The sequence below is a fragment of the Rutilus rutilus genome, assembly GCF_951802725.1.
Source record: "Rutilus rutilus genome assembly, chromosome: 2".
In the NCBI taxonomy this organism is placed as follows: domain Eukaryota; kingdom Metazoa; phylum Chordata; class Actinopteri; order Cypriniformes; family Leuciscidae; genus Rutilus; species Rutilus rutilus.
The window spans coordinates 55,713,062-56,682,351 of record NC_140210.1 but is presented as its reverse complement, the minus strand read 5'-3'; the positions used below and the strand labels follow the sequence as shown (position 1 = coordinate 56,682,351).

At 38.5% G+C, this 969,290-nt stretch overlaps 28 protein-coding genes and 6 long non-coding RNA genes across 64 annotated transcripts in view; 21 read left to right on the top strand and 13 right to left on the bottom strand.

Annotated features, from left to right (window-relative positions):
* The window catches only part of LOC311286315 (NLR family CARD domain-containing protein 3-like), a 52,435-nt gene extending 41,155 nt beyond the window's left edge, over window positions 1-11,280 (top strand). For all 4 annotated transcript variants that reach the window (XM_084402461.1, XM_084402462.1, XM_084402464.1 and 1 more), the window contains 2 exons: window positions 7,444-7,490; window positions 8,371-11,280. In XM_084402461.1, the coding sequence (XP_084258587.1) occupies window positions 7,444-7,490; window positions 8,371-8,915 (592 nt within the window). In that variant the 3' untranslated portion in view covers window positions 8,916-11,280. The remainder of the gene's footprint in view (window positions 1-7,443; window positions 7,491-8,370) is intronic.
* A 6,168-nt stretch (window positions 11,281-17,448) lies between these two features.
* Window positions 17,449-125,557, bottom strand: LOC311279843 (NLR family CARD domain-containing protein 3-like; the record flags this gene model as incomplete). Its single annotated transcript, XM_084391612.1, has 6 exons — window positions 17,449-19,104; window positions 19,410-19,456; window positions 45,636-45,809; window positions 46,523-46,696; window positions 46,859-48,733; window positions 125,508-125,557. The coding sequence occupies 6 exons, from the start codon at window positions 125,555-125,557 to the stop codon at window positions 18,581-18,583; spliced, it is 2,844 nt and encodes a 947-aa protein (XP_084247738.1). The 3' UTR covers window positions 17,449-18,580.
* On the top strand, window positions 68,357-84,583 carry LOC311286398 (B-cell receptor CD22-like). The gene is made up of 9 exons (XM_084402606.1): window positions 68,357-68,408; window positions 75,318-75,386; window positions 75,509-75,844; window positions 75,937-76,185; window positions 78,381-78,635; window positions 82,821-82,902; window positions 83,041-83,086; window positions 83,247-83,327; window positions 83,486-84,583. The coding sequence occupies exons 1-9, from the start codon at window positions 68,390-68,392 to the stop codon at window positions 83,501-83,503; spliced, it is 1,155 nt and encodes a 384-aa protein (XP_084258732.1). The 5' UTR covers window positions 68,357-68,389; the 3' UTR covers window positions 83,504-84,583.
* LOC311286472 lies at window positions 92,243-92,841 on the bottom strand. Its single transcript, XR_014626572.1, has 2 exons — window positions 92,791-92,841; window positions 92,243-92,554 (listed from the first exon to the last, which is right to left on the bottom strand). It is a non-coding gene; the product is annotated as an uncharacterized lncRNA (long non-coding RNA).
* Window positions 101,910-376,160, bottom strand: LOC311286376 (uncharacterized protein). The gene is made up of 5 exons (XM_084402576.1): window positions 376,027-376,160; window positions 111,657-113,001; window positions 110,709-110,876; window positions 103,740-104,160; window positions 101,910-103,441 (listed from the first exon to the last, which is right to left on the bottom strand). Exons 3-5 carry the CDS (start codon window positions 110,874-110,876, stop codon window positions 102,426-102,428), a joined length of 1,605 nt encoding a protein of 534 aa, XP_084258702.1. The 5' UTR covers window positions 111,657-113,001; window positions 376,027-376,160; the 3' UTR covers window positions 101,910-102,425.
* On the top strand, window positions 118,504-124,204 carry LOC311286394 (polymeric immunoglobulin receptor-like). 2 transcript variants are annotated; one of them, XM_084402601.1, is made up of 7 exons: window positions 118,504-118,738; window positions 118,837-119,145; window positions 121,259-121,594; window positions 121,707-122,006; window positions 122,104-122,418; window positions 123,281-123,331; window positions 123,460-124,204. In XM_084402601.1, exons 1-6 carry the CDS (start codon window positions 118,693-118,695, stop codon window positions 123,307-123,309), a joined length of 1,335 nt encoding a protein of 444 aa, XP_084258727.1. In that variant the 5' UTR covers window positions 118,504-118,692; the 3' UTR covers window positions 123,310-123,331; window positions 123,460-124,204. The 2 variants fall into 2 exon arrangements, with proteins under 2 accessions (XP_084258727.1, XP_084258726.1); XM_084402600.1 differs by having other exon boundaries at window positions 123,281-123,340; window positions 123,460-124,203.
* LOC311286380 (uncharacterized protein) lies at window positions 121,902-163,490 on the bottom strand. The gene is made up of 10 exons (XM_084402582.1): window positions 163,321-163,490; window positions 162,395-162,562; window positions 161,869-162,256; window positions 158,193-161,568; window positions 156,814-157,397; window positions 156,562-156,705; window positions 150,666-150,748; window positions 123,252-123,329; window positions 122,165-122,206; window positions 121,902-122,041 (listed from the first exon to the last, which is right to left on the bottom strand). Exons 2-4 carry the CDS (start codon window positions 162,560-162,562, stop codon window positions 160,550-160,552), a joined length of 1,575 nt encoding a protein of 524 aa, XP_084258708.1. The 5' UTR covers window positions 163,321-163,490; the 3' UTR covers window positions 121,902-122,041; window positions 122,165-122,206; window positions 123,252-123,329; window positions 150,666-150,748; window positions 156,562-156,705; window positions 156,814-157,397; window positions 158,193-160,549.
* Window positions 131,218-147,804, top strand: LOC311286402 (B-cell receptor CD22-like). The gene is made up of 9 exons (XM_084402615.1): window positions 131,218-131,284; window positions 138,109-138,177; window positions 138,300-138,644; window positions 138,737-138,985; window positions 140,021-140,275; window positions 145,169-145,250; window positions 145,401-145,446; window positions 145,606-145,686; window positions 145,938-147,804. The coding sequence occupies exons 1-9, from the start codon at window positions 131,266-131,268 to the stop codon at window positions 145,953-145,955; spliced, it is 1,164 nt and encodes a 387-aa protein (XP_084258741.1). The 5' UTR covers window positions 131,218-131,265; the 3' UTR covers window positions 145,956-147,804.
* Window positions 149,766-152,700, top strand: LOC311286406 (uncharacterized protein). The gene is made up of 2 exons (XM_084402619.1): window positions 149,766-150,151; window positions 151,286-152,700. Exons 1-2 carry the CDS (start codon window positions 150,140-150,142, stop codon window positions 152,309-152,311), a joined length of 1,038 nt encoding a protein of 345 aa, XP_084258745.1. The 5' UTR covers window positions 149,766-150,139; the 3' UTR covers window positions 152,312-152,700.
* Window positions 180,584-187,092, top strand: LOC311286408 (uncharacterized protein). The gene is made up of 2 exons (XM_084402621.1): window positions 180,584-180,643; window positions 183,540-187,092. Exons 1-2 carry the CDS (start codon window positions 180,632-180,634, stop codon window positions 184,536-184,538), a joined length of 1,011 nt encoding a protein of 336 aa, XP_084258747.1. The 5' UTR covers window positions 180,584-180,631; the 3' UTR covers window positions 184,539-187,092.
* Window positions 197,285-312,889, bottom strand: LOC311286354 (uncharacterized protein). Of its 3 annotated transcripts, none has more exons than XM_084402534.1 (5): window positions 312,600-312,874; window positions 289,007-289,079; window positions 213,037-213,204; window positions 204,743-205,121; window positions 197,285-199,689 (listed from the first exon to the last, which is right to left on the bottom strand). In XM_084402534.1, exons 1-5 carry the CDS (start codon window positions 312,836-312,838, stop codon window positions 198,674-198,676), a joined length of 1,875 nt encoding a protein of 624 aa, XP_084258660.1. In that variant the 5' UTR covers window positions 312,839-312,874; the 3' UTR covers window positions 197,285-198,673. The 3 variants fall into 3 exon arrangements, with proteins under 3 accessions (XP_084258660.1, XP_084258661.1, XP_084258662.1); XM_084402536.1 differs by lacking the exons at window positions 197,285-199,689; window positions 204,743-205,121; window positions 213,037-213,204 and adding exons at window positions 280,001-280,749; window positions 282,027-282,369; window positions 282,488-282,655 and having other exon boundaries at window positions 312,600-312,889; XM_084402535.1 differs by lacking the exons at window positions 289,007-289,079; window positions 312,600-312,874 and adding an exon at window positions 213,809-213,822.
* LOC311286464 lies at window positions 221,431-225,613 on the top strand. The gene is made up of 4 exons (XR_014626564.1): window positions 221,431-221,562; window positions 221,772-222,772; window positions 224,145-224,518; window positions 224,980-225,613. It is a non-coding gene; the product is annotated as an uncharacterized lncRNA (long non-coding RNA).
* On the top strand, window positions 269,363-277,127 carry LOC311286407 (uncharacterized protein). The gene is made up of 2 exons (XM_084402620.1): window positions 269,363-269,542; window positions 272,447-277,127. The coding sequence occupies exons 1-2, from the start codon at window positions 269,531-269,533 to the stop codon at window positions 273,443-273,445; spliced, it is 1,011 nt and encodes a 336-aa protein (XP_084258746.1). The 5' UTR covers window positions 269,363-269,530; the 3' UTR covers window positions 273,446-277,127.
* Window positions 333,327-342,170, bottom strand: LOC311286377 (uncharacterized protein). The gene is made up of 4 exons (XM_084402577.1): window positions 341,113-342,170; window positions 340,159-340,326; window positions 339,570-339,969; window positions 333,327-334,805 (listed from the first exon to the last, which is right to left on the bottom strand). The coding sequence occupies exons 2-4, from the start codon at window positions 340,324-340,326 to the stop codon at window positions 333,790-333,792; spliced, it is 1,584 nt and encodes a 527-aa protein (XP_084258703.1). The 5' UTR covers window positions 341,113-342,170; the 3' UTR covers window positions 333,327-333,789.
* LOC311286382 (uncharacterized protein) lies at window positions 363,034-371,907 on the bottom strand. Its single transcript, XM_084402584.1, has 4 exons — window positions 371,835-371,907; window positions 371,025-371,192; window positions 370,454-370,835; window positions 363,034-364,401 (listed from the first exon to the last, which is right to left on the bottom strand). The coding sequence occupies exons 2-4, from the start codon at window positions 371,190-371,192 to the stop codon at window positions 363,386-363,388; spliced, it is 1,566 nt and encodes a 521-aa protein (XP_084258710.1). The 5' UTR covers window positions 371,835-371,907; the 3' UTR covers window positions 363,034-363,385.
* An 849-nt stretch (window positions 376,161-377,009) lies between the features above and the next one.
* On the top strand, window positions 377,010-383,560 carry LOC311286343 (polymeric immunoglobulin receptor). Of its 2 annotated transcripts, none has more exons than XM_084402514.1 (10): window positions 377,010-377,236; window positions 377,441-377,640; window positions 378,239-378,574; window positions 378,686-378,991; window positions 379,086-379,400; window positions 379,481-379,783; window positions 379,852-380,151; window positions 380,605-380,637; window positions 380,779-380,874; window positions 381,052-383,560. In XM_084402514.1, the coding sequence occupies exons 2-10, from the start codon at window positions 377,457-377,459 to the stop codon at window positions 381,234-381,236; spliced, it is 2,058 nt and encodes a 685-aa protein (XP_084258640.1). In that variant the 5' UTR covers window positions 377,010-377,236; window positions 377,441-377,456; the 3' UTR covers window positions 381,237-383,560. The 2 variants fall into 2 exon arrangements, with proteins under 2 accessions (XP_084258640.1, XP_084258639.1); XM_084402513.1 differs by having other exon boundaries at window positions 377,335-377,640; window positions 381,052-383,558.
* Window positions 383,561-394,312: 10,752 nt separating this feature from the next.
* On the bottom strand, window positions 394,313-521,540 carry LOC311286325 (polymeric immunoglobulin receptor-like). Of its 8 annotated transcripts, none has more exons than XM_084402483.1 (20): window positions 521,325-521,540; window positions 520,918-521,226; window positions 519,561-519,896; window positions 519,144-519,449; window positions 518,732-519,046; window positions 518,349-518,651; window positions 517,978-518,280; window positions 495,600-495,653; window positions 495,347-495,397; window positions 440,666-440,719; window positions 440,537-440,584; window positions 440,309-440,341; window positions 440,179-440,226; window positions 439,949-439,981; window positions 439,813-439,866; window positions 396,217-396,270; window positions 396,087-396,134; window positions 395,854-395,949; window positions 395,635-395,681; window positions 394,313-395,528 (listed from the first exon to the last, which is right to left on the bottom strand). In XM_084402483.1, the coding sequence occupies exons 1-20, from the start codon at window positions 521,374-521,376 to the stop codon at window positions 395,013-395,015; spliced, it is 3,060 nt and encodes a 1,019-aa protein (XP_084258609.1). In that variant the 5' UTR covers window positions 521,377-521,540; the 3' UTR covers window positions 394,313-395,012. The 8 variants fall into 8 exon arrangements, with proteins under 8 accessions (XP_084258609.1, XP_084258610.1, XP_084258611.1 ...); XM_084402484.1 differs by lacking the exons at window positions 495,347-495,397; window positions 495,600-495,653 and adding exons at window positions 458,143-458,196; window positions 495,026-495,058; XM_084402485.1 differs by lacking the exon at window positions 396,087-396,134.
* LOC311286465 lies at window positions 401,026-404,554 on the top strand. The gene is made up of 3 exons (XR_014626565.1): window positions 401,026-401,183; window positions 402,548-403,536; window positions 403,720-404,554. It is a non-coding gene; the product is annotated as an uncharacterized lncRNA (long non-coding RNA).
* On the top strand, window positions 439,358-440,179 carry LOC311286471. Its single transcript, XR_014626571.1, has 3 exons — window positions 439,358-439,408; window positions 439,579-439,700; window positions 440,078-440,179. It is a non-coding gene; the product is annotated as an uncharacterized lncRNA (long non-coding RNA).
* On the bottom strand, window positions 468,088-479,369 carry LOC311286418 (polymeric immunoglobulin receptor-like). The gene is made up of 4 exons (XM_084402632.1): window positions 479,085-479,369; window positions 478,672-478,986; window positions 475,002-475,337; window positions 468,088-468,851 (listed from the first exon to the last, which is right to left on the bottom strand). Exons 1-4 carry the CDS (start codon window positions 479,134-479,136, stop codon window positions 468,697-468,699), a joined length of 858 nt encoding a protein of 285 aa, XP_084258758.1. The 5' UTR covers window positions 479,137-479,369; the 3' UTR covers window positions 468,088-468,696.
* On the top strand, window positions 484,028-486,211 carry LOC311286470. The gene is made up of 3 exons (XR_014626570.1): window positions 484,028-484,055; window positions 485,492-485,599; window positions 485,852-486,211. It is a non-coding gene; the product is annotated as an uncharacterized lncRNA (long non-coding RNA).
* LOC311286415 (uncharacterized protein) lies at window positions 495,660-615,945 on the top strand. The gene is made up of 2 exons (XM_084402629.1): window positions 495,660-500,483; window positions 615,793-615,945. Exon 1 carries the CDS (start codon window positions 496,534-496,536, stop codon window positions 497,488-497,490), a length of 957 nt encoding a protein of 318 aa, XP_084258755.1. The 5' UTR covers window positions 495,660-496,533; the 3' UTR covers window positions 497,491-500,483; window positions 615,793-615,945.
* Window positions 539,888-560,903, top strand: LOC311286374 (deoxynucleoside triphosphate triphosphohydrolase SAMHD1-like). 3 transcript variants are annotated; one of them, XR_014626547.1, is made up of 17 exons: window positions 539,888-540,092; window positions 548,209-548,346; window positions 549,444-549,627; window positions 551,593-551,687; window positions 551,782-551,942; window positions 556,804-556,919; window positions 557,089-557,160; window positions 557,313-557,344; window positions 557,440-557,589; window positions 557,684-557,784; window positions 557,909-558,017; window positions 558,227-558,318; window positions 558,422-558,534; window positions 558,702-558,838; window positions 558,913-559,014; window positions 559,143-559,252; window positions 559,576-559,713. XR_014626547.1 is itself a non-coding variant. In XM_084402574.1 (17 exons), exons 3-17 carry the CDS (start codon window positions 549,549-549,551, stop codon window positions 559,741-559,743), a joined length of 1,623 nt encoding a protein of 540 aa, XP_084258700.1. In that variant the 5' UTR covers window positions 539,888-540,092; window positions 548,209-548,346; window positions 549,444-549,548; the 3' UTR covers window positions 559,744-560,903. The 3 variants fall into 3 exon arrangements, 2 of the variants coding, with proteins under 2 accessions (XP_084258700.1, XP_084258699.1); XM_084402574.1 differs by having other exon boundaries at window positions 558,922-559,014; window positions 559,148-559,252; window positions 559,576-560,903; XM_084402573.1 differs by having other exon boundaries at window positions 559,148-559,252; window positions 559,576-560,902.
* Window positions 583,896-619,922, top strand: LOC311279835 (deoxynucleoside triphosphate triphosphohydrolase SAMHD1-like; the record flags this gene model as incomplete). Its single annotated transcript, XM_084391594.1, has 16 exons — window positions 583,896-584,076; window positions 584,215-584,415; window positions 587,529-587,623; window positions 588,430-588,590; window positions 589,567-589,682; window positions 589,979-590,050; window positions 590,228-590,259; window positions 590,355-590,504; window positions 602,351-602,451; window positions 602,647-602,755; window positions 602,963-603,054; window positions 618,627-618,739; window positions 618,997-619,133; window positions 619,210-619,302; window positions 619,449-619,553; window positions 619,758-619,922. 16 exons carry the CDS (start codon window positions 583,896-583,898, stop codon window positions 619,920-619,922), a joined length of 1,923 nt encoding a protein of 640 aa, XP_084247720.1.
* Window positions 619,923-631,054: 11,132 nt separating this feature from the next.
* On the top strand, window positions 631,055-644,110 carry LOC311286444 (deoxynucleoside triphosphate triphosphohydrolase SAMHD1-like). Of its 3 annotated transcripts, XM_084402666.1 has the most exons (7): window positions 631,055-631,185; window positions 631,845-631,927; window positions 632,210-632,370; window positions 638,138-638,253; window positions 638,681-638,741; window positions 642,203-642,267; window positions 643,694-644,110. In XM_084402666.1, the coding sequence occupies exons 1-6, from the start codon at window positions 631,116-631,118 to the stop codon at window positions 642,222-642,224; spliced, it is 513 nt and encodes a 170-aa protein (XP_084258792.1). In that variant the 5' UTR covers window positions 631,055-631,115; the 3' UTR covers window positions 642,225-642,267; window positions 643,694-644,110. The 3 variants fall into 3 exon arrangements, with proteins under 3 accessions (XP_084258792.1, XP_084258791.1, XP_084258790.1); XM_084402665.1 differs by lacking the exons at window positions 642,203-642,267; window positions 643,694-644,110 and adding an exon at window positions 639,179-639,671 and having other exon boundaries at window positions 638,681-638,737; XM_084402664.1 differs by lacking the exon at window positions 642,203-642,267 and having other exon boundaries at window positions 631,099-631,185.
* A 2,420-nt stretch (window positions 644,111-646,530) lies between these two features.
* On the top strand, window positions 646,531-699,092 carry LOC311279830 (uncharacterized protein). Its single transcript, XM_084391583.1, has 24 exons — window positions 646,531-648,403; window positions 648,480-648,580; window positions 648,951-649,059; window positions 649,282-649,373; window positions 655,539-655,633; window positions 660,464-660,630; window positions 660,952-661,041; window positions 661,138-661,242; window positions 663,350-663,533; window positions 669,861-669,943; window positions 670,459-670,619; window positions 678,692-678,804; window positions 682,040-682,096; window positions 684,531-684,544; window positions 686,485-686,607; window positions 686,686-686,786; window positions 688,563-688,671; window positions 688,971-689,062; window positions 689,171-689,337; window positions 689,535-689,677; window positions 695,974-696,054; window positions 696,149-696,298; window positions 696,410-696,529; window positions 696,959-699,092. The coding sequence occupies exons 1-24, from the start codon at window positions 648,206-648,208 to the stop codon at window positions 697,721-697,723; spliced, it is 3,420 nt and encodes a 1,139-aa protein (XP_084247709.1). The 5' UTR covers window positions 646,531-648,205; the 3' UTR covers window positions 697,724-699,092.
* A 115,034-nt stretch (window positions 699,093-814,126) lies between these two features.
* Window positions 814,127-822,226, top strand: LOC311279822 (deoxynucleoside triphosphate triphosphohydrolase SAMHD1-like; the record flags this gene model as incomplete). Its single annotated transcript, XM_084391570.1, has 5 exons — window positions 814,127-814,151; window positions 817,365-817,618; window positions 820,739-820,831; window positions 820,983-821,084; window positions 821,342-822,226. The coding sequence occupies 5 exons, from the start codon at window positions 814,127-814,129 to the stop codon at window positions 821,504-821,506; spliced, it is 639 nt and encodes a 212-aa protein (XP_084247696.1). The 3' UTR covers window positions 821,507-822,226.
* Window positions 822,227-829,321: 7,095 nt separating this feature from the next.
* Window positions 829,322-838,263, top strand: LOC311286373 (deoxynucleoside triphosphate triphosphohydrolase SAMHD1-like). Its single transcript, XM_084402572.1, has 15 exons — window positions 829,322-829,450; window positions 831,492-831,610; window positions 833,996-834,156; window positions 834,404-834,519; window positions 834,689-834,760; window positions 834,914-834,945; window positions 835,041-835,190; window positions 835,274-835,368; window positions 835,492-835,600; window positions 835,757-835,848; window positions 835,983-836,095; window positions 836,267-836,403; window positions 836,478-836,579; window positions 836,713-836,817; window positions 837,137-838,263. The coding sequence occupies exons 1-15, from the start codon at window positions 829,387-829,389 to the stop codon at window positions 837,302-837,304; spliced, it is 1,635 nt and encodes a 544-aa protein (XP_084258698.1). The 5' UTR covers window positions 829,322-829,386; the 3' UTR covers window positions 837,305-838,263.
* Window positions 832,054-834,773, bottom strand: LOC311286469. Its single transcript, XR_014626569.1, has 3 exons — window positions 834,657-834,773; window positions 833,983-834,040; window positions 832,054-832,386 (listed from the first exon to the last, which is right to left on the bottom strand). It is a non-coding gene; the product is annotated as an uncharacterized lncRNA (long non-coding RNA).
* Window positions 838,264-844,070: 5,807 nt separating the features above from the next.
* On the top strand, window positions 844,071-851,383 carry LOC311286409 (uncharacterized protein). The gene is made up of 2 exons (XM_084402622.1): window positions 844,071-844,526; window positions 847,649-851,383. Exons 1-2 carry the CDS (start codon window positions 844,515-844,517, stop codon window positions 848,636-848,638), a joined length of 1,002 nt encoding a protein of 333 aa, XP_084258748.1. The 5' UTR covers window positions 844,071-844,514; the 3' UTR covers window positions 848,639-851,383.
* A 3,960-nt stretch (window positions 851,384-855,343) lies between these two features.
* On the bottom strand, window positions 855,344-868,519 carry LOC311286318 (protein NLRC3-like). Of its 8 annotated transcripts, none has more exons than XM_084402469.1 (10): window positions 867,024-868,519; window positions 866,747-866,836; window positions 865,775-865,956; window positions 864,799-864,921; window positions 862,739-862,867; window positions 860,178-862,031; window positions 859,788-859,961; window positions 859,358-859,531; window positions 856,558-856,604; window positions 855,344-856,276 (listed from the first exon to the last, which is right to left on the bottom strand). In XM_084402469.1, exons 3-10 carry the CDS (start codon window positions 865,894-865,896, stop codon window positions 855,741-855,743), a joined length of 3,159 nt encoding a protein of 1,052 aa, XP_084258595.1. In that variant the 5' UTR covers window positions 865,897-865,956; window positions 866,747-866,836; window positions 867,024-868,519; the 3' UTR covers window positions 855,344-855,740. The 8 variants fall into 8 exon arrangements, with proteins under 8 accessions (XP_084258595.1, XP_084258594.1, XP_084258597.1 ...); XM_084402468.1 differs by having other exon boundaries at window positions 865,775-866,836; window positions 867,024-867,088; window positions 868,169-868,519; XM_084402471.1 differs by lacking the exon at window positions 866,747-866,836 and having other exon boundaries at window positions 867,024-867,088; window positions 868,169-868,519.
* A 1,677-nt stretch (window positions 868,520-870,196) lies between these two features.
* Window positions 870,197-905,923, bottom strand: LOC311286330 (protein NLRC3-like). Of its 3 annotated transcripts, XM_084402496.1 has the most exons (9): window positions 905,728-905,923; window positions 904,309-904,541; window positions 893,750-893,924; window positions 888,319-890,181; window positions 887,992-888,165; window positions 887,726-887,899; window positions 885,412-885,458; window positions 871,123-871,647; window positions 870,197-871,086 (listed from the first exon to the last, which is right to left on the bottom strand). In XM_084402496.1, the coding sequence occupies exons 3-9, from the start codon at window positions 893,875-893,877 to the stop codon at window positions 871,049-871,051; spliced, it is 2,949 nt and encodes a 982-aa protein (XP_084258622.1). In that variant the 5' UTR covers window positions 893,878-893,924; window positions 904,309-904,541; window positions 905,728-905,923; the 3' UTR covers window positions 870,197-871,048. The 3 variants fall into 3 exon arrangements, with proteins under 3 accessions (XP_084258622.1, XP_084258624.1, XP_084258623.1); XM_084402498.1 differs by having other exon boundaries at window positions 870,197-871,647; XM_084402497.1 differs by lacking the exon at window positions 905,728-905,923 and having other exon boundaries at window positions 904,309-904,573.
* A 137-nt stretch (window positions 905,924-906,060) lies between these two features.
* On the top strand, window positions 906,061-910,463 carry LOC311286449 (uncharacterized protein). Of its 2 annotated transcripts, XR_014626550.1 has the most exons (3): window positions 906,061-906,389; window positions 906,486-908,636; window positions 909,809-910,463. XR_014626550.1 is itself a non-coding variant. In XM_084402677.1 (2 exons), the coding sequence occupies exon 2, from the start codon at window positions 906,903-906,905 to the stop codon at window positions 907,380-907,382; it is 480 nt and encodes a 159-aa protein (XP_084258803.1). In that variant the 5' UTR covers window positions 906,061-906,389; window positions 906,486-906,902; the 3' UTR covers window positions 907,383-908,924. The 2 variants fall into 2 exon arrangements, 1 of the variants encoding a protein (XP_084258803.1); XM_084402677.1 differs by lacking the exon at window positions 909,809-910,463 and having other exon boundaries at window positions 906,486-908,924.
* Window positions 910,464-910,602: 139 nt separating this feature from the next.
* LOC311286358 (glutathione hydrolase 1 proenzyme-like) lies at window positions 910,603-949,330 on the bottom strand. Of its 3 annotated transcripts, none has more exons than XM_084402542.1 (14): window positions 949,212-949,330; window positions 937,114-937,227; window positions 936,487-936,669; window positions 936,245-936,375; window positions 926,437-926,526; window positions 925,803-925,992; window positions 925,472-925,632; window positions 925,226-925,375; window positions 924,088-924,218; window positions 922,068-922,261; window positions 920,098-920,213; window positions 913,981-914,096; window positions 911,324-911,431; window positions 910,603-911,243 (listed from the first exon to the last, which is right to left on the bottom strand). In XM_084402542.1, the coding sequence occupies exons 2-14, from the start codon at window positions 937,191-937,193 to the stop codon at window positions 911,100-911,102; spliced, it is 1,794 nt and encodes a 597-aa protein (XP_084258668.1). In that variant the 5' UTR covers window positions 937,194-937,227; window positions 949,212-949,330; the 3' UTR covers window positions 910,603-911,099. The 3 variants fall into 3 exon arrangements, with proteins under 3 accessions (XP_084258668.1, XP_084258669.1, XP_084258670.1); XM_084402543.1 differs by lacking the exon at window positions 949,212-949,330 and adding an exon at window positions 940,714-940,852; XM_084402544.1 differs by lacking the exon at window positions 949,212-949,330 and adding an exon at window positions 936,808-936,903 and having other exon boundaries at window positions 910,606-911,243; window positions 937,114-937,208.
* Between the last annotated feature and the right edge of the window lie 19,960 nt (window positions 949,331-969,290).

The window sequence follows — 969,290 nt, the reverse complement described above, 5'->3', positions numbered from 1 at the left end:
AGTCAAACTGCCCAACTAAAGATAACCATAATGGTGAATTTATTAAAACATCAACATCTACACCTCTATTAATTCTCAATAACTAGTTGGTAATAAGTGAAGCTGGTAATGCTGTTTGTGGAGTTGTTTAATCCTCCTCTGCTGAGATCTTGAGAGATTGAATGTCGTCCTTTATCTTCAGTTGATTTCATCTCCGGAAGTCAGTTGTAGTTCTTGTGTTTCTCTTTTCGTCAGTGATTCTGCTTGTTATCATCAGGTGTCTTCAATGCTCAATCACCGCTCAATTAATCGCTTAATTATCTCATTAACTCTAACACTGCTTCAGTGTTACTTTTAACACTCTGCTGGTGGTTCCCATATAAACACTGAGCGCTGTTAAATTTAACACCGGGGAATTTACTGTGTAGTAATAAAAGGGGTGATAGAATTCAAAACCAAGTTTACCTTGGCATAGTTGAATAACAGCAGCTCGGTGGGTAAAATGACCATACACAGAATTTCAAAATCCTATGTCACCCCTTAACCCTCTGGGGTCTGAGGTGTTTTCTGGGTCCTGGAGGTGTTTTGACATGCTCTGACATTTGTGCTTATTTCTGTTACTCGTGACATTTTCATGGCTAAAGTCTGATTACACTGTATTCAGCACAAACTCTGCTACAATAATATATCAGCAGCATGTATGTAAAAGTTTGTAGTTTTGAGATAATGACATTTATGCGTGGTTTGTGAAAATACTAAAAAAAAAAATTGTCACTGAAATAAGGTCATGAAACCCCTACTGATTATTTCTTCACAAGACTTTTGAAAATTGTATCACGTAGCCTAGAATATTTGCTCCAAAACTATGTGAAAATCATCCTGACTGCTCATTCAGAGAAGACAATATATTGATTTTAAATTTCTAAGACGTGTTTTGTGTGAGAAAGCTTTATGCGAAGGGGCGGATCACCTCATTAATATACAAGCTTTTCACACCTGAGAAAGACAAAGACACTCCCTAATGGCCCTATTAGGAGCTTATCAGGGCCCATCATTCTGAGCAACCTTTCACAAAGAATGAGGAGATTAAAAAAAGAATGGCTTTTTGACTGTTTGGATTTATTTACAACACAACATAATCCAAAGATACACAACAAATGACAAAAAAGCACATTATTGAAAACAATAATCCAAAGACAGAGACCTTTGTGCCATTCCTAAAAACATTGTACATACCTTTCATTTCCAAGGTGTTTGATTTTCACTTTACCATGTTCATATACAGAGACTCATGTGAATGTTGAAGTCAGCAGGACTCAGTGGCATCTGGTCCCTGAAAAAAAAAAAAAAGTGAACATACTGATATCAACAGAAACTATAGGGAATATAGTTCTAAAATTTATTGGGAATACATTTTATATTTTTCTGGTTAAAATTGCTTTTTAAAATTCACAGAATACACACACACACAAATGTTTCCAACAATATATAATATAATGAACACCAGGTTTGTTGTGCCTTGTAAGCATAGGCTATGCACAGTGCTGCATAAAATAATAACAATAACCTATAGCAGCATATAAATCTTCCAAAAGATTTCAGTAACAACTACGCTAGAGAAAAATATATTGATTATCATACACAGCAAAAAACTCCAGTGTTAAATTAACACTCCTGGTAGTGTATATGAGTCCACACTCAAGAGTGTAAAGTGTCCTTAGTGTGACTGTTAGACGAAGGACCCCAGAGGGTTAAAAAGACTTAAATTTAACTTGTTCATATCTGTAGACACCCTGTAGCTATTGTTATCTAGCAGGTACAGTTAGAGTGACGGTTTGGTTTAACTGAAATATTTATTCAATAGTAGTTTAGATACACAGTGAGTGCTGCCAATCTTCATTGGTCATGTTGCATCTTTGCTTTGGATATTCCTCGTTGTAAACCAACCAATCAGTGTGCATCTCATCTAAATATTCATGAGCATACCATAAAAGGGAGAAAACCGCTCGTTGCATATTTCTCAGGGTTGCATTAGGGCGTATAAAAGAGCCACGGGGCATTTTCAGCGCAACCATTGTTACATACCCTATTTGGATACATTAAGGAACAGTGTGAAATACCCTATAAAATTATTCTATCACCCCTTTAAGAAACTACAGGGAATGTTTGTACTTGTACTCATTTGCACACCACAGGACTCATTTAAATGAAGTAGTGACAGAAAAACGCTGATTAAAAAGGGTAAAACTGGAAAAAAAGAACAAATGGTGACCAGATACAATGTTTAAAATATACACATTCCTTAATAAATCCATAATTTTTTTTCACATAAAATACAGACGTTAAAGAGAAAAGTTTATTTCTGTTATTTGTCAGCTACCCATATGCAGACTGGATATGCAGATTAAATGTAAAACATATATTTGAATAAGTATGTTATGCTTTTAATCATTAGCTGATTTCGGGCGCAAAAGTTATTTATCCCGCTGGTATAATAGCAACAGCGCCCGAGATTCGCCCACAAAGTTACTTGCATTTCGCGTTTGATACTTTAACCCCCTGAGGTCGGCAATTGCGCCGGCGCGATAGGCTCGCTTTTTTTTTTTTTTATTAGTTCAAAAGAGATTCATTTTGATCTGTTGACTTTGATATTACAAACAAGTTTCATACATCAATCGATTCTGTTAAATGTGTATTATTTTTGTGTATACTCACAATAAAAACAAAGTGTTGTGCTTTTTGCCAAATAAAGAAAAATAAACATGATGTGAGTTCTGCTTTCTCTCTGTCAATGAAGTCCATTCTGAAATGCGTCCGAAAATGAACAATAACTCAGTGAATACTCAGTCAAACAGACATACAGACACACTGGCATGAAGCTTGAATTCTCTTCTTTTAAATGAAAAAATTCTCTTCTTTTTAAATTCTCTTCTCATCTCATCTAATTATTTTTAATGTGACCCCGCCCACGGAGAGCGCGCGCTATTCAAACGCAAATGACTGAGGCAATCGATGCAAACACTGTGAACGCCCCCATATCAGCTCGAGAAAACACAAGTTTATTCAGATCATTACTTGTTTACACTGTCTCGCAGCGCTGTGCGGGTATTTCGAGGAGAAAGGATCCGACTGAGCTGAGGAATACTGTAGTACGTTTTTTTCCATTCTCAAGTGAATCGCGTTTCTGAATGAATGAACGGCAGAGATGCGCGCGCTGTTTACCACAGCTCGCAAAAAGACAGTTTAAATTTAAATCGCGTCTCTGTGTGATTGAATGATGATGTTTTAGCAAACTGTATTGCTATACTGAGATGAGTAAAAATCGACTGAAATATGTTGAAATAAAATGTAGGATATTTGTATAAGCAACGTATTAAACTGCAAATTAACATTTATATGCCCTAATATTTCATAAAAACAACGTTACAGTCAGGCGAAATATGAAAGACAACATTTTGTTGACTAGATTTGAGTACAGTTTTTACTGTAGAATATACTGCCACATCAAATAAGCTTTTGTTTAGCAATTTCTGCTCATATGTTATATATAGGCCTATATATATATATATATATATATAAAATACTATTTTTGTCAAAAATAAAGTCATCAACTAAGATGTTAGCTGTTCCAGTGTTGGCTATATTCAAACTAATGAATACATATGATAAAATGTAGGCCTATAATAATTTTTTTACAAAGAAAGAGAACACTTGAAATATTGTTGAAATTGTAATTATTATTTTTTTATAAATTGAAATTGTAATTGTAACCTTTTTTAATAAAATAGCAAAACATATTTACAAGATAGATGTAAGCAAAATCTTAAATGGTCAATATAAGTCTTCTTCTAAATATATATTTTGTCCTTGCATTGTGGCTCAGTCAGTGTCACACCTGAATGAATGGCTCATTATGCAGAGTGGATGGGACATTGTATTCTCAGGTGTAAACCACTCCTCGTTCACGCCCCCCTCGCATATTGGCTTCCCAAGCAAAACCTGTTTTACACCATTTAAATCAATGTAATGTTTTATGCGAACGATAAAGCAAGACTATTTTCACATAATTTTGAAGCCAGAACTCGAAGCGACAACATCCATTAGTCAAAAGTCTTGTGGACACATATTTAGTATGTGTTTTGTGGTCTTATTTCAGCAACTTTCATTTTTATTTTTTTCAATAACCATGCATAAACATTATTCTCTTAAAAATTCAAACATATACATGCATGTTGATCACATATTATGGTAGCCCTGTTTGTGCTATATAGAGTGAATTTACACCTTTGGCATTAACCCTCTGGGGTCTGAGCTGTTTTCTGGGCCCTGGAGGTGTTCTGACATGCTCTGACATTTGTGCTTATTTCTGTTACTTGTGACATTTTCATGGCTAAAGTCTTATTACACTGTATTCAGCACAAACTCTGCTACAATAATATATCAACAGCATGTGTGTAAAAGTTTGTAGTTTTGAGATAATGACATTTATGCGTGGTTTGTGAAAATACAAAAAAAAATTCTCACTGAAATAAGGTCATGAAACCCATACTGATTATTTCTTCACAAGACTTTTGAAAATTGTATGACGTAGCCTAGAATATTTGCTCTAAAACTATGTGAAAATCACCCTGACTGCTCATTCAGAGAAGACAATATATTGATTTAAAATTTTTACGACGTGTTTTGTGTGAAAAAGCAATATGCGAAGGGGCGGATCATCTCATTAATATGTAAGGCTTTTTACACCTGAGAAAGACAAAGACACTCCCTAATGGCCCTATTAGGAGCTTATCAGGGCCCATCATTCTGACCAACCTTGCACAAAGAATGAGGAGATTAAAAAAAGAATGGCTTTTAAAATTGTTTGGATTTATTTACAACATAATCCAAAGATACACACAAAAAAAAAAACACTTATTGATAACAATGATCCAAAGAAAGAGACCTTTGTGCCATTCCTAAAAACATTGTACATACCTTTCATTTCCAAGGTGTTTGATTTTCACTTTACCATGTTCATATACAGAGACTCATGTGAATGTTGAAGTCAGCAGGACTCAGTGGCATCTGGGCCCTGAAAAAAAAAAAAAAGTGAACATACTGATATCAAGAGAAAGGCCTGCACGATTTTGGGAATACATTTGAGATTTTTCTGGTTAAAATTGCTTTTTAAAATTCACAGAATACACACACACACTCACACAAATGTTTCCAACAATATATTATATAATGAACACAGGTTTGTTGTGCCTTGTAGGTATAGGCTATGCGCAGTGCTGCATAAAATAATAACAATATAGCAGCCTATATACATTTTCAAAAAGATTTCAGTAACAACTAAGCTAGAGAAAAATATATTGATTATCATGTTACTTCAAATGTTTCCATTCGTTATGATGATATGAAATGAGATAATAGTAAAACATGAAGCCGTTTGGAGCGTTTTGCTTTTCCAAAATATGATGCATTCAAACGCGATCGCGATAAAAAATATGATACATTCAAACGCGATCGCGCTCAAATATAAAACATTATGGTTAGGCCTACCATATACATATCTACGTTTGAGCAGATATCCACAAACACAGTAACAGTAAACACGGGTCTAAATATTATAATATTCACCATATATCTAGCAACAGTTCAACTGCAATGTGAAATTTATGCAACAATAACAAACTAATATGTAAGAATTTCTTACCTTATCTTTCTTGTCTTGAAATCGCATTCTTCTTCTGGGGTAAAGCCAATGTAAACTCACGTCTTTCAAACTCGACGAAAAGCAGAGACTGATGAAGTGTTTTGTTTTTGAGGTAATGAGCGCGTTCGCGTTCCATGTGGAGATTTGCATGTGAATATCTTTTGCGTGAGTAGGCGTGGCCAAATTAACTGTAATGAGCAAGCGTTTGAGAAGCTGGACATCTTGTTGGTTTTATACAAATTACTTAAACAGAAAATATTTGTTTTCAGTTTGAATCCGATCATTTAAAAGTACACACTTAAATGTTTATAAAGGTATATGGCTCATAAATGTGTGACAAGTATTCGCTGAGTTTTGTTTCAGTTTATAGACGTGCTCAAGAAAAAAAAGTTCACCGCGACGGAGAGGCAGAACGCACACCCTGTTTATTTTTCTTTATTTTTCAAAAGCACAATGTTTTGATTTGATTCTAAGTGGACACATACAAAAGTAGAAATATCACAGATTCTTTTTTTATATTTATTTTTTCTGTATGACCATAAATGACGGAGTAATTTAAGTTTAAAGTGCTACAATGTAAAAAAAGTCCAGCAAAACGCGGGGGCGCGTTTGCCGACCTCAGAGGGTTAACATGTTTATAAATAACTGAAAAAAGCACAAATGTCAGAGCATGTCAGAACACCTCCAGGGCCCAGAAAACCCCTCAGACCCCAGAGGGTTAACTTCAATGTTACACACTGTATTGTCACCTCACCAAATTCAGTTTACACATCAATGGTTTCCTACTGGTTATACTAGAACATTTAGTTTGATAAAATGTGATTTTGCACATTTTATATTATGAACAAAATATTCAATAACTTCACTGTAACACACCAAATTCAGTTTACACATCACTGCTCTCCTGCTGGTTATACTACAACACTTAGTTTGGCAAGTAATAGCAATAAAAAATAAGTTGGTACGTAGCTAACATACTAGTTACAACCATAGCTTTTGCATGATCATTTCTTACTGAATTTGATGACATTGAAGTTATTGAATATTTTTTTTAATAACAGTGAAGTTATTGATTTTGTTTCATAATAAACAATCATAAAAATTATGCAAGTTTATCAAACTAAGTGTTGTAGTATAACCACCAGGAGAGCAGTGATGTGTGAACTGAATTTGGTGACAGTACAGTGTGTTACAGTGACGTTATTAAATAAATTTCATAATATATGCTAAAATGTGTGAAAGGGTTTTGGGTTTTGCACTTTTTCAGACTTGTCTCTCAGCCGCCTGCTCATAGAGACCAATTTATATTATAAAGCTTGTTTTGAGTAAAATCGTTGTCTACATTACTATGATTGGAAATAGGTGTAATTTGTGTTTTAACAACGTTCAGCTCTCAAGTTATTGATCCGGGAAGTTCGAATCTGTGAATATATTGCCAACTTAAGTTCAACTCCTTGAACTAAGCACTGACCGCATTTCTTTATACTCGAGTCCAAGTTCAAACACTATGAAATGCTCCAGTGTTAACGTATGGAGCTCTCTGAAACACTGCCAGCGGGACAACTGGAAAAACAGTTTGTTCAAGCTCACAAGTTTTGCGAGGGAACGCATTTTTTTTTTTTTTTTTTCTCCTATCCCAAATTTTTTCCAAAGCCATGTTCGTTTAGGGGCTCCGTAAACAGTGCATGTACAGAGTAGTATATATATAGCATATGTATATATTAGATGTGTCACAGTAATTTTTTATGTTTGTGTTACTGTAGTATGGACCATGGAGGAGAGACCAGGATTTCAAAAGGACTGCAAAAATGTATGTTTTAAAACAAACACACAGACATATTCTCAAACAATTTTTCTTATTTTCGTGATCAGTGTAACTATGTCCTTATAAGACAAATTTGTTATGGCAATATAAGCCAAGGAAAAACATAATCAGGTGTTGATGGTTGTGTATTGATATCGGTCTTATCAACATTTAGTGGCTGATCTTGACCAGAGTCTATTCTCTGATTATAAAGGTGAGGTTGTTATAGATTTCTCTTTATTGATTGTAATAGTCTTGTGTGTCTAAGTTCAATTAAACCACAGAAACATGAGGAATATATTTTATATGTTTTTTAAAGTATTCTAAACATGAGGGAAGAACAAAACAGTAAATTTGGTTAAGGTATTTATATGAAAAAAATCATTAGGTGTAAAAAGACAAACTACAGCTACAGGTTTTATTTTACTATGCAAAAACTGCACAGAAAACAAAATGCTGGAAGCAGAAAGCATACACTGACTACAACATAATCAGTTATTAATAAAACAATTGACTCCAAACACAACTATGCAATATGCTTACAAAATCTTAAACACATTTTTAATAATACTTGAATAAGTAGTGAAGATGTACATTTTCCTAGGCTGGACATCACTTTTGGCCACTACTGGACAACTTGACTTTACATCTTTATTTATTCTTTATTTAGAGTCATGACAATAGTGACAAATTTGCATACATGTTTCATACAATTTTCATACATTTTCTATGATTTCTTAGATTTTCTAATAGTGTCTCAAAACACTAATCAGGCCAAAATCATTACATCATATCAGGAAAACATACTGTATGTCCAACATATATAGTAACAAGATATATGTGTGTTGTAAAAGTTCTCTCTTTTAATTTCTCTTCTTGTATTCAGATGCCTGTGATCTCACACTGGATCCAAACACAGCACATGTTAAACTCATGCTGTCCAAGGGGAACAGAAAGGTGACACGCGTGGAAGACAAGCAGCCGTATCCTGATCATCCAGACAGATTTGATGGCTTTGAGCAGGTTCTGTGTGGAGAGAGTCTGACTGGACGCTGTTACTGGGAGGCTGAATGGAGTGGAAGGGGAGCTGATATTTCAGTAGCTTATAAGGGAATCAGGAGGAAAGGGCTGAGTGAAGACTGTTGGTTTGGATACAGTGAAAAGTCCTGGAATCTGTATTGCTCTAGCAGAAGTTATTCTGCTTGTCACAATTTAAAGCAAACAGATATAACTGCCCCTTCATCGTCTAAGAGAGTAGGAGTGTATGTGGACGTGTCGGCCGGCACTCTGTCCTTCTACAGCGTCTCTGACACACACACACTCACACACTTACACACATTCAACACCACATTCACTGAACCCCTCTATGCTGGATTTAAGGTTTATCCAGACTCTCCTGTGTTGTTGCAACAGAATGTCCAGACCTCCTAGACATCCCTGTCATATAAACAGTACACACTGTTAAAGGGGTCATGACATGAGAAACCAAATTTGCCTTGATCTTTTGGTATATAAGAGGTCTTTGTACCATTAAAACTTCCTGCAAGTTTCATAGCTTTAGACGTCCTCCCCATTATAAACGAATCATTTATTTAATCAAGCTCTAAATACAGCTCGTTCTGGATCCATGGTAAGAAGTGACGTCACGGTACGAAGTGACGCACCAGTCGTTTGCATATGACCGCCTCCAGCACAAGACTACTGTCTGTGCCTCATAGTCATTTCGCATCGTCGCATGATTCGTTGTCACGCGCCCCACAGGAGTTCAGTCGTCGACGTGCAGCGAGTGGGTCTCTTTACAAGATTGCTATGGGGCCGCCAAAGCCTTATTTGATCGGTGAGTGATGTGTAGAGACGATTGTGACAGGGCGTATGTTACTGAGAGAGCGAGCGAGAGCGCCCCGGCCGCGCGCGCGCTCTCTCACTGTCTTTTTCTCTCACTGTCTTTTTCTCTCTCTCTCTCTCTCTCTCTCTCTCTCTCTCTCTCTCTCTCTCTCTCTCTCTCTCTCTCTCTCTCTCTCTCTCTCTCTCTCTCTCTCTCTCTCTCTCTCTCTCTCTCTCTCTCTCTCTCCTCCCTCCCTCTCTCTCTCTCTCTCTCTCTCCCTCCCTCCCTCGCGCATATGCATCAAAATAACCCGTATTCAAGTGTTTCTGGTTACAAATCTGACATATTCATTCAAAATAGCTTCACACTGTCCATGTGGACACGGGGTAATCCATTCTTAGTTGTTAGTGGTGGACAGATGGTTCATTTTCTGGCTTTCTATATATATGTTAATAATTGATGCATAGGCGCTGACGTTAGCCAATCATAACAGTGGGTGTTAACACTGAACTCTTAAAGGGGAAACACCCCCAAAACAGACTGTTTGAATCAGAGCATGAGAAACAGGGTGGGAAAAGGTCATAAATCACTCAATTTTAAACGTTTTTTGTCCAAAAAACTATAGTAATACTATAATTGCACCTAAGGGAACATAATAAAAGAAAAGAAAAAACCATGTCATGACCCCTTTAAACATTGACCTTTAAATTAATGGTAAAACACTGGCAACACTGTTGCCAGTAATTTACTGTTAATTGTAAAATTGTTTACTGTAATCTACAGTATGTTACTGTAAAATGCACAAAATTACATGCACTAAATTAAAACTCAAGTTAACTCATTTTACTTGCAGAAACCGACTGTCGTAATTTAGCCAACTGCTCTGTCCAAACGATACCGTTAGATTCACGCATGTCTCTGTCTCCTCAGTGCCATCTCAAGTCTCTATTGGCAACTCCTAACCACTTGAGAGACCTCTCGAGCTGTCTTAAATAACTGTGAGAGTAAGAGTGATTCTTAGCTTTAAGAAATTTGATAACTTGCTTTTATACTTAAGTTTGAAAGTAGGAGCAAATTGAATGAATTCTCAGCACTTAAGACTAAAATGGCACTTTGAGAGAAGCTTGATAAATACGGGCCCTGATGTTCATCAGTGACTGAATTCTCTCACTTCTATTCATTCACTCTGTCAAGTGCACTATATTGAACTAATGTAGGGAATAGTGAATGAGGGTATAGGGTGTTATTTGGAACACAGCCTCTGAGTGTTGACTTTGAGCGCTGTTATTTAAACTGGTATATTAATTCATATGTTAATTAATATGTTAAATGAAAAGGTAAAGTGAAAATCTAATCGAATTTCTCTCGAAAATGACAAATATCACCCAGAATGCATAGTTTTCTACGGTATATTGCTGTTTTAATGGAAAATAGCATGTTACTGTCAAAATTTGGCCCTTTTTTTTACAGCAATTTTTTAGTGTAACATGAAACAGAATATCTGTCCAACTCAGCATCTGCTCAGTGCCTCATTGGGCACAGTAGGCAATAGGCAAGACTATTGTTTTTTTTTTTTTTTTTTGTGCTATTCTATTATAAATGTAATTTCTACAATTTGAGTACAATCACCAATCATTTATTAAGAAACCTTTAATAAAAAAGGAAGACAAAAAAGGATATAGATTAGCTTTGAATAAAACCATGAATAAGATTGTCACATTCATGTTTAGTTCATTTCATTTCATTATGTTCTGTTTAGTTTCATTGTCATGTTCCGTTATGTTGCCATTTGCCTTAGCTCTAGTTATAGTTGTCATGGTTTCTGATTTGTTACTCACCCGTTTCCTGTTCTGTTGATCCTTCCCTCTGTGTATTTCAGCCTGCAGTTTCCTCAGTTCTGGGTTTGTCGTTAAAGTTGGTATATGTGTAGTGTTCTTATTCTTTGTATGGATTAAACTTTTGTTTCATCTTTCCGTGTCACGCATTTCTCTTGTTTTTGGAGTATTTTGCACTCAACCATTACAATTGTGTGGTTGGTGTTGTGGTTTGCATTTATTTACAGTAAATAATCTCACAAAGATATACATCACCATCAATACTCAGACTGTGCTAATGCTCATCAGCATTATCAGGCAATGCAAGGGAAGTTTATTTATCACATTTCATACACTATGGCAATTCAAAGTCCTTTACAGAAAGGAATTAAAAGAATCACAAAATAAAAGCAAGGAAAATTAAAACAATTATAAAAGAAAGTAAAAGAGATATATGATACAGTTGTAAAATAAATTAAAAGAATAAAAAGATGATGTAGATAAACTTCTCATCTGGCAAAACACAGATTTTACCATTTATCATTACCTGAGATTTTTATTCTACACTGTGTCTGTGATTTTACCTTATTAATTATAATAGTTCTGTGATTCTGCAGCATGATGTTCTTTTGTTAGCCTGGCAAGCCAGACGTACATCAAGATGTTTAGACTGGCAACTCACCATAGACACGGTCAATCTGATGGGCGGGATAAACGGCTGTCTTTCAAATTCCCTCTGCACACAATAGGACAGCGCTTCAACCAACCAGAGCGTTTTCCCATCAGCGGAGCTTAGTTGATAGATTCAACTTTTAAAGGAGTCATAACCTGCAATTTTCACTTTTCCACGAGAATCAATGTATGTTATGATCGACTAACGATTATACACTGGCCGGGAAGCCGATATTTAAAAGTGAAGCGTTTGTTTACATCAGGGTAAATAAACCAGTGCGCGTGCACGCGCACTCAAATACGAGATTTTGATTTCAGCTCCCTCTTGACGTCATAAGGTAGTAGGATATACCATATATGGACACCGCAGCAGGAAGCCCCCCCTTCCCCTCTCCCCCTCATATTCAGTTCAGTCGAGAAAGATGGAGAAACCGAGTGCACACCGGACTTGCTCTGTGGTTGATTGCCATAAAAAACATGTAAATGTGTTTTATCTCCCAAAATCGGACGAAACTATCAGGGACCAGTGGATGAAATTCATTTTTAATGACGCTGTCCCAACAACCCTTTCAACTGGCGTGCAGAGCCATATAGAGCGTCCACGACAGCCAAAACATCGCATTGATCTCGCAAGACAATAATGCCTTCAGAAATAAGGGTAAAAGTAGGTCTGTGTTTATTTTTTTTTCCACTTTTCTTTTTTAGAAGGGCCTGAAAGACTATAATACAGCAGTAGGTATCCAATGTAATACTAGGTTATGACTCCTTTAAATCTGGCCGACAAAACTACGAACACATCTTCCTTTTTTTAAGAATGACTTAAGTGCCGTTCTTTGTTCTTTTCTCAAAGAAAAACTTAACTCCAACTCCTCCAGAGTTGCGGCCAAAGCCGATTCGAAAGACCGTTGTTCTCCATCCGCAGCAGCCATTCTTTGTTTTCAAGTGGCAGGTAACCGTCGCAACTCTGTCGTCATATGTTAAGCCCGCCCCCGCCTACTCTATACATTACGTGATTGGCCTGACCCAATTTAGGTTTTTGCAGCAAAAAGGTCTATTGAGAGTGTCTAGACCCACCCTGGCTGCAAAATAATTTTGCTGCCGCTAGGGTGCGTCTAGATTTCTAGGCTATTCTTTTGTGACATTATCAGGCAATTTGGGCTTTACATATACAAATCACAGAAATTATTAAAAGCCTAGAACACACATATATCAAGAATCAGCATATGAACCTCAACAATGGTGACAAACAAAATATAGATACGCAGATCAACTCTGAACATCACAAATCAAGCTACTAAAAAGTCACAAAAAACAACAACAAAAATAAAAGCACATGGTAAGAATAAAAGAAAATAAGACAATTCAGCTGCATAATTTAGGCATGCTACAATGCATGCTGGGAGTGCTGTACTATGGTGGTACCCAGCATGCATTGCGACATGAAGCTGTTCATTTAAGTGTCACCATTGTTGAGATACATATGCTGATTGTTTATGTCTGTGTGTGACAAAAAAAAAAAAAAACCTTGGTGTTGTAAAACTTTCTATGCATAATGTTTTTTGAAATTGTTCAAATTATAACAAAGCCGTTGGATTTTCTAAAGTAAAACGGTGCGTGTCTTCGAATTAAATTACAAATTTCTCCTCGTTTGAAAGTAGTTGGAAAGTCGGGATAATGTAAGTACACCATTAAAAAATATATATATATAACTTAAGCCCTATTCGCACGGGATTAGTATTATCTGGGGACCTCGTGTGATTTAGAAATTACCCCCCCCACGTCTGAATTTCGTGTGGCGCATTCGCACGGGATAACCGAAGCCTGTGATTTTACTCGAATTTACTGACTTATCTCCCGGATATGATGTCAATAGGCTATTGCTTGGAAATGACTTGTCATTATTATAGATCTAGCTGTATGATATATCATAAACAGAAGAATGTTCCTCACCGCATGCTGCTATATATGCAGTGGCATAACTTTGTTTTAAAAAGTGGGTGTGGGACGGGTTTTAACGGGGGAGGGGGGGATTTATGAATGCTAAATCGTAAATCGATGTAGGCTTATGTACGATGACATTACGATGTCCAGCAATCGATTTAAATAGTGCATTGGGTTTAATTTGTCGTTTAATGAGGTTTGATAAATGTTGTTTATGGTGAGAATTTTCACGTGAATATACAAAATTACAGTGTATATTAAAATGGTCTAGTGGTAGAACTTTTGCCTAGCGTGTCAGATCCACACGCTAGGCCTGGGTTCTAATCCACACTCGTATAGGTTTTTTTTTTTTTTTTTTTATCATCAAAACCGATTATGTTTATCAGTGGTTGTATATCAGGCAAGCATACGTTTGTATGCATTTTGTTTTGTAATTTCACCGGAACGAATAGAGAGTCTCCACAACGGATTGAAGCGCGCGTCCGAGTGAAGACTGTGCGCGAGCCACAAGAGAATACAGTATCCGCGCCACTGATCGCAGCGGAAACGAGCACTTTGATCACTTGATTTAAAAAATACCACATTTCAGCGCTAGATCGCCTCTTACAAACGAACTAAATGAATGCTCTGCTAGTTAACTGGAGATGTTTTATTTATTTGTATTGGTACATTCGTGCCGCGAGATGTTTCAAAAGTGGTGGGGACAATATCGACCTTAGCAAAAAGTGGTGGGGGCATGTCCCACCCGCAAATTACGCCTATGTATATATATGTCATTCATTCATCTCCATCTAATCATGGTTTTCAGCTTTCTCTTTCTGCTAATTGTATAGTTGTATCGTATCATGGTGTATAGATATGACCCAGCACCCAAAATACTATCAGAACACTCCAACACAACCTCCATTCTTCACGAAAGATGGATAAAAAAGCGCACAGGAAACAAAAACCTTGAAAAAATTATATACACCCTGTTAAATCACAGAGATGCCGATTCGCACGGGACTAATATTATCACAGGACCTCGGTGTTCGCCGAAATATGGTAGGTCATTTGCGGGGGAATTTTTACTTTACAAATTACAGACATGGCCGATTCGCACGGGATTAAGATCACAGACAACCTCCGCAATTATTACAAATTACCAGAGGTCGCCAGGTAATACTAATCCCGTGCGAATAGGGCTATAGATATATTGATTTTTGCTATTTTTAAAGCAAAAAAATGACATATTGTACCTTTAAGCTCCACTCTTTTCCTTCCACGCTTCACTATCCACAATCATGTGATTTGAATCAAGACAAAAGAAACAAACTCTCTTATCTACACTCCCATTTGATTATCGAGTGGTTTTGCCCTTAATCAAACATGTAACTCCATGTATCAAATTCTCCACATTCCCCACCTGATACTTGACAGACGTCCCAGACGCAAAGACATTCTTATGCGTTAACTGCAAAACTGCAGCACTAGCGAGCGAGCGAAGTAACCTTTTGTTCATTCAAATACACACCATTTGATGGCACGCAATTTTTTAATTCTTCTAACAGGATTAGCCCCTGTAACTCCTCCAGGGAGCTAACGCTGCTAAAGAGACACCACTTTTCGAAAAGATTCCTCTTTTCTCTCACAAACTCCACATAAGCTTATTTCATATGCCCACGAAACTTCTGTCGGTAAACTTCAGGGATTAACTCGTATGCCTGCAAAACAGCAGACTTTACATTTTCTTAATCAAGAGCAAACCTCTTGAGCTTTCCCTGAAAGACTGCACTGCAAAAGTAAAGCCCACATATCTTTTGGCCATTTTAGTTTACCCGCAATTTGCGTGAACGCAACAAAATAGGAGTCAAGCTCAGCTTTCCTAAACGGAGTTACGAGCCTAATATACTTACTTACATCAAAAGTGTAGTTCGAGACGGTATAGGGGTAAAATCCTCTGTAACTGTACTACCAGTCATAGGTATGGGCAACGAAACTGAACTAGGCTGAGTATGTGGAATTGGAATTGCTCAGATTCTGCTTTTCCACTACACAAAGTCCAATCATTTCTGCATTTCTTTATTGCTTTTTAATTAAAATACCAATTTCTTTTAGTTTCAAAGCAATCCTCAGATCCCGAGGCCCAGAGTTAAAATTCAGACTTTCCTCTTGAGCTACAGGGTCAGCTGCTGCCTTATACTCAAACTCATCATCATCATCATCATCATCATCATCAGATTGTCTACACAGCAAAAAGTCCAGTGTTAAATTAACTCTCCTGGGAGTTTATATGGCTCCAGAGTCAGTGTTAAAATATGAGTGTTAAATTAACACTCAAGAGTGTTAAACTTAATGAGCTCATTAAGTGATTAATTGAGTGATGATTGAGCATTATTGAAGACACCTGATGTTAGCAAGCAGAATCACCAAAGGAGAAAATCTCTTTTTTTAAACTGCCATTATGGTGATCAGTGTTTGCTTTAGTTGGGCTCTTGACCCATAAACTGTAAACATTAGATTATCTTTGGCTGTTGTATCTGAGTTATAACTGCCAGATGAACAAAGAGAAAGTTTATCAGGTTTTGTTGGTTATGTTTTGACATAATCATAATTTCACCTGAATCACTGATCTCATTTAGAGTGTAATCTCTGACTTAAATGTATTTTGTTGATTACAGCATCACTGTGATTCTACAGCATAAGATCTTTTTTTCTACCTAGTTTTAAGGATTTCTTAAAAGCTGTTCTGATAAAACAAAATCTTTATTTTAGGCACACACAGACATCAAGAATCAGTGTATTGATCTCAACTATGGTGACAAACAGAATATTCATTTAGGAAAAGGAAATTAGTAAGACAATTCAGATCATAATTTATTCATACCGCAATGCATGATGGGAGCCATGAATGAGTTTTGATTGGTGGCACCCAGAATGCACTGCAACATGCTTTATTATTGTCACCATTGTTGAGATTCACAGGCTGAATATTGATGTCAGTGTGTCTAAATAAAGTAATTTTCTATGTATTTTTTTATCAGAACAATTTTTAAGAAATATTTTGGATTATATTGGTAATGATAAAAATCATTTGCTGTTAAATCACAGGCTGCTGTAATCAACAAGGTAAATCTGACTCTCTAAATGAGATTTGATATTCAGGTCAAACTATTATTATCAAATCATAACCAACACCACCTGATCACCTTTTCTCTTTGTTCATCTGAGAGTTATAACTCAGATACAACAGCCAAACAAAATTTGAAGTTAATGCTTTAAGGGTCAAGAGCCCAACTAAAACAAACACTCATCACCATAACGGTGTCTTAAAAAATTTGATTTTCTCCTTTGGTGATTCTGCTCGCTAACATCAGGTGTCTTCAATATTGGTCAATTATCACTCAATGAATCACTTAATGAGCTCATTACATTTAACACTCTTGAGTGTTAATTTAACACTCATATTTTAACACTGACTCTGGAGCCATATAAACTCCCAGGAGAGTTAATTTAACACTGGACTTTTTGCTGTGTAGGCAGAATACCTGCATTTACCAATTTCTCAAAAAGGTCATCTTTAAGTACTTGTTTGGAAGTATCTTTTTTAACCTTAATATCAAAGAAATCTGCAATCAGAACAAAATATTTTTTCGACAACAATTAAAGGCTTCGATGGTGGGCGCAAAAGTGAAGGCAGACAGACACATTTCACCACTATGATCAATGACGGATCACTTTGATATGATCCAAAAGAACAAACGCTCTAACTTTGTTATAAGACAAGTTTTCTAGGGGTTGGAGAGGATGTAACAATTATTGTAAATTATAATAAATATAACAAAAAAGAATGACGGTCACTTCAATCCCCTGATCCAGAAAAAGCAACAAAACACCAGATTAAGCAAAATAATGATTAATTTATTTGATAATTCAAAGATAACAGCAACAAAAAGAAAACAAAAGAAAGGAAGCAAATCTTCAGGACAAGGCCAGGTTAACATAAACAAAACCTTCTAACTGACAAGAGTAACATTAAATAACCTATACAAAAGAAAACAAATAAACAACAAAGTCTTCCCTCGCTCCCTGTCTAACATAAACATAAGTAAAATTTGAGGTAAAAGAAAATGGCACCCTCTCCCTATTGCTTCCAAATTCAAAAAAAGTGTTTACACAAATTAAGATTGAAAATAAAACAGTAATAATAACATAAGAAATAAACACAATCATCATTCGCACGTTCTCTCACAGCTAGCGGTTACGCAACCATGAAAGATAAAGACCGCCTTTAGTTGTACACGTTTACACCCAAGACAATTCTCTAAGATCTCAATTATGGTTGAGGGAAAAGAGTGAAGCGTGTCGCCATCAGCACTCCAGCATTGTTTCTTCACTCTATTATAGTGCTTGAGATCTCTGCAACATTCACTCAACTAATTAGCATCAGCTGGAACCCAATTTGCAGCCTGTGCAAGGGAGAGAGACAAAGAGAGAAAAAGGAGAGCAAGTATACAACACATGACACGCTCACTAAGAATAACTCTCCCCAAATCACACATGTATTACAAATACCTATACCCCCACAAACGTAACAAGTTCTGGAAACGCTACCTTAGCTAGCTACTGGAAAAGCTATACTGTTTTAAAAGCAACTGAGCTACTGTCAAGCTACTGAAAAATGTAAGTTAGTAGCGTTGCAGCTAGTAGTTAGCTATTCGCCAGCACCGTGTTTTACACTGCCTCCATTTGGTTACAGAGGCGTAGTAACAACATAACCTTTTAGTATTATGCTATTAACTACCTTTGGAACTTATCTATGTAACTACTTACGAATAAGTTTAATTATTTAAGTACCTTTGTCTCTAATGCAAAGACACAGAGGAGCCTGGATACAACCCAAATCCAGCATAGAGCGGTTCAGTGAATGTGGTGTTGAATGTGTGTAAGTGTGTGAGTGTGTGTGTGTCAGAGACGCTGTAGAAGGACAGAGTGCCGGCAGACACGTCCAGATACACTCCTACTCTCTTAGATGTTGAAGGAGCTGGTATGTCAATGCTTTTTTTATTGTGTAGTGCAGAGAAATTGCTACTTGTGCAGTAAACAGTCCAGGACTTTTCATTGTATCCAATAAAACACTCATTACTGTTTCCTTTTCTGCTGATTCCTTTATATACCACTGCTATGTCAGCCACTCCACTCCATTCAGCCTCCCAGTAACAGCGTCCAGTCAGGCTCTCTTTACATAAAACGTTACCATAGTAATCAAATCTCTCTGGATGATCAGGATATGGCTGACGCTCTTTCACTCGGGTCACTTTTCGGTTTCTCTCGGAAAGAGCAAGACGAGAGTCTGCTGTATTTTTATCCAGTGTGAGATCACAGTTGTCTGTAGTTGAGATAAAAAGCAAGTTTATTCATAACATGGTGAAATGAGTGAGAGAAAAAAAGTTCAAAGTACAGTTACCCTGGATAAATCCTAGTGTCATTTACTCCCTTTACTTTCTCTTTCTTTCTTTCTTTCTTTCTTTCTTTCTTTCTTTCTTTCTTTCTTTCTTTCTTTCTTTCTTTCTTTCTTTCTTTCTTTCTTGTTGCATGATTTTAATTAAATATAAATGTGTATCATATTAGGTAATTTGGTGCTTTTACTGTATTTAATGTAATTAAACACAGGATGTGTTTATTAAAACTTACATTTTTTCAGTCCTGGTTTAATTCTGCTCTCTCCTCCATGACTCAGCCTATAGAAACCCAAACACACACCAAACCGGTAAGCAGAGGTGGACAGTAACAAAATACATTTACTTGAGTATTATTTTTTCTGGAAACTTGTTACTTTAACTTCACTACATTTGAAAGACAAATATTGTACTTTTTACTCTACTGTTAACCCTTGCTGTAAAAAAGGCAAAATTCTGTTGTGATGATGCCGTGATCATCCTGAACATGTCTGATTCACTGATCTTATCCTGCACTGTTAACCCTTGCTGTAAAAAAAGGCCAAATTCTGACAATATCATACCATTTTCCATTAAAACAGTAATATACTGTAGAAAACCAAACTAGCCTACAGGAATATACTGTGAATTAACATTGCTCAAAATCGACACTCAGAGGCTGTTTTCCCAATCACACCCTATACCCTCATTCACTATTCCCTACATTAGTTCACTAATATAGTCCCCTTGACAGAGTGAATGAAAAGAAGTGAGTGAATTGAGACACTGATGAACACCTGATAAGCAGAATCACTGAAGGACAGAGAAACAAGAACAGAAAAAAGAGAAACACAAGAACTACAACTGACTTCCAGGAACACTGAGTGTGAAACCAGTTTAACATTATGTCTTTCATACATGTACAAAAGTTCTTGTTGAGAATTAACAGAGATATAGTTAATAATAAAGTTTGTTGTAACCATGATGGAGATCAGTATTTGCTTTAGTTGGTCACTTGTCCCTTGACTACTTACCATTAATCTCTCTCTGGCTGCTGTAACAGTGAGTTTATAAAACACTTTTGTTATGGCAAGAAAGAGCCAAGAAGAAGATGATCAGGTGTTTTTGGTTTTTGTGATAATGTCACAATCATTCTGGTCATGTCTGGTTCTCTGATCTTTTCTGCATTTATTCTTTGAATATATGGGTATTTCATATTTAGCATATATCTGTAAATCTACAACATAAAATCAATACTTCTGTAATCAGGTATTCTGAAGAATATCGTAATCATATAGTGCATTATAAAACTCCTGGTTGACTCAGACACACACAGACATCATCAATCAGCACATGAATCTCAACAATGGTGACAATCAAAAGTTTCATGTTGCAATGCATGCTGGGTTCCAGGATAATATAAAACTCCCAGCATGCACTGCTGCATGAATGAAAAAAAATATATTGCCACCGTTGTTGAGATTCATGTGCTAAATTGTGATATCTCTGTGTTTCTAAAAGTCAATGTAGCTCTGTTTCTCTGGTTATGCATGATGTGTTAAAAAAAATGAATTATTGTAATTTATTGTTGTGGTTTCACAGTGGTGGTAATGTAACACTTTTAATTGAGAATGAATTCCTTAGTGAATGAACAGGCAATATGATGATTTTGTCATCATAATCATTTTAACCGCAATTATTCATAAACTGTGTGTGTGCACAAGTGTGACTTGCAACAACACAGCTCAAGCAGCAAAAGAAAAACTAACGTTTTCGCATCAGCATCCCAACTAAAGCAAGCACTGATCTCTATAATGGTAACTTCAAACCAAACATTTTCAATTAAACATCTTAATAACAACTTCTGTAGATGTATAAAATAAAGTCACACTGGTTAATAATAAGTGTAATAATGTGTAATGGCTGGAAGTCAGTTGTAGGTCTTGTGTTTCTCTATTTTCTGTTCTAACAGCAGGTGTTCATCACTAATGCTCAACAATCACTTACACATTCCCTTAATTATCTCACTGCAACACTGTCTCAATGTTACTTGTACTCTTTGTATTGTGGATTTCCCTGTGGGGTTGAAAGGGTTAACAGTGTAAGATAAAAAGACACACCCACAAAATGTATTTTAACAGTAATAAACTGTAAGTTAAAAAACAGGTATATACTGGCAACACTGTTGCCAGTAGTTTACTGTAAAATGTATTTTTTTGGGTCACCATTGTGCAGAAGAGTAGAGCCTGTGCTTCAGTCCAGGAGAAGATCTACAAACATTGATGATTTGCTGCATGTTGCTTTATTTAACAGGCGGTGACTGTGTAGTTGCTGGTCCAGTGAAAATCTTATTTACAAAAGTTATTTACAAAAGTTTTGTTGTGGTCTCAAATGAAATAAGTTCACAGTAATACTTTACTCACGTTATTAATGCATTATAAATTTTAGTTAATACATTTAAATGACAGTTGGTCAATTTAAGGCAGTCGGTTTCTGCAAGTGAAATTAGTTAACTCAAGTTTTAGTGCATTTTTACAGTAAATAACTGCACAATTAACAGTAAATTACTGGCAACAGTGTTGCCAGTATTTTACTGTAAAAAAACCCGGTAAGGTCTAACAGTGTGTGTATAATCTATGATTTTCTGGGTTTTTAATATTTATCACATATCTGTGAATCTGCAACTTTTAAATTCACCAACGTTTTTGTAACCAGTTATTCTGAAGGATATTGAAATCCTTTAGTGCATAATTTTTTTAAATTCCTGAATGACTCAGACACAGACATCAACAATCAGCACATGAACCTGAACAATGGTAACAAAAGTTTCATGTCGCAATGCAAGCTGGGTTCCAGGATAGTATAAAACTCCCAGTATGCACTGCAGTATGAATTATTTTTTTATTTTTTTTGATACAGAGTTAAATCTCTGAATGAGATTAGTGAAGGAACAGGCTAGTTATATAACAAACTGCATTCACAAACCGTGTGTGTGCGTGCACAAGTGTGGCAGTTCAAGCAGGAAGAGATTTTTTTTTTTTTTAAATGCAAGGGTCAGCATCCCAACTAAAACAAACACTGATCACCATAATACCATATACTAAACTAAACATTTTCAATACGACAATGAGAATTGACAGAAATAAAGTCAAACTGGTTTGTAATAAGTGAGGATGGCACTTATTATTTATTTTGTCATGTTAATTACAGCCCTTCATGGCCTCTGATTGAAAGAAGTCAAAAAGGACATGATTTTACTTTATTACCCTTTATTATAATACATCACAGAAAATACACAAATATAAATAAGACATACATCTATATATATATATATATATATATATATATATATATTGCAGGGGAAGGTGCTGTTTATAGTGCACTAACTAATACATCTCCATTTCCGGACCTTTACGCTAGAACACACACACACACAGGTTCCCGAGATGGAAGGGAAGGAAAGGAAGAAAGAATGGTGATATGAATGCACACTTGGGGTAAACATAAATTGGACACAATTCCCAGGAGTCAATACAATGAAGTACTGAAAGTCACATTGTTTCATGATTTAGGGATGTCACATGTTTTTTACATTGTCAAGTGATTTATTAGTCACATGGTTTACTTCTCAGGGGAAAACCATAGCGTAGGCACAGGAACTGATGTAACCAAAATGTTCCTATATATATGACTGCTTTTGTATCAATCGAGGCTTTTTCCTTTTTGATCTTGATGTCGTTGAAGCCCTGAAGAGAATATAGCCCATCTTCAGTTACACTTATACTCGTTGACTTGATATTGCTCTGTGGTATCTTTTACTTGTTAAACTCCAAGGAGAACAAGTTAATTAATTCTGTTAAATCATAGAATAGGTATTTAGCGTTTTGTGAATCCATTCGCAGGACTGCCCTGGAATAGGATAGAGCTGGATGTGTTATAACCTGTAACCTTTTGTTGATTTGCTACAAATCTACTGTATTGTATAACCAGTGTCTTAATCTTTTGTATAAATAAATTTTATTTTATAAAGATAAGTATCGTTATTGTATATCTCAGCTCATCACAAGATAGCCATATAAATATCATACCCGAGCATATAGGAATAGGGAATAAGACTTATATTCTTCGAAGAACTCCTTTGGATCAGATTCTGCTGGAAGGTAAGCATGACTTTGGTTCTATAAGTTAGAACTTGAATACATGTATTGTGACACGTAGGGAGTATGATATTCCTAGGCACGCTGATATATGCTAGACAAGCTCAGGGGATTCAATCCTAAGAAACTGACCTGACAGCACAAGGCTATTCTTGATAACTTAGGTTAGAAAGAGGCTAATCAGGAGATGAGATAATATCAGATCTCACAACATGGGGGCTCGTTGCCGGGATGTACTGTTGAGAAATCAATAGACAGAATCCGTGGAGCAATACATAGCGGGGACAAATTAATGCTTAAAGAGTCGTTACACATAAGCAGAGTCTCCGTACTAAAGAGAGGGAAAGTTACTTAAAAGTAACTATCTCGGAATGAGAGAAACTATAGAATAAAATCTTGGGGACGCCTGAGAGAAAAAATTCTATGGTTTCACAAATAAGGTAATAAAATATCTCGAGGACAGCGCTGTGGGACCAGAAGAGTACCCAATTTTAAAATAACCTCAAAATAAAGAGATAATTACCTAAATAGCAAACTCCGGAGAGGCAGACACACAATAATGGATAAAATAACTAATATTGCTTTGCTCTCACAAGATGCACTAAATAAAAAATTAAAAGAAGCAGGGCAGATGGAAGGTGAGGAAATATTGACCACTGATGACACACTATACACCTCTAACGAAAGAGGAGTAGGAAGATTAGCCCAAAACGTTGCTTCGATAAATCCAAATAAGAAAGTTACCGTGGAAATTGGAGATAGTGATATTACTATACCAATACTGCAAGGCGCAAACATACGAGTAACTAGACACGGCGATGTGGATCCTAAAGCAATAACTAGGGCCGGGTCTCCATCATTGTCGGAATACAGAGACAAGGAGGGGGCTACGGGAGTTGATTTTCATCATTTGGGAAAATCGTTCGAAAGACCGGCCTTAGAGACAGGAACGAAACCTAAACTACCGAATTTCTTAGCCCAATTCAGCCCGCTCATATCAGGGGGAGAAACTTGGGAAATAAGAGAAACAGGTTTTAGACCGTGTAAAACATCTACCGAAAAAAAGGATAAAGATAATAAATATAGAATATCCGCAGAAGAGGAGGTAGATGGGGATTCAACTTCGGAATATACTGAGGACGAAGAAATAGCTCCCAGAAAGAGAGTTAATTATCGAAAATCTCGAAGTCAATCTCGTGAGCGGCGAAGTAGCTCTCACCAGCGGGAACACGATTGCTTGGGAGGCAGAAATTTTTTAACGTGCCCTGGACTTGTGTTCGCCCCACGAGATTCACATTTGGCAGAGCTAAAAGGGACAAATCGAAAGATAATAAGGTTAGCTGGTGGGCCGACCGCAGATGAAATATTGGACCTACCAGAAACAAGTTCAAGAGCAAAAATTGATATGTTAGCAGAACAATTCGACTGCATGCAAAAATCATTGTGTTATCTATTGTTGGGAGAACCTAAGAAAGATAGGCAAGAACCGACGATAAATGACGTATGGAAACTGCGAGACAGAACGCATAGAGCAGTAGCTCCAAATAAGGGCAAAGCACCCAGGCGCAAGGAGAAAGGGGAATTGGCCAGGGGCAAAAATAACGAAGTGGTGAAAAAGAGCAGAGAACCGAAAGCAATAGCAGAACCGAACGAAAATAGCTATGGAGAAGAAAAAGACTTTTCTGATCATCAGACCGGTTCGGAAAATTCAGAATCAGAGTCAGAAGAAGAAGTGAAAGAAAAGAAAAAGTCACCTGTGCGCAAGCAAAAAATTGATTTGTCACTCGTGGCTTTAATGGCTCAAAAAGAAAATGTTAGAATGGAATCAGAGTCAGAAAAGGACGAAAAAACCAGTAAGCCTAGGCGGGGACCCGCTAGGGAGGCCAAAGGGGATAGCATTACTGCAATGCAGTTGCTACAAAATATGAGATTTCCTGGAGTTAAGGATGATATGGATAAGGCTAAAATGATAGCTGACTTAGGAAAAGATCTAGATGTTTCTACTTCTCTAATCGAGCGTATCATTACCTATCATACCGGGGTGTGTATAAAACTAGATGTTTTGCTGGCCCATTATGAGGAAGTCTTAGGCGAGGATGAAGATGATGAATACAGAAAGGAAGTGACCTCCGTAAGAAAAACGGGGTTATGGCCTTATCTTACTAGCAAAGCGCGGGTTGGCTGGACTGCTGACAAAATGTTAAGCAAACTGCAAAAGCTAGTTCCTGACCTACCCGGTTGTAAAGTGTTAGGTTCGTGGGGGGCCGAAACAGATTGGAGTGAACTGTCTAAATTCGCTGCTCGATATGATAGGGAGACAAAGCGGCGAAATAAAATGAGAGAAAGTACGGGTCAAGACTGGAAGAGACCAGCAGAGGGAGCCAAGATAAAACAAAGCTCAAATTTTCAAAAACAGTTCGAAAGGCCGGCTGTGAAAGATAGAGCCACTAGCAGGTACAAACCTGTGGTGACAGCTAAAGAAAAAATAGGGTCTAGGGAACCAAGTAAAGACTACTATCAAAAAAGCAGAAAATCGAATAGGCCCGTGGAGAATAAAAAATCGGACAAGAAAAGTACATATATCGAAGAAGAGGTGTGGAAAAAAATGACGGTTGAACAAAGAAAAGAGCATATGGAAAAGAAAAATAAGAAGGCAGTGCAGAAGACGGGGAAAATCCGTAGCATTAACTCCAATAAAACAGAACGAGAAAAAGAAAAATAGGAAGTAGAAGCTCTAGGAAAAGCAACCATTGCCTCTAGTCTGGTAGAAGAAACAGAAGATCAGGAGTTGTTCGTGGAATATAAAGGACTCAGGTTTAGGTTAGATTCAGGAGCTGACATTAGTACATTAGCTGAAAAACCGGAGGGAGCTAAAAAATTAAAAGGTACATATGTGGTCTATGGTTTCAGTAAAGAAATGAAACCAGTAACCCGAGATAAATATCTATGGGAAGGTTTACACTGCATTATAGATAGCTCAAATCTAATGTGCCTAAAAGATGCGTCCTTAATAAAAGAACAACTAGAAAAAAATCAGAAAGAGACTAGACAGATTAGTTGGCTAAAAACGGTTGACCTGGAGTACGAAATCAATAGATTGGTAAACGAAAGCCTATTACCAAAAAAGGAGTTAAGGGAATTATTAGAAAAATATAAAGGAAATTGCGCGAAGAGCAAAAATGATTGCGGGAAATTATCTGATAAATACGAATATACCATTGTGGGAGGTATCCCACCTCCGCAAAGACAGTACCCGTTAAACAAAGCGGCGTATGGGGAGATAAGAGAGACTCTCAATGAATTGCTGCTGAAAGGGGTAATCAGTGAGGGAAAAAATTGTCCCACTAATTCCCCGATCCAGGCCATTTGTAAAACCGACCGTACGTACCGTCTTGTTACGAACTTCAAAGCGCTCAATAAATTAACGGTGCCTGATACAAGATATCTTATCAATGCCAAAGATGCTACCAACTGCTTGAGTAACGGAAAAATACTATCCAAGATCGATTTAGCAAACGGATTTTATAGTGTGCCACTAGCAGAGGCAAGCCGTGCGCGTACCGCCTTCACGTTCGGGGGAAGACAATTTGTCTATAACCGTTTACCTATGGGCCTGAGCACTAGCCCTAATGTATTTCAGGCCGTAATTTTAGATATTTTGGCCGAATTGCCGGTGACCGTTTATATTGATGATATTTTAATCTCTACAGAAACGGTTGAAGAGCACATGAAAATTCTGCGGGAGACAATAAAAAGACTAGCGGACGCGGGCTTTTTATTAAACCTGAAGAAATTAGAGCTAGGGAAAGAGAAAGTAGATTTCCTGGGGTTTGAAATATCAGGTACTGACAGAGGGATTGCTAAATCAACCCATGATAAACTGGTGGAATTAAAGGAAAGAAAAGTGACCAGTTTAAAACAGTTGCAAAGCTTACTGGGCAGATTGAACTTCGTACGAGATTTGATTCCAGGATACAGTGCTAAGGCGAAAATACTGTACAAAGCAACGGCAGGGAATGATTTTAAATGGGATGATAAATTAGAAGCCGTTAAGTGCGACATAATAGACATGGCGTTAGGTTCAGGCCGAATCACGAGAAGGGACCCAGAGAAAAACCTAATAGTCAAAATAGAAAATACCGGTGAAGAAATGGAAGTTATATTATATAACGAGGGAAATTCTAAATCACCGGTGATGTTTATTTCGCACGAGAAACCTGCTAATCAAAAGAAGCATGAGAATATGTCTGCTGTTGATATCTTAGCCACGATCGCCAGGAACCTGTTGACCATTAAATCAGCAGCTGCAGAAAAGCTAATAATCATCGTAGCCAAAGGAGATGGAATAGACATGTTAGCTAGAGAGGCAAGAAATTTAGTTTCTGAGTCTAAATTGGTTCACAAATATACTTGGAACAAATGGTCCAAGCTGATCAGCGACACTCAGTTAATCTTTAGGAACGAAAAAACGCCGAAGAAAGAGCGTCGTACAATAATAGACCCAGGACAGGTTTGTTATTTTACCGATGGGAGTACTCTGAAAGATGAGACTTGGTGGGCTTTTCTAGTCAAGCAGCAAGGCAAGATAATACACCAGGAAAAGGGGAGATTGTGCGATGGACTGAGTGCTCAACACGCGGAAGTCTGCGCGGTCGAGAGAGCTATTGCCCATATGAGAGAAACTAGTCGTAAAGATAGTTTTTTGATTACGGATAGCGAATATGCATTTCTGGGTTTAACAGAGCATTTGTCCACATGGGAGCAAAACAATTTTCATAACGCCAAGGGTAAGCCGTTGGTACAGGCTGAGTTATGGAAGAGCATCAGTGAAAATGTGAAATTAGTAAAACCGAAAGTGTTGCATCAAACTTCTCATACATTGCAGAAAACCGCGGCTGCGGAGGGAAATAGAGAGGTCGACCGTTTTGTGCAGATAAGAGTAATAACTGCAGGAAGTGAAACTGGGTTGCTGCAGGATCTGCACGAGAAACTGAAACACCCTTCCACTTCCTACATCACTAAATATTGCAAGCAGATGGGTTTGCATGTGGCCAATTTGAAAACGAAGTATCATAAAATTAAACTCGACTGTCCAGATTGTAGAAAAGTCATGTCCAGTGTGTACCATGATTATGGAACAATCAAAACTAAGGAAGAGAACGTTGAGATATCAATGGATTTTGGAGGGCCTCTTAGGCCAAAAACCAAGAGAAACAATGTATATTTCTTGGTTATAGTTGATAACTGTTCTAATTTCATGCAAATATATCCGTGCAAACAGGCTACTAGTGAGGTTGTGGTAGACAGTCTCAAGCAGTGGATTCGCTATCGGGGATTGCCTCAGAGAGTGCGTGCGGACAACGCACATAACCTGTCAGGGAGTCTGGTGGAGGGTTTTTGCAAAGAACAGGGAGTCAAGTTAATAAAATCCGTTAAGTACACGCCGGAAAGTAACGGATTGGCTGAGAATTGCGTGAAATTGATAAAAATTTGGTACGTGAAGAACGAACGGCTAGGCGACTGGGATGAATTTATTGATGATTGTATTCATTTCCTCAACTATAGGGTAACGCAGCCTATTGAAAATTCGGAACCCAGCGACACAAGCAAAAATCCGTTCACGGTAGGGCAGAAGGTTTATATTCTTTTGAAACAAAAGAGGGGACGGTTTAAAAGTAAAACGGGTACAGAAGATATTGTTACCGAATTGACATCAAACACTTCAGTCAGGCTACAGGCTAACGGCATTTGGAGTGTGAGGCATCTTGTGGGTAGCAAAAACTAATACTGTCAGGATGAATAGCACAGAGGCACGTAAAGTGACTTTCCTAGAGGTAATCGAGTTACCGGCCGAAGGGACCGTGAGGGTGTGCAAAGATTTCAGTGACAGATTAACAGTTAAAATGTGGCACCGAGGGTGTCAGACAGGTACCCCAGCGTTGCAGCGGGGACCTACCGATTGTGTGGTCTGTGGCAAGATTAATGTATGCCAACTTCTTTGGAGTGGGCCTAGAAGCAGGCGCGAGAGTCAAGCGCGGCTGAGGGCCCAGCTAACGTTAAGTCCGAAGTGGTACAGCCCTAACGGAGAGGTTGGGTGCTGTGCGCTGGGCGACGTGTGTGTATGTGCAGATTGCAGAGTGCAAACTCAGCTATGGACAATCTGTCAGTACGAGCTTACAGCAGATAAATGTGGCTGTAAACACTGCTCGGCATGTAAGTTGAAATATTACTTGAGAGGCCAGGAATGTAAGTGTATAATGAATGATAATGGTGATTTTATCAAATGTCCAAGATGTAAACTATTACTGGATAAATTGTGGATGATATCTATTAGCTCAAAGGAAGTCTGGCAGACTAGAAAGAGCGAAACTGGTTTGGGGTGTTTAGTCGATGATAAGATCATGATGGAATGGGAAGTGAACCCGTTAGCCTTAGTGCCCAGTACAGACAAAGCGTTTGTGTGGGACAGGCTTTTGGAGATGGGAGAACCGTTACCATCTGAATCAGAACCATTTGCTAAAGGCAGTTTACTGGATAGGATGCTGTCCAGAAATACAAACCTGCACCTTTGGAAGAAGGTGATTAGAGACGTGACTTTTGACAATGATCGTTTGATTTTGCATAAGTCTAACGGATTGTACAAAGAAACAAGTGTCAAAGATGTGTTAGTAAAGGTATTAGAGGACATGTCGTTCCAAGAGGAACATCCTGTTTATATGCCAAGAGATTACAGCTTTTATGTTACGGAAACATCCTTGACAGTGAGAGCAAGATCTCAACAAACATATGCAGGGACAGAAAGGGTCAAAGTTAAACTAGGCCCAGGTGAGCCGAGTGAGGTGTGGGAGATCAGGGCAGCTGTGTCTACTACAACGGATTATCTGGGTATAGGAAGATCCATGGAAGGTATTAAAATTACCAGAAAAGTAATTACAAAGGCTGGGTTTACCAGTAAAGCAGTACAATGGTTTAGAAAACAGTTAGGGAGAGAGTAGGTTGATCTGGGTCTATTGTTCCTTTTGTTTTCACAGGCGCAGAAATGGCGAGGACAGGACACATGAAGAAGAGGAAGTGGCAGAGACTTCAGCGAAACCGCAAAGAATTGTGCCTGTTCCTGTCGGCTATGGTCACGTGTGTACTGGTTACTTTAGTTATAATTAGCGCAGGAATAACAGTTGAGGATAAACGTACTGTTAGCAGCGTGGCATCTTGTTCTGTAATTGAAAAGATAGTCGTGAAAATTTGTTATAAACAAACCGTGACGATAGGCTCTGCGAAATATGGGTCTCAAATGATAAGGGACATGATCAAGAAAATGATAGGGAACATAGACAAATCATTTTGGAATTGTACTGGTAGTAAGCAGATTGATGCTGCTAAAGCCCCTAGACTATATGGAGGACGTGAAGTCAGGGGTAAATCACGGTTGACGTTGTCGAGTCTAAGGGGTTATAATAAAACCCACGTGAAATTAACAGGCCTATTGTATAACTTGTCTGATAGCACCGATTTGACAACCAGCATTCGTACATATAGAATTTGGAATAGCCCCGTCCTTAAGGTTACGCACGAGAACAGATGGGACTGTTTGGGTTAACAGACCAGTCTACTTGTAATGTATAACTGGTTGGGGCGTCAGGAACCTGAAAAAGGAGTTCCTGTTGTTATAGGAAAATTGAAGTCCGCTAAGAGACGCAATAGAAGGGCGGCTTCTTTGGGTAATGGATATAGACTGACGCATAATACCTGGCGTAATATTGATTATGATAATCCGGTGCAAAAAAGTTATTGGCCAAAGGATTTGAACCCTTATGCCTTAATTTTGGGGGTGTTTAAAAATAAACCTAAGCCGGCATACGTGGAATTAGAATGGGTTACATGCGATTTCCTAGTCATGCCCGTTAAAATGTGTGAGAGTCACTTGAACTGTCCCTTTTTGAAGAAAAATAAATTTTTGGGGCCTAATGTTGAGGACCAATTATGGTATGACATGGGCACTCATTGCTCTTCAGAATACGGCAAGACCAAAGCGTGGGTCTGTTATTTAAATAGCAGTGCCTTGTGGAATGATGAAGAGTTCGAGAGGCATGGTGCTAATGTTATTAAATTGTGGCATGGGTGGATGATGTTGCAGGATCAGAGTAATGAAATGGTTAAGGCTGAAAGCGAGCGCACGACCTGGTCCATCAACGCCACCTTGTGGAGGAACGGAGTCGGGGGTAAGAGATTACATCCTATTACGTTAGCTTATGCACCAAGACCAGGCTTGAGTCTGGAATTGGCAAACTATTCTGGAATATGGGATTACATTATAAGTAATGTCACAGACCAACAATATAGATCCGCTCTCGTCTTGTACTGCATGGGGTTAGACAGACCTTTACGTGTGACACACACTAATCAGGGAATCTGGGGGAATCACAGCGATGCAGGCAATAGAGGAACGTTGCGTTGGATTGGACTCTCAACCTTTCAGAATAGAATTTGGGATGTATTCCCAGTAGCTATGGGTCTGAGCAAAATAACTAACCGAACGGTGACATGGATAGAACCAGTTCCACATGCAAATGGGGATATTTTCCCGATTACGATTTATTATCGAGAGAATAAAACTAAAGGGTTGAAAACCCATAAGTTTGCTCAGGGGTTATGGAAGACTGTGTATTATTTACCTATGATGAAGCCGTCCGAGCAGCGGCGAGGACGTTCTGTGGATTATAAGGTGTTGATGGCGTCTCATAACTTTGATATTAAATCGTCAAGTCCATTTTCGCGACATAGTTTAAGACCAGCTCATGATAAGAAAGATCGTGAGAAGGTTAGATCGAACGTGTGGAATTTTGGACTAGGTAAATTTGAGTACAGGCATAGCGGCGAGGTTAAGTATATATGGTATCCAGGCAAAAAACAATACTGTACGGCAGATATGTTCAATGATTGGACAGTTAAGACACCTGGGGTGTTATTCCACCCGGCTAGAACATGGTTGAGCGAGGAGGAGCAGGTGTACTGTACTTTTAAAGATTTAGTGAAAATAGGACAAGACGTTGTTAGCGGGGAGGGCAAGCACTGGAATGATATCAGCACGATAACAGGTGCTGGCCCGTTATTGATGATAGCTCGGAATCAAGTGTTGAACAAATGTGCCCTGTCCTCTTTGATTAATAACGAAAAAGAATTAGGGGGGTTCTTTTACCCAGTAATGGACTATCTAGAAGGATTTTCGGTGGGGCCTAATTTTTATTTTACATTGGATTATGGGAATCAGCTGATTAAACCGAGTAGCGGAGACCTATTTTCCGTATATTGGAAGATACAAAAGAAGGCCGTGCTGTGGGTAATGGAGAATGTTAAGGAACTAGCTGTATCTGTTTGGGATTTGATTATGGGATATGGATATTACATTAAGATTGTTGCAATTTGTTTGGCTATTATTTTTGTAATAATATTGATAGCCGTAATGTTTATCAAATTTACCAAATTAGGTATGGTATGCACTAAACTTTCGAAGAGGAAGTCCGCTGGGGCGTTGAGAAAGCTCATCCCCAATGAGGTTTCGGACTCCGAATGAATTATTGCTAGAGGGGGAAGAGGAAGTAGGTTAAGGTTGAAAAGGGCGGTTGGTCTCGGGGCTCTCAGAACTTAAAGGAGTTGACGGTTCACGGGTTTGGAGCGGTCCTTGATAAAACCTAAATTTACAATTGGCCGAAAATAACTGTGAAATGGCATCAAATCAGACTAACTCATCTTGGAGATGCGGTGAACCACCGCAAGCTATTGTGAGTATAATATCCATTAATATATGGTTGATTTCCTATTGGACAACGGGAATTATTTCCGTACAAATTAAACCACAAGCAATTTTGATGTGTTTGAGTCTGGTCTTGTACAATATTTTAGATGATTTTTCGTTAGTGTTAGTATTGGTTTCACAGTTATTACGTAGCAAAAGATACGTGGCAATTTTCGGAGACAAAGGAGTAATAATTGTAGTCCTGTTCTCCTTTATGATTACTGTGTATAACTTGACGCAGTGCCATTTTGGAATGGCTTGGATAAAATTTGTAGGTGTAGGTCTTGCAAGCCTGACCTACATTTGTTTATTCATCATCAGTTATAGGAGAAATACAGTTTTAAGACCAGTAGTGATTAAACTGGCTATACTGTATTTAATTGTCATAATAATGTCGGCTTGTTCCAAGATTTGCAACGAGCCGAAATTATTCTTTTTAGCCATTTTAATGGGAATAAATGACTACAGTTATCTGTTTAAATTGTTGGACGGGGTGTTGAAGAGACCTTCAGTGCTTGATTAAGACAACGCTTGGAATGGGGAATTATGATATATGTTAGTGGTGTCTTTCTAGGTTGTTTTTCGTTTTTCTTTCTCTCAAAAATGGGATTACAGAAAAAAAAAAAAAAAAAAAAAAAGAAACATTTTTTTTTTGAGGGGAAAACAAATATGGGAGTCCAGCAATATTGTGTTGAAAACTGTGTCTTGTAATTGGTCTGTTAAAAAGTTCTGGTGGCACTTGGTGTGAAACGGGGGGCCCACTGTTTCAGATCAATTGGTTGCTAGGTTGAGACCAAAAGAAAAAAAAAAAAAACAAGAGATTGGGATTTGTTTTTTTTTTGTTTTTTGAGATTAAGGGATTGTTTGGTAAACGACAAGAAAAAAAAAAAGGGGGCTTTTTTAAAGGGCTTGATGTTTTTTTTTTTTCTCTCTTCTTTCTCTCTTTATGTTTTCACAATACGTTTATTGTTCTGGGAAACAAAAAAAAAAAAAAAAAGTAATGAATTTTTTTTTTTTCTTTGGTTTGTTTGTTAGTTAATAACGAAGATTTGTGGAATAGGGGGAAATTGGAAGTGACTTTATTTGTACCGTTCACCTGGGAGTGTCTCATGGTACATTTTGGATGACAGGGGAGATGTTGTTGTTTATGTCATTTTGTGTCATTGTATAGGTCGCAGACGGTCGGACCAAGAGAAGGAATTCCTTATGGCACGGTCTGAGGAGAAAATGTGATCATTGTCTTACATTTGCATGTTATCCTATCAGAATCAAAGCTTTCATGAGGAGTGTCAAGGAATTTAAATATTTTTGTGCAAAATGTATAATTGATGAAGGTTATTGCATGGCGGAGATGAAGAGTTTTACTTTTTGTGACACCAGGGGCACTTTCAAAAACCCAGGCCGCACTCATTATTTGACAAATGAGGCAATGAGATTTATCATTGCGATGAAATGGCTCGTTGTTGGCGTTGATGAGGCCTATGAGCTATTAATTGGCAATAGAGAAAAAGTGACTGGTACTACATGCAGTGTCGACATTCAGAGCTTTGTTTGGAGGGGTCTTATTATTCCTGGTTTCTGTACGAGGCAGATACAGTTCGATGGTCGAGTGACTTGTCAAAATGTCATTGATCCACTAGGAATGTCTGGAAAGACTCACGAGATTCTCGTGGCAAAGAAGGACTTTGGACGAGGGCTTGGCGAGAAGTGGCCGCGAAATAGCCCTGCATCCGGAAGATCTCTGGAGACTGGACCAGGCTCCGAGGAGCCGAGACTCATTCCGATGGAGGCCAGTGAGCAGAAGATGGTACCGACAAACCATGAGCAGTCTGTCGACAAGGCATTGTAGTAATCTAGTTATTGGATTTTTTGCTAGAGAATCAGAATTTAAATTCAGATTTTTAGAGTGCTGCTTGGATTTTGTTTTGCCAAGTGTTTTTGTGTTCCATGTTAGCCTAGACTGTGTGGATGACATGTTATTAGACGAGTATCGAAATGAAAATGAATTCGTTACTGCAAGCGGGGATGCAGGGGAAGGTGCTGTTTATAGTGCACTAACTAATACATCTCCATTTCCGGACCTTTACGCTAGAACACACACACACAGGTTCCCGAGATGGAAGGGAAGGAAAGGAAGAAAGAATGGTGATATGAATGCACACTTGGGGTAAACATAAATTGGACACAATTCCCAGGAGTCAATACAATGAAGTACTGAAAGTCACATTGTTTCATGATTTAGGGATGTCACATGTTTTTTACATTGTCAAGTGATTTATTAGTCACATGGTTTACTTCTCAGGGGAAAACCATAGCGTAGGCACAGGAACTGATGTAACCAAAATGTTCCTATATATATGACTGCTTTTGTATCAATCGAGGCTTTTTCCTTTTTGATCTTGATGTCGTTGAAGCCCTGAAGAGAATATAGCCCATCTTCAGTTACACTTATACTCGTTGACTTGATATTGCTCTGTGGTATCTTTTACTTGTTAAACTCCAAGGAGAACAAGTTAATTAATTCTGTTAAATCATAGAATAGGTATTTAGCGTTTTGTGAATCCATTCGCAGGACTGCCCTGGAATAGGATAGAGCTGGATGTGTTATAACCTGTAACCTTTTGTTGATTTGCTACAAATCTACTGTATTGTATAACCAGTGTCTTAATCTTTTGTATAAATAAATTTTATTTTATAAAGATAAGTATCGTTATTGTATATCTCAGCTCATCACAAGATAGCCATATAAATATCATACCCGAGCATATAGGAATAGGGAATAAGACTTATATTCTTCGAAGAACTCCTTTGGATCAGATTCTGCTGGAAGGTAAGCATGACTTTGGTTCTATAAGTTAGAACTTGAATACATGTATTGTGACACGTAGGGAGTATGATATTCCTAGGCACGCTGATATATGCTAGACAAGCTCAGGGGATTCAATCCTAAGAAACTGACCTGACAGCACAAGGCTATTCTTGATAACTTAGGTTAGAAAGAGGCTAATCAGGAGATGAGATAATATCAGATCTCACAACAATATATATATATATATATATATATATATATATATATATATATACTGCCTTAGAATCCTGCTGTACGTTAAGTAAGATTGATTTGATATTGTTTCAACATTGATTCAATGTAAATGAAATTATTTAATCTAAGTTGAATCTTGATCTATTTTTCCTCATTGAAATAACATTATTTCAGAGTGCAAACCTAATGAAAAATCAATGTTAAATTTCAACCCTGATTCAATGTTGATTCAATGATTCAATTTGTTCAATTCAGACAGCAACAATCAAAATAATGTTAAATCAATGTTAATGTGTACATTTTTGACTCAACACTTTTCCTCCCACAATTTAAGATTTCATCCAAAAATCAATGGTATTGAATCATTGTTACAATGTTTCAACATCATGTTTGCACCCTCAGAAAATGAAACACAACAACTGTAACTGACTTAACCCTCTGAGGTCTGAGCTGTTTTCTGGGCCCTGGAGGTGTTCTGACATGCTCTGACATTTGTGCTTATTTCTGTTACTTGTGACATTTTCATGGCTAAAATCTAATTACACTGTATTCAGCACAAACTCTGCTACAATAATATATCAGCAGCATGTATGTAAAAGTTTGTAGTTTTGAGATAATGACATTTATGCGTGGTTTGTGAAAATACAAAAAAAAAATTCTCAATGAAATAAGGCCATGAAACCCATACTGATTATTACTTTACAAGACTTTTGTAAATTGTATGACATAGCCTAGAATATTTGCTCTAAAACTATGTGAAAATCACCCTGACTGCTCATTCAGAGAAGACAATATATTGATTTAAAATTTTTACGACGTGTTTTGTGTGAGAAAGCTCTATGCGTGAGCTCATTAATATGTAAGCTTTTCACACCTGAGAAAGACAAAGACCCTCCTCCAACTGCCCTATTAGGAGCTATCAGGCCCCTGTCATTCTGAGCAACCTTGCACAATACTGTAAATGAGGAGATTTAAAAAAGAATGGCTTTTAGATTGTTTGGATTTATTTACACAACATAATCCAAATAGACACAACAAATGGCAAAAAAGCACTTATTGAAAGACAGAGACCTTTGTGCCATTCCTAAAAACATTGTACATACCTTTCATTTCCAAGGTGTTTGATTTTCACTTTACCATGTTCATGTTCCAGAGACTCATGTGAATGTTGAAGTCGGCAGGACTCAGTGGCATCTGGGCCCTGAAAAAAAAAGTGAACATACTGATATCAAGAGAAAGGCCTGCACGATTTTGGAAATAAATATTTGATTTTTCTGGTTAAAATTGCTTTTTAAAATTCACAGAATACACACACACACACAAATGTTTCCAACAATATATAATATAATGAACACCAGGTTTGTTGTGCCTTGTAGGCATAGGCTATGCGCAGTGCTGGGTAAAATAATAATAACAATAGATAGCAGTATAAATCTTCCAAAAGATTTCAGTAACAACCAAGCTAGAGAAAAATATATTGATTATCATGTTACTTCAAATGTTTCCATTCGTTATGATATGAAATGAGATAATAGTAAAAACATGAAGCTGTTTGGTGTGTTTTGCTTTTCAAATTTTCAAATGATACATTCAAACGCGATCGCGCTGCAAAATATGATACATTCAAACGCGATCGCGCTCAAATATAAAACATTATGGTTACCATACATATCTACGTTTGACCAGATATCCACAAACACAGTAGGCCTAACAGTAAACACGGGTCTAAATATTATAATATTCCCCATATATCTAGCAACAGTTCAACTGCAATGTGACATTTATGCAACAATAACAAACTAATATGTAAGAATTTCTTACCTTAAATCTTTCTTGTCTTCAAATCGCATTCTTCTTCTTCTGAGGTAGCCTAAATCCAATGTAAGCCTAACTCGACGAAAAGTGAAGTGTTTTGGTGTTTTGTTTTTGAGGTAATGAGCGCGATCGCGTTCCATGTGGAGATTTGCATGTGAATGTCTTTTGCGCTCGTAGGCTTGGCCAAATTAACTGTAATGAGCAAGCGTTTGAGAAGCTGGACATCTTGTTGGTTTTATACAAATTACTTAAACAGAGAATATTTGTTTTCGTTTTGAACCCGATCGTTTTAAAAGTACACACTTAAATGTTTATAAAGGTGTATGGCTCATAAATGTGTGACAAGTATTCGCTGAGTTTTGTTTCAGTTTATAGATGTGCTCAAGAAAAAAAAGTTCACCGCGACGGAGAGGCAGAATGCACACCCTGTTTATTTTCTTTATTTTACAAAAGCACAATGTTTTGATTTGATTGTAAGTGGACACATACAAAAGTAGAAATATCACAGATTCTTTTTTTATATTTCTTTTTTTCTGTATGACCATAAATGATGGAGTAATTTAAGTTTATAGTTCTACAATGTGGAGAAAATCCAGCAAAACGCGGGGGCGCGTTTGCCGACCTCAGAGGGTTAAAGCCACACAGCCTGAAATCAACTGCAAATAAAAGAAGACAATACAATCTCTCAAGATCTCAGCAGAAGGTATTTTTGACAATTAACAGAGGTTTAGATGTTGATGTTTTATTGAAAATGTTTGGTCACCATTATGGTGATTAGTGTTTTCTTTAGTTGGACAGTTTGACTCTTGGCTTTAATATGAGTGTGTGATCTTTGCAACAGTGTGTCCTGAAACACAATTTATTGCAAAGAAAGCCAGAAACAAAGATCATAATTCAGCATCACAGTTCACTAATTTTACTCTGACCAAAAGTGGTAATTTTTTATGGCGATAAATCAATGACAAAATTAACGGAGCGCACAACTGATGCTGGCACGCAGCAAATGTTATTCGCGTCATTGGCTGTGTGGCTTTAAATCAGTTGTAATTGTTGTGTTTCATTTTCTGAGAGTGCAGGGATGATGTTGAACCAACATCACATTGTAACATTGTTTCAATGTCATCACCATTGATTTACGGATGACATTTCTAAAAAAAATGTCAACATTAATTGCGGGAGCAGAAGTGGTGTTGATTCAATACAGTTAACATTGACACATTAACATTATTTTGATGGTTGCTGTCTATCTGGGATCCTAATCAAACACACCTGAACCAGCTAATCAATGTCTTTAGGATTACTAGAAAGCTACAGAGAGGAGAGTTTATCAGGGTTGGAGCTAAACAGAGGTTTAGATGTTAATGATTTTTTTAAATTAATAGTTTGGTTTGATGTCGCCATTATGGGGATTAGTGTTTGCTTTAGTTGGTCAGTTTGACTCTTGATGTTTTAATGTTAGTTTTTCTCTGGCTGCTGAAACTGTTTGTTATGGCAAAAACCATGTTATGCAGCGATTTTTGTGTGAGCATATCAGTGAACAACCCTGACCACTCGGTGAGTTTCACGTCTTTGTAAACAAAAGTTTAATGCGTTTTAGGAAGGATTGTTCCAGTGCACCTATGCAACCATTCTGGAGGTGGGGGGAAAAGCGAAAGAACCCTAAAATTCTCGGGACAGCAGCATTTGTCCAAAATTTAATCTTAACCATTCTATTTCATCAGAAACGATCTGTAAACAGGGCTTTAAGTGTAAAATACCGAACTTGTCCTTAAAAATAGGTTCAGTCCTGTGTCTGCTGGGAAACTTCCCGTTAAAACTTTAGAATGTTAGGGGATAATGTTCTGTCAATGTTATCACTAAACATGTTTAAAATGTTTTTAGAGAGTGTTATCCTTCCTTTTAGGAGAACATTCTTGTAACAAAAATAAAATGAGCTACAGAAAACATTACAAAAACATAATATAATGCTCTCAAAATAATGCTCATAGAACAATAACATTTCTAGCTGGGATGAGCTCATATTGTGGCCATAGTTTGAGGACACAGTGAGAGCGCTGTTACACTTTTAAATCACTGTGAACTCAGATTGCTGATGGTGTGAACACATGGTGACATCACTGTGAGATCAACGTGTTGACTGGGTTAGATGATGATTGTGACCATTAAAAAATAGCCAACATCATCTGATCACATTTTCTAACAGCTTTTTTGCCATAGCAAATGTACTTTAACCCTCTGGGGTCGACAAATGCATCGGCAAGTTTTGCTGGATTCTTTTCACATAGCAGCAAAATAGACTTAAAATACTCTGTCATTTATGGTCATACAGACTTAAGAAATATGGAAAAATAAACAGTAAAATGTCTACTTTTTTATGAGTCCACTTACAAAACAAAACATTGTGCTTTTGTAAAATAAAGAAAATGGCTCTCCGTCTCCATGAACTTTTTTTCTGGAGCACGTCTCTAAACTTAAACAAAACTCAGCGAATACTAGTCACACAGGCAAGAGCTATATATCTTTATACACATTTAAGTGTCTACAATTAAATTATATAATTCAAAACGAAAACAAATATTCTCTGTTTATGTAATCTGTATGAAAAGAGAGAGATGTCAGTCGTTCTCATGGCAACTCATTAAATGCTAATGTGAACACGCCTACTGAGAGCGCATGCTATTGAAACCAAATGATCTGAGGCAATCCATGCAAACCTGTCAATGCCAACATCAGATCGATAAAACACATCAAGTTTAATCAGATTCTTGCAATGCTGTGAGGAATAATAATAGCATAATAGCAATACTATTCCTGGAAAATTTACCTTAGAAGTGCTAAGTTTCACTACGAGGAGCAATGGATCCAGCTGAGGTATAATAATTCTTTATTATTAAGTGCTTTGTTCTAATCGCGATATAGTGTCTGTAAACTGCAAAAAGACTGTTAAAATATGAATCTATGTGTGAATGAACGGCACAGATGCGCGCTGTTGTTTACTACAGGCACTTACAATAGTAAACATGCAATTTTACATGAACACATCTACTAGTTTAGCTTTTCCCAAACTATATTGCTATACTGAGATTAGTAAAAATCGACTGATATGTTTAAATAAAATGTATTTTTATAAGCAACGTATTAAACTGCAAATTAACATTTATGCCCTATATTAATATATCATAAAAACGATATGTTACAGACGAAATATGAATGTTTAGACAAGATTTCATTGACTAGTTTTGGATACACTGTACATTTTTTTCATAATTTTAATGGTAAAAACCTGTAAAAAATACAGTGAAAAACTTAATTAGCTCTCATGGAACATTTCGTGCAATTTTACAGTAAAATACTGTTAAATGTAAGGATTTTGGACACTGTAAAATAAAACCTACACCGTTGCATTTCCTGTACCTTACCTTAAAAAAATATTGTAGCAATTTTTATGTTTTACGGCACTGAATTAAAATTTGCTGTAAAAACTGGCAGCTGGTTTCAAGCGCTTTGGCGTAAAAAATATGGTAATAATATTTTAGGTTTTACAGCACTGAGCTAAAGGTTACGGTAAAAAAACTGGCAGCTGTGGTTGCCAGTACTTTACCGTAAAAAATACGGTTGAAATATTTTAGGTTTTACGGCATTGAACTAATTTTTGTGTACTTCTACTTTTTTAAGTAGTTTTTAAAATCTGTAATTTTACTTTTACTTAAGTACGTTTTGATTGAAGTATTGTACTTCGCTGCATTTTAAATCATACACAGCAAAATCCCCAGTGTTAAATTAACACTCCTCAGTGTACATATGTGTCCACACTACAGAGTGTTAAAATTAACACTGAAGCAGTGTTGAAGTTAATGAGATAATTAAGTTAACACTGAAGCAGTGTTGAAGTTGATGAGATAATTAAGTGATTAATTAAGTGATGATTGGCCATTAGTGGTGACACCTGATGATAACAAGCAGACTCACTGAAGGAAAGAGAAACAAGAACAGAAAAGAGAAACACAAGAACTACTGACATCGAGCCATTATTGCACTTATTATTTTACCAGTTTGACTTTATTTCTGTCATACATCTACACACGGTCTTATTTAGATTTAACAGACGTTTAGATGGTAATGTTTTATGGAATGTTTCATTTCATGTCGCCGTTATGGTGATCAGTGTTTGATTTAGTTGGGCTCTCTGGTTGCTCCAACTGTGTTTATAATGCACATTTGTTGTGGCAAAAGAAACTATGATCTAGGCTGTGTTTACCGAAAGCATCGCAAGCCTAATTTGATCGTATAGACCTTTTGTTGCAGTTGGTCTGAGATCAAGTTAGGCTTAAAATGCTTTTGGGAAACATACCCTGGTTATGTTTCGATGATGAATTTACTAGTGACATGATTCAATGATGACACCCATCATTTTAAACTGATTATCCAAATGCTTTATTAATTTTTCACTACAGTCGCTACTTCCAGGAATGTTTTAGGAATCTGAAGGTTTTAAAATCACACACAGACATCAAGAATCTACATATGAATCTCAACAATGGTGACAATCAAACAAATGCTTAATGTTGCAGTGCATGATGGGAGCCACCAATCAGAACGCATCAATGGCTCACGTCATGCATTGCAGCATGAATAAATTATGCAGCTGAATTGTCCTGTAATTTTCATTGTTTTTTCTGTTTGTTTTTATTTTGCTATTGTTTTGTTCTGACTTTAGAAGCTTGTTTTTTGATGTTCAGAGTTGATCTGTTTGTCACTAGTTTGTTTATTGTCACCATTGTTGAGATTCATATGCTGATTCTTGATGTCTGTGTGTTTAAACACAATAACTTCTGAGCACAAAGTATTTTCAAAATTTTTCATATTGCTGTTGGATCTCAAACTATAGAATCTCAGAGCTACAATCACCAATATTAAAACGAGCCATCAAGCATATAGTCAAAGATTTAGACTCTGAATGATATCAATGAATCAGGACACTACATGATTGTGAGCAGGTCATGTTTTCTCTTGCAGTAACAAATGTGCTTTATAAACACAACGTTAGAACAGTCAGAGAAAAACTAATATTAACAAAAAAAAGGGTCAAGAGCCCAACTAAAGCAAACACGGATCACCATAATGGCAACTTGAAAAGAAACATTCCATAAAACATTACCGTCTAAACTTCTGTTGAATCTCAAGAACTTTTGTCGATGTATGACAGAAATAAAGTGGTAATAATTGGTAATAATAAGTGCAACAATGTGTAATGACTCAAAGTCAGTTGTAGTTCTTGTGTTTATCTTTTTTCTGTTATTGTTTTTTCTCTTTCCGTCAATGATTCTGCTTATTAACATCAGGTGTCTTCAATAATGCTCAATCATCACTTAATTAATCACTTAATTATCTCATTAACTTCAACACTGCTTCAGTGTTAACTTAATTATCTCATTAACTTCAACACTGCCTCAGTGTTAATTTTAACACCCTGTAGTGTGGACACATATGTACACTGAGGAGTGTTAATTTAACACTGGGGATTTTGCTGTGTATCTGTTACTGAGTAAAAAAATAATACAAAAAAATAATAATACAATGGGGGAAAAATCGCACTCCGGAAACTGCTGCAAGGGCGGGAGAACAAATGTACAAAAGAAAAAAAGTGATGCAACACCGTCGAAAGCGAACAGTATGGGCAATATTTGGATGTGCAGTAAACGACTGCGCGTGGTTGTCCTCGAGGATAGATATACAATTTGCAAAAAATGTGGATGCAAAGTGGCTGAAAAAGGAGGAAACACATAGAACACCATCCCTCTGGCAGATAAAGGTATGTCCCGTTTATATTTAGATGCAGAGTGAATCCCGGAATCCAATCATGCAAATTGAATTTACCAAAATTTTCGTATGCTTTTTTTCGTACTCGTCATTCAGTGGCTATGAATTGTCAAAACACCATTTAAAATGCTTGCTACGGATGCGAAAATACGGATGCGGTGTGGACCTCAACGCAGATGTCACGTAAGAGACGCAAACTGATGGATGGATAAATAAATCGAAAGTAGAGCTGTGCACTAAATCAAATCGCGACATGGTCTGTGAATATTAAAGCACAAAAAGACTGCTGATCTGCGTGTCTCTGTGGGAAGGAGCTGCGCTGCTTCGTCTATACATACTCAAGCTCAAGGTATTTTCAGTGTCTCACAAACAATACGAGGACATGAACACATGGACATTTCCAGAGCTGCTCTGAGAGAATGCCTAATGAGCATTTACATCATTTTATTTGTGAAAAACCAGTCAAATACACTCTGGAACAGGCCTTCACTACAACCCGTCAAAATAAAAGTTCGGTTTAACTAGGAGAAATTATGAAAGAAATCTATTATTGTAGACCTACAATAGAAAGCAATTCTCAGAATAATAACAACAACAACAATAATAAGACAATTTATTTAATTATTATTTAAGGAATATTTTTTGTCCATGATTTAATTTAATAAATCTGTTTGCAGCACTTCCCCAAAAAATAAAAGGATAAAAGTTTGAATTTTCATTTGATTACCGCCGTTTTTGATAATATATTTGTATTTATTAAAAAAAAGAAAAAATAGTTTTCTGAATAAAATACATTTCATGGGCCTCTATTATTCTTAAACATTTTAATAAATTATTGTGTTAAAAAAATAAGTTGTTGATCTGATTCATTATCAATTATTGAATTTAGTTGATTAGACAAGTTGTATTGAAATTTTAATAAACAAAACAAACCAAATGGTTTTCGAGTATGTTATAATAAAAGCATTTGTTCAACCAAAAAAAAACTGTTTTCATTCATTTAACTGTCATTTTATCTGATGATAATAATAATAATAACAACCATAATTTAATAATACAGTTTATTTATTTATTTAATAATTGATTAATACTGTAAACCGTGATCATTTCTGAGATGGTTATCATACTGTGAAAATCTACAACCTGGGAGAGTACCCCACCCCACCCGCCCCTGCGGTTTAAAAAGTAACTCAGTAACTTTTACTCTGAATAAATTTTAAATGAGCTACTTTTTACTTTTACTTGAGTAGATATTTAGACCTGTAATTTGACTTGTACGTAAGTAAAATTTCATTGAAGTAATAGTACTTTTACTTGAGTAGAATATTTTAGTACTCTTTCCACCTCTGCATGCCCCCACACATATTGCCTTTCCAAACAAAAAGTATCATACACAATTGTAACCAATGTATTGTTTTATGTGAATGATTAGGCAGTATTATTTTCAATTCATTTTGAAGCAAAAACTCTAGGCGACAACCTCAATTAGTCAAAAGTCTTGTGGACACATATTTAGTATGTGTTTTGTGGCCTTATTTTAGAAACTTTAATTTTTAGTTTTTTCAATAACCATGCATAAACATTATTCTCTCAAAAATACAAACATGTACATACATGTTGCTCACATATTATGGTGGCCCTGTTTGTGCTAAATAGAGTGCAATGACACCTTTGCCATTAATATGTTTATAAGCAACTGAAAAAAGCATAAATGTCAGGGCATGTCAAAACATCTCAAGGACCCCAAAAACACCTTAGACCACAGAGGGTTAAACAAAAAAAAGTTTCATTTCAGATTTCAGCTTCTATTTGAAGTTGGTTGAAGGTCAAAGAGTTAAATTTAGTTTGACATACTTGAGTTTCTGCAGCGAGCAGTTTGGATCATTTAGTTTGTGGTTGAGTAGCTTGACTCCTGATTGTTCTGGGTTATTGTAGCTCAGATCCAGCTCTCTCAGGTGTGAAGGGTTTGAACTCAGAGCTGAAGACACATAACCACAACCTTCCTTTGTCACCATACAGCCTGACAACCTGCAGATGGACAATGATTACTGAAATCTTTTTGTTTTGTGTAGGAGAGCACTACATTTTCTTTAACATAGTAGAGAGCAAATATAATTATTTTGTATATATTATGTATAGACAAAAATATTTAAGTCTAATTAAAATTATTTTTGTGCTTTTTACTTACAAGGTAGTGCAATATGAACTCTACTATCAGCTCATAATTTTTTTAAAAACTGACTATGTGTGGGTAAAATGACTGTTCTTAATAATAACTTAAAGCAGCCCTTACACACTGTACAAGTTCTAATTTATAGATATTTCAAGACTGCCTTGTTTGTTTGTTTTTGTTTGTTTTTTAATTTGGTCAGAAAAGGGTGGTCACCAAAACAACACTATAAAACTACTTACAACAAACTACATAGCTGAAGAAACTGTAAGGAAACTCATTTTATTAAACCATTCTGAGATCTTATAGAAATAGATTCTATGGGTTTCATATTACTTCCTCGTCCACTGTCAACTCTAAGTGTTTTCTAGGAAATGGCACACATAAAAGTTCCCTGTTATCTTTAAAATGTCTCTTGACTCTTAAACATACACGTGTTTATAGCAAATAGTAAAAGTGAAAGAAAATAGCGACATAATGCATTCATGCCACAATGCATGCTGGGAGTCATGGGCGAATCATGTTTATATAAACCACACTACAGAAAGAATGTCCCAATTTGTTCACCAACCTTAGTATCTCCAGCTGACAGTTTGGTCTCTTCAGTCCATCAGAGAGCAGCTTCACTCCTGAATCATGCAGGTCATTGTTACTCAGATCCAGATCTCTCAGGACACAGTTTGAGGATTGTAGAGCTGATGACAAACTCTCACAACATTGAGGAGTCAGATTACAGCCAGAAAGACTGGAACAAAGTAAATCAATTATTAGTCTTACTCTATACCTTCTTTCAAATGATTCAATTTCAAAATTCAAATTCCAAATAAAAAAATCAACTTAAATTTTAATTCCTCTCAGGGAACATAATGCTGCTTTTCAGAAAGATTCTCTTCATTGTAACACTCACAGCGCTTTCCTGCAGTTGATCACAGCTGGTTTCAGTCTTCTTCTACCCTCATCTGATGTGTTGTATTTCTTGAGGTCCAGCTCATCAAGCACCTCCTCTGACATCTGAAGCATGTAGGCAATTGTTGAGCAGTGAGCAGGAGAGAGTTTCTTCTCTGAGTGTTTGTCTGATTTCACAAACTCCTGAATCTCTCTGGACAGAGTCTGATCTTTCACTTCCAAAAGACAGAGGAACAGATTGATGGATCTCTCAGGGGAGAGTCCATGTCCATCTTTGATCTTCTCTTTAATGTACTGAGTGGTTCTCCTGATACTCTCTGAGTTGTTCTCTGTGTGTGTCAGTAGATCCTGTAAGAGTCTCTGATTGGACTCCACTGAGACACCCAGCAGGAACCGCAGGAACAAATCCAGATGTCCATTCTCACTCTCAAGAGCTTTATCAACTGCATTTTTTAGAAAGCTATAAATAACATCAAAAAACTTTAGTATGTCAACATTTTTTATTACATGGAGGTAAAATAGATATAAAGCAGCGAGGAACTCCTGAACGCTCAGATGAATGAAGCTGTAGACTTTCCTCTGATGGATCACAGATTCCTCCTTAAAGATCCCAGAATACACTGAGGCGTCAGTGATATCTATGCCGCTCTCTCTCAGGTCCTCCTCATAGAACATCACATTGCCCTTCATCAGCTGCTTGAAAGCCACTTCAGCAAGTTTCACAATCACTTCTCTGTTGGACTGCAGAAGTTTCTCTGGATCTCTCTCTTCACACTCCTGATTCCTCATGTTGATCTGAATCAGCAGGAAGTGGATGTACATTTCAGTCAGAGTTCGAGGGATTTCTGCACTCAGATCTTCTTCCAGGAGCTTCTGAAGCACAGTGGATGAGATCCAGCAGACGACGGGTATGTGACACATGATGTGGAGGCTTCTTGCTCTTCTGATGTGTGAGATGATTCTCCTGGCTTGATGGTCGTCACTGATTCTCTTCTGGAAATATTCCTCCTTCTGAGGATCATTGAATCCCTGAATCTCTGTCAGACGGTTGATGTATTTGGAGGGGATCTGATTGGCTGCTGCTGGTCTGGAGGTAATCCAGATGAGAGCAGAGGGAAGCAGATCTCCTTTTATGAGGTTTGACATCAACACACCCACTGATGAAGTCTCAGTCACATCAGAAACCTTCTGAGCGTCTGAAAACATCAGTGTGATTCTGCTTTCATCTAGACCATCCAAGATCAACAAAACTTTACACTCTTCATAAATCTTTGAGTCCAGATATTGGAGGTCCGGATAAAAGTCCAGCAGAAGTCTGTGAAGACTGTACTGATGATCTTTAATTAAGTTCAGCTCTCGAAATGGAAGCACAAACATGAAATCTACATCCTGATTGGCTTTTCCCTCGGCCCAGTCCAGAATGAACATCTCCACAGAGACGGTTTTTCCAATTCCAGCGATGCCTTTAGTAAGAACAGTCTTGATCTGCTCTTTCTCCTCACAACCTGGTTCAGGTGAGGCTTTAAAGATGTCATTGCAGAAGATTAGAGTGTCTTGTGAGTGTTGTGTTCTGGCAGTTTTCTCCATCTGTAAAACCTCATGTTCTTCATTCACTCCTCTCTCTCCCTCTATGATGTAGAGCTGTGTGTAGATCCTGTTCAGGAGGGTTTGATTCTCTTGGAATTTGATTCTTTCAAATAATCTCTCATATATCTTCTTCATGCTGCTTTTGTGCTGGTCTTTGACCCCCTGTAGTTGTCCAGTCTCCAGTGTGTGTGTTTTCAGGGCTGCTTCAGTTTTGTCCTGCCTGATATGAGTTTGATAGAGGGATATAGAGGACGGCACAGATGTGAGTAGCTCATGTATTTCCCTCTTGCTAAATTTTTTTTAAAAAGAATAAAGAGACAATGACTGCTGGAGACCAGAAACATATTGGTTACAAGATATCCCAGCTAACAGGAACGTTCTAATAACTTTGGCTATAATGTTCTGGCAAGGTTCTCTCAGTTATGAACAAACGTTCTTCCAGTAAACTTAACAGAATCTGCAACGGTCTCAAAATGTTAACACAAATACATTATTCATACATTATTTGTAGAAGGTGTTTCAAAAGTCCTCATAATGTTGGGAGAAAATGTTTAGAACAACATTCTTGAAAAATCCTTTAAACATTAGAATGACAACTAACTTCAGAGGAATCTGAATTAGGTTATTGTACCTAACTTTTCTCTTTAATTTATGTAAAGTTTCTGCAAGTGTAAGAATTAAACACTTTCAAAACAATGTTTATGAAATCATCATATTTTCATTAGTATTTGATGAATGTTCTCAAAATGTTGGCAGTAAACATTTTTTGAACATCATTCTTTGAGTCCAGATCTTGAAGGTCTAGATGAAAGTTCAGCAGAAGTCTGTGAGGACTGTACTGATGATCTTATATTAGATATTAAGGATCACTAACTTTCTGACTTAAAAATGGCTTGAGGTTGGACACTACACAGCAAAATCCCGTTTCATTGACTCCTTACACCCTGAAGGCATTTTTACTATTACACAAGAGTTTGTCAACAGCTGAATTTGTTTATTACGTTTTTAATTACTGCTTCAATTCCATAATTATTAATGTCAGACATGAAACTGCAGAAAAAAAGAAAAAAAAACTGCTGTAAAATCTGGCACAAGTGGAAAGATTATCTGGCCCACATGTAGCGTGGAATGACGGCCCTTGGGCGGACCGCTCCTGTTTGCCAGATCTGGGCCACAAGCAGGCCATAGCAATGCCACATGTCAGCAAGAGCAAAGAAATAAACCACAACTGGACCTTATCTGAGCCACAAAATCTGTGTATATTAAATATGAAGTCATCTCAGCCTTAATAAGCCTGTTAACAAGCAGAATCACTGAAAGAAAGAAGATAACAGAAAAAGAGACGAGCAGAAACACAACTACAACTGACTTCAGATACAGTCTTAGATGAAATTATCTTTTTTTTTCATAGTCTTAGCATTTTGTTATGTTCTTGTAATGGTTTCTGTAGATAATTTTATTTTTGTTACCAGAATGTTCTCCTAAAAGGAAGGATCACAGTTTCTAAAAACATTTTAAACATGTTTAGTGATAACATTGATAGAACATTATCCCCTAACATTCTAAAGTTTTAGCGGGAAGTTTCCCAGCAGACACAGGACTGAACCTCTTAAAAGAGTTTGTTTGAAAGTAATAGTTTGGTTTGCTCACCATTTTGGAGGCAGTGTTTGCTTTAGTTGGGCTCTTTGACCTTGACCATTTTCATGTTAGTTTTTCTCTGGCTGTTATATAGCAAGACAAAATATGATCAAGTATGTTGGCCACTCGTCGATAGTAAAATAAAGGCGTAAATAGAGTATATAGTTTAAATAAAGGTGTGCATCACTTAATGCTCAATCATCACATAATTAATCACTTCATTATCTCATTAACTTTAAAGGGGTCATATAATGGTAAATGCACTTTTACAAATTGATTGTACTGAAATGTGTGTTGGCAGTGCCTGTACACAACCATCATATAAAAATCCATCCAGTGGTGTTTTTTTAATCTCCTTATATGTTTTCCCCCCGTCTCAAATCGAGCCGTCTGACCGTGTGATGGACATTGTTGATACACTGGAGCAGAATGGCGTCTAAGCGATTGTGGTGTTCTGTTCTTGGGTGTAATAATGAACACAGCAGTCATTTTGATGTTCCTAAATCCGAACCGCTGAAGACACAGTGGCTTAGTTTTGTTTTCGAAGGGAATATTCCCCACGATCAACAGCAATGCTTTCATGTTTGCGCAAATCATTTCTCACCAGACTGCTTTATAAAGGAGGGTCAGTATAAGGCTGGTTTTGCTAAGAAGCTGCTCCTGAAAAAAAGGATCGGTACCAACTATTTGTGTTCCTGCTGCACCTCCAGAAGAAGAAGTGAGTGTAACGTTTTATTAACCTTTATATTAATCTTTACAAATCGCTTGCACGCTTCACGATGAATGGGGCTAAGGTTTACTCTCAGGGTACATTACGGCATGTTTTTTATGTACAACGTTCTCAATATTTCATAATCCCAAGTTTATAATGAACAACACGTTATGGTTATTGTGTTATTACAAACTGTGTACGCACAGAACAGAGGGGTGGGGTGAGCAAAGCTCATTATTATTTAAAGACACATGCACTTAAATGGCGTGCTGAAAACAGAGCTGTTTTTGACCAGGTAAAATGAATTTTCTTACAATACTGATGAGAATTTTTAATTAAAGTGTATTACAAACTTTTCATTTAGACCCTAAAGAATCATAGTAACTTGTACAACAATGGCATATGACCCCTTTAACACGGATTCAGAGTTCTATAACTCTCCGTACACTCTCAGAAAATAAAGTACATAATTGTACCTTTAGGGGTACAATGGCTTGTCACTGGGGCTGTACCCTCAAGGGTACAAAAATGGACCCTTCAAAAATGGTACAAAATTGGCTTTGACAGGGTACAATCGTTGACTATAATGAGATTGATTAATATAATATATATTATATTATTAATATAATTAATATATATATATATTACACACACGCTGAATTAAAATCAAAAGTTATTAAGTCCTTTTCATTTTCACATTTTCCAACATTTCATTTTAAACACAATTTCTAACTGTGACATATAAATTATCATCAACTGAGTAAGGAGAAGTAACGTTTTTCCCTTGTCAATGTTGAAAAATAGTAGAAGTAACGTTTTTCCCTTGTCAATGTTGAAAAATATGTAATTGGTGTTGTAATGTCATGTAATGTTTTTCTCCAACTCTGTATTTTTGGCTTTGCTAAGTGGACCAAAATGTGCCGATTACTTTAGTGAGAGAAACAGCTGATGAATATTATTGGCAATAAAAGTGTACAGCATGGAAGCTCAGATAACCCAGCTTAACTTCACATTTTACTGTCCTGTTGGAAAATACTTATTTTACTGCTAACAGTGTTACGATAACAGGACCGTGTGCCTATCAAGTGACCAATAATGCTTACTTTCAGAATTTGCATAAATAAAGTGTAACTTATTTGTTTGTATTGCTTCACTACTGTGCACACAAAAGGTGTAATTTGGTAATTCACAGGGTAAAAGCCTATTGTAAACTTTGCTTTGTTTTTCCCACAAGCTCAAATTATGGATATCAGCACTACAATGACAAACTAAAAAGTCAATTTGGTCGAATTTGAGCAGATTGCTTATCTAATTGAACAAAGTGAGGACTCTTGATCCTCACCTGTCTATGTCTTTATAAACTTAATCTATTATGAATTTTATAATGAACTGTGGTACAGAAACAGTGACAATGTTACACACTCATGGCTTACATTTCCCATGTCATAATAATATTTGCAATAACATATTGTTTTACTGAATAAGAATAATTGTTTTACTTTTATCTCAGACGACGACATCTTTGTCCTGTGTCGGCCACCGTAACTTCTCTATGTGCTTCGAAAGGGAGGGGTGAGCAGGTCAGGAACATGTCTAGAGGGGTGGCACGGGGTGGCACGGGGTGGCACGGGGTGGCACGGGACAATGCCCAATACCATTGGATCAGAGCGCTGTCAATCACTGCTTGATTTGCGATACGCAAAGCGGAATCACAGGTCCGCATTATTCAAACAGGAGGAGAGAGAGAGACACCTCGACACATCACTGTTTATGGTATATACACGCTCAATTACAGTATATATTTTTAAATATCACACCGTATGTTATTACTTTCATGTGTGACTGATCAAGCTATTGTATGTCGCCTCACTGGTTCTTGGTCCCCCCCCCCCCCCCCTGTGTCCTCCCATTTATAAAATCCTAGAATCGCCCCTGGAGAGGTGACTGAGCTGTTGGTTAAAATTCGCAACCTCAACACTAGATGCCGCTAAAATTTACACAATGCACCTTTAGCAGGAGTTTTTTGGCAGCCAATCACGCCATGCCTCTTGTCTTTTTCAAATACTGCATTCACCGCACCTTTAACTTGTTATTAATAACCAGATTGACTTTATTTCTGTCAGACGTCTACAGAAGTTCTTATTGAGAATAAACAGGTTTTAGTGTTGATGTGTATAAGACTGTAAGTAAATGCACGTCATCCAAAACTTGATCAGATCAGTACTTGATGATTATGTCATCGTCAATAAACATCTGATAGAAACAGGAAGTAACTATGGCAAATACACACCTACAACAGTCACGTGTGTTAAGAAGCAACACAGGTTGTGTGTTAAAGCTTGCGCCACACCACCATGGGGGGTGGTGTGGCGCAATGGATAAGACACATGCCTTTGGTGTGAGAGACCCGGGTTCGAATCCACTGTGAGACACCAATGTGTCCCTGAGCAAGACACTTAACCCCTAGTTGCTCCAGAGGCGTGCGACCTCTGACATATATAGCAATTGTAAGTCGCTTTGGATAAAAGCGTCAGCTAAATTAATAAATGTAAATGTAAAATGTAAATGTAAAGCTGCAGTCCGCAGTTTTTCCTCTTTGTCGCCATCTCTGTTCGAAATCTGCAATTGGAGTTATTTGCGGAATTATCAACTTTACGTGCGTTGTGCCTCGGCATAGCACTACGCGGATGAATCCAATGTTTTGAAGAGAAAGTGGTGGTGTGGATACTGTCATTCGCAATCAATCAATCAATTGGAAGTATGACCAACATAATAATTTTCACCGGAAAATATCGTCTGAACAAGTAAGTAACATCCACTTTTGTTCTGCCCAACTAATGTTAAGGGGAAAAAAGCATTGCAGTAAATCGCGCTGATTAAATCTAACGATCGCTTATCATATCACGTCAAACCGTGCAAATTATACTTTGTTTTCAAATTGTTAATGATGACAACATCAGCATTGCATGACTACATTTAATGCCCTCCCGGGCCGGTTGCAGTCTCTTTTTTCCTCCGAAGTCTTTCATGTTTTACAACGGGTGAATCTCCAGTTGTCACTGCGGTGATTATAGTTTGAACCTTTCTGGATCCGCCATCAAATTGATAAGTTTAATTAAATCAAGTGCTGTGAGAAAAGGCTATAAATCTCCACCTCCAACATCCTCACACGCAACATAGCCGACTAGCCGAGACTCTTCTTTATGTGTACAGATGTGACGTAATGACGCAAAGACATGCTCGAATTTCCCGCGGAAATCCACCAGTACCACTGGAATTAAATACATTATTACTAGGGCTGGGACGGTATGGATTTTTTCTTACCGCGGTTGAAAAGCAAGAAATTCCCGCAGTATTGCGGTAAACCGCTTTAAACCTCAACCCCCCTCCCCACCCTCCCCAAGTTTTTTTTTTTCTGCGACGTTGCGGCTGGAACAACAAACAAAGTGTCAATGATAATCTCAGGTAGTGTTTATGTGCTTTATTTAATGTTAAAAGCATGCAATGTGACTTTGAATATTGTTTAGTGCTCCAGCTTTGTAGCTGTAAAAGCAACAATGGATAATTCACCTCAGATCTTGAAATTAAACAAATGGAAACAAGAACGTTCAAACTGTGAACATACAAGTGTATTCTTTGACAAATATTGTTTTAGTAACTCAGTAGCCTATGTATTTTTAATAATGTTTAAATGGTGTAATATTTGTGAATTTGATTATGTAGCCTACTTATCCATTTTCTTGCAAGTGCCGTCAAGATTACTAGCTGGTGCTGTGAGTGTGCACTTGCCGCGACTCCGCGAGGGTTGACAAATGCGGTCTTCACATGAGAGAATTCTGTTAAATAAGCACGTGCAATTAAAAGCTGAGGTCCTGCTTTTACTTTTTTTTTTTTATTTACGGCTTGGACGCGGCGTCCGTCATAAAATGGACTAGGCGCCTATCTTTATCGAAGCGGCGCTGAGAGACGCTTCTGAAACGCGCCGCGTCGTGGCTGTTGTAAACAAGCATTGACTAGAGTGGGCGCGATCAGCTCCGGTAGCTGCGTCTCAGCCGTAACACGCCACAGAGTGTAAATAAGGGGTTATAGTAAATAGCCTACGAATGGAATGTTATTATGTGTCATGAAACAACTTGCGAACTTGCGAAAGGTCGGATTTGTTCCATCTTTTGATGATAAGTTTTGTTTAGAAAACCTTGAATCCATGTAAGACACAATGTTATTAGACACAATCCATGTCATTAGAATCAATGAATCCATGTCATTAGACACAACGTGAACACATGTGAAGGCCAGTGTTTATTTATTTTTTTCTTTGCGGTGATGACGGTGACTAGCTCAGACCCGCGGTAGGTGTCACGTGACCGCGGTATTGCGGTAATGCGGTAACCGTCCCAGCCCTAATTATTACAAGCTTACCATTTTGAATCGAGCTACGGCAAGCAGATAGTTTTGAACACTGGCTGGTTATGTACTTGCTCAAAAATGTATTTTGGATAATTTTTAACCCAAAAAAGCTACGGACTGCAGCTTTAAACTGTCCCTGAACACACACACTATATGTGTTAAAAACGGACACAACATGTATCATTTTTAACACATCTTTTTTTACAGGTTGTGTTGTTTTACAGACATAAGAGTGTGCCGTTTATAAGAGTGCGCTGACACTCACCATCAATGTGCATTGTATGCAGTGTTTGCTATGTTCTCAAACAAACAGGCCTGTGTAAATAAAAGTTAGTTATATACAATAGTTGTCAGTTCCCAGCAAGCAATAGCCGTCATTTCAACATCTTGGTTAAATATAGACTTGATATATTTCAGCTATGTGTAACCCACCTCTAGCCAAAATAACATTGAATCTAGTTACATGTCATTTTTTCCAAAATAGCTTGCAAGATGTATGATATTCTATCATGTAGGAACAGTCAACTGTGATTACAAGGTGTTTGGTTTCATTTCTTTGACATGTTCTATGTGTAGGCTGTGCGTAGCCATGATTTCGCTCATAGTCAGACCAGTTATTTGTAGCCCACTTATAGTCAAAACTGATTAATTGTAGTTTTTTTTGGCCAGGCAGCGCATGAGATGGTTGATATCCCATTATGTTCGCATTGGTAATAATATCTACAAGGTGCAAGTGTCATTTCATGACATGATCGATCTGTAGATTTAGCTCTGAATTGGACGGGCTATGTGCAGTCTGATTTTTGCCCACCCGGCAAAATCGAGGCAATCAGTTGTCAACGTTTAACGGCTTGGCTAGAGCCCTGATTTAGACCAGCGATTAGTATAGCCAAAATAGTCTTAAAATTGTTTACATGTTTGTCGCCCACGCAGCTTCATGTTTGCTGTCACACATAACATTCATACACAATCTACGATATTATTTGAATGTCTTTCATTTTAAATAAAATAAAAATGCAATTACATTTCTCAACCGCTAAATGGCAACAGCCCTACTGAGAAATGACTACTGGCAACGCGAGGCTTGATAGTTAGTAGAGATCACTGCTCTCGCGATAAACACTTCCACCATTTTCAATCATTTTAAACCAGACAGAGCATTGCATTCACTTATCTGTCGGTCGAAGAGAACAGGTAAAAGACATTCCTACTTTTGTCTTGTAAGTATCTGTGTTTTCGTTTTGACATGCGCTCATTTTTTATCTACATTATTTGTTGTTGTTGGAATCGTTACATTTTAGCAGGTAACAGTGTAGAGCAAGCCTGTGCATGGTAACATGGTACATGCATGTGAACTGTAACCCGTTTCCATGTGCCCTTAAACTCGAATTATCTGAATTCAAAGGGGTAAACTTGAAACATGTGCAACCTAATATAATGTGTTATGAAAGCCACAAATATCTTTTACTCTTTTCTTTAGATCATTATGATATGAAAATAGGACTTTTTAACTTGGCAAGTTTATTTGTATAGCACATTTCAACAACAAGGCAATATAAAAATACAATATAAGAAAATAAGAAAACAATTAAAACACTTTAAAATACTTAAACAAAAACAAGATAAAACCGAAGAGTAAAAGTTACAGTGCAGTGTAAGAAAGTAATATTTTTTCCAATTAATAAAAGGTAGTGGCAAACAAAAGTACGTATTTTCAAATCAGTTCTTTGACAGACAAGAAGCCGGCGTAAAGACCTCAGAACTGGAGAGATGTGATCCACTATGAGATCCATGTGACGTGTTTAAGTATACTTACATGTACAATAGTCATATATGGGTAAGTGATAAATGCCTTAAAATTTAGGAAAAAAAACTAAAATGAAATAAAACTAAAAGTTGTTTTTACCATCATTATGATGATATTTAGAAATCTACTGTATATTTTAATTTCAAGTCATATGATGTTAGTAGTCTTATGCGGTAACAGTGATGCACATTAAATTATGATGGAATTGGGGGGTATAGAAATAAAACCAATTAATAATTTATTCCCTGTTGAGAGTTAGAGAATAAATAAACCAAACTTTACAGTTATGTAAGTTATACCTAGCTATATATACTTGTTGTTTAAAATATTTTATTTTCATTTCATTCTTTATATTTTGATTACCTGAACTTAATTTCCAATATTTTTTATTATAATCTTTATACATTTTTTTTAATTATATTTATAATATTTTATTTTCATAATTGTAATTGTATAATTAATAAGTGTCATAATTGTATATTTTTTCATTTGTTATTATCTTAAGTTGTTAATTTTTCTATTGTTCTTAATAAAACTTTTATATATATTTCTTTTTTGGATGGATTGTCATGTATGTGTGTTATATTTGAGTAAACAGAATTGTTGTATTTTGTTGTCTATTATATGTAGTCATTCATTTGCTGTCTATTTGATGACTAGTCTATTCTTGGTCTATTAAATTTTCACTGACAGCCCAAAATTAGCCTTGTTTTAGCCTAGATGTCAGGGCTGTGTTTGGACGGCTATTAGACGTCTTTTAAACGCAAAATTGCTTGCTGGGTTGCTAACTTTTCTCAAAAGCAGCATTATCAATTAGGGGTTGAAACATGAATATTTGAATAATGTACAGTGAGTCTGTTCAGTCATTGAGTAAGCTTGAAACATTTAATTGTACTTTTTGTGCACATGCAGTCTGTACTTGACTATTGATTAAATGTTTTGTTTTTTCACTTTATTTTGAAAATTATACATCTGAGTATACATGTATTGTGTTAAATTTGACTCAGCGTCTCTTTTTAGAGTGCAAATCCATTAATTTCAGGAACACTGAATAAACGTCTAAATCGAAAGACTGGGTGTTTTATGAAGTAGGAACTGCATTTTAACGGGGAAATGACACCTATGGCCATTCCGATGGGTCGTTTCTCCAGGCAAAGATACTGTACGGCCAATCCGACCCAATACGGTTCAGTTTTTTAAGTATCTTGCTCTGTCGAGCAGCAGAAGTGATTCTACGTAGGCTATACGAGGTTAACAACCTCCGTGAAGTTGGCACCCCATAAAACGAAATAATCTCCAAAACTATGCCATTCGTTTGTGCCGCAAAAATGAACGTTTGTGCTGGTTTGGTGTTTGAGATATTGAACATAATTTTTTTGGTTGTACGACGTCACTCTCCACCCCATGTCGTCTAAATCGCACAAAAACTGTGTCGTTCGCTTGTGCTCGGTTTGTGACGATTTGTGCCATTAAAATTAACATTGTATCTATATCACCTCCTTTAGAAATGACAAATATAATTTGGGGCAGTGACGTCACTCTCCACTCCACCTCATCTTAATCGCACCAAACCGGTGTTGTTCGTTTGTGCTCGATTTGTGCCGTTGAAAGAAACATTGCAACTGATCCCCTCTTAAACATAAAAAAAAGAATCTTTTTAAGTACAGTTACATAACTGTCCACCTCATCTAGCGTGACTGATGCTTTAATTTTGTATTAAAATAAAATAAAATAACCAATAATTGTTTTTTGTTGTTGTTGTTTTTTTAATTGTGTGTAGTGTCTTAAGTTTTCTGAATACTTTTAACAGCTTACAGATATTTAAAGTCTTTCTGCCCCCATAGCCTACAGCCAGAGTAGTGACAGTACATTACATATCTATGTGCATTGGTGATTATATAAAAGCCAAATGTCAAAAGCACAAATCTAAACTAAAACATTCCCATATCTAAAGAAAAGAACAATGACAGCTGAGGCCCTGTGCGAGCACAAGCAAACCAGACAGGTTTGTAGACGAGATGGATGGAGAGCGCGGCTTGCTTGTGTGATGTCACTAACCAAAAACGATCTTGTGATGTCTAAAGAATGGAAACATTTATGATGGTTCTTTCTACGGCACAAAACAGCACAAACAAAAAGCACTGGTTTGGGGCGATTTGGACGGCATGAACTGACGTCACTGTCCCGAATCTAATGTGTTATTTCAAATAAGGGGGAAAAGATACAATGTTCATCGTAACGGCGCAAACTTGCGGCACAAATCAGCACAAACGAATGGCATAGTTTTGGAGATTATTTCGTTTTATGGGGTGCCAACTTCACGGAGGTGGGTTAACACCATGCTTTTCCAGTCAGGGGACAGGAGTGTTTTCCCCCACGGCCCCAGCTGACACGACACTGAGCAAGTCTATAGGACACAGCAGATGTTAACTGAAACCAATATGCTGAAACCTGTAACCTGAACATTTTCAACTAAAATCAGCAGCAGATGATTTACATCGTTGTGACATTTGAATATAGTGATTTTTAGACTGATAATCAAGACAACACAATTGACTCATGTTCATCCATCTACAGTGATGTTATTATATAAAAAAAATCAATACCATTGTTCAAAGTGTCTAAAATGAATATGTGAACATTCCGTCATCATTCACTATTTCGATGCATTGATGACGTTCTCCCCAGAATAGTCCAAACTGCTCATACATCGGGAATGAATAAAGGCCATGAAGAGTTTGTAAAGGCGAGTGAATGAATAATGAAATAAAATTTACTATGAATTTATATATTTACATATTTACAATATTTACATAAGGTCTCATGGCCTCGAAAGGTTTGGAATATAGTGCACAACCTCGCATGGACTACTTTTACGATGTCTTTATGGTCATTTTTTAAACTTGAAAGCCCCCATTCACTTGGAATGTATTGAACATTCTTCAGAACTAAAATCGTCGGTGTTTCTGCCATTTTGGTCAGACATTTTCACATTAAACTGTTGAAATGAAAATGATATCCGACTTTGAAACTCCATGTGAAGGAGAGCAGAAACAGAAGCTTATTTTTATATACCTACCTATATGGTTTCATGAAGAAAAGGTTCTAAACTTACCAGAAAATATGCTCCCTTTGAACAACCAGTGTTTACAAGTTTAAAGACTCGAGATGCCGTCTCTTCCTTATCTCCTCTTTTGCTTTCGATTCTAGGAACTTGGTTAAAGTGAGACTTTGTCCTCCCTCTAGTGGCGCAAAACGTCATCACATTCTCAGGACATGAAGAAAGGGGCGGGGCTACAGTGTCGCTCCGCCCCATTCTTACTCTGATTGGCTCGGTCGTCTTTCATAGGCATACATGATAGAAAACGTGTTCGGAATTGTCTTTGCACAGGCAATACAACACTAACCTACATCCTGCAATGGCTAGAGAAATTAATTAATACCAATAAAATATTACTCCAGTAAAAGAAAGGTTTCTAAGTAAGGAAGTAAGACAGACCTAAATTAGGTTAGAGCCTCCCCTTACGGAACATATATTTCTATATATTTATGATCAATACATTATGGTGTAAATATACTGAAAAATATATTGAATAATATATTGTGTTACAATATATATATATATATACACAGTATATTTACACTTTAGTGAAAACGATTGCCCTAAATTTCTCAAGGATGTTTTTAGTGTTGGCACAATGACAGACTGTGCATTTATTCGTATGTATTAAAATCTTTGCGCATGTCTGAAACATAACTGAATAAATAATAAAAATAATAAAAAAATTATTTAAAAAAAATCACTGCAAAACAGTAGTTAGTAGGGTTATAGGAATGGAAAATCTATGGGGGGGGGGGATCCTTTTGTCTCAAAATGTGTTGCACCCCTCTCTGATAAATGTAAATAATAATAATTATTATTATAAATATTATAATAAATAACAATACACTTTTGCCACTAACAATAATAATACACATTATTATTATTATTATTATTATTATTTTATTTATTTATTTTGGCGGTAGCAGGTGAAGTGGTACTGTAGGTCCAGCAGTTCCCCGCGAGTCTTCAAACTACACGAGCAGCCAGCAGGTAACATTAAGCTAATACGGAGAAGTATATAACCTAATACTAATAATAAAAATAAAATAAAAAACATTTATCCAACCATGCCACTGTACACTGTAAACTATACAGCTAGTGGAAGGAAATTTTAAGTCCATGTCCAACTCTAAATTGTAAGGAATTTATATTTTTGATTTCATAGTAACACTTTACAATAAGGTTTATTTGTTTATTATTCATATTATCTAACATGAACTAACCATGAGAAACACATTTGTTAGGCTACTGTAGGCCTTTTAATAATACAACTGTTAATTGTTTGTTCATGTTATGTCACAGTCAGTGCATTAACTAATGTTAACAAATACATTGAATTTAATAACGGTTTAGTAAATGCTGAAATTAATATTAACTAAGGTTAATAAATGCTGTAGAAGTGCAGTTCATTATTAGTTCATGTTAACAAATTTAACTAATGAAACCTTATTGTAAAGTGTTACTGATTTCATGATAGCTAACACTTTCATGAATACAATACAATTTATAACATCAACATAACTAACATGAATTCCTCATAATTACCTTCTTGATTCTCACTGTTTTGTTTGGTAAAGTAAATAATATTTAGTAATATTATCATTTTCCCTATTTTTGTTTGATGTGTTATGCATTCTAATTGTATTAACATCTTTTCATTGGTAATGTAGACTCTGACCTACTGCTGCTGTCCATCAAGCCAGATATTACAATTAATTGTGAGGAAGTCATTAAAATGTATAAAAACACAGCAGACAGACGGGTACTGCTTTAAATACAGGTGATTTATTTAATAAATAAATGTAAAATAAAAAAGTGCCCTTTTTGGTCCTTCCGCCCCTGCCCCTGAGGAGGTCTGTGCACGCCACTGGTGTGAAGTAGTCTTCAGGTGCTTCCAGTATGGCTTTTACGTCTTTCTGCTGGTCTTGTGTGAGACCCAGGTTGTGCTTATATAAGTGTCGGCACTCACTGCCCATTAGCCTTCTTAGTGTCGCCGCTTGCACATCCGCATCTTTCTCACATTGTCCGGTCGCCAGCAAGTAATCATCAAACTCTGCTCGAAAACTTGCCTAATTGCTGCTCAAGTCACCAGACATCTTCATCGGTTAGCGATGGGCTACATAAGCTCACTTTTCACCTAGTCTATCTGACACCATGTTGCATGTTGGTGAATAAGGACGCTACACAAACTGTGGGTTAAGAACCGTGTATTGATGTATTACAGATACCCAATTTCCCCACAGGGTGGAGCTGCTGCCTAAGCGGTACAACAGGATACCCTGGAACATACACCCTAAAGCCTGTTTTATGCTTCTGCGTCGAACTGCCGCCGTAGCTACGTCGTAGGCTGTGTGTAGCGCGCGTACCCTACGGCGTACCCTGACGTGCACCTCTCCAAAAATGTAACAACGCGTCAATTCTACGCGGACACAAGCGCTGTGATTGGTCTGCCAGAACCCCTCCCTCGGGGTTTCACACGCTCCCTAGGTACGCGTCAACGCGGACAACGACACAGAAGTATAAATTAAAACCAACACGTTGCCTACGGCGTATAGGCTCCGGCGTAGGTCCGACGCAGAAGTATAATGAGGCCTTAAGTCAGTGGCTGCGTCCGAAACCGCGTACTCAATGAGTAGGTACTTATTTTCAATGAGTACTTACTTAACGAGCGCTAAAAGAGTAGGTACTTTATAGCCAAATCTCGTTGAGTATGAATGCGAACCGGACATCTACCATGTTGACGTTATCATGTGACCTACGACGCATTATCACAAGCGCAACAACTTAAAAGATTTGAACGACACGTTTAATTCATCTATCTGTAAATATTGATATTGATTAAAATTGCTCATTTTGAAGAAACTGCTGCCCATTTATTTTGTGAAAACATTTAGGGTTGATTAAAGTTCTTATATTTAACCCTACTAATGTGACCCACCGTTTTATCCTTACAATATTATTTATTTTTATTACGAAATCCCAAAATGGTCATCTCTTGAATGTTGTTAATTTCTTTATTTTATATCCAAACATTTTTATCCACAAGCAAAAGTGGCTAACTGCTTTATGTTTTCCTCTTTTTCTTGTTGAATTTAACTCTCGTTTCATCCCTCAGGCCTAGGCCTATAAATATTTATTTTTTTAAATGCATTTTTAAATGTATTATAATGAATTATTTAAGAAAAAATATATTAAAATATTCAACCTTGTACTAGGTTATTTTTTCCTGTGTAAAAAATCTCATATTATGTATGCAAACCCATGATATATATATATATATATATATATATATATATATATATATACATACATACACCTCATAACATCAGTAACTCAACAGCCCTACCTAGAACGGGTTTCCTCAGCATTTGTAATGTCTGCACAAAGGGCAGCTGTGCAAAGATTTGCCTTTGGAGAAAACTGTTGATTTTATACTCCAAAAAATTTAAGTATCATTAATATTAAAAATTAATATTACCCCAGAATGAATTGCATTGATATCCCACCCCAAAACATACAATAATAACAACGATAAATGCTGACCAAAACTTAATTATATTACTTTTTACTGAAAATAGTAGTAAAAAGTATATAGTGAACATATCTACATTTGCATTCAAACAATTAAATAAAGCATTAATTAAATAATTATATTGTATTTACTGACAACAATGAGAAATATTAATAAATTAGTAAAAGAATGAATGAAAGTCACCATCACACAATAAACAAATGCATATACAAGTCAACACATGAAACAAAGCTTTATTCAAACTACAATCATGTATGTAGGCTGAAGGCGCTGAGGTTGTTGCGTGTTGTGTTGTGCTTCACAATCTGAGGCAATAAGGGCAGGTGGAGTGATGCAGGGTCCCGTAAGGGCAGGTGGAGTGATGGAGGGACTCGTAAGGGCTGGTCTCGCATGGGCAGGTGGAGTGATGGAGGGACTCGTAAGGGCTGGTCTCGTAAGGGCTGGTGGAGTGATGGAGGGACTCATGGCACCATCTCCAGGATTCAGCTCTGGGCTCCTCATCCTCAGCACTCACACCAGCCTGCTGACATTTCAGATTCTACAAAATGCACAAGCATAACACAAAAGCAGTCATTTTAACCACACAATGTCATATGATTTCAGTATTATTTAGAAGACAAAACCACTTTTTTTCACAAACGCCGCCATCATCTTCCCTTGCAGGTCCTGCTCCACCACAAAAGCTGTGCAGCTAATGCACAGAAATCAAGAATCAGAAAAGTGCTGTAATAGCTCTGTTTGGAATTACAATAATTAGTTATTGTTATTAATTTCTGTGGTATACTCACTCAAAGCCTTTGATGGCAGCATTCAGCTTCATGAGCCACTCTCCACCAGATAAAAACACATCTGTTCATCTGACCCTGTAACATCCAGACAAGATTCACATTACCTCTGTGATTTATGAGCTTGTTTTAACTTTTTATCCAACATAAATGTTCCTCAATTTATCAACAGTACTAATGGACAAATAAAATAGATAACTTATGTTTAGTTACTTTATAGTTTTGTTCTACATAATAGCACACATTCATCACTCAGATGTCTATTTCATGTTGTGATGTGCTCTTCTGCAATACTTACTGAAGATTTTCCTGTCAGAAGTAAATAGACATTTAAAATAAGCGTCTTTAGGATGTATATGGTTTATGTAAATCCACTTTAGAGACGTAACTTACGTGTCCTTACTGGAGCTCGCCTGTTAGCTAACGTTATACATAATAAAACGTGTTTTTACAGCAAAATCACAACTATACTACACTGTGTAACGTCTTTACACCTTCAACAATTCAACAGTTTACTCTACAGTAGTTCAACACATGCAATTTTAACACAAGGACCCGTGTTTACTCACATTTGAAAGCACCCGCGTCGCTGATCTCTGCGATGTTTGATAATGACGTATCCTCTCGCGTGGCCTCCTGGGATAGAAAAGTATTCATCTTCGAGCTCTTCAAAATCTGGGTTGAAGCAGTAAGCCATCCGGGAACTTCTCGCCTACTCTTTTATGAGTACTGAGGTTTCGGACATACTACTCCGTTCACGTACTGTTTTCCCCTACTATATAGTAGGAAAGTAGGCATATTCGGACGCACTATAAGTATATGTACGCCCGAATCTCGCGATAATTAGTACGTCACTCTGGTAATTCTCGCCTACTCTTTTATGGATACTAAGGATTCGGACATACTTATTCGCTCGCCTACTGCTTTTTCCATACTATATAGTAGGGAAATATGCGGTTTCGGACGCAGCCAGTGTTTCCCAAACCTGTCCTGGAGTACCCCCAACACTGCACATTGTCTTTGTCTCCCTAATCAAACACACCTGATTCAACTCATCAGCTCATTATCACATAGGTTACTCCAGTACAGGTTTGGGAACCACTGCCCTAAGTAAATAATAGCTGTACATCGTTTAACCATGCAAAGCCACATGTCCTATTCATCATGTTCATGTTTTTGTCTGTTTGACAGGACTATCCAAATGTGTGTATCTTGTATTAGAGCAGTTAAAATTTGTGCTTTGAGTACAATTCTCTCATACTGACCACTGGATGTTCTACATGGCACTTCATGGCAAATAACTCTCTAAGGATTTGAGAATTTTAATTGTTGCTCTCCACAAAGATGGCCTTAGGCTATACGAAGACTGGTAACACCCTGAAACTGATTTACAGTACAGGCCAGGGTCATACAGAGGTGTTTCACTGGGAACAGGCCTCGCAAGGGGCAATCAAATAAGTTGAGTCCTCGTGCTGTGCGTCAGGTGCAGAAGCTGGCTGAAAACACAGACGCATGAGTGCTGCCAGCATTGCTTTAGAGGTTGCAGAAGCGGAAGGTCAGCTTGTCAGCGCTCAGACCATACACCGCACACTGAAACAAGTCCGTTTGCATGGCCGTCGTCCCAGAAGGAAGCCTCTTCTGAAGCTGGCTCACAAGATGGCCTGCAAATAGTTTGCTGAAAGCAACCTGTCCAAGAGCCTGAATTACTGGAACCATGTCCTGTGGTCTGATGAGACTAAGATAAACTAGTTTGGCTCAGATGGTGTCCAGCATGTGTGGCGATGCCCTGGTGAGGAGTACCAAGAACATTGAGTCTTGCCTACAGTCGAGCGTGGTGGTGGTAGCATCATGGTCTGGGGCTGCATGAGTGCTACTGGTACTGGGGAGCTGCGCTTCATTGAGGGAAACATGGATTCCAACATGTACTGTGACATTCTGAAGCAGAACATGATGTCCTCCCTTTAGAAACTGGGCCGAACGGCATGATAACGACCCCAACACACCACCAAGATGACAACTGCCTTGCTGAGGAAGCTGAAGGTGAAGGTGATGGAGAGGCCAAGTATTTCTCCAGACCTGATCCCTATTGAGCACCTGTGGGGCGTATTCAAGTGGAAGGTGGAGAAGCGCCATGTGTCTAACATCCAGCAGCTCCAAGATGTCATTATGGAGGAGTGGAAGAGGATCCCAGCAACGACCTGTGCAGCTCTGGTGAACCCCATGGCCAGGAGGATTGAGGCAGTGCAAGATAACAATGGTGCTCACACAAAATATCGACACTTTGGACTCAGTTTTGACATGTTCACTTAGGGTGTTCTCACTTTTGTGGCCAGCTATTTTGACAATAATGGCTATATGTTGAGTTATTTTCAGAAGACAGTAAATATATACTGCTATACCAGCAGCACAATGACTACTCTGAAATATTTCCAAGTTTCATTTCTATAGTATTGTCCCTTGAGAAGATATACTAAAATGTTTGCTGAAATGTGAGGGATGTACTCACTTTTGTGAGATACTGTATATACAGTACGGGCCCTATTTTAACGAAGCGCGAAACGCAAGTAACTTTGTGGGCGGGTCTCGGGCGCTGTTGCTATTATACCGGCGGGATAAATGACTCTTGCGCCCGACGCAAATCTAAAAGGGGTTGGTCTGAAGTAGCTTCATTATTCATAGGTGTGGTTTGGGCGTAACGTGAAATAAACCAATCAGAGCGTCATCTCACATTCCCTTTAAGAGCAGGCGTGCTTATTCTATAGCGGATTCCTATTATAACAGCGGATTTGCCAGGAGCGGTTCACAGCCGAGGAGACCGACGTTCTCATCATGGCCGTAAAACACAGAGAAGTGACATTGGGGATGGAGAAACACACCCAAATTAACTTCGGTTAAACAGGTGTATGATAATATAATCATGATAATAATCATGTATAAAAAATAATAATCTATGTATCTATCGTAATAATGTATGATTTGCAAAAATGAAAACTGCTGCTTCTGTGTAGATGAGAGAATCGAAGTGTATGTGCGTTGATTGTTGATTGCCTACATTGATTATGGCCATGCATGCACCCTTAAAATAGCATATGAATAACATGCGCAACGCGCCACTGACTTTAAACTAGTTTTTTTCGGTCAGTGGCAGAATTGTTTTCTAAACCTGTAAAATAGCACCAGGGAACGTTTGCGCCGGAACACGCCTCCTCTTTTCGCTGAACCGCCCCGGGGAGCGCAAGTGTATTTCTTAGTTAACCGACGTGCATCTGTGGAGGGAAAAGTCCGCTTTGCACGGGTGCAAAATAGGAATGATACATGCGTCGTGTACAAAGTCAATTGCGCTGGGTGCAAGATAGGGCCCTATATATATATATATATAGCATGTGCTTGGGTTGAGGACCTGCTAACAGTAAGTCTTTTTTATTTTGAAAACAAAGCAACCACTGCGGTTTGTGTTCTAAATACAGGTCTGTGACATCATGACATCAACCCTGTTCATCTCTCACGAGGGTCACGTGATCTCAGTTAGCACTTGAGATGCTAATGTGAAGCTGAACAGTCAGAGTAATAAACTTAGTTCTACAAATGTTAGACATGAGGAAACAACTTCTGTTCTATTAGTCTGTTAATTTCAGATTTTATTATTGTTCATTTTATTACCAACTTCTTTTTAATTAGTCAAAGTGTGTGAAATGGATAATCAATCATTTACTTGGTTCCTTAGAAACCGATTAAATATGTATCAAGTTAGAAAACATAATGAGAATCTCTGCGTACTGATGTAAAGTTTCTCTCAGTTGAACTTGCATCTGTGATGAAGCCTTTTTGCCTTGTTTAAACTCTTCTGCTAAATGCTGTGAAGGGTCATGTCTTTTTTTAAATGTGTTAATCACGTGTCATTCATACTGTGAAAACCCCTATACCTGTCACACCCTGATCATTTTTAGTGTGTTAACTGATCATGATTGTTGGTGAAACGGGTAAGAGCATGGTTTACCAATCATTCTAAATTATTCTCAGATATGTTGTGTGTGTGTGTGTGTGTGTGTGTAGGGGATATTGGGGCTAGTTTTCAGGAAGTGGACACATGGCTGTATCTCACTAACTATAGGGTTTAAAGTCAAATATCAAGATGGTTTTGTATTCAATAAAAAAAATTCTGCCTTCCAAGTTAAAATTTCAGCATTACTCAAGAAATATTGACAGAACTTAAAGCGTGACTAGTCCTGGTGTGTGTGTATGAAGACAGGAACTATATCTGTACCATTTGGTCTGATTTTTAAGATAAATGTTGTCGATTTATATATTTAACATGATTTTGTAATGGATAAGAACCTGCTGCAAAGACCAGGATATGTTGTATTTTAGATGTTGGTGTCACTACCAGGCTTTTACTTTTGCTTAACCAAAAACACGATCTTGGTTTCACCAGAAAGACTACGCTGGTCAACCAACTTTTAAACCCCTGGATATCATATGAACCATCTTTTAAAATTAAATGTGGTATTTAGGAAAGCCAGGACTGATAAAATTAATTACATTTTTCTTTATTCTTTTCTTTTTGGTTGTTTTTGGAGTAGGTTATTCTCCACACAGTCTCAGTGTTGTAGATGGTGCTTGCTTTTCACTGGCCAAAGAGGAAGTTAACAGCATGTGTGCTATGAACTAGTTTAACCAACAGTTGCAATGAGTCGGACTAAACCGCAATAAACACTGGTATCTAAACAGACAAACTAACTGTACTAACTATAATATTTACATTTAAATGGACATTTATGCATTTCCCAGTCAACACATTGATCTCACAGTGATCTCTCCATATGACCACAATGTGAGTTCACAGTGAGCTAAAAGTGTAACCTCACAGCGCACTCGCTGTGTGCTCATTTTATGGCCACAATATGAGGTCACCCCAGCTATAAATGTTATTGGATTTGAACATTTTAGTTGAAAATGAAAATTAGGTTGACGTCTAAACATTTGATGTCAGGCTCCAACTTCATTAAACAACTCCACAAACAGCATTACCAGCTTCACTTATTACTAACCAGACTGACTTTATTTCTGTCAGACGTCTACAAAAGTTTTTATTGAGAATTAACAGGTGTTTAACTCTAATGTGTTTCATTTGAAGTCACCATAACAGTGATTAGTGTTTCCATTAGTTGGGCTCTTAACTCTTATTATATCTTTTGTCTTTTTTGGCAGCTGTGACAGTGTGATTGTCAAACACATTTGCTGCAGCAAAGAAAGCTAAAGTGAAACGAGATCAGGTGATGATGGTTACCTGTTGATGGCTTTATAATCATCATGAAGTAACCTGTTTCACTGAGGTAATTTGAATCTAACAACTGTGTTGTACCAATAATATATTCTCATCACAAACCCTGTGTTACTGCAGCGTGAGGTCCAACAATATTATAACAATCAGTTAGAAGATTTTAACAAACATGAACATGAAAAATGAATCCACCGTGACACACAGAGATATCAAAAATCAGCACATGAATCTCAACAAGGGTGACAATATATATATTTTTTTTAGATAAACAGATTAATTCATAACATCACTGAAAAGCTACTAAATGTCACAAAAAAAAAAACAACAGCAAAAAATAAAAGCACATATTTAGAATTAAAATAATAGGACAATTCAGCTGCATAATTTATTCATGTTGCAATGCATGCTGGGAGTTTTGTACAATGATGGTACCCAGCATGCATTGCAGCAAGGTACTTTAGATTGTCACCATTGTTGAGATTCATACGTTGATTATTGATGTCTGTGTTTGTTATCGAACAGTATTTTTAAGTGCTCATGTTTGTTAAAATTTTCTAACTGATTGTTATAATATTGCTGGAGCTCACGCTGCAGTAACACAGGGTTTGTAATGAGAATATATTATTGGTACAACACAATTGTTAGATTCAAATTACCTCAGTGAAACAGGTTACTTCATGATGATTATAAAACCATCAACAGGTAACCATCATCACCTGATCTCATTACACTTTCTTTGCTGCTGCAAATGTGTTTGACAAACACACTGTCACAGCGGCCAAAAAAGATAAAAGATATAATACGAGTTAAGAGCCCAACTAATGGAAACACTATTCACTGTTATGGTGACTTCAAATGAAACACATTAGAGTTAAACACCTGTTAATTCTCAATAAAACTTCTGTAGACGTCTGACAGAAATAAAGTCAGTCTGGTTAGTAATAAGTGAAGCTGGTAATGCTGTTTGTGGAGTTGTTTAATCCTCCTCTGCTGAGATCTTCACAGATTTAATGTCTTCTTTTCTCTTCAGTTGATTTCATCTGAGGCTGTGGCTGAAGTCAGTTGTAGTTCTTGTGTTTCTGCTCGTCTCTTTTTTCTGTTCTCTTCTTTCTTTCAGTGATTCTTTTTGTTAACAGGCTGAGATGACTTCATATTTAATATACACAGATTTTGTGGCTCAGATAAGGTCCAGTTCTGGTTTATTTCTTTGCTCTTGGCTGAGATGTGGCATTGCTATGGCCTGCTTGTGGCCCAGATTTGGCAAACAGGAGTGGCCCACCCAAGTGCCGTAATTCCACGCTGCATGTGGGCCAGATCATCTTTCCATGTGTGCCAGATGTGGGCCGGATCTGGGCCGACACAATGTTGCTATGTGGGTATTGTGGTCACAGTTTGTGCACACAGTGAGAGCGCTGTGAGGTTACACTTTTAGATCACTGTGAACTCAGATTGCTGACGGTGTGACCACATGGTGACATCACTGTGAGATCAAAGTGTTGACTGGGTTAGCAGATGCTTTTATCCTAAATGAACTACAATAGAGCAACAAAAGCAATTCATCACATAGCCAACAATATTCATTGTGTAAATTGCCATGTTTATTATAAAGCTGGATTAGCAAACAAGCAAATTACTTTTTGACGCATATTACTAAAAAATTTAACTGAAAAAAATCAACAAAATACCAGATGCAGACATGTTATTATTTTCCAAAAAGCAATTTAAAAAATAGGCCATGACGACTTTTGGGGATTGCCTCATAGGGCCAGTTCAAGTAGTGGGGGGCAGAGGGGCTGGGGGGCCAGTCAAAGGGGGGTGGCGGGCCTTAGTTTGGTGACCCATGGAGTAAAGTATGTGTGTATTTGGCGTGCTGTCCGAGGGGAGGGTTTAGCCAGTATAATAATATCAACTCAGGGTGCTCTTGCTTTCAATTGCTTGGATGCTTTCAAATGCTCTTGATTGAGCATTAGTGATGAACACATGCTGTCAGCAAGCAGAATCACTGAAGTACAGAGAAACACAAGAACTCCAACTGACCTCCAGCCACAGCCTTAGATGAAATCAACTGAAGATAAAGGACAGGGCTGTCAAACTCATGAGCACTCATGACCTCACTGAGGGCCACTTCAGCATTATGGCTGCCCTCAAAGGGCCGGTTGTAACTGTAAGACTCTTAACATATTGTTAAATAACTGTCTCTTTATTTTATTATTACTTATTTAAAGGTCCCATTGCATGAAAATTTCACTTTATGAGGTTTTTTAATCTTATATGAGTTTCCCTAGCCTGCCTATGGTCCCCCAGTGGCTGGACGCTTTGATAGGTGTAAACCAAGCCCTGGGTATTTTTGAGAAAATGAAAGCTCAAACGGGCGAATCTAGAAATCTATGTCGTCATAAGGGGAAAGATTACCTTCCCTTTCTCTGCTTTGCCCGCAAAGAGAATTTGGCCCACCCATGAGAAAATGAGCTGCGCGAGCGCGATATTGGTTTTTGACTCGAGAGACATCATGGCTTGCAAACGAGCGAAGCATGGCAGTTGCTCAGTGTTTGGATGTACAAATGAACACAAAAGTATTTTTTAGTTCCTTCATCCGAGCCTCTGAAGAACCAGTGGGTTATGTGAATTTCTGATGTGTAATTGTTCAAGTTCAGACAGATAATCTTTCTCTCAAAGTCGTTCAATACTGTTTATGCATCAGGAAGCAGAGCCGCTCGCAAAGTCACAAAACATGCTGAGCCAGAGTGAAACCAGATCGCCGAACACGGAGGGGCGGGGCGGCCTTTTTTCCCCTCTTTCGGCCAAAAAACAAAAATGCTGAGTTTGAAACATGATACAGAGGACATTAAATCTTTTAAGATTAAGAGGATTAAACAACTCCACAAACAGCATTACCAGCTTCACTTATTACTAACCAGACTGACTTTATTTCTGTCATACGTCTACAAAAGCTCTTATTGAGAATTAAGAGAGGTTTAGATGTGATGTTTTATTGAGAACAGTGTAATGCCGAGTTTACACTGCACGATTTTCAAAGTAGTCGGGTCACTGTTCTTTTCACACTGCATGACTATCTGGTGTAACATTCAGTCACTGTTGTTCACACTGCACGATGGATCGGCGACAGGGTGTTTTACACTGCATGACTTTACACAAGAAAGAATCGCCGACAACTTCTGTCTGATCCGCAAACTACGTTTCACAACCAAACACGCGCGAGAAGTGATAAGGAAATAACGCAAGATCACGCGTGCGTGAAACCGGAGTTCTCGCGCGAGACTGAAATTAATATTAAAAATGATAGCCTGCAAGAAGCTTGCAATCCAAATTGACTGTGCGCTGATTTGCAGTGAAAAGGAGAAAAATATAATTTTTTAAAAAAATAAAAAGTTTATGCTGTAGGTAATGATTGGGAAGATGAGGGGAGCAAGGATTGTGTGTTCTGCACAGAGAGTTGGGGGTAAATAAATAATTTTGCAATTTGCTGCCGTTGCTGCTGGTCAAGCAAATGTTTGTGCTTTGTTTCTGTTTGATATATTGTAAATATATCTATTAAAATACTGATATTTTGGTCAATAACTCCTCCCCGAACATCATTCTGCCCTGTATCTTGCTCTCTCATTGGCTGTCGGTCATCGCCGATGTAGTTTTCAGTCAGAACACTTTTCACACAGCAGGATTTTGAATCGCCGACAGGTCCAGATATTTAGCATGCCAAATATCTCACAGGCGTCTGCAACTCGTTGGCGATTCTCTCAGATCGCGTCTTTGCTCATTCGCACTGCGTGATTGTCACTCGTGTGAACGAGCACCGATTTGCCTGTGATTTCGGGCATTTGTCTGCGATTTCTCAAAACCTGTCGGCGAGCCAAAATCAGGGCTAAAATCGTGTAGTCTGAACTCGGCATAAGTGATGGGCAAATGAAGCTTTGGTGAAGCACTGAACCACTTAGAAGAATTGTTTTGAAAATGGGTTCATTACTCGCAGCTTCAGTAACAGCGACCTCGCCTCGTGAAGTGCCAAGGCTGCATCTAAATTATCCCGGCTAGAGAGTGGACAGGAGGCTTTAAGACGAGTGAAATAAATCTAGTGCACGCACCTAACTCCTTACTTTTCTGTACCAAAGCAGCCTTCGGCACAGTGGTTCAAATGGAATTGCAGTTAATGGTTTGAAGCACGTATCAAAGCTTCAGTGTCAGACTGCCATCACTAATCAGTGTTTCCTTAGTTGGTTAGTTTGAGTCTTGGCTTTTTTGTGAGTTTGTGGTTTTTGTAACAGTTTCTACCAACTAGTTTAACAACATAAAGTAGATTAACTCACCAACCTCATCACTGACTAAAAGTGATTATTTGATGTTAATAGATTATATTCACTAACAACACTATCTTACCACAGATCAGACATTCATTCTTTTTATTTTTTTCCTATTTTTTTTTTTTTTTAGACAAACAGACATCAAGAATCATCCTATGAATCTCAACAATGGTGACATGTTTAATGCTGCAATGCATCCTGGGAGCCATGAGTTTTTCACTATTGTGGCTCCAAGCATGCATTGCGGCATGAAGCATGTCACCGTTGTTGAGATTCATAGGATGATTCTTGATGTCTTTGTCTTAATAAATGCATTTCAAAAATCTAAATTCCGGAGAAGGACCTGGTGGAGAATCCTGTTTTTGTTTTTTCTGTTCCACCACTGGCTCACCGGAGTCCAACAGCATCCACTTTTTTGATTAAAGAGTAAATTTCTGTGTTTCTGGGTACCAAGAGGGTCAGACTGACAGTGTGCAACCCTGTAAAGCCTTGCCACCCTCAGCCCCCTCTTGAATCGCCAGCCAGGTACGGTTCGAGGACCTAACTACGCCTTCTCACACACCCCCTGCCAACCTGTGGAGACAGGGAAGTGTTGCTCCGCACACTCAGACCCCACTTCGGGCTGCTATACTTTCCGAGTCAGGTCCCTGTCTTCCATCTCCCTGCCCCACCGTAGGTACATCTGTGGTTCCCCTGGCTTGGTTTCTGGAAGTCTGGCTAGCACTCCCCGACCCGCCCAGCTGGGTCCTCTGTACCATCAAACTCGGCTATACAATTCAGTTCGTCGATTGTAAAGCCATCAACAGGTATCCACCATTGTCTGATGTCCTTTCACTTTAGCGTTCTTTGCTGCTGCAAACGTGTTTAACACACACACACACTCTGTCACAGCGGCCAAAAAAAGACAAAAGAAATAATAAGAGTTAAGAGCCCAACTAATGGAAACACTAATCACTGTAATGGTGACTTCAAATGAAACACATTAGAGTTAAACCTCTGTTAATTCTCAATAAGAGCTTTTGTAGACGTCTGACAGAAATAAAGTCAGTCTGGTCAGTAATAAGTGAAGCTGATAATGCTGTTTGTTACCGTCTCATTTTTATTTATGAATCCTCGCTTCCTTTCCTTGCATCTTAGCAAGGAAAGCGTCACAAGTCATTAGTAATTTGATGGCAAGAATTAAAGGAGAAACAAGAAAGTATTTACAAATGTTTACTAGGTATTATTAAAAGTACAATGAGAGATTAATACAACTTCAGTACAATAAAATGAGCACTGTGCTTTTGTTGTAGGTGTTGCTATGCTGATGTCAGTCAGAAGATTGGCTCCTCTTTTTATGATCTTTCTGCTCATGATTCACGGTGAGTGGCTTCAACACTTCAGAAACTCTCAAAGGATTTTGCAATTTGTGTACAGAAGTTTTTCCAGTATCTTTGATGCACAAGCTAAAGCTAATTTGTTCAGTCTGAATTCTGTGTTTCAGGGGTTTCTAGTGGTGATTGGGGTGTGAGTTACAGTCCTTCACACATCTGTGCACTAAAGGACTCAACAGTGATAATGAGATGCACTTATACATACCCTACTGGACATCAGATCAAGAAAGTGTTCTGGAGCAAAACACGTGTAGGTCCTCGAGATCTGTCTGAGGACCCTGAATACAGTCAGAGGCTTCAGTATCTGGGAGATAAACAGCAGAACTGCACCGTCAGACTGAGTCATGTGACACTGAAGGATGAAGACGAGTACTATTTCAGATTCATCACTAATATAACAGAAGGAAGATGGACTGGTAAACCTGGAGTGACTCTTACTGTCACAGGTGAGTTTGATGAGGTTTATCGCTTCTTCTGTGCATTATGTTGAATAATAATCAGTGTATTGCACTAGATATAATGTGTGTGTTGTGTTCAGATCTTCAGGTGGAGACTCCTGAGAGAGTGACTGAGGGAGATTCAGTCAATCTGACGTGTAAAAGCAGCTGCGCTCTGACTGACAGAGCAACATTCATCTGGTACAGAAACTCACAGAAGATATTAACTGAGAGTAAATACAGTAACAAACTCATCCTCAATCCAGTCAGAAGAGAGGATTTAGTCAGATATAGCTGTGCTGTAGACGGACACACTCACATCTCTCCTGCTGTTTATCTCAATGTCATGTGTGAGTATGAATTCAGTTAAATTGTAATTATATATAATATATTTTAATTAATAAAGATGTTGAGTGTCTATTAAGTACAAGCCACTGCCACAATCACACAGCCTGGATATTTGCAATTGCTTTTTGCATGACTGACCAAGTTTGAATCCACATTTTCCCGATTTCATTCCTCTCCTTATTCCCATCGCAAATAAACTCAAAGAAGCATTTTTTTCAATTAAAACATAAAAGTAGAAGCAAAATGCCAGGTACAAAATAGCTCAAACACAGTTCAGGTCATGATGGTTATGTTTTGATGATGAATTTCTAATTGTGTAGTAGCCTGATTCACTCACCGTCAAGCATCACAATCTGATTATACATATGCTTTATTAGCTTTCATCACAATAATTAATTCCAACAGTGTTTTAATAATTTAAAGGTTGTAAAATCACACACAGACATCAAGAATCTACATATGAATCTCAAAAACGGTGACAATCACACAAATGCTTCATGTTGCAGTGCATGATGGGAGCCACCAATCAAACACATCCATGGCTCCCATCATGCATTGCAGCATGAATAAATTATGAAGTTGAATTGTCCTGTAATTTTCGTAGTTCTTTCTTGTTTGCTTTTATTTTGCTATTGTTTTGTTCTGACTTTAGTATCTTGTTTTGTGATGTTCAGAGTTGATCTGTTTGTCACTAGTTTGTTTATTGTCACCATTGTTGAGATTCATATGCTGATTCTTGATGTCTGTGTGTCTAAACATAAAAGCTTCTATACACAAAGTATTTTTAATGTTGTTCATATTGCTGTTGGATCTCAAACTGTTGAATCTCAGAGCTACAATCACCAATACTAAAATGCGACATCAAGCATATAGTCAAAGATTTAGAATCTGAATGACATCAGTGAATCAGGTCACTACATGATGATAATGTCATTATCCCAACATTTAGTGGTCAGGTCATGTTTTCTCTTGTAATGACAAATATGGTCTATAAACTCAAAGTTAGAACAGTCAGAGAAAAACTAACATTAAAAAATAAAAAGGGTCAAGAGCTCAACTAAAGCAAACACTGATCATCATAATGGTAACTTGAAACGAAAAATTCCATAAAACATTACCGTCTAAACTTCTGTTGAATCTCAAGAACTTTTGTAGATGTATGACAGAAATAAAGACAAACTGGTAATAATAAGTGCAACAATGTGTAATGACTGATTGTAGTTTTGTGTTTCTCTTTTTTTCTGTTCTTCTTGTTTCTCCTTCCTTCAATGATTCTTATTAACATTAGGTGTCACCACTAATGGCCAATCATCACTTAATTAATCACTTAATTATCTTATTAATTTCAGCACTGCTTCAGTGTTAATTTTTACCCCCTGTAGTCGAACACATATGTATACTGAGGAGTGTTAATTTAACACTGGGGATTTTGCTGTGTAGATTTAGGCCACATTTACACATAGCCGGGTATTTAGAGAAACGAATATTTCTCCCCCTCCGTTTTCAAAAATAACATCGTGCACACAACATCGTTTTAAAAAAAGTTGTCGTTTACATCAACCCGCATAAATACGCCGTCGAGCAACATCATAATTATGCCAAACCTATGGGCGGCAGTGTAGGGAGAAGGGTAAAGCCATGCAAGCCAATCAGAATCCTCAAAATCGACAACAACGAATAGCACGAGCGACTTCCAGTTCCTTTCAAAACAACAGACATGACGCGAGATTAGTTTGTGTGGACAGACAGCGAAGCAAATGCAAACAGGCCAAAAACGTTTGCACAAAAGTAAAAATGAGTACCACCTTAACAGCATCCATGATCAAATAGTAGCCAAACAAACTCTAAACATAGGGCGCTCACATGACGTAAGCATTTTCTGGCGCATAATGTGACGTTTGAGAACCTGAAACCCCGTTTCTCCCAGTTAACACGGCAAATTCAGAAATCTCCACTTTGGCCGGAGTTTTTAGAAATAATCGTTTTCTTGGATAAAAACGGCGTTTTCGTGTAAATGACAGGCCAAAACGCAGGGAAATATCTGCGTTTTCCCATCGTGTAAACGGGGCCTTATATTTATTGCAAATAAATGCAATTAAGAATTCAAACAGTGTGATGACATGGTTTCTTAAACTCTACTGTAGTACAAACTGTTTTAAATTGTTTTTTAAACTAAAAATAACACATTTTCTTCTAGATCCTCCACAGTACACTTTTGTTGGCGTGAGTCCATCTGGTGTAATAGTGGAGGGAGATTCAGTGACTCTGAGTTGCAGCAGTGACTCAAACCCTCCTGCAGAAATCAGCTGGATTAAAGGAGGAACGATTGTAGGATCTGGAAGAATCTACAACATCTCAAAGATCAGCTCTGATGACAGTGGAGAATACAAGTGCAAGTCCATCAATGAACATGGGGAGAAATACTCTGATGCTGTGACTTTAAACGTCAAGTGTGAGTTTACAATAAAACACAAGATACACTAGAACATTCCAGTATGTCTATTATGATATCAGTAAATATTAGTAGCAAAAAAAATGGTTCATGATCTTTGCCACAATAAGTTTGATAATATGTTTTAGACCCTCCCAGGAACGTCTCAGTGTCCGTTATTAGCCTGGTCAGATTTGGGTCGGAGATTCAGTGACTCTGAGCTGCAGCGCCAGCACTCAAAAAAACATAAATTTAAGATTTATGTATTTTAATTCCATAGAAAATTTCCATCCATTTGGATTACATAGTTTGAACATACACAAATAAAATAACTGAATGTGATTCATATATCGTTAGTCTCATATCATAATTGCCTAAGTCATATTTCAATGTATTTGGAAAACAAGAAGAAACAAAAAATAACTTAGTCAATTATGCTATGAGGCTAACGATATGTCAGTCATACTGATTCATATATGTCAGTCATACATAAATTAAACAAATAAGATTTATGTAATTTGTGTAATGTTTGCGGGCATGTATGATTGCGGGCATTTGTCGTCGAGTGAAATTTGGGGCTGAAATCGTGCAGTGTGAACTCGGCATAAGGCTGTGTCTGAAGTCAGTTGTAGTTCTGTTTCTCTTCAGTGATTCTGCTTGTTAACAGCAGGTGTTCATCATAAATGCTCAGTCGTCACTTAATTATCTCATTAACTTCAACACTGCTTCAAAGGTACTTTAACTCTTCCGAGTCGCCGATCACGCCGGCGTGATCAAGTCACATGACCAGTTTAAGACGTCAAAGCATAAAAACAAAGTCACGCTGTTGAGCGCTGCCGTCCACTTCTGTTGAAAGTGCTGGCTTGAAACTCTATTCTATTTTTTGTTTTGTGTTGATAGACCAAGTGAAAACGGAGATATGATCATTTCAACTTTATATAAAAAAAATATTGAAAATATTGACGCGTTCGTAAAAGAACGCAAGATGGGATGCGACAGGCGTTGCATTTATTTGCACATTTTAGGAAGTGGAGGAGGAGCCAACTGAGCAAAGAAGCGAACTTGAAAGGCGCTGGCGGGAGATTGATGGAGTAAAGTTAGACAGAGACAAATATATATAAAGAGAGATATTATTGCTAGTTTTTGGTAGATTTTGAGAGTAGTTTAGAAGTAGTGTAGATAGTTTAGGTAGTTTTTTTGTGGAAGGGAAATGAAGCAAATGTTTTTGGTTGAACAAGCCCTCGACTTGTTCTATCAACTGGACGATGTTGTTTACAGTTCATCGTCGGAATCAGAAAGTGGCGATGATGAGATTGACGACTGAGCTTTTGTGGTTCACGACAAGAGGTAAGACAAACTTTTAGCTTGTGTGTGTGTGTGTGTGTGTGTGTGTGTCTGTCTGTCTGTCTGTGTCTCTGTCTGTGTGTGTGTGTGTGTGTGTGTGTGTGTGTCTGTCTGTGTCTGTGTGTGTGTGTGTCTCTGTCTGTGTGTGTGTGTGTGTGTGTGTGTGTGTGTGTGTCTGTGTGTTTCTGTGTGTCTGTCTGTGTGTGTGTGTGTGTGTGTGTGTGTCTGTCTGTGTGTGTGTGTGCGCGTCTCTGTCTGTCTGTCTGTCTGTCTGTCTGTCTGTGTGTGTGTGTGTGTGTGTGTGTCTGTCTGTCTATGTGTGTGTGTGTGTGTGTGTGTGTGTGTGTGTCTCTGTCTGTTTGTGTGTCTGTCTGTCTGTCTGTGTGTGTGTGCGCATCTCTGTCTGTCTGTCTGTCTGTCTGTGTGTGTGTGTGTGTGTGTGTGTCTGTCTGTCTATGTGTGTGTGTGTGTGTGTGTGTGTGTGTGTGTGTGTGTGTGTGTGTGTGTGTGCGTGTCTGTCTGTGTGTGGTTGGTTGGTTGGTTGGTTGTGTGAACAAGAATTTCATTGCCAATGACTGCTTCACTGTAATTGTTGTGCATATGTGCCAATGAACATCTTGAACTTTGATGTTCAATATTTAATCTTTTTACATGTGTCTTCTTGACATGTACAGAGATGATGAGCAGCCTGGGCCATCTACTAGGATCTGCCATCGTTGCCAGCAAGTGGAGAAGAAAAGGAACCTCACACCATGGAAATGCAAGGCCTGTAGCCCTCTTGTCTCATTGTTGACAGATAAAAAAAAAGATAAAAAAACAACAACAAAAAACACACCTGGTATTTGTTGTAAATATTTGTATATAGTTTGACTTTGTGTTCATTTTACCTTGTGTATGGTATATTTGCACTTTTTAGGAACCCCTCTTACTCAAAGAATGAAAGCCCTGTAATGTAGCTGTCTGTGTAATTGTACATTAAGTGTTTTGTAGAGTTTCTAAGCAAAAAAGAAAAGAAAAATTGCCTATTGCCACACCTGCTTTTTGCTGTATATAGTTTGATTTTATCTCAATTTTACCTTTTTTTATGTTGTATTTGCACTATTTGGGAACCCTCATACTCTGGGAATGCAAGGCCTTAAATATAGCTCTCTGTATAATTGTGTGCATGAACTGTTTTAAAAAGTGGCAAAGCTAAAAAGAAAAGAAAAAAGCCTATGGCTACACCCGCTTTTTTTTTGTAAATCATATTTTTTTGTATATAGCTTGATTATATCTGAATTGTACCTGTATATGTTGACATTTACAACTTGTTTACATTTTAAACCTTTTAAAATGCTTCATTGAGCATGTTTGTGTTTTTTGTAGTAAAAAAAAAAATATTTTTTCTATTCGGATTTTGTGTTTTTTGTGTGATTTTGGGTCTAGTATGTTGATACAGTACATCAAAGTGAAAAACTAATTGTCTGTTCATATAGGTGATGTTGTGCTGAAAAAAATTATACCAAACATTGGTATGGTAAACATTTGTTTATGTCGCAAAAAATAAATAAAATAAAAAGTACTCAAAAACGGCCAAAATAGCCCAAGACTCCGAAGAGTTAACACTAAAATAGTGTGCACACACATGAACACTTTTGCTGTGTACTACTACATAAATCCCCAGCAAGCATAGTACGTCAATGTGACTTCAGGAAGATGTTGGACTCCAACTAATCCAACATCAGATGTCATATTTAGGTTAAAAATTTAATTCAGGTTGACGTCTAAACCCAACATTTGTTTGACAATTTGGTTGGAATAAACACTGCACTGCAAAAAGGGTGAAAGGCACATTAAATCTGTGAAGATCTCAGCAGAGGAGGATTAAACAACCCCAAAAACAGCATTACCAGCTTCACTTATTACTAACCAGACTGACTTTATTTCTGTCAGACGTCTACAAAAGTTCTTGTTGACAATTAATAGAGATTGTGTTGTTGATTTTTTTATTGAAAATAATAGATTGGTTTGAAGTCACCATTATGGTGGTCGGTGTTTGCTTTAGTTGACTTTTTAACATACATTTTTCTTGGACTGCAGTAACTGTATTTTTTATGTCAAGAAAAACATTTTCAACCAAAAATTAACATCTAAAGCCCTGTTCAATTTCAATAAGAACTTCTGTAGATGAATGACAGAAATGAAATCAATCTGTCAATCAATCAATCAAGTCTACTGGCATGCATTTCACATTTTCACTTTTTTTTGTGTGTGTGTGTTTATTCCAACCAAAATTCGACGTCTGTCTGACGTTGGAGCTTGACGTCAAACAAGCGTTGGGTTTAGACGTCAACCACACAAAATCCAACGTCTGACTGATGTTGGAGTCTAAATCCTCAGTCTCATTCTGACTTGTTTCATTTAAAGGCACAATATGTAAAATTTTTCATTAAAATATCCCAAAACCACTTGAACAGTGTTATATATTTTGTTGATTTGTGTACTTAAATTATCCCAAATGTTTCTAAGAATGTTTAAATCCAGAGAAATAAGCAGTTTTAACCAGGACAGTGTCTGTGCGTCGCCTATCAGTGACATCAAACCTCTATGAATTTCTTTGTTATGCTGAACACAGAAGAAGATAGAGTGAAGAAGGTGGGTAACCAAACATTACTTTTTTTACATACTATGGAAGTCAGTGGCTACCGTCATCTGGTTGTTACCCACAATCTTCTTCTGTGTTCAGCATAACAAAGAATTTCATACAGGTTTGGAACAACTTCAGGGTGAGTGAATGATGGCAGATTTTGTCTGAACTATCACTTTAAATTATTCTAAATTTAAGTAAATTAATATTTTCGGATGTTATACTTTTTGTCTCAGCTATAGGATGTTTGGTGATATTATACATATCCATTGGAGTGGTTTGTGGAGCTGCAGTGATCATTACCATGGTGCTAATTGGGTAAGATGTTTGCAATATTTGACTGCAGTTACTTGTACTAACATATATTTTTTTAACTGTACACTAAACATCATCCCATAGTTTAGACAACTAAACTCAAATAAAAATCTGATCACATCACATTAATTGGTTTTCAAGGGTAAGCAAGCGGATGAAAAAGAGAAACGACACACTCAAATCTCAGGTGAGAAAAATGAATTTGGTTATCAGTAATTTACTAATCAGGTAAATGAACTGCACTCAGATTGAAGTCCTGAATGTAGTCGTGACTCTTTAGTGGGTGTTGGAAGACATTATTCATGCATTTTTTTCTCTATTCTGTTTTTTTTTTTTTAATGGAAAAGATGAGTCAGTCCAGAAATCATTATAGGAGACGTGAAGCTTCTGGTGATGAGTTAAGTGAACCTGACTATGAGAATGCAACAGTAAGTGTTTTAACTGAGCTTTCACACTATTCACTGAATAACAAACCTCTATAGACTAAGCATATAACAAAGATCATATATATATATATATATATATATATATATATATATTCATTCACTTACTCATTATTTTTCTCTTCATTGTTTCTTTCTTTCAGCCTAACATGAGGCCGTAGTGTTTGGGACAGAGCAAAACCTTTTTTCAGCTTTTTATGCACAGTGGAAATAGAAAATCTTCACATCCCCTTTAAAACAGCAGTTTTTCTGATGTAAAAATTGAAACAAAAGATAAATCACATCAGAACTTTTGAATGTTTAATGTAACAATTACAACCTTTGCAATGCCACTAAAAACCAGTAACATTTCAGGGGAAAAAATAAAGCTAAACAAACTTGGAATAAATAAGTGTTCACACCCCTGAACTTATACTTGGTTGAAGCATCTTTTGGCTTTATTACAGGACTGCGTTTGGATGGGAGTCTTATCAGTTTGGCACATCTTGACATGGCAATATTTTCCCACTCTATTTTTTATTTTGCAAAAACACTTTGATTCACGATTCCATCCTTTCAACAATGAGAACCCGTTGATGTTTTGTATAAGCTCTTTATTTTTATCATCTAAAAACTTTGGATTTCAATGGCATTGCATAGGTTGTCATTTTTTACATTAAATGTGCAAATGCTCTGACTGAGTTATCTTTGTTTCATGTTTTACATCACCGTTTTAACAGGAGTGTGTAGACTTTTTATATCCACTGTATCTCCTGTGTGTGGAGCCCTGAAAAGCACCATGAATATAAAAGTGTGTAATCATTTGTGTGTATTGTTTTTGTTACATTTACCGTAGTTTGTTTAGCTTAGATGTTTTAAGATGTTTTGTTTAACTTTACAGTTTTTCTCAATTGCTTAAACATTAAAACCCATTGGCTGAATAAAGTTCTCAGTTGCCTGAACTCATTTAGCTAACTGTGCAGTCTGTTGTCAATACCTTAAACCATTTCACATGGTAAAACACAATTTGCAGATCTCACTTAGACTTTTCAGCAAAACTCTAAACACACTGTCATTCTCAAAACACATTCTGCTCTCTACTGCACACGTCATCCATACTGGTAAACACAAGTGGCAACAAAGAACACATGTCATTGATTGAACACAACCACTCAAAATGGATTTAACCTGTTTCAAAAGATGTGACACAACCAATATAAGCCAGTTCAGAGAGCAAACAGGTTGTTGAAGGTGGGAAGGAGAAAGTCTGAGAATGGATAGAAGAAACAATGTGAGAGGACGAGGACGAGTGCGTATCCGAGGTGGGCGACGAGGAGGAAGAGGAGGAGGGCGAGAAAGAGGAGGGGGACGAGTGCGTATCCGAGGTGGGCGACGAGGAGGAAGAGGAGGAGGGCGAGAAAGAGGAGGGGGACGAGTGCGTATCCGAGGTGGGCGACGAGGAGGAAGAGGAGGAGGGCGAGAAAGAGGAGGAGGGCGAGAAAGAGGAGGGGGACGAGTGCGTATCCGAGGTGGGCGACGAGGAGGAAGAGGAGGAGGGCGAGAAAGAGGAGGGGGACGAGTGCGTATCCGAGGTGGGCGACGAGGAGGAAGAGGAGGAGGGCGAGAAAGAGGAGGGGGACGAGTGCGTATCCGAGGTGGGCGACGAGGAGGAAGAGGAGGAGGGCGAGAAAGAGGAGGAGGGCGAGAAAGAGGAGGGGGACGAGTGCGTATCCGAGGTGGGCGACGAGGAGGAAGAGGAGGAGGGCAAGAAAGAGGAAGAGGAGGAAGAGGGCAAGAAAGAGGAAGAGGAGGAGGAAGAGGGCAAGAAAGAGGAAGAGGAGGAGGAAGAGGGTAAGAAAGAGGAAGAAGAGGGTAAGAAAGAGGAAGAAGAGGGCAATAAAGAGGAGGAAGAGGAGGACAAGAAAGAGGGAGAGGGGGAGGAGGAGGGCAAGAAAGAGGAAGAGGAGGAGGGCAAGAAAGAGGAAGAGTAGGACAAGAAAGAGGAAGAGGGGGAGGAGGGCAAGAAAGAGGAAGAGGGGGAGGAGGGCAAGAGAGAGGAAGAGGAGGAGGGCAAGAAAGAGGAAGAGGAGGAGGGCAAGAAAGAGGAAGAGGGGGAGGGCAAGAAAGAGGAAGAGGGGGAGGGCAAGAAAGATGAAGAGGGGGAGGGCAAGAAAGATGAAGAGGGGGAGGGCAAGAAAGAGGAAGAGGGGGAGGGCAAGAAAGAGGAAGAGGGGGAGGGCAAGAAAGAGGAAGAGGGGGAGGAGGGCAAGAGAGAGGAAGAGGAGGAGGGCAAGAAAGAGGAAGAGGAGGAGGGGGAGGGCAAGAAAGAGGAAGAGGGGGAGGGCAAGAAAGAGGAAGAGGGGGAGGAGGAGGGCAAGAAAGAGGAAGAGGGGGAAGAGGACAAGAAAGGAGGAGGGACAATATTGCTTGTGATGTTGACGAAGTGCTCTGGCCTGACTCAGCCCAAAGACAAGAAGAAGCACTCTGACCACACGTTTACTCCTTTGATTTTTGTCCGTTAGTATTGTATACTGTAGTACAGTGCAGTGTAGGCTGAATACTGTACAATGAACACATTGTATGGCCCTGAACATTGTGAACAGTACCATTTGTCAACAGCACTGACTGCTCAATAGATTTTGACTGGTTGCAGGTTCATATCAACAAAGATCAAGAATTACAGTATCACAGAGACAAAGAACAAGTGTGTGAGATGCAGGGTACAGTACTGTAAAAATAGGGGTACGAGGAGGAGGAAGAACATAACAAACAAAAAAAAAAATTGCAAAGAGCAAAGCAGAGTAGTCATTTCTGATCAATTTTGAGCTACTATGATAGAATATGTTTTCGTTTATCAAAAGACAATGACGGAAAAATATGAAATTTGTTTTGAGATTAAAAATGTACTTCTCCCTGAGAACTATATGTTTCAAAAACTGTTTTCTATTTTTCTGGTGTATTGTTTACTGACTGCTTGATAGTGTACATCATTTTGATCACTTTGTTTATGATTTGAGAGTTTGATTTTGAACACAGGTAGAAGTTTTGAGGCGAAAGTTTAATTTTGCAAGAGGAGTCAGAGGTTTAGTGAATAGTGCTTGAAGATGAGGTTTTGTGTTTAATGTTTTCAGAAAATGGAGCAAGGTTTCAGAAATTGTGTTTTAACAATTGACAAAAAACTGTAAAATCTACACAACATGTGTCATTTTTAACATCTCTTTTTAGAGGTTGTGTTGTTTTCAACTCATTTTATAAGAGCGCGCTGACACTCTCCATCACTGTGTATGCAGTGTTTGCTGTGTTCTCAAACAAACAGGCCAGTGTAAATTAAAGTTATTTATATACAATATTTTGTCAGTTAGAGGTCAAAGAGCAAACTCTGTTAACTGTTAATATTTTTACATCTGCCCCTTTCGCTTTATTTTTAAAATGACATCTCTTTCTTAGAGTGCAGTCGGGTTAAGAGGAACAGATTCTCTTTGTTAGTACAACATGTTCCATGCATTTTGTTTTTAGCTTGTTTTGTAATATAATTTGCTTTATTTACTCTTTCTTTTAATTTTTGTATTTATTTGTTTTGAACTGACATGTTTCCTATGTGATTACGTAAGATAAGATAAGTTAAGTTTCAAAAGATAAGTTACTCATCAAAATAATATCGCGAGAACCAAAATGTGCTGAATGAATTGTATTGTTGTTAATGCACCCAGCTGTCATCATTTTACAGCATTGCAATATTTTTATAATATATTTTATAATAAATTTCATATGTAAATTTAACTGCAGTTTTACAACAAAATAGTTTAATGGTATACATATAGTTTTTACTGTAAGACTTTATCACTCGATTAACTATAGCTGATATCACTGTCATTCCCATTAAATGTGCTTTACTGTGTGCCCCCTGTTACTGATCAGTGTTTATTGTCCAGAGAGTATTTATAGTGTCTGTGACTGCAGAAGTAAACTTTCATTTCATTGTATATGGCTAGACTGAAACATACCTCAACTAAATGTACATGGTCTTCCCAGGCAAACTTCAAAGCAAGAAGAAATGCTCGACAAGCAAAATAATCACTCTGTAAAGGAGAATACATCGTGATGAACAATCTGAAATAGAGACATAAAAGGATAATACATTTTCAACTATCATTAAAAAAAAAAACAGATTATCCAACTCCTGTTGAATTTCACATCACAGAAGAGGCTCATGTCACTAACAAGAAAAATATGTTTTTGTCATTTGACAGCATTTTACAACTAAATAAAATATTTTCAGTAGGATGAAACAATGTATCATCTTGTTAATATTCTTAACTAGGGTTTAAACCTCATATCTATTTAGACAATTCACTACAACATTTCAGTTAAAACACACAGAAAATGGAACAAAATGGATATAAACTTTGTAAATGATTAACCGGCATATCTTTACTGTGATGTATAACAGTGCCAAGTTCCCTTTGCATGACTCTATTACTTACTGATGACTCTCACCATTATTGCTGCCACTATCACTTCATGTCCTTTGTGTTTGTGTCCCATTGTGTGTTTTTTGACCCTTTGCGTTGTATTTATGTTTACTGTACTATATAACACACTGTTAATTAACTTTATCTTATCAGACAGATAACAGCTTCAAAGGAAGAAGGAACAAGCGCAGAGCACTAGAGTTATATCTTGAGGGAGAGCATGACAACATACAAAATCTGAAAATGAGAGATGATATAAGAGAAACAAATCTAGTACAAAAGTATCTCTCCAAAGATATCAGAGCTTATCCAACTCCTGTTGAATTTCACATCACAGAATTGACCCATGTCACTAACAAAACTAGCCTTCAGGAGATCTGGGACTCAGAGGGATTCATGGGACTCACGCTTTCATGGTGGAGCCTGAAGATTAATGAAGCGGATATAAGAGCCGCTGAGGAGCGTTTCCTCGAGAGTTCATTCCCAGACAGAAGCAAAGGAGAAATAGCAGCTCAGCAGCCGTTCCTGAGTGAATTCACCACGTCACCAGCATTCATAAATGAAATCTCACGCTACGGCAACTTCCGCTTCACGTTTCCTCTGACTGAACTGATGGAGGCCTACAAGAAGCAGATGTGTGAGGACGGAGAGCCGGTTCTCAGGGTATACGAGACCAAACTTTTCAAGCAGATGATTGAGTATGTTGTTCTCGTTCACAGCCCTCAGTTTAATGAGAAGTTTAGTAAATATCCACTGCTTACATCCAGCACATTGGTGTCTTATGAGGGAAACCAGATCATCTGGAAAGCACAAGCCATTTGTAAAACTCACAGCTACCAACTGGAAATCCATGGAAAAACAGCAGTGACACAAAACATGTATCCATACCAGTATTATGTGTGGGATCAGCTTAGCCTCGTCTTTCACATCAATAAGGGTGAGGTCCTTACCTTCCCTCAAAGAAAGCTTAAAGCAAGCCTCAGCTGTTGTGAAGCTGATAGAAATGTAAACCTTTCAAATGGAGAAAACTGCTCTTCCATTAAAGAAGCTGAGAAATTGCTTGAAAGCTTGCAAGATGATGATGAAAAGAAAGATGAAAAAGAAGAAAATGCACTTGAGGAGGTGAAAATGGAAGCGGACTAAGAATGTGAAATTTTTGTAAGAACTTCTGCAGTTCTGCGACTTAGTGGTTTTGCCCGTCCTTTCTGCTAATAGATTTTGATGATAAATTACAGTAAATAAAAGTTGGAGGGTGATTTTTTTTAATCTAATATTTATTACTTGTCATTGAAAGGCTGTTATGGGATTTAAAAAAAAACTGAAATCATCTGGATTGTTCAAAATAAATACACCATTTTTAACCTAATAATGCTCTCTATCATTCTTTCACAAGCCGTCAGTGTTTGCGAGGCAAGACTATTGCAACTCCTTGTATATGTGTGTATATGTGTGTGTGTGTGTGTGTGTGTGTGTGTGTGTGTGTGTGTGTGTGTGTGTCTGCCAAAAAACATTAAACTGATTGCAATTAGTTCAGAATAGCACCGCTCACTCGTGGGATCATATTCTCCTATTCTGCTCTGGTGTGGTATTGCCGTTTACCAGTCAGTATGAACAACCTGCTAAAAATAAGATGAGGCTGAGATTTGTTTTTTCACTTGAGATCAATATGCCAAATAAATATACTTTTAAACTATATCAGACACTGAAATGCACATTAAAGAGAAGTAACATACTGTTTTTACACCCAGAGAATTCATTTCTTTGAGGTATACATCTTGATATTTTACATTTACATTTTGGGCCCTATTTTAATGATCTGAAACGCAAGTATCAAGCGTGAAACGCAAGTAACTTTGTGGGCTGATCTCGAGCGCTGTTGCTATTATACCGGCGGGATAAATGACTCTTGCGCCCGACGCAAATCTAAAATGGGTTGGTCTGAAGTAGCTTCATTACTCATAGGTGTGGTTTGGGCGTAACGTGAAATAAACCAATTAGAGCAGGGGTCGGCAACCTTTTTGATATGAAGTGCCCTTTTCAAAATGTCTTGTCTATTAGTGTGCCATGTTAACATTAAGTTTAATTATGACATCACATCAAAAGTTTAATATCCAGGGAATCTGTAGTTTTATTCCATTGCAACATTTGATAACATTTAGTTCCCATAACCAGGACATTGTAAATATAAACGGAGTATGATACAAGGCTGCCATACTTATAAAAATATCAACATCTGAGTTGAAATCATTAACCTTACCAACATTACACCTTTTTTACACCTTCATTTCTTTTTTAACATCTTAAATTTCATTCAGTTATAATGGCAGTAAATGTCAAAACAGGAGAATTAAAAGTAACAGACATATGAGAACTATACAATAATGCTGTGTATTTTTTTTTTTTTTTTACATGTATATGCAGTTCCCATTTTGCATACTGCTTGCATATTACCTCATTTCAAAAAGGTTGCATGGCAGCAAATGTCACAAAGGGAGAATTAAGTGTAACAAACACTATATACAAGAATGCTGCCATGAAAACATCCACATCTGACATGAAAAAAGAGACTGGGACAGAGCCCTTGTATGTAAAGTTATGTGTGCTACATTAAACAGATGCTTACCAGTCAATGTGAACCCTGGCCCTGCTTTTCTTTGCTGAGCTCCATAATTTGGGGTTCGTATTTAGTCACTTTAAGTTGCACACAAGCTTCGGAGTGGTCAGTTGTCAAACGACTGCGGGAGGGGCTGAGCACGCTCTTCATATGTGAGAATATCTGCTCACAGATATATGTTGATCCGAAGACTGTCAGCAAAGCCAATGCAATCTTCCTGAGACAGCAAAACTTATCTGGTACAGATATCCAGCAGGTGAAGATGCAAGTCCCGTGATCATGCCTTGCGGCTGTTTCCAGCTGTTTCCGTAGCTCTGCAAACTTTGTCACCCACAGTGTTGAAGTCTTCAGCTCAATCAGCTCCATTTCCACGTTCTGTATATCCAGCCAATCCATCAGAGCTAAATCCAGTTCATGTCCATCAAAGCTATCGGGTTTAATCAAGAATGAAAACATGGGCCCATACTTCTGAAATTCCCGACCCATATGAAAAAAAACCTGCATGGTTCATATACAGCAACCATATATCTTCCTTACTTAAATCGGCCAGAATTACCTTCTGTGTTTCATATAAGACCAATATATGTCCTATACAAAATCAGACCGATTATGGCCACTTTCATACTAAATAGCACACATACAACTTGTAGGGGATTTTTGCGTTATATATGAATACTGTTAAAAGACTTATATGAGTTTTACATGACAAAAGTATGCAAATGTGTATGGTATTAGTAGAAATATATAAAACTCATATAAAATTCATATATAAATCATTTAAAGTTCTTATATTGAATCATATGCTAGTCAAATTAAAGTCATATAGAATTTATACACATTTTGTGTCATTTGTTTATGTGTTTCATACAGATTTCATCTGATTCACTTATATGCAGTTGGCAAATTTTTAAAGGGATACTCCACTTTAAAATGAAAATGCTGTCATCATATACTCACTCTCATGTTGTTTCAATCCTTTATTAATTTCTTTCTTCTGCTGAACAGAAAGGAAGATATTTAGAAGAATATCAGTAACCAGACAGTTTCTGGTCTCATTGACTTTTTTTCCTACTATGGAAGTCAATGAGACCAGAAACTGTCTGGTTACTGATATTCTTCTAAATATCTTCCTTTCTGTTCAGCAGAAGAAATTCATACAGGATTGAAACAACATGAGGGTGAATATATGATGACAGAATTTTCATTTTAAAGTGGAGTCTCCCTTTAAACTGTACAGTGCAGAAGCCGGTTCGAGGATTACTAGCTGTCAGAATATCACTGACCTTATGAAGACTGTTAATTTTCCTACAGGATTTGAAAGAGCAGTTATAAAGCAATGACATTGTAAGACTGTGCATTTACATTAATTGTGAACTGTCTGGGCCTGTTGTTTGTGAACAAATCATAACATATTATTGCAAATGAACAAAGTTGAGTCAAATATGTTTCTAGAACAGTGATTAAAATGTTGAAAATTGGCTGGAATATGCTTTTGTATGAACTCTGGTGGTGATGCACTCTAAAAACTTTTAATATTATTTACTCAATTTTTTTTGGTGAAACATTTTTACACTTAGAATATTTATTAGATTTTTAAGCAGTGAAATAAATTACATACACTGTATTAACTGAGTAAATGTAAGTAAAACTAATTAAATAGATCTGAGTAACTGCATTTGGTACATTAACAAATAAAATTGAGTAGAAATAATTTGGGGAGAACATTTAAAAACAAATATTTATGAGTAATATTAACTGTGTTTATATGCCAGTAATATTAACTTTTTTTATTTCCTCTAAACCTCTGTAAAAAATATTCCATACAACCACCGGTATAACTACATGACATTGGCCTTTATTGTCGATGAGTAGCCTACAGCAATACAGCATATTTTATAATCTTTTTAACACGTATACAATATTTAAACTCATGTAAGAAACATTTTCGAAGTAAAAATTAAACATTTAGGCCTAAACATTCAAGTAATTCAAGTGTAATCAACCGGTCTGTTATCCAGTATCCACCGGATCAGCGCTGGTTCCCATCCCGGAGATGGACTCGCCTCTGCGGGGGAGCCTCTAACTTTACACCGCCGCCCTGCGTCACTCACAGCCGAAAGATGCTGCGACGCGACTGACTCCATAACCTGCCAATAAACAAATAGTGCACAGTTCTGAGGACATTTTATCATCCAAATTAGTTATATTCATTATCTTTAGGAATATAGTCGTGTGTTTATGCAAGGCGTTACAATCATGCGAAAAGGCAGACGCGAGCCGACACTCGGTGAGTAACATTGCATCTCTATATGTTCTTTCGCATTAAATAAAATGATTTAAAGCACATTAATGATTATACAGATCAAATAAAACATGCACACACCTGAATTTCACAGAGGAAATGCACCAATTCTGCGCCGCTGAGAAGAGAAGAGAAGAACTCTCTGAAGACTGAGAATTCAAACAGCGCGCGCTCACTCAACCACTGAGCTGTCGTCACGTCCCGTCAGGGGGGAGGGGGGAGGTGCGCGCATTGTTTTAATTGAGTAAACTTAATTTCTTTTGCGTGTTAAATATTAATAATATTGATTTTATTTAAGTAATATTTGTGGTTCTTGAAACAGATCATTTTAATTATCCATTCTCAAATATGGTGATGGAAATTTCACAAATATATTAGCTCAGTGTATTTTAAATAAATAATTGGTTAGTCAAATACTAAATTATTTTAGTGAAAAACTTCAAACTTAAATATAACTGTAAATTTCAGACACAATTAATTGTTGGAGTTTTAGTCAATTAGCCTATTTCGGTACGTTCAACTCAAACTATCAAGTAAATGATATTCAGAGATTTTTTTAAGTGAATAAAGTTAATTATTGCTGTGATATTTACTAAGCCACTGAATTATTTTTTTTAGAATTTATTTTTTATTTTAACCATAAGAATCACTTCGACATTTAGGAAAGTTATATGTTAAGAATAGAACTGCATGTTGCATACAATAGTACTGTGATAATGTTTAGAGAAATTTTCACAAATGAAAATGAAATCTGGTGATGCAGGATTTAAAATGAAAACTATTTATATGTGAAATATGCAACTGTATCTTGTAGAACACACTCTAATAAATGTGTGCTTGTTAGTGTAGTTTAAATGTTGTGTTTCATCTAAGGCTGATTATACAGTATATACAGTAACCATGATTGACTACAGGCATAGGGCTGGACTTAGGACAAGATAAGAACAAGCGTGAGTGAAGTACAGCCTTATGCTGATTGGTAAACTGCACTGTTTTATACACATCCATGTTGGACATTAATATTAAATTAGCATTATTTTCCTATGTTTTTACATCATGAAAATCTATATGGCTTCAGTTGTATGTAGGACATATATGACATAATATGATTAAAAATACACTAATATTATACAATTTATATATGTGGTTTTTGCAGCATATATGTCCCTTACAATATTCTGTTGGAACATATAAGAATCACAGGAGTTTTTAGCAAACCTTTTCCATATGGGGAAATCTTGTTGTAAACTCCGACTCAAGCCCGCTGATGTATTTGCATATTTCAGCGGTGCTGATGCTGTGCTCCGTGGACAGCTCCCTTAAGTGTCTGAAGTAGCGGAAAGTGGAGGTGGCAATGTCGCTTGAAAAAATTGTCAGCTTTCCAACAAAAGCAGCCCATGTGTCATACATGTCCAAAACGGTTTGCCCTGCACCTTGCAGGCGGAGATTTAGCTCGTTGAGGTGTCCCGTAATGTCTGTGAGAAACATAAGTTTCACAACCCATTCCTTGTCCTGCAGTTCGGGATAGTCTTGGCCTTTTTCAGCCAGGAAGGCCTTTATAGCATCAAAGCAGCTGACAAACCGCTCCAAAACTTTCCCGCAGCATAGCCACCTGACTGCTGTGTGGAGAGGGATATCTTTGTATGCGCAGTTCATTTCCTCGAGCAGAGATGTGAACTGTCGGTGTGTTAGAGCAGATCGCTTAACTATGAAGTTAACAACTTTCACCACTGTAGCCATAACCTCATTAAGATCTGAATTTGACATTTTTGCACAAAGATTTTCTTGGTGTATTATGCAGTGAAGTTTCATAATGGGGTGACCAACTTGTTCCTCGATTAATGTGACTGCTCCCCGCTGTTTCCCGACCATGGCGGGGGCGCCATCTGTTGTCACTGCAAAAATCTTGCTAATGTCAATCCCTCGCTCCTCAAAATGATCCAGAAAAACTCTGGCTATGTCCTCACCTTTTGTTGTTTCAGGCATTGGCTTTAAGCAACATAGTTCCTCTCTTACAGTCACATCACCGTATCTTGTCACGACTGCCAAACGTGGTATGTCATTTACATCCACACTCTCATCAAGTGCAACGCTAAATACCACGGCTTCTTTCAAACCGCCTGTCTGCTGCGCTCTTACGTTTTCAGCCATTTCTTCGATGCGTCGTTCAACACTTCTGGCAGATATGGGAATGTCTTTTATTCTTGATTTTATTGTCTCTTTGTTTGGTAAGCCATAGAACAAAACATCTGAGCTACAGATGAAAGCCTCCTTTATATATTCGCCATCAGTGAATGGCTTTCCCCATTTTGCAATGCAATTAGCAATGTGATAGCTTGCTTCGGTAGCATGATCTTTGGCCGTGGCGAAGACTTTAAGTGTGTTAGCTTGCTTCCCATACCTGGACACAGCACGTTTGATCAATTCAGCCTTGTCTGCCACATCCTTGAATGATTTCTCATGTTTGGTCTCAAAGTGGCGTTTAACACTCGATTTTCGGCAAACAACATTTTCGAGACATAATGTGCACACAGCACGGTCCTTCTGAAACACAAATCCCCATTCGTCTGTCCATGAGGGCTGGAATGCCCGAACATTAACTTTAGTTTTCTTAGCTAGCGGGCCTGCCATTGCCGACATACCGCTATCAAGCCCGCTCTGCCAGCAGCGTTACTATAGTAACGCGTCAGCCTACTAGCCAATCAGAGCAGAGACAGAGTAGGGTGGGTCTCATAGATACACAGGTTGCGCAACTGTGAACGTTGTCATTTGGCATTGCGGATGAGAGAGTGCTTCAGCATTTCAACCATGATTTCAACACATCAATAACTCTTGAACACATATTGCCATCGTGCCATTGGTTAAGGTACCACGTGCCCATGGTGGCACGCGTGCCTAAGGTTGCTGACGCCTGAATTAGAGCGTCATCTCACATTCCCTTTAAGAGCAGGCGCGCTTGTTCCATGGCGGATTGCTATTATAACGGCGGATTTGCCAGGCGAACGCCAGGAGCGGTTCACAGCCGAGGAGACCGACGTTCTCGTCAGGGCTGTAAAACACAGAGAAGTGACATTGGGGATGGAGAAACACACCCAAATTAGCTTCGGTTAAACAGGCGTATAATAATTTGGGTAAATGTGTAAGCTAGATGTATGCCTATTTTTTCATGGACACCACAATGATTTCCCTCATGCGGAACATTTTTCCTTGTAATTATGTATGGTTTGCAAAAATGTGAACTGCTGCGTCTGTGTAGATGAGAGAAGCAAAGTGTATGTGCGGTATGCACACGCTACATTATGGCCAAGCATGCGCCCTTAAAATAGCATCTGAACGCGCCACTGACTTTAGGTTGCGCTGACTAGGTTTTTCCTGGTCTGTGGCGGAATTGTTTTCTGGAACTGCAAAATAGCACCACACTCTAAAAAACGCTTCGTTGGCTGAACAACCATTACTTATAAAAGTAATTCGATTAAACACAAAAAAAAGTAGTAGCCTATTCATAACTTTTCAACCTCTACTTAACATATATAGTGTGTGTAACACAAAAATATAAGTTACCAGGTGAACTTAAATGCATGCATAAATAAAATGAAAAAACACAAGTCAAATCAATTACTATAACAATTGCGTCAAAATTAAGTAAATCTAGCATAACATTTTAAGTAACTATATGAGCCACGTGATATGCAATTTCCCATGATGCCTTTCCAGCCAAAAATTTGAGCCATTTTGTGAAGCACACGAAGATGGTAAAAAGGTAAGCTTAACTTTCTATGAACTTAGTAAAATATTAGATTTTGACGTTTTAACATTAATAAACACTTGTTTATTGTGTTAGTGGGTGAAGATTTTCTGAAACGCAACGTGATGAAGACAGAGGTAAGCTTAACTTTTGTAACAGGTACACTCGGTTATTGCATTTTAGTACCAAATTCAACAAAGTGGCCGTAGCATCCTCAACCCCACGCCTGGCCCTATAAGCAAACTGAAGAGGGTCAAGGGAATCTTCCACCTTTGTAAGAATCTCTTTTTTAAGCAATCTTTCAAAACTCTTCGCAACTAATGAGGTCAAAGCAACTGGCCTAAAATCATTTAGTACCACTGAATGATTATTTTTCGCCACTGGAATGACTGTGGAAGTTTTCCATAATCTCGGCACCTTCTGTTGAGTAAGGGACAGTTGAAAAATATAATAAAAAATAGGTCCCAATTGCTCTGCACAGGAAATAAGCAGCCGACCCTCAATATTATCAGGGCCTGCGCCTTTGCTGGCTTTTAAATGTTTAAACCCATTAATTACATCCTGTTCTGCAAAGGGGATAGATCCATTTACAGTTAAATTGTTTTTCTGCTCACTACGAATATTCTCAAAGTCACAAGTATCAAACCTTACATAAAACTCATTAAATGCATTTGCAAGCTGAAAATCATCACTACACCCTTCCAATACCACCCTAGAATCTTTCTTAGACTTTGTCCCAACGATGGTTTTCATGCCATCCCATGGTGAGCCCAAATTACTGTTTTTTAACTGTCATTCTATCTTTTCTTTATAATGCACCTTTGCCATATTTATTTCCAATTTCACCTCCTTTTTTAACCGATTCAACTCAAAAAGATTTCCTTCCCGAAATGCACGCTGTCATTCCTTAAACAGCACCCTAAGTGATTTAGTTATCCATGGTTTATTATTTGGATATACTTTTACAGACCTTACAGGAATAATGTTATCCACACAATATGACACATAACAGCTGACAACATCAGTAAGTTCATCTATGTCAGCACATGACTCTTAGTTTAGCCACTATTTCAAATAAATACCTAGGGTTTTGTTTATTTTCTTCTAATAGGGTTGAAAAATAAGCAGATCTAGCAGCTTTTAAAGCCTCTCTGTATGCAATCGAGCTCTGCTTCCATGAAATGCGAAATACCTCTAGTTTTGTTTTCTTCCAGTTGCGCTCCATTTTTCTGGCTGCTCTCTTAAGGGCCCGAGTGCGCTCGTTGTACCACGGCGTTGGACTATTTTCTTTAATCTTCTTTAAGCGCAACGGAGCAACTGTGTCTAAAGTGCTGGAAAAGAGAGAGTTAAAAGTTTCTGTCGCAATATCTAGTTCTTCTAAGCTATCCGGGATGCTAAGATGATGAAACTGATCAGGAAGATTATTGATAAAGCAATCTTTAATGGCAGAATTGATAGGTCTAACATATTTGTAACATGGAGTCGGCTTTGCAGCCTTGGCTAAATTAAGTTTACACAAGACTAGATAATGATCTGAAATGTCATCGCTCTGCTGCAGAATTTCAACAGCATCAACATTTATTCCGTGTGATAATATTAGATCTAGAGTATGATTACGACGATGAGTAGGTCCTGACACGTGTTGTCTAACTCCAATAGAGTTCAGAATGTCTTTAAATGCCAATGCGTCTTTTTTGTTATCCACATGTATATTAAAATCACCAACAATTTCTTGTTTCTGTCAAACACAGCACATCTAGATTATAGTCTGTAATCATATCATTAACAATAAGTGCTTTTTAAGTAAGCGATCGAATATTCAGCAACCCAAGCTTTATCATTTGTTTATTCGTATTATGTCTGTTTTTTATTTGTTGGACATCAATTAAATTTTTACCCTTGAATGGGTTTAGGAGTTTTTTGTATGTCCTAATTCGGGGAACAGACACAGTCTCTATATGATATCTAGGTGAAAGAGGCTCTATGTGATGGGATTTATCTGACCTTGGTGAGGTCAGACAGCTAGCAGACGGTCGGTTTAGCCAGTCTGTCTGCTTCCTGACCTGAGCCCCAGATTGTCATGTTTGAGCTCTAAGACTATGTGCCATATTACTAGAGAGAAGAGCAGCACCATCCCAGGAGGGATGAATACCATCTCTTTTCAACAGGTCAGGTCTGCCCCAAAAACTTTTCCAATTGTCTATGAATTCTATATTATTTTGGGGACACCACTCGGACAGCCAGCGATTTAGAGAGGACAATCTACTAACTATCTCATCACTCCTGCGAACAGGAAGGGGGCCAGAGCAAATTACAGTGCCTGACATCGGAGTTTAACATCATTAGTGCCGACGTGAATAATAATCTTAGAGAATTTACGATTAGCATTAGCCAGCTTTGATGTCAGGCGCTCTGGCTCCCGGCAAACATGTGACTATGGTGGCTGGTGTCTCTATTTTCACGTTCCGTGTAATAGAATCGCCAATAACTAGGGCACAATCAACGCGATTCTCAGTGGGTGTTTCACTGAGTGGGGAGAATCTGTTTGATGTTGTAATCGGAACGGAAGAGTGGTGTTTTGTCCCGCGACTACAGCGTCTCACCGTCACCCAATTGCCCTGCTGCACGAGCTCTACTTCAGCCGGAACCGTGTTATGTACAGAGGTCACTAAGCTAGTCGCATCCAAAGCAGTATCTAAAGCCCTTGCACTCTTACAATTAACCTCGATTAAAGTTTGGATGCATGTTTCTAGTTCTGAAATCTTCTCCGCCAGCCTAACTATCTCCCTGCTGGCAGAGAAGGCTATGCTATACATGTTACATGAGGTGCAGGTGACAATAAGAGGAGATGACATGACTCACCGTGTTTGTTGACTGATACTCACCACAGGTTTTTGATGAACTTGTAAAAGGCGCGAGAGAAAAAATAAATAAATAAAGAGCGCACAGAAGACGCGAGCGTGCTAGAGAATAAATAAATAAATAAATAAATAAAGAGCGCACGGAAGACGCGAGCGTGCTAGAGAATAAATAAATAAATAAAGAGCGCACGGAAGACGCGAGCGTGCTAGAGAATAAATAAATAAATAAAGAGCGCACGGAAGACGCGAGCGCGCTAGAGAATAAATAAATAAAGAGCGCACAGAAGACGCGAGCGTGCTAGAGAATAAATAAATAAATAAAGAGCGCACGGAAGACGCGAGCGTGCTAGAGAATAAATAAATAAATAAAAAGAGCACACAGAAGACGCGAGCGTGCTAGAGAATAAATAAATAAATAAAGAGCGCACGGAAGACGCGAGCGCGCTAGAGAATAAATAAATAAATAAAGAGCGCACGGAAGACGCGAGCGTGCTAGAGAATAAATAAATAAATAAAGAGCGCACGGAAGACGCGAGCGCGCTAGAGAATAAATAAATAAATAAATAAATAAATAAATAAAGAGCGCACGGAAGACGCGAGCGCGCTAGAGAATAAATAAATACGGATGGCACGCTAACAAGCTAGCGTGTTGTGCTATATTGAAGCTAACGATGTCAGGTTAATGTGTGATGTTGATTAAGTTATATTTAGCAGTATAAATAACAAGGAATGATAATAAATAATGATTAAAACAGACAGAAAGATACGAAGCTTACAGACGCAAACTAATGCAATGCAGCAGCAGCAGCAGCAGCAGCAGGGTAGCTGTGGTGACACATGACACTCGTGAACAGCACTGAACATGCACTTCTTAATTTTTTTATCGTTTGTTGGTAAAGGGTGAGAGACCTTGCGAGCCACATGATTTCTGCCTAAGAGCCAGGTGTGGCTCGCGAGCCATAGGTTCTCAACCACTGGTGTACTCGAAACAATAGATTAAATTACGTGACCTTTCACAAACTGCCGTGAGACTGGGCTGGTCTGACAGGGTAGTGGGCGTGGCATCACGATGGTCGGCACAACCCTACGAAACTCCTCTTTCCGCTGAACCGCCCCTGGGAGCGCAAGTTCATTCCCAAATTTACCGACGTGTGTCTGTCGAGGGAAAAGTCCGCTGTGCGTCGGGTGCAAGATAGGGCCCTTAGTCATTTAGCAGACACTTTTGTCCAAAGCGACTTACAAATGAGGACTGAAGCAAACAGGTCATCATGAAGAGGCAAAAACAATGCAAGAAGTGCTCAAAATATAAAGTTCAGGCATTGCTTAGAGTAGCATAAGCCAGTCAAGGGAGTATTAAAGAAAAAGGAAAGTACATTTTTTTTATTAAGAGGTTAAGTGCTCACGGAAGAGATGAGTTTCAGCTGTCTTTTGAATGTTATCAGGGATTCTGCATTTCAGATGAGGGTGGGGAGAGCATTCCACCATCAAGGAACAGTGAATGAAAATGTTCTGGAGAGTCATTCCGTGCCTCTCTGTGATGGTACCGCGAGTCATTACTCATTGACCGATCGTAGGCTTCTGGTAGGGATGTAGACTCGTAAGGAACGAGTGAAATTAGGTGGGAGCTGAGCCTGTGATAGATCTGTAAGCAAATGTCAAAGCCTTGAACTTGATGCGAGTGGTAGCCAGTGCAGAGAGATGAACAGAGGAGTGACGTGGGGCCCTTTTGGGCTTGTTGAAGACAAGACGAGCTGCAGCGTTCTAAATAGAGGTTTAGTTGCACATGATGGAAGTCCAGCCAGAAGAGGCTGCAGTAATCAAGCCTAGAAATGACCAGGGCCTGGACAAGAAGCTGTGTTGCATGCTCAGTTAGGAAAGGCCTTATCTTCCTGATGTTGTGCAGTGCAAACCTGCATGATTGAGCTGTCTTTGTAATGTGATCTGTGAAGGTCTGCTGGTCATCAAATATTACTCCAAGATTTCTGACCGATCTTGATGGGGTGATTGATGATGACTCTAGCTGGATAGTGAAGTCGTGTTGTAGAGACGGATTGGCAGGGAGGACGAGAAGCCCAGGTTGAGCTGCAGGTGATGTTCCTTCATCCATGTGGAGATGTCTGCCAGACAGCTCGAGACCCGTGCAGCTACTGTGGGATCAACTGGTTGAAATGAGAGGAAGAGCTGTGTGTCATCAGCATAGCAATGGTAAGATAAACCATGTGCCTGTATGATGTGTCCCAGTGATGTGGTGTAGATGGAAAAGAGGAAGGGTCCAAGCACTGAACCCTGAGGAACCCCTGTGGTCAGTTGATGTGCTCTGGATACCTCGCCTCTCCATGAGACCCTGAAGGACCTACCTGTGAGTTAGGACTCAAACCAGTGGAGTGAAGTTCCTGTGATGCCCAGTGATGAGAGGGTGGACAGAGGGATCTGATGATTCACAGTGTCGAAGGCAGCAGACAGATCCAGGAGAAAGAGAACTGAAGATTAGGAAGCAGCTTTTGCGGTCCGTAGGGCTTCTGTGACCGACAGTAAAGCAGTCTCGGTTGAATGCCATTTCTTGAAGCCAGATTGGTTGATAGTTGGTTGAAAGCAACTCGTTCAAGTGTTTTCGCTATGAATGGTAGGAAAGAGACAGGTCTGTAACTCTCTACAAGTGACGTGTGTAATGTGGTGGCACAAACGCTCTGGGAAAACACATGAAATTTAAAATAAGTAACATTGTGTGAAAAGAACACCATGGCTCTTTTGTGATGAAATAAAACTTAATTTAATTAAAATTAAATTAAATTAAATGAAAATCATCCAACAATGGAACAAATACAATCATCATTGAGCCACTTTTAACATTTAAAACATGTTTATCAGCGTTATGAAATCCAGGAACTCATAGATACTATCTTGAGGCTTTTTAATATGGCAAGTTCAATATCATTGTTCTATTCTGTCGAACAACTTCATTTACAGAGTTTGGTTCAATCCATCTCTAACTCTCTCAAACCACATGAAATCTTAATGTGACACTGCCTCCTACTGGCAGAAAGAGCTCAATGTACAGTTTCAGGATGAGCTCAATGAGTCCTTTATCCAGATTTACTGATGAAAAGACACTATGATGATTCAGGAGCAGTTTGTTCTTTAGCGTGTTTCTTCTGGTGGGTCTGAAAACTACCTAAATAAGCGAATCTCTCGTCGCAGATGGAGCAGCGGTAAGGCTTCTCTCCTGTATGAACTCGCTCATGAGTCTTCAGGACGCCCGATCGAGCAAACGTCTTGTCACACTGAGAACACTTGAACGGTCTTTCTCCTGTATGAATCCGCTGGTGATTTTTTAAGGTACACTGTTTAGCGAAACTCTTCCCACAAACGGCACAGTGATACGGTCTTTCTCCAGTGTGAACTCTCAGATGAACTCCAAAATTAACCGGACTAAAGAAGCTCTTCCCGCAGTAGGAGCACAGGTACGGTTTCTCTCCGGTGTGAGTCCTCTCATGCAAAGTCAATTGAGATTTGTGACGGAATCTTTTATCGCAGTGTGAACACTGATACGGTTTCTCCTCAGAGTGCATTTTATGGTGTGAATTTAGATAACTTGAGTTTGTGAAGGTTTTCCCACATTCGCTGCACTGGTACGGCCTCTCGTTGGTGTGAACGCGCACATGCTTCTTCAAATGGGATCCATACATGAATCTTCTATCGCAGTGAGGACACTTGTACGGCCTTTCACCCGTGTGGATTCGCTTATGAATATTAAGATTCCCTTTGGTGAGGAAATACTTGTTGCACTCGCTGCAGTGGAAAGTCTTTTCGCCAGTGTGTGTCTTTATATGAGCTCTCATATTAGATGGATGGGTGAAAAAATCCTTCCCGCACTGTTCACAGTGAAACTCCTTCTTCACGCTGTGCTCTTTTGAATGAAGTCTCTTCTCTTCTAAGGTAGGAAAGCTGATGTTGCATCTCCTGCATGTCCAGTCTTTCTCTTCTGTGTGTGTTCTCTTGTGTCTCGCTAAATGTCTCTGTGAGCTCAATGTTTTCCCACAGGTGACGCAGGAGAAACTCTGGACCTTCAGCTGCTCTTTTGATGTCGAGGTTGTTTCTTCATCAGTAGATGAACCGCCATTCACATCTGACAAGAAAAAGATATTAAAATGTCTAACTTTAAATGAACACAAATAGATTTAATGAATCATGCACTTACCATCATGCAATTCTATAATATCTGTCTATATTTTTCTATAACTTTGAGAGCTTAAAATTTAAAGATAAATGTGAAATTGTGATGCAGCTCATGATACAGTGTTTTTAACACATCGGTTCACAGTAACTAATGTCTGCACCTGCTGATTTAGGAACACAACTACATGTTTACACACATTCTGACTATGATTTGCCATAACAAAATATCATAAATGGAAGATACATACCTGAAGGGATAAAATCATCACTGTCATCATTTCGATTGTCCTCATCCTCATTTTCTTCATCCTCAACATCATTTCCTTCATCATCCTCATTTTCTTCATCCTCAACATCATTTCCTTCATCATCCTCATTCTGAACATCATCTTCATCCTCCTCATGGCTCTGTTGTTGATCCTCTGCTGTGGTTTCTTCTCCTAGTCTCTCTATCAGGTTCCTGCAGTCCTCCAGTTTGACGGAGCACATCTTCATCTGCTGTTCTCCAGCGTTACAGTCAGAGGTTTGATCAGCGGATCCATGATCCTGAGCGTCAGTATAACACAGTAAAGTGAGGCTGAGCTCTGAGTCCTGTGTGTCTCTGGATCTCCAGACTGAATCCTGAGCTTCTGTCCCATCAGTCACACACACTGAAACCTTCTCCAGATCCTGACAAACACATCATAGATCAACATAAATAAACAACAACCTGTTGATATTAACCTCATTACTCAGGATTTATCTCTAGGGGTTATATTGGTGATTTGTTTGCATATTTTACTTCTGGCTTAACTTGAGATGTGCATAATAGGCTAGTGACAATGCCCCCGAATTTTTGAGATACCCCTACCGGAGGTAGAACTAAACCCAACAATGTTTTTCCTCATCTCTAAGGTCTCCCATATATGAAATTGATTCTTGGCTCAAAATATTTTACTGCTAAGATTTTTAATTAACAGATATTGTTATACACCCCAAAACCAAAAAAGGACTAAAATATTGTCTGTCCTTGTGGGAGTAAAGGCATATAAACTAATGCAGATCAATCACACAAGCTCTGAGAGCTTTGAAACTTGGCATGTTTGTAGTCAGGAAGTTGCTTTACCTACTAGAAAAGACTGGATGCGAATATCTTGATGTCTGGAATAAATAGAGACATATAAACACATACCTAAAATAAGTGGAAATGCAAATTTTTTATATTTATGCAGAATGTTTTCATTTAATTTGTGGTTGATTTGCCAGGGATTATCATAGAAACACATATGATGACTTGTTGGAAAGATGGGGTTGTGATGAAGCTTTGATGCTCAGACCGGCGATTAACAAACCCACCTTGCTGCATGAATGTGTATGCTTCTGGTTGTTCATGTTCAAGTGCTTTCATTTCTGCAACAAGCAGTTTGTACAGAATTGGGAAGGTCACTGCCCTCACAAGAGGTTAAGAGGGTTAGCAAGTCAGGCATTGACTGCTTGAAAGATCTTTACAGTGACCAGGAGGAGGCTGACACGAGGCTGGTGTTACATGCAATACATCTTGCACAGTCACATTCTCGTCTAATTGTCAAATGTGATGATACAGATGTACTAGTTTTGCTTCTGTACTATTCAAGCAAAGGGATGTTTGGATCCTCAGCAGTGTCTATGCACTCTGGACCTGGCCTTAAGGAAAGATTCGTCCCTATCTGTTTGATCGCTCAGAAGCTTGAAGCAGTGCTTTGTGAGTGTTTACCTGCATGCCACGCCCTCACGGGTTGTGACACCACAAGCAGTTTGTACAGAATTGGGAAGGCCACTGACTTCACAAGACTGAATACCCATCTTTGTAAGTTACAGTAAATTAACAAATTTGGACTCTCTGGTAGCCTGGAAAAGGCTTTGCCTGTTGTAAGAAGGTGTGCCCTCCTCCTGTATGGCCAAAAGAAAAAGGTGGATGGGCATCCTTGAACCAACCTGGATGAGCTGAGGTACACTAGCGTCTACCACAGATTTGTCAGCAGCAAATCTACCCCCAACAGAAGATGCCTTCCAGCAACATGCGCTGAAAGCCTGTGCTGTCGTACCAAACAGCAGTGTGGCGTCACAGGCACCTGGCCAAACCTCTTCTCTGGAACCCAGTTGGTAGAGGATGGAGGCTCAGAGAAGATGGGTGCATTGAACCTGTAATGTTCCAGAAGGCACCAGGGACAGGGAGCTACGTCATCACGTTGAAAGGTCACGCCGGCGCCGGCAGAAGTACAATGTTTACAATGCGACCGTACGTAGGAGGATAGATCCAATAGTATTGTTTGCTAATATAACAAACAGTATTGCCGGCGCCGGCGTGACCTTTCAACGCGATGACGTTGTTCCCTGTCCGTTTGTTGATCAGCTCAAGCCCAACTATTGAAGGTAAAAAGTCTATACATTTTTTTTTTTTTAAATGACCTATCGTTTCGCTAGATAACAACCTCTTCTTCAGCTGTGATCGCGTACAGCCCGTTTAAACACTTCAAAGACTCTTGAAACTGCATTGATTTGGACTTAAAAACGATGGTCACCAATGAAGTCCATTGTTAGAAGAAAAATCCAGAAATGTTTTCCTCAAAAAACATAATTTCTCTCCCACTGAGGAAAGAAAGACATGGATATCTTGGATGGCATTGGGGTGAGTAAATTATTAGGACATTTTCATTTTGGGGTGAACTAATCCTTTAAAGTCACTTGCCACACTTACCTGGGTCAGTTGCCACAAAAAGACTTATATATTGGCCTTAAGAATTGATTGCACAATCTTGCCTCCAGTTGCTTTCTAAATTCTTTTTTTTTCTTTTTCTTATTCTTTTCAAGCCTTACCTAATGACATTCCCCCACAGATAACATAAGAAGAAAGTCAGAATAGCCATCTTAGTCATTAGTAACATGGTGAGATTAAATTTTGGGCTGGTAGATTTACAAATGATTGGTATTGTTGGTGAGATTACGAGATTACAGGCAGAAGTCATTCTTACCAACTAAACGATTCACTCTCACACAGAAGACAGATGAAAAACCAGATCGACACACTTTCCAGACATTCCAGCTCTGCTCTTTAAAATAATTTTGCCAGACACCAAAACTGCTTCTCGTTTTGTAGTTAGCAAGTATTTCAGACCAGGCGGGCCACACATCAGACTTCCACTGTTTGTAAAGTAGCTTTGCAGTGTTATGAGAAGCTAGCAACAGCAATATCTAGTTAGTTAAAGAAAAACAAAAAAAAACTAAAATAAAATAAAAAAAACACCAGAAAGAAACCTCCCCTGTTGTTGCTACCTTGTCGTGGTGGAGAGGCTTGTGTGCCTCCGTGACCCTGAAGACTATACCACCTGGGGTTATACCCCTGGCAGGTACTACCAAGCCAGGCAGTTTTCAGGTTAGAGGCCAGTCTAAAAGCAGCACTGCCATCACCCATTGGCAGTAGGATGATTGGATGAATATTGGGCCGATGTATTTGTCATATGAATGGTGTTTCTGCCTATGCAAATTAGGACATATTCAATAAGTGTGGCCCTCATGTGCATATTCTAATTCATTTCAAAAGAAACTTGTAATACAAAAAAAAAGTTACTTTTCATGAATACTTTTACTATGTAAAGTTTTATTGTGTTAGGAGTAAAGAAAAAAATTAAGCCTATTTGGGTGTGTTTTGGGCATATTATTCGATTAGTCTATAGCTCATTTGCATAGTAAAATTCATTTTCAAAGAAACTTGTAATACAAATTTTTTTACTTTTCATGGGTACTTTCATTGTGTAAAGTTTCATTTTGATAGGAGTAAAGGAAAAAAATAGCCCCATTGGGGTGTATTGTTGCCTGGCCTTATTGGCACACATCTCAGATTGATGAGAATTTAACATATTTCCTCAACTAGGATTTCTTAGGACTTTTAGTATGTTGTTCTGGACACCTCATAGAAAAGATCTATGCTGAAAAAATTTATTTTACAATTAGTCTGTCGTAAAACGCTACTTTGCCTGGACTAATTCTCAGATTTTCTACCATGCGTTAAGTTACCACTAACGTAGACAGCATTTCCTGTCATCTATGATACTTTTATTATGAAAATCCCGGACCGGATGCTATGTTCCGTTTGTGCTAGCAAAGCCTTAATAGAGAAGCCTCGATAGCGGTCCAGATAATAATATTTAACACCACTTACTTCTTATTTTACTCCACCACAAAGTACTAAACAATCCTAACAACAAGGAGTAAAGTATAAACATGTCTAAACATGAAATGCCATATTTTAACCCGACGTCAGGTGAGCCGAAGCTCGGAAGTAACGGTCGTGAAGCGACCCTTAAACTCCTAATTCTCATCTACACCAAATAGCAAAAATAATAGCTAGTTTGACAAATAAATACAATATCACTAGTAATGCAGCAGATATACTTACTCTTCTCATTTACGCACACTCTGAAGAAAGGTGCCGCTCACAATTACAATCCAACCGACCGACTATCTCTATCATACTGCATACTAAATGTGTGACGTCAGATATAATATACAAACCAGCACGCGCTTTGGTTACCCTATTATAGGCACTGAATAAACGGACATAAACGTGAAACATAAATCACAACATGGTCAACTGTACTAAATAATAGCAACACAAACATAACTTTGGGGCCTTTTCTATACAGAGCTTGTGTGATTGATCTGCATTAGTTTATAGTAGGGCTGGGCGATTTAAATCGCGATATTGTTATGCGCATCTCGTCAGTAAAGCCGGTTCCTTGATTAGTAGTAAATCTCCATCACCTGCTTTCAGATGGAGCGGCATTTAGGGCTGAGGAGATAATTAAGTGATTAATTTAGTGATGCTTGAGCATTATTGAAGACACCTGATGTTAACAAGCAGAATCACTGAAGAAGAAAAGCACAAATTGTAAGTTACCATTAAGGTGATGGGTGTTTGCTTTAGTTGGGCTCTAGACCATTATATGTTTACTTTAATATTTACTGTTGTTTGTCTGCTGTTATTGATTTATAACAGTTAAATGAACAAAGTAAAATGTTATCTTATAGTGTTGGTTATGTTTTGACATAATCATGCTGTGATCTGAAAAAGGAAACTTATTGAGATAGTTTGGTTTAACTTGTTAGCTGCAGTTTAGTGATTCTTCAGCCTATGATTATCAGGACTTTACTTATAATTCTAAATATTTAATAAACATTGTTCTGATCAAAACACTTTCAAATGAATTTATTTAGAAACACAGACATCAATAATCAGCCTGTGAATCTCAACAATGGTGACAATAATAAAGCATGTTGCAGCGGCTGCCACCAATCACAACTCATTAATGGCTCCCATCATGCATTGCGGTATGAATAAATTATGATCTGAATTGTCTATGTAATTTACTTTTCCTAATTGAATATTCTGCTCCTCACCATTGTTGAGATGCATATACTGAATTTTGACATCTGTGTGTGCCTAAAAGAATGATTTTTTTTTTTTTTAAACAACTTTTAAGAAATCCTTTATATTATATGAAAAATTCTGGGCATTTATGCAGATTCACTAAGCAACAACATAAATCGAAGTCAGAAAGAAGGATTTTAATGAGTTCAGTGATCAAGTTCAAATGATGATTGTCATAACATAACCAACACCATCAGATCACTTTTTTCTTTGTTCAACTGGTGATTATAATTCAGAAACAACAGACAATAAAAATCTAAAGTTAATAATATATGGGTCAAGAGCCCAACTAAAGCAAACACTGATCGCCATAACGGTAACTTACAATTTGTGATTTTCTCCTTCAGTGATTCTGCTTGTTAACATCAGGTGTCTTCAATAATGTTCAATCATCACTAAATTAATCACTTAATTATCTCATTAACTTAAACACTCTTGAGTGTGGACTCATACACTCCCAGGAGTGTTAATTTAACACTGGAGTTTTTGCTGTGTACAAAGAGCCGTAGTTAACTGACAAGCTGAGCCATATCGCATTAATTATCGCTGGCGATACGTCCGCGATATTAATGCGATATGGCTCAGCTTGTCAGTTAACTACGGTTCTTTGTAGTAAATGCCGCTCCATCTGAAAGCAGGTGATGGCGATTTACTACTAATCAAGGAACCGGCTTTACTGACGAGATGCGCATAACAATATCGCGATTTAAATCGCCCAGCCCTAGTTTATAGCCTATGCCTTAAAGGGTTAGTTCACCCAAAAATGAAAATTCTGTCAGTAATTACTCTCCCTCATATTGTTCCAACCCCGTAAGACCTTCGTTCATCTTCTGAACACAAATTAAGATATTACACGCATCACACACATGACCAGCGTCGGCCAATAGTGAGCCTACGTGTGACCAGCGTGTGACGTACAACACAGACGCGCTGCGCAGTTACACTACGTGAAAAGACTCGAGGCCCAGAGAGAAGGAAATGAATAGTGGAATAAAGTCGTTATTTTTGTTGTTTTTTTGCGCACAAAAAGTATTCTCGTCGCTTTATAAACTTAAGATTGAGCCACTGGAGTCACTTGGACTATATTAACGATCTCTTTAATACATTTTCTGGGCCAGCAAGTTATAATGTCTTAGAAGCCTATGGAGGAGTGAGCCAGCACTCAGATTTAATAAAAAATATCTTCATTTGTGTTCCGAAGATGAACGAAGGTCTTACGGCAGGGGTGTCCGAACTCGGTCCTGGAGGGCCACTGTCCTGCAGAGTTTAGCTCCAACCCCAATTAAAAACACCTGAACCAGATAATCAAGATCTTACTAGGACTTGATTATCTGGTTCAGGTGTGTTTAATTGGGCTAAACTCTGCAGGACAGTGGCCCTCCAGGACCGAGTTTGGACACCCCTGTCTTACGGGGTTGTAACAACATGAGGGAGAGTAATTACTGACAGAATTTTCATTTTTGGGTGAACTAACCCTTTAACTCCCATACGGACAGGCTGTATTTTACTCCTTTTTTGGTTTTGGGGTGTATACTAATATCTGTTAATTTAACAATCTTAGCAGTAAAATATTTTGAGCCAAGAATCCATTTCATATATGGGAGACCTTAGAGATGAGGAAAAACATTGTTGGGTTTAGTTCTACCTCCGGTAGGGGTATCTCAAAAACTAAAGCACTTTTTGACCATTTGTCACTAGCCTATAAGAAGTGAGAAGCTAACAAAGCTTTGGTTTGATTGAGCTGAAGGATGAAATGATGAGCTGCTCAAACCTCTCTGTTGGGTTTGTCTCCTCTTTCTCTCAGCTTTGCCTCCAGTGACGCCACCTCTTTCTTCAGCTGACAGATTTCAGAGATGAAATCCTCAATATCCAGCATGGACAGATCAGTTCCTACTGATTTACAGCAGATCACATCCATCTGCGCTCTCATGGTCAACATCTGAAGACAAACATATCATCATTACTACAAGACGCATTTATCCATATTTATATCAATCTAAGTTGTAATGTGGACTCGAGCATTTTCTGTAAAGCTGCTTTGAAACGATGTGTATTGTGATTGTGAAAAGCGCTATACAAGTAAATGTGAATTGAATTATAATGAACTTACACTGATTTAAACTCAAAATGACTAATGATAATGAAGGAGAACAGAACTACACAGAATAAGAACATGATTGCAGTTTCGGATAATATTAATACACAGGTAGATATTAATTACAGATATAAAATAAACATATGTTTAGGCGTGTTTATGTTTAAATTCACTATTGTACATATATCATTACAACACATTACCAATATCTAAAACTTAAATTTAGCTGCTGGATTTAAACACAGATTTCAGAAATTTAACATGATAATGTGATACTTGTACTCGTTTCTAAGCGTCATTTAAGTGTCCAGCATTGAAAATTGATTGAAAATCAAAATTAGAAAATTAAACAACGTGTTAACTTTGGTTTTATTACAAATATCACAGTTAAAACACAGCTTCTGTAGTAAGAAACGGTACATGTGTTACAACTACAATTATACTATTATTTATTATTACAAATACCCAGGCTAAACTATGGTTACTGTGGTATAAAATCATGGCTAATTCTTTTTTTTTTTTTTTTTTTTTTATGATAAATGCGAATAAGTAGTTAATTTAAAGCTCATTAAAACACTACAGACAGAAAATCAACAATCACACACACAGTTTAAAACAACACACCTCAGTCTGAGCGCGCCAGGCTTCCTCTTCTTCAGTGGTTTTACCGGCGGACTGAAGAGCGTCACAGCGACTCCTACAGGTTTCAGGAAGAAACGCTAGTCAGTAGATATCGTGTCTACATAAACTTTCTCCGTCTTTTTCTCAATCAAAAACAAGCTTGAATTCATGTGGTGCAGCTACGAACGTGAATCATGTTTATGTTTTCTCTATGGTTAAAGTTAAATTGTTCAATTGATGTCCACGATGTAAGTAATTTATTTTTGTAGTTGATGTGTCATGTTCACGGCACTACTTGATTGCACAATTTTCACAGATTTTTACAATCAGTAAACATGAACTGTGGTAAATAAAATAACGGTCCTTTCTTGCCCTGATCTGGCACTGCCATGTTTCTAGTATTACTGCTAAAAGAAGCTGTAGCTGAGATTTGTGTTTACACGAGAATAATATGCCAAATAAATAAAACTAGGCTATATCAGACACTGATCAGCACATTAAGCTGTCAAAAAAAAAAAAAAAACATTTATAATTTTTTTTTTCCATCCAGAAGATTAATTTCTTTGCAGTAAATATCTTACCTGACATGGTGGCACAAATGATCTGGGAAAACACATGAAATTGAAAATGAATAGCATTGTGTGAAAGGAAAACCATGTCTCTTTCTTGATTAAATAATGTTTAAAATCCCAATGAAAACCATCAACAATGGGAAAAATGGTGCAATTGCCTTACAATCATCCTTGAGCCACTTTCAACACTTAACACGTTTATCAACGTTATGAAAATCCAGGAACACATAGATACTATTTTGAGGCTTTTTAATAGATCAAGATCAATCAATCTCTCAAGTTTAAGATACAATCATTGTTCTATTCTGTCCAACACAACTTCATTTACAGAGTTTGGTTCAATCCATCTCTACTCTCTCAATCCACAAGCTCAATGTGACACTGCCTCCTACTGGCAGAAAGAGCTCAATGTACAGTTTCAGGATGAGCTCAATGAGTCTTATCCAGATTTACTGATGAAAAGACATTATGGGGCGGTTTCCTGGAGAGAGATAAAGCCTTGTCTTCAGATTAACAGAAATCTGATTTATCTGTCATGGTTTTAAATAGTCCTAGACTTAGTCTTGTCCAGAGTTTAAGATCGTAAGTAATACCATTGTTGAGATTCATACGCTGATAGTTGATAACTGTGTGTCACTGTAGGTAAAAAATTTTGTTCTCATATTTGATTGAAATATTTTAACTGATTGTTATAATATTTATGGCCTTGAATGTGAGATCGTAACAGTTCACTCAGACGATACAGAGAATCCCTAGACATCCTAAAATTCTCACGCCTCTCCTCGGGCACGACAGTTACACACACAAAGTGTACAACTGCGAGTAAACCTCCGTCTCCTTTGAAGAAAAGCTATATCTGCAGAATGTACAAACTGACATCACTCTTCAACAAGGCTGTCAAAGCGGAGAGCAGCAAAAAACAACTGCTGTACGATGTCGTCCACCATCTTGGCTGAATTGGTCACATGACTGCATCACATGACTAGAAATGCGTCATTGTCTTCAAAAAGCCTCTGTTTTCACAGTCATCACACATGGTGAAGGAAAAACTGCGTTTCCAAATTCATCAAAACGCCATCTCAGTGTTTCGACGTGACTCCTTTTTTTTTCAACAATTGTTCGCAAAATGATAGTCAATGGTTCACATTTCGAGAATTTCCTGTAAATTAACAAGTAAATTATTAAATAGATGAGTAAATAAACAAGTATTCACATATTTGGATGTGTCGTCTGCCTTAAGCCTATAGTCCTAAACTAAAATGTCTGTTTTAAATGAAACTTGCGCTGGCATATCTTAAAATATGTCACTGTCATATTTGTCTCGAGATGCACATCAGCAATATATTTTTCTTTCTAAGGCACGTTTATAAAAGCTACTTAAATGTCCTAATTTAACCGAGGCCTAATCGTGGCCTAATCTAAACCCTGTCTGTGAAACCTGGCCTAGAAGTGCTCCCCAGCGGGCACCTTGATGTCAAAATTACGTCAAGAAATTGGTCAAAAATGAAAGTCAAATTGACGTCAAAGTGTTGATGTCAATTTGATGTCAAGATTTGACCTCTGCTGATGTCATTTTGCTAAACAAAAAGGTGAAACGCATGGCCGTACACTTATTACCAGCTTCACTTAAAACTAACCAGATTTACTTTATTTAATTTCCGGTTATTTAAATGGTTACCTTTTAAGGAATTAATTTGATTAATTATTACTCAATTCTAATTTGTTCAATTTAATTAATAATATTGCTTGTAATCTGTTGCCACAATTTTATTGAGTAAATATAGCGTATTCATTTTTACAGTGTTCTGTCTCTCTTAAAGGGGTCATATAATGCCATTTTTGTACAAGCTAATATGATTCTTTCGGGTCTACATTAAAAGTTTGTTATATACTTTAATTAAAAATTCTCATTAGTATTGTAAGAAAACACTCATTTTACCTGGTCAAAAACAGCTCTGTTTTCAGCACGCTGTTTCAGTGCATGTGTCTTTAAATGCTAATGAGCTTTGCTCACCCCGCCCCTCTGTTCTGTGCGTACACCGTAACACAATAACACAATAACCATAACGCGTTGTTCATTATAAACGTGGGATTATGAATTATATTGAGATCGTCGTACATAGAAAACATGCCGTAATGTAGGCTACCCTTGAGTGTAAACAGCCGCATTCATCGTGAAGCGTGCAGCAATCGATTTGCAAAGATTAAAATATAAATATTAATATAAGGGTTAATAAAACGTTACACTCACTTCAGTTCTTCTGGAGGTGCAGCAGGAACACGAATAGTTGGTACCGATCCTTTTTTCAGGAGCAGCTTCTTAGCAAAACCAGCTTTATACTGACCCTCGTTTGTAAAGCAGTCTGGTGTGTGAAATGATTTGCGCAAACATGAAAGCATGGATGTTGATCGTGGGGAATCCCCGCGTCAATGCTTTGGGAATATTCCATCAAAACGACTGCTGTGTTCCTTATTACACCCAAGAACAGAAATCACAATCGCTTAGACGCCATTCTTCTCCAGCATATCAATGCACTATGATGACGGACAGCTCGCTCACGAGTGAGGGCAGGTCTGTGTTAGAAACGCTGCTGTCAATCACAATCGTGGGCTTGATTTCAGAGAGGGGAAAACATATAAGGAGATTAAAAATAAAATAAAAACAACTGGATGGATTTTTATCATTTTATGATGGTTGTGTACAGGCACTGCCAACACACATTTCAGTACAATCAACTTGTAAAAGTGCATGTACCATTATATGACCCCTTTAATGTACACAGCAAAATCCCCAGTGTTAAATTAACACTCCTCAGTGTTTATATGTGTCCACACTACAGGGTGTTAAAAATTAACACTGAAGCAGTGTTGAAGTTAATGAGTTAATTAAGTTAACACTGAAGCAGTGGTGAAGTTAATGAGATAATTAAGTGATTAATTAAGTGATGATTGGCCATTAGTGGTGACACCTGATGATAACAAGCAGACTCACTGAAGGAAAGAGAAACAAGAACAGAAAAAAGAGAAACACAAGAACTACTGACTTCGAGCCATTATTGCACTTATTATTTTACCAGTTTGACTTTATTTCTGTCATACATCTACACACGGTCTTATTCAGATTTAACAGAAGTTTAGATGGTAATGTTTTATGGAATGTTTCGTTTCATGACACCATTATGGTGACCAGTGGTTGCTTTAGTTGGGCTCTTGACCCTTTTCTTTGTAACGTTAGTATTTTTCTGGTTGCTCCAACTCTGTGTTTATAGAGCATATGTATTGTGGTAAGAGAAACTATGACTTGGGCTGTGTTTCCTGAAAAAATTGCAAGCCTAATTTGATCGTATTCACCTTATTCCACCCCGCCCACTTTTACTTCTGTCCAGTACTTCCGTTGTAAACCAACTTCCGGTTTAGCGGACCCTCATTCAATTTCGATGAGAGCAGAGAAGTCTCACTGATAAAATGTCACATAAGGTAAGCTAATTTGTGCCAAATGTGCTATGTACGTGTGTATCAACAGCACAGCAATGCACTGTTTCTCGGGGTAATTTTTAAACGACTTTTAGGTGTTTATATGACCCGTCTGCCTGTCTGATCGCAGCCCGGCCGATGTGTAGTGTTTAGCCTACATTAGCCACACACATCTAATGTTGTAATGGTCTCACTACAGGACACATACACATGCTATACCTTGTTTGAAAGCTATGGTCCTCTAGAATTCAGTCGCTGGATTTATTTTACAGCCATTACTTGTGTTAGAGATCAAACCATAAGAAATTGCAGCTAGCAGTTAGCTAAGCTAACGTTACCCTCTTGTTCATCTAGTTGAGGCTCTACTTTCTTTCTACACCAGTTCGTGGCTATTTTAGCGCAATTTTCCACCGGACAAAATTGCGATTGTTAACTCATGATTTCTGTTCTGTCTGTGCGCACCAATCTTGCACTTCTATCTACTCCTCAACCAGACCACCTAGAGACTTCGGGTTTTCGGCATTATGTTATGTCCTGGAAATTCCAGAAAAAAATCCGTTTTTTGCAAATTTCTCTGCAACCATAATAGCTATCGAGTTGAAACAAATTGCAATCGATAGCTTCTAAAATTTAAAATAATATTAGAAAAAAAGAATTGATCAAAAATCTTTCCTTTATGCTACAAAAATTAATTAAAACTTTATATGAAGAGAAATAAGAAAAATATTGCCTTTTCACCTATAAAACTATTGTTGTATATTTGGAGAAATATATAATTATCATGAGTAATTATCATATGTTACTAAAATATTTCGCCAATACAGAATACAATTCCTATTCATTTTCCACTGAAAATGGAAAAGTGACATTTCTTCACCGAAACTAGTTCTAATAAATGCACGATTTAATTATGTGTGTTTTGGGTGTTATTTTCGTGCGATTTGGGGGGTATTTTTATATTTTCTCTTTCATTTACTATCTCTTAGTGTTGTGATCCCATGACGTGAGAAAATTGCGCTAAAACACTCACAGAGTTTTTATTACTTGTTTTCTCATCTGTTGGCTATACACTGCAAATGTATCTGGTGATTAAGCAAACAAACTGTGGTGTAATAATGTTTCAAACTTTACATGTAGTAGTGTTTGTGCACATCTTCATAACTAAGTAATAGCTATTAGAAAGACACAGCTATTAAATAATTTGATTGTGGCATTGTTTCAAAAGCTTCAAGTGAAATACTTTAGTACGTTGCAGCAGTTGTTAATAACCATAGGCCAACGCATTTGGCTATAATATTATAGTCTATCTACATATATCAAGACAGATAATAACAGATTGGACCAGGGCAAACAAAGCGCTAAGTAGCTAAACCAGGAAGTGAGATTACGCGCATGGCGCCACCCAGTGCTACTTCCGGAATAAGGTGAATAGACCATTTGTTGCAGTTGGTCTGCGATCAAGTTAAGTTTAAGATGCTTTTGGAAATTCAGCCCTGGTTATGTTTCAATGATGAAATTACTAGTGACCTGATTCAATGATGTCACCCAACATTACAAACTGATTATCTAATTGTTTTATTAATTTTTCACTACAGTAGTTACTTCAAGCAATGTTTTAAATATCCGAAGGATTTAAAATCACACACAGACATCAAGAATCTACATATGAATCTCAACAATGGTGACAATCAAACAAATGCTTAATGTTGCAGTGCATGATGGGAGCCACCAATCAGAATGCATCAATGGCTCCCATCATGCATTGCAGCATGAATAAATTATGCAGCTGAATTGTCCTGTAATTTTCATTGTTTTTTTCTGTTTGCTTTTATTTTGCTATTGTTTTGTTCTGACTTTAGTAGCTTGTTTTGTGATGTTCAGAGTTGATCTGTTTGTCACTAGTTTGTTTATTGTCACCATTGTTGAGATTCATATGCTGATTCTTGATGTCTGTGTGTTTAAACACAACAACTTCTTTGCTCAAAGTATTTTCAAAATTTTTGATATTGCTGTTGGATCTCAAACTGTAGAATCTCAGAGCTACAATCACCAATACTAAAACAAGACATCAAGCATATAGTCAAAAATTTAGAGTCTGTATGACATCAGTGAATCAGGACACTACATGATAATGTTTTTATCATCAAAACATATTGTGAGCAGGTCATGTTTTCTCTTGCAGTAACAAATGTGCTTTATAAACACAGAGTTGTAGCAACCAAAGAAAAACATATATTAAAAAATGAAAAGAGTCAAGAGCCCAACTAAAGCAAACACTGATCACCATAATGGTAACTTGAAAAGAAAAATTCCATAAAACATTACCGTCTAAACTTCTGTTGACTCTCAAGAACTTTTGTAGATGTATGACAGAAATAAAGTCAAACTGGTATTAATAAGTGCAACAATGTGTAATGACTGGAAGTCAGTAGTTCTTGTGTTTCTCTTTTTTCTGTTATTATTTTTTCTCTTTCCGTCAGTGAGTCTGCTTGTTATCATCAGGTGTCACCACTAATGGCCAATCATCACTTAATTAATCACTTAATTATCTCATTAACTTCAACACTGCTTCAGGGTTAACTTAATTATCTCATTAACTTCAACACTGCTTCAGTGTTCATTTTTAACACCCTGTAGTGTGGACACATATAAACACTGAGGAGTGTTAATTTAACACTGGGGATTTTGCTGTGTATATGTTTATATTAATATACGGATGTGTCCTCTGTCATCTGTGTTTCTCTGCTTGTCTTTCACACATATCTTTCACACATATCTCAACACTCTCCGCCCTGTTAACAGTGCAGATCTGGGTGGAACCGTTAGAGAATAAGGAAGAAGAAACGTGAGAAAGACTGACGGAGGATCTGTGTACTTCTAATGATAGTGACTTACATCACATTCAAGGAACACATTTGATCAGTTCTTGCTTTCACTCGATCGGGATCGGATCTGGTTTTTCTCTGGATATCTGAGACTGAAGTCAATCTGGAATGAAGGCTGCCATCTTCATCTTCATCACCCTCTGCCTGATCTCAGGTCAGTTCTTCACTGCTCAGTCTGGGTCAAATAATATACTATATTACCCAGATTGATGATATATAATAACCCAGAGCAAATGAACTTGTGTTTGGCAGGTCAAGTACTTTGTGTCAGTGTGTTTGGATGCACTGGAGGGAGTTTAATGTTCAAGTGCATGTACAAGAAGGAGAGCAAGACTGATGATCAACATAAAGGGAAGTATTTCTGCAGAGACAGGGGCTGTAAGATGGGCATCAGTGCTGATGTTCAGAGTCGATGGGTTTATAACGGGAGAGTCGCTCTGTATGATGATGGAAACAGCAGATTCTTCACAGTGTTTATCAGGAACATCAGCATAGAGGATGATGGGGATTATGCATGTGGAAATCAGACGTGGAGTCATGATGTTACGTTAGTGGTGAACAGTATGTATGCATTATAACTTATGGTGCGTTCAAGTCATGTAGTAAAGATCGTATTTATGAGTTGAAAGCACATGAACGCCACTACAATGTCGTAAATACGAGTGGGAAGCTCGGGAGTTTCTGTTAGCCTCAATCTTTATGAGTTGGGTGCGTGTCAGTGAGAAACATGGCAGAATACCACAATACTTAAAGCTATTTAGCAGTGATATTGTCAGGAAGTTAATTGTCTGCACATGCAATATATGATAGCATTATATTATAACTACAATATGTAACAAAGTTTACAGTGGCTTCATGAACTAAAACTATTAAAAAAAATTCCTTGTTCTTCATTTTCTAGAAGTAAAGTTTAAGAACCATGCTGTATTTTTGTGTAATTAATTATGAGAAACCCAGCGGGCACCTTGATGTCAAAATTAGGTCAAGAAATAGGTCAAAAATGAAAGTCATATTGACGTCAAAGTGTTGATGTCAATTTGACGTCAAGAGTTTGACCTCTGCTGATGTCATTTTGCCAAACAAAAAGGTGAAACGCATGGCCGTACACTTATTACCAGCTTCACTTAAAACTAACCAGATTTACTTTATTTAATTTCCATTTTTATGAAATCATTAAAATGTTGTATTTTAAAGTCACCATGATGGTGGTTAGCGTTTGCTTTAGTTGTGCTCTTGACCCTTCACTCTTTAATATAAAAGTTCTTTGGCTGCTATACTTGTTATAGGCAAAATAGTCATGAGAAGATAAGGTCAGGGGATGTTGGCTGTTTATAGATGATGATGACAATACCATCATGTAAATGCCTGATTCCCTAATCGTGTTCAGTGTCAAATGTTTTGATTATATAGAATTTATGGTTTTTATGACGTATTTCAATAGAATCTATTTAATTTTACAGCATTAGAGAAATATTGTTTATCGAAGACTATAATGGATTTTAAAAACATTTAGTGCATTAAACATTTTCCTCTACATTATTACTTAGACATCAAGAATCAGTGTATGACTCTCAACAATGGTGACAATCAATGAAATGCTTCATGCCGCAGTGCATGCTGGGTACCACCAATCAAAACTCACCAAAATCTCCCAGCATGCATTGCAGCTTTAATAAATTATGCACCTGGAGTTGATCTGATTATCTGGATATTTTGTTGGATTGTCACCATTGTTGAGATTCATACGCTGTTTCTTGATGTCTGTGTGCGTCTAAGTAATGCCATAGATGACAGGGTTTGTGCACTAAATAGTTTTTTAAACCAAGTACATTATTTGATAAACTAAACTGCTAGACATGCTGTAGAATCAAATGACTTCTGTCATGAATAAAACAGTTTTGAAACCACAAGTCCTATATAATCAGAACATAAGACACGGAATAAGATCAGGGCTTCAGGCATTTACATGATGATATCAACACTTTGACGTCAATATGACTTTCATTTTTGACCTATTTCGTGACCTAATTTTGACATCAATTTGATGTCATATTGATGTTAAATTGACATCAAATGCCCACTGGGAAGTACATCACCATCTTATTCCAATGAAAGTGACTTGATCGCACATGACGTCGTAAACACGACTTCCCACATCGTAAATAGGAACTTCCCAGGAACTCACCATAACTACAGTAATTATTTATTATAGTACTATTAAAGGATTAAAAATTAACAGAAATGTATTACTTCCATGCCTTACACTAATTCACAACAGTCGCCTTATAATAACAATTCATAATTAGAGTTGTCAGGTTGGGTTATGCAGGGAAAATTACTGTTTTATGTCTTTCATCTTTTGCATGTCCATATCACTTTTGTAAAAAGAAAAAAATATATGTAACTTCCCTGTTCAGATTACATTTTCAGATGTGTGTTTTTCTGTCAGTATGTCTTGACGTAGGATGTCACTGCTCTGATCTCAGGCAACTATAAATATACCTAAAAACAACCACAATACACATTTAAAAAACACACTGCAAGGATCATGACATTGTATGTTTCACACAGAGATGGCGATAGAGAGGACAAAGTTCCTAGTGCACCTTTAATAACACTAATAATATTTTAGATTTAAGTTCATGTCACAAGGTTTTGTTGAAATCATTTTCAGGGTCTCGTTGTGGGACGTCTGCTATCCGGGACGGGTATCTTGGACAAAAGACGATCACTTTCCGCTGTGAATATGATGAGAAGTTTAAAACACACACCAAAGTTTTCTACAGACTGAACGAGGATCCTGTCCATGTTCTGAAGAGCTCACGATCATCACAATCATCTGAGGAGAAGTTCAGTCTGTCTGACAGTCATGAAGATCATTTTACTGTGACCATTAGAGATATTTCTGCAGCGGACGGTGGAGTTTATTTATGTGGAGTGGAGAGATACGAATCACATCAATCATTTACTCACATAACCTTCATTAAAGAGATTCAGCTGAATGTTTATGGTGAGTTTAGTTTATTTTTAATGAAAATATCCTTACAGCTCTAAATAAGGAATGTAAATCCCTCCTGACTTTTAATAATGTAATGAATCAACATATAAATCTGATTTTGCAGGTCAAACGTCTGTCCAGGTTCAGGCCTACTCCAGTAAATCAGTCTTCATCACGTGTAAATTTCCACAAAAATTCAAAGGAAACAAGAAGTTTATCCAGAAAGATTCACAGAAGATCTTCGTTGATGAACAGAATCAGTGGGTTCGTCATGATAATGTGCACATGTTTGATGATTCCAGTGAAGGACGTCTGAAGGTTTTCATCAGTGATTTAACCACGGCTGATGAAGCGACGTACAGATGTGGAGTGAATATCCCTGATCATGATCTGTTCACTGAGATTAAACTGACAGTAAATCAAGGTAAAGAGCTTCTGGGAGAACCTTCATTTTAGAGACTTAAAATAAGAAAGATAGCTTTTTTTATATTGTATATTTTTCATTGTTTTTGTGTGTATAGTTGATCATTTTCCTGCATCAAGCAAAGCATCTGCTATTATTGGTGAAAGTGTGAAACTCACCTGCAATTTCCCCGAGAACCACGACGAGACCTTCACACACATCTGCAAAGAGAACAAGGAGAAGATCTGTGAAAGCATCAGTTCATCAGAGAAGAAACGCTTTGAGTTTTCTGCCGGTCCAGCAGGAGTTTTCACAGTGAACATCAGTAATGTGAGCGTGAGAGATGCTGGAGTTTACTGGTGTGGAGCCGAAACCAGAGACACACATCTGACTTCTGTCTCGCTCACCAATCAACATCAACTCACTTTAACTAGTACGTACAGTGACCATCAAAAACCCGCTTGTTTAAGTAAAACTGGCTGTGGCTTTTGTGTTTTAGCTTTTTAGTGTAGTAAGTTCTGTCTACAGAAGTGTTTAGATCCGCCTGACTTTGTGTTGAAGCTTTATTTTATCCTTTGTGCTTCACACAGACATTTTCTGAACATTCATGCAGATCTAATCTATACAATGAAAATACAAAACTGATCCAAATTTAAATCGTTATGCACTGAAAAGCTTAGGTCTGGACAGGTCTTCTGACCGATGATAGCATGTGCGAGTTATGGATATGCACAAGTGATTTTAATGATGAATTTGTGTCCGTTGTTTCGTCATAAAGTATTATACTGTTGTTTCGTCATACAGTATTATACTGTTGTTTCGTCATACTGTTGTTTCGTCATACAGTATTATACTGTTGTTTCGTCATACTGTTGTTTCGTCATACAGTATTATACTGTTGTTTCGTCATACTGTTGTTTCGTCATACAGTATTATACTGTTGTTTCGTCATACAGTATTATACTGTTGTTTCGTCATACAGTATTATACTGTTGTTTCGTCATACAGTATTATACTGTTGTTTCGTCATACAGTATTATACTGCTGTTTCGTCATACAGTATTAAACTGCTTCACAAGACATCAAATACACATGTGCAGTTCTGCTTTTTTAAGCTTAACTTATTCTCTGCTTTTCCTCTTTTGTAAGACATTATTAAATGGAAAAAGGAAAGTCTGATCCAACAGATCCGTTGCTCAGTTTGAGTTGTGATCTGAAACGAGTGTTTGATGTACAGTGTGTGTATGAATGATGTCATAGTCTCACCTTGACACAATCCCTTTGTGTGTTTTCAGGCTCTTCTGGTTTCTGTTTGAGGGTTTGATCCGGCTGGCTGAAATACAGCTGTAAACATGGTGACACACACACACACACACAATACTGTACATTTAGTAAATCTGAGTTTGTCGCCCTCTGCTGTTCAGAAATACACATACGGTTTAACCTCGCATTTTCTCTGCTCTTGTTCACATAGGAATCGTTTCATCATGTGGATCGACTCCAGTCCAGCTACCCACAATCCCCTCTGATGAGCTCCTGTACACGTCTGTCAGTTTCCAGAAGCATGAAGAGTCTCTCAGTGAAGCTTCAGTCTCCGTCAGCAACGAGGAGATTCACTCTGATTACACCACGCTCATTTACCACATCATGCCAAATTAATATTATTATATGAAGAAACTCTGGGGTTGCTTTACACCTCCACACTGATACCAGTACATGCTTTCCCTTAATATCTGCTGTTAGAAATCACTCTTGCTGTTTTATAATTTCTGAAAAGAGCTGGCGACACCTAGAGGCACTGTTGGGTGAAAGCTGCAATGTTTCTATCACTGACTGACTGCTTTAAATCTGTCAAATCTTTGCGCAGAAAGCTATCAGAAAGCTAATATAAAACTATATAAATGGCGCTCTGTGGCGCGGCAGAATTTTTAAAAAGGGCCTGAGCCGTTGCTGGGAATAGAGAATAATGTGTTCAAATTTTAAAAGACATGGCGGTGTGCGACCCCTTTAAGTTGTAATGTGGACTCATTTTCTGTAATGATGCTTTGAAACGATGTGTATTGTGATTGTGAAAAGCACTATACAAATAAATATGAATTGAATCATAATAAACTTACACTGATTTAAACCCAAAATGACTTATTAAATAGTTAATTTAAAGCTCATTAAAACACTGCAGACCGAAAATTAACAATCACAGAAACAGTTAAAAACAACACACCTCAGTCTGAGCCATAGACAGTAAAAGAAATGGACACAGCGTACACGTAAAAATGCAATCGTAAGTGTCTTAACTCTGAGTGTAAATGCTATTAAGAAAAAATAACATTTAAATGATCATTTTGCTACAATTTTAACTTGAACATGTTAAAGGTTTAATTCACCCAAAAATGAAAATTCTGCCATTAATTATTCACCCTCATGTCGTTCCAAACTTGTAAGACTTTTGTTCATCGTAGGAACACAAATGAAGATCTAAATAATGAAATCTGAGAATATTGATGCTGTTTGTGGAGTTGTTTAATCCTCCTCTGCTGAGATCTTCACAGATTTAATGTCTTCTTTTCTCTTCAGTTGATTTCATCTGAGGCTGTGGCTGAAGTCAGTTGTAGTTCTTGTGTTTCTGCTCGTCTCTTTTTTCTGTTCTCTTCTTTCTTTCAGTGATTCTGCTTGTTAACAGGCTTATTAAGGCTGAAGTTGAGTTGTAGAGTTGAACTTTATTGTCCAGTCTGTTTTCACAGAGATGTAAATTCCAGGTTCAGAAAGTAAAAGTCCTCCACAGTATTGTGTTCCAATCACCTGGATTTGCTAATTCAGCAGGAGAGAGAACTAATTAGTGAAAGCAGCTGACTGAGTTTATGGGTGGAATAAACATATGGCAAGGACTTTTACTCTTTGGCCCTGGATTACCCACCTCTGAACATGGTACATGCATGTGAACTGTAACCCGTTTCCATGTGCCCTTAAACTCAAATGATCTGAATTCAAAGGGGTAAACATGAAAAAAAACAAAAACTGTGTCGTTCGCTTGTGCTCGGTTTGTGCCGATTTGTGCCATTAAAATTAACATTGTATCTATATCACCTCCTTTAGAAATGACAAATATAATTTGGGGCAGTGACGTCACTCTCCACTCCACCTCATCTTAATCGCACCAAACCGGTGTTGTTCGTTTGTGCTCGATTTGTGCCGTTGAAAGAAACATTGCAACTACGATCCCCTCTTAAACATAAAAAAAGAATCTTTTTAAGTACAGTTAGATAACTGTACACCTCATCTAGCTCTCCATCCATCTCGTCTACAAACCTGTCTGGTTCGCTTGTGCTCACACGGGGCCGCTGCTGTCATTGTTCTTTTCTTTAGATATGGGAATGTTTCTACCATTTTGGTCAGACATTTTCACATTAAACTGTTGAAATGAAAATGATATCTGACTTTGAAACTCCATGTGAAGGAGAGCAGAAACAGAAGCTTATTTTTATATACCTATATGGTGTCATGAAGAAAAGGTTCTAAACTTACCAGAAAATGCTCCCTTTGAACAACCAGTGTTTAAAGACTCGAGATGCCATCTCTTCCTTATCTCCTCTTTTGCTTTCGATTCTAGGAACTTGGTTAAAGGGATACTCCACTTTTTTCGGAAATAAGCTCATTTTACATCTCCCCCAGAGTTAAACAGTTGAGTTTTACCGTTTTAGAATCCATTCAGCCGAACTCCGGGTCTGACGGTACCACTTTTAGCATAGCTTAGCATAGATCATTGATTCTGATGAGTCCAGTAGCATTTCTTTCAAAATGACCAAAGAGTTTCAATATTTTTCCTATTTAAAACTTGACTCTTCTGTAGTTAAACCGTGTACTAAGATCGACGGAAAATGAAAAGTTGCGATTTTCTAAGCCTATATGACTAGGAACTACTCTCATTCCGGCGTAATAATCAAGGAACTGTGCGGCCGTACCATGAGTGCAGCAGGCGTAATGATATGACGCAGCGCCTGAAAATAGTCCCCAGCTCGGTAACTTCTTCCAACGTGACCGGGACTAAGTTTGTCTAACCTATTAGACCTATTTTCAGGCGCTGCGTCATATCATTACGCCTGCTGCACTCATGGTACAGCCGCACAGTTCCTTGATTATTACGCCGGAATGAGAGTAGTTCCTAGTCATATAGGCTTAGAAAATCGCAACTTTTCATTTTCCGTCGATCTTAGTACACGGTTTAACTACAGAAGAGTCAAGTTTTAAATAGGAAAAATATTGAAACTCTTTGGTCATTTTGAAAGAAATGCTACTGGACTCATCAGAATCAATGATCTATGCTAAGCTATGCTAAAAGTGGTACCGTCAGACCCGGAGTTCGGCTGAATGGATTCTAAAACGGTAAAACTCAACTGTTTAACTCTGGGGGAGATGTAAAATGAGCATATTTCCGAAAAAAGTGGAGTATCCCTTTAAAGTGAGACTTTGTCCTCCCTCTAGTGGCGCAAAACGTCATCACATTCTCAGGACATGAAGAAAGGGGCGGGGCTACAGTGTCGCTCCGCCCCATTCTTACTCTGATTGGCTCGGTCGTCTTTCATAGGCATACATGATAGAAAATGTGTTCGGAGTTGTCTTTGCACAGGCAATACAACACTAGCCTACATCCTGCAATGGCTAGAGAAATTAATTAATACTAATAAAATATTACTCCAGTAAAAGAAAGGTTTCTAAGTAAGAAAGTAAGACAGACCTAAAATAGGTTAGAGCCTCCCCTTACGGGACATATATTTCTATATATTTATGATCAATACATTATGGTGTAAATATACTGAAAAATATATTGAATAATATATTGTGTTACAATATATATATATATATATATATATGAAGAGTTCAGATGCAAAAACCTCTAAATGCCATCTGAAATTTCCTCCTAGAATGATCATTTTTATGAAGCTCGTATATTTAAGTTCAGTAATTTCACTTAAATGGCAATGAAAATTACCTATTAATTGCCATTTAAGTGAAATTATTGAAATTAAATATACGAGCTTGATAAAAATGATCATTCTAGAAGAAAATTTCAGATGGCACTTAGAGGTTTTTGCATCTGAACTCTTCATATACGTATTTATATATATATATATATATACAGTATATTTACACTTTAGTTGAGTGTACCTAGAAAACAAGTGGAAAACGATTGCCCTAAATTTCTCAAGGATGTTTTTAGTGTTGGCACAATGACAGACTGTGCATTTATTCGTATGTATTAAACTCTTTGCGCATGTCTGAAACATAACTGAATAAATAATAAATAAATAAATAAATTATTTTTAAAAAATCACTGCAAAACAGTAGTTAGTAGGGTTATAGGAATGGAAAATCTATGGGGGGGGGGGGGGGGGGGGATCCTTTTGTCTCAGAATGTGTTGCACCCCTCTCTGATAAATGTAAATAATAATAAATATTATTATAAATATTATAATAAATAACAATACACTTTTGCCACTAACAATAATAATACACATTATTATTATTATTATTATTATTATTTTATTTATTTAGGCAGGTGAAGTGGTACTGTAGGTCCAGCAGTTCGCCGCGAGTCTTCAAACTACACGAGCAGCCAGCAGGTAACATTAAGCTAATACGGAGAAGTATATAATCTAATACTAATAATAAAAATAAAATAAAAAAACATTTATCCAACCATGCCACTGTACACTGTAAACTATACAGCTAGTGGAAGGAAATTTTAAGTCCATGTCCAACTCTAAATTGTAAAGAATTTATATCTTTGATTTCATAGTAACACTTTACAATAAGGTTTATTTTGTTTATTATTCATATTAACTAACATGAACTAACCATGAGAAACACATTTGTTAGGCTACTGTAGCCCTATTAATAATACAACTGTTAATTGTTTGTTCATGTTATGTCACAGTCAGTGCATTAAGTAAGGGTTAATGCCCGAGAGAGGTGTCCATTGTCAGGTATTGGTTGCCTCCGCCGAAGTCCATTAATACATGAAAATGGACACCTCGAAGGGCATTAACCCGCTTATACCATGGTCACTTGCCAAATAACACATTTTTAAAACATTAGTTTATATTTTAATTAGTTTTACAATTGAAATCTAAAGTTTTTACAAACAATTACTTGGTTTCCCTGGTTACGCCTGAGGTATCCTCTATCACTTTTTAATGGACACCCTGCAGCCAATCAGAATCGAGTATTCACCCAGACCATGGTATCACTAATGTTAACAAATGAAATTGAAAGTAATATTAACTAAGATTAATAAATGCTGTAGAAGTGCATTTCATTATTAGTTCATGTTAACAAATGTAACTAATGAAACCTTATTGTAAAGAGTTACTGATTTCATGATAACACTTTCATGAATACATAAATAAATTTTTGATTCTCACTGTTTTGTTTGGTAAAGTAAATAATATTTAGTAATATTATCATCATTTCCCTATTTTTGTTTGATGTGTTATGCATTCTAATTGTATTAACGTCTTTTCATTGGTAATGTAGACTCTGACCGACTGCTGCTCTCCATCGAGCGAGATATTACAATTAATTGTGAGGAAGTCATTAAAATATAGAATTTTTGTTGCCTTTTTTGGTCCTTCCGCCCCTGCCCCTGAGGAGGTCTGTGCACGCCACTGGTGTGAAGTAGTCTTCAAGTGCTTCCAGTATGGCTTTTACATCTTTCTGCTGGTCTTGTGTGAGACCCAGGTTGTGCTTATATAAGTGTCGGCACTCACTGCTCATTAGCCTTCTTAGTGTCGCCGCTTGCACATCCGCATCTTTCTCACATAGTCCAGTCGCCAGCAAGTAATCACCAAACTCTGCTCGAAAACTTGCCCAATTGCTGCTCAAGTCACCAGACATCTTCATCGGCTCTGGTGGCGGAATGGACGACGCCATCTTACAGTCGCAATGTTATGGCTAACGTTAGCTCGTTAGCTGCGAACGGATATAAATACGACTTATCTGTCCAGTAAATAAACCAAACGCGTCGCGTTAGTGATGGGCTACATAAGCTCACTTTTCACCTAGTCTATCTGACATCATGTTGCATGTTGGTGAATAAGGACGCTACACAAACTGTGGGTTAAGATCCGTGTATTGATGTGTTACAGATACCCAATTTCCCCACAGGGTGGAGCTGCTGCCCAAGTAGTACAACAGGATACCCTGGAACATACACCCTAAGTGATAATAGCTGTATGTCGTTTAACCATGCAAAACCACATGTCCTATTCATCATGTTCATGTTTTTGTCTGCTTGACAGGACCATACAAATGTGTGAACAGGCCTCGCAAGGGGCAATCAAAGAAGTCGAGTCCTCGTGCTGTGCGCCAGGTGCAGAAGCTGGCTGAAAAGACAGACGCATGAGTGCTGCCAGCATTGCTTTAGAGGTTGCAGAAGCGGAAGGTCAGCTTGTCAGCGCTCAGACCATACACCGCACACTGAAACAAGTCCGTTTGCATGGCCGTCGTCCCAGAAGGAAGCCTCTTCTGAAGCTGGCTCACAAGATGGCCTGCAAATAGTTTGCTGAAAGCAACCTGTCCAAGAGCCTGAATTACTGGAACCATGTCCTGTGGTCTGATGAGACTAAGATAAACTTGTTTGGCTCAGATGGTGTCCAGCATGTGTGGCGATGCCCTGGTGAGGAGTACCAAGAACATTGAGTCTTGCCTACAGTCGAGCATGGTGGTGGCAGCATCATGGTCTGGGGCTGCATGAGTGCTACTGGTACTGGGGAGCTGCGCTTCATTGAGGGAAACATGGATTCCAACATGTACTGTGACATTCTGAAGCAGAACATGATGCCACTCTTTTAGAAACTGGGCCGAACGGCATGATAACGACCCCAACACATCACCAAGATGACAACTGCCTTGCTGAGGAAGCTGAAGGTGAAGGTGATGGAGTGGCCAAGTATGTCTCCAGACCTGATCCCTATTGAGCACCCGTGGGGCGTATTCAAGTGGAAGTTGTAGAAGCGCCATGTGTCTAACATCCAGCAGCTCCGTGATGTCATTATGTGGAAGAGGATCCTGTGCAGCTCTGGTGAACCCCATGGCCAGGAGGATTAAGGCAGTGCTAGATAACAATGGTGCTCACACAAAATATCGACACTTTGGACACAGTTTTGACATGTTCACTTAGGGTGTTCTCACTTTTGTTGCCAGCTATTTTGACAATAATGGCAGTTAATATAAACTGATATACCAGCAGCACAATGACTACTCTAAAATATTTCCAAGTTTAATTTCTATAGTATTGTCCCTTGAGAAGATATACTAAAATGTTTGCTGAAATGTGAGGGATGTTCTCACTTTTGTGAGATACTGTGTATATATATATATATATATATATATATATATATATATATATATATATATATATAATAGTTATATTTATATAAATAACTTTTTAATGCTGTTTCATTTTGATTTAACACTTGAAACGGTTACTCTTAGACTTCACTTGATGTTTTCATTTTGAAATAACATGTTTCAATCAAGTAACCCAATTAAACAGGACTTTCACTTCCCATTGTGTTTTGCACAGCACTGAATTGGGAGAGTAAATGTTGAAATAAAGTGTTATTTTATGCAGTTTTTTTAGCAAGATGAGCAAATGGTGAGACTTGTTAATGTTGGTATTTAAAAGTTTCTGTAACGTTAGTGGTTTTGGGGTTACCATTGTGGTGAAGTGTCGAGCATGTGCTTGGGTTGAGGACCTGCTAAGAATAAGTCTACTTTCATTTTGAAAACAAAACAACCACTGTGGTTTCTATTCTAAGTACAGGTCTGTGACTTCAACACTGTTCATCTCTCACGAGGGTCACGTGATCTCAGTTAGCACTTGAGATCCTAATGTGAAGCTGAACAGTCAGAGTAATACACTTAGTTCTACAAATGTTAGACACGAGGAAACAACTTCTGTTCTATTACTCTGTTCATTTCTAATGTTATTATTACCAACTTCTTTTTAATTAGTCAAAGTGTGTGAAATGCATAATCAATCATTTACTTGGTTCCTCAGAAACCGATTAAATATGCATCAAGTTTGAAAACATAATGAGAATCTCTGCGTACTGATCTGTGCTGCATCTGTGGTGATGACCTTTTGCCTTGTTTAAACTCTTCTGCTAAATGCTGTGAAGGGTCTTGTCTTTTTTTTTAAATGTGTTAATCACGTGTCATTCATAGTGTGAAAACCCCAATACCTGTCACATCCTGATCATTGTTAGTTTGTTAACTGATCATGCTTGTTGGTGATACGGGTAAGAGCATGGTTTACCAATCATTCTAAAATATTCTCAGATATGTTGTGTGTGTGTGTGTGTGTGTGTGTGTGTGTGTGTGTGTGTGTGTGTGTGTGTGTGTGTGTGTGTGTGTGTGTGTAGGGGATATTGATGCTAGTTTTCAGGAAGTGGACACATGGCTCTATCTCAGTAACTATAAGGTTTAAAGTCAAATATCAAGATGGTTTTATTCTATTTGACAAAATTCTGCCTTCCAAGTTAAAATTCCAGCATTGTTATGTTTACATTTACGCATTTACACATTCTTATCAGTTCTTGCTTTCCCTGGGAATCAAAGCCATGACCTTGGCATTGCAAGCACCAACACTCTACTGTTTGAGCTACAGGAAAGCTCAAACAGTCTTGTATGTCTTGTTATGTCTTGTAACATCTGTTCAAATCAGCAATAACAGCGATAATGTTCAACGACTTTTATACCCAAGACTCGAGAAATATTTACAGAACTTAAAGAGTGACTAGTCCTGGTGTGTGTGTATGAAGACAGGAACTATATCTGTACCATTTGATCTGATTTTTAAGATAAATGTTGTCGATTTATATATTTAACATGATTTTTTTCCAGCTCAGTGAGTAAATAAAGTTGTGGTTAAAACTTTTTAAATCTTTATCTGCTGATATGTGGTTAATGGATAAGAACCTGCTGCAAAGACCAGGATATGTTGTATTTTAGATGTTGGTGTCACTACCAGGCTTTTACTTTGACTTAAAACACGATCTTGGTTTCACCAGAAAGACCACACTGGCAGTCCAACTTTTAAACCCCTGGATAGCATAAACCATCATTTAAAATTAAATGTGGTATTTAGGAAAGCCAGGACTGATAAAATGAATTTAATGTTTCTTTATTATTTTCTTTTTGGTTATTTTTGGAGTATGTTATTCTCCACACAGTCTCAGTGTTGTAGATGGTGCTTGATTTTCACTGGCCAAAGAGGAAGTTGATCAAAAAAAAAAGCAAAAAGTGGATTAACAGTTTTCTAGCAATATTAATATTAATATTTAGCAAAAAAAAAAAAAAAAAAAAAAATTGTACCTAGACCCACACATCAATTTATCCTGTTAAAATGTTGTTGGTTTTTTTTGCTCAGTCTGAACATGTCAAACAATGATTATTAAATCAAACAACAATATTGTTGATGATAAATTCAAAGTTTTTTTTTTTTTTTTTCAAAACGCTATAAATCTATCAATTTTTTTGCAAGAGTGTCGTGAACTCATTGACGTTTTGACAGCTCGTAATTGTAATGGGAGCACTTTTTGCTACTGTTTATAAACCATTGACAATTTGAAAATAAGTTTTGTTTTTCATGCTGTTGAGATCATCGGCCAATTACACACTGCAGTAGAGATGCGCGGATCAACTCTAACGTCACCCGAATCCGCTGTGAAAGTGCACAGCTCTGAATGCACGAGCTATGCATAGCGCGCCGCACACACAAGTTGCCTGACAGGTTTACCGCTTGTTTTGCTATTGTTGCGCTTAGCAAGTTTATGATACATTTCGGAGATATATAAAGTCTCACTAAACATTCCACACACATCACAATGACATTAATCGACCCAAGGATTATCGACCGTCCGCAATATACATAGATATAAATCACACTGTCTAATATTCGCGCAACTTTTGAGCTCAAATGATAAAAAAAGTGTGTTCATCTTTTGCATAACGCGGGCCATAAAATTAATGCCGACGGGCCGGATGCGGCCCGTGGGCCGCCTGTTGAGTATCTGTGATCTAAACAGACAAACTAACTGTACTAACTATAATATTTACATTTAAATGGACATTTATGCATTTAGCAGATGCTTTTATCCTAAATGAACTACAAGGAGGCCGAGTGGCGGCAGTTTGATGAGGATGTTGAGGCTACTCTGGATGCATCATGTGCCTCTGTGCCCAGCTTATGGTTCCCTGGAGCACGTCCTGAGCTGCTGCCCTAAAGCACTAGGAGAGGGGAGGTACACGTGGCGCCATAACCAGGTGCTGAAGGCAGTAGCAGACACCATCTGCACCGCAATCCGGGAGTCTAAACATCAAGTCCCAGTGAGGCACAACATCTCCTTTGTCAGGGCAGGGGAGAAACCTCAGGGAGAACGTAAGGCCTCAACTGGGCTGCTAGCCATGGCCCGTGACTGGCAGTTGCATGTGGACCTTGGGAGGCAGTTAAAGTTCCCAGAGCACATAGCAAGGACGTCACTGAGGCCAGATCTGGTCTTAACATCTGACTCAACAAAGCAAGTTGTGCTATTGGAGCTTACTGTCCCCTGGGAGGACAGGATGGAGGAGGGTTACGAAAGGAAGAAGGCCAAATATCTTGAGCTGGTTGAGGCATGCAGAGGGAGAGGATGGAGGGCCCGCTGTGAGCCAATAGAAGTGGGCTGCAGGGGCTTTCTAAGTCAATCTGTGCATCGGGCATTCAGACTCCTTGGCATCAGAGGGTTGCGTGAAAGAAGAGCCACCAAAAACATCAGTGAGGCCGCCGAAAAAGCCTCTAGGTGGTTGTGGATCAAAAGGGAAGAAGTATGGAGTAGCGCGCTGCTTGGACACAAACCGGGGCCTGATACAACCCCGGTTGGGTCGCCCAGGTGAGGGTGTCTGAAGATCAAAGACCCGAAACACCCTATGACCCTGGGTCCTTCACTGAAGATGTGTCCAAGCTGCACCTTCAAGTTGTTTCAAAATCAATAGAGCAACAAAAGCAATTCATCACATAGCCAAAAATATTCATTGTGTAAATTGCCATGTTTATTATAAAACTGGATTAGCAAACAAGCAAAAGCAGAGGATTGGCCTAAGCAGAATTAATAAATAGTGACACCCACAAGCCAACTATAACTGCAGTTCAAAGCAAGGAAATACGGCCCACAGTGGAAGGGCTCAAGTGTAACGATCTAAGTGCATGGTCTAAAGCTATGGCTTTTCTGAATCCACTTTTGCTAGTTTAACGATGGGAAAAATGGTCGGCGCTCCCGGCGCATGGTCTAAAAGGGTTGTCTCTATTCTCATGAGCAATGGGTGTGTTTTGTGCGTAACGTGAAATAAACCAACCAGAGTCTCGTCTCCCATTCCCTTTAAAAGCCATTTGTGCTTGCGCCGTGACAGATTCGCTATTTACATGATGGAATTTGCAAGCAGAAAAACGAACCGCTTCTCCAGAGAGCAAACGGATCTGCTTGTGCGCTTGGTTAAATCTCAGACCATCTACGGGTCAAGCCAGATTCACCATATCTTTATGTACACAATATTAATTGTTTACATTGTAATGCTTTTATTTGTAATATTTGGCATGTTTGTGTGCTGCTGTGTGTCCCTGTGTGTGTAATAAGTAGAGTGTGTGTGTAATAAGCAGAGTGTACACGTGTTGTGGACCCGCCTATAGGCGCATATTACTAATGCGCCCTTTAAATAAAAATTCATGAGTTCACACTTACATATAATTAGATAGAGTAAAGCATATGTGTATTTGGCGTGCTGTCTGAGGGGAGGGTTTAGCCAGTATAATAATATTACAGTATCAACTCAGGGTGCTCTTGCTTTCAATGGAGGGTGCTTAACACCCTCTAGAACCTCCATAGAACCGGGCTTGCCTCCATACAGCAAAATAACTCAGCATAAAGCATAACTCAGAGTACATTTGGTCCCACACCACAGAGAGTTAAAATAACTCTAAAGCAGTGTTAATGTTAATGAGATACTTAATTGATTAATTAAGTGATGATTGAGCATTAGTGATGAACACATGCTGTCAACAAGCAGAATCACTGAAGTAAAGAGAAACACAAGAACTACAACTGACTTCCAGCCACAGCCTTAGATGAAATCAACTGAAGATAAAGGACAGGGCTGTCAAACTCATGAGCACTCATGGCCTCACTGAGGGCCACTTCAGCATTATGGCTGCCCTCAAAAGGCCGGTTGTAACTGTAAGACTCTTAACATATTGTTAAATAACTGTCTCTTTATTTTATTATTACTAATTTAAAGGTCCCATTGCATGAAAATTTCACTTTATGAGGTTTTTTAACCTTAATATGAGTTTCCCTAGCCTGCCTATGGTCCCCCAGTGGCTGGACATTTTGATAGGTGTAAACCAAGCCCTGGGTATTTTTGAGAAAATGAAAGCTCAGATGGGCGAATCTAGAAATCTTCCCCTTATGTCGTCATAAGGGGAAAGATTACCTCCCCTTTCTCTGCTTTGCCCGCAAAGAGAATTTGGCCCGCCCATGAGAAAATGAGCTGCGCGAGTGCGATATTGGTTTTTCCTCGAGAGACATCATGGCTTGCAAACGAGCGAAGCATGGCAGTTGCTCAGTGTTTGGATGTACAAATGAACACAAAAGTATTTTTTAGTTCCTTCATCCGAGCCTCTGAAGAACCAGTGGGTTATGTGAATTTCTGATGTGTAATTGTTCAAGTTCAGACAGATAATCTTTCTCTCAAAGTCGTTCAATACTGTTTATGCATCAGGAAGCAGAGCCGCTCGCAAAGTCACAAAACATGCTGAGCCAGAGTGAAACCAGATCGCCGAACACGGAGGGGCGGGGCGGCCTTTTTCCCCCTCTTTCGGCCAAAAAACAAAAATGCTGAGTTTGAAACATGATACAGAGGACATTAAATCTTTTAAGATTAAGAGGATTAAACAACTCCACAAACAGCATTACCAGCTTCACTTATTACTAACCAGACTGACTTTATTTATGTCATGCGTCTACAGAAGCTCTTATTGAGAATTAACAGAGGTTTAGATGTGATGTTTTATTGAAAACAGTGTTAGTGATGGGCAAATTAAGCTTTGGTGAACCACTGAACCACTTAGAAGAATTATTTAGAAAATGGGTTCATTACTCGCAGCTTCAGTAACAGCGTCCTCGCCTGGTGAAGTGCCAAGGCTGCATCTAAATTATCCTGGCTAGATAGTGGACAGGAGGCTGTAAGACGAGTGAAATAAATCTAGTGCACGTAACTAACTCCTTACTTTTCTGTACCAAAGCCACCTTTGGAGCAGTGGTTCAAATGGAATTGTAGTTAATGGTTTGAAGCACGTATCAAAGCTTCAATGTCAGACTGCCATCACTAAAAGTGATTATTTGATGTTAACAGATTATAATCACTAACAAAACTCTCTCCCCACAGATCAGACATTCTGAATTTTGACATTTAAATACATTGTAGGATTATTTTAATTTTTTATTTTTTTTTATTAGACAAACAGACATCAAGAATCATCATATGAATCTCAACAATGGTGACATGTTTGCTGCAATGTATCCTGGGACAACATGACATCATGACTTTGCGTAAACATACACGCCACTTTCAAGTCAAGTGGCGTGTTATCTATACGCATTTTGAGCTATCCGCGTGTATGTCCACGCCGTCATCTTCCGCGTGTATGTCTACGCCGTTAAATGTCCGAGCGAAACGAAGCAAAATGTAAATCTACATCTGGGGAGCGATATTTTTTTACTAGGATGGTAGGGGAAGACTCATAAATGGTATTAACCCCAGTGACGGGTAGGTTTAGGGACGGGGTTGGGGTAAGTCATATATATTTATATAGAGAGTAATGTAACGTTAAGTCAACGGCGTTGATAAACACGCTGAAAAGCGATTATGCGATTAACGCCAAAAATGGAAATACGAATTGGCGTGTCATACATACGCCATTTCATGAGATCAGTCTGCCTGGGAGCCATGAGTTTTACACTAATGTGGCTCTAAGCATGCATTGCGGCATGAAGCATGTCACCGTTGTTGAGATTCATGTGATGATTCTTGATGTCTTTGTCTTAAAAATTGCAGTTCAAAAATCTAAATTCCGGAGAAGGACCTGGTGGAGAATCCTGTTTTAGTTTTTTTCTGTTCCACCACTGGCTCACCGGAGTCCAGCAGCATCCACTTTTTTGATTAAAGAGAAAATTTCTCTGTTCCTGGGTCCCAAGAGGGCCAGACTGACAGTGTGCAACCCTGTAAAGCTTTGCCACCCTCAGCCCCCTCTTGAATCGCCAGCCAGGTACGGTTCGAGGACCTAACTACGCCTTCTCACACACCCCCTGCCAACCTGTGGAGACAGGGAAGTGTTGCTCCGCACACTCAGACCCCACTTCGGGCTGCTATACTTTCCGAGTCAGGTCCCTGTCTTCCATCTCCCTGCCCCACCGCAGGTACGGCTGTGGTTCCCCTGGCTTGGTTTCTGGGAGCTTGGCTAGCACTCCCCAACCCGCCCAGCTGGCTCCTCTGTGCCATCAAACTCGACTATACAATTCAGTTCGTCGATTGTAAAGCCATCAACAGGTATCCACCATTGTCTGATGTCCTTTCACTTTAGCTTTCTTTGCTGCTGCAAATGTGTTTGACACACACACACTGTCACAGCGGCCAAAAAAAAAACACAAAATATAATAAGAGTTAAGAGCCCAACTAATGGAAACACTAATCACTGTAATGGTGACTTCAAATGAAACACATTAGAGTTAAACCTCTGTTAATTCTCAATAAGAGCTTCTGTAGACGTCTGACAGAAATAAAGTCAGTCTGGTTAGTAATAAGTGAAGCTGATAATGCTGTTTGTTACCGTCTCATTTTTATTTATGAATCCTCGCTTCCTTTCCTTGCATCTTAGCAAGGAAAGCGTCACAAGTCATTAGTAATTTGATGGCAAGAATTAAAGGAGAAACAATAAAGTATTTACAAATGTTTACTAGGTATTATTAAAAGTACAATGAGAGATTAATACAACTTCAGTACAATAAAGTGAGCCACTGTGCTTTTGTTGTAGGTGTTGCTATGCTGATGTCAGTCAGAAGAATGGCTCCTCTTTCTATGATCTTTCTGCTCATGATTAACGGTGAGTGGCTTCAACACTTCAGAAACTCTCAAAGGATTTTGCAATTTGCGTACAGAAGTTTTTCCAGCATCTTTGATGCACAAGCTAAAGCCAATTCTTTCAGTCTGAATTCTGTGTTTCAGGGGTTTCTAGTGGTGACTGGGATGTGAGTTACAGTCCTTCACACATCTGTGCACTAAAGGACTCAACAGTGATAATGAGATGCACTTATACATACCCTACTGGACATCAGATCGAGAAGGTGTTCTGGTTCAAATACTTTGTAACAGGTGTCGAGCCTCCAGATCTGTCTGAGGACCCTGAATACAGTCAGAGGCTTCAGTATCTGGGAGATAAACAGCAGAACTGCACCGTCAGACTGAGTCATGTGACACAGAAGGATGAAGACGTGTACTATTTCAGATTCATCACTAATATAACAGAAGGAAAATGGATTGGTGTTCCAGGAGTGACTCTTACTGTCACAGGTGAGTTTGATGAGGTTTATCTCTTCTTCTGTGCATTATGTTGAATAATAATCAGTGTATTGTACTAGATATAATGTGTGTGTTGTGTTCAGATCTTCAGGTGGAGTCTCCTGAGAGAGTGACAGAGGGAGATTCAGTCAATCTGACGTGTAAAAGCAGCTGCGCTCTGACTGACAGAGCAACATTCATCTGGTACAGAAACTCAAAGAAGATATTAACTGAGAATAAATTCAGTAACAAACTCATCCTCAATCCAGTCAGAAGAGAGGATTTAGGCAGATATAGCTGTGCTGTAGACGGACAAACTCACATCTCTCCTGCTGTTTATCTCAATGTCATGTGTGAGTATGAATTCAGTCAAATTTTAATTATATATAATATATTTTAATCAATAAAGATGTTGAGTGTCTATTTACATTAAGTACAAGCCACTGCCACAATCACACAGCCTGGCTATTTACAATTGCTTTTTGCATCACTGACCAAGTTTGAATCCACATTTTCCCGATTTCATTCCTCTCCTTATTCCCATCGCAAATAAACTCAAAGAAGCATTTTTTTCAATTAAAACATAAAAGTAGAAACAAAATGCCAGGTATAAAATAGGTCTAACATGCAAATAGCTCAAACACAGTTCAGGTCATGATGGTTACGTTTCAATTACGAACTTACAATTGTGTAGTGGCCTGATTCACTCGCCATCAATCATTACAAGCTGATTATACATATGGTTTTTTTTTTTTTTTCATTACAATAGCTAATTCCAGTAGAGCCATAACAATTTAAAAGTAATAAAACCAAACACAGACATCAAGAAACTACATATGAATCTCAACAATGGTGACAATCAAACAAATGCTTCATGTTGCAATGCATGATGGGAGCCACCAATCAAACACATCCATGGCTCACATCATGCATTGCAGCATGAATAAATTATGCAGCTGAATTGTCCTGTAATTTTCATTGTTTTTTTCCTGTTTGCTTTTATTGTGTTATTGTTTTATTATGACTTTAATGGCTCGAAGTCAGTTCTTGTGTTTCTCTTTTTTCTGTTCTTATTGTTTCTCCTTCCTTCAGTGATTCTTATTAACATTAGGTGTCACCACTAATGGACAATCATCACTTAATTAATCACTTAATTATCTCATTAACTTCAACACTGCTTCAGTGTTAAGTTAAACAGTGTCAACACATGTGTACACTGAGGAGTGCTAATTTAACACTGCGGATTTTGCTGTGTAGATTTATATTTATTGCAAATAAATGCAATTAAGAATTCAAACAGTGTGATGACATGGTTTCTTAAACTCTACTGTAGTACAAACTGTTTTAAATTGCAAAAGAAAAACTAAAAATAACACATTTTCTTCTAGATCCTCCACAGTACACTTTTGTTGGCGTGAGTCCATCTGGTGTAATAGTGGAGGGAGATTCAGTGACTCTGAGTTGCAGCAGTGACTCAAACCCTCCTGCAGAAATCAGCTGGATTAAAGGAGGAACGATTGTAGGATCTGGAAGAATCTACAACATCTCAAAGATCAGCTCTGGTGACAGTGGAGAATACAAGTGCAAGTCCATCAATGAACATGGGGAGAAATACTCTGATGCTGTGACTTTAAACGTCATGTGTGAGTTTAAAATAAAACACAAGATGCTCTAGAACATTCCAGTATGTCTATTATGATATCAATGAATATTAGTGGCACAAAAATGGTTCATGATCTTTGCCACAACAAAGTTTGGTAATAATTTTTAGACCCTCCCAGGAATGTCTCAGTGTCCATTAGTTAGGCTGGTCAGATTAAGTGGGAGATTCAGTGACTCTGAGCTGCAGCGCCAGCACTCAAAAAACATGAATATCTAAATTTAAGATTTATGTATTTTAATTCCATAGAAAATTTCCATCCATTTGGATTACATAGTTTTAACATACACAAATAAAATAACTGAATGTGATTCATATATGTCAGTCATACATAAATTAAACAAATAAGATTTATGTAATTTGTGTAATGTTTGCGGGCATGTATGATTGCGGGCATTTGTCGGCGAGTGAAATTTGGGGCTGAAATCGTGCAGTGTGAACTCGGCATAAGGCTGTGTCTGAAGTCAGTTGTAGTTCTGTTTCTCTTTCCTTCAGTGATTCTGCTTGTTAACAGCAGGTGTTCATCTTTAATGCTCAGTCGTCACTTAATTATCTCATTAACTTTAACACTGCTTCAAAGGTACTTTAACACTATAATAGTGTGCACACACATGAACACTTTTGCTGTGTACTATTACATAAATCCCCAGCAAGCACAGTCCGTCAATGTGACTTCAGGAAGATGTTGGACTCCAACTAATCCAACATCAGATGTCATATTTAGGTTAAAAATTGAATTCAGGTTGACGTCTAAACCCAACGTTTGTTTGACAATTTGGTTGGAATAAACACTGCTCTGCAAAAAGGGTGAAATGCACATTAAATATGTGAAGATCTCAGCAGAGGAGGCTTAAGCAACTCCACAAACAGCATTACCAGCTTCACTTATTACTAACCAGACTGACTTTATGTCTGTCAGACGTCTACAGAAGCTCTTATTGAGAATTAACAGAGGTTTTGTTGTTGATTGTTGAAATAATAGTTTGGTTTGAAGTCATCATTATGGTGATCGGTGTTTGCTTTAGTTGACTTTTTAACATACATTTTTCTTGGACTGCAGTAACTGTATTTTTTATATCAAGAAATATATTTTCAACCAAAGAACTTCTGTAGATGAATGACAGAAATGAAAATAAATCTGGTTAGTAATAAGTCTACTGCCATACATTTCACATTTTTCTTTTTTTGTGTTTATTCCAACCAAAATTCGACGTCTGTCTGACATTGGAGCTTGATGTCAAACAAACGTTGGGTTTAGACGTCAACCAGACTTTAGACGTCATCTGACTGATGTTGGAGTCTAAACCCTCACAGCAAAATCCCCAGTGTTAAATGAACACTCTCAGTGTTTATATGAGTCCACACTCAGAGTGTTATAAATAACACTGAAGCAGTGTTAAAGTTAATGAGATAATTAAGTGATTAATTGAGTGATGATTGAGCATTATTGAAGACACCTGATATTAACAAGCAGAATCACCAAAGGAGAAAATCGTAATTGGTATGTTACCATTATGCTGATCAGTGTTTGCTTTAGTTGGGCTCTTGACCCTTAAATCATTAACTTTAGATTTTGTTCGGCTGCTGAAATTCAGTTATAACAGCCAGATGAACAAAAAGAAAAGCTGATCTGATGGTGTTGGTTGTGTTTTAAAATAATCATTATTTCACAATCATTTGACCTGAATCACTGAACTCATATAGAGCCCAATTTCTGAGTTAGATTTACTTTATTAATTATAGCAGCACTGTGCTTGTACAGCATAATATTTTTAACTTTTACAATGTAATCCAAATAATTTCTTAAAAGTTGTTCACATACAAAAACTGCTTTGTTTTTTAAACAAAGACATCAAGAATCAGCCTGTGAATCACAACAATGGTGACAATTATAAAGCATGTTGCAGTGCATTCTGAGTGCCACCAATCAAAACTCATTCATAGCTCCCATCATGCATTGCTGCATGGATAAATAATGAGCTTATGTTCAGAGTTGATTGGTTTGTCACCATTTTTGAGATTCATACGCTAAATCTTGATGTCTGTGTGTGCCTACATAAAATACTTATACATTTTTTTTTTTTTTTTTTTTTTTTGATCATTTGGATTTCGTTGAAAAAGTTAAAATGGACATGGACAAGACAGTGCGACTATAATCCATAAGGTAAACTTAACTTTTTTTTTAACTTAATTTTGCTCTCATTGAGTTCAGTGATTCAGGCCAACTAATGATTATGTTAAAACACAACCAACACCATCAGATCACCCTTTCTATTTGTTCAGCTGGCTGTTATAACTGAATTACAGCAGCCAAACAAAATCTAAAGTTAAAAAAAGTAAGGGTCAAGAGCCCAACTAAAGCAAACACCGATCACCATAATGGTGACAATTTTACATTAATTTTCTCCTTCAGTGATTCTGCTTGTTAACATCAGGTGTCTTCAATAATGCTCAATCATCACTTAATTATCTCATTAACTTTAACACTGCTACAGTGTTACTTATAACACTCTGAGTGTGGACTCATATAAACACTGAGAGTGTTCATTTAACACTGGGGATTTTGCTGTGCTCAGTCTCATTCTGACTTGTTTAATTTAAAGGCACAAAATAACATACACGTAGATAATTCAAATGATGCGTTAGGGGCTGCGTTTAGAGATTTATTAAACTCCTTTGGGGTCAAGCAAAACGTCACTGGTCCCACTCATCGTCTTAATCATACACTCGATTTAATTATATCATATGGAACCGATCCAACCGATATAGATATCATTCCACAAAGTGATGAAGTCACTGACCATTACATGGTAACTTGCATATTACGTACTGCTGTAATATGTCATGCTGTGCCGCGTTATCGACCAGGCAGAACAATCCTTCCATCCACCATAGATAATTTCTCAAATTGCTTATCTGATCTGTCTCAGCTGCTGCCTGAACCCAAACAAACAGATGAACTAGAAGAACTAACTAGCACTATGAGCACCATTCTGGTAACACTTTATAATAACGTTCAGTTGTAAGTCATTTATAAGTGGTTATTTAATCTGTTAGTGTCTGTCATATGTCTACAAAAGTTCTTGTTGACAATTAATAGAGATTGTGTTGTTGATATTTTTTTTTTAATTGAAAATAATAGATTGGTTTGAAGTCGCCATTATGGTGATCGGTGTTTGCTTTAGTTGACTTTTTAACATACATTTTTCTTGGACTGCAGTAACTGTATTTTTTATGTCAAGCAAAACATTTTCAACCAAACATTAACATCTAAACCTCTGTTCATTTTCAAAAAGAACTTCTATAGATCCCTTTTGCGCCGACGTCACAGTTACGTCACGGCGCTAGCTGGAGGCAAAACAGAGTGAAAACTGGAGGCGGCCAATACAAATCAGCACAGATTCGGCTACATAATAAGGAGCTTAAATTACTATTATTATTATTAAATGTCATCTTGTTGTGTTGTTGGGTTCTAGAATCGACGGAGTACAGGCTCCAATTTTACATTTTATCGCATTATGTTTTCTAAATGATTGTGATTATTTGTGAATCATCTATGATTGTTGTTTTGATTGATTGGGACTAGACTTTTTGAAGAACCTGGTAAGAAAGGGTAATCAAATACATAGTTAAAAATGAATATGCTGTATCTGGAATTTTTATGTCAAGAAAATATTCACATAATTACAACTGCACCGTAATGTCACTCTTTACATTGTCGTCTTCTGTCTGGCCTTGGCGCTAACTGCGGATCGTACCACACGTCTTGTACGTGACCATTAAGGACATAGTTATAGGCATCTAAAGATGTATATGCCCTCAGTTTCTGTTTACGCTCAGTTTCTCTATCGGGCAGGTGTAGAGCAGGCTTCTCAACCGGAGGTAGCGTTGACGTTAATCCTGTCAGATCGTCCATCCATTAACTGTACGGGTCGGCCAATCTGGTTCCGTCCGTTAAAATTAACTTTAAAATTAACAATCGCGGCCCTGGACAGTGAGTGACCTTACACATTAAGATAAAATTGGATTTTCTCCAGTCATTGTTAAAAAACAAGCTAACAAAACTGGCAAACTAACGTTACTGAAGCGGCCAGAGGGATCTTTCTGCCTCCAGCTAAGCCCCGCCCACACAAATACGTCACCATGTTTACCAACTGTAAAAGGGTCTATTGATGAATAACAGAAATGAAATCAATCTGGTTAGTAATAAGTCTACTGGCAGTGTGTGTGTGTGTGTGTTTTTGTGTGTGTGTGTGTGTGTGTGTGTGTGTGTGTGTGTGTGTGTGTGTGTTTATTCTAACCAAAATTCGACGTCTGTCTGACGTTGGAGCTTGACGTCAACCACACAAAATCCAACGTCTGACTGATGTTGGAGTCTAAATCCTCAGTCTCATTCTGACTTGTTTCATTTAAAGGCACAATATGTAAATTTTTTTGGTTAAAATATCCCAAAACCATTTGAACAGTGTTATATATTTTGTTGATTTGTGTACTTAAATTATCCCAAATGTTTCTAAGAATGTTTAAATCCAGAGAAATAAGCCATTTTAACCAGAACAGTGTCTGTGTGTCGCCTATCAGTGACATCAAACCTCTATGAATTTCTTTGTTATGCTGAACACAGAAGACGATAGACTGAAGACGGTGGGTAACCAAACATTACTTTTTTTACATACTATGGAAGTCAGTGGCTACCGTCATCTGGTTGTTACCCACAATCTTCTTCTGTGTTCAGCATAACAAAGAAATTCACACAGGTTTGAAACAACTTCAGGGTGAGTAAATGATGACAGATTTTGTGTGAACTATCACTTTAAATTACTCATTCTAAATTTAAGTAAATTAATATTTTCGGATGTTATACTTTTTGTCTCAGCTATAGGATGTTTGGAGATATTATACATATCCACTGGAGTGGTTTGTGGAGCTGCAGTGATCATTACCATGGTGCTAATTGGGTAAGATGTTTGCAATATTTGACTGCAGTTACTTGTACTAACATATATATTTTTAAAATGTACACTAAATATTATCCCATAGTTTAGACAAACTAAACTGAAAGGTTTTCAAATAAAAATCTGATCACATCACATTAATTGGTTTTCAAGGGTAAGCAAGCGGATGAAGAAGAGAAACGACACACTCAAATCTCAGGTGAGAAAAATGAATTTGGTTATCAGTAGTTTACTAATCAGGTAAATGAACTGCTCTCAGATTGAAGTCCTGAATGTAGTCGTGACTCTTTAGTGGGTGTTGGAAGACATTATTCATGCATTTTTTCTCTATTCTGTTTTTTTTTTTTTTATGGAAAAGATGAGTCAGTCCAGAAATCATTATAGCAGACGTGAAGCTTCTGGTGATGAGTTAAGTGAACCTGACTATGAGAATGTAACAGTAAGTGTTTTAACTATAATCTTTTCACACTATTTACTGAATATAAGCATATAACAAAGATAATATATATATATATATATATATATATATATATATATATATATATATATATATATATATATATATGTATGTATGTATGTATGTATGTATATGTATATATATATATATATATATATATATATATATATATATATATATATTCATTCATTCACTCACTCATTATTTTTCTCTTCATTGTTTCTTTCTTTCAGCCTAACATGAGGCCGTAGTGTTTGGGACAGAGCAAAACCTTTTCTCAGCTTTTTATGCACAGTGGAAATAGAAAGTCTTCACATCCCCTTTAAAACAGCAGTTTTTCTGATGTAAAAATTGAAACAAACGATAAATCACATCAGAACTTTTGAATGTTTAATGCAACAATTACAACCTATGCAACGCCACTGAAAACCAGTAACATTTCAGGGGAAAAAATAAAGCTAAACAAACTTGGAATAAATAAGTGTTCACAGCCCTGAACTTATAATTGGTTGAAGCATATTTTGGCTTTATTACAGGACTCCGTTTGGATGGGAGTCTTATCAGTTTGGCACATCTTGACATGGCAATATTTTCCCACTCTATTTTTTATTTTGCAAAAACACTTTGATTCACGATTCCATCCTTTCAACAATGAGAACCCGTTGATGTTTTGTATAAGCTCTTTATTTTTATCTTTGGTTGTCATTTTTTACATTAAATGTGCAAATGCTCTGGCTGAGTTATCTTTGTTTCATGTTTTACATCACTGTTTTAACAGGAGTGTGTAGACTTTTAATATCCACTGTATCTCCTGTGTGTGGAGCCCTGAAAAGCAACGTGAATATAAAAGTGTGTAATCATTTGTGTGTATTGTTTTTGTTGCATATAGTTTGTTTAGCTTAGATGTTTTAAGATGTTTTGTTTAACTTTACAGTTTTTCTCAATTGCTTAAACATTAAAACCCATTGGCTGAATAAAGTTCTCAGTTGCCTGAACTCATTTATCTAACTGTGCAGTCTGTTGTCAATACCTTAAACCATTTCACATGGTAAAACACAATTTGCAGATCTCACTTTTCAGCAAAACTCTAAATACATTGTCATTCTCAAAACACATTCTGCTCTCTAATGCACATGTCATCCATACTGGTAAACACAAGTGGCAACAATCAAATACAAATAGAGAACACACGTCATTGATTGAACACAACCACTCAAAATTGATTTAACCTGTTTCAAAAGATGTGACACTACCAATATAAGCCAGTTCAGAGAGCAAACAGGTTATTGAAGGAGGGAAGGAGAAAGTCTGAGAATGGATAGAAGAAACAATGTGAGAGAACGAGGACGAGTGTGTATCCGAGGTGGGCGACGAGGAGGAAGAGGAGGAGGGCAAGAAAGAGAAAGAGGAGGAGGACAAGAAAGAGGAGGAGGAGGAGGAAGGCAAGAAAGAGGAAGAGGAGGAGGACAAGAAAGTGGAAGAGTAGGAAGAGGGGGAGGAGGGCAAGAAAGAGGAAGAGGAGGAGGAGGACAAGAAAGAGGAAGAGGAGGAGGACAAGAAAGAGAAAGAGGACGACAAGAAAGAGGAGGAGGACAAGAAAGAGGAAGAGGAGGAGGGCAAGAAAGAGGAAGAGGAGGAGGACAAGAAAGTGGAAGAGTAGGAAGAGGGGGAGGAGGGCAAGAAAGAGGAAGAGGAGGAGGAGGACAAGAAGAGGAGGAGGACAAGAAAGTGGAAGAGTAGGAAGAGGGGGAGGAGGGCAAGAAAGAGGAGGAGGAGGACAAGAAAGAGGAAGAGGAGGAGGACGAGTGTAGGGTTGTGCCGATGGACGATATCATCGTCCATCGTGATGGCTGACCGACATCACGATGGAGAGCCACCATCGTGATGCCAGGTCTCTCACCCTTTACCAACAAACGATCGATACATTTTTTTAAGGCACATCAACAGAGATCGGCTCTCTGTAGAAAAAGCAGCCAATTACAATTCCCTTGTTGTACAGCCTACCGAAGTTAATGAAAAGTTTATGATAGTAATAATATTCAAGTTGTACCGGCAAAAGTGCGTGCAGTGCTGTTCGCGAGTGTCACGAGTCACCACAGCAATCAATAACCGCTTACGTTTCTGTGGTAACCTAACAGTTACAGCTCCTGCACTGGGATTCAAGCAGCTGCAGCTTGTTTAAGTTAATGGCAAAAAAACATTTTAGAACAGCAGCAAAAATGTAAAAGTAGGCTATATAAACTTTAATATATCATTTTATTGAAATGGGTGCTTTGCTGTGCAAAGAGACATTTCGAAACATTTCACCCGCTGGCCGCTGGTACTTTCACTTTAGCCGCAGAGACCCTTTATGTCCTATAAATGTGTCGTATTGTTGATAATCCGCGCAGATTTCAGTTGACGATTTTGCTTAAAGTTATATTGAAAATAAATATTAAAAGCGCGATAAGTCGCGAAAGAGAACTGAATTCCACTGACAGGATGCTGTGTGCGCGCTCCGAGCGCAAGTGCGCAACATGGACAAGCATAGTAGCCTTCGTCTTCGGTTGCGCGCCTAAACGGCCAAATAAACACAGAAATATATCAAAATGCCAAGTCGAGTATTCCCGTAAACACAGTAGATGTAAGTACAGTGTGCATTCTCTCTCTCTCACACACACACACACAAAGAGGATTTATGCTCATCAGTTGGTAACTCAACCTCACAGTGAAAGACCTTGCACCCCCAATATCATTGTCCATCGCGATGTTTTACTGTAAACATCGTCAACTGCCAATTTAGGGGACATCGCCCAACTCTAGACGAGTGCGTATCCGAGGTGGGCGACGAGGAGGAAGAGGAGGAGGGCAAGAAAGAGGAAGAGGGCAAGAAAGAGGAAGAGGACGAGTGCATATCCGAGGTGGGCGACGAGGAGGAAGAGGAGGAGGGCAAGAAAGAGATAGAGGAGGAGGAAGAGGAGGAGGAGGGCAATAAAGAGTAAGAGGAGGAGGAGGAGGGCAAGAAAGAGGAAGAGGAGGAGGGCAATAAAGAGGAAGGAGGAGGAAGAGGGCGAGGGCAAGAAAGAGGAAGAGGAGGGCAATAAAGAGTAAGAGGAGGAGGAGGAAGAGGGCAAGAAAGAGGAAGAGGAGGAGGAGGGCAAGAAATAGGAAGAGGAGGAGGACAAGAAAGAGGAAGAGGAGGAGGGCAAGAAAGACGAGGAGGACAAGAAAGAGGAAGAGGAGGAGGACAAGAAAGAGGAAGAGGGGGAGGGCAAGAAAGAGGAAGAGGGGGAGGGCAAGAAAGAGGAAGAGGGGGAGGGCAAGAAAGAGGAAGAGGGGGAGGAGGGCAAGAAAGAGGAGGAGGGGGAGGAGGGCAAGAAAGAGGAGGAGGGCAAGAAAGAGGAAGAGGGGGAAGAGGACAAGAAAGAGGAAGAGGGGGAGGAGGGCAAGAAAGAGGAAGAGGGGGAGGAGGGCAAGAAAGAGGAAGAGGGGGAAGAGGACAAGAAAGAGGAAGAGGGGGAGGAGGGCAAGAAAGAGGAAGAGGGGGAGGAGGGCAAGAAAGAGGAAGAGGAGGAGGAAGAGGGCAAGAAAGAGGAGGAGGGACAATATTGCTTGTGATGTTGACGAAGTGCTCTGGCCTGACTCAGCCCAAAGACAAGAAGAAGCACTCTGATCACACGTTTACTCCTTTGATTTTTGTCCATTAGTATTGTATACTGTAGTACAGTGCAGTGTAGGCTGAATACTGTACAATGAACACATTGTATGGCCTGAACATTGTGAACAGCAACATTTGTTAACAGCACTGACTGCTCAATAGATTTTGACTGGTTGCAGGTTCATATCAACAAAGAACAAGAATTAGTGTGTGAGATGCAGGGTACAGTACTGTAAAATAGGGGTGCAAGGAGGAGGAAGAACAAAACAAAAAAATTGCAAAGAGCAAAGCAGAGTAGTCATTTCTGGTCAATTTTGAGATACTATGATAGAACATGTTTTCGTTCACTAAAAGACAATGACGGAAAAATATGAAATGGAACTATGTTTCGAAAACTGTGTTTTCTATTTTTTTTGTGTATTGTTTACTGACTGCTTGATAGTGTGTATAATTTTGATCACTTTGTTTATGATTTGAGAGTTTGATTTTGAACAGGTGAAACTGGAACAGATTCTCTTTGTTAGTACAAAATGTTGCATGCATTTTGTTTTTAGCTTGTTTTGTAATACAATTTGCTTTATTTACTCTTTCTTTTAATTTTTGTATATATTTGTTTTGAACTGAACGTTTCCTGTGTGATTACGTAAGATAAGTTAAGTTTCGTGTCTAAAGAAAAGCCCTCATGGGTGTGGAGGTCCTCAGAGGGAAAGCCTTTAAAAGCCAGCAGCGGATCTCTCAGTCGTCACAGGACAGAGCAGAACAACATCACACTTCTCTTGAAAACATAAACCTCACCAAATGGCAAACGCAGTAAGTAGGCAATTCTTTTCATTTGACATTAAACTCTTCAAAATGTGCTGAATGTATTGTATTGTTGTTAATGCACCCAGCTGTCATCATTTTACAGTATTGCAGCATTTTTATAATATATTTTATAATAAATTTCACATGTAAATTTAACTGCAGTTTTACAACAAAATAGTTTAAACTGCTGTAGGCACAGTTTGCAGATTGTTCAAACCTCATATTTATAATTCATTGTAACATTTCAGTTAGAACCAACAAACAAACAAACAAACAAACATGAACGGATGTAATCTTTGTAAATGATGAAATCAATGTGTTTACTGTATGACAGTGTCAAGCACCACACTTTATCACTCGATTAACCATAGCTGATATCACTGTCATTCCCATTAAATGTGCTTTACTTTGTGCCCCCTGTGTTACTGGTCAGTGTTTATTGTCCAGAGAGTATTTATAGTATCTGTGCACTGCAGAAGGAAACTTTCATTTCACTGTATATGGTTAGACTGAAACATACCTCAACTAAATGTACATTATCTTCCCAGGCAACGACAAGCAAAATAATCAGTCTGTAGAGGAGAATACATCGTGATGAACAATCTGAAATAGAGACATAAAAGGAGAACAAATTTACAATTATCTTTCAAAGAAAATACCAGATTATCCAACTCCTGTTGAATTTCACATCACAGAAGAGGCTCATGTCACTAACAAGACAAAACTGCCATCGATTATTAAGTCAGAAAAATATGGCTTTGTCATTTGACAGCATTTTACAACTAGATCAAATATTTTCAGTAGGATGAAACAATCTTGTTAATATTCTTAACTAGGGTTTAAACCTCATATCTATTTAGACAATTCACTACAACATTTCAGTTAAAACAAACAGAAAATGGAACAAAATGGATATAAACTTTGTAAATGATTAACCGGCATATCTTTACTGTAATGTGTAACAGTGCCAAGTTCCCTTTGCATGAATCTATTACTTATTGATGACTCTCACCATTATTGCTGCCACTATCACTTCATGTCTTTTGTGTTTGTGTCCCATTGTGTGTTTTTTGACCCTTTGCGTTGTATTTATGTTTACTGTACTATATAACACACTGTTAATTAACTTTATCTTCTCAGACAGATAACAGCTTCAAAGGAAGACGGAACAGGCGCAGAGCACGAGAGTTATATCTTGAGGGAGAGCATGACAACATACAAAATCTGAAAATGAGAGATGATATGATAAGAAAAGAACAACAAGTACAAACGTATCTCTCCAAAGATATCAGAGATTATCCAACTCCTGTTGAATTTCACATTACAGAACTGACCCATGTCACTAACAAAACTAGCCTTCAGGAGATCTGGGACTCAGAGGGATTCATGGGATTTGAACCAAATTTGCTGATGGTTCTTGATCAAGATTCACTTTCATGGTGGAGCCTGAAGATCAATGAAGCGGATATAAGAGCCGCTGAGGAGCGTTTCCTCGAGAGTTCATTCCCAGACAGAAGCAAAGAAGAAATAGCAGCTCAGCAACCGTTCCTGAGTAAATTCACCACGTCACCAGCATTCATAAATGAAATCTCACGCTACGGCAACTTCCGCTTCACGTTTCCTCTGACTGAACTGATGGTGGCCTACAAGAAGCAGATGTGTGAGGACGAAGAGCCGGTTCTCAGGGTATACGAGACCAAACTTTTCAAGCAGGAGATCGAGTATGTTGTTCTCGTTCACCGCCCTCAGTTTAATGAGAAGTTTAGTAAATATCCACTGCTTACATCCAGCACATTGGTGTCTTATGAGGGAAACCAGATCATCTGGAAAGCACAAGCCATTTGTAAAAATCACAGCTACCAACTGGAAATCCATGGAAAAACAGCAGTGACACAAAACATGTATCCATACCAGTTTTATGTGTGGGATCAGCTTAGCCTCGTCTTTCACATCAAAGAGGATGAGGTCCTTACCTTCCCTCAAAGAAAGCTTAAAGCAAGCCTCAGCTGTTGTGAAGCTGATAGAAATATAAACCTTTCCAATGGAGAAAACTGCTCTTCCATTAAAGAAGCTGAGAAATTCCTTGAAAGCTTGCAAGATGATGATGAAAAGAAAGATGAAAAAGAAGAAAATGCACTTGAGGAGGTGAAAATGGAAACGGACTAAGAATGTGAAATTTTTGTAAGAACTTTTGCAGTTCTGCGACTTCGTGGTTTTGCCCGTCCTTTCTGCTAATAGATTTTGGTGAGAAATTACAGTAAATAAAAGTTGGAGGTTGATTTTTTTAGTCTAATATTTATTACTTGTCATTGAAAGGCTATTATGGGATTTAAAAAAAAAACGAAAAAACTGAAATCATCATTATTTAACCTGTAATGCTCTCTATCATTCTTTCACAAGCCGCTCAGTGTTTGCGAGGCAAGACTATTGCAACTCCTTGTATATGTGTGTGTGTGTGTGTGTATATGTGTGTGTGTGTGTGTCTGCCAAACAACATTAAACTGGTTGCAATTAGTTCACAATAGCACCGCTCACACGTGGGATCATATTATATTAGCCGCTTTCCGACCAAGTAGTTACAGGAACTTAGTTCTAGGAACTGTCCACTTCTAAACAGTTCTAAGAACTATTCTCCCCCAAACTCGGTTTTGCTGTTTGCGTTCGCACTGGCCAAGTGGCCATAGGAACTGGTAGGAGGGGTAAGGGAGTGACGCAAGCACGGTGACTTTTATTTTGACGGCGCGACTCACCTTTATTTTGGCGGCGCTGAGAACGCCAGAGCAAACAATACTTGCATTCTCTGTGTTTATTAGTTAGCGATCTGTCTAACAGTACTGTTTAATATCTTATCAGATAGAACTGTTATAGAAAGTAGACCGTATATGAAAAAAGGTTATTAGCCTATGCCGTGTGGTTGACGTCCAGTGTTGCTAGCTGGGCAGATAAACATAATCATGTTTGGCTTGGTCCCCTCAAAGTTGCGTTGGATTTTCTCTTCAGCATAAAGGTTTAGAGACCCATCTATCACTGTTTTCCATGTTTGTATAGTTAGTTTATGGAGTAAATATATAGGCTATAATCTGTGTGTTTACATTCTAGCTGTTTTAAAAATGGCGGGTGCTGGTGTTCCGCGTGCGTTCGGTCAATCAGCGTACACTAACGTCACAGGTAGTTCCTATAGTGCTGGTTTAGACCCTACTCTGAAGTAGGACCCAAATTAGTTCCTACAAATGGAGTTCCTAGAACTAAAATCGTTCCTAGTTCCTGCGGTGCGAACACGCCGACATCCGGGTACTTTAGCCAATAGTTCTAGGAACTGTGAAAAGGTTCCTCCGGTCGGAAAGCGGCTATTATTCTGTCTTCTCTGAGCTCAGCTTTTGAGTCTGCAGTGTTGAGGCATTGGTTTTTGTTTGCTCTGGTGTGGTATTGCTATTTACCAGTCAGTATGAACAACCTGCTAAAAACAAGCTGTGGCTGAGATTAGTTTTTTCACTTGAGATCAATATGCCAAATAAATATACTTTTAAACTATTTCAGACACTGATCTGCACATTAACCCCCTGAGGTCGACGGTATCGCCGGTGATACCAGCTCGGTTTTTTTTTATCAGTGTAAAAAAAAACTCATAAATACTCTGTTGACTTTGATTTTCCATAGGAGTTTCATACATCAATCGATTCTGTTAAATGTGTATTATTTTTGTGTATACTCACAATAAAAACAAAGTGTTGTGCTTTTTGCCAAATAAAGAAAAATAAACACGAAGCGAGTTCTGCCTTCTCTCTGCCAGTGAAGTCCATTCTGAAACGCGCCGGAAATGAACAATAACTCAGCGAATACTAAGTCAAACAGGCATACAGACACACAGACATGAAGCTTGAATTCTCTTCTTTTAAATGAAGTAATTTATATAAAAAACAAATATTCTCATCTTGTGAAATCTGTATTAAAAGAGAGCGATTCCAGTCGAGCTCATTAGAGCTCATTCAAATGTAATGTGACCACGCCCCGGAGAGCGCGCGCTATTCAAACGCAAATGACTGAGGCAATCCACGCAAACCTGTGAACGCCCCCATATCAGCTCGAGAAAACACAAGTTTATTCAGATCATTACTTGTTTACACAGTCTCGCAGCGCTGTAAGGAATAATAATAATGGAAAATGTACCTCAGAAGTGCGGGTATATCGAGGAGCGAGCTGAGGAATACTGTAGTAAGTTTTTTTCCTTCTCACGTGAATCGGGTTTCTGTTTATGAATGAAGGGCAGATATGCACGCTGTTTACCACAGCTCGCAAAAAGACTAAATTTAAATCGCGTGTGTGAATGAATGATGATGTTTTAGCAAACTGTATTGCTATACTGAGATGAGTAAAAATCGACTGGAATATGTTGAAATAAAATGTAGGCTATTTCTATAAGCAACGTATTAAACTGCAAATTAACATTTATATGCCCTAATATTTCATAAAACAACGTTACAGTCAGGCGATATATGAAAGACAACATTTTGTTGACTAGATTTGAGTACAGTTTTTACTGTAGAATATACTGCCACATCAAATAAGCTTTTGTTAAGCAATTTCTATATATATAAAATACTATTTTTGTCAAAAATAAAGTCATCAACTAAGATGTTAGCTGTTCCAATGTTGGCTATAGTCAAACTAATGAATACATAGATAAAATGTAGCCTATAATCATTTTTTTTTTACAAAGAAAGAGTACACTTGAAATATTGTTGAAATTGTAATTGTTGTAATTGTAACCTTTTTAATAAAATAGCAAAACATATTTACAAGATAGATGTAGCCTAAGCAAAATCTTAAATGGTCAATATAAGTCTTCTTCTAAATATATCTTTTGTCCTTGCATTGTGGCTCAGTCAGTGTCACACCTGAATGAATGGCTCATTACGCATAATGGGTGGGACATTGTAATCTCAGGTGTAAACCACTCCTCGTTCACGCCCCCCTCGCATATTGGCTTTCCAAGCAAAACCTGTTTTACATCAATTTAAATCAATGTATTGTTTTATGTGAACGATAAAGCAAGACTATTTTCACATAATTTTGAAGCCAGAGCTCAAAGCGACAACATCCATTAGTCAAGTCTTATTGACACGTATTTATTATGAGTTTTGTGGTCTTATTTCAGCAACTTTCATTTTAAATTTTTTCAATAACCACGCATAAACATTATTCTCTTAAAAATTCAAAAATATACATGCATGGTGATCACATATTTTGGTAGCCCTGTTTGTGCTATATAGAGTGAATTTACACCTTTGCCATTAACATGTTTATAAATAACTGAAAAAAGCACTAATGTCAGAGCATGTCAGAACACCTCCAGGGCCCAGAAAACCGCTCAGACTCCAGAGGGTTAAAGAGAAGAAGCTACCACAAAACCTACCTGTCTTTCCACCCAGAAGATTAATTTCTTTGCGGTATACATCTTGATATTTTACATTTACATTTTGGGCCCTATTTTAACGATCTGAAACGCAAGTATCAAGCGCGAAACGCAAGTAAGTTTGTGGGCGGATCTCGAGCGCTGTTGCTGTTATACCGGCGGGATAAATGACTCCTGCACCCGACGCAAATCTAAAATGGTTTGGTCTGAAGTCGCTCCATTACTCATAGGTGTGGTTTGGGCGTAACGTGAAATAAACCAATTAGAGTTTCATCTCACATTCCCTTTAACCCTTTAATTGTCACCCCCCTTTTTTCGCATAGACAAAAAAATCACTATACAAACTTAAATGGTTGTAATTCAAGAATGCTTTGGAATATAGACGTATGGTTGGTCTTGTTTTAAAGAAGACATTTGACAGTGAAACAGAAAAAAAGTTATATAAGTTTGAGTTTATGAAAATGTAAAAATATAATTATTTATATTTTATATAAAATATATATATTACAAAATATATTTTACTCTAAAACTGCTAGAAAATTAAAGCCAAAAATTTAAACAAGTTGTGTTCCAAATTTTAGGTTGATATCTCAAAAAATGAGCTTTCAGTAAGATTTTATTTGGGCGCAGTACCACACTTTTTCACTAGATGGACAGCCAGCTTCCTTACTGACCATATAAGGGCGCCTCCATTTTCATACATGTTTTGAGTGATCTGAACCATGTTTTTCCATAATTTCATACAATTTATGAAGTATACATCCTATTTAGAAATAGTATGGGTGTTTTGGCAGTATTTGATTTGATTTCAACTTCTAATAAACATAAAAAGAGCACATATGTGCGTTATAGCTCGCTGCCGCATTACAAATCGAGAATCCATAATTGCAAGTTTAGTTCATGCCCATTGTTACTCATTCATTTTCTACCGGTTTAAAGTAACTCTATTTATGCCGACATCACAATTCACGCATGATATTGAAATGATCTGCACAGTAATTACCTTGATGGCAGATTCAGCACCCAGGCCGATGTCCACATTTTTAAGAGAGACCCAGTTCTTCTCCTCAGATACCTGGATTGTGATAATTTGCAGTGAGCTTAGGTCCTGTAAAAGTACCCTTTTAACAAATCGCCGCAGTAAAGCCTTAAAAGTACCAGAAAAACTGTTAGCAATCAAGCCACAACTGTCAACTGATACAGTTTAAAAACATTCAAATGAAGACAGTAACTCTACAGTAATTACATTTCTTACCATCAGGAGTACCATCTTAAGCCAAAAAGGGCAGCAAAGGCTCGTCGGTCTGATATTTGGTCAGGAAGGGGTTGAAGCTTCGTGCAACTGACAAGAAGAACTGGAGCTTTGGAATTATTAAATCATCATCCCGCGCAGCCAAAATGGTATCATATGACGCCGTGTTGGGGTTTGGCACCTTTTTCTTCTGAACTGCATCAACGTATGTTAAAAGCATGGGCCAAATGTCGACAGCTCTCTCAGCCACAGGGACATTTTCCACCCATCTGTGGCCACAGAAAGATCGGGGAAAGGTAGAAGATCCTGTGGTGGCGGTGTAATCTTCTCTACGGGCAGGAACATTGTGAAAGATGAAGTGCATAGCTCGCAACAGTTTGTCTACCTGCCATGTTGTGAATCCTGCCTTCATGGCATTGTGGAGGGTGTGCAAGCCACAGCTGCCAACACTGATGAGTTGTGCATCCCCATGAAGCTCTGAATGTTCGTTCTGAAGGAGCTTCAGCAGCTTGAAATTGACATTTGGGCCATCCATACTGACAGACAGCAGGTGTCTCAAGTTGAGTTGTGCAACACAAACCTATGAACTGACACAAAAAAAACTAAGTTTATTAAAAAAATAATAGAGTACCGAAGTGTGACGTTCCATTTCCATGACGGCAGTGTCACTGGATCTAAACAAACTTTCGAAGTGGCTTCATAGCATTGAATGTAGACATGTGGGATCATTTCTAGCTAATAAATTGTTTTAAATGTAGGCTATAGCCATTTAAACGTGTTTTACCTCCTAGGCAGCAACTTATCCACATAACACGGATTCCCTGGCAGGTGTAATAGAAAGAAACAAAATTCCAGTGAATATTTCACGTCTTATCAAAGACTGGTGGCTGTTAAAAGTGACGTTTTTGCCTCAAAAATAAAGCCAAGACACGTCCGTGAATTTAAGGATTTTAACCGCATGCTATGACGTTACATGCTGGTCTCTTTTACGGAGGAAGCCCATGCTAAAGCCACCGCTATGGTGAATACTATGATTAGATTGATTTGTTTAGATCCAGTGAAATTGCTGCCTTGACAACGCTACGTCATGGCTTCGGTACTCGGTTATTCATAAAATAGACAGTAGATAGACAGTAAATGCAGTTCCAGTAAGTATCTGTCAATAATTTTTTTCATTTGTAGTATTCATCTTTCAGAAATATACCAAATCCTTCATCTGAAAATCACACCCGACATACACGACACACGCAAAATAATAGACTACCATTGGGAAACTGTGTTCATGCTGAAGGCTAAAGTTTAGGCTAACTATGACATAAAAAAATGTTCAAGTGGGGATATAACGACAATAAGAAAGAACAAACAAGAAAATATCCACTTACTTTAATGCTTTTTGCAGCAAGTCTTCAGCCCTTGCATGTCCAAGGAATTGCGACCCAAAATATGAAGACGTCACGCAGTCATCTTTCCAGAACCGAATGTGAATATCCATTTGCTTCTTCTTCGCCGACTGGTTCAGAGACTCGTCAAGCATGAGAACATATGGCCCAGAATCATTGATGCTATTTATAAGAAGCTTCTTAAAATGCGGAGCAATGCCGAATCCAAGTATGTACGCCGTTTTATCCTTGCCACACGCAAAACTTTTGGCTATATCGGAGTCAGTGAACATGTTTTCGAACAATTCCCCAATGCCCTCATTCGAATTATATGAATGATGGTTGGCTGCGATGTTCAGGCACCAGAGAACCTCAGCCCTGAGGGCTGATGTTTGTGACGGTAAGGTCTGCTGCTGAGGTGGTGCGACGACAGCTGACCTTAAGTTGGCATGATTTGCCGCGAACTGTGAAGTGCTGTTAGCATCGCAAAACAACGAAATAGGGAGCTGCTCCCCCCTCACGCAAATCCGCTGCTGGTGAATGTTCGATCCACTGATAGCGGTAATGCCGTTCCAGGTAACATTTATAGTTTTTTTGCAGACAGTGCAAAATGCTTCCCGGTCATTCCCCATTCCCCGGTCAGTCTTTAAATGACGGGTCGTCAACCCAAGTTTGCGAAAACTTACATTTCCCCATTTCACACTAAGTTTGGAAGAAAACAGAAGCAAATGGCAAGTGGCTAGGGGTGTACATCGGACAGTTAATCACGATACGATACGATATCGATTCTCTTAGCCAGCGATACGATATTTTCCGATACTTCAAAAAATTCCACGATACGATACGATTCGATTCGATTCAGGGCTATATCGATCGATTAATCGATATTTAGATATTATGTTCACACAACTAGTTACATTTTTATTAACTCATAAATGCAACCAAAATATATAACATGAATGTTTAATTAAACTCTTTGAAAATTGCACACCAATTGGGACATTTATAACAGAAGTGGTCATTTGCAAGTACTCCGTTCTTGTTCATTTTCATAAATCATGTTTTTTATTATTATTGTGCATTCCAAGTAATATCAATCAAACTGCAGCTGGGTTGTTTTGATTAATAATAATAATAATAATAATTTAAAAAATACAGGTAAATTACAAAATTAAAGATAATTGCTAATGTTTTTTTTTTTTAGCAGAGCAGACACATTCACATTTAATCTTTCTGAGTCAAACAAAACCAAGTAATTGCTATGATAAATAATACAACACTCGGTTAATCTTCATAACGTTAATCTCCTCAGCTGACATAGACATAGACAAACTTTGTTGTTGTGATAACGTACACGCAATACAGAGAGCTTTTCCCTCACCACTAAACGAGCTGCTTTAGTAAGGGTCCGTGAAAATGTTTCATCTTTTATTTTCCTTTTACGCCCTGAAGAAGATATCACGAGTTCATTGAAATGATCCATCCTCGATCACTTTTAGTCAGCTTCGACAGTTTGACGAAACTCCTCTTAGCTAGCGCGTCTTTTCAAAATGACCTCACCTGAATACTGCGCGCTGAGTCGCTAAAACGGATTTATCGTGTTGTGTTCACCAACAAGGGTGCGACGACTGCTTGTCTGTTTCTGCTGTAAAACCTGAACTCGCGATGCCTTGACAGCGGACAATACCGGCTTTTGTGAAAAAAAACTTGTTTAGGGTTTAGTCAGTCTTGTCAGGCGTCTTTTTCAGATGAGGAGATTAACGTTACACACCGGCAGGCGGTTGGTGAGTAAACGAAAATGTGCGCTTTGGCGGAAGGATGTTACGTGAGAATGTGGAGAGTGTTAAAATAAAGGTGTATATCGATATTTTAAGTGTGGAATCGATGCATCGTATCGTTAGACGTTATATCGATGCATCGATCCATATCGATGTATCGTTACACCCCTACAAGTGGCTAATATCAACTGAGGTAAAAAGGCGGTAAATGTTAGGCTATCAACCACGGAACTCACACAGTTTACTTCTACGTCATTGCTATCAACTCCGACTCACTCAGGCCCTGTTAGCATCGTATATATTTTTAAACTATGCTAGATGAAGTTAAAACATGGAGACACAAATATTAAGCAAAAAAACGGAAACTCATATATTAAGGTGGTGATGAAAAATTTACTACCAAGTCTAATTGCGTTTGTTACCTTTTACTACCTTTCAAGGGCCTTAATTTTGGTAGATTCTTTTTACTGCCGCGCGGACACCCTGTGAAAGCACAATGTGACACTGCCTCCTACTGGCTGAATCTACAGTTTCAGGATGAGCTCAATGAGTCCGTTATCCAGATTTACTGATGAAAAGACACTATGATGATTCAGAAGCAGTTTGTTCTTTAGCATGTTTCTTCTGGTGGGTCTGAAAACTACCTAAATAAGCGAATCTCTCGTCGCAGATGGAGCAGCGGTAAGGCTTCTCTCCTGTATGAACTCGCTCATGAGTCTTCAGGACGTCCGATCGAGCAAACGTCTTGTCACACTGAGAACACTTGAACGGTCTTTCTCCTGTATGAATCCGCTGGTGATTTTTTAAGGTACCGTGTTTACTGAAACTCTTCCCACAAACGGCACAGTTATATGGTCTTTCTCCAGTGTGAACTCTCTGATGAAGTCCAAAATGAGCCTGGCTAAAGAAGCTCTTCCCGCAGTAGGAGCACAGGTACGGTTTCTCTCCGGTGTGAGTCCTCTCATGGCAAATCAAATAAAATTTGGTACTGAATCTACTATCGCAGTGTGAACACTGATATGGTTTCTCCTGAGAAGAGTGTATTTTCTGGTGTGACTTTAGATAACTTGAGTTTGTGAAGGTTTTCCCACATTCGCTGCACTGGTACGGCCTCTCGTTGGTGTGAACGCGCACATGCTTCTTCAAATGGGATCCATACATGAATCTTCTATCGCAGTGAGGACACTTGTACGGCCTTTCGCCCGTGTGGATTCGCTTATGAGCATCAAGATTCCCTTTGGTGCTGAAATACTTGTCGCACTCGCTGCAGTGGAAAGTCTTTTCGCCAGTGTGTGTCTTCATATGAACTGTCATATTAGATGGAAGGGTGAAAAAATCCTTCCCGCACTGTTCGCAGTGAAACTCCTTCTTCCCGCTGTGCTCTTTTGAATGACGTCTCTTCTCTTCTAAGGTAGGAAAGCTGATGTTGCATCTCTTGCATGTCCAGTCTTTCTCTTCTGTGTGTGTTCTCTCATGTCTCACTAAATTTCTCTGTGAGCTCAATGTTTTCCCACAGGTGACGCAGGAGAAACTCTTGACCTTCAGCTGCTCTTTTGATGTCGAGGTCGTTTCTTCATCAGTAGATGAACCGCCATTCACATCTGAAAAGAAAAAAAGGTATTAAAATGTCTAACTTTAAATGAACACAAATAGATTTAATGAATCATGCACTTACCATCATGAAATTCTATAAAATATGTCTATATTTTTCTATAACTTCGAGAGCTTAAAGTTTAAAGATAAATGTGAAATTGTGATGCAGCTCAAGATACAGTGTTTTCAACACATCGGTTCACAGTAACTAATGTCTGCACCTGCTGATTTAGGAGCACAACTACATGTTTACACACATTCTGACTATGATTTACTATAACATAAGATCATAAATGGAAGATACTTACCTGAAGGAATAAAATCATCAATGTCATCATTTCGATTATTGTCATCCTCATTTTCTTCATCCTCAACATCATTCCCTTCAACATCCTCATTCTGATCATCATCTTCATCCTCCTCCTCCTCATGGCTCTGTTGTTGTTCCTCTGCTGTGGTTTCTTCTCCTCGTCTCTCTATCAGGTTCCTGCAGTCCTCCAGTCTGACGGAGCACATCTTCATCTGCTGTTCTCCAGCGTTACAGTCAGAGGTTTGATCAGCGGATCCATGATCCTGAGCGTCAGTATAACACAGTAAAGTGAGGCTGAGCTCTGAGTCCTGTGTGTCTCTGGATCTCCAGACTGAATCCTGAGCTTCTGTCCCATCAGTCACACACACTGAAACCTTCTCCAGATCCTGACAAACACATCATAGATCAACAGAAATAAAGAACAACCAGATGATATTAGCCTCATTACTAAGGCATAAGAAGTGAGAAGCTAACAAAACTTTGGTTTGATTGAGCTGAAGGATGAAATGATGAGCTGCTCAAACCTCTCTGTTGGGTTTGTCTCCTCTTTCTCTCAGCTTTGCCTCCAGTGACGCCACCTCTTTCTTCAGCTGACAGATTTCAGTGATGAAATCCTCAATATCCAGCATGGACAGATCAGTTCCTACTGATTTACAGCAGATCACATCCATCTGCTCTCTCATGGTCAACATCTGAAGACAAACACATCATTACTACAAGATGCATTTATCCACATTTATATCAATCTAAGTTGTAATGTGGACTCAAGCATTTTCTGTAAAGCTGCTTTGAAACGATGTGTATTGTGATTGTGAAAAGCGCTATACAAGTAAATGTGAATTGAATTATAATGAACTTACACTGATTTAAACTCAAAATGACTAATGATAATGAAGGAGAACAGAAATACACAGCATAAGAACATGATTGCAATTTCTGAGAATATTAATACACAGGTAGATATTAATTACAGATATAAAATACACATATGTTTAGGCATGTTTATGATTAAATTAACTATTGTAAATATATCATTACAACACATTACCAATATCTAAAACTTAAATTTAGCTGCTGGATTTAAACACAGATTTCAGAAATTTAACATGATAATGTGATACTTGTACTCGTTTCAAAGCATCATTTAAGTGTCCAGCATTGAAAATTGATTGAAAATCAAAATTAGAAAATTAAACAACGTGTTGGCTTTTCTTTTATTACAAATATCACAGTTAAAACACAGCTTCTGTAGTAAGAAATGGTAAATGTAGGCTACAATTATAGGCTACTATTACAAATACCCAGGCTAAACTATGGTTACTGTGGTAAAATCAGGGCTAATTCGGCTTTTTTTTTAATGATAAATGCGAATAAGTAGTTAATTTAAAGCTCATTAAAACACTACAGACAGAAAATCAACAATCACACACACAGTTTAAAAACAACACACCTCAGTGTGAGCGCGCCAGGCTTCCTCTTCTTCAGTGGTTTTACCGGCGGACTGAAGAGCGTCACAGCGACTCCTACAGGTTTCAGGAAGAAACGCTAGTCAGTAGATATCGTGTCTACAGCAAACTTTCTCCGTCTTTTTCTATATCAAAAACAAGCTTGAATTCATGTGGTGCAGCTACGAACGTGAATCATGTTTATGTTTTCTCTATGGTTAAAGTTAAATTGTTCAATTGATGACATCGTTGTAAGTAGCCTAATTTATTTTTGTAGTTGATGTGTCATGTTCACGCATAGACAGTATATAAACGTGTTCACGGCACTACTTGATTTCCTAACGTTTCCGTATCGTGTATTATTGCATTTCTGTGTCAGAATCAGAATCAGTTCAGCTCTCCAAACATGAACTGTGGTAAATACGGTCCTTTCTTGCCCAGATGTGGTACTGCCATGTTTCTAGTATTACTGCTAAAAGAAGCTGTGGCTGAGATTTGTGTTTACATGAGAATAATATGCCAAATAAATAAAACTAGGCTATATCAGACACTGTCCAGCACATTAAGCTGTAAAAAAAAAAAACATCCAGAGGATTAATTTCTTTGCAGTAAATATCTTACCTGACATGGTGGCACAAACGCTCTGGGAAAGCACATGAAATTGAAAATTAATAACATTGTGAGAAACGAAACCATGTCTTTTTCTTGATTAAATAATGTTTAAAATCACAATGAAAACCATCAACAATGGGAAAAAAATTGTGCAATTGCCTTACAATCATCCTTGAGCCACTTTCAACACTTATTGTTTATCAGCGTTATGAAATCCAGGAACTCATAGATACTATTTTGAGGCTTTTTAATAGGTCTAGTTCAATCAATCTCTCAAGTTTAAGATACAATCATTGTTCTATTCTGTCCAACACAACTTCATTTACAGAGTTTGGTTCAATCCATCTCTACTCTCTCAATCCACAAGCTCAATGTGACACTGCCTCCTACTGGCAGAAAGAGCTCAATGTACAGTTTCAGGATGAGCTCAATGAGTCTTATATCCAGATTTACTGATGAAAAGACATTATGAGGCGGTTTCCTGGAGAGAGATAAAGCCTTGTCTTCAGATTAACAGAAATCTGATTTATCTGTCATGGTTTTAAATAGTCCTAGACTTAGTCTAAACCAGAGTTTAAGATCCTAAGCAATACCCAGTGTTGGGGAGTAGTTAACTACAAGTAGCGAAGCTACTAACTTAACTACATTTTTCAGTAGCTTTGCAGTAGCTCAGTTGCTTTTTAAACAGTGTAGCTTTTCCAGTAGCTAACTACTTTTTGCAGCAAGTAGCGGTGTAGCGCGAGCAAAAGCTACATTGCGTTTTGTCGAGCCTGCGCGAATCAGCGCGATGCAAGGATATTCTTCTTGTTAGATTACAAACTAATTATTTGCCATTACCGCCACCATGCGTGTTTAATCACGCATCTTGCGGCTAACGGTTCACTTACGTACAGAAGTGGGTTGACACACCCATTTTATCCATAAAGGAGCAAGACGGCAGATTTGGAGGATGGAGAAACAACTAACGTTAATTACCCATGGCCTTATTTGTCCAAGTTCATGTCTCTCAAAGAAACGACAAGTAAAGGTTACACTTTTGTATGCAATCGTTTTAAGAAAATGTTCTACATGCAATTTACGTTGGATGTATATTTTGTTCTTGCAATGTTGTATTTGTTGCAATTTTGCACTTTTGACAAACAGTCTGAGATATTTGAGTGTTGTGTGTAATAAAACAATACTCTTTGAAATCATAATCGTATTGCATTGTTTTAAACACTAAATATTTTACTTAAAACATTCCTCAGACACTTATTCAGTTATTTATAATATACGTTGTTCAAAAAAATCAAAAGTAGTTTCAATGTAGCTAGCTACTTTTTGATAGTAACTTGTAGTGTAGCTAACTACTTTTCCAAAAGGGTAGCTTGACTGTAGTTTAACTACTTTAACTTACGAGTAGCTTGTAGCTTGTCAAACTACAGTTTCAGAGTAGCTTCCCCAACACTGGCAATACCATTGTTGAGATTCATACGCTGATTGTTGATAACTGTGTGTCACTGTAGGTACAATTCTTGTGCTCATGTTTGTTAAAATATTTTAACTGGCTGTTATAATATTGCTGGATCTCATACGGCAGAAACACAGGGTTTGTGATGTGAAAATATTAATGTGAAAATATTAATGGATCAACACAATTGTTAGATTCAAAAGACATCAGTGAATCAGTCTATTTCATGATGATTATAAAACCATCAACAGGTAACCATCATCACCTGATCTCATTTCACTTTAGCTTTCTTTGCTGCTGCAAATGTGTTTGACAAACACACTGTCACAGCGTCCAAAAAGACAAAATATATAAGAGTTAAGAGCCCAACTAATGGAAACACTAATCACTGTTATGAAAAATAGGTCTAATAGGTTAGACAAACTTAGTCCCGGTCACGCTGGAAGTTACAGAGCTGGGGACTATTTTCAGGCGCTGCGTCATATCATTACGCCTGCTGGACTCATGGTACGGCAGCAAATTATTACGCAGAAATGAGAGTACAGTTCCTAGCCATATCCGCCTAGAAAATCGCAACTTTTCATTTTCCGTCAGTCTTAGTACACGATGTAACTACAGAAGAGTCAAGTTTTAATAGGAAAAATATCGAAACTCTTTGGTCCTTTTTTTGAGAGAGATGCTAACGGTCCTGTCCGATTCAATGATCTATGCTAAGCTATGCTAAAAGTGGTACCGCCAGACCCGGAGATCGGCTGAATGGATTCGAAAACGGTAAAACTCAACTGTTTAAAAGCAAAAAATATTTATTCAACCCCATTTAAAAACTGTGAGTCTGTGGGTGCCACTATTTTGGACATTGATCATATTCCGTTGGTTTTCATTTCTTGTCCTCAAACAGAGCACTAATCTGTTTATTTTTAAGTTACACATTCTACATTGACTAAAAAAGATGGTCTTTTAATGGTAGTATTATTTTATACAGAAATCAATAATTTATAATTCAGATGAGAATAAAGTTAGTGTTAATTAAAATTTTAAGGAAAACAAATATATTGATCTGAAATATAGCAAATTAATTTTAAATTCATTCAGGTACAATTACCACACAAATCTCAAGGTCTTTGTCTTTTTATTAATTTAATTAATAAACTAATTATATAAAACTATTGTCACTGCACTACAAATAAACTGGTTCTATGCCTTTACTTTATTCATAAAACTTATTTTAAAAATACAAGGCTTAAGACATTTATTTTCTTGTGGTGGTCCAGCCTGAGACATGCACAATAAAAAAAAATGCCTTCTACATTTTTGTTTTGCTTTTCCCTCCATTGTACTGAACTCGTACCGAACCGTGATGTCTGAACCGAGGTATGAACCGAACCGAGACTTCTGTGTACCGTTCCACCCCAGTACACACAAAAACATACATTCACCCACATAAAAAGTAAATCCCTCACAGATAACCATGTGTATAAAACCATGAGAAGGGCACACTTACAGTTGGTCTGGTGACCGGGCTTTCAGTGACTGTGCTGGTGGAAGATGCTCTCTTGGCTCTGCTGGTCACCCTGATGATCATTTTGGATGTTGCACTCTCTATCAGGCTCCAAAACGCCATCAGGTGCTTGTAAGATGGGAATCTAAAATATAGTATCCTCATCAGAAAGGGAAAACGGAGAAAATTGTAGTAACACATAGAAACGGACAATGGCAGACAAAGTACACAAATACTGTACATCAGTGAAAGTAAAACACTTAATATTCACTGCTGATGAAATTACACAGCCTAGCCTCTCATTCTGTTCAATGTTTTTTTTTTAAATATTGCTTCATTGTTTTCTATTTTTCAAGGTAAATGCAAAATGTTTCGACTGATGCTGTGTTGAGTTAGGTTATGATAACATTAATATTGCGCACGGAGGGGTCAATAGCCCAAGAATAATAGTGGCCATTGCAATGACAGACTAGGATCCACTACCGATAGGCCAGAGCAAACAATAACAATTACGTAGTAATTCACATAATTAGCCTCCCCAAGAAAAGTAGGTACTGGATTACATTTACTTAGTTACTGTCCAAGACTGAAAACAGAAAGTGGGATTGTACATCTTACCTGGTGTAAAATCTAATGTCCTCAGGTGACGAGGCAAATCGCTGAAGTCCAAAAGAACTGTTTAGATGGAGAGTTTGGACTTGTTCTCTCAAGGCCTCAATTTCTGCCTTCATCCTCTCGTACTCTTCCCTGTCAGCACAAACGGTGGGTCGGGCTTCGTGCTCCATCGGGACGGCTTCCTCATCTGGGATGGCCTCATCCTCGATGTCCTCCAGCTCAGGCTCTGGACTCGAGGGTTTAGTACGCCGTTCCCAAACCCCGGCACGTCTCTTCACAGAGTAGTCGTTCCAGTGGAACAACGATGGCACTGCATTAAGTGATAAAACCCGTCTACCCTTAGCAGTCGTCCGGATTAAATGTTCTTCAAAGTGACGACTGCATACCTTCGTGTTTTGAGTGACTATAAATTCCACCCTCCGTATTCTGTGCAGCCACTTAGCACATAGGATAGCCTCCTGAGGAAACCGATGAAAATGAATACACTGTTGTGTCGACTTGAAGCCGAGCAACTTGGCACACAGCAGTGATCCTTTGAGCCGGCCACAGTTTTCATCAGTTTAAATGTACCACGTACATTGTACTTCTTTCGTACACCAGCACCACTCATTTTGCGAACAACGGCGACGGCTCCGCTTTGGTTGCTGGGATGTAAATAGAACGACCGGAAATGAATACGCCAACTTCTAGACAAACCGGAAGGTTGTTCCTTCGCCTGTGCACGTAGCCCATATAGATCAGTGGTCTCGCTGCATCCTGCGGTGGACATCCAACCCAGTGTGACGTACATCCAAGTGTGACGTCAGAAGCCACGCCTATGCCCAAATTCGGCACATTCTTCTCATTAACATTGAAACAGGAAGAAACATCGAAAAGACTAGAAGACGAAGGTAACTACGAAAACAAAATGCACAAAACACACTTGCATGAGCACTTGCATGAGCTAGGGGTGGAACGGTACATGTATTCGTAATGAACCGAAACGGTACGGGCGTCACGGTTCGGTGCATGAATATACACGGAGAATATACGGTATAAAAATAAATAAAACTGGCGTGCAATTTAATTAATGTAATGCGGAACTACTGTTAGATATGCGGGTTCTTTACGGGACACCTAATCTGAAGCTCCGTGGCATGAACAGGCTGCGATGTTAAGATTGTAATGCTGGAATATGTTGTGTGTGTGTGTGTGTGTGTGTGTGTGTGCGTGCGTGTGTGCGTGCGTGTGTGTGAGAGAGAGGCGCAGGCGTGATCGAACAGTTGAAACATAAAAACATACTCCGTCTATAATATAACACAACATTGTGCTTTTGTCAAACTGTAAACTCTTGTCAAACTGTAACCCAACCAAAATCTCTCTCTCTCTCTCTCTCACACACACACACACACTGTTTAAAAGCAAAAAATATTTATCCAACCCCATTTAAAAACAGTCTGTCGATGCCGTCTTTTGGACATTCATCATATTGCATTGGTTTTCATTTCTTGTCCTCAAACAGAGCACTAATCTGTATTTTTAAGTTACACATTCTACATTGATTATATAGAACATCAAATGTGTTTTTAATGGTATATTATTTGATACTAGCCTGTGAAAACCCAGACAAACTTCCAGCAAATTTAGATTTGTAGTAGTCTGGCAAAGAGCCCATTCAAGCCCATTTCTAATCCGTCCAACTCGAGGCACCAATCAGAAACGTCGAGGCGGGCTTTACACAATGACGATCGCTCTGATTGGTTTTAGGTCTATTCAATTGCGCCCAGAGGCATTTGAGCAATGTCCGTTGTTGACGAGTTATTAATGAAGCTATTATTAATGAAGTTACTACTGAGAATGGTCTGGTTTTAACCAGGCTAATTTTATACATAAATTATTTATAATTAACATGAGAATAAAGTTAGTGTTTGTTAAAATTAAGGAAAACAAATATATTGATCTGAAATATAGCAAATTAATTGTAAATTCATTCAGGTATACAATTACCAAACATATCTCAAGGTCTTTTTTGTCTTTTTATTAATTTAAATAAACGAATTATATAAAACTATTGTCAGTGCACTACAAATAAACTGGTTCTATGCCTTTACTTTATTACTAAAACTTATTTAATAAAATACAAGGCTTAAGACATTTACTTTTCCTTTGGTGGTCCAGCCTGAGACATGCACAATAAAAAAAATTGCCTTCTGCATTTTTGCTTTGCTTTTCCCTCCATTGTACCGAACTCGTACCGAACCGTGATGTCCGAACCGAACCGTGACTTCTGTGTACCGTTCCACCCCTAGTATGAGCAGTAGATTTGTATGAGCAGAGAATGTGGTTTGTATACTTTTACTAACTGCATTATTACATCATCAATTTCATGTTGTATTTGGATTACAAGGATAAAGGACATTTTGGACATTTTTTTTTCAGTGCTTATTTGTACATCTTCTAAATCTTATTCTGCTCGTAAAGAATATGAGATTTGAGTGTCACTCTGTCACTTGTAAATACTGCATACTGAAAAAGTTTGAAGTTGTTCAGTAATTGCTATGCAAAGAAGTTATGCATGTTTTGATAATGTAATGTGATAAACTGTTTTATCGATTCGTAGTAAATACAGTGGACGGGAAGCCATCACATCAGCAGTCTTTCCTAACTTCTTTTCAGGAGTACTACAATTTTGGAAGCAAGTGTTTTTTTGCCATGTCGGTAAGTAAAAATAAATTTTGGTTTGTATCCTAATCAAGTTAGCGTACTGTTAACCGTCGAACCAAAGGTTTGTCTGAAATGCAATTAACAATTTAACGATAGCTAGGTTAAAACGTTTGGTTTGATCACTTATCATTTACAACCCTTGCACAGTAACTTGGTTGAGCAACCGAATCATTTCACTACATCTTTCTTGATAACTCTGTGTATGTGGCAAATTATCTTTGTATCCTTCTATCTAGATTCTGGATTAATGGAAAGATCACATAATGATTGTCATTGTTTGTCATGTTTTACAGCATCCTACGTACGCATTTTCGGTACAAGCCTGATGCGGATCAGTTCTGCCTGGATGGGGGGGTTCGAATGTCCCATTTTTTGGAAAGCAGCACACTTTGCCTGTCTAGACAGTAAGATTTTTTTTTTCCCTGTTCAATTCAGATTTCTTGGATTGAAATTTGTGGTATGAGACATTTAAACTTGAATCTCAACACTTATCTTTTCTGTGTTTTGATCTTTACATTTGAAGGTGTTGTCAACTGGCAGATTTTCTCTCAGGAGTACTGTGAAGAGTTCAGACAGATGTACAGCATCAGGGAGTGCTTGGAGCTTATTAAGTCCTATCCACCAGGGTATTCACCTTATTCCGGAAGTAGCACTGGGTGGCGCCATCTGCGTAATCTCACTTCCTGGTTTAGCTACTTAGCGCTTTGTTTGCCCTGGTCCAATCTGTTATCTGTCTTGATATAAGTAGATAGACTATAATATTATAGCCAAATGCGTTGGCCTATGGTTATTAACAACTGCTGCAACGTACTAAAGTACATTTCACTTGAAGCTTTTGAAACAATGCCACAATCAAATTATTTAAACCAGCTATATATGCAGCCTTTTTGAAATATGCAGTTTAAATTCAAAATTCATCATGTAATTAGGCCTATTCATTGTGGACGTTGCGTATTTAATAAAAGTGAGAAAAGCGTTTTGTATGCTGTTGTAAGCTGTGTCTTTCTAATAGCTATTACTTAGTTATGAAGATGTGCACAAACACTACTACATGTAAAGTTTGAAACATTATTACACCACAGTTTGTTTGCTTAATCACCAGATACATTTGCAGTGTATAGCCAACAGATGAGAAAAAAATAGCCACGAACTGGTGTAGAAAGAAAGTAGAGCCTCAACTAGATGAACAAGAGGGTAACGTTAGCTTAGCTACCTGCTAGCTGCAATTTCTTATGGTTTGATCTCTAACACAAGTAATGGCTGTAAAATAAATCCAGCGACTGAATTCTAGAGGACCATAGCTTTCAAACAAGGTATAGCATGTGTATGTGTCCTGTAGTGAGACCATTACAACATTAGATGTGTGTGGCTAATGTAGGCTAAACACTATACATCGGCCGAGCTGCGATCAGACAGGCAGACGGGTCATATAAACACCTAAAAGTCGTTTAAAAATTACCCCGAGAAACAGTGCATTGCTGTGCTGTTGGTACACACGTACATAGCACATTTGGCACAAATTAGCTTATCTTATGTGACATTTTATCAGTGAGACTTCTCTGCAGTTCTCCTCGAAATTGAATGAGGGTCCGCTAAACCGGAAGTTGGTTTACAACGGAAGTACTGGACAGAAGTAAAAGTGGGCGGGGCGGAATAAGGTGAATAGAGGAAGAGGAAGACGAGGGGAACTGCTGGGCTTCTACTCAGAAGACTTTTGCACAGGATTTTGCTCCCAGGACTGTTTTTTTTTTGCTGCAGGAAATGAATTTGTGTTAAACTCATAAAACATGTACAAAAGGGAAAGCGAGAGATTAACTGGTTTTGATGTATTAGAATATTCTGCAAAAGTTCATTTATTTCAGTAATCAGATATTCAAATTTTTCGAGTTTCACCTGTATACATTGATTCTTTACGGTTTGCATAAATTCCATTCTGCTGGTCTCATATTTGATTTCAATGTCATTTGCTATAACAGGCATGAACTAATAAGTGAATTCTTAATTTGGTTGTAAAAATTTGCAATATTTCTGTAACCACTTAGAAAGAAAATGTTTAAATTATTTTTATATATAGAACGGGTAACTACATAAATGCAGTGCATAAGTGCAGTTTGGAGTCCATATAATAAAGAAAGTGGCGAAAAGTCTGTTTTAGTTTAAGTATAGATGCTCCCTTATACGTTTATTATAGCAAAACCATGATTATGATTACCATATGTGTAACAGAAATACCAGAGTTAAACTGTTTTTTATTTTTTTTTATAGCAAAACCATGGTTAATTTATGTGTACTATGGCTTTTTGCAACAATAATCCGTATGATCAGTGAAGTTTAATAACCGAACATTTTTTTTTTCCGAAGAACTATAACATACAACATGTTATCAAGAAAAAAAAAGAAAAAAAAAAAGGAACAGAAAAAGATGGAAAGACAAATTACAACAAACAAAACAATTGCCAGGGGGAGGAAAGTATTATTTAATAGCCATAAATCTGTTGTGTTCTTCTGCATTCCCAAAGCGTCACACTTCTCTGCACCAATAATCTGTTATAGCATCACACCTCTCTACACCAATAACCTCATCTTTATTATAAACCAATAAACGTTAAGGTGGGCGGGGCGGCACGTGTCACTCCGCCCAAAAGTGACGTCACACTTGGATGTGGGCCGGGTTGGATGTCCACCGCAGGATGAGCTAAAGCCCTGAGGGACGTTGTTTTGTCAAGAGTTGTCATGACGACAGCACGGGAGTTTTTCTCTGAATGGGAGCGGCTGACGGTCATAATTTATATTAAATAATTATATTATATTAAATTTATATTAAATTTATATTATATCATTTTTTCATTTCATAACTCCCGACACAAATTAAGACATAACTGTAACTATAAATTTCTCAGAATACAATAGTGGTCAAATACTGAAACTTGAGTCTTATATCTTTTTAATGATGTATATTTTGTCAAGGTAATAACATTAAATCTGATAGTAACTTTGAACTATATATAATAATAAAAAATAAAAAATAAACGCTTCAGTGCGCCGGCGCACTGGCAAAGGTTAACAGGTTAAAAAGACTGTAACAAGTGTATTTCCAATATTATAATTATTAGTCTTTTTGAGAGTGTTGTTAATGTGAGATTATCATTGTCTATTTATTCAAATATTTCTCATCTGCAGTCCAACAGATTCATAATCCGAGAACCGCTAAACCTGATCACTGAGTAACAAAAAGCTGTAAAAAAAGAGATAAATATGTCAAATATAAATAAAAATAAGAACTACTCAGAGTCATAGATCATAACTCCATAGGCTTCATTCACTGGTGTTAATGGCACAACATAATGAAAACACAGAAAGGTTTAATTTGAGTCACTGCTCCGATGAATCACCATAACACAAACACCATTAAATATTCAGTTTCAGAGTGACTCACGGACACATAAAGATAGACAGTTCAGAGAAACGATGCATGATGTTTTGCAAATCCATGGAGGACCGCCATGCTGTGCAGGGCCGATGCAGCCTGGCCAGCGGAGGTGTAGGCTCGGCCAGCGTGAGCTGAGGTGGTTCTGCAGGGTTTAGATGGGAGAGCTGCCTTGGATCTCCATCCAATAGCGGTGGTCCGCCTGGGTAAACAGAACTGGGGAAGGGGTCTCCGCTGGAGGACGGACGGGAATGGCGAATCAAGAGAGGCGGCGTCAAACCTAGCGTCGAACAGGAGCCCGCCGTCAACAGGAGGATCATAACTCCATAGGTTTCATTCACTGGTGTTAATGGCACAATAATGAAAACACAGACAGGTTTCATTTGAGTCACTACTCTGATAAATCACCATTACTCAAACACCATGCTCTGTCTCTGAGTTCTCGAGCTCTCTACAATCTAATACAAATCATTGTAATCACATATTGGACCATTACTTTAAGGTCAACATTTGGTCAATATATGCATTTGGTCTTCACATTCTGAATATTGGACTTGTGCGGCGAGTGAATTCGCCTTTGGCTAAGCCACACCCTAGAATGTAGATTGACCAATCACAGCGCAGCCAAGAATGAGCTCCCACAGAGGTCTGACACTTTTTCACAGCGCTCCATTGACTTTAACACAGGCGTCTCATATTTTTTGGTCTCGGCAGGCTATTACCGTCGTAGTTTTATCAAAAATATGGTTAAACGTTGTGCCTGGGGCATTTGTAACACAGATACGCGTTTCCCAGAGAGGTTGGAGGGAGGTGTCCGTTTTTTTCCCTTCCCAAAACCGAAGTCTAATCCTGACAAGTGCTGTCTTTGGATTAAACTGTGTGGACGTCCTCACAGTCAGCTAAACCCCTCAAGGATCAACAAGTACACTTTTGTGGTAAATTTTGCTTTTAACCTTACTGTGAAGTTATACTAGTTAGACAGTTTTATGCTGTTTTAGGTTATGATTTCGGTTCTCTACCCTAATTAATGAAGAATCAAGGTGCTAGCAAGCAAGCTTAGCGATAGTTTAGTTATCACGTAAGTCAGGATTGTATGTTTTGACTAGCGGCTGGATGTTAGCTAACTTTGTTATTCAAGATACAAACACCTAACGTTAATGTTACAGACGGGAATGGCGAATGTTGTGGTAGTTTTGAAGGGGACTAACGTTACCGCCACCTTGTTGCCCAGATGAAGTTGTCGGACGTAGCAACAGTAACTAAGGGGGGCGGGGCTTAGCCAAAGGTGAATTGGACTGTTTTCATCGCTTTAACTGTTTGAGAGGCTTCTGGGCTTGGTGGGCCTGCCACTTCTATCTCAGTACATCTTGGTAAGATTGTGGAATCATGCCTCCCAAAGGTAGTAAACAACCATCAGAGGATGATACAGTTGTAACTATGGGTATGTTGACCCACATAATGGATCAGCAGAGAGAATTTTACAAGGAAATGTTACAACAACAACAGGAAAACTTCAAGAGCTTCATTCAAATCATTATGGATGGAAATGTGAAAAGGCTGGATGGTGTGATTAGAGAGGTACAAGAACTGAAAACTAGTCTGCAGTTCACACAAGGTATCATGGATGAGATGAAAGCTAAGAAGAATGACATTGACATCAAAATTAGATCATTTGAGAGCAGCATTTCAAAATCAAAGCAGGAATTAGAGGATCTGTTTGAGAAGCTGGATCATATTGAAAATCAGTTAAGGAGATCTAATCTACTGATTGATGGGATCGCAGAGGAAAAAGGCGAAACAATCAGTGGATTAGAAATGAAGATTCAACAAATGCTGTCTAATAATTTGGGTCTGGATAGTTCTACAATTGAGATGGAAAGGGTCCACCGGATTGGCCAATTCCATGAGGGAAGAAAGCCAAGAAAATTTGTTGTGAAGCTTCTTAGACTTAAAGACCGACAGCGCATCCTTTCCTCCACCAAGAAATTAAAGGGTACAAACATTTATATCAATGAAGACTTTTCTGATTTGGTGCAGCAGAGAAGACGTGAACTGCTGCCAAAACTGAAAGAGGCAAGAGAGAAAGGTGAAAGAGCCATCTTAAGGTATGATAAGCTTATAATTTGGCCGGCAAATGGACAAAAGCAAGCATCTGAATAACTGCTCTTGAACTTTATTTAGATTTTTATCCTGATGTTTTTTGTTTTGATGTTTAAATCTTTTTAATATGACAAATGTACTTTCAAACTTGCCTAAGAAAGGTTTAAATTTAGCTCATTTGGACATTTGTAGTCTCAGAAATAAGGTTCATGAAATTATAAACATCTGTTCCAATGGGATTCATGTATTGGCCTTATCAGAAACACACTTAGACCGCAGTTTTGATAATTCACAGCTAGCTGTTGAGGGGTATAGACTATTTAGAAAAGATAGAAATCAAAATTACATTTACATTACATTTGGCAGACGCTTTTATCCAAAGCAACTCACATTGCATTCAAGGTACACATTTCACATTTTGTTAGTTCTTGCTTTCCCTGGGAAACGAACCCATGACCTTGGCGTTGCTAGCGCCAACGCTCTACTGTTTGAGCTACAGGAAAGCTACAAAATGGTGGGGGTGTTGCATTTTATATTAGTGAAAATATTGCAGTCACTCCAAGGGAAGATTTGATGGGCAGCGATATTGAAATGATATGGTTACAGTTAAATATTCAGTTTAACAAACCCATTTTAGTGGGCTGCTGTTACCGACCTCCCAGTTCAAATGTAGATTACTTGGAAAAGATATGTGATAACATTGAGAAGGCATCTGCTCAAACCAAAGATATCTTTCTTTTTGGGGATTTCAACATTGATTGGTTTTCAAAGAAGTGTTATTTACGTAGAATTGATTATGAAAAGTTACGAGTAAGATAGGATGCGCAATATCGAGAGACATGGAGCGGGTCAGACATGATTTTGACCACTTAATTAAGGTTTGTTTTGTAGAAAGCCTTTTTTTAAGTGAATTTCGTTTTGTATAAATTGTATCTTAATTTTAATAAAATTTTTATCAACCAATTGCCTGGTAATTAAAAAATAATAAGCAAATATAGCAGACAACATAATCATGGAGGCGCCTGCGCGGTCACTTGCATTGCTCGTGAACAGCAGCGCTCATAACTTAACGAAACTCAGCATATGCCTCACAGACATGAAATATATCTTAAGAAAGCTTGAAATGTCTTTTTAACAATTTAAAACGAAAAGAAATAGGCTACTCTCTGGTTATGTAATCCATGATGTGCATTTCTCTCTATAGGCGCGTTCACTACGGAGATGGCGATCGTCAACTTCATCTTTCTTTTTGGGGATTTCAACATTCATTGGTTTTCAAAGAAGTGTTATTTACGTAGAAAGATGATTACTATAACTAATGCTTCTAACCTTAAGCAGATTGTTACACAACCCACAAGAATTTCTTTGAATGGTAAATTTAAATCAACATGCATTGACCACATTTTTACAAATGTGTATGAGTTGTGTTCACATGTCATCTCAGTTGGAGTAGGATGCAGTGATCATAATTTAATCATTACAACAAAGAAAACTAAATTGCCTAAATCTGGTGCAAGGATTGTCTATCGAAGGTCTTATAAAACGTTCGATCCTGATGCGTTTGTGGAAGATGTTGAAAGGTCCACTTGGTCGGAGGTTTGTGACGAGGAGGATGTTAATGCTTCTTTACGTATTTTTATGGATAGGTTTGTGAAAATAGTTGACAAACATGCACCGATTAGAAAAAGGTCGATAAAAGGCAATAATGCTCCTTGGTTAGATGCCGAGGTAAAATCTATAATGAGGGAAAGGCATAATGCCAAAGCTGAAACTCTAAAATCTAAAAGTGATATGGATGAAAGGTGTTATTGTAAGTTGAGAAATAAAGTGACAAAGTTAAATAGATTAAAAAAGAAAATATATTTTAGCCAGAAGATTAGTAACTCATCAAATAATAGTAAGCAATTGTGGAAAGTTATAAATGAAATAATGTGTAAAAAAAACCAAAGTGTTCTAATATGTACTTGGAAACAGCAGCAGAAATAATCACTAAACCTTTGGATATAGCAAATCATTTGAACGACTTTTTTATAAAGATTTAAGATCTAGTATGTTATCATACCCTAAGGATTCACCTTGTAGTAATGTGAAGAACATAATGAGGAATAAATCTTGTTCATTGACATTTGGTACAGTTAAAGAGGAAATTGTTGAAAGGATGTTGCTCTCTCTCCCAGAGGAAAAAAAACTGCAGGTATAGATCATTTGGATGGCAAAATTTTTAAAACTGTTGCTAATATCTTGTGTAAGTCACATTTTTAATAGATCTGTGCTAAGTGGGGTGTTTCCGGAAATTTGGAAGCAGTCTAAAATTATACCTTTAGTGAAAGATGATAGATTAGGTCTCACCGAATCAAATTGTAGACCAATTAACATTCTCCCTATATTTACATTTACATTTAGTCATTTAGCAGACGCTTTTATCCAAAGCGACTTACAAATTAGGACTAAAATTAAGCGAGTCATCATGAAGAGGCAAAAAACAACAACAACGCAAGAAGTGCTCAAAATACGAGGTTCAGGCATTATTCAGAGTAGCATAAGCACGATAAGTGAGGTTTTAAAGGGATTTATTTTATTTTATTTTTTTTTTTTTATGAAGGTAAGTGCTCACGGAAGAGATGGGTTTTCAGCTGTTTTTTGAATGTTGTCAGGGATTCTGCATTCCGGATGAGGGTGGGGAGAGTGTTCCACCAGCATGGAACTGTGAATGAGAATGTTCTGGAAAGTGATTTTGTGGCTTTCTGTGATGGAACCACGAGACGTCGCTTGTTGATCGATCGTAGGCGTCTGGTAGGGATGTAGGCTCGTAGGAGTGAGTGAAAGTAGGAGGGAGCTGAACCTGTGATAGATCTGTAAGCAAGCGTCAATGCCTTGAACTTGATGCGAGCAGCGATAGGTAGCCAGTGCAGAGAGATGAACAGAGGAGTGACGTGGGCCCTCTTGGGCTCGTTGAAGACTATATTGAGCAACATATTTGAAAAGTTACTTTTTAATCAAATGATGCAGTATTTTGTATCAAATAATTTGCTCTCCAATTCACAGCATGCTTATAAGCCAGGACACTCCACTAACACTGCATTGGTACAAATGGTAGACCAGTGGCTAACTTTTATGGATGACAAAAAGCTTGTGGGTGCTGTGCTGCTGGATTTCACAGCAGCTTTTGATATTATTGACCATGACATTTTACTGTCTAAGCTTAAGTGCTACGGGTTTTCACATCAGTCTGTGTCCTTGATATGCAGTTATCTCTCTGGTAGAAGTCAGCGGGTATTTTTTAATGGGAGCTTTTCTGATTGTAAACAGTTGTCATGTGGTATTCCTCAGGGCAGCTGTTTGGGTCCATTGCTGTTTTCTGTGTTTGTTAATGACCTGTCACATGCTGTTTCAAGAGCAGATGTCGTACTTTATGCAGATGATGCTACAATGTTTTATGCATCACCTACAAATACTGACATAAGTTGCACCTTGCAGAATGAACTTAATGCCATTACAAATTGGGTGAAACTTAATAAATTAGCTCTTCATACATCTAAAACTAAATGTATAGTCTTTGGTGCTAAACGTATGCTTGGCAAGCCTTGCAACTTAAATCTAATTATTGATACCATCTGTGGTAGAACAGGTGAGTCAGACTAAACTCTTGGGTGTGAAGCTGGATAGTCAGCTCTCTTGGGCTGATCAGATTGACCACATTGTGTCTAAAATGGCCAAAGGCATTGCTTTTTTTCCCGGAGATGTTCAGTATATTGTCCACCCTTAGTTATGAAAACAGTTGTCCAGTCTTTAGTTCTGTCACATCTGGGGTACTGCCCGGTAATTTGGTCCAGTGCTGCAAAGGGACATCTAAAAAAAAATTACAAATCGTTCAGAACAGAGCCGCAAGAGTTGCCCTTGGTTGCTCTTTTCGCTCCAGTGTGGATAAAATGCATACCTGTTTGGGCTGGCTAAAGGTGGAGGATAAACTTAATATATATGCACAATGCTCTATTTAAAAACAATCCAAAATCTTTTGTAGACAAATTGGTTTTTAGTGGGTATTGTCACGGACATGTTACGCGTCAGGTGAGCTCAGGTGTGTTAGCGGTTCCGTCTGCAAGGTCCAATTGTATGACAAGAACAGTTTTAGTTAGATCGTCTTATGCTTGGAATAAATTGGACTTAAGAACAAGGCATATATCCAACATATGCAATTTCAAGAAGACTCTTAAAACAGATGACAATTAATAGTATTACACCAGTTAATTTGTGACTGTTATAGGTATTGACATTTTTAAATGCTGTATGTGCGTGAATGTGTATATGTGGATAAATGTATAAGTGTGATTATGTTATATTTGTGTATTTTAACTATACACACGTTTCAGCACTTTTATGGGCCCCAGGAAGACTAGCAACCACATTGTGGAAGCTAATGGGGATCCAAATAAATAAACAAAAGAAACTCAAACACCATTAAATATTCAGTTTCAGAGTGACTCACGGACACATAAAGACAGACAGTTCAATGAAATGATGCATGATGTTTTGCCTGCGCAGGAAAAATATTGTTTGGTCAGAGAGAAGCTGCCCGAGGCCTAAACATCATTTAACCTGCTAAAAAGCAGCTGGGTTAAGATGAACTGATTATCTTTGGCTTCGTTTGTATAAAATGTTGCATGTTACATGCATTGTTTAGCTTGTTTTGTAATACAGTTAGTTTTATTTACTCTATCATTTTTGTGTATATTTGTTTTGAACTGAACGTTTTCTGTGTGATTGCGTAAGATAAGTTAAGTTTCGTGTCTAAAGAAAAGCCCTCATGGGTGTGGAGGTCCTCAGAGGGAAAGCCTTTAAAAGCCAGCAGCGGATCTCTCAGTCGTCACAGGACAGAGCAGAACAACAGCACACTTCTCTTGAAAACACGAAATGGCAAACGCAGTAAGTAGGCAATTCTTTTCATTTGACATTAAACTCATCAAAATAATATAGCGAGAACCAAAATGTGCTGAATGAATTATGTTGTTGTTAATGCACCCAGCTGTCATCATTTTACAGTATCGTAGCATTTTTATAATATATGAACATTTCTTATGTAAATTTAACTGCGGTTTTACAACAAAATAGTTTCAGTTATAAGTGAATAGGATGTGCTATGTTGTACAGTTGCAGATTGTTCAGACCTCATGTTTATAATTCACCGTAACATTCACTAACAAACATACAAAAACGGATGTAATCTTTGTAAATGATTAATCAATGTGTTTACTGTATGACAGTGTCAAGCACCACACTTTATCACTCGATTAACTATAGCTGATATCACTGTCATTCCCATTAAATGTGCTTTACTGTGTGCCCCCTGTTACTGATCAGTGTTTATTGTCCAGAGAGTATTTATAGTATCTGTGACTGCAGAAGGAAACTTTCATTTCACTGTATATGGCTAGACTGAAACATACCTCAACTAAATGTACATTATCTTCCCAGGCAAACTTCAATGCAACAAGAAATGCTCGACAAGCAAAATAATCACTCTGTAAAGGAGAATACATTGCGATAAACAATCTGAAATCGAGACATAAAAGGAAAAAAAAAACAGATTATCCAACTCCTGTTGAATTTCACATCACAGAAGAGGCTCATGTCACTAACAAGACAAAACTGCCATCGATTTTTAAGTCAGAAAAATGTGGCTTTTTCATTTGACAGCATTTTACAACTAAATAAAATATTTTCAGTAGGATGAAACAATTATCTTGTTAATATTCTTAACTAGGTACACAAAATGCTCACTGTTTAGCCCTTATATTTATTTAGACAATTCACTACAACATTTCAGTTAAAACAAACAGAAAATGGAACAAAATGGATATAATATTTATAAATGATTAACCAGCATATGTTTACTGTGATGTGTAACAGTGCCAAGTTCCCTTTGCGTGACTCTTATTACTTATTGATGACTCTCACCATTATTGCTGCCACTATCACTTCATGTCCTTTGTGTTTGTGTTTGTGTCCAATGTTTTTTTTAGGGGCCAAGCAAACGCAGCAAGGCACCTATTGTATCTGTTAGTTTTCTTCTTATTATTATTCTTCCCAGTGGATGTCTATGGCAGCCCTATGAACCGTAAGTAGGAAAATGATGAAATTTGGCACACTTGTACATATGGTCATGAAAAGTAATTGGACCAATTTTGGAGTCTCTAGGACCAACTCTATAGCGCCACCACCAGTTCAAAAATTCAACATTCAAAGGGTTATAAGTTTTGAACCATTTGATCTAGAAAAATGAAACTTAGTACACTTGATTCCTCTCATCATGGTGATCAAGACCAATATAGTCCATTAAGACTCCGCCCATTACAGTAGTGGCCATTTTGAAAAGTACAGTATTAAGTTTTTTCGCTACTCCTCTTTCAAAATGTGACCAAATTTGACAAAAATGTACTCAAATGATCTTTGGACTGAGACGCACAGAAATGACTGAACAGATTTTTTTTATTCAAGTTTGTTCAAAAGTTATGGTGTCACAAAGTTAAAGAGGTCGACCCAAAATTGGTTCAGAGGCTGTATCTCGGCCAAAAATTGATCAATCGAAACGAAAATTGGTACGGTTCATCGGAAGTATGCCCTGAGGTTACATGCCAAAGTTGGGAACAGCGCCACCTACGGGTCATGAGATTTGTAAATTTGGTATCTATGGATTCCTTGGGTCATGCCGAATCTGAGGATACCAATTTTGCCAGGATTGAATGAAACACTTGTCCGCCATTTAGATTTTTGTCATAAATTGCAATATCTTATAAAGTATTTGACATATCGGAACCAAAATTGGTAAGGATCATCATTAGCATGGCCTGAAGGTACCTGAGAACTTTGAACACAGCGCCACCTAGTGTTCCAGAGGTATAAGGTGTTCTGCAAATACGCTTATAACTTTTGAAAACATAGGTTAAAATTTGATTTATTTGTGTCATTACGTTCCTTGGATTATGCAGATTCCGGCGATAACTCATTTGTCATTTTCCAACAATGTGACTGTCCGCCATATTGAAGCAAATGGTAAACAGTTTTTTCGCTACTCCTCCTTCAAATCTTGCTCAATTTTGCCCAAAGTTCGCTCAGATGATCTTTGGACCAAGCCGCACAGAAATGACTGAATATATTTTTGATATTCACTAACGTTCCCGAGATATTCGTCTCCAAAGTTGACCTAGCCTGTGTTTGTTGCCTTATGCTAGTTAGCTTAGCATAATAATTGGTTAACATGCTAACCAGATGCCATTCTTTCTAATGTGGCTCTTGAGCTATCAGGATAACCATAAACTACATTAGCATTAAGCTAGCTTAGCATGCTAATCTCGTTAACATGATTTTGTGTGCTCATTCATACACTGAAGCCTCTCCTCTGCAGCTTTGTAAAACATGTGGCGCAATCGGTTCCACCATGCGTCATGAATCCCGAACCATTCTGGTCGTGGGTTCGAGACCAGTGTGGGGCGACTTTGAAATTGTGTATAAAATTGTCATTTAAATTCCTTCCGGCTCTGCAATGCTGTTGGTGCTTGATGTACATTTACATGTATATTCAATTTGTGCTGTTTTTGTTCTTGCGCACTGCTATAGTAAGAATACTTTGGTTATTAAAGTTTCTTATAAAGTTTTGAAAGCAAAGTATTTTTAGCTACTTTTTGAACCCAGGGAACCATTGGAGGGCTTGGCCCCTTTGAGGCTGCTTGCAGCTTTAATTTGTTTTTGTTTTTTTACATTTGCATTGTATTTATGTTTACTGTACTATATAACACACTGTTAACTAACTTTATCTTCTCAGGCAGAAAACAGCTTCAGAGGAAGATGGAACAGGCGCAGAGCACGAGAGTTATATCTTGAGGGAGAGCATGCCAACATAAAAAATCTGAAAATGAGAGATGATATAAGAAAAGAACAACAAGTACAAAAGTATCTCTCCAAAGATATCACAGATTATCCAACTCCTGTTGATTTTCACATCACAGAATTGACCCATGTCACTAACAAAACTAGCCTTCCGGGGATCTGGAAGTCAGAGGGATTCATGGGATTTGAACCAAATTCACTTTCATGGTGGAGCCTGAAGATCAAGGAAACGGATATAAGAGCCGCTGAGGAGCGTTTCCTCGAGAGTTCATTCCCAGACAGAAGCAAAGAAGAAATAGCAGCTCAGCAGCCGTTCCTGAGTGAATTCACCACGTCACCAGCATTCATAAATGAATCCTCACGCTACGGCAACTTCCGCTTCACGTTTCCTCTGACTGAACTGATGGTGGCCTACAAGAAGCAGATGTGTGAGGACGAAGAGCCGGTTCTCAGGGTATATGAGACCAAACTTTTCAAGCAGGAGATTGAGTATGTTGTTCTCGTTCACCGCCCTCAGTTTAATGAGAAGTTTAGTAAATATCCACTGCTTACATCCAGCCCATTGGTTTATGATGAGGGAAACCAGATCATCTGGAAAGCACAAGCCATTTGTGAAACCCACAACTACCAACTGGCAATCCATGGAAAAACAGCAGTGACACAAAACATGTATTCATACCAGTATTATGTGTGGGATCAGCTTAGCCTCGTCTTTCACATCAAAAAGGGTGAGGTCCTTACCTTCCCTCAAAGAAAGCTTAAAGCAAGCCTCAGTTGTTGTGAAGCTGATACAAAAGTAAACCTTTCAAATGGAGAAAACTGCTCTTTCATTAAAGAAGCTCAGAAATTCCTTGAAAGCTTGCAAGAAGATGATGAAAACAAAGATGAAAAAGAAGAAAATGCACTTGAGGAGGTGAAAATGGAAGAGGACTAAAGCCCTATTCGCACGGGATTAGTATTACCCCTGGACCTCTGTAATTAAGAAATTACCCCCTGACGTCTGTGTTTTTGGTGGCTCATTCACACGGGCAAATAAATGTTCGTAATTCCCTCGAGTTTACGGACTTTACAGCGCGCGCCCACCCATTCACACTTCACGAGCTGAACGTGCTGGAACGAAGATCGCGCTGCAGTATTGCAATAAAAAAAAAGAACTTATTTAAAACCAATTTATTAGAGAAATATATTATATATATTATAGAATATCATATTATTGTATAAATATATAATATATCTTCTTTTTCTTTTATTCTTTGTCCATATTTACAACAAACCTGCCTGAAGAAGGTATTATACCGAAACGTCGCGATAGGCTTGTTTTTCTAATTATTTGGTTTATTTCATTTTATATCATTTTTACTCTTTCACACTTTGATTTCTTGAGATACTTACAGGATGGACGTCTTTAGAGGCCGTGTGAGACAAGGAAATGCTCCACGATACAGACTACTATGTTACACTTCCACAAAAAGCGTCCAAACTTTCCAAAAGAGCTTAAATGTTGCGCCAAAATGCTTAATTTGACGTTTCCATGACAACGGTCCGAGTTGAGCTTCCGGATCACGTCTAGTTTGTTTTCTCTTTTGCAGCACTTCATAGTTTTATTTGGAGAAAAACTATAATCGGATTGGAGTAGGGCATATCGAGAGATTTTATTGTTAATATAGTTTTAATACAGACGTAAAATGGACTGTTAAACGGCCCATAATGGTTATTACGTTCTTTAGGAAACGATATAGGCTCACAGAAAAACAGCCCAAATGACAGACATGGGGATTCGCACGGGACTGGTATTATCAGAGGACCCCTGTGTTGGCCGAAATACGGTAGGTAATTTTCGGGGGAATTTTTACAGACATTTTACAGACATGGCAGATTCGCACGGGATAAAAATCACAGACGACCTCTGCGATTATTACAAATTACCGGAGGTCCCTAGGTAATACTAATCCCGTGCGAATAGGGCTTAAGAATGTGAATTTTTTTTAAGAACTTTTGCAGTTCTGCGACTTCGTGGTTTTGACCATCTTTTCTGCTTAAAGAATTTGGTGTAATATATATTACTTGTCATTGAAAGGCTGTTAAGGGATAAAAAATAAAATAAAATAAAAACTGAAATCATCTGGATTGTTCAAAATAAATACACCATTTTTAACCTATAATGCTCTCTATCATTCTTTCACAAGCCGGTCAGTGTTTGCGAGGCAAGACTACCTTGTATATATGTGTGTGTGTGTGTGTGTGTGTGTGTGTGTGTGTCTGCCAAACAACATTAAACTGATTGCAATTAGTTCATAATAGCACCGCTCACACGTGGGGTCATATTATATTATTCTGTCTTCTCTGAGCTCAGCTTTTGAGTCTGCAGTGTTGAGGAATTGGTTTTGTTTGCATTTTGTGCTCTGGTGTGGTATTACTGTTTACCAGTCAGTATGAACAACCTGCTAAAAATAAGCTGTGGCTGAGATGAGTTTTTTCACTTGAGATCAAAATATGCCAAATAAATACACTTTTAAACTATTTCAGACACTGATCTGCACATTAAAGAGAAGTAGCTACCACAAAACCTACCTGTCTTTCCACCCAGAAGATTAATTTCTTTGCGGTATACATCTTGATATTGTACATTTACATTTTGGGCCATATTTTAACGATCTGAAACGCAAGTATCAAACGCGAAAAGCAAGTAACTTTGTGGGCTGATCTCGAGCGCTGTTGCTGTTATACAGGCGGGATAAATGACTCTTGCACCCGACGCAAATCTAAAATGGGTTGGTCTGAAGTAGCTCCATTACTCATAGGTGTGGTTTTGGCGTAACGTGAAATAAACCAATCAGAACGTCATCTCACATTCCCTTTAAGAGCAGGCGCGCTTGTTCCATGGCGGATTGCTATTATGACGGCAGATTTGCCAGGAGCGGTTCACAGCCGAGGAGACCGACGTTCTCGTCAGGGCCGTAAAACACAGAGAAGTGACATTGTATGGGGATGGAGAAACACCCAAATTAGCTTCGGTTAAACAGGTGTAAGATAATTTGGGTAAATGTGTAAACTAGATTTATGCCTATTTTTCAAACCTTCATGGACACCACAATGATTTTCCTTGTAATAATGTATGGTTTGCAAAAATAGGAACTGATGCGTCTGTGTGTAGATGAGAGAAGTGTATGTGTAAGTGTTGTGTAATGTGTAAGTGTAAGTGTTGTGCACGCTACATTATGGCCAAGCATGCGTCCTTAAAATAGCATCTGAACGCGCCACTGACTTTGGACTAGGTTTTTCCTGGTCTGTGGCGGAATTGTTTTCTGAAACTGCAAAATAGCACCAGGGAACGTTTGCGCAGGAACACGCCTCCTCTTTTCGCTGAACCGCCTCCCGGGAGCGCAAGTTCATTCCCTAATTTACCGACGTGCGTCTGTGGAGGGAAAAGTCTGCTGTGCGTCGGGTGCAAGATAGGGCCCTTAATCATTTAGCGCAGTGGTTCCCAATTCCAGTCCTCGGGACCCACTGCTCTGCACATTTTGTATGTCTCCCTTATTTAACACACCTGAACCAGATCATCAGCTCATTAGGAGAGACTCCATGAACTGAACTGAGTGTGTCAGATATGAGAGACCTACAAAATGTGCAGAGCAGTGGGTCACGAGGACTGGAATTGGGAACCACTGATTTAGCAGACACTTTTGTCCAAAGCGACTTACAAAGAGGACTAAAGCAAACAGGTTATCATGAAGAGGCAAAAACAATCCAAGAAGTGCTCAAAATACAAAGTTCAGGCATAAGGGAGTATTAAAGAAAAAGGTTTTTTTTAATTTTTTATTAAGAGGTTAAGTGCTCAAGGAAGAGATGAGTCTTTTGAATGTTGTCAGGGATTCTGCATTCCGGATGAAGGTGGAGAGAGAGCATTCCACCATCAAGGAACAGTGAATGAGAATGTTCTGGAGAGTGATTACTAGGGCTGTCAACTTGGTCGATGCCGTCTTGGTCGACTGACATTCTCATTGGTCAACCAGTCGCATATTTTTTTTTTTTTTTTTTTTTTACCAATAAAGAAATTTTAATTGATTTACTCCTTGATATTTATTCCTTTATAAGCAGTTATATATTACTGTATTCTAAATATAATTAGCCTATGTTTTTATCCCCAACTTTAAATGCTTTAATTTAGGCTATTTTGTAACAGCGCCACAGTTTAGCGCACCACGTAGAACACTCGGGAACCGCACCTGTGGCTGGCTGCACTGCTGCTTCGCGCTCAGTAAGGAATATAGGTAGTAATCTCGTATGTGTCTGTCCGTCCGTTTGCATTTTGATTATTTCGAGAACCGTTCATCCAATCGACTTCACAGGGAGTGCAGTGTCGCATTTGGTGCAATATAGACAGACACGCGAGACGCGACACGTTCAGAATTAATAGTAAACTACAGAACAGCGCGAGCGGGAAGCGGCGCACCTCACGCGAGCAGGGCGGCTATATTCTCCGAGAACGGACACTGCACCAGGCACGGCGTTATGGGTGGGCCTGAAGGGCCTAGCGAGCCACCCCTCCACCAGCGAGCCACCCTCCACCAGCGAGCCACCCCTCCACCAGCGAGCCACCCCTCCACCAGCGAGCCACCCTCCACCAGCGAGCCACCCTCCACCAGCGAGCCACCCCTCCACCAGCGAGCCACCCTCCACCAGCGAGCCACCCCTCCACCAGCGAGCCACCCCTCCACCAGCGAGCCACCCTCCACCAGCAAGCCACTCCTCCACCAGCGAGCCACCCTCCACCAGCGAGCCACCCTCTACCATAGAGCCACCCTCCTCCAGCGAGCAACCCTCTACCATAGAGCCACCCTCCTCCAGCGAGCAACCCTCAATTAATAAATTGTTACTTTTTTTGTATGTTTTGCTCACATCAGGTGCACAGTGGTTAAAGACTCCATGTGTGTCAGAGAATATACTGCAGTGCACACTACACTACAGAAGACAGCTGTCTATACCCTCACCAGTCAGCACTTACACTGCAGTGAGTACACACTACAGTGTTCAACACCTGTTATAGATGATGTGTAAACGCATGAATAAATAATTTACAACACTCTCTGCATCCCCTAATCTAAAGTGTACACTATTCATCACTTGGAAAATGTGTTACACATCATTCGTAGATAAGATTCGTTGATCTTATGCCTTATTGAGTCTTGAAGTGGTAATCTACGAATGATGTGTAACACATTTACAAGTGATGAATAGTTTACACTTTAGATTAGGGGATGCAGAAAGTGTTGTAAATGATTTATTCATGCATTTACACATTGTGTTGAACACTTACCTGTTACAAATGATCTGTACGTGTATTCAAGGCATTTACAACACTTTCTGCACCCTCTAATTGCTACATACATAGAAAAAAATAACAATTTATTAAACATTTATGAAACGCATATTCATGTTTTGTCAATCATTAACTAATCAAATGTAAATGACTTATAACTGAATCTACAAAACATACATACAATAATTAACATATCACTTTTTAATCATTTATGAACGCATAGTCATGTTTCGTGAATAATTAATTAATCATTTGCTAATCACTTGTAAATGGAATTTACAAAACATACATAAAATGTTAGTATATCACTTGCTAATCATTTATGAATGTTTTGTAAATGATATTAGTTCATCGAATGTTATAATAAAGTGTTACCAGTATTTTTTTATGTTTATTTGAATTATTTTATATTTGTATAGAGAATTTTTAGTCCCTTTCAGAGTGTTAAATTAGCTTTATTAACCTGAATTGAATGTTTTATATTTTGTAATTAATAAATACATTGATTTGAAATCCCTTTGACTACTGTACATTTTTTGACAAGACAGACATTAGTTATGTGGTGACTGCATCCATTTCAGATGTATAGAATAAGTTATAGTAGCTGAAAAGTATTTATAGTGAAACAGATTTATTGTCGTAGATTAATAGTGCGGGCCCTGTGTGGGCTTAGTGAGGGCTTCCTGGGGGCTAAGTGAGGGCTGCCCGTGCAGGGCCAGCGCTAAGGGGCCAACGTTTTGCCAATGAGCAAATTCTCATGGGCCCTGCGCTGGCAGCCCGCTGGGGGCCCTTAGGCTAGCCCTAAGTGGGCCCGTAAAGGGCCCGTGCTGGCTTGTTTGCAGGGCGTGTTTCTTCCTAGCTCCCGTGCCTCTTCCCCTCCTCTTCAAACGGGAGCGCGCATATGGGCAGCTCCTGTCCTGTAGCAGCAGGGGTGATAGCCATGGTAGCGAGGGAGAGTGACAGTCGCCCAGCCAATCATTTCACTCATTCCGAATGGAAATAAGTAGCTGTGTTTATAGAGCTGGTAAGTCCCGCCCATCCGTAAAACCCCACGTGGACCTCAAGATTGTAGTAAAATGATGGCAAAATTCAAACGGGACCAAAAGATAATTATTTTCTCACATTCACTTGCATTGACGATTTTTCGATCTAGAGGTCCAGTGGGGTTAGCGGAAGGGGCGGGACTTACCAGCTCTATTGCGCCCTGAGAGGACTACAGACACTCGATTTTCATACTATCTTTTTCAGAGTACTTACATTTTAATTATGTATTGGTATATAAAGAAAGTTTAAACAAATTTGGGGAAAAAAACTGCCGCACCTGACTTTATTTATTTTTAATCTTTTTTTTTTTCACCACAAGAGGGCGCAGTTTCCAACAATAACAAAGGCTAAGCTTGATTACGCTATGAAGGAGGTGACGACGATGGGAGATGTCGTTTTTAATGCGTTTTCACCATCTAGCCATGTATAAATGGAATTAATGAATCATGATCACGGATGAGGTAATTTATTCGTTTTTGTATTACCTGTATGTCTGATCGTATTATTTTATGTCATCATAATTAATGAACTGCAAGGAACGTCAAATGTAATGCTATATTATTACAGGCATGTGGTGTAATTCATATCTATTAAAATCATCTTTACTGTAACTATTACGTTACTTGTACAATAAAAAAAAAAAAAAAATTTGATTTGCTTACCTGTCTATCAATACACTCGCGAGAGCAGAGTCGCTATCAAGTCCAAGATTGTCGCGCAGCTCTCTCCATCTCGAAAACGCCTGGCCGATATTTATCCGGGTTTTATTCCTCCGTTTGTCACACAGTCTGCGTGTATCCGAATATGGACGCTTTCGTTTTGTCGGCACTTCAATACTTGCCAAAGAGTAATCGTGATCCATAACAGCTATAACCATACAGTCTATGGCGGAGTCCCAATTCGCATACTATCCGTCCTAAATAGTATGCGAAACTAGAATTAGTACGTCCCAAATCGTAGTATGTTGAAATGAGTATTCCAAAGATACCCGGATGGTCTACTATTTCCGGTTAGAATTTCAAACGGCTAATATTGCCCACAACCCATTGCGCGCGGGAGGAGCTTTGGCTGTGTCCAAATTCAGGGGGTGCTTCTCAATATCCCTCCTCGTCTCCTCTCTCCTCCGTCCTCCATCCTATGACCCGGAAACCGATCGAGCTCAGCCATCTTGAAGGACATCTCAATTCTCTAATTGCACCGCGAGGAGTCGAGGATCGAGGAGTTAGGAGGCTTCCTGAGGAGTCATGAGCGAGGATACACCATAGACAGTAAAAGAAATGGACACAGCGACCCCATTGGAACTCAATTGAGACAAGTGAAGCCCATTTTTAGCGATTTCTTAGCACTTCCTTTCCTGACGCGCAGACTCAAACCGAGCAAAGCTTTACACGGACCACGTGAGCAACCCGTCTGTCTTCTAGGAGCTGTGCCAAGAGAAATCTGAATCATTCCCTTCCGAATCTTGCAGAGACGGAGAGTGTGAGTAGGAGCTGTCCATAAGCTTGGAGCAGGAGCAACTTTTGCTAGGTATTCTGATTAATTATATTGTCATTTTGCCTCCACGTCCCCCCGATTGCCCGCGAGCTTCTCCTCCCGTCCATACGGTAATCTCTCTACTGTGCGACAGAGAGTCGCGTGGTTATGACGCAATCGTTAGCCTACTTTTACAAAAACTGCTTCTACGGGGCCATAACATAAGCTACAAGGTAATGGAGCATTTTATACATTGTCGTGTTTCTTTAGAAATAAATAATGGACAAATGGAGTCTTTAAACGCCTCAGATGTAAAGTTATTCGCTGTCAAAGTGACGCCAAAATGAATGGGAGTCAATGGGATGCTAACTGCAGGTGAAGTTCTGCTACAAGATGGTGGCACGCGGCCGGCTTCAACTTCCGGTCGACTTCCTTCCCCCCTGGGATACACAGGTGGATCCTATGCGGAAGAGTTTTATCGACTAAAACGTGACGCACGTATAAATTCTCCTCCCCCGTCACATCGGTCACAATCATTTTGATTTATACTTTACTTTTGCAGTTTATATAAACCACACACCTTACATATTTCAACAGGGTATCTTTCTTTATTATTATTTATTATGAATTTCTTAAATAAACAAATTTCAACAACATGAGGGCAGATCCTCTGAGCGCTGCTGATGACGCGGTGAAGTGACGCTCGAGTGATCAAGGATTTCAATGTATAAAAAAAGCTTTCATTCGATTCCTCCGTCCTCGCGTCTTTTCCTTGCAGCCTTCCCTCGCATCCTACAGGGGGCGGAGCTGAGACGCGAGGAAAGGAAGCGAGGAGAGGAAACGAGGATGCACAAATAAGAATTGAGAAGCACCCCAGGGCAATCAATCGTCCTTAGGATCCTTCCTACCCGGTTGAAGGAGGAGGGGTCCTCCGACGACCGCAAAACCCGGAAGTCGGTGTTTGTGAATTTGGACAGCCTACCCTTCTTTCACATATTTTCAGAGGAGAAAGGCCGCGAAATTTAAAAATACTACTGTTACTGTGTCACGAAATGTAGTTTTAAGAGTTTTTCAGTCGACAATGTAGTTGTTTAAAGCTCAAATCTGTGGTTTATTTATAAAGAGAGCGCCATTTTAAAAATGTTATCTGACGGTTTCGGAGTTGTGAGATCCAGGGATCACCGGGCTTATCAATCTATTATAGTTATGCTGTTAAATTATTTTACTATTCATAGTATTTACTATTTGCATTGCACTGTAGTTGTACCATATCATATGTATTACCATAAAGGATCCATCAGTTATCTTTGTTATTGCTAAAATCGGGTCAATGACAGAATATGCTTTTCCCACAATAAGAAAACTTTATTTAATTTAATGTGAAAATTAAATTATATCTCAGTATGGGGGTGTTCACAATTCTTATCCAAGAATGAAAAGCCAAATACATGACAAGCCTGAGCTTTGGCCATTCCTTATTAAAAAAATAAAATAAAAATTCAACCACTGAAAACATTTTTTTTTTTTTGAAAAGCCAGTTTTTAAAAAACTTAGCAGCTACATCGAAAAGCATACTCCTCTCCCACTCCGCTACCGCTCGCTTCGTCCGCCATTACGCTCTGCCGAAAAGAATTATGGGATAGGTAGGACGGGAAAGGATCCACCACACCCATCCTTCCAATTCGGGGAAAAGGAGGACGTATTTGTGGGCCGCATTTGAAGGATCCTACGAATTTGGACAGCCTTCGTCGCGGCGCTGTGACGTAACATCCTTCAAATGAGTACTCCGAAGGATGTAGACCCTGAATTTGGACACAGCCTTTGTGGTGATGTAAACATGGAAGCCGGTGTGGTGATTCTATACATAGGCTGTGTCCAAATTCAGGGTCTACATCCTTCGGATCATTCTTGGATAAGAATTGTGAACACCCCCATACTGAGATATAATTTAATTTGGATCCTTATGGTAATACATAATGATATGGTACAACTACAGTGCAATGCAAATAGTAAATATAAGATAAAGTGAGAGGTAGGCTAATAAATAGTTTAGTCAATAAAATAAACAAACAGTATACAGCAAATAAAATAGTAATGAAAAGTATAATTATATAATATCATAAGTACTAATATAATAATAATATATTGATAATAGCATAGTTTATGTATAATACTATAGCAATAGAATATGAAATATCAATTACAGAATATAAACAATAAAAAATAATAAGTTAAATAGTTACTATGAATAGTAAAATAATTTAACAGCATAACTATAATAGATTGATAATCGCAAGTGGTATATTATTATAATAACAATAATAAATAATGTAAATGTATACATTTTAAAATATTATTACATAGGCTATATAAAATAAAATGACGCAACCCTGTCTCTTTTTGTTAAATTTCAGTTTTTAAAAGGTATAAGAAGCTATACAAGTCAAGAAATAAAGTAAACGATTCAGTCAAACATACAGCAGGCTACACCGTTAAAGTTAAATAAGCCTAAATATATAAAGTTATGAAAGTTCACTTTGCCCTCAGCCACAACAATCTGCCAAGGAAAAAATTATAGATTAATGAAACCAAAGATCGCCCGTTAGATAAACACAAGACGAATTATTCTCACTAGACTGACAGCGGCGAACGTCAGAACAGAAGCACAAGCCGAGGCAATGCTGTTCTCGGCGGGGTACATGAGCGCTGAGCGCCCGGTGATCCCTGGATCTCACAACTCCGAAACCGTCAGATAACATTTTAAAATGGCGCTATCTTTATAAATAAACCACAGATTTGAGCTTTAAACAACTACATTGTCGACTGAAAAACTCTTAAAACTACATTTCGTGACACAGTAACAGTAGTATTTTTAAATTTCACGGCCTTTCTCCTCTGAAAATAAAAAATAGTAAATGAAATACAACCAGAAACAAATTTTTCAGTTTTGCTTGTGAAAGGTAATTCCCTGAGACCTGTTTTCAATTGTGTGGCGATTTGTAAAGCCCCAAGCAGCACAAAGAAGGGTAGGCTGTCCAAATTCACAAACACCGACTTCCGGGTTTTGCGGTCATCGGAGGACCCCTCCTCCTTCAACCGGGTAGGAAGGATCCTAAGGAGGATGCAGACCCTGAATTTGGACACAGCCATAGTTCCCACAGGCCAATTAATGTCACGTGACCTCCCCGGAGACGCCATCTTTGAGGGCAAAAGCTGCTGTGTTTACAATGTTTTACCATACTGTCTATGAGTTTTACAAGCAAATTTCGAATATTTCTTTCCATTTATAATGTTACGAAAATCATGAAGAGACAAAGTGACAGAGATTATAAAGAGACTCTATTAACACAAGACAGAGAGAGGTACAATGCGAAAATTTCAGTCATAAATGGTGTGGATCCGTATGCGCTAACAAAGGAAGCACTGAGCACTGATTATGCAGCTTTGCCTCAGATACAGTATATCATGTGTATCATTATCTGGTATTGGCTAGGAGTTTTAATACATGTGAGCAATTCCGAGCCTGGAAATATGTGCATGAGTATGAATATACACGGTAATATACACGGTATGAAAATAAATAAAACTCGCGTGCAAATTAGTTAATGTAATGCGGAACTACTTTATACGCGGGTTCTTTAGGGACATAATCTGAGATTGCCGTGCTGGAATGTGTGTGTGTGAGAGAGTGAGAGAGTCGCGGGCGCGATCGAACAGTGGAAACTAGGCCTGTCGCGATAGTCGATAAGTCGATTAATCGCACGATAAGAAAAAATGAGCTCGATAATTTTTCGCGATAATTCCATTTGCATGCTTGTTTGTTTTCCTCGTCTCTCTCTCAGTCTCTACCAAAGAGACTGGATGACCACTCTCGCTCGGTTCTTTAGCGTATAGGAGGAGTGAACTCTCTTGTCAGTTGCATGGTCTTTGTGTGGGGAGGCGGCGCCGCGGCGCTTGTCAGTCACATGGTCTTTGTGTGGGAAAGCGCCGGCGGGACTGTTTGCGGCGACTGCCGGGAGAGAGAGAAGACGCTAGTTGTGAGTTGCGACAGCGAGCCCGATCACATGAAAATGCGTATCTATAGGCTACCACAAATGTTATTTCTCGTGCCATTTATACGCCAAAAATAGTTTTTGCGTGCATATGATACGCTCTTTATGGCGTGTAATACGCACGCACTCCTCACCCCTAATCCTAACCAAGTATTTTCAGTGCGTAGCATGCACGCAATAAAGTGCGTCTTCGTCTTCCCAACAGTACACAATCACTTGACAAAGTAACAGGAGGACAAAGTAACAGTGCAAAATTGTGCGATATGGCTTGTTGAGGCTTTTTTATTATTATTTGTTTACAAAGGTCCTAACTGTCAGTTTTGCCTGTTATGGAATGTATCACTATTTATGCCTAATGTCTAAAGCCTAATATTTAATATTTTTTGAAGTGCAATTTTGTTTACATCCATTTTATTTATTAACAGACATTTATTTTGTTAACAGACACTAAGAGTCCATTGCTTTCATTGTTTTTGGTTGTTTTGTTCATTTTTTTGGATATTTAAAATGTTTTCCGTTTTCAATGTTTAATATTCTTTAGAAATTAAAGTTTATAGGTCGTTGAAAAGGTGCACCTGCATTATTATGCTATTATAATTATATTAAATGAAAATGGTCTCAGAACGACAATGTTATCGTTTATCGCGATAATTTCTTGGACAATTTATCGTCCAGCAAAATTTGTTATCGTGACAGGCCTAGTGGAAACAATGTTGTTTTTGTATGTTTTTAATATCTCGTCATTTTGTTCATACAGGACATAATTCAAACTGCAAAGTGTTTACTTATATTTGTGTACACTCGCAATAAAAAACAACAAATTCTTGCGTGTTTTGAGAGAGTTTCTTTCCTGTTTATCCTCGCCAGCCATAACCTCCGTCATTGTTCTGACAAAAGCTTAGTCTTCTCACATTCATGAAGTCTAATGACGGGTATACTGTAAAATCCAAATTTAACTGAACCTCCGACACGATTTAAACATCCATTGACCCAGCAGGAGATCTCCATTTTCACTTTTTATCACGAAATTAACTCGCTTCAGCTTCTTCTACTATTGTTCTGCCCACAGAAATGGCGCCGGGTCGGCAAATGCTAAAAAACTAAATTTAACTGAACCTCCGGCACGATTGTCGAAAGCAGCGAAGAGTTGTAGTCCACAAAGTGCTCTCACACAAAGTCTAACCGTATCAAACTTCTACCCGCTAAATTGTAGCATTCTTCACATGAAAGATTATATAAAAAATTCACAGAAAACATATGTTCACATTCATGGCACAATTCAAACGGGACCAGAAAATAATTATTTTCTCCCATTCACTTGCATTGACGGTTTTTCAACCTAGAGGTCCAGCGGGGTTTTACGGAAAGGGCGGGACTTACCAGCTCTAGAGCGACGTTGTTGATTGTTTGAGCATGTGATTGCGCGTTTCTCCTTGTTTTCTATTGTTATGCGCAGCATATTTCCCGTGAGCACAAACACAGCCACAGACAATGACTTGTTTGTTCGGTTATCGAAGAAGAGCATGATGTATTTTGTATAAAGTTTTTTTTTGTTTTTTTTTGTTATTAACTGCTTTGAGAACTGGAAATGCACAATTCATGCATACAAATCTGTATTAATAAATGAAGATGATTAAATTAGACCAATGCAAAAAACTAAATTCATGCCTGCATTTATTAAGACAAACCTGGTAAAAACGAATGCAGTCAATAGAGCTGGTAAGTCCCGCCCCCTATCTAACTAAGATTAACAAAGATGAATAAATACAGTAACAAATGTATTGCTCGTGGTTCATGTTAGTTAGCCTAATACATTCACTAATGTAAACAAACCAAACCACATTTAACACCTCTTAAAATGAGAATTTTGTTTGTTACCTCAATAAATTTAGGGACATTCCTATTTTATTTGTGTACATTTTAGTCATTAACATTAAAAACACACTTTTTACGACTAAAATAACTGTAAAGGGTAAAAAAAAAAAAAACTGAATTCCCATAAATTAAAACGGAAAAAACGGAATTTGCAAAATTTAAAACGGAAAAAACGGAATTTGGGAAAAAATAAAACGGAATTTGGGAAAAAATAAAACGGATTTTATAGGGCCCTAGTTTTGTTTCAATTTATATACGTGCTCACGAAAAAAAAGTTCACCGCGACGGAGAGGCAGAAAGCACACCCTGTTTATTTTCTTTATTTTACAAAAGCACAATGTTTTGATTTGATTGTAAGTGGACACATACAAAAGTAGAAATATCACAGATTTTTTTTTATATTTCTTTTTTCTATATGACCATAAATGACGGAGAAATTTACGTTTATTTTGCTACAATGTGAAGAAAATCCAGCAGAACGCGCCGGCGCGTTTGCCGACCTCAGAGGGTTAAATAAGAGGCGATCTAGCGCTGAAATGTGTTGTTTTTGAAATCAAGTGATCAAAGTGCTCGTTGCCACTGCGATCAGTGGTGCGGATACTGTGTTTGTTTGAGGCTCGTGCACAGTCTTCACTCGGATGCGTGCTTCAATCCGTTGTGGAGACACTCTCTATTCGTTCCGGTGAAATTACAAAACAAACACAAACGTGTCCCTGCCTGATATTCAACCACCGGTAAACATAATCGGTTTTGATAAAAAAACAAACAAACAAAAAAAAACTATATGAGTGCGCGGATTAGAACCCAGAACCATTTAATACACGCTTAAAATAGTCGGATCAACATATAATAGGCCTCATTAAACGACTAATTAAACCCAATCAATGTACTATTTAAATCGATTGTTGGACATCGTAATGTTATTGTACATACATCTGTTTTATGATTTAGCATTGTGTTACCCTCCCCCCCCATTCCCCCCTCTAGGACACTCTAGGAAAACACATGAAATTGAAAATTAGTAACATTGTGTGAAAATAACACCCTGGCGTTCATCATTGAGCCACTTTTAACACTTAAAACATGTTTATCAGCGTTATGAAATCCAGGAACTCATAGATACTACCTTGAGGCAATCACTGTTCTATTCTGTCGAACAACTTCATTTGCATAGTTTGGTTCAATCCATCTCTAACTCTCTCAAAACACATGAAAGCGCAATGTGACACTGCCTCCTACTGGCTGAATGTACAGTTTCAGGATGAGCTCAATGAGTCTTTATCCAGATTTGCTGATGAAGAGACACTATGATGATTCAGGAGCAGTTTGTTCTTTAGCGTGTTTCTTCTGGTGGGTCTGAAAACTACCTAAATAAGCGAATCTCTCGTCGCAGATGGAGCAGCGGTAAGGCTTCTCTCCTGTATGAACTCGCTCATGAGTCTTCAGGACGTCTAACCGAGCAAACGCCTTGTCACACTGAGAACACTTGAACGGTCTTTCTCCTGTATGAATCCGCTGGTGATTTTTTAAGGTACCATGTTTAGCGAAACTCTTCCCACAAACGGCACAGTTATATGGCCTTTCTCCAGTGTGAACTCTCAGATGAAATGCAAAATGAGTCGGACTAAGGAAGCTCTTCCCGCAGTAGGAGCACAGGTACGGTTTCTCTCCGGTGTGAGTCCTCTCATGGCAAATCAAATTAGGTTTTTGACGGAATCTTCTATCACAGTGTGAACACTGATACGGTTTCTCCTCAGAGTGTATTTTCTGGTGTGACTTTAGACAGGTTGAGTTTGTGAAGGTTTTCCCACATTCGCTGCACTGGAACGGCCTCTCGTTGGTGTGAACGCGCACATGCCTCTTCAGATGGGTTTTGTGGTTGTAGCTCTTCTCGCAGTGAGGGCACTTGTACGGCCTTTCACCCGTGTGGATTCGCTTATGAGCATCAAGATTCCCTTTGGTGCTGAAATACTTGTCGCACTCGCTGCATTGGAAAGTCTTTTCGCCAGTGTGTGTCTTCATATGAGCTCTCATATTAGATGGAAGGGTGAAAAAATCCTTCCCGCACTGTTCACAGCGAAACTCCTCCTTCACGCTGTGCTCTTTTGAATGAAGTCTCTTTTCTTCTAAGGTAGGAAAGCTGATGTCGCATCTCCTGCATGTCAAGCTTTTCTCTTCTGTGTGTTTTCTCTCATGTCTCGCTAAATGTCCCTGTGAGCTCAGTGTTTTCCCACAGGTGACGCAGGAGAAACTCTTGACCTTCAGCTGATTTTTTGATGTCGAGGTCGTTTCTTCATCAGTAGATGAACCGCCATTCACATCTGAAAAGAAAAAGGTATTAAAATGTCTAACTTTAAATGAACACAAATATATTTAATGAATCATGCACTTACCATCATGAAATTCTATAATATCCGTCTATATTTTTCTGTAACTTCTAGAGCTTAAAAATTAAAGATAAATGTGAAATTGTGATGCAGCTCAGGATACGGTGTTTTCAGCACATTGGTTCACAGTAACTAATGTCTGCACCTGCTGATTTAGGAGCACAACTACAGATGGTGGACAACCAGAATGCCTATTACCGCCGCGGCGAAATTACCGCGGCGAAAATAAACCAGCCGCATTTCAAAGTCTTTCCCGAAATGACCGCCAGGTGGCGCAAAGGGACATTGTGCAAAACAGCAGCAATTGACGTATTTTTAAAATGTAAGTGGGTTAAATATAAAACCCTAAGCCTAATAGGCATATTTTTCATATATATAAATAGGCCTATTAGGCTACAACAGAATAGAACCAAAGATAGAATCAATTTTAGAACTGAAAAAAATAGAATCAAAAGTAAAAAAATAGAGACGATATTAGGAGCAATGACGCTGAATATTTTTACTATTCTATTGAGGAATTAGATAAATGAAGAGCTCTCGATACAATTGCATAGTAATTTATAGTGATTTCAAACGCAGTCCTTAAAAAAAAATACATGGAGTAGTGTGGCATAATTTTTGAGAGATTACGCGGAACGCGTTTTAGTTAAGATCCTGGTTTCAATGCCCTTAATGTATATAGGCTAGGCTACTGCTTTAAAAAAATGTCACAACGCGTTTTGAGATTGTTTTGAATTAAACATTGAAGTTTAAAATGTAGTGTTTTGGCACACCAGGCCGAGTGGCGTTACGCATTGTTCAAAAATCAGGTTTTATTCTGGCATGTTGAATTGGCGTTAGAATTTTTTTTTAGATTTATTAGATTTAGATTTTAGATTTCGTTAGATTTATTTTTCTCATAACAGCTAAAATAACTTAATATATGCCTTGTCTTAATATGACCTACTTAATATAGGCAATAGGCATATAATAACCTAATAAATTAGCAAAACTTGGCCACTAAATATTTAATTTTCAATTATTTTAATTATCACAATTAAAGTTTTAATTTTATTAAATTGAACAAGCGCAACAATCAGCATTTAATCAAATATTCTAAAAGATGTATTATTAATAATAATGTTATTTCAACATAATATTTCGTTTTTTCGACATAATATGTGTGCGTGCAACAAGCAAGATGTGCATTTGTAAATCTGGTGATGCGTGTATTGATTTTTATCAATAAACTAGTGTTTTCTGACAGTGTCGACTGCAAAGATGAAGTTGACGATCGCCATATTTGTAGTGAACGCACCTAGAGAGAAATGCACATAAAGACATAATCAGAGTAGCCTTTTTCTTTTCGTTTTGAATTATTTCGTTTGAAGACATTTTAAGCTTTGTGTATTTGATGTATTTATCATGTCTGTGTGAGGCATACGCTGAGTTTCGTTAAGTTAGGAGGATGAGATGCGCTCCAGCTGACGTGCAATGCAAGTGACCGCGCGGGCGCCTCCATGATTAGTGTCTGTTATATTTGCTTCTCTTACTTATTAAATCCAGGCAATTATTTTATGAAAAATTGATTAAAATTAAGATACAATTTATAGAAAACGAAATTCACTTTAAAGAAAGGTTTTCTACTAAACAAAACTTAATGAAGTGGTCAAAATCATGTCTGACCCACTCCATATCCATCTCTCGATATAATGCATCCTATCTTACTCGTGCTGTTCACTTTTCATATTCAACATAGATGGAAAAAAATAACATTATAATATTTTAACAAATATGATAGTAAATGAGATTATTTAATGGCTACAACAGTATAGTAGGCCTATAGACTCTATTTGTACAAATTGCTGCACATTAATTTAATTAAATGAAACCTTGTAACGAATTCACACTGTAGGGTAGACTGTGTACAGTTGAGACACCTTAAATAACTTGCGTTCGCAGCAAGCACAAGTTGTGATTTTTGCTGTGCACTTGCATATTACTGCCAGCTGGGAAGGAAATATAGAGACCAGACCTCATTGAACTTTAATTGAATACATAGCGTTGGTAAAGCATACTGAAATTACATCCCTACAAATTTATTAGGCCCTACTGAAAATAAATGTATCGAATTTAAGCGAGCCTAAATGTTAAGACTGTAAGCCCTTTGCTTTTTTACGTAGCCTATAAAGGACTCTTATAGCCGACTTTGTGTTAATTTAATTTGTAGAGGATTTTTTTAACTCAAACACTGAAATAAATGAAACTAAATTATTGTAAATTTTTTGTCACACCACGACGAGTGGCGCTATGCATTGTTCTAAAGCCAGGTTTTATTCTGGCATGTTGAATTAGTGTTCGACAAACGCTGCGGCGCGTTCATTTGAATGAAGAGCGCTTCTCGCTCGTGTGAGCCAACACACACTGGAACGTTAGGCCATGTCGCAACGTGTGAATCGTGGCCGAGTGGTTGAACTTACGTTACGATCACTTAGATGACACGGGTTCGAATCCCGACCTAACTTGGACTGGTATTTTTATATTAGCCTATTAATGCATTTTATAGTCTATTGTTGATGCAGAGAGATTTGTCTAGTTCTAAAACATAGTTTTTTTGCTTATAGCCTATTTACAAAATAAAATCACCATGCATTTCCATTTTACACTAAGGAACAAATAGTATACAATGACTTTACTTCTGTAGCCTATAATAATTCCAATCGTAATTTCAAAAGCAGTTCTGTTAAAAAAATTATATATAGGCCTATATATATATATATATATATATATATGACGTTTAAAAGACAAACAATAAAATCAGAACCAGTATTCTGTTGCGTTCATGGTTCCAGTGGCAGTAATGCATCCACGGCTTTTCAAAATGTCACAAAGCGTTTTGAGATTGTTTTGAATGAAATATTGAAGTTTATAATTAAGTGTTTTGGCACACCACGACGAGTGGCAAACTCTTTGTTTTGTTTTGCAAACTCAGCTAGCCTGTGGGGGGTTTGGAGAAGGCAATAGCTTTATCTGCTTTAAACGCTTTAGCAATAGTTGCTTTATCGTCGGGGTGCAGGACAGAGGTGTTAATGTTCAGTCTTTCATATGGAGAGTGTCGGAGCCAGCCTGATGAGCAGGCAAAATTCTTTTAAGGATTAATCTCAAAAATCTCCAAAAGTCCATAGCCTATGTACAGTAGGCCCTATATCTTATTAAATTATATATTATAGTTTCATTGATTGTATTTAAAGGTTTTCCACACACAATTTCAATTTAGCAGATACAGAGCTCTTTAATTCGCGACCCACCTCGTTTTATTGTAAGATGAATTCAGCAAGGCATGTTGTATCTTTGAAGGAACAAAAGCTATTTGTTACAGTTTCTTCTTTCGTGATTTGTGTGGATGACACACAGCGACATATACAGTATTATCAGCTGTATGGTGTTTTTTTACGCTGAAATGCTTAATTTCGAGAAAGACCCGCCGCGCGCAGTGAGGGAGACCAAACTTACTAAAAAAATATCCAGCGCGAGAGAGGCAAAGAAAAACGCCTGTTCTTAATTTATGTTGCTTTGAACTTTTTTCGTTTTGTACCTGCAATTATCCGTAATTTAGCTGCAATGTCTTTGACAATAGAAATTTAAAATGTTGCAAGAATAAGATTCTGTGTTTCTTATTTTGCATCACAAAGGGAATAACTCTATCGATGCAACCCTGTTTAAATAAATAAACTGTCCCGACACTTTATTCATACCTTGAAATGTGCGATGGGTTTTCAAACTTAATTAATTTTCTTTTTCTTTTACATTTAAATTTTCATTGTTTATTTTTTACTTGAAAGCAATACTGTATTGAAAGTATTTTTCTGATTTGTTCGATCTGTTTTTAAAAATGTCTTCTATGAAAAATTGCTATGGCCGGGTATCACTGTCAGTCATCTCAATCTCGTGAATGATTCACACACACAAAAAGAAATAATTTAGCAGATTAAAGACGAGCTTCATCATCTTCATTTTCTGGTGCAAGGTTGCAAAGGTTGTAATGTACAATTGATAATTAAACAAGATGATTGACTTTAATAAACAGATGCATATTTAAGCATCAAGAACGGAAAAACATAAACACTGTCGGCTACACTGAGATTGAAGCTCCGAGAGGCTATTGTTAATAGGCACAGAGCTATCATCTGAGTAGCCTAGATCTTTTTTTATGAAAAAAGTTTTTGTTTTACAAGATCTTGCGCCATGTTTTTTTTTTAAAAATAAACAGATAGGAAACTTACATTTTAAAATGCCGCAGTTGCTGCTGTTTTGCTCTGTCACTTGCGCCACCCGGTAGGCTATAGTCATTTCGCGAACGACTTTGAAATTCGACTGGTTTATTTTTGCTGCGGCAGTAATAGGCATTGTGGTTGATTATTTATTAAAGAATTCAATTTATAATCATAACAACATGTAAGCCTATTTAATTCTGAATATAACAAAGAATGCTTAAACCGACTAACATCGGTTAGGAGCTGCAAGTCCTGAAAATGTTTTAATTTTACGGTAAATTATTTTAATTTATTTCACTGTTATGTTTCAGTTAATAAATCTACAAACACATTAAAATAACACGAAGTAAATGACAAGTAACCTATTGACATAGCCTTTCTAAATTATAGAAAAACTGGGCACACAATGTTAACATGTGTCTACTTTGTTTAAATTGAATGAATTTGAATTCGTTTAACCACAATATTTATCTTGAATTTAGGCTTATCTGTGACCTCAGCTCAGATTACTGCCGCGGCAGATTACGTCATAAAGAAAATAAACTGACACTTTTCAAAGTCTGTGATTACAGCGCCACTCAGCGGTAAAAGGCAGCAAATACACATCCCAATTTTGCCGCCGCGGGAACGGCGGCGGTAAAAGTCTCATTCTGGTTGTCCACCATCTGTACATGTTTACACACATTCTGACTATGATTTGCCATAACAAAAGTTAATAAATGGAAGATACATACCTGAAGGAATAAAATCATCATTGTCATCATTTTGATTATCCTCATCCTCATTTTCTTCATCCTCAACATCATTTCCTTCATCATCCTCATTCTGAACATCATCCTCCTCCTCCTCCTCAGTCTGTTGTTGTTCCTCTGCTGTGGTTTCTTCTCGTCTCTCTATCAGGTTCCTGCAGTCCTCCAGTCTGACGGAGCACATCTTCATCTGCTGTTCTCCAGCGTTACAGTCAGAGGTTTGATCAGCGGATCCACGATCCTGAGCGTCAGTATAACACAGTAAAGTGAGGCTGAGCTCTGAGTCCTGTGTGTCTCTGGATCTCCAGACTGAATCCTGAGCTTCTGTACCATCACTCACACACACTGAAACCTTCTCCAGATCCTGACAAACACATCATAGATCAACACAAATAAACAACAACCTGTTGATATTAGCCTCATTACTCAGCAGTTATCTCTAGTGGGTAAAATGGTGATTTGTTTGCATATTTTGCTTCTGGCTTAACTTGAAATGTGCATAAGAAGTGAGAAGCTAACAAAACTTTGGTTTTATTGAGCTGAAGGTAGGGCTGGGCAATATATATCGCATCACATTGTTATGCGCATCTCGTCAGTAAAGCCGGTTCCTTGATTAGTAGTAAATCGCCATCGCCTGCTTTCAGATGGAGCGGCATTTACTACAAAGAACCGTAGTTAACTGACAAGCTGAGCCATATCGCATTAATATTACGGACGTATCGCCAGCCATAATTAATGCGATATGGCTCAGCTTGTCAGTTAACTACGGCTCTTTGTACACAGCAAAAACTCCTGTGTTAAATTAACACTGCTGGGAGTGTATGAGTCCACTCAAGAGTGTTGAAGTTATTGAGATAATTAAGTGATTAATTGAGTGATGATTGAGCATTATTGAAGACACCTGATGTTAACAAGCAGAATCACTGAAGGAGAAAATCTCAAATTGTAAGCCACCGTTATGGCGATCAATGTTTGCTCGACCCTTATATTATTAACTTTAGATTTTATTTGGCTGCTGTATCTGAGTTCTTGAAACAAAGTTACTTACAGGACCACCAAACCAGACGGAGCACACAGCAGAGATTTGTCATGGACACCCTCAGCATATAGCCGGTGAGTCCCATGAAACTAGTGCTCCTCGACAGGTAGAGAAACATGCCGATCGACTTACTAATCGATGGCACAAACAGGGAGTGAGACCCAAAGGCACTCGAGACATCAGATTGTCACGAGCATCACATATTGCCGCAGTAGCATCCTCTACCCCAGATACAGCTCTGACAAGGATTGCAAACACTGGTCTCCTACCACCGCCTATACATCTTGAGAACAGATTTGAAGTGCTAATGAATGTAAATGAGGAATCCCCAAATGAGATGAATGTGATGGAACACAGACTGAATGGGCCAGTAGCTAACACTGATGCTAACTGGCGCTCAAGGTCGAGCAGACAGCGGCACTCAGCTCAGAGCGCAGCCGAGCCCAGGACTCTGATAGTGGGGGACTCCAAAATCAGAAACATTAGCAGCAGGGATACAACTACAGGGATCAAAACCTTTGATCTGACTCAGCATGTACATGGACCCGCACACAATCGTGGACACACTCTAGATTTACTTATCAGTAAGGGTCTAAACATTTCATCGATTGTTATTAAGGATGTAGCACTGTCTGATCATTTGTGTATTTTCTTTGTGATCTCTTCTGCCACTGAAGCTAGATCTGTGTCTGTCAAGAAGAGATGCTTAAATGAGAACACTAATGTACTATTTATGAAGGCTATATCCTTAACACCAAGCATATCTGCTGACTCTGTTGATTTTCTCCTTGATTCTTTTAACTCAAAAGTTAAAAGTGTAATTGATGATATTGCTCCTGTTGAAGTCAGGAAGAAGAGTGGCAGACAAAAAGCACCTTGGAGAAACTCAACAGCAGTGCAAAATATGAAAAGACAATGCAGAAAAGCAGAGCGCATGTGGCGGAAGACAAAACTTGTAGTCCATTATAACATCTACAAAGACAGCCTTCATGCTTTCAATATGGAACTAGGCAAAGATAGACAGACTTTCTTCTCAAATATTATAAACAGCAATTTAAACAACACACGCACTCTTTTTGATACTGTAGGACGACTGACAACCCCCCCCCTCCCCCTCCCCTCCCCCTCCCCCTCCCCCCCTACCCTCCCCCCCTCCCCTCCAAGCCAGATTCCCAGTGAAATGCTCTCAGACAACAAGTGCAGTGAGTTTGCTTCTTTCTTCTCTGAGAAAATCAATAATATCAGAAAGGTGATCAGCACATCCTTGAGTTGCACTGAGGTCAGACAGATCAGACCACCTGAGAAAGCAGTTACTATGTCTGACTTCAAAGAAATTGATGGCAAAATTTTGGAAGAAACTGTACAGCACCTTAAAACATCAACCTGCGCTCTTGACACACTTCTCACATCATTTTTCAAAAGTGGGATAGTCCTAAAATGGTGCAGGTCATACTTAGATGGGAGAGGTTATTATGTGAGTATAGGAGACCATAAGTCTGAGTGGACATCCATGACATGCGGAGTCCCTCAAAGCTCAATTCTTGCGCCACTCCTGTTCAATCTGTATATGCTCCCAATGAGCCAAATAATGAGAAGGAACCAAATCTCCTACCACAGCTATGCAGACGACACACAGCTCTACTTAGCCCTATCGCCTAACGATTACAGCCCCATTGACTCCCTGTGCCAATGCATCAATGAAGTCAACAGTTGTTGGATGTGTCAAAATTTTCTTCAGTTAAACAAAGACAAAACTGAAGTCATTGCGTTTGGAAACAAAGATGAAGTTCTCAAGGTGAATGCATACCTTCACTCTAGGGGTCAAACAACTAAACATCAAGTCAGGAATCTTGGTGTGACACTAGAGTCAGACCTTAGTTTCAGTAGTCATGTCAAATCAATAACTAAATCAGCATACCATCATCTGAAAAATATTGCAAGAATTAGATGCTTTGTTTCCAGACAAGACTTAGAGAAACTTGTTCATGCTTTCATCACCAGCAGGGTGGATTACTGTAATGGACTCCTCACTGGCCTTCCCAAAAAGACCATAAGACAGTTGCAGCTCATACAGAACGGTGCTGCCAGGATTCTGAGCAGAACCAGAAAATATGAACACATCACACCAGTCCTCAGGTCTTTACACTGGCTCCCAGTTATATTTAGGATTGTTTTTAAAGTATTATTACTGGTATATAAATCATTCAATGGCCTAGGACCTCAATATATTGCAGTTATGCTCACTGAATATAAACCCAACAGATCACTCAGATCACTAGGATCATATCAGCTAGAAATACCAAGGGTTCACTCTAAGCATGGCGAGTCTGCTTTTAGCTATTATGCCAGCCGCAGCTGGAACCAGCTTCCAGAGGAGATCAGATGTGCTCCTACAGTAGTCACATTCAAATCCAGACTCAAAACACATCTGTTTAACTATGCATTTACTGAATGAGCACTGTGCCAATGTTTGTCCGACTATCTGTACTGTACAGTATTTTATTTATTTTTTAAACTGTTTTAATTTTTTATTATTTTAATTTCTTCTATGTAAAGCACTTTGAATTGCCATTGTGTATGAAATGTGCTATATAAATAAACTTGCCTTGCCTTGCCTATAACTGCCAGATGAACAAAGAAAAAAAGTGATCTGATGGTGTTGGTTATATTATGACAATCATCATTTAAACTTTATGTTTTTGATTTATGTTGTTGTTTACAGCATAACTGTGATTCTGCATAAATATCCAGAATTTTAGATATAATGTAAAGTATTTCTTAAAAGTTGTTTTAAATATATATATATATTTTAGGCACACACAGACGTCAAGATTCAGTCAATGCATCTCAACAATGGTGACGAGCAGAATATTTAATTAGGAAAAGTAAATTACATAGACAATTCATAATTTATTCATACCGCAATGCATGATGGGAGCCATCAATGAGCTGTGATTGGTGGATGCTTTATTATTGTCACCATTGTTTAGATTCACAGGCTCATTATTGATATCTGTGTTTCTAAATAAATTCATTTGAAAGTCTTTTGATCAGAACAATGTTTATTAAATATTTTGGATAAAAAGAAAAATACTGAAAATCACATGCTGTAGAATCACAAAACTATTAATACATTTTATTTTTCAGATCACAGCATGATTATGTCAAAACCATAGACTGTAAAAAATAAGGACAAAGCGTCTGTGACGTCACCCATAGACTTTCTGAAGAACGGGTTTGAAGCCGTTTATGGGGGGTATGGGCGGCGCCATCTTGGAAAATCTTGGGAAATCCTAACCCCGCCCACCTTCTGACGCAGCGCGCGTCACTCAGCTCGCTGTGCTACTCCGGTTATCTATGTGTATATTTTAGGCAACAAAATATGTTATAAAACACCATACTAACTCTTTTCGTTTTCATTTAAAGAAATCTTAAACATTATACCCACACAAATGTGGTTCAGGCAGCGCGTATTGACTATATTCACTGCACATAACGTTTGCCTATTTATAAAAAAACAAAATATAAAACACAAACCTGCCTCTTTTCATTTTAAATATAATATAAAAATATTAAACATTTTATGGTCCAGACAATGGGTCTCATTCATGAAACATTCGTAAATATACGTGTACATATGTGAGTGATTTGCGCGTAAAGAGACATTCCCGAAAATTCTTCTCCTGATTCACAAATACTTCGTAAACGTCAGATTTGATAGTGAAATGTGTGTGTGGGTTAATGAATTCCAATCAGTCGTAAATGGGACGCGCGTGCACGCTCATTCTTAATTACCATAAATCCCTCCCATTAAAACCGACTGACAACTATATATGGGCATCATATTATGACACCAAACGAAGGATTTTAACATGTCTTCTCAAAAGCGAATGAAGAAGAGAAATTTCTCAGATGTGGAAATTGAAGTTTTATTATCAGAAGTTCGTTCAAAACGCCACATTTTATTTTCAAGCGTAGGCTACATAGTGGCGTATCAGGTCCTAAAAAAAAGGATTTTTTAGGTAATACCTAAATGCTTTAGGTAAAAATGCTTGGCAGAATATTACAGATGCAGTTAATGGAGTTTCATCTAATCGAACAGTCCCAGAAGCGAAAAGAAAATGGTTCGACATGAAGCTTGACTGCAACACTTGTAACTTGCGGACTTGTAAAAAAAAAATAAAAAAAAAAAATAATAATAAACAGCTTGAATATAAAAAAATAAAATAAAATAAAAGACTTGCGGACTTGTGTTCCATTTGCAGATGCTATTACTGGCTCTCGTAATAAAAGTAAAAAGAAAAACCGTATGTAATTAATAGGCCTATATATAATCTTTTTTCAAAATACTGTGTAAATATGTACCCGATTACGGTGAATTAAAAGGCAGCCTTATTAATGAGCAAAACGTTCGGATGTTAAACGCACTATTTACGCGTGGGACCAGGTGTAGATTTCTTTCGTACCAACTAACATTTGGGAAATACAAACATTTTAATGAATCCGAAAATTTACGCCAGAACCACTTTACACACGATTTACACAAAAATTCGTTCTGCTCGTGTTTCATGAATGAGACCCAATATGTGCATTTGTACTAAACAACAGATTTTGTAAACAACATTACAGATCATCTTCGTTGTATTAAAATTTAAAATGACAAAACTCAACCCAGTCTCTTTTTGATAATTTCAGTTTTATCAATATTAGCTATTATAAAAGTATAAGTAAAAGGTATAAGAAGCTATACAAATAAAGCAAACACTTCAGTCAAACATACAAAGTCAGCGCTCTAGTCTAACCATACATCGGTAAAGTTAAATAGCTTATAAAGTTATGAAACTTCCCCACAGCCAAAACGATTGGCCAGGGAAAAAATTATAGATTCACGAGACCAAAAATCGCCTGTCAGATATACACAAGACGAATTATATCTCATGTTTAACCACTACAGAGACGCCAGAGTCCGTGGCATTGGCGGCAAACCTTAGAACGTCTAGCCGAGGAAAGGCTGTTCCAGGAGGGGTACGTGAACGCCGAGCGCCCGGTCATCGCTGGATCAACTGGATAAAATTTTCATAAATCTTTAAATAAACTGCAGATTTGAGCTTTAAACATTTACATTTGCGCCTGAAAAACTCTTAAAACTACATTTCATGATACAGAAACAGTAGTATTATATGTCAACTGTATTAAAAAATGGCGCTTCTGATGCTGGGTACACACCAAAAGATTTTTTACATCTTATAAGATTTTCAAAATGTGACAGACCACAAACATGAGGACAAAAAATCCTAGATTTAAGCGTTTTGCTCCTATAGTGTGTGGTGTGCCATGATGTGATAAAGACAGCACACCACACACAAACAGATTTTTAACCAGAGTCTCAACTATGAACACAGGGAATCTCGCAAAATATCGTGAGACTTCAGAATAAGCATGACGGACAACATGCAGGAAGAAATTGCGATAGTGTTTGGAATGATTTTCACAGAAAATTCACGTGAAAAAAACATTGTAGGCTACCTACATTACCATTATATATAACCTTTTATACAGAAATATATTCATTCTTTATTGTCTTTATTTATTCTTTATTGGATTTATTGTCTCTTTAGAAAAAGTTATTTAATCCCTCTATAGATCCTCACTGATCACTGAACTCAGCTTCTTCTTCTTTTTTTTATTTTTTTTTTTTATCTTTTTTTTATTGATTTTAAGAATTACAATTCAGTCAGGGGGGTACAAAGAGTAAAGCCGATAAACAAACATAAAAAGACATATACATAAACAGTGACAAACTTAAAAGTTAAACAAAAATTTGAAAATGTTTACAGATTGAAACGCACTTTGCAGCCTTCTTATTTTTCAAACCCAATATTGTGTTTAGGTATTGTAAAATTTCTGCTCTTAAAATGAAAAACAAAGGCTTGTTTCCTCGAAATTTATACTTATGAATCCTAAATCTTAACATTAAGCTTCCTGCAAGTGTGTGTGTGTGTGTGTGTGTGTGTGTGTGTGTGTGTGTGTGTGTGAGAATGACCGTGTCTTCCATCATCTCGCTTTCTGATTGGATATTGTTTTGTTTCACGTGATAATCTCCAGAGCGTGCGCGCGTTTGTCCTCGGGGTTCCCCCCACACATCAGGATTTCTGATCGTAAATATTAAACATGTTTAATATTTACGATTCGCGATCGGAGCGGCTCCGACGTTCTTCCGAGCAGGTTCGGACACTCTTAACACACCTCACACCAAGGGAAAATCTGATAAGATAATCTGTTAAACCATCAAGATAATCGGGACATAGCTAGGATTGTCGGAAGGGGGGAAATCGGCCCAAAATCAGCCCGATTATCTTTTGGTGTGTACCCAGCATTATGTTGTCATTCTCCATGGCGCTGCCTTGTCAGCTGTCAATCAAGCTGTCAATCAAAGTTAACCACGCCCTTATTTTCATACATTTTATATCTAAATACGATCTAAACTAACGAGTTAGAAAAAAATTCACAGCCCTCACAGTTGTCAGGCACTCGGAAGCTATCGAAAAATACAATAAAAGTCCATGGGACCAACCTGTAAAAACATGAATTTATGCTGTGAAAACGGACATTTTAACATGGGGTCTATGGACATTTGCTCCCTTTTGGGACCTGCCCCTAGCGGATTTTCGATGTATTGCAGTTTTTCGCACTTCCGGGTAGGCTTCATTTTTCAGATCAGAATGTTGCCGCTTGGTCAAAACGTAACAATCACTATCAGATCACTTTGTTCATTTGACTGTTATAAATCAATAACAGCAGACAAACAAAATCTAAAGTTAATAATATAAGGGTCAAGAGCCCAAATAAAAGCAAACACCGATCACCATAACTGTGTCTTACAATTTGTGATTTTCTCCTTTAGTGATTCTGCTTGTTAACATCAGGTGTCTTCAATAATGCTCAATCATCACTAAATTAAAAACTTAATTATCTCATTAACTTTAACACTCTTGAGTGTTAATTTAACACTCATATTTTAACACTTAACACTCTTTAGTGTGGACTCATATACACTCCCAGGAGTGTTAATTTAACTCTGGAGTTTTTGCTGTGTAGTAAATGCCGCTCCATCTGAAAGCAGGTGATGGAGATTTACTACTAATCAAGGAACCGGCTTTACTGACCAGATGCGCATAACAATGTCATGCGATATATCGCCCAGCCCTAGCTGAAGGATGAAATGATGAGCTGCTCAAACCTCTCTGTTGGGTTTGTCTCCTCTTTCTCTCAGCTTCGCCTCCAGTGACGCCACCTCTTTCTTCAGCTGACAGATTTCAGAGATGAAATCCTCAATATCCAGCATGGACAGATCAGTTCCTACTGATTTACAGCAGATCACATCCATCTGCGCTCTCGTGGTCAACATCTGAAGACAAACATCATTATTACTACAAGATGCATTTATCCACATTTTATGCATTTTCTGTAAAGCTGCTTTGAAACGATGTGTATTGTGATTGTGAAAAGCGCTATACAATGTGAATTGAATTATAATGAACTTGCACTGACTTAAACTCAAAATGACTAATGATAATGAAGGAGAACAGAACTACACAGCATAAGAACATGATTGCAATATCTGATAATATTAATACACAGGTAGATATTAATTACAGATATAAAATAAACATAGCCTATGTTTAGGCATTTTTAAATTCACTATTGTAAATATATCATTACAACACATTACCAATATCTAAAACTTAAATTTAGCTGCTGGATTTAAGAAATTTAACATGATAATGTGATACTTGTACTCGTTTCTAAGCGTCATTTAAGTGTCCAGCATTATAAATTGATTGAGAATCAAAATTAGAAAATTAAACAACGTGTTAACTTTCGTTTTATTACAAATATCACAGTTAAAAAAATCATGGCTAATTCGTTTTTTTTTTATGATAAATGCGAATAAGTAATCAATTTAAATCTCATTTAAACACTACAGACAGAAAATCAACAATCACACACACAGTTAAAAACAACACACCTCAGTCTGACCGCGCCAGGCTTCCTCTTCTTCAGTGGTTTTACCGGCGGACTGAAGAGCGTCACAGCGACTCCTACAGGTTTCAGGAAGAAACGCTAGTCAGTAGATATATCGTGTCTACAGCAAACTTTCTCCGTCTTTTTCTATATCAAAAACAAGCTTGAATTTCTGTGGTGCAGCTACAAACGTGAATGTTTGTTTTCTCTATGGTTAAAGTTACATTGTTAAATTGATGACCACTATGTAAGTAATTTATTTTTGTAGTTGATGTGTCATGTTCACGGCACCATAACTTGATTTCCTAACGTTTCCATATCGTGTATTATTGCATTTCTGTGTCAGAATCAGTTCAGCTCTCTAAACATGAACTGAGGTCAATAACGGTCCTTTCTTGCCCTGATGTGACTGCCATGTTTCTAGAATAACCAGTAATAAAAGAAGCTGTAGCTGAGATTTCTGTTTGTAATAATAGGCCAAATAAATCAAACTAGGCTATATCCGACACTGATCAGCACATTAAGCTGTCAAAAAAAAAAAAAAAAAATTCCATCCAGAGGATTAATTTCTTTGCAGCAAATATCTTACCTGACATGGTGGCACACATGCTCTGGGAAAACACATGAAATTGAAAATGAATAACATTTTGTGAAAGGAAAACCATGGCTCTTTCTTGATAGTGTTTAAAATCCCAATGAAAACCATCCAACAATGGAAAAAAATGGTGCAATTGCCTTACAATTATCCTTGAGCCACTTTCAGCACTTGTATGTTTATCAGCGCTATGAAATCCAGGAATTCATAGATACTATTTTGAGGCTTAATAGATCAAGTTTAATCAATCTCTCAAGTTTAATATACAATCATTGTTCTATTCTGTCCAACACAACTTCATTTACAGAGTTTAGTTCAATCCATCTCTACTCTCTCAATCCACAAGCTCAATGTGACACTGCCTCCTACTGGCAGAAAGAGCTCAATCTACAGTTTCAGGATGAGCTCAATGAGTCCTTTATCCAGATTTACTGATGAAAAGACATTATGGGGCGGTTTTCTGGAGAGAGATAAAGCCTTGTCTTCAGATTAACAGAAATCTGATTTATCTGTCATGGTTTTAAATAGTCCTAGACTTAGGCAAGGCAAGTTTATTTATATAGCACATTTCATACACAATGGCAATTCAAAGTGCTTTACATAGAACAAATTAAAATAATAAAAAGAAATAAGAATAATTAAAACAGTTTAGAAAAATAAAATACAGTACAGTACAACAGTCGGACGAACATAGGCACAGTGCTCATTCAGTAAATGCATAGCTAAACAGATGTGTTTTGAGTCTGGATTTGAAAGTGACTACTGTAGGAGCACATCTGATCTCCTCTGGAAGCTGGTTCCAGCTGCGGCTGGCATAATAGCTAAAAGCAGACTCGCCATGCTTAGAATGAACCCTTGGTATTTCTAGCTGATATGATCCTAGTGATCTGAGTGATCTGTTGGGTTTATATTCAGTGAGCATATCTGCAATGTATTGAGGTCCTAGGCCATTGAATGATTTAGGCCTATATACCAATAATAATACTTTAAAATCAATCCTAAATTTAACTGGGAGCCAGTGTAAAGATCTGAGGACTGGTGTGATATGTTCATTTTTTCTGGTTCTGCTCATAATCCTGGCGGCAGCGTTCTGTATGAGCTGCAACTGTCTTATGGTCTTTTTGGGAAGGCCAGTGAGGAGTCCATTACAATAATCCACCCTGCTGGTGATGAAAGCATGAACAAGTTTCTCTAAGTCTTGTCTGGAAACAAAGCATCTAATTCTTGCAATATTTTTCAGATGATGGTATGCTGATTTAGTTATTGATTTGACATGACTACTGAAACTAAGGTCTGACTCTAGTGTCACACCAAGATTCCTGACTTGATGTTTAGTTGTTTGACCCCTAGAGTGAAGGTATGCGTTCACCTTGAGAACTTCATCTTTGTTTCCAAACACAATGATTTCAGTTTTGTCTTTGTTTAACTGAAGAAAGTTTTGACACATCCAACTGTTGACTTCATCAATGCATTGGCACAGGGAGTCAATGGGGCTGTAATCGTTAGGCGATAGGGCTAAGTAGAGCTGTGTGTCGTCTGCATAGCTGTGGTAGGAGATTTGGTTCTTTCTCATTATTTGGCTCATTGGGAGCATATACAGATTGAACTGGAGTGGCGCAAGAATTGAGCCGTGAGGGACTCCGCATGTCATGGATGTCCACTCAGACTTATGGTCACCTATACTCACATAATAACCTCTCCCATCTAAGTATGACCTGAACCATTTTAGGACTATCCCAGAAAGCCCCACCCAGTTTTCCAGCCTGTCAAGAAGTATGTTATGATCGACAGTGTCAAATGCAGCACTGAGGTCGAGTAGTACCAGCACCGATAATTTGCCTGAATCAGTATTTAAGCGAATATCGTTTATTATCTTTATGAGCGCTGTCTCTGTGCTGTGGTGTGGTCGGAAACCAGATTGAAAATGCTCAAAGTATCTAGTTTGGAAAACTCCCAGAGAGAAGTGAGGCATTTACCACTTCTAGAAGATCTGCTTCTAAACTGTTTAACACACTTTTGAAAAATGATGTGGGAAGTGTGTCAAGAGCGCAGGTTGATGTTTTAAGGTGCTGTACGGTTTCTTCCAAAATTTTGCCATCAATTTCTTTGAAATCAGACATAGTAACTACTTTCTCAGGTGGTCTGATCTGTCTGACCTCAGTGCAACTCAAGGATGTGCTGATAACCTTTCTGATATTACTGATTTTCTCAGAGAAGAAAGAAGCAAACTCACTGCACTTGCTGTCTGAGAGCATTTCACTGGGAATCTGGCTTGGGGGGTTTGTCAGTCTCTCTACAGTAGCAAAAACAGTGCGTGTGTTGTTTAAATTACTGTTTATAATATTTGAGAAGAAAGTCTGTCTAGCTTTGCCCAGTTCCATATTGAAAGCATGAAGGCTGTCTTTGTAGATGTTATAATGGACTACAAGTTTTGTCTTCCGCCACATGCGCTCTACTTTTCTGCATTGTCTTTTCATATTTTGCACTGCTGTTGAGTTTCTCCAAGGTGCTTTTGTCTGCCACTCTTCTTCCTGACTTTAACAGGAGCAATATCATCAATTACACTTTTAACTTTTGAGTTAAAAGAATCAAGGAGAAAATCAACAGAGTCCGCAGATATGCTTGGTGTTAAGGATATAGCCTTCATAAATAGTACACTAATGTTCTCATTTAAGCATCTCTTCTTGACAGACACAGATCTAGCTTCAGTGGCAGGAGAGATCAATATATCAAAGAAAATACAGAAATGATCAGACAGTGCTACATCCTTAATAACAATCGATGAAATGTTTAGACCCTTACTGATAAGTAAATCTAGAGTGTGTCCACGATTGTGTGTAGGTCCATGTACATGCTGAGTCAGGTCAAAAGTTTTTAAAACACTTTTGATTTCTTTTGCCATATTGTTCTCTGCACTATCTATGTGGATGTTAAAATCTCCAGCAATGGCAAAACAGTCAAACTCTGATGTAATTGTTGATAACAGTTCTGTAAAGTCCTCAGCAAAGGCTGGAGAGTATTTTGGAGGCCTGTAAATAATGAAAAGTAAAATGCGTGGAGCACCTTTTAACACAATACCCTGATATTCGAAAGACAAGTAATTCCCAAATGATATTTGCTTACATTGATAGATATCTTTAAAAAGAGCAGCTAGACCCCCACCTCTCTTAACAGCTCTGCAGACACTCATAAATGTAAAGTTAGGGGGGGGGGGGGGCTGTTTCATTGAGGACTGTTGCACTAAAGCTGTCTTCTAGCCAGGTTTCATTTAGAAGCATAAAATCCAGATTGTTTGTGGCTATTAAGTCGTTGACTAGAAATGATTTATTTTTAAGTGACCGAATGTTTAGAAGTGCTAACTTGACAGTCTTACTTTTCCCCACAGCAATCTTAGTTTGACGTGTAATAGGCACCAGATTAGTTGGGTTTGCTGTACGGCTATTGAAGGCCTTAGACTTTCTATCTTGTAATAGAACAGCAATAGAGAAAGATACAGGCACACTGGGTTCTCGCTTGTTCTGTAAACATTTGAGAAAGTTACTGTTATCATAGCGGGGACCCGACACATATCACTGAGAGCTGGTATCAGTTGTTTTTGGTTCACCTCGTGCAGATGGAGGAGGGTGTGGGCCCTGACGTTGTGGCAGAGGCCGAAGAGCTCTCACAGGGGGAGGGGGAGGGGGAGGGCGAGCTGGGCCCGCAGGCTTTGGTGGTAATGGTGCCTGTCTTTTTTTGGTTGGTATCTGGGGGCTTGCATTAAAAGAGTGGGATAGTCTGGTTCCAGCATACACCAGTTCTTCCATTTTCTGTGAGAAGCACAGAAGTGGCGACGCTGGGGAGAGGGAGAGAGTGTCTGGTGAAAGGGGCTGTTGCTCTGGTGTTATAGGAGGCTGTAATATGCTGTCCTGGCTTCCATGGCTGTTTTCCAGGAAGTCGTCCTTGGGTGCTGAATCTTGGAGCAGTTCTGATATGTCTGTCTGTGGTGAGCTCTGTGGGCAGGGCTCAGCTGAGATTGTGTCCGTGAGCAGAGGTTGTTGTGGCGGAGTGGTGTTATCATTGTCCTTGTGTGATATGTCAACCGCATGTCCATTTTGCTGCTGAAGTGAAGTCCTGTGGTCATTCATACTGTGTCCAGGTGTGTGTGTGCCGTTCAGATTGAGTGGATTGGCACAAACTGCAGAAGGATGATTGAGGGAGAAGTAGAAATTGTCCTTTAATACTCTTGAACCAAGTTTGTTTGGGTGATGGCCATCCCGATGAAACAGTTGTCTCTGACTCCAGAAAAGATTGAAATTGTCAATGAAGTTTACTCCTTTTATATTGCAGGTTTTTTGCAGCCACGTATTTAGCCCAAGTAACCGTGAAAACCTGTTTGTTCCTCTTGCTGGGAGAGGTCCACTGATGAATGTTTGGACTTTCAGTTTCAAAAAGTTCATTGAAATCCTTCTTAAGGAGTTCTGACTGTTCTTTATGAATATCATTCTTCCCCACATGAATGATGAGTCGATTTGCAGTCTTATGTTTCATCAGAATGTTCTGAAGTTCCCTGTTTACATCAGAAGTTGTTGCTTGTGGAAGGCAGCACGTAGTTGTATCCCTGCCGCTAATGTTTCTGATTATGGAGTCCCCCACTATCAGAGTCCTGGGCTCGGCTGCGCTCTGAGCTGAGTGCCGCTGTCTGCTCGACCTTGAGTACCAGTTAGCATCAGTGTTAGCTACTGGCCCATTCAGTCTGTGTTCGATCACATTCATCACATTCATCCTCATTTACATTCATTAGCACTTCAAATCTGTTCTCAAGATGTATAGGCGGTGGTAGGAGACCAGTGTTTGCAATCCTTGTCAGAGCTGTATCTGGGGTAGAGGATGCTACTGCGGCAATATGTGATGCTCGTGACAATCTGATGTCTCGAGTGCTTTTGGGTCTCGCTCCCTGTTTGTGCCATCGATTTGTAAGTCGATCGGCATGTTTCTCTACCTGTCGAGGAGCACTAGTTTCATGGGACTCACCGGTATGCTGAGGGTGTCCATGAAGAAGCTCTGTTGTGTGCTTCGTCTGGTTTGGTGGTCCCGTTAGTAACTTTGTTTCAAGAACTGCAATCCTTTGTAAAAGTCTGTGGCAGTTAGTGCAGCAAGTAGATTCTTAAACAAGAAGAGGCATTTTCTCTTATCCTTGTAGGCACTAGGCAGTTGTGTTTTCCTTTCCCGGAATGTAAGCTGGCCGGGTATAGAATTCTCAGTTTTTGTAGTAATCCAAACTTTGTCGTATGAGCACTGTGCTGATTTGCTGAAGTTAAAATTAGGTGATAAAAGGAAATAAAATAAAGGAAATAAAATATAAAAAAAATAGGAGATAAAATGTAAAAGCGATAGAGCAAAGCGCGGAGCAGTAAGCAAGAGCGTCCGAACAGTAGCTGAGCAGGAAGTGGAGTTTCAGAGTTTAAGTCCAGAGTTTAAGATCCTCCATGACCTAATATCCTCTAGGATATATACAGGTCCTTCTCAAAAAATTAGCATATTGTGATAAAGTTAATTATTTTCCGTAATGTAATGATAAAATGAAACTTTTATATATTTTAGATTCATTGCACACCAACTTAAATATTTCAGGTCTTTTATTGTTTTAATACTGAGGATTTTGGCATACAGCTCATGAAAACCCCAAATTCCTATCTCAAAAAATTAGCATATCATGAAAAGGTTATCTAAACGAGCTATTAACCTAATCATCTGAATCAACTAATTAACTCTAAACACCTGCAAAAGATTCCTGTGGCTTTTAAAAACTCCCAGCCTGCTTCATTACTCAAAACCGCAATCATGGGTAAGACTGCCGACCAGAAGGCCATCATTGACACTCTCAAGCAAGAGGGTAAGACACAGAAAGAAATTTCTGAACGAATAGGCTGTTCCCAGAGTGCTGTATCAAGGCACCTCAGTGGGAAGTCTGTGGGAAGGTAAAAGTGTGGCAAAAAACGCTGCACAACGAGAAGAGGTGACCGGACCCTGAGGAAGATTGTGGAGAAGGACCGATTCCAGACCTTGGGGGACCTGCGGAAGCAGTGGACTGAGTCTGGAGTAGAAACATCCAGAGCCACCGTGCACAGGCGTGTGCAGGAAATGGGCTACAGGTGCCGCATTCCCCAGGTCAAGCCACTTTTGAACCAGAAACAGCGGCAGAAGCGCCTGACCTGGGCTACAGAGAAGCAGCACTGGACTGTTGCTCAAATTTTGCATGTCATTCAGAAATCAAGGTGCCAGAGTCTGGAGGAAGACTGGGGAGAAGGAAATGCCAAAATGCCTGAAGTCCAGTGTCAAGTACCCACAGTCAGTGATGGTCTGGTCCAAATGATTCGGGCAAACATGAAAGCATGGACGTTGATCGTGGGGAATCCCCGAGAGGGAATCCGCGTCAATGCTTTGGGAATATTCCATCAAAACATCAAAATGACTGCTGTGTTCCTTATTACACCCAAGAACAGAACACCACAATCGCTTAGACGACGCCATTCTTCTCCAGCATATCAATGCACTATGATGACACGACCCCACGCTCACGAGGACGGGTCTGTGTTGAAACTCTGCTGTCATTCACAATCGTGGGAGGGGCGTCGATTTTGTGACGTCACAAAATCGGACGGCTTGATTTCAGAGAGGGTCAAACATATAAGGAGATAAAAAAAAAACACTGGATGGATTTTTATCATTTTATGATGGTTGTGTACAGGCACTGCCAACACACATTTCAGTACAATCAACTTGTAAAAGTGCATGTACCATTATATGACCCCTTTAAAAGGATGAACTCTATTGCAGTGATTAACTTGATGTTCTTATTATTTATTTAACCCATTAAGTTACAGATTAATAAATATAAATAAATGCACAGTCTAGCATTCTCCCAACATTCTTATGTCTTTGTATTAACAACTTAAAACTTAAAGCCACACTATGTAGGTTTTGCTCTCTGGGTCCCCCTACAGTTGGGAAACAGTATTGTCTTCTACTACTGTCGTAAAATCTGTCATGGTAATACCAGGGGATAAACGTGCATTTGTTGACAATCCGATACCCTGAACTCTGCAGAAGGAGTGCTCACGTCTTGGGCAGACTGCCTGCATTGCGTGTGAAATGCCTTCATCCCAGGTACAGTGGCATATATTTCAGCATGTCATTTGAATATAATTTCATGGGTTTTATTTTTTTCAAACGCCAAAAGATCACGTAGCTCATGTTTACAAGCCAGCGTCTATGATCCTCAGTTATACTGTTAAAAAAAAAGAAGTAAAAATTAAACAATGACAGTCAGCTATAGCTAACAGACAAAATTGAAATATCTATGGATGATCTTTTAGTTGCACGACTCCAGAAAGACCACACCAGAGAACTTCATAAAGCTAAGAAAACCGAGAAGAGGAAGAAGAAGGACCCATCTCTCACAGAACGAGCTGATCTATCAATGTAAACAAATGATGAGGATTCTCAGGCAGATGGAGAGATTGCATAAAAGATTACTTAGTGTTGTTAGGGGAGTTATGTTAGCGAATCAGTTTAAATGTCCTAATTGTGAAATAGGAGAGGCTCGAATCATACGAATCACTTGATACGAGCTTGCCCTGTTTGAAGTTGAAATGCCATTGCCTTTGCAAAGGAAGTTTGCAGCGCTAGAGGCATGTTGCAAGCTTGCTTTGCAAACACAGTGGTTGTGGTTTCCTTTGCTCTCTCTGAATAGTGCCAGTGGAACAACAGGTGTTAAGGCCATGTCTGCTTAAGTTGACCTTTTAACATGATTTAAGAAGTAATGAAGAGGCCGCCTCACTAACTGTGAGAAGCGAGCTGTGGTTTTAACACTTGCAGGTGAAGAAATGGTCAAAATGTCTATTAAGCTTTTTAGCGTTGGTGGCACATATGAGATATACACATATGTTTATTGCAAAATAGCCTTGGAACAGTGGACTATTCCAGGCCAGTTATTTTACCTTTTGAAGAATTGCTTCAATGTAAGAGACAGCCCTAAACGCTTAAGACGGCCCCAATCAAACCATATAAAAGGTTTTGTTTCCCGTTGTTCGGGACCGCACTTCGAGGTGTAGACCTATACGTATTCGTTTTTCCTTTTTGAATTTATTGTCTTTGTATTATTCTGAAACCTTTTTAAGTAAAACGAAACCAATTCTTGGTGATTCGAAAAACTTTTAAAACAAGTCTCAGAGTGATTTTTTCCTAGAAGTATCTTTACTATGTTGTAGTTTGGATATTAATACTAAGCAAAAGCCCAGTGAAACAGACCCAGGACTGAAGTGGATCGGACACCGCCGAGGACTCTGAAGCCATTTATAGCATCACTAACCTGCAGGTAAGGACAATCTCTGATTGTGATAGGTTATGGGAATGTAGTAGAAGGATTCAGATGTTACAGCGGTATAGAAACACAACAAAAGTACAAAAATAAATTTCCATAAAACACGGTTATTTTACTGTATTTCACTGTAAGGCAAATGTCTTGGAGTTGATCAGCAATAGCACACATGCATGAATTAATGTAACTATACGTAACTCTTATTAAGAATGAACAGAGGTTCAAATGTTAATGTTTTCTTGAAAATAATAACGCTTGATGTCACCATGATGGTGATCATTGTTTGTTTTACTTGACATTTTTATATAGTTTTTTCTTTTATTATTTTAGCACTGTGTTATATATGTTTCTTATGACAAAAAACTTATGAACAACTGCCTTTTCCTAATTTTTTTTTTTTTTTTTTTTAGTTCTTCAATTTACTCTCACTTGTGGGAAACAACATGAGTGTTAAAGGGAAAAAAATTACATTTTACAATTAATTAAAATTACATAGCGCCTTTGATGAGCTCCACCCTTATGTTACTGTTGCTAACTTATGCCTGGCTCACACTACAGGAGTTTTAGGCCGACTTATCCTGATTTTCCCCTCCCAAGAATCTGAGAAAAAATCTTGTCGAGGACCTCGATCAGTTCCGATGTTTGGCACAGATTATCTGGTAATGTGAGGCGTTTACAGATCGAATCTTGTACCTCCCGTTCAGCTCTCACACAAATCGGGCTCGCCCCGATCATATCAAGCATGATTGATATTTCAGATTTTAAATCGGGATGAGCAAGACTGTGATTACATAAGTACTGTCACAATAGCCAATAAGAAACAAGTCGGGCTGTCGAGCTTCCTCTGGCACGATATAGTCTTAATAACATTTTGTAGTGTATGATGCGCCGCAATTTTCAAATCTTGTAGTGTATTAGCATGTTTAAGATTTGAGGGAAGAAAATCTGCAAAGATTCTCCTTAAGTGTGTGCTGCAACCAGATTTCACAATCGTTTAGGAATTTAAAACTCCTGTAGTGTGTCCTGTCACAAATATACATAAATATAATTGAGAGATGATACAAGCAGAATCATGTAAGAAAAGAGAAACACAAGACCAGGCCATAAGGTGATGATTTTGACCATTAATAAACAGCCAACATCCCCATGTTCACATTTACTTAGTTTTTTTTGTTTGCCACAAGAAATGTGTCTTAAATTACATAATATTTTTAACTTGAATAAAATCAGTAATTTAGTTTTAGTTTTGCATTTGTTTTTCATGTGTGGCCACAAAGAAAATGATTCTGAAACAAACCATGAACTCATGTTTCACATACATAGCTTTGGGCAGATGCATGTTATGCTAATTTTATTTGTGTGAGCGCAGTGGATTGGCTGCACACGCTCAGTGCTCTCTTGTAGGGTCATCCATATGCAAATCACTGTCTGACTGCACAAGATAAAGACTGGTGAAGATCTGAGAATGTTTCCAAACCAGCTCTGCAGTTGCAACTAATCAACAAGCAATGGATTCTACCAACAACCAAGATTCTTGTGAGAAGTGCATGAAGAAAAATTGTGAATGTCAGGAATCAGACTGTTCGTGCTGTAGTGCTGAGGCCTGTGAAAACTGCTGCTGTGGATGTTGTTGTAACTTTTGCTGCTGCTGTATTGCATCATCTCCTGATTGTTGTGGTGACCTTTTTTCTATTGGTATTCAAAACTGTACTCTGCTGTGAGTGTTTGCAGGATATTGCCTAGGTGAGAAATGTTTGCTAACATGTGGTCTAGTCACAATCTACTGAAACTTGTCATACTAACACTTACTACTGTCCATGGAGAAGAGTTGAAAACTAATAGGAGAAAAATATGAAAAAAGTGCTTAATGTATTTTAATCTTTCAGTAAATATAAACATCCTTAGAACTCACTTACATTCCTATAAGATGATTTGTCTTGTTTTCAGAAGAAAAAAAAATCTTGAATTTTGTTTTTCACCCCATTGGCATAAACATTATTACATTTCGGATCTAAACATGAAAAAATGCTTATTTTAGTAAATTAATCTTTTTTTTTTTTTAAGTATTAAAGTGAGTATAAGGATGTTTAGATTATTATTATTATTGGAAAACAAGACAACAACTTTTAATGTCAATAATACACTATATATATATATATATATATATAATTTTTTTTTTTTTTTTTTTTGCTTAATGTGTCCAGAGTAAATTGATCTGTGGAGACGCTGTCGCTCAGGACCCAGGATGTGTTTCTGCTCCAGTGAAGAACATGATCAACGCAAGCACAACAGCACTGCAAACCACAATCAACATCAGCATCGTCATCATCATCTTTATCCTCATTATGGGTGTTAAATCTGTACATACAAATACAGTTTCTGCCAAAGATCCAAAGACACTTCATAACAAATCCAGTGAGAAAGAAATGTCTTCTACTTTCTCTCCTTTATGTGGATATTTAATTTAACAAACATAGTATGTTTCTTGTTTAGTTTGATTATGTAAGAATATGAATGTCTGCTAAACTGATGAGCTGTTTTATGTAGTTTATAAGTAATAAATAAAATATAAAAATATAAAAAATATAAAATAAAATTTCCGCTCTCCAGGACAACAATGATATTAAGAGACAGTTTATTATATAGGTGGTGGTCAAATGCTGGACAGATGCTATTCAAATTCTGTAAACATTTATTTGGTGTTGATTATATAATTTTGCATAGAAGTCTTAAGTGTCTTTTATTAAACAGTTCTAGTAAAGAATTTAAAGTGTAAGTTGCAGGTTAAAATTTTCACGAAGATAATGCAATGTGTTTATTAAACATAAAGATAAGAACCGCCCACCATTGTTTTTTTTATACCAAAATGCTGATATAATATGAAAAATATGAGAGTTACCGTACGCTAGCAGCTATATTCGCCTTACATAACTTCAGAAAAGTTGGTTGTATGTTTTATTTGATAAAAAAAAATGGATAAAATAACTCAATTGTAAACATACTCGTGTGTGCTGACTTCAAGGGGACCGTGATCATGCCTGAAATGAGAATAATAAGCTATTCGCAAAACAAACGGGTTCAGGCACGTCAGATCAGCCGGTCGCGGGTCCAGCTGTTCCACTAAACGCCTAAACGCGTTCACCTCACGGCAGGCAGCACATACTCTCCACTGCTGATTCAATTGGGTGGCATAGCCCACACAAACACAGTGATGGGGACATCGATCTCTCTTTTTCTTTTCTGACAATAAACATCGCTAATTAAATCGTGAGAAATTGATAACGCGTGGATTGAGGAAGGGTATTACATGACGTTTGAGGCGTCGATGAGACTAGCGATTGATGCCTGTGCAGTGTGTGCATCTCTAACGTTACAGCTCTGATTTGGACTGACTTACTGTAAGTAAATGTCTTCAGTCGTTGTCCCTCCTTGCTCTTCTACATGACGGCAATAGTTTGAAAAGACTTGCTTGTTCCGTTATATTATCCGGGTTAAGTTTGCACCAGGTTAGACTAGCTCTAACGTGGCCAACCCTCCACTCATTCTCCTCACACCAAGCATTAATAACTATTTGAGTGCCATGGCTCCCCTCTCTCACGCCTGACCGGTTAATTTGATGGTTTCCCACATCCTCAGTCATTCTCCAAATAGCCATAATACAGTAGGAATCTAGCGGAGTATGGGTTGCGAGTTCCTCTTGTGACGTCATCACCCAGTAACTGAAAAAACACGCTACCTTCGAAGAAACCCCAATAAATGTTATTTTAACACATTTTAAGACAGAAATAATTAAATATATACATATAGAGCACTTTAATTTACACATTAATTGGCTGTGGTGGTTAACCTGCAACTTACACTTTAAGGTTATTTAATTGTTTGACTCGTCTCCTGTGTTGTATAAGTTTGCAGAAATAACAGTATGCATGTGAGCAGCGATAAAGAGAAAATCACAGAATTACACACACACACACACACACACATTCTTTTTTTTTTTTTTTTTTTACAGAGAAAGTGCAGTAAAATTAAACAATGATTCTACAATTTTTTATAGAACTGCTAAATTGCCTTAAAAATAGACATTCAGACCATTGAAAAACCAGACCCTCTTCCTTAAATAAAGGTAAATGTCATGATGTCCCAGGTGAAAAGGAAATATATTTAAATTGTGTTTATTTTGATATATTTAATGCATTTTAAGTGTATTGTATTAAATATATATTTAAGTGTGTTATTTTGGAACCTATTAAAGTATACTAAATGTACTAAAATATATATTTAAGTTCAATTTTAAGATAATAGTAATATATTTTATTATACTTAATTGTGTTAAAATGGCCCTATTTTAAGTACATTTAGTGTATTTTATTAGCATTTCTTTATATTGCATTTTTAAAACATTTAAAATTTACTTTAGAAATACAACTTAAGTATATTTTTAATTTTATATTAATGTGTTCCTAGTATATTTTAAATATGATATCAGCTTATTACTAATGTATTAGTAGAACAATATAAGACCCACTTTTAGTACATTCAAAATGTATTTTTTCTGCAAACCCATTCTTTATGAATTTAATATATTCTAATGTATTAAAAGTAGTAAAAAAATATGTTTTAAAAACACATACTTAAAATATTAATGTGTTCCCAATATATATTAAATATGATATTAGCTTATTATTAATGTATTAGTAAAACACTATAAGACCCACTTTTAGTACATTCAAAATATATTTTTTTATGCTAAACCATTTATTATGAAATTAATATATTTTAGTGTATTAAAAGTACAGTTAAAATATATATTAAAAAACACACAGAAAAAATATTTGTATAAAACACAAATACACTTTGAAAGATAGTAAACTTTAATGAACTAGTACATGAAAAATAAACAAAATACATTAACATAAAATGCATCTGTATAACAGAACAAACAAACAAAGTGATATAAAAAAAGATAAAGTTTTAATTTATTTAGAATTTAAGAATTTAGTTATTAAACTTGGAGTTGGCTTCATTGTTGCACTTTCTTCGGATTAAGGCTCTCACCTCAGACACTGTCGTGGTCGGAAACTGTTTGATCACAGTATCTTTGAAAAGGGAAAAAGATTATTATTATTTTTTTAAATATTAATGCAAAATGAACATCTGTAAAATGTAACTGTTCCCTTTCGAAAGGGAATTGCACTGTGTATAGGCGCCCCTTTTATACTTCTTTTTTATACTTTATACTTAACAGTGTTTTTGGTTGTCACCTAATTCAATTGCTGTGATTTTATGGCTTTTCTCAGCTGTTCTCAGGGAACCAATGTTACAGTCGTAAAGACAATTTTTTAATATGGCATGTAATGCTTAGTTCATATATTTTAAAAGTAGACATTCAATATAAAATGTTAATATAATGCAAATAAGGAGTTCAAAAAGAACAAACATCAAGAGCCTCATTTATAAATGTTGCGTACACACAAAAGAAGGCGTACGCCGCTCTCTACGCAATACTTTATTTATAAAAATATATTTTATACTTTATACTACGCAATATATTATTTATAAAAAGCAAACTTGACAGGAAAAAGAGCGGCCCTTCACGCAAACTCTGACCCAGGCGTACGCCCAAAAACGGGTGAAATGAGAAATTGCAACAACGTTGGCAGATGGAAGAAACACGTGAAAGTGTGTGAAACTGTAGACCGTTGTGTAAAAGAAATGACAATACCGCCTCTCATAAATAACATGAAGCTTGCTTCACAAAGCAAGTCTTAAAATTAACAGCCTAACACCCGTTTGATTGATCTGCAGTGTAAAACAAACAAAATCAAAAGAAGATTACCTAACAGAAATGCAAATTAACACATATTTGCAAAAGGATTGTTCTGCAATAATATTGGCATTATGCAATTTATTCTCATAAATAATATGGTAAACAGAACAAAATCAACTGATATTTTCGTCAATTTGTCCGTCTGGTGGAGCAAATAGGCCTAGATGCAATTATAGACAGATAGAAAATCTAAATAAAATTATAGAGAAAGATAATATAAATATAATTTCACTCAGCCTAGCCTATCACTTAAAGCAAATATATCCACAGCCACACCCTAAATGTCCTCACCAGCGGCCACGTTGGATCGTTTAGTGAAACTGACACATATCGGCAGATGAAGTAAAACCATAAGTCTTCAGTCATAATGATAAATGTTCACAATAACGCTTTAAATAAAATAATGAGCTAAATTGATTTACTTCTATTTAAACATTTAGATTAATCTCATTAATGGAGTTATACACTTATACTATGAAATGTAGGCTACTGAAAAGATATAGGCTATACAGTGAGGAAAATAAGTATTTGAACACCCTGCTATTTTGCAAGTTCTCCCACGTGGAAATCATGGAGGGGACTGAAATTGTCATCGTAGGTGCATGTCCACTGTGAGAGACATAATCTAAAAAAAAAATCCAGAAATCACAATATATGATTTTTTAACTATTTATTTGTATGATACAGCTGCAAATAAGTATTTGAACACCTGTCTATCAGCTAGAATTCTGACCCTCAAAGACCTGTTAGTCTGCCTTTAAAATGTCCACCTCCACTCCATTTATTATCCTAAATTAGATGCACCTGTTTGAGGTCGTTAGCTGCATAAAGACACCTGTCCACCCCATACAATCAGTAAGAATCCAACTACTAACATGGCCAAGACCAAAGAGCTGTCCAAAGACACTAGAGACAAAATTGTACACCTCCACAAGGCTGGAAAGGGCTACGGGGAAATTGCCAAGCAGCTTGGTGAAAAAAGGTCCACTGTTGGAGCAATCATTAGAAAATGGAAGAAGCTAAACATGACTGTCAATCTCCCTCGGACTGGGGCTCCATGCAAGATCTCACCTCGTGGGGTCTCAATGATCATAAGAAAGGTGAGAAATCAGCCCAGAACTACACGGGAGGAGCTGGTCAATGACCTGAAAAGAGCTGGGACCACCGTTTCCAAGGTTACTGTTGGTAATACACTAAGACGTCATGGTTTGAAATCATGCATGGCATGGAAGGTTCCCCTGCTTAAACCAGCACATGTCAAGGCCCATCTTAAGTTTGCCAATGACCATTTGGATGATCCAGAGGAGTCATGGGAGAAAGTCATGTGGTCAGATGAGACCAAAATATAACTTTTTGGTCATAATTCCACTAAACGTGTTTGGAGGAAGAAGAATGATGAGTACCATCCCAAGAACACCATCCCTACTGTGAAGCATGGGGGTGGTAGCATCATGCTTTGGGTTTTTTTTTCTGCACATGGGACAGGGCGACTGCACTGTATTAAGGAGAGGATGACCGGGGCCATGTATTGCGAGATTTTGGGGAACAACCTCCTTCCCTCAGTTAGATCATTGAAGATGGGTCGAGGCTGGGTCTTCCAACATGACAATGACCCGAAGCACACAGACAGGATAACCAAGGAGTGGCTCTGTAAGAAGCATATCAAGGTTCTGGCGTGGCCTAGCCAGTCTCCAGACCTAAACCCAATAGAGAATCTTTGGAGGGAGCTCAAACTCCGTGTTTCTCAGCGACAGCCCAGAAACCTGACTGATCTAGAGAAGATCTGTGTGGAGGAGTGGGCCAAAATCCCTCCTGCAGTGTGTGCAAACCTGGTGAAAAACTACAGGAAACGTTTGACCTCTGTAATTGCAAACAAAGGCTACTGTACCAAATATTAACATTGATTTTCTCAGGTGTTCAAATACTTATTTGCAGCTGTATCATACAAATAAATAGTTAAAAAATCATACATTGTGATTTCTGTTTTTTTTTTTTTTTGATTATGTCTCTCACAGTGGACATGCACCTACGATGACAATTTCAGACCCCTCCATGATTTCTAAGTGGGAGAACTTGCAAAATAGCAGGGTGTTCAAATACTTATTTTCCTCACTGTATATATATATATATATATATATATATATATATATATATATATATATATATATATATATATATATATATATTTATATATATTAGGGATGTGCGGTATACCGGTACTGCAAAAATACTGGTATATATTATATTTCAAACGGTACAATATCATCATTTCGGTATTTAATACCGAATATTTAATCATATTCGGTATTTTTGCTGAATTCGGTATTTAATGCGCTGCTGTTCCTAAGTGCGCTAGTTAAACTGACGCGGGTCACGCGAAACCGGCAAACATGACAACGAAGGAACACAATGGATCAAGCAGATGAAGCTCATTCTAATTTCTAGACGTCCGAAATTAATAAATAGGGCAGTATGAGTGAAATAAGGCATTACTTTGCCTACAAAAGTAATGAGAAAGTCAAAGCAACAGACCTCAATGCACCGCTCTGCAAACATTGCTTTAAATAATGTGTTTTGCCACGAGAGGAAACGCATCAAATCTGTCACTTGCTCATCCCGACTTGTTCAAAGAGTTCAGAGATCGACAGGTCAGTCCATCAGTAAACTGATTTAATGTAGGCTTTTATTCACAACACTGAACAGCGCACATACATAAGAGCTTATCAACTAAATGTGATACGGTAAACACGAAAGCTAAAATCTGCTCACATGACACGCTAGAACCAATTCAGTTTAGGTCTCATCATTTTTACACTTTGAAACAATCATATATTAATTGAATTTGAATGGATAGAGACAAGTAATATTAATTTTAGTAGTGATAGTAAAATGAATGGCATATTACTGCCGCTGTGGCAAACCCTAGATGAATAAACCAAAAGAGAGAGTTAAAATAGTCTGCTAGTTTGTCAACATCGATTAGGTAACCTGACCTAACAGTATTATAGCATTTATTAAGCTAGATCAATCAGTAATTATTATTTAAATATATTAATACATGTTTAGCATATTAACATTACTTTATGCAATCGATTAAACTAATATGAACCCAAACACAAACCAAATAGGATGAATAAATGCTATAAATGTTGATAATTCTGTTGACGCATGACAGCTAATGGTTTAAATGTCATTTCACTATGATATTATTATTCTAAATTAATCTATAATTATATATATATATATATATATATATTAACTTATTTTAATGGTATAATTTTTTATTTTTTTTTAATCAAAGTTTAACCTACTGAATATATGTTCCCTGACTGTAGTTTTTATTTATTTATTTTTTTACATTTTGATACTTTTTCTTTGCACATTTGGTACTGGAGTTTAAAGCATTGTTTTTCAACCAAATTTTTCAATTAACTTAAATTGTGAGGCTGTTTTTTATGACCTGTGGTATCGATTAAGTATCGATACCGAGGTATTAGGTTCTGGTACCGTACCGAAGCAAAAATTGTGGTATCGGAACATCCCTAATATATATATATATATATATTCATTAAATAGCCTATCACTATTTGATTAATTTATTTAAAAACAGTGCAAGGATATGCTACTAAATTATTTTTATTAACGTAATGTGACGGACATCCACATTTCATATTTTCCTAACATTTTGTACCATTAAACGTTATCATGTGGATTAATAATCATATGCAAATGATATGCAAATGGGGATATGCATAGTAAAACTAGGCGTTTCACGGACTATTTATGGGCAACTATTGGTTCTGTGCTAACGGACGTCCTATGTTTCATCCGTACGCCACTTCTGACGCAAATCCTACGCAAAGCTATATAAATGAGGCCCTAAGTCTGGCTGAACAACAGTGAAGTCTACATGTTATGTTACTGTATCATAGGCAATTTAACTGATTAACTGAAACAGTATACCCATTCAACAAGTATAATAATTATAATGCATAATGCCAATATTTAATATTAGAATTAATATTTGTTTTTGTCAGTCCCCTTTTAACTTCAAGACCAAATAAAAGTGATGTACAAAAACACATACCGATGAGGGCTTGCACCTTGTGAGGGTCCAACTGGTCTTTTGATTGAGTCCCGGATTTACCAGTAAGGGTGCATCTGGCTAAAATTTCTCTTCCAAAAAGTACAGTGGCCAATTCTTGAGTAAAAAGAGAAGCTCGTGACTTGTTCAGTCTGTCATAGACTCTTTTAGGGATTTTTACATCAGAATCACAGAGGGAAATCTAAAAAACAAACATAACAAACAAAAAAACATCAATATATTCCTTTATAATTCAATTAAAAAGGTATAATTTTTTTACTTGATTCAGATCACTTACTGAAATGTTCATGCACAAAAATACAGATAAAACGATACAAATACCACTTTTCTTTATCATAAAGAATTTTACCATTTCTGAGGTTTCAGAAAGACACATCTCATTTGAATTTGGGCTTGAGCTGAGTGGGCCTCTCTTCATGGACTCTAGGACCTCTTTGAGAGATGCTACTATCCCTGGAAGATCTACAAGACAAAATTAAGATGCGTTATACAAAGTAAGGGCTGGACAAACACTAATTTATGTTTTTCCTGTGTACATGTACTTGGTCTCTTTTTTAAATGCTGACATATATTTTGGGTAACACTTTATTTTGATAGTCCACTTTAGACATTCTACTAACTATAAGTAACTTTGCAACTACATGTCGACTAACTGTCATTAGAGTATTAGTAGACTGTCTGCTTAATATCTGCTAACATTTTGTTTTGTTGGTTCCCCAACAGACACTACTGACTATAAGTAACTTGGCAACTACAAGTCAACTTATTCTCCTTACCCAAACACCTAACCATAACCTAACAGTCTACTGACAGTCTACTACAGCCTACAAATACTCTAATGAGAGTTAGTTGACATGTAGTTGAAAAGTTACTTATAGTTAGTAGAATGTCTAAAGTGGACTATCAAAATAAAGTGTAACCATATTTTGAAATGAAACATTACTGTAACTTCCATGTTATTATTGCAGTAATTAATCAATATTAATAAAGACAGAAAATTCCATTAAAAATTACAAGTTGGTGGCAGCTGGTACACTTGATGCTACGACTTGATTAAATGTAAAAAAAAAAAGCACAAGCATATAAATGTATAACAGTCATGTTTATAAAAGCTTCATAAATCTGGAGAAAATAACACATGCTACTGTATTATCTGTATTTTTTTTTCAGTCTGTCTTAAAGCAATACTTGGCCATAGCTGTTAAGAAAATCACCATGATGACTTTTCCTCCCCATGCTCCCTTTAACTGATCAAACACAGACACCTCCATGAGGCATCATATTAGCTTCAGCTAAAAAAATTGTGTAGTTTTTTAAAGTATTTTATTATCTAAAATTGAAAGCTTTAAAAAAGACGCTAAACTTTTCTACTTTCTTATAGACAAATCAATGTTACGGACTAAATTACAAGCTACTGTTGAATCATATGAAGAGTATATAGTAATGCACGTACATAAAAAAAGGAAGAAGGCATCACTACAAATTAGCATAGGTCATGCTTTTCACCTTAATTCATACTATAAAATTTGTTTGTCCGTTGCGACAAGTTAGATTTTGTTTTAAATAACAAACCTTTACCTTTCAAAGCTTTGACAACATCAGCATCAAGCTCAACATTGGTTTTCCGGGGAGATGTATTCTGCAAAAGACTTCTATCTCCATATTCATCGTCACTGTCTAGTACAGCCTGTATTTGATACATTGGACACAAGGTTAGAAGAGGCTCAATTAAACATTTTGCTTAATTAAACATAATTACATTTCTAATTAATGTGTATATTATGACTCTATGGAATTCAAATACAAATCTAAATTTGCATTATTCAGATTTGTTGAACAGATTTAGTGAAATGAGAAAACATTTTTAGAAAATGTTTTACAAGTAATAAATATGTTTCCAGTCTTAATGATTGTAAACTAAGAAATCAGACATCTGTAATAGACAGGGTTCGTACACTTTTTCCAAGGTCAAATTCAAGCACTTTTCAAGCACTTTCCAGGTCCATTTTAAAGCTTTTTCCAGCACCTTACACTACCGTAAATTACATACCAATACATAGTTAAAATTATTATTTAGTGTTTTTATCACATCAAAAGAGATAAACAGCCAAATGTTTCATAATAGCAGAGGGCTGCACGATATCGAAGAAAAATGAGATATGCGATAACTCATTAAATAATGCGATATTCAATATGCGATACGATAATGCTTAAAGTGTGTCAAATTAACTTAAATTATCTTTAAAATGATATAACCTACACATACGTTTTTCACATTCTTTTTGTGATAAGAAAATATCCCTACAACTTCAAGACAGTGAACATCAGTGTTCTGTAGCATAAGTAGGGCTGGGTATCGTTCAAAAAATTTCGATACCAATACCGATACCGATACCTTGATTTCGATACCGGTTCCTGAACGATACTTTTTTCGATACCAATTTTATGAAATCCATTTTAACAAGATTACATAACACATTACCTCAGAAAAACTTTGGTTTTATTTTTTCAGTTTGACTCATGCTCCTTAGTCAGTGCACAAAGGAACAAAAAAAGCACAAAGGAACAAAATATTCCTTATACATATACAATAAGGTACAAAATATTTTTTTTATAAAGAGCTCATGCTCACCAAAGCTGAATTTATTTCATCAAAAATACAGTAAAACTTGTAATATTGTGGAATAGTATTACAATTTAAAATCTTATTTGAATATATTTCAAAATGTAATTTATTCCTGTGTTGTCAAAGCTGAAATATGAAAACAGTTTTTGGAAGGTCATTTTTGATCACTTTAATGCATGCTTACTGAAAAAAAAATTCTGACCAACACGTTTTTGAACGGCAGTGTACATTCAGTAGGTCATTATTGCAATATAAACACAGTCAGAGTGATCAACAAGGTATCTATTCATTTACCAGTCGAAGACGCAGCAACTTTCTGCTCTTATGTTTACTCCGTGCACTGTCAAGGGCTTTATCATATCTGTCGCGGTACCGTCTTTGCAGTCATTATTTTACTACAAATACTGCATCGCGCGCTGTTGGCATCGAGCCTAGAGAAATGTAGCCACACTTTTGATCGACTTTTCCACATCTTTAGGGTATTGTGAGTGTGTGTGCTTGCGTGTCATTGAGTATGTGCGCGAGTTTGTGTGTGTGTGCTCGCGTCCATAGGCTCGCGTCTCATGAGAATGTGCGTGGACAGTTTGTGTGTGCGCGCGCTCGTCTCATAAGAGTATGTGCGGAGACTTCCGCGCGTCTCGTGTGTGTAGAGTTTGGGTGTATGTGCGTGAGCGAATTTAGGCGTGTCGTTGTGCATTTCATATGTATTTGTTTGAGCACTGACGTTGACGAGTTAACCCCTTAGGTATCGAAATCTGGTACCGAAAAACAAGTCATTTTTCGATACTCGATAGTATCGAGGCAATTCGGTCGGTACCTAAAAAGTATCGAACTCGGTACCCAGCCCTAAGCATAAGAAGTGTTATTTTAACATCACTGGGGTTTAGGGTTTCGGGTTATCCTACATTAGGTTTATTTAACAACAGAAACTGATTAATCAAATGTAAAAATAAACACTGCTTAGTTTTCACTGCATGAATTAAATATACTGATTCTTTTTAAAGCTACAAAAGTTAGCCTATTCAGCCAAAAGCAGTGAGCATTTTCTTTGTCTTTTGTTCTTGTTCATGACCCAAGTTATTGCAAGCCGTTGCGATATGCAGTTATGCATATTGTAATATATACATTTGCAATATTTCGATATATTGTGCAGCCCTAATATTTAAGCCAATCCCAAGTTTTATTCTTCAAAATGTATCACTAAGTATATAGCCTAAAACATATGAATAATATACTTTTCATTATATTAATGTCCAAATATTGCTTACCAGATAATGTGATAGGCTGTAAAACTGAATTAATTAAAAATATGAAGACTTAGGATTTGAACAGAAATATTTGACAGGCCTTCCCGTTTTGGGACACATTCTTGATATAGACAAGGTTTGAACAATATCTGAGTGCACAGGCACCTGCCTGATAAATGTATTTCCTTGCCAAGATGTCTTGGGCCAAGACATAACGTTAGCTAATAACGTTACATTTACTGGAATAGAGCAGTGTAAATATTGCATAGGGCTATCCTACAGTAACAGTATACTACTTATGACACTGACTTGTTTCAGTTCAGCAATCAACGACTGTTGTTATGCACTGGGCTAACGTTTGCAGGTTAATTTGCACATAACAGTTCTGTAATTTTAGCGATGTTCACTGCATATTCCACAAATGAACGTGACATAACGGACATGGCATGCAATACTTACATTACATTATCACACCAAGTACTTTCAGTCACTAATGGCCCTTTCAGATAGGACGCGGACTGCGCTGCGCTATGAAATGAAACCAATAGGCCTATATTTCAATGGCTTGCGCCGCGCGACTCGGACCAAAGCGGGGCTCAACCTATTTTTTACAGTCTATGGGCTCAACGAGCTCGCGCGCACGCCGCCGTCAAAGTTTAAAATAGTTCAACTGTTGCCGCTGCGTGGCCAATAAAAACGGTGCATCCAAACAACCGCAGAAATCTAAATTAAAACTCCGCCTACTTTTGCTCTGGCCAGCGTAACGCAAATCAATCTGTATCTGATTCTGAAGGGCTACTTTTTTTTTTCTCCATTTAATAAAGAACTATTTCGTCAGAAAGATTTCTTGTGAAAGAAATACAGTTACAAATTCAAGCATTTTCAAGCATTTTATCCAAAATTCAAGCACTTTTCAAACCTTGAAAACACAACATCAAAATTCAAGCACTTTCAAGGATTTCAAGCACCCGTACGAACCCTGAATAGAACATTTTGCTGCTTTAGGAATCTCCTTCTAAGACAAAGTGTAGACAAGTTTGTTCTTGGTTGAAGTAACCTCTTGTTGATGTTTGAATTATTACCTCTTTAAACCCGCACCCATAACGGTTTGGGAGTTGAGCATGCCTGTTCTTGGTATTGTTTGAATTATTATCAAACAAAACTGAGGCTAGCTAAACCCCCTCCTCCTAATCCGCGCAATAACACCCCAAACCCCACCCCACATCCGGTGACTGTCTGGAATAGTCTGTTATGTTTCGTTCTTGCGGGTTAACTCTGTTTGTAGCTTAAATGTTTTTTTTTTCTGTCTTTGTGGAGACTAGGCTGTCTGCAGAGACAGCATTTTACAGTGTGTTCAGGGGACAGCAACCCGGTCTCATCCCAAGACGTCACATACTTACGTGTCTTGACCATACGGCAACATACGACGCAAAGGGTACCACTATAACGTCAATATGAGACGGAGACATAAGCGCACCAGCAGCGCCTCCTAGCGGTACCCCTAACCCATACCTAAACCTAACCATTAACCACCGTTTTGTAGGGGTGGCACGGTACATGAAAAAACATCCGAACCGTTCGGTTCGCTTGTCTCGGTTCGGTGCGTGTGCATCGCACGGTTCGACACATGCGCAATGTAGCCTCATGCCCGAGCTAATACAATGCTAAATCATAAATCAGATGTATGTAGAATAAAATTACTATGTCCAGCAATCGATTTAAATAGTGCACTGGGTTTACATTTAATGAGATCTACTCCACTATATGTTGTTTTTGACATCAATACATAAATCGCCTGCTTCACGTAGCTTATGTAATGGTCCAGTGGCAGAACTTTTGCCAAGCGTGTCATAGGTTCTGAGTTCTAACCCGCACTCGTATATATTTTTCTTTTTCATCAAAACCGATTATGTTTATCAGTGGTTGTATATCAAGCAGGGACAGATTTGTGTGGATTTTGTCATGATTTCACCGGAATGAATAGAGAGTCTCCACAACAGATTGAAGCGCGCGTCCGAGTGAAGACTGCGGCCGCTGCGGCATGTGCGCGAGCCACAAGAGAACAGTGTATCAGCGCCACTGATCACAGCGGCAACGAGCACTCTGATCACTTGATAAACACATTTCAGCGCTAGATCTCCTCTTATTTTACAAACGAACTAAAATAATACTTTGCTAGTGAACTGGAGATGCTTTATTTATTTGTATTTGTGCCGCGAGATGTTTCAAAAGTGGTGGGGATAATATCGACCCTGGCAAAAAATGGTGGGGACAAAACATGTCCCACACGCAAATTACGCCTATGATGACGAGACACGAGGAGAAATTGACAAATAACTGTCCGACACGGCCAGCTCTCACTACAGATGATGGACCTCCAGGGCCACTGAGAGTTTCCTCACGGTAACCGCTCACTCACTCACTAGTCACTATATTACTTCGAAATGGGAAATGAGAAGCGCGTTTTGCAAACACGCCCCATTTATGAATTAAATAAATAAATAAATAATTAGATAATTAAGCTATATATCATATGCTGAAGTAAATTTTTGGAGTGTGTTAAAGGTTAAGAGAAAAAATAACAACAAGAACCGTACAGAACCGAAAACCGTGACCCTAAACCCGTGATACGAACCGAACCGTGGGTTTTGTGAACCGTGCCACCCCTACCGTTTTGGGATGAGACTGTGTTAGGGACAGGCAACTAGAGGATAGTGAGGAGATGTTTGTGGTTGGTGAAAAAAAAATTTTGGCATAAAAAAGGTGTGAGATCACTTAAAGCATCTTTAAACCATAAGGATTGAAGAACCCAAAGTTAACTTGACATTTAGAGCCACAATGTTTTACTTTAATTAGAAATAGATCAGAGGAAAAAAAAAAACTGAAATGTTGGAACAGAAACAATGCTTACTCTCTTTTTTGTTGGTCTAGGTATGTTTTCAAACAAGTCAATTTCAGTGTTATCTGAATCATCTGACATTGGAGTGGAAGTTACAGGAGCTGCTTTTTTTCTTTTCAAATCCTGAAGGTCTCTTTTCAACTGGTCTCCCATTGCAACAGCAGCTGCACTTTGAGATGTACTTGCACTCTTAAAAAAAACACATTGTAATTAACATAAAAAGGCAGACAAGCGATTTTAAACACAATTATCCTGAATGTTAAGTTAATCCACAACCTTTACGGCCTCAGATGTTTTTTGCCCTTTCAGAATGGTGGTCTTCCAGATGTCTTCACCTCTCTTAAAAGCATCTCTCGTTACAACTAAGTCCTTGTAAACATCTGTAATTACAATATATATATATATATATATATAAACAAACCAATAAAGGGATATCCAACGTGAAGTTAGTAATTCCTCATTGTCATTATTTATTCACTCTCATGTCATTTATTCTTTCATCGTATTTAAAAACAAAATAAATATATTTTTACAAGGTTTTTTTTTCAATACAATTTTGAAAATTTTCATTGTAATGAAAAAAATTTCATTACAATGTTGACCTTTTTTGGGGGGGGATGGGGGGGCTACCCTTTTAGAAAACTCTAATCTAGGTTGCGCACCAGTTTTAAGGATGCTATTGTATGTTTTGTTCATAATTAGTTACTACTTTTGAAATACAATATAGTTTTTGAATAGAGAAGATATGAGGATTTAACTTGACATAACTCTGAATTGAACCATGTTACAGAAAAAAAAGAGTAAAATAACACTTTTACAATTTCCAAAATAATCATATTTCTGTTATTAAATTTAAAATACATCCTTAAACGCCTTTTCTATATAAATTCCAGAAAGGATACGAGAAAATAATATTTTTTACTAGCCCTAACAAGTAGATTAAAAACATTCAATGATAAAATAATAATATTAAGTAAACCAAAAAGTATAATAATGAATGAATCATATTTTTATTTTTAAAATGTAATAACTTAACAAACATCTCAAGGATCTGTTATATCCAACATTATCACGATTTCAACTCACACAGGTGGAAAAAAAAATAGTTGTTTGATATTTTTCACCAACGAAAAGTTATAAACAAAGAGACTCAACTAAACATGACCTGGCGGTTTAAATATAATTTTTTTTTTTTTTTTTTTTACTTTACAATAGTGACTTTAAATTTTGTATTATATATATATATATATATATATAAAACTCTTATATCAATATTTATTTCCGTTTTAATTTTACAGTGCAAGTTATTTAATTGGTTTTGTTACAAAACTTTTGTAAAAGCAGTGGATGACTACGTTCGCTAAGACCCGCCCCCCTTAGTTACTGTCGCTACGCCCGACAAGCTACGCCGCTCTCATGCCCACACCATGTTCTAATGAAGGGAAAATACATCGTGGAGCAGAGAGCAGACTGACAACACGCTGACAGACAGGACAGACCAGCTTAATTTTCGGTTACTTTTTATAGTATACATATTAAACAAAAGCTAACCTTTCATATTTGAACATTTTTAAAAATAAATGTAAACAATAAATACCGTTTTGTGGGTCTTTAATGTGTCTGTCACCTCGCTGTAGGGCATCAAATAAAGCTGCTCGTGAACCAATCATCTCTTCCTTCTAGTTCAGTTATAGCATTCAATAAACATGAAATAAGATAAGAAGGGATGTTGTTTTATTCGCAGAAAGACGTTAGTAGTACACTCCGTTTCTCAAGTTTAAATCCTCCCATGTTAATCTCCCATCTTGTCTAACTGAGTTGTCGGAAAAAATGGCGGATGGCGAAGTATGATTGGTCAGATCACCTGTCAATCAAGCTCCCTACGAACGGTCAAATTGACATGAAAATCGACAGCCTATTACCAAATAGCCTAACATTTTCTAGAGTTAAATATCATAAATCTGTATATTTACAACACAAGACAACATTGTATTATGTTCACTGGGTTAAGTTGATGTTACTTATTGTCTAAGTGACAATCGATCATACCTTAATGTGGTGTAATAATCACAATTAACAACCATTTTGTTTTTTGCAAACACAATGTGCCATATTCGCACAGTTATTTTATGTCAATGCCTAGAATAACAATTTACTAAATTGATAGCTAGACGTTGCTCTCTTCAGTGTCAAGTTAGCGGTAAAGAACTAGGCTATCTCATAGACTATATAGCAGAGATGGGGGACTCGAGTCACATGACTTGACTCGAGTCAGACTCGAGTCGCAAATTTAAGGACTTGAGACTTGCTTGACTAAATTAAGAAAATGACTCGACTTGACTTTGACTTGAGATCCAATGACTCGAGACTTGACTTGACTTGAACTGTATGACTCGAGAATGACTTGATATACATTTTTATATAAATCATCGCAACATCAATAGATGAACAAAATGAAAGCAACGGAACCATTGACGCCGGTCATCAGATTCTGCGCGATTGCGTGACGCTGCACAAGCCCAGAAAAAAACTCATCGCGGTGAGCGCGCGCTTAATACAAAAACATCTCAAGGCCAGCATCGTTTCTTTTTGGATATAAAGACTAAAATTGACAATATTCATACAAGAAGATTTGCTGTACGCATAATAACTGGCAAGGGATATCGGACGACTATCACAACCTCGAACAGTCGAACTTCATTCACCACGTCTAAAAGTAAGCTATGGCTTGTTTAACCTGTTTGTTAATTTGACTTTCTTTAAAGCTAAATATTTAAATCTAGAGAGAATATTGGTCAAAACAGCATGCCTCTTTATACACAATTATGTTTTCAAATGTAGCTTAATGTTGTCAATATTCAAATGATAATTAATGATGGCATATGTTTTGTATAACATTTGCCACATTTCTTTCCAATCATGCTTTAAAGCCAAATATGTCGTTCTTTCCAATGACAAAAAGCAACATAAAAAATGTTAATGTTTTGTCGTGTTTTATGTTTCTCTTAAAGCAGGGTTAGATGTTATCAGGGGGTTGGGGGCAAAATGCCAGCAGAATTAATATGCACCCAAAATTCAAAATGTGGTGGAAAAATTGCCATAGTATGAGTTATTTTTATAATTAGCCTAGGCGGATTTAACTTAATATATATAACTTATATAAAGGGGATGCCAGTTTGAAGAATACCATTTGGTGGCATACTTTTTGTGAATTGTTTTAATCCCTTTTAATGGTCTTCTGCAATGTTTGAGGCATATTTATTTTTTCATGATTGAATGTTGGCCTAATTTCAGTTACATTTACATTTACATTTTAGGTTTAGTTTATTTTTTTATTTTTTTATTGTAGTAACCACTCAGCTGTATGTGGAAATGCATATAAAAAAATAAAAAAAAAACTTATTTAATATATAAATTCAGTGAAATCATCAAACGTTTGTATGACTTGCCAGTGACTTGTGACCCAAGCTACGACTTGACTTGACTTGCTTGACATAAAGCAGTGACTTGACTTGACTTGACTTGCTTTTCTCAAAATTGACTTGGACTTGCTTGAGACTTGAAGGTTAAAGACTTGAGACTTGCTTGTGACTTGCACATGTGTGACTTACTCCCACCTCTGCTATATAGCATCGGCATCAACTTCTGAAAATATTTTCTAAACACAAAATTTGAATAAAGCCACTTATATTAATCACTAACAATTATAAACTTACCACCAAGAAGTAGGATTTTTGCAGGCAGTATCTTGATCTGTCCGTGTCGGCTTCGACTTGGCAGGCGCACCTCTATGTAACCGTCTTCACTTTCGAATTGTTCGCGGGAGTTGACCTGGTTTTCTTGTCGTCTGTGTTCTCTTAATATAATATCGGTGCTATCCACTTTCACTAGGTCAGAGTCAGGGAAATAATACAGTGCATAGTTTGGAAAAGACATGATTCCTGATGTTGAAGTATCCATATGGCTAGTTGGAAATGTAATACATAGCCTACAGTAGGCCTATCCGTTGCCCCGCCTGCCAAATTGCGCCAACTTGAACTTTGAAATGGCGTTGTGTGATTGTACGATTGGTTTGAAATGCTTGGCTCTGATTGGTCTAAATGAATGCACTGCGAATTACAGCCTATAACAGTTTATTATTATTATTATTATTTTTAATTTGAATTTGACGCATTGGTCTTACATTACACCGAAATCTGTTGGTGAAATAGCATTTGGTACCGAAGTGTATAAATACAAAGAAATGAAGAAATACAAATCTTTCCTAATTACACAAGATGAAGAGATTCCGAAAACGACAGAAAAACGTCGCCTTAAGAAGCTGGATACAAAAAATAAAGAGGTAAATGACTTTTATTTTTAATCGCTGTTTTAAACATTTAATTGTCCTGCACTGTTTCAATACAACATTATTAATTATTTATTATTAGATGTGCATAGTATTTCTGCAGTGGAAAGGTTTCCAACAATGCTTTATTTTTCTTCCAGGAATTGAAACAAATCTTTATGCCATTTCTTTCTTTTCAGAATTCATCCCATGATGGTTACAAGAACTATATGTCAATAAATGTTGCTGAATTTCCAAAAACAACTAAATACCGGAGAAGGAAAACACCGGTAAAATTGTTATTCCGTCAGTATGGTTTGAAGTAATATTAATTAATAATAATCCTGACGCCACTATTATATGATCAGCCTAAGTGTCTTTTACTTAGTCTTGTAAGGAGAGTAATGTTACATCAACTTGTTGAATTTTAGCTTTCGGTTAATTGCGAAAGCAATGAGGCAACCAAGGAAAATGACAGTGTCCACAATTCTCCGTGCCCAAGACCAGCAAAGAGATACAAAATGGAAGACCAAGTGCAGGAAAAAGTTCAATGGGTAAGTATGAAATATTGTGTCAACATCAGTTTATTATATAAAATTAAAAATAATTTTTGGTATTAAGTCTGTGAATTATCTAAGAAATATAAATATATATATATTAATAAATGTAGAATGAATATATATATATATATATATATATATATATATATATATATATAAATATAATAGAATGAATATATAATTATATATTCATTCTATTTATTACATACTTCGCAGACTTAATACCAAACATTTTTTACACATTGCATGTCCATCAGGAAGTCATTCATCTTTCATACAGAACATTTACATTTATCTTTTTTTAGAGTATTAATGTGAACAACATTGATCAAAGAGGGCAGCCTAACCAGTTCAACTTGTGCCAGTCTCTTGAGAGTATTCATCATCAAACAAACATTAACTCTCAGGTAAATATTTTTTATTTATTTATCACATTAACAATTTGCATATGTGGCCATATGGCTTATGTGACAATACTGTCATATCATATCATGATAATATTATATATTTCATGCCTTTGTTGTCTGTTACAAATTAATATTTTTAAATAAAAAAATAATCATAATTGTGAAAGTGTTACATGTTTATTTTTCTTTGTAAATTCAATCATTATTATTAGTTAATTGTATTAATCTATTATTTGTTTAGAGCTTTAATTCCTTTGGGGCAATTACTTTAGACTGTTTTTATATTTTCATATATTCAGACACTTAATATATGGTATGTATTAAACAGTTACAGATTAGTAACTGGGACAGCTGAGAACAGTCATAATTCTAACAGCTGAGGGAGGCTGTTGTGAAGCAATAATATAACTAATATCAGTATTTTAAAAGTGTTAATTTAAATTGTTCAACACAAAAGTTGATGCTTGAAAAACTCAGACATGCATCTATATTTAACAGATAATTGTAGATAAGCCTGTTTGTGAGGGACGCCCTGACCACAATGCTGATTTGCAACAAGAACCAGAGATACCTAACCTTGATCATGGACCAAACTCAAATCCATCACAGGTATTGTAATAAAGTATTTATCGTGTGGCTTTGTGTGCCATCTATGAGTAGTAGCCATGTAATAAATTACATTTATAATTATATCAAACACAAAGTTATCTAGCTTTGTAGCATTTACATGCTGGCTCTTCTGTGCGCCGGCGCACTGGCAAAGGTTAACAGGTTAAAAAGACTGTAACAAGTGTATTTCCAATATTATAATTATTAGTCTTTTTGAGAGTGTTGTTAATGTGAGATTATCATTGTCTATTTATTCAAATATTTCTCATCTGCAGTCCAACAGATTCATAATCCGAGAACCGCTAAACCTGATCACTGAGTAACAAAAAGCTGTAAAAAAAGAGATAAATATGTCAAATATAAATAAAAATAAGAACTACTCAGAGTCATAGATCATAACTCCATAGGCTTCATTCACTGGTGTTAATGGCACATTAATGAAAACACAGAAAGGTTTAATTTGAGTCACTGCTCCGATGAATCACCATAACACAAACACCATTAAATATTCAGTTTCAGAGTGACTCACGGACACATAAAGATAGACAGTTCAGAGAAACGATGCATGATGTTTTGCAAATCCATGGAGGACCGCCATGCTGTGCAGGGCCGAAGCAGCCTGGCCAGCGGAGGTGTAGGCTCGGCCAGCGAGAGCTGAGGTGGTTCTGCAGGGTTTAGATGGGAGAGCTGCCTTGGATCTCCATCCAATAGCGGTGGTCCGCCTGGGTAAACAGAACTGGGGAAGGGGTCTCCGCTGGAGCGAGCGAGGCACGCGAGGACGGGAATGGCGAATCAAGAGAGGCGGCGTCAAACCTAGCGTCGAACAGGAGCCCGCCGTCAACAGGAGGATCATAACTCCATAGGTTTCATTCACTGGTGTTAATGGCACAATAATGAAAACACAGACAGGTTTCATTTGAGTCACTACTCTGATAAATCACCATTACTCAAACACCATGCTCTGTCTCTGAGTTCTCGAGCTCTCTACAATCTAATACAAATCATTGTAATCACATATTGGACCATTACTTTAAGGTCAACATTTGGTCAATATATGCATTTAGTCTTCACATTCTGAATATTGGACTTGTGCGGTGAGTGAATTGGACTGTTTTCATCGCTTTAACTGTTTGAGAGGCTTCTGGGCTTGGTGGGCCTGCCACTTCTATCTCAGTACATCTTGGTAAGATTGTGGAATCATGCCTCCCAAAGGTAGTAAACAACCATCAGAGGATGATACAGTTGTAACTATGGGTATGTTGACCCACATGATGGATCAGCAGAGAGAATTTTACAAGGAAATGTTACAACAACAACAACAGGAAAACTTCAAGAGCTTCATTCAAATCATTATGGATGGAAATGTGAAAAGGCTGGATGGTGTGATTAGAGAGGTACAAGAACTGAAAACTAGTCTGCAGTTCACACAAGGTATCATGGATGAGATGAAAGCTAAGAAGAATGACATTGACATAAAAATTAGATCATTTGAGAGCAGCATTTCAAAATCAAAGCAGGAATTGGAGGATCTGTTTGAGAAGCTGGATCATATTGAAAATCAGTTAAGGAGATCTAATCTACTGATTGATGGGATCGCAGAGGAAAAAGGTGAAACAATCAGTGGATTAGAAATGAAGTTTCAACAAATGCTGTCTAATAATTTGGGTCTGGATAGATCTACAATTGAGATGGAAAGGGTCCACCGGATTGGCCAATTCCATGAGGGAAGAAAGCCAAGAAAAATTGTTGTGAAGCTTCTTAGACTTAAAGACCGACAGCGCATCCTTTCCTCCACCAAGAAATTAAAGGGTACAAACTAGAGTTGAGCCGGATACTCGGCTGAAACGAGTATCCGGTACGGATAAAGCACTTTTGTCGAGTACAAGTATTATACGAGTAATACGAGTCAATATCTGTGCTCGGATAAAAAAATAAAAAAATAAAGTTATGTTGAGATTAGGGCTGGGCGATATATATATATTTTTTTAATTATTATTATTTTTAAATGCGATATGGAGTTAGACCATATCGCATATATCGATATAGTTCAAATTTGCGCTGTGATCCTTGCTCCAAGCAAGCTGACCCGGAGCTCTCTGCACTGCTCCCCGCCCCTCCTTTTCCACTTTGCGTGCGTGTTTAGAGCATGTTATGTTATGACATGAAATAAAGTCTTTCACCTCAGAAAAACGGACTTTCTTGTCCTGTCAGCCGTTATACTGTAGTCGTAGCGCACACACAATTGCACGCGCAAATGCGGCGGCACGCGCTGTGTATCGCCTCACTGTATATAAAAGAAAGCAAAAGAAACTACGAGCATGCAATGCCGTTACGTTGTAAATTACACGAAATAAAAGTAATTCAGGTATGATTTTCATTCTATTCACCAGGAGCAGTTTCCATGTTTCATTAACAGTTCTTGTTAGTATTGTGTATTCACCATGGTAACTGTCGTTTCCAAATGCCACTATTTTTCTTTGTGTTATTTTTTTATATTTTTAAATGACTGTGGTGGCTCATACCAACATTGTATTAACAAAAACTAGTTTGGGACTGCTATTTAATACCTTTAGCATAGGCCTAATGTTTACTAGTCTTTACTATTAGTCATATTCTTACAATTTATGTTAAGTAGATCACTCCTCATTCTCCTTGATCTGTCTGCTGCCTTCGACACCGTGAACCATCAGATCCTTATGTCCAGCCTCTCATCACTGGGCATCACAGGAACTTCACTCGACTGGTTTGAATCCTATCTCACAGGTAGGTCCTTCAAAGTCGCATGGAGAGGCGAGGTATCCAGAGCACATCAACTGACCACAGGGGTTCCCCAGGGTTCAGTTCTTGGTCCCCTCCTCTTCTCCATCTACACTACATCACTGGGACACATCATACAGGCACATGGTTTCTCCTACCACTGCTATGCTGATGACACACAACTCTTCCTCTCATTTCGACCAGATGATCCCACAGTAGCTGCACGGGTCTCGAGCTGTCTGGCAGACATCTCCACATGGATGAAGGAACATCACCTGCAGCTCAACCTGGCAAAGACTGAGCTGCTCGTCCTCCCTGCCAATCCGTCTCTACAGCACGACTTCACCATCCAGCTTGATTCATCATCAATCACCCCATCAAGGTCGGTCAGAAATCTGGGAGTAACGTTTGATGACCAGCTGACCTTCACAGATCACATTTCAAAGACAGCTCGATCATGCAGGTTTGCGCTGCACAACATCAGGAAGATCAGGCCTTTCCTAACTGAGCACGCAACACAACTCCTCGTCCAGGCCCTGATCATTTCTAGGCTTGACTACTGCAATGCTCTTCTGGCCGGACTTCCAGCATGTGCTACCAAACCTCTTCAGATGATCCAGAATGCTGCAGCTCGTCTTGTCTTCAACGAGCCCAAGAGGGCCCACGTCACCCCTCTGTTAATCTCTCTGCACTGGCTACCTCTCGCTGCTCGCATCAAGTTCAAGGCATTGACGCTTGCTTACAGATCTATCACAGGCTCAGCTCCCTCCTACCTTCACTCACTCCTACGAGCCTACATCCCCACCAGACGCCTACGATCAATCAACAAGCGACGTCTCGTGGTTCCATCACAGAAAGCCACAAGATCACTTTCCAGATCATTCTCATTCACAGTTCCATGCTGGTGGAACACTCTCCCCACCCTCATCCGGAATGCTGAATCCCTGACAACATTCAAAAAACAGCTGAAAACCCATCTCTTCCATGAGCACCTAAACTCATAAAAAAAAAAAAAAAAAACCAAAAAAAAAAAAACCTTTCCCTTAAAATCCCACTTATCATGCTTATGCTACTCTGAATAATGCCTGAAAGAGAGAGGTTAGAGTGCGACATCCATCAAACTGACAGTTTTATGACCATTAAGCCCCGCCCCCTTTTTGACCGTGGGAATTTTCCCCACGCTAGCCCCGCCCCTTTCTACCCTCTCCCTCCCACCTCTGGACAGGTCACGTGACCGTGAGAATATTCCCACGCTTGCTCCTCCCATATGGGCGTGAACAGAACCAGGGAGATATTATAAATTAAATTATATATTTAATAATAGAAAACGTTGTATAAAAGTTAAAATACACGTGTTCTCACACATTTGTAAAATGTTAAAATGTCAATGAAAAGTTTAAATTGCATTATCTTAAAGCTATCAAAATGTATTAGTATTAAGACATTAAACAAATATTAAAACATATCAAGCGCATAAACACATACGTACATTTAAAAAACTGACTTATGTTTTTACAAGTCCGTTTTGTTGAAAGAAGAACTAAAGTTTTTTTTTTATCCGTCTCCAAAGGCTTAGAGCTTTTAACACCAAAAATGACAAAATCCGAAAAAGCGAATAGTTCTATTTTCTAACATACATTTAAAGAAAAAGCTGTACTTTCACAATTACATTGTGTTTAAAGGTGTATAAAACATTGTTTAAAGTTTAAATTATATTTTCTTAAAGATATCAAAATGTGTTAGTGTTAAAACATCTAAAACAACATTTTAAAGATGTTAAAAGTTTAAATTATATTTTCTTAAAGATATCAAAATGTGTTAGTATTAAAACATCTAAAATAACATTTTAAAGATGTTAAAACATTAATGAAAAAAGTTTAAATTATATTTTCTTAAAGATATCAAAATGTGTTAGTATTAAAACATCTAAAACAACATTTTATGTTAAAACATAAATGTTAAAACATTGAAAAAAGCAATATTCAGCTCCGGACCGTGGGAATTTCCCATGGTCCCCTTCCCTACAAACACCCCCACCCCTCCCCACTTCTGGTCAGGTCATGTGACCGTGGGAAATTTTCCCACGATCCACATTAAAACATCTAAAACAACATGTATTAAAATTATATCGAGCAAATAGTTCTATTTTCTAATACATTTGAAGAAAAGTTGTACATTCACAATTACATAGTGTTTAAAGGTGTATAAAATATTGTTTAAAGTTTAAATTATATTTTCTTAAAGATATCTAAATGTGTTAGTATTAAAACATCTAAAACAACATTTTATGTTAAAACATAAATGTTAAAACATTGAAAATCAATGTTCAGTCATTTACAGAAGAGTATAACGGGTTAAGAGAGTTTTTCATTACAAAAAGATAATTTTTAAAAATGTTGAACCATAATCATTTAACTTTCACACATTATTTATAAAACGTTACATTTTACATAAAGTATCTTTAAAAGTGTATATTTTCTTAAAGATATAAAAAATGCGTTAGCATTAAAACATCTAAAACAACATTTTATGTTAAAACATTGAAAATCAACATTGAATGTTACATCAAACATTGAATGTTACATTTTACATAAAGTATATTTAAAAGTGTGTATTTTCTTAAAGATATAAAAATGCGTTAGCATTAAAACATCTAAAATAACATTTTATGTTAAAACATTGACAATCAATGTTCAGTCATTTACAGAAGAGTATAACAAGTTAAGAGAGTTTTTTCATTACAAAAAGATATTTTTTAAAAATGTTGAACCATAATCATTTAACTTTCACACATTATTTATAAAACGTTACATTTTACATAAAGTATCTTTAAAAGTGTATATTTTCTTAAAGATATAAAAAATGCGTTAGCATTAAAACATCTAAAACAACATTTTATGTTAAAACATTGAAAATCAACATTGAATGTTACATCAAACATTGAATGTTACATTTTACATAAAGTATATTTAAAAGTGTGTATTTTCTTAAAGATATAAAAATGCGTTAGCATTAAAACATCTAAAATAACATTTTATGTTAAAACATTGACAATCAATGTTCAGTCATTTACAGAAGAGTATAACAAGTTAAGAGAGTTTTTTCATTACAAAAAGATATTTTTTAAAAATGTAGATCCATAATCATTTAACTTTCACACACTATTTATAAAATGTTACATTTTACATAAAGTATCTTTAAAAGTGTGTATTTTCTTAAAGATATAAAAATGCAATAGCATTAAAACATCTAAAACAACATTTTATGTTAAAACATAAATGTTAAAACATTGAAAATCAATGTTCAGTCATTTACAGAAGAGTATAACGGGTTAAGAGAGTTTAAAAGTGTATATTTTCTTAAAGATATAAAAAATGCGTTAGCATTAAAACATCTAAAACAACATTTTAAAGATGTTAAAACATTAATGAAAAAGTTTAAATTATATCTTCTTAAAGATATCTAAATGTGTTAGTATTAAAACATCTAAAACAATATTTTATGTTAAAACATTGAAAATCAACATTGAATGTTACATCAAACATTGAATGTTACATTTTACATAAAGTATATTTAAAAGTGTGTATTTTCTTAAAGATATAAAAATGTGTTAGCATTAAAACATGTAAAACAACATTTTATGTTAAAACATAAATGTTAAAACATTGAAAATCAATGTTCAGTCATTTACAGAAAAGTATAACAAGTTAAGAGAGTTTTTCATTACAAAATGTTGATCCATAATCATTTAACTTTCACACATTATTTATAAAATGTTACATTTTACATAAAGTATCTTTAAAAGTGTGTATTTTCTTAAAGATATAAAAATGCGTTAGCATTAAAACATCTAAAACAACATTTTATGTTAAAACATAAATGTTAAAACATTGACAATCAATGTTCAGTCATTTACAGAAAAGTATAACAAGTTAAGAGAGTTTTTCATTACAAAAAGATAATTTTTAAAAATGTTGATCCATAATCATTTAACTTTCACACATTATTTATAAAACGTTACATTTTACATAAAGTATCTTTAAAAGTGTATATTTTCTTAAAGATATATAAAAATGCGTTTGCATTAAAACATCTAAAACAACATTTTAAAGATGTTAAAACATTAATGAAAAAAAAAAGTTTAAATTATATTTTCTTAAAGATATCAAAATGTGTTAGTATTAAAACATCTAAAACAACATTTTATGTTAAAACATAAATGTTAAAACATTGAAAAAGCAATATTCAGCTCCGGACCGTGGGAATTTCCCATGGTCCCCTTCCCTACAAACACCCCCACCCCTCCCCACTTCTGGTCAGGTCATGTGACCGTGGGAAATTTTCCCACGATCCACATTAAAACATCTAAAACAACATGTATTAAAATTATATCAAGCAAATAGTTCTATTTTCTAATACATTTGAAGAAAAGTTGTACTTTCACAATTACATAGTGTTTAAAGGTGTATAAAACGTTGTATAAAGTTAAAATACACGTCTTTAGCGTTCATACATTTGTAAAATGTTAAAACATTAATAAAAAAGTTTAAATTGCATTATCTTAAAGCTATCAAAATGTATTAGTAATAAGACATTAAATAAATATTAAAACATATCAAACACGTAAACACATACGTACATTTAAAAACTGACTTACGTTTTTACAATTTCACTTGTTGAAAGAAGAACAAAAGTCTTATCCAACTCAGCAATCTCCAAAGGTATATCCTAAGGTATATCCCACATGAAATGTATATCCAAAATGTATATCCAAAAGGTATATCCAAAGTTCGAAAGAATTATCCAACACCAAAGTAATATCCGAGACCGAAGTTTTATCCAAAAGTTAGGCTATATCCAAAACGCTTGTCAATATCCAAAGGTGTAGAGATTTTAATTCCAAAAATTACAAAGTCCTCGTGAGGAGTTCAACGAAAAGCGACCACACTCTTACACCCCAAAAGTTAGAATGGAGTCTCAGGGGTCTGGACACTGACCACACGTAGACTCCGCCCCTAGACACCTCCCACCCCTAGACACCTCCCACACCAAGACCCCTCCCACATCAAGATCCCTCCCAAGCCAACTATGTATTGGGTAGCAGATCAGTGAGTTGTTTTTAATTAAAGAAGAGTATTGTTTTCCACATTCATTTAAAACTCTTTAAAAACAATATATGTATAAAGTTAAAATGCAATGGTTCAGTATTCGTACATTTTACGACGTTATCTGAAAAAAGTTTGAATGTGGTCCTTCACATTCAGATTTAGAAAACCGAACAACAAAAAATTATTTTTTATTTTTCAACAAAAAATAATGTGCAATCATTTAAAACAAGTTCCATATGATACATAACTCATCGTAGGTAGACACATGAGTATAGATCATGTGTAAACCCGAGTCTCAGCCCCCCTAACACTAAATAACATTTATAAAAAATAATAGTTGTTTAAAGTTTAAAGTTAATTCATGTTTTAGTTAAGTTATATTCACTAACTTACTGATTTATTCACTCTTTGATAAGATAATCCACCTCACCCAATGGAGAAATCGATCATTGTTTGAGAATGCGTTTTGATGTAAAAAATAATGAATCTGTTCAAAACTATGTGCTTTTAACTTTAAAACCGTGAAACATAAGCGGTAGGCAAACATTTTCCACACACACATGTAACACTTTCACATACAACTTTAATAATAAAATAACTTTAACTTTAATAAAATGACAGAGACCTTTAAAATACAAAGGTGTATAGGCTAGTATTTAAAACGCTAGGCCTATCAGAAAAATGTAAACAAGCTAGAATGTCTTTTTATGTATACAGATTTTAAAACACGTTAAAAACAAACAAAAAAAAAGGTCAACGTTAAATAATTTAAAACAAGTTATAGGGTAGAATGCATTTCACAAATGAGTTTTAAAGATACCGGGAAAAGAAATGGTAAATTATATTTTTAAACAATGTTTCAAACGTGAGCATTTAACACATCGAACAACATCAGTTAATAAATACGTAAAACGAATAGTTTTTAAGCAAAGCTTTTTAACATTACAATTCACTATAAACATTTGTTTAGTTCTTAGCTAAAATATATCTTTCACTGTCCACAAAGCATCCATGCGCACGGAAAGCATAACATGAATGTGAAATCCGGTCTGTGAAGCCGAGTCTATGTTGGTAAAAAATACTTAATCAAAACAATGTTTTAAATTTTGTACGTTTTATTTAATTTAGTTATTAATTCAGTATTAGATCTTTTTACTTATGTCTCATTGGAGGCCTCCGGATGACACAGATGTGACGTGACATCACAGTGTTTTCATTAAAGAAGACATAGGCTATGTGCATTAATTACACTCATTACATATTAAACGTTAAAACAACAGTGAAATAAGTTAAAATTGCATTTTCTCTAAAAGAGTTATTAAAAAATGAGTTAGTGTTATTTTAAGATGTTAAAACATTAAAAGTACAACGTTCAGTCATATACAGAAAAGTAAAAACAACTTAAGAGAGTTTTTTCATTTGCAAAAAAAAAAAAGATCTAACTTCCATACAGTATTTGTAAAACTTTTACATAAAACACAAACTAGTTTAAAAAGCCTTACGTTTTTACATAACCAATTGTTAAAGACTCAGAGTTTAAAAGATATAAAAGTGTTTCCTTGTGCTGGAGCAGTGTAAAAGAATGTCCACTCACTCCACAGATTTGTCAGGATTGACACTCTGTGAGGGCTGCACAGAGACCCACGCTAACCCCGCCCCTACCCCTACCCCCTCCCACAACAGGTGCCCCGTGGGAAAACCCAACAGCCCCTTTTCACCTCCCAAACAGAAAACACGACTGGTCACTTCAGAGTCCGAGCCGAAATGACATATACATGACCGGTCCAAGACGGGCACAGACCACACCCCTAACACACCCCCCTCTCAAAGCTAGGGACATTCCATTATCTGAGGAATTAGATAATGTTCTAATTATTTATAACACATTATCACCTAAAAATGACGTCACTCACGGGGTGATTCCCCCATCCCTCCCACAGCTTGGCATCCGCATCAAACAACAACCACTAAAAATACATAAAAAGAATAGTTTTTAAGCAAAACTTTTCAACATTACAATTCACTATAAACTTTTGTTTAGTTCTCAGCTAAAATAGATATCTTTCACTGTCCCGCAAAGCATCCATGTGCTCGGAAAGCAAAACCCCAGCTAACAATTTTTGGTTCCCATAACGTTAGTTTTTGGTACCCAGAACATTCTCAGAATGTTAGTTTATGGTTCCCAGAACGTTATTTTTTATGGTAACCACCCAGAAACGTTCTGGGAACGTTATTTTATTGTTACATAAAAATAAAACCAAAAAAGAACGTTCCCCTAACGTAAGTATTTGGTTCCCAAAAAAATAACCAAAAAATAACATTAGGGGAACGTTCTGTGTTAACTGAGAAATCGGTCTGTGAACCTAAGTCTCCGCCCACCTAAAAACTTCGCCAAAGCAAATACACATGTGCAGAGGTATAGCTACAGATTTAAATCTTGGTAAAAAGGCTTAATCAAAACAACATTTTAAATTTTTGTACATTTAATTTAATTTAGTTATTAATCCGGTATTAGATCTTTCTAGCCTAATATTGTTTGATGTGTTATGCCTAGATAACGAAACATAGTCCATACATGTTGTGTTCGAGAAAAGTAATATTGATGTAATCTTTGTGAGATCATACCCACAAACGCAGAACTTTGTGTTGGATGCTCCACTTTACTAAAAGAAAATATTATGGAAGTCATTTTCAAACTGTAATTATACCATATTTTATGTATTAATAGTATGGTTCCATGTTGCTTTAAAGTTTTGTTTGTTTGTTATTAACTAATACCTTTTTTTTTTTTAACTAACACTTCAACATCCTGCACAAATTAAAGAAACATATGAGCTAAGGAGGTAAGGATGTACATTAATCCCGAATAAACAGATAATGGAATGTCCACAATCTACAGTATATTAGTTATTCTCATACTTGCATGTGTGTAAATAGTTGTGCTTAAATCAACAACTTTATACAGAATCACACGTGTCCAAAACATCCATGTAAGATTCAAAAGACCCAAACCTCTAAGAAAAGAGGCTTGAAAACCATAGTTTATTATAAATTCACAAAAGCATGCAAATGATGACTCTGTTTTACATTTTGTATGTTGGACTGTATGTTTTAGGTGAAGACTTTTCATTGAGAGCTGTCTATAGAAATAAATGACAATTAAGAATTTAAGTGATAGTCTTTCTGTTTGACTAAATTGATACTTCATTTAGTGCAACTTTTCCCTCTATGAATTACACAAAGTGCATGCTGTTTTACACTTAAACTATTACAACAGAATCACATCTGACTATTGCACTGAGAGAGGCATATTCATCCAAGCTCGTGACTGTTAAACAAAGTTCCACACTTTGGTAAAACCTAAATTCTAGAGGTCAACTGGGTTAAAAGTAAATGCATCATGAGTCATTTAAAACAAATACAGAAAAGCCACTATAATGATCAGTTTTAGCGTTTGAATTGACATTTTACATATTACACTGTTGACCTCTAGAATTTAGGTTTTACCAAAGTGTGGAACTTTGTTTAACAGTCACGAGCTTGGATGAATATGCCTCTCTCAGTGCAATAGTCAGATGTGATTCTGTTGTAATAGTTTAAGTGTAAAACAGCATGCACTTTGTGTAATTCATAGAGGGAAAAGTTGCACTAAATGAAGTATCAATTTAGTCAAACAGAAAGACTATCACTTAAATCTCTTAATTGTCATTTATTTCTATAGACAGCTCTCAATGAAAAGTCTTCACCTAAAACATACAGTCCAACATACAAAATGTAAAACAGAGTCATCATTTGCATGCTTTTGTGAATTTATAATAAACTATGGTTTTCAAGCCTCTTTTCTTAGAGGTTTGGGTCTTTTGAATCTTACATGGATGTTTTGGACACGTGTGATTCTGTATAAAGTTGTTGATTTAAGCACAACTATTTACACACATGCAAGTATGAGAATAACTAATATACTGTAGATTGTGGACATTCCATTATCTGTTTATTCGGGATTAATGTACATCCTTACCTCCTTAGCTCATATGTTTCTTTAATTTGTGCAGGATGTTGAAGTGTTAGTTAAAAAAAAAAAAGGTATTAGTTAATAACAAACAAACAAAACTTTAAAGCAACATGGAACCATACTATTAATACATAAAATATGGTATAATTACAGTTTGAAAATGACTTCCATAATATTTTCTTTTAGTAAAGTGGAGCATCCAACACAAAGTTCTGCGTTTGTGGGTATGATCTCACAAAGATTACATCAATATTACTTTTCTCGAACACAACATGTATGGACTATGTTTCGTTATCTAGGCATAACACATCAAACAATATTAGGCTAGAAAGATCTAATACCGGATTAATAACTAAATTAAATTAAATGTACAAAAATTTAAAATGTTGTTTTGATTAAGCCTTTTTACCAAGATTTAAATCTGTAGCTATACCTCTGCACATGTGTATTTGCTTTGGCGAAGTTTTTAGGTGGGCGGAGACTTAGGTTCACAGACCGATTTCTCAGTTAACACAGAACGTTCCCCTAATGTTATTTTTTGGTTATTTTTTTGGGAACCAAATACTTACGTTAGGGGAACGTTCTTTTTTGGTTTTATTTTTATGTAACAATAAAATAACGTTCCCAGAACGTTTCTGGGTGGTTACCATAAAAAATAACGTTCTGGGAACCATAAACTAACATTCTGAGAATGTTCTGGGTACCAAAAACTAACGTTATGGGAACCAAAAATTGTTAGCTGGGGTTTTGCTTTCCGAGCACATGGATGCTTTGCGGGACAGTGAAAGATATCTATTTTAGCTGAGAACTAAACAAAAGTTTATAGTGAATTGTAATGTTGAAAAGTTTTGCTTAAAAACTATTCTTTTTATGTATTTTTAGTGGTTGTTGTTTGATGCGGATGCCAAGCTGTGGGAGGGATGGGGGAATCACCCCGTGAGTGACGTCATTTTTAGGTGATAATGTGTTATAAATAATTAGAACATTATCTAATTCCTCAGATAATGGAATGTCCCTAGCTTTGAGAGGGGGGTGTGTTAGGGGTGTGGTCTGTGCCCGTCTTGGACCGGTCATGTATATGTCATTTCGGCTCGGACTCTGAAGTGACCAGTCGTGTTTTCTGTTTGGGAGGTGAAAAGGGGCTGTTGGGTTTTCCCACGGGGCACCTGTTGTGGGAGGGGGTAGGGGTAGGGGCGGGGTTAGCGTGGGTCTCTGTGCAGCCCTCACAGAGTGTCAATCCTGACAAATCTGTGGAGTGAGTGGACATTCTTTTACACTGCTCCAGCACAAGGAAACACTTTTATATCTTTTAAACTCTGAGTCTTTAACAATTGGTTATGTAAAAACGTAAGGCTTTTTAAACTAGTTTGTGTTTTATGTAAAAGTTTTACAAATACTGTATGGAAGTTAGATCTTTTTTTTTTTTGCAAATGAAAAAACTCTCTTAAGTTGTTTTTACTTTTCTGTATATGACTGAACGTTGTACTTTTAATGTTTTAACATCTTAAAATAACACTAACTCATTTTTTAATAACTCTTTTAGAGAAAATGCAATTTTAACTTATTTCACTGTTGTTTTAACGTTTAATATGTAATGAGTGTAATTAATGCACATAGCCTATGTCTTCTTTAATGAAAACACTGTGATGTCACGTCACATCTGTGTCATCCGGAGGCCTCCAATGAGACATAAGTAAAAAGATCTAATACTGAATTAATAACTAAATTAAATAAAACGTACAAAATTTAAAACATTGTTTTGATTAAGTATTTTTTACCAACATAGACTCGGCTTCACAGACCGGATTTCACATTCATGTTATGCTTTCCGTGCGCATGGATGCTTTGTGGACAGTGAAAGATATATTTTAGCTAAGAACTAAACAAATGTTTATAGTGAATTGTAATGTTAAAAAGCTTTGCTTAAAAACTATTCGTTTTACGTATTTATTAACTGATGTTGTTCGATGTGTTAAATGCTCACGTTTGAAACATTGTTTAAAAATATAATTTACCATTTCTTTTCCCGGTATCTTTAAAACTCATTTGTGAAATGCATTCTACCCTATAACTTGTTTTAAATTATTTAACGTTGACCTTTTTTTTTGTTTGTTTTTAACGTGTTTTAAAATCTGTATACATAAAAAGACATTCTAGCTTGTTTACATTTTTCTGATAGGCCTAGCGTTTTAAATACTAGCCTATACACCTTTGTATTTTAAAGGTCTCTGTCATTTTATTAAAGTTAAAGTTATTTTATTATTAAAGTTGTATGTGAAAGTGTTACATGTGTGTGTGGAAAATGTTTGCCTACCGCTTATGTTTCACGGTTTTAAAGTTAAAAGCACATAGTTTTGAACAGATTCATTATTTTTTACATCAAAACGCATTCTCAAACAATGATCGATTTCTCCATTGGGTGAGGTGGATTATCTTATCAAAGAGTGAATAAATCAGTAAGTTAGTGAATATAACTTAACTAAAACATGAATTAACTTTAAACTTTAAACAACTATTATTTTTTATAAATGTTATTTAGTGTTAGGGGGGCTGAGACTCGGGTTTACACATGATCTATACTCATGTGTCTACCTACGATGAGTTATGTATCATATGGAACTTGTTTTAAATGATTGCACATTATTTTTTGTTGAAAAATAAAAAATAATTTTTTGTTGTTCGGTTTTCTAAATCTGAATGTGAAGGACCACATTCAAACTTTTTTCAGATAACGTCGTAAAATGTACGAATACTGAACCATTGCATTTTAACTTTATACATATATTGTTTTTAAAGAGTTTTAAATGAATGTGGAAAACAATACTCTTCTTTAATTAAAAACAACTCACTGATCTGCTACCCAATACATAGTTGGCTTGGGAGGGATCTTGATGTGGGAGGGGTCTTGGTGTGGGAGGTGTCTAGGGGTGGGAGGTGTCTAGGGGCGGAGTCTACGTGTGGTCAGTGTCCAGACCCCTGAGACTCCATTCTAACTTTTGGGGTGTAAGAGTGTGGTCGCTTTTCGTTGAACTCCTCACGAGGACTTTGTAATTTTTGGAATTAAAATCTCTACACCTTTGGATATTGACAAGCGTTTTGGATATAGCCTAACTTTTGGATAAAACTTCGGTCTCGGATATTACTTTGGTGTTGGATAATTCTTTCGAACTTTGGATATACCTTTTGGATATACATTTTGGATATACATTTCATGTGGGATATACCTTAGGATATACCTTTGGAGATTGCTGAGTTGGATAAGACTTTTGTTCTTCTTTCAACAAGTGAAATTGTAAAAACGTAAGTCAGTTTTTAAATGTACGTATGTGTTTACGTGTTTGATATGTTTTAATATTTATTTAATGTCTTATTACTAATACATTTTGATAGCTTTAAGATAATGCAATTTAAACTTTTTTATTAATGTTTTAACATTTTACAAATGTATGAACGCTAAAGACGTGTATTTTAACTTTAAACAATATTTTATACACCTTTAAACACTATGTAATTGTGAAAGTACAACTTTTCTTCAAATGTATTAGAAAATAGAACTATTTGCTTGATATAATTTTAATACATGTTGTTTTAGATGTTTTAATGTGGATCGTGGGAAAATTTCCCACGGTCACATGACCTGACCAGAAGTGGGGAGGGGTGGGGGTGTTTGTAGGGAAGGGGACCATGGGAAATTCCCACGGTCCGGAGCTGAATATTGCTTTTTCAATGTTTTAACATTTATGTTTTAACATAAAATGTTGTTTTAGATGTTTTAATACTAACACATTTTGATATCTTTAAGAAAATATAATTTAAACTTTTTTTTTTCATTAATGTTTTAACATCTTTAAAATGTTGTTTTAGATGTTTTAATGCAAACGCATTTTTTATATCTTTAAGAAAATATACACTTTTAAAGATACTTTATGTAAAATGTAACGTTTTATAAATAATGTGTGAAAGTTAAATGATTATGGATCAACATTTTTAAAAATGATCTTTTTGTAATGAAAAACTCTCTTAACTTGTTATACTTTTCTGTAAATGACTGAACATTGATTGTCAATGTTTTAACATTTATGTTTTAACATAAAATGTTGTTTTAGATGTTTTAATGCTAACGCATTTTTATATCTTTAAGAAAATACACACTTTTAAAGATACTTTATGTAAAATGTAACATTTTATAAATAATGTGTGAAAGTTAAATGATTATGGATCAACATTTTGTAATGAAAAACTCTCTTAACTTGTTATACTTTTCTGTAAATGACTGAACATTGATTTTCAATGTTTTAACATTTATGTTTTAACATAAAATGTTGTTTTACATGTTTTAATGCTAACACATTTTTATATCTTTAAGAAAATACACACTTTTAAATATACTTTATGTAAAATGTAACATTCAATGTTTGATGTAACATTCAATGTTGATTTTCAATGTTTTAACATAAAATATTGTTTTAGATGTTTTAATACTAACACATTTAGATATCTTTAAGAAGATATAATTTAAACTTTTTCATTAATGTTTTAACATCTTTAAAATGTTGTTTTAGATGTTTTAATGCTAACGCATTTTTTATATCTTTAAGAAAATATACACTTTTAAACTCTCTTAACCCGTTATACTCTTCTGTAAATGACTGAACATTGATTTTCAATGTTTTAACATTTATGTTTTAACATAAAATGTTGTTTTAGATGTTTTAATGCTATTGCATTTTTATATCTTTAAGAAAATACACACTTTTAAAGATACTTTATGTAAAATGTAACATTTTATAAATAGTGTGTGAAAGTTAAATGATTATGGATCTACATTTTTAAAAAATATCTTTTTGTAATGAAAAAACTCTCTTAACTTGTTATACTCTTCTGTAAATGACTGAACATTGATTGTCAATGTTTTAACATAAAATGTTATTTTAGATGTTTTAATGCTAACGCATTTTTATATCTTTAAGAAAATACACACTTTTAAATATACTTTATGTAAAATGTAACATTCAATGTTTGATGTAACATTCAATGTTGATTTTCAATGTTTTAACATAAAATGTTGTTTTAGATGTTTTAATGCTAACGCATTTTTTATATCTTTAAGAAAATATACACTTTTAAAGATACTTTATGTAAAATGTAACGTTTTATAAATAATGTGTGAAAGTTAAATGATTATGGTTCAACATTTTTAAAAATTATCTTTTTGTAATGAAAAACTCTCTTAACCCGTTATACTCTTCTGTAAATGACTGAACATTGATTTTCAATGTTTTAACATTTATGTTTTAACATAAAATGTTGTTTTAGATGTTTTAATACTAACACATTTAGATATCTTTAAGAAAATATAATTTAAACTTTAAACAATATTTTATACACCTTTAAACACTATGTAATTGTGAATGTACAACTTTTCTTCAAATGTATTAGAAAATAGAACTATTTGCTCGATATAATTTTAATACATGTTGTTTTAGATGTTTTAATGTGGATCGTGGGAAAATTTCCCACGGTCACATGACCTGACCAGAAGTGGGGAGGGGTGGGGGTGTTTGTAGGGAAGGGGACCATGGGAAATTCCCACGGTCCGGAGCTGAATATTGCTTTTTTCAATGTTTTAACATTTATGTTTTAACATAAAATGTTGTTTTAGATGTTTTAATACTAACACATTTTGATATCTTTAAGAAAATATAATTTAAACTTTTTTCATTAATGTTTTAACATCTTTAAAATGTTATTTTAGATGTTTTAATACTAACACATTTTGATATCTTTAAGAAAATATAATTTAAACTTTTAACATCTTTAAAATGTTGTTTTAGATGTTTTAACACTAACACATTTTGATATCTTTAAGAAAATATAATTTAAACTTTAAACAATGTTTTATACACCTTTAAACACAATGTAATTGTGAAAGTACAGCTTTTTCTTTAAATGTATGTTAGAAAATAGAACTATTCGCTTTTTCGGATTTTGTCATTTTTGGTGTTAAAAGCTCTAAGCCTTTGGAGACGGATAAAAAAAAAACTTTAGTTCTTCTTTCAACAAAACGGACTTGTAAAAACATAAGTCAGTTTTTTAAATGTACGTATGTGTTTATGCGCTTGATATGTTTTAATATTTGTTTAATGTCTTAATACTAATACATTTTGATAGCTTTAAGATAATGCAATTTAAACTTTTCATTGACATTTTAACATTTTACAAATGTGTGAGAACACGTGTATTTTAACTTTTATACAACGTTTTCTATTATTAAATATATAATTTAATTTATAATATCTCCCTGGTTCTGTTCACGCCCATATGGGAGGAGCAAGCGTGGGAATATTCTCACGGTCACGTGACCTGTCCAGAGGTGGGAGGGAGAGGGTAGAAAGGGGCGGGGCTAGCGTGGGAAAATTCCCACGGTCAAAAAGGGGGCAGGGCTTAATGGTCATAAAACTGTCAGTTTGATGGATGTCGCACTCTAACCTCTCTCTCCTGAACTTCGTATTCTGAACACTTCTTGCGTTGTTGTCTTTTGCCTCTTCATGATGACTCGCTTAATTTAGTCCTGATTTGTAAGTCGCTTTGGATAAAAGCGTCTGCTAAATGACTAAATGTAAATGTAAGTAAAGGGGGACAGTACTTGTGTGTGTGTCAACAAATTTTGAAAAAAAAAAAAAAAACATGAAAAATAAAAAATATCGGGATATATATATCGTATATCGAAATTCAGCCTAAATATATCGGGATATGACTTTTGGTCCATATCACCCAGCCCTAGTTGAGATGAAAACTCTTGTTCATCGTGATCGTGATCAAAACCATTGATCTGAAGCTCAATGCTGATGCTGTCATGTAAATAGTTTTCTAATCAGCAATAAATATAACAATTTCTGATCAACCCATATCAATTGCATGCTTAAAATAACATACCGGTTAAAGCCCCGCCCATTTCAAGACAACCCGACCCACTTCCGGGTTAAATCCCACCCACTTCCGGGTTAGGCCCCGCCCAGTCCGAGTACAGATACAGATACAGATAATTCATATGGTTAACAGATACAGATACAGATACAGATAATGCTGTACTCGCTCATCCCTAGTACAAACATTTATATCAATGAAGACTTTTCTGATTTGGTGCAGCAAAGAAGACGTGAACTGCTGCCAAAACTGAAAGAGGCAAGAGAGAAAGGTGAAAGAGCCAGCTTAAGGTATGATAAGCTTATAATTTGGCCGGCAAATGGACAAAAGCAAGCATCTGAATAACTGCTCTTGAACTTTATTTAGATTTTTATCCTGATGTTTTTTGTTTTGATGTTTAAATCTTTTTAATATGACAAATGTACTTTCAAACTTGCCTAAGAAAGGTTTAATTTTAGCTCATTTGAACATTTGTAGTCTCAGAAATAAGGTTCATGAAATTATAAACATCTGTTCCAATGGGATTCATGTATTGGCCTTATCAGAAACGCACTTAGACCGCAGTTTTGATAATTCACAGCTAGCTGTTGAGGGGTATAGACTATTTAGAAAAGATAGAAATCAAAATTACATTTACATTACATTTGGCAGACGCTTTTATCCAAAGCAACTCACATTGCATTCAAGGTACACATTTCACATTTTGTTAGTTCTTGCTTTCCCTGGGAAACGAACCCATGACCTTGGCGTTGCTAGCGCCAACGCTCTACTGTTTGAGCTACAGGAAAGCTACAAAATGGTGGGGGTGTTGCATTTTATATTAGTGAAAATATTGCAGTCACTCCAAGGGAAGATTTGATGGGCAGCGATATTGAAATGATATGGTTACAGTTAAATATTCAGTTTAACAAACCCATTTTAGTGGGCTGCTGTTACCGACCTCCCAGTTCAAATGTAGATTACTTGGAAAAGATATGTGATAACATTGAGAAGGCATCTGCTCAAACCAAAGATATCTTTCTTTTTGGGGATTTCAACATTGATTGGTTTTCAAAGAAGTGTTATTTACGTAGAATTGATTATGAAAAGTTACGAGTAAGATAGGATGCGCAATATCGAGAGACATGGAGCGGGTCAGACATGATTTTGACCACTTAATTAAGGTTTGTTTTGTAGAAAGCCTTTTTTTAAGTGAATTTCGTTTTGTATAAATTGTATCTTAATTTTAATAAAATTTTTATCAACCAATTGCCTGGTAATTAAAAAATAATAAGCAAATATAGCAGACAACATAATCATGGAGGCGCCTGCGCGGTCACTTGCATTGCTCGTGAACAGCAGCGCTCATAACTTAACGAAACTCAGCATATGCCTCACAGACATGAAATATATCTTAAGAAAGCTTGAAATGTCTTTTTAACAATTTAAAACGAAAAGAAATAGGCTACTCTCTGGTTATGTAATCCATGATGTGCATTTCTCTCTATAGGCGCGTTCACTACGGAGATGGCGATCGTCAACTTCATCTTTCTTTTTGGGGATTTCAACATTGATTGGTTTTCAAAGAAGTGTTATTTACGTAGAAAGATGATTACTATAACTAATGCTTCTAACCTTAAGCAGATTGTTACACAACCCACAAGAATTTCTTTGAATGGTAAATTTAAATCAACATGCATTGACCACATTTTTACAAATGTGTATGAGTTGTGTTCACATGTCATCTCAGTTGGAGTAGGATGCAGTGATCATAATTTAATCATTACAACAAAGAAAACTAAATTGCCTAAATCTGGTGCAAGGATTGTCTATCGAAGGTCTTATAAAACGTTCGATCCTGATGCGTTTGCGGAAGATGTTGAAAGGTCCACTTGGTCGGCGGTTTGTGACGAGGAGGATGTTAATGCTTCTTTACGTATTTTTATGGATAGGTTTGTGAAAATAGTTGACAAACATGCACCGATTAGAAAAAGGTTGATAAAAGGCAATAATGCTCCTTGGTTAGATGCCGAGGTAAAATCTATAATGAGGGAAAGGGATAATGCCAAAGCTGAAACTCTAAAATCTAAAAGTGATCTGGATGAAAGGTGTTATTGTAAGTTGAGAAATAAAGTGACAAAGTTAAATAGATTAAAAAAGAAAATATATTTTAGCCAGAAGATTAGTAACTCATCAAATAATGAGTCTAAGCAATTGTGGAAAGTTATAAATGAAATAATGTGTAAAAAAAAACAAAGTGTTCTAATATGTACTTGGAAACAGCAGCAGAAATAATCACTAAACCTTTGGATATAGCAAATCATTTGAACGACTTTTTTATAAAGATTTAAGATCTAGTATGTTATCATACCCTAAGGATTCACCTTGTAGTAATGTGAAGAACATTATGAGGAATAAATCTTGTTCATTGACATTTGGTACAGTTAAAGAGGAAATTGTTGAAAGGATGTTGCTCTCTCTCCCAGAGGAAAAAAAACTGCAGGTATAGATCATTTGGATGGCAAAATTTTTAAAACTGTTGCTAATATCTTGTGTAAGTCACATTTTTAATAGATCTGTGCTAAGTGGGGTGTTTCCGGAAATTTGGAAGCAGTCTAAAATTATACCTTTAGTGAAAGATGATAGATTAGGTCTCACCGAATCAAATTGTAGACCAATTAACATTCTCCCTATATTTACATTTACATTTAGTCATTTAGCAGACGCTTTTATCCAAAGCGACTTACAAATTAGGACTAAAATTAAGCGAGTCATCATGAAGAGGCAAAAAACAACAACAACGCAAGAAGTGCTCAAAATACGAGGTTCAGGCATTATTCCGAGTAGCATAAGCACGATAAGTGAGGTTTTAAAGGGATTTTTTTATTTTTTTTTTATGAAGGTAAGTGCTCACGGAAGAGATGGGTTTTCAGCTGTTTTTTGAATGTTGTCAGGGATTCTGCATTCCGGATGAGGGTGGGGAGGGTGTTCCACCAGCATGGAACTGTGAATGAGAATGTTCTGGAAAGTGATTTTGTGGCTTTCTGTGATGGAACCACGAGACGTCGCTCGTTGATCGATCGTAGACGTCTGGTAGGGATGTAGGCTCGTAGGAGGAGTGAGTGAAAGTAGGAGGGAGCTGAGCCTGTGATAGATCTGTAAGCAAGCGTCAATGCCTTGAACTTGATGCGAGCAGCGAGAGGTAGCCAGTGCAGAGAGATGAACAGAGGAGTGACGTGGGCCCTCTTGGGCTCGTTGAAGACTATATTGAGCAACATATTTGAAAAGTTACTTTTTAATCAAATGATGCAGTATTTTGTATCAAATAATTTGCTCTCCAATTCACAGCATGCTTATAAGCCAGGGCACTCCACTAACACTGCATTGGTACAAATGGTAGACCAGTGGCTAACTTTTATGGATGACAAAAAGCTTGTGGGTGCTGTGCTGCTGGATTTCACAGCAGCTTTTGATATTATTGACCATGACATTTTACTGTCTAAGCTTAAGTGCTACGGGTTTTCACATCAGTCTGTGTCCTTGATATGCAGTTATCTCTCTGGTAGAAGTCAGCGGGTATTTTTTAATGGGAGCTTTTCTGATTGTAAACAGTTGTCATGTGGTATTCCTCAGGGCAGCTGTTTGGGTCCATTGCTGTTTTCTGTGTTTAATGACCTGTCACATGCTGTTTCAAGAGCAGATGTTGTACTTTATGCAGATGATGCTACAATGTTTTATGCATCACCTACAATAACTAACATAAGTTGCACCTTGCAGAATGAACTTAATGCCATTACAAATTGGGTGAAACGTAATAAATTAGCTCTTAATATATCTAAAACTAAATGTATAGTCTTTGGTGCTAAACGTATGCTTGGCAAGCCTTGCAACTTAAATCTAATTATTGATACCATCTGTGGTAGAACAGGTGAGTCAGACTAAACTCTTGGGTGTGAAGCTGGAGAGTCAGCTCTCTTGGGCTGATCAGATTGACCACATTGTGTCTAAAATGGCCAAAGGCATTGCTTTTTTTCCCGGAGATGTTCAGTATATTGTCCACCCTTAGTTATGAAAACAGTTGTCCAGTCTTTAGTTCTGTCACATCTGGGGTACTGCCCAGTAATTTGGTCCAGTGCTGCAAAGGGACATCTAAATTTTTTTTACAAATCGTTCAGAACAGAGCCGCAAGAGTAGCCCTTGGTTGCTCTTTTCGCTCCAGTGTGGATAAAATGCATACCTGTTTGGGCTGGCTAAAGGTGGAGGATAAACTTATAAGTCTTCTCTGTTATATGCACAATGCTCTATTTAAAAACAATCCAAAATCTTTTGTAGACAAATTGGTTTTTAGTGGGTATTGTCACGGACATGTTACGCGTCAGGTGAGCTCAGGTGTGTTAGCGGTTCCGTCTGCAAGGTCCAATTGTATGACAAGAACAGTTTTAGTTAGATCGTCTTATGCTTGGAATAAATTGGACTTAAGAACAAGGCATATATCCAACATATGCAATTTCAAGAAGACTCTTAAAACAGATGACAATTAATAGTATTACACCAGTTAATTTGTGACTGTTATAGGTATTGACATTTTTAAATGCTGTATGTGCGTGAATGTGTATATGTGGATAAATGTACACTCTAAAAAATGCTGGGTTATTTTAACCCAATTTTGGGTCAAATATGGACAAACCCATATGTTGGATTAAAAATGTATTATAAAATGTAACCCAACGGCTGGGTTTGTCCATATTTGACCCAAAATTGGGTTAAAACAACCCAGCATTTTTTAGTGTGTATATGTGTGATTATGTTATATTTGTGTATTTTAACTGTACACACGTTTCAGCACTTTTATGGGCCCCAGGAAGACTAGCAACCACATTGTGGAAGCTAATGGGGATCCAAATAAATAAACAAAATAAACTCAAACACCATTAAATATTCAGTTTCAGAGTGACTCACGGACACAAAGACAGACAGTCTTGCGCAGGAAAAACATTGTTTGTTTAGAGAGAAGCTGCCCGAGGCCTAAACATCATTTAACCTGCTAAAAAGCAGCTGGGTTAAGATGAACTGATTATCTTTGGCTTCGTTTGTATAAAATGTTGCATGTTACATGCATTGTTTAGCTTGTTTTGTAATACAGTTAGTTTTATTTACTCTATCATTTTTGTGTATATTTGTTTTGAACTGAACGTTTTCTGTGTGATTGCGTAAGATAAGTTAAGTTTCGTGTCTAAAGAAAAGCCCTCATGGGTGTGGAGGTCCTCAGAGGGAAAGCCTTTAAAAGCCAGCAGCGGATCTCTCAGTCGTCACAGGACAGAGCAGAACAACATCACACTTCTCTTGAAAACATAAACCTCACCAAATGGCAAACGCAGTAAGTAGGCAAATCTTTTCATTTGACATTAAACTCTTCAAAATAATATAGCGAGAACCAAAATGTGCTGAATGTATTATGTTGTTGTTAATGCACCCAGCTGTCATCATTTTACAGTATCGTAGCATTTTTATAATATATGAACATTTCTTATGTAAATTTAACTGCGGTTTTACAACAAAATAGTTTCAGTTATAAGTGAATAGGATGTGCTATGTTGTACAGTTGCAGATTGTTCAAACCTCATATTTATAATTCACCGTAACATTCACTAACAAACAAACATAAACGGATGTAATCTTTGTAAATGATGAAATCAATGTGTTTACTGTATGACAGTGCCAAGCACCACACTTTATCACTCGATTAACTATTGCTGACATCACTGTCATTCCCATTAAATGTGCTTTACTGTGTGCCCCCTGTGTTACTGATCAGTGTTTATTGTCCAGAGAGTATTTATAGTATCTGTGACTGCAGAAGGAAACTTTCATTTCATTGTATATGACTAGACTGAAACATACCTCAACGACATGATCTTCCCAGGCAAACTTCAATGCAACAAGAAATGCTCGACAAGCAAAATTATCACTCTGTAAAGGAGAATACATTGCGATAAACAATCTGAAATCGAGACATAAAAGAAAAAAAAAAAACAGATTATCCTACTCCTGTTGAATTTCACATCACAGAAGAGGCTCATGTCACTAACAAGACAAAACTGCCATCGATTTTTAAGTCAGAAAAATATGGCTTTTTCATTTGACAGCATTTTACAACTAAATAAAATATTTTCAGTAGGATGAAACAATTATCTTGTTAATATTCTTAACTAAGGTACACAAAATGCTCTCTGTTTAGCCCTTATATTTATTTAGACAATTCACTACAACATTTCAGTTAAAACAAACAGAAAATGGAACAAAATGGATATAATATTTATAAATGATTAACCAGCATATGTTAACTGTGATGTGTAACAGTGCCAAGTTCCCTTTGCGTGACTCTTATTACTTATTGATGACTCTCACCATTAATGCTGCCACTATCACTTCATGTCCTTTGTGTTTGTGTCCAATGTTTTTTTTAGGGGCCAAGCAAACGCAGCAAGGCACCTATTGTATCTGTTAGTTTTCTTATTATTATTATTCTTCCCAGTGGAAGTCTATGGCAGCCCTATGAACCGTAAGTAGGAAAATGATGAAATTTGGCACACTTGTACATATGGTCATGAAAAGTAATTGGACCAATTTTGGAGTCTCTAGGACCAACTCTATAGCGCCACCACCAGTTCAAAAATTCAACATTCAAAGGGTTATAAGTTTTGAACCATTTGATCTAGAAAAATGAAACTTAGTACACTTGATTCCTCTCATCATGGTGATCAAGACCAATATAGTCCATTAAGACTCCGCCCATTACAGTAGTGGCCATTTTGAAAAGTACAGTATTAAGTTTTTTCGCTACTCCTCTTTCAAAATTTGACCAAATTTGACAAAAATGTACTCAAATGATCTTTGGACTGAGACGCACAGAAATGACTGAACAGATTTTTTTTATTCAAGTTTGTTCAAAAGTTATGGTGTCACAAAGTTAAAGAGGTCGACCCAAAATTGGTTCAGAGGCTGTATCTCGGCCAAAAATTGATCAATCGAAACGAAAATTGGTACGGTTCATCGGAAGTATGCCCTGAGGTTACATGCCAAAGTTGGGAACAGCGCCACCTACGGGTCATGAGATTTGTAAATTTGGTATCTATGGATTCCTTGGGTCATGCCGAATCTGAGGATACCAATTTTGCCAGGATTGAATGAAACACTTGTCCGCCATTTAGATTTTTGTCATAAATTGCAATATCTTATAAAGTATTTGACATATCGGAACCAAAATTGGTAAGGATCATCATTAGCATGGCCTGAAGGTACCTGAGAACTTTGAACACAGCGCCACCTAGTGTTCCAGAGGTATAAGGTGTTCTGCAAATACGCTTATAACTTTTGAAAACATAGGTTAAAATTTGATTTCTTTGTGTCATTACGTTCCTTGGATTATGCAGATTCCGGCGATAACTCATTTGTCATTTTCCAACAATGTGACTGTCCGCCATATTGAAGCAAATGGTAAACAGTTTTTTCGCTACTCCTCCTTCAAATCTTGCTCAATTTTGCCCAAAGTTCGCTCAGATGATCTTTGGACCAAGCCGCACAGAAATGACTGAATAGATTTTTGATATTCACTAACGTTCCCGAGATATTCGTCTCCAAAGTTGACCTAGCCTGTGTTTGTTGCCTTATGCTAGTTAGCTTAGCATAATAATTGGTTAACATGCTAACCAGATGCCATTCTTTCTAATGTGGCTCTTGAGCTATCAGGATAACCATAAACTACATTAGCATTAAGCTAGCTTAGCATGCTAATCTCGTTAACATGATTTTGTGTGCTCATTCATACACTGAAGCCTCTCCTCTGCAGCTTTGTAAAACATGTCCTCTGGGTGGCGCAATCGGTTCAACCATGCGTCATGAATCCCGAACCATTCTGGTCGTGGGTTCGAGACCAGTGTGGGGCGACTTTGAAATTGTGTATAAAATTGTCATTTAAATTCCTTCCGGCTCTGCACTGCTGTTGGTGCTTGATGTACATTTACATGTATATTCAATTTGTGCTGTTTTTGTTCTTGCGGCTCCGCACTGCTATAGTAAGAATACTTTGGTTATTAAAGTTTCTTATAAAGTTTTGAAAGCAAAGTATTTTTAGCTACTTTTTGAACCCAGGGAACCATTGGAGGGCTTGGCCCCTTTGAGGCTGCTTGCAGCTTTAATTTGTTTTTGTTTTTTTACATTTGCATTGTATTTATGTTTACTGTACTATATAACACACTGTTAACTAACTTTATCTTCTCAGGCAGAAAACAGCTTCAGAGGAAGATGGAACAGGCGCAGAGCACGAGAGTTATATCTTGAGGGAGAGCATGCCAACATAAAAAATCTGAAAATGAGAGATGATATAAGCCAACAACAACAAGTACAAAAGTATCTCTCCAAAGATATCACAGATTATCCAACTCCTGTTGAATTTCACATCACAGAATTGACCCATGTCACTAACAAAACTAGCCTTCCGGGGATCTGGAAGTCAGAGGGATTCATGGGATTTGAACAAGATTTGCTTTCATGGTGGAGCCTGAAGATTAATGAAGAGGATATAAGAGCCGCTGAGGAGCGTTTCCTCGAGAGTTCATTCCCAGGCAGAAGCAAAGAAGAAATAGCAGCTCAGCAGCCGTTCCTGAGTGATTTCACCACGTCACCAGCATTCATAAATGAATCCTCACGCTACGGCAACTTCCGCTTCACGTTTCCTCTGACTGAACTGATGGAGGCCTACAAGAAGCAGATGTGTGAGGACGGAGAGCCGGTTCTCAGGGTATACGAGACCAAACTTTTCAAGCAGGAGATTGAGTATGTTGTTCTCGTTCACGGCCCTCAGTTTAATGAGAAGTTTAGTAAATATCCACTGCTTACATCCAGCCCATTGGTTTCTTATGAGGGAAATCAGGTCATCTGGAGAGCACAAGCCATTTGTGAAACCCACAACTACCAACTGGAAATCCATGGAAAAACAGCAGTGACACAAAACATGTATTCATACCAGTATTATGTGTGGGATCAGCTTAGCCTCGTCTTTCACATCAATAAGGGTGAGGTCCTTACCTTCCCTCAAAGAAAGCTTAAAGCAAGCCTCAGTTGTTGTGAAGCTGATACAAAAGTAAACCTTTCCAATGGAGGAAACTGCTCTTTCATTAAAGAAGCTCAGAAATTCCTTGAAAGCTTGCAAGAAGATGATGAAAAGAAAGATGAAAAAGAAGAAAATGCACTTGAGGAGGTGAAAATGGAAGAGGACTAAGAATGTGAAATTTTTTTAAGAACTTTTGCAGTTCTGCGACTTCGTGGTTTTGACCATCTTTTCTGCTTAAAGAATTTGGTGTAATATTTATTACTTGTCATTGAAAGGCTGTTAAGGGATAAAAAAAAAAAAAAAAAAAAAAACTGAAATCATCTGGATTGTTCAAAATAAATACACCATTTTTAACCTATAATGCTCTCTATCATTCTTTCACAAGCCGGTCAGTGTTTGCGAGGCAAGACTACCTTGTATATATGTGTGTGTGTGTGTGTGTGTGTCTGCCAAACAACATTAAACTGGTTGCAATTAGTTCATAATAGCACCGCTCACACGTGGGGTCATATTATATTATTCTGTCTTCTCTGAGCTCAGCTTTTGAGTCTGCAGTGTTGAGGAATTGGTTTTGTTTGCACTTTTTTTTTTAGATCATTTTGTGCTCTGGTGTGGTATTGCTATTTACCAGTCAGTATGAACAACCTGCTAAAAATAAGCTGTGGCTGAGATTAGTTTTTTCACTTGAGATCAAAATATGCCAAATAAATACACTTTTAAACTATTTCAGACACTGATCTGCACATTAAAGAGAAGTAGCTACCACAAAACCTACCTGTCTTTCCACCCAGAAGATTAATTTCTTTGCGGTATACATCTTCATATTGTACATTTACATTTTGGGCCCTATTTTAACGATCTGAAACGCAAGTATCAAACGCGAAAAGCAAGTAACTTTGTGGGCTGATCTCGAGCGCTGTTGCTATTATACCGGCGGGATAAATGACTCTTGCACCCGACGCAAATCTAAAAGGGGTTGGTCTGAAGTAGCTTCATTACTCATAGGTGTGGTTTTGGCGTAACGTGAAATAAACCAATCAGAACGTCATCTCACATTCCCTTTAAGAGCAGGCGCGCTTGTTCCATGGCGGATTGCTATATAACGGCGGATTTGCCAGGAGCGATTCACAGCCGAGGAGACCGACGTTCTCGTCAGGGCCGTAAAACAGAGAGAAGTGACATTGGGGATGGAGAAACACCCAAATTAGCTTTGGTTAAACAGGTGTATGATAATTTGGGTAAATGTGTAAACTAGATTTATGCCTATTTTTCAAATCCTTATGAACACCACAATGATTTTTCTTGTGTGGTATATTTTCCTTGTAATAATGTATGGTTTGCAAAAATAGTAACTGATGCGTCTGTGTAGATGAGAGAAGTGTATGCGCGTTGTGCACGCTACATTATGGCCAAGCATGCGCCCTTAAAATAGCATCTGAACGCGCCACTGACTTTGGACTAGGTTTTTCCTGATCTGTGGCGGAACTGTTTTCTGAAACTGCAAAATAGCACCAGGGAACGTTTGCGTCGGAACACGCCTCCTCTTTTCGCTGAAACGCCCCCGGGAGCGCAAGTTCATTCCCTAATTTACCGACGTGCGTCTGTGGAGGGAAAAGTCTGCTGTGCGTCGGGTGCAAGATAGGGCCCTTAATCATTTAGCAGACACTTTTGTCCAAAGCGACTTACAAAGAGGACTAAAGCAAACGGGTTATCATGAAGAGGCAAAAACAATCCAAGAAGTGCTCAAAATACAAAAGTTCAGGCATAAGGGAGTATTAAAGAAAAAGGAAAGTTTTTTTTATTTTTATTAAGAGGTTAAGTGCTCAAGGAAGAGATGAGTCTTTTGAATGTTGTCAGGGATTCTGCATTCCGGATGAAGGTGGAGAGAGAGCATTCCACCATCAAGGAACAGTGAATGAGAATGTTCTGGGGTCTCATTTATAAAACTGTGCGTAGGAACCTTACTAAAAGTGTACGTGCGCCCGAAAGCCAAAAATGGCGTACGCAAAGAAATATTCAGATTTATAAAACCGTGCGTACGCCAGAACCTGCGCAGAATTCACTTTATAAATCCCAGTCAGCGGAAGATTGTGCGCACATGCGTCTCCACCCGAAATAACCATATATGGAGCTTACAACGCCTAGTTTTACTATGCAGATCCTCATCTGCATATCATTTGCATATGATTATTCATCCACGTGATAATGTTTATTAACGGTACAAGACACATTACATTAATAAAAATCAAGTAGTTGCCTATCCTTGCCTTGTTTTTGAATACATAAATCAAATAGTGTAAAATACATTTCAGAGAAAGTTTTTCTCAATCTTTTCCACTGGCCAAATTGTATTTTTAATTGATTTATATTTTTAATGGAAACAGATAGGCCTTGGGCATTATTTGCACGAAACTATTTTCTCAGACAGTCTGGTATTATCATGATAAGCAGTTATCTCTGTGGTTAAAACATTAAAACAGCACGCCACAGGAAAAGTGTTCAAAAACACTGCATCCACAACAAATTTTTCTATTGATTGAATTTGAATATAAAAATGTTGTAACTTCTCAGTAATGATTTCATGTTTAAGTGCTTAACTCCATTAGTTTGAATGGCATATTTAATCTAAATGTTTATGTCATAAGTAAAACATAGTTTAAATCATTATTTTATTTATTTAAACTGTTATTTGGTCAGTTTCACTAAACGGCCCAACGCGCTCGCTGGCGCGGACATTTAAGATGGGATGGATATTTGCTTCAAGTGACAGGCTTGGTGAGTGAAATTATATTTGTATTATCTTTCTGTATATGTTTAATTTTCTTTAGATTTTCTGTCTAAAAGTGACCAAAAAGACACTTAACTCCAGCTCACCATCGGTGTCGCCAATTCCCTTTGTCTCCAGAATGTGCGTACGCACGGCTCAAAGTTTGCTTAAAGGTGCGCACATTCTCCCGTCAAGTTTGTTTTTTATAGATCACAACCTTTGCGTGGGAACTGGCGTACGTACGTTTCCAGCCCTGTTTTGTGCGTACGCACGCTTTATAAATGAGACCCCTGGAGAGTGATTACTAGGGCTGTCAACTTGGTCGATGCCGTCTTGGTCGACTGACATTCTCATTGGTCGACCAGTCGCATAATTTAAAAAAAAAAAATTTTTACCAATAAAGAAATTTTCATTGATTTACTCCTTGATATTTATTCCTTTATAAGCAGTTATATATTACTGTATTCTAAATATAATTAGCCTATGTTTTTATCCCCAACTTTAAATGCTTTAATTTAGGCTATTTTGTAACAGCGCCACAGTTTAGCGCACCACGTAGAACACTCGGGAACCGCACCTGTGGCTGGCTGCACTGCTGCTTCGCGCTCAGTAAGGAATATAGGTAGTAATCTCGTATGTGTCTGTCCGTCCGTTTGCATTTTGATTATTTCGAGAACCGTTCATCCAATCGACTTCACAGGGAGTGCAGTGTCGCATTTGGTGCAATATAGACAGACACGCGAGACGCGACACGTTCAGAATTAATAGTAAACTACAGAACAGCGCGAGCGGGAAGCGGCGCACCTCACGCGAGCAGGGCGGCTATATTCTCCGAGAACGGACACTGCACTAGTGATATAAAACGCACTCAGTCTGTTAATTAAGCAATACTTTTAAGGTAGTCTAATATTTTTCTGACCAACAAATTACTGACACAGTAAAGGATAGATTTAAATAAAGAAAAACGAAATTTAAATAAAGAAAAAAACGAAATTTAAATACAGAAAAACTAAATTTAAATAAAGAAAAACGAAATTTAAATAAAGAAAAACGAAATTTAAATAGGCCTAAAGAAAAACTAAATTTAAATGAAGAAAAACGAAATTTAAATAAAGAAAAACGAAATTTAAATAGGCCTAAAGAAAAACGAAATTTAAATAGGCCTAAAGAAAAACGAAATTTAAATAAAGAAAAAAACGAAATTTAAATAGGCCTAAAGAAAAACTAAATTTAAATAAAGAAAAACGAAATATAAATAGGCCTAAAGAAAAACGACATTTAAATAAAGAAAAAACGAAATTTAAATAAAGAAAAACTAAATTAAGTTAGCCTAAATTAAAAACTAGATTAATTTAGATTGATAATAACGGGTAAAAAGTCTAATACATTTTGTTTCTATTATTCTATTTTCCACAATGTCAAAGCAACAGCAGCAATACAAGCTCAGCCTCAGACATGCACTTCGGTCCATACAAACTCCGCTGTTCTGCGCTCTAGCCAGAGAACACTCCCGTTGCTGGAACACTCAGGCGTTGGTTCTATTTCTAGCATGCACGCGTTTTCCGCGTGGCTCGAGCCGCGCCTGAGACGCATGTCTCACGGAGGAAGTGTGCAAACTCCAAACTATTAACATGGGAGCCGAAATAAAAACAGACACCCAACGCAGCTGAGACTCTCACGCCAGCAGCCAGTGTGTCGCCGGCCTTATTCAAGCGCGAATGAACCGTTTCGCAGGGGATCCCAGGTGTCAAAAAAAAAAAAAAACCTTTTTTTTCGTTGATGTTTTATAAATGCTCTATGGCAATTGTTTAATAAATGTTTAATCAAAATGCAAAACATCGGGGTGTTTTTTTTTTTTTTTTTTTTTTTGTCGACTAATCGTTGTGCAGGACAGGACTTTGGTCGACTGAGCATTTCTTTGGTTGACTACAGCCCTAGTGATTACGTGCCTCTCTGTGATAGTACGACGAGTCGTCACTCATTGACTGATCGTAGGCTTCTGGTAGGGATGTAGACTCGTGAAATTAGGAGGGAGCTGAGCCTGTGGTAGATCTGTAAGCAAACCTCAAAGCCGTGAACTTGACGCGAGTCGCGAGTGGTAGCCTGTGCAGAGAGATGAACAGAGGAGTGGCGTGGGCCCTTTTGGACTCGTTGAAGACAAGACGAGCTGCAGATTTCTGAATCATTTGTAGAGGTTTAGTTTCACATGATGGAAGTCCAGCCAGAAGAGGCTGCAGTAATCAAGCCTAGAAATGACCAGGGGCCTCATTTATAAACGTTGCGTACGCACAAAAGAAGGAGTACGCCGCTCTCTACGCAATAATTGGTGTTTATAAAAAGCAAACTTGACGGGAAAATGTGCGGTCCTTCACGCAAACTCTGACCCAGGCGTGCGCACAAAAACGGGTGAAATGAGAAATGGCGACACCGTCGGCAGATGGAAGAAACGTGTGGAAGTGTGTGAAACTGTAGACCGTTGTGTAAAAGAAATGGCAATACTGCCTCTCATAAATAACATGAAGACTTCACAAAGCAAGTCTGACAATTAACAGCCGACACGAACACCCGTTTGATCGATCTGCGGTGTAAAACAAACAAAATCAAACGAAGATTACAACAGAAATACAAATAAACACATATTTGCAAAAAGAAAAGTGAAATATGTTCTGCAATAATATTGGCATGTTATGCAATTCATCCTCATAACACATCTGTAGCTTGTCAGATGCAATCAAATGGATGGTAATAAAATGTCATGATGCCATCACAATGCGTAATGAAGCACAATGGCTGATCTTGCGCTCTTGGTTTTCCTCTCTGTGTTTGCCATGATTTCGCAATCGATGAATATCAACTTGTGGGCGTTTCACAAACTATTTATGGGCAACTATGGGCGTGACATGAAGCCACAAAAGCTGTGCTACATTTATAATTGATTGTGATTTATTAAGGAAAAACTGCGTAGGATGTGCGTGCGCACGGTTTTATAAATCCAAAAGTTTCTGTGCGTACGCACGCCCTATGGTTCATCCGTACGCCACTTCTGACGCAAATCCTACGCAAAGTTTTATAAATGAGGCCCCAGGGCCTGGACGAGAAGTTGTGTTGCATGCTCAGTTAGGAAAGGCCTGATCTTCCTGATGTTGTCCAGTGCAAACCTGCATGATCGAGCTGTCTTTGTAATGTGATCTGTGAAGGTCTGCTGGTCATCAAATGTTACTCCAAGATTTCTGACCGACCTTGATGGGGTGATTGATGATGAATCTAGCTGGATGGTGAAGTCGTGCTGTAGAGATGGATTGGCAGGGAGGACGAGAAGCTCAGTCTTTGCCAGATTGAGCTGCAGGTGATGTTCCTTCATCCATGCCGAGATGGCTGCCAGACAGCTTGAGATCAGTGCAGCTACTGTGGGATCATCTGGTTGAAATGAGAGGAAGAGCTGTGTGTCATCAGCATAGCAGTGGTAGGAGAAACCATGTGCCTGTATGTGTCCCATTGATGTGGTGTAGATCGAAAAGAGGAGGGGACCAAGAACTGAACCCTGGGGAACCCCTGTGGTCAGTTGATGTGCTCTGGATACCTCACCTCTCCATGCGACCCTGAAGGACCTACCTGTGAGATAGGACCTGTGGAGGGAAGCTCCTGTGATGCCCAGAGATGATCTAGGAGAATGAGAAGTGAAGTAGGGCTTCTGTGACAGACAGTAATGCAGTCTCAGTTGAATGCCCTTTCTTGAAGCTGGATTGGTTGACATTCAGCTGGTTGTTCTGAGACAGGAAGATGATACTTGGTTGAAAGCAACTCGTTCAAGTGTTTTCGCTATGAATGGTAGGAGAGAGACAGGTCTGTAACTCTCTTCAAGTGACGCGTTTAATGTGGTGGCACAAACGCTCTGGGAAAACACATGAAATTGAAAATTAGTAACATTGTGTGAAAAGAACACCATGGCTCTGTCGTGATGAAATACAACTTTATTTCCTTTATCCAGATTTACTGATGAAGAGACACTATGATGATTCAGGAGCAGTTTGTTCTTTAGCGTGTTTCTTCTGGTGGGTCTACCTAAACTACCTAAATAAGCAAATCTCTCGTCACAGATGGAGCAGCGGTAAGGCTTCTCTCCTGTATGAACTCGATCATGATGTCCTCAGAGTGTATTTTCTGGTGTGACTTTAGATAACTTGAGTTTGTGAAGGTTTTCCCACATTCGCTGCACTGGTACGGCCTCTCGTTGGTGTGAACGCGCACATGCCTCTTCAAAAGGTATCCATACATGAATCTTCTATCGCAGTGAGGGCACTTGTGCGGAAAGTGTGGATTCCCTTGTGACTTGAAAGAACTTGTGTGGTGCTGAAATTCTTGTCACACTCACTGCAGAGGAAAGTCTTTTTGCCAGTGTGTGTCTTCATATGAACTGTCACATTATAAGGAGTGGTGAAAAAATCCTTCCCGCACTGTTTGCAGTTAAACCTCTTCATTCTGTGCTCTTTTGAATGAAGTCTCTTCTCTTCAAAGGTAGGAAAGCTGATTTCGCATATCTTGCATGTCAAGACTTTCTGTTCTGTGTGTTTTCTCTCATGTCTCGCTAAAAATCCCCGTGAGCTCAATGTTTTCCCACAGGTGACGCAGGAGAAACTCTTGACCTTCAGCTGATTTTTTGATGTCGAGGTCGTTTCTTCATCAGTAGATGAACCGCTATTCACATCTGAAAAGAAAAAGGTATTAAAATTAGGCCTGTCACGATAACAAATTTTGCTGGACGATAAATTGTCCAAGAAATTATCGCGATAAACGATAATATTGTCGTTCTGAGACCATTTTCATTTAATATAATTATAATGGCATAATAATGCAGGTACACCTTTTCAACGATCTATAAACTTTTATTTCTAAAGAATATTAAACATTGAAAACGGAAAACATTTTAAATATCCCAAAAAATTAACAAAACAACCAAAAACAATAAAAGCAATGGACTCTTAGTGTCTGTTAACAAAATAAATGTCTGTTAATAAATAAAATGGATGTAAACAAAATTGCACTTCAAAAAATATTAAACATTAGGCTTTAGACATTAGGCATAAATAGTGATACATTCCATAACAGGCAAAACTGACAGTTAGGACCTTTGTAAACAAAACAAAAAAAAGCCTCAACAAGCCATATCGCACAATTTTGCACTGTTACTCCTGTTACTTTGTCAAGTGATTGTGTACTGTCGGGAAGACGGAGACGCGCTTTATTGCGTGTATATGCTACGCACTGAAAATACTTGGTTAGGATTAGGGGTGAGGAGTGCGTGCGTATTACACGCCATAAAGAGCGTATCATATGCACGCAAAAACTATTTTTGGCGTATAAATGGCACGAGAAATAACATTCGTGGTATAGATACGCATTTTCATGTGATCGGGCTCGCTGTCGCAACTCACAACTAGCGTCTTCTCTCTCTCCCGGCAGTCGCCGCAAACAGTCCCGCCGGCGCTTTCCCACACAAAGACCATGTGACTGACAAGAGAGTTCACTCCTCCTATACGCTAAAGAACCGAGAGTGGTCATCCAGTCTCTTTGGTAGAGACTGAGAGAGAGACGAGGAAAACAAACAAGCATGCAAATGGAATTATCGCGGCCGGAAAAATTATCAAGCTCATTTTTTTTTTATCGTGCGATTAATTGACTTATCGACTATCGCGACAGGCCTAATTAAAATGTCTAACTTTAAATGAACACAAATAGATTTAATGAATCATGCACTTACCATCATGCAATTCTATAAAATCGGTCTATATTTTTCTATAACTTCTAGAGCTTAAAATTTAAAGATAAATGTGAAATTGTGATGCAGCTCATGACAGTGTTTTCAACACATCGGTTCACAGTAACTAATGTCTGCACCTGCTGATTTAGGAGCACAACTACATGTTTACACACATTCTGACTATGATTTACTATAACATAAGATCATAAATGGAAGATACATACCTGAAGGAATAAAATCACTGTCATCATTTTGATTATCCTCATCTTCATTTTCTTCATCCTCAACATCATTTAATTCATCATCCTCATTCTGATCTTCATCTTCATCCTCCTCCTCATGGCTCTGTTGTTGTTCCTCTGCTGTGGTTTCTTCTCCTCGTCTCTCTATCAGGTTCCTGCAGTCCCCCATTTTGACAGAGGTTTGATCAGCGGATCCATCATCCTGATCGTCAGTATAACACAGTAAAGTGAGGCTGAGCTCTGAGTCCTGTGTGTCTCTGGATCTCCAGACTGAATCCTGAGCTTCTGTCCCATCAGTCACACACACTGAAACCTTCTCCAGATCCTGACAAACACATCATAGATCAACACAAATAAACAACAACCTGTTGATATTAGCCTCATTACTCAGCAGTTATCTCTAGTGGGTATATTGGTGATTTGTTTGCATATTTTGCTCAAACCTCTCTGTTGGGTTTGTCTCCTCTTTTTCTCAGCTTTGCCTCCAGTGACGCCACCTCTTTCTTCAGCTGACAGATTTCAGAGATGAAATACTCAATATCCAGCATGGACAGATCAGTTCCTACTGATTTACAGCAGATCACATCCATCTGCGCTCTCATGGTCAACATCTAAAGAGACAAACATATCATCATTATTACAAGACACATTTATCCACATTTATATCAATCTAAGTTGTAATGTGGACTCAAGCATTTTCTGTAAAGCTGCTTTGAAACGATGTGTATTGTGATTGTGAAAAGCACTATACAAGTAAATGTGAATTGAATTATAATGAACTTACACTGATTTAAACTCAAAATGACTAATGATAATGGAGAACAGAAATACACAGCATAAGAACATGATTGCAGTTTCGGATAATATTAATACACAGGTAGATATTAGTTACAGATATAAAATAAACATATGTTTAGGCGTGTTTATGTTTAAATTCACTATTGTAAATATATCATTACAACACATTACCAATATCTAAAACTTAAATTTAGCTGCTGGATTTAAACACAGATTTCAGAAATTTAACATGATAATGTGATACTTGTACTCGTTTCTAAGCGTCATTTAAGTGTCCAGCATTGAAAATTGATTGAAAACCAAAATTAGAAAATTAAACAACGTGTTAACTTTGGTTCTCTTACGAGAGTACTCTCGTGTTGCGTAAGCTAGCTTACGCTACGGGAAAATCCCCTTTCTCAAGAATACTGAAGCCAAAAAATTATCCTTAATTTTTGCATTAGTTTAAAACGCATTGCTGCATAAGCAGACCTAGGCGAGACAGCTCGCGCGCCTATTGGTTGCTCTGCGGCAACTGCTTGAACCTGTCGAGAGACCGCCCGTGACGAGGCACCAATGAGGGCGCGGGCGCCCGTGCACGTCACGTCCTGCCAGGGTGGGCGTGGCTTAAGGCTTTATAAGCCGGGTCCAGATAGGTTTATTCTTTGATTTTTCATCTCTTCAGCGAAGTGACCTTCACATCGCTGCTCTCCAGAGAAGCCTGCGCCGTCGAACAGCCTCTCAGCGGGACGAGCCTTCTCGGAAGCCGGTCATCTCACCGCTCCAGCCGCCGTTCCTGCTGCGCTATCCGGCGCTTATATATCCTTTCACTGCATTCGCGTGTTACGTTATACGCGCTTCTCTAAAAGAGCGGGGCATTGTTCCAAATGGCTCTTTTCTCTAAGTGCGGCTCTTGCCAAGCCTCCCTCAGCGACAGGGACCGCCACATCCTCTGCGTTTCCTGCCTGGGATGAAGTCACGCCGACCACGCGCTCTCCCAGGGCGGCTGCCCGGAGTGCGAGGAGATGTCTATGTCAACCCTGCGGGCTCGTCTAGCATCTTTCGACGTGATACCTGCCCCTCCGTTTCTCTCTGCTGGGCCGCGCCGTTCACAGAGGACGCCGGAGGACGCCGCTGAGAGCGCTTGCATGTCGGATATCTCCCTGTGTGCATCGCTCTCTGGATCCCCTACCTCTATCACGGTTGGTCAGCGCCCTTCCACCCCCGCCGTACATATCGAGTCTGAAGGGGACGACGCAGAAGAGGACAGCTGCTTTCTTCTAGCTTCGGAGTGTGAGGGCTGGTCGGGCTCCATTCCGGACCCCGCCCCTTCCCTTCAGGAGTCGAGCGGTGTGCGGACCAGCGTCGATGCGGAGCTTCTCCGCCTGCTCACCAAGGCCGTGGAGGACCTTGGCCTCGACTGGTCGCTGCCGCCTCACACGAGGCCCGCTCCTTTCCTGCCGGAATTAAACGAGGAGCTGACTAAAAGCTGGAGGGCACCATTTTCTGCCAGGCTGCGGCCTACTGTCTCTTCGACGCTCTCTCTTGTTGACGGCGCGAAAGACAAGGGCTACCTCAGCATTCCTACGGTCGAGGAACCGGTAGCCACACACCTCTGCCCACCTTCCGCCAGATGGCAATCCAAGCCCTCGCTGCCCTCTAAGGGCCCTTTCACACCTGAAAGTCCGCACCAAGGTCCGAACCAAAGTTCATGTTTTGATACATTGTATACATTTGGTTAGTTTTGGTTTGGTTTCACATTGCAATTATGCGAGCGCACTAAAGAACTTTTCATGACGTACTTGCGTCCTGTCGTCATCATCTACATGGCTGCATATTGACATTGATTGGTTTGTAAACGGACGTGCGTCTGACGTCAGCGTGTTGTCAATTCGGCGGGTAACTTTGACAAGAATGAATGAACAGACGCATATAATCGTTGCCACTATGCTGTTATTATTAAGGCATTACTCCCTCCAGCACCAACTATACTCGACGCTAGTCCAAATTCGCCAAATGAACGTCCTCGTTGTGCAAACAAATCATCGCCGGTAGGACGCAGGACAAATGTGTGCGTGTGTGTGTGTGCGCGCGCGCGCGAATCAGCTGGAAGAAACGCTGTGGGCAGGACTGACAGATCTGCACATAAATATTCTTCTTCAGTTGTTTATGCTACGCGGGAACCACCGGAACTTCCTGTAAATGGTCCGAAAGTCCGAACCATACAGAAAATGCTTTCACACTAGAAACGAACCAAACCTTTGAACAGTTTGATCCGGACCGAGACCACCTCTTTTCGTCGGACCAAATTTCGTCTGTTTGGTCCGGACCGTGGTCCGGGGGAGGTTTCACACCTGTAATTTTGATTCGGACCAAACTGAAAAGTCCGAAAGTCCGGACCAAACAAGGTAGGTGTGAAAGGGCCCTAAAGCCTGCAGGACAACTTCGGCTCTGATCGGTCGTGCTTACGCCGCTGCCGGTCAAGCCGCTTCAGCGCTTCATTCTATGGCCGTGCTCCAGGTTTTCCAAGCCAACCTTCTCCACACTATGGACGAGGCGGGCCCGAATCCTGAGAATTTCTACGAGCCACCAAGTCCGCTGCCCAGGCCATCGGGAGGAACATGGCGTCTCTCACCGTCACCGAGAGACACTTGTGGTTAACCTTGTCCGACATGAAAGAGTCCGATAGAGCCACTTTCCTTGACGCGCCTGTGTCGCCATCAGGTCTCTTCGGCCCGGCTGTTAAGGGTTTTGCGGAGCGGTACTCTGAGGTACAGAAAACCTCACAAGCCATGCGGCACTTTCTCCCGAAGCGCTCTAGTTCCGCGACGGGTCGCTCTAAGCAGCCGCCCGGCCAGAAATCAGCGCCACAGCCACCCCCGCCGCCAGCTTCACAGCGCCGTCAGCCCAGAGAGTCTCAGCAGCGCTCGCGCTCTTCAAGCCGTCACAGGCCGCCTCCCCCACAGGGACCCAGGCACAAGATAGTGCTGAAACCTGAGCCCTCAAAGTCTTCCTGACCACATTAGGAAGACTGAGATGGTCGAGTCACGCCGCGGCCGCACCGCCATCAAAAGCAGCGTGCCCCGCTCTCACAGTTCCCTCAGCAGAGGCGACTGGAGATGTGTATTTCACAGCCAACGAGCCAGTTACACAACATGCTCGCCTGTACTCAAAGGCCGTTTTTACGGCCGCCCCAAATAAATCTCAAAAAGAGTATTCTGTCTGTTTGTCTGGCTCACGCCGATGGTGTTATAAACGTAGGTTCTGTGCCCACTCCCCAGTGCTCACTCCTTACACATAAGAACGGCCCGTCCAGTGTTACACACTCATTCACGGCCCACACTAATAAAACAGACTCACGCCGCGTGTGTTATGAATGTAGAAAAGGTGCCCGCTGTACAGTGCTCACCACTACACATGAACACGGGTCACTCTGTGACATACACTCACTCAGAGCCCCCGTCAATAAACACAAAACGCGTTCTGTGTGCAGAAAGCCCTTTATTAAACACAAGTTGTGTTAAGTGTGTGCGGAGCGCGCACGCCTCTATGAGCTCGCTCGCCTCCGTGAGCGCGCGCCAACCAGCAAGCGCTGTATGCTATGTGCCACACACACACAGCGACCAAAGCCCATGCACCATTCTCCCTTTAGCTTTACACATGAAAGCATGGGAAAACATTCCGGGTGTGTCAGATTGGGTCCTGAACACTGTAAAACGAGGCTATTCACTGCAGTTTGCCCGCAGAGCCCCACGCTTTCGAGCCAGGGTCGAGACCACGGCAGGGTTTTTTCTACATTGAAAATTTATATGGTAAAAAATTACACTATTACACATCTTAACGCTACGTTTTTAGTGCTACTTTTTAATTTATATGATTATACTAATATAATTATCAGGTCTATCAAAAAAGTATTTTATCTTTCAAAACAATAATCGCTTTCTTTTACTATCTAGCCTGAAAGTGATTGTTTTTTCATGAATAAATAGGATAAGAAAAGAAAAAAATCATAAACTGTTTCTTTGTATTTATTTTAAATTTAACATTTATTGTCAATATTGGGCTTGCGGATCATGTGGGTACTAGGGTACTCTTTGCTGTGTGTGGATGACCATGTCGGTCAGCCACCACCCGAAGACCAATTTTGACCCAGGAAAAACCCTGCACGGTGAAACACGAAGTAGCACACCTACTTCGCACCGAGATTGCGGAACTGCTGAGAAAAGGGGCTGTAGAAACCTTTCCTCTGAAACAGAGCGACTCAGGTCTCTACAGCAGATATTTCCTCGTTCCAAAGAAGGATGGCGGTCTCAGACCTATCCTAGATCTCAGACGGCTGAACAGAGCCCTCTTGCGGAGATCATTCAAAATGCTCACGACCAGACAAATTCTCGCGCAAATTCGCCCGAGAGACTGGTTTATCTCTGTGGATCTGAAAGACACCTATTTTCAGATCCAAATAGCTCCCCTGAAGCATCAGGGGATTCGAATACTGAACTATTTGGACGACTGGCTAATTTTAGCACAGTCAGAGGCAGAGCTGATAGCCCACAAAGCATTATTGCTAGACCATTTACAGGATTTGGGTCTCCAAATCAACTGGACCAAGAGCTCGCTGTCTCCCAGCCAGAGAATTTCCTTTCTGGGGACAGACTTAGACTCTGTGGCAATGACAGCCCGGCTGACGTCACAGCGCGAGCTGCAAATTCAGCGCTCAGTAGCGTCTTTCAAAGTCGGCAGCATCCTTCCCCTCAAATGTTTTCAGAGGATGATGGGTCTTATGGCTTCGGCTTTGGCAGTGCTTCGACTGGGCTTGCTTTTCATGCGCCCTCTCCAGCACTGGCTGAGAACGCGGGTCCCGCTTCGGGCGTGGACCTCCGGCCGCGTTCGCCTCAAGGTGACTCAGAACTGTGTTACGGCACTGGAGCCCTGGAAGGTGACAGACTGGTATCAGTCAGGCGTGGATCTGGGAACGATCTCGAAATGAAAAGTAATCTCGACAGACGCCTCCAACTCAGGTTGGGGCACCCTCTACAAGGGCAGGCCGGTGTTCGGCTTGTGGGCAGCCCGAGAAGATAATATGATAATAATCATATTATGTACATTCTGCCTGCACGACAACTGCATCTACAGATCGGGCTGTGAATCCCCCTGACTGTCATGTTGCACGCGCATCTGTCCCTTGGCTCAGATGTCTTCTGACTGGCTAAATATCTATTAAATCTTGAAGGTTCAGTCCTCGGATGTCTATCCCGGCTGTTATACCGTTCTAAGCTCCCATTCCCCCTTCTCTGGAATGGTTAATTATGTTCTTGGGCCCACCCCGGTCGGCCTAGTTTTTACTACTATTATGTGTTTCCCCGGGCACATGCCCTCGGGAATACATGTGCGGACTTGCACGCACGCACAGCGTTTTACATTGGGTTCCCGTAGCGTAAGCTTGCTTACGCAACACGATAGTACTCTCGTAAGAGAACGCTCTCGGTTACTAACGTAACCTCGGTTCTCTCTAGATGAGGGAACGAGTGTTGCGTAACCCTGCCATGCTTTTGCTACTTCTGGTTTCGCTTCAGCATGAAAAACCAAAGAATAAACCTATCTGGACCCGGCTTATAAAGCCTTAAGCCACGCCCACCCTGGCGGGACGTGACGTGCACGGGCGCCCGCGCCCTCATTGGTGCATCGTCACGGGCGGTCTCTCGATAGGTTCATGCAGTTGCCGCAGAGCAACCAATAGGCGCGCGAGCTGTCTCGCCTAGGTCTGCTTATGCAGCAATGCGTTTTAAACTAATGCAAAAATTAAGGATAATTTTTTGGCTTCAGTATTCTCGAGAAAGGGGATTTTCCCGTAGAGTAAGCTAGCTTACGCAACACTCGTTCCCTCATCTAGAGAGAACCGAGGTTACGTTAGTAACAGAGCGTTTTATTACAAATATCACAGTTAAAACACAGCTGCTGTAGTAAATGTGTGTTCTACAATTATACTATTATTTATTATTACATTTACCCAGGCTAAACTATTTACTGTGGGGTAAAATCATGGCTAATTATTATTATTATTATTATTTTTTTTTTTTTTTAAATGATAAATACGAATAAGAAGTTCATTTAAAGCTCATTTAAAGCTCATTAAAACACTACAGACAGAAAATCAACAATCACACACACAGTTTAAAACAACACACCTCAGTCTGAGTGCGCCAGGCTTCCCCTTCTTCAGTGGTTTTACCGGCGGACTGAAGAGCGTCACAGCGACTCCTACAGGTTTCAGGAAGAAACGCTAGTCAGTAGATATCGTGTCTACAGCAAACTTTCTCCGTTTTTTTCTATATCAAAAACAAGCTTGAATTCCTGTGGTGCAGCTACAAACGTGAATCATGTTTATGTTTTCTCTATGGTTCAAGTTGTAAGGAATTTATTTTTGTAGTTGATGTGTCATGTTCACGGCACCACTTTATTTCCTAACGTTTCCGTATCGTGTATTACTGTATTTCTGTGTCTGAATCAGTTCAGCTCTCCAAACATGAACTGTGGTAAATAATGGTCCTTTCTTGCCCAGATGTGGTACTGCCATGTTTCTAGTATTACTGCTAAAAGAAGCTGTGGCTGAGATTTGTGTTTACATGAGAATAATATGCCAAATAAATAAAACTAGGCTATATCAGACACTGATCAGCACATATATCTTACCTGACATGGTGGCACAAACGCTCTGGGAAAGCACAAGAAATTGAAAATGAATAGCATTGTGTGAAAGGAAAACCATGTCTCTTTCTTGATTAAATAATGTTTACAATCCCAATGAAAACCATCAACAATGGAAAAAAAGGTGCAATTGCCTTACAATCATCCTTGAGCCACTTTCAACACTTAACACATGTTTATCAACGTTATGAAATCCAGGAACTCATAGATACTATTTTGAGGCTTTTTAATAGATCAAGTTCAACCAATCTCTCAAGTTTAAGATACAATCATTGTTCTATTCCAGTGGTTCCCAAACCTGTCCTGGAGTACCCCCAACACTGCACGTTTTCTTTGTCTCCCTAATCAAACACACCTGATTCAACTCATCAGCTCATTATCACATAGGTTAATGAGCTGATGAGTTGAATCAGGTGTGTTTAAATAGGGAGACAAAGAAAACGTGCAGTGTTGGGGGTACTCCAGGACAGGTTTGGGAACCACTGTTCTATTCTGTCCAACACAACTTCATTTACAGAGTTTGGTTCAATCCATCTCTACTCTCTCAATCCACAAGCTCAATGTGACACTGCCTCCTACTGGCAGAAAGAGCTCAATGTAGTTTCAAGATGAGCTGAATGAGGGGGTCACGTGACTGATTCATGGTGGTGCGGACGTGAATTTTGTGTGCTCCACTTACTACTCGTTACTTTCAGTTTATTAGAAAGCAAATAATGTTGAATTACGTCAAAACTTCTAAAATGTCGGCATCACATAATAATACTGGTGCAACCAAAGAAACCGAACTTTCCCGTCAAGAAGAAATTCAAGGAATCACCGACTAGCATCTCCAAAGCAGACCTGGACAGCGCCATCTTAGAAGGAGTGAAGCAGGCCTTAGCTGAACAGAGAGCTGAGCTAAATGAAATCGTCACTGCTTTTTTACGTGATCGGCCATGACCGGCGACCGGCCGTTCAGTCTGACATATGCCGATTTTATGCCGGTCAAATGCACTCGGGCTCCCCATGATTAACATCGCGCAATATCAGCATCACACGTGCACACGGAACGCACATGTAGGAAACCTCGTGAATTACGGCAGTTTCACGCATATTTTTTTCGCCGTGGATGTTAACCAATGAGTGCATTCACACCGCGAGCAGGAGCAGCGCTTGAGCAGCAGTGAAGCGCGGGTTCGCCGCCGAGTCTATTTTGTCTGCGCTGCTCACGCTCAATTAAAGTGAATTCACACTTTTGATGGACAAAATAAATATGATTTCAAACAAAAGTGCCCAAAATGCACAGATTGTGCATGTCTAGTGTTTTAACAAGAACTGGATTAGGTTATGTCAGAAAAGAAAATGAAGACTCAAAAATATTTACATAAAATTTACCCATTTAAACTTGTTTTTCTTGAATCGGCCTAGAAAATTGTAATCGGTGCATCTTTGGTTAGGAGTTATATATAACAAATTTCAAGATAAATATTTACATTTCTGTACTATTTCTTATGAAAATGTAAAATGTTTGTGTATTTATATGAGTGTTTGTGTATTTATATGAGTGTGTGTGTGTGTGTATATATATATATATATATATATAGGCTATGTGTGTGTTGTGGCACAGTGATGAACTCGGAAACTTAAAAATGGCACTTTATGACAATAAGGTTGCCGACCCCTGCAGTAGACTGTCTGATCTAAACATTATATCCTGGAATGTACGTGGCCTGAATACTCCGGTTAAGCGTACCCGTTGTTTAGAATTTTTACATCGCAAAGCAATAGCTATAGCTTTAGTTCAAGAATCGCACTTGAAAGAGGAGGATGTGTCCCGCTTCCAAAATAAAAACTACAAGTTACTGGCATACTCGTGCGCCCCTAATAAATCCAAAGGTGTGCTGATACTTGCGAAGAGGTCGCTACATTTATCCATAGACTTACTGGGAGGAGATGACCTTGGCCAGCTGTAACACTAAATCATTCCAAACTCCTGCTGGTATCCATCTATGCTCCAAATGAGCCTGATCAACATTTTCTGAATAATATCTGTAAAAAACTACTACAATTTAGTGATCTGGACGTCGTCATAGGGGGAGATTTCAATGCCTCAATTCATCCTCAACTTGATCGCTCATCTAGTTGTAACCCCTCTAGTGCAATGTCCACATCCTCTCTAAATAGGTTCATTACAGAATTAAATCTAATTGACCCATGGTGCATACACAATCCCCAAACGAAGGGCTATACATTCTACTCTCCCAGGCACAAATCCTTTTCAAGAATTGATTATATCCTGGTTAGTGCCCCTTTGCTTCAGTATATATCCAATATTGTCATACATGCCTATTTTGATTTCAGATCATTCTCCCATTATTTGTAATATCACTCCTGCTACAGCTCATGCTAAATCCCGTAGATGGCGCTTTAACGACTCCCTGCTGTATGATACTACATTTATGGACCAACTCAGATCTGGGCTTACAGAATTTTTGGAAATTAATACGGATCATTGCTCAAACCCTCAGGTGTTATGGGAAGTTACTAAATGCTATCTACGAGTAGGGCTGGGTATCGTTCAAAAGCTTTCGATCCAGTGCCATCTTCGATACCCCTGTTTCGATACCGGTTCCTAACGATACTTTTTTCGATACCAATTTTATGAAATCCATTTTAACAAGATTACATAACACATTACCTCAGAAAATTTTGGTTTTATTTTTTCAGTTTGACTCATGCTCCTTAGCCAGTGCACAAAGGAACAAAAAAAAAGCACAAAGGAACAAAAAATGTTTTATAAAGAGCTCACGCTCACCAAAGCTAAATGTTTTTTTAAATAAAAAATACAGTAAAACTTGTAATATTGTGAAATAGTATTACAATTTAAAATCTTATTTGAATATATTTCAAAATGTAATTCATTCCTGTGATGTCAAAGCTGAATTTTCTAAATCATTACTTCAGTGTCACATGATCCTTCAGAAATATGAAGACAGTTTGCTGCTTAATATTTTGGAAACTATGATACTTTTTTTCATGATTCTTTGATGAATAAAAATGTCAAAAGAACAGCATTTATTTAAAAATGAAATATTTTGTAACATTACACGTTTTGTCGTCACTTTTGATAACTTTAATGCATCCTTACTGAAAAAAATTATTTTACCGCAAATACTGCATCGCGCGCTGTTGGCATCGAGCCTGGAGAAATGTAGCCACACTTTTGATTAGGGCTGAACGATATGGACAAAATTTCATATCTCGATTTTCATGCCAGATATCTCGATATCGATACAATACGATATGACTATGTAAGTACTAAAAAAACAATACATTTAGAGTTTGTAAAATACACACTGATGTTAAAGGAAGAGGCAATAATAATCCTTTCCATTATAATTCGACACGTTTTATTCATATCAGATACACATTGTGTAAGTAACTATAATGTTTACTCTATTCTATTCCCAGTTCACCAGCCACTTACTTTTAAGTATTTCGGGAGAAGTGGATGAATTCACGTGTTGTAAACATAGAGGTTGTAAATCCAACAGATCCGATTCTCTGAACTGCGTCTGCGGCACAAACTAACACGGCGGCGCCCATCGCGCATACAGCTCAACTAACGCGATCGTTATAAAGGTGTTTAAACAACAATATACTTCCACTTGCATGTATTTGACAATCGGAATATCAAATATTTCATGCCATAGCTAACACATTTGTGAATATTCTGAATAAAAAAGGAAAAATGACATAAAAGCAGATCATTCATTCAGCGCTGTTGCTGCTGCGGTGTGTCACGTGACAAGCAATGACGCGTCACCATGGAAACGCCGCCCCCCCCTCACAGTATAGTTCCCACGTCCCTGGTAGTGTGCGCGCGCTGGCTTTAGCGGTGCATTCAAGGGCACTCGTAAAACTGATGTTTGTTGTGACTGCCAGAGTTGTATGCAGGGCGAGCGCGGAGAGGGGAAATCTATATCGTCGCTTTTTTCGATAGTAATATCTTGAAAGTTCATATCTCGATATAGATACGATAACGATATATCGTTCAGCCCTACTTTTGATCGACTTTTCCACATCTTTAAGGTATTATGTGTACGTGTGTGCAGTGCTCGCGTCTCATGAATATGTGCGCGGAGAGTTTGTGTGTGTGTGCTCGCGTCTCATTTGAGTATGTGCGCGGACAGTTCCGCGCTTCTCGTGTGTGTATAGAGTTACGCAAACTCTACACATGTATGTGCATGAGCGACTTTATGTGTGTCGTTGTGCATTCCATATGTATTTGTTTGAGCACTGACGTTGACGAGCTAACCCCTTAGGTATCGAAACCTGGTACCGAACATCATGTCATTTTTCGATACTCGATAGTATCGAGGCAATTCGATCGGTACCTAAAAAGTATAGAAACTCGGTACCCAGCCCTATCTACGAGGAAACTGCATTGCCTTTTCCTCAAAGGCCAAGCGTCTTAAAAATAAGCGCTTTGATTATCGTGAACAAGAAATAAGGTCTTTGGAGCATCAGCAGACCCAGTCTTTCTCAGAAGAGGCTGCTCAGAATTTGTTACTGTTGAAAAAAGAATACAATAGCCTGTCAATGTCCAAAGCTGAGTCCATCATTCACAGAACTAAGCAAAATTATTATTTTCATTCAGATAGAACTAGCCATCTGCTTGCATTGAGGTTAAAGGAAACTGAGTCCAAAGCAAATATTGATATGTTACAAAGTAGTGATGGCAAAATTGTTACAGATCCTAGGGCTATTAATAACACCTTTAAAGCATTTTATTCCACACTGTATTCTCAGCCCGTTCTCATCCTAGGGCGTCATATATTGACATCGAACGCACATGGCACCCTTTAGCGTCAATTTGAGACGCAGATAGAAATGGGCCAGAAGAGGCCTCCTAGCGGTCTAACCCTAACCCTACACTACACCTAAACCTACCCATAACCGTCTCATATTGACGCTAAAGGGTGCCATGTGCGTTCGATGTAGACGAAATGTCAAAAGCGTCAGTATATGACGCCCAAGGATGAGAATGCGATGGTATTCTTCAGAGGTGGTTCTTGACAAACATACATGCAAAACATTTTTAGAGAATCTGAACCTGCCTATCTTACCAGTAGAGGACAGAAACCTTCTAGAAGAACCTCTATTGTTGGAGGAACTTCACAATGCGGCCAAATCTCTTAAAAAAGGGAAATCCCCCGGACCCGATGGGATTCCCCCGGAGCTCTACCTGGCTGTTTGGGATGTTGTTGGGCCCTTAATCTTGAATTCTATGAATTATGCTATTAAACATGGTATGCTTCATAGGGACCAGAACATAGCGCTTATCATTTTGTTACAAAAGAAAAATAAAGACCCATTGAATTGCTCTAGTTATCGTCCAATATCTTTAATTAATAGTGATGTCAAAATTCTGGCAAAAGCCTTGGTCTCCCGGATTGAGCCCCTCATGGATATTTTGATTAATTTTGACCAAACTGGATTTTTTAGAGGGCGGCTGGCCGCTGACAATATGCGACGTTTATTGCACATCATTGAACATTCTCACACATGCGCCGTTTTTTTCCCTTGACGCCCTCAAAGCTTTTGACAGACTTGAGTGGGACTTTCTATGGACGGTACTGGATCATTTTGGTTTCGGTCCTAAATTCATATATGCCATCCAAACTCTTTACAGTAACCCAGACAGCCTCTATTTCAACAGGCGCATATCAGTCTCTACCCTTTCCATTACAGAGGGGTTGTCGTCAAGGCTGTCCCCTATCACCACTTCTTTTTGCACTTTCATTGGAACCCTTAGCCCAAGCTCTCAGACAAAGCCAAGTTATTGCACCAATTTTCTTTACTTGGTTCTCAGCATTATATATCATTGTATGCGGATGACATCATTTTGTACCTCTCAGACTTGGAGAACTCTATACCTAATGTCTTAAAGTTATTCCACCACTTCAGCAGCATGTCTGGATACATGATAAATTGGGATAAATCCTCCTTAATGGCCCTTAACAATATCTCTCACCATATTTCCCTTCCTAACAATATCATGTTTACTAAGTCATTCACATGCCTAGGAGTCAAAATAACGGATTCTCTGTCAAGAATCATCCAAGTAAATTTCAGTGAATTCAGCCAGACAATAAAACTTGATCTTCAAAGATGGACTAACCTTCAGATCTCAATGCAAGCCAGAATCAGTACAGTTAAGATGAATATTCTACCACGCCTGAACTTCTTGTTCTTTATGACCCCATTCACACCACCTCCCAAATATTTTAAAGAGTTAAACTCTGCAGTATCTAGATTTGTCTGGAATGGCAGACAACCCAGAATACGTTTTTCTGTTTTGCAGCCCACACAATTAGAAGGTGGCCTTGCCCTCCCTAATTTTCAGATTTATTACTGGGCATTCCAGATTAGAGCTATGCGAACGTGGACGGACAAAGACAGTAAAGTGCCATGGAGAAGCATAGAATCAGCTATTGTACATCCCCATAGACTTCAAGATCTGCCCTTCGCAGGTATAGGACGTCGCAACTCGTACCATAAATTTGGTAAGGTTATCTCATCCACTTTAGCTGCATGGTACAGTGCTGAAAAAGCAATAGGCCATTCAAAGAAATTCTCTCAGCAATCTCCTCTATGGAACAATTCTCACTTCTTATCTGACCAACAACCTTTTGTTTACCCTTTGTGGTCGCCAAAGTTTTTTTTTTTACTTTTTCCAATATTTTTGACGGGTCTGGTTTGCGCACATTCCAGGATATCCGAGCAGAATACAGCCTTACCTGGCTTTTCTTTTTTCTTGTACCTGAGGTTGCGATCTGCTATGAAAGCCTATGGCGTGCCATGGAATTCTGTTCTGAGTGACCACCCAATGTTTAGCTGGATTGATCCTGTCAAAGATCCTAGAGGGGCGGTCTCAGTAATCTATAATTCTTTATTCAGTAGTGTTCATAAACCTTTAAAGATACTATCAACTAGAGGTCGACCGATTCGACCTCGAAAATCGGCCGATTTTTTGCATTTTTAACATAATCGGCATCGGCCAATATCCATGTGTATCAAGCCGATTATTAGGCAGGCGCATCTGTGGGCAGCCTAGTGTTGTTGTTGTTGTGGAACACGCGTTCGACGCACACCGCGCCTAGAGTCATTCTCCAGCAGAGTGAGCAGACCTCATCCAGTGCTTAAGGAAGGAGCTAAGTTCCTTGGAGAAAACTCCTTTATATTTAATTAAAATTAAATATTTTAATTAACGGCACTGGTGCCTTAACGACCGCTATTTACCGGACCGAATATCAACGCGCATTTCTGTGCTTCATTTCAGTGCTACTGTTATGTCTGTGCTTCTCTTGGATGCTCTGAAAACGGACGTTAGAATAACAGAAACATCGCTTCGCTGCACTTGACACTAGTCAGCAGTTAACTTTAACATTCCGTTAGCTAGTAGCTGGATTAAACACGGTTAAAATGCTGGCCAAACAGTAGTGTAATGTGTGACTGTATTTCACTGTAGACTAGGGGTGGAACGGTACATGTATTTGTATTGAACCGAAACGGTACAGGCGTATAAATACGGTTCACGGTTCGGTGTATAAATTTCCACGGAGAATACACGCTATAAAAATAAATAAAACTCGCGTGCAAAGTAATGCGGAACTACTGTTAGATACGCGGGTTCTTTAGGGACACCTAATCTGTAGCTCCGCTTTAGCTCCGGCTGCAATGTAAAGATTGCAATGCTGGAATATGTTGTGTGTGTGTGTGTGAGAGAGAGAGAGAGACGCGGGCGTGATCGAGATCGAAAAGTCTCAAAGTGTGTTTAAAGTCCTAAAGTGTTTACTTATATTTGTGTGCAAACGCACGCGCGTGTGTGTGAGGCGCGGGCGCGATCGAACAGTGGAAACATAAACATAAACATACTCCGTAATTTTGTTTATCAGGACATCATTCAAACTGCAAAGTGTTTAAGTTACTGTTTATTAAAATGTTAAGGAAAACAAATATATTAATCTGAAATGTAGCAAATTAATTTTCAATTCATTCAGGTACAATTACCAAAAATATCTCAAGGTCTTTTTGTCTTTTGTACAAGTGCAGATTGGTAAAGTGTTCAATAAATGTTTTTGTTGAGAAAGTCTATCTTAAGTAATTATTTGTGTTACATTTTATCTTTCAAATAGAGGTTAAAAACAAGCACATAATCGGCCAAATATCGGCCAAAATAAATCGGCAGCATTTATCGGCCATCGGCCGACCCAGATTTCAAAAGATCGGCATCGGCATCGGCCTGAAAAAAAACATATCGGTCGACCTCTACGATCAACGTGGGATTTGGAACTTTCTTGGTTAGGATTCCATCCAGACTGGGAAACAGTGTGGTCAAACCTTGGCCTTACTTCTAAAAACCTTAGTCATGTACTTATTCATTCTAAAGGCCTGTTCACACCGGGACGAATTTCGCGCGCGATATTCGCCGACGTTTAACGCCTCATGACTAAACAAAGGGCGCCAATGTGAGTGTGCACACCGACGCGAAAAACGCCACGCGTAAAAGCGTCATTTTTAAAAAAACGCCTCGGGTTCGTTTTTTTGGTTTGACGCGCCGCGTCAAAAACTATCCGACCAATGAGATTGGCGCTTTTGCTCACGTGTCTGGAGCTTCTGAAGTTACAGTAAAACACAACTTGGGGGCGCTCAAACACAAAACGGTCTTGCCGAGCACACATACAGGCGAAGAAGATAGCGTCTACACTGCTGGGAAGAAATAAGACGAGGAAGATGCAAGGCAAGATGAATGTAGAGCTGCTGGCCTCGTTGGTGTCGGAACATAAAGAACTATATGTCAAACGCGACTACAAAAATCTTGATAAAAGAGAACTGTTATGGAGTGGTATTGCAGAGCAAATGGGCCTTGATGGTGAGTTTCATTTTACTTAATTGTCTTTCATGTACATAGGCTTGTAACTTTTTCCCACGAACGTTTGACAATCGCGCCATCTAATGTCAGGGAATGAATTTGCATGTTCACTCGGCTCATCGTCAGCGAAAATCGCTTGGGTGTGAACACAAAAAACGCGTTGAAAAACGCTGGCGAATAACGCGCGCCGATATTCGTCCCGGTGTGTAAGGCCCTTAAGACTATTCATTGTTTCTACTACACACCTTACAAGCGATATCGCATGAAACTTATACCCAACCCATACTGCAGTTTCTGTAACACTGACGCCACTGGTACATTATTACATATGTTTTGGGACTGTCCAATGATTCAACCATTATGGAAGTATGTGATTGTTATGTTACATGATCTTACAGGTCTATATTTGGATTTGGACCCCTGTTTACTATTATTGAATGATGATTCAAAGCACCAATTTTCTTTATGTGAAAAAGGAGTGTTGATGGCAGGGTTCACTGCTGCAAAAAAAAGCTATTTTACAGCAGTGGATAACCCCAGACACAAATCTGAAACCATTTAGGATAGTCTCATTTCATTATATAGTTTGCCTTGAGTGTACAACTGCAAAGATCAATAAGGCAAAGACAACCACTGTGAACACCTGGATGAATATAGCCTCTGCCCTTAAAGAGCTTCTTTGAATACAGTCAATATGAGTTTGCTGCCAGTGTTTGTTAAGTGTGTTTCTGTTCTGTGTGCATGTGTTTTTATTTTAATTTTATTTCTATCCTCGTCCAAATGCTCTCTCTGTATGATATGTGTTTATTGATTGAAAATAAAAAAAATCATAATCACAAAAAAATACATAGAGTAAAGCCGCCTCACAAACAGCTCGCGGGTAACAAAAGTTATTTTTCGTGGATTATATCGCTTTAACAGTCAAAAACATAAGAAAATGATGTCAATTTCGGTCTTGGTGAGTATCCTCTAAACACAGTCGGTTATGTGTTAAATAAGCATAAATCGCACGTGACCGTTAAATGAAAAGAGGATCCGTGCACTAGCTCTTAAAGGGACAGCAGCCATATGTGTCTGTCATTAATTTGGTTGTCAAAACAACAAAACATAGCTTTCATTTTAAGGAATCGGGATTAATAGCCTATGTATTTAATTTAGTCAGGACTAAAATACTACCCAGTGTTATTTTACATGTGATTACTTTATTCAGTCTCTGTAGTATTTCTGAATACTAGTGTTAGACCTAAGCAAAAACTTTTCTCTTTATTGGTATCTTTATTCTATTGTATTTATTTGTGCTACTTTTTTCAATTTAATTCAAAGATTGAAATCAAGCTTCCTTGAGTTGTGTAAATTCTTAAGAACACAATTACCCCATTGTAAAAATGCAATGAGTAAGCATTTAGGTGAGAATGTAATAATAAAAAAAAAAGTCTAAACTCCACCCTCAAATTAAAAATCCCCCCCCATAAGAATCACCTAAGGGGGGGATTTCCCCCCCATTTTCCAAAATGAAATTCAGGCCCTGGACTTCATTTAAATCATTTCAGACTGCTCTTATGAGGACACTCGACAAAACGGACATTTTGGCATCATTTGTGTGTGTTATGGTTTGTTCAAGCCCGAAAGAGTACTCAATACTGACGCGCGTCTTTTCTGTGAGTCATGTGTGTGTTAATAGGCATGGTCTAGTCTTGTCGCGCTTGAATGGTTTAAAAGCATTCACATTAATAAGAGCGTGATCATACAACGCTAGTCAACAGGTGACCGAAAAAAAAAAACCCGGATACTGCGTAATTTAACGCAACTTTTTTTTTTTTTTGGTGCCGCGGTGGGCTAGTGATGAAACCAGTGTTACGACTGAACACCATGTAACACCGACTATCGTAGCAAGCCTAGATCTTAGCTACTCATGCTTTTCACTTATCATATAATCAACATAGATGGAATAAAAAAAAATAAAAAAAAATTATATATATATATATGTAGTACCAGTCAAAAGTTTGGAAACACTACTATTTTTAATGCTTTTGCAAGAAGTCTCTTATGCTCATCAAGCCTGCAGTTAAAAAAAAAAAAAAAAAAACAGTAATATTATGAAATATTATTACAATTTAAAATAATGGTTCTCTTTTTTAATATACTTTAAAATGTAATTTATTTTTGTGATGCAAAGCTGAATTTTCATCAGCAAGTACTCCAGTCTTTGGTGTCTTATGATCCTTCAGAAATCATTCTAATATGATGATTTGATACTCAGTTATTATCAATGATGGAAACAGTTGTGCTGTTTAATATGTTTTTTTGGAATACTTTTTTCAGGATTCATTGATGAGTAAAACGTTAACAGCATTTATTCATAAAAACAGCATTTATTCAAAATAAAAACATTTCTAACAATATAAATCGTTACCATCACCTTTTATCAATTTAACGCATTCTTGTTGAATTAAAGTACTAATTTCTTTAAAAAAAAAAAATAGTTATTGTTCCCAAACTTTTGAACGGTAGTGTATATTGTTACAAAAGATTTCTATTCTAAATAAATACAGTTCTTTTTAACTTTTTATTCATCAAATAATCCTGAAAAAAGTATCTCAGGTTATAAAAAAAAATATTAAGCAGCACAACTGTTTCCAACATTGATCATAAATCAGCATATTAGAATGATTTCTGAAGGATCATAAGACACCAAAGACTGGAGTACTTGCTGATGAAAACTCAGCTTTGCATCACAAAAATAAATTACATTTTAAAGTATATTAAAAAAGAGAACCATTATTTTAAATCGTAATAATATTAAAAATAGTAATGTTTCCAAACTTTTGACTGGTACTGTACATACAGTTAGGGAGTTATAGTCAAAATTTCACGTGTAGTAAGTCAGTCTGGTCACTAGGAACATGCTACAACCTTTGGATAATAAAAAATCCCTTTGGTGAATTAATGTAATTTGATTCTAAAAATATTTGTGTACAGTATGTGCAGTGAGGCAGGTTTCCTATCCTATCATTGTAATGCAGTATAGTATATAATGCAAGTTAGTATGCCATTAAAACAATACTTTCCCACTTTGATCGATTGTGGAAAATTTAGTAGTTGATCATATTTGTTGTCCATATCATGTAGCTGCTCAGAATGTGCAAAAAAAAAAATAGCTTTATTGCACATATAATTAAAAAAGTTCTTAAACGCGAATATGCGAATAGGTAGAGCATATAATAACAAACCAAACGTGAAAAAAAAACCGGTGCAGGTAAAGTTCCCGGTGAACATAGGAACAGTTTAGACAGAGAGTAAAGCTAGGTCAAAAAACAGCTCCTCGGCGCTGTTACACCTGCATTATGTTACCTAAAGTTAGACTTGGCCAAATTCAACAGTACAGCTCTCAACTGGAGCTAGGCCTATTGATGATTATTTATCGTCTCTACTCTGGCTCGACAACAATATACCAGTGGACACCAAAGTTACTGTCATAGTTACGACAGTGGAGTTATGCTAAGTAATGTTAGTTATATAAGGTACGTGTGCTAGTGATGCATGCTTCATGACAAAACAACAACAATTGCCATCAAACAGAAAAAAGCCCGATTACCTGTCCAGCAGAAATAAAGCCATCATGGCGTCATTTTTCAGCCCCATGAGGTCCCTCAGTTGTCGCCACCGCTGGAAAGCCACGCCGAGATTGACTCTCGTCTGATTTCTAGCTTTATCCAAAGACTTTTTGGTCATAGCCTTTTCGTATACTGTCTTCCTTTTTTTGCCTTGTTGTTTGCCTTCGCTGAACGTATATGCAGGTACTAGGAATTTTGACTGCTCTTTCTCTGCCATAATTGTGTTTCTTCCTAGCTCCCCGTGCCTCTTCCCCATAGACAGTATATAAACTGGACACAGCGACCCCATAGGTTTCTTCTTCTTCTTCTTCTTTTATTGGCGGTTGGCATACCATTTTGGTGCATTACCGCCACCAACTGTTTGGGGTGTGGAGCTTCAATGCGGATTTCTACTAACATGTATTATAATAAAAAACCCAAATAAAATAATAATAGTAGATATATATTCTTGTTATTCTTAAATTCGATCAAATAGGTCTGTTTCTTTAAGATATCTCATGATAGCTGGCCATGCTGATGGTTTTGATGTAGAAAAGGAAAGTAAACCCTCTACTGATAAATGAGTGAAACCTAATTCTTTAAAGTCCCACTCCGATCATATTTTGAGCTATTTTTAAACATTCTCAGTGGTCTTTAAATGATGATTATGCCGTTTTTAGCCAAAATCACAAAACCTGTGCCGTTTTCTGGGACTTTGCTTCAGCAGAGCGGCAGTAGCTCATTAGCAATTCGCCTCTGCGTTGTGGGGGGAGCCGTTGACACGGAGACGACCCTCCCCCTCGTTCACACCGCCGCCGATTTGAGCTTCCGAGAAAACGGAGGAGAAGCTGATCATCGCCGTTGCTGGGTTTCCTATCATTATCGGATTAATTGCAGTTTAACCATCAGAGTGAAAGTTTATCATTTGCATGTGTTTTTAAGTCCTGCCAGTTTAACAGGGCGCGCTTGACAGGGCATATAAGAACGCAGAGAGATAGCAGAGAGAGAGAGAGAGAGAGAGAGAGAGAGAGAGAGCGCCTCGGCCGCGCGCGCGCACTCACTATTAATAATAATAAATAATAATGTGACCAAAACGGTTATACAAATGCTGTCATTATAAAAGGTTTCTAGTGTCAATGTATTGCTTGTTTATTTTGTTTACTTTTCATGGTGTGACACTTCTCTTCTCCCATGATCGAACATAGAATGCTGCTACTTCAGAGCGACCAAAGCGTCACTTTTTGACAAGCGTCCTTGACAGGGCGGCCAGAGCTTCTTCGCCGCTCAAGTCGGCGGCGGTGTGAACGTACAGTTAGCATTGCAACCCGCTACCGCACATAGGTGTTGATCCGCCATCGTCTTCTCTACTCCTCAGAACCTGAGCCGCGCGGGCGGGGCGGAGGGGAGTATGAGCTTGTGGCACCGCCCAGTGGAGTTACTACGTCACAACTCCAGTCTATTTTAGCTGGCATTTTAGCGTCTGCTACTGATTCACAGCCATTTGAATGCAGAAATACTCAGAAATACAACTTTGAACTTATTTTTCTCAAGATATGTCCTCTAACATAAGAAAAATGCCACAAGAACATGTTAACACCTAGAAAAACATGATTTTCATCGGAGTGGGTCTTTAACTTGTTCTAACAGTATGATTCGTTCTGTTCTGTATGCTTCACATTCTATTAATATATGCTCTACCGTTTCTCTCCTGTCACAATTAATGCATAGTCCTGTTGCGTGTTTCCCTAAACGATTGAGATTATGATTAAGACCTGTGTGTCCAATTCTTAGTCTTGTGATAACAGATTCCCCCCTTCGTATCCAACCACCCTGCCTTCTTGTTTTCCCCCATAGGTTTCAACGGAGAGAAGTGAAGCAAATTAGAAGCTTTCACTTCCTGATTGCCGAGCGTACTGCGCAGACTCAAACTGAGCTTAACGACCTGGATGTGACGTGAGCAGCCTGCCTGACAATTGTAAGTTTTCTAGTAGCTGTGCCAAACGAAATCTGAACCATTCCCTTCCGAATCTCGCAGAGACGGAGAGCGTGAGTAGGAGCTGTCCATGAGCTAGGAGCAGGTGCAACGTCATGACTCTCCATGGGCTTCTCCCTTGACTTTATCGGACTTTATGCCTCCACGTCCCCCCGATTGACTGCGAGCTTCTCCTCCTGTCTATACGGTAATTTCCAGAGAGTCGCGTGGTTATGACGCAATCGTTAGCCTACTTTTACAAAAACTGCTTCTACGGGGCCATAACGTAAGATACAGGTAATGGAGCCTTTTATACATTGTCGTGTTTCTTTAGAAATAAACAATGGACAAATTGAGTCTTTAAACACCTCAGATGTAAAGTTATTCGCTGTCAAAGTGACGCCAAAATGAATGGGAGTCAATGGGATGCTAACAGCAGGTGAAGGCTTGTTAGCCAATGGCGGCTTCCGGGGGGCGAATTTTTTTTTTGCAGGGTGGTAGCGGAAGACTCATTAATATTCATAGAGAACTCATCCCTGATTGGCTCGCCGCGTGACACAGTGACACAGTGCCCAGAGTGATAGAGAATACATCGCCTCAGATCGCGACAACCTATTTTTTACAGTCTATATGGTGACAACAGACACATTCACGAAGGTAAAGTTTCATTTCATATTTGATCACACATGTGATTAATCTTCTAATAAACTTTTAATGGCCTAGTATTCAAAAACCAACTGAATTAATAGGGAATTAACCCTTACGTGTCCGTTCGCTCTATTGTCGTTGATATTAAAAAAGGTAAAAGATGTTACATTTCTTAAAGAGGATAAAGTGGTGTTAAATCGGTTCTTATCATGTTTTATCTAAATTTTTGCTTCACTTCTAAATGTTTACAAGTAAATTGACAGTATGCTCTCATTCGTGGTATGAAGAGTTCAGATGCAAAAGCCTCTCAGAAATTTTCTTCTAGAATGATCTTTTTTTTTCAAGCTCGTATATTTATAATATTTGATATTTTATATATATATATATATATCAATATATATATATATATATATATATATATATCAATATATATCTATATATATATAGATATATAGAGAGAGAGAGAGAGAGAGAGAGTGTGTGTATTGCACCCAGTGTATAAAAATGTGCTATATAAATAAACATTTACTTTCTTACTTACTCAAGACATAGAACTTTTTATGTGAGGTGGTTATCCAGCACCAACATTGGAATGTTCGATGCGGGCACGTAAGGGTTATGAACCTTGTGAACTTTTTGCAGATGTTGCCAAAGCCAGTTATTGTTTTAAAGTGTCCCATGTCTTGATGATTCCATTCAAGAGTCCATTTTGTTCTGTTTCTAGAAGTGGTGTGCATAATGGCAGGATTTATTAAAGCTTGCAACATTTGCCAGACACTTGACAACTTTGAGGAGATGGCGCTGCTTGAGGTTAGGTGTAGATGGATAAGAATAAAAAAACAAAAAAAAACAACAGTGTTGTTGAAGCGTGGATAATGTTAAACTACTTGTTAGGCTGTTAGCAAACACATAATTACACTTTGACATTAAGTCAACATCTTGTTGTGTTCCATTGGCTTCCAACCCCTTTTTTCCCCTCCATTAGTACAGAGTGTATAGAAAAACAACTTCTTCTGAGTGGGTTTTAAGCGTATAGGTCCCATTGGCAAAGTTTAGTTAGAAGCTATTGAGCAAAAGCATCACGTTGGAAAGGTCACGAGTCACGCCATCAAGTTATTTGTGTGTTATTTGTGTGTGTACTCTGGTTCAAAAAAGTAGGAAAGGGTGAAAAACTCCATCTCATTTTCTCCTCCAACTTCAAAATTGTCTGACATCTTTTGTTTTATTTATGTATTTAATAAAAAAAAATTGTGACCTTTCCAACATGATGCATGATACATGGCGCATCTCAGAGATGGTAAAAGATTTTTTTTTTTTGTGGGCATTTGTGGTTTAAAAGTATATAATTGATTTTTTTTGTGAAAATAACCAATCATTTCGCTGGATAATACCCTTATTTCTCGACCGGGATCGTGTAGAGACTTTGAAGCTGTATTGTGACCGACATTTGAACCTTCTTTGAACATTTGAATAGCTGGTTGCAATTGAAGTCCTTTCTGTGTAGAAAAATCCTGGAATGTTTTCCTCAAAAGCCTTAATTTCTTTTCGACTGAAGAAAAAAAGACACTGGGGTGAGTAAATTATCAGCAAAACATTTTTTGGAGGTGAACTAATCCTTTAAGAAGTTACTACACATACACACACACACACAGACACACACACAGACACACACACACCAGAAGTTACTACCATTTACACACACACACCACACACCATCACAAAAAATTTACTTGTTACTAGTAACCATTAACCAATACTTGTTGATGTATGTTGTTGTGCCCATTGTCAGCAGGCTGGAAATTCGGGTCAGGGGAATGATGGAGGGCCTTGTTCGAAAATTACAGGCTGAGCCTGACTTGTACAAGGCTCCCATGGAGAAGATGCTGGCATCTTATGACAGACTGACTACCGACAGCCAGCTAATCTCTGCACTGGCCACATTTGGCCGGCAAAGTGCATCTGCCGGATCAGGTGCTTGGAAGATGGCAAGAAGGGGCATGCAAACGAGCACAAAAATTGGAGTGTAGCCGACAGCAGTGGCTCGTCGGAAAACGCCACTTGGAGGCAGACGTGCCCTCATTACTGGGCGACCAACAAAAAGCTCGAGACGAGAGCACAGCTACGGAAGGGCAAGGGGCAATTCACTTCCGAAAAGGCAGGCACCACATAGCCTATCGCAGTGTGTCACTGACTGTGTTGCACTTGCCAAAAAACATAGTAAATAGAAAAGTTCTTTTTTTTTCTTTTCTTTTTTTTTGCTTGTTTAAATTTGACATACTTGACAAACAGAGCACTTGCAGTTACTGTTAAGCCGCTTTTCCACCGAAATTACCCGGAACAATTTGTCCCAGGAACTTTTTTCCCAGGAACCTTTTTTGCCCCAGACCGGTTGCTTTCTGCGTTTACACCGCGGTCTAAAGTACCGGGAAGGTAAACTGCGCGCAACTGCTCCTCCCAGTCTGCGACGGACAGTAATCAGTTTTGAGCGCCACATTTATAAGTATGGAGGAGATTCAAACTGTGCTGCAGTTATTGGTTTACTAACGAGGTAGGCTAATTAACATAACAAAATAGACGAGCACTGATACTAAAGCGTGTTCAGAAAGCTCGTATGCGTATAAAATTAGACAATGTACGTTGTGAGATGACTGGGACGAACGCGCAAAAATTTCCTTTTGCGCAAATACTCTTAAAAAAAGCCTGAACCCCGTCTATCAATCATAAATAGTGACAGTCTTGTAAATAGTTGTTTGTTACCAACCTCAATGCGCTATTTCAATCCTGTTATAGTAAATTTGTAACATGGTTTGCCTTGCAATAGATGACAATGTGTAAACATAATGACTTAATATTAAAAGCTGTGGCAGAAAAGAGACGAGCACTGATGAAGCGTGTTCAGAGCTCGTAATGCTAACGTTAGATATAAAATTGTATGTTATCAGCTATTGCGGACATTGGCCGTGAGATGGCTGTGACGAACGCGCAGAAAGTTTCCTCTTCCACAAATACCCAAATAATAAAGCCTGAAACTCGTCGCCAGTCCCCCAGTTTTTTTTATTAAATTCCATATTTGCAGACAGACAACTTTACTGCATGAAGCCACTTTTTAAAAGGGAGGTTAAAAATAAAGAAAATGCTGCGTGGAGTCATCCAACCAAAATGCGGCGTGAACACAACCAATCAGCTTGTGCAGCGCACAAGTCCCACCCCTGAAAGTTCCTGAACTTTGAAAAAGTACTACCTCGTGAGCAGGGACTATCGGAGGGGGAAATATTTACCCGGAACTTCATTTAGACCCTGGTTCCTGCGGTGTAAACACATCGAGTACCAGCCCAAAGTTCCTAGTTCCTGGGGAAAGTTCCTGCGGTGGAAACGCGGCTTTAGTTTACTAGTACTAGAATTGTTTATTAGCCAACTTGTAGATGATACAGCATTGTTTCTAAGAGATATCTCTCAGATCCCAATTGCTTTAACCTCTCTTCAGTCTTTCTCTAATGCATCAGGGCCCGTATTCATAAAGAATCTTAATGCAAAGTGTAGCTCCTAGTGACAAAATTCTAAGAAAATTCTTAGAAATGTGGGCGTTTACTCTTAAAATTAAAGAAAAAATCCTAGTAAAGAAAAAAGTAATTCAGAAAGCATCTTAACCCTTAAAAGAGGTCTTAAGGTCAAAGTTGTTAGGAGCACGGACAAGGACTTTTAAGAGGCTTAAGAGTTTCTTTAGCAGCGGAGAAAATGGCAGAAAGACGAAGAGGGAGAAGAAATGTGTTGCAGACAATGGATGACAGTGAGTTAATAAGACGCTATAGATTAGATCGTGCAGGGATCATGTTTGTGACTGATCTTATTAGAGACGCGCTAACATCTCCGACACAGCGCAGAAATGCCATAGCGCCTGAAATGAAAGTAATCGCTACATTATGATATTTGGCAACTGGGAAAATTCCATGTTTGATACATTAAAACCAACATTCAAACCACCACTTAAATAGACATGCCAGCAATCAGTGTAACTGGAAAGAGTGGAACATTTTTTATCATTCTAAGCCAATCAAATACCTTATAGGAAATTAACAGCATGGTAAATAAAATAAAAAGGATTTATATACACATATATAATGTGTGTGTGTGTGTGTGTGTGTGTGTGTGTGTGTGTGTGTGTGTGTGTGTGTGTGTGAGTGAGTGAGAGAGAGAGAGATAGAGAATGATCAAATAGGAAAAATTGGAAAGGCTTAGAATAGACCCTATACTTAAAATAACTTTTTTTTCCTTCTTGGACAACCAACCAATCACAGTCTTCAAAAGATTGTGTCATCCATAGCAACGGGGTCAACCCCGCCTCCTCACTAAGATGAAAGCTTTTGTCTTTTCCTTACTCAGAGTTGCTCTCAGATCGGTCCCGAATCGCTATTAAGCTAAGACTCCTACGTAAAAGTTTTTAAGCTAAATTAAGAGTTTTCTGAGAGGATTCTTAGAATCTTTATGAATACGGGCCCTGGCCTTTTGCTTAATATTAATAAATGCGAATTACTCCCGATAAAAAAAATGCTGCAACCTCTATCTCAAACATTCCCAATCAAAGAAAGTGTCACCTATTTAGGAATAAAAATAATAAAAGATACTAAACTGAGATGTCAGATGAATTTTAGTTCAGTTGTGGAGAAAACACACAAAAAATGTAACCTATGGTTGTTAAGAGATCTATCTTTGAAAGGCAGAACTCTGCTTACTAAAGCAGAAGGGATTTCCCGCTTATCCTTTGCTGCTCAGTCTTTATTTGTGGATAATCTACTTGCAACTTGATATTGATGTAATGTTGCTCAAATTTCTTTGGAAAAATAAAACTCATTATATTAGAAAATCAGTTATTTTGAATTCTTATAATAAAGGTGGCTTAAATTTCATTGATTTTGATTCTCTTAACAATACCTTAAAAATTAATTGGCTTAAACGTTTCCTTCACAATCAATCTTCTATTTGGAGTATAATCCCAAGATATATCTTTTCTCAATTAGGAGGTATACATTTTCTTTTAATGTGCAATTATTCAGTTAATAAACTTCCTGTCAAGCTTTCCAATTATCATCGGCAGAAACCTTTCTAATTAAGGTCGCATTTTTTTATCGGGAGTAATTCGCATTTATTAATATTAAGCAAAAGGCCAGATGCATTAGAGAAAGACTGAAGAGAGGTTAAAGCAATTGGGATCTGAGAGATATCTCTTAGAAACAATGCTGTATCATCTACAAGTTGGCTAATAAACAATTCTAGTACTAGTAAACTAACAGTAACTGCAAGTGCTCTGTTTGTCAAGTATGTCAAATTTAAACAAGCAAAAAAAAAAAAAAAAAGAACTTTTCTATTGAAAGGTCATTATTTTTGGACCCTGTTACTTCAATTCCTTCCTGCTTTTCTTATTGGAATAACCTTTTTGATGATATTAAATGGTCATATGTTTGGTCACTTCCTCAGAAATTCTTTCTAACAAATAAAGTTAAAGAAATATCCTATAAAATTATTCAAAGATTTTATCCAGTTAAATACTTTTTAAAGAAATTTAGAAGTGATATTGATACTTCCTGCTCTTTTTGTGAAGCCTCTTCTGAAACTGTTGATCGCTTGTTTTGGGAATGTCCTTTTGCTCGGTCTTTCTGGAATAATATTGATGCAAGTTTTTGTATAAACCTTCTTTTATATATTGGAAAGTTTCATATCCATAAATGTAAATATATGAAAAGTAAACCCCACTTTTTTAGCTTTTTCAAAGAAGAATTGAAGATGTATTTAAATACAATTTCAACTTCTGTTAACAAGAAAGCAATGAAAACAAACAGAATTTGTGCCATGTTTAATATTCTCACTTAATGTTTTTTTGTTGTTGTGCCCTCTCCTTTTATTTTATTTTTTCTTCCCTTCTCTCTTTTTTTTAAGACTATTGTTGAATAGATTTAAATTATTATACTGAACCATAATTTCTCTTTTGTCTTGAAAGATTGTTTATATTTCTTGTATGTATCGACTTGTTTTTGTTTGTTAATATTGCAATAAAAAAAATCAACAAGTCAATAACAACACTACTCATTTATTTGCGTTCATGATTTTCATCGCTAATCCAGTGAAATTAATAACATTAATCATGTAGGTCAATCACAATCCCTCTCGTCACGTAAGTTATTTGTCACAGCGATCTGATATCTCATTGTTTGGGGTTACCATGGCTTCTCAGAACATTGGAGTAGTCTTCAGAACGGCGAGCCAATCAGGGATGAGTTCTCTATGAATATTAATGAGTCTTCCGCTACCACCCTGCAAAAAAAAAAAATTCGCTTCCGGGGGTGGTACGGAAAACGAGCGCTCGATTACCCCCCTGCTCCTCTGCAAACGGGAGCGCGCATGTGGGTCAGCTCCTGTAGCAGCAGGGGTGGTAGCCATGGTAGCGAGGGAGAGTGACAGTCGCCCAGCCAATCATTTCACTCATTCCAAATGGAAATAAGTACAGACAGTCGATTTTTATACTCTCTTTTTCAGAGTACTTACATTTTAATTATGTATTGGTATATAAAGAAAGTTTAAACAAATAAAACATTTTTTTTAAAAACTGCTGCTCCTGACTTTATTTTTTATCTTTTTTTTTCACCACAAGAGGGCGCAGTTTCCAACAATAGCAAAGGCGAAGCTTGATGACGCTATGAAGGAGGTGACGATGGGAGATGTCGTTTTTAATGCATTTTCACCATCTAGCCATGTATCTAAATGGAATTAATGAATCATGATCACGGATGAGGTAATTTATTCGTTTTTGTATTACCTGTATGTCTGATCGTATTATTTTATGTCATCATAATTAATGAACTGCAAGGAACGTGAAATGTTATGCTATATTATTACAGGCACGTGGTGTAATTCATATCTATTAAAATCATCTTTACTGTAACTTACGTTACTTCTACAAAATTTTTTTTTTTTTTTTTTTTTTTGCTTACCTGTCTATCAAAACACTCGCGAGAGCAGAGTCGCTGTCAAGTCCGAGATTGTCGCGCAGCTCTCTCCATCTCGAAAACGCCTGGCCGATATTTATCCGGGTTTTATTCCTCCGTTTGTCACACAGTCTGCGTGTATCCGAATATGGACGCTTTCGTTTTGTCGGCACTTCAATACTCGCCAAAGAGTAATCGTGATCCATAACAGCTATAACCATACAGTCTATGGCGGAGTCCCAATTCGCATACTATCCGTCCTAAATAGTATGCGAAACTAGAATTAGTACGTCCCAAATCGTAGTATGTATGTTGAAATGAGTATTCCAAAGATACCCGGATGGTCTACTATTGTCGGTTAGAATTTGAAATGGCTAATATTGCCCACAACCCATTGCGCGCGGGAGGAGCTTTGTGGTGATGGTGGTGATGTAAACATGGAAGCCGGTGTGGTGATGAACAATCATGTGAACAATCGAGTCCGAGCTGCGTCAATTGCAGAGGAAAGACCGCGAAATTACCGCGCATCCACAGTCGGAGTCAGGAAAGCCGAGTATTTCAGCACATTATTGCACATCAACCAAACTACTTCATGTCTCATTCACCTGTAACTAAACTATATTATTCTTACAATGAATGCAAAAAAAAAAAAAAAAAAAAAGCATGGCTATTGTTAGTAATGTTACTCGCAGCTTTCAGGCTAACGTTACACGTTTGGTGTTGTATGAACTCTGAAATGTAGCTACGTCTCTTTGGATAAAAGCGTCTGCTAAATTAAATGTAACAATGTAACGTTTTGTTTTGTTACTATCACTGGCAAACGTGAACTTTCTGTTTTTATATATCTTCGTTATTTTGGTTAGAGCTTCCACGACGAGAGCTGTTAGCTACAAAAGTAGCTACGTTGCCTAACGTAACATATATCATGGAAATAACAAATCCCCCCGAAGCAAAACAAATAATTACCTGTCCAGCAGAAAGCGCGCGACCTCGGCATCGCTTTTCAGGCACCTCAGCTCCCTCAGTTGTCTCCACCGTTCAAATGCTGGACCAATGTTGACGCGAGTTTGTCCTCTGGCTTTATCCAGTGCCTGTTTCGTTGCAGCCTTTTCTGCCTCCGATTTTCTTTTTTTAGGCTTTTTATCAGGGCGAGCAGTTACCAGCAAAGCTGGCATTGGTAGTTTTGGCTGCATTTTCTCTTCCATTGTGCCGCAAACTCCTGCTTACTCTTCTTCTTCTTCTTCTTCTTTTTGTTTATTGGCGGGTGGCATCTAACGTCTAGGTGCATTTCCGCCACCTACTATGCTGGAGTGTGAGTCGGAGTAAGATCATATAATAAAAAAAAAATATATATATATATATATATATATATATATATATATATATATATATATATATATAAAGACTAAATTCGATTCAATAAACCACTTTGTTTTAAAAACTCAATCATTCTTTGCTCTTTACTAATCATTCTTACATTTTTCCATTTTCCTACTTTCCCTTGTATTTGAAATAAATGTCTTCCTTTCTCTTCTTTTTCCCACATGCTTTGCCACTCTTCCATTATATGTGCTTTAATAATAGATTTCATTTCAGCAACACTATATGCAATATGTATTATTGTTTCCTCTCTTATTGCCTTTTTTGCATAATAATCTGCCATTTCATTTCCTTCTACTCCTCTATGTGCTGGTACCCATAAAAAATGTAACTTCTGTTCTCAATTTCCTTAATCTAAATATGGTCTCATAAATTTCATATATCTATTCGACTTTTGGTGGACATTAATTTAACTGACACTAATACTGATAATGAATCCGTACATATAATTCCTCTTTTAATTCTATTTTGTTCCATCCATTGAAGACTAAATGATATGGCTAACATCTCCACTGTATAAATGGATAAATGATCTGGAGTTCTTTCCCTAACTACTAATATTTGTGGTATTACAAATGCAAAACCCGTTTCCCCCCCTTTTATGTCCTTTGATCCATCTGTGAATATATGCAAAAACGACTCATATATTTTTAATCTATCTTCTGTAATTTTATCCCAGTTTCCTTTTCCACCACTACTTCTTATTTTATCATAAATACTATAATCAACCCACACTTCTGAAAAGATCCATTTTGGATTAACTGTATATACAATTTTTATTTTATTTAATTTTAATTTTTACTTTATCTTGGATTTTACTCTCTTTTGCCCATTCTTGCACTTTCCAACTACCATAAACCATATTCCTTCTTTATTTTCTCACTTTCCCAACATGGGCTCAGTGCTCCTGCTTACTCGGTGTAGTGAGCTGAATATTTCAAGTAAGTTACACCTGGCTGCAGCCTGCAGATCGGTGCAGCCCCGCCCATAACGCTTCTCATTGGTTGGGGCAAAGTGATGACGTCGACGCCACGGTAACACAGGAAATGCGGTTGAAAACAATGCGGTCTTTAAAACGCACGCGCCATATCGCGCTGACAGCGCATGCGTCGTATTTGCTTTAAGTGGTGACGTCACGCGTCTTCAAAACGCATGCGTAAATTTGAAATCAAAACTTTAATAAAATAATAAAGAATTAAAACAACTCTACAGTAATAATGAAAGCAGCAAAAAGTAGTGGAGCGCTTATCCATAGTTTTAACTATGCCTGATCTAAGGTAAACTTATAAGGAGTTACAGAGTAGGCTATTGTGTAATATCTGTGTATAGTATTTTAAAAGTTTTTCACATTCTGTTGCTCTTCACTGTGTAAATTACAAAATTACTGTAAACATTAATGGCACCTTATATATTTATTATTTAAATCATTCCTTTGTAATAGTTCTTGTTTATTTTTGTGCATTAGGTTATTATAAAACATTTATGCCAATAAAGTAGTTTGAAGTTAAACTAATACATTTGTAGTTAGCTACTGTATGTACTGTAGCTACTACATTGTCAATCTCTGTATCCCATATTATGCATGCCAACTCAAAAAACCAAACTCATACCAGTGATAACTTTTATTTCAAAACAAAAAAATTATTGTGTAAAAGAGATATGCACACATACAGATAATCACGCACACACATACACCTGCCTGACTCACACACGTACGTACACTCACACATGTATGTACACTCACACACGTACGCACTCACACATGTATGTACACTCACACACGTACGCACTCACACATGTATGCACACTCACACACGTACGCACACACTCTCATGTATGTACACTCACACACGTACGCACACACTCTCATGTATGTACACTCACACACGTACGCACACACTCTCATGTATGTACACTCACACACGTACGCACTCACACATGTATGCACACTCACACACGTACGCACACACTCTCATGTATGTACACTCACACACGTACTCACACACGTACGCACACACACACACACACGTACGTACACTCACACGTACGTACACTCACACACGTACGCACACTCACACACGTACGCACACTCACACACGTACGCACACTCACACACGTACGTACACTCACACACGTACGCACACTCACACACGTACGTACACTCACACACGTACGTACACTCACACACGTACGCACACTCACACACGTACGTACACTCACACACGTACGTACACTCACACACGTACGTACACTCACACATGTACGCACACTCACACACGTACGCACACTCACACATGTACGCACACTCACACACGTACGTACACTCACACACGTACGTACACTCACACATGTACGTACACGTACGCGCACTCACGTACGTACACTCACGTACGTACACATGTATGTACACTCACACACACACGTGCGTACACTCACACGTACGTACACTCACACACGTACGTACACTCACACACACACACGTGCGTACACTCACACGTACGTACACTCACACATGTACGTACACTCACACATGTACGTACACTCACACATGTACGTACACTCACACATGTACGTACTCACACATGTACGTACACTCACACATGTACGCACACTCACACACATACGTACACTCACACACGTACGTACACTCACACATGTACGTACACTCACACACGTACGCACACTCACACACGTACTTACACGTACGTACACTCACACGCGTACGTACACTCACACACGTACGTACACTCACACACGTACGTACACTCACACATGTGTGACTGTGTGTGTTTGTGTGTGGATGGAATCACAAGGAGAGCAGGTGGATGGTTACTCAAGATCTTTACTGGGCCTGGAACAGACAGACTGGGACAAACAGGACCAAAAGCTGGTTAAAGGACAGTGCATCACGCATCAATGTTGCTCATAGATCAGCAGCGAGAGATGTGAAACTCTGCTGAATACATTTTTACAAAGTGATCGTATAGTGGAATTAAACTCAAAATAAAACATACATTAAAGAAATAAAATATACATCACTTTCTCTGTTGTCATTTCTCATCAATTCACATAAATGCAGAGAACTAAATTTAAGCAACCATCATTTTGTATATTTTTGTATAAAATGGAATACAGAAAGAAAAGAACGGCCACCTAAAATGGCGCAGTTACACAGTTCAGCACGTGCGAGCACGTGAGAGCACATAGCACATGTGATAATGCTAACACTCAGTTCGACTAATATATTCTTACACAGAACATGACAAATCCGAATATAAAACATACCTGGGACAAACAGGACCAAAAGCTGGTTAAAGGACAGTGCATCACGCATCAATGTTGCTCATAGATCTTAAATGAAATCAGAGATTCGGAGTTCACAAGCAGGTTAACACACACACTCTCATCACATTTCATCATCGCAAATAACACATTTGACTCGACTGATAGAACTAGGGGCTGACAGGCACATGAAGTAAACTTGTGTGTAGTTTAAAAGTCCAACCTTACACTCGAAAACAATCTAAACTCAGTTTTTATGACGCAGCGCTTATTGATGCGACTTACCAGCAGCGAGAGATGTGAAACTCTGCTGCTGGTGACGTAGCTCCGCCCTTAATATCACGCAAGCAAATGCAAGGGACGCAACAGCCAATGTCGAGTTTTCCCAATTAATGCATGAATTTAACAGCATTATTTAAACTCTGTTACATACACCCCCCTTAAATTCTGCTAAATTGGGCTAGAACCGGAATATGTAACAAACTAAATATACAGTAAAGATTGCAGAGAAAAAAAAAGTAATGAAAATAGAAATAGGTGTGAGTAAAAGAGCTTTACAATACAGTATGTCAGAATTTATCTCTTCCCCAGGAAGTATGAAAGAATGGAATGGTACCAGGTTCCACACTTAACACAGACTATAGGAGGTGCAGTCTACACACTCCTAGTGGTTACAAATGTATCTCTGCTCTTCAAATATCTTTTGATACAAACAACAAACTTCTGATTCTTTCTCAGAGAAGAAACTCACTTCAAAGTCATTCTCTTAACATCACAGTCGACTCTTAGATATGACTCATCATTTAGACTCAGTCATTTTAAACAAAAATGTTCCTTAACAACTCCACTACAAAGTTAGTTCCTTGAAAAATAACTTGTGTATCACTGTGCGAATCACTTTCCACAATTTTCTGACTATCAATTTCACAAATAAGTCTGTTAGGGGGCTTAACTGATCTCCCTAATCGTGTAGTGATGTGGCCTGTATATGTACTTGTGGGCTGTTTGCAAATGACAGGGGCAAGTCTGTTATCAGGTTCTTGCAAACAACTGGGGTACTCATTTGGCTTGGTTGCAGGTAAACTCTTTATACTCTCAGCAGGTTCAGGAACATTTTCAGGTTCTGCACTGTACTGATCATTGCCAGAGCACTCAGGAGTCATCTCATCAGGAATGTCTGAAACTTCACCACAGGTGGCATCTTGCATTTCGTCACCGTCATGTGTTCCATCCGTCTGCATTAACCATTCTGATGTTTTTGAAACAGGATCAGGATCATCCATCAGAGCGGAATCGAGAGCACTGCCATGGGTAGCACCAGTGGAATCTGATCGAACTGATTCTTCCTCACCATCATCCCAGAATAAAAAATTAACTGGAAGCAACAGATTTCTGTGCACCACTTTTTCTTTGCCAGTCTGAACATCCGTAATCCTGTACACATTAATCTCTGGTCTCACTGATTGAACCTCATACAAAACAGAGTCCCACTTGTCCGCAACTTTCCTCTTGCCTTTCTCTCCACGGTTAGCCAGCAAAACTCTATCTCCCACGGCTAAGGGTGAACCTCTGACCTTCCGATTGTAAAGAATGGCATGGCGGTTCTGCTCTTTGAGACTGTGTTTCCGGGCAATTTCTGCAGCTGCGCTCAGATCTCTTCTCAGTGCAGTGACAAACTCATGGTGGCTGACCACCCTCTCGTCGCAAAGGACATGCTGAAACATGATGTCGATCGGCAGCCTCGGGATACGCCCAAACATAAGATAAAAAGGAGCGAACCCGGTTGTTTCATGCACAGTACAATTGTAACTGAAGGTTAACGTTCTTAGAAGCTGTGGCCACCTCGCCTTGGATTTCACTGGGAGAGCTCTTATCATATTACCCAAGGTCCTATTGAAACGTTCTGCCAGACCATTACCCATAGGGTGATATGGTGTGGTGTGTGATTTTTGAACACCAGCCATCTCAAGCAAGTTCTTAATGATTTTGCTTTCAAAATTTGCACCCTGGTCCGAATGTATTCTCTTTGGAAATCCATAAATGCAGAAGAGGTCATTCCAAAGGCGATGGGCAACTTGCTTAGCCGACTGGTTGTGACAGGGAAAGGCGTGTGCCATCTTAGAAAAGTGATCCGTCACTACTAGGACATCGACGACCTTCCCTGAAGTCTGTTCAGCACTCCAAAAGTCTATGCATACTAGTTCCATAGGCTCAGAGGTACGGATATGCTCAAGGGGTGCACGAGCATTTGGCTCTGGTGTTTTTCCGACAACACACCTCTGGCAGTTTTTCACATAAAGCTTGATGTCTCTACTCATTCCTGGCCAAAAGAACCTTTCAGTTGCAAGAGAGAGAGTTCTTGCACCACCTTGATGTCCAGCTGAGTCATGAACACCACGGAGAACATCATGCTTTAGGGAATCCGGTACAACGTATTGAAAGAGTTTCTTATTCATCAGTCGATCTTTCTTCACTCTGTACAGCACACGATTACGAATCTTTAGCTTTTTCCAGTGCTTCAAAAGGTTTGTCACAGAGCTAGGCTCCTTTGCTTTCTCACTCTTTGAAGGACGTTTATGTCTCAGAACATAGTTGATGACTCTACCGACTATGTTGTCCTGCTCTTGGAGATTTGCAAGTCTGGAAAACGAGATTGCAACAGACGGATCTTCATCAGGGAGCTGGAGTGACGTTGGACTTGTCACGGGCAATGGACTAACTCCACCATCGCAGTGAGCACCCAGAAAAGCAGAAACTTCAGCAGCATCAATAGATCCAGGACATGAGTCATTCACGTCATCCTGCAACTCGTTCTCTGTTTCGTCGTCACTGGTAGCCTGCACATTCTGACAGTTGTTAGTGACACGGAAGGCATCTTGCACGGTTCCAGTAACAACACCATTTACCTCATCCAAGAGAGAAATGTATGGTTCTTTCAACAGACGATGGCTGACACAAGACTTGACAAAGGGCTCTCTGCTCAAGGCATCTGCAACAACGTTCTTCGTGCCTGGCACATACTTCAGGTCAAAGTCGTAAGCAGCAAGCTTCGCCACCCATCGCTGTTCACACGCATCCAATCTGGGTTTGGTTAGAATATAGGTCAAGGGGTTATTATCAGACCATGCAGTGAAATGTCTCCCTTTTAGCCAGTGGCTAAACTTGTCAGAAACGGCCCACTTTAAAGCCAGAAATTCGAGTCTATGTGCTGGGTAGTTCATCTGAGACTTGGAGAGCGTTTTGCTGGCAAAAGCGACTGGACGTGCAATTTTCTCCCCAGGGGGCACCTGAGATAACACAGCTCCTATGCCATCAAATGAAGCATCAACAGAGAGAATAAAGGGATGACTGAAATCTGGGTGTGCTAGAGTAACACTGTGCAGTAAGTCTTGCTTTAAAGTTTCGAAAGCAGTACGACATTCACTAGTCCAATCCTCGGGTGAAAGCTTCACGACACTGAGTGGCTTCCTCATCCGACCACACTTCCTCTGAGCTCTTTTCTGTGACTGACCTGATAAGAGACTAAAAAGAGGTTTCGCCTTAGCAGAACAGTCTATAATGAAATGCTGATAATATAAAATCATACCCAGGAAAGATCTGATCTTCTTTTGAGAAGGGGTTATGCCATCCGCTTCCATGAGGTCAGTAGTCTGGATGTCACTGATCACCTTCACCTTTTCTGGGTCGGTCTGGACACCATTCCCAGTGACAATGTGTCCCAAGAACCTGACAGATCTCCTGAGGAACATACACTTCTTTGGCGCTAGCTTTAAGTTGTGCTTAGACAGGCGTGAGAAAACAAGTTCCAGTCGGTCAAGAGCTATTTGCTCACTTGGAGCAAAGACCATCAGATCGTCCAAGTAGCAGAGAAGGCTTGTGAAATTTTCATCCCCGAAAATGGACATCATCATCCTCATAAAGGTTGCTGGACTGTTGGTCAAACCCTGAGGTAGACGATTGTACTCGTGGAGGCCGAAAGGAGAGGAAAAGGCAGTGTACTTCTTATGCTCTTCAAACAAGGGGACATTATAAAAGCCAGAAGTCAAGTCCATGGTTGAAAAGAAAACGTTACCTCCCAAAGCTGCGAGTGCATCCGCTTGATGTGGAAGTGGGTGAGCGTCCTTCACTGTCTTCGCATTCAGCCATCTAAAATCTGTACAAATACGAAGGTCACCATTCTTTTTCCACACTAAAACTAGCGGCGATGCATATTCACTCTGAGACTTCCTTATGATGCCTTTTACTTCCATCTCATTCAAGGAAGTCCGCAGCTTATCATAGTGGCTGGGGGCTACACGTCGGTAAGGGAGTCGAAATGGCTTCTCGTCCACCAAGTGGATTTTGTGAACAAAGTCGGTGGCTTCTCCACAATCCATTTTTCCACGTGAAAAGGTTGACTCGTACTTTTCAATGAGGTTCAGAAGTCTATCCTTCCACTCCTCTGACACCTCACAATGATCCAGATCCAGATCCCGCAGTTCTAATTTATCCAGCACGTTTCTCCTTTCATCACTGGTCCGTACATGATTTACAGGACTTGCAGCACACTGAACGTTACTCTTCAGGGACTCAGGTGTAGACAACTCTTCCACAGCAATACAAGTAAAAACATCCACAATCTTTGTGTTTTTCTTAAGAATGATTACTTTGTCTGTAGGGTTCATTATTTTGAACGGCACCCATCTACTGCCCCACATAGGTGTGATGACTCTCCCTACGATCACGTTCCTTGGACGGCACTTACAGAGGGTTGGCTCAACAATGACTGTGCTCCCCACAGAAACAGCTGTTGACTCAGGAAGCTGAGCCCAAGCGAGATGTTCATGGTGCGGTTCTAGAGTTATTTTCTCCTTCAACTTAGCAGTGCCCACTCTATCAGGTATGTCTTCACCCTTCCATCGTTCCACATTTGAAAGCAGAGACAGGAATTGGTGACATTCAACATCTTCAGAGTTAACCGGGCTGGACACGAGTCTCCAGTATCCGTCGGTCTCTTTCATTTTTTGAATCAGCCACTTGATAGCATTGCTGCCCAGGATCAAATCGTCGGTTTGCCCTGGGACCACTAAAACTGGAACAACCATCTTGCAGGCATAAACTGAGAGCTCAAGCTCATACATCACTTTCGGTGTAACACGCTGTCCACCACAACCAATTATGACAACATCACTGGCAGGGAAATTTCGTAAATCAGGCTTGTACTGTAACAAGAGACGTTCAGCAGCTTCACTCATTGTGCATGCCATGGAGCCACTGTCAACCATAGCTTTCAGCTGAAGGTCGCCCCATACTGTTGCCGGTGTGTAAAACAGACTATCAATTCGCTGTACTCTGTGCGTGTTCTGAAAAATTAAAGTTTTCCCTGCAGGCTCAACAGAACTAGAAAGTCTATAAACTGAGGTTGGGTCATTCATACAACACTGGTTTGGAGGAATAAAATCACGATCCACACCGTCCTCCCTTGAGTGCAGATCTTCTAGTTTCCCAGCCCTTGAGAAGACGGAGATTTCACTCTCTCAGGACAGACAAAGCGGGAATGGTCAGGAGAGTGACACTGGAAGCACAACTTTTTCTCAAGACAATGCGTGAGGCCAGAATGATCAGGGCTCGAACAGACAGTGCATGGCAGGTCATTGAGGCCTTTTACTCGAGGTAGACTCACTTTGGGCTTCACGCGTGAACTTGGCTCTTTGCTGGCAGATTCTTTTAACAGGACTTTTTCCAATAAGCTCATGACTCGCTCTAAAGCAGATGCTTCCAGAGACCTGGACTGCTGGACATCAGAAGGAGCTGGAAGTACTGCAGATGACAGTTCCACTTCAGTTCTGTTCACAGGAATTTTAGTGGGTGCTGCATTTCTTACTGCTGGTGCAAGACTGGAATCAGAGTGATATTCGTTCAAAATATCTTGAACCTCTCGCACAGACCATGCGGCAATTGTTTTAGAACGAAAGGTGATGGCAAGCTCTTTACACGGGCAGTGTCTGATGAACATGCGTGTTACCTCTGTTCCTGGACAATCCAGTACTTTACCCTGTTCTTTCAAGCGCTCAGCAGCGACGTCAACTGCACGGTTTAGCCTGATCCAGTACTCATAGGCATCCTCATCTGGTCTGGGTAAGGTGGTATAAAAGTCAGCCAGTGGGAGAGGAGAACAAGGAGCAGCTTCGAAGTGTTTCCTGAGAATACTAAAGATTGCATCAGGGTTATGCACAATGTCAATGTCACAGTTTCTTATGCCAAACTTGACCACATCCCTTGCTTTGCCTCTCAGATGGGCCATAATCTCCTCCGCTTGATTCTCTTTCCTCAAATTATTGCGTTTTATATAGTCTCTCATGATATCTATCCACTCATTTAAGTCAACAGCATCAGAAACTTCTCCCCTGAAGTTAGGAGGTTCTCTAACATTTCTGGAAAAGGACAACTGGCTTTGTATCAGGTCCAGCATTTGTGAAGCTGATCCATCTGCAGTCACATTTTTGGAAGAATTGTCAACTGAATGTGCGTCAACTTTACGTGTTGGGCTTAGTCTGGTGACAATGCTATCGGCAATTTGCTGACCAACTTGGCTGATTATGTCAGTCATTGCAGTGATTACATTTGGTGGCTGTGAATTAGGGTATGGAGTAGACGAAAACACACCCTGCTGTCCTCTTGAAGCATCTGATTCATAACTTGTGGATAGGCCCTCACAAACTAATGGATCTGAACTTGAAGTGTTTCTATCTATGGCTACATGAGCTTCATTCTGTACACCAGGCCCACTGAACTGTAATGTCTTTGGCACTTTCAATAAACCCCACCCTCTACCTTTACTACCACAGACTGGGGTGTGATAATTATCAAAACCACTCATAATGAATATCAGTACTTGTAAAAAAAAATTAATACAATAAATCAAAAACCTAAAATGTGCTGTTGTCTCTAAAGCAAATTGTCCTTAGCAAATGTTGCAAATTGCTTGAGTGCAGTCTCTATATAAAAAAAATAGTCTCTTTCCTTTCAAAAAAAAAAAACACTGTTCCTGAACAAAATTGTGTCCACCTGACTCCAGCGGAAACTTTAAGATGAACCCTCGGCCGCTTCAGGAAACATCTTGATTGAAGAAACAACGGGTCACGGCACCAATGTGACTGTGTGTGTTTGTGTGTGGATGGAATCACAAGGAGAGCAGGTGGATGGTTACTCAAGATCTTTACTGGGCCTGGAACAGACAGACTGGGACAAACAGGACCAAAAGCTGGTTAAAGGACAGTGCATCACGCATCAATGTTGCTCATAGATCAGCAGCGAGAGATGTGAAACTCTGCTGAATACATTTTTACAAAGTGATCGTATAGTGGAATTAAACTCAAAATAAAACATACATTAAAGAAATAAAATATACATCACTTTCTCTGTTGTCATTTCTCATCAATTCACATAAATGCAGAGAACTAAATTTAAGCAACCATCATTTTGTATATTTTTGTATAAAATGGAATACAGAAAGAAAAGAACGGCCACCTAAAATGGCGCAGTTACACAGTTCAGCACGTGCGAGCACGTGAGAGCACATAGCACATGTGATAATGCTAACACTCAGTTCGACTAATATATTCTTACACAGAACATGACAAATCCGAATATAAAACATACCTGGGACAAACAGGACCAAAAGCTGGTTAAAGGACAGTGCATCACGCATCAATGTTGCTCATAGATCTTAAATGAAATCAGAGATTCGGAGTTCACAAGCAGGTTAACACACACACTCTCATCACATTTCATCATCGCAAATAACACATTTGACTCGACTGATAGAACTAGGGGCTGACAGGCACATGAAGTAAACTTGTGTGTAGTTTAAAAGTCCAACCTTACACTCGAAAACAATCTAAACTCAGTTTTTATGACGCAGCGCTTATTGATGCGACTTACCAGCAGCGAGAGATGTGAAACTCTGCTGCTGGTGACGTAGCTCCGCCCTTAATATCACGCAAGCAAATGCAAGGGACGCAACAGCCAATGTCGAGTTTTCCCAATTAATGCATGAATTTAACAGCATTATTTAAACTCTGTTACACATGTACGTACACTCACACACACTCACACACAATCTACTCAGCCTGAAAAAAAATAAATCAGTCAACCGAGCAATAGCCCTCAGCCTCCTTCTCAGAATAAAGTCCCCGCAGGACTCCCGTTCGGCCATCACCCACAGACCCAGGTGGGCAGTGCTTGTGTACTTCAGTGCAGTGCAAGCACAGGGTCAGCGAGTAGGGCAACCGGAACTCTTGCCTATATTGTCTGGAAAATGCACTCCAGTTCACAACACCTAATTTAGATAAAATACAGAACAAACAATATTTAATAATTTTGAAGAAAGGCATTAACATAGTACAGAGTCATACAAGGAATTTCTTTTTTATATATTTTAAACATATTATAGGAAAATGTTAGACAAGATATGCATGAGTGTTATTTGTCTGTAAAATACCTAAGAGACTTACTTTGTTTATGAACAACAAACTAGTTAAAAAAAGTTTGTCAACACAAACTTTAATTTGGCTTGAGAAAGCCTATCCTGAAAGTTCTAAATAAAGTTTTATATAGTTCTAAATAGTTTTAAAAGCTTGAAGGTTTTCATAACCTTATATTTATATATATTTATATATTAATAACAATAATATCAAAATACATTTAATCAATTTATTCATAGAAAAAAATATATCCTACAATAGCTTTGTATATTACTATTAACTCTTAAATCCTATATTTCTTCTCCTGGTTCAGTTTTGCCACTGTATTTCTTTTTAAGGGCCTTATTGTTTTAACCTGTGGTTTTAACACTATATCCTAATCCCACCAAAACCACACACACACACACACACACACTTAGACCTACGCTGCCCAAGTTATTTGTGTGATATGATGAGTAAAGTAAGTTACACGATCTCATTTTTACACCACTTAATTTTAACATCACACTAAACACCACTTCAGAATTAAAAATGGTAAAATAAAATGTAAATAAAATTAGAACAAAAAAAAAAAGAGTAGCTTACCTGTGTACTCACCATGCAGCGATGAACATCGGAAATGAAAACATGCTAGAATCGACGTCATGACTTCACGCCACTAACCAATGGGAAGAGATGTTGGCAGGAAGAGACGTGCAGCCCCGCCCCAGGTGCGGCCTCGCCCCGATCGACGTCATCACTTGCCACTAACCAGTGAGAAGCATTGTGGGCGGGGCTGCACGTGATCTGCAGGCTGCAGCCAGGTGCTTCTCGAATATTTCCGGGAACGGTGACATGTGATGAGCGCACGCAGTGGGGCTCGGGCACGAGACATGAAGGCATCTGATTGGTTCTTTACATTCGCACGGAGTGGCAGTGATTGGTCAGAGTTTTTACTGTCCTGCAGCTGCTACAGAGGTCTGATTGTTTTCATTCCTTTTTCTGAACACATAATGTATTGACTACTCTCAGGATGGAAGGACCATTTCACCCAGTATAAAAAAAAGTGTTTCTGAACAGGATTACCTACTATAGCTTTAATGGGTTTATGTTGTGCCAAAAAAAGTACCGTGTTTATCTTGTAGGGTAAATAAAAAGGCTCTAGTACAGTGTCATGCAAGTGTCTTTTTTTTAATGTATTTCTTTTGATGTTTCTGTCTTAGATTTATACCTTACTACAAACTCTTATGAAAATAAACACCTTTTACTACACTAACCATAGTTTAACCACACTGACTTATTTCTAGTAATACTGTGGCTGTACAAATGTTAACTTTATCAGTCCAACTTTTACTATAGTAAAAGCATGGTTAATTTTCATCAGGGTATTTTTGAGTATTATACCGGTACATAAGTATAAAATTAAGTATAAAATATGTTAAACAATAGTTAGCCTATACAATATATAAACTTTAAATATTTTAACTCAGAAAATAAGTAGCTTTCGTTACACACATTGCACACGAACGTCAGAACCAGCCGCCTCACAAACGACCTGCGTTTGGTTGATCTATGACGACGCCCTGCTTCACTCCTCAATTGCAAATGTAGGCTATTGTGGAAAAAACGATGAGGGAAAAAAAGATGGGAATAGTAAATAAAATTACATTTGACATAAGAATGAATGAAATGTAAAATGTTTTGTTAACAGTCGCGGTGTGCGTAACTAGGCAACCACGTTCACGTTGCATGACGTCATCGAAGTATGTCCCAGAACGTGCATACTCTTTTGCTACACACTCAAAAGTATGTACTTTTTCCTCACAAAAAAAGTACATACTTTTAGGTCGTAGTATAAGTAGGCGAATTGGGTCTTGGCTATAATGCTATAACCACCACTTCCGCATTTGACCATGTGATATTCCGGTGTGGTGGAATATCACATGGTCCACACCGGAAAAAAAGGATAGTGCGAGAGGCGACATTTCTTTTCCGGGACGGACAGTTATTTAAAATCGGAATTTCTCTGAAATGAAAAATCTTTGGAGACTTTTGAGATATTGTAAGTACACAACTGGAGGAAATATATCACAATGTGCAAGTTATTTTCAGAATAATTTTAATTTTATTAAAAAATTGTTACATATTGGAGCTTTAAGTGTGTGCTGCTACCAGATTTCACAATCGATTTAAAAATTTAAAAGTCCTGTAATGTGTCGTCCTGTCACAAATATACATAAATATAATTGAGAGATTATACAAGCAGAATCATGGAAGAAAATAGAAACACAAGACCAGGCCATAAGGTGATGACCATTAATAAACAGCCAACATCCCATGTTCACATTTACTTACAGTTTTTTTTTTTTTTTTTTTTTTTGCCACAAGAAATGTGTCTTAAATTACATTATATTTTTAACTTGAATAAAATCAATAATTTAGTTTTAGTTTTCCATTTGTTTTTTTAATGTGTGGCCACAAAGAAAATTATGCTTCTGAAACAAACCATGGACTCATGTTTCACATAGCTTTGGGCAGATGCATTTTATGCTAATTTTATTTGTGTGAGCACAGTGGATTGGCTGCAGGTGCTCAGTGCTCTCTTGTAAGGTCATATATGCAAATCACTGTCTGACTGCACAAGATATGACTGGTGAAGATCTGAGAATGTTTCCAAACCAGCTCACCACAGTTGCAACTAATCAAAAATCGGTCAAGCAATGGATTCTACAAACAACCAAGACTCTTGTGATAAGTGCAGGAAGAAAAAATTGTGAATGTCAGAAATCAGACTGTTCGCGCTGTCGTGCTGAGGCCTGGAAAGACTGCTCTGCTGCAGTGGTTGTTGTATAAACTTTGGCTGCGGCTGTATTGAATCTTCTCCAGATTGTTGTGGTGACCTTTCTTCTCTTGGTATTGAAAACTGTACTCTGCTGTGAGTGTTTGCAGGACATTGCTTAGGTGAGAAATGTTTGCTTACATGTGGTCATAGTCACAGTCTACTGAAACATGTTATACTAACACTTACTACTGTCCATCTAAATGGATGAGTAAAAAACCAATAGGAGAAAAATATGAAAAAAGTGCTTAGTGTATTTTAATCTTTCAGTAAATATATATAAACATCCTTAGAACTCACTTACATTCCTATAAGAAGATTTTACTTGTTTAGATCCGAAATGTAATATAATGTTTATGCCAATGGGGTGAAAAACAAAATTCAAGATTTTTTTTTCTTCTGAAAACAAGAAAAAATGCTGATTTGGCAACTAATCATTAATAAAAAAAATAAAAAAAAACTTAAAGTATTAAAGTGAGTATATAAGGATGTTTAGATTATTATTATTATTATTGGATGAATGAATTGTTATATGAATATTGAGGAATGATTGTTTTGTTTGACGGGTAACTTCCACTTGCCCCAAAAATTTGTGGAAACCCACTGGGTTTTTATTTGAACATGTTCCTCCCGAACTTTAATTTCACGAGTTAACACTTACAAGTAAGTCAGATAGAATGAATGCGTATTTGGCGTGCTGTCCAAGGAGAGGGCTCCGGGCTCGGTATTCAGCCCGAACCCAGAGTACTCCCGCCAAAAGCTGCAAATAAATGCAGGACAGCCACCAGAATGATGTTGATGACCCCCAACAAACTTGCAGAATGCAAGGCTTATGGTATCAGACGTGGGAAGGGGTTAGTCGCTGGTAGGCTTCTTGTAACAACGGACGGGAGTTGGTTGTCATGACGTCGGATGGGTGTGCCTCTCAGGTGGTAGGCTTCTTGTAACAACGGACGGGATTTGGTTGACATGACGTCGGATGGGTGTGCCTCTCAGGTGGTTGGCTGGGGATGGTCGTCAGGGGTGCCGCCAGAAATTCTGGGCCCTATGGAAACCAAAATTTCTGGGCCCCCTACATTTTTTACAGATAAAATTTAACCCAATAAACATGCCCTGTATACTTTAAAAAAAGATACTTAGCACATTGCATAGTTAAAATGTCTAAAGATGAGTACAAAGCCTACAAAAACAAGAAAAAAATATAGAAATATGTACCTGTTTACATAAAAGGGAGAACATTTATTATCTCAATCTCAACACACACGTAATAACCATATTATTTTTATTGGCCTATTTAGTTTTCTTAATATAAAATATTAAAATATCTATTTTGTAGGGGTGTAACGATACGCGTATTCGTATCGAACCGTTCGGTACGAGGCTTTTGGTTCGGTTTTCGTACTCATTACGTACCGAACGGTTCGCTGGACCATTTTTTCTGCCGACCAAAATTTCGTTATTTCAAATGAAGGCGCGTCGCGGGTGGCAAGCGCGCTCATAGAGGCTGGCGCGATCACAACATCAACATCTTTTTGAATTCGCCACTGAAGTAATAACATCGCTGCGAGATCTAGTGAGAAACATGCACATTTCTCTGTTATTAACGGATCAAACAGCGCTGACGTGGAAACCAGGAAGAAACGTTGTGCCATGAATGAACTGGCCGGTGTCCACAGATCAGCAACATTCACCATGGATTTACTGTAGTAACACTAACTGCAAGGTATGGAAGTTTGTCAGGAATAGTGGGCTATAATCCTTTCAAGTAACATTACATTGGTTTTATTTTGACATTATGAATACAATTGCTGCCCTCAAATGTTAATCTGAACTAAAATAAACCTTTGTTTATAACTAGCCTACTACTACAATATTACATTTCATTTTGTCCAAGGACAAAATTTGTCCATTTGTTTATTTTTGCTGTATGGAAAACGTACCGAACCGAACCGTACCGAACCGTGACACAAGTGTATCTTATCGAACCGAACCGTGAATGTTGTGAACCGTTACACCCCTACTATTTTGTAAACTCCTTATAGCCAATGGTTACTACAGACACATGTTTTATTAAATTTTATATAATTTTTTCTGGGGCATTTTATTCATATTAAGAATGTCAAGTTTGACAGCATCGATCGTAGCAGCAGCAGCACTGTCACTTCACAGAACACACGACACACACGGCAAACTGATTTTATAATTTTTGAAGCGTGTAGATTACTTTTTGTTTTGTAAAGTTATCTTCATGTGGCGAACACAGTAGATAAGACGTGTTTAGAGGCTTCAATCTTCGTGAAGTTTCGCGCTCAGGCTCACCTTGTTCGGCTGAGACGGGGAGCATAGTGCGAACTACGGGGGAGCTAGGGGGAGCTCGGCTCCCCTTAATAAGACATGGGCTCCCCTGAAAACGAGATATGTGAAATTTTGGGGGGTCTCAAAAAATATTGACAAAGTGTATATTTTCACATGCAATTTCAGTTGTGTAATGTGATCATGATGGATTATTATGTGTAAAATAGCAAACATTTTCTTCAACAAAGATTACTATACATGCTATTCTTGTCATGAGCATCAATGTGTGGGGGTGCTGCGGTGCAAATTCCACATATGTTAGTACGTCATAGATTCGTAGAAAAAAAATAAACGTTGGAGGCCATTTATCTGCGCGCGAAGTCCTTAATTCATTCTGCAGTTATACCATCATAGCCATGGCAAAAATAAAACAAGGCAGTTTAATTAATTTAGGTTTTATTAAGAAATTGTGTAGTGATGACTGTGGCGGGGAAGGCGTGGTTCAGCGAGGTCTGCGACGAGAGAGAGAGTGGAGAGACGAACGGCGGTAAGTGGGTCAAGTGCAAAATGACTTACACCTGTGTCTCGTTGCAGTAATTGGTGTGGGGAGACCATATAAAAGACAGACTGGAACCAGCGATCGGAGAGAGAGGGCTGAGGACTCGTGGGATCGTGGAAAGAGGACTCTGAATGAGGAAGACAAACGCAGTCGAGTATTTTGAAGTGTGGAATGAGATTTATGTTTGATGCACATGTGGCACGATTGTGATCTGAGTTTATTTAATAAATTACCCACGAGCCTCAGCCAGCCGACCCCGGTCTCCTTCCTTCTCACACATACAAACAAGTAAGGGATAATCCACGGCTAGCCATGCATTAAAGGATTTTAATGCACGACGTAGAGGCGAAGAACCACCCGACGCGAAGCGGAGGTTAAAAATAAGTTAAAAATAAGTTAAAGCTGTAACTGATGTTTACAGTGTAATTTTTTAACAGACGTGTAAAAATGACGGTTATTTCTTAAGTTAAGGCTCGTCAGTTCTTCCACTCCGTCCGCTTTAAATAAAGTAGAGTCATCGGATTGCTTTTATTTGAATGAATTCACATTTATTTAAATTCATTATTAAAAGAGAGAGACAGAACTGAAGGAGAAGGAACAGAGAGAGAGAGAGATGCGTGCGCGAGTTACCTGTGTGCGTCGATCTCTTCTTTAAAGTCTAGCAGCTACAGTCCCCTCATTGCTTAAGCATATAGCTAACTTAATGATTCTTTAATGGATTTATTACAATTATTTATGAATGACAGGCAACACTGATACAAATTAAACGATATTCAAAAATCATCCATTTAGCCTACCTAAACGTTTTCATATGCGTCTCTCACTCTGCTTGCAAGTGTATCTGTGTTACTATGGTTACCAGTGTAGCGGATTAATTTCGAACTGTAATCAAACTGACTGGAACTACCTGTGCATTAAACGGTTTTACTGCACACCTTCCAGCCAATCAGAATCGAGTATTTAAACAGCCCATGGTATAAGGGAAAATACTACACTGATGCCGAAACCCAGGAAGGAAGGAGAACGCCGCCGCCAAGATGCAAACTCCATCAGGATCATCAGGAAAGCCATTTGCGGACATCATCACATCGCTCGCGGGTCTACATCAGGAAAACCATCAAGCCCTGCTGGACTTGCGGGAGGATCAGGAACATCGGTTTCAAGCCATGATGCAAGCCCAGCAGGAGGACCGCGAGCTGTTCCGGAGCTTGCTGGACCGGGAGGTTCGGACGGAGTCGGCTTCCCCCAGCTCCATCCCAGCCGCTCACATGTCTCTTACGAAGATGGGTGTCTCTGACGATCCCGAGGCCTTCTTGGACCTGTTTGAAAGAACGGCCGAGGCATGTGAGTGGCCATCGACCAGCTGGCCGGTACGGCTAATCCCGCTGCTGTCGGGGGAAGCCCAGAAGGCTGCTCAACAACTGCCCGTCCAGAACCTCCTGGTGTACGCCGATCTGAAACGAGCCATTCTCCAGAGGGTCGGTCTCAACCCAGAACAACATCGTCAACACTTCCGTTCACTGGAACTGGCGGAAGCAGGCCGACCCTTTGTCTTGGCGCAGCTCCGGGACTCGTGCCGCAAATGGCTGTTGGCCGGAGGAAGCGACGCCGAGGCCATCATCGACAAGGTGGTACTGGAACAGTTTGTGTCTCGTCTACCGAAATATCAGGCCTTGGTGGATTCAGGTTGTAACCAGACCTCTATCCATCAAAGCCTGATGCAATCCGGGGCACTGGATACGGGCCGCATGGTTAAGGTGAGGTGTGTACACAGGGATATAGTGTAATACCCCTTAAAAGCCATCACTATTAAATTTAGGGGACATAACCATTGTGTGAAGGTGGCAGTTAGCCCGTGCCTCCGGCATCCGTTAATTTTGGGAACGAATTGGCCAGCTTTTGAACAATTATTGGTATGTTTGACAGTGGATGCCTCTGGGCAAAAGAAAAGGCGGGGAAGGGGGGCGAGCGCTCATGTTGGAGAGGCTGTTCCTGGACCCAGCGGAACTGTTTCACAGGAACTGAGCGGCTTGGCGAGGCTAAACCTCTCCAGTCGCGATGACTTTCCCCCTCAAACATGCGTTTGAACAGGTCCGTTCCATCGATGGGCAGATCCTCCAACCTGACCACGCGCTCTCCTATCCTTATTTTGCCATTATTAAAGACAGGTTGTATCGAGTGACCCAAGACACTCAGACAAAGGAAGATACAACCCAATTGTTATTACCACGGAGCCGTCGGGAAATGCTGAGCAAGTCTCTGTTCCTGTTTCTGAGCCGGTGTCTGTTCCCGAGCCGGAGTCTGTTCCTGTTCCTGAGCCGTTGTCTGTTTCTGAGTTGGTGTCTGAGCAAGTCTCTGTTCCTGTTCCTGAGCCGATGTCTGTTCCCGAGTCGGAGTCTGTTCCTGTCCCTGAGCCGGTGTCTGTGCAAGTCTCTGTTCCTGTTTCTGAGCCGGTGTCTGTTCCCGAGCCGGAGTCTGTTCCTGTTCCTAAGCCATTGTCTGTTTCTGAGTTGGTGTCTGAGCAAGTCTCTGTTCCTGTTCCTGAGCCGATGTCTGTTCCCGAGCCGGAGTCTGTTCCTGTTCCTGAGCCGGTGTCTGTTCCTGAGCTGGTGTCTGAGCAAGTCTCTGTTCCTGAGCCGGTGTCTGTTCCCGAGCCGGAGTCTGTTCCTGTTCCTAAGCCGTTGTCTGTTTCTGAGTTGGTGTCTGAGCAAGTCTCTGTTCCTGAGCCGGTGTCTGTTTCCGAGCCGGAGTCTGTTCCTGTTCCTGAGCCGGTGTCTGTTCCTGAGCTGGTGTCTGAGCAAGTCTCTGTTCCTGTTCCTGAGCCGGTGTCTGTTCCTGAGCCGGAGTCTGTTCCTGTTCCTGAGCCGGTGTCTGAGCAAGTCTCATGTCATATACCAGATGCCTGTCAATGTTTTCTCCTACGGGGTGTTTTTTTGTTGTAGTTTTGTTTTATTTTTGATTACTTATTAAATATTCCTACACATGAATATTTCCCACACATGAATCGTCACTTCACTATTTTTAGCATTCCGTGACAGAAATAAAACTTAATTTTTTTATTAAAATTAAATAAAATTAAATGAAAATCATCATTGAGCCACTTTTAACACTTAAAACATGTTTATTAGTGTTATGAAATCCAAGAACTCTAATTGATACTATTTTGAGGCTTTTTAATATGGCAAGTTCAATATACAATCATTGTTCTATTCTGTCGAACAACTTCATCAACTTCGTTTGGTTCAATCCATCTCTAACTCTCTGAATCCACATGAAAGCGCAATGTGACACTGCCTCCTGTACAGTTTCAGGATGAGCTCAATGAGTCCGTTATCCAGATTTACTGATGAAAAGACACTATGATGATTCAGGAGCAGTTTGTTCTTTAGTGTGTTTCTTCTGGTGGGTCTGAAAACTACCTAAATAAGCGAATCTCTCGTCGCAGATGGAGCAGCGGTAAGGCTTCTCTCCTGTATGAACTCGCTCATGAGTCTTCAGGACGTCTAACCGAGCAAACGTCTTGTCACACTGAGAACACTTGAACGGTCTTTCTCCTGTATGAATCCGCTGGTGATTTTTTAAGGTACTCTGTTTAGCGAAACTCTTCCCACAAACGGCACAGTTATATGGTCTTTCTCCAGTGTGAACTCTCTGATGAAGTGCAAGATTAGCCGAGCTAAAGAAGCTCTTCCCGCAGTAGGAGCACAGGTACGGTTTCTCTCCGGTGTGAGTCCTCTCATGGCAAATAAAATAAAATTTGTGACGGAATCTTTTATCGCAGTGTGAACACTGATATGGTTTCTCCTCAGAGTGTATTTTCTGGTGTGAATTTAGACAGCTTGAGTTTGTGAAGGTTTTCCCACATTCACTGCACTGGTACGGCCTCTCGTTGGTGTGAACGCGCACATGCTTCTTCAAATTGGATCCATACATGTATCTTCTATCGCAGTGAGGACACTTGTGCGGCCTTTCACCCGTGTGGATTCGCTTGTGAACAAGAAGAGATTGTTTGGTGCTGAAATACTTGTCACACTCACTGCAGTGGAAAGTCTTTTCGCCAGTGTGTGTCTTCATATGAACTGTCATATTAGATGGAGTGGTGAAAAAATCCTTCCCGCACTGTTCACAGTGAAACTCCACCTTCACGATGTGCTCTTTTGAATGACGTCTCTTCTCTTCTAAGGTAGGAAAGCTGATGTTGCATCTCTTGCAGGAGAAGCTTTTCTCTTCTGTGTGTTTTCTCTCATGTCTCGCTAAATTTCTCTTTGAGCTCAATGTTTTCCCACAGGTGACGCAGGAGAAACTCTTGACCTTCAGCTGATCTTTTGATGTCGAGGTTGTTTCTTCATCAGTAGATGAACCGCCATTCACATCTGAAAAGAAAAAAAAGGTATTAAAATGTCTAACTTTAAATGAACACAAATAGATTTAATGAATCATGCACTTACCATCATGAAAATCTATAATATCTGTCTATATTTCTAGAGCATAAAAATTAAAGATAAATGTGAAATTGTGATGCAGCTCATGATACAGTGTTTTCAACACATTGGTTCACAGTAACTAATGTCTGCACCTGCTGATTTAGGAGCACAACTCAGGTTCTCAGATCATTATCTAGTCTCGTGTAAACTTCATTTAGCCAAGGCTGCAAAGCCGACTCCGTGCTTCAAATATGTTAGACCTATCACTTCTACCACTAAAGATTGCTTTATCAATAATCTTCCTGATCAGTTTCATCATTTTAGCATCCAGGATAGCTTAGAAGAACTTGATATTGCAACAGAAACTTTTAACTCTCTCTTTTCCAGCACTTTAGACACAGTTGCTCCGTTGCGCTTAAAGAAGATTAAAGAAAATAGTCCAACGCCGTGGTACAACGAGCACACTCAGGCCCTTAAGAGAGCAGCCAGAAAAATGGAGCGCAACTGGAAGAAAACAAAACTAGAGGTATTTCGCATTTCATGGAAGCGGAGCTCGATTACTTACAGAGAGGCCTTAAAAGCTGCTAGATCTGCTTATTTTTCAACCCTATTAGAAGAAAATAAACATAATCCTAGGTATTTATTTGAAACAGTGGCTAAACTAACGAAAAATAAAGCTTCAAGCACCGAAGTTTCCAAGCAGCACAGCAGTAATGACTTCATGAACTTCTTTACTTACAAGATTGACAATATCAGGGAGAAGATTATAACTATGCAACCGTCTATTACAGTATCGCATCAGGCAGTGCATTGTAGTCTCCCGGAGGAAAAATTTGATTCATTCGTTGCTGTAGGAGAGGAAGAATTTACTAAACTCGTTAAATCATCTAAATCTACAACATGTATGTTAGACCCTATACCAACTAAGCTACTGAAAGAAATACTTCCAGAGGTCATAGATCCTCTTCTTAATATCATTAATTCATCTTTGTCTCTAGGATACGTACTAAAAACCTTTAAGCTGGCTATGATTAAACCGCTTATTAAAAAAACGCAACTTGATCCTACAGAATTAGTCAATTACAGGCCGATCTCGAATCTACCTTTTCTGTCAAAGATACTAGAAAAGGCAGTATCCTCACAACTGTGTTCCTTTCTTGAAAGAAATTATATCTGTGAGGATTTCCGGTCCGGATTTAGACCGTACCATAGTACCGAAACAGCTCTCGTTAGAGTCACAAATGATTTGCTCTTATCATCCGATCGTGGTTGTATCTCTCTATTAGTGTTACTCGATCTTAGTGCTGCATTTGACACCATTGACCACAACGTTCTTTTAAATAGACTCGAACATTATGTTGGCATTAGGGGAAATGCACTAGCATGGTTTAAATCACACTTATCTGACCGTTATCAGTTTGTAGCAGTAAATGAAGAGATGTCTCATCGATCACAAGTTCAGTATGGCGTACCACAAGGCTCAGTACTAGGACCGCTGCTGTTCACTCTGTACATGCTACCCTTAGGAGATATCATTAGGAAACATGGAATTAGCTTTCACTGTTATGCCGACGATACTCAGCTGTATATTTCTTCAAAACCTAACGAAACTTACCAATTCACTAAATTAACGAAATGCATAGCGGATATAAAAAATTGGATGACTCGTAATTTCCTACTTCTAAATTCTGAAAAAAAAAGAGTTTCTAATTATTGAACAAAAAACTTCTTCATGTAATAACCTAGAATACTGTCTAACACTCGATGGCTGCTCTATAGTCTTCGTCGTCGGTTAGCAACCTGGGTGTGCTCTTTGATACCAATCTTTCATTTGAAAGTCACGTGTCTAGTATCTATAAAACCGCATTTTTCCATCTTAAAAATACATCTAAATTACGCCATATGCTCTCATTGACAAATGCGGAACAATTAGTTCATGCATTCATGACCTCAAGGCTAGGGCTGGGCGATATATCGCACGATATTTTGTTATGCGCATCTCGTCAGTAAAGCCGGTTCCTTGATTAGTAGTAAATCGCCATCACCTGCTTTCAGATGGAGCGGCATTTACTACACAGCAAAAACTCCAGTGTTAATTTAACATTCCTGGGAGTGTATATGAACACTCAAGAGTGTTAAAGTTAATGAGATAATTAAGTGATTAATTTAGTGATGCTTGAGCATTATTGAAGACACCTGATGTTAACAAGCAGAATCACTGAAGGAGAAAATCACAAATTGTAAGCCACCGTTTTGGCGATCAGTGTTTGCTTTAGTTGGGCTCTTGACCTTTATACATTCTCTTTAAGTTTTGTTTGTCTGCTGTAATTGATTTATAACAGTCAAATGAACAAAGAAAAGTGTGATCTGATAGTGTTGGTTATGTTTTGACATAATCATGCTGTGATCTGAAAAATTAAACTTATTGAGATAGTTTGGTCTACCTTGTTAGCAGCAGCTTTGTGATTTAATAGCATATGATTATCAGTATTTTTCTTTTAACCCATTATATTTAATAAACATTGTTCTGATCAAAATACTTTCAATTTTTTTTTTTTTTTTTTTGAAACACAGACATCAATAATCAGCCTGTGAATCTCAACAATGGTGACAATAATAAAGCATGTTGCAGTGGCTGCCACCAATCACAACTCATTAATGGCTCCCATCATGCATTGCGGTATGAATAAATTATGATCTGAATTGCCTATATAATTTACTTTTCGTAATTGAATATTCTACTCGTCACCATTGTTGAGATGCATATACTGATTTTTTATGGCTGTGTGTTGCTAAAAAGAAAGATTTATTTTAAGTAATCCTTTATATTACATCTTAAATTCTGGATATTTATGCAGAATCAAAGTTATTCTGTGGTCAACAACATACATTTCAATCAGAAATAAGCAAATAAGCAGTTCAGTGATCAAGTTCAAATGATGAATGTAATAATATAACATCACCATCAGATCACTTTATTCTTTGTTCATCTGGCAGTTATAACTCAGATACAGCAGCCAAACAAAATCTAAAGTACACATAAAGGGTCTAGAGTCCAACTAAAGCAACTACCCATCATAATAATGGTAACTTACAATTTGTGATTTTCTCCTTCAGTGAGTCTGCTTGTTAACATCAGGTGTCTTCAATAATGTTCAATCATCACTAAATTAATCACTTAATTATCTCATTAACTTCAACACTCTTGAGTGTGGACTCATATACACTCCCAGGAGTGTTAATTTAACACTAGAGTTTTTGCTGTGTACAAAGAGCCGTAGTTAACTGACAAGCTGAGCCATATCGCATTAATTATCGCTGGCGATACGTCCGTGATATTAATTAGTTAACTACGGCTCTTTGTAGTAAATGCCTCCCCATCTGAAAGCAGGTGATGGCGATTTACTACTAATCAAGGAACCGGCTTTACTGATGAGATGCGCATAACAATATCGTGCGATATATCGCCCAGCCCTACTCAAGGCTAGATTATTGTAATGCTCTACTGGGTGGTTGCCCTGCATGCTTAATAAACAAACTACAGCTAGTTCAAAACGCAGCAGCTCGAGTTCTTACCAGAACCAGGAAGTATGACCATATTAGCCCAGTTCTGTCAAAACTGCATTGGCTCCCTATTAAACATCGCATCAATTTTAAAATATTGCTGATTACTTACAAAGCACTAAATGGTTTAGCTCCGCAGTACTTGAGCAAGCTCTTAACGCATTATACTCCTTCACGTCTATTGTGATCTCAAAATTCCGTCCAGTTGATAATACCTAGAATATCAAAATCGACTGCTGGCGGTAGATCCTTTTCCTATTTAGCACCAAAACTCTGGAACAGTCTTCCTAACATTGTCCGGGAAGCAGACACACTCTGTCAGTTCAAAGCTAGACTAAAAACACATCTCTTTGACCTAGCTTTCACATAATACATTATAGACGTCTATAATTCAATGTTAGTCCAGCCAGTCCTGTACTCGGGTCTCAGTGTTTGAATAGATATGCTGAGTGGATAAGGGTGGGCAATGCTCTCAGTCTAAAACCAGTTCCTAAACCTGTCTTTTTCGGTTCCTGCCCCTAAATGTATATAAACTGTAAGAGAACATTCACGTCAGACTTGGTGACTGCAGCTACCGACGGCTCGTGTTCTCAATAAAGAATCCTGCTGAAGAAACAACCAAGTCTCCTGGTCTTTCGATTCTAAGTTCAAAACAGTATCTACCCCGAATTGATAAAATAAAATAAAATTATGAATCAAAACTACAAGGAAACATCAGTACTTTGTTAAGGCTTGGTTTGTAGGGAATTACAAACCTGCGCACATATATTCAAACGCACATAACTATAGAACCAATTCTTAATGCGCATGTGATCGCCATCAGCGTTTCTCACAGGTTCGCGTTTAAAGTCTGTGTAGAGAGAATGGTGTCGTCTTGGCGGCCCCTAATTTAATAACAAATGATCGTTGCGACGGAAGCGAATCAATCAAACTAACTTTAGCTGGAAAATAACTTTATTAAAGAACCGCTATAAAGCCAAAACAATCTTACCTTAAATGATACGTTTATCTCTGTAAAGCTGCTTTGAGACAATCTACATTGTTAAAAGCGCTATATAAATGAAAATGACTTGACTTGACAACTAAATGTTTACACACATTCTGACTATGATTTACTATAACACAAGATCATAAATGGAAGATACACACCTGAAGGAATAAAATGATCATTGTCGTCATTTCGATTATTGTCATCCTCATTTTCTTCATCCTCAACATCATTTCCTTCATCTTCATCATCCTCATTCTGATCTTCATCCTCCTCCTCCTCCTCCTCCTCCTCGTGGCTCTGTTGTTGTTCCTCTGCTGTGGTTTCTTCTCCTCGTCTCTCTATCAGGTTCCTGCAGTCCTCCAGTCTGACGGAGCACATCTTCATCTGCTGTTCTCCAGCGTTACAGTCAGAGGTTTGATCAGCGGATCCATGATCCTGAGCGTCAGTATAACACAGTAAAGTGAGGCTGAGCTCTGAGTCCTGTGTGTCTCTGGATCTCCAGACTGAATCCTGAGCTTCTGTCCCATCAGTCACACACACTGAAACCTTCTCCAGATCCTGACAAACACATCATAGATCAACACAAATAAACAACAACCTGGTGATATTAGCCTCATTACTCAGCAGTTATCTCTAGTGGTTATATTGGTGATTTGTTTGCATATTTTGCTGTTAACTTAAGAAGTGAGAAGCTAACAAAGCTTTGGTTTGATTGAGCTGAAGGATGAAATGATGAGCTGCTCAAACCTCTCTGTTGGGTTTGTCTCCTCGTTCTCTCAGCTTTGCCTCCAGTGACGCCACCTCTTTCTTCAGCTGACAGATTTCAGTGATGAAATCCTCAATATCCAGCATGGACAGATCAGTTCCTACTGATTTACAGCAGATCACATCCATCTGCGCTCTCATGGTCAACATCTGAAGACAAACACATCATCTTTATTACAAGACACATTTATCCACATTTATATCAATCTAAGTTGTAATGTGGACTTTTTATCATTTATCACACATTTATCTACATTGTATGCATTTTCTGTAAAGCTGCTTTGAAACGATGTGTATTGTGATTGAGAAAAGCGCTATACAAGTAAATGTGAATTGAATTATAATGAACTCACACTGATTTAAACTCAAAATGAGTAATGATAATAAAGGAGAACAGAACTACACAGAATAAGAAAATTATTGCAATTTCTGATAATATTAATACACAGGTAGATATTAATTACAGATATAAAATAAATATATGTTTAGGCGTGTTTATGTTTAAATTCACTATTGTAAATATATCATTACAACACATTACCAATATCTAAAACTTAAATTTAACTGCTGGAAATTTAACATGATAATGTGATACTTGTACTCGTTTCTAAGTATCATTTTAGTGTCCAGCATTGAAAATTGATTGAAAATCAAAATTAGAAAATTAAACAACGTGTTAACTTTGGTTTTATTACAAATATCACAGTTAAAACACAGCTACCGTAGTAAGCAATGGTAAATGTGTGTTTACAACTACAATTATACTATTATTTATTATTAATACCCAGGCTAAACTATGGTTACTGTGGTAAAATCATGGCTAATTCGTTTTTTTTTTTTTTTATGATAAATGTGAATAAGTAGTTAATTTAAAGCTCATTAAAACACTACAGACAGAAAAATCAACAATCACACACACAGTTTAAAACAACACACCTCAGTCTGAGCGCCAGGCTTCCTCTTCTTCAGTGGTTTTACCGGCGGACTGAAGAGCGTCACAGCGACTCCTACAGGTTTCAGGAAGAAACGCTAGTCAGTAGAGATCGTGTCTACAGCAAACTTTCTCCATCTTTTTCTATATCAAAAACAAGCTTGAATTCCTGTGGTGCAGCTACAAACGTGAATCATGTTTATGTTTTCTCTATGGTTAAAGTTAAATTGATGTCCACGATGTAAGTAATTTGTTTTTGTTGTTGATGTGTCATGTTCACGGCACCACTTGATTTCCTAACGTTTCCGTATCGTGTATTATTGCATTTCTGTGTCTGAATCAGTTCAGCTCTGTAACATGAACTGTTGTAAATAACGGCTCTTTCTTGCCCTGATGTGGTACTGCCATGTTTCTAGTATTACTGCTAAAAGAAGCTGTGGCTGAGATTTGTGTTTACACGGAATAATATGCCAAATAAATAAAACTAGGCTATATCAGACACTGATCAGCACATTAAGCTGTCAGAAAAAGAAAAAAAAAGTTTTTCCATCCAGAGCATTAATTTCTTTACAGCACTTTCTCTACATTTCTTAATTCTTAAAGACAGCAAATATCTTACCTGACATGGTGGCACAAATGCTCTGGGAAAACACATGACATTGATAAACATTATCAATTAATAATAAATTAATAACATTGTGTGAAAGGAAAACCATGTCACTTTCTTGATTAAATAATATTTAAAATCCCAATGAACTATCCAACAATGGAAAAAAGGTGCAATTGCCTTACAATCATCCTTGAGCCACTTTCAACACTTAACACATGTTTATCAACGTTATGAAATCCAGGAACTCATAGTATTTTGAGGCTTTTTAATAGATCAAGTTCAACCAATCTCTCAAGTTTAAGATACGGTCATTGTTCTATTCTGTCCAACACAACTTCATTTACAGAGTTTAGTTCAATCCATCTCTACTCTCTCAATCCACAAACTCAATGTGACACTGCCTCCTACTGGCAGAAAGAGCTCAATGTACAGTTTCAGGATGAGCTCAATGAGTCTTATCCAGATTTACTGATGAAAAAAGACATTATGAAGCGGTTTCCTGGAGAGAGATAAAGCCTTGTCTTCAGATTAACAGAAATATGATTTATCTGTCATGGTTTTAAATAGTCCTAGACTTAGTCTAAACCAGAGTTTAAGATCCTCCACAATCAAATTGAGGCTTAAATTAAACCTACCAAAAGGCAGATTAATGTTGTGTTCCAAAGAAGACTCATGTATTACTTGGATACACACACACACACACACACATATATATATATATATATATGAATGAACATATGAATGAAATTCTACTCTTTATTTTAAAAATCTAATTGCAGAGTGTCTGATCTGTGGCAAGAAAGTATTGATGGTTTATTCTTATTGGATGTTCTGCACAGCTTGTCTAAGTTAGCAACAGTAACCTAGAAGTTTCTCTTAGCAAAAGGTCAGTCAATCAAAAAAAAATATATATATATATATTTTAATATATATTAGCGTATTATAAAAAACATTTTCTGTTTAAAAGTTTTGCACTATATTTAAATAAGAATATTTTGCTTTAATTAGAAGTTTTTTAAATTTTTAAACGCAGTTTAATCCGAGGGGCGGGATAAACGGCTGTCTTTCAAATTCCCTCTGCACGCAATAGGACAGCGCTTCAACCAACCAGAGCGTTTTCCCAACAGCGGAGCTAACGATAGATTCAACTTTTGCCATATCTGGGCGGCAAAACGACAAACACATCTTACTTTTTTTAAGAATGACTTCAGTGCCGTTCTTTGCTCTTTTCTCAAAGAAAAACTGCCCCGCCTGCTCTATACGCGACGTGATTGGCCTGACCCAATTTAGGTTTTTGCAGCTCGAAAGTCTATGGAGAGTTTTTAGACTACCCTGGCTGCAAAATACATTTCAGGGTGCGTCTAGATTTCTAGGCTAGCTTTAAACAGGTCTAAGGAGTTTATTGCTTTCATGTAGCCTTGGCAACTAGCCGGCCTGAATAATATGCGCATGAATGAAATGAAACTTGTTGAACTCACCTCAACATGTCTATTACAATCATTTAACCCACCATGGGCAATGCTGAAGTCTCTGTTACAAACTGTACAGCATGCAAGACTATCATTATGTTTTGTAAGACAGGGGTATACTTCATGTAGTCTGGTGTAAAATGTGTCTTGTACTTTCATTTTTTGGGGCACTCCCCCTCTGCCATGGCGCTCCTGTGTCTAGATACACTGAACTGATTAATTCGGTTCGGTTCTATCTTACATGCGCTTCATGAGGCACACTAGCACACACACGCAAGGTCACTAGCACACACACGCTCCCTCTCCCTCTCTGCTGTGCACGCGCTACACGTATATTAGAGCACAGTCTCTGTCTCCCATGCATGCTCTTGCTCACTCGCTCTACATTCCGGGAGATTTTAACTCATTTGCGGGTATCAGGGAGCCGCTATCAAAATGACTCCCGAAACTTTCCCGGGGGTTTGGGGGGTGTTGGGGGAAGTGACGTATGTCGTAAAGCAGTCGAATTTTGTAGTTCTTTTTGTGCTCTGGTTACTACCCAAACCCAGAAGTTACATAGTGCCAGTAAAAGCGATACAGACACCGTCAGGCTCTGGCAGACGTGTCATTAAACCTATTGTAAGTCGATGTACCATCACAAGGGTCTTGGAAATATATTATGGAGGTTGAAAAACTACATAGTGTTGCTTTAAAGGAACAAATCCTTAAAAAAAATGTAAAGCACTAGTCAATTGATCAAAAATAGGATTTTTTATATTTGTAGGCTATATTAAAAATACAAATCAACACTGGGCTATGATCCTCAGTTATACTGTAAAAAAAAAAAAAAAAGAAGTAAAAAATAAACGATGACAGTCAGCTATAGCTAACAGACAAAATTGAAATATCTATGGATGATCTTTTAGTTGCACGACTCCAGAAAGACCACGCCAGAAAACTTCATAAAGCTAAGAAAACCGAGAAGAGGAAGAAGAAGGACCCATCTCTCACAGAACGAGCTGATCTATCAATGTAAACAAATGATGAGGATTCTCAGGCAGTGAGAGATTGCATAAAAGATTACTTAGTGTTGTTAGCGAATCAGTTTAAATGTCCTAATTGTGAAATAGGAGAGGCTTGAATCACTTGATACGAGCTTGCCCTGTTTGAAGTTTAAATGTCATTGCCATTGCCTTTGCAAAGGAAGTTTGCAGCGCTAGATGCATGTTGCAAGCTTGCTTTGCAAACACAGTGGTTGTGGTTTCCTTTGCTCTCTCTGAATAGTGCCAGTGGAACAACAGGTATTAAGGCCATGTCTGCTTAGTTGACCTTTTAACATGATTTAAGAAGTAATGAAGAGGCCGCCTCACTAACTGTGAGAAGCGGGCTGTGGTTTTAACACCTGCAGGTGAAGAAATGGTCAAAATGTCTATTAAGCTTTTTAGCGTTGGTGGCACATATGAGATATACACATATGTTTACAGCAAAATAGCCTTGGAACAGTGGAATATTCCAGGCCAGTTATTTTACCTTTTGAAGAATTGCTTCATTGTAAGAGACAGCCCTAAACGCTTAAGACGGCCCCAATCAAACCATGTAAAAGGTTTTGTTTCCCGTTGTTCGGGGCCGCACTTCGAGGTGAAGACCTATACGTATTCGTTTTTCCTTTTTGAATTTATTGTATTTGTATTATTGTGAAACCTTTTTAAGTAAAACGAAACCAATTCTTGGTGATTCGAAAAACTTTTAAAACAAGTCTCAGAGTGATTTTTTCCTAGAAGTATCTTTACTATGTTGTAGTTTGGATATACTATACTAATACTAAGCAAAAGCCCAGTGAAACAGACCCAGGACTGAACTGGATCGGACACCGCCGAGGACTCTGAAGCCATTTATAGCATCACTAACCTGCAGGTAAGGACAATCTCTGATTGTGATAGGTTATGGGAATGTTGTAGAAGGATTCAGATGTTACAGCGGTATAGAAACACAACAGTACAAAAATAAATTTCCATAAAACACGGTTATTTTACTGTATTTCACTGTAAGGCAAATGTCTTGGAGTTGATCAGCAATAGCACACATGCATGAATTAATGTAACTATACGTAACTCTTATTAAGAATGAACAGAGGTTCAAATGTTAATGTTTTCTTGAAAATAATAACGCTTGATGTCACCATGATGGTGATCAGTGTTTGTTTTACTTGACATTTTAATATAGTTTTTTTTATTTTTTTATTTTAGCACTGTGTTATATATGTTTCTTATGACAAAAAACTTATGAACAACTGCCTTTTCCTATTTTTTTTTTTTTTTAGTTCTTCAATTTACTCTCACTTGTGGGAAACAACATGAGTGTTAAATGCCAATATTAGAAAAAAATTACATTTTACAATTAATTAAAATTACTTGGCTCACACTACAGGAGTTTTAGGCCGATTTATCCCGATTTTCCCCTCCCGAGAATCGGAGAAAAAATCTTGTCGAGGACCTCGATCGGTTCCGATGTTTGGCACAGATTATCTGGTGATGTGAGACGTTCACAGATCGAATCTTGTACCTCCCGTTCAGCTCTCACACAAATCGGGCTCGCCCCGATCATATCAAGCATGATTGATATTTCAGATTTTAAATCAGGATGAGCAAGACTGTGATTACATAAGTACTTTCACAATAGCCAATAAGAAAGGCAAGCCAAGGCAATACACCAGGAAGAAACCCTGACGGCCCGAAGGAGAGGGTGCGCTCTTCTGGGCCCCAGGCAACCCGGAGGCGCCTGTTTTCCATTACCTAGTCCGATAAGAGTGTCGTCTCCCTCCTCTACAACACCCCGAGCGTCCATGTTTGGACCGTTGTTGCTCCAGCAGGAGCGCCAGCAGGTGTACGGATCTGACTTTGACCGGAGATGACCCACCCTCCCTGGGGCCGGCCCGGGAGGTCTGCGAGCATGGAGCTCTTCTTCAAATACAAGATATTTTTGGACATTTTTACAAGGAGGAATATCCTCCCGTGTGTCTTTCACCCCTAGCTCACCCAGGATGGTGCACGTTCACCGTTGTGCACGCCCTGGCACCGAGGGACTGGGTGTCCAAACCAGACCCTATTTACTGGAAGTCTCGCCCGCACAAAGTGCACTTTCTCTGGCCTGGGTCAGGCTGTTTCTCCACCCGGTCTGACCACCACGGTTCTCTGGTCCATGTTCCTTGTCCGAGCGGAGCATTGTCCCTCCTCCACAAAGACCCAAAGATCCGTTTTAGGACTGACTTTGCTCCAGACGGAGCTCCAGCGGTGGCGGACAAATCCGAATCTGGCTCAGGACGGGCCACCCTCCCTGGGCTGGCCAGGGGAGGTCTGACAGCATTGAGTTTTCCAAATGTATCACAATAATTTAATTTTTTTAGGAGGAATTTCCTCCAGTGTGCCATTCACCCTTAGCACGCCAAGGGCGTTGCACCTTCACTTGGATGCGCACCGGTGGGTCATCAAAAAATTGTGCTTAATTGACCAATCCCCATGATTCTGTTACTAGTCCGACATTAGTTCTGGAATGTGTGGTTGTCAAGCTAGCTGTCAAGATTCTTACTGTTACAACATGTGTTGTTATGGAAGTTTCAGAGTGGAAAAAGTAAGTGGATCAGTTTACCCCCAGCTGGTTCACTTTACCCCCTTGATTTCTCTGGTCTGTCTCAGTTTACCCCTAAGCTGGGGTAAAGTGAGACACAAGACCACTTTTTTTAAAACAATCATATTTTCACTGCCCTTCGTCCTGAATACATTCTAATAATTTTCATTGCTAGGAAACATCCTGAATTAATGGGAAATGTGTAAATTTGACTGATATATCATTTTAGCTCGCTTAGAGGGTAACAAATGTAAAAAATGTCTCACTTTACCCCACTCTCCCCCTACAGCTCAGGTGTTTAAACAACAAAACACTTTCACTTGCATATATTTGACAATCGGAATATCAGATATTTCATGCCATATCTAACAAATTTGTGAATATTTTGAATAAAAAAGGAAAATTACATAAAAGCAGAACATCAATCATTCAGCTCTGTTGTTGCTGCGGTGTGACACGTGACAAGCAATGACGCGTCACCATGGAAACCATAAAGTGACACATTCTAAATAACGGTCGCCTTGATAAACTCACGGTCAGCTAGAATATTTTAAACTTGTGTGAAAGGGTTAAAAAAATCCGCTCCTCGCTCCTGGCAAAATCATGCAACTCCGCTCCTCGCTACGCTCCCACTCCGCACCGCTCACATACTCTGTTTCACATACATAGCTTTGGGCAGATGCATGTTATGCTAATTTAGTTGTGTGAGTGCAGTGGATTGGCTGCACACGCTCAGTGCTCTCTTGTAGGGTCGTCCATATGCAAATCACTGTCTGACTGCACAAGATAAAGACTGGTGAAGATCTGAGAATGTTTCCAAACCAGCTCTGCAGTTGCAACTAATCAACTAGCCGGTCAAGCAATGGATTCTACAAACAACCAAGATTCTTGTGAGAAGTGCATGAAGAAAAATTGTGAATGTCAGAAATCAGACTCTTCGTGCTGTAGTGCTGAGGCCTGTGAAAACTGCTGCTGTGGATGTTGTTGGAACTTTTGCTGCGGCTGTATTGCATCATCTCCTGATTGTTGTGGTGACCTTTTTTCTATTGGTATTCAAAACTGTACTCTGCTGTGAGTGTTTGCAGGATATTGCCTAGGTGAGAAATGTTTGCTAACATGTGGTCTAGTCACAATCTACTGAAACTTGTCATACTAACACTTACTACTGTCCATGGAGAAGAGTTGAAAACTAATAGGAGAAAAATATGAAAAAAGTGCTTAATGTATTTTAATCTTTCAGTAAATACAAACATCCTTAGAACTCACTTACATTCCTATAAGATGATTTGTCTTGTTTTCAGAAAAAAAAAAAAAATCTTGCATTTTGTTTTTCACCCCATTGGCATAAACATTATTACATTTCGGATCTAAACATGAAAAAAAAAAAATTTAAACTTAAAGTATTAAAGTGAGGATGTTTAGATTATTATTATTATTTTTGGAAAACAAGACAACAATTTTTAATGTCAATAATACACTATATATATATATTTTTCTTTTTTTTTTGCTCAATGTGTCCAGAGTAAATTGATCTGTGGAGATGCTGTCACTCAGGACCCAGGATGTGTTTCAGCTCCAGTGAAGAACATGATCAACACAAGCACAACAGCACTGCAAACCACAATCAACATCAGCATCTTTATCATCATCATCATCATCATCTTTATCCTCATTATGGGTGTTAAATCTGTACATACAAATACAGTTTCTGCCAAAGATCCAAAGACACTTCATAACAAATCCAGTGAGAAATAAATGTCTTCTACTTTTTCTCTCCTTTGGGTGGATATTTCATTAAACAAACATAGTATGTTTCTTGTTTAGTTATATTATGTTTTTGTTTAGTTTGATTATGTAAGAATATGAATGTCTGCTAAACTGATGAGCTGTTTTCTGTAGTTTATAATTAATAAATAAAATGTAAAATATAAAAAATACAAAATAAAATTTTCGCTCTCCAGGACAACAATGATATTAAGAGACAGTTTATTAAATATGTGGTGGTCAAATGCTGGACAGATGCTGATCAACTTCTGTAAACATTTATTTGGTGTTGATTATATAATTTTGCATATAAGTCTTAAGTGTCTTTTATTAAACAGTTCTAGTAAAGAATTTAAGGTTATTTAATTGTTTGACTTTCCTGTGTTGTATAAGTTTGCAGAAATAACAGTATGCATGTGAGCAGCAAAGAGAAAATCACAGAATTACACACACACACATGCATTCTTTTTTTTTTTTTTATTACAGAGAAAGTGCAGTAAAATTAAACAATGATTCTACAATTTTTTATAGAACTGCTAAATTGCCTTAAAAATACAGACATTCAGACCACTGAAAAACCAGACCCTCTTCCTTAAATAAAGGTAAATGTCATGAAGTTTAACCTGAGATGTCCACAAATATAAATAAATGGAAGAAAAGAGAAACACAAGAACAGGCCAAAAGATGATGATTGTGACCATTAATAAATAACCAACATCCCCATGTTCACATTTATAAAAAAATAAAAAAAATTGCCATAAGAAATGTGTCTCAAAAGACATGGTTAGAGAAGCAATCAAAACTCATAAAAAAGTCAAGGGTCAAGAGCCCAACTAAAAAGCAAACACTGATCACCATCGTGGAGACTACAAACCAAGCAATAAAACAACATCTAGATAATTCTCAAAATGAACTTATAAAGTCAAACTGGTTAGTAATAAGTGAAGCTGGTAATGCTGTTTGTGGAGTTGTTTAATCATCTGAGAATCTTTTATCTTCAGTTGATTTCATTTAAAGCTGTGGCTAGTCAGTTGTAGTTCTTGTGTCTCGTCTCTTCTCTTTTTCTCCGTCTTAACGTTACTTCCAGGGTTTGGCTCCTAAATTTTTAAGTTACCGGCCATTCAGACCCAGCTAACAGAGTTTTGTTACAAGATTGTTCTCCAGATATTCAGTTCTCTTACGAGAGTTCTCTCGTACTGCGTCTTAGCTAAGACGCTGCGGGAAAAGTCTCTTTTCACGAATATTGAAGCAAAAAATTATCCTTAATTTTAATATTTGTAAAACGCATTTGCCACAGTATGCAGCCATAGGCAAGACGGCTCGTTTGCTCATTGGCTGTTGTACTAGCAAATGCATAAGCCTATCGAGCGCAGGCTGATGCAACTTCAGACCAATGAGGCCACTTCCCGCCGACGCGGGCGTGGCCTCGCCCTATAAAGGTAGCTCGAAAAGGCTGACTCACTTGATTTTTCACCTCTTCAGCGAACCTCTCACATCGCTGGATCTCGGATAGGAAGCAAGCGTCGTCTGAGTGCAAGCACATCAGCGGGACGAGCCATCTGAAGTCGCTGGCCTTCGCCGCCTTCCACTGCCGTACCTGCTGCGCTTTCCGGCGCTCATATCCTTTTCTGTTTCTCTGTGTGTGTGTGTGTTCGCCCTGCGACACACACTCGTAAAAGAGCTCGCGTCTTTTTAAAGATGCCTTCCTGCGGCTCGTGCCGAGCCCCACTCAGCGAGGGAGACCGTCATGTCATCTGTGTCTCCTGCCTGGGTGAAGATCATGCAGCGCTCGCACTCGCTGACGGCGGCTGCCCTCACTGCGAGCTTATGCCTTTGGCGACTCTGCGGACTCGCCTGGCACTTTTCTCCGAGCCTGCACTCCCCGCCGCGTTGCCGCGCCGTAAAAAGCGCCGCTCCCAGCGGATTCCGGAGCCCTCTACAGCCCGACCGAGCTCGCCGGAGCGCCCGCTCGCTTCGCCGGCCTCGCCTATATCACTTCCTGATGCTCAGCGCCCGCAGTCTGCCGCCGCTTCATCAGAGGAAGTCGATTTCAAAGCCGCGTCGGGGGATGAGGACACGTGCTCTCTGTTAGCTTCGGGCAGCGGCGATTGGTCGAGCTCTGAGGATCTCGCGCTCGCTGTTCGTAAGCCTAACAGACGAGCCAACATCGAGAAAGAGTTGATGCGGGTGCTCTCGCTGGCCGCGACGAGTCTCGGCCTCGAGTGGTCTGCACCAGCACCTCCCTCTCGTACCCGGCTGGATGGTAGCTTCCTTCCCGGTGAGCATGCTTCTCCTGAGTCTAAGCCCGCCCCCTTTCTTCCTGAGCTTCATGAAGAAGTGGCAAAGGCCTGGAACGCTCCCTTCTCAGCACGAACTCGTTCGTCTGTTTCTCCAGCATTCTCCGCCCTGGACGATGCTAAAAACAGAGGCTACCAGTCACTTCCGCCGGTTGAACAGGCGATAGCGACGCACCTTTGCCCGCCCTCTGCTGGACGGCGGACGAAACCAGTGTTGCCATCCAAAGCCTGCCGCACGACGTCATCGCTGCTCGCGCGAATCTTTTCCGCTGCTGGGCAGGCTGCGTCTGCACTACACACCATGGCCACGCTGCAGATTTTCCAGGGAGATCTCCTCCGTAAGTTGGACGAGATGGGACCTGATGCAATCTGCCTCGCGGATTTGAGAAGCGCTTCGGATCTCACCCTTCGCGCTACTAAGTCTGCCGCTCAAGCTATGGGACGTGTTATGGCTTCCGCCACTGTGGCTGAAAGACATCTGTGGCTGACGTTTTCAGACATGGCCGAGTCTGAGCGCACCGCGTTCCTCGACGCCCCGCTGAATCCCACTGGTCTCTTCGGATCCTCTGTCAATGAGTTCATAGAGAGATTCGCAGAGGACCAGAAAGCGTCACAAGCCTTCAAGCACTTCCTGCCGAAGCGCTCCAGTTCTGCAGCGAGTCGTGCTAAGCCGACCCAGCGGAGCTCTCAGCCACAGCCCCCTCCTCCTGCTGCGTCATCACGACAGCAACGCAGCGCGAGACCCCGCTCTCGCTCTACCAGCCGTCGCCCCGCGCCGCGTGGCCCACGGCAGAGGATTGTGGTGAAACCGGAAGCCCCGAAAACATCCTAGCACGCCTAGGAAAGCGCCGGTGTACAAGTCCCGCTGCGGCCGGACTCACACCCAAGCGCGCCGCTGTTTCAGTTCCAGGTATTGCGACTGTCTCAGCGTCTTATGCAACGCGCAAGCCCGTACAGTTGCCCGCTTGCCTGCACACAAAAGCCGTTTTCACGGCTACCCAGATATATCCCATAAAGAGTGTATTTTCTGGTGTCCCGGCCACGGCCGATGGTGCTATAAATGTAACGCTGATGCCCACTTCTCAGTGCCCATCCGTACACACAAGCACAGCCCTTCACACAGGGCTCGCGCCCATAAAATCGACTCAAGTCGATCGCGCGCACTACATAGTAGACGTGTCCACTCCTCAGTGCACACGATCACTATGTCACGCACGTCTGACGGTTTCTGTAAAAACGAAACCTGTGCACGTTCGCTCTGCTCAGGCAGACAACGCGCCAGAAGTAGTAAAGGTGCGCGCTTCCAGCCCACACTTACTCACAGACGATATGAGTCCCACGGGACCCGTTCAGCCCTCCCTCACTCAGCTAAGCGCCATAGTGGGGTCGAGGACGAGCGCTCTGCCCGCTGTCATCAGCGCGCCCCACGCCTCGAATGCCACAGACATAACGCCTGTGTTACAGCACACCGAAGCGCTTCCGTTGCTCAGTCAACAGAGTGCGCTTCGCATCCAACCCTTAGCCATCCATGCAGATGCATGGGCAGCGCTTCCAGGGGTTTCGGAATGGGTGCTAAGCATTATAAAGAGAGGCTACTCGCTACAGTTTTATCGACGCCCTCCCCGCTTTACGGCGCGTGTCGAAACTACGGTGAATTCGGAAGTAGCACACCTACTCCGAGCCGAAATTTCAAAACTGATGAGCAAAGGGGCTATAGAGCCTGTATCTCATGCTCAAAGCGAACGGGGGCTGTACAGCAGATACTTTCTGGTCCCCAAAAAAGACGGGGGTTGCAGACCCATACTGGATCTGAGGCAGCTGAACAAAGCATTAGTGAAACGCAGTTTCAGAATGCTTACGACCAGGAAAATCCTCGCGCATATTCGCGAAGGAGACTGGTTTATGTCAATAGATCTGAAGGACGCGTATTTTCAAATACAGATAGCGTCACGTCACAGGCAATACTTGAGATTCGCCTTCGACGGTCAGACATACCAGTATACAGTCCTGCCATTCGGTCTGTCCCTAGCACCTCGCACATTTACGAAGTGCATGGACGCAGCGCTCGCCCCTCTCAGACTCAGAGGCATGCGAGTGCTGAACTATTTGGACGACTGGCTGATTCTGGCTCATTCACGATCAGAGCTCGTGGAGCACAGGACCATGTTACTCGATCACCTCGAGAAACTCGGTCTCAGAGTCAATTGGACGAAGAGTTCACTGAACCCCAGTCAAACGATTTCGTTTTTGGGCATAGTTCTGGACTCACAGTCTATGACGGCGCGGCTGTCGCCACAGCGCGCGCTCGGCATTCAGCGCGCAGCGAGATCTCTCCGCTGCGACGCGTCCTTCCCGCTCAAGACGTTTCAGAAGATGCTAGGTCTCATGGCCTCAGCATCGCCAGTTCTTCAGCTGGGCCTGCTCCGCATGCGCCCCCTGCAGTTCTGGCTGAAAGCGCGGGTGCCACGCAGAGCGTGGACTTCTGGTCGATTGCGTCTCAAGGTCAACCAGAGCTGCGTTACAGCTCTAGAACCTTGGACGGTGAACGACTGGTACCAAACAGGTGCAAGCCTGGGGACTTCCTCGAGAGTGAGAGTGGTGTCCACGGACGCCTCCACCTCGGGATGGGGAGCGCTGCTCGAGGGCAGACCGTTATATGGCCTGTGGTCAGAACGGGAAAAGCTCCGACACATCAACTGTCTGGAAATGATGGCAGTAGAAAACGCGCTGACACGTTTTCGTCCCCAAATCAGGGGCCACCACGTCTTAGTCCGTTCGGACAACATGTCGGTGGTGTCCTACATAAATCGCCAGGGCGGTCTCAGATCCCGAGATCTGTACAGGTTGGCGGAACGCCTCCTGGTATGGGCTCAGCACAACTTGCGCTCGCTAAAAGCAGCTCATGTGCCTGGGATACAGAATGTGGGTCCAGACAGGCTGTCCAGGAACAACATTCCCGCGGGCGAATGGTCTCTACACCCACAAACAGTCCAGCTGCTGTGGGAGAGATTTGGCAGAGCGGAAGTGGACCTCTTCGCGTCCAGCGAAAACGCTCACTGCCCCGCGTTCTTTTCCAAGAGCGAAAGCGCGCTGTCCCAGAGGTGGCCGCGCCGCCCGCTCTATGCTTTTCCCCCCGTCTCCCTCCTTCCAGAGGTGATAGAACGTGTGAGGGAAACGAAATGCTCAGTGCTGCTTGTAGCACCACTCTGGAGGAACCAACCTTGGTTTCCAGAGCTGATGCAGTTGGCAGACACTGCCCCATGGCCGGTGCCATTGAGAAGGGACCTTCTCTCGCAGGCCAGGGGCTCGATTTGGCACCCTCAACCGAAGTTGTGGGCCTTACACGTGTGGGCTCTCAACGGTTACCCGCTGATTTCTCAGTAGGAGTGCAAAATACTATCACTCAGGCTAGAGCACCGTCGACTCGACGGCTCTATGCCTCAAAGTGGTCGGTATTCTCCAGTTGGTGTGTGGCTCGGGGATGCTCACCCCTCGACTGTGAGGTAACGGAGGTTCTCTCCTTCCTTCAAGAGCTGCTGGATAAGGGCAGAGCCCCATCCACGCTCAAAGTATATGTGGCGGCTATCGCAGCGTTCGCTGAGACAACGCTCGGTCAGTCGATAGGAAGGAACGATTTGGTCATCCGCTTCCTCAAGGGAGCTAGGAGACTGAACCCTCCCAGACCCCCGTCGGTCCCTGTTTGGGACCTCTCTACGGTCCTGGAGGCCATGAAAGGTTCCCCTTTCGAGCCCATCCAGTCGATTAGTCTCAAACACCTGTCATTTAAGACAGTGTTTTTGCTGGCCCTTGCTTCAGTGAAGCGCATAGGGGACCTGCACGCGCTCTCAGTGAGCCCGTCGTGTCTGGAGTTTGGGCCTAGTGACTCGAGAGTCATACTCAAACCTAGGCACGGCTATGTGCCGAAATCCCTCAATACACCGTTTCGGGCTCAGGTTATATCCCTGTCCGCCCTGCCGGTGTTAGAAGAGGAAGGAGACTTGGGCTCTCTCTGCCCTGTCAGGGTTTTAAGAGCCTATGTGTCTCGCTCTGCTGCCTTTAGACAGACTGAGCAACTATTTGTCTCGTTCAGTGGACGTTCCAAGGGAACGGCTGTTTCGAAACAAGGCCTATCCAGATGGATAGTTGACGCCATAGCGTTGGCATACACCTCCAGGGGTCTTCAGTGCCCGCTGGGTGTCAAAGCGCACTCCACGAGAGGCGTTGCCTCTTCGTGGGCCTGGTCTAGTGGAATATCTCTACAGGATATTTGTATGGCGGCAGGCTGGGCCTCGCCGTCTACATTTATCAGGTTTTATAACCTCGAGGTTCCCGCTTTGCAGGCTAAGCTGTTATCGGTGTAATTGAACACTGAGTATGCAAGCACAGTGCGTTACTACTATCTTACGGGCAGTTCTACGTAAGACCCATATTCCCACTTTAGTCAAGGGTGTCTTGTCTAAGTGATGTCTTATATTACGTCTGCAGACGCAGCCACATATCAGAACGGAGAGTTCCTCCTCTTGTTCTAGGACTCTATGTCAGTCCCTCTGGTGATTGTGCACTGTAAATCCTGGGTCAGCCTCCAGGTTTATGGTTGTTAATCCCTGCACGCACGGCGTCTTACATTGGGTTCCCGCAGCGTCTTAGCTAAGACGCAGTACGAGAGAACTCTCGTAAGAGAACGTACTCGGTTACTAACGTAACCTCGGTTCTCTCTAGAATAGGGAACGAGTACTGCGTTCCCTGCCGTGCGTACGATTCACTTTGGTTCGCTTCTTCGTTGAAATAAATCAAGTGAGTCAGCCTTTTCGAGCTACCTTTATAGGGCGAGGCCACGCCCGCGTCGGCGGGAAGTGGCCTCATTGGTCTGAAGTTGCATCAGCCTGCGCTCGATAGGCTTATGCATTTGCTAGTACAACAGCCAATGAGCAAACGAGCCGTCTTGCCTATGGCTGCATACTGTGGCAAATGCGTTTTACAAATATTAAAATTAAGGATAATTTTTTGCTTCAATATTCGTGAAAAGAGACTTTTCCCGCAGCGTCTTAGCTAAGACGCAGTACTCGTTCCCTCTTCTAGAGAGAACCGAGGTTACGTTAGTAACCGAGTACGTTTTCTGGGAACATAAAAAATATCCAGTTTTCTTGACGTTAGAGGAACGTGTTTTAGAAGGCATGATGTTCCTCAAACGTTGGTGAAATAATCTGTATGAAATAATCTGTTTTTTTTTTTTTTTTGTGTACTTATTTTTTATTGAAAAATATTCTTTTGTTAGAAAAACGTCGAGTTTTCTGAGAAATGTTTTCGATAAACGGATGACAGAAATTGGCGCCGGAGGATTAACGTTACGTATGAGGCGCCATATGAATATCCACTTTTATGTCCTCAAACGCTCGTTTTTTGGGGTCGACAGCTTATGAAAACTTGTTTCTGGGTTTCTTAGCTTGTTTGCTGTACACCTTGTCACACAGCAGCTTTTAGACATTATTCTGTCTTTTGTTAGAAGCAAGAAATGACAAGGAGGCAGCCTCTCACAATGCAAAGTCAATGGAGACGGTTGGATTGTTTTCCCCCTTGGTGGGCGTGGTCTTCAGATTATGACGCGCTCTGTCTCTATGACGACAGCACAGAGTTTTTTCCTGAATGGGAGCGGCTGACGGTCATAATTTATATTAAAGGTATCGTATTAATTTTTTCATTTCATAACTCCTGACACAAATTAAGACATAACTGTCACTGAGTTTCTCAGAATACAATAGTGGTCAAATACTGAAACTTGAGTCTTATATATTTTTAATGATGTATAGTTTGTAATAACATAATAAGGTAATAACATTAAATCTGATAGTAACTTTGAACTATATATATATATAAAACGCTTCAGTGCGCCGGCGCACTGGCAAAGGTTAACAGGTTAAAATGACTGTAACAAGTGTATTTCCAATATTATAATTATTAGTCTTTTTGAGAGTGTTGTTAATGTGAGATTATCATTGTCTATTTATTCAAATATTTCTCATCTGCAGTCCAACAGATTCATAATCTGAGAACCGCTAAACCTGATCACTGAGTAACAAAAGGCTGTAAAAAAAGAGTGAAATATGTCAAATATAAATACAACTAAGAACTACTACTCAGTTAATTGCACAATAATGAAAACACAGAAAGGTTTCATTTGAGTCACTGCTCCGATGAATCACCATCACACAAACGCCATTAAATATTCAGTTTCAGAGTGACTCACGGACACATAAAGACATGTGCATGATGTTTTGCAAATCCATGGAGGGCCGCCATGCTGTGCAGGGCCGATGCAGCCTGGCCAGCGGAGGTGTAGGCTCGGCCAGCGAGAGCTGAGGTGGTTCTGCAGGGTTTAGATGGGAGAGCCGCCTTGGATCTCCATCCAATAGTGGTGGTCCGCCTGGGTGAACAGAACTGGGTAAGGGGTCTCCGCTGGAGCGAGCGAGGCACACGAGGACGGGAATGGCGAATCAAGAGAGGCGGCGTCAAACCTAGTGTCGAACAGGAGGGTCATAACTCCATAGGTTTCATTCACTGGTGTTAATTGCACAATAATGAAAACACAGAAAGGTTTCATTTGAGTCACTGCTCTGATGAATCACCATTACACAAACACCATTAAATATTCAGTTTCAGAGTGACTCACGGACACATAAAGACAGACAGTTCAAAGAAATGATGCATGATGTTTTGCCTGCGCAGGAAAACCATTGTTTGGTAAGAGAAGCTGCCCGAGGCCTAAACATCCTTTAACGGGCTAAAAATCAGCTGGGTTAAGATGAACTGATTATCTTCGTTAGTACAAAATGTTGCATGTTAGATGCATTTTGTTTTTAGCTTGTTTTGTAATACAATTTGCTTTATTTACTCTTTTCATTTTTGTATTTATTTGTTTTGAACTGACACGTTTTCTGTGTGATTGCCAGTATCACTGTAGCTTCTGATGTCTCCATGAAAATGTTTTTTTTTACTTTTGAAAATTATAACAACTTTTAATATAAGTGAACTTAAAAATTTCCTCACATAAACCCAAAAATAAATGTAATATTTACATGTGCCCTTCCTGTCTAACAGCTATGAAATATACAGAAATTGAATTAGGTTATCAAACAGTCCGCACTGCATAAATTATGAATTAAATTAGATTAATCCTTATTAAAGCTGCAAGCGTTCTTTAGTCAAGAGCAGTTAGTGATTTTCTCTGTTCCCATTGTTCTTTGGTTAACTTTACTGACTACAGAATTAGTGGCTGCTGTCACTTTAGGATCTGCCGCTGCTGAAAGGCTCTCATGCATCTCATTTTCTCATTTACTCTTGTTCATTTAAGACTTTATGTAACTAATTTAAGACCGCTTATTGTTATGAGGATGCTCGACAAAACTGACATTTTGGCATGTGTTATTGTTCGTTCAAGCGTGAAAGAGAACTGCCCAGCAAAACTGATTCTGACGCGCTGTCTGTGCGCTCGATACTGGCGCGAGTATTTCTGTGCGTCGTGTGCGTCAGGACATTCACAGACAGCGCGATACCTGCTCATTATAACTTTCAGTGAGGTATTTTTAGTGTGTGCAAGCGACGTTCCTGGACGCGGCTGGGCGCATTGTGTGTCCTGCTCGGTCCTGCTCCTCTTTGGCGATGACGGCGTGCGGTTAAAAAAATCATAACAAACTAATTTGAAAGTGGGGGGGCGAACGGGATTTCGAAAAGAGGGGGGGACATGTCCCCCCTGTGCACATAGGAAATTATGCCTGTAAGTGAAAGGCACACAATTTTGTTATCTGCTTACCTTGATTGTCATCCAAACTTTCAAACGCGCATCAGTGGCTCCGACTCCGAACCTGTGCTCTGAACTCTCTCTGAACTTCTCACACACAACTGACGTATCAGGTGCAAGGTTTTCAGCGAATCAACGATCAGAGAATACTGCAGTGAGAACGTTGTAGGCAGATATTGCAGCTATGGGCCTTAAACTCCTCTCCTGTAATTAATACTCAGTGATCTAGTCATCAACAGAAAATGAACGGGTTGAGGACGTGGCATTTCTTGCGTGTGCGTGAGAGCGTGAGATTGATGCTGAAAGCGTGAGTGTCACACCAGATGCGTGAGAGTTGGCAACCCTGAATAAACATGCTGTTTTTCCACCCAGAGGATTCATTTCTTTGCGGTATACATCTTGATATTTTACATTTACATTTTGGGCCATATTTTAATGATCTGAAACGCAAGTATCAAACGCGAAACGCAAGTAACTTTGTGGGCAGATCTCGTGCGCTGTTGCTATTATACCGGCGGGATAAATGACTTGCCCGACGCAAATCTAAAATGGGTTGGTCTGAAGTAGCTTCATTACTCATAGATGTGGTTTGGGTGTAACGTGAAATAAACCAATCAGAGCGTCATCTCACATTCTCTTTAAGAGCAGGCGCGCTTGTTCCATGGCGGATTGCTAATATAACGGCGGATTTGCCAGACGCACGCCAGGAGCGGTTCACAGCCGAGGAGACCGACGTTCTCGTCAGGGCCGTAAAACACAGAGAAGTGACATTGCATGGGGAAGGAGAAACCCACCCAAATTAGCTTCGGTTAAACAGGCGTATAATAATTTGGGTAAATGTGTAAGCTAGATTTAAGCCTATTTTTTCACATCTTCATGGACACAACAATGATTTCCCTCGTATGGAATATTTTCTTTGTAATTATGTATTGTTTGCAAAAATGTCAACTGCTGCATCTGTGCGTAGATGAGAGAAGCAAAGTGTATGCGCGTTGTGCACACGCTACATTATGGCCAAGCATGTGCCCTTAAAATAGCATCTGAACGCGCCACTGACTTTAGACGAGGTTTCTCCTGGTCTGTGGCGGAATTGTTTTCTGGAACTGCAAAATAGCACCAGGGAACATTTGCGCCGGAACACGCCTCCTCTTTTCGCTGAACCGCCCCCGGGAGCGCAAGTTCCCTAATTTACCGACGTGCGTCTGTCGAGGGAAAAGTCTGCTGTGCGTCGGGTGCAAAATAGGGCCCTTAGTCATTTAGCAGACACTTTTGTCCAAAGCGACTTACAAATGAGGACTGAAGCAAACAGGTCATCACACAGCAAAATCCCCAGAGTTAAATTAACTCTGTTCAGAGTACATTTGGTCCCTCTCTAAAGAGAGTTAAAATAACTCTGAATCAGAGTTAAAGTTAATGAGATACTTAAGTGATTAATTAAGTGATGATTGGGCATTAATGATGAACACCTGCTGTTAACAAGTTCTCAGCAGAGGAGGATTAAACAACTCCATAAACAGCATTACCAGCTTTATTTATTACTAACCAGATTGACTTTATTTCTGAAGTTCGTATTGAGAATTAACAGAGGTTTAGATGTTGACGATTTATTGAAAATGTATGATCACCATTATCGTGATGAGTGTTTCCTTTAGTTGGGCAGTTTGACTCTAGCTTATTTTTTTTGAGTGTTTGTGGTTTTTGTAACAGCTTTTACCAAAACATGTAATTTGTTGCAAATAATGCCAGATGCAAAGATCTTCAGGTGATCTAGTTTTCAACAATAAAAAGTAGAGTGATGCGCTTATATCATCACTGTCCAAAAGTGGTCATTTGATGTTAATAGATTATATTCACTAACAATACTCTCTTGCCACAGATTGGACATTTTGAATTTTTTAAATACATAATAGGGGAATTTTTTTCCCCTATTAGACACAGACATCAAGAATCAGCATATGAATCTCAACAATGGTGACATGCTTCATGCCGCAATGCATCCTGGGAGCCATGAGTTTTATACTATTGTGGCTCCCAGCATGCATTGCAGCATGAAGCATGTTACCATTGTTGAGATTCATATGCTGATTCTTGATGTCTGTGTCTAATAGGGGAAAAAATTCCCCTATTATGTATTTAAAAAATTCAAAATGTCCGATCTGTGGCAAGAGAGTATTGTTAGTGAATATAATCTATTAACATCAAATTACCACTTTTGGACAGTGATGATATAAGTGCATTTTTTTACTATCTGCTGTTAAAAACTATATCACCTGATTATCTTTGTTTTTGGCTTTCTTTGTAACAAATTACATGTTTTGGTAAAAGCTGTTACAAAAACCACAAACTTGCAAGAAGAGTCAAACTGCCCAACTGAAGGAAACACTCATCACTATAATGGTGATCATACATTTTCAATAAATCATCAACATCTAAACCTCTGTTAATTCTCAATAAGACCTTCTGTAGACGTCTGACAGAAATAAAGTCAGTCTGGGGTGCGTTTCCCGAAAGCATCGTTGGCCAACTATGGTCGCAAGTTCCGTCGTTACCAATAGAGTTCAATGGACATTGTGATGAACTTGCGACCATAGTTGGCCAACGATGCTTTCGAGAAACGCATCCCTGGTTAGTAATAAGTGAAGCTGGTAATGCTGTTTATGGAGTTGTTTAATCCTCCTCTGCTGAGAACTTGTTAACAGCAGGTGTTCATCATTAATGCCCAATCATCACTTAATTAATCACTTAAGTATCTCATTAACTTTAACTCTGATTCAGAGTTATTTTAACTCTCTTTAGAGAGGGACCAAATGTTCTCTGAACAGAGTTAATTTAACTCTGGGGATTTTGCTGTGCATGAAGAGGCAAAAACAATGCAAGAAGTGCTCAAAATACAAAGTTCAGGCATTGCTGAACAAAGTTCAGTAGCATAAGCCAGTCAAGGGAGTATTAAAGAAAAAGAAAAGTTACATTTATTATTAAGAGGTTAAGTGCTCACGGAAAAGATGAGTTTCAGCTGTCTTTTGAATGTTATCAGTGATTCTGCATTTCAGATGAGGGTGGGGAGATCATTCCACCATCAAGGAACAGTGAATGAAAATGTTCTGGAGAGTCATTCTGTGCCTCTCTGTGATGGTACCGCGAGTCGTCACTCATTGACCGATCGTAGGCTTCTGGTAGGGATGTAGACTCGTAAGGAACGAGTGAAATTAGGAGGGATCTGAACCTGTGATAGATCTGTAAGCAAATGTCAAAGCCTTGAACTTGATGCGAGTGGTAGCCAGTGCAGAGAGATGAACAGAGGAGTGACGTGGGCCCTTTTGGGCTCGTTGAAGACAAGACGAGCTGCAGCGTTCTGGATCATTTGTAGAGGTTTAGTTGCACATGATGGAAGTCCAGCCAGAAGAGCATTGCAGTAATGAAGCCTAGAAATGACCAGGGCCTGGACAAGAAGTTGTGTTGCATGCTCAGTTAGGAAAGGCCTGATCTTCCTGATGTTGTGCAGTACAAACCTGCATGATTGAGCTGTCTTTGTAATGTGATCTGTGAAGGTCAGCTGGTCATCCAATATTACTCCAAGATTTCTGACCGACCTTGATGGGGTGATTGATGCTGATTCTAGCTGGATAGTGAGGTCGTGCTGTAGAGACGGATTGGCAGGGAGGACGAGAAGCTCAGTCTTCGCCAGGTTGAGCTGCAGGTGATGTTCCTTCTTCCATGTCGAGATGTCCGCCAGACAGCTTGAGACCCGTGCAGTTACTGTGGGATCATCTGGTTGAAATGAGAGGAAGAGCTGTGTGTCATCAGCATAGCAGTGGTAGGAGAAGCCATGTGCCTCTATGATGTGTCCCAGTGATGTGGTGTAGATGGAGAAGAGGAGGGGACCAAGAACTGAACCCTGGGGAACCCCTGTGGTCAGTTGATGTGTTCTGGATACCTCGCCTCTCCATGAGACCCTGAAGGACCTACCTGTGAGATAGGACTCAAACCAGTGGAGGGAAGTTCCTGTGATGCCCAGAGATGAGAGGGTGGACAGAAGGATCTGATGATTCACAGTGTCGAAGGCAGCAGATCCAGGAGAATGAGGACTGAAGATATTGGAAGCAGTTTTTGCGGTCTGTAGGGCTTCTGTGACTGACAGTAATGTAGTCTCGGTTGAATGCCCTTTCTTGAAGCTGGATTGGTTGACATTCAGCTGGTTGTTCTGAGACAGGAAGATGATACTTGGTTGAAAGCAACTCGTTCAAGTGTTTCTGCTATGAATGGTAGGAGAGAGACAGGTCTGTAACTCTCTTCAATTGACGTGTGTAATGTGGTGGCACAAACGCTCTGGGAAAACACATGAAATAGAAAATTAGTAACATTGTGTGAAAAGAACACTATGGCTCTTTCATGATGAAATAAAACTTCATTTTTTAATTAAAATTAAATGAAAATCATCCAACAATGGAACAAATACAATCATCATTGAGCCACTTTTAACATTTAAAACATGTTTATCAGCGTTATGAAATTCCAGGAACTCATAGATACTATCTTGAGGCATTTTAATAGGTCAAGTTCAATATATAATCATTTTTCTATTCTGTCTAACAACTTCATTTGCAGAGTTTGCTTCAATCCTTCTCTAACTCTCTCAAAACCACATGAAAGCGCAATGTGACACTGCCTCCTACTGGCTGAATGTACAGTTTCAGGATGAGCTCAATGAGTCCTTTATCCAGATTTACTGATGAAAAGACACTATGATGATTCAGGAGCAGTTTGTTCTTTAGCGTGTTTCTTCTGGTGGGTCTGAAAACTACCTAAATAAGCGAATCTCTCGTCGCAGATGGAGCAGCGGTAAGGCTTCTCTCCTGTATGAACTCGCTCATGAGTCTTCAGGACGTCTAACCGAGCAAACGTCTTGTCACACTGAGAACACTTGAACGTTCTTTCTCCTGTATGAATCCGCTGGTGATTTTTTAAGGCACTCTGTTTAGCGAAACTCTTCCCACAAACGCTACAGTGATACGGTCTTTCTCCAGTGTGAACTCTCAGATGAAGTCCAAAATGAGCCGGATTAAAGAAGCTCTTCCCGCAGTAGGAGCACAGGTACGGTTTCTCTCCGGTGTGAGTCCTCTCATGCAAAGTCAATTGAGATTTGTGACGGAATCTTTTATCGCAGTGTGAACACTGATATGGTTTCTCCTCAGAGTGCATTTTCTGGTGTGACTTTAGACAGCTTGAGTTTGTGAAGGTTTTCCCACATTCGCTGCACTGGTACGACCTCTCGTTGGTGTGAACGCGCACATGCTTCTTCAAATGGGATCCATACATGAATCTTCTATCGCAGTGAGGGCACTTGTACGGCCTTTCGCCCGTGTGGATTCGCTTATGAGCATCAAGATTCCCTTTGGTGCTGAAATACTTGTCACACTCGCTGCAGTGGAAAGTCTTTTCGCCAGTGTGTGTCTTCATATGAGCTCTCATATTAGATGGAGTGGTGAAAAAATCCTTCCCGCACTGTTCGCAGTGAAACTCCTCCTTCAAGCTGTGCTCTTTTGAATGAAGCCTCTTCTCTTCTAAGGTAGGAAAGCTGATGTTGCATCTCTTGCATGTGAAGCTTTTCTCTTCTGTGTGTGTTCGCTCATGTCTCGCTAAATGTCCCTGAGAGCTCAATGTTTTCCCACAGGTGACGCAGGAGAAACTCTTGACCTTCAGCTGATTTTTTGATGTAGAGGTTGTTTCCTCGTCAGTAGATGAACCGCCATTCACATCTGAAAAGAAAAAGGTATTAAAATGTCTAACTTTAAATGAACACAATGTAGCAACAATGACATCTGCTTTTCGCATTAAGTGGATCATGTGATGGCAAAACACATCGTCTTTGTCCTTGCTGGTTAATAATTGCCCCACGAGGACCAATTTGCCAGCGCCAGTTTGGCTGGTATTCCCCCCAACCTCACAGCCTCGTGACATTACACACACACACACACACACACACACTCGTGGACTTTCAAACAGAAACCCACCACAGGAAAAGACTTTTCACCAATAAAGTCTTAAAGGTCCCGTTCTACGTGATCCCATGTTTCAAACTTTAGTTAGTGTGTAATGTTGTTGTTAGAGTATAAATAATATAATAATTAAATAAAATTGTATTCAAAAATCTGCTTCACATTTTCAGCAGGGCTGCGGAGTGGCTGTGGGTTGACTCCACGCGGTTCTCATGGGCTTTATATATAGGCTAAGTCCTAACGTGAAAAAAGCTTTTCGTGGTTTAATGTACCTAAACAATGATTACCAAATTTCCCTCTCATATTGCTCCTCATAACCACTGAAAATGGTCAAAAAATCGAACCCAGAGTCCAATTATTATGGACGTTATCTGATGCGTTTCTGCTTCACATTTTCAGCAGGGCAGCGGAGCGGCTGTGAGTTGACTCCACACGGTTCTCATGGGCGTGAAAAAGCTTTACGTGGTTTAATGTACCTAAACAACGATCACCAAATTTCTCTCTCATATTGCTCCTCATGTTTATGAAATGTTATGATATATGTGTGATATGTTTTGTTCATCTGGCTTTAAATGAATAAAAGGTATTTGTTACACACCATGTTTTTCTTTTAGTTTTTTTTTAGCTCTTTTGTTTGAAATGGAAAAAATCTAGCTGCTATCTAAAAAAAAAAAAAAAAAGGTTCGACTGTCAGTCGACTACGGCAAAATCTAAAAAGGGGTTCCGTGAGATGAATTTGTCCTGACAGACTGAGCGCGAGCTCATGAAGCTCCGCCCCCTGGGTCGTCCAGCAGCAGCTCATTTGCATTTAAAGGGCACACACTGAAACAGCTCGTTTTTCTGAGCCCCAAAAAATGTCAATTTAAACATGCTGTAAAAAATGATCTGTTGGGTATTTTGAGCTCAAACTTCACATACACACTCTGGGGACATCAGAGACTTATTTTACATCTTGTGAAAAGGGGCATATAACGGGACCTTTAAATGTACTAAATATATCCCTTTTTGTGTTAAGAGGTGTGTGTAAACCATAGGAAAGCATATATGTCCTATTGTAACATGAATAGAACTAAAATGCCTATACTAATGCATAATAATGTATCTGTGCATTGCTACAACGTCTATATTCTATTTTTGATATCTCTGTAATCCTCTTCATCTAACGGAGTCGAATCTTGACTGCAAAGTACAATAATATGCATTTGTTCCAGGAAATATCATATTTCTAAATATGATCCTTTCCCTCATAAAACACATGGTCAAAGGAGGCGTGTTTTTCTTCACACAAAGATAATTTTTCCCGCTTCAGAAAAAACAATCTGATTCGCTGGGCCTCGGAGAGAAGGCGCAAACAGAGGTCTGTTAAAAGGCAGAAACCCCCTCTGATCTCTCTCTGATCCCTGTTCTGACCTCCTCCTCTCCTCCCCAGCAACGCTTCTCCAGGAACCCCTGGAAAGGCTCTCCGGCCTTCTCCTCGGACGAACACATGTTCGAGTCGTAGCTGCCGTTTTATGCAACTAAGATATCTTTGCCTCTTCCCTCCCGGAAGACGAATCTGAACTTTCTCGGTAACGTTACATTCAGTGAGCCTTTTTAAACTTCCCGCGGCACCGGAAGACGCAGCAGAAACAGGACACCGTCCGCGCTTTCCTGCCTCTCAGCATCACCCGAACAGAAGAAAAAATCGCAAGTATATCTGATAAAAGCTGTTCCAGGTGTCTCGTGAACTTAGGTTTCTGTAAGTAATAATTACTAGCTTTTCCCTTCTCTCTATTTCTTTCTTTCTTTCATTTAATTTTATTCTGATCACGTATTTTCTTGTTTGGTTAAATGTGTGTTTGTGTTTATTGTTTGTATTTTTACGTACGTTTGTATTTGTAGCTCATATAATCTCTAGTTTTAGACCTTTTATGTCTAAAATACTAGAAAAAGTTGTGTCCACTCAACTGGGCTCTTTCTTGCAAGAAAATGATATCTATGAAAAGTTTCAGTCAGGATTCAGGCCGCATCATAGCACTGAAACTGCGCTAGTTAAAATAACAAATGATTTACTCTTAGCTTCTGACCAAGGCTGTATCTCAAAACTAGTTTTACTTGATCTAAGTGCTGCGTTCGATATTATAGATCATACAATACTCTTAGATCGACTACAAAATTATACTGGTGTTCAAGGACAAGCATTAAGCTGGTTTAGATCATACTTATCTGACCGCTACCATTTTGTCTATTTAAATGGAGAAAAATCGATCATAATTCCAGTAAACTATGGAGTGCCGCAGGGATCTGTGTTAGGCCCTCTGTTATTCTCAATATATATGATGCCACTTGGAAATATTATAAGGAAACATGGAATTAGTTTCCATTGTTATGCTGATGACACTCAAATCTATATTTCATCAAGGCCGGATGAAAACGGTAAATTATCCAAATTGACAGAGTGTGTTAAAGATATAAAAGATTGGATGACGCGTAATTTTCTTTTATTAAATCCCGACAAGACAGAGGTAATACTTATCGGTTCAAAAAAACGCCCACAGAACCTCTCACAATACAACTTTGACATTGTAGGATGTCCTGTTACTTTATCCTATACAGTAAAAGACCTGGGTGTTATACTCGATTGTAACCTGTCTTTTAAAAATCATATTTCGTATGTTACAAAAACAGCCTTTTTCCACCTTAGAAACATTGCTAAGCTACGTAATATGCTATCAGTTTCTGATGCAGAAAAGTTAGTTCATGCATTCATGACCTCGAGACTAGATTACTGTAATGCTTTATTAGCCGGTTGTCCTGCATCCTCAATAAACAAGCTACAGTTAGTCCAAAACGCCGCTGCTAGAGTTCTTACTAGATCAAGAAAATATGATCATATAACACCGATTTTATCATCACTACATTGGCTACCTATAAAGTCCCGTATTAATTATAAGGTATTGCTACTGACTTATAAAGCCCTAAACGGCTTAGCTCCAGTCAATTTAATGGATCTTCTATCACCCTATAATCCATCGCGCTCTTTAAGATCAATAAATTCAAGGCTTTTGGTCATACCTAGGATATCCAGATCAACCAAAGGCGGGAGAGCATTTTCACATTTGGCTCCAAAACTCTGGAATAGCCTTCCTGATAGTGTTCGTTGCTCAGACTCGCTCTCCCAGTTTAAAACTAGATTAAAGACGCATCTTTTCAGCCAGGCATTCATATAATATTGTTAATCTCACAGTTCAAACTACAATCCGGCCTCTAGTTCATAAATGCCAGAGGAGAACTGGCCCCCGACTGAGCCTGGGTTCTCCCAAGGTTTTTTTTTCTCCATTAGGTCACCTGATGGAGTTTTAGGACACCATTAGGTCACTTGATGGAGTTTTTCGGTTCCTTGCCACTGTTGCCTTTGGCTTGCTCAGTTGGGGATATTTTGGGGATATTTAATTTTATTCTATCAATCAATAAATTCCACTAGAAACAAACTTTGTTGTATTATATTATTTTAATACTGTGAAGCTGCTTTGATACAATCTGTATTGTGAAAAGCGCTATACAAATATACTTGATTTGATTTAGTTTTACATTTTTACATTTATTAAAATTCATAAATACTTTTCACTGTCTCTGTGTTTGAAAGCCCACTTTTATAAAGTCAATGAAACAAAAGATCTAGCTACAAGCTCGATATTACAGACTACATTCAGTAGTTTTAATTCATAAACTCAGAAAGTTTGATGTTTGTGGCCAGAAGATAAAACTTTCTCGGAGTTTGTAAATACCCCTTCTTAACTGTGATGATCTTACATTTATTCGCTGGACGAATAACGATCAGACCAGTTACAGAACAAGGTAATCTCGATAATTGATAAAATAAATGTACATGCGACTTATGAATTATGACCATGAGTCATAATTATTAATATTTCCAAAATTCCCTATATTCTTGAGCTAATTCAAATTAACCCAAAGTCGTATTCGTTACAACAAATAGATTTAATGAATCATGCACTTACCATCATGAAATTCTATAATATCTGTCTACATTTTTCCATAACTTCGAGAGCTTAAAAATTAATCAAGATAAATGTGAAATTGTGATGCAGCTCATGATACAGTGTTTTCAACACATCGGTTCACAGTAACTAATGTCTGCACCTGCTGATTTCGGAACTGATTTTTAAAGCTGCAGTCCGTAATTTTTTGTGTTAAAAATGATCCAAAATAAAAACAACCAGCCAGTGTTCAAAACTCTCTGCTTGCCTTATAGCTCGATTCAAATCGGTTAGCTTTTAATAATGATTTTAATTCCAGTGGTACTGGTGGATTTCCGCGGGAAATTCGAGCATGTCTTTGTGTCATTACGTCACATCTGTCCACATAAAGAAGGAGTCTCGGCTAGTAGACTATATTGCGTGTGAGGATGTTGGAGGTGGAGATTTATCACAGCACTTGAAATAATTAAACTTATCGTGATTACTTCCTGCTCAGCTACTGTTCGGACACTCTTGCTCATACCAGGAAAGGAAAACACAACTGCCTCAAGGATAAGAGAAAATGCCTCTTCTGGAATCTACTTGCTAGTCGGCTATATTGCGTTATTACGTCACATCTGTCCACATAAAGGAGTCTCGGCTAGTCGGCTATATTGCGTTATTACGTCACATCTGTCCACATAAAGGAGTCTCGGCTAGTCGGCTATATTGAGTGTGAGGATGTTCAAGGTGGAGATTTATAGCCTTTTCTCACAGCGCTTGAAATAATTAAACTTATGGCGGATCCAGAATGTTTCAAACGACAGTCACCACAGGAGATTTACCAGTTGTAAAACCCAAAAGACTTCAGACTTCAGAGTGGCTAGAGGAAAAAAAGAGACTTCAACGGCCCATGCGAAAACAAGGATAAACATCAGCAGGGCTTTTGAAAGATGGCGTGAACTCCGTGTTTTAAAGGGGTTCAGAGACGGCTTTTTTTTTTGCTAGACAGGTACGACATTCATTACGTAACAGTAGCTCGCACTTGTTCGCTTAATTTACACAGTTACGGAGTTTCCTTTGTTGTGCCTTTCTCGTTTTGCTATTATGGTAAATATGAATTCTTTTGTGCTAGCTATGAGAGGGAGCAATTCGCCTCAAACCCGCCTCCTCCGTTGTCAAGTATTGGATCTGAATCAGATCGGTAAAGTGAAAATTTTCCTGTCGTAAGATGTTTATATTATGTTATATTATAACACGTTTATGCATAACAGGGATTCCGTTCATACACCGTTTATTTCATAGCACTATGATTGTTATTTGTTTGTACAAAATAACTGCTCTTCTATGATTTGCACGGTTTGACATGATATGATAAGCGATCGTTGGATTTAATCAGCGATTTACTGCAATGCTTTTTTTCCCATTAGTTGATCAGAACAAAAGTGGATGTTACTTACTTGTTCAGACGTCATTTTCTGTTGAAAAATCTTATGTTGGTCATACTTCCAAAAAGTATTTTCTAATATTGATTATATATAATCATACAGATACAGATACAGATACATACAGATCATATAAAGTATATTCTGTGATTCTGAATGCCCGTATCCACACCGGCGCGGTGATTGACCGCCACACACTCTCCTCAAAACATTGGATTCATCCGTGCTGTTTCATGCCGAGGCACAACCCACGTGAAGTTGATAATTCCGCAAATAACTGCAATTGCAGATTTCAAACAGAGATGGCGACAATGAGGAAAAACTACGGACTGCAGCTTTAACTAAATTTTTACACACATTCTGACTATGATTTGCCATAACAAAAGATCATAAATGGAAGATACTTACCTGAAGGAATGAAATCATCACTGTCATTATTTCGATTATCCTCATCCTCATTTTCTTCATCCTCAACATCATTTCCTTCATCATCTTCATTCTGATCTTCCTCCTCCTCCTCGTCGTGGCTCTGTTGTTGTTCCTCTGCTGTGGTTTCTTCTCCTCGTCTCTCTATCAGGTTCCTGCAGTCCTCCAGTGTGACGGAGCACATCTTCATCTGCTGTTCTCCAGCGTTACAGTCAGAGGTTTGATCAGCGGATCCATGATCCTGAGCGTCAGTATAACACATTAAAGTGAGGCTGAGCTCTGAGTCCTGTGTGTCTCTGGATCTCCAGACTGAATCCTGAGCTTCTGTCCCATCAGTCACACACACTGAAACCTTTTCCAGATCCTGACAAACACATCATAGATCAACACAAATAAAGAACAACTTGTTGATATTAGCCTCATTACTCAGGAGTTATCTCTAGTGGTTATACTGGTTATTTGTTTGCATATTTTGCTGTTTACTTAAGAAGTGAGAAGCTAACAAAGCTTTGGCTTGATTGAGCTGAAGGATGAAATGATGAGCTGCTCAAACCTCTCTGTTGGGGTTGTCTCCTCTTTCTCTCAGCTTTGCCTCCAGTGACGCCACCTCTTTCTTCAGCTGACAGATTTCAGTGATGAAATCCTCAATATCCAGCATGGACAGATCAGTTCCTACTGATTTACAGCAGATCACATCCATCTGCGCTCTCATGGTCAACATCTGAAGACAAACACAACATATTTATTACAAGAGGCATTTATAATGAACTCACACTGATTTAAACTCAAAATGAGTAACGATAATGAAGGAGAACAGAACTACACAGAATAAGAAAATTATTGCAATTTCTGAGAATAATACACAGGTAGATAATATTAATTACAGATATAAAATAAACACAGCCTATGTTTAGGCATGTTTATGTTTAAATTCACTATTGTAAATATATCATTACAACACATTACCAATATCTAAAACTTAAATTTAGCTGCTGGATTTAAACACAGATTTCAGAAATTTAACATGATAATGTGATTCTTGTACTCGTTTCAAAGCATCATTTAAGTGTCCAGCATTGAAAATTTATTTAAAATCAAAATTAGAAAATTAAACAACGTGTTAACTTTGGTTTTGTAAATATCACAGTTAAAACACAGCTACTGTAGTAAGAAACAGTAAATGTGTGTTTACAACTACAATTATACTGTTATTTATTATTACAAATATGGTTACTGTGGTAAAATCATGGCTAATTCGTTTTTTTTTTTTTATGATAAATGCGAATAAGTAGTTAATTTAAAGCTCATTAAAACACAACAGACAGAAAATCAACAATCACACAAACAGTTAAAAACAACACACCTCAGTCTGAGCGCCAGGCTTCCTCTTCTTCAGTGGTTTTACCGGCGGACTGAAGAGCGTCACAGCGACTCCTACAGGTTTCAGGAAGAAACGCTAGTCAGTAGATATATCGTGTCTACAGCAAACTTTCTCCGTCTTTTTCTATATCAAAAACAAGCTTGAATTATGTGGTGCAGCTACGAACGTGAATCATGTTTATGTTTTCTCTATGGTTAAAGTTAAATTGTTAAATTGATGTCCACGATGTAAGTAATTTATTTTTGCACTTGATTTGTTCACGGCACCACTTGATTTCCTAACGTTTCCGTATCGTGTATTATTGCATTTCTGTGTCTGAATCAGTTCAGCTCTCTAAAGATGAACTGTGGTAAATAACGGTCCTTTCTTGCCCTGATGTGGCACTGCCATGTTTTTTAGTATTACTAAAATAAACTGTAGCTGAGATTTCTGTTTACACGAGAATGTCAAATAAATAAAACTAGGCTATATCAGACACTGATCAGCACATTAAGCTGTCAAAAAAAAAAAAAGTTTTTCCATCCAGAAGATTAATTTCTTTGCGGTAATTATTTTACCTGATGATGGCACAAATGCTCTGGGAAAACACATGACATTGAAAATGCATAACATTGTGTGAAAGGAAAACCATGTCTCTTTCTTGATTAAATAATATTTAACATCCCAATGAAAACCATCCAACAATGGAAAAAAATGGTGCAATTGCCTTACAATCATCCTTGAGCCACTTTCAACACTTTCATCAGCGTTATGAAATCCAGGAACTCATAGATACTATTTTGAGGCTTTTTAATAGATCAAGTTCAATCAATCTCTCAAGTTTAAGATACAATCATTGTTCTATTCTGTCCAACACAACTTCATTTACAGAGTTTAGTTCAATCCATCTCTACTCAATCCACAAGCTCAATGTGACACTGCCTCCTACTGGCAGAAAGAGCTCAATGTACAGTTTCAGGATGAGCTCAATGAGTCTTATCCAGATTTACTGATGAAAAGACATTATGGGGCGGTTTCCTGGAGAGTGATAAAGCCTTGTCTTCAGATTAACAGAAATCTGACTTATCTGTCATGGTTTTAAATAGTCCTAGACTTAGTCTAAACCAGAGTTTAAGATCTTAAGTAAAACCATTGTTGAGATTCATACGCTGATTGAATAGATCACACAATCACTATTCAATTCATACATTAATCTAAGTTCTTGTTAAAGAGAGTCAAGAAGGAATAATATGGTTGAACTCTATCAAGTTCACTAAATGATAAAACAGAGAGAACAAAAATATTTAAGAGAGATAGAGAGGGAGGCTTATATCCAGGGCTTCCAATGCAATGCACTTGTACATAATGATTAGGGATTTGGGATTATTTTCATAGTCGATTAATCTGTTGAATATTTTCTCGATTACTCGATTAGTTGTTTGGTCTATAATATGTCAGAAAAATGTGGATCAGTGTTTCCCAAAAGCCCAGGATGACGTCCTCAAATGTCTCGTTTTGTCCACAACTCAAAGATATTCAGTTTACTGTCACAGAGGAGAGAAGACACTATATTCACATTTAACAAGCTGACTAACTATAGACTTACCCTTTCAGACAAACCATTAAAATAAATGATTTAGTATGCATTCAATGTTTAGGTATCCAGTCTGAATGCTATAGCAGAACAAAAACAACAAATATTAAGAATATTTTTTTTTAAATGTATAAAATATTTTTTTGAATGTAGGACATCAACTTATAACCACAACTAAAGTGTGGTCATGCTTCATTTCAGATCTGAGGATGATATCTCTAAAATGATGCATTTTATGAAGCCTGTGAGAATATATCATGGGAGGATTTGAAGAAGTTTTAGAAAAGGCTGATAAGATGCTTTCAGATATTTTATTGCCCTGTAAACACCCATTTACAGTCTCTGACTAATGTCTGGCGAGGAGAAATGGCCCATTCATGTAAATCGACGAACATTTAACACATTTGCAAGAGAGAGACTTAATCTTCATTTTTCTTTCATCCTTATTCTTTTCCTTGAATTCAGCCATTATAGCCTGTAGTCCTGTATTCTTTGCTTGACCATCTAAATCTCTGTCATTCCACTATACGAGAGTAATCCATCTATTAAGTCTTGTTAGAAAACCAACAAAAAATAACTGTTCTTGAAAATTCTTAAAATAAATAAATAAATGATTGTATGGAATAGAGAAGCTCCTGCAGCAGGTGCATTAGCTCAACAGGTAGCCTCAAGCTAAATGACACAATATCATATATTAATATTACACTTTTACTTAAAGCTCACTTTAAAACACCATTGAGTATTTGTATTATATTCCAGTCACGTTTAAAATGGTTTCAAGCAGAGCATGTGAGCGGAGTGGAGCGGTGAGAATCTCCGCTCATCGCTCACGGAACTGTTCCCCCCTCCGCTCCCCCGCTCAAAGCTACATCAGGCCGCTCCGCTCATTATCGCTCAGCGCTCAACGAGGTTTGCTTCACGCTCCACTCAAATCACCCCCCGCTCGCTCCAAAAAAGGAAAAAAATCTACATGTATATCACTTTTAGCTTAGACCACAGCCTTACCTCCTAAATAACTAATGAGTAACAACAACATTTTTCAAATAGAAATGTTTTATTTCAAATTACAGGCCTATGTAAGAAGGAATATCGCCTACACAAAAAGTCCTGTCAAATTAAACGAATAAATGGGCCTAATAATCTAAATAAAAATTATATAAACAAAAATATGATACATTTTTTAAAAGTAAATAAACTATAAGGCCATAATTTTGATAAGTGAACTTCTGCGCAACGCGCACGATTAAAATTTAAATTGGCTTTCATACACACAAACTGCTGTAAAATTAAACGAATAAATGGGCCTAATAATATAAATATTATTACGGACGACACAAATTCGGCTAAATAAAACGAACCATTAGGTCTACTTGAATGAAAAAAAATAATATTTAATTTACACTTTGTTACAAGTTACCGTATTCAATTTGCTAACCTTTTGTTTTCTTCCCAGCGTTTTCTTCCCCCATGTGTCTTTTGAGATTCCAAAATGAATCTTTGCTGACTGAAACGATGTCTCCACATTCGTTTTCTTGTACCACATTATCATTGTTAGTTAGTTATATTAATAGTACACCTGACCTGTATGACTTCTCATTTTCCTTTTTGAAGTAGCCTACTTTTTGAACTTCATTATTGAGCCGAGTTTTGACTGAAAATAATCTACTGTTGATGACTGTGCAAGACAGATGGATCCTGGTTTAGGTTTGACTGAGCATGCTTCAGACTCGTGGTGTGAGCGGAGCGAAATTGGAGCGGGAAATAAGGCGACGCTCCGTCCTTTTAAAATGCCGCTCTGCGCTCTGTCCAAGATCCGCCCGCTCCCGCTCCCCTCCGCTCACATGCTCTGGCAGGCAGGTGAGCACAAGTGTAGCAACCTTCAGAAATCATTCTAATATGCCGATTTTGTCACAATTCTGCAAGAGATAGGACCCAGATGCAAATGAGCGGATAACCAATAAAGGCCTTTATTAAAGGATTAGTTCACTTTCAAAAAAAATGTTGCTGATAAATTTACTCACCCCGATGTCATCCAAGATATCCATGTCTTTCTTTCTTCAGTCGTAAAGAAATTAAGGTTTTTGAGGAAAACATTCCAGGATTTTTCTCCACAGAATGGACTTCAATGGCAACCAACTATACCAATGTTCAAAGAAGGTTCAAATGTCCGTCTCAATGCAGCTTCAAAGTCTCTAAAGTAGTAAATTTGTGAGTAAATTATCAGCAAAATTTGTATTAATAGTAGCCTACTACTATAGTGTGACTTCTCATTTTCCTTTTTGAAGTAGCCTACTTTTTGAATTCCAATATTGAGCCGAGTTTTGACTGAAAAAATAGTCTACTGTTGATGACTGTGCAAGACAGATGGATCCTGGTTTAGGTTTGACTGAGCATGCTTCAGACTCGTGGTGTGAGCAGAGCGAAATTGGAGCGAAATTGGAGCGGGATATAAGGCGACGCTCCGTCCTTTTAAAAATGCCGCTCTGCGCTCTGTCCAAGATCCGCCCGCTCCCGCTCCCCTCCGCTCACATGCTCTGGTTCTCTCAAAAAAAAGATTTCGAAATATGTTAGTTCACTCAGATGATACAGAGAATCTGTAACCTCTCCTCGGGCACGACAGTTACACGCACAAAGTTATCCTAAAATCTCCGCTCGAGTTTCGCCGCTGAACAACAACTGCGAGTAAACCTCCGTCTCCTTTGAAGAAAAGCTATATCTGCAGAATGTACAAACTGACATCAATCTTTAACAAGGCTGTCAAAGCGGAGAGCAGCAAAAAACAACTGCTGTACGATGTCGTCCACCATCTTGGCTGAACTGGTCACATGACTGCATCACATGACTAGAAATGCGTCATTGTCTTCAAAACGCTACGTTTTCGTTGACTCAAAACGCCGACTCAGTGTTTCGATGTGACTAACTATTGTTCGCAAAATGATAGTCAACGGTTCACATTTTGAGCATTTCCTGTAAATTAACAAGTAAATTATTAACTAAATGAGTAAATAAACAAGTATTCACATATTTGGATGTGTCGTCTGCCTTAAGCCTAGTCCAGACTAAAATGTCAGTTTTAAATGAAACTTGCGCTGGCATATCTTAAAATATGTCACTGTCGTTGTTTTGTCTCGAGATGCACATCAGCAGTGTTTTTTTTTTTTTTTTTTCTAAGGCACGTTTATAAAAGCTACTTAAATGTCCTAATTTAACCAAGGCCTAATCTTGGCCTAATCTAAACCCTGTCTGTGAAACCAGGCCTAGAAGTGCTCTTATATCTTTCACAACATCTAAAGCACATTAGATTCTCACAGTGCGTCTGTATGCCCTCTTACCGGAAATACTGTCATGTTTAAAGATGACTGAGGTCTACTAAAACTGTTTCACACACGTCAGTTTCTCTGTGGTTTTCATGATGAATGCAGGATGAAGTCTTTACACCCTTCTGTCACTCTTAATGTATATGTTTATATTAATATACGGATGTGTCGTCTGTCATCTGTGTTTCTCTGCTTGTCTTTCACACATTTACATTTCACACATATCTCATCACTCTCCGCCCTGTTAACAGTGCAGATCTGGGTGGAACCGTTAGAGAATAAGGAAGAAGAAACATGAGAAAGACTGACGGAGGATCTGTGTACTTCTAATGATAGTGACTTACATCGCATTCAAGGAACACATTTGATCAGTTCTTGCTTTCACTGGATCGGGATCGGATCTGGTTTTTCTCTGGATATCTGAGACTGAAGTCAATCTGGAATGAAGGCTGCCATCATCCTCTTCATCTTCATCACCCTCTGCCTGATCTCAGGTCAGTTCTTCACTGCTCAGTCTGGGTCAAATAATATACTATATTACCCAGATTGATGATATATAATAACCCAGAGCAAATGAACTTGTGTTTGGCAGGTCAAGTACTTTGTTTCAGTGTGTTTGGATGCACTGGAGGGAGTTTAATGTTCAAGTGCATGTACAAGAAGGAGAGCAAGACTAATGAAGTGAAGTATTTCTGCAGAGACAGGAGCTGTAAGATGGGCATCAGTACTGATGTTCAGAGTCAATGGGTTTATAACGGGAGATTCGCTCTGTATGATGATGAAAACAGCAGATTCTTCACAGTGTTTATCAGGAACATCAGCAGAGCGGATGAATGGGATTATACATGTGGAAACAATCAGACATGGAGTCATGATGTTAACTTAAAGGTGAAGACAGGTATGTGTGACACTTTATAACTTCCTACAGCAATTATTTATTATAGTACTATTAAAGGTGCAGTACGGAAGATTTTGAGTAAAAATGAACAAAAATGAATTACTGAAAAAATTTAAAACAGTTTTACATGCCTTACACTGATTCAGAACGGTCAGATTATAATAATAATCCATAGTTCGAGCTGTCAGGTTGGATTATGCAGGGAAAATGTCAGTTTTATGTTGTATGTCATTCTTCTTTGCATGTTCATGTTTCCTCTGTAAAAAGAAAAAAATATATGCAACTTATTAATTCAGTTACATTAATAACTAATTAATTCTTATTAATTTATCTGTTCAGATTACATTTTCATGATGTGTGTTTTTCTGTCAGTATGTCTTCATGTAGGATGTCACTGCTCTGATCTCAGGCAACTATAAATATACCTAAAAACAACCACAATACACATTTAAAAAAAACACTGCAAGGATCATGACATTGTATGTTTCACACAGAGATGGGGATAGAGAGGACAAAGTTCCCTAGTGCACCTTTAATAACACTAATAATATGTTAGATTTAAGTTCATGTCTCAAGGTTTTGTTGAAATCATTTTCAGAGTCTGGTTGTGGGACGTCTGTTATCCGGGACGGGTATCTTGGACAAAAGAGGATCACTTTCCGCTGTGAATATGATGAGGAGTTTAAAACACACACCAAAGTTTTCTACAGACTGAACGAGGATCCTGTCCATGTTCTGAAGAGCTCACGATCATCACAATCATCTGAGGAGAAGTTCAGTCTGTCTGACAGTCATGAAGATCATTTTACTGTGACCATTAGAGATATTTCTGCAGCGGACGGTGGAGTTTATTTATGTGGAGTGGAGAGATACGGATCAGATCAATCATTTACTCACATAACCTTCATTAAAGAGATTCAGCTGAATGTTTCTGGTGAGTTTAGTTTCTTTTAACTAAAGAATCCTTACAGCTCTAAATAAGGGATGTAAATCCCTCCTGACTTTTAATAATGTAATAAATCAACATATAAATCTCATTTTGCAGGTAAAATCACTTCTGTCCAGGTTCAGGCCTACTCCAGTAAATCAGTCTTCATCACGTGTAAATTTCCACAAAAATTCAAAGGAAACAAGAAGTTTATCCAGAAAGATTCACCACAGAAGATCTTCGTTGATGAACAGAATCAGTGGGATCATCATGGTAAAGTGCTCATGTTTGATGATTCCAGTGAAGGACGTTTGAAGGTTTTCATCAGTAATTTAACCACGGCTGATGAAGCGACGTACAGATGTGGAGTGAAGATCCCTGATCATGATCTGTTCACTGAGATTACACTGACAGTAAATCAAGGTAAAGAGCTTCTGGGAGGACCTTCATTTTAGAGACTTAAAATAAGAAACATAGCTTTTTTATATTGTATATTTCTCATTGTTTTTTTGTATAGTTGTTCATTTTCCTGCATCAAGCAACGCATCTGCTATTATTGGTGAAAGTGTGAAACTCACCTGCAATTTCCCCGAGAAACACGACGAGACCTTCACACACATCTGCAAAGAGAACAAGGAGCAGATCTGTGAAAGCATCAGTTCATCAGAGAAGAAACGCTTTGAGTTTTCTGCCGGTCCAGCAGGAGTTTTCACAGTGAGCATCAGTAATGTGAGCGTGAGAGATGCTGGAGTTTACTGGTGTGGAGCCGAAACCAGAGACACACATCTGACTTCTGTCTCTCTCACCAATCAACATCAACTCACTCCAACTAGTACGTGCAGTGACCATAAATCAAATAACATATGCATATATGACAGCATATAAATACTTCTCCTTTTCTTTGACTATTAGTGCCTCCAGTGGTCAGACGTGAAGGAGATTCATCTGAGATCAAATGCCCTTATGATGAAAACCATTCAACAGAAGTAAAGCATCTTTGTAAAGGAAAGTGTTTCACTAAAGATGCTCAACATATAATTAGCTCAAATGAAGCCCATGTTAATAAACCAAAGATTTCAGTAAAGGACGACACTAAACTCAATCTCTTCACTGTGACCTTGAGTGACCTGAGAGCAGAGGATGCTGGGATATACTGGTGTGCAGTGGGAGAAGCGTTTAACCTTCCCATTGAGCTCATGATCGTCCTGAAAGATGGTGAGAGTGTTTTCTGGGGATCATCTCAATGTTTTCTGTCATCATCCTCATGTGTTTGTTCTCTCCAGCGCTCGTCACTCAAGCGTCTGTCGGAGGATCGGTGTCCATCAGCTGTAAGAACGTCAGGAGTCAAACACAGAGGCTTTTCTGCAGAGGAGATCAGCCCAACATCTGTGTCCGAGACGGAGTTTGTGTTTCATCCGATACGAGAACAAACGGCCGATTCTCTCTGACGGACGAAACCTCAGCTGGAGTCTTTACTGTGAACATCAGCAGTGTGACAGAAGAGGATTCTGGGAAATACTGGTGCGCAGAGAAGACTTCTGGGTCGTTCATATTCACTGAAGTTCATCTGAATGTGATCGGAGGTAAAATACTCTTTCATTAAAAGGATCGTTCACCAAGAAATGAAATATGGCTTTCTTCAGATGAACACAAAAGAAGATATTTTGAGAAATGTTTTGTTTTATCTATGAAAAGTCATTGGGGTTTAATGCTGTTCGTTGACCAATATATTATTTTATATTGTGAAGAAATAAAGTCATACAGGTTTGAACAATAAGAGTAAATGATGACAGAATGAATTTTTAGGAAAACGGTCATATCCAACAAAACGTTTTTTTATTTTTTTTTTCTTGACATGAAACTTATTTTTGGTCCTTTTGGGAGCTTGCCAGCTCCTAGTTGCTGTCCTTTTCAATGTACAGAAAATATTCTTCAGATAATCACATTTGTGTTCCACAGATGATCTGAGTAAATAATGACTGATTTGTTTCTCTAATAAATTTGACCATCGGCGCTGTATGATTGTGTATTTTCAGAAACAACGACATCCCAGGATGAAGGAAAGTCTGGTAAGATCCAACAGATCTGTTGCTCAGTTTGAGTTGAAAGTGATCTTATGATATATAAGCGATGAATGTGCAGCATTTGTAAGAATACTTGTACATGATGTCATAATCTCACCTTGTGAAAATCCCTTTGTGTGATTTCAGGTTCCTCTGTGATAGTTGCAGTTTCTGTGGGTTTGATCCTGCTGGCTGTGTGTTTAGTGCTCATGTTGCTCAAAATACAATACAGCTGTAAACATGGTGAGACACACACACACACACACACACACACACACACACACACACACACACACACACACACACACACACGCACACACACAATACTGTACATTAAGTAAATCTGAGTTTGTCGCCCTCTGCTGTTCAGAAATACACATTCGGTTTAACCTCACATTTTCTCTGCTCTTGTTCACATAGGAATCGTTTCATCATGTGGATCGACTCCAGTCCAGTTACCCACAATCCCCTCTGATGAGCTCCTGTACACGTCTGTCAGTTTCCAGAAGCATGAAGAGTCTCTCAGTGAAGCTTCAGTCTCCGTCAGCAACGAGGAGATTCACTCTGATTACACCACGCTCATTTACCACATCATGCCAAATTAATATTATTTTTGCTGTGGTATATTATTATATATAAATAGCGGTTCCAGTTTTGGGACGCAGGATCTTTGCTTGCACGCGATTGCATTGAACGGTTGGTTATTGCCTGTACACCGCTTACCTGGGATGAGCTGTGAAACCGTGGCCTTTGATTCTGGCGCCACCTGGTGTTTGCTTGTGCAGTTTCATTGATTTGTGTTTGTTCGTTTGTGTATTTTGTTCAAGTGTGTGTGTGTGTGCACTTGAGTTGGATTGAAGTTTTGTTTATTGGTTTGCTCCATTGTATTATCATTATTAGGTTTTGTTAAATTTATTTGGTTTAGTTTTTTGCTTATATTCTGTTATTTGGGTTGGCTGTATATCATTCTTTGTCTTGCTTTACATTGATACTGCTCAATTAAGGAGCTGAGAACTTGTGGTTTATTATTATTATTATTTTTTTGTTCTTTTTGATTTTCTATTTCTTTGGTTGGTGTATTGTGTTGAGTGGGTTTAAATAATTATTGTATTTTTGGATTTGTTTGGTTGGCCTGGTTTGAAGTGTTTTGACTTGTATTTATTTATTTATTTTTGTTTCATAATTTGAGCGATCTAATGTTTTGTGCAAAGACATAATACCAAAGAAAGAAACCACCTTTCTTTCTTTGTATCTTTCTTTTTGAGATTCTGGGTTTAGTATATTATTTGTTGTTGTTGTTGTTGTTGTGTTTGTGTGTGTGTGTTTGGCCAGCGTAGGGGTGGCCGGTCCATGTGAACCGACTAAAACGAAGCCCAGTGGGCTGATTTATTCACAGTGGCCCTCATTTATCAAAAGTGCGTACACCAAATTCCCAGCGTACACCTGGCGTACACCCAAAACCACGGTGACTTTGAGATTTATCAATATGGACGTTGGCGTACGGCACGCTCAAATCCTACGCCAGCTCAGGAGGTGGTGTACGCACGTTTTGAGTGCGGGAATGCACAGAAAAACAATTCCTAACACCACAAAACGCACTGACAAACTAAAAGATATGATATATTATGACCCACTGTAAAAACAACAACAACATAGTAATTATAAACTTCAGTGTTTATTTTTGTGCAACATGGACTTCAATGTTTAATTTGTGTGACTTTACCAAAGCATTTGATTTGTAGGCATATGTATTCCTTAAGTTGCGAGCCTGTGCGCTTTACCTGACGTTTCAGGGTTAGGCCCGGCAGGTGTGCACGGACTGGGTTCAGTAATGAAAGGTTTTCAATGACCAAAAAATAATTCAGACTGACAAAATAATAAAAATGATATTCTTCTTCTTTAAAATAATAATAATAATAATTATAATACAAATAATAATAATAACGACATTCTTCTTCTAAATAACAATAAGCGTCATTAATAATAAAAATCATAATTATAATAAGAAGAATATTACAAATTGTCATGCAATTATTAATGTGAATGAATGGTACTCCACATCACATCATCATCACTATTGTGCACCCCAATACATGTGAGGTGATACGAAATTAAATGCTAATTGTTTCAAAACACGTGCTGTAAAATTTGGGTCCATATTTTGTTTTTGTGGGCGCCTTTAATCCCACTCTTTAATCCTCCTCTGTTGAGATCTTTAGAGATTTAAACGTGTTTTATCTTGAGTTGATTTCATCTAAGGCTGTGTCTGAAGTCAGTTGCAGTTCTTTTGTTTCTCTTTCCTTCATTGATTCTGCTCATTAACAGCAGTAATGCTCAAGAATCACTTACAGTGCTATGCATAAGTTTAGACACCCATACTAAACTATTAATGTTCATCATTAATGCCCAATCATCACTTAATTAATCACTTAAGTATCCCATTAACTTTAACTCTGATTCAGAGTTATTTTAACTCTCTGTAGAGAGCGACCAAATGTTCTCTGAGCAGAGTTAATTTTACTCTGGGGATTTTCCTGTGTGTTGCCTATTAACGAACGCAATCTGGCCGAGATACGTGCTGGCGGCGGGAAACTTCACTTTGTGTGCCCGCACCACGTATACAACGTTATATATAAAGCTTGCAGGACAACTTGGTTGGCTTGGGTGTGAACTGGTTGAATTGCGTGTGTCTCACGGCCAATGCGTGAGACTTGAGAACCCTGGGTTGACAGATTGCAAAGATAACGTAAAACTAAGACATGAAATGTTTCCTTTTTAAGAGAAAATGTTTGGGGATTTAAACTCTTGACATCTGGCAACCGCAAGCATGAACGACTGTGAAGGCTTGTTACCGATGCAAGATAACTGAATGTAAAAAATAAAGTTTTCAGAATAAATAACCAACGGCCCAATATTTTTAGAGAAGCAGAAATCATAATCATGATAAATCGATTTCTCATGTAGCCGTACTTTCTACAGCTTTATTTCTTAAAAAAGAAAAATTGACCCTTTGATCCTTTTTGTATGTACTGTCTCTTTAAAGCATCATGCTGTGGGAAAGTCTGCAGACTCATCTTCACACCAGCTGAAGACCACAGACAACAGGACGCATCTAAAACCCGCTTGTTTAAGTAAAACTGGCTGTGGCTTTTGTGTTTTAGCTTTTTAGTGTAGTAAGTTCTGTCTACAGAAGTGTTTAGATCCGCCTGACTTTGTGTTGAAGCTTTTCTTTGTCTGTGTGGAGCACAAAGGATATTTTCTGAACATTCACGCAGATCTTATACATTAATGCTTCCTGCTCAGCTACTGTTCGGACGCTCTTGCTTACTGCTCCGCGCTTTGCTCTATCGCTTTTACATTTTATCTCCTATATTTTTATATTTTATTTCCTTTTATCACCTAATTTTATCTTCAGCAAACAGCACAGTGCTCAGACAACAAAGTTTGGATTACTACAAAAACGCAGAATTCTTTTACCCGACCAGCTTACATTCCGGGAAAGGAAAACACAACTGCCTACATTCATAAGGATAAGAGAGAAAATGCCTCTTCTGGAATCTACTTGCTGCACTAACTGCCACAGACTTTTACAAAGGATTGCAGTTCTTGAAACAAAGTTACTTACGGGACCACCAAACCAGACGGAGCACACAACAGAGCTTCGTCATGGACACCCACAGCATACCGGTGAGTCCCATGAAACTAGTGCTCCTCGACAGGTAGAGAAACAAGCCGATCGACTTACTAATCGATGGCACACACAGGGAGGGAGACCCAAAGGCACTCGAGACATCAGACTGTCACGAGCATCACATATTGCCGCAGTAGCATCCTCTACCCCAGATACAGCTCTGACAAGGATTGCAAAGACTGGTCTCCCACCACTGCCTATACATCTTGAGAACAGATTTGAAGTGCTAATGAATGTAAATGAGGAATCCCCAAATGTGATGAATGTGATCGAAAACAGACTGAATGGGCCAGTAGCTAACACTGATGCTAACTGGTGCTCAAGGTCGAGCAGACAGCGGCACTCAGCTCAGAGCGCAGCCGAGCCCAGGACTCTGATAGTGGGGGACTCCATAATCAGAAACATTAGCAACAGGGATACAACTACGTGCTGCCTTCCACAAGCAACAACTTCTGATATAAACAGGGAACTTCAGAACATTCTGATGAAACATAAGACTGCAAATCGACTCATAATTCATGTGGGGAAGAATGATATTCATAAAGAGCAGTCAGAACTCCTTAAGAAGGATTTCAATGAACTTTTTGAAACACTTAAAAGACTGAAAGTTCAAACATTCATCAGTGGACCACTCCCAGCAAGAGGAACAAACAGGTTTTCACGGTTGCTTGGGCTAAATACATGGCTGCAAAAAAACTGCAATATAAAAGGAGTAAACTTCATTGACAATTTCAATCTTTTCTGGAGTCAACGACAACTGTTTCATCGGGATGGCCATCACCCAAACAAACTTGGTTCAAGAGTGTTAAAGGACAATTTCTACTTCTCCCTCAATCATCCTTCTGCAATGTGTGCCAATCCACTCAATCTGAACGGCACACACACACCTGGACACAGTACGAATGACCACAGGACTTCACATCAGCAGCAAAATGGACATGCGGTTGACATATCACATAAGGACAATGATAACACCACTCCGCCACAACAACCTCTGCTCACGGACTCAATCTCAGCTGAACCCTGCCCACAGAGCTCACCACAGACAGACATATTAGAACTGCTCCAAGATTCAGCACCCAAGGACGACTTCCTGGAAAACAGCCAGGGAAGCCAGGACAGCATATTACAGCCTCCGATAACACCAGAGGAACAGCCCCTTTCACCAGACACCTTTTCCCTCTCCCCAGCATCGCCACTTCTGTGCTTCTCACAGAAAATGGAAGAACTGGTGTATGCTGGAACCAAACTATCCCACTCTTTTGCTGCAAGCCCCCAGATAACAACCAAAAAACGACAGGCACCGCTGCCACCAAAGCCTGCGGGCCCAGCTCGCCCTCCCCCTCCTCCTGTGAGAGCTCTTCGGCCTCTGCCACAACGCCAGGGCCCACACCCTCCTCCTTCTGCTCGAGGTGAACCAAAAACAACTGATACCAGCTCTCAGTGATATGTGTCGGGTGCCCGCTCTGATAACAGTAACTTTCTCAAATGTTTACAGAACAAGCGGGAACCCAGTGTGCCTGTATCTTTCTCTATTGATGTTCTGTTACAAGATAGAAAGTCTAAGGCCTTCAATAGCCGTACAGCAAACCCATCTAATCTGCTGCCTATTACATGTGAAAGTAAGATTGATGTGGGGACAAAAAGTAAGTCTGGTAAGTTAGCACTTTTAAACATTCGTTCACTTAAAAATAAATCACTTCTAGTTAACGACTTAATAACCACAAACAACCTAGATTTTATGCTTCTAAATGAAACCTGGCTAGAAGACAGCTACAGTGCAACAATCCTCAATGAAGCAGCCCCTCCTAACTTTACTTTCATGAGTGTCTGCAGAGCTGTTAAGAGAGGTGGGGGTCTAGCTGCTCTTTTTAAAGATATCTATCAATGTAAGCAAATATCATTTGGGAATTACCCTTCTTTTGAATATCTGGGTATTGTGTTAAAAGGTGCTCCACGCATTTTACTCATCATTATTTACAGGCCTCCAAAATACTCTCCAGCCTTTGCTGAGGACTTTACAGAACTGTTATCAACAATTACCTCAGAGTTTGACTGTTTTGCCATTGCTGGAGATTTTAACATTCACATTCGTTGACTAAAAAGAGGAATAAAAAATCATCTTTTGGAAATTGAACTTAATGCCTTAATTTAAAAAATTAGGAAAAATCCAACCTTTAAGGACACCAATTTTCTTTGTGAATGAATAATGTATCGTAAATAAATAAATGTTCTTCCTTAAAATACAGGGTGCATAAGTGAGTACACCCCTATGTTAAATTCCCATAGAGGCAGGAAGATTATTATTTTTAAGTTTTTTTTTTTTTTAGGATACTATGCATCCTGATAAAGTTCCCTTGGCCTTTGGAATTAAAATAGCCCCACATCATCACATAGCCTTCACCATACCTAGAGATTGGCATGGTTTTATTTCAGTTAGCCTAAAAGCTAGTTTGATTTGCACTGAGAGATGATCTTGTGGAAAGTACCCCATGCCAATCTCTAGGTATGGTGAAGGCTATGTGATGATGTGGGGCTATTTTAATTCCAAAGGCCAAGGGAACTTTATCAGGATGCATAGTATCCTACATTTTTTTTTTTTTTATACTTAAAAATAAAAATCTGCCTGCCTCTATGGGAATTTAACATAGGGGTGTCCAAACTTATGCACCCTGTATTTTAAGGAAGAACATTTATTTATTTACGATACATTATTCATTCACAAAGAAAATTGCTGTCCTTAAATGTTGGATTTTTCCTATTTTTTTTAAATTAAGGCATTAAGTTTAATTTCCAAAAGATGATTTTTTATTCCTCTTTTTAGTCAACTTTAGCATGGGTGTCTAAACTTATGCATAGCACTGTAATTAATCACTTAATTTCTTGACTGCAATGTATATCTACTTTTAGTAAACTCAACTGAAATAAGTTCAGAGTACTCATAACTATTGTTTTTATAAACTTAATTGAATTGAGGCAATCGGTTTCCTCAAATTAAATGAGTTAGCTTAACTTGTTGGGTTTTACAGTGAATTAAGGCAATCGGTGTCCTCAAATGTAATAAGTTCCCAGCAGGCACAGTACGTCAATGTGACGTCAGGAAGACGTTGGACTCCAACTAATCCAACGTCAGTCAGACGTCATATTTTGGTTGAAAATGAAAATCAGGTTGACGTCTAAACCCAACGTTTGTTTGGCGTCAAGCTCCAACGTCAGACAGATGTTGAATTTTGGTTGGAATAAGCACCGCAAAAACATGTGACATGCACATTAAATCTGTGAAGATCTCAGCAGAGGAGGAGTAAACAACACAAACAGCATTACCAGCTTCACTTATTACTAACCAGACTGACTTTATTTAATGTTCCTTTGAATGAAATCAAGTTGTATTTTAAAGTCACCATGATGGTGGTTAGCGTTTGCTTTAGTTTGGCTCTTGACCCTTGACTTCTTAGTATAAAAATTTTTCTGGCTGCTTTAATTGTGTGTTTTTAAAGCACAATTGTTGTGGCAAAATAGTTTAGAGAAATTGAAATCAGGTGATATTGATGAATCCCTGATCATATTCAGTGTCTAATGTTTTGATTATAAAGGACTGTGTATTTTTAATGTTTTATAATCAAAGCCATTTAATTTTACAGCATGAGAGCAATGTTGTTTACCAAATAAGATAAAGAATTTTAAAAACATTTAGTGCATTAAACTTTTCTCTCTACATTATTACTTAGACATCAAAAATCAGTGTATGACTCTCAACAATGGTGACAATCAATGAAACGCTTCATGCTGCAGTGCATGCTGGGTACCACCAATCAAAACTCAACCTTATCTCCCAGCATGCATTGCGGCATTAATAAATTATGTTGATCTGATTGTCTGGATATTTTGTTTGATTGTCACCATTGTTGAGATTCATACGCTGTTTCTTGATGTCTGTGTGCATCTAAGTACTGGCATAGATGAAAGGTTTTTGTGCACTAAATAGTTTTTAATAACCAAGTATTTTATTAAAAACATTGCTTGATATGCTGTAGAAACAAATTACTTCTATTATGAATAAATCAGTATTAAAACCTCAATCCTATATAATCAAAGCATTAGACACTGAATAAGATCGGTGATTCAGGCAATTGCATGATGATATCATCAAGCATCACCTGATCTCATGGCTTTTTTTGCTACAACAATTGTGCTTTATAAACACACAGTTATAGCAGCCAGAGATATTTTTATATTAAAGAGTGAAGGGTCAAGAGCACAACTAAAGCAAACGCTAACCACCATCATGGTGACTTTAAAATACAAAATATGATTTCATTAAAACGAAAATTAAATAAAGTAAATCTGGTTAGTTTTAAGTGAAGCTGGTAATAAGTGTACAGCCATGCGTTTCACCTTTTTGTCTGGTTTATTCCAACCAAAATTCAACGATTGCCCAATGTTGGAGCATGACGTTAAACAAACGTTGGGTTTAGACGTCAACCCGATTTTCATTTTCAACCAAAATCCAACGTCTGACCGACGTTGTAGTATATATCCTGTGCCTGCTGGGTTAGCTTAACTTATTGAATTTGACTTTGTATTATTGTTTTAGTGGTCTCGATTAAAATAAGTTCAGAGTACTCATAACTATTGTTTTTTATAAACTTAATTGAATTAAGGCAATCGGTTTCCTCAAATTAAATGAGTTAGCTTAACTTGTTGGGTTTTACAGTGTGGGTGGGGGTAATGAACACAATATGTTTTTTTGTTTGTTTGTTTTTTGCCCAAATGGTCTCCACTCTATGCATTTTGTAATAATACAGCAACATTATTTAACTGACCGTATTTGCCATGCACATGAGTGCAGGTCACACCGGATCATGTTGAGAGAGAAACGCGTCATAAAAAAAAAAAAAAACATTTTAATATTAGCCTATTCAGCAAGTGTAAAAGACCTGTAAATAAATACAACATTTACATGATAAACACTATTAACATGTAGGCTATGTGTTGCCTATTTTACTGTATGACAAATGAATGCAGAAAACAACAAGAATGAAAAATAAGTAGCCATGTATAATAAAATAATAGCCTATAACAATAGCCTATATTGTGCACTTTATTACAAACAACATTTAGCCTATTTTAAACGCCAAGCCTAAACCAATTTATTTAAATCGAAACGGTCGCGCATCTCTCATTCAGTCAAAAGTTTTCATATTTGCAATGTAACATGTGGATGCTAACTATTAATATAAAGAAGGCTTCATACTTCAGTCGAGTCCCAAAATACACGTATAATATTGTGTATTCACCGTGGTAATGTCGTTTCCATATTAACCCCAAAATGCCACTTTATTTTTCTTTGTGTTATTTTTTATATTTTGAAATGACTGTAGTGGCTCATACCACATTGTATTAACAAAAACTAGTTTGGGACTGCTATTTAATAGCTTTAGCTATTTAGCATATATGTATGTGTGTATATATATATGCAAATTATAACATGTTTACACAAAATTTGTTTATATACATTCAATGTAAACTTTGATAATCATAATTAATAAATCACAATTCCAATTCCAAGGGAATAATCAGCAATTATGATTTTTGTCACAATCGTGCAGCCCTAAGGTGAAGAAACCTGTTTTATTATTTATTCATTTGATTTTGCAACTGTTCACTGAAATAGCCGGTTTCAATAAAACTACTTGTGACATGTCATATTTGGCTTTGACTTTGACTGAACATTTGCTCTCACTTTGCGGAAAAAAATATCGTGATGTATATCGATACTCAGCCTAAATATATCGGGATATGACTTTTGGTCCATATCGCCCAGCCCTAGTTACAATGAGCCCTTATTAGAAATATGCTATTCTATTCCATTCTATTCTATACTTTTATGAATTTTATTGAGAAACCATGAGAAAAAGGTGAATAAAGGCTCATGTTCAGAAATTATTCATTATTATTTTGTTTTGAACTATGCTGTATAGCAGTGTTTTGCGGTGTGTTTGTTGTCACAAAAATATTTTATTTTTAATTATTTAAAAAAGGCCATTATATGAAAAAGTTAAGAATTGTATTTTATTGACACAATATTTGAGTTTGTCTTGGATAATTTTTTTTATTAGATCAGATAACATTACACTGTTACAATGTGCCCCTCACATGTTAGGTGGGGCATGTTGTCACATTTCACTTCCATTCTTTCGGGGTATATCAAGTAAAAAGTATACACTGTATTAATGAAACAAAACCACATAATTGTACTAGACTTGTGAAATCAATGCAGGGAAAAATAAATACTCTGAAGTTTGAACCCCACCAATGAACCTTTAAATCTGGATACCAGAGTGATCAATGAAAACGGCAGCGGGACTGCATAAATATACATTTATTCAGCAGAGATTTTTAATGAAAAATTATGAGAATAATACAAACATATTGCTAAATCAAAGCAGCACACAAACACAATCATTAATACAAGTTACTAATGGCGCTTTTCCATTACCAGTACCAGCTCGACTCGCCTCGCCTCGACTCAGCTCGACTCGGCTCGCTTTTCGCTCCGTTTTCCATTGCAGATAGTACCTCCACAATAGTACCTGGTTGTCATAGCGACACCGCAGGAAACTGCCGTGACTTAAAGGAGCATTTCACCCATGGGAACATTGATCTTTATTGAAAGTGGGTCATATATGTAGTCGAAATGTAAAATAAATTTTGAATTTGGTGCCTTCTTGACCGAGGAAAGAAAGAAAGTAACTTCAGGACGCATTTGTATGAAAGACAACAACTCCCACAATGCACCACATTGCACAGCTGCGCAAGCCACTCCCACTAATCCAGAACAGCATATGAATCACTCATCCGTCCATAAGGCTAGCTACCACCGGAGCTTGAAATTCATTTCACACAAAATGTCTAACGTTAGTTAGTTGGCGAACTCATTAATGAATTACTCCTCATTTGTATTTCTTTCGAAGTGGTGAATTATTGCATGGTTACGTTACCGGGATGTTCAGTCAGATGCGGTGCGAAACTAGGATGGTTCACAACACAAACGTCCGTGTCCTCGTCTGATTCAGAGATTTCGTCCAGGAGAAATTGGCATCGTTTAAATTCTTTGCAGCAGACGGACTCTATCTCTGTGTTCGTAGCGGTTCGTAGTTGCATAGTGAGATCACCGGCGCCACCAGTCCGCCCTAACCCGAGCCAGTCCGGGCTCCTCGTCCGCGGCAGGCAGGTCTTCTGCCTCGGCTGCTCTTCGCTATAATGCAGCTTGTAAAGGTAGCCACAAACACCTGATTCAAGCATCAGACTTCCGAAATCCTCTTCTTCTACATCATATTGAGTAACGTTACCCTCTGCAATTGTCATAACTTTACATCTGTCTCCACAGCGCCTGTTAGCTTAGCTTCCAAACAAGATGGAGGATATTGCTTTCAGTTTCAGAAAGTGAAGTCCCACCCACTGATCTGTAATAGGCCTGTAGCGTGAGCGGGTCCCGCCCCCTGGAATAATGAGGAGCTCTACACTTTTCAATGAAATGTGACTTCCTGCTTATTATGATGCAAAATGATGATTTTTACGTCATAATAAGCAGGAAGTAAAACACTTAAATCCTTATTTCTCCCATCTCAGGGAAAAATTAATGAAAAATCCACGTTTATTATAATATATGACTGGGTTTCTAACAATACAAAGCTTAATGCAAATGGGTGAAGTGTCCCTTTAAAGGCCATGTTGCAGGTTAACCACCACTGTTGATCAATGGGTACATTAATCACTCAAGATATGTATACCATTTTTAAAATGTCTCAAAAATGGTCTTAAAGACCAGTTTTTTACGTTTTTTGGTATGAACGTTTTTTTTTACGCAATTCGGTGATGACGTCACGTTGGGGAGAAGCGGAGGAAAGGTAGCCTCAGCCAATACAGTTTGTATTAGAACTGTGGCGACTGACTGGGAAAAATGAGTGAAAAATCAACGTTTTCTTTATATCTAGTGGCAGTGATCATGACATTAGTTCAGATAAGTACCGGTAAACTTTGTCTTCATCTAGAAATAGAAGGCATCATGCTAGCTATGGGCTAATTTGCCAGTCCCACCTGTTATCCACCACCTCCAGATAATCCCTAATTAAGTCTTTCCCCCAACGTGGTAAACACATTAATGATTAGTTATCCCACGTTTTGATGGCAGCCTACTAGCTCCAGTAACAGCATCATTGCCAAGTGTTTCTAAGCATTTGCCTCTTCCTCCTGTGAAAATGTTGCAAGTTACACAGCCGCCGCGTGTCTGTCGCTGTTTGGCAGGTGCTTGTGTGGGCGCCGGCGGTGCCATCCCATGGAAACTGCGTTGGAAAGCTTGTGCTGTAAGTGAGTGCGTTTTGGTCGCTGGTCGAGGAGCTCACCCCGCGACCAGATGTGACGTGCCTCACTCAGCATCCAGGATTTGCATGCTGCCTGAATCCGTTTGTGCTGAAGATAGCATAAACCCATTTCACGCAGGATCATGGTCCCCTTCAAGCCGGCACGCACGAGTATGTTAATTGTTTGTTTACTTTACCAATTTTTTTTACACGAAGTCTTATGAACCAGCTTAAACAGTTATAGGTGACTAGAGATGTGTTGTATAATCTGCGCTATCTGAATACTCTCGTCTACTCGTCTCTAGTCACTCTCTACGCTCTCAAGGCGGGCTTTGGAATATTCTCTCCCCAACGTGACGTAATGGAATGCATTGTGGCGGAAAGGAGAATCGTTGCAAACCGCTGTAAGATAGCCTACTTTTTCGTATTATATTGCGTTTTGTGATACCCAACAACATAAAATACAATGGATAACAGTTTAAATGTTTATTACCAACAAGTAAACTGCACAAATTCGATGAAAAAAAAAACCTGCAACATGGCCTTTAATCTTTTACGCAAGACGCGCGAGACACACCCGCTACCTACACACTCAGGACAATGGAGGAAATCGAGTGTATGCTGTTTTTGGATGTTTTTGTTTTTGTTTTTGCTGTTTTTTATTCAGGATACTGCGTCTGGCGCGTGCAATGATGACGCAGTGAATAGTGACGATTCTCTCTGACCAATCAGCAGTCTGCCATGATTTCACGTCACATTTTAGTATCGCCTCAGCTCGCCTCTGCCCGCTTAGAACCTCGCCGGAGGTGGTACGAAAAAAAGTACCTGGAAGCAGGTGGTACAACTTTTACACAGTGGAAAACCAAACAGAGCCGAGTCGAGTCGAGCCGAGCCGAGGCGAGCTGGTACTGTGTAGTGGAAAAGCGCCATAACAGTATTTTAATTTGTTCTTTTGGAGATTGAAATGTATTCTGCTGCTCAGTATTGGCAAGTTACAATGTAATTAGTTACTTTTTTTGTTAAAAAGTAATGTAATTAAATTTTTCAAATATCTATTACTGCCTTTCACTTGAGTTTTACCTTTCTAAAATACATTTAAAGGGATAGTTCACTTTGAAATTAATTTTTGATATGTTTTAGCTTACCTCAAGGGCATCCAAGATGTAGGTGTCTTTGTTTCCGCAGTAGTTTCAATTTTGATATTTTTAGGTCAAACCGTTCTTGTCTGTCAGTCATATAATGCAGGTCTATGGTCACTGTCTCAAAACACAAGCACAGAGTCCAAATTAAAACAATTCCCCATCGTCCAAATGAAACAATTCCCCATCATAAGTACACATTGATGGCCTAAGACACGAAACGAGCAGTTTGTGTGAGAAAACGAACAGTATTTATATCGTTGTTATCTCTTGATAACAGCACACGTCCAAATGATCTGACGGCGCGGGCGGGTATAGATATATACATAGATGTCGCCTTGGCTACTGCAGTTCATTGGAACGAAACCGTAGCCAAGCGGCATCTATTGTATCTATACCCGCCCGCGCCTTCAGATCATTTAGACGTGTGCTGTTATCAAGAGATAACAACGATATAAATACTGTTCGTTTTCTCACACAAACCGCTCGTTTCGTGTCTTAGGCCATCAATGTGTACTTACGATGGGGAATTGTTTCATTTGGACGATGGGGAATTGTTTTAATTTGGACTCTGTGCTTGTGTTTTGAGCCAGTGACCATCGACCTGCATTATATGACTGACAGACAAGAACGGTTTGACCTAAAAATATCAAAATTGAAACTACTGCGGAAACAAAGACACCTACATCTTGGATGCCCTTGAGGTAAGCTAAAACATATCAAAAATTAATTTCAAAGTGAACTATCCCTTTAAATCTTAGTGGAGAAGGCTTTCTATTGCTCACAACATAATGCGTCACTTTTGGTAAACTGATGCTGACAAAGATTAAAGATGATTTTTAAAAATAAGTTCTGTCTTCATTTTAACATTTCAGGAGAAGTCAATGTTTCCTTCTGTCTCTGAGAGAAACATTTCAGCTTCTTTCCCAACAGTGACCTGTAGGTGTCACAACTGATCCATAACCTGATCTAATAACTGATCCATAACCTGATCTAATAACTGATCCATAACCTGTTCTAATAACTGATCCATAACCTCATCTAATAACTGATCCATAACCTGATCTAATAACTGATCCATAACCTGTTCTAATAACTGATCATAACCTGTTCAATGACACTGAATTATTGCACGTGGCTCAGTCATTATTCTCAGTGACTGACATGGTTCTAGATTTGAGTAAAACTCTAATGGTAAGTATAGTTTGGTGTGTTGCTGTGTTTGACAGATGCATAATCAGAGTGAATCTCGTTCTTGCTGAAGGAGACTGTAGCGTCACTGAGAGACTCTTCATGCTTCTGGAAACTGACAGATGCGTAAAGGACCCTGTCAGAGGGGATTGTGGGTAACTGGACTGATGAGTAAAGTGGATTCTGTGAATCAGAGGGGATTGTGGGTAACTGGACTGATGAGTAAAGTGGATTCTGTGTATCAGAGGGGATTGTGGGTAACTGGCCTGATGAGTAAAGTGGATTCTGTGAATCAGAGGGGATTGTGGGTAACTGGACTGATGAGTAAAGTGGATTCTGTGAATCAGAGGGGATTGTGGGTAACTGGACTGATGAGTAAAGTGGATTCTGTGAATCAGAGGGGATTGTGGGTAACTGGACTGATGAGTAAAGTGGATTCTGTGAATCAGAGGGGATTGTGGGTAACTGGACTGTCGAATATAGAGGAGTTGATGTGGGATCTGAGTCTTGAACCTGAAAGAGAAGCAAAATCCCCCAAACATGAAGTCTCAGTTTAAAGGTACAGCAAACATGCCCACTTATCTGACATCATGAAGCACAGATCAGCTCTGAAACTCACCATTTCATGATCTCCGGTCTCTCTTCTGTCTGATGATGAAATGATGCCTGTGTGAACAAGAGCCACATCTCAGACTGAGAAAATGAGAGATAATTTAACTGTGTGTGTATTTCAGAACAGCAGAGGGCGACACACTCAGATGTACTAAATGTTCAGTGTTGTGTGTGTGTGTGTGTGTGTGTGTGTGTGTGTGTGTGTGTGTGTGTGTGTGTGTCTCACCATGTTTACATCTGTATTTTATTTTGAGCAACATGAGCACTAAACACACAGCCAGCAGGATCAAACCCACAGAAACCACAACTATCACAGAGGAACCTGAAATCACACAAAGGGATTGTCACAGAGAAACAAAGTGAGAATGTTACGTTCAACTATATTCTTACACATGCTGTACATTAAATGTGTTTATATCATGAGATAACTTTGAACTCAAAATGCGAAACGAATAATACCAAACTTATCCTGGGATGTTTCTCTTTCAGGGTCAGAGGACGTTGTTTCTAAAAACACACAACCATCTTTATCTTTATATCATAAGATCACTTTCAACTCAAACTGAGCAACAGATCTGCTGGATCTTACCAGACTTTCCTTCATCCTGGGATGTTTCTCTTTCAGGGTCAGGTGACGTTGTTTCTGAAAATACACAATCATAGAGCGCCGATGGTCAAATTTATTAGAGGAACAAATTCAGTCATTATTTACTCAGATCATCTGTGGAACACAAATGTGATTATCTGAAGAATATTTTCTGTACATTGAAAGCAGACAGCAACTAGTCAAGCTCCCAAAAGGACAAAAAAAGCCATAAAAGTGTCCATGTGACTCGTTTCATGTCAAGTCACATTTATTCATATAGGCTAGTGCTTTATACAATCCCGTCTGTTTTTTAAGTCATCTTCACACTTATAAACAGGAAAATAACAGTGTTAATGTTGCAAAGTTCTTCAGTTATAAAAACATTTTCAGTATTCCAGTATCCCACATATTGGTTTTAATCCAGTTATTTCTTTTTTTCTATTTCTGTTAAGTAGAAAATATCAGTTTACATTTCCAAACATAAATTTTGCCATTAATTGTAATAATCCAGTGAGATTTTTGTGTGCAGAAGGAGTCTGACAACAGCCGGTCTGATCCACACAGATCTGATCTCACCATCATCCAGTCCACCTGGGATTACATGAAGACATGGTCACACCGTTTTTCATGTTTAATACTGTTTAATAACGTGCTATATTAATAAACGTGACATGACTGCAGTGCTGAATTGCAGAGCTGGTGTAACATCGCTGTGATCAGATGCTTTCTGAGCTGTTGTTTTCTCACTGCTGTAATTTTTTATGTTTGTTTTATTATTGAAAGTATACGGTAGGTGATAAGGAAAAATATAATATTCAGAATTTTTCAAAAAAAAAAAAAAATCACGATTCATGATTTTTTTATCACGATTCTTTTCCATGTTGGTTTTAAGACTATTTTTCAAATTACTGAGCCGCAAAACAGCCATAATGTCCCCATAAAAAAAAAAAAAGTTAGATTTAACGTAGAGCACACTGTAAATTTAAATTTACAAATGTTTTTTCAATTGTAATATTTTATTGAAACCAGACAGATTGTGCTACAATAGCATAATTGTTTTTATTTACAAAACATTCAAATATTATAATGCAATTTATATTGTATACTAATTTCATAATGTTACCCTGTTCAGTGTTCCTAATGTAATTAATAATTATTTACTATTATAAACTACTAAATGCCAGTGAGAATAATAATCCCCGTGTTTGTCTTGTGGGAAGTATTTCTAGACATGTACTACACAACTTCCAGTCATCAATACAATTAAGGCCGGCTACACACTGGCTGCGTGGCGTGAGCGTGGCGTTTCTGAAGCGTGTCAGATGCGTGGCGGCTGCGTCGCGTTTTCTGTGTCTTTGCACACCAGAAGCGTGTCTGACGCGGCGCTGCTGCTGCTAGGTGACATATTGGTGACATGGGGATAGAGTTGTGGAAGGCCTATACTTCATGTTAAACATAAATATATAGCAGCAAAGACAACGTCGGCAGTGTTGACGGCAATATAGACTATAAAATATTTCGTTCTGTATTGACAGGTGCAGTATTTGAAAATCGATAATATTTTTTTAAATTGCATTTATATTTGCATTTATGTCCAACCCTAGACACTTTCAAACATCAAAATGACATTTATTAATATGTATTCGTGTCAAAATGTCATATAAACATCTTTTCCTATTCAATTTTGCCTGGAAACGCTTCCAAGACGCTTGCGTGTCGCGTGAAAAATAGGCGTCGGTTCTATTTCTAGCAGGCACGCGTTTTCCGCGCGCCTGAGCCGCGCCTGAGACGCGCGTGTCACGCAGGCAGTGTGCAAGCTCTAACCTGTTAACATGGGAGCCGAAATAAAAACGGACACGCCACGCAGCTGAGACGCTTACGCCACGCAGCCAGTGTGTAGCCGGCCTAATAGTCAGACTTAAATATGGTTCTGAAGTGCGGCTAGACCATAAGATTTAGATATACATGGCCGTGGCGGAAACATATTTGCGGCTGGGTATCTCGTAACGTGGATCTACGACTTTGAGCAGTCTGACTGTCAGCATATTTTTTCGGGTGTTTTCTTTAGAGGTGTTTAAAAAGATTCTCGTGTTGCCATCCGACGTGCAAGTCTTATCATTGCAACATTTGCAAATAACTGTTGTTTGCGCCATTGTCTGTTGTGGAAAATCCAAACCATTTCCATATTACCCTTGTTGCATTTTTTTTAGGGACCAATCCCTCAGTATTTTCTTCCATCGTCACTGTGTTGCTAAATCTCACGAGCAATGTATATGATCTTGTTAACACGCCGACATCTAGCGTGCACACCCCAATTTGTTGCGTACTTGCATTGCATGTTGGGACGTTGGTGAAAGCCATAGAACTGAAACTGATAGAGTGTGCACTGTAGCACGAATCACGATACAACGATATTTCCGAAAAAGTGGATCGTGGAGACATTTTAATTGTTCACGATCAAAAATAGTCATATCGCACACAGTGGCGGAGCCAGAGGGGGGTCCGGCACTGGACACCCCTGACATGCGATTGGCCACCCCGGGTGCCACCCCAAAATTTTATTTGCTACTGGCAGTTGCTGATGCTGATTTAAAAAAATAAAATAAGATTGTAGCTTTATGGGTGTAGGGTGTTGATGGACTCGATCTACTGTGTTTTGATCATTATTAAATCAGAATGTAGTCTTTGATAAAAATGCGATTTTTGCTCATGTTGCTTTTTATGAAACTTGCCAACATTCAAGTGTTGATAAAAAATACGCACGAAGCTAGAATAAAACAGATTTGTTTTTGTTTTTTTTAAAGCACAGGGTCTGTTCTTTCTTTTGGTATGTTCAGATATTCATACAACAAAATATTCTGGGGTGCCATGAAATTGTGAAAATTACCAAAAACACCTCTTTTTTTTTTTTATACTGGAAAGAGTTAAGATACAAATGTTGGTAATTGAATGATGATTAGAATATGAATATGATTGGAATCATATTTTAAATTTGCCATATTTTTGAACAGGGTCAATTAAACATGAAAAGAAAGGGAGAGATAGGCTATAAGAGTTCTTTTTAATAAGCACAAACATAGTCCAGTCATTTTATGAAAAAAGGTTTAACAAATTACAACAGAAGCAAACTCAAATAATTGTGTATCCTCAATATGTCCCGAGTAAGGAAAAAAAGTCCAGAAGAATCCCATTAGGGGAAAGTTTCGAAAACTGTTTCTGGGGATTCACTTTTTATTTTACCTGCCTTTTGTCTTGACCTGCATTCTCCTTACCATTGTCTCCTGTTCTTCAGACTCATCCCCCAGAAACAGTCCCACAGACCCAGCCCCAAACCCAATCTCTTAAAAATGAATAAAGGCTGGTTTCTAAAGTACTTCTTCCTGCCTCTATGTATTAATGCTCATGGGTCACCTAAATGGGTTCCATTCAGACCTTAACATCAAGTATTTTACTGTTATGTGTCAACAAGATTCAACAAGACATTTTCCCCCGGCTAGACCCAATTTTTAGATCTGTTGTGGTATTTATGCAAATTAGCACATACATAATTAGATTATGCACCATTTGTCCATGTTAACAAACAATTTATAAAAACTTGTAATACATTTTTTGTTTGTCTTGATGTAAGTAATCAACTCAGTAATTTTCATGCTGATATCTAAAGGTTACGATTTTTACCCTATTCATGTGAGAGAAAGAATGAATGGGCTATATTTGGGTCTTTTTCGAAACTTTCCCCTAATGGGATTCTTCGGGACTTGTTTTCCCTTACTCAGGACATATTGAGGATACAAAATCAGTTGAGTTTGCTTCTGTTGCAATTTGTTCAAGGTTGACCCCCATTTTGGCTTAAAATGGCTGGACTAACAGGCAGATCATATGCAAACAGACCCCAGCCCTTGCATCACCACTGGCTAGTCAGAGTCAGTGTGGTCAGACTTCAGGCAGCAACAGCTCAGAGCATCTACCAGACACAGGCAGTCAATCACATACCAAATTCAGGAATTTAAGTTGAGATGATTTTGCCAGATTAAAAGGATAGTTCACCCAAAAATGAACACAAAAAAATAATTATATTTAGAAAGAATAATTATAAATTATTATAAAGAAAGAATTATGTTGTATTAAATCTTCCTAGGATAAGATATTATATTTTGATGGGCAATACAATTGTTTACATTTTTCAAGTACATGTCTGCTTGATGCCTGCTATATCTAATTAAATTTATTTAATTTTTTTTGTAAATGTGAGGTTTTTTTTGTAAATTAACGCAGCAGTACATAACAGACACATGCTACGGTATCTTATCTCCTTGGTGCTTCAGCTTTGTTTTCTGCAAATATTTTGGATGTTCAATACTTATAGACACAAACAGAGTGACCCAATTCCTTCCATAAGCTTTTCCACTGTGTGTGTGTGTGTGTGTGTGTGTGTGTGTGTGTGTGTGTGTGTGTGTGTGTGTGTGTGTGTGTGTACCCCCGCAAGTAGCAGTGGCCACCCCCTGGCCACCCCATGTATAAAACTCTAGTTCCGCCACTGATCGCACACCTCTAATTGAAACCCAGTCAACAATTTGATCCCACAGTGATCTCACCATGAGCTCCCAGGATACTCGTGATGTGCTCACAATCACGTGCTCACACAGTTCACAATGAGCTAAAAGTGTATCCTCAGCGTTTATCTGTGTGTGCACTCATACAGTGAGCTGACCATGTGACACCACTGTGACATCACTGTGAAAGTGTTGAGAAACAGGAAGTAGAATCTCCCCCCAGTGACTGATATTTGAACCGCCTCTTCTCATCCTGCTCAACATTATGAATTCACAATGAGCTCATATATTACTGACACTGTGAGTATCACCGTATGAGAATGGTGTGATGTCACTGTGATCATGATCCCACGTGTTGACTGGGAAGGAAACATCTAAATGTGTCTGGTGTCGGGACAACAGTTTATCACTGCAAAGGTATTTCAGAATTCTTTTTACCCTTGAGGGAAGACAACAAAAGTATGTTGCAATGATTATACGAGGGCCGTAAAGCAGCTTTATAAACACAATAGAGTCAGTATTCAGCTCAATTCTGTTCAGTGTTGATTCAGTTCAACAACAATGTGAATGTTCAAATATATGATTAATTGCAAATTCGTATCCGATGATATCAAGTATGTGCCAAGACATGTCTTTACAGTGCATAACGATTTAAATTCAGATCTGATCAAGAATCAGAAAGCAAAAAACAAAAAGTGTGTCTGAAATGACATTAAGGTGAGGGTTATTTTTGCACATCTGTGAACAGAAATGCATTCTCTGTGCTAAACTAACACAGAAGTTTTACTATGGTTTTGGTAGCTTCCTGTTCTCTGTGGTTTTCATGTTTATCGGGCTGAATCTGCAGACTTCACCACAGCATGTTGCTTTAAAGGGGCAGTTCACACAAAAATGAACACACTGTTAGAAGAAAAGCTGCAGAGAACCAGGAATGGTGCCAGGACATTGTTCATTAAGCTTACAGACATTTCCTTTAACCTTAAAACATTAATATGGAAAATTATTTATTAACAGTAAATTTGGTCCATATTTTTACACTGTAAAATCTAATGTAAGTCTTACTTAAAAAAGCATGCAAACCGATTGCCTTAAAAACCCAAGTAAAATAAGAATAGTATGTTGTACTGACAAAGCTTTAGTATAGTTCACTTACACAAGAGTTCTAGTAATTAATTTTCATTACTTCATTCATTCATTCATTCATTACTTTTTCATTTACTTTAGGTTTACTCTTGACTTAGTGTAGCTACCAATGCTTTTACCATGGTTGTGTTCGTGTGTGACTCAAGCATGATCTATACGGAACAAAAATATATGGGAATATACTGCAAACTATAATGTGATATATTACATAATATGGGAAGCTAGTGCTTATATTTTTCAATATACTGCAATATATTAATACATGTAAAGCATTTATAAATTAAGACAGCATTACATGTAATAATCAAAGTTGTATCCTTTATTGTGTACATGTTTTGCACATGCATATTCCCATATAAATGTGAATGTATATTCACTGTTCACACACACGTATAAACACACATTCATGGAATGAGTTACAGCAGATTTCTAGTTCCCAGCATGCTTTGCTTCTGACTGTTAAAGGAGAGTGTGTTAAAATTAAGAGTTATTTAATGTGTTTTGCTGAATATTAATATACGGGAGATTTGTTAGTGTTTCATTTTCTATTATTTTGGAATTTAAAAGGTTTTCTGGTATGTCTGAGTTTTTGTGGTCAGCATTGTGCTGAAAGATGTTTTACCTTGAGTCACTTTCAGATGAACTTCAGTGAATACGAGCGACCCAGAAGTCTCCTCTGCGCACCAGTATTTCCCAGAATCCTCTTCTGTCAGACTGCTGATGTTCACAGTAAAGACTCCAGCTGAGGTTTCGTCCGTCAGAGAGAATCGGCCGTTTGTTCTCGTATCGGATGAAACATGAACTCTGTCTCGGACACAGATGTTGGGCTGATCTCCTCTGCAGAAAAGCCTCTGTGTTTGACTCCTGACGTTCTTACAGCTGATGGACACCGATCCTCCGACAGACGCTTGAGTGAAGAGCGCTGGAGAGAACAAACACATGAGGATGATGACAGAAAACATTGAGATGTTCCCCAGAAAACACTCTCACCATCTTTCAGGACGATCATGAGCTCAATGGGAATGTTAAACGCTTCTCCCACTGCACACCAGTATATCCCAGCATCCTCTGCTCTCAGGTCACTCAAGGTCACAGTGAAGAGATTGAGTTCAGGGTCGTCCTTTACTGAAATCTTTGGTTTATTAACATGGGCTTCATTTGAGCTAATGATATTTTGAGCATCTTCAGTGAAACACTTTCCTTTACAAAGATGCTTTACTTCTGTTGAATGGTTTTCATCATAAGGGCATTTGATCTCAGTTGAATCTTCTTCACGTCCGACCACTGGAGGCACTAATAGTCAAAGAAAAGGAGAAGTATTTATATGTTGTAATATATGCATATGTTATTTGATTTATGGTCACTGTACGTACTAGTTAAAGTGAGTTGATGTTGATTGGTGAGAGAGACAGAAGTCAGATGTGTGTCTCTGGTTTCGGCTCCACACCAGTAAACTCCAGCATCTCTCACGCTCACATTACTGATGCTCACTGTGAAAACTCCTGCTGGACCGGCAGAAAACTCAAAGCGTTTCTTCTCTGATGAACTGATGCTTTCACAGATCTTCTCCTTGTTCTCTTTGCAGATGTGTGTGAAGGTCTCGTCGTGTTTCTCGGGGAAATTGCAGGTGAGTTTCACACTTTCACCAATAATAGCAGATGCTTTGCTTGATGCAGGAAAATGATCAACTATACACACAAAACAATGCAAAATATACAATATAAAAAAGCTATGTATCTTATTTTAAGTCTCTAAAATGAAGGTTCTCCCAGAAGCTCTTTACCTTGATTTACTGTCAGTGTAATCTCAGTGAACAGATCATGATCAGGGATATTCACTCCACATCTGTACGTCGCTTCATCAGCCGTGGTTAAATCACTGATGAAAACCTTCAGACGTCCTTCACTGGAATCATCAAACATGAGCACTTTACCATGACGAACCCACTGATTCTGTTCATCAATGAAGATCTTCTGTGATGAATCTTTCTGGATAAACTTCTTGTTTCCTTTGAATTCTTGTGGAAATTTACACGTGATGAAGACTGATTTACTGGAGTAGGCCTGAACCTGGACAGACGTTTGACCTGCAAAATGAGATTTATATGTTGATTTATTACATTATTAAAAGTCAGGAGGGATTTACATTCCTTATTTAGAGCTGTAAGGATATTTTCATTAAAAAGAAACTAAACTCACCATAAACATTCAGCTGAATCTCTTTAATGAAGGTTATGTGAGTAATTGACTGATCTGATCCGTCTCTCTCCACTCCACATAAATAAATTCCACCGTCCGCTGCAGAAATATCTCTAATGGTCACAGTAAAATGATCTTCATGACTGTCAGACAGACTGAACTTCTCCTCAGATGATTGTGATGATCGTGAGCTCTTCAGAACATGGACAGGATCCTCGTTCAGTCTGTAGAAAATTTTGGTGTGTGTTTTAAACTTCTCATCATATTCACAGCGGAAAGTGATCGTCTTTTGTCCAAGATACCCGTCCCGGATAGCAGACTTTCCACAACGAGATTCTGAAAATGATTTCAACAAAACCTTGTGACATGAACTTAAATCTAAAATATTATTAGTGTTATTAAAGGTGCACTAGGGAGCTTTGTCCTCTCTATTGCCATCTCTGTGTGAAACATACAATGTCATGATCCTTGCAGTGTTTTCCTTTTTATGTGTATTGTGGTTGTTTTTAGGTATATTTATAGTTGCCTGAGATCAGAGCAGAGACATCTTACGTCAAGACATACTGACAGAAAAACGCACATCTGAAAATGTAATCTGAGCAGGGAAGTTACAAATATTTTTTTCTTTTTATAGAGGAAACATGCAAAGAAGAATGACATACAACATAAAACTGACATTTTCCCTGCATAATCCAACCCGGCAGTTCGAACTATGGATTATTATTATAATCTGACCGTTTTGAATCAGTGTAAGGCATGGAAACGGTTTTAAATTTGTTCAGTAATTCATTTTTGTTCATTTTTTGTTACATTTTTAAATCTTCCGTACTGCACCTTTAATACTATAATAAATAATTGCTGTAGGAAGTTATAAAGTGTCACACGTACCTTTACTCACCACTAATGTAACATAATGATTCCATGTCTGACTGTTTCCACATGTATAATCCCCATAGTCCTTTCTGTTGAGGTTCCTGATAAACACTGTGAAGAATCTGCTGTTTTCATCATCATACAGAGCGAATCTCCCGTTATAAACCCATCGACTCTGAACATCAGTACTGATGCCCATCTTACAGCTCCTGTCTCTGCAGAAATACTTCCCTTTATGTTGATCATCAGTCTCTCTCTGGTTTGAGATCATGCACTTGAACATTAAACTCCCTCCGGTGCATCCAAACACACTGACACAAAGTACTTGACCTGCCAAACACAAGTTCATTTGCTTTGGGTTATTATATATCATCAATCTGGGTAATATAGTATATTATTTGACCCAGACTGAGCAGTGAAGAACTGACCTGAGATCAGGCAGAGGGTGATGAAGATGAAGATGATGATGGCAGCCTTCATTCCAGATTGACTTCAGTCTCAGATATCCAGAGAAAAACCAGATCCGATCCCGATCCAGTGAAAGCAAGAACTGATCAAATGTGTTCCTTGAATGCGATGTAAGTCACTATCATTAGAAGTACACAGATCCTCCGTCAGTCTTTCTCTCGTTTCTTCTTCCTTATTCTCTTACGGTTCCACCCAGATCTGCACTGTTAACAGGGAGGAGAGTGTTCAGATATGTGTGAAATGTATATGTGTGAAATGTATATGTGTGAAAGACAAGCAGAGAAACACAGAAGGCAGACGACACATCCGTATATTAATATAAACATATACATTAAGAGAGACAGAAGGGTGTAAAGACTTCATCCTGCATTCATCATGAAAACCACAGAGAAACTGACGTGTGTGAAACAGTTTTAGTAGACCTCAGTCATCTTTAAACATGCCAACATTTCAGGTAAGAGATCATACAGACACACTGTGAGAATCTAATGTGCTTTGGATGTTGTGAAAGATCTCTAAGGGTGCTTTCACACTTGGTTCGATTGCCTTTTCCGAACCCGAGTTCGATTGCTCCCCCCTCCCCCTGCCCCCGATGGACTGTGTTCACATTATATTATTTCTATCTGAACCGTGGTACGCTTGTGTCATCAGGCTGCAGCTGGCGTAATGGTGTTGCTTGGTAACCGCGAATGAAAAGGCGCCCAAATGGATAGACTTGCTCGGTTGACATTTGTTCTTCTTTTTTTTAACCTTTGGTTTTGTTTTCAACATAGACATACAGAAACACACTTGCGTCTGTCTGCCGCAAAAATTCTGAAAACGTTTCAAAGACAGCAGACTGTCCGCCGAAGACACATTATACGTCATCAATAGCGGTTCACTTCTGCTGTTTGGTTCGATTGCGTTCATATCAGCAGCGAACCGTATCCGAGTTCAGATGAACCGTACCCCAGACCACCCTTTTTTTAAGCGGACCAGGGCTCTACACTTACTTTTTGAACAAGGAGCACTGGTGCGCCTAAATAAAAAAAATGTAGGAGCACAGACAAATATTTGGGGGCACAGTCATTTTTGTGGTATAAGTTTATCATTATAGTTTTATTATTAGAATTATTCAGCAATTAAATTTACAATGCTCATTGTAAGGTTAAGAACATCAGACCAAAACTTTCAAACAAAAGATTTTATTGTTTATTTTTATTTTACCAGATTAACTTTATTTAATTTCCGGTTTAAATAAATATAATATTTAAATAGTTTAAAATATATTAAACATATTTTGATGACACCATGATGGTGGTTAGCGTTTGCTTTAGTTGTGCTCTTGGCCCTTGACTCTTTAATATTAAATTTTCTCTGGCTGCTATAACTGTGTGTTTATAAAGCACAACTGTTGTAGCTAAAAAAGCCATGAGATCAGGAGATGTTGGTGGTTTATTGAAGATGATGACAATATCATCATGTAATTGCCTGAATCTCTGATCTTATTCAGTGTCTAATCTTTGGTTATATAGGACTTGTGATTTTAATGTTGTATTATAATATAAGCCATTTAATTTAACAGCATGAGAATGTTTTTTTTTAATTAATAAAGGATTTTAAAAACATTTAATGCATTAAACTCAACATTATTACTTAGCTATCAAGAATCAGTGTATGACTCTCAACAATGGTGACAATCAATGAAATGCTTCATGCTGCAGTGCATGCTGGGTACCACCAATCAAAACTCACCCATATCTCCCAGCATGCATTGCAGCTTTAATAAATTATGCACCTGGAGTTGATCTGATTATCTGGATATTTTGTTTGATTGTCACCATTGTTGAGATTCATACGCTGTTTCTTGATGTCTTTGTGCATCTAGTTAATGCCATAGATGACAGGGTTTTGTGCACTAAATAGTTATTAAAAACCAAGTACATTATTTGATAAACAACACTGCTAGATATGCTGTAGAATTAAATTACTTCTATCATGAATAAAACCGATTTTAAACCACAAATCCCATATAATCAAAGCGTTAGACACTGAACATGATCAGGGATTCAGGCAATTACATGATGATTTCATCAATAAACAGCCAACATCACCTGATCTCAGTTTCTGACGGCTTTTTTAGCTACAACAGTTGTGCTTTATAAACACACAGTTATAGCAGCCAGAGAAATTTTATATTAAAGAGTGAAGGGTCAAGAGCACAACTAAAGCAAACGCTAACCACCATCATGGTGTCATCAAAATATGTTTAATATATTTTAAACTATTTAAATATTATATTTATTTAAACCAGAAATTAAATAAAGTTAATCTGGTTAGTTTAAGTGAAGCTGGTAATAAGTGTACGGCCATGCGTTTCACCTTTTTGTTTGGCAAAATGACATCAGCAGAGGTCAAACTCTTGACGTCAAATTGACATCAAATGCCCACTGGGAAGGAAAGGTAAAAAAGTTTTTTTTTTATGCACAATTCACACACAGCGGCAGCCTAATTCAGGAAAAAAAATATCCGAATGCTCCACGTGAAACCTCGTTCTTCCTATCTTTTACCATTGTGTCAATTCTCAATTGATTTAGATTAATAAGCGCGAGGGAGTGAGAGAGAGCAAGACAGTTTGAAGACGCGCGCGCGACCGGGCCTCTCTCTCTGCTCGTTCTTTCAGTAATATGCGATTTTCCTCAGACATACGTTTTTCTCCTACACAAAAACAGAATTTTATTCCAAATATGTAAAATTCCGCGTTAATTTGCCAATTCCGCGATTCCGTCCGCGATTGCGGAAATTATAGGGCTCTAAAATAGTTCGTGTGTGGGCACTGTAGTTTTTTTTTATGAGGCTACAGACTTAGGATTTAGGCCTAAATGACTGATCTCCCGGTAATATAGTGTCCTACTCTGCCCCTCCTCATGATGATGTATTTGCAGCTGTTTCTATAGAAAAATGCTGTGTCACTCGCACGAGTGCGCCCAAATATTTTTTCACGTTCGCACGGCGAAATATTTACTCGCATGTGCGAGTGAAATGGGCGCACTGTAGAGCCCTGCGGACTCGAGTACGGTTCGCGGGTGCGCACCCGAGTTCGGAAGACAGCGTTCACATCATCCAAACGAACCGAACTCTGATGTCATTCGAACCCGGGTGCGCACCAAAAGTGCTAGTGTGAAAGATCTCTAAGAGATTACTCCTGATATAAGAGCACTTCTAGGCCTGGTTTCACAGACAGGGTTTAGATTAGGCCACGATTAGGCCGTGGTTAAATTAGGACATTTAAGTAGCTTTTAGAAACGTGCCTTAGAAAGAAAGAAACATTGCTGATGTGCATCTCGAGACAAAACAATGATAGTGACATATTTTAAGATATGCCAGTGCAAGTTTCATTTAAAACAGACATTATAGTCTGAGACTAGACTTAAGGCAGACGACACATCCAAATATGTGAATACTCATTTATTTAATAATTTACTTGTTAATTTACAGGAAATGCTCGAAATGTTAAGTTGACATTCAACTGCTAGTTGACTATCATTTTGCAAACAATTATTTTTAAAAAAAGGAGTCACGTCGAAACACTGAGTCGGCGTTTTGAGTCAATGAAAACGTTGCGTTTAGAAAACGCTCTCCAAATTTGATGAATTTGAAAACGCAGTTTTTCCATCACCATGTGATGACTGTGAAAACGGAGGCTTTTTGAAGACGATGACGCATTTCTAGTCATGTGATGCAGTCATGTGACCAATTCAGCCAAGATGGTGGACGACATCGACATCGTACAGCAGTTGTTTTTTGCTGCTCTCCGCTTTGACAGCCTTGTTAAAGAGTGATGTCAGTTTGTACATTCTGCAGATATAGCTTTTCTTCAAAGGAGACGGAGGTTTACTCGCAGTTGTTGTTCAGCGGCGAAACTCGAGCGGAGATTTTGGGATAACTTTGTGTGTGTAACTGTCGTGCCCGAGGAGAGGCGTGAGAACTTTAGGATGTCTAGGGATTCTCTGTATCATCTGAGTGAACTGTTACGACCTCACATTCAAGGCCAGACAACATGACTGAGATCACCGGTGGACGTTGTTACCAGGGATGTAGTGGAGGCTAAACGCTCGTAAACGCCGTTTGCGCACCTCCCAAAATTCGGAAATAGCGTTTATCCACCTCTAAATTGCGTTTATCCACCTCTAAATAGCCTATAGTTCCTAAGCCATTTTAAATTAAGCTTATGTCGTTTTAGTTTTATATTGTTCATTATTAGTTTCATAGGTTGTTAAACCTAGGACGAAGTCTTTCATATTGCGCCGCATTACTGCATCAGCGCGATATCATTAGTTTGTAAAGCTGTCAATCATCTCACGTGAACCATGTGACCATAAGGCTGTCCTTCTGCAATAACGCTGTCTGCGTATACTTCCTCATTCTGAGCTACGAGACAAACAAAACTAAACACATCTCTTCATCTGATTCAAGAAGCTAATAAATGCAGGATTCAAGTATATCAAGTATATCTGGTTTGTGTGTGTGATTTCTGTTCGATTTTGGTTATTTTATAGGAACAAAGAATGTTTACAGTATACATGCTAGTAAAGATAGCCCCTAGCTTAATATAAAATGCTAAATATAGCACATCACTTTTGGGAAACACTGATCCACATTTTTCTGACATATTATAGGCCAAACAACTAATCGATCAAGCGAGAAAATATTCAACAGATTAATCGACTATGAAAATAATCCCAAATCCCTAATCATTATGTACAAGTGCATTGCATTGGAAGCCCTGGATATAAGCCTCCCTCTCTATCTCTCTTAAATATTTTTGTTCTCTCTGTTTTATCATTTAGTAAACTTTATTGACTTCAACCATATTATTCCTTCTTGAGTGTCTTTTACAAGAACTTAGATTAATGTATGAATTGAATAGTGATTGTGTGACCTATGATGACAACCAGTGATACCCTTGGTAGTACCATCAAATGATAGCCTATAGCGATGTCATCAGGATACACATACACTGGTAGGCAGTGGCCCACCTTACTTTATAGTTTACCCACCTCTTTTTTTACCACTACACCTCTGGTTGTTACAAAGGTTGCATGTACTCTATACTATTTAAAGGTAGGGTAGGTAATCCTGTTCAGAAACACTTTTCTTTATACTGGGTGAAATGGTCCTTCCATCCTGATAGTAGTCAATACATTATGTGTTCAGAAAAAGGAATGAAAAAAAATCAGACCTCTGTAGCAGCTGCAGGACAGTAAAAACTCTGACCAATCACTGCCATTCGGTGCGAATGTAAAGAACCAATCAGATGCCTTCATGTCTCGTGCCCGAGCCCCACTGCGCGCGCTGCCCTGCGTGCACTCATCACATGTCACCGTTCCCGGAAATATTCAGCTCAAAGCACCTGCATATTCAGTCAGCGAAGGCAAACAAGGCAAAAACTACTTCCTCGGACCCTGCCCGCACTCTTGAACGACCTCCTCTGCTTCGCCCTCAACCCCAGACCTGTCCTCGAACCGACGATGCGGTACTTGTCTCCGGACTCGGAGTCTACGTTAGTCTTCATTAGAGTCAACAATGTTTTCATCATGGAAACTCTTACATGCAAAACACCGTATATGTTATGAATCTTACACGAAATTCACCTTCATCACAGTGTAACTGATGGTAATGGAAAAATGTGTATCAATGCAACCTGTTTTTAGTTTTGCCTTATAAATATAGCTCGTTACCTATAAATATAGCTTGTTACCGAATCAAACTTTACCATTATCGATATGCTAGCTTGATAGTGAGTACTAAAAGAAACCGTATTTGTTTATATTCATAGTGATAAAGTTAGGTATTTTATTACATGTGATTCTGACATGATGTCACTGTATGTACTGCACTCCTTCCTCTCCACTCGTCTCAGGTAATAAATGCGTCTTGTTCCAGCCTGAGCGTTTGGCGTCGCGCGTTCATGTGTTTTGGGGGCGTGGCTTTGGAAGGAGCTCAGAAGGGAGGGGGTGGGAGTGAATGGAAATAATGAGCTGTGTTTATTGCAGATTAAAAGGTCTACAGTCACTCGATTTTTATACTCTCTTTTTCAGAGTACTTACATTTTAATTATGTATTGGTATATAAAGACAGTTTAAACAAATTTGGAATGTTTTTTTTTTTTTAAATCCTACCTACCCTGCCTTTAAATGTCCTAATTTAACCAAGGCCTAATCGTGGCCTAATCTAAACCCTGTCTGTGAAACCAGGCCTAGAAGTGCTCTTATATCAGGAGTAATGTCTTAGAGATCTTTCACAACATCTAATGCACATTAGATTCTCACAGTGCGTCTGTATGATCTCTTACCGGAAATACTGTCAAGATGACTGAGGTCTACTAAATTGTTTCACACACGTCAGTTTCTCTGTGGTTTTCATGATGAAGTCTTTACACCCTTCTGTCACTCTTAATGTATATGTTTATATTAATATACGGATGTGTCGTCTGTCATCTGTGTTTCTCTGCTTGTCTTTCACACATATACATTTCACACACATCTCATCACTCTCCGCCCTGTTAACAGTGCAGATCTGGGTGAAACCGTAAGAGAATAAGGAAGAAGAAACGTGAGAAAGACTGACGGAGGATCTGTGCACTTCTAATGATAGTGACTTACATCGCATTCAAGGAACACATTTGATCAGTTCTTGCTTTCACTGGATCGGGATCGGATCTGGTTATTCTCTGGATATCTGAGACTGAAGTCAATCTGGAATGAAGGCTGCCATCATCATCTTCATCTTCATCACTCTCTGCCTGATCTCAGGTCAGTTCTTCACTGCTCAGTCTGGGTCAAATAATATACTATATTACCCAGATTGATGATATATAATAACCCAGAGCAAATGAACTTGTGTTTGGCAGGTCAAGTACTTTGTGTCAGAGTGTTTGGATGCACTGGAGGGAGTTTAATGTTCAAGTGCATGATCTCAAACCAGAGAGAGACTGATGATCAACATAAAGGGAAGTATTTCTGCAGAGACAGGCGCTGTAAGATGGGCATCAGTGCTGATGTTCAGAGTCGATGGGTTTATAACAGGAGATTCGCTCTGTATGATGATGAAAACAGCAGATTCTTCACAGTGTTTATCAGGAACCTCAGCAGAGAGGATTATGGGGAATATACATGTGGAAACAATCAGACATGGAGTCATTATGTTACATTAGTGGAGAAGAAAGGTACGTGTGATACTTTATAACTTATTACAGCAATTATTTATTATAGTATTAAAGGTGCAGTACGGAAGATTTTGAGTAAAAATGAACAAAAATGAATTACTGAAAAAAATTGAAAACCGTTTCCATGCCTTACACTGATTCAGAACGGTCAGATTATAATAATAATCCATATTTCGAGCTGTCAAGTTGGATTATGCAGGGAAAATGTCAGTTTTATGTTGTATGTCATTCTTCTTTGCATGTTTCCTCTGTAAAAAGAAAAAAAATATGTAACTTCCCTGTTCAGATTACATTTTCAGATGTGTGTTTTTCTGTCAGTATGTCTTGACGTAGGATGTCACGACTCTGATCTCAGGCAACTATAAATATACCTAAAAACAACCACAATACACATTTAAAGGGTTACTTCAGGATTTAGCATTAAGCTTTGTATTAGTAGAAAACCTGTAGTATTTCCGAATTACCATGCTTTCCACCCTCATATCCCCCTGAGACGAGAGATTTATGTATTTTTTTGTCTGGAAAAAATCCTCCGATGACGCAAAAATCGTCATTTTGCGTCATCGGAGGATTTTCTGGCCAGAGGCTAAAGACTACAGCCAGTAGATGGCATTGTTCCGCATGTTTTCAGCCCGCCCATAGAGGGTGGGATCTCACTCACAGAATGTACACACAGTGTCAGCCGTCTTTCTTTGGAAGCTAAGCTAACGGGCTCTTGTTCTGTGGAGAAAGCTGAATAGTAGGAGAAAGCTGAGTAAGTAGGGGTAAACAACAACATCCTCCTTTTCCCGGACTTGTCCGGCGGGCGAGATCGTTCAAGATGTACGGGATTCAGCTTTTGCTTTCTGCGGTCGCTATTCCTTGTTTACATGCACACCTTTTGTTTCAATCTAACTGAATTCATTCCGATTGGTGAATTTGAATGTAGTGTTTACATGAACGCTAAACAAGTGATCGGTTGATGTGCGTTTTACCATTGCTAAGAAAAATTCCCGCTCCTCCGTGAGAGATGCGAGACTCGGCGCGTCTCAGTAATCACGCCACCGGCCTCGCGCCGTTCTCCCGCGGCCGTCAGCCTCGTCCTGCTCGCCACAGTAAACATAATGAATGGCGACTGTAAAACGCAAAAGCCGAATCCCGGACATTTTGGACGATCTCTAAATCCCTCGCAAACTCATCACGTAGGCTAGCTTTGTTGTTTTCATCTGCGCACTCTTACCGGTAGGCGTGGCCTCCTAAGGCAGCGAAGCAAATGCATTCTGGGAGTTGTTGTCTTTCATCCACATAAGCCAAAAATACATTTTCTGGCTTTTCTCAGTCTAGAAAGCTCCAAATTAAAAAAAAAAATCACATTTCTTCTACTTAAATGACCTATTTTAAATACACATTCATCTTCCCAGAGGTGAAGTATCCCTTTAAGGAAAACACTGCAAGGATCATGACATTGTATGTTTCACACAGAGATGGCGATAGAGAGGTCAAAGTTCCCTAGTGCACCTTTAATAACACTAATATTATGTTAGATTTAAGTTCATGTCACAAGGTTTTGTTGAAATCATTTTCAGAGTCTCGTTGTGGGACGTCTGTTATCTGGGACGGGTATCTTGGACAAAAGACGATCACTTTCCGCTGTGAATATGATGAGAAGTTTAAAACACACACCAAAGTTTTCTACAGACTGAACGAGGATCCTGTCCATGTTCTGAAGAGCTCACGATCATCACAATCATCTGAGGAGAAGTTCAGTCTGTCTGACAGTCATGAAGATCATTTTACTGTGACCATTAGAGATATTTCTGCAGCGGACGGTGGAGTTTATTTATGTGGAGTGGAGAGAGACGAATCACATCAATCAATTACTCACATAACCTTCATTAAAGAGATTCAGCTGAATGTTTCTGGTGAGTTTAGCTTATTTCTAATGAAAATATCCTTACAGCTCTAAATAAGGAATGTAAATCCCTCCTGACTTTTAATAATCTAATAAATAAAGAATAAATAAATCTAATTTTGCAGGTAAAATCACGTCTGTCCAGGTTCAGGCCTACTCCAGTAAATCAGTCTTCATCACGTGTAAATTTCCACAAGAATTCAAAGGAAACAAGAAGTTTATCCAGAAAGATTCACAGAAGATCTTCGTTGATGAACAGAATCAGTGGGATCATCATGGTAAAGTGCTCATGTTTGATGATTCCAGTGAAGGACGTTTGAAGGTTTTCATCAGTGATTTAACCACGGCTGATGAAGCGACGTACAGATGTGGAGTGAAGATCCCTGATCATGATCTGTTCACTGAGATTACACTGACAGTAAATCAAGGTAAAGAGCTTCTGGGAGGACCTTCATTTTAGAGACTTAAAATAAGAAAGATAGCTTTTTTTATATTGTATATTTTTCATTGTTTTGTGTGTATAGTTGATCATTTTCCTGCATCAAGCAAAGCATCTGCTATTATTGGTGAAAGTGTGAAACTCACCTGCAATTTCCCAGAGAACCACGACGAGACCTTCACACACATCTGCAAAGAGAACAAGGAGAAGATCTGTGAAAGCATCAGTTCATCAGAGAAGAAACGCTTTGAGTTTTCTGCCGGTCCAGCAGGAGTTTTCACAGTGAGCATCAGTAATGTGAGCGTGAGAGATGCTGGAGTTTACTGGTGTGGAGCCGAAACCAGAGACACACATCTGACTTCTGTCTCTCTCACCAATCAACATCAACTCACTCCAACTAGTATGTGCAGTGACCATAAATCAAATAACATATGCATATATGACAGCATATAAATACTTCTCCTTTTCTTTGACTATTGTTGCCTCCAGTGGTCGGACGTGAAGGAGATTCATCTGAGATCAAATGCCCTTATGATGGAAACCATTCAACAGAAATAAAGCGTCTTTGTAAAGGAAAGTGTTTCACTAAAGATGCTCAAAATATCATTCGCTCAAATGAAGCCCATGTTAATAATCCAAAGATTTCAGTAAAGGACGACACTGAACTCAATCTCTTCACTGTGACCTTGAGTGACCTGAGAGCAGAGGATGCTGGGATATACTGGTGTGCAGTGGAAGAAGCGTTTAACCTTCCCATTAAGCTCATGATCGTCCTGAAAGATGGTGAGAGTGTTTTCTGGGGAACATCTCAATGTTTTCTGTCATCATCCTCATGTGTTTGTTCTCTCCAGCGCTCTTCACTCATGAAGCGTCTGTCGGAGGATCGGTGTCCATCAGCTGTAAGAACGTCAGGACTCAAACACAGAGGCTTTTCTGCAGAGGAGATCAGCCCAACATCTGTGTCCGAGACGGAGTTCGTGTTTCATCCGATACGAGAACAAACGGCCGATTCTCTCTGACGGACGAAACCTCAGCTGGAGTCTTTACTGTGAACATCAGCAGTCTGACAGAAGAGGATTCTGGGAAATACTGGTGCGCAGAGGAGACTTCTGGGTCGTTCGTATTCACTGAAGTTCATCTGAATGTGACTCAAGGTAAAAGATTGATTAAACTAATAATCACAATTGTTTTGCTCCAAAAAATATATATAACTGCAATCATTTGTCACAATTATTCTAATTTCAGAAATTTATTTTTTACATTTAATCACATTTATTGCAAGTAAGAAAAAATCATGATTTATTATATTTATCATATACATTAACACTCTCAAAACCTTAAACAGTGACATTCCTAATAATAATTCCAAATTATGCTAATGTTGCAGTTTGTATCGTCACACAGAGATGAATATAAGTGCATTTATTCAGCAACCACAATCACAAACAATAGAGTCGAGATCCATGTTTGTATTTATTACAGTTCATCACTGAAGGTTTGATCACAGATTTAATCGCACAAGCGGCTCGTGACAGAACAGACTGACTGAACGACACTTTCATCTAACAGAATATCTCAAGTGGAGATCGAGAAACTCCAGCTTGTTTGTCAGTGTTTTCAGATCTGGGATATACGGCTGTCGAGCACAGTGTAGAGAGTGTGTGTGCCAATGATTGACAGATTGCAAAGATAACGTAAAACTAAGACATAAAATGTTTCCTTTTTAAGAGAAAATGTTTGGGAATTGTAAAGGAATTTCCTTTAACCTGACTATCTAAAATAAAACTGTTGCGTCTACTGTCGACACAGAGCGTCTACTAATCGACACTTAATAAATAATAAAACTGTTGCGTCTACTCATCGACACAGAGCGTCTACAATCGACACTTAATAACCTTTATACTCCAGCTCTTGCGTCTTCAGTCGACATCTGGCCGAGTTTCTTACTCTAACTTACTTGATTCCCTAAACTGACCTGCTGCGCAGCAGAAATGAACAGACAGACTTTCAGCAAATGTCCTCTAAATGCTTTAATAACGGCCGGGAGAGTCTTCGAGCAGTTCTCAGAGAAACTCTCCCAAGAAGAATCAAGGCCGGAGGATCTCAGACAAATTCCATTGAGAATCCCACCGTAAAACACATATACAACAGTTATTATAGTATAGAGGTATGACATAAATGTCAGGCTGCATTACATCATTTCCCCACTATCTGATTGGTTCTTCATATGCAAACCCCTATGTTACTAGGTAAAGCAAACTCTGATCTTGCGGTGACTTCATCTGTAATCACAAGATCCTAACAGACTGTCTAGTTTCATTTCCCAAAACTATGTTATTTTTACATACATACGCACACAGTCAAAGACACAAGTTTTCCATTGGTTTCATACAGTACATCCTGTTCCATTGTTAGATGTTAAATAAGGTTAGATGTTATAAACATGGTTAGTTTAATATACAGTTTAAAATTTCCACGACAGGATTTAAACTCTTGACATCTGGCAACCGCAAGCATGAACGACTGTGTAGGCTTGTTACCAATGCAAGATAACTGAATGTATAAATAAATAAAGTTTTCTGAATAAATAACAACGGCCCAATATTGCAACAATTATTTTTGGAGAAGCGGAAATCGTAATCATGATAAATCGATCTATCATGTTGCCCTGCTTTCTACAGCTTTATTTCTTAAAAAGAGAAGAAAAAAAAGTGTGATCCTTTTTGTATGTACTGTCTCTTTAAAGCATCATGCTGTGGGAAAGTCTGCAGACTCAGGGTCAACTTCACACCAGCTGAAGACCACAGACAACAGGACGCATCTAAAACCCACTTGTTTAAGTAGTTGTTTTGTCATACAGTATTACAGTATTATACTGTTGTTTTGTCATACAGTAATACAGTATTATACTGTTGTTTCGTCATACAGTATTACAGTATTATACTGTTGTTTCGTCATACAGTATTACAGTATTATACTGTTGTTTCGTCATACAGTATTACAGTATTATACTGTTGTTTCGTCATACAGTATTACAGTATTATACTGTTGTTTCGTCATACAGTATTACAGTATTATACTGTTGTTTTGTCATACAGTAATACAGTATTATACTGTTGTTTCGTCATACAGTATTACAGTATTATACTGTTGTTTCGTCATACAGTATTACAGTATTATACTGTTGTTTTGTCATACAGTAATACAGTATTATACTGTTGTTTCGTCATACAGTATTACAGTATTATACTGTTGTTTCGTCATACAGTATTACAGTATTATACTGTTGTTTCGTCATACAGTATTACAGTATTATACTGTTGTTTCGTCATACAGTATTACAGTATTATACTGTTGTTTCGTCATACAGTATTATACTGTTGTTTCGTCATACAGTATTACAGTATTATACTGTTGTTTCGTCATACAGTATTACGGTATTATACTGTTGTTTCGTCATACAGTATTACAGTATTATACTGTTGTTTCATCATACAGTATTACAGTATTATACTGTTGTTTCGTCATACAGTATTACAGTATTATACTGTTGTTTCGTCATACAGTATTATACTGTTGTTTCGTCATACAGTATTACAGTATTATACTGTTGTTTCGTCATACAGTATTACAGTATTATACTGTTGTTTCGTCATACAGTATTATACTGTTGTTTCGTCATACAGTATTACAGTATTATACTGTTGTTTCGTCATACAGTATTACGGTATTATACTGTTGTTTCGTCATACAGTATTACAGTATTATACTGTTGTTTCGTCATACAGTATTATACTGTTGTTTCGTCATACAGTATTACAGTATTATACTGTTGTTTCGTCATACAGTATTACACCGTTGTTTCGTCATACAGTATTACAGTATTATACTGTTGTTTCGTCATACAGTATTATACTGCTTCACATGACATGAAATACACATGTGCAGGTCTGTGGTGCTTTTTTAAGCTTAACAGCCCCTTTTTTTCCCCTGCTTTTCCTCTTTTGTAAGACATTATTGAATGGAAAAAGGAAAGTCTGATCCAACAGATCCGTTGCTCAGTTTGAGTTGTGATTTGAAACGAGTGTTTGATGTACAGTGTGTGTATGAATGCTTGTACATGATGTCATAGTCTCACATTGACAATCCCTTTGTGTATTTTCAGACCTTTCTGTTTTCTGTGTCTCCGGGGTTTGATCCGGCTTGCTGAAATACAGCTGTAAACATGGTGAGACAAACACACACACACACAATACTGTACATTAAGTAAATCTGAGTTTGTCGCCCTCTGCTGTTCAGAAATACACATACGGTTTAACCTCGCATTTTCTCTGCTCTTGTTCACATAGGAATCGTTTCATCATGTGGATCGACTCCAGTCCAGTTACCCACAATCCCCTCTGATGAGCTCCTGTACACGTCTGTCAGTTTCCAGAAGCATGAAGAGTCTCTCAGTGAAGCTTCAGTCTCCGTCAGCAACGAGGAGATTCACTCTGATTACACCACGGTCATTTACCACATCATGCCAAATTAATATTATTTTTGCTGTGGTATATCAGCTTTAATAATATCAGCTTTGCTGTGGCTTAAATAGCGGTTCCAGTTTTGGGACGCGAGATCTTTGCTTGCACGCGATTGCATTGAACGGTTGGTTATTGCCTGTACACCGCTTACCTGGGATGAGCTGTGAAACCGCGGCCTTTGATTCTGGCGCCACCTGGTGTTTGCTTGTGCAGTTTCATTGATTTGTGTTTGTTCATTTGTTTGTGTATTTTGTTCAAGTGTGTGTGTGCACTTGAGTTGGACTGAAGTTTTGTTTATTGGTTTGCTCCATTGTTTTATCATTATTCAGTTTTTTTTTTGGGTTGGCTGTATATCATTTCTCTGTCTTTCTTTACATTGATACCGCTCAATTAAGGAGCTGAAAACTTGTGGTTTATTTATTTATTTAATTTTTTTGTTCTTTTTGATTTTCTTTTTCTTTGGTTGGTGTATTGAGTGGGTTTAAATAATTATTGTATCTTTGGGTTTGTTTGGTTGGTCGGTTTGAAGTGTTTTGATTTGTTTTTTGTTTTTTTTGTTTGATAATTTGAGCGATCTAATGTTTTGTGCAAAGACATAATGCCAAAGAAAGAAACCACTTTTGTTTAGTTTGTATCTTTCTTTTTGTCATCTGTTTTTTTGTTAGTATATAGTTGTTGTTGTTGTGTGTGTGTGTGTGTGTGTGTGTGTGTGTGTGTTTGGCCAGCGTAGGGGTGGCTGGTCCATGTGAACCGACTAAAACGAAGCCCAGTGGGCTGATTTATCCACAGTGAGTAAAGGCTTGTATTGTCGAACTCATACGTGAAATATTTCGGTTGAATGTTGCTTTGGCTTACACCTGTTGGTTGAAATTAAGTGTAAACTGTTTTTTTATTATTGATGTTGAGCTCAATGTGTTTTAGTAACTATTTGAGACATAAACTTGTGGTCTGTGGCATTACGTTTCTGCTTGTCCTTTTCATCTAGTTGAAAGCCTGTCAATGGGGAGGCTGGAAAATGGGGGGTCCCTAGTACAGGCTTTATTAGTGTAAGTTGATCGGGTCACGATCACATGAGTAAACCTGCCAAGTCTTTGTTTATACAAGAAGAGTTTACATCTATATAGCTGACTTGACCTAGTCTGCTACAGTGGCATAACAGATTAACAGCAGAGTACATCATTGTACTTTCTGAATTTTCTGTTATTCTGTGTTCATACTATCATATGTGGAAAGTGGACCTCAGAATGTCTTTAAACAGTCATCGGTGGGCCATGAGTTGCAAAAGGTTGAGAAACCCTTCTCTCCGGGGCCGCTATCCAGGATATATGCTGAGATGTATAAAGTATTAGAGACCAAGACTTGAGTAAAAGTACAAGTGCTCTATCAAAAAAGTGACTTGAGTAGAAGTTGAAGTGTTCTTTAAGCACAACACTTAAGTAGAAGTACTAAAGTATTCAACATTTTTTGTACTTAAGTATTGCAAGTAGTTTATTTTAAAATGTACTACTCATGTACTGAAAGTAAAAGTACAAGTATTGTGTTATGAAGTTATTAAAGAAAACAAGTCAAAAGTTTGAACCTCATATTGTTTATATTATTTCAAATGTTTAGGACACACAATTAATTTGGCTGAAGTAGCAGTACAAGGACAGGAATGTACAAGAGCACCGTAAAAGCTTAACTCTTTGTAAACAAAAACAGATCAAATATGTCCCTTCCTTGTGTTGCCAGTATGGACTGAAAACACAGTACATCAGAGTATCCAGCGGCGCTCAGAATGATTACATCGGCCCATTTTGGTTATAATTTCAATAAATATTATTCCTCTCTATAGAAATCTGCCGTAAACCTATGAAATCTATTAATATTTGTCAAAATCTACACATTTTTGAGCTAAAAGCCCTGAGGGACGTTGTTTGGTCAAGCGCTGTCATGACGACAGCACAGGAGGGTTTTTCTGAATGGCAGCGGCTGACGCTCATAATTCATATTAAAGGTCACAGTCAACACTTTGATCTCACAGTGATGTCACCATGTGGTCACACCGTCAGCAATCTGAGTTCACAGTGATCTAAAAGTGTAACCTCACAGCGCTCTCACTGTGTGCTCAAACTGTGACCACAATATATGTTTTGGTCAGAACAATGTTTATGAAATATTTTGGATTATAAGTAAAGTATTGATAATCATATGCTGTTAAAGTCACAAAGCTGCTGGTAACAAGTTAAACCAAACTATCTCAATAAGTTTCATTTTTCAGATCACAGCATGATTATGTCAAAACATAACCAACACTATCAGATCACACTTTACTTTGTTCATTTGACTGTTATACATCAATAACAGCAGACAAACAACACTAAAATTTAAAGTAAACATATAAGGGTCAAGAGACCAACTAAAGGAAACACCCATCACCATAATGGTAACTTACAATTTGTGATTTTCTCCTTCAGTGATTCTGCTTGTTAACATCAGGTGTCTTCAATAATGTTCAATCATCACTAAACTAATCACTTAATTATCTCATTAACTTTAACACCGCTTTAGTGTTACTTTAACGGCCCATTCACACTGGACGCCGAAGCGACGCCGAAGCGGCGCGGAACGGAGGCCGCTTCCTTTCGGCGCCCATGTTAACCTATGGTGTCGTTCACACCAGACACGGAGCGCCGCGGCACGCCGCGGCCGGCCCGCGCCGTGAAGCGCCAGTTTCGGCGTCTGGTCTATTTTTTGCGCGAGCCGCGAGTGATTCGCGTCCATTCCGGCAGGAAGTCACACCAAGAAACACGAGACATCCGGTCAATTGTCAAAATATAAGCAATTTTCAAATTAAAATACCGCGAGTATTAACAAAAAGTATTAATACAAGAAGTGTACAAACTTCTTGGTTACAGAAAGATGGTGTATTCATTTTATGAGGTTATTTACTTACCCATGATGTAAAAAAAATAGCTCTGAATAAACAACAACTGAGCAGAAGCGCTTGTCGACCGCCGCGGAGAATACGCGTCTAGTGTGAACAGGCAGGCGCCGGACCGCGCGTGATTTTCCGTTCCGCGACGCTTCCGCATCCGGTGTGAACCAGGGGTAACACTCTGTAGAGTGGGACCATATTTGCTCTGAGCAGTGTTGATTTAACACTGTGGAATTTACTGTGAGAGCTTCAGATTTTAACTGTAAAACTGTAAAAGATAATCTAGCAGTTCTCAGAGTTGTAGAGGTTCAGGATGTATTCCATGATAACAGGATCTATTGTCATTACATAATTAGCATGACATGATTTGGTCAGGTATGCCAGTTGATAATATAAGTAAGAGATTAGCAAATCTCAGCCTACAAAATGTATAAAATGATACCACAAAACATTAGATTTTTTTTTTTGTGTGTGTGTGTGTGTGTGTAATGAATAAATATGAAACTTCTCAAACTGTACTCTGGTGGTTTACTTTCAGATATTGGTTTGCCATCGTGATTGCACTGGTTTTACTGGTGCTCATCCTGACACTCTCTCTGACACTCAATAAGAGATCCACTCCGACATCCACTGGTAATTGCTATGCTAAAGCAGCAGTGGCAACGAATGCTGAGAATTGCTCTGAAATCAGGAGGTACAGAACGATTATGCATCAACAGGTACAGATATAGGCTTTGAGAGACTTAAATCAAACTCCCACAACAATCTCCCACAACGGCTACATATCAAGAAACAAAAGACATACCTCCCCAGCCAGCACAGCCATGTCCCAGCTAACAGACTTTTGTTATAAGAACGTTCTCCTAATATTCAGTGTTGGTTCTGGGAACGTGAAAAATTTCCAGTTTTCTTGACGTTAGAGGAACGTGTTTTAAAAGGTATAATGTTCCTCAAACGTTCTTTCAACTTAATTTTGATTTAAAATTCAACATTATAGGAACGTTGATTTCTAACATTCCAAGAATATAAAAATGTCCAGTTTCCTTAATGTTACTAGAATGTTATTTAAAGGTTAGTGTGATGTTCCTGAAACATTCTTTCAATCATCTTTCGAAAGAGTAATAAGAACACAAACTACAACTTTATTCAGACACAGCCTTAGATGAACTGAAGATAAAAGACATTAGCTCTCTGAAGATCTGATTAAACAACTCCACAAACAGCATTACCTGCTTCACTTATTACTAACCAGACTGACTTTATTTCTGTCAGACGTCTACAGAAGATCTTATTAAGAATTTACCGAGGTTTAGATGTTGATGTTCTTATTGAAAATGTTTCATCAGTCTCATTATCTGATATATTAAGTATCCTTCCCTACCCCTTTAAAGAAGTGTGTGTTAAACTGATGGTTTGCTCAAGGCTGTTGATCTGCTGAATTTAAAACAATGCTATAACTTCTTGCATTCCTGTATTCTGCTTCTCTTACAATTGCTAAATTGTAAGTGTGTATGTGAGATTAGTCTAAGTGTTTAGTCTAGTTAATAAAGTCTTGTCCGTGTCACACGTAAAGTTGTTTGTGGTTCATGTTCATATAAATCATGCAGATTTTGGATGCTCTGAGTAATACTGTGCAGTATGAAAGTTATTTCCCATATCTCAGGAATTTACTTATACTTAATATACAGTTAACACTGACTGTTCACTGGACGAACTGGTTAGTTGATTGTGGTAATAATTCTTCAAAATCAAGTTAATTCTTACAACTGATTTAAATATTTATAATAAATTATAACTATTCATATTTTCTTTTTGGGCTAATTATTTATTCCTATATCATTTCAGAAGTGAGGGGGACAGAAATGTCAATACCAATTTCTTCTGAACTTTGTCAAAAAGCTTAAAGAAAACAAATACACGGCTGAACAACAACCAATAATTTGATTTCTATGATAATCATTCCTATATTTTCCTAATGGCAATTTTATGATTGGTGTATGTGTGTTTATTTACAGTTTAAAAGATACAGATAAATATGCCCCCCTTTTTTATTTTAAACTAAGCACAGAGTTCTGACAATAATGAGCCTACTGTGACATATCCTGATAATACTGTTAGACCAGGTTGAAATCACAAAAATGTGCCTAAATAAAAATCCTCAGGCATTTTTGAGTAAAAGTTGGCAAACAGACTATTCTAGGGGTATTTTTTATGCTGAATCCATTTTTGCTGTTTGCCAAGCTGTATCTCTTACATGAAACTCAGTAGAGTGCAAAATCCAAGATGACTGCCTCATACACCAAAATGAGCAAATTTCTCAGCACTGTCTCAAAGATAAACTGTTTTTATTGTGCTATAGCATTTATTGAGTAAAGGAAACAAACAGAATAGTCAGAACAAGTTAGTCATTCTGTCTTACAATATTTCTGGTAAACACTGACTTGTAATTTTGTGTATTTGAGTATGTCCATGTAAGAACATCAACATCATGCTGGTGGCAGCAAGAGGCCTATATCTTAAACCATTATCCTATTACATTATGTTAAGAGTGTTTATTACTTTTCAACATTTACATGTCCATGTAAACAAGTTTAAGGACTTAAATTTAACCAAACTAAATTCTATTTTGGTTTATTTATGAAAAAGATATTCTCAGAAAGATTGGTTGTAAATATTAAGAATTGAGACAAATGAACAAATTACCAAAACATATCACGGTAATGTGTCATACAACTAACATAGCTTTGAACAGATAAAGGAAATAAACACAGTAAACTTGGCTTCTCCAATATGATCACAACAACACAGAGCAGCGCTCTTATTCAGTTCAGCAATTGCTACATTCTGCATCACTTGTCTTGCACTTGCATGCAGCAGAGCAACGCAGACGAGACTTTTTACATCGTGCACTCATACATCTTAAGGCGCAGTTGCAGCTGATCAATTCCAAACAGTAGTCTGACTAACCGAGGTTATGTTAGGTAACCAAGTACGTTCTCTTAGGAGAGGTTCTCTCGTATTGCGTAAGTTGCTTACGCTACGGGAACCCCTTGTCAACGGCGTACGCGCCGAGCATCCACTGCATGAGTCCCAGGGAAGCCCGGGGAACACAAAACATGTGGGAAACAGGTGGCCAGCAACGCAGGCCAGCACATGTACATAAGCACTTCATAGGGAAATACAGAGCGGCTCCGCCGGTCTATATATAGAGAATATCGCCCTTAGTACAGCTCAACCAGAAGAGCTAATAGTCACGTGAGAGTAGCCTGCACACGAACAAACTGGGCAGAACATACACACCACTTAGACTGATAAAAGTCTAGCCTGCAAGGCGGGAACTTCCAGGTTATAAAACTTAACAAATGTAGAGGGGGAGTGTCATGAATAGAAATCCCGCTGGACCAAGCCCACGACGAGGCCATGCCTCTAGTGGAATGGGCCCTGATGCCCATAGGGCACTGCAGGTGTTTGGACGCATAAGCTGCTGCGATAGCGTCCACTATCCATCTGGACAGGCTATGTTTCGAGGCGGCGAGACCCTTGGTGTGCCCACCAAACGAAACAAAGAGCTGCTCAGAACGCCTGAAGGCGGCGGAGCGTGTGATGTAAACTCTCAGCGCCCTGACGGGGCATAGGAGGTTTTCACCGCCCTCTCTATCGGATGCTGGCAGAGCCGATAGGGAGATGATCTGAAGGGAGTGCCAATCGCTTTGGGGACATAGCCATGTCTCGGTTTGAAGATGACTTTAGAGTCATTTGGTCCAAACTCGAGACACGCGGGGCTAACGGATAGTGTGTGTAGATCCCCCACGCGTTTTACTGATGACAGAGCTATCAGAAAAACGGTCTTGAGCGAAAGGTATTTTAGGTCCACGGATTCTAACGGTTCAAAGGGAAATGCTTTCAGGGCCTCTTGGACCAAAGTAAGATCCCAAATAGGAACCGAAGGGGGTCGCGGGGTTCATCCTCCTGGCTCCTCTAAGGAAGCGGATGATGAGCTTGTTCCTTCCTATCGCGCGGCCGTGCGTTGACTCTACGAATGCTGCAATAGCTGCAACGCAAACTTTGAGCGTGGAAGGGGACCTGGCCTTGTCCAACAGCTCTAAGGAGAGCACCCACGAAACCCCACATGTGCGTGGGTCCAGGCTCTTTGTAGCGCACCATTTGGAGAACACTGACCATTTAGATGCGTAGAGTCTTCTCGTAGAAGGAGCTCTAGACTGCGTGATCGTGTTCACGACCCCTTCTGGCAAAGCAACGGTTATTCGTTGATTATCCACGCATGCAGAGACCAGCGCTCTGGATGGGGATACCGCGAACACATAGCACAAGCGGTGCCAGACCACGTGCTGTTCTGTGTTCTGGACAAGAAGCACTCTGTCAATTGCTTCTCTGTGTTGAGGATCGTGAAGCTTCCCTCTACTTTGTGCAGCTGCTTTTAGTGTCAAAAGTCCCTGTTCTGTCGCATTGTATAGCTTATCTTTCTTGGATTCTTGGCATATAATGCAAGTATCCAATGACATCGACCGGTCAGGCTTCAAACTACACACAGCTTCCATAATTGGTGATCTTATAATCTGACAACTTCATGGGTACAATTCCACAACTGGAAATATTTTGTGTTGGTTCATGTCGCTCTTTGGATATAAAAATTAATTCTGATGAAAAATACGATGTGTGGAAATAACTGCAGAAAGTAATAGAAAGTAGAAAGTAGAATAAAAAACCTCTTGGATAACTCTGAACTCAATTCACACACTTTGATCCAAAGACAATAGTATGCATGTGACTCCAAACAAATGACTCTCGCATTTTAGATATTCTGTTTGTCCATTTGAAATAAGGAGAAAAACAGATATTTTCATGACTACGAGAAATAATGCAATTATCATTGTCACATACAAGTATCTTAATTCCCACCTAAATAAACTTTCTCGTTAATTGATGTCGTGCATGATGTAAAGTTTATAAATATAGAATTTCCTGACATTTTAGAGGTCATCTTGAAGTTTGCGCTCTACTGAGTTCCACATAAGAGATACAGCTTGGCAAACAGCAAAAATGGATTCAGCAGAAAAAATACCCTTAGAAAAGTCTGTCTGCCAACTTTTACTAAAAAATGCCCAAGGGTGTCACATTATCTGAAAATTGACCTAGTCTATGTTGCGAAACTTGAGATATAGTTTTAAAGAGCTTCACCAATAGAGGGCGCCCTCAGCGTTAGGCTAGGCGTGGATTGGTCACTGACGCTAGTAGAGTGAAACAGCGCTCAGTCGGGAATGAGTGAGCTCTGCAATACACGCAACGGAGAGTGTTCCCAACATAACATGTCTCTATGATCTATTTTTCCAGGTAAGCTGACAATAGTTAGTCATCTAGTAAGACACAGCAGTATTATGTGTTAATAGAACTGTAGTTTGTGCCACAGATATTAAGAGATGTCGAACTTTACGGTGGTTTAGAATGTTTGCACCTAAAATGGCGGGCGATAGTAAAATATCATAACTTTCAGTATGAGTGAAAATGAGGAGTAGGTGTGGAAAAAATACGAGACAAGTGACGGGTGATAAACTAATCGTTGTTAAGAACTTGAATTAGCTGTGTGTGGTGTTAAAAAACATCGAAGCTAAAAAGCACAAGTTTGAGCAGGCCTCTGATCACCCCGCTCACGTGTTAATGTCATTTAATGACATTTCTTCAGCCATTAGCAGCTAGCTGTAAAAAAGAGCATCACATGGTGTATTATCAATAATAATTCTAGTCAGACTCAGTTTTAAAATGATTTTATTATTCATTTAGTGAGTATGTAATGTTAATATACAGATATTGACAGTCTGGTTTGTGTTCTGTTGTTTCAATGCTGCTGCGGCATACGGTGGCCCAGTAGTGCACAACACAACGAAATTTAAAAAGTAAACATAAGTTCACAACACAACGGAAATGAGCCACAACACAACGAAATAAAGCCACAACACAACGAAATAGAGCTGCAACACAACGGAAATGAGCCACAACACAACGAAATAAAACCGCAACACAACGGAAATGCTCCCGAGGGCTCTCGGAGCGCTATATAGTTAGTTTTCCATGCCACTGAGTCTAAAACAATTAACTACACCACTATTAGTTTTAACAGTATGTAGCTAACCATTGTATATCGACATTTATTAATTCAAAATCACCAACGTGCATTATAGCTGCATATTTATAGTCTAGAACAGTGGTTCTCAATTCCAGTCCTCGTGACCCGCTGCTCTGCACATTTTGTATGTCTCCCTTATTTAACACACCTGAATCAGATCATCAACTCATTAGGAGAGACTCCATGAACTGAACTGAGTGTATCAGATAAGAGAGACATACAAAATGTGCAGAATAGTGGGTCACGAGGACTGGAATTGAGAACCACTGGTCTAGAATGTTTTGATGCGCTACCAGCGCATGATCCCTAAGGGAATGTCCGCCAATTCTTTCAAGTTGTTTAAACGTATAAGTTGTATTAATTCAAATTACTTTTAACATTCAAAAACAGACATGTTCCAAATCCAAAGCTTTATTGTATTGGTAATAGACTGACTTACTACAGCTGGATTTCTTTCCAATACCTCCCTTCATTACAGTAAACAATTGTTATTTGTTTAGGACATTTCTTTTAACAACATAAAAGTTTTTTTTTTTTGCTTTTATCATGTTTCAAAGGTTGTAGTAGTAGTTCCTATTAGCGTTGGGAATCGTAAGAAATTTTCCGGTTCCGGTTCCGGTTCCCATTCAATAAAAAATATTAAAACAAACAACTAATAAAAAATAGCAGTAGGCCTAAGGGAAAAATCCACAATCCTTTTTGTTTATTTCTTATACTTGTCAAATGAGTTTAACAGACTGGTAATGTCAACAAATGCAATATTGTTAAGCAATTTTTGCAAAAAAAAAAAATTAGTTTTTCTGAAGAAAAAATAATAATTCTGCATTCAGATATATGCAGATATAAAATAATTTGGGACCTCTTCTAACTTATTGTATCTCCAGCAGTGGAGAATACCCTCTCAGAAGGGGTAGAATATGCTTGAATGTAAGATGTGTGTAGAACAGATTATTTTTAAAATAAAGCGCGAGGGCTTTTCAGTGCATTCATTACTATTTTAATATGAGGTGAGACGTCGCTATTAAAGGATAATAAGCTTCAAGCACTTCACCCAAACAGCGCACCAGAACCGTTTTCGGAACCGGAACTTAGGAATTTCTCACGGTTCCGGTATTTTTTCAAAAACACTACCAGTTCTGGATAAGAACCGGTTCTCGGTTCCCAACCCTAGTTCCTATTAACCAGACTGACTTACAACAGGTGAAATTGTGCCAGTAGCTCCCTATATGCACAGTACACAATTTATTTATTTTTTTATATAAAAACATTAGGCCTACTTTTTTCATGTCCTAAAGCTGGTGGTAGGTTCCTAGTGACCAGACTGACTTATTACAGGTGTAATTGTGTCAATACATTCCTGTAATTCTGCAGTTCACCAAATGGTTTGTGTTTTTATTTATCAAATTATATTATAAACTATACGTTTTAACCACTTGGTGGAAATGCCAGACGTTCCCTTAGGGATTATGCACCGTAGTAGCGCGTCAAATAATTCTCCAGTATAAATACACAGCTATAATTAATGTAGGTGATTTTAAAGTATATTTTATGTCGATATACAAAGGTTGCATACTGTAAAAACGAATCGTGGTATTGATAAATTAAGACTGCCGACTCTATAGAACAACGGCAAGGAAAAGTGACTTTACCGCGCTCCGAGAACCCTCTAGTGGTCGGGAGCATTTCTGTTGTGTTCCGGCTTTATTTCGTTGTGTTGTACGTTTTCCATTGTGTTGCGGCTCATTTCCGTTGTGTTGTGGATTAATTTCGTTGTGTTGTGGCTTAATTTCGTTGTGTTGTTAACTTATGTTTGCTTTTTAAATTTCGTTGTGTTGTGCACTACTGGGCCACTGTAGCGGCAGCCTCCCTAAAAGCTGACTTACAGATTTCGCCATGACTCGTCTCGATTACAATATGATCAGGCTTGGGAGGGTTACTTTAAAAATGTATTCCGTTACAGTTACAAATTACTTCATAAAAAAAGTATTCAGTAACATAATCCAAGTACTATAATATGAAACACCGAAAAAGCCGTGATCTTTCTAGATTTGCCGGACTGAACTTGGGGCGTTGGCAGTGGGAGTTCCCCTACAACGTTACCTAGACTGCGAACTTCCCGTTACGTGAGAAAAGATTAAGAAAGGACATTTTGGGTACTAAAAAAGCTACTCTCCTAATTTCTACAAAAAAGCAGCGGAATTTCCATGAATTAAAAGCATCGTTTCTACTAGCAGCAGTGATTCAATCTGCGTCTGAGGAGATTGTAGACAGCTGTTATTTGCACATGCACCAGCGCGTGGCACACGTGAGTCATTACTGGCAACAGAACCAGGAGCTACTGTATAATCAAGCAGCGCTTAATATAGTGTTATTATGCCAAAATACTGATTTATTTAGTTTTAAATGAAACCATTGTAATCCTGAAAGTATTCCCCCTTTTTTCAAAATGTAACTATAATCTGATTACTACGTTTTTTGACGTAACTGTAACGGATTACAGTTACTGGATTTTTGTATCCTGATTACGTAACGCCGTTACATGTATTCCATTACTCCCCAACCCTGAATATGATCACATTTCAATAACTTCGTTTTACACATTCACACTCACTCAATCACCCTCGTTCCTCCGGGCGTCGACGACATTGCTTTACGGAAGGCTTGTTCATTCTCAATTTTGTCACATACTTTGCGTACAGTTTTCTGTAATTAAATGGTTAATCTGGTTTTAGTTTTAGTTTTTAGCATTTAATTGATTTATTTAATTTAGGCAGAAAATGCCTTGACCCGGGGATCCATTCCTTGTCGGATGTTTTGCACTTTCTACAGCACAGGATGGATAGCAGGTGTCAGCTATATGTGTCACGGTCACCAATCAAATGAATTACTCGACAAAAGTGCATTATTGTTACTTAGCAACAGCATTCTTTGACAAAAGCTGTCCAATCAGTTACAAGGAATGTTTTAATTAGTAGGCCTAACCAATAAAAATATGTTTTACAATCCACCCGCCACTGTGGCAGGCATACAAGGCAAAGTACCCGTTGCAGGTGCTAATTTCCCACCCTGTTATTACTTATATGTATCCATTTCTGACTTTCTGTGTGAGAGCGCCCTCTAGCTTCCAGTATGAATGAAACGCATTAGAGCGTTCACGCAGCCGTCTCATGAACGCGGGTCGCAGAGCTGGAGCAAGGAGAGTGTTTTTAGTTAAAGAGTGTACACTTTTAGTTTTTTTTTCTGAACATGACTGACCGTATCGCTTGAGAAGACCTTTATTCATCGGCTAGGTCGTGTGGAGTCCTCTGAAGCTGCTTAAATACGCATTTGGACCGTTCGTTAATGGAGAAAAATCTTTGAATGTTTTCCTTCAAAACTTTAATTTCTCTTCGGCTGAGGAAAGAAAGTCATCTTGTACAGCCTCGAGTGAGTAAACAATCCGAAAATGTTCACTTTTGAGCTAACAATTCCTTTACGAGCGAGCGTGTATGGTAAAGAAGGGGAGGATTGAGTTTTATCTCAACTTTTTGCCCTTTCTGAGGCCTTTATGGAAAAGATTCTGATTTGTGGATTATGGGTGATCGGGACACACACTAACGCGGGGTTAGTTGTAACACACTTGTTTTAAATGCTTCCACACATGCCAGCATGACGAAACTTAGTGTATTTATTACCATATCAACACTAAATAGAGAAAAAAATACATCAAAATTCAGAAATCTTTGGAAGATATCACTGAACATTTATTTAACCATTGCAAAAGTAGTTAATTTTTCATCTCTGTTTTTTGTGTTTATTTGAAATTAGACAAGTCTGATGTTATTTTAATCTTGTATCTTAGGGCTGGACGATATGGCCAAATTTTATATCACAATATATTTCTTAATTTCGGTCGATACGAGATAATTCTGATATCGATAGAACAATATAAAAGCCTCAGGAAAAACTGCAAAGAACGCTCACAATGAATGTCCTGTTCCTACAAACTTCTGTAAAATGTATTTGCCAAGTCTCTGAAACCTCCTCCTATAAAACTATATAATATTTTAGAAATAAAAATGGTACAAATAAATTATTGTTAATATTTTATTTGTATCTAGCCTTCATACAAACAAGAAATGTGAAATCACGTCAAATAATAATAAGACTCAACTTATTAATATTAACATCTTTAACTTTAAACTATAGGCTAACATAGGTTGATTATATTATTCTTATAAATTGAAAAAAGTGCTTCTGCCAGGATAAAGAATGTGAAAGTTGCTGCAGAAAAAAAAAAAAAGTGAGCAACAACAAAAACATGTTGCTGAGGGACATTTTGAGTGTTGATGACACCCTGAATTCATTCCGATTAGGGATGCTCATTTCGATTCATTTTCCCGACCGACAACCGCCGCTCGTTAATCGATTATTACTCGTTAACTGATAAGATTATAATATTGAATTGGCATTAAATACAAATAAAATTTACGCGTATCTGTGACCCTTTAAAAAAATATTGTTTTTTTAATCAAAGGGTTTATTTTAACTTGCAAAGTGCAAACAGCAGCATACAGAACAGATCAACAACAGAACCTGGATTCAGTTTATATTTTCACGCACCTGCAGCATTTCTTACAGTGAAAGAAAAAGAGAATAAAATAATACAAATAAAAAACAAATAGGCCTACACTAAATATAAATTTTAAACTTAAATAATTAACAAATTACGATGACAAAAAGAAAACACTGAATCCGTTTGAACGAAGCTTTCAAAAACCGGCAATTTTTTTCCGTTAGACTAAGATTTTTCGTTAAATAAAAATAGCAGCCCTACCTCAACACCTTGTCTAATTTTTATTTTAAAAAAGCAACATATCAACGTGATGTGGGGTCAGTCTGGAGCGCAGCCTGTTGACAGTTAGACCCGCGGCAGAAAACATGTCCCGGGAATACACAGGTAACGTCTCGCTAGAGTGGCCAGCTTCGGGAATCGCCTTTCATTTGCTTTCCACCGGTCAAGAGGATTAATATCCAGAGAAGGAGGATCGTCTCTCATGTAGATGTCAACCTCTTCTGGATAATCAGTGGCTTGACGAGGGGTGCTGTAGTCACCTCCCAGGAGCATCATCATGGCGTTGCTTTGGCTGCGGTCTGTATCTCCAGCTTGGGTGGCAGACACCGCTTTCTCATCTCCTTCCGCATTGGTCATTTCCAAAGCAGCTCACATTTCAATACGTTTTGCTTTTACGACTTCTTTCTCCGTTTGTGCAAAAAAAGGGAGATGTTTATGGCGAGGGTCCAGGACAGAGGCGATCAGCGCAGGTTTGTCCACCAGATCATCCTTGTCAACCTGTGACGAACATATAGCCTCCTTATTAATGCAAAACATCAACAATAGTAAATAATAATAATGATAATTAATAATAATAACTACCTCCATGCAGCCACTTAAGGACTGCCGAACCTTTGCCTTGAACTCCGTCACTCTGTGGCCGTCATCCTCGGCTCTAATCAGGTGTGGGTTCAGCAGGCTAAAGGTGATGGGGTAAATGTTGGAAATTGAAACTTTTTTTCTGATGACATTATGGTGGTTGCACATTTTAAATTTTACAACACGGGCACAATCTCCATTATTTGCCAGCGTTCGTCTCGTATCTCCAGGGTTCTGGCATCTTGCAGCCTTGTAACCGTTCGGTCAGACAGAACAGCTGTAACAGCCCGCCTTTGTTCGAGAAGTCTTCAGAACATGTCACACACCGAGATCCATCTTGTTTTACAAGACTGAATGAGCTGATGTTTCGGAAGTTTCATTTGTGATTGTTTATCTTCCAGTGCCTTGCGTGCAGGGATGCTGTGGTTAAAATGCCTAACCAGGCGCCCAGCTGCAACGATGACCCGATGCACGAACATTAAATCCATCATTTACAGCGAGCTGTAGTGTATGAGCAAAACAGGGAACCGAGTCCCAGTTCACCCGTTCTGGAGAGTTTGCAGCCATGATGTTGCGTGCTTTGTCATGAACACATGCAGACACTTTCCCATTAAGTCCCCATGTCTCCACCGCATCAATTAGTTTAGCTGCGAGGTTCTCAGCTGTGTGTCTGCTTGGCATACTCTGTGTTAGAAGGACAGCTGAATTAACTTGCCAGTCCTCGTCGATGTAGTAGCACGTTATTGTTATATAGCTGTCCGTTGTGAGTGCCGTCCAGCAGTCAGTCGTAAGGGCCACAAACTCTGTGCTTTCGAGTTGTGATTTAAGCGATTTTTTTTCGCTCCTCAAAACGGGCCTCAATTCTATGGGTAATAGTGCATCTTCATGGGATTTCGTAATTGGGCTCAATATAGCCCAGTAGCTCTTGAAAACCTTCACCACAGACGACACTTATGGGCAAAGTGTCTTTTACTACCATTGAACAGATTCTCTGAGTTATCTCCTCAGATCGCCTCGCCGTGCATCACATCTTCTTCCTGATAACATGGAGGGCAAAGTTTGTTGCCCTTCATCACTCGATGCTTGTGGGTGTTTGCTTCGTAAATGGTACTGCATCGTACTTGTACTACTGCTGTATTTTAATACGGTGCCGTAACACGCCTCTCTGGAACTAATCAGAAAGAAATCACTGAAATCGCAAAACAAACATGATAAAAGCGACCGTTTGCTGGCATTTTTGTTGTTAACTTGAATATTTAAAACCCAAGCATCGATGTTTTACCACAGGTTTACAATAAAAAGTGATACATTGATCACAATGAATTAATTTATATCATAATTGCACATTAGTCACAAAGAAATAAATTAGGATGTGAATTAGGAAATAGAATGTGAAATTCGATTTCACAAAAGAAAGAGGACACACTTACTTATTCAGTCGAGGCTGTTTCTGTTTATTTGGAAGTTACAGGACATATTTAGGCTACGTCACATTTAGAAAGAATGATCATTTCTGCAAATATGCCACCAAAAATACGACCTGAGGAGCGTTAGCACTCGCCCAGTAGGCTACATATATTTTCAGTCAGAGAAACAGAGGAAGCTCCCGAAAAAAAAGTTGCTTTATTTTATGATAGTCCAGTATAAAGAGATTGGAGACTGCCAGTAGGCTACTGACATATAAAATAAAAACATGATTGTGATAACCTATATGATTTGTCTGATTTCTTCAATACGGTGATCAGAATCCACATCGGATCACAAACAAGGCAATCAAACATGAAAGTGAGTTTTGAGGTAAATTATTTTAAAACTCTTTAACAGTGCCGTCACTGGTGGGGTGCGAGGCCCTGTGTGAACTTGAAATGCGAGGCCATGCTCTTTGATGTGGATGCTCAATTGCGCATGAATTACAGTCACACGGACGTAGCTGTTCTAGTTCTATTGCACGCATAATCTCGCTGCAATACGTTTTTATCAAGTAGAATAATATAGCATAATCATGCACATAGTCTCAGCTATGACTTTTTGCTATTTATTTCAGAGGGAAAAAAAATCAACTGTGCAACGAGTGGCTTTACATCAAGTCAGCTCGAGAATTTTCATCGAGAATCCGCCTATTTAACCCAACGTAGGGCTGGGACGGTTACCGCATTACCGCAAAACCGCGGTCACGTGACGCCTACCGCGGGTCTGAGCTCCTCACCGTCATCACCGCAAAAAAAAAAAAAAAAAAAAAAAAAAGTAAACACTGGCCTTCACATGTGTTCACGTTGTGTCTAATGACATGGATTCATTGATTCTAATGACATGGATTGTGTCTTGCATGGATTAAAGGTTTTCTAAACAAAACTTATCATCAATAGATGGAGCAAATCCGACCTTTCGCAAGTACGCAAGTTGTTCCATGACACATAATAACATTCCATTCGTAGGCTATTGACTATAACCCCTTATTTACACTCTGTGGCGTGTTACGGCTGCGACGCGGCTACCGGAGCTGATCGCGCCCACTCTAGTCAATGCTTTTGTGTTTACAACAGCCACGACGCGGCGCGTTTCAGAAGCGTCTCTCCGCGCCGCTTCGATAAAGATAGGCGCCTAGTCTATTTTCGACGGACGCCGCGTCCAAGCCGCACCGTAAATAAAAAAAAAAGTAAAAGGACCTCAGCTTTTAATTGCACGTGCTTATTTAACACAATTCTCTCACGTGAAGACCGTATTTGTTAACCCTCGCGGAGTCGCGGCAAGTGCACACTCACAGCACCAGAGAGTAATCTTGACGGCACTTGACAGAAAATGGATAAGTAGACTACATAATCAAATTCACAAATATTACACCATTTAAACATTATTAAAAAACAAAGAATACACTTGTATGTTCACAGTTTGAACGTTCTGGTTTCCATTTGTTTAATATCAAGATCTGAGGTGAATTATCCATTGTTGCTTTTACAGCTACAAAGCTGGAGCACTAAACGATATTCAAAGTCACATTGCATGCTTTTAACATTAAATAAAGCACATAAACAGTACCTGAGATTATCATTGACACACTTTGTTTGTTGTTCCAGCCGCAACGTCGCAGAAAAAAAAACTTGGGGAGGGTGGGAAGGGGGGTTGAGGTTTAAAGCGGTTTACCGCAATACCGCGGGAATTTCTTGCTTTTCAACCGCGGTAAGAAAAAATCCATACCGTCCCAGCCCTAACCCAACGTGTATCTTAATGGTCCAGTGGTAGAACTTTCGCCAAGCGTATTAGAGGTTCTGGGTTCAAATCCGCTCTAGTATGGTTTTATTTTTCTCGTATAACATTTTTTTTTTTTTTTTTAAACCTATTATGTTCATCAGTGGTTGTATATCAAGCAGGGACACATTTGTGTGCATTATGTTAGAGTAGGCTATCCGCAACGGATTGAAGCGCACGTCCAAATGAAGACAGTGCGGCGTGTGCGCGATTCACACGAGAAAACACTGTATCCACGCCACTGATCGAAGCGGCACTTTGATCACTTGATTTAAAAAACACATTTCAGTGCTAGATCTTCTCTTGAAAACGAAATGAATGCTCTGCCAGTTTACTGGAAATGTTTTATTTATTTGTAGAATTGTTACATTCGTGCCGCCAGATGTTTTTAAAAAGTGAAAAAAAAAAAAAGCAGGATTGCGAGGCCCCCTATTGGCGCGAGGCCCTGTGCGGTTGCACAGTTCGCACAGTCTATGCGACGGCTCTGCTCTTTAATGCTGACGTTAGCTGACAGAATGGCGTCTCCAGACTCGGGTAAACTCCGCCTCTGTTCGTAACCACTCCTCTAGCCCGAGCTGGCCCGCTGTGGACCAAGGTATTCGACGGGCCAGAAGATCCTGGCCGTTGTGTGCTGTGCTGCTTATATTTATCACGCAGTAAAAATGAAAACGTAAATGTGGCCCATGCCTGTAATGTATAATGAAATATCGGAAATGTGTTTAAAAATCATATCACCGTTATTGAAAAAAAATATTGCGATATATATATATTGACATTGAATTATTGTCCAGCCTTATTATATCTGTTATTTAACAGTTGATATGATTCTTTAATGCTGATCTAACGAGCAGAAAACACTTAAACCAGAGTTTAAATCCCAGTTGCGCTGTAGGGGAATATTGTAACACTGCGTCACAATGAGCCCCTATTAGAAATATGCTATTCTATTCCATTCTGTACTTTTATGAATTATATTGAGAAACCATGAGAAAAATGTGATTAATGTTGGCTGAGTCAATGTTCAGAAATTATTAATATTTTGTTTTGAACTGTGCTGTATAGCTGTGTTTTACAGTGAGTTTGTTGTCACAAAAATATTTTATTTTTAATTATTTAAAAAATGCCATTATATGGAAAAGTTAAGAATTGTATTTTATTGACAAAATATTTGAGTTTGTCTTGGATATTTTTTTTTGCCACATGGTCATGTTACAATGTGCCCCTCACATGTTAGGTGGGGCATGTTGTCACATTTTACTTCACAATTTATTGCATAAATATACATTTATTCAGCAGAGATTTTTATTGAAAATGATGAGAATAATACAAACATATTACTAAATCAAAGCAGAACACAAGCACAATCACAATCATTAATACAAGTTACTAACAGTATTTTAATTTGTTCTTTTGAAGATTGAAATGTATTCTTCTGCTCAGTATTGGCAAGTTACAATGTAATTAGTTACTTTTTTTGTTAAAAAGTAATGTAAATTTTTAAAATATCTATTACTGCCTTTCACTTGAGTTTCACATTTCTAAAATACATTTAAATCTTAGTGGAGAAGGCTTTCTATTGCTCACAACATAATGCATCACTTTTGGTAAACTGATGCTGACAAAGATCAAAGATGATTTTAAAAAATAAGTTCTCTCTTCATACGTGGCTCAGTCATTATTCTCAGTGACTGATGGTTCTAGATTTGAGTAAAACTCTAATGGTAAGTATAGTTTGGTGTGTTGCTGTGTTTGACAGATGCATATTCAGAGTGAATCTCGTTCTTGCTGAAGGAGACTGTAGCGTCACTGAGAGACTCTTCATGCTTCTGGAAACTGACAGATGCGTAAAGGACCCTGTCAGAGGGGATTGTGGGTAACTGGACTGATGAGTAAAGTGGATTCTGTGTATCAGAGGGGATTGTGGGTAACTGGACTGATGAGTAAAGTGGATTCTGTGTATCAGAGGGGATTGTGGGTAACTGGACTGTCGAATATAGAGGAGTTGATGCAGGATCTGAGTCTTGAACCTGTAAGAGAAGCCAAATCCCCCAAACATGAAGTCTCAGTTTAAAGGTACAGCAAACATGCCCACTTATCTGACATCATGAAGCACAGATCAGCTCTGAAACTCACCATTTCATGATCTCCGGTCTCTCTTCTGTCTGATGATGAAATGATGCCTGTGTGAACAAGAGCCACATCTGAGACTGAGAAAATGAGAGATAATTTAACTGTGTGTGTATTTCTGAACAGCAGAGGGCGACACACTCAGATGTACTAAATGTGTAGTGTGTGTGAGTGTGTGTGTTTTCTTGTGTGTGTGTGTGTGTGTGTGTCTCACCATGTTTACAGCTGTATTTTATTTTGAGCAACATGAGCACTAAACACACAGCCAGCAGGATCAAACCCACAGAAACCGCAACTATCACAGAGGAACCTGAAATCACACAAAGGGATTTTCACAGAGAAACAAGGTGAGATTATGACATCATGTACAAGTATTCTTACACATGCTGCACATTCATCGCTTATATATCATAAGATCACTTTCAACTCAAACTGAGCAATGGATCTGTTGGATCTTACCAGACTTTCCTTCATCCTGGGATGTTTCTCTTTCAGGGTCAGGTGACGTTGTTTCTGAAAATACACAATCATCTTTATCTTTATATCATATGATCACTTTCAACTCAAACTGAGCAATGGATCTGTTGGATCTTACCAGACTTTCCTTCATTCTGGGATGTAGTTGTTTCTGAAAATACACGATCATAGAAAGTTTTGGTTAAACCAAATAGAGAAACAGGTTATGTCAAGAAATCACACAATGGGATTTTCACAGAGAAACAAGGTGAGAATGTTACGTTCAACTATATTCTTACACATGCTGTACATTAAATGCTTGTTTAAATCATGAGATAACTTTGAACTCAAAATGCGAAACGGATATACCAGACTTATCCTGGGATGTTTCTCTTTCAGGGTCAGGTGACGTCGTTTCTGAAAATACACAACCATCTTTATCTTTATATCATATGATCACTTTCAACTCAAACTGAGCAACGGATTTGTTGGATCTTACCAGACTTTCCTTCATTCTGGGATGTAGTTGTTTCTGAAAATACACGATCATAGAAAGTTTTGGTTAAACCAAATAGAGAAACGGGTTATGTCAAGAAATCACACAATGGGATTTTCACAGAGAAACAAAGTGAGAATGTTACGTTCAACTATATTCTTACACATGCTGTACATTAAATGTGTTTATATCATGAGATAACTTTGAACTCAAAATGCAAAATGGATATACCAGACTTATCCTGGGATGTTTCTCTTTCAAGGTCAGGTGACGTCGTTTCTGAAAATACACAACCATCTTTATCTTTATATCATATGATCACTTCAACTCAAACTGAGCAACGGATCTGTTGGATCTTACCAGACTTTCCTTCATCCTGGGATGTTTCTCTTTCAGGGTCAGGTGACGTTGTTTCTGAAAATACACAATCATCTTTATATCATATGATCACTTTCAACTCAAACTGAGCAACAGATCTGCTGGATCTTACCAGACTTTCCTTCATCCTGGGATGTCGTTGTTTCTGAAAATACACAATCATAGAGCGCCGATGGTCAAATTTATTAGAGGAACAAATTCAGTCATTATTTACTCAGATCATCTGTGGAACACAAATGAGATTATCTGAAGAATATTTTCTGTACATTGAAAGCAGACAGCAACTAGTCAAGCTCCCAAAAGGACAAAAAAAGCCATAAAAGTGCCCATGTGACCCGTTTCATGTCAAGTCACATTTATTCATATAGGCTAGTGCTTTATACAATCCCGACTGACTTTTTTTAAAATCAGCTTCACACTTATAAACAGGAAAATAACAGTGTTAATGTTGCTAAGTTCTTCAGTTATAAAAACAATAACCATTTCAGTATTCCAGTATCCCGAATATTGGTTTTAAGCCAGTTATTTCTATTTTTCTATTTCTGTTAAGTAGAATATATCAGTTTACATTTCCAAACATAAATTTTGCCATTAATTGTAATAATCCAGTAAGATTTTTGTGTGCAGAAGGAGTCTGACAACAGCCGGTCTGATCCACACAGATCTGATCTCACCATCATCCAGTCCACCTGGGATTACATGAAGACATGGTCACACCGTTTTTCATGTTTAATACTGTTTAATAACGTGCTATATTAATAAACGTGACATGACTGCAGTGCTGAATTGCAGAGCTGGTGTAACATCGCTGTGATCAGATGCTTTCTGAGCTGTTGTTTTCTCACTGCTGTAATTTTTGATGTTTGTTTTGTTATTGAAAGTAGTGGTAGGCTAGGGCTGGGCGATATATCGCACGATATTGTTATGCGCATCTCGTCAGTAAAGCCGGTTCCTTGATTAGTAGTAAATCGCCATCACCTGCTTTCAGATGGAGCGGTGCTAAATTAACACTCCTGGGGCTGGGAGTGTATATGAGTCCACACTCAAGAGTGTAAAGTGTTAAAATATGAGTGTTAAATTAACACTCAAGAGTGTTAAAGTTAATGAGATAATTAAGTGATTAATTGAGTGATGATTGAGCATTATTGAAGACACCTGATGTTAACAAGCAGAATCACTGAAGGAGAAAATCACAAATTGTAAGTTACCATTATGGTGATCAGTGTTTGCTTTAGTTGGGCTCTTGACCATTAGATGATTACTTTAATTTTTACTGTTGTTCATCTGCTGTTATTGATTTATAACAGTTAAATGAACAAAGTAAATGTGATCTGATAGTGTTGGTTATGTTTTGACATAATCATGCTCTGATCTGAAAAATGAAACTTATTGAGATAGTTTGATTTAACTTGTTAGCAGCAGGTTTGTGGTTCTACAGCCTATGATTATCAGTATTTTTCTTATAATTCAAAATATTTAATAAACATTGTTCTGATCAAAAGACTTTCAACTAAATTCATTTAAAACACAGACATCAATAATCAGCCTGTGAATCTCAACAATGGTGACAATAATAAAGCATGTTGCAGTGGCTGCCACCAATCACAACTCATTAATGGCTCCCATCATGCATTGCGGTATGAATAAATTATGATCTGAATTGTCTATGTAATTTACTTTTCCTAATTGAATATTCTGCTCATCACCATTGTTGAGATGCATATACTGAATCTTGACGTCTGTGTGTGCCTAAAAGAATGATTTTTTTTAAACAACTTTTAAGAAATCCTTTATATTATATCAAAAATTCTGGGCATTTATGCAGATTCACAGTTATGCTGTAACCAAGTCAGAAAGAAGGATCTTAATGAGTTCAGTGACCAAGTTCAAATGATGATTGTCATTATATAACCAACTCCATCAGATCACTTTTTTCTTCATTCATCTGGCAGTTATAACTCAGATACAGCAGCCAAACAAAATCTAAAGTTAATAATATATGGGTCAAGAGCCCAACTAAAGCAAACATTGATCGCCATAACGATGGCTTACAATTTGTGATTTTCTCCTTCAGTGATTCTGCTTGTTAACATCAGGTGTCTTCAATAATGCTCAATCATCACTAAATTAATCACTTAATTATCTCATTAACTTCAACACTCTTGAGTGTTCATATACACTCCCAGGAGTGTTAATTTAACACTGGAGTTTTTGCGGTGTACAAAGAGCCGTAGTTAACTGACAAGCTGAGCCATATCGCATTAATTATCGCTGGCGATACGTCCGCAATATTAATGCGATATGGCTCAGCTTGTCAGTTAACTACGGCTCTTTATAGTAAATGCCGCTCCATCTGAAAGCAGGTGATGGCGATTTACTACTAATCAAGGAACCGATATATCCAGATTTTTTCACAAAAAAAAAAAAAAATCACGATTCATGTTTTTTTTTTTTCACGATTCTTTTCCATGTTGGTTTTAAGACTATTTTTCAAATTACTGAGCCGCAAACAGCCATAATGTCCCCATAAAAAAAAAAAAAAAGTGTTAATTAGATTTAAGATAGAGCACACTGTAAATATTGTAATAATGCCATTTACATTGTATACTAATCTCATAATTTAACCCTGTTCAGTGTTCCTAATAGCCTAGAAATCTAGACGCACCCTAGCGGCAGCAAAATGTATGTATTTTGCAGCCAGGGTAGTCTAGCAACTCGCCGTTGACTTTCGGAGCTGTAAAAAACTAAATTGGGTCAGGCCAATCACATCGTGTATAGAGTAGGCGGGGCGGGGCTTAACATAATGACGACAGAGTTGTGACGGTTCCCTGCTACGTGAAAACAAAGAATGGCGGCTGCTGCTGGCGAACAGTCTTTCGAATCGGCTTTGGCCGCGACTCTGGAGGACTTGGAGTTAAGTTTTTCTTTGAGAAAAGAGCAAAGAACGGCACTTAAGTCATTCTTTAAAAAGGAAGATGTGTTCGTAGTTTTGCCGGCCAGATTCAGAAGTTGAATCTATCAACTTACGTTAGCTCCGCTGTTGGGAAAACGCTCTGGTTGGTTGAAGCGCTGTCCTATTGCGTGCAGAGGGAATTTGAAAGACAGCCGTATATCCCGCCCCTCGGATTGAGCCGTGTCTGTGGTGAGTTGCCAGACCTAACATCTTGATGTAGGTCTGGCTTGCCAGGCTATGTTCCTAATGTAATTAGTAATTATTTACTATTATAAACTACTAAATGCCTGTGACAATAATAATCCTTGTGTGGTTTTGTGAGAAGTATGTTATTTCTAGACACGCACTACACAACTTCCAGTCATCAATAAAATTAAAGGAACAATCCACCGGTTTTTGAAATAGGGCTTATTCACCTTCTTTCCTATATTTAGATAGTTGGGCAAATGCATTTTTGTCTCAGTGCATGCATTGTTTTAGTTTGACAGGGTCGGCGCGAGCTTAGCTTAGCTTAATGAATGGAATCCTTTGTTGCCAGCTAGCATGTCCTGAGTAAAAGTGATAAAAGCTAGCTACTATTCACGCCGGTATGATGACGGAAGTTGTGGGATTTCATGTGTTGCGTGATATCTCTGCCCCCAAGTAGAAGTGCTTCGCCTGTGCTTCCCCCTAATATAGTCCCAAGTCAATATCTGCCTAGGAAATCGCCTAGTGTTAATCTGGATCGTATTTGTACTCGTTGTGAATACGCAGGCCACAAGAAGTAATTATTATATTTATTTTTTTATCACGTTTACTCAGAACATGCTTGCTGGCAACAAAGGATTCCATTCATTAAGCTAAGCTAAGCTAAGCTAGCGGCGACCCTGTCAAACTAAAACAATGCATTTTAGTTGCATTTGCCAACCTACCTAAATGTAGGAAAGAAGGTGAATAAGCCATATTTCAAAAAGCGGTGGAGTGTTCCTTTAGTCAGACCTAAATATGTTTCTGAAGTGCGGCTAGACCATAAATCTGCTGTTGAAGCAAAAAACATAACATTTTGTGTTCCATCTTGCTGCGGCATTCGGATCACAGCCATGTATAAGATAAAGATATACAGAATGGCCGTAGCTGAAACATATTTGCGGCTGGGTATCTCGTAACGTGGATCTACGACTTTGAGCAGTCTTTTGAAGTCCTCATTTTCCATAGTTTTTATGGGAATCATATCCTTGCCAGGTAAAATGTCACTCATCAGTTACATCTTTCCAGGGCTTACTTGTCCTGTCATATGGAGTTCCCTTTTCTAACTTCGTTAGAGTTGTTTGTTTAAGCCATAGTTGTACCTGATGCACTCACGCGGGGTCCCCTCACAGTTTGACTGTCAGCATATTCTTTTGGGTGTTTTCTTTTGAGGCGTTTAAAATGTTTTGTCGTGTTGCCATCCAACGTGCGAGTCTTATCATTGCAACATTTGCAAATAACTGTTGTTTGCGCCAAACCATTTCCATATTACCGATGTTGCATTTTTTTAGGGACCAATTCCTCAGTGTTTTCTACCATCGTCACTGTGTTGCTAAATCTCATGAGCAATGTATATGATCTTGTTAACACGCCGACATCTAGCGTGCACACCCCAATTTGTTGCATACTTGCATTGTATTATTGCATGTTGGGACATTGGTGAAAGGCATAGAACTGAAACTGATAGAATGTGCACTGTAGCACGAATCACGATACAACAATATTTCCGAAAAAGTGGACTGTGGAGACATTTTAATTGTTCACGATAAAAATATCACACACCCCTAATTGAAACCCAGTCAACAATTTGATCTCACAGTGATCTCACCATGAGCTCCCAGGATACTCGTGATACACAGTGAGCAGAGGTGGGTAATCAAGGGGACAAAAAGTTAAAGTCTATTCATATGTTTATTCCACCCATGAGGAATTGATTTCAGCTGATTTCACTAATTAGTTCTCTCTCCTGTCTGAATTAGCAAATCCAGGTGATTGGAACAAAATACTGAGGAAGACTTTTACTTTCTGAACCAGGGCTGCGTTCTCCGAAACTACCTTAACGCTACGTCGTTCTTAAGTTGTACCTTAAGAAGTACCTTATCGTTAATACGTGTTTTCTGAAACCTTCTTAGTTAAGTATACCTTCTGTAAGTCATACGTTCGTAAGGTTGGTCTGGAGCGCTCTTAGCTATACCTTATCGCTGCTGACGGTTCATACCGCTAGTGGCCACCACTACGCAAAAAGCTTTTTTACATCGCAGTTTAATTACACATAGAAAATTTTATATGAACATTTAATATAAAATCTGATTTAGTATTAAAATTACATTTTTACTTTACTTTAAAATTTTACACATAAAATACTTAAGTTGTTATAGCCTACACCCAGTGTATGGAAGTGTTTTCATTAATAAAGTTTCCATACACTAATGGTTGTTAGCTTTTTTAATTACTATCCTAAGGCACATCAGCTGGCGAACCATTTGACAGAAAAGGCTTAGGAGTCTATATAAAGAAAGATGAGTTTACACAAACTTTATAGCTATGGCAGCGAGACAGCGAGTACTTGTTTTAAATCAAAGACGGCGCCGTCCGCGGAGCCAGTTAGTGTATGTCAACTACTTTATAAGAGAACACTTTAGTCCACTGACTACCATGTCAGAAGAGACCATTGTAAAAAAAATTACTCAGCATACGTTGTGGAGAACACACTTATGGCCGTGAGGGTTTGGGATTGCACACTTGCTAAATTATAAACACATACTCATATTTATTTCTGCATGTACATATTTCAATGAGCCCGATAAATGCAGTTTGTACTATTTCTAAAACGCTTCTTTATAAAGAACATTGTTTTCTCAATACTTTACCTATACCGCTGTGAAGGAAAGAGCGCACAATCGATCATCGAGGCATCGATATCAACCTATTCAGCACCTCCGCCATGGACAGCACCTGCTAAGGTCGAACTTAAGAAGGTTTACCTTAAGCAACATCCTAAGGTATAGTTCGGAGAACACATGTAGGAAATGTATACCTGTAGTTAAGGTGTACCTTTTGAGTCTTCGTAGCGCGCTAAGAGACAACGTTATTGGAGAACGCAGCCCTGGACTTTACACCTCTGCATAGCAATGTCACATCTGGATCTCATGCTGCAGTAACACAGGGTTTGTGATGTGAATATATTACTGGAACAACACAATTGTTAGATAAAAAAATAAAAAAACTCAGTGAATCAGTCTATTTCATGATGATTATAAAACAATAAACAGGTAACCATCATCACCTGATCTCATTTCACTTTAGCTTTCTTTGCTGCTGCAAATGTGTTTGACAAACACACTGTCACAGCAGCCTTAAAAGACAAGAAATTATAAGAGTTAAGAGCCCAACTAATGGAAACACTGATCACTGTTATGGTGACTTCAAATGAAACATTATAGTTAAACCTCTGTTAATTCTCAATAAAACTTTTGTAGACGTCTGACAGAAATAAAGTCAGTCTGGTTAGTAATAAGTGAAGCTGGTAATGCTGTTTGTGGAGTTGTTTAATCCTCCTCTGCTGAGATCTTCACAGATTTAATGTCTTCTTTTCTCTTCAGTTGATTTCATCTAAGGCTGTGGCTGAAATCAGTTGTAGTTCTTGTGCTTCTGCTCGTCTCTTTTTTCTGTTCTCTTTCTTTCAGTGATTCTTTTTGTTAACAGGCTGAGATGACTTCATATTTAATATACACAGATTTTGTGGCTCAGATAAGGTCTAGTTGTGGTTTATTTCTTTGCTCTTGGCTGACATGTGGCATTGCTATGCAGTGGTTCAGAAAGAATTTTGTTCCAATCACCTGGATTTGCTAATTCAGCAGGAGAGAGAACTAATTAGTGAAATGACTGAGTTCATGAGTGGAATAAACATATGTCAGGACTTTTACTCTTTGGCCCCTGGATTATCCACCTCTGACAGTGAGCAAAAAGTGTATCCTCAGCGTATATCTGTGTGTGCACTCATACAGTGAGCTGACCATGTGACACCACTGTGACACCACTGTGAAAGTGTTGAGAAACAGGAAGTAGAATCTCCCCCCAGTGACTGATATTTGATCCGCCTCTTCTCATCCTGCTCAACATTTTCAGTTCACAATGAGCTCATATATTACTGACACTGTGAGAATCACCGTATGAGAATGGTGTGATATCACTGTGATCATGATCCCACGTGTTGACTGGGAAGGAAACATCTAAATGTGTCTGGCGTCGGGACATCTGCTAACAGTTTATCACTGCAAAGGTATTTCAGAATTCTTTTTACCCTTGAGCGAAGACAAAAAAGGGATGTTGCAATGATTATACGAGGGCCGTAAAGCTGCTTTATAAAGACAATAGAGTCAGTATTCAGCTCAATTCAGTTCAGTGTTGATTCAGTTCAACATCAGTGTGAATGTTCAAATATATGATTAATTGCAAATTCGTATCCGATCATATCAAGTATGTGCCAAGACACGTCTTTACAGTGCATAACGATTTGAATTCAGATCTGATCAAGAATCAGAAAGCAAAAAAACAAAAAGTGTGTCTGAAATGACAGTAAGGTGAGGGTTATTTCTGCACTTCTGTAAACAGAAATGCTTTCTCTGTGAACCTTACTAAACTGACAAAAACTAAAACAAGTTTTTACTATGGTTTTGGTAGCTTCCTGTTCTCTGTGGTTTTCATGTTTATCGGGCTGAATCTGCAGACTTCACCACAGCATGTTGCCTTAAAGGGACAGTTCACACAAAAATGAACACGCTGTAAGATGAAAAGCTGCAGAGAACCAGGAATGGTGCCAGGACATTGTTCATTAAGCTTACAGACATTTCCTTTAACCTTAAAACATTAATATGGAAAATTATTTATTAACAGTAAATTTGGTCCATATTTTTACTGTAAAATCTAATGTAAGTCTTACTTAAAAAAGAATGCAAACGGATTGCCTTAAAGGGTTAGTTCACCCAAAAATTAAAATTCTGTCAGTAATTACTCACCCTCATGTTGTTCCAACCGCGTAAGACCTTCGTTCATCTTCGGAACACAAATTAAGCTATTTTTGATGAAATCTGAGCCATGTTTCACTCCTCCATAGGCTTCCAGTGTGACCGAAACTTGCTGGCCCAGAAAAGTTATTAAAGAGATCGTTAATATAGTCCAAGTGACTCCAGTGGCTCAATCTTAAGTTTATCAAGCGACGAGAATACTTTTTGTGCGCAAAAACAAACAAAAATAACGACTTTATTCCACTATTCATTTCCTTCTCTCTGGGTGTCTAGTTGGTTCGCGTAGTGTTTTTGCGCAGCGCGTCTGTGTTACACGTCACCACGTAGGCTCACTATTGGCCGACGCCGGTCATGTGTGTGTTGCGTGATGACGTGCAACACAGACGCGCAGCGCAAACACACTACGAGGCCCAGAGAGAAGGAAATGAAAAGTGGAATAAAGTCGTTATTTTTGTTTGTTTTTGCGCACAAAAAGTATTCTCGTCGCATGATAAACTTAATGTAGTGCCACTGTAGTTACTTGGACTATTTTAACGATGTTTTAATAACTATTCTGGGCCGGTGAGTTTCGGTCACACTGGAAGCCTATGGAGGAGTCAAAATTCTGTCAGATTTCATCAAAAATATCTTAATTTGTGTTCCGAAGATGAACGAAAGACTTACATGGTTGGAACAACATGAGGGTGAGTAATTACTGACAGAATTTTCATTTTTGGGTGAACTAACCCTTTAAAAACCCAAGTAAAATAAGAATAGTATGTTGTACTGACAAAGCTTTAGTATAGTTCACTTACACAAGAATTCTAGTAACTAAAAGAACTGAGAGTACTTTACATTACTTCATTCATTCATTACTTTTTCATTTACTTTAGGTTTACTCTGGTAGCTACACTAAGTCAAATGTTTTTACCATGGTTGTGTTTTGCATGCTGAATGTTGAAGTCTGTGTGTGACTCAAGCATGATCTATACGGAACAAAAATATATGGGAATATACTGGGAATATAATATGATATATTACATAATACATTTACATATATGGGAAACTAGTGCTTATATTTATCAATATACTGCAATATAAAAACACATAAAACATTTATAAATTAGGACAAAAACAGCATTACATGTAATAATCAAAAAGTTTTATCCTTTATTGTGTACATGTATTGCACATTCATATTCCCATATAAATGTGAATGTATGTTCACTGCTCACACACACACACACACACACACACACACACACACACACGTAAATACACATTCATGGAATGAGTTACAACAGATTTCTAGTTCCCAGCATGCTTTGCTTCTGACTGTTAAAGGAGAGTATGTTAAAATTAAGTGTTATTTAATGTGTTTTGCTGAATATTAATATAGGGGAGATTTGTTAGTGTTTAATTTTCTATTATTTGGGAATTTAAAAGGTTTTCTGGTATGTCTGAGTTTGTGTGGTTACCATTGTGCTGAAAGATATTTTACCTTGAGTCACATTCAGATGCAAAATGACATTTATATGTTGATTTATTACATTATTAAAAGTCAGGAGGGATTTACATTCCTTATTTAGAGCTGTAAGGATTATTTAGTTAAACGAAACCAAACTCACCAGAAACATTCAGCTGAATCTCTTTAATGAAGGTTATGTGAGTAACTGATGTTTCTGAAGGTCGATGATCTGATTTATCTCTCTCCACTCCACATAAATAAACTCCACCGTCCGCTGCAGAAATATCTCTAATGGTCACAGTAAAATTATCTTTATGACTGTCAGACAGACTGAACTTCTCCTCAGATGATTGTGATGATCGTGAGCTCTTCAGAACATGGACAGGATCCTCGTTCAGTCTGTAGAAAACTTTGGTGTGTTTTTTAAACTTCTCATCATATTCACAGCGGAAAGTGATCGTCTTTTGTCCAAGATACCCGTCCCGGATATCAGACGTCCCACAACGAGACCCTGAAAATGATTTCAACAAAACCTTGTGACATGAACTTCAATCTAAAATATTATTAGTGTTATTAAAGGTGCACTAGGGAACTTTGTCCTCTCTATCGCCATCTCTGTGTGAAACATACAAAGTCATGATCCTTGCAGTGTTTTCCTTTTAATGTGTATTGTGGTTGTTTTTAGGTATATTTATAGTTGCCTGAGATCAGAGTCGTGACATCCTACATCAAGACATACTGACAGAGAAACACACATCTGAAAATGTAATCTGAACAGGGAAGTTTTATTTATTTATTTATTGTTACAGAGGAAACATGAACATGCAAAGAAGAATGACATATAACATACAACTTACATTTTCCCTGCATAATCCAACCTGACAGCTCGAAATATGGATTATTATTATAACCTGACCGTTTTGAATCAGTGTAAGGCATGGAAACTGTTTTGAATTTTTTTTCAGTAATTATTATTTATTTATTTTTTTGTTAATTTTTACTCAATCTTCTGTACTGCACCTTAATACCATAATAAATAATTGCTGTAGGAAGTTATAAAGTGTCACACGTACCTTTGTTCTCCACTAACTTAACATCATGACTCCATGTCTGATTGTTTCCACATGTATATTCCCTATAATCCTCTCTGCTGAGGTTCCTGATAAACACTGTGAAGAATCTGCTGTTTTCATCATCATACAGAGCGAATCTCCCGTTATAAACCCATCGACTCTGAACATCAGTACTGATGCCCATCTTACAGCTCCTGTCTCTGCAGAAATACTTCACTTTATTAGTCTTGCTCTCCTTCTTGTACATGCACTTGAACATTAAACTCCCTCCAGTGCATCCAAACACACTGAAACAAAGTACTTGACCTGCCAAACACAAGTTCATTTGCTCTGGGTTATTATATATCATCAATCTGGGTAATATAGTATATTATTTGACCCAGACTGAGCAGTGAAGAACTGACCTGAGATCAGGCAGAGGGTGATGAAGATGAAGAGGATGATGGCAGCCTTCATTCCAGATTGACTTCAGTCTCAGATATCCAGAGAAAAACCAGATCCGATCCCGATCCAGTGAAAGCAAGAACTGATCAAATGTGTTCCTTGAATGCGATGTAAGTCACTATCATTAGAAGTACACAGATCCTCCGTCAGTCTTTCTCACGTTTCTTCTTCCTTATTCTCTAACGGTTCCACCCAGATCTGCACTGTTAACAGGGCGGAGAGTGATGAGATATCTGTGAAAGATAAATGTGTGAAAGATACGTGTGACAGATAAAAAGAGAAACACAGGTGACAGAGGACACATCCGTATATTAATATAAACATATACATTAAGAGAGACAGAAGGGTGTAAAGACTTCATCCTGCATTCATCATGAAAACCACAGAGAAACTGACGTGTGTCAAACAGTTTTAGTAGACCTCAGTCATCTTTAAACATGCCAACATTTCAGGTAAGAGATCATACAGACGCACTGTGAGAATCTAATGTGCTTTGGATGTTGTGAAAGATCTCTAATACCCCTTTTCCACCAACAAGAACCGGGTGCTGGTTCAGAGCCAGAGCCAGAGCTGGTTCAGAGTTGGTTCGACTGACGAGCTTACTAAGAACCGGTTTGCCTTTCCACCGGCTAGAGAGCCACAACAGAGCCAGATCTTACGTCACTGTATACGTCTCATGTTGCCCAGCAACCGCTAGTGCGGTAGCGCCAAACACAAACACGCCAGGCTTGTTCGAGATGCATCGGCTTCTCGCAGATCGATCGCCGCATGACATAAAAGCACTGCGATAGCGATCTAAAAGCACAAGGAGTCGTATGCTCTCCAAACACTCCCGCAGCTCCGATCGGTCCTCGCCGCTCCGATGCATCTCGAACAAGCCATCAACAATAACGGACGTTGCAATACTATGGACGCTCATGGGTTTGCAAAAATACATCGGAATCCAACTCACGGTAACCCCGCCCCCAGCCCCTGACGCAAGCGGTTCTTTCTTGGCTCCGTTCTAGACCCTGCAATGATTTGGTGCTACTTAAGAACCAGTTTTACTGGTTCGGAGCTGGTGCTTTGGCGGTGGAAAAACAAAGAACCGATTTGAAACTAGGCTCTGGCTCCGAACCAGCACCAGCTCTGCCTTGGTGGAAAAGGGGTATAAGAGATTACTCCTGATATAAGAGCACTTCTAGGCCTGGTTTCACAGACAGGGTTTAGATTAGGCCACGATTAGGCCTTGGTTAAATTAGGACATTTAAGTAGCTTTTAGAAACGTGCAAAAAATATTGCTGATGTGCATCTCGAGACAAAACAACGACAGTGACATATTTGAAGATGCCAGTGCAAGTTTCATTTAAAACAGACATTTTAGTCTGGGACTAAGCTTAAGCCTTGTCTTTGAAACTGGGGTCAAGTGTAATTTGCATGTCATTTATTACTATCTATTTGTGGATCCCACATTATTTCACTTCTGCTTTCAGAGGAAATAAATATCAACCACATCTTGTAAACATTCTCTTGACACACATTGAAGGTTTTTTGCAGGTTTTCCCACTTACAAAGCATGGAGAAGTCTGTAATATTTATCATAGGTACTCTTCAACTGTGAGAGACGGAATCTAAAACAAAAATCCAGAAAATCACATTGTATGATTCATGTAGTTCTTGACCAGGTAACCAGGTTCTTGCCTCCTCGTTCCATCTGCACTCGGCCGCTAACGTTTGGAATTCGATGGGGTAATCGGAGACGGTCTTGATGTTCTGCCGAAGGTCGGCGAGCTGACGAGCTGCTTCGTGGCCAGCGACCGCGCGGTCGAACACCCGCCTCATCTCCTCCCCGAGTGCTTGGAACGAGGAGCAGCAAGAGTGTTGATTTTCCCACACCGCCGTTCCCCACAGAGCCGCGCACCTGGAGAGCAAGGTCATCACCAGTGCCACTTTAGACTGCTCAGAAGCGAATGTCACTGGCTGGAGAGAGAAGTAAATAGAACACTTTGTCAGGAAGGATCTGCAGAGATTAGGTTCGCCGGCATACCTCTCTGGTGTGGGGATGCGCGACTGTGGCCGGTTGATGTTGGAAGAATCCGGGGGAATGGACAGCGGGGCTGGCGCAGTGGGAGCTCTCAGACGTTGTAATTGAGAGGTGAGCTCGGACACCAGCGTTACCAGAGCCTGTATCGCCCGACCAGAGGCAACAATGTGTTCGTCCTGCCGATCCATACGGACGCTGTTGCTGGCGAACATCTCTTCCCTGGGGCACTCACTGAATCCATCACTTGGTCAGATGGTTCTGTCATAACTCAGAAGGAAACAGTCAAAGGATTCAGTTGCAAGTGAACAGGTCAGAATGGAAGCAGGCAGAAGAGGACTCAGGCTCGGTAATGCAGGGACGCAATGGGCAGATGTAGACGCAGGAACAGGTAGAAAATCCTCCGGGAAACCTCAGGAAATCCACTGCATGGAAGCAGGACTTGGAATGCAGGAGAAACACGGTGAGTAGTTCCTTGGTGAGCCTCAACAACCATCTGACAAAGACAGGACGAGGTAACAAACAATATATAGGACATCCTCATTCAGAACAGCTGGCGCTAATCAGCTCATCAGCCGTGATGATAAGCCGTGCTGATGAGCCGCGCCCACTCACACAACACGCACACGCATAGCGAGGGCGAGTCAGTAGGCTTGTTTGAGATGCGCCTTGCCTCGCCTGAAATGTAGTCGAGAGGCGGCTGCAGTGAGAGGAGGAGTGAAAAAAGCGCAGGCAAGCCGGACAGTTCTCTCTTCTCGCAGTGGATCTGACACCTGTGAGATCAAAGATGGATATCGCGGGATTCACGCTCGTGCACCGTGTTGCTAATAAACTGGATGTAATTCAAGTTCTGTTGCTTTTATATGAAAGTAAATATAATGAACAAGACACCCAAAGTACTTATCTAATTCCATTCCAAATACATGTTTATCAATCTTTTTTTTTTTTTTTATACAGACGTGTGTTTTCTTTTTAAATAAAAATTACATTGCATAACCCATAGAGATCGCACTGTCAGATAGTTTGGGAATATTCACACATAACGTATACACATAAAACATGATATCAGAGTTTTATAATCTTTTTTTTTTTTTTAAAGAGAACAATATATCACGGTTGTTTAGGCCAATGAGCATTAAGCTGTGTCGTCAGCAAGTCGTTTCCCATCATGCTTTTGATCAGCGCAGTTGGTGGAGATCAACTGCGCTCGACTGCAGAATACGACACGCCTTGCGGTCGCGAGAGTTTTTTGACATACGTCAGCATGACATCAGAGCAAGGCGGACCGCACTCGGACACATTTCTAACCGGCATGCATCTCGCCCTGATCACCGATGATCGGTTCTGCGCAGATTTTGCTCATCTCAAACAAGCCTATTGAATCCTTGAACCGTGACAGTTTCACTTCCATTCTTTCGGGGTTTATCAAGAAAAAAGTATACACTGTATTAATGAAAATGGTGGCGGGATAAATATACATTTATTCAGCATAGATTTTTAATTGAAAATGATGAGAATAATACAAACATATTGCTAAATCAAACCAGAACACAAGCACAATCATTAATACAAGTTACTAACAGTATTTTAATTTGTTCTTTTGAAGATTGAAATGTATTCTGCTGCTCAGTATTGGCAAGTTACAATGTAATTAGTTAAAAAGTAATACAAAAAATGAAATATCTATTACTGCCTTTCAGGCACTTCACTTGAGTTTCACATTTCTAAAATACATTTAAATCTTAGTGGAGAAAATGTAAATGAGGCTTATTTTCCTCTGCATGATAGACATCCCATTAAAACACTGACATTTATGACATCAAGTACATTTATAATTGTTATAAATATTGTCTTGCTCTTCCTCCGAGCTGATGCGCTCATCACAGATTGTATTGGCTTATTGCTCACAACATAATGTGTCACTTTTGGTAAACTGATGCTTACAAAGATTAAAGATTCTGTCATCAGTTTAACATTTCAGGAGAAGTCAATGTTTCCTTCTGTCTCTGAGAGAAACATTTCAGCTTCGGATTGAAGGGGGTGGAATAAACCTTTTCATGAACCGATCAAACGAAAGATTACACCATGTAAACGAGCTGTTCCGATTACTTTGAGTGTATGTCTTTCTGCGCATGCCTGGTTTTGCGCCAGATAATTCTGTCAGCTAACATAACGCCTTCTCTTTGTGATCCGATGTGTATTCTGATCACCGTATAATGTAGGAATATTTATACCCGATGCAAAAAACTATGCGCGCTAACCATTACCATAGTAAACATGGTATGAACGCTTGAAGAAATCAGACAAATCATATAAGTTATCTTAATCCTGTTTTTATTTTATCTCGTTATACTGGACTATCCTCTTTTAAATATAACTGTATCCTTCTGGGAGAGAGTGCTAAAGCTCCTCAGGTCAAATTTTTGGTGGCATATTTGTAGAAATTATCATTCTTTCTAAATGTGATGTAAATGTCCTGTAACTATACCAAATAAACAGAAACAGACGCGACTGAATAATTGTGTCCTCTTTCTTTTGTGAATGTTCACAAACGTCATAAACGGTAAACCACTTTATTTCTGTGTGACTAATGTGCAATTATGATACAAATTAATTCATTATGATCAATGTATCGCTTTTTATTGTAAACCTGTGGTAAAACATCTATTTTGGGTTTTAAATATTCAATTAAACAACAAAAATGGCAGCAAACGGTCGCTCTTGTTTTGCGATCACGCTGTTTCCAGTGATTTCTTTCTGATTAGTTTTCTGATAAAACTTTCATTTTATTGGTGAAAGATGGGTTAGTGTGACGTTGTTCCAGAGAGGCGTGTTACTGGCGTGTTTTAGTGAAGCGCTGTGGAGCTTCTGGCCCGACAGTGGAAACGCAGCAGATTTTGGGCACGGTGCTAACATTACTGGCCCGAGGCTATTAGCCCGGCACGGCCCGTTTAAAGCCCTGGCTCGCACTGGCCCGACAGTGGAAACGCGGTTAATGCCTAACATACAACTAACGCGACGATTAAGTGATGCACCATCTTGACAGGATTGAAAACGTGGGAAATAGTGCTAGCTTCCAGATCCGGCAGACAAGCTGTGTGCGCATGTCACAAAATGATTTCGATTGGAAGCGTCAGCACATGTAAACACCTGATAGGTTTAGATAACATCCCATGTAAACAGTCAACCGGAATCCGTCAATCAGAACGATCTCAATCAGAATAGCTAAAAAGTGTGCATGTAAACGGGGCAAGTGACCTGTAAGTGTCGTAACTGATCCATAACCTGTTCTAATAACTGATCCATAACCTGTTCTAATAACTGATCCATAACCTGTTCTAATAACTGATCCATAACCTGTTCTAATAACTGATCCATAACCTCTAATAACTGATCCATAACCTGTTAAAATAACTGATCCATAACCTGTTCAAATAACTGATCATAACCTGTTCAAATAACTGATCCATAACCTGTTCTAATAGCTGATCCATAACCTGTTCTAATAGCTGATCCATAACCTGTTCTAATAGCTGATCCATAACCTGTTCAATGACACTGAATTATTGCACGTGGCTCAGTCATTATTCTCAGTGACTGACAAGGTTCTAGATTTGAGTAAAACTCTAATGGTAAGTATAGTTTGGTGTGTTGCTGTGTTTGACAGATGCATAATCAGAGTGAATCTCGTTCTTGCTGAAGGAGACTGTAGCGTCACTGAGAGACTCTTCATGCTTCTGGAAACTGACAGATGCGTAAATGACCCTGTCAGAGGGGATTGTGGGTAACTGGCCTGATGAGTAAAGTGGATTCTGTGAATCAGAGGGGATTGTGGGTAACTGGACTGTCGAATATAGAGGAGTTGATGCAGGATCTGAGTCTTGAACCTGTAAGAGAAGCAAAATCCCCCAAACATGAAGTCTCAGTTTAAAGGTACAGCAAACATGCCCACTTATCTGACATCATGAAGCACAGATCAGCTCTGAAACTCACCATTTCATGATCTCCGGTCTCTCTTCTGTCTGATGATGAGATGATGCCTGTGTGAACAAGAGCCACATCTGAGACTGAGAAAATGAGAGATAATTTAACTGTGTGTGTATTTCTGAACAGCAGAGGGCGACACACTCAGATGTACTAAATCTGCAGTGTTGTGTGTGTGTGTGTGTGTGTGTGTGTGTGTGTGTGTGTGTGTGTGTGTGTGTGTGTGTGTGTGTGTGTGTGTGTGTGTGTCTCTCACCATGTTTACAGCTGTATTTTATTTTGAGCAACATGAGCACTAAACACACAGCCAGCAGGATCAAACCCACAGAAACCGCAACTATCACAGAGGAACCTGAAATCACACAAAGGGATTGTCACAGAGAAACAAGGTGAGATTATGACATCATGTACAAGTATTCTTACACATGCTGTACATCCATCACTCATCTTTATATCATAAGATCACTTTCAACTCAAACTGAGCAACAGATCTGCTGGATCTTACCAGACTTTCCTTCATCCTGGGATGTTTCTCTTTCAGGGTCAGGTGACGTTGTTTCTAAAAATACACAATCATACAGCGCCGATGGTCAAATTTATTAGAGGAACAAATTCAGTCATTATTTACTCAGATCATCTGTGGAATAGGGGTCGACCGATTAATCAGCCGTTTTTTTGCATTTTTTTAACATAATTGGCATCGGCCAATATCCAAGTATATCAAGCCGATTATTAGGCGGGCGCATCTGTGGGCAGTCTAGTGTTGTTGTTGTGGAACACGTGTTCGACGCACGCTGCGCCTAGAGTCATTCTCCAGCAGAGTGAGCAGACCTCATCCAGTGCCTAAGGAAGTTCCTTGGAGAAAACTCCTTTATATTTAATTAAAAACTTTTGATATGTTACTGCCAACTTCGAGAAAAAATATGAAAAGGCGACATGACGTTCGGCTACTTTGGATATTGATAGCGTAGTTGAGGTTGCATTAGCACAGCAGAAGGGTTGCTATCATGTCACAATAAATAAGCAAGAATTTTGCAATTACAGACAGTGAATCTGAAACTTTTATTTGTTCTGTTTGAGTGTCTTATATTTGAGAGGGTTGTCACTCAATGCAGAGAAAATAAGTAATAAAAAAGAGACCAACGCACTATAGGCTAGTGAAGGACTGGCTTTGCTTTGCTAGTGTCGTCGTCGCTAGGGTTGGGTAGCTATAGACAGACCCGGTGCTAATACGGCACTGGTGCCTTAACGACCGTTATCTACCGGACCGAATATCAATGCGGATTTCTGTGATTCATTTCGGTGCTACTGTTATGCCTGTGCTTCTCTTGGATGCTCTGAAAACGGACGTTAGAATAACCCCAGTCAACACGTTGATCTCACAGTGATCTCTCCATATGACCACAATGTGAGTTCACAGTGAGCTAAAAGTGTAACCTCACAGCGCACTCGCTGTGTGTTCATTTTATGGCCACAATATGAGGTCACCCCAGCTATAAATGTTATTGGATTTGAACATTTTAGTTGAAAATGAAAATTAGGTTGACGTCTAAACATTTGATGTCAGGCTCCAACTTCATTAAACAACTCCACAAACAGCATTACCAGCTTCACTTATTACTAACCAGACTGACTTTATTTCTGTCAGACGTCTACAAAAGTTTTTATTGAGAATTAACAGAGGTTTAACTCTAATGTGTTTCATTTGAAGTCACCATAACAGTGATTAGTGTTTCCATTAGTTGGGCTCTTAACTCTTATTATATCTTTTGTCTTTTTTGGCAGCTGTGACAGTGTGTTTGTCAAACACATTTACAGCAGCAAAGAAAGCTAAAGTGAAACGAGATCAGGTGATGATAGTTACCCGTTGATGGTTTTATAATCATCATGAAATAGACTGATTCACTGAGGTAATTTGAATCTAACAACTGTGTTGTACCAATAATATATTCTCATCACAAACCCTGTGTTACTGCAGCGTGAGGTCCAACAATATTATAACAATCAGTTAGAAGATTTTAACAAACATGAACATAATAAATGAATCCACCGTGACACACAGAGATATAAAAAATCAGCACATGAATCTCAACAAGGGTGACAATATATATATATTTTTTTAGATAAACAGATTAATTCATAACATCACTGAAAAGCTACTAAATGTCACAAAAAAAACAACAGCAAAAAATAAAAGCACATATTTAGAATTAAAATAATAGGACAATTCAGCTGCATAATCTATTCATGTTGCAATGCATGCTGGGAGTTTTGTACAATGATGGTACCCAGCATGCATTGCAGCAAGGTACTTTAGATTGTCACCATTGTTGAGATTCATACGTTGATTATTGATGTCTGTGTTTGTTATCGAACAGTAATTTTTCGTTCTCATGTTTGTTAAAATCTTCTAATTGATTGTTATAATATTGCTGGAACTCATGCTGCAGTAACACAGGGTTTGTAATGAGAATATATTATTGGTACAACACAATTGTTAGATTCAAATTACCTCAGTGAAACAGGTTACTTCATGATGATTATAAAACCATCAACAGGTAACCATCATCATCTGATCTCGTTTCACTTTAACTTTCTTTGCTGCTGCAAATGTGTTTGACAAACACACTGTCACAGTGGCCAAAAAAGATAAAAGATATAATACGAGTTAAGAGCCCAACTAATGGAAACACTATTCACTGTTATGGTGACTTCAAATGAAACACATTAGAGTTAAATCTCTGTTAATTCTCAATAAAAACTTCTGTAGACTTCTGACAGAAATAAAGTCAGTCTGGTTAGTAATAAGTGAAGCTGGTAATGCTGTTTGTGGAGTTGTTTAATCCTCCTCTGCTGAGATCTTCACAGATTTAATGTCTTCTTTTCTCTTCAGTTGATTTCATCTGAGACTGTGGCTGAAGTCAGTTGTAGTTCTTGTGCTTCTGCTCGTCTCTTTTTTCTGTTCTCTTCTTTCTTTCAGTGATTCTTTTTGTTAACAGGCTGAGATGACTTCATATTTAATATACACAGATTTTGTGGCTCAGATAAGGTCCAGTTCTGGTTTATTTCTTTGCTCTCGGCTGACATGTGGCATTGCTATGGCCTGCTTGTGGCCCAGATTTGGCAAACAGGAGTGGCCCACCCACAGTTGGTCACAGTTTGAGCACACAGTGAGAGCGCTGTGAGGTTACACTTTTAGATCACTGTGAACTCAGATTGCCGACGGTGTGACCACATGGTGACATCACTGTGAGATCAAAGTGTTGACTGGGACAGAAACATTGCTTCGCTGCACGTGATGCTAGTCAGCAGCTAACTTTAGCATACCGTTAGCTAGCTGGATTAAACACGGTTAAAATGCTGGCCAAACAGTGTAATATGTGACAGTATTTCACTGTAGACTAGGGGTGGAACGGTACATGTATTCGTATTGAACCGAAACGGTACGGGCGTCATGGTTCGGTGTAATACACGGTATAAAAATAAATAAAACGTGCAAATTTGTGTAATGCGGAACTACTGTTAGATACGCGGGTTCTTTAGGGACACCTAATCTGTAGCCCCGCCTTAGCTCTGAAGCAGGCTGCGATGTAAAGATTGCAATGCTGGAATATGGTGTGTGTGTGTGAGAGAGAGAGAGGCGCGGGCGCGATCGAAAAGTCGCGTGTGTTTAACCCTCTGGGGACCAAAAACGCGCCCGCGCGTTTTGCTCGTTTTTTTTTTTAGCAATGAAAATAAACACTAAATGCTCTGTTAATTTTGATCTTTCATTTTCGTGTAATACATCAATCGATCCTGTTCAGTTTCTATTTTTTTTCTGTATACTCACAATAAAAATAAAGTGTTTTGCTTTTTGACAAATAAAGAAAAATTAACATGATGCGATTTCTGCCTTCTCTCTGTCAGTAAACTCCCATTTGAAACGCGTTCGAAAATGATCTATAACTCCGCGAAAATTCAGTCAAACAGGCAAACAGACCCACGGGCATAAAGCTTGAGATCGCATCTTTTAAATGAAGTAATTTATATAAAAAACAAATATTCTCAGCTTCTGTAATCTGTATAAAAAGAGAGCGATTCCAGTCGAGCTCATTACGAGCCATTCAAAAGTAATTTGACCACTCCCCGGAGAGCGCGTGCTATTCAAACGCAAATTCTGAGAACCATTTCAGTCTGTGAAACGCCCCCACATCAGCTGTAAACAAAGCGCGTCGCAATCGAGTGAGGCATAATATATCCTACCTTATGGAGAAAAGTTTATGGAGAAAAGTTTCCTCTGATATGAGGAGCAATATCTCCTGATATGAGGAGCAGATCCCGCTGAGGAGTGAGGTAGGCTGTTTTCTTTTCTCAAGTGTTGATGTGGAATAACGTTATGGAATAACGTTAGTGTAGGCCTATGCAAACCGCAAAAAGATGAATCGCATTTCTATAATATGACTCGCCTTTCTGTGAGATGAATGAAGGGTACATATTTGAAAAGACTGTTTAGCCTAAATATGAATCGCGTTTCTGTGAGATGAATGAAGGGTACATATTTGAAAAGACTGTTTAGCCTAAATATGAATCGCGTTTCTGTGAGATGAATGAAGGGTACATATTTGAAAAGACTGTTTAGCCTAAATATGAATCGCGTTTCTGTGAGATGAATGAAGGGTAACGTTGTAAAGACTGTTTAGCCTAAATATGAATCGCGCGTCTGTGTGTGAAAGAATAAACTGCTTTGCTATAGCCTACTGAGATGAGTAAAAATCGACTGGAATATGTTGAAATAAAATGTATTTGTATAAGCAACGTATTAAACTGCAAATTAGCATTTATATGCCCTAATATTTCATAAAAACAACGTTACAGTCAGTCACTTGTTGACTAGATTTGGGTACAGTTTTTAGGCTACTGTAGAATATACTGCCACATCAAATAATCTTTTGTTTAGCAATTTCTGCTCATATCTAACAATATATATATAACTATATATAACTATATTATTTATATATATTATATATATTTATATATATTATATATATATATATATATATATATATATATATATATATATATATATATATATATATTTGCTATATTCAAACTAATGAATACATATGATAAAATGTAGGCCTATAATCTTTTTTCTTTTTCTTTTTTACAAAGAAAGAGTACACTTGAAATATTGTTGAAATTGTAATTATTGTTGTAATTGTAACATTTTTAATAAAATAGCAAAACATATTTACAAGATAGATGTAAGCGAAATCTTAAATGGTCAATATAAGTCTTCTTCTAAATATATCTTTTGTCCTTGCATTGTGGCTCAGTCAGTTATAACTGCCTCAACCGCGTTAAGTTTAAGACTGCTATAAGTCTGATTTTTAGGAAGGGAACCACCAACTTACTTTTACATAGCACTAAACTAAACCAGGTATAAATTACATGAATGAGTCAGGCAGTAAAATGTGTTTTTGTCAGTTTATGTAAACCACCCAAAAATACAGTAGACCTGGGTGAATGTGGAAAACAAAACAAACAATGAGTACAGAATGAAAGAAAACCAACTGTTTTGATGTAAACAGGTTCAGCAGCATGGGGTATGGATCTGGAGTCAGTGCAACCACATAGCATGAGTCCAAAGTTACGTGAAAGCCTTATCTGGTATAGTCCATGGATACACAATATAGTCTGTTGAAGATGAAGATGGTGGTCTCGTTACAATCCTTGTGCATAAGATCCAAGCGATCCACAAGGTGAAGTAATGAAACAGTTTGTGAACGGAAATCCTCCTTTGATCTCCAATGAATGAATGACAGTAATATAAAGGTTAGTGGCTACAAAGAGTCCTTCTACAACAACAACAACAAAAAGATACAAACTTGACATTAGCAGTGCATCCAGTTAGCAAACACTCGTAAAGAACACAGAAAAAGTATGTGCAATGGCTACAAACTAATACAGAAACCACACCCAAAAATATGTAGAATAAATAAATCTTACTTTGATTGAGCTTGAAACCAAAGTTTCCCAATCAGGACTTAAAGTGGATTGTGGTAACACAACAGGTAAGCCATGCTTCCTCTGCCCAACAAATCTGACTTGTTCTACTACCCATGTGATTATATACCATCCACTAAAGCACCCTATCGCCTCTGGTGGAGTGTAGTAGTAGTACACAGGCCTGAGCCTGTTACATACCCCCCCCTTCAGAAGTAGGCTTGTCATAACCATGACAAGTCTTTATGTTTTGTACATGGTAAGTTTCAACCTTGTGAAGATCATCAAGCAATGCAACTGAATAATTTACAGGTCCGAGACATCTAACAACTTTTGCAGGGCCTTTCCATTTTGCTGAAAGTTTTGCCATAAACCCTTCCTCTGCTCTTGACAGAGGATGAGTCCGTACCCAGACTACATCCCCCACCCGATAACGAGTCTGTTTACGGTGTTGGTTGTAGTAGCGTTTCTGCTTGATTTGGGCTTGTTCAATGTTCTCCTTTACCAGTTTGATGAGGTTTTGTTGTCGCTCAAGGATTGAATAGGCAGGGTTATTGGGGTCAGGTGGTTTATATAAGGCTCTCTCCAATGGTCCCTTCAACTTTCGACCCAGTGCCACTTCTGCAGGTGTGTATCCTGTACTCTCATGCCACGCCGTGTTAATTGCAAACCGAAACTCAGGCAACCATCTATCCCAATGACGATGCTGGTCACCGACGTAAGATGCTATCATTGTCTTTAGATTCCGGTTGACACGTTCAGTCAGATTTGTTTGGGGATGATAGGCCGTTGTCAATTTTTGTATAACACCCCACTGCTTGCATACTAGGTTGATAAGATGCGAGGTGAATTGTGCCCCCCGATCAGACACCAGATAAGATGGAGTACCCCATCTGGTGAATATTTCCTCGACCAGAATCCTTGCTATCTGAGGTGCTCTTGCTGCTCTTAAAGGAAACAACTCAACCCATTTGGAACAATAATCAACGATGACTAGAAGGTGTTCATTTTGTTTTGTACTTCGAGGGAATGGTCCCATCAAGTCAATACCAAGCATATGTCCTGGTTCGACAACAGGAGTAGATTGCAAATGGCCAGAAAGTTTTGAGAGAGAAGGCTTGTACTTTTGGCAGGTAGGACATTCTTTACAATGTTTCCACACGTCCGCTCTCAAGCTAGGCCAATACACTACCTCCAGGAGTCGGAGAAGTGTCTTTAACCTCCCCAGATGACCACTGAGCGGGTTGTCGTGTGCGTAATGCAAGAATTCTTCCCGGTACATTGCTGGAATGACTAATTGCAACTTCTGCCCATTCTGACCGTCGGGTAAACTGCGAAATAGAAATCCATTTTGTAGAACATAATGAACTCGAGATATGTCTGGAACAGTATATGACTGTGCCTTAATAATTAACTCCTTAAGTTCTGCATCAGTCTGCTGAGAGGTGCCAATTTGAGTGAGATCTACTGGCATGTCAATGGGAAGTGCAGTGGTCTTATTGGCCTTCACTACAGCAATTATATCAGGTGAAGTGCGATTAACTTGGGTTCTGGACAATACATCGGGTACAACATTACACTGTCCTTTCCGATATTTGACAGTAAAGTGGAACCCTTGCAACCGTATAGTCCAGCGGATGAGGCGTGAAGATGGCTTTGGATGTTGAAAAACCCAGGTTAGAGCTGCATGATCTGTAACCACTTCAAATAGACGACCCTCAAGATATGGCCTCCACTTCTCGACAGCCCATACAACCGCCAAACACTCCTTTTCTGAAACAGAGTAAGCCTTCTCTGGTCCTCGTAACAGTCTGGAAGCATATGCTATCACGTGCTCCTCTCCTTCTGATTCTTGCGTAAGTACCGCTCCCAAACCAAGCTCGCTTGCGTCGGTTTGAACTTTAAAAGGTTTGTCAAAATCAGGTGGAATCAAGACTGGTGCTTGTGTGAGATCTTGTTTGATGGTGTCAAATGAATGCTGGCAATCTTCAGTCCAAGACCAGGTAGAATTTTTCTGTTTCAGTGCATGTAAAGGAGCCGCTTTATCAGAGAAATGTGGTATAAAACGATGGTACCATCCTGCTAACCCTAAAAATCGTTGTACTTCCTTAAGTGATTGGGGTGTTGGGAACGAATTGACTGCAGCTACTTTGGATGGATCAGTTTTTATGCCCTCACCTGAAACAACGTGTCCTAAAAACGAAAGTGATCTTTGGATGAGATTACATTTTTTTAGGTTGAGGGTGAGGCCTGCAGCATGAAAGCAATGGAAAACTTGGCTGAGATGTTGAAGATGTTCCTTCTCATTCTGGGAAAACACCACAACATCATCAATGTATATGAGACAGCACTTGCCTTTGAGCTCTCTCAATACATGCTCCATTAATCTCTGAAAGGATGCCGCGGCATTTTTCAGCCCAAAAGGAAGCCGTAAAAATTCATATAGCCCTGCTGATGTAACAAATGCAGTTTTCTGGATACTATCCTTCTCCATTTCCACCTGCCAATATCCACTTTTCAAATCAAGAGTACTAAACACGGTTGCTCCGTGTAGCGACTCTAAGATATCCTGGATCTGTGGCATTGGATATGCATCAAGGTATGTCTTAGCATTAAGGCCTCGGTAATCCACACAAAATCTTGAACTTCCGTCTTTTTTTGGGACTACCACCACTGGTGAAGCCCAAGGAGAAATAGATGGCTGAATTATCTCTTTGGCTAACAAGTCCTTAACTTCTGAGTCGATGAACCTTTGTTTGTCTATTGAAACCTTGTAGGCACGTTTTCGTACTGGAACCTCATTGGTAGTGATGATACAATGTTTTACCAGACTTGACTGTCCAATCTCGTGTGTGCAAACTGATGGCCATTCTAACATTAAATCCTCCAGCTGTCCCTTAAACCGTTCACTGGTGTCCGCTTGTTGTCGGAGTTGGCGGATGGAATGTAGAGTTTCATCAGATATCGTAGGAGTGGGTAGAGCAAGATAAAAATTCACTGTTGAATGGCCTTCATTGATTAGAAATGGGTAAGTGTTCCCTTCAGTATTTTCTTTTGAAGGTAAACTGTACTGTACTTTTTGAAAATCTAACTTTATTCCCGAAGTGAGCAGAAAATCCATACCTAGGATGATCGGTACCGTTAAGTCTGCATCATTCAAGATAAACAGTGTCAGTTTCACAGGTTGTCCTTGAATCTCACACCTCCATTCTACCTTACCAATGGCTGTCTGACGCTGTCCATTGGCAAGCAGAAATGACTGTCCGTTACTCGACTGGAATTGTTCCTCTTTGCATAGTTGTTTCCAAAAGGATTTTTGGATAAGTGACAAGGTGCTGCCAGTATCAACCATGGCTTTGAAGTATCTGTCTTGTAGGATGATGGGAATGGTGACTGTCTTTAAATCAGATTGCACAGCGGTATCATGGGATTGGACTAGTCTAGTATTAGCGTGCAGAGGTTTTCGTTGAAGATCTTGAGAGGATTGGGGTTTCCTCTTTTGTTCTTCCACATTGACCTGACTCCAGTATCTCTTTGACTCATCGAAATCTCTTTCTATCTGTGTTCCTATTCTAACCAACTCTCCAACCTCTTTAACTGTACCCCTTAGCAAACTCGCAAGACGTGGGTTGCAATTTCGTAGAATAGCTTGGACAACTTCTTTCTCAGGCATTTCACTCTTCCACCTCAAACATAAGGCTCTATATTGGAAAGCAAAATCCCTGATGCTCTCCTTCGCCCCTTGTTTTCTCTCAAGTAGTTTCCTTGCAGCAACCTCCTTATAATCTTCACTTAAGAATGAGAGCAAGAACGTTTCTTTAAACTGCTTCCAATTTTGCACATTTCTACGTTCAGCAAGCCACCAGTCTTTTGCTGTACCTTTTAATACAGCCGTGAGTGAAGCCATTATTTCACACTCACTGAGAGGACGAATAGCAAAATATTCCTCGCATCTTTCAATGAATACAACTGGATCTTCTTCCTGGCTATTACTAAAATTAGGAAAGTCAAGCTTCACGGGCGGATTATGTTGCATTGTGAGTTGGCTTTCAGAAATCGGCAAGTGGCTATACTGAATGCTATACGTTTGATCTCTTTGTTTAGGAACAAAATGGGGTACTGAAGGTCCTGGAGTGTGATGAACTGGAGTGGACATGGATGGAACAAGGGATCTGAGTTTCTGATCAATTTGAAAATCACGTCTCTTCAAGCAATCAATCATGGACTGGCCTAGATCTTGAATGGTGAGCTCCAACTGTTTCTTAGTTCTGTCACATTCCCGTGCCATACGGTAATTTGTTCTTTCTTCACTGATCTTGCACTTAGACTCAAACTCAGCATAAGGAACACAATCACTCACTCCCTGGATGCATTCTTCTAAGCGGCTTTCCAGTAAATTAATTCTTCCTGTTAGATGTTCTATTAATGATGTAACTGAGGTAAATGGGTTGTGACCTGGTATTTCGTCAGCTTCTGGAGGTGGTGGTGGTGGTAGTGGTAGATCATTTGGAATGTTGTCCTCATCCGGACTGTTATCCCTGATCCTTTCTTCCTCTTCCTCAGAGTCAATGTACAGTTCGCTGAAAGTATTGATCAGATCCTTGAGTGGCTCTCTCTGTGTAGTGAATGTCTCAGATGAGAAATCCAGTCTGGGCATTGACCCATCCCCCCCCAGAGCATCATGGTCTACCATACTGAGTAAAAATAACACTGATTAATAGCTGCAAATGTATAAGTTTGATGGTCCCTGTTCGGGCGCCATTCTATAACTGCCTCAACCGCGTTAAGTTTAAGACTGCTATAAGTCTGATTTTTAGGAAGGGAACCACCAACTTACTTTTACATAGCACTAAACTAAACCAGGTATAAATTACATGAATGAGTCAGGCAGTAAAATGTGTTTTTTGTCAGTTTATGTAAACCACCCAAAAATACAGTAGACCTGGGTGAATGTGGAAAACAAAACAAACAATGAGTACAGAATGAAAGAAAACCAACTGTTTTGATGTAAACAGGTTCAGCAGCATGGGGTATGGATCTGGAGTCAGTGCAACCACATAGCATGAGTCCAAAGTTACGTGAAAGCCTTATCTGGTATAGTCCATGGATACACAATATAGTCTGTTGAAGATGAAGATGGTGGTCTCGTTACAATCCTTGTGCATAAGATCCAAGCGATCCACAAGGTGAAGTAATGAAACAGTTTGTGAACGGAAATCCTCCTTTGATCTCCAATGAATGAATGACAGTAATATAAAGGTTAGTGGCTACAAAGAGTCCTTCTACAACAACAACAACAAAAAGATACAAACTTGACATTAGCAGTGCATCCAGTTAGCAAACACTCGTAAAGAACACAGAAAAAGTATGTGCAATGGCTACAAACTAATACAGAAACCACACCCAAAAATATGTAGAATAAATAAATCTTACTTTGATTGAGCTTGAAACCAAAGTTTCCCAATCAGGACTTAAAGTGGATTGAGGTAACACAACAGGTAAGCCATGCTTCCTCTGCCCAACAAATCTGACTTGTTCTACTACCCATGTGATTATATACCATCCACTAAAGCACCCTATCGCCTCTGGTGGAGTGTAGTAGTAGTACACAGGCCTGAGCCTGTTACACAGTGTCACACCTGAATGAATGGCTAATTATGCAGAGTCATTATGCAGAGTCAGTGGGACATTGTAATCTAAGGTGTAAACTACTCCTCCCCCTCGCATATTGGCTTTCCAAGCAAAACCTGTTTTACACCATTTAAATCACTGACTACGTTTACATGCAGCCAATATCCGGGATATGGTCGGGTTAAGGTCACTATTTGGGTTTCTGAAACATTCGGAATAACCCGTTTACATGCGTGAGCAGAGAGAGTTACTCCTGTATACATGGAATTTGTAATCAATTGGCAATATCCCGATGTAAACGGCGACGCACGGTTAGCGTCTGGACGTACGGACAACCTTAAGACGCAATATGCGTCATTTCCGATTCTTCTTCCTGTATCCAAAGACAACAACAACAGCAGCAGCACCCGGATAATGAATAGTTCGGGGCAGATAGCGATCGCCTTTGTTTGCGCTTTCCTCCTCGCTCCAAAAGTGTGGTGCTGTGCTGCGTCTCGCCATGTTTACCTCTACTTCTTGTTTACTTCCGGTATACTGCACGCGGGTTTTTGTATGCGCCGTCTCTACTCAAAAGACCAAGATTCCTTGCGAATAGAACATGCGCAGAACACAAATCAATGTTCCTTTTGATGGGGATATGCCGATACGCGTTTACATGACCAAATATTCGGGTTAGAAAAGGGGTACCCCAGGGATAATATCCGGGTTTTTAAAAACCGGGATATGAGCATATCCGGGTTTTTGCCGGTGTTTACATGGCTGTGCGCGACCGGGTTATTGCTAATATCCCGGTTTTGAACGGGTTATTGGCTGCATGTAAACGTAGTCAATGTATTTTTTTTTTGTGAATGATAAAGCAAGACTATTTTCACATAATTTTGAAGCTAGAACTCAAAGGGACAACATCCATTAGTCAAAAGTCTTGTGGACACATATTTAATATGTGTTTTGTGGTCTTAATTCAGCAACTTTCATTTAAATTTTTTCCAATAACCACGCATAAACATTATTCTCTTAAAAATACAAACATCTACATACACGTTGCTCGCATATTATGGTAGCCCTGTTTGTGCTATATAGAGTGAATTTACACCTTTGCCATTAACATGTTTATAAATAACTGAAAAAAGCACAAATGTCAGAGCATGTCAGAACATCTCAAGGACCCCAAAAACAGCTTGGTCCCCAGAGGGTTAAAGTCGCAAAGTGTTTACTTATATTTGTGTGCGTGCGTGTGTGTGTGTGTGAGGCACGGATGCGATCAAATAGTGGAAACATAAAAACATACTCCGTCATTTTGTTTATACAAGACATCATTCAAACTGCAAAGTCAAGTCAAGTCAAGTATATTTTGTATAGCGCTTTTCACAATACAGATTGTATCAAAGCAGCTTCACAGTATTAAATTAAAATAATACAACAAGGTTTGTTTCTAGTGGAATTTATAGATTGATCAAATTAAATATCCCCAAAATATCCCCAACATATCCTCAACTGAGCAAGCCAAAGGCAACAGTGGCAAGGAACCGAAAAACTCCATTTAGTGACCTAATGGTGTCCTAAAGCTCCATCAGGTGACCCAATGGAGAAAAAAAAAACCTTGGGAGAACCCAGGCTCAGTTGGGGGCCAGTTCTCCTCTGGCGTGAGGAGTGTTTAAGTTACTGTTTATTAAAAATAAGGAAAACAAATATATTAATCTGAAATGTAGCAAATTAATAAAAAATTCTTTTATTTGCAGTTGATTTCAGGCTGTGTGGCTTTAAGTCTGATTGACACATTGTCACATTAGCATAATGTTGGTTGATTAGGTGTGCCTAATCAAACACACCTGAACCAGCTGATCAATGTCTTCAGGATTACTAGAAAGCTACAGACACACAGCAAAATCCCCAGTGTTAAATTAACACTCCTCAGTGTTTATATGTGTCCACACTACAGGGTGTTAAAAATTAACACCGAAGCAGTGTTGAAGTTAATGAGATAATTAAGTGATTAATTAAGTGATTGGCCATTAGTGGTGACACCTGATGATAACAAGCAGAATCATTGATGGAAAGAGAAAAAACAATAACAGAAAAAAGAGAAACACAAGAACTACTGACTTCGAGTCATTACACATTGTTGCACTTATTATTACCAGTTTGACTTTATTTCTGTCATACATCGACAAAAGTTCTTGAGAGTCAACAGAAGTTTAGATGGTAATGTTTTATGGAATTTTTCTTTTCTAGTTACCATTATGGTGATCAGTGTTTGCTTTAGTTGGGCTCTTGACTCTTTTCATTTTTTAATATATGTTTTTCTTTGGTTGCTACAACTCTGTGTTTATAAAGCACATTTGTTACTGCAGGGCTACTAACCAGGGCTGAATTTCCAAAAGCATCTTAAACTTAACTTGATCGCAGACCAACTGCAACAAATGGTCTATACGATCAAATTAGGCTTGCAATGTTTTCAGGAAACACAGCCCAAGTCATAGTTTCTCTTGCCACAACACATATGCTCTATAAACACAGAGTTGGAGCAGCCAGAGAAATACCAATGTTACAAAGTAAAGGGTCAAGAGCCCAACTAAAGCAAACACTGACCACCATAATGGTGACATGAAACGAAACATTCCATAAAACATTACCATCTAAACTTCTGTTAAATCTGAATAAGACCGTGTGTAGATTTATGACAGAAATAAAGTCAAACTGGTAAAATAATAAGTGCAATAATGGCTCGAAGTCAGTAGTTCTTGTGTTTCTCTTTTCTGTTCTTGTTTCTCTTTCCTTCAGTGAGTCTGCTTGTTATCATCAGGTGTCACCACTAATGGCCAATCATCACTTAATTAATCACTTAATTATCTCATTAACTTCACCACTGCTTCAGTGTTAACTTAATTATCTCATTAACTTCAACACTGCTTCAGTGTTAATTTTTAACACCCTGTAGTGTGGACACATATAAACACTGAGGAGTGTTAATTTAACACTGGGGATTTTGCTGTGCAGGAGAGTTTATCAGGGTTGGAGCTAAACTCTGCAGGACAGTGGCCCTCCAGGACCGAGTTTGCCCATCCCTGCCGTATGAGAATGGTGTGATGTCACTGTGATTATGATCCCACGTGTTGACTGAGAAGGAAACATCTAAATGTGTCTGGTGTCGGGACATCTGCTAACAGTTTATCACTGCAAAGGTATTTCAGAATTCTTTTTACCCTTGAGCGAAGACAAAAAAGGATGTTGCAATGATTATACGAAGGCCGTAAAGCAGCTTTATAAAGACAATAGAGTCAGTATTCAGCTCAATTCTGTTCAGTGTTGATCCATTTCAACATCAGTGTGAATGTTCTAATGTATGATTAATTGCAAATAGCAAATTCGTATCCGATGATATCAAGTATGTGCCAAGACACGTCTTTTCAGTGCATAGCGATTTAAATTCAGATAAACTATTTCAGTGTATGAAAAAGAGCAGCAAGAATGTTGAAAAACATATTTTGTGCTACAAAAAAACAACTAAAAAGTGTGTCTGAAATGCAGAGGTGGAGATTCCAGGGGTCAGAAAGTAAAAGTCCTGCCATATATTTATTCCACCCATGAACTCATCACAGCAAAAACTCCAGTGTTAAATGAACTCTCCTGGGAGTTTATTTGGCTCCAGACTCAAGAGTGTTAAAGTTAATGAGATAATTAAGTGATTAATTTAGTGATGATTGAGCATTATTGAAGACACCTGATGTTAACAAGCAGAATCACTGAAGGAGAAAAATCACAATTTTAGACACCGTTATGGAGATTAGTGTTTGATTTAGTTGGGCAGTTGACCTTCAAATGATTATCTTTAGATTTTGTTTGGCTGTTGATCTGAGTTATTACTGCCAGATGAACAAAAAGAAAAGTTGATCAGGTGGTGTTGATTATATTTGAACATAATCATAATTTGATCTGAATCACTGAGCTCAATTAGAGCCTAATCTCTGACTTAAATGTATATTGGTCATTACAACATCACAGTAATTCTACAGATTAAGTTCCAGATTTTTCAGTATAATTCAAATTATTTCTTAAAAGTTGTTCTGATAAAGAAATAGAAAATCTTTCTTTAAGGCACACACAGACATCAAGATTCAGTGTATGAATCTCAACAATGGTGACAAAAAGAATATTCAATTAGGAAAACAAGACAATTCAGATCATAATTTATTCATACCGCAATGCATGATGGGAGCCATGGATGAGTTTTGATTGGTGGCACCCAGAATGCACTGCAACATGCTTTATTATTGTCACCATTGTTGAGATTCACAGGCTGATTCTTGGTGTCAGTGTGTCCAAATAATATAATTTTTCAAAGTCTTTTGATCAGAACAACTTTCAAGAAATCTTTCTGATTACATTGAAAATGATTAACATGGCATAATATTAGAATCACAGGCAGCTATAATCAACAAGGTAAACCTAACTCTCTAAATGAGTTTTATGATTCAGGTCAAATTATGATTACGTCAAAACATAACCAACACCACCTGATCAATGTTTCTCTTTGTTCATCTGAGAGTTGTAACCCAGATACAACAACCAAACAAAATCTAAAGTTATTAGTTTAAGGGTCAAGAGCCCAACTAAAGCAAACACTGATCACCATAATGGCAACTTAAAAAAGAGATTTTCTCCTTCAGTAATTCTGCTTGTTAACATCAGGTGTTTTCAATAATGCTCAATCATCACTCAAACAATTACTTAATTATCTCATTAACTTTAACACTCTTGAGTCTGGAGCCAAATAAACTCCCAGGAGAGTTCATTTAACACTGGAGTTTTTGCTGTGTGAGTTCATGGGTGGAATAAATATATGGCAGGACTTTTACTTTCTGACCCCTGGACTCTCCACCTCTGCTGAAATGACAGTAAGGTGAGGGTTATTTTTGCACATCTGTGAACAGAAATGCATTCTCTGTGCTAAACTAAAGCACAAGTTTTACTATGGTTTTGGTAGCTTCCTGTTATCTGTGGTTTTCATGTTCATCAGGCTGAATCTGCAGACTTTACCACAGCATGTTGCTTTAAAGGGACAGTTCACACAAAAATGAACACACTGCAAGAAAATAAGCTGCAGAGAACCGTGTGTGACTCAAGTATGATCTATACGGAACAAAAATATATGGGAATATACTTCAGAATATAATGTGATGTATTACATAATACATTTACATATATGGGAAACTAGTGCTTATTTTTTTCAATATACTGCAATATGTTAATACATATAAAGCATTTATAAATTAAGACAAAAAACAGCATTACATGTAATAATCAAAAAGTTTTATCATTTGTATACATGTTTTGCACATGCATATTCCCATATAAATGTGAATGTATATTCACTGTTCACACACACACATATAAACACACATTCATGAAATGAGTTACAACATATTTCTAGTTCCCAGCATGCTTTGCTTCTGACTGTTAAAGGAGAGTATGTTAAAATTAAGAGTTATTTAATGTGTTTTGCTCAATATTAATATAGGGGGAGATTTGTTAGTGTTTAATTTTCTATTATTTTGGAATTTAAAAAGATTTCTGGTATGTCTGAGTTTTTGTGGTCACCATTGTGCTGAAAGATATTTTACCTTGAGTCACATTCAGATGCAAAATGAGATTTATATGTTGATTTATTACATTATTAAAAGTCAAGAGGGATTTACATTCCTTATTTAGAGCTGTAAGGATTATTTAGTTAAACGAAACCAAACTCACCAGAAACATTCAGCTGAATCTCTTTAATGAAGGTTATGTGAGTAACTGATGGATGTGATCCGTATCTCTCCACTCCACATAAATAAACTCCACCGTCCGCTGCAGAAATATCTCTAATGGTCACAGTAAAATGATCTTCATGACTGTCAGACAGACTGAACTTCTCCTCAGATGATTGTGATGATCGTGAGCTCTTCAGAACATGGACAGGATCCTCGTTCAGTCTGTAGAAAACTTTGGTGTGTGTTTTAAACTTCTCATCATATTCACAGCGGAAAGTGATCGTCTTTTGTCCAAGATCCCCGTCCCGGATAACAGACGTCCCACAACGAGTCTCTGAAAATGATTTCAACAAAACCTTGTGACATGAACTTAAATCTAAAATATTATTAGTGTTATTAAAGGTGCACTAGGGAACTTTGTCCTCTCTATCGCCATCTCTGTGTGAAACATACAATGTCATGATCCTTGCAGTGTTTTTTTTTTTTGAATGTGTATTGTGGTTGTTTTTTACGGAGCCCGGGAAGTCACCTGTGGGGGAAAACAAAACAAAATCCGTGGCGACGGTTTTGAAATCCGTCCGCTCAGTTTATAAACCGTACTCACGAATTCTCAAACTGTTCCCTCGGTTTAACAAATCGTGCCCACAGATAAATAAACCGTACCCACGACTTTCTAATCCGCGCTCTCAGATTTGTAAACCGTGCCTTCAGTTTCTACAATCTGTACCCACAAATTCATAAACCGTGCCCACTCTTTCGCAATCCGTTCCCACAGGTTTGTAATCTGTACTCATGGATTTGTGGCTCACTCTCATTTTAGAAGAACACGTTGTTAACGAATCTTATTGTATATTGTTTTATTGAATATTAAGTGGAATACATCAAATTGACATATGTCTGCATACTAACAGTGATTCTCAATTGTAGGGGTATGGGTGGAATATACGATTTAATATGAATGACGTGCATCAAAATCTTTTGTTTATTTGTGATAATCTTAGCACTTTATTATTATTTTCTAACCTGTATTATGACTGATATTTGACGAATTGCTTTGTTCCTTTTTTGTAAGTTTTGGACAAAAGCGTCTTCTAAATATGTAGCCTAAAATGTAATAATAATAATAATTATTATTATTATTATTATTATTATTATTTGAGTTAATAACTATAAATGTGTTCACTTAAGACAGTAATATGTTTATCATAAAATAATTTATGAATGCTTTATTTTTAAGCAAAAATTATGCAAAAAATGTAGGCCTATTTTATCCAAAACTGTAAAAGGTTAGGTTATAGCCTATAATAATAAAGCATTGATAAATTATTTGATGACAAACATATTACTGTATTACTAAGTGAACTCATTTATAGTTAATTTATAACTCAAATAATAATAATAATAATAATTATTATTATTATTATTATTATTACATTTTAGGCTACATATTTAAAAGACGCTTTTGTCCAAAACTTACAAAAAAATTAACAAAGCAATTCGTCAAATATCAGTCATAATACAGGTTAGAAAATAATAATAAAGTGCTAAGATTATCACAAATAAACAAAAGATTGTAATGCACGCCATTCATATTAAATCGTATATTCCACCCCATACCCCTACAATTGAGAATCACTTTAAGCATGCATTCCACTTATTACACAATAAAACAATAAGATTCGTTAACAACGTGTTCTTCTAAAATGAGAGTGAGCCACAAATCCGTGAGTACAGATTACAAACCCGTGGGAACGGATTGTGAAAGCGTGGGAACGGATTGTGAATTTGTGGGTACAGATTGTAGAAACTGAAGGCACGGTTTACAAATCTGAGTGCGCGGATTAGAAACTCGTGGGTACGGTTTATTTATCTGTGGGCACGATTTGTTAAACCGAGGGAACAGTTTGAGAATTCGTGAGTACGGTTTATAAACTGAGCGGACGGATTTCAAAACCGTCGCCACGGATTGTTTTGTTTTCCCCCCACAGGTGACTTCCCGGGCTCCGTAGTTTTTAGGTATATTTATAGTTGCCTGAGATCAGAGTAGTGACATCCTACGTCAAGACATACTGACAGAAAAACACACATCTGAAAATGTAATCTGAACAGGGAAGTTACATTATTTTTCTTTTTACAGATGAAACATGAACATGCAAAGAAGAATGACATACAACATAAAACTGACATATTTTCCTGCATAATCAAACCTGGCAGTTCGAACTAGGGCTGCACGATATTGGAAAAAAATTACATTGCGATATTTTTTTTCCCAACGATATATATCGCGATATTGCGAGCCATCAATCCAGGCTAAAGTCAATAATTACCATTCCATGTTATTAATAATTTCACTAATAAGCAAGCTTCATTACAAGTAAAAAAAAAGGCCACTTAATATTTTATTCCAGAAACATATTTCTCTCAGAATTCGGTGAACGTTCTTCACAGGACCTATTAACGTTCTTCAGGTTCTAGGACCCGAAAAATTATGTTTTCTGTGCTGATTCAGTGACGCGTTCATGTAAACGGCACCTATAACCAGCAAAAGTAATGATTAATAATATGTAAAATATTGCAATGTGACATTTTAATTGTTTATTAATAAACAAGTGTTTTCTGTAAAGATTAAGTTGACAATACTGACTCGCGATCTTCGCAGCAGTGATCGGGAGAAATGCACTTTTCATACAGATTAGGCTATTATTATTATTTTTTTAATGGTTCTGTTTAAAAGTAGAGATTTCTATTTTATTATTATTATTATTATTATTATTATTATTATTAGGTGTGTGAGGCGAGTAGGCTACCTTTCATGCTGAGTTGCGGTTCATGGATGATAGTTTATAATCTCCAGTTCAGGCGCTGGCTGCTATTTAATATTTATTTATTAAATCCAGGAAATTGGATAATGAAATACTGATTAAAATTAAGATACAATTAATACGAAACGAAATTCGTTTTAAAGAAAGGCTTTGTGCTTTCTGTTTGAGGTATCTGTGAAAGTTTTAAAGCAGTCTTTTACTGCCGCTTTCATAACGGTCGCGTCCTTAATAACATTGTTTTTTCCTCATAAATGCGAACACGAAAAATAAACGACTTAAAAAAAAAAAAAACATCCACAACTTTATAACACTCCAGCAAAGTAGCCTACCTCTTTTTGGTCAACATCCTCCTTTTTGTAGACGAAATAGGCTAGTCCCAAATAGCTGACTGAATTTTGACTTTTTTGCGGCGGATCCTCTTCGTAGCGCATTTTTAGCTATAGGATTGCCAGTGAATGTTGGCTGTGAGCGGTGAGCTGCGGCACAGCGAACCAATCACTGTGCAGGCACGCGGAACGCGTATGTCACCCCAGCAAAAAGCCATACAACAATCTCGTGTTTACTGTGTGCTACTAACGTTACCCTTCACATCGCATGTTCCGGCGATGTGACTATCGCTCATTCGCACATCGCGATGTCGATGTTAAAACAGAATATCGTTCAGCCCTAGTTCGAACTATGGATTATTATTATAATCTGACCATTATGAATCAGTGTAAGGCATGGAGACTGTTTTGAATTTTTTTTCAGTAATTATTATTTTTTTTTTACTCAAAATCTTCCGTACTGCACCTTTAATACTATGATAAATAATTACTGTAGGAAGTTATAAAGTGTCACACGTACCTTTCTTCTCCACTAACGTAACATCATGACTCCATGTCTGATTGTTTCCACATGCATATTCCCCATAATCCTCTCTGTTGAGGTTCCTGATAAACACTGTGAAGAATCTGCTGTTTCCATCATCATACAGAGCGAATCTCCCGTTATAAACCCATCGACTCTGAACATCAGTACTGATGCCCATCTTACAGCTCCTGTCTCTGCAGAAATACTTCACTTTATGTTGATCATCAGTCTTTCTCTGGTTCTTGTACATGCACTTGAACATTAAACTCCCTCCAGTGCATCCAAACACACTGAAACAAAGTACTTGACCTGCCAAACACAAGTTCATTTGCTCTGGGTTATTATATATCATCAATCTGGGTAATATAGTATATTATTTGACCCAGACTGAGCAGTGAAGAACTGACCTGAGATCAGGCAGAGGGTGATGAAGATGAAGAGGATGATGGCAGCCTTCATTCCAGATTGACTTCAGTCTCAGATATCCAGAGAAAAACCAGATCCGATCCCGATCCAGTGAAAGCAAGAACTGATCAAATGTGTTCCTTGAATGCGATGTAAGTCACTATCATTAGAAGTACACAGATCCTCCGTCAGTCTTTCTCACGTTTCTTCTTCCTTATTCTCTAACGGTTCCACCCAGATCTGCACTGTTAACAGGGCGGAGAGTGTTCAGATGTGTGTGAAATGTATATATGTGAAAGACAAGCAGAGAAACACAGATGACAGAGGACACATCCGTATATTAATATAAACATATACATTAAGTGTGTGTAGGGTGTGTAGGGTGTGTAGGGTGTGTAGGGTGTAAAGACTTCATCCTGCATTCATCATGAAAACCACAGAGAAACTGATGTGTGTGAAACGGTTTTAGTAGAAGAGATCATACAGAAACACTGTGAGAATCTAATGTGCTTTAGATGTTGTGAAAGATCTCTAAGAGATTACTCCTGATATAAGAGCACTTCTAGGCCTGGTTTCACAGACAGGGTTTAGATTAGGCCACGATTAGGTTAAATTAGGACATTTAAGTAGCTTTTATAAACGTGCCTTAAAAAAAAGAAAGAAAAACAACACTGCTGATGTGCATCTCGAGACAAAACAACAAAAGTGACATATTTTAAGATATGCCAGTGCAAGTTTCATTAAAAACAAGGCATTTTAGTCTGGGACTAGGCTTAAGGCTTGTCTTAAGAATGGGGGAAGTGTCATTTGCATGTCATTTATTACGATCTATTTGTGGATCCCACATTATTTCACTTCTGCTTTCAGAGGAAATAAAAATCTCCCACATCTTCTTGTAAACATTTTCTCTTGACCCACATTGAAGGTTTAAGGCCATTGCAGAAGCATTTCTGATGTTTATGATTGTCTCATGTCTCATTCATGTCTATTTTTTTTTAAATATAGATAAACTTATGTCCCTTTCACACATATCCACCTTATTTTGTGAGGCAATAAGCTATTTTATAGCTGTTATAGGCAAATGGTTTAAAGAACAACAAAGTGCAGTAAATGGTAAAACTAGTCACACTGTGTTAACGAGATAAAATGCCATGATATCGCATAAAGTTTGCAATATCAAGCAGCATAACAGACAGATTTTGTAGAGCTAGAATAACTGGAAGCACATGAGACTCATAACGTAAGAGCAGAATAGCCATTTCTAACTTGGTTAACTTAGAAATGGCTATTCTGCTCTTGCGTTAAAATAAGGTGTATAAAACCATATATATGTATAAACATATATATGACACATTCGACCGCTCCAGACATGTCCCGCACCCGCCATCTTAGAACGGTCAACGTGTCGACACTCACAGTAAGAATCAGTGATGCTACACCATCATACAAACACCCAAGATTTAAACTCTCGAAGAAATGGGATAATATTTCACGCGTGAGAATATGTTGGTTTGTGTTTGTATATGTATTAACTCAATATTACAGTGGTTTAAACTTAAGTTGTGTTAGCTGACGCCTTCGCCTTGTTGTATTGTGTTAGTTTAACAAAATTATCTGCTGAGGTCTGTTGCAGATATAGATATTCATCTATAGACTGGCTTTTGACAATTCCAAAATGGCGGCCATTTTACGCATAGAGGCCCATAGAAATAGTTGCTAATGAGGAATCTATATACAGTATATACTGTGGGGAGAACAAGTATTTGATACACTGCCGATTTTGCAGGTTTTCCCACTTACAAAGCATGTAGAAGTCCATAAAAATCCATAAAATCACATTGTATGATTTTTAAGAAATTAATTTGCATTTTATTGCACTTTGTTAATTTCACGAGTTAACACTTACAAATAAGTCAGATAAGTCAGAGTCACCTGCCTCTCAGGTGGTAGGCTGGGGATGGTCATACATGATGTACTTCTGTGGAAGTGGAGGAGAATGGTATAACCGCTAAAGTGGAAGCAAGAAAATACAAGAGTAGATGACACTGCTGCGGCAGTGGACCAAACTTGCTTTTTAACTTGCTTTTAAATATCAAAAACAATTTTGGACATAGAATTGAGCTCCTGCGGGAGCGGTGTAGATGACACTGCTGCGGCAGTGGAGCAAGTTTAGATGGAGTAACGGAGCTCCTGCGGGAGTAGAGGAGATGACACTGCTGCGGCAGTGGAGAAAGTTTAGATGGAGTAACGGAGCTCCTGCGGGAGTAGAGGAGATGACACTGCTGCGGCAGTGGAGAAAGTTTAGATGGAGTAACGGAGCTCCTGCGGGAGTAGAGGAGATGACACTGCTGCGGCAGTGGAGAAAGTTTAGATGGAGTAACGGAGCTCCTGCGGGAGTAGAGGAGATGACACTGCTGCGGCAGTGGAGAAAGTTTAGATGGAGTAACGGAGCTCCTGCGGGAGTGGTGTAGATGACACTGCTGCGGCAGTGGAGAAAGTTTAGATGGAGTAACGGAGCTCCTGCGGGAGTGGTGTAGATGACACTGCTGCGGCAGTTGAGCAAGTTTGGATGGAGTAACGGAGCTCCTGCGGGAGCGGTGTAGATGACACTGCTGCGGCAGTTGAGCAAGTTTGGATGGAGTAACGGAGCTCCTGCGGGAGTGGTGTAGATGACACTGCTGCGGCAGTTGAGCAAGTTTGGATGGAGTAACGGAGCTCCTGCGGGAGCGGTGTAGATGACACTGCTGCGGCAGTGGAGAAAGTTTAGATGGAGTAACGGAGCTCCTGCGGGAGCGGTGTAGATGACACTGCTGCGGCAGTGGAGAAAGTTTAGATGGAGTAACGGAGCTCCTGCGGGAGTAGAGGAGATGACACTGCTGCGGCAGTGGAGAAAGTTTAGATGGAGTAACGGAGCTCCTGCGGGAGTGGTGTAGATGACACTGCTGCGGCAGTGGAGAAAGTTTAGATGGAGTAACGGAGCTCCTGCGGGAGCGGTGTAGATGACACTGCTGCGGCAGTTGAGCAAGTTTGGATGGAGTAACGGAGCTCCTGCGTAATTCTCCCTCTCACAGAGAATGCCTTGCCAGTCCGTGGATGTGAAAAGGAATTACCCATAATCATCGCATTACAATTCACGCAACTCCTACAAGGGAAATTGCCCGGATCAAGGGCTGTAAGCCAATTGGTAGGCGGAGTATAAGAATCAGCTCTAACTAACATATCTCTCAAGTTACGCGACCTCTTATAAGCAAAAAGCGGAAGGTTTTGAAAAGACTGGCCGATCTGGGTGTGTCACTAGATAAAATATGCCAATGTTTATTCACTATTGATTTAATCTTACCCGAAAGAGGAGAAAATGTCGTAGATAAGACAACTCGATTATCTGAAATAGCTATTTTTTTCTTAAAAAGTGATTCTCGTTCAATGTCACGTACCCTATCCAAACTAGAATCGAGATTCGTATTATCGTAACCTTTAGAAAGGAAATGGTCATATACTACTTTCAACTGGTTTTCAAATTCTTCATCAGTACTACAAATCCGCCTTATACGCAAAAACTGACTATACAGAAGGCTTTTTTTCATAGATGGAGGATGATAGCTTTTAGAATGTAAAAAATTATTTTTATCTGTGGATTTACGAAAAACTGTCGTCTGTAGAGTCTGTCCAGTAGATCTAAAAACCTTTACGTCAAGAAACGATATAGAAGACATACTGTATTCCAATGAAAATCGTATAGAGTCAAGTCTAGAATTTAAGAATTCATGAAATTGATTAAGTTCTTCAACTGTTCCACTAAAAATGAAAAACACATCATCAATATATCGAAACCAACATTTCAAACAGTGATGGAAAATGTTACTAGGAGAATACACAAAGTCTGCTTCAAATTTGCCCATGAACAAGTTTGCATAATTAGGGGCAAATGGAGATCCCATTGCCGTACCTTTCACTTGATGATAAAAGCCGTTCTCAAATTTGAAACAGTTCATGGTCAGCACTGTGTGTGCCAGATCCCACAAAAACTTTGTTGGAGGCTTATCAACATCTCTAGATTTTAAATAATGTTCCAAAGCACATAAACCTAAATCGTGTGGAATGTTAGTATACAGGCTAGTTACATCCATAGTGCATAACAAATCTTCATCTGATGTATGAACATTCATCAGTTTACTCAAAAAATCAGTAGTGTCCCTTAAATATGAGGGTAATGTCCAGACAATTGGCTTAATGTACCAGTCTACATACTGAGAAATAGGTTCAGTTAGGGATTGGCAACCGGCCACGATTGGACGGCCTGGAATAGTTCCTTCACATTTTTTGTGGATTTTCGGCAAGGTGTAAAAAACCGGTCGTACTGGATGAGTTTGTAATAAAAAATCGAATTCCTCCTTAGTGATGTAATTGTCTAATTCGCCACCAGTCAAAGTTCTTTTTATCATATTAAAAAAGTGACTCGTAGGATCACAAGTAAGGGAGGAATAGAATTCCTGATCTCCGAGTTGATTCAAAATTTCGTTGCGGTATGAATCTTTGTCTTGTATTACAACTGCACCACCTTTGTCGGCAGGCTTAATCACAATCAAAACATCTTCACTAAGACCCCCCAAAGCTTCACGCTCTCTGATCGAAAGGGTCGGGTAAAAATGTCTATCTCCATCCAGGGGGCATAAATGTACTTTTCTCTTCTCCAAATGTTCCTTAGGATAAGTTCTGACTGAGAGCAAAGGACTAGTTCCACAGGAAAAAAATGACTTCAATTTAATTGACCTAAAAAATTTGGGTCCATTTTTACCCGACCCTTTCGGGGATATTTGTACTAGGGAGCGCTACCTTCTTCAACGAGAGGCCTTTTGGATTTATACACTTCAAACAGTATACCCTAATGGTTTAAATGAAGAGTTGCCTTTAAATTGTTTTTTGTGAAACCATGTAATTTGAAATTGACAAATATCACCACTGCAACTGCTCAGGTAACAAAACACACTGACGAACGCTGAACAATTAAAGCTTTACTCAATTTAACATAACATCACAAGCAACAGTACCATATTTACCTTTGGTTATTCTGGATTACTATTCTGATCTTGAAAAACATTTGTTTATTCTGAATTGGCCAATGGCTAAGATTGTGTTTTAATAAATAATAATACATTTTAATAAATCCGCGGCGCCAAGCAACGGCCCAGGACCTTATTCAAAATCCTGCCGCGACACAGAGCGCCATTTACATCGTTTTATATTAAATTTACATTATATTTGTCTCAAATCATCGTAAATGCCTTCTCTCTGACAAACACAGTCACACAGCCGTCTCTGAATCAATCAGACTCTTTCCATGTCCCAGGTCTGAGGAGCGCTTACACCCGTCTCTCTGACAAACACAGTCACACAGCCGTCTCTGAACCAATCAGACTCCTTCCCTGTCCCAGGTCTGAGGAGCGCTTACACCCGTCTCTCTGACAAACACAGTCACACAGCCGTCTCTGAATCAATCAGACTCTATCCCTGTCCCAGGTCTGAGGAGCGCTTACACCCGTCTCTCTGACAAACACAGTCACACAGCCGTCTCTGAATCAATCAGACTCTTTCCATGTCCCAGGTCTGAGGAGCGCTTACACCCGTCTCTCTGACAAACACAGTCACACAGCCGTCTCTGAACCAATCAGACTCCTTCCCTGTCCCAGGTCTGAGGAGCGCTTACACCCGTCTCTCTGACAAACACAGTCACACAGCCGTCTCTGAACCAATCAGACTCTATCCCTGTCCCAGGTCTGAGGAGCGCTTACACCCGTCTCTCTGACAAACACAGTCACACAGCCGTCTCTGAACCAATCAGACTCCTTCCCTGTCCCAGGTCTGAGGAGCGCTTACACCCGTCTCTCTGACAAACACAGTCACACAGCCGTCTCTGAACCAATCAGACTCCTTCCCTGTCCCAGGTCTGAGGAGCGCTTACACCCGTCTCTCTGACAAACACAGTCACACAGCCGTCTCTGAATCAATCAGACTCTTTCCATGTCCCAGGTCTGAGGAGCGCTTACACCCGTCTCTCTGACAAACACAGTCACACAGCCGTCTCTGAATCAATCAGACTCTTTCCATGTCCCAGGTCTGAGGAGCGCTTACATCCGTCTCTCTGACAAACACAGTCACACAACCGTCTCTGAACCAATCAGACTCCTTCCCTGTCCCAGGTCTGAGGAGCGCTTACATCCGTCTCTCTGACAAACACTGGAGTTAGAGACACATGTCATGCACTTGACTTCCTTATTCCCGTCCGTCTCCGCACTCGTTCTCCCGCTGCAGACTTTGCATTATCTTGCCACTAATAGTTTGTGTGATTTTTAAATGTATTTGTCTTTTATCTAAAAACGCTTTTCTCTCTGTTCTGTCTCTCTCATCTCAGGTGATCCTAAACTATCTATTCTTTGATTATGACCTGGAGAAAGCTGTTGCAGAACCCAGAGTTCAGACCCAGATGAACGAGACAAATGTAGACGATTATTTTGATATGGTAGGATATCAACAAAAGTTTGTCATCTAAATACAGCTTTCCTGTAGCTCAAGCAGTAGAGCGTTGGTGCCTGCAATGCCAAGGTCATGGGTTTGATTCCCAGGGAAAGCTAGAACTGATAAGAATATAAATGTGTACCTTCAAATGCAATGGAATTTGCTTTGGATAAAAGCGTCTGCCAAATGCCTACATCTAAAATAGATTCACAAAGTGAGAAATATAAAAATGTTCTCTCTGTGTTTATGAATTCAGGGTGTAATTAAAGGCTTGAAGGAGAAGAATCATGAAATCTGTGTAAATACTGAATTAACAGCAGTCCAGGCGGTTGTGCGAGAGGGGGACAAACTCTGTGCTGAATCTGACAAGAGCAATGGCGGTCGTCCTGCTGGATACTGAGAACTGCTCCTGCGCTCACGCTGATGTTGTCAAATGTGTGTTTGATCCAGCAAAAGTAAGACCGTTGTCTAGTGACAGATTCAGACTTGTTTGTTGGGGTGTTTTATGGGTGCCAATAAATCTTGAGCAGGCAACGTGCAAAAAGCTGTTCATGACATTGTTTCAGCCATCCTGCATTATGATATCACACAGCTCATATAAATACTGCAAATATTCATATTATTCCAGCTTGTACATTTTTTTATTTATCTATTACTATCATTAGCATTTTGATATCTGCTATATACTCTCTCTCTCTCTCTCTCTCTCTCTCTCTCTCTTTCTCTCTCTCTCTATATATATACTCTAAATATACAGTACACTCAAAAAATACACATTTTCCCTGTTGTAAGCTTTACCGAAAAGAGGTTGAAAGTTGCATTGTCTTTTAATGTATTTTGATTGAGCTGTTTCTAATCAATAAAGTATGCAGTGATCATAAGCCTGATGAGAGTTGTTCTGTCAATGTAAATTTGGTGAGCAAGTGCAGAAATGGATGAACACAATGCAGTATGTCATGTTGTGCACACTGTAAGAACTGATGTTCCTGCTAAAACAAAACGCACCCTGCAATAAAGCCATAAAATGCACCCTGGACAGCAGATAGCAAAGATAGAGCACAGAACCTTGTCCTGCCCAAACTTATCTCCTTGTCCCTTTGTTTGACTTCAACTCATCCCCCCTCTCACTCCTCAAGTCACTGAAAGTTCATTAAGAATGTCTATATATCACACATGATGTATCTTGTGAGTATGTTGTTTTTCCTTTTCATGTTTGGTATCATTTTAAGTGTCTCCTTGGTAAAAGCGATTGGTAAAATGGTCTTAATTTCATTGCAGTCATTGGTTTAATGAGAAAGATTGAGAACTTAGGAGAATCCTGTATCTCCTCTCTGACTGATATCTCTTTACGATATCTCCTGAAACCAGGTGCTACCCCCCTGGGGTACATGGATTGGCCCAAACAACATTGGCCCAAACAACCAAACAAGCTAAACAATATTTGTATAACCCCTTTTGTTCTCCTCTGGGTATTTAAGGATGGGTGTCAGAGCAGTCTTTGGGACTCTTTACCAGGATCATCCCCCATACAGTGCTGTTTCAGTGTATTCCTGTTGGAAAGCCCTCACAGCAAAAACTCCAGCGTTAAATTAACACTCCTGGGAGTGTATATGAGTCCACACTCAAGAGTGTAAAGTGTTAAAATATGAGTGTTAAATTAACACTCAAGAGTGTTAAAGTTAATGAGATTATTAAGTGATTAATTGAGTGATGATTGATCATTATTATCATTATCATTATTATTGATTATTATCGTGTCACTGACGCTAGTAGAGTGAAAGAGCGCTCAGTCCGGAAAGAGTACACGCAACGGAGAGTGTTTCCAACATAACATGTCTTTATTATCAATTTTTCCAGGTAAGCTGACAATAATTAGTCATCTAGTAAGACACAACAGTATTATGTGTTAATAGAACTAGTTTGTGTAGAATGTTTGCACCTGAAATGGCGGGCGATAGTAAAATATCGTAATTTTACTATCTTACTATTTTATCGTAATCAAGGAGAGTGTGTTTAGTTAAAGAGTGTACACTTTTAGTTTTTAGTTTTTTTTCTGAACATGACTGACCGTATCGCTTGAGAAGACCTTTATTCATCGGCTAGGTCGTGTGGAGTCCTCTGAAGCTGCTTAAATACGCATTTGGACCGTTCGTTAATAGAGAAAAATCTTTGAATGGTTTCCTCCAAAACTTTAATTTCTCTTCGGCTGAGGAAAGAAAGTCATCTTGTACAGCCTCGAGTGAGTAAACAATCCGAAAACGTTCACTTTTGAGCTAACAATTCCTTTATGAGCATGTGTAAAGAAGGGGATGATTGAGTTTTATCTCAACTTTTTGCCCTTTCTGAGGCCTTTCTGGAAAAGATTCTGATTTGTGGATTACACTGTAAACATTTTCTAACCTCCCTAACTCAAAATTTTCTAGTGACTGATAACATCTACATTTTTCAATTGGCCCAAGTGAAATTCTGTACATTTAATTTTATAATTTACAGAATTTCACTTGGGCCAATTGAAAAATGTAGATGTTATCAGTCACTAGAAAATTTTGAGTTAGGGAGGTTAGAAAATGTTTACAGTGTATGGGTGATTGGGACACACACTAACACAGGGTTAGTTGTAACACACTTGTTTTAAATGCTTCCACACATGCCAGCAGGACGAAACTTAGTGTATTTATTACCATATCAACACTAAATAGAGAAAAAATCTTTGGAAGATATCACTGAACATTTATTAAACAATTGCAAAAGTAGTTAATTTTTCATCTCTGTTTTTTGTGTTCATTTAAAATTAGAAAAATCTGATATTATTTTTATCTTATATCTTAGGGCTGGACGATATGGCCAAAATTTATATCACGATATATTTCTTAATTTCGGTCGATACGATATAATTCTGATATCGATATGAACAATATAAAAGCCTCAGGAAAAACTGCGAAGAACGCCCACAATGAATGTCCTGTTCCTACAAACTTCTGAAAAATGTATTTGCTAAGTCTCTGAAACCTCCTCCTATAAAACTATATAATATTTTAGAAATACAAATGGTACAAATAAATTATAGTTAATATTTTATTTGTATCTAGCCTTCATACAAACAAGAAATGTGAAATCACGTCAAATAATAATAGTAAGACTCAACTTATTAATATTAACATCTTTAACTTTAAACTATAGGCTAACATAGGTTGATTATATTATTCCTATAGATTGAAAAATGTGCTTCAGCCAGGATAAAGAATGTGAAAAGTGCTCAAAGTTGCTGCAGAAAAAAAAAAGTGAGCAACAACAAAAACACATTACTGCCCAGTGGGCATTTGATGTCAAATTGATGTCAAAATTACGTCAAGAAATTGGTCAAAAATGAAAGTCAAATTGACGTCAAAGTGTCGATGTCAATTTGACGTCAAGAGTTTGACCTCTGCTGATGTCATTTTGCCAAACAAAAAGGTGAAACGCATGGCCATACACTTATTACCAGCTTCACTTACACTAACCAGATTTACTTTATTTAATTTCCAGTTTAATGAAATTATATTTTGTATTGTAAAGTCACCATGATGGTGGTTAGCGTTTGCTTTAGTTGTGCTCTTGACCCTTCACTCTTTAATATAAAAATTTCTCTGGCTGCTATAACTGTGTGTTTATAAAGCACAATTGTTGTAGCTAAAAAAGCCATCAGAAACTGAGATCAGGAGATGTTGGCTGTTTATTGATGAAATCATCATGTAATTGCCGGAATCCCTGATCATGTTCAGTGTCTAATGCTTTGATTATATGGGACTTGGGGTTTAAAAGCGGTTTTATTCATGATATTAGTAATTTGATTCTACAGCATATTTAGTAGTGTTGTTTATCAAATAATATACTTGGTTTTTAGTAACTATTTAGTGCTCAAAACCCTGTCATCTATGGCAGTACTTAGACGCACACAGACATCAAGAAACAGCGTATGAATCTCAACAATGGTGACAATCAAACAAAATATCCAGATAATCAGATCAACTCCAGCTGCATAATGTATTAATGCTGGGAGATATGGGTGAGTTTTGATTGGTGGTACCCAGCATGCACTGCAGCATGAAGTATTTCATTGATTGTCACCATTGTTGAGAGTCATACACTGATTCTTGATAGCTAAGTAATAATGTTAAGTTTAATGCATTAAATGTTTTTAAAATCCTGTATTAATTTAAAAAAAAATTATTCTCATGCTGTTAAATTAAATGGCTTCTATTATAATACAACATTAAAATCACAAGTCCTATATAACCAAAGATTAGACACTGAATAAGATCAGCGATTCAGGCAATTACATGATGATATTGTCATCATCTTCAATAAACCGCCAACATCTCCTGATCTCAGTTTCTCATGGCTTTTTTTTAGCTACAACAGTTGTGCTTTATAAACACACAGTTATAGCAGCCAGAGAAAAAAATTATATTAAAGAGTCAAGGGTCAAGAGCACAACTAAAGCAAACGCTAACCACCATCATGGTGTCATCAAAATATGTTTAATATATTTTAAACTATTTAAATATTATATTTATTTAAACTGGAAATTAAATAAAGTAAATCTGGTTAGTTTAAGTGAAGCTGGTGATAAGTGTACGGCCATTCATTTCACCTTTTTGTTTGGCAAAATGACATCAGCAGAGGTCAAATCTTGACATCAAATTGACATCAACACTTTGACGTCAATTTGACTTTCATTTTTGACCTATTTCTTGACGTAATTTTGACATCAAGATGCCCGCTGGGTTTATCAGTTTTCACTTTCACAAGTCAAAGCAATTCATCATTACTCAAGATTTAACAGTTGAAATGACTACGGCCTTAATTTAATGCAGCAAAAATTATTTTACAGTGTAGGCTACTACACAGCAAAATCCCCAGTGTTAAATTAACACTCCTCAGTGTTTATATGTGTCCACACTACAGGGTGTTAAAAATTAACACCGAAGCAGTGTTGAAGTTAATGAGATAATTAAGTTAACACTGAAGCAGTGTTGAAGTTAATGAGATAATTAAGTGATTTATTAAGTGATGATTGGCCATTAGTGGTGACACCTGATGATAACAAGCAGAATCATTGACGGAAAGAGAAAAAACAATAACAGAAAAAAAGAGAAACACAAGAACTACTGACTTCGAGTCATTACACATTGTTGCACTTATTACCAGTTTGACTTTATTTCTGTCATACATCGACAAAAGTTCTTGAGAGTCAACAGAAGTTTAGACGGTAATGTTTTATGGAATTTTTCTTTTCAAGTTACCATTATGGTGATCAGTGTTTGCTTTAGTTGGGCTCTTGACCCTTTTTATTTTTTAATATATGTTTTTCTTTGGTTGCTACAACTCTGTGTTTATAAAGCACATTTGTTACTGCAAGAGAAAACATGACCTGCTCACAATATGTTTGGATGATAATGACATTATCATCATGTAGTGTCCTGATTCACTGATGTCATTCAGACTCTAAATTTTTGACTATATGCATCATGTCTCGTTTTAGTATTGGTGATTATAGCTCTGAGATTCTATAGTTTGAGATCCAACAGCGATATCAAAAATTTTGAAAATACTTTGAGCAAAGAAGTTATTGTGTTTAAACACACAGACATCAAGAATCAGCATATGAATCTCAACAATGGTGACAATAAACAAACTAGTGACAAACAGATCAACTCTGAACATCACAAAACAAGCTACTAAAGTCAGAACTGGATACCAGAGTGATCAATGAAAACGGCAGCGGGATTGCATAAATATACATTTATTCAGCAGAGACTTTTATTGAAAATGATGAGAATAATAAAAACATATTGCTAAATCAAAGCAGAACACAAGCACAATCATTAATACAAGTTACTAACAGTATTTTAATTTGTTCTCCTGAAGATTGAAATGTATTCTGCTGCTCAGTATTGGCAAGTTACTTTATTTTTTAAAGTAATGTAATTAAATTTTTAAAATATCTATTACTGCCTTTCAGGCACTTCACTTGAGTTTCACATTTCTAAAATACATTTAAATCTCAGTGGAGAAGGCTTGTAAATGAGGCTTATTTTCCTCTGCATGATAGACATCCCCTTAAAACACTGACATTTATGACATCAAGTACATTTATAATCGTTATGAATATTGTCTTGCTCTTCCTCCGAGCTGATGCGCTCATCACACACTGGCTTATTGCTCACAACATAATGTGTCACTTTTGGTAAACTGATGCTTACAAAGATTAAAGATTCTGTCATCAGTTTAACATTTCAGGAGAAGTCAATGTTTCCTTCTGTCTCTGAGAGAAACATTTCAGCTTCTTTCCCAACAGTGACCTGTAGGTGTCACAACTGATCCATAACCTGCTCTAATAACTGATCCATAACCTGTTCAAATAACTGATCCATAACCTGTTCAAATAACTGATCCATAACCTGTTCAAATAACTGATCCATAACCTGTTCTAATAACTGATCCATACCCTGTTCAAATAACTGATCCATAACCTGTTCTAATAACTGATCCATAACCTGTTCTAATAACTGATCCATAACCTGATGTAATAACTGATCCATAACCTGTTCAAATAACTGATCCATAACCGGTTCTAATAACTGATCCATAACCTGTTCAAATAACTGATCCATAACCTGTTCTAATAACTGATCCATACCCTGTTCAAATAACTGATCCATAACCTGATCTAATAACTGATCCATAACCTGTTCAAATAACTGATCCATAACCTGTTCTAATAACTGATCCATAACCTGTTCAAATAACTGATCCATAACCTGTTCAAATAACTGATCCATAACCTGTTCTAATAACTGATCCATAACCTGTTCAAATAACTGATCCATAACCTGTTCTAATAACTGATCCATAACCTGTTCTAATAACTGATCATAACCTGTTCAATGACACTGAATTATTGCACGTGGCTCAGTCATTATTCTCAGTGACTGATGATTCTAGATTTGAGTAAAACTCTAATGGTAAGTATAGTTTGGTGTGTTGCTGTGTTTGACAGATGCATATTCAGAGTGAATCTCGTTCTTGCTGAAGGAGACTGTAGCGTCACTGAGAGACTCTTCATGCTTCTGGAAACTGACAGATGCGTAAAGGACCCTGTCAGAGGGGATTGTGGGTAACTGGACTGATGAGTAAAGTGGATTCTGTGTATCAGAGGGGATTGTGGGTAACTGGACTGATGAGTAAAGTAGATTCTGTGAATCAGAGGGGATTGTGGGTAACTGGCCTGTCGAGAAAAGTGGATTCTGTGTATCAGAGGGGATTGTGGGTAACTGGCCTATTGAGTAAAGTGGATTCTGTGAATCAGAGGGGATTGTGGGTAACTGGACTGACGAGTAAAGTGGATTCTGTGTATCAGAGGGGATTGTGGGTAACTGGACTGATGAGTAAAGTGGATTCTGTGAATCAGAGGGGATTGTGAACTGGACTGATGAGTAAAGTGGATTCTGTATATCAGAGGGGATTGTGGGTAACTGGACTGATGAGTAAAGTAGATTCTGTGAATCAGAGGGGATTGTGGGTAACTGGACTGTCGAATATAGAGGAGTTGATGTGGGATCTGAGTCTTGAACCTGTAAGAGAAGCCAAATCCCCCAAACATGAAGTCTCAGTTTAAAGGTACAGCAAACATGCCCACTTATCTGACATCATGAAGCACAGATCAGCTCTGAAACTCACCATTTCATGATCTCCGGTCTCTCTTCTGTCTGATGATGAAATGATGCCTGTGTGAACAAGAGCCACATCTGAGACTGAGAAAATGAGAGATAATTTAACTGTGTGTGTATTTCTGAACAGCAGAGGGCGACACACTCAGATGTACTATGTGCAGTGTTTTGTGTGTGTGTGTGTGTGTGTGTGTGTGTGTCTCACCATGTTTACAGCTGTATTTTATTTTGAGCAACATGAGCACTAAACACACAGCCAGCAGGATCAAACCCACAGAAACCACAACTATCACAGAGGAACCTGAAATCACACAAAGGGATTTTCATGGAGAAACAAGGTGAGACTATGACATCATGTAAGAGTATTCTTAAAGGAGAACTCCGGTCAATTTTAACATTGAGCTCATTTTTTTGTACATTTGAGTGCTGTCAATACAGAGAACAACGACAAAAATCGGTGTTGCCTACACCGAGTTATTCTATTTTTAAAATTTGCACCCTATTGACTTCAATGGGGCAAGTAGTAAGCCTGCTTTTTAGCCTCTTAACATCCTTTAAGTGTCATTACAAGTGCACAGAAAATGTGAGTGATTCCTTCCGAGTGAACACGGGTGGATCTGACTGCAGTAGATGTTAGAGATATTAATAAAAATGAAGTTAATTCAGCCAGCGCTCATACCTTTGTTTACATCCTGTTTTCGGTGGAAGGCCATAGTAATCGATTGTCGAGTTCACGCGCGTGATCATAGGTAACTAAGCAACAGTGGAGACTCAGACTGTCAGCCCAGCCGATGACGGTGCTGTGTGGTGTTCTGAGAATATCAGATCTGATGGATAGTTCATCCGAATCAGATGTTGAACACACAGAGGATTTTTTTGAACTCGACAATCGATTACTATGGCCTTCCACCGAAAACAAGATGTAAACAAAGGTATGAGCGCTGGCTGAATTAACTTCATTTTTATTAATATCTCTAACATCTACTGCAGTCAGATCCACCCGTGTTCACTCGGAAGGAATCACTCACATTTTCTGTGCACTTGTAATGACACTTAAAGGATGTTAAGAGGCTAAAAAGCAGGCTTACTACTTGCCCCATTGAAGTCAATAGGGTGCAAATTTTAAAAATAGAATAACTCGGTGTAGGCAACACCGATTTTTGTCGTTGTTCTCTGTATTGACAGCACTCCAAATGTACAAAAAAATGAGCTCAATGTTAAAATTGACCGGAGTTCTCCTTTAAGGTGAGATTGTTACGTTCAACTACATTCTTACACATGCTGTACATTAAATGCTTGTTTATATCATGAGATAACTTTGAACTCAAAATGCGAAACGAATAATACCAGACTTATCCTGGGATGTTTTTCTTTCAGGGTCAGGTGACGTTGTTTCTAAAAATACACAGCCATCTTTATCTTTATATCATATGATCACTTTCAACTCAAACTGAGCAATGGATCTGTTGGATCTTACCAGACTTTCCTTCATCCTGGGATGTCGTTGTTTCTGAAGATACACAACCATAGAGTGTATTGGTTAAACCAAATAGAGAAACAGGATCTGTCAAAAAAAAATCACACAAAGGGATTTTCACGGAGAAACAAGGTGAGACTAAGACATCATGTACGAGTATTCTTACACATGCTGTACATCCATCACTTCATCATAAGATCACTTTCAACTCAAACTGAGCAACAGATCTGTTGGATCTTACCAGACTTTCCTTCATCCTGGGATGTCGTTGTTTCTGAAAATACACAATCATAGAGCGCCGATGGTCAAATTTATTAGAGGAACAAATTCAGTCATTATTTACTCAGATCATCTGTGGAACACAAATGCGATTGTTTTAAGAATATTTTCTGTACATTGAAAGCAGACAGCAACTAGTTAAGCTCAAATCACACAGGGATTTTCATGGAGAAACAAGGTGATGCTGTGACATTCATTTACAAGCGTTCTCACACATGCTGTACTTCAAATGCTTGCTTATATCATGAGATATCTTTGAACTCAAAATGAGAACAGATCATACCAGACTTTCCTTTATCCTGGGATTCTCTTTTAGTGTCAGGTGACATTGTTTCTAAAAAATATACAACCAGGTTAAACCAAATAGAGAAACAGGATCTGTCAAGAAATCTCACAAAGGGATTGTTACAGTAAAACAAGGTGAGACTAAGACATCATGTACGAGTATTCATACACATGCTGTACATCCATCACTCATCTTTATATCATAAGATCACTTTCAACTCAAACTGAGCAACAGATCTGTTGGATCTTACCAGACTTTTCTTTATCCAGGGATGTTTCTCTTTTAGGGTTAGGTGACGTTGTTTCTGAAAATACACAATCATAAAGCGATGGTCGCTCAAATAAATCATTTGGCCGCTGGTCAAATTTATTAGAATGAAACTCAATAAATCATTAGCATCTAACCCTCTGTTCATTCTCAATAACAACTTCTGTAGACGCATGGCAAAAGTCAAACTGTTTAGTAATACGTGAAGCTGGTAATGCTGTTTGTGTAGTGGTTTAATCCTCCTCTGCTGAGATCTTTAGAGATTTAATCTTAGTGTTTCTCTTTCCTTCAGTGATTCTGCTCGTTAACAGCAGGTGTTAATCACTAATGCTCAATAATCACTTAATTAATCACTTAATTTATTGACTGCAATGTATATCTACTTTTAGTAAACTCAACTGAAATAAGTTCAGAGTACTCATAACTATTGTTCTCTTACGAGAGGTTCTCTCGCAAACGGCGCCGCTCACAAGGGATGTCAGAAGCGGACGGTCACGGGCTAGTTTCCTTTATGTTATAAGAAAGCTACCCCGCGTCTCGTTGGCGCGCGTCACTCACCGGCGAAAGGAGAAAAGAGAGACCGGCACCTCTATTTCTCACACATTTCTCAGTCCCCTCCTAAGCTCAGGCGACTGGAAATATCAATATTGCAGTAAACGAGCCTGTTTTAATACACGCGCGCCTGCAAACAAACGCCGACACAAAACACGACGCTCTATCATATACTCGCGCTACGGAAGACTTGTATGTTCCCCTGAGGCTCAGTGGCAGAACATTAGGCATTCGCGCAAGAGACCTGTGTTCGAGTCCGGCTCTGGCGGCAGATACAATTTTTTTCTGTTTGCTTCTCCGAGCTCGCGGCCAGCTTTCTTACATACAGAAAGCGAACCCGCATCTCGCACCCTCCCGCTCTCAGGATGGTGCTAAATTCCGGCTCACGCCGAAGGTGTTTTGAGTGTAGAAAATGTGCCCACACCCCCGTGCTCACCAATACACACAAACATGATCTCCCCGGTAACGCTCACAGAGCGCACTCTCATAAAGCGGGCACGCGCCGCTCGAGTGCTAAGTATGTGCCCACTATTCTGTGCCCACACCTACCCACTGCCCGCTCTGTCACACAGTTACCCCGGGATGCAGGTCCTATAAAGCTCCTAAACACTGGCCGTGTTGCGAATGTAAGCCCTGTGCCCGCTCACGAGCGCGCGCACTTACTATCAAACACGTTAAACCCTATGCCGCTCTCGCGCCACGGGTTTCTAGCAGCAAAATGTGCTCCGTCCACAGAGACCAAGCCGCTGTGTGCTGTACAGCCGGTCACCACTGTCTGCGAGCCCCCGTATTCGAGCACCATCCTCTCTGATAAAGGTTCCCCATCCCGCACAGCGCGGCGATCTGAACCCAGAGACCATTCGACCCCTAGCGATGTGTGCGAAAGCATGGCAAGCTATCCAGGGCGTGTCAGAATGGGTGCTGAATACTATAACGCACGGCTATTCGCTTCAGTTCGCTCGCCGTCCACCACGCTTTTCAGCACAGGTCGAGACGAGAGTGGCGAGGCGGCACATCTGCAATATGTCAGTGGTGGCCTATGTGAACCGTCAAGGCGGTGTCAGATCCAAAACACTCTGCACCCTGGCGGAACGCCTCCTTGTGTGGGCTCAGCACTCACTGCGCTCGCTGAGAGCCGCGCATGTGCCGGGTCGCCTGAACGAAGGTCCAGACAGACTGTCCAGGGACAATGTTCCCCTTGGGGAGTGGTCTTGGCATCCCCAAACAGTCCAGTCACTGTGGCGCCGTTTCGGCAGAGCGAAAGTCGACCTCTTTGCGTCAAAAGACAACGCGCACTGCCCACGGTTCTTTTCCAAGAGTGAGGACGCGCTGGCCCAAGCCTGGCCCAGTAGCCCGCTTTACGCTTTTCCCCCGGTCTCTCTGTTGCCACAAGTCATCGGGAGAATCAGGGGAGCGCGCCACACGGTGCTCCTCATAGACCCGTATTGGGAGAATCAGACGTGGTTCCCAGATCTAATACGGCTGGCAGACACACCCCCCTGGCCGATACCGGTGAGAAGAGACCTTCTCTCTCAAGCCCGCGGCTCGATCTGGCATCCTCATCCAGAGCGCTGGTCTCTGCATGTATGGATAATCAACGGATACCCGTTGACTTGCCAATAGGGGTTGTGAACACGATCACACAGTCTAGAGCCCCCTCTACGAGACGGCTCTACACATCTAAATGGTCTGTGTTTAATAAATGGTGCACCGCCCAAGGGCTGGATCCACAAACATGTGAGGTGTCGTGTGTGCCTTGTTTCCTCCAAGAGCTGTTGGACATGGGCAGATCCCCCTCCACGCTCAAAGTATATGTGCGGCCATCTCAGCTTTTGCCGACTCGGCGCTGGGCCGCGCATTAGGGAGGAACGAGTTCATTATCCGCTTCCTTAGAGGAGCTAGGAGGATGAACCCCCCGCGACCCCCTTCGGTTCCGATTTGGGATCTTTCCCTGGTCTTAGAGGCCATGAAAGCGCATCCCTTCGAACCCATGGAAACTGTGGATATGAAATACCTCACGCTCAAGACCGTTTTTCTGATAGCCCTGTCTTCAGTCAAACGTGTGGGTGACCTGCACGCGTTATCAGTTAACGCTGCATGTCTCGAGTTCGGACCTAATGACTCTAAAGTCATTCTCAAACCGAGACACGGCTATGTCCCCAAAGTGTTGGGCACACCCTTCAGAGCACAGGTCATTTCTCTCTCAGCTTTGCCGACAGCCGGCAGCGAGATTGACAGTAATCTCCTTTGCCCTGTCAGAGCGCTGCGAAATTACATTACGCGCTCCGCCGCTGTCAGGCGCTCAGAGCAGCTTTTTGTTTCGTTTGGTGGGCACACCAAGGGTCTTGCCGCCTCGAAACACACTCTGTTCAGATGGATAGTGGACGCTATTGCAGCTGCTTATGCGTCTAAAGACCTGCAGTACCTACTGGGCATCAGAGCCCACTCGACTAGAGGCATGGCTTCGTCGTGGGCATGGTCGAGCGGAATTTCTTTTCATGACATTTGTATGGCGGCAGGCTGGGCCTCCCCCTCTACATTTGTTAGTTTTTACAATCTAGAAGTTCCCGCCCTGCAGGCTAAACTTTTATCAGTCTAAGTCTCGCGTAGACCGGCCCACTTCGGTGCGCGGGCTACTGCTGTGTGATTTAGCTCTCCTGGTTGAGCTGCACTATACAGGGGTTGTCAGTCAGACCGGCCGCGCCGCTCTGTGTGCCCTACTATGTGTTTATGTACTTACGCTAGCCATACCATTGGCCGCCTGGCTCACACTCTTGTGTTCCCCGATATTGACAACTGCGTTGACAAGATATAAAAATTAAGGATAATTTTTGGCTTCATATCTCGAGAAAAGATGACTTTACCCGTAGCGTAAGCTAAACTTACGCAATACTCGTTCCCTCTCTAGAGAGAACAGAGGTTACGTTAGGTAACCGAGTACGTTTTTATAAACTTAATTGAATTGAGGCAATCGGTTTCCTCAAATGAAATGAGTTAGCTTAACTTATTGAATTTGACTTTGTATTATTGTTTTAGTGGATTCGATTAAAATAAGTTCAGAGTACTCATAACTATTGTTTTTAATAACTTAATTGAATTAAGGCAATCGGTTTCCTCAAATGAAATGAGTTAGCTTAACTTGTTGGGTTTTACAGTGTATACATGGCCGTGGCGGAAACATATTTGCGGCTGGGTATCTCGTAACGTGGATCTACGACTTTGAGCAGTCAGACTGACAGCATATTCTTTCGGGTGTTTTCTTTTGAGGCATTTAAAAAGATTCGTCGTGTTGCCATCCGATGTGCGAGTCTTATCATTGCAACATTTGCAAATAACTGTTGTTTGCGCCATTGTCTGTTGCGGAAAATCCAAACCATTTCCATATTACCGATGTTTCATTTTTTTTAGGGACCAATTCCTCAGTGTTTTCTACCATCGTCACTGTGTTGCTAAATCTCACGAGCAATGTATATGATCTTGTTAACACGCCGACATCTAGCGTGCACACCCCAATTTGTTGCGTACTTGCATTTCATGTTGGGACGTTGGTGAAAGGCATAGAACTGGAAATGATAAAATGTGCACTGTAGCACGAATCACGATACAACAATATTTCCGAAAAAGTGGATCGTGGAGACATTTTAATTGTTCACGATAAAAATAGTCATATCGCACACCCCTAATTGAAACCCAGTCAACAATTTGATCTCACAGTGATCTCACCATGAGCTCCCAGGATACTCGTGATGTGTTCACAATCTGAGTTCACAGTGAGCTAAAAGTGTATCCTCACAGTGCCTGACTGTGTGCTCATGCTATGGTCACAATGTGAGGTCAAAGTGCACAAAGACTAGATACCCAGCATGCATTGCAGCATGAAGCTTTTGATCATCACCATTGTTGAGATTCATACGCTGATTCTTGATCTCTCTGTGTGTCTAAATGACACATTAGTAAAACTGTTTGTCTTATTATGCATTTAATATCCTTTATAAATGATTACGACACTATTGGACCTCATGTTGTATAATCACAGGGCTGTTATAATTTTAAATATAAAATGAACAAAACCACACAAAGACAGCATACTGAATCTAGGTGGCGATTATGTTGTTATCAATAACAAACCAACAATGGATAAGACACATGCCTTTGGTGTGAGAGACCCGGGTTCGAATCCACTGTGAGACACCAATGTGTCCCTGAGCAAGACACTTAACCCCTAGTTGCTCGAGAGGCGTGCGACCTCTGACATATATAGCAATTGTAAGTCGCTTTGGATAAAAGCGTCAGCTAAATGAATAAATGTAAATGTGTGATGTCACAGTGATCACACAGCAAAAACTCCAGTGTTAAATGAACACTCCTGGGAGTGTATATGAGTCCACACTCAAGAGTGTAAAGTGTTAAAATATGAGTGTTAAATTAACACTCAAGAGTGTTAAAGTTAATGAGCTAATTAAGTGATTAATTTAGTAATGATTGATCATTATTGAAGACACCTGATGTTAACAAGCCGAATCACTGAAGGAGAAAATCACAAATTGTAAGCCACCGTTATGGTGATGGGTGTTTGCTTTAGTCGGGCTCTTGACACTTACACATTTACTTTAGATTTTGTTTGGCTGTTGTATCTTATAACTGCCCGATGAACAAAGAGAAAAAGGGATCTGATGGTGTTGGTTATATTATGACAATCATCATTTGAACTTGATCACTGAATTCATTAAGATCCTTATTTCTGACTTAGATTTATGTTGTTGTTTACAGCATAACTGTGATTCTGCATAAATATCCAGAATTTTAGATATAATATAAAGGATTTCTTAAAAGTTGTTTTGAAAAAAAAAAAAAAATCTTTCTTTTAGGCACACACAGACATCAAGATTCAGTCTATGCATCTCAACAATGGTGACGAGCAGAATATTCAATTAGGAAAAGTAAATTACATAGACAATTTAGATCATAATTTATTCATACCGCAATGCATGATGGGAGCCATAAATGAGTTGTGATTGGTGGCAGCCACTGCAACATGCTTTATTATTGTCACCATTGTTGAGATTCACAGGCTGATTATTGATGTCTGTGTTTCTAAATAAATTCATTTGAAAGTCTTTTGATTAGAACAATGGCTATTAAATATTTTTGGATTATATGAAAAATACTGAAAATCATGTGCTGTAGAATCACAGAGCTGCTGTAATTAACAAGTTAAGCCATCTCAATAAGTTTTGTTTTACGGATCACAACATGATTATGTCAAAACATAATCAACACCATCAGATCACATTGTCTCTTTGTTCATCTGACTATTATAAATCAATAACAGCAGACAAGCAAAATTTAAAGTAAACATATAAGGGTCAAGAGCCCAACTAAAGCAAACACCCATCACCTTAATGGTAACTTACAATTAGTGATTTCCTCCTTCAGTGATTCTGCTTGTTAACATCAGGTGTCTTCAATAATGCTCAATCATCACTAAACTAATCACTTAATTATCTCATTAACTTTAACACTCTTGAGTGTTAATTTAACACTCATATTTTAACACTTTACACTTTTGAGTGTGGACTCATATACACTCCCAGGAGTGTTAATTTAACACTGGAGTTTTTGCTGTGCATGACCCCACGTGTTGACTGGGAAGGAAACATCTAAATGTGTCTGGTGTCGGGACATCTGCTAACAGTTTATCACTGCAAAGGTATTTCAGAATTATTTTTACCCTTGAGCGAAGACAACAAAAGGATGTTGCAATGATTATACGAGGGCCGTAAAGCAGCTTTATAAAGACAATAGAGTCAGTATTCAGCTCAATTCTGTTCAGTGTTGATTCATTTCAACAACAGTGTTAATGTTCTAATGTATGATTAATTGTAAATTCGTATCCGATGATATCAAGTATGTGCCAAGACATGTCTTTTCAGTGCATAACGATTTAAATTCAGATCTGGTCAAGATTCAGAAAAAAACAACAAAAAGTGTGTCTGAAATGACAGTAAGGTGAGGGTTATTTCTGCACATCTGTGAACCTTACTAAACTAAGAAAAACTAAAACACAAGTTTTTGGTAGCTTCCTGTTATCTGTGGTTTTCATGGTCATGTAGCAACAATGACATCTGCTTTTCGCATTAAGTGGATCATGTGATGGCAAAACACATCGTCTTTGTCCTTGCTGGTTAATAATTGCCCCACGAGGACCAATTTACCAGCACCCATGTGACTCGTATCCCCCAACGTTACAGCCTCATGACATTCCGCACACACACACAAACACCCTTTTGTGTATAACTGAGAATAAGAGAAATATCTTTTCTTTTATTTTCATAATGTGTGTACATTCCTATATGCACGTGTGATAGAGGTTTGGTTTGCTAGAGCGTAGTTTTGAATTCTAAATGTTCATTGAAAGAAGATCCTCAATAGAATCATGGTCTTGTAACCCTACCTCAGACCATAAAACTTTATGACCCCAAAGCTGCATCTCATCCAGTTCCTCTTGCAAGCCAACATTCCAACACCTTAACACACATGGAACTTTTCATGGAGCATTTCAGAGAAAACTCTTCAGATGTTTGATACGAATCCCTGTGTTTCGCAAGTGTTGTCACTGGCCATAATGGAAACACTGACAATTTTATTGTGTGTTTAATCAAACTTTATGTGTGTGTAATAATGCATATAAATGTAACATTATGTTTCCCTGACCTTTATCTGTCATTTTTGATATCTGTCTGACCGTCCTGTTCTAATTCAACCCGTCATCCATAGGGGATTACAGTAAAATGTAGTGTTCTGTGTGTACCATCGTAAGAGGAAATATGAATTCTTTCTCTCAATAAGACATATGGTCAATGGAGCCGTGGCTTCTTTACACAAAGAAGTTTTTTCCCGCTTCAGAAAAGACGATCTGATTGGCTTTTGTCCCAACCGGAGGGTGTAAAAAGATGTCTGATAAAAGGAAGAAACTCTTCTCCGATCCCTCTCTCTCCTCTTATCGATCGCTCTGACCTCCTCCTCTTCTCCCCGGCTTCAAGAAACATCTAAAAAGGCTCAGGCCTTCTCCTCGGACCAACACATGTTCGAGTCGTAGCTGCCGTCCTTTGCAACGAAGCTTTTGCAGCCTCTCCCTTCCCGGGAGACGAATCTGAACTTTCTCGGTAACGTTACATTCAGTGAGCCTTTCAAGCTTCCCGCGGCACCGGAAGACGCAGCAGAAACAGGATCGACACCGTCCACGCTGTCCTGCCTCAGCCTCACCAGAAAGAGCACAGAAACTCGCAAGTACATTATCTGATAAAAGCTGTTTCCAGGTGTCTCGTGAACCTAGGTTTCTGTATGTAATAATTACTAGCTTTTCCCTTCTCTATATTTCTTTCTTGCTTTCTTTCTTTCATTTCATTTTATTCTGATCACATATTTTCTTGTTTGTTTAAATGTTTGTTTGTTTTATTGTTTGCATTTTACGTACGTTTATATTTGTAGCTTATATAATCTCTTAGTGTGTGCCATTTTATTAATAAACCCATTTATACTTTCAACTGTCCCTGTGTTTGAAAAACCACTTTTTATGAAGTCAATGAAATCAAAGATCTTATTTAAGCTACACGCTCTATATTATAGGCTAGCCTACTTTGAGTAGGCCTAGTTTTAATTTATAAACCCAAAAAGCCTTTATCTTCGTGGCCAGAAGATAAACTTTCTTGGAGTTTTGTAAACAGGAATACTTCTTCTTAACTGTGATAGTCTTACATTTATTCGCTGGACGAATAACGGATGACAAGACCAGTTACAGAACGAGGCATTTCCTATAATTGATAAAGTAAATGCATATGCGATTTATGAATTATGACCATGAGTTATGATTATTAATATTTCTAAAATTCCCTATATCCTTGAGCTAATTCACATTAACCCAGAGGCATTTACGTTACAGTCATCAGGCTGAATCTGCAGACTTTACCACAACATGTTGCTTTAAAGGGGCAGTTCACACAAAAATGAACACACTGTAAGAAGAAAAGCTGCAGAGAACCAGAAATGGTGCTGTAATTTTCAGCCAGAACATTGTTCATTAAGCTTACAGACCTTAAAACATTAATATGGAAAATTATTTATTAACAGTAAATTTGGTCCATATTTTTACTCTGTACAATCTAATGCAAGTCTAATGCTGGGTACACACCAAAAGATAATCGGGCTGATTTTGGGCCGATTTCCCCCCTTCCGACAATCCTAGCTATGTCCTGATTATCTTGATGGTTCAACAGATTATTTTATCAGATTTCCCCTTGGTGTGAGGTGTGTTAAGAGTGTCCGAACCTGCTCGGAAGAACGTTGGAGCCGCCCCGATCGCGAATCGTAAATATTCAACATGTTTAATATTTAGGATCATAAATCCTGAAGTGTGGGGGGAACCCCGAGGACAAACGCGAGCACGCTCTGGAGATTATCACGTGAAACTAAACAATATCCAATCAGAAAGCGAGATGATGGAAGAAGAAAGCATAACAAACGCAGTCATGGCACATCACAAAGTGAAATTGATGTGGACAGCAGAGATGAAGGATCGGCTTTTCAAGTATTCTTGTTCCAACAACAGAATCATTCCAAACACTATCATCGCAATTTTTTCCTGAGTTCACAGTCGAGACTCTGGTTGAAAATCTGTCCGTGTGTGGTGTGCTGTCTTTGTCACATCATGGCACACCACACACTATAGGAGCAAAACGGTTAAATTTGGATTTTTTGTCCTCATGTTTGTGGTCTATCACATTTTGAAAATCTTATAAGATGTAAAAAATCTTTTGGCGTGTACCCAGCATTACTTAAAAAAGCATGCAAACCGATTGCCTTAAAAAACCCTAGTAAAATAAGAATAGTATGTTGTACTGACAAATGCTTTAGTATAGTTCACTTACACAAGAGTTCTAGTAACTTAAAGAACTGAGAGTACTTTACTTTTCATTACTTCATTCATTCATTCATTACTTTTTCATTTACTTTAGGTTTACTCTTGACTTAGTGTAGCTACCAATGCTTTTACCATGGTTGTGTTTTGCATGCTGAATGTTGAAGTCTGTGTGTGACTCAAGCACGATCTGTACGGAACAAGAATATATGGGAATATACTTCAAAATATAATGTGATATATTACATAATATGGGAAACAAGTGCTTATATTTTTCAATATACTGCAATATGTCAATACATATAAAGCATTTATAAATTAAGACAAAAATAGCATTACATGTAATAATCAAAAAGTTTGATCTTTTATTGTGTACATGTATTGCACATTCACATTCATAAATGTGAATGTATGTTCACTGTTCACACACACATATAGGGGCTGTTTTCACCTGGCCACTTCATGCGTTTTCTCAGATCAGATAGCTATCCGATCGTGAAAAGACCAGGTGTAAATGCCCTCCGAAACGCATTCGAGACGGATTTGAATCCGATCGCTCAAACCACTTCAGGAGACGCATTCCAGACAAAACTGGACAAGTGTAAATGCATCTGGTTGTTGAAACCACATATTGTACTCCTCCCAAAAATGCTAAAAAATAAACGTGTGAGAGCGTGTTATACGCTATATATATGTAGTGTTATAGCCAGATATGACGACGCTACTGGAACACGCGCGTCACCGCAGATGAGAAGCTGAGCATCTATTCATTAAACCAACGTGCAAACTATCGCAAATCAAAGTGAAAGTAAGTCGCAGACGCTTAACACACAATCATCATCATTAAAAGTAAAGAAATGAAATGATCTTACCAGGGCTGTTACTGCTCTCTCTTATTGCGGTCTTTGATTTTGAAATTTTAGCTGATGATCAATAAAATGCAGCTCATATCTGTTGCTTTCGTGACGTGCACTCCATTAAATCTGCATATAGCGCTGAAATTGAAGATCGGATTTAAATCCGTTTCGCAAAAACACATTTATGTGACCAGGTGTAAATGGAATCATTTTGATAAATCAGATAGCTATCCGATCTGAGAAAACACATGAAGTGGCCAGGTGTAAATGTTACGCCTCTTATCCGTATGATCTAAAACAAATACGCACGGAGAAAATGGCTGCGGTGTTCCATTACTGTCACGCTTTAACCTCGATTCACGTGCTAAAACATGTGCTACAGTACACAGCTAGCACGCGGACTACACAAGAGCAACACTTCGGACTGCTAAATGCACATGAATCATTACAATCACTAATGTTTACTTCCCGCATGTTCCTTACATTACTAAACACATCTATAAATCATTCAAACACAATACAACCCTCATTCATACCTGTAAAAGAGGAAATGGACAATAAAACACGGACGCGATCAGCTTCTGTCCAGTCCAATGTTATAATGGACGAACGTCAGCCGCGCGCTCCGTACACAGGCTGAACGAGGCATTATTAATCGTTAACAGATCCTTACTGAACAAGGCATTAGCGATCAATCACAAACTGGTACTTAAAGTGAAACTTATGTAAACAAGCAAACATATTGTAATTTAAATATTATACAATAAAACAGCATTTTAAACACAGATTGTCTTGTCTTTTTATCTAATTAATCTCTTTAGCCTCTTTTACCCAAAGAGCAATGGATTACTGATCTACAACTTATAAGTGTATTTTAGCTTTCTCCTTTTTATGGACCATTTTAAGTATATTTTAACTTGTATCAACTTATTCAATGACATGCAATGTATGAGTATGACATCATTTTTTTATCATCCTTACATACTCCCCTTCAACACAGATGTCGTCCTCGACATCCCAACCAACAGATAGGTAATGATGAAGGCAGTTAAACCTTACATATTATGTCACCAGATCACCTTTGTAACAGTTCATATACAAGCACTCAGCTTATTCAAAAGTCCAGGAGTGTGTGTAGTGTATATATTAGCACTCGGCTTGTCCATCAGTCCATCACTGAGTGAAGAATGAATGTCTGTGTATTGATAACACTCAGTACGTTCAACAGTCCATCAATGAGTGTATGATGTATGTTCATGTGGTTAAGTGTGTTAACTCTCAGATTGTTCAACAGTCCATCAATGAGTGTATGATGTATGTTCAAATGGGTAAGTATTAACACTCAGATTGTTCAACAGTCCATCAATGAGTGTATTATGTATGTTCAAATGGGTAAGTATTAACACTCAGATTGTTACACAGTCCATCCATGAGTGTATGATGAATGTTCAAATGGGTAAGTATTAACACTCAGATTGTTACACAGTCCATCCATGAGTGTATGATGAATGTTCAAATGGGTAAGTATTAACACTCAGATTGTTACACAGTCCATCCATGAGTGTATAGTGAATGTGTGGTGTGTGTGGGTTCCACATTCAGTACCCTGGTACAACAACAGGCTGGTAGCCGAAGCGCTGTACTGGAGTCATCCATGCACTTGCCGCTTGCATTGCTCTATAAGGTGCTGGTGGGTACCACTGCATGGTGTTACTTGTGAGTCCAGTGCTGTAACACCCAGGATTGCCCAACTGGTCATATGTGACTATAAGACTCTTGGAGGCCGTCTCTCCCTGACTGGTCGCTGATATCGCTGTTCATGTCTACAGTGAGTTCCACTTTGAACAGGTGACTGCACTACGGACGTTCCCTCCTCCAGAGCAGTGTCCTTTTGAGCAATAATCTCCTGTTGTCCTGATGTGCCCCTCTCTGTCAGTGTATCTCCACTATCTTGCTCCAGCTGGCAAAGGTCCTGTTGCTGAGGCTCAGTATCCTGCGAAAGTTGTTCAACTTCCTTGTCAGCATCCTGACTGTCTGTGTCTACTTCGGGCTGTATCACAGGGAGAGGCTGATCCATGGGCGGATAGTATCCATAGTCATCTTCATCACTATCCTCAACGTCTACTTCTTGGTGTTGTTGCTCCCTTCCTTTGCGGGTCCATGCTGTGATTTGTCTTTTTGCTTTAGCTGGTTTCAATTGTATTTCCAGTGGCAAATGGTCACACGGCAACAGCAGGTTACGATGCAGCATCCTACGTCCTCTCGCTTTGCCTTGTTCTGATATTACTTCATATATGGGCATGTCTTTTTCCACCTGACGGATAACTTTGTGAATGCAATCCTCCCAGTGATTTCGGAGCTTCCCTGTTCCGCCCCTGGGTGTCAAATTCCTGACGAGAACCCGGTCACCCTCGTGCAATACAGAACTCCTCACTTTGCTGTCATAATTTCTCTTACTCTTTTCAGCAAATTTTTTTGCATTTGCCGTTGTGATCTCATAAGCCTCTTGCATCTGTTCTTTCCACCTTCTCATATACTCCTGATGATCAGCAGTCCCAGCCTCTGGTGTCAAGCCAAATAATAAGTCCACAGGTAATCTCGGTGATCTTCCAAACAGGAGGTAGAAGGGGGAGAAACCTCTGACTTCACATCGAGTGCTGTTGTATGCGTAGATAAGCTTGGGCAATGACTCTCTCCAATCTGACTTCTGCCTCTCTGTGAGCGTTCTCAGCATTTGCAGTAGTGTTCTGTTCAGGCGCTCCACCTGCCCATTACCTTGTGGGTGGTACGGTGTTGTTCTTGAGCCCATCACACCACAGTTCTTCTTCAGCTGTGCAAACAACTGGTTTTCGAATTCGCCTCCCTGATCATGATGGATCCTCAGGGGGAACCCAAACTTCAACGCATAATCATTAAAAATCTTATCAGCTACAGTTTTGGCAGATTTCGATGTGGTGGGGTAGGCTTCTGCAAAGCGTGTGTAATGATCTATGATTACCAATATGTATTCATATCCACCTTTACACTTGTCTAGATGCAGAAAGTCAATAGATACAAGCTCGAATGGCTGAGTGGTGAGAATCGGTGTGAGTGGAGCTCTTGTTTCTCGACAGGGTTTTTTCTGTTTAAGGCAGGTACAGTTTTGAGTGACATAGTGTTCAATCTCTCTCTGCATGTGTGGCCAGAAGAAGCGATCCCGAACAAGTGATGTTGTGCGTTCCACACCTTGGTGTCCCATATCATTGTGGAGCTGTCTCATAACTGTTGACTTGTATATTTCAGGGAGAACAAGTTGTGTCCTGGTTGCAGTCTTTCTATGAAGTATTCCAACTCCATCAAAGCTAAGTTTCTCCCAGTCTCGGAGGAGACACCTGCTCCCTGCACCGAATGACTTTAACTGCTTTCCTACAGGTCTTTCATTTGACTGTTTACAGGCGATGATGGGGCCAATATCTTTATCATCTTTTTGAGCTTGACAGAGAGCTGCTCTTGAAAGGGGCGTAATCATGTCTTCATCCGTTTCCGCACAACCAGTAGCCATAATGGACCAAACAGAGTGTGAAACACTCATTTCCACAGCTTGTACTGTAGTTTGCACAGAAGGGGAGGACATTTCCTCTGAACATTCTTCAATCATTGTTTCTATGTCACAGGGCATTCTTGAAAGGCCATCAGCATCACAGTTCTCTCTGCCCGGGCGATATTTTATTGTTATGTCGAAGTCTGCTAATTCAGCAACCCACCTCTGTCCTGTTGCGTTCAGCTTGGCCGTCGATAACACGTAGGTTAGTGGGTTGTTGTCCGTGTATACAGTGCAAGATGAGCTGATTAGGTAGTCTCGGAAACGCTCTGTAACGGCCCACTTCAAAGCCAGAAATTCAAGTTTCCCTGAATGCAGATGGTAGTTTTTTTCTGCTTTGGTCAGTGTGCGAGATGCATAGGCTATTACACAAAGCTTCCCCTCCTGCTCTTGATATAGCACTGCACCCAGGCCTTGCTGTGAAGCGTCTGTGTGTAGGATGAACGATTTGTTGAAGTCTGGAAACCCAAGTATTGGCGGCTCAACCAGACAGTCAATCAATCCCTCCAATATGTGTTGATGTTTTTCAGTCCATGTGATTGGCTTGTGTGATGGTGTCCCTTTAAACTTTCCTTTCACTCTTTTTGTCCTGGTGTTCCGGTCCTTCTGCTTATCTGGGCCAGGGTCTAATTCCATTAGGGCGTAAAGAGGGTTGGCGATGCGGGAGAAGTCCCTAATATACTGTCTATAATAACTCAGTAGCCACATGACTGCTCTCAATTCTCCCACAGTCCGTGGCCTCTTCTCCTTTAAAGCCCTAACAGCCGCAGTATCAGCTGGATCCATCTTACTGCCCTTAGCAGACACAATGCGCCCCAAGTAGCGGACCTCACGCTTGAACACTTCACACTTACTTGGTTTTAACTTTATCCCGTGCTGCCGTAGCCGCTGTAGCACTGTCCTCACATTTTCAACGTGATCCTCGAAGGTTCTACTGAAGACCAGAGTGTCGTCTAAATATGGGATACAGATCTCATCCCTCAGCCCCTCCAAGCATTCTTCCATACAGCGCTGAAAGGCGGCTGGAGCATTCATTAGGCCAAAGGGGATTCTGATCCACTCATAGAGACCCCATGGTGTGACGAAAGCGGTTATGGGTCTGCTCTCCTTCGCCATAAAGCCCTGATGGTACGCTTTCCCTTGATCCAAAAGAGAGAACCACGAGTTTCCTCCCAGGCCATCCATTATATCTTGCACTCTGGGGATAGGTTGGCGGTCAGGGAGGGTCTTTCTGTTCACTTCACGAAAGTCTATACACAGTCGGAGACTCCCATCCTTTTTTCGAACGCACACGACTGGTGATGCGTACGGTGAGTTAGACTTCTCCACCCAACCCTGAGCGATGAGGTCATTCAAGTAGTCCTTCATTTCACGGTAAAGTGGCTTAGGCACAGAGAGGTATGCTTTTGCGACAGGCTCGGTGTCTTTCAGGGAGATGCTGAGTTGAAGTTTTTCTATACAACCGATATCATCCTCTGTTCTTGAAAAGGAGGCACACTCCTCTCGTAACATCTTATTAACTACCTCACGTTCTGGCTCACTGAGGTGGCCCAGATCCACAGGTGGATCCCAAACATTGCCTGTAGTCTGATCCTTTTCAGCTCTGATGTGATTTGTTGTAGCTGAAGGTGGAGGGCGGGACCCCTCTAGTATGGAGGCAGGGTAGACTGCTTGGACCTGCTGGACAGTCCCCATTACAGTTTTCCCTGCTAACATCATGTCATGATCTGTAATGGTCTGCACGCTTACAGTAATAGAGGGTTTTTTGCTGCCCTTATCCACTTTTACAAGCATGTCACATAGTTCGAGTCCTTCTGTCCAGCGGGGGTTCACATCCGGCTCAAAGAGAAATATGTTGTCTTCATGTGGGGAATCCATATTTACATGACACTCAACTCTGACTGATGTGCGTTTTGGTATGTTAATCCTCTCCCTTTTTGTCTTAACTATATACTCATCCCCTGGGGTGGTGCTAACTTGCTCTACAACTGCAGTTACCTGCTTTACAAAAGCCGCTGCTCGACCTGGAAAGGCTGCTCTTACTGTTCTACTTAACCCTTCCCTGTCAGTAGTGTTTGACTGTTTCAGTTCACTGTCTATAATAATCCTAATCACATTAGACCCAATGATAGGTTGAACAAGCTTACCACCCTTCATTACAAGTGTGGGGACAATAACTTCTGTGTTGGATGCAGCCCCTGAAGCTAACCTAAAAGTTACCTCGACCCAACCTGTGTATGGCATACTCTCCCCATTTGCTGCCTGTATGTCAAAAGTCTGTGTTATATCCAGAATTTCTGTTATGTCTCTTAATCTTGTGTCTGGCAGGTGCGTTTCTTTCCATCGCTCATCAATTATGGTCACTTGGGAGCCTGAGTCCCACAAAGCCTGAACACTTTGGCCTTGGATGAAGCAATCAACCATGTGCTTTCCCCCTACCAATGGCGCCCTTTTAGCCCTTTTGTCCTTCTTCGGAGTGGTGTTTGTAGTCATACATGCGAGTGCTTGACATTCTCTTTTGTGTGCTGTACAATTATCAACTTGACATGGCGTTGAACAGTAAAGCATTTCCTTACAGGATACACATTGCTTCAGAATTAGTCCTTTACCCCCCTGTCCCGAATTCACACATTGCTGGGACATTGCTGCGTTACTGGTCACTCCCTGTCCCGTGCGAGTGACCTTCCCCCATTTAACCCTCTGGGGTCTGAGGTGTTTTTGGGGTCCTTGAGATGTTCTGACATGCCCTGACATTTGTGCTTTTTTCAGTTGCTTATAAACATATTAATGGCAAAAAAAAATTACACACTATTTAGCACAAACAGGGCTACCATAATATGTGAGCAACAAGAATGTACATGTCTGCATTTTTGAGAGAATAATGTTTATGCGTGGTTATTGAAAAAACTAAAAACTAAAGTTTCTGAAATAAGGCCATAAAACACATACTAAATATGTGCCAATAAGACTTTTGTCTAATAGATGTCATTGCCTAGTGTTTTTTCTTCAAAATGATGTGAAAATCACCCTGCCTAATCATTCACATAACACAATACATTGATTTGAATTTTGCAAAGCACTTTCTGTTTGGAAAGGCCATATGCGGAGTGGGCGTCACAGATAATGCATATGTAGTGGTTCACACCTCAGGAGACAATGGGGCCCGCATACTTAATTAGCCATTCATTCAGGTGAGTCACTGAGCCACAAGAATGCAAGAGCAACAGTTGGAAGCATCTCAATTCTTTTTTATTTTTCCACATATTGTGCTTGCAATTTGGCCTATAATAGCCAAGGAAAACATGTCTAGTAATTGTGCAGTTAATTCTCATACTGTATTTTCAGTTTTGGAATATTTATCCTCTCCCCAAATTTGTCACTAATAAAACACAATAAAAATTATTTAAAGAAAAGGCTTATATTTACCTTTTAATAGTTTGTTTACATCTACCTTGTAAATATATTTTTTTATTAAAAAGGTTACAATTACAACAACAATTCAAGTGTAATCTTTCTTTGTAAAAACTAAAGTATACATTTTATCATACATATTTCAAAGTTAAAAAGGTTACAACAACAATAATTACAATTTCAACAATATTTCAAGTGTACTCTTTCTTTGTAAAAAAAAAAAGATTATAGGCCTACATTTTATCTATGTATTCATTACTTTGAATATAGCCAACATTGGAACAGCTAACATCTTAGTTGATGACTTTATTTTTGACAAAAATAGTAGGCTATTTTATATATAGAAATTGCTAAACAAAAGCTTATTTGATGTGGCAGTATATTCTACAGTAAAAACTGTACCCAAATCTAAACAAAATGTTGTCTTTCATATTTCGCCTGACTGTAACGTTGTTTTCATGAAATATTAGTGCATACTGTTAATTTGCCGTTTAATATGTTGCTTATACAAATAGCCTACATTTTATTTAAACATATTTCAGTTGATTTTTACTCATCTCAGTATAGCAATACAGTTTGCTAAAACAACATAATTCATTCACACACGCGATTTAAATTTAACTTCTGGCAAAGATGAAGTTGATGATTGACTCGCGATCTTCGCAGTAGGCTAGTGAACGCACCGGAGAAATGCACATTTATTAGGCTACATAGTTTTTTTTTTTTTTTGGATGGTTTTGTTTAGAACCAGCTTTCTGTAAATATATTTAAAAAATTTTAGACATGTGAGGCGAGTAGGCTACGGGTTCATGATGATCTCCAGTTCAGACCTTATGTTGTGATTGCTAGCCTATATTTACTTTAAATCCAGTAAATTTGTTAATGAAAAAATTATTAAAATTAAGATACAATTGATACAAAACGAAATTCGTTTTAAAGAAAGGATTTGTACTTTCTGTTTTGAGGTCTCTGTGAATGTTTGAAAGTCTTTTAGTGCTTAGAGCGCTCGCGTCCATAATGGAGAACTGTCACGTAATATTGTTTTTTTCCTCATAAATGCGAACACGAAAAATAAAAGACAAAAGACTTTAAAGTAAAACTTACTCCGAAATTGTGTCCTCGGCGGAATTCGCTCTTCAATATGCTGCCGTTCGTCGTCTGTTACAATCTTCCTCTGAGGAAACAACCCGGCGCTGTCCAGAATCATCTGAAGGGCGTCTTTATTACCGGAGAAGCGTGCCATACTCAAAACGCGATGAACTATCAGTGAGTCTGATGAAGAAATGGTGTTTTTATGGCATTGATCGGGGGGCGTATGCGATGCATACTAGATCACCTAAACTATTTACATGTGAATCGCGCCGGGGGCGGGGCGGCCGCAGCTCATTTAGAGATAATGAAGGGAGAAGGAAAAACGGTACCTCTCCTTGCTTTCAAGCGGATTACATGAGTTGAAAACATTTGTGTTTTATATAAATTACTTCATTTAAAAGAAGAGATTTCAAGCTTCATAAAGACATAACTCACATGCCTGTGTGAGAAGTATTCGCTGAGTTATGATTCATTTTCGGACGCGTTTCAGAATGGACTACACGGACAGAGAGAAGGCAGAACCTAGCTTCGTGTTTATTTTTCTTTATTTGGCAAAAAGCACCACACTTTGTTCACTGCAAAAAATGCTGTTCTTACTTAGTATTTTTGTGTTGTTTCCAGTCCAAAAATCTAAAAATTCTTAAATCAAGAAGTATTTACTAGAGAAGTAAAACTACATAAGAAATTATTTTTTGTTTTCAGATAAACAGTACGTAACTTAAGTAATTTTTGCTTAAAACAAGCTAAATTATCTGCCAGTGCAGTAAGAAAAAAAAACTTAATTCAAAAAAACTTAATAAAAACATAATCTTAAAACAAGATTATTTTCCTTACTGCACTGGCAGATAATTTAGCTTGTTTTAAGCAAAAATCACTTAAGATACTTTCTGTTTATCTGAAAACAAAATAGAATTTCTTATGTAGTTTTACTTCTCTAGTAAATGCTTCTTGATTTAAGAATTTTTAGATTTTTGGACTGGAAACAACACAAAAATACTAAGTAAGAAAAGCATTTTTTGCAGTGTTTTTATTGTGAGTATACACAAAAATAATACACATTTAACAGAATCGATTGATGTATGAAACTCCTATGGAAAATCAAAGTCAACAGAGTATTTCTGAGTTTCTTTTACACTGATAAAAAAAAGCGAGCTGGTATCGCCGGCGATACCGCCGACCTCAGGGGGTCAAAGACTCATCTCCAAACTGTCTCTGTCCCCTTGCTCGACAACCAGCCAGAAAGTGCTCGCTACTGCCACACCTGTAACAGTGCATGCAATAATCTTCGGCTCCACTCTGTTGACAACCAAAACATTTTCTCCTTTGACCACGATTTGATGGGGGGAAGCTGGGCTGTGGGGCAAACCTTTGCTGATACTGAGCAGTTCCTCCTCGGTGTCTTGGGCCCACATTAAACCAGTATCCCTGTGCCGGGTCCTGCACCTGCTGACCTGAGAATTGTAGTCCTGATGCGCCATCGGCCCCCCCTGCTGGCGGTGGTTGTCTAGGCATGTGCTGGGGCTGTTGCATGGACTCCCTAATGTGAGACACTTCAGCTTTAAGGTCTTTCAACAGAGCCATTTCAGATTTAATTTCCTCAAGCTGGGAGAGAAAAGCTGGGGAAACTTTAGACTTTTGTTGAGTTGGTGGGTTTTCATTCTTTTCAGCAGGAGCATCGCTGGACTGAACTGAATGAATGGTAACAGGTCTTTGTTGTCCTGACAGTTTTTTCTTGTTCTGCCTCTCGGTTTCATAAGCACATGCTGTATTCACTCGTTCAAGCAACAGTTCATCAGAGATGTCAGCTTGCTCCAAATAAGGCTGAAGATCCCGCCTGATGTTGTCATTCTGCAGGCCAGTCAACACAGTGTGAAGAAACATCTTCTGCACTAACCCAGGGTCATATTGGAGACCTGACTCAGATTCCTGCGAAGCGAACAAAATTTTTTGTCTCAGGTCGAAAGTGCGAATAAAGAAGTTCTGTGGGGTTTCTTTGATGCCCTGCACTTCTGAGGTCAACTGCTTATAAAGGTCGGTTGCACTTTTCTCTTGATAATGACATCGCAGTATTCGCCTCAGTGTGGGTAAGGTCAGGTTGGTTTTGCCTTCTAAATAGCTGCGGAGTTGCATGCCTGGGGATATCGCTCTTATGACTGCATCTACTATCTCAAGTTCGGGAAACCCCTTGCTTAAGCCATGTTCAATTTGACGTGCTAAGCTTGAAAAAGTCAGCTTATCTTTCTGACCGGGCTCACCGATTTGACCAGCTATCTTAAAGTCCTTGTGCCATGGGTGAGGTGCAGGACTGTGGACTACACTCTGTGGTGACTGTCTGGGAGGGGTAACGCTTTTAATTACTTTTGTCTCTGGCTTATTGTTCTCATTTTGTTTCTGCAAGCTGCAAGGCCTTAATTCCCTCCAATATTTTTTCCTCCTCCCCGTCCTGTTGCTCGCCTACTTGTTTTGATGTGCCAGCTTTACCAGCTATCTGGAGCTCAGAAATTTTGTCTTGAAGATGGAGTAAGTCAGCCATACCTTTATCCTCAAGCTCTTCTAGCTCTTCTCTCTGTATATGGTTTGAAATCAGTGTGATGAGAGCAGTTCGGCCCTTGTTGGTAACATGTTCAAACTCTGCTCCGGCAATGATTAGATAGTCACACAGCTCCACCAAACTTTCCCGGGGCAACAGACACAATGCCCTTATTACTTCAAGCTGTAACTCCTCTAACCCTGTCGACTCCATCTTCCCAACTGAGTGTGTGTGCTAGCAGTGAAGTGGTACCTTTCAATCTTTGGGTAGTAATAGCAGCTCTCCTGGTATGCAGAAATACCTCAGATTACATGCAAGCTGCCCAAGACAATCGGAATCCCACTATCGCTGATTCGCCACCTGCTTTCTGATGTTCTGGGTTGTTTAAAAGGGATGTGTGACGGCAGGGGGACATCTGTTGTAGACGCTGAACCACACTGCACACTATCCCAGCGGTGCCTCCAAATGTTACGCCTCTTATCCGTATGATCTAAAACAAATACGCACGGAGAAAATGGCTGCGGTGTTCCATTACCGTCACGCTTTAACCTCGATTCACGTGCTAAAACATGTGCTACAGTACACAGCTAGCACGCGGACTACACAAGAGCAACACTTCGGACTGCTAAATGCACATGAATCATTACAATCACTAATGTTTACTTCCCGCATGTTCCTTACATTACTAAACACATCTATAAATCATTCAAACACAATACAACCCTCGTTCATACCTGTAAAAGAGGAAATGGACAATAAAACACGGACGCGATCAGCTTCTGTCCAGTCCAATGTTATAATGGACGAACGTCAGCCGCGCGCTCCGTACACAGGCTGAACGAGGCATTATTAATCGTTAACAGATCCTTACTGAACAAGGCATTAGCGATCAATCACAAACTGGTACTTAAAGTGAAACTTATGTAAACAAGCAAACATATTGTAATTTAAATATTATACAATAAAACAGCATTTTAAACACAGATTGTCTTGTCTTTTTATCTAATTAATCTCTTTAGCCTCTTTTACCCAAAGAGCAATGGATTACTGATCTACAACTTATAAGTGTATTTTAGCTTTCTCCTTTTTATGGACCATTTTAAGTATATTTTAACTTGTATCAACTTATTCAATGACATGCAATGTATGAGTATGACATCATTTTTTTATCATCCTTACATAAACAGCCCCATAAACACACATTCATGGAATGAGTTACAACATATTTCTAGTTCCCAGCATGCTTTGCTTCTGACTGTTAAAGGAGAGTATGTTAAAATTAAGAGTTATTTAATGTGTTTTGCTCAATATTAATATTGGGAGAGATTTGTTAGTGTTTCATTTTCTACTATTTTGGAATTTAAAAGGTTTTCTGGTATGTCTGAGTTTTTGTGGTCACCATTGTGCTGAAAGATGTTTTACCTTGAGTCACATTCAGATGAACTTCAGTTAATACGAATGACCCAGAAGTCTCCTCTGCGCACCAGTATTTCCCAGAATCCTCTACTTTCAGACTGCTGATGTTCACAGTAAAGACTCCAGCTGAGGTTTCGTCCGTCAGAGAGAATCGGCCGTTTGTTCTCGTATTGGACGAAACTCGAACTCCGTCTCGGACACAGATGTTGGGCTGATCTCCTCTGCAGAAAAGCCTCTGTGTTTGAGTCCTGACGTTCTTACAGCTGATGGACACCGATCCTCCGACAGACGCTTCATGAGTGAAGAGCGCTGGAGAGAACAAACACATGAGGATGATGACAGAAAACATTGAGATGATCCCCAGAAAACACTCTCACCATCTTTCAGGACGATCATGAGCTCAATGGGAAGGTTAAACGCTTCTTCCACTGCACACCAGTATATCCCAGCATCCTCTGCTCTCAGGTCACTCAAGGTCACAGTGAAGAGATTGAGTTTAGTGTCGTCCTTTACTGAAATCTTTGGTTTATTAACATGGGCTTCATCGGATTGAATGATATTTTGAGCATCTTCAGTGAAACACTTTCCTTTACAAAGATGCTTTACTTCTGTTGAATGGTTTCCATCATAAGGGCATTTGATCTCAGATGAATCTCCTTCACGTCTGACCACTGGAGGTACTAATAGTCAAAGAAAAGGAGAAGTATTTATATGCTGTCATATATGCATATGTTATTTGATTTATGGTCACTGCACGTACTAGTTGGAGTGAGTTGATGTTGATTGGTGAGCGAGACAGAAGTCAGATGTGTGTCTCTGGTTTCGGCTCCACACCAGTAAACTCCAGCATCTCTCACGCTCACATTACTGATGCTCACTGTGAAAACTCCTGCTGGACCGGCAGAAAACTCAAAGCGTTTCTTCTCTGATGAACTGATGCTTTCACAGATCTTCTCCTTGTTCTCTTTGCAGATGTGTGTGAAGGTCTCGTTGTGTTTCTCGGGGAAATTGCAGGTGAGTTTCACACTTTCACCAATAATAGCAGATGCTTTGCTTGATGCAGGAAAATGATCAACTATACACACAAAAACAATGAAAAATATACAATATAAAAATAGCTATGTTTCTTATTTTAAGTCTCTAAAATGAAGGTCCTCCCAGAAGCTCTTTACCTTGATTTACTGTCAGTGTAATCTCAGTGAACAGATCATGATCAGAGATATTCACTCCACATCTGTACGTCGCTTCATCAGCCGCGGTTAAATTACTGATGAAAACCTTCAGACGTCCTTCACTGGAATCATCAAACATGTGCACTTTACCATGATGATCCCACTGATTCTGTTCATCAACGAAGATCTTCTGTGGTGAATCTTTCTGGATAAACTTCTTGTTTCCTTTGAATTCTAGTGGAAATTTACACGTGATGAAGACTGATTTACTGGAGTAGGCCTCAACCTGGACAGAAGTGATTTTACCTGCAAAATTAGATTTATATGTTGATTTATTACATCATTAAAAGTCAGGAGGGATTTACATTCCTTATTTAGATCTGTAAGGATTCTTTAGTTAAAAGAAACTAAACTCACCAGAAACATTCAGCCGAATCTCTTTAATGAAGGTTATGTGAGTACTTGATTGATGTGATCCGTCTCTCTCCACTCCACATAAATAAACTCCACCGTCCGCTGCAGAAATATCTCTAATGGTCACAGTAAAATGATCTTCATGACTGTCAGACAGACTGAACTTCTCCTCAGATGATCGTGATGATCGTGAGCTGTTCAGAACATGGACAGGATCCTCGTTCAGTCTGTAGAAAACTTTGGTGTGTGTTTTAAACTTCTCATCATATTCACAGCGGAAAGTGATCGTCTTTTGCCCAAGATACCCGTCCCGGATAACAGACGTCCCACAGCGAGACTCTGAAAATGATTTCAACAAAACCTTGTGAAGCACTGAAATCTAAAATATTATTAGTGTTATTAAAGGTGCACTAGGGAGCTTTGTCCTCTCTATCGCCATCTCTGTGTGAAACATGCAATGTCATGATCCTTGCAGTGTTTTTTTTTTTTTTTTTTTAAATGTGTATTGTGGTTGTTTTCTGAGATTATAGTGATATCCGATGTCAAGACATACTGACAGAAAAACGCACATCTGAAAATGTAATCTGAACAGGGAAGTTACATATATATATTTTTTTTTACAAAAGTGACATGAACATGCAAAAGATGAATGACATAATACATAAAACAGTCATTTTCCCTGCATAATCCAAACTGACACCTCTAATTATGAATTATTATTATAAGGTGACCATTGTGAATTAGTGTAAGGCATGGAAGTAATACATTTTTGTTAATTTTTACTCAAAATCTTCCGTACTGCACCTTTAATAATACTATAATAAATAATTACTGTAGTTATGGTGAGTTCAAGTCCTCCTGGGAAGTTCCTATTTACGATGTGGGAAGTCGTGTTTACGACGTCATGTGCGATCAAGTCACTTTCATTGGAATAAGATGGTGATGTACTTTCTCTTAATTAATTACACAAAAATACAGCATGGTTCTTAAACTTTACTTCTAGAACATGAAGAACAAGGAATGTGCATCAGATGTTTTATGATTTTTTATAGTTTTAGTTCATGAAGCCACTGTAAACTTTATTGTTACATATTGTAGTTATAATATAATGCTATCATATATTGCATGTGCAGACAATTAACTTCCTGACAATATCACTGCTAAATAGCTTTAAGTATTGTGGTATTCTGCCATGTTTCTCACTGACACGCACACAACTCATAAAGATCGGGGCTAACAGAAACTCCCGAGCTTCCCACTCGTATTTACGACATTGTGGTGGCGTTCATGTGCTTTCAACTCATAAATACAATCTTTACTGCATGACTTGAACGCACCATAAGTTATAAAGCATACATACTGTTCACCACTAACGTAACATGATGATTCCACGTCTGATTTCCACATGCATATTCCCCATCATCCTCTATGCTGAGGTTCCTGATAAACACTGTGAAGAATCTGCTGTTTCCATCATCATACAGAGCGAATCTCCCGTTATAAACCCATCGACTCTGAACATCAGTACTGATGCCCATTATACAACCCCTCTGTCTGCAGAAATACTTCCCTTTATGTTGATCATCAGTCTCTCTCTGATTCTTGTACATGCACTTGAACGTTAAACTCCCTCCAGTGCATCCAAACACACTGAAACAAAGTACTTGACCTGCCAAACACAAGTTCATTTGCTCTGGGTTATTATATATCATCAATCTGGGTAATATAGTATATTATTTGACCCAGACTGAGCAGTGAAGAACTGACCTGAGATCAGGCAGAGAGTGATGAAGATGAAGAGGATGATGGCAGCCTTCATTCCAGATTGTCTTCAGTCTCAGATATCCAGAGAAAAACCAGATCCGATCCCGATCCAGTGAAAGCAAGAACTGATCAAATGTGTTCCTTGAATGCGATGTAAGTTACTATCATTAGAAGTACACAGATCCTCCGTCAGTCTTTCTCACGTTTCTCCTTCCTTATTCTCTAACGGTTCCACCCAGATCTGCACTGTTAACAGGGCGGAGAGTGTTCAGATGTGTGTGAAATGTATATGTGTGAAAGACAAGCAGAGAAACACTGCTGATGTGGAAAAAAAAACACATTGCTGCTGTGCATCTCGAGACAAAACATTAACAGTGACATATTTTAAGATATGCCAGTGCAAGTCTCATTTAAAACAGATCATTTAGTCTGGGACTAGGCTTAAGCCTTGTCTTTGAAAGGCAAGTCTCATTTAAAACAAGTGTAATTTGCATGTCATTTATACGATCTATTTGTGGATCTCACATTATTTCACTTCTGCTTTCAGAGGAAATAAAAATCTCCCACATCTTCTTGTAAACATTTTCTCTTGACCCACATTGAGGGTTTAAGGCCATTGCAGAAGAATTTCTGATGTTTATGATTGTCTCATGTCTCATTCATGTCTATTTTTTAAATATAGATAAACTTATGTCCCTTTCACGCATTTCCACCTTATTTTGTGAGGCAATAAGCTATTTTATAGCCGATATAGGCAAATGGTTAAAAGAACAACAAAGTGCAGTAAATGGTAAAACTAGTCACGCTGTGTTAACGAGATAAAATTCCATGATATTGCATACAGTTTGCAATATCAAGCATCATAACAGACATATTTTGTAGAGCTAGAATAACTGGAAGCACATGAGACCGAAGCCTATTCAAGTTAGAAATGGCTATTCTGCTCTTACGTTAAAATAAGGTGTATAAAACCATAGATATGTATAAACATATATATGACACATTCGACCGCTCCAGACATGTCGCGCACCCGCCATCTTAGAACGGTCAACGTGTCGACACTCACAGTAAGAATCAGTGATGCTACAACATTGCAAAAACACCCAAGATTTAAACTCTCGAAGAAATGGGATAATATTTCACACGTGAGAATATGTTGGTTTGTGTTTGTATATGTATTAACTCAATATTACAGGGGTTTAAACTTGTGTTTTGTTAGCTGACGCCTTCGCCTTGTTGTATTGTGTTAGTTAAGCAAAATTGTCTGCTGAGGTCTGTTGCAGATATAAATATTCATCTATAGACTGGCTTTGACAATTCCTAAATGGCGGCCATTTTACGCATAGAGGCCCATAGAAATAGCCGCTAATGACGCATCTATATACAGTATATACTGTGTATATACACTCACCTAAAGGATTATTAGGAACACCTGTTCAATTTCTCATTAATGCAATTATCTAATTAACCAATCACATGGCAGTTGCTTCAATGCATTTAGGGGTGTGGTCCTGGTCAAGACAATCTCCTGAACTCCAAACTGAATGTCAGAATGGGAAAGAAAGGTGATTTAAACAATTTTGAGCGTGGCATGGTTGTTGGTGCCAGACGGGCCGGTCTGAGTATTTCACAATCTGCTCAGTTACTGGGATTTTCACGCGCAATCATTTCTAGGGTTTACAAAGAATGGTGTGAAAAGGGAAAAACATCCAGTATGCGGCAGTCCTGTGGGCGAAAATGCCTTGTTGATGCTAGAGGTCAGAGGAGAATGGGCCGACTGATTCAAGCTGATAGAAGAGCAACTTTGACTGAAATAACCACTCGTTACAACCGAGGTATGCAGCAAAGCATTTGTGAAGCCACAACACACACAACCTTGAGGCGGATGGGCTACAACAGCAGAAGACCCCACCGGGTACCACTCATCTCCACTACAAATAGGAAAAAGAGGCTACAATTTGCATGAGCTCACCAAAATTGGACAGTTGAAGACTGGAAAAATGTTGCCTGGTCTGATGAGTCTCGATTTCTGTTGAGACAATCAGATGGTAGAGTCAGAATTTGGCGTAAACAGAATGAGAACATGGATCCATCATGCCTTGTTACCACTGTGCAGGCTGGTGGTGGTGGTGTAATGGTGTGGGGGATGTTTTCTTGGCACACTTTAGGCCCCTTAGTGCCAATTGGGCATCGTTTAAATGCCACGGCCTACCTGAAGCATTGTTTCTAACCATGTCCATCCCTTTATGACCACCATGTACCCATCCTCTGATGGCTACTTCCAGCAGGATAATGCACCATGTCACAAAGCTCGAATCATATCAAATTGGTTTCTTGAACATAACAATGAGTTCACTGTACTAAAATGGCCCCCACAGTCACCAGATCTCAACCCAATAGAGCATATTTGGGATGTGGTGGAACGGGAGCTTCGTGCCCTGGATGTGCATCCCACAAATCTCCATCAACTGCAAGATGCTATCCTATCAATATGGGCCAACATTTCTAAAGAATGCTTTCAGCACCTTGTTGAATCAATGCCACGTAGAATTAAGGCAGTTCTGAAGGCGAAAGGGGGTCAAACACAGTATTAGTATGGTGTTCCTAATAATCCTTTAGGTGAGTGTATATATATATAGATGGAACAGTATCATGATGTTTTGCTACCCTGGTAATCCAGAGTTCTCACGAGAGCACAAGTTGAATTTGCTCAGCCAGTTACTCTGGTGTCGAGCAATGGAGCTCATTAAATATGCCCCTCGATCTGAGCTGCACCAATCACATCGGGTTATCTGATATAGGCGGGCCAGAGGCGAGTTAAACAGATGACGACAGAGCTGTGACCTCGAGGTCATTAGTAAACATTGCAAGATGGCTATGGATGAACACCAGTTGTTTGAAACGGCTTTGGGCGCTACAATGAACGAGTTAGACTTGGCTTTTTATTTAAAAGAGGAACAGAAGACGGCGCTCGAATCCTTCCTTTGCAAGAAGGGTGTTTTTGCTGTTTTGCCGACCGGATACGGTAAGAGTCTAATCTACCAGTTAGCTCTGCTGGTAGCGTATGGGGGTTGTTGTGATTGGTCGTAGTGTTATCCAATTGCGTGCAGTGATATTTTCAAATGCATGCTTGGTGCCGCCCCTCGAGCTGGCCGAGCTTCATTAGTCGACACCAGACCATTAATCTTTTAGATTTAGGTCTGGATTTCCAGACTAATGTTTTGCTGCCCTCTGTTGTAATTTGGCGCTCATTACAACAGGTCTTTATTAATTGTTCATTTTATAATCAGTCAATAATGTTCAGTTAAACAGTATGTGCAAACAACACCCTCACATTATACACACTATATCCGGGAGTGGATGGATTGCTCTGTGTGTGTGTACAGAATCACTCCTGAAATTATGATTGCCATTGCAGTAACCATAGCAACATTCTGGACTGAACAATAAAACAAGGACAGTAGTTTATTCATGTGAGATTATTCAAATCACAAACAATTACGGCCATGAATGCTAGGAAATATTAGAACCCCAGCTTTAGCCAAACTCTCTTCTGTAAGCACAAAAATAAATAAATGTTTGGACCAAATGAATCGAATCTGATTCTCATCCTCACTGGATTCACTTAGGCTATGTTTACACAGAAACGATCTGAAGAGAAAATGCAAAAGTGGTGTTGCATTATCACTTTTTTATTCTGTGTTTAGACGAGCGTTATGGGGGAGGGGCAAATCTGCGCGCATATGGTGACGCAAAAGTGTGTGAAATTCGATGTAGTATGCACTCCAGGCGGCTAGGTGGCAATGGACCGGCGATCGGTGCCTTCACTGTCTAGCAGACTTTTGCGGTGTTTTACCCTTTAGACGGGAACGCGGCGGTGGAGCGTTTTTAAGATTTCCACTCTGGAGGGCGGTTTCACTTTTTTGCGTTTTTAAGCCCTAAGAACGCCGTCGCCGTCTAAACGAAAAAGGGACATCCGATAAAATATTTGTATGTTTTCACCCGCGAGCATATTTTACTGTATTTTTTCAAAACAAAAACACTATATTTTTCTCAATTAGATATGACACTCAACGATTAAAGTTATAAAGCTAATGAATTTTACACTGTATATATCATAGAGTTATGATACAGTTATTGAAAAGCCTCCCAAATTGAAAAGCCTCCCATTTCCACATAGTTTTGTCAAAATGGACAATTTTGGTGTCATTTTACAGGAAACCCTTTGAAGATTCATAAAACAGTGCTAAAAGTGATAAACATTTAAGTATATGTTGTCTGAGCTGTAATAACCCACGCCCCCCCCCCCCCCCCCCAAAAAAAAAAGAGGCGCTTTTTGATTTTAAATTCGTCTTTGAAAGTGTATAACTCAGGCCCTGTGGGCTCTAGTACCATGCATACAGTTATAGCTGTGTCCTCTAGATGCCAGCAATCAGTTTTTTTCTGTTTGATGGTCAAATTAATCTGAAGGGAGGAATATTTACAAAGGATAAAATTATCTGAAAATGCACTTCATGACCCCTTTAAGAATGTTTAGATATTTGTAATGGAAAACGAGACAAAAATGCATTTTATTTATTTTTTTTATTTAAAATTCCCTGATATTTCCCAGTGCTCTGTTTAGCGTATGATCCACTAAAGCCTCGGTGCGTGTGTGAGATCTGGTGTGTGTGTGGTGGATCTGAAGCCACAGAAGGAGGAGAAGAACGGCGTCTCCTCTACAACCCCTCCTGCTGATGCTACCTTTATCTTCTGGCCTATAACAACTGTTTCTGGGGTTTTAATTACGGCCCTGTGTTCCTGAGAGAGAGTGCGTGATCCTCATGTCATCTCTCTTTCAGGGGACGGAGTGTAATTACCACACACTGATTGTTAATTGTTATTGTCTGTGCTATAATTGTGTGAAAGTCTCACTAATGACACTGAAGAGCGCTCTCTTCCCGGTTGCGGGGACTCTTTGACAGAACGCAGCTCATTCGGTGGAGTGCTTCAGAGCATGATCCAGTCTTGACTGGGACACACAGGACTTAATTCAACAATGCAAATAATAAGAAATCAGGATTGTGTGTATGAAGGACTAAAAATGACAGAACGAAAAATAAATAAATAAATAAATAAAAGTAGAAATAAATAAATAAATGCAGAAATAATAGTGAAAATAAATACATTTTGGTAATATAAATGGCTATTTCTGTATTTTTACATGTATTTATTTATTTATTTATGCATTTCTATATGTATTTATTTATGTATTTATACATTTATTTATATATTTATGTATTTATATATGTATTTATTTATATATTTATATATGTATTTATTTCCACATTTATTTATTCCTACATTTATTTATTTCTGTATTTCCATATTTCTACATTTATTTATTTCTGTATTTCCACATTTCTACATTTATTTATTTCTGCATTTCCACATTTCTACATTTATTTTTCCCTGCGCATGTATGCTAATTTACCAATGGCTAAGCCACGCCCCCAAACGCGATAAGCCAATCACAGTACGCATAGCTAACCCAATACACTCAGACATTCTCTGCTTCCTCGTCCATTGCAATGCATTGCGGTTATCAGTTTTCATTCGTTTTTATGTTTTTTCTTGTCATTTTGGCTTTTAAACAGCGTGTGTGATTTTGGTTGGGTGACAGTTAAAGGTTACAATTTGACAAGAGTTTACAGTTTGACAAAAGCACAATGTTGTGTTTTACACAAATATAAGTAGGCTAAACACTTTGCAGTTTTAATTATGTCCTGTATGAACAAAATGGAGTATGTTTTTATGTTTCCACTGTTCGATCGCGCCCGCTCTCCGACACACACAGACACACACACACACACACACACACATTCCAGCCTGTTCATTATTCTGCGCTCACACCAAACGCGAATAGAATTCGCGCGTATCCGCGTCTAGTTCGACGCTTGAACATTTTGAATCCAAAGCGAATAGGACGCGCGTATAAAGCGAGTGTTTGAAGCGAAATAGCACCGAACTATAACGTTTACACTGTGAACTGTAAATCGAGTTGAAGCTTATCGACCTTCTCAACAATAAAAATATTAATATAACCCTCCAATGCATATTTAAGGCCCTTTTGGTGACATCGAGATATAATATAATATAATATAATATAATATATAATCTTTCTGTCTCCAAAAAATCATCAATTGCCTCCTGTGAAATGTCTCCTAAGCCCCTTTCACACAGCGCATTGAACCCGGGAAATTGCCGGCAAATTGCCGGAACGCCTTCTGTGTGAACGCAAACATGACCCGGGTTTAATGCCGGGATCGATGCCGGGTTGGGGACCTAGTAACATTGCCGTGTTCAGTCCCGGAACACGCGCTGTGTGAACAAAAGCCGTAATAATGCCGTGTCGTAGTGATGACGCTGAAGCCGGGATCGTTCGCCAGCTGTGAAACGGTACGAAATGCGCAATTTTATGATCGAATCAGAGAAATAAATGCACAAGCGTGGTTTCGCAGCTCATAAGCAAACTGAAGACGCTGCTGAGACATTACAAGTCACATCGATGTCACGTGTCTTTCCGGAACATACACGGGTTGTGTGTGAACGCGCTCTCTGATTCCGGAAAATCACTGGCAGTGTGAATGAACCAAAATCAAATGAACCCGGGTCAAATCCCGGGTCACTTTATCCGTGTATTTTCCGGAATCTCTGTGTGAAAGGGGCTCTACTGTGACAGCTGCCATTGCGCCTGTTACCGAATGTTGACTGTTTGTCCGAGTGAGTGGAGGGGGCGTGGCTTAGCCATTGGTCAATTAGCATACATGCGCAGGGAAAAATAAATGTAGAAATGTGGAATTACAGAGATAAATAAATGTAGAAATGTGTAAATACAGAGATAAATAAATGTAGAAATTTAGAAATGTGGAAATACAGAAATAAATAAATGTAGAAATGTGGAAATACAGAAATAAATGAATGTAGGAATAAATAAATGTATAAATAAATACATATATAAATATATAAATAAATACATATATAAATACATAAATATATAAATAAATGTATAAAAACATAAATAAATACATATAGAAATGCATAAATAAATAAATAAATACATGTAAAAATACAGAAATAGCCATTTATATTACCAAAATGTATTTATTTTCACTATTATTTCTGCATTTATTTATTTATTTCTACTTTTATTTATTTATTTTTCGTTCTGTCATTTTTAGTCCTTCATATGTGTGAATGGTGTGGAATCAGAGAAACAGTGGAGCATGTACTTATTAAGTGTAATAAATATTCAGAGGAAAGAAGTAAGATAATTGAAGAATTTCAGATGAAAGATAATCAACAATTAACATTAAAGATGATTTTAAACTCAGAAGAAGGGGGTAGGTTAATAATACAGTTTTTAAATAGAACAAATTTGATCTATAGAATATAGATAGGCTATTATTATTATTATTTTCAGTATCATAATCCCTCTCTGGAATATGATGGACTCTGGCTGTAGATGGAGGAGCTGAACACGCAGCAACACTGAAAGCACGAGCCCTGATTGTTCTGGGAGTTGTGATATAGTGTCTCTGATCTATTACCTACAGTAGATGGCGGTAATGCTCTTTTTAAGAAAGCGAACCGCCAATAAGCCCAAAAGAAGAAGAAGACGATCCAGTCTTGCATCTTCAGCGAAGTTCCCTGTCTAAATGCAGTTATTTGATCTTCGTTATGTTCCTTTGAGTGTTCAAAGTTGTGTGCGTCCAGAGAGAAAGTGAGTATTGTAAATTTCACTGAGTTGTTTGTTGTTTGCTGAGATAGAGATGTGGAAAGAGTGATGACACTAAATGGATGCTAATGTGAAGTATAGGAGTATGAGTTTTCATCCAGTACAGTGTAATCATGTAAGCTGTGTGTTATGTTTCATGTTCTGCTGTATTCAACGGCAACATTGTGCTGATGTTTTGGGGAAGCTAGTAGTTTCAATGCCATTTATGCTGTTATGAGTGTGATTGTGATAAGAAAGAAGCATTGTTTGTTAGAGCATATCTTTGATTTGTTTGTTACAGACCACACGCTCATATGCTGACACTTCTCAGGACATAAAGCAAAAGACGATACCACTCAGCGCCAGTATTCATGTTCATCTTCGATCTGTGCACAGAGAGCACTGTTTAATACAACCCTTTATGATCTGGCTCCCCCTCTTCATATGCTTGTATAAATAAATCTGTTACACTGGATTCCTTCTCCGACTTTGGTGTTCTTACCGGCACAGCCGAACCAGCTCCACCTCATTAGCAACAGCTAGCACCTTACAGTCCTCATGTCACCTTACAGTCCTTAGCCCCTCAGCTACAATAATAAACAAACAAAAACATTTGTTTTATTCTTTCAGAAGATACAAGACTTATCATTTTACTAATTATATGCCTAAAATCTGTGTGGTCTATTATAATCCAGAAGAGGATCCTCATCCTCCAGATTTATATCACCTGTCCTGTGTTGTGCATCACCTCAACGTCACCAGCCAGCCTCCTGGAGATCTGATGCCAGCTGTGCCAATCTTCAACAGAACCTGAAACAATCACTGTTTATGCACAGTTTCTGCACTGTAATAATATCCATTTCACAATATCAAAATGTAGATTTACTGAAATTACCATTTTATTCAACTTATGCATAGTTGGAAAGTTCATCCTTACCATCCACAACATGTTTGACATTTATTTTCAAATAATAGTTAATCAGATTGGTTGCTGTGCTTTCACATTTCAAACTAATAATAACTCTATCAAAAACTGTGTATAAACATTGTAAATGCTGTAATACAGTAACGTTATGATTCTCCAAATACAGGCACTTTTGTGTCCTTGGCCTTTTTTTTTTTTTGCAAATAAATAAACAAATGCACAGATAAATTGGCCTTAAGAAGTTCATGCTCCAACATCCTAGTAAACACCAAATCTTGCCCCTGTTTTATTTTAAAAATGTTTTTGCAAGGCTGTTTATTAGCAGATTTTGCAGTTAATGCTATTTTTGGAATAAAATAAGTCTGTTTCCAGGTTTTCTGTCATTTCCACCTCCCTCAACTAGGGATGGGCACATGAAACCTCATGAAGTAATGAGGCTTTCCCCTAAATGTTCCGGGAAAAGATTCGAGGCATCAAGAGTGTCGCAAACAGCGCCATCTTGTGGCAGGTCAAACTTATAGCAGCCATAAACCCGAGTGCATATTTTACCTCCGTTGTTTTATCCATTAAACACAAATAAAAGCCTGACTGCGCTAAATGTTCAGTTTTCTGATAATATAATTCACATGTTAAAGTGTGTCAATAAATTAATTGTAACAATTATATTAATACAAATTATAAATTAAATTATATTTGCATATCATTTGCAATCATTATTTTTAAAACTATTAGGTATACTGTTCAACTCATGTTAAATAATAAAATGCATGGTTTAAAATATTTGGAAAATTAAAAATACAATTATTTCAGCTGAAATTACCTTGTTCTCTTTTTATACTGGCCCATTTTGCCTGAATGTTGTGCCGTGGCTCAAGAAGGTGCTGATATCATTATGCTTTTTCGTGCTTAAAAAATAAATATGTTTAAGAGACCCATGCTAATTTATAAAAATATCATTAGATGTCATGCCTGGGGTTTAAGGCCACGCAATCCAGTTTGGTTCAGAAAACCCATTAACAATGAAAACAAATGTTTATTAATGCTGTAATATATGTGTCCCATAGCCTACACAAGGCCTCTTAAACAAGGCTCTTGGACTATGAGGGCTCCCTGGAACTTACTGTTCAGCCCTATGTGAATATGAAGGCCCTGTGGAGTTACAAATTTAAGAATCTGTATAAGATCTGCTGATCTTATGTCCTTACATAACATAACATGAAAAACTAAGGTAGGGCACATTTAAGGTTATGACAGAGAATGTCTAATATGGCGAGAAGTTTCACTCTCACTACACTTCCGGCTTCTGAACTGGTTGCAGTTCCACTCTGATTCCATATGAGGGCGCTCACAGGACGAGTGCAGAATGAATGGAGGTCAATGGCGGTATACCCCTCAAAATCCACTTTTCTCAGGATATAATTTTTTGTCTAGTAATTTGAATGTTGTATTCGAAAGGAGATGCAAAGAAATTACACATTGCTGGGTGTTAGATTTTTTAGAGTCACTTATTTGCTTTAAAATGCCAATGACTTATTTGCAAAATGTCAATGACGTCAGAATGCTGACGTCATTAGCAGAATGCTAGCGTGTTATGGGCAACAACAACTCAACCTGTAAGAAATCAAAACGACATAAGTACTCGTTCATTCAACTTTCGACCTAAAACCCATGTTGAACTTGCAAAATCTACAATCACATCTGAGATTTCTCAACGGCAATCGGGTGAAAGAGACAAATTTAGCCGTCTAGCCCCATTGACTCCCATTCATTTTGCACTCATGGCGAGCGCCCCCAGTGGAACTCTGGTGGTACTACAACCAAAATTCGGTACAATAGGGCTTAATAGGGAGTGGACAGGCTCTCCGTAGACGGGCTCTGGTTATGATGATGATATCTGCTGTTAATCAAAGTTTCCAGCAAGAGATTTCTGCCAGTCCTGTTCTCTCTATTGTAATATGAGTCAGATTACTGAGACGCTCACCCTCTGTCTTTAATAGATCTTGGAGCCCCTGTCCCAGTCTTTGAATAGTTATGCTGACTGGATTAGGGTTGGTAACACTCTATAGGGCGGGTTCCTAAACCTGTATACTTCATTTGCATGCTTTGTTTAAGGTTGTCATCCAACTGCACAGCAAAAACTCCAGTGTTAAATTAACACTCCTGGGAGTGTATATGAGTCCACACTCAAGAGTGTAAAGTGTTAAAATATGAGTGTTAAATTAACACTCAAGAGTGTTAAAGTTAATGAGATAATTAAGTGATTAATTTAGTGATGATTGAGCATTATTGAAAACACCTGATGTTAACAAGCAGAATCACTGAAGGAGGAAATCACTAATTGTAAGTTACCATAAAGGTGATGGGTGTTTGCTTTAGTTGGACTCTTGACACTTATATGTTTACTTTAAATTTTGCTTGTCTGCTGTTATTGATTTATAACAGTCAGATGAACAAAGAGACAATGTGATCTGATGGTGTTGGTTATGTTTTGACATAATCATGTTGTGATCTGTAAAACAAAACTTATTGAGATGGCTTAACTTGTTAGTTACATCAGCTCTGTGATTCTACAGCACATGATTTTCAGTATTTTTCATATAATCCAAAAATATTTCATAACCATTGTTCTGATCAAAAGACTTTCAAATTAAATTATTTAGAAACACAGACATCAATAATCAGCCTGTGAATCTCAACAATGGTGACAATAATAAAGCATGTTGCAGTCGCTGCCACCAATCACAACTCATTAATGGCTCCCATCATGCATTGCGGTATGCATAAATTATGATCTGAATTGTCTATGTAATTTACTTTTCCTAATTGAATATTCTGCTCGTCACCATTGTTGAGATGCATAGACTGAATCTTGATGTCTGTGCGTGCCTAAAATAAAGATTTTTTTTTTTTCAAAACAACTTTTAAGAAATCCTTTGTATTATATCTAAAATTCTGGATATTTATGCAGATTCACAGTTATGCTGTAATCAACAACATAAATCTAAGTCAGAAATAAGGATCTTAATGAGTTCAGTGATCAAGTTCAAATGAAGAATGTCATAATATAACCAACATCATCAGATCACTTTTTCTCTTTGTTCATCGGGCAGTTATAAGATACAACAGCCAAACAAAATCTAAAGTAAATGTATTAGTGTCAAGAGCCCGACTAAAGCAAACACCCATCACCATAACGGTGGCTTACAATTTGTGATTTTCTCCTTCAGTGATTCTGCTTGTTAACATCAGGTGTCTTCAATAATGATCAATCATTACTAAATTAATCACTTAATTAGCTTATTAACTTTAACACTCTTGAGTGTTAATTTAACACTCATATTTTAACACTTTACGCTCTTGAGTGTGGACTCATATACACTCCCAGGAGTGTTAATTTAACACTGGAGTTTTTGCTGTGTGCTTTGTCTCCATTTCTAAAGCACTGCCCTCTAAATGTATATATACTACAATGTTCACTGCCTTATTAAGACTTGATGACTGCAGCTCGTTTTCTCAATGAAGAATCTGCTGAAGATACAACCAAGTCTCCTGGTCTTCGCTTCTGAGTTACAGCCCTAAAACGTCTTACAGTACTTTTGTCCCATCCTGTTTAAAATGATATTTATTAGAGCCACTCTTTGTGCTTATTTTTGTGTGTAAAAGGTATTGGAAAAATAACTATTTATTATTACAGCATAACTGCCAATTTTCCCTAAGTTGAAGTGAGACAAAATTTTTTAACATTGCCTAATTTTGTAATTGCCTCATTTGCATATTAGTTCTGTTGCCTAATTATAAATGATCCAACAAAATGGGCCTAGAGAGAGCAATAGAGTATGTTTTAGCATAGCTATTATTTAACTGTAAAAAGTAAAAGCGTACTGTACACCCTTCACTCTACAGTTGTTTGAATGACGGTAAAAGATGCACCTTCAAATAAAAAATAAAATAAAATTTACAGCAGGAAATTACAGCTTTTTTTCCTGGTCAAACCAAATTTTAGTAGCCACAGCGTTGAAAAACATGGTCCAATCAGACTGTCAAAACAATCCACAGGATTTTGTGAGACTATGAGGGGTGGAACTCAGTTCTTCTAGATTTGGGGGCAAGATATTTTCTACATTTTAATGGATTAATCTGAACTTTGAGAGTTCAGAACTATAAGAGCTCAAAGCCATGTTCAGCAGGCAGCCTATGGATATAAATCAAACTTGCATCACAAGTCTATTGTTATTCTCAAACCATTTGCTGACCAAACATACTTTCATTAAGTTTAGTAACAACATGTAACAATGTTTACATCAATTCATTTGGATAAATATCAGGTACCGTATATAGATACATGTTATTTTTTCTCAAGGAAAAATCTCTCACTAATGCTGTAAACATACAGGGAGTTGATATTATTATTAAAGGTTGAAATTAACAACTCAAATATAACATGGTTTTTACAATAATAACGTTTTAATATTTTTAATGATGTGAGTACAATTATGATATGTAATATAGTGCATATATTAAGCAAAAATACTCCTCTCAATAGGTCAAGTTAATTTTTCTTTTCTGAGGTAAATGTTATGTTACGTGACATTGTTCTCCAGTTGTTTTATTGACCTATTTCCGTACAAAGAACCAAACTAAACACAAATACTGACAAAACCTGTGGCCTTGATTTTCTAGTTTAACTGTATTGCATAAATATGAATTGAATTCATTTGTATATAGGCATGCAATTATTTAAAATAAAGCAAAATATGAATTATTTTAAACAATGACATGCCGACAGAATCGTTAAAGTTGCTGTGTCAATAAATGAGTTGATGATGACAAACTAATCGAGGAGGAAGAGATTAAATGATCATTTCGCACAACCTATGATCAACTTGTTGCTCAGTTAACTTATAAAAAACTTATATGATTGGCCTAAGACTTTTATAAGTCCAACGTCTATTTGTCTTGCTTTAATTTTATGTACCGTACTAAAATTTAGGATACACAAAGTGATGACTCACTAGATAAATGTTGACTTGTATTGATTGTCTCTTGATGAAATCTCAGTCCATTTACATTCACACTGTTGTTGTTGTTGTTGTTGTTGTTGTTGTTGTTGTTGTTGTTGTTGTTTTGACTCAATTCACAACAGATTCACAACATTGTCTCTCTACATATTGTTGCTCATATTTTTATATGATTTTGTGTATCTTTGGGTTTATATTTTTGGTGAATTGTTGTCTGTATTTAAAGTGATCTTCAGCTTTGTAATATTCTATATGAGGAATATTTATTCAATAAAATAAAATAAAATAATAAATGACTCATCTGTGTGTGTCCTTGTTGTACGGTAGCCACAAAGTCAAACATATGGTGGAGTTCATGTGGAACAAAGTTGCATTTTGGTGGCAGTGAAAACACTGTAAAAATGATTTTTATATTGATGATATTTTGTTTTCAGAACCACCAGCCTTTAACAGACTAACAAACTCATTATGATGTCAACATGAACATAAACTGCAACAGCAGAGAACCATTTAGCCAACATTTCTGCCAATGTTTGATTTTTTAAATGATCAAATTCACCAGTCAGTGTGACACACCGTCTTAATTTAAAGCCAACAAACATCCCGATAACAAGCTGTAGTGGGTTGAGTCTGTGAATTTAGTCTTGTATTTTTAAACAGTTTGAATATTTTGGAAGTGAAATATGAAAGGTGAATATGGATTATTGAATTTTTAATAATAAAAATGTGTTTGAGAGAGAAGAGAGGTAAAGAGAGGTAACTTATACTCAGAGTCAGTTACCATGGTAACTTACTCTGTGAACCTAACCTGGTCGGGAGCAGGTTTTCTTCGGTAAACCCAGAGTTTCTGTCGGTCTCCTCCCCTTTTTTAAAGAGGAAGCAGTGTTTAAACACCTCATTCATTATTTCAGTACATTTTTATTAATAAAATTAATATTTTATTAATAAATAAAAGATTGCTATTTTAACTGCTTTTTTTTTATTTTTTATAAAATGAAGTCTATATAACTCCTTAACTGGCAACTGAAAACACAGTAGTAGATTAGAGTTACATAATGCAGTTCTAAACAAATTCTACAGAATTAAACTGTGGCATTTACTGGAAATCACTGAACTGTTCATCTGTGCACCAGAAGTTGATGGACCGTCCTCCTGCTGTTCTTCCACACCCTGGGGACGGGGCGGGGAGAGATAAGAATACCCGTTTATACTTAGATTTAAACTTAGATTCTATAGGCTACTCCACATAAATATGTGAATGTGTAGATTGTTTGATGTGTAGACACATAATATTAACATTACCTCTGTAGGCCTCTCTGTGGCAGCAGAAACTCTTTATCCCCTTGTGATGAGCATTTGGTCGAGTGCACTTTATCACACTATTTATCATAATTTCTGCTGTATTAAGTAGGACACTTACAACTGCCTGGGGTTCTGTTGGGACAGGCGGCTCCAAAAGACAGATATTACCATCAGAATCTATTGAGATCAACAACAATCCGAACCCAAAGTAAAATATATGGAAATATAAAAAATAGCCTATATAAAAAATAACACATATGTAAACCTCTTACATTTTATGAAGGCCCTTGGATCTTCGGGAGTGACTGGCTCTGAAATCCCTCCAGGAATTCCCTCAGCTGTAAATGCTGCTGCACTGCTAGACACTGGATGCTTTAGTTATTTAATATGTAAAATGTTTGTAAAGTCAGGTAGCCTACACCCATGATATGCTCAAGCCTTACTTGAATGAATTATGTTTTTATATTTAATTTTCAGCTGCTGCCATGTTCTTTTAATACCTGCAGGATTGCACCTACATGAAAATTAAAATTAGGTTGAATAACACACTGTTCTTCCAGTTTCACCTCTGATATTATAACAGTTGGGTAAGTTACTTGTATTACTAACTACAAATGACATCTTCAACAGTGTAATTAGATTAATGTAATAATGACTATCTTTAGAAATTATTGGTCTACTTATTACTAAATTACTAAATCCCATGTCAACCTCAACCACTTGAACAATACAAGGAGAGACAAGAAACAGCACTTTTAATGCTTTCAAAGTAAGGGATAATCCACGGCTAGCCATGCATTAAAGGATTTTAATGCACGACGTAGAGGCGAAGAACTTGCCAGTTCTTGCCTCTACGAAGTGCATTAAAATTCTTTAATGCATGGCTAGCCGTGGATTATCCCGCTTATACCTTGGTTATTTGCCAAGTTAAAAATAAGTTAAAGCTGTAACTGATGTTTACAGTGTAATTTTTTAACAGACGTGTAAAAATGACGGTTATTTCTTAAGTTAAGGCTCGTCAGTTCTTGCACTCCGTCCGCTTTAAATAAAGTAGAGCCATCGGATTGCTTTTATTTGAATGAATTCACATTTATTTAAATTCATTATTAAAAGAGAGAGACCGAGAACTGAAGGAGAAGGAACAGAGAGAGAGAGAGAGAGAGAGAGATGCGTGCGCGAGTTACCTGTGTGCGTCGATCTCTTCTTTAAAGTCTAGCAGCTACAGTCCCCTCATTGCTTAAGCATATAGCTAACTTAATGATTCTTTAATGGATTTATTACAATTATTTATGAATGACAGGCAACACTGATACAAATTAAACGATATTCAAAAATCATCCATTTAGCCTACCTAAACGTTTTCATATGCGTCTCTCACTCTGCTTGCAAGTGTATCTGTGTTACTATGGTTACCAATGTAGCGGATTAATTTCGAACTGTAATCAAACTGACTGGAACTACCTGTGCATTAAACGGTTTTACTGCACACCTTCCAGCCAATCAGAATCGAGTATTTAAACAGCCCATGGTATAATAAACAATATACAATTGCATGAATTATTATTGAATTGACCAAAGTGTGTAGAGGGAGAAGGTTACATTAAAAATATACCTTTTAAAAATGTATGTAAAATAGCCTATACAGAATTGTTCTATAGTCTAATACAATGACATCAGATTTACAGAAGAATTAAGAGTAATCCCTTTAATTAAATTACAGTATTTAGATTACTTGGTAATTAATTACACCCAACACTGTATAACAGTAATTAAAATGTAAACTTATAACTTATAAACGAAATAATGTTCATACTCTCCATATGCTTGCAGAAGCTCATCCAGTTCTGCTGGTGAGAAATATGCAGACCTCTTGTTGTCTGGCGCTGTTGCCATGGTGACTCATAATATCTGCGCTCCATTGATAATGGCTTTTTATAGTTGTGGTGCACGCGCTTAACTCAGAGTAGGTCAACTCAGAGTTGATTGAACTAACTCATTTCAGCTGTTCTGTAACCGAAAACTCAGAGTTTCCCATCTCAGGGTAAGTCAACTCAGAGTTCAAGTTTTAACTCAGAGTTGGTTGAACCTCCTTATTGAAACAGGCCCCAGGATTGTTTGTTTGTATGTGTTTTGCTGCACTGTTCAGATTACTGCTCCATTCAGATTTCTATATCACCATTGGGATTATTGTGCTGTTCGGATTACTCCAATTCTAACTGTTGGTGCTTTGTACTTGACTGTTGTTACGTCCAGAGATGTATTATTTATTGTGATGGTCTATCAGAAGAGCTGTGTGGTCTTTAAGTGTTTCTCCCCGTGTTTGCTCTTTGGCTCCTCCTACCCTCAGCTGCACCTGCTTATCAGTCCAGAGCCAGACAGCAGAAGAGCTTGAGAAACAGAGTTTAGAAACATTTCTCCAGAGCGCTGTCTGTGTCCTGTCTCTGCAGTCTAATATTGTGTTGTTGAACAGGAGAACTGCTTAACTGTCCACTCTGTGGTATTGTATTATTACTTTTATTTAGTTATTGTTTTCTCCATTTTGGGGACAGGAAGGGAGCTAGTGTACAAATCTTTTTTTTTTCTTTGGTAGTTTAGTCAGACGTTAAAATTCCCCATTCAGATTGCTTTTTGTTTGTTATTTTGGCCTTGCCCTCTCCTGAACTCATTCCCCAATTTGTTACGTCCCGCGCGAGTCTAGGGGTATAAGACGGACCCAACACACTCAGGCTACGTCTACATTAATCCGGATACATTTGAAAACGGTGTTTTCGTTTATAAACGCTCTCCGTCCACACTAGCGTTTTAAGGCTAAATTCACCTTACTGTGCATGTGTTGAACCCCACAGAAGATCACTGATAAGATTCAGATGGAAAAATAAATAATGAAGTTATCACGCAATTCTTCTGACAGGATAATTTTATTTAGTAAAATATCTCAGCATTCACTGATGTGGTTCAGGTCACACGCAGTCGTTTGGTCTAAAACGCGACTGCTCTCATGTAGTATTGCCACAGGACAGCAAATGTGAGTAAATTCTGTCATCTTTGCAGGACTGTGATATGAAGAGTGTGCAATGTAGAATATTTTTAGCAACAGTGTGAAAGTGAATAGCACATAACAGGCACAATATTGGTATAAACTTGAATATCTATTGGTACAATATGCATCACATGACTAAATTTACGTCATCGTTTTTAAATACCACCAGTTTCACAGTCCACACTAAAACACGAAAACGGCGTTTTCAAAAAGCTTCGTTTTCATTAATAATAACGCTGTCTCAGTGTGGACGGAAGGCCAAAACGGAGAAAAAAAGATGCATTTTCAAACAAGTGTGAACAAGGCCTTAAACTGCAAGGGTAAATGTTGGAGACACTTGGGATAATTAAATACAAGTAATAAATACAATACCACAGAGTGGACAGTTAAGCAGTTCTCATGTTCAACAACACAATATTAAACTGCAGACACAGGACACAGACAGCGCTCTGGAAAAAATGTTTCTCAAACTCTGTTTCTCAAGCTCTTCTGCTGTCTGGCTCTGGACTGATAAGCAGGTGCAGCTGAGGGTAGGAGGAGCCAAAGAGCAAACACGGGGAGAAACACTTAAAGACCACACAGCTCTTCTGATAGACCATCACAATAAATAGTACATCTCTGGACGTAACATGCAAATGTGTAACGTGACACAGCAATCTTTTCTACATGATAGTTTTGCCATCGGCTCTCTACCCTTCTGCATCTTCCACCACTTTCGCCTCATCAGTGGGTGAGTTTCTGTTCTCTCCATCAGTTGCGCTGTTTGTTTAATGCTTGCTATCTTGTGTTGTCTCCCTCTTACTTTGCTTTTTTTTGTTGATGATGTGATGCACGGGGTCTGGCTAACATGGTTTTCGCCAGTTATTGGCATTGCTCCGACGGTACAAACATGCCTCTAGCAACATTTTCACAGTTTATTTCCGTTTTTTGGAAATAATCCGTAATGGTAATTGGATATTCACTGGCTCAACCAAGGGAACTGCCGTCAGCATCTTGATTCTCTGATGTTTGAAAACTGCCATAGACTAGGAATTCTCCATTGTCCATGGTATAGGCGGTTTCATCGGACGCACGCGCGTTGCCAGGGTTACGCGTTGGCCCAAAGTTAACTTCCGGTCTGTGTTTGTTTATCGGTAATAATTATGGCGCCGACTACAAACACAGTTAAAATTAAGGTGATGAGTAGACTGAAGTTGGGCTCAGGTTGTAAAAATGTAACAATAAAAACAATAAAAAAAAATCGGTTTCCTAAAAACAAAGGGAGACGGCGAGCATGGATCACCGCTGTGCGAAGAGAGGCTTGGTAGCCAGGCAAGAATTCGAGGATCTGTAGCACTCACTTTGTTACAGGTAAGAAACCCATGATAAGCAACTAGCTATTTTAGGTGCGCCATCAGTGGACCCATGCCATCCAGATTATGTTCCATCAGTTTTCGCTCATAAAAACACCATTGATGGTTCACATAACAAAATGATACTTTGTATTAACTTAAAAAAAATTATAGATTTTCATAGATTTTCTCAAATTGTATTTATGATTTAGTTAAAACCATAAATTTTGAATAATGTCAAACCAAAATTTTAAGTTTTACCTTAACCCAAAGTACACAGCAAAAACTCCAGTGTTAAATTAACACTCAGGAGTGTTAAAGTTAATGACATAATTAAGTGATTGATTTAGTGATGATTGAGCATTATTGAAGACACCTGATGTTAACAAGCAGAATCACTGAAGGAGAAAATCACAAATTGTAAGCCACCATTATGGTGATCAGTGTTTGCATTAGTTGGGCTCTTGACCCTTATATGTTTACTTTAGATTTTACTGTTGTTTGTCTGCTGTTATTGATTTATAACAGTTAAATGAATAAAGTAAAGTGTGATCTGATAGTGTTGACATAATCATGCTGTGATCTGAAAAATGAAACTTATTGAGATAGTTTGGTTTATCTTGTTAGCAGCAGCTTTGTGATTCTACAGCATATGATTATCAGTACTTTACTTATAATCCAAAATATTTAATAAACATTGTTCTGATCAAAAGACTTTCAAATGAATTTCTTTAGAAACACAGACATCAATAATCAGCCTGTGAATCTCAACAATGGTGACAATAATAAAGCATGTTGCAGTGGCTGCCACCAATCACAACTCATTAATGGCTCCCATCATGCATTGCGGTATGAATAAATTATGATCTGAATTGTCTATGTAATTTACTTTTCCTAATTGAATATTTTGCTTGTCACCATTGTTGAGATGCATTGACTGAACCTTGATGTCTGTGTGTGCCTAAAAGACAGATTTTTTTTTTTTTTCCAAAACAACAAGAAATCCTTTGTATTATATCTAAAATTCTGGATATTTATGCAGAATCAGTTATTCTGTGATCAACAACATAAATCTACATCAGAAATAAGGGTCTCAATGAGTTCAGTGATCAAGTTCAAATGATGATTGTCATAATATAACCAACACCACCAGATCACTTTTTTTCTTTGTTCATCTGTCAGTTATAACTCAGATACAACAGCCAAACAAAATTTAAAGTAAAAATATAAGGCTCAAGAGCCCAACTAAAGCAAACACCCATCACCATAACGGTGGCTTACAATTTATGATTTTCTCCTTCAGTGATTCTGCTTGTTAACATCAGGTGTCTTCAATAATGCTCAATAATCACTAAATTAATCACTTAATTATCTCATTAACTTTAACACGCTGGAGTGCTAATTTAACACTGGAGTTTTTGCTGTGTACTTTGGGGTTAAGGTAAAACGTTGAGTTGGAAAAAAATAAAATTTTGGTTTGACATTAAATCAAAATTTATGGTTTTACCTAAATCATAAATACAATTTGAGAAAACCTAAAAAAATTAGCTGTAACAAAATTACATCAATTGTTTTAGGTTAATCCAAAGTATAATTTTTTCCAGTGATAGAGGGCGTAACACTTTTTCAGTGATAGAGGGCGAAACCAGAAGGTATAAACTGAAAATCACAATTTTCCATTGGACCAGTGTAAATATATATTTTGAATGAATTGCACTGATGTTTCACATTTTCCAGTGTGTCTGATTTAATTTTAAATTATGAGACGCACACTCATTTTTACACTGGTCTACCATCTGCTTCTGTGTTTTTCACCCTCCTCACTTACCTGACAACAATATGGAACGCATCATCAACCATACTTACCCTTTCCGAGCAGTTTCTTGTGGTCCTGATGAAGCTTCGTCTAGGCTTAACTCATCAAGACCTCGCTTTTCGCTTCAGAGTGAGTTGTGGAACTGTCTCAAACATCTTTCATGAATGGCTCGATTTGATGGCTAAAGAGTTACAATGCCTTTTCCGGTGGCCATCCAGGAAAGATATCAGAAGAAATCTCCCCACCCTCTTCAAGACTACAGGTTTCCAACAAGTTAAATGTATAATAGACTGTACTGAAGTGTTCATTGAGAGGCCAACTAGTCTGCAAACACAGGCAGTCACATGCTCCCACTAGTACAAATCACATAATACTGTGAAGTTCCTTGTTGGTATTAGTCCAACAGGAGCCTTTACATTTTTATCAAACGTCTGGGGTGGTCGTGCTAGTGACAAGGTTATAACAAAAAATCTGGGTTATTTGACCTTCTTGAACAAGGAGACCATGTAATGGCTGATCGAGGCTTCAATTTTCCTGCATATTTTGCCACCAAATGTGTTCGTCTTCATGTACCAGCATCTACAAAGGGAAGAAAACAACTGACAGGATTAGAGGTGACACTATCTATAGAAAATTGTCCCAAGTGAGAATCCACGTGGAAAGGGCCATAGGAAAACTGAAGTCATTCAGAATTCTGCGGAACACCCTGCCAGTCAGTATGGTCAAACGGAGAAATGATAACAGTCTTTGCACAATAGATACAATATTAATTGTTTGTGCAGCACTGTGCAGTACCAAAATAAAGCAGGACTTAACCACAACTTAAAGGGATAGTTCACCTAAAAACCCTCATGTCGTTCCAAACCTGCCAGACCTTTATTCATCTTCAGAACACAAATTAAGCTTTTTTTAATTACTTAGGCTGTCAATGGAGGGACAGAAAGCTCTCGGATTTCATCAAAAATATCTTCATGTAAATTACATAGACAATTCAGATCATAATTTATTCATACCGCAATGCATGATGGGAGCCATTAATTAGTTGTTATTGGTGGCACCCACTGCAACATGCTTTATTATTGTCACCATTGTTGAGATTCACAGGCTGATTATTGATGTATGTGTTTCTAAATAAATTCATTTGAAAGTGTTTTGATCAGAACAATGTTTATTAAATATTTTGGATTATATGAAAAATACTGAAAATCATATGCTGCAGAATCACAGAGTTGCTGCTAACAAGTTAAACCAAACTATCTCAATAAGTTTCGTTTTTCAGATCACAGCATGATTATGTCAAAACATAACCAACACCATCAGACCACATTGTCTCTTTGTTCATCTGACTGTTATAAATTAATAACAGCAGACAAGCAAAATTTAAAGTAAACATATAAGGGTCAAGAGCCCAACTAAAGCAAACACTGATCACCATAATGGTGACTTACAATTTGTGATTTTCTCCTTCAGTGATTCTGCTTGTTAACATCAGGTGTCTTCAATAATGCTCAATCGTCACTAAATTAATCACTTAATTATCTCATTAACTTTAACACTCTTGAGTGTTAATTTAACACTCATATTTTAACACTTTACACTCTTGAGTGTGGACTCATATACACTCCCAGGAGTGTTAATTTAACACTGGAGTTTTTGCTGTGAGGTTTGGAACAAAATGAGGGAGATAAATGAATGACAGAATTTTCATTTTTGGGTGAACAAACCCTTTAATTTGATACTTTAACCTACGGGATTACTTTTTTTATTTTTTTTATTAAATATATTAAAATACCAAACACATGCATTATGATATTTGTAGTGTTGAACTTGTATCACAATGTTTCAAATGGATTGCAATTATAAATGAAATGATATATTCAGTAATGAACACCAACAACTATTGATTAACTGATTTATTGACTGATGAATAAAGTACTTTAGACTACGATTTCCGTTTTTAATGTATTTATGTATTTGATGTAAACAGTGAAAAAGCTTGGTGCTCAAAAAGGCAGGAACAACCTATGCTTTAAGAAAAAAAACACTCTTTTTCTTGTAAAACTGATTTCAGATCAGCACTATTGAGCTGCTTTTGAGACAATTTTCATGGAGCTGTCACTCAACTGCAGTCTTCCCTCTACAAATTCATCCACAACTTTTGGCAGCATGTGTTTAAAGTACGTAGCCTTTGCATATATGTGGAGACAAAAGCATTGTCATAAGGCACATCAAGTTCCAGGTGCTGTACTGGGGTCCAAATAACAAGACAGAATGTTTTCAGCCCAAGACAGTGCATCCCTAACTGTATCTGCCTGTAGTAACCTCTGGGGCCTTTTGGGTTCACAATGTACTGCCCCCCCTCCACTCTGATGTCTTGGTTTGTGGCAGTGTGTGCATCATTAAGGGATGTGCAAGCACTGAGTGTGATAGGGCATTTTACTTCTAGCAGCTTGTCATCAATTATACCATCAGGGCTTGCTGCCAGCCATGGGTCTCTTGCACACACCACCAACCCTTTGTCCATCACTATGCAGCGCACAAAAGCGTGCATGCGCACTAACGTTTGTTTATGTCAGGGGTGCCCAACCTTGCTTCTGCCTATCGACTGTCCTGCACAGTTTATCTCCAACCCTAATCAAACACACCTGAAGCAACCAATTAACATCTTCAGGATCACTTGAAAATTAAAGGCAGGTGTCTTTGATTAGGGTTGGAGATGAACTGTGCAGGACAGTCGATCGGCAGGAGCAGGGTTGGGCACCCCTGGTTTATGTTGTTGCCGTTGAAACCGTCTATATACATCGCTCACCGAGTCTCCATGAGTATCCTCTGGTCCAAGCCTGATGTTCTTCCATGCATCGGGTCTTACTATCATCCAGGCCTACCTCACCTTTGAATCCCTCACATCGTCACTTTGCTGTTCTGAACTGTCGATCTATCTCCGATAAAGCCTCTTATCTCAATGGATTTATCAACGACAACAAACATAACATTTTCTTCTCACTGAAACTTGGCAAGTTCCTAATGATTTTCTGCGGTTAAATCTACACAAGCCGGATGGATATAAGTACTTATCTAGACCACGCCTGCATGGTAAAGGGGGTGGTCTCGCTGTCATCTATCGAGACCATTTCTGACTCACACAACTTGATTTTCATGACACTACTACATTTGATTATATGGTTTTAGGGCTGACTCGCATGGCTCTCTCATAATTATTTTGCTCACTCCGTGAACTGTTGACCCTAATTGCTTGTTCCTTGTCATCTCCTGTTCTCCTGCTTGGTGACTTTAAAGTCCGCGTGAACCGGAAATTGCAAACGACTTTTCTCCAGTGCTGTGACGTATTTCCCAGTGAAAAGGAATATTGAACAGAGGGCAGGGTTTTACTCCAGCGCTCCTCCTCTCCATCTCTCGCTCTTTACAGACTAACGATTTGAGGGGAGTGGTTAAGCGTTTCCCAAACCAAGCCGTCAAACCTACGTCATCAGAGAAGGTCCTCCAATGCAGAGGGAGGGGCATTTTCAGATTTTGATTAAAGATTACGAAGGCAAAAAAATGTTTTCTGTGTTTTAACTCGCACAGATTAATTGTTCACCACAAGACTAGTAATATGTGCTAACAAAGTAAATAGGGTCCATTTTTATTTCAGTTGGACTTTAATATTCATGTTGAAACAATGTGTTTGCTTTCCATAACATTGAAAGTGTTATAAGAATATGTATAAGAATATGTTATCTAAAAGTAATTTGGTTTAATATTAATTGAAAGATGTTATACTGAGACTTATCTGCTCTTTTTTTATGTAGTTTAGTTCATATGATAATAAACCTCAGTCTCCGTATGTTTTATGATGTTATTTGCTATAAATGCGATATGTTTGTAGTTGTGGTGGGGCCTATTTGGAGGAAAATCCATGGCCGTTTTTTACTCTGTCCATTCCTGCTTCCAGCCATTACACATTATTACACTTATTACTGACCAGTTTGACTTAATTTCTGTCATACTTCTACAGAAGTTATTATTGTGAAATAACAGAATTTTAGATGTTGACATTTAATTGAAAACGTTTGGTTTGATTGTTGATTATTTAAGTGTTTGCTTTAGTTGAACTCTTGACCCTTGACTTTTTAACATCAGTTTATTTCTCTGATGTCTTTAACTGTTTTTGCAAGTTACTTTTGTTATCACACACAGACAGATGATGACATAATCATCATAAAGTCTCTTCATTCACTGATCTCATTCAGAGTTTAATCTTGTATCAAATGTGTTACATTACCACCACTGTGAAACTATAGCAAGAACTCCAACAGCAAACAGATACTATGAACATATATATTTTTTTATTCTGGATGTAGAATCATACTGTATTTTCACAGAGATACTATGATCAATATATACTATCATATAATCCAAGATTATACACAAGGAGGGTGAATTAGTGAATCAGACAAATCTATGATGATTTTGACATCACCACAACAACCAAAAACACCTAATAAACTTCCTCTTAGCTTTTTCTTGCCATAACAAATGTGTTTTATAAACGAGAAAAACTAATGTTAATTGGTCAAGGGTCAAGAGCCCAACTAAAGCAAACACAGATCATCATAATGGTGACTACAAGCATTATTATTTTATTTTAGAACTTCTGTGGAGATATTTAGAGATTTATTGTCTTTTACTTGCAGTTGATTTCAGACTTTGTGGTTGTAAGTCCGTTGTAGTTGTTTAATTTTCTGAGAGTGCAAGCATGATGTTGAACCAACATCACATTGTAACATTGACTCAATGCCACTACCATTGATGTTTAGTTGAAATTTCACCATTTTTCAACATTAATTGCAAGTGCAAATGTGATGTTGATTCAATGCAATTAACATTGACATGTTAACATCGATTTAACATTGGTTCGATGGTGGCTTGCTATCTGTGTTTTTAGTGCAAATGTAAATTATGACTAGAAATATTAGTCTAAATATAATTGAAAGACATGTTCTGAGCTCTATGATGCACGATATAGGCACTAAAGGCCTGTTATAAGGAATAGGTTGCTCCTGATGGCAGGATATCTTTTAGATGTGTTTTTAAAAGAAAGAAAGACTAACTCTGGCTATATCCTCTGCTTATTATAGTGAAGAAATTAGACAAATTTGAACATGTTTCATTGATAAAGTTCAACAACATTCGAAATAAAAATTCACTAGAAAGCAAAACATTGCCTTTTAAAACTGATCTAAAAATACAAACACCTTTTACATATGGCAAGAGACAACACATAATTTTGTTTCAGACCTCTGTGGACAAAACGTACAGTGATGTGTGTCCCTGTTGTATCTGTAACTATGACTGCAGGCAGAATCAGCATGAGGATTGGGCTTATGATAACGTAGTCTAGTGTTGTATCTGCAACTAGAACCTATTCTGGTGTTGTATCTGCAACTAGAACCTATTCTGGTGTTGTATCTGTAACTAGAACCTAGTCTAGTGTTGTATCTGTAACTATAACCTAGTTTAGTGTTGTATCTGTAACTATAACCTAGTCTATTGTTGTATCTGTAACTAGAACCTAGTCTAGTGTTGTATCTGTAACTATGAGTGCAGGCAGAATCAGCATGAGGATTGGGCTGATACATGATAACCTAGTCTAGTGGGTTGAGTCTCTGAATCTATAAAATCTCTCCACATTTCTACAGGTCTTCATTACCGTCCTCCTCGACACATGAGCAAGACGACAGCAGATCATTGAGCAAAAGAGAAGATATCTGGACCTGACAACTGAAAATACAGAGAGAAAATTCTTTATGTAAAAAAGTTGTATGAGAAAAGTGAAGGTAAGACTTTATTATTGAAATTAATATAAATATTAGATGCAGTCAAGGGTTAATTAGTATGAAATTATTAGATAATTCATAATATTTATTTATGTTTTAAAAACCTGATCTGTATGAACCGGAAATTGCATTTTAGTACAATACTAATAAAATCACTGTTAAAAAAAAACAGTAAAAACAAAAAAACAACAACTATATTTTACGAAGTTCCAATTAGGGCTTAAAATAGATTTAAGTACATTTAATTGTATATTATATATTTGTATCGCTGGGCATTGTTGGTGGCAACACCCCAGCAGAGTACGTCCCTAGATTTAAGGTCCAGGGCAGAGGCAAGGGATTCTGACCCCAACCCTTCAGTATTTTAGAGTTTAATATATCAATTTCTGATTTAGCGATATTGAGATCTATTCACTGATCAACTGATCACTTCTGAAGCTTCACTAATATTTGACTGTATACAGATTTTTGTTATACAGAAATGAAATGGCATGAGGGGAGTAAAGAGTGACTTAAATGCTGTATTTTTGCATGACCTAACCATTTGCATATATTTGTTAAAGTCATGATTCCTGTCTTCTGTTTGCCTTTCTTAAGGACTTTTAAGTGTTCTCTGTTCTCATTGTTTCCGTGTTCATTGTGTCCTATGGCAATGGCTGTGTTTGTTTCCTGTTGCCCAGGTGTGTCTTGTTAACTTGTTAAAGGGTTAGTTCACTCAAAAATGAAAATTCTGTCAGTAATTACTCACCTATATGTTGTTCCAACCCCGTAATACTTTCGTTCATCTTCGGAACACAAAATATAAGATATTTTTGATTAAATCTGAGAGCTGGATCACTCCTTCAAAGGCTGTAATTTAATTCTGCCGGCCCAGAAAAGGTGTTAAAACTTAACAGGGCTTAAATAGGCTCCCCTACCAAAGTTTTAAGACAAATACATTTACAAGAACTGTACAGTAAACATTGTGTGATCGGCACTTCCTGAATGTGTTTCCAGCAGCAGTCGCTCTGATCTGACTCATTCCCCTTCACTACAGTTCAATGTTTGTCTGAGACACACCCTTATAGTTTAATGACAACTTTCCTCATGTATTCCAGTGGGTTGAGCTTCTGGATCTATAAAATCTGTAAGAAGTTCTACAGATCTTTATTGCCTTCTCATCTGAGCTTTTAACAACCCACAACAAGAAGACAAAAGAGAAGATGCAAAAACACAAAAAAACTCTCTCTGATCTCAGGAAAAATCTTCAAGATCTAAAAAAGTCATATGAAGAAATTGAAGGTAAGGAAAGACATGTACACAACTCACTGTCATGATAATGTGTATATCATTTACTAGTTCATGTGATACATCTATCTCCTGCTCCTATATTTGTGCTTAGAGTAAAATTCATCTGTTTACATATGATTTACAAACCAGGGGAAAAGAAGTTCAGCACAAGATTATCTTTCAAGTATAATGAGTTTAGTTAATACAAATATTTGTTTCTTTGGACCGTAACTTGACTTGACATGAGATGACAAGAAATACAGTGAATACAAAGATTTAACGAGGATAGAAAGAAAGCTGTTTAAAGAAAGACACCTACAGGAATTATGTCAGAAAGGCATTGCCAGAACTTGAACCGCTTGAACTACTTCCTAAAAATAGTCCCACCGGTAAAATATTAAATGAGAAAACTTTACTGCTCATTGTTTGTATGGAAACATTTATATTAGCGCTAAAATGAACACAAATATAAGCTGCACTTTTCTGGAAAGTCTTGGCCATACACATCCACTATAAATGCATTGCTGAAATGTTTTATTGTGTTTACAATATATTTCCCTTTCGATACGGTACACTTGCACTGCATCAGTGTTTTCTGATGCTTATGGGGAGAACATAGGTTTTCTCAGAATAATGAAGCCTGATTGGTTCACGTCTGTGTAACTTCACAGACAAATGGATTTTCAAAGAGCAAATTTTCTCATCTAAAAGAGCAGATTCAAGCGATGTTTGTTGCAAAATGTCATGCCACAAGTGTGGCTTCCCTGTACCCCCGGATGAGCACACAGAGGGCATCGCCATGGCCGTTCCCACAGAGACCAGCAGCTCTCACTGCCAGAGCATGAGTCTCGCCCTGTTGTGCCCAAGGATCACTTTCTTTCAAGAGAGCGATCAATCATGCCTCGCACACTCTCCAAATGATCTTCCCCTCTCAAGCCGAGACGGAAGAAACAGCGGAGCCACCGGGACTGAGCAGTGGGAACTGCAGCAAGCTCATGTTCGGTCCAGCGCCCGTGTGTGTCGATTCACCCACACAGCCCGCGCACTGGGTCAGCCCCAGGAAAAGGCAAAACAAGGTGAAGCAGCACTTCCACTCAGCTAAGCACTACCTATTTCCCAGGAATTAGGGACCCCGCCCTAGGCTAGAGCTGGATCCTGAGCAGCTCAAGCAGCCCTGATATTTTGGGCATGAAGAGGAGGAGGCTGAGTCCCGCCCAATGCGAGCGTGTGTTCACCTCCCAACCCCCTGTTCAGTTCTGGGCATTGGAGGCAGTGTGTTTGGCTGGTACTGGTACTGTTCCTATTGCTGGCAAGTCAGTTGGGAAATACGACCTGGTGGTCAGATTTCTCAGAGGAGGTTTAACCTCCTGGCCCCAACACAGTCTCGTAAAAGACCCAAAGCTCCTCTTATAGGACGTATTTTAAGTCCCTATCTCTCTAGGAGCCTGCCATGGGGCCTTTGGCATCAAGCACCCCGGGATACGGACTTGCAGGACGGCCTTCCGTTCTGCACTATATACTAGTAACACAGCGTTTTGCAGTACATTCCTCATAAGCATCAGAAAACATTGATGCAATGTGAGTGAATCGTATTGTAAGGAAAATTTCCAGTTACTAACGTAACTAGGGAACGATAACGGGAACGAGCATTGTGTAGCTTGCTGTGCTACTGAGCCGACGAGAGTCAACGCTGCCGCTGCTCGGCCGAAAAATTATGACTAAAATGGCTTTTAAAGCAACTCAAATAGGCAGTTGACCCCGTCCATTTTGGCGGGAAGAAAAGCCATTTGTCTGTGCAGGTGCAAAGACATGAACCAATCAGGCTTCAGTATTCTAAGAAAAACGGGAGCTTTCCCCATAAGCGCCAGAAAACACTGATGCAATGCTCATTCCCGTCATCTCAGGGAATCAAGGTTACAGTATGTTAGTAACTGAAGCGATTTTACACTGAGGATATAAAATGTCATGCTTTTCCAGAGCCTGAGAAACAACAGTCATGGGAGATTATTATGGATGAATTGCAAGACATTCTGAAGAAATACTCCTTAGACTTTTCAAAAGAACAAATGAAGGTAAACTAACTACTCATTTAACATTTCTGCTTATGTTAAGTCATGAAATGCATCGAATGTTAGTGAGATGAACTGGTGCGTTGTTATCCTGTAGATCTTCAACGACCCCATTCATGGTCACATTGCGCTGCACCCCCTGCTGGTGAAGATCACAGATACACCTCAGTTTCAGAGACTCCGACACATCAAACAACTTGGAGGAACATATCTGGTGTATCCGGGAGCTTCTCACAATCGCTTTGAACACTCACTTGGGTGAAATATTATTATATTCTGATCAAATTTTTTAGATTAAGTAATTATGTTTAAATTAATAATTTGAGAGATTTAAAGTTAATATTTAAATAATTTTACTACATTTAAATGTTCACAGTTCCCTTTCGTGGTCACTACGAGTTACGTCAGTGACGACGAAATGGGGGTTTCGCATAAAAAGCATTTCACCTTCGAGATATAGAAAACGAGCCAATGGCCTTGGGTCTGCAGGTTTTGCACTCCACCCCACCTCGTGGGTATATAAGGAAGTACGCCGGCATAGCGCAGTATGTTTTCGCTTCGGAGCCAAGATCATTTCTTCACTCCACAAGCCATTCCTGAGTTTTTCATCCTCTTTCTCAGCACTCTTTGAGACGAGCGACTCTCCGGTGTTGGAGTGACGGCGATTTCAGCGAGTTCACATTGCCTGCTGATCTGTGCAGTGATTTGCCAGTGAGTGTGTTCTCCCTGTGCGCTTCAACATCCGCAGAGTTTTCCTCTCACAAAAAGAGTTTGCACGCGGCACGTCTTTTTAAAGATGCCTCGCCCGTACACTTCTGGTTGCGGTCAAACAGTTTGTGACACTGTCACATTAATTTAAGTGTTCCTTTGAAAACAGAAATGATTACGATTGCTCAGGAGGTATTATATTGGTTCACATAATGTTTATGTATGATGAATGATACTCCTGTGTATTCCTGTGTGATATGCTTAGCTTCCACTATGTATGTTGGTGAGAGGGGATGTCTCTTTAAGGCTCGGCCGCCCGCACTTACTATGAAGGCGTGCCTAAGCTTATGAATGGAGGGTGAATCAGAAAGGGGAAGAGGTGTGTTTGAATTCATGGCGCCGGCAATGTTTGCTGCAGCTATAATATTTAAAGCTTGTTCCTTATGGTTTGATAGCATTTTCAAACGTTACTTTAAGAGACTGCTTTAATGGTGGAGAGAGGACGGAAAATTATTCAACCACCTGGATTTTTCACTCGTGTACACATCTCTGGCAAACGGATTATTCTCACGGACTAATTTTTTCCTTTTTTGGTGTGTGTGTGGATTACTTTTTTGTCTCGTTCCGATCGAGGATCATTCCCATGGACTTATGGACTAAACGTTTCCCGGTTGGAAAGACGGTAGCGAGCTCATGAGGCAACCCGGACATTTGTTTTACTTATTTTTCCTGTACGGGGTGTTTGAAGGTGGTGAGTGCACGGGATAATTGTTTCATTATAATATACTGCGCTCAGCGCGTCATTCAATTGAGCGGTTTTGTGTGTTTTATGTTTATGGTGTTCAGCGCCGTCTGAATATTATTGTTATCTTTTATGCTGTGTGACTTATTCACTATCATACATCTGCTCGTGCTAATTTATATGTTAGAGAAAGCATTGATGTAGGTGACAGTATTGAAGCTTTGGTGATATTCGCCATTATTGTATTCATTCCAAAGAATCTCCTTGTGCGTTTATAGTAACACTGCTGTTCAAAAAGAATATTTGAGGGCGGATTGTTACAAGTTTCTGACTCTGATAGGCACAATCGCTGTCTTGCGTGTTTGGCCATTGATCATGCCAAGGCAGCGTTTGTGGGACTGCGGGAACATGACCATCGCAACATTACAGTCGAGACTCAGTGACCTTTCACGAGGTAGAGTCCCCTCATCCACACCCCGATCTACGGTCTCCTCTGGAGGTCGTACTTCGGCTGGTGGCCAGGGTGACCTGAGGGTGACGGTGTGGACTAATACGCCGACGATTCATCCTCGGCCCACATCCCCCTCTCCAGTATTGCAACCCGTGAGCGCTCTGACTGAGCGCACTGGTCCCTCTTCGGAGCGATCCTTTCGGCACATTTCTTTCGGCGCTCCAGAAGAAGATGCTATGTCGATTGCAGCATCACAAGGTGGGCATGAGTCCTCGGGAAGTGAAGATTTGGCTGTGCTGCAGCCCTCGGGCATGCCAGCATTGCCCGACTCTGATCCCGAGCTGACGGTCATGCTTTCCCGGGCCGCTGCGAGCATTGGGTTAGAATGAAACCCTCCACCCTGTCCTCAGCGCTCGCGGTTGGATGATTTGTTTTTGGGTGCGGCCGCTGGTCAATGCCAGCGTCCAACCCCAATGCCATTCTTCCCGGACGTGCATGAGGAGGTCTCAAGGTCCTGGAAGGCACCACTGTCTTCCCGCGATCGCTCATCTGACTTCTCTGCCTTTCCTCCCCTCGACGGGGACGCTGCCAATGGGGTTCCCCCAGTCGAACATTCTGTTGCAATGCAACTGTACCCTCAGAGCGCTTCTTCTCGCGGTGACCTTAAGCACCCTTCCAAAGCCTGTATTTTTTCGTCCACTCTTGTGGCGAAATCCTACAGAGCCGCGGGACAGGCAGCTGCCTCACTGCATGCCATGGCCACTCTGCAGGTCTACCAGGCCCAGATGCTCAGGGACATGCACGAGGGTAGGACTGACCCAGGGCTCTTCGATGAGCTGCGTGCCACAACTGACCTCGCCCTCTGAGCAACGAAAGTGACCGCACGCTCCCAGGGTCAGGTGATGGCCACTAACGTGGTCCAGGAGAGACACCTGTGGCTGAACCTGGCCGATATGCGGGATGCTGAGCGGACCCGGTTCCTCGACACCCCCATATCCCAGGCCGGCCTCTTCGGCGGTGCGGTTGAGGACTTCACCCAACAATTCTCAACCGCCCAGAAGTAGACTGAGGCAATAAAGCACATCCTGCCCCCACGGCCCGCTACTGCCTCCACCCAGCCATCGGCACAGGTTCCTCAGTCTGCTCGCCGCCGAGGGCGCCCTCCTGCGGCTCCCGCCCCTCCCACATAGTCCCAGCAGCAGCCTCCACCTCCATAGAGGAAGCCGCTTCAGGGGAGTCCGCTTCACTATGGTCAGTGGCAATGCCCCATCATGAGAGCGGAGGTTGCTACCCTACTGGCCAAGGGAGCGATCGAGACCGTCCCTCCAGCCGAAATGAGGTCCGGGTTCTACAGCCCCACTTCATTGTCCCGAAGAAATCCGGTGGGTTACAGCCAATCCTCGATCTGCGCATCTTGAACCGCTACCTTCACAGGCTGCCTTTCAAGATTTTTCGAATGTGTGCGGCCACAGGATTGGTTTGCAGCGATCGACCTGAAGGACGCCTACTTCCATGTCTCCATTCTACCTTGACACAGACTGTTCCTTCTGCTATCGAGGGGCAGGCATACCAGTATGCGGTTCTCCCATTCGGGCTAGCCCTGTCTCCTCGCGTCTTCACGAAGGTCGTCGAGGCAGCCCTTGTTCCTCTACGGGAACACAGGGTTCGCATCCTGAACTATCTCGACGACTGGCTGATCCTATCTCACTTCTCAAGACAAGGTTTGCAAACACATGGACCTAGTGCTCCGGCACCTAGCTCGTCTGGGCCTTCGGGTCAACTGGGAGAAGAGCAAACTCTCCCCCGTGCAGAGGATCTCTTTTCTCGGTATGGAAACCGACTCGGTCGCCATGTGCGCGCAGCTTACGAGCGAGGGCGCACTGCTGACTTGCCTCCGCCAATTCTAGGGCAAGAGTGCGGTTCCACTGAAACTATTTCAGAGGCTCCTGGGGCATATGGCATCCGCAGCCGCAGCAACGCCAATCGGATTGCTCATTATGAGACCGCTTCAGCACTGGCTTTGCAATCGAATCCTGAGGTGGGCATGGCAACACGGCACACTCCGAGTCCCAGTGACTCCGGCCTGCCGTCAGACCTTCACCCCGTGGACGAACCTCAGCTTTCTACGGGCCGGAGTGCCCTTAGAACGAGTTTCCAGGCATGTTGTTGTATCGACAGGTGCCTCCACCACGGGCTGGGGTGCCATGTGCAATGGACATGCTACCACGGGCTTCTGGAAAGGACCCCAGCGTCTTTGGCATGTCAATTGCCTCGAGTTGCTGGCTGTATGTCTCGCCCTGCCCCGCTTCCATGCGTTGCTCAGGGGTCAGCACGTACTAGTCCGGTCAGACAATCCTGTGACAGTAGCGTACATCAACAGACAAGGTGATCTACGCTCCCGCCGTATGTCGCAACTCACCCGCCACCTCCTCCTATGGAGTCAGAAGCATCTGAGGTTGCTTCGAGCCATTTATATTCCGGGAGACCTGAACTGTGCAGCCGACGAGCTCTCACTTCGGCCTCTCCCCGGAGAATGGAGACTCCATCCCCGGTCGGTTCAGCTGATTTGGGATCAGTTCGGGGGACGATCAGGTAGATCTTTTTGCCTCCCATGACTCGTCCCACTGCGACCTGTTCTATTCCCTGACCGAGGGCACGCTCGGCACGGATGCACTGGCGCACAGCTGGCCGCAGGGCCTACGCAAGTATGCGTTTCCCCCAGTGAGCCTTCTTGCACAGACCCTGGGATCTCAGACTTACGCAGGGCACTGGAAGACAGCCGAGAGGTGGCGTGATTAGACTGGGAACCCCCATTTCGTCGTCACTGACGTAACTCGTAGTGACCACGAAAGTGTTCAGTTCAGTCTTGGCTCCTCAGCGAGAACCGGCGTACTTCCTAATATACCCACAAGGTGGGGCGGAGTTACACATCCAAAACCCACAGACCCAAGGCATTGTCATTGGCTCATTTTCTATATCTCGAAGGTGATATGCTTTCTATGCAAAACCCCCATTTCGTCGTCACTGATGTAACGTCTCCGTTCCCACTCAGGGAACGAGGGTTACATACGTAACTGAGACGTTCTCTGATGTTGTTGATGTTTTTACATGGCATGCAAGGAAACAAATACAAATATTTTTGCTATTCAGTGTTCTTGGTATAAACTGTGGTGTTGTGTGTGTATGTGTGTGTGTGTGTGTGTGTGTGTGTGTGTTAGAGTGGCGTTTTTAGCTGGGTGTCTGGTCAAGACTCTTCATGACAATCAGCCAGAGCTCAAAATCACCAAACAGGATTTCCTGTGTGTTCAGATCGCTGGACTGTGTCACGACTTGGGTGAGTAGCACTAATGCACATGGAAAGTGAAAATAATCCACTATTCAGTGTTTTGTGTTGTGTTTTTTGTATTTGTCACGGAGTCTTAACTCACCCAAACCCTTGTCAAATCGAACATTGATTTAGGATTACCATACCTAGAATTATCCAGTTTCTCTTTATTTTTTAGGTCATGGTCCATTTTCCCATGTATTTGATGGTCTGGTTATTCCTAAAGCAAAAACAATGAAAAAAATAAGAGGTAAGTGTCTGTGGACATGCACATTTCTTACTCATGTTACTGTTACATTTGGACATGGAGAACTCAAGCCATGTATGTCTGGGAAATTGAAAGAGTTTGTTAATGTGCATAACATGACTTACAATCCACATTGTATTTTTTTTTCTTCTTAGGCTTGCCTGATGACGTCCCTAAGAAGTGGAAGGTGTGAATGAACACATTGCTCACACACACTCGGAGCGGTTGGTTTCTGTAATATATGTATTTAGGATCTCATCTGTCTTTGTGTCTTTACTGCAGCATGAGCAGATGTCAGTGCTGATGTTTGATGACATTGTGAAGAGTTTGAAGACTGAGAATGAGAATGTGTTGAAGGAGCACGGACTGGATGATAAAGACGTCACCTTCATTAAAGAGTTAATCGAAGGGGCAAAAGATTCAGTTGCTGAAGTACGTGCTGTTACTCTAGCTGTGTTAATAAAACTTAGTAACTTAAATGTAGTGGAAAATGTTGAAGTGAAACAGCCTTTGCTTCTCTTTTCAGTGGACATACGAGGGCAGAGCGGAAGACAAATCCTTCCTGTATGAGATTGTGGCAAACAAACAGAACGGCATTGATGTGGACAAATGGGACTATTTCGCACGGTACATATTATTAGGCATTTTGCACAGATGGTACTATGATGTAGAATCTATTATAACTTTGAGCCAAATTATCCTCTCATTGACATATCTTTTTTTATATTTATATTTAACATTTATTTCTCAGAGACTGTCATCACCTCGGCATTCGAAACAGCTTTGACCATCAGCGTCTGCTGAAGTTCGCTCGAGTCTGTAAAGTGAACGGGAGAAATCACATCTGCTTCAGAGACAAGGTGCATGATTCAATTATCACACACTATGAGTACTAATCAAAGACACACACATACTGAATATATGACGTTTTGAGTATATTCAAGATTCATCTACTCTGTTTTATATTTATATTCTCTGCTTAAAACTTCAGAAGTGACATTAGCTGTTGAATGTGAACACTGCATTATGGGAACTGGATCTGTGACTCTGGTGTTTGTATGTCTAACAGGAGGCAGATAATGTTTATGACATGTTTCGCACTCGATACACTCTCCATCGCCAGGCCTACCAGCACAAGATCTGCAACATCATTGAAGAGATGTGAGTCTCTCTGTTTTTCAGTGAATATGAGATTTCACAATATTTAATCTGCTGCATGACTTATTCTTCTTACATGTTGGAAACACTAACTCAAATGTGTTAGGTTTGCAGAAGCGCTCGTACTAGCTGATCGTGATCTTCATAAAGACAAACCTGAAGATATGCTGAAGATTTCTGAAGCCATAAAGACAGCAGAGGAATACAGCAAACTCACAGGTCAGCTCAAAGAACAGGTGAAAAACATGTAAACTCAAAGCTAAAAGAGCTAAAGATATACCGGATTACCATAATCAGGATAAACATATTCTCTTATGAAACATGTGGTTGTGTGTCTCAGGACATGTGAAATAACATGTATCATAATGAATCTTTTGTTGTGTCAGATGAGATATTTGAGCAGATCTCGTCCTCCACTGCTGAAAACCTGCAGGAATCCAGAAACATCCTGAACAAGATCGTCAGGAGAAAACTGCCAAAGTTTGTGGGAGAAGCTCGTCTGACTGAGGAACACAAGTCAGAGGTTGAACAGAAACTGAAAAACACTGATTTACTGTTTTATTAACCCTATAAAACTAACAAACCCTCTCAAATCAGAAAATTCAGGAAATTCTGATGAAATCATGGAAAGCTGCAGTGCAGAAGTACAAACCCACTGACCCGACTGTTTCTCTGAACATCGTAGAATTACCAGTTTATGTAAGTTATATCTTATTTCAGAGCTGATTTACATACTTAAACCAGATTGCATGTGTTTAGTGACTAAGATGCATGTTTTTACACTGAAATAAAACAGAATTGTTTAGTGAATCTCATGTTCTCACAAGCTCAGGTGGTTGATCTGGATCACGGCATGAAGGACAAAAACCCCATTGAATCCGTTTATTTCTACAGCAAGAGGAATCCCAACCAAGCTTCAACCATTAAAGATTATCAGGTACTTATGACACTCAAACTGTTTTATTCCAGATCTTAAAGATTATCAGTTATTCGTGACACTCAAACTGTTTTATTTCAGATCTTAAAGATTATCAGGTACTCATGACACTCAAACTGTTTTATTCCAGATCACTGCATAATCTTTCTAAATGGGTGCCATTTATTCCTTTATAATGTTCTGTTGGTAATGGTAAACTAATCAGACTGGAGCTTAAACTTTGTCTTGTTCGGCTCAGTGAAGTTTGCAGTGTACTTCATTTACTCTATGATTGAGTCTCTTTATAAAACTCATTGAGTGTGATATTTGTCTTGTGTTGACAGTTGTCCAGTTTCCTGCCAAAGAAGTTTAATGAAGAGCTAGTCAGAGTTTATTACAGAAGAACTGATGCTCAGACAGCTGAAGATAAGATGGAGGAGAAGAAGAAGGTGGAAGAGGCTGAGAAGTGCTTTCAGATCTGGTGTAAAGATAATTTTGGACTGTGTGTATGATTTATAATATCTAAAGTGTATGGCTGCAGAGTCAGTTTGTTTAATGAATGAACTACTGAGACACTTTATCATCAAGGAGGTGAAAGATCATTTATAAAAGTTGAAAAGTAATTTAAATTATTTAAAATTGCAAAATTATGACTTTATAGAGATATTATAGTTTTCATTAATATTTTGAATTTGCTTTTATTTTTATAATTCCAGTTTTCCTTTTAATTTTAGTTAAAAGTTTTAGTAATTTTACATTTTTGACATTTTAGTATTATGTTTTTGTTTGATTAAGTTTAAGTTTTTTTGTTTTATTTTGAGATATTTTAGTACATCAAGTTAAACTAAATGAAAATGAGAAATTCAGCCTTTGGCAACTAGCTAAAATAAAATAAGATTTTGTCTATTTTATTTCAGATAATGTTTATTTTAATTGAAATACAGAAAATGTTTGTTCATTGGTTTTAGTTTTGGGGAACTATAATAACCCTTGGCCAGTGGTAACACTTCAAATGCACTCTTTTATTTATACATTCATGTTCATTTTAACCTAAAAACTTAGTGTTGAAATATCAAGTTAATGTTCATGTTCTATTTTAGAGTTTTCTCTTCATTAATAAGCACTTGTCATGTCTGCAGTTGTGGTATATGTGTGCTGTTTTGGCAGTATTTCCACAGATGATCAGATGAATTATTGTGTGATTTCCTCCAGAGAGCAGCAGAGGACTCGACTACTCTGTGCTTTCATTCCCCTGATTCATTCTTTCACATCAGTTTCAGTTCAGTTTGCATTTGTTGGTTAAAGACAACAGTCTTCTGAGTCTCGATGAATGAAGGATAAAGCTACAATAGAGGCCTGTAAAAAAAAAACCTTCATAGAGCCTTTACACACAGCCAGTGCTTTTGAGGTTGTGTTTATATTAATAAATTGATGTTTCTGAATTGTGCTCAGCATAAATATGGAAGTTTGGGGTTATTACTTTCATTTGTGTACAAAACACACAAAAATAGGTATAATTCAAAATGTTTAACACTGAAAATGATTCTGAAATTGGACACTGAATTTAAAACAGTGCTTTAAAACCTTTTAGCAGCTTAATCTTTGTGAAATCAGCTTCAAATTCTGAATAAATATATACAAATATACTGTATGTCTGTAATTTTATAGCAATTTTAGTTCAAATTATTTTGTGAAATATTTTTTTGTATGAAATAAAAATGTTTTAGTTCAGTAGGCTACTTACTTTATAGTAAACTTACACTCCTATAGCTTGTATACACGTTAAAATTTTGTAACTGTCTTTAGAGAGCAACTTTAGCTCTGCATTCATGAACTACAACTTATATAGCACATTCACAACAGCCACTAGGCTGACCAAAGTGCTTTCCAGAACAACCAGAGAGATAATATGACATAATACCTGCATAACAACACATAAAACACAAATAAAAGCAGTAAAGCAGAGAGATGTTATATTTAACTCCGGGGACTTTTACAACATCCACATTTGATTAATAAATGTGCATTGCGTGCTATCAGTAGTTTGACAGAGAAAGGTTTGTCTGATCCGCTGGTCACTGTATGGAAATGAAAGTCTGTTTTGAGGAAACATGCAAACACTGTCAGTCCTGCAGGACACTGATATCCATATTTTAGATCAGATACAGAGATGAAGCTGTGAGGACACTGGATCTGTGACAGAATAAAATCAGCTGATCTTTATCTCTCCTTCATATCTTTGTCACTTTACAATTCCTGTCTGTTCTGAACACAAAGCAGAAGAAGCTCCACATCATTCAATATTCAAACATTTGCATCAGAGATTAAAGGAATTTTTCTATTTTATTCAGGGTTCCTACGCAGTTTGGAAAAATATTTCTGTTTGCAGACTTTTTCCCGTATTCAGTTGTCAAAAATATAAAATTCTAAAATATAAAAATAATAATATATAATATATAAGAATTTCTAAAAAAATAAATGTATAATTTAAGCTAAGTGATTTCATGGCAAAAGTTTAGTGATCGTTTAGTGATCGTCAAACACGACTGACTGAATTCAAGGTTCACATTTTCATTACACAAATCTGTTTATATTTAAGAGTCTTCTTTGACCTTCAGTAAATGAATGTGTGTGTGCCACTCAGACCAGCAACAGATAAAGGAGTGAACGATCATTTCATTCAGACTGTACTTTCCTGTTTGGTGATCATTCAACATCAAACCACGATTACAGTATCAACCCGATGTGTCGCAGGTGAATATATGTCATCACTACATTGACAACAAATACATCACCCATATAAATTCATTAGACAGGGTTGGAGCTAAACTCTGCAGGACAGTGGCCCTCCAGGACAGCATTTGCCCATCCCTGTCCTAGATGATAACCATTAACAAACATGAAAAACAGCACTATGTCGTTATCAAGAGAGCGCTCAATCTCTATAGGCAGACCTTTTCCTTTGAAATATATTGAAATTGAGTGTGTAGCCTACAGTTAAACTTATGATCTCTGACGTTGTTTTGAGTGTTTTAGACAATTATGTAAAGCAACTATTATGAATAAACATTTTTTTTGTTTGACTTGACTGAGGCATTATTAATCATGTGCCATATTTTCTTTAATTTTAAATGTCATTTGTATTGATGAAAATGTTTACCTATTAGAACGGTATGAAAATCGATACACAAAATGGAATGGCATCACGTCTATGGGAAATTACATGACAGATAAAAACACAGTTTTTAAACACAACTAGCTCTGTCAGAGTGATGGATATCCTAATAGTTATCCAACTTCTGCATATCTATCATGTTACAGTGCTGATCGTGTAAACTTAGGGATTACATTAATACTATAATGGATGATAATTGCATTAATTTGGGCAGTGCATGGAGAGAGTCGATCACTGAAGACAATAGAAACCACAGAGAACAGGAACAAATACAAAGAACCAAACTAAACATAAATACTGACAAAACCTGTGGCCTTGATTTTCTAGTTTAACTGTATTGCATAAATATGAATTGAATTCATTTGTATATAGGCAAGCAATTATTTTAAATAAAGCAAAATATGAATTATTTTAAACAATGACATGCCGACAGGACCGTTAGTGTTGCTGTGTCAGTAAATGAGTTGATAATGACAAACTAATCGAGGAGGAAGAGATTAAATGATCACTTCGCACAACCTATGATCAACTTGTTGAACACCTGCTGTTAACAAGCAGAATCACTGAAGGAAAGAGGAACACAAGAACAGAAAATAGAGAAACACAAGAACTACACCTGACTTCCAGCCAGTACACATTATTACACTTATTATTAACCAGTATGACCTTTTTTTTCTGTCACACATCTACAGAAGTTGTTATTAAGATGTTTAATTGAAAATGTTTGGTTTAAAGTTACCATTATGGTGATCAGTGTTTGCTTTAGTTGGGATGCTGACCCTTGACTTTTTAAAGGGGTCATATAATGCCATTTTTGTACAAGCTAATATGATTCTTTAGGGTCTAAATTAAAAGTTTGTAATATATTTTAATTAAAAATTCTCATTAGTATTGAAAGAAAACACTAATTTTACCTGGTCAAAAACAGCTCTGTTTTCAGCACGCCGTTTAAGTGCATGTGTCTTTAAATGCTAATGAGCTTTGCTCACCCCGCCCCTCTGTTCTGTGCCGTTTGTAACACAATAACCATCACGCGTTGTTCATTATAAACGTGGGATTATGAATTATATTAATAACGGCGTACATAGAAAACATGCCGTAATGTACCCTGAGTGTAAAAATAGCCGCATTCATCGTGAAGCGTGCAGCAAGCGATTTGCAAAGATTAATATTAATATAAAGGTTAATAAAACGTTACACTCACTTCTTCTTCTGGAGGTGCAGCAGGAACACGAATAGTTGGTACCGATCCTTTTTTCAGGAGCAGCTTCTTAGCAAAACCAGCTTTATACTGACCCTTGTTTATAAAGCAGTCTGGTGTGTGAAATGATTCGCGCAAACATGAAAGCACTGACGTTGATCGTGGGGAATATTCCCTTCGAAAACAAACTCAGCCACTGCGTCTTCAGCGGTTCGGATTTAGGAACATCAAAATGATGCTGTGTTCGTTATTACACCCAAGAACAGAACACCACAATCGCTTAGACGCCATTCTGCTCATAGACAGAGCTCCAGTGAGCATCAACAATGACGCGTGGACTATGATTGACAGCTCGCTCACGAGCGAGGGCGGGTCTGTGTTGAAACGCTGCTGTCAATCAACCATCGTGGGAGGGGCGTCCGACCGTGTGACGTCACTAGGTTGAACGGCTTGATTTTAGAGATTGGAAAACATATAAGGAGATAAAAAAAAAAACACTGGATGGATTTTTATCATTTTATGATGGTTGTGAACAGACACTGCCAACACACATTTCAGTACAATCAACTTGTAAAAGTGCATGTACCATTATATGACCACTTTAACATTAGTTTCTCTCTTGCTGACTGAACTGTGTTTTTGCAAGTCACACTTGCACGCATGCACGAGATCCAAGGTCGTGCTGAATTTATCCAGCCATTCTTTGTGAGGGTCTGATGGTCCAGGGGTGGCAGTCAGAATGTGAACGGTTGCGTTGCCGTCAGGAGGCTCAAGAATGTAGTCGAAAGAGACGCCGCAGCTGCACACATGTGCATGATCTGAAGCGCCGTCTTCAACCATTAAATGGGAGGGATGGCAGAGCGTATGTACTGCTGCGCGCGCATCTCTCGGGGTGGAACATCTGCACTTTAATTTTGTTGTATCCGTCTTGCATGTCGCACCACTTGAACATTTTGTTTATGATTGAAAAAACGGTACTCAGCAGAAACGATGTGCACCACTTGAACAAAAATTGCATCTCACACAGATCGTGATGTTCATTATGCATGACGGCCCCTGAGCGATCGCTGAGCTTTGTCTTGTCTTTACAGCAGAATATGTAAACGCATTCATCCTACTTCTTTTTAGTATGGTCACCGACCACACGGTACGGGACATTCGGCGCTACCCCGTTCCAACTCCGCAATGTACAAAAGTTCTTCACCACAGTCATTCAGATCCTTCCAGACACAACTGTAAAATAAAGACCAGTCTTTATCAGGAAACACCAGGCAGCGGTCTTCTCCCGCTATAAATTCGCAGACGCTGTCAGTTGTGTAGAGGATAACAACTTGAGATCATTTATGAAATTTGTACCCGAATACACGGTTACTATTTATCAGAAATTCACCTTTCGTCCGAATTTTCATGGAGAAACTTTGTCAAAGGGACATGTCCATACGGTTTTCTCTGCGCCATAGTCAGACTTTCCAACATCTCTTCACTCAGCACACACTCTGGGGGTTTAGGTGAGTATAAACAGGCCATATCAATGTATTTCACTGCTCTTTTCTGATTTTGCAGAATACACTGACTCCATTTATATACCCCTGAGATGGAATGTGGAGTGTGGGAGGGAGCTGATGCCTGCATACGGTGCACAGACCCAACCTGATGTCAGAGCTCAACATAACCCTCAGGACTTCCATTGTAACGTGTCAAAGTTCAAAATTAATCAATGAACATATTATACTCACGAGGTCATAGACATTCCAATTATCCAATTATAGCCAAGGTCAAAGGTGACTATGGCATGGAGGGGACAAGGTCAGCACTAGGGCACGACACGGGTGGTCCGGGGGCGTGGAAAAAAGGTCAAGAGGTCACCATAAATGATAGGGTCATCAATCATTTTGACACACTGTGAATCATAATCACTACTCATGATGATTATATCATTATCATTATCATCATCATCATTATCATCATCATCATCATCATCTGATCACATTTTCTCTTACTGTTCTTGCCATAAACAGTTTCAACAGCCAGAGAAAAACTAACATTAAAACATCAAGAGTCAAACTGTCCAACTAAAGCAAACACTGATCACCATAATGGTGACATCAAACCAAACTATTAATTTCAATAAATCATCAACATCTAAACCTCTGTTAAAGGGATACTTCACCGTTTTTTCATATTAAACTATGTTATTCCCTTAACTAAGACAAGTTGATCGTCTCAGTGCGTGCACTCAATCGCTCTGGCGCGCTCAATCGCTCTTTTCCCTATTTAAATACAGTTACACGAGTAGTTACACGACCAAGTATGGTGACACAAAATAAAACGTGGCGCTTTTCTAAGCGGGTAAAAAGGATAACTATAATGTATGGCAGAATAGCACTTGAAGTTGGGAGCACTTCGACTCTGCGCAGTAAAAAGTCACGTTGTTTTGTTTTTTTACGTTGGACACGTCAACTCAATTTTCATTTTCAACCAAAATGTGACGTCTGAGTGATGTTGGAGTCCATGTCCAATAACATTTCTAGCTGGGCTGACTCACATTGTGGCCATAATATGAGCACACAGTGAGTGCGCTGTGCAGTTACACTTTTAGCTCACTGTGAACTCACATTGTGATCTGTGAGATCAACGTGTTGACTGGGAATACAGTCCCATGTTGATATATAGTGTTTATAAAATTTGCTTAAGCAGAATGTCATCAAATTGCCTTTATTTTCACATCCATGTTTCCATCATTGAATTCTAGCAGAAACTTTCACCCAGGCAGACTCAAGCAGATTCCTGACACGAGAGAGTTTATGGAGGTTAAATGAGTCAAACATCATACTCATTTATATTTACATGTGTTTTATATTTATATTTACATGTGTTTTATATTTACATGTTTTGTTTATTTGTTTAACAGGTTTTTTTCTAGCCAACGTAACTTACAAATGAGGACAAATGCAAACGGCAGTGATTCACTGGAAGGAGAATAAACCATTGAAGCGCTGCAATATTATGGATGAACTTTTGCACAATACTTTATTTTTTACTTTATAAATACTTTATCATTTTACTGACAAAGATTTTCTCTTTTTTTACTCTCATAAATTACACAATAGTAAACACAAAGCCTGGAGTGATTGTTAAAAGTGAAAGTTTGTATGAATACAACAGCTTATTTGCTTTTAATGAGATCACATTGCAGTGGATCAGAGATTACATGGATCAGTACATGTTCAGTTTGTGTGTGATCCTGATAGAACAAAACAGCCAAACCTTTTACAAACAGCACATAGATCTCATCTCTAATGCCAAGCCCTATAGACACACACCAGTGTATTGATGAAATTAATTGGAAGTGCATGGGAATATTGCTGGCTTCAAAGAAGCATACAGTACAATGCAAACATCAAATTATTTTGTTTTTATATGAACTGATATCATTTTGCATTCAGTTTTGCATGTTTGATTATCTCACAATTGTTTTTTTTATTCTTTCTGTCTTCAATAACTCCGGCAAATATCCTGTCATGTTTGATTTATATGCATTTGGTTTTCTTTCCAGTTTCCTTTGTTATTTTATCAACCAGGAGCACATTTCTATACCCTAACCAACACTTTAAGCAGTATAATGCGGCTGTAAAGTTTTCATCTTCACTCTAAAATCCTACAAAACAAACACTTTTTTAGTTAACTTTACTTAAGTTTACTTAACTTTACTAAGGGTTATTACTTTCATTTGTGTACAAAACACACAAAAATAGGTATAATTCCAAATGTTTAACACTCAAAATGATTCTGAAATTGGACATTGAATTTAAAACAGTGCTTTAAAGCCTTTTAGCAGCTCAATCTTTGTGAAATCAGCTTCAAATTCTGAATAAATATATACAAATATACTGTATGTCTGTAATTTTATAGCAATTTTAGTCCAAATTATTTTGTGAAATATTTTTTTGTATGAAATAAAAATGTTTTAGTTCAGTACTTACTTTACAGTAAACTTACACTCCTATAGCTTGTATACACGTTAAAATTTTATAACTGTCTTTAGAGAGCAACTTTAGCTCTGCATTCATGAACTACAACTTATATAGCACATTCACAACAGCCACTAGGCTGACCAAAGTGCTTTCCAGAACAACCAGAGAGATAATATGACATAATACCTGCATAACAACACATAAAACACAAATAAAAGCAGTAAAGCAGAGAGATGTTATATTTAACTCTGGGGATTTCAACAACATCCAGATTTGATTAATACATGTGCATTGCGTGCCATCAGTAGTTTGACAGAGAAAGGTTTGTCTGATCCGCTGGTCACTGTATGAAATGAATGTATTTTTGAGGAAACATGCAAACACTGTCAGTCCTGCAGGACACTGATATCCATATTTTAGATCAGATACAGATATGAAGCTTTGAGGACACTGGATCTGTGACTGAATAAAATCAGCTGATCTTTATCTCTCCTTCATGTCTTTGTCACTTTACAATTCCTGTCTGTTCTGAACACAAAGCAGAAGACGCTCCACATCATTCAATATTCAAACATTTGCATCAGAGATTAAAGGCATTTTTCTATTTTATTCAGGGTTCCTACGCAGTTTGGAAAAATGTTTGTGTTTCCAGACTTTTTCCCCTATACCGTTTTCTAAATTATAAAATTAAGAATTTCTAATAATAAATGTATGATTCAAGCTGAGTGATTTCATGGCAAAAGTGTAGTGATCGTTTAGTGATCGTCAAACACAACTGACTGAATTCAAGGTTCACATTTTCATTACTATATTTTCATCAATATATGTCATCACTACATTGACAACAAATACATCACCCATATAAATTAATTAGACAGGGTTGGAGCTAAACTCTGCAGGACAGTGGCCCTCCAGGACAGCATTTGCCCATCCCTGTCCTAGATGATAACCATTAACAAACATGAAAAACAGCGCTATGTCGTTATCAAGAGAGCGCTCAATCTCTATAGGCAGACCTTTCCTTCGAAATATATTGAAATTGAGTGTGTAGCCTACAGTTACACTTATGATCTCCGACGTTGTTTTGAGTGTTTTAGACAATTATGTAAAGCAACTATAATGAATAAACATTTTTTGTTTGACTTGACTGAGGCATTATTAATCATGTGCCATATTTTCTTTAATTTTAAATGTCATTTGTATTGATGAAAATGTTTACCTATTAGAACGGTATGAAAATCGATACACAAAATGGAATGGCATCACGTCTATGGGAAATTACATGACAGATAAAAACAGACAAAAAGAGAGAAGTTTTTAAACACAACTAGCTCCGTCAGAGTGATGGATATCCTAATAGTTATCCAACTTCTGCATATCTATCATGTTACAGTGCTGATCGTGTAAACTTAGGGATTACATTAATACTATAATGGATGATAATTGCATTAATTTGTGCAGTGCATGGAGAGAGTCGATCACTGAAAACAATAGAAACCACAGAGAACAGGAACAAATACAAAGAACCAAACTAAACACAAATACTGACAAAACCTGTGGCCTTGATTTTCTAGTTTAACTGTATTGCATAAATATGAATTGAATTCATTTGTATATAGGCAAGCAATTATTTTAAATAAAGCAAAATATGAATTATTTTAAACAATGACATGCCGACAGGACCGTTAGTGTTGCTGTGTCAATAAATGAGTTGATAATGACAAACTAATCGAGGAGGAAGAGATTAAATGATCACTTCGCACAACCTATGATCAACTTGTTGAACACCTGCTATTAACAAGCAGAATCACTGAAGGAAAGAGGAACACAAGAACAGAAAATAGAGAAACACAAGAACTACACCTGACTTCCAGCCAGTACACATTATTACACTTATTATTAACCAGTATGACTTTTTTTCTGTCACACATCTACAGAAATTGTTATTAAGATGTTTAATTGAAAATGTTTGGTTTTAAGTTACCATTATGGTGATCAGTGTTTGCTTTAGTTGGGATGCTGACCCTTGACTTTTTAAAGGGGTCATATAATGCCATTTTTGTACAAGCTAATATGATTCTTTAGGGTCTAAATTAAAAGTTTGTAATATATTTTAATTAAAAATTCTCATTAGTATTGTAAGAAAACACTCATTTTACCTGGTCAAAAACAGCTCTGGTTTCAGCACGCTGTTTAAGTGCATGTCTTTAAATGCTAATGAGCTTTGCTCACCCCGCCCCTCTGTTCTGTGCCGTTTGTAACACAATAACACAATAACCATCACTCGTTGTTCATTATAAACGTGGGATTATGAATTATATTAATAACGTCGTACATAGAAAACATGCCGTAATGTACCCTGAGTGTAAAAATAGCCGCATTCATCGTGAAGCGTGCAGCAAGCGATTTGCAAAGATTAATATAAAGATTAATATAAAGGTTAATAAAACGTTACACTCACTTCTTCTTCTGGAGGTGCAGCGGGAACATGAATAGTTGGTACCGATCCTTTTTTCAGGAGCAGCTTCTTAGCAAAACCAGCTTTATACTGACCTCGTTTGTAAAGCAGTCTGGTGTGAGAAGTGATTTGTGCAAACATGAAAGCATTGACGTTGATCGTGGGGAATATTCCCTTCGAAAACAAACTCAGCCACTGCGTCTTCAGCGATTCGGATTTAGGAACATCAAAATGATGCTGTGTTCGTTATTGCACCCAAGAACAGAACACCACAATCGCTTAGACGCCATTCTGCTCATAGACAGTGCTCCAGTGAGCATCAACAATGACGCACGGACTATGATTGACAGGTCACTCACGAGCGAGGGCGGGTCTGTGTTGAAACGCTGCTGTCAATCAACCATCGTGGGAGGGGCGTCCGACCGTGTGACGTCACTAGGTTGAACGGCTTGATTTTAGAGATTGGAAAACATATAAGGAGATTAAAAAAAAAACACTGGATGGATTTTTATCATTTTATGATGGTTGTGTACAGACACTGCCAACACACATTTCAGTACAATCAACTTGTAAAAGTGCATGTACCATTATATGACCCCTTTAACATAGTTTCTCTCTTGCTGAACTGTGTTTTTGCAAGTCACACTTGCACGCATGCACGAGATCCAAGGTCGTGCTGAATTTATCCAGCCATTCTTTGTGAGGGTCTGATGGTCCAGGGGTGGCAGTCAGAATGTGAACGGTTGCGTTGCCGTCGGGAGGCTCAAGAATGTAGTCGAAAGAGACGCCGCAGCTGCACACATGTGCATGTTCTGAAGCGCCATCTTCAACCATTAAATGGGAGGGATGGCAGAGCGTATGTACTGCTGCGCGCACATCTCTCGGGGTGGAACAGCTGCACTTTAATTTTGTTGTATCCGTCTTGCATGTCGCACCACTTGAACATTTTGTTTATGATTGAAAAAACGGTACTCAGCAGAAACGATGTGCACCACTTGAACAAAAATTGCATCTCACACAGATCGTGATGTTCATTATGCATGATGGCCCCTGAGCGATCGCTGAGCTTTGTCTTGTCTTTACAGCAGAATATGTAAACGCATTCATCCTACTTCTTTTTAGTATGGTCACCGACCACACGGTACGGGACATTCGGCGCTACCCCGTTCCAACTCCGCAATGTACAAAAGTTCTTCACCACAGTCATTCAGATCCTTCCAGACACAACTGTAAAATAAAGACCAGTCTTTATCAGGAAACACCAGGCAGCGGTCTTCTCCCGCTATAAATTCGCAGACGCTGTCAGTTGTGTAGAGGATAACAACTTGAGATCATTTATGAAATTTGTACCCGAATACACGGTTACTATTTATCAGAAATTCACCTTTCATCCGAATTTTCATGGAGAAACTTTGTCAAAGGGACATGTCCATACGGTTTTCTCTGCGCCATAGTCAGACTTTCCAACATCTCTTCACTCAGCACACACTCTGGGGGTTTAGGTGAGTATAAACAGGCCATATCAATGTATTTCACTGCTCTTTTCTGATTTTGCAGAATACACTGACTCCATTTATATACCCCTGAGATGGAATGTGGAGTGTGGGAGGGAGCTGATGGCTGCATACGGCGCACAGACCCAACCTGATGTCAGAGCTCAACATAACCCTCAGGACTTCCATTGTAACGTGTCAAAGTTCAAAATTAATCAATGAACATATTATACTCACAAGGTCATAGACATTCCAATTATCCAATTATAGCCAAGGTCAAAGGTGACAATGGCATGGAGGGGACAAGGTCAGCACTAGGGCACGACACGGGTGGTCCGGGGGCGTGGAAAAAAGGTCAAGAGGTCACCATAAATGATAGGGTCATCAATCATTTTGACACACTGTGAATCATAATCACTACTCATGATGATTATATCATTATCATCATCATCATTATCATCATCATCATCATCATCATCTGATCACATTTTCTCTTACTGTTCTTGCCATAAACAGTTTCAACAGCCAGAGAAAAACTAACATTAAAACATCAAGAGTCAAACTGTCCAACTAAAGCAAACACGGATCACCATAATGGTGACATCAAACCAAACTATTAATTTCAATAAATCATCAACATCTAAACCTCTGTTAAAGGGATACTTCACCGTTTTTTCATATTAAACTATGTTATTCCCTTAACTAAGACGAGTTGATCGTCTCAGTGCGTGCACTCAATCGCTCTGGCGCGCTCAATCGCTCTTTTCCCTATTTAAATACAGTTACACGAGTAGTTACACGACCAAGTATGGTGACACAAAATAAAACGTGGCGCTTTTCTAAGCGGGTAAAAAGGATAACTATAATGTATGGCGAAATAGCACTTGAAGTTGGGAGCACTTCGACTCTGCGCAGTAAAAAGTCACGTTGTTTTGTTTTTTTACGTTGGACACGTCAACTCAATTTTCATTTTCAACCAAAATGTGACGTCTGAGTGATGTTGGAGTCCATGTCCAATAACATTTCTAGCTGGGGTGACTCACATTGTGGCCATAATATGAGCACACAGTGAGAGCGCTGTGCAGTTACACTTTTAGCTCACTGTGAACTCACATTGTGATCTGTGAGATCAACGTGTTGACTGGGAATACAGTCCCATGTTGATATATAGTGTTTATAAAATTTGCTTAAGCAGAATGTCATCAAATTGCCTTTATTTTCACATCCATGTTTCCATCATTGAATTCTAGCAGAAACTTTCACCCAGGGAGACTCAAGCAGATTCCTGACACGAGAGAGTTTATGGAGGTTAAATGAGTCAAACATCATACTCATTTATATTTACATGTGTTTTATATTTATATTTACATGTGTTTTATATTTACATGTTTTGTTTATTTGTTTAACAGGTTTTTTTCTAGCCAACGTAACTTACAAATGAGGACAAATGCAAACGGCAGTGATTCACTGGAAGGAGAATAAACCATTGAAGCGCTGCAATATTATGGATGAACTTTTGCACAATACTTTATTTTTACTTTATAAATACTTTATCATTTTACTGACAAAGATTTTCTCTTTTTTTACTCTCATAAATTACACAATAGTAAACACAAAGCCTGGAGTGATTGTTAAAAGTGAAAGTTTGTATGAATACAACAGCTTATTTGCTTTTAATGAGATCATATTGCAGTGGATCAGAGATTACATGGATCAGTACATGTTCAGTTTGTGTGTGATCCTGATAGAACAAAACAGCCAAACCTTTTACAAACAGCACATAGATCTCATCTCTAATGCCAAGCCCTATAGACACACACCAGTGTATTGATGAAATTAATTGGAAGTGCATGGGAATATTGCTGGCTTCAAAGAAGCATACAGTACAATGCAAACATCAAATTATTTTGTTTTTATATGAACTGATATCATTTTGCATTCAGTTTTGCATGTTTGATTATCTCACAATTGTTTTTTTTTATTCTTTCTGTCTTCAATAACTCCGGCAAATATCCTGTCATGTTTGATTTATATGCATTTGGTTTTCTTTCCAGTTTCCTTTGTTATTTTATCAACCAGGAGCACATTTCTATACCCTAACCAACACTTTAAGCAGTATAATGCGGCTGTAAAGTTTTCATCTTCACTCTAAAATCCAACAAAACAAACACTTTTTTAGTTAACTTTACTTAATGTCTGAAATTAATTGAAAAAAAAAATCTAGTAATGTACTATTCACATACTATGCCTTTTTTACTCAGAAAACCCAAGTTAAGATTAATTGATTTGAGTTCCATTTTGTCAAGCAAAAAAAAACAGGCCAATTCTTCATAGACGTTTCTCTCATTTCCTCCACTTCTGCAGTTATTGAGTGCTGAGATGTTCCTCCTGAAGTCCACGGTCATCTCCACTGGTCAGAGTGTGTTCAGCTCCAGGTTGATGTGACAGTTGTTTGACCTCTTGTCTGTAAGCAGACTCGTCACCATTTTGGATAAGGCAGATGAGTGTCTTCAGGAGCTTGACAGAGGAGTGTTTGGAGGAGCAGTCGTGTGTGTACGGGAGAAGAGCAGTGGAGAGAACACAACCCTGAGGAGCACCAGTGCTGATAGTGTGAGTTTCCCCCAGAAAGCTGTCAGAAAGCTGGAGATCCACTGACAGATTGAGGTTGACATGGAGAGCTGGGTCAGTGGTGAGAAGATCAGGCATGATGGTATTGAAGGCCAAACTGAAGTCCACAAATAAGGCCCTGTTTACACGAGAACGCTCGCGGGTGAAAACGTAAAAATATTTTATCAGATGTGCCTTTCGTTTAGACGGCGACGGCGTTTTTGGGGCTTAAAACACAAAAAAGTGAAACCACCCTCCAGAGTGGAAATCTAATAAACGCTCCACCGTCGCGTTTCCGTCTAAACGGTAAAAACGTAAAAGTCTGCTAGACAGTGAAGGCACCGATCAGTGCTTCACATTGCCACCTAGCCGCCTGGAGTGCATACTGCATTGAATATCACGCACTTTTGCGTCACCATATGCACGCAGATTTCCCCCCCATAACGCTCGTCTAAACGCAGAATAAAAAGTGATCACTTTTGCGTTTTCTCTTCAGATCGTTTCTGTGTAAACGTAGCCTAAGATCCATGCGTAAGTCCCAGGTCTATCGAGATGTTGCAGGATATAATGCATTCCCATGTTAATAGTGTTTATAAAATTAGCTTAAACAGAATGTCATCAAATTGAAAATCTCTGTAAAAGTTTTTAGCATTTTATTTAAATTAGGATATTTTACTTTATTTTTACGGTTTTTGTTTGGCAGCCAAAGCACTAATTTGGAAAGTATCATCAGGTGTCTTCAATAATGTTCAATCATCACTCAATTATCTGATTAACTCTAACACTGCTTCAGTGTTTCTTTAACACCCTGCTGTTATGCTGCCTTCACGTGCTATGGAAAAGATGATATTTTCCACTTGTGAACTGGTATTTACCAGTGTGTTGTGTTCAAGTGCTTTTGTTGTCGTAATGTAGTACCCGCAAGGTCTGTGTCAGTAGAGTATCTTTTTTATCTTTACAAAAACAAAACAAAAAACGTAAATGTGGTGCTTTCTGATGATTGCAACATAATTAATAATTAAAAAATAATAAAACATGACTTAAAATGATTAAATATGAACCAAGGAAATTGAAAATTGAGTGTTAACGCATTATATTACAATCGTTAATGACACAACAGCAGAGGCATAAAACTGCTGGGGCGTAAATCTGCCTGGGGCGTAGATCTACCGGCTCCAGGTCTGCAGCCTCCCCATATAGAATTAATCACTTAATTATCTCATTAACTTTAACTCTGATTCAGTGTTACTTTAACACTCTGTAGAGTGGGACCATATGTGCTCTGAACAGTGTTGATTTAATACTGGGGATTTTGCTGTGTATGGAAATTAATGTATTTTTGAGGAAACATGCAAACACTGTCAGTCATGCAGGACACTGATATCCATATTTTAGATCAGATACAGAGATGAAGCTTTGAGGACACTGGATCTGTGACAGAATAAAATCAGCTGATCTTTATCTCTCCTTCATGTCTTTGTCACTTTACAATTCCTCTATTCTGAACACAAAGCAGAAGAAGCTCCACATCATTCAATATTCAAACATTTGCATCAGAGATTAAAGGAATTTTTCTATTTTATTCAGGGTTCCTACGCAGTTTGGAAAATATATATATGTATGTATGTGTATATATATATATATATATATATATATATATATATATATATATATTAGTATAATTACAAACAGAGTAGGCCTATCTTAATTTTTCTCTCTCTCTCTCTCTCTCTCTCTCTCTCTCTCTCTCTCTCTCTCTCTCTCTCTATATATATATATATATATATATAATATGATTATAATTACAAACAGAGTAAATTAATTTGGCTCTATACATTTTTTTTTTTTTTTTTAATCAGAACAAATAAAAAAAAAATGTTTGGATTACATTGGAAATGCTGAAATTATTATGCTGTACAAGGCCAGTGCTGCTATCTAGCTCAGAGATTAGGCTATAAATTAGTTCAGTGATTCAGGTCAAAAATGATTATGTTAGAACACAGCCAACACCATCAGATTACTTTTCTCTTTCCTCATCGGGCTGTTATAACTGAATTACAGCAGCCAAGCCAAACTAATGTTAATAATTTAAGGGTCAAGAGCCCAACTAAAGCAAACACTGATCACCATAATGGTGACTTCACATTTGTGATTTTCTCCTTCAGTGATTCTGCTTGTTATCATCAGGTGTCTTCAATAATGCTCAATCATCACTCAATTAATCACTTAATTATCTCATTAACTTTAACACTGCTTCAGTGATACTTATAACACTCTGAGTGTGAACTCATATAAACACTGAGCAGTGTTCATTTAACACTGGGGATTTTGCTGTGTAGTGTGTATTTTGTTTTTCAGGACATCACCTGTCACATCTACTAACAAGACACACCTGACATGAACTAGGAACAATAATTTAAAAGGAAACATGACCTATCCCTTTAACATTCACATTTTATTAAATAATATTTGCATTACATTTGTATATATTTGCTTAACAGGCTCCAATACCAAAGTAATTTAAGACAAATATATATTTATAAATATATATACAAGAACAGTACAGCAAATATTGTGTGATTGCACTTCCTGAATGTGTTCAGTCGCTCTGATCCGATATGATCTGTTCCTGCTTTAAACAGAAGAACCAGATTGACTGGATTTACTTGCATTAAAGCACTGAATGTTTTCATTATTCTTGTGAACACTTGAAGGAAACCTGATTTGACCTGTTTAATCTGGCTCAGGTGAATATGAATGACTTCTTTAATCGCACACATTATATCTGTGTCTCATTTCAAAGGCTTCTTCCTCCAGAGGTCACATTTGTCAGCCGCATATGTCATAAAGGATTTCTTATTTCAGAACAGTAACATTATAAAAGTTACAGTTATTCCTAATAAAGCATAGATTGTTGTAATTTCTTAATGACTTTGTAATGGTCAGTTTACTGAAATGAAGCCGCTTCAATGACGTGACAAATGAAACCTCCGGAGGACTCAGCCTTCGAAATGAGACACAGATAAAGTCTGAAGTGATCTAATACATTTACATGTGTGCCGTTTAAGCCAATCTGTGTTATCAATAAGAATACATATTTTAATGCAAATGTAAATTATTCATAGAAATAAAATGCAACATTTTGGTTAATCTGAATATAATTTCAGGACGTGTGTTAGGGAGGTGCAGAGACAACAGGAACCCAAGAGCAGATCAATTGAGAATAGGATTTATTGTCCAAAAGGTTGAAGGAAAACAATACAAAACATAAAATAATTGGTAGCCGAGCCACCAAGTAAGAGGGCGAGACAGAGGCGAAATCCAATGGACATGCTGGGGTCAAAAACAGTAGCGGACCAACAGTTTCAAGGAAGAAGCCAAGGCAATAGTCCAGGACGAAAGCAGGGGGGTCAAAAATCAGGTGAACAAGCTGAGTCGAGATAGGGAACAGGAACTAGACAAATAAACAACAAAACAGGAATTAAATAATCAGACAAGGCTTTAAAGGTTAGGAAGCAACCAAAACAAGACTTTCAGGCAAGGGGACAGTGGTGAAGCGGACGGAAACCAAAACACACTGACAGAGAACCAAAGAAAGAGAGAAGCATAAGTAGTGGAGAAAATAAGTGCAGAAAATGGGGAACAGGTGTGTGAGTAATGAGAGTGAGAGCATGGATTAGGATGGGATTCAGCTGTGATGGTAGAGTGAGGTGAACTGACAATCAAGACACAAGACAGAAAGGCTGAAGATCAAACCAGAGTCCTGACAACGTGTTCTGGGGCCGTATTCACAAAGAATTTTAAGGCTAAAAGTAGCTCCTAACTGGCGAATTTAGGAGCAACTCCTAAAAATAATGGGCGTGTCACTCGTAACTTTAGGACTCCTAATTTTTTTGACTAAGAGTAATTCACGAAGCATTTTAGCCCTAAAAGTAGCACCTAAGCCTGGGACAGCTTAAAAGAAGTCGAGAGGACTCCTAACTCACTAACACCTATTCACAAACCGCTTTTTGTGGCATTTCACGTTGCGATGTTTTGAAATGCGTATGCGACGGCTACATGAGCTTCCAATCGCGAGGGAACAATTTTGCATTGTAGGCATAACTAGCGATGCAATACCGCCACCAACAACAACCAAAACTAGGCTACTCATTGCATGTAAACTAATTGTAACGTTTCATTGTGAATCAAATTAAAATGTTCTTCTCTTTGCAAACGTAGGCAGAGGCATATTGACAGATTAATTCAATAATGTTGCAAAGATATTGCATCAATCCATATGTTTCATTAGGCTACTAGACTATTTGTTTGGCCTTACTCTTTATTCATTTAGGCTATTTATTCAGTTATTCATCATCTTCCGTCCTTCGCACTACTTGTGTAGCGCACGCATTCTCAGACCTGTCACCTGTCACTCATCATCGTAGGGGAGGTGTTTGGAATCATTCCCGCGTTACAATCATCAGCCAATCAAAGTGGTCACTTCAGTCAGGCTCGTGCATGAGTAATGACGTCATCCATAGCAACGAAGACTCACTCTTAGTTTAGGAGTTGTCATTTTTCTTTACTAAGAGTAGGTCTGAAAGGCGTTGTGAATAACTTCTAAGAGAAAACTCCTAGCTAAAATCTTTTAATGTGATTTAGGAGTACTCTTAGTGGTAAGATAAAATGCTTTGTGAATACGGCCCCTGAGCTCTATGAATTAATTTAATACTGTTTTATGAGAGAATCAATGTTATTGGAAACAATAGGAATCGATGGAGCCAACTTGACAAAACATATATCATGTATTATAATCACATTTATAATTGTACTATTTTGGCTTTAGAAAAGTGAAGAAAATAAATAAATAAATAAAAAATCAGCAAAAATCATGCTTGATAAAATGTCACTCAAAGCAATCAATCAATTAATCTGAACTTGGGTTTTCGGATTAAAAAGTGCATAGTATGTGTATAGTACAGATAGATTTTACAACAAAGTTAAGACTGAGTAAAGTTAACTAAAAAGTGTTAGTTAGAATCCCTGTTGGATTTTATTGTTCAGATTAAATAAAAACAGCAAAAACTCTTAAGATAAAGCATTATTAATAATGTGGCTGTAAAGTTCATCATCTTGTTTCTGAAGGATGATTTGATCGAACTTGTGATGAAGAGAAGAGAACCGGCAGCAGCATTTTTTATTACTTTATATACCTTTGTTGTTGCATTTACTTATATATTTGTAGCTCTATTGTTTATTTAAAGACACTGAAGCTTTAATTTCATTCTTTATTTTGCAAAGTCCATTGCAACAGCGACGTGTAAAAGAGTGAAAGCTCACAGTGGAAACAAACAAAGATCAGCTGTTCATCTACTGAAGCTGCGTCACCTGTTCTTCACACAGAACCTGTTTCACTACAGATACTTCATTAAAGTCAAACACAGAATTATTTTATGTGTGTGAACATTTACACACCTTACAGTTTGAACTCAGGTGTGTATTTCAGATGGGTGTTAGTGTGTCTTTTGTTTTTCAGGACATCACCTGTCACATCTACTAACAAGACACGTGACATGAACTAGGAATAATAGTTTAAAAGGAAATATATTAAACATGAGAAAACAACACCAACCATGAACCCAGCAAACCTGTTACAAGCACAATTTTTATCAGAAGTACTTGGATCTATAAATGCTTAGGTGTAGTGGAACAGTCATTATAACAGTGTTATATAACTATTGTATCACTGCTGTCATGTCTTTTCTTTTGACTCAGAAGAAGATATTTTGAGGAATGTTGGTGTTGAAACAACACTGGACCCCATTTAAACAAAAAAACAGAAATTTCTCAAAATATTTTCTTTTCCACAGAATAAAGGAGATGTACATTTTTGCATGACCTATCCCTTTAACATTCACATTTTATTAAATAATATTTGCATTACATTTGTATGTATTTGCTTAACAGGCTCCAATACCAAAGGCAGTTAAGACAAATATATATACAAAAACTATACAGCAAATATTGTGTGATTGCACTTCCTGAATGTGTTTCCAGCAGCAGTCGCTCTGATCCGATTCATTCCCCTTCACTACAGTTCAATGTTTGTCTGAGACACACCCTTATAGTTTAGTGACAATGACTTTCCTCATCATGTAATCCAGCGAGTTAAGTTGCTAGATCTATAAAATCTGTATGCAGTTCTACAGATCTTTATTGCCTCTTCATCTCATTTATTAACAAACCACAAAAAGAAGTCCAAAAACAAAAAAGATGCTTCGATCTGAAAAAAACAAAAAAACTCTCTCTGATCACCGGAAAAGTCTTCAGGATCTAAAAAAATCTTTTAAAGAAAGTGAAGGTAAGGGAAGACATATGTGATTTGATTTAATTTTGCAGTTCATATACACAATTCAGTTTCATATGATGTGTATCTATCTTTTTGTCTATCTCCTGCTTCCATATTTGTATTTAGAGTAATATCCATCTGTAACATCCGATTTACAAACCGGTAAAAATCGTAAAAAAAAGTTCAGTACGACATTATTGTTCAAGTCTAAGGCTTTAGTACATTCAAATAATGTTATGTGTTTCTTTGGAGCGCAAATTGACTTGACTTGCCAGTAAATGCAATAGATTTAACAAGGATAGAAAGGAAGCTGTTCCGCCTACAGGAATTACGTCAGAAGGGCATTACTAGAACTTCATCTGCTTGAACTACTTTCCTAAAGTTAGTCCCACCATTAAAATATTAAATTAGAAAACTTTACAGCTCATATTCTGTATGAAAATATTTATATTAGTGCTAAAATGAACACAAATATAAGCTGCACATTTCTGGAAAGTCCACTATACACTCTTAGAAAGGATGTGTTAAAACTGATTCAAACTGTGTTAAATTCTTACACATCAATGTGTGAGTTTTGGGACAACACTTTTTGTGTTAATTTGTACACACTCACATTCACACAATTTGTCAGGAATGTTAACCAGAAGTGTAGTCAGGATCAAACCCTCCAAGATCAAGACAAAGACCAATTAAGATGGAAGCTAATGCGATAATTGAATATGTAAGTGATGTTTGAGCATTAGTGATTAACAGCTGCTTTTAACAAGCAGAATTACTGAAGGAAAGAGGAACCAGAACAGAAAAAAAGAAACAACTAAAACAAACTTACAGCATGTCTACACCAGACGTGAAGGGCTTGATGTGACAAAAGCATTTAAATGGATTTAAAAGGATAGTAAACTGATGTCCCATTCTATTTCTGACATAGTGTGCCACTAAGAGGGCCCTTAGGAAGCATTGGCTAACTAGCGAGGCTCAGGCTATGAAGTTGGAGCCTCAGCAAAAAACGTCCAGACCACTATTAGGGGCACAAGACAGTCAAGCGGACAAGATCCATGCCTGAAGGGCAGGGACGTCCAAGTTATTAAACCTAGCAAAGGTAGATGACGAAGACCAGCCGGCTGCCGAACAAATATCCCCAACGGAGACTCTGCTGGACCAAACCTAGGAGGAGTCCATCCCCCCTAGTGGAGTGGGCCCTCACTCCAATGAGGCATTTAGAGCACACTTCAGAGCACACCAAGGCCAGGGCTATAGCATCAACTATCCAGCATGACAATCTCTGCTTCGTAACTGGCAGCCCTTTAGAGCGGCTCTGAAGCACACAAAGAGCTACTTTGACTGCCGACACTGGCTAGAGTGCTCCACATAAGTCCTGAGGGCCCGGACCGGGCAAAGTAAGTTAGCACTTACGGCGACTTGTAGATGGCACTCTGGCCTCCACTATAGTGTTAGATACCCTTACAGGGAGCTGCAAAGGCTCCCGTCGAGGTACCACAGATGTAGGCTCCGCAACTCAGGTTGGGGATGCCAAAGGGACCCTCTCGCCTGAGAGAGAAGGTCTCTCCTCAGCGGAATCAGCCACAGAGCTGTCAACCACGATTGGTTTCACCAGAGTGGAGCCACCAGGAGGGCTGAGGATCTGGTCTCTCTGCTACGTCTGATGACCTGAGGAAGCAGAGAGATTGGGTGTACAGGTGAGCCTTGGGCCATTTTTGGGCCAGTGCGTCCTGTTCCCTAGTGAAAAATGATGGGCAATGAGAGTTGGCTTCTGAGGCGAAGAGGTCTACCTCTGTCCTCCCAAAGATCTCCCAGATTATCTGAACCATTTGGGGGTGGAGTCTCCATTTTCCTGGAGACACTCTGCCCCAGGCCTTGTTCAGCTGCCCGGCACGTGCACAACCCTCAGAGAACCCAGGGCACCCTGTGCCCACAGGAGGAGGTGTCTCACTATTTTGTAAAGAGATATGACCTGAGGCCACCCTGGTGATATACGAAGGCCACCATTGTCAAGTTGTCCAAACGGATAAGGACATGGTGCCCTTCTTGGGCTGGCAGGAAGGTTTTGAGGGCCAAGAAAACTGCCATCATTTTGAGGCAGTTGATATGCAGGTGTTGCACCAGGCTGGACCAGGAGCCGAACTCTGGTGTGCCCTCACACAGAACTCCCCAACCAGAGTTGGAAGCATCTGTCATGACAATCTTCCTTCTGGAGGTCAGTCCTAATTGAACGCCTGTCTGATATAGGCGAGGGTCCTTCCAATGTGCCACAGCAGTGACACAACAACAATCCACCTTCTGGCGCAAATGTCCCTGATGGCAAGTGTTGGACGGAACTCAGGCTTTTATCTAGCACTGCAGGAGGCTCAGGCTATGAAGTTGGAGCCTCAGCAAAAAACGTCCAGACCACTATTAGGGGCACAAGACAGTCAAGCGGACAAGATCCATGCCTGAAGGGCAGGGACGTCCAAGTTATTAAACCTAGCAAAGGTAGATGACGAAGACCAGCCGGCTGCCGAACAAATATCCCCAACGGAGACTCTGCTGGACCAAACCTAGGAGGAGTCCATCCCCCCTAGTGGAGTGGGCCCTCACTCCAATGAGGCATTTAGAGCACACTTCAGAGCACACCAAGGCCAGGGCTATAGCATCAACTATCCAGCATGACAATCTCTGCTTCGTAACTGGCAGCCCTTTAGAGCGGCTCTGAAGCACACAAAGAGCTACTTTGACTGCCGACACTGGCTAGAGTGCTCCACATAAGTCCTGAGGGCCCGGACCGGGCAAAGTAAGTTAGCACTTACGGCGACTTGTAGATGGCACTCTGGCCTCCACTATAGTGTTAGATACCCTTACAGGGAGCTGCAAAGGCTCCCGTCGAGGTACCACAGATGTAGGCTCCGCAACTCAGGTTGGGGATGCCAAAGGGACCCTCTCGCCTGAGAGAGAAGGTCTCTCCTCAGCGGAATCAGCCACAGAGCTGTCAACCACGATTGGTTTCACCAGAGTGGAGCCACCAGGAGGGCTGAGGATCTGGTCTCTCTGCTACGTCTGATGACCTGAGGAAGCAGAGAGATTGGGTGTACAGGTGAGCCTTGGGCCATTTTTGGGCCAGTGCGTCCTGTTCCCTAGTGAAAAATGATGGGCAATGAGAGTTGGCTTCTGAGGCGAAGAGGTCTACCTCTGTCCTCCCAAAGATCTCCCAGATTATCTGAACCATTTGGGGGTGGAGTCTCCATTTTCCTGGAGACACTCTGCCCCAGGCCTTGTTCAGCTGCCCGGCACGTGCACAACCCTCAGAGAACCCAGGGCACCCTGTGCCCACAGGAGGAGGTGTCTCACTATTTTGTAAAGAGATATGACCTGAGGCCACCCTGGTGATATACGAAGGCCACCATTGTCAAGTTGTCCAAACGGATAAGGACATGGTGCCCTTCTTGGGCTGGCAGGAAGGTTTTGAGGGCCAAGAAAACTGCCATCATTTTGAGGCAGTTGATATGCAGGTGTTGCACCAGGCTGGACCAGGAGCCGAACTCTGGTGTGCCCTCACACAGAACTCCCCAACCAGAGTTGGAAGCATCTGTCATGACAATCTTCCTTCTGGAGGTCAGTCCTAATTGAACGCCTGTCTGATATAGGCGAGGGTCCTTCCAATGTGCCACAGCAGTGACACAACAACAATCCACCTTCTGGCGCAAATGTCCCTGATGGCAAGTGTTGGACGGAACTCAGGCTTTTATCTAGCACTGCAGGGGCCACAAGTGGAGCAGGCCCAATGGTACCACAGAGGAGGTGGCTGCCATCAGGCCCAGCAAGCTCTGGAAAGCTTTGAGGGGAAGGAAAACACCTACTTTGAAAGACACCACTCGCCACTGAATACTCAGCAAGCTTTCCGTCTTGAGCCAGGCCCGCATCTGGTCCGAGTCGATAACTGCCCCCAGGAAGGCAATTCATCTGCTGGGGGGAAACTCTTAACAGAGGAGATTCTGAGCCCAATAATCTCCAGGTGACTGAGGAGCAGCGACCTGTGAGCACAGAGCTTGTGCTCAGACCGGGCTAACACTAGTCAGCCGTCGAGGTAGTTCATGACGCAGATTCCCGCCTGTCTCAGAGAGGAGAGAACCGTGTCCATGCACTTGATAAAAGTGTGTGGAGTCAGAGACAGCCCAAATGGGAGGACTGTTTACTTGTAAGCCACCTCCTCGAATGCGAATCTCAAGAATGGTCTGTGATGAGAGGCTATCTGGATATGAAAGCAACTTTCAGATACACCGATAAGAACCTTGGGCAAGAGTCTCCTGGGCAAATCTGCGAGAGAATCTGCTTCAAAGTCAACAACCTGAATGGCCGCCTCATTAATGCGTGATTCAGGAGCCTATGGTCGAGGATGGGCCTGAGCCCACCATCTTACTTTGGAATGAGGAAATAGTGACTGAAAAATCCTGACTTGCTGTTCTCTGGTGGGACAGTTTGACGGCGCCCTTCGTCGGCAGGCACTGCACTTTGGAGCGGAGAAGATGTGCGTCTTTATCCTGAACTGAAGTGTGAACCACACCCCTGAAGCAATTATCCCCGTTTTATAGTCTGCAGAATCCAGCCTGACATGCCCGGGATGGCTTCCCGTGCCTGAAGCAGGGGGTGGAAAGGGGTCTGAGTCTTCCGGACAGCAGTTCGCTGCACAGAGACAAGGAACTGACGACAGCATTGTTGCGAAGAGGAGAATTGCTCTTTATAGCCAGTGGGTCCACTATCACAGTTGTAGTTTACTGGGGCGTGTACAATGGATGTGGGATGGGCCCAGCTTTGACAGTTGGAACAGTGCCTCCAATGCCAAGAGCTGAATGGGGGGTTGAAAGGCAAATGCGAGACTTCTTCGAGGGTGGTCCAACCTCAAGCACCACCAAACTACCCAGCGGGCATCTTGATGTCAAAATTACGTCAAGAAATAGGTCAAAAATGAAAGTCAAATTGACATCAAAGTGTTGATGTCAATTTGATGTCAAGATTTGACCTCTGCTGATGTCATTTTGCCAAACAAAAAGGTGAAACGCATGGCCGTACACTTATCACCAGCTTCACTTAAAACTAACCAGATTTACTTTATATAATTTCCGGTTTAAATAAATATAATATTTAAATAGTTTAAAATATATGAAACATATTTTGATGACACCATGATGGTGGTTAGCGTTTGCTTTAGTTGTGCTCTTGACCCTTGACTCTTTAATATAAAATTTTCTCTGGCTGCTATAACTGTGTGTTTATAAAGCACAATTGTTGTAGCTAAAAAAGCCATGAGATCAGGAGATGATGGCGGTTTATTGAAGATGATGACAATATCATCATGTAATTGCCTGAATCGCTGATCTTATTCAGTGTCTAATGTTTGATTATATAGGACTTGTGATTTTAATGTTGTATTATAATAGAAGCCATTTAATTTAACAGCATGAGAATAACGTTTTTTTTAATTAATAAAGGATTTTAAAAACATTTAATGCATTAAACTTAACATTATTACTTAGCTATCAAGAATCAGTGTATGACTCTCAACAGTGGTGACAATCAATGAAATGCTTCATGCTGCAGTGCATGCTGGGTACCACCAATCAAAACTCACCCATATCTCCCAGCATGCATTGCGGCTTTAATAAATTATGCAGCTGTAGTTGATCTGATTATCTGGATATTTTGTTTGATTGTCACCATTGTTGAGATTCATACGCTGTTTCTTGATATCTGTGTGCGTCTAATTAATGCCATAGATGACAGGGTTTTGTGCACTAAATAGTTTTTAAAAACCAAGTACATTATTTGATAAACAACACTACTAGATATGCTGTAGAATCAAATTACTTCTATCATGAACAAAACCGCTTTTAAACCACAAGTCCCATATAATCAAAGCATTAGACACTGAACATGATCAGGTTTTCAGGAAATTACATGATGATTTCATCAATAAGCAACCAACATCTCCTGATCTCAGTTTCTGATGGCTTTTTTAGCTACAACAGTTGTGCTTTATAAACACACAATTAAAGCAGCCAGAGACATTTTTATATTAAAGAGTCAAGGGTCAAGAGCACAACTAAAGCAAACGCTAACCACCATCATGGTGTCATCAAAATATGTTTAATATATTTTAAACTATTTAAATATTATATTTATTTAAACCGGAAATTAAATAAAGTAAATCTGGTTAGTTTTAAGTGAAGCTGGTAATAAGTGTACGGCCATGCGTTTCACCTTTTTGTTTAGCAAAATGACATCAGCAGAGGTCAAATCTTGACATCAAATTGACATCAACACTTTGACGTCAATTTGACTTTCATTTTTGACCAATTTCTTGATGTAATTTTGACATCAATTTAATGTCATATTGATGTTAAATTGACATCAAACGCCCACTGGGTACTTACTTACCAAACTGGAAGTCACTTGCAGTTCTTGTGTTTCTCTTTCCTTTAGTGATTCTGCTTGTTACCAGCAGGTGTTTATCACTACTTCTCAATCATCACTTAATTAATCACTGAATTATCTCATTAACTCTAACTCTGATTCAGAGTTACTTTAACACTCTTTAGAGTGGGACCAAATGTTAATTTAACTCTGGGGATTCTGCTGTGTAGATGCATGTACACACAATCTTCCACTGACTGGGTTTTTTAAAGGGAGTTTTGTGCAGGTTCTGGCGTGTGCATGGTTTTATAAAACTGAAAACTTCTAGGATAAAATCTATGGAACGTTTTATACATGAGGCCCCTGGTCTTCACTAGGCCTATGAGATTAACACAAAGATGTGTAAATGTGTAATATTACCACATTGTGGGTGTTCGTGGTTAAAACAACTGAATTCCTCCAACACAGTATTATTTTATATTGACCAAAAATGTGTAAACTAGAGTGCTACTCATAATATGTGTAATTCTTCTACACATTTCTTCTAAGATTGTAAATGCATTGCTGAAATGTTTTCTTGCATTTACAAACCAGCAAACAAAATTATTTAAAACATATATTTTACACTGAGATCATAAAAAGTCATGCTTTTCTAGAGCCTGAGAAACAACAGTTATGGGAGATTATTAATGAGGAATTGCAAGATATCTTGAAGAAATACTCCTTAGACTTCTCAAAAGAACAAATGAAGGTAAGCAAACTACTCGTATAACATTTCTGCTTATGTCATTTCACTTTTCACTTCCCTGAAGGAACATACATGTTTTTAGCAGTGCTGCCGACATATATTAAATGTGGATTGTAATTATGGGTTTTCGCACCAGGTAGTTCTAGTCACTTAGTTATAGGCACTAGCCACCAGGGTTGTTCCCCGAGAGGTCGTGTTGACGACAGGTGACGTCGGAGTAAGATGGCGATGTACTTTCTCTTAATTAATTACACAAAAATACAGCAAGGTTCTTAAACTATACTTATAGAAAATGAAGAACAAACAAAGTACATTAGGTGTGTTTTGATTTTTTATGTTTTTAATTAATTTATGAATCCAACGTAAACTTTATTGTTACATATTATAATGCTATATTATAATGCTATACATTGTGTAGGCAATTAGCTTACTTCGCTGTAAATATAAAAGCCTGACAATATCACTGCTAAAAATATTGTTGTATTCCGCCATGTTGTTCACTGACTCTCTGACACTGACCCCAACTCATAAAGAGTTCCTAGAACTAAAATCATTCCTAGTTCCTGCGGTGCAAACATGCCAAAAACTGCATCTTCCGCCAATAATTCTAGGAACTATGAAATGGTTCCTCTGGTGCGAAAGCCCCTAATATCTTCCACATCGCCTCACATAATGTCCATGTGTAAAATATTCTCCTACTCCGTGGACATAAGCATGAATGTACTTTAGATTTCCTGGATAACAGAAGGCATCTTTCATTGAGAAGTTGCTTAAATCTGTGCTTTACTTATCTATTCTTGCTATTGTAGATTTTCAACGACCCCATTCATGGTCACATTGCTTTGCACCCCCTGCTGGTGAAGATCACAGATACACCTCAGTTTCAGAGACTCCGTCACATCAAACAACTCGGAGGAACATATCTGGTGTATCCGGGAGCTTCTCACAATCGCTTCGAACACTCTCTTGGGTAAGATATTATTATATTTACAGCTGAAATTGTAGGCCATTTAAAAGAATAATTCACACTACAATGAAAATTAAGTCATACATTATCACCAACGTTGGTGTTGTTCTAATGCCATTTTATCTTCTTTCTTTTATGGATCACAAAAGGAGAATCTTTTTTTTTAAATGTCCCACTCGTGCTCATATAATGGCAGTGAATAGTAACCAGAATCATGCTTTTTTTTTTTTAAATACAAAAGTATCACAGAATAATCCCATTCCAAGTGTTCTGGGGTATAAGATATGAAATTTAATGTATTATTTAACAAAAATCCTTACCTTGGCCATTGGTCTTCTGTGTGTTCATGAGACTCTATTAGCGCCACAGTTCACGCCGTCTCATCCAGAAAAACACAATTTGTTATAAATCAAGATGAATAAATACATGACATTAAATGCAATGCCTGGAAACTACTTTCTTCACCGAGTTGAATATCTCTGGATATCTCCATTTGTCTGACAGTCAGAATGATAGTTAACGTCTTGTTGCGACAAACACAACGGATATATTCCCCTCAGTGGAAGAAGGTACATGGATTGTATTCCATGTTTCATATTTATTAATTATGATTTCTCACAACTTGTGTGTTTTTCTGGACGAGAGATGTGAACTGCGGCATTAATAGACTCTCATGACTGCGCAGTCGAGTACCAAAGACCAACGGCCAACCTCAGGATTTTCCTTAAATAATACATTAAATTTAATATCATATTTTATATTATCTTTAAATAATTATATTTTGATAATTGATAATTTGATAATTCAAATTGTATAGATTGATTTGAATATTTCAATAATTTGACTATACATTCGCACGTTCATGGTTCTCTGATGTTGGTAACGGTCACATGGCATGCAAGTAAAGCAATTAACATCTTTGAAAAAGTTGCTAGATTGTGTTTTTCGTCATGAATTTGTGTGTGTGTGTGTGTGTTAGAGTGGCGTATTTAGCAGGTTGTCTGGTCAAGATTCTTCATGACAATCAGCCAGAGCTCAAAATCACCAGACAGGATTTCCTGTGTGTTCAGATTGCTGGACTGTGTCACGACTTGGGTGAGTAGCACTAACACTTATGGATATATAAAACACCTGCAAGTTTTATAATGAAATCTTCATCTCATGATTGTGTTCATTCTAAACAAATTTTTTTATTTAAAATTTTTAAAACTTTTTAAAACATTTTCTAAAAGTATTGTTCATTACTTTGTGTATTTATTTGTGAGGAAAAAGTTATTTTCCAAAATGGATTTCTAAGTAGATTAAAAATCACATGTAAAAGAAACATATTTAAACGTGTAATAAATTAAATTTGTGTTTTTATTAATTTTAATTATAATTTTTTTTTTTAGGTCATGGTCCATTTTCCCATGTATTTGATGGTCTGGTTATTCCTAAAGCCAAAAAGATTAAACAAATAAGAGGTAAGTTTCAGTGTGAAATGAGATCTAATCAGAAAGATCTGTGGATGTGCAAATTTCTCATTTATGACATTGGGGAAATACTTTTATGTGTGCATGTCTGGTAGATGAACCTGAAAGAGTTAAGTTATGTGCAAAATATAACTTACAAACCATCTGAGACCTGCTTCTTATTCTTAGGCTTGCCTGATGACATCCCTGAGAAGTGGAAGGTGAGAATGAACACATTGCTCACACACACTTGGAGCTGTTGGTTTCTGTAATATTTGTATTTATGATTTCATCTGTCTTTGTGTCTTTACTGTAGCATGAGCAGATGTCAGTGCTGATGTTTGATGACATTGTGAAGAGTTTGAAGACTGAGAATGAGAATGTGTTGATGGAGCACGGACTGGATGATAAAGACGTCACCTTCATTAAAGAGTTAATCGAAGGGGCAAAAGATTCAGTTGCTGAAGTACGTGCTGTTACTCTAGCTGTGTTAATAAAACTTATGTAAGGAATATGACTTAGCTCAAATGATTATAGGGAATCAAAATTATGAATCGGGTTGATTCATCTATATTCTTACAATATTAATAAATTATTGAAGCTGAAATTTAGACCCATTCGTATACATCAATATTCAATTACAATGAATTATAATTTAATCATTAATATACAAAAAGGTCCCGCTTTCAGATCAATTAATCAGAATAATTTTTAAGGGAAATTAATGTATTAATTAAACAGTTGTTTGTCCCGCAAACTGGTCGTGAAATTAATTCCATCAACTTCTCAACAAAATTATCTCTTTCTTATAATTCAAAGAAAGCTATTTTCTGGCCATGAAAACAACTCTCCTGTTCTTATAAAATTAGGTTACTTAAAAGTAACAAATCAGCTCTGTAGCTTAAGATCAACAAATCATTGACTCCGTAAATGAGCATTGAGACAATCAGGAATATATGGAATTTAATAATTGAACTAATGAATACATAACTACGATTCACACAGAGTAAATAGGTATGTATATACAGAACACGTAAACAAATACAAGACTAAATGCATAACGAAAATGAGAGAGAGAGAGAGAGAGAGAGAGAGAGAGAGAGAGAGAGAGAGAGAGAGAGAGAGAGATGAGAGAAAGTGAAACTAACATGTGCGATCAAAGATCGATCACAGTTAGGCAAAGTCACAGGCAGGGTAACCTTGAGAGACAACAAGGAATCAAATTAAAATCACATTAAAAGTTCAATAAACTTATCTTGCACAATGGTTCTCTTTGTTGAAGAACGCCGAGTTCGTTCGTGTGTTCTAAGAGCAGCGTGCGTGTGTTTCTTTAAGGAAGCAGGGCTTGCTTTGGTTGAGCGCGGCCGCGGGATGTTCAAGTCTCTTTAAAGTTGAGGTTGCCGGCTACGTTTGCTTTGCTGAACGTAGGGAGAGTCCGAAGACGAAAATAAAGAAAAGACTTAAAGAAAAAGTAAAACAGAACGGAGAATGCTCCCTTAGGGAGCCATTTGGATCTTCTCGCTGGCGAAGAGGGTTCGTAAAAGTGCTCCCTGAAGAATTCTTTGAGTTGGTCTTTTATGGAAAAAGATGGGTTCACGCCTCTGTGCATACGCCGACCAATAACCTTCAGAGATTTCAGAGCGGGAAAATTTTCTTTGTCTCGTAAGCCACGCCTACTCGAATGAGTAATGAGGGATATCAAATTTGAGACGATTTGCTCAAGACATGTGCAATGTATAAAACAATGTACATTACTGCATTCTGCTATTGAAATTCGACTCTGTTAGATTGAGAGAATTACAGAGATATGAAACTTGTCATAGGAAGATTGTAGGGACACCAAGTTACATAAGATATGCATAATTACAAACATTTTAAAGTTTTGATTAATACACGATAACATTGCAGATACACAAATTTGATATGGGAAAATCAAATCCTTGTTTATACATTTCTTAAGTGGTTATACATAAATGTAGGATTAACACTTTATTCCTACTCCTCTCCTGGAATCTCAGTTTGCTTGACATTCCGTTAGGGCAATAAAAACGAAGTGGGGGGGGGAGCCAATTGCCAGAGAATGTTAGTGAACATTCTCTAATTAAAACACTATTGATTAAAGAATACATTTCGAAACCACACCTCTATTATAAAGCAAACTAATCACACATATATTTCGGGGGGTATACATTCAAGAGCCATATTTCTATATGAAGTTGCACCCAAAGGATGTTTGGTGTGTGTGTGTGTGTCACATAGAATGTTTCATTATCTCTCTGTGGTCCAGAGAGGGGAAGGGGGTTTGGAATGCAGAACTTTGCAAAGCCTGGTTATCCTCCAAGGTGCAATAAAGTGTCGCGAAAGACCATTTGTTGCCGACTAGCTGGAGCCAAAGCATGATTTGCACTCACAAGTTCAAAGTGCACCCGCTTTGTATTCAAAAAGAAATGTTTTTAGCAACACAGAGTATTTGAATTTGTTAATTCAAACCAACGACGAATGATTCAATAGCCAATGTTGTTACATATTCCCCCTTTTCGTCTGATGAAGTCCCTGCATGGACATCATCGGACGACAATCATCACAATAGTCACATGGTAGGTGAATCATGACAGTTGTGTAGCAGGTGGATCATGATGGTAGGAAGGCGGGTGGTTCTTGGAGCTGAGGCTTCAGCTCGATGAGGTTTGGCGTGGTCTCTGACTTGACACCCCCTTTCCGGGGATTCCGTCTGAAACCTTGGGACACAGCTTTCGTGAGCTTGGCTGTATCGCATCTCGTTGAGTCTTCTGTATAGAATGGAGACCAACCTAGTGTTAGGGTGTGGCTGATTACCTGCAAAGGTGCACAGCCCAACGTCGGCGGCGGTCCCGGCTTGGACCGCAGATGAAGTGTTCAGAACAGGTCGTCGAGACAGTGCTCGGAGGGCTGTGTTGACAGGAGCAGGGTCAGTGAGTTGAGACCCCCTTTTCTCAATCCAGAGTTTCAGTCCTGGATTCAAGGTGAAGTTGAAGTTCTTGGAGGATGGTAGTTTCAGTGCTGTCTGGTACTCTTTGCTGGGAAGCTGGTACCATGTCAGGCCATCAAGGTGTAGGATGACACCTTTTGGTACTTGAAGTCTCGTATTCGGGTTGAGCATGTTGACACGGCTGGTTGTGTCGTGCTGGTCGTAAGTGACAGTGGCTGTGCGCACAGGTGTGTTAGCAAGCCACCTTTCACCTACAATCTCTGCTTGCATCTCTGTGACTTGTGTGCGAGGCTTAGCTTCGGCAGGGCAGAGATGATGAATGTCTTTAGTCAAAGTACACATGTGCGGGTTTGAAACCGAGTACAGTTGTGTATCGCTGTCGTGGTAGGCCACCACGTCTGGAGTGCGTATCTTGATGTGGGTGTTGTTTTTCCAAAACCTGACCTTGACAAGGTCTGTAAGTCTGTAGACTTGGCTTGACTCGATGATAGGCAGATTTAGGAGAAAGCCCACTTCTCTCTGCTCGGGATCGACGCAGAGTGAGATGGCGCTACCCAGAGAGTAGGCCAGGTGTTTTTGCAGAAGGTCAGCTGGCATGTTGATTGCGGAAGCCAGCACAGTTAGCATCAGGCTTAGTATCAGGTACGGTGGGATTACACCTGTGGCTAGGCTGTCATTGGAGGAGCTAACCTCCCACAGCATGTCTGTCGTTAGCGCTGTAACCAGCTGAGTCTGGGCAAAGTCACTCTGTAAGACAGTAAACAGCGGCTTCATGGAGTTTGCGGTCTGGTTCGCTGCATTTACACTGGACATACCAATGCTAAACAGAGTTCTGGCGGCAGCTACGACTCGGAGCAACACTCCCAGGAGCCGTCTGGAGTGGTGGTTGGTGCTTAGGAGTCCAGATGGTGCGACAGTCACTTTCTCAAGTTGGTTGAGCATGTGTTCGACCTTGGCCTCGGCATGAGAGAGGGAGTCCTCTGTCCATTGGGCACTTGTCCAGATGTATTGGGCTACGGAGCTGTGGTAGTGTGCTCTGTAGGCCGGGCGGGGCTGGATGAGTCGAACCTGCACTTGCTGGGTGTAGGTCCTGCCGTTGGTGATCTGGAGTCTCGGTTGTTCTCTCGGTGGCAGCTGTCCTCTGGTTGGCTGACAGTACAGCATGGCGAACCACAGCAGCAACCTGGTACAGACAACAGGGAGAGAGAGAGAGAGAGGGAGGGGAGGAAGAAGCCAGTGAGGGTTGTCTTTGGTTGGACAGGGCAGTCTTTTTACTTCGTGGGCGGTGACTAGGTTTAGTTTGCCTTGGCCCATGTTTTGCCACATCTTGCTGCCGGCTTGTCGCTTGCTTCAGTGTCTCGTCAGTGTCTCTGGTGCTGCGGTGTGTAGCACATGATGCGTTATAGACGAACATTAGCAGTTTATCCCCCTTTGTGCGCCGTGGCATTACAAGCCTTGGCATTGTGATGTGAATCGGTTCACAACCCATAATGTTTTGCTGTTCACGCAGCATGTGCGTGGTGTCATGCATTGGTCTGAGGCACTGGTTGTCAGTGAGGTCAGATGGCATGCAAGGGTGGTTGGAGGGGTTTGAGAGGTGGTAATTTAAAGTCTTTATGTAGATTTCAGAAGCCCGCATGTCTGCTATGTTGGTTTTTTCAAACAGCGGAGCCAGCGTAAGCGGCTCTGAGGTAGGCAGTTTATCTAGTAAAAGTCTTATGCTGTGTGTAATCTTTTCAACCTTGAGGGTGGGTGGGTGGGTTGAAAGTGACCACAGCTTGTTGTTTAGTGCGCCAGGCTTGGCGATGGCATGAGTGAGGTCATGTTGCTGCAGGTCAGTCATGACCTTGAGGCAGTAGGTGTCAAAGTCTTTGGTGGGCTGTAAGGTGCAGGTTAGCGGATTCGAACCTTCAGTTGGTGCTGAGTCTGTCTTCCTGGCTGGCTGTGGGAGTTCCCATAAGCTCTGTGACCTGAAAGTCTGGCTTTGAGGAAGTTCCCGTGACCTTTGTGACCTGACCGTCTGGCTGTGGCTGGACGGGGTAAAGTTCTCGTACTTGAGCCCAGACTTTGAGCTGTTTCAAGTCCAGTAACGGTTCAAAGCGATCTAGAAGGTCTCTGCCGATGAGGAACGGAAAAGTGTCCATTTTTGAGATGAACACGGGATGGAGTAGACTTAAATGACCAATTTTCAGGTGTATGTGAGCTACCTGTTCGAGTCGGATGTCATTTTGACTGTATGACTGCACGTTCAGTTCACAAGTTTGAGGTGTGATAGTTCGATCTTGTCTCTTAGCTTCAATTTGGAGTCTTTTGAAAAGTTCAGATGAAATCACCGTAATGTCTGATCCTGTGTCGATCAGGGCTTCCATGCTCACTGCCTTTTCCAACGTGATGTTCAGATGGAGTTTCCGGGCCACCCCCTTTTCGATCAGGTTGCCCAGGAATGTTGGCATGGCAGGTGTGATGAATAATGGGTGGTTAGGACCGGTCTCGTGTAGCTCGCCGCGGAGGCAGGTAGCCAAAACAGCATTTCCTGGTACCTTGGGATTGTGGTACCTGATGTGAGGAACTGTGCTGTCTCGTTCAGGCTGTGTAGCTGTCAGCTGTGGAGCTTGGGTGATGCTGTCACTTTGTGATGTGACAGCTGGCTCTGTGGTCTGTAGATGACGAGCAGTGTTCGGGGTGCTTGGCTCAGTCAGATGGCGGTCAGACAGGGTGTTGATTTCAGTTCTTATGCTTAGACATAAGATGTCTGGGTCTTTCTTGTCTTGCTTGTGAGTTTTTCTGTAAAGAAGCTCTTTCAGCACCCTCAGGATCTCTGCTGTTTCAGACGTGGCTGCGCTGTGTTTTTCTGATGTGGGCTCAGGATTGAGCTTACCAGTGTCGTGTCGAGAGTGGTTCCAGTCTCTGTCGGGCCTTGGTGTTCTGGCCGGCGGGTGATGCTGGTCCCAGAATCTTTTAGAGCGGTTGCTCTGGTGCTTTGGTCGAGCACCACCACGATTGTGTTGCCCTCTGCTGGAGTGGAACGGTTTTGACTGTCCGTCAAAAAGTCTGTGACTGTGGTGTTGTGGGGCGCCCTCTAAAGTCAGCTCTGGGCAGTGCTCAGAGACAGAATAGCTCGTGGGGTTTTTCACAGCCTTTTCAGAAATAGTCTTTTGCTTGTTGTAGGCTTTATGGGCTAGTTCTCGCAGCTGTTGTGTAGACATGCTACGTGGGCACGCGGCCACGCCCAAATGGTAACTTAAAGTGGGATGTAGGTTTCTGAGGAACAGAGTCTTAAAGTTGATGTCCTGTTCCATCCCGGGCTCATTCCGTGCTCCGAAGAAGACTTGTCGGAGTCGGTTGTAGTAGGTCTGGGGGTGTTCACGCCGACCTTGCTTGAGGTCTACAGCAGCGAAGAAACCTTGATCGGAGTCTGGATCAGAGAATTCACGGATCAAAGCTTGCCGTAATTGTTGGACGTCCGTTTTGACAGTCTGAGGTTGACGGTCTAGGAAGCTACGAACATCACTGCTAGCCGTTATTCTTAACAGATACAAATTGTCCCAAGCTGTCATGTTGGCGACAGTTTGCAAGTGAAAGTCGATGTCTTTTTCTCCGTTCCAGCTACTCTGCAGTCTGTAAGAATGTTTCAGCTCTCTGTGAACAATGTCAAGTTCGTCTTTGAGATCGTGTTTCTGCAGAGTAAGCTCATGGATCTCAGCTCGGGCCGCTTGCAAGTGTTTCTCGCAGGCCCTGGCTTTAGCGTCTCTGTCTTTTATTTCAGTCTCTGCTCTTGCAAGGAGAGCTTCACCTTGTTGGAGTTTTTCGTCGAGTTCTCTTCTGGTTTCTTTCGCCGACTGTTCTCTTTGGTCTGTGTCAAGGCGAAGATCTTGCAGGGTATATTGAAGTCTTTCTACTTCTTTCTGTAGCTCTGGATCTGTGGCGTCCTCTTTCTCGCGCTGGTACTGGGTCTCGAGGAGGAGCTGATCTAGACGGCTCTGGGTTCTGGCCTGGTCCTTCCGGGCCTCGTCCGCTTGAAGCTTTAGCGCTGCGGCTTCCTGCTCCAGGTCGATGTTGCTCCTTTCGCTGAGCTGTGCTTGGGCGACAAGATTGTGGGCGACGCTTCCGACGATCCTGGCCCAGTCTTTGTAGTTGTAGCTCTGTGTCGGATCCTGGGTTATCAGCTTGTCTAGCTCGGCGTCCAGTTGCTCTTGGCTCCGGTGCTGCAGGTCCTCGGTACCCTCGGGCAGGAAGGGGGTTGTCATTGCTCTCAGCCATGTCGAGAGGTTGTTCCAGCGAACTACAGGGCTGGATGAGCGGGACATACTGGCTTACTGTAGGCGAGAGAAACACAGCACACACACAGAGACCAATGCAAGTTCGTTCTAAGGCTAACGAGCTATGCTAATACGGCTATGCCGTCTATTAGAATTTGGGCTAACTGATGCAGACAGTTAGACTGTGCCAATTAACTCGGGTCGACAAAGGACCTGAAATGGAGATTTTGGCAGGCAGTAGCCTGGCGGGTCACGTGTTGTGACGCCGGCTCTGGTTGTCGCTCTACTTATTCAGTTTTCCTTGGTGGCTCTCACAGGTTACTGTCTTTAGGTGAACTGAAAGAAACAAATCACAACAAAACAAAGGATAGAAAAGATCAAAGTGAAACAAAACACTAGTGATGACTAGGTCTGGAATTAAATGAAACAGAATAGTAACACGGTACGTGTTAGAGAGGATAACGAGACCTAAGCTATTACCACTGCTAGGGTTTAAGATAGGGCCAACAGGTGAGTGGGGCTATCGGGGCAGGAAGCCTAGGAAGAGGGTGTGGCTTGGAGAGGAAAGGTGGGTCAAAACACTTAAAATATATCCGGGGGAATATCTAATATTCTGGGGCTTATACTAAGTGAATGGGTTTTATCACATTTAGTTTACCTGATGTGAATTGAGGCCACTCAGGTGGAAACCAGTGGCTCGGTCAACCTCTCCGACGGTTCTCCAACACTTGACCGCAGTGCCCTCGGGCAGCCTCGTCTCTCGGTACCACGGTGTGCCCACTCAAACCACTCACGACTTTAAACACAAAGTGGCAACGCCAAGGTGTCAATCATCAGACGGTACGGAAAAATTGAGTTTTCCTCGGAACTCTCCTCTCGGAGTGGTCCTTTCAGCAGACCCCAGTTCGAGTGATTGTCTCAAAATTGCCTTGTGTGCCGCTGGCGTTGACTTAACCTTTTGGCGGGCCAAATTGCTGATGTTGGTGTGGCGTACCACATTCGGTGGTACGAGATTCGGAGGTGTCCGAGACTCACGCACGACCAGCGTCAGGTAGCGTCGGACAGGTGAGCTCGCTTGCCGGAGACCAAGCAGAGATGGCTGTCAGATCACAAAGGGAGTACTACAATAAATACACAGAAGGATGAACAAGGGAAACTTAAAGTGAATTAAGGCTTGCTTGTTTAAAACCAATTGAGTAGTTATGTATGTAGAAAGGAGAGTCAAAGGTTTTACTAAATAATGATAAAACAATAGGAAGTTATGATAATGTTAATTATCAAAATGACCTAACCCAAAAGAGAGAGGAAAAAGAATAAAAATAAAAATTGAAAATCAAATTCAAAATGAAATGGCAGGATGAACCCAGGAGAAGAGGCAGGCCGCAGTAGTGGGTTTTCACCACAAGGGGGCGTGCTCCCTCTCTGTGCTCAACCTGGCAAACCGAAAACTTAATTCAAATTAAAAATTCAAAACTGAAAAAAAAAAAAAAAAATCGGAATGATATCCTATAATAATCCAGATACACTAAAGTATCAGTCCTATTTATAAAAATAATCAGGAGAGAAAGACGATATAAAAGAGTGAAGGGAGGAAAATAGTGATGCCGACTTAGTATCCACAAGGCCACACGATGGTGCTGTTTCCTCCAAGTGAATATCAGTGGCTGAAATAGAAACTCAATTTAAATTTGAAATTCAAAACTAGTTTAAATAAAATTTAAATGAGCATGTAAAGAAAGTCTAAAAAGGGAGCTCAGAATCATATCCTATAATAAATTAACGATAACAGTGAAGTATCATTAATAACTATAAAAATAATCAAAAGAGAAAAGTGGAAATAAAACAATTCACGACAGGATTTGAAAAGAGAGAAACGCGAGCTGAGTGAACCGGCCTCGCGGGAGGGGGCCACTAGGTGCCGTTGTTTCCTCTAAGTGAATGCTGGGCTGGGATTTAATTTAAGTTTTAATTCAAATCTTGTTTGAACCAAACTCAAAGTAAATGTACCAGTCGAAAGCAGGAAAATTGTCTAACACGAAATAATATTTGCGCGAGCAAAAGCTGTAAATGCAAATTATTATTGTGGTTTAGACCATAAGTTCACTAATCGCAGGGAGAGTGAAAATAGCAGGAACAGAGAGCATGCCGGAACAATAAATCTATCTGTTAATGTACACACGATGGCACTGTTGCGCAGAGTGACGTCAGGGGGCGAGGCGCAATCTTTGAGAGCTGCTGAACACTTAAAGGACACCCTCTGGTGTTAGTCAGCGGAATTACGACTTTCAGTGATTCAAAATCTGAGAGCATTTACGCGTAGATTTTCTGCAAAATCACAATACAAACATACAAACAGGTCTCGGCGGACCTTTGGAGCTATAATGGCACAAGCGCGTGTGTGGCAGGATTTCCTCGCTGCACTAACTTACGCATCAATGCGAAACAACAGGAATTTTTCGTCTGTCGTTGGCTCCCATAAACATTCTTCCCAATAGCACTATGGTTCAAAATGTGTTAGGTTTTTACAATTGATTAGCTAAGTCAATGTAAACCAGGAGTTATCGTTTTGCTGAATATTACTGGATTAACCACGAATTCAATAACGATATTTGCATGCAAGGCCTATGTTTAAAAGGAATCTCGCTTAAAAACATATTTATTAATACCGGTACTACGCATGTGAGAATTCTTCATTCACAGCGATTTAAAACAAATATTAGAAATGTATCACCTGCAGAGAGATTCTTTCGTCTCTAACAGGACATCTGTAATATTAATACTGCAGTGTATAGCATTTAACAGTGCTAAAATTGTCTAGGCATATTTTAGCAACTTGTTAAAATGTAACGTTACTGACTTCGGCTTTTTGCCTTGGTCAGTTAGGAGTGAGTTCGCGTTTGCGACTTATCTCACGATTTCATAATTTCATAGCGCACAAAACATTATTAATATTCATATAAACAGATTGAAACTGAATTGCTCATAAACGAAGTTTGATATGCCCGCATTCTCCACCAAACTGTAAGGAATATGACTTAGCTCAAATGATTATAGGGAATCAAAATTATGAATCGGGTTGATTCATCTATATTCTTACAATATTAATAAATTATTGAAGCTGAAATTTAGACCCATTCGTATACATCAATATTCAATTACAATGAATTATAATTTAATCATTAATATACAAAAAGGTCCCGCTTTCAGATCAATTAATCAGAATAATTTTTAAGGGAAATTAATGTATTAATTAAACAGTTGTTTGTCCCGCAAACTGGTCGTGAAATTAATTCCATCAACTTCTCAACAAAATTATCTCTTTCTTATAATTCAAAGAAAGCTATTTTCTGGCCATGAAAACAACTCTCCTGTTCTTATAAAATTAGGTTACTTAAAAGTAACAAATCAGCTCTGTAGCTTAAGATCAACAAATCATTGACTCCGTAAATGAGCATTGAGACAATCAGGAATATATGGAATTTAATAATTGAACTAATGAATACATAACTACGATTCACACAGAGTAAATAGGTATGTATATACAGAACACGTAAACAAATACAAGACTAAACGCATAACGAAAATGAGAGAGAGAGAGAGAGAGAGAGAGAGAGAGAGAGAGATGAGAGAAAGTGAAACTAACATGTGCGATCAAAGATCGATCACAGTTAGGCAAAGTCACAGGCAGGGTAACCTTGAGAGACAACAAGGAATCAAATCACATTAAAAGTTCAATAAACTTATCTTGCACAATGGTTCTCTTTGTTGAAGAACGCCGAGTTCGTTCGTGTGTTCTAAGAGCAGCGTGCGTGTGTTTCTTTAAGGAAGCAGGGCTTGCTTTGGTTGAGCGCGGCCGCGGGATGATCAAGTCTCTTTAAAGTTGAGGTTGCCGGCTACGTTTGCTTTGCTGAACGTAGGGAGAGTCCGAAGACGAAAATAAAGAAAAGACTTAAAGAAAAAGTAAAACAGAACGGAGAATGCGCCCTTAGGGAGCCATTTGGATCTTCTCGCTGGCGAAGAGGGTTCGTAAAAGTGCTCCCTGAAGAATTCTTTGAGTTGGTCTTTTATGGAAAAAGATGGGTTCACGCCTCTGTGCATACGCCGACCAATAACCTTCAGAGATTTCAGAGCGGGAAAATTTTCTTTGTCTCGTAAGCCACGCCTACTCGAATGAGTAATGAGGGATATCAAATTTGAGACGATTTGCTCAAGACATGTGCAATGTATAAAACAATGTACATTACTGCATTCTGCTATTGAAATTCGACTCTGTTAGATTGAGAGAATTACAGAGATATGAAACTTGTCATAGGAAGATTGTAGGGACACCAAGTTACATAAGATATGCATAATTACAAACATTTTAAAGTTTTGATTAATACACGATAACATTGCAGATACACAAATTTGATATGGGAAAATCAAATCCTTGTTTATACATTTCTTAAGTGGTTATACATAAATGTAGGATTAACACTTTATTCCTACTCCTCTCCTGGAATCTCAGTTTGCTTGACATTCCGTTAGGGCAATAAAAACGAAGTGGGGGGGGGGGGGGGGGGGAGCCAATTGCCAGAGAATGTTAGTGAACATTCTCTAATTAAAACACTATTGATTAAAGAATACATTTCGAAACCACACCTCTATTATAAAGCAAACTAATCACACATATATTTCGGAGGGTATACATTCAAGAGCCATATTTCTATATGAAGTTGCACCCAAAGGATGTTTGGTGTGTGTGTGTGTGTCACATAGAATGTTTCATTATCTCTCTGTGGTCCAGAGAGGGGAAGGGGGTTTGGAATGCAGAACTTTGCAAAGCCTGGTTATCCTCCAAGGTGCAATAAAGTGTCGCGAAAGACCATTTGTTGCCGACTAGCTGGAGCCAAAGCATGATTTGCACTCACGAGTTCAAAGTGCACCCGCTTTGTATTCAAAAAGAAATGTTTTTAGCAACACAGAGTATTTGAATTTGTTAATTCAAACCAACGACGAATGATTCAATAGCCAATGTTGTTACACTTAGTAACTTAAACGTAGTGGAAAAAGTTGAAGTGAAACAGATATTGCTTCTCTTTTCAGTGGACATACAAGGGCAGAGCTGAAGACAAATCCTTCCTGTATGAGATTGTGGCAAACAAACAGAACGGCATTGATGTCGACAAATGGGACTATTTCGCACGGTACATATTATTAGGCATTTTGATTGGCTGATGGCAACACAAGAACACATAAAGTCACAAATATAAGTATTTGTGACCTCTTGTAGGTCGTATAGGTCAGTTTAAAATAAAGGCAACTAAGAACTATTGCAAACAGAGCCAAGCTGACATTTAATATTTATCATTGTGTCTTTTTTTTATATACTTATTTCTCAGAGACTGTCATCACCTCGGCATTCGTAACAGTTTTGACCATCAGCGTCTGCTGAAGTTCGCTCGAGTGTGTAAAATAAACGGGAGAAATCACATCTGCTTCAGAGACAAGGTACATGATACTACCCTAAAATTTACATTTCATTATTTATACAAGTTTCATAATATATTTTTTGGTCCAGCTCTGTTTAAAAATGTGGCTTTTTTTTTTTTAGACAAATCTAAAAAAGTGACCAAATTAAAAGATGCAAAGCTGTTGAATGTGAACACTGCATTATGGGAACTGGATCTGTGACTCTGGTGTTTGTATGTCTAACAGGAGGCAGATAATGTTTATGACATGTTTCGCACTCGATACACTCTCCATCGCCAGGCCTACCAGCACAAGATCTGCAACATCATTGAAGAGATGTGAGTCTCTCTGTTTGCAGTGAATATGTCCCGTTGTACACAATTTAACATCCGTTGCTCATGCTTGTTCTTCTTTACATGACCTTACACAAATTCAGCATTAGATCTTTGACTGCATTTATAGGGCCCTATGAAATCAGTTTTATTTTTTCATAAATTCCTCTTCTTTCTTTTTTTTATTTGTGCAAAAGTTTAAGAATAATGATATTTCCCTTTTGAGAAAACTCACGCTGCTGCTTTCGAGGGAAATAACGCTTTGTCATCTGCGTGATTGGACTGATTTAGTAAAATGGCACATAGTCTGACCAACTGGGACCCAGTTCAGGAAGCAGACAGACTGGCTAAACCCACCGTCTGCTAGCTGTCTCACGTCACTGAGGTCAGATAAATCCCAACACATAGAGACTCTTGCACCTAGATATCATTACATAGAGACTTAGAAAAGTACAAAAAAACATTAAACAAGCCTTAAGAATCAGCGAATGAATCTCAATAAGGGTGACATGCTTCATGCCGCAATGCACTCTGGGTGCATCATACAAAACTCATCAGTGGCTCCCAGAATGCAATGCGGCATGAAGCATGTCACCGCTACTGACATTCATTCGCTGATTCTTTAGGTTTGTGTTTGTCTCACTGAAGGTGTTTAAAACTTATTGTACACAGATTTTATTTTTATATCAAATATTCCAGATTTTCTGATTAAAATTCTGCCGGTTCTTGTGTGTTTGGAATCCTGATTTGTTATGATTTATTAGTCCATGGATGAAATCAGGTCACTACCTGTCTAGAAGAGATCAGCTGATCAGAGCACTACATGATGATTATATCATTATCACCATCATCAAGTAGCTGACATTATCTGATCACATTTTTTCTTACTGTTCTTGTCATTACAGTTACAGCATTAAACAGTAAAACATTATGGCCCTATCTTGCACCCAGCGCAATTGACTTTGTACACCGACGCATGTATCATTCCTATTTTGCACCCGCGCAAAGCGGACTTTTCCCTCCACAGACGCATGTCGGTTAACTAAGAAATACACTTGCGCTCCCCGGGGCGGTTCAGCGAAAAGAGGAGGCGTGTTCTGGCGCAAACGTTCCCTCGTGCTATTTTACAGGTTTAGAAAACAATTGCGCCACTGACCGAAAAAAAAAAACAGTTTAAAGTCAGTGGTGCGTTGCGCATGTTATTATATGCTATTTTAAGGGCGCATGCTTGGCCTTAATCAATGTAACGTGTGCACAACGCACATACACTTTGATTCTCTCATCTACACACAGACGCAGCTGTTATCATTTTTGCAAATCATACATAATTACGATAGATAGATAGATAGATAGATAGATAGATAGATAGACATTTTATTATAAAAGCATACATCTAGCTTACACATTTACCCAAATTATCATACGCCTGTTTAACTGAAGTTAATTTGGGTGTGTTTCTCCATCCCCAACGTCCCTGATGGGAACGTCGGTCTCCTCAGCTGTGAACAGCTTCTCGCGTGCACCTGGCAAATCCGCCGTTATAATAGGAATCCGCTATAGAATAAGCGCGCCTGCTCTTAAAGGGAATGTGAGATGTCGCTCTGATTGGTTTATTTCACGTTACGCCCAAACCACACCTATGAATAATGAAGCTACTTCAGACCAACCCCTTTTAGATTTGCGCCCAGGCTCAAGAGTCATTTATCCTGCCGGGAAAATAGCAACAGCGCCAAGACCCGCCCACAAAGTTACTTGCGCTTTGCGCTTTGACACTTACGTTTCAGATCGTTAAAATAGGGCCCCAAGAGTCAAACTGCCCAACTAAAGCAAACACTGATCACCACTATGGTGACATCAAACCAAACTATTAATTTCAATAAAAAAATAAAAATGTCTGAGCGATGTTGGAGTCCATGTCCAAGTGAGTGCGCTGTGCGGTTAAACTTTTAGCTCACTGTGAACTCACATTGTGATCATATGGAGAGATCACTGTGAGATCAACGTGTTGACTGGGTAGTTATTAACACCAACCCCAACACATAATCCTTAAACTTTGCAGTCTGTGTTACTTCTCTACCAGCAAGGGTTCTTTTGCAGGTGAGTGTACGTGGGTGTAGTGTGATGAAAGTTGAGGTACTAGACCCATTCATAGAGTTTGTGGTTAAATCAGTCTCAAGAGAGAGTCCATCAGTTAATTCACTGTTTCCATGTACAATCTGTCTGTCGGGTGTTTCAGGTGTTTCTGGTGTCTCAGGAACACTCTGAATGTCTCTGGTTCCGACGAGAGACCTTACTTTGTTTGTACTATGTATGACCTGGGTTCAGGAGCTTTTCCGACGACTGTTGCCGATGCTTTCCATCCTTTTTCTCCATTCAACTTAACATTCACGCTTTGTCCTCGATTTAAGTCAGTAGTAGTGTAAGTACTGAGTACTGAGTAGTGTCGGTTGTAGAAGTGCTGGTATGCCTGCTTGGTTTGTTTTTGTTCTTCTGACTTTTTCATAGTATAAAACGATAGCTCATAAGAGCTAGCTGTGGATCTGGCTGTCTAAGCATCCACTTTGCAATAACAACACTCTTTCAGCGGAACCATTAGTCTGCGGATAGTGAGGGCTGGAAGTAGTGTGAGTGAAATGTGAGTGTATGGCATTTACGGTGTATTCATACCTGTCTTGTTTGGTTCGATTGAATTGAACTCAAGTTTGTTCAGGTGTGAATACAGCAATCGCACTCAGGTGCGGACCAAACAACTGTCCCGAGACCCAGCTGTAATTTGAGACCATCTCGGTCTCAGTCTGGTTTCAAACGAACACTGGTACGGTTCAAATTTCTGTCCAATGAATGGATGATCTTTGTACATGTGTAGTTTTGTTTACAAATTTTGGTTCACTTGCAAAAAGGGCAGTGTGAAAGCGAACCACACCAAAAAAAAAAAAAAAAATCAACACTGTATTTGGTCTGGACCAAAGCGTAAGGAACATAAGGATGTATTCACAGCAGGAAAGTCCGTAAATTCACTTGCTTTGGTCACGGCCACTGCGTCTGCAGAGTTTATAAACTCTGCAGACGCAGTGGCCGTGAACTGAGTAGCATTGTCTATCACAAGTTCATATAGGATCCATCAACGAACAAACATGTTTTTCAGATGTTTAATTACCTACTGGCTTGTGATGGCCTGTACTTGTGCAATCTCAATATCATGACAATAATAGTCCACGACTATTAGGTATTTCTTGCCATTTAGTTCACAGATGTAACTCGCAATCTTTTACCATGGACCGCTGGGAAGGGATTTAACCATCAGAGGCTCTCTCTTTTGTGTGGGCTTGTTGACTTGGCAAAACTCACACGTCTTGACTATTTTTGTGATTTCTTTGCCAATATCAGGCCACCATACTGACATGTTAGGTATGGTACCATACCGATGTAACACCTCTTGTCTCTGTGAACCTGGAATCACTATTGTGTCCTCATACAACAAAAGTTGATCAACTTCAGAGAGATTAGACAGTCAGACAGGAACATAAGGATGTATTCACAGCAGGAAAGTCCGTAAATTCACTTGCTTTGGTCACGGCCACTGCGTCTGCAGAGTTTATAAACATCACTTCGCTTCAGAAGGCCTTTATTCACCCACCGGAACCGTGTGGAGCACTTTTATGATCGATGGATGCACTTTTATGGGCTTCAAATTTTGGGCTCGACTCACTGCCATTATAAAGCTTGGATTAGCCAGGACCTTTTTTAATAGAACTCTGATTGTATTCGTCTGAAAGAAGAATGTCATATACACCTAGAATGGCTTGAAGGTGGGTAAATCGTGGGGTAATTACATTTTTTGGGTGAACTATCCCTTTAATAAACTTTTCACTCATTACCTCCACTTCTGCAGTTATTTTCCTCTAGTTACATTCACTCATTTCCCAAAGTCATCTTGAATGTTGAATTGTCAATATAACTGAAAAATTCGAGAGAACATCACATAAGCTGACTTCATAAATTGAGGTTGATTTTCCTCAAATGTTTTAGTTTGGACTCACCGTTATGGTGATCAGTGTTTCATTTGGTTCGGCACTTCAAAACTTCATATTATATTATTAGGGGCCAAACACCAAAGGTCTGAACTGTCACCATAGCAAATTTGGAGTCTCCAACTGTCCAAATTTCCACTCATGTTTATGCTAATAACCCCCCCCCCCCCCCCCCCCTTGATTCCTTAGCTCAAGATGATTCGATTCATATGACGATTTCATGATTTCATCATTTTACGTCATGAAAATTAGTCTTATTAATTATTAATTTTCCGAAAAACTTACTTTTTCTAACACCTCCTAGGCCGTTGCTCCGATTTTCACGAAAATTGAACCAGATCATCTCCAGACCATGCCGACAAAAATGTATTTGGAATTCGTATTTGGATTCGTCAAACTGTTCTTGAATACCGCGCAAACTAATTTTATGTAGCGCTTGCGAAAACAGACGTAAGGCTGTATCTCCACAACACTTTATCGGATTCAGACCAAACTTGGTACATGTCATCACAAGCATGACCTGAGGCGACAGTCTGCATTTCGGCACAGTGCCACCTACTGGTCTGGAGATATGAAAATTTGGCTATTTTTGCTTATAACTTCTAAACGGTTAGTCCAAAAATCATAAAAGTTATCTTGTTAGATTCAGGGGCAACATGCGACATTTTGAATTATGTGCTAAAATGCTGTATTTTAAGAACGCATCAACGAATTGTTACGAAACTTGGTATAGGTCATCAGCACGATGCCCTGAATGAGCCTGAGAAGTTTCGGACCAGCGCTACCTAGTGGTAAAATAAAAGTTTCAGATGCTTATAACTCTGGTTGTGGTAGACTGATTTTCAAAGGAGTCACCTCATTAGGTTCCTGAATCCTTGCAGAGTCCAACGATACCAAAGATAAAGATACCGATGCTAGGTTTCGCCTTACAGTTTGTGTAGCGTTGTGATTTAGCGCTTAAAAACATTTGCCAATATCTTCGAAACCGCTAGTCCGATCGAGACGAAACCACTGTCAGAAGTATTGATAGTAAGGGGTAGTAAAATCCAATCAAAGTCAGGTGTCAAGTCATTTTTTACATGTTTATTTTTTCATATAAATGTCTATAACTCTGAAGCAAATTGAAATATTTTCACCAAAATTGACACACAGATGTATGGGCTCACTCTGAGGACACACAAAAAAAATGGTGGGATTGAGCCTCTTGGTGGTGCTATAATAGAACAAAACATGAAATTCCCATTGACTTCAATACAGTATTGTGATATAAAATGCTATACTTAACAAATGCATTGGTGTAACATTACAAAACTCAGAATGTGCCATCAGCATCATCCCCTGAAGGTACTCAAAAGATTTCGAGACAGCGCCACCTTTTGGTCAAAAGTGTGAATATGTTTGAATATGTCTGCCTATTGTAATGACACTGGTCTTAATATATTCATTGGGTCACGCCGAGAACATAGATGCCAAGTTTTCCTTATTTGGCTGAACTTCCTGCACATCTTGATTTTTTTTATTCAATACCTACTTTTTCAAACTCTTCCTAGACCGTTTGTCCGATCTTCACTAAAATCGAATCGTATCATCTCCAGACTGTGCCAACTTAAAGTTATGGATCTCGTGTCGATAGACGAAACGATTTTTGTATACCACAGCAGCAAATCTGAGGCATGATGCCAAAATGACTATTCTCGCTTTATCTCTGCAATGCCTTGACATATTAACACCAAACTTTGTATGTGTCATTGTCACCTTACTCTGACCACATCACATCAATTTTGTAATTGCGCCACTTATTGGTCGTAAGTGATAATCCATTAAATCATACTTTTAATTACTCTTTAAATGATTTTTCAGCCATTTCGCCTTGGCCCTGATAATTGCTGTTTGCAGCTATATTTATAATTATCTTCCTATTGATGCAGTGGTGCAACAAGAAATCACAGTTATTTGTTTTAAATGGGTCATAGAATGAGAATTCAGATGTTCCTTGATCCTTTGACAGTTAAGAGTTTGTTATATTATAAAAATACCCTGTAAGTTTCAAAACTTTCTTGTTATTCCAAAAACTGTATAAACTGTAATAATAAGCTGTAAGCCAGTGGTCTCAAACTCAATTCCTGGAGGGCCACAGCTCTGCACAGTTTAGCTCCAACCAGCTCCAACTCACACCTGCAAGGAAGTTTCTAGTAATCCTGAAGACGTTGATTAGCTGGATCAGGTGTGTTTGATTAGGGTTGGAGCAAAACTGTGCAGAGCTGTGGCCCTCCAGGAATTGAGTTTGAGATCACTGCTGTAAGCTGTAATAGTAAAAACGTAGTCAAAGTTTTAGAGAGAGTTCCACATGTAATACTAGCTATTTCATATGCAAACATGTCAGCCAATCACAGCAGTGGGCATTTACACTGAAGTTTCACAGCAGACATGCCCCTTCAAACAGAGCGTTCAAATCAGAGGCTAAAATCAGGCTTGGAAAAATGCCTTTTATTTATAAATTATGACCATTTTTTATGTTAAAATCATACTAACATTATAAGGCTTACTTATCCTTTTAATAACATTATAACTAAAATGTATGGCGGAATAGCACTTGGGAGCACTTCGACTCAGCGCAGTAAAAAGTCACATCAGTTCTAATGACAGAAGTGAGAGGCAGAGGGGGAGAGGATTTTTCAGGCTCCCAAGTGCTATTCCGCCATACATTTTAGTTATCCTTTTTACCCGCTTAGAAAAGTGCCACGTTTTATTTTGTGTCACCATACTTGGTCGTGTAACTACTCGTGTAACTGTATTTAAATAGGGAAAACGTCAAGTCAAGTCAAGTATATTTGTATAGCGCTTTTCACAATACAGATTGTATCAAAGCAGCTTCACAGTATTAAATCAAAATAATACAACAAGGTTTGTTTCTAGTGGAATTTATTGATAAAATCAAATTAGATATCCCCAGAATAAAACGTGGAGATGTTTGGTCACTTCTAACTTCATCTCTGTTTGGTCCCTAATGAATGAACTGGGCTGAGCTAAGTGCTATCAAAGTGTCGCCGCGCGCCAGAGCGATTGAGTGCACGCACTGAGACGAGAGAGATATGTATCAACTCGTCTTAGTTAAGGGAATAACATAGTTTAATATGAAAAAACGGTGGAGTGTTCCTTTAAGTTCACACTGTAACTGCTGATTCCTACCATTTCTTCGATTATGGACACTGATAATGCTGCGGCCGCGCCTCGCCCGTCTGGCGGCGTACCAGCCCACATCGCGGCTAACATACCTCCGCCGTCACCGATGAACATGAATGGAGACTGGAGCGCTAACTGGGACTTATTCAGAGCAGAGTTCGAGGATTATGCGCTGGTCACGGGCCTGGCTGAAAAGAACAGGGAGGTCCAAGCTGCCACATTGAGAAGTATGATGGGATCTGAATGCAGACGTTTACCGGCACAATTTGAATCTCACAGACGCGCAACAGAGAGATATTAAAACCATCCTAGATGCATTGGACGCATACTTCCAGCCTGCCAGGAATGTAATTTATGAGAGGTATGTGTTTGGCTGTTGTAAACAGGAGGAAGGGGAATCCATAGATAATTTTGTGACCAGATTGAGAGAAAAAGCTGTAACTTGTGATTATGGTGGATTGAAGGATGAAATGATTCGTGACAAAATCGTACGGGGCATTACAAATGAAGGGACCAGACGCAGGTTGTTAAGTGAAAAAACATTAACACTGCTCACAGCCATTGAGATGTGTCGCACAGCTGAACAGACCGCTATGCATATGAGAGCGATAGACACCATGTGCATGCCTCCAGCCAAAACGGTTCACGCTGTTGCTAGGAAACCATTCAAGCCTAACCAGCAGAAGCAGAGTAATTCACCAAGACTCTTAGTCACAAGCAAGACATGCCGATACAGTGGTAATGTGCATTCAAGAGGCAGGGATCATTGTTCAGCATACGGCAAAACATGCAGACTCTGTGGAACTGACAATCACTTTGCTAAAGTGTGCCTTAAAAGCAAAAGCAGATCTACAGAGGGGAAGCTTCACTGCATGGAATACGGAGGAGCGGAGTGGGGACAGTGATGAGGATATTTACACGGTTGAGTCCATTAGCACAGTGCACATGAAAGGGAAGAAATGGTTTGTTTCCCTGCGATTACATGGCAAGTCACTGCGTTGTCCGTTAGATTCAGGGGCAACATGCAATGTGATGAGCTACAAGGATAAAGTAAAGGTGGCACCGCACACACCACTCCGCCCCAGTAACGTCAAATTACGGCTGTACTCAGGCAAGTCTCTGGACTCCATGGGTGTTTTTGAAACAGAATGTTTGGTCAAAGGAAAGAGATATCAACTGTCATTTGAGATAGTAGAGACAAATCAAAGTCTGATGCAGTTTACAATCCCAGATGACGTGCTCAAAATGGAACATGAATGGTGTAAGCCTCTGACTAAGGAACAGTTAATTGACACATACAGTGATGTGTTCAACTTGCCTGTGGAATCTCTGCCTGGTGAGGTCCACTTTGAGCTGGATACCAGTTTTACACCGGTACAGTGTGCCCCCCAGAATGTTCAAATCGCTATGAAAGCAGCCGTCAAAGGCCAACTGGATGCGTATCAGGAAGAGGGTCATATTGCAGATGTTAGAGAGCCAACAGATTGGATCAGCAACATGGTGATCGTAAAAAAAAAAAAACAGACAAGCTGAGGATTTACTTGGACCCAAAGTTCCTAAACAAAGCTCTGAAACGCTCTCATTATATAATGCCAACTCTGGAGAATGTGCTATACAAACTGCCTAAAGCAAGGAACTTCACCTTCGTTGATGCCAAACATGCATTCTTACAGTGCAAGCTGGACCAAGAGAGCAGCTTCATGACCACATTCTGGACCCCATGGGGCAGGAAACAGTGGCTAAAGCTCCCATTTGGTGTCTCAGTGGCACCTGAGGTGTCTCAGCGGAAACAGCATGAACTGTTAACAGGTTTAAAGGGGATTGAGCCCATCACTGATGATATTCTTGTCGTTGGCTGCGGTGACACAGACCAGCAAGCTGAAAGTGATCATGATCTCAAGCTTCAGGCCCTGTTGGAGCGTTGCAGAGATGTCAAACTACGACTCTGCTTAAAAAAAATGCAGTTCAAGGTCCCTGAAGTGAAGTTCCATGGTCTTATCATTTCATTCACATTGAAGCCCAACCAAGAGAAGGTGAGAGCTATCATGGACATGCCCAACCCCACATATGAAAAGGTGTGCAGCGTCTCATCGGCTTTGCTAATTATTTAGCCAAGTTCATGCCCCACTTGTCGACTGTTTGCGAGCCACTTCGGCGCTTGCTCGACAAAAACACACCTTGGCACTGGCTACCCAAACATGACGATGCAGTTTGCAAGCTTAAATCCATGGCCACATCGATGCCTGTGCTCCGTTATTATGACGTTACTAAGCCTATCACAGTACAAAGTGACTCCAGCCAGAGTGGTCTTGCGTGCTGTCTTATGCAAGGAGGAAAGACTGTCACCTTCGCTTCAAGAGCCCTCACTCCCACAGAAAAAAATTACGCTCAAATCAAGAAAGAGTGTGTCAGTATCGTTTTCGCTTGCCAGAGATTTCACCATTACCTGTAAGGACGAGAGTTGGTCACAGCAGAGACTGACCACAAACCCTTGATCACTATATTCAGCAAACCACTTCTCAGTGCACCCAAGCGTCTTCAAAGCATGCTCATGACACTTCAAAACTACAGTCTCAAGGTTGTCTACAAGCCGAGGCCTAAAATGTTCATCAGTGACATGTTGAGCAGGGCCGTTGCTGACTGTACAGGCAAGGGATCAGTTTACCAGCGGAACGCCATACGCCATCTGCAGAAAGAGCAAGATGATGTACAACTCATCAACCAAGCAGAATACTTAAATGTGACGGACCAGTGGCTGAAGACAATCAGGGAGCATACTGAAAGGGATGATGCACTACATGCCCTTAAGGCCACTGTCCTTGCTGGCTGGCCTGATGAGAAAGAAAAAACAACACACATCATCTGAGAATTCAGGCCTTATCGAGATTAAATTAGTGTGCAAGATGGTATTTTGTACTGTGGACAGAAAGCTATTATCCCCAAGTCACTACGTCCAGAGATGCTCAAGCGCATACATTCAAGCCATATAGGAGGTGACACATGTTATCGTCAAGCCAGTGACACACTGTATTGACCTAGTATGCAAGCAGAAATCAAAGACTTTGTGAGGTACTGCACAACTTGCAATGAATTTGCGCACAACCAACAGAAGGAAACCATGCTATCTCATGACATCCCCGGCAGGCCATGGCAGATCGTCAGCATGGACTTGTTTAGTCACCGGCAAAAGGACTATCTTCTAATTGTGGATCATTTCTCAGATTTTTGGGAGATTGAACTGCTTACTGATCTATCTGCAGAGACGGTCATTAAGCGCTGCAAGGCTCAGTTTGCTCGACATGGTCAGCCAGATAGAGTGATCACAGATAATGGCCCTCAGTTTGGTGCTCTGTTTAAGCGTTTTGCCTCAAGCTGGGAATTTGAGCATGTCACTTCTTCACCAAGACATCCTAAATCAAATGGAAAGGCTGAGTTAGCCGTCAAGATTGCTAAGAACCTTCTGCGCAAAGCTATGCACGACAGAACTGACCCTTGGAAAGCAATCCTTCATTGGAGTAACACCCTTACTGAATACATGGACAGTAGCCCTGCACAAAGGTTAATGTTGCGGAGACTGAAAACGTCTCTTCCAGTAACAAACAAGCTTCTGGAGCCAAGTGTTGTAACTGGGGTTGTGGAGCGGCTTCACCAACGAAAGAAGTTGGCAAAATCCTATTATGATAGGTCAGCTCATGATCTGCCAGAGCTGAACATAGGAGAGAGGATCCGCATGAAGCCCCTTCCAGGGAAAAACCCTGCGCTATGGAGGGTCGGCACCTGCCTTCAGAAAGTGGCACCACGCTCTTATCTTGTGAATGTGGGTGGATCCCTATATAGACGAAACAGAGTACACCTAAGAGCGGCAGAGTCAACCACCACACAAGCATTGGACAGTACTGAACCCAAATTGCCTCTTATGCTGGAAGGGAGTGTTGCAGAGGCCCTTCCATCTGCTGACTCACCTCCTGCGAAGCCCATACCACAGGCTTTTCTTGGCCCTGTCAAACCCTCATCATCAGATGTACACTTTTACACTAGGGCTGGCCGATTGTCCAAGCCACCCAAGAGGCTTGATTTGTAATAGGTTAGAAATGCTGCTGTGGCAGTTTTTGGAAAGGAAAAGAACAGTTAGTGTAACAAGGACTCTATAGTCATGATACTTCAGGTCATTAGTGCCTAATTTGAAGTTTATTGCAGTCATTTTAAATGTTATGTGGCCTAAAGTTTATATAGTATTTTGTTCTTATTTACTTCTTATTTCAGAAGGGAATTCTTTAGTTCATATTTGTAAAGGGGGATGTTACGGAATGTAATGAATCGATTGCAGTCGATTGCTTTTCCCTGGTTGTTCTCTGGCTGTTCTGTTGTTAATACAGTTGCTGAGCTGCACTTGCATGCCTGCCTCTTATTTTATGATTATACTGCTGCATAAACATCCCTGGGGAGAAACCTGTAGGTGACACGCTTCCTCTGTGGTGCTTTGAGCATCAGAAGCTTGGACCAAGAGTGGAGTACGGCGGCCTCTAAGGCCTTATGGTCAGGGGCTTCAGTTCAAGATATGTACGATACGGCAGGATGGTCCATTCCGCTCACATTTGAGATATTTTACAGTTTGGACCTGGGCTCTACACCAGGTTCACAGGTGCTTTTTTCTTAGAGTGCTTGCAGTGATTAACACAGAGAGGCACTTGGAAGTCTGGTGATTTGTGTATTATCATTCCTAAAGCATCAAGGACGATGACGCAGCACGAGTTCCCTCAAAAGGGAATGTCTCAGGTTACGACTGTACCCTGGTTCCCTGAGAAGTGAACGAGACACTGCTTCTCCCTGCCATACTCCCTGCGTCCCTGTGATCAACTTGCTTCGGCCTATTGAAGCTAATGCCAGTCATTCCGGATGTGCTTTTAAGCGATCCTGGTCCTGACGCCACCCCACCTGTGACTTTCTGTCTGCCATTGGACTGATTTTACACACGTGTTTCAGACACAATCATGTAGAGGTGTTCCCAAAGCTTCAGCGCGAGTTCCCTTCTCAGGGAACCATGGTTACAGTCATAACACGACACATTTTAGGGCCCTATGAAATACCATCCATCCATCCATCCATCTTCTTCCGCTTATCCGGGGCCGGGTCGCGGGGGCAGCAGTCTAAGCAGAGATGCCCAGACTTCCCTCTCCCTGGACACTTCCTCCAGCTCTTCCGGGGGGACACCGAGGCGTTCCCAGGCCAGCCGGGAGACATAGTCTCTCCAGCGTGTCCTAGGTCTTCCCCGGGGTCTCCTCCCAGTGGGACGCGCCCGGAACACCTTCCCGGGAAGGCGTCCAGGAGGCATCCGGAAAAGATGCCCGAGCCACCTCAGCTGACCCCTCTCGATGTGGAGGAGCAGCGGCTCTACTCTGAGCTCCTCCCGAGTGACCGAGCTTCTCACCCTATCTCTAAGGGATCGCCCAGCCACCCTGCGGAGAAAGCTCATTTCGGCCGCCTGTATCCGAGATCTTGTCCTTTCGCTCATGACCATAGGTGAGAGTAGGAATGTAGATTGACCGGTAAATCGAGAGCTTCGCCTTGCGGCTCAGCTCTTTCTTCACCACGACAGACCGGTACATCGACCGCATTACTGCAGAAGCTGCACCGATCCGTCTGTCAATCTCCCGTTCCATCCTTCCCTCACTCGTGAACAAAACCCCAAGATACTTAAACTCCTCCACTTGAGGCAGGAACCCTATGAAATACGTTTTATTTTTTCCAATATTCCGTGTTTTTAGTTATATTTCTACTGGATTCCATTTAAATGGTTAAATCATAAAGATGTCTGTTTATTAATTGAATTCATAAAAACAATTAATTTATTAATTTGTTTACAATAATAGCAGCCTATGACCCTTTTTTTGGGCACTTGTGATGTTTTTACATGCCCTGACATTTGTGCTTTTTTCAGATATTTATAAACATGTTAATGGCAAAGGTGTAAATTCACTCTATATAGCACAAACAGGGCTACCATAATATGTGAGCAACATGTATGTAGATGTTTGTAGAATAATGTTTATGCGTGGTTATTGAAAAAAATAAAAATGAAAGTTGCTGAAATAAGACCACAAAACTCATACTAAATATGTGTCCACAAGACTTTTGACTAATGGATGTTGTCGCTTCGAGTTCTGGCTTCAAAATTATGTGAAAATAGTCTTGCTTTATCGTTCACATAAAACAATACATTGATTTAAATTGTGTAAGACAGGTTTTGCTTGGAAAGCCAATATGCGAGGGGGGCGTGAAGGAGGAGTAGTTTACACCTGAGAATACAATGTCCCACCCATTATGCGTAATGACTTGCATAATGAGCCATTCATTCAGGTGTGACACTGACTGAGCCACAAGAATGAATGCAAGGACAAAAGATATATTTAGAAGAAGACTTATATTGACCATTTAAGATTTTGCTTACATCTATCTTGTAAATATGTTTTGCTATTTTATTAAAAAGGTTACAATTACAACAATAATTACAATTTCAACAATATTTCAAGTGTACTCTTTCTTTGTAAAAACATTATTATAGGCCTACATTTTATCATATGTATTCATTAGTTTGAATATAGCCAACATTGGAACAGCTAACATCTTAGTTGATGACTTTATTTTTGACAAAAATAGTATTATATTTATAATAATATATTTATATTAATATTTAAATATAAATATTTATATTTATTATAATATATATATATATATATATATATACATATACATGTACATGTACATATACATATACATATATAGAACATATGAACAGAAATTGCTAAACAAAAGCTTATTTGATGTGGCAGTATATTCTACAGTAAAAACTGTACCCAAATCTAGTCAACAAAATGTTGTCTTTCATATTTCGCCTGACTGTAACGTTGTTTTTATGAAATATTAGGGCATATAAAGGTTAATTTGCAGTTTAATACGTTGCTTATACAAATAGCCTACATTTTATTTCAACATATTTCAGTCGATTTTTACTCATCTCAGTATAGCAATACAGTTTGCTAAAACATCATCATTCATTCACACACAGAAACGCGATTCAAATTTAAACTGTCTTTTTGCGAGCTGTGGTAAACAGCGCGCATCTCTGGGGTTCATTCATTCACACACAGAAACGCGATTCACTTGAGAAGGAAAACAAATTACTACAGTATTCCTCAGCTCAGCGGCATCCGTTGCTCCTCAAAATACCAGCACTTCTGAGGTACATTTTCCATTATTATTATTACGATAGTATTATTCCTCACAGCGCTGCAAGACGGTGTGAACAAGTACAATGATCTGATTAAACTTGATGTGTTTTCTCGAGCTGATATGGGGGCATTCACAGTTTGCGTGGATTGCCTTAGTCATTTGCGTTTGAATAGTGCGCGCTCTCTGTGGGCGGAGTCACATTAAAAATAATTAGAGATGAGAACGACTGACATCTCGCTCTTTTCTTACATATTACATGAACTGAGAATATTTGTTTTTTATATAAATTACTTAATTTAAAAGAAGAGAATTCAAGCTTCATGCCTGTGTGTCTGTATGCCTGTTTGACTTATATTCGCTGAGTTATTGTTCATTTTCGGACGCGTTTCAGAATGGACTTCACTGACAGAGAGAAAGCAGAACTCGCATCATATTTATTTTTCTTTATTTGGCAAAAAGCACAACACTTTGTTTTTATTGTGAGTATACACACAAATAATACACACTTAACAGAATCGATTGATGTATGAAACTTGTTTGTAATATCAAAGTCAACAGAGCAAAATGAATCTCTTTTGAACTGATAAGAAAAAAAGCGAGCTGGTATCGCCGGCGATACCGGCGACCCCAGGGGGTTAAGGTGTACATTTTACTGTCACAAGTTAAACCAAACTTTTATTTTGACGGGTTGCTGTGAAGACCTTTAAGTTTCTGTGTGTATATGATATGACGATAGTTTTCTCAAATGAAACAGTAAAAAGCTCATGAAATGACACAGCTCTGGAGATGAAGTTCATGTGTTCACTGTGAGAGTCACGCGTGCTTCAGTGTGTGTAGTAAACCAAACCATTCTTTCACACAGAGACACACAGAACATGCAGGATTCATATTTAAATAGCCTTTTGCTGTTTTATATTCACAGACACTAGTACATATCACCATTTTAATTAAGTGTACTGACCTACTTTTGATTTATTCATCCAAAAGTTGACAAATTCTGCGACATTCTGAAACTGAATTTCGCAATTCCGTGTGTGTTCTGCATCATGGAAGTCATGGGGCCTTACACTTACATGTTTCCACAGCATACTGTACATGCTACAACACTAACTTGTATGGTTTTCTATGTGTTAGGTTTGCAGAAGCGCTCGTACTAGCTGATCGTGATCTTCATGAAGAGAAACCTGAAGATATGCTGAAGATTTCTCAAGCCATAAAGACAGCAGAGGAATACAGCAAACTCACAGGTCAGCTGAAATCTAAAACATTTAGCCACCTTTCTCTGAGTGAGTCTGCTGCTAAAATATGAGTGGCACGTCTGGTTTTGGGAAATTATACTCAAAATAACTGAAACAAATCATTTCAGATAATAAGGTTGCACTTCAGATAAATGAGCCATGATCTTTCCATTTTTATCTGTAAGGGAAATAATATAATGGTCTGAAGAAAGTCATTTGTTAATACTTTTACACTATTTTAGCTAAAATAATGAATCTTCCGTCAGATGAGATCTTTGAGCAGATCTCGTCCTCCAATGCTGATAATCTAAAGAAATCCAGAAACATCCTGGAAAAGATCGTCTGGAGAAAACTGCCAAAGTTTGTGGGAGAAGCTCGTCTGACTGAGAAAAACAAGTCAAAGGTCAGAAAACAAAAATACATTGGTTTAGTATTTACTGTACTGCACTTGACTAAACCTCTCAAATCTGCAAATTCAGGAACAGCTGACAGAAACATGGAAAGCTGCAGTGCAGAAGTACAAACCCACTGACCCGACTGTTTCTCTGAACGCTGAAGAATTACCAGTTTATGTAAGTTATGTAGTTATTCAGTGCTTAAACTAGATTGAAAGTGATTAAGATGCCAGTTTTGCTCTGAAATAAAAACACTCAACTGATTTCATCCCTCACATCTGCCTTCATATCTTCACAAACAAATAATTTCATCTCTTACTCAGGTGGTTGATCTGGATCACGGCATGAAGGACAAAAACCCCATTGAATCCATCTATTTCTACAGCAAGAGGAATCCCAACCAAGCTTCAACCATTAAATATTATCAGGTATTCATGACACTCCAAACGGTTTTATTCCAGATCATTGCAGATTTTTTTTAAATGAGTGCCATTTATTCCTTTATAGTGTTCTTTTGGTAAACCAATCAGACAGGGACTTGAACTTTGTAGTGTTTGGCTCAGTATAATTAATATTACTACATGATCAAGTATCTTTATAAAAATCATTGAGTGTGATATTTGTCTTGACAGTTGTCCAGTTTTCTGCCAAAGAAGTTTAATGAAGAGCTTGTCAGAGTTTATTACAGAAGAACTGATGATCAGACAGCTAAAGATAAGATGGAGGAGAAGAAGTTGTTGGAAGAGGCTGAGAAGTGCTTTCAGATCTGGTGTACAGAACATTTTGGACTCCCCTAGGCAGCTGAATTATTGACATATAATTCTTCTCTGAGACTAAAACAAAAACACCCCCCCCCCCCACCCCACCCCGTTTTTAAACTATCTTTTAGAATTAAAGGGGGGGTGAAACACTCAGTTTCAGTCAATCTCATGTTAATCTTGAGTACCTATAGAGTAGTATTGCATCCTTCATATCTCCAAAAAGTCTTTAGTTTTATTATATTTATAATAGAAAGATAGGCTGTACCGAGTCTTTCCGGAAAAAAACGAGCGGCTGGAGGCGTGCCGTGTGGGCGGTGCTTACGCGCCGATAGCTAACAACACACAGACATTTGAAGCAGTTTTACTCACCGCCTGCGGTTCCAACGCACGACTGTGAACCTTTATCGTTGGGACTGCTAAATCTGGCGTCGAACTGGGCCTTGTTTAGAAAACAATCATCGTCGAAATACAGGGAACAAACAAAGTCCTGTGACTGCAGCGAGCACAGCGCTTTGATGGGCGTACTGCTTTCGCTCTCTCGCTCTGGTCTACAGGTGCGCGCGCGCCCTTCTGGGAGAAGTGCCCTTAGGACCCGTATAAGGAAATTCCACCCCATCTGATGTCACACATGCCCATACTCGAAAAAAACTTTCCGAAACTTGTGACAAACAGAAATACTCCATCAAACGTACAACTTAATTTTTGAAACTTTGTCCATGTTTAGCATGGGAATCCAACTCTTTAACAGTGTAAAAAACTCAGTATGCATGAAATAGCATTTCACCCCCCCCTTTAACCATGTTTCTGGCTCTAAAAATCTGACTTTTAGATGATTTAACATTATGTACCTGACTTCCCCTAACTAACTCTAACATTATGATAAACTCTTACCTGACTTCCCCTTCTAGATATAACAATATAACAAACTAAATCTTACTTCCCCTCCTAGGTCTAACTTTGTGACAAACTTTGGACAATGTACCAAAACGTTCTGTTCTTTGTCTGTATTATGTCATGAAATAATGAGTAATCAACTGATCTCTTAACCCTTTACAATGTTTTTTGAGGATTTGAGATATTTTTGCTGATGCCAATAACAGAGGGTAAAAAAAAGCTTGCTTTACCAATTGAACCAATCATATTGATAGAAGGTGACATGTTAGTCATGCTGGTCTTATTTTTGTTGTGTCTGTCTTTATCCTATAAAACCTGATGTATTCTTCTTTTTGGGTGAGATTCTCTGGAGAACTGCCCTGAGATCTCCCGACCGTGATTAAAGCATTTAAAGGACATTTGCTGAAGTCTGTCTGGCATTAATGCTGTGCAGCAAGATAGTTAGGAGAACAAGTGAGAGATAGGGGAAGTCGATTGTAGACGAGGCCCAGATATACTAAACGTCGACTGTAGACGTTCAGGGACGTCGATTGTTGACGAGACCCAGATAAACTAAACGTCGACTGTAGACGTTAGGGGACGTTGATTGTAGACTTAGGTCAGGCGTGAAATAGGTTTAGGAAAAATCTACCACATCCACATACAGCGTGGAATGACGGCCCTTGGGTGGCTCACTCCTGTTTGATTGTCGATATCTGTGTGTGTCAGCGTAGGTTACGTTTTTTGAGCTCATGCTTGTTAAAATCCTCTAACTGATTGTTGTAATATTGCTGGATCTCATGCTGCAGCACAGGGTTTGTGATGTGGATATATTAATGGTGCAACACAATTGTTAGACTGATTCACTGATGTCTTTTGAATCTATTTCATGATGATTATAAAACCATCAACAGGTAATCATCATCACCTGATCTCATTTCACTTTAGCTTTCTTTGCTGCTGCAAATGTGTTTGACAAACACACTGTCACAGCGGCCACAATTAAACAAAATATATAATAAGAGTTAAAGGGGGTCATATAATGCCATTTTTATACAAGCTAATATGATTCTTTAGGGTCTAAATTAAAAGTTTGTTATATACTTTAATAAAAAATTCTCATTAGTATTGTAAGAAAACACTCATTTTACCTGGTCAAAAACAGCTCTGTTTTCAGCACGCCGTTTAAGTGCATGTGTCTTTAAATGCTAATGAGCTTTGCTCACCCCGCCCCTCTGTTCTGTGCGTACACCGTTTGTAACACAATAACACAATAACCATAACGCATTGTTCATTATAAACGTGGGATTATGAATTATATTGAGAACGTCCTATATAGAAAACATGCCGTAATGTACCCTGAGTGTAAACAGCCGCATTCATCGTGAAGCGTGCAGCAAGCGATTTGCAAAGATTAATATAAATATTAATATAAAGGTTAATAAAACGTTACACTCACTTCTTCTTCTGGAGGTGCAGCAGGAACACGAATAGTTGGTACCGATCCTTTTTTCAGGAGCAGCTTCTTAGCAAAACCAGCTTTATATTGACCTCGTTTGTAAAGCAGTCTGGTGTGTGAAATGATTCGCACAAACATGAAAGCATTGACGTTGATCGTGGGGAAGATTCCCTTCGAAAACAAACTCAGCCACTGCGTCTTCAGCGGTTCGGATTTAGGAACATCAAAATGACTGCTGTGTTCCTTATTACACCCAAAAACAGAACACCAGAATCGCTTAGACGCCATTCTGCTCATAGACAGTGCTCCAGCGTATCAACAATGGGGAAAACATATAAGAAGATTAAAAAAAAAAACACACTGGATGGATTTTTACCATTTTATGATGGTTGTGTACAGGCACTGCCAACACACATTTTAATACAATCAACTTGTAAAAGTGAATGTACCATTATATGACCCCTTTAAGAGCCCAACTAATGGAAACACTAATCACTGTTATGGTGACTTCAAATGAAACACATTAGAGTTAAACCTCTGTTAATTCTCAATAAAAACTTTTGTAGACGTCTGACAGAAATAAAGTCAGTCTGGTTAGTAATAAGTGAAGCTGGTAATGCTGTTTGTGGAGTTGTTTAATGAAGTTGGAGCCTGACATCAAATGTTTAGACGTCAACCTAATTTTCATTTTCAACTAAAATGTTCAAATCCAATAACATTTATAGCTGGGGTGACCTCATATTGTGGCCATAAAATGAGCACACAGTGAGTGCGCTGTGAGGTTACACTTTTAGCTCACTGTGAACTCACATTGTGGTCATATGGAGAGATCACTGTGAGATCAACGTGTTGACTGGGAAAAGATTAATGCTTCCTCATGTTTTAAAATACTGCACACCTACACACCTACACGATACCCTGCCTTAACCCCCTGAGGTCGGCTATCGCGCCAGCGATAATTTTTGTTAATTCTCAATAAAAACTTTTTTAGACGTCTGACAGAAATAAAGTCAGTCTGGTTAGCAGAGGTGGAAAGTCCAGGTTCAAAAAGTAAAAGTCCTCCTCAGCAAAAACTCCAGTGTTAAATTAATTCTTCTGGGAGTTTATTTGGCTCCAGACTCAAGAGTGTTAAAGTTAATGAGCTAATTAAGTGATTGATTGAGTGATGATTGACCATTATTGAAGACACCTGATGTTAACCCTCTGGGGACCAAGCTGTTTTTGGGGCCCTTGAGATGTTCTGACATGCTCTGACATTTGTGCTTTTTTCAGTTATTTATAAACATGATAATGGCAAAGGTGTAAATTCACTCTATATAGCACAAACAGGCCTACCATAATATGCGAGCAACATGTATGTAGATGTTTGTATTTTTAAGAGAATAATGTTTATGCGTGGTTATTTAAAAAAATAAAAATGAAAGTTGCTGAAATAAGACCACAAAACTCATACAAAATATGTGCCCACAAGACTTTTGACTAATGGATGTTTTCTCTTCGAGTTCTAGCTTCAAAATTATGTGAAAATAGTCTTGCTTTATCGTTCACAAAAAAAAATACATTGATTTAAATGGTGTAAAACAGGTTTTGCTTGGAAAGCCAATATGCGAGGGGGAGGAGTAGTTTACACCTTAGTCCCACCCACTCTGCATAATGACTCTGCATAATTAGCCATTCATTCAGGTGTGACACTGACTGAGCCACAATGCAAGGACAAAATATATATTTTGAAGAAGACTTATATTGACCATTTAAGATTTTGCTTACATCTATCTTGTAAATATGTTTTGCTATTTTATTAAAAAGGTTACAATTACAACAATAATTACAATTTCAGCAATATTTCTGCAAAAAAGTACTCTTTCTTTGTAAAAAAAAAAAAAGATTATAGGCCTACATTTTATCATATGTATTCATTAGTTTGAATATAGCCAACATTGGAACATCTTACGCCCGTTTCACACATACTCCGTTTGCAGTGCGTATGCGGTGCGTATTTTTTTCCGTACCCATGTTATCCGGTTAGAGCTTTCACACTGCATGCGGTTGCAGTCCGTCGATCCGTTCCAGTTCCGGTGCGTATACAGCAGTGCAGAGATCGTTTCCGCACCGAGTCTATTTTTGCTGTGCTGCAAACGCTGAATTAAAGTGACAGCGCATGTTGCGTGGTGAAAATGAACACAGATTGACCTGAAAATGTAGTAATTTCACCATAAATGCGATTAATTAAATAAAATTTAGTAAATCTCACCATAAATGTATTTAATTAAATACTACGTTTTTGGTAAAGCAAGGAAAGCTACAATTTACCTCAACAAGGCGACATAATGAACAACACTTGTCATATGCGTGGAGGTGGAAAAACAAGTTTTGACATGCAAGATTTATTGTATTAAGATTTAAATTATGCAAAAGAAAGGGTATGAGTCTGCTGTTATTGTCAATTTTAAGTTTAAATTTAAAATGTAGGCTATTCGATTTTAATATTTGTACATGGTTAAATATTTGACCACTTGCTTGAGCAACTTAAGTAGAAGTAATGCATTGAATAATAGGCTGACGTTGTTTAAATTGTGTTTAAACGTGCACACGTCTATTAAAGAGTGAAATGTGCAAAGATAATCGCAATGCTGAGACGTTAAGACCGCGGGTAAATCAAGGGAAAATACAATTTGCTTCAACAAGGCATAATGAACAACACTCGTCTCATTCGTGGAGGTGGAAAAACAAGTTCTTTGTGACATGCAAGGTTTATTATAAAGATTTAAATTATGCAAAAGAAAGGGTATGAGTCTGCTGTTTTTGTCAATTTTAATTTTTAATTTAAAATGTATGTAGGCTATTCGATTTTAATATCTGTACATGGTAAAATATTTTACCACTTGCTTGAGCAACTTAATATATAATTATATAGAAGTAATGCATTTAATAATATGTTGTTTAAATTGTGTTTAAACGTGAATACGTCTATTAAAGAGTGTATATGTGTACAAAGAGAATTGCAATGCTGACAAAAAACTTTTTTTAAAATAAAAGTTGCTGATAACTTCCGGATTTGAAATACAAATAGCGAGTATGTATTTGTGTTATAGCCTACAGCAGCGGATCAGTTACGCACTGCAAACGCAGCATATGTGAAAGCACTATTGCATGTGCTGCTCCTGCACTGCATACGCACTGCAACACGCACCGCACCCGCACTGCACACGGAGTATGTGTGAAACGGGCGTTAGTCTATGACTTTATTTTTGACAAAATAGTATTTTATATATATGAGCAGAAAAGCTTATTTGATGTGACAGTATATTCTACAGTAAAAACTGTACCCAAATCTAGTCAACAAAATGTTGTCTTTCATACTTCGCCTGACTGTAACGTTGTTTTTATGAAATATTAGGGCATAGCCTATAAATGTTAATTTGCAGTTTAATACGTTGCTTATACAAATACATTTTATTTCAACATATTTCAGTCGATTTTTACTCATCTCAGTAGGCTATAGCAAAGCAGTTTATTCTTTCACACACAGACGCGCGATTCATATTATTTATTCATATATTTAGGCTAAACAGTCTTTACAAATATGTACCCTTCATTCATCTCACAGAAACGCGATTCATATTTAGGCTAAACAGTCTTTACAAATATGTACCCTTCATTCATCTCACAGAAACGCGATTCATATTTACGCTAAACAGTCTTTACAAATATGTACCCTTCATTCATCTCACAGAAACGCGATTCATATTATAGAAACGCGATTCATCTTTTTGTTTACATAGGCCTACACTAACGTTATTCCATAACGTTATTCCACATTAACACTTGAGAAAGGATAACTTAGCCTACCTCACTCCTCAGCGGGATCTGCTCCTCATATTGCTCCTCATATCAGCACGGAAACTTTTCTCCATAAGGTAGGTTATATTATGCCTCTTTGTTTACAGCTGATGTGTGCGCGTTTCACAGACTGAAATGGTTCTCAGAATTTGCGTTTGAATAGCACGCGCTCTCCGGGGCGTGGTCAAATTACTTTTGAATGGCTCGTAATGAGCTCGACTGGAGTCGCTCTCTTTTTGTACAGATTACAGAAGCTGATAATATTTGTTTTTTATATAAATTACTTAATTTAAAAGCTGCGATCTCAAGCTTTATGCCCGTGGGTCTGTTTGCCTGTTTGACTGAATTTTCGCGGAGTTATAGATCATTTTCGAACGCGTTTCAAATGGGAGTTTACTGACAGAGAGAAGGCAGAAATCGCATCATGTTAGTTTTTCTTTATTTGTCAAAAAGCAAAACACTTTATTTTTATTGTGAGTATACAGAAAAAAAATAGAAACTGAACAGGATCGATTGATGTATTACACGAAAATGAAAGATCAAAATTAACAGAGCATTTTGTGTTTATTTTTCATTGCTAAAAAAAAAAAGAGCAAAACGCGCGTGCGCGTTTTTGGTCCCCAGAGGGTTAACAAGCAGAATCACCAAAGGAGAAAAAAAAAAAATCACAATTTAGTCACCATTATGGAGATCATTGTTTGATTTAGTTGGGCAGTTGACCTTTACATGTTTAACTTTAGATTATTTGACTGTTGTATCTGAGTTATAACCAGATGCCAGTAGCCAGATGAACAAAGAGAAAAGGTGAACAGATGGTGTTGGTTATATTTTAACATAATCATCATTTGACCTGAAGCACTGGACTCATTTAGAGGCTAATCTCTGACTTAAATGTATATTGGTCATTACAGCATCACAGTGATTATACAGAATAAGATCCAGATTTTTCAATATAATCCAAATGATTTCTTAAAAGTTGTTCTGGTATTAAAGAAAAAATATTATACTTTTCAAAGTCTTTTGATCAGAACAACTTTTAAGAAATCTTTTTGATTATATCAAAAATACTGAAAATAGTATACTGTAGAATCACAGGCAGCTGTAATCAACAAGGGAAACCTAACTCTCTAAATGTCTTTAGTGATTCAGGTCAAATGATGATTATGTCAAAACATAACCAACACCACCTGATCAACTTTTCTCTTTGTTCATCTGAGAGTTATAACTCAGATACAACAACCAAACAAAATCTAACGTTATTAGTTTAAGGGTCAAGAGCCCAACTAAAGCCAATACTGATCACCATAATGGTAACTTAAGAGATTTTCTACTTTGGTGATCCTGCTTGTTAACATCAGGTGTCTTCAATAATGCTCAATCATCACTCAATCAATCACTAAATCATCTCATTAACTTTAACACTCTTGAGTCTGGAGCCAAATAAACTACCAGGAGAGTTCATTTAACACTGGAGTTTTTGCTGTGTGAGTTCATGGGTGGAATAAATATATGGCAGGACTTTTACTTTCTGACCCCTGGACTCTCCACCTCTGGTTAGTAATAAGTGAAGCTGGTAATGCTGTTTGTGGAGTTGTTTAATTCTCCTCTGCTGAGATCTTCAGAGATTTAATGTCTTCTTTTCTCTTCAGTTGATTTCATCTGAGGCTGTGGCTGAAGTCAGTTGTAGTTCTTGTGTTTCTGCTCGTCTCTTTTTCTGTTCTCTTCTTTCCTTCAGTGATTCTGCTTGTTAACAGGCTTATTAAGGCTGAGATGACTCCATATTTAATATACACAGATTTTGTGGCTCAGATAAGGTCCAGTTCTGGTTTATTTATTTGCTCTTGGCTGACATGTGGCATTGCTATGGCCTGCTTGTGGCCCAGATCTGGCAAACAGGAGTGAGCCGCCCAAGGGCCGTCATTCTACGCTGCATGTGGACCAGATCATCTTTCCACGGGTGCCAGATGTGGGCCGGATCTGGGACATCAAAATGTTGCTATGTGGGATGTTTCATTGATAAAATAAAAAATTGTATTAAAAAATTCCTCTTGTCACTAGAAAGCAAAACATAGCATTTTAAAACTGATCTTAAAGCTGCAGTCCGTAGCTTTTTTTGGGTTAAAAATTATTTAAAATAAATTTGTGAGCAAATACATAACCAGCCAGTGTTCAAAACTATCTGCTTGCCTGAGCTCGATTTAAAACGGTAAGCTTGTAATAATGTTTTTAATTCCAGTGGTACTGGTGGATTTCCGCGGGAAATTCGAGCATGTCTTTGCGTCATTACGTCACATCTGTACACTTTAAGAAGGAGTCTCGGCTAGTAGGCTATGTTGCGTGTGAGGATGCTGGAGGTGGAGATTTATAACCTTTTCTCACAGCGCTTGATATGATTAAACTTATCAGTTTGATGGCGGATCCAGAAAGGTCAAACGACAATCACCAGTGACAACTGGAGATTCACCCGTTGTAAAACGCGAAAGACTTCGGAGTAAAAAAGAGACTGCAACCGGGCCCATGCAAAAACAAGGACAAATATCAGAAGGGCATTTAATGTAGTCACGCAATGCTGATGTTGTTAATATTAACAATTTGAGAACAAAGTATAATTTGCACCGTTTGATAGGGATGTCCCGATCAGGTTTTTTTGTCCGAGTCCGAGTCATTTGATTTTGAGTATCTGCCGATACCGAGTCCCGATCCGATACTTAATACATAAAAAAATAATAATAAAGAAGAGCGAAAAAACAGATCCAGGATGTTCCTTATTTTTTATTTAATTCACCTTATTTTAACATTCGACAACTCTGTTAACAAACAGAGCACTTCTGTGAGGTAGCTTGAACAATCAAGTAATAAATAAATTCTTCACTTTTGGACTTTAGTGCAACAGTAAATATAAAAAAAGTCTAATATATAAACAAATATCACCTCAACTTAAAATACCTGGCAGGCATGTAAACAAATAAAAAATAAAAGTGCCACAGTGTTTGCAAAGCCAGTAATGTGCTTTTAGGAACTGCACTCCTAACTCTTACGCTGGTTTCACACTGCACTGTTAGCAGAGCGTGCAGTGCGTATTTTTTTCGCCGTCCATGTTAACAGATTCAACTAGTCTTTACAGCATTCACACCGCACGCAGAGGTGGCGCGGCAGTGCGTAGCAGAGCAGAAGTGCCGCGATCGTTTCGGCGCCGAGTCTAATTTTGCTGCGCCGCTTTTGCTGAATTAAAGTGACAATACATTGATCATGGCCAAAATACACCGCAGTTTTATCCAAAAAGTGCATTGATGATATCTATTGTGTTTTAAACAGTCAATCAAATGACCAACAGCAATTTAAAAAGAAAACAAATGTCCAAAAACAAACTTGTTGCCATAACAATAAAAACAAAGATGAACCAAAAGTTATATGAAATTATTAATAAAATAAGCTTCTTGACAAGTCTTTTCTCTTAAATGTATTTGAAAACGAAAAAAAGCAATGCCAACTTACCCATTATAGAGTACTCTGTCTGTACACAACCCGCGGTTCAGCCGCGCGTGACAAACGCTGCCAGTGTGAAAGCAAAACGCGTGTGTCCTGCTCCTGCTCACCATACGCACTGCTCCTGTGCTGCTCGCTCTGCTAACGCGTGCAGTGTGAAACCGGCGTAACTCTGTGCCACCGCATAACTATATATGTGTTAAAAAATAATGAGAATATATATACATATATATCCGAGTCCTGATCGGGAGGTAACGTCCGATTCCGATCGAGTCTGAAAACACGTGATCGGGCCCGATTTCCGATCATGTGATCGGATCGGGACATCCCTACCGTTTGATGTGATGTGATAAGCGATCGTTAGATTTAATCTGCGCGATTTACTGCAATGCTTTTTTCCCTATAGTTGGTCAGAACAAAAGTGGATGTTACTTACTTGTTCAGACGACATTTTCGGGTGAAAATTCTTATGTTGGTCATACTTCCAAAAAGTAGAATCTGTGATTGCGAATGACAGTATCCACACCACCAGCGTGGTGATTGCCAGCCGCACATTCTCCTCAAAACATTGAATTCATCCGCGCTGTGCCATGCCAAGGCACAACACACGTATAATTGATAATTCTGCGAATAACTGCAATTGCAGATTTTGAAGAGAGATGGTGACAAAGAGGAAAAACTGCGGACTGCAGCTTTAAATTCATATGGCAAGAGACAACACATTATTATTTGCAGTGATGTGTGTCCCTGTTGTATCTGTAACAATAACCTAGTCTAGTGTTGTATCTGTAACTATGACTGCAGGCAGAATCAGCATGAGGATTGGGGTTATACATGATAACCTAGTCTAGTGGGAAATCTCCACATTTCTACAGGTCTTCATTACCGTCCTCCTCGCCACATGTGCACGATTTTGTGCAAATACCAGACCCTTGCAACGCTAGGGAATCAAGACCAGCAAATAAGATAATGTGTTTGAAAAATCCACTTTTGCATGTTAAAACCCTAAGCTTGTTAATGTTTCTTGCTTGCCCTTTATATTTTTTTTATAGCACTAATCAGGTCGCTGTTCTCTGCAGTGTTATACGTTGATGTGTTTTTGCTGTACATTGTGGGATTTGTATTAGGGTTTGAGTGTTTGAGATTTAGCTCTTAAAATGATTCCCTCATCAATGCCCTGAATACTGAACAAGGGAGTTTCCAACCAGCAAGTCTAGGAAATATTCTGATCACAACATTATGAATTCACATTTTGGTCTATGTAGCAAAAGTTTATGAAGAAAAATCCTGCATATTTTTTTTCATTGACAACAAAGGTGAGCCCCATGCTTAATTACATACGCAATGTGTCAAAGATATTTTATCTTTACTCAAGTATCTAAAGCACATGATCAAACCTTTATGACACACCCTCACATTTTACTGACAAGAAGCTTCCTGATAGCATGCTGTAATGTAGTGGGTTGAGTCTGTGAATCTATAAAATCTCTACGCAGTTCTACAGATGCTCATAATCATCATCCTCTTTTTCTTCGACAAAGAAATCAACAGATCATTGAGGGAACGTGAGAATGTCTGAAAATACAACAGATGTTGAGGACATTCTTTGTGATGTAAAAAGGGTTTACAAGAAACATGAAGGTAATATTTTTATTTGATGAAATTTACACTTTTTATTTATTTATTTATTACAAATTACATTTTAGCAAAACATTAGAATGTAATAAATGGTTACCTATTAAATTCTAAATATGTATAGTAAGTTTTCAATTCACAATCTGTATAACCCAATTTAAAGACCCAAAACAGGGACTAGTAATGTTTTTTGTGCCATTTTCCTTTAGTAAAAGGAATAGTTCACCCTAAAATGAAATTTCTGTCATTATTTATTCACCCTCAATTTGTTCCAAACCTGTATACATTTCTTTGTTCTGCTCAACACAAAGAAAGATATTTTAAATAATGTTTCTAAACAAACAGTTTTGGGGCACCATTGACTTCCATAGTATGTTTTTCCTACCATGGAGGTCAGTGGTTCCCCAAAACTGTATACATTCTTCAAAAATATCTTCCCCCACTAAATGAATTTTACATTTTTTAAAATGCAAAGTTTCAATTCTGTATCACATATGCGATTCAAAATAGATGGAGTTTTCGATGGAATAGTGGATGATCCACATTTATGCACATTTTGTGATATCGCATTAATGATTACAATTGCATAAAGTTCGTTCTCTTTTTAAGCTGAAACTAAATATTTCTAAGAGAGTATTTCTAACAGACTAAATGTCTCTCCACAGAGAAAAGAAAGACACAAATTGCAGAGAATTTGCAAAATGTCATTCAGATTTACTCCCTGGACTTTTCAAAGAACATCATGAAGGCAAGTGATGCATCAAAAAAGGAGAGGAGAATGTTTCCTGCATAGGCCTATCAATTTAGCCTATAGCAAACAGAAATCATGTCACTAGTCATATGAATACATGGTGCTTGATTGCTGGGCTGCCTGCTTGGAGTAATATTGATGTCTTGGGCTGAATCAGTCATGCACATATTTGATAGCCTACCAGGACTATCTTTCACTTTTAACACGTATAGTATGCCCTAACCAATGCAAATAATGATCACTTTTGTTGTGTGACAATTAATATTTTCTATGCTCTAGATTTTCAACGACCCCATTCATGGTCAGATTGAGATGCACCCGCTGCTGGTGAAGATCATCGACACTCCTCAGTTTCAGAGACTCCGTCACATCAAACAACTGGGAACAAAATATCTGGTGTATCCTGGAGCAACTCACACTCGCTTCGAACACTCCATTGGGTAATCTTTTCCCCATCTTTTTCGAGCCTGGACCTTCCCTTACGGAACAAAAAATATATGGGAATATCCTGCAAAATATAATGGGATATATAATACTTTCCATATATGGGAAACTAGTGCTTAGATTTTTTAATATACTGCAATATAGGCATTGACCAAGCATAGCTATAATACATAAATTGCAGACAACCACGGCTGGCAGTTTTGTTTTGTTTTGTTTTCATAAACCGTATTTTTCAGTGCCGTAAAAACTAAAATATTTCTACCATATATTTTACGGTAAAGTACAGTAACCCTAACCCAACCACAGCTGCCAGTTTTTTTACCGTAATCTTTAGATCACTGCTGTAAAACCTAAAATATTACTACCATATTTTTTACAGTAAATCGCTTGCAACCAGCTGTCAGTTTTTTACCGTAAACTTTAGTTCAATGCCGTAAAACATAAATATTTCTACCATATTTCTTATGGTAAAGTACTGGCAATCAAAGCTGCCAGTTTTTTGCCGTAAATTTGAGTTCAATGATGTAAAACATAAAAATTGCTACCGTATTTTTTACGGTAAATGCAACGGTAAGTTTTTTTTTTACAGTGTACTTCCAAAATCCGTACATTTAACAGTATTTTACTGTCCCGTGAAATGTCCCGGGAGAGCAATTACAGTTTTTCACTGTATATAGCAAGGGTAAATACTGTTAAGCAATTAACATGTTTTTCCATTGCTTTTTTACAGTTTTTTACCGTTAAAATTACGCTTTTTTTTTACAGTGTAATATTAAAAAGTCAAGGGTCAAGAACCCAACTAAATCAAACATTGATGACCTTTAGAACCTGAAGCTAAAATAGGTGTTTAAATGTGTCATAATGTATTAATTTCTTAATAACATATTTTATTAACTAAAAGTGTAAATTAATGCGTTAATTACCACAATTGGTCAAAGCAATGTACTTCAACTTCCAGTTGTCTGCTTTAATTAACCATTAACTAATGATTTGCAAATGTATCATTATGTTATGACTTTACTTGTTGAGGCACATGACTATTAACTACTTGTTAAGTAATATGCCATTTATGGGTTTTGACAGTTTGCACATGCAGTGAATGTAATGTCAGAGAATGTGTTTGAAGGATGGGTGAGTTGGGCTACAAACAAATCAGCACACCAGAATCTGAACTCCTGACGCTGTTACACTGTGTTTAAACTGGACGAGACCAGCTGTCTACACTGGACATGACAGACCATCGCAAGTCCATTTGTCCTTCGTAACACAACTAGCACAAGAGCTCTGAGTACGTCAGAAATAGAATGTGGCATCAGTTTATTGTTGGGGTTTTGTTGTGTAGCGTCGCACCGCATCCAGTGTAGTATCACTGATTACAATAGGTTCTATTGTCTTTGTTCAGTCTAGACACAGTGTTATGAAATAGCAGCGCTCGACCGCATGTTATCAGTGTTCCACGACCTCAAGCTTAACCTGACATAGTCCTGTGCCATGAACAACAAGGTTCATAGGACTCAGTGAAATCTTGGTTGTAGATGGTTGGAAATTGAAATTCATGGCTTAGTGTGGATATCAAAACCAAAATGGCATATTACTTAACAATTAGTTAATAGTCATGTGCCTCAACAAGTAAAGTCATAACATAATGATACATTTGCAAATCATTAGCCAATGATTAATTAAAGCAGACAATTCGAAGTTGAAGTACATGACTTCAACCAATTGTGGTAATTAACGCATTAATTCACACTATTAGTTAATAAAATATGTTATTAAGGAATTAATACATTATGACACATTTAATTAATAACAATTCATATATTACTTAATCTATTAATCATTTAGAATCTTTATTAGTTACTGATGCAGTAATCATTAATCAATGGTTTAGTTCTTCATGAGTCATACACATGATTATCTGTGCATTTGATGAGTTTCATATTTTTCAAAAGTGTTTCCATTCTTTAAATCATCAATTACAGAAAAAGCAGTCATTTGTCTGTTATTAAAACAGCCATGTTGATCTGCTTTATCAATGCAGAAATGTTCTTCATAAACACCTGCAATTACTGATAAAACACCAATTTAAACAAAGTAAAGGGTCAAGAGCTCAACTAAAGCAAACACTGATCTCCATGATGGTGACCTCAAACAAAACATTTTCTATAAGACATCAACATCTAAACCTCTGTTAATTCTCAATAAGATCGTCTGGTTAGTAATAAGTGAAGCTGGTAATGCTGTTTGTGGAGTTGTTTAATCAGATCTTCAGAGAGTTAATGTATTTTATCTTAAGTTCATCTAAGGCTGTGTCTGAATAAAGTTGTAGTTTGTGTTCTTATTACTCTTTCGAAAGATGATTGAAAGAATGTTTCAGGAACATCACACTAACCTTTAAATAACATTCTAGTAACATTAAGGAAACTGGACATTTTTATGTTCTTGGAATGTTAGAAATCAACGTTCCTATAATGTTGAATTTTAAATCAAAATTAAGTTGAAAGAACGTTTTTGAGGAACATTATACATTTTAAAACACGTTCCTCTAACGTCAAGAAAACTGGACATTTTTCACGTTCCCAGAACCAACACTGAATATTTGGAGAACGTTCTTATAACAAAAGTCTGTTAGCTGGGCTGTTCAAATCCTTCCTTCCCGCTCTGCCAGAAAGCTGCTGTCTTTTGCCGACGGAAAGCATGAAATTACGTAATAAGCCGTATATTGCTGAAAAGCGCATGTTGTCTTCTGTCAGGGGCAATTTGAATGGTTTTGATAGTGCAAACAGTTGAAGAGTTACGGTAAAATAAATACAGCTTGCTGGTATGTGTCGGCGACAACCCTGCCGGTTTAAAAGGGTTAATGGTGACTACAAACAGAACTTTCATTAAAATATCAAAAGCTAAACTTCGGTTACTTCTCAATTAGAAATTTTGTTGATCTATAACAGAATTAAAGTCAATCTGGTAAATAACAAAATGCCATAATGGGTAATGGCTGGAAGTCAGTTGTTGTGCCTCTCTTTTTTCTGTTCTTGTTTCGCTTTGCTTCAATGATTCTGCTTATTAATATCAGATAGTTTTACTAATGGTCAATCATCATTTAATTATCTCATTAACTTCAACACTACTTCAGTATTATTTTAACACCCAGTAGTGTGGACACATACTGTATGTATGGCGGGCCGGAAGGTCCAAAAATAGGATCTGTATACACACTTTCCTCATGCAGCTGGCGACTTACTGCGAGTCTAATTGAAAATTAACAAGGGTTTAACTCTAATATGTTTCATTTGAAGTCACCATAACAGTGATTAGTGTTTCCATTCAGTTTTTCTGTTCTCTTCTTTTCTTCAGTGATTCTGCTTATTAACAGGCTTATTAAGGCTGAGATGACTCCATATTTAATATACAAAGATTTTGTGGCTCAGATAAGGTCCAGTTCTTGTTTATTTCTTTGCTCTTGGCTGACATGTGGCATTGCTATGGCCTGCTTGTGGCCCAGATCTGGCAAACAGGAGTGAGCCGCCCAAGGGCCATCATTCCACGCTGCATGTGGGCCAGATCATCTTTCCACGTGTGCCAGATGTGGGCCGGATCTGGGACATCACAATGTTGCCATGTGGGTCATCCCACAGCGAGCGACTCACTCTCCTCAGCGGGTGACTCACTCTCAAGTCAAGTCAAGTCAAGTCAAGTCAAGTCAAGTCATCTTCATTTATATAGCGCTTTTAACAATGTAGATTGTTCCAAAGCAGCTTTACATTGATAATAGGAAATTAAAGTAAAGTGTTTTGGCTTTATAGTAGCTCTAGAATAAAGTTATTGTCCAGCTAAAGTTAGTTTGATTGATTCACTTCCGTTGCAACGATCATTAGTTATTAACTTAGGGGCCGCTAACACGACACTGAACAGAAACTTTTAACAGAACTTTTAACTGAAAACTCTTAAGTTCTTTCTGCGCAAACTTCAAAAACGCAAACCAGTGAGAACGGCGATGGCATGCTCATGCGTATTATGAGTTCAGTCTATAGGAATGCGTGTTTTAATATATGTGTGCAGGCATGTAGTCCTTCCTTATAAATCAACCCTCAATATACTACTTGTCTGGCCTTAAAATTAATAATACAGAATTGTTATCGCTTCCACGTAGCCAAGCGAACCGGAATTTTCCCGACAATGCTTTATCTGTAGAGAGGTAAAGGGAGGGGAGGGAGGCCTTCACAGGGAAGAGCCTAGTTCTCCTCAGCGGGCGACTCACTCTCCTCACACAGTGGACCACTCACGCTCCTCAGCTGGTGACTCACTCTCCTCACACAGCAAGCGACTCACTCTCCTCAGCAAGCGACTCACTCTCCTCATCTGGCTACTCACTCTCCTAACACAGCGAGCGACTCTCTCTCCTCACACAGCGGGCGACTCACTCTCCTCAGCGGGTGACTCACTCTGCTCACACAGCGGGCGACTCACTCTCCTCAGCGGGCGACTCACTCTCCTCACACAGCAAGCGACTCACTCTCCTCAGCAAGCGACTCACTCTCCTCAGCAGGCGACTCACTCTCCTAACACAGTGAGCGACTCACTCTCCTCACACAGCGGGCGACTCACTCTCCTCAGCAGGTGACTCACTCTCCTAACACAGCGAGCGACTCTCTCTCCTCACACAGCGGGCGACTTACTCTCCTCAGCTGATGACTCACTCTCCTCAGCTGATGACTCACTCTCCTCACACAGCGGGCGACTCACTCTCCTCAGTGGGCGACTCACTCTCCTCATCTGGCGACTTACTGTCCTCAGCTGCCGACTCACTCTCCTAACACAGCGAGCGACTCACTCTCCTCAGTGAGCGACTCACTCTCCTCACACAGCGGGCGACTCACTCTCCTCAGCAGGTGACTCACTCTCCTAACACAGCGAGCGACTCACTCTCCTAACACAGCGAGCGACTCACTCTCCTCAGCTGATGACTCACTCTCCTCAGCTGATGACTCACTCTCCTCACACAGCGGGCGACTCACTCTCCTCAGTGGGCGACTCACTCTCCTCATCTGGCGACTTACTGTCCTCAGCTGCCGACTCACTCTCCTAACACAGCGAGCGACTCACTCTCCTCAGCGGGCGACTCACTCTCCTCAGATGATGACTCACTCTCCTCACACGGCAACTCACTCTCATCAGCGGATGACTCACTCTCCTCACACAGCGGGCGACTCAATCTCCTCAGCTGACAACTCACTCTACTCATACGGCAACTCAATTTCAAATCACTCTCCTCAGTGGGTGACTTACTCTCCTCAGCTGACGACTCACTCTCCTCAGCTGACGACTCACTCTCCTCACACAGCGAGCAACTCACTTTCCTCACACAGCGGGCGACTCACTCTCCTCAGCTGGCGACACACTCTCGTCACACAGCAAGTGACTCACTCTCCTCAGCGGGCGACTCACTCTCCTCAGCGGGCGATTCACTCTCCTCACTCAGCGGGCGACTCACTCTCCTCAATTGACGACTCACTCTCCTCACATAGTGGGCGACTCACTCTCCTCACGCAGCGAGTGCCTCACTCTTCTATCAGTGGGGAATCTCAGCAGCTAGTGGCTATAGTATAGTGACTTCCCACTAAAAAGTCATTAGTTCTATTTTTGGACCTTCCAGCCTGCCATACATATGTACATTGAGGGGTGTTCATTTAACACTGGGGATTTTGCTGTGTTTGCATGATTTTTCCTTTAACTAAACATTTTGTGTGTGTGTGTGTGTGTTAGTGTGGCGTATTTAGCAGAATGTCTTCTCAGAAGTCTTCATGATAATCAGCCAAAGCTCAACATTACCAAACAGGATTTCCTGTGCGTTCAGATCGCTGCTCTGTGCCATGACATGGGTGAGTAGCACAAAAATTCATGTGCATATTTACTCAGAAAACCCCTTAAGCAAATCAAGCACAGAGGTGTGCATTTCATTGCTGTTGCTTTATGTTTAAACAAAAACAATATATATATATATATATATATATATATATATATATATATATATATATATATATATATATATATATATAATGTGTAGATAATTTCTATGACATTTAAATGGGACATTATTTCCATGACAGTAAAGAGATGCCTTGAAGGTTATGGCTAAAACAAGCTATTTAGTTTTTCAATATTTTTCAAAGGACAATTTGAACATTATGTATTTTTTTCAGCAACATATAAAAAATAATTTATATATAAAAAACTAAAACAAAATTATTAATAGTAAATGGAAAAAGTAATTTATACATAAAAAAGCATGTTACCTTTTCCTTTCAGGTCATGGTCCATTCTCTCATTTATTTGATGGCATGTTCATCCCTGAAGTCCGACCTGGTGAGTATTTGAGTTTTCTCACAGTTATTTCAGATTTGCATGTAAGCAAGGAATATTAGGCTTCTTGTTACAGCCATTGAATAGTTAAATACATGCCTTTTATTGCTAAACCCGAAGCAAGGCAAATATATAGAGTAATGCATATATAACCGAAAGAAAATTGATCTCAGATTACTTTTTTATTGTACATATAAAACATTAACATTGTTAGATTCAAAACCACATCACATAATTTGTAACCTGAATGCCAGTGAAATGCCTCATTATTTACAACCAAATAATTTAGTCAGGAATTACCAAAAAAAAATTAAACCAATGTAGTAGTTTGTTTTTGTATGAGTGATTGAGACAAGAAAAAACTTTTTTAGTAAATGAGTCGGTGTACATATGTACTTTTAAACCTGCTTTACTTAATACTTAAAATCTATTTTCCTTTCCCAGGTATCACTTGGGAGGTAAGATATAAATATATGCTGACACACATTTATTTCAAAGTCTGTGATCTACATGCCGAAGAACATTTAAGTCAAGTCAACATTTAGTCAAACTTAATTCTTCTCTTAATCTGGTCTTTTGAATACTGCAGAAAAATTTAAACAAAATAAAACAAGAAATGCCTGTGACTGTAATTACTGTAGTATGAGTGTAAATTGGATTTAGTAAAATACAGTACTGAAAACTTTCTACCAAATGTAAATGAGCACACTGTACTACATTATTTCAGATAAAACGGGTGAAATGAAACAGGTCAGATTTATGTATAAGTACACAGAAAAAATGCCATTATTTAATTAACACTGCTCAGTGTTCATGTGTGGGCACACTATACAGAGTGTTAAAGTACCATTGAAGCAGTGTTGAAGTTAATGAGATACTTAAGTGATGATTGAGCATTAATGATGACACCTGATGAAAATGAGCAGAATCACTGAAGTAAAGAGAAACAAGAACAGAAAAAAGAGAAGAGATGAGCAGAAACACAAGAAATACAACTGACTTCCAGCCACAGCTTACTTTGTGGAGTTGTTTAATCCTCCTCTGCTGAGATCTTGAGAGATTTAGGGGCTGTTTACACGACACCATTTTCAACTAAAAACGTAAAACTTTTTATGCGTTTTGGCCGCTCATTTACACGACAACTGCGTTTTGGGTGGCTTAAACCGGGTTTCAACTTTCAAGAACACGATCAGATCTAAAGGGAGCTGCTTGTGCCAACTGTGAGATTTTTTTTCCCTTGAGAAAACTCCGCTCTTGTCTGACCCTCTTCTCGAGGGAAGAGAGACAGACATCTCGCTCGCGTTGAGGCAGAGCGGAGACTGGAATTGTGGGGTTCTCAGAGGGAGATCACTGAGGAGTTTGAGAGAGCTGTTTATCTCTCATGCCCCTCGGAGACTCGCGTGAGCTGCCAGATGAGGATGTGTTGTCACTAACATCCTCTGATCCAGCAGCGAGTGCTCTGCTGGATATAAAAACAACCAGCCCAATAGAGCAGGAGATGGCTGATGACGGTAAAGAGGATGTACAACCTGAACCCTCACAGCCACCCTGCCCCACATATCTTAAGTTGCTGAGTGTTATGGAACGCACTTCAGCAGGGCTTCAGCTGACGTTGAGGGAATGCACGAGGGTATGTGTCAATGCCCCAATTGACGAGTTGTCACAAACTATCTCGCAGGGCCAGAGGTGCAGTGTCACTTCTCGAAAACAGGAAACTGTCACCCTCTCCTATCTTCTCTCCTCTCCCCCACTTCCTCACCTCAAGTGCTTCTTGCATCAACCCTGAGGCTGGACCTATGATGAGTTATTCCTTCATGAGTTGGAACCCTTCTGTAGGTCTGGTGTCAGGTTTGGTAGTAAGTGAGCTCTTTCGAGCTCTTAATGGTGATAGGCCTCCATTTTGTGATTAACGTTTAGGCCATCACTCTAGGGGCAGCAAGTTGAGCTCTGTAGGTCTCCTCCCTTTTGGACAGTTTTAGGTTGAACAGTAGACCGTATTTAGGGCTGTGTTAGGTAGGGTTTTTTTTATAGGATTGTAAAAATAGGGCCCTGAAATTTCTATATGTAACTAGGCTATAGATATCTTTCCCATAGGCCCTCTCTTATGGTAGAGTCGTCAGGTTTATGTAGTGCAGGGTTTCTCAAACTCGGTCCTGGAGGGCCACAGTCCTGCAGAGTTTAGCTCCAACCCTGATCAAACACACCTAGCTGTGAGTTTCTAGTGATCCTGAAGACATTGATTAGCTTGCTCAGGTGTGTTTGATCAGGGTTGGAGCTAAACCGTGCAGGACAGTGGCCCTCCAGGACCGAGTTTGAGAAACCCTGATGTAGTGGGTAGTGCCAATCTGTGGTAGTGAAAATGTTTGCTTTATTATATGGAAAATTCTCTAGTGAGGCCACGTTCATACAAGCATCAAACAGACATTTCTGTTTAAGCATGAGATGGCTTCTCCCCTTTTAGAAGTTATTCTACTGAGGCCACCACTCTGTCAAGCTCCAGATTGAACTACATCGTCAAGCATTTGGCCCTCGTCAGGCCTCTTTGATATATAGCAACCTTATACTAGAGCAGCAGTTCTCCTCTCACTCACTCCTCTCATTTTATTCCTGTAAATTTACCTTTTCCTAGTACTGGCCTTCTCTCACTACAAGTGTTGTCTAGCCAAGGCCTGCCTTTTGCATTAGGTGTAAAAATGCTAGTGGTGTTACAGGGTAGATAGCATAAGTAGCAGGCTATCTTTAAAAAGCCTCCCATGCAGATATATCATGGCGTTGTGAGGCCTTTCTCTAGAAAGTAAGAAGCAGTGAGCTCAGGCCTCCATCCTTTAGTAGCTTGTCTATCCAGCTAGGCCTTAAGTTGAAAAAGGGTTATTCCTCTGAGCCCCTTGAATAAAATAATTCAAGTCATAAGGTTGAATTCCTTTGGCCTCTTACTGAGGCCTCCATTCCCTTGGATTTAGAAGAGAATATAAAAACTTTCTTGTAAAAAATACAAAATAATAGGTCTTGACCCTGATACATTTCTCAGAGTCATGCTGATAGTATTCCCCTTGTTAGGGTCATTATTTAGAGTACTATGCTACTCATAGCTCGCCTCGTATGTTATCACCCTTCACCACCCAGGCGTATGTAACCCAGGGTAAATATAGAGAATAATAGTAAAATTAATTAATTAAATTAATTAATGTAAAATATAAATAGTAAAATTCTATGGTTCTATTTCACCTGAACACACCCTTCATTCATATCTTGTGCAGGAGTCACATGGTAGTCTCAGTGAACGCTTTCAACCAATCATAGCACGTGAGCGCGTTTTACAAGCTGCGGTGAGTTTCCCCAATCAGTAGTGTGAGGGGGAAGCCACCGGAGCAGCTGCACTCGGTATGTCTCTATGCAAACAATGTTTTTTCCGCTTATTTTCCATCTTAAATGCTTGGTTAACTCTAGTATGCGATCCTGTATTTGTAGTGTTCACCACCGTTGTCTTTAGAAGCCGACTGGTGCCGCGGTGTGTCGAATATCTGCGGGAATTGGTGAGTCCGTTTGTTGTTGTGTCCGCTAGCATGTTGCTATTGGCATTGACATCATTATTGGCATCCTTAGTTATCAGAGCCGGACAGTAACAGAGTACATTTACTTGAGTACAGTACTTAAGTACAATTTTGAGGGATCTGTACTTTACTCGAGTATCATTTTTGGGGAGTACTCATGACTTTACTCAAGTACATTTGAGAGGCAAATATTGTACTCTTTACTCCACTACATTTCTATCCATAACTGTGAGTACCCGTTACTTCTTCTAAAAAAAAAAAAAGGAAAAAAGAAACATCTCGGAAACCCTCTCAAATGTGATTGGATTGTGCAGGCGCCACTGATTGGGACAGCCTATCAGCAATCACCTTCAGCTTTCAGCCAAAGTCAACTCCATGGTCAGATTTAGATAAGAGAAGAAACCATGGACGAAACAATGGATGAAGACGCAGCAGGTCCATCCTGGGAGCGATATTTTTTTTCCCAGGATGGTAGGGGAAGACTCATGAATATTCATTAGGGAAGTCATCCCTGATTGGTCTTAACCCCAGTGACAGGTAGGTTTAGGGGCGGGGTTATGGAGGTCATAAGACCCCCAGTGACGGGTAGGTTTAGGGGTGGGGTTAGGGGTAGGTAGGAGTCTTCCCCTACCATCCTGAAAAAAAAAAAATCGCATCCCGGGAATGTGCCAAGCCGTGGCCCCACCTCGCCAGACTAGTTAATGATAGTTTTCGCTTCAAGTGTTTGCTGTTTTTACCAATGTAAGCACTGTGGCAGTAGTAATGCAATATTTAGAAAATGTACTCTTGTACTCTTGATACTCAAGTACTTTTAAAAACAAGTACTTTAGTACTTTTACTTAAGTAGACATCTGACTGTAGTACTTTTACTTGTACTTGAGTAAAATTTAGCAAGGGGTATCTGTACTTTTACTCAAGTAATGGAGCTGTGTACTCTGTCCGCCTCTGTTAGTTATTATAATGACTGTTTCCGCTAGCTTAATGCTAACAACATTAAGCCATCTAAATGTATTTATATGAGCTGTGGTGGCTGGTGGCATTAGCTTTCCATTTGCTCCTATGGAGTTTCTATTGGGTTCCATGAATTGTAATGTAAACCTAGCACTTTGTTTACAATGCTATGGTTTTAAGTATTTAAATGGTTCATTTATATACTGAATGACAAGATTATCAATTGTATTGAATGGAATGTTATGTTGTAAATAATCCCAATATTTATGGGTGGTTATTTCCATGCATTTGAGTATTTTTATACGATTTTGTTGTCAATGTAATTATGGCAATTGCTTATGTAGTATTTTGAATACTATTGTGTACACATAGATATAGAATATAGAATATAACTAGCTAGTAGGTAAATTATATTATGAGTAGTGACTAAACCATGGGTCCTGTTTATTTAATACAGGCCAGGTGCGGCCAGTTGCGGGCCAGTTGATGGCGAGCTATTATTACCTGGAACAGAACCTGCCCCAATAACATCATCGGCCCTTGTGGGTTTGGTAGGAGGCTGTGCAGCTCTGCTTACCCCCTCCACTCTCATACACCCACACACACACACAGCCATTCATTAAGCTCTGGCTCATGGACTAGGCTAATTGCATCTCACGGACCATTCGCGTTATTTGGACATGGTGTTCATCTTTTATGAGCAAAGCATATAGTCCTATAGTGTGTTGTGGACTGTCTTTGATCTGAGAGTTATATTTTGTTTTGTGTTTCCCTGTGAACTACTGAACCTTTCTGCAGATTTGAAATATTTTGGGTATTGTTGTTGTTATTATTGTTTGTCTTTGTTTTCACTTAAATATATGGTACCAACACCAAAATTAATTTATCTGTCTCTGTGTTATTATTTATTCTTTCAACACCTCCTTGAGACGAACTTTATCTTCTGTAGCCCAATCATTATTTAACGGCTTCTATAGCTATATTCATCTGTGATTTAACACATATATCCTGCGTATATGCTACACGTAGGTAGTGACATATTAGTTACTCCCTCCCATTTGGGATGGTTGAGTATGCTCCCTTAGAGCCGAAGCACTGCCCAGGCTGACACCTGTGACTTTCAAATCTGTAGGCCTTACAGTAGGCCTCCTTGATATTTCGGTATAGCGTAAGACTACTCCTCTTGCTTTAAAGGGTCGATAGCATTTCTGGTGAGTACACTGCCTGTTGGCAATGTTAAATAAGTATAACCAGGCCCACAGAAATATCTGTGAGAGCACCTGGCTTCTGAGGCTAGCTCTGCTAACAGTTTTGCTATCAAATAGTTAGGCCTTAACAGGCCTCCTTGAAGGCGGCTCCCCAACGAGTTGGATGCTAAGCATTGCAAATGCATTAAAGGGGTCATGAGAATTAAAATTGTCTGTGTCTTTGGCGCCGCCCACTGGTGCGTTAGTGAATAGTTACATGAGAACGAGAATAGATCCTGACACAGGATCAATACCATTACCTTCCAAAGGATCCTAATGCTAGGAAAGTGGGTTTTCTTTTTCAACTATGTGAATGTCTCAGCAGTGCAATTTCAATTTCAATGCAAGCTTTGCAAACATACTTTAACGATATGGATCTGTCAGCAACGCCACAAACATGTAAGTAACCATGTTAATTCTAATGCCTGATCTGTGATCGGTGATTTCTGATGTGACGCTATATCATATGCAAACATCACAGCCAATCACAGCAGTGGGCGTTTACACTAAAGTCAAACAGCATACGCCTCTTCAAACCCAGCAATTAAATTAGAGGCTAAAATCAGGCTAGGAAAAATGCCTTATTATGCCTAAACTATGACAATTTTAGATGTAAAAATCATACTGACATTATAAGGGCACCCCAGGGAACATTATAAAATAATAAAATAATCCAGTTCATGACCCATTTAAGTATCACATTGCAGGCTCCCATGGAGCCTCCCTGATTCTTGCCTAGAGCCTGGTCAATACTTATCAGGTTGAGCATAGTGTTCCAGACTCATACATCTCTCTGTATGAATATTTAACTCCCTAAGTCTGGTCGCAAGGTCGAAGGACTCTCACGAGGCCTTCCTGTTAGATCAGCCCTAGAGCTGGAGGCGCTCCCCTAATTAGGGTCCCTTTAGAGGGCCTAGCCTCCACAGTGCTTTGGAGCATTGTGAAGATCCAGGATTGAGTAGAGTTACTCCCCTCATTTGCAAGGGTTAGAAAGTGCTATGCTGAGTTCTACTCTCCAGGATGCCCATCTCTATGATCCAGTCTTTGAGCGATTACTGCCACAATCTGCAGTCCTCCCTATCGGATGCCTCCACAAATTGAGACAAATAATGTTAGAGAATCTGTTTAGGAAACATACAGGTTGTTGGCAAGACTAGGTCAGTGAATTAGACCAGGTCAGCCTCCCTGGCGGCATGTGTGGTTGTTCCCCTCAGAAAGTGCCATATTCCCTTAAAGGAACCTCTTCCATGAAAGTTGTTGATTCCAAGCCTTTGAGTGGCCTTGGTAGGCCTTTGTTGTATCTGATGCCTCTTTGACAGAGGTATAAAGTCCAGGTTCAGAAAGTAAAAGTCCTCCTCAGTATTTTGTTCCAATCACCTGGATTTGCTAATGAGCACAGTTTTTCAGCCAGGAGATAGAAATCAGGTGGCTGAGTTCATGGGTGGAATCAACGTATGGCAGGACTTCTACTTTCTGACCCCTGGACTACATCTTTGAAGAACACTTCATCCACTTATTGTTTGAAGGGACTGTTCAGCAGGCATCTCCGAGACATGGCGAATGACGCAGTGCCTCGTTCCCTGTTCTCAGGGAAAATAAGTTTCAGTCATAACCTGAGACGTTTGAAAGGGAACTTGCACTATGTCGATGACGCTATTGGGGATCGATATACCCATGCACCATGCTAAGGGGAGTGCATGCCAATTATGGCTGTGACAAAAACGTCAGACAAACGGCCGTTTCGCTGAAATGCCAAAAATTCCACTTCGGGTCACATACTACGTGTCAGTGACAGTATTCCCTATGGCCACTGCCCAAGCTATAAGCCTCAAAGAGCAGAGGTGTATAGTCCAGGGGTCAGAAAGTAAAAGTCCTGCCATATGTTTATTCCATCCATGAACTCAGCCAGCTGATTTCACTAATTAGTTCTATCTCCTGCTGAAAAACTGTGCTAATTAGCAAATCCAGGTGATTGGAACAGAATACTGAGGAGGACTTTTACTTTCTGAACCTGGACTTTACACCTCTGTCAGTTTTAAATGAACACTTGTGTGTCCACACTACAGAGTGCTTAATTTTATATTACAACACTGAAACTACAGTAAAAGGGTCAAGCAGTGCTGCATAATCAATTATGAAGGATTCTTTAAACTCATCATTCACTAAAAAATGTTATAATGTTAGCATAATCGACGCGGTGTCTCGTTCCCTGTTCTCAGGGAACATAGGTTAGATCTGAGACATTTTATTTTGAGTTGATTTCATCTAAGGCTGTGGCTGAAGTCAGTTGTAGTTCTTGTGTTTCTCTTTCCTTCAGTGATGCTGCTTGTTAACAGCAGGTGTTTATCATTGATGTTCAGTCGTCACTTAATTATCTCATTAACTTCACTGCTTCAATGGTACTTTAATTCTGTAGTGCACACACACATGGACACTAGGCAGTGGTCATTTAACAAAGGCATTTTTGCTGTGTACTTTTACATACATCTTACCAATTTCATTCACATATGACTGACAAATTATGAATACAATTAAGTTTATAAGTTTATGTTGAAACTGCATCATCCAAATGGGTGGAAGATTTGAATGTAATTCAAATACATAAAACTTAAATTTGGACTAAAATATTTTGAGTGTAGAATATAAACTGCTAAGTGTAGCCGGCGCAGTCTGCACTTCGCCGACTACTGCGTTGTGTTCTGGTGCACTGATGACAGGACACTGACTTTCCTCAAGGCACTTTATTCAGCTCAACTGTTCAATTTCAAAGAGAGCAAAAGTTCAGGATTCTATCGTCACTCAGAATCAGCCTCTCTCAATCACGTAGAATGCAGACTCCACATTTAATTACATTCAAAAATCAGAAAATAAAATACAAAATAATAATTAAACATATCACATTAGGCTCATATATATAATGTGTATGTGTCTTATTGCGTGTCATCTCTGTTATTAACTCTGAGCTTTCAGCGCTTACATTAACATTATGCAACATGAAATAAACTTTGCAATAGTTAATACATAAGTAATTTGTGCGAAGCAAAATGTACATACTTTACATCTGGACTTTTCAGTGCCATTGAACATTAATCAATACAAGAACACTTTTTAAATGAACACATTATGTTCTTAACCTGGTATTGGGAGTACATACCTGTTCAATTTCAAAGAGAGCAAAAGTTCAGGATTCTATCGTCACTCAGAATCAGCCTAACATAAGAAAAAGGACAACTGAAACATGTGGGCTATGACTCAAGAGGATAGAACGACGATCGCTAACATACAGCTAAACAAAACACGAGGTTAGCTATGTTAGCAATTTCTCAAACTCTCAAAACAGCAAAGTTCTCGACACATCTCGATTCAATGTAAGTGCAGTCATAATAAATTACACATACAAGTTACCATGTGCACTGAAACTAAAGTTTTAACAGGTATATCTCAATTTTTACATTGCGCTGACGCAAACACATACCTCTCTCAATCACGTAGAATGCAGACTGAGAAAAGAACGTGAAAATTCAGTATATAACCTCACATCCAATAGAAGGCGCACATACACAACAAATAACTCTCCCAACACCTATAAGCTACCATGCCATGACTGAACAATACAGTATTTTGGTGAAATAAACTCACAAACAATAGAAAACAGAAAATAAAAAGTTGCAAAAATGTTTGTCATTCTTTGACCTGTTACATAAGCAAGGTTTATGTAGTTAATGTGTGTACACTTTTATTATACTTTGATGTGCATTTATGTTCATCTTCTGAAGCACGAGAAAGCCTCTGTCAGCATGTTTCACTGCATGAGAAAGAAGAGTGGACTGGACAAAGAGATGGAACAATATGGACTAAATCTAGATGAAGACATCACGTTTATTGAGGAATTAATTCTGAAAGGGCAAAAAGATGGACAGGTAAAAATGGGTTTAAGGTGCCGTTTCAGCCAGTGTTTCTCAGGATACCGTGTTCAAAATATTGTCTATCTTGCAGTGGTCAATGAAGGGCAGAGCTGAAGACAAGTCTTTCCTGTATGAGATTGTGGCGAATAAACTGAATGGCATTGATGTGGACAAATGGGACTATTTGGCTCGGTAAGTTGTATTTTAAAAAGGATGTTTAAACATTATTATTAAAATTATACGCTGGGGCTTGGAGGCTTTGGCAGTCTTTATAGTAAATACGCTGACTCATTGGAGATTCTGTGTGAATTCGTTGTATGTAGAATGTTTGCCATATTGGATTTTCTGCATTTTGGATTTTACTAAATTAAGCGTTACTCAGCGGCTTGGCCTTACTGACTAAAGCTGCTAGTACTTATATCTTGAGAACAGGCTAAGACAGAACAGTTGAAGATAAGAACTATAAAGAACAACTTTAAATATGGCCCACTGGTAATGGATTAATGCTCCATCAACTATTTGCATTAGTTTTTTTTCCGTTTTTTTTTCCTCTAATGTACAGAGACTGTCATTATCTTGGCATTCCAAAAGCCTTTGACCATCAGCGTCTGCTGAAATCTGCTCGAGTGTGTGAAGTGAACAAGAGGAAGCACATCTGCTTCAAAGACAAGGTACATGCTAAATCACATTTCATTTATGCTGATGTTTGTATGATTTTTATTTATTTTTTTCTTAACCAAGAGAGCAAGACATTTTAAAAATAAATTAACTTGTATGTTCATATATCGATGAGGACAATGTAGGCGAAACAGATGGCAACAAACCTAATAATTTAATATTTCTATGTGTCAGTCTGTGTTCTCATCCATGATCCATCCTTCATTCTCTCTCAGGTGGCAGAGAACATTTATGGCATGTTTCACACGCGATACACTCTTCATCGTCAGGCCCTTCAACACAAGATCGGCTACATCATCGATGTCAAGTGGGTTTTTTTTCTAAGAGAGCAAACAGTAAAACAGTTACCCCCCAGTTTCACAGAAAAGGCTTAAGGCTATTCCATATACTGCATGTTTGAGCTGTCTTAACTTAACATAACATTTACCTCCATTGTTTTGTCTCAAGATGCACACCAGTATTGCTTTTTTTCTAAGGCATTTTTATAAAAGTTCACAGTTTAAGTAAGCAGAACTGGCAGATTTTTATTTTGTACTCAACTTGAAATGTTTGAGTTCGCTAATTCATACATTTAACTTAACATTTAATATAACATCAATGTGAATGTTTTTATTAGCATAAACTTAGCTAGTTATAACAAGCCAGTTCAACAAATGCTAACTTGCTAATTTGTTAACATGTTAACAATAGTGTGGTATAACACTTGCTGCATTTTGTACAGTAATATAAAGTTTTTATCATACCTGCTCTCAAACCAAGCCGCATGCAACACTTGTCACCATGATGGTAACTCTCCTAAAATCAACATTGACAGAAATTCTTCTAAATTAGCATAACTAATCTAAATCTCCCACTGAACATTAATCTTACACACACACAAAAAAACAGTATATTACACTTAATTTTAGCATTTACTCTCCCTTTCGAGTGCCATCGGCAAAGCATGCTGGGAAGTAGAATCCCAGCACAGTTTTAGTTAAACTTAAGTTTGTCTAAAAGAAAAAAATTATTTCATAAAACTCAAAACAATGAAACAGTTCAGTTTACTTAAAATATATCAGTTTTGTGAACTTGAAAGAAAAAGAAAGTGCTAAATACTCATAAAAGTTAATTTGACTGAACTAATTAGTTTAATTTAAGTTTGTCCTACTCAAACCAATTAATTCTTTAGAGCGTTTACAGTGGGCCTGGCTTAAGCGAAACCCTGTCTGTGAAACCTGACCAAAGTGTAAAGAACCCTGCTCAGTGTTCGAATGGGTCCAATCTACAGAGAGTCACAATGTAAAAGCTTTGAGGCATTCAGAATGTATTTTGAAATTCCTTGAGTTTGCTTGCACCCTGATATTTCCATACACTGTAAAACCTAACAGTAATATGTACTAAATACAATTGAGTTCACAGCACTCAAATATTACCGAAACTTGAATGACTGAAACAGAACTCAAACTGAATGAGTTATAGAACATTTCTAGATCCCAGAATGATAATTGTATAATTAAGTGATTAATTAAGTGATGATTGAGCATTAGTGATGAGCACCTGCTGTTAACAAGCAGAATCACTGAAGGAAAGAGAAACACAAGAACTACAACTGACTTCCAGCCTCAGCGAAATCAACTGGAGATAAAAGAAGACATTAAATATCTCAAGATCTCAGCAGAGGAGGATTAAACAACTCCACGAACAGCATTACAAGCTTCACTTATTACTAAACAGTTTGACTTTATTACTGCCATTTCGTCTACAGAAGTTCTTATTAGAATTAACAAAGGTTTAGAAGTTGATTATTTGAGTTTCATTTAAAGTCACCATGGTGGAGATCAGCGTTTGCTTTAGTTGGGCTCTTGACCCTTGACTTTTGCACTTAAGATTTTCTTTGGCTGCTATAATTGAGTGTTTATAAAACATATTTGTTATGGCACAAAAGGCAAGGAAAAGTCTGATCGGGTGTTGATGGTGAAGGACTGATGATGACAATCATCATTTAGTGACTTGATTCACTGATTTCATTCAGAGTCTGATCTCTGATTAAAAGGGCAACATATTAGTTTCACTCAAAACTGTGATTCTACAGCATAAGAGCTAGCCATGTTGTGACCATCAGATAATAAGAAGGATTTTACAAAGAGTTGTGCACAAAAAGGTATTACATTACTAAGACTCACACAGATATCAAGAATCAGCATATGAATCTCAGCAATGGTGACCATTAAAAAATTATTCATTCTGCAATGCATGCTGGGTACTTGCATAATACAAAACTTATCCATGGCTCCCAGCATGCATTGCGGCATTAATCATTTTTTAATGGTCACCATTGTTGAGATTCATATGCTGATTCATGATTACTGTGTAAGTCAGCATGATACCATAGAGGTTTTTAAAATCAAATTGTCACAACAATGGGCCTTACAGCAGAATCAGTTCTATTATAATGAATAATACAAGTAATACATCACCTGTCTAATCAGAGATTAGGCTCTGGAAATGATCAGAGAATCAAGTCACTAAATTATGGTTTTTATTATCTTAACACAACCACATGCTCATATTTTCTTTTGGCGTATGTGCCATAACAAATGTGTTTTATAAACACTCAGTTACAGCAGCCAGAGGAAAAACTGGTGTTATAAAGTCAAGGGTCAAGAGCCCAACTAAAGCAATCACGGATCACTATCATGGTGTCTTTAAATGAAACTCAATAAATCATTATCATCTAACCCTCTGTTCATTCTCAATAACAACTTCTGTAGACGCATGACAAAAGTCAAACTGGTTAGTAATGAGTGAAGCTGGTAATGCTGTTTGTGTAGTGGTTTAATCCTCCTCTGCTGAGATCTTTAGAGATTTAATGTCTTTTATCTTGAGTTGATTTCATCTCACACAGCAAAATCCCCAGTGTTAAATTAACACTCCTCAGTGTTTATATGTGTCCACACTACAGAGTGTTAAAATTAACACTGAAGCAGTGTTGAAGTTAATGAGATAATTAAGTAAACACTGAAGCAGTGTTGAAGTTAATGCAATAATTAAGTGATTAATTAAGTGATGATTGGCCATTAGTGGTGACACCTGATGATAACAAGCAGACTCACTGAAGGAAAGAGAAAAAATAATAACAGAAAAAAGAGAAACACAAGAACTACTGACTTCGAGTCATTACACATTGTTGCACTTATTATTACCAGTTTGACTTTATTTCTGTCATACATCGACAAAAGTTCTTGAGAGTCAACAGAAGTTTAGACGGTAATGTTTTATGGAAGTTTTCTTTTCAAGTTACCATTATGGTGGTCAGTGTTTGCATTAGTTGGGCTCTTGACTCTTTTCATTTTTTAATATGAGTTTTTCTCTGGTTGCTACAACTCTGTGTTTATAAAGCACATTTGTTACTGCAAGAGAAAACATGACCTGCTCACAATATGTTTTGATGATAATGACATTATCATCATGTAGTGTCCTGATTCACTGATTTCATTCAGAGTCTAAATCTTTGACTATATGCTTGATGTCTTGTTTTAGTATTGGTGATTGTAGCTCTGAGATTCTATAGTTTGAGATCCAACAGCAATATCAAAATTTTTGACAATACTTTGAGCAAAGAAGTTATTGTGTTTAAACACACAGACATCAAGAATCAGCATATGAATCTCAACAATGGTGACAATAAACAAACTAGTGACAAACAGATCAACTCTGAACATCACAACACAAGCTACTAAAGTCAGAACAAAACAATAGCAAAATAAAAGCAAACAGAAAAAAACAATGAAAATTACAGGACAATTCAGCTGCATAATTTATTCATGCTGCAATGCATGATGTCAGCCAGGGATGCGTTCTGATTGGTGGCTCCCATCATGCACTGCAACATTAAGCATTTGTTTGATTGTAACCATTGTTGAGATTCATATGTAGATTCTTGATGTCTGTGTGTGATTTTAAATCCTTCAGATATTTAAAACATTGCTTGAAGTAACTACTGTAGTGAAAAATTAATAAAACAATTAGATAATCAGTTTATAATGCTGGGTGACAGCATTGAATCAGGTCACTAGTAATTTCATCATTGAAACATAACCAGGGCTGAATTTCCAAAAGCATCTTAAACTTAACTTGATTGCAGACCAACTGCAACAAATGGTCTATACGATCAAATTAGGCTTGCGATGTTTTCGGGAAACACAGCCCAAATCATAGTTTCTCTTGCCACAACACATATGCTTTATAAACACAGAGTTGGAGCAACCAGAGAAATACTAATGTTACAAAGTAAAGGGTCAAGAGCCCAACTAAAGCAACCACTGGTCACCATAATGGTGACATGAAACGAAACATTCCATAAAACATTACCATCTAAACTTCTGTTAAATCTGAATAAGACCGTGTGTAGATGTATGACAGAAATAAAGTCAAACTGGTAAAATAATAAGTGCAATAATGGCTCGAAGTCAGTAGTTCTTGTGTTTCTCTTTTTTCTGCTCTTGTTTCTCTTTCCTTCAGTGAGTCTGCTTGTTATCATCAGGTGTCACCACTAATGGCCAATCATCACTTAATTAATCACTTAATTATCTCATTAACTTCACCACTGCTTCAGTGTTAACTTAATTAACTCATTAACTTCAACACTGCTTCAGTGTTAATTTTTAACACCCTCTAGTGTGGACACATATAAACACTGAGGAGTGTTAATTTAACACTGGTGATTTTGCTGTGCAGGCTGTGTCTGAAGTCAGTTGTAGTTCTTGTGTTTCTCTTTCCTTCATTGATTCTGCTCGTTAACAGCAGGTGTTAATCACTAATGCTCAATAATCACTTAATTAATCACTTAATTTCTTGACTGCAATGTATATCTACTTTTAGTAAACTCAACTGAAATAATTGCAGAGTACTCATAACTATTGTTTTTATAAACTTAATTGAATTAAGGCAATCGGTTTCCTCAAATGTAATAAGTTAGCTTAACTTATTGAATTTGACTTTGTGTGTGACATTGTGAGCTAACAGTAACTGCAAGTGCTCTGAGTTCATTTAAAGTTTGTCATGTCACTGTTTTTACTCAATAAAGTGAAGTTTCAGCTATATAAAGTATTCAAATGCAGTGTAAAGTTTAATTGTGTATTAAGAAATATTATTGTTTTAGTGAACTCGATTAAAATAAGTTCAGAGTACTCATAACTATTGTTTTTATAAACTTAATTGAATTGAGGTAATCGGTTGCCTCAAATGAAATGAGTTACCTTAAAGGTCCCGTTCTATGTGATCCCATGTTTCAAACTTTAGTTAGTGTGTAATGTTGTTGTTAGAGTATAAATAATATCTGTAAAATTATAAAGCTCAAAGTTCAATGCCAAGCGAGATATTTTATTTAACAGAAGTTGACTACAAAAAACGGCTGGATTGGACTACATCCCTCTACATCCTGCTTTAATGATGTCACTAGTACCGTAACCTCCGCCCACAGGAACACAGGCGTATTGATGGCGAAATGTCAACAGACGTGGTTGATGTTTATCTATAATCGGATACCGCAAAAGTTTAATTCGAAGTTGTTAGTTTGCTCTGTCCATTTCACCACGGACTGTTTTTCTAACCTGGAATAATATCAAGCAGACTTCTCTCAGCGTTTCATACTGACGAAGGGGACTATTTCAACTATATTCCAGCAAGCGGTAAGTAGTGATTTAATATGGAAGTAGCGATCACTCTTCACATCGTTCGTTTCTCTTAGTAGGATGAAAATAATCTTACTTAAACTGTGATTAATATACAGAAAGCGATCAAAGAACAATCCCTTTCCAATCGCCCAAGCTATCAATCACACAGCGCGAGTTTATCTGGACACTTGCCAAAACTCGTTATGAAATCAATGACGCTGTTACACTGCACAACGAAGCTCTTACTGTACTTACCTCATGTTTGCATTGGTGAAATCATAAGTGATAGTGCAGAAACTGCGTTGCAATGATAAGATCTTTCACGCGATCAACAGGCTGTCATCTGCTCAGTGCTGATCACTGCAACCTTTTATGTGATGGTAATAGATCTAAATACTTAAAAAACTTCTCACGATTCGTTAATCCAGATAGCTGTAATAGTAAAAACGTATAATAGCTGTAATAGTAAAAGTTTTCCAGATAGTTCCACTGTGTAATGCCAGATATTTCATATGCAAGCATGTCAGCCAATCACAGCAGAGGGCGTTTACACTGAAGTCTCTCAGCAGACACGCCCCTTCAAACAGAGTGTTCAAACCAGGGAATGAAATCAGGCTAGGATATATGCCTTTTATTTCTAAATTATAACAATTTTTGATCTAAAAAACATACTAACATTATAAGGGCACCCCTGGAAACATTATAAAATAATAAAAATAATCCATGGAATGGGACCTTTAACTTGTTGGGTTTTACAGTGTAGATTTTACTGTTATTGATGGGTGTGTGTGTGTGTGTTTCTCTTTGTACATTAGGATTAAGGATGCACTCGTTCTAGCTGACAAGCTGATGCCAGATTGGAAGATCTCAGATGCCATAGATAACATGCTAGAGTACACCAAACTCACAGGTCAGCTGGAAGCATACATAGAAATGAAGACAAACTAAACCATTGTGCGTCAATTAAAAAATAGTTACATATAGAGGACAAAAATGTCAGTCAAAAAGCAGCAAGTTTGGTCTCATTTTAAAGAAGACCCATTGCAGACCCATTTAAAAAAAAAAAAAAAAGTTTATTAACATTATTTTATATAAAATACATAATTTATGAAACATGTTAAACTCTAAAACTGAATTAGAGCTGAGTTATCCCTAAATCTAAACAAGTTGAGCTCCAAATTTGAGGTTGATATCTCAAAAAATCAGCTTTCGGTAAGATTTTGTTTGGACGCAGTAACACATTTCCCCCATTAGATGCAGCAAAACTCCACTGGGACACACAGCGTTTGGATTTGTGATTTGCAGTAGAGTTTTTCTCTCTCAAATATTACAAGCAAACACACATATTTTTTTCTATTACACACATACCACACTCTGACATCCATATCAACACACCCACACGATTATAGATGCATAATTTATCCAATTATATCTATAATATGGATAAGCAGAAAACAGGAATAAAGTGAGTATTTGCTTTATAGGCCAAACATGAGAAAATGGCTCCATCTGGTAAAAAATAGTAAAAAAAATAATAATTTTGAAGCCTTGCCAAAACAATGAAAGCCTATTACAGTTTTTCTCAATTGCTAAAACACAATTTACAAGATTGTTTCAAATTTTCCTGGACAATGGTTTTGTACCATTAGCCTGGAAGAATTCTGCTGTCATCCCAGTGCCCAAAATACCCCATGCAAAATCTTTCAATGACTTTCGCCCGATCGCACTCACATCCGTTCTTTGTAAATGTATGGAGCGCATAGTGTGTAATAAATTGTTATTTAAAATTGAGACATCCATGGACCCCCTGCAATTTGCCTATCGGGCCAATAGGAGCACTGTGGATGCCTCTCTTACTCTTTTAAGTAAGGTTCAACATCATCTAGATTCTAGATAATTCAAATTCCTATGTTCGAATACTCTTCATGGATTTCTCGTCTGCTTTTAATACTGTCCAACCTCATCTTCTTTTAAAGCGCCTCTATGATTTAGGTCTTAGTAGTTGGATGATTTTATGGATTAAGAAGTTTTTAAAAGGCCAACCTCAGCGAGTCTGTATTAACAATAATGTCATGTCAGATTGCTTGGTTTTAGATACTGGAGTACCGCAGGGATGTGTACACTGTAAAAAAGAATACATTGATTTTATTGATATCTAATTAATAAAAATGAGGCAACAGATTACAAGCAATATTATTAATTAAATTTAACAAATTAGAATTGAGTAATAATTAATCAAATGAATTCCTTAAAAGTTAACCATTTAAAATGAGTAAAATTTACAAAATATATTTCATTGCCAACATTGAAGACACCTGGTGTTAACAAGCAGAATCACTGAAGGAGAAAACCATAATTAAAGTCACCATTGTGGAGATCAGTGTGTGTTTTAGTTGGGCTCTTGACCTTAAATTATTAACTTTAAGTTTTGTTTGGCTGCTGTACATGAGTTATAACAGCCAGATGAACAATTAGAAAAGATGATCTGATGGTGTTGGTTGTGATTTAACATAATCATTATTTCACAATCATTAGACCTGAATCACTGAACCTCATATAGAGTCCAATTTATGAGTTAGGTGAACTATATTAATAAAATCAATGTATTCTTTTTTACAGTGTACTGTCTCCAATACTGTTTTCTGTATACATCAGTGAATTGAAGTGTAATGATGATAACCTTTCCCTTATAAAATATGCCGATGATATAGCATTGGTCTCCTTGCAGAAAGAAATGAATTGCTCCTCATACTTTGAGGACATTGACAGTATTCTTTGTTGGTTTGAGAGTAGTTTCTTACATCTTAATATTGAAAAGACAAAAGAGCTATGTCTGAGAAATCAATCGAGAACAGTAGGTATCGCCTCTGTATATAAACCAGTTGTCATAAAGGGAAAAACTGTAGAGCAGGTCTCGGATTTTAAATACTTGGGCACAATTATTGATGAGAAACTTCATTTTGAAAGTAATGTAGAGTACATCCATAAAAAGGCACGACAACGCTTGGGTCTCCTTAGGAAATTAAGAAGTTTTAACATTAGCACTCAAACTCTAACCATGCTATATCGATCAATGATTGAGAGTATTCTCACATATAATATTGTTTCATCGTACGGCAATCTAACATTAAAACAAAAGAACAAACTCTCACAAATTATTAATAGGGCTGTCAAACGATTAATCGCGATTAATCGCATCCAAAATAAAAGTTTGTGTTTACATATGTGTGTGTACAGTGTATAATTATTTTCTATATATAAATACACAAACATGCATGTATATATTTAAGAAATATTTGCATGTATATACTGTGTATATATATTTATATTAAATATATCATTTATATTATATATATTTTATATGTAAATAACACATTTTTCTTATATATATATATATATATATATATATATATATATATGCATGTGTGTGTATTTATATATAGAAAATAATTATACTCCGTACACAGCAAAATCCCCAGTGTTAAATTAACACTCCTCAGTGTACATATGTGTCCACACTACAGGGTGTTAAAATTAACACTGAAGCAGTGTTGAAGTTAATGCAATAATTAAGTGATTAATTAAGTGATGATTGGCTCTTAGTGGTGACACCTGATGATAACAAGCAGACTCACTGAAGGAAAGAGAAAAAATAATAACAGAAAAAAGAGAAACACAAGAACTACTGACTTCGAGTCATTACACATTGTTGCACTTATTATTACCAGGTTGACTTTATTTCTGTCATACATCGACAAAAGTTATTGAGATTCAACAGAAGTTTAGACGGTAATGTTTTATGGAATTTTTCTTTTCAAGTTACCATTATGGTGGTCAGTGTTTGCATTAGTTGGGCTCTTGACCCTTTTCATTTTGTCAAGATTAGTTTTTTTTCTGACTTCCAACATTGTGTTTATAAAGCACATTTGTTACTGCAAGAGAAAACATGATCTGCTCACAATATGTTTTGATGATAATGACATTATCATCATGTAGTGTCCTGATTCACTGATGTCATTCAGAGTCTAAATCTTTAACTATATGCTTGATGTCTTGTTTTAGTATTGGTGATTGTAGCTCTGAGATTCTATAGTTTGAGATCCAACAGCAATATGAATTTTTTTTTTAAAATATTTTGTGCAAAGAAGTTATTGTGTTTAAACACACAGACATCAAGAATCAGCATATGAATCTCAACAATGGTGACAATAAACAAACTAGTGACAAACAGATCAACTCTGAACATCACAAAACAAGCTACTAAAGTCAGAACAAAACAACAGCAAAATAAAAGCAAACAGAAAAAAACAATGAAAATTACAGGACAATTCAGCTGCATAATTTATTCATGCTGCAATGCATGATGTCAGCCATTGATGCGTTCTGATTGGTGGCTCCCATCATGCACTGCAACATTAAGCATTTGTTTGACTGTCACCATTGTTGAGATTCATATGTAGATTATTGATGTCTGTGTGTGATTTAAAAACTTTCAGATCATTAAAATATTCCTGGAAGTAACTACTGTAGTGAAAAATTAATAAAGCATGTGGATAATCAGTTTATAATGATGGGTGCCATCATTGAATCAGGTCACTAGTAATTTCATCATCAAAACATAACCAGGGCTGCAGTTCCAATAGCATCTTAAGCCTAACTTGATCTCAGACCAACTGCAACAAATGGTCTGTACGATCAAATTAGGCTTGTGGTGTTTTCAGGAAACACAGCCAAAGTCATAGTTTCTCTTGTCATAACAAATGTGCTTTATAAACACAGAGTTGGAGCAGTCGGAGAAATACTAATGTTAAAAAGTAAAGGGTCAAGAGCCCAACTAAAGCAAACACTGACCACCATAATGGTGACATGAAATGAAACATTCCATAAAACATTACCATCTAAACGTCTGTTAAATCTAAATAAGTCCAACTCTTAAAATAATAAGTGCAATAATGGCTCAAAGTCAGTTGTAGTCCTTGTGTTTCTCTTTTTTCTGTTCTTGTTTCTCTTTCCTTCAGTGAGTCTGCTCGTTATCATCAGGTGTCACCACTAATGGCCAATCATCACTTAATTAATCACTTAATTATCTCATTAACTTCAACACTGCTTCAGTGTTAATTTTAACACTCTGTAGTGTGGACACATATGTACACTGAGGAGTGTTAATTTAACACTGGGGATTTTGCTGTGTACAGTATATATATAAATTACATACACAAATGATTTTTAGTCATGTTGATTTCATGAAGTCATGAAAGAAACTGTATTTCTATTCCAATTATTTTATTTTTAAATGTAAACATTTAAATGGTGAATTCCATAATTTGACGGATTTTTTTCAAACACATTAAATATTGAAGAACAGTAAAAAAAAAAGAATAATAATTAATGTGTAATATGGTGCACATAATTATACAAATGATCCTCTCTTGAGTTAATTTTTCTATCTAAATAACTTGTTTATGGACACTGAATGTATTTTCTGAGGTAAATGCCACATCACGTGACAAGCTGTTTTACTGAATTATTTCCACATTTTAAACACTGATTGAGCAATTACATAAGACAAATGTTACACATTTCTGTAAGTTGTTCTGTATCTTTTAACATTCCCTCTAAATTCATGTTTATTTCACATTTATTGTTTGAATTTCATCATAAAATGGACAGAATTTGAAATTCGATAATCTGTTTCATATCAAAAGTAATTACTAATTTTCTTTCATTCTCTTCTCCGCAGATCACATCTTAGATCAGATCATGGACCATAAAGGCACTAACCCTCCAGACCCTAAACTGACTAAAGCCCAAGACATTCTAAAGGACATCATGAACAGACGCCTGCCAAAGTTTGTCGGAGAGGCCCGACTGAAGAAAGAAGAAAGAGAGGTTTATAGCAATTTTATTGTGTGTTAAATTTAACGTGTATGTTAGCACACATCATATGTAGTATATATCATATTTACAATAATCTGCTTGGCAGAGATGTTACTGAAGCTACAAGAAAGTTCTTATTTTGATGAAAAGTTCTAAATTTCTTAACAAAGTTTTTTTTATTATTATTATTTTTTAAATATGTGGATGTGTAAATGTTTTCTATTGTATATGATAATGTATCTTTTTATGTTTTGTTTACTCTGAAGATTTTAAGAATGCCATTCAAATCTTCTGTCATTATTATTTTACATAGTGTAATATTTGACCTATTTACCCTTCCAAAACCTTTAGGAAGACCTGAAGGGTCTATGGAAGACTAGGGTCGGGAAATTCAATGAGTCTTATGGGCAAAACCTGAAGTTTGAGGACTTTAACATTTATGTATGTACAAAGAGTAAGAAATAACAAATTGTTCTATTTTCTAGATCTTCATTTTTTCAGTTTAACTTGATTTTCTATCTGAAATCTCTCATTCAGGTTCTTGAGATGGGTTTTGGTGCAGTGGGTAATGAGCCCATTGATAATGTTTATTTCTACAGCAAGAATGACCTGAAGACAGCCTTCAAGATGGAGAAGTACCAGGTATGAAATCTCACTTATCTCAAATACTTACAGTGCCATCATGATTATGTGATTGAATCTGATATCCTAAATGTCATGATTTCTTACACATGGGAACATCTGAGTTGCAAAACTGAGTTACAACTAACAATTATTCAGAGAAAATGTATTAGTGCTACCTCCCAGCCAACACAGCCATGTGGGGCCCAAATGGGTTTGACCTGGGCTATCTAACTGGGACCCAGCCAGTTTTGTCCTCGGTTTCCATGTAGGCCCCACATGGGTTTCCCAGATGAAATGAACACTGCTTAGTGTGCACAGTACAGGCTGTTTAATGTAACACTGAACCAGTGTTGGAGGTAATGAGATAATTAAGTGATTGAATAATGATAGAGCATTAATGATGAACACCTGCTGTTAACAAGCATAATCACTGAAGGAAAGAGAAACACAAGAACTACTTCCAGCCACTGCCTTGGATGAAATCAACTGAAGATAAAATACATTAAATCTCTCAAAATCTGATTAAACAACTCCACAAACAGCATTACCAGCTTCACTTATTACTAAGCAGACTGACTTTATTTATGTCAGACGTCTTCAGAAATTCTTATTGAGAATTAACAGAGGTTTAGATGTTGATTACTTATTTGAAAGTAATAGTTTGATTTGATGTTACCATTGTGGCGATCAGTGAGTGCTTTAGTCAGGATCTTGACTTTTTAACATTAGTTTTTCTCTGGCAGCTGTGTCTGTTTGTTATGGCAAGAACAGCAAGAGAAAATGTAATCAGATGTTGTATGCTGATTGATGATAAGAATATAATCATCATGTAGTGGCTTAGCTCATTGATTATGTGTGAGGTTCATATGGGTAGTATGATATTCATTTTGTTTTATTGTTGTGATTCTACAGCAAGAGAATAGAATTTAATCAGAACGTCAAATGATTTTTAACACCACTTACATATTTTAGGCTCCTCCTAATCTTGCTCACACACAGACATCAAGAATCAGCATATGAATCTCAACAATGGTGACATGCTTCATGGTGCAATGCATTCTGGGAGCTATGGATAAGTTTCGTATGATGCACCCAGAATGCATTGCACCATGAAGCATGTCACCATTGTTGAGATTCATATGCTGATTCTTGATGTCTGTTTGCGAATACAACTTTCAGTAGTCCAACATGTGTAAATGGGGTTATAAAATAATTTGATGTTCTGAATAAACTGTGCTGGATCTCTTGCTGTAGAATCACAACAATAAAACAAAATGAATGACATACTACCCATACAAACCTTACACAAAATATCAGTGAGTTAAACCACTACATAACAATGCCTATATTCTTATCATCAATCAGCTTACAGCATCTGATTACATTTTCTCTTGCTGTTCTCACCATAACAAACAGACACAGCTGCCAGAGAAAAACTAATGTTAAAAAGTCAAGATCCTGACTAAAGCACTCACTGATCGCCACAATGGTAACATCAAATCAAACTATTACTTTCAAATAAGTAATCAACATCTAAACCTCTGTTAATTCTCAATAAGAATTTCTGAAGACGTCTGACATAAATAAAGTCAGTCTGCTTAGTAATAAGTGAAGCTGGTAATGCTGTTTGTGGAGTTGTTTAATCAGATCTTGAGAGATTTAATGTATTTTATCTTCAGTTGATTTCATCCAAGGCAGTGGCTGAAAGTAGTTCTTGTGTTTTTCTTTCCTTCAGTGATTACGCTTGTTAACAGCAGGTGTTCATCATTAATGCACAATCATTATTAAATCACTTAATTATCTCATTACCTCCAACACTGATTCAGTGTTACATTAAACAGCCTGTACTGTACATACTAAGCAGTGTTCATTTCATCTGGGCAAACCCATGTGGGGCCTACATGGAAACCGAGGACAAAACTGGCTGGGTCCCAGTTAGATAGCCCAGGTCAAACCCATTTGGGCCCCACATGGCTGTGTTGGCTGGGCTATATTGAAATACAGAGACAGGATTTTCAGATTGCTCTATTTATTTTGTAATTTCTCCAAATTCATCGATGATAAATGAAAGCGTGTTTCCTGGCTTGAGTAAACAGGTTGAGTTTGTCTTCTCTCGTCCCTGTAGGTGTCCAGTCTCAAGCCACAGAAGTTTCATGAATGGCTTGTTAGGGTTTACTATGATCCAAACAGTGATCCGGGGCATCAGAAGAATCAGGACCATCAGAAGATTGTACAGATGGCCAATAAATGCTTTCATGAATGGTGCAAGGAAGAAATAAGAGAGCTCATTATTTCCCCTGATGATTCAGGTAACTCCAGTTGTGTTTATAGCAGCCCTGTGATTCTACTGCATAAAATCCAGCATTTTCAAATTAATTGGAAGGTTTTGTATAAGTTGTTATGATCAAAGATCTCTTTCGCTTAGACCAGCGGTAGGCAAGTTCGGTTCTAGAGAGCCGCTGTCCTGCAGAGTTTAGCTCCAACCAGAGGTGGAGATTCCAGGGGTCAGAAAGTAAAAGTCCTGCCATATATTTATTCCACCCATGAACTCACACAGCAAAAACTCCAGTGTTAAATGAACTCTCCTGGGAGTTTATTTGGCTCCAGACTCAAGAGTGTTAAAGTTAATGAGATAATTAAGTGATTGATTGAGTGATGATTGACCATTATTGAAGACACCTGATGTTAACAAGCAGAATTACTGAAGGAGAAAAATCACAATTTTAGACACCGTTATGGAGATTAGTGTTCGATTTAGTTGGGCAGTTGACCTTCAAATGATTATCTTTAGATTTTGTTTGGCTGTTGATCTGAGTTATTACAGCCAGATGAACAAAAAGAAAAGTTGATCAGGTGGTGTTGGTTATATTTGACCATAATCATACTTTGATCTGAATCACTGAACTCAATTAGAGCCTAATCTCTGACTTAAATGTATATTGGTCATTACAGCATCACAGTAGTTCTACAGATTAAGATCCAGATTTTTCAATATAATTAAAATTATTTCTTAAAAGTTGTTCTGATAAAGAAAAGGAAAATCTTTCTTTAAGGCACACACAGACATCAAGATTCAGTGTATGAATCTCAACAATGGTGACAAAAAGAATATTCAATTAGGAAAACAAGACAATTCAGATCATAATTTATTCATACCGCAATGCATGATGGGAGCCATGGATGAGTTTTGATTGGTGGCACCCAGAATGCACTGCAACATGCTTTATTATTGTCACCATTGTTGAGAATCACAGGCTGATTCTTGGTGTCAGTGTGTCCAAACAATATATTTTTTCAAAGTCCTTTGATCAGAACAACTTTCAAGAAATCTTTCTGATTATATTGAAAATGATTAAAATGGCATAATATTAGAATCACAGGCAGCAACAAGGTAAATAATCAACAAGGTAAACTTAACTCTCTAAATTAGTTTTGTGATTCAGGTCAAATGATGATTATGTCAAAACATAACCAACACCACCTGATCAACGTTTCTCTTTGTTCATCTGAGAGTTATAACCCAGATACAACAGCCAAACAAAATCTAAAGTTATTAGTTTAAGGGTCAAGAGCCCAACTAAAGCAAACACTGATCACCATAATGGCAACTTAAAAAAGAGATTTTCTCCTTCAGTAATTCTGCTTGTTAACATCAGGTGTTTTCAATAATGCTCAATCATCACTCAAACAATCACTTAATTATCTCATTACCTTTAACACTCTTGAGTCTGGAGCCAAATAAACTCCCAGGAGAGTTCATTTAACACTGGAGTTTTTGCTGTGTGAGTTCATGGGTGGAATAAATATATGGCAGGACTTTTACTTTCTGACCCCTGGACTTTCCACCTCTGGCTCCAACCCTGAAAAAAAAAAAAACCTTACCCTTACCATTGAAAATAAATGGTTTGGTTACCATTATGGTGATCTGTGTTTAGCTTTAGTTTGACTCTTGACGTTTTATTTTGTAGTCTTCATAACAGAGTTTATCAAAACACATAATTTGTTGCAAAGAAAACCCAAAAAAAATGCTGGATGCTGGGAGCCATGCGTTTTATCCCATGGTGGCTCCCAGAATGCATTGCGGCATAAAGCATGTTGAGATTCATTTGCTGATTCTTGATGTGTGTGTTTCTAAAGCAGAGGTGGAAAGTCCAGGGGTCAGAAAGTAAAAGTCCTGCCATATGTTTATTCCACCCATGAACTCACACAGCAAAAACTCCAGTGTTAAATAAACTCCCCTGGGAGTTTATTTGGCTCCAGACTCAAGAGTGTTAATGTTAATGAGATAATTTAGTGATTGATTGAGTGAGTGATGATTGATCATTATTGAAGACACCTGATGTTAACAAGCAGAATCACCAAAGGGAGAAAATCTCTTTTTTTTAAGTTGCCATTATGGTGATCAGTGTTGGCTTTAGTTGGGCTCTTGACTAGGGCTGTGCGATATATATCGCGATATTGTTATGCGCATCTCGTCAGTAAAGCCGGTTCCTTGATTAGTAGTAAATCACCATCACCTGCTTTCAGATGAAGCGGCATTTAGGGCTGAGGAGATAATTAAGTGATTAATTTAGTGATGATTGAGCATTATTGAAGACACCTGATGTTAACAAGCAGAATCACTGAAGAAGAAAATCACAAATTGTAAGTTACCATTAAGGTGATGGGTGTTTGCTTTAGTTGGGCTCTAGACCATTATATGTTTACTTTAATATTTACTGTTGTTTGTCTGCTGTTATTGATTTATAACAGTTAAATGAACAAAGTAAAATGTTATCTTATAGTGATGGTTATGTGATGGTTATGTTTTGACATAATCATGCTTGTTAGCTGCAGTTTAGTGATTTTTCAATCTATGATTATCAGTACTTTACTTATAATTCAAAATATTTAATAAACATTGTTCTGATCAAAACACTTTCAAATGAATTTATTTAGAAACACAGACATCAATAATCAGCCTGTGAATCTCAACAATGGTGACAGTAATAAAGCATGTTGCAGTGGCTGCCACCAATCACAACTCATTAATGGCTCCCATCATGCATTGCGGTATGAATAAATTATGATCTGAATTGTCTATGTAATTTACTTTTCCTAATTGAATATTCTGCTCCTCACCATTGTTGAGATGCATAGACTGAATCTTGACATCTGTGTGTGCCTAAAAGAATGATTTTTATTTTTAAGAAATCCTTTATATTATATAAAATAAATCTGGGCATTTATGCAGATTCACTAACCAACAACATAAATCGAAGTCAGAAAGAAGGATTTTAATGAGTTCAGTGATCAAGTTCAAATGATGATTGTCATAACATAACCAACACCATCAGATCACTTTTTTCTTTGTTCAACTGGTGATTATAATTCAGAAACAACATACAAACAAAATCTAAAGTTAATAATTTATGGGTCAAGAGTCCAACTAAAGCAGCCATTGATCGTCATAACGGTAACTTACAATTTGAGATTTTCTCCTTCAGTGATTCTGCTTGTTAACATCAGGTGTCTTCAATAATGCTCAATCATCACTAAATTAATCACTTAATTATCTCATTAACTTAAACACTCTTGAGTGTGGACTCATACACTCCCAGGAGTGTTAATTTAACACTGGAGTTTTTGCTGTGTACAAAGAGCCGTAGTTAACTGACAAGCTGAGCCATATCGCATTAATTATTGCTGGCGATACGTCCGCGATATTAATGCGATATGGCTCAGCTTGTCAGTTAACTACGGCTCTTTGTAGTAAATGCCGCTCCATCTGAAAGCAGGTGATGGTGATTTACTACTAATCAAGGAACCGGCTTTATTGACGAGATGCGCATAACAATATCGCGATTTAAATCGCCCAGCCCTACTCTTGACCCTTAAACTAATAACGTTAGATTTAGTTTGGCTGTTCTATAAGAGTTATAACTCCCAGATGAACAAAGAGAAAAGTTGATCAGGTGGTGTTGATTATGTTTTGACATAATCATCATTTGACCTGAATCACAAAACTCATTTAGAGAGTTAGGTTTACCTTGTTGATTACAGCAGCCTGTGATTCTACAGTATACCATTTTCAGCTTTTTCAATATAATCAAAAAGATTTCTTAAAAGTTGTTCTGATCAAAAGACTTTGATAAAGTATTTTATTTGGACACACAGACATCAATAATCAGCCTGTGAATCTCAACAATGGTGACAATAATAAAGCATGTTGCAGTGCATTCTGGGTGCCACCAATCAAAACTCATTCATGGCTCCCATCATGCATTGTGGTATGAATAAATTATGATCTGAATTGTCTTATTAATTTCCTTTTCCTAATTGAATTTTTTTAATATCATAACAACTTTTAAAGGTGCCATGTGTAAAAATTGAGGTAAAAATATCCAAAAAATGAGCTACACGCATCAAAAGAATGAGAAGAAATAAGGGCGATGATGTCATAAAAAAAATGTCAAGTTATAGTGCTGCAGAGATATCAACCTAAATTAGCATTAGCATTACTAGCCACGGCCCGACAGGTGTCGTAATACCAGTTTCGGCCATGGGAGGCGGTATGCGGGCAACATAACCACCAGCCAAACATGCAATACACGAATAACTCGCACGGCTTGTGGGCGTACTTGAACCTGATGTCAATCGTGTGGAAAGTAGCCTACAGCCCCACTACTACATTCAAATAAAATCTGATAAAAAAGGAACAGAACCAGAGTAAACATTGGCACTGCTTTCCATCGCTGGAGACAACTAATGGACATGAAAAAAATGAGGTTTGACTCCGAACTTGCAACATTTCTTTTGGATTGGTGAGTAAGATGCTGTTAGTATTTCGTTAGAAGTTTGTTTTATATGTTTGTGTAGATTTTCGGGAAGTTATAACATATAAATGTATCGAAGGCTGTTCGTATAAACGTATAAACGTTCGTATAAACGTATATAACGTTCATAAATACAGTATTGTAATATAGTACACATAGCACAATCTCTATTGCTCTTTTTTTCTTGCCAACTACGTGACCTATATTATGTATATTAAATGGCTTTCCTGAGGTAAATCTGACATAATTGTTCTCCAGCTGTGTTATTGACCTCTTCACGATGATAAAAAAACACTGATTGGTCGATATTATGTATACATGAGGAATACATTTTGGTAAGTTGTAGCCTAACGTTACTGTATCTTTCAGTGTTTGTGTTTTTTTACTATTATTAGCTAGTAGAGATGTTCGGTTTACGTGCGCTAGGGATCTGTCGTGGAACATTTACAAGCGCCAAAACGGTATTTATTGTTTGAATTGCGTAATAAAATTGACAGAATCTGAGAGCTGAGATTTTTTTAATATCATAACTAACCTGCTCTGTCTAGTCTGTCGGTATCCGTGTCCTCTTTGCTTCGCGATTTTTCTGTGCGTGAGAAAATTGATGCGTGGGGTGAGAGCGTGTGAAAAGTGTTTGCGTGTCTCACGGTTAATGCGCTAGCTTGGTCAACATCAGCGAATGCTGTCTGTCAAATTAATGTAATTCAAACTAACAATAAAAATGTAATATGAACAGAACGAATATGAACATATTCACTGGTAAAGGTGAAGGGGAGTAGCTTGAAAGAGTAGACCAACTCACTTTCTGGAGGTATACTGCCCCCATCTGGTATGGAATGTGGAGTATGAATTTATTTATTTTTACACAAGGCACCTTTAAGAAATCATTTGGATTAAATTGAAAAATCTGGATCTTGTTCTGTAGAATCACTGTGATGCTGTAATGACCAATATACATTTAAGTCAGAGATAAGGATCTAAATGAATTCAGTGATTCAGGTCAAATGATGATTATGTTCAAATATAACCAACACCACCTGATCAACTTTTCTCTTTGTTCATCTGAGAGTTATAACTCAGTTACAGCAGCCAAACAAATTCTAAAGTTAAACATTTAAAGGTCAACTGCCCAACTAAATCAAACACTGATCTCCATAATGGTGACTAAAATTTTTATGTTCTTGGAATGTTAGAAATCAACGTTTCTATACTGTTGAATTTTAAATCAAAATTAAGTTGAAAGAACGTTTGAGGAACATTATACCTTTTAAAACACGTTCCTCTGATGTCAAGAAAACTGGACATTTTTCACGTTTCCAGAACCAACACTGAATATTTGGAGAACGTTCTTATAACAAAAGTCTGTTAGCTGGGTGCTTGTTAACAGGCTTATTAAGGCTGAGATGACTTCATATTTAATATACACAGATTTTGTGGCTCAGATAAGGTCCAGTTCTGGTTTATTTCTTTGCTCTTGGCTGACATGTGGCATTGCTATGGCCTGCTTGTGGCCCAGATCTGGCAAACAGGAGTGGTCCACCCAAGTGCCGTCATTCCACGCTGCATGTGGGCCAGATCCGCATTCAACGTGTGCCAGATGTGAGCCGGATCTGGGCCGACACAATGTTGCTATCTGAGTTGTCATTTTTGGTTTTGGGTGGAAGTAAACCTAAAGATATACTGTAAATTAGATTTAAGAATTTAATTTTGCTCTGAAATATTTTACTCTTCTTGTGTTTATGCTTGTTAATTAATTATTTTAAAACACAACACAGACCTATTAGCATTCACTCACAAAAATTGATGACGGTTTGCTTACAGATGAGGGATCAAGTTCATCGTCACGTGGTGCGGCTGCTCCTCCTCCAACTGAAGAGGCTGAAGATCAAACTTCCTTTCACAAGGTAAAAGTTAAAATGGGACCAAAATATTTATTAAAAATTGATTTTTATTGTATTTTATTTGTTTAGGATTAGTATGTTGGACTGCTATGAATAAAAAATGTAACATGTTACTAAACAGACACATAAGCCATGATGCTAAATGCTTTAGACAGCCAAACTTCAAAACTCAACAAACAGTATTTTTTCATGTGATTTTTTCATTGGAAAGTGACAATCTGTCTGTCTGCATAATATATTACACAACTTGATGATGTAATAATGGCAATGTACAGAGTCAGAAATTACCTTTTACTGATTGACTCAAATAAGGTTAACATATTGTTGAGAACACAGTTTAGAGATCCTTCGGAAATGGCTCTATCTGTCCATGTTCTAAATGAATGAATTATTTAATAGAATATGTTTTCATAGTTTCTGCTGTCCCAAAAATGCTGATATTGTCTGAAACCTCACTTTTCCTGGTGCATTTCTAAACTGAGAACAGCATATAGTATTTACTCTTTTCTGTCCTGTAGATCTTCAACGACCCCATTCATGGTCAGATTGAGCTGCACCCCCTGCTGGTGAAGATCATCGACACTCCTCAGTTTCAGAGACTCCGTCACATCAAACAACTCGGAGGAACATATCTGGTGTATCCTGGAGCCACTCACACCCGCTTTGAACACTCACTTGGGTAAAGTACAATTAACGCAATAAAGTTTTAAAGCAACTTATGAGTAAATATAAACAGGATAATTTTTGGAACTAGAAAGGTGACAAACATTGGTGACAAAAAAGGGCATACTAATGCTGCCTTCACGTCCAACCAGAAAAGTCCTACCTCCCCCTGAAGTCATGATTATGAGCTTGTCACATTCATACGCTTTGTTGTCAGAAAGAACAGGAATCATGGAGGACACCAGGTTTATTTTTGCCTATTAACTATGAAAGTCATATTAAAGCCAAAATGCCATTGACAACCATGTAAACATTCTCCACACTACATGGCAAAATCCCCAGTGTTACATGAACACCCCTCAGTGTACATATGTGTCCACACTCCAGATTGTTAAAATAACACTGAGGCTACATCTACATTAAACCGGATACATTTGAAAGCGGCTCTCCGTCCGCAATCACGCAATTCTTCTGACAGGATCATTTTATTTAGCAAAATATCTCAGCATTCACTGAAGTGTCCAGGTCGCACTCACTCACCATTATATGTTTGGTCTAAATGTGACCGCTCACATTTGCTGTCCTGCAGTAAAACATGAGAGTACATTTTCTGTCATCTTTGCAGGACTGTGATATGAATAGTGTAAAAAGTAACACATTTTAGCAACAGTGTGGAAATGAATAACACATATCAGGCACAATACCGGTATAAACATGAATATATATAGGGGAATTATCACCCTACGTCACACGGCGTCACGCAGGTTCTACTGCGCATGTCGGGACCAAAAGACAACATCCGGAAAAATTTCGTGTTGTGCAGTCGGATGCCAGAATCGTAAATCTGTATAAATTTTTTTTTAAATCGAACTATTAGTATTATTCTTATCCGTATCCGTGTAATGATCAGCTGTTAAACGGGTCTTTCTGCAACCACGATGCGCGCGCATCCCGGATGTTTACAAACCTATAATTGGTCTATTAGTACAATATGCATCACATGACTAAACTTACGTCATTGTTTTTAAATACCTCCGTTTTCACAGTCCACACTACAACCCAAAAATGGTGCTTTAAAAAAGCTTCGTTTTCATTTATAAAAATGCTGTCTAAGTGTGGACGGAAGGCCAAAATGGAGAGAAAAAGATGCGTTATCAAATGAATAAATGTTGCGTCCACACAAGCACAGTTTAAAAAAAATCTATGTCCACATGAAAACACAAAAAAACACTATGAAGCGCTGTCAAGAGCATGCCAAACAACAGGTGTCGATATAACCCTAAACGTAAAGCCATATTGGCCAATCAGAAGCCTGAAAAAAGGTTATTACCGGTTCCGGGATAACAACATGTTGTCATAAGCAGTGACCGGCGTAGTATTGCATTCTGACGCCTCTGTTCTGCAATATAGTGGGAGAACTGCAGGTATCTGTATACAGGTTATACGCCTTGTTAGCACAGTTATTAGCAGCAATCCCAGACAACACTTTGATCTCACAGTGATGTCCAGAGGTGGAGATTCCAGGGGTCAGAAAGTAAAAGTCCTGCCATATATTTATTCCACCCATGAACTCACACAGCAAAAACTCCAGTGTTAAATGAACTCTCCTGGGAGTTTATTTGGCTCCAGACTCAAGAGTGTTAAAGTTAATGAGATAATTAAGTGATTGATTGAGTGATGATTGACCATTATTGAAGACACCTGATGTTAACAAGCAGAATCACTGAAGGAGAAAAATCACAATTTTAGACACCGTTATGGAGATTAGTGTTCGATTTAGTTGGGCAGTTGACCTTCAAATGATTATCTTTAGATTTTGTTTGGCTGTTGATCTGAGTTATTACAGCCAGATGAACAAAAAGAAAAGTTGATCAGGTGGTGTTGGTTATATTTGAACATAATCATAATTTGATCTGAATCACTGAACTCAATTAGAGCCTAATCTCTGACTTAAATGTATATTGGTCATTACAACATCACAGTAATTCTACAGATTAAGTTCCAGATTTTTCAATATAATTCAAATTATTTCTTAAAAGTTGTTCTGATAAAGAAAAAGAAAATGTCTGTGTGCCTTTCTTTAAGGCACACAGACATCAAGATTCAGTGTATGAATCTCAACAATGGTGCCAAAAAGAATATTCAATTAGGAAAACAAGACAATTCTATGGCTAAGGTGTATAACATGCCTGACAGCGCACCCCTGTACACCCTAAACGGAGAGCACATGTCATGATTATGGTGATGAGTGTTTGCTTTACTTGGTAAACTTAACTTCCCAGTCAACACTTTGATCTCACAGTGATGTCACCATGTGGTCACACCGTCAGCAATCTGAGTTCACAGTGATCTAAAAGTGTAACCTCACAGCGCTCTCACTGTGTGCTCAAACTGTGACCACAATACCCACATAGCAACATTGTGTTGGCCCAGATCCGGCCCACATCTGGCACACGTGGAAAGATGATCTGGCCCACATGCAGCGTGGAATTACGACACTTGGGTGGGCCGCTCCTGTTTGCCAAATCTGGGCCACAAGCAGGCCATAGCAATGCCACATGTCAGCCAAGAGCAAAGAAATAAACCACAACTGGACCTTATCTGAGCCACAAAATCTGTGTATATTAAATATGAAGTCATCTCAGCCTCTTAACAAAAAGAATCACTGAAAGAAAGAAGAGAACAGAAAAAAGAGACGAGCAGAAGCACAAGAACTACAACTGACTTCAGCCACAGCCTCAGATGAAATCAACTGAAGAGAAAAGAAGACATTAAATCTGTGAAGATCTCAGCAGAGGAGGATTAAACAACTCCACAAACAGCATTACCAGCTTCACTTATTACTAACCAGACTGACTTTATTTCTGTCAGACGTCTACAGAAGTTTTTATTGAGAATTAACAGAGGTTTAACTCTAATGTGTTTCATTTGAAGTCACCATAACAGTGATTAGTGTTTCCATTAGTTGGGCTCTTAACTCTTATTATATCTTTTGTCTTTTTTGGCCGCTGTGACAGTGTGTTTGTCAAACACATTTGCAGCAGCAAAGAAAGTTAAAGTGAAGTGAGATCAGGTGATGATGGTTACCTGTTGATGGTTTTATAATCATCATGAAGTAACCTGTTTCACTGAGGTAATTTGAATCTAACAACTGTGTTGTACCAATAATATATTCTCATTACAAGCCCTGTGTTACTGCAGCATGAGGTCCAGCAATATTATAACAATCAGTTAGAAGATTTTAACAAACATGAGCACGAAAAATTACTGTTCGATAACAAACACAGACATCAATAATCAACGTATGAATCTCAACAATGGTGACAATCTAAAGTACCTTGCTGCAATGCATGCTGGGTACCATCATTGTACAAAACTCCCAGCATGCATTGCAACATGAATAAATTAGGCAGCTGAATTGTCCTATTATTTTAATTCTAAATATGTGCTTTTATTTTTAGCTGTTTTTTTTTTTTTGACATTTAGTAGCTTTTCAGTGATGTTATGAATTAATCTGTTTATCTAAAAAAATATATATATATATATTGTCACCCTTGTTGAGATTCATGTGCTGATTTTTCGTTAAAATCTTCTAACTGATTGTTATAATATTGTTGGACCTCACGCTGCAGTAACACAGGGTTTGTGATGAGAATATATTAATGGTACAACACAGTTGTTAGATGCAAATTACCTCAGTGAATCAGTCTATTTCATGATGATTATAAAACCATCAACAGGTAACCATCATCACCTGATCTCGTTTCACTTTAGCTTTCTTTGCTGCTGCAAATATGTTTGACAAACACACTGTCACAGCGGCCAAAAAAGATATAATACCAGTTAAGAGCCCAACTAATGGAAACACTAATCACTGTTATGGTGACTTCAAATGAAACACATTAGAGTTAAACACCTGTTAATTCTCAATAAAAACTTTTGTAGACGTCTGACAGAAATAAAGTCAGTCTGGTTAGTAATAAGTGAAGCTGGTAATGCTGTTTGTGGAGTTGTTTAATGAAGTTGGAGCCTGACATCAAATGTTTAGACGTCAACCTAATTTTCATTTTCAACTAAAATGTTCAAATCCAATAACATTTATAGCTGGGGTGACCTCATATTGTGGCCATAAAATGAGCACACAGCGAGTGCGCTGTGAGGTTACACTTTTAGCTCACTGTGAACTCACATTGTGGTCATATGGAGAGATCACTGTGAGATCAACGTGTTGACTGGGATATTTTGGCTACGTCCACCATTTCACAGACTCGCCTCATGTACACAAAGGATAGTGGCTCATAATCTGATGTCAAACAAAGGAGATAACCACGCACCCCGACGTCACAAGCCAAAATCTGGTTACAAAACAAAACTCCAACACTGAGCAGAGGTGTGAAGTCCAGGTTCAGAAAGTAAAAGTCCTCCTCAGTATTTTATTCCAATCACCAGGGCCCGGTTTTTCAAAAGGTTTAATCCGGATAAAATTGATCCGGATTTAGTAATCTTTTTTTTGCGATCCGTGATCACGTAATCCATCTTACTTTTGAGCCAGTTTTTCAAAGCAACATCGGATTGGATCAATCTGATCCGGATAGGAACTTTTCAGGATTACCAAATCCTGTTTACTAGAGCCTTAAATGGAACCAACAGTGTAGTGGCTTAGCAAAGAACAACAGTTGGCAAAATACCGGTGGCCACAAATAACCGTTGTTTATTTTAATTTTAAGAAACAGAAACAGAAACACTGTAATAAACAGAAACATTTTACTTTCCTTATTTTGTTATAATGTTAAATTGTAGATTTTGTTGTGTTACCATACACTGTTAACCCTTGCTGTAAAAAAAGGCATAATTCAGACAGTATCATACCATTTTCCATTAAAACAGTAATATACCGTAGAAAACAAAAATAGCCTACAGGAATATACTGTAAATGAACAGTGCTCAAAATCGACACTCAGAGGCTGTTTTCCCAATCACACCCTATACCCTCATTCACTATTCCCTACATTAGTTCACTAATATAGTCCACTTGACAGAGTGAATGAAAAGAAGAGAGTGAATTGAGACACTGATGAACACCTGATAAGCAGAATCACTGAAGGACAGAGAAACAAGAACAGAAAAAAGAGAAACACAAGAACTACAACTGACTTCCAGCAACACTGAGTGTGAAACCAGTTTACAAACCAGTTTACGATTATTTCTTTCATACATGTACAAAAGTTCTTGTTGAGAATTAACAAAGATTTAGTTAATAATAAAATTTGTTGTCACCATGATGGAGATCAGTATTTGCTTTAGTTGGTCTCTTGTCCCTTGACTTCTTACCATTCATCTCTCTCTGACTGCTGTAACAGTGAGTTTATAAAACACATTTGTTATGGCAAGAAAAAGTCAAGAGGAAGTTGATCAGGTGTTTTTATTCATTTGTGATGATGTCACAGTCATCCTGGACATGTCTGATTTTCAGATTATTCCTGTATATATTCATTGAGATTATGGGTATGTCATATTTAGCATAAATCTGTGTATCTACAAAATGAAGTCAATATTTCTGTTATCAGGTCTTCTGAAAAATAACAATCATATAGTGCATTCAATTTTATTTTACTCCTGCTTGACTCAGACACACACAGATATCAACAATCAGCATATGAATCTCAACAATGGTGAAAAGTTTCATGTCGCAATGCATGCTGGGTTCCAGGATAATATAAAACTCCCAGCATGCACTGCTGCATGAATAATAAAAAAAAGAAATATTGCCACCATTGTTGAGATTAATGTGCTAAATTGTGATATCTCTGTGTTTCTAAAACATAGTGTAGCTTTATTTTTTTTGGTTTATGCATGATGTGTTAAAAAAAGAGTCATATTGCTGTAGTTTCACAGTGGTGCTAATGTAACACTTTTGATCGAGGCTAAGACTCTGAATGAATAAGAATTAATTCCTTAGTGAATGATCAGGCTATATGATGATTTTGTCATCATAAGCATTATAACTGCAATCATTCATAAACTGTGTGCGCACAAGTGTGACTTGCAAAAACACAGCTCAAGCAGCAAAAGAAAAATGAATATTTTAGCATCAGCATCCCAACTAAAGCAAGCACTGATCTCTATAATGGTAACTTCAAACAAACATTTTCAATAACAACTTCTGTATGACAGAAATAAAGTCATACTGGTTAATAATAAGTGTAATAATGTGTAATGGCTGGAAGTCAGTCGTAGTTATTGTGTTTCTCTATTTTCTGTTTGTGTGTTTCTCTTTCCTTCAGTGATTCTGCTTATTAACAGCAGGTGTTCATCACTAATGCTCAACAATAACTTACATATTCCCTTAATTATCTCACTGCAACACTGTCTCAATGTTACTTTTACTCATTGTAGTGTGGATTTCCTGTGGGGTTGAAAGGGTTAACAGTGTAAGATAAAAAGTCACACCCACAAAATGTATTTTAACAGTAATAAACTGTAAGTTATAAAACAGGTTTATACTGGCAACACTGTTGCCAGTAGTTTACTGTAAAATTAATTTTTGGGTCACCATTGTGCAGAAGAGTAGAGCCTGTGCTTCAGTCCAGGAGAAGATCTACAAACATTGATGATATGCTGCATGTTGCTTTATTTAACAGGCAGTGACTGTGTAGTTGCTGGTCCAGTGGAAATCTCTTTATGTTCAATAGTTTTTTAGTGGTCTCAAATGAAAGAAGTTCACAGTTTTACTTTGCTCACATTATTAATGCATTATACATTTGAGTTAATACATTTAAATGACAGTTGGTCAATTTAAGGCAGTCGGTTTCTGCAAGTGTAATTAGTTCATTTGAATTAGAAATTAGTGCATTTTTACAGAAACAAACTAGATTACAGTAAAGAACTGTACAATTAACAGTATTTTACTGGCAACAGTGTTGCCAGTATTTTACTGTAAAAAAACCCGGTAAGGTCTAACAGTGTATCTCATTAGATGTGACATGCTTCATATATGCTTCAAATATGAAGAAATGTATATATCATCAGTAAACATTGATTTTGTGATCATTCACTTTAAAAAAAAAAAAACTCTCTGGTTTTATTTGGTTCGAAAAATCACAACTGAATCCACCCTTCTGATGGGATCAGGCTAATCCTGTTTTTTTTGGATCAAATAGATCCCAAACCGAGTTCAAAGTTCTGAAAAACCCAAAGGGCAGGTTTGATCCAGATCAAATTTAAGATCGGATTACATGATCTGATCTTAGTTCAGAATCCCTCTTTTGCTTTTGAAAAACCCATTTCCAAGATTTGATCCAATCCGTGATCCGGAATCCCACTGGATTAATTTTGAAAAACTGGGCCCTGGATTTGCTAATTCAGACAGGAGAGAGAACTAATTAGTGAAATCAGCTGTGTGAGTTCATGGGTGGAATAAACATATGGCAGGACTTCTACTTTCTGAACCCTGGACTTTCCACCTCTGACAAACTGTGAGTGAATGAATGAATGAATGAATGAATGAATGAATGAATTTATTAATATGAGGCTTGCAAAAACATAGTTATAGCAATCAGAGGAAAAAAAACTGATGTTAAAAAGTCAATGGTCAAGAGTTCAACACTGTTGCCAGTTAATTTCTTTTCTTTTTTTTTCTTCTTTTTTTTATCTCAATGGGACCTCTCTGGAAAAAAGGATGAAATCAAATAAATAAATAAATAAAACAATTATTTTGTAAATCTAGTCTTAAAATATTTTGTTTCTTGATCTCTTCTATTTTGTAATTTATTTTCATATTTAAAGTGTATTGTTTTACATTGTTGTGCTCTTTTTGTATTCTTCTTCTTCTTCTTCTTCTTCTTCTTCTAATAATAATAATAATAATAATAATAATAATTATTATTATTATTATTAGAATAACATATTTAACTTAATTTGAGTGTTGCTATGAGAAACACTTTTTTTTTTTTTTTTTTTTACTTCACAAAACATTGCTTACCCTGTTCTAATTTATTCTAAATCCATTCATCATAAAATTGATCAAACAGTGTAAAAGCTGGATGTATCCTGTGTTTTGTTTAAAATTGTTGTTTTGATGTTGTGCAGTGCTGCATATTTAGCAGGACGTCTGGCCAAAGTTCTGCAAGAGCAGAAACCGGAGGAGATACGGGATCAAGACATATTGTGTGTCCAAATTGCTGCTCTGTGCTATAATTTAGGTGAGTGCCAGAAACATCCACTTTTAGTGGAAAATACATACTAAAAATGATCTGTGGCCGTGGCTGTGCTGATACACAGGGAAGGAGAGGCTGCTTTTTTAATGGATGTGAATGGAGAAGAGGCTTCACTACACTGAATAAACCGCTTTTGTGAGGAAACAGCTTATCATTTACTGAATCGACTGCCTGTCCACTAATCTTCAACATGTTTTAAACTAAACAATACTTTTGTTGGGAACGATATGTAGATGTTACTATGATAAAAAGGTTATTTTATAAGAGAAGGCAAAGGGAATGTCGCGACAGGTAAGGCTCATTTACGGCATTAACATCGTATTTAAAGCTATAGTAGGTAATCCTGTTCAGAAACACTTTTTTTATACTGGGTGAAATGGTCCTTCCATCCTGAGAGTAGTCAATACATTATGTGTTCAGAAAAAAGGAATGAAAACAATCAGACCTCTGTAGCAGCTGCAGGACAGTAAAAACTCTGACCAATCACTGCCACTCGGTCCGAGTGTAAATAACCAATCAGATGCCTTCAGAGGCAGGAGGAGTGTCTTAGCAGTGTCAATCAAGTTCGCGTACGCGCTGATCGCCCCTCTCTTGCACAGCGCGTACCCTCATTCAAATGATTGCCGGTGTGCCGAGCAGCTGTGCTAATGGCGGACAAACAACCAAACCTGCCAGTTTCTCGAGTGGAACCTGCTCATACAACAAAGACAGGTAAACGGAAAAAGACCGATGACGATATACAAGCCCGTCGGAGCCCATTGACTCAGTGTTAAAACTCTAGCCGCATAACATACAGATAAAATGTCACGCACTGTGCAAAGCAACAATTGAAACCTGCTAACCTTATATCTAGCGACCTTATCCGTCGTCATCGGTGACCCTGCATGTTTACTAGCCTGCGCGTTCACGGCAGGCTCCGCTGTGGGGGGAACTTTACATAACAAAATACATGTTTAACAGCTAGTAGGCCTAACGTTATATGTTATGAATCTTACACGAAATTCATCTTCATCACAGTGCAACTAATGGAAAAACGTGTATCAATGCAACCTGTTTTTAGCTTTGCCTTATAGTTATAACTGGCTCGTTAGCGAATCAAAAAATATATATTTTAAACTTTACCAATATCGATATGATAGCTTGATAGTGAGTAGGCTACTAAAATACATCTTATTTGTTTATATTCATAATGATAAAGTTAGATTTTTTTATTACATGTGATTCTGACATGATGCTACATGCACTGCGCTCCTTCCTCTCCGCTCGTCTCAGGTAAATAATGCGTCTTCCAGCTCAGCGGGCGGAGTCGTGCGTTCATGTGTTTTGGGGGCGTGGCTTTGGAAGGACCCCAGAAGGGAGAGGGTGGACTGAATGGAAATAATGAGCTGTCTTTAAAACAGTCGTTAGAGGTCTACATACACTCGATTTTTATACTTTCTTTTTCAGAATACTTACATTTTAATTATGTATTGATATATACATAAAGTTTAAACAAATTTGAAAAATAAGTTTTTTAGACCATTCTTACCTACCCCAGCTTTAATAGTAATATTGAGTGATATTGTATGTTGTCTAAAGAAAGTAAAAAAATATATTTTGGCTTTCAGGTTTAACCAGTAATAATAAGACTTGAATTGTAATGACTATTATAACTGCATGCATGCATATGACTCTGATATTATGCATATTGATGAATAAAGAGAAAATTAACTATTTTATTACAAATATTGTGTTATATTGTTTAATTAATAAAAAATAAAACATGTTGTTTTTTCTATCGCTGCCAGGTTAATCTCGCACTTTAATGATATATGACTGCTGTGTGCCTAATGATGATTATATAATGCTTTTTAATGAATGATGGTAAAATAAAATACATATTATTTTATTGAATTAAATATGTATTAAATTACAATTAAGTTTTTAGTGTAATCTTAAATGTAGGGTTTTTTTGCAGTCTGCAGTGATGAGTACTTTGCAGCTAATAGAGATATTAACGCTTTTTTTTTTTTTCGCAGTAAAGCACATTCCACAAACAATGCAGTGCTACTGTAGCTTTACTAGCGATATAACCCCAAGTATAGAACAGTTACTGCACTGAACTGTGGGCACTGACATTACACAATAGGCTGAGGTGCGTCACCTGATTAAAGTTAGCCGTTACTCTTTCTCCATTGGTAAGAGATGAAGGGTACGTTTACACGACAACGATATGCTTAAAACGGAGAAGCTTTTCCCCATTCATACAGATCCACGGAAATGACTAAAAATGCTGTATTCTGCTGCCAGGCCACTAGATGGCGATGAATCGCTATAGTCTGAACACATAATGCGCATGTGCATGACGTCATCATCTTCAAAGATTCACGTTTTTGTTGTTTACACAGAGACCGTTTTCAAAAACGTGCACTTTGAAACCCGTTTTCAAAATTTTGCATTTTCAGGCACCCAAAACTAGCCTGGTCTTATCAGACTCTCGTACATTTCATTTGTACAGAGAGTCTGGCCACTCTCCATTGACAAGCGTTAACTTCCTTGAAGGCGGGTACTCTGTTGAAGTTTTGAGCTATTGGATCTGCCCAGAGTCACTCTGGATCTGCCATAACCAATCGCTAACATTTAGCTGTGACGTATGTCTACAACTCAAACTAGCGCACCTCAACGTCATTGTTCTCAGCCACTCCCTCTGTTCGCTGATTGGACCGGTAAACAATTGACCGGAGAAAACCCAAGAATATACCGCAAACCCAGACGGAGTACTGAAGGAAAGTTCAAATTGAGCGAAAGTACGTAGGAGGGCGGAGCCAGGCTAACCCAAAACGCCGTTGTCGTGTAAACTAACGGCCAAAACGCATAAAGGGTTTTACACTTTTAGTTGAAAACGGTGTTGTGTAAACAGACCCACAGACCCTCTCATCTCCTTATAATAAGACAATCTCTGGTTTAGCTCCAACCCTGATACAACTCACCTGCCAGTAATCTTGAAGACAATGATTCGCTTGTTCAGGTGTGTTTGATTAGGGTTAGAGCTAAACTCTGCAGGTCTGTGGCCCTCCAGGACTGAGTTTGTACATCCCTGCTTTAAAGAGATTGAGAGACCATTTAATTTGATCCACTTAATCACATCATATATGTTGCTAAATACTTTTTACATGAAATAAGATGTGATGAATATCTAATGAAGACAATACAATTTTACTGTTATGTTTTTTTCTTTAAGGACATGGTCCGTTCTCTTACGTGTTTAAGGACAGGTTCATCCCTAAAGTCCAGCCTGGTAAGTTCTCACTCTACTGATTCCAATGTTTGTAGTCAGTCGAGTGTTCAGTTGGCCATAATCTATTTGAACATAAAATGAATACACAGCAAAATCCCCAGTGTTAAATGATCATCCCTCAGTGTACATATGTGTCCACACTACATGGTGTTAAAGTAACACTGAAGCAGTGTTGAAGTTAATGAGATAATTAAGTGATTAATTAAGTGATGATTGAGCATTAGTGTTGAACACCTGCTGTTAACAAGCAGAATCACTGAAGGAAAGAGAAACACAAGAACAACTGACTTCCAACCATTACATATTATTACACTTATTATTAACCAGTTTGACTTTATTTCTGTTAGACATCTACTGAAGTTCTTATTGAGAATTAAGAGAGGTTTAGATGTTGATGTTTATTGGATTGTTTCGTTTTAAGTCAGTATGATGGAGATCAGTGTTTGCTTTAGTTGGAAACTTGACTTTTGACATTTTAATGTTAGTATTTTTTCCTGCTGCTCCAACTTTGTGTTTTTAAAACACATTTGTTATGGTGAGAGAAACTATGATCTGGTCATAATTAGGGATGGGAAAATGAAATCCTTTGATTGTTTCAGCGAATAGATTCAAAGCGTTGAGAGTGTTGAAAACAGCGCCATCTGGTGTTTATAAAAAAAAAAAAAAAAGCAGCCACCACGCATTCCCTAGATAGTTTCATGTTACATGCACAAATAAAAACCTAACTATGTGTGTGTTGAATTTCTCTCTGTGATAAATTAATTTAACCATTTAACTCTGGCATTTAATGCCAGTATGAATATCAATATGATGTAATAGTAGTAATAATAATGTACACATTCTTCATATTACTTGTATGATGCGGAATTTAGAAATGTAATTGAATAAGTGTGAATGAAAACTTAGATATCTCTGTGTTTCTAATAGACAGTGTAGCTCTGTTTCTTTGGTTGTGCATGATGTGTTAAAAAAAAATCATTGTAATTCATTACTGTAGTTTCACAGTGGTGGTAATGTATCACATTTGATACAGAATTAAACTATGTATGAGATTTAGGTAACGACCAGGCTATATTATGATTTTGTCAACATAATCAACATAATTGCTATCATTCACAAATTGTGTGTGTGCAAAAGGATGACTAGCAAAAACACAGTTCAAGCAGCAAGAGAGAAACTAGTGTTAAAAAGTCAAGGAGTCCAGAACCCAACTAAAGCAAGCACTGATCTCTGTAATGGTAACTTCAAACCAAACATTTTCAATTAAACATCTCAATAACAACTTCTGTAGATGTATGACAGAAATAAAGTCATACTGTTAATAATAATGTAATAATGTGTATAATGTCTGGAAGTCAGTTGTATTTCTTGTGTTTCTCTATTTTCTGTTCTTGTGTTCCTCTTTCCTTCAGCTTGTTAACAGCAGGTGTTCATCACTAATGCTCAACAATCACTTACATATTCTCTTAATTATCTCACTGCAACACTGTCTCAATGTTACTTTTTACTCATTGTAGTGTGGATTTCCCTGTGGGGTTGAAAGGGTTAACAGTGTAAGATAAAAAAGACACACCCACTAAATGTATTTTAACAGTAATAAACTGTAAGTTATAAAACAGGTTTATACTGGCAACACTGTTGCAGAAGAGTAGAGCCTGTGCTTCAGTCCAGGAGAAGATCTACAAACATTGATGATATTCTGCATGTTGCTTTATTTAACAGACTGTGTAGTTGCTGGTCCAGTGGAAATCTCTTTATTTACAAAAGTTTTGTTGTGGTTTCAAATGAAAGAAGTTCACAGTAATACTTTGCTCATGTTAGTAATGCTTTATACATTTTAGTTAACACATTTAAATGACAGTTGGTCAATTTAAGGCAGTCGGTTTCTGCAAGTGTAATTAGTTAACTCGAGTTTTAATTTAGTGCATTTTTACAGTAACATACTGTAGATTACAGTATAGAACTGTACAATTGCACAACACTGTTGCCAGTAAATTACTAGCAACAGTGTTTAACTGTGTTTATTTCATTTTCCTGTATAGTTTGAGATTGTATATTTTTCTTGCTAAATTACTAAATATAATTTAAAGCAGTAAAAAAAAAAAAAAAAAAAAAATCATATCAGGCCTGAAATAAGAGAAGTTTGACTGACAGAAAGAAATGTTGAAACAAACTTTTTAGGCTGACTAGATAAAAAGCAGTTTTTGGAAGTTACTCCAGAAATCTATTTACTGAGGTTTTTTTTTTTTATATATATATATTTTTATTATTATTATTTAGATTTAGATCTAAATTTAGTTAAATCTAAATATTTAGTTAGATTCCTTAATATCTTAATATTCACATAATAGTTTTCACTTTCTTAGTAGTCAAAAAAACGCAAAATATATAATGTAATAACCCCTGTTTTTTTTTTTTGTTTTTTTTTTGTCAGGTGAAACATGGAAGGTAAGCACCAAAACTCTCTTGTATAACATACAATTGACCTATCGGTAACCCCCTCGAACGCAGATGAGCCAATGGCAGTTGAGTATCAGTTGCACGGGGACCCAAACTCACACAGTAAATTCCCCAGTGTTAAATCAACACTGCTCAGAGCACATATGGTCCCACTCTACAGAGTGTTAAAGTAACACTGAAGCAGTGTTGAAGTTAATGAGATAATTAAGTTATTAATTGAGTGATGATTGAACATTAGTGATGAACACCTGCTGTTAACAAGCAGAATCACTGAAGAAAAGAGAAACAAGAACTACAACTGACTTCAGTCACAGCCTTAAATTAAATCAGCTTAAAGGTTGTATCAGTGATTTCATCACATTCATCTAACCCACTAAGCAAAATGATGTCCAAAAGACGTCTTTTCAACGTCTTTGTCACAAAAATCGGACATTGAAAAGACGTCCACTGAGGGTCTACAATGAAAGTTATGACGTCTTTTTTTGACGTGTTCTGCACGTCCGATATAGACGTTCATCGAACCTTCGTACAAGGTTAAAACTAGTTCAGATGTGGCCATTGTGGACATATTTCAACATCATTTATGGTCTTATTTAGACATAATTACTTTGACTATTGCTGTCAGATGATCTTAGTGAGAATTAACAGAGGTTTAGCTGTTGATATTTGTTTAATTTGAAGTGTCACCATTGTGGTGATCAGTGTTTGCTTTAGTTGGGCTCTTGGTCCCCGTTCCTTTTACTTTTACTTTTATTTGACTGCTTTAACTGTGTGTTTGTAAAACACAAATGTTGTGGCAGAGAAAGCCAATAATAAGTAAGATCAGCTGTTTTCAGCTTATGGTTGATGATGAAGTCATCACAAAAAAACCATCAAATGTTGTCAGATGTTTTGGCATTCATAACCACCAACCTTGTGGAACTGCAATATTGGTGCGAAAAGCATTAAAATGATCACTTATTTGAAGGTATATAAAGCATGTGCACATGATGTTTTGAGCAAATGTATCATATAGTCACACACAGACATCAAGATTTTGGATATGATTCACAACAACGGTGACAAAAAAAAAAAAAACCTTGAGAATCAAGGATGAGTTTTGTACTATGAAAGTCTACATCGGACGTGCAGAACACTTCAAAAAATGACGTCATTACAACTTTCATTCTAGACCCTCAGTGGACGTCTTTTTAACGTCCGATTTTTGTGACAAAGACGTTGAAAAGACGTCTTTTGAACATCATTTTGCTTAGTGGGTAATCTTTCCTAACGATCCGCTAGCTGCCCGCCCCATAAGCATGCCGTCAAAAAACGCGTCTCTGTAGGCAGCCTAGGCTCTGAGATCTGCACACAAAAAACAATAGCTTTTACCACCACTCAAAACCAAAATAAATAGTGTTCCAACCACTCACCGACAGGGTTGGGTGTTGTGAGGTTTTGTGCCAGCTTCTTCTTCAGCTCCGACGTCGCGTGCAGCTGTGCACGAGCACAAAACCTCACAACACCCACCCCTGTCGGTGATTGGTTGGAATGTTATAAAACATGCGTTTTTGATCTTTGAGATTTAATCTTAGAGTGTGTGTACACTACAATCTATGCCAAAGTTCATATTTATAAAAACAGTCTTTGACGTGGAAAGTGCTTACCACCACGTCAGGGTCTGAGCAGACGTAAACACTTTTCCTTGTGGCAGAGTCGGAGTATTGCAGGTATTTTGGAAATCTAAGTAGGAGCAATAATAATAATAGTTATTATTATTATTTGGGATGTTCATTTCAGTTAATTTTCCTGACAGATAAATCTATTCTAATTAGAGTATATAAATGTTATTTCTAAGAATTGTAGAATTCTTGTACTGAAGAGTTGTACTGATTCTGTAGCTATTCATACATATTTCTGTTTGTGTGTGTGTTTCATATTTTGTATAGCACGAGGTGGTGTCGGTTTCTTTGTTTCTGGACATAGTAGAGGAAAAAGGACTGAGAAGTTATCTGGAGAAGACAGATCTCACCTTTATTAAAAAGTTAATTGAGGGGGTTGCAACTCCAGAGGTAAACAGTCCTGTACACTGCCATTTCAGTGAGTGTCCAACAAGTTATATTGTACTGAAGTTATTTTTACTCTTCCAGTGGACAGCGACGGGGAGGCCTAAGGAGAAGGATTTCCTGTATGAGATTGTGGTAAATAAATGGAACGAAATTGATGTGCGCAAATGGGACTATTTTGCAAGGTAAACTTTTTCTTCTTTTTTTTTCTTTTTTTTTTATGTTGTTTATTTATACATAATTATTACATTGTGAAGGACTTAAATGTCCATTAGCATAAATACCGGTAGTTAAAATGTCATTATTGATATCACATTAAACTTTTAATTCATATATTTTCATATAGACTATGCTGAGTAATTGAGAAATGTTTAGAAGAGAGATCGCACTATCACACTCAAGTGATTTAAAAAATCTGAGCAAAATAACATGTAATTTAGTCTACTAGAAATTCTGACAAATGTTGTTTGATTCACTTTATTTATGTTTTTAAAAACATTAAGACCAAAAGTATGTGAAGTATGTGAAACCAAATATGTAAAGATATGTTAATTTAAAAATATTAATTAAAATTTGACATTCCATTTTAAGGTAGTGTCCCTTATGGAAAGAAAATATATTTATGATCAATATATTATATTGTATAAATATACTGAATAATATATTGTCCTAATATACTGGTAATATATTACAATATATTGAATAATACATAACAAATTGCTGATTTTCATATATTGAAAATGTATTTACAATATATTCACATTGTAATTGCAAAATGAGTTGAGTGTACTTGAACATTACTTGAAACGTACTTTAAAACATGAGGAAAACAATTGCCTTAAATTTCTCAAGGATGTTTTACTCAAAGTTGTGAATTGCTAATATAAAAAAAAAATACAAAAGAGTGTTGGGACAATGATAAACTGCATTTATGTGTATGTATTATTATTATGAGCCTGATGAAGACCTGAGGGTCGAAACGTTGCTAAAATAAACTCTTTTGGAGCAGTAATTTTCAGTGTGCGGACTTCACACTTCTTTATTTTATGTATTATTATTACAATGGTGACCCACAAAAATGTAGACAACAGAAACACTTTAAATCCCAACAGAACTTTAATATATGACCATAAAATGTATTGATCATAAATAAATGAAAATATAATTTTGTTCTGTACGGTTAAAGTCAGAGATCAGTGATATCTGAAGACTAATATTTCATCTTTTATTATAATTGCATTATTTAATATTAAGTATCTGTATTATTATTCTTTATTAATATTCATAATCAGCTGTATTATCTTATGAAGTTTAAAATGCATGAGTTAAACTATAGATTGCATGGACACATGTTTAAGGATCATATTTTAGACACAGGTAGCTGGGAAAGTAATATATTCTGCTTAGAGGTATGTGTGCAATGCAACATTCACTGAGCAGAGATGTTCACTGATGATGATACTTAAAATGCGTACAGTTGGGATGTTCTTTTCAAGGAAAGGAACGTTTCAACTGATGCAAATGTACCACTAATGCACATACACAGAGGGATAGTGGATTGTGCCATGTGTAAGCATGAGGTATAATGCATTCCATTTTTAGAACATAAGCAAAATGTTTTTCTACCTTACAAGGAAGTTGTAAGTCTCTCTGTGATGTATATAAGCTCAATCTTACTGTACCACCCCAGAGAAACATAAAGTTATGTCGAGGTGAGAGAAAGGGGAAACTGGGAGATGATGGGGTGAGGAAGGAGAAACACAGAGAAACACATAGACCTGGCATGAATACAACATCTTCTCAAAGTTTCTCTCCTGACATTTAAGAATAAAGATTTTTCTTGGCAAGATAACTGGTGTCCGGTCCCGTGAATCAAATAATAACAGGGAAAAGGCTTAATTCCAAGCCTACATATCCATCAGCAATAGAGTGTGCATTTAAATCCTCTCTTATTGTTTCAGAGACTGTCATTACCTCGGCATCCCAAACAGCTTTGACCATCAGCGTCTGCTGAAATCTGCTCGAGTGTGTGATGTGGACGGGAGAAATCACATCTGCTTCCGGGACAAGGTACATGATACACTTACCACTGCTTATTTGATGGCTGATCACTTTCTGCCTGTTGGATAACACTGTGAGTGTCTCATACTGTATATAACAGCAGAACGTTGAATTTAGTCTTTCTGTGCAGTATCCTGAAACATTGTCTGACAGGGATCAATTACTGCTCAATCCAAAAGGAATTATCTTTGTAACGTTTAAAAGTTTCCACTTTAGCCAAATTTGAGAATATTTCTGAATGACAATTGAAAGCCTGTACATTTCAATATTAATATTTGACTGTTTGTGTTATTCTTTGTCTCTCATAGGTGGCAGATAATGTTTATGACATGTTTCACACCAGATACACCCTGTATCTCCAGGCCTACCAGCACAAGATCGTCAACATCATTGAACACAAGTTATTATTGTTTTTACTCAGTTATTATCTTTGTTTTTTTTATAGTTTATTATTGCTTGAGTTACAGTATGTACTGTTTCATACTTCGTTTTTTAATTTGTTCATTAGAATCGCAAACGCCTTCTTGGAAGCTCAAGAAACACTTGAGATCACACCAATTTCAGAATTCCCTTCACAAGATGACAACAAGAATAGGATCGCAAATGTAAAAGAATTCTCACAGAAGCGTAAGATGTCTGTAGATGGAAAGATTGCAAAGTTCATTAAACTGACAGGTAAACTGAAAACACAGGTACGATTCTAAAGATCAAAAGGGGGGAAAGAGAAGTTGTAAAGTTCAAGTTCAAGGCATCTTACTCTTACTCATACATGGTTTATTCTTATGATTTAAACATGTTTTCATTTGACCAGAAAAGTTTACATTTTAAAGATGCAGAGCAACGTTCAGTCGAAATTGTTCTCATTCCATCAGATCACATCTTTGAGGAGATCTTGTACTCCACTGATGACAAGCTGAAAGGTGCCCGAAAAGAGCTTGAGGATGTTGTGAGGAGACGCCTGCCAAAGTGTGTGGGAGAGACCAGATTAAAAGAAGATGAAGGGGAAGTCTTTGAGGTGAGTAAAATTCTAGTGTTCATAGAATTATAGAGAAACATACCATTATTTTATAACTAAATTTTAACTTCCCCTTCTAAATGTTAGGGTAAAAATTGTCATTGTCATATTTGCAAATTCGATGTATTCCATTCCCAGATAACACTCATATTTTAACACTTTAACACTCTTGAGTCTGGAGCCATATAAACTCCCAGGAGAGTTCATTTAACACTGGAGCTTTTGCTGTGTGAAACTGGTTTATTTGTTTTGGTTGAATGCAAAAATATAAATTTTAGGATAATTGAACTTAATTAACTTAATTGTTTTGGACAAAATTAAGACTGTTAACCTTATTCAACTAAATGGCATTGGATTAACCTCATGTAATTAACTTAAGTTAATTGAAATAACTAATGTTACATAAATCCAACGTAACCAAGTTATGTGGAACCTGTTGACATAAAAAAGTTAATTAAAGCCAACATAGCATTTTTTAGAGTGGTCTCTTTTTCTGTTCTCTTCTTTTTTTCAGTGATTCTGCTTGTTAACAGGCTTATTAAGGCTGAGATTACTTCATATTTAATATACACAGATTGTGTGGCTCAGATAAGGTCCAGTTCTGGTTTATTTCTTTGCTCTTGGCTGACATGTGGCATTGCTATGGCCTGCTTGTGGCCCAGATCTGGCAAACAGGAGTGGCCCACCCAAGTGCCGTAATTCCACGCTGCATGTGGGCCAGATCCGCATTCCACAAGTGCCAGATGTGGGCCGAAACAATGTTGCTATCTGGGTTATCACTCCATTAAACTGACTTAAGCCCTATTCGCACGGGATTAGTATTACCCCTGTACCTCTGTAATTAAGAAATTACCCCCTGACGTCTGTGTTTTTGGTGGCTCATTCACACGGGCAAATAAGCGTGCGCCCACCCATTCACACTTCAGCTGAACGAGCTGAAACAAAGATCGCGCTGCAGTATTGCAATTAAAAAAAAAGAACTTATTTAAAACCAATTTATTAGAGAAATATATTATATATATTATAGAATATCATATTATTGTATAAATATATAATATTATCTTCTTTTTCTTTTATTCTTTGTCCATATTTACAACAAGCCTGCCTGAAGAAGGTATTATAAATACCGAAACGTCGCGATAGGCTTGTTTTTATATTCATTGTATTTGGTTTATTTCATTTTATACTACAGGGCCGTTGAATGCTTGAATCTGATTGGTTGACGAACGTTCTAAGGTGTGCATTATTTTCAGGGAAACGCACAGCTAAAGTAGTTCCAGGCAGGTCTTGACCGCATTACAGTTCCATATCACTTCGCATAGTCAACTGTAATAACGGAAAATAGGATACAATTCATAACAAGAAAAAACATTTAGCCGCATGCGCTTGATCTGGAATTTTCAATGTCTAGCTTCACAATCAATATAAACATGCAGTTTAATTTGACAAATATAGTCCTATCTATAATCAATAGAAAATTACACTGAATATAGGCTAAATAAATGGATAGTCCTGCAGCAGCACGGATTATTATTGCAGATAATATAACAAATAAATAATTATTGATAGGCCTACTTGTTAAAAGGGCTTTGTGTTTCATTTATTTGGCTAGTCTGTCATCTGTCAATAATAGAAAAAAAAAGAATGAATTTGAATTAATTAAAAGGAATTGAATAAATAAATAAATAATAATATTGACGCACATGCTTTTCTGTCTCATTATTGCAACATCTCTCTCTCTAATAACTGCATTAATAACTGCATAAAACCGGGGACACACTTTAAGGCCGGTTATGAATGTTATTTGATACTTATGACTGATCATGTCCAAACGCGTGTTCAGCGCGTTCAGTCTGTGTTCAAAGTCGGTGTTTAAAATCTGCTGCGATGAAAACAGTCAGAGAATGTGTCAGCTAGTCGTGTGTCCTCAGCATTAGTCTGCTATCAGTGGCTCAAACCTCCGTTACTAACTCTAAAATGACGTTTTGGAATTAGCAACGGAGGCATGGGATTAGATGCGTAAGAAATTAGTCCTACATACAAGAGCGTTTTAATGACAAAAACTTTACAAACGTCTTGAAATACATAATCTGAACAATGTTTCGAGGTGTGGTAACTGAAGTATAAGCGGAATAATTGACTTCAGGCCGTTGAATTATTAGAAAAATAATGCACACAGAGGTGTAACTCCGCTTCGCGTCGTGACCGCATTACCACCTCGGGTGTGCATTATTTTTCTAATAATTCAACGGCCTGAAGTCAATTATTCCTTACATATATCATTTTTAATCTTTCACACTTTGATTTCTTGAGATACTTACAGGATCAGTGTTGCCAGATGTACGATAATTATCGTATTTGTACGATAATTTTGACCTCTGTACGATGTACGATCAATAATGGAAAAAATCCTATAATGTACGATAATTTCAGAACTGTGTGACACTTCAAATGATGGTCGTTGTAATAGGGCTTCTCATTGATCTAGCTGTGGATTGTACGTCTACCGGGGGAAGAACGTGTAGAGAGAGGGAGCGAGAGACCTTGCGTGTATTTTATCTATACTCCCGAACCGAATCAGAACCACCCCGACCCCCCCCCCCCCCCTACTTGGACATTTCCAATCTGGCAACACTCTACAGGATGGACGTCTATCCAGATCACGTCTTTACTGTAGTTTGTTTTCTCTTTTGCAGCACTTCATAGTTTTTATTGGAGAAAAACTATAATCGGATTGGAGTAGAGCATATCGAGAGATTTTATTGTTAATATAGTTTTAATACAGACGTAAAATGGACTGTTAAACGGCCCATAATGGTTATTACGTTCTTTAGGAAACGATAGGCTCACAGAAAAACAGCCCAAATCACAGACATGGGGATTCGCACGGGACTGGTATTATCAGAGGACCCCTGTGTTGGCCGAAATACAGTAGGTAATTTTCGGGGGAATTTTTACAGACATTTTTACAGACATGGCAGATTCGCACGAGATAAAAATCACAGACGACCTCTGCAATTATTACAAATTACCGGAGGTCCCTAGGTAATACTAATCCCGTGCGAATAGGGCTTTAAATGGCTGTTCCAATTTGCTAATAATATACTGATCCAGCTGGTAGTCTGTACTTCGCCAACTACTGCGTTGTGTTCTGGTGCACTGACGACAGGACACTGATGTTCCTCAAGGCACTTTATTCTGTTCAATTTCAAAGAGAGCAAAAGTTCAGGATTCTATCCTCGATCAGAATCAGCCTCTCAGTCAAGTAGAATGCAGACTCAACATATAATCACATTCAAAAATCAGAAAATAAAATACAAAAGAATAATTAGAGAAAATAATCACATTAGGCCTATATATATTATGTGTTTGTGTCATATTGCGTGTTATATCTGTTCTCAACTCTGGGCTTTTAGCACTTACATTAACATTATGCAACATGAAATAAACTTTTCAATAGTTAATACATAAAGTAACGTGCGCAAAGCAACATGTACATGCTTTACATCTGGGCTTTTCAGTGCCATTGAACATTAATCAATACAAGAAAACTTTTTAAATGAACACATATTCTTAACCTGGTATAGAGCTGGTAAGTCCCGCCCCCTTCGCTAACCCCACTGGACCTCTAGGTTGAAAAATCGTCAATGCAAGTGAATGGGAGAAAATAATTATTTTGAATTTTTTATATAATCTTTCGTGTGAAGAATGCTACAATTTAGCGGGTAGAAGTTTGATACGGTTAGACTTTGTGTGAGAGCACTTTATGGACTACAACTCTTCGCTGCTTTCGACGCGTTTGAAACGTCACCACCACTCGCACACGGACACTAGCTCACGGATCCCGCTAAACATGACTGTGTCTTTGGTGCACTTCACCGCCTTCTTTCAGGGAGAGGACAAAATCGTTGAGGTTGGCGAAAACCACGGGTAAGTCAACTTTATGGGGTTACGTCACATAGGCGACATGTAGTCTTTCTCGTTATGTCTTTTCCACAACTGCTAGCCGAAGAATCATACCATATACTGTCAAACTCGTAACATGAAAGATTATATAAAAAATTCACAGACAACATATGTTCACATTCATGGCACAATTCAAACGGGACCAGAAAATAATTATTTTCTCCCATTCACTTGCATTGACGATTTTTCAACCTAGAGGTCCAGCGGGGTTTTACGGAAGGGGCGGGACTTACCAGCTCTATTGGGAGTACATACACTGTAAAAAAGAAAAAGTTAGTTCAACTTAAATTTTCAAGGCAACCGACTGCACAGAATTTTTGAGTTGAAGATATCAACTTATTTTTTTAAGTGTTAAAGAACTACAATTATTAAGTTGCGTAAGCTAAGTTTTTCAAGTTCTGACAACTAAGTTTTTTTAATTCAAGTTACTGGAACTTTCAAGTCTGTAAAAGCTTACTATTTTGAGTTCAGGTGATGTTGGCTGTTTATTGATGAAGGTGTGATCATCATATAGTGGCCTGAATCATCTTTTTCAGTGTCTAATGCTTTGATTATTGGGGTTATGTGTTTTTTTATAAAACATTTTTTATTATAGTAGCTGTGTGACTTGACAGCATTAGATCCAACAGTTAATCAAATAATATAAAGCATTTTAAAAACATTTAGTGCATTAAACATTTTCTTCTACATTATTACTTAGACATCAAGAATCAGTGTATGACTCTCAACAATGGTGACAATCAATGAAATGCTTCATGCTGCAGTGCATGCTGGGTACCACCAATCAAAACTCACCCTTATCTCCCAGCATGCATTGCGGCATTAATAAATTATGCATCTGGATTTTTTGTAGCTTTTGTCACCATTGTTGAGATTCATATGCTGTTTCTTGATGTCTGTGTGAGTCTAAGTAATGCTATAGATGAACGGTTTTTGAGCACTAACTACTTTATTTTATTTTTTTTGATAAACACTGCTAGATTTCATGCTGTAAAAAAATGGCTTCTGTTATGAATAAAACAATATAAAAATAAACAGCCAACATCACCTGATACCTTTTTGTTTTCTCTTGGCTTTTTTGCTGTAACAAATGTGTTTTATAAACACACAATTATAGCAGCCAGAGAATATGTTTTATTAAAGAGTCAAGGGTCAAGAGCCCAACTAAAGCAAACGCTAACCACCATCATGGTGACTTTAAAATACAACTATTGATTTCATTAAAACAGAAAATTAAAAAAAGTCAGTCTGGTTAGTAATAAGTGAAGCTGGTAATGCTGTTTGTGGAGTTGTTTAATCCTCCTCTGCTGAGACATTTAATGTCTTCTTTTCTCTTCAGTTGATTTCATCTAAGGCTGTCTTAAGTCAGTTGTAGTTCTTGACTTCACTCTAACTGGGTGTCAACTACAACTTCAAAATAAAATCAACTCAATTTATAAAATAAGATGAACTTTTCCTCAGAAACGTCTGAAAGTGAGTTCTAGTGGCTTACAGCAGATAGTTCAAGTTCCAACTAGCAATTTTATTGTCAGTGAATGCAAAAATCTTAGTAAGGTGAACAATTTTGAGTTGTCGTTTTTACAGTGTACCTGTTCAATTTCAAAGAGAGCAAAAGTTCAGGATCCTCGATCAGAATCAGCCTAACATAAGAAAAAGGACAACTGAAAAAGTTGGGCTACGACACAAGAGGATAGAATGACGATCGCTAACATAGGGATGGTTAGCTATGTTAGCAATTTCTCAAACTCTCAAAACAGCAAAGTTCTCGACACATCTCGATTAAATGTAAGTGCACTCATCATAAATTACACATACAAGTTGCCATGTGCATTGAAACTAAAATTTTAACAGGTATATCTCAAATTTACATTGTGCTGTCGCGAACACATACCTCTCTCAGTCAAGTAGAATGCAGACTGAGAAAAGAACGCGGCGAAAATTCAGTATATGACCACCACTCTAGCTCCTATCCAATAGAGGGCGCACTTACACAACAAATAACTCTCCCAATACCTATAAGCTACCATGACATGACTGAACAATACAATATTTTGGTGAAATAAACTCACAAACAATAGAAAATAGAAGATGAAAGGTTGCAAAAATATTTGTCATTCTTTGACCTGTTACAGATGCACCAACAAATCATATTGCATTTGATTTGCCATTTCATAATTTCATAACCTGTACAATCAATGAAAACGTGCAGGTAAAAAAACAATAAGAAATTTCTGTTTTGTTTATTTGCTGAATGACATGCACAGATAATGATATACTCTCATGTAGATAATTTTTTCTTATTTGTTTGACTTTAATGCTCAATCCTCCAGCATAACTGGAAAGAAGCAGTGGATGAATGGAACGAACGTCACCCGACTGTGTTCTTGGATAAGAAGGATTTCAGCACTGAAGTAAGTTGTGTTCAGAATTTCCAAAATTTCCACTCTTTTGATTTTTCTTCAACACTTTTTAGTGACTGTAACACTGTAATCTCCTCTCACACAGGTAATTCAACTGGATTATAATAAGAAAAATAAAAACCCCAATGGTGAAAAACCCAATGGTGAAAACCCCAATGGTGAAAGCCCCATCAACCGTGTCTACTTCTACAAGAAGAAGAAACCCACTAAAGGCTACAAGATTAAGAAATACGAGGTACTCATACCAACTGGCATTTCAAAATATTACAGAATTACATATAATCTTCATTAACATATCATTAGATTAGGTGTTAGAATTACAAATTAATTTCTCTTGTATCGGCAGGTATCCAGTCTTCTGCCGGAGAAGTTCATTGAACATGTTGGTAGGGTTTACTACACAAAGAACTCTGATGAGGAGGAGAAGGACGCTAAGGAGTGCTTCAAATGGTGGTGCCTCGGCAAGGTGTGTGTTTATAGTTTATTCATCATTCATGCAGAATTTCCACACACAGACAAGTCACACACAAACTCTGCATAATAACCATGTAAATAGTCAAGATTTTTTAATAATGCACAACAAAATCACTGTTGTTAAATGAACACTCCGTGTATTTGAGTCTCAGCCACACGTGTTTAAAACTAACACTGAAGCAGTGTAGGATCTACTCTTCATAGTGTTAAATGTGTCGATTGTTCACGCAGTTAATTAAATTAATTAGGTTCACTTTACAATTGATGCTTTGCCTTTAGTGGTGACACTTGTTGTTAATAAGCTATTTCAACAACTTTTATGATTTCTTTGGGTGTGTGTGTGCAGAGATTTGATAACCTTGTCTGACTCAATGAGGAAAAAAAGTTTATCTCAACCTCTCTCTTTTCTCTCTCCTTCAAGTGTGTGATTCTGGTCTACGATAAAGAAGAGTTTAATGGGAACAACTGCTTTATCACAGGGGACTGTCCATCTTTGGCCCGCTGCGGTATAGAAGTGGTTCGCTCCTGTAAGGTGATCAGAGGCGTCTGGAAGCTCTATGAGGGTCGTGACTACAACGAGCCCCATTACCTACTGAAGGAGGGGGAGTATCCCAATCCTGCAGCGTGGGACGCCACCAACCCTGCGCAGTCTCTGAAACGTGTGACATCATTTAAGATCCAGCTCTATGGAGAGGAGAATTTTAAAGACCCAATGCATGAGACCACAGTTGACTGTTATTCTGTAGAGGACCAGTTTGCTATGAATGCGGTTCGCTCCTGTAAGGTGATCGGAGGTGTCTGGCAGCTCTTTGAGGGTCGTGACTACATTGAGCCCCATTACCTACTGAATCGGGGGGAATATCACAATCCTACAGCGTGGGACGCCACCAGCATGGTTCCTGCGCAGTCTCTTAATCGTGTGACATCATTTAAGATCCAGCTCTATGAACAGGAGAATTTTGAAGATCCAATGCATGAGACCATGGTTGACTGTACTTCTGTTGAGGTCCAGTTTGGTATAAAAGTGGTTCGCTCCTGTAGAGTGATCAAAGGCATCTGGCAGCTCTATGAGGATCCTCACTACACCACTGAGCCCCCTTACCTACTGAAGGAGGGGGAGTATCGCAATCCTGCAGCGTGGAACGCCACCAACCCTGCTCAGTCTCTGAAACGTGTGACAGAGTAAAGTCTGACCTTTATCAATCTTTAAATTAGGGCTGTCAATTTCAAGCATTAACTTAATATAATTATCATTTTATCAACACAACCAATTATTTACTTTGTGGCAGTTAGAAGTGTTTTTTTTTATATATTTTTTTTTTTGAGGTTTCAGTTTTCCTAATTTAGATGAAAAAAGTGTGTCAGGATAAAATCTTAAGTTATACGGGGTTGGAATGACATGAGGGCGAATAAATTGTTAATTACTTGGCATATCATGCAATTAATTTGGTTAAAATGGACTGACAACCCTGCTCTTAACTGCTGAAGCCATGGCACATGTGTCTGTCAGCTTATTTTGTGAATAGACCTTATTACAGAGATGCTAAAAAAAAAAGCAAAAAAAAAAAGCAATGAAAAGAAAATTCTGAAATTATTTTATTAATTTCTTTACATATACAGTAGGATATTTAGGCATAATGGCTGATTTATATTATTGTCCGAGTAGCTATTTTTGCTGGTTGTTGTTATTTCACACAGTGTGGTGTTGTAGCATATAGGCACTAGTTAGGGGTTAACAGTAGGTGATGCTTAAGAGTTATGCTATGACAAGTTTGTTTGATGTTTGATTAATCAGTCCATATTATATGATTTATTTGGTGTGTGAACAGAGATTTGGTGATTGATTAATCAGTCCATATTATATGATTTATTTGGTGTGTGGGCAGAGATTTGATGATTGATTAATCAGTCCATATTATGTGATATATTTGGTGTGTGTGCAGAGATTTGATGATTAATATGATTTATTTGGTGTGTGGGCAGAGATTTGATGATTGATTAATCAGTCCATATTATGTGATTTATTTGGTATGTGAGCAGAGATTTGATGATTAATATGATTTATTTGGTATGTGAGCAGATATTTGATGATTAATATGATTTATTTGGTGTGTGGGCAGATATTTGATGATTGATTTATCAGTCCATATTATATGATTTATTTGATGTGTGGGCAGAGATTTGATGATTGATTTATCAGTCCATATTATATGATTTATTTGGTATGTGGGCAGAGATTTGATGATTGATTAATCAGTCCATATTATATGATTTATTTGGTGTGTGAGCAGAGATTTGATGATTAATATGATTTATGTGGTATGTAAGCAGAGATTTTCTTTTCTTATGAGTAATTTTGGGTGTTACACAGTTCTAGAGAATAGTTCATCTGGATTGTATCTTTCTACTTTCTGTTAATCTTTTAACATTTTAAAAGATGTTGGAGTTCATATCTGTGATTTTGGGGAAAGCATTAAACTGATATGAAAAAAATGTTTTGCTTTTTCAACGTGACTCGTGACGTGAATAAATGTGATTGTTTCTGTTATTTGTGTAGATGAAGATAAATGATATATTTCCTTCAGTTATTTTCATGCTTAATTAAGCCTGCTAAAATGCATTGTATGAGATTCTGTTACTTTCACTGTTCATTCTATTGCTCTATCATATTTTATCTTTAATTAATAGCACAGCACATATTTAGAGCACATATTTAGAGCAGCTCCAGCATGTCCCTCCTCCCGGTGGGACATGCCCGGAACACCTTCCCGGGAAGGCGTCCAGGAGGCATCCGGAAAAGATGCCCGAGCCACCTCAACTGACCCCTCTCAATGTGGAGGAGCAGCGGCTCTACTCTGAGCTCCTCCCGAGTGACCGAGCTTCTCACCCTATCTCTAAGGGATCGCCCAGCCACCCTGCGGAGAAAGCTCATTTCGGCCGCTTGTATCCGGGATCTTGTCCTTTCGGTCATGACCCACAGCTCATGACCATAGGTGAGAGTAGGAACGTAGATTGACTGGTAAATCGAGAGCTTCGCCTTGCGGCTCAGCTCCTTCTTTACCACGACAGACCGGTACAGGGACCGCATTACTGCAGAAGCTGCACCGATCCGCCTGTCAATCTCCCGTTCCATCCTTCCCTCACTCGTGAACAAGACCCCAAGATACTTGAACTCCTCCACTTGAGGCAGGAGCTCTCCACCAACCTGAAGCGAGCAAACCACCCTTTTCCGACTGAGAACCATGGCCTCGGACTTGGAGGTGCTGATTTTCATCCCAGCCGCTTCACACTCGGCTGCAAACCGTCCCAGTGCATGCTGGAGGTCCTGGTCTGATGAGGCCAACACGACAACATCATCCGCAAAGAGCAGAGATGAAATCGTGTGGTCCCCAAACCCGACCCCCTCCGGCCCCTGGCTGCGCCTAGAAATTCTGTCCATAAAAATTATGAACAGAACCGGCGACAAAGGGCAGCCCTGCCGGAGTCCAACACGCACCAGGAACAAGTCTGACTTACTGCTGGCAATACGAACCAAGCTCCTGCTCCGGTCGTACAGGGACCGGATAGCCCTTAGCAAAGGGCCCCGGACCCCATACTCCCGGAGCACCCTCCACAGGCCGCCGCGAGGGACACAGTCGAATGCCTTCTCCAAATCCACAAAGCACATGTAGATTGGTTGGGCAAACTCCCATGAGCCCTCCAGCACCCTGTAGAGGGTATAGAGCTGGTCCAGTGTTCCACGACCGGGACGAAAACCACACTGTTCCTCCTGAATCCGAGGTTCTACTATCGGCCGGATTCTCCTCTCCAGTACCCTGGCATAGACTTTCCCAGGGAGGCTGAGAAGTGTGATCCCCCTATAGTTGGAGCACACCCTCCGATCCCCCTTCTTGAAAAGAGGGACCACCACCCCGGTCTGCCAGTCCAAAGGTACTGTCCCCAACCGCCACGCGATGTTGCAGAGGCGTGTCAGCCAAGACAGCCCCACAACATCCAGAGACTTGAGGTACTCAGGGCGGATCTCATCCACCCCCGGTGCCTTGCCACCGAGGAGTTTCTTGACTACCTCGGTGACTTCAGCTTGGGTGATGGACGAGTCCGCCTCCGAGCCCTCAGCCTCTGCTTCATCAATGGAAGACGTGACGGCGGGATTGAGGAGATCCTCGAAGTATTCCTTCCACCGTCCGGTGATATCCCCAGTTGAGGTCAACAGCTGCCCACCTCCACTGTAAACAGCGTTGGTAGGGCACTGCTTCCCCCTCCTGAGGCGCCGGACGGTTTGCCAGAATCTCTTCGAGGCCGACCGATAGTCCTTCTCCATGGCCTCACCGAACTCCTCCCAGGCCCGAGTTTTTGCCTCCACAACCACCCGGGCTGCAGTCCGCTTGGCCCGTCGGTACCCATCAGCTGCCTCAGGAGTCCCACAAGCCAGCCAGGCCCGATAGGACTCCTTCTTCAGCTTGACGGCATCCCTTACTTCCGGTGTCCACCACCGGGTTCGGGGATTGCCGCCTCGACAGGCACCGGAGACCCTACGGCCACAACTCCGAGTGGCCGCGTTGACAATGGAGGTGGAGAACATGGTCCACTCGGACTCAATATCTCCAGACTCCCTCGGGATCTGGTCGAAGCTCTGCCGGAGGTGGGAGTTGAAGATCTCTCTGACAGGAGATTCGGCCAAACGTTCCCAACAGACCCTCACAGTACGTTTGGGTCTGCCGAGTCTGTCCAGCTTCCTCCCCCGCCATCGGATCCAACTCACCACCAGGTGGTGATCAGTTGACAGCTCCGCCCCTCTCTTCACCCGAGTATCCAAGACATACGGCCGGGTTCAGATCAGGGGGGCCGTTCCTCCCAATCACGCCCCTCCAGGTGTCACTGTCGCTGCCCACGTGGGCGTTGAAGTCCCCCAGTAAAACGATGGAGTCCCCAGTCGGAGCACTTTCCAGCACCCCTCCCAGAGACTCCAAGAAGGCCGGGTACTCTGCACTGCCGTTCGGCCCGTAAGCACAAACGACAGTGAGAGACCTATCCCCGACCCGAAGGCGTAGGGAAGCGACCCTCTCGTTCACCGGGGTGAACTCCAACACATGGCGGCTGAGCTGGGGGGCTATAAGCAAACCCACACCAGCCCGCCGCCTCTCACCATGGGCAACTCCAGAGTGGTGAAGAGTCCATCCTCTCTCGAGGAGTGTGGTTCCAGAGCCCAAGCCGTGCGTAGAGGTGATCCCAACTATCTCTAGTCGGAATCTCTGAACCTCACGCACAAGCTCAGGCTCCTTCCCCGCCAGAGAGGTGACATTCCATGTCCCTAGAGCTAGATTCCGCGTCCAGGGATCGGGTTGTCTAGGCTCCCGCCTTCGACTGCCGCCCGATCCACTTTGCACCGGCCCCTTACGGTCCCTCCTGCAGGTGGTGGGTCCACGGGAGGGTGGCCCCACATCACTCCTTCGGGCTGAGCCCGGCCGGACCCCATGGGGGGAGGCCCGACCACCAGGCGCTCGCATACGAGCCCCAACCCCGGGCCTGGCTCCAGGGTGGGGCCCCGGCTGCGCCATACCGGGCGACGTCACGGTCCTCCTTTTTTTGGGCATCATAAGCGGTTTTGAACCGCTCTTAGTCTGACCCGTCGCCTAGGACCTGTTTGCCTTGGGAGACCCTACCAGGGGCATATAGCCCCAGACAACATAGCTCCTAGGTTCATTCGGGTACTCAAACCCCTCCACCACGGTAAGGTGGCAGTTCAAGGAGGGGCACTGAACAGACACTGTTAATCATAATGGTGACTTAAAATGTGAGATTTTCTCCTTCAGTGATTCTGCTTGTTAACATCAGGTGTCTTCAATAATGCTCAATCATCACTCAATCAATCACTTAATTATCTCATTAACTTCAACACTGCTTCAGTGTTACATATAACACTCTGAGTGTGGACTCATATAAACACTGAGAGTGTTAATTTAACACTGGGGATTTTGCTGTGATATGTGTAAACCATGGTACAAAAACAGTTCTTTTTAAGGAATTGATACATTTAAGATAATGATACAATAATTTACACAGCATATTTAAAAAATAATGTTTATGCTTTTTCTAATTCAGGCCCTTGGTGAATCTTTACTATGAGTTAGTCTGTGAAGATAAATAAACGTGAACATTGTTAAAGTACCACCAAATGCTCCTCAGATCCCTGTAACTTTACAATAAAGTCCACCAGTCTATTTTCCTCTGCGGTGCGGTCATCAACAGCCTCAATGTGGGCTGGGACTTTCTCAGAGATAGCACTCTGTCTTGGCACTCTGTAGACAGGTTGAAGAGTTCCTGTCACGAAACCACACACAGGAAACAGGGGATCCAATTGCAGTATGTTTATTAGGGAAAATCCGTACTCACTTAGTCCAGGCAAGGGTCAAAATCCAAATAAAGCAATCCAAAAACACAAAACAATAAACAGGCAAAACCAGAGCAAAGAAGTGGTGTGACAATAACAAGGACTCCGTGACAAACACTAAAACAGACAGGGTATATATACACAAGGAAATGACAATGCTAATGGGGAACAGGCTGAGTGCAATGATCAGTGATAAGGGACAGCTGAGTGCAATGAAAAGACAAGGATCATGGGGGATGTAGTTCAAGAGTGTGATGGACACCGTGGGGAAGGAGGACATCTAGTGGTGACCCAAGGAACATAAACCAGACACTGTGACAGTTCCTTGGACCGAGCTTCTGGCCTCTTCACTCCAGAAGGCAAACCGCTGACCATGTCTTTCAAACATTAAGAAGATTAATCTAAAGTACTGCGTAGGCAAAAGCATACACAAATGTCTGACTGACTGGAAGGTGTGGTTTAAAACTGTTTAAAGCACAGATAGTTCCAGTCTGTTTGTTCACCAAAATTAATGCACTACCTATAAACAATTATGACCATGGTACCATATAGTTGCAGCTGCATACAGCACAAGGGAACTATTGTAAACATTTCCTAGTTACCTTACTTAGCTAAATGGATGATGGCTGGCAGTCATTACTCTTATCTGGTGAACACAGTGATTTTGATAAATGAGCCAAGGCACAAAATGAACAATCAACTGTAGATGATAACATAAAAAATTTAATAAAAAACAGCACAAGGTATTAAAACCAGCAAGTGTTGCAGAAATTAATATACATATATTGTTTAGTGGTGTCATACCGTTCTATTTTGAAGCGCTCCATCAGAAGAAGACATCACCACTTTTGAATGGAAGGCATGTCCATCTGAAAGATGTGTGACAGTGATGAGGAGAATCTTTAGTTCATAATGTATCCATTTTCTTCATGATGAAGAGTGTGCACACAGACAACATAGGAAATATTAGGACCCCAGCTTTATGTAGCCAAACTCTCTTCTGTAAGCATTGAATTGAATTGAATTGAATTGAATACAAGGCAAGTGTAATAAACTGTTTACTTATAAATCTTGAAGCAAACAAAGTACAACGTTGATTATGCAACTTTTGCACTTGTATTTGTTTAAAGAACTTGAAGACTTATATTTGTCTCAAATAGATATGACACTTAATGATTAAAGTTATAAACGCCTTTATAAAAAAAATAGGGGGAAAAACCTGATTGGCTTATCTTTCTCAAATAAATTTAACTAAAACCTGCTAGTTATTAAAACAGAGAGCCTGTGCTCCAGCTCCCATCATGCACTGCGGCTCCGATGGAAAATGAGAATGATTAATTTACTGCTTTATTGTTTCTTATTGCACTGCCCAGCCAGCACAGCCATGTGGGGCCCAAATGGGTTTGACCTGGGCTATCTAACTGGGACCCAGCCAGTTTTGTCCTCGGTTTCCATGTAGGCCCCACATGGGTTTGCCCAGATGAAATGAACACTGCTTAGTGTGCACAGTACAGGCTGTTTAATGTAACACTGAATCAGTGTTGGAGGTAATGAGATAATTAAGTGATTGAATAATGATTGTGCATTATTGACGAACACCTGCTGTTAACAAGCAGAATCACTGAAGGAAAGAGAAACACAAGAACTACTTCCAGCCACAACCTTGGATGAAATCAACTGAAGATAAAATACATTACATCTCTCAAGATCTGATTAAACAACTCCACAAACAGCATTACCAGCTTCACTTATTACTAACCAGACTGACTTTATTTATGTCAGACATCTACAGAAAATAATTAAGAAGAGGTTTAGATGTTGATTACTTATTTGAAAGTAATAGTTTGATTTGATGTTACCACTGTGGCGATCAGTGTGTGCTTTAGTCAGGCTCTTGACTTTTTAACATTAGTTTTTCTTTGGCAGCTGTGTCTGTTTGTTATGATGAGAACAGCAAGAGAAAATATAATCAGATGCTGTAAGCTGATTGATGTTAAGAATATAATCATCATATATTGGCTTAACTCACTGATATTATGTGTGAGGATTATACGGGTAGTATGTTATTCATTTTGTTTATTGTTGTGATTCCACAGCAAAAAAATAATAGAAGTTAATCCGAACATCAAATGATTTTTAAAACCCCATTTACACATGTTGGACTACTGAAAGTTCTACTTGCACACAGACATCAAGAATCAGCATATGAATCTCAACAATGGTGACATGCTTCATGGTGCAATGCATTCTGGGAGCCATGGATAAGTTTCGTATGATGCACTCAGAATGCATTGCACCATGAAGCATGTCACCATTGTTGAGATTCATATGCTGATTCTTGATGTCTGTGTGCAAGTAGAACTTTCAGTAGTCCAACATGTGTAAATGGGGTTTTAAAAATCATTTGACGTTCTGATTAAATTCTATTATTCTCTTGCTGTAGATTCACAACAATAAAAAAAAATGAATAGCATATTACCCGTATAAACCTCACACATAATCAATGAGCTAAGCCACTATATGATGATTATACTCTTATCATCAATCAGCTTAAAGCATCTGATTATATTTTCTCTTGCTGTTCTCATCATAACAAACAGACACAGCAGCCTGAGAAAAACTAATGTTAAAAAGTCAAGAGCCTGACTAAAGCACACACTGATCGCCACAATGGTAACATCAAATCAAACTATTACTTTCAAATAAGTAATCAACATCTAAACCTCTTCTTAATTATTTTCTGTAGATGTCTGACATAAATAAAGTCAGTCTGGTTAGTAATAAGTGAAGCTGGTAATGCTGTTTGTGGAGTTGTTTAATCAGATCTTGAGAGATGTAATGTATTTTATCTTCAGTTGATTTCATCCAAGGTTGTGGCTGGAAGTAGTTCTTGTGTTTCTCTTTCCTTCAGTGATTCTGCTTGTTAACAGCAGGTGTTGATCAATAATGCACAATCATTATTCAATCACTTAATTATCTCATTACCTCCAACACTGATTCAGTGTTACATTAAACAGCCTGTACTGTGCACACTAAGCAGTGTTCATTTCATCTGGGCAAACCCATGTGGGGCCTACATGGAAACCGAGGACAAAACTGGCTGGGTCCCAGTTAGATAGCCCAGGTCAAACCCATTTGGGCCCCACATGGCTGTGCTGGCTGGGTGGTGTCATTGTTTCTGTATCCTTTGAGTTATTTAGTGCATTATTTTAGGCATTATTTTCTGTAACTGTGACATGTTGACTGTCAAGAACAATAACTGTATCATAACTCTATATATACAGAGTAAAATTCAACAGTTTTTCTAACGTACACTTTTTAGTGTACTTTACTTATTGCAGGGGTGCCTAACCCTGCTCCTGCCGATCGACTGTGTCCTGCACAGTTCATCTCCAACCCTAATCAAACACACCTGCCTTTAATTTTCAAGCGATCCTGAAGACATCAATTGGTTGCTTCAGGTGTGTTTGATTAGGGTTGGAGATGAACTGTGCAGGACAGTCGTTCGGCAGGAGCAGGGTTGGGCACTCCTGACTTATTGCCTTAACTTCAGAGGTGTATAGTCCAGTCCAGGGGTCAGAAAGTAGAAGTCCTGCCATATGTTTATTCCACCCATGAACTCAGCAGCTGATTTCACTAATTAGTTCTCTCTCCTGTCTGAATTAGCAAATGGGTGGGGGGAGAGATAAGAATACCCGTTTATACTTAAGAGATAAGAATACCCGTTTATAGATTTAAACTTAGATTCTATAGGCTACTCCACATAAAAATGTGCAAAAATGTGAATGTGTAGATTGTTTGATGTGTAGACACATAATATTAACATTACCTCTGTAGGTCTCTCTGTGACAGCAGAAACTCTTTATGCATTTCCTTCTCCTTCTCTCCTCCTTTTGCGTGCAAGAGACAGACATAATGCTGTAGTAAATTACGTGAATTGTCACACGAACAAGCAAATCCATAAAGTAATAAAAATAAATAAAACAATATGTATGCTAAATAATTTTAATTTGGAAAGCAGATAGGCCTACATCTAAGTCAAAGTGTCATCTAAAATTTAAGACCTTTCATAAGTAAACATAAGACTTAAGACTTTCCATGGCCAGTCCGAGACACTACAGGTGAATAGGGTAACATTTTTAACTAGCAGATATCACCATGAAACTTTCCCAGTTGATTACAAGAGAAAAAAAAATATTACAAGTTTTCTGTAATTTAATGTTTAAATATGCAAATTAGGCAATATCTAATTAAATATGTGCTAATTTGCATATATATATATATAAAAAAAACCGAAATCTGAGTATTGGATAAAGCCAGGTTAAACATTTTTTTTTTCATTGTGTTCAGATATTAGATGGGGAAAAAATTACAGCAGGATTTATGGATATCTACTTTTGTTATCCTGTAAATCAGAAAATACTGTCAATAGCCTTAAAAAAATTATTTTCGCCATGTTTTAAATGTTATATAAATCAGGCTAGGAATAATATATTTACAAATCCCTCTGTAAATGTCTTCATAATATAACTAGGTACAAGACTGGAAGGTTTGGTGTATAGAGGTGCTACTGAAGTGGAGATTTCGGACTTGGAGTATGAGAGAAAAGTCATTTTGAGAAAACAGGCTTTAAAGATTTATCATCAGCCAATGAGATTGCGCATTCAGCCCTTTTACTTTCACGATTGGTTGCGAATAAAAAGGAAATGACCATATTTGGATCCAACAGGATTGTACAGGGCTATATGGGGAGGCTGCAGACCTGGAGCCGGTAGATCTACGCCCCAGGCAGTTTTACGCCCCAGCAGTTTTATGCCTCTGCTGTTCCAGATGCGTCCAGTAGGGGGATATACTGCGAAATAACACCATTAAATCGACGCTCAAAACTTCCACATTAATAACCTTCCCGTTCATAGACTTTGCTCAATTGTATGTTTTTTTGTTAATTTAAATATAAACGTTACAGTGTTGATCTGCACTATCAATATCTGTAGATATTCAGTTGGGCTTCACTCTCTTCACTCAGCCTACAGATGACTGTTTGTTTTTGTAAATTAAAAACATAATAATACACATAGTTGGATCAGATGACAAGTAATGATATATGACCTACTGTAGAATAGTTCATTGAATATTGAATATAGAATATATTTTTATAATATAGAATATTTTTATATACACACTGTAAAACCCAACAAGTTAAGCTAACTCATTTCATTTGAGGAAACCGATTACCTCAATTCAATTAAGTTTATAAAAACAATAGTTATGAGTACTCTGAACTTATTTTAATCGAGTCCACTAAAACAATAATATTTCTTAATACACAATTAAACTTTACACTGCATTTAAATACTTTATATAGCTGAAACTTCACTTTATTGAGTAAAAACAGTGACATGACAAACTTTAAATGAACTCAGAGCACTTGCAGTTACTGTTAGCTCACAATGTCACACACAAAGTCAAATTCAATAAGTTAAGCTAACTTATTACATTTGTGGAAACCGATTGCCTTAATTCTTTTAATTTTAAAAACCAATAGTTATGAGTACTCTGCAATTATTTCAGTTGAGTTTAATAAAAGTAGATTTACATTGCAGTCAAGAAATTAAGTGATTAATTAAGTGATTATTGAGCATTAGTGATTAACACCTGCTGTTAACGAGCAGAATCAATGAAGGAAAGAGAAACAAAAGAACTACAACTGACTTCCAGCCACAGCCTTAGATGAAATCAACTCAAGATAAAAGACGTTTAAATCTCTAAAGATCTCAGCAGAGGAGGATTAAACCACTACACAAACAGCATTACCAGCTTCACTTATTACTAAACAGACTGACTTTTGTCTTGCGTCTACAGAAGTTGTTATTGAGAATGAACAGAGGGTTAGATGCTAATGATTTATTGAGTTTCATTTAAAGACACCATGATAGTGATCAGTGTTTGCTTTAGTTGGGCTCTTGACCCTTGACTTTATAACACCAGTTTTTCCTCTGGCTGCTGTAACTGAGTGTTTATAAAACACATTTGTTATGGCACATACGCCAAAAGAAAATATGAGCATGTGGTTATGTTTGAATGATAAAAATCATCATTTAGTGACTTGATTCTCTGATCTTTTCCAGAGCCTAATCTCTGATTAGACAGATGATGTATTACTTGTATTACTTATTATAATAGAACTGATTCTGCTGTAAGGCCCATTGTTGTGACAATCAGATTTTAACAACCTCTATGGTATCATGCTGACTTACACAGTAATCAAGAATCAGCATATGAAGCTCAACAATGGTGACCATTAAAAAAAGTGATTTATACCGCAATGGATGCTGGGAGCCATGGATAAGTTTTGTATTATGGTAGTACCCAGCATGCATTGCAGCATGAATCATTTTTTAATGGTCACCATTGTTGAGATTCATATGCTGATTCTTGATGTCTGTGTGAGTCTTAGTAATGCAATACCTTTTATGTGAAACCTTTTGTGCACAACTCTTTGTAAAATCCTTCGTATTATCTGATGGTCACAACATGGCTAGCTCTTATGCTGTAGAATCACAGTTTTGAGTAAAACTAATAAGTTGCCTTTTTAATCAGAGATCAGACTCTGAATGAAATCAGTGAATCAAGTCACTAAATGATGATTGTCGTCATCAGTCCTTCACCATCAACACCCGATCAGACTTTTCCTTGCCTTTTATACCATAACAAATATGTTTTATAAACACTCAATTATAGCAGCCAAAGAAAATCTTAAGTGCAAAAGTCAAGGGTCAAGAGCCCAACTAAAGTAAACGCTGATCTCCATCATGGTGACCTTAAATGAAACTCAAATCATCAACTTCTAAACCTTTGTTAATTCTAATAAGAACTTCTGTAGACGAATGGCAGTAATAAAGTCAAACTGGTTAGTAATAAGTGAAGCTTAATGTTGTTCGTGGAGTTGTTTAATCCTCCTCTGCTGAGATCTTGAGATATTTAATGTCTTCTTTTATCTCCCGTTGATTTTGCTGTGGCTGAAGTCAGTTGTAGTTCTTGTGTTTCTCTTTCCTTCAGTGATTCTGCTTGTTAACAGCAGGTGTTCATAATTAATGCTCAATCATCACTTAATTAATCACTTAATTATACAATTATCATTCTGGGATCTAGAAATGTTCTATAATTCATTCAGTTTGAGTTCTGTTTCAGTCATTCAAGTTTCGGTAATATTTGAGTGCTGTGAACTCAATTTTATTTAGTACATATTACTGTTAGGTTTTACAGTGTAAGTTTGAGCTTATATTACCGAGAGACTTACAGCTTCCTTTTAAGGTAGCAAAAACACCCAATGCTTTGACATGGTGCAATCCACTTTAATACATTAATACATTAGTGGTATATGGTACATTTGCATCAGTTGAAACATTCATTTTCTTGCAAAGATCATACCAACTGTACACATTTGAAGCATCATTGGAACATCTCTGCTAAGTGAACATTGTATACCTCTAAGCAAAATATAACTCTTCCAGGTCTCTGCTCAGCAAATGAGTACAAACATAGTCTGACTTCACAAAATACATTATAAAGAAAATGAATAAAGAAAAAAAAAAAGAAAAAAATAACACTAAACAGTATTTTTTTTGTCTTCAATGCACCTTTACTGAATGAACTACTGAGACACTATCATCAGGAGGTGAAAGATCATTCATGATATCATTCATTCTATTGAAGAAACATAAAGATTATGAAAGTATTATGGACATTTTTTAAAAAAAAATCAAGGCGTGTTAATTATATAACAGGAATTGCATTTTTATTCAGTCAGAGGAAGAACTTGTCATTGATTAATAATGTGTGAAGCAAAGCCAATCACGGCTTTTAAAAAAACAGGGCCAGTTTAATAAGGGCCGGTTATATGGGAAATGTGGGTAAAATTCATCTCATGCAATTTCAGGGGAATTATGAAAACAAATATATGCTTTTTAACTTCTTATTTAAACTCGTTTCATTGTTTCACCACATATCAAAAATACGTCTATAGTTGAACAGTGATTCACTCTCTATTATTTAATAAATGTAATTTTGTTCAATCTTGTTGATTTTTCTGCTGCACAAATATCCTCTGTTTACCTTGAATGGAAAATAAATGTGTGTGTTTAACACACTTTTGGACACAGAAACAACATTTTGTCTTCGTCATTTTTTTTCTCAAGAATAATCTGGGAAAACAAAGAAAACAAAGTCACATTAAAGGACAATATAAGCAATTAATCTGCATATTAACAAAAACTAAATTCATTCATTACTCCTATTTATACATTTTCGAAGAGTTGTTTCTAAACGCATACCCTCTTAAAATAATATACATTTATTCATAATATTTATTGATTAATTACATGTCACTGCACTTAATAAACATTAATTCATAGTTCTTTGGTTAGTTCTTTAGTTTAAGTTCAAAAGTAATTTAAATGATTTAAAACTGTAAAATGAGTTTATTATAGAGATATTATAGTTTTCATTAATATTTAGAATTGGCTTTTATTTTTATAATTCCAGTTTTCCATTTTAGTTAAAAGTTTTAGTAATTTTACATTTTGGACATTTTTGTATTTTAGTAGTTTAAGTTTTTTTTTTATATATTTTTTTTTTTTTTTTTTTTTTTGAGTTATTTTAGTACATCAAGTTAAACTAAATTATAGTTTTGGGGAACTATAATAACCCTTGGCCAGTGGTAACACCTCAAATGCACTCTTTTATTTATACACTCATGTTCATTTTAACCTAAAACCTTAGTGTTGAAATATCAAGTTAATGTTCATGTTCTATTTTTGAGTTTTCTCTTCATTAATAAGCACTTGTCATGTCTGCAGTTGTGGTATATGTGTGCTGTTTTGGCAGTATTTCCACAGATGATCAGATGAATTATTGTGTGATTTCCTCCAGAGAGCAGCAGAGGACTCGACTACTCTGTGCTTTCATTCCCCTGATTCATTCTTTCACATCATCAGTTTCAGTTCAGTTTGCATTTGCTGGTTAAAGACAACAGTCTTCTGAGTCTCGATGAATGAAGGATAAAGCTACAATAGAGGCCTGTAAAAATCCCTTCATAGAGCCTTTACACACAGCCAGTGCTTTTGAGGTTGTGTTTATATGAATATATTGATGTTTCTGAATTGTGCTCAGCATGAATATGGAAGTTTGGGGTTATTACTTTCATTCGTGTACAAAACACAAAAACAGGTGTAATTCAAAATGTTTAACACTGAAAATGATTCTGAAATTGGACATTGAATTTAAAACAGTGCTTTAAAGCCTTTTAGCAGCTCAATCTTTGTGAAATCAGCTTCGAATTCTGAATAAATATATACAAATATACTGTATGTCTGTAATTTATAGCAATTTTAGTCCAAATTATTTTGTGAAAAAAAAAAAAAAATGTGTATGAAAAAAAATGTTTTAGTTCAGTACTTTACAGTAAACTTAAAGTCCTATAGTTTGTATACACTTACATTTTTTTTGAAGTGTGTTTAGAGAACATCTTTAGATTTGCATTCATGAACTACAACTGTTTAAGTTCAGATATGATGACTCCCGTAGATGACTCCCCTATGGCTTGCCACTCTTCTTTAACTGTTTTTCTATTCTCCTGTCAAAATGCTTCTGCTCACTGGTAAAAATAAATAAATATTAAACATTAAAAAAACTAAAAAGGACATCCATGGTGAATTTGATCTTGTCACTGTCTGTGTGTGTGTGTGTGTCAGGTGAGTGTGGATTGCATCAATTTGCTCCTGATCTTCAAAGTATAACGGCACAGGCACTTGATATGGAACAATTTTGGAAAAAGTGTCAAGCCACTTTGATTTCTTTTGGCCAATGATGATGGACTTTGGAGAGAAAATTGAAAATGACATTAAAACCGTGTCCATGTATGTTTCTGTAAGTTGTTTATTTAAGCTATTGGTTTGGAATGCAGTTAAAAAAAGGGATGGGTGTTTACAAGTTTAGAGAGAGAGATTTTCATTTCCTTAAGTAGCTAAAGCAAACACACACCTTTATGAGATGCAAGTTAAAGAGAACTTGGTAAAGTCAGAGTATGATAAAACCCACATTAAGTGCACATACATTTAGTCCAGATCAGTAAGCTATTTTAAAAATGTATATTAAGATATAAATTAGATAATTAGATCATCTCATTTATAATAAACAACTCAAACTAGAATCTACATTCAAACCATATTGGAAACGTTTTTAATGTGGGTTTTATCATGTATGGCGTTAGCCTGGCTAACGTCAGACCACTTTCTCTTTGAGAAACTACATGTTCATTTTCTCGTATTTGAGGCGTGGTTTACGAATGCCCAGAGCCGTTTATTGGGCGCTACAAATGTCTATCAAATGCGCCTGTACGTAGCTCATAGCCAATCGTTTCAATTATACCAGATGACGTATGTAGAGCGACAGATATTCAACAAAGAAGACGGCGATGGGTCAGAGATTTATGTGTACACCAGAGTCCTGCACGGGTCCGATTTTGTAAATCTGCACCCGCCCGTACCCGCAGTGCTTAAAACAGCACCAGACCAGTTTTCCGACAGCAGCACTAATTAAAATCTTCACCCGACCCGCTTAAAATAGAACCGACACCCGACCCGCACCCGAAATAAAATCAGTTTAGACAATCACATTATAGACACACTTACAAAAATGTTTATTGCCATACAGAAGTTATTACACGACAATTAACACAAGGACAACTTCAGCCGAAGCTGTCAAACGGCCGGTACATGAAGAACATGGCTAACGTTACCACAAAACTGAGTAGCCTAATAACAGACGCGGCTACAACACTATATCTGCCACGCAATTTCGTCTAGCCTACATCTGACAATTCTGGGTTCAAACACGCCCTGCACACCACACATACTTAACGTGTTAAATATGAAAAATACTGTTCGATAGAACTGCTTTGTTACCACAGTTTCTGCGTGCTTCCTCAGGGATGAAGTTCCACATCTGCAGCTATCCAACACGAAAATGCAGCAAAGCCTTTCACAATATTTTCTTCAGATAACTCCAAATTTCTCCCACACACTGGACTTGATTTTTGATGACGTATTGTCGACAACTTTACAATCTCCACTAGCTATTCTTTTCTTCAACTCCTCAGCATCCATCTCGACGACTGCAAGCAGATCGCGCGCGCGCGCAGTTATGATGAATTTTTAAAAGTGAAAGTAGCCTAGGTAACGTTATAGATCCTGGGAGGGCGTGGTAAATAATAAACTGATGTGGATTTTAAATTATTTTATCAACTTGAAATACAGGCATATTTTTGTAGATGTGTTCCTAAAGCATATATTTTTACGTCTGTCATGTTGGAGCCATAGATATAAACAAACTGCTTCGGTGTGTCGCATAGATGTCGTCATCGTCTTGCTGCTCCCTCCCCGTTCTGTGATTGGTTCCCTAACTGAGGCGAAAATCTGGTCCATGGTATCCAGACTGCCTAGCAGCGTGAATAAAATCGCGCTGCGCTCAAGGCAGCATGGGGAAACCCAGGCTAGTATGGCGTCGGAAATAATCAAAATATTTCAGTGAGTGTGCAGTTCAACTCTTTACTTAGAGATAGAGATTTACATACATATATATATACATATATGCCTATTATAAATGTGTCTTTTGTGTGTTCACACCATAGACTGTACAAAAAAAAACAAGTTCACATATTTCCAATATCTACTGTAATGTTGTCCCAGAAACCACGTGGAGTGTTTTAATGCAAGGAGGCCATCTCACGCAAGCTAAAGAGAGGCAATGAAAGAAAATGAATTGTGAAAGTGAGTAGAGAAGACTAGGGACAGCTAAACCTACATGTGGTTAGCTAAGTTTGAGCCAGACAGAACATCAACCTGACCGTCAAAAAAAAAATTGTCTCTCGAAATAAATTATAGACCCATCCATTGATATATAGAAATTAATTGATATCTACCTACCCTAGCTTTATCTAGCAAATCATTTATAAATAATAAATGTTGCATCATTGCTAAACAACAATAACTTTAGCAGATTGTTTAATATACCTCAATTTGTGTCGCTGTACAGCCTCCCCCTACTGGACGCATGAGGTTAAGAGGCCTCAACCCCAAACAATCTCTCAGGGAATGCAGAAGACCTTCCCTTACCGCAGGAAACAGATTGTTCTGCAAAACAGTCCTGTAATCGATCTTTAATCTAGCTTTGTTTCAGCCCTCACTGGTTATATGTTTACTTGGTTTTAAAATGTGATGTGATGTATGAAGATGTGCCACACATAAACAATTCTGTCGGTTTCTCTTTTCAGATTGAAGAAGAATTCCAAAGGATTACTACAATCCGGCTGCAAGCAACATTCATGGAGAAACTAGACCTTTACACCCCAAAGTTGCTTACCATGAGAAGAAATCAGCAAAAACATGGACTTGCTCTATGTGGTGTGTCTGTGTCATCATTATGTGACAGAAAAAGTAACCTTTTTTCTTTAACCTTTTTGTGACCATAATGGTAGGATTTTTGTTCATTTACAAAACACAATCAAGTTGCTCAGTGAAATATCCCAGCTTTTCTAGAAATCGGGTTTGTAAAATATCAATGTAAATTGTAATGTACAATTACTCTCATTTGTTAGGACAACACAACTGACAGAAAAAGGCACGTTGTTATCAGCAGCCTCATCACATACTCTTGTGAGAAAGTGGAAAACCTGATAAAGGAATACAAGGTAAACTAATATACATGAAGACATCTGATGCAAAAGCCTTGAATGCTACTATGTGAATGCTCTCTGCACATAGTATACGCTCATCAAATACTTTCACTTCAAACTCACTAAATCCCCTCAGCCCATTCAGAAATGCCGGTACTTGGGTAGAAACCTATAGCCTACATAGGAGCCTGATAAAATTTTTAATATTAAACAAAAACTTCAGACGGACTTTTGCATCTGAAATCTTCATATGCTTTATTTTTCCAAGTCTCACTGTTTACCTTTCACTTGAGATTTTTTTCCTGTTTTCTCAAGGTTCATATTTTTAAAAGGCCAAAACATTGCAGTTTACATTGACTGACAGTTGTGATCTTAAAACAAGATCTTAAAGGGTTCACTCAAAAATAAAATTCTCTCTTGATTACTTTAACGTGCATTGTAACCGCAATCAAATTGCTGTAATTAAAACTCGTCGAACACCATTTTTGGCTCTTTGCCCAAGAGTGTGTAATGGCAATTATTTCCACTGGGTGGCAATGCTGCTAAACTATATTGTTGCTTAGAAGCTAAAAAAAAAAAAAAAAAAAAGTGTATTGATACAACGCCTCGCTTAAAACACTGGCTGAAATTGACTCTTAAAGTTGAGGCAATATTTGTTTAAAAAAAAAAATTGTTTTAAAATTTGTAATAATTTGTTTTAATTTCATGTTCTAGACATCTGAACAGTATATTGTCTTGAATGACAGCAATGTGGGATTAAATGTTTCTCTGTGTTACCGCAGAAAAAAAATGGGGGGACCAACTCAATATTAATGTCTATTTATTTACAATAAAGTCCCTTTTGGTGTAATAGTCGGGTGTCTAAAGACTTTTGTCCGTATAGTGTATGTGCTTGATATTCTAATTTATTCTTTTGTACATTGGATGTGAAATATAATCAAAATATTAAAATGCATCTAATCTAAGGATGAGAATTTGTTCCTTTGTTTGATCAACAAAAAACAATGCTTTGTTACCATATCATATAAATAATTTGTTTTATTATATTTATATTATATTACAATGACTATTTGTCTTTTACCATACATTTTATAGAAATTGTCACTAGATCTATTATTTGAAATATGATTTAATAATCATTAATTATGTTTATTATTTTATTATTATTATTTATTTTTTGTTGTATTTGTTCATTTACTTTAAATTTTATTCGATTTGTGTTATATTACGCTGACTGTTGCACTTTTTACAATGCATTTATTGGATGTGTTATAATAAGCAGCAACATTATAACATTTATTACTAATTCATGGATAATGTAAATGTTTTTATATGAAAAAAAAAACTTCAACTTCAGTTGCACAAATGAAAAATTCCATTAATGCCTACACACTTGACACCCATCTGAAACACGCACCTGAGCCGGTTCAAACTGTTCAAACAAAATGTTTTTCAGGACATCACCTGTCACTAACAAGACACACCTGACATGGACTAGGAACAAAAGATTAAAAGGAAATATACTGAAAACAAAACAAAACTAAAACAATGCTAACTATGAACCCAGCAGATCTATAAATGCTTATTGTGAGGTGTAATGGAAAAGTCCTGATGAAGTCCATGATGAAGCAGATTTTTCCATATGTTATATCACTGTTATAATGTCCTATCTTTTGGACTATTTGACTATCTTTTGACTGATGTTCTGGACCCCATAAAAAAAAAAAAAAAAAAAAAACAGGTTAAAAAATAATGGGGTTGAAAAAAGAATAAAAATGCTGCTGCCAGTTCTCTTCTCTTCATCACACGTTTCATCCAATCACAACATCCTCCCTGAAACAAGATGATGAACTTTACAGCTGCATAATTAATATTGCTTTATCTTAAAGAGCTTTTGCTGTTTTTATCTAATATGTACTATTTGCATACTATGCCGTTTTTACTCAGAAAACCCAATTTCAGATTAATTTTTTTTTTTTTTTTTTTTTGGGGGGGGGGTTTGAGTGACATTGTCAAGCATGATTTTTTCTCTTTTTTTTTTTTTTCTTTTAGAGCCAAATTAAGATACTCTGTAATTATAATACATAATATATTTTTTGTCAGTTTGGCTCAATTGATTCCTATTGTTTCCAATAACATTGATTCTCTCATAAAACAATATTAAATGAAATCATAGAGCTCAGAACACATCCTGAAATTATATTCAGATTAACCAAAATGTTGCATTTTATTTCTATGAATAATTTACATTTGCATTAAAATATGTAGTCTTATTGATAACACAGACGGGCTTAAATGGCACACCTGTTCTTCACACAGAACCTGTTTCACTACAGATACTTCATTAAAGTCAAACACACAATTATTTTATGTATGCGAACATTTACACACCTTACAGTTTGAACCTGCTCAGGTGCGTATTTTAGATGGGTGTTAGTGTGTCTTTTGTTTTTCAGGACATCACCTGTCACATCTACTATCAAGACACACCTGACATGAACTAGGAACACAAGTTTAAAAGGGAATATACAAAAAAAAAAAAAAAACCCAATGCTAACCATGAACCTGTCACATACAAGCACAGTTTTTATCAGAAGTACTTGGATCTATAAATGCTTATTGTGAGGTGTAATGGAAAAATCATTATCATGATGAAGCAGACACTTCCATCAGTTATATCACTGTTGTCATGTCCTTTCTTTTGACTGATATTTTGAGGAATGTTGGTGTTAAAACAACACTGGCATTTTCCACCTAAGAAATGAGTTCATAGAGATGTGGAACAAGGTGAAGGGAGTAAAGGATGACTTGAATGTTAATTTTGGCATGACCTATCCCTTCAAGTTAAGACATTAAGTAAAGTTAAACAAAAAAGTGTTAGTTAGAACAGTGAAGAACATTTTACAGTGTAGTGTAGAATGTACCGATTTGTATATATTGAATCAGACCAGATATAGATGAACACAGGGCAGACTAAATGTCAGCTGAGTAGACCTGTTTCAGCAGCTCCTGTGGCAGGTTGAACTTCCTCAGCTGGTGAATGAGGTATAACCTCTGCTGGGCCTTTCTTACTATACGAGTATCTATGTGAGTGTCCCACTTCAGGTCCTGAGAGACGGTGGTGCCCATAAACCTGAATGACTCACAGTTGTCACAGTGCTGTTCATGATGGTGAGTGGGGATCTGGGGAAGTGCTGAGGTTTTCCTCCTGAAGTCCACGATCATCTCCACTGTTTAGAGCAGAGGTGCCCAACCCTGCTCCTGCCAATCGACTGTCCTGCACAGTTTATCTCCAACTCTAACCAAACACAGCTGAAGCAACCAATTAATGTCTTCAGGATCACTTGAAAATTAAAGGCAGGTGTGTTTGATTAGGGTTGGAGATGAAATGTGCAGGACAGTTGATCGGCAGGAGCAGGATTCCCAGCCAGCACAGCCATGTGGGGCCCAAATGGGTTTGACCTGGGCTATCTAACTGGGACCCAGCCAGTTTTGTCCTCGGTTTCCATGTAGGCCCCACATGGGTTTGCCCAGATGAAATGAACACTGCTTAGCAGAGGTGGAGAGTCCAGGGGTCAGAAAGTAAAAGTCCTGCCATATATTTATTCCACCCATGAACTCACACAGCAAACACTCCAGTGTTAAATGAACTCTCCTGTGAGTTTATTTGGCTCCAGACTCAAGAGTGTTAAAGTTAATGAGATAATTAAGTAATTGTTTGAGTGATGATTGAGCATTATTGAAAACACCTGATGTTAACAAGCAGAATTACTGAAGGAGAAAATCTCTTTTTTAAGTTGCCATTATGGTGATCAGTGTTTGCTTTAGTTGGGCTCTTGACCCTTAAACTAATAACTTTAGATTTTGTTTGGTTGTTGTATCTGGGTTATAACTCTCAGATGAACAAAGAGAAACATTGATCAGGTGGTGTTGGTTATGTTTTGACGTAATCATAATTTGACCTGAATCATAAAACTCATTTAGAGAGTTAAGTTTACCTTGTTGATTATAGCTGCCTGTGATTCTAATATTATGCCATGTTAATCATTTTCAATGTAATCAGAAAGATTTCTTGAAAGTTGTTCTGATCAAAAGACTTTGAAAAATTATATTATTTGGACACACTGACACCAAGAATCAGCCTGTGAATCTCAACAATGGTGACAATAATAAAGCATGTTGCAGTGCATTCTGGGTGCCACCAATCAAAACTCATCCATGGCTCCCATCATGCATTGCGGTATGAATAAATTATGATCTGAATTGTCTTGTTTTCCTAATTGAATATTCTTTTTGTCACCATTGTTGAGATTCATACACTGAATCTTGATGTCTGTGTGTGCCTTAAAGAAAGATTTTCTATTTCTTTATCAGAACAACTTTTTAGAAATAATTTGAATTATACTGAAAAATCTGGAACTTAATCTGTAGAATTACTGTGATGTTGTAATGACCAATATACATTTAAGTCAGAGATTAGGCTCTAATTGAGCTCAGTGATTCAGATCAAATTATGATTATGTTCAAATATAATCAACACCACCTGATCAACTTTTCTTTTTGTTCATCTGGCAGTAATAACTCAGATCAACAGCCAAACAAAATCTAAAGATAATCATTTGAAGGTCAACTGCCCAACTAAATCAAACACTAATCTCCATAACGGTGTCTAAAATTGTGATTTTTCTCCTTCAGTGATTCTGCTTGTTAACATCAGGTGTCTTCAATAATGCTCAATCATCACTCAATCAATCACTAAATCATCTCATTAACTTTAACACTCTTGAGTCTGGAGCCAAATAAACTCCCAGGAGAGTTCATTTAACACTGGAGTGTTTGCTGTGTGAGTTCATGGGTGGAATAAATATATGGCAGGACTTTTACTTTCTGACCCCTGGAATCTCCACCTCTGCTGCTTAGTGTGCACAGTACAGGCTGTTTAATGTAACACTGAGTCAGTGTTGGAGGTAATGAGATAATTAGGTGATTGAATAATGATAGTGCATTATTGACGAACACCTGCTGTTAACAAGCAGAATCACTGAAGGAAAGAGAAACACAAGAACTACTTCCAGCCACAACCTTGGATGAAATCAACTGAAGATAAAATACATTACATCTCTCAAGATCTGATTAAACAACTCCACAAACAGCATTACCAGCTTCACTTATTACTAACCAGACTGACTTTATTTATGTCAGACATCTACAGAAAATAATTAAGAAGAGGTTTAGATGTTGATTACTTATTTGAAAGTAATAGTTTGATTTGATGTTACCACTGTGGCGATCAGTGTGTGCTTTAGTCAGGCTCTTGACTTTTTAACATTAGTTTTTCTCTGGCAGCTGTGTCTGTTTGTTATGATGAGAACAGCAAGAGAAAATATAATCAGATGCTGTAAGCTGATTGATGATAAGAGTATAATCATCATATAGTGGCTTAACTCATTGATTATGTGTGAGGTTTATACGGGTAGTATGTTATTCATTTTGTTTATTGTTGTGATTCTACAGCAAAAAAATAATAGAATTTAATCAGAACATCAAATGATTTTTAAAACCCCATTTACACATGTTGGACTACTGAAAGTTCTACTTGCACACAGACATCAAGAATCAGCATATGAATCTCAACAATGGTGACATGCTTCATGGTGCAATGCATTCTGGGAGCCATGGATAAGTTTCATATGATGCACTCAGAATGCATTGCAGCATGCAGCAAAAAAATAATAGAATTTAATCAGAACCTCAATAAATGGGGTTTTAAAAATCATTTGATGTTCTGATTAAATTCTATTATTTTTTTGCTGTAGAATCACAACAATAAACAAAATGAATAACATACTACCCGTATAATCCTCACACATAATCAATGAGCTAAGCCACTATATGATGACTATACTCTTATCATCAATCAGCTTACAGCATCTGATTATATTTTCTCTTGCTGTTCTCATCATAACAAACAGACACAGCTGCCTGAGAAAAACTAATGTTAAAAAGTCAAGAGCCTGACTAAAGCACACACTGATCGCCACAATGGTAACATCAAATCAAACTATTACTTTCAAATAAGTAATCAACATCTAAACCTCTTCTTAATTATTTTCTGTAGATGTCTGACATAAATAAAGTCAGTCTGGTTAGTAATAAGTGAAGCTGGTAATGCTGTTTGTGGAGTTGTTTAATCAGATCTTGAGAGATGTAATGTATTTTATCTTCAGTTGATTTCATCCAAGGTTGTGGCTGGAAGTAGTTCTTGTGTTTCTCTTTCCTTCAGTGATTATGCTTGTTAACAGCAGGTGTTCGTCAATAATGCACAATCATTATTCAATCACTTAATTATCTCATTACCTCCAACACTGATTCAGTGTTACATTAAACAGCCTGTACTGTGCACACTAAGCAGTGTTCATTTCATCTGGGCAAACCCATGTGGGGCCTACACGGAAACCGAGGACAAAACTGGCTGGGTCCCAGTTAGATAGCCCAGGTCAAACCCATTTGGGCCCCACATGGCTGTGCTGGCTGGGTTGGGCACCCCTGGTTTAGAGTGTGTTCAGCTCCAGGTTGATGTGACAGTTGTTTGACCTCTTGTCTGTAAGCAGACTCGTCACCATTTTGGATAAGGCAGATGAGTGTCTTCAGGAGCTTGACAGAGGAGTGTTTGGAGGAGCAGTCGTGTGTGTGCGGGAGAAGAGCAGTGGAGAGAACACAACCCTGAGGAGCACCAGTGCTGATAGAGAGAGTTTCTCCAGTCTCACGAGCTGCTGTATGTCTGTCAGAAAGCTGGAGATCCACTGACAGATTGAGGTTGGCATGGAGAGCTGGGTCAGCTGTGAGAAGATCAGGCATGATAGTATTGAAGGCCAAACTGAAGTCCACAAATAAGATCCATGCGTAAGTCCCAGGTCTATCGAGATGTTGCAGGATATAATGCATTCCCATGTTAATAGTGTTTATAAAATTAGCTTAAACAGAATGTCATCAAATTGGCTTTATAAGGTGTTTATGTATAACATTTCTGTTAATCACATCCATGTTTCCATCATTGAATTCTAGCAGATACTTTCATCCAGAGAGACTCAAGCAGACATTTGAAGCGCTGCAATAGTATCTTTTAACTTTTGCACAATACTTTATTTTTTATTTTCTTTCTTTGTCATTTTATTTAACTCAGATATGAATCTCACAAATTATAGTAATTGTAAACACAATAGTAAATACAAAGCCTGAAAGTGAAAGTGTGTATGAATGTAAATTATTTTGTTCCTGCATTAAACAGAAGAACCAGTTTGACAGGATTCACTTGGATTAAAGCACTGAATGTTTTCATTGTTCTTGTGCACACTTGAAGGAAACCTGATTTGACCTGTTTAATCTGGCTCAGGTGAATCTGAATGACTTCTTTAATCGCACACATTATATCTGTGTCTCATTTCAAAGGCTTCTTCCTCCAGAGGTCACATTTGTCGGCCGCATTTCTCATGAAGGATTTCTTATTTCAGAACAGTAACATTATAAAAGTGACAGCTATTCCTAATAAAGCATATTGTTGTAATTTCTTAATGACTTTGTAGTGGTCAGTTTACTGAAATGAAGCCGCTTCAATGACGTGACTAATGAAACCTCCGGAGGACTCAGCCTTCGAAATGAGACACAGATAAAGTCTGAAGTGATCTAATACATTTACATGTGTGCCGTTTAAGCCCATCTGTGTTATCAATAAGACTACATATTTTAATGCAAATGTAAATTATTCATACACTGTTAGACCTTACCGGGTTTTTTTACAGTAAAATACTGGCAACACTGTTGCCAGTAAAATACTGTTAATTGTACAGTTCTTTACTGTAATCTAGTTTGTTTCTGTAAAAATGCACTAAATTCTAATTCAAATGAACTAATTACACTTGCAGAAACTGACCGCCTTAAATTGACCAACTGTCAATTAAATGTATTAACTAAAATTTATAATGCATTAATAATGTGAGCAAAGTATAACTGTGAACTTCTTTCATTTGAGACCACTAAAAAACTATTGAACATAAAGAGATTTCCACTGGACCAGCAACTACACAGTCACCGCCTGTTAAATAAAGCAACATGCAGCATATCATCAATGTTTGTAGATCTTCTCCTGGACTGAAGCACAGGCTCTACTCTTCTGCACAATGGTGACCCAAAAAACAAGATTCTACAGTAAACTACTGGCAACAGTGTTGCCAGTATAAACCTGTTTTATAACTTACAGTTTATTACTGTTAAAATACATTTTGTGGGTGTGTCTTTTTATCTTACACTGTTAACCCTTTCAACCCCACAGGAAAATCCACACTACAAAGAGTAAAAAGTAACATTGAGACAGTGTTACAGTGAGATAATTAAGGGAATATGTAAGTGATTGTTGAGCATTAGTGATGAACACCTGCTGTTAACAAGCAGATTCACTGAAGAAAAGAGAAACACAAGAACAGAAAATAGAGAAACACAAGAACTACGGCTGACTTCCAGCCATTACACATTATTACACTTATTATTAACCAGTATGACTTTATTTCTGTCATACAGAAGTTGTTATTGAAAATGTTTGTTTGAAGTTACCATTATAGAGATCAGTGCTTGCTTTAGTTGGGATGTTGATGCTAAAAGCTGTGTTTTTGCAAGTCACACTTGTGCGCACACAGTTTATGAATGATTGTGGTTATAATGCTAATGATGACAAAATCATCATATTGCCTGTTCATTCACTAAGGAATTAATTCTTATTCATTCAGAGTTTTATCCTCGATCAAAAGTGTTACATTAGCACCACTGTGAAACTACAGCAAAAAATTACTATGACTCTTTTTTAACACATCATGCATTAACCAAAAAAAAACAGAGCTACACTATGTTTTAGAAACACAGAGATATCACAATTTAGCACATTAATCTCAACAATGGTGGCAATATTTCTTTTTTTTTATTATTCATGCAGCAGTGCATGCTGGGAGTTTTATATTATCCTGGAACCCAGCATGCATTGCGACATGAAACTTTTCACCATTGTTGAGATTCATATGCTGATTGTTGATGTCTGTGTGTGTCTGAGTCAAGCAGGAGTAAAATAAAATTGAATGCACTATATGATTGTTATTTTTCAGAAGACCTGATTACAGAAATATTAATTTCATTTTGTAGATACACAGATTTATGCTAAATATGACATACACATAATTTCAATGAATATATACAGGAATAATCTGAAAATCAGACATGTCCAGGATGATTGTGACATCATCACAAAAGAATAAAAACACCTTATAAACTTCCTCTTGGCTCTTTCTTGCCATAACAAATGTGTTTTATAAACTCACTGTTACAGCAGCCAGAGAGAGAGATGAATGGTAAGAAGTTAAGGGACAAGAGACCAACTAAAGCAAATACTGATCTCCATCATGGTGACAACAAATTGTATTATTAACTAAATCTTTGTTAATTCTCAACAAGAACTTTTGTACATGTATGAAAGAAATAATCGTAAACTGGTTTGTAAACTGGTTTCACACTCAGTGTTGCTGGAAGTCAGTTGTAGTTTTTGTGTTTCTCTTTTTTCTGTTCTTGTTTGTCTCTCTCCTTCAGTGATTCTGCTTATCAGGTGTTTATCAGTGTCTCAATTCACTCACTTCTTTTCATTCACTCTGTCAAGTGGACTATATTAGTGAACTAATGTAGGGAATAGTGAATGAGGGTATAGGGTGTGATTGGGAAAACAGCCTCTGAGTGTCGACTTTGAGCACTGTTCATTTACAGTATATTCCTGTAGGCTATTTTTGTTTTCTACGGTATATTACTGTTTTAATGGAAAATAGTATGATACTGTCTGAATTACGCCTTTTTTTACAGCAAGGGCTAACAGTGTAGAAATAAAATGCAACATTTTGGTTAATGTTCTGAGCTCTATGAATTCATTTAATAGAGTTTTATGAGAGATTCAATGTTATTGGAAACAACAGGAATCAATGGAGCCACCTTGACAAAAAATATATCATGTATTATAATCACAGTGTATTATAATTGTACTATTTTGGCTTTAGAAAAGTGAAGAAAATAAATAAATGGATAAATAAATAAAACAGCAAAAATCACGCTTGACAAAATGTCACTCAAACCAATCAATCAATTAATCTGAACTTGGGGGTTTTCTGAGTAAAAACGGCATAGTATGTGCATAGTACAGATAAGACATTGAGTAAAGTTAACTAAAAAGTGTTAGTTAGAATCCCTGTTGGATTTTATCGTTCAGATTAAATAAAAACAGCAAAAACTCTTTAAGATAAAGCAATATTAATTATGCGGCTGTAAAGGTCATCATCTTGTTTCAGGGAGAATGTTGTGATTGGATCGAACTTGTGATGGAGAGAAGAGAACTGGCAAAAGCATTTTTTTTATTTATTTTTTACTTTTTATACTGTAAATCCTTGTTGCATTAATATTTGTAGCTCTATTGTTTATTTAAAGACACATAAGCTTTAATTTCATTCTTTATTTTGCAAGGTCCATTGCAACAGTGACGTGTAAAAGTGAAAGCTCACAGTGGAAACAAACAAAGATCAGCTGTTCATCTACTGAAGCTGCGTCACCTGTTCTTCACACAGAACCTGTTTCACTACAGATACTTCATTAAAGTCAAACACACAATTATTTTATCTATGTGAACATTTACACACCTTACAGTTTGAACCTGCTTAGGTGCGTATTTTAGATGGGTGTTAGTGTGTCTTTTGTTTTTCAGGACATTACCTGTCACATCTACTAACAAGACACCTGACATGAACTAGGAACAAACGTTTTTTTAAAAACTAAAAAAACAATGCCACCTATGAAACCAGCAAACCTGTTACATACACGCATAATATTTATCAGAATTACTTGGATCTATAAATGCTTATTGTGAGGTGAAATGAAAAAATCATTATCATGATGAAGCAGACACCCAGCTAACAGACTTTTGTTATAAGAACGTTCTCCAAATAATCAAGGTTGGTTCTGGGAACGTGAAAAATGTCCAGTTTTCTTGACGTTAGAGGAACGTGTTTTAAAAGGTATAACTGTTACGATGTGTGTAGGCAAATGAAGACCAGGAAGGCGAAACGTTCAAATACTAAAGTGTTTTATTCAAACAATAACTCAGGATTAGCAAAAACTCAGAATACACATTCCAACATTGACAAGAACCGACAAACACTGAAGGAAAACACAGGGCTTAAATACATAGGAGAACAGATCAGGGAGACAAGACACAGCTGACAAGACTAACGAGGGACCAGGTGTGACAGATGAACTAAATGACAGTAACCGTGGAAACAAAGGAGTGGCGGGAAAACAGAACAAAGGAAGACATAAGATCAGTGACAAAAACACTCAGACAGAACAGAACTGTGACATTACTCCCCCCTCCCGTAAGGCGCGTCCCGTGCCGAAGGCAGCATACGGGAGGGGGGGTGGGCATCCTGGAGTCCGTGACGGGAAGGTGGCACAGGTTCAGGAGTACGGACTCCAGGATGGTGGCAGGACAGACAGAGGAGGAGGTGATCAAGACAGTGCAGACAGACCAGGGGACCAAGGGGGTGCAGGCAGATAAGGTGACCATGGCGGTGCGGACCCTTCGGGTGGCCATGGCGGTGCGGACCCTTCGGGTGGCCATGGCGGAGAGGACCCTTCGGGTGGCCATGGCGGAGAAGCCCCTTCGGGTGGCCATGGCGGAGAAGCCCCTTCGGGTGGCCACGGCGGTGAGAACCCCTCGAGTGGCCAGGACGGAGCTCTATGGCCCCCCCCAAAAAAATACTTGGGGAAAGTCCCGGGTACCAGAGATGGCTCGGTGCTGGGCAGATCCAGCGATGAGGGCTTTGCGCTGGGCAGATCCAGCGATGAGGGCTTTGCGCTGGGCAGATCCAGCGATGAGGGCTTTGCGCTGGGCAGATCCAGCGATGAGGGCTTTGCGCTGGGCAAGACCAGCGGTGAAGAGAGCTCTGTGCTGGACGGGACCAGCGGTGAAGGCTCTGTGCTGGACGGAACCAGCGGTGAAGGCTCTGTGCTGGACGGGACCAGCGGTGAAGGCTCTGTGCTGGACGGGACCAGCGGTGAAGGCTCTGTGCTGGACGGGACCAGCGGTGAAGAAGGCTCTGTGCTGGACCAGCGGTGAAGAAGGCTCTGTGCTGGACGGGACCAGCGGTGAAGAGAGCTCTGAACTGGGCGGAACCAGCGGCGAAGAGGGCTTTGAGCTGGACAGGACCAGCTGCGAAGAGGGCTTTGAGCTTGACGGAACCAGTGGCGAAGGGAGCTTCAAGCTCGGCGGGATAAGAGAAAACAAAAGCTCTGCGGGCATGATGCTGTCAGTCTCTAGCTCGGCAAGCATGACGCTCACAGTCTCAGGGGCGGCGGGCACGACGCATACTGCCTTGGTCTCGGCAGCTCTGATGTGAAGTGCAGGCTCGGCAGGACGGGCGTGAAGTGCAGGCTCGGCTGGACTGGCGTGAAGTGCAGGCTCGGTTGGACTGGCGTGAAGTGCTCCTGGAAGGGTGCTGGCGAGATCCTCTTCACCGGAGCATAATGTGAAGGCAGAATTACAACTCACCAACACCCATTCCACAAAGGCAGCAAAATTATCTCGTGGACCTTCTCCAGATAACTGCTCTCTGCATGAGCCATTCAGACTCACCTGGTAGAATGTGCAGAGGCAGTAGTCAGGGTAGTGGGTGAGATAAGCAGTCTCTAGAAAGCTCTGGGTGTGGTCCTCCAACGTTTGATCCCCCTGTTCCAAACACAGGAGGCGGACAGCGGGGATTTCCATTTTTATCGGTCGGTTCTTCTGTTACGATGTGTGTAGGCAAATGAAGACCAGGAAGGCGAAACATTCAAATACTAAAGTGTTTTATTCAAACAATAACTCAGGATTAGCAAAAACTCAGAATACACATTCCAACATTGACAAGAACCGACAAACACTGACTACGTTTACATGCAGCCAATATCCGGGTTATGGTCGGGTTAGGGTCACTATTTGGGTTTCTGAAACATTCGGAATAACCCGTTTACATGCGTGAGCAGAGAGAGTTACTCCTGTATACATGGAATTTGTAATCAATTGGCAATATCCCGATGTAAACGGCGACGCGCGGTTAGCGTCAGGACGTACGGACAACCTTAAGACGCAATATGCGTCATTTCCAATTCTTCTTCCTGTATCCAAAGACAACAACAACAGCAGCAGCACCCGGATAATGAATAGTTAGGGGCAGATAGCGATCGCCTTTGTTTGCGCTTTCCTTCTCGCTCCAAAAGTGTGTTGCTGTGCTGCGTCTCGCCATGTTAACCTCTACTTCTTGTTTACTTCCGGTATACTGCACGCGGGTTTCTGTATGCGCCGTCTCTACTCAAAAGACCAAGATTCCCTGCGAATAGAACATGCGCAGAACACAAATCAATGTTCCTTTTGATGGGGATATGCCGATACGCGTTTACATGACCAAATATTCGGGTTAGAAAAGGGGTACCCCAGGGGTAATATCCGGGTTTTTAAAAACCGGGATATGAGCATATCCGGGTTTTTGCCGGTGTTTACATGGCCGTGCGCGACCGGGTTATTGCTAATATCCCGGTTTTGAACGGGTTATTGGCTGCATGTAAACGTAGTCACTGAAGGAAAACACAGGGCTTAAATACATAGGAGAACAGATCAGGGAAACAAGACACAGCTGACAAGACTAACGAGGGACCAGGTGTGACAGATGAACTAAATGACAGTAACCGTGGAAACAAAGGAGTGGCGGGAAAACAGAACAAAGGAAGACATAAGATCAGTGACAAAAACACTCAGACAGAACAGAACTGTGACAATAACGTTCCTCAAACGTTCTTTCAACTTCATTTTGATTTAAAATTCAACATTATAGGAACGTTGATTTCTAACATTCCAAGAACATAAAAATGTCCAGTTTCCTTAATGTTACTAGAATGTTATTTAAAGGTTAGTGTGATGTTCCTGAAACATTCTTTCAATCATCTTTTCGAAAGAGTATAAGAACACAAACTACAACTTTATTCAGAAACAGCCTTAGATGAACTGAAGATAAAATACATTAACTCTCTCAAGATCTGATTAAACAACTCCACAAACAGCATTACCAGCTTCACTTATTACTAACCAGACTGACTTTATTTCTGTCACACGTCTACAGAAGATCTTATTGAGAATTAACAGAGGTTTAGATGTTGATGTCTTATTGAAAATGTTTTGTTTGAGGTCACCATCATGGAGATCAGTGTTTGCTTTATTGGGCTCTTGACCCTTGACTTACTTTAAGTTGGTGCTTTATCAACAATTGCAGGCATTCATGGAGAACAACATTTCTGTTTTAATAACAGAAATAACTGCAGTTAATAACTGCAATTAAACAATTGCTTTCACTGTAGTATTGCTCACTTTTGGAACTTGAACCAGACTTTGGAATGCAGTTAAAAAAGAGATGGGTGTTTATTGTTTATACAAGTTTAGAGAGAGAGGGATTTTCATTTCCTTAAGTAGCTAAAGCAAACACACAACTTTATGAGATGCAAGTTAATTTAAAGAGAACCTACATTTTAGTCCAGGGGACATTCTACCAGAAACATATGCTGAGTCCCAATTCGCATACTATCCGTCCTAAATAGTATGCGAAACTAGAATTAGTACGTCCCAAATCGTAGTATGTTGAAAAGAGTATTCCAAAGATACCCGGATGGTCTACTATTTCCGGTTAGAATTCGAAGTGCAGATCAATGCACACTCTAACGGCTAATATTGCCCACAACCCATTGCGTGCGGGAGGGAGGAGCTTTGTGGTGATGGTGGTATCTATGGTGATGTAAACATGGCAGCCTGATGCAGCCGCAGAGATTCGCCCCTTAGTTTTTAAGTGTAAGAATTCAAATGTTGAAGCCATATTAAAGTTATATTTTATTGTCTCGTAATATTAATGGGGTTATGTTGTGCCAAAAAGTACCGTGTTTATCTTGTAGGGACCGATGAAATAAAAAGTACAGTGTCATGCAAGTGTCTTTTTTTTAATGTATTTTTTCTGATGTTTCTGTCTTAGATTTATAAGTTACCTTACTATAAACCCTTATGAAAATAAACACCTTTTACTACACTAACCATAGTTTAACCACACTGACTTATTTGTTGTAATACTGTGGCTGTACAAATGTTAACTTTATCAATCCAACCAAAGAAACATGGTTACTACACTTTTACTATAGTAAAAGCATGGTTCATTTTCATTGGGGTATTTTTGAGTATTGAGGGTGAGGGTGAGGGGATACACCACTCTACAGTAATTTGAAAGTGATTGCAGTACCAGTTTTGGCCACAATCTTACATACGGCTCCTTTAACAGTCATGGTGTGCGTAACTAGGCAACCACGTTCTCGTTCACGTTGCATGACATCATCGAAGTATGTCCCAGAATGTGCATACTCTTTTGCTACACACTCAAAAGTATGTACTTTTTCCTCACAAAAAAAGTCCATACTTTTAGGTCGTAGTATAAGTAGGCGAATTGGGACTCAGCCATACATTTCCACTTTTACATTTCCAAAAAATCTTGGGGGGAAAAATATCTTGTTCTTAAATCTGAATGTTGAGTCATATAGAGGACATATTAAAATATGAGACACACATATCATGCCATCTCAGCATGTTTTTATGATTGAATGAAATACATTTTTATACGCATTTCACCCCTAATATGTTAGGCCCGTCACAGACAAATTTGTATATGTTAGAATGGTTTCCTAAAGAATTTCTTTGAAATACAATTGAGTTCACAGCACTCAAATATTACCAAAACTTGAATGACTGAAACAGAACTCAAACTGAATGAGTTATAGAACATTTCTAGATCCCAGAATGATAATTGTATAATTAAGTGATTCATTAAGTGATGATTGAGCATTAGTGATGAGCACCTGCTGTTAACAAGCAGAATCACTGAAGGAAAGAGAAACACAAGAACTACAACTGACTTCCAGCCACAGCAAAATCAACTGGAGATAAAAGAAGACATTAAATATCTCAAGATCTCAGCAGAGGAGGATTAAACAACTCCACGAACACCATTACAAGCTTCACTTATTATTAACCACTTTGACTTTATTACTGCCATTCGTCTACATAAGTTCTTATTAGAATTAACAAAGGTTTAGAAGTTGATGATTTGAGTTTCATTTAAGGTCACCATGATGGAGATCAGCGTTTGCTTTAGTTGGGCTCTTGGCCCTTGGCTTTTGCACTTAAGATTTTATTTGGCTGCTGTAATTGAGTGTTTATAAAACATATTTGTTATGGCACAAAAGGCAAGGAAAAGTCTGATCGGGTGTTGATGGTGAATGACTGATGATAACAATCATCATTTAGTGACTTGATTCACTGATTTCATTCAGAGTCTGATCTCTGATTAAAAGGGTAACATATTAGTTTCACTCAAAACTGTTATTCTACAGCATAAGAGCTAGCCATGTTGTGACCATCAAATAATATGAAGGATTTTACAAAGAGTTGTACACAAAAAGTTTCACAGAAAAGGTATTGCATTACTAAGACTCACACAGACATCAAGAATCAGCATATGAATCTCAGCAATGGTGACCATTAAAAAATTATTCATTCTGCAATGCATGCTGGGTACTGTCATGAATTCACGGATTCATGGAAGTAGTCTTCAACGATTTATTAACAGGATTTTTAGAAGAACAGAGAACAGTGTGGATCTAGTATTTATCAACAATATTACAACTGCCAAAGAGCAGATCGTCTGCCGTAAACAAGCAGAGCTAAAGAATACAAAAGCCAGTAGTGCCTCCTAGTGGAGCTTACTGCAATAATCATTTAAATCACATCACATCTCCCCTCTTAAGTAAAATCCAATTAGTAGTATTACATTTTTATTAATTTTGTTCTAACAGCAAATTAAGCATTTATACCAAATATTGTAAGTACCTTTATATCTTGGCTGTATGTCAATATATTCAGATTAGCAAAGTCTTGAACAAGATACTTTTTTTTTCTTTTAGCAATTTAACTGTCACTGTAACTTCCATAACAATACCAGAACAAGAAGTCAGTACTGTAACACAATACACGGCCAGTAAAGGACATTTTCATCTTAAACATAGTCCTTAAACCTGGCAGGTGGTCTAATAGCTCTCCCGGCTAAGGTTCTCTTTGGAGAGGTGCCCGGACTCGGGGAAATAGTTGGAACACTGGACACAGGTGAACTGGTAGCAGTGAGAGGGATGTCTGTGTCACCTTGGGTGGCAAAGTCACAGTCATTATTAGTCTCTTGTCCAGCACTTTCAGAAACTGGCTCAGGCACTTCTTGCAAATGCCTCCTGTTCCTGCGGGCAACAGTCCCTTGATCGGTTTGAATAAGATAAGACCTGGGCTCTTGAGCTTTCGCGATAACTTTTGCCGGAGTTTTCCAGCCCTTCTCCCCATCCAGTTTGACATTAACCCTCTGGCCAGGCTGCAGTGTAGGCAGAGGTCGGGTTGAGTGACGCCTGTTGTAGAAGAAGCGGTAGGCAGCTTTGGATTGTTGGTCCTTAAATTTTACCGCCTGATGGTCAACTGCAGTCGGGCTCAGCTGCTGTGGCAACACAGGAACTGTGGTTCTGATTTCTCGTCCGATCATCAGTCGAGCTGGGCTCTGGCCTGTTGTGGTGATAGTCGTGGCTCTGTAACTCAACAAGGCTAATTGTGGATCCGGTTGTCGAAGGATTCTCTTCGCAATGGCTACACTCCTCTCAGCAGCTCCATTCGCTTGGGGGTAGTGAGGGCTTGACGTCGTGTGCTCAAAGTTGTATTCCTCGCTGAACTGGCGAAACTCCGCTGAAGCGAACTGAGGGCCATTATCAGTAACCAGCTCAAACGGGATCCCCCACCTGGCGAACATGCACTTCAGGCGAGTGATGACTTGGTTGCTGCTTGTGGACGGTAAGTGAGAAATCTCAATGTAGCGTGAGTAATAGTCTGTTGCTACCAAATACGGTTTACCTTCAAGCTCAAATAAATCAGCGGCTATCTTCTGCCAAGCTCCTATTGGCAGTGGTGTGGTGATCAGTGGCTCTTTTCTTTGGGTTGGTTTATTCTTGATGCAAAACTCACATGCTTTTACAAGCTCAGCAATGTCTCTCCCGACACCTGGCCACCACACTGAATTGTTAGCCCTTTTCCGGCACTTCGTGAGTCCCTGATGACCCGCATGTATTTGTGACAGCACAGTCTTTTGCATTGAAAGAGGAACAACAATGCGGTCATCATGCAGCAAGAGTCCATTGACTTCAGACAGGTGAGCTCTAGCGGCGTGATACTTAAGCAGGTTGTGTGGCAGGCGGGCCAAATCTGAGGGCCAGCCATTACTTGTGTAACGAATTACCGTTTGAAGAATGTTGTCGTTACTTGTAGCTTCTCTCATTGCATTAAGTCTGTCTTTGGTGATTGGTTTAGTTCCAATTACTGCCTGAACATAAGCTTTGACATCATGCTCTGTGTCTGACACAGTACCGCCCTGCAGAGGGTTGCGAGACAGGGTGTCAGCAACAACGAGCTGTTTTCCTGGTACGTGAACAGCTTCTGCGATAAACTTCATTAGACGCATCAATAACCTCTGACACCTAACAGGTGCTTTATCCAGGTCGTAGCTGTTGATAAGTGGAACCAGAGGTTTGTGGTCGGTCTCAAGCACGAACCTGTCCATACCTTGTAAGTACCTCCCGAAGCGCTCGCATGCCCACACACTGGCAAGGCATTCCTTCTCTATCTCTGTCAGTGTCCTTGAACAAAAGGCGACTGGTCGGAGTCCGTCACTGTGTTCTTGGTAGAGTGCGCCCCCTAGGCCATAACTACTTGCATCTGCGCTTACCACTGTTGGCTTTGTTGTGTCATAATATGCCAGTACGGGTGCTGAGGTTAGCATACCTTTTACCTTTTTGAAGGCTTCCTCTTGTGCTTCTCCCCATGTCCACTCTGTGTCGCTCTTCAATTGGCTGTTTATAGGGTGCATGACAGTGGAGAGATCAGGAAGGAATTTTCCCAAGTAGTTTATCATTCCAATCCTTTGACGCAGTTCCGTTATATTCGTTGGGCTGGGAAGTTCCGCAATGGCTCTGACTTTCTCAGTGTCCGGTTTAATGCCATTCTTCCCAATGATGTGTCCAAAATAGTGAATCTCAGGTTTCCTGAATTGACATTTGTCCTTGTTTAGTTTCAGTCCTGAAGCTTTAATTGTTTTCATCACAGCTTGTAGGTTCCGGCCGTGGTCTTCCTTGTCATAGCCAAAGATCAGAATGTCATCCATGACAACTTCTGTGCCGGTGTGATCTCTCAGAAGTGAGCTCATTTTCTGCTGAAATATTTCCGGTGCAGATGTAATGCCGAAAGGAAGGCGACGGAAAAAGAAGCGGCCCACTGGAGTGATAAAGGTTGTAAGTTTCCTGCTGCTCTCATCAAGTGGGATCTGCCAAAACCCACTTGATGCGTCCACTGTGGAGAACACTGTTGCGCCTGACAGTTTTGGAGCAATATCCTCTAGCGTGGGCAGGATGAACCTTTCTCGTTTCACAGCTTTATTCAATTTGGTAAGATCCACACAGATCCGAGGTTTCTTGTTCTTTTTAATCACTGGCACCATAGGAGCACACCAGTCTGTGGCTTCCTTTACTTCTTCTATGATGCCAAGAGACTGCATTCGCTTCAGTTCCTCCTCCACGTGAGGTAGGATTGGAAATGGGATGCGCCGTGGGGTTACAATGCTATATGGCTTGGCGTCCGGCCTAAGCTCTATTTTGACTGGCTCACAGTTTAACAGTCCAATGTTCCCAAATACATCATCGTATGACTCAAGTCCATTTACTCGGCACACTAGTCCCATTTTAATTGCAGTTTTTCGTCCAAGTAAGTTTGTTGTGAAGGGGCCTGACATAACATAAATCCAAAATGGAAAAGTCTCTCCATGTTTTTCACAGTGTGTCATAAACTTGCCTTTACACATGAGCTTTCCACCTGGACTTGTGAAGGTTGATTTTGTCATCACCAGGAGAGGGCGCTGTTGCAGGGATGAATATGTTTCCTCGGGAATCACCGTTACATCTGCGCCTGTATCAATCCGGAACGTAACAGTTGTGCCATTGATTTGTAGGTCTTCATACCATTTTTCCTCATCACATTCACTGCCATCAGCAACAGCCCCTAGAAACCATGCACTGCCCTCATCACTGTCACCGTCAGTAGTTTTAATTGCATTCACATTCTTAGTTTTGCACTGTGCTTCAAAATGTCCCGTTTTATTGCATTTGCGGCAGCGTTTACCTGTAGCTGGACATGCACCGTAATCATGCTGTCTCCCACATCTTGTGCACATTTTCCTTGCTTGATGTGTCACGTGCTTGTATTGTTCATCTTTGTTTTTGCCATACCTTTTGTCGTACTGCCTAGACTGCTTGTACTTGCGTGCATTAACGGCACCCACCTCAACATTTGTTGCTCTGGCGCTGGCGTTTTGTACTTTAATAAGCTCCGACTGTCGCGCAATACTGATTGCCTTCTCCAATGTCAAATCCGGTTCGAGTTGTAATTTTTGCGACACTTCTCCATCTGCGATGCCTATAACAATGCGATCTCTTATCTGTTCGTCTTTAGTTGCTCCAAAATCGCAGTGCTCTGCAAGCTTATAGAGTTCTCTGACAAACGCTTCCACGCTCTCCCCATGGAGCTGTGAGCGTCTATGGAAACAGGCACGTTCATGTATCGTATTCCGCTTCGGTACAAAATGTTCGTCAAACTTTTTCAAAACCTCTTCATAATAGTGCTGCACATCATCCGGAAATATAAAGGTGCTAAAGATAGGTTCCGACTCTTTCCCCATTGCGTATAACAGCGTATTCACTTGTATAGCGTCGTCTTCTTGGTTTAGCTTTGTTGCTATCCGAAAGCGAGAAAAACGCTGTCTCCAGGTCGGCCACGCCGAAGGCTGGGTGAAGTCAAACGATTCCGGAGACTGAAACTTAGCCATCTCGTTGCTTCAATCTTGTTCACAGGGCGAAAGATCCCACTTCTGACACCATGTCATGAATTCACGGATTCATGGAAGTAGTCTTCAACGATTTATTAACAGGATTTTTAGAAGAACAGAGAACAGTGTGGATCTAGTATTTATCAACAATATTACAACTGCCAAAGAGCAGATCGTCTGCCGTAAACAAGCAGAGCTAAAGAATACAAAAGCCAGTAGTGCCTCCTAGTGGAGCTTACTGCAATAATCATTTAAATCACATCACAGGTACTAGCATAACACAAAACTTATCCATGGCTCCCAGCATGCACTGCGGCATAAATAATTTTTTAATGGTCACCATTGTTGAGATTCATATGCTGATTTTTGATTACTGTGTAAGTCAGCATGATACCATAGAGGTTTTTAAAATCTGATTGTCACAACAATGGGTCTTACAGCAGAATCAGTTCTATTATAATGAATAATACAAGTAATACATCACCTGTCTAATCAGAGATTAGGCTCTGGAAAACATCAGAGAATCAAGTCACTAAATGATGATTTGTATCATCTAAACACAACCACATGCTCATATTTTCTTTAGGCATATGTGCCATAACAAATGTGTTTTATAAACACTCAGTTTACAGCAGTGGTTCCCAAACCTGTCCTGAAGGACCCCCAACACTGCACGTTTGCTTTGTCTCCCTAATCAAACACACCAGATTCAACTCATCAGCTCCTTATCACATGGGTTAATGAGCTGATGAGTTGAATCAGGTGTGTTTGATTAGTGAGACAAAGAAAACATGCAGTGTTGGGGGTCCTTCAGGACAGGTTTGGGAACCATTGAGTTACAGCAGCCAGAGGAAAAACTGGAGTTATAAAGTCAAGGGTCAAGAGCCCAACTAAAGCAAACACTGATCACTATCATGGTGTCTTTAAATTAAACAATAAATCATTATCATCTAACCCTCTGTTCATTCTCAATAACAACTTCTGTAGACGCATGACAAAAGTCAAACTGTTTAGTAATAAGTGAAGCTGGTAATGCTGTTTGTGTAGTGGTTTAATCCTCCTCTGCTGAGATCTTTAGAGATTTAAACGTCTTTTATCTTGAGTTGATTTCATCTAAGGCTGTGGCTGGAAGTCAGTTGTAGTTCTTGTGTTTCTCTTTCCTTCAGTGATTCTGCTCGTTAACAGCAGGTGTTAATCACTAATGCTCAATAATCACTTAATTAATCACTTAATTTCTTGACTGCAATGTATATCTACTTTTAGTAAACTCAACTGAAATAATTGCAGAGTACTCATAACTATTGTTTTTATAAACTTAATTGAATTAAGGCAATCGGTTGCCTCAAATGTAATAAGTTAGCTTAACTTATTGAATTTGACTTTGTGTGTGACATTGTGAGCTAACAGTAACTGCAAGTGCTCTGAGTTCATTTAAAGTTTGTCATGTCACTGTTTTTACTCAATAAAGTGAAGTTTCAGCTATATAAAGTATTCAAATGCAGTGTAAAGTTTAATTGTGTATTAAGAAATATTATTGTTTTAGTGAACTCGATTAAAATAAGTTCAGAGTACTCATAACTATTGTTTTTATAAACTTAATTGAATTGAGGCAATCGGTTGCCTCAAATGAAATGAGTTACCTTAACTTGTTGGGTTTTACAGTGTGGTGGGCCAGAAGAATCGGTTCACTCCCACACGATGCATGCATCTCACTTGCACCTGAACCTCATCAACGGCGGTGATGATGCCTGGGTATATGTCTCCGTCATATTTTATGGCGCACCACTTCTGAATGACTTCTGGACCCCATTTGATTTCTTCTGTTGTTGGTGTGCTTGGATTGTTGAAGCTAAATGCCTTTGTGTTATAGCATGTGCACTGTAGAATCTTGTCTACAGTGCACATGCAGCTCACGTCCCGGTACAGCATATGCCCAGGAGATGTAGTGACAACCTGGTGTATCCTCATGGTTGATGGGACTTGAGGGATGCTGTCTGGCATGTCTTTCATTGCCCTGTCAATAGACACTTCGCTTATGTAGAAGAGTTTAAGAGTGGTGCCTATGTGCACCAAGGCCTCAAACAGATCCAATGCATTTTGGATATTGCGGCCGTGGCTCACCAACCAATCCACACTCCTCTTCATAACACCTCCAGCCCCATCTGGCGCCCCTTTACCGTGGCTGGCCTCAAAGAAATTCCACGTCCCAGCTTGGAATACCTTTTTGTGGAGGAGAGAGGTGAAGAGGTAGAAGTTCCCCTTCTGGCGGTACTGCGTGCAAGGTCCATCGCTGAGGAAATGGACCACTGTGACAGCAGGGAAGAGGTTTTTGACATAGGACAGAATGGGGCTTAGATGCTCCCATATGGCTGGGGGCCCCTTCAGTCATGATGGCGAGATGGTGCTGAAGCAAACTGGCTCAGCGTCTGGTCCTACATATAAAACTCCAGTGTGCAGCGTTGCTTGCTCATGGGATGCTCCAAAGTGCACTACCTAGATCTCCGATGCATATTTACATATATAATTCTCAGAGAACTCCACGTGTATGATACATTCGTTCTCAGCCAAGTTTCTCTTCAGTTCCCTGCTGTATCTGTACTGTTGTCGGATGTTGAATGCATGGCGTTTGAATTTCACAAGCATGCCGTTGAAGAGCTCGATGAGGTCATCTAGTGTGGTCTCAACCTTCTTTTTGACTGTCTTTTTGAAGGTTGTTTCAATGTTGTCCTTTGTTTGTCCTTTTGTGTCCTCTGTGACCCACTGCATGTATGCCACCTGAGTGGAGCCTTCATACTCACTGAGCAAGGTGAAGTCCTTCTCTTTGCAGTTCCCACAGTCATTGTACATGCACTCTTTGTTGGTTTGGTCACAACAGATTTCTGCCATCAACATTTCTAGTTCAGGGGTGAGCAACTTTATGCTACAAAGCTCAAGTTCTCATGCAATTTACACAAACATGTTCCCCTATCAGAAAGTGTTGGGTGCACTACCCAGGAGGGCCGAAGTCTGCAAAACAGAGAATAGGAAACTGATTTCCTTGGATTCTAGATCTCCAATATGAAAACAATATGGCAAAAGAAATCAAAACTGTTTTAAAAACTTTTGATCTGACTCAGCATGTACATGGACCCACACACAATCGTGGACACACTCTAGATTTACTTATCAGTAAGGGTCTAAACATTTCATTGATTGTTATTAAGGATGTAGCACTGTCTGATCATTTCTGTATTTTCTTTGATATATTGATCTCTCCTGCCACTGAAGCGAGATCTGTGTCTGTCAAGAAGAGATGCTTAAATGAGAACACTGGTGTCCTATTTGTGAAGGCTATATCTTTAACACCAAGCATATCTGCTGACTCTGTTGATTTTCTCCTTGATTCTTTTAACTCAAAAGTTAAAGGTGTAATTGATGATATTGCTCCTGTGAAAGTCAGGAAGAAGAGTGGCAGACAAAAAGCACCTTGGAGAAACTCAACAGCAGTGCAAAATATGAAAAGACAATGCAGAAAAGCAGAGCGCATGTGGCGGAAGACAAAACTTGTAGTCCATTATAACATCTACAAAGACAGCCTTCATGCTTTCAATATGGAACTAGGCAAAGCGAGACAGACTTTCTTCTCAAATATTATAAACAGCAATTTAAACAACACACGCACTCTTTTTGCTACTGTAGAGAGACTGACAAACCCCCCAAGCCAGATTCCCAGTGAAATGCTCTCAGACAGCAAGTGCAGTGAGTTTGCTTCTTTCTTCTCTGAGAAAATCAATAATATCAGAAAGGTGATCAGCACATCCTTGACTTGCGCTGGGGTCAGACAGATCAAACCACCTGAGAAAGTAGTTACTATGTCTGATTTCAAAGAAATTGATGGCAAAATTTTGGAAGAAACCGTACAGCACCTTAAAACATCAACCTGCGCTCTTGACACACTTCCCACATCATTTTTCAAAAGTGTGTTAAACAGTTTAGAAGCAGATCTTCTAGAAGTGGTAAATGCTTCACTTCTCTCTGGGAGCTTTCCAAACTCCCTGAAAACTGCAGTTGTCAAGCCCCTCCTGAAAAAGAGCAATCTGGATAAGACCATATTAAGCAACTATAGACCGATCTCAAATCTTCCTTTCATAGGCAAGATCATTGAAAAAGTTGTCTTCAATCAGCTGAACAAATTCTTGAGCTTAAATGGATCCTTTGACAATTTTCAATCTGGTTTCCGACCGCACCACAGCACAGAGACAGCGCTCATAAAGATAATAAACGATATTCGCTTAAATACTGATTCAGGCAAATTATCAGTGCTGGTGCTACTCGACCTCAGTGCTGCATTTGACACTGTCGATCATAACATACTTATTGACAGGCTGGAAAACTGGGTGGGGATTTCTGGGATAGTCCTAAAATGGTTCAGGTCATACTTAGATGGGAGAGGTTATTATGTGAGTATAGGAGACCATAAGTCTGAGTGGACATCCATGACATGCGGAGTCCCTCAAGGCTCAATTCTTGCGCCACTCCTGTTCAACCTGTATATGCTCCCAATGAGCTAAATAATGAGAAAGAACCAAATCTCTTACCACAGCTATGCAGACGACACACAGCTCTACTTAGCCCTATCGCCTAACAATTACAGCCCCATTGACTCCCTGTGTCAATGCATCGATGAAGTCAACAGTTGGATGTGCCAAAACTTTCTTCAGTTAAACAAAGACAAAACTGAAGTCATTGCGTTTGGAAACAAAGATGAAGTTCTCAAGGTGAACGCATACCTTCACTCCAGGGGTCAAACAACTAAACATCAAGTCAGGAATCTTGGTGTGACACTAGAGTCAGACCTTAGTTTCAGTAGTCATGTCAAAGCAATAACTAAATCAGCATACTATCATCTGAAAAATTTTGCAAGAATTAGATGCTTTGTTTCCAGACAAGACTTAGAGAAACTTGTGCATGCTTTCATCACCAGCAGGGTGGATTATTGTTATGGACTCCTCACTGGCCTTCCCAAAAAGACCATAAGACAGTTGCAGCTCATACAGAACGCTGCCGCCAGGATTCTGAGCAGAACCAGAAAATATGAACACATCACACCAGTCCTCAGGTCTTTACACTGGCTCCCAGTTAAATTTAGGATTGATTTTAAAGTATTATTACTGGTATATAAATCATTCAATGGCCTAGGACCACAATATATTGCAGATATGCTCACTGAATATAAGCCCAACAGATCACTCAGATCATTAGGATCATATCAGCTAGAAATACCAAGGGTTCACTCTAAGCATGGCGAATCTGCTTTTAGCTATTATGCCAGCCGCAGCTGGAACCAGCTTCCAGAGGAGATCAGATGTGCTCCTACAGTAGTCACTTTCAAATCCAGACTCAAAACACTTCTGTTTAGCTTTGCATTTACTGAATGAGCACTGTGCCGCTGTTCGTCCGACTGTTTGTACTGTACTGTATTTTATTTTATTTTTCTAAACTGTTTTAATTATTCTTATTTCTTTTATTATTTTAATTTCTTCTATGTAAAGCACTTTGAATTGCCATTGTGTATGAAATGTGCTATATAAATAAACTTGCCTTGCCTTGCCTTGCCTCTGACAAATATTTTTTGTGCAGATTCTTCAGGGTGTCCACAAGTAACCTCTTTTGCATCCTGACCTTGGCTTGTGTTATGGTCTGCTTTTTCCCCGTTGTCACACTGCTCACGTCGTCTCTGGAGTAAAAGGCCTTTACATTGTTTTTGAATGCCTCTTCCATGCCGACACATTTCTTTCTTGAGAAAGAGTATGGATTCCCTCCTACACACTTCCATTGCCTTCGGGTGAAGCCAAGGGTACTTTGGGCATATTTCTGTAGCCTGTATTTCTTTACAATCTTCCCTGTCACCAGGTTACTGATCAGTCTTCTTTCCTGACTATTACCTGCTTGTTGAATGTGTTGCTGTAGGTCTCCAATCAATGCCTCATGGTACAGGGCTTCCCTTGAAATTGGAGCGTTTCTTGGTCTCGCATATCTCACTTTTATTGCTGGAAACCCTGATCTCGTCAACACCCGTTGGAACCTTTTTTTATAACGCTCTTTTAATCTTTTTTTTTTCAGCTGCTAAGGCTTCTTGTAGCTCTTTCACTTTGTCCTTGAGCTTCTTCCTCTCTTTCTTGGAACGCTTCCATCCCTCTCTCTTTTGCCTGCAACATACATCACACATACTATCACCCTGTTATTACCAAGCTGTAATATGAAGTGGTACTGTGATGGTAGCCCTTTCTAACCTTGAAGGCCCCCCAGTCAACACGTTGATCTCACAGTGATCTCTCCATATGACCACAATGTGAGTTCACAGTGAGCTAAAAGTGTAACCTCACAGCGCACTGGCTGTGTGCTCATTTTATGGCCACAATATGAGGTCACCCCAGCTATAAATGTTATTGGATGTGAACATTTTAGTTGAAAATTAAAATTAGGTTGACGTCTAAACATTTGATGTCAGGCTCCAACTTCATTAAACAACTCCACAAACAGCATTACCAGCTTCACTTATTACTAACCAGACTGACTTTATTTCTGTCAGACGTCTACAAAAGTTTTTATTGAGAATTAACAGGTGTTTAACTCTAATGTGTTTCATTTGAAGTCACCATATCAGTGATTAGTGTTTCCATTAGTTGGGCTCTTAACTCTTATTATATCTTTTGTCTTTTTTGGCCGCTGTGACAGTGTGTTTGTCAAACACATTTGCAGCTGCAAAGAAAGCTAAAGTGAAACGAGATCAGGTGATGATGGTTACCTGTTGATGGTTTTATAATCATCATGAAGTAATCTGTTTCACTGAGGTAATTTGAATCTAACAACTGTGTTGTACCAATAATATATTCTCATCACAAACCCTGTGTTACTGCAGCATGAGGTCCAGCAATATTATAACAATTAGTTAGAAGATTTTAACAAACATGAACATGAAAAATAAATCTACCGTGACACACAGAGATATCAAAAATCAGCACATGAATCTCAACAAGGGTGACAATATATATATTTTTTAGATAAACAGATTAATTCATAACATCACTGAAAAGCTACTAAATGTCACAAAAAAAAAACAACAGCAAAAAATAAAAGCACATATTTAGAATTAAAATAATAGGACAATTCAGCTGCATAATTTATTCATGTTGCAATGCATGCTGGGAGTTTTGTACAATGATGGTACCCAGCATGCATTGCAGCAAGGTACTTTAGATTGTCACCATTGTTGAGATTCATACGTTGATTATTGATGTCTGTGTTTGTCATCGAACAGTAATTTTTCGTGCTCATGTTTGTTAAAATCTTCTAATTGATTATCATAATATTGCTGGAGCTCATGCTGCAGTAACACAGGGTTTGTAATGAGAATATATTATTGGTACAACACAATTGTTAGATTCAAATTACCTCAGTGAAACAGGTTACTTCATGATGATTATAAAACCATCAACAGGTAACCATCATCACCTGATCTCGTTTCACTTTAACTTTCTTTGCTGCTGCAAATGTGTTTGACAAACACACTGTCACAGCGGCCAAAAAAGATAGAAGATACAATACGAGTTAAGAGCCCAACTAATGGAAACACTATTCACTGTTATGGTGACTTCAAATGAAACACATTAGAGTTAAACCTCTGTTAATTCTCAATAAAAAACTTCTGTAGACTTCTGACAGAAATAAAGTCAGTCTGGTTAGTAATAAGTGAAGCTGGTAATGCTGTTTGTGGAGTTGTTTAATCCTCCTCTGCTGAGATCTTCACAGATTTAATGTCTTCTTTTCTCTTCAGTTGATTTCATCTGAGGCTGTGGCTGAAGTCAGTTGTAGTTCTTGTGCTTCTGCTCGTCTCTTTTTTCTGTTCTCTTCTTTCTTTCAGTGATTCTTTTTGTTAACAGGCTGAGATGACTTCATATTTAATATACACAGATTTTGTGGCTCAGATAAGGTCCAGTTCTGGTTTATTTCTTTGCTCTTGGCTGACATGTGGCATTGCTATGGCCTGCTTGTGGCCCAGATTTGGCAAACAGGAGTGGCCCACCCAAGTGCCGTAATTCCACGCTGCATGTGGGCCAGATCATCTTTCCACATGTGCCAGATGTGGGCCGGATCTGGGCCGACACAATGTTGCTATGTGGGTATTGTGGTCACAGTTTGAGCACACAGTGAGAGTGCTGTGAGGTTACACTTTTAGATCACTCTGAACTCAGATTGCTGACGGTGTGACCACATGGTGACATCACTGTGAGATCAAAGTGTTGACTGGGCCTGGCTCTAGCCCTGGAACAGCAGCCTTTCTCTTATCCCTACACTGTAAAACCCAACAAGTTAAGCTAACTCATTTCATTTGAGGAAACCGATTACCTCAATTCAATTAAGTTTATAAAAACAATAGTTATGAGTACTCTGAACTTATTTTAATTGAGTCCACTAAAACAATAATATTTCTTAATACACAATTAAACTTTACACTGCATTTAAATACTTTATATAGCTGAAACTTCACTTTATTGAGTAAAAACAGTGAAATGACAAACTTTAAATGAACTCAGAGCACTTGCAGTTACTGTTAGCTCACAATGTCACACACAAAGTCAAATTCAATAAGTTAAGCTAACTTATTACATTTGTGGAAACCGATTGCCTTAATTCTTTTAATTTTAAAAACCAATAGTTATGAGTACTCTGCAATTATTTCAGTTGAGTTTAATAAAAGTAGATTTACATTGCAGTCAAGAAATTAAGTGATTAATTAAGTGATTATTGAGCATTAGTGATTAACACCTGCTGTTAACAAGCAGAATCACTGAAGGAAAGAGAAACAAAAGAACTACAACTGACTTCCAGCCACAGCCTTAGATGAAATCAACTCAAAATAAAAGACGTTTAAATCTCTAAAGATCTCAGCAGAGGAGGATTAAACCACTACACAAACAGCATTACCAGCTTCACTTATTACTAAACAGTTTGACGTTTGTCATGCGTCTACAGAAGTTGTTATTGAGAATGAACAGAGGGTTAGATGCTAATGATTTATTGTTTCATTTAAAGACACCATGATAGTGATCAGTGTTTGCTTTAGTTGGGCTCTTGACCCTTGACTTTATAACACCAGTTTTTCCTCTGGCTGCTGTAACTGAGTGTTTATAAAACACATTTGTTATGGCACATATGCCAAAAGAAAATATGAGCATGTGGTTGTGTTTGAATGATAAAAATCATCATTTAGTGACTTGATTCTCTGATCTTTTCCAGAGCCTAATCTCTGATTAGACAGGTGATATATTACTTGTATTACTTATTATAATAGAACTGGTTCTGCTGTAAGACCCATTGTTGTGACAATCAGATTTTAACAACCTCTATGGTATCATGCTGACTTACACAGTAATCAAGAATCAGCATATGAATCTTAACAATGGTGACCATTAAAAAAAGTGATTTATACCGCAATGGATGCTGGGAGCCATGGATAAGTTTTGTATTATGGTAGTACCCAGCATGCATTGCAGCATTAATCATTTTTTAATGGTCACCATTGTTGAGATTCATATGCTGATTCTTGATGTCTGTGTGAGTCTTAGTAATGCAATACCTTTTATGTGAAACCTTTTGTGCACAACTATTTGTAAAATCCTTCGTATTATCTGATGGTCACAACATGGCTAGCTCATATGCTGTAGAACCACAGTTTTGAGTAAAACGAATAAGTTGCCCTTTTAATCAGAGATCAGACTCTGAATGAAATCAGTGAATCAAGTCACTAAATGATGATTGTCGTCATCATCAATCCTTCACCATCAACACCCGATCAGACTTTTCCTTGCCTTTTGTGCCATAACAAATATGTTTTATAAACACTCAATTATAGCAGGCAAAGAAAATCTTAAGTGCAAAAGTCAAGGGTCAAGAGCCCAACTAAAGCAAACGCTGATCTCCATCATGGTGACCTTAAATGAAACTCAAATCATCAACTTCTAAACCTTTGTTAATTCTAATAAGAACTTCTGTAGACGAATGTCAGTAATAAAGTCAAAGTGGTTAGTAATAAGTGAAGCTTGTAATGCTGTTCGTGGAGTTGTTTAATCCTCCTCTGCTGAGATCTTGAGATATTTAATGTCTTCTTTTATCTCCCGTTGATTTTGCTGTGGCTGGAAGTCAGTTGTAGTTCTTGTGTTTCTCTTTCCTTCAGTGATTCTGCTTGTTAACAGCAGGTGCTCATCACTAATGCTCAATCATCACTTAATTAATCACTTAATTATACAATTATCATTCTGGGATCTAGAAATGTTCTATAATTCATTCAGTTTGAGTTCTGTTTCAGTCATTCAAGTTTCGGTAATATTTGAGTGCTGTGAACTCAATTTTATTTAGTACATATTACTGTTAGGTTTTACAGTGTAAGTTTGAGCTTATATTACCGAGAGACTTACAGCTTCCTTTTAAGGTAGCAAAAACACCCAATGCTTTGACATGGTGCAATCCACTTTAATACATTAATACATTAGTGGTATATGGTACATTTGCATCAGTTGAAACATTCATTTTCTTGCAAAGATCATACCAACTGTACACATTTGAAGCATCATTGGAACATCTCTGCTAAGTGAACATTGTATACCTCTAAGCAAAATATAACTCTTCCAGGTCTCTGCTCAGCAAATGAGTACAAACATAGTCTGACTTCACAAAATACATTATAAAGAAAATGAATAAAGAAAAAAAAAAGAAAAAAATAACACTAAACAGTATTTTTTTTGTCTTCAATGCACCTTTACTGAATGAACTACTGAGACACTATCATCAGGAGGTGAAAGATCATTCATGATATCATTCATTCTATTGAAGAAACATAAAGATTATGAAAGTATTATGGACATTTTTAAAAAAAAAAATCAAGGCGTGTTAATTATATAACAGGAATTGCATTTTTATTCAGTCAGAGGAAGAACTTGTCATTGATTAATAATGTGTGAAGCAAAGCCAATCACGGCTTTTAAAAAAACAGGGCCAGTTTAATAAGGGCCGGTTATCTGGGAAATGTGGGTAAAATTCATCTCATGCAATTTCAGGGGAATTATGAAAACAAATATATGCTTTTTAACTTCTTATTTAAACTCGTTTCATTGTTTCACCACATATCAAAAATACGTCTATAGTTGAACAGTGATTCACTCTCTATTATTTAATAAATGTAATTTTGTTCAGTCTTGTTGATTTTTCTGCTGCACAAATATCCTCTGTTTACCTTGAATGGAAAATAAATGTGTGTGTTTAACACACTTTTGGACACAGAAACAACATTTTGTCTTTGTCATTTTTTTTCTCAAGAATAATCTGGGAAAACAAAGAAAACAAAGTCACATTAAAGGACAATATAAGCAATTAATCTGCATATTAACAAAAACTAAATTCATTCATTACTCCTATTTATACATTTTCGAAGAGTTGTTTCTAAACGCATACCCTCTTAAAATAATATACATTTATTCATAATATTTATTGATTAATTACATGTCACTGCACTTAATAAACATTAATTCATAGTTCTTTGGTTAGTTCTTTAGTTTAAGTTCAAAAGTAATTTAAATGATTTAAAACTGTAAAATGAGTTTATTATAGAGATATTATAGTTTTCATTAATATTTAGAATTGGCTTTTATTTTTATAATTCCAGTTTTCCATTTTAGTTAAAAGTTTTAGTAATTTTACATTTTGGACATTTTAGTATTTTAGTAGTTTAAGTTTTTTTTTATATATATTTTTATTTTTATTTTGAGTTATTTTAGTACATCAAGTTAAACTAAATTATAGTTTTGGGGAACTATAATAACCCTTGGCCAGTGGTAACACCTCAAATGCACTCTTTTATTTATACACTCATGTTCATTTTAACTTAAAATCTTAGTGTTGAAATATCAAGTTAATGTTCATGTTCTATTTTAGAGTTTTCTCTTCATTAATAAGCACTTGTCATGTCTGCAGTTGTGGTATATGTGTGCTGTTTTGGCAGTATTTCCACAGATGATCAGATGAATTATTGTGTGATTTCCTCCAGAGAGCAGCAGAGGACTCGACTACTCTGTGCTTTCATTCCCCTGATTCATTCTTTCACATCATCAGTTTCAGTTCAGTTTGCATTTGTTGGTTAAAGACAACAGTCTTCTGAGTCTCGATGAATGAAGGATAAAGCTACAATAGAGGCCTGTAAAAATCCCTTCATAGAGCCTTTACACACAGCCAGTGCTTTTGAGGTTGTGTTTATATGAATATATTGATGTTTCTGAATTGTGCTCAGCATGAATATGGAAGTTTGGGGTTATTACTTTCATTCGTGTACAAAACACAAAAACAGGTGTAATTCAAAAACACTCAAAATGATTCTGAAATTGGACATTGAATTTAAAACAGTGCTTTAAAGCCTTTTAGCAGCTCAATCTTTGTGAAATCAGCTTCAAATTCTGAATAAATATATACAAATATATACTGTATGTCTGTAATTTATAGCAATTTTAGTCCAAATTATTTTGTGAAAAAAAAAAAATGTGTATGAAAAAAAATGTTTTAGTTCAGTACTTACTTTACAGTAAACTTAAAGTCCTATAGTTTGTATACACTTAAATTTTTTTGAAGTGTGTTTAGAGAACATCTTTAGATTTGCATTCATGAACTACAACTGTTTAAGTTCAGATATATCAGTTCAGACAGACGATGAGAGTTAACAGGTTAAACATAAGTCAAACATATAGTTTGTATGACTTTCAAGTTTTTACTTTTTGAATCTCAACAACGGTGACATGCTTCATGCTGCATGCTGGGAGAAAACATAGTATAAATCTCCCAGCATGAAGCATTTCTCCATTGTTGAGATTCATATGCTGACTCTTGATGTCTGAATTTATCTCTATAGATTTATTTTCCCTACATTATATTTTAAATTAAAATTCAGAATATTTGATCTGTAGTAGGAAAGCATCATCAGGTGTCTTCAATAATGTTCAATCATCACTCAATTAATCACTTAATCATCTGATTAACTCTAACTTGCTTTAAAACCCTGCTGTTAGTTCCCATATAAACACAGTTCAAGTTCATTTTATTTCTATAGCACATTCACAACAGCCACTAGGCTGAGCAAAGTGCTTTCCAGAACAACCAGAGAGATAAAATTCCTTCTAAATATATTGAAATTGAGTGTATTGCCTACAGTTAAACTTATGATCTCTGACGTTGTTTTGAGTGTTTTAAACAATTATGTAAAGCAACTATAATGAATAAACATTTTTTGTTTGACTTGACTGAGGCATTATTAATCATGTGCCATATTTTCTTTAATTTTAAATGTCATTTTTATTGATGAAAATGTTTACCTATTAGAACGGTATGAAAATCGATACACAAAATGGAATGGCATCACGTCTATGGGAAATTACATGACAGATAAAAAACAGACAAAAAGAGAGAAGTTTTTAAACACAACTAGCTCTGTCAGAGTGATGGATATCCTAATAGTTATGCAACTTCTATCATGTTACAGTGCTGATCGTGTAAACTTAGGGATTACATTAATACTATAATGGATGATAATTGCACTAATTTGGGCAGTGCATGGAGAGAGTCGATCACTGAAGACAATAGAAACCATAGAGAACAGGAACAAATACAAAGAAACAAACTAAACATAAATACTGACAAAAACTGTGGCCTTGATTTTCTAGTTTAACTGTATTGCATAAATATGAATTGAATTCATTTGTATATAGGCAAGCAATTATTTTAAATAAAGCAAAATATGAATTATTTTAAACAATGACATGCCGACAGGACCGTTAGTGTTGCTGTGTCAGTAAATGAGTTGATAATGACAAACTAATCGAGGAGGAAGAGATTAATGATCACTTCGCACAACCTATGATCAACTTGTTGAACACCTGCTGTTAACAAGCAGAATCACTGAAGGAGAAAACCATAATTAAAGTCACCATTATGGTGATCAGTGTGTGTTTTAGTTGGGCTCTTGACCCTTAATTCATTGACTTTAAGTTTTGTTTGGCTGCTGTACATGAGTTATAACAGCCAGATGAACAAAGAGAAACATGATTGTGAAATAATGATTATGTTAAAACACAACCAACACCATTACATCACCTTTTCTATTTGTTCATCCGGCTGTTATTACTCATGTACAGCAGCCAAACAAAACTTAAAGTTAATAATTTAAGGGTCAAGAGCCCAACTAAAACACACACTGATCTCCACAATGGTGACTTTAATTATGGTTTTCTCCTTCAGTGATTCTGCTTGTTAACACCTTGTTAACACTGCTTGTTCAATGTTGCCAATAAAAGATATTTTGTACATTTTACTCATTTTAAATGGTTAACTTTTAAGGAATTATCATCATCTGATCACATTTTCTCTTACTGTTCTTGCCATAACAAACAGTTTCAACAGCCAGAGAAAAACTAACATTAAAACATCAAGAGTCAAACTGTCCAACTAAATCAAACACTGATCACCACAATGGTGACATCAAACCAAAAAATTAATTTCAATAAATCATCAACATCTAAACCTCTGTAAAAGGGATACTTCACCGTTTTTTCATATTAACTATGTTATTCCCTTAACTAAGACGAGTTGATACATACCTCTCTCGTCTCAGTGCGTGCACTCCATCGCTCTGGCGCGCTCAATCGCTCTTTTCCCTATTTAAATACAGTTACACGAGTAGTTACACGACCAAGTATGGTGACACAAAATAAAACGTGGCGCTTTTCTAAGCGGGTAAAAAGGATAACTATAATGTATGGCGGAATATCACTTGAAGTTGGGAGCACTTCGACTCTGCGCAGTAAAAAGTCACGTTGTTTTGTTTTTTTACATTGGACACGTCAACTCAATTTTCATTTTCAACCAAAATGTGACGTCTGAGTGATGTTGGAGTCCATGTCCAATAACATTTCTAGCTGGGCTGACTCACATTGTGGCCATAATATGAGCACACAGTGAGAGCGCTGTGCAGTTACACTTTTAGCTCACTGTGAACTCACATTGTGATCTGTGAGATCAACGTGTTGACTGGGAATACAGTCCCATGTTGATATATAGAGTTTATAAAATTTGCTTAAGCAGAATGTCATCAAATTGCCTTTATTTTCACATCCATGTTTCCATCATTGAATTCTAGCAGAAACTTTCACCCAGGGAGACTCAAGCAGATTCCTGACACGAGAGAGTTTATGGAGGTTAAATGAGTCAAACATCATACTGATTTATATTTGCATGTGTTTTATATTTATATTTACATGTGTTTTATATTTACATGTTTTGCTTATTCGTTTAACAGGTTTTTTTCTAACCAACATAACTTACAAATGAGGACAAATGCAAACGGCAGTGATTCACTGCACAGCAAAAACCCCAGTGTTAAATCAACACTGCTCACATATGTCCCACTCTACAGAGTGTTAAAATGAACACTGAAGCAGTGTTGAAGTTAATGAGATAATTAAGTTAACACTGAAGCAGTGTTGAAGTTAATGAGATAATTAAGTGATTAATTAAGTGATTGGCCATTAGTGGTGACACCTGATGTTAATAAGCAGAATCATTGACGGAAAGAGAAAAAACAATAACAGAAAAAAGAGAAACACAAGAACTACTGACTTCGAGTCATTACACATTGTTGCACTTATTATTACCAGTTTGACTTTATTTCTGTCATACATCGACAAAAGTTCTTGAGATTCAACAGAAGTTTAGACGGTAATGTTTTATGGAAGTTTTCTTTTCAAGTTACCATTATGGTGGTCAGTGTTTGCTTTAGTTGGGCTCTTGACTCTTTTCATTTTGTTAATATTAGTTTTTCTCTGACTGTTCCATCATTGTGTTTATAAAGCACATTTGCTACTGCAAGAGAAAACATGATCTGCTCATAATATGTTTTGATGATAATGACATTATCATCATGTAGTGTCCTGATTCACTGATGTCATTCAGAGTCTAAATTTTTGACTATATGCTTGATGCCTCGTTTTAGTATTGGTGATTGTAGCTCTGAGATTCTACAGTTTGAGATCCAACAGCAATATGAAAAATTTTGAAAATACTTTGTGCAAAGAAGTTATTGTGTTTAAACACGTAGACATCAAGAATCAGCATATGAATCTCAACAATGGTGACAATAAACAAACTAGTGACGAACAGATCAACTCTGAACACCACAAAACAAGCTACTAAAGTCAGAACAAAACAATAGCAAAATAAAAGCAAACAGAAAAAAACAATGAAAATTACAGGACAATTCAGCTGCATAATTTATTCATGCTGCAATGCATGATGGGAGCCATGGATGCGTTCTGATTGGTGGCTCCCATCATGCACTGCAACATGAAGCATTTGTTTGATTGTCACCATTGTTGAGATTCATATGTAGATTCTTGATGTCTGTGTGTGATTTTAAAATTTTCAGATCATTAAAATATTGCTGGAAATAACTACTGTAGTGAAAAATTAATAAAACATGTGGATAATTAGTTTATAATGATGGGTGCCATCATTGAATCAGGTCACTAGTAATTTCATCATCAAACCATAACCAGGGCTGCATTTCCAAAAGCATCTTAAAGCCCATGTTGCAGGTAAGAGTACCCAGTAAGCCAATGTATAGAAAAATAATGTAGGAACTAGATTTAAATATAAACATATACTTATAAAACGCTATTTAGGCTTCTGGAGTCGTTTTTGTGAGAAATTTTTACTTCCGCATTTGAAAATCGCTTAAACTGCCGAACCTGAAGTGACGTAACATGAGGTAGAGCGGTCAAAGAAAATCAACTAGCGAATAGGAAAGCAATGGATCGCAATGACAGCTCGGAAAGGGAATTGTAGCCTAAATGTTTACTTATATGATATATATATATATAATTCATTTATAATTGATATATATGATGATATCATATAATTATGAGCCTGATATGAAGCCAAGTGAGCAGGACAGGCCAGGGTTAGACAGAACAACGGTGAGTTGTGGTGTGAGGAGAACAGGGCGAGAGAACAGTAGCTTATAGATGTAACTTATTCACGTTAGCCGACGATATGTAGCCTATAACACTATGCTCAGATGATCAGATCACAATACTGTACAGATTATTATCATCATGTATCAGGCAATAGCAAAGCTAGTACTTAGACCCTTACCTGCATGTGTTGTGTGTGTCAGCCATTAGGAGACAGTTTCCAGAGGAAGAGGGACTTTATAAAGGCTTTGAATTGACCCATTTGGTGACGATGAATAAAAAAATGATCACAATCACAACTGTCTTACTGTATAAAAACTTTATATGTAGAAACAGCCAACACAAACATTAAAGTCGGTTTGTACAGATTGAAAATGAATTATATAACATAATATATTATATTTATAATAATAATAATAATAGTGTCGGCTGCAGACTAATAACAAACACATAAATGCATTACATTACAAGTTTATGTAGGATATGTTAATGAATAAATTAAGACAAGGCACATTTTGTAAAACAGATGTACAATAAGTGATCTCTGACGGATCCGTGAGCGTCATGTTTCCCGCCGGCGGCCGAACCACATGCTGACGGCGGACCGGGCGACCCGATGAAGGAGCTGGAACAGTGTGCACATATCGCCGGGATTATAATCATTCGGTCTATAGTGAACGCTACACACTACCGCGTTTTTCAAAGCAGAAGCAGAAGTGAAGTCCCGTCTCTTACCCGGCACAAAACGCACACTGGCACGGAAGATTGCACCGTCCTTTTTCTTATTCGGAAACCTGTGGACTCGATGTCCTGACAGGCCATAATTCACAATCATTTACCACGACGATGATTAATTGAAATACAATAAGCACAGAAAACACACTGAATCATGACCGCTCCAACTGAATACCAACCTATCTCTGCACTGACTGAGCGCGAACGCAGAGGCAAACGACTACCTCATGTGACGTCATATGACGCGATGGTGAAAAAAAGCGCTTTTTCAACACGGTCAAGGAAACGGTCACGTTTTCTATTAAATTTGTGCCCTTATGTCTTGCAAAACAATTTTTAATCCTGCATTTACTTTTCATATGGTATTTTCATACAAGGTTATATTAATAAAAAAAAATAAAAAAAACCTGCAACATGGGCTTTAAGCCTTACTTAATTGCAGACTGTGTGAACACAGGCAATAAAAAAAGGATTCATTTTAGTAGAAAAGTTACATACAACACCTTTAATGTCTGAAATTAATTGAAAAAATCTAGTAATGTACTATTCACATATGCCTTTTTTACTCAGAAAACCCAAGTTAAGATTAATTGATTTGAGGGCCATTTTGTCAAGCAAAAAAACAAACAATAAAACAGGCCAATTCTTCATAGACGTTTCTCTCATTTCCTCCACTTCTGCAGTTATTGAGTGCTGAGATGTTCCTCCTGAAGTCCACGATCATCTCCACTGGTCAGAGTGAGTTCAGCTCCAGGTTGATGTGACAGTTGTTTGACCTCTTGTCTGTAAGCAGACTCGTCACCATTTTGGATAAGGCCGATGTGTGTCTTCAGGAGCTTGACAGAGGAGTGTTTGGAGGAGCAGTCGTGTGTGTATGGGAGAAGAGCAGTGGAGAGAACACAACCCTGAGGAGCACCAGTGCTGATAGAGAGAGTTTCTCCAGTCTCACGAGCTGCTGTCTGTCTGTCAGAAAGCTGGAGATCCACTGACTGAGGTTGGCATGGAGAGCTGGGTCAGCTGTGAGAAGATCAGGCATGATGGTATTGAAGGCCAAACTGAAGTCCACAAATAAGATCCATGCGTAAGTCCCAGGTCTATCGAGATGTTGCAGGATATAATGCAGTCCCATGTTAATAGTGTTTATAAAATTAGCTTAAACAGAACGTCATCAAATTGAACATTTCTGTAAAACTTTTTTGCATTTTATCTGTGGGGTGGTGTGGCGCAATGGATAAGACACATGCCTTTGGTGTGAGAGACCCGGGTTCGAATCCACTGTGAGACACCAATGTGTCCCTGAGCAAGACACTTAACCCCTAGTTGCTCCAGAGGCGTGCGACCTCTGACATATATAGCAATTGTAAGTCGCTTTGGATAAAAACGTCAGCTAAATGTATTTAAATTAGGATATTTTACTTTATTTTTACGGTTTTTGTTTGGCAGCCAAAGCAAAAATTTAATCTGGTTAGTAATAGTGAAGCTGGTAATGCTGTTTGTGGAGTTGTTTAATCCTCCACTGCTGAGATCTTCACAGATTTAATGTCTTCTTTTATCTCCAGTTGATTTCATCTAAGACTGTGGCTGAAGTCAGTTGTAGTTCTTGTGTTTCTCTTTCTTTCAGTGATTTTGCTTATTAACAGTAGGTGTTCATCAGTAATGCTGAATCATCACTTAATTAATCACTTAATTAACTTTAACACTGCTTCAGTGTTACTTTAACCCTAAAACAGGCAACGTGACTCACGAGTCACATCGTTTTTATTGTCTTTTTTGGGGCCTAAGAACTATTTTTTCATTAAATCCTTTTATCATTTATCACAGCCTGGTCTGTCTTGAGTATGCTGGTCACATGATTTGCTTCAAGTTTTTTGTGATAAATTAGTCAGCCTGACCTAAATCCAACATGGCTACCGGTGGTGCAGGACATTCAGATTTTGAGGAAAGTAAATATATATTAAACTTACTTTTCTTCTGGAAAAATAATAATAATACTGCTAACATTAATTGTGAACATTGTCTTAAAGTGCTGAAGAAGAAAATTAATTAATATGTTGTTCATGTTGTTATTTAGCATGTTTTGAAATATATGTGACTCCTGAGTCCTGTTGCCTGTTTAGGGTATACAAAAGGGATTAACTCTAATTTTGACTATCTGTGTATTTTGAGTTTTTAATTCACTATATTACAATTAAATCCTAATCTAATCATGACAAACTATATATCGTTGGAAAGGTCTAAGACTCCTAAACAGATATTCTAGCTCTGTTTTTTGTTTCGAATTATGTAGGAACAGTAATAGATGGATTTATGACAAGAGTGCGCCTCAAAAAATCTACATCATTAGAGGAGTTCTGGCGTTTGTCACAAAAAGTCGATGCACACACTTTTAATAATTGAAACTTTGGTTTTCATGCTAAAAGTTCATAATAAAACATATAATCTAGTATTTGTCAATAAAAAATGATAAAATAATGTTATCCTCTAAAAAGCATAACATATATATATATTATCCTCTAAAATATAATATTATCTTTTTATCACCTTTTTTATTACATCACATATTTTAGTAGTTATCATAAATTAGGTATCATTTGAAAGCTTACAAACTCAGAATTCATTCTGTGAAAACCGTTTTGAAATTGGACGTTGGGTTCATAGATATCATATATAAACGCTAGATGTCTTATGGCGCAGTCACTTCCGGTATCACCGTTCGGCCATCTTGTCTCAGTGCTCTGTGCATTAAGGTGAATGATCAACATGCACACAAATCCTCATATCTCGCTGAAATATTGACGGATTTACAAACGGTTTGGTTTCTTACAAACGTTATTAACGTGGCTATAATTCCGAATGCTTGAACATGTATGTTATAATTTTTCATATGTATGCAGTGTATGAATGTAGTCTCATAACTACATCTCTGACGTTTATAACAAACCAAACCGTTTGAAAATCGGTAGAAAATTGAGAAAGTTATGGTTATTTTAAAGTATTTGCACCATTAAACAGTGAGCGAGCGCACTGTGGCAAGATGGCCGCCACGTGCGGACGTCGACCTCCATTGGCCAGCAGCGCGCACGAGACATCTAGCCTTTATATATGATATCTATGGTTGGGTTACCATAAAAGCGGTACTCTAAATTCTTTTCTCTGGCTCCACCCCTTTTGGGCGTAATCATGTTTCATAATTTATGATCAAAACCTTTTCTAATCTTGACAAAATATTGTCAGAAAGGTCCGAGTCTCAAGGTTTGATATTTTGTGACAGAAGTGATATTTGGACAGAAATGTATTAATTTGTTACGGCAGAATACATACAATTAAATTCAATGGAATGTATGTCACCTGGTGGCTATTTCTGGTATTACGCCTAAACAGAATCTCATGGGAACTTCAAGTTTTGTGATATCAACTTCAAATTTGGAACAAAACATGGTTAGATATATGGCTTTGATTTTATATTAATTTTAGAGTAAAAAATATTTTGTAAAATAGATATTTTATATAAAAGAATATTAAGTACAGTATATTTGATTTACTGTAAATTTTAACTTCCATAACTTTTTCATACTTTCATTTTTTAAGTGCTTTCACTTCAGCAATAATCTGCTGAGTGTTTTCTTTAAAACAAGACCAAACTTAGGTCTATACCCAAAAGCATTCTTGAATTACAACCATTTAAGTTTGAATAGTGCATTTTAATGTCCATTCTCAAAAAGGGGGTGACAGTTAAGGGATTAAAGTACCATTTTTATGGTATCGCAGGGTCCGATTTCAAAACAGTTTTCACAGGCCGAATCTTGAGTTTGTAAGCTTTCGAATGATATATAATTTGTCAACATTAGATCAGGAGAAGTATAGGATATAATTGTTTTAAACATGCAATGGCAGTTACAGATTTCTTATAGATTTGGTCCTTTTTTATACCCTAAACAGGCAACGTGACCTGGGAGTCACAACTCATAAAATCCTATATATATCAAATATTTCAAAAATTCTTTTGGATATGTTTTACTTAAGTCCAGATGATATAAAAAATTACATGACATTATTTTTTGCTTATCATTTTCTACTCTTGCCTGTTTAAGGGTTAACACTCTGTAGAGTGGGACCATATGTGTTCTGGGCAGTGTTGATTTAACACTGGGGATTTTGCTGTGAGGAAATTAATGTATTTTTGAGGAAACATGCAAACACTGTCAGTCCTGCAGGACACTGATATCCATATTTTAGATCAGATACAGAGATGAAGCTGTGAGGACACTGGATCTGTGACAGAATAAAATCAGCTGATCTTTTTCTGTCCTTCATGTCTTTGTCACTTTACAATTCCTCTGTTCTGAACAAAAAGCAGAAGAAGCTCCACATCATTCAATATTCAAACATTTGCATCAGAGATTAAAGGCATTTTTCTATTTTATTCAGGGTTCCTACGCAGTTTGGAAAATAAAAATACTTTTCCCCGTATTCAGTTTTCTAAAATATAAAAATATAAAATATAAAAATAATAATATATAAAATATAAGAATTTCTCAAAAATAAATGTATGTGAAATGTAAATGAGTGATTTCATGGCAAAAGTGTAGTGATCGTTTAGTGATCGTCAAACACGACTGAATGAATTCAAGGTTCACATTTTCATTACGCAAATCTGTTTTCTTTGACCTTAAGTAAATGAACGTGTGTGTGCCACTCAAACCAGCAACAGATAAAGGAGTGAATGATCATTTCATTCAGACTGTACAGAGTAAATTTCCCCGTGTTAAATTAACACCAATTGGTGTTTATATGGGAACCACCAGCAGGGTGTTAAAGTAACACTGAAGCAGTGTTAGAGTTAATCAGATAATTGAGTGATGATTGTTCGATTATTGAAGACACCTGATGATAACAAGCAGAATCACTGAAAAAATTTTGGTCACCATTATGGTGATCAGTGTTTCATTTAGTTGGGCAGTTTGACTCTTGTCTTTGTAACAGTGTTTACCAAAACACAAAATTTGTTGCGAAGAAAACCACAAAGATTATCAGGTGATATATATTTCATCATCATAAAGAAAGACGTTTGACAAATATCATCAATGACCAAAAGAGGTCACTTGTTATTGATAGATTTTTACCACCAATACTTTTCTTTTTACCAAAGATTCTAATTTTAATTTCAAAACACATTGTGACAAAACAAAAAGGAGAGACATACACTAGACATCAAGACTCAGCTTATGAATCTCAACAATGGTGACATGCTTCATACTGGGAGCCACCATATTATAAAAGTAATGGCTCCCAGCATGCAAATATTTTTTGACAAACAGAAAATATGAAGGATTTAAAAAAAAGTTTATGCTCAGAGCATTTTTAATATCTAGATAAGCCAGAAAAACAGAAGATATTACTCTTATAAATTATGTTCTGTTCCTGCTTTAAACAGAAGAACCAGTTTGACTGGATTTACTTGCATTAAAGCACTGAATGTTTTCATTGTTCTTGTGAACAATTGAAGGAAACCTGATTTGACCTGTTTAATCTGGCTCAGGGGAATCTGAATGACTTCTTTAATCGCACACATTATATCTGTGTCTCATTTCAAAGGCTTCTTCCTCCAGAGGTCACATTTGTCGGCCGCATATGTCATAAAGGATTTCTTATTTCAGAACAGTAACATTATAAAAGTGACAGTTATTCATAATAAAGCATATATTGTTGTAATTTCTTAATGACTTTGTAATGTAGAGGTCAGTTTACTGAAATGAAACCTCTGGAGGAAGCCCTCCTGAAGTTACCTAGATAACCTCCTGAAGTTTTCTACTATATATATATATATATTACACTCACCTAAAGGATTATTAGGAACACCATACTAATACTGTGTTTGACCCCCTTTCGCCTTACATTTACATTTATTCATTTAGCTGACGCTTTTATCCAAAGAAGACTTACAATTGCTATATATGTCAGAGGTCGCACGCCTCTGGAGCAACTAGGGGTTAAGTGTCTTGCTCAGGGACACATTGGTGTCTCACAGTGGATTCGAACCCGGGTCTCTCACACCAAAGGCATGTGTCTTATCCATTGCGCCCACCACCCGCCTTCAGAACTGCCTTAATTCTACGTGGCATTGATTCAACAAGATGCTGAAAGCATTCTTTAGAAATGTTGTATTGCAGTTGATGGAGATTTGTGGGATGCACATCCAGGGCACGAAGCTCCCGTTCCACCACATCCCAAAGATGCTCTATTGGGTTGAGATCTGGTGACTGTGGGGGCCATTTTAGTACAGTGAACTCATTGTCATGTTCAAGAAACCAATTTGAAATGATTTGAGCTTTGTGACATGGTGCATTATCCTGCTGGAAGTAGCCATCAGAGGATTTTCTACCATCACTGTAAAAAATAAAATCGTAAAAAAACGGTCAATGACTGTCAGCTACGGCTGCCAAACAAAAACCGTAAAAATAAAGTAAAATATCCTAATTTAAATGAAGTGCAAAAAACTTTTACAGAAATTTTCCTTAAATGTTTTACAGAAAAACACTGTTATTTTACAGCTATTTCCTGAATTATTACGATCAAACACCTTCACTGTAAAAAAAATCCCATAAAATAAGAGTCAAATGACTGTCAGCTGCGGCTGCCAAACAAAAACAGTAAAATTAATGTAAAATATCCTAATTTAAATAAGTGCAAAATACTTTTACAGATTTTTTTACTGAATAACATGCAGTAAATATGCATGATTAATATGCATGATTTGCTGTGACTATACGTCACTGCATCAGCAACAACACAGTTACTGTCAGTTAAATAAAGCAACATGCAGCATTTCATCTGTGTTTCTCTGCTCATCCTGGACTGAAGCTCAGGCTCTACTCTTCAACACAATGGTGACACACGAAACACACCATACAGAAACACTTTAAACCCAACAGAACATTAAACACTACCAGATCTCTCAGGATCTCAGCATCTTCACTTATTACAATCCAGACTTTATTTCTTTCATACTAACATTCTTATTGAGAATTAACAGAGGTTTAGAAGTTGAAGTTTTATTGAAAAAATTCAAGTTTGATGTCACCATGATGGAGATCAGTGTTTGCTTTAGTTGGGCTCTTGACCTTTTAGTGTTTAACTTTAATGTTTCTCTGGCTGCTTTAACTGTGTGTCTTTGATGCATATTAGTAATTGTAGCAATTCAAGAGAAACTCAGGTCAGATGATGTTGGTCACTTTTTAATGGTAATAATCATCATGTAGTGTCCTGCTTTATTAATACTACCTGAAATGAAATATTTGATTAAGTTGTTAAATATTAGTTGTTCATTTTGCATGATAAAACTGCTATATAAGATCCTGCAGTGCTGTGATACTCAGATTTTAGGAAGTCATAATACAGAAAATGTTTTGACAGGATCATATAGACTCACTCAGACATCAAGAATCAGCGTATGAATCGCAACAATGGTGACAATGAAAAAAAAAAAAATCTGAACTACTATAAAGTCACAAAAAGGCTTTGTTGGTTGTCACCATTGTTGAGATTCATATGTTGATTCTTGATGTCTCTATACTATCAAAAAAATGAACCAGCTCAAAACCTTTTCTGTACTATATATATATATATATTTTTTTTTCAGAGTGTTATAATACTGATGCCACAATATTTCAAGGATTATGTGAATAATTATGACATTATAGACTTTGTATACAACTAAACTCTATCTACATATTATGAAATCTAAGCTAATATATTCAGAAATTCAATGAATTCAATGAATGATCAAGATGATCTGATATTTTCTCCAGCATATTGCTATAACAAATGTATATCAATTACACAGTTAAAGCAGCCAGAGAAAACTAAAGTTATAAACTCAAGGGTCATGAGCCCAACTAAAGCAGACACTGATCTCAATCATGGTGACATCAAATTTGTTTTATTTGGCACTAAATTGGCACTAAGGGGCCTAAAGTGTGCCAAGAAAACATCCCCCACACCATTACACCACCACCACCAGCCTGCACAGTGGTAACAAGGCATGATGGATCCATGTTCTCATTCTGTTTACGCCAAATTCTGACTCTACCATCTGAATGTCTCAACAGAAATCGAGACTCATCAGACCAGGCAACATTTTTCCAGTCTTCAACTGTCCAATTTTGGTGAGCTCGTGCAAATTGTAGCCTCTTTTTCCTATTTGTAGTAGAGATGAGTGGTACCCGGTGGGGTCTTCTGCTGTTGTAGCCCATCCGCCTCAAGGTTGTGCGTGTTGTGGCTTCACAAATGCTTTGCTGCATACCTCGGTTGTAACGAGTGGTTATTTCAGTCAAAGTTGCTCTTCTATCAGCTTGAATCAGTCGGCCCATTCTCCTCTGACCTCTAGCATCAACAAGGCATTTTCGCCCACAGGACTGCTGCATACTGGATGTTTTTCCCTTTTCACACCATTCTTTGTAAACCCTAGAAATGGTTGTGCGTGAAAATCCCAGTAACTGAGCAGATTGTGAAATACTCAGACCGGCCCGTCTGGCACCAACAACCATGCCACGCTCAAAATTGCTTAAATCACCTTTCTTTCCCATTCTGACATTCAGTTTGGAGTTCAGGAGATTGTCTTGACCAGGACCACACCCCTAAATGCATTGAAGCAACTGCCATGTGATTGGTTGATTAGATAATTGCATTAATGAGAAATTGAACAGGTGTTCCTAATAATCCTTTAGGTGAGTGTATATATATATATATATATATATATATATATATATACACACACACACACACATATATATATATATATATATATATTAGGTCTGTCAATCGATTAAAACATTTTATCGCGATTAATCGCATGATTGTCATGAGTTAACTCGCGATTAATTGCATTTAATCGCACATTTTTTATTTGTTCTAAATGTACCTTAAATTAATACTTTTCAAGTTTGTAATACTCTAATCAACATGGGCATGGATAAATATGGATTCTTTATGAAAAATGTATGTTTATTATTGAAACCATAGTCAACATAGAGCATGAAGACGAGACATGTTTCAAAGGTCATAGATGTTTTTCAAAGAACTTGTTCATGTCTATTAGACACATGTAGAAAGAACAAAGAAATACCAGGTTCCCATTACTTCTCTTTCTTTGCACTGAGCAATTACACTAACACAAACATGTTTCGATAGGGCAGCTCTTCTGAAAATGCTAAATGTACATATATTATTTATTATTACATTAGTTTGTCTCTCTCTGTGCCCATTTTGATGAAGCTAAATTCTCAATAAAACTGTTTTCATTGGTATATTATACTGTTTTTGTTGTGAAACAGTAAAATGAATATGAAATGGTGACTGAAACGCGACCCATTAAGACATAACCAGCTCTCCCTTCCAAGATGTTAATCTGCACAAAAATCCTGATAATCGAGCCGTCGTCTGATGAAATCAAATATACATAAGATAAAGACAATATCTGTGCTGTGATTTCGGCTATACTTGCATGTAAAATTAGAGAAGCAACATAATATCTGTGTTTAACTGAATTAAAGCGCTGCTCCTCTCTGCAGCGCGTGAGAGAGAGAGAGAGAGAGAGAGCGAGAGAGAGAGAGAGAGAGAGAGAGAGAGAGAGAGGTGCGCGCGCGCCAGGCTTGTGCAAAATTCAGAATTTGAGAATTGGCCTCCATTCAATTCATGAATTTGAATTTGAATTGAATTTACTCCGCCCCACAGGACATTGAATTGAATTTGAATTGGAATGACAGGAAGTGGAATTAAATTCATGGCAATTCAAAGAAATTCCACTCAGTCACACAACAGAAAGAATGTGTTGAGTCTCACATGCATTCAGTGTTAGGAAGGTTATTTTGGAAATGTTTTTGCTTATTACTGTTATTAGTTACCCATTATAAATGTGGTTTGGATTACTTTATTTGGATAACTTTATCAATGCAAAGCAATTTCGTTTTAAGTTGATTAGTACACTCTTAAAACGGATGTGTTAAAAACAACACAACCTCTGTTATATCTTAACACACCTGTGTGTCTAGTTAAGGACAACACATTTTGTGTTACTTTTAACTCAACCAGTGTGTTATTGTTCTTAACACAGGGAGTGTGTTGAAACCTTTTACACACTAATGTGTTATAGTTACACAACTTGTGTCAGATATGTGTCACATGTGACTGTAGTCGGTGTGTATTTGCCAGAGTTACTTCCTGTGTTTTTACAACTGAGTGTCTGGATGAACACTGAAACGTATTGTTAACTTGTGTTTATGGAGTCCAGTGACATTTAATAAAGAGTTTGTTTGAACATTTGGATGGTTTAGACATCATGAATCTACATAGACAAGCTCTTATTGAGAATTAACTGAGGTTTAGATGTTGATGTTTCACTGAATGTTTTATTTGAAGTCACCAGAATCGTGATTAATGGCTCCTTTATTTGAGCTCTTGACCCTTTACTCTTCTTTTAGTTTTTCTCTGGCTGCTTTAACTGTATTTTAATAAAATAGGCCTACATTTGTTATGGTGAGAGAAAATATGATCAGATGTTTCTTGATGATGTCATAATCAACAAGTGCTGATCTGATCAAGTCTTTGAGTATATGGATGGTGTGCATTTAATTTATTTATTTGCTAGTTATAACAATCTTGTGACACTACATCATGCTATCCATGAAATTTCATTTCACGTAACTTTTTACTCCTCAAAAAAAATTTCCTCAAAAATACATTTTGTTCTAAAATAGATATTGATCAAATTCTTGAAATAAATTACCCCCTCAATGTTGTTTAATTCGTTTTTTTTTTTTTTTACATTGCTTTTAACATTCATCGCTGGGGGAAAACATATCCTTTTAATGTAATCTGTACAAGTAGTTCAAACTAATATCATTTATAATGCAATCATATCTGACGTAAAGCTTCATTGTTAAACACTTCACTTAAAATATGTATATGAATTTCTTTGAATTTTTATTGAATTGCAATTCTGCTTCGTTTAATTCAAATTCGAATTGTAATTCTAGATCCTGTTTTTGACATCAATTCAAATTCAATTCAAATTCAAGAATTGAATTGGAATTAAGGAGTCATTCTCAATTCAATTCTGAATTGTGCACAAGCCTGGCGCGCGCGTGCTGGGAGAGCAGTACTGGTGGTACCGGTAGATTCTCAGAAACTAAATAAGGTTTGGGTGCTTTAAAAAAAAAAAAAAAAAAAAAAAAAAATCACTAAAGGGGTCTGCAATGTCGCTAAGTTGGCAACACTGTGTATCTCCATTTCTCCAACTAGGGGTTGGGCCATGGGTCAAACAGAAAATACATGCTGCGTTAATCGCGCGTTAAAAAAATTAGTGCCGTTAATATGATTTTGCGTTGACGCGTTATTAACGCGCTAACTTTGACAGCACTAATATATATATATATATTGGAAAAGAGGAGCTCTTTTCCAAAACGCTATAAATCCATTTAAATAGTTTTCAGGAATTTTTTTTTTTTTTTACCAAGACCCACACATTTTGTGAATATTCAATTTATCCTGTTAAAATGTTTTTTTTTGGGCTCAGTCTGAACATGTTGAACAATGATTATTAAATCAAACAACAAAATTGTTGATAAATTCAAAGTTTTTTTTTTTTTTTTTTTTTTTTTTTTTAATGCTATAAATCCATCCATTAAAAAAAAAAAAAAAATTGATGGTTTGTCTTAAAAAAAAACAAATCACGACATGACCTTGTGAGTGAGTGGCGTTCACACCAAACACGAATAGAGTGTCTGGCGCAAGTGATTTTCATGTTAAGTCAATGTAAAGACGCATTTATGCGCATCTGGAGGTCCAAAGGCGCGAGGCGTTTAGCGCGGTGCGGACGCGCGGCGAATTGAGCGTCTGGTGAGAGAGAGAGAGAGAATTCTGATTAGTCCAGAGGATATATCGCGTTTAGGCTAAAAATAGGTTTGGCGCTTATCACGGTTTGGAAAGAAACTGCATCTTGCAGTACATTTTAAACAAGGAAATATAGCGATTTGGCATGAAACGTTGATGGAGCAGTGAATAGGTTCAGTACACAGCAAAATGACACAACAAACTAATTTATTTTTTAAATGCCGTTTATCGCATTTTGGAAAAGAGCTCTTCATATATATATATATATATATATATATATATATATATATATATATATATATATATATATGTGTGTGTGTGTGTGTATATACATAGTTTGGATTACATTGGAAATGCTAAAATTATTATGCTGTACAAGGCCAGTGCTGCTATCTAGCTCAGAGATTAGGCTATAAATTAGTTCAGTGATTCAGGTAAAAAAATGATTATGTTAAAACACAGCCGGCACAATCAGATTACTTTTCTCTTTGTTCATCTGGCTGTTGTAACTGAATTACAGCAGCCAAGCCAAACTAATGTTAATAATTTAAGGGTCAAGAGCTCAACTAAAGTAGACACAGACCACCATAATGGTGACTAGGGCTGGGCGATTTAAATCGCGATATTGTTATGCGCATCTCATCAGTAATGCCGGTTCCTTGATTAGTAGTAAATCGCCATCACCTGCTTTCAGATGGAGCGGCATTTACTACAAAGAGCCGTAGTTAACTGACAAGCTGAGCCAAATCACATCAATATCGCGGACGTATCGCCAGCGATATTTAATGCGATATGGCTCAGCTTGTCAGTTAACTACGGCTCTTGTATACAGCAAAACCTCCAGTGTTAAATTAACACTCCTGGGAGTGTATGAGTCCACACTCAAGAGTGTTTACGTTAATGAGATAACTAAGTGATTAATTTAGTGATGATTGAGCATTATTGAAGACACCTGATGTTAACAAGTAGAATCGCTGAAGGAGAAAATCGCAAATTGTAAGTTACCATTATTGTGATGGGTAGTTGCTTTAGTTGGGCTCTGACCCTTTCATGTGTACTTTAGATATTGTTTGGTGGTTGTATCTGAGTTAAAACTGCCAGTTGAACAAAGAAAAAAAAGTGATCTTTGTTGGTTATATTATGACAATCATCATTTGATCTTGATTACTGAGCTCATTAAAGGCACAATATGGAATTTTACGCCACTAGGGGTCGCTAACCTATTTACAATAACAAAGGCGTAGTTTGATGACGCAACACATGCTAAGAATTATGGATGTTGTCGTCAACGTCAAGCCGGCCGATCTAATAATGTTTATGGATGACTGAATACATCGATGCTTTTATCATGACTGTGATATGAAGCAGTTCGGGATTGATAAGAGACTGCTATCAGCTCCACACGCGATGCGAGTCCCACGGATATAAAAGGAATATGGACATTTCATTCTACCGAACTACACGCAGAATTACTACTCACAGGTCAGTTTACTAGACAAATTAAACTTGTGAGGTAATGCAGCGCTGTTTCACTTGGTCTAACATTACACTATCACACTAAACTGCATTTGAATGTGTTGAAATGTATGTGTTAACGTTAGTTTGTCTGTATGAGACTAGCAGTAAGCTAGATCAACATTACAATAACATACAGATCATATTCTAACATTTTATCATTGTTGAACTATATAATATTGATTAGTTTTATGTAAATGTGCTCACCTGTTTAATAAAGTACATGTAGGAGTTGTCGAAGTCTCAGACGTGGAGCTCTCGTTTATATACTGTCTATGGGAGCTCTCGGCATCTGGAAAACACCGCGCTGATATTGATTCTCGGTTTAGTTCTCCTTTTTTATCCAAAGTCTGCTTGCCATGGTCCATAATGTTTGAACGAAACAACAACAGCGTGCAAATAGACATTGCGAACTACACAGTTGTCCGCGTCAGTTTGGTTACTATCAGAGGGCTCTGGGTCATAGCTCTGGTTGCCATGGCAGCACGAGCGGAAACCAGAGACAACACGGATATGACGGCATTGACGGCGACAAAACGGAAATAAAGACACGGTCCGTGTCTTCGAATTAAAATATTAATTTCTCTGGATTTAGAAGTTAATTGGAACTGTCGGGATAATGTAAATACACAACTTTAAAACATATATAACATAGATATAGTGATTTTTTATATTTTTAAAGCAAAAAAAATACATATTGTGCCTTTAAGATCCTTCTTTCTGACTTCGATTTATGTTGTTGGTTACAGCATAACTGTGAATCTGAATAAATGGCCAGAATTTTTGATATAAAGGATTTCTTAAAACTTGTTTAAAAAAAAAAAATCCTTCTTTTAGGCACACACAGATGTCAAGATTCAGTCTATGCATCTCAACAATGGTGAGGAGCAGAATATTCAATGAGGAAAAGTAAATTACATAGACAATTCAGATCATAATTTGTTCATACCGCAATGCATGATGGGAGCCATTAATGAGTTGTGATTGGTGGCAGCCACTGCAACATGCTTTATTATTGTCACCATTGTTGAGATTCACAGGCTGATTATTGATGTCTGAATGTCTTTTGATCAGAACAATGTTTATTAAATATTTTGAATTATAAGTGAAGTCCTGATAATCATAGGCTGAAGAATCACAAAACTGCTGCTAACAAGTTAAACCAAACTATCTTAATATGTTTCACTTTTCAGATCACAGTATGATTATGTCAAAACATAACCAACACTATAAGATAACATTTTACTTTGTTCATTTAACTGTTATAAATCAATAACAGCAGACAAACAACAGTAAATATTAAAGTAAACATATTATGGTCTAGAGCCCAACTAAAGCAAACACCCATCACCTTAATGGTAACTTACAATTTGTGCTTTTCTTCTTCAGTGATTCTGCTTGTTAACATCAGGTGTCTTCAATAATGCTCAATCATCACTAAATTAATCATTTAATTATCTTCTCAGCCCTAAATGCCGCTCCATCTGAAAGCAGGTGATGGTGATTTACTACTAAATCAAGGAACCGGCTTTACTGACGAGATGCGCATAACAATATCGCGATTTAAATCGCCCAGCCCTAATGGTGACTTTACATTTGTAATTTTCTCCTTCAGTGATTCTGCTTGTTCACATCAGGTGTCTTCAATAATGCTTAATCATCACTCAATTAATCACTTAATTATCTCATTAACTTTAACACTGCTTCAGTGTTACTTATAACACTCTGAGTGTGAACTAATATAAACACTGAGGGGCGGTTTCCCGGACAGGGTTTAAATTAAGCCAGGAGTAGGCCTTAATCTAGAATAGTTAATCGTGTCTTAAAAAATGGTTTTCTGTAACACAGATTAAGTACGGATTAGTTACACCTGGACTATGGAGTATGGACTATCTGGTAACTAAAATAAACCAGATTAATTTAAAACCAACTGTGGTAATCTGAATTAGCATGATAGAGGTTGCCTATAAAACATGGAATGAACCAAGAAAATCTTAAAATTGCATGGAACTGAGAACAGAAAAAGACTGCAATAAAAAAAAATAAATAAAATAAACAAGAGCAAATTATTTTTAAGCAAGCTAAATAAACTGCACACACCAGCTATGGAATAAAAGAAAATGTCGCGAGTATCTGTACAGCAGATACTTTCTGGTTCCCAAAAAAGACGGGGGCTGCAGACCCATACTGGATCTGAGACAGCTGAACAAAGCATTAGTGAAACGCAGTTTCAGAATGCTTACGACCAGGAAAATCCTCGCGCATAGTATACAGTCCTGCCATTCGGTCTGTCCCTGGCACCTCGCACATTTACGAAGTGCATGGACGCAGCGCTCGCCCCTCTCAGACTCAGAGGCATGCGAGTGCTGAACTATTTGGACGACTGGCTGATTCTGGCTCATTCACGATCAGAGCTCGTGGAGCACAGGACCATGTTACTCGATCACCTCGAGAAACTCGGTCTCAGAGTCAATTGGACGAAGAGTTCACTGAACCCCAGTCAAACGATTTCGTTTTGGGCATAGTTCTGGACTCACAGTCTATGACGGCGCGGCTGTGTCGCCAGTTCTTCAGCTGGGCCTGCTCCGCATGCGCCCCCTACAGTTCTGGCTGAAAGCGCGGGTACCACGCAGAGCGTGGACTTCTGGTCGACTGCGCCTCTAGGTCAACCAGAGCTGTGTTACAGCTCTAGAACCTTGGACAGTGAACGGCTGGTACCAAACAGGTGCAAGCCTGGGGACTTCCTCGAGAGTGAGAGTGGTGTCTACGGACGCCTCCACCTCGGGATGGGGAGCGCTGCTCGAGGGCAGACCGTTATATGGCCTATGGTCAGAACGGGAGAAGCTCCGACACATCAACTGTCTGGAAATGCTGGCAGTAGAAAACGCGCTGATACGTTTTCGTCCCCATATCAAGGGCCATCACGTCTTAGTCCGTTCGGACAACATGTCTGTGGTGTCCTACATAAATCGCCAGGGCGGTCTCAGATCCCGAGATCTGTACAGGTTGGCGGAACGCCTCCTGGTATGGGCTCAGCACAACTTGCGCTCGCTGAAAGCAGCTCATGTGCCTGGGATACAGAATGTGGGTCCAGACAGGCTGTCCAGGAACAACATTCCCGCGGGCGAATGGTCTCTACACCCACAAACAGTCCAGCTGCTGTGGGAGAGATTTGGCAGAGCGGAAGTGGACCTCTTCGCGTCCAGCGAAAACGCTCACTGCCCCGCGTTCTTTTCCAAGAGCGAAAGCGCGCTGTCCCAGAGGTGGCCGCGCTGCCCGCTCTATGCCTTTCCCCCCGTCTCCCTCCTTCCAGAGGTGATAGAACGAGTGAGGGAAACGAAATGCTCAGTGCTGCTTGTAGCACCACTCTGGAGGAACCAACCTTGGTTTCCAGAGCTGATGCAGTTAGCAGACACTGCCCCATGGCCGGTGCCATTGAGAAGGGACCTTCTCTCGCAGGCCAGGGGCTCGATTTGGCACCCTCAACCAAAGTTGTGGGCCCTACACGTGTGGGCTCTCAACGGTTACCCGCTGATTTCTCAGTAGGAGTGCTAAAAACTATCACTCAGGCTAGAGCACTGTCGACTCGACGGCTCTATGCCTCAAAGTGGTCGGTATTCTCCAGTTGGTGTGTGGCTCGGGGATGCTCACCCCTCGACTGTGAGGTAACGGAGGTTCTCTCCTTCCTTCAAGAGATGTTGGATAAGGGCAGAGCCCCATCCACGCTCAAAGTATATGTGGCGGCTATCGCAGCGTTCGCTGAGACAACGCTCGGTCAGTCGATAGGAAGGAACGATTTGGTCATCCGCTTCCTCAGGGGAGCTAGGAGACTGAACCCTCCCAGACCCCCGTCGGTTCCTGTTTGGGACCTCTCTACGGTTCTGGAGACCATGAAAGGTTCCCCTTTCGAGCCCATCCAGACGATTAGTCTCAAACATCTGTCATTTAAGACAGTGTTTTTGCTGGCCCTTGCTTCAGTGAAGCGCATAGGGGACCTGCACGCGCTCTCGGTGAGCCCGTCGTGTCTGGAGTTTGGGCCTAGTGACTCGAGAGTCATACTCAAACCTAGGCACGGCTATGTGCCGAAATCCCTCAACACGCCGTTTCGGGCTCAGGTTATATCCCTGTCCGCCCTGCCGGTGTTAGAAGAGGAAGGATACTTGAGCTCTCTCTGCCCTGTCAGGGCTTTAAGAGCCTATGTGTCTCGCTCTGCTGTCTTTAGACAGACTGAGCAACTATTTGTCTCGTTCAGTGGACGTTCCAAGGGAATGGCTGTTTCGAAACAAAGCCTATCCAGATGGATAGTTGACGCCATAGCGTTAGCATACACCTCCAGAGGTCTTCAGTGCCCACTGGGTGTCAGAGCGCACTCCACGAGAGGCGTTGCCTCTTCGTGGGCCTGGTCTAGTGGGATATCTTTACAGGATATTTGTATGGCGGCAGGCTGGGCCTCGCCATCTACATTTATCAGGTTTTATAACCTTGAGGTTCCCGCTTTGCAGGCTAAGCTGTTATCGGTGTAATTGAACACTGAGAATACAAGCGCAGTGCGTTACTACTATCTTACGGGCAGTATTACGTAAGACCCATATTCCCACTTTAGTCAAGGGTGTCTTGTCTAAGTGATGTCATATATTGCGTCTGCGGACGCAGCCACATATCAGAACGGAGAGTTCCTCCTCCTGTTCTAGGACTCTCTGTGAGTCCCTCTGGTGATTGTGCACTGTAAATCCTGGGTTCGCCTCCAGGTTTATGGTTGTTAATCCCTGCACGCACGGCGTCTTACATTGGGTTCCCGCAGCGTCTTAGCTAAGACGCAGTACGAGAGAACTCTCGTAAGAGAACGTACTCGGTTACTAACGTAACCTCGGTTCTCTCTAGTAGAGGGAACGAGTACTGCGTTCCTTGCCGTGCGTACGATTCACTTTGGTTCGCTTCTTCGATGAAATAAATCAAGTGAGTCAGCCTTTTCGAGCTACCTTTATAGGGCTAGGCCACGCCCGCGTCGGCGGGAAGTGGCCTCATTGGTCTGATGTTGCATCAGCCTGCGCTCGATAGGCTTATGCATTTGCTAGTAGAACAGCCAATGAGCAAACGAGCCGTCTTGCCTATGGCTGCATACTGCTGCAAATGCGTTTTACAAATATTAAAATTAAGGATAATTTTTTGCTTCGATATTCGTGAAAAGAGACTTTTCCCCGCAGCGTCTTAGCTAAGACGCAGTACTCGTTCCCTCTACTAGAGAGAACCGAGGTTACGTTAGTAACCGAGTACGTTTTAATTATTTTAATAATTATTTTTGAATTATTACTAATAATAATATAAAAATATAATAAGTAATAATATAATAAAGGTATAAATGTATGTGTATATATATATATATATATATATATATATATATATGTTTATGTATTTAGTAACTCTAGTCTTCCTCCAGGAAATCAGCTTATTAAACTCTGGACTAAACTAAATCTAGGACTATTTAAAGCCTTGACCGAGAGAGCAGATTTCTGTTAATCTGGTTTAAAGGGCAATTTTAGTCTAGGATTAGGCTTAATCTCTGTTCAGGAAACCGCCCCTGAGAGTGTTAATTTAACACTGGGAATTTTGCTGTGTATGTGTATTTTTATTTTATTTTCAGGACACCACCTGTCACATCTACTATCAAGACACCTGACATGAACTAGGAACAATAATTTAAAAGGAAGTATATTAAACATGAATATATAAAACAACACCAACCACGAACCCAGCAAACCTGTTACAAGCACAATTTTTTCCAGAAGTACTTGGATCTCTAAATGTTTATTGTGAGGTGTAATGGAGAAGTCATTATCACAGTTTTAAATAACTATTGTATCACTGCTGTCATGTCTCTTCTTTTGACTCAGAAGAAGATATTTTGAGGAACGTTTGTGTTGAAACAACACTGAGCCATTTAAAAAAACTGACATTTCTCAAAATATCTTTTTTCCACAGAATAAAGGAGGTTATTCAGATGTGAAATGACACGAGAGGAGTAAAGGATGACTTGAATGTACATTTTTGCATGACCTATCCCTTTAACATTCACATTTGATTAAATAATATTTGCATTACATTTGTATATATTTGCTTAACAGGCTCCAATACCAAAGGTAGTTGTAAGACAAAATATATATACAAGAACTATACAGCAAATGATCTGTTCCTGCATTAAACAGAAGGACCAGTTTGACTGGATTTACTTGCATTAAAGCACTGAATGTTTTGATTGTTCTTGTGAACACTTGAAGGAAACCTGATTTGACCTGTTTAATCTGGCTCAGGGGAATCTGAATGACTTCTTTAATCGCACACATTATATCTGTGTCTCATTTCAAAGGCTTCTTCCTCCAGCACAGCAAAAACTCCAGTGTTAAATTAACTCTCCTGGGAGTTTATATGGCTCCAGAGTCAGTGTTAAAATATGAGTGTTAAATTAACACTCAAGAGTGTTAAAGTTAATGAGATAATTAAGTGATTAATTGAGTGATGATTGAGCAATATTGAAGACACCTGATGTTAGCAAGCAGAATCACCAAAGGAGAAAATCTATTTTTTTAGTTGCCATTATGGTGATCAGTGTTGGCTTTAGTTGGGCTCTTGACCCTTAAACTGTAAACATTAGATTATCTTTGGCTGTTGTATCCGAGTTATAACTATCAGATGAACAAAGAGAAAGTTGATCAGGTTTTGTTGGTTATGTTTTGACATAATCATAGTTTCACCTGAATCACTAATCTCATTTAGAGTCTAATCTCTGACTTAAATGTATATTGTTGATTACAGCATCACTGTGATTCTACAGCATAAGATCTTTTTTTTTCTAACTAGTCTAAAGGATTTCTTAAAAGTTGTTCTGATAAAACAAAATCTTTCTTTTAGGCACAAACAGACATCAAGAATCGGTGTATGAATCTCAATAATGGTGACAAACAGAATATTCAATTAGGAAAAGGAAAATAGTAAGACAATTCAGATCATAATTTATTCATACCGCAATGCATGATGGGAGCCATGAATGAGTTTTGATTGGTGGCACCCAGAATGCACTGCAACATGCTTAATTATTGTCACCATTGTTGAGATTCACAGGCTGATTATTGATGTCAGTGTGTCTAAAAGAAGTAATTTTTTAAGTATTTTTATCAGAACAATTTTTATCATTTAATCATTTGCTGTAGAATCACAGGCTGCTCTAATCAACAAGGTAAACCTGACTCTCTAAATGAGAGTTGATATTCAGTTCAAATTATGATTATCAAATCATAACCAACACCACCGGATCACCTTTTCTCTTTCTTCACCTGAGAGTTATAACTCAGATACAACAGCCAAACAAAATCTAAAGTTAATGCTTTAATGGTCAAGAGCCCAACTAAGACAAACACTGATCACAATAACGGTGTCTTAAAAAAATATTTTCTCCTTTGGTGATTCTGCTTGTTAACATCAGGTGTCTTCAATATTGGTCAATTATCACTCAATGAATCACTTAAGAGTTCATTTAACACTGGACTTTTTGCTGTGTGGAAACAACAGGAATCAATGGAGCCAACTTGACAAAAAATATATCATGTATTATAATCACAGTGTATTATAATTGTACTATTTTGGCTTTAGAAAAGTGAAGAAAATAAATAAATAAATAACACAGCAAAAATCATGCTTGATAAAATGTCACTCAAACCAATCAGTCAATTAATCTGAACTTGGGTTTTCTGAGTAAAAGTGCATAGTACACAGCAAAAAGTCCAGTGTTAAATTAACTCTCCTGGGAGTAGGGCTGCACGATATATCGCATGATATTGTTATGCGCATCTCGTCAGCTTGTCAGTTAACTACGGCTCTTTGTACACAGCAAACACTCCAGTGTTAAATTAACACTCCTGGGAGTGTATATGAGTCCACACTCAAGAGTGTTGAAGTTAATTAGATAATTAAGTGTACCAACACTATCAGATCACACTTTACTTTGTTAATTTAACTGTTATAAATCAATAACAGCAGACAAACAGCAGTAAAAATTAAAGTAAACAGATAGAGGTCAAGAGCCCAACTAAAGCAAACACCCATCACCTTAAAGGTAACTTACAGTTTGTGATTTTCTCCTTCAGTGATTCTGCTTGTTAACATCAGGTGTCTTCAATAATGCTCAATAATCACTTAATTAATCTCTTATTTATCTCATTAACATCAACACTCTTGAGTGTTAATTTAACACTCATATTTTAACACTTTACATTCTTGAGTGTGGACTCATATACACTCCCAGCCCCAGGAGTGTTAATTTAACACCGCTCCATCTGAAAGCAGGTGATGGTGATTTACTACTAATCAAGGGAAACGGCTTTACTGATGAGATGCGCATAACAATATTGTGCGATATATCGCCCAGCCCTACCTGGGAGTTTATATGGCTCCAGAGTAGGGCTGTGCGATATATATCTTGAGATTTTTATGCGCATCTCGTCAGTAAAGCCGGTTCCTTGATTAGTAGTAAATCACCATCACCTGCTTTGAGATGGAGCGGCATTTACTACAAAGAACCGTAGTTAACTGACAAGCTGAGCCAAATCACATCAATATCGCGGACGTATCGCCAGCGATATTTAATGCGATATGGCTCAGCTTGTCAGTTAACTACGGCTCTTTGTACACAGCAAACACTCCTGTGTTAAATTAACACTCCTGGGAGTGTATGAGTCCACACTCAAGAGTGTTTAAGTTAATGATATAATTAAGTGATTAATTTAGTGATGATTGAACGTTATTGAAGACACCTGATGTTAACAAGCAGAATCACTGAAGGAGAAAATCTCAAATTGTAAGCCACCGTTATGACGATCAATGGTTGCTTTAGTTGGACTCTTGACCCATATATTATTAACTTTAGATTTTGTTTGTCTGTTGTTTCTGAATTATAATCACCAGTTGAACAAAGAAAAAAGTGATCTGATGGTGTTGGTTATATTATGACAATCATCATTTGAACTTGATCACTGAACTCATTAAAATCCTTCTTTCTGACTTCGATTTATGTTGTTGGTTACAGCATAACTGTGAATCTGCATAAATGCCCAGAATTTTTGATATAATATAAAGGATTTCTTAAAAGTTGTTTTAAAAAAAAGAAAATCATTCTTTTAGGCACACACAGATGTCAAGATTCAGCCTATGCATCTCAACAATGGTGAGGAGCAGAATATTCAATTAGGAAAAGTAAATTACATAGACAATTCAGATCATAATTTATTCATACCACAATGCATGATGGGAGCCATTAATGAGTTGTGATTGGTGGTAGCCACTGCAACATGTTTTATTATTGTCACCATTGTTGAGATTCACAGGCTGATTAATTTATTTGAATGTCTTTTGATCAGAATAATGTTTATTAAATATTTAGAATTATAAGTAAAATACTGATAATCATATGCTGAAGAATCACTAAACTGCTGCTAACAAGTTAAACCAAACTATCTCAATAAGTTTTCTTTTTGAGATCACAGCATGATTATGTCAAAACATAACCAACACTATAAGATAACATTTTACTTTGTTCGTTTAACTGTTATAAATCAATAACAGCAGACAAACAACAGTAAATATTAAAGTAAACAGATAATGGTCTAGAGCAGTGGTTCCCAAACCTGTCCTGCCGGCACCCCAACACTGCACATTTTCTTTGTCTCCCTAATCAAACACACCTGATTCAACTCATCAGCTCATTAACCCATATGATAATGAGCTGATGAGTTGAATCAGGTGTGTTTGATTAGGGAGACAAAGAAAATGTACAGTGTTGGGGTGCCGGCAGGACAGGTTTGGGAACCACTGGTCTAGAGCCCAACTAAAGCAAACACCCATCACCTTAATGATAACTTACAATTTGTGATTTTCTCCTTCAGTGATTCTGCTTGTTAACATCAGGTCTTCAATAATGCTCAATCATCACTAAATTAATCACTTAATTATCTCATCAGCCCTAAATGCCGCTCCATCTGAAAGCAGGTGATGGTGATTTACTACTAATCAAGGAACCGGCTTTACTGACGAGATGCGCATAACAATATCGCGATATATATCGCACAGCCCTACTCCAGAGTCAGTGTTAAAATATGAGTGTTAAATGAACACTCAAGAGTGTTAAAGTTAATGAGCTCATTTAGTGATTCATTGAGTGATAATTGACCAATATTGAAGACACCTGATGTTAGCAAGCAGAATCACCAAAGGAGAAAATCTAATTTTTAAGACACCGTTATGGTGATCAGTGTTTGCTTTAGTTGGGCTCTTGACCCATAAACTGTAAACATTCTAGATCTTTACAATGAAATTAAGACATTGAGTAAAGTTAACTTAAAAGTGTTATTTAGAATCCCTGTTGGATTTTATTGTTTAGATTAAATAAAAAACAGCAAAAACTAGTAAGATAAAGCAGTATTATTTATGCAGCTGTAAAGTTTATCATCTTGTTTCAGGGAGGATGTTGTGATTGGATCAAACTTGTGATGGAGAGAAGAGAACTGGCAAAAGCATTTTTATTCCTTTTTTCACTTTTTATACTGTAAATCCTTGTTGTTGTTTTAGTTATATTTGTAGTTCTGTTGTTTATTTAAAGACACAGAAGCTTTAATTTCATTCTTTATTTTGCAAAGTCCATGTAAAAGAGTGAAAGTTCACAGTGGAAACAAACAAGAATCAGATGGTTAATTCATCTACTGAAGCTGCGTCACCTGTTCTTTACACAGAACCTGTACTTCACTACAGATACTTCATTAAAGTCAAACACAGAATTATTTTATCAATGTGAACATTTACACACCTTACAGTTTGAACCTGCTCAGGTGCGTATTTTAGATGGGTGTTAGTGTGTCTTTTGTTTTTCAGGACATCACCTGTCACATCTACTATCAAGACACACCTGACATGAACGAATACCCTTTTTGTTGTTTTTGTTATATTTGTAGCTCTTTTGTTTATTTAAAGACACAGAAGCTTTAATTTCATTCTTTATTTTGCAAAGTCCATTGCAACAGTGACGTGTAAAAGAGTGAAAGTTCACAGTGGAAACAAACAAAGATCAGCTGTTCATCTACTGAAGCTGCGTCACCTGTTCTTCACACAGAACCTGTTTCACTTCACTATTATAGTCAAACACAGAATTGTTTTATCAATGTGAACATTTACACACCTTACAGTTTGAACCTGCTCAGGTGCGTATTATAGATGGGTGTGTTAGTGTGTCTTTTGTTTTTCAGGACATCTACTATCAAGACACACCTGACATGAACGAATACCCTTTTTGTTGTTTTTGTTATATTTGTAGCTCTTTTGTTTATTTAAAGACACTGAAGCTTTAATTTCATTCTTTATTTTGCAAAGTCCATTGCAACAGTGACGTGTAAAAGAGTGAAAGTTCACAGTGGAAACAAACAAAGATCAGCTGTTCATCTACTGAAGCTGCGTCACCTGTTCTTCACACAGAACCTGTTTCACTTCACTATTATAGTCAAACACAGAATTGTTTTATCAATGTGAACATTTACACACTTTACAGTTTGAACCTGCTCAGGTGCGTATTATAGATGGGTGTGTCTTTTGTTTTTCAGGACATCTACTATCAAGACACACCTGACATGAACAAAAGTTTAAAAAGAAAGATATAAAAAAACAAACAAACTAACAAAAAAACAATACCACCTATGAAACCAGCAAACCTGTTACATACACGCACAGTATTTGTCAGAATTACTTGGATTTATAAATGCTTATTGTGAGGTGTAATGGAAAAATCATTATCATGTTGAAGCAGACACCCAGCTAACAGACTTTTGTTATTAGAACGTTCTCCAAATATTCAGTGTTGGTTCTGGGAACGTGAAAAAATGTCCAGTTTTCTTGACGTTAGAGGAACATGTTTTAAAAGGTATAATGTTCCTCAAACGTTCTTTCAACTTAATTTTGATTTAAAATTCAACATTATAGAAACGTTGATTTCTAACATTCCAAGAACATAAAAATGTCCAGTTTCCTTAATGTTACTAGAATGTTATTTAAAGGTTAGTGTGATGTTCCTGAAACATTCTTTAATCATCTTTTCAAAAGAGTAATAAGAACACAAACTACAGCTTTATTCATACACAGCCTTAGATGAACTGAAGACATGAACTCTCTGAAGATCTGATTAAACAACTCCACAAACAGCATTACCAGCTTCACTTATTACTAACCAGACTGACTTTATTTATGTCAGACGTCTACAGAAGGTCTAAATGTTGATGACATTTAGCAGAGGTTTAAATGTTGATGTCTTATTGAAAATGTTTCGTTTGATGTCACCATTATGGAGATCAGTGTTTGCTTTAGTTGTGCTCTTGACCATTGATTTTCATTTCCTTAAGTAGCTAAAGCAAACACACACCTTTATGAGATGCAAGTTAAAGAGAACCTACATTTTACTCCAGGGGACATTCTACCAGAAATGTACATTTCCACTTAAAACAAATCTTGGAAGGAAGAATATCTTGTTCTTAAATCTGAATGTTGAGTCATATAGAGGACATATTAAACTATGAGACACACATATCATGCCATCGCAGCATGTTTTTATGATTGAATAAAATATTTTTTTATACCCATTTCACCCCTAATATGTCAGACCCTGTCACAGACAAATTTGTATATGTTAGAATGGTTTCCTAAATAATTTCTTTGATGCAAATAGCATTTTCTTATTGGTCACATGTCCCTGATTGTATCTAACATGGTTTTGTAATTTCTGTAAGAAATATAAGCAACTTTTTTGGTCAACTGTAGCAGAGGTGGAAAGTCCAGGGGTCAGAAAGTAAAAGTCCTGCCATATTTTTATTCCACCCATGAACTCACACAGCAAAAACTCCAGTTTTAAATGAACTCTCCTGGGAGTTTATTTGGCTCCAGACTCAAGAGTGTTAAAGTTAATGAGATAATTAAGTGATTGATTGAGTGATGATTGAGCATTATTGAAGACACCTGATGTTAACAAGCAGAATCACTGAAGGAGAAAATCTCTTTTTTTAAGTTGCCATTATGGAGATCAGTGTTGGCTTTAGTTGGGCTCTTGAACCTTAAACTAATAACTTTAGATTTTGTTTGGCTGTTCTATCAGTGTTATAACTCTCAGATGAACAAAGAGAAAAGCTGATCAGGTCATTTTGGTTGTGTTTCGACAACATCATCTTTTGACTTGAATCACAAAGCTCATTCAGAGAGTTAGGTTTACCTTGCTGATTACAGCAGTCTATGATTCTACAGTATACTCTTATCAATATAATCAGCATTTTCAAAATGATCCAAAAGATTTCTTTAAAGTTGTCCTGATCAAAACACTTTGAAAAGTGTTTTTTTTTTTTTTTTTTTTTTTGGACACACTGACACCAAGAATCAGCCTGTGATTCTCAACAATGGTGACAATAATAAAGCATGTTGCAGTGCATTCTGGGTACCACCAATCAAAACTCATTCATGGCTCCCATCATGCATTGCGGTATGAATAAATTATGATCTGAATTGTCTTACTAATTTCCTTTCCCTAATTGAATATTCTTTTTGTCACCATTGTTGAGATTCATACACTGATTCTTTATGTCTGTGTGCGCCTTAAAGAAAGATTTTTTTTTTAATATCAGAAAAACTTTTAAGAAATAATTTGGATTATAATGACAAATCTGGATATTATTCTGTAGAAACACTGTGATGCTGTTATGACCAATATACATTTAAGTCAGAGATTAGACTCTAAATGAGTTCAGTGATTCAGGTGTAATGATGATTATGTTAAAATATAACCAACACCTGTTCACCTTTTCTCTTTGTTCATCTGGCTGTTATAACACAGATACAGCAGCCAAACTAAATATAAAGTTAAACATTTAAAGGTCAACACATCAGGTGTGTTTGAATAGGGTTGGAGATTAACTGTGCAGGGCAGCCAATTGGAAGGAGCAGGATTGGGCACCCCTGGTCTAGAGTGTCCGTACGGTGTGCACATATTTATACCTAGTTTATTTAAAAAACAAAAAAACTGATATGTGAGTAGAAAATTGCATACGCACAAAATGGGCATAGAAATGTGCGTATGCAATTTTCCACACACACATCGTTTAAAAAAAAAAGAAACAAGGCCTAAATATGTGCGCACCGTACGGACACTCTAGACCAGGGGTGCCCAATCCTGCTCCTGCCGATCGACTGTCCTGCACAGTTCATCTGTCATGCACCGTTTATACATCAGGCCCCAGTCCTCCAAGACCAAAACAAGACCATTCAAAAGTGAGTTAATTAGATAATTAATTAATCGAGTGATGAGTGTGTGGCACTAGTGTGAATAAGTCATTAAAAACGAAAGTGAGAGATTAGCATACATTTATATTCAGAGTAATCTACTCAGACTAAATCTTTGTGCTTGTGTTTAAAGCCGGTCTTAGAGTCCTGTTTGGTTACTTTAATAAGAGATCTGCAAGAAGGGTATTGATTTATGTATATACAGCGGTGTAAATTATCCCAAACCGCTAGGGGGAGCTCTCGCTAAGATCTGCTCCAGAACGCGTAATATAGCAGTTAATGCAGAGACGAGCAGATAGCTAACACACAGAATTGAGACGCTCCGCTTGTGATTGACATTGAATCTCATATCTGTCTTGCAGGTAAGATTAACTCAGTTTATTATAGATAAAAGGGGTTCATGAACCGTTCTCTTTGGTATTTTTTTTGTGTGAAGTAAGTTTTGAGCATCTAAACCTCTGTTAATTCTCAATAAGAACTTCTGTAGACGTCTGACAGAAATAAAGTCAGTCTGGTTAGTAATAGTGAAGCTGGTAATGCTTAGTCGACGTGATTTGCTCAATTATGAAATGTGACATCATAACAATATTCAACTTTAGAGGTGTAAACTAGAGGTTGTAATTTAATTCAGCTTTTTAAAAAAATTACTACTCTACAGTTTTATTTTAGTAAATTAACACTCCTGGGAGTACATGTGAGACCACACTTGTAGAGTGTAAAGTGTTAAAATATGAGTGTTAAAATAACGTCGTCTGAGTTTATTAACTGTGCAGCATACTATTTGCACGAAATGGCGGACACCCGCGAACTCCACGTGCGTTACTGAACCCGCGTCACTTAAACTATAAATTTAGCCATCAAAATCTCACAATAACTAAATAACTAAATAAACATCGCTGTAAATAATGTATTTTCATATCTGTGCACAATACAAACTCGCATTTCACATACAAGCTTTCATTACTGTTGTTTCTGATCATGTTCTATTCACGAGTAATGCCAATACAGTTTTTGTGCTCAAAACTTACTGGTAATGCTGTTTGTGGAGTTGTTTAATCCTCCTCTGCTGAGATCTTCAGATCTATCGACATGAACCAGTCTCCTCTGCGAATTTGCGCGAGGATTTTCCTGGTCGTGAGCATTCTGAAACTGCGTTTCATTAATGCTTTGTTCAGCTGTCTTAGATCCAGTATGGGTCTGAAACCCCCGTCTTTCTTGGGAACCAGAAAATATCTGCTGTATAGCCCCCCTTCGCTTTGAGCTTGAGACACAGGCTCTATAGCCCCTTTGCTCATCAGTTTTGATATTTCGGCGCAAAGTAGGTGTGCTACTTCTGAATTCACCGTAGTCTCGACGCGCGCTGTGGAGCGGCGAAGACGTCGATAAAACTGTAGCGAGTAGCCTCTCTTTATAATGCCTAGCACCCATTCCGAAACCCCTGGAAGCGCTGCCCATGCGTTCGCATGGATGGCTAAGGGTTGGATGCGAAGCGCGCTCTGTTCGCCGGGCGACAGAGGTGCTTCGGTGTGCTGCAACAGAGGCGCAATGCCTATGACATTCGAGGCGGGAAGCGCGCTGATCACAGCGGGCAGAACGCTCGTCCTCAACCCGACTACGGTGCTTGACCGAGTGAGGGAGGGCTGAGCGGGTCCCAAAGGGCTCATGGTGTCTGTGAGTAAGTGTGGGCGCGGGGAAGCGGGCACATTTACTGCTTTGGACGCGCTGTCTGCCTGGGCAGAGCGAGCGCGCACAGGTTTCGTTTTTACAGAAACCCTGTGACATGTGTGACATAGTGTTTGTGGGCACTGGGAAGTGGGCACATTTACTATGTTGTTTGCGCGATCGACCTGAGTCGATTTCATGGGCGCGCGCCCTGTGTGAAGGGCTGTGCTTGTGTGTAGGGATGAACACTGGGCAGTGGGCATCAACACTACATTTATTGCACCATCGGCCGAGGCCGGGATACCAGAAAATACGCTCTTTACAGGATTTATCTGGGTAGCCGTAAAAACTGCTTTTGTGTGCAGGCAAGCGGGCAGCTGTACAGGCTTGCGCGTTGCAGAAGACGCTGAGACAGTCGCAATTCCTGGAACTGAAACAGCGGCGCGCTTGGGTGAGAGTCCGGCCGCAGCGGGACTCACACACCGGCGCTTTCCTAGGCATGCTAGGATGTCTTCGGGGCTTCCGGTTTCACCGCAATCCTCGGCCGCGGCCCACGCGGAGCGGGGCGACGGTTGGCAGAGCGAGAGCTGGGCCTCGAGCTGCGTTGCTGTCGGTGTTGCGATGAAGCAGCAGGAGGGGGAGGCTGTGGCTGAGAGCTCCGTGGGGCCGGTTTAGCACGACTCGCTGACAAGCTAGAGCGCTTCGGAAGGAAGTGCTTGAAGGCTTGAGACGCTTTCTGGACCTCGGCGAATCTCTCTACGAACTCGTTGACAGAGGATCCGAAAAGGCCAGCAGAAGATAGCGGGGCGTCGAGGAACGCGGTGCGTTCAGACTCAGCCATATCCGAGAGCGTTAGCCACAGGTGTCTCTCAGCTACAGTGGCGGAAGCCATGCACCGTCCCATGGCCTGTGCAGCGGACCTAGTAGCGCGGAGAGAAAGATCCGAAGCGCTTCTTAGGTCCGAGAGGCAGATCGCATCAGGTCCCATCTCGTCCAGTTTGCGGAGGAGATCTCCCTGGAAGATCTGCAGTGTAGCCATGGTGTGTAGTGCAGACGCAGCCTGCCCAGCGGCGGAAAAGATTCGCGCGAGCAGCGTCGACGTCATGCGGCAGGCTTTGGATGGCAACACCGGTTTCGTCCGCCGTCCAGCAGAGGGCGGGCAAAGATGGGTCGCTATCGCCTGTTCCACCGGCGGAAGAGGATGGTAGCCTCTGTTTTTAGCATCATCTATAGTCGCGAATGCTGGCGAAACAGACGAACGCGTTCGGGCTGAAAAGGGAGCGCTCCAAGCCTTTGCAACTTCTTCAGGAAGCTCAGGAAGAAAGGGGGCGGGCTTGGATTCCGGAGAAGTGCGCTCACCAGGGAGAAAGCTACCATCCAGTCGAGTCCGAGAAGGGGGCTCCGGAGCGGACCACTCAAGGCCGAGGCTCGCCGCGGCCAGCGAGAGTACGCGCATCAGCTCTCTCTCGATGTTAGCTCTTCTGTTAGATGTACGAGCAGGAAGCGCGAGATCCGCAGAGCTCGCCCAGTCTTCGCTGCCCGAGGCTAACAGAGAACACGAGTCATCATCCCCCGACGCGGCTTTAGAATCATCTTCCTCTGCTGAGGCGGCGGCAGACGGCGGTCGCTGAGCACCAGGAAGTGATCCAGGCGAAGCCGGTGAAGCAGGCGGGCGAACCGGCGATCTTAGTCGGGATGGAGAAGGCTCTGGGACCCACTGAGAGCGGCGCTTCTTACGGCGCGGCAGTGCAGCGGGAGATGCAGGCTCGGAGAATACTGCCATGCGAGTCCTCAGAGTCACCATAGGCATAAGCTCGCAGTGAGGGCAGCCGCCGTCAGCGAGCGCGAGCGCGAGCGCTGCATGGTCTTCACCCAGGCAGGAGACGCAGATGACATGAGCACGAGCCGCATTTAGAAGGCATCTTGAAAAAGACGCAAGCTCTTTTACGAGTGCGTGTCGCAGGGCGAACACACACAACACACAGAGAATAGAAAAAGGATATGGGCGCCGGAAAGCGCAGCAGGAACGGCAGTAGAAGGCGGCAGGGCCAGCAGCTTCCGAAAGAGACTCGTCCCGCTGAAGTGCTTCTCAGACGACGCGTTGCTTCTTCTCGTGATCCAAGGATGCGTGAGCTTCGCTGAAAGATGAAAAATCAGTGAATCAGCCTTTTCAAACTCTTTTTATAGGACTAAGCCACGGCCGTTTCGGCGGGAAGTGGCAAGGAGGGCGCGAAGCGCCCTCATTGGCCTGACGTCACCGCAGGCCTCGCTCGATAGGCTTATGCAGTTGCCGCAGAGCAGCCAATGAGCGAGCGAGCCGTCTCGCCATAGCTGTGTACTGCTGCAATGCGCTTTACATTATTTCAAAAATTAAAGGATAATTTTTTGCTTCAGTATTTCGTGAAAAAGAGTTTTTCCCCTAGCGTTTTCAACGCAGTACGAGAGACCTCTCGTAAGAGAACTGTAGATTTACTTTATTTAATTTCCAGTTTAATGAAATCATATTTTGCATTTTAAAGTCACCATGATGGTGGTTAGCGTTTGCTTTAGTTGGGCTCTTGACCCAAGACTTTTTAATATAAAAATTTCTCTGGCTGCTATAATTATGTGTTTATAAAGCACATTTAGTGTAGTTAAAAAGCCATGAGAAAATGTGATCAGGTGATGCTGGCTGTCAGGTGATGCTGGCATGTAATTGCCTGAATCCCTGATCTTATTCAGTGTCTAATGCTTTGATTATATATGATTTGTGGTTTTAATATTATTTTATTCATAGTAGAAGTCATTTGATTCTACAGCATATCTAGAAGTTTTATCAAATAATATACTTGTTTTCTAAAAACTATTTAGTGCACAAAAACCTTTAATCTATGGCAGTACTTAGACACACACAGACATCAAGAATCAAATCAAATCAAGTATATTTGTATAGCGCTTTTCACAATACAGATTGTATCAAAGCAGCTTCACAGTATTAAAATAAAATAATACAACAAAGTTTGTTTCTAGTGGAATTTATTGATTGATAGAATAAAATTAAATATCCCCAAAATATCCCCAACTGAGCAAGCCAAAGGCAACAGTGGCAAGGAACCGAAAAACTCCATCAAGTGACCTAATGGTGTCCTAAAACTCCATCAGGTGACCTAATGGAGAAAAAAAAACCTTGGGAGAACCCAGGCTCAGTCGGGGCCAGTTCTCCTCTGGCATTTATGAACTAGAGGCCGGATTGTAGTTTGAAACTGTGAGATTAACAATATTATATGAATGCCTGGCTGAAAAGATGCGTCTTTAATCTAGTTTTAAACTGGGAGAGTGAGTCCGAGCAACGAACAGTATCAGGAAGGCTATTCCAGAGTTTTGGAGCCAAATGTGAAAATGCTCTCCCTCCTTTGGTTGATCTGGATATCCTAGGTATGACCAAAAGCCTCGAATTTATTGATCTTAAAGAGCGCGATGGATTATAGGGTGATAGAAGATCCGTTAAATAGACTGGAGCTAAGCCGTTTAGGGCTTTATAAGTCAGTAGCAATACCTTATAATTAATACGGAACTTTATAGGTAGCCAATGTAGTGATGATAAAATCGGTGTTATATGATCATATTTTCTTGATCTAGTAAGAACTCTAGCGGCTGCATTTTGGACTAACTGTAGCTTGTTTATTGAGGATGCAGGACAACCGGCTAATAAAGCATTACAGTAATCTAGTCTCGAGGTCATGAATGCATGAACTAACTTTTCTGCATCAGAAACTGATAGCATATTACGTAGCTTAGCAATGTTTCTAAGGTGGAAAAAGGCTGTTTTTGTAACATACGAAATATGATTTTCAAAAGACAGGTTACAATCGAGTATAACACCCAGGTCTTTTACTGTAGAGGATAAAGTAACAGGACATCCTACGATGTCAAAGTTGTATTGTGAGAGGTTCTGTGGGCGGTTTTTTGAACCGATAAGTATTACCTCTGTCTTGTCTGGATTTAATAAAAGAAAATTACGCGTCATCCAATCTTTTATATCTTTAACACACTCTGTCAATTTGGATAATTTAGCGTTTTCATCCGGCCGTGATGAAATATATATTTGAGTGTCATCAACATAACAATGGAAACTAATTCCATGTTTCCCTATAATATTTCCAAGTGGCAGCATATATATTGAGAATAACAGAGGGCCTAACACAGATCCCTGCGGCACTCCATAGTTTACTGGAATTATGATCGATTTTTCTCCATTTAAATAAACAAAATGGTAGCGGTCTGATAAGTATGATCTAAACCAGCTTAATGCTTGTCCTTGAACACCAGTATAATTTTGTAGTCGATCTAAGAGTATTGTATGATCTATAGTATCGAACGCAGCACTTAGATCAAGTAAAACTAGTATTGAGATGCAGCCTTGGTCAGAAGCTAAGAGTAAATCATTTGTGATTTTAACGAGCGCAGTTTCAGTGCTATGATGCGGCCTGAAACCAGACTGAAACTTCTCATAGATATCATTTTCTTGCAAGAAAGAGCCCAGTTGAGTGGACACAACTTTTTCTAGTATTTTAGACATAAAAGGTAGATTTGAAATGGGTCTATAATTTGCTAGATTATGCGGGTCTAATTGTGGTTTCTTAATGAGAGGTTTTATCACTGCCAGTTTAAATGTTCTTGGAACATGACCTAAAGATAAAGACGAGTTAATAATATTGAGGAGAGGCTCTTCCACTACAGGTAACACTTCCTTCAGTAGTTTAGTTGGTATAGGATCTAATAAACATGTTGTTGTTTTAGATGAAGTGATAAGTTTATTTAACTCTTTTTGTTCTATAGTTGTAAAGCACTGTAATTGTTCTTGCGGGGTGATAATTAAGGCTGAATTATAAGGCGCAATTGAAGATTGAACGTTTACAATTGTGGTTCTGATGCTTTCTATTTTCTCAGTGAAGAACTTCATAAAATCATTACTACTGAACTGTAACGGGATATTTTGTTCGGGTGACTTCTGTTTATTTGTTAGTCTAGCCACGGTGTTAAATAAAAACCTAGGATTGTTTTGGTTGTTTTCTATTAGTTTGCGGAGATGCTCAGCCCTGGACGCTTTTAGGGCCTTTTTATAACGTGACATACTGTCTTTCCACGCGATTCTAAAGACCTCTAAATTAGTTTGTTTCCATTTACGCTCTAAATTACGGGTTTCTCTCTTTAGAACATGCGTAGTATTACTGTACCACGGTGCTTTAATTTTCTCTGTGACCTTTTTTAATCTAACGGGTGCAACAACATCCAATGTTCTAGAGAGAATGGTGCTCATAGTGCTAGTTAGTTCTTCTAGTTCATCTGTTTGTTTGGGTTCAGGCAGCAGCTGAGACAGATCAGACAAGCAACTCGAGAAATTATCTATGGTGGATGGAAGGATTGTTCTGCCTGGTCGAAAACGCGGCGCCGCATGACATATTACAGCAGTACGTAATATGCAAGTTACCAAGTAATGGTCAGTGACATCATCACTTTGTGGAATGATATCTATATCGGTTGGATCGGTTCCATGTGATATAATTAAATCGAGTGTGTGATTAAGACGATGAGTTGGTCCGGTGACGTTTTGTTTGACCCCAAAGGAATTTAATAAATCTATAAACGCAGCCCCTAACGCATCATTTGGATTATCTACGTGTATGTTAAAATCTCCAACAATTAATGCTTTATCTACATTGACCAATAGATCTGAGAGAAAATCTGCAAACTCTTTTAGGAAATCAGCGTAAGGCCCAGGCGGTCTATATACGGTAGCCAAGGCTAGAGATAATATGGATTTTTTTCTAACATCTAAGAGCGTAACATTTAGTACAAGTATTTCAAACGAAATAAACTTATAACCCGTTTTCTGAGTAACATTGAGAATATCTCTATAGACCGCTGCAACACCGCCGCCACGACCAATCAGACGGGGTTCGTGCTTATAGGAGTATCCTGATGGAGTAGACTCATTTAGACCGAAATAATCATTAGGTTTAAGCCAAGTTTCAGTAAGGCAAAGTACATCGAAGCTATTATCCGTGACCATTTCATTTACAATAACTGCCTTAGGTGTGAGTGATCTAATGTTTAGAAGACCTAGCTTTAGAAATTGTTTTTGGTTACTAATAGCAACATTTTCTGGTTTAATAACAATTAGATTTATTATTTGATCTCACTAAACGAGGAATAGACACGGTTTCTATGCAATGTTCTACACTATTTATATCAGTTAATTTGGTGCAGCAGAGACTATGATTTGAACTTTTGGCTACTAGTCAAAAGGTATTTAACATTTTGGAGATGTTATCTGACAGAAGATCCGATCCGAATCTGCTTGGGTGTAAGCCATCGGCACGGAAAAGCCTAGGACGCTCCCAAAACAGATTCCAATTATTTACAAAGAGCAGTTTCTGCTCATTGCACCATGATATTAACCATTCATGTAGCGCGAATAATCTACTAAACTTTTCACGACCTAGTCGGTACGTGGGAAGCGGTCCTGACACAATGATCGTTATATCAGGCGATGTGCTGCGTACCGTATCGATCAGATTCCTGAAGTCTTTCTTCAGAACCTCTGTCTGTCGCAGCCTGATGTCGGCCCCTCCCGCGTGCAGGACCACAGTTCCGACGCGCTCGTTCAGAATCTCGGGAACGTGAGCAGCGATTTCAGAAACACGAGCACCAGGAAAGCAGTGACTACCTTACTTGCACCTTACTTTTATTTAACGTAGTTTGTACGTGTCGAACGATGGAATCACCGATGATCACAGCATCGCGTTCTGTTTCGCGAAGAGGGGAGAAGCGGTTTTGTGTGGATATCTCGAAAACCGGGAGGGTCGGAGAGAGTCTTGGTCTAGACCTGACTCGCGTCTTCCGCTGCGGAAATATCCAGGCTTCGTGGTGGCATGTTGGAGCCAGCGTAAACGAGACCATAGCTGATCGCGGCCTCGACGCTCGTGACCGATGCTGAGTTACGCACGGAGTAGACGAGGTCGGAGTCAGCGGGTTAGTAACGTTAATCACTGATTTGTGTGCATCGGCGCGTGATGTTTCAAGAGCTAACCGCCGATCTATCAGCTCGGCTTTTCTCACTAAAAGGTCGTGGATCTGTTTCTCAACAGCTTCCAGCTCAGACTGCAACGTGTGTAGCTCAAATGTGTCCTCACCTGCTCCAAAAGGTAGACTACTGACATCTGATATATTCGCCATTTTAACAGATGGACAGTAAGTTAAGTTAGCAACGACGCTACCAGTGATGCTATCAATATTAATACTAATTTATGGCTTAAGTCTTGTATATAATCCGTCTTTTAAGTGGTACGGGTGTGGAGTAGACGCACGATAGGCGAAAAAAAAAAATGTTTGTTTATAAATGAGTGCGGAGAAGACGCGTTCAGCCGTGATCCACGGACGTAACCTATAAGAGTATCCAGCGTTGGATCACTAGGCTTGAGACACGTCTGCTCAACAGTCCGCGTTGTAACTATGAGGTGAGGAAAAATAGAAAATGTTCGTTGTAAGTGAGTTTAAAGAGAAATCTAGAATTATAAATCAATCGATGGAGCTCCAAAGACAACAACGCGTTCAGACGCGACGCATGCGCATTCAAAACAGGAAGTCGAAAAGACAATTCAAATGAAACCGCATATGAATCTCAACAATGGTGACAATCAAACAAAATATCCAGATAATCAGATCAACTCCAGCTGCATAATTTATTAAAGCCGCAATGCATGCTGGGAGATAAGGGTGAGTTTTGATTGGTGGTACCCAGCATGCACTGCAGCTGAAGCATTTCATTGATTGTCACCATTGTTGAGAGTCATACACTGATTCTTGATGGCTAAGTAATAATGTAGAGGAAAAAGTTGCATTATGTTGCATAATGCATTAAATGTTCTGAAAATCCTTTATATTATTTGCTAAACAACATTGTTCTCATGCTGTAAAATCAATTGTCTTCTATTATAAAACAACATTAAAAATACAACTTCTATATAATCAAAACATTAGACACTGAATAAGATCAGGGATTCAAGCAATTACATGATGATAACATCATCAATAAACAGCCAACATCATCTGCTGTAAATTTTCTCATGGCTTTTTTACCACAACACATATGCTTTATAAACACAATTATAGCAACCAGAAAAAAATTTATACTAAAAAATCAAGAGTCAAGAGCACAACTAAAGCAAACGCTAACCACCATCATGGTGACTTTAAAAAAACAAAATATTATTTCTTTAAACCGGAAATTAAATAAAGTAATCAAACAAACACTGGATTTAGACTAGGGTTATTTCTTTCATTTGTGTACAAAACACAAAAACAGGTATAATACATAAACACTCCAAATGATTTTGAAATTGGACATTGGATTTAAAACAGTGCTTTAAAACCTTTTAGCAGCTCAATCTTTGTGAACTCAGCTTCACATTGTGTACAAATATACTGTACGTCTGTAATTTTATAGCAATTGTAGTCCAAATTATTTTTTGAAATATTTTTTGTATGAAATAGAAATGTTTTAGTTCAGCAAACGTACACTCCTATAGCTTGTATACACTTAAAACATTTTTTAAGTGTCTTTAACAAGAGAGCAACTTTAGATCTGCATTCATGATCTACAACTGTTTAAAGGTGAACTAAGTAACTTTTTTACCTTAACAGAACAGCTTCGGAGTCATTGGAATGGTTATATTACTTATTTCGGGTTGAATGGTGGTCGTTTCGCACCCCCCTGGTGCCCGTGAGCGGAAAATACGCACTTGCAACTTTGGCCGGCGGGCCGCCGCGTCAGGAAGTATCGCGTGATATCAGGTCTCGCGATGTAAACAATTGCTTTACGGCCAAAAGAAATCTGCTAAAATGCTGTCATTATTGCGCTCCCTCATGCAGTTTGAACCCGAATGAAGAAGACGTTTTAAAGAATGTCCCATCTGCTTTGATGTCGTTGATCTACTAGCCTCTGGTGTCTGAGAATAGCCAACGAGTTTTTACAACAGTGTTGTCAAATATCTATTCCGAAGCTGTGGGGGGAGCTCTAGAGAGAAACCTGCGAGCAAAAAGCGAGAATACAGCGAAGAAATCCCGAAGCTACTGAGCCCCGCTTTAAGTTCAGATATATCAGTTCAGAAAGATAATGAGAGTTTACAGGTTAAACAGCTGTATAGTTTGTATGACTTACTTTTTGAATCTCAGCAACGGTGACATGCTTCATGCTGCAATGCATGCTGGGAGAAACCATAGTATAAATCTCCCAGCATGCAGCATGAAGCATTTCTCCATTGTTGAGATTCATATGCTGATTCTTGATGTCTGAATTTATCTTTATAGATTTATTTTCCCTACATTATATTTAAAATTCTGAATATTTGATCTGTAGTAGTAAAGTATCATCAGGTGTCTTCAGTAATGTTCAATCATCACTCAATTAATCACTTAATCGTCTGGTTAACTCTAACACTGCTTCAGTGTTTCTTTAACACCCTGCTGTTAGTTCCCATATAAACAGATCAAGTTCAAGTTCATTTTATTTTATTTCTATAGCACATTGACTAGGCTGACCAAAGTGCTTTTCAGAACAACCAGAGAGATAATATGACATAATACCTGCATAACAACACATAAAACACAGATAAAAGAGATGTTATATTTAACTCCGGGGATTTCTACAACATCCAGATTTGATTAATAAATATGCATTGCGTGCTGTCCGTACTTTGACAGAGAAAGGTTTGTCTGATCCGCTGCTCACTGTATGGAAATGAATGCATTTTTGAGGAAACATATATATATACCGTAAAACTTCAAATAATAGCCGAGTCCCAAATAGACGCCTGTCTCTTTTAAACGCCTGGTGTGACGACAGGTTTGGGTAAATAAAGGCCGGTCTCAAATAGAGGCCTGGTCTGTTTTTTAGTATCGGGTTGTATTTGATCTTCTAAAACCCGTCAGATCGTCTGTTCTATGTTTTGATTAGATTTCACGTGACAGACGCAACCGTTCATGCACAGCAAAATCCCCAGTGTTAAATTAACACTCCTCAGTGTTTATATGTGTCCACACTACAGGGTGTTAAAAATGAACACTGAAGCAGTGTTGAAGTTAATGAGTTAATTAAGTGATTAATTAAGTGATGATTGGCCATTAGTGGTGACACCTGATGACAACAAGCAGAATCACTGAAGGAAAGAGAAACAAGAACAGAAAAACGAGAAACACAAGAACTACTGATTTTGAACCATTATTGCACTTATTATTTTACCAGTTTGACTTTATTTCTGTCATACATCTACACACGGTCTTATTCAGATTTAACAGAAGTTTAGGTGGTAATGTTCTATGGAATGTTTCGTTTCATGACACCATTATGGTGGTCAGCGTTTGCTTTAGTTGGGCTCTTGACCCTTTACTTTTTAACATTAGTATTTCTTTGGTTGCTCCAGCTCTGTGTTTATAGAGCATATGTGTTGTGGCAAGAGAAACTATGATTTGGGCTGTGTTTCCTGAAAACATCGCAAGCCTAATTTGATCGTATAGACCATTTGTTGCAGTTGGTCTGAGATCAAGTTAGGCTTAAGATGCTTTTGAAAATGCAGCCCTGGTTATGTTTCAATGATAAAATTACTAATGGCCTGATTCAATGATGTCACCCAGCATTATAAACTGGTTATCTAATTGTTTTATTAATTTTTCACTACAGCAGAGTTGTATAGTCCAGGGGTCAGAAAGTAGAAGTCCTGCCATAGTTTATTCCACCCATGAACTCAGTCAGCTGATTTCACTAATTAGTTCTCTCTCCTGTCTGAATTAGCAAATCCAGGTGATTGGAACAAAATACTGAGGAGGACTTTTACTTTCTGAACCTGGACTTTACACCTCTGACTACATGTCAGCCAAGAGTAAAGAAATAAACCAAAACTGGACCTTATCTGAGCCACAAAATCTGTGTATATTAAATATGAAGTCATCTCAGCCTTAATAAGTTAACAAGCAGAATCACTGAAGGAAAGAAGAGAACAGAAAAAGAGACGAGCAGAAAAACAAGAACTACAACTGACTTCAGACACAGTCTAATATTAAATCAACTGAAGAGAAAAGAAGACATTAAATCTCTGAAGATCTCAGCAGAGGAGGATTAAACAACTCCACAAACAGCATTAGGGCAATTCCACGCAAAACTGTCACATCCATAACGCCAACACAATGCCATGGTATTTAGTTGGCGTTATGGATGTGACAGTTTTGCGCGGAATTGCCCATTACCAGCTTCACTTATTACTAACCAGACTGACTTTATTTCTGTCAGACGTCTACAGAAGTTTTATTGAGAATTAACAGAGGTTTAACTCTAATGTGTTTCATTTGAAGTCACCATAACAGTGACTAGTGTTTCCATTAGTTGGGTTCTTAACTCTGATTATATCTTTTGTCTTTTCTGGCAGTTGTGACAGTGTGTTTGTTAAACACATTTGCAGCAGCAAAAAAACCTAAAGTGAAATTATATCAGGTGATGATGGTTACCTGATGATGGTTTTATAATCATCATGAAAAATGTTGCTCCACTGACGCTTTGCAAATCTAACAATTGTGTTCCATTATTTTTTTCATATTAAAAACCCTGTGTTACTGCAGAATGAGATTCAGAAATATATTATTTACACATCCATACTTTTTTCAAAACACAAACCCTGTATTACTGAAGCATGAGATAGAGCAGTACTACAGGTATCAGTTAGAAGAATTTTATAAACTTGAGCACCAAACGTTAATCTACTATGACAAACATCAACAATCAGCGTATTAATCTCAACAATGGTGACAATCAAAAGTACCCTGCTGCACTGCATGCTGGGTACCAGCATAGTACAAAACTCCCAGCATGCATTGCAACATGAATAAATTATGCAGCTGAATTGTCCTATTATTTTGTTTAATTCTAAATATTTGCTTTTATTTTTTGCTGTTGTTTTTTTAGTGACATTTAGTAGCTTTTTTGTAATGTTCAGAATTGATCAGTTTATCTGAATATTTTTGATAGTCACCATTGTTGAGACACATACGCTGATTGTTGATAAGTGTGTGTGTCACATGATAGGTAAAAAAATGTTTCTCATGTTTGTTATAATATTTCAACTGATAGGTATAATTCTGCTTTATCTCATGCTGCAGTAACACAGGGTTTATGATATTCATTGAACAAAACAATTTTATTATACAAATTACATCAGTGATCCAGGCATTATGATTACAAAGCCATCAACAGGTTACCAACATCACCTGCCCTGATAAAATTTTGCTTTCTTTGCTGCTGCAAATGTGTTTGACAAACACACTGTCACAACAGACAAAAAAGACAAAAAACATAATTGTTAACATAAGAGTTAAGAGCCCAACTAATGGAAACGCTAATCACTGTTATGGTAACTTCAAATTAAACATCTCAATAAGGAGTTCTAACAGAAATAAAGTCAGTCTGGTTAGTAATAAGTGAAGCTGGTAATGCTGTTTGTGGAGTTGTTTAATCCTCCTCTGCTGAGATCTTCACAGATTTAATGTCTTCTTTTATTTCAGTTGATTTCATCTAAGGCTGTCTCTGAAGTCAGTTGTAGTTCTTGTGTTTCTGCTCGTCTCTTTTTCTGTTCTTTTCAGAGGTGTAAAGTCCAGGTTCAGAAAGTAAAAGTCCTGCTCAGAATTTTGTTCCAATCACCTGGATTTGCTAATTAGCAGTTTTTCAGCCAGGAGATAGAAATCAGCTGACAGAGTTCATGGGTGGAATAAACATATGGCAGGACTTCTACTTTCTGACCCCTGGACTATACAACTCTGCACTACAGTAGTTACTTCCAGCAATGTTTTAAAGATCTGAAGGATTTAAAATCACACACAGAAATCAAGAATCTACATATGAATCTCAACAATGGTGACAATCAAACAAATGTTTAATGTTGCAGTGCATGATGGGAGCCACCAATCAGAACGCATCAATGGCTGACATCATGCATTGCAGCATGAATAAATTATGCAGCTGAATTGTCCTGTAATTTTCATTGTTTTTTCTGTTGGCTTTTATTTTGCTATTGTTTTGTTCTGACTTTAGTAGCTTGTTTTGTGATGTTCAGAGTTGATCTGTTCGTCACTAGTTTGTTTATTGTCACCATTGTTGAGATTCATATGCTGATTCTTGATGTCTGTGCGTTTAAACACAATAACTTTTTTGCTCAAAGTATTTTCAAAATTTTTGATATTGCTGTTGGATCCCAAACTGTAGAATCTCAGAGCTACAATCACCAATACTAAAACAAGACATCAAGTATATAGTCAAAAATTTAGAGTCTGAATGACATCAGTGAATCAGGACACTTCATGATAATGTTTTTATCATCAAAACATATTGTGAGCAGGTCATGTTTTCTCTTGCAGTAACATATGTGCTTTATAAACTCGGTCAATATCTTATTACAGGCACTGGACTAAAAATACATTCAATCAGCTATCGCTAGGAAATACCTCCTGAACTTTTTTGACGGCGATCAGCTGTAAAATGGCTTGGTCCTACTCAGTTTTCGTTGACTTTGAGTAAAACAACTGAAAGTTTTCAAAAGATCCCCTGGGGTTAACGTGTCAGCGTGACAGAAGTTTGATGCTGTTGTGTGAGAACAAGCAACAGCCGGCATTTTTCCTCCTCCCGCGTGCCTCATCTTCTTAATCTCCTCACGTAAATTATTAGATTTCGATGGCTTACGTTTCTTCCCTACCGCAGAAACCACCACAGGTTCATCAATGCCGTCAAAATTATAAAAGATTTTGTTTGATTGTTGATCAAAAAGTACAAAGTAGATAGGAAAAACTAGGATGCCGGGTGTATTCAAAGCGCTGCCGTTACTGTTTACAGTGCGTGGAATGATGCGCTGTGATTGGTTGAGAGCGGATTTATCTCATTCTGCAGAGAAAGGAGACTGGCGTTTGTCGCGGTTTGGAAAGAAAGGGAGAAAACATGACAGAATAACACGGCGGATATCGCATTTTACGTAAAATTTAACATTGACTTTTCGATACCGACCCTATACAATACTGATTTTTGCAGGAACTCAATTTTTTTTTAAATGCCGTTTAAGGAAAACAATACAAAACATAAAATAATGGGTAGCCGAGCCACCAAGTAAGAGGGTGAGACAGAGACAAAATCCAATGGACAGGCTGGGGTCAAAACCAGTAGCGGACCAACAGTTTCAAGGAAGAAGCCAAGGCAATAGTCCAGGACGAAAGCAGGGGGGTCAAAAACCGGGTGAGCAAGATGAGTCGAGATAGGGAACAGGGGCCCATTCTTCGTACGTTGCTTATTACATCCGAGATCAAATGACACATCCAAGATGATATCATCGTGCGAATCATGATCTGGCTAACTCGGTTCTTCGAACACACTTGCCGGATATGATTAGTATCGCTGGATTGAGTTATCTGAGATAATTGCGCGTTCATGCGCTGGTTTAAAAGGGGATATGTATTGATAGTAGAAACATTGATCAGCAACGCTGCTATTGGCTGTTCAGCGTGGCCAAAGAGCACGCTCAGTTTTTCTCCTCAGCAGAGCAAGAACTAATAGTCGAAGTTTATTCGGAATTTTAATGTTTAATCAAAACGCCAGGGAACACCTCAAAGTCTGCAAAAGCCAGGAGAGAGGGCTGGCAAAAAGTAGCAGACAATTTAAATCTGTTAGAAGTGGCCATGTTAGATGTTTTTATCACTTATTAGCCTATATTTTTGTATTTTAATAATTGCATAATTACTTTGTTCATTGTAATGTCAGTCACCACACTAGAACATGGGAACAAATAAAAGTGAAGTACAAAAATATTCTACATAATGGTAATTTTTAGTTATATTATAGTCTCTTTTATAAAAGGCACTGTTAAATAAATGGTTGTCTGTTTATAAAAGCAACCAAGAAAAAGGCTGAAAAAAAAAGGATCTTAGTAGCCTACACTGTAAAATCATTTTTGCTGCATTAAATTAAGGCTGTATAGTCATTTCAACTGTTAAATCTTGAGTAATGATGAATTGCTTTGACTTGTGAAAGTGAAAACTGATAAACTTATGTTAATGTAAAAATATTTTGCCATGAGTTATTGATCACATTTTTCCCCAGTGTAGTTCATTGTAATGACATTGTGTTTTCCTCTTTTGTGCACTTTTACATAATACACCAACACTTGTATCTGTTCACATGAAAGTGGTGGCTGAAATATGTGCAGTAAGTGGACATTTTCTAACTTTCCAAAGGAAAGAAAGTATAAGACTTTGTAATGTCCATTTGTTTCCATTGCACTGGACAGTGAATAAACCCTCTCAGATAACTGTCATATGGAGGAACTAGCCTACCTGCAAGTGCATAAATAGCTTTACTTAATTTATACTTGTATGCTTTATGGCTGCAATATAAGTTGCAGGATTCCACATCTACAGAAAGGCCTACAGAAGAGTCTGCACAGACAGAGGAGACATAGGCCTACAGGTGGCAGTGTAGAGCCAACTTTTCCTTTTTATTTGTTGCATGAGGCATGTGTCTAATATCTCTTGTTGCAGGCACTTGACCACTGGATTTTCTTTACAAAGAACAATTGAAATAAAACTCAAGGAACTAAGCATATTTGTCTTTTATTAAACATTTAATGAAAAGTGTGTTTTTTTGGCAATGTTGTGTAATATGGCACATGCAACAATGTCACAGGCCCTGTCAGGTGTGCAACCCTCAGACTTTTCAGACACTGACATCTTCCCTTTAGCCAAAGTTAATTTCATTGTGTGCCCTTGTCCTGGTGCTGCATTGTAACTGGTTTGGGTCAGGGGAATGGGGTCATAAAACACCTGTCTGCAGGAACATGTCATAATCACCTATGAAGAAATGCAGTTCTGTTAGGATCAGCATAAGTGTATGTAATACAGTGACCACTTTTCTTACCACTTTAAAATAATGTGCATAAATGTGAATCTCTGAAAATTCTTAAGTCATGCACAGATCCTGGCCATTTTTCTTTCACATTTGTGATATGGAAGATTTTAGTCAACTGCCTTTTTTTTTATTTGATATAATATTACTAATCTGGAATATTAAGAATCACAATAGTAACTGGGCTGCACATTTACATTGTGAACCCCCTTTCTGTTCACATAATCCCCTTCATTGAGGCCTTGATGGCAGTCTATGGTAGCGTATAGTCTATGGTACCAATCACGTTAGTGAAGCCTGAGTGACATATCTGTAATCGGCATGGTCATGATTGTATGATCTTCATAAAAAATTATGATAGTCAAAAAAAACAAAAAAAAAACTGCTTTACAACATTGGGTCTTAAGTGGCTTGGAAATGCCACAAAAAAAAAACTAAAACTAAAAGCGACAATCTCACGAATCACGAGAAAAAAATATATATCTCAGAAAGAAAGTGCACTATCGCGCTGCGCTGGACTTCCCGTATCAGCTCCGCATATGAAGCCGGGATCTAATCCTGTTAACACAAAATAAGATGCTCCCGAGCAGGTTTAAGCTTGCGCACCTGTTGCTATGACAGCAAGTCCAGGATGAGCGTTGAAGAACCAAACAATCCAAGATCATGCCAAATCGCCAACAATCAAATCCAGCTAAGTGAGTTAGCGACGTACGACGAACGGACCCCAGGAACTAGGCAAATAAACAACAAAACAGGATTAAATAATCAGACAAGGCTTTAAAGGTTTAGAAGCAACCAAAACAAGACTTTCAGGCAAGGGGACAGTGGTGAAGCAGACAGAAACCAAAACACACTGACAGAGAACCAAAGAAAGAGAGAAGCATAAGTAGTGGAGAAAATCAGTGCAGAAAATGGGGAACAGGTGTGTGAGTAATGAGAGTGAGAGCATGGATTAGGATGGGATTCAGCTGTGATGGTAGAGTGAGGTGAACTGACAATCAAGACACAAGACAAACACAGCAGAAAGGCTGAAGATCAAACCAGAGTCCTGACAACGTGTTCTGAGCTCTATGAATTCATTTAATACTGTTTTATGAGAGAATCAATGTTATTGGAAACAAAAGGAATCAATGGAGCCAACTTGACTTGAAAATGAATCATGTATTATCACAGTGTACTATAATTGTACTATTTTGGCTTTAGAAAAGTGAAGAAAATAAATAAATAAATAAAAAATCAGCAAAAATCACGCTTGATAAAATGTCACTCAAACCAATCAATCAATTAATCTGAACTTGGGTTTTCGGATTAAAAAGTGCATAGTATGTGTATAGTACAGATAGATTTTTATAATGAAGTTAAGACATTGAGTAAAGTTAACTTAAAAGTGTTATTTAGAATCCCTGTTGGATTTTATCGTTCAGATTAAATAAAAACAGCAAAAACTCTTAAGATAAAGCAATATTAATTATGCGGCTGTAAAGATCATCATCTTCTTTCTGGGAGGATGTTGTGATTGGATCGAACTTGTGATGGAGAGAAGAGAACCGGCAACAGACTTTTTATTCCTTTTTAGCGCAATTTTCCAACGGACAAAATTGCGATTGTTAACTCATGATTTCTGTTCTGTCTGTGCGCACCAATCTTGCACTTCTATCTACTCCTCAACCAGACCACCTAGAGACTTCGGGTTTTCGGCATTATGTTAAGGAAGGTCTAATCTCGGGAACGCACAAAAAAAAAAAAAAAAAAAAATGGAAAAGATTTACTATCTCTTAGTGTTGTGATCCCATGAGGTGAGAAAATTGCGCTAAAACTCTCACCGAGTTTTTATTACTTGTTTCACTTTTTATACTCAATATGTTGTTTTTGTTATATTTGTAGCTCTATTGTTTATTTAAAGACACAGAAGCTTTAATTTAGTTCTTTATTTTGCAAAGTCCGTTGCAACAGTGATATGTAAAAGAGTGAAAGTTCACAGTGGAAACAAACAAAGATCAGCTGTTCATCTACTGAAGCTGCGTCACCTGTTCTTCACACAGAACCTGTTTCACTACAGATACTTCATTAAAGTCAAACACACAATTATTTTATGTATGCGAACATTTACACACCTTACAGTTTGAACCTGCTCAGGTGTGTATTTCAGATGGGTGTTAGTGTGTCTTTTGTTTTTCAGGACATCACCTGTCACACCTACTATCAAGACACACCTGACACCTGAACTAGGAACAATAATTTAAAGGAAACATATTAAACATGAAAAAACAATACAAACCATGAACCCAGCAAATCTGTTACAAGCACAGCTTTTTCCAGAAGTACTTGGATCTATAAATGCTTATTGTGAGGTGTGATGGAAAAGTCATTATCACAGTGTTATATAACTATTGTATCACTGCTGTCATGTCTTTTCTTTTGACTCAGAAGACGATATTTTGAGGAATGTTTGTGCTGAAACAACACTGACCCATTTAAACAAAAAAAACAGACATTTCTCAAAATATATATATTTTTTTTCCCCACAGAATAAAGGAGGTTATTCAGATGTGAAATGACACGAGAGGATTAAAGGATGACTTGAATGTACATTTGTGCATGACATATCCCTTTAAAATTCACATTTTATTAAATAATATTTGCATTACATTTGTATATATTTGCTTAACAGGCTCCAATACCAAAGGCAGTTAAGACAAATATTATTAGCAAATGTTGTGTGATCTGCACTTCCTGAATGTGTTTCCAGCAGCAGTCGCTCTGATCCGATTCATTCCCCTTCACTACAGTTCAATGTTTGTCTGAGACACACCCTCATAGTTTAGTGACAATGACTTTCCTCATCATGTAATCCAGCGAGTTTAGTTGCTGAATCTTTAAAATCTGTATGCAGTTCTACAGATCTTTATTGCCTCTTCATCTCATTTATTATCAACCCACAAAAAGAAGTCCAAAAACAAAAAAGATGCTTCGATCTGAAAAAAACAAAAAAACTCTCTCTGATCACCGGAAAAGTCTTCAGGATCTAAAAAAATCTTTTAAAGAAAGTGAAGGTAAGGGAAGACATATGTGATTTGATTTAATTGTGCAGTTCATATACACAACTCAGTTTCATATGATAATGTGTATACATAATCAGTCTATCTTTTTGTCTATCTCCTGCTTCCATATTTGTATTTAGAGTAATATCCATCTGTTACATCCGATTTACAAACTAGTAAAAATCGTAAAAAACAAACAAAGTTCAGTACGACATTATTGTTCAAGTCTAAGGCTTCAGTTAGTACATTCAAATAATGTTATTTGTTTCTTTGGAGCGCAAATTGACTTGACTTGCCAGTGAATGCAATAGATTTAACAAGGATAGAAAGGAAGCTGTTCCGCCTACAGGAATTACGTCAGAAGGGCATTACCAGAACTTCATCTGCTTGAACTACTTTCCTAAAGTTAGTCCCACCATTAAAATATTAAATTAGAAAACTTTACAGCTCATATTCTGTATGGAAATATTAATATTAGTGCTAAAATGACCACAAATATCAGCGGCACATTTCTGGAAAGTCCACTATACACTCTTAGAAAGGATATGTTAAAACTGATTCAAACTGTGTTAAATTCTTACACATCAATGTGTGAGTTTTGGGACAACACTTTTTGTGTTAATTTGTACACACTCACATTCACACAATTTGTCAGGAATGTTAACCAGAAGTGTAGTCAAGATCAAACCCTCCAAGATCAAGACAAAGACCAATTAAGACGGAAGCTAATGCGATAATTGAATATGTAAGTGATGATTGAGCATTAGTGATTAACAGCTGCTTTTAACAAGCAGAATTACTGAAGGAAAGAGGAACCAGAACAGAAAAAAAGAGAAGAGAACGAGCAGAAACAAAACAACTAAAACAAACTTAGAGCATGTCTACACCAGACGTGAAGGGCATGATGTGACAAAAGCATTTAAATGGATTTAAAAGGGATATTGTCTACACTGGATGTGGCACAACATGACATTCCTGAAGGTAAACCGATGTCCCATTCTATTTCTGACATAGTGTGCCACTAGGAGGGTCCTTACCCAGTCAACACGTTGATCTCACAGTGATCTCTCCATATGACCACAATGTGAGTTCACAGTGAGCTAAAAGTGTAACCTCACAGCGCACTCGCTGTGTGCTCATTTTATGGCCACAATATGAGGTCACCCCAGCTATAAATGTTATTGGATTTGAACATTTTAGTTGAAAATGAAAATTAGGTTGACGTCTAAACATTTGATGTCAGGCTCCAACTTCATTAAACAACTCCACAAACAGCATTACCAGCTTCACTTATTACTAACCAGACTGACTTTATTTCTGTCAGACGTCTACAGATGTTTTATTGAGAATTAACAGGTGTTTAACTCTAATGTGTTTCATTTGAAGTCACCATAACAGTGATTAGTGTTTCCATTAGTTGGGCTCTTAACTCTTATTATATCTTTTGTCTTTTTTGGCAGCTGTGACAGTGTGTTTGTCAAACACATTTGCAGCAGCAAAGAAAGCTAAAGTGAAACGAGGTCAGGTGATGATGGTTACCTGTTGATGGTTTTATAATCATCATGAAGTAACCTGTTTCACTGAGGTAATTTGAATCTAACAACTGTGTTGTACCAATAATATATTCTCATCACAAACCCTGTGTTACTGCAGCGTGAGGTCCAACAATATTATAACAATATGTTAGAAGATTTTAACGAACATGAAAAATGAATCCACCGTGACACACAGAGATATCAAAAATCAGCACATGAATCTCAACAAGGGTGACAATATAATTTTTTTTTTTAGATAAACAGATTAATTCATAACATCACTGAAAAGCTACTAAATGTCACAAAAAAAAACAACAGCAAAAAATAAAAGCACATTTTTAGAATTAAAATAATAGGACAATTCAGCTGCATAATTTATTCATGTTGCAATGCATGCTGGGAGTTTTGTACAATGATGGTACCCAGCATGCATTGCAGCAAGGTACTTTAGATTGTCACCATTGTTTCATACGTTGATTATTGATGTCTGTGTTTGTTATCGAACAGTACTTTTTCGTGCTCATGTTTGTTAAAATCTTCTAATTGATTATTATAATATTGTTGGAACTCATGCTGCAGTAACACAGGGTTTGTAATGATAATATATTATTGGTACAACACAATTGTTAGATTCAAATTACCTCAGTGAAACAGGTTACTTCATGATGATTATAAAACCATCAACAGGTAACCATCATCACCTGAACTCGTTTCACTTTAACTTTCTTTGCTGCTGCAAATGTGTTTGACAAACACACTGTCTACACACTGTTAGTAGACAGTACAGCCTGTTCAAACACCTTGATGTCGTCCTCTGTTTCAGACTCACCCTGATGTGTCAGCTGATGTGTCAACTGTTTGCCTGGCACATGCACGGCTTTGAAATTAAATGTCATCAGGCACATTAGTCATTGACATCTTACCGGAGCTTTGTCAATATTATATGTGTTTATCAAGGGCACAAGATGCTTATTGTCAAGTCTGGCTATCGTGAGAACCGCACACATGCCCACATCCCGGTTAGGCAGTCTTTCTTAATTTGTTAGGCAGTCTTGCTTTTTTTTTTTTTTAGTTAAATACGGAAGGTGGTCTGGCGGAAGCTCGATATTTTACTTTATAGTGTGTTAAATATGGATATTTTTCTTACACAAACACATCACTTCGCTTCAGAAGGCCTTTATCACCCCCCGGAACCGTGTGGTCACTTTTATGGGCTTCAAATTGTGGGCTCCCACTCACTGCCATTATAAAGCTTGGATTAGCCAGGACCTTTTTTAATAGAACTCTGATTGTATTCGTCTGAAAGAAGAATGTCATATACACCTAGAATGGCTTGAAGGTGGGTAAATCGTGGGGTAATTAAATTTTTTGGGTGAACTATCCCTTTAATAAACTTTTCACTCATTACCTCCACTTCTGCAGTTATTTTTCTCTAGTTACATTCACTCATTTCCCAAAGTCATCTTGAATGTTGAATTGTCAATATAACTGAAAAATTTTCATGATTCACGATTTCATGATTTCATCATTTTACGTCATGAAAATTAGTCGTATTAATTATTAATTTTCCGAAAAACTTACTTTTTCTAACACCTCCTAGGCCGTTGCTCCGATTTTCACGAAAATTGAACCAGATCATCTCCAGACCATGCCGACAAAAATGTATTTGGAATTCGTAATTGGATTCGTCAAACTGTTCTTGAATACCGCGCAAACTAATTTTATGTAGCGCTTGCGAAAACAGACGTAAGGCTGTATCTCCGCAATGCTTTATCGGTTTCAGACCAAACTTGGTACATGTCATCACAAGCATGACCTGAGGCGACATTCTGCGTTTCGGCACAGCGCCACCTACTGGTCCGGAGATATGAAAAATATTTTTGCTTATAACTTCTGAACGGTTTGTCCAAAAATCATAAAATTGGTATTGTTAGATTCAGGGGAAACATGCTGAGTCAAATTTTACCATATCAGACATTTTGGCTGTCGGCCATTTTGAATTATGTGCTAAAATGCTGTATTTTAAGAACGCATCAACGGATTGTTACGAAACTTGGTATAGGTCATCAGCACGATGCCTTGAATGAGCCTGATAAGTTTCGAACCAGTGGTAAAATAAAAGTTTCAAATGCTTATAACTCTGGTTGTAGTAGACTGATTTTCAAAGGAGTCACCTCATTAGGTTCCTGAATCCTTGCCAAGTCCAACGATACCAAACATGCTAGGTTTCGCCTTACAGTTTGTGTAGCGTTGTGATTCAGTGCTTAAAAAAACATTTGCCAATATCTTCGAAACCGCTAGTCCGATCGAGACGAAACCACCGTCAGAAGTTTGGAAACATAGGTCATTGGCTAATTGCTTCTAGCCAAATGCGAAACTATTCATAGTAAGGGGTAGTAAAATCCAATCAAAGTCAGGTGTCAGTCATTTTTTACGTGTTTTTTTTTTTTTTTCATATAAATGTCTATAACTCTGAAGCAAATTGAAATATTTTCACCAAAATTGACACACAGATGTATCGGCTCACTCTGAGGACACACACAAAAAAAAAAATGGTGGGATTGAGCCTCTTGGTGGCGCTATAATAGAAATTACCATTGACTTCAATACAGTATTGTGACATAAAATGCTATACTTAACAAATGCATTGGTGTAACATTATGAAACTCAGAATGTGCCATCAGCATCATCCCCTGAAGGTACTCAAAAGATTTCGAGACAGCGCCACCTTTTGGTCAAAAGTTATAACAAAATTTCCAAAAATGCTAATAACTTTTGAATATGTCTGCCTATTGTAATGACACTGGTCTTAATAGATTCCTTGGGGAGCCCTCACTCCCACAGAAGAAAATTACGCTCAAATCGAGAAAGAGTGTCTCAGTATCGTTTTCACTTGCCAAAGATTTCACCATTACCTGTACGGACGAGAGTTGGTCACAGCAGAGATTGACCACAAACCCTTGATCACTATATTCAGCAAACCACTTCTCAGTGCACCCAAGCGACTTCAAAGCATGCTCATGACACTTCAAAACTACAGTCTCAAGGTTGTCTACAAGCCGGGGCCTAAAATGTTCCATCAGTGACATGTTGAGCAGGGCCGTTGCTGACTGTACAGGCAAGGGATCAGTTTACCAGCGGAACGCCATACGCCATCTGCAGAAAGAGCAAGATGATGTACAACTCATCAACCAAGCAGAATACTTAAATGTGACGGACCAGTGGCTGAAGACAATCAGGGAGCATACTGAAAGGGATGATGCACTACATGCCCTTAAGGCCACTGTCCTTGCTGGCTGGCTTGATGAGAAAGAAAAAACAACACATAATCTGAGAATTCTGGCCTTATCGAGATGAAATTAGTGTGCAAGATGGTATTTTGTACTGTGGACAGAAAGCTATTATCCCCAAGTCACTACATCCAGAGATGCTCAAGCGCATACATTCAAGCCATATAGGACGTGACACATGTTATCGTCAAGCCCGTGATACACTGTATTGGCCTAGTATGCAAGCAGAAATCAAAGACTTTGTGAGTAACTGCTCGACTTGCAATGAATTTGCGCACAACCAACAGACGGAAACCATGCTATCTCATGACATCCCCGGCAGGCCATGGCAGATCGTCAGCATGGACTTGTTTAGTCACTGACAAAAGGACTATCTTCACAATTAGATCATTTCTCAGATTTTTGGGAGATTGAACTGCTTACTGATCTATTCTGCAGAGACGGTCATTAAGCGCTGCAAGGCTCAGTTTGCTCGACATGGTCAGCCAGATAGAGTGATCACAGATAATGGCCCTCAGTTTGGTGCTCTGTTTAAGCGTTTTGCCTCAAGCTGGGAATTTGAGCATGTCACTTCTTCACCAAGACATCCTAAATCAAATGGAAAGGCTGAGTCAGCCGCCAAGGTTGCTAAGAACCTTCTGCGCAAATCTATGCATGACAGAACTGACCCTTGGAAAGCAATCCTTCATTAGAGAAACACCCCTACTGAATACATGGACAGTAGCCCTGCACAAAGTTTAATGTCGCAGAGACTGAAAACGTCTCTTCCAGTAACAAACAAGCTTCTGGAGCCAAGTGTTTTAACCCTCTGAGGTCGACAAACGCGCCCGCGCGTTTTGCTGGATTTTTTTCAGTTCAGTTCAAAAGAAATTAATTTTGCTCTGTTGACTTTGATATTACAAGCAAGTTTCATACATCAATCGATTCTGTTAAATGTGTATTATTTTTGTGTATACTCACAATAAAAACAAACTGTTGTGCTTTTTGCCAAATAAAGAAAAATAAACGTCATGCGAGTTCTGCCTTCTCTCTGTCAGTGAAGACCATTCTGAAACACGTCCGAAAATGAACAATAACTCAGCGAATACTGAGTCAAACAGGCATACAGACACACAGGCATGAAGCTTGAATTCTCTTCTTTAAAATGAGGTAATTTATATAAAAAACAAATATTCTCATCTTGTGAAATCTGTATTAAAAGAGAGCGATTCCAGTCGAGCTAATTAGAGCTCATTCAAATGTAATGTGACCCCGCCCACGGAGAGCGCGTGCTATTCAAACGCAAATTACTGAGGCAATCCTGTGAACGCCCCCATATCAGCTCGAGGAAACACAAGTTTAATCATATCATTGTAGCCTACTACGTGTTTACACCATCTGGCAGCGCTGTGAGGAATAATAATAACGGAAAATCTACCTCAGAGTGCGGGTATTGCGAGGAGAGAGGATCCGAATACTGTAGTAAGTTTTTTTTCCTTCTCAAGTTAATCGCGTTTCTGTGAATGAATGAACGGCCGCTGCAGAGATGCGCGCTGTTTATCACAGCTTGCAAAAAGACAGTTTAAATTTAAATTGCGTCTCTGTGTGAATGAATGATGATGTTTTAGCAAACTGTATTGCTATACTGAGTTGAGTAAAAATCGACAGAAATATGTTGAAATAAAATGTAGGCTATTTGTATAAGCAACGTATTAAACTGAAAATTAACATTTATATGCCCTAATAACAACGTTACAGTCAGGCGTTTCTGTTTGTGAATGAATGTTTCGGTTTTAGCAAACTGTATTGCTATACTGAGTAAAAAACGACTGAAATACTGTATGTTGAAATAAAATGTATTTGTATAAGCAACGTATTAAACTGCAAATTAACATTTATATTTCTTATAATAAAAATGAAAGACCTATGTTACAGACATATGAAAGACAACATTTCGTTGATTAGTTTTGGATAGATTATACATTTTTACTGTAAAATATCTGCCACCTCAAATAAGCTTTTGTTTGCCGATATTTGCTCATGTTAAATATAGCATGTTTTGTCAAAAATAAAGTAATCAAATAATCAATCAAATCCTTAACTTTGAAATATGTATGATAAAATGTATACTTTAGTTTTTACAAAGAAAGATTACACTTGAATTGTTGTTGTAATTGTAACCTTTTTAATAAAAAAATATATTTACAAGGTAGATGTAAACAAACTATTAAAAGGTAAATATAAGCCTTTTCTTTAAATAATTTTTATTGTGTTTTATTAGTGACAAATTTGGGGAGAGGATAAATATTCCAAAACTGAAAATACAGTATGAGAATTAACTGCACAATTACTAGACATGTTTTCCTTGGATATTATAGGCCAAATTGCAAGCACAATATGTGGAAAAATAAAAAAAAGAATTGAGATACTTCCAACTGTTGCTCTTGCATTCTTGTGGCTCAGTGACTCACCTGAATGAATGGCTAATTAAGTATGCAGGCCCCATTGTCTCCACAGGTGTGAATTGCCTTGTGCATATTGCCTTTCCAAACAGAAAGTGCTTTGCAAAATTCAAATCAATGTATTGTGTTATGTGAATGATTAGGCAGGGTGATTTTCACATCATTTTGAAGAAAAAACACTAGGCGATGAAATCCATTAGACAAAAGTCTTATTGGCACATATTTAGTATGTGTTTTGTGGTCTTATTTCAGAAACTTTAGTTTTTAGTTTTTTTCAATAACCACGCATAAACATTATTCTCTCAAAAATGCAGACATGTACATTCTTGTTGCTCACATATTATGGTAGCCCTGTTTGTGCTAAATAGTGTGTAATATTTTTTTTTGCCATTAATATGTTTATAAGCAACTGAAAAAAGCACAAATGTCAGGGCATGTCAGAACATCTCAAGGACCCCAAAAACACCTCAGACCCCAGAGGGTTAACTGGGGTTGTGGAGCGGCTTCACCAACGAAAGAAGTTGGCAAAATCCTATTATGATAGGTCAGCTCGTGATCTGCCAGAGCTGAACATAGGAGAGAGGATCCGCATGAAGCCCCTTCCAGGGAAAACCCTGCGCTATGCAGGGTCGGCATCTGCCTTCAGAAATTGGCACCATGCTCTTATCTTGTGAATGTGGGTGGATCCTTATATAGACGAAACAGAGTGCACCTAAGAACGGCAGAGTCAACCACCACAAAAGCATTGGACAGTACTGAACCCAAATTGTCTCTTATGCTGGAAGGGAGTGTTGCAGAGGCCCTTCCATCCGCTGACTCACCTCCTGCGAAGCCCATGCCACAGGCTTCACTTGGCCCTGTCAAACCCTCATCATCAGATGGACACACTTACACTAGGGCTGGCCGATTGTCCAAGCCACCCAAGAGGCTTGATTTGTAATAGGTTAGAAATGCTGCTGTGGCAGTTTTTGGAAAGGAAAAGAACAGTTAGTGTAACAAGGACTCTATAGTCACGATACTTCAGGTCATTAGTGCCTAATTTGAAGTTTATTGCAGTCGTTTTAAATGTTATGTGACCTAAAGTTTATATAGTATTTTGTTCTTATTTTCTTCTTATTTTAGAAGGGAATTATTTAGTTCATATTTGTAAAGGGGGATGTTACGGAATGTAATGAATCATGCGATCGGCAGTCGATTGCTTTTCCCTGGTTGTTCTCTGGCTGTTCTGTTGTCAATACAGTGGCTGAGCTACACTCGCATGCCTGCCTCTTATTTTATGATTATACTGCTGCATAAACATCCCTTGGGAGAAACCTGTAGGTGACACGCTTCCTCTGTGATGCTTTGAGCATCAGAAGCTTGGACCAAGAGTGGAGTATGGCGGCCTCTAAGGCTGTATGGTCAGGGGCTTCAGTTCAAGATATGTATGATACGGCAGGATGGTCCTTTCCGCTCACATTTGAGATATTTTACAGTTTGGACCTGGGCTCTACACCAGGTTCACAGGTGCTTTTTTCTTAGTGTGCTTGCAGTGATTAACACAGACAGGCACTTGGAAGTCTGGTGATTTGGGTATTATCATTCCTAAAGCGTCAAGGACGATGACACAGCACGAGTTCCCTCAAAAGGGAATGTCTCAGGTTACGACTGTACCCTGGCTCCCTGAGAAGTGTACGAGACGCTGTGTCTCCCTGCCATACTCCCTGCGTCCCTGTGATCAACTTGCTTCGGCCTGTTGAAGCTAATGCCAGTCATTCCGGATGTGCTTTTAAGCGCTCCTGGTCCTGACTCCACCCCACCTGTGACTTTCTGTCTGCCACTGGACTGATTTTACACATGTGCTTCAGACACAATCATGTAGAGGTGTTCCCAAAGCTTCAGCGCGAGTTCCCTTCTCAGGGAACCATGGTTACAGTCATAACACGAGACGTTTTAGGGCCCTTTGAAATACGTTTTATTTTTTCCAATATTCTGTGTTTTTAGTTGTATTTCTACTGGATTCCATTTAAATGGTTTAATCATAAACATGTCTGTTTATTAGTTTATTAGGTGGCGTGCATGCCTGTCCAGGGTGCGTGACCGTGAACCCCCCCCTGCCAGTTTACATGGGACACTACCGCCATATTGTCTGTTCTGACAATGATATGGTGTCCTTTGAGAAAAGGGAGAAAGTGATGCAGAGCCAGAAAGATGGCTCTCAGCTCCAAGCTGTTTATGTGCCAAGAGAGGGTCTCGCCAGTCCAGATCCCATGCTGGTCTGCCTTCGAAAACCGCTCCCCAGCCGGTCAGAGAGGCATCCGTCGTAATCATCTGGCGACGGAATACCGCACCCATGCTGACCCCTTTCCGAAGGAAGAGGAGGTCCCGCCAAATTGACAGGGCGCGGAAGCAACTGCGCGACACCTTCAACAGGCGACGGGCTGGACCCGTGGGCCGAGCCCCTGAGAGCTTCATCCACCACAGAGAAGGTCTCATGTGGAGCAGACCTAGGGGTAGCACAGGGGAGGCTGCGGCCTTGAGGCCCAGAAGCCTGCGGCAAGTGCCCACAGAAACATGATGGCCTAGCGTGAAGCGGGCCGAACATGTCACCAATCTGGAAATCCGCGCTGGAGCCAAGCGGGCCTGCATAAGAACGAAATCCATGTGTACCCCCAAGAAAGCTGTGTGTTGAGCTGGGGTATGAATGCTCTTCTCCGTATTTAACCTCAAACCGAGAGACTGAATATGACGAAGGACAATGTCCCTGTGGTGAGTCACTAACTCCCTGGAGTGGGCTAAAAGGAGCCAATCGTCCAGGTATTTGAGAATACAGATGCCCTGGAGCCGCAACGGGGCCAGAGCAGCATCCATACACTTCGTGAACGTCCTCAGTGCTAGAGCAAGGCCAAAGGGGAGGACCCTGTACCTCCTGTGTCGCCGTACAACCTGAGTCATGGTGTCACGCTGATTCCCGTGGGGTGGCGTGGTTGGCCGTGGAGGAGAGCACCTGGCGTGCACCTGATGGGAGGTACCACTGCCTGGATCAGAGTGACTGGGTCTGCCTGCTCCTGAGGAAAATGAAATGTGCCTCCGAGGATGCGATCGGCAGGTATAAAGCACGTCGGGGTGAGGGGAGAGAGCAAAATGCGTCTCCTTCCTCCCGCGCCAGACTGAGTGAAAAGGGTAAAATAGGGACTGCACTTCGAAACACGCTGGGTGGCGAAGGTGACAGGGTAGGAAAAGGAGAGCGGGTTAGAGGCGGGCAGAAATGCTTGCGCGGTCTGTCCCAACCTCGTAGATGGAGAGGAGCTCTCCTTTTTCTGACCAGAGGGTCAGGAACGGCTCGAGGAAGCTGGAGCGGCCGGTTTGTTGGACCGCTTCAGCTGAAGACGTCTGTGAGGTCGCTGGCGGGGAAATGGGCAACCGCGGGCTCCCCAAACCGTGGTTGGTGGGAGTTGAGCCGGGTCACTCCTCCTAGAAGGGAACTCCGCTCTATGAGAGGGGCGTTCTCTGGGTTGAGAAGGAGAGGGGTTGGAAGATTCCCTAACCCTCCTAGGCATAAATTGCTTAAACGCAGCCGACTGAGACTTAGCAGCTCGGAATTTTTCAACTACCGTGTTGACCGCCTCCCCAAACAGACCAGGCTGTGAAATAGGGGCGTCATAGAACAGCCTACAGTCTACAGTGTGTGCGGAGTGCTTGGTGGCTCTTAGGGCCAGATCCGTGGCTTTACGAAGCTCTTTGACAGCTTCAGGAGTCATTTCATTTCCCTCGTCCATTTCCTTCAGGACGTCCGCCTAGTAGGCCTGAAGAATGGCCATAGTGTGTAAGGCCATGTCTGCCTGACCAGCTGCCATGTAGGATTTCCTGATAAGGGAGGAAGTAGTCCTACACGCTTTAGAAGGAAGGAGGGGATGCGACTTCCATGACGGTGCAGACGACGGAGCGAGGTGATTAGCTAACGTGTCCTCGACCGCTGGAATGGCGGAATAACCCTACTCCACAGAACCCACGAGGTTGGTGAAGTCAGCGGTTGCCACATTTGTCAGACGAGCGGAGAAAGGCTGCTTCCAGGATCTGGAAATCGTGATGCAGATCACTGAAAAAGGGCAGCTTTCTTCGCTCTGGCCTAGAATTAGGGCCACTAAGAAATCTCTCGTCGAGTTTAGACGACTGTGACTCGTGGGGCTCATCAGGCCAGTCGATAGCGAGCTTCTCCGTAGCGCGCGAAAGCACGTCCATAAGTTCCGTGTAAGCCGCAGTAGGCCGCGTTTCCTGGCCTCTAGGCGGGATAACGTCGTTGGTTAACCCTCTGGAGTCTGAGGTGTTTTCTGGGCCCTGGAGGTGTTCTGACATGCTCTGACAATTGTGCTTATTTCTGTTATTTGTGACATTTTCATGGCTAAAGTCTGATTACACTGTATTCAGCACAAACTTTGCTACAATAATATATCAGCAGAATGTATGTAAAAGTTTGTAGTAGGGCTGTCCCCGACTATGGATTTTCATAGTCGAATCAGAATCGTCATATCTTGCCTATAGTCGACTAATAGTCGAATCATGTGTATGGGGGCGGGGCTTTAACGTTTCAAAGCCACGATGTACAGAAAATCACACAAAGATATAGAAGAAAATGTATAAAAACATTGTGGATCAATAAAACTAAGAAATAGCATGAATAACTCCAGAAAGGCCACACTGCAGGCAGGATTTGCATTTCACATGCAAATCAAATTAAATCGGCTAAATTACCTGTGCGAGCAGGCCAGCCTACAGCACAACATCGATGCACCGAAAAAATAAACAATTCATTTACTAAATTAAATTAGAACAGAATATCTTTCTAATAAATAAAAATACAAAACGAAATAAATCAGAATCAAGTTACAAGATGAGCAAATGTGTGCAAAATGCCTAAAGTGCAGAGGAACATATGTTCAAAACACAATTAAGCCACAAATAGTTAGATTAGATAACCCTGACAGATTAATAAATAAAATAAAATAAAGAAATTATTAAAATAACGATAGTAGCCAGAATTTTCAACCTTGTCTTTTTAACTGCAGAAACAACAATAAATGCTAAACTGGAGGCAGTCTTTTTAGCTAAAAATGTTCACAGCATCCAAAAATCAAATTAATACCGGCTGAAAAATTTTGAAATCACTTGTACCCTACCTGATCGAGAGAACAAATCCAGTCTTTCACTCTGACTGTGTCCGTTGGAGTGTTTTCAAATTGTGGCGCGGATAAAATACATTCTAACGTGAAACCCAGTCTATGCGTGAAACGTGTTAACGTTGGTCGGCAGAAGTGCGATCATGGTTTTCCTGATGCTAAATCCAGCCTTGGAGAATATCCTTTCTGATGGTGTACATCCACACTTTAGATTTTCTTATCCCAGACATTGTTAAAGGTTTAAATCCTTGCCGCGAAGACGCTCCTCTGTCGGTCACGGATTGAAAGTGAAACTTAAATCGGTCACGGGGTGTTTGGATTTATTCACGCACGTTAAAAAAATATTTATTAAAAGCTTCTTTCTTTGCACATTTTTATATACAGCATTATCATAATAGGCTGAATATTAAAGTATTGACATAAAAGCTAGTTCTATGTGAAATCAGACATTGAGCGCCCTCATATAGCCAAAGTGGCATGATCCTCGTTTCATAACACCTCTGCGAAGACTCGACCGTGAGATCGGTAGCCGAATCAGGCTCCTCCTATCGAAGCATCGAATCTTCGACTATTCGGGGTCACCCCTAGTTTGTAGTTTGAGATAATGACATTTATGCGTGGTTTGTGAAAAAAAATAAAATAATTGTCACTGAAATAAGGCCATGAAACCCATACTGATTATTTCTTCACGAGACTTTTGAAAATTGTATCACGTAGCCTAGAATATTTGCTCCAAAACTATGTGAAAATCACCCTGACTGCTCATTCAGATAAGACAATATATTGATTTAAAATTTGTAAGACGTGTTTTGTGTGAGAAAGCTTTATGCGGGAGGCGTGATCACATCATTAATATGTATGGCGTTTCACACCTGAGAAAGACAAAGACCCTCCCTAATGGCCCTATTAGGAGCTATCAGGCCCTGTCATTCTGAGCAACATTGCACAAAGAATGAGGAGATTTAAAAAAGAATGGCTTTTTGATTGTTTGGATTTACAACACAACATAATCCAAAGATACACAACAAATGACAAAAAAGCACATTATTGAAAACAATGATCCAAAGACAGAGACCTTTGTGCCATTCCTAAAAATATTGTACATACCTTTCATTTCCAATGTGTTTGATTTTCACTTTACCATGTTCATATACAGAGACTCATGTGTTGTAGTTTTGAGTTCTGTTTCTGTGTTTTCAGTGTTTCTGTGATCATTTTCCCCTGTCTTCTGTTTGGTTCTGTCCTGTTTTTCCCGGTCTGTTTAATTATTTCATCTGCGTCACCTGTTCTACCTTCATTAGTCTTGTCAGCTGTGTCTTGTTTCCCTGATCTGTTCTCCTGTGTATCTAAGCCAGGGGTGGGCAACTTCGGTCCTGGAGGGCCACTGTCCTACAGAGTTTAGCTTCAACCCTAATCAAACACACCTGAACAAGCTAATCAAGGTCCTCAGGATTACTAGAAAATTACAGGCAGGTGATTTTTTCAGGGTTGGAGCTAAACTCTGTAGGACAGTGGCCCTCCAGGACCGAAGTTGCCCACCCCTGATCTAAGCCCTGAGTGTTTCAGTCTTCAGTGTCGGTTCTACGTTGTTGCATAGTGTGTGTACTACCCGTTTTTCCCGTGTCTGGATTTCTTTTGAATTAAACCCTTGAACTGAAGTGCTCTGTTGTCCTCGCCTCCTTCTACCCGCACCACACCGTAACAGAAGAACCGACCAAAAGAGGAATATGGAGGAAGACGCCTTTGATGCTTTTTTATTCAGTCAGAATGGGTGTTCTTTGGAGGACTTTGTGGGCATATATATCCATCTCTTTCAGGACGTGAGCTGGGAAGAGGAGTATTTAAAGCAGCGTTTCTGGTGCGGATTAGACGATCCACTCGCCCAGATTCTGCTGCTTGAATACAGGCATCTACCTTTCGTTGAATTCATGGATAAAGCTCTTTGGATTTGTGGGTCTTCCTTATCTCTTTCTTATGCCGCCCCAGAACCTAGCGAGCCTGTGCCAGAGCTCTTAGGCTTCCAAATTTCCCTTTCCCAATGGGAGGGACCGAGTCCTATTCGGTGCCCGAGTCCGTCAGAACCAGTTGCCTGCCCGCCAGAGCCAGTCGTCTGTCCAGCCGAGCCTGCATTTCGCGCCAGTCCAGCCGTGCCCGCCGCCGAGCTAGAGACTGAGAACATCACGCCTGCAGAGAAGTTCTTCTCGCTTGTTCCGCTTGGTTTGGATCTCCCTTCTCCGTTGGTTCCGTCCAGCTCAAAGCCCTCTTCACAGCTGGTTCCGCCCAGCTCAGAGCCCTCTTCTCCGCTGGTTCCGCCCAGCTCAGAGTCCTCTTCGCCGCTGGTTTCGCCCAGCTCACAGTCCTCTTCGCCGCTGGTTCCGCCCAGTTCAGAGCCCTCTTCGCCGCTGGTTCAGCCCAGCTCAGAGTCCTCTTCGCCGCTGGTTTCGCCCAGCTCACAGTCCTCTTCGCCGCTGGTTCCGCCCAGTTCAGAGCCCTCTTCGCCGCTGGTTCAGCCCAGCTCAGAGCCCTATTCCCCGCTGGTTCCGCCCAGTTCAGAGCCCTTTTCCCCGCTGGTTCCACCCAGTTCAGAGCCCTTTTCCCCGCTGGTTCCGCCCAGTTCAGAGCCCTTTTCCCCACTGGTTCCGCCCAGCTCAGAGCCCTCTTCACCGCTGGTCCCGTCCAGCACAGAGCCTTCACCGCTGGTCCCGTCCAGCACAGAGCCTTCTTCACCGCTGGTCCCGTCCAGCACAGAGCCTTCACCGCTGGTCCCGTCCAGCACAGAGCCCTCATCGCTGGATCTGCCCAGCACCGAGCCCTCATCGCTGGATCTGCCCAGCACCGAGCCCTCATCGCTGGATCTGCCCAGCACTGAGCCTTCATCGCTGCCCAGCATCGAGCCCTCATTGCTGTTCTGCACCGAGCCCTCATCACTGCCCAGCACCGAGCCATCTCTGGTACCCGGGACTTTCCCCAAGTATTTTTTTGGGGGGGGCTACAGGCCTCCGTCTTGGTCACTTGAGGGGCCACGGCCACCCGAAGGGTCTTCACCGCCGTGGCCACCTGAAGGGTCTTCTCTGCCATGGCCACCTGAAGGGTCTTCTCCGCCATGGCCACCCGAAGGGTCCGCACCGCCATGGCCGCCCGAAGGGTCGTCTCCGCCATGACCGTCCGAGGGGTCGTCTCCCCCATGGCCGCCCGAGGGGTGAATGTGAATGTTGAAGTCAGCAGGACTCAGTTGCATCTGGTCCCTGAAAAAAAAAAAAAGTGAACATACTGATATCAAGAGAAACTATAGGCCTGCACGATTTTGGGAATAAATTTGAGATTTTTCTGGTTAAAATTGCTTTTTAAAATTAACAGAATACACACACACACACACACACACAAATGTTTCCAACAAAATACAATATAATGAACACCAGGTTTGTTGTGTTGCATAGGCTACGCGCAGTGCTGCATACAATAATAATAACAATAACCTATAGCAGCCTATAAATCTTCCAAAAGATTTCAGTAACAACTACACTAGAGAAAAATATATTGATTATCATATGTTACTTCAAATGTTTCCATTCGTTATGATGATATGAAATGAGATAATAGTAAAAACATGAAGCCGTTTGGTGCGTTTTGCTTTTCAAACGCGATCGCGCTCCAAAATATGATACATTCAAACGCACAGCATGCTCCAAAATATGATACATTATGGTTACCATATTATACATATCTACGTTTGAGCAGATATCCACAAACACAGTAACAGTAAACACGGGTCTAAATATTATAATATTCACCATATATCTAGCAACAGTTCAACTGCAATGTGAAGTCTATGCAACAATAACATAAACTAATAAGTAAGAATTTCTTACCTTACATCTTTCTTGTCTTCAAATCGCATTCCTCTTCTGAGGTAAATCCAATGTAAGCTCACGGCGCGTCTTTCAAACTCGACGAAAAGCAGAGACTTGTGTAGTTTGGTGCTTTGTTTTTGAGGTAACGAGCGCGTCCGCGTTCCATGTGGAGCAAGCAAAAAATAATGAGCAAGCGTTTGAGATACTGGACATCTTGTTGGTTTTATACAAATTACTTAAACAGAGAATATTTGTTTTCAGTTTGAATCCGATCATTTAATAGTACACACTTAAATGTTTATAAAGGTATATGGCTCATAAATGTGTGACAAGTATTCGCTGAGTTTTGTTTCAGTTTATAGACGTGCTCAAGAAAAAAAAAGTTCACTGCGACGGAGAGGCAGAACGCACACCCTGTTTATTTTCTTTATTTTACAAAAGCACAATGTTTTGATTTGATTGTAAGTGGACACATACAAAAGTAGAAATATCACAGATTCTTTTTTCATATTTCTTTTTTTCTGTATGACCATAAATGACGGAGTAATTTAAGTTTATAGTGCTACAATGTGGAGAAAATCCAGCAAAACGCGCGGGCACGTTTGCCGACCCCAGAGGGTTAAAGCAGGCCCGAAATCCTCGGAGTCGGAAGCTGCATTATAAATAACGTCTTCCAGCCCGAAAGAAACCGTCTCGCGTGCTTCCGGGCTGGGGCATAAATAATCATGCGCAAACTCGACTGGCATGCCAGGGAGAGAAAGGACGAGGCCCATCTGCTCATGCTCCAAATCCTCGAACTCTACATCCGAACCCCAGGTCGCGGAACCTCGAGAGGTCTCGGGAGTGCGACGGGGGGAAACGAATGACTCCTTCTCAAAAGCCGCGAGCCTAGAGCGGAGAGTTTTGAGAAGCAGATTGTCACAGAATTTACATTTAGACGATCCTAAAACAGCCTCACGCACATGCGAAAAACCCAATCACTTAACACACTTACTGTGAGGGTCGTCGCTTGCAATGAAGCGAGCACATGGCGGAGAGCAACGACGATATTCCATTGCACTTCACCATAAGGAGAACAGAGTTCCACTTATTCCAGTCGCTGAAGTGCAGAAGACGACGAAGCAAAAATCCGAATTTTCGGGCTCAGAAAAACCGAAAGCAAAGGGCATGAAATGGCTGCTTCATGAAGGCAGAGAAATCTGAGGAGCAGATGGCGCGCGCGCCTGTATAATGTGACGACGTAAGAGCGTCGGGGCGGCGCCCGCGCCATCAGCCAATAAATTGCCGTGATTCTATAAGGGCTTCAGACAATTGGCACACCCAGAGGGCATTCCCACTGCGTCTTAAAGCTATGCAGCGTTAAGTGAACCTATGAAAGAGAACTGCCAAAGTTTGTGGGAGAAGCTCGTCTGACTGAGAAAAACAAGTCAAAGGTCAGAAAAGAAAAATACACTGGTTTAGTATTTACTGTACTGCACTTGACTAAACCTCTCAAATCTGCAAATTCAGGAACAGCTGACAGAAACATGGAAAGCTGCAGTGCAGAAGTACAACCTCACTGACCCGACTGTTTCTCTGAACGCTGAAGAATTACCAGTTTATGTAAGTTATGTAGTTATTCAGTGCTTAAACTAGATTGAAAGTGATTAAGATGCCAGTTTTGCTCTGAAATAAAAACTCAACTGTTTAGTTTATTCATCCCTCACATCTGCCTTCATATCTTCACAAACAAATCATTTCATCTCTTACTCAGGTGGTTGATCTGGATCATGGCATGAAGGACAAAAACCCCATTGAATCCATCTATTTCTACAGCAAGAGGAATCCCAACCAAGCTTCAACCATTAAATACCAGGTACTCATGACACTCAAACTGTTTTATTTCAGATCTTAAAGATTATCAGGTACTCATGACACTCAAACTGTTTTATATCAGGTCATTGCAGAATCTTTCTAAATGGGTGCCATTTATTCCTTTATAATTTATTTTTGGTAAACCAATCGGACAGGAACTTGAACTTTGTAGTGTTGGGCTCAGTGACATTAATATTACTACATGATCAAATATCTTTATAAAACTCTTCGAGTGTGATATTTGTCTTGTATTGACAGCTGTCCAGTTTCCTGCCAAATAAGTTTAATGAAGAGCTTGTCAGAGTTTATTACAGAAGAACTGATGATCAGACAGCTGAAGATAAGATGGAGGAGAAGAAGAAGGTGGAAGAGGCTGAGAAGTGCTTTCAGATCTGGTGTACAGACAATTTTGGACTCCCCTAGGCAGCTGAATTATTGACATATATTCTCTGAGACTAAAACAAAAACATTTTACGCAAAACAACAACAACAACAAAAACAATAACAACAACAACAACAACAACAACAACAACAACAGGGGTACACCAAGAGGTGCACATAGGTCATAAAAGCAAAGCAGTAATATGTAAAATATTTGTTTTCAGTTAAGGTATGTAGTTATGGAATCATTTTCTCCCATACACTTTCATTTTTTTATTGGTCACAATCAGGGACAGCAGCTGCAAATTCATTAAATAGAGATTAACAATCAAGGATGGCGTTGTTATGATTTAAAGGATTGAAAGTTTAGGACTGATGAATGTGGAGAACTGATAAAATGGTTTTATTTATTATTGTTGCATATTTATTTCCAACAGAGTAGACAGTAATGATTTAAACAACACAGGCTCATTGGAAAAACGTACCTGTGGCAACATTTTTGCAAAACACAAACAACTTACCAATATGTTTAAATCACTGCAGTTTCTAACAGAAATGAACACTAGAGGCAGTAAAACAGCAAGCACTTTTAATTTTTTTCACAAACAATTATGATTACAGGGGCACATTTTGGATTAATAAAGACTTTGTTGTGTTGGCTTAAAATGTTATGCTGGGTTAATATGCCTCTAGGTGTCGCTATTAACTTGGAGTGTTGAGGTAAAAAGAAGCAGAATAAAAGAATGGAGTGTTGAGCTTCTGCACGCTTGTTCAGCTGCGTTTTCCTTTTATTAGTACTAGTATAAAATACAACATTTTGGCGACGAGGATGGCAGCTCTCAGTTTACCTACGCCTGCTTTGTTGTTGCCATGCCCGGGTCATTCCTCGGTACCGATTCATACTTGGTGGAAGATGTTTGTCGCCATCGATGCTACACAGCAAAAACTCCAGTGTTAAATTAACACTCCTGGGAGTGTATATGAGTCCACACTCAAGAGTGTAAAGTGTTAAAATATGAGTGTTAAATTAACACTCAAGAGTGTTAAAGTTAATGAGCTAATTAAGTGATTAATTTAGTAATGATTGATCATTATTGAAGACACCTGATGTTAACAAGCAGAATCACTGAAGGAGAAAATCACAAATTGTAAGCCACCGTTATGGTGATGGGTGTTTGCTTTAGTCGGGCTCTTGACACTTATACATTTACTTTAGATTTTGTTTGGCTGTTGTATCTTATAACTGCCTGATGAACAAAGAGAAAAGGTGATCTGCTGGTGTTGGTTATATTATGACAATCATCATTTGAACTTGATCACTGAACTCATTAAGATCCTTATTTCTGACTTAGATTTATGTTGTTGATTACAGCATAACTGTGAATCTGCATAAATATCCAGAATTTTAGATATAATACAAAGGATTTCTTAAAAGTTGTAAAAAAAAAAAAAAAAAATCTTTCTTTTAGGCACACACAGACGTCAAGATTCAGTCTATGCATCTCAACAATGGTGACGAGCAGAATATTCAATTAGGAAAAGTAAATTACACAGACAATTCAGATCATAATTTATTCATACCGCAATGCATGATGGGAGCCATTAATGAGTTGTGATTGGTGGCAGCGACTGCAACATGCTTTATTATTGTCACCATTGTTGAGATTCACAGGCTGATTATTGATGTCTGTGTTTCTAAATAAATTCATTTGAAAGTCTTTTGATCAGAACAATGGTTATGAAATATTTTTGGATTATATGAAAAATACTGAAAATCATGTGCTGTAGAATCACAGAGCTGCTGTAACTAACAAGTTAAGCCATCTCAATATGTTTTGTTTTACAGATCACAACATGATTATGTCAAAACATAACCAACACCATCAGATCACATTGTCTCTTTGTTCATCTGACTGTTATAAATCAATAACAGCAGACAAGCAAAATTTAAAGTAAACATATAAGTGTCAAGAGCCCAACTAAAGCAAACACCCATCACCTTAATGGTGACTTACAATTAGTGATTTCCTCCTTCAGTGATTCTGCTTGTTAACATCAGGTGTCTTCAATAATGCTCAATCATCACTAAATTAATCACTTAATTATCTCATTACCTTTAACACTCTTGAGTGTTAATTTAACACTCATATTTTAACACTTTACACTTTTGAGTGTGGACTCATATACACTCCCAGGAGTGTTAATTTAACACTGGAGTTTTTGCTGTGTACAGGAGATCAGTGGCCGGAGGAGAGGAAGCACGCCGTTTTACTACAATACCTGGGAGCCGAGGGGTTAAAAGTTTTCTACACGCTGCCTGATACAGGTCGGACTGTTGCCGATGCTTTTAAAGCTTTAGAAGAACATTTCCAGCCGGCTACGAATGTTGTAGTCGAACGACACAAATTCAGACAACGGCCCAACGGCCGGATGAATCGGTAAAGGATTTTGTAGCTGCTTTACGTGAACTCAGTGTACACTGTGACTTCGGCGATCATACGGAGGAGATGATCCGGGATCAATTAGTGGAAAAAGTGTCCTCTGCACGTATTCGGGAGCGTCTCTTGCTACAGCCACAGTTAACACTAAAGGACGTGCTGCTGTTAGCTGGCCAAACGGAGACTGCTGTGGGGCATGCGCAAATGTTCGATGCGGCACCAGTGCACAAGATTAAATATGCTCAGCGTGGCAAGCCACAACGAAACCAGAAATACCATGGAAATCATGTGAGTAAAACACTATCACAATATACTGCACAAACAAATTGCAGTTGCTTTCGTTGCGGATCTGGCTCTCACTTGGCTAATGCTCCAAATTGCCCTGCTGCCAAAGTTAAATGTAAGAGTTGCAGAAAAGTGGGACATTTTGCAAGGGTTTGCCGCTCAGAAAAAAAAGTGCAAGTACTTGATGCCCCTGAAATGGAGGTCCCCGAAATTGTGCATGTGCTTGAAGTGGAAGGGAAACCGCTGTGTGAGAAAATAAAATGCACTGTGACCATTGGAACTGAGGGAGTGAGCCCTGTTGCAGTTTCCAAAGAACTTTGTCGTTTACAAGCTGAAAACATTATTGAGAGGGTGGATGCTTCCCCATGGGTGTCACCTATTGTGGTGACAACAAAGAAAAACTGAGAAATTCGTTTATGTTTGGATTTGCGGGAGCCAAACAGGGCAGTAATAATTGACAGCCATCCACTTCCACACATTGAGGACTTATTCGCTGAATTAAAGGGGGCCACAATATTTTCAAGCATCGATCTGAACAACGCATACCTCCAAGTGATGCTCCACGAGGACAGCCGAGATCTGACGGCTTTCATCACTCATGAAGGGTTGTACCGTATGGCTTGGCCTCGGCACCGGCAGCTTTTCAAAAAATGATGGTTACAATACTGAAAGGCCTTCATGGAGTCCAGAACTATCTAGACGATGTGATTGTGTATGGACGCACTGCAGCCAAACATGATCGCAACCTGCAGGCTGTTTTAACAACACTACAGCATGCAGGTCTCACACTGAATCGTGAAAAATGCAAGTTCAGCTGCACAAGCCTTCCTTACTTAGGACACACTATCACTGCGCAAGGCCTGCTACCCAATGACTGCCATATTCAGGCTATCTTGCAAGCACCAGCTCCCACTGACACAGCCAAATTACGTTCATTCTTAGGACTGACGTCCTGGTATTCACGGTTTGTGCCGAACTACTCTTCGGAGGTGGAGCCTATGCGGGCATGCTTACAGAATACTTTTATGAGTGTGTTAGATAGATAGAAAGACTGATTAGTTAGAAAGAAAGAAAGATAGATTAGTAAGAGAGAAAGAAAAAAGATGGATTAGTTAGAAAGGAAGAAAGATAGATTAGTTAGAAAAGATTAAAAAAGTGTTAATTTAACATGGGCGTTTTTCTGTGTACTATTACATAAATCTTACCCGTTTCATTTACATATGACTGACATATATGAATCACATTCAGTTTATTAATACAATTACATAAATATTATCCGTTTAATTTATATATGACTTAAAATATGAATCACATTCAGATTATTGATTGGTTTATGTTAAAACTATGTAATCCAAATGCATGGAAATTTGTTATGCAATTCAAATACATAAATCTTATTTTTAGACCAATTTTTTTTTTTGAGTGTACACTTAACGCAATTACTTACTAATTTAGTATATCTACACCAGAGTTGTATAGTCCAGGGGTCAGAAAGTAGAAGTCCTGCCATATGTTTATTCCACCCATGAACTCAGTCAGCTGATTTCACTAATTAGTTCACTCTCCTGCTGAATTAGCAAATCCAGGTGATTGGAACAAAATACTGAGGAGGACTTTTACTTTCTGAACCTGGACTTTACACCTCTGCATAGCAATGCCACATGTCAGCCAAGAGCAAAGAAATAAACCAGAACTGGACCTTATCGTAGCCACAAAATCTGTGTATATTAAATATGGAGTCATCTCAGCCTTAAAGTAACAACATGTAGTTTTTCAACCTTCATAATATATTTCCAAGACCCTTGTGATGGTACATCGACTTACAATAGGTTGAATGACACGTCTGCCAGAGCCTGACGGGGTCTGTATCGCTTCTACTGGCACTATGTAACTTCGGGGTGCGGGTAGTAACCAGAGCTCAAAAAGAACTACAAAATTCGACTGCTTTACGGCATACGTCACTTCGCCAATCACTTCCTCAAATTCGGCCGTGACAGGCCAACCAGCGCGTTTGTTTTCGTCATGGCTGAAGCAGCAGCGAAACGTAAGAAGTCCAAGGTTTTGTCGGAGTAGAGTCGGAAGAGGAAAAGGGAGAGTGATAAACTGAAAGGCAGGACGAGGATCAATATTGGTCGAGCGTTTGCTCGCTGGCGTGAGCTTATCGTCAGACCGATGCTGACTTGGCCGTCATGCTGTTGAACTAGTAAGTAAATTGCTTGCATACTATCTTTAGTTTTTCTAATCTGTTGTCTGCCTGGCTACGTTACGGAAACTATCTGGTCCTCCATTTATCTTCATGAATCAGCTAACGTTAGTAGATGAGCGAATTATCAATCTGGTAGCTAGTAAACACTAACATGCTAGTTTTAGATGGTTAGGATGCTATCGCTATCATTCTCGTTCAGATTTGAGCATTGCAATCGACATGCAAATCGCAAATGTTTGAGTTAAAATGTTTAGTCTACTAAACATGTATAAATTATGAAAGGAGGAAGATTAATAATATTATCATTGCCCATATGAAAAAAACCTGCATGCTTCATATACAGTAACAGCCCGTTCTCATCCCAAGTCGTCATATACTGACGCTTTCAAAATTTCTTCAATATCTGACGCACAAAGCACCCTTTAGCGTCCATATGAGACGCATAACCCTACCACAGACCTAAACCTACCCATAACCGAAGCGTCTCATATTGACGCTAAGGGTGCTTTGTGCGTCGGATATTGAAGAATGTTTGAAAGTGACGATTTGGGGATGAGAATGCGTTGACAGTAACCGTAAATCATTTTACGACAGCGGTAATGGACAATTCCGCTTCCAACCTGTAGGGCGACCGCAGAGGAAAAGTTCCATGTTGTTGCTTTAATAAGCCTGTTAACAAGCAGAATCACTGAAAGAAAGAAGAGAACAGAAAAAGAGACGAGCAGAAACACAAGAACTACAACTGACTTCAGACACAGTCTAGGACAGGGATGGGCAAACTCGGTCCTGGAGGGCCACTGTCCTGCAGAGTTTAGCTCCAACCCTGATAAACTCTCCTGTCTGTAGCTTTCTAGTAATCCTGAAGACATTGATTAGCTGGTTCAGGTGTGTTTGATTAGGGTCCCAGATAGACAGCAACCATCAAAATAATGTTAATGTATCAATGTTAACTGTACTTAATCAACATCTATTTTGCTCCAGCAATTAATGTTGACTTTTTTTCCTACAATTTCATCCATAAATCAATGGTGATGGCATTGAGTCAATGTTACAATGTGATGTTGGTTCAACATCATGTTTGCACTCTCAGAAAATGAAACACAACAACTATAACTGACTTAAAGCCATGCACACAACCTGAAATCAACTGCAAATAAAAGAAGACAATACATCTCTGAAACAATAATAAATAAACAATTCTGGTTTGCTATTTTCACATTTAGCCTACATTACAAATGATGTCTTGCTGCATTAGATCCACCAGTACTGTAGCAATCATTTTTTTTAGATTTTAATGAATCTGAGCATAAAAATGTAATCTCCTATGACACACAGAGAGATCAACAATGGTGACAATCAACTAAATATTCAGATAACCGGATTAAACAATTTGCTGTGTAAACACGGGCAATTCATTATAAAGATTTTCAATGTTTTGTGCTCTACAACATCCAGATTTGATTAATAAATGTGCATTGCGTGCTATCAGTAGTTTGACAGAGAAAGGTTTGTCTGATCCGCTGCTCACTGTATAGAAATTAATGTCTTTTTGAGGAAACATGCAAACACTGTCAGTCCTGCAGGACACTGATATCCATATTTTAGATCAGATACAGAGATGAAGCTGTGAGGACACTGGATCTGTGACAGAATAAAATCAGCTGATCTTTTTCTCTCCTTCATATCTTTGTCACTTTACAATTCCTCTGTTCTGAACACAAAGCAGAAGAAGCTCCACATCATTCAATATTCAAACATTTGCATCAGAGATTAAAGGCGTTTTTCTATTTTATTCAGGGTTTGGAAAAGTATGGACAAATATTTGTGTGTCCAGAGTTTTCCCCTATTCAGTTTTCTCAAATATAAAATCCTTTTTGAAGAGAAATATATTGATGCTTAACTTTTATCTTTTTCACAGTACTGTATGTTTTTGAAATTGAAAGTGAAATTGCCGTGAAATTGAAAGTGTGTATGTATGGAAATATAATCCACATCCAAAATCACATCCATCTGAATATCATCAGCTCACATTTGATTATAACTAAAAAAAGATTAATCCGAACAAATAAACAGATACAAAGAATGCATAATATCCCAGATACAGCAACAGGATCTTTGTTTGTGTGTGATGATTTGTCATGACTTCACTGCAGCTGCCTTATGTGAGATGAAGCTTCATATAGAGAAAAACACTTTTAATATAAATGTAAATTATGAATAAAAAAAATAGTATAGTATTAAATGTAAATACAAAATGTAAACATGCACTATTGTAATTATTTTGATTATCATTTGATTAATAAGCCTAGAAAAGACTGAATACAATTAAAGGATGAAGTGAGTTTGTTTCTTAGGTACAAAGGTAACACTTTGTTTTACACATCCCTATAGCTGTGTTACACATTCGGTGTTTGTCAAAACAAAGTAAAATCTCACAATGGAATGGAAAACACAGATCAGCTGTTCATAGTCAAGCAGAATGTTTGACTCAAAAGAAGATATTCTGAGGAATGTTGCTTTTGAAACAACACTGACCCCATTAACTTATATTGTATGGACAAAACCCCCACTGAATTTTTTCTTTTTGCTCGAGTTATCACTTTAACCTTCACATTTTATTATGTAATATTTGCATTACATTTGTATATATTTTCTAAACAGACACACCTATCAAAGGCAGTTTTAAGACAAATAAATAAATAAACATATTGTCTAATATCTGCACCTCCTAAATTTCACCGCGGTTTCTCCAGCAGCAGCTGCTCTGATCCCGATTTCTAATCTAATCTCAGATTTCTAATCCCAGTGTTCAAACTCAACATTGATTTAAGACACACCCTCATAGTTTGACAAGACATTCCTGATAATGTATTCCAGTGTGGTGAGTTTCTGGATCTATAAAAGCTGTACGCAGCTCTACAGATCTTCACTGCTATCATCTGAGTTTTTAACAACCAACCAAAAAGACGAAAATTGATCCTTTAGCAAAAAAGATGTCTCAAACTGAAGAAACTCTCCGGCAAAGTGCTTTGAATATTAAACGCTCCTTTCAAGAAGGTAAGCGAAGACAAAGATTATAATTTAGTTAGTCACTTAATTTTGCATTATTTAATTGCAGGTTTGTTCACAAATAACTGACAGTCATGACCTAATGTAATTTTATATATTTTTTATTTATTTAGAATAATCAAGAACAAAATAGTGTCAATATAACTTTTGTGAACATCAAGTGATTCTACAAAAGAGACTTGTTTAAGGAGATTTATTGTCTTTTATTTGCAGTTGATTTCAGTCTGTGTGGATTTAAGTCAGTTATAGTTGTTGTGTTTCATTTTCTGAGAGTGCAAACATGATTGCAAATTCAACATTAAAGTGACATTGTGTAGGAATTTCTCCCATCTAGTGGTGAAAATGTATTTTGCATTTAAACGAATAATGCTCTCCAGCGCCTCGCTTTTTCAAATGCATGTTGCATCTACGGTAGCCGTTATGTACCAAAAAGCTATGACAGGATGTCTTATAATAGCACTTCATCGAGTTTTCCTTCGGGTGAACAGGTTTGTTATTTCAAACAAACTGCAACTTGACACAACGAACAACCGAATGTTACAGTATGAATTACTGACTGTGAAAAACATGAACTATGGTAATTAGTAGTGATGCCTTCTTTATTCGTTATATTTTTGTATATTATATAATAAAGTACACAACCAAGCAATGAAAAAAAAAAAAGCTTGTAATTAAGACCGTAACATTGACTTGCCTGCCGAGAAGAAAGCAGGCAACTTCAGCGTCTCTTTTGAAAGCTTTCGCCTGCATTAGCTCTTTCCACCTGGAAAAAGCTATCCTGACATTAACCCTTGATTTTGTAATCTCCGGTCACGTTTCCTTTACCACTCTGTAAGATCTCAATAAGATCTTTTGTAGACGTGTGAAAGAAATAAAGTCAGTCTGGTTAGTAATAAGTGAAGCTGGTAATGCTGTTTGTGGAGTTGTTTAATCAGATCTTCAGAGAGTTAATGTCTTTTATCTTCAGTTCATCTAAGGCTGTGTCTGAATAAAGTTGTAGTTTGTGTTCTTATTACTCTTTTTAAAGATGATTGAAAGAATGTTTCAGGAACATCACACTAACCTTTAAATAACATTCTAGAAACATTAAGGAAACTGGACATTTTTATGTTCTTGGAATGTTAGAAATCAGCAGAGGTGTCAAAAGTAATCACATTCATTACTCAAGTAGAAGTATAGATACTAGGGTTTAAAAAGACTTCTGTAGAAGTTGAAGTATCAACTCAAGCTTTTTACTCAAGTAAAAGTATAAAAGTACTTGTTTCAAAACTACTTAAAGTATAAAAGTAAAAGTAAGAAAAAAAAAAAAACTCTCCCTCGCTTACCGCATCTAGGTTTCCTTCGGAGGAGTTTTGGCGCTTCGCACAACCAAATGTGACTACAGCCTCTCACAAGTTAGAAAGACACCACAACGCCAATCAGTTTAGCGATGTGTATTCAGGAGGCGGGACTCAGATCTAAACCGTTTGTGTAATTGGCCAAGTTTTTTTTTTTTTTTTGATGACAAGCCGAAATTAAATAGGAGTAACGAGGCTATTTTTTAAATGTAAGGAGTAGAAAAGTACAGATAATTGCGTCAAAATGTAAGGAGTAGAAGTAAAAAGTCGTCTGAAAAATAATTACTCCAGTAAAGTATAGATACCCCAAATTTCTACTTAAGTAAGGTAAAGAAGTATTTGTACTTCGTTACTTGACACCTCTGGAAATCAACGTTCCTATAATGTTGGATTTTAAATCAAAATTAAGTTGAAAGAACGTTTGAGGAACATTATACCTTTTAAAACACGTTCCTCTAACATCAAGAAAACTGGACATTTTTCACGTTCCCAGAACCAACACTGAATATTTGGAGAACGTTCTTATAACAAAAGTCTGTTAGCTGGAATATTGCGTATTACATTTTGCGTTAAAATAAACACACATGAGCTGCACCTTTCTGGTACCTATCTTTAATAATGTTTGCTTGTTTTTACAAACTGAGGATGTTTTAATTCAAACAATGAGGATATAAAAGTGCATGCCTTTTCAGAGTCTCAAGGCCTAGAGTCTGGAAGCTCAAAGTCTGGAGAGTTGTGGGAGGTTGTGAAGGTTGAATTGCATGACCTCTTGAAGAAATACTCCCTGGACTTTCCAAATGAACAAATGAAGGTAAGTTACTAGTGTAGCATTTATGCATAGTGTCATTTCACTTTTCATTTCTATGAAGGAACATACACGTTTATATTACAGCATGTAGCTTTAGTGGATAGTATTCTATCTGATAGCTGATTTAAACTTCTGTGTCAGACCTATGGCCGTGGCTGAAGTGGCTCTTTATACATTTATATTTATTTAAAACCAGAGGTGGAAAGTCCAGGTTCAGAAAGTAAAAGTCCTCCTCAGTATTTTGTTCCAATCACTTGGATTTGCTAATTCAGCAGGAGAGAGAAATAATTAGTGAAATCAGCTGTACGTATACTATATGACGTTTGGTCTTGTTTTAAAGAAGACATTTGGCAGATTTTTGTAGAAGTGAAATAAATTAAGTTATAGAAATGTTACGATTCTTCTCAAAGATCGCAACAAAGTAAGGGAGACGCCACACAACCGCTGCGTAAACAATGCGATTTATTTAAATAAAGTAATAAGCATGAAGTGTCAAGAGATCAGTATAAGTGTTAGTCAGCGTGTCAGCATGTAAGTGTAAGCCAGCTCAAATGATATCAGTCCAACCAAACACGAGAAGTTCGAATCAAAATATTGACATCAGATCTCCTGAAGCGGCTGTGATCTCCCATAGCCCACACATCCCGTCAGCTCTCCAGAAGTCTCCAGAGCCGCAACAACACCAGCGAGCCATCGACTCTCTCTCTCTGTTTGACCCAGTGTCTTTTAAAGTACCCTGATCTGGTTCAGGTGTAAAGCCACGCCCTCCAGCAATCAGCCTGTAACTCGGGACAAACACACAAGCACTCACTGCACAAGGACTCATTGAACCGTCACAGAAAAAAGTTATAGATGTTTGAGTTTATGAAAATGTACAATGTAAAAAAATTTATTATTCATATTATAAAATATATATTTTTAAAACCTGGGCGACTCTAAAACTGCTAAATAAATCAAAGCCAAACATTTTAGGTTGATATCTCAAAAAATTAGACTTAAGGGGTTAAATATGGACAAACCCAACCGCAGGTTATTTTAACATAGTATGTTGGCTTGTTAATTTTACCCAACATAATAAGGTGACTTATAGCTCATTTTTACTGGAATATTATAATCGTGTGTTTATTTGGTTTCATGTTGTATCCGTCTTTTCCCTGTGCTTTTGTTGATACCAGACTAATGCATCCACATAAATGTCACATACTCCGGTTAAACTAAAGGAACCGTATGTAAGATTGTGGCCAAAACTGGTACTGCAATCACTTTCAAATTACTGCAGAGTGGTGTATCCCCTCCCCCTCCCCCCTGACTCGAGGTTGCCAGATAGCCTGCAGGATCCAGCAGGAACGTTTGTAGCTGTAGCTGTGGTAACTAGAGCTGAGCTGGCAACCCGGATGCCGAAACACTACTGACTTTGTGATTGGTAGATAGGTGGAGGGTGGAGCATCAGGCCAAAACACAACATGACAACATCAACATCAGTTGAGGGCTGCAACTTCACTTTTTAAATGACAATATCCTGGCCGGACTACTGTTGTCAGTGATATAAGTATTTGAAATGAACATGATTTCTTAATGTCTAGTGACATATCAGGGCCATTTTATGATTAATTGAAATACATTTCTTACATACAGCTCCTTTAACTCGTATAACTAATAAGTCCTGTTTTCTTCTGATGAGTTCTCTCTGTTGCTCTGGCTGAAAGTACAACAGTATAATGAGCGATCACTCAAACCTCCTCAGATCGCATATTTTCGTGATTAAATAATAGGAATGTTCACTCTTTCTTGCTAAAGAAATGTGACATAAGCATATGATATTTTATCTATATTTTTCTATATTTTTTCAGTGCTGAAGGGCTACTGGCCCAAAAGTGGAAACGCAACTTGATTATGTGCTCTTTGCTTGAGGTCTGAGGCTATTGGGCTTGTCCGACACGCTGTTAGCCCTGGCTCGCATTGACCCGACAGTGGAAAAGCGACTAATGTCAGGGTCATTACGTTGGTGGCCCCCCAACCATAGAAGGGGGAGGGGTGCATTTGTTTCAGTTGTCAGTGAGATTGACCCAGCAGCTGGGTAACACAATAACCTAGCTCTGCAAAAAATAACCCAAAAAATTACAACATGCTCAACCCAGCATTTTGTAGACTAAGCGTCTATTCATTTTCCCATACAAAATTCCAGCAAAATTTCAGGATGTTTGCCACTCGGGCTGACTCAGTGACGTCAGTGCATACCCTCTTTAAACATTTAAACTGTAATCTACATTATATGTTCACTCACAAAAATGTTTCAGAGAGTACAGTAACTGGTAACTGCCATAAGTGTAAATGTCAAACATAAGTAGTCAACAAACCTGTATTTTAACCTGTACCTGTATTTTGTAGATTTTCAACGACCCCATTCATGGTCACATTGCGCTGCACCCCCTGCTGGTGAAGATCACAGATACACCTCAGTTTCAGAGACTCCGACACATCAAACAACTCGGAGGAACATATCTGGTGTATCCGGGAGCTTCTCACAATCGCTTTGAACACTCACTTGGGTAAGATATTATTATATTCAGATCAACGTTTTTTAGATTGTTTAAGTAATTATGTTTAAATTAATAATTTGAGAGATTTAAAGTTAATATTTTAAAATAATACACGTTTGCATGTTCACAGTTCTCTGATGTTGTTGATGTTTTTACATGGCATGCAAGTAAATGAATAAAAATATTTTTGCTATTCAGTGTTCTTGGTATAAACTGTGGTGTTGTGTGTGTGTGTGTGTGTGTGTGTGTGTGTTAGAGTGGCATATTTAGCTGGGTGTCTGGTCAAGATTCTTCATGACAATCAGCCAGAGCTCAAAATCACCAAACAGGATTTCCTGTGTGTTCAGATCGCTGGACTGTGTCACGACTTGGGTGAGTAGCACTAATGCACATGGAAAGTGAAAATAATCCACTATTCAGTGTTTTGTGTTGTGTTTTTTGTATTTGTCACGGAGTCTAAACTCACCCAAACCCTTGTCAAATCGAGCATTGATTTAGGATGACCATACCTAGAATTATCCAGTTTCTCTTTATTTTTTAGGTCATGGTCCATTTTCCCATGTATTTGATGGTCTGGTTATTCCTAAAGCAAAAACAATGAAAAAAATAAGAGGTAAGTGTCTGTGGACATGCACATTTCTTACTCATGTTACTGTTACATTTGGACATGGAGAACTCAAGCCATGTATGTCTGGGAAATTGAAAGAGTTTGTTAATGTGCATAACATGACTTACAATCCACATGGGACCTGTGTTTTTTTCTTAGGCTTGCCTGATGACATCCCTGAGAAGTGGAAGGTGAGAATGAACACACTGCTCACACACACTCAGTGCCGTTGGTTTCTGTAATATATGTATTTAGGATCTCATCTGTCTTTGTGTCTTTACTGTAGCATGAGCAGATGTCAGTGCTGATGTTTGATGACATTGTGAAGAGTTTGAAGGCTGAGAATGAGAATGTGTTGAAAGAGCACGGACTGGATGATAAAGACGTCACCTTCATTAAAGAGTTAATCGAAGGGGCAAAAGATTCAGTTGCTGAGGTTCATACTGATACTTCATCTGTTATTGATGTGTTAGCATGAATGAAGCCTCATTTACATGCAGCCTTTGCTTTTATTTTCAGCGGACATACAAAGGCAAAGACAAATCCTTCCTGTATGAGATTGTGGCAAACAAACAGAACGGCATTGATGTGGACAAATGGGACTATTTCGCACGGTACATATTATTAGGCATTTTGCACAGATGGTACTATGATGTAGAATCTATTATAACTTTGAGCCAAATTATCCTCTCATTTACATATCCTTTTTATATTTCTATTTAATGTTTATTTCTCAGAGACTGTCATCACCTCGGCATTCGAAACAGTTTTGACCATCAGCGTCTGCTTAAGTTCGCTCGAGTGTGTGAAGTGAACGGGAGAAATCACATCTGCTTTAGAGACAAGGTGCCTACAATTATCTACAATTTAAGATTCATCTACTCTGTTTTATATTTATATTCTCTGCTTAAAACTTCAGGTAAAAAGTGGCATTAGCTCTAGAATGTGAACACTGCATTATGGGAAGTGGATCTGTGACTCTGGTGTTTGTATGTCTAACAGGAGGCAGATAATGTTTATGACATGTTTCGCACTCGATACACTCTCCATCGCCAGGCCTACCAGCACAAGATCTGCAACATCATTGAAGAGATGTGAGTCTCTCTGTTTGCAGTGAATATGAGATTTCACAATATTTAACCTGCTGCATGACTTATTCTTCTAACACAAGTTCAGCATTAGACTGTGATTCTTATACATGTTGGAAACACTAACTCAAATGTGTTAGGTTTGCAGAAGCGCTCGTACTAGCTGATCGTGATCTTCATGAAGGGAAACCTAAAGATATGCTGAAGATTTCTGAAGCCATAAAGACAGCAGAGGAATACAGCAAACTCACAGGTCAGCTCAAAGAACAGGTGAAAAACATGTAAACTCAAAGCTAAAAGAGCTAAAGATATACCGGATTACCATAAACCAGGATAAACATATTCTCTTATGAAACATGTGGTTATATGTCTCAGGACATGTGAAATAACATGTATAATAATGAATCTTCTGTTGTTGTGTCAGATGAGATCTTTGAGCAGATCTCGTTCTCCACTGCTGATAATCTAAAGAAATCCCGAAACATGCTGGACAAGATCGTCAGGAGAAAACTGCCAAAGTTTGTGGGAGAAGCTCATCTGACTGAGGAACACAAGTCAAAGGTTGGAGAGAAACTGAAAAACACTGATGTACTGTTTGATTAACCCTATAAAACTGACAAACCCTCTCAAATCAGAAAATTCAGGAACAGCTGACAGAATCATGGAAAGCTGCAGTGCAGAAGTACAACCTCACCGACCCGACTGTTTCTCTGAACGCTGAAGAATTACCAGTTTATGTAAGTTATATCTTATTTCAGAGCTGATTTACATATTTAAACCAGATAACATGTGTTTAGTGACTAAGATGCATGTTTTTACACTGAAATAAAACAGAATTGTTTAGTGAATCTCATGTTTTCACAAGCTCAGGTGGTTGATCTGGATCACGGCATGAAGGACAAAAACCCCATTGAATACGTTTATTTCTACAGCAAGAGGAATCTCAACCAAGCTTCAACCATTAAAGATTATCAGGTACTCATGACACTCAAACTGTTTTATTCCAGATCTTAAAGATTATCAGGTACTCATGACACTCAAACTGTTTTATTCCAGATCTTAAAGATTATCAGGTATTCATGACACTCAAGCTGTTTTATTTCAGATCATTGCATAATCTTTCTAAATGGGTGCCATTTATTCACTTATAATGTTCTTTTGTTTAATCAATCGGACTGGAGCTTGAACTGTGTCTTCTTCGGCTCAGTGAAGTTTGCAGTGTACTTCATTTACTCTATGATTGAGTCTCTTTATAAAACTCATTGTGTGTGTGATATTTGTCTTGTGTTGACAGTTGTCCAGTTTCCTGCCAAAGAAGTTTAATGAAGAGCTTGTCAGAGTTTATTACAGAAGAACTGATGATCAGACAGCTGAAGATAAGATGGAGGAGAAGAAGAAGGTGGAAGAGGCTGAGAAGTGCTTTCAGATTTGGTGTAAAGACAATTTTGGACTCTGTGTATGATTTATAATATCTAAAGTTTATAGCTGCAGAGTTGGTTTGTTTAATGAATGAACTACTGAGACACTTTATCATCAAGGAGGTGAAAGATCATGTCTGTGCTATTGAATAAACATACAGATTATGAAAGTATAATGGAAAATATTTTAAAATCAAGGAGTGTTAATTATATAGTGGGAATTGCATTTTTATTCAGTCAGAGGAAGAACTTGTCATTGATGTATAGAGTGAAGCAAAGCCAATCACTGTTTTTAAAAGGGGTTGACCTTGGGTAAAACTGAAGTGCTGCCTGTTGGGATATTTCAGTTCTTCACATATACAGTAGAATATTTGGCCATAACTACTGATATAAATAGTTTGAGCAGCTCTATTTGCTTATTCACAAAATGTGGTGTTGGATGCTGGTTATAGACTCTGTTAGCTACTAAACGTAGAGGATGGTGAAGGGTTATGCTTTGACAGGTTTGTTGGGCGTTTGATAGATATAGGTAATTGATGGATTAATTTTTTTTATAATTTTTTTTTTTGTAGAGTAGAGGTCCGGTTACATATTTTTATGGATTTAATTGAATAAGGAATTATTTGTCCTACATCTAATCTTTCACCTTTTCTTATGATTTAGGAGGTTACTTGCACCTTTTTTTGTGTGTGATTCTGGGAAAACATGGGTTATTATTTTAATCGTGTTGTCGGACACTGACAAACAAACTGTACTGCAGTAACAGCAATGATGAAGCAATGATTTATTATCTCGTATCTAATAAATGTGATGGTCCTTCCTTTATTTTGTGTATTAGTTTCTCTTCTTCATAGATGTGTCTTGTGATTAATGAATCACTAATTCATCTACTAATTAATTAGTTTAATGAACAAGGATGCAGAAGCAAGTTAAATATGATTTCATGAGGCTTGAGCAATTAACTAAGTGTTCCAAAATGCTTATTTAAAATAATATTTTGTATATTATTTGTTTTTTAATGAAACTGAACTAAAGATGCTGTAGCCTGATCTAAGTTGCTTACAACAAGTAAATAACACTGAAAATAATGTTTAAAATTATTAAAGAAAGAGCTTTTCACAAAACTGAAAATAAAACGATAGGCTATGCTAAATGTAAAAAATACAACATCAAAGCAAGCACACTTCAGTGGATATTATGCTAAAATAATACTAAAGAAAAAAGTAGCAATTGTGATTGTCGAATTACCTAAAGGTGAACTCTAAGATTGTTCAGGTCTTCAGAGGCCGACACCATTGTTAAAATATTACAGACATTACTCATCAGGAGTAGTTTCTGTGTTTCAAAAACAGTTTCCAAATTTAAGAAATCGATTCAAACTAAATTGCAAAATAATTTGACCAATTAAATGGAGAGAAAGAACCAACTTTACAAGAAAGTTTCATTTACAAATGATTGGCATCGCTGATTTAATCAAGGGAAATATCATGGGAAAACACATAATTACTACTTCAGGTCAGAAGAGTGTGTACAGCCATGAATACAGTGATCCCGTCACCGACTGGAGGAGAGAGAGTATCGCAGCTCCATCACTGCTCCTGCTCTGTCTCTTAAACATGTGAGAGAGTGAAGTCTGATCTATACATCCATCCAAATCTTGCCCTTGTTCACCTTTAAAGTAGGGTCGTCTATATAAAGCATTCATGTTAAATTATAATTTCAAAACAATAATAGTCTACTCAGTGATATATTGAGTGATACTAATTTACATTATTAATGTATTAGGCTTTTTCTCTGCCAATAATAATATATAACTGAACTGGGCATACTGGAATGGGATGTTTTAGTTCTTCACAAATATGTTAGAATATTTTTTGGCATAATAGCAGATTTTTATTATATTTATTTGCTATTATTACTCACACAATGTGGTGGTGTATGTAAGCTAGGCACTCATTAGTAATTAACTGTAGAGGATGGTGAAGGGTTATGCTATATCAAACTTTCTTTGTGATTGATAAATATCAATGGATCATTTAATATTATGTTGTGTGTGTGTGTGTGTGTGTGTGTGTGTGTGTGTGTGTGTGTGTGTGTGTGTGTGTGTGTGTGTGTGTGTGTGTGTGTGTGTGTGTGTGTGTGTGTGTGTGTGTGTGTGTGTGTGTGTGTAGAGTGGAGATCAGATTAAAACGGAAGTGGAATAAGAGTGTCTCAATTTTGTTAGAATGTTAACAGATTTGTGACATTGTAGGGTTTTCCCTTACTATCAAATATATTGTGGTGAGATAGCAAATAAATAAGGTAAACAAATAAAGGTTGGAGGGTCATTTGTATCTTAGTAATATGCATTACAGTCTTTGAGAGGCTGTGATGAGAATTTTTTTTTTTTTTTTTTTTTTACTTTGAAAATGTCTGGATATTGCATGATGTGGTTCAAAATGAATACATCTAAATAACCTTTTTAAAAAAAGACCTAAAGTTCTATGTAATTCTTTCACCGATCTCGTCAGTGTTTTACACTATCACATACATTAAGATAAAGCTTTTACTTTGTACTGTTGTGCTGCCAGTTACCCAGCATGCCTTGCGACTTCTCCCTGTGTAATGTGCCGTATGGATAGTCAGTAAAGCATGTCCTGCTTTCATTTGAGGAAAACAAGACAGACAAACTTATAATCAGCAACATCTGATCATATAAAAGAACGGTCAAGCTAGGAGAACAATTAGTATCGCAAATTGTGATTACTGGAGAAACTCTGTAATAAAAAGGTAAGAATACACCCACATACTAACATAGTTTCGGCCCAGATCCGGCCCACATCTTGCACACGTGGAAAGATGATCTGACCCACATGCAGCGTGGAATTACGGCCCTTGGGCGACTCACTCCTGTTTGCCAGATCTGGGCCACAAGCAGGCCATAGCAATGCCACATGTCAGCCAAGAGTACTGCTCTATCAAGTACTGAAATAAACCACAACTGGACCTTATCTGAGCCACAAAACCTGTGTATATTAAATATGGAGTCATCTCAGCCTTAATAAGCCTGTTAACAAGCAGAATCACTGAAGGAAAGACTGGCCGTCATTCCACGCTGCATGTGGGCCAGATCATCTTTCCACGTGTGCCAGATGCCACAGCCAGTTATTTTACTTTGAAATGTGTGTTCTGTTTCAGAATGTCTGTTTTTGTTTTGGTCTGTGGATATCGCATGTTGCCAATTTACCCAATAGTATTTCGCTACCACAGGTTGCCAGTGGGCGGAAAACACAGCATATTGCAGCCATAGAAGCTACCGAACAAACTGGGACAGAGATCACAGATTCTAATCTACATAAAAGCCTCCGCACTCATCTAAAAATCATATTGAAAGATTATATCACTCATCATAAATCAATAAATCATTTCATCAACTTACAGTGTGTATACTTCCTCGCTTTTCATTGTCAATTGCGCTTGTTCCTGTTGCATATCTTCAATCTGGCAACCCGCGTGAGCGAGTCTGAGGAGGAGGGGGCGGGAAACAACTCTCTCCAATATTTAGAATTTGGACTGCAGTACCCATTTCAACCGCTAGCTGTCAGTCTCACACACTGCACCTTTAACCAAAACTCGCATCAAAATATAATTATCCAGATTAAAAATCTCATGTAAGGAAAAAAAGCAAAACAATATGACTACATGGTTTAATGGAAGAATACGTTTAGGACTAATCAAAATATGCTGCCACTTAAATATCCAGTTTTAACAGGTTTAAAGCCTTGGAATAGTGTATCTTTTGTCCTCTTTGACTTTCACTTCTAGCCATTTGAAAAGCAATCATACTCCATCTAGTGGTGCAGAGCATCATCACATTCTCAAAGCAGTTGTGCTTTAAGATGGTTTAGGTGATTGAATACACACACCACATGAATTGAAGTTGTATTGTATTACTATAAATATTATTTATTAATAGCTTTTTGCTGTGGTAATGAATATGACATTGTTGATGTGTTTGGTCTTGCCGTTATTGCTGCTGTTATTTATAGCTACTGCAGAGCAAGTACGTAACTTGCCACTGCCGATACACACACGGCACGCTGCTGTGAGTGACAATGAAGATTGACAATACATGCTAAGTAAACATCAAGCAAAATCCCCCCAACATGGAGAAACAAGTGAGATGCGTCTGATCACTTAGTAAAGTAGCAGTACACTTCTCAACAACACACATAGGCCCGGTTTCACAGACAGGGCTTAGACTAAGCCAGGATTAGACCATAGATCAATTAGGACATTTAAGTAATTTTTATAAACATGCTTAGAAAAAAACATTACCGATGTGCATCTTAAAACTAAAAAGGCACTGATATATTTTTAAGATCAGTCAGTGCAAGTTTATTTCAGTGGAAACAGCTCAGACTTACATTTTAGTCTAGGACTAGTCTTAAGCCCTGTCTGTGAAACCAGGGGATAGTTTGAGAACGTGGACCACAATCAAGGTGTTTTTTTTTTTTTTTGTCAGAAAATGACAAATATATATTTTGTTTACCACAATGGTGCTTATCTACTGTAATGAATGTGATCTTTCCTTTATTTACAAGTTTCTCTGCTTCATAGGCATTTTGTGATTTATGAATCTGTAATCTAAAAAGTTAATAAAAATATGATTTTTTTCATACACTAATGAGAGAGTTTGAAATGAAAAAACAAACAAACAAAAAAACAGCTAGACAGACTCTGAGAAGAAGGAATGAACAAGGAAGCAGATGTTGCATGGATGTCTTGAGCAATCAAGTATTTTGTTCCAAACACTTTAAATGTTTTAATAAAACTGAACTAGAGATTTTGTAGAATTATCAAAGGGGTTTACAGAAAGTAAATAACACTGTGAAAAGTTTTACGATTTTAGAAATTTGAATTTGACAAGAACCATGCTAAAATGAAACAATATGCTAAAAGTACAAAATACACGGGACAAAGCGAGCATTAAATATCATGCTACAATAATGCTAAAAAAAAACCTCTTGCAATTGTCAAATTAGCTGAAGGTCAGCAGTCTAATTTCAATAAGAACAGAAGACTAATATGCTTTTAAGTACTGTAACAAGTGTATTTCCAACATTATAATTATTAGTCTTTTTGAGAGTGTTGTTAAAGGTACAATATGTAAGATTTTTTGCATTAAAATATCCCAAAATCTCAAGGCCAGTGTTATATATTTTGTTAAGCTGATTACTTACAATATCCCAAATGTTTCCAACTATTTTTAAATCGTGAGAAAATTGCGATTTTAACCAAGGAAACGGGGCGTTAGAGCAGGGGGGAGCTGGGAGTCGCCAGTCAATTGCGTCATATCCGCGTTACCCTCGGTTTCCGCTCGTACTGCGTGGAGTCCTGGACAAATGCGGAAGTTGTAGTTGTAGCGTCTATCAAGCAACAAACGTTAGCTTGTTTCGTGCTGTCGTTATGGGACACAATTATTCTTTACCGACTGCAGCTGGTTCTGTCGACAAAGACAAGTCCCATAAACGTAAACGTCAAAGTACGGGTATTATTGCTTTAGGTTTGTGTTTAGTTTATTGACATTGTTTATCACGTCTGGTGTTTATGTCCATGTAAATAAATATAGTGTGGCGAGCAGGACGAGGCTGAGGGCCGTGAGAGAGCGGCATGAGAGATACGAGGCCGGTGGTGAGATTACTGATGACCGCGCACCGGTCTCGTATCTCTCACGGAGGAGCGGAAGCATAAAGGGGGAGCGACGACAGTGAAGAGCGAGAGAGGACAGGCCTGAACTTGTGTTGTGTTGTGTTTTATTGTGACAGCAGTCGTCCGTGAGGGGCTGCTGTCTTTTACTTTAGTTTAGTTTTGTATTTGTTTTATTTTTATCATTAAAATGTGTCATGAATGTTCGCCGGTTCCCGCCTCCTTCTTCCCATAACATCTGAACTTCGTTACATATAGCATGTGTTATACATAAAGACGAATCAGCATTTTGGCAAATGATGTGGGTATGTTCGAATGTACTTTTACAACAATTGTTTAGAACACGTAAAACTGCGCCGCGTTATCACAACAATGAATTCGACATACAGTAACATCTATGATAACCAATTTAGTATTAAACCTTACTTTTCTTGCGGTTAATTCATTTTAATGAAATAAATGCATGTCATTAAATGCAACATTTATAAAAAATAGAACTTTACCTCATCCATGAACATGATTTTTCAATTCCCGTCTGACTGATTTACATCCACGGTGGAGTTGAAAACGACAGTTCCCATCATTCCACGCTCCTTCACATCGTCATCAAGCTACGCCGTTGTTGTTGTTTGGAATGTAGCGCCCTCTAGCGGCAGAAAATCTTGCATATTGTACCTTTAATGTGATTATTAATAATAATTATGAGGTTTTTTTTTTTTCATTCACAATGTAGTGAACAGAGAGTGAGTGTAAGACTGAAAGATGATATAGATGATCATTGTCTTATTGTTCAAATATTTCTCATCTGCAGTCCAACAGATTCATATTCTGAGAACCACTAAACCTGATCACTGAGTAACAAAAAGCTGTAAAAAATAAAATAAAAATAAAATATATAATTTCAAATATAAATAAAACTAAGAACTACTCATATCACAGTCATAGATCATAACTCAATAGGCTTCATTCACTAGTGTTAATGGCACAATAATGAAAACACAGAAAGCTTTCATTTGATCATCACTGAATAACCACATGAATAGTGTCACGAGCCACATGAGAGTCAGTCACATGAATCCCCATTACACAAACACCATTAAAGATTTAGTTTCAGAGTGATTCACGGACACATAAAGATAGACAGTTGCATGGCTACAGACCATGCAGGATATTTGGCATGCGCAGGAAAACCACTGTTTGGTCAGAGAGAAGCTGCCCGAGGCCTAAACATCCTTTAACGGGCTAAAAAGCAGCTGGGTTAAGATGAACTGATTATCTTTGGCTTCGTTTGTATAAAATGTTGCATGTTACATGCATTGTTTAGCTTGTTTTGTAATACAGTTAGCTTTATTTACTCTTTATCATTTTTGTATATATTTGTTTTGAACTGACACGTTTCCTGTGTGATTACGTAAGATAAGTTAAGTTTCGTGTCTAAAGAAAAGCCCTCATGGGTGTGGAGGTCCTCAGAGGGAAAGCCTTTAAAAGCCAGCAGCGGATCTCTCAGTCGTCACAGGACAGAGCAGAAGAACATCACACTTCTCTTGAAAACATAAACCTCACCAAATGGCAAACGCAGTAAGTAGGCAAATCTTTTCATTTGACATTAAACTCATCAAAATAATATAGCGAGAACCAAAATGTGCTGAATGAATTGTACTGTTGTTAATGCACCCAGCTGTCATCATTTTACAGTATCGCAGCATTTTTATTATATGTGATAATATGAAAATTTCTTAAGTTAATTTAACTGCAGTTTTACAACAAAATAGTTTCAGCTGTTAGTGAATAGGATGTGCTATGTTGTACATGCTCTTGATTTTTAAACTGCTGTAGGCACACAGTTTGCAGATTGTTCAGACCTCATATTTATAATTCACCGTAACATTTCAGTCAGAACAAACAAACATACAAAAACGGATGTAGTCTTTGTGAGTGATGCCAAGCACCACACTTTATCACACTATTAAAGCTACATTATGGAATTTTTTTCGCTGCTAGGGTTCGCTAAACTCTTACAATAACAGAGGCGTAGGTTGATGATGCATTTGCTTTAAATGGAATTATGGATCTTGTCATCAAGCTGATGGATCTAATAATGTTTATGAATGAGTGAATACATTGATGTTTTTATCATGACTGTGGTATGAAGCAGAGCGCGAGTGCTAATGAGAGACAGATTATCAGCACCACACGCGAGTCCCGCAGATATAAAGGAATAAGGACATTTCATTCTACCGAACTACACGCAAGTGCTTTATTACTACTCACACAGGCCAGTTTATTAGACAAATTAAACTTGTGAGGTAACGCAGCGCTGTTTCACTTGGTCTAACAGTTACACTATCACACTAAACTGCATTTGAGTGTGTTGAATGTTATTCTATGTGTAAGTTTGTTGGCTGTATGAGACTAGCAGTAAGTTAGATCAACATTAGAATAACATACAGATTATATTCTATCATTTCATCATGTTGAACTATATAACATTGGTTAGATTTATGTACATTTGCTCACCTGTCTAATAAAGTATGCAATACTCTTGACAAGTCGAAGTTAGTCACAGACGCTAGCTCTCGTCATCTCGAAAACGCCACGCTGATATTGACGCTCGTTTTAGTTCTCCTTTTGTACTGTGGTGAGATCTGGTATTTCTCTCATCCTCCTGAATAACCCCTAGTATCGAAGTAGCTAGGTAGTCTTTTGCTGCCAGGTCAGAATAGGATTAAATCCTCACTAGCTTGTTTAATTTATACCAGTAAATCTAGGTGTTGTCCCTACAGTCTCGTGAAACAATAGCAATCATTGACAACTAGGCATATGGATCAAATTCATGCTTAACCTCCAGCAGAATTGTTCCTGGAACCTTTGTTGTTCTGGGTCTGTTGAACTGTCTTTGTAAGCTGAAGTAAAAACTTAACAGTGCTTGTCTTTATGAAATAAAAATGTATGTAAACAAAAGATGAAAAAAAACTGGTTACACAATGATTAATATTTGTAGCAAATCATCAAAAAGTTACAGGTTATAAAACTTCAGCTTATCTAATCTCAACAGGGCAGTCCTGAATGAGTGGATATTACAAAGGCTATTTACCTTATAAGCAGTTCAAGCAATAGAAAAAAAAAAAAGAACTTGTTCTCATCTGAGGTTTTTCAAGTTATAATAATACAGCAGAGCAATTGAAGCAAAATGAATTTTAGTTAAAGAACTGAGCTAGAAGAGAACTAATTTCTCCCCAGGGATGCACATGACATCAAAATCAGAAATGCAACCACCAACAGTCAAAAAAGCAGTCATATATATACGGAACTGGGTTACATTGTTCCTATGCAGTTTCTTGGGTTTTTTCCAGAGGAACTAAAGCATGTGACATCAACCTTCTATTGCCTCAGTCAATGGGGTTTTTGGTGACAACATTGTCACCCTTAAATGGGGATTCTTCCGTCCTTTTCATCCTCTGCGCTTTGGGCCTTTGTGTAAGTGTGTGTGTGCGTATGTATCTGGAAGTGTATTTGTAGGTCCAAAATATCTATCAAAATTCAAATAATTTCCTACAGTACCAAAGTCTGCTTGCCATGGTCCATAATGTATGAACAAAACAACAATAGCGTGAGCGTGCCACTAGGCGTAACCCAGTTGTCCAAGTCTGTCGCCATGGTTACTATGGCAGTACGAGCGGAAACCAAGGGTAATGACTGCATTGACTGGCGTCTCCCTCACACCTGCTCACACGTCCCGTTTCCTTGGTTAAAATCACAATTTTCTCACGATTTACCAATTGTTGGAAACATTTAGGATCAAGTAAGTAATCAACTAAACAAAATATATAACACTGGCCTAGTGGTTTTTGGATATTTTACTGCAAAAATCATACATAGGTCAGCTTTAACCAGTAGCGGCTCCTGGCCATAAATGTAGGTAGGGCAGATTCTGGGTCTTAGCGCTAGTTTATGTTAAACATTTTGTAAGCTTTATATTCTAATTGCTGAACACATCAGACACACTTTTGGCAGAGGTCTAATGTCCTTGCGTTATTCGGCCTGAGGATGGCGCTCTAATAATGATTGACATACTTTAGTACAACAAACACATATAATGTAATCTTAGAATTGCCATATGTAGTATTTATTGCGTCCGAATGTTGTTTAGAATATTACAAGTTAGGAATTCCAGCGAGGAAAAAAAACATCCATTTCTCAGAACAAACACAACAGAACTAGTGTATATAAAAGCTATTCACATGAGTATGTTTAAACTAAAGGGTTTATACTTTCATAAATTTGATACGCTACTCCACATAGGAAACACAGACATGGCAACTAGTAACTGACCTGATGCAGACACATATCTGGTCTGATAGTGACTTGGTCTGGAACAAGGTTTAGCCTACGTGAGGAACGTCTCATGAACATAAGCAGGGCAGCCAGAAATCTTCCCCAGTGGCTCTCTATGAGCGCGCACTGCAGTTCCATTCTTCACCACAGATTTACTTTGGAAATGTGTGGGGCGCTGTAGAGCTAGGGAGGGCTCTGCCCCGCTTAGTATCATATACATGCCTGCCGAATCCATGCGCTACATTTTAACATATCCTGCTCACTTTATGACTTTTTTTTATTATTCAGTGTATATAGAGGTCTATGTTTGGTTGAATGTTGCCCCACCTGCCCACACCTCAACTTACTGTATGTTTTCTTCCCAGGCAATATTCAATGAAAGAAGAAATACTCGACGAGCAATAGAATTAGTCTGTGAAGGAGAATACATTGAAATAAAAGATCTGAAATTAAGAGATAACATAAAAGGAAAACAAATTGATCATTATCTTTCAAAAAACATCCCACATTATCCAACTCCTGTTGAATTTCACATCACGGAAGTGGCTCATGTCACTAAGAAGACAAAGCTTCCACAGATTTTGAAGTCAGAGGGATTCAAGGGTCTTGATCAAGATTTGCTTTCATGGTGGAGCCTGAAGATCAATGAAGCGGATATAGAAGCCGCTGAGGAGCGTTTCCTCGAGAGTTCATTCCCAGACAGAAGCAAAGAAGAAATAGCAGCTCAGCAGCCGTTCCTGAGTGAATTCACCACGTCACCAGCATTCATAAATGAAACCTCACGCTACGGCAACTTCCGCTTCACGTTTCCTCTGACTGAACTGATGGAGGCCTACAAGAAGCAGATGTGTGAGGACGAAGAGCCGGTTCTCAGGGTATACAAGACCAAACTTTTCAAGCAGGAGATTGAGTATGTTGTTCTCGTTCACAGCCCTCAGTTTAATGAGAAGTTTAGTAAATATCCACTGCTTACATCCAGCACATTGGCTTCTTATGAGGGAAATCAGATCATCTGGAGAGCACAAGCCATTTGTGAAACCCACAAATGCCAACTGGAAATCAATGGAAACCAGGCTTCCTTTCAAAAACTTGAAAGAAAGAACCAAGAGTTTTATGTGTGGGATCAGCTTAGCCTCGTCTTTCACGTCAATGGTGTCCTTACCTTCCCTAAAAGAAGGCAAGGATGCCTCAGTTGTTGTGAAATTGATCCAAAAGTAAACCTTTCAAATAGAGAAAACTGCTCTTCCCTTGATGAGGCTAAGAAATTCCTCAAAAGCTTGCCTAATGATGATTTTGAAAAAGACGATGAAAAAGAACAACATAAAAGTGAGGAGATTAAAACGGAAGTGGAATAAGAGTGTGCCAATTTTGTTAGAATGTTAACAGATTTGTGACATTGTAGGGTTTTCCCTTACTATCAAATATGTTGTGGTGAGATGGGAAATAAATAAGGTAAACAAATAAAGGGTGGAGGGTCATATGTATTACTTGTCTTTAAAAGGCTGTGATGAGATTTTTTTTTATTTTATTTTTTACTTTGAAAATGTCTGGATATTGCATGATGTGGTTCAAAAATGAATACATCTAAATAACCTTTTAAAAAAGACCTAAAGCTCTAAGTCATTCTTTCACCGATATGTTTTACACTATAACATACATTAAAATAAAGCTTTTACTTTGTATTGTTGTGCTGCCAGTTACCCAGCATGCCTTGCGACTTCTCCCTGTGTAATGTGCAGTATTGATAGTTGTCAGTAAAGCATGTCCTGCTTTCATTTGAGGAAAACAAGACAGACAAACTTATAATTAGCAACATCTGATCATATAAACCCACACATGATGCCAAGCTCAGATAGGCACATCTATCAATTCGAAGCTCACGGAGCTGAGAAGATCAAAAAGATAAAAATTTTTTTTTTTTTTTTTTCAGTTTTTTGTCTTATTTTTGTTCTTGTACTATTTGATTGTTCTTAAGTAAGTAAATAATGTATTTGTCTACATTTTGGGCTTTTATTTATGTTGCCTACACTGTAAAAAAGAAAATGTAATTTTACAGGTAATGGTCTGTATTTTACAGAATTTTACCGTTTTGTCATTATACAGTGAATGCAGATATTTGCTGTAATTTAAAGGTCCACTATTAAATTTACAAGTAATTGCTTGTATTTTGGTTTTACATCAATTTTACGGTTTTTAATAGGAACTTGTCTGTATTTTTACAAAGTAATATTTTACAGATTTTTTCTGTGAAATTAAAAAAACAAAGAAAAGAAGGTATAACTGCAGAAATCTGCATCTATTCAATATGTTGTCCTTACAGATTATTAAGCATGTGGGGGTTAAAGTAAGTTTTTTTAAGGTTAAATAATAGTATTTGTACATACAGTAGCCTACCCTACATAGCTACAGTAGGCCTGTAATGAATTCTTTTTTATTGCATAGGCTAGTCTTTTAATCTTGTCTTGCAAATAGATGCTCATTTTGATAATTATTTCATTGTCTTATTCTCCCATAATTTCATGTAGGCCTATATTTTATTAATATTTTTCCAAATCTCCGTTGCTGCACATTCAGGGCACATGTGTGTGTGTGTGTGTGTGTGTGTGTGTGTGTGTGTGCGCGCGATGACCATAGACAGTATATTTAAACGGCGATGACGCAGATTCAAATTCGCCGCCATTACGTTTCCGCTGTTAGTCCCGCCCACAACGGTTAGCTGATCAGTCGACTTTGGATCTGTGTCAAGGGCAAGTGGGAGATTTGAATTCAGTGAGTCTACTCTCTCGTGAAGTGGATTGTGAGGTTAACAGTGGTTCAAAGCAATCTTATTCTTTGAGAGCAGTCGTGAGCAGGAGCCCTCCCACTAAGCATAATTATGTCCGAAAGACGTCTTTTCAATGTCTTGATTACAAAAATCGGATGTTGAAATGACGTCCACTGAGGAGCCAGAATGAAAGTTTTTATGACGTCTTTTTTTGACGTGTTCTTGACGTTTTGGCCCAGATCCGGCCCACATCTGGCACACGTGGAAAGATGATCTGGCCCACATGCAGCGTGGAATGACGGCCCTTGGGCGGCTCACTGTTTGCCAGATCTGGGCCACAAGCTGGCCATAGCAATGCCACATGTCAGCCAAGAGCAAATGTCTGATAAACAATGCCACAGCCAGTTATTTTACTTTGAAATGTGTGTTCTGTGTCAGGTTGCCAATTTAGCCAATAGTATTTCTCTACCACAGGTTGCCAGTTGGCAGAAAACACAGCATATTGCAGCCATAGAAGCTACCGAACAAACTGGGTCAGAGATCACAGATTCTAATCTACATAAAAGCCTCCGCACTCATCTAAAAATCATATTAAGCATATTGAAAGATGATATCACTCATCATAAATCAATAAATCAATTCATGAACTTACAGTGTGTATACCTCCTCGCCTTTCATTGTCAATAGCGCTTGTTCCTGTTGCATGTCTTCAATCTGGAAACCCGAGTGAGCGTGAGTCTGAGGAGGAGGGGGCCGGAAACAACTCTCTCCAATATTTAGAATTTGGACTGCAGTACCCATTGCAACCGCTAGCTGTCAGTCTCACACACTGCACCTTTAACCAAAACTCGCATCAAAATATAATTATCCAGATTAAAAATCTCATGTAAGGAAAAAAAGCAAAACAATATGACTACATGGTTTAATGGAAGAATACGTTAAGGACTAATCAAAATATGCTGCGTTTAAATATCCAGTTTTAACAGGTTTAAAGCCTTGGAATAGTGTATCTTTTGTCCTCTTTGACTTTCACTTCTAGCCATTTGAAAAGCAATCATACTCCATCTAGTGGTGCAGAGCATCATCACATTCTCAAAGCAGTTGTGCTTTAAGATGGTTTAGGTGATTGAATACACACACCATATGAATTGAAGTTGTATTGTATTACTATAAATATTATTTAATAATAGCTTTTTTGCTGTCGGTTACACCTGACCTACCTATAGTTAAAACTGTCTAAAATTAAAACATGGGCACATTTTGTGAGGCAGAGAATAACCTGTCGAGATGTACTACTACTGAGGTAAAAATATTAAAAACATAATAAGTGGAGCTGGAGAAGGTGTAGGGCAGAGGTCACTAATAGGCGGAGCACAGTCCGGATCCGGACCCAGCCGCCGTTCTGTCCGGACCCGTACCAATAACCCATAAATTATTGAGAATTATTGACTTTTGACGGAACGTTTCTATTTTAACCGCACAGCTTTTCTAGCATCTATGGTACTGGTTTAGCCGGGCCCAGGAAACTCACAGACCAATAGCATGCGTTGTAAATCATGTCATGTGATGCTACTCGAGTCAGACAGTGAGAGATACACACACACACCAGGGTTTCCGTTGTCCGGTAATTGCCGGACATTGTCCGGAAAAAAAAAGAAATGTCCGACAAAATTAAATGTCCGGCTCACTTTTCTCACTAAGCAAGAGAAAGTGTGGAAGTGGGATATAAAAGGGAAAGAAAGAGAAAAAAGCTGTGTTAAAGCTGTTCAATTGTTAATGTGTTGAGATTGTTTATTTTAAAATGTGTTTAAACTTAAGATGTGAAAGGTAGTTAACTAAAAAGTAAAAGGGAAACTCAAGCTATACTTTTTATTTCATTTTTCTAAAATTAAGCACTTTATTTTGAGATGCACATTTTTAAAAAGCTCTCTGTTGTGTTTTATTTATTTATAATTTATTTTTAAATGCAACCTTTATTTTATTTAAATTGATAATTTATTATTAGAGTACTTATTATTTCCCTACAGCTCAATATATAAACTGACAATAAATATTGATGAAATATTATTAAATTTGTACTTTCATTTTATTTGACAGTCGTCTCTTGACTAGGCTACTTACATATTTTCATACAACTACTAGGCTGTGGCACTGAATGATAACACAAGTTAGTCATTGTGATGTTGCAGACCTTTGGTTGCTGAAATTTTTTCTAACTGGACCTCTTAGAATTTTAATTGAATACCCCTGGTGTAGGGTTTCTGAAAACACACTGCAAACTGCTACAGCAAACAATAGGCAAGTATTTGAATGTTGAACAGCGAGGTCATTGGCTACTGATACAGCAGGAACCAATAAGCGGTGCCCTATAAAGAATGATGTAATTGCAAGAAGATTGGGTTAAGCACTTATCAGCCTGTGCCATCTAGAGTTTCAAGTCTCATGCATGGTAATGAATATAACATTGTTGATGTTGTTGGTCTTGCCATTATTGCTGCTAATTATAGCTACTGCAGAGCAAGGTGTTTTTTTTTTTTTTTTTTTTTTTGCCACTGCAGATACACACACAACACGCTGCTGTGAGTGACAACGAAGATTGACAATACATGCTAAGTAAACATCAAGCAAAATCCCTCCAACATGGAGAAACAAGGGAGATGTGTCTGATCACTTAGTAAAGTAGCAGTACACTTCTCAACAACACACATAGTTTGAGGACGTGGACCACAATCAATACTTAGTGCTAGAGGTGTCATCACAAAACTATCATTATTGCTAGAAAAATGTGTGACAACCCTTATGGAAAGAAAATATATTTCCATATATTTATGATCAATATAAAGAATGCTTGAGAAATTTAAGGCAATCAGTTTCCACAGACTGTAAAAAATACTGAAAACTCACTTCAAAAAATAATTTGTGTTATATAGTAAATATATTGTCTTTTTTTTTTTTCAAAATATGAAAATCGCCAGTTCACCATGTATTATTCAATATTGTAATATTATTGCATATATTTTTCAAAATATTTAAACCATTTAATATATTGATCATAAATATATTTTCTTTCCATAAGGGAAAATCTCTATGAATTCAGCCAATTATCCTTTTATAAGAAACAGATGAACAGGGATGCATTTACCAAAATCATTGTTAGCAAACTATGATCGCAAGTTCTGTTGAGTTGTGTTGGTATCAAGGGAATTTGTGACCATGCTCGTCTTTGGGAAACTCTCCCCAGAACAGCAGATCATACCTCATGAACATCAACACCATCCATCTTCATCTCTTCCTCAGTCACTCTCATGGCACTGTTAATGAATCATTTCATCCATGTTTTCAAACTAGAGAACTGAACTCCAAGAACCAATGAAGTATATAGATTTATGGATATAATATGATGCATGGATTGATTTCTGAACTCACCGGTTTGTGTTCAACAGCGGTTTAACGTGTTTGTTTCATGAGGTCACAGTTCCAGCACATTGACTGAAGCCTCCAGTCTCTCCTGCAGCTCACATGAACAAACACAAGTGATGACAGGCTCCATATGTACAATATATACACAGGAGTATATATATATATATATATATATATTAATGTACGTGTGTGTGTGCATGTCATAACTGGGATGAAATATGTCTTGTCTGGTCAGGTGACACCTGATGAACCAAGCAATGACCTCAATCTGGATCTCTCACTCTGAATAAAAAAAAATTAAATAAAAAAAAGACTAAAAAGAAGCAATGTGACAGACAGAGAATGTGATTCACCATGTGCAAAGATTTATTGAAGAAAACCAGTACATAGTTACATAGTGCAGCTGTTACATAACAGAGACATTTTAACCTGATCTGACAATTTAAAGTTGTTCAATGCTGCAACCTAATAAAGTCAGATTGATTCAGTCACATAAAATATTAGATCATCTCACATTAAGCACAGTAAAGTACAAAAAAAAAAAAAAAAAAAAAAAAACCATAACAATACAACCACTGCGAAATTGAGAAAAATTTGAGAATCATGACACTATTAAAAGTTACCATATATTGGTAGCCCAAACCAGAACAACACTTTTAAATAAACATATGCATAATAAACATATGCTGGACTGGAACATTAAAACAAAATGTTTAACGCTTTACAATAAGGTTCATTAGTTAACATGAACTACGCATGAACAACACTTCTATAGCATTTATCTTAGTTAATATTAATTTCAACATTTACTAATACATTATTAAAATCAAAGGTTGCATTTCTTAACATGATTTAATGCACTGTGAACTAACATGAACAAACAATGAACAGCTGTATTTTTATTAACTAACATTAACAAAAATTAATAAATACTGTAACAAATGTATTGCTTGTTCATGTTAGTTAATACATTAAGTAAGATAATGTACATCCAGCCGGTTGTTATCTGAGAATAAACCCCCGACAGGGTGATGAGGACCCACACTAGTCACAAAATGGCAGCATCTGCGTTCGTATGAAACAATAGAGAGCGAGTCCACGATACTGGATGGCATAATTAAGTAACTGTACACAAAATATTGATTCGACTGAGTTTTAATATTTTATTAGCTCAACAAAGGCAAAACTTCCACGAAGAAAAAACGTTCCTAGCAAGCGTATAGCGAATATACAGTGCTATGCATTAGTTTAGACACCCATGCTAAAGTTGACTAAAAAGAGGAATAAAAAAATCATCTTTTGGAAATTGAACTTAATGCCTTAATTAAAAAAATTAGGAAAAATCCAACCTTTAAGGACACCAATTTTCGTTGTGAATGAATAATGTATCGTAAATAAATAAATGTTCTTCCTTAAAATACAGGGTGCATAAGTTTGGACACCCCTATGTTAAATTCCCATAGAGGCAGGCAGATTTTTTATTTTTAAAGGCCAGTTACTTCATGGATTCAGAATACTATGCATCCTGATAAAGTTCCCTTGGCCTTTGGAATTAAAAAAAGCCCCACACCATCACATAGCCTTCACCTAGAGATTGGCATGGAGTACTTTCCATAAGATCATCTCTCAATGCAAATCAAACTAGCTATTAGGCTAACTGAAATAAAACCATGCCAATCTCTAGGTATGGTGAAGGCTATGTGATGATGTGGGGCTATTTTAATTCCAAAGGCCAAGGGAACTTTATTTATGTATTTTAAGGAAGAACATTTATTTATTTACGATACATTATTCATTCACAAAGAAAATTGCTGTCCTTAAAGGTTGGATTTTTCCTAATTTTTTTAATTAAGGCATTAAGTTCAATTTCCAAAAGATGATTTTGTATTCCTCTTTTTAGTCAACTTTAGCATGGGTGTCTAAACTTATGCATAGCACTGTACTTAAGTAACCCGGATGAGAATAACATTTTGAGAATCTGGGAATAACACACCGCTGGATGGCGCGATTGACCAATCAGAATCAAGTATTCTATAGAGCCATGTAAAAATTATTGTTAACTAATGAACCTTATTGTAAAGTGTTACCAAACCGTTTCAACTTTGGATATTGTTACACCGGTACACTGTTTATGAACCTGAGAAAGACCAGCCAAAATTGTCCGAAAGTTCAAAACGGATTGATTAATGGGTTAACCACTTGAATAGTGAGAGCAAAAAATAAATATTTATCCAATTGTTTCTGATGTCTCTGTGGTTCCTCAAACGAGGTTGTTAAATCTGACACAGAGACACTGCGGAATCATTGTAAAACCCAAATCCAGCATAGAGGGGTTCAGTGAATATGGTGTGTATTGTGTGTAAGTGTGTGAGTGTGTGTGTGTCAGAGACGCTGTAGAAAGACAGAGTGCCCGCTGACACGTCCAGATACACTCCAACTCTATTAGATAAAGATGAAGAGGGTGGAATGTTTGTGCTGTTAGCCTTATTATTGTGCCAGGAAGAGTAAGTCGTATCACAACAGTAAAGATTCCAGGATCTTTCATTGAGTCCAAACCGACAGTCAATCCCACCTTTCCGGTTGATTCCTTTATAAGTCACTGCTATATGACCCCATCCTCTCAATTCAACCTCCCAGTAGCAGCGTCCAGTCAGACTCTCTCCACACAGAACCTGTTCATAGTTCTCAAATCTCTCTGGATGATCAATATATGGCTGTTGCTCTTTCACACATGTTGCCTTTCTGTTGTTCTCAGACAGAATGAGATGAGTGTTTGCTGTGTTTGGATCCAGGGTGAGATCACAGGCATCTGAACACAACGGAGATCACAATCTATGACAGAGGTTTTCAACTCTGGCCCTCGAGATCCTTTTCTGCAGAGTTTACCTCCAACCTTGATTAAACTCACCTACCTATAACGTTCTAGTAATCCTGAATAACTTAACTAGCTTGTTCAGATGTGTTTAATTAGGGGTGGAGCTAAACTCTGCAGGACATGAGATCTCAATGGCCAGAGTTGAGAACCCCTATTCTATAACAATTAAATATGCAAAGACGTGTGTGTGTGTGTGTGTGTGTGTGTGTACTTACATTTTCTCAGTCCTGGTGTGATCCTGAAATGTCCTCCATGATCCAAACTGGATAGATAGACAAAAACATCAAATGCTGTTCAATGCATTCTTAATCTGTAATTCTGTAATGAGCAGTCCATCATCTACAGGGCACTGAAGGTACTACTCACCAAAACTTGTCAACAGATCTACTTTGTGCGGATGTGAGTGCATTTTCAGGTAGTTGCTAAATCATAGGCGTTTCATATATGAGATGAGGACATGGCTGACCAGCACATCCAGTGCAAGTAGGCTTTGACCATTTAATTTTACCAAGCATTATTTTATTTATCCTTTAAATTGAAGAGACCTTTTTGAAGGATATTGTTTCCTAATGCCCCTTTTGAGCACATGACCTTAACTGAGACTTGAGTGTCTGTAGATGTTTAAGAGGCTGCTGTGTCGGCTGTTGTGTGAATTATTGCGATACTGAGGTGTTTCGACTTTAGAAAATAAACACGTGATTGCTCTCCTCACACCTCAACTGTTTCTTGTTTTTCACTGACTTCTCTTAAGTGTTGAGGACTAGTGCATCTTTGAGCCTACATTCAGTAAGAATAAAATACTTATGTAATATTAAAATATTTAAGTACTTTTATTAAAGTACATTTACTCAAGTGGTATTGAAATTGGTAACTAGTTACTTTTTCGCTGTAAAGTCCCTTACAGAAGAAAAAAATATATCCATAAATGTAATGATCAATATATTATATAATGTAAATACACTGAAAAAATATATTCAATAATATATTGCGTTAATATAATGTTTTATATATTACAATATATAAGGAATTGCCGATATTCATATATTGAATTATTATCAAAAAAATTATTTACAAAACAGTGTTAATATATAGTATAAATTAGGGATGCACCGATACCACTTTTTGCAGAACGAGTCCGATACCGATACTTTCATTTTTGTTATGTATTAGTAGATAAAACAAAAGAATATAAATCATATTAGTTGGCTTAATTTGTTCATCAAATATATATTTCTTTCAGTTATTTTCATGCTTAATTAAGCCTGCTAAAATGCATTGTATGAGCTTACAGTATGTTACTGTCACTGTCCATTCTATTGCTCATCATATTTTATCTTTCATTTAATAGCACAGCACATATTTAGAGCTGCTTCAGCAGGGCTCAGTGCTGAGGATCGGGTCAGCGGTTCAAATGTTTGTCAAAACCAGTGAAATATCAATTATTTAATCCAATTTTGATACTACAACAAAAACTACCAGCCCAATTAATGTGAATTTAAAACAAGTAAGGAGTCAGTAACAAAATAAGAACAAACAATCGAATTACAAATAGGACAAATAAATACTATAGAACAAAGAAAGGCTACAAATGAAATAAACAGTGTTTTTAGAGTTTTTCCAGGTAGATCTAAGAGGTACAGAAATTTTAATAAAGTAATCAAATGTAAAAAAAAAAAAGCATATTCATTACTGTATAATTTATATATAGATGGATATTTTTGTAAAGTTGAAAATGGTAGCCAACTTAGTCAAAAGCAGTGAGTATTTCTTTGTCCTTTATTTGATTAACATTAAAACACAGAAGCAGGTTTATCAAACTGCTGCCCCTTTAAGACCGAACGCACAGACCGCATTTGAACATGGCTACGTTCATTTGAGATATAACCGACTTTGTTTACTATAAGATACTCGCCAAGACAGGCGTTTTTACATAATTTTGTGTGAATTTGTCCGTACAAGCACAAGACGTGAAAGACAATTTAATTTAGTATTTGCGCGCTGAGACGCTGGTTTGCGGGGCGCGCACTTTGGATGTTTGCGTTCATGGAACTTCTTGACCTGCACATGTCCTGTAATAATGTAGGGAACCACTCATTATACTTAAATCAGGTAACTCTCTCTCTCTCTCGTCAGTTAACGTTAATAATAAGCTGCATGCCTCGTTTTATTTTCTTTGCCATTGACATCCGACTGAACAAACTTTCCACTGATGTCTGTTTAAAGGGATGTGCTCGACCAGCTCTTATCTTATCAGCTCGCGCACCACAGCTATGTTACTATACACACGCTGCGTGGTTGTTGGTATCGGAGAATTTTTACGAGTACGAGTACATGAGCTCGGTATTGATGCATCCCCATTTTTAATAATTCAAGCACTTTTCAAGTACCTCTTAAAAAATATGGCTGTTTTCAAGGGTTTTCCAGGACTTAAATTTCAAAAAGTCAAATTCAAGTACTTCAAGCACTTTAAGCACCTTGTACGAACCCTGTGAAATGAGTCCAAACCGCCGACATTATACTTTCCTATGCCTCAGTTCACCTCGACAAAGCACTCGCGGCGGTCAGTTTCGTTTCGCAAAATGTACGTGGTATCGGTACATTTTTTTATGAGTACGAGTACGAGTATATGAGTACAGTATCGGCCCGATCCCCGATGCCAGTCTCGGTATCGGGCCATCCCTAGTATAAATATATTGTAAATACATTTTTCAATATATTGGGACAAGTTTATGTCAAGTTAAGGCTCACAACCTGGGTTATGAGTTTCTACATCAGTGTTATTCACCTATAATTTCTCTCTGGTTTTAGGCATAAGTTATAGCTATGTTTAGAATTAAAGGTAGGGATATGATAAGGACTGTGTTTAGACAGGAATGTTGTTCCAGGATCAACAAAATATGCTAATACAGGAACATATCTTAATGTGCAAAAGCACAGCAACCACATCATTACACCCCTCTTGATGATCCCAATTTCATCCTAAGTTCACTTAAAAGTCAAAATCTTTCCACATACTTGAGTATCTGCATTGAGCAGTTTGGATCCTTCAGTTTGTCATTGAGCAGCTGGATTCCTGATTGTCCTGGGTCATTGTAACTCAGATCCAGCTCTCTCAGGTGTGAGGGGTTTGAACTCAGAGCTGAAGACATATAACCACAGCCTTTCTCTGTCACCATACAGCCTGACAACCTACAGAGACACAAAACAGTAAACAGAAATCATTTTAAAGTATTGAACAATAACTATTAAATGATCAACACAATGCTTTTCTGTAACTCAAACAGTAGAGTGTTGGCGCTTGCACCACCAAGGTCATGGGTTCGATTCACAGGGAAAGCAAGAACTGATAAGAATGTTAATGTGTACCTTAACATTCCAAACCAAGTCACTTTGGATAAAAGCGTCTGCCAAATGCATACATGTAAATGTAACATTGATCTCAAACCTCAGTATCTGCAGCTGACACTTTGTACTCGTCAGTCCATCAGAGAGCAGCTTCACTCCTGAATCACATAGGTCATTGTTACTCAGATCCAGCTCTCTCAGGACACAGTTTGAGGATTTTAGAGCAGATGACACAATTTCACAATCCTGAGCAGAGAGATTACAGCCAGCAAGACTGAAGGAGAACAGAACATATCCATAACTGGCATTACAATAATATCAGCTTAATTCTGGTAAAATAAGTAAATTACTTTATTTTAATAATATCATGACTTATTATATAATTATTTAAAATAAGCAAAGAAATTAAAATTCAAGATGAATTACTTTACAAAACAACAGAAAACATAAGTCCTTTTAGAAAGAACTAGACCCACGATTAAACACTCACAGAGCTTTAGTGCAGTTGATCACAGCTGGTATCAGTCTTCTTCTACCCTCATCTGATGTGTTGTATTTCTTGAGGTCCAGCTCATCCAGCACCTCCTCTGACATCTGAAGCATGTAGGCGATTGTTGAGCAGTGAGCAGGAGAGAGTTTCTTCTCTGAGTGTTTGTCTGATTTCACAAACTCCTGAATCTCTCTGGACAGAGTCTGGTCTTTGACTTCCAGCAGACAGAGGAATAGATTGATGGATCTTTCAGCAGAGAGTCTATGTCCATCTTTGATCTTCTCTTTAATGTACTGTGTGGTTCTCCTGATGCTCTCTGAGCTGTTCTCTGTGTGTGTCAGTAGATCCTGTAAGAGTCTTTGATTGGACTCCAGTGAGACGCCCAGCAGGAACCGCAGGAACAGATCCAGCTGTCCATTCTCACTCTCAAGGGCTTTATTGACTATTTCGCTATGCAGATTATGCACTACATCAAAAAACTGCAATGTGTCAACATTTTTGATTACATAATGGTAAAACAAATAGAAAGCAGCGAGAAACTCCTGGACGCTCAGATGAATGAAGCTGTAGACTTTCCTCTGATGAATCACAGATTCCTCCTTAAAGATCTCAGTGCAAATCCCAGAATACACTGAGGCGTTAGTGACGTCTATGCCGCTCTCTCTCAGGTCCTCCTCATAGAACATCACATTGCCCTTCATCAGCTGTTTGAAAGCCACTTCAGCAAGTTTCACAATCACTTCTCTGTTGGACTGCAGGAGTTTCTCTGGATCTCTCTCTTCATACTTCTGATTCCTCATGTTTATCTGAATCAGCAGGAAGTGGATGTACATTTCAGTCAGAGTTTGAGGGATTTCTGCACTCAGATCTTCTTTCAGGAACTTTTGAAGCACAGTGGACGAGATCCAGCAGAAGACGGGTATGTGGCACATGATGTGGAGGCTTCTTGCTCTTCTGATGTGTGAGATGATTTTGTTGGCTTGATGCTTGTCACCGATTCTCTTCCTGAAATATTCCTCCTTCTGAGGCTCATTGAATCCCTGAATCTCTGTCACACGGTTGATGTATTTGGAAGGGATCTGATTGGCTGCTGCTGGTCTGGAAGTGATCCAGATGAGAGCAGAGGGAAGAAGCTCTCCTTTAATGAGGTTTGACATAAGCACACCCACTGATGAAGTCTCAGTCACATCAGAAACTTTCTGAGTGTCTGAAAACCTCAGTGTGATTCTGCTTTCATCCAGACCATCAAAGATGAACACAACTTTGCACTCCTCATAAATCTTTGAGTCCAGACCTTGAAGTTCAGGATGAAAGTCCAGCAGAAGTTTGTGAAGACTGTACTGATGACCTCCTGTCAAGTTCAACTCTCTAAATGGAAGCACAAACATGAAATCTACATCCTGATTGGCTTTTCCCTCGGCCCAGTCCAGAATGAACTTCTGCACAGAGACGGTTTTCCCGATTCCAGCGATGCCTTTAGTAAGAACGGTCTTGATTTTGTCTTTCTCCTCACATCCTGGTTCAGGTGAGGCTTTAAAGATGTCATTGCAGAAGATTGGAGTGTCTTGTGAGTGTTGTGTTCTGGCTGTTTTCTCCATCTGTAAAACCTCATGTTCTTCATTCACTCCTTCTCTCTCTCCCTCTATGATGTAGAGCTGTGTGTAGATCCTGTTGAGGAGGGTTTCATTCTCTTGAAGTTTGTTTCCTTCAAATAATCTCTCATACTTGTTCTTCATGCTGGTTTTGTGCTGGTCATTGACTCTTTGCAGGTCTCCAGTCCCCAATGTGTGTGTCTGCAGGGCTGCTTCAGTTTTGTTCTGCCCATGGTGAATCTGATAGTGGGATGCCACAGATCTGAAAAAAAAAAAAAAAAAGATTACAAAGGCAGCGTTTATCACTTGACATTAACATGCATCCTGTATCCGGATGTTGTCCACATGTACAATGAAAAGACAAGTTTAAACACGTTTGTGATGGGAATGTTAGGGTGTACTAACATTAGGCAATCTGAACCGTGCCAGAGCACATTTGACCCCCAAGTATGGATCATATGAATAGTGTAATCACTCCGTATAGTGCCCTGGCCTGCTTGAAGAGGCGGGCTTGGGCATGGATCAATTAGACTGAGGCCCTTTCATCTGATACCTTTTTGTTTTGAGTCTGTTTTTCCTGATGCCTAATTGTACGAGACCTGACACCTGACTTTGTTTTTCCTGAGACCTAAAGCATGAGAACTTTTCGTCATATGACTGAGGTCTGAGGATGTCCTAAAATGTACACCGTAGCTCAGGTTTGGTACAAGGCAACCGTGCCTAGTGTGAGTACGCCCTTATTTGACGTGTGTGTCTTGATCCAAAGGTGGTTGTGGACTCATTATGATCAGTGTAATGTAAATGCAAGTGTAAACACAGCTGATGGCTGTTGAAGACCATCAGAAATACATCAGTTGCCAGAGTGCATATCTTGTATGCTTTAGAGTACGTAGTGTTTTTTTTCCACAGAGATTCAGTTCGTATCTGAGTTGCACTGCCATAAATTAATAAGTAAATGTTTGTACTAACGGAGGATCAGAGGTCACTGGTCCATCACTGAGTCCAATGGGTTGCCAATGCCTCATGGATGTGTTACTTTTGAGAGACACACTGCTGGGTTCTGGAGACTCTGATCTCAGACTCTTCCTCCTGCTGATGCTGACAAATGACAAACAAAACAGCGTTTCACAGCACTAGCAATACTGTATAACTTGAATGAACCTTAGATTTACATTTGATCATTTCTGACACTTTTATCCAAAGAGAGGAATACAACAAAGTGATTCACCGATATACTTTCAGTAAAAATGGATGTATACACAATTTCAGAGCTGGCGCAAACATATTCCCATCCCTATGCTTTCCTTTACTGCCATTTTTGTTTTGTGTCTGTTGTGTTACTGGGAGAATAACATGCATCACATATGTAAATACTCATCTAAACACCAAAACAGTCAACCTTTGCTCACCTATTCAAAATGTAAAATCCTGAGCAGAGAATGGGAAAATAACTTCTTTATTTTTTAAAGTATATCTGGGATTTAAGGAGGCAGTAACATGAGAAATGTTGTAATAATACAAAGTTTCAAAATTGTTATAGGCTAGAAAAGAGATGAAAGTAAGAAATAGTGTGTGTGTGTGTGTGTGTGTGTGTGTGTGTGTGTGTGTGTGTGTGTGTGTGTGAGTGAGTGAGTGAGTGAGTGTGTGTGTGTATATAGTGAGTGAGTGAGTGAGTGAGTATATATATATATATATACACACACACACACACACACACACACACACTCACATAGACATATGAGTCAAAATCTGCTAAGGGGTAATAATAGGACAACAGTTTTAAAACCACTTCTTTTCTGGTAAAAGAAAAAAAAAAGAACTTGATTTTCAAGTCAACGAATTTGTGAAAGATGAATGTAACATTGACAAGTCAAACATGTCAGTCTCTGAGTAACATAACTTCACGGGATAAAACTTAATTCTGGTATAAAGAACTGAACTACGCAAGAAGCATTTCAAACATCTCCAGAAATTATCATAATTACCCAAAAATCAAGCATATTTCAACCCTAACGCATGTTATCACGTTCGTCAAAAACTTAAACTGGCTGCTGGTTGGAATATTAGAACTAAAATGATGGACATAACACACTAATGTGCATCAGTCATTTCACTCAATACTTGCTGGCTAAAAAATAAATAATTATTACCTTACGATCCATCGGTTTTCAAATCCACATCACTTGAAAAAAATAAACATGCACAATACACGGTAGTATTTTCGTGAAGCAGAGGTCCAGCAAGTCACGCATTTCCTGGAAAACCTACAGTACTGGATGTTTTGACTACATCATCGCTTTCCAAGAGAAGGGAGAAAACGGCAGCCTGGGCGGCTTCAACGTGCAGTCTGTCAGAGACGATAATGTATGTAATGTATAACGTACGCGAGTATAAATTAGTTCTTCACTCGGTGAAACTGAATCAGAATGATCAAGGAACTGAGTGAAATACTTCACACTGCATGATTAAGAGAATAAACACCAATCCAATTGAATTTTTTTTTTTTTTTTTTTTTGCAGGTTTCTGCTACAACTACAGATTCTGACATTCCTGATCAGAATAATTCAATCATTTTCTATTCATGACTGATCTTTTTTTTCATAATTTTGGCATTAGATTAACTTAAATGAGTAATGTTGAGATGAGTCCCTGTAGTCGTCCAATTTAACTCTCATATGCTGATTTAATATATATACAGTATATTCTAAGCAGGGCAAGTGATTTTATAAAATGTAGTTTCATCACTGTCTTGTTTAAAAGATTAAAAGTATTTTGTTTTGTCTCTTGTTTAAAAGATTAAAGCAATTAAAGTTTGATAAAATGTTTGATTTTCCAATAAAAGATGATAAATGTTTACATGATTTGTTACATTTATTTACCTTTTGGCAGATTGAGATATATATATATATATATATATATATTAATGTAAACGCAAGTGTAAACACAGCTGATGGCTGTTGGAGACCATCAGAAATATATCAGTTACCAGATGTGATTTAGTAAGATAGTAAGTACGAGTTTGTACTAACGGAGGGTCAGCGGTCACTGGTCCATCACTGAATCCAACCGGTTGCGTCATGGAGTTGTTTCTCTTGAGAGACACACTGCTGGGTTCTGGAGACTCTGATCCCAGACTCTTGCTCCTGCCGATGCTGACAAATGACAAACAAAACAGCATTTCACAGCACTAGCAATACTGTATAACTTGAATGAACCTTAGATATACATTTGATAATTTCTGACACTTTTATCCAAAGAGAGGAATACAACAATGTGATTCATCATGAAGGCCCGATACCCCCAGCATAAATGGATGGATACACTGAATTTCAGAGCTGGCGCAAACATATTCCCATCACTATGCTTTCTTAACTGCCCTTTTTATCACGACTGTAATTTTTGTTGTGTATTTGTTGTGTTACTAAGAGCATAACATGCATCACCTATGTAAAGTGACTGAGCAGAGAATGGAAAAAGAACTTTTTTTGAAGTATAGCTGGGCTTTAAGGAGGCAGTAACATGAGAAATGGAAATGTTGTAATACTCTTTTCTATAACAATTTTGAAACTTTGTATGAAAAGAGAAAATAGATGAAAGTAAGAAATAGTGTAAGAATAATATATATACAGTATATATATATATATATATATATATATATATATATATATATATATATATATATATATATATATATATATATATATAAAATATATATATAGAAAAAATCTGCTAAGGGGTAATAATAGGATAACATATTCCTTTTCTGGTAATAAATTAATAAACGTTAAGTTAAGTCAAGTTAAGTCAAGTTAATAAATTTGTGACAGCTGAATGTAACATTTTTGACAAGTCAAACAGTCTCTGAGTAACATAACTTATTTAAGATGTGAGACAAACGTCATTCTGTAAAATAAGTATTATAACCCTTTGGCAGATTTTTTGCAGGTTTCTGGAGTTGCTTTGAATAAAAGCGTCTGCTAAATGTTTAAATGGCAAGTGTCTTACCTGGGGTCAGAGGTCACTGCATCCCTACATTTACTCTTCACAGACACACAGCTTGATCCAGGAGATGGGGAACTCATTTTAGAGGCAGTGTCCTCATCTTCTCTCTTGACATGGAGACTCATTTTAGAGAACCTGTTCTCCCATTCTCACTTCTCAAAAGTGTTGAGAGATTGATGTCAGACCTTTTATGTGGAGATATATAGAGTACAAAGGTAATACAATGACGCTGTAGTAAGTAGTCTTACTCTTAATCTAAACGGCATTGCAATCTAATTACCTTCCCCATGACATAATAAAGTAAAAAATGCAGTTAATTGAAATATAACATTCAAAAACAGACTGTTTAAAGGTTCCATTAAAAATCATATTCTCCTTAAGAACCCTTTTATGCTGAAATGGTTCTTTATGTTGGGGATCAGGGTTCTTAAATGGGTTGTATTATGCTTTTGCACTTTTTAAACTTTAGTTAGTGTTTAATGTTGCTGTTTGAGCATAAAAAAGATATGCAAGGTTACAAAGCTAAAAGGCCACTCTAAAGGGAACTATTTTATTAATCAGAATCCACTTTTCAAGAACTACAACGAATGGCTCATTTGGACTACAACACAATTTTTCAGGATTTTGTTAAGTCATAACATTCCTCAGTAATATATTACCCGCACACGTAACACGCAAAAAAGTTGGCGAGGCCTGGATGAGCTGTGCTAGAGAAGATGAAGAGTGTTGTTGCTGAAATTATCCTCTTGTTTGTTAACATTTACATTTACATTTAGTCATTTAGCAGACGCTTTTATCCAAAGCGACTTACAAATTAGGACTAAATAAAGCGAGTCATCATGAAGAGGCAAAAACAACAACAACGCAAGAAGTGCTCAGAATACAAAGTTCAGGCATTATTCAGAGTAGCATAAGTCTGATAAGTGATGTTTCAAAGGATTTTTTTTTTTTTTTTTTATGAGGTTAAGTGCTCACGGAAGAGATGGGTTTTCAGCTGTTTTTTGAATGTTGCCAGTGATTCTGCATTCCGGATGAGGCCGGGGAGAGCGTTCCACCAGCATGGAGCTGTGAATGAGAATGTTCTGGAAAGTGATTTTGTGTTAACATTGTCAGGGTCTGAATCGGGCTCGAAATGGTTTGAAATTGACACCATCGTTAATATAATTGATATAATATAATATATATACATTTAAGTAGAGCTCACGGACATATAACCACTTATATATATACACACACATTTGCTTTTACTTACAGAAGACACTGTGACACTCAATTGTGTAATTCTGCAAGACACATCACATGACAAAACCACATCATCTGCAAAGAGGAACTGACACTCAGTGACACCAACATACATGGCGAAGAAGGCCTTCATTACAATATTTTACATCTTCTCTGTGTGTTTTTAATGTATTTATTTATTTACAATATTGATTTATCAATAATGTATTCAGCTTGTATAACTTAACAGAGGCTAGGTATTGTAAAACGAGGTATAGAGGGATTAAAAACATGAATACAATTAAACTTAATTAAACTGAACCAGTGGAAAATTAAAATAAAAATGTAAAGAAAGCTAACATTTATTGTGCCATTAAGTTATATATAGAAATTTCATGTAAGCTTTATGTAAGCTTCTTTTATGAAAAGGGTTGAGCTTTTGTTACAAGCCAAATAATCCTAATCTGGTACTCCTTTTCTTAGCAGTACATTTAAGTGCAATAAACTCAGGTACAGTCATCAATTTCTTATTGTCTATTTCGCTTTTAATGTTTTCCCACAACAGTGTGTGAATACAGGAACTTGAAGTCTATACACGGTTTGAAACGCTTTTTGTGGGTAATACATGTTGGTTTAAAACAAGTTTTACTAGTGTCAGTAGAAGTACGGTATTCAGCACTGACTTTGTACTGTGCCAAGTTTACCACAACAGAAGCAGTTTTTTATTGTAAAATCGCGTCATGACATGACAAACATTGTGTCTCATTTTCTGGCGTTTTTACAATAGGCAACATTGACAATAACTGGTTCACTGATTTTGTTCACAATGTACGAAGGCGACAATTATGGCTTTATGCATTAAAATGTCCTGGAAGAGAAATATCTTCAAACTCACAGTACTTTCTTTTATTTTTTTCTTTTTTTTTTTTTTGAGGTCACATTATCTTAAAATATTCGTAGATATAATTCTTCCAGTCTATAATTTCAATAAGGTTATATCAAAGATCTAAATAAAAACTATTACTTAAAAATTTACTTTATTATCGTTTCTGCCATTTTGGTCAAATCTGTCGAAATTATTTGAAATTCCATGTAAATAAAAGCAAAAAAACTCAAACAGCAGCTATTTCTCATGACAGCATATTTACATGAGGGAGAAAAATGCACTGAACTTACCACAGAATGAGCGCTCGTAAAATACTCAAAAAATGGACGGTTTAGAGCCTCGGAATGGTGTCGCTAACTTTCCTTCTTTCACTTTCTTTTCTAGGGTGAATTCCCACGGGGATTGCACAAGAAGGGTCTAAGAAAAAAAAAAAAAAATTCATCGTTCCCAGATCAGGTGTGATCCAAACGGCCACTTCAGACTGGAACTTTAGCTACAGTAGTCACTCGTTGCACGAAGCTAGTTAAACAAACTGCGAGATTGCCAAAATCAGACAAATCCAACATGGTTTCGATCAAGTTCAGCGGGATCGATAAACGTTCACTGTCAACTCATGTTTTATTATCCAGAGTTTGTGATTAATTAACTCGAGTGTGTGCGCCTGAAAATGTGTCACGTGCAGCGAACAGCCAATCACAAACACTTCTGCTGCAGCGAGAGTTTGAGATGGCAGCTGCAAGAAAATATCTGACTATATCAATGCATGTGAATCAACTGAATTTAAATAAGAGCTCAAAAGAATACACGTTCGATTAATCAGTTTAAAAGCTTAATATTAAAGCTTATATATATATATATATATATATATATATATATATATATATATATATATATATATATTATGTGCATTATACATCATTATTAATATAATAAATAATAAACATGTTGGGTGTAATGCATTAATAAGGAATTAATTACTGTAAATTAATTACCTTTCCCTTGAAAAAGTAAAGTAAGGGATTACTCTTATTTTTTTATTTAATTAGTTACTTCTGATGTAATTGCATTAACACTGTATATACTATTGAACAAGTATATATAAAACAATAGTGGATTTAACATAAAAATGTAGCTAATGTATGTGTTTAATGTAACCTTCTCCCTTTAAATTATTTGGTAGTTCAAGAATAATTGATGCAATTTTATATTTTTTAAAGAATTGTATAGAGACTCTCTGACGACTCTGACTCTATCCATTAGGCCATGACTGCTAAACTTTATAGATGTAACATGACAGACAGTGAATGTGATTAACCCATGTGCAAACTGCAAAGAAAACCAGTAACCCAGTGTTACATTGTGCAACTGTTACATTAGAAACATGTTCACCTGTTACTCTCACTGCTGCAACCCAATGAATATTCATCAATAATTGGAATTTATTTTCATTGGAAAAATAAAAGCTGTAATTGATCATTTGTTCTCACTCAAATAAAACGTTAGCGCAAGAAAGTAAATTGTTTAGGTTACCTGACCAAATGTTTAGGTAGCTACAAAACAAAATCTAATATGATTTTCTCCAATATAAAAAAAAATTAACTTTTATTAACTTTTATGCTTACATGCTTTAAAATATAAAGACTTCACACACACACCAATTTTTGTTTTATATATACATATATATATATATATATATATATATATATATATATATATATATATATACTATTATATATATATATATATATATACTATTATATATATATATATATATATATATATTAATAATAATAATTGTGTTAAACAGAGTGAGCCAAGATTATTTTACAACAGAACACAGAATACATAATTTCCCTGTGGCAGAAGATGATCTTATTTAAGTTATGCTAATCGCGATAATTTTAGCCATAGCAATAAGTGGTGATTTTTTTTGTTTTCCAAAAAAGGAAGACAATTTCTGAACTAACAGTTTGTGACAATCCAGCAGGATGAAACTGAGTTACCCTTTTTTGATTAAACATTTGCATTTAATAAATAAATTATAAAACATCTCAATTACCTCAAATGGATTAACATAATCTCTCCTGTCTAGCATAGAGTGTAAGAAGCATTATTCTGTGAGTTCATCATTAATGTGTGTGCCTTCACTAAATATTCTCAAGGCTTCAGTAATTAATTCATCTTAGTGTAACCAGTGGATCACGACGCCAAGCGTGACTGATGTTGCTGGAGTTCATGAAACCAGTTAGATGAAACCACAACTTCTGCGTTCTGTAGATATTGAGTAACATTGGACACTCAAACACGGGGCAACAGGCTTTCGTTCATCTGGATCTTTATTTTCACTTCTGATAAACACACATGAATCGCTCTTAAATGTCCCGTCTTTCCCACGCAATCATGGTGCAAAAGAGTCCAAAAAGGCAAAAAAACAAATGAAGCAAAAGAGATTGCTTTACACAAGAAAATTGTATAAAACAGAAAGCTTGATATAAACACACAAACAAGCATCCTCTATGGGTGAAACTCCCTTACATGTTCTGTCTCGGGTAAATGTACTCTTATCACCATTGGATAAAAAATAAAAAATAAAATAAACAAAACTAATACAAAAAATAATAACACACTTAATTGAAATAACATTATAAACATGATTTAAGATGGATATATATAAAAGACTTGAGAGCTCAAATGAACTCTACCTCTCCCATGCAATTATGGTACGAAAGGGAAGAATAAGAGCAAACTCTCAAACAAAAATGAATAAATAAGACATCATGACTCAATTAAAGGGAAAACCCTCATAAATAGACAGCTATACCAAATATGCAGATATGAACAATTTTGTGTTCGTCCTACTTAATATATTTAACAGTATCATTTTTATATCGGTAACATTAGCAATATGACAGAAAGCCTGAATGATCCATCTCTTATTTGCACTTGTGGAAGTTACCTTGTTGTGGTAATTGCGACTTTACTTCTTACAATGTGACTTTAAATCTCGGAATTGCTATTTCTCATAACTGTAACTGTATATCTCAATGTGACTTGTTTTTTGCAAAGCAACCTCATACATTGTGACTATAGCTCACAATTGCAGCTCTATTCCTGACAATTGTGACTATTAATTGATTTCACAATTGTGAGACAATTGCATGAAATCGTAATTACCTGTTCGTTTTTTTGCTCTGAGGTGGAAATGTGTCTCTGTGGTTTCTCGCAGGAGGTTGTTAAATCTGACACAGAGACACTGAAGATTCGGGATAAACCCCAAATCCAGCAAAGAGGGGTTCAGTGAATGTGGTGTTGAATGTGTATATGTGTGTGGGTGTGTGTGTGTGTGTGTCAGAGACGCTGTAGAAGGACAGAGTGCCGGCAGAACAGTCCAGATAGACACCTACTCTATTAGAACGAGCTGAAGGGCCAGATACTTCAGTGCTTTTATTATTGAACCAGACTGTGTAATTCATATCAGAACAGTACATACTCCAGGACTTATCATTCAGTCCAAACCAACAGTCAGTCCCACTTTTCCTGTCGATTCCTTTATATGCCACTGCTACATGACCCGAGCCACTCCATTTAACCTCCCAGTAACAGCGTCCAGTCAGACTCTCTTTACACAGAACATGCTCCTGGAACTCAAATCTGTCTGGATGATCAGGATACGACTGTTTCTCTTTCACACATGCTGCCTTTCTGTTGTCCTCAGACAGGATGAGTTGAGTGTGTGCTGTGTTTATATCCAGTGTGAGATCACAGGCATCTGAACACAACAAGAGAGATCAGCATATCTTTGACATTGTTAAATATGCACAGGTGTGTGTGTTTGTATGTGTGTGTACTCGGTAAACCCTACGTTATGAGGACCAAATGTTTCCATAGTGTAGATAATAACTGTAATTTTTGACATTTTTTGGTCCCCATGAGGAAAACAGCTGATATTTTTAGGGGTAAGGTTAGTGTAAAGGATAGAATATACAAAGTTCTATCATGAAACTCTAGATGGCGCAGGCTGATAGGTCTTTAACTCAATCTGCTTGTAATCACATCATTCTCTGTAGGGCACAGCTGATTGGTCCCTGCTGTATCAGTAGCCAATGAGCTCGCTGCTCAACCTTCAAATACTTGGTCAGCATTTGCTGTAGCTTTCAGAAACCCCCCACCTTCCCCAGCTCCACCTGTGTAGATCTGCTATGGTTTATTTCATGTATGCTGTATTGTACAGCACCAGCGTGTCTACTTGCTCACAGCAGTGTGTTGTGTATGTATTGGCAATAGCAAGTCTCTGTACATGCTCTACAGCAGAAGCAGTGTAGCAGATCTATTCCTCTAAGGCCAAACATATTAACATTGTCATATCCATTACCATACCAAACACTCTGTCATTACAGAAATACAGTTGTTACAGTATGAACATCACTACACCTATGTCATTTCCTCATAATGAAGGGAATACCAGTGTGTAGGGCAGGGCATTGACACAAATTTCAAGATTTTATTTCAATTCACAAGCTTGCAATCTGATATGATTTCAATTTGATACAATTTGATTCTAAATCAATTAATTAAATCATAAATCGATAAAGATGTTCTTAAAGACAGGTTGTATTGTTATTTCACTGGGAATAAGAAAACTACCGTCTCCAGCCTGCCGGGTACTGTCACTCTTCATTATCGCAGCGCACCACAATCCACCGAATGATTACGTGGTCAAAAATTCTCTTTTTACACTATTGTACATAGAGGTAAAAAATGTACATGAGTCACGAAGCATTGCATTATGCACCGGACCTGCCGGCTGGTGATGTATTTATTACATCAAGAAAACACCAATACAACACACTGCACTTGGATGAATACATTTATTCGATTTATTTAATAATATTACCAGATCCATATTATCTTTATTAAAAAAATATATTTTTAAATTTGACTGCATTCTTGTCAATTTCTAAATGTTCACTTTTTGATTTATGAATTATAACAGACTGATGGGGAAAAAAAAAACATTATTTTGCTGTTACTTTTTAAAAAAAAAATGTTATTATTATTCAACAATTTCTTGCTTTTTATTAGTTGTAATTTTCATGTAAACATTTAACTTTTAAAATAAAGGTTTCACAACAACATCACCATCTTCTGTTATATGTGGGCCTCCATGCTCATCTATTAACAGTATATGATATTGGTGGAGGGTGGTGGGGGCCCACATCAATATTTTTACAGGGGCCCCCGAATCCTCTAGCTACGGCCCTGAGTTGCACTATATCTTTCAATATATCTTCTGATGTTTATTCATGTTTATTATATGCTTTAACTAGCAATAATGGGGAAGAGATGATCATTTCACGTGCGCTTCGCCTGAACTGAAGGTGCTATGTGATCTGACGCACCACATTAAAGAGCACCGAAACAGTATTTATTGATTTGAATTTCCTAATGAAAATGACAGAATTTAAAAAGTAGAGGTGTTGTATCATTAAAGAAGTTACACAGGAAAAAGCTACAAAGTTTTGTTCATTCATCAACTGAAAACAGCTGAAGCTTTTCTAAACAGCGTTTGAGTAACAATTCTTATCACTCGATGTCTGTGATTTCATGTACTGATTTAGACGGGACTAACATCTATGTGTATATTACAGAGGTGGGACTGTGTGTTTTCTAGATGTGGCCGTTACAAAGGTCATGTCCTGTGCGTGCGTCACGTATATGTCTTTTAAATAATTAATTGTTTATATGATTTTAATTTATTATAAAAAAAAAAACATTTAAGTAAACTTAATGAGTTTATAGCAGTGGCTGTTTAAATTAATAATTGAGCAGAGAAATCTAGACAAGTATCTTACTCTTACTTAACACTGGTATTAAATGGGCAGTCTAAAACACTAGGTCATTTGCACTGGAATTTTCACAATTTTACGTCTGTGAAACAAATTCACTAACAACCCTATTAAAACTATTCCTGTTCGAATAGGGCTATTGACTGAGAGACAGATTATTGGGATTTAACCCTCTGGGGTCTAAGCTGTTTTCTGGGCCCTGAAGGTGTTCTGACATGCTCTGATATTTGTGGTTCCCTTTCGTGGTCACTCCGAGTTACGTCGGATGACGACGATTGGGGTTTCGCTTAGAAGCCTATCACCTTCGAGTATATAAAACGAGCCAATGGCAATGAAATGCCATGGGTCTGCGGAATTTGCATAGCGTATCTCCGCCCACCGCAGGGGGTATATAAGGAAGTACGCTGGCAACATGTTTTCGCTTCGGAGCCGAGAACTTCTCCACTCCACGCAAGCCAAAAATCCTGAGTTATTCTTCTCAATTCCTTCGAGACGAGCGAGCTCTCCGGTGTTGGTGTGACGGCGATTTCAGCGAGTGCACACTACCCTGCTGATCTGGTCAGTGATCTGACAGTTAGTGTGATTTCTCCCTGTTCGCTTCAACATCCGCGGAGTTTTCCTCTCACAAAAAGAGCATTGCACGCGGCACGTCTTTTTAAAGATGCCTCGCACTTCTGGTTGTGGTCGCGATATATTCTTTGCTGATGGGCACAATCTCTGCTTAGCGTGTTTGGGCGTTGATCACGCTAAAGCAGCGTTTGTGGATGACTCATGTTCTCACTGCGGGAACATGACCATCTCCATGCTGCGGTCGAGACTCAATGAGCTCACCAGAGCAAGAGTCCCCCTACCCACACCCCGATCTACTGACTCCCCGAGAGCTAGTACTTCGGCTGGTGGCCGGGGTGACCTGAGGGTGACTGTGTGGAGCACACCGCCGATACGTCCACGGTCCACACGCCCCTCTTCAGCACCGGTACCCGCGAGTGTTTAAACTGAGACCGCTGGTCCCTCTACGGAGGCCCTGCGTGTCTCGTTTGGAGCTCCAGCAGAGGATGCAATGTCGATCACTGCATCACAAGGTGGGCATGAGTCCTCGGGAAGTGAGGATTCGGCTGTGTTGTCGCCCTCGGGCGTGCCAGCATTGCCCGAGTCTGATCCGGAGCTGACTGCCATGCTTTCCCGGGCAGCCGCGGCCATTGGGCTCGAGTGGTCCCCGCCACCCGATCCAGTGCGCTCGCGGCTGGATGATTGGTTTTTGGGAGCGGCCGCTGACACTCGTCGCCGCCCAACCCCAATACCATTCTTCCCGGAAGTGCATGAGGAAGTCACGCGGTCCTGGAAGGCCCCCATGTCTTCCCGTGAACGTTCGTCGGCTTTCTCCGCCTTTCCTCCCCTCGATAAGGCTGATGCTTGTGGGTACACTGGGATTCCCCCGGTCGAACGTTCTGTCGCGATGCAGCTGTGTCCGACAAGCGCTTCATCGCGTGGTGATCCTAAGCACCCATCCAAAGCCTGTAGATTTTCGTCTACTATGGTGGCGAAGTCTTACAGAGCGGCGGGACAGGCAGCTGCCTCTTTGCATGCCATGGCCATCTTGCAGGTCTACCAGGCCAAGGTGCTCCGTGACATGCACGAGGGTAGGACAGACCCAGGGCTCTTCGATGAGCTGCACGCCGCCACCGACCTCGCTCTCCGAGCGACGAAGGTGACCGCGCGCTCCCTGGGTCTGGTGATGTCCACAGCTGTGGTCCAGGAGCGACATCTCTGGCTGAACCTGGCCGATATGCGTGAGCCCGAGCGGACTCGTCTGCTCGATGCTCCCATATCCCAGGCCGGCCTTTTCGGCGGTGCCGTCGAGGACTTTGCCCAGCAGTTCTCGACCGCCCAGAAGCAGACTGAGGCGATCAAGCACATTCTGCCCCGACGCTCCGCTGCTGCTCAGCCGTCGGCACAGAATCCTCAGCCTGCTCGCCGCCGAGGGCGCCCTCCTGCGGCTCCCGCCCCTCCCGCACGGCCCCAGCAGCAGCCTTCATCTGGGCCGCGTCGTGGAGGAAGCCACAGAAAGGCGCCACAGCCCTCTCCGGCCCCGCGGCCCGCTAAACGCCAGGCCAAGCAGCGCCCCTGAGACGGGCTGCTCAGGATTGGCGCTCAATTCTGTTCAGGAGCTGGTAGCAGGGCCACTCCTCTGCTTTTGCAATCTTTTGTTCTCCACTCCCCGCTGCTCGTCCAACGACGAGCAGTACCCTAATGTGGTTAAAGACAGAATTGAATCCCCCAATCCTGAGCCGACAGAGTCCGAGGGCCGCAGTGCGCGCCACCCTCGGGTCCCGCCACTGCCGCCCTCCTCTGTCCCAGAGGTGCGGGATGACAGCACGCCGCCACCCACGGGCCACGCTCCTCTCATCCCCCTCTGTCGCCAGACCCCTGCCAGAGCACGCCCCCGTGGGACGCGCGCCCTCCCCTGGCCTCCTCTGGCAGGACGCGGTTAATGACCGTGCCCCCGCACAGGGCCGCTATGCCACCCTCGCCGGTGCCGATCATTCCGCCTCGCTGCCCCACCGACGGTACGTCTGTGGTTCGTATGACCCCGCTGGTGCACTTTCTGGAGGCCTGGCTAGAGCTTCCCAGACTGTCCCGCTGGGTCGCGAGGACCATCAGATTCGGCTACACGATTCAGTTCGCGATATCTCCTCCCCGCTTCAGGGGAGTCCGCTTCACTATGGTCGGTGGCAATGCCCCTGTCATGAGAGCGGAGGTCGCCACCCTACTGGCGAAGGGTGCGATCGAGATTGTCCCTCCAGCCGAGATGAAGTCCGGCTTCCACAGCCCTTACTTCATTGTACCCAAGAAGTCCGGTGGGTTACGGCCAATCCTCGACCTGCGCGTCTTGAACCGCTCCCTTCACAGGCTGCCGTTCAAGATGCTAATGGCCAAACACATCCTCCAGTGTGTGCGGCCGCAGGATTGGTTTGCAGCGATCGACCTGAAGGACGCCTACTTCCATGTCTCCATTTTACCTCAACACAGACCGTTTCTACGGTTTGCTTTCGAGGGGCAGGCATACCAGTATGCGGTTCTCCCTTTCGGGCTAGCCCTGTCTCCTCGCATCTTTACGAAGGTTGTCGAGGCAGCCCTTGTTCCCCTCCGGGAACACGGGGTTCGCATCCTGAACTATCTCGACGACTGGCTGATCCTAGCTCACTCTCGAGACCAGGTTTGCGAACACAGGGACCTAGTGCTCCGGCACCTAGCTCGTCTGGGCCTTCGGGTCAACTGGGAGAAGAGCAAACTCTGCCCCACGCAGAGGATCTCTTTTCTCGGTATGGAGATCGACTCGGTCGCCATGTGCGCGCAGCTTACGAGCGAGCGCGCGCAATCACTGCTGACTTGTCTTCGTCAGTTCAAGGGCAAGAGTGCGGTTCCACTGAAACTTTTTCAGAGGCTCCTGGGGCATATGGCATCCGCAGCCGCAGTAACGCCGCTGGGATTGCTTCATATGAGACCGCTTCAGCTTTGGCTTTGCGATCGAGTCCCGAGGTGGGCATGGCAACACGGCACGCTCCGAGTCCCAGTGACTCCAGCCTGCCGGCAGACCTTCACCCCGTGGACGAACCTCAGTTTTCTACGGGCCGGAGTGCCCCTAGAACGAGTTTCCCGGCATGTTGTTGTATCAACAGATGCCTCCACCACGGGCTGGGGCGCCATGTGCAATGGACATGCTGCCGCAGGCTCCTGGACAGGACCCCAGCGCCTTTGGCATGTCAATTGCCTCGAGTTGCTGGCTGTACGTCTCGCCCTGCACCGCTTCCATGCGCTGCTCAAGGGTCAGCACGTACTAGTCCGATCAGACAATACTGCGACAGTAGCGTACATCAACCACCAGGGTGGTCTACGCTCCCGCCGTATGTCGCAACTCGCTCGCCACCTCCTCATATGGAGTCAGAAGCATCTGAGGTCGCTTCGAGCCATTTATATCCCGGGAGACCTGAACCAGGCAGCCGACGAACTGTCTCGGCTTCGGCCTCTCGCTGGAGAATGGAGACTCCATCCCCAGTCGGTCCAGCTGATTTGGGATCAGTTCGGGGACGCACAGGTAGACCTGTTTGCCTCCCATGACTCGTCCCACTGAGACCTGTATTATTCCCTGACCGAGGGCACGCTCGGCACGGATGCACTGGCGCACAGCTGGCCGCTGGGCCTACGCAAGTATGCGTTTCCCCCAGTGATCCTTCTTGCGCAGACCCTGGAGGACGAGGAGCAGGTCGTTTTGGTTGCCCCGTATTGGCACAACCGGACCTGGTTCTCCGAACTAGTACTCCTCGCGACAGCACCTCCCTGGCCAATTCCTCTGAGGAAGGACCTCCTTTCTCAGGGACGGGGCACCCTTTGGCACCCTCGTCCCGATCTTTGGAACCTCCACGTGTGGTTCCTGGATGGGACGAGGCAGGTTTGAGTACCCTACCACCTGTGGTGGTGGCTACCATCACTTCCGCTAGAGCATCGTCCACGAGACATCTCTATGCGTTGAAGTGGAACCTCTTCGTCAACTGGTGTTCTTCTAAACATCAAGAACCCACGAAATGCCCGATCAGTGTCGTGCTTTCCTTCCTGCAAGAAGGGTTGGAGCTGGGCTGGGCGATATGGCTGAAAACTGTATCACGATATAAGTGTTTCATATCGGTCGATATCGATAATTATTGATATTTTTTATGACATATTTAAAATAAGGACCAGTCCAGGAGACAATTACATTACATTTAAAGATTTTTTATTTTAAACTTTCTGATTATAATCCCATCAGTTATAAAGGCAGAAATGTCAACACGACCATGGAAAACACTCACTCAAATAATTAGTCTAAAATCTGAATGAACACTTAACAATTATCTCTTAACATTAAGGTGCAAAATTAAAGAATACGTAAGAAATGCTTTATAAAGGGGTGGGCGATATGGCAAACATATAATATTAAGATTTTTTTCAGGAAAATCACGATTAATGATTTTATCACGATTCTTTTTTATGTTGGTTTTACTATTTTGTGGCTGTTTTTAAAATATGGACATTAGTTTGGCTGTAATGCTCAAAGCCTTAGGTAACAAAATGTAAAATAAAAAAGAATGGCAGACAGGGGCGAAGATAAAAAAGTTCTCATTATGTTCTTTGTTATTAAATATTAAGATCAAAGATACACATTACACGTACACACAACCTAATATACAGATTAAATAAACAGTGCTTTATGTTTTCAGCTACAGTAGGTGTATTTAACAGTAGCATTGAAGAAAGTAAATGAACAAATATGAAAATAAAACAAAACAGACTTCACTGTATAAATTATACATTGATACTTATTAAAGCTACTATTAAAGTTATCAGTCAAGAGCAGTGAATGATTTTCTCTTTGCATTTTGTTGTTTTATTAACATTAAAGGGATAGCTCTGTTTACTGTTTGGATAGCCACATTCTTCAAAATATTAATATTTGAAAATATAAGAAGGAAATTAATACAGGTTTGGAACAACATTAGAGTGCGTAAATAATGAGAGAATTTTTATTTTTGGGTGAACTATCCCTTTAAGGACAAGCGGCAGCGTGTTTACTATTACTATACTGTCTCTTTAAGAGCTGCGCGCGACGCGTCTAATATACACGCATTTGACAAGCAGATTTTCTCTCAATTTTCTCAAGTTTGCTTTCACTTTAGACATATCCGACTAGTTTATGTAAACCTTGTGTGTATATAACCGTATTAGCACAATAAGACTCGAAATATATGGTGCCTTCACGTGCTATGGTAATTATGGTAATTATGGTAAATACCAAAAGCCGACGTGGAAAATGCACATGAACACCCCCTCATGTGGTATTTTCCACTGGGCAACTCGTAGAATATTTTGATGTACGAGTTGCCGAGATGAGATAACCTTTGACCTTTTCAAAATGGCGGAGAGCAACGCAAGAGTCATGAATAAGCATTGCACACAACTAAACGTTTTTTTTTGCTACTGTTAGCGGATAGTTTTTGTAGCCTATACAATATTGTGTCATTAAAAATAGTAATATAATGCGTTAACACTCAGTGTCAGTTTTAAAAATACCGTTATGGTTTGTTGTTACCTACCCAGAGCAGATGCTAGCTAGCTAGCAGTCAATAGGAGCCTCCTAGTAATGAGCGGTCAGGCAATTTACTCACGTGAATGTATTTTGTCTGTAGTGTACGCCAGCGACACCATGATTTACTGACTTAAGCTATCTAAAATTGTTTTAGCCAAATAACAGGTCTGGATCTGTGAGTCCATTTTTTTTTTACCTACATTACGACAACAAAAGCACTTGAACACAACACACTGGTAAATACCAGTTCACAAGTGGAAAATATCATCTTTTCCATAGCACGTGAAGGCACCAATAGTCCAGTATCCAGGCGCTGGTAGACAGAGTGCATGTGAGCTTCACATGTACGCGCTGAGAAACGCACACGTTAAAACAGCTCATAAGCACGCGAATAACAGAGAAACTGACGATGGTCTTGCATAATTTGCAGACGACATGGTCTGACTACGGTCAGACTTGAAGTCAGGCGAGCTGACTTTTCCTGTTTTATCAACAATCGCTGTATCACTACACGCCGGTTCTGTTACTGAAGAATCCAACACGAGACAACAATATTGCGCAACCATACTGACTGGCTGTTGCGTGTCACCCCCTACGTTGCAAGGTTACCAGAGAGTTCAGTGCCTTTGTTCATGCAACCAAATTTGCTTTCGCAACCTCTGATTTCTTCTGACGAAGAAAAAAAAAAATTATCGAACGCATTTTTTATTGATATTGATTACGTGTCTATCGCGATACATATCGTTATCGTTTTATCGCCCAGCCCTAGTTGGAGTGAAGGCTGTCTCCCTCCACCCTGAAAGTGTATGTTGCCGCTATTGCCGCACATCACGACGCAGTTGATGGTAAGTCTCTGGGAAAGCACAACCTGATCATCAGGTTCCTGAGGGGAGCGAGAAGACTGAATCCTCCTCGTCCTCCCCTCGTACCCTCTTGGGACCTCTCAGTGGTTCTAACTGCCCTGCAGAGTGCTCCATTTGAGCCTTTGCAATCAGTAGAGCTTAAGTTCCTGTCTATGAAGACAGCGCTCCTGGTTGCATTGGCCTCCATCAAGAGGGTAAGGGACCTGCAGGCATTTTCGGTTGACGAAGCGTGCCTGGAATTCGGGCCGGCTAACTCTCACGTGATCCTGAGACCCCGGCCTGGATACATGCCCAAGGTTCCTACCACACCCTTTCGAGACCAGGTAGTGAACCTGCAAGCGCTGCCCTTGGAGGAGGCAGACCCAGCCTTGGCACTGCTCTGTCCAGTACGCGCCCTTCGTGCTTACGTAGACAGAACGCAGTGTTTCAGGACCTCAGACCAGCTCTTTGTCTCTTATGGTGGGAAGCTGAAGGGAAAGGCTCTCTCAAAGCACAGGTTATCTCACTGGATAGTGGATACCATTGCTTTGGCATAGCAGCAGCAAGGTCGTCAATGTCCCCTTGGTGTGAAAGCCCACTCCACTCGTAGTGTGGCTTCCTCTTGGGCTCTAGCGCATGGCGCCTCGCTAACAGACATTTGTAGAGCTGCAGGCTGGGCGACACCCAACACATTTGCGAGATTCTATAATCTCCGAGTAGAGCCAGTTTCTTCCCATGTACTCGCTTCAACCAGCCGGTACTAGATTCTGCTCAGGTGTCTTCGCTTGCTCGCCAAGATTATCTTCTCAGGTGAGTCTGATAAGCTCTGAGTTTCCTCCAGCACTGGTTACGTCAACGCCTGAGTTATGCCAATCTGCCATAACACAGCTTTTGCGCTTGACTAGGTGCCTCCATGTGCATGGTCCCCCCTCTGGGCGACCCCCACATGTGTATTCCACTGTAAGTCTCTTTTGAGCGTGTGTCTTTCCCTTGGCAAGCCACCTTGCCACCCCTGGGGTTTAAATATTCCACCTGCGTCTGGACACCTCAGTGATACTCCATATGCATCCCTCTGGATCATATGTGTCTCTCAAGTCCCCCCCTTAATGGTTGGGCGTAATTGCATATTTCTCCTGAGATATGCTTCCCAGTGTACCTTGGTATTCCTGTGTTAGGTAGGACTCCTTCGTTCGTGCTAGTCTCACATCAGGGAGCTCAGACTTACGCAGGGCACTGGATGACAGCCGAGGTGGCGTGATTAGACTGGAACCCCAATTGTCGTCATCCGACGTAACTCGGAGTGACCACGAAAGGGAACGTCTCGGTTATGGATGTAACCCTCGTTCCCTGAGTAGGGAACGGAGACGTTATGTCTTCCTGCCACTTCCGCTGTATCGCTGAAAAATGCCTGGGTCCAGTTTCGACTCCTCAGCGAAGACATATCTACATGTTGCCAGCGTACTTCCTTATATACCCCCTGCGGTGGGCGGAGATACGCTATGCAAATTCCGCAGACCCATGGCATTTCATTGCCATTGGCTCGTTTTATATACTCGAGGGTGATAGGCTTCTAAGCGAAACCCCAATCGTCGTCATCCGACGTAACGTCTCCGTTCCCTACTCAGGGAACGAGGGTTACATCCGTAACCAAGACGTTATTTCTGTTACTTGTGACATTTTCATGGCTAAAGTCTAATTACACTGTATTCAGCACAAACTCTGCTACAATAATATATCAGCAGCAGTGGCGTAGCGTCAGGGCATGCAGGGTATGCACGTGCAAATGGGCCCGGGCCAATAGGGGGCCCGCCCATGAGGAGCTTTTGATTTTAATTTTAAATTCGTGGCCACAATAAATATATTTCATTATTTTTTGTATGCTTGTCATCTGTAGTAATTTCTTGTTTCTCCCTAATGTCTACTTTCTCCGACATTTAAGGTGTGCATTTTTTTTTGCACCCCGCAGCTGACGTAGAAGAACTACGCTGTCATTTTTTATATGACGCACACTACATCGCCGCGCCAAATTAAAAAAAGAAAACACAGAGTGAGAGGTTACTATCGGCTAGCTAATTGAACATTAAAGGATGGAAAAATACAAACATAAAAGTGGGGCATTAAAGAGAAAAAGGAGGGTGGAGAAGTTATAGTCGCGACACAAAAAGTACCCAAAATAGACAGTTTTTTTGTGCAAACCTAGTGTAAATGACAACGATGTCGAAGGTCCCTGTTACTGTTGACATCGTGGATGAATTTGCCGAAAGAAAGGCCCGGTGAATGCAACTAAAATGAGTGAGTAGTTTTATGTTTTTACATTTTGGGCCGCCGTGCCAAGATCAGTAGCCTAGGCCTAGTTTATTATTGACATTGGCAGTGCCTTGGTTGTTTTAGATTTGTTTTTGTTCCGTTCTGGTTGTGAAAAATTGTTGGGTAGAGTGTGTTTTTTATGGTATTGTTTAGTATGGTATTTTCTTGATACACTACAGTGAACGTCTATATATGAACGTCTAGCCTATATCTATATCTTCGATGTACTTGTGGGCGGGGGGGCCCGTAAAATTTATTTTGCATATGGGCCCGGGACTGACTTGCTACGCCACTGATCAGCAGCATGTGAGTAAAAGTTTGTAGTTTTGAGATAATAACATTTATGCGTGGTTTGTGAAAATACAAAAAAAAACTTCTCACTGAAATAAGGTCATGAAACCCCTACTGATTATTTCTTCACAAGACTTTTGAAAAACGTAGCCTAGAATATTTGCTCTAAAACTATGTGAAAATCACCCTGACTGCTCATTCAGATAAGACAATATATTGATTTAAAAATTTTACGACATGTTTTGTGTGAAAAAGCTTTATGCGGGAGGGGCGGATCACCTCATTAATATGTAAGCTTTTCACACCTGAGAAAGACAAAGACCCTCCCCTAACGGCCCTATTAGGAGCTTATCAAGCCCTGTCATTCTGACCAACCTTGCACAAAGAATGAGGAGATTTAAAAAAAGAATGGCTTTTAGATTGTTTGGATTTATTTACAACACAACATAATCCAAAGATACACAACAAATGACAAAAAAGCACTTATTGAAAACAATGATCCAAAGAAAGAGACCTTTGTGCCATTCCTAAAAAAAAAATTGTACATACCTTTCATTTCCAAGGTGTTTGATTTTCACTTTACCATGTTCATGTACAGAGATTCATGTTGAAGTCAGCAGGACTCAGTGGCATATGGGCCCTGAAAAAAAAAAAAAGTGAACATACTGATATCAAGAGAAAGGCCTGCATGATTTTGGGAATAAATTTGAGATTTTTCTGGTTAAAATTGCTTTTTAAAATTCACAGAATACACACACACACACAAATGTTTCCAACAAAAAATAATATAATGAACACCAGGTTTGTTGTGCCTTGTAGGCATAGGCTATGCGCAGTGCTAGCCTGACTACGTCAGACTTCCTACTTCCGCTAATTTCATTTCGCTCCTGTAGTCAGTCTGAGATAGCAGCCTATCTTTCAGTTTTCCACCGGCCTTCAGACGGCCGGCCAATCAACGAACAGAGGGCGGGCTAAAAGCCGTGACGTAGACGCTGATTGTACCGTGGTGGATGCGTAGATTTACTTCACATAATCTGCAAAAGTCGTTCACAGCCATGTACACTCCAGGATTTCGCTCGATGGTTTAGTTTTTGCATCATATATGCGTTTACAGTGGAAGTTAGATGCGGCTGAGCATGCGCATAACACACTCCATAACCAAACGTTATGTGATTGGCTTACGGGTAACCAATGATTTTAAACTTCAGACAAGCGCCCCCCCCGCGGAAAAGAAAACACTTTTCAATTATGCCCTTCCAGACTCTTTCTACGAAGCAAAGTGAAGTAGCAGAGTCTGGTATTACCAGGCTAGCACAGTGCTGCATAAAATAATAATAACAATAAATAGCAGCCTATAAATCTTCCAAAAGATTTCAGTAACAACTAAGCTAGAGAAAAATATATTGATTATCATGTTACTTCAAATGTTTCCATTCATTATGATGATATGGAATGAGATAATAGTAAAAACATGAAGCCGTTTGGTGCGTTTTGCTTTTCAAACGCGATCGCGATCCAAAATATGATACATTCAAATCGCGCTCAAATATAAAACATTATAGTTACCATATACATATCTACGTTTGAGCAGATATCCACAAACACAGTAACAGTAAACACGGGTCTAAATATTATAATATTCACCATATATCTAGCAACAGTTCAACTGCAATGTGAAATTTATGCAACAATAACAAACTAATATTTAAGAATTTCTTACCTTACATCTTTCTTGTCTTCAAATCGCGGTCTTCTTCTTCTGAGGTAATTCCAATGTAAGCTCACGGCGCGTCTTTCAAACTCGACGAAAAGCAGAGACTTGTGAAGTGTGTTGGTGTTTTGTTGTTGAGGTAATGAGCGCGTTCGCGTTCCATGTGGAGATTTGCATGTGAATATATTTTGTTTATACAGTTTTGTTTATATGTAAGTTTATAGTGCTACAACGTGAAGAAAATCCAGCAAAACGCGCGGGCGTGTTTGCCGACCTCAGAGGGTTAAGAATTGATAACGGTTCTTCAAAATGACAATCGATTTAAATCAAGGAATTTATCATTTTTACCCAGCCCTACCTGTGTGTGTGTGTGTGTGTGTGTGTGTGTGTGTGTGTGTGTGTGTGTAGGACCTACATTTTGCCAGTCCTGGTGTGATCCTTAAATATCCACCATGGTCCAAACTATACAGAGACAAAAACATACACAAAACAAACAAACAAACACAAATTACATGATATGTGGGAAGATTGTGAGTTTCTTTATATCATTTACTCTCCCTTATGTCATTCCAAACCCATCAGACCCATCAGATTATTTCAACACACAAATTAAGATATTGTTAATTAAACCTGAGAGATTGCTGTCCCTAAATGTAATACAAATGAATCAAGCGGTTTAATCCAAATTGTCACATCCTCCAGCTGGAGTGAATATGAGCTCTTCCAGAGGACACTCGTTTTGTCTCTGTGTCACTATTAAGGACTACATTCCCCACTATCCTTTGCCTGGACTCATTATGCCTTCATTCAGTACACTTATGTATTGTTACCTTGTTTGCACTGGCTTATGGTGTTTTCCTGTGCCGAAAAAGGTTCATTACTTGACGCATTAGTGACTTCTGGTGGTCAGACTTGTCTTCTCCAACGTATCGAACTTATCATCGCAGAGCAGAAAAAGTATGTGACCAAACAAAGCTTCGGAAGTCCGTGACATACAAGTGTGGGATCAATACAGTTCTATCTAATATCATAGAAATTAATGAGACCACAACTCCTGTCATGCGTAGCCTGGTCAATGGATTCACATATTGATCAATAATATAAAATATACAAGTAGGCTATGTGATCATAATTATATTAATTGAAAAAATATTTTGGGTGTTCTGCTTTAAAAAAAATATATATATTAAATATAAATTATGTCATAGGGAAGTGCAGGTTTAAATCGTTTAAATACGCCTCCTCCATAATCATTTCACTTTTTATGCATCAGATGAGGTTGCGATTCTCGCAAAGCTCGATTTTTTTCAAACCAGCTGTTACCGACCTTTCGACACTGCACGACGTTCGAAGCTTCAAACGTCATCAATCACGTGGTACTGTCATTTTGATACAAGCATCGGTACAGTGTGTGATACAATAGTGCTTTGAAAACTGTGTCGGAGCACCGGAGCCCCGGTATCAACCGTCCCATCGCTACCACTGTGTGTCTGAGCGCCTGTATTCTTGTCGTCTGCCTGGTTGTTTGTATTTTACCCTGTCTGGATAATCTTGATCTCGGTATGTTTGTACCCTTGCTTGCTTTTGACAACTCTTTGAACTACCTTCAATTAAGACTGCATTTGGTTCTTCAGCTAAGTCTCAGGAGTGTTTTTAACATGGTACAAACTACTTCTAAAGGCAAGCTCAAACTACAGAACTGTTTTAAACTACCTGAATTGCTGTGGTGCACTCACTACAGAACAAAGTTCCTTGCCATCTGTCTTCTTGTCATAGCAGTGCTCATACACAACACAGCTGAGGTGCATAAACCTCAAGTCCTTTGGTCAAGCTCTTGTTGGCCGGCAGCCAGAGGCTCGTATACCTTTTGTCTTTGACAAAATCTTTCTGCAACAGCAAATCCAAATCATTTGGATTCATCACATTTTTGCTAACCCCCAGAAAGTGGCAATTTTAACATGCTATAAAAATTATTTGTAAGGCATTTTGAGCTAAAACTTCATATACACTCTCCGGAGACATCAGGCTTATTTTACATATCTTAAAAATGAGTATAATAGGTCCCCTTTAAGCTGTACTGGGTTTAAGAGCTACAGTAATTTTAGCATTAAATGCTATGTGAATTCCTTCAAGACAAAAAAATATATTAGTCCTAATATTAGGAGCAACATGTCCCTAATTTTTAAGAGTTGCTTAAGAGAAACAATTAGCCTTAAGATTGTTTTGTGAATACAGCCCCTGATTTTGCATCTGTGTCACGTGAACCACTGCAGCACACACCAGTGTGCTCCAGACCAAAGACAGGATAACACAGAGTGAATCATATGTGCAGGTCAGCACAGACAACAAAACATTGCAATCAAACATTGCAAAAAAGACCACAACAAAAGTTTTAAATAAGTACTGCAAATTGTTATATCAAGGTGTTACCCTTTAACACTAGGCTCTCTCGAATCCTAGTAGGAATTTAAAAATATATGGGTTGTAATAATTTGGTTTTTCTTAAAGCTAATTTAGTATTAAAGTAACAGTCCTCTATGCTTACACCCTCAAAATTTGATATACAATTTTTTTCTCTTATGTGAGATTTGTGGATTCTGCTGTATTACATCAGATAAAGCCAGTTAAAAATGATAACCATAAAAATATGATTTCTTAACAAAAGATCCCTCTTAGGTGACCCCTAATTAAATTTAGGCACACATATGAGACGCAACATCTAAACATACTTGAGAAACTGCAGAGAGCAGTTTGGATCCTCCAGTTTGTCATTGAGCTGCTGGACTCCTGATTCTCCTGGGTGATTGTAGCTCAGATCCAGCTCTCTCAGGTGTGAGGGGTTTGAACTCAGAGCTAAAGACACATAACCACAGCCTTCCTGTGTCACCATACAGCCAGACAACCTACAGACACACACACAGTCAGATCATTAACAAACACACATCAACATTATGACCAGCTGACTGTAGATTATCCCTTATATGCTCTAACACACCTCAGTATCTCCAGCTGACAGTTTGCACTCTTTAGTCCATCAGAGAGCAGTTTCACTCCTGAATCCTGCAGGTCATTGTTACTCAGATCCAGCTCTCTGAGGACGGAGTTTGAAGATTGTAGAGCTGATGATATAATTTCAAAGGACTGACCAGTGAGATTACAGCCAGCAAGACTGAAAAAAGATTCAAACAAATTCAAACAAAATTAAATTCTTAACCTTATTCTTCAACTGTATTTCCATTATATCATTATTTATTTGTATAATACATTTAAATGAAATGGTTAAGACACAATTTAAGATATTAGGACAAAATTAAACACGCACAAAGCTTTAGTGCAGTTGATCACAGCTGGTATCAGTCTTCTTCTACCCTCATCTGATGTGTTGTATTTCTTGAGGTCCAGCTCATCCAGCACCTCTAACATCTGAAGCACGTAGGCAATTGTTGAGCACTGAGCAGGAGAGAGTTTCTCCTCTGAATGTTTGTCTGATTTCACAAACTCCTGAATCTCTCTGGACAGAGTCTGATCTTTGACTTCCAGCAGACAGAGGAACAGATTGATGGATCTTTCAGCGGAGAGTCCATGTCCATCTTTGATCTTCTCTTTAATGTACTGTGTGGTTCTCTTGATGCTCTCTGAGTTGTTCTCTGTGTGCGTCAGTAGATAATCTAAGAGTCTCTGATTGGACTCCAGTGAGAGGCCCAGCAGGAACCGCAGGAAAAGATCCAGGTGTCCATTCTTACTCTCAAGAGCTTTATCTGTTGCATCCCTTTGCAGGATATGCATCACATCACAAAACTGCAACGTGTCAAAAATTTTGATTGCATAATGATAAAATGCATAGAATGCAGCGAGAAACTCCTGGACGCTCAGGTGAATGAAGCTGTAGACTTTCTTCTGATGAATCACAGATTCCTCCTTAAAGATCTCAGTGCAAATCCCAGAATACACTGAGGCGTCAGTGATGTCTATGCCGCTCTCTCTCAGGTCCTCCTCATAGAACATCACATTGCCCTTCATCAGCTGTTTGAAAGCCACTTCAGCAAGTTTCACAATCACTTCTCTGTTGGACTTAAGGAGTTTATCTGGATCTTTCTTTTCATACTTCTGATTCCTCATGTTTATCTGAATCAGCAGGAAGTGGATGTACATTTCAGTCAGAGTTTGAGGGATTTCTGCACTCAGATCTTCTTCCAGGAGCTTTTGAAGCACAGTGGATGAGATCCAGCAGAAGACGGGTATGTGGCACATGATGTTGACGCTTCTTGCTCTTCTGATGTGTGAGATGATTCTGCTGGCTTGATGCTCATCACTGATTCTCTTCCCGAAATATTCCTCCTTCTGAGGCTCATTAAACCCCTGAATTTCTGTCAGAAGGTTGATGTAATTGGGGGGGATCTGATTGGCTGCTGCTGCTGGTCTGGAGGTGATCCAGATGAGAGCAGAGGGAAGCAGCTCTCCTTTCATGAGGTTTGACATCAACACGCCCACTGATGAAGTCTCAGTCACATCAGAAACTTTCTGAGTGTCTGAAAACATCAGTGTGATTCTGCTTTCATCCAGACCATCAAAGATGAACACAACTTTACACTGCTCGTAAATCCTTGAGTCCAGATCTTGAAGTTCAGGGTGAAAGTCCTGCAGAAGTCTGTGAAGACTGTACTGATGGTTTCGGATTAAGTTTAGCTCTCGAAATGGAAGCACAAACATGAAATCTACATCCTGATTGGCTTTTCCCTCGGCCCAGTCCAGAATGAACTTCTGCACAGAGACAGTTTTCCCGATTCCAGCGATGCCTTTAGTAAGAACAGTCTTGATTTGGTCTTTCTCCTCACATCCTAGTACAGGTGAGGCTTTAAAGATGTCATTGCAGTCAATTGGAGTGTCTTGTGAGTGTTGTGTTCTGGCTGTTTTCTCCATCTGTAAAATCTCATGTTCTTTATTCACTCCTTCTCTCTCTCCCTTTATGATGCAGAGCTGTGTGTATATCCTGTTCAGGGGGGTTTCATCACCCTGTAATTTCATTCCCTCAAATAATTTCTCAAATTTGATCTTCATGCTGGTTTTGTGATGGTCTTTCACTCTCTGCAGGTCTCTAGTCTCCAGTGTGTGTGTCTGCAGGGCTGCTTCAGTTGTGACCTGCATAATATGGGTCTGATATTGGGATGTAGAGGATGGCACAGATCTGATCACAACATACAAAAAACACAACATCAACTAAATTTACATGTTAAAAAGTTTTAGCACACAGTTTACAAGTTGATAAGTAAATTCTCCAGTGTTAAATTAACACCGATCGGTGTTCATATGGGAACCACCAGCAGGGTGTTAAAAGTAACACTGAAGCAGTGTTGAGTTAATTAGACAATTAAGTGATTAATTGAGTGATGATTGTTCGATTATTGAAGACACCTGATGATAACAAGCAGAATCACTGAAGAAAAGAGAAACAAAAGAACTACAACTGGCATACAGACACAGCCTTAGATGAAATCAACTGAGAAGACATGAAATCTCTGTTATTACAAACCAGTTTGACCTTATTTTTGTCAATCATCTACAGAAGATCTTTTTAAGAATTAACAGAGATTTAAATGTTGATGTTATATTGAAAATGTTTGGTCACCATTATGGTGATAAGTGTTTCCTTTAGTTGGGCAGTTTGACTCTTTAAATTTTTGTATGTTAATTGTTGTCTTTGTAACAGTGTTTACCAAACCACATAATTTGTTGCAAAAGAAACCACAAACAAAGATTATCAAGTGATATACATTTCATCATCATATAGAAAAATGTTTCACAAATGTCATCACTGACCAAAAGAGGTCACTTGTTATTAATAGATTTTTACCACCAATATTTTTTTTTGCCAAAGATCAAAGATTCTGAATTTTAATTTTAATTTCTAATTACATTGCGAGAAAACTTCAAGAATCATCTTATGAATCTCAACAATGGTGACATGCTTAATGCTGCAATGCATTCTGGCAGCCATTTGTTGTATAATATGGTGGCTCCCAGCATGCATTGCTGCATAAAGCATGTCACCATTGTTGAGATTAATATGCGAATTCTTGATGTCTGTGTGTGTCAAAAATAATTTAACCCACAATGTTTTTAAAATCACAATTCATAATGTCAGATCGGTGGTAATAAATTATCATTGGTGAAAATAATTTATTAATTACAAATAACTATTTTTGGTCAGTGATGAGATTAGTGAATCATTCTACTTCATGATGGTTCAAACTATATCACCTGCTAAAAAAAAAAGTTTCTGGCTTCCTATGTAAAAAATTATGTATTTTGGTAAAAACTGTTACAAAGACCACAAGCTCACATAAAAACACCAAGAGTCAAACTGACCAACTAAAGGAAACACAGATCACCATAATGGTGATTTTTACAAAACCTATAATTTTCAATAAACTGGTTTCATATTGTTTTGATTATGTAATTCAAATCACCATCCTCAAAGTAGTCCATGTGACATCAGTGGGTTAGCTAGAATGTTTTGAAGCATCGAAAATACATTTTGGTCCAAAAATAACAAAAACTACGACTTTATTCAGCATTGTATTCTCCTCTGGGTCTGTTGTCAATCAAGGTTCACAACTCCGCAGTGACGCTGCTGACGTAAGACACTGCTGATGTGTTATCTGGTGCGCCTGAGCTTCGTTTACAGTCTTCGTTTACAGACGCACGCTGTAAACAAAACAATCTTCGCAAACATATCTAAGGATTTTGAAAAAGAGGAACAATGTAGAATAGCTTGAATACAGCATGCATCTCCCTCAGACTGTAAACGAAGCTCAGGCACACCAGATAACACGTCAGCAGCGTCACTGCGGAGTCGTGAACCCGGATTGACAACAGACCCAGAAGAGAATACAATGCTGAATAAAGTCGTAGTTTTTGTTATTTTTGGACCAAAATGTATTTTCGATGCTTCAAAACATTCTAACTAACCCACTGATGTCACATGGACTACTTTGATGATGTTTTATTACCTTTCTGTACATGGACAGTATACCGTACATACATTTTCAATGGAGGGACAGAAAGCTCTCTGACTAAATCTAAAATATCTTAAACTGTGTTCCGAACATGAACGGAGGTCTTACGGGCTTGGAACGACATGAGGGTGAGTCATTAATGACATAATTTTCATTTTTGGGTGAACTAACCCTTTAACCCTTAAAGACCGATACGGCCGCCCGCGGCATAAAATAACTATCGTTCTAAAATGTTTAATAACTTTTGAGTCGCTAATCCAATCTGTATGCTTTAAAATGCACCGTAAAGATGAGATTCACAGCTTTCCTGTGTTATCACGGTTGTCTCTATTGGTCATTCATAGGCTGCGTAGTGCCGGTGATTGCGTCATCAAAATCTGCAGCAGTGATTCGTCAAGGAAACACATGTGGTTTCTTTCTCTGAGCCAAACAGGAACGATTGTTGATGCTTAGTCCCACCCCCATGCCCAGATTCGTCCAAACGGTCATCAACTCAACCAACAAACATAGTGATTGGTGATTTTAACAACCAATCACGTTTCTTTATACATTTTTAACAAACGCAATGCATTGAAAACTACGCATGAAAACTAACGGATGCAAAGTTTTTGACCATAGCGCAAAACACGAAAGAGCGCAAACCATGAAAGAGCATAAAACACGAAAGAGCATGAATATGTAAAAAAAAACAGCAGTACAAATCGGAGGATGTGTTAGAATTGATTTTTTAAACGAGTCGTTAGACCTGGTGGAACCTTCCGATTCAGAAGATTGTTTGAATCATTTGCACTGTTTATTTATCTATTTGTATTTAGTTTGTGAAGATTATTTGCACTATTTGTTCATTAGCACTCAGTATATTACCCTCAATGAACCATTTCTTCATTTGCACTGTTTATTTATTTTTGTATTTAGTTTGTGAAGATTATTTGAACCATTTGTTCATTTACACTCTGTATATTGTATTGTTAGTATTTATATTGCACAGTTGTCACTACTTGTTATATTGTTTGCATTTGTTGTTCATGTTCAAATTATAATATAATTTTCTGAAGAAAAATGTTTGCTTCAGTATTCTGTTGTAATATAACAACTTTTCTATTTACTTTACTTCCTGAACTTATTTGGACACATCTACATTGTCAGTAAATGTAATACACCTGTTTTTACTCAAAAACGCCTAGAATAATATTATAATAAATGGCTATAACTTGCTGATGATTGTTACATGTAGACAAAATTTCATCTGGAAGTCTAAAACAACCAAGTCTAACTTTCTAAAAGAAAAAAAACAAAACTTCAGGAAGTTCTGTTTGAGTTCACACTGAAAACACCACATTTTTTGCTGCCGTTTTTCTTAAAATCCTGTTAATTTCATAAATTCTCTGACAAAAGAAATGTAAAACTGGGACTTTAACTGAGCTAGCTGGAAACTTTAGGTTCTCCTGTTTAAAATGATATATGGCACTTGATGCTTGCTGCTAGAATGGGTTAGAAAAACAAAGAAAAGTACAGGTGAGTCAGGCGCCCCAAAAATGTTCTAGGTCTTTAAGGGTTAAGACAATAAGGTGTTCTGTGAAGCTGCTTTAAAACTATATTCAGCTTGATCAAATTTTGGACCCATCTACTGTTTGTCTATAAGTCTGTTGTCCCAACATGTAGTACTGGGTAGCTTGAATGCATGGTAAATTGTTTTGAAAGCATTTATCAAATACATTCATGGGTATCGTACTGTACCTGAGGTCAGAGGTGAAAGTAACAGGGTTGCGCATGGACTGATCACTCTTCATTGACACACAGCTGGGTCCTGCACCACACTCTTCTTTCTCCTTTCCGTCCTCCTCTCTCTCCTCACAGTGATGCATTTTGGAGTTGTGTTTCCCTTCTCTTTGTCTTGATTTAAGGCCTTAATCTGTTAATTATCATCAAAAGGACAATAAAAACAAATTTACAGTAACATTGGCAATCAAGTTTCATCTCTCAGATTCATGTATTAAAACAGTAACTTTTAAGCTCCATTGCTCTTCAAAATTTGTAACACTTAGTCTTACACTTCTAGTTCTGAGTTCAAACACCTCCTGCTTGCAGATGGCAAACTAATATCTGATTATGACCCTAAACACTTTGTGCTTGCATCATATTTTGTCCTGCACTGGCACTTCAGTGTGTTTCTCAATCAGAAGGCTATATTTTAGTAAAGCCGTCTCAGTTTGAAGGATACTTGGAAGCAGCTTTCATTTTGCATCCATCATTCAGTCTGTTTTAAAGGGTATCCTTCATGTCCTCCAATCACCCACAATCCTTTACACAGAGTTCAATTTACAAAAAAGAATTAGCGGAAAATTAGTCTGAGTTCATTATGACAAAAAATATTTATTTTTTTGTCATAATGAAGACAAAAAATATTTTGAAAGACAAAAAATATTTTCAAAGATGAAGGCATCATTAGGATATGCAAACATTTTTTTTTATAACTTTATGTTTTGTTTTATTTTAAATTACATAATGCTAGGGATGTCCCGATCCGATCACGTGATCGGAAATCGGGCCCGATCACGTGTTTTCAGACTCGATCGGAATCGGACGTTACCTCCCGATCAGGACTCGGATATGTAGGCCTATATATATTCTCATTATTTTTTAACACATCTATAGTTATGCGGTGGCACAGAGTTACGCCGGTTTCACACTGCACGCGCGTAAGCAGCGCAGGAGCAGTGCCTATGGTGAGCAGGAGCAGGACACGCGCGTTTTGCTTTCACACTGGCAGTGTTTGTCACGCGCGGCTGAACCGCGGGTTGTGTACAGACAGAGTACTCTATAATGGATAAGTTGGCATTGCTTTTTTTCATTTTCAAATACATTTAAGAGAAAAGACTTGTCAAGAAGCTTATTTTATTAATAATTTCATTTAGGCTATATAACTTTTGGTTCATCTTTGTTTTTATTGGTATGGCAACAAGTTTGTTTTTGGACATTTTTTTTTTTTACATTGCTGTTGGTCATTTGATTGACTGTTTAAAACACAATAGATATCATCAATGCACTTTTTGGATAAAACTGCGGTGTATTTTGGCCATGATCAATGTATTGTCACTTTAATTCAGCTAAAGCGGCGCAGCAAAATTAGACTCTGCGCCGAAACGATCGCGGCACTCCTGCTCTGCTCTGCTATACGCACTGCCGCGCCACCTCTGCGCGCGGTGTGAATGCTGTAAAGACTAGACTAAAAATATGCGCTGCACGCTCTGCTAACAGTGCAGTGTGAAACCGGCATAAGAGTTAGGAGTGCAGTTCCTAAAAGCACATTACTGGCTTTGCAAACACTGTGGCACTTTTATTTTTTATTTGTTTACATGCCTGCCGGGTATTTTAAGTTGAGGTGCTATTTGTTTATATTAGACTTTTTAATATTTACTGTTGCACTTAAGTCCAAAAGTGAATAATTTATTTATTACTTGATTGTTCAAGCTACCTCACAGAAGTGCTCTGTTTGTTAACAGAGTTGTTGAATGTTAAAATAAGGTGAATTAAATAAAAAATAAGGAACATCCTGGATCTGTTTTTTTGCTCTTCTTTATTCTTTTTTTATGTATTATAGAAGTATCGGATCGGGACTCGGTATCGGCAGATACTCAAAATCAAATGACTCGGACTCGGACTCGAGGGCAAAAAAACCTGATCGGGACATCACTACATAATGCTAAACTTTCCAAGATGCAAATTACTTTCACTTTCAAATTGTTCACTGTACTGTATTAACAGAAAGAACAATAATATTAAGATTTTTATTACGTATTTTTCCAAAAGTAATTTAAAATACTATTTTTGCATCCACTGGCACATGCCGGGCTACTTATTACCGTCTCTCAATCGGGATTCAATTTCTGCTGAAGGTGAGCAGTAATATCTACATTCTCTCTGTTTGCTGAGTGTTAGTCACGCTTGTCAGGAAAGTGAGAACACACACACTTTTTATCGAATCATTCATCATCAATAGCGGGTCACTTCCACAATTTAGTATGATTGTGTTCATATCCCAGATCACCCTTTTTATGCGGACTCGGGTACAGTTCACAAGTGTTTTTTTGTTGCTTGTTTTTTGCAAGTCAGCACAATATAGTGAACCCTTTACGTTTAAATTAGGATGCAAACAAGCATGTGAATGCAGGTTAGGGCCGTCAGGTAAAGTGGGCAATTATAAAGTTAATGAGCTTATTAAGTGATTGATTGAGTGATGATTGACCATTATTGAAGACACCTGATGTTAACAACCAGAATCACTGAAGGAGTCACCATTTTAGTCACCATTATGGTGATCAGTGTTTGATTTAGTTGGCCAGTTCACCTTTAAATGTTTAACTTTAGATTGTGTTTGGCTGTTGTAACTGAGTTATAACTCTCAGATGAACAAAGAGAAAAGGCGAACAGGTGGTGTTGGTTATATTTTAACATAATCATCATTTGACCTGAATCACTGAACTCATTTAGAGCCTAATCTCTGACTTAAATGTATATTGGTCATTACAGCATCACAGTGATTCTACAGAATAAGATCCAGATTTTTCAATATAATACAAATGAATTCTTAAAAGTTGTTCTGATAAAACAAATTTCTTTTAGGAACACACAGACATCGAGAATCAGTGTATGAATCTCAACAATGGTGACAAAAAGAATATTTAATTAGGGAAAGGAAATTACTAAGACAATTCAGATCATAATTTATTCATACCGCAATGCATGATGGGAGCCATGAATGAGTTTTGATTGGTGGCACCCAGAATGCATTGCAACATGCTTTATTATTGTCACCATTGTTGAGAATCACAGGCTGATTATTGATGTCTGTGTCCAAATAAAAGTATTTTGATCAGAACAACTTTTAAGAAATCGTTTTGATTATATTGAAAATTCTGAAAAGAGTATACTGTAGAATCACAGGTTGCTGTAATCAACAAGGTAAACCTAACTCTCTAAATGAGTTTTGTGATTCGGGTCAAATTATGATTATGTCAAAACATAACCAACACCATCTGATCAACTTTTCTTGTTGTTCATCTGGCTGGTATAACTCCGTTACAACAGCCAAACTAAATCTAACGTCAATAGATTAAGGGTCAAGAGTCCAACTAAAGCAAACACTGAGAGACAGAGAGTAAGAGGAGAGAAGAGAGAGAGAGAGAGAGAGAGAGAGAGAGAGAGAGAGAGAGAGAGAGAGAGAGAGAGAGAGAGAGAGAGAGAGAGAGAGAGAGAGAGAGAGAGAGGAAAGAGGAGGTAAAGGAAGACAGCCCCAATAAAGGGACCCAGAGAATAAGAAGAGCCAGAGCACCAAAGAGACAGAGCAACAGTTTCAATCTTCTTTTATCCTTTCCTGACTAAAACCCAAATGTGAGACAAACTGTCAAACTGACCAATCAGATAACTCCAACTTCCCTCATTGAACTAAAGGTGTGACAATTCATCGACCCCCGAAGTACACACATATTGGCCTACAGGCCTAGATAACCATCTGTGTCTTTGGGAACTCCAAATGGTCCTTGTGCATGGTGGAAAGAAGTCTTTGTTCGTTTCAAATATCTTGGATTATTTAAATTCTACAAGGGCATTATGTTTTGTTTTATTTTAAATTAATAACATAATGCTAAACTTTCCATGATGCAAATTACTTTCACTTATTGTATTTCACTTTCAAATGATTCACTGTACTGTATTAACAGAAGAACAATAATATTAAGATTTTTATTATATATTTTTCCAAAAGTAATTTTAAATACTATTTTTGCACCGACACACTGTCCACTGGCACATGCCAAAGACAACCAGATGCCACTAAGCATAAAGGCACGTGCCAATGCTGGGCTACTTAATATTCTCTCATTTGGGAGTAAATTTCTGCTGAAGGCGAGCAGAAATATCTACTATGTCTCTAGGTGCGTTTCCATTACAGATTTGCGCAAAACTTTTGCGGTTTTTCCTCTCGCGATAAGTCATTCCAAAAATCATGGCAACGGACGTTGGTAGGTTTATATCTCACAGCCACGTACCGCACTAGACATTATTATTATTAATGGAAGGAAACATAGGCGTGTTATTTAAGCATTAATGGCAAGGAAAGACCCTTACACTGTAAAAATGAATACGCTATATTTACTCAATGAAATTGTGGCAACAGATTACAAGCAATATTATTAATTAAATTGAACAAATTAGAATTGAGTAATAATTAATCAAATTAATTCCTTAAAAGGTAACCATTTAAAATGAGTAAAATTTTTATTGGCAACATTGAAGACACCTGATGTTAACAAGCAGAATCACTGAAGGAGAAAACCGTAATTGTAAGTCACCGTTATGGTGATCAGTGTGTGTTTTAGTTGGGCTCTTGACCTTAAATCATTATCTTTAGATTTTGTTTGGCTGCTGTACATGAGTTATAACAGCCAGATGAACAACGAGAAAAGGTGATCTGATGGTGTTGGTTGTGTTTTAACATAATCATTATTTCACAATCATTTGACCTGATTCTCTGAACTCATATAGTTAAAAATAATATTATACTGTAGAGGGACAGAGCTGCTATAATTAATTATCTAATACAGTGGTTCTCAACTCCAGTCCTCGGGACCCACTGCTCTGCACATTTTGTATGTCTCCCTTATTTAACACACCTGAACCAGATCATCAGCTCGTTAAGAGAGACTCCATGAACTGAACTGAGTGTGTCAGATAAGAGAGACATAGAAAATGTGCAGAGCAGTGGGTCCCGAGGACTGGAGTTGAGAACCACTGATCTAATATATCTAATATACAAAAAAAAATTGTTTTCGTTTTTAAATACACAGACATCAAGAATCAGCCTGTGAATCTCAACAATGGTGACATTTATGAAGCATGTTGCAGTGCATTCTGGGTTCCACCAATCAAAACTCATTCATGGCTCCCATCATGCATTGCTGCATGAATATATAATGAGCTTATGATCAGAGGTGATCTGTTTGTCACCATTGCTGAGATTCATACGCTAAATCTTGATGCCTGTGTGTGCCTACATAAAAAAAAAAAACGTTTTTTGTTTTTTTTTGTTATCATTTGAATTTCATTGAAAAGGCTAAACATATTATGCTGTACAAGGACAGTGCTGCTATAATCAATAAAATAAACACAACTCAGACATTGGGCTCTGTATGAGTTCAGCGATTCAGGTGAAATAATGATTGTTAAAACACAATCAACACCATCAGATCACCTTTTCTCTTTGTTCATCTGGCTGTTATAACTCAAATACAGCAGCCAAACAAAATCTAAAGTTAATGATTTAAGGTCAAGAGCCCAACTAAAACAAACACTAATCACCATAACGGTGACTTACAATTACGGTTTTCTCCTTCACTGATTCTGCTTGTTAACATCAGGTGTCTTCAATGTTGCCAATAAAAATTTTACTCATTTTAAATGGTTACCTTTTAAGGAATTAATTTGATTAATTATTACTCAATTCTAATTTGTTCAATTTAATTAATAATATTGCTTGTAATCTGTTGCCACAATTTTATTGAGTAAATATAGCGTATTCATTTTTACAGTGTACACTGTAAAAATGAATACGCTATATTTACTCAATAAAATTGTGGCAACAGATTACAAGCAATATTATTAATTAAATTGAACAAATTAGAATTGAGTAATAATTAATCAAATTAATTCCTTAAAAGGTAACCATTTAAAATGAGTAAAATTTTTATTGGCAACATTGAAGACACCTGATGTTAACAAGCAGAATCACTGAAGGAGAAAACCGTAATTGTAAGTCACCGTTATGGTGATCGGTGTGTGTTTTAGTTGGGCTCTTGACCTTAAATCATTAACTTTAAATTTTGTTTGGCTGCTGTACTTGAGTTATAACAGCCAGATGAACAACGAGAAAAGGTGATCTGATGGTGTTAATTGTGTTTTAACATAATCATTATTTCACCTGAATCGGTGAACTCATACAGAGCCCAATGTCTGAGTTGTGTTTATTTTATTAATTATAGCAGCACTGTCCTTGTACAGCATAATATGTTTAGCCTTTTCAATGAAATTCAAATGATAACAAAAAAAAATTAACTTTTTTTTTATGTAGGTACACACAGGCATCAAGATTTAGCTTATGAATCTCAGCAATGGTGACAAACAGATCACCTCTGATCATAAGCTCATTATATATTCATGCAGAAATGCATGATGGGAGCCATGAATGAGTTTTGATTGGTGGAACCCAGAATGCACTGCAACATGCTTTATAAATGTCACCATTGTTGAGATTCACAGGCTGATTCTTGATGTCTGTGTATTTAAAAACAAAAATAAATTTTTTTTTGTATATTAGATATATTAGATAATTAATTATAGCAGCTCTGTCCCTCTACAGTATAATATTATTTTTAACTATATGAGTTCAGAGAATCAGGACAAATGATTGTGAAATAATGATTATGTTAAAACACAACCAACACCATCAGATCACCTTTCTCGTTGTTCATCTGGCTGTTATAACTCATGTACAGCAGCCAAACAAAATCTAAAGATAATGATTTAAGGTCAAGAGCCCAACTAAAGCAAACACTGATCACCATAACGGTGACTTACAATTACGGTTTTCTCCTTCAGTGATTCTGCTTGTTAACATCAGGTGTCTTCAATGTTGCCAATAAAATTTTTACTCATTTTAAATGGTTACCTTTTAAGGAATTAATTTGATTAATTATCGCTCAATTCTGATTTGCTCAATTTAATTAATAATATTGCTTGTAATCTGTTGCCACAATTTTATTGAGTAAATATAGCGTATTCATTTTTACAGTGTATACTGTGAGCGGCACAAATGAGGAGTTTCTGGGTTTTTCTCACTCATTTCTGCTCCGAGGTCTTGATTGTGGCATTTCTTTGAGGTTTAGAATCCAGTATTTCTGTCATTCTTTTGTCTTATATGAATTTAATAAAGAACTCGAGTCTCGTATTATGTCCAAACACACCGCGCCTTCTAAGTCAGGTGACCTGTAAATGCACAAAAACTGTTTCCATTGCAGTTTTGCGAAATATTCCTTTTTCGAATTGCCTGAAAAACCTCCTCAAGCGAGCATAAAAACTTTTTTGCGATGAATGGGAGTTTTTGTGAAATTTACGCGTTTCCATTAGGCGTATTTTCAATTCACAATTACAATTAGCGCAATTTGAAGGGTAATGGAAACGCGGCTTCTGCTTGCTAAGTGTTAGTCAAGCTTGTCACAAAAGTGAGAACACACACTTTTTATCGAAACATTCATCATCAATTGCGGTTCACTTCACGATTTAGTATGATTGTGTTCATATCCCAGATCACCCTTTTTATGCGGACTCGGGTACAGTTCACAAGTGTTTTTTTGTTGTTTGTTTTTTGCAAGTCAGAACAATATAGTGAACCCTTTACGTCACATTACCAAGAAAAATCATAATATAAAATGTTTATATGTGATAGCTTGTAGTCTCAGGCGGAAGTGTCGGATATGACCAGTGTTCTCTTGTGGCTCGTGCACATTGCAAACAGAAGACTGCTCCGTCTCAATCTTAACGCTGTTGCAGAGTCTGTAGTGAAATTAGGATGCAAACAAGCATTTGAATGCAGGTTAGGGCCGTCAGGTAAAGTGGACAATTTAAGCTTGATTGGACTGTGCTCAATGGTCTTAAAGCCTGGGTATACTTCATTTTTGCGTTCTGCTCCACACCTCAAAGGAGAACTCAGTAGATTCAGGTACAATTAACAACCATTAACTTAAATTATACTCAAATTCAATAAACAAATTTACATCCACTGGTTATTTTATAGTTGACATGACATAAAATCAACTTTTATTAGAAAACAAAAATGAGTGTGCAGTCAGGAAACTCAAGTAACGGAAAGAAAGAGCAGAAAGGAAGTCAAGGCATTAGATTAGACATTCAATCTGTGGAGTGAAGAAAGGATGTGAGGAGCAAAATTTAGATGCAGAGCATAAAGCTTTAAAATATGGACACAATTAAAGTTAATTTTAAGTGTTTAGTGAAAGCTTATACAGCAAAACATTGTACAATATGGTTACCATTTGAAATGTTCCTCATTCAATATTTATTAGCCTCGTTGTTGCATGTGTTATGGTCACATTTTTAATGTTTCATCAAGATTTCATGAATCATTAATTAATCAAGATTTCATCCAATTGAATGTCAACACAACATGTTCTATCAGTTGTTTTATATTTTGCGCATGCATTGAGTGAACTGATTAATTTTACTCATAACCTAGCCCTAGGCTATACCACTGCACAATAAATTTGAATAAAATAAACGCGGGGAAGGAAGTGCCTGACACACGACATTACAATGCAAATGATAATGTAGATGAAATTAGATGAAAGACATAAACATCTATAAAGACATCTATAAATTAAATGAAAGACACGTAAGCACATATAATATTTAACATTTCAACAGACATTTATCACTAATGACAAATTATATTAAATTAATTAATAATACATTTGTATTTGTAAAATACACATGGATGTAGCCTATTAGGATGTAGTCTATTAGCCTACATATTACATGGTAATTTATAATTTGGGTTGTTAAATATGTTTTTTGATAATATGTGTTAATATTCTGTATGTTCTTAATTTAGAAACAGAATTTTTTTTGGTAAATCAGGGACGGCCCACTTTATAGGCTACCTAATAAGTTTAAGTTAACAAAAGTAATAATACAATACAATTAAAATCTAGTTATCTAAACTACACGTTTAACAAAAAGTGCATTTTACATTTTCTCATAAAAACCAACATCTTTACTTTTAATGAGAAAATAATAATGAACTATTCTAGGGCGTATTATAACCCATGCCTCTGAGATGTGTTAAAAAACAACACACAGCATGTGTTGATGGTATTTTGACACGTTGTGTAGATTTTTAATACACAGTGCATGTTAAAATGTTACTCTGAATAGCACTGGATGGAGGGCAGTTTGTGTTTATGAAAAAAATCCCATAAAAAGCTCTAAATTTTTTTTTTTTTAAATAAAAATATATAAAATCTTAAAGGTGGGGTATGTAATTCTCTTTTTTGGCCATTTTTTCAAAATCACTTAAAATCCTATTCCTAACCCACTTACAGCCACTGAGTTAGAAGCACTGAAATAAAAATTAAGCAATTTAATCATCTGTGGAACGGGCAGGACTCGAAAAACTCCAGCCAATCATTTCCAAGACCACCTAGAATCATTGGACAGTAAGTGCGTCAATCAAACGTCGTACCATCCCCCCCTCCCCCCATCCATGTCCATGTTCTTTGAATGGGTGGAGTCAAAGGAAAGAAGGTAGGACCATTTGAGGTTCTGCAAATCACATACCCCACCTTTAAAGATTAACGGGTGTTTTTTGGCAGCCAATAACATCATGTCTCTTTTTCATTGTTCTGATAAACATTCAAACATCTGATCTAATTTTCTCTCGCCATAAAAAATGTGTTTTATTAAAATACAGTAACAGCAGCCAGAGAAAAACTAAATGAAGAGTAAAGGGTCAAGAGCTTCAATAAAGGAGCCATTAATCACGATTCTGGTGACTTCAATTAAAACATTCAATGAAACATGAAACCTCTGAACCTCTGTTAATTCTCAATAAGAGCTTGTCTATGTAGATTCATGATGTCTAAAACATCCAGGTAATACAATGTTCAAACTCTTTATTAAACATCACTGGACTCCATAAAAACAAGTTAACAATATGTTTCAGTTTCATCCAAACACTCAGTTGTAAACACAGGAAGTAACTGTGGCAATACACCGACAACAGTAGCATGTAATATCTGACACAAGTTGTGTAACTATATGCTACCACATTATTGTGTAAAAGGTTTCAACACACTTCTGTGTCAGAGGAATAACGTTAACACATTAGATGTGTTAAAGGTAACAAAATGTGTAGTCCTTAAAACAGAGATGTGTTAAGAAACGACACAGGTTGTGTGTTAAATTTGACATATGTGCTGTGCCTGAGCACAGTGCCCTACATGTGTTAAAATCTACAAAACGTGTCATTTTTAACATCTCTTTTTACAGGTTGTTTTGTTTTCAACACATCATTTTAGAAAAGCGCGCCAACACTATCAATGTTTTCATTTCTATTTGCACATTCAATATTGTCCGGTTTGAAATCATCTGTAAGGAAATGGAGAAGCCTACAATAAATGACAGAGTATTGTAGCCTACATTATAACATAAAGAATAACTTTTGAACTCACCACAGCATATATCGGAGTTAAATAGCCTACACTGGATATGTGTTTTGTTATCTCCTGACTGGCATCTCTTCCGTTTCACTTTGTTTTCTGGTCAGGTCAGGTAAGGTGACTTGAGGTGTTTTCATTCGCCCGTCAGTGCACTGAGAAGTGGACTACACTGGGTAGACTACTCCGCCATCTTGAGTGAGATTCCAGTCCGTACTCGTACGTGTTCAGTGCGAACTCGGAGGGCACTGCAAAAGACATAGGGTACAAGGCATAAACATAAATACATAAATAGACGCCCTATTGGCCGTTTTGGAGCGTTGCTGCGTCAAAGCGTCAACGCGTCTGCCAATTTGCTGAGGGCTTGCAAGTAAACGGGTGAGCTGCGGTTTTTCTGGATAAAAACAATAATAACGTTTACATTTATCAACCGATTTCAATGGTTTTTACGTGGTGTAGCCAACTAAAAGTTCTATCTCTATTCAAAATCTCGATAGTTAGACTTATAAAATATAAGGAATTATCAAAGCTTGAAAAGGCTTTGTCATGTATTACTGATAAATAAAAATTGTGAAGACCCCCATACTGAGATATAATTACATTTTCACATTAAATGAAATAAAGTTTTCTTATTGTGGAAAAAGCATTTTCTGTCTTTAACCTGATTTTAGCTTTTCTATGTGCTTAGAATTGACCGCCATTGAGAAAACAAATCGGCAAATACAAATCACACCGGTAGGCTGCTTTCTGTATTTTTATAGCACTAAAATGATAGATATTTACAGATAGATAGTCCAAATATACAATAACAAAGATAACTGATGGATCCTTTTTGGTAATATGCTATGATATGGTACAACTACAGTGCAATGCAAATAGTAAATATAAGATAAAGTGAGAAGTAATAGTAAATAGTTTAGTGTATAGTCAATAAAATAAAATAAACAGTATACAGCAAATAAAATAGTATGAATAATTACATAAGTACAATAATATAATAATTATATATTGATAATAGCATATAGTTTATGTATAATACTATAATAATAACAATAGAATATGAAATATCAATGACAGAATATAGACAATAAAAAAATAATAAGTAAATGACTAGTGAATAGTACAATAATTTAACAGCATAACAATACTAGATTGATAATTGCAAATGGTATAATATTATAACAATAATAATAATAATAGCAAATACAATGTACTGTAATATGAATTATGGCAGGTGCGTTCAAGTCGGAGTAAGATGGCGGAGTACTTTCTCTTAAATAATTACACAAAAACACAGTAAGGTTCTTAAATTCTTGTTCTAGAAATGTTACATGGTGCATTGTTATATTATAATGCCATCATATCCTGTGCAGGCAATTAGCTAACTGCGCTGTAAATAGAAAAGCCTGACAATATCACTGCTAAATAGCCTACCTTTAAGTATTGTGGTATTCTGTTTCTCAGTGACACGCACCCAACTCGTAAAGATCGGGGTTTAGAGAAAATCCCAAGCTTCCCACTGGTATTTACGGCATTGTGGTGGTGTTCATGTGCTTTCAACTCGTAAATATGATCTATACGAGATGACTTGAACGCACCATTAGGTACAAGGTCTCATCGACCCATCACTTTATTGGAGGTGGAGAGGGAAATAACTTTCCCTTCGCAGGAAATTTGAATAAAATAAACCCAAGGGAGGAAGTGCGCGAGACACGACGTTACAATGCAAATGATTGTGCAGGCCAAAAATAAGATACATTGTAAAATAAACTGTTTTTCAGGTCAACAAATCAGGACAATGAGAGGATATTCAGGAGGAAACGTCATTATAAACTACAAATATGAGATGCAACACACGAATCCTGTAATAGACGTCTGTAAAACTGCAGATCAGTGTTTTACTGTAATAAACACTAAGAGAAGAGCAGAATGGAAACATGACAGACGATTCTCCGTTTATAATGACAGATCTGCAGGACTCTTACTTCTGTTTATCAGAGATCTGAATGAGAACGACTCTGGAGAATATAAGATTATAGTCAAAGTTTCTGAAGATTACAGTTTCTTCTCTGAGTTTAATCTGGACATTAAGAAGGGTGAGCTGCTTTCAGTCATTTATGCATTATTTGACAGAATCCATGAATATATCTGGTGATTGTAACATTGCTGCACTTTATCTGGATCTTAAACAGAGGATTGTTGTGAGAAGAGCATCAGTCTATCAGCTTCTGCAGGAGGATCTGTGAACATCAACTGCAAATACCCACAATCCCACATTCGTGATGTGAAGTTTCTGTGCTGGAGATCTGGACCTGATCTCTGTGCTAAAGAGACGTCTGTGAATGAGAGCAGAAGATGGAGGGATGAGGGAAAGATCCGGCTGTATGATGACAGAGAACAGCAGTGTCACGTCACAGGTAGATGAAGAAGGAGACAGAACACAGAGATACAAATAATAACAAAGGTTTAATTCTCACATTAGATTCTAAACAGGCGAATAGTGCAGACAGGACGAAGACAGACGGTGAATGTGATATTACTCCCCCCTCCCGCTAGGCGCGACCTGCGCCGCAGAAGGCAGAACACGGGAGGGGGGGTGGGCATCCTGGATGGTCCAGACGACCATGGCGGAGCAGACTAGTCAGGGGGCAATGGCGGGGACGACCCTTCAGGTGGCCATGGCGATACAGGCTGAGGTGGTGGCCATGGTGAAGCAGGCTGAGGAGGTGGCCACGGCAAAGAGGACCCTTCGGGCAGCCATGGCGGAGAAGATCCTTCAGGTGGCCATGGCGGAGAAGACCCTTCGGGCGGCCACGGCGGTGAAGACCCTTCAGGTGGCCATGGCGGAGAGGACCCTTCGGGCGGCCACAGCGGTGAAGACCCTTCAGGTGGCCATGACGGAGAGGACCCTTCGGGCGGCCATGGCGGAGACGTGGGACAGCCTCTGGGACAGGCTCTGGAACAGGCTCTGGGACAGGAACTGGGACTGGGACAGGCTCAGTCTCTGGCTGGGCAGACGGGACGTGATGCGCAGGCTCGGCAGGGCTGACGTGATGCGCTGGCTCTGGGCAGGACGGGACCAGCGGTGAGGGCTCTGTACTGGACGGGACCAGTGGTGAGGGCTCTGTGCTGGACGGGACCAGCGGTGAGGGCTCTGTGCTGGACGGGACCAGCGGTGAGGGCTCTGTGCTGGACGGGACCAGCGGCGAAGAGGGTTCTGAGCTGGACTGGACCAGCGATAAAGAGGGCTCTGAGCTGGACAGGACCAGCGATGAAGAGGGCGTTGAGCTGGGCAGAACCAGCGGCGAAGAGGGCTTTGAGCTGGATGGAACCAGCAGCGAAGGGAGCTTTAAGCTCGGCGGGATAAAAGAAAACAATAGTTCTGCGGGCATGACGCTGTCAGTCTCTAGCTCGGCAGGCATGACGCTTACTGTCACAGGCGCGGCGGGCATGACGCTCACAGTCTCAAGGGCGGCGGGCATGACGCATACTGCCTTGGGCTCGGCAGATCTGGCGTGAAGTGCGGGCTCGGCTGGACTGGCGTGAAGTGCAGGCTCGGCTGGACTGGACTGGCGTGAAGTGCAGGCTCGGCTGGACGAGACTCAGGACCGGGAGTGAACACGATGTGACGATCAGGTGGTATCATGGCATGCCACGGGATGAAGCTTTCCAGACACCTGGAGAGTGCCTCTCTCCAGTCCAGACCGGAGAGATCTGGAAGCTCCCTCGGATCGACCACCTCAGCCCCAATCCAGTAACACGCCTTGATCATCTCATTGTTTAAAGAGCTGGTGACAGTGAGAAGACAAAACCTCCTGGTGTAGTCGAACAGATCGCGGCTATCCAGGGCCAAAGCCGCGATCTGTCCAGCGAGCTCCCAACTCATCTTTTGGCCGGTTATTCTGTCACATCACAGGTAGATGAAGAAGGAGGCAGAACACGGAGATACAAATAATAACAAAGGTTTAATTCTCACATTAGATTCTAAACAGGCGAATACACGAAACAGAGTGCTGGTGTACAAACACCCAGACACAAACAATAACCGGCAGAGAAACAGAGGGAACTAAATACACAGAGATAATGACATAACAGATGCAAGAGATGATGATGGAACACAGGTGATGGTGATGATCATGACGATGTGCAGGTGAAGGTGATGATAACAGAGGATTCTGGGTAGTGTAGTGCAGACAGGACGAAGACAGACGGTGAATGTGACAAGCAGCTCCTGACAGGAAGCACCAGTCATGTGACTGAAAAAGATTCAGAATACTGGTGTGGAGTTCAGTCTGATCAAGGACACAAGATCTTCATCACACGAGTCCTGATCAATGTTACAGGTACAGATGTTTTTCTCAGTGAAATTAATCATAATGCAATTAAGAAATAATTCATTTCATAATACTACAGTGTTTGGCATTGCAGCATTAGTGTGCTAATTTGGACACGTACTGTATTGCAAATTTATTTTTTTCAAACTGCGTGCTCATCAGTAACTCTGATATACTGTATTATTCAGTGTGAAACCACAGGCTTCAGTTCTGGAAACTTAAACTGACAGCTTGCGATTCTGTTTTCTTAGTGTATGTGTAGTGAATGTGTGATAGACATCAGTAACACGTACAGTGCTATGCATAAGTTTAGACACCCATACTAAAGTTGACTAAAAAGAGGAATAAAAAATCATCTTTTGGAAACTGAACTTAATGCCTTAATTTAAAAAATTTGGAAAAATCCAACCTTTAAGGACACCAATTTTCTTTGTGAATGAATAATGTATTGTAAATAAATAAATGTTCTTCCTTAAAATACAGGGTGCATAAGTTTGGACACCCCTATGTTAAATTCCCATAGAGGCAGGCAGATTTTTATTTTTAAAGGCCAGTTACTTCATGGATCCAGGATACTATGCATCCTGATAAAGTTCCCTTGGCCTTTGGAATTAAAATAGCCCCACATCATCACATAGCATTCACCATACCTAGAGATTGGCATGGTTTTATTTCAGTTAGCCTAATAGCTAGTTTGATTTGCATTGAGAGATGATCTTATGGAAAGTACCCCATGCCAATCTCTAGGTATGGTGAAGGCTATGTGATGATGTGGGGCTATTTTAATTCCAAAGGCCAAGGGAACTTTATCAGGATGCATAGTATCCTAAACAAAAAATAAAAAAAAATACTTAAAAATAAAAATCTGCCTGCCTCTATGGGAATTTAACATTGGGGTGTCCAAACTTATGCACCCTGTATTTTAAGGAAGAACATTTATTTATTTACAATACATTATTCATTCACAAAGAAAATTGGTGTCCTTAAAGGTTGGATTTTTCCTAATTTTTTAAATTAAGGCATTAAGTTCAATTTCCAAAAGATGATTTTTTATTCCTCTTTTTAGTCAACTTTAGCATGGGTATCTAAACTTATGCATAGCACTGTATCATGAGAAAAGAGATGTCAAGTTCTGTGTGTGAAAAAAAACACATCATTTATCATTTTTTTAAATACAAAAGTTCCAGAAGCAACATCACCATCATCATCATCATCACCACCATCCTCATCATCATCATCGTCATCATTCTCATCATCCTCATCCGTCTCATCAGTTTAATCTCCACAGCAGAGAACGTGTATAAAATGATCCATTTAAATTTTAAAAAGGGTTGTTGAGATTCATACGCTGATTATTGATATATGTGTGTCATCGTAGATTTACTTTTCGTGCTCATGTTTGTTAAAATCTTCTGATTGTTATAATATTGCTGGATCTCATGCTGCAGTAACACAGGGTTTGTGATGTGAAAATATTAATGGAACAACACAATTGTTAGATTCAAAAGACATCAGTGAATCAGTCTATTTCATGATGATTATAAAAGAATCAACAGGTAACCATCATCACCTGATCTCATTTCACTTTAGCTTTCTTTCCTGCTGCAAATGTGCTTGACACACACACTGTCACAGCGGCCAAAGAAGACAAAAGATATAGTAAGAGTTAAGAACCCAACTAATGGAAACACTAATCACTGTTATGGTGACTTCAAATGAAACACATTAGAGTTAAACCTCTGTTAATTCTCAATATCGACTGTCCCTTCTGAATTTTTTTCTGCTGTCCTGTCTGTCAATAAACTGCCTTCTTGCAATAGGATCTACGACTCCCTTTCTGACAAATGTCTTCTGCAAACTGCCCTGGCCCACTAAAAGTAAATCAGTAGGCTGTGAAAAAAAAGTATCTTCAATGCAGACTCATGTTAATGTTACATTGACAGAACAACACTTTTTTTAAATTTTTTTTATTATTTATTTATAAAGCACAATTAAAACAACGTAATGTTGACCAATGTGTTGTACAGTCACACAATGAAATTACATAAATAAAAGGAATTTAAAAAAAAAAGCATAAAAAGAAATAAAAGCATGAATAATCCTTTCAAAATAACACTTATCAGGCTAATTCAAATTTTACAACAGGGAAAATATATATTTTTGAGTGTATATTCAGAAGTTTTTTAAGCATATTTTAAGATATAAGTGATAGCAATAGGTAAGCTAAAAAAAATGGAGAAGCTGGAATAGTTCTGATAAAATGTTTAGCATTTTTAGGAGCTGTGTGATATCATAATGCAGGATGGCTGAAACAATGTTATGAATAGCTTTTTGCACGTTGCCTGCTCAAGATTTATTGGCACCAATAAAACACCCCAACAAACAAGTCTGGATCTGTCACTAGACAACGGTTTTACTTTTGCTGGATCAAACACACATTTGACAACATCAGCGTGAGCGCAGGAGCAGTTCTCAGTATCCAGCAGGACGACCGCCATTGCTCTCGTCAGATTCAGCACAGAGTTCGTCCCCCTCTCGGACAACCGCCTGGACCGCTGTTGATTCAATATTGTTTTTGATTGTATGATTCTTCTCCTCCAAGCCTTTAATTACATCCTGAATTCATAAAGACAAAATTTTAATATTTCTCACTTTTCTGACTCTCTGAATCTAATTGTCAAGTGTAAGAATCCTACCTCATCAAACGTTTTTTCTATATTTGTCACATTTGGTCTGATCTGAAATCTGGGTTCTTTAACAGCTCTCTTCAGGTCATAGTCAAAGAACAGGTAGTTCAGGATCACCTGGGATGAGAGACAGGACAGGACAGGGGGAAAGGGTTTTTTTTTAGATAAAAGACAAATAGGTTTAAATATCACACAAACCTATTGTTTATTAAAACCCATAACCTTATCCGTTGGCCTATTCTGTAACTTCGGTCTGTTTATTCTTGTTTTGGTGACAGAGATCTGACACTGCTTTCGTCTCGTCCTGGTGGTGTTCGGACTTCGGTCTAGTTTGGTTTCGGTTCTGTGTCGAGATTCGGACACTCATGCTCTGAGTGTTTGCCTTCTGTTGTGAGCGCATGGTATAAGCATTCGTTCGTTCTCGTGTGCTGTCTTGTGTGAACGTGCAGTTTCGAGTTAGCTTGGGCCTAAATGTTGTTTATATTGGGTCCTCCCTCGTTACCCTCTTTGTTTGCTGCCCCATTTAGGCTACGTTTACACGTGACTGGCTATTTTAATAAACAGACATTTCACCCTCTCCGTTTTCAAAAATAACATCGTGCACACCTGCAGTTTTCAGAAAAGTGTTCGTTTACACGAACCCGTGTAGATTTGCCATCAAGAGCATGCCAGACCTGTAGGTGACAGTGTAAGCTCAAGCCCACGTTAGCCAATCAGAATCCCGAAAATAGCAACAACAGCAATGTATCACTTCCTCTTTCTCTTGACGCAGGTGCAAGTTCTGTCACATAATGTGACGTCAGCTGCCTAAAACTCAGTTTTTCTCCGTTTGCGTATGCGGTGTGTATTTTTTTCTGCACCCATGTTTACAGGTTTACAGAGCTTTCACACTGCACGCGGTTGCAGTCCGTCAATCCGTTCCAGTTGCGGTGCGTATAAAGCAGTGCAACGATCGTTTCCACACCGAGTCTATTTCTGCTGTGTGCTGCAAACGCTGGATTAAAGTGACAGCGGATGGTTCGTGGTCAAAATGAACACAGATTGACATGAAAATATAATAATCTAAATTAATTTAATTAAATAAAATGTAGCAAATCTCACCATAAATGTATCTAATTAAATATTACTAGTTTTCACAGTAATCTTTTTACTTTAAGACCGGGGTAAAGCAAGGAAAACTACAGTTCTGACGTCACATTTATACCGAAGTCACAACGGCTCGTGAAAAGGCACAGCTACTTTATGCAGGCTGTGTGCATGTGTCTGTAGATCGACTGTTTTGAAACTTATATGGTAGTTTCACAGCCCCTAGACCTCTGTTATCATGAAAAAAAGCCAGGAAATTTCAGTTTTGACAATATGGGACCTTTAAATATTTGACCAACTTGCTTGAGCAACTTAATATATAAATCTACATAGAAGTAATGCATTGAATAATATGGTGTTTAAATTGTGTTTAAACGTGAACACGTCTATTAAAGCATGTATATGTGTACAAAGAGAATCGCAATGCTGACAAAACTTTTTTTTAAATAAAAGTTGCTGATAACTTCTGGATTTGAAAGAAAAATAGTGAGTAAATGTGTTTGTGGTATAGCCGTGGGTTACGCACTGCAAATGTGAAAGCACTGTATCGCGTGCTGCTTCTGCACCGTATACGCACTGGACACAGAGTATGTGTGAAACGGATGTCAGTTGACATGCAAACATGCAAACAAAGTTTTCCGAAATCTCCACTCTGGCCGGAGTTTTTAGAAAGAATAGTTTTCAGAGGTGAATTCTCTGTTTGCGTGTAAACGAAGGGCACAAACGAAGGGAAATGTCTCAGTTTTTTCAAAATAACCATGGGGTTATACTTTTTCAAAGTAAACGGGGTCTAATTCTCCTTGTGTTTGCAGTCCTGTGCCAGATCATCTTCAAATGTCCCCACTTGTGTGTTTCCCTGCCTTGTAAGTCAAGTCAAGTCCTGCTGCCGGTCCTGTTTTCCCGCTCGGGGTAGTTTTTGTTCGTTTTTTTATCAAATAAAAGCCCATATTCTGCATTATTGAGTCCTCGCCTCTTCCCTTCACCCCAGCCTTGACATATTCAGAATCAACAAATGTTTTTCAAGTTCAGAATAGTCATCCAGAATAATCAAATGTAAAAAAAAATGTATGTTGCTTTCTGTAATGTGCTGTTATGTAAAGTTGAGGAATACGTTAATTGTTCAGCTCTCTTAAAGGCACACTAAGTAATGTTTCGCCAGAGGTCGTATTCAAAACAAAGGCATAGCTTGATGACGCCTTGATTTGGCTGAATCATGGGAGTTGTTGTCTTCACCTCTACAATCGGGGAGAATACGATGGACTAGATTTATTAATTTATTGATTTATTAACGTTATGAAAGCCGTTGTTAGCAGAACGAGGCTGCTGGAGTGATTGCTAATGAGAGACGAACGCGACACATGGCTCGGAAATCGGGGGTAACGTGGGTATAATGTCACTGATAGGCGACGCACAGGCACGGTCCGGGTTGAAACTGCTTATTTCTCTGGATTTAAACATTCTAAGAAACATTTGGGATAATGTAAGTACACAAATCAACTAAATATATAACATTGTTCTAATGGTTTTTGAAAAAAAAAAATCTTACCTAGTGTGTCTTTTAAGTGTTTTTGTTTTGTTACCTGAGCAGTTGCAGTGGTGATATTTGTCCCACCTGAACCTCCAACCACCATTCTGACTTGTCTGCTTTGTTTGTCCAATATTATTGTGGGACACATAGATGAAGGTGGCCATTTACCTTGTCAAAACAAATAGTCATTTACATGTGAATTTTTATTTATTTATTATTTATAACTCATTCCCTGTCAGCGTTTTTTTTTTTTTTTTTTTGCTTCCAGTAAACGGCAGCATCTTTGATAATTTTCACAAATCTTTACAAAACTCCAGAATATTCTGATGTATGAATATCTGAACATGCAGTATAACAAAAGAAAGAACAAAGATTCTGTTTTAAAAAAGTCATGCATTCATGCATTCTTTTTAGCGCAATTTTCCACCGGACAAAATTGCGATTGTTAACTCATGATTTCTGTTCTGTCTGTGCGCACCAATCTTGCACTTCTATCTACAGTGCTATGCATAAGTTTAGACACCCATGCTAAAGTTGACTAAAAAGAGGAATAAAAAATCATCTTTTGGAAATTGAACTTAATGCCTTAATTTAAAAAATTAGGAAAAATCCAACCTTTAAGGACACCAATTTTCTTTGTGAATGAATAATGTATCGTAAATGAATAAATGTTCTTCCTTAAAATACAGAGTGCATAAGTTTGGACACCCCTATGTTAAATTCCCATAGAGGCAGGCAGATTTTTATTTTTAAGTATTTTTTTTTATTTTATTTTTAGGATACTATGCATCCTGATAAAGTTCCCTTGGCCTTTGGAATTAAAATAGCCCCACATCATAACATAGCCTTCACCATACCTAGAGATTGGCATGGTTTTATTTCAGTTAGCCTAATAGCTAGTTTGATTTGCATTGAAAGATGATCTTATGGAAAGTACCCCATGCCAATCTCTCAATGCAAATCAAACTAGCTATTAGGCTAACTGAAATAAAACCATGCCAATCTCTAGGTATGGTGAAGGCTATGTGATGATGTGGGGCTATTTTAATTCCAAAGGCCAAGGGAACTTTATCAGGATGCATAGTATCCTAAAAAAAATACTTAAAAAAATACTTAAAAATAATAATCTGCCTGCCTCTATGGGAATTGAACATAGGGGTGTCCAAACTTATGCACCCTGTATTTTAAGGAAGAACATTTATTTATTTACGATACATTATTCATTCACAAAGAAAATTGGTGTCCTTAAAGGTTGGATTTTTCCTATTTTTTTAAAATTAAGGCATTAAGTTTAATTTCCAAAAGATGATTTTTTATTCCTCTTTTTAGTCAACTTTAGCATGGGTGTCTAAACTTATGCATAGAACTGTACTCCTCAACCAGACCACCTAGAGACTTCGGGTTTTCGGCATTATGTTAAGGAAGGTCTAATCTCGGGAACGCACAAAAAAAATCCAGGAAAAGATTTTGGATTTCCTGGAAATTCCAGAAAAAAATCAGTTTTTTGCTAATTTCTCAGCAACCATAATAGCTATCGAGTTGAAACAAATTGCAATCGATAGCTTCTAAAATTTACAATAATATTAGAAAAAAGAATTGATCAAAAATCTTTCCTTTGTGCTTCAAAAATTAATTAAAACTTTATATGAAGGGAAATAAGAAAAATATTGCCTTTTCACCTATAAAACTATTGTTCCACAGAAATACGTAAGGAAGGTATTCACAAGAGTCATGAGCACAATTAATTCCACTGAAATACGGCAAGAAATCAATGAAGGTATCGATCAAGATTTGGAGAAGGAGCAAGAATATATGAGAAAACGACAAGAGGTTGTTGCAAAATAAATGGAAGAACGTTCAGCAAAGCGACAAAAGATGGCGACATCCACACCAATGGCTTCCTCATCAGGCGGATCTGATTTCTACACAGTAAATTCCACAGTGTTAAATCAACACTGCTCAGAGCAAATATGGTCCCACTCTACAGAGTGTTAAAGTAACACTAAAGCGGTGTTAAAGTTAATGAGATAATTAAGTGATTAATTTAGTGATGATTGACTATTATTGAAGACACCTGATTTTAACAAGCAGAATCACTGAAGGAGAAAATCATAAATTGTAAGTTACCATTATGGTGATGGGTGTTTGCTTTAGTTGGGCTCTTGACCCTTATATGTTTACTTTAATATTTACTGTTGTTTGTCTGCTGTTATTGATTTATAACAGTAAAATGAACAAAGTAAAGTGTGATCTGATAGTGTTGTTTATGTTTTGACGTAATCATGCTGTGATCTGAAAAATGAAAATTATTGAGATAGTTAGGTTTAACTTGTTACCAGCAGCTTTGTGATTTTAACAGCATATGATTATCAATACTTTACAAATAATCCAAAATATTTCATAAACATTGTTCTGATCAAAACACTTTCAAATTAATTTATTTAGAAACACAGACATCAGTAATCAGCCTGTGAATCTCAACAATGGTGACAATAATAAAGCATGTTGCAGTGGCTGCCACCAATCACAACTCATTAATGGCTCCCATCATGCATTGCGGTATGAATAAATTATGATCTGAATTGTCTATTTAATTTACTTTTCCTAATTGAATATTCTGCTCGTCACCATTGTTGAGATGCATAGACTGAATCTTGACATCTGTGTGTGCCTAAAGGAAAGATTTTTTTTGTTTTAAACAACTTTTAAGAAATCCTTTATATTATATACAAAATTCTGGATATTTATGCAGATTCACAGTTATTTTGTAACCAACAACATAAATCGAAGTCAGAAATAAGGATCATAATGAGTTCAGTGATCAAGTTCAAATGATGAATGTCATAATATAACCAACACCATCAGATCACTTTTTTTCTTTGTTCATCTGGCAGTTATAACTCAGATACAACAGCCTAACTAACTCTAAAGTAAATATATAAGGATCAAGAGCCCAACTAAAGCAAACACCCATCACCATAATGGTAACTTACAATTTATGATTTTCTCCTTCAGTGATTCTGCTTGTTAACTGCAGGTGTCTTCAATAATGCTCAATCATCACTAAATTAATCACTTAATTATCTCATTAACTTTAACACCGCTTTAGTGTTACTTTAACACTCTGTAGAGTGGGACCATATTTGCTCTGAGCAGTGTTGATTTAACACTGTGGAATTTACTGTGTACACTGTAAAACCTAACAGTAATATGTAATAAATACAATTGAGTTCACAGCACTCAAATATTACCGAAACTTGAATGACTGAAACAGAACTCAAACTGAATGAGTTATAGAACATTTCTAGATCCCAGAATGATAATTGTATAATTAAGTGATTAATTAAGTGATGATTGAGCATTAGTGATGAGCACCTGCTGTTAACAAGCAGAATCACTGAAGGAAAGAGAAACACAAGAACTACAACTGACTTCCAGCCACAGCAAAATCAACTGGAGATAAAAGAAGACATTAAATATCTCAAGATCTCAGCAGAGGAGGATTAAACAACTCCACGAACAACATTACCAGCTTCACTTATTACTAACCAGACTGACTTTATTACTGCCATTCGTCTACAGAAATTCTTATTAGAATTAACAAAGGTTTAGAAGTTGATTATTTGAGTTTCATTTAAATCACCATGATGGAGATCAGCGTTTACTTTAGTTGGGCTCTTGACCCTTGACTTTTGCACTTAAGATTTTCTTTGGCTGCTATAATTGAGTGTTTATAAAACATATTTGTTATGCCACAAAAGGCAAGGAAAAGTCTGATCGGGTGTTGATGGTGAAGGACTGATGATGACAATCATCATTTAGTGACTTGATTCACTGATTTCATTCAGAGTCTGATCTCTGATTAAAAGGGTAACATATTAGTTTTACTCAAAACTGTGATTCTACAGCATAAGAGCTAGCCATGTTGTGGCCATCAGATAATATGAAGGATTTTACAAAGAGTTGTGCACAAAAAGTTTCACAGAAAAGGTATTGCATTACTAAGACTCACGCAGACATCAAGAATCAGCATTTGAATCTCAGCAATGGTGACCATTAAAAAATGATTCATTCTGCAATGCATGCTGGGTACTAGCATAATACAAAACTTATCCATGGCTCCCAGCATGCATTGCGGCATAAATCATTTTTTAATGGTCACCATTGTTGAGTTTCATATGCTGATTCTTGATTACTGTGTAAGTCAGCATGATACCATAGAGGTTTTTAAAATCTGATTGTCACAACAATGGGTCTTACAGCAGAATCAGTTCTATTATAATGAATAATACAAGTAATACATCACCTGTCTAATCAGAGATTAGGCTCTGGAAAAGATCAGAGAATCAAGTCATTAAATTATGATTTTTATCATCTTAACACAACCACATGCTCGTATTTTCTTTTGACGTATGTGCCATAACAAATGTGTTTTATAAACACTCAGTTATAGCAGCCAAAGGAAAAACTAGTGTTATAAAATCAAGGGTCAAGAGCCCAACTAAAGCAAACACTGATCACTATCATGGTGTCTTTAAATTAAACTCAATAAATCATTAGCATCTAACCCTCTGTTCATTCTCAATAACAACTTCTGTAGACGCATGACAAAAGTCAAACTGTTTAGTAATAAGTGAAGCTGGTAATGCTGTTTGTGTAGTGGTTTAATCCTCCTCTGCTGAGATCTTTAGAGATTTAAACGTCTTTTATCTTGAGTTGATTTCATCTAAGGCTGTGGTTGGAAGTCAGTTGTAGTTCTTTTGTTTCTCTTTCCTTCATTGATTCTGCTCGTTAACAGCAGGTGTTAATCACTAATGCTCAATAATCACTTAATTAATCACTTAATTTCTTGACTGCAATGTATATCTACTTTTAGTAAACTCAACTGAAATAATTGCAGAGTACTCATAACTATTGTTGTTATAAACTTAATTGAATTAAGGCAATCGGTTTCCTCAAATGTAATAAGTTAGCTTAACTTATTGAATTTGACTTTGTGTGTGACATTGTGAGCTAACAGTAACTGCAAGTGCTCTGAGTTCATTTAAAGTTTGTCATGTCACTGTTTTTACTCAATAAAGTGAAGTTTCAGCTATATAAAGTAATCAAATGCAGTGTAAAGTTTAATTGTGTATTAAGAAATATTATTATTTTAGTGAACTCGATTAAAATAAGTTCAGAGTACTCATAACTATTGTTTTTATAAACTTAATTGAATTGAGGCAATCGGTTGCCTCAAATGAAATGAGTTACCTTAACTTGTTGGGTTTTACAGTGTACGATGACTCGTGGCTTTCAGAGGATGTTTTGGCAAATATCTCGAAAGCAGAAGAAGAGTTTACAAAGTCACAAGCCAATAGTCAAGCAGAAGAGAAGGAAGAATCTGAAGAGGACAAAGCAGAAAAGGAAGCTGATACAGAGAAAATCGAGGATATTGAGTGAACACAAGATGTAAAAAATAATGAGCTAATAAAAAAATGATGTTCAACTAGTCAAGTGATTGTGCCTTTTTTATTATCCATTGCTGATTTGATTTCAGAAAGTTCATTTGAATTTCAAGAGAAAGTTATATTCTCGAGCAACTTATTTTCTCTTTCATTTACTATCTCTTAGTGTTGTGATCCCATGACGTGAGAAAATTGCGCTAAAACACTCACTGAGTTTTTATTACTTGTTTATCAACACTTGAATGTGGGCAAGTTTCATAAAAACAAAAAGCTGAGAAAATAGTGGTTTTGTCAAAGACTACGTCCGGATCTGATTTCAGAATGATGATCAAAACACAGATGGAGTAGATTGTGTCCATCACCACACCTAATGCTTCACAGTCGTTCCCTCTTTATAGGTTGATATTTCATTCAGGAACATTAGGCAGTTTTGATTTATATACTGTTTAATGTCTTATGATGACGTTATTTGTATGTCAGCAATACTTCTATTGTTTTTTTTCTGCTTCTTCTTTGCTTGTTTTGATCTGGAGATTCTGTACTCTTCCAAAAGATGCGTAATAGCGCCCATACAGCATTTCAGTAAAAAATTGGATAGCCGGAAATTTTTGTCGACGACGGGGAAGCGTTTTGTCATAAATTACAGAAAATGCCATCAATGGCAGGGAAAGAGTTAATATTATAACTCATAAGACTGCAACTTTTTTTATTTTATGTTTTACCTGGTTCAAGTAATTTGATTTTGCCAACTCCATTTTTCACCTCAGGATCAATGAAATCCCTCATTTGGTCATTAAATATAATGCCTGTTGAGCTTGATATCACTCCAGAGCCAAACCTGTGAGAACACAAAAAAGATCCAGATAACAAAGCAAATACGCTTCATAAATATATACACTAAACGTACGTATTAAAGGAGGTCCTATAATATTCGTTTCAAAAGATGTATATAATTATCTGATGTCCCCAGAGTGAGTATATGAAGTTTTGCTCAAAATACCCCACAGATATATTTATATAGCATGTTACAATTGTCACTTTTTGAGGGTGAGCAAAAATGTGCCGTTTTTGTGTGTGTCCCTTTAAATGCTAACTAGCTTCTGCTCCCGTGAGGGCGGAGCTTCATGAGCTCATGTGTTAGCATTACCTCACATTGACATGTACTGAAGATTTCAAAAACTTTTAGCCTTTTATGTTCAAACTAGAGTCGGACAATGATGCAGGGACTTAAGAAGAAGTGAACATGTAGAATGCAACAGAACGTTTCTGAATGGTTAGTTTAATTTAGGTAGCTGATGTGGAGGTAAGCATTGTTGTAGTCCTTAAAAAGCTGATTGTTGTAGTCCTTAAAAAGCTGATTGTTGTAGTCAGCAATGTACTCTTAAGAAGAGATTTCTGTAAAAAAAAAATACCTCCCATTGCTTTAAACTTTGAGCTTCACAACTTTGCAGATGTTGTGTATGCTCAAACAGCAACATAGCGAAGTTAAAAAAGAGAAATCATGATCAAGGACACCTTTAACATCTTGTTTTTTAATATCTATTCTACATTAAAATCTAATCTGTATTTTTGAACGGAAGAGTGCAGTTTAAAAAAAAAGTGTTGTATTTTACTCAGTTGAGTAAATCTTGTTAGCAGTGTTTAATATAAGTATTGCTAAAGGCTTTGTCTCATTAGCTGACTTGAATGATTTTGCTGAATTTCTTGCTTGATGAAAAATAAGAACCGGAGCACTATGTGAACATAGACATAGAAGTGAATAGAAACATTAAAATGTAGTTCATGCAGTAATCCCACCATATAAAGGTGCATGAGGTATTTGTTCCCTCTGGACTATGAAGACTCTGAAAATATCAAACATGTAGGAAGTTGCATGAGAGTCACTAGCCGCGTTACTATTACCCTTCAAATTGCGCAAATTGAAATAACGAATTGAAAACACGGCCAATGGAAAGATGTAAATTTTGCAAAAACTCCCATATATCGCTAAAAAGTTTTTTCGCTCGCATGATGTGTTTTTCAAGCAATTCGAAAAAGGAATATTTTGCAAAACTGCAATGGAAACAGCTTTTGAGGATTTACAGGTCACCTGGTGTGGTGTGTTTGGACATAAAACGAGACATAGTTCTTTATTAAACTCATAAAAGACAAAATAATTACATGAATACTGGATGCTAAACCACAAAGAATACCACAATCAACACCTTGAAGCAAATATGATGGAGAAACAGCCAGAAATACCTCATATGTGCCGCTCAAAAGTATACAGTATGGGGCTGTTCCTTACCATTAATGCTTGGATAACACGCCTACGTCTACCAGTCCTTCATTAAAAATAATGGTTAGTGCAGTGGCTGGAAAAAGAATTTAAACTTACCAACATCCGTTGCCATAATTATTGTAATGACTTTTTGTGAGAGGAAGAAATTATGTTTCAGTGGCATAATAACATCGGTTAATGGAAACACTGCCATTTCGCAATAGTTTTTTATCGACATTTAGAAAACATCGCAAAAGATTTACGCAAATCTGTAATTGAAATGCGGCTAATGACTCTCTGACAGCTTTCAACATGTTGTTAGAACCAGTTGGTAGAGAGTTATTCCAGTGCTCAATAACTGAATCTGGGTGTGTTAGATCAAGACCAGGATTAAGAAACACTGATCCCCTTTTCTCTTTATATTTCTCTTACTCGTTATTGATGCTGCTGGTGACTGCCACTGCACTCCCATCTTCTGCGATAATAGACAGGTGAGATGTGCCATGGTCATCAGGCACTGTATCAGTGTTCTTTAGCTTATCACCATAGCTGGTTTGTTTGATGTCATCATTAATCTCACTCCGTTTTTCGTCCGCAAAGCGGTCTGAGATCATCTTTTTGATCAACTGTGAAACAAAATTGACAAAATGCATAAATATAGGAACAAGGAAAAGGAAAAGCTTTGATAAATGTTACTAAGTTACTAAGATAAGTTACTCCTGCACAGCAAAAACTCCAGTGTTAAATTAACACTCCTGGGAGTGTATATGAGTCCACACTCAAGAGTGTAAAGTGTTAAAATATGAGTGTTAAATTAACACTCAAGAGTGTTAAAGTTAATGAGCTAATTAAGTGATTAATTTAGTAATGATTGATCATTATTGAAGACACCTGATGTTAACAAGCAGAATCACTGAAGGAGAAAATCACAAATTGTAAGCCACCGTTACGGTGATGGGTGTTTGCTTTAGTCGGGCTCTTGACCCTTATACATTTACTTTAGATTTTGTTTGGCTGTTGTATCTTATAACTGCCTGATGAACAAAGAGAAAAAGTGATCTGATGGTGTTGGTTATATTATGACAATCATCATTTGAACTTGATCACTGAACTCATTAAGATCCTTATTTCTGACTTAGATTTATGTTGTTGATTACAGCATAACTGTGAATCTGCATAAATATCCAGAATTTTAGATATAATACAAAGGATTTCTTAAAAGTTGTTTAAAAAAAAAATCTTTCTTTTAGGCACACACAGACGTCAAGATTCAGTCTATGCATCTCAACAATGGTGACGAGCAGAATATTCAATTAGGAAAAGTAAATTACACAGACAATTCAGATCATAATTTATTCATACCGCAATGCATGATGGGAGCCATTAATGAGTTGTGATTGGTGGCAGCCACTGCAACATGCTTTATTATTGTCACCATTGTTGAGATTCACAGGCTGATTATTGATGTCTGTGTTTCTAAATAAATTCATTTGAAAGTCTTTTGATCAGAACAATGGTTATGAAATATTTTTGGATTATATGAAAAATACTGAAAATCATGTGCTGTAGAATCACAGAGCTGCTGTAACTAACAAGTTAAGCCATCTCAATAAGTTTTGTTTTACAGATCACAACATGATTATGTCAAAACATAACCAACACCATCAGATCACATTGTCTCTTTGTTCATCTGACTGTTATAAATCAATAACAGCAGACAAGCAAAATTTAAAGTAAACATATAAGGGTCAAGAGCCCAACTAAAGCAAACACCCATCACCTTAATGGTAACTTACAATTTGAGATTTTCTCCTTCAGTGATTCTGCTTGTTAACATCAGGTGTCTTCAATAATGCTCAATCATCACTAAATTAATCACTTAATTATCTCATTAACTTTAACACTCTTGAGTGTTAATTTAACACTCATATTTTAACACTTTACACTTTTGAGTGTGGACTCATATACACTCCCAGGAGTGTTAATTTAACACTGGAGTTTTTGCTGTGTGTTAGATCAGATGTTGCAAAGATACTTAATACAATTCAGAAATACTGTTTTTGAGATCTGAGGTGGCTTTCCCCTTGGTGCACACCACTCACCGCTCACATCACGTTCAGTTCAAATTTGTGGAGGGGAACATTATCAGTAAACAATAATATAACATAATCAGTGAAGGACAGTGTAGATGAGACAAGAAACAACAGAGCAAAGAGAGTGTGCAACAGGATCAGCAAAGCATCCTGAGTTGGGACCCGGACTGGGGTCGTGCTATATGTCAAACCGCTGCCAACAAGGCTATTGATCCAACATCTGTGGTACTTTTATATGTGTTTGGAGCTTGGTCCCATAATTGTTATTTTTGGTGAACTATTCCCTTTTAACACATCCCTTTAGCCTCCAAATATCCCAAGTATAGGTCCAAGGAATATATAGGTAGACTTGAACTCACCTCAGTGATGTTTTTAGTATGTGTCAGGTTTTTCTTTTGTATATCAGCGAAGCGGAACGCCTCTATCATACGATGATACATCAAAGTCTTTTTCTCTACAGTGGACACGCTGCTGCTTGAGATGTTGTAACCTGCAATTAAATGCTTAATTATTTGAGATGAACCTTAAAACATTGAAATAATTAAAGACTATAGACTAAGGTTAAACACAGACTCTGAGATATTACTAAAGCCATGTTGCACACTGTACAAGTCTTTTGGTCCTTCACAATTGTTGCTTTTTAGAAGTGTTTGATGTGATCTTAAAGGAGAACTCCGGTCAATTTTAACATTGAGCTCATTTTTTTGTACATTTGGAGTGCTGTCAATACAGAGAACAACGACAAAAATCGGTGTTGCCTACACCGAGTTATTCTATTTTTAAAATTTGCACCCTGTTGACTTCAATGGGGCAAGTTTTAAACCTGCTTTTAGCCTCTTAACATCCTTGATGTGTCATTACAAGTGCACAGAAAATGTGAGTGATTCCTTCAGAGTGAACACGAGTGAATCTGACTGCAGTAGATGTGAAAGATATGTATAAAAATGATGTTATTTAAGCCAGCGCAAATACCTGTGTTTACATCCTGTTTTCGGTTGAAGTCCAAAGTAGTCGATTGCCGAGTTCATGCGCATAGGTTTAGTTACCTATGATCACGCGCGTGAACTCGGCAATAGACTACTTTGGACTTCAACCGAAAACAGGAAATTGACCGGAGTTCTCCTTTAAAGTTTAAATGTCTTAAACATCTTCAGTAATTCAAGCAAAATATGATGGCATGAACTGGCTTTTTTAAGAACAAACTCAAGGTAATTTGAATAGATGTAATAGGGTCGGGACATGTTGTGTTGGACAATCATATAGTGAATGTATACAGCTCTGAATTGAACTCTCTCACATGCACATCAACTGTTGTGCTTTATTAGGTTAATGGCACAATAGATGCAAATCCTCTCGTGTGACGCCCCCTATCATTTTTTGCACCCTAGGCAACTGCCTATGTCACCATGGGCCGGTCCTGAATGAAGATGGCCCTAGTAATTAAAGAGCCTTAGCATTCCCAACCTGTAATCCACACACAGACACACACACACTGACCTTTGAGAATGTTGAGTATCAGAGCGAGTACAGGTCCACCGAATGGAGCTGTAGGAGCATGAAATATGTATTTCCCCACAGTAAAGTTTAATGCATACTCATTCAGCACTGACTTATAATTCAGTAGGTCCTCACGTGTTATAATGCCTCCTGTGTTACGAGAAAACAAAGATTCAGACAGATTTGCATCAAATTAAGTCACTAGATCCATTAGATACGAGTCAAATTTAATAAGCATGAAATAACCTGCAGCCTTGATATCATCCACTATAGTCTGAGTTAATGACCCATTATAAAAGACATCTGGTCCTTCTTCTGCGATCGTCTTATAGGTGAGAGCTAGTTTGGGAAATCTTATAATGTCCTTTTCCTTCAAGAGGTTATTATTTGAGTCGCAAAGCACTTCACTGGAAAGAAGAACAGAAGATCATGAAATAAAATTTAAAAGGCTGATGCTTTATGGACCCTGGTGTAAATATAGACATAATAGAGTCAGATCTGCCTTTCAGGATATTTGCCACTGAAAAGTGTTTTTTTCTTTTCTTTTCTTCTAGTTTACAAAATTATATATTCTTACCACAATGCTGTATTATTCAGAATTGTGTGACTAGTCTCCTTGATGGCATCAGCCAAGGCCTTGCCAATCGGAAAACCCTCCTTTGCCAGCTTTATACTGGGCTCAAACAGCTCCTTCCATGGCAGTCTCCCGTGTCTTTTGTGTGCCATCTGATAACCACGCAGTTCTCCTGGCACAGCGATATACAACCCTGGCATGAGATTCATATAAAACAGAGGAATGGTCAAGTCATTCATTGGCCAAACACGCAAGAAATCATCAGAGACATCACTTAGCTGCTTTAGACCTGGTTTCACAGACAAGACTTAGATTAAGCCAGGACTAGGCCTTAGTTTAATTAGGATATTTAAGTAGCTTTTATATTAAATATGTTCCTTAGAAAAAGAAGAAGAAAAAACATTACTGGTGTACATCTTGAGACAAAACAATTGCACTGACATATTTAAAAATTTCTCAGTGCAAGTTGCTTTCAGTTAAATCAGATCAAACTTTTAATCTGAGACTAGCTATAGCCTTGACTGTGAAACTGGGGGTTCATGTTTTAATGTGTGGACTAATGTGCTTATACTGAATCTGTGCTGTAAAGCCATCATGGAGGATGGATTTGGAGATATGTAGATTTATGGTGGTTTACCTGATATTGCATTCTCAGGGTCACTGCCAAACATGTTCTGTGAAGCATTCATTGGAGCGGTTTCTTTAGCATTAATTGTCTCCACCTTTCCTGGAGGTAAAAGCATGAAACTTTGAATTTAACACAAATATGTGGCCCAGTGGTCAAAAGGTTGCAGTGATTTGGTCAAAAAGGACACTGGAGAATTTAAGATTCTAGCTTGAGATCTGTAATAGCAAGCTGTGGTGCAGCTTTAAGAAAGCAATCATATTTCTATGAGGTACTTCATTTTTGCCCTTTCTTATTCTCTTTCATATTGCTAAACAGTACGAAAAGGAACAAAGTAGGGATGTGACTAGATCTCGCAAGATTTAATAAACGGTTAACAACCCAGACAGCAACATAGTGTCGGCCCAAATCCGAATCACATCTGGTACACATGGATTCCACACGGTCCAGATGTGGGCCGGATCTGGGTCGACACTATGTTCGAGCTGGAAAAAACAAACTCTAGTCAGGCCAATCACATTTTGTATAGAGTCGGTGGGTGGGCTTAACATAATGACGGCAGAGGCTCCAGTAACATAACTGTAAGGTTTGAGGGCGAACCAAACACAAATAAATCTTCCAGGTGATTTGTTCAAAAATAAATCTTCCAGGTGATTTGTTCAAAAATATTTCCACACAGAACTCAACATTCCAGAATGCAAATCACCAATCCAGAACCATAAAACCAGGCTCCAGCCAGTCTACGCTAAGAACTTTATGGCCAAACTAATGGAAGAACGTTGTCAATATTAGATGGTTTGGAAAAGACTGATTGGTTCAGAGATGGCATAGCTCAGGGCCCGACCAAGATAACAGCAGAAGTTGCTCGAGCCCACAACAGATATAAAAAACAAACTCCTTCTTCTTAAGGACCTCTGAATGACCTCAGGGTTTGAAATCTCTTAAAACCATAGAGACTGAAACTTTACCTATAAAATACATAAAATCATCCCAAAACAATTCTTGATGGACTTATAATCAAACATTGTGCAACTACATAATTCTATATTGTGTCTACAACCTATATGTGTGTCTGATATGCTTAGATCCCATATAGTCATGTAATTGTCATAACTATTAGATGTTTGAATGAAAGTGTGTCTCGTTTCCTATCAGTATGATCATATCTTTTTAATTCAAAAGATGGCTTGATTGAAATCTGTGTAAAATGTTTCGTATTCTTATAATAGTAATGATGTCTAGACTGTGGCCTCTTTTCTCTCTGCTAGAGCTGGAGGATGGGGGTAGTGTTTTTTTCTTTTCTTTTTTTAACTTAAAGCAACTTATAGTGCATTATTAAAGAAGTGGTTTTCCCCAGAGCAGCCTGAAGTCAAGTGCCATGAGAAACAATTCCTGCCACATTTACCTGGGCACAAATGTGGGAATTTTGTATTAGCAAACCATACCTTGACCAGGTGTGAATGTGTTTTCATCCAATGGGTTTCTAGATCAACATCTTTTCAATTTCTGGAACAACATTTATTTTAATCAATTAGATGTTGGGGCTGGATATAAGGTTTATGTTGTGGTTAGGATGTAGTGCTGTGTTGGGGGATTCTACCCCATTTATTATTTTTAGAGTTTAGGGTTGGACTTTGTTTTAGGGGTGTGAAGATACACTTAGCTCACGAGACAAGACAATACACTATATTGGGTTCACAAGAAAGAGATGACTATTTTTAAGAAATCTTCAATGATAAAATATATGACTTATATTTTTTTTACTTAGAGTCACAGTGACTGAAAGTCACAAAATGCAAAACGATGCAGATTCAGATTAATTTTGAAATGGTTTAACTAATCCAGGGCTGTGACTAATGATTAATTTGATGATCAAGTAATCGGTCAATTATTTTGACAATTAATCATATTTTTTAAATAATAGCCTATAAAATGACTCGTAAGCACATAACACAAGTAACACTTCTCTTTAAAATACAAACAAGACTTTATTGATTATTCTAACACATAAAACTAATATCTAACACAAACACACGCACACACATTCATACAAGTTGCAGAAAGAAAGAGAGTGAGGAAAGATGTCTGGGGCGGCCAATCACGTGGTGTGCTGGCGGATGGATGGAAAGTCTTTGAAGCAGGCTTTGCAGGCAAATTGTGGACCGAAACTTTGGCGCAAAACTTAACTTAGAACCGAGACTCACAACGGAAAAGAAAAGAAAACTAAGAAAAGAAAGAAAATCGAGACGAGAGTAGTTAGATGGCTTGAATGAAGCTGTTTAACCCATGTTCTTCCCAGTCAACACGTTGATCTCACAGTGATCTCTCCATATGACCACAATGTGAGGTCACAGTGAGCTAAAAGTGTAACCTCACAGCGCACTCGCTGTGTGCTCATTTTATGGTCACAATATGAGGTCACCCCAGCTATAAATGTTATTGGATTTGAACATTTTAGTTAAAAATGAAAATTAGGTTGACGTCTAAACATTTGATGTCAGGCTCCAACTTCATTAAACAACTCCACAAACAGCATTACCAGCTTCACTTATTACTAACCAGACTGACTTTATTTCTGTCAGACGTATACAAAAGTTTTTATTGAGAATTAACAGGTGTTTAACTCTAATGTGTTTCATTTGAAGTCACCATAACAGAGATTAGTGTTTCCATTAGTTGGGCTCTTAACTCTTATTATATTTTTTTTGTCGTTTTTGGCTGCTGTGACAGTGTGTTTGTCAAACACATTTGCAGCAGCAAAGAAAGCTAAAGTGAAACGAGATCAGGTGATGATGGTTTCCTGTTGATGGTTTTATAATCATCATGAAGTAACCTGCTTCACTGAGGTAATTTGAATCTAACAACTGTGTTGTACCAATAATACATTCTCATCACAAACCCTGTGTTACTGCAGTGTGAGGTCCAACAATATTATAACAATCAGTTAGAAGATTTTAACGAACATGAAAAATGAATCCACCGTGACACACAGAGATATCAAAAATCAGCACATGAATCTCAACAAGGGTGACAATATATATATATATATATTTTAGATAAACAGATTAATTCATAACATCACTGAAAAGCTACTAAATGTCACAAAAAAAAAAACCAACACCAAAAAATAAAAGCACATATTTAGAATGAAAATAATAGGACAATTCAGCTGCATAATTTATTCATGTTGCAATGCATGCTGGGAGTTTTGTACAATGATGGTACCCAGCATGCATTGCAGCAAGGTACTTTAGATTGTCACCATTGTTGAGATTCATACGTTGATTATTGATGTCTGTGTTTGTTATCGAACAGTAATTTTTCGTGCTCATGTTTGTTAAAATCTTCTAATTGATTGTTATAATATTGCTGGAACTCATGCTGCAGTAACACAGGGTTTGTAATGAGAATATATTATTGGTACAACACAATTGTTAGATTCAAATTATCTCAGTGAAACAGGTTACTTCATGATGATTATAAAACCATCAACAGGTAACCATCATCACCTGATCTCGTTTCACTTTAACTTTCTTTGCTGCTGCAAATGTGTTTGACAAACACACTGTCACAGCAGCCAAAAAAGATAAAAGATATAATACGAGTTAAAGCCCAACTAATGGAAACACTAATCACTGTTATGGTGACTTCAAATGAAACACATTAGAGTTAAACCTCTGTTAATTCTCAATAAAACTTCTGTAGACGTCTGACAGAAATAAAGTCAGTCTGGTTAGTAATAAGTGAAGCTGGTAATGCTGTTTGTGGAGTTGTTTAATCCTCCTCTGCTGAGATCTTCACAGATTTAATGTCTTCTTTTCTCTTCAGTTGATTTCATCTGAGGCTGTGGCTGAAGTCAGCTGTAGTTCTTGTGTTTCTGCTCGTCTCTTTTTTCTGTTCTCTTCTTTCTTTCAGTGATTATTTTTGTTAACGGGCTGAGATGACTTCATATTTAATATACACAGATTTTGTGGCTCAGATAAGGTCCAGTTCTGGTTTATTTCTTTGCTCTTGGCTGACATGTGGCATTGCTATGGCCTGCTTGTGGCCCAGATTTGGCAAACAGGAGTGGCCCACCCAAGTGCCGTAATTCCACGCTGCATGTGGGCCAGATCATCTTTCCACGTGTGCCAGATGTGGGCCGGATCTGGGCCGACACAATGTTGCTATGTGGGTATTGTGGTCACAGTTTGAGCACACAGTGAGAGCGCTGTGAGGTTACACTTTTAGATCACTGTGAACTCAGATTGCTGACGGTGTGACCACATGATGACATCACTGTGAGATCAAAGTGTTGACTGGGCTCTGATCTTAATTTGGGTTCTTTCGTCTCTGCTCGTCTACATGGTTACTCATCTATCTGGTTACTGCGTCATGGCTTCTCCATGATCGTTTTTGAATCTCTTCTCTCTTTTTCTTCTCCCCCCAAGCTTGGTTTGGGTCCTAAGATTTTAAACTCAAATGTTTGTCCAGCCTCCTGGATCAGTTCTGACCAATTAGACGCTGTCTTTATTTGAGAGGTGGCATTTTCTTCACTTCTCATCGTAAAGCATGCGTTATCTGTGATCTACACAGCAAAATCCCCAGAGTTAAATTATCTCTGCTCAGAGAACATTTGGTCCCTCTCTACAGAGAGTTAAAATAACTCTGAAACAGAGTTAAAGTTAATGAGATACTTAAGTGATTAATTAAGTGATGATTGGGCATTAATGATGAACACCTGCTGTCAACAAGCAGAATCACTGAATGAAAGAGAAACAAGAACAGAAAAAAGAGAAACACAAGAAATACAACTGACTTCCAGCCACAGATGAAATCAACTGAAGAGAAAAGAAGACATTAAATCTTTCAAGATATCAGCAGAGGAGGATTAAACAACTCCACAAACAGCATTACCAGCAGAGGTAGAGATTCCAGGGGTCAGAAAGTAAAAGTCCTGCCATATGTTTATTCCACCCATGAACTCACACAGCAAAAACTCCAGTGTTAAATGAACTCTCCTGGGAGTTTATTTGGCTCCAGACTCAAGAGTGTTAAAGTTAATGAGCTAATTAAGTGATTGATTGAGTGATGATTGAGCATTATTGAAGACACCTGATGTTAACAAGCAGAATCACTGAAGGAGAAAAATCACAATTTTAGACACCGTTATGGAGATTAGTGTTCGATTTAGTTGGGCAGTTGACCTTCAAATTATTATCTTTAGACTTTGTTTGGTTGTTGATCTGAGTTATTACAGCCAGATGAACAAAAAGAAAAGTTGATCAGATGGTGTTGGTTATATTTTAACATAATCATAATTTGATCTGAATCACTGAACTCAATTAGAGCCTAATCTTTGACTTAAATGTATATTGGTCATTACAACATCACAGTAATTCTACAGATTAAGTTCCAGATTTTTCAATATAATTCAAATTATTTCTTAAAAGTTGTTCTGATAAAGAAAAAGAACATCTTTCTTTAAGGCACACATAGACATCAAGATTCAGTGTATGAATCTCAACAATGGTGACAAAAAGAATATTCAATTAGGAAAACAAGACAATTCAGATCATAATTTATTCATACCGCAATGCATGATGGGAGCCATGGATGAGTTTTGATTGGTGGCACCCAGAATGCACTGCAACATGCTTTATTATTGTCACCATTGTTGAGAATCACAAGCTGATTCTTGGTGTAAGTGTGTCCAAACAATATAATTATTCGAAGTCTTTTGATCAGAACAACTTTCAAGAAATCTTTCTGATTACATTGAACATGATTAACATGGCATAATATTAGAATCACAGGCAGCTATAATCAACAAGGTAAACTTAACTCTCTAAACAAGTTTTGTGATTCAGGTCAAATTATGATTATGTCAAAACATAACCAACACCACCTGATCAACGTTTCTCTTTGTTCATCTGAGAGTTATAACCCAGATACAACAGCCAAACAAAATCTAAAGTTATTAGTTTAAGGGTCAAGAGCCCAACTAAAGCAAACACTGATCACCATAATGTCAACTTAAAAAGAGATTTTCTCCTTCAGTAATTCTGCTTGTTAACATCAGGTGTTTTCAATAATGCTCAATCATCACTCAAACAATCACTTAATTATCTCATTAACTTTAACACTCTTGAGTCTGGAGCCAAATAAACTCACAGGTAGGGCTGGGCGATTTAAATCGCGATATTGTTATGCGCATAGGCGCCGATACCGTGGGTGCTCCGGGGCTCGAGCACCCACGGAAAATACCGAGCACCCACGTAAAATACCGAGCACCCACGTGTGCCAAACTGCCAGTTACATTCATTTAAAATTAAACATTGCAGTTGGTGCTATGTGAAGCGTCTGTCACACTGTGATTGGTTATGTCGCTGTCAGTCGCCTGCTCCATATCCTATCCACCAATCACAGCGTTTCTCGGATGAAAACGCCTCTTTAGTGACCCCGCTCTGTACGCAGAGACACGTACGTTCCTCCTGAAGAATTAACCGCAATGGTGAGTCAACAAATATATTTTTTACTGTGTGGACTTGTGTGACCGAGTCCTGCACGGGTTCAGGTGACCCACAAATTTTGCTCAAACGGGTGCGGGTTGGGTCGGACACGGGGGAAACACGGGTCTAAACACGGGCTTAAAACAATCACGTGCAAACGTAAAACATATGCACATTTTTAGCAACACATCTACAAAAATATGCCTGTATTTCAAGTTAATAAAATAATTTAAAATCCACATCAGTTTATTTGTGCCCACGCGACACGCCCTCCAAGGAGTCTCTATACCTACTTTCACTTTTAAAAAGTCATCATAACCGCGCGCGCGATCTGCTTGCAGTCGTCGAGATGGATGCTGAGGAGGTGAAGAAAATAATAGCTAGTGGAGATGGTAAAGTTGTCGACAAAACTGAAGAAAACAATGTTGTGAAAGGCTTGCTGCATGCGTTTTCGGATAGCCGCAAATGTGGAACTTCATCGCTGAGGAAGCACGCAGATAACTGTTACTGTGGTAACAAACCAAGCCGTTCTATAGAACAGTATTTGTCAAATTTAACACTGTTCAGTATGTGTGGTGTGCAGGGCGTGTTTGAACCCAACATTGTCAGATGTAGGCTAGACGAAATTGCGTGGCAGATATAGTATTGTAGCCGCGTCTGTTCGACTGGTAAAATGTTATAAGGCTACTCAGTTTTGTGGTAATGTTAGCTATGTTCTTCATGTACCGGATGAAGTTGTCATTGTGTTAATGGTTGTGTGATAACTTCTGTATGATCTGGCAATAAACAATAAAAAATTTGTAAGTGTGATAGTAAACTGATTTTATTTCGGGTCGGGTGCGGATTTAAATTAGTGCTGCTGTCGGTAAACGGGTCGGATGCAGTTTTAAGAACTGCGGGTTTACTAAATCGGACCCGTGCAGGACTCTGTTGTGTGACATTGATTCTTAATTTCCCACGAAGCTGATCGCGGTTACGTGTCAGTTAAACTTTTCATCTCCAATCCTGTCTGTATTTGTGAGAAGTGGCGCTGTCCTGAGTTGAAAGATAGCCTACTTTACGGCTTTATTATCAAGTAAATAGGTGTGCGTGTTCGTGTCGGCCGCTGTCCATTTCCTAAGGTTCTGAAATGCAAACATTTTTTGACAACGCCCATGAGCACCCACGGAGGAAAACATAAATCGGCGCCTATGGTTATGCGCATCTCGTCAGTAAAGCCGGTTCCTTGATTAGTAGTAAATCGCCATCACCTGCTTTCAGATGGAGCGGCATTTACTACAAAGAGCCGTAGTTAACTGACAAGCTGAGCCATATCGCATTAATATCGCGGACGTATCGCCAGCAATAATTAATGCGATATGGCTCAGCTTGTCAGTTAACTACGGCTCTTTGTACACAGCAAAAACTCCAGTGTTAAATTAACACTCCTGGGAGTGTATGAGTCCACACTCAAGAGTGTTGACGTTAATGAGATAATTACCGGTAAGTGAATAATTTAGTGATGATTGATCATTATTGAAGACACCTGATGTTAACAAGCAGAATCACTGAAGAAGAAAATCACAAATTGTAAGTTACCGTTATGACGATCAATGGTTGCTTTAGTTGGGCTCTTGACCCTTATATTATTAACTTTAAATTTTGTTTGTCTGTTGTTTCTGAATTATAATCACCAGTTGAACAAAGAAAAAAGTGATCTGATGGTGTTGGTTATGTTATGACAATCATCATTTGAACTTGATCACTGAACTCATTAAAATCCTTCTTTCTGACTTCGATTTATGTTGTTGGTAAGTGAATCTGCATAAATGGCCAGAATTTTTCATATAATATAAAGGATTTCTTAAAAGTTGTTTAAAAAAAAAAATCGTTCTTGTAGGCACACACAGATGTCAAGATTCAGTCTATGCATCTCAACAGTGGTGAGGAGCAGAATATTCAATTAGGAAAAGTAAATTACATAGACCAGTGGTTCTCAACCCTGCCCCTGAAGGACCCCCAACACTGCACGTTTTCTTTGTCTCCCTTATCAAACACACCTGATTCAACTCATTAGCTCATTATCACATGGGTTAATGAGCTGATGAGTTGAATCAGGTGTGTTTGATTAGGGAGACAAATAAAATGTGCAGTGTTGGGGGTCCTTCAGGGGCAGGGTTGAGAACCACTGACATAGACAATTCAGATCATAATTTATTCATACCGCAATGCATGATGGGAGCCATTAATGAGTTGTGATTGGTGGCAGCCACTGCAACATGCTTTATTATTGTCACCATTGTTGAAATTCACAGGCTGATTATTGATGTCTGTGTTTTAAATGAATTTATCTGAATGTCTTTTGATCAGAAAAATGTTTATTAAATATTTTGAATTATAAGTAAAGTACTGATAATCATAGGCTGAAGGATCACTAAACTGCAGCTAACAAGTTAAACCAAACTATCTCAATAAGTTTCCTTTTTCAGATCACAGCATGATTATGTAAAAACATAACCAACACTATAAAATAACATTTTACTTTGTTCATTTAACTGTTATAAATCAATAACAGCAGACAAACAACAGTAAGTATTAAAATAAACATATAATGGTCTAGAGCCCAACTAAAGCAAACACCCATCACCTTAATGGTAACTTACAATTTGTGATTTTCTTCTTCAGTGATTCTGCTTGTTAACATCAGGTGTCTTCAATAATGCTCAATCATCACTAAATTAATCACTTAATTATCTCCTCAGCCCTAAATGCCGCTCCATCTGAAAGCAGGTGATGGAGATTTACTACTAATCAAGGAACCGGCTTTACTGACGAGATGCGCATAACAATATCGCGATTTAAATCGCCCAGCCCTACTCACAGGAGAGTTCATTTAACACTGGAGTGTTTGCTGTGTGAGTTCATGGGTGGAATAAATATATGGCAGGACTTTTACTTTCTGACCCCTGGACTCTCCACCTCTGATTACCAGCTTCACTTATAACTGACCAGAGTGACTTTATTTCTGTCATAGGTTTACATAAGTTCGTATTGAGAATTAACAGAGATTTAGATGTTGACGATTTATTGAAAATGGTTGGTCACCATAATGGTGATGAGTGTTTCCTTTAGTTGGGCAGTTTGACTCTTAGCTTATTTTTTTGTGAGTTTGTGTTTTTTGTAACAGTTTTTACCAAAACACATAATTTGTTGCAAAGAATGCCAAATGCAAAAATGTTCAGGTGATCTACAGATGTGCTTTATAAAGATGAGCCCTCATAGGAGTTTCTTTGTTTGTTTGTTTCTTGAACTGTTGCCATTGTGGTTTAAGTCTCTCAAATCCGATGTACCTGTTGATGGACTGTATATGGTGAAAACCACTCCTCCTCCAATGCCCATGTTGTGGGGATTAACCACACTCACACACAGCAGAGCAGCAATAGCAGCATCAACTACTGAACCGTTACGCTTCAACATGTCCCTGCAAACACAAAGAGCTCTGTGTAAAGTCAAGTGAACGTCATATTATTAACGCAGACTAGGGTTGCAAAATCTCTCCCAGAAACATAAATGTGTCTCTTTGTAATTGTACCTCCCGATCTTAGAGCAAACCTCAGCATCCGTTGCCACTGCTGCTTTAGAATAGCAATTAACAGAGCTCCTTAGACAGGCCCATACTATCACACTGATGACGCAGGCGAGGATGAGGATGAGGATGAGGATGAAGCCCACAACGTATTTCTTTTTGATGTGGCACGGGCCGCGCGGGCGCTGTCTGAAAGTACACAACCAGAGTTTGATATATGATATTTATTCACCACACAAACAGAATTCAAATGTTATATGGTTTCATTTCTATTTATTTTGTGGTAGAGAAGCTCTTATCTCTTATTTGTATTATCAACTGGCATACCTGACTGAATCATGTCATGTCAGTTATTCTGTCACTTCATCCTTTTCTCATGCAATATGGAATATGTTACATCTTGAACCTCTACAGTTCTGTGGACTATAGAATTTTTTACATTTTAACATTTTACTATTTTAATTTATATGCGTGTGTATGTGTGTTAGAGAGAGAGAGACAGGGTGTGTGTGTGTGTGTGTGTGTGTGTGTGTGTGTGTGAGAGAGTGTGTGTGTGTGTGTGTGTGTGTGTGTGTGTGTGTGTGTGTGTGTGTGTGTGTGTGTGTGTGTGTGTGTGTGTGCATTCTTCATCACCTTTTTGACTTGCCTTCTTGACCTTTTTGACCTGTTAGACCTTCTAGCTCTTTTTGATCTTCAAGACCTTCTTGATCCATTATTGAATAGCCACTGTCCACCAGTTTAAAGAAACTATAAAAAAAAATTACAATTTTTTTATTACAATAATCATTATATTCAGTCTTGAATTAAGAGCACATAGGGCCCTGGGGATAAAGCCCCCTTCATAGTCATACTAACAATGTTTCTACCGCATGAATAATTAGTATTTAAAAAAAATCATATCTCCAACACAGAGATACAATGTATTGTAACTATGAATAAAATAAACAAATATTGTTGGCTATAACACATTATAAGCATAAATTCATTAACTCCAAAAATGAGGTCAAAGCAAACAGGTTTCCAGAAACAGCAATATCTTTTGCGCATAAGACTGCCGTAAGGAGTTAACTTTGAATAGTTTCATCATTAGAAGGTCTAATTATTTGATTTTGAAGTCTGTACATATTGAAGTTGATTAATTAATTAAGACAGAAACAAACAATAGATATTTTGAATGTACTGTAAAAAAATGTTTAACAATTTTAATAGCCTATTAAATTATAAAGCAAACTGATTCTTAATGAATTAATATTTTACAGTAAAAGTTTGTTAGAGCTGAACATATCTACACTGTAAAATCCAGCAGTGATTGTGACGAGCAGGACGAGGCTGAGGGCCGCGGGAGAACGGCTCGAGGCCGGTGGCGTGATTACTGATGGTCTCGTATCTCTCACAGAGGAGCAGAAGCATAAAGGAGGAGCGACGATCGTGAAGGATGAGAGAGGACCAGGCCTGGACTGTTTTATTTGATGTTTTGTTTATATGTTGATTAGTGTTCCCTTTGGTTGGGCACTTGAAACTTCATTTATATTATTGTAATTCTCTTCCTGTGGATGTATATTTAGGTCATAATAGGGCTGGGCGATTTAAATCGCGATATTGTTATGCGCATCTCGTCAGTAAAGCCGGTTCCTTGATTTAGTAGTAAATCACCATCACCTGCTTTCAGATGGAGCGGCATTTAGGGCTGAGAAGATAATTAAGTGATTCATTTAGTGATGATTGAGCATTATTGAAGACACCTGATGTTAACAAGCAGAATCACTGAAGAAGAAAAGCACAAATTGTAAGTTACCATTAAGGTGATGGGTGTTTGCTTTAGTTGGGCTCTTGACCATTATATGTTTACTTTCATATTTACTGATGTTTGTCTGCTGTTATTGATTTATAACAGTTAAATGAATAAAGTAAAATGTTATCTTATAGTGTTGGTTATGTTTTGACATAATCATACTGTGATCTGAAAAGTGAAACATATTAAGATAGTTTGGTTTAACTTGTTAGCAGTAGTTTTGTAATTCTTCAGCCTATGATTATCAGGACTTTACTTATAATTCAAAATATTTAATAAACATTGCTCTAATCAAAAAGACGTTCAGACATCAATAATCAGCCTGTGAATCTCAACAATGGTGGTGACAATAATAAAGCATGTTGCAGTGGCTGCCACCAATCACAACTCATTAATGGCTCCCATCATGCATTGCGGTATGAATAAATTATGATCTGAATTGTCTATGTAATTTACTTTTCCTCATTGAATATTCTGCTCCTCACCATTGTTGAGATGCATAGACTGAATCTTGACATCTGTGTGTGCCTAAAAGAATGATTTTTTTTTTTTTTTAAACAAGTTTTAAGAAATCCTTTATATCTAAAATTCTGGCCATTTATTCAGATTCACAGTTATGCTGTAACCAACAACATAAATCGAAGTCAGAAAGAAGGATCTTAATGAGCTCAGTGATCAAGTTCAAATGATGATTGTCATAATATAACCAACAAAGATCACTTTTTGATTTACTACTAATCAAGGAACCGGCTTTACTGATGAGATGCGCATATCAATATCGCGATTTAAATCGCCCAGCCCTAGGTAATAAACAGCTTGTGAAACTTTTAATTGGGTTTTCATAATTGTGACCCCTTCAACCACGTACTACTCGCCCTGCGATGTGCGGGCCTCAAACCCCGGTCACCGGCGTGGGAGTCAGGTGCTCTAATAAGGAGGCTAAAGACTGTAGCCCCTAACGTCTGTCGCTAGAGCACCTCTTGAGATCAGAGGAATGAGATTTACTCACACAGCAACTACTAGCTGGCCTCCATTACATAATATCTCTATATTTGTGACAGTATCTTGTTATTGATCATGGTTGAGTCACAAACAGACTTCAACATTCAGCATGCAAAACACAACAATGGTAACAATTAAAATTTATTTAAAAGTAAATTATCAATTACTCTCAGTTCATTTTTAGTAATTAGAACTCTTGTGTAAGCCTATTTCACTGTACTTTTTTGAAGGCATCAGTATGCACACTTTTTTTTTTTTTTTAAGTAAGACTAACTTGTTTTGGTTTTACAGTGTACACAGAAGGAAAATAACATTACTAATAATAAACTGTGGTATTTGTAATGAAAAAACAACAACATCTAAACCACTGTGAAACAACCTCTATAAGAGTGACTTATTTGCCACATATTACCTTATATTTAATATAAGGTTATAATAGAAACATTCACAATAAACACCGGTACCATAATATCATATTTTTTTAAAAAAACTTGCAATTACCGTTGTAAACTGTAGTGTCGATCTGATTTCAGCTTCACCACACAGCCTTTAATGTTCACATTTAATGTTGCGCATTATTTACCACCCAAAAAAGCATGTCTTAAACCTGACCCTACCTGGTGGATTGCGTTTGTCATTATAGAAATGATCCGGCTGCATGTGTCTTCTTTAATTTGCGCGCCGTCAGTAGATCACGTGCTGAACTTCCCACTCCCATCTGCACTTTTTTGGAATTGCGCTCTAAATCTGGCCCTAAATCCATAAATTTACTCTCCTGATGCAGTCCCTTGCAGAGCATGCTGGGAACTACAGATCCACTACACAGGGATGCATTTCTTCAAAGCATCGTGAGATAAGTTGATCGTAGAGAACATTTGTGTAAACTGACACGAGTCACGACTATACTGCCCTCTATAGGTCTGGTGCAGTCGCAGTGTGCATGTGTCGAATGTGTCTATTCTGATCTTTATTGGAAATTGTATGTTGGGTCAACGTAACTCAATTAAGGTAAAACAGCATTCCCTTGTTTTATGTTATATAAACCTGATTGAATTAGGTTACAAAAACGAAATTAGAATGTAAAGGTAGAGATACTTTCTTAAAGCAACAACTGCTCATGCTTTTTACAGTGCAGCTCTGACAGGAAATGAATCAACACTTTTGTGTTACTGTGCTGAGGAAACACACTAACGGCACGTGTCCGTGTACCACGGCGCAGTGGAAAAAATGTCAAGGTAGCAAAAAATATATATATTAAAGATTATAATTCACTAAGAAACATATTTTTTAATACACTAGTGTGTTAAAACACAGAGTGAGACAAAACATTTTACTGCAAAGCATTTTTCTTATTATGATCATATCATTAAAAGGTGATTTTATCATCATAATATTTTGATCAGGGAGACACATTTACACATTTATCCAAAGCAACTTACATTGAATTTCAAGGTACACATTTATATTCTTATCAATTCTTGCTTTCACTGGAAATCGAACCCATGGCCTCGGTGTTGCAAGCGCCAATGCTCTACTGTTTGAGCTAAAGGAAAACTTGTTGATGCAAAAGCAACAGTTTCTGACAATCCAGCAGGATGACTCTGAGCCTGTGGATCCTCTGAAACAATGATCATTATAATGACCCCCTAAAACCATCCCTTCAGGCTTCAGCCCTGACATTTGGAACATGGGAAAAACAAAACTTTAAACGTTAAAGCACTTTTTATTTTATAATTTTGTACTGTACAAGTGAGACATTGGCAAAAGTACATATGGTAATTCAGTGTGCCTACAAGGCATTTACTATAACCTTGTAAATATCGTTCACTGGAATGAATGATTGGACGTTTATATTTTTGTACTGTGAGTGGAATTTGTAGATGGTCCCTTTAGCAGCCAAGGCGAATATCCCACATAGCAACATTGTTTCATCCCAGATCCGGCCCACATCTGGCACATGTGGAAAGATGATCCGGCCCACATGCAGCGTGGAAGTTAATATATGCGATACAGCCAGGGTTCTAAATGAGGGGGCTCTGGGGGGGTCCCGGACCCTCCATAAGTCATTAGGGACCCCCCATAATAATTTATTTTTGGATTTTGGGGGGTCCCCGACAAATATATTTTAACATTAAAAATAATTGTGAAAATTATAGGTCTTTAGTGACGTTTTATATTTATAACAGTAATTCATTTATTTCCTAGCGCGAGGCAGCATTCAGGGCAGCTATTAGCCGAGTGAGTTCCTATACAGCGTCACAGATTGTTGTTGTGGTGCTCCCGCAGCAGAGTTGTATAGTCCAGGGGTCAGAAAGTAGAAGTCCTGCCATAGTTTATTCCACCCATGAACTCAATCAGCTGATTTCACTAATTAGTTCTCGCTCCTGTCTGAATTAGCAAATCCAGGTGATTGGTACAAAATACTGAGGAGGACTTTTACTTTCTGAACCTGGACTTTACACCTCTGACTACATGTCAGCCAAGAGTAAAGAAATAAACGAGAACTGGACCTTATATGAGCCACAAAATCTGTGTATATTAAATATGGAGTCAGCCTTATATCTCAGCCTTAATAAGTTAACAAGCAGAATCACTGAAGGAAAGAAGAGAACAGAAAAAGAGAAGAGCAGAAGCACAAGAACTACAACTGACTTCAGCCACAGCCTCAGATGAAATCAACTGAAGAGAAAAGAAGACATTAAATCTGTGAAGATCTCAGCAGAGGAGGATTAAACAACTCCACAAACAGCATTACCAGCTTCACTTATTACTAACCAGACTGACTTTATTTCTGTCAGACGTCTACAGAAGTTTTATTTAGAATTAACAGAGGTTTAACTCTAATGTGTTTCATTTGAAGTCACCATAACAGTGATTAGTGTTTCCATTAGTTGGGTTCTTAACTCTGATTCTATCTTTTGTTTTTTCTGGCAGTTGTGACAGTGTGTTTGTCAAACTCATTTGCAGCAGCAAAGAAAGCTAAAGTGAAATGAGATCAGGTGATGATGGTTACATATTGATGGTTTTCTAATAGGGGTGTAACGATTCATCAACTACATCGATGTATCGATTTATATTCCTACGATCCAACTGGATCGATCTGTGCTCGGCAAGTTGGCCTTCCGGACGACATATATCGATCTAATATCGTTTTAAAAGGTAATGAATCGATTGTATCGATACTAGGAAATAACGCATTGGATTTAAGCACGTTAGACTTTATATGGATGTTTTTTCTTTGCACTTTTAATGATAAAGGCGTTAAACGTTACTCGATTCAGTCTGCCTATCTGTGTCGTCGTCGCCATGCGTGACGCGCCAGCAGCAGCGCAAAGACAACAAGCAGCGCAAAGTCTCTCACCTCAGAAAAACGGACTGTCCTGTCCTCTCAGCCGCTATAAGTTACTGCAGTAGCGCACACTCTTCAATTGCACGCGCAAATGCGCCGGAGCGCGCTGTATCACTTCACTAAAGCGCAAAAGAAATACGAGCATGCAACGTCGTAAATTAGTAAGTTAAGAAATAAAAGTAAAATACCAATAAATTACGTTATTGGTACGTCATGTGTGTTGCTATTTATCAGGAGCAGTTTCCATGTTTCTTTACCAGTTCTTCTAAGTATTGTGTATCACCATGGTAGCCTAATTGTTGTTTGTTTTCATAACAAAATGCCACTTACTGGTTTTGTATATTTTTATATGACTGTGGTGGCTCATACCAAGATTGTATTAACAAAAACTAGTTTGGGACTGCTATTTAATAGCTTAACCTCGCAGTGCCTACTGTCTATCAGTATTTGTCATATTCTTAAAAAAAAAATTGTTAAGTAAAGGGGGACAGAACTTGTGTGTCAACAATTTTTGTGTAAACAAATGTATTATAATAGGCTAATTCCTAAAAAGGTGGGTCGCGGCTTGATGACCATGGGGAAATGTGGGTCCCAGTCCCATGGCCAAACTATTCAAAACATCATTCTATGTTGTGATAATCGTAATTAATAATCACAATTACAATTTCAAGGGAATAATCAACAATTAGCCTATCATTTTTGTCATAATCGTTCAGTCCTACTTATTAAAATAAAATGTGAATGCATTTTATATTAATTGTTGTTTACTTGTTTGTTTATATCTATAATTAATTGATACCTGATTCCCTTACAAGAATTTTTGGCTAAAAAGTTACTGAATCGATTTCAAGTCACTGAATCGTTTCGGATCGGATCGTTGTTAAAACGAATCATTACACCCCTATTTTCTAATCATCATGAAGTATCCCGCTTTTCGAATCTAACAATTGTGTTTCGGTAATATTTTCACATCACAAACCCTGAGTTATTGCACTATAACCTTGAGCACTGAACATTAATCTACTATGACAAACATCAGTAATCAGCGTATTAATCTCATCAATGGTGACAATCAAAAGTACCTTGCTGCAATGCATGCTGGGTACCAGCATAGTACAAAACTCCCAGCATGCATTGCAACATGACTAAATTATGCAGCTGAATTGTCCTATTATTTTGTTTAATTTTAAATATTTGCTTTCATTTTTTGCTGTTGTTTTTGTAGTGACATTTAGTAGCTTTTTTGTAATGTTCAGAGTTGATCAGTTTATCTGAATATTTTTGATTGTCACCATTGTTGAGACACATACGCTGATTGTTGATAAGTGTGTGTGTCACACTATAGCTAAAGTTTTTGTTCTCATGTTTGTTCAAATGTTTTACCTGATAGCTATAATACTGCTTGATCTCATGCTGCAGTAACACAGGTTTTACGATATTAATATATTAATTGACCAAAACAATTTTATCATACAAATTACATCAGTGATTCAGGCAATAGCATCATGATTATAAAGCCATCAACGGGTAACCATCATCACCTGCCCTGATTAAATTTAGCTTTTTTTGCTGCTGCAAATAAATGTGTTTGATAAACACACTGTAACAGGAGCCAGAAAACACAAAAAAATTAATAAGAGTTAAGAGCCCAACTAATGGAAATGCTAATCACTGTTATGGTAACTTCAAATTAAACACATCTCAATAAGGAGTTCTAAAAGAAATAAAGTCAGTCTGGTTAGTAATAAGTGAAGCTGGTAATGCTGTTTGTGGAGTTGTTTAATCCTCCTCTGCTGATATCTTCACAGATTTAATGTCTTCTTTTCTCTTCAGTTGATTTAATCTAAGGCTGTGTCTGGAGTCAGTTGTAGTTCTTGTGTTTCTGCTCGTCTCTTTTTCTGTTCTCTTCAGAGGTGTAAAGTCCAGGTTCAGAAAGTAAAAGTCCTGCTCAGAATTTTGTTCCAATCACCTGGATTTGCTAATTAGCAGTTTTTCAGCCAGGAGATAGAAATAAGGTGACTGTGTTCATGGGTGGAATAAACATATGGCAGGACTTCTACTTTCTGACCACTGGACTATACAACTCTGCACTGTAAAAAAGAATAAATTGATTTTATTGATATCTAATTAATAAAAATGAGGCAACAGATTACAAGCAATATTATTAATTAAATTTAACAAATTAGAATTGAGTAATAATTAATCAAATGAATTCCTTTAAAGGTAACCATTTAAAATGAGTAAAATGTACAAAATATCTTTTATTGCCAACATTGAAGACACCTGATGTTAACAAGCAGAATCACTGAAGGAGAAAACCATAATTAAAGTCACCATTATGGTGATCAGTGTGTGTTTTAGTTGGGCTCTTGACCTTAAATTATTAACTTTAAGTTTTGTTTGGCTGCTGTACATGAGTTATAACAGCCAGATGAACAAAGAGAAAAGGTGATGTAATGGCGTTGGCTGTGTTTTAACATAATCATTATTTCACAATCATTTGACCTGAATCACTGAACTCATAGAGTCCAATTTATGAGTTAGGTGAACTATATTAATTATAGCAGCACTGGCCTTGTACAGCATAATATTTTTTAACTTTTACAATGTAAGGCAAATAATTTCTAAAAAGTTTCTCTTACATAAAAAGGAGACACACAGACATCAATAATCAGCCTGTGAATCTCAACAATGGTGACATTTATAAAGCATGTTGCAGTGCATTCTGGGTTCCACCAATCAAAACTCATTCATGGCTCCCATCATGCATTGCTGCATGAATAAATAATGAGCTTATGTTCAGAGGTGATCTGTTCGTCACCATTGCTGAGATTCATACGCAAAATCTTGATGTCTGTTTGTGCCTAAAAAAAAAAAAATACAAACATATATTTATTTTTTATTATTGATTTGATCATTTGGATTTCATTGAAAAGGCTAAAAATATTATACTGCTGTAATTAATTAAGTTAACTTAACTCATAAATTGGACTCTATGTGAGTTCAGTGGTTCAGGTCTAATGATTGTGAAATAATGATTATGTTAAATCACAACCAACACCATCAGATCACCTTTTCTCTTTGTTCATCTGGCTGTTATAACTCATGTACAGCAGCCGAACAAAACTTGAAGTTAATAATTTAAGGTCAAGAGCCCAACTAAAACACACACTGATCTCCACAATGGTGACTTTAATTATGGTTTTCTCCTTCAGTGATTCTGCTTGTTAACACCAGGTGTCTTCAATGTTGGCAATAAAAGATATTTTGAAAATTTGACTCATTTTAAATGGTTACCTTTTAAGGAATTAATTTGATTAATTATTACTCAATTCTAATTTGTTAAATTTAATTAATAATATTGCTTGAAATCTGTTGCCTCATTTTTATTAATTAGATATCAATAAAATCAATGTATTCTTTTTTACAGTGTGTCCCGCAGACACGCACTGTAGCTGAACGCGGCAAAACCAAACCTCACAAAGAGTGAAATCCTGTAAGTGCTTCGATTATATTTATATCTCTATAATTGCTTATAGTAAAATATCAGGAGTTCGAGTTCCTATATCAAAAGTTGCATTAACCTGTTAGCGTTCCTGCAAATTCTGCCAAAAACACCTAAAAAAGGCCTACCCAAATTAAATTGCATGCTGTTCTTGAACCATTTGGAGTATATGCATGGTATTGGTCTCTTTTGAAAGGGGACACTTTGAGGTTTGTTCCCAAACAGTCAGAATCACTGTAAGTCTCACTGGTATTGAGTAATAGAACTTTGAACACACTAAAAAAGAGGGAAAAAATTTCCGCCTAACTTTTTTTTTGTAAAAAGATGCCTGCAGATAACTATAGCTGGGAGGTATTAGCTGGAAAACACAGTGGGATCACAGCATGAAGCCTTACCAAGCCCAATTTAAATGTTGATAACAAAACCTAAGCTAATGAGTGTTTTACACAGGTTTATCTAAGTTTATGTCTAGGCGCTCCCCAAAAAAGGCCACTTGGAGACTCCAAATGACACTTTGTAACCACAGACACATAACATGCTGCTATTCTTGAATGCTTTACTGTACAGGCAAAATTTTGGGCTCTAATGAAAGGTTACACTTAGAGCTATTCTATTCCTTATTCAGATTCACTGTAAATAATTGTTGACACATAGTAACTGAAGCATAAACACATTATATTGTTTTTTTGCCATTCTTGAAACTGAAATTTGTGCAAATAACAATACAAAACAAGTGTTATGGTATTAAAATATTATTTAATATTAGTATTTTATACACTACATATATATCAAACTATTAACAAATTTATGATTAGGTTTTTCTTTGGTTATTGAACCTCTCTAGGAAGGTGAAGGATAGGGTTCCTCTTTGATGTCCATCATATGGCTTTCTGCTGACTCTTCTTCATCCAGTTCAATGTCAGATGTTTTTCTGTGATATAAAAAAAGCAAAAAAAAACAAACAAATAATTTATATCTTTTATGTATTGTGTACTATTTTATATATATACACACACACACACACACACACACACACACAGCCATGTTTATGTGATTTGTGAGGACATTCCATAGGCATAATGGTTTTTATACTGTACAAACTGTATATTCTATCCCCTTACACTGCCCCTATCCCTAAACCTACCCATCACAGGAAACATTCTGCATTTTTACATTTAATAAAAAACACTGCTTAGTATGTTTTTAAAGCCATTTGAAAAATGAGGACACCCAAAATGTCCTCATAAATCACCTATTTTCCCGAGTGTCCTCATTTGCAGGTGTGTTATCATAAAAATGTCCTCAGTTGTCATGAAAACAAGTACACACACACACACACACACACACCCGTGCATAAAGACAAACAGGGACATAAACAGCGATTCACGCACCCATCATAACAATAACAAGAGCGCTAAAAGCACCAAACACACACAAACAAACACGGACAAACACAAATCCGTGAATAAAGACACACAGGGACATAAACAAACTGATAAATGTCCAACACAACAGTAACATGAGCGCTCAATGCACACATAACGTTACGCTTGAGAACAAGCTTAGCCATCACCAGTTAGCATTGGCCATCTCAAAACAGTGAAACACAAACATAAGATACTCAGAAAAACACGTTAAATATGTTATATTTGCATGTATATGTATAATAACACACTTACTTGTCAAAAGAGACGATTTCCCATCAAAATAGCCTTCCAAAGTCATTTGCTATAGCGAGCGCAGCTTTGCGCACGAGCGCACGATCGACAACAAACATTGCGCAACGTCATTGCTGACGCTGTTTGAATCCTTCCCATAAAAATTGCATATCAATGTCTTCAGGAGATCATTGGCTATTCAAAACGTCAATCATTTCTAACATTGCTCCAATTGGAGTAGCCAAATGTCCGTCAAAGCGAAAGGATGGACCGTGTCCCTAATGCGCTCTGACTGGCTCAGGCTGGAGGAAAAACCCCCCTTAAACTCCGTGATTCGCTGAAATCCGCTGTCACTCAAAAGTTCAGGGGTCAGCGGCCATTTTGAAGTCAAAATAGCTGTAATATTGACATGTAATTTGAAGATTTACCATAGTATGTTCGATAGTTTTGAGAGCTCTGTCGGCTAACTTGGAATGCTACTATTCACAGTAAGTGGATGTTTATTGATATATAAATGTGTTATGGACTAAATACTTCGCTAAATTGATTGTATGGAGCCTTTACAGTGTAACTAAACCATTGTTGTTGCAATGTAATGGATCAGTGGACGAACAGAAGGCTTTTTAGGCAAGTGTCTTCCACTTCCTGTTTGTTTATTTGGCTGTTGGTGGTCTGACAAAGACACAGATTGTACCCGCTGTGTTTATTGTATCCTAAAATGGCTTATATCGTTAGAATCACAAGAATCTCAGCTTTCCATAGATATGCGACTTGTAAAAATTTTTTTTTTTTTTTTTTTGTCTTTCATAAAGTTAACCCTTCAAATCACCCTATGTCCCGCGGACGACCCGTCGGAACACTATCTGACGCAATTGCAACTTTATTTCTCAGAATTGCGAGATATAAAGTCAGATTTGCATGAAATAAAGTCACAATTGCATGTTATAAAGTCAGAATTGTGAGACGTAAACTCGCAATTGTGAGATAAAAAGTCGCAATTATCTTTTAAAATGTTTTATTCAGAGTTAGAGGGTTACCTGTTAGATTATAGCCACTTCTCCAGACACCACTACAATACTGGGCCTAGCCCAAACCATGAAAAACATCCCAAGACCATTATCCCACCTTCAACACTTCAACATTGCTCCATATAATTTTGCCTACAGTATATAGTGTAGCAAGGTAGTCTTCAGAATTTTTAATAATTTAATAATTAAATTTTAGGGGACCCCCCCAAGAGTCCTAAGTCATTTCGAACCCTGGATACAGTGAATATCATAATCAAACCTAAAACTAGCATTACTGCCCAAATGCAAATGCAAATGCCTTCTCTGTTAGTTAGACAGTCGAAAGATAAGAAACTCAAAACCAAATAGCAGCTCACTTTGACAAGATGGTTGCATGAAGAATGAGTTCTGAACTTACCACAAAATAGGCAGCAGTTTACATAAAACGGTGTGTAAAACAAAATCCCAGTGTTAACAGATTCAATGCTTCCGAATGGCGTAGTAGTTTCTCTCTTTTACTTTCGTTTTTAACTCCAACCACATGTGAAAATCACGCTCCCTCTAGTGGCGCAGAGCATCATCAAATTATCAGGTAATTATCAGAGCAGTTGTGCTTTAACCCACATAGCAACATTGTGATTAGGGCTGGGCGATTTAAATCGCGATATTGTTATGCGCATCTCGTCAGTAAAGCCGGTTCCTTGATTAGTAGTAAATCGCCATCACCTGCTTTCAGATGGAGCGGCATTTAGGGCTGAGAAGATAATTAAGTGATTCATTTAGTGATGATTGAGCATTATTGAAGACACCTGATGTTAACAAGCAGAATCACTGAAGAAGAAAATCACAAATTGTAAGTTACCATTAAGGTGATGGGTGTTTGCTTTAGTCGGGCTCTTGACCCTTATATGTTTACTTTAATATTTACTGTTGTTTGTCTGCTGTTATTGTTTTATAACAGTTTAATGAGCAAAGTAAAATGTTATATTATAGTATTGGTTATGTTTTGACATAATCATGCTGTGATCTGAAAAAGGAAACTTAATGAAATAATTTGGTTTAACTTGTTAGCTGCAGTTTAGATTCAGATAAATTCATTTAAAACACAGACATCAATAATCAGCCTGTGAATCTCAACAATGGTGACAATAATAAAGCATGTTGCAGTGGCTGCCACCAATCACAACTCATTAATTGCTCCCATCATGCATTGCGGTATGAATAAATTATGATCTGAATTGTCTATGTAATTTACTTTTCCTAATTGAATATTCTGCTCGTCACCATTGTTGAGATGCATAGACTGAATCTTGACATCTGTGTGTGCCTAAAAGAATGATTTTTTTTAAACAACTTTTAAGAAATCCTTTATAATATATCAAAAATTCTGGGCATTTATGCAGAATCACAGTTATGCTGTGGTCAACAACATAAATCGAAGTCAGAAAGAAGGATTTTAATGAGTTCAGTGATCAAGTTCAAATGATGATTGTCATAATATAACCAACACCATCAGATCACTTTTTTTTCTTTGTTCAACTGGCAGTTATAAGTCAGATACAGCAGCCAAACAGAATCTAAAGTTAATAATATGGGTCAAGAGTCCAACTAAAGCAACCATTGATCGTCATAATGGTAACTTATAATTTGAGATTTTCTCCTTCAGTGATTCTGCTTGTTAACATCAGGTGTCTTCAATAATGTTCAATCATCACTAAATTAATCACTTAATTATCTCATTAACTTCAACACTCTTAAGTGTGGACTCATACACTCCCAGGAGTGTTAATTTAACACTGGAGTTTTTGCTGTGTACAAAGAGCCGTAGTTAACTGACAAGCTGAGCCATATCGCATTAATTATCGCTGGCGATACGTCCGCGATATTAATGCGATATGGCTCAGGTTGTCAGTTAACTACGGCTCTTTGAAGTAAATGCCCCTCCATCTGAAAGCAGGTGATGGTGATTTACTACTAATCAAGGAACCGGCTTTACTGACGAGATGCGCATAACAATATCGCAATTTAAATCGCCCAGCCCTAGTGAATTCCCACAGGGATTTCACACTTGAAAGACACAGAGGGAGCACAAGAAGGGTCTAAGAAAAACAAATGACATTGTGTGTCATCGCTCCCAGATCAGGTGTGATCCAAACGGCCACTTCAGATTGGAACTTTAGCTACAGTAGTCACTCGTTGCATGAAGCTAGTTAAACAAACTCCGAGATTCAGATTAGGTTTAAAACTGCCAAAATCAGACAAATCCAACATGGTTTCGCTCAAGTTAAGCGGGCTTCGTAAACGTTCTCTGTCAGCTCATCTTTTTTTATCCAGAGTTTGTGATTAACTCGAGTGTGTGCGCCTGAAAATGTGTCACGTGCAGCGAACGGCCAATCACACGGAACATGGAGAGCGTCAGTTTGATTCACTTAACTTAGGGCTGGGCGATTTAAAAAGTGATGTTGTTATGCGCATCTCGTCAGTAAAGCCGGTTCCTTGATTAGTAGTAAATCGCCATCACCTGCTTTCAGATGGAGCGGCATTTACTACAAAGAGCCGTAGTTAACTGACAAGCTGAGCCATATCGCATCAATATCGCGGACGTATCGCCAGCGATAATTAATGCGATATGGCTCAGCTTGTCAGTTAACTACGGCTCTTTGTACGCAGCAAAAACTCCAGTGTTAAATTAACACTCCTGGGAGTGTATATGAGTCCACAGTCAAGAGTATTGAAGTTAATGAGATAATTAAGTGATTAATTTAGTGATGATTGATCATTATTGAAGACACCTGATGGTAACAAGCAGAATCACTGAAGGAGAAAATCACAAATTGTAAGCCACCGTTATGGTGATCATTGTTTGCTTTAGTTGGGCTCTTGACCCTTATATGTTTACTTGAGATTTTGTTTGGCTGCTGTATCTGAGTTATAACTGCCAGATGAACAAAGAATAAAGTGATCTGATGGTGTTGGTTATATTATGACATTAATCATTTGAACTTGATCACTGAACTCATAAAGATCCTTCTTTATGACTTAGATTTATGTTGTTGTTTACAGCATAATTGTGAATCTGCATAAATGCCCAGAATTTTAGATATAATATAAAGAATTTCTTAAAAGTTTTTTTTTTTATTATTGCTTTTAGGCACACACAGACGTCAAGATTCAGTCTATGCATCTCAACGATGGTGACGAGTGTTGGAGAATTTTATACATGAGTCTATGTTGGAGAATTATATCTGTCTCATACATGAGTCCAGATGCATGATACTAATATTAAAGGAACTAGGCCTAAAATATGAGAGGCCCAAAATTACAGGAAACAGAGAAAACAGGTTAAAGGGGACAAAATGATGGGAAACACTGAACCTGTCAAAAGTGTATGTGAGGATAGGAGTCGTCTGAGGACAGGACAGAAAAACTGGGTGAAAGGGTGTCTAAGGACGAGAGTGGAAAAGTACCCAAAAAACCATATATGAAATCATATTTAATAAAGCGCATGCGCCAGTATGGCCACCAATAGAAATTAGACATTAATGCAGGTGTTTCTAATCGTGGTGAAGTGATAAGGAGGAGCAAAGAGAAAAAGATAACAATATGAATGCTAATTGGACACCAAGTGTACATTAAATGATGTAAAAAAGGTATAAAACATGAGTGCAGACCATTGTAAGATCAGATGTCCGGATGGCCAGCCGGCTTCTCACTTTGTTGTTTGTACAATAAAGTTAATTCTTCTGGGACCTGAAACTTAGACTCTGAAAGAATTTTTGAAGACCTGAACCAGACATTGAAGACCTGAACCAAAGATCGTGAATTCGCCACAACATAATTGGCGGAGCCAGCCAGGAGCGGAGGGGAGTCAAGCGAGCCGTGGTGGGGGCCCTGGCGGAGACCACACAAAACAAAAGGCCGGCCAAAAATAAAGGTAAACAGTCTTTGCTTATATTTTGTTTTGTGCGGTCACTGCTGGTAAGCTGTCACCTTGGTTGCTAATTATTTTAAATATTCCACCGTCAAAAGAACCTAAAAAGAATAAAATAAAAGAACCTAAAAAGGATAAGATAAATTAGAGAAGAGGAAGAGTCTGATTTTTTGGGTCTTAGGGAGAAAACGCATGCATGGTGTATGAGTCTGTGAGTGTTTGAATGACGAAACGAGAGTGCACATTAGGGCTGGGCGATTTAAATCGCGATATTGTTATGCGCATCTCGTCAGTAAAGCCGGTTCCTTGATTAGTAGTAAATCACCATCACCTGCTTTCAGATGGAGCGGCATTTACTTCAAAGAGCCGTAGTTAACCCCCTGAGGTCGGCGGTATCGCCGGCGATACCAGCTCGCTTTTTTTTTAGCAGTGTAAAAGAAACTCATGAATACTCTGTTGACTTAGATTTTTCATTGGAGTTTCATACATCAATAGATTCTGTTAAATGTGTATTATTTTTGTGTATACTCACAATAAAAACAAAGTGTTGTGCTTTTTGCCAAATAAAGAAAAATAAAAACGAAGCGAGTTCTGCCTCCTCTCTTTCAGTGTAGTCCATTCTGAAACGCGTCCGAAAATTAACCATAACTCAGCGAATACTCAGTCAAACAGGCATACAGGCATACAGACATGAAGCTTGAATTCTCTCCTTTTAAATTAAGTAATTTTTATAAAAAACAAATATTCACAGTTTATGTAATATGTATGCAAAGAGAGAGATGTCAGTCGTTCTCATCTCAGCTAATTACGTTATAATGTGCTCCGCCCACGGAGAGCGCGCGCTATTCAAACGCAAATGTGAGGCGATCCAAACAAACCTGTGAAACGCCCACATCAGCTGGATAACACACACCGCGAGTTCACTTTCAGACGTATGTACTTTACGATGCTGTGAGGAATAATACTATCTTGATAATAATCCTGCAAAAATGTACCTCAGAAGTTCTGGAAGTATCATTTCGAGGAGCAAACGGATCCCGCTGAGGAATAGGTCAGTTCTGTTTGCTTTGTTCTAATCGGAATGAATGAACGCACAGATGCGCGCTGTTGTGGAGCTACTACAGCTGGCAAAAATACTGTTTTAATATGAATCGCGAATACAAAGAAAGATTACACTGGAAATACTGTTACAATTTTAAATGTTGTTGTAATTGTATAACCTTAATATATATATATATATATATATATATATATATATATATATATATATATATATATATATATATATACGTATACGTATATATAGGCCTATATAAGGATAGATGTAAACAAAATCTTAAAAGGTCATTATAAGCCTTCTCTTTAAATAATTTTATTATGCTTTATTAGTGACACATTTGGGAAGAGAATATATTCCAAATCTGACAGTATGAGAACAATTAACTGCACAATTACTAGAAATGTTTACCTTGGATATTGTACAATTTGCAAGCAAAATTTGTGGAAAAAACAACAAACCAGTTATATATTGTCCTTGCATTCTTGTGGCTCAGTCACACACCTGAATGAAAGGCTCATTACGTATGCAGCCTCATTATGCGGGCTCCATTGACTCTGCAGGTGTGAATCACGCCCACCCGCATATGGCCTTTCCAAACAAAAAGTGTTTTACAAGATTTAAATCAATGTATTGTGTTATGTGAATGATTAGGCAGGATGATTTTCACATAATTCTGAAGAAAAAACAGTAGGCAATGACATCCATTAGTCAAAAGTCTTATTTACATATATTTAGAATGTGTTTTATGGCCTTATTTCAGAAACTTTAGTTTTTTGTTTTTAAAAAAACCATGCATAAACATTATTCTCTCAAAAATACAAACATGTACATGCAAGTTGTTCACATATTATGGTAGCCCTGTTTGTGCTAAATAGAGTGAATTTACACCTTTGCCATTAATATGTTTATAAGCAACTGAAAAAAGCACAAATGTCAGGGCATGTCAGAACATCTCAAGGACCCCAAAAACCTCTCAGACCCCAGAGGGTTAACTGACAAGCTGAGCCAAATCACATCAATATCGTGGACGTATCGCCAGCGATAATTAATGCGATATGGCTCAGCTTGTCAGTTAACTACGGCTCTTTGTACACAGCAAAAACTCCAGTGTTAAATTAACACTCCTGGGAGTGTATGAGTCCACACGCAAGAGTGTTGAAGTTAATGAGATAATTAAGTGATTAATTTAGTGATGATTGAACATTATTGAAGACACCTGATGTTAACAAGCAGAATCACTGAAGGAGAAAATCTCAAATTGTAAGTTACCATTATGACGATCAATGGTTGCTTTAGTTGGACTCTTGACCCATATTATTAACTTTAGATTTTGTTTGGCTGCTGTATCTGAGTTATAACTGCCAGTTGAACAAAGAAAAAAAAGTGATCTGATGGTGTTGGTTATATTATGACAATCATCATTTGAACTTGATCACTAAACTCAATAAAATCCTTCTTTCTGACTTCGATTAATGTTGTTGACCACAGCATAACTGTGATTCTGCATAAATGCCCAGAATTTTTGATATATTATAAAGGATTTCTTAAAAGTTGTTTAAAAAAAATCATTATTTTAGGCACACACAGATGTCAAGATTCAGTCTATGCATCTCAACAATGGTGACGAGCAGAATATTCAATTAGGAAAAGTAAATTACATAGACAATTCAGATCATAATTTATTCATACCGCAATGCATGATGGGAGCCATTAATGAGTTGTGATTGGTGGCAGCCACTGCAACATGCTTTATTATTGTCACCATTGTTGAGATTCACAGGCTGATTATTGATGTCTGTGTTTTAAATGAATTTATCTGAATCTAAACTGCAGCTAACAAGTTAAACCAAATTATTTCAATAAGTTTCCTTTTTCAGATCACAGCATGATTATGTCAAAACATAACCAACACTGTAATATAACATTTTACTTCGCTCATTAAACTGTTATAAATCAATAACAGCAGACAAACAACAGTAAATATTAAAGTAAACATATAAGGGTCAAGAGCCCAACTAAAGCAAACACCCATCACCTTAATGGTAACTTACAATTTGTGATTTTCTCCTTCAGTGATTCTGCTTGTTAACATCAGGTGTCTTCAATAATGCTCAATCATCACTAAATTAATCACTTAATTATCTCATCAGCCCTAAATGCCGCTCCTTCTGAAAGCAGGTGATGGCGATTTACTACTAATCAAGGAACCGGCTTTACTGACGAGATGCGCATAACAATATTGCGATTTAAATCGCCCAGCCCTAGTGCACATATATGTTTGTTTGTCTTAAAGCGTAAGAAGTGCGCTATAGTGACATGGAGATTGTGTCACAGTGACGTGGAGATTGCGTCACATATATGTTTGTTTGTCTAAAAGCGTAAGAAGTGCGCTATAGTGACATGGAGATTGTGTCACAGTGACGTGGAGATTGCGTCACATATATGTTTGTTTGTCTAAAAGCGTAAGAAGTGCGCTACAGTGACATGGAGATTGTGTCACAGTGACGTTGAGATTGCGTCACATATTTGTTTGTTTGTCTTAAACGCAAGAAGTGCGAATTAAGTGCGTCAAAAGGTGCAAAAGCACACTATTTGTCTGTTTGTCTTTAGTAGGAGAAATCTGCACAGAGTGTAGAGTGAAGAGAGGTCCGCACAGAGTGTGGAGTGAGGAAGAGAACTGCAAAACTGCAGAGTGGGAAGAGAGAGGATATTAAAAATAAATATATGCAAGGAGTACACTGATTCAAGTGAGAATTATTAGAGAACTTTATAGAACAAGTGATTTAAACTGAAGTGATTAGGAGATATAAGATCATTATTATATTATAGTACAGGAGAATCTAAAATAGAGGAGAGAGAGAAGGGGTGCTGTCTGTCCGGTCCGGGCGTGCTGCCAGCTGTCCGGCCTGGGTGGGCTGTCAGTTGTCCGGTCCAGGCATATTGCCAGTTTATTCTGGGCATGCGACCAGTTTATTCTGGGCGTGGTGCCAAACAGGCACCTAATCAGTCATAAAATTTATAGTTTGTTGAGCTGCAAGTGAAAACCAAATTTAGCAAAAATTAAGCAGAGGATTTGATTTAGAAAATAATATAAGAATTATAAAAATGGAGAAATAAAATTATTAAAAATGGATGGATGGTGAAAAGCAAATTAGTGAAAAAAGAGTACAGAGATATAAGTATCAAAGAACAAAAAATATTCCAATTCCAATATTTTGTTGACTGTATGGCCATTTGCCAGACTGCAGGTGGTGCGATCCAGACAGAGAAACACAGCTTTTGTTAAGTAGGAACTAAACAAATAAGCAGTGTTTCCGCATAAAGATATTAAACGGATGAATGAGTGTGTGACTGAAATCCTGGGTGTATGAATGAGGAGTGAATTAAAATAAGCATAATTATATGAGAAGTGAAGAACCAAAGAAGGTAGAAGGGAGTAAGGAAATACAGACAACTGATAAAGTTTTTTCTTCAGGAAACCAAAAAGCTAAGAGATAATAAATGTGGAACGGACTAACCGACAGTGAAAAAGACAAATATAAGAGGTGGGATAGAAGGCAGAGAGAAGAGGAAAAATTAAGACAGACATTAGAACTATCAAAAGGCATAAGCAAAAGTAAATGGTGACTATGATAAGAGAAAGAGAGGCAGAAAGGAGGGGATGCCTCTGACAGAGAGAGGAGGGGCTGCAAGAAGAAAGTGAGACAGCATGTGTGTATGTGTGTGTGTGTGTTGTGTGAGGAAGGAAAGGAGGGACACAGAGAGAAAGAGTTCACCTTTCCTAGTTCTGACTAGCAGATAAACCAGAAAGTGAGTAACCATTTCCAACATACACTTTGAACAACACATTGAGAGATTTTATTTGTAACTGTCATCCCCACCAGTGGACCTGTAATAGAGGAGCTGCATTTTTAAAAATACCTGAGAAAGACTAATCAGATATCTTAATAAATGTCTGACCATCTTGCTGAAAACTAGTTAAGAATAGATGCAGGCTGGGGGTAGTAAGGAATACTGGAAATGAGTGAAACACACCGATAATAATTAAGATTATAATGGCATCAACACCTGTAGAGATATCAAGATCAAAATATTAATTTGCAGAGATACTATAGGACAACCCTCCAAAAATGGGGAAAGAAGCCTAAAAACAAAATGATCAGCTGAGGGAACATTAGATGTGGCTATATGTGCAGAGACACTGAAACATTCGTAAAAAAAAATGTTTTTAAATAAATAAAAAGGTATTCAAAACCAGTTGACTAAGAGATCAAGTAAGATTGGTGAAATCTGCTAATCCAGCCAGAATTAAAAGTAGACTAATTTCACAAATACCAAGAAAACACCAATAAAATAATTGATAAGAAATTAACCTGAAAGAAAATATAAAAATTGCTCAAATGTTAGTTGACCGGTCTATGGGGGAGTTAAATTAATAAGCAGGCCTAACAGGGATTGATATGGAGGATTGCGCAAACTGGTGGCCATCAAAAACACTGGAGTTTTCTCCTTAGTATAAGTGGTTTGTGTAGTTCCCAGGGGGAAAATCAAATAATTGATGAAAAGGTTTATAGAAATATCTGAGATTTAGAGATAAAATATTTATATAGAGAGAGACATGCTAGATGTGGGTATAACTGACCTGTTATATTAAGACATGGCCTATGATGTTTGCATCTTGTTATCCCTGGGAGACAGTTTTAAATTTGAGCCATTGCAGAAATTGAGATCTTTGGATTGTGTTACTTAAAATAACTTGTGCATTGTGTCGAATGAGCAGGATTGGGTGACCAAGCTAAACAGATATTTTTGACAGTCGTACTGTATTATACACATTTCACAGTAATGAGACTCATTGATTTAATCCTAAAATGCTTGAGAAAGTAGGGATCGATATATCGAGTGATAAAACACTATATATGTGACTGAAAATAAGGCAACTTAGACAGACTGAAAGGCTGCTGTTTTCTGCATTCTGCAAAGAAGAAAAATGCTTGCTCTTTTCTGCAAAGAAGAACTTGCTTTATTAGAATCAATTAAGGGACAATTGAAAGAGATGGTTGAAGAATTTACAAAGGATGAATTTGATTAATGCGGATCTCTGAGTGTTCAATTTCCAGATGACACCAGACAGCTCTTGGGATGGCTGCCTCGACATAAACAACAGCAACTGGACTGTGCAACAAGTAAGAGCGAGAAACATAAGGACACGGCTGCAGAGAGTTGAAACTTCTGAAGGGCCGGTATGGCCATGCGTTTTACCGTTTTGTTTGGCAAAATGACATCAGCAGAGGTCAAACTCTTGACGTCAAATTGACATCAACACTTTGACGTCAATATGACTTTCATTTTTGACCTATTTCTTGACCTAATTTTGACATCAAGGTGCCCGCTGGGTGAGCTCTCTATCAGGAAAAAAGAGGACATAATATGTTCAACAACAAAAAATATGGATGATAAAGCTATGGTGCTGGTCAATTGTTAAATAAAAAAAGAAATAAAGAAAAGTGACTACACAAATTACAAACACGTGATGTCACAAGTGCTGTCATTACCAGGGATTAGGGCTGGGCGATTTAAATCGCGATATTGTTATGCGCATCTCGTCAGTAAAGCCGGTTCCTTGATTAGTAGTAAATCTCCATCACCTGCTTTCAGATGGAGCGGCATTTAGGGCTGAGGAGATAATTAAGTGATTAATTTAGTGATGATTGAGCATTATTGAAGACACCTGATGTTAACAAGCAGAATCACTGAAGAAGAAAATCACAAATTGTAAGTTACCATTAAGGTGATGGGTGTTTGCTTTAGTTGGGCTCTAGACCATTATATGTTTACTTTAATATTTACTGTTGTTTGTCTGCTGTTATTGATTTATAACAGTTAAATGAACAAAGTAAAACATTATCTTATAGTGTTGGTTATGTTTTGACATAATCATGCTGTGATCTGAAAAAGGAAAGTTATTGAGATAGTTTGGTTTTACTTGTTAGCTGCAGTTTAGTGATTCTTCAGCCTATGATTATCAGTACTTTACTTATTAATTATAATTCAAAATATTTAACAAACACTGTTCTGATCAAAACACTTTTAAATGAATTTATTTAGAAACACAGACATCAATAATCAGCCTGTGAATCTCAACAATGGTGACAATAATAAAGCATGTTGCAGTGGCTGCCACCAATCACAACTCATTAATGGCTCCCATCATGCATTGCGGTATGAATAAATTATGATCTGAATTGTCTATGTAATTTACTTTTCCTAATTGAATATTCTGCTCCTCACCATTGTTGAGATGCATAGACTGAATCTTGACATCTGTGTGTGCCTAAAATAATGATTTTTTTTTTTTTTTAAAACAACTTTTAAGAAATCCTTTATATTATATGAAAAATTCTGGGCATTTATGCAGATTCACTAACCAACAACATAAATCAAAGTCAGAAAGAAGAATTTTAATGAGTTCAGTGATCAAGTTCAAATGATGATAGTCATAACATAACCAACACCATCAGATCACTTTTTTCTTTGTTCAACTGGTGATTATAATTCAGAAACAACAGACAAACAAAATCTAAAGTTAATAATATATGGGTCAAGAGTCCAACTATAGCAACCATTGATCGTCATAATGGTAACTTTCAATTTGAGATTTTCTCCTTCAGTGATTCTGCTTGTTAACATCAGGTGTCTTCAATAATGTTCAATCATCACTAAATTAATCACTTAATTATCTCATTAACTTAAACACTCTTGAGTGTGGACTCATACACTCACTGGAGTGTTAATTTAACACTGGAGTTTTTGCTGTGTACAAAGAGCCGTAGTTAACTGACAAGCTGAGCCATATCGCATTAATTATCGCTGGCGATACGTCCGCGATATTGATGTGATTTGGCTCAGCTTGTCAGTTAACTACGGTTCTTTGTAGTAAATGCCGCTCCATCTGAAAGCAGGTGATGGCGATTTACTACTAATCAAGGAACCGGCTTTACTGACGAGATGCGCATAACAATATCGCGATTTAAATCGCCCAGCCCTACCAGGGATTGCACGATGTTAATATTGTTGGTCATGAATTTGAGATTATGCTGAAATCTCCAGTCATTTAAAAGAGCATCTCATAAGCAACAGAAGAAAAGATTTTGAAGAGAAATTAAATTAACAGATGAATGACAAATCAGATAAGAGAAATTGATAATGTTTTTTTCAAACGACAGCATGTCCCAACCTACTAGAAATTTTTATCTATTAGATATTGAAAAATGTGGGGTTTATGACAGCAGTGGTTAACACAATCAAATGGCAACTGATATCGGCCAGCTGTGTTATTCTAAACATTTAGACACTGTCACATGGGGAATGACACATTGCCTACATCCAGTAGCTTTTGTCATCAGAGTTGTGTTACCAATTTACAGTTGGTTGTATTCGCACCTTGGAATTTAGAATAGATAATCAAATATAAAATTAAGTCTATATCATTAGTCAAGAAGACATAAGCAAAACCCTCAACTTCAGACTATTGGACAAATGAGGTATTAAAAGACAAATAATTACACTAGCAACCCTTTTTACTATTTTAATTTCAGATGCGCATGGTTTTGACCATTGCGCAAGGGGGGAGATTATTTGAAAATTATTAGAAAAATAAAATTAGAAAAATAAAAAAGACAAAGATTCACAAAATAATGTCAGAAAAGGAACAGCAAGTCCAAATAGGATCTATCTCAGTTCCAGAAGGACCCTTCAAACATCTATTGATGGATTATGTGGACATGATAAAATCAGTAAGAGGAAAAAGATACAGATACAGTTTTCATTGATAGATTTAGCATATGGGTCGAAGCAGAACCCTCAGCAGACCAAGGAGCAGAAACTGATAAAAAATTTAACCAATTTTTACCATCTCAGATTAGCTCTGACAATCCACAGAACAATTAAGACTAAGATCAAGCAATGGATGCCTTAGGCCATCAGCTAAAATACACCAGCAAAATGACATCCCAGCGGGCACCTTGATGTCAAAATTACGTCAAGAAATTGGTCAAAAATGAAAGTCAAATTGACGTCAAAATGTTGACCTCTGCTGATGTCATTTTGCCAAACAAAAAGGTGAAATGCATGACCGTACACTTATTACCAGCTTCACTTACACTAACCAGATTAACTTTATATAATTTCAATTTTAATGAAATCATTTAAATTTTGCATTTTAAAGTCACCATGATGGTGGTTAGCATTTGCTTTAGTTGTGCTCTTGACACTTGACTCTTTAATATAAAATTTTCTCTGGCTGCTATAATTGTGTGTTTATAAAGCATATGTGTTGTAGCTAAAAAAGCCATCAGCCTGTTTATTGATGATGACGATATCATCTTGTAAATGCCTAAATCACTGATCATGTTCCGTGTCTAATGCTTTGATTATATAGGACTTGTGGTTTTTATGTTTTATTATAATAGAATCCATTAAATTTTACAGCATGAGACCAATGTTGTTTATCAAATAATATAAATGATTCTAAAAACATTTAGTGCATTAAACTCTTTCCTCTACATTATTATTTAGCCATCAATAATCAGTGTATGAATCTTAACAATGGTGACAATGAAATGCTTCTTGCTGCAGTGCATGCTGGGTACCACCAATCAAAACTCACCCATATCTCCCAGCATGCATTGTGGCTTTAACAAATTATGCAGCTGGAGTTGATCTGATTATCTGGATATTTTGTTGGATTGTCACCATTGTTGAGATTCATACGCTGTTTCTTGATGTCTGTGTGTGTCTAAGTAATGCCATAGATAAATGGTTTTTACATGAATAAAAACAATAACCAACAATAAACAATGTGGTTTTATAACCACAAGTTCAATATAATCAGAACATTTGACACTGAATAAGATCAGGGCTTCAGGCATTTACATGATGACATCACCTTCATCATCAATGAAAAGCCAACATCTCCTGATCTCATGGCTTTTTTAGCTACAACAATTGTGCTTCATAAACACACAGTTATAGCAGCCAGAGATTTTTTTAATATATATTTAAGAGTAAAGGGTCAAGAGCACAACTAAAGCAAATGCTAACCACCATCATGGTGAATTTAAAATACAAAATATGATTTCATTAAACAGGAAATTAAATAAAGTAAATCTGGTTAGTGTAAGTGAAGCTGGTAATAAGTGTACGGCCATTCATTTCACCTTTTTGTTTGGCAAAATGACTTATTATCAAACTCTTGATAGAGGTCAAACTCTTGACATCAAATTGACATCGACACTTTGACGTCAATTTGACTTTCATTTTTTACCTATTTCTTGATGTAATTTTGACATCAATTTGATGTCAAATTGACATCAGAACATGTGGGGAGAAACAGACACATTGGATACTGGTTTGACTCTATATGTGGGTCCTGGAATGAATGGTTCATTAAGGTGGGAATAACGCCGACGTACCAACGCAGCTGCCAAGCAGATGACCAATGTGTCAGTAAAACGATCGGGAGTTGATATTGGAGGCACCAACTCAGAAATACATCTAATTGGATATAGAAAGAAAGGATATACTCCACAAAGGATCGGCAGTCCACACTCCAAAAACAGCCAGGCAAAAAATACAGGTAATCCACTACGATCGTGTCCGTATCGTGAATGAATGAGCGCGCTCACGATCGTAGTGGATTACCTGTATTTTTTGCCTGGCTGTTTTTGGAGTGTGGACTGCCGATCCTTTGTGGAGTATATCCTTTCTTTGGAGTGTGGATTACTCATCCTGGGACTTTAAACAGCTGGAGACACACAGATTCTGCTCACGGATTTACCATCCTTGCCGGTGAGGCTGATCTGACTTTGTACATAGTACACGCTGGACTGAGAGACTTCCACACACACACACACACACACACACACACACACACACACACACACACACACACACACACACACACACACACACACACACACACACACACACGCACACGAACCTTTATCCACGAGTGTGCAATTGGTTTACTGGGTTTATACTGTTGTCTTATAAATACACTTTCGGCTTTTTTTGCTATTCTATTTGTCTTATTTTGTGTCTATTACTCCTCCATTCATTTTGATTTATTCCAACTGGACGACAGTTCTCCTTTTATAGTGTAAACTCCTCTTAGTTGCTTAGGGGAGTGTTACATATTGGTGGCCCGTACGGGGACGTTCTGTTTCTTTTTGGATGTTTTTTTTTTTTGTAAAAGGCTGTAAATATGGAGGAGGAGACAAATGTAAATGTTGAAAATGTTACACCGGCTGCTTTGGACACTGATAACCCTGATTATAATGTACATGAAGAAAATAAATGTGGAGTGACACCCCATGCAGATTTCACTGCAGGCCCATTTGTCACTAAACGCAATCCAACTGGTGAAATAACGTCTATGCTTAGCTCATTGTATATTTCTGATGAGGAGGATGATGATGATGAGAATGATGATAGTTGTGTAGTGAATGGAAATGTGGTACAAACGATGCAAACAGAGATTGATAAACTCAAAGTGGATTTATTGGCTCTTAGTTCAAAAGTTACAGCAGTTGAACAGGAATATAAGCACTCGGCTGACAGTTCACTTAATAGGGAAACTAGTTTCCGGGAGGCAGTGGACAATGGCTTAGCAGAGTTGGAGGATTATTTCCGTCGCTCCCTGGAAAAGTTGGAGAGAGCTGTGGCTGATTGTTTCCTGAGAAGAGATGAAAGATGGGAAAATAAGTTGAAAAAATTACGTTTCACCAGTACCCCTTCTCTCTCTAGATTGCCGCCATATACACCAACTACCTTCATTTCATCCATTCATGATCATAGGACTCCAATACCAGTAACTAGAGTTAAACTCCCTCCAACTAAGACTGTCAATGCTACGTATGATGTCTCTCATGTATCTTCTCCTCATACTGAAGTGCTTACCCCCCCAGTTGTTCCAAGTTCTTCGTCCTTCTGCGGGCGGCCCCCGATTCGGCTGGAGTTTCCCACCTTTGGTGACTCCTGTGAGACATCGGATGTGCTCAACTTCATAGAACAGTGCGAAAACTTTCTGGATATCAGGCCACTCCCCAGTGTGGAGCTTGTGGGCACACTGAGCATGGTTCTGAGAGGACCAGCTCTGAGCTGGTGGAAGGCAGAGAAGAGCAAGGTAACAGATTGGCAGTCTTTCAAAGAGGCTTTTATGGGTGCGTTTCTTCCAGATGATTACCTCACGGAAGTGGAAGATAAGCTGAGGTCTCTGGTTCAGCAGCCACGTCAACGTCTGAGAGATTTTGCCTATGATTACCGAGCACTTTGCCTCAAGTGGAAGCCTGATATCACGGAGGAAGAGATGGTGAGCCGCATCCTTAATAACATCAACCCCAGAGTCGCGGGCTGTCTAAGAGGGACGGTGAGGACGGTGGAACAGCTGGTGAAGGTGGGCTCTATGGTAGAGAAGGATTGTATGGGGGCGAAGGATTATTGGCAGAAAGTGGACAGTCTGAATGGTAAAGAAAAGGCCAATAAAAAACCACCGGAACGTCATTTTCCCAAAAACTTGGCAGGACTCTCTGTTGCTCAACCCCATTCACTAAATTCTCTTCTCCTGGTGCCTGTAATAGTAAAAGGTAAAGAGGTGAAGGCGGTGGTGGATACAGGTAGTACGTACACCCTGATGCAGGAAAACCTTTGGAGACAGCTAGGAGGTGAGACAGCATCTGACACTCCAGGTTCCCCTCAGCGCTTCATCATGGCGGATGGAAAGGTGCACCAAGCTATGAACCAGAAAACCATCTGCTATAAATGGCATGATAAGGTATGCAGAGTGGAGACGTATATAATGAAGGATGATCACCTGGCGTTTTCCATTATAGCTGGCTTGGATTTCCTGAGGGCAGCTGAAGCCATTGTGAATGTAGGCCAAAGTAGATATGGCCTGAAAATGGGCAAAGGATATATATATTATCCCTTCTTATCTGCCCTGATGAATACAGATCTGTCTACAATCCCAGTGGGTGAAAGAAGATCCCATACTGCTAGTGTGAGTCTTTACTATGCCTTACCTCCCACCTGGGAAACACAACTCGCTACCCTGGAAACTGAGGTTGCTCCGGGCTGGGATTCCGACAATCCGCAGGAGTTGCTGAAACTGATGGATACCTGGCCTCGCACCACATCTAATGTCCTGGGCAAAACATCAGTGGAACATCACAAAATCATCCTATCGGATGAAATGCCGATTAAATCTAGAGCATATAGGGTATCTCCTTTCAAGAAGAAGATCATTGATGACCAGGTTGACCAAATGCTAAAAGACCACATCATTGAACCCTCCTGCTCTCCATGGTCAGCACCAGTAGTCCTGGTCCCCAAACCTGATGGATCCTACAGGTTCTGTGTGGACTATAGGAGGCTCAACAGCAAGACCATACCTGATGCTTATCCAATGCCTCTTATTCATGACATCCTGGAATCACTGGACGGCGCCACTTGGTTCAGCACATTGGATCTGCAGTCAGGCTATTGGCAGGTGGATATGGAGGAAAAGAGCAAAGAAAAGACAGCCTTCATCACCAACCAGGGACTATTCCAATTCCGAGCCATGCCTTATGGGCTCAGGAATGCCGCTGCCACATTTCAGAGGCTTATGGAGAAGGTTCTGGCAGAATTGAGAGGAAAATTCTGTTTCGTATACATAGATGACATTATCATCTATACACGATCCTTAGAGGAACACACCAAACAGTTGAACTCCATAATGCAACGACTGGAACAGGCATCTCTTACCCTTAACATGAAGAAGTGTCACTTCTTTAAAAGACAGTTAAAGTTCTTGGGGCACATTGTCTCAGTGAAAGGAGTGGAGGTTGATAGGGAAAAAACTCTTGCTGTTGCCCAATATCCTCTTCCCAAAGACCTCAAAGCTCTCCAACGCTTTCTGGGATTAGCCGGGTGGTATCACAAATTCATTCCCCATTTTGCTGACATCACTGCCCCTTTGAATCACCTAAAGAAGAAGGGAGTAAAATGGGACTGGACTTCTGAGTGTCAAACAAGCTTTAATAACATCAAACAAGTGCTACAAGACCCTCCGGTATTGATGCAGCCTGACCTCAACCAATCTTTTCAGGTGCATACGGATGCCAGTGATGTAGGTTTAGGAGCCATTCTCACTCAACAAATGCCTGAAGGGGAAAGAGTAATAGCTTATGCTTCTAGGACCTTAAGAGGAGCAGAATTAAATTACTCTACCTCTGAAAAAGAGTGTTTGGCGGTGGTCTGGGCAGTGGAAAAATGGAGGCATTACCTTGAAGGGAGTCAATTTGACATTTACAGCGATCATGCTGCTTTAACATGGGCTTTCAATAGTCCCAAAACTTCCTCACGACTAACCCGATGGACTCTTAGGTTGCAGCAATTCAACTTCCAAGTACACCAATATGTAACACTCCCCTAAGCAACTAAGAGGAGTTTACACTATAAAAGGAGAACTGTCGTCCAGTTGGAATAAATCAAAATGAATGGAGCAGTAATAGACATTATAAATGTGGTTAACCTGAAGCGCTGGTTCGGACGTTCTCCTCCGATGCCGATGGCTGGGGGGGGGGGGATCTATGTAGCGTGGCCACATAAGGGGAAGTATATTTATAGTAGATCGACCTATAAGAGGGTGGATATATGAGCATATGAGGGTGGATGTACTTCCCCTTATGTGGCCACGCTACAAGAGGGAGATAGCCCCACTGTGTATTTTATTTTGGGGTAAAAATAGACAGAATAATTCGAATGTGGGTAGAGTAGGGAGTTAGTTAGAGGGATTTTTGTATTTCTTTATTCTTTTTATAAGGGCCCTTTTCCTGAAAATATTTTACTCATATAATCTTCCTGGATATTATGCCTATATAATCCTATTGAGAATATTTTTGCATATAATCACACTAACTGTCACAAATATGAATATGTGAATGAGAGGGGACGCTAGAAGGTTTAAAGCAGGTCATTGCCCGTGGTACGATGTAATGCAACCAGACATAAAGGGAAAAGATAAGAATGTTTTTATTACTAATAATCACTTTATTCACTTTTTACTTTTATATTTTGAATATATCCTGTAACAAGTTAGAAGTTTGGAAATTACATGCATTGAACCATTGGAACATGTATATAGTTATAGTGCAAAAGAGGAATTATTTGCAAGCGCGGTTGTTGACTGTTGAAGAAACATGAGCTGACTCAACTGGTGGTTTAAAAACCCGCTGTCAGCTCCAACACCAGATAGCGCCCTAGGCGAGACTAGGGCACCTCTGGCAACGATGGAGCAACCCAGATAGCACTCCAGGCCACCGGAAGCGCCTGCGCAGTTCCTCTGGCACCGATGGACAGATATTAAAGCTCCAAGTTAATACAACAAGATGAGTTGAATGTATTTAAAGTTTGATTGAAAGCTTGATGTTTGAATTAACACATCCCTTAAAATGATGGTCTGACAGGAAGGTGAGATCTTTTACTCCGCTCTAGCCAAGTGGGGGCAGAGATGTTTGGTCTCATTCTTCCTCCAGGGTGTACCTTGGTGATGAGGTCAATTGGTAAAAGATGGATGGCCTATATTGACCATATAGAATAGGTTAAGAAAGAAGAGTGACCTGCTCATGAAGATACATTCTGGGAAGAAAACGGGATGGGGGGATGTGTTGGAGAATTTTATACATGAGTCTATGTTGGAGAATTATATCTGTCTCATACATGAGTCCAGATGCATGATACTAATATTAAAGGAACTAGGCCTAAAATATGAGAGGCCCAAAATTACAGGAAACAGAGAAAACAGGTTAAAGGGGACAAAATGATGGGAAACACTGAACCTGTCAAAAGTGTATGTGAGGATAGGAGTCGTCTGAGGACAGGACAGAAAAACTGGGTGAAAGGGTGTCTAAGGACGAGAGTGGAAAAATACCCAAAAAACCATATATGAAATCATATTTAATAAAGCGCATGCGCCAGTATGGCCACCAATAGAAATTAGACATTAATGCAGGTGTTTCTAATCGTGGTGAAGTGATAAGGAGGAGCAAAGAGAAAAAGATAACAATATGAATGCTAATTGGACACCAAGTGTACATTAAATGATGTAAAAAATCTTTATTTGAGAAGTTAAGTTAGGGCTGGGCGATTTAAATCGTGAGATTGTTATGCGCATCTCGTCAGTAAAGCCGGTTCCTTGATTAGTAGTAAATCGCCATCGGAGCAGCGTTAAATTAACACTCCTGGGGCTGGGAGTGTATATGAGTCCACACTCACGAGTGTAAAGTGTTAAAATATGAGTGTTAAATTAACACTTAAGAGTGTTAAAGTTAATGAGATAATTAAGTGATTCATTTAGTGATGATTGAGCATTATTGAAGACACCTGATGTTAACAAGCAGAATCACTGAAGGAGAAAATCACAAATTGTAAGCCACCGTTATCGTGATGGGTGTTTGCATTAGTTG

Bases quoted from the DNA above. Each gene is read 5' to 3' on its own strand.
- LOC311286398 (XM_084402606.1), top strand. The intron at 75,387-75,508 runs GTGAGTGGCTTC...TCTGTGTTTCAG, and splicing joins CTTTCTGCTCATGATTCACG to GGGTTTCTAGTGGTGATTGG. The intron at 83,087-83,246 runs GTGAGAAAAATG...TTAATGGAAAAG, and splicing joins ACGACACACTCAAATCTCAG to ATGAGTCAGTCCAGAAATCA.
- LOC311286376 (XM_084402576.1), bottom strand. From the start codon at position 110,876: ATGTTGACCATGAGAGCGCAGATGGATGTGATCTGCTGTAAATCAGTA. The intron at 104,161-110,708 runs GTTTGAGCAGCT...TGTGTTTGTCAG, and splicing joins GAGACAAACCCAACAGAGAG to GATCTGGAGAAGGTTTCAGT. The intron at 103,442-103,739 runs GTATGTATCTTC...TTTTCTTGTCAG, and splicing joins TGATGATTTTATCCCTTCAG to ATGTGAATGGCGGTTCATCT.
- LOC311286394 (XM_084402601.1), top strand. From the start codon at position 118,693: ATGAAGGCTGCCATCTTCATCTTCATCACCCTCTGCCTGATCTCAG. The intron at 119,146-121,258 runs GTATGTATGCAT...AATCATTTTCAG, and splicing joins TGTTACGTTAGTGGTGAACA to GGTCTCGTTGTGGGACGTCT. The intron at 122,007-122,103 runs GTAAAGAGCTTC...TTGTGTGTATAG, and splicing joins TAAACTGACAGTAAATCAAG to TTGATCATTTTCCTGCATCA.
- LOC311286402 (XM_084402615.1), top strand. The intron at 138,178-138,299 runs GTGAGTGGCTTC...TCTGTGTTTCAG, and splicing joins CTTTCTGCTCATGATTAACG to GGGTTTCTAGTGGTGACTGG. The intron at 145,251-145,400 runs GTAAGATGTTTG...TTGGTTTTCAAG, and splicing joins ATTACCATGGTGCTAATTGG to GGTAAGCAAGCGGATGAAGA.
- LOC311286380 (XM_084402582.1), bottom strand. From the start codon at position 162,562: ATGTTGACCATGAGAGAGCAGATGGATGTGATCTGCTGTAAATCAGTA. The intron at 162,257-162,394 runs GTTTGAGCAGCT...TGTGTTTGTCAG, and splicing joins GAGACAAACCCAACAGAGAG to GATCTGGAGAAGGTTTCAGT. The intron at 161,569-161,868 runs GTAAGTATCTTC...TTTTCTTTTCAG, and splicing joins TGATGATTTTATTCCTTCAG to ATGTGAATGGCGGTTCATCT.
- LOC311286354 (XM_084402534.1), bottom strand. From the start codon at position 312,838: ATGGAAGAGAAAATGCAGCCAAAACTACCAATGCCAGCTTTGCTGGTA. The intron at 289,080-312,599 runs GTAATTATTTGT...TGAAACCTGTAG, and splicing joins GCGCGCTTTCTGCTGGACAG to GAGTCGCTGTGACGCTCTTC. The intron at 199,690-204,742 runs GTATGTATCTTC...TTTTCTTTTCAG, and splicing joins TGATGATTTTATTCCTTCAG to ATGTGAATGGCGGTTCATCT.
- LOC311286377 (XM_084402577.1), bottom strand. From the start codon at position 340,326: ATGTTGACCATGAGAGCGCAGATGGATGTGATCTGCTGTAAATCAGTA. The intron at 339,970-340,158 runs GTTTGAGCAGCT...TGTGTTTGTCAG, and splicing joins GAGACAAACCCAACAGAGAG to GATCTGGAGAAGGTTTCAGT. The intron at 334,806-339,569 runs GTGTGTATCTTC...TTTTCTTTTCAG, and splicing joins TGATCATTTTATTCCTTCAG to ATGTGAATGGCGGTTCATCT.
- LOC311286382 (XM_084402584.1), bottom strand. From the start codon at position 371,192: ATGTTGACCATGAGAGCGCAGATGGATGTGATCTGCTGTAAATCAGTA. The intron at 370,836-371,024 runs GTTTGAGCAGCT...TGTGTTTGTCAG, and splicing joins GAGACAACCCCAACAGAGAG to GATCTGGAAAAGGTTTCAGT. The intron at 364,402-370,453 runs GTAAGTATCTTC...TTTTCTTTTCAG, and splicing joins TGATGATTTCATTCCTTCAG to ATGTGAATGGCGGTTCATCT.
- LOC311286343 (XM_084402513.1), top strand. From the start codon at position 377,185: ATGAAGGCTGCCATCATCCTCTTCATCTTCATCACCCTCTGCCTGATC. The intron at 380,152-380,604 runs GTAAAATACTCT...GTGTATTTTCAG, and splicing joins TCATCTGAATGTGATCGGAG to AAACAACGACATCCCAGGAT. The intron at 380,638-380,778 runs GTAAGATCCAAC...GTGTGATTTCAG, and splicing joins CCAGGATGAAGGAAAGTCTG to GTTCCTCTGTGATAGTTGCA.
- LOC311286418 (XM_084402632.1), bottom strand. From the start codon at position 479,136: ATGAAGGCTGCCATCATCCTCTTCATCTTCATCACCCTCTGCCTGATC. The intron at 478,987-479,084 runs GTCAGTTCTTCA...TGTGTTTGGCAG, and splicing joins CACCCTCTGCCTGATCTCAG to GTCAAGTACTTTGTTTCAGT. The intron at 475,338-478,671 runs GTACGTGTGACA...AATCATTTTCAG, and splicing joins TACGTTAGTGGAGAAGAAAG to AGACTCGTTGTGGGACGTCT.
- LOC311286415 (XM_084402629.1), top strand. From the start codon at position 496,534: ATGGTGCTAAATTCCGGCTCACGCCGAAGGTGTTTTGAGTGTAGAAAA.
- LOC311286325 (XM_084402483.1), bottom strand. From the start codon at position 521,376: ATGAAGGCTGCCATCATCCTCTTCATCTTCATCACTCTCTGCCTGATC. The intron at 495,654-517,977 runs GTAAAACATCTT...GTGTATTTTCAG, and splicing joins TCATCTGAATGTGACTCAAG to AAACAACGTCACCTAACCCT. The intron at 396,271-439,812 runs GTAAGATCCAAC...GTGTATTTTCAG, and splicing joins CCAGGATGAAGGAAAGTCTG to AAACAACGTCACCTGACCCT.
- LOC311286374 (XM_084402573.1), top strand. From the start codon at position 549,549: ATGCAAAAACACAAAAAAACTCTCTCTGATCTCAGGAAAAATCTTCAA. The intron at 557,345-557,439 runs GTGTGAATGAAC...TCTTTACTGCAG, and splicing joins ACGTCCCTAAGAAGTGGAAG to CATGAGCAGATGTCAGTGCT. The intron at 558,839-558,912 runs GTTGAACAGAAA...CTCTCAAATCAG, and splicing joins CTGAGGAACACAAGTCAGAG to AAAATTCAGGAAATTCTGAT.
- LOC311286444 (XM_084402664.1), top strand. From the start codon at position 631,116: ATGTCTGAAAATACAACAGATGTTGAGGACATTCTTTGTGATGTAAAA. The intron at 631,186-631,844 runs GTAATATTTTTA...GTCTCTCCACAG, and splicing joins GGTTTACAAGAAACATGAAG to AGAAAAGAAAGACACAAATT. The intron at 638,254-638,680 runs GTGAGTAGCACA...TTTTCCTTTCAG, and splicing joins TGCTCTGTGCCATGACATGG to GTCATGGTCCATTCTCTCAT.
- LOC311279830 (XM_084391583.1), top strand. From the start codon at position 648,206: ATGTGTGTACACTTTTATTATACTTTGATGTGCATTTATGTTCATCTT. The intron at 689,063-689,170 runs GTTATTATTGTT...TTTGTTCATTAG, and splicing joins GTCAACATCATTGAACACAA to AATCGCAAACGCCTTCTTGG. The intron at 696,055-696,148 runs GTAAGTTGTGTT...CCTCTCACACAG, and splicing joins AGAAGGATTTCAGCACTGAA to GTAATTCAACTGGATTATAA.
- LOC311286373 (XM_084402572.1), top strand. From the start codon at position 829,387: ATGTCTCAAACTGAAGAAACTCTCCGGCAAAGTGCTTTGAATATTAAA. The intron at 835,601-835,756 runs GTGCCTACAATT...TATGTCTAACAG, and splicing joins ACATCTGCTTTAGAGACAAG to GAGGCAGATAATGTTTATGA. The intron at 836,580-836,712 runs GTAAGTTATATC...TCACAAGCTCAG, and splicing joins CTGAAGAATTACCAGTTTAT to GTGGTTGATCTGGATCACGG.
- LOC311286318 (XM_084402467.1), bottom strand. From the start codon at position 865,896: ATGAGTCTCCATGTCAAGAGAGAAGATGAGGACACTGCCTCTAAAATG. The intron at 856,605-859,357 runs GTATGTGGAAAG...CTATCTATCCAG, and splicing joins TGCTCAATGCAGATACTCAA to TTTGGATCATGGAGGACATT. The intron at 856,277-856,557 runs GTAAGTACACAC...CGTTGTGTTCAG, and splicing joins CACACCAGGACTGAGAAAAT to ATGCCTGTGATCTCACCCTG.
- LOC311286330 (XM_084402496.1), bottom strand. From the start codon at position 893,877: ATGCATCACTGTGAGGAGAGAGAGGAGGACGGAAAGGAGAAAGAAGAG. The intron at 890,182-893,749 runs GTACAGTACGAT...TGTTGTGATCAG, and splicing joins ACTTTCACCTCTGACCTCAG to ATCTGTGCCATCCTCTACAT. The intron at 888,166-888,318 runs GTGCGTGTTTAA...ATCTTTTTTCAG, and splicing joins ATCAACTGCACTAAAGCTTT to TCTTGCTGGCTGTAATCTCA.
- LOC311286449 (XM_084402677.1), top strand. From the start codon at position 906,903: ATGGTCCAGACGACCATGGCGGAGCAGACTAGTCAGGGGGCAATGGCG.
- LOC311286358 (XM_084402542.1), bottom strand. From the start codon at position 937,193: ATGGATCAAGAAGGTCTTGAAGATCAAAAAGAGCTAGAAGGTCTAACA. The intron at 926,527-936,244 runs GTACATCGGATT...TTTTACCTCCAG, and splicing joins CATATACAGTCCATCAACAG to GAAAGGTGGAGACAATTAAT. The intron at 914,097-920,097 runs GTAAAACATAAA...TGTTTTGACAAG, and splicing joins AATCAAATTACTTGAACCAG to GTAAATGGCCACCTTCATCT.